General features: G+C 40.2%; 1 protein-coding gene and 3 long non-coding RNA genes across 9 annotated transcripts in view; 2 read left to right on the plus strand and 2 right to left on the minus strand.

Annotated features, from left to right (window-relative positions):
* The window catches only part of LOC122459260, a 38703-nt gene extending 4085 nt beyond the window's left edge, over nucleotides 1-34618 (minus strand). The window contains exons 1-5 of one of the 2 annotated variants that reach the window (XR_006279813.1): nucleotides 34590-34618; nucleotides 24790-24794; nucleotides 17041-17260; nucleotides 9109-9115; nucleotides 5472-5479 (exon numbers count right to left, since the gene is read on the minus strand). This is a non-coding gene — a long non-coding RNA (uncharacterized LOC122459260). Of the gene's footprint in view, nucleotides 1-5471; nucleotides 5480-9108; nucleotides 9116-17040; nucleotides 17261-24789; nucleotides 24795-24889; nucleotides 24898-34589 lie in introns of both variants that reach the window. The other variant, XR_006279814.1, reaches the window with a different exon arrangement.
* LOC122459259 lies at nucleotides 20975-26227 on the plus strand. The gene is made up of 3 exons (XR_006279812.1): nucleotides 20975-21203; nucleotides 21587-21590; nucleotides 26217-26227. It is a non-coding gene; the product is annotated as an uncharacterized LOC122459259 (long non-coding RNA).
* Nucleotides 34619-130298: 95680 nt separating the features above from the next.
* On the minus strand, nucleotides 130299-770730 carry KHDRBS2 (KH RNA binding domain containing, signal transduction associated 2). Of its 4 annotated transcripts, XR_005291960.2 has the most exons (12): nucleotides 770326-770678; nucleotides 661972-662099; nucleotides 543100-543216; nucleotides 456065-456211; nucleotides 359394-359521; nucleotides 352389-352584; nucleotides 224019-224101; nucleotides 209449-209507; nucleotides 185809-185982; nucleotides 183828-183879; nucleotides 135755-135897; nucleotides 130299-132035 (listed from the first exon to the last, which is right to left on the minus strand). XR_005291960.2 is itself a non-coding variant. In XM_038395788.2 (9 exons), the coding sequence occupies exons 1-9, from the start codon at nucleotides 770414-770416 to the stop codon at nucleotides 185885-185887; spliced, it is 1047 nt and encodes a 348-aa protein (XP_038251716.1). In that variant the 5' UTR covers nucleotides 770417-770730; the 3' UTR covers nucleotides 185183-185884. The 4 variants fall into 4 exon arrangements, 2 of the variants coding, with proteins under 2 accessions (XP_038251716.1, XP_043366351.1); XR_006279815.1 differs by lacking the exons at nucleotides 130299-132035; nucleotides 135755-135897 and adding an exon at nucleotides 162663-162738; XM_038395788.2 differs by lacking the exons at nucleotides 130299-132035; nucleotides 135755-135897; nucleotides 183828-183879 and having other exon boundaries at nucleotides 185183-185982; nucleotides 770326-770730.
* A 179651-nt stretch (nucleotides 770731-950381) lies between these two features.
* LOC122459261 lies at nucleotides 950382-991575 on the plus strand. 2 transcript variants are annotated; one of them, XR_006279817.1, is made up of 3 exons: nucleotides 950382-950547; nucleotides 963546-963765; nucleotides 990518-991575. It is a non-coding gene; the product is annotated as an uncharacterized LOC122459261 (long non-coding RNA). The 2 variants fall into 2 exon arrangements; XR_006279818.1 differs by lacking the exon at nucleotides 990518-991575 and adding an exon at nucleotides 976077-976088.
* The last annotated feature ends 21777 nt before the right edge of the window (nucleotides 991576-1013352 follow it).

Here is a 1013352-nt window from a genome sequence, read left to right on the forward strand (position 1 = left end):
ATGAGAGCAGCCCTCACAGTTGAGAAGCGAGTGGCTATAGCTTGTGGAAGCTTGCAACGCCAGACAGCTACCGGTCAGTCGAGAATCAATTTGGAGTGGGCAAATCTACTGTGGGGGCTGCTGTGATGCAAGTAGCCATTGCAATCAAAGACCTGCTGATATCAAGGGTAGTGACCCTGGGAAATGTGCAGGTCATAGTGGATGGCCTTGCTGCAATGCCCTAACTGTGGTGGGGCCATAGACGGAACCTATATCCCTATCTTGGCACCGGAGCACCAAGCGAGCGAGTACATAAACCGCAAGGGGTACTTTTCAACAGTTCTGCAAGCACTGGTGGATCACAAGCTACGTTTCACCAACATCAACGTGGGATGGCTGGGAAAGGTACATGACGCTCGCATCTTCAGGAACTCTGGTCTGTTTCAAAAGCTGCGGGAAGGGACTTTCTTCCCAGACCAGAAAATAACCATTGGGGATGTTGAAATGCCTATTTCTATTCTTGGGGACCCAGCCTACCCCTTAATGTCACGGCTCATGAAGCCATAGGTAGCCTGGAGAGTAGTCAGGAGCTGTTCAACTACAGGCTGAGCAAGTGCAGAATGGTGGTAGAATGTGCATTTGGACATTTAAAAGCACGCTGGCACAGTTTACTGATTCGGTTCGACCTCAGCAAAACCAATATTGTCACTGTTATTACTGCTTGCTGCGCACTCCACAATATCTGTGAGAGTAAGGGGGAGATGTTTATGGTGGGGTGGGAGGATGAGGCAAATCGCCTGGCTGCTGGTTACGCACAGCCAGACACCAGGGCGGTTAGAAGAGCACAGGAGGGTGCGGTGCGCATCAGAGAAGATTTGAAAACCAGTTTCATGACTGGCCAGGCTACGGTGTGAAAGTTCTGTTTGTTTCACTTTGATCAAATCCCCCGCCCCTTGGTTCATTCTACTTCACTGTAAGCTAACCACCCTCCTCACCTCCCTTCGATCACCACTTGCAGAGGCAATAAAGTCATTGTTGCTTCACATTCATGCATTCTTTATTAATTCATTATACAAATAGGGGGATAATTACCAAGGTAGCCCAGGAGGGGTGGTGGAGGAGGGAAGGACAAGGCCACACAGCACTTTAAGCGTTTAAAACTTATTGAATGCCAGCCTTCTGTTACTTGGGCAATCCTCTGGAGTGGAGTGGCTGGGTGGCAGGAGGGACCCCCCCCCACCATGTTCATGGGCATCTGGTGAGGAGGCTATGGAACTTGGGGAGGAGGGCAGTTAGTTACATAGGGGCTGTAGCGGCGGTCTGTGCTCCTGCTGCCTTTCCTGCAGCTCAACCATACGCTGGAGCATATTAGTTTGATCCTCCAGCAGCCTCAGCATTGAATCCTGCCTCCTCTCATCACACTGCCGCCACCTTTCAGCTTCAGCCCTCTCTTCAGCCCGCCACTTACTCTCTTCAGCCCGCCACCTCTCCTCCCAGTCATTTTGTGCTTTCCTGCACTCTGACATTGTCTGCCTCCATGCAGTCATCTGTGCTCTGTCAGTGTGGGAGGACAGCATGAACTCTGAAAACATTTCATCGTGAGTGCGTTTTTTTCGCCTTCTAATCTTCGCTAGCCTCTGGGAAGGAGAAGATCCTGTGATCCTTGAAACACATGCAGCTGGTGGAGAAAAAAAAAAGGGACAGTGGTATTTGAAAAGACACATTTTATAGAACAATGGGTACACTCTTCCACGGTAAACCTTGCTGTTAACATTACATACATAGCACATGTGCTTTCGTTACAAGGTCGAATTTTGCCTCCCTCCACCGCATGGCTAATGGCGGGAAACATTTCTGTTCAGCCATAGGCAAACAGCCCAGCAGAAACGGGCACCTCTGAATGTCCCCTTAAGAAAAGCACCCTATTTCAACCAGGTAACCATGAATGATATCACTCTCCTGAGGATAATACAGAGAGATAAAGAACGGATGTTGTTTGAACACCAGCAAACATACACTGCAATGCTTTGTTCTACAATGATTCCTGAGTATGTGCTACAGGTCTGGAGTGGTAAAATGTCCTACCATGGTGGATGGAATAAGGCTGCCCTCCTCAGAAACCTTTTGCAAAGGCTTTGGGAGTATATCCAGGAGAGCCACGAATGCCAGGGCAAATTAATCATTAAACATGCTGGCTTTTTAACCTTGTATAGTATTTTAAAAGGTACACTCACCAGAGGTCCCTTCTCCGCCTGGTGGGTCTGGGAGGCAGCCTTGGGTGGGTTCGGGGGGTACTGGCTCCAGGTCCAGGCTCCAGGTCCAGGGTGAGAAACAGTTCCTGGCTGTCGGAAAAACTCTTTTCTCCGCTTGTTTGCTGTGAGCTATCTACAACCTCATCATCATCATCTTCCTCGTCCCCAAAACCTGCTTCCATGTTGCCTCCATCTCCATTGAAGGAGTCAAACAATACGGCTGGGGTAGTGGTGGCTGAACCCCCTAAAATGGCATGCAGCTCATCATAAAAGCGGCATGTTTGGGGCTCTGACCCGGAGCAGCCATTCACCTCTCTGGTTTTCTGGTAGGCTTGCTTCAGCTCCTTAAGATTAACGCGGCACTGTTTCGGTCCCTGTTATGGCCTTTGTCCTTCATGCCCTCAGAGATTTTCACAAATGTTTTGGCATTTCGAAAACTGGAATATAGTTCTGATAGCACGGATTCCTCTCCCCATACAGCAATCAGATACCGTACCTCCCGTTCCGTCCATGCTGGAGCTCTTTTGCGATTCTGGGACTCCATCATGGTCACCTCTGCTGATGAGCTCTGCATGGTCAACTGCAGCTTGCCACACTGGCCAAACAGGAAATTGAAATTCAAAAGTTCGCTGGCCTTTTCCTGTCTACCTGGTCAGTGCATCTGAGTTGAGAGTGCTGTCCAGAACGGTCACAATGGAGCACTCTGGGATAGCTCCCAGAGGCAAATACCATCTAATTGCATCCACAGTACCCCAAATTTGACCCAGCAAAACCGATTTCAGCGCTAATCCCCTTATCGGGGATGGAGTAAGGAAATCGATTTTAAGAGCCCTTTAAGTTGAAAAAAAGTCATCATGTGGATGGGTGCAGGGTTACATCAATTTAACGCTGCTAAATTTGACCTCAACGCCTAGTGTAGACCAGGGTTTTGTTGAGAGCTAGCTGGCTGAGACTTAGCCCAGATAAAATGGAGTTGTTTTGATTGGAGAAGGCAACCACACACATTCCTTTGGTGGAGGGAATGTAACCCCCATTGGGAACACATACCGAGAACGGAGTGTTTTGTTAAATAATGATTCTGTTGGAAGCTCATAGAGCAGACTTGGCTCAAAAAACTTTGTTCCCTCTGTGACTGATATGGTAACTGCACTTTTTATTTCATGTGTGCTCCTTGCTACATTTATCCATGTCTTTATCACCTCCAAGCCTGATCACTGCAGTACACTCCATTTGGGACTCCATCTCGAGACCATTCAAAAAATTAAGCTAGTATAGAAGCAGCAGCTTATTTATTGGACTGATTTTCTCACTGAGAGTACAGAATACCAGTGCTCTAAGGGCTATGCCTGTCAGTAGGTTGTTTAGTGGACTTCACGATGCTGGTTTTAATTTTTAAAGCTCTGCCGTAGCTGTCATCATTTTCTCCCAAGTATTTGGGGATAAGTTGTTCTGGGGGATTGCAGGTTATTATTTATTATTTTTATTATGTATCTGTTGTGAGGCAGTTATTTACTGAGGCAGAGGAGAAGTTTCATTGCAGGTATGTTGCTGTATGATTTTTTTGTGGGTTTGCCTTTTCTCTACTACATTTATATTTACTCCATCACTGGTCTATTGCTTCCTGCCTCTGTCTCCCGGTCTCCTGATGTACTGGAAAGAGTGTTTGCTTAACTGATTGTGGGATGCAGCTGGACTTTCTTTCTTGAGTAGTTCCATTAAATTCTGGCAGGATTGGCCCTTAGAGAAAGTAAAGGCCAGTAACAACAGCCTGCATTACATGGGAAGTCTTTTCATTTTGACTTTTTGGGGGGAGAATTGTGAGGAATCAGGGCCTGCAGCAGACCAGGTGTCTGGGCAACCTAATGAGCACAGCTGGCCTATAGTAGCCTGCCTGTTTGGCTATGCTGCCTGATAGGTGGGATGAGTCAAAAGACTAGTTCTTACCACCACCAGCAGCAATAATGCATTGCCTGGCAGACTGGACTGGGGGGTGGTGGCTGGGCTGGAGTGAGTTGGAGGATTTTCAGACCCCAGATGAAGTCACTCTGGAAACTGAAAAAGAGTCTATTAGAGAGGGAGAATGACTATAAAGTAGGAAAAAAAGACAAGAGTAGAAGCAGATGATAATGATATCAGCAAAAAAGCAAAAGCAAAGTTGAAGAAGAAAATAAATCAAAATGTTATAATTGTAAGATCCCTAGACAAAGATATAAGATTAGGTGACGATAACCTTGTGAAAATAGCTTGCTTGATTAAAAAAAGCATAGGGGATATTGTAAGAGACAAGAGGCTGTGAGATGGTGATCTTTTAGTGGAATGTAAAAACAAAGAATGAGCTGATAAACCGCTAAAAACTAAAATGCTAGGGAAAGTCATAATAAATTGCCAGCTACCAATGTATTTGGCTGAAATGAAGGGTATAATGTATGGAGTGCCATTACAGCTGACCAATGATGAGATAACCAAAAGCATAAGAGAAAATAAAGCATTTGTTAGTAAGTGACTAATTAGTAACTGAAGAGGAGAAAGCAAGAGATCAATAGTTGTACTAATTATATTTAAGGGAAAGTAACACAGGGTTTCAGATATTCAGAACTAAGCCATATATCCCCCCTCCTCTAAGGTGTTATAAGTGCCAGCGGCATGGACATGTAGCAACCATTTGTAAAGGGAAATAAGTAGTTGTATATGTGCGGGAGAGCATTCCTATGAAAATTGAAATGAAAATGAAAATTGACAGAGGTCAAAAGTAGTAATTGTGGCAATAATCACAGTCTGGCATATAGATGGTATATTTTGGCAAGACAAGCTAAAGAGATACAAAAGACAAAAATGGTTAATTAACATATCTTATGAGGAAGCTGTAAGGAGACTCTCAAAGCATCAGGAGGAGAAGGAAGAGACAAACACACAGGAAAAGGGGAACTGCAGACATAGCCTCATTCTAGAAAGAATATGATAAACACTGTGGAAGGAATAGTGATGATGTACTAGCAGTGAAAACTGGCTTATTGCATTTATGATAGAAATGATAAATTGTACATCACAAACTGGGGGAAAATCAGAAAAAAATGAAAATTATACCAAGGACAGCAGAAAAATACTTGTATGTTAGCAATCTGTCAATGGACTCTATTGATGCAATTTTGAATGAGGTCAATGGTGAAATATGACTAGAATGGGGGACTCAATCTTTTGTTGGAATGTGCAGTCTGATAGCACATGGTCAAGAACTAAAACAACATATCCTAGAAATGAAAGCTAAACCAGCTCTCACATGTATCCAGGAAATATCGTTGGTTGAAAAGCTTGCTTTTAAAATTCCAGGGTACATTGCCTTTAGGAAGAGGAGGAGGTGACTATACTTTCATAAGGGAAAGATTAAACTACATAGCAGTAGAGAACAAAGAAGTAAGCCTAGAATATAATGCTGTTGTGATCCCAATGGAAAGAGACATATTTCTCTAAGGCTTTATAATATCTATAACCCATCTGGGAAATGAAAAGTGCGGGATTATAAGAAATAATGAAGAATACTAAAATACCACATATTATATGCTGTGGCCTAAATAGTCATAATACATTTTGGGGAAGTAAAACAACTGATAAAAATGGTGCATGCTTAGAAAAGTTCATTGATGATCAATCTAGTGGTTTTAAATGACAGCACCCCACCTAGATTTAATGCAGAAGATGGTAGTTTTTCCTGCTTAGACGTTGGAATTATAATAGCAGATTTGCAAGTAAATGCAACTGGGAAATATATAAGGAAGAAGGAATAGGGAGTGATCATTTCACTATACTTATTACTTTTTGAGGGCAAGGTAAGGCTGAAGGTAGTGGAAAATTACTCACTTGGCATTTTAAGAAAGTTAACCGAGAGCTTTTTTACAAGTAAATTTGCAAATAATCATTGTGTAAGTGATGACAGAAAATTTCAATGTTAATGCAATAAAGGGATTAATAGCAGCAGCTACTGTAGCCATATGTAGGATATTGAAGTGACCCCAAACTAAAAGCTCACTTCCATGGTAGAATGAGGCATGCAAAATGGTACAAAGAATTATAAATAAAAATCAAAGAAAAAGAGTTGGAGGAAGTAGTGTAGGCTGATAAATAGAGATTCCAAGGCATCAGAAATATACAGGCAAATTAGAAGAATGAATGGAATTCAAAGTAGGAGTAGTCACATCCCAGATATTATTGGGACTGACAACATAAAAATTCTGATAATGAGGCAACATAGGTATTAGCAGAAAGTTTCTGAGGGGTGAGTAATGATGAAACTGAAAGCGAAGTTTTCAACTAGATTAAAAGACAATTCATTGAAGAGAGTCATTATCTATTATGTAGTTGAGGGAACATGTTAAGATACAATATTGAATAAATGGTTTTGTATGTTGGAACTTGAGAAAGCTATTGAAATCAGCAAGAATACATCCCTATATAAAGATAGTATATGTAAAATAATGTTTAAATATCACTCTGAAAGCAGTCTGAGGGTTCTCTTGGAGTTATATAATACTATATGCGGAAAAGGGGTGACACTGGTACAGTTGAAACATGCAGTAGTAATTCCAATCCAAAAACCAGGCAAAGTATCCTAAAAGTGCATGCCGATATGCCAGTTGCCCTTGCATCCTGTGTGGGTAAAATTATAGAGAGAATGGGGAAGGAAAGATTGGTTTCCTATCTGGAAAACAATGGCATTATAGAAAAGGTGCGGAATGGTTTTAGGAGAGGAAGATACACCATTGATCACATTGTTTAAGTAGAAACTGAAATACAAAAAAGAATGAGGCACAAGAGTTTGATGATAGCTTTCTTTCTAGACACCAAAAAGACATATGACATGCTATGAAGGGAAGGCTGGTTGTACAAAATAGATGCCATAAGGATAAAGGGAAGAATGTACAAGGTGAACTAGAGAATTTTTGAGTAAAAGGAGCAGCCAAGTCAGAGTTGGGAAAGTTATGTTGAATATATAAAATATTAATACTTCCTGTGCTGTATCACCTTATTTGATATTATGATAAATGATCTCCCAAAACAAATAAGTGCCACTCTATTCACAGATGATTGTGCTCTATGGGATATTTGCAGAAATATTGAGGTGGCAGAAGAGAGAATCAACAAGGTATTATGAGAGACCTCTGACTGGGGAAGTGCATAGGATTTCAAGTTCTCCATTGCTAAAACCACAGGATTGATCTTTACAAAAATGAAAATTACAAAGGAATGTAAATTATATCTGTGTGGAGAACAAATAGATATAGTTAAAGGTTTCCAATTCTTAGGGGTAATATTTGATACTAAATTACTTTGGAAAGATCATATAAACTATGTTAAAGATAAATTTACTGCTTAAAAGTCTTGCTGTGATTAATTGGGGGGAAGATAAGATGGCATACAGAGTCTTAATCAGACCACTGATTAACTATGGCTGCCACACTTTTGGTCAACATCAAAATCAGAACGTAAACATCTAGCCTTAATGCAAGCTGAGGCACTATAAATTGCCTGCAGTGCATTACAAGACCTCTGTACACATTACAGATAGCTTCTAGTAAAAATGCCAGGTACACTAATGAAACTATGGGACCTAACTTTCTGCGCCAAACAAATACAGGAGGATTGTTGGGTATGTGACAGGTGAACTATAGCACACAATGTTGGGACTCCACATACCATTTGAGTTAAAATGTGGATGCAGGAGTAGAAACCGGAAGAGTAAGGATGGTATATTGCATACAAAAATTGGGAATTAATACATCTAAAAGAATATCCGATGATATAGCTGTCATGACAGCTGAACTAGTAGCAATAATGCTAGCATTAAATTGGATCTGGGATGTATGCCCAGCAGCAGTGGTCATTTTTTAAATTCAATCTCAAGCCTTATAAAAAAGGGTGTTTTGTATAGAAGTGATTTAATCAATGAAATTATATTTCTAATCGCAAGGATAGTACAGATGGAAATACACACAATATTAGTTTGGATCCCAGTGTGTACCGGGGTAACGGGGAATGAAATGGTGGACAAAAGAGCTAAAAGTGCTGAAAGAAATGGAAGGATTGACATAGAAATACCCTTTAACAAACAGGAATTCAAAAGCCTAGTATAGAAAAATGTATAAGGGGAATGGCAAAAAACCCGGGATTATTTAAAAAAAGACAAAGAAGAATTTTTTGAATTGTGCCCTAGGGTTGAGAATAATGACATACCTCAGGGCATGGACAGAACTAATGAAGGGTTTTTAAGAATACTAACTGGCCATTGTGGCTTCAACAAAAATCTTTTTTGAATAAATAGATACCAAGATGGCCTATGTGCGATCTGTAAGGTGGAAGAAATAATTGATCACTCTTTATGCGTAAGTAAGGGCTGTGATAAAGAAAGGGAAAAGCTTTCTGAGGAATTCAGATGTTCTGAGATTTAAAAAAATAAATTTTGTTATTTAGTAAAAACATCAGGGAAATGGAGTATAATTAAAAAGGCATTGTTACATTGCCTGAATGACACAGGGCAGAGCGAGAGAACATGAACCACTAAGTATTGAGGAAATATAGTTGATGTTGGTTATAATCTATTCAGTTAGGTCTGCTTGGTTATAAAAAAAGAGAGAGAGGAAGAAAAGAATTAAGTGGCTGCTTAAAGCTGTTGTCAACTGCTGTGTTAGTTCCTGTGCCTGTTTGTTCCTAGTCCTTCTCCTGCCTTGTCCCAGTCCTGCTCCTTCCCTGGACCTAGCCTTGCCCCTGCCTTGCCTCAATCTAGCTAACCAGGCTCTGACCCTCGGCTCCAATTCCTGACTTCTGACTTTGGCTCTGACCCTTGGCTCTGGCCTCTCACCCTGGGCTCCTCTTCCTGGCTACTGACTCCTGCTCTAATCACTGTGCACGACCACCATGTCCCAGTCTCTAACAGGAATGGGATTGGAGGCAGAACCAAAGTGGAAATATTATTTCCAGTGCCTAGGAACCTCAATCATGAATCAGGACCCCATTTTTCTAGGTGCTGTACAAACACAAAACAAAATAATGGTTCCTGTTCCAGATTTCTTACACTTGCATTGAAAGCTAAGAGACAACTGGGAAAAGGGAGATGGAGGAGCACATGGAAACAATTACGCAATATTGGTCTGTATGATAGGATGTTGTCTCAGCACACTAGCTGCCTAACCATTGGCAAGTTTCTTGTAGGCATCACAGGAAAAAGGAGTTTCAAGGAAGGATCTGAAGAGGAAAATGAGGAAGTTTTGTGGATGGGACGCTCCTGCCATATGTGCGGGGTAGTTTTGGAGAAAACACAAAGGTGCTTGTTAAAATATTTACATGTGGGTGAGTGAGGCTGATGTCAATGACAGAAACATGGAGGTTGGAGTAGACCAGGTGCCCCACCCCTATTCCCCACTGCCAGCCGGGCTGTTGCCTGGAGGCTTCCAGCTCCCCACTGATATTGTCCAGAGGTTCCTGGCTCCAGGCTGCACCCCCAGCTCTTGGCTCCCTGCTCTCCACTCCTGCGACTGGGAGTGGAGAGCTGGGGGTCAACCGGGATCCCAGCAACAGGGAGCAAAGAGCCCAGGGGGTAGCCAGTTTCCCAGTGGGAAGCTACATGTGGAGCTGAAAGCCAGCTCTCAGCCCCCCACAATGCCCCTCTTACATCAGTGGCAGTGCTCCTGATGAGGATGTGCACCACCAACAGAAGGAGGGTAGTGTGGACATGAACCTCCTCAGTAATTACTGTGGTGGTTGTAAGTCAATCTAACATAGGTCGACCTATATTTCTAGTGTAGACAAGCCCTAAATGTCCTATTTTTTCTCTCTACTATTCTTTCCCTTCTTATCAGTCTACCTTCTCTTCTCTAGACATCTTAATTTTCCTTTTTTCCCTTCCTATTATCTATTTTTTCTTCTTTTCCCCCTTTAAATTACCCCATCTTTCCCATTCTTCTTCTTTTGCTTTTATTTGAAAATGCTCTGCCAGGATCACTTTTCTAGCCCATTTCTTTAACCATGTCATCCCTCTCTTTGCATCCTTCCACTGACTCTCTTTTCTTCACTGTATCAAATACAAATTACTTCTCTTTGCTTTCAAGACCCTTCACAATCTAGCCCTATGTAGCTTCCCACTGGGAAACTGGCTACCCCCTGGGCTCTTTGCTCCCTGTTGCTGGGATCCCGGTTGACCCCCAGCTCTCCACTCCCAGTCGCAGGAGTGGAGAGCAGGGAGCCAAGAGCTGGGGGTGCAGCCTGGAGCCAGGAACCTCTGGACAATATCAGTGGGGAGCTGGAAGCCTCCAGGCAACAGCCCGGCTGGCAGTGGGGAATAGGGGTGGGGCAACTGGGCTCTAGCAGGAGCCGCCCACCTGCCCTGGTGATAGTTTGGCTTTGTTGTTAATTGGAGCCATGAAACTGACAAGAATGACAGCCAACAGCTAATGTAAGTAATGCAGAGTCTACAGGGACACAGTATTTCCCTAACTTCACTGACATAAGTGCTACACTTCTCATGGGGGTGTAATTATTATGTCGATGTAGTAGGGCACTTACATTGGCAGGAAAAGGGTGTAGTGTGTACACTGACATAATTAGGTCAACCTAAGCTGCCTTACATCGACCTAACTCTGAAGTGTAGACCAAGTCTGAAGGGAATAATTTGACCCTATCATTTTTGAACTCATCTTTTACTGCTTGACCCTGTATAGTATCATTGGGGAGTGTTGTGCCCATAAACTCAAGGAAAGAGATTAGCAGAATTGGGAGTGTAGTGGAAACACATCTTGCACTCAATGAATCTCTTCTACCTTATAATAATAGATGGATCCAGTAATTGAACGTGAAGGGAAGCACCTATCCATAATGATGTGCACCATGCTTATGCCCATGTCTCTTCAGCAAACTCTCATTGGAAGGAAGGGATGATCTTACAAATCAGCTAACCTTTGTGTGCCTCAGTTTCTCCATCTGTAAAGTGGGGATAATAATACTTCCCCCATGACAGGAGTGTTGTATGAGTTAATTCGTTAGTTTTTGTGAGGGTCTAAATACCCTACAAATAAACTGTCCACCCATGCTTCCACACTTTTTACCTTACATATTTGTGAGACTGATAACAGGATTGAAATCTATTAGCACTCTGCTGGAAGAAGTATGTTTAGTCCTTTATTTTACTGATGTTCACACCTTGCCTTCACTCACATTTATGGTGGAGTCTTACAACCTTGTGTACCTGGCTGAAGCAGACACAAGGACTCGCAGTATCAAGGTCATGCCAAGTAAAATATTTACCCTTCCTGCTTTTATGACTCAGCAACCTTGCCTGTGTGCAAACCTAGTAAATGGGCTTTAAACTGGGTGAGTGGGGCAGTCACTTCTGACATAATCAATTAACTGAACTATCCCCAGAAAACTTTGAGGGTAGTGGGTGAAATTCATCTCAGTCCTTTCTTCTACTTAGTTGTTGTTATCATCAGTATAAGCCTTACTGTGCAGGCAGTTTCACAAACATTAGTCTTGGACAATTTTAGCTGCAATAGAGGAATGTCACTGCAATCACTGAATGTCAAAATTGACCTGCACTAGATAAGTCAATTTTTTTACTTTAACAGAATAGATTTCCCATGAATAAGGAAAATAATATAACTAAGGTGGGCTTTTTTAAAGGTCTATTTAAAATAAAGAATAGCAATGTTCTTAAAGTCAATTGAAGTAAAGTTTGATATTTTTACTTCTTTCTTAAGAAAAAAATAATTTGATAGCAACTCAATAAGGTATTTAAACTCACTAAAATGTATATATCATAGAATCATAGAATCATAGAATATCAGGGTTGGAAGGGACCCCAGAAGGTCATCTAGTCCAACCCCCTGCTCAAAGCAGGACCAAGTCCCAGTTAAATCATCCCAGCCAGGGCTTTGTCAAGCCTGACCTTAAAAACCTCTAAGGAAGGAGATTCTACCACCTCCCTAGGTAACGCATTCCAGTGTTTCACCACCCTCTTAGTGAAAAAGTTTTTCCTAATATCCAATCTAAACCTCCCCCATTGCAACTTGAGACCATTACTCCTCGTTCTGTCATCTGCTACCATTGAGAACAGTCTAGAGCCATCCTCTTTGAAACCCCCTTTCAGGTAGTTGAAAGCAGCTATCAAATCCCCCCTCATTCTTCTCTTCTGCAGACTAAACAATCCCAGCTCCCTCAGCCTCTCCTCATAAGTCATGTGCTCTAGACCCCTAATCATTTTTGTTGCCCTTTGTTGTACTCTTTCCAATTTATCCACATCCTTCCTGTAGTGTGGGGCCCAAAACTGGACACAGTACTCCAGATGAGGCCTCACCAGTGTCGAATAGAGGGGAACGATCACGTCCCTCGATCTGCTCGCTATGCCCCTACTTATACAACCCAAAATGCCATTGGCCTTCTTGGCAACAAGGGCACACTGCTGACTCATATCCAGCTTCTCGTCCACTGTCCCCCTAGGTCCTTTTCCGCAGAACTGCTGCCGAGCCATTCGGTCCCTAGTCTGTAGCGGTGCATTGGATTCTTCCATCCTAAGTGCAGGACCCTGCATTTATCCTTATTGAACCTCATTAGATTTCTTTTGGCCCAATCCTCCAATTTGTCTAGGTCCTTCTGTATCCTATCCCTCCCCTCCAGCGTATCTACCACTCCTCCCAGTTTAGTATCATCCGCAAATTTGCTGAGAGTGCAATCCACACCATCCTCCAGATCATTTATGAAGATATTGAACAAAACGGGCCCCAGGACCGTATATATAATGGGGCCTAAAAGTGAAGCAGATTTGTTCAGATTTGAGAAACAAAAGACATTGAGAAATAGTACAGAAATCTGCCAAGAAGGTGGCTCAGTGCTGTCCCTTAACCAATGCACTGACCCACCATATATAAATAGAAGCCGATTAAATTGACAGCACTATTGCATAGGGTATGGATCTAAGGATGCAGAAACTAGTGGTTCTGTCATGTTTTTCCTTAAAAAGCTGTCTAATTTCTCAAATATTGAGTCAAGTGAGGGCAAAATGTGCAGAGTTACTCTGTGTAGACTTCCTAGTTTATTTATCATAATTTTAATTCTTTTTAGGGCTCTGAGAGCCCTTACTTTGCAGGTTAACGTTAGGTGCACCCTAATCCCTCAGCCCCCTTAACTAGTTTCCCAACAGTGTCCAGTCCTTAGCCACTGAACTCTCAAGGAAATTACCAGGCAAGCTATCACAGGAACAGTGCACACACCAGCTTGTTTGGTTCAAATATTTAGCAGCTGCAAAACATCACAGAATTTTCACTGTAAATATATCTTAATCGTAGGTTTATTATCACAGGCCTAGATTTGAGAGACGACGAGTAAGGATAACAAATGGAAACAGATATGGTTACCTAGCAAGAAAAAGAATAACATGCTTCCTAGAGTCTAAACTTAACTTTAATAGGGTAAAATCCTTGTCGATAGTAGTTCATCTCAATCTCCCAGCATCTCCAATCAGTATGGCAGGGATCCCGCTTTCAGGACTGCAAAAAGCACTGTCCCTTTTGCTCCTTCAGTGAAGGATGAAGAGGTGACTTTTAGCCTTCTTGTATTCCCCAAAGTCATTGTCTTTGTATACAGCCAGGCTAACCCTCATGGCTCCCCTCTTCCCCTCTTCTCCTTTCCTGTTGACTCCATGTATAAAGGGGGCTTCCATTGTGTTGACTTACATCTTGATTTACATGATGGACAGAGAGACCAGTGAATATATATCTCTTTGTCTGGCAACACCTGTTTGTCAACCCTGCTGGGAACATAGTCTCTAAAATCTATTTTTAGTACATCCATGCAACTCCTTAAGTATCATCTGTACATATGTCTTGCAATGATTAAGAGTCCTGATGACATAAGCTTTTATTAGAGACCTTGCATTTATAGATAAATACTATGAAAATGGAGTGCTAGGTGTAGTGAGTTTGTCAGGCCTGTCAGGAGTTACTGGTACAGAGTAGTGAACTTTTTGCCAGCTGGCACCAATGGACCTCTGTGTCAACCTTTCCCATGACCCTGACACAGTAGGATTAGCCACTGGCTACTCCACAGGCATCGGTTTAAGGTCCCTCTATCTGGACAGGGCATCAGCTGTTATTCTGAAAGTCATATATTCTTTCAGTCAGTAAACAATTCCAATGATCATATCAAAATACAGTTTCATGAGAATGTCATAGGTTAGTTCCCTATGCTCATCCCCCCACCCCACAGGGGAGAGGTCAGATGTGTTTCTTCCTCCATCATCCTCAGGTTTAATTACTTCTCAGATGACCACCCTAAAACCATAGATTAAGGAGCACCTTTCCCCTTCCTTAATATTTATGCTTTCCCCAGCAGTTGCTTCAGACCCATCTGGGCTTTTCCCACCCTTTACCCGTGTCTCACAGTCCTGGGCACCCTCAGAAAGCATCACAGGGTGTAGTCATGGCAGGCTTAAAGATAGTTTGCTGATTAGCTAAGGATCACACTCTAAGCACAAGCAAATCTTCCTTTTGCTGGAGGCAGGGGGGTAACAAGGTGATGCACAATACTGGTCAACCTGAGAGCATCACAGCCACATTCTTGGTTGGCCTGTAAGCACTATCATAATAAACATGATTAATAGTTGTAACAATCCTGGTATGCCTTAAATATGCTTTGTGAGCTGTCTAATATTCCAGCTATGCTGTAAAAATCCCATATGGAACAGTAACAGAAGTATTATTATTTATATTAGAATAACACCTGGGGCCACAACTGAGATCAAAGTTCCATTGTGTTAGGCACTATACATACAAGGAAGGAGGTATTATTATTACCATTTCACAGAGTGGAATCTGGAGACACAGCAAGATTAAGTGACTTGCCCAAGGTCACATAGGAAGTCTATGGCTGAGTAAGGAAATAAACCCAGTTTTCTCAAGTCCCAATCCAGTGCCTTAACCAAGATTTTCCATCTTCTCTGTATGTCTTGGAGACACATTGTGTACTGTTATGCTAAATGGATTTTTTCCCCCAGGAGTATGTCAGTTACATAATGGAAAAAGTTAGGAAAATTAATGATGACCCAGATAACCCAGAAAAAACACCACTTTGAATAGGTTAACTATTGAAATAAACTACATCATTATGAAACAGAAAACATCACAAAGAACATAAGCACTTATAAAGAAATATTTACCTTTGTATCCAGTGATAATTTTAAGCAATACATTAATATATCTTGTGAGCATTTTGAGATGAACGATGTTATTGAAGTTCAGAGTATTATTTCTAACTTTATTGATAACAATCATAAATAATTTCAGATGATCTCCAAATAGAGTAGCTCAATGTGATGGGGGTGTACCAGGCCCAGAGATCCTGCTGATGGCCTCATGGTCGTACCAGGAAAGAGCAGGAGAAGTGAATCCTCCAAGCTGCCTAGACAGGCTGTGGGCAAGCAACCAATCGAGAGAGGCTGCAGGGAGCAGCCAGTCAGAAACCAGCAGGTGCACATAAAAAGGAGCTGCTGAACTGAGCATTTCAGTTGCTGGCTGGAGCCAGAGTAGCAAGTACAGTATTCCTGACTGGCTGCAAGAGCCGCAAGGTTAGACAGATCAGTGTGGGGTACAGCCAGGCTGCAAGGAAGGCACGGGGACTAAGAATGGGAGTGGCCTAGGGAAATGCAGTAGCAAATAGTTAAAAGGAAGCAGCAGCTTGACTGCTACTTATAGGGTTCCTGGGTTGAGAACCAAAGTATTGGGTGGGCCCAAGTTGTTTGTGTGTGTGTTGATTTCCCCTCCCCCCGCCATCATTGGAGTGGCTAACTCCCTGAGTAGCTTGTTGGCTAGTTTTTGGCTTGTTGCTTCTTTTTTTGATCATCTCCCGCAAGCAGGGGCAAGGGGTCTAGGCAGGGCAAGTGGTGGGAGAGAGTCGGGGTAAACACCTTTATTTCTTTGGCACTGTAAAGAGTCCTGGGAATACAGGAAGGTAATTGTACAGAAGTCTATTGTGGCTATGTAGTTTTTGAAGAAAAAAATAGAAAAAAGCATTTACTGTCCTTAAACATGGATTATCACTTTGTGCAGAATTTTAAAATAATAAATCTATCCTGATGCATGATGGTAATTTTTAATATGCTCAAGCTCTTCCAATTTTGAAGAAAATAGTGAAATGAATATGGACCAGATATGGGACTTGTCTAGTTTACCTTTGCTGACTTCAGCTAGTTGCACCTTCAAAAAAATTATGTATGTAGCTATACTCTACACTTAAGATTCAATTACTGAACACATTAATTTAGATTTTTATAAATAGCAGCATTCTGACAATTACTTTCATGGGAAGTCTGCATAGGTTTGGAAAATATAGACCTGGTTGTGTAGATTTCATGACATTTAACATTTCTTGAGAAGTTTCTCTAACCTTGTGTTTGCATTTCCTCTATTTGTTAGATCCAAATTTGATTATTGGGTGTTTTACTTAAAACATCTGCATATTCATGTTCAGCTCTTTAATTGTTAATTATTTTTAAAAATCAAAGGACAAGTATAGAGCTATTTAATAGACTAGAACACTGATTCCATGCATTAATTTTTTCTGTTAGAATGCACTGGCCATCTGCTGTCTGGTACTCAGTGTTTCTGTAAAAAGAAAAGGAGTACTTGTGGCACCTTAAAGACTAACAAATTTATTAGAGCATAAGCTTTCGTGAGCTACAGCTCACTTCATCGGATGCATTTGGTGGAAAAAAACAGAGGAGAGATTTATATACACACACACAGAGAACATGAAACAATGGGTTTATCATACACACTGTAAGGAGAGGTTTCAGAGTAGCAGCCGTGTTAGTCTGTATTCTGAAAAAGAAAAGGAGTACTTGTGGCACCCCAGAGACCAACAAATTCACCAGAGCACAAGCCCTCGCGAGCCACAGCTCACCCCATCGGATGCATCCGATGAAGTGAGCTGTAGCCCACGAAAGCCCATGCTCCAACAAACCTGCTAGTCTCTAAGGTGCCACAAGCACTCCTCTTCTTTTACTGTAAGGAGAGTGATCACTTAAGATAAGCCATCACCAACAGCAGGGGGGGGAAGGAGGAAAACCTTTCATGGTGACAAGCAGGTAGGCTAATTCCAGCAGTTAACAAGAATATCAGAGGAACAGTGGGGGGTGGGGTGGGAGGGAGAAATACCATGGGGAAATAGTTTTACTTTGTGTAATGACTCATCCATTCCCAGTCTCTATTCAAGCCTAAGTTAATTGTATCCAGTTTGCAAATTAATTCCAATTCAGCAGTCTCTCGTTGGAGTCTGTTTTTGAAGCTTTTTTGTTGAAGTATAGCCACTCTTAGGTCTGTGATCGAGTGACCAGAGAGATTGAAGTGTTCTCCAACTGGTTTTTGAATGTTATAATTCTTGACGTCTGATTTGTGTCCATTCATTCTTTTACGTAGAGACTGTCCAGTTTGGCCAATGTACATGGCAGAGGGGCATTGCTGGCACATGATGGCATATATCACATTGGTAGATGCGCAGGTGAACGAGCCTTTGATAGTGTGGCTGATGTGATTAGGCCCTATGATGGTATCCCCTGAATAGATATGTGGACAGAGTTGGCAACGGGCTTTGTTGCAAGGATAGGTTCCTGGGTTAGTGGTTCTGTTGTGTGGTGTGTGGTTGCTGGTGAGTATTTGCTTCAGATTGGGGGGCTGTCTGTAAGCAAGGACTGGTCTGTCTCCCAAGATCTGAGAGAGCGATGGCTCGTCCTTCAGGATAGGTTGTAGATCCTTGATGATGCGTTGGAGGGGTTTTAGTTGGGGGCTGAAGGTGATGGCTAGTGGCGTTCTGTTGTTTTCTTTGTTGGGCCTGTCCTGTAGTAGGTGACTTCTGGGTACTCTTCTGGCTCTGTCAATCTGTTTCTTCACTTCAGCAGGTGGGTACTGTAGTTGTAGGAATGCATGATAGAGATCTTGTAGGTGTTTGTCTCTGTCTGAGGGGTTGGAGCAAATGCGGTTATATCGTAGCGCTTGGCTGTAGACAATGGATCGAGTGGTATGATCTGGATGAAAGCTAGAGGCATGTAGGTAGGAATAGCGGTCAGTAGGTTTCCGATATAGGGTGGTGTTAATGTGACCATCGCTTATTAGCACCGTAGTGTCCAGGAAGTGGATCTCTTGTGTGGACTGGTCCAGGCTGAGGTTGATGGTGGGATGGAAATTGTTGAAATCATGGTGGAATTCCTCAAGAGCTTCTTTTCCATGGGTCCAGATGATGAAGATGTCATCAATGTAGCGCAAGTAGAGTAGGGGCATTAGGGAACGAGAGCTGAGGAAGCGTTGTTCTAAGTCAGCCATAAAAATGTTGGCATACTGTGGGGCCATGCGGGTACCCATCGCAGTGCCGCTGATTTGAAGGTATACATTGTCACCAAATGTGAAATAGTTATGGGTCAGGACAAAGTCACAAAGTTCTGCCACCAGGTTAGCCGTGACAGTATCGGGGATACTGTTCCTGACGGCTTGTAGTCCATCTTTGTGTGGAATGTTGGTGTAGAGGGCTTCTACATCCATAGTGGCTAGGATGGTGTTTTTAGGAAGATCACCAATGGACTGTAGTTTCCTCAGGAAATCGGTGGTGTCTCGAAGATAGCTGGGAGTGCTGGTAACGAAGGGCCTGAGGAGGGAGTCTACATAGCCAGACAATCCTGCTGTCAGGGTGCCAATGCCTGAGATGATGGGGCGTCCAGGATTTCCAGGTTTATGGATCTTGGGTAGCAGATAGAATACCCCAGGTCCTGGCTCCAGGGGTGTGTCTGTGCGGATTTGTTCTTGTGCTTTTTCAGGGAGTTTCTTGAGCAAATGTTGTAGTTTCTTTGGTAACTCTCAGTGGGATCAGAGGGTAATGGCTTGTAGAAAGTGGTGTTGGAGAGCTGCCTAGTAGCCTCTTGTTCATACTCTGACCTATTCATGATGACGACAGCACCTCCTTTGTCAGCCTTTTTGATTATGATGTCAGAGTTGTTTCTGAGGCTGTGGATGGCACTGTGTTCTGCATGGCTGAGGTTATGGGGTAAGCGATGCTGCTTTTCCACAATTTCAGCTCGTGCACGTCGGCGGAAGCAGTCTATGTAGAAATCCAGGCTGCTGTTTCGACCTTCAGGAGGAGTCCACCTAGAATCCTTCTTTTTGTAGTGTTGGCAGGAAGGTCTCTGTGGGTTAATATGTTGGTCAGAGGTGTGTTGGAAATATTCCTTGAGTCTGAGACGTCGAAAATAGGATTCTAGGTCACCACAGAACTGTATCATGTTCGTGGGGGTGGAGGGGCAAAAGGAGAGGCCCCGAGATAGGACAGATTCTTCCGCTGGGCTAAGAGTATAGTTGGATAGATTAACAATATTGCTGGGTGGGTTACGGGAACCATTGTTGTGGCCCCTTGTGGCATATAGTAGTTTAGATAGCTTAGTGTCCTTTTTCTTTTGTAGAGAATCAAAGTGTGTTTTGTAAATGGCTTGTCTAGTTTTTGTAAAGTCCAGCCACGAGGAAGTTTGTGTGGAAGGTTGGTTCTTTATGAGAGTATCCAGTTTTGAGAGCTCATTCTTAATCTTTCCCTGTTTGCTGTAGAGGATGTTGATCAGGTGGTTCCGCAGTTTCCTTGAGAGTGTGTGGCATAAGCTGTCAGCATAGTCTGTGTGGTATGTAGATTGTAATGGATTTTTTACCTTCAGTCCTTTCGGTATGATGTCCATCTGTTTGCATTTGGAGAGGAAGATGATGTCTGTCTGTATCTGTGCGAGTTTTTTCATGAAGTTGACAGATTTCCAAGATCTCTATCATGCATTCCTACAACTACAGTACCCACCTGCTGAAGTGAAGAAACAGATTGACAGAGCCAGAAGAGTACCCAGAAGTCACCTACTACAGGACAGGCCCAACAAAGAAAACAACAGAACGCCACTAGCCATCACCTTCAGCCCCCAACTAAAACCCCTCCAACGCATCATCAAGGATCTACAACCTATCCTGAAGGACGAGCCATCGGTCTCTCAGATCTTGGGAGACAGACCAGTCCTTGCTTACAGACAGCCCCCCAATCTGAAGCAAATACTCACCAGCAACCACACACCACACAACAGAACCACTAACCCAGGAACCTATCCTTGCAACAAAGCCCGTTGCCAACTCTGTCCACATATCTATTCAGGGGATACCATCATAGGGCCTAATCACATCAGCCACACTATCAAAGGCTCGTTCACCTGCGCATCTACCAATGTGATATATGCCATCATGTGCCAGCAATGCCCCTCTGCCATGTACATTGGCCAAACTGGACAGTCTCTACGTAAAAGAATGAATGGACACAAATCAGACGTCAAGAATTATAACATTCAAAAACCAGTTGGAGAACACTTCAATCTCTCTGGTCACTCGATCACAGACCTAAGAGTGGCTATACTTCAACAAAAAAGCTTCAAAAACAGACTCCAACGAGAGACTGCTGAATTGGAATTAATTTGCAAACTGGATACAATTAACTTAGGCTTGAATAGAGACTGGGAATGGATGAGTCATTACACAAAGTAAAACTATTTCCCCATGGTATTTCTCCCTACCACCCCACCCCCCACTGTTCCTCTGATATTCTTGTTAACTGCTGGAATTAGCCTACCTGCTTGTCACCATGAAAGGTTTTCCTCCTTCCCCCCCCTGCTGTTGGTGATGGCTTATCTTAAGTGATCACTCTCCTTACAGTAAAAGAAGAGGAGTGCTTGTGGCACCTTAGAGACTAGCAGGTTTGTTGGAGCATGGGCTTTCGTGGGCTACAGCTCACTTCATCGGATGCATCCGATGGGGTGAGCTGTGGCTCGCGAGGGCTTGTGCTCTGGTGAATTTGTTGGTCTCTGGGGTGCCACAAGTACTCCTTTTCTTTTTCAGAATACAGACTAACACGGCTGCTACTCTGAAACCTCTCCTTACAGTGTGTATGATAAACCCATTGTTTCATGTTCTCTGTGTGTGTGTATATAAATCTCTCCTCTGTTTTTTCCACCAAATGCATCCGATGAAGTGAGCTGTAGCTCACGAAAGCTTATGCTCTAATAAATTTGTTAGTCTTTAAGGTGCCACAAGTACTCCTTTTCTTTTTGCGAATACAGACTAACACGGCTGCTACTCTGAAACCAGTGTTTCTGTAGGGGATTCAAATATAGGACAAAACCACAGTGCATTTTCAGGTCTATAACACCAACAGTGTCAGCCATGGTTATGAGTGATTGTGAGGGCAACAGGTCATACAGGAGGAGAGAAGAAGTAGAACATGAATATACCCTCTATGGTAGAGGAATCATCATATATGTCCAGTACAGTGGTCTAATGGAGTGTTCTGATAAGGTTATCTTTTTCATACAGTGCAAGTTACACTTCTGTGTTCTCTGTATTTGCTGAACAGGAGGTAGGTCAGTTTTCATGGCTTTGTGGGGCAAAGGATTGTCTTGTGGCTAATGTACAGGAATGGGGTCAGGAAATCAGAGTTCTGTTCCTGGCTATGGACAGAGCTGCAGTAAGTTATCATAGTGCCTGAACAGAGGAGCTCTGCATTCTGAGAAAGCATGAGTGGACAGATGCCACCAAGAATTGCTCTGTGTTTTAGGAATCCATCCTTGGAGGGTAGAAAGGAAGAGATGCAGACAATAGCTGCTCAGGAGATGGATTCCCAGAGGCATGGTGCTTACCTATATCTTTTTCCTTTCTACCGTAGAAATAAGATTCCCCATCCCCATCAATATAAAAGGACTATTTAACACAATATGTACCATCGGGCCTCCTACCTAGAGGCAAATGGGGGGCCTAAGGATTTTTCAGACTCCTTCAAGTAGGAGGTGCTTGTCAGCAGTCTGAACTGTGACACTAATATAAACATTCATCTCTACAGGGAGGAGGTCAGATCATTAGGTAAATTTCTCTGAGTATTTTTGTGTTTAGCTTGTTGTACAAATAATTGCTTTTAACTAATATCTTCTTTCTAGTGAAAATCTAGTTTGGTAGTTGAATATTTTGGAGCTTGGAGTCTCTGCTAACTTGTATTAGAGCATCTATTAACTGCAAGGCTTTCAAGTGTGATGTCTGAGTACTTTAATTGTCACTGTAATTGATTTTACCTTTGACTTGGCATGGTGATTGCTTTGTAATTTGCTGATTAATGGCTGTCCTCTGGTTATCTCTGCTTGGCTAGGCCTGAAGCAGAGATCAAACACCTGTGTTTTTGTTTTGTTTTTTTCCTTGACTCTCACTTTTTCTATAAGCCTTCAAAAACTACTTGAATCAAATTTATCAAAGGGGTGGGGGGAAGAAAGACACTGTACATTCAACACATCCTTAACTCTCGAACTTGCAGAGGGACAGGCTGCCCTAGGATCTGCAAGGCCTTTTGTGAAGTCATATGTGTAGGGCCTCAGGCAGATTTCTGGACCCTGCTTTTCTAGAGAAGAGTTTTACTGCTGGCTGGGTAAATAAGCATCACATTTACACTTTCTCAGTGAGGAGTCACATTTCCCACATTACTTTTCTTGTTCCTTCACTGACCTCAGAACTGCTTGTGTGATATCTCCCCATGAGTCCAGAAGGCCATGGTGGACAGCCTAGCAGATTTAGGCTATGTCTACGCTATAGCTTATGTCAGCAGAACTTATGTTGCTCAGGTGTGTGAATAAACCACCCCCAGAGTGACATAAGTTAGTGCTGTCTACACCAGTGCTTATGTCAGGGTATGTCTGCAGGAGAGCTTCTGCTGCTCGTGGAGGTAGATTTATTATGCTGACGGGAGAGCTCTCTCCCATCGGCATAAAGTGACTTCATCAGTTGTGCTGCAGCAATGTAGCTGCCTCGACGCAGCTGTACTGCTGCAGTGCTGTATGTGTAGACATGCCCCCCAGTCTGTGCTCTAACTCTCAGAGCAGGAATCACTCCTCCCTGTGCTAAGTGGTTTGTCCCCAGGCAGAAGGAGTAGGGTGCCTTTCACAGGCAGAAACTTCCTGTAATACACTCAGAATGGGGAAAGCACTTACAAACAGAGCTCTGCTACTTGTCCTGAGTGAGCCAAACTGGAATCATGCTAGGTGAGAGGGCTATCCACATCCATCTGAACACACAGCTGTGCCTGTCTGTCTGGGGGAAGAGGGAAAGGAGGAAATCAGAACTTTTGAACCAGCCAGATGGCAAAGACTGGTTCCATCTCTACCTCCTTATCTGACCCAAGAGATGATCTTCTAGAGTGCGTGGCCTTCCAAGTGTGTGGCCCTTTTTAGCTACGCACTCCACACTTGCCTAAGTCCTGGGTCAAAGTTAAGGAACATTGACTAATTTCTTCTTGTGTACAGAAAGGTGCAATCAAATTCTTAGAATATAAAGGTTTAGAATAAATTAAGGCTATGATCATGTTGAGGCACAGTGGTCTGATCAGTAATTTACTTTCAGAAATGGGAAGAGTTATGCAGTTGGCAAAAGATTTTAAGTGAGTGAGCACTGTGACAGTGAACTTCCATCTCACTATTGGGTGAACTTTTTTTCTTGTATCATATACTTATTAGAACTGGTGTCTCATGGTCTAAGATGACAGTTCAGTGGAGTCTTTGCAGGTCTTCATCACCATAGTGAATATTTATTATTTTATAGTGTTATAATATAGATCCTTTTCAAAGGAAAAGACCTGGGTTACATATGGATAGAAACTTAGGCAAATGCATCTCTTGGAGATTCTGGTTTCCAGAACCCAAGATTCCTAATGAGACAGTCTATTTCCAAGTGGCCCTGAAAGCAAGGGCTTCTTCAGGTGAGACGCAGAAGCCCTCATTTTTTCCTGCTCCAGAGAACAATAAATACCCCAGGAGAGGGGTTAGTACTTCCTGTGTTTCTGCAAGAAACTCACATGTGTCTGCAGATGCCACAATTTTAGATTTTCTTCCTTCCTCACTAAAAACAACAAGGAGTCCCTGTGGCACCTTAGAGACTAAAAAATTTATTTGGGCATAAGCTTTTGTGGGCTAGAACCAATCAGATGCATGAGTGGGAAAGACAGGAGCAGATATAAATACGTGAAAAGATGGGAGTTGCCTTACCAAGTGTGAGGTCAGTCTAATGAGACAATTCACTTAACAGCGGGATACCAAGGGAATGCATCCGATGAAGTGAGCTGTAGCTCATGAAAGCTTATGCTCAAATAAATTTGTTAGTCTCTAAGGTGCCAAAAGTACTCTTTCTTAAGGGAGAAAAAATAACTTTTGTAGTGGTAATGAGTGGCCCATTTTAAAATGGTTGACTCATTCTGGGGGGTAGGGGCAGAAGTGGTCTATGGCCTTTTACTCTTTGTCCTATTTCCTTTCTGCACGTTCAAGTCAGTTAGAATGGGCAGTAGAGGTGCCTGTGGCTGCAGTTGTCAAAAGTGAATGACCAGTGTCAAGGTTCCTTCCCCACTCTGAACTCTAGGGTACAGATGTGGGGACCTGCATGAAAGACCCCCTAAGCTTATTCTTACCAGCTTAGGTTGAAAACTTGCTCAAGGGACAAACTTTGCCTTGTCCTTGAACCCTATGCTGCCACCAACAAGCGTGTTAAACAAAGAACAAGAAAAGAGCCCACTTGGAGATGCCTTCCCCCCAAGCCCTACACCCCCTTTCCTGGGGAAGGCTTGACAAAAATCCTCACCAATTTGCATAGGTGAACACAGACCCAAACCCTTGGATCTTAAGAACAATGAAAAAGCAATCAGGTTCTTAAAAGAAGAATTTTAATTAAAGAAAAAATAAAAGAATCACCTCTATAAAATCAGGATGGTAAATACCTTACAGGGTAATCAGATTCAAAACATAGAGAATCCCTCTAGGCAAAACCTTAAGTTACACACAAACAGGAATATACATTCCATTCAGCACGACCTATTTTACCAGCCATTTAACAAAAGGAAATCTAAAGCATTTCTAGCTAGATGAGTTACTAACTTAACAGAAGTTCTGAAGAGCATTCCTGACCTGGTCCCAGCAAAAGCATCACACAGACAGATGGACCCTTTGTCCCTGTCCACCCCCCCTTTCCTTCCCCCCCAGATTTGAAAGTATCTTATCTCCTCATTGGTCATTTTGGTCAGGTGCCAGCAAGGTTATTTTAGCTTCTTAACCCTTTACTGGTGAAAGGGTTTTGCCTCTGGCCAGGAGGGATTTTATAGTTCTGTGTATAGACAGGTGGTTACCCTTCCCTTTATATTTATGACAGTGGCAGATAAGGCTAATTTAGCACATATTAAAACCCATACTTTTTTGCTTGTATATTATCTACACTGAGATCATTAATTCCTCAGAACATCAATGTAATTGGTAAATTTCATGATCTATTGAAAACCTAGGGGACATTTCATTTTGAAATGTCCATCTTCAACTCTTAATAGATTAGCAGGAGTTCAAGGCTGACTGATCAGCCTTCAGGATGCTAAATTCTGTATATGATGCTGGTTTGTATTTCTTTTTAAATAACTAAAACAAATTTTTGGAACTAAACCCAAATCCTTTTTAATACCATGATTTGGAGAGGTTAAAAGCCTTTACTGGTAGAGGCAAGAGAAATGTTTAATGAAAATATTTTATTTCTCTGCCCAGCACACCCGACTTCATTTGCAAATTGCCATGTTTATTGTAAATACAACAAAATATTCCTATATGCAATTTCTATATAGATTCATTCACACACAGGTTCTACATAAAGGTTGTTATAGTTACCAGCCTAGATATTGCTTGTACAGGTCACTAGCCAGGTGGCCTGGACACGAGAGTGGAGCAGAGTCGTTGTCGGATGCTCATCCTTTCCTCCTGGAGGGTGGCTGTAGAACCAGACTCAAAGAACACAGTCCCTGGACCCAATTTTTATAGGTCTCTGGTTCAATACAAGTCTGTGGGAGTTGCTTCATCATGCTGAATTTACAATTGAGATGACCATCAATCAGCAGGTGGTACATCCATGATGGCTCCATGATAGCTAGATGTTATCTTCTTCTTCCTTGATGCGTTTTGGGTAATTCCGGTTCGCCCTCCAGAGGCCATCTGGTTATCTCCACTTTGCATATTCAGCCCATCGATATCAAGGTTGAAATTCTTAGGGTTAGGCTGGCACCATTTACTAACCAATTATTTCCCTGCTTCAGACTCTCAATTCCATTCACTAATCATTCATTTTTTTACTTAACAACACAATCTATGACTCTTGACTCATTTAACAAGTTTTATCCCACTATCTATTTTTCCCTTGTTGGATACCAAGATTTACATAGGCATGACAAGGGGCCCCCGTGGGGGAAGAGCATCAGAGTGTTTTAGGAAACAATGCTGTTCTTTCAAAGTTCTTATTACTTTCCAGCACAGACTCTTTGTCCTGTACCGGCCTGAAATAATTAGCACTTTGGCCTTGCATTTGTTCCAGAGTGAAATTCAACAGCATGGAACTGATGTTCATACCTTTTTACAATACCTATATACTCTTTTATCTATCTATATTTCTACTACTACATAATTATAATTCTGTCATACTTGTATAACTTTGAGGGTGACCCAACATGGAAATGCAGTACTGTGAATGCTGGCCAGCTTAAATAACAACAAAAGGTTCCCCTGACAGCATCTTCCCTCTTGTGTGGGGGAGGGTCCTCTCCTGTCTAGCTGGTTCAGAGTCCTGTGAAAATCTTGGCTGGCTCTCAGTAGATGGTGTTATGTCTGATCTCTGCCACTGTGAGTGCTGATCGCTGCAGGCTTGAACTGCCTGGCCCATGCACTAGATTCCACAGCAATGCAAAGACTCCTTGGGTGGGGAGGAAGAGTTCATCAGAGACTCCCTGCACTGTTCTATTTCCTTCTCAGTGAGTCCCAACTTAAAGCTCAAAACTGAAACTAGTCTCTTAGTCAGTCTGGCCCATCTCACTGAGGGCCTCAGGACCCCTAGCTCATTACCAGTTCAGCACACTGCTTGTTGTATCGACTCATGCAGAAGCCTCCCTGTTGGGCTCAGCAGGAGTTTCTAGTCCATTCTGCCACCAACAGCTCCAAGCATGTGGGTAAAAATGTATCAGAGGCCTCTGATAGCCATTAATAGTGTAGTCCAACGGTAGGACTTCCTGAAGTCCAGAGTTCCAGGAGCTGAACAGAGTTAATATCAAGTTTCAGAGTAGCAGCCGTGTTAGTCTGTATTCGCAAAAAGAAAAGGAGTACCGGTGGCACCTTAGAGACTAACAAATTTATTAGAGCATAAGCTTTCGTGAGCTACAGCTCACTTCATCGGATGCATTTGGTGGAAAAAACAGAGGAGAGATTTATATACACACACACAGAGAACATGAAACAATGGGTTTATCATACACACTGTAAGGAGAGTGATCACTTATCAAAGCTCCTATCACAGTGGAGGAGAAAAGGGGTGGGGGGAGGCGATAGCTCAGTGGTTTGAGCATTAGCCTGCTAAACCCAGCATTGTGAGTTCAATCCTTGAGGGGGCCATTTAGGGATATGTGGCAAAAATTGGGGATTGGCCCTGCTTTGAGCAGGGGGTTGGACTAGATGACCTTCTGAGGTCCCTTCCAACCCTGATATTCTATGAAAGATTACTTGGTATAGAGGACCAGATAATTCATTCCAGGCATAGGGGAGAAAAGCATGGTGGTGGGAGAAAGATCCAGAGACAGTGTAAAGGGGAGCAAACTTGAAAGCATGCAAGGCCCAACTGGGGTATTGGAAGGCAATGACAGCCAAGATTTTTGTTGTGTTATTTATATAGCACCAACAAAGTTCTTGGTGCTTTTATAGGCTGGGGCAGAGCTGTGTAAAGCTTTGATAATGAAGACAGGCATCTGAATTTGGTGCAGAAGGAGATATGAAGCCAGACCACATGAAATTTAAATGAAATAACTAGTTCAGAGCCAGGTGGAGAGATTTCCAGAGTTGGTGTTGGGATTATTAGAATAGACTGATTCTTGTGTAGCTTCTGTTTAAACCATTCAGCTCAACTGCATACTTTGTGTTACTCTGACAGAGCAAAAGGGACTTTTTAACCCTAACCCTGTGTGGGCACCTGAAAATTCTTCCAGTTTTAGGGAATTGCTGAGTTGTTTAATGCTAGTGTAGCTAGATTGACCCCACCCTATCCTGGCCCTGCATGGTATGGGGTGGGGGGGTTGGAGGGAGGGGAGAGATGCCAGGGCATAAGAGTTTGTCTGGAGTGTGCTGCACTCTGCCCATCCTCTCTGGTGTGAAGACTCCTAAGGAGTCTATTTACAAGATGAACCTCTCCTGACATCCCCACCTGACATTTAGAGCAGTAATCTGCCCAGGCAGGTTGGTCCATAGGAACCTGCGGAATGAGGCTGTGACATTGAGCCAGTGAGGGTTAAAGAACCAGCAGGTAAGTGACCCAAAATCAACCTTTAAGGACACATAAGAAAAGTACTGAAATGGTAATCAGGGCCATTCCTTGTAGAGAGTTATCAAAGCTATGTTAAATGGATGAGAGTTCTGTACTGTTAGAGAATTAAAGGTAAATACTAATTAATTGTGTGTGTGTATATGTATGTGTGTGTATATATATAAATATATATATTTATTTATTTACAGTGAAAGTGTTCTTAAAATGAACATGTGCTGGGTGGGTCATCATCTGAGATTGCTATAACATTAAATATATGGCAGAATGTGGGTAAAACAGAGCAGGAGATATAGAATTCTTCCCCAAGGAATTCAGTCGCTAAGTAATTAATGCATTTTTTTTTTAATGAGCATCATAAGCATGGAAGCATGTCCTTTGGTGGCTGAAGCATGAAGGGGCATATGAATGTTTAGCATATCTGGTATGTAAATACCTTACAATGCTGGCTACAAAACTGCCATGCAAATGCCTGTTCTCACTTTCTTGTGACATTGTAAATAAGAAGAGTGCAGCATTATCTCCTGTAAATGCAAACAAACTTATCTTGGTGATTGGCTGAACAAGAAGTAGGACTGACTGGACTTGCAAGTTCTAAAGTTTTACATTGTTTTGGTTTTGAATGCAATTTTTTTGCAATAATTCTACATTTGTAAGTTCAACTTTCATAATAAAGAGATTGCAGTACAGTACTTGAATGAGGTGAATTGAAAAAATACTATTTCTTTTGTTTTTAGAGTGCAAATACTTGTAATAAAGTGTGAAGTGAGCACTGTACACTTTTTATTCTGTGTAGTAATTGAAATCAATATATTTGAAAATGTAGAAAACATCCAAAATTTTAAATAAATGCTATTCTATTGTTTTAAAAATTAATCATGATTAATTGTGATTAATTGCACAGTTAATCGCTTGACAGCCCTAGTGATTACATTAGAGTAATTCATTATTTTAATTATTTATACTCCATTTTAGAAGTAGAAACATATGCAGTGCCTTCTCTTTTTAGCTGAGAGCTGCCAAAATGATTCAGCTAACCATGAAAAATGAAAGGGGGGGGAATCATCATTTGTCATATGAAAAAAAAATTGTTTACATAGTGTCATAAGAGGCTTTAAAGGCAGGGTCACCCATGAACAAGAGATAAAGGAAGAAAGGTTTAAGATGTGATTTAAATAGGAGTGGGGAAAACAAAATAGATGGGATGGAACAAAGAAAAGCATAATCCCTTTGTGAATTGTGAGGAGTAGAAAGAAACAAATCAGACTGAAGTAATTGGGAGATTAGATGAATCTGAGGTGACTGGAGGGAAAACAGAGAAAATTTTGAAAGCCAGTTGGGCAGCTTTGAATTGGACCTGGAGATAAATCAAAAGCTGTTAAAGAGTGGTGGGGAATGGAGATTAAAAAAAAAATCACACTTCTAACTGTTATACTGGTATAACTTTCAAGCGTAGACCAGGCCTAAATATTTTTCATTTAACTGATACTGTTAAACAATACAAACCATAGACTGGATGCAGTTATACTAGTATAAAGGTGACTTCCCCATAGGAATAATTACATCTGAATAAAGCACCTTCATACCATTATAACTGCTTCCAGACTGGGGAGGATATTCCACTTTAACTATAAGTACAACTTTCTAGTGTAGACAAAGCTTTAGACAAGGTAAATAGTTCTTTTGAAAGAAGCTTTTGCACATATAAGTATAGTTACCAGATTTTATCAGTAAGAATTAGCAAACTAACAACATTTTAACTTGAACTTCTTTAACTAAGAAATCTTTCTCTGAAGGACATCCATCCTCATAATATATAAGCATTAATGTTTGAGAGAATTTTGCAAACTAGCAATTTGCAAATGATTGGTCTAATACAAACAAGCTTCACCAGTTGTAGCAATGGAGGAAGTGTAGACTGGGCATCACATTTTTAACACTCTTTGGCCTGCTCAAGTTTCAGCAATCTTGCCCTGATCTCAGTTAGTTGACAAGTTTAGTAAAAATGTCCATGCCCTGTACACAATAGTGCTATCAACAGTCATTCTGCAGCAGCGCTAGATCAATAGTGGGAGAAGGGCTGAAAAGTCCAGTCTAGACAAACTCTAGGAATATTTTTGTTAGGCTGTCAGCAGATTCTTAACCTGTCAACTGGGGAAAAAAAGAAAAGGAGTACTTGTGGCACCTTAGAGGCTAACAAATTTATTTTAGCATAAGCTTTCATGAAGTGAGCTGTTGCTCATGAAAGCTTATGCTAAAATAAATTTGTTAGCCTCTAAGGTGCCACAAGTACTCCTTTTTTCTTTTTGCGAATACAGCCTAACATGGCTGCTACTTTGAAACCTGTCAACTGGGAATACAGCTCTTTTCCTGCAATTTATAAATACAATATGTGACACATACACAGATAACAGGTGAACAAATTGTACTAATCCAGCTGCTTCTTAGCATTGATTAGGTCTCAAACAATGACACAAACTCCTTCCTTCACAAACAGCTTCAGTTGATACATTTTGAAAACTGACTTTGCCATCAAATGTAGATTGTTTATAATCAGTTTTTGAATGCCATGCAAAATTGTTTCAGCAAATCAAAATTAACCAGGAAAAGCAACATGTGACCTTTCATGAACAATAGCTTTCACAGTTCAATACATCCACCTATCCAAGCCTCTCCTCCCCCATGTGTGGATTAAAACACTTGTATTCTCTTGGGAGATAGTATTTATCACCTCTGATGGGCATCCACACTCACTAGGAAAGCAGCAGAGAGCACTCACAACAGGAATGATAATGAGGAGCTTTTGTAGCCTAACAAAAGTCAGTACCATGCAATTTACTCCAGTCGCATACTGCTCATGGCTTTTGATGTCTGTAAACCACAGTAGACCTGCCTTTAATCTCTACACATGTAGCTTTAGCTGCACTTCTTAGAGGAACATAAATTGAAAGGGAAGAAATGCAATACAGGAAAAGAAAATTCAATCCATGTTTTACAGGGTCTCAGGAGTCCAGGGGTACTAAACAGATGATTTTTTTTTTTTTACATGAAGAAACAGACCATGGAAGCAGAGATCCTGTTAAGGGAGTTTCAAAATCAGAATTAAAACATGGGCATAAACTTGCTCTCTTAGCATAGTAAAGTGATACTGTCAAGATGTTACAGAATGAGAAACAATCGCTTTCAATTATTGCATATGCCATCTACTATGTTGAAAACTTGAGTGCACAATCCACCTCTGTCTATTTGAAATCTATTCAGAATCCTGACTGCATTTCTGTTCAATCTTGTGGCAGCAAGTAGATTGGGCTTTAGTTTGTATTTGCAGAGCTAATGGGTTCCTTTCAGTACCAATGAGATTCAGCAATCTAGCTATAGTATAACAGGAAAATGGGAAATTAGCATCTGCTAGAGCAAAGGAAAAACTGGAATTTCTGTACCATGGGAATCTGATTTTTTCAACTCTTTTGTCCCGAGTCAGGACAAAAGGTTGAAATATGCTATTTTTTTTGTGGCACAAGAAATGATGAATTTTTTAAATTAAAATGATACTTTTTTTGTCAGTTCAGTTCAACAAACTGAACTGAAACATTTTATTCATGAATATGAAGATGTTTTGATCAAAACACAATATTTTAGCCTTTCAAAATCTAAATTTTACTTCAATTTTTCATTCTAAAAAATATTTCAGTGTTTCAATTTGTTGGCCTGATTTAGGCCAAAAACAACGTTGAAAAATCAGATATTTCAGCACTATAGAAATTCTAGTTTTCCCTCATGTCTAACTGCATTTCCTTGTGTTGCTGTATGGCCTTATGGGAGATGTAGTTTGGGTGCCTGATGTCTCCATTCTCCCATAATAACTGAATTGACTGGCAAGACTACATCTCCCATGATGCACTTGCAGACACACTGTACCAAGTGGCTGTGACATATTCAGGGTACAATTTGGACTGATGAACAGTTGTCAACTCCCTAACTTGCGGTGCCTTTTACACTGCTATGTTGTGAGAGCTACCACTCCTGGTCTGTTCTCAGACAGCCCCCAGTATGTAATAATATAACTCCCAGTTATATTGTAAAAAGAAAAGCAGTACTTGTGGCACCTTCTCTAAGGTGCCACAAATACTGCTTTTCTTTTTGCGAATACAGACTAACACGGCTGCTACTCTGATATCAGTTATATTGTGTGAGTGCTGTAGCGAGCCACCTATTGCACCCATAACTGCACTACAGAGCAACACCAGCAAACTCCCAGTCCCAGACTTTCCCCAGAAATTTATATCTTGTACTGCCCAGCTCTCGCCTGGATAATACAAGCTCAGATAAAGTTTGTCATTTTATTATCGGAAAATGATGTACACAAATCCTATTACTCTAAATAGAGTTTCCCAAACATTTCAGTTCAAACACAATGGTTTAGATAAAACAAGTTTATGAATTACAGAAGGATAGGTCTTAAGTGAATATAAGTAATGGGGCATAAAAGTCAGAACTGGTTACAAGAAAAACAAAAGTAAAACAACTAATACCCTACAATTCTACTTTGTTAAGTTGTGCATAAATTCTCACCACATGTTTCAGCAGTCCTACTGGCTGAACTTCTTTCAGTCAGGATCCAGCCATGTCCCAGTCACTGATGCTATGAATCAATGCAGCATCCTAGGGAAATGCAGCCTAATATTGAACTGACTTGAACCAAAACATTTTGGATGAGTTTAACAAACTGAAATATTATGATTTGGGTCAAAGTGACCCAAAATGAAACATTTCATTTTGGTTTTCCTGATAGAAAATTCTGTCTAAACTGATTCTTCCAGTGGAAAACCTTAGATTTTTGCCAAAACTACATTTTCTGCTGAAAAATCCTTCTGATGGAAAATGCCTGACCATCTCCCCCATCCCAGAACTTGCACTTTGGCTATTCTCAAGAAGGAGATGATATGAGGTCTAGGATCTATGCTGGTCACCTGCAGTATGTGTTGCTTTCTTTTTTATTAACAACCATAAAAATAAAGACAAGTATATTTTAATTTTGGACTGAAAAGTTATCTGAATATTGGTAATGACCTCTGAAATTTAGAGGTCTGTGGTCCAGCTGAATATTTTCCCCATCCAGCCTACTCAAACAATGAATGCTAACTTTTTGATACTAACTTTTGATACTTGTTGCAAGTACATCACAGCAGCAGGTTATGTTGATCAACTGATATTGTGATATCATTCATGGGAGTACTGGGGCAGATTCTTTTTCCAGTAGTGGTATAAATCTGAAGAAACTGAAATTAATGGAGTATACTGATGCAACTGAGAGCAGAATTTAGCCCTGTGTCTTACTGAACAATACTTGCATCAATGAGATAAATGTATGGTCGTCTACACTACTGCAGAGTGCCTGTTGGGAGGGTAAATACAGTGAAAACTATTCTAAATAAACCTGTCAGAACATTTTTTTTTTCAGAAAAAATACTCAAACACATTTTTTTGGAAAATGTTCATGACCTTCTTTTCTGTTCTCTGAGCAGCTCTATGCAATCACCCAAGAGACCAACAATAAAATCATCTGTTAGTAATGACCTTTAATAAATCCCCATGGTATTTCTCCCTCCCACCCCACACCCCACTGTTCCTCTGATATTCTTGTTAACTGCTGGAATTAGCCTACCTGCTTGTCACCATGAAAGGTTTTCCTCCTTCCCCCCCCTGCTGTTGGTGATGGCTTATCTTAAGTGATCACTCTCCTTACAGTGTGTATGATAAACCCATTGTTTCATGTTCTCTGTGTGTGTGTATATAAATCTCTCCTCTGTTTTTTCCACCAAATGCATCCGATGAAGTGAGCTGTAGCTCACGAAAGCTTATGCTCTAATAAATTTGTTAGTCTCTAAGGTGCCACAAGTACTCCTTTTCTTTTTACGAATACAGACTAACACAGCTGCTACTCTGAGACCTTTAATAAATAATTGAACAAAATTATAAGGGAAACTGGGCTTGTATATTAGAGATTCAGTAGTTGGGGTTTCAATTTTATGAAGGGTAGCCAGGGGCACAGAGGACATTGATTTCAAACTGGTTATGCCAGTTTACACCATCTGAGAGTCTGACCTTGGGCTTTTCCAATTTAGTGGATCTCATCTAGCATGGCTTAGAACAAGATAAACAGCATTTGGATATATGGTGTTCTCACCTGTGTAAAATATCTGTTAATAGCTTTTCAGTTACCTGCATAACTCCAGATTGTGTGGATCACTCCAACTATTGGTTTAGGCTATATGGATCGGATCCTTCTTTCACTCACACCACTGTAAATCAAGAGTAATTTCAGTGACATACATGGAGGATAGATACACAAGGGTAAAACTAGTGTAAATGAGGCAGATTATTAAAAGAATGGTTAATTACATTGGCTGTTATGCAGATAATTCGTTTTACTTCAAAATGAAATTGATTTTTCAAAAGAGGAGTTGTTGTTTGGAATCATATTTTAATTTATTCAAATGACATTGGTGGAGTGTTTTGCATTAGAAATTTCCCAGAGGTTATCTACCAATCAGATTTCAGAGTAACTCACACTACAGTAAACAAATGTATAGAGTGGATGTTTAGTTGCAAAAATGTAAGTGTTTCTGGGGATTATTTATTTCCCTGAAGGAGAGGTTTGACTGCATTATTATGCTATCAACAATATAGGCCTGAATGCTAAATTTGATATTTTTGTATTTTCAAGTAGCTGCAAATATCCACATACATTTTTCTTGCATCTGCAGACTCAGAAGTTTTTAGTTAAAAAGCTTTACTTTAATGCTTCATTCTGGTCATCTTAATCTGAAGGAGAAACTACACTAGCTTTTTTGTTAAGAAGAATCCCCTTTAAAGAAATCTTCATGTTTATTGATACTACTAATGTTTCTTATTGGTATACAGGACAAAAAAGAAACAGTCAGCTAAAAGGATGAAAATAATATTGAAAACTATGTTCAGAAAACATGAAAGTGCATGGTGCAAACTGAAAAAGCTATGATGGCTACATTTAGGCTGACTCTTTTTTTGAAGGGCAATTATTAGATTGTTGAAGGGCCAAATCCTAAAAGGTGCCTAACACCTAAAAATTCAATGAGAGTTGCAACTGTTCAGTACTCCTCAGCAGGTCTTTAAACCAGAGCTCTCACTTGGTCTTTAAAACTGTTTTAAAACTCTTAGGCCAAAAACTAACAGGAGTAGAACACCTGCTGAGCAGGTTGCATTAGGAGTTGCAGCTGCTCAGCATCTGTCCATCTTTGATATAATGGAGAATATCATCTGTATTTTTAAAATGATTTTAACACATTATTCTCCTCAGTTTTACTAATCCGCTCTCCATTAACATAATCTTGGCATGAAAGAAGGGGAGGGGGAATCTGAGCTCCCTCTGCTGTGTTACATAATAAACATTATTCCCAGAGCTGGGCTCATTCCTATTGACTAACACAATCAGTGATGCTGTTGGACCAACAAATAAGTAAACAAATGGAAACACTAAACTGCTTTTAGATGGACTTCTGTTTTCGTAGTTGCAAATCCATTGCCGTTGCACTTTTACACCCACATTTATTTGAGTTCACAAATGTTGAGGTCCATATCTAAAAAGTCCCTTTGTCAGTGCAGCACGAGAAACACTGCAATATACAAAGTTTTTGTCAAATCGAAAAAGAAAAATCAACTTTGTAAACACATTCCATAGTCAAATTTCTATGAGGGAATTAAGAGGGAATTACAAGCAATGATCCTGAGATGTAGTAAGCATGCATGCTCACTATCATTTCAGTGGGAAATGCAGATGCATAGCACAAATAATGATTAAGTTCAGTGGAGAGTATGTGTTATATATGCAGAACCCAAAAAACTGTGGGTCTGATTCTGCAAGTCTGAGCCTTGAAGGCTATCTGTTTATCTTAGGTATTTCTATGACTTCCATCTATGTAGTATCTGAACATCTCATGATTGAAATTGCAGCAAGGGCGGTTTAGGTTGGACATTAGGGAAAACTTCCTAACTATCAGGGTGATTAAGCACTGGAATAAATTGCCTAGGGAGGTTGTGGAATCTCCATCACTTGGGATTTTTAAGAGCAGGTTGGACAAATATCTGTCAGGGATGGTCCAGATAATATTTAGTCTTGCCTTGATGCAGGGGACTGGACTAGATGACCTCTCAACATCCCTTACAGTTCTATGATTCTATGATCTTTAATGTATTTAGTCTCACGATATTCCTGTTACAGAGGAAAGTTCTATGTATCCTGATTTGATAGAGGGAACTGAGACACAGAGGGGTTAAGTGACTTGCTCAAGAGCATAAAGGAAGTCTGTGGAGGAGCAGGGACTTCTGAGATTAATGGATACTTAAAGTGCTTCATTTCTCACAAGAAGTGGTCAGCATATTTCACTTTATTTTTTCTCCATATTTGATTGTATAGCCTGATGTCATACCCATATAGCACACGAATACATGGATATGACATCACCAAAAAGACTTGACCAGCCAATCAAATAACTTTTTAGGAAGTCAGTGGCAAGCCCAATAAATCCCCAAATTCCATTAATATAGTAAACACAGTGAACAAAGAGATGAGATATTGGTGATGTAGGCACTTATAAATAGGCTGCTGACTAGCATTCCTTTGACAATTGATTAGCACCAGTGTAATGCAGTGCAAATAACTGAGTTTTCAGTACACTGGCAGATCCAAGAAAGAAAGAAAGAAAAAACATTTCATTTTGGGTCAAACCAAAAGGAATGTTTAATTTTTTTCCAGTAAACTGAAAAGTAAAAAAAAAAAAAGTATTGGATCAAACACACCACTTGATCCCACCAAAAAATAAAGGTTTCATTTCAATTTTGAGCTTTTAAAAATACTTTAAAATGAAGGAAATTTCAGAAGTTATTTTTGAATTAAAATATTCAGCCAAATCATTTTGTCAAAATATTTGACTAATTTGCAAAATGCTTGTGTTGCAAAATTTTTATTTGCCTACAAAAAGTTTCTCAGAAGTCCCTAATTGATATTTTCTATGCAGCGTTAGCATTTCCTTTGTGTGCTTAGTGAAATTACCAGTAGACAAGTCCACAGCATGCTTTCTGCATCTCTGGAAGACTAGCCTGCAACGAGTTTCCAACAAACCAGTTACTTCGCTCCTTCCCATCTGCTTGACATGGAATTTTTCATTGCAGCACCAAAACCTGAGTGCAGAGTTGCTCAGCCTGGTAGGTTTCAGAGTAGCAGCCGTGTTAGTCTGTATTCACAAAAAGAAAAGGAGTACTTGTGGCACCTTAGAGACTAACAAATTTATTTGAGCATAAGCTTTTGTGAACAACAGCTCACTTCATCGGATGCATTCAGTGGAAAATACAGTGGGGAGATTTATATACATAGGGAACATGAAACAATGGGTAAGAGTGATCACTTAAGGTGAGCTATTACCAGCAGGAGAGCGGGGGGGGGGGAAGGGGAAATCTTTTGTAGTGATAATCAAGGTGGTCCATTTCCAGCAGTTGACAAGAACGTCTGAGGAACAGAAGGGGGTTGTGGGGGGGAATAAACATGGGGAAATAATTTTACTTTCTGTAATGACCCATCCATTCCCAGTCTTTATTCAAGCCTAAATTAATGGTATCCAGTTGGCAAATTAATTCCAATTCAGCAGTCTCTCATTGGAGTCTGTTTTTGAAGTTTTGTTGTTGAAGAATTGCAACTTTTAGGACTGTAATCGAGTGATCAAAGAGATTGAAGTGTTCTCCGACTGATTTTTCAATGTTATAACTCTTGACGTCTGATTTGTGTCCATTTTTTCTTTTATGTAGAGACTGTCCAGTTTGGCCAATGTACATGGCAGAGGGGCATTGCTGGCACATGATGGCATATATCACATTGGTAGATGTGCAGGTGAAAAAGCCTCTGATAGTGGGGCTACAAAAAGAAGGATTCTGGGTGGACTCCTCCTGAAGGTTGAAACAACAGACTGGACTTCTACATAGAGTGCTTCTGCCGACATGCACGGGCTGAAATTGTGGAAAAGCAGCATCACTTGCTCCATAATCTCAGCCGTGCAGAACACAATGCCATCCACAGCCTCAGAAACAACTCTGACATCATAATCAAAAAGGCTGACAAAGGAGGTGCAGTCGTCTTCATGAATAGGTCAGAATATGAACAAGAGGCTACTAGGCAGCTCTCCAACACCACTTCCTACAAGCCATTACCCTCTGATCCCACTGAGAGATACCAAAAGAAACTGCACCATCTGCTCAAGAAACTCCCTGAAAAAGCACAAGAACAAATCCGCACAGACACGCCCCTGGAACCCCGACCTGGGGTATTCTATCTGCTACCCAAGATCCATAAACCTGGAAATCCTGGACGCCCCATCATCTCAGGCATTGGCACCCTGACAGCAGTATTGTCTGGCTATGTAGACTCCCTCCTCAGGCCCTATGCTACCAGCACTCCCAGCTATCTTTGAGACACCACTGACTTCCTGAGGAAACTACAATCCATCGGTGATCTTCCTGAAAACACCATCCTGGCCACTATGGATGTACACCAACATTCCACACAAAGATGGACTACAAGCCGTCAGGAACAGTATCCCGATAATGTCACGGCAAACCTGGTGGCTGAACTTCGTGACTTTGTCCTCACCCATAACTATTTCACATTTGGGGACAATGTATACCTTCAAATCAGTGGCACTGCGATGGGTACCCGCATGGCCCCACAGTATGCCAACATTTTTATGGCTGACTTAAAACAATGCTTCCTCAGCTCTCGTCCCCTAATGCCCCTATTCTACTTGCACTACATTGATGACATCTTCATCATCTGGACCCATGGAAAAGAAGCCCTTGAGGAATTCCACCATGATTTCAACAATTTCCATCCCACCATCAACCTCAACCTGGACCAGTCCACACAAGAGATCCACTTCCTGGACACTACGGTGCTAATAAGCGATGGTCACATAAACACCATCCTATATCGGAAACCTACTGACTGCTATTCCTACCTACGTGCCTCCAGCTTTCATCCATACCACACCACACGATCCATTGTCTACAAGCAAGCTCTAAGATACAATTGCATTTGCTCCAACCTCTCAGACAAACACCTACAAGATCTCTATCAAGCATTCTTACAACTACAGTACACACCTGCTAAAGTGAAGAAACATATTGACAGAGCCAGAATAATACCCAGAAGTCACCTACTACAGAACAGGTCCAACAAAGACAATAACAGAACGTCACTAGCCATCACCTTCAGCCCCCAACTAAAACCTCTCCAATGCATCATCAAGGATCTACAACTTATCCTTAAGGACGACCCATCACTCTCACAGATCTTGGGAGACAGGCCACTCCTTGCTTACAGACAGCACCCCAACCTGAAGCAAATACTCACTAGCAACCACACAACAGAACCACTAACCCAGGAACCTATCCTTGCAACAAAGCCCGTTGCCAACTCTGTCCACATATCTATTCAGGGGACACCATCATAGGGCCTAATCACATCAGCCACACTATCAGAACCTCGTTCACCTGCACATCTACCAATATGATATATTCCATCATGTGCCAGCAATGTCCCTCTGCCATGTACATTGGCCAAACTGGACAGTCTCTATGTAAAAGAATAAATGGACACAAATCAGACGTCAAGAATTATAACATTCAAAAACCAGTCGGAGAACACTTCAATCTCTTTGGTCACTCAATTACAGACCTAAAGGTGGCAATTCTTCAACAAAAAAACTTCAAAAACAGATTCCAACGAGAGACTGCTGAATTGGAATTAATTTGCAAACTGGATATAATTAACTTAGGCTTGAATAAAGACTGGGACAGGATGGGTCATTACACAAAGTAAAACTACTTCCCCATGTTTATTCCCCCCACCACTCCCCACTGTTCCTCAGACGTTCTTGTCAACTGCTGGAAATGGCCCACCTTGATTATCTTTACAAAAAGTCCTCCCCCCCCCCGCTCTCCTGCTGGTAATAGCTCACCTTAAGTGATCACTGTTGTTACAGTGTGTATGGTAACACCTATTGTTTCGTGTTCTCTATATACATAAATCTCCCCAATGTATTTTCCACTGAATGCATCCAATGAAGTGAGCTGTAGCTCACGAAAGCTTATGCTCAAATAAATTTTTTAGTCTCTAAGGTGCCACAAGTACTCCTTTTCTTTCAGCCTGGTAGATAACTGGTAGATTGGTTTAGAAGCTTTTACAATGCTTGGCTACCAAGTCTTATCTCTGTGCCACAGAAGCAGGCACAAAATCTGAAGTTTTGGCTCGTGGCAGTGAAGTGACTTTTACAGATGAAACATTGATCAGTGTGGATAGATCCTTTTTAGCCAAAGGTTATGTCAATATTGTTGTATAAACTGGAATAATTTTACTTTTTTTACCCTAGGGCAGTTTTGTCAGAGTTCTACAATGAAAACAAGGACTAATACAAAGAGAGAGGATAAAAATCACAAAAGGGCAGGACTTTCACTATGCTTATACGGAGGAGGAAGGGCTGCAGCACCAGTAGCCAGAGCAAGCTGTGCGGGGCTGTTGCTCCCCACTGCAAGCATCTGGGCATGGAGTGAATGGAGGCAAAGCTCCATTTCTGCTTCCTCTCTGTGCTGACAGGTATGCTGGCTAGAGCATTGAGGTGGGTTAATCTGCTACTGATAAAGAAAAATTCCACATTATTTGCCCCTAGAGCAAAGAGGGAAATCAAGGTAGGACCTTGTGCATCTGTATTACAATTCCTTCTCAGAACTACTCCCGGAAGGGTGAAGCTATGCCCTGCCTCCTTACTTAGGGGAGGTTGAAAAAATGCAATCTAGTCTGAAGTGAAGAATAATTTTGGCTTGCAAAAGTTTTCTTGGAACTGCATTTGTATCTCCTGTGTTCCCAACTCTAAGCCTTCCAGGACATTTCTGTAACAGCAATTTAAAGGAAAGTTTAAGAAACTGATTTTGTCAGGAGGGGACAGCAATTGGCAGGTGCATTGACATACTCTGCTCTGCGTACTGACCTCTGCCTTGTGGTGCTCTGAGTTCTAATTTCAGCAGGAGATTTGAATTCATTATGAAATAGATTTCTCTTTCCAGACCTTGCTGCCATATGTCCTCCTCGGTGACATTTACATCCAAGGAAAATACATAAATCAAATAGTTCTTCTGCTAATGCTCAAGGGAGGCACATACAGCTGCCTTAAACTCAAACACTGACAGGTAGTATCCACGGGGATCATGAAGGTTTTCACATGTTTGCTCCCTCCAGAAGGTGTAATTGTAAAGTAAACCCACTATGGAATTTTGAAAGGGTGTATCTATCAAAGGGGCAAAGGAAACGGCAGTAACTGCTTTATTTTTCCTTTTGTCCTAATTGTTCATAAAACTATCCAATAGCCAGAACTCCACATCACATTTGCATTGTTGCTGATTCACATGCAGTGAAATTTTATTGTAGAAATCAGTGTTCTGTTCTTCCTCTTTTCTTAGCCTCAGAATTTGAATATCCACTTGAATCAATGGAAGGTTGGAGAGAAATCAAGCATGAATAGCCCAAGGTCTTCAGTGTTCGCTCAGTCTACTGATGCTACCTATTATAACATCATATTAGATTCCTGTAGAACCACCAGGAAAAAATAGGGAGAATGGGTCACAGTAGGTGCCTGGTTGTCTGTTAACTCAGATGCAATTGTTTAAACCCTCACAATAATTTCCCTTATTGTGTGGTACTTAATAAATGGATTGTCATTAAAACACTAAGTACGTATTTTGGATATTTTTTAGGGTCACAGTGCCTGCCCCCATTCTGTTTGTTGTTAATCAGTGCAATTAGTGCCTTACTTTCATAAATTCTAAATTGATCAACAAAATTATAGAGAAAAGAGTCATTACTGTGTCCATCATCCAACTGAAGTTTACACATCATACTAGCTGATTTCAGTGAGTGGAAACTTAAATGTTTAAGGAGGAGAATATATACTATAATTGAAAGTTGTACCAAACATTTGGAGACTTTCATCTTTTTATATTTATTAGGAAGTATGGCCAAATTCTGCACTTATATGTATCAGTGCAAGTCTTTGACTTCATTCAGGTTGCACTGGTGTAAATGAGAGATGATTTTACCCATGTTCTCTCTTCTTGTGTTCTCTGATTCAATGCTTCTTCCTTTGGCACTTCTGAAAATTTTACCCCTTATCTAAGTCCCCTTTTCAAGAATGATTTAGGCATTGAGGTCCAGATCCTCAAAGGTATTTAGGCACCTAACTCTCATTGATTTCAATGGGAGTTAGCTGCCTAAATACCTTTGAGGGTTAGGGTTTAAATTTCATTGAAAGTCAATAAAACTGAGGCTTCTAAGTAGTGTAGGTGCTTTTGAAATTTTACTCAATGCATTCATCAGATGCCTGTATATGTCTTGGTGCTTATGTAGATGTTACTTCTGTATAACTCATTGGTAGATAAATTGAAGAGGAGTTCATACAAGGACCCTTTGAATTCATACTTTATACATTTAGAGAGAATGGACTAAAGAGCTGGATAAAGAAAACTGAAAGGCAGCCAAGAGACCATAAGGGAACCCAGAATCAGGCTACAGTATATATGCTGTGATATATAAGCCAGCCCAAGAGAAGTCTTGGGGAAATAGTCCTCCAGGATTCTCTCTCTTAGAGGGGGTGGATGGGAAGCTTGCAGCTGCCTCTTGTTTCCTTGGTGAGCCACTCAGCAGAGTTCCTGCTCTGTATGGTGACTGTGGTGGGAGAGGAGCCACAAATCATGTTGGATGACTGACCAGGAGAAGGTGAGGAGGAGTCCTAGCTGGCCCAGAAGCACCAAATGGCAATGCTGTGACACAGCAAGAAAAACAGAAGACACCCAGAGCATCAGAGGTACCGTCAAACTGCAGCTTGTGAGGCTCCAAAGACTTTCTTATCTTCAGAAGAGGGATGAGCTTATAGGGCTGTCACACATGCCACAAACCTCAGATTTGTCCTTGCAAACTTTTACTGCCCTTTCTCCTAATGGCATTGAGTCTACAGCAGTACCACTGGATGCACCTGCAGGGCTTGCATTCAGGCTCCAGGGACACCCGGCACACTCACAGGTTTTCAAAAACCTGTGATGTACCATAATATTCATTTGGATGCAAAATGGGTGGTGAGTAGCAATGACAATAAAATCAGTGCCATATTTTATTTATATGAGATCTCTGGCATAAGTCTATTTGCTTATTGCCAAGCATCCTATAGGTCAAGACTAGTTTTCAGACATGGGTGCTACATTACCCCTTTTAAAGTTCCTAAATTTGGGCAGTCATTGCCACATTTAGGCAGTCAGAAGGCCATTAGACTTTGGGAGCCTAAATTAGGTACAAGAGTACTTAAGTGATGATCTGAGCACTCAGATATGGAATTAGTGTTGGTACCCTGACATGAAATGAGACCAACAGTGTTCTTATTGTAAGGTGTGAATCCTATATAAAGCTAAAGTGGACTGACTGGAAAATGAAGCTTGAGTGAATGTTTCTGAATGTAACAGCTCCTTGTAAAAGAAAATAAGAACAGGCTGCATATTATGCAATAGGATGTGAATATATTTGTCAGAAGAAATGCTTCTCAGTCCATACTTATAATGTAGTAATAAATGGAAAAAAATATCCCTTAAACATAGTCATTACTTTCCCTGTCAGAGAGAATGGAAAGAAACCTGTTTAACATGCTTTGTATGAAATGCTTTAATGCAACAGCAGAACATGACTGTTGATAGGAGCTGGGGCCACAGGGAATTCCGTTATGTACAAGCTGCATTCAATGAGATAAACAAAGGCATTCAATCGAACAGATAAAACAATAGTCCTTTGAAACAGCATTGACCTGCTCTGATCAGGTTTGGAAATTTGCAGTCAGAGCTTTACTCATTATCCAGCCAAGTTCCATAGCCACAAGAGACACTGTGAGAGCAGGGAGATCTCTTAGAAACATCCTCATCACTTTAGCTGTCTTGACTTCTTGCCAGTCCTCACTGTCTTCCTGTCTAGTTTCATAAAAGATTTCTTGCTATTCCTTGACATCTCATACTCCTCCCAGTTTACTGTAATCTCTCAGAGGGCAAATTTGTTCTATGGACAAGGAAATGTTGAAAGCCAGTTGTGTCCACAGTGTTTCCTTTCTCTCCCCCATAAACCAAATTAATGACCTTAATGTTTATCTTCTATTTACAAAAAGAAAAGGAGTACTTGTGGCACCTTAGAGACTAACACATTTATTTGAGCATAAGCTTTCGTGAGCTACAGCTCACTTCATCGGATGCATTTCATCCAAATGCATTTGCATTTCATCCAAATGCATTTGCATTTCATCCAAATGCATCCGATGAAGTGAGCTGTAGCTCACGAAAGCTTATGCTCAAATAAATTTGTTAGTCTCTAAGGTGCCACAAGTACTCCTTTTACTTTCGCGAATACAGACTAACAGGGCTGCTATTCTGAAACCTTCTATATACAGAGTAACACTTCCCTTGGTTGCAATGTTTCCACCTATCTAACACACTTGAAGTATAATTAGCACTTTGGTACAGATATTACAGGCTCTACCCAATTAAAAATAGAGGCTATTAAGCATTGAGCCTACTACATTGTGGAACTACTTCCTTGATTGTGCACAAGTTATTTCCATGTTCATGTTATTTACATGTTTCCATGTAACAAAGGTGAAGGGAAAATTTGATAAGCTTTGCGCACTCTGTAGAGGAATCCCAGCCTTCCAGTCTCTCACATTTTAGTGTGATGAAGGTGCTATAAGGTCCCAAACCCAGAAACTTCCATACAAAGGGTTCTATTAACACAGCACCAGTTTTATAGAGATTATAAAGAAGCTGGGAATGATCAGTAGAATTTGTTGAAGTTATTTGTTTAAAATAAAGCTTTGTTAAAACTTTATGAATGAAAAAGTATCATTTATTTTTAAATATGGTTTTAGGAACAACTATGGACCAAAAGAACCAGAAGTGACACTGACTGAAAGAGCATTAGAACAAGGAATCAATAATAATTTGACATTCTGCTGCATCTTGTTTTTGGTTACTCTGTATATCTGTCTTGTTTGTAACTACATAAGCCTAATGGTATACAGTATCTCAAGAAATCCCTTTTATAATACTACTTATGGAAATGACATTGTAGCTGACATCTTATTAAAGTCTAAATTCAAATTGGATCATTATTCTTAAATACAAGATAAGGCTGCAGATTAGGGTACCCATAGGAAATTACATTAGTATTTCATCCTAATCAGCTAATAATTCTACCCATTTCCCCCCTGCCACAAAAGTATATAAAATGCTATTTGCTTAGTAGCAAAGTCTCTTAAAGCCATTTAGCTGAAAAGATGCAAATGACTTTTTAAAAATTTCATGTTATATGATTGGTAGTAATATTTTAAGAAAGAGATAATTCCAAAGTATTTCATATACTTCTGAAGGGGATTTTTACTTTGTTAAAAATCAGACCTATGTGACTTAAAGAAAAAAGACTTTCTGCACAGTACAGATATTTGAATGCTTTTCAACTGTACAAAATGAGAAATTTTGGAGTAAATATGAATGATTATGAACGTTCACTATTAAATTAGATTCTGGAAACAAAACTTTACACAAATTTGATTAAATATGGACATATTCCTACTCAGATTTTTATTTAAGAAAGTCATGACAACACTATTTAGAAACAACCTGTGTGCCTTTAGCTTTAGACTCTGATTTTTACATTCAAACAATTGTTTTCCTTGATCTGGAAACCCATTCAGCCCAAAGCATAATTTTAAGTACGGTAGGGGCTGCTCTAAATTACACCAGCTGAAACAGCTACCATTTAGGGGCATCTCCACTAGCCAGAGATTACTAGTGTGCAGTGCACTCTGGCTGGGCCACTTCAGCTCACAACCTGTCCTGGAAACCATCCCCCACATACTGGAAAGAGGAGGAACAGGTGATATAGAGATGTTTATACTACCTTTAATTCACATAGGGATTCCTCTACATCAGGGGTTCCCAAACTTGGTTAATGGCTTGTTCAGGATAAGCCTCTGGCAGGCTGTGAGATGCTTTGTTTACCTAAGCGTCCGCAGGTGCGGCCGCTCGCAGCGCCCAGTTCCTGGCCACTGGGAACTGCAAACGGCTGTACCTGCGGACGCTAAGGTAAACAAAGTGTCTTGCGGCCCGCCAGGGCTTACCCTGAACGAGCCATGAACCAAGTTTGGGAACCTTTGATCTACATCAATGGAATCCTGCTGTCTGTATGTTTGTACTACTCAAGTGATGCAAGAGGATGAAGCTGCGGGCTAGGATTTGGGTTAGTATTGTAATGCTTCATAACCACTGTAAGCATGTAGGTGGGTGTGGCTCTCCCTTGCTGTCAGTCTCTGAGGGAGGCCATGCCCCTTTGCTGCAATGCTCCTGAAACAACAATCTAAGTAAAGGGGGAAATTAGCAGTGTCTGGCTCCAACCCTTAGGTAGGGTAGAGCCATGAATAACTCAGGGGTGCAGGCCCTCAGCCAGGGCAGGGCACCAAACAGTCTATGGGGTATCTGCAGGAGTTAGGCACCCAGCAAACAGTCATCTTGGATCTGGTAGGTGACAGACAAACGCAGGCCCCTTGGCCTAAGAAGGGGGAGTACTGCCACCCCAGGGGTGAAGTGGCAGTAGTAGGGGGATGCAGGTCCACCCGTCTCAACTGCGTCCCAGTCCAGGGCCCTAACAGTGGCAGAGTGGGCTGCCAGGGGTAAGCGGGGAATCCAGCTGCAACACGCTGACTGTGTTTTGGGTGACACTGCAGCCAGACTACAGTCTGCTATTCCTGGGCTCCTTCCCTCCCTCCCCTCAGGGTGTCCTGACTCCTGGGGTCATCCTCCGTCCGCGGCATATATTGCCAGTGGCAATCCTAGCAGCTCCTCTGCATCAGGTGTATCTGGTAGTTCTGGCACCTGGGAGGTGTCCTCAGGATAGGAGAAGTCTTCCATGAGTTCCAGCAGCAGGCTGGAAACGTCCACCTCCCTCAGTAGCTCCTGCCTAACTGAGTTGCAGGGCCCGCCTCTTATACTTCCTGTTCCTGTCCTGCCCTTCTGCTTCCAGCTTGGTGGCCTAGACCTTCTGGGTTCTGCCCACCCCACTGGCTTTCCCTCGCATCTGGCTCTCCCTCGCTGTCAGTCTCTGGGGAGGCCACGCCCCATTGCTACACCCACCTTTATTTCCCCTTTGAAAATATCTTCTGACTCCAGCACCAGTCTAGTGTCTGATGTCACAGGTATTGCCTTTGTCACAGGTATAAAGCTACAGAGATGTGAACCTCCCATTTCTGTTATCCTCTGTTAAGAGAATGGAGCTTGCCAGGTATTGTGCATCAGGATGACTTAAGCAGAATTGTATAATGTGTAGGAACAGCTGCAAGTCATTTCTGCTGACTCCATGAGTTGATTTATACTAGGGACTTTTGAATAGCACATTGTAGGCTGAATATTTACAGGGATCTTGACCTGGCCTCTAAATTTGAGTCCCCAGGTATTTTGCATATGAGTGTTTTTGCACACTTGAAAGTGGGCATTTTCATATGCAAACAGCTTTGTATGTGAAAAGTGAGTAACTTAATGCCCAACTACTATTTGGTACACAGAAATGTCAAATTTTACACATGGAAAAACTCCTGAGCACAGAGATTGCTTTTGAAATCTGGCTTTGTATGTCACCACAAGAGGCTTGTCTACATAGTGCATTAGTTCACAATAGAGGAATGTAAATTTTAGTGCACACTAGAGTGCTGTGCACTAATTGGCCTGTATGAATTCTGTTGGCATGCACTAAATGTTCCCTAGTGTCCATTAGTGTAATACTGTTTGAAATGGGAGTGCACTAACACATACTGGGGAAATTTGTGTGTGTCAGCAGGATCTACATGGACCAGTTAGTACACAGCATGCTAGTGTGCACTAGAATGTACACTTCTCTTGTGTGGAATAACGTGTTGCATAGACAAGCCCAAAGTGTATGACTCTCCCATCATTATTCACATGCAGTGCCACTGACATTCACAGAAGTTATACTGATGGTATCTCTCATAAAAAAATACAGTATTTTTCTGTAAATGTTCAAAACACTGAAATAAACCATTTTTAGGTCATTATTTTCTAATATTATATTTTTTAGGGGATGGACCCAAGAGTCTTCCCAGGATAATGGCATCTCCTTATAGTTGGTTATTGTTCTTAAAATGTAGCAAAAGACTAACAATATTACAAATCCTCTTTCAATATACCAATTTTAAGTTATTTTGTCCTTGTAAACAGATTGGCTCCATGTGATGTACAGTAGTTAACTGCTTTCTTTAAAACTTTCATAGCAAGCCTCAGAGACTTTCTCTTTCCTCTTTGGTGTCTTAGAACATATGATATATATTCAAAAAATATGCACTCTGTAGTATTTTTAATGTGTGTTGTGTTATGTCCCCTTTCAAAGAAATCCTAGCTAAGCCTTTTTAAAGTAAGCTGACAATTGGGATGTAGGTGATGTGATAAAGCAAGACAGATTGAACTAGTTAGTATGTGCATTTGATGCTTATAAAATTTATATTTATTAGGTGTGACTTAAATGTACTATGCTTCTGAGTACTGTAATATCAGTGTTTGCTGTAACAGAGGGCAGTATATATGCCACACATATTTTATGTATAATATTTTAAAATGCAAAATGTCCATAGGTTAACAAAATACACTTGTGTAGAAAATGGACCATGCATAGACCTATGTAAGTAAGTGCATATGGGTTTTAAATTTCAAGCAGAAGTTATGCTACTATTCAAACAGAAGTTGTGTTGATATAAGATGATAAGTAACAGTCAATCTGGATTTGTCAAGAACATATCATGTCAAGACAATCTAATAGCCTTCTTTGGCAGGGTAACAAGCTTTGTGAATGGGGGGAAGTGGTAGCTGTGGTATATCTTGATTTTAGGAAGGCTTTTGGTACTGTCTCTCATGACCTTCTCATAAACGAAATAGGGAAATGCAATCTAGATGGAGCTACTATAAGGTGGGTACATAATTAATTGGAAAATTATTCCAGGAGAGTAGTTGTCTGTGGTTCAGTCATGCTGGAAGGGCATAATGAGTAGGGTGCCGCAGGAACCAGTTCTGGGTCTGGTTCTGTTCAATATCTTCATCAATGATTTACATAATGGCATAGAGAGTACACTTATAAAGTTCGCAGACGATACCAAGCTGGGAGAGGATACAAGTGCTTTGGGGTATATGATTCAAATTCAAAATGATCTGGACAAACTGGAGAAAGGGTCTGAAGTAAATAGGATGAAATTCAATAAGGACAAATGCAAAGTACTCCATTTAGGAAGGAACAATCAGTTGCACACATACAAAATGGGAAATGACTGCCTCAGAAAGATGAGGAATGGGATCTAGGGATTATAATGGATCATAAGATGAATATGAGTCAACAGTGTAACACTGTTGCAGCAGAAAAAAACTAACATCCCAGAATGATGTTTGGTTTTTCTGCATCAGCAGGAGTATTGTAAGCAAGACATGAGAAGTAATTTTTTATGCTACTTTGTGCTGATAAGGTCTCAACTGAAATACTCTCTCCAGATCTGTGTGCCACATTTCAGGAAAGATGTGGACAGACTGGAGAAAGTCGAGAGAACAACAAAAATGATTAAAGATCTAGAAAGCATGACCTAAGAGGAAAGATAGAAAAAACTGGGTTTGCTTAGTCTTGGGAAGAGAAGACTGAGGGAGGACATGAAGATTGAGGAGGGTGAAAATTTGTCCTCATTAACCTCTGAGAATAGGATAAGAAACAATGGGCTTAAATTTCATAAAGAAAGGTTTAAGTTGGACATTAGGAAAGGCTTCCTGTCAGGGTAGTTATGCACTGGAATCAATTGCCTAGGGAGGTTGTGGAATCTCTGTCATTGGAGGTTTTTAAGGTTAGAGAAACACCTGTCAGGAATGGTTTAGTTATTACTTAGTCCAGCCTTGAGTGTAGGAGACTGGACTAGATGATCTGCTGAGGTCCCTTCCAGTCCTACACTTTTAAGATTCTATCAGCTTGATGTAGAAATTACAAGGTGAGGTTCTATGGTCTATGTTATGCAATGGGTCAGGCTAGATGATCACAATGGTCTTTTCTGACCTTAAACTTTATGAATTTATGAAAATCTATGAATCTGGTCATAGATGTTCCTCATAGAAAGATCTTTTTTTTTTAAATTAAGTAAGATTGAGATAATACCAGGGTAGATGGAGTTTACTCACTTAATTATGCATATGTGCATTTTTAATAAAACAATTTTGTAGCAATTTGAGGGTATTTGCTTAGATGAGTAGTTGTCCTAACAGAACTAGTTAAATGAGGTATGCTTATCAAATGTGTTAGCTAATGTGTTACTTAGCACATTTTAAACACCACTTAATGTGTAGTGTAGATAAAGACAGTGGTATTTAAAACCATGACTTTAGTAGGTTTGACTGGGACCAGGTAAAACATATTAACACCACTAGCTTTGTCTTTACTAGGTGATAAGTGGTGTTAAAAACATTCAATTAATGTGTGTCAACCAACACATTTACTAAATACACCTTAGTTTCCTAGTCTTAGGGCAGCTCTACACTTAAAATGCTGCATCTGTGCTGCTCTAGCGCTTAAGTGAAGACGCTCCCACACCAACGGGAAAACTTCTCCCATTGGCATAGTTAATCCACCTTCATGAGAGGTGGTAGCTATGTAGATGGAGTGTCAGGGTTCCCTCCCCACTCTGAACTCTGTGGTACAGATGTGGGGACCCACATGAAAGACCCCCTAAGCTTATTTCTACCAGCTTAGGTTAAAAACTTCCCCAAGGCACAAATCCTTCCTTGTCCTTGGATGGTACTGCTGCCACCACCAAGTGAGTTAGACAAAGTTTCAGGAAAAGGACCACTTGGAGTTCTTGTTTCCCCAAAATATCCCCCCAAACCTCTTCACCCCCTTTCCTGGGGACGCTTGAGAATAATATACCAACCAAATAGGTAAACAAGGTGTCACAGACCAGACTCTTGGGATTTTAGGACACTAAAAACCAATCAGGTTCTTAAAAGCAGAACTTTATTATAAAGAAAAAAGTAAAAGAAGCACCTCTGTAAAATCAGGATGGAAGGTAATTTTACAGGGTAATAACATTTAAAACACTGAGGTTTCCCCTCTAAGCAAAACTTCAAAGTTACAAAAACAGGAATAAACCTCCCTCTTAGCATAGGGAAAATTCGCAAGCTAAAACAAAAGATAACCTAATGCATTTCCTTGCTATTACTTACAATTTCTGTAATTTTAGATGCATCATTTCAGTAGAAGCTGGATTACCTGCTTGGTCTCTCTCTTTGTCTCGAGAGAAAACACATAGAGAGCAAAAACACCTCCCTCCCCCTTTTGAAAGTATCTTCTTTCCCCATTGATCCTTCTGATCAGGTGCCAACTAGGTAAATGGAACTGTTTAACCCCTTAAGGAAAGTGATTCTGTACCTCTGGCCAGGAGGGATTTGATGTTTACTGCATATATAAAGGCTGTTACCCTTCCCTTTATATGTATGACATGGAGAACTTCTCCCACCAGCATAGCACTGTCTACACCAGGGGTTAAGTCAGTATAACTAGGTCACTGAGAGGTGTGGATTTTGCACCCTCTGAGAGATGTAGCCATACCAAAGTAAATTCCTATGTAGACCAGGCCTGAGAGAGGCCAATGTCTCTTTGCCGAGTCACCTTAGGTGTACTCAACGCACAATCAATAGTTTTTGTACCACTATAATTGTCTGTTAGTGGTTGATTTTTCTTTTTCTTTTTTCCTTTCCTGATATGTACCAGTACAAGTCCTAGTATGGTCACAATTATACTACATAAAGTGACTTATACCAGTGCAGCTCATTCTTCTTCTCATATGGAAATAGCTATACCAGTACAAAGCCCCTTTATACTAATGTAACTCTAGTGACCGAAGAGGGTGGTATGCTGCTTTAACTATAATGGTATAGTTAAAGTGGTACAATTTTCTAGTGAAAGCTGCACCTTTTATAGATCTAATTTGAATTACTGTTCCACCTATTAGAGCACATGATAGAGATGTGTATGTTGTTAAGCTTCTTAGCATATGTGCAATGTGCCTCGGGTGACATGAGACCAGGATTCATCACTGAATTTGGTCCACTGGTTGGATCATTAGCTTCCTGGGCCTGGGCTGGGTACTGACAGGGACTGTGACATGAACACTGATCCATGCCCCCTGTTGTTAAGCTAAAAAGGCATTATCATAGGCACTTCAAGAGCATCAAATACACAGGACTTTTGTAAGGACCAAACTAATCTCTGATTTTGTACACGTGTGGCGAGTTTCCAATATGGTGCAAAATCCTTGGTGTTTCAATATAAATGAATCCTAATTATCTTGGAAACTTGCTGAACAAAAGAGTTTTTCTACTCATGCCATTGCAGTTGATGTGTATATGGAGAGCAAGATACTTTGTGGAAATTTCTCATTAGGGCAGTGGAGAAGGCCGGTGCTCACAGAAGACTGTGTCTGTTAAATTCCTACAAAACAAAACAGTACGGCTCCTCTGTAGGTTTTTTCTACAGAGAACCTGACTCACTTCAGAGATCTGATGGGAAAAGTCCAAAGTAACTGAACAACTCTAGTAATAAAGCTCAAAAGAAACAAAACAGACCCTCCGAGGGTTCTCTTCCCAGGTGTTTCTTTTGGGGTCCCAGACATTCCTCAGAAGCCTGGTAGCTAAAGTAAACAGGCAGAGTTCTCCCAGCAACTCTGGCTCCCTCCAGAGTCCTCCACTGTTATGAGGGAGGAAGCTGCTTATATCTTTCATCCTTCCCAGTATGCCTTGTTTTGGAGAACAACCAATTCCAGCTACCCTGGACTACATTTTCCATGATGCCTTCTGGATAAGAGAAGAGTGGGCATTTAACCAGCCTATACTTTAAGCCTCTAGTGCCAAGCCTTGGGAATATTCAGCACCCAAGTTCCTCTCCCATAGCACAAACTATCAGCCCGGGGCCACTTGCTCTCTCTGTGGTTTAATTGTTTGTTCCATGGGACTCTGCTTGTTGTATAATCTCTGTAACAGAGTAGACTAGGACTAGAGACTTCCCACTTCTCTCTTACAGGACCATATTTACAGGAATAATGAGACAGTCTATAACTCCTAGATTTAACAGCCATTTTAACCAAGGCACACATTACTCACAGTTGATACTGAGAATGAAAGTCAGTACGCTAACCATGTTTTTCTGCAAATACCCTCCAGAAACTGATCTCTTGAATGAAGTACTCACAGGCTGACTAATATCCTTCTGTGATCTTAAGAAAATTCATGATCTTGAAGTCTAAGGAAGCAATCGTTTTAATCACAATGTGCAATGGGCAGCATTCTTTTATTGGTCTAATTCAGTGATTCTTAACCTGGGGTGCACGCACCTCCTGGGGATGCAAGATGCCCTTTCTGGGGGTGCGAGACATGCCAGATTTTTTTTAGAAGGTAAATCATCGAAAACATAAATTAAACACAGGCACGTAAGTATAACTACTTTGTTTAATCAAACCTATGTATTTATTAACATTATACATTTTTTAATGATTACTGTAAAATACAAACAAAAATGTATCTAGGTTTAAAGAACTGACCTACTTCAACGATTTTTGATAAGGGGTGAGAGAACATATTTTGAGAACCAAAGGGGTGCAGGCTGCAGTAAAGGTTAACAACCACTGGTCTAATTCCTTCTTTAGCTGTATAAAAAGTTCTAGATTTGCTAGATGAAAACATACTGGCACTGCTGCAATAAAGCAACACTTAAAAGTTCAGTCATGCATGTATTACATATTTATCAGATGCCCAACAATTATGAATGAGCTTAGGTAGACACATTTCCATTTGAGCAAACCATTTTAAGAGCATGTTGCTTTCCATGATATTCAGTTACTATTGAATCCTCTTTATAAAGGGACAAATGCATTAACAAATCTTGGTGAACATCTCCAGTGTGAAATTCTAGCTTTGTATTTGTGTTGTGCAGCAATATTTTCCACCCAAGTGTGAACAATTAGGTTAAAGGATAAGCATATTAGTAGTAGAATTCAAATGATAGGTGTGATTCATGAAGTGTTTCTGTGCTCGTATAGCTATTATTCATAAGAACATAAAGATGGCCATACTGGGTAGACCAAAGGTCCAGCTAGCCTAGTATCCTTTCTTCCAACAATGGCCAATGCCAGGTGCCCCAGAGGGAATGAACAGAACAGGTAATCATCAAGTGATCCATCCCCGTCGCCCATTCCCAGCTTCTGGCAAATAGAGGCTAGGCACACCATCCCTGTCCATCCTGGCTAATAGCCCTTGATGGACCTATCCTCCATGAATTTATCTAGTTCTTTTTTGAACCCTGTTATAGTCTTGGCCTTCACAACATCCTCTGGCAAAGAGTTCCACAGGTTGACTGTATGTTGTGTGAAAAAATGCATCTTTTTGTTTGTTTTAAACCTGCTGCCTATTAATTTCATTTTAGTCACTGTTCATCAGCAGTACACAGTATTATCATGTTATCTTTGCCTTACAGAACAGAAATCTGTGTGTAAGTGTATTGTATGAACTGTATAATTTATTTTTCTCCTCTTTGTCAATCTGATTACAAATATGAAAACCTCAAAATAGAATTCTCTTTGTAATACTTCCTTTCCAGAGGAATAAAAAAAACACAGCTGGAATCTATGACTGGCACTATGTTTATACCTTTGTGATACCTGTAACTGGGGTCTCCCTGTCACCAATAAGTCTTGTGCCAGAGTAATATAAATAGCTGTTGAGGGAGACGCTGCCTTTGTCCAAAGTACAAAGGCGTAGTTGAACTATGTTACTGAATGAATTCCAGAAACAGTTAATTCCCTGTGGACTGCTGCTGCAGCAGACTAACATGAGAAACAGAGGAGATGCACATCATCTGAAAAAAGAGAGCCATAAACACAGAGGTGAATTGAAACAGATTCATCTAGGATAAAAAATTGCTATAACAGTGAAATGGAAAAAGGGCACTTTCTTTTCCAAAGAAATACATAAGTAATAGAACGTGGTCACAACGTGTTCCAGATCAATAGCTGACTAGTGTAACACAAATACATGACTAGAACTGGAGAGAAATGTACAAGGAGAATGAGAGATAGCTAACAATATCCACCTATTGCTATTCTTTTTCTAACCTTGTTTTACTTAGTCAGTTTAGCCATTTGCAGGTTATGGTCAAATGCCTTGAGACCAGTAAAAGAAAAGGTCATTCTTCATTTCTTATGGTAATAGTTAACAGAGGCTTTAACCTTTTTGATTTCTGCTGATAGAAGAAGACAGTTGGAAACTGAATAGTTAGGAAACAATCACAATATTACACTCAAACAGACTGACACCCCATGTTGTTGGGCCAGAGATCATGTGACCATGAGTTTTTTTTAAATCTTGTATGGGAGTGAGGGAGCTGTTGCACAACTCACATGCACATGTGCGAGTGTTCAGGGCAATTCCATACAAATTTGTTAGTCAGACCCAAGCTGTGTGCTCTAGGGGAATATGTGTAGCAAGTGGACAGTTGCAGCACACATTTAAGGAGCTGAATGCCAAGCCTCTCCATGAGATAAGTTCACGGAGGATAGGTCAATCAATGGCTATTAGTCAAAATGGTCAGGGACGCAACCCCGTGCTCTGGGTGTCTCTAAGCCTCTGACTGCCAGATGCTGGGACTGGATGACAGGCAATGGATGCCTCGATAATTGCCCTGTTCTGTTCATTCCCTATGAAGCATCTGGCATTGGCCATAGTTGGAAAACAGGATACTGGGCTAGATCGGCCATTGGTCTGAACCAGTATGGCCGTTCTTATGTTATGTTGACTGTCCACTTGTTACAGTCCAAATGTGGGATACAGTGCATGATGCTGATCTCAAAAAGTAGGCAGGCAGGAAGCCTAAAGTTCTGTGCTGCAATTCAATTTCATGATTCTCTATTTGTAATTTAAATATTTTTTCAGCTATTAAAGTGAGAGGATACCTCTTTTTGTGACTATAATGAGCGTGGGACATTTCAGATTGGGCTGGCTGCTCAACTGAGACTTTCAGAAGTGCTCATAGCCCTCCCCATGAGCCTTTGTGATGTGCTGCTTGGTTTGTCGCAAAAGACTGCCAAGGTAGCCCTTTGTCTGGAGTACGTTCCTTTTCTGCAACAATTCTCCTGAGTCCTACTTAAGGGATATTAAGCATGGAGAAAGGATTTTTCCACACCCACCTGAGCACTTGATCTGGCTATTTCTTTCAACCAATTTGTGTTACTGAATGCTGTGAACCTGGAGCAGTGCACTGAGGTAAATTGAACACGTGACAGGTGGCTTCTGAAAGTCCCAATGGCTAAACTTGCTGCTGAAACTAGAGCCCAGCCTGACTACCCAGAAAAACAGCTAAATATTCAAACTTCTTTTACTAGTCATCATCAGCTTTGAAAATTCCAAAAGTTTCATGAGCACCAAATAATGAATGTTTGAGCATCTACTGTGCATTCCAGAACCCACTTTGAAAATCCTTCTTCATGTATGCTGCTTTACATTGTGACTTTAAATAAAGCAATGGTAAAATAATTGCCAGCAAGTCACTATTTCTTTTGTAGTACAAGGTGCTTCCTACTAACAGCTCAGGGTGACTATTATACATCTTTAGTTATGGCCTTGAGGAGTTAACCTTCATGGTGATTGGACTGTCACAAGTAGTTTTACATACAGTTGTTGTGCTGAAGTAATCCATTGTAGGGAGAGCTCCTGCTTTTCCATGGTCTTGGTTACTTCTATGATAGAAGAAGATTTATATAAAAGAATAATTCTGGGGCAAATTGTGAGGTCTTTAGTCAGTCTTTCCTCAGGCAAATCTACCAGTGGTTTTAGATAGGATTGCCAACTTTCTAATCCAACAAAACTGAACACTCTAGCCCCACCCCTTCTCTGAGGCCCCGCCCACCACTCACTACATTCCCCCTCCTTCAGTGACTCGCCCTCCTCCACCCTCACTCACTTTCATTGGACGGGGGCAAGGGGCATGGATCTCCTGAGCAATGTAGTTATACTGATGTAAGTTTGTAGTGTAGATCTGGCCTGAGGTGGTTCTGTTTCTACTCAAGCATTTTCCCACTGTTTCATTTCTCACACAATCTCCTGCTGAATTTGAGGCTCTGAACAATGTAATAATCCCTCAGTCAGTCAAGACAAAATATTTTGAGGATGCCTTTCAAAGAAAACACTATAACTCAGCTGAGAGGGTCAAGCTCTACACTACTACCTGCAAAAACAGACTGTAAAATGAACACAAAAAATAAGGAGCTCAAGGATCAAAAATACAAGATACTACCCACCTAAATAAGAAAAAAGTCAGACACGTTCCAAAGAAATACAATAGGGACTTTGGAGTCTGCAGATTTTTTGGATTAGCCATCAGTCTTTTTAGCATGACTGTATCTGTGACATTTCTCTTCATCTGGCCAACCACAGGGTCTGGGCTTTCAATCAATCTGCATTTTAAGAAGTTTGTTCATTCCATTTTCTTTATGCTGAGGATATAGAAGGACGCAAAGGTGATAAAAGAGGAGCAAAAATACTAATTTAGAAGCAGCGTGGGAAAGTAAGAAACAAGTTTAGGAGTGAATCTTGGATTGATGTGTCTCAGGTTTAGGAATATTGGGTATGTGGAATGTCAAGTGGTGCCTCTGGGTGACAGTTGTGCCACTGGCAGTAAAGCAAATACTGACTCTAGTTATCTTGTGAAAGCAGAGTTTGTGGATGTCTGTGTAGCCATGTCACACCTGCTCACATCTCTGTTCCTCTGTGCACTGGAGTACTTTGGCTTATGCAGGTGATTCCCTACATACCTGTGGGCCTTCCATGAGCACCTTGAGTCATAAACCTGAATTCTTTCCTGAACCTATTCTGAGCATGGTATAGGAACCAAAGGGGGAAACAATGTTCCTACCCTGTTTGGGGCTGCCAAGGGCCAATTTGCCCCCTGTTCTCCAACTCAGGCTAGGGCAGCCCATTGGACAAGATAGATTTGCAGTCTTCATCATGCTTTGAAGTCTCTGACATTTCAGTGGGACCGATACCTTTCCCACTCGTGGCAAGATAAAGGAATATGTAGTACCTGTTCCAGCAGCAGCCAGCACAGGCCTGATTTCTGGTGACAATTCCATGTTAATGCAGAGCCAGTGACCCACTCCCTATGCTGTCATCTCCTCAAACATCTTTGGATTCCTTCCTCATGTTACGCAGTGGGTGGAACTATCACAAAGTTAATCCTTCTCTACCTCTTCTGGTATCATGGCTAGCTTAGTGGTGCATGACTACCATACAGCACTTGCTTGGTTCACGGTCACTTCATCATTTTGCCCTTGTTCCTGGCCCCATCTGTCTCGTACCTTTCTTGTGTCCTGACATAAGATAACTCCATGGTAACTCATTATATATATTTAATTTTCTTTCTTGATATGGGCATTAGCTATAGTGCTTCTGTCAGACATTTCTACGTTACCTGCAAAAACAGTAGAGTTTTCAGTTGTCTAAGTAGCCCCTGGAATCATGGTTAAAGTTGCGCCCCCCTCAATCTGAAATGGCACCCATGTGGGCAGGCATGGAATTTGTGTCCCCCACCATGTGCGGCCTCATTGACTGACTGGAGCTGCCCCCCCGCAAATATAGAAATCAAACTACACCTATGCAAACAAGTATCCTAGAATTCAGGGAATATTCTTTCTGTATATGGTACAGGACACCCCAAAGGGGACAGGAAGAGGCAGGGAGAAGGTGGGGCCTGGCTAGGTATGGAAATGTAAGCATGAGGTACCCCCTGACGGGACTGTTCCTCCCACATACAAGAACTCAGGGAGGAATGGTTCCGTGAACTACTAGTGGAAAACAATTTTCCAAATACAATATAATTTTGATGGAATCAGCTTGTGAAACCTTCCATAAAACTTAAACAAGACTTGGAAAAAGATCTAAATCTGGAGAAGTCTGGTAAGAAGTGGACTGAAGAGTGCAAGTATATTTTGAAGTATCAAACAATGTTAAGTATAAGTTGCTATAGTAAAATACTCTCCACCATATGCATCTAGTCCCCAGAGGGTTAACTTTGTTTAGTTAAGGTCATTCTTTTTTTGATTGTCCAAAATGTAAAAAACAAACAAACAAACAAACAAACCCCAAAACCAAGGTGACTCCATGCATGTTTTGAACTTTTCCTAAACCCTGAATGTATTTTGTCTCAAGTGATTCATACCACAAGTAAAATAACTAATGTGAAAATTTCTTTATAGCCCAGTTTTTGTTCACATAATGAAAGTACCGGACTAGACAAATACAAAAGGATTTTTGTACAAATAACTTTATTGATTGCCAAAAAAGCAAATAAACTCGAGAGTAGAACTCCCTGTACAAAAAGACAAAAGCATTACAAGTTTCAAAACATTTGTTTACTTGAAAAATGTAACTCCTGGAAATGATCAGAACTTTGTCCGGACATAGTTTCTTATCCAGTACTGTGTTTATTGAGCACTGACTAGGTTCTGATCTGTAATGTATACTAAAATAATCCATTTTGTGATAGTCTATAATTCTCCTTTCCTTCTGCTGTCTTTCCCTTTGGCTCTATTTAAGCCTTCTTGGTGTCTCAGGAATAGTCACCCTTCTGCTTCTCCATGGAGTTCAATCTGCATGTCCATAGTTCTCTTTGTGTTACAGGTTGTAAAATCCTCTTTGAAGAAGAGAAATCATTTGATAGTAAAGTTAGTAAAATAAAGGGAGGGAGATTAACTTTTAGTGGAAAAAATCCCTTGTGTTTTTTTTTTAAATAAAAGTCAAAATGTTGATAAAAAACTTCATTGAAATTTCAAAACATTTCATGCTGTCTTATCTGACGTTTTTTTAAATATGAGTCCACCCATCGAACTGTATTACTGGAGCAGCTAGTTTATTTAGCTACTTCACCTGAGAAGATCTTTCAAAAGTGAACAAGGAGGGAAACAATCAGTGCTCCTATTTTATTGCCATCATCACCAGCTAGATTGAAGTTTTGAAGTTGTACATTTTTCACAGAAAATAAATGTCTTACTATTTCAAAGAGCAGGCCTTAAAGGGGCCATCTGGTCTTTTTTTGTGGCCACTAATGTGTCTTGAGAAATGTACATGCTGAACATGGAGAAGTCTTTTGTTGACTTTCTATTTTTATTTCCTCCGTTAGTTGTCTGATTACATGAAACTCAGCTGCTTACATAGCCATGTTTAGCATGCATAAAAATGAAACTTTTTCCTATCTTGAACAGACACTGATTGGTACAGATGGCTCATAGAATCGATTTAGAAATTCAAGCCTGAGGTGTTTGCTTCATGAGTTTCAAATACAGGTTTTCGATTCCATATAGGGCATGCATTAAGAGTGTCTTCGGCAAAGCACCTTTTTCGGGAAAATAAAGCCTGCAACTGACTGTGCTCACAAACCCATTGAAGTCCATGCAGTACTGTGAAAATATAGGGTTCTTTTTATGTAGAACCAGTTGCAGTACAAGGACTTTAATCTATATATTAAGGACCTGATGCAGCATTCTCTGCACACCTAAAATTTCCAGTGAAGTAAATGGGAGCTATTAATTTTACATATACTGAGTTCTACTCATCCATATATATAGATGATAAAATTTCATTAACAATGTAGGGGGACCAATTAAGGGATTGCAGCTGGGGTTCAGACTTGATAACTCACAAGTAAAGCAGAAACCATGTGACAAAATAACTAAGTTATAAGTATGAGACTCTGAACTCCTTACTCATGCTGAGTAGTAGTTCACTCACTGAGTAGTCCCACTGATTTCAGAAGGACTGCTTGTGGAGTAAGGCAGTACTCAGAATGAATAAAGGTTTCAGAATCTCGTCCTATAGGTCTACTCCACCTTCCATTTGTTAACTAGGAACTCTGTATTCTATTGTTTGATTATGAAACCTGCCTTTTGTTGTTATTAGAACTGGTTCTTGAAAAAATGGATGCTAGGAATTATTAGTGATGAGCTATGTCTAAAACTGTTTTCTGCTTTGCCAATTTTATTCAAAATGTACCTGGAGTAAAAAGGAATTATTCTGAAAATGTTGAAAATCTGTAAGTGCATTACTACTGTCTCAAAAATGTATGTGGTCTATTATACTTACATGATATTGTGCAATCCAGAAAGTGCTATCAACTTCTATTTTCACATTTAAAGGGGCTCTTCCACCAATATTTTTCACCAGATCTGAAGTGTTAAAAATGTATGCTGATTAAAACAAACTCTAGTGGACTATTGAAAAGTTAAAAGCCAGATACAGTTTCTCATGTAGGGTTTATGTGTTGCCACTGACTGTGACATTCCAAGAGCTTTATATGTGGTGAAAATATTGTCCGTATTCTCTGTAAGTCTGATACCAAATATCTGATCTTATTTAAGCTAGACTCTGAGGAGTAACAAAATCCTGGGGAAATTCTAAATAAACCTTGTAATTTTTAGTATGATCCAAAATATTTCACATGGCCAAAAAAGCAGAAGTAAACAAATTATCAAAGTCATAACAAGGTGAAAAATCTGCTGTTTGTATTCAAGACATAGGGCCAGATCAACTCCTCCTGAGGAAAAACTCATGTGAGGAAGCTAAAGAGGGGCAAGATCTCCACGGGGTTCTCAGGCAGATTTCCCCTCAAATGATTCCATGTGCCCCTCTGTGGAACAGGGTAGAGAACAACTTGCAACTCCCCAGTCCAGGAGATCAGCACAGGGTCTCCATGCTGGCTTTGGATCAAGTGATGCCATAGTGACAGAAAACTATGGAGGAGCCAGTTGTAAATGTTTTATTGGAATTTCTTCTAGCATGTCCTTGAAATATTTCTCTCTCTTTCCCCACTTTACCTTTTATTTCACTTTTTCAGACAGTTCATATGTATTCCTTGTTCAAGATCTTTTTTAAAATTCATCCACTCACAGGAATGCCAGATCCCCAGCAATTTGCCATTCTTTTGGTGCAGTATCCTTTCTTGCTTCATTGCTGACCACTTTCCCCTTTGTCAGTTGTAGCTAGCTGTGACTTCATAACAGTTCCTTGACCTACTTCTTTCTATTATGTTGTGTAACCTACCCAATGCATTTCATTCTCTTCCTTTTTCTCATGCCTTAATCACATAAATCTCTTTGTCTCTGTGTGGAAATGTCCTGTCTTTCACTCCCTCCTTCTCTCCCTTTAGCACTGAACTATCTTTATATCTATCTCCATCATATTAATTATCTTCCTTTATACGTTATCCTTCAACTTTGTTCTTCTCTGTCTCAGTCTCTTACTTTTTTCTTCCCCCATTACACCTATCCCTTTCATTTAATCGCTTTGTTTTACCAATATCATGTCATCCAACCTTTATTTCTCCTTACTGCAGCCTAGGGTTTTTTCCTTAGTACGTTGTCCTTTTTTTTTCTTTTCTATCCTTCCCCCTCTGCATGCATTTTTGCACTGCCCTTTGTCTGCCTTTTTCTGTCACATTATCCTGCTTCTACTTTCCCTTTCTCTCTGGAGTGTCATTTTGGTATAAAAGAAATTGTATCTCACATTATTTATTCCCTGCAATTTTTGGTAAATGGACCTTCTGTTATATATAGACACATTTACACACAGAATCCTTCAATTACCTTTAAATTGTCACTATAATTTCAAGTGTACATGATGTTTATAGTAGTTGAATTTTCCTGTGGTTAATGCAATATAAATCATTCACTTTTATTTATTCATACTCTGTCATAAAGAAGTATGCTTAGAATCTTCTATTTCTCATGTGTATTCCTTTAACATTACAGGACCTGATTGTGTGTGGCTATAGGCACACGCAGGTGTGTATGTGGGGGGACCAGCTCCTTGAGTGCTGGGACTGGGAGAGTGCTAGGTTAGGGATACTAGTACAGGGTGAGGTACAGTTGGGATCACTGTCCTTTTGTACAGGCTGGCCGACTTGCCCAGTATACCTGGAGACATTCTGCCTACTTTATGCTCTACAGACTAGGCACAATCACTATCCCTATTTTTAGGGGAGTACACCCTCCTTGTGCCCCAGGGGGTACACATTTGCTGAAAGGGAATGGGTAGGTGGTGAGGCTGTGGCCCTGCCCCTGGCCCCCACTTCCATATCAGCTGCAAAGGACGGCATGTGTAATGGAGTGGGAGAACAGACTTCAAGAGAGTAGTCCATTCTGCCTCCTTCTCTTTGATTTGGAGTACTTGGAGAGGGATTGTGTATACAATCCATTGTATCTCTGGGTGATGCAGCTCCTAATCAATCCTAATCACAGGGCTTAAATAGCACAGTTTGGTCCCATGGAATTACATCAGAGTTGAGACCTGTGAGTTCAAGTTTCATCTTAGTTGACTTGATGTTTTGCAATGCACAAAAACCACACTGTGACTAGCACAATCCCTTTCCTTTGATATCTTAGGCATTTTTGACTCTTCACTTTGAGTTCTGTAAAAATGTGTGAATGGAGTTTTAGGAAATGTTACACCATATGTACTAGATTTGTAACCAGCCTAACAGCTTGGATGAAAGTTCATTATTCTGCAATGTGAGAAAGGGTGTGAAGCAATTTCAGACTCTATTGCTTATGCTTTGCAATTCTGTGAAGGTGATCTTCATAAGGTTTTATTCTCAGACACTTGCATTATATAGTCATAGCTTCATTTTTACGTGATTTCTCCCTAAGAGAGTAGAGGTAAGTTAGCTTGTAGGTAAAATACAAGATCGTTTGAAATAAACAAACTAGGGAAATGCAGCCTAGATGGAGCTACTATCAGGTGGGTGCAAAACTGGTTGGAAAACCATTCCCAGAGAGTAGTTATCAGTGGTTCACAGTCATGCTGGAAGGGCATAATGAGTAGGGTGCCGCAGGGACCGGTTCTGGGTCTGGTTCTGGGTAATATCTTCATCAATGATTTAGATAATGGCATAGAGAGTACACTTATAAAGTTTGCAGATGATACCAAGCTGGGAGGGGTTGCAAGTGCTTTGTGGAATAGGATTCAAATTCAAAATGATCAGGACAAACTGGAGAAATGGTCTGAAGTAAATAGGATGAAATTCAATAAGGACAAATGCAAAGTACTCCATTTAGGAAGGAACAATCAGTTGCACACATACAAAATGGAAATGACTGCCTAGGAAGGAGTACTGTGGAAAGGGATCTGGGGGTCATAGTGGACCACAAGCTAAATACAAGTCAACAGTGTAACACTTGCAAAAAAAAAAAGCAAACATAATTCTGGGATGTATTAGCAGAAGTTTTGTAAGCAAAACACGAGAAGTAATTCTTCCGCTCTATTCCGCTCTGATTAGCCCTCAACAGGAGTATTGTGTCCAGTTCTGGACACCACATTTCAGGAAGGATGTGGACAAATTAGAGAAAGTCAAGAGGGAGAGCAACAAAAATGATTAAAGGTCTAGAAAATATGACCTATGAGGGAAGATTGAAAAAAATGGGTTCGTTTAGTCTTGAAAAGAGAAGACTGAGAGGGGACATAACTGTTTTTAAGTACATAAAAGGGTTGCTACAAGGAGGAGGGAGAAATATTCTTCTTCTTAACCTCTGAGGATAGGACAAGAAGCAATAGGCTTAAATTGAAGCAAAGGAGGTTTAGGTTGGACCTTAGGAAAAACTTCCTAACTGTCAGGGTGGTTAAGCACTGGAATAAATTGCCTAAGGAGGTTGTGAATTCTCCATCACTGGAGATTTTTAAGATCAGGTTAGACAAACTCCTGTCAGGAATGGTCTAGATAATACTTAGTTCTTCCATGAGTGCAGGGGACTGGACTAGATGACCTTACAAGGTCCCTTCCAGTTCTCTGATTCTATGTGACTTCTAAATTGAGGTTTAATTGAATTAATTCTGTATTGAGGATTTGAAATATGGGGGAAAGAATTAAGAGATGTTCCTGATGCTATAAAGGAATGGCTAAATTCTGTACAGCATATTTGGAGGGATGCAGACCAGAGAGTTCAGAGTATAGACCAGAGAGTGTAGCCTAAGATGACGGAGGGCAAAAGTGGCGTTACACCACCTTTGTGCCACCCAGATCCTTGGCTGTTGTGGGGGCCAAAATTGCTCTGAGTTTAAGTTGGCACAGTTGTTGAGGCTGCTCTAACTTACTGCAGACTTAGCTTGGTGGCTATGGGCTGCTCTACAGTCCAGTACCATCATAGCACTGACAACTGCAATCTCCTTTCAGCCACCACCTTTGGCATAACACCTATGACAGGACCTGTCAAGAGAGTGCAGTACAGAATGCTTAAATCATTAGCCCTATGCTCCTGTGTCTTGGGAAAATTCTCTCCTGGCCTTTTGTGGTTGTTTTTGGGTTCTATATGCTACTTGGATGGGAGCCAGAGTCTGGATCAAAGTTCTTAATGCAACAGACTAAACGCTATGTGGGAAACTGTTTCATCCTAGACTTCCTCACACTTGTGGTTGGCTATAGATCTCTATCTGTAATTATGGAAGCTTTGCCTTTACCACTATTTTTCCTTCCACAAAGACACATCTCCCCCCTCTGGTGCAGGGATCTGGCCTGGAGAATTGTTTCCTAAACCCCTTATTGGAAACACCCATTTATGGTTCAACCTAGGGCTACATTTAAACCTTCTGTTAAGCCTTACTCTGGTTCCTTCCAGAGTTTATCCGTTTAGATTGTATGCTCTTTGGGACAGGGATTTGCATGCTCTTTCTGTGTTAGGAGAGTGCCTGGTGTGTTCGTACTAAAAAACAGTACCATGGCACTGCTAGTTTGTGGTATATGCCAGGCCTAAAACAGAATTATAAAATGCTTTTCAGTTCAATGTCATGTGAGCCAAATTGCCCCGATGTTCCCTACAACTCCTCCTCCCAATTCAGTTTTTGGATAAGCAGTTATTTTCTTTTGTACTCTCATGTGTGGCTCTCACATATTGCTTAAAGAAAACTTTCATCTCTAAAATCTGGTGCGTCAAAACTTGGTGAAAAAAGATATTTAATGTACAGTAGGAATTTATTCCAAGGGAGAACACAGATTCTATTGCGGTGTGTGCATATTTGTATTCAAGTTACTGGTAGCAATTACATCAGGTTTGGTTTGCAATTACATCAGGCTGGTGATATGATCTTGTGCTGAACTATTAATGTATTTCTGATTGGAGGTGGGGTAGTAGAATTCTAAACAGAAAAAAGCAGAGGTAGAAGAAAGTGGCAGGTGTAAATTAGCCAAATCTACTTTGTCTATACCCTCTTTGGAATCTCTTCGCTTGGAAGATATGAAGGAGAACCTCCTTGCAGATATGTTGCAAATGCTCAAATGTCTGGAACTTTCAAAGCAAAATGAGACCATATGGGGTACATTTTAAAGGACCATATAAAAGTGCTAAGTGCAATCGCATAAAAGTGTTAATGCACTCACATCCCTTTCTGTAATCCCAGGATTTTTCATGTACATGAGCTAGTGTATGTTCAGTTCTTTATTTTTGTGTTTCATATTTTTTGAGACTTATAAAACCTTCTATTTTCTGATTTTTACCTCTGACAAGGTTTTTTTTCTTTTTTCTTTTTTAAAGATATAATAAATAGAAACTCTGGACTACTTATATTAGCAATTTGTGACAGATTCAATATGTAGTGAGACTCAGAAATAGTCTTCAGTCTCTGAATTGGTGTAGGGTGATCTCAAAAGGCTTGATCTTCCTATTTATAATACTACTACCTACTGTACCACCACAAACAGGGACAAATCCCAAGACCCTTACACAGTGTTTACTCAAGTTTTATCCATTCCTTACTCAGACAAACTTGTACTGATTCACAAGCATGAGTGATATGTGATAATGGACTCAAACCCACCATCCAGTACCAGGCTCGCAGCATATTGTCTCCTGTTGCACAGGATCCAGGTCAGTAGCTATCGTATATGTGATTTATGAAACCTCAGATTTTGTAACCTGAAATGTTCTTTGATTTAAAAGTCAGGAACACAGTTATGTAATATCTGAAATGGGTAACTCACAATATTGTGCCAACAGTGTCTATGAAGAGCTAAATACAAAGCAATCTACTGTATATTAAATTTATTTAATCAAAATACAACTTACATTAGACAGCTGCAAGTTTGAATTGTTTGCCCAAGTTGATCTGCAGAAAATGACAAAGCTCAGTAGTCTGAATATTTTCTTTTCTTTTCTTTTCTTTTCTTTTCTTTTCTTTTCTTTTCTTTTCTTTTCTTTTCTTTTCTTTTAAAAAAGGGGTGCAAAATTTGAACAACAGCCTTTTAAATTAAAACGTTCATGAGGCTGAGTTGCTTGTACATGTACAGCAGCTCCAAGGAGGATTGAAAGATCATAATCTGTCTGGAGAAACAATGATTTTTGTGGAGTTTTTTGTTGGCTTGTTTTACCAATTTCTGATTTAATCATCATACAGGATACATCCTTGTTAGGGAGCTTATTCCTTCAGCCACTTACTTTCCTGGTCCTTCTCGCATGAACAGAGAGCAACAATACCCGAAGTCCAAAGGTGCAAACAATTCAATGTTTATTGGGGTGAACTTCCAGCAAGCATGATTCCAGTTTCCTTCCTTAGTGTCCCCCTTCCCAGCTCTGACACCACAGAGCCTTACACTGTGTCCCTGTTCCCTTTCCTGCCCTTAGCCAAACATGATTCCAATTTCCCCACCTCCATTCCCTGTTCCCATTTCCCCCTTTAGCAAAACATGATTCCAATTTCCCCACTCCCATTTCCTGTTCCCATTCCCCCCCCCACACTTCCTGATTGACTGTAAAGCTTGAGTTCTGTTTAGCTATACCTTAACCAATCATTTTACTGAAATTTAACTAACCAATCCTAACGTATTGTAACATGATTATTTAACCGATTATATCCCACCACCTTAATTAGTTTATACCCAGCAAAATTAATTATACAGCAGACGGGAACAATCACAGAACCAGACAGAGATTATACAGACAAACAATAGGGAAATAGGGACTACAGTGATAGAACAACACAGAAATAAGGATTTCACATCCCAGCTAATGATAAGTGAGTTCTTGCCAGACAGGATGCTATCAAACTAAGTTTCCTTTTACATCTTCTAGGCACTTCCCTTTCTCTGGAGGCGATAGGCATTATCAGGACAGGATTGTATTCCTAAGAGCCCAAAAGCATCTGATTTCAATGTGACTAGTTTGAAATGTGAGGATGTGACCGTTTGCTTCCCAGTTTATGGCTGCTTCTGCTGCTTAGCCAAAGGCCTTAGCCTAAGCACAGGGCCTCAGACTGTCACAGTAAGAGAAGGCCCTTACACCAGCAGACAGTGATTTTGATTCTTTTTTTTATATCTCTCTAACTAGCTAAGTGATAAGAATACACCTAAATTCTTGGAGTATAGGCCTTTACAGACAGGCCTGAATATCTATATCCTATCAATCCTGAGCCATTTTATTGTCATAGCATGAAGCTATTTTTATAATACTGCATTAATTCATGTTACTTTCTGCTGTCATTTGTTGACTCTGTGCCTCTGTCACCATAAGAAGAGTGAGACTATTCAATGAGAATATATTACATATGAAAATGTGGTGATAATCTATTGTAATAAAGCTTACAGCAGGAACAGGAAAATGTCACTCAATCCAGACCCGTGAAGATCTCAGGACTTCAAAATGCGCAAATACATTTCCCTCTCCACATCTACCCCTAGATCATTTATATCTTTTCTTGTCAGTGACTGTAAGGATAGTGGGAAATAGTACAAAAATAGCCAATTCTTGTAACATTCTTAGGAGGGTAATTTCATGCCCCTTTTTGGAAGCATTATTGCTCTATTCATACTCTAAAAATGACATTCACGTTCACCCTTTCAAATTTTCAGTCTAATTCCAACCTTGCTTGGCCCTCACCAGTGAACTGGAAATTTTAAATATATCATGTATAGCTTCTTTCCTGCATGTTTTCATACAAGAAGCAGAGTTTCCTGCTGCACTGCTCTGAGGATAGGGACTATAGGCGTCCACTTTCATTTTTCCAGGTGGGTACTCTATGCCACTCCGGCCCTTTCCCCAAGGCCTCACCCTCGCTCTGACTCTTCTTGCCCCTGCTCTGCCCCCTCCTCCTCGTTCCACCTTTCCCCATCCCTCTCTGGCCCTCTCTCCAGAGCCTCCTGCCCACTGCTGAATGGCTGATCGGCGGGTGGCTGGGGGGTGCTGAGCACCCACTTTTTTTTTTTTTCTGTGAATGCTCCATAACCGGAGCAACCATGGAGTAGGTGCCTATCATTCAATTTTTGCTAGCATTCTGTAAGATTTTACAGGTTTTTTTCTAAACGTATTCTTGTTTGGCTTGTTTAAAAGTAGTTGCTCCTGGAGTGATAGCGGTACCTGTTGTCTTTGTTACTGTGTTTGCCTTCTTCCCACCTTGGTTTTGATAAAACTGTTATATTTCAAAAACTCATCTGGGCTGTTCTAAAATGAGACAATCCTGAAAGAGATGTCAAGACTATGTTGCCTTTAGCTCCCAACATAGTTTTTGAGCTATTTTCTGTGTCTTCTCTATTAACCTAGACTCGAGTTAAGCGGATATTCTCTGTAAGATGAAAAGTATAGACCGGTCTGTGGCAAATGTCCCTTGCATAGTTAGTTGCACAATCAGGAGGAGGGTCCAGTGAAAACAAGCACTGCTCGCTGATAGTGCTCCATTGCATTAGGTGCTGCACAAACATAGAGTATTTGTTGATCCAAAGCACTTGGACTCTAAGGCCCTAATTGAGGAAAGGTCTTAAGTCATTGAGTGTGCTTAAGTTCCCATTGCTTTCAGCTTAATTAAGTGCTTCCAGAACAGGAATGTTTTTTCCTGAACTGGGGTAGATAAATAGAGTGGCCACTGGATACAAAATACAAGAAAAATAGTCCATATGTACTCAATTCCTTTATTTTTGGTCCCAAGACAAACAACATATAGAGAAATAGTCAAAATATAGACAACTTTGATATATCTTCGTAATATATAAATAATATAGAGTAGTTTTGCCCTTGACTTCAAGAGGGCCAGGATTTCACCCACTCTAGCTACAATAAACACCTTTTGTTTGGAGCTTGTAAAGTGATTGATGATCTAATGAACAACACTTAACCTGTGATTGATAAATAACTTGTTCCAAAAAGTCATAAACATTTCTAAAAACAGAAAACAGTTTTTTTAAAGTCAAACAGAGGTTTCAAATCCATCATATTTCTGTGTTATTTGCAGGCAACAACTTACCAACAACTAGAAGCCATTTTCTAGTCAGAAAAAAAAAGTTTATTTTTCTCAAATATTTAATTTCCTTATCTAATTGTTTTGGCATAAACAAAATGCAGAGGCTTTTGCTTTCTAAAAAAACTCCTAACAATTTCAGTTTTACATCAATTATAGTAGCTTTGAAAGGAAATAATGCATCTGCAGATGGTGCTGAATTGCATGAAATTAATTACTACATGTGCAAGTTCTCAGTAATTAATTCCATGAGGCCCGTAAAATCCATTGCAAGCTGAATTACATGGCTTTTAGTCTTTTCTCCATTAAAATTGCTTTATCATATTTTAAGCCAAGTTAAAGTGACAAGGAAAATATTCTAAGGTCATCCTGGAAAATGCATTAGGTTTCTTTGTCGTGCCCAAGGGATAAAGAAATCAAACTGTTATTATGGTGAGTTACTACAGTGACCACACAAATCTCAATTTTGTTCTGAAAAATCATTATCTGCCGTTGAGGTAGTGAGAGAGTTAAGGCTGGAAGAGGCAGCACTCTTTCTTTGCACAGGTTATAATATATTAACTGCAATGCTGTTATCTTTCTGTTTAATCAGTCTTTTGTCTAATGAGTGCGCACTACCTTTGTTATGTTCTTCACATTTAGCCTTCTCACTATAATCACTGTTCTTGACTGATGAGTCCAAACGAAGCAGCTGGATTTTTCAAGCCCATGTTGGATGAGTTATGGATATGGCATAAGAAATGGGGAAAAAATGAGAGTTGCATTGGAAAGACACTGTTAGGCATATATACTGTTAAAAAAACACTTGGGGCCAAATCCTGTTACTAAGGTCAGGGACCTTAAACCAGCTCCAAAGGGTGATGAGGAATTGCCCAGTTCAGGGGAATTTGGAGAATTGGCTTTAAGCCAACTAATTCTCAGCATAGAAGGCATGTCGGGTCTGACAGGAAAGGAGATTTCTAGGAGTAGAATATAATGGAGATCAGAAAGGATGAGGCCAGAACATGATCCCTGGCTGGTGAAATGAGCAGGTTTTAATAATTTGCACGCATCCGATGAAGTGAGCTGTAGGTCACGAACGCTTATGCTCAAATAAATTTGTTAGTCTCTAAAGTGCCACAAGTACTCCTTTTCTTTTTGTGGATACAGACTGACACGGCTGCTACTCTGAAAAGGGACTATAGGTAGCTTCAAGCTACATTTGCCTTCCCATTTCTGATCTGACTATGATCTCCGTGCACCTGGAAATTGTAGCCACTAAGTGACCAATGACTTTACAACATCTAAGCTAAAGTCAATTATAGAACAATATAAGCGTTATTGTGGTTACCATATCTTTTGGCTTCATGGCCTGAACCTAGTGAGCCACATTCTGCTCTGATTTACATCCCTTGCAACATGCAGGTTTCCACTGGGGCTGCGGAAGAAAGGGATAATTTGGTTTATCTTGTTCATTGTATATTGAATCCATACATTATTGCTTTCACATCTATTGAAAAATCACATATTTCTAATGTCTTTACAAATATCAAAATATTGGACTCATGCCAACTGTGTATAAAGTAGAACAATACTGAATATAGGAATAGTGTGGCACTCTTATTCACAAGTATCTAATGTTAAGGGCAGTAAAACAAATCTTTTTCACAGTAGTTGGATAAGTTTGGAAACTGTACAGCTTGTAGTTTTATAGCAAATTTGACCATCCTGGGCCACATACTGAAGACTGGAGGTGTTTTCTCGCAACCCTTACTTTGGATAATCTCTCAGAAAGTGATGAGATTTACTGAAGATTATCCAAAGTAAGGGTTCTGAGAAAACACCAAACATTTCAGTGAGACTTCTGGCTGAGTAAAGAGAGACTAAGGATTGAGCATGGACCCTGTGATGTGATGTGTGGGAAAAAAATAATGCAGTAGGCCTGAACTGAAGACCTGGTTCATGTTCATGGCTTTGAGTTCCATTAAGGTTCTCTTAAGAGCTGCAACCTATTGTGATTTGAAAAAGTAAAACATCTGTCTATTTCAAAAGACTATCAAAATGGTTGGTATCTTTTAGATGTCAAGAACTGAAATAAGTTGTACATTTGTAACAGTGAAAGTAATTAACCATTAGGATACTTCATGAAGGGGTGTGGTAAATTCTCTAGCAATTGGAGTCTTTCAATGAAACCTGGGTGCTTTTCTAAAATATATGCTCTAGTTCAGTAGTTCTCAAAGCCGGTCTGCCGCTTGTTCAGGGAAAGCCCCTGGCATGTCGGACCAGTTTGTTTACCTGCTGCGTCTGCAGGTTCAGCCGATCGCGGCTCCCACTGGCCACGGTTCACCGCTCCAGGCCAATAGGGGCTGTAGGAAGTGGAGCGGGCCAAGGGACGTGCTGGCCGCCCTTCCCATAGCCCCTATTGGCCTGAAGCGGTGAACTGCGGCCAGTGGGAGCCGCGATCGGCCGGAACCTGCGGATGTGGCAGGTAAACAAACCGGTCCGGCATGCCATAGGCTTTCCTTGAACAAGTGGTGCACCGGCTTTGAGAACCACTGCTCTAGTTTCACCACAAGTTACTGAGGTAGATGTAGGAACAAGTGGGTGACATTCTCCGGCCTGCGATATGCAGGAGATCAGATTAGATCCGTGGTAGGGTGACCAGATGTCCCGTTTTTAATGGAACAGTCCCATTTTTGGGGAGTTGTTCTTATATTGGCGCCTATTACCCCTACCCCCGTCCTGTTTTTTCACAGTTGCTATCTGGTCACCCTAATCAGTGGTCCCCAAACTATGGAGGGTGCCCCACTTGGGGGTCACAGAGGAACATTTGGGGGGACTGGCAGGGCCCAGGCCAGCCCCTACAGAGGGCGGGGAGGGAGCACCACCCAGATCTGCTCTGCCCCCAGCTCCACTCTGGCCCTGCCCCCAGCCCCAACCACAGCCTCGCTCCCTGACCCTGCTCCTGACCATGGTGCTTGTGGGGGGGCACGGACCAGGTAAAGGGAATGGGGCGGGGGGTGCTGAGAAAAAAGTTTGGGGATCACTGGATTAGATGAACATAATGGTCCCTTCTAGTCCTAAAATGCAAGAATTTATGGAAATAAATGGCTGATACCTTTAATGTTATAAATCAGAGATTTGCAAAATATATACATGAAAGTGAGGCCTGCAGAATCTCTTCTCAAATGGTTTTTTATTGGGAGTAAGGAGAATTGCTGGACACATCATGGCCAATCATACTGAAACTAGAGAGGGGTGAATTGGTTTGGCTAAAATAAGAACCAACCCAAAATGTTACCCAAAGTTTTAGATTTGCAAAAGTTTTGAAACCTTTATTTTTAAAATGTATTTTTCATTTGTGTGACAATTCTCCTCTTCATGCTTCTGGATAGAATTGGGATTGCTGTAATTCTTTGGAAAAGGCTAGTTGTAGCTGAGCTTGAAATAAGATGCAACCAGGGAGCTCCCAAACATCATATAAAAAACGGTTCCAAAATAAGGCCAATCAATTTCCAGCATAAAAATTAGATTATGCATTGCAGGCACAGGACATGACTGGGGATGGTGGAGAACCTCTGTAAATGAAAGGGGTTGCCCAATCCCTCCCAGAGCTATACGGAGAGCAAATGACATGAGCTGGACCATCTCTTAGGATGGTGCAGCAGGCTCTCCTCTCAGAGGCCACTGCCAGCCAGCTCTGAAGAGGATGTGGGCCCATGTCTACACTCTTTCTTAGCCCCTTCTCTTTATTTAAGGTACAAAACGCAGCTGAGGCAGCTAGCAGGGAGCAGCCCCAAATTGGGAGAGGGGGAACAGATGGCATGCAGGAATATAGACTGTGATTGGGGCCACAAAGGGGAGAAAAAAAGCCAGCACCTCCACAAAGGCCAGTCACAATCTGTCCCTCATTCTGTAACCTCAGGAAGCTAGAATAGTTTGAGTTAAATGATGATCTGGTCACAATATGTACCACATCATGCAGTCCTTATGCAAGACCTGTTGAAGTCAGTGCGAGCTTTGGTTGTATAAAGATGACTAGGCAGGCTCTAGGTTTGGATTAAGTTCTATACAAACTTTCTGGTGCTTATTTGGACAAAACCTATCCTTTGAGCCTTTCGAGAGTCACCTTCCGTCCCCCTATTAAAATAGGAGATTTGTGTAGAGTATGATTAAAAATAAAATAAGGACAGTAACAGAAACCTATTGCTAATCGAGCAATAATGTTTTCAGCACATTTGTTAGGTGCTTATTGTGCTGTTTAATGATGGAATTTCCTGTAAATCAGAACATTTGAGATCAATATCTGGCAAAAGAATGGATGGCATTATTGTAAAACCACTAGCTGAAACAATTGTCCTCTTTATCAGCTTTATTTGAATCCAAGGCCTTGTCTCAGCCCATGCTCCTTTTCATATTTATGCAAATCAGCTGGGACTGGGTCCTAGTCTTCCAGGTGGCACTTCTGGTGTGCACAGTAGGTGAGAGGTAATAAAAAACAGATTCAGAGACGTGTCTTCATGTGCTGTCTGCAATACTGCACTTAAGCACCTGACAATGAATAAAACTGTCAGTCTTCCTCCTCACTAATACAAGTTGATACCTTAAGTCCAGCAGTCCCACAGAACAGAATAGATGGAAAGTAACCAGAAGAAGAAGAAAACAGCATTTTTTGTGCCTCAGGCACTCAAGATATGTGATTCACTGGCCTTTCTACTTTTGCAGAGGTAGGGTATATGTGCTTTTTTTTTTTCTACCCTTTCATACCAGACAGCCCCTGGATAAATGCCAAGGAAAGCATGATCTGGTTTCTAATCGGTGGACAGGCTAGTTCATGAACTCAGTCAGCCAAACAGAGAGTGTAATTCTTGTTTCTATAATCCCAAAGTTGTGCTTATGACAACAGACAGTATATTGATTCAAGTCTGAGATTTTCTCTGTACATCAAGTACAGATACTGCTTGATTCACATTTAGCCTTTCTTGATTGAATTAAAGAGTAAATAGTGATGTGGTTAATGTAGATTAGAATCCTATTATAAGCCTCTCCTAGTGTTTTAATAATCTATCATGGAATATAGTTTAGATAGTTGGAGTTCATAGGAACTTTCAGATCTGAATTATCTATCTAGCTGATATAGGATGAGTTTTCTCATAAATACAGTAGCAAGTGCATTGGGGTTTCTTTACACTAAGCACACACACTTTGAGAATATTCTCTCTGAGCATTGTGCAACATTGTGAAAATGTTCTGTCATTTCCACGTGTACTATATGTACATTTTCAAGTGTTTAAGGGTTAAATCAAGATTTCCCAGTTAATTATTAAAATATTCTTAATAGTAAAAATAAATTGTAAGGAATTTTTTGGAAGGTCTGACAAGCTTTCTGAGTCAGTCAATCAGATTAGTTTGGAAGAAAGAAAGGCCTAGTCTTTAAAGTACAGGATGGGCCATTAGGAGATCTGAGTTTTATTTGTGCGTCTGCTGTTTCTTGCTGCATGACCTTGGGCCAGTCATTTAATCTTCCTGTGCTTCAGTTTTCCCATTTGTAAAATGTTGATCGTGGTATTTACCTTGCAGACTTATTTGGCTTAATTAGTTAATGATTGAAAAGTGCTTTGAGATCCACAGATGAAAGCTGTGATAGTATTTTGCACTGCTATCTGCTGTTATTTACCTAATCTGTTTTAGCAGAATCACAAAGACGCAAGAGAGAGATGGATGCAGATACATGTCTGTGTAACAACCAGTCTGCTCTCTTGGGAGCAAGTTAACATTCTTTCCTGAGAGGAATGATTTGCTCATAGATTAGATAATCAAACACAGATACACATTATGCTGGCAAGGTGTTTTAAAGGAGAATCTTGGCTAAAAATAAAGATACATCTTGGTCAGCCTGTAAATGTCAGGCTTGCATGTGGCGGGACTGATAAAATTGAAGATTAAAAGTAAAGGTGTTTTTAAAAATAGCAAAAGGGAAAATACAATGGGCCACATTCTGATCTTAGTTACACTGGTGTAACTGCACTGAGAACAAGATGGTTAGCTCACGAGGCCCTTTAGCTTTCACACGAAAGCACATTTCACAGATAGATTCTTTGGATTTACACCACTGGACCTGAGATCAGACTCCTGACCTTATAGAGCAGCTACTTGGATTCTATCCTTGAAAGGCTGGTTCTTTCCATAATGGTGCAGGAATAAGGCCACAGCTATTCTTTTGCCTACAGTTAATAGTTTTCTGTGGGTGAAAGATGGCAGTATAGACAAACACCCAAACAAAACATTTTCAAATGTGATCATAAAACCGTCATCCATTTCCTTACATCAACCCTTTTTTGTAGTATTCATAATGTAGCTGTCATAGTGAGAGAGGCTGGAATTCTCCGATGCTTTGGTGTGTGTTCTATTGTGCCAATCACTGTGATATCTGAGCCCCTCTAAAATAAAAATAGCGAGATCCTTAGTCCCTAGTGTGGACAAACTGTTTTCTGTGTTTTCTTCGTATCATGTTGAGCTGAAGAGTTATTTCTTTCTAAAGAGAAGTGTCAGTGCACTTTTGGCAATTCCTATTTGCTCCCAAGGTGTTTGGTTCTGTATTCTTTTTAAGGAAAATCTCCCACTGAAGCCAGTGGATGTTTTGACTGAGTAAACACTGCAGGAGCAGAGCCAAAGTTGTTAATGCAGGCCTGGAGCTGTCCTGACTTCAAGGTGCTTCAGTAGCATGGTGATGGATTTGAGCTGTTCTGTCTTTGCTCTCTACACAACACTAAGAATGTGAAGAAACTACACATAGATATAGATGAGTTCCAAATAACCATGTCTACTAACTAGAAAAGGACATACAAGGCCTTGAAGCATATATACATCACTGTCCCCATTAGGGTCTGGTGGCTTCTGCAAAAGAAGACAGGAAGGACCAATAGAAGGCTCCCAAACTATTTAAAAGGCTATTACTCAATTCCTATACACTACAGGAACTAAAATAAGAACCTAAAAAAATACAGGCCAGTTGTATCATGCCCTTATTGCACACCAGTGAAATGTGCATTAGTTTGGAAGCCAAGGGTCCTGTGTTAATCTTCTGGCTGCTTGAACATGTAGAGTATCAGACACATATCTGCACCCAGTTATTTACCCTTTGTGTTATAGTATTGTTTAGAGGCCCAATCCCTTGTATGCAATACAGCCTAGGTCTACATAAATAGTTAGATGTTTAAGGTGCCTGGTACCCTCCATTTCAGCTCCTGAAATAATCTGACAGGGCGCAGAAGGGGAAGTTGTATGTCATCATGCAGGTGCAGGGGGGTAAGCAAGAAGTTTCCCTGCTGCCTCCCCACACTTGTAAGCTTGTGCAAAGATGCACCCAAAAGTAGTGTCAGCTCTCTCTATGCTCTGGGGAGTGCAAGGATTATGTGAGCCTCTCAGAGAGTTGCTACTACTGGGGCTGTTTTTAGAGAAGACTGTTTGTCCATGTCTCCACTCTCAACTTTCCCAGGCTCCATATGTTATGTAACATACCAAATATTGGATCTGTGCAAGTAAAAGATTCCAGAAGTCCTTGTGGCTGCCCAACATTCTAATGGATGACATCTTTTTGGCTTTCAATTGGCAATAGTCTGTGTTGGGGAATGGCTTTGAGATGACTGGAGGAGAGCTTTGAAGAGGATTGTGTGGGAGAGGAAATCTGTTAGTTCTGCTTTCCCAGAGGTAGGTACAGTTGGGAGGGGGACAGATGCCTCTTATTGGGAAGACTGGACCCAAAGGGTGAGAAGAAAGAGAGCACAGGGATAGTGGGTGACACAGTGATCTGAGAAGGGACACAGTGCAAGGGGATGACAGAGCACATGGACAACAGGGGACCAAAGAACAATGGGAGGGAACATATGGAATGCTATATACACAAGTGCATGAACTGGCATTGCCATGCATGCACACACGTAGATGCATATCCATGTAGACACCAGTGTTGCCATAAGTACTGGTAAGTGGTAAGTACACCATTACGGAACTGCTTATATAAGCAAAACTATAACTATTGTAGAAATAGTTCTTATGTATTTATAAGTAAAAGTACAAGTGTAAGTACAGTACTTTCAACTCCCTTTTCCCTGCACTTGTCTAGTCAATATATGGACAACTAACTAAACAATATAAGCATATGGGGAAGAGAAAGAAAAAGAGCAATAATGACATTATATTCATATACCCATATAACCATAAAAACCTCTTATAAATATAAATAAATGTATATATTTCATTTCCATTATATAATCTGTAAAACAACATTATGTACAGCCAGCATATCATTCCATGAGATGGGCATTTATTTTAATAACAGCAGCATCTTCACCATATAGTCCTGAAGATTGTTCCTTCTTGGCAGAGGCTCCCAGCTGCTGCTGAGCTGGGCTGGGGAGTGAGCTTCTCCAGGGCTGTTTTCAGTGACAAATCAGAAGTGAAGGCAATGGGGTCACCTTCCTCCCTTGATGGGGCAACAGCAGGGCCAAGAGAAAAAATCATTGGCAACCAGAACTGAGGGTTTGAAGCTCCCAAGCTGGTAAAGTGGGTTCTGGGGCCAGCCAAAATCTGGAACAGATGGGAGGGATGCGGTTGTTTCAAAAAACTATTTTGAAAAAAGTACTTGCAGATAAAAAGCAATACATATACTTTAAGTATTTTTAAAATGTACTTAAATATAAGTACTAAGTACATAATATTTAAAGGATTTAAGTAACAGTATGTAGAGTGCTTTAAAATGCTTGTATACTAGTATAAATGTACTTAAGTGAAGGGGAACGCTGGCAGATGACAGTGATATAATTAAGCTCCTTGTCCCCCACATCTGTTGGATTAAAAAAAAAAAGAAGAGAACCTACATTTTGTTCATCTATAGTCCCGTACCTACCTCTGCTCTCCATACCAGCTGTGGAGTGGTGCTGGTGCACCAAGGGGAGCAATCTGAATTCCATTTACTCCCTGTGTGCAAGAAGCAGCATCAGTGGTAAATGTACTTCTTCTCCAAGGCACATTTCTCCTGCAGTCTGTCTAGTGCTAATACTGGGGCATGTGGCTCCACACCATCCCATATACTGCTTTATCTCTTAAAAGCCACAGTCTCGCTCTCCCTATAATAAAAGAAATGCAACCATTTAATGAGGAGAAATGACTACTTCTCCTCTTGTTCCAAGCACTGAGAAGCAACTTAAAGTAAATCTCCCATTTCACAGGCGGTCAATGTAAAGAAGGCAGGGATGGTATACTAAGTGCATGTTTGCATTACAAAATCAGTTTCATTTTCTAATCATTGACACATGCTTACTATAAAAACATATTATTCTAAGTATAGGGAAAGCTCTGGTAAATGCAGATATCACTGTGGTAGCTATGGAAATTGTTGACTTTTCCATGGTAACTACTAAAGCTGAGCTGGAAGTGGTTTTCCATCCATGATAATTTTTGAAATTTTGAAAAAATTTCCCATCCCAAATCAGCACAAAGAGTCAAAATCTTGAAAAAAATTGCACACTGAAAATCCCTCCTGAAAAAAGAAATCAAATTGGGTGAATGAAACATTTTGTTTTGATAATTTTTAAATGGTTTATTTTGATTTTGATCTTTTTAATTTTTAACCATTTTTACTATAAATTAGCTTACATTTCTAAGCGAAAAGTTATTTTGGCTTGAAAAATGGAAAATTTTCATTCAGAAAATGTCAAATCTCACTGTACATCAATTTCAAAACTTTTTTTTTCAATTTTTCTTTGGAAATTTGCTGGTACCAACCCTTTCCTGGGAACAGTTGCAGTTTCAACAAATTGGCATTTTGTGATGGGAAAGAAAAAAGTTTCCTGTAAAATTTTCCAATCAGCTCTAGGTCACTACTGTAGCTGATAGTTTAATAATATTTGAATGGTTCCATTTTCAAATTTGCACTGATCGTCCTCAATTATATTAGGTAATTTCTTAAATCCTGTCTCAAGTACTGTAGTAGCCTTCTTTATACAATGTCTAACAAAGATTGTTCAAAACAAATCACCCTCAATCTGTTTTAAACCCCTCCCACGAATTGATAAGAGACTTCCACCAAATCGTACTTTTGTACAAACATAGCTGTCATCTGTGGATCTGGCTGTTGGAGGGAATAATAGATACAAACTTCAGGACCACACACTCAACCTGGCACACAGTTGGCACAAGGGTGACGACATTAGCCATGGCATTTTAGCTTTGGTTCCCCAAGTGTGGGAAGGCATAGAGCCAGCTCCTACCTCACTGTCCCTTCACTCCTCTGCACAGGGCAGGCTTAACAAAGATGGGAGCTGTGTTTGTGGATGTGAAGGGCATTTTGAACATGTGGGGAGGAGGAAAGCAGATATGATCTGAGCCTGCTGTGCTCCTGTTATATTCAGTTGGCAGATGGAGCTGTTGGCACTATTTCTGGCTGACACATCTCAGAGCAGCTGTGTGGCTGTTCTAATTTGCACCCAGGGCCAGGGCCATGCACAGAATCAGGGAAACTTAGCTAGTCCCTGACAAACTCCCATAAGAACATACTAATAGCCATAGTGGGTCAGACTAATGGTCCACCCAGCCCAATAGCTTATATTTTGACAGTGCCCAATGCCAAATGCTTCAAAGGGACTAAATCTCTGCTGTCACTTACAAAACTGGGAAGCAGGAAAGAATCTGGCCTAGAATGTTCAGCCAACAACTTTCCCTGTATTTGGGGCTAGGTTTAAAAGTTTTTATTCGTTCTACATTTAAAAAAAAAGTATCTTCAGTCATTTTCAAGGGACCTGCACAGATAATGCCACAAAATGGTCTTGGGTACTACACCTGGGAATCCAGGTGCCGGTGAAGATCAGAAAGGGGATTCCTCTGTGTGCAAACATTACTAACAAAAGATGGGCGTGCCCCTCTCAAACAAGGGAACAGCTAATTGCTGTGATGTTCCCTGGATATTTCCTCCCCAATCTCCCATCATCACTTCCATCAGATCTAGATTGAGTTTTAGTCAGTTTGTTCCTCTCAAAGCCCTTTTCTTTGTCCTGAAAGTAAATACAGGGCTCCACTGTGGTTTGAGGACAGGGTGACACAGGGATGAATATCTTCAGTATATTTTTGACACTGCAATTCAGTACATCTCATCTCTTTCCATCTCCACTCATCATCCTCACATATACTGTGAACAGAAGGGATGTTAAGTGAGAACTTTCCAGAGCCCTTTAGACAGAGGGCAACTGTTTAAAATCACTATCTGTAAGTTCTCTGAGAGAAAATGACAATTTGACCATTTTAGAGTGACATTTTTGGCCATCCCAACAAGTTCTGCAGATGTAGTAATTCAGCAATACTCCAGTATTTCTCCAGCCGTAACTCCACCATACCATCATTATGCATGCAGTGATTTAGAAATCAGTCCCGGTGGCTGCATTTGATATTCAGTGGCTGAACTATGGCACTCATTTTCATTACTCACAGCAGGTTGTTTTGGAAATATATCCTATCAAGCTATAAATTATGTAACCATTGTTTTAAATGTATGAAACAACAATGCAGGAGTTTTCAATTAAAACAAGTTTATATTCTCTTTAGATAAATTAAAATATGAATGAGTTTCACTGCATCACAGTCTTTGGTTGACTGAAAGATTAAAATGGGAAAACAGCATTATATAGTATATGGAATAACTGTATGATTCAGAGACCATATGCAACTGTCACTTTGACAGATGCATTTCCCCAGGCTATTTTAATGGTAATTTCATTGTGAAAGTAAAGATCCAGATTTAGCCCCCTTGTGAGTTATCCAATTTCTCCGGTGTGACTTACGGGTTTTGTTTTTTGCAAGATGGAATTTTGAGCAATGTTCTCTGTGTGCATAGTTCTGGGATCCTAGTCTTAAAATGTGTGATGGAGCTTTTGGCCAACATTTTCTCAAGCCTCTTTTAGCAGCTTGCCAATTTATGCTCAATGTCCCCTGACATTTCCATTTACCATAATGGTTATAAATATGCCTGCTGGATGTGTACGCAGAGCATTCTTTGCTCTCAAGCTTTATTGACAGAACCCTCCCAGAAACAAGAAGTGTATCTCATCAGGCTATCCCTGCAAGTTAAATTTAAAGTGAAATAAATGCATAAATAACTAAATAAAAGTAAACTGCCTATGTTTCCAGAGCTATTGCTTTTCACAGGCTCCTGAGACTCTACTTCCTGTTTTGCTTCTCATTTCCTTCCTTCCAGGAATAAGTGTTGGCACAATCAAATTCCTCAAAGATACAGCCAAAGGCCACCAGTAACTTGTGCCAATCAGTGGTGCCAGGCAGCTAAACAGATGATCTGAACAAATGATGGTCACTGAGGACTTGTCTACACTGGCATTTTATAATGCTGCAAATTTCTCGCTCCACCTCCCTGAGTGCAGCAAGTTTCACTGCTGTGAAGCACCAGTGTAGAGAGTGAACCAGCGCTGGGAGGTGGAGGGGGCTTTCTTCTAGTGCTCTGCTGCAACTACAAAAGCCACATTAAAGCGCTGTACTTGTAATTCACTGGTACTTCATTCATTCGTGTCTAGTGTCTCTTGCTCCACTATCAATCTCTAATTCAGTCTGCTGTTTGGAAATAGCATTACCCTGTACAGCAGAATGTTTTTTCACAGGGCCCCGTATCACAGCTTGTTTCAAATGAGTAAATCTGGGGAAAACTAAGAAATCTAACTGTGCATGATGAACTGAAAGAACATCATAAAACCCATGGATTTGGAAGCAAGCTGTGGCATCCTCCAACACAGCAGAATTAGGGCACAAGAGTTAACATTCTTCTGCAAAAGAAGAGTCTAATGCACAGTTGGTCAATGTGACATCAAAGGAACGCCTTGTGTATCTGGGACCTGTGCTGGAAATAAGGGAGGGGACCAACCAAGAAAGGAAGTCAGTTATGACTTTCCGGGAGAAGATGACATCAGCAGAAAATCAGATTGAGTTAACGGTAGTCAAAGGGGAAGGGGGAATGAGAAAGGGTTTTACACATTTAACAAGGGGCAAAGAAACACTAATATGCTCCTTAATACACCCAGGAGGGAGATGAAATCAGTGAGCTATAAATTATCTTTTTAATGCGGGTCTTTAACAAGAAAAATAAAAGAAAGGGGCATGCCTACTGCTGTAAAATACCTGTAGGGTTTAGGTTGTGTGGGTTACATGACAAGATGCTTCAGGGTTCTTTTAGAAAACGAAAGCTTTAACATGAGTTTGTCTGCTGGAACATGTGAGTCTTCAAGTTGAATCACACCACCCTCTGCAAACAGGATCCAACCAGCCACCTACTTTTGCTGCCTCATTTTGGTTGTCTCCAGGAAGTCTAACTACATATGAGGCAGGATGCCCCATAGCCCCTGGTACTGGATATAGTTGCTACTAGCTACTGTGAAAGGTACTGCTAGCTACTATGAAAAAGTTAATACTCTTGTTTTCGATTAAGAGCCCTTTTCAGTAATAGTATGGGTATTTTCCCCACTCATGCAGTTCTAGGAGCTGGAAGCAAGTCAGGCAGCTTCCTCCTATGAAAGTCTTTCACAGATTTGGGGAGCTATTGTCCATAAGGCATATAGGTATGACAATGATGGGCACCAATATAAGAACCTGGACGGACAGACAGAGAGACACAGAAGAAGACTCTCTGGAAGGTGGAAAGAGCTGCCACTTGATGAACTGTGAGTATGGGGAAACTCAGCTGCAGGAGGTAGCTGTAATGGCCCCAGTTTTCCTCAGAGACATGCAAGATAACATTGGGGGTTGCTGCTAGGTTGGATTCTCTTCAGGACACTTTTATTTCTTTCTATAGGGGAGTCAGACTTCATAAGATTTTACCAACTAGAGGGACCTGGGTCCATTTCATATGCAGTGGAATGGACCTTTCTTAGTGCCTTTTCATTTAGGAAAAGTGATGTAACTTCTCCCTTTTGCTGTGTCTCTGCATTAGCAGGACCAGCGATACTATTACCATGTTGTCAGCCACTGTCAGAAAAGCCTGATCCTGCAAGGTGCTGAGTGCCCTGAATTCCCATTGGGAAGTAAAGGTGCTCAACATCTCACTAAATCTTAAGGACCTGATTTTTTAAAATATTTACGTGCCAAGTGGAGTGGGATTTTCAAAAGTACCTAGGTTTCAAACTCCTATTGAAATCAATGGGAGCTAGGTGCCTAAATCCCTTTGAGGATCTGGGCCTAGATGCCTATGGAAATCCCAGTAGGTACTTATCTGCATCTTTAGGCACCTAAATATATTTTAAAAATCTGCCCTTAGCACCTTGCGCAATCTGGCATACAATGAGGCATTTCACTGATCTGCCATCATACGGAGGGGTGTAGGTGGCTAAAACTATATCAAATGGAATTTAGAACATGGCTTTTCAAACAAAGTACCAGTGACAGATAAATTAAGAGGAAATGAAGTCCACAGAACTTACTTATCCTGCGTGGGGTGTGAAAAGAACAGTGATGGCATTAGAATATTTGAGGCTCCTTGTGAACTTATTTTTGAGGTCTTCAGTCACCTAATCTCTCTTCCATCAACCACTTTTCCTAAATCTTTCCCATACTTTCGCCATAATAGGGAAGCTTGTGTATGGGGTGTGACTCCTCTCTTCCTTGGTCCCAGCTATCTAGGAAACTGTCCACTGTTCTTCACCCTGCTAGCTCAGCAGATTCTACAGTAAATTCAGCTGTCAGGGGCTTTAAATATAATTCAGCTTCATATCCATGCACTGTTACTTTCACAGGTTTCAAAAGAGCACATTGGTAAGGAGTAATTTTGATGGGGAGTATTAAATTCAGGAAGGTGAATTGAACTGACTTAACTTTCGTTCAAGGATACCTGCTCCTGACTCTTTATTACAAATGTACTGACAAATCAACATAATATTCTTTCTGGGTTGTTTTTGTTTGTTTTACACAGAATGCCTGCTGACCTAAAATAGTGGTCTTTTCCTTTGTAATAAAATAATGTGCATTTTTTTCATTAGGACCTGCTTTTTTTATTTGTTTTACTGTTTTCTGGAGGATAGATTCCCAACAGTCTCTGAATGCAGAGGTAAATGCATCTTAACAAAGGTCACTCATTTTAATACCAACTTTCTGCAGCATTGCACAGTGTGTTTAATGATCCTTGAAAATTTCACTAGTCTGTCTCATTAGTGTCTTCCTAGGAGGAAGTAGTGGCAGTGGGGAAAAATTGTACATCTTGTAGATCTTGTACATCTTTGCTTGTACTATTGATTAAGCCAGTCATTGAAGTAACAGAAAACAGGACTGACATGAAAAAAAGATTTTTTTTCTTAAAGAATGTAAGGTCAATTGATATTAAATTTGTTTCCAGTAACCTTCTTCCCCTCCCCCCCTTTACTAACACGTTGCAATGTTGTTCTGACAATTAATATAAAGGATTCCTTTTTTAAATTGACTGAGGCTTGTTCTCCCCCAGAGTGATATTTTCCTTTAAAAAAAAAAAGCTCATCACCGTGTCAATGTATTTCATGACTCTCTGTAGTCGCCATGAAAATCTCTGCAATTGTGCCTTTGAAAATAAATGTTACCATGCTATCTGCAATACAGCATTTACTGTACTTAGTAGGGGAAATTGCACAGATGCATCCTTGTAACTGTTACCAGCTTATGTTGGGGCCAATTCTACGTTGTTGAAGTCAATGGTAGTTTTCTCGTTGATTTTAATGGGAGTAGGCACAAGTCCTTTAGGAGTGAAGTAGTTGTACTGTTAACCACTTGAAGATCCAGTACTTTGCTGCTAGCATATAAGCAGTTATTGAAGTTGATTGAAACAGGATAGGGAGCTCTCTCTGAACAAGCCCAGAAGGAAGGAGGGGAGCTGCAGGGGAGGACTGCTTACCTAAGCCAGGGAGAGGAGCTGCCCACTGTTTTTAGCAAAAGAGGAGGAGGAGCTGTGCTCCGCTCCCCATTCATCTAGCCCCTTCATTCAAGGGAATACATCATAACACTCTTTGTACTATTCCTTTCTAATCTCAAAGCCTAATTTCTGGGTGCTGATAAACATTAGTCTTGCTTGCATTTCTCCAAAAATAATCATCTCATCTTTGCATTTGGAAGGTGAGTGGACACCATCTGCCCAGAAGGACCATCCTAGTCAAAGCAATGAGGTTCCATCTCTTCTGTTTCATGCTGTGAAATCATAGTGTGGAATTTCATCTTTCAAAAGACATTCAGATATCTTCAGCCAGGGGTTCTGGAACAATTTGTATAGAGGAAGTGCTGAGAGCCACTGAACAAAACTGTAAACCCTGTATATGATGGAAACCACTTCAAGCCAGGGGATTCCAGCACCTATGTCTATAGCAAATTTTTCTGTTTCCTAGAAATGCAAAATAATGAAGTGGAAGAGGTAATGAACCACATGGTCTGAAGAACATAATGTTTCTTACAAATTATAGTAATGCATCCTCATTCGTGCAACCTTTTAAGCCAATCCAATTTTTCTTGCACTTGAAACTCCATTGGTTCCTTCCAAAATACCTACAGCAGCTAGTAAAATTCTCTTTGTATGTTCTGATTTCCATTTTGAAATATCTTTCTTAGGAGAAGACTGTTTGTGAAGCTGGCTGAAGAAACTCAGTAGTACTATCATCTGGTTATCCAGCGGATGTGGCGGCAGCAGCGTTATGAGGCCTGTTCCCATCCATTCCACTATTGCCACTAAACAAATGGTCTGTGTAGAATTCAAGACACCAATGTCTCTTAGGGAAAGAGAATCAATTTATATCACTATATTACTCTTGGAACTCTATCAGAAACGGACAATTTGCTTCTGATTGTGCAGAACACTGTAACTGTAGGCAATGAAATGCATACATTTCAACTAACTCATGGTAGACAGCAGACTGGACCAAGGAAATACTTCCTGATGAGATTTGTTTTTGAAAAAATGGAGAAAAAACTGACTGTTAATCTAGAGGTTCCTTTTCAACACCAATTTAATATCCATTTAATAATAGTAAATCAGACTGGAAACAAGGTGTAAATTTTTAACAGTGAGAATAATTAACCATTGGAATAACTTATGAAGATGTGGTGGATTCTCCATCGTTAACAATTTTTAAATCTTGGGATGATTTTCTAAAAGATATGATCTGGGAATTACTTTAGGGAAGTTCTCTGGCCTTTGTTACACAGGAGGTCAGACTAGATGATCATAATGTTCCCTTCTGGCCTTGGATCCTCTGAATCTATTGTTGCAATATATTGATTAAATTTCAGGTTGTATCAATTATTCCTCAAACCAGTCTGAGCTAGTGAAATACTAATAATGCATAGGAAACAAAGACAGACAATGACCTCAAGCTAAAATTAGATAGTACTATATCCGGAAAGACTTCAGTCTCATTTACATACTGAGTAAATAACACTGCATACTTAACACCATGTAACAGCTTTGCAGAAAATACTCATATATACCCTTGTGAATAAAAGCTGTACACCAACTACTTGGGGACCTGACAATCCATATTACACCATAATACACAGTATATCTGTATATCTGTGTATGTACTTGGGTTTAACATTTCTGCACCACATATCACTAAAGAGACTTAAATGAAATTGCTTTTGTTGATTCACTTGCAGAAGACCCAATGAACTCCAGTGGAAATTCCAGTCCCCTCTGTTATGGCATCCATAGCATAGAGGCCCAGCTTCATGTTTATCTGTGTACATTCTTAAGAAGAAGAATACTTCAGCATGTAGCTGTGTCCTTATCTGGCAATGCTGTCTGTTCCCTAGATTTGAGAAGTAGTTAACAGAACCCAAGATTATATAATTGGATTCTTATTTTAAAAGTCATTATCATTGTAAATAGCAATGTCAGCATGGGTCATTGGGAATCAGTAGGCTCAATTTGGCTTGTTTCCAGCTGTAGAGTTACTGCTGGGAAACAGAAGAAACTAGCCACGGGAGAAGTAGTTCTTCCCTTAGGTCTGAGGAGGAGAGTAGAGCATTTCCCGATTCACTGCACCTATACACATTCCAGGACATGTCCTAAGGAAGAAAGATCAACTACTGCATATCTGCAGGCCTTCAGGGAGAGGAGAGAACAAGATCCAAAGGAAAGAAATCATGGGGATGGGGTGTTCCTCTCTTACCGTGGACCCCTGGAGGACAATAGAAGGGAAGAACCCACTCTCTCGCCACTATCCATTAGGCTTGGAGTCAAGAGGAGATAATCACCTGTGAATTTTACAAGGCTCATTGGAGCAAACCTTGAACTTTACCAGGCTTGCTAACCCCGGTGATTTTGTGTTGATGTATCCAATTCTGACTAGCCTATTGAGAATTGCAAGGATTGTGAAGAACCAGTTCTGGGTCATTGGTGGCCAAGGAGCCAATGTGGTCCTTTAGGGATCCAGGAGTTTATGTAGGATTGTTTGGGGCTGGAGACCCTACTTAGACTGAGGGCCATCATTAAGGCTGCATGGTTCCCAAATGAGCCTCCCTCCCTAAGGCTTCAGTTGAGCTGGGGCAGCTACATAGGAGAGTCTTCTGTGCTCAGGCTGATCAGGAACTGTAGCTTTTGTAATGACAGGTTTCAGAGTAGCAGCCGTGTTAGTCTGTATTCGCAAAAAGAAAAGGAGTACTTGTGGCACCTTAGAGACTAACAAATTTATTAGAGCATAAGCTTTCGTGAGCTACAGCTCACTTCATCGGATGCATTTGGTGGAAAAAACAGAGGAGAGATTTATATACACACACACAGAGAACATGAAACAATGGGTTTATCATACACACTGTAAGGAGAGTGATCACTTAAGATAAGCCATCACCCACAGCAGGGGGGGGAAAGGAGGAAAACCTTCCATGGTGACAAGCAGGTAGGCTAATTCCAGCAGTTAACAAGAATATCAGAGGAACAGTGGGGGGTGGGGTGGGGGGGAGAAATACCATGGGGAAATAGTTTTACTTTGTGTAATGACTCATCCATTCCCAGTCTCTATTCAAGCCTAAGTTAATTGTATCCAGTTTGCAAATTAATTCCAATTCAGCAGTCTCTCGTTGGAGTCTGTTTTTGAAGCTTTTTTGTTGAAGTATAGCCACTCTTAGGTCTGTGATCGAGTGACCAGAGAGATTGAAGTGTTCTCCAACTGGTTTTTGAATGTTATAATTCTTGACGTCTGATTTGTGTCCATTCATTCTTTTACGTAGAGACTGTCCAGTTTGGCCAATGTACATGGCAGAGGGGCATTGCTGGCACATGATGGCATATATCACATTGGTAGATGCGCAGGTGAACGAGCCTCTGATAGTGTGGCTGATGTGATTAGGCCCTATGATGGTATCCCCTGAATAGATATGTGGACAGAGTTGGCAACGGGCTTTGTTGCAAGGATAGGTTCCTGGGTTAGTGGTTCTGTTGTGTGGTGTGTGGTTGCTGGTGAGTATTTGCTTCAGATTGGGGGGCTGTCTGTAAGCAAGGACTGGTCTATCTCCCAAGATCTGAGAGAGCGATGGCTCGTCCTTCAGGATAGGTTGTAGATCCTTGATGATGCGTTGGAGAGGTTTTAGTTGGGGGCTGAAGGTGATGGCTAGTGGCGTTCTGTTGTTTTCTTTGTTGGGCCTGTCCTGTAGTAGGTAACTTCTGGGTACTCTTCTGGCTCTGTCAATCTGTTTCTTCACTTCAGCAGGTGGGTATTGTAGTTGTAGGAATGCATGATAGAGATCTTGTAGGTGTTTGTCTCTGTCTGAGGGGTTGGAGCAAATGCGGTTATATCGTAGCGCTTGGCTGTAGACAATGGATCGAGTGGTATGATCTGGATGAAAGCTAGAGGCATGTAGGTAGGAATAGCGGTCAGTAGGTTTCCGATATAGGGTGGTGTTTATGTGACCATCGCTTATTAGCACCGTAGTGTCCACGAAGTGGATCTCTTGTGTGGACTGGTCCAGGCTGAGGTTGATGGTGGGATGGAAATTGTTGAAATCATGGTGGAATTCCTCAAGAGCTTCTTTTCCATGGGTCCAGATGATGAAGATGTCATCAATGTAGCGCAAGTAGAGTAGGGGCATTAGGGGACGAGAGCTGAGGAAGCGTTGTTCTAAGTCAGCCATAAAAATGTTGGCATACTGTGGGGCCATGCGGGTACCCATCGCAGTGCCGCTGATTTGAAGGTATACATTGTCACCAAATGTGAAATAGTTATGGGTCAGGACAAAGTCACAAAGTTCTGCCACCAGGTTAGCCGTGACAGTATCGGGGATACTGTTCCTGACGGCTTGTAGTCCATCTTTGTGTGGAATGTTGGTGTAGAGAGCTTCTACATCCATAGTGGCTAGGATGGTGTTTTTAGGAAGATCACCAATGGACTGTAGTTTCCTCAGGAAATCGGTGGTGTCTCGAAGATAGCTGGGAGTGCTGGTAACGAAGGGCCTGAGGAGGGAGTCTACATAGCCAGACAATCCTGCTGTCAGGGTGCCAATGCCTGAGATGATGGGGCGTCCAGGATTTCCAGGTTTATGGATCTTGGGTAGCAGATAGAATACCCCAGGTCGGGGCTCCAGGGGTGTGTCTGTGCGGATAGTCCATTGGTGATCTTCCTAAAAACACCATCCTAGCCACTATGGATGTAGAAGCCCTCTACACCAACATTCCACACAAAGATGGACTACAAGCCGTCAGGAACAGTATCCCCGATACTGTCACGGCTAACCTGGTGGCAGAACTTTGTGACTTTGTCCTGACCCATAACTATTTCACATTTGGTGACAATGTATACCTTCAAATCAGCGGCACTGCGATGGGTACCCGCATGGCCCCACAGTATGCCAACATTTTTATGGCTGACTTAGAACAACGCTTCCTCAGCTCTCGTCCCCTAATGCCCCTACTCTACTTGCGCTACATTGATGACATCTTCATCATCTGGACCCATGGAAAAGAAGCTCTTGAGGAATTCCACCATGATTTCAACAATTTCCATCCCACCATCAACCTCAGCCTGGACCAGTCCACACAAGAGATCCACTTCCTGGACACTACGGTGCTAATAAGCGATGGTCACATAAACACCACCCTATATCGGAAACCTACTGACCGCTATTCCTACCTACATGCCTCTAGCTTTCATCCAGATCATACCACTCGATCCATTGTCTACAGCCAAGCGCTACGATATAACCGCATTTGCTCCAACCCCTCAGACAGAGACAAACACCTACAAGATCTCTATCATGCATTCCTACAACTACAATACCCACCTGCTGAAGTGAAGAAACAGATTGACAGAGCCAGAAGAGTACCCAGAAGTCACCTACTACAGGACAGGCCCAACAAAGAAAACAACAGAACGCCACTAGCCATCACCTTCAGCCCCCAACTAAAACCTCTCCAACGCATCATCAAGGATCTACAACCTATCCTGAAGGACGAGCCATCGCTCTCTCAGATCTTGGGAGATAGACCAGTCCTTGCTTACAGACAGCCCCCCAATCTGAAGCAAATACTCACCAGCAACCACACACCACACAACAGAACCACTAACCCAGGAACCTATCCTTGCAACAAAGCCCGTTGCCAACTCTGTCCACATATCTATTCAGGGGATACCATCATAGGGCCTAATCACATCAGCCACACTATCAGAGGCTCGTTCACCTGCGCATCTACCAATGTGATATATGCCATCATGTGCCAGCAATGCCCCTCTGCCATGTACATTGGCCAAACTGGACAGTCTCTACGTAAAAGAATGAATGGACACAAATCAGACGTCAAGAATTATAACATTCAAAAACCAGTTGGAGAACACTTCAATCTCTCTGGTCACTCGATCACAGACCTAAGAGTGGCTATACTTCAACAAAAAAGCTTCAAAAACAGACTCCAACGAGAGACTGCTGAATTGGAATTAATTTGCAAACTGGATACAATTAACTTAGGCTTGAATAGAGACTGGGAATGGATGAGTCATTACACAAAGTAAAACTATTTCCCCATGGTATTTCTCCCCCCCACCCCACCCCCCACTGTTCCTCTGATATTCTTGTTAACTGCTGGAATTAGCCTACCTGCTTGTCACCATGGAAGGTTTTCCTCCTTTCCCCCCCCTGCTGTGGGTGATGGCTTATCTTAAGTGATCACTCTCCTTACAGTGTGTATGATAAACCCATTGTTTCATGTTCTCTGTGTGTGTGTATATAAATCTCTCCTCTGTTTTTTCCACCAAATGCATCCGATGAAGTGAGCTGTAGCTCACGAAAGCTTATGCTCTAATAAATTTGTTAGTCTCTAAGGTGCCACAAGTACTCCTTTTCTTTTTGTAGCTTTTGTAGCTCCCCAAAAAAGTCGCTCAAACCTTTCAAGCAGATGTACCGGGGAGACAAAGGGCTAAGGATGGGAGCACTGATGGGACAGAGTTAAGGTAGTTTTGTTCTGGGTACATTAACTGCGAACTACCAGACTTGGAAATGTTCAGGTTTCTTGTAAGGCTCAAACTTCTGACTTTGTAAGGTGATTTTTTTATATCTAGATTTTTTGGGTAAGGACTTTTACCCTTCAGTTACTGGTATGTTCTTTCGGCATTAAATCCAGCTAGATGAAGCTTTTTGTCTGGAATATCAAACACTCTGCCTAAAAAGTCCATAACCACTTGTGTAATTTGCATATTTACTTACCTATAAAACACAAATAAACAGTACAGGAATAAAAGTTAAATACAAATTAGGATTTAAGCCCATAGCAAAGCACATTTGGTTACTTGCATGGACTTTAATGACGGTTTGCCTATTATAGCTGAGATAACTTGGCTACTTAAATATTTTCAGCAGTTTTAAACTATAATATCTGCTTGTCCAAGAGAATAATACAAAGTCACATGTGATAGTCTGAAACAGGGAAAAATGCAGTCATTAATCTACCTCAAACAGACCGAATGATACATCTGCTGTTTCACTGGGAACACTTTTGTTACTGACAAAGGACACAATTGAGAGACTTAGGAACTCATGTCTAACTGACATCAGTTGTGAGACTTTTTCAATGAGATCACAGGAACACAGCTTTAAATAGAATCTCCCAGATCTTAAAATAAGAAAATTAACACTGGTTATTTCCTCTCTTTGATAGTACTGTAATTCAATGACTCAAATGTTATTTCAGCCAGTTTTATTTTAAGCTATATCTTAAACATAGCAAGTTCTTACTAATAACACTTATTATACGTTATACCTTGTATGAATAAAGTTAATTACTCTAAAAGCCTGATTCAGTTCTCATTGAAGTCAATGGGAGTTTTGTCACTAAAGAAGATTTGATCCTCAGGGTGAAATTCTGGCCCCAGTGAAATCAATGGCAGAACTCCCATTGACTTGAAGAGGGCTAGGATTTCACCCTAACAACATAGCCAGTTTTCTCTGATCCAGGAAGGTTTTTTTTCTTTTAAGGAATATTTTCATTATAGAGTGAGCCCTATTAACTTGTAAACAATGCATAATTTCATTTTAGAAAGGAGTTACCAGGAGAGCTAAAAGATGTAACAGGTTAAACCCAAATCCCTATTCACATTCAAATCCACATATGTTACATTATCATGTCAGGATTATCTTTGTTGTCTGCTGTAATGCGAGTCTCCATGCTGTCTTCTGTGTTCCCTTTTTGAGTATGCAAACAATATTATCCTGTTCGTCAGAAGAATGAAGTAAACTCGATTAGATTTGTTCTCCATCTGGGAGACGGAAATTAACTTTGAAAATGATTTAAATCTCTAGCCTGGGAAGGGACTTTTGCCACTCTGAGTTCAATAGTTCAATTTGACAGAGCTCCCTGTCAGATTTCTAATGCATAATGTTAGGTGAAAGGGATGAAAATGCGTTAGACACTTTAGATTAGATTAGTTGAATTCCTGTACTGAGCTCATTTCATGTCTTTTTACAATGCTATCAGACAGAATGGTGGGCTAGCTAAACTAGAAGAGCTGGAGTGGAACTGGGGCAAATGCATAGCCCACTTTCCTCCCACTACTCTGCTCTGCATTGGGGTAGAGACACTTAAAGTCTCTGCGCACCTGGAATTCAAGAGCTTTTGTATGATGGTACTGTAGGTGCCATTAGCCTCTTTTGGTGCTGGAAAGGCTGGAGGTCTCAGGAACTATGGGCCTGAATTCCCTCAGCTGAGCCTGAGGCTAGTTAATGAACCCAGCTGGGCTGCAGCAGAAATTGATTGGCTGACCCCCGGATTGACTGCATTGAAGCTCAGCAACAGCACCAGGTTGCTGGCTACTCAAAGCTTATGTCCCTAGCTGCAATCAGCCCTGTGCCTATTGCTGCTGTAGACTTGTTCCTGCCTTGGTCCTATCCAGTTCTAGTGTGCTCCATCCCTGTGCCCTTGTTTGGTTCCTGACTCTGTCTCTGAACCTTGGCTCTGACTCCTGGTTCCTGACTCTGGCTCTGGCCCTTGGCTCTGATGCCTGATTCCCATTCATGGCTTTACCCACTAAAACAAGCCCCAGTTCTAACCACTGGACCAGCCTCCAGCTCTAACCACTTGGTCCGATTGCTCACACCCTGACCCCTGACAGTAGGACATTATTCCATCCCACCCCTGGCCAGCAGATCTGAATCAGCATGAGAAAACAGGGAATCATAGAATCATAGAATCATAGAATATCAGGGTTGGAAGGGACCCCAGAAGGTCATCTAGTCCAACCCCCTGCTCAAAGCAGGACCAAGTCCCAGTTAAATCATCCTAACCAGGGCTTTGTCAAGCCTGACCTTAAAAACCTCCAAGGAAGGAGATTCTACCACCTCCCTAGGCAACGCATTCCAGTGTTTCACCACCCTCTTAGTGAAAAAGTTTTTCCTAATATCCAATCTAAACCTCCCCCATTGCAACTTGAGACCATTACTCCTCGTTCTGTCATCTGCTACCATTGAGAACAGTCTAGAGCCATCCTCTTTGAAACCCCCTTTCAGGTAGTTGAAAGCAGCTATCAAATCCCCCCTCATTCTTCTCTTCTGCAGACTAAACAATCCCAGCTCCCTCAGCCTCTCCTCATAAGTCATGTGCTCTAGACCCCTAATCATTTTTGTTGCCCTTCGCTGTACTCTTTCCAATTTATCCACATCCTTCTTGTAGTGTGGGGCCCAAAACTGGACACAGTACTCCAGATGAGGCCTCACCAGTGTCGAATAGAGGGGAACGATCACGTCCCTCGATCTGCTCGCTATGCCCCTACTTATACATCCCAAAATGCCATTGGCCTTCTTGGCAACAAGGGCACACTGCTGACTCATATCCAGCTTCTCGTCCACTGTCACCCCTAGGTCCTTTTCCGCAGAACTGCTGCCGAGCCATTCGGTCCCTAGTCTGTAGCGGTGCATGTGTGATGTGCATGTGCACAAGAAGTGCATGTGTGATGCTAGCAGACCAGGTGCCAACTCTTGCCAAGGCTTTAGGCTTCAGTCAAGCACTGACAGATAATCGCTGGAAACTAGTCTGTTTCACCTGTGTGTTAGTATAGTTAAGATGGTTATTAGAATTGTAAGAATGTGTTTAGGGTTTAGACTTTATGAAATGCTTGTAAGTTGCTGCATGTACTAACTTACAGTATCACCACATGCTATAAAGTAATATTTAAATTTTTTACTTTGTAACTGTAACAAATGTTTGGTCTGAAACTGTGAACCTAGTCAAGAAGAATTGTCTCTTACCCATCCAGAAGGTCAATTAAAACTAAATGGACCATTCTGGGACATCACAGTACAAAGACTGTTAATTGCCCCCTCATACTGATAAAGCTACATACAAAATGACTCATCCCATTAGTTTGAATTCCAAAAGAAGGAAATAAAAATAGCTGACAAGAAAATTTTTGATCTCTCTTTTGCTGTTTGGACTCTCACAGGGCTGGAGCTATGAAACAGAAGCAGAAATTCCCAGAGTCAACACGGGTTAGCACTAAAAGACATTCAGAACCGACAGATTACTCCAAATCTCTCATCTTTTAAAATCATAGACTGTAACTCATTTGTATATATAAGTTTGCCTGCTTAAATCTTGTAATAACTCTCACATTTCTTTTCTTAGTTATAAATCCTTAGATAGTTTACCATAAGATTGAGTACAAGCATTGTCTTTGGTGTGAGATCTAATGTACGGATTTGTCCTGGGAAAAGTGACTGGTCTCTTGGGATTAGGAGCAACCTGAATATCTTGTGATCTTTGGTGTATAGCGTCCATCTTGTCTGGGTGAAATGCCCAAGGGGATTGTGACTCCATGGTAAGACTGTTAGTGCTTTAGGAGTTCATACTTGTTACTGGGTTGGTGCAATCTAATTCTAGAACACAACCAGTTTGGGTCTATGCTAGGGATGTAACTGTCTAATCGCACAAACCCAAACACCATTGCCCTGCCCCTTCTCCAAGGCCCCACCCCCGCTCACTCCAGCCCCCGCCCTCCCTCAGTCACTCGCTTTCCTCCACCCTCACTCACTTTCTCCAGGCTGGGGCAGGGGATTGGCGTGTGGGAGGGGGTGAAGGCTCTGGGCTTGGAGGGTGGGGCTGAGGGATTTGGAGTGTGGGAGGGGGCTCTGGACTGAGCCTGGGGCAGGGGGTTTGGGTGCAGAAGAGGGTGTGGTCTCTGGGAGGGAGTTTGGGTTCAGGAAGGGGCTCAGAGCTGGGGCAGGGTTGTGGTGCGCGAGAGGGTGGAGGGGTGTGTGCTTACCTCAGGCAGCTCCCAAAAGCACCAGCACATCCCTCTAGCAGCAGCTCTTGGCAGGAAGCCAGTGGTCTCTGCAAGCTGCCCCTGCCCACAGGCACTGCTTCTGCAGCTCCCATTGGCCATAGTTCCTGGCCAATGGGAGCTGTGGAGTTGGTGCTGGGTGTGGGGGCAGTGCACAGAGACCCCCTATTCCGCCCACAGGGGCCACAGGGACTGCCAGCCACTTCTGGGAGTGGGACGGGGTCAGGGCAGGCAGGGAGCCTGTCTTATCCCTGCTGTGCCACTGGACTTTTACCACCTAAAGTCTCCCATTTTGGTGTCAGTAGCATCCGGGAGATAGGGTCTGATTCCAGGAACATCCCAGTGAAACCGAGAGGATTGGAAACCCTAGTCTTTGCCCTACTTCTTTACAGTCTGCCCCGAGGTTGGCACTCACTGTCATGAGTCACTCCAGACAGCTTGACAGCGTGCTATTGCATGCTGTATGTCTGTATTAGAGTGGGTCATCAACTGGAATTCCTGTTCTGTGAGAAATTACAAAATTAAAAAAAATTGTCCCAAAAGGGAATGAAAAAATGACACATCCCCATGGAATGAAAAGTTTTGTTTTAAAAAGTTGATACAACATTTTGTTTTGTTTTGTTTTCAAAACATTTACAAAGTTCCCAGTGATTCCCAGAACCTCAGCAGCCTGCCAGGCAGGGAGCCTAGGCTACCAGTGATTGTGGACTTTCCAGGAGCTGAGACTTTGGAAGCCCTAGGAGGTCAGGTTGCCGAAGAGCTGTGAGCTTCATCTCCCAAAACATTCAGGATCTTGCCTCCCAGGAGCCTGCCAGAGCTGCCATAGAGCTGGGCCGGCAAGCTGGCAGGAAACATAAGAACGACCATAGTGGGTCAGACCAAAGGTCCATCTAGCTCAATAGCCTGTCTTCTGACAGTGGCCAATGCCAGGTGCCCCAGAGGGAGTGAACAGGTAATCAAATGATCCATCCCCTGGTGCCCATTCCAAACTTCTGGCAAACAGAGGCTAGAGACACCATCCCTGAACATCCTGGCTTATTTCTGTTGGAATTTTGTTGAAGAAGCCATGTTCCCACAGAACCTTTTAATTTTGACAAATCAGTGTTTTCCAATCTTTTGATCAGCTCTAGTTTGTGTATATGGAAATAGTTAGATGAGGTGCCAGTAGATAGTGCTCAAGAATATGTGGCATAGTTCCTGGGATTTACAGAAGCAGGAAAACTTGTAGTTACGCATGGCAAATGGATTTCTTTATGCAGTCCTTTACCACAGCTTTGAACATGGTGTCAGAAGTAAACCATTTTTACTAAAGCAATTTTTCATTGTGGCTGACCATATGTACTGAGTCACTTCAGTAATGGCCATGAACCAGCCTTACACATGATGATATTCAGTACACACACTCAGATTGCTATGTTTTCTTTGTCCGGTCTTACAACTAGCTGATAGTTTATCCATGAAGTCCCGAAGAAGCTCAGTTTTCACATATATCCCCATGCCTTTGCATTTCTTAGCATTTATAGCTAATAAAGGCAAGATGTAACTAAAATCTTAGATGCTTTATAAAACTACTTTATACGTAAAAGAAACATAATATATGAGAGAGATTTTCAATGTCAGAGCAAACTAAAATAAACTATAGACCACTATGCAACCAGGCTGTACCAGTTCACATCATCATGCAATTTGGCATACTTACTGACTAATTTATTGGAGATCACATAGTTTTAGATACCAAAGATAATGAAATCAGTTGTAGAGGGAAAGATACAGAACAAATTAAATATCAGTGACAGCAAGCCAAATATCACTGTGACAGAAATAATAAAAAGCTCCATAAACCCCAGATAGGAGAACTAGTAAGACTACAACCAACATCTAACAACAGAGACAAGACAGGGATAGCAGGGACATGTAGGCACAGAGAAGCACTAAACTCAGACATGATAGAAGTTTAAGGACAACTCTGCCATCAATTTCTAAGAGCAGCAAAGAAGCAATTCATAGCATACCAGGGTTGGAAGGGACCTCAGGATGTCATCTAGTCCAACACCCTGCTCAAAGCAGGACCAATCCCCAATTTTTGCCCCAGATCCCAAATGGCCCCCTCAAGGATTGAGCTCACAATGCTGGCCAATGCTCAAACCACTGAGCTATCCCTCCCCCCAATTGTCCTCAAGGGAGGATCTAGGTGAAGGCCTCTCATGTGGCGATAAATGCAGGGAGATGAGTGGTGACTGTGAGTGGGATTTCACCACGTGGCGACCCTCAGGAGTCTGCAAAATTAATGTCAGAAAATTGACTGGCACTGATATCTCCTGAGACCAAAAGGCAGTAGGAGAAAGAGATTCAAAATGGAACCACATGAAGTGGAAGAGCTCTGAAGTTACTTGGTCATTTAAAGGACTGTAGTTATTTGAAATTATTCTATTTCCATGATGAGAGTGTAAATAGTTATTAGATAAAGTGTCAGTAGATAGTGCTCAAGACTATGTAGTATAATTTCTGGGCTCTATAGGAACACTAAAACAGGTAGTTGGACACAGAAAATGGTTTCTTATGTGCCACTCTGAACACTTTTCACCACATAAAAGCCTCTTTCCTGGAAGACTCATCCAGAATGCCTGTGAGTCTTGCATTGTTGTGCTGCTCACCACAGTCACAATGACAATGGATTTGTTCTGATTCTCACCAAGTGAGAATCTGTCCTTACATGGCTAATATGCTAATCAAATGATGCTGTAAATCAGGGATGGCTCAAAAACACTTTAAAGGGTAGGATTGACATACAGTATGAACTTGGAGAAATGAAGCTGAAATAATTAAAATGCGCTTCAATAAGTTGACTGAATACATAATGATGCCCTTGACCAGGTCATCCGAGGAGAGCTCACTGGATAGGCAGTAGTTTGAGAGAAGGATTTGGAATTATAGTGGATTCCAAATATGCAAAAAAGGCGTGGAAAATAGACGGGGTTGAACACACAGGAGTATTACAGGTATAAGGACTCTCAGATGTAAGGTTCTGCTCTTGCAGAGAGAACCACATAGGCACTGGGATCCCCTGGCACTCTTCTAATTGCATGATCAGCGCCTGAGTGAGATATTTTTTCTCCTCCAATGGGTTAAGTCCCTATTTAGGTGCAGTGACATGGTAATGGATCATTCCACATCATTATGTCACCAATGTGAAATCACTGTTTTGTAAAGTAGGATATAATGTAAAAGACTGAGGGTACATCTATACTGCAATAAGACCTCCCATGGCAGCGAGTCTCAGAGGCTGGGTCAACTGACTCAGGCTTTTGGGGCTCACACTAAATAGCAGTGTAGACGGTCCCACTTGGGCTGGAATTCTGGGCTCTGAGACCCTCCCCACCTCATTGGGTCTCAGAGCCCGGGCTCCAGCCTGAGTAGGGATGTCTACACTGTTGTTTTTAACCACGTAGAATGAGTCCTGCAAGCCCAAGCCAGTTGATCCAGGCTCTGAGACATGCCACCATGCTTTGTTGTTTGTTTGTTTTAGCAAATTCAAAGCAGGGATTGGGATCATTTAAGGATGAGGAAATCCCTCTTGTCTTGATACACCATGATGGACCGGACGACTAGTTAGATGCTCCTTTCAATCCAAGTGATTCCTTGGTTCTGTGCTAAGAGAGATCTTCCTTTTTCCAACATTTCTCTTTAACGTCAGAAGTTCCATTTTGAAATGAAAACCTCTTTGTTCACATTAGCTCAAATCATGTATTCAATAATATCCCGCATTAATCCCTCTCATATCTTCAACCTTTTATTTTCATTCATAGTCGGTTGAGGCACCTATTAAATATTTACTTTCCATGGTGAATTTTGAATAAAACAAAACTATTTCAGATAATGTCATGTTAAATTAAGGTAAATTAATATTTTCAAAAATTGTGGGCTGAACTTTAATAGCCAAGTGATCCTGTAGATCTTCTGAGACTGTCTCGTAATAGAGATGGGCCAGAACCAAAACCTTGATATGAAGATAGCTGAACTTTGAGGAAATTTAATCCACATCCAAAATTTCTTTTTGGTTGTATTTAACACTAGATTGTATGTAGGATCAAAATGATGTTTATAGCATTAAGGACAATCTGTTATACGCAACGGTGGGATTTTTTTAACTGATTGACTTGATTTTGTTATCTTCTGCTAGATTTATTGATTGTTTGATTTAGAAATCTAAGTTTTCAAAAAAAACATTGTATGAACTAGAATCTTTTTGCTAAATTAAGAATGATTTACGAGTTTGCAACAATAAATTCTTTAAAGTGCTCTGGGAGAATTGTACTGAAGGGCATTATAGAGTGATTGACTTCATCATTTTATGAATCAAAGGGTTTCAGGAAGAAGGTTGTAGTAGAAAAGGATTTGAAGATGATATCATCAATATTACAACAGTTAAAGGATGCAATGGCAGTATCTTACTGACCTGCTGCATTCAAAACATCGTGGACTGATTTGCTTGTTTCAACAGGATAAGGAAAAAGTTTGTGTATATGTGTGTGTTCAGTGGTTAAGTGAATGTTCATATGCAAACACACACACACACACACACACAAATGATTAAGTGAATGCAGAGAGAGAGCACAAATGACTTGGAGAATCAAGAAGAGACTTTTATGGTCAAGAGGAAACTTAAGGCTTAACCACTCTGCCCTGAAGTTCGGACTGCAAGGGTGTGAATAGCAGTGCACACCAAACTGCTGTGCTGGAACTCCCCCATATGGATGCTGCGGAGTGAAATAAAAAGGTTCCTGGATTGCATTAATGTAGTCATCTTCAACTACATTAATGAAAACTAAGGGGGGGGAGAGATACAGCACGGTGGTGCACACTGCTATTCTTTTGTAGTCCAAACTGCAGAGCAATGTAGACATGCTCTGAGTTTCAGAAGTCAGGAATAAAAACACTTTTCGTCTACTCTCTGGGACATCTGATCTCAAGATTAGTCCCAATATTGTTTTGCAAATAATATATTAAAGAAAATGTGAATTAAAATCTCTCTCAGGTATTTTGCTGGTCCCCCGCATTACAATAGTGTCTGAGCACTCCACAAGACCACTGTAGATAGAAAGTTACTAGTATCCCCATTTTACAGATGGGGAACTGAGGCACTAAGTGACTTGCCCACAGCCACATAGGAAGTGTGGTAAAGCAGGAAATTGAACTCCTGTCTTTCAACTCCTAGGCTAGTGACCTACATACTGGACCATCCTTTCTCTCTTATTCATGTCTTCTGAAGAGGCATCCATAGCAGCTCTGCAACCAGCAACCATACCTTTGAGCTGTGTTGCACAGGGTGTTAAAATATGGTAGTGGTGATCAATGTTCCCTTTAATTTTTGACAGGCTGCGTGTGCAAAAAAATTGCTTCTGTGCAAATTTTTGACAGGCCGTGTGTGCAAAAAATGGCTTCTGTGCAAATTGTGCTTCTGTGCAAATTTTTGTGGTTGCGGTGTTTCGCCATGTGCGCGGGGTTTAGGATCTGTGTGCGTGCGCACACGCGCACAGCTTAGAGGGAACAGTGGTGCTGATGCTGACTGTGTTCTGTCCCTTCATGCTGACTAATGCAATTGATAGCCTTCTCCACCTGGCCTGCATTTGATGTAGGTCTCACGTCAAGCAAGAAGTTACAGTGTATAGTAGTGGTGGTGATTTGGAGGGACTATTGAGTAATAAACATGAGAATGCTTCAGCAATCAACCTCAGCCTGAACTCTTTAACCCAGAAGAGTTCCCATAAAGCCAAGGTGCCTGGTACTTTTCTTCAAATACCGAACACCAGAATCACTCGTCTCACAGGTCATTTCTTGCTTTATCTCATTAGCCTTTTCTCACTTTGCCTGCATATGGTTTCCATGATCATTATTGAGCGGCATATTTATTGCTTATTAAATGTTTAAAAACTTTATATTTTATTTTTCACATTTAAAAATGAAATATGTTTTGCAATGGACAAATCCCATCATTTTAGATTTTCTAGCTCCATTAATTGCTTCTGATGCAGGAAGGCACTTCACAGAATGCCTGGGTTATACAGAAGCAGTGATACACTTGCACCACTAATAGGAATGTGACTGTAAGTTACACATTTTCAGGTGTAAAAATTTAATATCCAAGCAGGGAAGCAGAAGGGCAAAAGATTTGGAGGCCTGAACTGTATAAATTGTGGTCTTTTTTTCAGAAGAAACATGGAGGATAATCAAAATCTTCTGCTCTCATCAGGAAAAAGAGAAAATGGGTGATTTTCTCCCCCACCCTTCATGTGACTTGTATAGGGTACTGCTATATTGCTACTGCACAGAAAGCAGATCTACATGCTTATGTGCACGTGCACACAAACCCACAGAGGAATGTCACTTTATATGTTGGCTTTTGCTTAAAAGAAGGAATTTTAACCAAATTTACAGACTGGGAAGAGGGGAAATATTAAAGACATGATAAAGGAATAATCACTTTATGGCTGATTTGAGTCTTGAATATTTACTATGCTGCTGGTAGCAGCTCCCTTTGGGTCACTTGTTTACCAAGCCTGTTGAATTTATATGCCTTGACAGGGCACGGCTGAAAGAGCTGTAAGCAGAACATCAAGTGTGACTTGAATATTGCAACGGGGATTGTCAGACTTCATCCCATTCAAGCTGTGTCTTCCTTAACAGAGATGACTTTGAGGTACCTTTTCTGCTGAAATTATGTAGCACAGATTTTTCAAAAGAAAGACACAGAGGATAAAAAGGACTTAACATATTGATGGAAAGGTTGACCCTTGCTCTCCAGATCACATAGGGGTTTATTTCTGAACCAATTTCACTAAGCAGGGCTGCCATGCTGACACCCTGTCAGACCTCTTGCCATATTCTGCCATTTTTCCTCTTAATTTAGGCACAAAGATAAAAAAGAAGCCTGTTGGCTTTGAGGAGTATTTCAAAAGTAGTTTTGTGTCAGTCATAATATAATTGACTCCTAAGGGAAGGCAATATTACTAAGGGAATATTTTACATGATTTCTTATCCACTTAGATTTCCGAAACACCCAATACAAATTATTTCCTTTGTTCTATTTCACGATTAATTGTACATGCCATCATTTGTGGTTGCACTTGATTAGAGCTGAACTGGGACATGTGTAATATCTTTGTTGTCTCAAAAGATATACATAACCAGTTTCTCTAAACTACTCAGCACCCATGGGACAATGGGAGCTGCTCATACTTAGCACTCTGGGTATCCGGTTCTGGGACCCAGTCTGCTTCCCATGAGGGTATAACATTTAATAGTGCCTAAATCTCAGATCCTTAAAGGTATGTAGTGCATCTAAATACTGGTGAAGATCTGAGCCTAAGCGACTTAGGAGCCTAAATCTCATTGATTTTTAATGTGATCTAAGAGCCTCAGTCACTTGGTGCTTTTGAAAATTTTCACTGAGTGCTCTCAATACACTGGGAGTTGAGTACTTCTCTGGATTGAGTTCTTAAGTGCTACAGCAGCACAGTGAGGTGACCAAAGAAAGAGTGTTGTCAGCATCAATATCTATGATATTAACACGCTTCAGATCACCAATGGATTGATTGTGCCTGGACTTCCCAGGTATACGAGGGCATAAGGGGAAGTAAGAACCTCCATGCAGAGTGTGGGTTATTTCAATCTCAGCAGGCACTGAGCAATTACTGCTCCCCTGCCCTGGAGCAGGAGGTCAGGGAATGAATGGAATTGTGACTCTGCCCACAACGCTGCCCAGCTGGCAGAACTGAGGGGAAGTTACTGAAGGAAATTACTGCCCACTAGAAAAAGTGTGTGTCGGTGGGGGAGGGAAATCAGGAAGGGAATTGGTTTCTTTAGCCACAGTTCTTTCCCTGGGATACTCCTGCTGCAACACAGCTACACATCATTCATTACTATTGCCTGTTTCCTTGTGGCAAAGTCTAGACCCAGAATGAGTCGTTCCATTCAAGAGGATAGCTGGTGTACAAATATATTATTTGAGGGGTAGACTTTGATTCTGTCTGGGGACCTGCACAGGGGCATAAGGGGCAGTAAGAATCCTTCTGTGGGGACTCACACCTTTACTTCAGATGTACAAGGGTTAATAGGGGATGTGCACCTGCTTGCTCTCCCCTGGAGAGGGTGGGTAGGGATGGTCAGGGAATGGGGGTGAGGGATGTAATAGTTGGCAACTGGTTTAGATTGGCAATAAATTATTACTCTCCCAGAGCAAGGTGGGGAACAGGGAGGGAGCTGTGGCCACTCTGGGCACAATTCTTTCTCTGGCATGCTCCTGGAACAATACAGCAGTGTGTCTCCATTTCCTATGAGCTGTGTCCTTGTGACACAGGGAACAGCTACATGTTGAGCTATGTGTACTAGCTAACATAGTAAAAATAGAAGTGTAGCTGCAAGTGACCAGTCAGGCTAGTCATTCAAGTATCTGCCTAGGGTCATGGACAGGATCAAACTCAGCTGGGTGGGCACTCCTGCCACTTGCACAGTCACAGCTATACTTATACTTTTAGCACTCTAGCTCAAGCAGAGCTAGTGGGGTATGTCTACCAGACCTGGAAATCACATATCTAGCTTGAAGTGCAGACATACCCATAGTCTAGCCCAAGGTGGGTATGGTGGCAGAATCAGGCCCTAAGTAAATTACAGTACAGTATGTAATTTTACTAAAGAATAACAGGTTTCAGAGTAGCAGCCGTGTTAGTCTGTATTCGCAAAAAGAAAAGGAGTACTTGTAGCACCTTAGAGACTAACAAATTTATTAGAGCATAAGCTTTCGTGAGCTACAACTCACTTCATCGGATGCATCCGATGCTTATGCTCTAATAAATTTGTTAGTCTCTAAGGTGCCACAAGTACTCCTTTTCTTTTTAAAGAATAACAAATATTGATTGAAAAAATATTGATTTTTCCCCCTGTTTTCATATAGCCCTTCCAAGGCATGTATGAGTTTTTTTAATGCAGTCTTTAACTACAGTGCCCTGTCATTCAAGGTTTGTATGCTTTTGCTGTCAGTTCAACCAGCCCTTCAACTGAAACGAATGAGAAATGCCCTATTATAACACACAATTTTTCAAGATTCTAAAAGCTCTTGGTGAAATAATGAGATTTTAGAGACCCTTTATTTTTATGACATTTTTAAAAAAAACTAAATCTGACTCAAAAAGTCATGCCATCAGCATACTGGGGAGCAGCAGACACAGTCCTAATCTTAGAGAAAGGTTCCCAGATTGCAATCACAAATAGGAAGTAATGCATTGTTTCACTGTGTGCTTGAAAGTCTGCACATTTCACTTCTGATTCACCAAGATAGCTCAGTATCCAAGGATCCGATACACTAGGATTCAGGCTGGTCTAAACTTAGTATACTAGAAACACACATGCACAGGAGAAAAAAAGATGGATCATGAAAAGATTGCAGGCATGGTTAAAAATGATTCATAACAAAGAATAGTTACCCGGTGCTGATACGACATGAAAGTCTAATGGTATTAGCATTTTTCCTTTATGCTTTATTAATGTCACATCACATTTAAATTCTACTAAGCATAGTAAGTAAAGTACTTTATATCTAATATGAATTCAGACTGACACATTTAAAGGATCAAGCTGGAAAAGAAAATCACCCTGAGATACAGTACGTTAGCTATATGGAGTGCTGTGCACTTCTCTGATTATCCTGACAATGGAATGTCACTATTGCTCTGCTCATCTATGCCTGAGAATGCATCTCTGTGACAATAAAATCATAATGCTTCCAGAAGGCACTTTGGAAATAACTGTTTAGATCATTCCGTGTTGTTGTAGCTGTGTTGGTCCCAGGATATGAGAGAGACAAGGTAGGTGAGGTAATATCTTTTATTGGTGAAAGAGTCAAGCTTTCAAGCTCCACAGAGTGACCTGAAGAAGAGCTCTATGGAGCTTGTCTCTTTCACTAACCAAAGCTGGTCCAATAAAAGATATTACCTCACCCACATTGTCTCTCTAGATAGTTTAGTATATTTTTAACTTAAACTGCCCCACCTACACCCCTATATTATGTTTTTACAAGGGTACAAATACAAACAGAGGAGAAAAAAAGAAGGAATAGAAGACAAAAGTGTATGGATCACTTCATGCATCAGTTGTAGAGAGGCAAACAGGAAATGATATGCTTCGTATCCTTAACACTCAGAACAGGGTTTCACAATTTCAGGGATAGAAGTATGAAAGGTATATGCTATTTCAGATTCTCCACATAGTAATGTACATTAATGGCAACAAAATGCCTGATCTTGGCTTCAATGGAAGCTCAAAGAAATCAGTCTTATTCAGGAGCAGGAACAAAATCTTAATGTTAAGTGTTATTAAGTATTATTATTATTTTATTTATTATTACTCTAGTGCATAGGGGCCCTAGTCAAGGCTCAGGACCCCATTGTGCTTGGTGTTGTACAAACAGAGAACAAAAGGACAGTCCCTACATGATGTGGTGTATCAAGCCCTTTGAGGACCCCTGCTGGAGGCCTCTCAATCCTACCATACCCCGCCCCAGAGAAAAGTGGGAGAGGTGGGTCCTCCAGGCTGTCTAGAGAGGCTGCAGCCAATCAGAGCCTAGCAGACTCATATAAAACGAGCTGCTGGACAAAGCAGATCAGTTGCTGGCTGGAGGGGTGAGGATGGGACTCCTGGCTAGGAGCAGTAGTTGTAATACATGGCCAGAGAGGTTGCTGGCTGGAGCTAGAGGAGTAAAAAAGGTGCTCCTGGCAGATGACTGGGACTCAAGTGAGACTTCAGCTATGAGGTGAGTGTGAAGCTAAAAGTGCTGGAGGTAATAAGGGAAGTGGCCCAGGGAAACGCAGCAGCAAGTAGTTAAAGGGAAGCAGCTGCCACAGGTCCCCTGCCACAAGTAGAGAGGCCTAAGCCCAGAGAAGGGAGCTTAACCAAGGCCAGAAAAGGGGGCATAAGACCCTGAAGAGGTTTAATTGAACTAGTGACTCAGCTGAAGGGCTGGGGTCAGGAAGATTCACTACAGACATCAATGCATCCGATGAAGTGAGCTGTAGCTCACGAAAGCTTATGATCTAATAAATTTGTTAGTCTCTAAGGTGCCACAAGTACTCCTTTTCTTTTTACAGACACAAAGAGTCACTAGGAAGGAGCCCTGTGGAACTGCTCCATAACAGAGCAGGTACCATTGGAAGCTAGCTCTGGAGGGGCTGAGGATAATCAGGGTACTGTGGTAGGCCCTGTGAGACTGACTGAGAATCAAGCCTGGAGACAGGGATACAAACTGAGAACTTACAGAGGACATCATGAAAGGCCCTGTTGGACTTGTACCCTAGAAGGGGCCTACTTTGTTTGTACATTTGTTTGTACAGTCTGAGGACCAAGTCACTGAAAACCTGCTCAAGAAGTTTCTTTTAACGGGTCACCACAAGCAGAGTAAAGCTGAGAGTGCAGGTGCAGACAGGCCAGACAGCCCTTCAGCTGAGTCACTAGTTCAATGATGTGAGGTCACACCCTACTCAAAGAGCTTGCAATCCAAGCACAAGACAAGAGACAACAGATGGATACAGACAGATCGACAGGGGACTACAAAAAATGAGTACGGCTGGCTGGAAAAGAGCATTTCCATTAATAAAAAATCTTGACGTTTTGAAATTTTGTCTTCATACCGATGAAGATTGAAAATGGGAACTGTCAAAATTTTTCACAAAAAATGAGAGGCTCACCCCAGAATAGCCAAAAGCCTGGTGATATAGGTACTTACTGGGGATGTGTTCAATCCCCTGCTTTGAATCAGACAGAACTGGGACTTGAAGCTATGTCCAGCCCACATGTGTACCCTGACATATGGCTGCTGTATGGAGTCTCCCTGAGAAACCTGTTGAAACTAATAAGCTCTAACAAAGACACAGTATCAGCATGATAGACAGTGGTCTATGATACAATACTTTAGTTGTCATATATTATACAATGTGATCTAACTCCCCTAAAATATAAAGGGGGATAGACTGGATGGTTTAGAGGATTTGGTAATGACCTATAGGATCTTTCACTGAACTTTATTGGTTTATAAACAGACAGTGTTGTAAATAGTCAATGTGTTGCTTGGTGACCTACATGAAATGAATAGATGGTCTTGGTACAATTCATAATGGACAGATATCCACATTTCAAAAACCACCATCAGAAGTGGCACCCTGATAGATGGTCTTTGCTCAGATCCCCAGTATTAAATAGGCAAAGAACCTGAACTACCTTTTTTACCCCCATGATGATCCTTCAAGGTCAGGCTGAAGCATATTATCAGGACAGGGAGGGGAAGCTTGCATTATCTCTTGCCCTTACTGTAGCTGGTTGGGGGACTTCATTCTCTAACACTGTCAATCCAGCACCCCAGCACAAACATTAAACTCTCTTAATTACTCCACCACACACATGTGCCACCCCATCCATCTCTTTCTCTCATGGACACATACACCCCCCTCAAATAATATCACAGCTGCTACCATTACAACCAGAAGCGTGCTATTCTGTTGAATATTTCCAACACACCTCTGACCAACATATTAACCCACAGAGACCTTCCTGCCAACACTACAAAAAGAAGGATTCTAGGTGGACTCCTCCTGAAGGTCGAAACAGCAGCCTGGATTTCTACATAGACTGCTTCCGCCGACGTGCACGAGCTGAAATTGTGGAAAAGCAGCATCGCTTACCCCATAACCTCAGCCATGCAGAACACAGTGCCATCCACAGCCTCAGAAACAACTCTGACATCATAATCAAAAAGGCTGACAAAGGAGGTGCTGTCGTCATCATGAATAGGTCAGAGTATGAACAAGAGGCTACTAGGCAGCTCTCCAACACCACTTTCTACAAGCCATTACCCTCTGATCCCACTGAGAGTTACCAAAAGAAACTACAGCATTTGCTCAAGAAACTCCCTGAAAAAGCACAAGAACAAATCCGCACAGACACACCCCTGGAGCCAGGACCTGGGGTATTCTATCTGCTACCCAAGATCCATAAACCTGGAAATCCTGGACGCCCCATCATCTCAGGCATTGGCACCCTGACAGCAGGATTGTCTGGCTATGTAGACTCCCTCCTCAGGCCCTTCGTTACCAGCACTCCCAGCTATCTTCGAGACACCACCGATTTCCTGAGGAAACTACAGTCCATTGGTGATCTTCCTAAAAACACCATCCTAGCCACTATGGATGTAGAAGCCCTCTACACCAACATTCCACACAAAGATGGACTACAAGCCGTCAGGAACAGTATCCCCGATACTGTCACGGCTAACCTGGTGGCAGAACTTTGTGACTTTGTCCTGACCCATAACTATTTCACATTTGGTGACAATGTATACCTTCAAATCAGCGGCACTGCGATGGGTACCCGCATGGCCCCACAGTATGCCAACATTTTTATGGCTGACTTAGAACAACGCTTCCTCAGCTCTCGTTCCCTAATGCCCCTACTCTACTTGCGCTACATTGATGACATCTTCATCATCTGGACCCATGGAAAAGAAGCTCTTGAGGAATTCCACCATGATTTCAACAATTTCCATCCCACCATCAACCTCAGCCTGGACCAGTCCACACAAGAGATCCACTTCCTGGACACTACGGTGCTAATAAGCGATGGTCACATAAACACCACCCTATATCGGAAACCTACTGACCGCTATTCCTACCTACATGCCTCTAGCTTTCATCCAGATCATACCACTCGATCCATTGTCTACAGCCAAGCGCTACGATATAACCGCATTTGCTCCAACCCCTCAGACAGAGACAAACACCTACAAGATCTCTATCATGCATTCCTACAACTACAGTACCCACCTGCTGAAGTGAAGAAACAGATTGACAGAGCCAGAAGAGTACCCAGAAGTCACCTACTACAGGACAGGCCCAACAAAGAAAACAACAGAACGCCACTAGCCATCACCTTCAGCCCCCAACTAAAACCCCTCCAACGCATCATCAAGGATCTACAACCTATCCTGAAGGACGAGCCATCGCTCTCTCAGATCTTGGGAGACAGACCAGTCCTTGCTTACAGACAGCCCCCCAATCTGAAGCAAATACTCACCAGCAACCACACACCACACAACAGAACCACTAACCCAGGAACCTATCCTTGCAACAAAGCCCGTTGCCAACTCTGTCCACATATCTATTCAGGGGATACCATCATAGGGCCTAATCACATCAGCCACACCATCAGAGGCTCGTTCACCTGTGCATCTACCAATGTGATATATGCCATCATGTGCCAGCAATGCCCCTCTGCCATGTACATTGGCCAAACTGGACAGTCTCTACGTAAAAGAATGAATGGACACAAATCAGACGTCAAGAATTATAACATTCAAAAACCAGTTGGAGAACACTTCAATCTCTCTGGTCACTCGATCACAGACCTAAGAGTGGCTATACTTCAACAAAAAAGCTTCAAAAACAGACTCCAACGAGAGACTGCTGAATTGGAATTAATTTGCAAACTGGATACAATTAACTTAGGCTTGAATAGAGACTGGGAATGGATGAGTCATTACACAAAGTAAAACTATTTCCCCATGGTATTTCTCCCTCCCACCCCACCCCCCACTGTTCCTCTGATATTCTTGTTAACTGCTGGAATTAGCCTACCTGCTTGTCACCATGAAAGGTTTTCCTCCTTCCCCCCCCTGCTGTTGGTGATGGCTTATCTTAAGTGATCACTCTCCTTACAGTGTGTATGATAAACCCATTGTTTCATGTTCTCTGTGTGTGTGTATATAAATCTCTCCTCTGTTTTTTTCCACCAAATGCATCCGATGAAGTGAGCTGTAGCTCACGAAAGCTTATGCTCTAATAAATTTGTTAGTCTCTAAGGTGCCACAAGTACTCCTTTTCTATTCTGTTGAAGAATTTCAGATTCTTAAAATTTAAACCACAGGACAAAATTTTCAAAATAGGTGCCTAAATTTAGGCATTCAAGTCCACTTAAGTGGTCAGATTTTTCAAAGCTGCTGAGCATGCAGTAGCTCCCAATAATTTATGTGGGAGTTGTGGTTGTTCAGGACTCATAATATGGGCGAGGAAACTAGGACACAATGGATATAATGACTTTTTCATAAAACATTTGTTGCAGAGCCAGGAATAGAAACCAGATGTCCTGGCTCCCAGTCCTGTACTTTATCACTAGGGAAAGCAAGAAGGTGTAAATAATTCCATGATATCAAGGGGTGATTGTAAACATTCTAAAAAACCTGTTTTTGATGAAAAATTAGCTTTTTTCAATTAAACAACATTTTTCATGAAAAGTGTTTGTTTTCTTGAGGAAACTTTCTTTTTCTTTTTTTTTTTTTTTGGTTGAAAGAGTATCTTAAAAACAAAAATATTTTGATATGGATATGCTGCCGTGATGTCTCATGGGAACTATAGTTCAGTTGCCTCATGTCACCATTCTCTTCTATAAGTGGGGCTCTCCAGGCAGAGAATCTCCCAGAATGCATTGTGGCCATGTGACTCCTATTATTAACCACCTCCCCTCCCCAAGAAAGGAGACTGTGGTGCATCATGGGAAATGTAATTGGCTCAGGGGGAACAGGAAGCACCAGAGCAGCATGCTGGAATCAAAATATTTCAAATTTTGATTTTTCACCAAACATTTATTAAAATATATAAAATATATTTGTATACAAATATATAAATTTGTATACAATATATAAAATAAAGCAAAGCCTGGCTGTTTTTAAGCACACACCATTCAAGTTCTGAATGGGAAGACACTTCATTTTTTTTTCCAATGGGAAAATAACTTCCAATGAACATGTATGGCACAAGGTGGGCGTTGGACTGGATGGAGTCTCTAATGGCTGCATGCAATAAATAACCCTATTATCTATTGTGTATGATGCATTACCTACCCTAGACAGTGTGATTAAATTGATTGCTTTAACTGTGAAAATCCTGTCTTTTGCATATTTGTCAGATCCCTAAAATTACTGGAGTGTAATTTCTTTTAAAAACCAGATCTAGGAACACAGTACAGAATTCTTCATTGTTTAATTGCATGCTATTCCAAACCAGGAAAAGTCATTGTTTTATGGAGAACCATTGGAAGGCAGTAGAAGACCTTAAAAAGCAGGTTCTCTTTCAATCAGTGAGGTATCTTCTAAAGGGAAATGCTTAAGCCATGATCACTCATATTTTAAATTAATCTGGCTCAAACTCCAAGATACTGTATGAAACAACCCTGTTCTGTCAGAATGCAATAAGTAAATGAACTGTTTTTTTCCCATTTTTAAATCTTTGAATCTTTGATTTCTGTGTAACACCATCTTTTGACATCTGCACATTTCTAACTGTTCCTATACTGACTGGTTTCAGAGTAGCAGCCGTGTTAGTCTGTATTCGCAAAAAGAAAAGGAGTACTTGTGGCATCTTAGAGACTAACAAATTTACTTACAAAGACTTACAAAGCTAGTGAGCTGTAGCTCACGAAAGCTTATGCTCTAATAAATTTGTTAGTCTCTAAGGTGCCACAAGTACTCCTTTTCTTTTTGCCTATACTGACTAGTAATGTGAACACTCATTGAAAAGGAGCAGAATTCAAAATGAACCACAGAACTATGTATGTCTGAGTCTACATGCAGAGATATGAGAGCAATCGGCTGGGTAAGAATCCAGTCTGTGACAGACATTATGAAAAAAAACACTATAAAAACCCCAGAGTATTAGTAAGGAAAGTAGCAGTAATCCTGTATCACAGGGGTGTTGGAGCACATCAAGGATTTCCATTCACTTTTGTGCTTGGTGCTCATACAGAAAACATCTAGAGAGTGGCATTGTGATGCATGCTTTTTGCAGATGTATTGCTAATGGGGGAGAGCAAAGAGGAAGTGGAAGAAGATTTAAAGACAGAGGTGCACACCTGAAAGAAATGCATGAAAATCGGCAATGAAACTGTGTATAGGGTCTGTAGATTTGATACCTTGCAGGAAGACAAGACTGGAGATCTGGGCGGGAGGGTAACTACTACAAAAGGTGCAGAAGTTCAAGTACCTGTGTAGGATAGTACAGGATAGTGGCAAGCTCACTGATGAATTTATAAGCAGAAGTGGAAAGACATCAGTGGAGAATGCCTATCAAACTGAAAAAGATCTGTAAGATGGTAATTAAGCTTATACTTTTGTATGGCTCTGAACGCTGGGCACTGATGAAGAGTCAGGAGCTGATCTTGAATACAGTGGAAATGAAAATGTTAAGACTAATGCTTAGAATTTCAAGGATGGACAGTGTTCAAGATGAATTAATTAGGGAAAGTGTGAAGGTGATACCTATTATTGAAAAGCTCAGAAAATCCAGGCTTAGATGGTTTAGGCATCTTAAAAAAAATAAAAAAATTGGAAGAATATAAGGGAAACGGTGTTAACCCTCCCCCCACTTCTAAGATCAATAGAATGGTTGGAAGACTCAAAACTAGGTGTTATACAAAGGATTTGATTGGATGTGGTTTTACAAGGAACTGATTCAAGACCAACTGGAATGGAGAAGGACTTGAAGAGCCGACACCAAATAGATGGGACTAAAGCTAGAAGATGAAGACAGGGGTGTTGTGAAGATAAATGTTAAAGATTTCAAGGCACTCATATACTCCTGTAATGGGGGCTGTGTAAGTATTAAATAGAACATCACCAGGAGATGATACAGTGGAATGAACAGCAGTGAACTGTTAACGTGTCAGGGACTGCTAGCAAATAGAGAGAAACAAATTGTAGACGTGTGTAGAAACTAGTTATGTTTGCACTGCAATAGGGATGCTTGATTACAAGATTACATAAATCTTTGTTCTGCATTTAGGGGGAAATCCTGGTCCCTCACACAACCAGAACAGACCTACTGCATGAGGGACCAATATGGCTATGGGGTGGAGTCCTTCCCATGAGCCAGAGCTAGGAGATGGCAAGCAGCACAGCACAGTCACTGGTACTACAGCCTATGGCCTCCAGGGCTCTCCCTATCCAGGGCCACATGTAAGTCAAAAAATCTACTCACCTCAATACCATTATTCATGAAGTGTGCTGCTGCGCTGTCTTGTCTGGTTTCTCAACATGCAGGGAGATGTGATACCTCTTTGAATGGTTCCTTCAACATTCTTGGTGGTCGTAGTGAATTATGGATCCTTCATCTTCCAGAGGGGAACAACTCACCCCCACATCACCCTGACACAGTGGTGCAATGGGGAACATAGTTATACTGTGGAAGTGTATCTGGACCAATTTCTTGCTGCTTTTTACTAAGGTAGAATGCAATAGCTATCGGAGTAATATTAGGCAGGTTAGACTCCATGTTTTTTAAACATAATTCTATTTCAAATACTTTACTGTTTGTGTTGCTTGACAGGTCTAGCATCTTTCACTGAGATGCTTTAGTTAGAAGAGGATTATATAAACCATGTGGTAAGTAATTTGCTATTTAATAAATAAAAAGAAATTTTGTTTAATGTTCAAGATCACCAGAAAGCCTTAGTGACTTTTCTTTTGTTAACATAATGAGCGTAAATTTAGCCATATCTTTTGGAGTGTTGGTAAAATTCTATTACAATCTATGAAAAATCAAACTTTGGAGAATATGGATTCTGCAGAACACAGCATTATCCATTTATTTTACCGGGATTCAGAGCTAAGATGAATCAAATTTATAATTCTTTTTGATACCACAAGGTGCTGTTTTGAAAGCCACAGAGTAATGTGTGCAGATGCCTGTTGAATTGTGTCAGGTGTGATGGTCTGGAGTTCACTCAGCCACCACCTCCAACCCCAACAGCAAAATTTTCCAATGTTTATGTTGAAAAAATGAAAACACTTAAGTGGTAATGGAGACATGGCCTATGTAAGCAAAACTGTCACTTAGGGAAAACCACACACCTCTGAGTGACTTACATTTCACTGGTATATGTGGTAGAGTGCACAGTGCTATGTTGGAGGGAAACTTCTTCCACCGACATAGCTACCATCGCTCGTTGGGTGAGGTTTAATTATGTCATTGGGAGAGCCCTCTCCTGTGGGAATAGAGCAGTTACACGAGAGATCATACCACAGCACAGCTACATTGGTATAGCTGTGCCACTGTAAGCTCTCTAGTGTAGCTAAAGCCTTAGATAATGGTCTCAAGAAAATATCAATGGTGAATTCTTAAAACCAGAGTGACTAGCCCAGCCCACATGTGAAAATCTGAAGAAATGCCACAAAAAATGGGACTTGCAAATGTTTGGGATTAAGAGCAGAAGGAAAGCTGTAAAAGCTGAGAGCAGATAACCGACATTAATAAAGCCCCAGTGGCTTGGGACTTTTCTGCTTGAGAGAGCACCTCTCTCTGAGTGCCAGATTGAAAAGGGGCTGGAAGCAGAGCATGCCCTCTCAGGGGCTCTCCATTCTGGAACAAACTCCACAAGATGTCCATAATAGCCCTGCTCTGTTGGCCTTCAGAGCATGCTGCAAGGCCCCTCTGTTTGCCCCAGCTGCTGCGGAGGTGAGTTTAATAGAGGTTAGAGCTGCATGAGTGAGGGACATTTGTATTTTATTGGAGGTGAGTTCTACAGGCTGTCAAGGGTAAGCTGCTATTTAATTTTATTTTCATTCTTATAACTTGTGGTGGGAACACTTGGAACCATGGCTAGGTGCTCCTTTTATTGTTTGTGTGTGTGTATATATATCCAAATAAGTAAATAATAGAAATGGTTAAAAAAAGATTAGGAGGTTAAAAACAATGGATACAGTAGACTAAAGAATGGGAGATCAGCAATCCCCACCCTCCATAATTATCTCAAGGACATTTGATTACCACATCTGATTGGCTAACAACCCTGCAAAGTTTTAAGTATAATTTCAGAGTATTGAGACTCTCTGTTGGAAACATGCTAGGAAATTGAATGTCACTGAAGTACCAGATCAAAACAACTAAGGATGATTTCTTAATGGGTTGCTTTTTTTGTCATGCTTTTATTGATTACAATTGTATTTTTAACTGATGGCAGGTGTATATAACGCTTTGCTCAGACATGTTCCCAGTTTAACTGAAAAATATAATCACTTTCTAAGCATTAAAAATCAGTTGCTGGAAGTTGAAGTGAGTAAAAGTCAAGTTAGAAATAAGACACATTTTTAACAATGAGGATAATTAACCACTTCAAGAGCTCCGCAAGGGAAGTTGTAAGTTCCTCGTTGCTCTTAGGGGCAGATCCTCAGTTGATGGACTGTGTGATAGCTCCACTGGATAATTTACAATAGCTGATTGGCCTCAAACTTTAAATCACTAGTTAATGCCTTTTTTCAAGGCATGTTTTAGTTCAACCACAACTGGAGGTTTTTTAAATCAAATTTTCATAATTTTGAGTTTTTGTTTTTCCTCTTTGTCCTCCTTTCCCTTTTTGTCCATAAAATCAATAGAATGATGGCGTCCATGTTTTCACTTTTTCCTTTTGGGAAAAGAGTCGCAAAAAACATGGAACTCAATAATTCTGCTGCTCAGTATTTTTTCAAAATGTAGTGACAGAATTGCTGTTTCACTTTCCCTTTACACTCTGTAGTGTCGCTAGTGTTAGAAAAGATTTGAGATGTCAGAGTGGAAAAAGGAAAGTGTGCATCATTCATTCTACTGCATTCAGTGCCCTTCCCATCCCCCCAAAAAGAGCAAATCTGGTAGAAAAACTAAATCCATGGGGTTTTTTTTTTACATTTCCAAATTATTTATACAGTTGAAACAAAATTCAATTCAATACAAAATGAAAACTTCCCTTTTGTTTCACTTAGAAATTTTCTACAGGAAAAAATGATTGAATGACATTTTCCTATATTCCTGCTCCCCCCCTCAAAAAAATATTTTTTTTAAAAAAATCCCTTTTAGGAGTCCCATTTTTTTTCAGCAGGAAAAGTTTTCTGTCAAAAAATTTCAGCCATCTCTAGATACAGGAAATTTAAAAGCGGCGCAGAGCTCTAAGCACCCTCATGGCAGGCAGGAACTCTCAAATTCTAATTTCTCTGCTAATGATTCTCTTTGTGGGTAAGGGTAACTTCCTGGGGTAAGATGCTCAACTTCTATGTGTCATTTTTCCTATCTGTAAAGTAGGGAAATTAATAATAATTAATTGCATAGAGAATGAATAACTGAATGTGAGTAGTTTTCAGAGTAGCAGCCGTGTTAGTCTGTATTCACAAAAAGAAAAGGAGGACTTGTGGCACCTTAGAGACTAACAAATTTATTTGAGCATAAGCTTTCATGAGCTTAATGCATCTGATGAAGTGAGCTGTAGCTCACGAAAGCTTATGCTCAAATAAATTTGAATGTGAGTAATATGCTATGAAGACCAAAAAGCTCTATCCATTTTAGGAGCTAACATTATTATTGACTCATATACCAGCATCATGTTAATATAGGCTTGATCCTGCACAATATTAACTGGAGGGCTGTTCTAAATTGTGCTGACTGTAACACCTTCTAAGAGCTGTTTCAACAGCTGGGAATCACTGGAATGCAAGAGCATCTAGCCACACTCCTTTTTCCTCAGTCCCCAGCCCCAGAGTAGTGCAAAGCAGACTTTGTGGTGTAGCAGGGAAAAGGAAAAATGGCCACAATACAAGGAGAGTATGCAGGATGCCTCTACACCACCTCAATCCCTGGCTGTATTTTCCACCCCTTTAAACCATTTGCAGCTGGTGGGAAATCAGTCCCAAGTGCTAAGTTGGGGCACAGGGACCAGCTCTGCATACAACCATAACAGGATCAGGGAGGGCATTGAGCTTTCAAGCCTTCTTATCATGCAAACTTTTCATTACTTTTGTGTGCAATTTGGGCTGGTTGAATACTGAGTCTGTCTGTTCATTGGTACCCATTGGATCAGAATTAACGAGAGCTGAATTTCTTAACCGTGACATTTTTACAAGATGTTTATAAGCAAATACTTCACACAGGTACATTCGCAAGGCAATTATATCTTCCAGAGTGGCTAACTTGGTGGTTAAATCAAAATGAGTTTAGTACCTAGTCCTCACAAACAGCTGGGGCAATGTGCCTATTTCAAAGCTTGCAGCATTAGAGTTTCTCTCTACAAGAACCAAAAACAATGACTCGTATACAAGCTGTTTTTTCAGCTTACAGTGGTCATGACAACTATTTAAAGAGTCAAAATTTACCACACAGAATTAGCTGGGATACAGCAATTATTTCTTATTCAACAGAAAACTGCATTAGCCTGGCAGGGATGGGATCCAAATGCCACTTTGTCTTTGAGTCCACCCAGATTCCATTCCTAGAGCTCATGCACACAACATCAGATTCTCTTGAATCTGCACCTACACCCCTCACTCACTCTTATTTACCATCAGGGATGATATAAGGGGTGGGGGTTGATATCTGGTAAGATACAACCCACATTCTGTTCAGTTATGCTGTATGGAACTCATGGTGTCCACATTCCTTATTAGCAACTTGCTAGCTACCTTTTCACAATTTAAAAATTTATTATAGCTAGTGTTTTGATAGATTTTCTTTATTACTGTTAATTTAGTTAAGAATAATAAGGTTGCAACTATCTTCAGAGTATTTCTTGTCTCCTACTGTACAAGGGGCATATACTCCCTGCATGTCCGTCCTTTGTATAGGCATATATCCCTGTTCATGCCTAAAATGATGGAGTTCCTGGGCTTCAAAATCGGTCTACCATATGATGCTGCCATACCCATCAGTGATGGGCATACTCATTGCCCTACTGTGCAGGTGATGGATATATTCTGGCTTGATGCTCAATCTGCTGTTCCTTTCCAAAGAACTTCAAGGACAATGAAGCACTCTCCATGTTTTTACCACCTCCATGTTTTTTCTTGAAAAACAGCTGACCTGTGTTAGGCCTCTAACTCCAGAAGAGGGTTCACAGCTGTGACTCACAGAATTGGGGGGGGGGGGGGCTAGAGTAGGAAATGGGTGTCTCAGGCCCAGAGTTAGGTCCCAAACTCCCTTTGTGTGGTGGGGCATAGGCCATACCCCTCTCTTCAGCATTTTCTATTGGCTAGCTTAGATGGCTTCCAGCTCAGTGTGCTGGCTTCTGTCAATCTCTTCCCCCCCCTTGTATAGAGAGCCTGGGCACTAACGAGGGTTGTGAATTGCACTTGGTAGCAGGGTGTCTAAAAGCAAATTGCTGCAATGATTAGCTGAAATCCCTCTTGTAAATTCCATCCCAGCTTGGTAGCTGTTGTGGCATGATATCCCCAGTAAAAAGTTATTCTAGACTCTTAAATTTAATAATTGTAATAAATATACAATAAGAAAAAAGTCATTTGTGACCAACCCTATCTTTAAGAAACAGTAACTCATATTTTTAAAGTGTTAAGTGGTGCTTTTACCATCGTATGCCCATTATTAGTTTATTTATCTTTAGTGATAAATATCCAGGTAGAACTGCTGAATAACTAACCTAACAAATAAAACTTGGAGTAACAATGGTAACCAAGCAGCAACACTAAATACATCAAATGGAGATATTTCACATCAGTCAGACAGGTGAAACTACAAAAGGCTCTCAGCTCCCTTTTTTTGCCCAAGAACATATCCTCATTCTCCCCCTCTTCCCCCCCCCCCAAAAACACATCAACTAGACATTAATATTAGAAGCAACTATGTGGCTGAAAATTGATGCATCACTTCTATTTAGCTAGGTTCCTATGTTGCCCTCCGTTGCCACAGTATCTTTCATTCATTAATGAATTTTTCTTCACAACTGTTCTGTAATGTAGGTAAGTATAATTATCCCCATTTTTACAGATGTGAAAGTTAATTAGAGAAAATTAATCAATATGGACCAGAAAGGAAACTTTCACCAAAAGTGTCTTTTCCCACCTTGCAAATATGAAAATATGCATCACGGAAGCAGAGCATAGATAACTGTCCAGGATGAACACCAGTTCCTTTATCCCTTCCACCCCACCCTCTCATTTTATTATGAAGAGTAAGAAATGAAGATTCAGAATGAAAATTTTAAAAATGCCGAAGTCCCATTGACTGTCAAGGGGCTTTAGGCGCTTAAGTCACTTAAGCACTTTAGAAAATATTATCTTAATTGAAAGTACAATACATAATAATTAGGTAAATATTATTAGTGAAGTGTCATTGAACCTCATATTTGTTCGTTTCCCAATTCTGTCATCCTTCACACAATATGGTGTAGTAAATTTTGATATATTATTGAGTAATTGTGTCTGGCTCAAAAGTTGAAGGTGTTCACAAAGCCCTTATCTTACTGTTACAATAGTTAACAGTGACGTGTAGTCTATGGTTTCCATGAAGTTATGTTTGGTTTACTCCAATTACAAACAGCCACACAACATACATTTCTATTGTTTAACACTCATAAAAGAAAAATAGTTAAAGCATTTGAAACTTAAAAAATAAAACTTCATGTTAGCAGTTCCCTTATTCCTTTTAGCTTACGAAGTCTGTTTAAATTCTTTCCTGACAGCCTTTTAGATGGTATTTCCAGTGGTACTGAGAGAGAGTCATTTCAGGTGGTAGCTCTTCAGTCTGATTCTGTTTCATAAGCCGTACACACTGGAAGAAAGAACAGCAAATGACAGAAAACGCATTTCTCTTGCTGAAGCTTTTTCACTTGCAGTATAGCTGCTGAAAAAAGTCACAGGTGCAGCACATGGGACATGCTCTTATTAGCCACTCTAAACTCAGGCAAACCTTTACTAGAACCAGACTAACTCATTGCTCTTAGCTTGCTTTTCCTTGCAATTACTGCAGCCGGTGGGAGCTGTAATCGGCCAAACCTGCAGACACTGCAGGTATACAAACTGTCCTAGCCTGCCAGTTGATTTCCCTGATGGGCCGCGTGCCAAACGTTGCCGATCCCTGCTCTAGAGACATCCAGTTTATTCTATTAATTTACTCAACATTGCTTTGAAAGTATGTGCTTTCTCAGTCTGCTTTCTCAGCCACTCCACTCCTATGATCTATACCCCTAATGCTGCTGCAGTCAGTGGGGGTACTGTCACTCATTTCAGTGGGAGCAAAATTGATCCTATATACTGTTATATCTCCCTGTCTCTTTCAGCTCTACTTAATGAGAATTCTTTTAGTTAAAGGCTAGAAGAAATTAGCTCAGTGTATATTTCTCTCGCACGTGCGTGAGATCTCTCTATTAGACTACAGAGAAAATATTTTAACAATCTTCCTCCCTCCTTCCCATTAGGCTAACTATTACACATTTTTTCCAGGATGGCTTGGGAAACACAGTCTTTCAGCTGTTTTTTATTAACACTGAAGGTAGAAAAAGAGTATAGGCTGATCTTAATTTCACATATATGGTGTAAATTAAAAAAAATCAGTTCAAGTCATTGGTAATACATTGGTATAAAACGAAGGAAGTGGATCAGAATCCAGCCCTGTGTATTTTTCAAGCCGTTGTAATTGTAAACTGGACACCACCAAATTAGGCCTGAATAAAGATTGGGAGTGGATGGGTCATTACACAAACTAAAAACTATTTCCCCATGCTAATTTTTCCCTCTACTGTTACTCTCACCTTCTTGTCAATTGTTTGAAATGGGCCATCCTGATTACCATTATAAAAGTGATTTTTCCTCCTGCTGATAATAGCCCACTTTAATTGATTTGTCTCATTAGAGTTGGTAAGGCAACCCCCATCTTTTCATGGGGTGGAGTGTAGTGTGTGTGTGTTTGTGTGTGTATTCCTAATGTATTTTCCACTCCATGCCCACGAAAGCTTATGCCCAAATAAATGTGTTAGTCTCTATGGTGTCACAAGTACTTCCCATAATTGTACATGTAATCTCACGATCTCTATTAAGAGGTAGGCTTCAGATATAATGCTGGATGCACATACTCATCAGACTCATTACAATTTTTCAGCTCTTTATGATTTATAGTTGCCCTTTCAACACACTTTTCTATCTATTTTTTTAAACTTACTTTTCTCACTTTCGTGTATACAAACATCATCATGTTCTTCAAGTTCAGAAGTTCTGGCCTTCAACACACAGAAGCAGAACTCCCCTGGTTTTCTGAAGTCTACATTTCATTAGAGAATGTAGAAATAACAAGCCTCAGTAACCTCTCTGTGCTCTAGCTGCTGAGGATAATTGCACTCAAATTTAACACCTACTTTAGTTCCTTTTTTTATTTTTTTAAATCCTAAAGTCAGACCCGGCTGATCTGCGTTGTTTATCTGTTAGAATAGATATCTTTAAAAGTTAAATGATAAATAGAATAAGATCAGTCTAGATTTCTGTATTCCAAAGGAAAATTAATTTTAAACACTGATTTGGACCAGCTGAGGTTGTATAGAAATGGGTAAAGCTAATTTAACTAAAATGGAGACAGGTAAAACAGTTACTGCCTAAAATTCTATTAGTAGAAAGCACATGGCAGTGAGTTTAAGTTCACCTAACTACGAAACTAGCAGTTTCATATATTGTAACAATACAGTCCTTTGAATTTTCATGTTGCATTCATCAAAGAATTTTAAAGCAGTATGAAATCATTCATTAAGCCTCACAGTGACTCTGTGAGTTAGACAAATCATATGGCATTATATGTTAAAGAAAGCACAGAGTCAAATAAGGTTAAAAAAAATTGACATAAAACAAACTGTACCATTGAATATCTATGGCTAGAATTTCTATGCTTGATTAAAAAGAAAAGGAGTACTTGTGGCACCTTAGAGACTAACAAATTTATTAGAGCATAAGCTTTCATGAGCTACAGCTCACTTCATCGGATGCATTTGGTGGAAAATTTTTTTTTTCTTAAGTGATCACTCTCCTTACAGTGTGTATGATAAACCCATTGTTTCATGTTCTCTCTGTGTGTATATCAATCTCCCCTCTGTTTTTTCCACCAAATGCATCCAATGAAGTGAGCTGTAGCTCACGAAAGCTTATGCTCTAATAAATTTGTTAGTCTCTAAGGTGCCACAAGTACTCCTTTTCTTTTTGCGAATACAGACTAACACGGCTGCTACTCTGAAACCTGTCATTATGCTTGATTAAAGAGTATAGCAGTAGGGATATCCTACTGACCTGACCAGGATGCTGACAGTGGTTGTGAAATGCTAAGGGAGGTTAGAGAGGCTACAAAAGTAGATAATCAATGGGTGATTTAAACTAACCTACATTGACTAGGTAAATGGAATCCCAGGTTGTGATACAGAGAGAGAATTTCTAGACACCGTTAATAATTACTTCTTGGAGCAGCTAGTCCTAGAATCCACAAGGGGAGAGACAATTCTTGATTTAGTCCTAAGTGGCACACAGGACCCGGTCCAAGAGGTAACTATAGCAGAACTGTGGGGTAATAGTGACTATAATGTAATTAAATTTAACATCCTTGGGGGAGGGTTAAATGCCTGCAAGTAGCACAGAGCTTATTCAAAAACATCAGACTAAATGTATATGGCAACTAAGAAAAGACAATAAGAGGACCAAAAAAATGTCACTATGGCTAAACAGCAGATTAATGGAGGCCATTAGAGGCAAAAAGGCATCCTTTAAAAATTGAAAGTCAAATCCCAGTGAGAATAATATGAAGGTGCATAAACTCTAGCAGGTTAAGTGTAAAAAGGCAGGTCAAGAAAGGATTTGAGAAGCAACTTGCTAAACACAGAAGAACTAACAGTTAGAATTTTTTTAAGTACACCAGAAGCAGGAACACTGCCAAACAGGCACTGGGGCCACTGGACAAGCAAGGTGTTAAGGAACATTCAAGGAAGACAAAGCCACTGCAGAAAAGCCAAGTGAATTATTTGCATCCATCTTCACTGCAGCGGATGTGAAGGAGATATCCACATCACAGCTACCCTTGTGGGTGAGAAATCTGAAGTACTGTCCTATGCTGATGTGTCTATAGAAGAGACACAAATAGAAGATTTGTTTTAGAACAAATCAATAAATTAAACAGAAATAAGTCACCAGGACCAGGTGGTATTCACCCAAGAGGTCTGAAGGAACTTAAATATGAATCTGCAGAAATACTAGTTGTAGTATGCAATCTATCACTGACACACACTTCTGTACCAGACAACTGGAAGATAGCGAATGTAACTAACTTCAGTAGTGGGCAAATTATAAACTATAGTAAACAACAGAATTATCATCTCTATAGATAAGCATAGCTCATTGGGGGGAAAGAGTCAACACAGCTTTTGTAAAGGGAAATCATGTCTATGGACAAGGCTAATGCAGTGGCTATAGTGTATTTGGACTTTCAGCAAGCCTTTGACAAGGCCCTTCAGAAAAGGCTCTTAAGGAAACTAAGTAGTCATGGGGTAACAGGAAAGGTCCTCTCATGGATCAGTAACTGGTTAAAAGACAGGAAACAATGGGGTAGGAATAAATGGTCAGTTTTCACAATGGAGAGATACTGAAACAGCAGGGTCAACATAGTCATGAACGATTTGGAAGAGGGCATAAGTGGCGAAGTGGCAAAATTTGCAGATAATACGAAAATTATTCAAGGTAGTTCAGTCCAAAGCTGACTGTAAAGTGTTACAGAGGACTCTCACAAAAATGGGTGATGGGGCAACAAAATGGGAGATGAAGCTCAACATTGATAAGTGCAAAATAATGCACACTGGAAAAAAATAATTCCAACTGCACATATAGAATGAGGGGTTCTAAATTAGCTGTTAGCCCCTCATGAAAAAGATCTTGGCATCAGTGGGGATAGTTCTCTGAAAATTTAAGCTCAATGTACACAGCACTCAAAAAGGCTAACAGAATTTTAGGAACTATTAGGAAAGGGTAGAAAACAATATAGAAAATATAATGCCACTATATAAAGCCATGGTTTGCCCACTCCATGAATACTGTGTGCAGTTCTGGTAATCTTATCTCAAAAAAGGATATAGTGGAACTTGTAAAGATTCAGAGAGGGGCAACAAAAATCAAGGGTATGGCACAGCTTCCATACGAGGACAGACTATAAAGCGTAGGGCTGGTCAGTTTAGAAAAGAGATAACTAGGATGGATATGAGAGAGGGCTATAAAATCATGAATGGGGTGGAAAAGGTAATGAGAAGTGTGATTTACCCTTTTCTACAATGCAAAAACCAGGGAGTCACCTGATGAAATGAAAAGGCAGCAGGTTTAATACAGACAAGAGGAAGTACTTTTTCACACATTGCACAATTAAACTATGGAACTCATTGCTATGGGATATTATAGTGTCCAAAAGTAAAACTGGGTTTTAAAAAAGAACTAGATAAGTTCATGGAGGATAGGTCCATCAGTAGCTATTAGCCAAGATTGTCAGGATGCAACCCCATGCACAGGGCAACTCTAAAGCTCTGAGAAGCAAGGAGAAGAAGACTGGGTAGATCATGCCACCTACCCCGTGCCATAAACTCTCCCCTGAAGCTCTGGTACTAGCTACTATTGGCGGCAGGATACTGGGCTAGATGAATCATTGGTCTGACCCAGTATGGCAGTTTGTAAACATTTGCTTGCTAAAAGCCACCCACACCAAGAGGCGAGTTGAGAAAAAAACTCAGGACTCTCAACTTTTCTTCTTTAACCACTAGAAAACATGCACTCTATTGACAAATAGACCTTGTTTACACTTGCAATGGCATGTAGGGCATGTGTAGCTAGGTGCTGCAGGGAAAAGCAGGCTGCGTCCACACTCACTGTGTTATATAGTGACATGTATCAGTGAAAGACTCCAGCAGCAGGACACTACAATACTAAAAATAGCAGTGTAGATGTGAGCGACACTGCGTGGGTGTATAACAAGCTGTGTAGGGTAGATTCTAGTATTTCTGTACTCTGCTCGCGTTAGGAGTGCCTCACCATCTATGCTGCTAGGTAAACCCATGTTAGCTGGGCCGGCAGTGTCTGGTACTCTACATGCCACCATAAGTGCAGACATACGTACAGTTTGAAAGAAAAAATGAGCAACTCCTAGATAATAACCCTGTAGAAAATTGGTTTAAAATGGAGTTTTTCCTTGCCTGCATACAAAGTTGCTGTTTACCCCCATTACCACTGTATAAAAAATGTTGTTTAAAGAAATCTTCTCTTTTAATAGCTAAACCTGTCTGGTGCTCATGTTCTTCTGGTACAAATGAATGACAGCAACTATATAGCATCGTGGATTTTATTTATATCTTGTGCTTGCACAGCTTCAGTTGCTTTATGGTCTAACTCTACAAGGCATGTCTATCTAACCTGAATTTATTGGTGTGCAGAATAGTAATGTATAGGGGGGTACCATGCAGCTCACTGAAAAGAGAAGCTATGGGATTGACCTTTTTTTGGCTAAATGATTTTCTGAATGAATTTAGTACTTATGAAAGGAGATGGATTGTTAGACCTGGAGACTGAAATTTTCTATGCAGATATAACACGGACAATCACAGTGTGAACTATCTTACATCAGACCTGTCAAATTCACAGGTTGGACTCTGTCTTTTCAGACACAGCTGTGAAAGGAAACCCCTCTTATTGGCTGTCTTCCATTATATCCAGCCTTCTGGGGAAGGCAGCCAATCAGAGCTGCTGTAATGTAGTTAGGGCCATCTTAGTTCCTCAGCATGTGCACCAGCCCATTCTCATTTTCCCCCTCCCCCCTGCAAGTGTAGAGCTGGGAGTTGAGTCTGCAATTCCAGCTGTTGGTCTCCCCTTCCAGGCTTTGACTGGGGACGTGGGAAGAAAACCTTCAGGCCAAAGCGACTTGAAAAGGGGTAAGAATATGAAGGGAGAGAGTACCCCTCCACCTCATCCAATGACAGAGGAACTAACAACCCAAGTCCTATTTCCACAGATCAGAATTTGGGTAATTGGTGACAGTGTTGGGCTTTTTCCAGGCATCCCAATGATGAGAGCAGTGGGAGAGGCTGGCATGCACTCTGCACCTCATTGCCCACATCAAAGGAGGGAGTTGGAAGCCCTGCACCGTCACCATGTGTTCTAATTCACCCATCATTCATTTATGCAAATTTAAATCTACTGGCTTTTTGTTACCTGGCCATTGTTGGCAGGTAAGCTATGGTGTGCCAAGAAGATGCCTCAACTCTGATGTAACGTACAAGGCAAATAAAAAGACAGTGGGTCCAATCCTATATCAATTGAAATATATTGCTGAACTGCCACTGATTTCAGTGAGATTCTCTCTCTTCAGTGGAGCTTGCAATTCAAAGTCTCCATGCTCATTCAATCACTGGCCTCTCTGCCGAGAATGTCAACAAATGTGCCAGTTAGTACTAGTTGGGGTGGTGATTTCTGTGATGTTGACACTTGTCCACTATGCACTGGACTGTGACTACCCTTGTATTTTCCATAGGATGCTGAACAGCTGTCAGGTGGTAGTAATGGTGAAAGATATATTAACTGCTGTGTGCACACTGATAAATCAGACCGAATCTACTGTCTCTAAAAATGCCTTTCAGTCAAATTATTTTTACTTCTCTTTAATAATGCAACTGCTTTCCTTTCATGGATCGTTAGTGTATTTTCCAGTTTATAGTTTATTTATACATCAAATACTAAATAACGGGTTGTGTGAGACAAAAATACAAAACAAATGCACGTACATCCAAAGCTAGATTTGTGCAGAAAGGAGTACATTTTCAGAGAGGCCCACTATACAGCCTCTCCTTGTGTGGCTTTGCAAAATAGTCTATTGTAGATTGGTCCATTAATTTCAGAATCAATTAAAAAGAAACCCTCCTTGTTTTTAAAAGCTCAATGGGCTTGCTCCATTATGGACCTAATCATTTTCTGCTCCCTTACCAAACACCCTCCACTCACACATCACCTTCCTCCTTCTTCTCCTCTACCTCAGTCTTGTTCCTATTTTAACAGGAGACTCCCCCACCCATCTCTTCTCATCTATGTATAATTAAGGAGTTCTGCTCATAAGAAATCATGTGATCCTCTTCCTTGGGGTTTGTGTCTATGGTGTACATGTGACTATTCCGAGTGTTTTCAAAACATAAATGACCCTTTATAACTTCTCATTTGCATGAAGTAACTAAACAATGATGCCTCTGGTAGTCACAGTATTTCCTAGGAATTTCCTATGCTAAGCATAGGGAACTTTGGGTAATGCTACAAATGACAACAGTAATAATCTAATCATAAAGGCAAACATGAAAAGAGTATAACAACCACCAAAAGAGTTATTGATGTTCCATTCTGGTTTTGTTATAAATATTGCACTCTACTGTGTGACTATACAGCTAAATAATTTTTAAAATGAATAGTATGAAAAGTGTAAGCACAGTGTCCTATCGACAGCTGAAATTCTCCATCAAATCATATGCTTTAATGTTGTTTTGTCCCTCTCTAAGAAAAAAGGTATACAATGAAAACTATGATGATTTCTTAGTAGCATGTTTATATGCAAGCAGATATATTGGTACAAATTTCAAATGCAAGGAGGATGTTAATGGATTTGTGTTATAAAGATTTAATAACTCCACAAACAAGGTGTCATGCCATTTACTGTTTTGTATTGTCTGTATACCTGCATCCTCATAATAACAGTGGGCGCATAATAACAGAGGAAGTTCAGTACAGCAATTTTAGTTTCATAACTAACAAGTTATGTTAAGTTACAAAGAACCAGACATAATGCATTAAACTGCACTTTGCAGAATTTTTCTAGACACAAGAAAACAATAATTTCTATAGGCACTAATGAAATGAACAGCCATTAGGGATTTTTATGTGTAGTTTTGCAAAATCTTTGAAGTTTCAAAATACATTGCAGATTGTGAATACACTCCAAAACTATTCTACCTTATAGCTGAAAACAAAGGATGACAAATGCATTTGCAGTCTCTAGTGGAAAAGGAAATCACCCAAAGAAAGGGGGAAAAAATCACTTTTTCTACTCAAGGCCTGAAATTGTTTTTGGATCAAGTCACCTGATCTCCCTGCTTCCTTATCACTGAACTATGGCAGGTCAATCAGAGAGGACAAAATAATGTGCATGATTAGGGTGAAGCTCAAGTACCAGAGGGGGGTTGTTCACTTAAAACCAAAACATGAGAAACCAAAATCTCCTGGTGCTGTCATGTCCAAGCCACAAAACCTAACTGGCTTTCCTCAGCAAGATGCTGAACTTAAAAGTATCATGAAGATGGAATTTCTTCAGGCATATTTCCCTGGAAAATACATATACGAACATCACTTTGTCTTCTCTTAATTTCTACCTGACAGCTCTCGTGCAGGATCCACCTATACCAATAACACTAACAATATTTAAAAGCTAGTTATGGTTCGAAATAATTTAATGTTTTTGCATAACAGCTTTTAACATTGCTAACACCTCAACTGTAATTCTACACATAATATCAAACTCCTCAAATATCGATCTGGATAAGCAAAGGGTTTTTTGGCTAGTCAGCAAGAGTGCTGCTTTTCAAATGCCCACCTTTAATTTTAATTACATCATTTGCTCAATAAGTAGAAATAGTCTTGGCCAAAAGAATCTTAAAGTTGTGTTTAGGTGTTGAAAAATGTACTATTTCAAATTCTTATAGCTTAGCTTTTGTTTCCTCAGACCTGTAGTCCTAGAAGAAGAGGCTTAATGTGTGTGATGACACATCAGATCATGAGAGTTTCATATATTTAGCAGTTTGTTACTAAGCTAGTGGATGCACTGTAAATTCCTTTGCCTTAAAAGGAAGGAGCCAATGTAAAACAGATATGCAATCTGTCAACTAAAATGGGTATTGTGTGATTTCAGAAGCAAAAATATTGAATTCTAAATGATATCTACTGTACATAGCTATAGATACAGATAAAATGCATAATACAAGTATGAACTCTTTGGTATAGTTTAGGTCTTTGACATATAAGTAGGATCCACAGTTGGAAAATTACAACAGGAAGAGCTTTATTTCACAGCCTTGTTATAATCTTTGTCATAAAAAAGAAATAAAGTTTTTCCATTTTCAGCTCTTGATTAAAATCTTTTTTCACTGAAAAATATTGCCATAGTATTACACTCATGTATTCTTGGAATAATAAGGATGTAATGTCCCATTTTGACCTTTCAGAATGCTGCATTTTGATTTGCTTGTCATAACGTTTCTTCCAACATTACAGTCTTATTAACCTGTGGAAAGAGAATGGAATGAGAGGCAGTTAAGATACAGAGTACTGAGGAAGATCAAAGTGGTACAACACACTTGTGTAGTTCAAAGAACATAGCATACATTAATATTTTTGGTATTTCATCATTATTGCATTAGAGCCTAACAAGAATGCTGAAGTGGTACATATTTAAATCATCATCATGACAATTCAGAAACTGTAATCTGCATATCTTCAGAGCTTGTATCTGCCCGAAGGGGTAGCTACTACAATCCGAAAGACTACATATTTTCAGTCTCTTTAGAAATAGTTTAGAAAAGGAAGAATTAAAGTATTTTATCATAATTCCAAAAATAGATATTTCAATAAAAGTTATACTGTATATGAGTGAGGGTCAGATTCTGCCAGCCTAATAAAATGTCATAGAGTCTTAGGCTGGTCTACACTAGAAAATTAGGTTTGTTTAACTACATCAATCCAGGGTCTGAAAAATCCACACATTGTTAAGCCGAACTAAGTCCCCAGGTAGACAGATCTAGCTATCGCCTCCTGGGGAGGTAGATTATTTATGCTGATGGTAGAATCCCCCCCATCCGTGTAGGTAGTGTCTACATGGAAGTGCTACAGCAGCCAGCTGCAGTGGCCCAGCTGACCTGCTGTTGTATTTTAAGTGTAGACAAACCCTTAGATTCATAGATTTTTAAGACCAGAAGTGACCATTAATTATCATCTAGTCTGACCTCCTGCATAACATAAACTAAAGGACTTCTTGATAATTTCTGCATCAAGCCCATAACTTGTATTTGAGCTATCACATATCTTTTAGAAATCTTGACTTACAGCCTGCAAGTGATGGAGAGTTTGAATTGTTAATGGTTAATAGCCCTTTTTGTGCCATATTTCTAGTCTGAATTTGTCTAGCTTCAGCTTCTCACCATTGGTTCTCATTATGCCCTTTTTGGTTGTATTATAGAACTGTCTACTATCACAAATCTCTTCCACGTGTAGATACTTCCAGACTGTGATCAAGCTCTCAGCCTTCTCTTGGATAAACTAAATAGACTGAGCTTCTTTAGTCTCTCCCTTTCCATGTAGCTCTTTTCTGAAGCCTCTCCAATTATTCTACATCCTGTTTGAATTGTGGGCACCAGAACTGGAGATTGTATTCAGTAATGGTCTTACTAATGCCATACTTAGAATATCATCTCCCTATTCCTACTTGATATTCCCCCGCTTACACTTCCAAGAATTACATTTATACTCTTTGCTAAAGCATTGCACTCGGACCACATGTTCAATTTGTTATTTACCATGATGCCTTATTCCTTTTCAGAGTCACTGGTTTCTAGGATACCACTGAAGAAAGTGGGGCTACTCACAAAGTAAGATACTACTCAACATGAATAAAGTGGCAGAATCTGGCACTTTTTATAATGCTTTCACCTCACCTGAGACTTTCTTAGTATAAATAAAAATGTCAGCATTCTTCCCAGTGTCAGTGTCTTCCCAGTACCAATTAAATCTACACCATGATAAAAACTTTTATGAGGACAATATTATCTACCTTAGATAAATGGCTTGTAACTTTCAATATGTCTTGCGTGTTTGACTTAGCTGCTTTGTCTTGCAATCTGTGAATACATGGACATTTTCTAACAGATGGGAAAACTAAACACTTTAAGTTGAAGTGCTCATCCTTTTTATTGGATTGCAAGCATAGTAGCAAAATGTGGTTTCAAGTAATCTCTGACCTACAGAACCCACCATCTCTGGGGCTGACAATATACAATTAAATGTCCATTCAATAACACAATGCCCAGTTCAGCAATGGTCCTCTTGTGAGCAAAACCTACATTAATGTCAATTTTAAGGATGATTGCTAAGAGCTTGTGGTGACTATCGGGCTAATTTGTTGCGGAACTTTTAGCTTACAATTGTTTTGAAAGGTTACACTCACCAGTACAATGAAAAATTAACACTAAAAACAAAGAAGCATGATATATATCTAAGGTGTGAGTTATTAAAATTCATACATTATTTCAAGTTACAGAGTTGTGTGAATACTTCCTACCTTTGGAAAATGTAGTTTGAATGTCAAAATATCCTTTTAAAAATTCTCATGATTTTTACATATTGGTAGAAATACATTTTTACTGATTCTGCAGCAACAAAAATAATAGGCCAGCAGTCCACGGTCCAAGACCTAGCATTAACACTTTCTCTCATATACGACTTACTACCGTTCACAGTTTTGTAGGTCAGTAAGGCTTAATTCACAAAAGGACTAAGGTGCCTAACTGTCACTTTTGGCATTTAAATCAGGTCCCACTGGGGATTTACAAAGCCCTTGTTCAGTTGCTGCTGAACACTGTAGGCACATACCACTGTAGCACCGACCATTTTGGGGGGTAAAAGTTCCCATGGCGCCTGTGTTTCTGTCTCTGGGCATGCACACTGCAGCCCGGTGCCCAGATGCCTAAGCCCCAGATAGATGCATGAACAAGGGGAAATTGGAATTCTTCGGCTTAACTTGCCTATAGGACCCAATCCAGTAACCATGCTCACACCTTGCCTTCCAGACTGGCCCCCCATAGATGAATTTACACAAAACAGCCAGAGCAGAAGGATGATGTTGCTCAACATTTTTAGCCCACAGGTTAGGGTACTCACCTGGGATGTGGACAACACCCTAGGTCCACCAGAGGGGGAAGAAGGGATTTGATCTGAGATAAGCTACCATTCATGAGAATACTTTAACTATGGGATAAGAGATTTTCTGATGTGGGGCCTCCTCAATCTCGCCTGTTGAAGCAACAGGAGAGACTGAGAAGCCCCACTTCTGACTATCCCATAACCCAATGGTTAGAGCACTCACCTGAGAGGTGACAGATTCCAGTTAAAATCCTTTCTCCCCTTCAGCTGGAGGGGGTGCAGATGACTTGAACTGGGGATCTCCCATGTTGCAAGTGAGTATCCTAATCACTGGGCTAAGAGTTCAGAGGGAGTCCCTGTCTGCCAAAATGGAATAGGCACCTAATGCGAAGAGTGGGTTTGCAGCTGAAACATCTGAACAGAGTGAGACTCCTATTTCCAAGAGAAGGGAGGGCTTAGCACACACCCCTCAGCTCAGCATCTCCAATTGGTTAGCTTAGCTGAGGTGCCACCTACAATTCTGGGTTTCATTAATTCCCTTCTGAGGCACCTATCTACCTCCATTCCATATAAGGAGTCCTGGTGAATACCAGTGATTTTCCAAGTGCCTAAAAGTTAGGTGTGGCGATGCTGAGTGTCACAACACCTAAATTCCTTTCTGAATCTAGCCCAAAGTGTTTTAAAAGTATACAGTAAGAATCTTTTTTTATTACCTCTTATCAAACCTAAACATACAACAGGAAACAGTATATTGATATAACACCATCTACAAAACAACTGTGGACAATTAAAGAGGCAATTATGTAATTTCGTTCATGTGATTTGCATCATATCCACAAATAGCAAAGGATGAACACTGCAATAGAGTGACAGGCAAGGACTCTTGGATTCATCTTTAGACAAAGGATTAGGATCATCAAGAAAATCAATGACTACAAGTTTTATGCAGAGTCCCTCTCAGATACATTCTCTTCTAGATGTACACATGTAGCTCCCGCTCCTACTGCAGCTTCAGCCCTAATGCTGTGTCTTGGGTGGTGGGAAGTCTAAGCAGTCTTCAGATATGATCTAAAGTAACCTAAGTCTTACCTCATTTTGTTCTTCAGACTGAATAGTGAAACGCTTCTGGTGTAACGCGCACTGGCCATATAGATTCCTTGTATGAAAAAAACCCAGCTGATTTCTTTCCTCTCTTTTCATCTTGATCAATTGGAATCCTCCTTATGTGTCTCCTATAAGGAGATTAAGTGGAAAAAATTGAAACTATGAAGCCATATGCATCTGCACTGCTACTTTTGCCCATCTACATAACTAATTTGCACAGACTTAAACATCAGAAATGTTTTGTTCTGAGCTACCATAAAAAACAGCCAATCACATAATGGGGCCATATGGCTCTTCTTCTGATTGGAATGAGATTGCTGTCACTTAGTACAACTTCAAAGTGGTACATAGGGAGTTACGTGCATAAATTCTATTAACAACAGGGCTGGGCAAATCATTTTGTCTAATTTCAAACCCACTCAAACTTCAGAATTATTAGTTTTATGTTCTGTTTAGCAGGGACTGTGTGCAGGGAGAAAATATATATATACATAGACTGATTCAAAAATGAAAGATGAGGCAGAATAAAATCTAGTACAAAATAATATGAACAGTATATGAACCCTATTTACCTGGCACTCATTAATGCCAATTTACCTTTTTGGAAATGATAGTCTGCCCCTAAAACATAGTACAAGCTTCCTATGAGCTAGAAAAATAATTTTCTTCTATGTCCCTTGAAAAAGAACAGGGATTTAACCGACTAGAAAAAAAGTTTGTTAATTTTAATTAGTTTGCCAACACCAAAATATTTTGAGCAATTCACAAAATCCCAAACTGCACTCAGTTTGGCCATTTCAATTTATCAACAGTTGTGAGGCCAGTGATGCTGATTTAAATGTTGAAACAGGAAGGGTAGTATATATACAATGAATGAGTTATTGGCATGTAAAACCTATTTTCTATTTAGCTCCTTCACACACACATACACACACAAATCCCCTTCCCTTGAAATATTTAAAATGGGTCTGGGCAAAGTATTTGAAGATATATACTATATCTTCAGGGAATGATTCCACATTGCAAGGGCCTAAAATGTGTGACCCAACTGGTCTTTTCCATACCAGCTTTTTGTGATTGGATGATAAATGTCAAGCAGGTTTCTCCAGAAATAATTGTTTAAATACTTAAGCTTAATACTTAATGCTTGTCTTCAAATAAATTATTTTTCACTAGTCACTGAAGTCTAGTGAATAGTTTTATTCCATGCAAATTTCCCTTTTTTTTCTTTTGGTAAGCAATAAAGTAGCACAATCCCAGTGCAATGCATTAAAAAATAGAGAGAGAGAGAGCCTTTCAATCCCTGCAGGTTATTACTTAACCTAGTTATGTCCGTCAAAGTTGTCTGTATGTATTTTCAAACAGATGAATTGTATAACAATGGCTAGGTAGACTTGGATGACTTTAAATATCTGAAGTAGATTAATGAATCTAATCAAACTCTCTACTCTGTGTCTCTTTCCTTTCATAGATGCAGTCTTCATTTAATAATCACAATTTTCAATAAGTAAAAAGGAAAGCTGGCAATCCCTAAAAGACTCCCAAAGTTTATTTTAACAACATTGGCTGGGATTACCCATTGGTTGGATTTCAAAAGAATAGCAAGTTCTATGGAAAAAAGCAAACTTTATTATTATACCATATACAACCAAACACAGGTTTGTGAACAGTCTTTGCTCTCGCATCTATAGACATACGGCTATGAAGCCCAATCTGGTAGTTATTTTCTGACAACCTCTATCCCAAGATTTATTTTCACTTACCCAATCACTGCTTATAATAACTGAGCTTTTGCCATTCAGACTGCAACACTCTTGGAACATGATTAAGAAATCTCTATTCATTTTAATATGGGAATGGGGGCTTAAACAACTCATGAAATGTCAGTCAGTGAGGGTGATGTCTGAACATATTGAGGTATTTGTTGATGAGCTCTCTTTCTTCTATATCAGAGAAATATACAAAATAGTTGACTGGGTTGAATACTCACTTATTAAAAAAAAAGGGAGAACATCAGGGTCCAGACACCCCAAGTGGAGAAAAAGAAATCTAAACTCCACAGAATAAGCAATTGAATCGGTTGTACACAATGTTATTATATGTAAATCTATATCAAGTAAGGTCTTTAATGAAAACTTTTAATGGTCTGAACTTGAAGGTCATTAGGAGATATGGATTCATGTTATAGTTAGGCATGTATGTATATGTGCAGAACATTGTAATTGTAACTAGGATGCAGCTGCATCATCACCTCAAGATAGGAGGTGAAGTAATCAGGCAAGGAGGGCCTCTCCAGCTAGTTGCTTACACAAAATTAATTGCAAGCACCTAGCATTGTAAAATCTAGTGAAAGACAATGGTGTACCATTAAAGTTAATGGAAAGACATTGAAACTGAAAAGAAAAACCCAGTCTTGGAAAACTAAGGAAGGAGGGAGTTTCCCCTGCTCTCTAGAACCATGAATAACTGTAGTCTGAGAGATCAGGAAAAAACACCTCTAAAGTCTGTTAAAGGGAAAAGGTGAAGTGAAGATGGTCCTGAAATTGAGGGCCAGCATCTAAGCAGGATGCTGTCTGTGAAATACTGGATCCCCTCCAGGACACAGGGCATAATGGGAAACTATACAGCGACAACAGGTAACTTGTATTAAATAAGGAAATTTAGTTAATATGGAAATGTAAGCCTCAGATTGCATCTTTCTGTTTATTTTCTGTGTAACTTGTATGTGTTTGGTTTTCCTTACTATTTTATCTGTGAATCTATAATTTTCCTATTAAATAAACTTTGTTTATTTTTAGCCCAAGCAGGTCTCTGTTATGCAACTGTGTGAAGTGCATGTCACAAAGAAAACTGATAACTGGGGGCAGGTTTACTCCTTTAAGGATGACAAACCGGAGGGGAAAAGTGGCTGGTAGTTAAGAACTCAGGGAGATGGATTTGCGGGGACTTGGACTAGAAGGGCTAGTGGGGTGAACCTACCAGGAGTAACCTGGTGTACGGAAGCCAGGGTTGAAATCTTTATGCTTGTAAGCTGGCTAGAGCTGTCAGAGCCATAGCAGCATAGCCATGGGCGGTGGGTGAACCATGGGCTCAGGGAGGCTAGCCCCCAGCCAGGCCCACCCCTTCTGCTCCCTTTACCCCCAAAGCCCAGAGCCCCCCCCAGCTGCCAGGCCCCCCAGCCCTGAGTCGCCCGAGAGCCTCCAGCCCCATAGCGGTGGGGCACAGTTCCCCTCTCCCCCCACCCTGGAGTGCTGGGCGATGCGGCCCCAGTGCCGGAAGCCCCCCAAGTACTAGGCGGCCCCAACTGCCCTAGCCCCAGCCTCAGCCTCAGCAGGATTCCCTTCTTGAAAGAGGAGCAGCCTGCCTGGGGAAGGGGCCAACTAGCTGCAGGAGGGAGCCTGGGATGGAGAGTGGCTGGGGCCACATGGGGCTGTTTGGGGAGGCACAGCCTTCCCCAGTGTATTATATGTGCCACCCATGAGCATAGCATTAAGATACCCAAAGTTACAGTAACAGAACTCCTGACTGGTCTGGCTGATCCCAAAACATCACAGAGTGGCCTACTAGAACTTCCAGGAAGGGAAGAAACCTGCCTCTAGCACTCATCAGGGGATGAAGGTGGAGAGTTAAAATCAGGAGCTCTTTTTTCCTGCCCATTCCTAGCTATGTTTTTAACATATTCATAGATTCATAGATAGTAAGATCAGAAGGGACTATTATGATCATATGGTTTGACCTCCTGCACAATGCAGGCCACAGAATTTCACCCACCCACTCCTGCGAAAAACCTCTCATCTATGTCTGAGCTATTGAAGTCCTCAAATCGTGGTTTAAAGACTTCAAGAAGCAGAGAATCCTCCAGCAAGTGACCCGTGCCCCATGCTAAGAGGAAGGCGAAAAACCTCCAGGGTCTCTTCCAATCTGCCCTGGAGGAAAATTCCTTCCTTGACCCCAAAATTTCTTCCTGGTTATGTAACTGGACCCCACACAAATCATGCTCTGCACCTAGACAAGTGATGAACTCCAGGGTAAGGGAGGGAGGAACTCCTAAGCTGCAGAGACTGGATGGTCCACAGAAATGGGAGTACTAAACATGGGTTTTGATAAGCTCATTTACATTTAAAAAAAGAACAGGAGTACTTGTGGAACTTTAGAGACTAACAAATTTATTAGAGCATACATCTCTATGGTGCCACAAGTACTCCTGTTCTTTTTGCGGATACAGACTAACACAGCTGCTACTTTGAAACCTCTCATTTATATTGCTTTCCTTCTCACCTGAACAACACAACACCACCTTGTGGCTATATTCTGTCAGACACGATCATTAGTCACATTTCCTAAATTCTGAAATCACTTGACCGAGGACTTTGATAGTTTCTCTCTCTGTGTCATTATCTTATTTTGTTAACTCTTAATATGCCACATCCAATTAATAAGGAATATAATAATTAGGCATGGACACAATAGACCTGTGTCTAGGACCACAGTGTCTGGAGTCGGGTAATTATGCCAGAATTTCTGCTTTCATTAAAAAACAAAAATTGTAAGCCCTCACCAAGGTGATAAAGAGCTTGAAAACTCATGCAGTGATGTCTGTCTGAGTCTGCAGACAGACTGAAACAGTAGCTCAGAGACAGACGAACTACCCCATGAAGCTAAATGGGGTGTTAGCTCCAAGATATGCTGCTAAGGGGAGCCCTGTCAATTCCAACCTAGGAAATGAACAAGGATTCTGTATATGACAGGAGGAAAAAAGAGCAGCAGGCCTTGCTTGCTCACATGCAGCTAAACCCTTTCCATTAGGTCAATGATGGGGCCATCTCTGCTTCTCCAGAGTGGGGGAAGCAGGGATCCCTGCTCCACCACTGATGCTCTTCAGGGGATGGGGAGTCCTGCCACTAAAATTCAAAATGCAGATGCGCTTTTGGCCCTAGGGCAGGGCTACAGTGGCAGAGCCATGAGGGGCCCTTGTTATGATCCCTGTATGTAGATCCCTGGCCCTTGCCTTAATTTGGCCCTGATAACTATGCAAAAACATAAAAGGCTTCATTTTCAGAAGTGCTGAAACACCTGCAGTCAAGCACAGTTGTGGAAGCTCATCAGCTCTGCAAATCAGGACTTAAATATATGGAAAAAATAATTTTAACTTATATCACAGTATTTAATGAATGAACTTTGCTAGGATAAAGACTTCATTGCTAAAATGCATTGAAAAGGAAAACTTTGTCATGCAAAAATGTATTCCGTTTCCCGTTTGCCACATTCAGTGTGCAGTGATGTGTATATATATATATACACACACACATATATACTGGCATATACTTTTACATCATTTCAGAGATACATTTTAAGAAGGTCAGCTTCTTTTATTTCTTCATGCAGTGGGAACAAAGTGACTCGCCAGGCCACACATGAAATATTTGGAAGTGTAATCATACAATTGAGGGTCAAAATGTACTATGGTAGAAACTATAAATACAAAAACAATGAACCAAGTCAGTTCTAGCCTCAGGGTTTGATTCATGATGAAATATGTTTTGTTATTATTTCCTAAGATCTTATAGGTTTGAATAAAAGTGCACAAAAACCCCTGGATTTCTCCAGAATGATAATAGTGTATGGATTACTTCAAATTATGAACATCAAAAATCATAACCACTGGAAACAGCTTTTTTCAGTGTTGAAAGCACTGCATACATGCCTAACAGATGAAATTTACACAGCTTATTATTTAACAATAGCAATAGCCATTTTACTTTATTGCTGGGTTAAACGGATGTCACATAAAATTGCCCTGAATTTTGAAAATGGAAATTGGTGACTGTTAATGCTAGGACAGAAGGTATTTTTCATGCTGCCTAGGATTTCAGATTTCTTGGCCAGAACAGAAAAGAAAAAAGCCAAAAATATATAGATTTTTGCATAGGTCAAATGTAATCATTGTTATAATTTGGGAACAACGTGGCTGTCCTACTAAACAGTTCTAGAGGCTGAACATTCCTCCCCCCCCCGCATCTTGGTATGTGTACTCCACTGAATAACAATGAATTACTATTTGAACGACCCTTCCTTTCAACAGGACAGAAAGAATGGTTCCGGGACTCTATTTGTGCTTATGAATTGTCAGAACATGGAAATGAAAGTGTGAACAGGGTTTATGAATGCAATTAGCACATCAGTGTTCATGTTTTCACTGCTTGAGTTTTATTTTTTTTTTAATTTTAAAATATTTTTTTCATTTTGAAACTTGATTTTTAGGGTTAATTTGATGCATGTGGATAAATCCTCCCGTTGCTTATACCCGTGCAACCCAACAGAAACCTTGCCCTGGGCACATGCACTGTATTAGAATAGCATGTAAGAAGCTTATAGCACCAGAATGCAAGAACTGACAGATTTATACTACATAACTAGTGTATGGTATCATGTCTAACAGCAGCTGTGAGTTTGGAGGACGTAAATTCCAGGTCTGTGGGGAAAAAAATATGGCAAAGTCCTAAAGCCTGTTTATAACTTTATGTCTATGAGTAGTCCTATTGACTTTACTGAGACTACTCACAGTTATGCATGTGCTTAAGCACTTGGCTGGGTCAGTGCAATCTATGTATTTTAAAAAGAAAAACCCTTTTATTTATGAAAAATACTATGGTACTGGGCCTGGTAGTTTGCAGATTCAGGACCCTAGAGCCTGATGTTAAACCCTTTGAAGTCCATAGCAATCTTTCCGTTGACTTCAATGTGCTCTGGATTAGGCTCTAGGGTCCTGAATCTGCACACTACCAGGAATAATACTGACTCTTGTGAATAGCAGCACTGGCTTTCAGTACAGTGTAAAGAACATGAGTTCTGCAAATAATATCAAAAACTGAGAAAATATGAACATAACAAGGCCATATGGGCTCAGATCAACCATCATTATTCTGTGTTTTTATGTTTAACACAACAGAATTTTAGAGACCAATTTTACAATCCTTGCTGCTGCGAGCAGTCCCATTGAAGCAATACTCAGGAGAGGAAAGGTCTGCCTAATTTTTTAAAAACACACTTTATTTTATCATTCACATACATTAACTTTCAAAACAAATATAAGCAAATCTTATCATAATCTATAATTTGTTATCTTTAAGGATCCTGTTGTGTTTCGTCAGCCTCCTATTATCTGTGATTTTTATTTCGTTCACGTTCCAAGAATGGTAACTATATGTTATAATATAATCCTGATACAAGGCTCCTTGTCATATTTTTTTCAAAAGATGTCTCGTATTTTATTTCTTCATACCATTATAATGTTGGGGTCGGAAATCTGTCCTTTTCCAAAGACAAGCTTCCACTTTTCTGGGTTTGCATAACTGAGCTCTTATTGTACATTGTGTCACCCATAAACACTTTATTGGAAAGACTCATTGAGGTGGCAGAAGTTGTAGAGGAGAAGATTCTTGTACCAGCTGTTGGGAGACTATAAAGGAATAGTCAGGGTTAGCCCTAGGTGTTTGCTGCCCAGGGCAGAAAACAGGTTTGGTGCTTACCCCTCCACAATTTCCACAAATGGCTGACCAAAAAGACACTCCAAAACACAACTGAGTGGCTGAGAGATGTGTCCTACCTCCCCGATGATGATTTGGCATCCCCCAGAAATTGGTGGCCAGAGCGACTGCCTGCCTCTGGGAACAGTAAGGCTGCCAGTATTAGTTGAGGCAGTGGAGATGTTGATATACTATCTAGAAAATATTAGTCCCTTGCAGTACATTGAACATTGACATTTCTTTCTGCGTTTTTAAAACATTTCTCCTTGTCACCTTTTCCAAACAGAGCAAGTGTGTTGTCTGCAGGCCTCTTGACCAATTCAATCTTCCTGGGAAGACTTAGCAAAAATAAGAGTCACCAAGATTTTTTAGTGGAGAAATAGTGTAATTTTTTTTGGTAGTGCTCCCAGAAGGAAAAGTACTCTTCAGTACAGGATGGTGCCATAATGATATTTGTAATACAGCTGGTCAGACAAGTTGTAGGAGGACTAGAAAAACTAGTTGATGGGGCAGATTATATACTTCATTGTGTGTTCACTTGTGGTATTCTGCATTACTGTCAGCAGGGTTTTCACAGTCTCATTCTACAATGATCGTTCTTTCTCGACATTTGAATGGAGCACGATTTGACCTAAAGTCATCTCTGGTTCTGCCTATAAGACTTTCTGAAACTCATCAGAGGGAATTCTGCTACTCTACCTGGTAGTGTCTTGTGGCCACCATTAACAAATCAGCATAGAATCATAGAATCATAGAATATCAGGGTTGGAAGGGACCCCAGAAGGTCATCTAGTCCAACCCCCTGCTCAAAGCAGGACCAAGTCCCAGTTAAATCATCCTAGCCAGGGCTTTGTCAAGCCTGACCTTAAAAACCTCTAAGGAAGGAGATTCTACCACCTCCCTAGGTAACGCATTCCAGTGTTTCACCACCCTCTTAGTGAAAAAGTTTTTCCTAATATCCAATCTAAACCTCCCCCATTGCAACTTGAGACCATTACTCCTCGTTCTGTCATCTGCTACCATTGAGAACAGTCTAGAGCCATCCTCTTTGAAACCCCCTTTCAGGTAGTTGAAAGCAGCTATCAAATCCCCCCTCATTCTTCTCTTCTGCAGACTAAACAATCCCAGCTCCCTCAGCCTCTCCTCATAAGTCATGTGCTCTAGACCCCTAATCATTTTTGTTGCCCTTCGCTGTACTCTTTCCAATTTATCCACATCCTTCTTGTAGTGTGGGGCCCAAAACTGGACACAGTACTCCAGATGAGGCCTCACCAGTGTCGAATAGAGGAGAACGATCACGTCCCTCGATCTGCTCGCTATGCCCCTACTTATACATCCCAAAATGCCATTGGCCTTCTTGGCAACAAGGGCACACTGCTGACTCATATCCAGCTTCTCGTCCACTGTCACCCCTAGGTCCTTTTCCGCAGAACTGCTGCCGAGCCATTCGGTCCCTAGTCTGTAGCGGTGCATTGGATTCTTCCATCCTAAGTGCAGGACCCTGCATTTATCCTTATTGAACCTCATTAGATTTCTTTTGGCCCAATCCTCCAATTTGTCTAGGTCCTTCTGTATCCTATCCCTCCCCTCCAGCGTATCTACCACTCCTCCCAGTTTAGTATCATCCGCAAATTTGCTGAGAGTGCAATCCACACCATCCTCCAGATCATTTATGAAGATATTGAACAAAACGGGCCCCAGGACCGACCCCTGGGGCACTCCACTTGACACCGGCTGCCAACTAGACATGGAGCCATTGATCACTACCCGTTGAGCCCGACAATCTAGCCAGCTTTCTACCCACCTTATAGTGCATTCATCCAGCCCATACTTCCTTAACTTGCTGACAAGAATGCTGTGGGAGACCGTGTCAAAAGCTTTGCTAAAGTCAAGAAACAATACATCCACTGCTTTCCCTTCATCCACAGAACCAGTAATCTCATCATAAAAGGCGATTAGATTAGTCAGGCATGACCTTCCCTTGGTGAATCCATGCTGACTGTTCCTGATCACTTTCCTCTCCTCTAAGTGCTTCAGGATTGATTCTTTGAGGACCTGCTCCATGATTTTTCCAGGGACTGAGGTGAGGCTGACCGGCCTGTAGTTCCCAGGATCCTCCTTCTTCCCTTTTTTAAAGATGGGCACTACATTAGCCTTTTTCCAGTCATCCGGGACTTCCCCCGTTCGCCACGAGTTTTCAAAGATAATGGCCAAGGGCTCTGCAATCACAGCCGCCAATTCCCTCAGCACTCTCGGATGCAATTCGTCCGGCCCCATGGACTTGTGCACGTCCAGCTTTTCTAAATAGTCCCTAACCACCTCTATCTCTACAGAGGGCTGGCCATCTCTTCCCCATTTTGTGATGCCCAGCACAGCAGTCTGGGAGCTGACCTTGTTAGTGAAAACAGAGGCAAAAAAAGCATTGAGTACATTAGCTTTTTCCACATCCTCTGTCACTAGCTTGCCTCCCTCATTCAGTAAGGGGCCCACACTTTCCTTGGCTTTCTTCTTGTTGCCAACATACCTGAAGAAACCCTTCTTGTTACTCTTGACATCTCTTGCTAGCTGCAGCTCCAGGTGCGATTTGGCCCTCCTGATATCTTTCCTACATGCCCGAGCAATATTTTTATACTCTTCCCTGGTCATATGTCCAACCTTCCACTTCTTGTAAGCTTCTTTTTTATGTTTAAGATCCGCTAAGATTTCACCATTAAGCCAAGCTGGTCGCCTGCCATATTTACTATTCTTTCGACTCATCGGGATGGTTTGTCCCTGTAACCTCAACAGGGATTCCTTGAAATACAGCCAGCTCTCCTGGACTCCCTTCCCTTTCATGTTAGTCCCCCAGGGGATCCTGGCCATCTGTTCCCTGAGGGAGTCAAAGTCTGCTTTCCTGAAGTCCAGGGTCCGTATCCTGCTGCTTACCTTTCTTCCCTGCGTCAGGATCCTGAACTCAACCAACTCATGGTCACTGCCTCCCAGATTCCCATCCACTTTTGCTTCCCCCACTAATTCTACCCGGTTTGTGAGCAGCAGGTCAAGAAAAGCGCTCCCCCTAGTTGGCTCCCCTAGCACTTGCACCAGGAAATTGTCCCCTACGCTTTCCAAAAGCTTCCTGGATTGTCTATGCACCGCTGTATTGCTCTCCCAGCAGATATCAGGAAAATTAAAGTCACCCATGAGAATCAGGGCATGCGATCTAGTAGCTTCCGTGAGTTGCCGGAAGAAAGCCTCATCCACCTCATCCCCCTGGTCCGGTGGTCTATAGCAGACTCCCACCATGACATCACTCTTGTTGCACACACTTCTAAACTTAATCCAGAGACACTCAGGTTTTTCCACAGTTTCGTACCGGAGCTCTGAGCAGTCATACTGCTCCCTTACATACAGTGCTACTCCCCCACCTTTTCTGCCCTGCCTGTCCTTCCTGAACAGTTTATAACCATCCATGACTGTACTCCAGTCATGTGAGTTATCCCACCAAGTCTCTGTTATTCCAATCACGTCATAATTCCTTGACATCACCAGGACCTCCAGTTCTCCCTGCTTGTTTCCAAGGCTTTGTGCATTTGTATATAAGCACTTGAGATAACCTGTTGATCGCCCCTCATTCCCAGTATGAGGCAGGAGCCCTCCCCTCACAGACATTCCTGCCTGTGCTTCCTCCCGGTATCCCGCTTTCCCACTTACCTCATGTACAAGCAAGTACTGACAGGGGCCTCCTAAGCCGTACAGTTATTCCTCTCAGTATAGGGAACAATGGGGCATCTGAGATACCATGTGAGATAACGGTCAGTAAATACTGACAATTCAATGAGATCCACTGAGGTTTATAGATAAATTGATCCTTTTTTGTTTCCATAAATTGTTTAAATCAGTTCATTTTTTATTTGGATTGGTTCCCCATTTATTGCATGCATCATGTTTAATCTTCACTGACTTCAGTGAGTATGTACAGAAGTATACTACTGCTTCATTCTGAGCATGCAACCCTATCTTAGCATGTGTTCTCCTCTCTATGCATCTGCACCTCCTGAAATGGTGCCTGATCCTCAATAGAGTGCATCATTCACTCCAGCACTGTCACACTAGAGCTGGCTGACACATGACTATGTTCTGCCCAAAAGTTTGGTGTTCCATATCTATGGGAATGCTGCAAATGTGAGCTACGTTTTAAAACAAAAATAATTTCTGTGGCAGAGAGGGACAAAAACTGTGGAAAAACCAAGAGAATAGGAACAAAGGATGTGACATACCATGTATCCAGCAAGTCCAGGATCTTGTCTCTCGAATGGTCATTATCTGATGCTTTCAAGGAAGTTGAAAACTCCCATCATGCTTCGAGGTAATTGTGCAGTGCTGTGTGGGGAAGTGGGATAACCATGTGTAGGAGGAAGGATTCCTTCCTGATCTCTGTGGGTAATCAACATCTGACTTAAAAAGTGAACTTTACATGGTATCTTCCATTCAGGTAGTGGTTAAACAGCCAGTCACCTATGAAAGAATTTGCTGTCCTCTGTCCTTACTGAAGTAGGCAACTGTGCAGTACAATGGTAGCTGAAACTCTGTTTTGACAAATAGTGAATAATGCACATTGATAGGATTAATACTCATGTACAATACTGGGTTCTAAATTCACTGTAACCTCTCATGGTAAGTACTTAGGGGGGACTGAGGGATCATTGTGAATAACCAATGGAAACATCTGCTCGATGCACAACAGAGGTTCAAGACACAAACAAAATATTAAGTAAATATAATGAGATAGTATTATAATCTTATTTTTTTCTATTTTATTGATCAATGGTCTGCCCTCAGCTTGTTTGCAGAATCTGTACAAATTTCCACTGACCTCGAAGGAAGTCTTTTACATTGCTGAGAGCTTTTGAAAAGCCTACAACTCATCTCAAAACAGACATAGCAAAAGTAGAAGGTAATCTGTAACAGGCAACAAAAATAAAAAAAAATAGAATCCCACTGTCTGGGACACTCTATCGCATATTCTGTATATTATAAAATTCATCACAGCCCCCTACCCTGACAGTTCTTGTAGTCAGGACATGAAGCTGTACTCCATTCAGGGAGTGTTAATCTTCCCACCATTACTTTTGGATGGGCTTGTTATATTAGTTTTGTCCATTAACCCTTCATAATTGCAATACTGAGGTATGTTTTACATTTCTCATCTGCATAAGGCATTACTATGATTAACCAATTTACTCTCTGTTGGTTTTCCGAAGAAAGATTTGGATATTCTGCCACAGCCTTGGTTGTTTTTAACTTCTCCAACTAAGCTCTGTTCAGAGGTCCTAGCACTGGATTATCCATAGGCGTACATAATATAAAGTGGGAGCATATTTTAAATTGGGTCTGCAAGTAGTATTAATTAAAAATAGCCTTATCTGCCACTGTCATAAATATAAAGGGAAGGGTAACCACCTTTCTATATACAGAACTATAAAATCCCTCCTGGCAGGAGGCAAAACCCTTTCACCTGTGAAGGGTTAAGAAGCTAAGATAACCTCGCTGGCACCTGACCAAAATCACCAATGAGGAGACAAGATACTTTCAAATCTGGGAGAGGGGGACAAAGGGTCTGTCTGTCTGTGTGATGCTTTTGCCGGGACCAGGTCAGGAATGCTCTTCAGAACTTCTGTTAAGTTAGTAAGTAATCTAGTTAGAAATTTGTTAGATTTTCTTTTGTTTAATAGCTGGTAAAATAGCTGTGCTGAATGAAATGTATATTCCTGTTTTTGTGTCTTTTTGTAACTTAAGGTTTTGCCTAGAGGGATTCTCTAGGTTTTGAATCTGATTACCCTGTAAGGTACTTACCATCCTGATTTTACAGAGGTGATTCTTTTACTTTTCCTTTAATTAAAATTCATCTTTTAAGATCCTGATTGCTTTTTCATTGTTCGTAAGATCCAAGGGTTTGGGACTGTGTTCACCTATGCAAATTGGTGAGGATTTTTATTAAGCCTTCCCCAGGAAAGGGGGTGTAGGGCTTTGGGGATATTTTGGGGGGAAGATGTCTCCAAGTGGGCTTTTTCCCTGTTCTTTGTTTAACATGCTTGGTGGTGGCAGCGTAGGGTTCAAGGACAAGGCAAAGTTTGTACCTTGAGGAAGTTTTTAACCTAAGCTGGTAAGAATAAGCTTAGGGGGTCTTTCATGCAGGTCCCCACATCTGTACCCTAGAGTTCAGAGTGGGGAAGGAACCTTTACAGCCACTGTCTTTACTTTTTCTCCTAAAGAGCCTTCCAATCTTAGGGTTTGGAAAACTCTTTGACATATGCAGAATCTTTAAGTAGGTATACAAGTTCTGCTATTCCAGGGTGATGCGTGTTGTTTACTCCTGATTAGGTCCTGATATTGGCATTCTCAGGAACAATAGGAAAATGTCACTATTTCACTGTCATGCTCTGGTCTGATCTAGCATCAGTAGAGGTTCCTGATTTGATAGCATTTTCTCCTGGGTGATTCCTATCTCAATACAATGTTAAGGCTGACCCACAGCTGCTAGTTTTTGCAGGAAGTTCATCTGGTCTTAAAGGCTAAGAGTATGCCCAGGTTTCAACTCATCAAATATTCCAAGGTCTTCACTGTGAGATAGCTGTTAGTCCTGCAGCCTCCATCTGGGGGATTATGTGACAGCGGCTGCCACAGCAACTGGGAAAGTCAAAGCCAGCTTCCAAATACTGAGCTGAAGTTGTGCCTCCTGTATTGCTTTCCTTTAGCTATCTAGAGGCACTGCAGCTGCCCATTCCTCCTTGATCCCTTCCCCTGCTTGTCATTGCTTATTTGGAACTGGCAGTAAGATTTTCAGGATAGAACCCCTAGGGAATGTGGGTGGTGCAGATAAGCTGCCCACAGACTGTATAATTGAGAGTTCCGAGTGGGGCCTGGGCAGACATTGTGTGGTAAAGGATGGGCATTCAGATGGGTGAAAGGAAAGATGCATGGAAAATGGAAAAGGTCCTTCTAAGATGTAGGAAAGTTGACAATTTTAATTGTGGGGGCCCATTCACATAAAGTTAAACCCTTCTGTGAGGAAACACCAAATGCAGTGCCCATTTCTCCACTGGCCAGCTCTCACACTCTGGTCATCATCCCCAGAGAAACAGTATCGTTTCACAAGCCTCACTTTATGAAATGTTGGTATCTTGAGCTTTTTGAACATGACTGATGGAGCTCAGAGACTTTCAAGGACACATAAGACTTCAAGGAGTTTATGTAGGTAGATGGTTTCTAGGAGCAATAATGGAGCTCTGTTTTCAAATGGTCCCATTGGTTTATCAGAACTGCCCACGTTCCTCTCTGGTCTGTATGTGTACAGATGCAGTGTCATTGCATAGTGCAGCTCAAAACAGAGATTCAGCACACAATAGAGAAGGACCTGCTAAAGATGATGGACAAGAGAGGGAAGGTAACCTCAGAAGTAAGGGACAAAAGGGTGAAGGGGACTGCTGGAGGGCCAGGCACCCTCCCGAAAAGGAGATGGACTCAGCTGAACTGGGAAGTAGAAAGGAAGATCTGATGAAGATGGATGCCTCTTGATAGTGAGCAACAAATTGAACAGTGGGGAAGGTATATGCCACTTTTCTAATGGCTGGGGAGAGAGAGGCTGCAGGATTGTGAAGTTGCTTGCCAGGATAGATGGAGCAGCATCACCAGTGTGAAGCTGTTTGACTTCATCATGGCACTAACAGAGTGCCTCTGTACATTGCTGCTCCTGTCACCACCAGCAAGGAGCCTGATATTCATGCAACCATTCACTCCTGCCCCTCCCTCAGATGTTACTGAAAGAGTCCTCCAAGCATCCCCATCAGTGCTTCTCATGCTCTCGTTATTTATCCACTTTGGTAACATCCTACAGCTCCTGAGCACACCCTTCTCCTGATCCACTCAAAGAAGCATTTCAAGGCCATTGAATTCCTCTCAGTCTATTAATTAATACTGACAAAGGTGCAGTTTTCACAGCTCATTGTAATACTCTCCTTATTCACAGCTTCAGTACAATTAACATTTTCTATCTGTAAGTGGGGGATTGGTCCCGCTATTATGGGGAACTTCCTGATTTCTATATTACCCCGGTGGAATCGGATAGCAAAAGGATCTCAGTCCTTGCTCCAACTCCCTTTACCCAAATGCCTGCCTGACTTCAAAGACTCTTCTTCCACTTTCCCATCCAGCAGAGTCATTGTAACCCTGATAAGGCTGGGCCCAGGCTTACTTACTTAACTGCCCGTCTCGGCATGGGTTGCTCAGGACAGAGGCTAGGGTGTCCCCACTCTGGGGTACACTTTCCTTACTGGTCATTTCCCTGGCCCAGTGATCTCTACATTGAGTTTAAACCAAACTAAATTTATTAAACAACAACTGTAATGACATAAGGCAAAAATGGAAGAGGTTAAAAGATCCAGGAACCCTGCCTTAAGGACATGGGGACACCATACACAATAGTCTCTGGAACTTACGGAACCTTCACAGTCTATTCCTTAGACCTCCCTGGCTTCCCTCCCGGGCTCTGGCTGTGCTGCATGGGTACTCACTGTACTCAGTTCCAGTATTACTTGCAGCATGGCAGGTTTCTGCTATGCCGGCTCCAGCCCCACAGCTCCCCACTGTAGCTCAGCCCTGGCTCACTATCAGCGTGGCTGGTATCTGCTGCTCTCGCTCTTCCTTACTCGGCCTTGGCAGCCCCAGCTTACATGGAGGATAGTCCCTGGGCTCTTGACTCCCTCATTGGACTGCCTGCCATCTGTCTGACTTGGAGTGCTGGCCTCTCTCCACTGGCCATGGAGACTGTCAGTCTCAGAACCCTGACTCCTATTTGGCCCTTCCTCTTTCTCCTCGTATTGGGAGGGGGCCAACTAAAAATCCATTAAGTTTCATTAAACAGCCAACAGCTCCCTTACACATCATTCAGCCCTGTTATATGTTGGATTTTACCTAAATGGACCCTGGACTTCAGAAAAGCAGACTTTGACTCCCCCAGGAAACTGATGGGCAGGATCCCCTGGGAGAATAACATGAGGGGGAAAGGAGTCCGGGAGAGCTGACTGTATTTTAAAGAATCCTTACTGAGGTTACAGGAACAAACCATCCCGATGTGTAGAAAGAATAGTAAATATGGCAGGCAACCAGCTTGGCTTAACAGTGAAATCCTTGCTGATCTTAAAAGAAAGAAGCTTACAAGAAGTGGAAGATTGGAATGGAATGACCATTGGAATGACCAGGGAAGAGTAAAAAAATATTGCTTGGGCATGCAGGAGTGAAATCAGGAGGGCCAAAATCACACTTGGAGTTGCAGCTAGCAAGAGATGTTAAGAGTAACAAGAAGGGTTTCTTCAGCTATGTTAGCAACAAGAAGAAAGTCAAGGAAAGTGTGGGCCCCTTCCTGAATGAGGGAGGCAACCTAGTGACAAAGGATGTGGAAAAAGCTAATGTACTCAATACTTTTTTGCCTCTTCTCTTCACAGACAAGGTCAGCTCCCAGACTACTGCACTGGGCAGCACAGCATGGGGAGGAGGTGACCAGCCCTCTGTGGAGAAAGAAGTAGTTCAGGACTATTTAGAAAAGCTGGATGAGCACAAGTGCATGGGGTTGGATGCGCTGCATCCGAGAGTGCTAAAGGAGTTGGCGGATGTGATTGCAGAGCCATTGGCCATTATCTTTGAAAACTCATGGTGATCGGGAGAGGTCCCGGACAACTGGAAAAAGGCTAATGAAGTGTCCATCTTTAAAAAAGGGAAGGAGAAAAAAAAAGAGGAGAAAAAAAGAGAATCCGGGGAACTACAGGCCAGTCAGCCACACCTCAGTCCCTAGAAAAATCATGGAGCAGGCCCTAAAGGAATCAATTCTGAAGCACTTAGAGGAGAGAAAAGTGATCAGGAACAGTCAGCATGGATTCACCAAGGGCAAGTCATGCCTGACTAATTGAATTGCCTTCTATGATGAGATAACTGGCTCTGTGGATGAGGGGAAAGCAGTGGATGTGTTGTTCCTTGACTTTAGCAAAGCTTTGGACACAATCTCCCACAGTATTCTTGCCAGCAAGTTAAAGAAGTATGGACTAGATGAAAGGGGATTCCAAAGAGGATGGATCTAGACTGTTCTCAGTGGTAGCAGATGACAGAACGAGGAGTAATGGTCTTAAGTTGCAGTGGGGAAGGTTTAGGTTGGATATTAGGAAAAACTTTTTCACTAGGAGGTTGGTGAAGCACTGGAATGTGTTACCTAGGGAGGTGGTGAAATCTCCTTCCTTAGAAGTTTTTAAGGTCCGGCTTGACAAAGCCCTGGCTGGGATGATTTAGTTGGGGATTGGTACTGCTTTGAGCTGGGCATTGGACTAGATGACCTCCTGAGGTTCCTTCCAACCCTGATATTTTATGATTCTATGATTTTAAACATTAGTCATATGGGGCTGTATCTCCCTGAAAATACAGCAGTCCTCCAGGCTGCACAGACAGTCTATGCAGGAGCCCAGCCTATCCAGGAGAGCAGCTAACCACCATTGCAAGGTCAAAGAGGGAAAGCAAAAGCTCCACAGCAGGGATTTGCACAACATCCTGGAGAGAGAGGACAGCTCACATTTTAATGCCCCTTATACATCACAATGCTCTTCTCAAGGTCCTGTCCTCTGCTTCTATCTGGGGCAGTAGAGACACAGGCCAAAGGTCATTTAGAGAGAGATATAACTCTCCTGTACAGTGAGGAGGATGTTGGCGCTCTAATTTCATAGGAATCAGGATTGGAGGGTATATGTGAAAGGGAAAGCTTTGCCTCGCCTTGGCATTCTAGTACAGCTGTGTCTGCTGACATTGAAACTTCCTTAGTTGGCTTGAGATCTCTCTCATTGAAGGATTATGGTTGGGAACCCCATGAAAGGGAGTGTACCCTCTTCCTAACCTGGTTACTAATATTTGAAGAGAGAGGGTGTGGATAGAAATCATGGCTGCATAGCCCCTCTGCATATCCTTGATGGATTCTGTTGTTTCTGAGCTGTAAGACAGAGATAAGCTCTTTGGCCTTTGAGACATTTTCAAATTACACAGATAACAATAGGGAAGAACCCACCACCCATAGTATTCCCTGAGGTTGGTATACAACAACCTTCATGTGGCCATCAAGTGTATAATATATCTGTACTGTATTGCCTATTTCATATGAGATAGCATGGACAATGGAGGATAGGTCCATCAATGACTATTAGCCAGGATGGAAAGTGATGGTGTCTCTAGCCTCTGTTTGCCAGAAGCTGGGAATGGGAGACAGCAGATGGATCACTTGATGATTGTCTGTTCCGTTCATTTCCTCTGGTACACCTGGCACTGACCACTGTTGGAAGACAGGATACCTTTGGCCTGACCCAGTATGGCTGTTCTTATGTTCTTATGATTTATATTCTATATGAAATGGTCAGTTCAACAGCAAATAATAATAAATAATATTATGTAAGAATGAGGGGATGCGGAGATCATGCTCAGCATGTCTCCTGATGTTAGTCTCAACTGGCAGCTGGGCTGGAGGAGTTAGTATTGGTGTCATGCTTTTGCAAGTAGTATCCACTAATAACATGATGTAGGACCTTCAGCTGTGTAGCTGTGGAAGCTACATGGAGTTTCCGCAGGCTATCAGCCATGAAGGCTCTTTTAATCTAAGGAAAGCCCTTTTGGATGTAATGGTGATTTTTTTACTGTAAGATTCCCCTGCTGGAACACTTAAATTGCAGCTATATTTAGAAAAGGGGTTATATAAAAATTCATCATCTCAATCAAAAGTTCTATTCCTTCTGTGTATTCACCATCATATTTGATTCTTTAAATATTAGTGAGGTCTATAAAGGATTGTGGGGAGCATTCTGCCCTTTGCTCTTCCTCAAGTGAATCAGATTTGAATCAAACTCACGCTCTCTTAGTTGTATTGCTTTGTGTTCCTCATAGCACTACTCAGCCATCACAGCCAAGAGACAGCGAGTTGGATTCTATTTTGGCTGACTTGGGGAAAAGCAAAGGGCAGATTATTCCTGGAAGACCATTGTAGACCTCACTATGCAGACGTATGCACTTGGATGCTTTGGGCTACGTTCCACCTCTTAGAATATGTCTACACTACAAGCGCTACAGCAGCACAGCTGCCGCATTGCAGTTATGCTGCTGTACCGCTGTAGTTTACACATTCTACAATAAGGGAAAGGGGTGTTTCGTTGCTTTTGGTAATCCACCCCATCATGAGGCAGTAGCTAGGTAAATATAAGAATTCATCTGTTGACCTAGTGCTGTCTATACCAGAGCTTACATTAGTGTAGCTGTGTCTCTCAGGGGTGTGAACTTTTTACACCCTGAGTGACATAACTAGATTGACCTAAGTGTAGACCAGGTCAAAGACACAACTCATAGTAAGGGGTGGGGAGTAGCTGTCATCCTAGTAGCATCCCAGGGAAAGAACTGTGATTCCTCCCTTGTTCCGTGGGTAGTATTTTGCTGCTGGCTTATAACAGCAGCAAATTACTATTCTCCATCATCCTGCTGTGGTTCAGTGCTTCTGGCCATTTCCTTACTTAATCTGTCCACTTGCTCCACAGGAGGAACAAGAAGGAGTGCAGCACCCAGTAACCCCTCCATGCCCGTACACAACAAGGTATAGCTAAACTGGTAGAGGTGCAAGAAATTGGTTCTCTTTCTCCCTTTAAGGGTATATCTACACTAGAAACACTAAAAGAAAAGGAGTACTTGTGGCACCTTAGAGAATAACACATTTATTAGAGCATAAGCTTTCGTGAGCTACAGCTCACTTCATTGGATGCATTTGGTGGAAAAAACAGAGGGGAGATTGATATACACACACAGAGAACATGAAACAATGGGTTTATCATACACACTGTAAGGAGAGTGATCACTTAAGATAAGCCATCACCAGCAGCAGGGGGGGAAAGGAGGAAAACCTTTCATGGTGACAAGCAAAGTAGGCTATTTCCAGCAATTAACAAGAATATCTGAGGAACAGTGAGGGGGTGGGGGGAGAAATAACATGGGGAAATAGTTTTACTTTGTGTAATGACTCATCCATTCCCAGTCTCTATTCAAGCCTAAGTTAATTGTATCCAGTTTGCAAATTAATTCCAATTCAGCAGTCTCTCGTTGGAGTCTGTTTTTGAAGCTTTTTTGTTGAAGGATAGCCACTCTTAGGTCTGTAATTGGGTGACCAGAGAGATTGAAGTGTTCTCCAACTGGTTTTTGAATGTTATAATTCTTGACATCTGATTTGTGTCCATTCATTCTTTTACGTAGAGACTGTCCAGTTTGACCAATGTACATGGCAGAGGGGCATTGCTGGCACATGATGGCATATATCATATTGGTAGATGTGCAGGTGAACGAGCCTCTGATAGTGTGGCTGATGCGATTAGGCCCTATGATGGTGTCCCCTGAATAGATATGTGGACAGAGTTGGCAACGGGCTTTGTTGCAAGGATAGGTTCCTGGGTTGGTGGTTCTGTTGTGTGGTGTGTGGTTGCTGGTGAGTATTTGCTTCAGATTGGGGGGCTGTCTGTAAGCAAGGACTGGCCTGTCTCCCAAGATCTGTGAGAGTGATGGGTCGTCCTTCAGGATAGGTTGTAGATCTTTGATGATGCGTTGGAGAGGTTTTAGTTGAGGGCTGAAGGTGATAGATAGTGGCGTTCTGTTCTTTTCTTTGTTGGGCCTGTCCTGTAGTAGTGACTTTTGCGTACTCTTCTGGCTCTGTCAATCTGTTTCTTCACTTCAGCAAGTGGGTATTGTAGTTGTAGGAATGCATGATAGAGATCTTGTAGGTGTTTGTCTCTGTCTGAGGGGTTGGAGCAAATGCGGTTATATCGTAGAGCTTGGCTGTAGACAATGGATCGTGTGGTATGATCTGGATGAAAGCTAGAGGCATGTAGGTAGGAATAGCGGTCAGTAGATTTCCGATATAGGGTGATATTTATGTGATCATCACTTATTAGCACCGTAGTGTCCAGGAAGTGGATCTCTTGTGTGTACTGGTCCAGGCTGAGGTTGATGGTGGGATGGAAATTGTTGAAATCATGGTGGAATTCCTCAAGGGCTTCTTTTCCATGGGTCCAGATGATGAAGATGTCATCAATGTAGCACAAGTAGAGTAGGGGCATTAGGAGACGAGAGCTGAGGAAGCGTTGTTCTAAGTCAGCCATAAAAATGTTGGCATACTATGGGGCCATGCGGGTACCCATCGCAGTGCCGCTGACTTGAAGGTATACCTTGTCCCCAAATGTGAAATAGTTATGGGTGAGGACAAAGTCACAAAGTTCAACCACCAGGTTAGCTGTGACATTATTGGGGATACTGTTCCTGACGGCTTGTAGCCCATCTTTGTGTGGAATGTTGGTGTAGAGGGCTTCTACATCCATAGTGGCATATACGGCATTGTTTCATGTTCTCTGTGTGTATATCAATCTCGCCTCTGTTTTTTCCACCAATGCATGAGCTGAAATTGTAGAAAAGCAGCATCGCTTGCCCCATAATTTCAGCCATGCAGAACACAATGCCATCCACAGCCTCAGAAACAACTCTGACATCATAATCAAAAAGGCTGACAAAGGAGGTGCTGTCGTCATCATGAATAGGTCGGAGTATGAACAAGAGGCTACTAGGCAGCTCTCCAACACCACTTTCTACAAGCCATTACCCTCTGATCCCACTGAGAGTTACCAAAAGAAACAACAGCATTTGCTCAAGAAACTCCCTGAAAAAGCACAAGAACAAATCCGCACAGACACACCCCTAGAACCCAGACCTGCCCAACACCATCATAGGGCCTAATCGCATCAGCCATTGAATGGACACAAATCAGATGTCAAGAATTATAACATTCAAAAACTAGTTGGAGAACACTTCAGTCTCTCTGGTCATTCGATTACAGACCTAAGAGTGGCTATCCTTCAACAAAAAAGCTTCAAAAACAGACTCCAAGGAGAGACTGCTGAATTGGAATTAATTTGCAAACTGGATACAATTAACTTAGGCTTGAATAGAGACTGGGAATGGATGAGTCATTACACAAAGTAAAACTATTTCCCCATGTTATTTCTCCCCCCCACCCCACCCCACCCCCCTCTGTTCCTCAGATATTCTTGTTAACTACTGGAAATAGCCTACCTTGCTTGTCACCATGAAAGGTTTTCCTCCTTTCGCCCCCCGCTGCTGGTGATGGCTTATCTTAAGTGATCACTCTCCTTACAGTGTGTATGATAAACCCATTGTTTCATGTTCTCTGTATGTGTATATAAATCTCTCCTCTGTTTTTTCCACCAAATGCATCTGATGAAGTGAGCTGTAACTCACGAAAGCATATGCTCTAATAAATTTGTTAGTCTCTAAGGTGCCACAAGTACTCCTTTTCTTTTTGCGAATACAGACTAACACGGCTGCTACTCTGAAACTAGAAACACTATGACACAGCTGCAACTCAGCAGCTGAACTGCTGTCGAGCTCTAGACACTCACTACAGAAACAGAAAGAGGTTCTTCTGTCACTCTAGTAAATCCATCTTTCCAAGAGGCAGTAGCTAGGTAGAGAGAAGAATTCTTCCATTGACCTAGCAGTGTATACAGTGGGGCTTAGGTTAACTTAATTACTTCACACAGGGTATGAATTTTTTCACAGCCCTGAGTGATGTAGGTAAACTGACCTAACTTTATAATTCAAACAAAGTACTAGACTACATGCCTGTGCAGAGGAGTAAGCCATAATCCATTCCTGGGGGTACTATGTAAAACCCTAATACACTGAGATACATAGATCATCAACAGAAATGTCAACTCCATACTAGGTGACAGGTTTCAGAGTGGTAGCCGTGTTAGTCTGTATCAGCAAAAACAATGAGGAGTCCTTGTGGCACCTTAGAGACTAACATATTTAGTTGGGCATAAGCTTTCGTGGGCTAGAACCCACTTCATCAGATGCATCAGTTGCGCATCAAAATTCTGCCATCAGCGGACCAGTGCAATTTACTTAAGAGGTGTAATCAAGGGCATAGGTGTAACTGAGGGCAAAATATGAAGGGGATGGGATTGCACAAGTGTAAGGGAAAGGATTTGCTGGCCTGCAGAAACATCAGTATTGGTGTTGAGACATAAGCTACAAAGAAAACAGTTTGATTTTCAGATTTCAGGTACAGGTTACAGAGCTGGCAATTAGAAAACCGGCTTTTCATTTCTAAATGGATTAAATTTGAATTGGAGACACTGAGAGATAATAAACCTGATGCCTTTTTTAGAGTCACTTTTCACAGCAGAATTGTACTTAAATAGAACATATTGCTACTTTATAACACCACCACATGGGAGAAAATAATTGTATATCTTAGTAGTTTTGTATATTAGGAAGTCCTCAAATATACAAATACAGGATTATTTATCCTTAATTATTATGATAGCAAGAGAAGGGTTTTGTTTGTTTGTTTTGTTGCTTTCAACATCCAGTGACCTACAAAGCTTGGATAAATGCCCCTGTTCATTCACTAGAAGGCTTATAAACATCTCTGTTTGCTTCTGCAGGAGTGATAACTGCCTGGAGATAACAAATCTGATGATTATTTCAGACACAGAGGACAAACAATACTCAAGATGATGCCTCTAAAGTGCCTGGCACACATTTACAAAAGATGCAGACGTTACCAGGCTGTATCATATTCACTGTATAACCAGAACAGACTCCAGAATGTAAATTCCACTGGAATAATACAGTGAATGGGGAGCAATTGAGAAAAAATGGGGGAGTAATTTCCTTTGTGAATCAGATTAAGTCTACTGTATTGCGATGTGAGGCATAAAGCTTTGTTAAATGGCATGTGAATATTTTATAGTTTCTCCCTCCCTCTTTCTCATGTGTATATTTAGAAATATTTACCTCTGTGGTTAACAGTGAAATCATCCAGCAGTGCACAATCTTATTCATTTATCTAGTCAATTCATTAAAAAGTAAGATAATTATAGGGGCATAAATTTGTCTTGCATCATTACCATTAACATTTAGGGAAGGTATAGTCCAGGGAGTGGAAAATAGACTCATGAAATATTGTATCCATTCACTGAAGATTAATAATAATAAAATCAGTTTACTCTCCATGTTTTAATTAATGCAACATAATGTTAAATTTTACTGCACAAGTTATTTTGAAATACTTGTACATGAAATATATTTTCGTACGTTTAGTCCTTTATCTGATATTCACTGATCTCTAACATCTGCATGTTCTGATACCACAAAGAAAAAAAAATTAATGTTATTTCCACAGCTGAGTCATTTTCAGGATGTTTCGAGGATGTCTAATACATAGAGACATTACTTCATTATATGAATATGAATCTCTGAGACTTATCTCCTACTTCGAGTGACAACAAAAACTGTTCAAATGTTTCTTATACTAAAAAGATTTCAAATCAAATATTTTAAACAGAGTAAGATTAATACCAAATTGTACATAGAGCTACTACATTAGTATAGTATAATATTGGTGAATAACAACAGTAACAAACATAAAAGGAAGAAATTACATTTAATTACATTTACGGTGCTGTGTATTGTCTTAAAGACAGTGCCACTTTATCAAATCTTATCACAACTTATTCACAATGTTACAAGATGACATTAATATATTCAAAAACTCACATTGGAACTATCTGCTTTTTTAGCTGATGACAAATCACATACGACGTGTGGGAGAATACCCTGAGAAAGGTTTTCATGCTAAAATTCTCTGGAATTTAGCAACTTATTTAAAAAATAAGTTGCCAATTGTTTACAAAGCAACAACATAGATCGAGTCCGTTTGTGCAATGCCAAATCAGAGTCTATAATCTGCATGAATATTTAGCAGAGGTGACATACATGTGCAGTCAGTCTAGTAATATAGTGCCTGTTTCTGCTGCCCTAACTCAGTTTGGACTGAATTCTCTGCTTATTGAAATTGGTGCTGTTCCATTGACATTAATGCTATAGTGCCAATTTATATCAGTAGGGAATCTGGCCCACTGAGTAGTATTTTAGTCCACTGGAAGTCCCATCAGATTTAATGTATGAGTAAGAAGTTGGTAAGAATGGGTCAACAGTAAAAACCATATGTTTAATGCCCATTATTTATATACAAGGGTCAAATCATGATCTTTGCAGGAGAAATTCGGAGGGTGGATTTTCCTGCAATCATCTTGTTGGGCATTCAGATGTTCCCTGTGTGGCAGGCAGTGCCTAGGGCTTTCCTAACCAATGGATGTTCTGAGATACATGGATAAATCTCTTCTAAAGATGGATGTGGTGGAATCTCCATCCTTAGAGGTTTTTAAGGCCCGGCTTGATAAAGCCCTGGCTGGGATGATTTAGTTGGGGTTGGTCCTGCTTTGAGCAGGGGATTGGACGAACTAGATGACCTCCTGAGGTCTCCTCCAACCCCAATCTTCCATGATTCTCTAATTCTATGTGCGTTCACCAATGCATTCATCATGACAGCAAGGCTGGCTCAGGAACTCTGTATGTCCTTCACTTATTCTGAGGATAATGGCTTTCCTTTTGCACACCCCTCAACCCTTCCACTCCCACAGCATAGAACCTTGAATGCCAGTAGATCATACATAGAGATTCCCCTTTGCTCAAAGGATTGGGGATAGGGATGACACCACATTGTCTCAACACTCTTTTGACAAAAACTGGGCCATTTTTGTGGGTCTTCCATTGTTGTAATCCCCGCTGCAGAAAATGAAGGGGAGGGAATGATCTCACCCTATATAAACTGCAGACCTAAGGCATACTGTAAGCAGTCATGTTATACAATGAACAGCTCTTTTATTCAGTCATGTTCCACTCATTGTTTAGAGAGAGTGTGCTATTGTGTTTAATTTGGTTATAAACTAGAAGACAGAGTCACACAAGAACTAGGGTTCTTGCACCAGCACACTGCCAAGACGAGTATAGTCACTCTAGTCATGGAGTGGGAAAATGCAACTATGCAAGTGACTTGACATCTCCTAAAAGCAAGATGTTGATTTGATATACGGTTATAAACAGTGGCTCTTAACTTGAGGTTTCAGTAAATACGTATGTATGACAGCAGCCTTCCTTTAAAATCAGTCAGTCACTAATATTCCTGGTGGACTACAGCATTTCTTAGGAGTTGCTTCCTCAATTATTAATGTGTCTGCTGCTAATTTTATCATGCAGAGTGGGAATTTGTCCCATCACTAAATATAAGGCAAGTTTAGTAGAAATATAGAAGTTGTCAGCACGTGAGAGTCAACACGTTATTGCTATACTGCAGCCATTTATAACAAAACTAAAATGAGCACTCACTTGTTTGGCATTAATTTAATGTCCCACTTAGCTCCTATCAGATGCAAATACCTGCTTCATCTGTTTAAGCATTTATTTTTGTGCACATAATGAAGTGCTCTGTACCTGTCAAGTAAGCAGAATTCATAACTGTAATAAGAAATGGATGAGGAAATTCAGTGTCCTTGTTAAAAAATATTAAGCCTCCAAAGGGACAGTGTCAGATTTATTCCAGCCATTGGTTTCCTTTTATGAGGTTTACCTACCTGCTACCACCCCCCAGCCCCGCATAGAGCCTTTTGAAACATGGCATGCCAAAGACATTGCTGAAAAGGATATTAATTCAATGTATGGCAAAGATAACAACAGCTGTAGTTGTCAAACATACTCAAAACAAAATAAATTAGCCAGCCAACCTCTTGTATTTAAGTGTTTTTTATATTCTGTGTTTTAGAAAAAACAGTTTAATTTTAAACAGCATTCTAGTTATGATCAGCCTCTCTTAAGGAAGTGTTTTATAAGAATGAATGGAGATAATGACTACCATTAGTCTTTGCCATTAGCATAAAGCATGCTACAAAATTTATAACCAGGCTATGACATGACTGTAAAAATATGACTTTCTAACACTTGCATATACTTTTGACTACAGCTGGTTGCTATTTGGTGAAGTTAAATCTAGTAATAGTATATTTGATAACATGTTCATCATCAGGTCTAATAGTTTCCACCACAGGATGTGAAGCTTTATGTCCTCTATCAACCAAAAACAAACAGTCATACTGCTTAATGGCTATTCAATTAATGTTTATGGTGCTACTTTTATACCCTGAGTTATCTGACAAATAAACTCCAAGAAGCAAGAACCTCTGAAGCTTAATGGGACCCCAACCAATATTAAAAATTACTACAAATTTCTATACAATCCCACACTTGCAGATGTCAAATGGGAGACATTTATCAGTGTTAGACATCTTTTCAAGGACAGCAGGATTAATTGTGAGAGGGAAAGGAAATCAGAATTGTAGAGACAGAAGGTCTTTGTAACTTCAGTTTGGTTAGCTTGAAATTGCTGATCTGACCTGGGCTAAAAGGGAGAAGACCTGGTCAGATAAATGTCAGCCTCAGTTCATCCCATTGCAGAGGCTAATCCTCTAAAGCTGATTTGCCATCTATAATATGGATGCTCTCCACCTATTCAGAACTCTGCCCCCTTTGTACAAGAAACTGGATTGATTAAAAAGAAAACAACAGTTCAATAACGGGTTTCTCTCCTGCTGCTTTGGTGCATATTAATTCATCTCTCTCCCTTTTGTAAAAAGCCTGTAGAGAGCAGTGTAAAATTACCGTAAATATGTTTTCACTGGAGAGCTGCCATTGTTCTAAATTATGAAAGTAAATGATTTCTGGTTTGTGCTGTTAATTGTATAGAGCAGTAATATATTCATCCACCACTTCTCATTTTAATTCAGGCTCCCTGATCTCTGGCTTCTAATGATGTATTACAAGTGTGTACTTCTTTGACACCTAGGTAATTAATCATTAATATTTCTTAGTCCCCCACAGTAGCTGGACACAATTAGACAAGAAAGAACAGACTTGAGGGGTGGTGAAAATTTATTTTCAGAAATCACACATATTTTCACACCATAAACTTCGCTCGACATCCACTGCTGCAAATATATTTTAATAGAACTGCTGTTATTGTGGCTCCATTCCCAACCTCCCAGTAGTTTTAGTAGAGCAACATGAGGTTCATAAACAGGGAAAATGCAAGTTTAAAGGTTGTCAAGCCTTCTTGACAACTTCCCACCAGGAATACAGCCTAGAAATGACAAACTTATCACCTGACTGGCTAATGTTTAAAGCTCACTGCTTTTGATTAAGCCACAATGAGCCTTCCAGTTTGGAGTTCGTTTTCCGTTTCATAAGCACCTCTTCACCAAAAAGTATGCAATTGATCTGATTTGAATCTGATTAGTTTAACACTACAGTTTTACTATTTGTAATAAACAAAGGTCACTTTCATGGTGTTACTGCACATTAAGCAACATTTTAGGAGGGTGACAGACTTGTTTTTATTTCTTATGTATTATTGTTTGACACTTTTAAAAAAACAATAGTGATATATTTTAACAATGTTGCTTGTATTTTACTTGCACAGTTGTTGTGTGTAACTATCATAATCATAATCTGGTTCACCTCTGCTCTGGTGTGAGGACTAAGAGGTAAGCAATAGATCCACTTAAGGGTACAATGTTGTGACCTTGACAGGTGAGTTGACCTCATTGCTAGGAAGAAAGTCAGTGGTAAGCTTAGTAGCCAAGTTCTTTAATGGAAACCCCCTGTATTAAATTGTGTCATGTAGACTTTGTGACTGATTCTTTCAACAACTTGTCCTGTAAAAGTGGAGCCACCACAGGGGACTGCAAGAAACACTGCATTACTATTTCAATACCATCTTACTTCGCAAGAGCAAATTCAAATACTCTGGGAAGCCCGAAGCACTTTTATCTTTTGACATCCTCTCAGTTTTGTGTCCTCTTATATAAAATTATAGCCTCCATTGATCTGCATTGCAGGCTTCAGTGGTAAAAAGCATTTCATATCTTTGGGCCACAATTTTCTCTGATTGGTCAGTTTAGAGACAGATGAGAGGAGTTCCACTTAATCAGAAATACATTTTGGGTGGTGTTAGCCTGCTTATAAAAGTAATGCACTCTCTCTATAAAGGCTAAAAATCGCATAGGGCAAACATGCACATTCAGGACTCTGACCTGAATGAGAGTTGAGTGCACAGTCCAAAGGCCAAATATGATCCTTGCTACGCTTACATTAATACTCTAACCCCCTTTTATAAGCAGGAGTGCCTGCTCATCCAAATCTACATGATGTTACTGAGCTGCATACAGAACCCCACACTGAGATATATGGGTAGGGCCCTACCAAATTCATGGCTGTGAAAAACATGTCATGGACCGTGAAATCTGGTGCCCTGCCAGAGGCTCTACCCTGCACAGGGTTCCAGCTGCTAATCATGGATGGGGATGGGGAGGGATGAGACTCTGTCTTCCCCTGCAGGTGCTGCTCCTGGGTTGGATCAGACCCACCTCCGGTATCTCTTCCAGATGCAGGAAGCTCTGCGACTCCAGCTGTTAACTCCCCACAGGGGAAAGCTGCAGCTCCAGCTGTCAGCCCACCACTCAGGCAGAAGACTACGGGGAAAACCAGACATATGGTAATCCACTCCCCATACCTTATGACCCTCACTTCTGCACTGCTGCTGATGATGGCACTGGCTTTAGAGCCTGGCACCCCGTTAGAGGCCTTCCTCTCCAGCTTCCCAGCTCTGAAGGCAGCACCTCTGCCAGCAGCAGGGCAGAAGTAAGGGTGGCAATCCCACAACCTCCCCCCTCCACAATAGCCTCGCAACCTCTCATTCTGACCATTTTTTGGGTTGGGACCCCCATAGTTACAACACCATGAAATTTCAGATGTAAACAGCTGAAAACATGACATTGACTAATTTTTTTTTTTAAATCCTGGCAGTGAAATTGACCAAAACATGAATTTGGTAGGGCCCTGTACATGGCGAATTCTGTGTAAAGACTGATGTGAAGATATTGCTCTCATTGTTTTACATCTATCTATCTGTCTGCTTCCATGGCCACCATCATCATTATGTGTGACAGCAGAAGCACATACCAGTAGATTCAGAGAAATCAAGAAAGTTCAGTGTTCAGCACCTGAGTCATTGGGCCCTTTGTGACTAAAATTTTCAGTTAATAGTGTTTCAAATTATGTTACTGGAAAATAGTGACATTAAAAATAATCTACCTGATAAAATCTAAAGCATATACATGTTTAGAGTGCTTTACTAGGTCAGAATTGTAGGATTCCAGTTTGCAAGGAGACAAGTGCCTTACTCTTACTGGAGGGACTAATATGATTATTGCAAATACTGAGGTTAATTAACTGCAGATACTTATTTAGAGCCCAGGTCATTGTCCAGCCTATGCTGCTATGCAGGAGCAAGTGGGAGACTTAAGAGCTGAAATGGAGGCTCTTGTGTTCACCCCAGACCTTGGGTCCAGGCATGTTGGGGTAATCAGGTGTTGCATGCCTTGCGCTCCACTCTTGGAGCCAGTTGTTAAAGATTGGACATAGAGAGGTGTGTAGTTGGCAGAACCTGGCTCCATGCCCCAGAATACTCGCCATCACTCACAGCCAATGTAGAGGACAAATTGCTAGCCATTCAGGAGCAAAGTGGGCACAAGGATGAAATAGTGGCTTTTTGACAAATGCTGCACTCCACTCCATACAAAGGACAGATTATACATGCACATTCTAGTGCCTAGTTACCTAAAACAGTTGGCAGTTTTTAAGGCTCACTGCCTGTCTCTACTTTGAAAACGATAGATAAACAAATGAAAAGGTAGAAATTACTATCAGGTAACTTGACCGTGACTGGGACCATTACGTGTGTTAGGTGCTGTACAAATACATAGGAAGATGCAGTCACTAGCCTGAAGAACTTATCATCTACAAGCTTCATGTATACCACTCAGAAATTATACTGGAACTATAAAAGTTTTCCATAGTCACATGTGTGTTTATATAACACAATGATATTTCTGTTTGTCTCCCCTTTCCTCTGATACAATTCTGAAATATATTTCATCAGGAAGAAATTGTATAGCGTGTATCCAAAATATGGTGTCTGAAGTTAGATATATATATAGGCGTCCAAATAAGTGACTTGATTTTCAAAAGTGCTCAGCAATGAGCAGCTTCTACTGACTTCAACTGGGTCCCCAGCACTTTTGAAAATCTGACCACTTATTTAGGTGCCTTAATATGAACCTGAGAGCCTAACTTCAGGCACCTATTTTTGAAATTCCTCTCCCAGGTAATTATAATTTCCTACCTCACAGAGGTGTCGTGAGGATAAATCTATTAAAGATTGTGAGGCACTCAGCTGCTATGATTGTGGGGGCCAGTTAAGTATCTAAGATATATAAAGTACCTAAAATATTTCATAATATCTTTAATTACAGATGAAATTAACTTTCTTGATTTCTTTAAATCTACTGGGATGTAGCTTCTGCTGTCATATATAAGATGATGGTGGCCATGGAAGCAGACAGATAGATAGATGTAAAACAATGAGAGCAATATCTTCACATCAGTCTTTACATAGAATTCCCCACGTATAGGGCCCCAACAAATCCTGAATGTGCATGTTCGCCCTATTGCATCTTTATAAGCAGTCTGACAACCCCTGGGGAATCTCTCCATAATTCCTGGGATCTTACCACATAACAGCTCCAGTGTGTTGCACTGTACAAATGACCTTACTCTTACTGCCATATAACAAAGGCAACAATATTTTCTCTCAAATATATTAAGAATTTATTAAAATGTATTTTCTGAACTGGTCTTTTTCTCTATTAAATTGTAAAAACTATTTCGTTTTCCTATTTAAAAGCTTCCACAGCTCTATCACACTAAAAGAAATCCAAATGCTCAATACCCAACAGGAGCGTGCTAATTCCTTGAAGCTACAATAACTTTATTGTTAGGTTGTTTTAAGAAGTATAATAGATAGGACTCTGGACTGGGAGTGAGCAGATCTGGATTCTATTCCTAGCTCCATCAGTGACCTCTTGTATGATTTGGGGCAAATAACTTTACCTTTCTTCCTCAATTTTCCATCTGTAAAATGGGAATAATAATATTTAACTTTCTTAGAAAAGCAAGTTGGTGTATATGTTGAAAATACAATATAGTAGGGCTCCATATTATTAAGAGTTTGTTTGTAATAGTAACATAATTTGTTACAATATGGGTAAATTGCTCAAAAGACTTGCAGATTTTCTGCCTCTACTGGAAGAAGGAATTTTGCAAAACTCATTCTGAGTTTTCCCAGTTTTAGAGATGTGATAAGTCTGAATAGATATGAGGGCTTCTCCATGCTATCTGGACCTCAGGCACCTTCAAAAAACAGTTGAGGAGATTTCTGGTATAACGGCTATCTTCAAACAGTCAACATTTGCAAGTGGTTATCAAAGGTATTTCACTTATCCTAAATATAGGGAACCATTCTATTTCCTTCTCCTGGTTCGTGTGGGGATAATAAGAGAAGAGCATTTTGTTTTGTGCTTTGAGTCCTGGGTAAAACCAGGAAATGCAGAGGTAAATGAATGTAAACATAAATTTCTTCAGGATGTCATATTGGAGATGACTTCATAGGGCCAAAATCTGCCCTTGTATAGGCCACCTGACTCTGAATGTAGAATTTGGCCCAAATGTTGAGAAAACTAAAGGCCAGATCATTGTCCCCCAATTGAAGAGAACAAACCCAGAAACACAGTGGCAATACACTGTACATGAGGGCTAAGATACAGAAAGCCCATGGAGAGAGACTCTACACATTCCTATATCCCATGGAACTGAGCCCCATGTCAATTTTCTATGCATGGACAATGTATCAATTTTAAATTTGTTTGCTGCTTTTGGTATTCGTTGCTTGACGTCTAACATGGTGTCACTACCATTGCACATCTCACTCCCTAGATAAGTAAAATGACTTCTTCTTGTGGCACCTTAGAGACTAACACATTTATTTGAGCATAAGCTTTTGTGAGCTACAGCTTCATCCGATGAATTGAGCTGTAGCTCACGAAAGCTTATGCTCAAATAAATTTGTTAGGTTTCTAAGGTGCCACAAGATGGTATGATGGGATAATGGGATTTTGGTAAGTAATGGATCTTTAAATATTCAGGGTAAATAGGCCAAATCCCCTGAGATGGGATATTAGATGGATGGGATCTGAGTTACTATAGAAAATTCTTTCCTGGGTATCTGGCTGGTGAATCTTGCCCATATGCTCAGGGTTTAGCTGATTGCCATATTTGGGGTCAGGAAGGAATTTTCCTCCAGGGCAGATTGGAGAGGCCCTGGAGGTTTTTCGCCTTCCTCTGTAGCATGGGGCATGGTTGACTTGAGGGAGGCTTCTCTGCTCCTTGAAGTCTTTGAACCATGATTTAAGGACTTCAATAGCTCAGACATGGGTGAGGTTTTTCGTAGGAGTGGGTGGGTGAGATTCTGTGGCCTGCGCTGTGCAGGAGGTCGGACTAGATGATCAGAATGGTCCCTTCTGACCTTAGTATCTATGAATCTATGAATCTATAAGTCCTCCTTTTCTTTTTGCGGATACAGACTAACACGGCTGCTACTCTAAAACCTGTCATTACTTCTTCTTGTGTTTCTTCATCCATTCTAACAGTAACTTTTGAGACAGTGATAGACATATTTTTTCTTCTCCTTGTGGATGAACAATCCAGCTTCTTTTTGTTGTATCTGCCAAAAGACGGGTCTTTTCTTTTATTAGGTGATATATAGAACAGGACGATGTCATCAGCAAAAAACGAGGTCATCCAATTATACTTTATCATGTAACCATAAATTCCTCTGTTGTCTTCTGTGATTACTTTCCTCATGATATACTCAATGACCTGTGCAAACAATAATACACCCTTGCTTTATTCCAATTGTCACTGCAAAACATTGGCTAATGTCATTATCTCTGACTGCACATTTGGTATTATGATACAGATCCTTTATGATTCTAATTATTTTTGCTAATTATAGTATGCCATAATTCACCAAAGACTGTCTCTGTGTATGCTGTCAAAAGCCTTCTTATGAGATTACAGTCAACATTTGCAAAATTCTCCCCTAATTTTAGATATCTCAAAGTTATATCACTCAACGGGGGCCTGGTTTTTGAGTACCCAGCATTTTGAATAATACTTTGTGTATTCAAAACACTGTATAGATGCTATGTAATTAATTTTCACCACACTTCTATAAGCAGTGAGTAGTATTATCTCCATTGACTGCAGAAACTGAAAGATAAATAACTTGCCCAAGACCACACAGTGAATCAATGGTACAGCCAGGATTAAAACTTTTCACATCCCAACCCTGTGCTCATTCCTCCAGACCACACTGCCTTACTTCCAAAGGTGCTGATCATTCACAGCTCACACTTCAGCTGCAGAAGCAAATGCTCAAAAATTCTGAAAATCAGGCCACAAGTGTTTTGAGTTGGGTGTGCAGCAAATGACACACACAATTAGTGGCCCCACATGAACATTTTGGTTTAAGAGTAGCAGCCGTGTTAGTTTGTATTCGCAAAAAGAAAAGGAGTACTTGTGGCACCTTAGAGACTAACAAATTTATTAGAGCATAAGCTTTCGTGAGCTACAGCTCACTTCATCGGATGCATCCTTTTCATTTTGGTTTAAATGACTCATCCAGCATCACTTCAAAGCTTATGATAGAGTCAGGGCTAGAACTCAATTCTTTTTTGGGGGAAATACAACTGTATAAATCATAAGCCCATCCTTTTTCTTCCTGTAGTTCCTTGATTTATCCTCTACCCATCTTCCAAATTCAGTAACAAATGAGGTAGGGAACAACAGACTAAAACCTAATTTACTATACAACTCTGTCTCATTCCCTGTGCACTAGCCATCCTGTAAACGGAATGATATAGTGGTTTTGTGGAAAAATGGTAAGTGATCATGTAATTAAAGACTGTATCAAAATGAATGTGTATGAGAGGTTAGAGTTACACAAACAATTTTAATTTTCGTATTTCCTGATTTCAGGTGTCTCACTTTACAACCTCAGTAATATTCTTTTTGCACAGTATTTTAATGTAATTTCTTAGGTTTAAAAAAACCAGCACAGTCTATTATGTGATACTTTAATACCTTCCCCTCCATCCACAATTAGGCAAGATTTTAGGCCTTTAACACTGTACACAAACCTCTACTGTTTGAGATAAAGGATTAAGTGTAATAGCTAGCAGGAGGAGTAGGCTATTATCTTCTGTGGAATACCCAGTTGAGCAGGATGCATCACACTGAAACAGTGAGTTACGTAACCACGAGTATTCTCAGTTTATAGACAGGACAGCTCAGTACTTACATTTAGCAGATTTACTCTGAAGACAGTATGGTTAAGTGGTTGAGTTAAAGATTGGGTTGAATTCTCAACTTATATAACCTCTCAGTATAATGTGATGCCTTTCATAATAGTAAGGTCTGTGAAGGCTCATTCTTATTTATACAAGTCAGTACAAGTAGTGAGACGCAAACTCGTGGTCTCCTGGATCCTAACCTAGTGCTCCTTTCCATAGGTCAAAGGGAATTTGTATTGATGTGTGTGTGTGTGTGGTGTTCAGAGGTGGGGGAGGGTGGCGAAGAGGAAAGCAGAAGAGAAGATGATGTCTGGGCAGGGCATGCACAGTACTGATGACATATTGAGGCATTTTAGCAGTGAGCTACTAATGATAATGGTGGGTTTTGACAGCTCATAATTTGCCCAAACTTGAACAGAGCTTCAAGAAAAATGTGAAAAGCACATCTGTGACACCAGGGGAATCACCCTGAAAAACTGAATGTTTCTGCTGCAAACCAGAGAGGTGTTACAGATTTGCTTAAAAAATGGTTGGAAAACTTTGATAATGGATTGTGTTAGGCAAACTAAATATAAATATCACAAACCCAAAACTAAGTTACAAGAACATTATGAAGTTTGCAAAGTCAAGCGCATGCAAGTTAGGAAATGTCACAATTAAGGTTGCCCATGTAACCTTAATTTTTTAACCTGTAATTTTTTTAATCCCAAGCTATTTTTTCCACAGGACCCTTGCCTCATTCAGTGCACAGGATGGACAAGTCTTGGTTACTCAGCAGTTATTCAATGTTTTGGTTTTTTTTGTCCTTATTGTTCAATGTGTCGTGATAGGCTTTTTTTACTGCATACTATTCAAATCTCACTCTGAAGACATAATTATTATTGGCCTCATGGTGTTTTCTATGGAGCTCACTCACTAAGTCAACTGCCTTAACTGCGGACAGTCCTTTCTCTTCCCGCAACCCTTTTCCTCCTTCACTACATCTTTTTTTCATCCACTGGAAAACTGCCCAAATTTGAGCAAGTTATACGTTTTTAAAAATTGCAGTTCCCAGTCAGTGGATACTTTGATTTTAACATCTAACATTTCTGAAGATTCCAACTTGTGCAACTAACTTTTGAGGCTTTGACTTTGCAACCTTAATAATGTGCTTTTAAACAGTTTTTTTGTGTATAATTTTTTAGGTTTTTAAAAAAGCCAACTGAAAAAAACAGAGTCTTTCACTTGGTATAATGCTGACACCTGCATGGGTCATCAGCAGGGTTGGAACTTTTAGATCATTAACATGGACCTCTGCCACTGGAGTTATGGAGTAACTGATAACAGTAGTAGGTTGTCAGCTCTATGGGCACCAGTCATTATCAGTCTGGCTTCATAGATATTTGCTGACAGCAGAAGAATGGCGAATCTCAAAAATCTTGGGTTCCATTCCATGATCTAGAGGAGAGTGTTCTCTAGTGGGCACAGACTCTTCCGCCTGTTTTCCTTGAGATTGACCCTTTCGGTCCCATCCCTTCCAAAGCATGTCAGGCCCGGTCTTATGTCTTCTCAACCCTGGGTCCTTTTTGCCAGTCTCATTCTCCTTGCTGACCCAGTTCCAGTCTCCACTCCTCAGGCTTCTCATCCCAGCTCCATCCTCCTTGCCCAGCCAGTTTCAGTCCCTCCTTTCCCCTAACTCTTTAACTCCAGTCTCATTGTCCCGCCAGTCCCAGGTCACATGCATGGCTCCCCACGTGCTCTGCCTCTTCCTCCTGCTCACTGGCTCTTTGTCTCAGTCTCTTTATCCCAGACAGTCCCATTTCTTCCCCTGCACCCCAGCTCCTTGTCATGTCTGTCTCTTTTCCCCACCTTCCTCCCATTAATTCCTAGTCTCAGTCTCTCTGTTCAGGCAGCCCCCACCAGCTCCTTATCCGAGCTCAGTGTCCCTCTGTGGCTCCCTGTCTCACTCTCCTTGCCAGACTAGTCACAGTTTCTTCCCTCCAACTCCCAGTCGCAGTTTCACTCCCCTCACTCAAGTCCCGGTTGCACCAGATTCCTCGTCTCAGTCTGCTCCTTTCCCTCCCCCAGTCTGGTTTTTGTCTCCTCTGAATTCAAATCAGATGGCTTCCTCTTCCATGTTACCTGGGTGAAAGTGCGGGTGGGGGTGGTCATTGACAGCACAGAAGAGACAAGCTCTCTGCTCTTAGTCCAGTGCCATGCCCATCCTGCTCCCCACTTCCCCCCAGCAGCCTGGAGCAGCAACTTCAGGGAAAGTAACTCTGAGCCCTCGCAGTCCTGGGTTGGAGCATGCTCTGTTACTCTGTGGTGTTGGCACATGTACAATCTAGTCAGCACTAGGAGCTGTGAGAGGCTTGAGCACGCTTAGTGGGATGGAATTCAACTTTCCCTCCTTGTTCTCAGAAACAAAGAAACCACTTGGCTGAAATTTCCCCCTTCCCGTCTGAGGCAGACACTTGGCATGGAATATTTTAGCCCAAATGGTTAAAAGGTCGACAAAGTATCCAGCAACCTGAATAATAGGCCGTGTTACCAGCCCCTGTAAATGATTTATTTACAGCAAGAGTGAGAGAAGAGAACATATGATAGAGCATGGCAGTATATACTTTGTCTGCAAGAGTTTTGGATGGGAGCTATATTCAAAATGGGAAAAGCCAGCAGTGGGTCGCCTCAAACAAGTGCTAATGAAATCTTTATGCAGGCACTCCACTACATAAAACTACTTTTACTCGTTTGAAAGATATTGGGACTATTTTTTGTAAACTATCTGTTGTAAAGCAAGGTGTCTCAGTTACCATAAATTCAACTCTACAGGTCTCTGAAGGAAAGGAAAAATAACTAATACATTTAAAAGTACCCTTAAAAATAACATTGCTAGATCTAAAACGGTCACATATGTGAAGTCTCATATTTTGAAACTTTCCAGGGTCAGATCTCATTGGGAAATAAGCACTGGGTAGTGTTGGGAAAGCAGGAGTCTCCTGTCCTTTCCAATAGTGTGGCACTCCTATTTTCTTGCCTTCTAGGGTCATAAAGCATCAGACACATACCATGTGATTGGCAGTATAAAAAGCCTAATTAAAATAGAATAGAAAAATATCAGTAAAAGCCTTTTGGATATAATTATATCCATGTGTAAGAGTTCAAAGTGCACATTTAAGCTCCAGTGCTGCAAGCTGCTCTGCCTGGGTATATCCCTGTGCATAGGTTCAGCTCCACTGAAATCCACGGGGTCTATGTGGGTACAGCACTCCTCCCATTGTAGAACAGGCCTTAGCTGCCACAGTCAATGGCACTTCAAAGTTCATGCAGTGTTTCATTTTCTAAAACAGCTTCTCAGCCTGACCCCCCACCTGCTGCGATGCAGCTAATTACATTCCATTACATGCCATTGACCTGGTCAGTGGGCTTAGGTAAGTCATTTAATTTCTCTGCTCCTAAGATTACCCATTTCTAAAATGAGGATTCTAATACTTACCTCCTTTGAAAAAGACTTTGAGATCTATGAAAAGAGCTTTGTAAGAATGAAATGTTGCTGTATTATTGTTGTTTTTGTACCAGTCTTGCTCACATTCCAGCTGGTGACAAAGTCCCTTACATACATATCTTTTAGAAGCTTTCTTAATCTAGCACTTCGCCTCTTTCATGGCGGCAGGTGGGTTCAGAAATATCTCTCACTGTGTTGTGTACAAAGATGGCATCCACATCTGGATTCAAATATTTGTCCCAATATAATTTGGACAATGTCTTTATTAACTAAAGAGAAATGTCTGAAGAAATGCTGTCTCATCTTATTAGCCCAAATTCTATACCAGTAAATGAAATCCTTATATAGTTTTAAATAATTCCACTGTTACTCTTATAAACAAGTAAAATTCACCTGTCCTTGGACAAAGGCTGAAAACATAGGGTTTGGGGAGGGGACAGAATCCATTCCTCGCTTCCATGGCCAAGCTGGGGATCATGGCTGTGGTACATCCCCTCCATAGCTTCTGTTCCAGGTAGAATAGTGGTGTCTGCCCATCTGCACCCCCTAGGCTGGGTTCTGGGGCCATTACGACTCAGGTACGCCTTACACACTTGGGTAAATATCACCCATATTTAATATTTCTTGTGTATCTGAATGTGCTTTTTACAAGGTAAGAAGAAAAAGCATCACATAAGTGTCATTTCCCTTTTCTGGACAACAGCATAACTTCTCTGGGGTACAAATCTGATGGCCTTGCAAAGCTGAGGCAAATTGGGGACAGGGAACGTAAGACATACTTACTATGGGGAACTTCTATGTCTTGTGCTATTCAGAAGGTCAGACTTGATGATCACAATGATCCTTTCTGACCTTGGGAATCTAGGAATCTAAGCCAACTCATCTACTTGCATAGACTCTCAGGGACTACCCACAAGAGCAGTTTCTGACCGGGGAGCACAGGAATTGCTTCCCAGCCAGCGACTAAAAACACCTGAAAGATAACAGGGATGATCAGGGCAAGTTGTAGTCATAGTTGTTATCCCTCTCCACACACATACTGAACTGTGGAGTGAAGTTGGCACACTAGGGGATTAACCTGCCTCATCCTAACGGATGGCTCTGAGTGCACACTTGCCATGTACAACTCTAGGCAAGAGTGCAAGCTCTCCCAGTACCCCTTCTGGGGCAGTGCTGCTCCATATTGCCCATGACACAGACCTGAGGTAAAAATGCCACAATCTTGCCCAAAATAATATTTTGGAATAAATTCTGAACTCCTTACCCCTTTTTCACTCAGGCAAAACTTTCACTGAAGTCAGTGACTGAATAAAGATGTCAGCATTTGACCCTCCATCAACAGGGTAACTTTTACTAAATGGAATCTAAGCTGATAGAGCAGTGGTTCTCAAACTTTTTTTTGATGGGCCCTCCTTTGAAAATATTTCAGGCTGTGATGACCGCCCCTCCCCTCCAAAAGTGATGATCCCCGCATACCATGCCACCCTTACTTCTGGCTGCTGCTGGGGGTGCTGCCTTCAGATTTGGGTGCCTGGCCAGCAGCTGCTGCTCTCCAGCTGCCCAGCTCTGAAGGCAGCGCAGAAGTAAGGGTGGCAATGCTGTGATCCCACTATTACAGCCTTGTGACCCCCTTTTGGGTCAGGACTCCCAGTTTGAGAAACACTGTGATAGAGCATTCTTTTTGCTTGTTTATAACTTTACATCATGCACTCTAACACAGACATAAAAAGATGTATAATATTCAAAATGTCATACAGAATAATCAATAAGCTGTCCATTTAAAACACTATTACCATACTCTGTCTAGGTCTATATTTTATCAGCACTTCATTTGAATAAGAATATCCTTGATTATATTTTGTAGCTGCTGTACGTATTTAAAGGAATATGTTCCTTTGGGAAGCACAATAGAGATAGGTCTCCATGTGACAGACCTTTCAACTGGATTTGATTGGTGGCAGCACAAAATTGTTATAAAGTCCAAGGAGAAATATAATGAATTAGTGGTCGGGCATCCAACACAGCATAGTAAATGAATCCAGTGAACTCTGTTTTGTCTTTACAGTTTGGCCTGTTTACTCTGCAGAAATAAAGGGAAAATCCCAGAATGCTAAGAAAACCAAAATGCACAGCTCAGCTGTTTTGCTTTCAGAGTCTCTGATTGCTGTTGGGACACAATGTGAAATCCCCGAAACGTAAAGCAGAATAATAAATGTAGCCACTGTTCTCTAGTAAATAAGCCATCTATCATCAGCTAACACGTTCAGAACAGCATGCCAGATATGATACAGTCAAGTAAGCTCATACTTGTAGGTTGTCTCCATTATTTGTCCTTAATGATAGCAATGTACTTTGATTAAGTTAGGAGTATTGTATAATGGTAATAGAATAATATATATAGTACTAATTTCAAAATAAAATTTGCTCTCATCAGGATGTTAAAATACTTTGAGGATTCTATCCGAATCATTGTAAATTAAAATATTTCTAAAGGAAATCAAAACATTCTGACAGTGCCTATACAGCATCTTGGCAAGCCCTTCATGAATAAACAAGACTTTGTTTGTTTAATCACCTTTTGCAGCCTCTTTACTTCCATTTTTTCCTCTTAACACATGAATGCCTGCCTCATCCAAAGATAGCTTGAGTCTAAAATTGACCTTTGTTCTATAAATGTGAGTTCTGATTTACAGATTGAAATATGAAAGCCTGAAATGTCTTTCATGCTTATTGAATTTTAAGAATGTTTGTTTTCTTTGATACAATGGAATTTATATTCAAAAGGTGATTCAGTTGTTCTAGAAAATGAAGCATTCATGATTTTTCATAAGTACTGAGTATACCCGTTTACTAATATTTATATGATCAAAATGGTCCTTTAAATAGTGATATGTTCTAAGTGGGATTAAAATAATTATGGCTTCTCAATTTTAAATTCACATATTCTCTTTATATTTCAGAAAGTGACTTTCATTCCACCTCATACATGTTTTTAATAGATTTAGGGTAATACAAGACACATATTTCATTGCTTTGGAAACTTTTAATAAAATTATAGTAAATCAATTAGGCAGATAGGGATCATCTAGGGTTTAGAAAAAAATAATAAAATTGTAACTATATTACTCTGGATATCCTCGGTTCATCTATGCATTTCTGCCTTTAGAAACCATTTACCCTACAGAGTAGGTCCTCATTACAAAATGTATATACATTCAAAACCAAACTATGTAAAGTACTTCTAATCATTATTGTAATTTCTTCTGGACAGGAACCCTGACTTGTTTAATCTCTTTTGTGGTGCCAAGCCAAATATTACAGGGCCAGATCCAAAACCTCTAGAAGAAGATGGAAAGCCTTTCATTGATTTCAAGAGGCTTTGGATCAGGTCCATAATTAATAACAACAATAGTGGTTCTAAGAATGAAATAAGATAATAAACCAGTGAACGATAGTTTTGGTGTTTATCTGTAAAGCCCTAACTGGTCTGAGATAGTTTCTTGAGCAACTTTTCTAAATCCATGGCCCAAACTATGAAGATTGTCTGGGATGCTCTTGCTCACAGTTCTTAGTTTCTAATTTCTTATGGCAAATTGCAGGGCAGTCTCAGATTTTCAATGAACAGAGCAAACTTCAAAACACAATGTCAATCTCATCTTTCTATTTAGCATTCAAGTGATTGTCTTCTGGTTTTATTTTGGTTTGGCTTGTTAAAGGGGGCTGATATGTACTTTGTCTAATATTCCTGGTGACAGTTTTGGTGATGTGGATCTTTATTTTTATGACAGCTTTTATAGCATATGTAATTTATATGTTTCTATTTTTTGTAATAAGTGTACCTCGTTGCTATGGCACAAGACACTAAAACAAATTAACAAACATATTGTGCCCTCTCCAAAAAACAAATATTTGCACATCAAAAAAGTTCAGATTTATGTTTTAATATAATGAAAAAGACACTACTAAAAATTACTGACCTGCATTTAAGATAAATTTACCAAACCCTATCTCAGAATTTGCCAAATCTTTCAACCTATTCCTATCTGGAACCCACAATTGTATCACTACATCCTCTTTAAAGAAATCAGGTGACATGTATGAAAAAGTCTATAGACTTTACTATCCTTTTATAGAATTGTTGAATAACCAAGAATTCTACTGTAGGCGTATAATTCTCTGTTCCATTCCATGGAATGATCTAAAAGTAGTATAGAAAGAATATAATTATCTATTAAACTCTGTAGGGTGGATAAAGTAACTTTTATAGAACTCTGATGCCTTTATCCTTCTTACAGTTTTTATGGGATTTTTCCAGAACAGTAGTGATGCTGGGAGGCAGTGCATTGCAAAAAAAGCCTAATCCTGGAATCCCTGTTTATATTTCACATAATCTTGACTTTACTGATGCACAATTTTTTCCCTCTGCAGCAAAATCCAGACAGAAATACCCTCCAGAACTTCTGTGCCTTATTGATTCACATTCCCTTTTCAGATCTCAACAAAACATTTTCTCTCCCTCTAAATTTCTCTCATCCTGCCATTAATTTTTTAACTTTGCAATTGTATTATTCAACTGTTCCAAGCCTTTTGAATACTATCTATTAGCAAGACAACATGCAAAAGAAAATGATTGCATTATTGTACCTGATTGATTGGTCCCTAGAATCAAACTTCACTCACATGGCCCAAATTATTTTTTCCACTGAATAAAACAAAACACTTCTTTCATTGTTCTTAATCTTATCATTTATTTGGACTATAATTCTGAAAGTTAGTTAATGTGCTTTTGCTAAAATATCAAGTCTTCTAATTGGATAGACCCATACAAACATACTAGTCTTGATCTTCAATTATGGTAACTAAGTTGCTGTATTAAATCCCAGATCCTCAGCCCCATGCCCAGCCTAAGTACTGGCTGGCTGGGCTTTGGGTTGCTGCATGGCTTTAGGAAGGGAAGGAATCTTTCGGCCCATGTTGCCCAAGTCACTATTTAGTAGCTACTGCAGCTTTAAGGCTGCAACGGTCACCATGACTCTGACATGGCCCCTCTGCAGATAGGAAAATGTGCATAGTAGCAAATTCATGAGTCCAATCCTATTTCAGATGCTATGGAGCACAGTGCTTTGTCTCACATGGGGCATGAACCCGCTGTGTTGACCCCTAGTCCTACCACTTTCAACTTAATGGATACAAACATGTCCCATTGCAAGGACACACACTGCATTAGTTTAGGAGGGGGTGGTATTTGATAAGGTGAAATGGTTTGGACAAGATCTGTGGGTGGAGTTCATTTTATATGCAAGTCACTCATTTTTGCTCATTTCAACATTGCTGTATTAGCTTATATTCAAGTATATAGGGGTAATTGTCCCCGCATTATGGAATTAATTGGATCCAAAAATTGAGAAATGTCTGATAGTGTAAGTGAAAGACCTGCTGATAGCATTATAGTTATATTGTAATATTGTTTTCAATGAATTCTGGGAGCCCTCACAAACTAGCAGGAGGCCTGAGCTTCTTGAAGGCCCCATATACCATATTTCCTGAGTTACCGAATATATTAATATGAAGATCTAAAATGTTCTCATTTTATTTCAGAATATAATGAGGTAAGATGAGCTCTGATGGAAAAGGTATCGTTACATGAACCTCACTGATTTTCCATGTTAAAACTGTTGCTATTCTAGGGACATGACTCAATTTATCCCGTCAGCTCCAACGGCACAAGTCTGCAGAACCCAGGATCTTGAATGCCTGGCCATAGAAAGTCCACCAAAAAGGAGGGCACAGGAGTGCAACCTTCCTGCAACCTTTACTCTTCCAGAAACCTGTAGATGGTGGTGCAACCCTGAAAGGTAGGGTAGGTCCTGCCTTGGCAAGCCAGAAGATACTCTGATTCATCCCAGGGAGCTTTTGCTGGCAGTGATCAGATAGCGCCCTGAGCTGATTTTTAAAGCTGCCTCCTACCTTTGAAATAATTCACCCCTCAAGGTCATCTGCTTCTGAATGCACAAGGTGAGTAAACTGCAACAGTAGCAGTGAATCTTCTCCCATTGTAGTTTTAAAATTCTGTGTGTAACACTTCCAGTAATCACAGTTTTGCACCAATCCCACTGAATCTGTTCAAAGCAATTAATACTTGGAATACATCTTGCTTATGTTTACATTACAATAGTCTACCCAAGGAATCCCTAATTGACACAACAAAGGTTTTTAACCAGGTGAACATGTACTGGCTACTGCAAATCATGAAAGAAGAGCATTTTTACAAAGAAAGCAACTTTATGTTAAAAGAGAAAGCTATAAAAAACAATATTCAACTTTATATCATTTTGGGAATATTTTTGCATAGTTTTGTAAAATAACAGTCTAGAGTGACAAGGCATTTTTCTTTTAACTAGTCAGAATAAAAATGCAGTAATGTCTTTTTAAGATTAAACAATTTTGCACAATAAGTCTACTTTAACAAATAGCCTTCTAATGATTTCAATGGAAATTCCAATTTTCAGCTCTTGCTTCTCTTCCTGAGTATTAAACATGCTTAGTTTAGATGAGCAAAACTAGCTTTTTTGATATTATGAAGAAAACTAATCAGGGTTTGAATCCTGCTAACTAAAACTTACCTGTTTGCTAACTAGCACTTTGCAATTGATAAAATTGAACAGCAAAGCATCTACATATTTTCTGGTGATGACGGTTGATTTCAGAGCTGTAGAATCATGGCTGACCATAACGTACACTGGATGTTTAATATGGAATGCAGAGTAGCTTGTCACATAAGCTTTCAAGATGGATGACAATTAGACTGAACATAGCCCCATGTAATGGTTTCATAAATTAGTAATAGGATGGATTCCTTATGAAGAAGATAAAGTTTGCTGGTTGTAAAACACATTGGGAATGTGAGAAGAAACAGTCTGTGATAATGATGAGTAAGAATGGTATGTAAACCTGTGATCTCAAGGTATTTTTTCATATTTTCTTTTAAAGAAATAATTATTTGCATAAATATTTACACACACTGAATTACGCTATTTCCTTCCAAGTAATACACTGATTATTTTTGAACAAGTAGAATATTTTACAACAGAGCATTGTCCTAAGGGCTCGATTCTGCAACTGTTTTACTCAACACAAATAATGGTTGCAAAATTGGGCCCTGAGACAGTAATCTTAGATGACACTATGCTTCTATCATACTGTATGTATTGGGCCACATACTCAAAGGAGCTACTCCAATTTGCCCCAAATAAAGATCTAACCTATTGCTGAGAAATTTAATTTACACTATTTGGGCCTGAATCTCAGTTACATTAAGGCCTGATCTATACACAGTTTTTGTATCAGTATAACTATTTTGGTGAGGAGTTTGATTTCTTTACCATAATAGTTATGTGGTACAACCCACAATATACACACAGTTGTACCAGTATAAAGATGCTTTATACCAGTATAGCTTATTCCCTTTCTGGTAGGAGAATAAGCTAAACAGGTATAAAGCACCTTTCATACCAGTATATCTCCCTACACACCAAGGGGTTTGTATTGCTTTAACTATAACGGATAATTACAGCAATACAACTTTTGTGTGTAGACATGACCTAAGGTTGTGTTACACCACTCTGACACCAAAAAGAGGTCTTAAAATGGATGTACCTGTATTTCATGCCAACTTCTAAAGGTAAATAAGTATACATAAGAATGAAGCACTTTATTTATTATTATTATAGAAAACAACCCATATAATGTATAATCTGGTAAAAAAGGCCAAATCTTGATTGATTTACTTGCATAAATATTGAATACACTGAATACATTGAAATCAAAGAGACAACTCATGTGGGTTAAAATTAGAAGGATTTAGCCCAAAGTGCGGAACCATTTTACAAACCAGTTTAGACAAAAGTTTATCACTATTACACATATTAAGTTCAAAGCTGTTTGATGGGCACCTATATTTTTGTATTTTGTGTGTGATGAGGTTGAAAGTACCGGGTAGTTTGACAAAATCAGACATGATGCAGAATTTATCTGATGTCTCCAACACAGATATTTTTCTTTAAGTGTAAACACTAAAAAAAAAAAAATCTGAAGCCCATCTATCAATATTACCCAAAATACTTATTTACCTTTAAAAACATATTAACCAGAAAACCAGGCATGCCATTTCAAGTTACTAACATCAGCCATTATAAAGTATGACACTTAAATATTTCCTAAGTAAAAGAACTAATAAACAAACTCCATATCTTTCTGCACACTTCCTACTTTATCATAGAGGATAACTGTACATATTTTGAAAAGCAATTTGTAAGCCAGGACTGTATCTTTACACAAGGTAGTACAGACCAGATGACTTGTTTACTTTCAAAATGTACATATGTTTTTTATAAAGATGAGCTCCTGTCTTTAAAAGAATAAATCACAAAGTATATAATGTTTATTTTAAAAACTTTAGGTTATGGAAATTATTTTCGCAGATATCCCATATGCTGCCACTCATTTTTTCAGCAATCAAACAATTCTCTCAACATACAGAAAAGTATCACACAAAACAACAGCAAATTCTTTGGTTGAAATTTTACCATCACCAGACTTTTATTTAAATTGGAAAGAATTATTTATGTTAAGCCTCTACTTTAAAATGTTCATGAAAAGAAATACAGAAAAATATATACAATTATTGTCACAGAGGAAAAGAGACTCAATTAAAAACAATCAGGTATGGCATAGCTTACCTGAAAACTTCTTAATACATCTGCTGCTTAGCTGTCCATTGCCTGTGCGTCCCTGAAATAGCGAGACAGAACAAACTCAATGTAATCAATAGGTAACCTACTGAATCCACTGTAACAACATTTCAGATTCAAATGGCAGGACATATGCTTCACAAACTATTCAAAAATGTTAGCATGCAACTCCAGCTGCAAGAGATTTTGTTCACAAACCAAACAGCAATAAGCCTGTCTTTGTTCTCATCAAAAAAGTAAACCAATCACATTGACAAAAAGCCACCTTAAACAAAAAAACTGTATTTAAAGGATTAACAGTTTTGGCATCCCTACCATCAAGTCTTCAGGTTTTTTTCATCAAAATTTAGGTTATATATTGTTGTTAGCAAGAGTTGCATTACTATTATTGTTAATTTTAGTTCTGTTTATTACCTTCAGGGTTATATCTTGTAAAATAATTTTGTTGCCACTAGTTAATGTTAATTAGTTGTTTTAATAGCCTATATACCTATTTGTTATGGTTTGGTAGGTTTACTTTTTTAACTATCAGTAACTTAATAACTGAGAATATTTAACATTACTGTTGCATACTCAAAATTACAGAGTTACTATTAATGTTACCTGCTTAACGTTTAGTCATCCTTTGAGTCCTGCGACATATTTCCTTAATAATCATCAGCCATCAAGTCTGATAGTCTCAAAAGAAATATCAGCCCTCTAAACTGCCTTCAAGGGCGGTGATATTTAGCACTGAAAATTACAAATAAAGTTTTTGAAGTTGAATAGCAATAACTGGGCAGTGACACTGATGATTTGTTTGTCAAGACAGATTGTTATATACTATGCAAATGCAGTCAACGCACTCCTCTGAGTGAAAACAAGTATGTGAATCTATGCCATGCTTACATGTTGAATGGGATATTTAATGTGCGGGGAAACTCAAAGGTTGAAGAACTAGCATTTAGACAGTCTAACAGTGGTAAGTGGTAATCTTACCTCTTTAAACTCCATTACATTCTCACGAGAGACATGCTAATACAAACAAGTCAATCAGAGTTTGTGTTTAGCAAGATCAAGCTTAGAGGATAGTTTAAAATCCATTTATTGTTCTAAAGCAATTTTTTCCATTAACATGTTATACATTAGTGTTTACTAACCATGATTCATGTAACAGTTTAGTTTGTTAACTTTTAAATTATTTAACAACCATAAGTTATTAATACAACTTTTAAAGTCTTACACAAAATTCTTAAAACAAGCTTGGGTTCATTTTTGTAATTTTTATATATAAAACATTTTAGGCATCTCTTGAAAAAGAAATAAAGCAGGCATTTAAAGCTAGAAAACAAGTAATTCCAAATTTAGTTTGTTACAAAAGGTTTCAGCTTTATTGACAAATTATGGCAAACATATTTGACAAAATTATGGTTTCCTATTTAGAGAAGCTTACACATGGAACTTTATGTGATTTTTTTTAACAAATACAGGTTAAAACACTGAACAAATTCAGTTAGCTACATACATACAGTAGCTGCTTGTTTTCAACCCCATTAAAACAGCATTTAAAATTAAATTTACAAACTTAATATCGAACATCTTAATCTAACTAACATATATTAAAAAAGACAAGTTAAAACATCTTATCTACATCTTGATTACTGTCTGGTTCAAAATAAAAAAACCTCATATTACAGTCTTCTAGCAACCCTAAACAAAAACTCAGCCTTAGTTAGTATGTAGAGAGACTCAAGATTTGTAACAGCATCATACTTTCTTTTTTTAAAGTTACACACAACAATGAATAACAACCAAGAGAACATCATCCTTCAAATGGTTTATAGACAATGCTTGCCAAAGATATTTTTTTAAGTCCGTGTTATAAAATAATGCTAATGCCAATGTCACTCCAATGTTATAGGAAATACAAGTAGTACATGGGGTAATCATGAGCAGTAATCCCTAGGATAGAAAAGAAATGGACTATTACTTGTCTTGTTGCTGTTTATGTGGAGACCACAGGCTATTAATTGTCTTTGAGTTGAGGTCACAGATGAGGAAGACCTTCAATATCTACCATAGGGGTGTTCCCTGTAACCCCCTCGGGCTGACCTTGGAGGTGGTGCCTTTAGGCTGGAACGGGTTGTGGCCCATTCTTCTTGTGCTAAAAACAGAAGAAGAGAACATTTTTTTTAAAAGACTAAATCTGAAAGAGCAAAAAGATATCAGAGACAGTGACTGTCAAAGATCCCAAGGATCCTGCTTGTGTGTTTAACAAACACAAACTGAGGGTGGCTTTATCATCCATTGCTTTGTCCTTCCTAACATCTTAAGAAGGTTTGGTTGTCTGCTTATAGAATTTGCAGTAAAGATTAGCATATCTCATTCCTTCACTTTCAGCAGAGCGTGAATATTCAGTTTACTGGTAATACAGTCAGCTCTGGAAAAAACACAGCATTAGCCTACCAGCTCAGAACATATTCTATACAGAGCTTCTGATATCCTAAGTTAAAGCACCAAAGGGAATAATATTTTATACCACTGATATGTTAACGAGATTAGGAGTTGAATCATAATTGAAATACATTTGATTTTCTACTTCCATTTTGGACCAAAAGAGGGAAATGAAATAATGGAAGGAACAATACCCGGAAATGAGGCAAATGCATTAAGCGAAGAAGTTCTACCTCCTAGCTGTTACTGTGGGTGGCAGCATTCCCATCAACTTCTGAATGAGTTTTGTTTTCATGACAGTGAAGTACACTCAGAAAGAACTAAGTTAATATGCTTAAAACTGGCAGACTGGAACAAGGATTATATTGGTCTATTATTATAAATCAGATGTGTACGAAAATTAGCTCTCCTATGGCAGCAGACATGAAAATGAGAGCCCAAGGGGATAAAAAAGAGGTATGTTCCAATAATTAAAGAACTAGCCTCGGACACACCCAAATCTCACACTCAGCAATTCAGCCAAGCTAAATGCTGGTGCCTCCCTGTGGTGGATGTCCAGTGCAGGTACTCCAAAGGGAATGGGTACAGTGGTCAGATAAAATGGATTGGAAAATGATTTAAAGGTGGCATTCTTTAAAGGAGTGGAGAAAGGGGGTTCAGGGCTCCCATGACTTGTCAACCCTTCTCCAGTATAGCCCACTTCCCTTAACCCTCAAACAGGGGGAAGTGTTGAGGTCTGAGCAGCGGATTGGCTGGGAACTGAATGGGAAAGGGGGAGGGCTGACAGAGCCCTTGAGTATATGGAAATGATGACAGAATTACCTGAACTGTAAAATTTTGTCTGCCAGGCATTCAAGGATGAAGTTGTGGCCTTTTTAAAACCACATCCAGTGCTTCTATATTTCTTCTGATACAGCTGGACAAAAGAGGGTTTTTTGCTGGCACAGCCCTAGGTATAAATATCCACTCCGCTCTTCCCATTACCTGCGGAGGATTCCACCAGCTCTAAAACCTTAACATTTACAACACTGTGCTATCTGAGATACTACATCTGTGGCCTGTAAGAAAATATAGCAGTATCCTTGAAACCACAGGGTAGCTAATGTAGACTTTTTACTGATGATTATTGTGCTGATATTACATGTACATCGTGAAGATTAATATTTGTAGGATTATAAGTGCTAGGAATTCTTTTGTCTGTTTTGGGGGAAAATTTGCATGTTTGGACTTGCATAAGAAAATGGACATCTGGAAAGAAAAGGCTGGAAAGAAGTATGAAAGGAGAGTCTACGGTGGCTAAAAGGAAGCCAAAGGAAAAGGGTTGACATAATCAAGAAAAAGCCTTGAGAGCACAATAAAAAGCAGGGGGAAAGGTAAATTGCAAAGAGTGGAGAAGTTTGGCATTGTTATCTTAAAATAATTAATTGAGTGGTATCTCAAAATATATGCCCTTTACCCTAGCCTAAAGTGAGAGTATCTTTCTTCACTTACAAGACAGGCAACGTAATGATACAAATTGGACTATTCAATTTCATAAATTTTGACAGGGAGCTGAAAATTATTTCATCTGCTTAGGTTTAAAATGTAATTACTTCCATCTTTACAAATGTACATGCTTTATTTTTCATATATTTAGTATTATGCAAAATGTGGTTCCCTAAGAAGGCAGCCATTTAAAATGGATTTCCCTGGTCAAGACTGACAGTGCACAAAGTAATAGGATGATTCTTCTCTTTATCTGCCCTGTTAGGTGAAATCGGAGACTTGTAGAGTATTGCTGAGTACTCCAGACTCAATGTGGCAGGTGATGCTCACTTTCCCAGGATATAAGTGAGGTGGGAATGGCTCCTTTAGGCACACAAATCTAGTGTGTGGTGCTGAGCAATACTAAGAGGGGGACCCTAGCACCAGCAAAGCCTGGAGGGAAGGCTTGGACTGGTGTTTCCTTTATTCTGTGTTAACTTGTTAAAAAAACCCAACTCCCTCCCCCCCAAAAAACAAGAAGGGGGTGAGTTGTGAAGCAACATATCATTTGTTAGCTGTTTTGGATCAGGGTAGAAACCCTACCTGTTCATGGACGATATGTACATAATTATACTCTGTCGTGTAATATTATAATTTAATTCCTAACAAGCTCAGTGGGGCCATTCTTAAGCTTTGTGGGACCCAAGATGCAGCTTTGAGGGGAATCTAACCATTTCTTTTTTGCCCACTTTCCCCCACTTCTAGAAGGGGGAGATGGGGATATGAGATGTCTAGTGAGTGCCTGGCCAGAGAACTCACCAAAGCATGAGTTGCCATGTTGTGCGTGTATTCTTTGTGCCTTAGGTCCACCGTGAGCCTTAAAGAATATGTAGTCATTTTGTTTCATTTTTTTAAAAATCACCAAAACATGAGACTAAAAGTTTCTGTAGAAAGGAAGATACGCACAAACATTATAAAAGAAGATTAAAAAATCATAATAAATTTCCAGAAAGATAGCCATATTGCCTGAAATTTAGCCAGCTGTTTGATTTAGATTTAGATTTGGTTTAGATTTGATTTTGATTTGATTTAGAATGATACCCTTGAATTAAATATAAAGTAAAACTTTAAAATCTTCATCTCCATTTAGAAATGTCACAATTTTTCTTTTTTTAAACCAGGATGATTATAGTGGAAGGGAAAGAACCTTCTAGAACAGTCGGAGCGTTGAGGTAATGGTCCTATATTTCAGCTGGTGTAGAATACTTGCTGAAGCTGTCTCCTCCATTCTTTCCTTTGATAATTTATTCATGCACTTTATTTATGAAGGCGATAAAGTGACAAACAATTGAGTGAAACTAACATGTAGAGAGAGTTCCATTCTGCCCTATGTCTTAAAACACCCTGCATCAATAAAAAACCAAATAATTGGGAAAAGTAGTTGTATCTTTGCCTGCTCCCAGGCCAGCAACATTTACACTATAAAATGCCCTTTTTCTTTAAAAAATCTTTTTTGCACATCTGGTGAGTCCAGGATGATGGTCAGATAGGGTCAGTGTTCCAACCATACATAAAACCCTATATAGGATTGGATCTAGTGTGATTATGTCTCCTCTTCACAGTACAGTACCTCCTTCTGTCTGCTGAATCCATAATATGCTTCCTAGTCATTTCCTTACATTGCATAACATAGTAATCATAGTGAGGAAGGTGAGAGAAGTAATTTTGAAATGAAGCTCTGTGGTCAACATACATATGATATGTGTGTGCTTGTGGCTAAACTGACAGGTTTCAGAGTAGCAGCCATGTTAGTCTGTATTCGCAAAAAGAAAAGGAGTACTTGTGGCACCTTAGAGACTAACAAATTTATTTGAGCATAAGCTTTCGTGAGCTACAGCTGTAGCTCATGAAAGCTTATGCTCAAATAAATTTGTTAGTCTTTAAGGTGCCACAAGTACTCCTTTTCTTTTGGCTAAACTGTGACTTGGCCTCCACTCCTACACAGGCAAAAAAGGGCTCACTTTACATCTCTAGATGGGTAATACCTGGTCATTAGGCACGGGTGTGCAGGACAAGAGGGATGGTACAAGCCCACTTTACTGCCTAGTTAATTGGCTAGAGCTGTGGGTATTGTAATTTACTGCGGATTAGAGCTGTGCAGGAACCAGAAGGGCCATTTTGCAGGAAATTATGCAATTTTGAAATATGTTTTCATTTTGAACTGGAACAAAAACAAGGAATTTTGAAACTGCCTGCAAAATGAATCAAAATATTTTGTTCCAATAAAATTGAAACACTTTGTTCCAGTTTCAATTTTAATATAAAACACAATAAAATTCTAAAATTCCAAAAATTGAAACATTCCATTCTGATAAAGTCAAAACAAAACATTTTATGAAATGCTTCATTTCAATTTGCTTTTGAAAATGAAATTTTATTGAAATTGACAAGTTGATATGGAAAGTTTTGATTTTGATAGGAGCATCTTCTGACAGAATAACATTCAACCAATTCTATGGCTGGGCAGGCCAGCAGCAAATTACCACCCCTCTGGAATAAGGAGGAAGTAGAGGAGGAATTGTGCCTCAGAGGGGTCTGAATTAATCAAAATGCCTCCCGGGACTACTCCTTGGTTGGTGCTTGAAGTCTCAGTCTAGTTCTTATGATTTTAAAATGTGTCTGAAACCAACAAAGCTACTTGCATGATTTGTCCCCAAATTGTCCCACTCTGTATGTGGATGAGAGCAGAATGAAGACCTAGAAGTTTATTCTACCTAAAAACTATATCAGCTATAGAAAATTAGGAAAGTGTGATAAGAAAACTGTAATACAATGTTTCTTTTTTAACAAGTACACAACAGGGATGAAATTATAAAAGGGAAGAGTTATAATTATTCTGTTAAGTGATATTTTCAGTATTAACAAGTCAACACATTAACTGCTTATTCATGTAACGTAAAATGCAACTCTCTAAAGAGGGCAACTCCATTGAAGTCAAATGGGTTGTTCTACTTTCACCAGGGATGATTCACCAGGGATAATAGAATGTAGATGTGGAAAAATCTAATAGATCTTCAACTTCATTCCTCTGCAAGGGCAGCTTACAGTCCTCTGGATGAGGAAATTTCTTCCTGTTTTAAAGATCACCTTGTATCAAAAAAAGATCAGCTTTAGGAAATGTACATGATCTAATACTAATACTAAAACTACCAAATATCTTCTAGACTATAAATTGTTCTAACTTCTGTTTTAAAAAGAAAAACAATTCCTGAAGTTCAGAAAAAAATGCTTTGTAGTCATTTGTCTTTGAAGTTTGGCATGCAGAGCCTATTGTAGAGATCACTTGGTATCTTTTTAAAATTCCAAAAATATGAAAATGATATTTCATAAAGTATTCCACTCAGAACACATATGACAACTATTATTATGCTTTTATTTTGCTAGGAACTACAAGCATTTCTGAAACATGAATCCAGTCTCTCATAAAAAGTCAGGTCACTCATCATTTTCACAGCTGATTAATCGGAACATCTAATCATAGCAGGATACTACAATCACAACGGTAAATTATATTTCAAAGGACCCAGAAGGAGCAATAATATGTAAAACTATTTAGCTTGACCTAACTAAGCGATCACGTTTTTATTTTTAAAACATCATTGATGTTTGTGGTTAGTAAGTGAATAATTGGATAGCTCTAGAGTAAATACATAGGCAACAGAATTTGTAACGAAAATACATTTTCTGAATAAGGAAACACAAAAGGTATGGAAACAAAAGTGAAGATATAAATGATGCCTTCTTATGAAAAAGAAATATAATGTTAACATGACTTTTGCTTTTGAAAAATACAGTACTAAAGTATATCACATAGTCTACTATTCTTTCAGAAGGAATGACTTAGGGTTCTGTTGCACTTCCCATCCCTTCCTCCCCCTGAGATGTTCAGAATGTCCTTCTGTGGATTATCAAGGTTTTTATGGTCACACAAAACCAAAGTTTACTGTGGAAAGCTATCACCTGGAGGGCTGAAGTAGTGGCAGACAATATGATATAAACCTAACTCCTCAGGTTTCTTACACCCGAAGGGGAATAGTTTCCCATATACTGAATTTAAAAGTACAGACTCTACAGTTTGTTTCATTATACCCTTTGAAAATGGTATTTTGCTCTAAATGTGCTGCGGCTTCAATTACCCTTTGCTGAAGTGTGAGTGCATTTCCAGGGAAGCCTTGGGGAGATGTAAGATTTAGATGAAAAAAAGGAGAAGCAATTTATTTATATAAATAAAAATTACTTAAATAGCAACAGGCACACTAGGTGCACAATACAAAGACAAAATAATAACATTTGCCCACCTCAGGGTTCCTCCAATACAGAAGAGAAATCTGCAGTCCTTCAGCCATCACCCAGATGACTAGTTTATTTTTACTGGCAAACATTGTTCCTAGATCAACTCTCTGCTGCTTTCTGTACCCACATCTGATTTTGGGAAAAGAGGAAAGTCCTAATTTGCAGCTCCTGGCTCCCTGCTCCATCCCAGGTCACATCTTCTCATGGCAATTACGAGTTATTCCCTTGCCTTCTACCTCCTTAAGGGAGTAAGCTGATTTTTACCAGCCCACGTAGAGGGGAAAGTCATCCTTACCCTAAGATAGAGGAGGAGCTCAGCTAGGGCCTATATATCATTAAAATGAATGACATCAATTTTTCTTGTTTGCTAGACCAAAATAATGAAATGTGCTGGCCGCATCTTAATTGTATCCTATTGACAGCAATATCAAGTAGCAGGCTCAGGTTTGTAGGTGTTAAGAGAGCATGTCCTTGGAAAAAAGTAGCTAGCAACTGCTCTTGGTATGCCACCAGAGGCTTCCCTGTTGTACCTAGAGGGTCAGATTGTAGCCATTCCTGATGCTACAGACAACATTTCTATGCAAATCACAAAAGGGATCTGGAACTAGAAGCCTAAACCTTCAGCTTGGAAACCACTTGAGCTCCAGTAGCTGTTAGTAGTTTCTTTCTAGTGGAAAGAGCCAGACACTAGGGGGGGCATTACACACACTCACTGATCAACATTATGCCCATACATTACAAAGTGACATTCTCAGCCACTAGTTGAGCTTTAGCAGCAATACTGGCAGCCATCTTGGAGACAAACAAAGGAATGAACCTCTCAGTTTAACTCTGGACCTGAAAACCTAGAAGGGGAGAAGAACAGGCAAACCATCTAATCAATAGTCTTGCCAGTGCAGAGCTGTTCTCTGTTGTAGATGGTATGGTCTGTGTGGCAATGACTGTCATTTTCCATATAGTTGTGCAGCATGTGGCATAATAGAGCTCCTCTCTGGTTGGCCTCTGTGCGCTATTACAATAAAATGAAATAAATTTACCAGTGTTTTGTGCATTGGAGATTATTTTGCAGCTGCCTACAGCTGAGGATCAGGAAGAGTTTCCCAATGTGCAGCCTAAATTTTACCTTTGTTAATTTCATCCCATAACTATAAGCTTTACCCTTTTTTACTTTCAACAGGACTTCTCACACTAGAAAGCACTATGTGTGGTAGTATCCCTAAGATGGAACCAAAATACACTCTTCCAGTTCTTCCATTAGGTAATAATCCCATCCCAATTTTGCTGTGTATCAACCATTTATTTATTTATTTATTTATTTATTTTCACAATCAGGGAGAATCACCCTAAGTGTTTTGTTCCTCTATATCAGAGGTGGGCAACCTGCGGCCCATGGGCTGCACGCAGCCCGTCAGGGTAATCTGCTCTTGGGCCATGAGACAGTTTGTTTACATTGACTGTCCACAGCCATGGCCACTCACAGCTCCCAGTGGCTGCGTTTTGCTATTCCCGGCCAATGGGAGCTGAGGGAAGTGGTGTAGGCCACAGGGACATGCTGGCTGCCTCTTCCCCGCAGCTCCCATTGGACAGGAACGGTGAACCATGGCCACTGGGAGCTGTGAGAGGCCATGCCTGTGGATGGTCAGTGTAAACAAACTGTTTCGCGGCCCGCCAGCAGATTACCCTGATTATGCGGCCCGTCGGCCAGTTGCCCACCACTGCTCTATATGAATGTGTCCTTCCCCTCCATACTTCATTCTAGGGTTTTTTTCTCTCCCCCCTCCCTTTACTCCAATCCAAATGCCTTTCTTTTTCTGCCCTTCAGAGACACAACAGATAAATCCCACTGCAGGGAGAGCAGCACCTTTTCTCTCAATCAAGTTAACACCTAACACCACAAGATATGCATTATCTCCAGTTTAAAGATGGGGAATAGGAAACAGAGAGATGATGTGCCTTGCTGTAAATCACACAGTGAGTTAAAGGAGATTTAGCATTAAAACTCACTCATTCCTGACTCCTGGTTCACTAGACAATATTTCCTCTTGCAATGTTGCCCAAGTGTTATACTAAATAATGAATACATTTTAATATCACACCTACATGAGCACTAAATGTTTTTCAGCATCAGAGTTAATGCAATGAGGTTTCTTTATCATATCTCACCGTGACTGTCTCATTTAATGGCTAGCAAGTCTATAGCTTTGTGTTTGCCATCTAGGAAGGCAATAGGCATAAGATCTTGTGTCAGTAAAATAGATTGTGATCAGCAATCTAAGGATGTGAAACACACATACAATTATGACAGAGCAATGGTATAAAGGTACTAGTTCAGTCTCAAATGAATTAAACCAGTGATCTAATTTCAGCGCCTGGTCCAAGAAACTGGCAACCAGCCAAAGGTGGAAACACCAGTTAGTCAACAAGCAAGTATGCAGTGCTCTTCCATGTGGGTCAGTGGCAAAATAACAAACATGGTCTGTTCTGTATGAAAAGCACAGCATACTGTGCAGGTCACATAGGAAGGTAAGAGCAAACAAAATAAATCAGTTATCTTGTATCTATACTAAGATTCATACAGCATTTCAATTAGGCTGAGTCCATATTATTTCGCCAGTTGCAAACTGTAAGTTTTGCCTTTCTTTCCCTTCTGGTTTACACTCACCCCTATACACAATGTCCTACATTTCCATGACCTTCCTTCTGGCCCAGTAACTACCGCTCTGAAATTAGATGGGGCTTCTTCCTTTCACCTCGGGTCTCTGCAGTACTAACAGTTTTCAATTTATTTTTAATGTAGTTTATCTTTTAAATCCATATAAAGGGAAGTTATTAATAGCCGAGGTTCACACTATTGTTATATCTATGTTTTGAGGAGTGTGGAGCTTCCCTGCTCGAGGTACTATAGGGCAATTCTGTATGATGGAGCAATTCTCATCCACCCTTCTTTATTATAGTAAGGGATTTTAAAGCAACAAAATGTTTCTGGGTGTTAAGAAAAATAAGCTGACCCACCATGTTGCCATTTCTCAAGGTCCCACAAGGAACCTCAAATTTAAATGATGGGTTTCACTATCAAAAATAAAAATAATGCCCGTGAAATGCCAGTAAAATCTGCATATTTCCATGTACTAGTAGCTTGAAATATTTGAGCAATCTTGGTAAAATATTCTACTTTGATTCATCCAGACCCAGCAAGGTTCAAAGATTTTTCTTCTGATGGGCTCCATGCCAACCATGTTGTTTTATGTACATGATACTATATCACCTACTACACAGAACTGCACAGCTTCCTGAACCCCAACTGATAGATTCTGTAACTGACAACAGCCTGGTGTTGGGTAGCTCAGGTAGGGATTGTGCCTCAAAAGACACAGTGTGCTGGGGTTAGTATGCACAATGTCTCTCTGGAGGGTGCAGCCAACACTGTGCACCCAAGCTAGCTCCGCTGGCCATAGCATGACCATGGTCTCTCACCCACCTTGTCTCATTTAGGTTAGATCAGGCACTAAGGCATCAGTTCCTAGATTTTCTGGGGCATAGGGATTGTAACTGTCCCTGGTATTTGCATGGTTGGATGCATTTGGGGGAAATGCTTTTGCATTCTTGCCAACTCTGTGCATCTGCACAAGGGCCAGGGTGCATCTGGCCCCCAATGGGGAGTCCTCCTGAATGGATCATTCTGATTCATAAAGGTCAGTTTTTATTATTACAATTGCATGGTAGTACAACTCAAAATGAGACCCTTTTTTGTGATTTTCTTACTGTAATAAAAAGATATTCCCTAACAACATGGCCTTTTCTAGTTAATTTTATGTTCAGATTTATTAAAAAAGAATACTAAAAACAATACTTTATCGAACAGGGAGCTCAGAAGCAGAATACTGAAGTGACTTATTTCTCCCACAGCATTCACATACTCACCTACCTAGCTGCATCCCTGATATGTTCTCTCTTTAATATCTTCTTTTCTATGGAAGCCCACAAATGCTGCTAGTTCTGGGTAGGAACAAGTTGCAGTTACCACTACAGGACATGAAATCTGGATTTGAAGTCAGATCTACTGGAATCTAGGGTTTTGATTCTGATCCTTTCACATGTGTTCTGATACATAGTACATTCTAGAATGAGGGGTAATTTGACTTGAAGGCCATATGGTACTCAGCAGAGAGGCTAGCATGATCTCCATGACAGAATCACAAAGATAGTGGTCTGAAAAGGGAATGTGAGACAGTGGAGGTAGAAAACTTGTGGAAATGTTTTGACGATCACAAGGAGAGAGAGGCTATTGAAGGACAGTGTGGAAGTATATACTAGAGGGGGTGAATAGAAAACTTACAGAATCGAGATTATGGAACAGAAGAATAGAGACAGCCAGAGACATTGCGGCGGGAAGGAAGGGACAGGCGAAGAGAAGAGTGAGCCTGAAATCTTTCCACAGTACAGATAAACTATGGAGATGTATCCAAACTTCTGAGTACTCATGTGAACCTTAGACCTAGGTGCTCTAAAATTTTTGCACATCAACAAACTGTCTAAAAACAGAGAGTTTGCCTGGCAAGACATTATTACTTTCTAAATGTATCACTTGTCTCTTGTGATTAAGATGGAGGTGTAGGTTGTAACTCTACTGTTAAGGTTGCTTAGAGATTTGCAGCTAAAGCAGAATTTTCATTTGCTGCTCTGCAGTGAATTTTCCAACATTAACACCCGTACAAAAGAGATTATAACTGAATTTGTGATATACGTTTCATGCAGTGTGGCGGAAGAATATGCCCATTCAGAATATTGAAAATCCGTCATTTTTTTAAATTTCATGTTTCTTTCGGTATCTTGAACATAACTTAAGTGTGATACTGTAAATGAACTGAGGCTGAGGCACACAAGATTACCAAACTGTTTAGACTGTCTGATGCTGCTCCCTCTGTATCTTATGCCCAGCCTAGCTTCCCTTCGCACAGACATACTAATCCTCATGCTCTGTCTACCTCCTTGGTTACCTAGCTACAGACTGCTAGCCCCCATCTCTAACTACCTCTGTGCCTTGCCTTCTTCATGGCTCACCACTCCAGCCTTCCTGAGACAAGTTAAGCTACAGCAGTGTGAGTCCCAGTCTGATGGACCTGGTAAGATTTGTTGGACCAGGCCTCCCTCGTGGTGGTTTGAAGGAGAATTGTCCTGCATAGCAGAGTAACAAGATTCATTTTTGAGGTGACTTTGCTTGGAAGTCTTCCCTATTCCGTGCCCAGGTGAAGGGCTGGGAAAGGCTGAGAGAGCGGAGAAACAGAGGAAGTCTTCTGGACAATATTTCCTGAGAAGGGAAGCTTGTCGCTAAGCTACAAAGGCAACTTCTCGATTTGAGGAACCTCAAGGTTCACCAGAGGACCCAACAGATTGTAAAAGTTCAATCAAAGAGGAACTTCAGCTGCTACAGGTTTAGATGTCCAAGGGAGGCTTGGGCAGAGGGAAGAGCATGGATAAATGGAAACAGAAAAAGAATGAGTGGCTGCCAAGAGCTATAGCCAGAGAACCAAAAAAGGCAGGCAGGGGAGCATGGCTAGTGATGTGGTACATGCACAGGCTGAAGAGCTGACCTGTGGGGCCAGACTATTAGCAGGGAGTCCTGGGCAGCCCTTGCTCCCCTTGGTTGTTGGCAACTCCTGCCCATCCTGACTCCATAACTTCCTGCACCATTGCCCAGCCTTTCTCCTCAGTCTCACCACTCTAGTCAATTCCTCCATCCTTGGCCCCTAATCCCCACCCTGTTCTAATTTTTAGCTGTGATATTATCAATGCTACCAAAATTCAGTGTTTAAAAGTTGAATGGAGGAAAGGAGTCAGAGAGCATAAATAGAAGGCATTGATAGGTCCAGCGGGAAAGGGCATGGAAGAGGGGTTGCAGAAGACAGAGGGAATGGAGACCACAAGGGCAACAAAAGAATGGGATGGGAGCTTGAGGAGGTTTGGAAAGGGTCAAAGGAGGAAGCATAGAGGAGAATGCAGGATTTAGGGGGTAAGGCCATGGGCTACAGAAGAAGAGTAGGATTTCAGAATGTGGGGGGCATGCTGCAGGCTAAGAGGGAAATACATTTCATTTTATTGATTATGAAAAAAAGAATGAAATTTCCCCACATACAACTTTGTTAACTGAGAATTGAGGTTGTTGAAGGAATTTCTTATTAACAAAATTATTAAAAATCACCAGATGAGATCATCTTAATAGCCACACCTCCCAACTCACATACATTACCAACCACGCATCCCAATATCTAACAAGATTCCTCACCCCTACACAATTCCCTTTGCACTTCAGGTCTATAATAGGTCATTATTACCTAGAGGAAAATATGAGGTGAGACTTAAGGTTGTGTATCTGATTGTGTGTGGTTTTCAGAAACTGAATATGCATACTGTAGGTAGCATGATGGAAATGTAAGAGAATTTGTTATAGTGCTGAGGAGTCTGAGTGTATTTTGGTTAAGGCATGTGTATTGCATTGGGTGTGGCTATTAATATTGTCTTAACTAGTGATTTTCTTGATTTTTAGTGATTACATTGATGGGAAATGCATTTGATCAATTATATGAATGAGTTAATGATGTTTTCCTGTAGGAATATGTATGAATTCATGAGCAGAGACCTTTTAATTAAACTGGATACTTCTTTTAGTTTGCTGTAATTTTAGTGTGAGTCAATATTTGGAACCCACTATTAAATGGGAAACTTAAGTTAATTGTCATTATCACTAGCTGCCACCATCCTTGGTTTTTGATCAATTGACAATTAAGTACAGTTTTAGTATTTCAGCACTGTTAGTGAAAATTCACATTTCCTCTTACCCATTATGTTAATTGCTTTTTGAATAAGCTTCCTGTATCTATTAGAGACGTTGCTTCATTTATATATCGGCTCAGACACATGGTTAGGGATGATTTTGTGGTTAGTTGCTAGTATACTAGGCAGGAGAGGTATATTTTAGATCTATTGTTTCATTGCACGACTTATATTCAGAAATTTGATTTTAGTATTGTTGGACAGTCTACCTGAAAAGAAACCTTAGTTTCTTTAAATGAACTCTTAGGATTTTATGACTCAAGCTCCCATTATTAGCTGCTAAGATGCAATCCTCAAATGTATCTACATGCCTAAGTACTTCTGAGGCTAAGTATGTACTCCCATAGCAAAGAGAAAATTATTTAAATAAAATTGTTGTTTCTATTTTGCTATTTAGTACCAAAGCAAGCTTAGGAGCATAGGACTTGCCATAGTAAATTAAATACGTAATCCATCTAGTCCAGTATCCAGAAGGTTCAGGGGTTAGATATTTGTCGTTGTGAGTCTCTGTTACATATTGAAGACATTCAATATTAAAGATATATTAATATCTTTAATATTCTTTTCTATTTTTCACCCAGCATTTCAAAACTTTGTAATGGAATTTTCCAGCATCATGGCTAATCCTTCCACAAATGCAAACAGTCAACAAATATAAGTGATTCAAAGGCAGATTGTTTTAAGACATAGAGTAAAACTGTGTTACAATAAAAGAAACATGTATTAACTGCATCTAATTTGCATATGAAGATGTTATTTTCTAATTCAAATTTCAATTCTATTCATTGCTAATTACCAGCAATAATGGAGACATGAGCTGGCAATTTATTTAACTTTTCAATATTGTTTGCACGGTTTTCTATTCTGTTTTATTCTTCCAGGGTCAATTTCTGCAGGACAGGTGGCCAGGAAGAGATAAAATTGAGCTCTGGTGTTTAGACAGTTAAAAAGTATATGATAGTAATTAAGATAATGGTTTAATTTGATTGAGTGCAGTATTGTTGCAGCCATGTTGATCCCAGGATATTAGAATGACATAGCAGGTGAGGTAATATCTGTTGTTGATGAGAGAGACAAGCTTTTGAACTTATACAGAGCTCCATTCAAATATCCCAAGAGAACCTGCTTCAATACAGAAATAAAACCCGTTCCAACTAAACACCCCTAGATGTTCCCTCCCACCCAACATTTGAACCCACACGGGACATCATGAAACAACTACAACCCAACAATGGGGATCCCATCCTGAAAGAAATGTTTCCTGAACCCCATCATCTGGCCTTCCAACAACTCCCCAGTCTCTCTAAGCTCATCGTCAAAAGCAAGATCCCCACAGACCAGGACACACCAACTCAAAACGGCCCCAGACTCTGCCAGAACAACAAATGCAAACCTTGCAGACATATCTCCACTGCTAAATGATGAACACCCCCACAACACAGCTTTCAAGATCCAAGGGTCCTACACATGCCTATCACAACATGTGTTGTACCTCATAGTAGCAAATATTATTCATCGCCATTTTTGACAATCCTAGTCAAACATCTCAGAACAAGAAATATTTTTGTAAAAATCAAAGTTTGTCTGTGGATAACTTGCAAACAGAAAAAAGGGTGAAATACATCAAATAAATTATTCTCTACAAATACTTCACCAGTTACAGTATGGAACAGAGAAAATACTGAGAAAAGGCTGGATTTGGGTGATGTTATATGCATTGAGGCTCCAGTTTTTATCCGTAAGTGATAGAACTTTCTTTGTTGTGTTAAAACTTCTATAGTAATTATACAGATTCTGTTACCCAAGTATGGTTTATTAAAACATAAAATTAGATTAGTTTGTCATATATAACTTGTAAGGGTTTCAGACCTTTATAAATAGCAGGAAATCTGTCATTAACTATGTGACACATCTGTTAAACTAAAATGTGTTGAGATGAGATTTAATTGTAGCATCTTGTTACCATAGTTTAATTACAATAATCATAATTTTCCTACAGTATGCTACAATGATGAGACATGCCATTAGCTGTGTTATTGTGAGATAAGTATGGACACAACAGCATGGGATTGATTTCCCCTTCAAGTTATTTCCAGAAGAAATGAGCCTTCTATTAATGTGAGCTGGTTCAATGTGATATGTTCAGTGACACTGTTGTCATGCCTAAAATAATGAAGATGTGTTATCACTATATACACTACCACATTACAGGAATATTTTTTCTTAGTTTCTCAAAATGTACAATTCTTAGAGTGACAGGCAGTAAAATACTTGGTGTGAAATACTACATATGATAAGAATGGTTGGCATGATTAACTTATTCTTATACTGTCATATAAAAGTGATGTATAATTCAGGAATAATAGGAGAAATGGAAAGAGCCTCTTTCAATAAAAATTATTCTCTTTTCTGGTTATACATTTTTTATGCTGTACTATCATAATATATGTAAGTGCAAGTGGTTTTGGATATACACTAAGTTTAAAGAATATGACAGGTTTAAGCATAGAACTTTTCAAAGAATTATAACTTAATTAAAACAGGGATTTGACAATATGACACTAACTTTAATATCATCCCCACAGTAGCCATCATATCTGAATTTAAAATGCTCTCACATTACTTACAGAGTTTAAAAATCATAACCTTACAAGAGATCATAAATCTAATCTGGAAGGTATATTTGCATTGGAGATAGCTAAGGTGATGCCACAAATGAAAAGATTTGAGGGAAATCTGCAGGAAATCAAGGACATTTTCATTACAGTACACTGTATCCTACATAATGGGTTTTATAATACATAGGATATCAGATATTATGGTGATTGGTAGAATATAAAAAACTGAACCCAGAGTAGAAAAGAATAGAGGAAAGTAACTTTTGTTTGCTACCTCCACTGTACACATACAACATAAATCTAGAAAAAATGCTATACTGAACTTGAGGGAGAGACATAGAAACAGCCACTGTGGAGTGTACTCCAGGTCCATCTAATCTGATATCCTCTCTCTGCCAGGGGCCACTACCGTAAGCCTTAGAGGAAGGTGTAAGTAGGGAAACGTTGGATAATTTGACTCCTACATTAGGTCTTGTCTTGGTCTCTAATATTTAAAGATTGTTTTAAGCCTAAGACATGCAGTTTAATATCCCTTTGAAAACATTTATTATTAATTATAATTCTGGATATTCTTGATTTCCATATCAATGTTCAATCACATTTTAAATCTTGCCAAGTTCTTGGCCTCAGTGACTTCCTGTGACAATGGGTCCTCCACACTCTACTTACATGCTTTGGAAAAAATACTTCTTCTTGTTGTTTTTGAATTTTCTACCTTTAAATCCCATTGAATATCTCATGTTATAGCTAACCTGTCTTCTCTAAATCATTCATTTTTTTGTATTTTTTTATCATGTCCCCTTTTAGTCATCTCCTTTGTAAGCACAGCTTAATGGTCTGCACAGGAGATTGGAAGCCAGGAACTCCTGCATTCTCATCCTAACTCTAATACTGACACAGTCTGTCATCTTACACATGTCATTTAACCTCACTTCCTCAGTTTCTAAGCAGCTATTAAGGGAGTCCAAGAAACAGGGTGTCCAGGAGTCTTAAGGCTTGTGTAGTTGACCAATTAGTGCATGACAAGGTGGGGGCAGTGGTCCAAAATGAATGCGAGCCCAAGTGACAAAGATGTTAAGGGCTAGGTGGCGAGCAGCCCTGTGCAGATGTGTAGCAGGATGGATGGGGAGGCAATACACTCCTCCCTTACTCCCTAGTATTCCTACAAAGAGGGCAATCACCATTATAATGTCCTGGGGACTTTCCTTCTAGATTCCTGTCCAGGACTGTCAAACAACTAAAGATGAAACTACCCCAGAGAATGCACCCCAGGTTTTTTGATTAGTCCAGCTAGAGGGACAGGATTCTGGGCTATAAGTCAGTGCTTATGCAGTTTGGACATGATCAGTAAGCTTCACAGGTATAGGATTTACCTACATATCATGTCTCAGTGGCTTGATTGAATAAGTGGCTACCCTTTAGGGAAAAATAACAAGACTCAGAGAAAGAGGAGGAGCACAGGCTGCAGTAGGGGCTTTTCCCAGTGCATCATGACTGTCTCTGCTATATTATACTCTGATTATACTACTTCATTTTAAACCATACATTTTACTTTACTATGCTTATAATAAAACAAGTCATTAACTTCATGTTTTTGCCAGATACCTTGCTGAAGGGCAACAGCACTAGAGGAGAAAATGCAAAATTATGTAATTATGGAAAACAATGGGTACACATGGAAATAGCATGTATTCATAAATTAATCCACTTGCACGAAGTTCATTATAAAATATGAGCATCTGTATAAAGTAAAAAAGACACTGTCACCCTGGTTTATGCTCCCAAATTTAGATCCAATCCTGCAAGTGCTGAGCACCTCTAGCTGGGTAATGAGTGCCTTAAACACTTAAGGGAATTAGTGGGAGGTAAAAGCACTCAGCATCTTGTGAAATGCATTCAGTAATTTGTGGGACTGAGCCCTTAGTTTTTTAAATGGTGTTTCCCCAAGAATCTTTGCTTGTTAGTCTTATGGCAAGGTCCAATATATTTAAGTGAAAGGATTTCATCTGCATCAACTCCACAGTCAATCCAAAGAAGAGGAAGGGAAGCTCCCTAGAAAAAGAGAGACTGACAGTGGGAAAAGTTCTTCTTACATCGCTTTTGGAATTTAATAGGATAATATATCCCTGCTATGACATTGTACAGGATAGTAAAAAAACAAACAAACAACAACTACCTAAACTAAGACTATCATCATTTATGTGCAGAAAGAACAGCAAATATGGCAGGAGACCAGCTTGGCTTAACAGAAAAATCTTCGGTGAGCTTAAACATAAAAAGGAAGCTTACAAGAAGTGGAAACTTGGATAGATGATTAGGGAGGAGTATAAAAATATTGCTTGAGAATGCAGGGGTGTAATCAGGATTGCCAAAACACAACTGGAGTTGCAGCTAGCAAGGGATATGAAGGGTAACAAAAAAGGGTTTCTACAGGTATGTTAGCAACAAGAAAAAGGTCAGGGAAAGTCCTTTAATGGGACCTTTAATGAATGGGGGAGGCAACCTAGTGACAGATGATGTGGAAAAAGCTGAAGTACTCAATGCTTTTTTTGCCGCAGTCTTCACAGACAAGGTCGCTCCCTCACTGCTGTCCTGGACAACACAGTATGGGGAGGAGGTGAGCAGCCCTCAGTGGTGAAAGAACAGGTTAAAGACTATATAGAAAAGTTGGACATGCACAAGTCCATGGGTCCAGATCTAATGAATCTGAGGGAGCTGAGGGAATTGGCTGATGTGATTGCAGAGCCATTGGCCATTATCTTGGAAAATTCGTGGTGATCGGGGGAGGTCCTGGATGACTGGAAAAAGGCATATATAGTGCCTATCTTTAAAAAAGGAAAGAAGGAGTACCCAGGGAACTACAGCCTCACCCCAGTCCCTAGAAAAATAATGGAGCAGGTCCTCAAGGAAACCATTTTGAAGCACTTGGAGGAGAGAAAGGTGATCAGGAATAGTCAACATGGATTCACCAAGGGCAAGTCACTGCCAACCTGATTGCTTTCTATGATGAGATAACTGGCTCTGTGGATATGGAGAAAGCAGTGGATGTGATATATCTTGATTTTAGCAAAGCTTTTGGTATGCTCTCCCACAGTATTCTTGCCACCAAGTTAAAAAAGTATGGATTGGATGAATGGACTATAAGGTGGATAGAAAGCTGGCTAGATTGTTCGGCTCAATGGATGGATTGCACCTACAGCAAGTTCACAGATGACACTAAGATGAGGGGAGAAGTAGATACACTGTAGGGTAGGGATAGGATCCAGAGTGACCTAGAGAAATTGGAGGATTGGGCCAAAAGAAATCTGATGAGGTTCAACAAGGACAAGTTCAGAGTCCTGCACTTAGGATGAAAGAATCCTATGCCCTGCTACAGGCTGGGGACCGACTGGCTAAGCAGCAGTTCTGCAGAAAAGGACCTAGGGGTTACAGTGGACAAGAAGCTGGACATGAGTCAACAGTGTGCCCTTGTTGCCAAAAAGGCTAATGGCATATTAGTAGGAGCATTGCCAGCAGATTGAGGGAAGTGATTATTCCCCTATATTTGGTACTGGTGAGGCCACATCTGGAGTACTGCATCTAGTTTTGGGGCCCCCACTACAGAAGGGATATGGACAAATTGGAGCGAGTCCAGTGGAGGGCAACGAAAATGATTAGGGGGCTGGGGCACATGACTTACGAGGAGAGGCTGAGGGAACTGGGCTTGTGCTGTCTTCAGAAGAGAAGAGTGAGGGGGGGATTTGATAGCAGCCTTCAACTACCAGAAAGGGGGTTCCAAAGAGGATGGAGCTCAGCTGGTCTCAGTGATGGCAGATGACAGAACAAGAAGCAGTCGTCTCAAGTTGCAGTGAGGGAGGTCTAGGTTGGATATTAGGAAACACTATTTCACTAGGAGGGTCGTGAAGCACTGGAATGGGTTACCTAGGGAGATGGTGCAATCTCCATCCTTAGCGGGTTTTAAGGTCAGGCTTGATAAAGCCCTGGCTGGGATGATTTAGTTGGTGTTGGTCCTGCTTTGAGCAGGGGGTTAGACTAGATGATCTCCTGAGGTTTCTTCCAACCTAATCTTCTATGATTCTATTCAAGTCTATAGTTTAAAGTGATTTCTGTAAAACCTGATTGGTTCTATTCCTGCTCAGTTCCAGGACTTTTCCATAGAGGCACATATTCTTTTCTATTTCAGTATTTTGCTTAAACATGTTCCCTTAATGCTTGCAACCCAAACTGGGAGTGCTGAATAAATTTAAGGAAGGAGCCACAACCAGCTTTCACCACCGGTTCTTGTAGAGGGCACAGGAGAACCTATATTAGCCTACTCCAGGAGGAAGGAAAGGGTTCTGCTATGCAGGAGCCCAACTGGAAAGTTAAGAAGTCCATGCTAAGAGCTCTTATCTGGGGAACAAAGTGGTGTGTAATGTTTTTACAGTACTTTGAAAATCTAGAGAGCCCTATATTACATAGTATATAGTAGCTATATAGTAATATTGTTATTATTTGCTGAAATTTACATAGTGAGACTGAAGAATGAGAGGATTCTCACATTTTGAGGCTCATCAGCCATCCCCTGGAAAATTGACTAAGAAATGAAATTGTAAAATGCTGTGTGGGAGCAAGTATAGAATGGAGGAAATAGCTGATAGGGAAAACTTAAGAAATCAGGAATCACATGGGCAGGGATGGGTAATCTAGGGGAAAAGATGTATCTTGTGATGTTTACAAGGGATGACAAGGAAAGTGAGATGGGATGTGAAGGGGCAAGGAAATGGAGATTTTCTAGGGTTTTGAAGGGAGAAAAGGAATTAGGCATTATGGCTGGTGATCATGTTTTGTCTATGTGGTGGTCTTAATCGGGGGAATTTAGTGTTACAAAGGAGTGGACTAGAGGGAATGGAATAGATATGTTTTTGGAGGCACAAGAAGACATGAAGCTATCACTAGTTGCTGAGCTGGGGTGAAAGAGAAAGAGAGAGAGAAATAGTTATGACTTGTGTGAGGTGCTGAAAGTAAAGGGGAGGCTGAATTCACACAGTGTTGGGGATTAGGAAATTTCATGGAAGATTACACAAACAGAGGTAGAGAATTGAGATCTACTGGACATGAAGGGTATAAGTTATGTAAGGATAGAGAATGAGGTGGAGCCTGACTGCTTGTGGATGGGGTGGGAAGTGTTTGAAATAATTGGGTGAGGAGAAGAGATATAGTGTGTGCACAAGAGAACAGTAATAAAAAAGATAAATGCAGAATACACATACATTGAGATTAACACAATCCATTTAAATCCTTGTTTCTTTAGGAAGAAGAAAAAAAGAGTGCACACATAGGCTAATAGAGTGGTGCATGAGCGAACATTATGAATGTGCTAGTGCATGTGAACCAGCAGGAACCAGGATATAGATTAAAATGCTCTCCATTTTTAGGGGAAAAAAATTGAAAAATGATTTCTCTATTTTAAGTTTCTAGCATGTTGTTGATAAAACAGGTATAATAAGTAAAAGAGCCTGGAGCAGGACTAGGAGCAGGGAAGCAGCAAGAGCAAGGCTGGAGCCCAGCTAGGAACAGGGCTGGAGCAGGCTAAGGCCTGGGGAGTCTATTGCCACCGTTCAGGGAAGGAGAGAGTTCCAAGTCCTGGAGTGACATTGAGCACACTGAGCAGTTGTTCCTCCTGTGGGGTTTATACACCTGGTCTGGGAGTCACATGACCTTCTCCTGGCTTGTGGATTGGCTGGAGCCTAACACCGGAGTGACTCATAATCTTACAATAGTGATCTTATATGAGCAAGTTATAAACCTTAACTAATTAGCCTTTTCAAAAACCTGGATAGGAAAACAAGTACTATCATCCTCATTTTACAGACAAAGGAATGGCAGTATAGTGGTGTCACTTGACCAAATCTACAGAGAGAGTCAGTGTCAGGAACAGGTTAAGAACTGAGTAGTAGCTGGCTCTCAATCCTGGGCTCACATCATTCTTCTCTGGGTTACTCAACCCTTTAGCACAGTGGTACCCAAACTTTTCCTGTTGTGCCCTCCCCTTACCAGTAATGGTATCTGTCCACACACCCCTCCATTACTACACAGTGGGCTCAGCAGAGGAGCTTGGGCTGAATGCAGAGACGGGGGCAAAACTGGGGAGGGGGGATGGAGCTGGGACTAGAGGCATAGTTGGCCTGGGACAGAGAGGGAATGAGGGCAGAGCTGGGCTTGGAGCAAATAAGGGAGTGGAGCAGAGCTGGGGCTGGGGCCAGAGCTGGGCTGAGGGCAGTGCAGGAGGCAGAGCAGAGCTGGAGCTGGGGCTGGAGCTGGGCTGGAGACAGAGTGGGGCTCGGTGGAGCTTCCTCCCCGCCCACCATGGGGGCTGGCCTGGCAACACACCCTCCCGAACATTCCTCCATGCCCCCCATAGTTAGGGGACACTGCTTTTGCAGCATTTTTGGAAGAGATTATATTCTTTTTACTCAAGATGATAACAGCAAATAAATACACAAAAGAAACAAAACCAAGGGTAACTGAACTGCACACATCCATATGAATATACTAATATTATTACTTTTTAGCACTGAAAATGTGCTTCACTGCACATTGTATAAAGCACATGTATCACAAATACTGATTACATACAAAAATAAGTTATTTCTGATTATGCAATGCAATTATTTTGACAATGTCCCTTAAGAAACCATAATTTCAGTTCAAATACAAAGGAAACTGCAACTTTGCATTGCCCTCAAATTTGCTTCACAGCTGCATGAATAAAATTATCATGCGCTTGGAATTTTCATTTCCAGCATCATTCTCTTGTCTTGTTGTTGTTTGTTTTGGAAAACACCATACACATTATTATAGTTAATAACTAAGATTACATCAAATGTTATACTTCGAACATATTGGGCCACACTTCAACTGGTGAGAATCAGCATGGCACTGTTGGCTTAATTCAAATTATGCTGACATACACTGTCTGATATCAGGCTCATATCTTCCAACTGAGTGTAAAAATCTACTGCAAAACCTTCAAGAGAAATAGAAGGAATAGATTTCAATGCACCATCTAAAGTAATATTTTAATGCCCGGTTCTGGACCAGGAACCCATTTACTCAAGTAAATGGGTCATGCACCGTGGAGTTCATTGGGCAACGTGGAAATGAATCCTTCTTCTAGGTCACAATGCTACAGCAAAGCCGCTGTAGCACTGGTACTGTAGTCTGAGAGAGGCTGCAGCAAACCCTGTGGCTGTCACCTGTCCATCTCTCTTGGGAGCTTTTCTCATGATCTGTGCAGTCATGGAGCCATCAGAACTACCACTGACTTCCCAGGTGCACTGGGGAAGAGGGAATCCTTTTGGAGCAAAGATATCCTTTCTCCTCACATCCTCTTCCCCCCAGTTCCAGCATGTTCAGGCATTCTGTGACTGGGAAGTTTGGAGCAAGATTTGATCCAAAGAAAGTTAAAAATTACATGGCATTTTGCAGTGAAGTATTTTAGAACTCTGGATTTTAATTGGAGTTGTTGGTATTATCATTCCAAGAATAAAAAAATCGTTTTGACTATGTTATACTTGTTGCTTGAGATAATGGATATGACAGCAGGAGAGACACAGTATTGTTGTCACATCAATAAGACTGACAACTGACACTGTGAAATATACTCAGGCGCTAATCAGCAAGCTCACTGTTGCTCTTAAAACTGATCTATGTGATTAATTGCCTTTGAAATTTTGATCAAAATTGATCTGTCCAATTTTCTGGTCCCAGTTCCATAAGTCAAATCTTACCGTAGAATTACACAAATCAATTTAGTTTGGGCTTCTGTAAAAGCAGACCAAAAAAGAAGGTAGAAGTAATTTTGGAGCTGTCAGTGACTGATTGTTTTTTTTATTTCACACTTTTACTTAAAATAGAACAGGCCTTACCGTAGCTGTCATAAGCATCTTCACTTGTTCCATGACCATAATCATAATATTCAGGCACACTGCAATAGATTCAGACAGCAAGAAATGTTACTATAATCAGAAGGAATCAACACAAAAGCTTAAATGGTAAACAAAAGTTAAAATGTTATTACCTTTATATGCAAGCATAACACAGTCAAATGACACTGTGCAAATATAATCTAGAAGGGACATATTATAGTTCTTATTTTCATTTAGTCTACTAATTTTAAAATAAAATCATTCCAAAAATATGTGAACATAGGAATTATTTTTCAAAGATATGGCAGATGGTTAGGGATAGAAATTCAATTCACAAGAACAAGGTGCAGTCTTATAATATCCTTCCCTAGGGTTTCCTTGTGGTTAAAAGTTCATCAGAGCTTCAGCTCTGAAGAAGCACACTGTTCTCTGGGACCTTAGTAGGCCATGTCCTTTCAATCCTTCCCTAAAGATTGAGGCCCTCCATTGACCAGGAACCCTGTTCATTTGCTAGATCAAAAAGGGAGCCTTAGGTTAGACTAAACTCAGGATTTTTAATCAAAAAATCTTTTCTTTGTTCTCTGGAGAATCTAGTTTGAATTAGTATATGCATGTCTCTCCAAGGCTGATAACTGAGGAAGTTTATTAGCATCCCTCCTCCTTAATAGAGAAGTACATACAACACCAATACACAACTGCATTTTTAATACAGTGTACCTAAAAGGTGTTAACCTAATTCAGTAAGGTTTAACTTAACTCAATAAAGCTTATTTTAATTCTATAAGGTTTATTCAGGATATTACAGGATATTGTCAGTCTGTCACAGCCTTTTGTACTGAACCTTAAGATGCTTGCTTTTACAGAGGACTTTGGCTGTTTTTTCCATTTTTCAATTACACTTCCTGCAAAGTTGGTCTGCCTACATTCCATACAAAGTGAAGGCCTGATTCTCCACAGCCTTATGGGTTTCTATGACTTTCTGTGACCTCCGTGAATTTTGCAGCCCAGGTTTGGCTGACCCCAGGACTGCCCCTCAACTGGTCCCTGGCGCTGCCCTGGAGCAGCGGTCTGGGACCAGCGGCGGTGGCAGTGGGGCCCCAGGCCATCCCCCACCCCGCACCCAGACCAGCGGTGGTGGCAGCCACATGGCCCCGGGCCGTCCCCTGCCTGGATCAGTGGTGGCAGCAACAGGCCCCTGGGTTACCCCCCTGCCTGGACCAATGACAGGGGGGCCTGGCTGCCTCCTGCCTGGACCAGCAGCAGTCTTCAGGAGTGTCCTCCTCTCAGCGGGTAAGATTTAGTCACAGATATTTTTAGCATAAGTCATGGACAAGTCATGGGGCTGTGACTTTTTGTTTACTTCCCATGATCTGTCCATGACTTTTACTAAAAATACCCATGACTAAAATGTAGCCTTAACTTTGGGCAGTGGTTTGCACCAGTACAAAGTAAGTGTAATAAGTTAATAAATGAATAGTAGATTTTTTTAGACCTAGTTTGCACAGACCTAGTATACAAAGTGCAAGGATGTGGAAAATCAGAGCTAGTTTCAAAACTACTGCTTGCCAGTTATTTGTTTGTTGATCAACAATGATCATGTATGCTCATAACAACAGGTTATCAAAAAATGAAGAGGTCATTTTAGATCATTGTTGCATGCTGCTAATTAATGATCTGCAGCTATTGTCTGTAATGGGCACCAGCATATCTGTGAAGCAAAAATGGTAAGTCATATTAACATGGAGATTGAATTAATCATATTTTAGCTTTACTATTATTATTATTAATTATTATTATTATTTATAATTTGTTTTCCAGTAACACCTTACATGCCCCCAAATCAGGATCAATTCCCAGTTTGCTAGGCACTGCCAACGAAAGCCTACAATCTATCTATATTACTGAATTGTATTTCCTCCACCCTCAGTGAACTAAATACAAATATAACGTTTCCTGTTAAGTTTTTGGTTTGTTTTATTTGACCTTTTTCATCAAAGGCTCCATCTGATAGGCTCTCACAAAGATACCAAAACCTTCATGGTCACCTCAACATTGTGGTGATATTGCACCCCATAATTCTTTATGGAAATATGCTTATGAATGTATATATGACATAACTGGAATATGTTATATGCTACATATGCTGTGTAACATATCTCTGCAAAGGTTACAATCTACTGAATATATTCATCCTATTTGTATGTATGTATCATTTTTGTATTCAAAGTTATGAATATTGGCTGTGTACTTGTTTAATTTTAAGTAACCTTAGTAAAGCATTTGGTCAGCTTCTTTAGAAAGGAATTTGCAAGTTAAGTGCCCAGTCAAGAAACACTTAACTGACAATGGATCTTGGAAGACTCTAATCCACATAAGAAGTCTTCCTAGAGACGTTCAAGATAGCATGAGGGCAATGGCTGCTGCCTGTAAAAACTGAGTCATGCATAGACATGTGACTTGCCCATGTGACTCCAAAACTCCATCTTGGAGCTGGATTTTGCATAGGAGAGAGGAGGGGGTCTCCACCCACAGAGAAAGTCCATTTAAGCCCCTGGGAGACCCTCCCTTTTGTCTTCAGCTGGCTCAAGAGATAGCCTCTCCACCCCCAAAGGATACCTGAAAGAAACTGGAACAAAGGACAGCAATCGCAAGGGTGTGAGTGATTGTTGGACCCAGACTAGAAGGAGACTAGTCTGTAAAAGAAGCTTACCGGAACATCTCTGAGGGTGAGATTTCATCTGTAATCACTTTCTCACTTTATTAGGCATAGACTTGCATGTTTTATTTTATTTTGTTTGGTAATTTACTTTGTTCTGTCTGTTATTACTTGGAACCACTTAAATGCTACTTTTTGTATTTAATAAAATCACTTTTTACTTATTAATTAACCTACTTGGAGGGGTGGGGGGAACAGCTGTGCATATAAGCTTTATACAGGGTAAAATGGATTGATTTAGGGTTTGGACCCCATTGGGAGCTGGGCATCTGAGTGTTGGAGACAGGAACACTTCTTAAGCTGTTTTCAGTTAAGCCTGCAGCTGTTTGGGGAGGTGGTTTAGACCTGGGTCTGGGTTTGTAGCAGGGTAGCATGTCTGGCTCAAACTGGCAAGGTTCTGGAGTCCCAAGCTGGCAGGAAAAATGGGTTAGAAGTAGTCTAAGCACATCAGTTGGCAGTTCCTAAGGGGTTTTCTGTGATCCAACTGTCACAATTGCATTATTACTTTGGCTATTTTCCAGGAGATTAAAAAAAATATTGGTTAACATTTGAATCAGAGACATATTTAACACTGCAGATAAAAAAATCCTATAAAGATAATAGAGTTGGGCAAATAATTTGAAACAATGATTTGCTTAGACACAATTTGACCATTGCTGTAGACAAAATGCCCATAATCGGATTCTGAATTTGTTGAATGCAATTCTTATTCATAATTGTTCCTGGAATAATTCCTAAGAAAAAATCATGTACTATAGCTCTCTTGAGAACATTCATTGCAAGTATTTGATATTTGACATTGAAGCAGTTTCGAACAAACATGTTTGTTCCCTGACTGGCTAGGTAACATTTTTATAATCAGATTTCCAGTGCAAATACTAATGATTTTTTAATTAAAAGTACATTTTCTATAAATATTCTGTAATATTTACTAAAAAAAGTCACTGTTTCAGCAAGCAGGTTTTCAGGTGCTCAGATACCGCATTGATATGGCCATATAAACACTTAAGACTGATGCTAAATATGCTAGAGCTGACTAGGAAGAATATAACTAATATTCTATTGAACATACTAGCCATGCTATATGGTTCTAGTGATTTGATTGGAAAGTTAAATGGAATCATGAGGGCATAACAAGAGTGATAAAACAGGGGGTTAAATAATCAGTCTTATTATATTCAGACTTCATACAGTTTAGACCTAAAATATGCTCAAAACAGAGAGCTGACATGTCAGATAGGCAGATAACAGTACGAAAAATCTCATGTAATGTGATTTAAACAGCATAATTTTGACCTGTTGACTGCATTTCTGAGGAAGAGGGTGGGAATAGTGATGGAGTAGCAGAGTTAGGAAATAAGAAAACAAACAAAAACAAAAAAAATCACCTCTTGCAATCTCCAGATAATTGAAATAAATCCTTTTCCCCCAATTCATTGTATAAAACAAGTGACTCTAATCTATACACTTTGGGGACCTAATCCAAAAGCCGTTGAAGTTAGTGGAAAGACACCCATTGATTTCAATGCTCATTGGGTCAGGCTCTTGAATAGAAAATAGACAAACAAATATGAAGCCCGGCAAAATGTTACACCTGCAAGAACAATTAAAATATCTTGCTTCTATACAATTATTTTATTCTGATTAATGGAGAATACCCACACCATCATACACACTAATAAGAGAGTGAAGTCCTATTACAGTGAACATATAGAACTTCAATGGCTAATGAACAGAATTCAAAATGTTATTCTACAAACCAGTAATACAGGAAGCAAGCTGTATTATATTGTGTAGAGGAGGAGCAGTTTGTGATACAGTAAATATTTTATGTTTGTGAACACAATACTTGTTAACATAGCTCACTGAAAATGTCTAAATGGTATTTCAAATTCCATGTTAACTCACATTTAGATGGTATTTTAAGCAGTAGTTAAGTGAAGTAAATTCATTTCGTGACATGAACCCGACTTACACTCTCATCTCCTGAGACAGGCTGCTGATTCATTAATCCACTCTATTGTAAACCGTGTTGAGTATACATTGCAGTCCATTAAATACATTGTTGACCCTTGGCCCCTGACCTGATCTTGGAGGGTTTATAGTTTGGAGTAAAATATAATTTATTTGCTAAGCATGCTTATAGGAATAATAATGGAAGTTATTGAAGCTGTAACAATAAGTAGGAAATCATTAATAATAGGGTTGTTAGGATAATATTAGCAATGCGAGAATTATAGGAAGTTGCTTGTGGTTAGCATAACTGATGAAAAGCAGGACTTAGTTGGTGACCCTGGGTCAACTACTTTTTGCCTTCCAGAAAGACCTGTATATAATAAGATGGGCTGATATTGCTGATACATATGGAAAAGGTGAGCTGATTTTGCCTGTGTCCGTGTGGACTGAATAACCTATGGTTATACATGATTTGGAACTTTTCTTGCTTTCTTGGGTATGTCCATTTCTAGAACAGCATGTTGCCTGTCCTGGGACCAGTCTCCTGATGTGCTCCACTTACTTTTTCTTCTCCCCTTGTTTCTAATTGTCTCCATAAGATTGTAAGTATGCACAATGTAAGACTGCCAGTATGAACAGTACAGGAAACCACTCTGCTGTATTTATCTTATTCTTATACTTATGTATATTGATTTTTCTATTATTTTAATTATATTTGTTTGATTTAACAATAGCTTATAAAGTTTGTGTGTGTGCTTCACCAATTTTATCATCTTGATTAACTCCAACTAGTCACCTGAGAAAGGACCTTGTATTTGTGACAAGTGCATGTGATCCCAATAAAAAAAATTATAATTCTAATAATTGATCAGGTACAACATATATTTGTAAAAATTCATCTTCTAGTAACAATATTGAGAAAACCTGGACTGTAAAAAAGTGGCTTTATATACTTAGGGCTTTTAAAAAACATTATCACACTACCTATAAATATAATTCAACCATATTGCCTTGATCAGTAGCAGATCTCAGTAAATAATCAGAAAATGAATTTAGCATAAACAGAACTTGGTTATTTAATTTTAGAGTTCCATGACATCCCATAATTTTGAAACTACAGTGCTCATGAGTTCTAGAAACACCAGGTTTTCTTGATGGTGATAATTGGAAACAACACACCTTTATCTGTGATTAGCAGTCTTACTCTTCAAGCAACACAAGGTGTAATTTTCTTAAGTACATGCACCTACCTGAAAGAAGGAAGTAATCATATGTGTTTTAGAAAATGTATTAGCTCATTACCAATTTTTCACATCTAACTCCTACATTTTTAAGCACGGCATAGTATTTTAGCCACAGAGCTTCCAAATCACAATAGGCTTGATTTTTCAACCCTTAGATGTTAACTTCAATGGTCCTACTTGTGAGAGAAGTAGCATACATGGGGATACAAATCTTCATGAAGATTTCATTATTTTTATTTCTTAAATGGGTTCTCATCTTTGGAGGTTTTAAAGTAATTTTTCTTCTATCAAGATGAAAGCTTTCAAAGATAAGCTTTTTGACTTGTGGCCTAGTTCCTAAATATAAAAAAAAAATTAAATTGCCTTGTTTGTAAGAAGTATGTTGACATCTGATCATAAGATGTTTATGTTTATTTTTAATTTTGCTAATGGATGAATATTGAGGGTCTGGCTGTAGCTAAATCTTTTCAAGCAGTTATTTTTATAGGGTCAAACTTTCTTTAAACTGATGACGTAACGTCATCAAGACCTTTTCACTCAAGTAAAGCTGTGTCATCTTCCTTAAAACTGGCTTCATGTTCTGTATTTTTGATACTTTTTGGGATCATAAACTTACCATCTCTGTGGTATGCAAACACTGATTTTTTTAAGTTTCTGAGATAGGACAGCCTTTTCCAAGTAAATTTGAGCTAAAGATGACTTAATCCTAACCTGATTGAATCAAGTTGCATGGCTCCAAGGTATACCTCACATTTGATTTGTCTGAAGGCCTAAACCGCTAAATGAGAGTTATCCAACTTCTGCATATCAGAGTGTTCTATTAAGGCCTGCATTATAATATCTTTGCTGGGAGTGGGAAAGCAAAGGGTTAGCCACAACTCAAGAACTGAAATCTAAGGAGGAAGCTTTTAATTGGCTCTGAGGCTGTGGTTCAGACATTAAATAATAATTTTGTTTCAGTAACAATACATTAAACCAATTCTAAATTATAGTTTTGATTGACTTGAGTGATCTTTAGTTGGGATTTATAACCAAACAGACAGAGACCTCTTTAGATCCCTTTTTAACATGTATAAGAGTTGATTATTTGTTGTATTAATCAGAAGTTTTAACTAAATTGGTAATTTAGTTTCAATCCAGCACTTAGACTAACTTGTTGTTTTAACCCTGTTGCTCTTAATTTGACAGTTGCATTGTTTTAGTTCTCATGAATCCATACTTTATTGATAATATGGGTCAGCTAAGCAGCATGGCCATTGTTTAGCATACAGGCTGCACTTTGTAGCTCCTCAACAGTGACATCCTCTACATTATAGTCACTGGACTATTTGCATCCTCCTGGTGCTGCAATTAAGAAGGTCCTGAAAGTGTTCTTTCCATCTTCTCTGACATCCTGCCTTGGTGATCAGCATGCTACCACTTTCTAGTGCTTTGTGGGTTCACCCATCATTTCCATATCAAGTCCATGCATGTATGTTCTTCCTTTGAAATCAGTGTCAGAAAAAGGAGTCTGGTTGCAGCACAAAGCTCCAGCAGTTGCTCACAATTCTTGTTTGTGATTGCATCCATAAAAATGTCCAACACTTTCCAGCCAAGCTGTTTGAGCAAACCAGTGTGGCATTGTCCCGCATCAGTTAACTAACACTGAGACACACTTGTATTCTTCCTGCTTCCTGGTATGGCCAGGCAAGAACCTTTGGTATAACTGCATTGGCATCTGCTATGGCTGAGTGCATTGCCACCATTCCTGTACCACCAAGAGGCTTGGTATATCAGTGCTTCCAGCTTCTCTGTAAAGGGGGTTAAATCCCAGTGGCTCTTGAGGCTTTAGCCTCTTACTGAGGCTCAGTGTAATGACACATTGAATGTATCAGCAGCTTAGCACCTGGGAGTCTTTCCTGGGAATCCCAAAGATTTGCTACTTTGACACAAAGAAACAAAGCCTCAGCTTGACACATTAGCGCTGTAGAACATTTGCTGTATCGAAATGCTCTCTGCACCCCTTCACATTCAGTGTAAAAATGCTCATCGAATTGTTCGGTGTCTATAGCCTCCCCTTTGCGTCCTAAGTCTTGAAACATCATCACTGACGGAATTATGTTAGTTATTACACTGTCTATTGGTACATCCCTTGAACTATTTATAGTCCATTAGCAAGATTTGAAGTTCCTTTATAATTCTACTTTTTTAAATAAATATCGTTATGTAGGACTTTCATCTCCACCTACCAACCTCAGCTCAGCGTTTTGTGATAAAAATGATTTTGGGATAAAAATGATGAGGTGATAAATTTGGAATCTATCTTTTGGAGGTTTGTTTCTCCATTGTCCTTTCTCTTTTCTGGAACAGCTGACCCTCTTTTACATTTAGTGGGGGGGTTGGGAAGAGAATTTTTGTATATGTATATAATAAGAGGTATGGGAGGTCATGCTTTCTGCTATTTTAAGAACTAGTTGGAAAATAGATCTTGTTGAAAATGATAATGATTTTTTGCAAACACAAACAAAAAAATGAAAAAAATATGCTTTCCACAAGTTTTGAGAATGAGCAACTTTTCATGTAGATATATATATTTAAAATGTTTACTTTAGAATTTTTTTGCGGGGGGGCGGGTGTTATTGTTCTTTTCTCCTTTCCCTCCTTTTCTCTTTTTTTCATTTTTCCATTTTGCCACTAAAAAGAGTGCAAAAAGGTAAAACAAAGAAGTAAGGAGAGAAGGAAAAAAATGAAAGCCAAAAACTAAATTAATATTCTTTTTTTTTGCAAAATAATTTGAAAGTATTTTTGTGAAAACTTCAATAAAAAAGTTTTCATCCGAAAATTTCAAGAGATCTGAGAGAATATGCTGGGGCGACTGATGTACATTAAATTACAGCATGTTTAGTGGGGCAGAGGCCTTGAGTCAGCTTACAGATGCCTAAGAAGGTCAAAAATCTTAAAATAGAGGAGAGTTTCCAATAGGATTCAGGCTGGAGGCATGAGATTTGGGAGTGATTCTTGATTGAAAGTATCATCAGAGTAGGATTATTACTAGAGCAGAAGGAATAATTTATTTGACAAATTTAACCTCTTTTTCTGTTTCTGGAGAATCTCCCCATATATTATTTCTTTGAATATATTTGTTATTCAAATGTATTTTATTATTAATCATTTGTTTTGCAGTTACAACTAAAGGTTCCAATCAGGATCAGGGCCCCAAGGTACTAGGTAATGTACTATATTTTTATACTATAAATTGATTGCAAATGTTTCATTCTGAGCAGTGAGTGCAGTACTCAATATTAATAATTTGAGGTGTGTTGCTTAATTATGAGTGTTCTGATTAATCATTTAGCTCTAATCCTGAAAACTTGCTTAAAGCTAAACATGTGAGTAATCTCAATAGAGCCAAAATGTCAATGAATTACTCACATGTTTAAAGTTAAGCATGTGCATATGTGTTTGCAGGACGTGGCCCCTCATATCATTCTGTTCACTGACTGGATGAATGTACATGAATCTAATGTTTGGTTTCTAATAAAACTTGGTTCCTGACTATTCCCAGAAAATGAACACAAAATGACCACGGCCTAAGAACATACAAAAAAAAAATTCAAGCAAATATCTATGGAAATTTTTTTGTCATTCATCTAGTTCTTGTTATTACCCTATTTTATAGAAAGGAAAACAGGATCTGATTCTGAGACCTCCAGTTTGATAGTGTTCACAAGTGTAACAGGGAGAAATAATTCTCTCCACTGTAGAAATCAGTGGGTTAAATTCTATACCAGTAGTATGCCTGAAGAGTACACAAGATAATCATAGTGGTCCAGTCTGGCCCTCAAATCTATTAAATTCTGATCTTATGCTAACATAAATCAGGAGCAACTCAGTGGACTTAATGGAATTACACCCATGTAAAAGTGGATGAGCTACAGAATTAGGTCCCAAGGTCCTAACCCTAACCCTAACCCTAACCCTAACCCTAACCGGACAATCTCTACGTAAAAGAATGAATGGACACAAATCAGACGTCAAGAATTATAACATTCAAAAACCAGTTGGAGAACACTTCAATCTCTCTGGTCACTCGATCACAGACCTAAGAGTGGCTATACTTCAACAAAAAAGCTTCAAAAACAGACTCCAAGGAGAGACTGCTGAATTGGAATTAATTTGCAAACTGGATACAATTAACTTAGGCTTGAATAGAGACTGGGAATGGATGAGTCATTACACAAAGTAAAACTATTTCCCCATGGTATTTCTCCCTCCCATCCCACCCCCACTGTTCCTCTGATATTCTTGTTAACTGCTGGAATTAGCCTACCTTGCTTGTCACCATGAAAGGTTTTCCTCCTTTCCCCCCCCTGCTGCTGGTGTTGGCTTATCTTAAGTGATCACTCTCCTTACAGTGTGTATGATAAACCCATTGTTTCATGTTCTCTGTGTGTGTGTATATAAATCTCTCCTCTGTTTTTTCCACCAAATGCATCCGATGAAGTGAGCTGTAGCTCACGAAAGCTTATGCTCTAATAAATTTGTTAGTCTCTAAGGTGCCACAAGTACTCCTTTTCTTTTTACAGTGAATCAGTGACAGTCTGGAATAGAAACCTGTCTCCCATTTATATGCTATGACTACTGACACACTAATAACTGCTGCATTCCCCAAATATGCTCTCTCTCACATGCACACACATAAAACATGAGAGAAATCATCATCAAGTTCTTTGGAGTTTTGTAGAAAATGATGGATTCTAACGATACAATTTGCCAGACAAATGGCCCATGATCACTATTCAATGATCCAGATGAGAGAGAGAGAGAGAGAGAGAGAATTTCTAGAACTGTACAGTCTGCTCCAAAAATGTTATTAGTGGGACATCAGACATAAGAGTGGAGATCTATGAGGAAAAAATTCTTCCAAGAATTTTAGAGGATGCAAGTGATTTAGAAGTAAAACTTTTCTTTACTTCAGAGCAACTCAGTTTGATTCAGTTTTGCTCATTGAATCAAATAAATGAGAAGTGGCATTTGAAAACAGTTTCTGATGATGAATGCTGTAAGTGGATTGCAGTGAAGATACCTAAAATGTCATCTTTTAGGATTGCTGCTTTGATTGATTTCAATGGTTTGAAAATAAAATGCAGGGAAATCTTTATTTATGAACAGGTGAATATTAGCACAAAACCAACATAAAATACAGCATAGTATAAATACAATGCAGACTGGTTAAAATGGGGAGAGGGTTCAAAAGAGAAAAAATATAGAGAATATGGTATTTTACCAAGAACCATGCAATCACTCTCCCATCAGTTGCCTGGATTAGAGCTAGCTATATATTTTGTTATATTGTAATATTCAGAGATGGTGAGCCAAAAGTGATAGGCATATTTATGTGTCAGTAGGGGATATAAGAAAGAAGGACTCTGTTGCAGAAATTAGAGGTTATTCGAAGTACTATAGACCAGAATTGATACCTTTACTCCTGAGTACCTTAATCTTCAACTAGTATGAAATAGTAATTTATACCATGCAGCTAGTCACACTGAAAACACTGGGGCTAATCACAGAGTAAGGCACTATTCACATAAGTAAGGGTATCCGATTTTGGCATTATGGATTATGGATTTCAACTTATTTTACAATCAGGGAAGATATCTATACCTATCTATATAGTTTACTGCTGAATGAGTCAGGACATCTACATCTGAATGCAATTTACTGAGGCTCTACAGTATGCACGGGAGTAAGCACCTGCAAATAATACTAGAAGTGTTTTGACAACAACTCTGTATCTTTGTCTTTTATGTCTTTTGAAAATATTTGCTCATCAATAATTTGGTAGGAAATTAAATCTGTTTGTGCTCTATTTCGTTAGCATGTCTATACTTATCATGTCTTCCACTTTAAGAATAAAGAACTTGTACAGAAATAAAACCAAGCCCAAGTTTTTCTTTTGTGGTCATTGTGTCCAGTACAGGTAACACTGCTGGTTACTTGTATTAAATGAAGAGAGATTTCCCTCCTTAAGTGGGAGGGGGATCCAGTGATGGAGTTTCTCAGTTCTGCTGTGTGGAGGTTGCCCTCAGAGTATTGCATCTGAGGACTGGAGAGGAAAAGGAAAAGGACATCTGGTCACGGAGCGGAAAAAGACATTTGGTCACAGAGCGGAAAAGGACATTTGGCCAAGGGAGTAAACATCTTGTCACACTTGCAGAGGACACTGCAACACCAGAACATGTAGCAGCCTACCAGGTTTCCTCCACAAGACCACGTAAGTAGGTAGATAGGCAGTCAGGTGATGGTTTTCTGTTAAAATACCAGGGCAAGGGGAACTGATGGATTAGTAATGAGCTATGAGAAGATTTCCCCTCTATAGTGGACATCATTAAAAAGTCAAAACTTGCTAATAGCTACCTTCCAATAATACCTGTACTGTACTTTACATAGGGAAATACTGAGATATCTCAGCTACTACTGTGCCCTGTGATCTGCACTGGCTCCAAATCCATTTTTAGATGTTTGGATTGTAAATTTTTGGGGGTAGGGATGGCCTTTTTGTTCTACGTGCACAGCACCTAGCACAGGGAGGTTCTGATCCATGACTAGGGTTCCTAGCCATTATGGTAACACTGTTGTAATTATCTACATAGACATGGATGGCCTGTAACATGGGTATTATCACATAGATTTTCTCTACTGCATCCGATGAAGTGAGCTGTAGCTCACGAAAGCTTATGCTCTAATAAATTTGTTAGTCTCTAAGGTGCAACAAGTACTCCTTTTCTTTTTTCTCTCTACTGTTGTGGCAGTTGTGATCAGCTGAATGGTCTTGGTGCTGCTCCATGGGATTCAACTCCTGAGGAAGAACAGCAGGGGATTCTGACTGGGGCACTCTTGCTTCTGACATTCATTCCCTCTTGCAATCTGCCAGAGCCTTGGCTTAGTGATGTGATGCAAGACACATTTTGTTCACTCTGTTCTTTTTGTCGTTTTGGCCTGTTATAGGGGAGTAACTACTTCATCCATGGACATGGATGCCAGAGGCAAGACTGACAAGATAGTTTTTGGCAACAGTTTTCATTTAATTTTTGTAATATGCACCCAGATATTACAATGAGGGTCACAGGATATTGTTTAAGACTAAAAATAAAGCAGTACTGATGGGCATATTTCTTTAAGAAGGTGCTGTGTAGCTAGAACATAGTCTAAGTCCTCTGTGATGTGGCGATTGCTGTTTCTTCCTGTTTTTTAATGATTAGTAGAATAAGTGGACATGTATAATTGTGTTTTTGTTCTCTAGACTCTCTGTTAAATATTTTGTTTCTAATTTGGTTTGTATTTTTAGCTAATTCTGCCTCATTGCTACATACATGAGAAGAGAGCTATAAGAAAAAGTTAATTTTATGCAGTATTGTGTAGAATTATTGAATAGATTAAAATCTAAAGGATATGCACACATTTTGGTGGCTGTATTAAAATATCTAAAAGAATAAGAGTTGATATCATCTCTATTATAAACTGCCACTACTTCTGAAGTGTGGTTAAAGTATACATGAAAGGGTAAGCATTCACATATTACAAAACCCTTTTAAATCTTCACTGGTTCTACAACAAATACTTACCAAAGGCATTGCCTTCTTATTCGTCTCAAGTACCCATAGCAGTTCTAGAGCTGAAGATGATTCTGATGGGTATCTTCATCAGTGAAGTACTCAGCAGTGAACATGTTAATTTTAGGACCTGCAATCTCTGAAGTGCATAACTCTCTACATAAAAAATTGTTTGTTTGTTTGCCTGCTGGAAACCCCACTAATTCAGTAAGATTTTTATATTTCCCTTTTTACACCTTTATATGTAATTCTGTAATCTGACCCCTATCCTTCCCACAGCTCCCATTGGCCAGGAACAGCGAACCGCGGCCATTGGGAGCTGTGAGTGGCCATACCTGCAGATGCTCAAGTAAACAAAGTGTCTTGCGGCCCGCCAGGGGCTTACCCTGAACAAGCTGCAAACCAAGTTTGGAAACCCCTGGGATAGAGGAAGGGAAGAGACCTGATGGATCACTGAGTATAGTCCCCTGCTATCACAACCAACCGCATCATATAATCCTGTTAATAAGTTTATCAAACTGTCTTAAAAGTAGATGGGTTGTTTGCTCTCAAACCTAAGGTTCAGATATAAAATATTACAGTTGTCTTTCTTAGTGTATGTTGACTAATCACAAGTGTTTACCACCATCATTGTTATTTACTACTTGTTTCTGGTAGAGCTCATGATGTACTATGAGCTGTACAAACAGGAAGGAAAGTATGATATCTGCCTTGAAGACTTTACAATCTAGAACAAAAACTCAGAGAAACACAAGGTAGAGGAAAGGTATAATCACTTGGATTTGTTTTTAAAATTAGGCTAAAATTTGAAATGATTCTAGAAATGTATTTTTTTCTGTATTCTTTCCTTAATTCTGGTAATCTTGTATGTTCACTCTGGTAGCCTTTTTTGATGATATTTGATTATAAGTATTTCAAAAAAGTATGCAGATGTTTTGAGGAATTGTTTGCTGTTAGAAAGTAAGATTTGAAATTCACATTATACAAAACGCATAGGAGAACAAAGGCTAGGTCTAGTAGTTCATTTGAAAAAAACAATTTATAATTATGATTGCTTACCTCTGTGTTTGGGTGGCATAACTGTTATCATATGCCTCGTAGCTTGGGTCATCATATTCACCCCCATATCCATCATCATATCCCTATGGGAAAAATAATATACCCTATTTAGAAGATTGATAAATAAGGAAGTATATTAGGCTGCACAAATTATGTATTAATGTATAGATGCTATATTTGCGCACAGGATTGTTTACATTATTATGCAGTCTATGAGACCAGAATTATACACCTAAACATGCTAACAATAAGCACATATGATGAAAGAGTAAAGAAATAAATTATTAATTTGAGAACTTAGTATATCCATTGATATAATGCAGTGCACTTTTGAAGGAACAGCTTCTCAACCAGGTTCACTTAGAACACTGACAGATGCTAATGAAGACAATTGTTTTCTCAGGAATTCGATATTACAAAAGTTTTGTAATTATTTATATGTGAATTATAACCACTGAAATGAACAAATGTGAAAAAAATATTGATCTTAGAACATTGTTAAGAATGTTGTTATTGAGTATAAAACCATAACATTCAGTCCTTTTAAAAAAATTGTCTAGGTCTGGGCAAGAAGCCATGATAATGATCATTCTAAATAACCTTTACAACAAACACCTTTAGCTTTATTGAGCATTCCAGGCTTTTTCACAGTGTTGACAATATGACTTTCTATTACAAGTTCAATTACCAAAGTGTGTTCAGTGAAGAAAGAAAGCAAGCTAGATTACTTAGCAATAACTGTGGACATTCACCCTTATGGGAAGCACCCACAGGAGCTATTGAGCTTCAGAAACCTTCCAGAAAAACAGTGCACCTTGGGACTGCACAAGCTTCACCCCCACAAAGCACCAAATGTTCAGAGCCAAGATTCTAATAGGCTATGTGGTCCCCAAACATCTCAGTTCTTTCTGCTAAAGCCCAGAATCCTATAAGAGTGGAACTCCAAAGGAGAGAGAGGAAGATGGACAAGTATTGTGACTATATGGAAGCAATACTTTCAAACAACTACATTTACTAGGAATTGACTGCATGTTCTTTTTCTTATGTGGGATTCTACCTATCAGTACAACACCTTGACTCCAGGAATGTGGGCTGATGAGTTGTAATTAATTTAGAACTGCGTTCTCAAATTGATTGTCAGATGTAGATATCAAGTGAAGAGAGGAGTCCTGAGTGAAGGTGTATATAGAGCACTCGATAGCAACCATGCAGTTTTCTATAATGGAAACCTTACTGGGGATAAACCATCAAAGCCACCTTACTTTTAGTAGAATGAGCCCTAAGACCTTTGAGTATGGGTAGACTAGCCAAAGTGCAATGTGTTTCAGTATGTATCATTCATTTTGAATGGCTCTGCATGGAACTAGTATTTCATTTACTCTGATCTCTAATAGATAGAAAAAGTTTTGGTGACTTCCTAAATATCTTAGTATTATTCAAATAAAAAGAGAACTCTGCACTTTCCTAATATGCAGGTTATAGAACTAAATTTCCCAAGGTAAGAATAAAGTTTTGGAATGAAACCTGGGGTATTAATGGTCTGGTATAAGTGGAACACCAACTACATAAAATTACTCCAGAGAGCCTGAAAACTAAGCATTGGCTTCTAGTGAAGAATGTGAATCACCAAAGATGCAGTTCTCTAGTCCTATGAACTGTCTAGGTAAACTTCTGAGCTGTCTTGGATGGTGCTGATGCTGAACCAGGCATCCCCAGAACACAAACTCTGAATCAGATGACTCAGCTACATCTTCTAGACCAGAAGGAGATCTTCATTGGATCCCTCTGTTGAGCAATGGATACTGTATAGATGTTAGTTCATCAGTGTTCATAGCCTACATGCAGACAAATTAGATAAAAGCATAAATACCCTTGCTGGATGGCACACTACTTTATTTTTTTAGAATTCAGAATGATAACACACAAGAATCCAAAACACACAGAGATGTTTGTTAGAGATGTTAGGCTGCTCCCTAAGTCAATGAAACTCAATTCACAATACCTCGCTTTAAGCTGGCTCTTTCATTACTGATTCTGATCGCACACTTTCCTACAGAGACCTCTTGCCTGCAAGCATAACCAGGAAACCCTCTCCACAACCCTCAATACACCACCGTCAACACTGAGGGACTTGCACAGTCACCAAAGCAGGGAGAACCTCATGGAATCAGAAGGACTGATATCACTGGAAGGGCCAAAAGCGCCTTAAGAACCAAGAAAGCCAGAATCAAGACCAACTTAGAATCATGGCAATGATTCTTATTTCTCTTTTGGGAAAGCAGTGAGTCCCCTCTTACAGAGACCTTTTCTGAATTCTACTTCCTCTTACCCTTATGCTTGAGGGCAAAGGACCACAGAATGGAGGCTTCCACAAACATTGGGCCATTGAACAAGCCCCCAGATATGAGGGAGGAAGCCTAGTACCAACAACAATCTGCTAAACAAGAGAACTTCTTAGTGCTCTGACAGACTCCAGAACCAAAGAACCTGCAACTGCGGGACCAGCTGGTTCCTGCCTGGGAGGGACATCACTGGAGTCCCTGCAGTAAAGGTGTTCAAACACTGACAGACAAAAATGCAGAATGACTTGTGGCACTGAAGCAGCCCAGGAATCCGAATCAAAATGTTCCGCTAACTTGGAGGCAGATGAAAAGGCTGCTCCTGGCAATGAAGTCTTCTGTTTCCTCATTTGTAAGGGCTTTGAAACAAATGAAAGCCTAATCTGTCCTTGGACAGATATGGGGCTCTGACTAGGAGATGATTCTGAGGTGCTGACTTATAGGACCTCAGGCATGAAGAAGGCTAGAAACCAAGCATGAACAGTTAATCCTAAGTAATGGTGTTCCTCAGGATAGCACACATGTTCATCCACCTCCAGCAATATGGAAAAGATATGAAACATACTACTGAAGTGTGGCTGTTTGGAGTAGTTATGATGGCCTGGAACTTAACTAGAGAAAATGTGGGAACCTAAATGGTGTAACAGCATAGAAATAACTTAAAATTCCTGGCACTACCTAAAAGCTCTCACTCTTTACCTAAAATGTCTAAACTATAACAAGATAACTGGAGATTTTTTGGTTAAAAAAACAAGAAACTTTTTCTAGGCATAGAGAAAAAGTTCCTATACCCACAGCTAAACATGAAAAGAAGGAACTGGATTAACTAGGGGAAACAGACAACAATGAGCAAATCAAACTTGTCCTCTTTTCTCCACACTGTTTTCCCATAGAATATTGAGGCAAATTCAAGGTCTTGGTCGTCTCATCTTCAGATGCCCAGTGGTCTGGACAAGCATATCTAAAATATTACCTAAAACTCTGAAGACTTGAAGATTGAAGACTGTGGCTGACAACTCTACTCCTCAGGAGTTTCTACAGTAGGGGTAAACCTTGACTGTTCAGGAGATTGAATTTTCTCAGGGGAAGGTACAAGATTCTGGAACAAACTGACAGCAATTAAAGACTATAACAAACCTAAGCACCTTGCACTTCAAGTGCAAGGCACACTTTTTTCGACCTGCCTTCTCTAATATAAACACAGAGCAACATGTACATTTAAATGCCCCCTGCAAAAATAAATTTAAAAATATGAAAAATGATCAAAACAAAACATTACATTGCACCCACAGTTCTCCCTCTGTGAAGAGGATGAGAGAAAGAATGAACCACATGGGATAGACATTAGTCACACTGCTTAATACATTACTGAAGACACTGAGGTACTACAGTGATGAGGGCAGTATAAGAACCTATATAAAACAGAATAGATAAAGGAAAGCATCTCAGTGCACTTGCCCACTGTATTAGAGGAAAGGTAAGGAAACAAATTATCTTACACTAATGCCTCAGGTGGATCAATGCTCAGCACCAGTAGAGCAAAGAACAGTTAATACTTGACACTTCTGTAAATTCAAGTTACAGATTTGAACAGTCTCCCTAAAGGCTCAGAGTATATCAATATGGAGCCGGTGGTTCAAACGGAACAACTGGAAAATAGGGATAAAACGTGTAATGCTCCAACAATTCAAAAATAATATTTCTGGTTCAAGATTCTCTCTCTATCTCATGCTATTTTTTTGGAAGTGAATTCTCACTTATTACCACATGTGTAACACATTATTAGCACCATTTCAAATAATTAAGTATAATGTAATAATTTCTAGTTTCTAGAACTCATAAGGAACAAACTGCTACTATCAAAGATACATTAAACTAAACAGGACAAAGCACCATGATATATATACATATGCCTTACAGCATATATATATATACTGTAAGGCAGAAGCCTGCATTATTAGGGCAATAGAGTAAATGACTTAGGGGCTTTCCAGAAAGATTCCCACTGATTTTGTAGTAACCTAGTAACCTGCATGTATCTTGGAGGCAGGAACACAGGTTGCAGGAGGGAACAGTCTGAAGAAGGCACCAGAAAGCTAGTGTGGATGCATCTGGTTGGGATGTTAGCTGCACTTGCAATATCTCTGTAAATAGTTCTCTTAATAAAGAGCCAGTTTAGTTTTACAAGTATGGAATCCTTTCATGTGATTACCCAATATGTGGTTACATGAAACAGATTTAGGTGGAATTTGGATGAGATATAATTCTATTAATTTAACCAACTTTTCTTTCAGAAAATGCCTTTCACATTTCTGTTGCCTATATAAGTTCTCACAAATCATTTTAATTGATGTGTGTAATTGTCAGGTGGAATACTTCCCATACAAGGAGACACTAAGCCAGATCAGGGATAGGTCAATTTATACTAGCTGAACATTTATCCTTTGGTATAATCACAGAGTATTAAAACACTTGTACGATATCTATAAACTGATAGGGTCAAACTGCATGGCTTCTCTAAGGAAAAGAAGTCCTTCTCTAAACCATCAGAATTATCTGAAAATGTTAATGAAATTGCAGCTAAGGAGGACCAATAGACATAGTTTTCTTAGAATTCCAAAAGGTTTTTGATAAAGTTTGATTTTCAAGGCTCTCCATGGGACTAGTTCTGGTTGCCTGAGAAAACATCCCTCCCTCCCTCCATCATCAGGCTCTCTTATGACAGCTGTATTCCACTGGAAAGATGATGCTATCATCTGGTAGGGGTAGGCTTGTGACTGTGGGGAAAATAACTTTCACACGAAATGGACCACAACTAAGGAACTGATAGAACCCAGTAGGAATAAGCATGACCACAAACTTCATCATATTCATAGCCAACTATAATAGTCACCTCTTCACCCCAGCTTTCCTACAACAGTACCCTCATTCTCACAGATTCACTCATTAAGTCTAAGCTTGCTTCTTGGAGACAGGGAAGAGAGAACATTTTCATTTGTTGAAGTACTAGGATGTGCTCTGACACTACAGTGATCAGGAATATATAGACAGATATGGATACATATGCAAAGAAGAGAAGAGAAGTACACCTCTGGAATTGTATTGGGACTAGCAATGTTATCTATAGTTATTAATGACTTTGAAGAGGAAGTGGATCATGAGTTGATATAATTCAGAGATTTAAATAAAAACCTGTTGCATTTAGTGAATTCTAAGGAAGGGGATGAGAAAATGCAGATGAATCTAAAGAAACTGAGTAATAATAACATTTTACTTACCAAACCTTCCCCCATCTCCAAATACACACACAAATGTCTTTGAAGATTCTCAATACAACACATGAATTTAGTAACTGGGAATAATCAAACTTAACAACTAAGCATAGTGGATCTATACCCATAAGTACTTTAAAAACAATAAAGATAATAAGCATAATATATGGATAAACATAAAAATGGGAAGACAATGTAAGAATTGCAAAATCAGAGTAATAAGTTGTGGCCTTCATATCATCTTTAAAGAATAATTCTAAGAGTTGGAGTCCAGGGCACTTAGATAACAAGGTGGTAGGTGACTTAGAAATACATACCATAAGTAAGGGCTACCTCCCGCTAAGACATTTTGTCCTATTAACAGAATCTTCCTTGTACTAGGTTTTAGTTGATCCACCATGTACCATACCACTGAGAAGAATATGTCCAAATACCGGGAGAAAACAAAACCCCAGAAAGGGCTAAAATTGAAATTGCAAACTAGTGTACCAGAGTGTAGTTTCCTATAAAATACTTGTGCATGTACTGAGCTAAAATATAAAAAGGGGAGATGATGGTGAGACATCTTTGGAAGAATGTAAGAACTCTCAATACATTTTGGAGTCAACAAGTAAGAAGAGGTTTGCATGCTGTTTTTAAAAGAACAGTATGTGAAGGGTATGGAAAGACAGTTTAGAAAACTTGAACTCTTAGTCAAACATGCTTCCAGATTTAAAAAGAATAATCTCTTTCTGCTAAAAGAAAAGGAGTACTTGTGGCACCTTAGAGACTAACAAATTTATTAGAGCATAAGCTTTCGTGAGCTACAGCTCACTTCATCGGATGCATCCGATGAAGTGAGCTGTAGCTCACGAAAGCTTATGCTCTAATAAATTTGTTAGTCTCTAAGGTGCCACAAGTACTCCTTTTCTTTTTGCGAATACAGACTAACACGGCTGCTACTCTGAAACCTCTTTCTGCTGTATTTTATAGCATTTTAAGCACTTTTATACACACACACAGAGTACACATTTTAAACAAAGAATTTAATACTCTACACAGGAATGATGATTGTGAAGATTGGTTGAGGTGGTGAAGTCCGAGGGTGGAAGAGGGTGGGATATTTCCCAGGGAATGCCTTACTGCTAAATGATGAACTAGCACTTGGCTGAGCCCTCAAGGGTTAACACATTGCTGTTAATGTAGCCTCACACTCTACAGGAGGAGGAGGAGACAGCATGGCAGACAGAGACAGAGACACACACTCTGTGTGAGAGAGAGAGTGAGATGCACATTGTCCCTTTAAGTACTCTGACCCCACTCTAAATACATTGCCTTTTTAAGTAGATCAGCAAGTTGAGACAGCAGCTGCTGCCAGCAAGCTCCCTCCGTCCTGAGCCCTGTCATGTCCCCCCCCCCCCAGCTCTATGGAGATGGGGTAAGCGGGGGGCAGAACCAGGGGGGAGGGGGACACCCTGACATTAGCGCACACCCCCTGCCCGCCGGCAGAGCAAGCAGGGGGCTCCCAGGAGAGGGCAGGAGCAGCACATGGCAGTGGGGGGAGGGACAGCTGAACTGCCAGAAGTGGATAGCTTGTTGGGTGGCTACCCCACAGGGAACTTAGGGGAGCAGGGAGCTGGTGGGGGGCTGCCGGTCCACCCTGGTTCCAAGCCCCCACCACCTGGCTGCAACGGGCTGCTCTTTCTACAAGCAGAGGACAAAGCAGGCAGCGTCCAAACAACATTATAAGGGAGCATTGCACAACTTTAAATGAGCATGTTCTCTAATTGATCAGTAATGTAACAACAAAACAAAGTTAACTGGGACGACTTTAAGTTAGGAGTTACTGTACCAACTTTTCTTTCAAATTTTCATCTAGTTTTTATGCTCTTTTTTAACCAAACAAAACAAAAAGTACGCAACATTTTTTCTGAAACTTTTCAATCAAGTTTTCAGAATCTTCATAGAATGGAGCCTACATTATTGAAAGTACAAAAGTCTAACTCCAGTTATTGATATTCTTTATCATTGTTAGTGTTCTTGGACCACTCAGTACTGTGTAATTCAATGACCATTAGAGCATAAGCTTTCGTGAGCTACAGCTCACTTCATCGGATGCATTTGGATGCATTTTTTTCCACCAAATGCATCTGATGAAGTGAGCTGTGGCTCACGAAAGCTTATGCTCTAATAAATTTGTTAGTCTCTAAGGTGCCACAAGTACTCCTTTTCTTTTTGCGAATACAGACTAACACGGCTGCTACTCTGAAACCTGTCAATGACCATTGACATTCTTGAGCATCTTATGTTCTCCGCTTTGGGCAGAATCTTTACATCTGTAATTATATTGAAATATCAATGTTATTGCTGTTATGCAAATGATATCCAGCTATGAATTACTTGACTTTTGAAATACCAAGATGTTCCTTACTGTTCATATACCTGCTTATACAACATACCAACATTCCTTATTTAAAATCTAATCTCTTAAATCTTAAGGCTGATTTTTTTTTTGGAAGAGGTTTCAAAGCACTTTTTAGAAGAAGATATTGCAAAAAGAGAAGTTTCTTGTTTTACTACTGTTCCTGGATCAAGATGTAGTATCTTTTGTTTTATTTTCAAATACATGCAATAGAAGCAATTTATTGAAACAATTTATGTGTAACAGAAGAAACCATATAAAAACTGTATTTTATCTAGAACCACGCTATGAGAGGTTAGATTTGAAAATCTACCAAGAAAACACATGCACACATAAGAATTTCTTCTGTCAAAGCTGTGAATGAAGATAGTGTTCTTGAACATGAGGAACTAATGGCATGGGCTTGATCTAGGCACTGTGTGTGCTGGTGATGTGCAGTCTATCACACACAGTTCAGCCAGCTTCCTTACTTCAGCCCTTCCAGCTCTAGTCACAGTTGAGCAGAAATTATCAAGCATGCTGAATTATGCCAAAATGTATGGCTGTTTTTGCAAAGTGAAAAATGGAGACTATCATGAGATGATTAAACATTTTCACTCAGAACATAAACTGGATATTAGCCCCTGATTCAGCCAAATACTTAAGTAGGTGAATAACTTTAAACATGTAAGTTTTTCCATTGACGCCCACTGGATACTCAGATGTTTAAAATTACTCATGATGCCTAGGTCCCTGGCTGAACCATAAGGCAGATTTCTGAAGATGAAAGATTTGTGCACTAACACAGTGTTATTGACATTATATCCTAGTTATTATTTTCCTAAGCTTTCATTTTTTATCTTGAAATGTTTCTTTTCCAAAACATCTGTAAAGTAAGGCTCCCATCTTAACCCATGTGAGGTCCCATTGAAATGAGTTGGGCTGTGCATGGGTGCAGCACTCTACCCAAGTGAAGCCAGTTGCAGGATTTGGGCCTAAGACATATTTTCAAACCCTGGGTAAGGATATCAGAGCTAATGAGGCCCAAGTGATTTTCTTAGCAAGCTCCAAAATAATAAACAAATATTCCTATTATATATGGCTTATATATTAGTTATTTATTAAGTTATTTGACATCAATCATATTTTATAGTAACTACCAATGTAGTGCTTAAGCAGTAATTCAACTAGTGTTTTCTTCCAAGACACTGATTCAGTATATAGCACATTGTTGTTTGCTCCTAATCACAGCTGAGTAAAGAGGAACCACAAAATTCCAAATGGTGCTATCTACTGTACAGGAATAAAGAAGAAAGCACCCATATATTATATTCCAATGGACACAGACAATAGATTATTAGAAAAGATATTTCCAGTATGATACTCTCTTCTTCTGTACTAAGCATTAGATCCAGTATAAAATTTCTCCTTAATTTTAAAAGCTATGCAAAAGGATATAACTTACCAAAAAGATTTTCATTCTTTTAGAAGAATTACTTCTTAAAGGTCAACTCTATTTAAAAATAAACTATTTGTAATTATGATTGTAATGGAGTGACAAGCAAAATAGTGAAAATAATGGAATTTTATTGATTGAAAGTCATGACAGATAGCCTTGAATGTGATATTATTGCCTATAATTTTCGTATTATAGCATACAATCACAGATATTAGAGACAGAAGAGAATTAGATTGCATATTCCAATTGCCAGGGTAAGATTGTTTCTTCCAGCTTATTTTCCAGGGCTTTGTCTAAGCTAGTTTTAAATATTTCAAGCAGTAGGGATTCCACCATTTCACTATTCGACAGTCTAATAGATCTTGCTGTCAGGATACCTTTCCTAATTTCACCCCCTACTGCTAAATATCTCCCTTTGTGTCACCCTCAGGCCTTTACTTCCTTGGTGTTTACACCTTTCCAATACTTATTATTTATTCATCTAGATGTATACAAATATTAAAATGAGGCACCTATCCAAAACCCTCTGCACCGTGGGCACAAACAAAAATATTAAGAAGCAGCTAAGCTCATAACAGAAAAAAAATTAAACCCTCTACAGAAGTCTCATAAAACTCCTCACTTCTACAAGACTGAACCCGGTCAAATCCCTCCCTTTTCATCAGGCTGAGTAAACAGATGTACTTGTCACCAAGCCCTGAAGGTTATTAACCACAAGCTGTTTTGGACTGAGTTGGGGCAACACTCTACTCCCGGACCCTTAAATCAAGGGAGATCCAGCACAAGTGCTTCCACTGAGGTATGGCATGAAGAAGGAGGAAGATTTAAAGCGCCTTTTAGAGCTTTATTGGTCATAACCAACACATTAAACTCCACCTGGAAAGCACCAGGAAGCCTGTACAGATCACAGAGGTTTCATGTGATGTTGGCAAGATACTCTGCTTACAAAGTGAGCCACTGAAGTCTGCATGAGATTTAATTTTTGAATGTCTTTAAGGTGCTGCCTCAAGGTGTCAAAGTTATGGTTCACGGCAGCCAGTTCGGCACTCAGAAGAAACCATCATAATCTTGTAACTGGGTGTGGATGGTACTAAATTTTCATGATCTAGCAGCAGTGAAGGATCCTTGAAACCCCCTAGAGGTAGTCAATAGGCAGACCGCTGGCCAAATCCGGACGTCCAGACACATTTGAATGGACTCCAACATCTTTTTATTTACTTATTATCAATATCACTGGGGTTTTTTATTATTATTTTCTTCTCAGGAGTCTGGATCTTGACTATACCTTGACCAAGACATTTGGACCTTGACAAAAAATAATTGACTACTCTTTCCCCAGATTGTGACAAGCCACAAATGGGAGATGCAAACGTTCAATTAAAGGTGGAGAAATCATCATTGCTATTTCTTCCCCTTGCTTTCACAGCTGACCAACATCACCTCGGATTTATCTAGATTTAGCTTCAACTCCAGCTAGCTCTTATCTATTCCCCAAAATCTACCAGATACTGGACCAGGTGTTCAGTTGCATTAGCTGAGTTAAGTGCAGTAGAAGTATGGAATTGTGTGAAAATTCTGCGGGCCATGCTTCTGAATTAACTCTCCTAATGCCCTCCAATGAGCAGGAAGGGGGAAAAAATTAAACTTTTCAGATCACCACTGGAGAATACCTCTAAGATAATATAAATAAGTGCCCCATCCCACACTCTTGGAATATTTACCCAGGAGAGAATGGATCCACCCAACAGCAGTGCCGTCTTTTCCTTTCCACAGTCTGCAAAGAAGTTAACAACAGCTAATGATCAATGGCAGTGAAGGATGCAAATTAGTCTAATAATATCAGCATGGAAGCTTGATCTTTATCCATCACCAGAAGGATATCTTCTACCAGTGCCACCTATTCTGTAACCAGATTGACAAGGTTTAAGGATATATGGGGAAAGAGTCAGAGAGGTCTCTTGCCATATCCTCCTCTATAGTGTAGATCAAGTGTGGAAGAGGAGATAGATACTTGTCAGTAATTAACCAGATTATCCAGGTCAAGGGTTAATTACATAATTTGCCAATAATGCACAGCAGCTATCTGTAGATGTTTATTATGTCACATATTGTACAAGAACACAGAGGTGTTAAATATATAGAGCTGAGCAATTTTTCCAGACTAATAGTTTATTTGTTGAAAAATGCAGTTTCATTTGACCCAAAACTATTCATGAATTCAAGACAAATTCCCTGAATAGTTTCAACCAAATTTTTTTTGGGGGGGGGGACTTAGGTCCCATGCATAAGACAACTGGAGGATGAGCTGCAACCCTTAATAACCTTGATGAGGACACTCACCTGGGATGTGGGATACGTGGGTCATTTCCTCCTGCTAGCTGATGTGGTGAAGGGCTTTGAACTTGCCTCTCTCACATTTCATGAAGCACCCAAATCACTGGGCTATGGGACATTCAAAGGCAGGGCTCCCTCAATCTCTATTGTGGAAACTATTCCACTTTGTATAAAAAATTAGTTATTGGATTATTTGATTCACCAACATTTTTTGGAATTTTTATGTTTCAGTTTGATCCAATCTGTTTTTTCCAGAACTCCCAGCAAACCAAAAAAAAATTAACTTTTTTCATCCAGCTCTAATTAAATACTATATTGCAAAATAACAGGGCCAAACAGTTATGAGGATCTGCTTCGGATTGACTTCTCCCTAATTCTTCTATTTATTTTGGCATATTTATCTGTTAGAAATTACCTAAATACTGTATATAAGAATATTTTGAGACCCACCAATCCATTGATAATATAGTCATACCAGCTTGCTCACTTTATCTTATATTCATTAATGCTATAGAATAAGTATCCTTTTAAATCAGCAGGATAGGGTTCTGTTCAGTGATATATATATATATCTATATATCTATATATATATATATAGTAGAGACAGAGAGAGAATGAACTGTATTGGAATATAACAAATCTAAGCACAGCTGTGACTATCACAGTAATCATACAGCCGATTTATTTGAAAGCATGGCATACACTGTTAAAATGATCCAAGTTCTTATAGGAAACAGGTTTCTGACTTTCTTGCATTGTATGTACTAGATTAATATATGTTTTTAACACCTTCAAAACTTGCTCTTTTGTAATTGCAAAGCTTTTATCCCTTTAGCTTACTCATATGAGTATGAGTGCAGAGGGTTTTGAGGTGGTTGTTAATGACAATGGACGGTATAAAGGGTGGAAGCCAGAAAGTGATGTTCATCATAACTCAAGTCTCTGGATTTGAGCTCAATCTTTTGAGCTCTTCTTTTTAACAACCATATTAGATAAACATTGTCAAATATGACAGCCTGACTACCTTCTAAAAGAAAATGATGTTCAAAAAGATCGTTCTTCAGCGATGGATGCTGAAGCGCAATTTAGACTGCAGAGATCATTCTTTTACTGATGCACTTGCAATGTCTTGTTTTTTACATGAATGAGTTTTTCTGTCATTCCTCAGACCTTCTCACTAATTCCCGAGCTCTTTTAGCTGTATACTTGACATTGAAAATGATTTTATGTGATTTCAGTCTTCAATAGTTTAATTTGTGAAGCATGCATAGTAAGTCAATCCCCATTAATCGTTCAAGGAAAAAACATGCACATGCACATGAGCAGAAACTTGTAACATCATAAATTCCTAGACACAACACATTTCTGTGTCTCTCTTAGCTAGTTGGGAAAAATATTCTTTCATAAGAAGCCTTCTACTCTATCATCTGGTTGCACCCCCGGTACTTTTATTTTATTTATTTATATATGGTTATTATTTTTCTTTGTATACCGTGAAAGATTTTTAACTTTAGCCTTTGGTTATTTTCTGTTGATGCAATTTTCAGCCCTCCCTTTGTACAGAGGGCTATTTGTACACAAGGCAGCAATATGTTTCAGCTAAATCCACTTAAGAAAAGGAAACAAAGCTAATGGAGCTGAAAGAACAAAAGTGGTTTGCTAATGATTCATTTTTTTCTAAACACTATTTCAACATTTTACATTTGTGTACTTTACATTACCATTGCTGTTTATTATTTTTTTAGGTCCAACAATGTGCTTAGCACTGTACAAGGCATAAAAATAAAAATAGTGCCTACCCTTCAGACCTGGCCTCCTTCAAAGCCCATTGAAGTCAATGGTAGTCTTTCCATTGATTTCAATGGGTTTTGGATCAGGCCTTTCAAGTCAAGCACAAAGAAGATACGATGTATGCTTTGGGGTGATGTTTAGTGAAGGGGGCGGGAGAGGAAGAAATTGCAAAAATCAAGATGGGAGATATGGGTATGTACATACATTTTAGACATCAGCATAGAGAGGAAAGTTCAGTGAGCATTAGAACACTATCTGCAGAGCCGACCCATGCCTGCCAATGGGGGAAGTGAGCATGCTCAGTAGAAGCCAAGGACCAAATCTGGGGGGGGGGAAACGACATGACCCTGCGTGCCCCCCGCCATGCATTACCTCTCACCGTCTGGATGTGAAGGGAGAAGGGAGGAACTAAAGATGACCCCCTGGTTGCAAGCTTGAGTGGCAGAGGTTAAGGACACCACTAGCATTTTTAAAGGTTCCAAAGTGAACACTTTTAAAAGAGGTAGTTCTTCATTGCCAACTTCTTAGAAATAGCAACCAATGAATTTTACATGACACTCAGAGATACTGGCAGCTTATAGTAGAATCAAGCTCTTAGAGGGACTCAGTGGGAGTCTTTCTATTTATTTCAGCAGGCACCGGATCAGACCTAAAATCTGCATACTGCATGGTTTTGTAAATTCAGCGCCAAAAATGAAAAAGATAGGCAGAAAGAAACTTGCATATGAAAATGTATTGGCTGTCTCCAACAATCAGGCTACTTACTGGTAGGTGAGCTGAAAGGCAACTGATGGTTTCATTCATTCCAACCAAAGCAGCCTTGAGGCTAGTGATTCTGTTATAAAATTTTACGTAAGTTTAAGAGAAACCAAATCCTACCAGGCTTATGATATCATTTGTCATCTTTCAGCTCCTATCAAGCTGAGTTTGTTGTCCTACAAAGGGGCTGTCGTATCTTTATTTGGAAAATCTCAATCTGTTTATGCATCCAAGAAGGGAAAGGAAGAACGTTTAACTGTGATGATAATGGTCAACAATACACATTTATCATGTTTCCCTTTCCCATTAAAGATGGCAGGGTTGAGATTCCACCAAAAGTTCCCAGATTTCTAGATTCACTTTCTTACTCAGAAACTAATGATCAAGGAAGATTTTTAATATGTTGCATGCATATTGAGTTGTATGTATACCATCAACATTAAATAGGTGCTAATGCTCTGATCCTCAAAGGTATCTAGATTACTAATTCCCCTTAAAAAGAAAAGGAGTACTTGTGGCACCTTAGAGACTAACAAATTTATTAGAGCATAAGCTTTCGTGAGCTACAGCTCACTTCATCGGATGCATTTGGTGGAAAAAACAGAGGAGAGATTTATATACACACACACAAAGAACATGAAACAATGGGTTTATCATACACACTGTAAGGAGAGTGATCACTTAAGATAAGCCATCACCAACAGCAGGGGGGGGAAGGAGGAAAACCTTTCATGGTGACAAGCAGGTAGGCTAATTCCAGCAGTTAACAAGAATATCAGAGGAACAGTGGGGGGTGGGGTGGGAGGGAGAAATACCATGGGGAAATAGTTTTACTTTGTGTAATGACTCATCCATTCCCAGTCTCTATTCAAGCCTAAGTTAATTGTATCCAGTTTGCAAATTAATTCCAATTCAGCAGTCTCTCCTTGGAGTCTGTTTTTGAAGCTTTTTTGTTGAAGTATAGCCACTCTTAGGTCTGTGATCGAGTGACCAGAGAGATTGAAGTGTTCTCCAACTGGTTTTTGAATGTTATAATTCTTGACGTCTGATTTGTGTCCATTCATTCTTTTACGTAGAGACTGTCCAGTTTGGCCAATGTACATGGCAGAGGGGCATTGCTGGCACATGATGGCATATATCACATTGGTAGATGCGCAGGTGAACGAGCCTCTGATAGTGTGGCTGATGTGATTAGGCCCTATGATGGTATCCCCTGAATAGATATGTGGACAGAGTTGGCAACGGGCTTTGTTGCAAGGATAGGTTCCTGGGTTAGTGGTTCTGTTGTGTGGTGTGTGGTTGCTGGTGAGTATTTGCTTCAGATTGGGGGGCTGTCTGTAAGCAAGGACTGGACCCATGGAAAAGAAGCTCTTGAGGAATTCCACCATGATTTCAACAATTTCCATCCCACCATCAACCTCAGCCTGGACCAGTCCACATAAGAGATCCACTTCCTGGACACTACGGTGCTAATAAGCAATGGTCACATAAACACCACCCTATATCGGAAACCTACTGACCGCTATTCCTACCTACATGCCTCTAGCTTTCATCCAGATCATACCACTCGATCCATTGTCTACAGCCAAGTGCTACGATATAACCGCATTTGCTCCAACCCCTCAGACAGAGACAAACACCTACAAGATCTCTATCATGCATTCCTACAACTACAATACCCACCTGCTGAAGTGAAGAAACAGATTGACAGAGCCAGAAGAATACCCAGAAGTCACCTACTACAGGACAGGCCCAACAAAGAAAACAACAGAACGCCACTAGCCATCACCTTCAGCCCCCAACTAAAACCTCTCCAACGCATCATCAAGGATCTACAACCTATCCTGAAGGACGAGCCATCGCTCTCTCAGATCTTGGGAGACAGACCAGTCCTTGCTTACAGACAGCCCCCCAATCTGAAGCAAATACTCACCAGCAACCACACACCACACAACAGAACCACTAACCCAGGAACCTATCCTTGCAACAAAGCCCGTTGCCAACTCTGTCCACATATCTATTCAGGGGATACCATCATAGGGCCTAATCACATCAGCCACACTATCAGAGGCTCGTTCACCTGCGCATCTACCAATGTGATATATGCCATCATGTGCCAGCAATGCCCCTCTGCCATGTACATTGGCCAAACTGGACAGTCTCTACGTAAAAGAATGAATGGACACAAATCAGACGTCAAGAATTATAACATTCAAAAACCAGTTGGAGAACACTTCAATCTCTCTGGTCACTCGATCACAGACCTAAGAGTGGCTATACTTCAACAAAAAAGCTTCAAAAACAGACTCCAAGGAGAGACTGCTGAATTGGAATTAATTTGCAAACTGGATACAATTAACTTAGGCTTGAATAGAGACTGGGAATGGATGAGTCATTACACAAAGTAAAACTATTTCCCCATGGTATTTCTCCCTCCCACCCCACCCCCCACTGTTCCTCTGATATTCTTGTTAACTGCTGGAATTAGCCTACCTGCTTGTCACCATGAAAGGTTTTCCTCCTTCCCCCCCTGCTGTTGGTGATGGCTTATCTTAAGTGATCACTCTCCTTACAGTGTGTATGATAAACCCATTGTTTCATGTTCTCTGTGTGTGTGTATATAAATCTCTCCTCTGTTTTTTCCACCAAATGCATCCGATGAAGTGAGCTGTAGCTCACGAAAGCTTATGCTCTAATAAATTTGTTAGTCTCTAAGGTGCCACAAGTACTCCTTTTCTTTTTGCGAATACAGACTAACACGGCTGCTACTCTGAAACCTGTAATTCCCCTTAGTTTCAATGGGAGTTGGGTGTCTAAATACCTTTGGGAATTTGGGCTAAAGTGGTGAATGGGGTTAAGTAAGTGAATACTTACTTCCTTAGTAAAGTGCTTTGAGATCTCTGAATGAAAAATGCTAGGTAAAAGGTAGGTATTATTATTAAACTCCTCAGAATCAAACTGAACATTCTGAAAGACTAGAATCTTGCTAAGAATTATAACAAGTAAGAAGCCCATCTATAACACTTTATATTGCAAAGTACTGTACAGACAACACCGAAGTAATGCTAGTGTGACTAATTAATTATTAGTGTTAGAATAAACATCATGAGTTGCATCAGTGGCCACAAAAGCCAAACAGTTGACTTTTAAAGTGTGGTCAGATTTGCCAATTGGATTGTGCTTTTCCCCCACCATGGTACCATTTCATTCTGAACTGAAAGTAGAAGAGATGTGTGCATTTATAAGCACAATTTAGTTAAAATTAGAGAAGATAGACAACGCAGACAGAAAAAATCATTGCAGCAATTAAAGGCATTATTGCCCCTCTGCTTTGACCCTGACAGAGCCAGAGTCTTAGAACTGAGAGGATCAAAGGTCTCACTATATATTGGGATGTGGAGGCCCAAAGCACACACTTTGGATATTAGGGTGGGCAACATAAAATTTACCTGCTGGATGGCAAGAAAGCTAATGGTTTAATCAAGAAGAGACCCACACATACGCCAAAATCACGTCAAATGGCACAAGAAACCCAATTTTCTTCTAGAAACAGGACTGAATTCAGTACCATATTCATTGCCTGGTATTTCAGTCTCTCCATGCTGTTGAAGCCATGTTACTGATCCAGGACTTTCTTTCTAGCAGGTGGCTCTAGAGTGGACTAGTTCAGGGATAAGGAAAACAGAAGATGAGTGGAGATGTTGTGCCAGATCCTCAGCTGGTATAAACTGTAGTCTGCGGAGCTACATTGATGTACATCAGCAGAGGATATGTACCCTAATCTATGTCTGAGGAAGAAGCTGCTTTCTGTAGCGCTACTGATTCAAACTGGAATGGTGACCTGTTTATTTCCTTTCAAGAAGATTTGTTTCTCTATTGTAAGTAGTTACATGGCCCCCATTAGTGCAGTAACTGAGCACCTTACAGTTTTTAATGTATTCACCCTCACAACAGTCCTCATGTGAGGTAGGAAAGTTCTATTATCTCCATTTTACAGATAATAATATCTAGTTCTTACATAGCACTTTTAATCACTATGTCTCAAAGTGTTTTATAAATGAGATGAGTATCATTATCCCCATTTTACAGAGGGGAAACATGAAACACAAAGAGGTGAAGTTCCTCATGAGGAACTGAGGCACAGACAGTGAATACTTTGCCTGAGGTCACAGAGGAAGGCTGAGGCAGGGCAAGGAACTGAACTCACCTCTTCCAAGTCCCAGGCTAGTGCTCCAAGTTCTGAAACATTCTTTCCTTGCACGTCTTGCACAATTAGGTCAGAAAGCTCCTGCTCCCTTACATAGGTGTGCAGAGGGGAGGAAATCCCAGGTCTGCCAATAAGCAGGCCAGGCACACTTGCTGCAGACTGTATAATCCCAAACTCGTTTAGTGATGTTATGGCTCCTACATGGCACAGTTTATCTCTATCTCTTTCCTTGGAAGCAATCTCCCAAACAGTGAATCCCTGCAACCTCTCGCCATCCGCAACTGGCTTTCACTCAAGACACATGAGGTGATAACCAGGGCTATCAATTAATCACAATTAACTCATGCGATTAACTCAAAAAAATAAATTGCAATTAATCACCGTTTTAATCATGCTGTTAAATAATAGAATACCAATGGAAATTTATTAAATATTTCTGGATGTTCTTCTATATTTTCAAATATATTGATTTCAATTACAACACAGAATACAAAGTGTACAGTGCTCATTTTATAATACTTTTATTACAAATATTTGCACTGTAAAAATGATAAATAAAAGAAATAGTATTTTTCAATTCACAAGTGCTGTAGTGCAATCTGTTTATCGTGAAAGTGCAATTTACAAATGTAGATTTTTTTTGTTACATAACTGCACTCAAAAAAAAACAATGTAAAACTTTAAAGCCTACAAGTCCACTCAGTCCCACTTCTTGTTCAGCCACTCACTAAGACAAACAAACAAGTTTGTGTACTTTTACAGGACATAATGCTGCCGGCTTCTTATTTACAATGTCACCGGAAAGTGAGAACTGGCATTTGCATGGCACTTTTGTAGCTGTCATTGCAAGGTATTTACGTGCCAGATAGGCTAAACGTTTGTATGACCCTTCATGCTTCAGCCACCATTCTAGAGGACATGCTTCCATGCTGATGACGCTCATTTAAAAATATGCATTAATTAAATTTGTGATTGAACTCCTTGCGGGGAGAATTGTATGTCTCCTGCTCTGTTTTACCCACATCTGCCGTATATTTCATGTTATAGCAGTCTCGGATGATGTCCCAGCACATGTTCATGTTAAGAATCTTTCACTGCAGATTTAAAAAAATCTGAGGGGGATAAGGAGTGGAGCATGCTTTCAGAAGTCTTAAAAGAGCAACACTCTGATGTGGAAACTACAGAACCTGAACTGCCAAAAGAGAAAATCAACCTTCTGCTGGTTGCATCTGACTCAGATGATGAAAGTGAACATGCATCGGTCTGCACTGCTTTGAATTGTTATCGAGCAGAACCGCTCATTAGCATGGCTGCATGTCCTCTGGAATGGTGGTTGAAGCATGAAGGCATAAATGAATTTTTAATGGATCTGACATATAAATATCTTGCGACACCACCTACAACAGTGCCATGTGAACACCTGTTCTGACTTTCAGGTGACATTGTAAACAAGAAACAGGCAGCATTATCTCCAGCAAATGTAAACAAACTTGTTTGTCTGAGTGACTGACTGAAGAAGAAGTAGGATTGAATGGGCATGCAGGTTCTGAAGTTTTACATTGTTTTATTTTTGAATGCAATTTTTTTGGGGTACATAATTCTACATTTGTAAGTTCAACTTGCATGATAAAGAGATTGCACTACAGTACTTTTATTAGGTGAATTGAAAAATACTATTTATTTTGTTTTTATAGCACAAATATTTTTAATCAAAATAAATAAAAAGTGAGCACTGTACATTGTGTTCTATGTTTTAATTGAAATCAATACATTTGAAAATGTAGAAAACATCCAAAAATATGTAAATAAATTGTATTCTATTATTGTTTAATGGTGCGATTAATTGCGATTAATTTTTTAAATCGCTTGACAGCCCTAGTGAAAACTGGAAGTCCAAGCTCATTTGCTCATTTTATTAGAAGTTTGCAAACAATAAATAACACATTGTAACAAGAGCAATGAGTATCATGGGAAAGGACAAGGGTCTTGAGAAAAGACTTTAGAGGGAAACACTTTGGATGATATCGAAATAAATTATTGTTAGCTAAGATAACATTTGTTGGAACAGAAGAGGAAAAGATTTATTCTAAAAAGAGCATCTGGAAATAAAATAAAATTCAAAATGCATAATTTGGGAAGTCAAAGAGCTTTGACTTCCCAAAGGACATGACAGATGTGATTGCAGAGCCATTGGCCATTATCTTTGAAAACTCTCAGCTATCGGGGGAGATCCCAGATGACTGGAAAAAGGCTAATGTAGTTCCCATCTTTAAAAAAGGGAAGAAGAAGGATCCTGGGAACTACAGGCCAGTCAGTCCCTCTCCTCAGTCCCTGGAAAAATCATGGAGCAGGTCCTCAAGGAATCAATTCTGAAGCACTTAGAGGAGAGGAAAGTGATCAGGAACAGTCAGTGTGGATTCACCAAGGGCAAGTCATGCCTGACTAATCGAATTGTCTTCTATGACGAGATAACTGGCTCTGTGGATGAGGGGAAAGCAGTGGACGTGTTGTTCCTTGACTTTAGCAAAGCTTTGAACACGATCTCCAAAAGTATTCTTGCCAGCAAGTTAAAGAAGTATGGGCTGGATGAATGGACTATAATGTGGATAAAAAGTTGGCTAGATTGTCAGGCTCAACAGGTAGTGGTCAATGGCTCCATGTCTAGTTGGCAGCCAGTATCAAGTGGAGTGCCCCAAGGGTCGATCCTCGGGCCGGTTTTGTTCAATATCTTCATAAATGATCTGGACGATGGTGTGGATTGCACCCTCAGCAAGTTTGCAGATGACACTAAACTGGGAGGAGAGGTAGATACGCTGGAGGGTAGGGATAGGATACAGAGGGACCTAGACAAATTAGAGGATTGGGCCAAAAGAAATTTGATGAGGTTCTACAAGGACAAGTGCAGAGTCCTGCACTTAGGACTGAAGAATCCCATGCATCACAAGATAATGGCCAATGGCTCTGCAATCACATCCCGCCAACTCCTTTAGCACTCTCGGATGCAGCGCATCCGGCCCCAGGGACTTGTGCTCGTCCAGCTTTTCTAAATAGTCCCGAACCACTTCTTTCTCCACAGAGGGCTGGTCACCTCCTCCCCATGCTGTGCTGCCCAGCTCAGTAGTCTGGGAGCTGACCTTGTTAGTGAAGACAGAGGCAAAAAAAACATTGAGTACATTAGCTTTTTCCACATCCTCTGTCACTAGGATGTTATTTAATTGTAATTAGTCAGACAAGTCACACGTTCTATACTGGATGAGTGAACATGTACTTCAGACAGGAATATTGCATATGTGTCTTTACAATTCATTTTCTTTGAATATATATGCCAGTTAGAGTTGTCTGGAAAATTCAGTTTTTTCTCCACAAATTTTTTATGTTAAAAAATAAATCCCCTTTCAAAAAAAATTGTATTCCCCAAATTTCAGGTTTCCAGTGCAAATATACAAAATTACAATCATCATTTCATTTCAAGAAAAGTATTTTAAAATTAAAATGATGATTTCACTTCAATTTAAACTGTCATTTCATTTTTGTTTTTGGAAAAACATATTTTTTTCACTTTTTCTGGATTAAGGGGCTGCTCTCCCCTTCACCTTTTTAAACGTGAAAAATAGTAAGGAAGAATATAAAATCAGGGTTTTCCCACTTTCAAAACACTTCCAAGCTTTTTCAGTGAAAAATCAGGGTCAAACTAACAAAGGGAAAGTGAGGACAAAACCACAAACATCCCCAAGCCTAAAATGAAAAACTGAAACTTTTTGGTTTTGAAAAACTGAAACAAAATGGCATTTTAAGATGAGACAGAACAAAAATTTTCATTTAGTTTAGATATGGTGATTCAAAATGAAATTTGTCTTTTAGCATTTTCCAGTCAGAATATAGAGAAGTTTAATCAAAATCAGTTTTCTGTGGAACATTATGACAGGAAAATTTTGGCCAGCTTTAATTAGTTTTATGATAGCTCATGAAAAGTTAACTCAGGGAATGCAAATTACTTTTAAAATTGGAGCAAAGAAAAGCTTTTGAAGTATTCTCAGAACTTCACTTACTTACTACTACCCATGGAATCTCTCATTTCTAAAATCAAAGGCAATATGAATGGAACATTCTAGTTCTGGAAGAGCTGTTGTGTTTCTCTCCATAATGAGAGACAATGAAATTACATTCAAAAGACTCTGGACTGGTTAGGTAACTTAAGTACATTCAGGATGCAACAAGAATTCAGTTCAGTTCAGATCAGCTATGTAAAACAGTGGATATGGTAGCCCAGAAAAGAAAGTAGAAATTATAAATGGGGAAGTTATTTAACACATAGATTAGAAAAAAGAGGTTCTAAAGAAATTTCCTAAAATGTCTGTTTGTTTTAAATTATACAGGATAACAAACCCATGTTAGTTTACAACAAATATCACTTTTAAGTACTTGCCATAAAAATATTAGCTGCTTGGCTGCTTATAGCTCTCATTGGGAAAAAGAATACTAGTCCAACCACAGAGGAATGTTTAAAAAAAATAGGAACCAATTACATACCCAGCAAAATAGACAGAGGACTTAGACATTTTGTTGCCTTTTTATTCAATACTCAAAGTACATTCACGTGCAAGAAAACCAGGACACGTCCAATTTTGATTGAATATTAACATTTGATAGACATGCCTATCTATTAAATGTGTGCAATCAGAGATTTCATTCAATTTAATAAAATTGTTAAAACCTACATGTCATAAGTGTTTTAATGATGGTCACTCTATAATATAACACCCTGTTAAATAGAGACATCTGATGATTCTGTTCTGGTATAATGTCTCTTTAATCAAACACTCACTATTGTAATGATTATTTTATTTCTGACATTTACCTGGCAAGGATTTGTAAACTGTGTTCATACTTCCTAAATAAATAAATCGTAAACAAATAAAAAGTATCAGCACTTACACCTTCCACAATGTGGTACCTTAGGTATGCCAGTGTTTCACTGTGAGATAGATATCTCAGAGACTGTGGTATGGGGATTGTTATTGTTTTTAAAAGTTGAGTTTTTAGTGGGAATCCATGTGGGAGATTTCACATAACAATATGTATAGTAATGGTAATAATTGTAAGTACTTACATCAGTCCTGATCCAAAGCCCACTGAAGTAACGGAGAAGTCTACCACTGAGTTCAATGGGTTTTGGATCGGGCCTATAATGGCTTCTGACTTCACCCGTTAATGTCTCTAAGCTATTTTGAATTCCCACAACATACCTGGGAAGTAGGAATCTGATCCAAATATTTAAAAACTATATGGGATTCAACACTAAGGAATATAAGGTATTTAAGTGACATCTGCAGTCAGTTGGAATTGATATATCAGAGACGGATTAGTTCAATTTATTTATTTCTCAGGATTTTAGGAAACGCATACATATTTTGTTGGGAACAATCCAATGTTCAATCTCTTTTGTCTTTGCCATTATGTACAATGAAAACATCTTTGACAGTACATAGTATGGAACCAACAAAAACTGTTGAATCCAATATAAACCTTGTCTCTTTGATGTATATAGGGGACTAGAATCCTCTCGAAACTCAAGGATTATATGCACATAATCCTTATCAGTGTTAATGTTATCCCAACTAAATCTCTGAAGATCAAGATAAAAATATATCCCTGAGTTCAGAAATGCTTCATTTTTCAAAAGCACCTAGGTTGGTAAGTGGGATTTCCTTCAGATCCAACACTGTTAAAAATAATGCAGTCAGCTTGTGCAGTATCATGGTTGCGAGACAGATCTGTTTCACTGAGTTGAATCTTTATAGTTTAGGAACTGACTGGGTCACAGAATCTGTTAGGGGGAAGAGTTTTTCCTCTTTGAAAGACCCCAGAAAGTGATGATAAGTAACTGCTCCTCTTCTTAAAGTTACCTCAGCTATAGAGTTCCACAGGAATAAACTTTATCACCTCTCTTGTGCAAATTTTGTGCAAGGTCACTATCAAATATTATCCATATGATACCACTACCCAGCTTTCTCCTTCTTGTCTAGGACTGATTATGTGATCTCCCTGCTATTCTTAGGAAATAGGCACTTCTGTGAAAAGCAGCTGGTTAAAGCTCAATCTCAGCAAGAGAGAGGATGATGACTTGCAGAAGGAAGCACTTTGAGGAACAGTCAGGAGCTGTGACTAGCCTCAAGGGCATCCACACTCACATTGTCAAGCTAGTCAAAAATCTCAGACTCATTTTTGCACCTGGAATTTCAGAAAGAAGTTTTAGCCAAAAATGCTCTCTCCCCTTTTTTGCTGGCTAAAAGAAAATCCTATCCTTTTGGATGAGGACTTACCTACAGTAAACAATGTGTTTCTCACATCCAAGTAAGATTACTGCAGTGTGTTTTTAAATGGGTTTGTACCTGCAGGCAACAAAGAAGTTTTTGCTTTTGTCCAGTCTGTTTTCTAACTGTGTATGATGGGGTGGACTAGGGCCAGAGACCCCTGGCCGGAGGTCCTGCCACACCCGTCCCAGGTAAGGAACACATCCTCCAAGCAGGTGAGAATGGCTGCAGGAGAAGCAGCCAATCAGGGGCCAGGAGGGCCCTATAAAAAGGAGATACAGAGCCAGAAACAGGGCAGTTGCTGCTTGGAGCTGCAGAAGAAAGGACTGCTTGCCTGGCTGGCTGAAGGAACTTCAGCACAATGGACAGCTAAGTGTGGGCAGGGAGCTGGGGAGCGTGAGGCACCTGGCTAGCTGCTAGAACTGAGCCAAAGACAGTTTGCTAGCAGGGACTGGGAGAACAATGAAGGAGCTCCTGCCTGGCTGCAGACCCTGAGCAGGGACTGAGCCTGGGGAAGGTCGCAGGAAGATAGTGTCTTCAGGGAGGAAGTCCTGGGAAAACAGCCCCATACCAGGGCTAGGACTGGTTTATAGACCATGGACACATCTAACCAGAGGGGTGCTCATGAGAGGTGGGTGCCAACCCTGTTACATTTGGTACCAGATGCAGGGATCCTTTGGACTGACCTGCTGATTAACAAGGGGCACAATTCTGAAAGAGGTGATCCACCTGTTGGTGGCAGGCCAACAAGAGCAAGAGCAGCAGCAGTGCACCCAGACTGTGCTGATGCAATTAATGGAAAACATGCAGATGCGACAGGAGGCCCAGTTTGGAGCACAGCAACGGTGGCAGGAGATCCACTTCAAACAGGAGTAGATGCAGACGTGGTTGGTCACACCACACCTGAGAACCCAGTTGGTGATGGAACTTGTGGCCGTTTGGCTCTGTGTCTGGTGAAGCTTAGACCGGACGATGACCCTGAGGCCTTTCTCCAGACCTTTGAGTGGGTAGCCAAGGCAGCAGGCTGAAAAGAGTTGACTTGGACAGCCCACATAGCACCATTCCTGACGGGTGAGGCTTACCAAGTGATAAGCGATGAGCATGCAAGTTCTGACCCTGTGGTGAAGGCAGCCATTTTGGATTGGCTAGGGATGACTCCAGAGGTGTACGGGCACCAGTTCCAGATGGAACTGTTTGCATGAGGGGCACGACCATGGGTAGTGGCCAGATGTTATGAGGCCTAGTGACACTCTGGCTTTGCACAGAGACCAGCTAGGTGGAGAAGCTCCTGTATCAGGTGGTCCTAGAACAATTTCTGAAAGTCCTTGGAGGGGCACAGAGCTGGGTAAGGTGTTTTCAGCTGGCCTCAGTGGGAGAAGCAGTCGAGTGAGCGGAAGCCTACTTTGAGGCTGAAGGAGAGGAACGGCCCAAGCTGTACAGTAAACTGAGAGGAATTCATCAGGGGGTGACCCCAGGAGGCTTGCAAGGGGGAAAGACCCCAAAGGATTCTAGACTCAGGAAGTGCACCACAACAGCAAGGGGTTCAGAGAGCCTTGCAGCCTATGGGAGGTACTAGTGGGAAGGAGCTAGGAGACTTGGCAGTCTGCTACAGGTGTGGCCAGCCCAGGCATATTAAAAAGCACTGCCCAGTAATAGAATGTGACTACATGAACTGTTGTTACAGTAGAACTAATCGGTGGGGGTCTACTTTGAAGGTCAGGGTCGTCCCAGCATTGATAGTGACAATCAGACTGAGAGGAACTATAGTTAAGGGTGTGGTAAATTCAGGGTGTGGGTACACCTTGGTTCAGGAAGACCAGGTAGGGGCAACTGGCCTAGTCTGACCCCACCTAGTACACATCTCCTGTGTACATAGGGAGACCTGAGTCTACCCTACGGTAGATGATGGGCTGGAGGTACAGGGCCAGGGAGCTCGACTCCGTGCTGATGTGGTCAAGGATCTGCCTTGGCCTGTAATCTTGGGGAGAGACTGGGTCATCTACTCAGACCTCATGTGGGAAGGACCCAGACAGTGACCCTGGACCGAGACAGTCTAGGCCCAGATGGGAAAGAATGCAGAGGGGCTGGGAGCTATGGTAAGGAGACCTCAGAAAAGAGCCAGCAGTGAGACCAAAAAACCTCAAATGTGAGGGATCCACTGAAAAAGTGCCATCTCCAGAAAGAAAGTTATTAGCCAGATGATCTGGGTAGAAAAGTAATTGGCCTGGGTACAGGTGGAAGCCAAGGGAGACAGAGGAACAATGCTTAGCCTTAGAGGAAGCATTGGCCCTGGCCCAGAGGGAAAAGGATCAGAGGGCCCAGCAGGATACAATATAGACCTAGGCCCAGCAGGGTACAGTAGGGACCCAGACAGAGTTCAGGGTCCAGCGAAATACTGTGGGAACTCAGGCTAAAATACCCTGTGTGCTAACAAGCACAGGTCCAACTGGGAGAGGCAAAAGAGAAGGGCTGGGATAGAGAACAGGACCCTAGAATAGGGAGGGGAATAGTGCAGGCCAGTTTTATAAGCTCCCTCCTAAGAAAGGATGACCTTCAGAAACAACTGGAAGCAGCAGAAAAGGAACTGGAGGATCTCAAGTTCAAGAATGAGCAGCTGACCAAAGAGCTCCTGTTCACCATGGAGGAAAAAGAACGCTTGCTCCACATGGTGTACAATTATGAGACACAATTAGAGGTTTGGCGTATAGAGACCCCAAAGCCCAGGAGGTGAAAGTGAGCTAAAGGACCATGAACTCACTCTCCAGGTAAGAAAGACCCGGGAGAGCAGACTCTGGACACCAGGGCAAATCCTGGCCAGAAGCTCTCCAGACAATGAGGCCTGGGGGAGGAAGCTCTGATTGAAAGGGATAAGGACTAATACAGACTCTCAAGGTGAAGAGGCCACAGTGAAAAGGACCCTGCTAGATCAGGGCACTAGAAGACTATAACTAATAGCCCTCCAGACAGAGAATTCTGGGAGGGGGAAGACCTGCTAATGTGGGGTAAAATAGGAGAGTACCCTCTATAGAACTACTACCACAATCTTGTTGGGGAGGGGAGGATTGTGATGTCATGTACTAAACCCAGATGCCCCTGGCTGGAAGCCTCAGGGTCCTGCCACACCCCTCCCAGGTAAGGAGCAATAGAGGTCCTCCATGCAAGCGAGAGTGGCTAATGCCCCAGCAGCCAATCAGGCCCAGGAGAGCCCTATAAAAAGGAGCTACAGAGCCAGAGACAGGGCAGTTGCTGCTTAGAGCTGGAGAAGAAAGGACTGCCTGGCTGGCTGAGACAACTACAGCACAATGGGCAGCTAAGTGGGGGCAGAGACTGAGAGAGTGAGAGGCTCCTGGCTGGCTGCTAGGACTGAGCCAAAGATAGTTTGCTAGCAGGGACCAGGGGAGCAATGAAGGAGCTCTTGGCTGGCTGCGGACCCTGAATAGGGACACAGGAATATAGTGTCCCCAGAGAGGAAGCCCAGGATAAGGCCCCATACGAGGGAACAGGTTTAAAGACTGTGGATACACCCAACTGGAGGGGGCATTCACAAGAAGTGGGTGCCTACCGCACGATACTTGGGCAAACTTAAGAGAATTTCTTACTAATGTTTTCTACCCTACATTGGCTACCAGTTAAATTAAAGACATAATTCAAGATCCTTATCTTCAAAGCCTAAAAAAAGGGGATACCTGGCTATGACTAAGACCTCTTTTCGTATGGAGACCTCTTTTCATATGGAGACTTCCATATGGAGACATTTGAGGAAGCTATCCAGCTAGGAAGAACTACTGTCACACCAACAACGGAGGAGGATATGGCTCTGTGACAGGAAGGACACTGGTTTCTGTTTACTTCTGGCAGCAGGCAGTTTTTCACCCCTACTGCCAACTGACCATAGTGATGAAGAACCATTATGCTGCTCTGGTAACGAGGGGTGAGGAATCACCCCCATAGGTGGAGAAGGAGAAGCTCTGTACTTCCAAGAGTGGGAGAATTGCAGCCACCCCTCCTAGGAAGAAACATAGGTTGATGATGGTCGGTGACTCCTTTCTGAGGGGGACAGAGGCACCCATCTGTCAGCCTGACATGGAATCCCAGGAGGTGGAGCTGCCTGCCAGTGGCCCATATCCGAGATGTTATGCAGGGATTGTTGAGGATCATGCAGCCCTCTGACTGCTACCCTATGCTACTCATCCATGGGGGCACTAATAATAATACTGTGAAGTATGACCCTTAGTAGATCAAAAATTACTACAGGGCTCTGGGAGTAAGGTTGAAGGTCTTGGGAAACAGGTGGTGTTTCTCTTCAATCTTTCTGGTCAATGGTAGAGGCCCAGGCAAAGACAGATGCATGCTGGAGGTGGATGCCTGGCTGCCAGGAGGTTTTGGCTTCATTGACCACACAATGCTGTTCTGGGAAGAAGGACTACTAAGCAGAGATGGGGTCCACCTATCAAGGAAGGGGAAGAGTATCTTTGGATACAATGTGGCTAATTAAGTAAGGAGGGCTTTAAACTAGGTTCAACGGGGGCAGGAGACAAAAACCCACAGGTAAGTGAAAAACATGGAAACCTGGGAGAAGGGGCAAAATTTGGGGGAGCATGGGCCATTATAGCAGAGACGAGAGAGAGATGAGGGGAAATAAAATCCCCTTAAAATATCTTAGATGTCTGTATACTAGTGCGAGAAGTATGGGGAATAAACAGGAAACATTAGAAGTGCTAATGAATAAACAAAATTATGACATACTTGGTGTGATGGGTTTAGTCACAGAGACCTCCTTAGGACTGTCACCTGACATGCTGAAGTTACCTCTGAGCCAGTTTTCCCTGCCAGCTTGGGACTCCAGAACCCTGCCTGGGTCCTGGTTTCTTTAATATCTTCATAAATAATTTAGATAATGGCAGAGAGAGTGCACTTATAAAGTTTGCAGATGATGCCATGCAGGGAAGGGCTGCAAGTGCTTTGGATGATAGGACTAATATTCAAAATAATCTGGAGAAATGGTCTGAAGTAAACAGGATGAAATTCAATAAGGACAAATACAAAGTACTCCACTAAGGTTGGAACAATCAGTTGCACATACACAAAATGGGAAATTACTAAGAAGGAGTACTATGGAAAAGGATCTGGGGGGGGGGGCTTTCGTGGATCACAAGCTAAATATGAGTCAACAGTGTAACTCCATTGCAAAAAAAAAGTGAACATCATTCTGTATTAGCAGGAGTGTTGTAAGCAAAACACGAGAAGTAATTTTTCTGTTCTACTCCACACTGATTAGGCCTCAACTGGAGTATTGTGTCCAGTTCTGGGCTCCACATTTCAGGAAAGATGTGAATAAATTGGAGAAAGTCCAAAGAAGAGCAACAAAAATGATTAAAGGTCTAGAAAACATGATCTATTAAGAAAGATTGAAAAAGATGGGGTTTGTTTAGTCTGGAGGAGAGAAGACTGAGGGGTGACATAATTACAATTTTCAAGTCCATAAAAGGTTATTACAAGGAGGTGGGAGAAAAAAATGTTCTTGTTAACCTCTGAGGATAGGACAAGAAGCAGTGGGCATCAAGGTTGCTTTAGGCTGGACATTAGGAAAAACTTCCTAACTGTCAGGGTAGTTAATCACTGGAATAAATAGCCTAGAGAGGTTGTGGTATGTTCATCACTGGAGGATTTTAAGAGTAGGTTAGACAAACACCTGGGATGGTCTAGATATGACTTAGTCCTGCAATGAGTGCAGGGGACTGGACTTGAAAGGTCCAAAGACAATTCCAGCAGTCCATCTCCAGCATAGATGTCATGGGAGCCAAGGGCAAAGCATCCATTGTAGATGGCCCTCAAGCTGTGAAATTTGCTTCTGTTGGCTATCAGGCTGATCTTAGGTCTTGCCACCTTCAGGGAACATTACAAGATCTCATTTTGGTCATGAACACTTTAGAAATCCATGTAATATAATAAATAAACAATAAATGAATACTTTTACTGCTCAATCTAGATTAATTGTAAAGAAACATATTTATAGAATTTTCTTCAGAATAATTATTTTTAAATACATCTTTATAATCAATACTAAATATATGTATATTTATAGCAAGAAGGCATAGATGTAGAAAACAGATGTTTGATTCTATATATTAAAGATTAGAACAAACAGAAACATGGATTCAGATTGAACTTCCATTGCTACAATGAGGGTTCCAACAGAAACACCAAGCAATCAATTAGTCATGCAAGTGATACAGTGAAATGGGTTGGGGGAGGGATACCAATGTCACTGTTAGGAGAACCAAGATAATGGTTCTGCTACTATCTTCCTTATAGAAGTACAACTCCCATTCTAGTTATAAGGGCGGTCAAAATCAGATTCAATGTGTTAATTGTGTGAGTTAGTAGGTCATTAAATCCAATTTCTTTTTTATATACTTTCTATACATTTAGATGGTTTACCTTTCTCAAATCTTTGTATTTGGTGCCACGCTGGTCCTTGAGGCATTTGTTGTTCTCAATTATTAATCTGGGAGATGTTATGCTCCTTAGTGACTGCAGAGTCTGTGAAAACAATCTGGTACTTTCCATTTTCAGTGCATGTTCAAATTGGGATTTTCCACAATGGGGATGGTACTCAAAGGTGTCATAAATTAACTCCAATTTCTTTCTGTAGAATTTAGGAAGGGAGTCTGAAATAACAGAGCCTGGAGGAAAGGAATTCTTTGGAATCCAGCAGTTCAGGTTTGTCACGTCAAGGTGTGGAAAATGTATCTGAGATGAAAATATTGGAATCTATAAACTACAAGGAAAATAATAATGGAGTAAATTTTCTCCTGAGATACAAATGAAAAATGAAATAGAGAATGCCAAGAAAAACTGCGAAAACAACAAAGGACCAGTTCCTGATGATTATGCTCTCATTTGGAAAAGAACATAGTGATATTGTAAAGTTCTATGACAGTAAAAGCATCCAAGAGATTGGTGTGAAGGAGAAAAGGAGTGCATTATGCAAGGTTATATATGTTTTCTGGTGATATAAATCTTAAAAAAATATGTTCTTAAATTTGGATAGAAGCATAGCAACCACATACGGCTGGTATTCTTTCAGAATCCCTATGCTATTATGTAAAAGCCAAAGTGCTGATAATATCTTTGTAGCTGTCAGATGAACTGTATACATTTTGATGCCAACTGTCATTTCCTGTCACACCCACAGGCAGCATGTAGTGAAAATGTTTACTAGAACATGTCTTTGTAGCAGTGTAACTTGCTGAAATGTAATAAAATACAAGGAAGAGCCTTTGGAACACCAAATTTGGAGACATCAATTAATTCATCAGTAGCATAAGTGTGTGACAAATGACCACAAGCATTTCAATGATCAAGGAAGACTTGGTTAGGGTGGTACTAGGGATTATAATTAAGAATAGTTGGATAAAATTCAGTTAAGGTTAATTTAAGTTTAAATATTAAGAGAAACTTTTTAATAGTGAAATTTATTATACAGCAGAATGATTTTCCAAAGGAAATGTGGAGAAACCACAGTGTTGGGATATTTAGTGTCCTACTGAACAAAGAGGAAACAATTATGCACAAGAAGAAGGCTTGACATAATAAGCTTTTCTGTCTCTAACTACTGTGATACTAAGATTCACTTAATTAAGACATCCTAACAAAAACACTCTCAGATTTTTTTAAAGTCTAGCCAGACTTTTTTTAAACTGCTCCATCATGATGCACTAGCCTAATGGTGCATTATAGCTTGTTGTCATGCTAATTTATCTATATTAGTTTATGTAACAGAGAATATGCTGACATTTAACTTTCTAAGGATTTTTTAACACGTTGGAAGGCATGGGTGTTTCAAAATGGACCCTGGATAGAAGTAGGTACTGTAGTATGTCGCATTAGCCTTAATCTCTGCATGGTTTGTTTTTTTTCTTGTTATAAAAATATCGTTTTGCTGCTATACATAATTTAAATCAGCACTCCAGGAAGGCAACTGGACATGAGGCAGCTTGTGTAAGATATATTTTACTTATGTTACTCTGATTGCTTTTGTACAATTACCATCACATCTTTCCCACAGATCATTCATTCTTGCTCTCTTCTCATATGCCTCACAGAAAGTGAAGAATGAAGATGGAAAATATTGCAAGAGAAGGTATTAACATTCTGCTGCTTGTGCATGTGCTCTAAGAAGATGTTGATGGGCAGGGCAGTGGTTTCACCCATACTCCTGCTCTGTAATCTCAGGACATGTTTTATTGGGAATACAGTCACCTGATTTTAACAGATGATAAAGTTAATTTGATTCAGAGAACAGCAAAATAATAATAAGAAACCCTACACCCCCAAATTCCTCCTAATATACTCTGGGAGCAAATTCCTTCCAGATAACAAATTTGGCAGTCAACTTCACCCTGGACATGGAAACAAATATCAACATAATCTTCTAATCCTATTTATACACTAAAGTACCAGTGACTTGCCATTTTCTACTGAATGTTGAGTTGTGTATTCTAGCTACTGGAGGGAACCTTCACATACAGACCTCCCCTCTTCTGTGATGGCCAAACCAACATAAAACAATAAACAAAAAGTAAGGAAAGAAGGATGCTAAAATGAACCACAATTACTTGTTGCCAGAAAACAGGAAAAAAAGACCACATACCTTAATTACTGACAATAAATCTTCAATTGCAGAAAATAATAAATTACACCATAAAACCAGTACAAAGATCTGCAAATGGCCTATATTAAAATTGGCCTAAATTTTCAATCCATTCTAAGTTATCTTAAGTATTTTTATGCTGGAGGAGAATAAATTACTTGCTCCAGTGAAATCAGCAAAGACATATTTCCTGACTTCAAATACAACATATATGCTATCAGGTACACTTATGGGAAAAGCAGTTCCAATTTTAATCAGTTTTTCGGTAAAATGGCAAAATCTTTGTGTGCAGTCTTGTTTCCTTTACATTGTACAAAACTTAAGAATTCTAGAACTCAAAAAGAAGACATCAAATTTAATAAACTTTAAAGACAGAAGAATAATTTTTAATTTAAGAAAGGACAGTGATTCTTGGCAATCACAAATTGCATAGCATGGTCTGATCACAAATCTATCTAATTTGTACTTCCTTTGATATTACCATTTCTTTAAAATTATGACCAATATTGGTTATGCTCTGCTTAGAATGTTAAAAAGGACAGCAACTTAAAAATCTGACTCGAGAGTCAAAATGTTACCTACTACTGGTAGCAGTACCATGTTAAGATTATTATAATTGAAGGACATTACAGAATCCTCCCCCCAGTTTATTTACTTGTACATCAGGCAGATGTTTATGTAATGCCACTCTCATGGCTTGCCTTTGTAGTTAGCTTACCCATTTGGTTGTGTGGATTTTTGACACTGCAAACAGAAGAAAGCAAATTTTTTAAAAAATCAGGAAAAATGGTGACTGTAAAGGCACAAAAAATGACAAATAGACAGCAGGCCAAGTGTAGTTCCTGAAGTTGATTTTCAAATTATATTTTGAAACTGGCTAGATGTCAAGTTTACTGTGTCCCTTTAATAGAGATAGAGGAAGTCTAGTTTGCAACTTTTAGACTTTGCAACTGTTCAAAGTAATAAATTGTTAACATTGTACATGTGCCATTAACAACCTTTAATCACTTCACTACAGTCCAAAAAAGTTGTTGCTTGGTTTCAAAAGAGTCAAGTATTTAATACTTTTGAAATAAACAAAAGGCCCTTTACTGCTCTTTCTTCTTCCCATCATCTAGGGTCAACTAATCATGCTAGCATCCACCATCTTTCTCTGTCTGAGTCAGCACTAAGCTCCACCTGTTTACCATCTTCTTTGATGCAATCCATTCATCATTTCCTTGCCTTCCTCTCTCTCTTACCACCCTCTCGTGCCATGCTATCTTAATCACGTCTTCTTGATTCATCCTCTATATATGTCTGAACCAGCAAAGTCATATTTCCTGGAATTTGTCAGCCACATCATTGATTTTGAGTTCCATCCTAATGCATTTATTTTAAAATGTGACTCTTTGTATAACTCTCTTTATAGTTTGAAGACATCTAATCTCAAACAACTGTAAGTGATGAACCCACCATCTCTTTATCATCCATACTTCAGCACCATACAGGATTGTGGCGTGGGCCATTATTCTACACAGCTGGACTTTCAGTCTCAGTGGCATACATTTATCATACATGACATCTGAGCTATTATTCCAAACACTTTCACACACCCAAGTTGTGATTGTATCTCACATTCAAGCTTGCTGTTTTCTACATCCTAGCTACCAAGTTACCTGAACTTGTCAATGTTGTTTAATTAATTCAATTCATCTCTGTATCCAGTTCCCCATGGCCCTCTACTGACCCACATGACCTCAGTCTTAGTTATGTTCATTTTCATGCTATGCCTGATTAGCTGGTCATATTACTGGTTTACTGTTTCCTCTAGGCTTTCTTTTGAGGATGCCCTTATTGGTATGCAATATACATATAGCAGCTTCTCACCTTTTCCCATTGAGATCTTTTTGCTGACATAATGCATCAATATGATAAGCAGCAAGCAGACTTATGGTCAATACCTGTGCAATCACACTTTTACTTCACAGGGACTTGTTATTCTAAAACATGTTTGGATCACTATTTTAGGTGATCTACAAATTTCCTCAGCTCTGGTGTGAGCATCATTCTGCCCACTTTATCAAAGGCGTTTTCTAGGTTTATAAAAGCCGAGAAGCTATTCTTTTGGTAGTCTAGCCATTCTCTATCACTTGTCAAATCACAAACATGGCATCTGTGGTTCCTGTCTTTCCTAAAACCAAACCGGTCTTGTTCAAAGAGAACTTCCATCATTTGCCTAATCCTAGCATCCAAGATGTGCACTAGTATCTTCATTCCATGTGACGGTAACTATACCCATCCGTTGTTCCACCACTTAAGGGAAACCAGAAAGGGGCAGGAAAACAAATACGAAGAAGCAAAGCGAGCTGTTGAGTGGGCAGTGAAAAAGACCAAAGAATGTGCTAGATGATCTGTACACTGAACTTGCAAACTATCCACAGTTGGCTGGGAAAAAGATCTATAACACTGCAAAAATAGACTGCAAAGGGAAGAAGGATAATATTGCAACATTATTTGTATATAGTGACCAAGGAAGACTGCTAGTAACACCTGAACAAGCAAAGGAGAGGTGGAAGAAGTATTGTGAGAGTCTTTTAAATGAGGTAAACACCTTTTGGGTGCAGTTGCCCACATGTGAGCCAAATGTGGTGTCTGAGTCTGAAATAATGGAGGAACGGGTGAAAAATGCCATCCAGAAAATGAAGAACAGTAAGGCAGTGGGACCTGATGAAGTGACAGCAGACCTAGTGAAAGTTTTGGGTGAGAGAAGCATAAAATGAATGAGCAGAATGGTTAAATTTGTATGGCAAGATAAGAGAATTCCCAAAGACTGGTGCAGGAACTTGTTTCCTGTTTTTTCCAGATCAGCTGACCATGTGCACTAGAATAACTCTATTCTAGGTGGACAATTTGCTTTTGAGCTCTCAGTCCACCCAAGCAGATAAGGTAGATAAGAACCGAAACTAATTAATAATACTGACTCGCATTATATCATGTATTACATATTTTTTTTAAAAAAATCAGTTCACTTCTGAATTTTACTTTGGAACTAAACAGACTAAACTAGAACACTACCACAGGTCAAAAACATTGCCCCTTGGTGCACAGGAATGCTAGCATTTAACTTTCTGCCACATATTTGCATAAATCCAGCAGATGACAGACAACTGAAAAGGGAAAAAGAAAAAATATCCCAGGGTAATGTACAGAAAATATGTTGTCTGTTTAAGCTCTTGCACTTCACCACCAGCAGCTTACTACACATTGCTTATGAAGTATGGATTTCTAAAGTGCGGTGTAATCCTGTCAAACTATGTAAAGTAAGCATCATAACAATATGTTGTGTTGCTTCTCCACCTACAGCAATTTATTAACCATTGTACACTGAAGAAAACAATTCAACTTCTGTTTACGATGGTTAAGATGTTGCATTAGTTGGAGAGACAATTTTGCCCATGATCAGGGCTCAGCCACAACCACATTACTGTGCCTGTCCCAGTGCTGATACCATCTCTGTCCCCATCCTGACCAGTATTCTGGGAGGGTGGGACCATGACCTTGTTAATCCACAGTGTCCAGAAAGGCTGGATGGGTGATAGTAGTTCATACTCCCATTCAAAGGGATCACAGTTGCCACTGTGGCATAACAAGTTACTTTGTACTTCCTGTTCTAAAGTTGTGTGTCAGGTGGCTGGTGAAAGAGGAATTTTTTTCCCCTATCCAGGCACCTCTGGGTCGTCAAATGTGCCAAAAGATGCATTAAAGGAGTCCCCTGAGATGTTTCTCATAGATGATGGGAGAACCTGACCAAATCCAGTTAGTTGAACTGGGTGGCTCCAGCACAGGCCATACCTTACTTCATAGATGGGGACCCTGCCCCCTGAGTGCCTTCTTAAGTCTCTCTCCCTGGGAGCTCACTGCAATGCCTATAGGGACAGGATGAAGATCTCCTGGGATGGCTCCAGGAGTCACTCCCACAGTCTCCTGCTCTTCCCTCTCCACCCTCGCTTACTTGAGTTGTCTTCCTTTTAAAGGCCTCCTGCCTATCATACATGATGGACAAGGCTGGAGGGTGGGTCTAGCTCTTCCCCCAGGGCTTCTCTGGCACCTTCCTTATCAATGTGCAGTCTATACATCCCGTCACAATACATTATTAAAAGTGAATATAAGATATCAATTTTGAGTCCTCTATAGATTAATGTATAATACGCATTTGTAGCTGCCTAAATACGTACTAATTCCAGACAGGTATGTTGAAAAAATGTTTGCACCAACAGCAAAAGAAGCAAATTTTGAACATTTTGTCAGTTTCAGTTTGGGTGCAATACTCTTTTTCATCTGCAACCCCCTTTTCTACCTGCCAGAAAGAAAACAAAACAAAACAAAAAAAACTCACTATGAATTGTGGGGCTTATATGCCTCCTGGGACTGACCCCAAAGAAATAATATAAATCTTCTCTGAGGGACTAGAGATCCCATTGTGGGACAGATCCTCAGTAGGTGTAAGTTGGCAACAGCTCCATTGATTTCATAGAGATAGGATGATTTACACCAGATGAAGACCTGGCCCTGTACCCTCTTTGTTTCTACCCTTGCACCTCTCCATAGTGAGCCAGTGGGATGCTGCATGTTGCCCTCTCATCTGGTGGTCTGCCTGCATCTGTTACAGACAATTCTGACTGTTGTCAATAGCTAGTGCTGTAGAATCTGGATTTGATGTCAGAGAAGAGCTGGTCGAAACTCAGAATCTTCATTCTATAGGAAATTCTATAGGAAATTCAGAACGAGGAGTAATGGTCTCAAGTTGCAATGGGGGAGGTTTAGATTGGATATTAGGAAAAACTTTTTCACTAAGAGGGTGGTGAAACACTGGAATGCGTTACCTAGGGAGGTGGTAGAATCTCCTTCCTTAGAGGTTTTTAAGGTCAGGCTTGACAAAGCCCTGGCTAGGATGATTTAACTGGGACTTGGTCCTGCTTTGAGCAGGGGGTTGGACTAGATGACCTTCTGGGGTCCCTTCCAACCCTGATATTCTATGATTCTATGATTCTATGATTCTGACATTTTGAGAACATTTTCATTCCATTTCAAAATGAAAACTAGACATTTTGAAATTTTTGTGGAATGGAAATTTTGAAAACTTTCAGGTAGGAAAAATCAAATGGTTGCAGTTCAATTTTACCAAAATGAATCAAGCAGTTGGCTCCCTGACCCCCTAGGCAATACTTGGACTGCCCCAAACTGTGGGGCCTGGTCCTAGAATTGGGGGCAGCCTGGGGTGTCCCATAGAGTCAGCCCCCTACTCTGAGAGTCCAAGGTCCAGCTGGGAACAAGGAGCTCAAGAGCACTGAAACTTGTGTCTCAAGCTGAGACTCTCAGGGCTTCCAGGGTGCCTGGCTCCCAGCTGGAAACCCTGAGAATCCTGGCTTTAGTCCCGGCCATGGCAGTCCACATGGTGAGGCTGTAGAGTCCGGATGCCCAGGCTTCCTAGCAGCCCACCAGGTGCACTAACAAGAAATCAGGCAGGTGTCCAATGCAACCCTGCCTGACAGACTGGTTTCCAGCGGAATCTTGTATGAGTTCTGTAGGAAGTTGGTTGAACCCGGTACATTTCATGTAACATTTTAGGTTTGATGAATCAGCATTTTCTGATAAACCCTTGTTTTGTAGGAAACAAAGTGCTATTTTACACCACTTTTTCAAACACAAGAAAGTCACTGAAGAACAGCATTTCAGCCTTAACTCTGAATTTCCTGACTTATTGTCATTTAAAGCTAGAACACTCTGTTTATTCTATGTTAATAGTATCTTTGTGCATATAAATACCATTCAGCAAAGACCCCAATATTTCCTTAAAGCAAAAGAAAACTAACTGTTCATATGCATGTTTGTTTGTATATAGCTGACGTCTAATTGTGAGATATTTATGTAGTATGTCAAAAATATCCCTATCTTGTTTCTGCAACTGCATATTTTATGCAAATTTAATATCCTCTTATTCTCAAAGATAGACAGCCTGAGATCTAATTATGTCAAATGTTCTTGTATAATAAAATCAGACAATTTTACAATCCATCTACCAATACAAGTTTCTTCCTTACTCTAATATGCTCAGGTGGAGGGAATTTCCAACTACAACAAGCTTTCTGCAACCAAAGTCGCTAGATTACTTTCTGGACAAATTTACCCAGAGGTATCTGACCCTGCCATGAGTGCCAGGGTATGGGAAGTTGAATGTCTGTACTCCCACAGCAGACTCCAAACATCAATATTTCAGACAAAAGCAGGGAAGTATTTAAAGAAAAGAAAATATTAGTCCTGGCAGAAAAATGGCAACTGAGAAATTTACACTCTTGAGTTTGAAAATGGGCTTTGTGATTAGTCAGAAAAAGGGCCTGATCTAGCAAAGTACTGACTTTTTCCACGAGGAGTCCTGGTGAAGTCAATGGGAGTTGTTGGCATTCTGTACCTTGCAGGACTGAGCCTGAAAATGATTAGTGTCTCCTGAAGAAAAGTTTTGATTATATCTAATTGTTGTAAAACAAAAGAAGCAGTTCCTCTTGCTCACTGTTTTGTCCCATGTGTTTAAGATAAGGGGAACTGCCTGATGGGATTCGTTACAAGAAGATCTTAGAGGTTTGGATTAGAAAACTGTTACCTCTAAGGAGGTAGTGAAATCTTCCTGTTGCATCTGCATATAGTATGCATTGTAATCGCCATTACATCAACCTATCAAGGCCTCTATTGCTACTGCCCACTAAACATTTAAGTTCTGCTTAACTTTGCATCTAAAGGCCAAAAAATGTGCTAGGAAAGGTGGGAAGATGGTGGCGAACAGGAAGAAGACCATTGTGTTTGCCCCTCTGGGGTCCCAACAACCCTGATCGTGAATCCTCTGGGAGGAGGGACAGAAAAAGAAAGCAAGGCCCCTGTCTGCCTCTCTGGCATCCCAGCAGACTGTTTCATATAGTGGCTTTTGATGTTTAAATTATATCAAAAGTTAATGAGAGAAAAACACCCCGTTAGTGTATTTCCCATTGATCGCAAGTCAACTTTTGTGTCTCTGACAAATGTTTTTTGTTTCTTTTTTTAAAATAAAAAAAGTCTACAGATTCTTGTCAAACAATCAATATTTTCTCCAATTCTGGGAATGAGTCAAAACAAAAATAGATGAACACTACAGGGAAATTAGTAATACAAAAATGGTTGAAACTTACAAGCAGAAATTGTATAAAGGAAAAGCTGCTGCATCCTCTTTGTCTAAGAGCCTCAAGGCTTTCTTTATAAGGCACAAGAGCTAAGATTAAATAACTATTATCACTGTAAATGTGCCAAAACAAGGGAGCAAAACTAAGTTTCTAGATGAGAGAAGTAGATGAAACATAATGCAGAGGAAATGTATGGAAATCATCTTCCAACAAATCTGCAATGAACACCCTCTCTTACCCTCCCACTGCCTTCCACATATGGTAGGAAACTAGATATACTGTATAGAGAAATGTGTTATAAACTATTGTGTTGGCTCAAACAAAATCTTGCCTTCTCCTGAAATATCATGCTCATATATTCAAGCAAGCAGCATTAATCAGCTTTGTGAGAATACAGAAGAATTGCTCTTAAAACTCCTCAGCTAGTTCCAGTCATTAAACAATAGAGTTTTTTTCAGTGTTTAAAGGTTATTTCAAATCTAACATGCTCACAGCTTTTCTAATTAGCCTGCTCAGCTATAGTACAGCTGTGAAAAAAAACAAAACAAAACAAAACAAAAAAACCAAAAACCCTTAGTATCCCTGCTCAAATCCATCAACTATCTCATTTTTGAGAGATTCATAAAAAGCAAAATATCAGGTATTTTCAAGCCAATTTTGTACCCATGTTTCCCATATTTCTTCCCAACTTGTTACTAATATTGGAGTTGTTCTTAACAAGCAAGCTTGATATCATTTGATAAGTCAGCTCTGTCCTTGCCACTGATGCGAGACTGAACTGAAAGCTAAAGCCAGACCACTGGTGGCTACAACCTTCTCAGAAATAATAGACTAAAAATGGTCAGGGCAGATCAATACACATATCAATACATCAATATATGTCCCTCTTAGGAAAAAAACCCATGCACTGCATAAACCTATGTTGGTGATTCATTAGGTAGAGCTGAACTAAATGGAGCCAATGTCCAATATCATAGTGTTAGGAAACACTCTGCTTTTGGGAGACTCTTGGTTTTTGATGAAATGTTCCTGACCACTACCTTTGTTTTGTCCCCACACTGACATTTTTACCACCATCTAGTCTCATGTCTTTCTTCAGAATGAAATTCATTGTGATCTCTTACTAGAGGGCCTGAGATAATTCAGCTTTTCAAAAGGTTTGTAGTCTTCTTCTGTAAGTGGGCACCCAGCACTCCTATCTTCCCTTGCTTATGTACACATGAACAAAAACAAGTCAACATATTTAGGCAAGAGTGAAAAATACATTGCTTAATTGGAATGCAGCAATGACATCTGTGTGTAACATCCTGGAATCAGGGTACTTGTTAAGCTCTATTTTTATCCTTAATAGCCAATCTGCGCCACGATTAACTGACTTTTTATTTTACTAGATGATGTTTTATAGATTTTCTGTGATTATTTTGATTATGTAAGGTAATGTTCCAAGGCATTAAAAATCAATACATACAATCATACAATTCCCCTATGAAGCAAGCAACCCTAAACCTTATAAAATCACAAAAGGAAGATTATTAAAGTAGAAATACCCATGAAAGAAATACCCATACATTAGACAAATTTTTTGCATAAAAAAAGATGGCTAAAGGATTTTTTTCACTGACTGTTAATATATTTGGGACATCATGGGACTGTGGACACAAATGTAAAAGATTTAATTTCTTGTTAGTCTTGAGTAAATTTCTCTTATGCTTATGATTATTTAAGGCAGTGCAGCTGAGCTTTCTACTTCTAGAAGGGAACATAAAAAAATATGTGCATTTAAACCTACATCAGGTGGGCCTGATCCTACTGTATGACAAACAGAGCATATCAGTAGTAGTAACCTAGTTACATATCACTTCCATTGCATAGTCTGGCAATACAGTTATAATTTCACATGATACCTTGCAAAAAAACAGGGCTTTGGATCTACCTTCACACACCCCCACTATGACCTGTGTTTATGTTGTTGCTACAAGAGCAGAAAAACGAGGAAAGAGTGCATACTAGCAGAGAACCCTTGACACAGCACGTACACACACCTTCTCCCAACACAAAGTTGAAGTCAGCATTTGGAATATTAATTTAAAGCATCCTTGTACACTACCTCATCATATATTATAATTTATTTTTGAGGCCATGAACAGTCTCATCATTAGAATTGGTCAGAGAAACTTTTGATGGAACTATATTCCATTGGAATATGCAATTCTGTCAAAATCTAAATGCTCTGCAAAATCTAGTTGATCCCTGAAAATTCATTTCAGAAAAAAATAGGGGAAAATATCCAAGAAATATCTTGTCATGACATTTTGACTTACAACAACCTTTCGACTTTTTGTGTCAGAATACTTTTGTTTGGAAATGTTATTTATTTTGTATTATCAGATATACTATAATATAAAACAACATAAGAAAGTAAAAATTGAAACAAAATGAAATCAAGTTTGTCAAAACAGCATGTTTCAATCAACCTGAAACAATTATATATTGGAATTTTCCTTTGTGGAGAATCTTGAAATTTTTGGGGTTTTGTTCTGATTCAGAACAAAGCCACAATTTGAAATCTCAAAATACTTTGTGAAATGGAACTTCTGTCCTCTACACAGCTCTATTCATTACCTTGAATTCACATCTCTCAAATCACAGCAGCACTGGTACAAACAAATTTGGGAATTAAGTCTAGTGAGGTCTGTATAGACTTTTAAATAAGAGTGGTTCTAATGATTGGGGCCACACACAGAAATCTGGATGTCTCCATCAGCATCCTCAATCCTCCCACACCCAGACTGCAAATATATATTTGAATTTTTAATATGAATGACTACTATAGCTCTTCAGCATTCTTCAGGAGGAGAGTAATTCCCTACTGCTGTTAGTAAACCTTTAAAAGACTGTCTATAGTTGGAAGACTCCTAAAGCTCTAATTATAAGAAGGAGAATGCTCTAATTTTTAAAGAATGATTTATTTACCTCATTTTTATTTATTTTGTATTTGCTGAATAATTTCTGCGTTTAATGCTTGGACTGTGGTAAGTTCAATGTAAGTATTTGATATTTAAATTTCAAGCTGTTTTGCCTGGAAACATGGTATGTTTCCATTTCATAACTCTCTGAGTAACTTTTAAAAATAAGTTCAGTTACAAATTACAAATTCATTTTCAGTGACCACTCTCCAATATTTGCTTAAATTGTACTGTTGTTTTTTATTTATTTGTTTGTTTTTCACTATTCTTGCTAGTAAGCTCATTTGCTGGAGTCTTTGAAGGAAACAAGAACAAAATGGGGCTAAGCACTGTTGAAGGGAATTTGTTTAAAAAGTTTAAAAATTCATGAATTTTTTCATAGTGTCCCCCCACTGTAGATGCAATTCTATTGATTTACTACCAATAAAAGTTCCAAGCTGAAAGTTCTTTTGTCTGTTCTCTTCTTTGCTGCATTGGCATACAACTTGTGCAACACAGCAGAGCATCAGGCCCAGAAAGTGATTTGCAATATGATCAGAAGCCTAAGACACTCTTCTGTGCACTATGTCAGAAAGCTGGAGTGCCAGTGGCAGAACACTTGCTGTGTGTTTGATGGATTGCATCATACAGAATATTACCATTCCTATGTAGTGGCTGTGTGTCAAGGCCAAGAAATTTTACATCTGCTCTGTAACAGGTCTGCAAAACACAGACCAGTGGAATTGTTCTGAGCTCCGGGAATTCCAATTAATCTATTCTGCCTCAGCATGATTCAGGTGTCCCTTAATGCATGAAAATATAAATTATTTCTAAGATAAAAACTTACAACTTCAGACAAAAAAATCCTATTACAACAGCTCTATGGAAATATTATTGAGGCAGAAAGGAAAAATAAATGATCACTATTGCTTGGTTTTCACCTAATTTTGCTTATTGGGTTTTGGGTGTACTTGGGGAGTTGTGATCAGTCACTTGTGGAAAGAACCTGTCTACTTCATAGCTGAGTCAAGTCAGCAGAGAGGCCTCACTTCAGTTATTGGGGAGGGCTGTCAATGCCTGTCTCCGGGAAGGCATGCTAGAAGTCGTGCTTAAGGAAGTAGTAGTTAGGTCTTTGCTCTGAAAACTATACTCATCTATCAACAACTGTATCAATCCCCACCCGGTCACAAACCTCCCATTTTTCCCAAAGGTGCTAATGGGCCTGCTTCAGCCACAGTTAGATTCAACAGATTTATTTGATCCCTATGAATCTAGGTTCAAGTCTTAATATAGTAGTAGGAAAGGGAAATGGGCTGTCAGTTTCCAACATTCTCCTTCCAAGGATAAAGGGCCTCTTTTGTTCCTATTCGACCAGTAGCTTTCAGTACCTCTGACTGATAAATTGCCTGTGGGATCATGGGTGGAATGGCTGGAATGATAGCTCTCTGGCTTTTCTCCTCCTCTCCAAAAGGTTGCACAGGATAGTGCTGTGTACTCGCTCTTACTTTCTGAAGTTCCTTCCATGTCTGGACTTCTGTTCAATATGTATCTGAAGCCCCTAGAAAAGATTGCAAAACTTCGAGACAGCACTGACCAGAACAAGGGAGGCTGTGAGGATATTGCTATTTAAGAATGTTTTAACTTTAGCTTCTGTATGGCACTTAAATATCATGGTGATAGTCACTTTAAAAATACCACAGATAGATGATGTCATCAATATGATAATGATACTCAGCTCTGTCTTCTTTAAATTGGCTCCCAATTCTATAGTCTCAATATATCTCTAAGTGTCTCACAAAGACAGGGATCCAGCTGAGAATAAACTGGTTGATTAGACAGAAATGGTGCTTGCTGGTAAGGGGAGGGAATTGGAGGAATGGTGGGTGCAGTGTTTGAACCATACACATGCCCCTACTGAACTGTAGCTTCAAACTTTCTTTCCTCATGGATTCTCAAACAACAACAGTGGTCAATAGTTCCTGTTATCATCTGTGGATCACCAAGATAATTCTGTTGTTCCTATATGGATCAATCAGTAGTCATTTGTGTCTCTGTCATCTCCATGCCTGATTACTACTCTGCCTAGAACTACCCATAAGGACCAGGCAGAAGCCCTGCTGAGTTTTTCAGGGCAACATGAACACTTAACATCTGTTGTCAGGTTCCTGTATTAGCTTTCTGTTTACAGTTCACAATATTGGTCAGTGAGTCCTGAATGATCTGTGGCCTATGTATTTAATAGGAATTCTGTATGAATTACATGCTAATGCCCTCTCTGCTGTCATGATGGGTAAGACTGTCTCGGAGACTCTTGCTGTAGCTTTCTACGTTTTAGCTGTTTAAGGCAACAAAGCAGAGCTTTTGCAGCTGACAGCCCTCATCTTTCGAATTCACTCCACTTGGCAGCCCAAGTCTAGTGACCTTTAAGAACACTATATAAGACTCACTTATTTTGTTTACTATTTGAGTGATTGATAAATTTTGTTTTTACCATTTGTTCCTGCCATTTTGTATTTTGACCTCTGCAACTGGAATGAGTAGTTGTCTTAGCAACTGGGACTGAAGAAATAAATAAATAAATAAAGTGCACATAATTAAATATACTGAATAGTGCTGTGACCTTAGTTTTTTCCCTTTAATTTTTTTTAACTTCCATTTCTCTCCACTTCCCTTGATCTTTCTGTTTGTTGCCTCTCTTCTGCTACCTGCTACTTTTCCTTTTACAAAGCTTTGGTTCCAGGAAGTTAAGTTTATATTCTAATGTTATCATACTGGGCTTTGGCACCAAATTCTTCAGACACACATGGCCCCTAATTGACTTTGATGGGAGCCACCTATTGGCACCTAAGGACAGAATTTATTTCTTAGGAATACGGGGAGAATCCATACTTTAATCTCAACTCACAAAAGTCAGATCTGGGTTCCACAGAAATTGTAGCAAGTCTACTTGACAGGATTAGTTGTTTTTCTTCTTATTACAGCAGCTCTAGGATGCTGCATGATTCTGAATCAATGCTAAATATCCCACAACAGGCTTCTCATCAACTCAGCAGGTGTCCTATTCAAAGGAAATTTTGTCTCCTATAATGTAGTTTTTCACTGATTCTTTTTTTCTCCTACAAACCTGCAGCAAAAATGATATTGTACAAATAATACTGTTAGATGGAGGGAAACAGCAAGTGGAAAACTTAATTTAGAACTGAAAATATAAATGTGCATAGTGCTGCATCTGAATTTTGGGATGAAAACTTAATTAGAATACAAGTCATCTATAATGTATAAGCAAAACAGCCTCCAACATGCAATACTATACATTCTTTCCATGCAGAAAGAAAATCTTTTCTCTCAGATCTGTAGGATTGATCTCAGATCTGATAGTCTGCTTTCCCACTGATATCAGTGGAGTTCTGCACAGCTAGGGGGAGCAGAATATCAGAGATGAGATTCATCATGACCTAATTTAAGGATTTATCCAGTACCGATACATGACTGGATGCAGGAGATGTAGGAAAGTGTGTGTGTGTACACATGAGAATTAATTGAACAGTAACTTAGTGATGACTGAACCTGATACTCTGAACAGCTTGTAGCTGTTTTTATCTCTTCACACAGACTCAACAGACATTCTAGGCTTCAGAGTGACACACAGGGTCAGCCCTGGAATCTTATTATATAAATAATTATCAATTTTAATATACCACAATCCTTTAAATGAAAATATTATTATTACTAGACGATCCTTAAAGGAACCAGGTATTTGCTCAACAACAAAAATAGTTGACATCTATGAAATGGTATTAGCCACAGGATGTATTTGGATTCAGTTTGAAAAATCAACTGACAATTTCAGTTATTGCAGCTAATATATATCCCTTACCCAACTGAGAGCACTGCAGGCCCTTGGGCCTACACTAGGAAAATACCCACAGTTTAATCAATGCTCTCCCATTTACCACTCTGATATACCACTTGTTTCTTTTCAGCACAGAAAGATCAAGTATTGTACCGGCAAGTTTGCATATCAGTTGGTGGAGGGAGGCAGTGCAAAGCATGCTCTGATATGCATTGTTGATTAATGCAGGAGCTAATGGCTTATTCAGTTTCAGTTGGTGGTGATGCATTGTTTATAGGTTTAGGCAATTTGGGTACATTGTCTAATTCCTTTATTATCTTCCTCAGCCAGAACTCAGATAGTACTCATGAGAGGGTTTCTGATCTAAACACTGCAGTATGCAAACAAATATTTGGTAAATCCACTTACATTCCTGGTACTGGTACAGTCAGGGATTTGTCAGCAAATAGCATTGCTGTGTTCATTAGGAGCAGGACAGTGTGGTTATAGTTAGGAACTATTAGTATAATTAGTCCTAGTCCTTAATCTACCCTTCTCTGATAGCCAGCAAAAGCACTGTGGGTTCTTAAATGACCTTTATCTGTGTATCATATACTACATGTTGGAGCCTTGACCCTTGAAGTATCAGATGGCTGTTGCTCCCTTGGTTGGCTGATGTAAATAGAGAGCCTATGGGGGAGGTTATTAGATTTACTGACCAGACGAGATGGCAGAAAGTGAGCAACCACTCCATATGCAACCAATGATGATTATGAGGTATTTACACACCACAACAAGCATCTGAGCAATGATGTGGCATGGAAGGTCAGGATAATGTCCCTCTATAGATCACCCACATTAGAGAAAGATTCTGAGAAACAAGGTGCTCAGAATTAAGGGATTGAAGGACAAAGCCCTGCCTTTCTGACAGAGACAGGTTTATATTAGACACATCATTTCACAGATTACAGAGCTGTTTGAAAAAAGCCATAGTCGATAGCTCACATTTCAGACTTGGGAATGCATGGAGCTGAAATTGGGCACTGTGGTATATATGCAAAAGAGATTACAACTTGTCACTTGTGGCATACCAGGGTGTAATCCAGACCAGAAGGGGCTGTGTCACCCCTGCCCAGCAATATTGGTTGCCTTGCAATACTATGCTGGTAGTAGTTCCCATGTGAGCCACTCACAAACAGCCCTCCAGCATGCGAGTCACACCCTGAGTGTCTCTGTGTAACTTCAGCCTGCCAGTCACACCTGGGTTACACACTTGCTCTCACCACCCTGGGTTATAATACAGGGTGACCCCAATACACTCCCAGGCCTGGATTTCCCCCCAGAAATGTATGTGTTTTACAGCCCATCACTCTTCTGGACTGTCAAAATATATTTAGTCCAGTATCCCTCTAAGGGATAACACAATTTGTGTTATCTCAAATAGAGCTACCCAGACATTTTAACTTAAATAAACTGAATTAGATAAAACAATAAAACAAGTTTATTAACTACACAGAGAGAATTTGAGTGAGTATAGGCAATAAGGCATAGGAGTCAAAAATGGTTACAAGAAAAATAAAGGTAAATGGTTTCTACTGCCTAATTTACACTATATTAGATTTAAAATAAAGTTTCTCACTACATGCTTCCAATGGCATTGCTGAACAAACTCTTTAGGTCAGGAACCCTCCCCCAAAGTCCAATGGCTGCTTCTTTTGTCTTCTCAGGTGCAAAGAGTGAGATGAACAGGGAGAGAGAGGAGGAGTGTCTGCCCCTCCTTTTTACAGTTTCAGTCCCTCTTTGAAAAGCATTTCCAGTTGAGAACCCCAAGAGACAGGGGGTCAGGTGGAGGAAGGGGATGTTATAATGTTATAATGTTTCTTTTCTAAGATGCAGATCTCCAATTATAAACAATATACACCCAATATACATTTAGATTAAAGTTAACACACCTTAATTTAACAATTTGGAAACATGGTATATAACAGGCTGAGATTGAATGTCATTACTAATTTAAATCAGTGGGGAGCAGTTTTTGGTGGTTTTTGGTGTGTAGGGTGCCAGAATGGCTAGGGACAGCCCTCATTACATCCACTTGCGGGGAAGGAGAAGGAGGAAGGAAGGCTGGCTATACTCTTTGAGATATTATAGAGGTTTGGAACAAGAGTTTTCTGCTATAACTTTAAGAGGTAAGCACTTAAAGGAATAAGCAATACAAAAATAATTTTCTGTGGCAATGCTGAGGTCCACTGTATTATCATCAATAATAATTAAACTGAAAGCTCCTGCTTTCCCAGTGACTGGCTACCATTCACCTCCTTAATCTCAAATTCCATTGCTCAAAGCCATGCTTCCTAAGAACATAAGAATCATATCAGGTGCCTGGATACTGTTCCAAGACAACCAGGAACTGTTTTTCATCATAGATGACTGATGCATTGGTGGAAAGGACCCCTTCTGTGCCCCTGATGGCTGCCTCATTCCCTGATGGAACTCTGAGAAGAAACATAATAATATCTGGGACTCTGCTATGTTAGAGAAGTCTCATGATTTGCTGATAATCCCAGAAAGACCTTTAAGCAGGCAGAGATGGCTGACTGATAGCTTTGGTCTTCCCAATGGTTTTCTGAAAAGATCTTGTTGCCAGAAGCCCAATGGTACTGTCACGTAAATCATCAAATGTACAACATAACTGTGCCATGTCTGACTCTCCAGATGTCATGTAATTCCTCAGAGACTCAGTATCATTTATGTATCACATCTGTGCATTTAAATGCTTGACTACTGACCTATACATCCTTTTCTGGAGCTATGGCTGGGCTCTGTGCCATCCAGAATCTATGGGTCGCCTCCACCATGGTTCATCTTTTTCTCATCCCAAATTTGGCCTAAAGTGCACAGGAATCATATTGCTGATAAATGAACTGGTCAAAATCATGCTGTAAAGTGAAAGTCTGGTTTGAGGCTGCTCTTTGATACTCTGCTGGGGCAATGATATATATAGCAGCTGGTGTGGGCTGCTCCCCTTGGGCCTGATCCAAAGCCCAGAGAAGTCAATGGGAACTTTTCTGTTGATTTCAGTTGGTTTTGGGATCAGGGACCTTGTGTGTACACATAAAGGACAATTTCTGGCACAAATTCTTGGTGCTCAGTTATCAATTGCACCTAAATTCCCTTGAAATTTAATTGCAGCTACATTGCCTTCACTGCGCTCTTATCCCTTCTGCCAGATGCAATTTTGGGTGTTTTCATTTCACTCTAGCAACTTCTGAATGCACCATATGAGCTGTTGCTACTAAAAGTACTTGAAACCTTTCATAGCATATGCCAGGCCCCAATTTGATGGCTCAATGCTTTCAAGATATAGCTGTGTATTTTACACCCCTTCCGGGGAAAAATTATAAATATCTAGGGCCAAATTTTCAAAATGTTTCCTCCATTCCATTTTTACTGCATATGCATAGTGCTGTGGAAATTATTATAAACATAGAAAAAATGTGTGCAATAACTTAACATCTTTTACAATATCATAACATTTTGGTCAGGGTTATCATATATAAAATGAAATTAGCCTCCTTTTACTACATTACTGATATATGTTTATGAATAAACATTTTCTCAGATAATTCACAATGATTCTTTCAGTTAGCCTTTCGGGGGGTGGGGAAAGAAAGACTGAGTAAAGAGCAAATACCAAGTCATGTTGTAAGTGAGTTTCCTATTGCTACCTTCACGGAGATAAGAAGTCAAAAAGCACTAATACCTGACAAATGTTTTGCAGTCCTTTCATGTAGGCAGCCATAAAGCAGGCATAATAAATCAATAGATCAAATTGTCAGGCTAGTAATGTGGCTTGTGTTGTGCTGCTTCTCATTAAATGCAGTGGCAATTGAAGAAAAGCTATTACTGAATCCAGCATTCTTAATGAGATGTGCTACCACAATTAGTTTGCTGCCCAGGTATATACTCTGACATTTATTTAGCCAAAAGCTAGAACAATTTTTCATGTGACAGAATTTAACAAAACAAATCTCACAAGGTGAGGATACTACTAAGCCATGACAACTTTCTTGAAATATTTACTGCGTTTTTAAGATAAAAACCTTCAAAATATAGCTTTGTTTCGGACATATCTAGGGCTAATCAATAATAAAGTCCAAACCCAATGTTTTATTGATACTTAAACTAATGCATTTTGATAAATCCTTTCATTATCCCTTGCAAACTAACAGCAAGGTCAAGTGGCATGCTGAGCAAATGTCAGTCTCTAAAAATTGTCTGACAAAATTTGATGAAGCTTATCTGACATACCACACTTAAGAATCTCTTATGACACACAACATCTCCTCAATCATTTAAAGGTTGGGAGTAAATATAACAGGCTATCATCATCCCATAACTTGGCTTAGAATTACATGTAATAGAAAAAGGATGATTGAGTCACATTTGAGGATTTTTCCTCTGTAATGCATGTGCTCAAGAACATTTTTGTGAAACCATATGAACTAAAACATTTCATTGTGGTAATATTATTATTCATAGCCTGATGAAGATTTACTTTGGAAGTGTATAAAATGTCATTGGCCTCTCATTCCTAGCTCATGTGAATTCTTCCCATCAGTCCGAACATTATGGGTGAATTGCTGGCCCCATTGAAGTCAGTGGTAATAGTCCCATTGATTTCAATGGGGTCAGGAGTCTCCCCATTTTTTTAATCAGCAGTAGACAGAAAGAAAGTTAATTCTCTACTTTACAAGAATTTTAAAAAATGTATGTAAAACAGCTTTAAAATATCCCTGTGGTTTGGAGTACAATTTTGGACAAAGTTTGACTTCTGAGTTAAATATCCTCTGTACTAAACAGGCCCTGTCTCTTATTCTTTGTTTAGGGCTTATCTAGATGAATAGATGGCATACAGCAAGCTGGGCTGCCAATCTACATCACACTAGTCCGTGAGGACTCTGCCACTGCACACTAACAGTTCCATAATGCACTTTGACATTTTCCCATTTAAAGGTGGAATAGATCAAAGCACATTAGAGAACTTTTAGTGTGTAGTACTAGGATCCACACGAAGAGTTAGTGTACAGCACACTAATGAGCTATAGCTTTACACCCTAATTAGGCACACACTAACTGTTCATCTAGAGAGAAGCCCACAGAGAGCACATTGCAAACACTACCATGGCATAACAATAAATTTAGTTTGCGTGGTCCCTTGCTTGCACAAAAAGATTTCACTGTAAGTTTCACTTAAGAGTCTGTTCTCTCTGTAGGTTTATTTAAGTTCTACTAAAGTCAGTGGTAGTTACACACCTCTAGGAACAGAAGTAGCTTTAGGATTTTGTATCATATAAGTCAATGTATCTCCTTGGATTCTTATATCACCGAATATATAGTCCTTCTTATTTACACCAACATGCCTCAATAGAGCCAAAATTGGTTATTATTTAATATATTATAGCAAAAGAGAAAAGCAACATAAGAGAGTAACGAAAAATCACTTTCCATTTAGGATTTAATCCTATGATGATGGAAGTTAATAGCAAAACTCCCACTGATTTCAATGGTGTGGCATTAGGCCTATAAAGAATTAGGAATATATTTAATAAAAGGGAGAAGCACTGCAAATATTTATTTTTCTTGACTCTGAATCAATCCAGCTCCAAACCTCTACCACCATGTCTTGGTTTAAGGGAAAATAAAAGTTAAGTGGATGAACAACTAAAAGGAAACATTTTTGCCCTGCATCCATTATTATCATGTTCAGGATGTCATAGAGAAAGGTAGAAGAACTGGACGTGATGTTCAACACCAAAAGAAACCAGCACAGTTGGTACTGTGAGCCTCTGGCATAGTAAAAAACTGTGGTCACAACTTTCACATTTATTGTAGCATAAAGGAGGATACTTCAGTTATGCTACTATGAAACAATTAACATTACTACAGGCAAGCTTTGAATCATGGTACATCACCGTGCACATGTTTTAGAAACACCTTGAACCCTGCTGGTAAAATTATCTTTCTGTAGATTTCACTAAAACCACAAAAATGATAAATATCCCTGCTTCCTTAAACAACAGAAGTGGAGACCTCCCTAAACAATTCGCTTTACTGTTACATAATGATGAATCTCAAAATATATATTTAGAAACAATGAAAAATGGGATTGCACATTGTGGTAGGTTTAGTGAACAACAGCTGGGACATAGAATCATAGAATATTAGAGTTGGAAGGGAACTCAGGAAGTCATCCAGTCCAACCCCCTGCTCAAAGCAGGACCAATCCCCAACTAAATCATCCCAGCCAGGGCTTTGTTAAACCTGAGCTTAAAAACTTCAAAGGAAGGAGATTCCACCACCTCCCTAGGTAACGCATTCCAGTGCTTCACCACCCTCCTAGTGAAAAAGTTTTTCCTAATATCCAACCTAAACCTCCCTCACTGCAACTTGAGACCATTACTCCCTGTTCTGTCATCTGCTATCACTGAAAACAGTCTAGCTGCATACTCTTTGGAACCCCCTTTCAAGTCGTTGAAAGCAGCTATCAAATCCCCCCTCATTCTTCTCATCCGCAGACTAAACAATCCCAGTTCCCTCAGCCTCTCCTCATAAGTCATGTGTTCCAGTCCCCACGTGTCAATGCCCTACTTATACAGCCCAAAATGCCATTGGCCTTCTTGGCAACAAGGGCACACTGTTGACTCATATCCAGCTTCTCGTCCACTGTAACCCCTATGTCCTTTTCGGCAGATCTGCTGCCTAGCCATTCGGTCCCTAGTCTGTAGCGGTGCATGGGATTCTTCAGTCCTAAGTGCAGGACTCTGTACTTGTCCTTGTAGAACCTCATCAGATTTCTTTTGGCCCAATCCTCTAATTTGTCTAGGGCCCTCTGTATCCTATCCCTACCCTCCAGCGTATCTACCTCTCTTCCCAGTTTAGTGTCATCTGCAAACTTGCTGGTGCAGTCCACGCCATCCTCCAGATCATTAATGAAGACATTGAACAAAACTGGCCCCAGGGCCAACCCTTGGGGCACTCTGCTTGATACCAGCTGCCAACTAGACTTGGAGCCATTGATCACTACCCGTTGAGCCCAATAATCTACCCAGCTTTCTATCTACCTTATAGTCCATTCATCCAGCCCATACTTCTTTAACTTGCTGGCAAGAATACTGTGGGAGACTGTGTCAAAAGCTTTGCTAAAGTCAAAGAATAACAAGTCCACTGCTTTCCCCTCATCCACAGAGCCAATTATCTCGTCACTTGCTCTTGGTGAATCCATGCTGACTGTTCCTGATCACTTTCCTCTCCTCTAAGTGCTTCAGAATTGATTCCTTGAGGTCCTGCTCCATTATTTTTCCAGGGACTGAGGTGAGGCTGACTGGCTGTAGTTCCCAGGATCCTCCTCCTTCCCTTTTTAAAAGACGGGCACTACATTAGCCTTTTTCCAAACGTCCCTGACCTCCCCTGATCACCATGAGTTTTCAAAAATGATGGCCAATGGCTCTGCAATCACATCCGCTAACTCCTTTAGCACTCTTGGATGCAGCGCATCTGGCCCCATGGATTTGTGCTAATCCAACTTTTCTAAATAGTCCCAAACCACTTCTTTCTCCACAGAGGGCTGGTCACCTCCTCCCCATGCTGTGCTGCCCAGTGCAGTATTCTGGGAGCTGACATAATACCTATGAAACAAGGTCACTGGACTCTAGAAACAAATTGGAGATTAATTCAATGTAAGCAAAAATCAAAGAGATTCATAAATTTGACTGTACATACAAAGGCCACCATTTGGCCATAGTTTCAACAAAGGGCCATCTGGGATTACCACAATTTTCCCTTATACTGAGAATAGGAAGTATTTGTGATCACTGTGATAGATATGACAATTTCCTGCCATATCCTTGGGAGATCTTATTGAATTAAGTTCAAATATCTAGAGGGAATCCATTGTAGTAAATAAAAAGTCTATGTAATACTGTGGGTCACGGTTGTATGTAACCTTTGTAAAGGGGAAATGTGATGTGAGGCCTGGCAGTTCAAAGGGCTGTACTGCAAATGTGCCAGACAAGAATACACATTTGGGACAATGTGTGAGGTGGATTTCCTGGGGAAAACCAGGGAGAGTATGCAAATTCCCCACCTCCAGTTATGCAAAAACCCAGCCATTGAAACTGTGCCCTGAGGAGTGTGTCATTGTCTGCTGATTAACGGTACTCAGAAACTGGAAACCAAAGGCCTGAGCTTGTATAAAGAAATGGCTGAAGTGCCCAGACAGAGTTCTGCTTCTGAATCTTAGACAGTTATGAATTTGTAACCATGGAGAAAACCCAGCTCTGGGCTTTGAAGGACTGACATTTACTAGAGCCTGAGGCTGCAGTTGGGGTGACCTCTGGTAAGCATTTTACCATGGGTGTAGGTTCTTTTATTATTTTTTAATATATTTTCTCAATACTGCTTCAATCTTAAGAACAAATGTGCTTGCTTAGAAAGAACTATGGGCAATACACGGGAGAGAAAGTAAAATACTGACACTGGCCTTTTAGGCAGTATGGCTTGCTGGGGATACCACGGTGTAGGTGGGGAACTGTAGAGTTTTAAAAATCCCCCTCAGTAGAGAGTGAGACAAAAGTCTCTGCCCAAGACAGATGAAGGCTGGGAACCAGAAGTCTAGAGTGGGTGTCTTTAAGGGACCATGAGGGGAGAATACATTTGCAGTTGCCTTGAAACTGTGACAATCACAATGGGTAGAACTGGGATTAAAAGAAAAAGCAGTGTTATTTTTCCACTTTTTCAAAGCTGCACCCACAAACCAAGCTCCATTTGAGGTGCCATTCACAACAGATTGTACCTATGTTCAAATACTTTAGTGCATATTCTGGGTGAGCTTCACTGGGCTTGGCTTTCTATCTGTGTGGCTTAGATTAGGCTCTGCTGAACACCTCTGGGTACAACCTTGATGCCCTATTGGGCTCTCTGGGATCAGCTCCTATGATGGGAGTTGGATGCCTCACAGACCTGTTCCCCGCAACACATTTAGTTTGATGACTTTTCAGGTCAGATTGGGGGGAAAATGAATGGTTGGATTCTTCCAAGGGACATCTGTTTGTGAAACCACAATGAGATGCCACTATCAGTAAATTTATGCAGATCTCCATAGTACAATTGTCCCTCTTCTTTCTCATGTACTTTGATCAGCAGTGAAATAGTTAACAATGCTAACATTTAAATTATCATTGACCACTTGAATCAACACCCCACTGAGAAAAATAAGGGTAGTTCATACTTCTGAGAATTACATTTTAGGCTATTTGCAAACTGAGGCAGGCATCACTACATCCATTTACATTCAGTTCACATTTTCTAGGTTTTCTTTGCAACCATAAGGAGCACACACTTATTTTTAAAATGAAAGTTGAGATTCTGGAGCACAGGAGCGAAACTTCAAAACTGTGCTCACTGTGGGCTGCTCTTCACTACAGGGAGATCAATGCTGCTGCAATCGATGCAGCAGGGGTCATTTTAACGGGTTTAGTCATGCTAAATCGACATCAGAGTGCTCCCTGTTCGACCCCACTACTCCAGTTCTCCAAGAAGAGTAAGGGAAGTCGACCGGAGAGCGTCTCCCATTGATGCAACGCAGTGAAGACACTGGAGTAAGTCAACCTAAGCTACGTCAACTCCAGCTACATTATTCACATTCCTGGAGTAGCATAACTTAGGTCGACTTACCCTCATAGTGAAGACAAGCCCTAAGTCACCACAAGCTGGCCCACATTAAACCATGGTATTGACTATTTGGTAACGTTTGGAAAATATCAACTTTTTAATGGCTTCTACAGTATACCACTGCTGCATAAATCAGCCTTATTCTGTTTTATGAAGTCTTTTTGAATAGATATTAGCTCAAAAATGTTGAGTCTATTACTGCTGAACATTGGTTCAGTGCAGCCATATTTGATTTTATGCATCTGTGCATCAGCTAAATATCTATACAAAATAATTATTTCTGTGAACAGCTTATGAAGGTATTTCATAATAGTAATGAGACAATTTTCTTTCGCAGATAACAATTAGCTTGAGAATTTGACTTTTCCCAAAACATAGTGAGAACTGAAAACCAAATGAATCATTATTTTGCCATGAGAATTTAATGTTGGAGTCTTGGAAAGTAAGTGGAACTTGAAGTATTGCTTACTCTTACACAGTTTTCAAGAAGATTTACAAAACGTAAACTCCATCTTCAGATATCTTCTAAACCATGGGCCAAATTCATCTCTGATGTTACTCAATTTGCTTCAGTGAAATTACCAGAAGAATGATTTCCCACTCTATATACTTGCAAGTTTCATGTGGGTCTCGTCTTCTGTTTTATTTAAAAAAACAAACAGACAAACAAAAATATTAAAAACTACAGAAGATGTTGCCTTTCAGGATTAAAAATAAACAACAAAACACTAGCTTTTCCAGAAAAGTAGTAAGTAGCATGAAGTCATTTCTGACTATTCTTTGCTACCTGTGTAGAAATTCACAAACATCTCAATTCTTGTCAACTTTCTTTGTTTTCTGATTTGTAATTTACTCAAACATCACATTAAGCATATTACTGAACAGCAACAAAATGCTGATTATGGAAAAAGTAAATATGATATACCACTAGCTTGCAAAGGTATTGCAGGAACCTGGACAGAATTTTTTAAATAGTAATTCTTTTAGAAGGGCTCAGATAATAGGTGATGAGCAGCACAGAAATGCTTTCAACTAATTACAATATTTAAATATATTAAATATATCTTTCACACAGAAAAAAAAGCAGCTGGGGGCAATTATCAGCTGTTAGCTATTATTTGTCAGCAAAAGAGACCAAGTCAAGGCTGTGGTTTTGTATGCAAAGCCCTGAAATCTCACACCACTAACCTTTACATGGACTTACAACTCAGTGGTGCATAATAATTACAGTCTCCACTTAATGAAGCTAGATCTTTATATTTTTTAACACTCCTTTGGAAAACCAATTAACTCTGGCTCTATTGAACAACCTGAACAGGAAATAAATCTAGTGTTAAATCATTGGTGAAGAGCCAGACTTCCTGTAATTAGAGTACTGATGTGCCCAGGGCTGGGTATGTGGTACTCAGTATAATAGACTGACGACTTCTACTGTCCAAAGCAGTATTTGTTATGTTCCCCTTGTTACACAGGTTAAAATCCATCAAAAATCCCATACTGAATTTATCTTTTGATTTTTTTGTTCACTTCTTGGTTATTTAGAAGAAGTACAATATCAGTTTTTAATCTGAAAAACTGAAGTAGCTCCTTGGTTTTGAATTATATTCAATGTAAACATTTTCCTGGATACATATAGTCTGTTAGGTGGGAATCATCGTACATTTCCTCAAGAAACATTAACAGGTTCATTAATCATCAATGCAGTATTTTCAAAGAAATTGGCATAATGTATTATGTCAGACATTACAATGTATTTGTTATGACGGATTGCTATTACATATTGCAATTATGCAAGTTTTTTCCACCCTTGGGACTCAAATTCAGCTAGAATGTTCAACACTCTTTTCATTTTTTTTCATATTTCAGATATTTTATATGTATTATTACCCAAAAGCCCAAAGCCCATTGCAACCCTCACTGACAGAAAGTTGAAATGGGAATACAGAATTGGATTTCTCCGCTTTGTTTCACTGCAAAACCAGATTCAACTGTTTCAATGCACCCTTAAAAATAGTCAGTCAAGGCTGAGAGTGAGAGTTAGGTCCTAAGTTTTTCTGCTACTGTTTTGAGGAAAACTGTGAACTCCTTTGTGCTTCAGTTTACCATCCTATAAAATGCACATACTGTAATAGTTCCATAATACCTGCTGCATAGGGTCATTGTATGGCCTTATGACTGTAACACACTTTGAGATCCTCAAATAGAAGATCTCACCATCTAATATCTGGAGTACTACCTTCTTGATCTTCTGATCTGTGTTCTCTATCTGAAGGACAACTCAGTGTTTGATTTTGAAAGATTAGATATACTTTAGTCAATTATGATGAACATTTTTACCCTATAAATCTTTCAGGGAGACACCACACTGCCCTGTCCCTTTTTCTTTCTTTCTCTCTCTGCCTCCCTGCTTTGCTTTCAGCATGTGGGAGTTGCTTCTTCTCTCTTCCCCTACCCCTTCCTTCCTTCCTCATGGACATGCATGGGATGGGGGACTCTCACATGCTGCAACTGGGGCCTAGGCTCCAGGACCTTTCCCACTCATGCTGCCATGGGTGGTTGGAGAGTAGTGCTGTGGTTGGTGTTTGGCTCCCATATGGTGATGGTGGGGGGCTTGATATAGTTTGCTGCCTACACAGGGTGACCCGTGTGGGCTCCCTATTTCAGCTGCCCTGCCCACCTTTACTCTAATTGCTAGATCTCTGGTGATACTGGGTGCTATGCTGATTGTCAGTTTTGGGGTCTGGAAGGGATTTGAAAAAATTGGCAAACTTTCAAGTCAACGTTTCTTGGCAGGCTTGAGGGTGCAGAAGAGGCTTCACACTTAATCTCAGATTTATGTAGAGCAGGGTGATTGATGCATAGTTGAGATCTGCACTGAAACAACCCTGCCAGATAGCTTGGGGAGGGTTACCCCAGTTAGGTAAGTTTTAAATAAAGCTGCAGCCTCTGAATTTAACCATACTATGGTGTCTGCCTCTCACTGCTTCTTTGTCCACATCAGTGTTTCTTGGTATACATATGTTTCAACTTTAAAGCTAGCTGGAAACCTTAACTGGAGGGAATAAAGTTTTTTTGTGTTAATACATTCCCAGTCAGAGGCCTCGGGACCCAGAAGCTGGGTTCTAGAGAACAGTACAAATTTAAATTCCTCTCGTAATGATGATATAGTACCTGCACTGAATATTTCAAGTATTAGAGCTAAAAGTTGGAGTGAATTAAATTTCATAAGAGCCAGCTGAACTATTCATTATGGATGATATTCATTGCATATGCAGCATCCAATCTTGTAGACATGGCTGGGCATAAAGCTAAGTGTAAGAAATAGACTGCTGTCTATACACAGTAGTGGGAACTACGCTTGGTAGTAAGTGTTTATATATTATATATATCTTTACTCCCTGACCATTAATCCTACACTATGGGTTGCAATTCAGGGGGGTTTAGGAACAGCTATGATGTGTTCACAACCTCTAGGGATTTCCTCACATTGGGCTCCAGCCCAGTTAAACTGGCTTTATGGCTGCTTTATATCGCTGAAGGAAGATTAAAGGAAACTAGAACCCAGGGCACATCATGATATGGGGCATCTCATAGCTCTGTCCTTGTGTCTCATCCTCACTGGGAGAGGTGGTAACAGAATGGTCTTTCTCTCTTCCCTGAGGCAGGAGCAGTAGCACGGAAAACCATTCTCCTCTCATTCCACCCTAAGGAGTGGCAGCACAGACCCTCTCAGGAATAGAAAGGGCAGAAGTAGGAGACTCCTTCCCCTTTCAGAGAGGCAGGGATGGCAGAGAAAGGCCCTTTCAGTGCTCACCCCAGCAGAAAGTGGCATCCGCTTGGTTGTGCGGGTAAGGCTCTCTACATTCTTATTCTGGCACAAACACAGTTCTCTGCTGGAAAGCAGTGGGTCTCAACATTAACATCTCAGTAACAGTCCTGGAGCAGATTACACTGCTCAGAGCCATTGTTTCAGGCTCTATGCAGACAGAGGCAGATGCCACTGCATCACTTAGGCTTGGGTTTCTGTTCTCAAGCTTTTCTTTGCAATCTTTGCAATCTTTCTTCACAATAAGCAGTAGCGGATTAGGGGTTTGTGGGGCCCTGGGCCAGAGCAAGTGGTCCACCCACCCCACCCCTTCAGCCTGCAGCCTCCCCAGCGCTCCTGCCATGGGCTTGCCCTGCTCTGCTCACCCAGCATTCCTGCCAGGGAGCAGGGTCAGGGTGTAGGGGCTTCCCCTGCTGCCTGGCAGGAGTGCCAGGCAGGTGGAGTGGGGCAAGCCCCCACACCCTGACCCCTTTCCCCGGCAGGAGCGCAGGGGAGGCGGAGCAGGTCAGGGTATGGGGATGCCCATTTTTCCAGGGGCTCCCCAATTGGCCAGGACCCTGGGTATGGGGCACGTTGGCCCAGTGGCTAATCCAACACTGATCATGAGGACTAGAAACTTAATTTTTCTTATTATGTTGGTATGATTCAGAGCTGCCATAGGATAGCTCTAACTTATGCCAGCTGAAGATCGGTAAAGCAGAGCTTCTCTCTGCTCCCACTCTGTTGTTTTGAAGGTGGGATGTTGCAAAAATCATAAAACTATGATTAACACTTTTCCCCCTGTCCCTTACATAAAAGCATCTTATCTGAATAATCCCAAATCTGTTTTGAAAATAAAATATTTCTGGCCACAGACCACACATATAATGAGAATCTGAAAGCCTTTTATTTCGTGTTTGCAAAGTAGAGGACTAAATCATGCTTTCAATGGAAAGCATGCCTTAAATGTCTGTAGTTATTATTACTTATACATATTTATATAGCACAGCGACTTAGCCTAGTACTTTAAAGGGATTAAAAAAACCCCCATGGTCCTTGCCATAAAGAATTTACAATCTATACTTAGTCAAATATGGAAAAATAAGATAACACACAAAAGTAGTAGTATATAAGAACATAGGCATTGCCACATTGGATCAGCCCCAAGGTCAATCCAGTCCATCATGCTGTCTCTGACAGTGGCTAGTACCAAATGCTTCAGAGTAAGGTGTAAAAACCCTGCAACAGGCAGCTTTGGGATGATTTCCCCCCCCCAAATTAGGTTTCATCCTGCTCTCTAATAGTTAGAGACTGACTTAAGTCCTGGAGCATGAGTTTCACTGTCACGGGGCTGCTTCCTACTCTGTCCCCTTCCATGTGTCCCCGAGTGCATTCTTTCAGGTTTAGGCTTAATGCCCTTCTTTGTCCTGAGGTGGGATTTCACAATTCTCGTACTCTCCACCTAGGATCTTCGTACAACATCCTATCTATGCCAATGGCCTATTGCTGTGCAGGTCTGACTGAACACTTGGATTTTTCTCCTACAATAGTAGCACTGTACTCAGAAAAGTAGCAGAAGAAATTAGGACCCAGTCCCCAATACACCTCATTTCACTGAGTGAAATAAGCTATGTCAGCAAAGTACAGTTTGGCCGACATAACCATGTCTACACTGGAAGCTTTTGTTGGAACTCTTATGTTGGCCAGGGATCCCACCTCACATCCCTGACCTACTTAGCTATACCAGCAAAAGTTTGTAGAGTAGATCTGGCCCGAGACAGGCTTCTCTTTTGAGTTACAGGAACTGAACAGACCCATTTACTTTCTTTTACCAAGCCCTGGAGTCCCTGGGACTCAGCCTGAGGTCAGTTTATCTTCCAGAGACAGTTTCCTAATCTGCTCCTCCTTTTCAGGGAAACATCCCTTTCTATGTATACCTGAGACTAATTTCCATACTCCTTAAATGCCTGTACAGGTCCTTGGTGTAAAGTCTTTTTACCACAGCCTGGTTATTCTCAATTGATCAGCCAAGTCATCTAAGGTGATGCCCCCATGATGGTTGCTCCACTGGATAGCAATCAGATATTTTCATCAATCCCAAGCCCAGAAGGGACCACTGTGACTAGTCTGATCTCTAATATAACACAGGCCACAGAACTTTTCCAAAATAATTCCTAGAGCCTATCTTTTAGAAAAAAACTATCCAATCTTGATATAAAAATTGTCAGCGATATAAAAATTATCAGGAGAATCCACCATGACTCTTGGTAAGTTGTTCCAATGATCAGTCACTCTCACTCTGAATTTATCTAGCTTCAGTGTCCAGTCATTGGATCTTGTTATACCTTTCTCTTCAAGATTGAATAGGCCATTATTAAATATTTGTTCCTCATATAGATACTTAAAGACTGTAGGACTGTAAGTTCCACAGTCAACCTGTGGAACTGTTTGCCTGAGGAGGTTGTGAAGGCTAGGACTATAACAGGGTTTAAAAGAGAACTGGATAAATTCATGGAGGTTAAGTCCATTCATGGATATTAGCCAGGATGGGTAAGGAATGGTGTCCCTAGCCTCTGTTTGTCAGAGGGTGGAGAAGGATGGCAGGAGAGAGATCACTACATCTCGAGATATCACTAGATAATTACCTGTTAGGTTCACTCTCTCAGAGACACCTGGCATTGGCCACTGTTGGTGGACAGGATACTGAGCTGGATGGACCTTTGATCTGAACCAGTATGGCCTTTCTGATGTTCTTAATCAAGTCACCCCCATAACTTTCTATTTGTTTAAAGAGAACATGAAACAATGGGTGTTACCAAAAACACTGTAACAATAGTGATCAGGTAAGGTGAGCTATTACCAGCAGGAGAGCGGGGGGGGGGGAGGGGGGAGGAACGGACCTTTTGTAGTGATAATCAAGGTGGGCCATTTCCAGCAGTTGACAAGAATGTGTGAGGAACAGTGTGTGTGTGTGGGGGGGGGGGGAAATAAACATGGGGAAATAATTTTACTTTGTGTAATGACACATTCACTCCCAGTCTTTATTCTAGCCTAAGTTAATTGTACCCAGTTTGCAAATTAATTCCAGTTCAGCAGTCTCTCATTGGAGGCTGTTTTGGAAGTTTTTTTGTTGAAGAACTGCAACTTTTAGGTCTGTATTCGAATGACAAAAGAGATTGAAGTGTTCTCCGACTGGTTTTTGAATATATTATAATTATAATTCTTGACGTCTGATTTGTGTCCATTTATTCTTTTACATAGAGACTGTCCAGTTTGGCCAATGTACATGGCAGACGGGCATTGCTGGGCACATGATGGCATATATCACATTGGTAGATGTGCCAGTGAATGAGCCTCTGATAGTGTGGCTGATGTGATAGGCGCTATGATGGTGTCCCCTGAATAGATATGTGGACAGAGTTGGCAGCGGGCTTTGTTGCAAGGATAGGTTCCTGGGTTAGTGGTTTTGTTGTGTAGTGTATGGTTGCTGGTGAGTATTTGCTTCAGGTTCTCTGTGTATATAAATCTCCCCACTGTATTTTCCACAGCATGCATCCGATGAAGTGAGCTGTAGCTCACGAAAGCTTATGCTCAAATAAATCTGTTAGTCTCTAAGGTGCCACAAGTACTCCTTTTCTTTTTGCGGATATAGACTAACATGGCTGCTACTCTGAAACCTGTCATTATAATGCATGTTGTCTAATTCTTTAATCATTCTTGTGGCTCTTCTCTGAACCCTCTCCAATTTATCAATATTCTTCTTGAATTGTAGACACAAGAACTGGATACAGCACTCCAGCAGCAGTTGTGCCAGTACCAAAACCAGAGGTAAAATTACCTCTCAACTCCTACTCGAGATTCCCCTTTTTCTGCATCCAAGGATCACATTAGCCCTTTTTGCCACAGCATTGCACCCGGAGATCATGTTCAGCTGATTATCCATCATGAACCCCAAATATTTTTCAGTCATTGCTTCCAAGGATAGAGTCCCTGATCACGTAAATATGACCTACATTCTTTGTTCACTTTTACATTTAGTCTTATTAAAATGCATATTGTTCGCTTGTGTCCAGCTTACCTAACAAGCCAGATAGCTGTGTACCTGTCCTCTTCATTATTTACCATTCCCACAATTATTTTGTCATATGCAACCTTTATCAGTCATATTTTTTTTCTTCCAGATCATTAATAAAAATGTTAAATAGCATAGGACCAAGGATGGGACCCCACTAGAAACACACCTGCTTGATGATGATTCCCTGTTCACAATTATATTTTGAGACCTATCAGTTAGCCATCTTTTAATCCATTGAATGTGTGCTATGTTAATATTATATCTTTATATTTTTTAATTTTAGTGCCATGCAGTACTAATTCAAATGCCTTACAGAAGTCTAAGCATATCACATCAACACTATTACTTGTTATCAACCAAATTTGTAATCTCATAAAACAAAAAGATATCAAGTGTGGTTGATACGATCTATTTTCCATGAACCATGTTTACTTGCATTAATTATATTACCCTCTTTTACTTCTGTATCAATCAAGTCTTATATTAGCTGCTCCATTATTTTGCCCAGGATCGATGTCAGGCCTATCGTTAGCTGGTCATCCTGTAAATATTGGCATTAAATTAGCTTTCTTACAATCTTCTGGAAGTTCCCTGGAGTTGCAAGATTTATTGAAAATCAACATTGCTGGTCCAGAAAGCATATCAGCATGCTCTTTTAAAACTCTTGGATGCAAGTTATGCATACCTGATCATTTCACAATGTCAAACTTTAGTAGCTGCTGTTTTACATTCTCCTGAAATACTAGTGGAGTGGAAAGGTATTACCATATGCTATGACTACATCATTGGTTTTTGCCCCAAATACAGAACAGAAATATTTATTGAACACTTCTGCCTTTTCTGCATTATTATTAATAATTCTACTTCTTCATTTAGTAATGGACCAATCTGTTGTTAGGCTTCTTTTTTGTTCCTAACATATTTTACTGCAAAGGATTTTTGGGGTTATCTAGTTACAGCTGCCTGTTTGGAGCAGGATTTTTCTTTACATTAATACCTCAAGTGTTGAAGCCAATCATTCCTTATAATCCTCTACATGATGGTATCTCATTTCTTTTCCTACATACAGCAACCTATTGCCTAATAGCCCTTGCTCATAGGAAATATTGTCTATTGTTAAGCCTACACTTTGTATGCTTTAATTATTATTTTTTTTAACATTCTCATTACAATGCCATTCTCTTATGTCAGGAAGAAATTCATGCTCTAATTCAGGTTGTGCTATGTACTGCAAATTTCAGAAGAGATCAGACATTTCAAACATGGACCTGAACTTTTAGAATGATAAAAATAAGTATTAAATACATAAACTCTTTTTTTATCATCTTTTCTTCCAGTTTTTCTCATCCCTTCCCACTTTTCTTATCTCATGTTTTCATCCTTATCTCTTCATTTCCCTAAATTCATTAACATGACCCCAAGAAGATCTCTTCATCTCTTTTTTCTCCCGCTTTTATCATTCTGTAGGGATTGTGGTGGTTGTAAGCTTATTTTGTTGATAAGGTTGAGGGGGTTTTGTTATCTTTGTACCCCAGTCTCTTTGCTCTCTTGCAACATAAGAATAAAAAGTGTAAGGTAACGTAGGTAGGACCCAGTAATGGACACTAGAGGTGTGTCTGAACCATAATGAAGATCCAAAATCCCCCAAGTTTGGGGGAACTTCAGCTCTAGATCCAAACTTTGTTGATCAGACTCCCTTTACTTAACAATGTTGGGAGGACCATTCTCCAGGTGTGTCAACAGATATACCTCCTGCAGCTGTACACAACCAAATGTTTTCATACATCCGGCCTCTTTCTACCACCTATGCTCTAATGATTTCTCAGAATGTGGATCCTTCATGAGCAGTCATTTCTTCTTGCATCTCTCTCACATTCCTAGGATTACTTTCTGAAGGCAGGCTCCTCTAGGATGGTCTGGAGATGGCCTTTTATAGAATTCAGTGTTAGAACAAAATTTTCATTTTGAAAGAGAGGCCGTTTTCTATTAAAAAAAAGTTTTGATGGGGATTTTCTGAGCCATCCCAAACAACTTGAATAAGGTGCCAAAATTGGGCCTAATGTAAATTTACAAGATGGAAACTAGAGGCTTTTTCATTGTTTATTAAAAATAACTTCCTCTGCTAGTATACTAAATATGGAATGGATTAATCATTTTCCGCATCACACATTATGGATAATATATTTTTGCTACATGGGTTTAATTAATTCATCTTAGCAATATACTGTACATATAAATTGGATTTAGTGAGTTAACCCTATTAATAAATATTCCATCAGTTTGAGCAGTATCCCAGTCCCTGAATCCCTTCACTATCTCCCTGCATAGTTCCACATGGAGTCAAAATGCCTCATCATCACTTTTCATTCTAGGCAGCTGTGCCTCTACTTTAATCCCTTCATGCCCCATTGCTATGAATCCCACAACAGGTGCTCTAGCCACCCTTGACAACTTGCTGCTTGCCTTGTCTCTTCCTCCACTCTTATGCCGTATTTGTTATTGTTTCCTTACACTGGAATTACTTTCATTTTCTAGTGGCTCATTTCTAGGTCTTCTTTAAATCACTCCTGAAAAAATACTTCCACCTAGTTTTTTAACCTTGACCTTTGCTTCTGTATAGTCTACTCCTCACCTCTTACCCTACTTCATTCTCCATTAAGCACATGATCAGAATTTGTGAGATTCAGTCATCATGAAATTATATAACTGGTATTAGCATTATTTTTTAAATCCTCATACCTCCTTTCCCTGCTTTGGGGGAGTGTTTAAACTAAAAGCTGGGAGAAAGCCAGTAGAAGCTGAGGACCACATAGCAAGAACAGATACAGCTGTTAAAGATGTTGGTAATACAATAGTATCTGTGTATCTAACAACAGGTAGGATGCAAATTGCAACTGAACTAGAAGACACACAGGAAAAGAACACAGAGGTATATTTTGTAAAATCAACAGGGTGTCAGATAAAGGAATTAAGTATAAAGAGGCATTTAGTAGAGAATAAAAACTATAAATCTCTATATGCAAATGCAAGAAATGTAAAAGCAAAAATAGGAAATTAGAAAGCTTTTCAGTGGACATGGATCTTAATATAATAGGAATTACAGAAACATGATAGAATGACAAAAATAGGATACTGTAATACCAAGTTAGAAAATATATATGAAAGAGAGAGTAGACCAAAAATGTAAAAGCAGTAGCTCTATATATTAGGAATTCCATACAATCTATCAAGAAAAAAAATTCTTAGTGGAGAGGTTCACAGATTGAATTTATAAGGATACAAATCCCAAACTGTAAGAATGTGAATGATAGTAGGATTATAATACCTGTCTCCTGATCAAGAAAAGAAATTGAATTCGCAACATTAAAAGATCAGACACAAAATCTAACAAAATGATAATAATGTGGGTCTTCAACTACCTACATATAAACTAATCTAATGGCACAGGACAAAATTTAGAGAGCATTTCTTGACACTTCAAGTGATTACTTATTGGGACAGAAAGTTTTAGAGCACATAAGAACTGAATCAATTCTTGACTTAATTTTAAATTACACACACACACTAGATGTGACAATAGCTGAACTCCTAAGTAATAATGGCCACAACATAATTAGGTTCAACCTCCCAGGGGCAAATAGGGTTCCAAAAAGTGTCAGAGTGACACTAAACTTTAGAAAGGGAGATTTCAATAAAATGAAAAATTTAATCAAAAACGTCCTAAAGTTAAAAGTTAAGGAAATAAAATCTTCAGTGGTGGCATGGATGCTACTTAGGAAAACCATGTACCATCAGTGGATGTGTACCACTCAACTAAAAGAGAACCAGGACAGCAAGAGAAAACCAGTATGGTTCTCAGAAGCAAGAAGTCTGTGAAAGAATCCCTGGATCCAGGTATTAAAAGGAACAATTAAGGAAGAAAATAACATTTTTCAGAAGCTAAATGACTTGTTTATATCAGTATTTATCATCAAGAATGTTGGAGATACCAACCCCAGACCTGTTCATTTTTAGTAATAAAGATGAGGTACTTTCTGAGACTGAGATATGAGAAGAAGAAGTGATGGAACACATAGATAATTTAAAAAGCAATAAAACACTGGCTCCAAACAGTATATCCAAATGTTCTGAAAGATCTTAAGTATGAAGTTATTGAGCTATTTATAAAAAATACGCAGTCTCTCATTAAAATACATCTACTGTTCCAGACGATTGGAGATAGAAAATGTTATATGTACAGCTCTAAAAGTAATCCAAGGAATTATAGGCAGTAAATCTTACATCTGGTAAATTGATTGAAATAATAATAAAAACAGAATAACAAAGTACCTGAAAGATCATGATATGAAAGATTCTAATCAGTATGTTGCATGCAAGGTAAAATCATGTCTCACTAATCGCTTAAGAATTCTTTGAACATGTCAATAAAGTAGTGGATAAAAGACAACCAGCTGACCAATTTAGATTTCCAGAAGGCCTTTGACAAGATCCCAACTAAAGGCTACAAAAGTAGCTAAGTAGTCTTGGGGGAAGAGGCAAAATATTGTCATGGATCAAAAACTGGCTGAAGGAAAAAAGCAAAGAGTAGAATTAAATAATCATGGCAAAAGGTTAACAGCATGGTGCCACAAGAGTCCATACTAGGTCCTGTGTTGCTTAATATATTTATTAATGATCTGGAAAGGCAGGGGGTGGTGGTGAGTAGTCAGGTAGAAAAATCTGTTTATGACATGAGGTTATCTAGATTAGTGAAGACTAGAATGGACTGTAAAGAAGTCAAGAGAGAACTAAGCTAAGTAAGGCCTCATCTCCACCTAAAACATAGGTCAACTTAACTGCATTGCTTAGGGCTGTGAAAATTTTCACACCCTGTGTGGATATTGTTAGGCTGACCTAACCCCCACAGTGGACATAGCTAAGTTGATGGAAGAATTCTTCTGATGACCTAGCTACCACCTCTTCAGGGAGTAGGTTTACTACCGTGATAGAAAAAATCTCTTCTGTCAATGTAGTGTCTACGCTACACTACATTGCTACAGTAGTGTAGCTGTATCAGTACCACCGGAGTGCTTGCAATGGAGAAATAGCTTAAGTGGATAGCCAACATGGTGGCAAATTAAATTCAGTGTTGACAAATGCAAAGAAGTGTACAGTGGAGAAAAAAAATTGAACTCATACACATTTCCAGTTTCTAAATAAACTGTAGCAACTCCAAAAAGTGACGTGGACATCACCGTAGATAGCTCGGTGAAGACCCCTGTTTGATGTGCAGCTGCAGTCAAAAAGCAAAGATGACGGTAGAATGAATAATATTATAATCCTTTATATAAATAAATGGTGCAGCCTCATCTGGAATACTTCATGCAGTGCTGGTCACTCCATCTCAAAAAGGATATTGCAGAACCAGAGGGGATTCATAGAATGGCAACAAAGAATAATCAAGGGCACGGAAAAATTCCAATATGAAGAGAGATTGAAAAGACTGGGCTTCTTTACTTTAGAAAAGAGACAAATATGATGGCACTTGATGAAAGTATAAAGTCAAAGAATAGACTAGAGAAGAGAGATTGGGAACTTCTGTTCTCTATCTCTCACAACATAAGAACCAGGTGACAATCAATGAAATTAAAATGTGGGAAAGTCAAAACTGATAAAAGGAAATACTTTTTTGCACAATGTGTAATTAAACAATGGAATCTATTGCCACAGGAAGGAATTGAGGCCAAGAACTTAACAAGGTTCACAAAGGAATTGGAAATGTATATGAATATCAGGATTACCACAAGTTCTCTTAATTAATGGTAATAAAATGTTGTGGAAGGTCTATTAAATCTCATTGATACAGATGCAGGGGTGCCTGCTGGAGAATGTGGATCTGTACCCCAAACTATTTTATGTACTCGATTTCTGAGGTGGTGTATTGGAATGCCAGAGTGAGAAGGCAGTTTAATCACACTCTCCCCTCATGCTCAGAGTCTGAGATTGCAAGCCATAAAAGCTGAATGATAACTTGGAATTGTTTGAGAACTAGATGCCCCAAAAGCCACAACTGAGAAAGAAGGTGGTATTGGTTAAAAAAACCAAACAAACAAACCTGGTTTAGATGGGGAAGTAAATAAAATAAATACATAAATAAATAAATAATATATATATAAGTAGTCTTGGGGGAAGAGGCAAAATATTGTCATGGATCAAAAACTGGCTGAAGGAAATCTATCTATCTATCTATCTATCTATCTATCTATCTATCTATCTATCTATCTATCTATCTATCTATCTATCTATCTAACAAATGGAAGGAAGAGGAACTGGATAGTAATGAACATATAATAGAAGGTAGGAACTATAGAAAATCGATAAGAAAAAGGGACACAAGGAGAAATCTATGGCCTGCAGAGTTGAGGGCAATGTGGAGTAATGTAATATTCAGATTGCGTAAAGGTATTAGGCCAAAATCCACAAGATGACCAACTCCATTGGACTACAGGATATTTTAGAGTGGCTCTCAATCTCCTCTGCTGAAGTTGTTCCATTGAAATTGGAATTCCAATATGTATTGGGCCAGAGGATGAATAGGAATGAATCTATAGTTCAGTGGTCTCACTTGAGAGGTGGGAAGCCCAGGTTTAAACCTCTTCTCTTCATCAGACAAGGTGTGTTTGTGTGCATAGGAGGATTGAACCATGGACTCCCACATGCTCGGTGAGTTCTCTATTCACTGAGTTGAAGTTTATAATGAAGACCACCCCTGGGATTTTTTGTAGAGAGTCAGGTGAGCTTTATGAATTGTGAGATAGGCAGGGCAATGCCTATCTTCATCTGATTTGAGGAGCACTCTTGGGTTCAGAGCATCTACATTATGTGCAGACCCAGTGGCAGAAACTTAGGCAGCTAAGGGATTTTTACAGCAAAAATGTAGATGCCAAGGGACTTTAGGCACTTCTAGAATTAGATGGAGGCTGAGCAGAGGTTTTGACAGGTTTCAGAGTAGCAGCAGTTTTGAGACTCTCATTTTAGAATTAGGGACTTAAGTCCTTTTGTGGATCTGGGCCTTGGAACCTGGCTCTCAGTCTTAACTTGGAGTGTCATTTCCTTTATGGGTTTTAAGCCAATGATTTTTTTAAATGAAGTGTTTTTTCCCTTTCTGTGTATTATTACAGTAATATACAAAATGTTTAAAATGTAATTACTGAATTTCCTACAGACCTTTTCTCAACACTGACATCAGGATGTGCACCATTTGCTATTCAGCAGGGTCCTGACTTCTCAGTGTGAATACTATTGACACAACAGTCCATTAAAATGCTCTTGAAGAAATAATTGTTTATCATGTAATAATGTCATGTAATGATTGCCTATCATGGAGTTTTTAAATGAACATTTCATATTCAGTAGATCTTGTCATTTTTTTTTCAAATACAAAACATTTCCATGAAAGTGTGGCCATTTTAAAAGAAACAAATGATTCACAAAAGCATGTTGCTTTTTTTAAAAAAAATTCTGCTTTTTAAAAAGCTGTGATAGAAATCTTAAAATGAAATAATTTGGCCTAGAACCTGCCAAAACATCTAGAAAAGGTTTTTAATAACTTTCACTGTGTACCTATAAATTATCCATCCAAAAATCTTTTGCATAGAAATTGCAAATGTGGAGACAGAATAAAGTATGGAATTTTCTTTCAAAATAAGGAATGACTAGAGGTAATGTATTGATTGTATATTACAATTTCATATGTACTTCATTTACTATGTTTTAAAATGTAATTGAAGGCATTGCAGAATTTCCAGTCTACAGAACCTCACAGAAATGAGGCATCTTCACAGAATTTAGGTCCACCTTAAAAAAGTATCACATATACCCAAAAGTCTACAAATTGTAGGATGTATCTAGCTTGAAAGCAGAATAGTGGGAATGCTGCAATTAACAGCAACTGCTGGTCTGCAAAAAGTGTGCACTTTGCTGCTGCAGAGGAGTTGAGATAGAGTGCATTGTAGGGATGGACAGTTTTTCCAAAGAAAATGAAAATCTGATTATATTTCGTTACAATGGGAGCTGCAGTAGTCCTGAGTACTTTTGAAAATCTCTCTTGGAGTCTCCCAACATGGCCATGATGAATCTTGCCTGAGCTGACTGATCCTTCCATAGACTATGTATATGCTAGAAGCTCTGCTCCTTCAGCCAGGGCATCATTTACCCCTAATGAAAGAGAGGATTTATTTGCACAAACAGCCACTTCCGTCCTCAGCTGCATGCATGATGAGCTTACACTTCATAGAATCATAGAATCATAGAATATCAGGGTTGGAAGGGACCCCAGAAGGTCATCTAGTCCAACCCCCTGCTCAAAGCAGGACCAAGTCCCAGTTAAATCATCCCAGCCAGGGCTTTGTCAAGCCTGACCTTAAAAACCTCTAAGGAAGGAGATTCTACCACCTCCCTAGGTAACGCATTCCAGTGTTTCACCACCCTCTTAGTGAAAAAGTTTTTCCTAATATCCAATCTAAACCTCCCCCATTGCAACTTGAGACCATTACTCCTCGTTCTGTCATCTGCTACCATTGAGAACAGTCTAGAGCCATCCTCTTTGAAACCCCCTTTCAGGTAGTTGAAAGCAGCTATCAAATCCCCCCTCATTCTTCTCTTCTGCAGACTAAACAATCCCAGCTCCCTCAGCCTCTCCTCATAAGTCATGTGCTCTAGACCCCTAATCATTTTCGTTGCCCTTCGTTGTACTCTTTCCAATTTATCCACATCCTTCCTGTAGTGTGGGGCCCAAAACTGGACACAGTACTCCAGATGAGGCCTCACCAGTGTCGAATAGAGGGGAACGATCACGTCCCTCGATCTGCTCGCTATGCCCCTACTTATACATCCCAAAATGCCATTGGCCTTCTTGGCAACAAGGGCACACTGCTGACTCATATCCAGCTTCTCGTCCACTGTCACCCCTAGGTCCTTTTCCGCAGAACTGCTGCCGAGCCATTCGGTCCCTAGTCTGTAGCGGTGCATTGGATTCTTCCATCCTAAGTGCAGGACCCTGCACTTATCCTTATTGAACCTCATTAGATTTCTTTTGGCCCAATCCTCCAATTTGTCTAGGTCCTTCTGTATCCTATCCCTCCCCTCCAGCGTATCTACCACTCCTCCCAGTTTAGTATCATCCGCAAATTTGCTGAGAGTGCAATCCACACCATCCTCCAGATCATTTATCATTTATTCAGTAAGCTGATGAGCAAGATTAATACTGCATTATCATAGTCAGAAAAAAAAATTCCTCTCCAACTCAACTATTCTTTTAATAAAAGCCTTAACAAGACAAATAACTTCTGTGCATTGGGGTTAATAAAGAAAATTTTATACAATCATATTAATTCCTCCTTTCAATAAACCGGATAATTTGAGTTTAGACTGTATCACTATAGATTTAAAGTCCTGAAAATCATTCATATGGCCATGCAGAGTTCAAGGAAATATAAGTGGAATCGGAGGCAGTTCACATGATAACACTTTCAGGGAAATGCTACCTCAGATTTTACATCAGAATGTAGGCTTCTTAAATGCTCCTAAAAGTAATGTAGACATTATAGTTGAGCTACACAAGAAGACATTGTTAAAAAAGTTGTTTGGTTTTTTTAACCTTAAACATAGTTTGATTACAAATAGATTCAGCAAGATTACAGTATTTATTTTTTGGGTAATGTCTTGCTATCAACATTATCATAGTAGCAATTTTATTAGTTAAATGGTTTTCAACAGTGTCTCTGTGCAATGTACATTAACAGCAAATATGGTATAAAAATTAAAGTTAAGCGTCCTGATAAGCAGCCTGGAAAAGGAATATTATCTGCTCGTAAATAAACCCATTTTCCAATTCTACGTATCCTAAACTTCATAATTAATCTTTATCATGAGGCAGAACTGTAACTCATATGGAAATAAGCCCATTTTTATTAATCAGCAAAGTGACTTCACAAAGACATTTGTAATAATGTAGCTAATAAAACTATACTTAGAAATGAGCATATTAAAGATGATCATTCATGATTACAACTAATTTCTGTATTGTATTTTCATGTATTGTATTCAGTATTGAAAACAGTAGAATTTAGAAATGAATAGTTAGATAATTTCATTTATCATATGCAAGTATGGCACAACATTTGAAGTAATCTAATTTTATAATGTTTACCATAACATTTCAGAACCACAACCCGGATCTTTCTAAACTGAGTGGCAGTATGGATAATACAATTAGGAATAACAAATAATTACACTAAGACAATTTATTAGCAGGCTGCCCCATAGATCATACTTGCATATCCAGGGAAATGTAGTAAAAAAGAGGACAATATTAAATATGCAAATCATTCAACATACTTCTGTGTAAAATATTACAGAAATGTACACTTTGTTCCCAGTTTAAATGCTGATACACAGGAATGATTCCTACTGATTTTAGTGGTAGGTTTGCCGGCATGATAACTATAGTATAAGGCTCTTAAAGTGACAGTATAGGGATCTAAAGTCTAAACTACATGCAGCATACAGTTATGTTGAGTTTGTGTATTAGCATTAATCACAAGAGATCTTTTAGAATCTGTAGTGAAATTGGCTTTTGCATGATATATTTTAGGGTCAACAGGACCCTTGCTTAAAAAAGAAAATTAAATAAGATTAAATCCTATTACATAAACCTGCTTGCTTTATAATACTTATTAAGAAGAGGTAAATAGGATTTATGCTAATCCACAGTTTTATATCTGTAATCCCATTTCTACAGTGCTTTATTACTTAGGCTTTACAATGAATTTGTGCAGTCTTTTCAACATTTTACTGAGTTTGTTAGACCTTTATGTAACAAAATAGCAAGGAAGATTGCTTGGATTAGGCATCTTTCAAGATGTATGGAATTACAATTTGTATGGTCTTTACTTGACACCAGAATGAGTGATCACTATTTGACAAAGACATGACAATTTGTTAGCACTGCTTGCTGGCCTGAGTGACACTTTTCCATTACCCATATTCTTCATCTTGGAGTTTTTTGAAAGTTTTGGCTTCTGATTAAATTCTAAAATGGGCAATTGCTGCAATCTCTATATTTTAATATACAGGTATTAGAAATAGGTTTGAAGATGTTACTTCATCCTTGCATTTCAGAAGACTGTTTTTAATACTATATGTTCAACTTTTATCATATATCCCCTTATTCAGAAATCTGTCTAATGTCATGTGCATCAATCAATTACATGCTAATTTGCCTGACATTTGGTCAGAAGGCAACATACCATCCAAGTACAAATTCAACTAGACCCCAGCACATACTCTGCTTTCATTAATCATTCAAGGTTCTTGGACAAGACAGCTATTAAGAATACAAAAAGTCGCTACAAGGACAAACACAGGACCAGGCATCTTGGTATGAAAATTGCACTATATTCCTGTTAGAAAATATCCTGTTTTGCTTTTGACAACTCTGATAATCTCAGCAAACACTTATGCAACTGCATGCTACATTGACCTAATTTCCAGGAGAATTGTATACATTTTTGAAGGGGGGAAGGAAGAATGACTCTACCTCAGGTATGCAAAAATTAATTCTCTTCCCTGTACCTAACCCAGATAAAGTGTACATATACATATACACTCCCCCTCCCCCAAGGGCTTTTTTTACCTCAAAATTTCTTCTTTATCCACAGCAGTTCATGCACACAGTAAGCTACTGAATCTGTCACACAATGTAACATTACCCCACTTCTCTTGAAGACAGGAGGCCTGATTCTGATCACAATCAAAAACAACTTGCTTGAAGTCAATGAAGTTGCTTTGGTGTATGTATAACCAGTGTATGTGAAATTCCATTGACTTCCATGGAGTTATCCTAATTCTCACTTGTGTAAGTCTGAAATTAGAATCAGGCACAGATTCTCATCTCTACAACTCTCCCTGTCCCTGCTATTCGAAAGGCATAAAAGTCCTAACGCTGCCTCCACACTAATGTCTTTGCACTTGCTTTCAGTGTGATTTCACGATGTTTCTTCACCTGTCATCTTAAACTAGGCCTTGCTGTCTGTCATCCTGAAGCCTTGTCAACCTTTTTATGCAGAATACTGCCAATCTCAGAAACTAAACATCACTGAGGCAGTACTTGTAGGGGTAAACTCCAAGGAAAATTGAGGTGTGATGAAGAAAATGATGATGGTGATTCAGGGAATGGGATATTTTAAGTCAAAAGAGAAGCAATGTCTCAGAATAGAGGTAGGGAGCATTGTACTGCTACTGGTCCCTTCTGTTAGACAGACTTTGGGGCCCTGATTTGTAAAGGTATTTAGGTGTCTAAAGATGTAGATATGCACCTAAGTCCCACTAGGCACCTATCTGCATCTTCAGACACCTACAATTCTTTAAAAATCTGGTGTTTCATCATTAAAAAGCTCATGCATTTTCTGCAAATCTAGGGTTGTTAATCCTGGTGTCTGAACAAAATCACAACTGTGTTTATAAATTACCTAAATATCACCTAACTAAATTCCCCTTCAATTTCAGCTAGGTGTGGCAAGGGTTCTTAAACTTTTTCATAAAATGTGGACCATATTTTAACAGAGACCTTGTCTGATATAATGCTTCCCAATATCAGTGTGACAACTACACCCAGAGCTGTCCCTAGGGTACGGCGAATCAGGGCAATTGCCCTGGGCCCCGCGCTTTGGGGTCCCCCGCGCTTCTTGAGGAGGCAGGTGAGCGGAGGGGTGAGAAGGAGTCCCCCTACCAACATCCCCTTACCAACATCCCCATCCCCCCAGTGTCTCCTGCCTGCTGGCAGGCCCCACCAATCAGCACCTCTCCCTCCCTCCCAGTAGCTGCTGCCAATCAGCTGTTTCATGGCATCTGGAGGTTGGGGGGGGAGCGGGAGAGAAGCAAGGGTGCAGCATGCTCAGGGGAGGGGGTGGAACAGGTGAGTGGGGGTAGGACCTGGGCGAAGCCAGGGGGAACATCCCCCAGCAGATAGAAACTCAGTGCCTATGTCCCAGCCCCCAGGCCCTCCTGAGGCCCTGACTACAGCAATTGCTTACATGAGGAAGTAATACTAGGAAAGTATATGTTCTTAGCCTTTCACTTCCAGAAGGTGGGACTGGACACCAAGAGATGGATCACTCAGAAATTGCCATTTTCTATTCATTCTGAAGTATCTGGCACTGGCCACTATCAGAAGACAGGATACTGGGATAGATGAACCATTGGTCTTACCCAATATGGACATTCTTATGTTCTTTTAATTCAGTCTAGCAGCTAGAAATCAGAAGGAGGAATCATCACTATTTAACCAGTCATCTCTTCATGAACCATCAGAAATGTTGCATGGACCACATACTAAGAAACCCCGGAATATGGTATTTCTTTTGACATCCTACCCTAACCTAAAGTACTAATGCTGCTCTGTCTGGAAACAGGTACCTGTTCTAGAGAGCTAGTACAGAGGCCTTGCTCACTGAGGATCCTGATGGACCTATAGGTTTTGGGAGCAGAACTGCATCCTGCTTAAATATTAATTCAACCCCCACATTCTCCATGGAATGATTTCGTAAGAACTCCAGAATTAAGGCCTCATAGAGTTCTCCCTTCCCTGTCCCCACTCCTCTTAATTTTTACTTGGTCCTTACCTAAGAATATCCCTGGGATTTCACCTGAATAAGGCTCCAGTATTAGCTGCCTCCCTTTTATTTTTACATATTAAGATATCGGCAGAATTTAAATTCTAGAACCATGAGTCACAAAGTTGGGAATAAACACAGGAACCTACAGTGATAATGTCATAGGGCCATATTCTGACACCTTTACTCACAATGAGTAAGTTAATTCCAGCAGGGTAATCAGTTACCTATGTTCCTTACCTAATATCTAGTACCATACTAATATCTTACTCTCTGATTACGCCCATGAGCTCCGATGGGGTCATGCATAGAATAAAATTTGATGCAAAGATGTCAGCATCTGGACCATAATCATGAAGTTACCAATAGTTAAAAACAAACAAACAAACTTTGTGATTTTACTATCCTATCACTGCAGAATTCCTGTCTTTGTTTACTACACAAAATACATTTCCTGTATTAATTTTTCAGTTAATGATAAATGTAGGTAGAATGCTTTTCTTCCTGACTTTAAGAAAATAAGTTTATACTTTGATTTCAATCCCAAATGTTATGATATTACTGTAAAACATTAAGGGAGATTAGCAATGAAGGAGAAAATCTTTTTCATAACAATTATTTACAGTGCTAATAAATGTACAATTATTAAATCAATCAAAAAAATTCTGGTGGTCCAAATCAGGCACTTATGTTCCTAACCGTAATTAAGATAGATACTGCAGAGGCACAAATTATATTCTTCCACTTATCCTCTTAATTGAGATATGTAACTTTGGTTCATGCCACTTGCATTTATCTTTGACTAGCAATTCCAGACTACGGTTGGCTCCTTTTGTGTTTGTTTTGTTAAGAGAAATATACAAGCTAAAAATAACTGCTTCAGCATTAGTTGTCTTCTATTTACAGTGGTGCTGTCTTCTTCTACAACCTTCCAGGTTCTCTTACTGAAAAGACTACTACCATCATGACAGAATGCAACAAATGGCAACATCCAGGTATTACTACAAACTGTTCCACTATATTAGTGCTCCACCTAAAAACTAAAACCCATGAGATGGTGCAGATTTAAAATATATTACTTTTTCACGTACAGAGTGCTAAGAATGTAAATGTTTTACAGAATACATACAAAGGAGATCTTTACATCTATGTCAGACAAATAGGATATACATGACAACAGTGAACATGCAAGGAATGGACAAAGTGCTAGTGAGGAGTTTAATAAAGGAAGGCATGTTTCATGAAAGAAATTTTTTAAAAAAAATTGAAATAAGGAAGGTTGGGCATTTGGTAAAAAATTTAAATTAATCCAGGGTAATTGTTGATAACAGACTTCCCCAAAAGACAGTCCTTTCTAAAAGAGATGCCCAACTACAACTAATCAAACTGTGAATGGGGCCACTCTGTCCACAGAAAATAATAATTGAAAAGCATTTTCCAGTTCTACAATACTTAAAATGGATATTCAGTGCATCTCTACTTATTAGTAAACTGAACGATATTCCTTAGTACGTAAATGATATTAAAATTAATATGCACACGTAGCGTGTACTCTGAACTCCTTTTAACCATTTAATAAATACATCAGATGATGAGATGTTTACTTAAAAACACAGAGACAACTTCTCATAAAATTTTAATTTTTTAATATCCATATGGAAGTTTATTTCCCCCTTACCGATTTTGTGTTTATGATTTTGTAAGCATTTGGTTTATTATTCCAGTGTTTATAAAGAAATTGAAATGAACATTTTTTTTCTTTTTAATACCACTAGCCCCAACAATACAGAATGAATATTCAAAATAAGAGGTCTGTGGAAAAACGCACCTGAGGGTGGAAGGAATGTTTTCCATGCTTTTGGAGTCATGAAAAGCTCAAGACTTTAGAGGTTCATGGAGGATCAACTTCTCTCTGAGTGTAAGGGGTGCAGTGTGTGTGACTACCTAATCACCCAGTACTCTAAAGCTTATGGATAATTTGTATGTACCTGTACAAGACTTTGGAATTATTTTTTAATGAGCATTAATTGTTTTTACCACTGACCCATAGTTGTGAAAATGAAAAGCACAAAAATGTGAACATTTTCCTCATTTATATAGTTTATATATAAACATAGTCCCCTCCTGTCTTACGGTAGATTACATGGAATACAGTGCTATGCCATGTCTCCTTTACACCACTCCATCTGCACCCAGGGGATTTAAAGCTACCATAAAGAGGCAGTTGGGGAATCTCACATAGGGAGATACCCATGTGTTGTGAAACATGCATCTGGTTGAGGGAAAAAAAATCTTCAAATGGTCTCTGCTCTATTGTCTTACAGAAATTTAAGCAGAATTTAAGAAAGAATCAATCATGCCATGTCAGTAAACCAAAATTTTGTATCTGTTTGCAAAGTACACGCAATTCTTTAAAAAATCATTGTGATTTTTTTTTCTAATCAAAAGATCACTAAGGGATCCAAGAGGAACCCTAAGCAAAAACAGTGTATATTCACATGATGGAGGAAAAAATGTCAAATTTAGGCTTTAAACTGGAAAATATTTTCGGCCAGTGTCAGGGAGGGGTTAGCTACCCGTAGATAAGCGGGTATGGTCCTCCCAACTCAAGGATGTTCTGACATCTATAAGGAAAATCCAGCAGATCTTGTGGGAGAAGGGAATCTGCAGATCTCATGGCATTGTAGATGCACCAGGAAATTTCAACTTCCTTCAACTGGGAAGGGCCAGAATTGCAACTTGGGTCTTTCCCAGTATGCCAGGCTAATTTCTTTCTTTGACAAGGTCACTCACCTAGAGGATGGGGGAAGCAATAAATATGGTACATCTTGATTTTAGTAAGGCTTTTGACACAGTCCCATAACATTCTAATAAGGACACTAGGGAAATGTTGTCTAAATTAAATTACTATAAGGTGGCTACACAACTGGTTCAAAGACCATACTCAAAAAGTAGCTATTGATCGTTTGCTGTCAAAGTGGAAGGGTGGAGTTTCCAGGAGTGAGTCCTAGGACTCAATATTTTTATTGATGGCTTGGATAATGAAGTTGGAAGTGTGCTTATAACATTTGTGGATGACATCAAGCTGGGAGGGGTTGCAAGCACTTTGGAGGACAGGATTAGAATTCAAAAGGATCTTGACAAATTTGAGAACTGGTCTGAATTCAGCAAGGTGAAATTCAGTAAAGACAAGTGCACGTAGTTACACTTAGAAAGGAAAAATCAAATGCACAACTATAAAATGGGGGATAACTGAATAAGTGATAGTGCTGTGGAAAAAGATCTGGAGATTATAGTGGTTCACAAATTGAATATGAATCAACAATGTGATTCAGCTGCAAAAAAGGTGAATATTATTTTGCGGTATATTAACAGCAATGTTGAATGTCAGACATGGGAGGTAATTATCACACTCTACTCAGCACTGGTGAAGCCTCAGTTGGACTACTCTGTCCAGTTCTGGACACCCAACACTTTAGGAAAGATGTGGGCAAATTGGAGAGAATCCAGATGAGAGCAATAAAAATGATAAAAAGTTTAGAAAACCTGACCTATGAAGAAAGGTTAAAAAAACTAGCCATGTTTAATCTTGAGAAAAATAAGAGAGAGTGGAATGTGATAAGGGTTGTTATAAAGAGTACTGCGATCATGTGTTCTCCATGTCCACTGAAAGCAGGACAAGAGGTAATAGGCTTAATCCCCAGCAGTCAAGATTTAGGTTAGATATTAGAAAAAACTTTCTAACTACAACGATAGTTATGCTCTGGAATAGGCTGCCAAGGCAGATTGTGGAATCTCCATCATTGGAGGTTTCTTAAAACTGGTTGGACAATACCTGCAAGGGATCGTCTAGGTTTACTTGGTCCTTTCCCAGTGCACGGGGCTGGATTTGGTGACTTCTTGAGGTCCCTTTGAGCCCCACATTTCTATGATCTTATCCTTGGATTCTGCATCCCTCAGGAATCATGCTGCCATGGCTTCCCTGCCTTTGCCCAGACCCCTTTCCCCCTGCACTCCCCTCAAGGAATTTGAGGGTATGGCATAGGCAGCCACCTAAATTAATGGTTTCAGTGTCAGATTTCAGTTATGAAAGAAAATCTCAGTAGGTTTGGAAGGGATTAATGCTTGTTAGAGCATAACAGACTGGCCATACCTTCTCCCCATCCAGTCATTATTTACACATTTCTGTCTGGGAGCAGGGCTTTCAGAACAGCCTGAGGAAGGGAAAGGATGCCCGTGTGGCTGAACTCCCTTCCTCTGACAAAACTTGGACCAAAGGAAAATGCTGATGCCTGATTCCTGAGTAGTCAAATCACTTTGTAGTCAAATCCTTTTCATGAATCTCGGGTTTCCCATTTGCTAAATTAGGATAATAACACTGATTTATCTTCCTCACTTACTTAAATCAATTACAATTGTAACATGCTTGGAAAATATAAAACACTATAAAACTGCAAGTTTATTTCCAGCTCACAGGTGGGATGGAAGGATTAACCACTTAATATCGGTAGAGTACTTTGAAAACATTAATGTGCTCTCTGGGATTGACTACCTTTTTGTTTAAGGACGTATTACCATGCTAGAATGCCACTGATTTCAATGGAGTTATTCCTAATTTATACCTATGTAAATAAGCCCACAATCAGGCTTTATATGTAGTAATTTATAACTTTTTCTTTGTGTTTTACATCAGATTCAGTCAAAATGAATCATATTTGTCATACAATCAGTTGAAAGTGATGTTTATAGGTAATTCTCAACAGATTTGCACTATATTGTATCCATGAACCAACACAACACACGGTTATAATTTATACACCATTAATGGGCAATGGGGCAAAAGGCAATGGAGTGAAGAGGATACACATGACTGCAAAGCGTGCCATAGCTGTCTAAATCTCACTGGGATTTACAGATTTTGTTGTGAGTAGCTTCAAATTAAAGATAAAGAGAGTTTTGCAAAGATTGCAGTTGATATTGATGTCTCAGAAGGGCATTAGCTGTGAATATATAAATATCAATACATTGACTGTCTGTGTCTATACTCTTGATTTGATTTGTAACTGGTATTATTTGATCGGTGTCTTTTTGTATGGTTCCTTATTTTTTTACATAGTTAAATACAGTGACTCGTGATCTTGTAAAACAAACTAATATAAAACAGTGATTTAGTTTCATTACCAACAACATCTCAGAGCATATTTCCCAAGGCACTACTATATCACACTGCACATTACCTCAGTTGACAGCTTTGGGGTTGTGTTTTATTAAAATGTTAAAATATCGGCAATTTATCTTTAAACCATAAAACACATTATATATGTGGTCAAAAAGTGGTCTCTGTAGAAAATGTTTTCATTCTGGGGGAAAAACACAATTTAACAGTTCTTTGATAGCACTCTTCTCCCAGCTGTGGCCTTGCATTAAAAATCTAATAAAATCCAAAGTTTAAAGCTCTTTACTTCAAGGCTTAAGGACAATGTGGTCTGTCCAACCAAAAACAGATTCTGTGGCTGCTAGCCTGTAGAAGCTCAACAGTTTTCCTGGACTATGCAGTGGCTATTACTTTGTCTCAAGGGGCAGGCCACATGTCAATTTCTGTATTCCTACATTCTAAGGCCAGGAGAGACCACTGTTAAAATCTAGTTTGACCTCTTATATAACACAAGCCATTGAATTTCCCCAAAATAATTCCTGTTTGAACTAGAGCATATATTTTAGAAATACATCTAATACTGATTTTAAAATTGCCAGTGAAGAATTCACCACATGTCTTGGTAAGTTGTTTCAGTGGTTAATTATCCTCACTGTTAACAAATTTGTAACTTATTTCCAGTCTGACTGTGTTTATCTTCAGCTTTCAGCCATGGGATCTTGTTGTACCTTTGTCAGCTGGACTGAAGAGCCACTATCCAATATCTGTTCCCCATATAATTAGTTATAGACTGTGATCAAGAAACACTTAAACTTTCTTTTTGTTATACTACATAAATTGAGCTCCTTGTGTCTAGCACTATAAGGCATGTTTTCTAATCCTTTAATCATTTTTGTGGCTCTTCTCTGAATCCCTTCCAATTTATCCTTCTTCACTTGTGGACACCAGAACTAGACATGGTATTGCAGTAGTGGTTGCACCAATGCAAAATACAGAGGCAAAATAACCTCCGTATACCTGTGATGAACTGGGGCAATATTGGTTCAACTTTTGAATTCTGATGGATAATGTGAAGTTGTATATGGAAAAGCTGCTGGATGATGAGTGCCTATTTGTATGTAGATACATCACAGCTGGCAGGCCTGTAGCAAATAGGCACCAGACAGGGACAATGGGAAACACTTAGAATTGAGGATGGTACTTAAACCTCACAACAGGTTATGCTAAAAAACCCCCCCCAAAACAGAACCCCCCCCTCAGTTGTGTCCTTAGGAAAAAACTTTTTAACTGATTCCTCTGAAGTGGGGGAGGGAATGCAGGCGTCTTGGAAAGTTACAAGAAAGAAAACAAAAGAGGCTAGGTGACCAGGAGGGGTTTAAAATAAAGCAACACATAGGAACAGGGGCCAGACAGGAAGAAGATGTGCAGAACAGGAAGACCAAGGTCAAATAAGCTGGATAAGGAGCTCCATGAGGGAAAGGACCAGCCCACATTCAAAGTCTGCATGAGGAGGAGACACCATACCTGCTTACCTTCCTGGACAATGATGATCCCTAAGGGAAAAGACGCCAAAGGGAAGAGTGTGGTAGAAGGGGACATGCATGCAATGTTTATTGTTTTATATGATCTATTCTCTTCTGTCAACATTCTGCAACTGCCCAAGTAATTCCAACTTTAGGCTCAACTTTCTTTCATACCATTTCTACCATGATAAGCAGGTGACTTCAATGGAGTTAACTCCAGATTTACAATGGTGATAGCAGAATCAGGCCCATGGCCTGCAGTCAACCCAGAAACCATTGATTTGATGGGGGGAAACTCCCACCTCAGATGTTCTGGCTTCAGTACACTGCTCTCTGATAGTGACTCAGGTGGAAAGAGGTAGTGAACTGAAACTACCAATATAGATTGGCTTAGTGCTCCTATGAACTGTTAACAAAACTAGTCTATACAAAATACGCTAGTGTTAGCGTTACTCTTTCCATCCTTTCCACAACCCCATTCATTTGTTTGGGTAGTCTTTAAATTTATAAACACTTTTGGGGCAGATTGTCTTTTAATGTGTATATGTATATCTATATACAGCTTAGTATTATAGATCTCCAGAGAGATTGGGGCCCTTAGATACTATTCTAGTACAATTAAATTAATAATGAAACATTATGACAGTTTGGCTCATGCTAACAGTTGTGGTGAATGCCAGATTGATGTCAACCATGAAAGAAAATTTAAAATGGCTGTGTGACACAAAGCTGGAGACTCCCTGATTATTGATTTGGTTACAAAGTTGTGAACCCTAGAGAAAGGGGCGTATCAGATTCCCTCCAACTTGCCACTCCCTATAACCAATTGTAATGGTGGAAATGGAGTTTCCTCACTTTGGTCATAGAGCCCTGAGTGGCTTCCCCGATAAACTGGTGGTGGCATGGGGTCCCACATCACATCTGGCAAATCTCCACCTATGTGAACTTCCCACTCCCTAACATGCAGGTTTTTTTCTTTCTTTTCCAGGCTCTCTAAAACAGATTTTTCTGCTGTGTGCGCTCTTAAGACCAAGGCCAAGTTTTAACAATTTTTGGAAGATGGTGTTAAATGCGGTTTGTCTTTGTCTACACTTCTAGCTCATTCATGTTTAGTGGCATCAGTTGCTAACACTCATTGTTAGCAATGAGTCATTTCTCTAGTGTAGATCAGGCCATAGTGACAAGTAGACATCTAGAAATAACTAATTGTTACAATAATAGAGAAGTTACATGGTAAGTTCCTCAACGTAGGGTCTGTTGTATGTTTATACAGGATAAAGTTTTCAGAAAGGCCTAAGTTATTTTGGTGCCAAAATCCAGTTCTCAAGGGCACCTAAATCATTTAGGAGATGTAATCCCATCCGATTTCCTAAGTGACTTAGGGGCTTTTGAAAATGGAACTTGGGCACTTACAGCTTTGTAGGCATTCCCAGAAAATTAGGGACCAAAATCACTTAGGCACTTTTGAAAATGTTACCACACTGCCTAGTGCAGTGATGGGCAGCCTGTGGGCCATCAGGGTAATCCGCTGGCAGGCCGTGAGACAATGTTTACATTGTCAGTCTGCTGCCACGGCCGCCCACAGTTCCCACTGGTCAGGGTTCACCGTTCCCGGCCAATAGGAGCTGTGGGAAGCGGCGTGGGCCATAGGGACATGCTGGCTGCCACTTCCCGTAGCTTCCATTGGCCGGGAATGGTGAACCAGGGCCACTGGGATGTGGATGGACGTACCTGTGGATGGTCAATGTAAATACTGTCCCATGGCCTGCCAGCAGATTACCCTGATGGGCTGCATGTGGCCCACAGGCTGCAGGTTGCTCATCACTGGCCTAGTGAAATAGAGCTGGGGCTTCTAGCCAGGACCCCAATAACAATAAATAACAGTGGTGATATCACAGCTTTAATATGCTTATATTGGGATTCAAGGTTTTAGTTATCAAGATATATAAATTAAGGTTTTACTTCTCATACTTCTCAAACTGATTTTTATCATAATCCTGACACTCGTTATTGCTTGATTGCATACCACATACTGACACATATATTGGAATGTACATGTACATTTATTGAATTCAATATTTTTTTAAAATAAAAAGATCTGATATTGCTGTGTGATTGGAATTTGGTTACTTAGTAGTGTCTGCTTTTAGTTTTCAAGGTTGGGATTGTTTCAAAATGACAAGTAAATGCAGTATTCAGTTTCCATTGCAGTTACATTTTCCCAGTTACATCATGAATCATTTACTACCATTGGCAATGAAATGCAGACTTAGTATAGTGGCATTTATTTTAAAACATGCTCATTTGGAGCAGTAATTGTTCTGCTACCAGGGCACAACCTTGTATAACATCCCTTTAACAGTTTTTTTATGAAGATGGAACTTTAATTTTTCCAGTAGCTACAAAGTGCAATGCATGAGTACCTTTCCTCATTTGTTTTTCCATCATGTATCACTACCCAGAGGCAATCATTAGCTAATTTGCTGATTTATGGTTGCAGTTTATGAGTGTTAAACAATACTGAACCATTACAGTTTCTTTCTTAGCTCTATGATTGAGGAAGAATGTCTGTCCTTTGTATTCTTAGCTATGTAAAGAAAATGTACCTCATCCTGTATGTTCTTCATTTCTATGACATCTGAAATTGCTTTCTTATTACTATCCTGTTTAATTTAACCTAAAGCATTGTTCACCTTGCTACCTTCTCCCATAACTGCTAGGACAAACTTTACTGTCACTTATCACTAAACAAGGTCAATATGTAATAGATATTACTTATGCAGTGTCCCAATAATACAAGTGCTGAAAAGCAAATTGGTTACTGCTGGTTTTCTGATAGGACCCAGGATCCTAGCTGTGTGAGGCAGGTTTCGGTATACAATAAAGCACAAGAATCCATATTCAAAATCTGTTTAAAAAAATAAGAGTCTACACATTACCTTTGCTTATTTGCCCTGAATAGTAACTCTGGAAATCATGGATGATTCAGAGATGAACCTGTTAAATATGTCATTTATTTACTTATACTTTTATATTATACAGATGTAAAACATCAAAAATTATCATTTCAGCTTAGGTTTCCAAATAGAGCCACATTAACCTTTTCAGTTAAGATAGTTTTTTCTACTTCGGTTATTTTGGAGAAATTTCCAGGGTCTGGATTTAAAAATTTGGGACATTTCTGAATATGACCCTACGTATTCAACTATAGTAGAAGAGAAAAGCCCAAACTGAGTTCTCTGTAATTTCACTAATTTTATTAGAGATGTGCTTCTTTATACTAAGCATAATTTAGTTTATTTATGGCTCTTTTAAAATCTTTCTTAACCATTTTCACCGAGATCTTGATTATCCAGGGGTATTAGATACCTAACACCCACAAATTGATAACTGTTTGATTAAGCTAACTCAGGATCCATTAATAATCTTGCAGAATTTCAGCATGTTTATTCATAGAATTTATAATTAGAATCGTTTATAATTAAAATTAATCATAGCACAGTGCAATGTAGTTCTCTGATACAAATACTTTTCTTTACTTTCTTGAACCAGCTCCCTATTCAAATGTTCACTACAAAATTACTCCACAGAGAAAATGTTATTGTTTGAATCTAGAATGCTAGCAGAAGCATTAGTAATCTTTAGCTAAGTTATTATCAAGATATCACACTGTCGCAGAACATCTTCATTTTCAAAAATCTGTCAGTGGATGGATATACTGCAGTTCATATGCGAATCTAAAGGAAATAACTTTATATTGGTGACCAAGAGAAAAGCTACTAGTTTCAAGGTGTCTGATACAACTTACAGCACCATTATAGTGTTAGAAAAGGAGAATTGTTCAGTTTAGCCCTGCAATCAATAAGAAATTAAAGCTTAATTAAACCTTAACTTAAGGGTCACTGTGGAAAACCGATGGAACATGAGCACCCAGTGTGATGCTGTGGCTAGGGAATATTATGTGATTCTTGAATGACTAAGCAGATAAGCATACTGAGTAGGAGAAGGGAAGTAGGGTAGCATTATGACAGTCAATGGCATTAGTGAGACCATTACTGAAATACCGTGTCCAGTTCTGGTGCCCACTTCAAAAAGGATGTTGAAAAATAGTCTGTATTATACAGGAGGTCAGGCAAGACAATCACAATGATCTCTTTGTTCTGATGATTTTTTTAACTTCTCCATAAAATAGATATTTAGATATCTGTGTGCCTTTGTACCAGGGATGGGGAGTAGTGCCCATCTGGGTCCACGGAGGCCCCGGGGTGATTGTGCCTTGGAGATCAGTGTTCCCAACTCAAAACTCTGTTTCTCTGTTTCATGTGATGGATTGTTTTTGTGCTTAGCTGCATGTATCCCATACTCCAGCTTTAAATTGAGATTGCATATGTGGACCCATGGCCCAGCTACTCAGAACTCTGATGGATAGGGCACACTATACTAACCACTTTTGAAAAACTGAATAATGATCTGCAAGCTAAAAATGTGACAAGCTTCCAAAAGTTCTGACTTTCAAAACCTTTAGGATCTGAAACACTGTAGTATGCTTAGTATGTTTACTTGTATGCTAATACATTCAAAATCCTCTATCAACTCACACCTGTTCCATAGCTTTGATGGTGTCTAATCAGTGTAAACTATGATGTTTTTAGTAAGGGCAGTTTTCTCCATATTTTGTGTATTTGCAAACACCTGGTATACAATTTAGGAACAGGAGTTGAAAAATTAAATGCTAAGATAAATTGATTGCAAATGAAATTTAACTTTATCTGGAAATCCTGTATTTAACTTACAGAATATAAGGAAAGAATACAAATGTTCTGTCTAAGCTGGGGGGGGGGCAGCCTGTAAATCTAGCCTATCATTGAGATAAAACACAGAGATATAGTAAATAATTTGAGTCAATCTAACTTACAAATTTTCACTAAAGTATGCTGGAAGCCTGAAATAAGATTCATTTTTGCATATCCCTGAAAAATGACAGCTTTTTCTGACAAGAAAATGTATTTAATTTAATGAAAACTCATGTGGGATGACATTGCATCAAGGAAGGAGATTTATTTTGAGGTTTTTAAATCTCACTGTAAATTTTGCATAAAAACTTTTTCTAAACAAATGCATTAGCTGTACTCGTATAAAAAGAGAACAATCAACTTACTTAAAGTATACACTACTTGATATCTTTTTGTAGAAGGAAACTTAATACAAATTACCACCTAAGTCCTGTTTCACTGAAGTCAGTGTTCTTTTTCCCCACAATTTTCACACACATATGGTATTTTCAATAGTTCCTCCAAAATATAAACTATATAATATTGAAAACAAATGGAAAATTCACTAAGGGATACTCGAGAAAAAATGGGTATCTAACACAAATGCATTCTACTGTCCTTACAAGTAAATATTAAAGAAAATCACCAAGTATTCCATGAAATATGAAGAACAAATCTTACCCAAAAGAAAGATTAACAGCAAAATATTCCAATTCCTAGAATTTTAACCATGAAAGTATCTTATGTGTCAACCAACATTTCAGTCAATCCACAACTAAGTTTCATACTTAATATTAAACAAATTTTCATATATTAAAGTTATCCTAAAAACGACTTAATATACCCTTGCTTCAGATGACATACTTTGTCACTTAAAAGTAGGATGGCCACCTCAAACTCATGCTGATGAAACCTATATTCCATACTATTATGCATCAGGGACGGAGAAATTGCCATATTAGACAGATCAAAAGTCTGGTAGCTTCTTCTCTGAAAGTGAAAGAACCAGATGCTTTAGAGGAAGATGCAAAGAACCCAATGTGAATAATTATAAAAGTAAGGAGTGGTACAAAGAAGATTAATCAGGTGCTCAACCCTTGTAAGAAAAGAAAAAAGGGACATGCAATCAAATTGATTTTTAAAGGATATTTTTTCACATAACCGATAGCTTGCTAGCAAAAAAGAAAGGAAAAAAAAGGAATAGTTATTTATATGGATAACAAGAACATCCACAGTTACATTAGATAGAAAAGATTTATAAATGATATACACCCTTATTTGTTGGGGGCATAAACCAACTTAAGTAGTCTCCCTGTCCAGTCTAAATATTTTAATTCTCTCACTTTTGACTACAGAGTCTTTTGGACTAGCTTCTTCATTAAAAACAAAAATATACTTTTCTAAAATTTACTATCACAGTGCTAGTTTTTCAATGATTTTTCTCCTATAGAATACAGAACATGTTTCTATAGTGGGCACTATTAATAGTGGAGCTGAAATATTTTTTCATTAAAAAATTACTTTTTCTCAAAAAATTAGTGACAATGGATCAGATTTATAAAGCTATTCAGGTATGTAAAAATTAGATAGGTGCCTAGTGGAATTGACAAAAGTGCCTAAAGAGGTTAAGCGGTGAAGTCAATGGGAGTAAAGTGATTAACCTACTTAGTAGTACAACTCCTGCATCTCTACAGCCTAATCTGTCCTTCATGTATAGTTTCTTTTCAGAAAATGCAGTATCCCAGTGATTTTTGTTATACATCATGTTTCAGTAACAACTATTCCCATTGTGTTCCTCTTACATTGCTGTGTATGCTAGTTCATCTATTTTTGCTTTAAAGCTTTATCACATTGATCTTTTTTATTATTATTATTGAGCATGTCCCTATTCCTACTTAACCCCTTTATGTCGCATCCCTGTTACTTTTCGGAAATCAACAATTCTGACCTCATCCTATCTCATTCAGGTCCCATGCTTTCCCCGTCAATATTTTTGTATTACCGACCTCACTATCAAATGTATCCCTCAAAATCTTTCACCTTTCCCTGAGATTTAAATAAAATTTAAACTTTAAATAATTGCCTTAAACATTGTCAAATGTTCATGCTAGTCATAGGTTGAACCTACCACTTCTCTATAGGCTCTCCCTTCTGCAGAAAGTTTCCCAATGCATAATAAAGGTTTTTTTTTTCACTAATAAATCTAAATTTAGTTTCCAGAACCTCACTTCTATCGATTGCTATGCAATTGGTATCAATATGTCAATATGGCCTAGGAATATGGCAGCAGCAGTCTGTGCAGCGAATAATGTGGCTGTTAAGTTCCTTTTCTCTTCCTCTTCTCTGACTACACCTCCTGGTAGTGGGAGGAGATGAAGGCTGGCACTACAAGCAGAACAGCAGACATAAAATACAATACTTTGAGGCTCCACACTGCTCTTATCTACAAGCAGCCTACTCATCCTGTACTCCGGGGAATGGGGGGGGGAAGGAGAGGAATCAGCCCAGTGCAAATGGCCTATATAAGTTCCTGGGTACCTCATTAGCCCCTTGTTAAGAGTTTCAGTGGAACCAAATAGTGCTTAGGGTCTTGCATAGACCCTTTGCCCTGGTGTGGATTTTCCTCCTTACATATTTTGTGACTGCAAATTTTAGGGCTGTTCACATTTCACTTATTCTGAATGCTTTATTAGATTGTATATTAAGTTAAAATAATATCAGACAAATAGCATACCATAACATACTGTAAATAATGTATAACTACATTCAGGACTCATATAGCTTTTTTTGGTGTGGTCAAATTTATATAATTTACAGTATAACACTGAAATGTGTATCCTGTGATTTAACATCATAATTGATCACAACAAACAGCAGGGGAGCTGCCCACTTCTGCCTCCAGAACTACAGCTACTCCTTCATATTTGTTGCTAGTTGTTGGTTTGCACTAATGATTGAAAATGAGTCGACATTAATAGGAGACAAATATTGTAGAAATAAATAATGCTAGTGACAAAATCAAAATGGCAACTACAGGAAACTGTTACGTAACTGAAAGATTAGAGAGTAAATATGTCAACTGTCCAAAAATGTTTAGAGATTTTTTTGTGTTCATTACTGCTAAAATTAGTAACAGTTTCAGGAGGAGAGAGATTTTTGCACCCTTTCTGAACATGTTCAGACACTTGCCAAATCAGGTTAGTTTCATCATGCAGATTCCCTGATTGTGTTTTTGTGTCAGCATTGCTCCCTAGCTGACACCGGAACTGCCTGTTTAGTGCAGATGTGCCATTTCTTTAAAAACAAATAATTGTCTTGAAATCCAGTGAGTTTCTGGGAGTTGCTTTCCATACCATAGAGCCAAAAGTTAATCTTATGCATTGGTCTGAAGAACAAGTCAAAAATATTTTATTTCACAATGGCCAGAGTTGGAAGGGGAGAGGATGCCATTCTTGATGAATGGAAAACCAAACAGGCACATAAGCTTTTTAAACTCCATGATAAACCAATAACAACCATCCATGATTATATAATATACATATTTAGAATTTCTTCAAGATTATAAGCCAAACAAATATGGTGAAGTTGAATCACATTCTACAATAAGCAGATTCATTATTTGGTTCCTATAATATCCTTAAGAAAACTTTCTCGTTCCAACGTATCATAAACTGGATCTTAAGTATTTGACTGAACTTTTTTATTTTTTTTACTGCTTTTAATCTAAGCAGTTTTAACATTTTCCTAGACAATGACAAATAGGCATTTTATTCAAGCTAATAACACAATGTTAGCATTTGTCAAAATACTGTATTGCATTACAAAGGCTATCAAAAGACTACAGAAAATGTTCCCGCATTTGTGAAATACTGTCCTATATATTTTCCTACTGTATTTTCCACTGCATGCATCCGATGAAGTGGGTTTTAGCCCACAAAAGCTTATGCCCAAATAAATTTGTTCGTCTCTAAGGTGCCACAAGTACTCCTTCTTTTTTTTGTACTAGAAATATACTGGCAGACAAATCTATAACTATTTCATTTTCAAATAACCTGCTTTTATAGATTGCTGGTCAAATTCTGCCCTCAGTCATACCTGCGTAACCTGCCGAACTTGGGCCAGAGTTTGCCCATGTTTCTGGGTATTTAAAAAAATTAAATATCCTGGATAATGTACTAAGATTTTTATCTTATCAAAGAACAATTTTCAGCTTTGTTCTATTTTTTTATATTGTTAAAGCAAAAATGAAGGGGAAGGAAATTGGCAGCTGCATGGTGTATTTGTTCATATAAGACCTGACCCCGCAAAATACAGTGTACCCTAACTGGCATTGAGTTTAAGTATACATTACCATATTGGGGCATATACTTCATATACTTCAGAATGTAAAATGGAGATATAAAGAATGAGGGATTGCACTAGAGGTCACCAGTTATGCTGATGACACCTAAAACCTTATTTATGCAAATAAAGTGACCAGTAGGTTTTGCTGGGAAAGGACAGAGGTGTCTTCAAAGATATGAAAACAGAACTGAAGGCACATATCTTTTTAGTATAGTCAGAATGATGAATATGTCTCCCTTAGAGTCTAATGCTGTGGCATGCTGAGTGCTCTGAGTGCCATTGAAATCACCATAGTCAATACTTTCTAGGATTAGGCCAATTCTTTTTGTTCACTGCTACCTTGCTTTTGTTATTTCTCTCTATCTCCACCATTATCTTGTTTCTTCTCTCTTGTCACCATTATTCTTCCACACACTTTCTCTCATCTGGTGTCATGCACCTTCACCCTTGGTAGAGCTTGCCATATGACTGAACACTCCCCAGGCTATTGTGTTTGAAGCCCTTCAATCCAACTGTCTGGTCCTTGGAACTACCCATGAGGCTTCCCCATAGATTAAGTCCAACCCTTCTTAGAACTCCAGTGGCATAGCACTCTGGGGTTACAGTTTAATTCTTCAAAATTAAATTGAATTCTTCCTGTGTGATTCTGTGAGTTCCATGAGTTTATATGTCCCTCTACCAACACCAGGTTTCTTTGTTCTGCTGCTAGGGATTTTCCACTCCACCTCCCTGTAGAGAAATTGGAGGGACTAACTTCTCCCAGCCAACCCATTTTATCCTATCCAATAGGTATTTATACCTATCCAATAGGTATTCATTGATTAGGTGACCATCTAAGGTTTAATGACCAAATATTGTCCCTGGTCTGGCAGAGATGTGTTACAGCCCCTGTTAGCAAATGGTGTATTTCACATCCACATGTAGGCATTCCTTGATACAACAATATCACAATAACCATTTTGTAACATCAACCAGAATTGATAAGTTGTACACAGACAAATTCCCCATATCATCACACATGGGCTTTCAAATTATATCCCTGCCCTGCAATTTCATTTCTCCTTGAATTTCCCCACATCTGTGTGGCTCCCCTCTTTCTTTACTTTTGCCCATTTGTTTCCTCTTCTCTCATAGCAATCCCTCTCAAAATGTCTCGGTCAACCTTCTGCTTCCCTTGCACACTTCCATCTTCTCCTGCATTCTTTGTTCCCCTCGTACTATTTCTTTCCCCCACCCCAAATAGTACCAAGTTATTACTATGTCTAAATCTAACTGAGCACTTGAGAACAATTCTGTTCTGGGAAAAAAGGTGTCCCAGGGTCTTCCCTGATATATATTCTTTTAATGTGCCCTTAGGTGACAGAAAACAGTACCATCTGCAATTTTTGTATGGATTTTTTCTATTTTTCGTCCCAAAACATACTAATTATCAATGAGTGCATAATTTCTAGGGATGCAAAAACTCTGGATTCCGAATTTTTATAGTAAATTTTCTCTCTGTATATTTGACATCTACAGCTTTAGTAATAACTAACCATTTACCTCAGAAAAATCAATATTGTCTCAAAAAGCTGAAACAGTATGATTTTCCAGCATGTCATTACCTGTAAGACTCTAATACTGCCCTCCTATACATAATCTAATGTACAGCATCTGTAGTTTTTCAGACTGATTACACTGCAGAAGTAGTTTAGGTGGTTGAACAAGATATACATTATAGGTCTATATAGAATGCCAAAGTGTATTTGGAAGCAAGGGTTGCTCATACAAATGACCTTTATTCTTTGTCTTCAGCACATAAAGATTTCAGAAGTAAGATAGAAGTTCATCTTTTATCCTTTTGCTCCTTTTCTTTTATTATAGGTACTCATTTAGGGACCAGTTTTTCTATTGACTGCAATATGAGCAGGATAAGGCATTTGGCAGTGATGCTGATTTCTGTGAATTGATCACCTTAACATACTAAATGTTTTCACACAAAGTGGGAGTCAATGGAAGTCAACACAGAGACTAGAACCTAGAAGTTTTTAAATCCATTGCTTAATGTTTTGGGGATCATTTTAATCTTTTCCTCCACTTTCATTTGCTCTCCACATTAACATATATGTTCCAGAAACTGGCAGTTTAAAACCATCTAAAAATGAATCTGTTGTACAGATTAAAGATAAACTTACTTCTCTATTAGGATGCTACTGTTTAATTTGCTTAATTCTACATATGTTCCTATATATATGGTCTTGTGGTCAAGAATTCTGGGTTCAATTCTACAAACTTCCTGTGTCATCTGACATAAGACACTTATCCTCTCTAGCCTCTGTTCTACATCTGTAAAATGGGAATAATTAAACTATTCAGGGCAGGAACTGTCTCTGATCATCAGTGGCGGGTTAGTCAATGGGCCCTATGCCCAGGGGACCCGGCCAATTGATGGGCCTTGGAAAAATGGGCAGCCCCCCCAGCAGAAATCTGCCGCAGGGCAGCGGAAGCCCCACCGAGCCCCAACCCCACTCCCCAATAGAAGCACCGGGCGGGGCAAGCCCCTATGCCCCAACCCTCGTCCCCGGCAGGGGCGGCATGGGAAGCCCTAGCGCCTGGATTGGCTGCAGCCCCGGGACTGGAGAAACTCTGGATGCCTGCTGTGACTTCAGGGTTTGGGGAGCTCTCACTCCCTGCTGTGGCCCCGGAGCCCTGGTGTGGGGGGACAGAGCTTCTCCGGTCTTTGGCGCAGAAAGGAGCAAATCGGTTTGGGAGACGCAAAGACGTATGGGGGTGGAATGGGGTGGAATTGTGGGTGGAACAGGGGCCGCAGGCAGAAGGTGCAGAACAGGGGCCGCAGGCAGAAGGGGTGGGAGGGCCCCCACTTGCTCTAGACCAGAGCCCCACGAAACATTAATCTGCCTCTGCTGACCATGTATTTGCAAAGAACCTTGCTTCTCAGCTGGATCCTCAAGAAACTAACAAAATACAAATAATAACATCATCCTGCCCATCTGTGTGGTATTAGAATGCCTGATGAACACATGAAAGTGGAAGGTGTGCAAAGAGAGGATAATAAGGTTAGGTATATGTGCTTTTGTTGGAGAATTTATGTCTCCAGAACTTCCCTATATCTAAAATTTTACTTCAGTATAAATGACATGCATAGATCTAGAGGAATATTCTGGTATTAAATCAGGGGTAACTCATTTCACTATAGATGACTCATTCTTATAAGAGAGCATCACCATATCTGAGCATTACAGAACCTCCAAAAGGTTTGGTTCAAGTTTGGATGTAAGAGCAAATGAAGGTTCAGGGAAAATGGAACAGAACTGATCTGCCCATCCTTAGTGCAGACCAAAGATAGTAAAAAAATGTACATAAAATGCCTTTGAGCCTATTAAAGCCTATTGTTTCTTGAAGAAAAGCCATGTATTATTTGAATTTAATTAATGCCAGAAAACCTCATTTAAATTTCAAATAAAACTATGCAAACAAACTGGATTTATATACTGCCTTGATGGGGCACATAGCCCCTTGGCTCCCTTTCTGTTGACTACACTGATAAAAACAAACCATATAGAAAACAGATACATATGAAATGCCATTGATCTTTCATTTGCTCTTTGTTGCATCCCATCCTCAATCACCAGCCTCTATGTTGTCCATTTAGAATATACTTTTTCAAGGCACAGATCTTGTCTTCAAATTTGTCTGTAAAACACATAGTACACACTAGCTGCTACATAAATAACGCATTATAAAATTAATATAGCTCCTAGGGGGTTTCATAGGTGGGCAACAGAAAGGAAGATGAAAGTTCTGTTAGATTATTTTGGTGGTTTTTCTCTCTCAGTGTAAATTCCTTGCAAGCAGTTTCAGTAGTCTCTCCTACATATTACACTGAAAACAGACTCTCTCCTAGGTGTTATGCTGAAAAGAGCAAAAGTATCTTTCTCATTCTACACTCATTCAGTGTCAAAGATGCCTGCAAACCACAACCTATGTACACTGCACTGAAATTCATAGGTGACTCCTGTATCTGAAAGGCTTCATCTCTCAAAGCTTAGATATAATGTACCAAGACTAAATGAGCCACAAAAGTCACTAACTCTAATTAGGATGACAGGTGAAAAATTCTATGGGAGGATGGATGAGGTGAAACAAAAGGTCAGTGAGATGGAGAATGTAGTATCCTAGCATGACAAAATTATTCTTACTAACAAAAAATGGCTTTTCAGTATAGTCAACAAGACTGAAAATAAATCCAGGTCAAGTATCTCAAGATCATCAACATCCCAGAGAGGGCAGCAAGTTGGGTGAATCAGCAGCATTTATACAATAAGTGACTTTTGGATTTAATGGAAGGTGAGAGAAACAACACTTATACTTTTATTTTTACTGCCAGAAAGTTCTAATGAATGAATAGTCCTGTGGCAGTAGTGACTCTTCTCTCTGTCTTAGTTGCATATTGGAAGCCTGGGTTTAAATACGCCAAACATGCTTCTTTGGTTTCTTTTGTGCATTTTCTCTATATGGATCATAAATACATGCTGATCATTATCCATATTTGGGGTTATTTAACTAACAAGGTAAGTCTGTGCACTTAATGTAAATACACTATAAAACATAATCAACACGGTTTTCTTAGATAGCCTTCAGAAGAAGCACTGGTATGTAGAACTACTTGAGTGACTGTAGAATTTGAAGAGTTGAAGAAATTTGCTAGTAGAGAGAACTGGATATGCATTTATTACACACACAACTGGTTATATATCTTATTATCTATTTGGCAATTAAAAATAGACTAACATATTCAGTGACAATGATTTATTAGATTATCTAGTCCAATGAGATACTTTTCCTATTGTAAAATGTTTTGTAATTTCACTCCGCTGAATAATATATGTTACAAACTGCCCCGCACCCACCCCCCACCGGATGAACTCTGAGTCTGTTGGGAGTGGACTCAGTCAGTAGATCCCACATGCTTTTAGGCCCCCTGGATCTGGGTAGTGATTGATCACTGTACCTAGCTCTGGGTCTCTCAGGCACATTGCCAGATACAGACATCATATCTGACCTTCTTCTTGGGCAGTTGGACCCCACAGTCAAGCTGCATTAGACTCCAAAACCCGTATCTCAGTCCTCCCACATTCCTCATGTATGGTTCCTGGGAGTTCCACCTTGCTGTGGGCACTCTGAGCTTCTTAATGTGCCAGGCAAGCAAAGAATACAGGCTTAGCAAGGGAATTTTTAACCACAGGCCCTTTACACTTTAACAGCATTAGAACAATACAGATCTTTGGAAAATATAAGACAGTGCTGAATGCACTCCCCCTGAGTCTGATCTTGCCCCTTCAGGGAATCTTAGGTCAGTGTTCTTAAATTGGACAGTCCTTCCATACCCTTTAGTTGGGTCTTCTTGCATGTGGGGATGCTTGCCCTTCTTTTGCAGAGAGACACCCCCCGCCCCACTTTAAATACAGTCTCTGACCCTCTTTTCCCCTGTATCCAGACTGAAAAATTCCAGTCCCTTCCCCCCAGTCCAGCTTCCATATATAGATGGGTTGGCCAGGGATTGAGAGACATTGGTTTAAGGCCATGGACTATTCTATACCAGCTTTTTAGACACCGTCATTCAAATAAGTGTCAAGCCCCACTATAAAATGTATTGCAACCTCCATTGTGATGTAGAGCAGGAAGGTTACAATAGAAAGTGGAGCCCCTGAAAAGAAATGGAGTTTAGAAAAGAAAATGGAGTTCACAGTCTGGCACTGAAATACCCTCAATAGGTCACAGTATATAATACAAATAAATCAACAGCCTAATAAAAAAGTTGTTAATTCACAATATAATTCACTGAAAGACTAATGAAAAGTCTGCTCTTATTTCTAGATTATTAACCTCTACCAATTTTAACAGCAGCCATCATTATTTTCAAAGACAAGAGTCACTCTACACATAGAATAAACTAGTTGAATATGGAAAGTGCTAACGGACAGTGGCACTACATTCACAGGCTGAGTCGTCAAGAACCTGGTGACTTATTACTGTTGTACTATATGCCTCAATCATTGACATGCTGGCCCACAAGCAGCCCCTCCCTTCCCATCTCCCATACAGCTCTGATTGGTTTTGTGACATCCTACACCACATGAAACACAGAAACACAAGTGCTATTACCAGAAAACAAAGGTTGAAATAGACAGATTGAAATTCAGAGAATTTCCCCAAGGCTATGGCTGTATTATAGGCAAAGAGAAGCTTCCACGGTGCCTCCACAGAAGAAGCCAAATCCCACCTGAAGGAGTTGTCCCATGGTGGTAAACTGCTTCATTAACCATGATTGCCCAATTCATAGCAGATTGCTGCACCACAGTCTATGAATAGCTACCATCCTATTTAACTGAGAAGGCTTCTAAAACTTCATGGACCTGTTCCATTTATACTTGCCAACAAACTAACCAGCCTGCATCCCTGGAATTAAGTACATTTAATTCCCAAGAAATACTGGACACCATGAAGAATATTTAGTCCAAGACCTGTGATTCTGACTACTGCCTTTCCTGGCAGATCAAAGAGTTATGAATAACTAGTGCCACTCATTATTGAAATAACCAATGCCTTATTCATTGAAGGAATATTTCCTTCCTTCTTCAAACATATAATAATTCAAATAGCACTGAAGAAACCTACCTTGGATATATTAGTTCTAGCCAAATACCATCCAATATCAAACCTTCAGTACCTGAGCAAGCTTATAGATAACCTAGTCAGTGGCCAACTACAGTCACATCTAACCAAAGCAAATATGCTAGACTCAATTCAATTTCTGTCACCTCTCAGCTGGACTACAACAAAGCAATATACCTGGGCACTAATTCGTCAAATCTTAGAAAACTCCAACTAGTACAGAACATGCCTCCTCAGCAATACAGGCCATTGTGAGCACACCAAATCTGTCTTCCTCTCTTTAGACTGGCTTCAAGGTCTTTGTCCTTATCTTCAAGGTGCTCAATGGCCTAAAAGATCACCTGAAGTTCTCAGATCAGAACCGTAGTAATAACTCCCATTTCTTAAGCACAGTGGAACTTTCTATCATAAGAGTAAAGCTTGTCTGTGCAGGAGACAACTGGGAGCCAGTCCCAGATTGTGGAATAAGCTGCTACAGGAAACCATCACAAACCTCACCACATGCGACCTAAATTGAAAGTGCACTTCTTCATCCTTTCTTTCTCTAATATGAAATATAGCGGTGTATAGGAATTAAGAATAAAACCTATGAAAACTAAACACCACACAGCCCATACAACTTTACCTCTGAGGAAAGGATAACAGAAAGAATGAACCACATGTGACAGATATTAGTCTAATTTTTTAAAGTATTACAGGAAGGAGCTCAGATACTGTGGAGATGATGGCATTATAAGACCCTCTGTACAGCAGAATAGAGATAGGATAGGCTATTACTTAGATTGTTAATTCTTTATGATGGGGGAATCTTTTTGTTCTGTGTTTGTACAGCACCTAGCACAATAGGATCCTGGTCCACGACTAGGATTCCAAGGTACTATGGTAATATAAATAAATAAAATAATAATAGTAATAATAATAATAATAGTTTACAGTGTAATCACTGAAGAGGAAGAAAGCTCTTTTGGTCTTCCCTGGGTAAATGATGATTTGGGCAGGATGTTGGAAAGTGTTTAAGTAATTTAGGTGCATAGTCCCATGTACTTTCAGTGTGGTCTATCTTCAACGAGCTCCTATATATTACACAGAAATAGGTTAATTCTTACAATATATTGTAGTTGACTGATAGTGGGATTATTACTCATCCACACAAAGCATGACATGTGAAATCACATCATTTTATTATTGAGCAAAGAAATTATTGTAACATCCAGACACCATCATCATTGTAAAGCTGAGTCAGTTAGATGTATAGGTTCACTTTATAACTTCTAGAATTGATAGAATATTATGTCATTAAATTCATGCAGTGCACGCTTCTTCAGCAGAAAAGCACAAGGGCAACTCATATGGTGACTGGCGTGCTTTGAAATAATCTCTACATTCATGTTCTGTTCAACAAACTTCTTGCCTGAAAGATGTATGATGTGATTTCCCCTCCTTCCCCCCGTAATGAATATAACTCCTGAGTATATGACCCCTTCAAGCTGCTTACACAAGTCTTGGTGTTGTACATTTATTTTCTCTTGAACTTCTTCAAGGACTGTGAAGGATAAACAGCTGTAATCTTCTGAGTCAGTTTGTACTTTGGCTTGCTTTAGAGCAGTGTTTCCCAAACTTGGGATGCTGCTTGTTCAGGGAAAGCCCCTGGTGGGCCAAGCTGGTTTGTTTACCTGCCATGTCCCCAGGTTTGGCTAAACGTGGCTCCCACTGGCTGCGGTTCACCGCTGCAGGCCAATGGGGGCTGCCGTAAGCGGCGGCCGGCATGTCCCTCCGCCTGTGCCGCTTCCCGCAGCCCCCATTGGCCTGCAGTGGCGAACCGTGGCCAATGGAAGCCGCGTTCAGCTGAACCTGCGGATGCAGCAGGTAAACAAACTGCCGGGCTTTCCCTGAACAAGCGGCATTCCAAGTTCCAAGGGAAACACTGCTTTAGAGGTATTTCTCTTGCTAATTTAAACTCCTAGAAACATTATATCAATTATTATAGATCAATTACAGCTGCATTGCATTAATATATAGGCAATAAAATATTTATCACTGGCAGATTTCAATTGTCTAGTTTGTCTCACCAGAAGGGCACTTGCCCACACTAACAGGGTTCCTTAAGATAATAGGGCCACACTTGCAAGTTAAGGAAGGACCTGGATCCTGGGGGAACTCTCTCTAGGAGAGGTTGAAAAATTAGTCTGAAGGTTACATCTTATGTTCCAGAGACATTCTGGGTACATTACACAGCAATTAAACACCCGCTGCTGGCCCAGGTCAGATGACTTGGGCTTGCAGGGCTTGGCCTGTGTAAAATTGCTGTATAGATGGTTGGGATCAGGGTTGGGCCTGAGATTTGGGATTCTGGGGTTAGGGAGATCCCAGAGCCCAGGCTCCAGCCCAAGCCCAAACATCTGCACAGCAATTTTTTGCCTCACAGCCCAAGCCCCACAAGCTGTGAGTTAGTTGACCAGGGCTAGCTGCAACATAGAATTGTAGAATATCAGGGTTGGAAGGGACCTCAGGAGGTCATCTAGTCCAACCCCCTGCTCAAAGCAGGACTAATCCCCAACTAAATCATCCCAGCCAGGGCTTTGTCAAGCCTGACCTTAAAAACTTCAAAGGATGGAGATTCCACCACCTCCCTAGGTAACGCATTCCAGTGTTTCACCACTCTCCTAGTGAAAAAGTTTCCCCTAATATCCAACCTAAACCTATCCCACTGCAACTTGAGACCATTACTCCTTGTTCTGTCATCTACTACCACTGAGAACAGTCTAGATCCAGCCTCTTTGGAACCCCCTTTCAGGTAGTTGAAAGCAGCTATCAAATCCCCCCTCATTCTTCTCATCCACAGACTAAACAATCCCAGTTCCCTCAGCCTCTCCTCATAAGTCATGCGTTCCAGTCTCTTAATCATTTTGGTTGCCCTCCGCTGGACGTTTTCCAATTTTTGCACATCCTTCTTGTAGTGTGGGGCCCAAAACTGGACACAGTACTCCAGATGAGGCCTCACCGATGTCAAATAGAGGGGAACGATCATGTCCCTCAATCTGCTGCAATGCCCCTACTTATACAGCCCAAAATGCCATTGGCCTTCTTGGCAACAAGGGCACACTGTTGACTCGTATCCAGCTTCTCATCCACTGTAACCCCTAGGTCCTTTTCTGCAGAAATGCTGCCTAGCCATTCGGTCCCTAGTCTGTAGCGGTGCATGGGATTCTTCCGTCCTAAGTGCAGGACTCTGCACTTGTCCTTCTTGAACCTCATCAGATTTCTTTTGGCCCAATCCTCCAATTTGTCTAGGTCCCTCTGTATCCTATCCCTACACTCCACTGTATCTACTTCTCCTTCCAGTTTAGTGTTATCTGCAAACTTGCTGAAGGTGCAATCCACGCCATCCTCCAGATCATTAATGAAGATATTGAACAAAACCGGCCCGAGGACCGACTCTTGGGGCACTCCACTTGATACCAGCTGCCAATCAGACATGGAGCCATTGATCACTACCCGACAATCTAGCCAACTTTCTATCCACCTTATAGTCCATTCATCCAGCCCATACTTCTTTAACTTACTGGCAAGAATACTGTCGGAGACTGTGTCAAAAGCTTTGCTAAAATCAAGGGACAACATGTTCACTGCTTTCTCCTCATCCACAGAGCCAGTTATCTCATGATAGAAGGCAATTTGATTAGTCAGGCACAATTTGCCCTTGGCGAATCCATGCTGACTGTTCCTGATCACTTTCCTCTCCTCTAAGTGCTTCAGAATTGATTCCTTGAGGACCTGGTCCATGATTTTTCCAGGGACTGAGGTGAGGCTGACTGGCCTGTAGTTCCCAGGATCCTCCTTCTTCCCTTTTTTAAAGATGGGCGCTACATTAGCCTTTTTCTAGTCGTCCGGGACTTCCATGCTGCAGATCTTTTATTCTAGTATAGATGTACCCTCTGTGCACAGATCAAGCTGCTGCGCATTGCCCCGCTAAGTCTCTATCATATATTTGGAAAGGGCACTGTGATGTGGTGTCTATCCCACACTGGAATAGAAGGGGTTAATCATGCCCTACCCCAGAAGGGCAAGCAGGTCAGAGAAGCAGTGTGAAGCACAGCCAATCAGGGAGGAGTTGCAGGAAGCAACCAATTCAGGCCCAGCAGGCTCAGATAAAAGGGAGCTGAGGGTAGAGTAGGGGCAGTTGCTGCTGGGAGCCCAGTGGGTAAGGACTGTGCCCATGGAGGGCCGAGAAAACTAAGCACGTTGGACCGAGCGGCTGCTAGTAGGGATGAGGGGAGAGAGAGGGAGCCCCTGGCTGGCTGCTTGGACTGAGCAGCTGAGTACCTTGAGGTGAGGGTGAAGAAGGTGCTAGGGCCGTGGGAAAGTGGCCCAGGGAAATATAGCAGTATTGAAGGAGATTACAGAGGAGCAGCAAGAGGCTATTTAAAGGGTCCCCCCCACTCACCACTGGAAAAGTGACTGGACTGTTGGACAGAGATTACCCCCCCACACACACACACCCCAGAAAGGGGAAACACAAATGATGACCTAGCCAGAGGGCTGAGTTTCAAAGAGGATACTGTGATTCTGGGAGCTGAGAGAGGAGCTGTAGGTGGGAGCAGAGATAGAGTGCTGGTTTGCAGACCGTGGACATGGGCATTGATCTCGAGCTAATTCCCAGCATGTTCAGGAGGAGGCATCAGTCTAACAATGAGGGCTGCAACCTGTGAGGGGCACATTGCTGATTCTCCCTTCCTCATAGCAATATCTAAGAGGAAATCTCAATCCATGGTTCTCCTGATTCTTTTGTAAATATACACAGTCTGTATATCACGAAAATCACGAAAGATTATGCTCAAATAAATTTGTTATTCTCTAAGATGCCACAAGTACTCCTTTTCTTTTTACAATCTGTTCTATTTACTTTCCATTTTTCACCGAGGGTTTGGAATCTGCCCCACCATTCCCAGGTACCAAAGGATTTTGAGACTATTGTAGGAAGGACTCAGAGATCATATTACATTTTGGGCTGTGTGTGAGAGGCCCAGCCAAAGGGTATCTCTGGAGCCAAGCCTTGACCCAGACCAGCAGAGTAATTTTCTTTGAAAAAGTAATTTGCTTACCTAGTCTCTAAGGTGCCACAAGTACACCTTTTCTTTTTACCTAGAAGTGTAGCTGTTCACACTCACATCTCCTCCTCATTTCTTAAAGTGCTGCTCTAGCTCTACAATGCTGTATTCATGGATTTTCAGCTCATTAAATTGCTTGTACCTCTAAATCCCTGCTCAGAAGATGGACTACAGACATGAGCAACATGCCAAATGTATACACACAATGTGTTGAATATCTAGGTTATACCTCTATAGTATTTGAGCATACAGCCCTACGGGGATAACGAGCACTGGGCAACTTATACATTGTCTGATCTTATGTGTCCTTTGAGATTTCAGCAGTTTTTTTAAAATATTTTTCTAAATTTTATTTGTCTCTTATATGCTTTCTTTCCTTACCCACTGTTTTTGATTACTGAAGCTACTGCCCTGTTATTTGCTAATGCATTTGATGTTATTGTGAAAATCCTTTTTGAGTAAGAAAATCATGAAGAAGTCATGTAATTCTGTGCTTGTATCAGGCATCCTAAAATATAGTAAGCATAATAGAGAAGTTTATTGGAGTTTAGAAATTTTGGTTAACAAAGGTATCCACAATTTTTTTCATTCTCATTTTATAAGGACAAATAAGTCAGTATAATAAAAGAAAAGAAAAATTCCTGTAGCAATGCTTTCAATCTAACATTAAGTTTAACCAGAACTTTTAGAAAATCAAGACCATTCACAAAAAAACCCAAAATTATTATAGGTCAGAATGCACCATTTTGAAGAGAGGGAAAATACCTGAGCAAGAATTAAAGCTATGCTCCTGACAAAGACAGTTTTCTAGTTTCTAACTACACCACCTAACATCTAATTAATTTAATATAAAGCATTCATACACTCTCACAGTAGTAACAAGGATACATTGTGTGAAAGAACATCATGTCACCAAATACACACAACAAGATCTTCCCCCACGAGAGGAAGGAGTTAAGGAACATGTCAACAAAGTAGGGAAGTTATTACACACAATGACTCATTTTAGTCCTCGTTAGTTACTTTTATTCGGCAGAATTTACTTTAAGCAGTTTCTTGGAGAGTATCAAGTAATCTGTCTGCTTATCTCTGATGCCAGAATATATATGAGTTATGATCAAAGAACAATGAATTTTGATAATTAGAAAATGGAGGCTTCAGATCCTTAGCCACAATATTTTTTTTCAGAACACCACAGATTAATTGCTCACTTCTGTGGCTGGGCTGAGATCTGGGAGAAACAGCAGCTTGATCCCTTTAAAATCTATTTCTTTCCAAGCAGTATTTTGTCTCAAATCCCTCTGATCAGAAACAGTTATGATGGTACTTCCTACTTGGGAATTTTTATGAGCTTTCCTCCTAAGAACGTGGTAGGCTTTTCCAAGTAGATAGAATTTTCTTTTACATCTAGATTTAAAAATTTTGTCACAACATTTTCTATTAAAATAGGGGTAAAATTTGGAAAGAAAAAACCTTCTAACTTTGGAGCACAAGGCTATGCCTACCTATATTGCCCAACAGTTTTGAGCATGGGGGTGTACATAGCAGTGAGCTTCAAAGTGCTGAACTTTAACTCCTATGTGTGGATGCTGCAGGTGTGGACCAAAAGATTCCAAGTTCACATTCATGTAGTCTTGTTTGAAGAAGAGTACATTAACACAAACTAGGAACCTTTTAATTTGTGCCCACAGCATCCATGCACAGGAGTTACAGTCCAGCACTTTGGTGCACACTGCTGTTCATAGCCTGAAATGCAGGGCAGTGTACATATGTCCTAAGTCTCATGTTCAGTACTGACTTGGGCACTTAGGAGCCTAAGTTCCATTGAGATTCAGTGAGACATGAGCTCCTAAGTGCCCAAGTCACTTTTGTGCCCAGTATGGATTCTGAGGTTGCAAATGAAAAGGCTCCTAGTTTGCATTAAGGTAAACCTCTTCAAACAAGCCTACATTAATATGAACTAGGAACCTTTTAGTTTGTGCCTACAGTGTCCACATAGGATTTACAGAACAGCACTTTAATGTGAACTGCTGTTCAAACCCCCATAGTTTGAACTTCTGGGCAATGTAGACACAGCCTTAAACTCCTAAATTACATGGGCTTTCCCCCCAAAATTTTACCTCTACTTTTATAGAACGTTTTGTGACAAAAATATTATATTTAGATGTAAAAAGATCCTAAGTCCCATGTACAATACTGACTTGGGCACTTAGGAGCCTACGTCTCACTGAAAGTCAACAGAATTTGGCCTTCTAAGTCTCCAAGTCACTTTTAAAATGGGATTTAGGAGCCTAAATTACTTAGGTGCTTTTGAAAATTTTACTCTAGGTCTGGATCACTTTTCCTTTGGAGAGCAGAATACTTACATTTGTGGATTTCAGTTGACTTTCTATATATTCTAACTGATAGCCTAGAACTATGCTGTCCTTTATTAGTAAAGATTTTGATGATGTATTTGTTTTACATCCACAATGTAAAATTGATCTCCTGGATTAGCTCCTTCTACTCAGTCTGACGTTATCTGTCTGTTTCCTACAAGTAGCTCACTGTGACTGGATCCAGATCTTTAGGAATCATGTAGTTACTGATTATGTTGTTCTTAAAATGGAATTTGTGTTGCTTTTGTAATCCATTTTATCAATTACATGCATTGTATGAAATATATGAAAACTGAATACATTTTATGTTTAAGATCTACATTAACAAGATTTTAAATAAAATGCTATTTCTGATGGATGATTTTAGCCACACTCATAGCTTACAGGTTTCAGAGTAGCAGCCGTGTTAGTCTGTATTCACAAAAAGAAAAGGAGTACTTGTGGCACCTTAGAGACTAACAAATTTATTTGAGCATAAGCTTTCGTGAGCTTGAGCTGTAGTTCATGAAAGCTTATGCTCAAATAAATTTGTTAGTCTCTAAGGTGCCACAAGTACTCCTTTTCTTTTTACTCATAGCTTACAATTTGTAAACATGGTTTAGATAGAAAGGAAGTAATTAATTTGAACTTTATTCACAAGACACAGACCAATTATTTGTAATGGCAATTTAAAATCCTTGACATTTGGCCATATCATTCCTGGTATGACTCAATTGAAGTGAATTTGAAGTGAGATGAATATAGACCACCAGTTTCTTTGAACACATATACCTATATTTTGAAGCTATGTAAATGCATGTAGCCATGCATTTCTTATTAACTACAATAGAGAATCATGTGGGTAACCTTTACTATCATTTATATTACACCTTAGAGACTAACAAATTTATTAGAGCATAAGCTTTTGTGAGCTACAGCTCACTTCATCGGATGCATTTGGTGGAAAAAAACAGAGGAGAGATTTATATACACACACACAGAGAACATGAAACAATGGGTTTATCATACACACTGTAAGGAGAGGTTTCAGAGTAGCAGCCGTGTTAGTCTGTATTCGCAAAAAGAAAAGGAGTACTTGTGGCACCTTAGAGACTAACAAATTTATTAGAGCATAAGCTTTCGTGAGCTACAGCTCACGATGAAGTGAGCTGTAGCTCACGAAAGCTTATGCTCTAATAAATTAGTTAGTCTCTAAGGTGCCACAAGTACTCCTTTTCTTTTTACTGTAAGGAAAGTGATCACTTAAGATAAGCCATCACCAGCAGCAGGGGGGGGAAAGGAGGAAAACCTTTCATGGTGACAAGCAGGTAGGCTAATTCCAGCAGTTAACAAGAATATCAGAGGAACAGTGGGGGGTGGGGTGGGAGGGAGAAATACCATGGGGAAATAGTTTTACTTTGTGTAATGACTCATCCATTCCCAGTCTCTATTCAAGCCTAAGTTAATTGTATCCAGTTTGCAAATTAATTCCAATTCAGCAGTCTCTCGTTGGAGTCTGTTTTTGAAGTTTTTTTGTTGAAGTATAGCCACTCTTAGGTCTGTGATTGAGTGACCAGAGAGATTGAAGTGTTCTCCAACTGGTTTTTGAATGTTATAATTCTTGACGTCTGATTTGTGTCCATTCATTCTTTTACGTAGAGACTGTCCAGTTTGGCCAATGTACATGGCAGAGGGGCATTGCTGGCACATGATGGCATATATCACATTGGTAGATGCGCAGGTGAACGAGCCTCTGATAGTGTGGCTGATGTGATTAGGCCCTATGATGGTATCCCCTGAATAGATATGTGGACAGAGTTGGCAACGGGCTTTGTTGCAAGGATAGGTTCCTGGGTTAGTGGTTCTGTTGTGTGGTGTGTGGTTGCTGGTGAGTATTTGCTTCAGATTGGGGGGCTGTCTGTAAGCAAGGACTGGTCTGTCTCCCAAGATCTGAGAGAGCGATGGCTCGTCCTTCAGGATAGGTTGTAGATCCTTGATGATGCGTTGGAGAGGTTTTAGTTGGGGGCTGAAGGTGATGGCTAGTGGCGTTCTGTTATTTTCTTTGTTGGGCCTGTCCTGTAGTAGGTGACTTCTGGGTACTCTTCTGGCTCTGTCAATCTGTTTCTTCACTTCAGCAGGTGGGTATTGTAGTTGTAGGAATATTTCCAACACACCTCTGACCAACATATTAACCCACAGAGACCTTCCTGCCAACACTACAAAAAGAAGGATTCTGGGTGGACTCCTCCTGAAGGTCGAAACAGCAGCCTGGATTTCTACATAGACTGCTTCCGCCGACGTGCACGAGCTGAAATTGTGGAAAAGCAGCATCGCTTACCCCATAACCTCAGCCATGCAGAACACAGTGCCATCCACAGCCTCAGGAACAACTCTGACATCATAATCAAAAAGGCTGACAAAGGAGGTGCTGTCGTCATCATGAATAGGTCGGAGTATGAACAAGAGGCTACTAGGCAGCTCTCCAACACCACTTTCTACAAGCCATTACCCTCTGATCCCACTGAGAGTTACCAAAAGAAACTACAGCATTTGCTCAAGAAACTCCCTGAAAAAACACAAGAACAAATCCGCACAGACACACGCCTGGAGCCCCAACCTGGGGTATTCTATCTGCTACCCAAGATCCATAAACCTGGAAATCCTGGACGCCCCATCATCTCAGGCATTGGCACCCTGACAGCAGGATTGTCTGGCTATGTAGACTCCCTCCTCAGGCTCTTCGTTACCAGCACTCCCAGCTATCTTCAAGACACCACCGATTTCCTGAGGAAACTACAGTCCATTGGTGATCTTCCTAAAAACACCATCCTAGCCATTATGGATGTAGAAGCCCTCTACACCAACATTCCACACAAAGATGGACTACAAGCCGTCAGGAACAGTATCCCCGATACTGTCACGGATAACCTGGTGGCAGAACTTTGTGACTTTGTCCTGACCCATAACTATTTCACATTTGGTGACAATGTATACCTTCAAATCAGCGGCACTGCGATGGGTACCCGCATGGCCCCACAGTATGCCAACATTTTTATGGCTGACTTAGAACAACGCTTCCTCAGCTCTCGTCCCCTAATGCCCCTACTCTACTTGCGCTACATTGATGACATCTTCATCATCTGGACCCATGGAAAAGAAGCTCTTGAGGAATTCCACCATGGATTTCAACAATTTCCATCCCACCATCAACCTCAGCCTGGACCAGTCCACACAAGAGATCCACTTCCTGGACACTACGGTGCTAATAAGCGATGGTCACATAAACACCGCCCTATATCGGAAACCTACTGACCGCTATTCCTACCTACATGCCTCTAGCTTTCATCCAGATCATACCACTCGATCCATTGTCTACAGCCAAGCGCTACGATATAACCGCATTTGCTCCAACCCCTCAGACAGAGACAAACACCTACAAGATCTCTATCATGCATTAGTACAACTACAATACCCACCTGCTGAAGTGAAGAAACAGATTGACAGAGCCAGAAGAGTACCCAGAAGTCACCTACTACAGGACAGGCCCAACAAAGAAAATAACAGAACGCCACTAGCCATCACCTTCAGCCCCCAACTAAAACCTCTCCAACGCATCATCAAGGATCTACAACCTATCCTGAAGGACGAGCCATCGCGCTCTCAGATCTTGGGAGACAGACCAGTCCTTGCTTACAGACAGACCCCCAATCTGAAGCAAATACTCACCAGCAACCACACACCACACAACAGAACCACTAACCCAGGAACCTATCCTTGCAACAAAGCCCGTTGCCAACTCTGTCCACATATCTATTCAGGGGATACTATCATAGGGCCTAATCACATCAGCCACACTATCAGAGGCTCGTTCACCTGCGCATTTACCAATATGATATATGCCATCATGTGCCAGCAATGCCCCTCTGCCATGTACATTGGCCAAACTGGACAGTCTCTACGTAAAAGAATGAATGGACACAAATCAGACGTCAAGAATTATAATATTCAAAAACCAGTTGGAGAACACTTCAATCTCTCTGGTCACTCGATCACAGACCTAAGAGTGGCTATACTTCAACAAAAAAGCTTCAAAAACAGACTCCAACGAGAGACTGCTGAATTGGAATTAATTTGCAAACTGGATACAATTAACTTAGGCTTGAATAGAGACTGGGAATGGATGAGTCATTACACAAAGTAAAACTATTTCCCCATGGTATTTCTCCCTCCCACCCCACCCCCCACTGTTCCTCTGATATTCTTGTTAACTGCTGGAATTAGCCTACCTGCTTGTCACCATGAAAGGTTTTCCTCCTCTCCCCCCCCCCCGCTGCTGGTGATGGCTTATCTTAAGTGATCACTCTCCTTACAGTGTGTATGATAAACCCATTGTTTCATGTTCTCTGTGTGTGTGTATATAAATCTCTCCTCTGTTTTTTCCACCAAATGCATCCGATGAAGTGAGCTGTAGTTCACGAAAGCTTATGCTCTAATAAATTTGTTAGTCTCTAAGGTGCCACAAGTACTCCTTTTCTTTTTGCGAATACAGACTAACACGGCTGCTACTCTGAAACCTGTGATTTATATTACAGTATCATCCAAAATAAGCCAGACACATAAAAAGTACAGACACATAAAAACACAAAATTGTTTGTGCCAAAGCTCTTAATTTTTTTTAGAAAACAGAGAAATATACAAATGGTGCGGGGAGGGGGTATATACAAGAAAAATGCAAAATACTGCATGCTGGCTGTTTGTTCTGTTTTGTATTAAATACAGATTTATGGTTTTATGACAAGTATGAGGGATGGTTGGGAGTGTGTGCGATGGACTGTGAGATTTACGTTGATTTGTGTGGGTGTGAATAAGACATATGCTGTGGTGAGGGTTATTGTGTGTTTGGGGTTACTGTGTGTGCTGGCTGTCTTGATTTGTGTGTGGGTTGTTCTTGTGGAGTTTGTATTGAATTATACGGGTGTTGAATCAACTGTGGCAGCTGGGCCAAGTAATCTGCTATCTGTGCAGATGCCCTCATATCACTAGTCATTACGTCCAATGAAATTTTTGCATGCAAATAAGCTGTAGATCGATGGTGGTGATTGGTGTCATTACCTCTGATATTACCATGATCTAAGACAAGTGGCATAGTTAGATACACATCTTACTGTTTTATGTGTATGTGTATATAAATATATTGTGTGCACGCACGTGCGCACACACACACACACACACACACACTTGATCCCTTATTGACCCTCTAGCACACCTTTTCCAGTTGGTTAATTTCTTTTAGGCCCACAATAGAAATGATTCTAGAGGAATCTGAATGGGGAACTGGTAGCGGTTTTACAGACCAACTCTGGGAAGGTGTTACTTGTGCAGAAGGTGGCATCATTGCAGCGCTGGCCTTACCATGAGGCAAATTGAGGCAGTCACCTCTGGTGCCAGACTGTGCCGGGGGGGGAGGGGGCACCACTGGGACCCAGAGTGTAGAAAATTGTGTCTGCTGCTGGTGCATATGTATTCTCTCTGCTCTAGATGCACAGAGATGGTGGAGTGCTATGCTGGAGGAAGGAGAGCACAAGAGACATAACAGGTAGGCAAGAGAAAAGGTGAGAGGGAATAACAGAAAGCAGCAGGAGCTGCAGGGAAAAAGAGGAGGAGGAGCCTCTTATGTATCTCTCTAGCACTGCCAGGAGCGTGGACTGATTAACACCAGCTTCTCAGGGAGCTTCCTGTTTCCTGCTGCTTCCCTGAACCCACTTGAGGAGAACAGGCAGTCAACTGAAGTTGTAGGAGCCAGTTAGGCCCTTAAGACGCTATCTTCCCTCACTCAGGCCCTGATACCAGCCTGCTTATTTGTCCCCTTCAATTGAGCGTTGAGAGCCACTATAGCTGGCCCAGAACAGCAGTCATGAGTGAAAGAAGAAAATGCCCCTCTGGGGCAGCATTCAGAAAAAGAAAGAAAGCGAAGGAAGCTTTTCTATCTAAGCAGGAAGGAGTTCTCCTGAGATACGGACACAAATGTTCATGGTGAGCCTTCCGGCCCCAGTGAGGATATGATCAGGAGATGCCTGATTTTCCAATTAGTCAGAGTGCAGGTGACCTGGCAGCTACTGCAGCATCCATATTTCCATCTCAAATGGATGTAACCAGGCACATTCCTGAAGAAAAGTGTAGATCAGAGAAGAGTGTGGTAGAGGTGCAAGAAACAGCTGATGCTGAGTTTAGTTCCTTAAGTCTCAATGATCCAGGACTGTGGATCCCTTGAGCAGTAGCCTGGGGGACTTCTTTGTATTGCATGGGCCACAGCAAGTGAAAAACTTCATGTTTCCCAAAGACAAAGAAAATAGAAGTTTCCATCCAACACATTACTGGTGTGAAATCCCCAATGGTGACAAAGTGGAGAGGCCATGGCTCAAAAACCCAGAATGTTGCATACTGGTTTTGTTGCAAACTCTTCCAGTCTAATGTTCCAGCCACATTGGATTCTACAGGAACAAAGGACAGGAAAAATCTGGCATGCCATGAGAAGGCAGCAAATCACCAGAGAGCATTCCATAGGTGGAAAGAGCTTGAGATGAGACTAAGGTAAAAGGTCACCATAGATGATCAGCAACAAGAGAAGATTGCATCAGAGTCTCTTTACTGGCAAAATGTTCTGAAAAGGCTCATTGCCATTTTGAGAATGCTTGCTACCCAAAACCTAGCACTGTGTGGCACTTCAGATCAGCTGTATGTGCCAAACAATGGAAATTTCCTTAAAATTGTGGCGCTGATGGCTGAGTTTGATGCTGTACTCCAGGAGCATCTAAGAAGAGTCACCACCCAAGGAATGTACACACCACTACCTTGAAAAAACAATTCAAAATGAGATCATACAGTTACTGGTAACAAAAGTCAAACAGAAGATTGTGGCAGATCTGAAGTCAGCAAGATATTACTCTGTTATTCTGGACTACACACCTGACATCAGCCATACAGAACAAATGACTTTAATGGTGCGTTTTGCAACAACAACAGAACCTAGTGAAAATGTCCCTGCAATGGTGACTGTCCTAAAGCATTTTCTAGAATTTATTGACATTGATACTACAGGAGTTGGTATGACAAATATGCTTCTTAAAAAGCTGGAAGATATAGGAATTGTGATAGCTGACATGAGAGGTCAGGGCTACGATAATGGTGCCAATATGAGAAGAAAGAACAGAGGAGTGCAGACACAGATCTGAGTTAAACCCTTGAACTTTTTTGTCCCATGCAAGTCTCATTCATTGAGCTTGGTGGTCAGTGATGCAGCATCAGCTTCTAGTGAGGCTGCTGATTTTTTTAATGTAATTCAAAGCATCTACGTAATTTTCTTTGCATCAACTCATCGATGGTAAATTTTGAAGCAACATCTGGGAACATCCTCTCTGACAACCTCTCTGAAACCACTGAGTGCCACACAATGGGAAAGTCGAATGGAGGTGATAAAGCCTATCAAAAACCAAATTGGGAAGATAGATGATGCCATAGTTGCCATTATGGAGGTTAATGTTATGACAGGAACTGTTCGTGGGAGCGGGAAATGGAATCACCGAAAACATACATAACTTCAAATTTCTGTGTGGCTTAGTGTGGTGGCATGACATACTGTTTGAAATAAATGTTGTAAGCAAGAGACTCCAAGGTGTTGACCTTGATATATCTGGAGGATATAATGGAACAACTGGACAAAGCAAAGTCATACCTATAGTCTTACTGGTCTGATGAGGGATTTCAAAATGTTCTGAAGAATCCACAGAAATTGGCAGAGGAACTTCACACTGAAGCTATTTTCCCACCCATTCAAGAATACAAGAGTCACCGAAGAAGACCACATTTTGATTACGAGGCACAGGATAATCCCTAAGAGACCCCAAACAACAATTCAAAGTTGAATTCTTTAACCAGGTGCTAGATTGTGCAATACAATCAGCTGAATGTTTCATGAAGCTCAAGGAACACACCAGTATATTTAGGATGTTGTATGATATTCCAAAAGTCCTCACTATACCTGAAGAAGACATACACCAGGAATGCAGGGCACTAGAGACAGTGCTGACACATGATGATATTGATGCAAGTGATTTAGGTGATGAACTGAAAGCCCTTTCAAGATATATTTCAGCAGGATCAATTCCAAAGGCTGTTATGGAATATAAGTACACAAATAAATAAATAAAGTACACAATCTTTCCAAATGCTTTTGTTGCTCTGCGCATACTTCTAACACTTGCTGTAACAGTTGCCAGTGGAGAACGCAGCTTCTCCAAGCTGAAGTTAATAAAAAACACATCTACGCTCCACAATGACACAGGAGAGGCTGGCCAGCTTTGCAACCATCTCAACAGAGCATGAGCTGGCCTAGACTGTGGACCTTCAGGAAGCAGTTCAAATCTTTGCAACAAGAAGGCACAGAAAGCACCACTTAGATTATTCAAATAGTTAAAAATGCCAGTGTTTACTATGCAGACAAGAAATGTTACATTTGCTGCTCAGGCATTTGAAAGTTAAATGTTCCTTAAAATTTTTGAACAAGGCATTTTAAGTTGTTAGTTCTCCTTTATTGGGGTAGGTAGCAGAGCAGTACCATAAGAGGAGTAAAACAGGAAAAAGGCAGAATTGAGACCCTTCAAAGATTTGACCCAAGCGAGGGGCATGAGGGCATCATTTGAGCTTCCTGCCTCAGGTGCCAAAGTGTTGTGGGCTGGCCCTGAATGTCTACATACATGAACAAATATATATATTTACCAAAAATAATGGTCCCATATTTGATCTCTAAGAAAAATGTCTTCAGTATATAGTATAATGTTTGGAACTCTCAAGTGGAAGAAGATGTATGTGTGTGAACAACCTCATTCAGAATTAAAGTGACTTTAATTCAGTTTAGTTTAATTCACTTCCAAAGTAAATTAAGATAAACCAAATTAAATCCATCTTAATTATGAATTACAGCATCTACACAGAGATTTAATGCAGTTTAATTAGTCCACTTCGAATTCACACTTTTAGTTAATTCAGATTAATTTGACTGGATGTCCCTGTGTAGGCAAGTCCTAAAACACAAGGATCAGAGATTAGAGAGTTTAGAGGAGTGATACTTTGATATGGAACCTTCTACTTCAAGGCAGCTGTGTTCTCAGTCACCTATGGTCAAATCATTAATGTTTGACAGCCATTTGTTAATTGTTGTTAAAAAAAGCCATTAATGTTTGACAGCTGATTTCCTAATGGATAAATGTTCTCATCACAGACCCTTATTGGCCATTCTAGAAGAGTTCAAGGAATGAATGAATGCAAAGATTAAAGATTGCCACTGAAGAACATTATTGGGAAAATAGGTCCAATTTTATGACTGATGAATATCCTCACCTCTAATTTATTTCAGTGCTCAGTACTTTGCAGGATTGGGCCCAGACATTAGAAATGAAATTAAATTATTTTTGCTGTACCTCTTCTGGGAGATATAGAGAAAATGGTTTTCCATGGAGGTCAGTATGGCACTATTCATCTGACAACATTCACTTACAAAATAAGAGAATTATCATCAAAATGCTATGTATTTTAAATGATATTAGCCATGTCTCAGTAATAGTAGCCATAGTGATGATAGAATCTACTGAAATATTGGCCAACCATCTTCTCATCAGGTGAAAGAAATTCTGTGTGGAGGAAGAATATTTTTTCTCTCCAATCTTCCACTTTATTGCCTTAGAACCATTACCCTGAATCTTCCTCTTTTACTGATTACTCATGTCGCTAAGAGGCCTTCAGGTCAAATCTGAGGTGCTAAGGTTTATAACCAGATCAATTTTCACAACATTTTTACTTCAATTCTAAAAGATACACTAAATCTGCAGTCCTTGTAAAATATAACAGCTCAGATTATTTTAGAAATGAACATACTTGAGAACCATATGAAACTAGTTATTTGACATTGGGTTTATAACATTTCCTGGAATGACACAAATACTTTAACATAAGCAATAAAGAGTGATGGAACTATGGAAGTTAAAGCTGAAAAAGACCCACCACATCATTCAGTCCTTCTCCCTGCAAATGCAGGATTGTTCTCTCCTGAACGTTTTCTAGTGGTTTGCAGTCTAGTTTTAAAAGCTCCAGGTGATGGGACTTCTACCATTCTCTTTCAAAGTTATTATATTTATCTTAAATTCTCAGTCTTAATTCCATCCCATTGCTTCTATCTAAAATATACAATACTAAGGCTACTCTATACGACTGAGTAAAATTAGATAGTACCAGCAAAAGTAGGTAGCTTTCTAAAGTGTTGGTAACATGAGATACACACACAAATATTAGGAGCTGAGCTCATTAATCATTTAGCAAGATTCTCACCCTACATAGGGCCTCTGTCAACTACCATTGAACGATTCCATTTGAAAAACAGACTTTTTTAGTTAGTATCCACCTGCAGCTATGCTCAGTTTAACAGTGTGCTGAAGCACAGGCCTACCTTTCAATTAAAAAAGGCAAGTGGGGCTTGAAATTAAAATCTGTTTCAACCCATCAAATTTAATCACGGGAGAATGGCAGAGCAGTTTAAACATTTAAGTTTAAAGAACAGCAAGAACTCTTAGTTCCTGCCATACTTGAGCATATGGGACATGCATAATTGAGATTATCTAACCTACTTTAATCAAACAGTTGTTCTCTTTATTTGTAAAGGACCAAGCACTTTCAGTATCCTCAGAAAATGACAACTTGCATCAATATCATTGGTACAGGGATAATACACAGAAAAAATAAATAACTGTCAAAAAGATGAAAAGGAGAGCCAATAAAGTTGTCTTGATGAAACCTTTTTTATTCCTTTAAAAACATTTTGTCTCCAACACTTTGCATTTCTACTTTTTTCCAGACAGAGGCAGACAGACACTATAGCCCTGAACCTGCAAGCATACCCCCGTGCCCATATAGTACCTCATTAACTTCAGTGGGGCTCCGGCAGGCATAAGGGTCTTTCCAAATGGATTATCTGGCAGGATCAGAGCATACATTTGGCATAGATAAGACAGACAGGTGTGCATACATCTATGTCAAGACATATGGATGTATTCTGAAATCTCGACCCACATAAATATTGTTGTGTGCGTTTGGGGGAGAGGTGGGGTGTGTGTGTGAAAATTCAGACAATATTAGATTTTTCAGCTTGTTTTGTATGCCAGAAAATTTTTAGCATACTGTTAGTACAGAGAATGGGATTTCTGCACCCACAGTAGTAATACACTATACCCATCATTCTAAGTGCAAGGCTATCTTTTAAATGCAACTGAAACCCACAGCTGCAAATGAATTACATACACTCAGAGAGAAAATTGACTACAGAAAAAGTGCTATACTTATCAGGCCTTTTATTGGACCAAATATTCTTTCCTCTCTTTTGATTAGCCTGATTGACCATTACGTTCATTTTTAGAGGCAATTGGCTAAAAGGCCTGTCAGCACTTTCTTTCATCAAACAATGAAGTATATGTGCATTTTGTAACACCTTTGCCTTCAATATATACTGGTAATTGGTTAAAATGGGGTTTGTTCCATAAGAAGCTTTTCCAAAGTTGTTAGATGACAACAAATCATGAACAAAACTCAGTGCCAAAGATATATGATCCATAAATGTTAAAGACATTCCGTAAAAGGAAACAACCTTCTGTGTTTAAAACATCCACTTCTTCTTAGATTTCTATATACCTACAGTGCTCTTTTGAACAGTCCATAAGTACTCTAATTCAATAGGATTCCTGAACTATAATTTGTTGTTTTAGTGTAGTGTATATGTTAATCTGTAGTAAATATTACTTATAAGTAAACATAAACCACAGAGCAGTAATATCCCATTAACTATATGTGTAAGGAAGAACTGTGTATACTTATATAATCAGCAATGTGGTTGTATTATATACTAGAACCTCACTTAAACTGCAATTTAATGAACTGCAAACCTGCCCTGAACATGAACATTTGGTTTGCAGTTCACTGAAGCACACACCAGTAAGATTCTGTTGATGTGGTGGTGTCAGGATTGGTGTGGGTGATGTCAAGCTTCAGTGATGGGCCTAGTTCCTTTTGTGGCTCTCTATAATGACCTGAAACAAGACTAAGGATCGCATAACTGTCTGGTGATGCTGGTACTCACTAGTCTGCAAGCATCAACAATCTACACTGGGTTTCCTTCATTATTGCAGATTAATGAGGTTCTACTGTGTGTGTCTGTGTCCTTTTTGGTTTCATTAACCTGGATAACCCTTAAGGTTTTATAATCCAAAATTATGTTAACATTTTTAGTGCCTCTGCATGATCTAGAACCAGATGAAACATTTTGAAATGTTCTAAGAAACACTATTTGTGTGATTTTTCATCCCTAGTGAAATAATTTACAAATGGATCTCTCTAAAGGAAGCCTGTTCACAATAACCTTACAACTTTATTTCTTGAACAAAGTTCAGATAAAGTTTGAAATGAACATCCTTATTTCTGGACCACCCAAGCTTTTGCAAGTAACCCTATCATAAAAAGCAGAAAACTGGCTGAGACAAAGTCGTGATAGTGTTTTGCCAATTAGTGGCCAAAAATAGCTTTGTATACAGACTGTTTACTATCTGGGAAATTGCAAAGTGATCAGTTGTTTATTATCATTTTTGTTCATAACATCCTTATTAGCTAGTTGGATTGTGTTTAGTCAACAATGGTATATTATGTTATGTAGATGTATAGTATGTGTGTTTTTATACATGACTAAGTGAAGGCTAAATATTCTATTGAGATCTGCCCTTCATATAGATTTCTAAACAAGAATATAAATATTTATTAGGCTGTTGCTGTATTAGCATTATTAGCCCTATAAGGCTGTATCAGCATTTTCTTTTAAATTATGTCTGGCAGATGAAAAAATGAAATCCTTGAACTAGAAATTTGGCATCTAAAGTCTCAGTGAGGAAGGGCATTCGTTTTGAAAAATATGGGTGGAAATAGTTAGGATTTCACTTTTAAAAATATATTGAGTTCTTGTGGCAGGGATGTAGACATAAGATTATTACCGTATATAATTTTGTGACTGAAGTTTTGCTTATGAACTACAAATAATCATTAGTCTCAAACGAAGAAATTCAGTGAACAAGGTCTATTTTAAAAAGGATGTTAAGGCTGCGACTGTTTCGTGAAGGTGAAGATTCAGGTATCTGTACTCAAATTAATTGACACCTTATTCCATGAGCAGTCCCATTGGCTTGTATTGTTAGTATGTAGGCCTGCTTGTTAGTCTGGGATAGAATTTTGCGGTTGACTTTTGATACTCTATTATCCTTACTAACATATGTGAATAAAGAAAAAAGACACAGTATATTACATCTGCCCAAAAGCAGATGGGGTGAAACAAGATAAGGAATAGAGCTAAAGTGTTACTGGCTATGGTGGGAGTATTATATACGAGCATACACTGGAAGGCTGCCTGACTCCTCTCTCAAATCCAGGTCAAGCAACCAGTTAGGAGGGACAAGGGGGGATGGAGAGGAATGTATATGGAACATGAAAAGCCAAAGAAAATTCTGGCCTTGGCCAGAACACAACATCGCTCCTTACCTTCCCATGGGATAAAAAAGAGGTGGTGCCAAGCCCCCAAACTCATGACCCTCCAAAACAGAATATGACCAGAAGTTGTAAGTGACCATGGACATGTACTGTAGGTATATGTTGGCGCACTAAGAAGGAGGGGGTATAGAGAATGGAAACATTGGGAAAAGGCTCTGCGGTGTCAGAGCTATAGCTTGCTTGAAACTAACCCCAATAAACATTGCATTGCCAGCACTTTGGACTGCTGGTCTTCTGCTTTCCCTTGTCTAAAATGCAGATTCCCTTGTCTAAAATTTCAGCTTTATTCAGGTAATCTTTGGTCTCAGTAGATTTTTCATCATTTTTAACAGCCATAATGGACACAGAAACAAATGGACTATAGAAAATGATAGTCTACAACTTGTAAAATAAATTCATATTTGTATATAACTGTGTTCAATCTTTTTCATACTTTTAAATGTATTTGATTTGAAATATTTCTCCTCAACTGTCCTGACCCCACTTCCCATCAAAATCCATTGGTAGTGTTGCAATTTACTTTAAAAGTGGGTAAAATCAGGCATAAATATCTCCATTTAATGCATCGGTTAAGGCACTGAGTTGGATACAAATATTTAATGAAGTAAAGGTCTTTACACTCAGATTCTATCCACACTCTAGGTTGTGGCTGATACATTGATTTCAATACCATAAAGGTTTTAGCTTAAATATTAAGCAAAAGCCTCCACAAGCACAGTTTGGGAATCATAGTCACATAAGAATATTAGCTGTTCTTTTCAAATAATGTTAAAAGGCGACAATGTGTCCCCTCTTGTTAGGCTATTCATTGCTTGTGCTGCTAGTGAATAAACAGTAGTATATTTGTTCCAGTTTGTCTGAAAACTATTGAAATACATAATTAACCATTAAAGCCTAGAGTAAATAGTTGAATGTGACATTTGCTTTCTTTCATTTTAAATAGCATGAACTGTGCATCACAGTGGAAGAACAGCGTGACATTAAAAGCATAGGTTTCAGAGTAGCAGCCGTGTTAGTCTGTATTCGCAAAAAGAAAAGAAGTACTTGTGACACCTTAGAGACTAACAAATTTATTAGAGCATAAGCATCCGATGAAGTGAGCTGTAGCTCACGAAAGCTTATGCTCTAATAAATTTGTTAGTCTCTAAGGTGCCACAAGTACTCCTTTTCTTTTTATTAAAAGCATAATCTCATTCCTTGTGGTTCTTTTTAGGGACTTTCTGAAAAGCATTGTTTTGCACTCATTCCAAAAGATAAACAAGCTATATCTTTTGTAGTTATCAAGAGATATGTTTACTTAGTTCTAAAGGTAAAAGGAAAGTAAGAATATTGACACCTAAGACATGTCTGCACCAGATTAAGTTCAAGTAGGTGATCATGTTAAAGAATAAATTGCTTTCAACCATTTGCTGGGTGTACAGAAGGAACCTTACATGAGACATATTTATTGTTTGGACAAGAGAACATTTTACAGGGGAGTCTGATATTCCACCATCTGATCCTTAAGTAGAGTGGAAACTTGGTAGAGTAAATTAATTTTGTGCTTTCATTTCACTGAAATGATGCATTAAGGATGTGATCCAACATACACTAAAGTTAATCGAAAGATTTCCACTGGCTTCAATGGGCACTGGTTCTGGTCTGATATATTGTGGACTCCTCCCTGTTTAGTCCAAGAGTGGAAATTGAAATCAAACTTGGATATCTTAAGATAAATTTAAGCCATGGATTTATTTAGCTTTGAAACTGAAATTGGCCAATGCTGCTAGCTTTTGGGAGTGGGTGTGTGGGGGAAGTGATGAAGCAGGTCTAATCTCATTCCAGGTTTCAGTCAGAAATTGATTACAGCTCTTCACAAAACAAAACGAAGAACAACCAGCATCTGCTGAGTGAAGGACAACTAATACCACAGCTCCTAAATGGCTTCTGAATCACGGGAGGTAAAAGGCAGCTTCACAGTCAAATGCCTTTCACAATGTGACCTGAAGCCAACTATGAATAGCCTCCAAAAGTCTCACCTTGTTTTTTAAATATTGTAAAATTGTTAATTTTACCACTATATTACAGGTAGATGATAAAAACTGAAGGTTCAACCAAGCAATCTTAAGTGTCTTAATGAAAAAATGACAGGAATGCAATCCTGTCTCACAGGCTTCATCAGTAAAGGTGATGCTGAACAACTGAAGTACTCTAAGAGCTCATTTTTATTTGCCATCTCCTACGGGGTCACACTAAGAGAAATGTTGTAAGAGGTTGAGACAGAGTGCTGGGCAACAGCAGCTGATCTGGCACTCTGATCACGGTAACTTCAACTAATTGTCCCATGCATACCTGAATATGGGAACTATGACAAACTGATAGATTGAAGATGGGAGATGGACCTCTGTCAGGATAATGCTGTGTTCTATGGCAAAGTACCATAGTTAGATAACCTCTTGACACAATAATAGCAATCTGTCCTCACCTGTAGCCCTCTCTCCCCTTGGCTGTTCAGGTAGAAGACTGCCACCATATTGTCTGATGTGGCCAGGATTGTCTGACTGCAAATGTCCAGAAGAAAGGCCACACATGCCTTGTATACATCCCTGAGCACTAGAACATTAGTTTTCAAAGCCCTCTGCATTATAGACCCTAAGACTTGCTCTGTGAAATTGCTTATATTGGCCCCCCACCTGACGGTGGAGGTCTCTGTGATTATGGTCCTTGAAGGTGAATTGGGACTGTGTGAGTCTCTTTTTGCACATATTGCTTTGGTCCTTCCACCAATCCAGTGACTGGAAGACCACGAGAAGGAGATGCACCATCTTATCCAGGTGGCATTTGCCTGGGCAGTAGACCAAGGACAGCCAGGCCTGAAGCTGCTGGAAGTGGAGCTTTGCCTGTAGGCTGATGAACCTGCAAGCTGCCATAAGACCCAGTGGCATGAGTCAGAATCGTGCTTGCATCAGAGGGTATGGCTATCTGTCATATCCAACAATGATATCATGGCATCTCCTGTGTTCTTGTGGCTGTATAGTCTGATCTGCGAGGAGAAAGGTCATGAGCAGATGTCACATAGGCTACACTGTCACTTCACCATTTGCCCATTGTGCAGGACTTTCTATTTAACGATGCATGAATGCCTCTGTCTGAAGATTTTTAAATGCGAAGACCGTTGCTCAGATGCAATCTCACACTCCCAGTTGCTGCAGTTGAAGACCAGTGGCAAAAAAGGTCACAACAACTGGCAACTTCATTAGCTGCAGTGGATAGCCATTGATGTCTGCTGTGCCTTGCCATACCTTACATATTTCACAATATGTTGTTGCAGTGCCTTTCCTGCCCTTCAAGGTCTCTTTCATCTGGTTGGACAAAGTAGAGGTCTCTTTCATCTGGTTGGACAAAGTAGACTTATTATGCTGGGGAAAGACATTTCCCCTCATAGTTACCTTCTAACTGGTTTAGCCTGCCAGTCAAAGTGGTGTCCCAAGTTATGGCTGCTGACACAAATAAGTAGCTACTTGGAGTCAGAGGTGAGAGCTGGATGGAAAGGGAGGACCAGTGAAAGTACTACTCAAAGAGTGCCATTTTTCTGACTTGGTACTATCTCTCTTTGTAGACCCCATATGCTGCCCTTTATACCCTAGGAATGCACGAGAAGAAAATGGGCACATGCACTGCCCTATTAGATACTGCAGACTAAAAAATTCTGCAATGTGTGCACTGGATGTTCTCTCACCAACTTTGGAAATGTATATGTAGTAGCACACAAAGAACTGATCCTCATTTCTCACTTGCAATCAATATCATAGTCTTTCACCTAGACTGAAGGGGCTGTGGCTTATCTGGACTCTAAAAATGCATGAGATGCTGATAAACCGTTTTCAGAGTAGCAGCCGTGTTAGGCTGTATTCGCAAAAAGAAAAGGAGTTCTTGTGGCACCTTAGAGACTAACAAATTTATTTGAGAATAAGCTTTCATGAGCTACAGCTCACTTCATCAGATGCATTCAGTGGAAAATACAGTGGGGAGATTTATATACACACATAGAGAACATGAAACAATGGGTTTTATCATACACACTGTAAGGAGAGTGATCACTTAAGATGAACTATTACCAGCAGGAAGGGGTGAGGGGGGGAAGGAAGAAAACCTTTTGTGGTAATAATCAAGGTGGATCGTTTCCAGCAGTTGACAAGAATGTCTGAGGAACAGTGTGGGTGTGTGTGTGTTGGGGGGGTGGGAATAACGTGGGAAAATAGTTTTACTTTGTGTAATGACTCATCCACTCCCAGTCTCTATTCAAGCCTAAGTTAATTGTATCCAGTTTGCAAATTAATTCCAATTCAGCAGTCTCTCGTTGGAGTCTGTTTCTGAAGTTTTTTTGTTGAAGAATAGCCACTCTCAGGTCCGTAATCGAGTGACCAGAGAGATTCAAGTGTTCTCCGATTGGTTTTTGAATGTTATAATTCTTGACCTCTGATTTGTGTCCATTTATTCTTTTACATAGAGACTGTCCAGTTTGTGTATGATAAAACCCATTGTTTCATGTTCTCTGTATGTGTATATAAATCTCCCCACTGTATTTTCCACTGAATTCATCCGTTGAAATGAGCCGTAGCTCACGAAAGCTTATGCTCAAATAAATTTGTTAGTCTCTACGGTGCCACAAGTACTCCTTTTCTTTTTGGTAAACCGTTTTGACACTCTATTGACTTAGTGGGGGATTTTTATTGATTTAGTGGGGGATTGGTCCTGCTTTGAGCAGGGGATTGGACTAGATGACCTCCTGAGGTCGCTTCCAACCCTGATATTCTGTGATTCTATGATACTGAATATCTTTTACCACATTTCCTTCCTCTGATTTCAGAGATTTTCTAATTTCTAAATTGTCTATAAACTATGTTCTTATTGATTTACCTACTGATAGTTCTATATCATGACTACTGGATGGGGAAGAAATGTTCATATTACATTTTTAATTACCGTAGTTTAAAAAATCAGACATTATATTTGATAATACTTTCCCTCTATTTGAGTGTTTGTTGTTATCATGATAGTTTCAGGTGGGAACATTAACAAGGATCATTTGAAAGATCTTATATTTACAACATAATTATTTTCAATACCTTATTAAATATGTATTATGGCCTCAGTTTTCCTGATGATTGTTTGAATTTGCATGTGTCTTCCTTGCACCCATGATACTCTTAATTTTGAATACAAATAGAGAAAACAGTAAACGATAACATGAAAGAATAGTAATCCAAAGCATAAAAAGTATACACAAAAAATTGCTATTTTTGCTTTTTAAAGGTGAAGCCTTCTATTTTTTAAGAACTAACCTACAATAAGTAATGTCTTTTATATGCTTTTTGGAATAAATATATTGCTCATTTGTTAGGCACCCACCTTTCTTGTGTTATTTCAAAAGCCACTTTTTTTTTCAAAAGCCACTATTTTTATTTGAAAGTTTAGGATAACTTTTTTTAGAATTATAAAAACTAGGCCAGATATGTTTTCAACTGGATTTCTTTTTTATATTTCTGGAAATCAGCAAACATATTTAGAGTGCTATATGCATGCTATATCACCACACATTTTAAAAACACTTTTTGTCAAGAATTCCTAAATATTTTATGTATGTAAAATCATATAAGGGGGGTAGAAGCAGCTCAACAAGTCAAGTGAATGCATCTTTTTCATAGCACAAATTAAATGCTTAGACAACACTGAATATCAGTCTTTACAACACATGAGCCCAATCTTTTAGAATATATTGATGAAATAACTTTGTGTGCTTTTCCCCATTCCAAAGACATACGCCCATGAAAATAAAAAGATAGCTGGGATAACTCAGCCTATTCCTATCCATAGCTAATACTTGTAAAATTAAAAGATACCATCAAATGATTCCAGTCACTTAAATCACAGTTTTTCATGCACAGTGTATAACTACCAGTGAAGGGTATGTGGTACAGAGTAGGCATTTATTGGACTTATCCAGTGTCCTCAAAGACAGAGGTACCTGTAAGTTGCCAAAGCAGTTTGGCTCATATCAATTTTCAAAATATATAGTTACTTACATATTCTTCATAGGCCTCAGGTGCTGGAGGAGGGGGTGGTCTGTAGCCTGGGACTGCTGGAGTTCCCCTTGCTCGAGGGGTTGGAACGCCCCTAGCTACAGGAGGAACTGGGAGTGCTCCACGTGTCACTGGTGTCCCTCTAGGTGTCTGGGCACCTCGCCCAGGTGGGGGAGGAGGAATTGCACCCCCACGTCCTCTAAGAGAAACAAAGATGTGAAATTAATATATTGACATGTACTTGAGGTGAGGACATAATTTTTATCCAATCTTAAAGGCTCTTATTCTCTTATCACAGTTTAACACACCACATACCACAAGTTTTTAGCAGCACCTGAGAGTTACACTGCTAAGAGTTTTTAGGATACACCTGAAAATGGCTCAAAAAGGAATGTCAGTAGGTTTCATGAATAGGTAATAGGTTGCACAGACCTAGCAACTTTTGCACCTGATTCCCTTCTCGCTTACCCTGGTGCAAATCAGAAGTAATTTAATTACATACAGTGGAATTGCACTGATGTAAAAATAGTGTGAGGAAAGAATGAGACCTTTCACTTGCAGATCTCAAAGCACTTTACAGTGGTGGGCCATAATTATGATGCTCATTTTACTGCGGGGAAACTTGGCAAACAGAGGTTTAGGCCACATGTAGCCACAAGTCTACATTTCAGTGTAAGCCTACAGTTAGAGGAACTCAAGTCAGTGAGTCAACAGTGTGCCCTTGTTGCCAAGAAGGCTAACAGCATTTTGGGCTGTATAAGTAGCGACATTGCCAGCAGATCAAAGGACGTGATCATTTCCCTCTATTCGACATTGGTGAGGCCTTATCTGGAGTACTGTGTCCAGTTTTGGGCCCCACGCTACAAGAAGGATATGGAAAAATTGGAAAGAGTTCAGCGGAGGGCAACAAAAATGATTAGGGGACTGGAGCACATGATTTATGAGGAGAGGCTGAGGGAACTGGGACTGTTTAGTCTGCGGAAGAGAAGAATGAAGGGGAATTTGATAGCTGCTTTCAATGACCTGAAAGGGGGTTCCAAAGAGGATGGATCTAGACTGTTCTCAGTGATACCAGATGACAGAACAAGGAGTAACAGCCTCAAGTTGCAGTGGGGGAGGTTTAGGTTGGATGTTAGGAAAAACTTTTTCACTAGGAGAGTGGTGAAGCACTGAAATGGGTTACCTAGGGAGGTGGTGGAATCTCCTTCCTTAGAAGTTTTCAAGGTCAGGCTTGACAAAGCCCTGGCTGGGATGATTTAGTTGGGGATTGGTTCTGCTTTGAGCGGGGGTTGGACTAGAAGACCTCCTGAGTTCCCTTCCAACCCTGATATTCTATGACCCTGGGTTAGAGAACCCAGGACTTGAGCATCTGCACTGATTGCCAACCCTAGGGTTAACAATTTTCTAACCTAGGCCCAAACCCAGCTCCAGCGTCCACACTGCAGTATGCATATCTGAGTCCAACCAACCATATGCCTGACTTCCTAGTGCCCTTCTGAAATGTGGCTGCTCTACCCTGTGCTTGTGGTGGAGTGTGGGAAATCTTGACTGTCCGCCAAACTTACCTTCTCAGTCTTCTCTTCACCGGATTAAACAAATACAATTTTTTCAAACTTCTCTCATAGGTCATGACCTTCAATCATTTTTGTTGCTCTTCTCTGGACTTTTTCCAGTTTGTCCACATATTTCCTGAAATGTGGCACTCAGAACTGGACACAATAATTGAGTTGAGGCCTTGTCAGCATGGAGTAGAGTGGAAGATTTATGTCTTGTGTCTTGCTTACAACACTCCTAATGCATCCCAGAATGCGTTTGCTTTTTTTGCAATGATGTTACACTATTGAGTCATATTTAGCTAGTGATTCACTGGGACCCCCAGATCCCTTTCCGCAGTACTCCTTCCTAGGCAGTCATTTCTCATTTTGTATGTGTGTTACTGATTGTTCCATCCTAAGTGGAGCACTTTGCATTTGTCCTTATTGAATTTCATCCTTTTTACTTCAGACAATTTCTCTAGAAAGCTATTGGTTGGTTTGCAAATGGTAAGTATCATTATTATAATACTTAGGTCTATACTTGAAAAATAATGGGGCGTGGGTGCTCAGCACTTCTAAAAATTAGGCCATTACTATTTAGGTGTCTACAGGCCTGACCAAGCTCCAATGACGTCAACGGAGGCTTTTCCACTGACTTCAGTGGGGGACTAGATTGAGTCCTAAATATGGAATTTCGTGTCTAACTCTAGGCATATACATTTGAAAATTTTGTCCTTAATCCCTGTGTAACTGTATACGAAGAATGTGTGATCCTAAAAGTCTACATCTCATGTGAGCCTGTTTTTCTACAAGTTTCTGCTGCTGATACCATAGACTCTGAGTAGGTGTGACCTTTCTGCAATGATTTTACATGTTCTAGTCTACTGTGCTTTGCCAAATGACTTGAAGTCCAGCTATTTCATTTGCTGAAATATTTTTTAGAGTTATTCGTTGAAAAAACTACCTTACAAAAAACAATAGGCATTTGTAGGATGTAAATTTGTTAAAGGAAGTCATGGGGCATTCATTGAAGTAAACAGAGCTACACTAATTCATAGCAGTTGAGGATCTGGCCCCACATATCAAATTTGCCATTTGTGTATTTTAATTTCTATTGCTGAAGGGATATTGCCCAAAATGTTATAATGTTTTTCATTTTTTAACTTTAATTCATTGTTTTCAATATTTTCTTCATAGTTTGAAAATGATTAAGCCATCCATGATGAATGGGTCGGAATTCTGGCCAAGGAGGAAAAGAGAAGAACAATTACTTTACACTGTTGAAATGAGATCGCTAAGGCAGAAGCTATCTAAGACAACAACTGATAGGCTATGCAGTGAAATGATACAATATATCATCTAGGTAGCCCCCATCATGGAAAAGCTGTGGGAGTATCACTGAGATGGTTGGGTCATGTGAGATGATCAGACATGGGATATGTTGGTCAGAGTACAAAATCTAGTAATCACGGGACGACGACTAGGAGGAAGACCAGAAAAAAGGTGGGGGTTTGAGACACTGAAGGAGAATATGAACAAGGCCACTGATGGAAAACAGGATGCTGGGCTAGATGGACCATTGCCATTCTTATCTTCTTATATCTGTGTGCTTGGAAGACAAAGTACACAAGTTGCCAACACCGACAAACAGGACATGGTGAGGGCAAAAAAGAAGTTTGAAAAATGTTCTTACCCTTTCTGCTAGAGTCCTTTTCAATTTATCAGACATTGACTTCCTCCCCCACTCCCTGCTTCATATTTTATAAAGTAAAAGCCAATATGGGTCTGCTCTATTTACTTCCTTGTTTGTGAATCAACAGAATCAATTATGTCAGCACTGCCCTGGGAACAGGTTTGGTAGCTAACTTGTGGTTTCTTTTGTGTGACTTTGCAGTAACAATGTAAAAAATCTTGCATAGACAGTAACTATTGTATTTACAAAAATTTATTGAGAGGATGGTGGGCTTTTAAGCTGTATTTAAAGCCTGGAAAAATATCCCTCACCAGATTGCAGTAGCGGGGAAAGGTGAATTTTGCAAGTTAACCATTTAACAATATCCTTTAAAATAACTGAAAATTCATGTCCTTTTTGTTGCCTCTTAATCAAATCAAAGGAATACTATGAAAAGCAAGATCTTAATATGCTGATTTCACATTTTCAATGGCAGGGGCAAAAATCTGCAGAAAAAATGATAGTGTTATTTCCATATAATACAGGACAGAGAAGGGATATTGGAACAGTCCAGGAAGAGGTCAGATGGGGCATTCACCTTCCTCGGCAGACACATTCACCCTCCTTGTCAGACACATAGAAGAACATAAATTGTTGCACAAAAATCAACATGGTTTCTGTAAAGGGAGATCATGTTTTACTAATCTATGAGAGTTAATAATCTATTAGGGGGTCAACAAACATGTGGACAAGGGGGATCCAGTGGACATAGTATACTTAGATTTCCAGAAAGCCTTTGACAAGGTCCCTCACCAAAGGCTATTCTGTAAATTAAGTTGTCCTGGGATAAGAGGGAAGATCCTTTCATGGACTGAGTACTGGATAAAAGACAGGGAACAAAGGATAGGAATAAATGGTAAATTTTCAGAATGGAGAGGGGTAACTCATGGTGTTCTCCAAGGGTCAGTCATAGGACAAATCCTATTGAACTTATTCATAAATGATCTGGAGAAAGGGGTAAACAGTGAGGTGGCAAAGTTTGCAGATGATACTAAACTGCTCAAGATAGTTAAGACCAAAGCAGATTGTGAAGAACTTCAAAAAGTTCTCACAAAACTAAGATTGGGCAAGAAAATGGTAAATGAAATTTAATGTGGATAAATGTGAAGTAATGCACATTGGAAAAAATAACCCCAACTATACATACAATATGATGTGGGCTAATTTAGCTACAACTAATCAGGAGAAAGATCTTGCAGTCATCATGGATAGTTCTCTAAAGACATCCACACAGTGTGCAGCCGCAGTCAAAAAAGCAAACGGGATGTTAGGAATCATTAAAAAAGGAATAGAGAATAAGACGGACTATATCTTATTGCCCTTATATAAATCCATGGTACGCCCACATCTTGAATAGTGCATACAGATGTGGTCCCCTCATCTCTACAAAGATATACTGTCATTAGAAAAGGTTCAGAAAAGGGCAACTAAAATGATTAGGGGTTTGGAATGGGTCTCATATGAGGAGAGATTAAAGAGGCTAGGACTTTTCAGCTTGGAAAAGAGGAGACTAAGGGGGATATGATAGAGGTATATAAAATCATGAGTGGTGTGAAGAAAGTGAATATGGAAAAGTTGTTCCCATAATATAAGAACTTGGGGCTACCAAATAAAATTAATGTGTAGCGGTTTAAAACAAATAAAAGGAAGTTCTTCTTCACTCAGTGCACAGTCAACCTGTGGAACTCCTTGCCTGAAGAGGTTGTGAAGGCTAGGACTATAACAAGGTTAAAACAGAACTGGATAAATTCATGGAGGTTAAGTCCATTAATGGCTATTAGCCAGGATGGGTAAGGAATGGTGTCCCTAGCCTCTGTTTGTCAGAGGGTGGAGATGGATGGCAGGAGAGAGATCACTATATCATTACCTGTTAGGTTCACTCCCTCTGGGACACCTGGCATTGGCCACTGTAGGTAGACAAGATACTAGGCTGGATGGACCTTTGGTCTGACCCAGTATGGCCATTCTTATGTTCTAAGAGGTCTGTTCTAATGGTACAGTATCCCAACTACTGTGATATGAGCTGGAGGAGGCAGACCTTAACAAATACAACGCTTTGAGAAAAAAATCAGTATAATTTAGTATTTTATCATGTGCAAGAGTGTGCTAAGTGTCTCATAATATGGATATTTCAATGTGATCCCTTCCCCTAATGAACTGAAGGGGAGTAACAAACAATATGGGGACCTTTGGGGAACAAAGGACATGGACAACATACATCAAATAAATGGATTAATGAAGATTAGTCCACAACATGATGGATGCAGGAGGTTGAAGTTTCTTTTCTTGCTTGCTTGTTTTTTAATTAAAAACAGACCTATATTAAGCTCCATCCAGAAATGAATTTATGTAGGCACAGGGGTCAACCTGGGTTAAAGTATTGCTTTAGATGGCTAATTTCCTGTTGGTTTAAGAGTGGAAGTGGGTCTTAAGGAGCAATGCAAGTTAAAACATATAGTGGCCTTGTGAGCAAAGTCAGAGTGATATATAGTTACAGTGAAAACATGAAAATATCATAGAGAATCAGGTAATACTTGGAAGGATTGTTCAAGCCAGTGTGTAGGACATAAATTTTAGCTAAGCCAATTAGAACTGTTACTATATACTGTAAATAACATTATTTGTTTAATAATGTTATCCTTTATGGAATTAACAATGCCTAACAATGTAGCACAAAATGCATTCATTTCACCTTTAGTGAATTTGCAGTGATAATGGCTCAGACCTTCCAATACAGATAAACAGCTTACACTGCAGAGTGTGTGTGTGTGTGTATGTGTGTGTACGCATGCGCAAAGAGAGCCCTTCAGTTTCCTCAATCTGGAGCAGGCTGCATACTCTAGTAAGGCTGCTCTGAGTTACACCCCAAGATGTCAATACCCCAAGATGATTATCTGTTAGTTGTGACTCAACAGGACTTAAGTTAGCTCCAGCCATGCTGCCTGTAATGGCGAAACTGACTCTGTCATTGGAGAAATCCCTTACCTTGGATGATTCTTCCATAGCCAGATACACTGGCACAGCAAGACTCTGGCAGCATTATGGCCCTAACATCTGTGAATTGTGCGTCATAGACTTGGGACTGAAACAACTACATACCAGTGTTGAGGAGAAATATATTTTGGCTTACTGACTATGTTAAAAGAAAAGGAGTACTTGTGGCACCTTAGAGACTAACAAATTTATTAGAGCATAAGCTTTCGTGAGCTACAGCTCACTTCATTGGATGCATTTGGTGGAAAAAACAGAGGAGAGATTTATATACACACACACAGAGAACATGAAACAATCATACACACTGTAAGGAGAGTGATCACCTTATGATGGCTTATCTTAAGTGATCACTCTCCTTACAGTGTGTATGATAAACCCATTGTTTCATGTTCTCTGTGTGTGTGTATATAAATCTCTCCTCTGTTTTTTCCACCAAATGCATCCGATGAAGTGAGCTGTAGCTCACGAAAGCTTATGCTCTAATAAATTTGTTAGTCTCTAAGGTGCCACAAGTACTCCTTTTCTTTTTGCGAATACAGACTAACACGGCTGCTACTCTGAAACCTGTGACTATGTTAATAATCAGTAGCTCACGAAAGCTTATGCTCAAATAAATTTGTTAATCTCTAAGGTGCCACAAGTACTCCTTTTCTTTTTGCGAATACAGAAGAACACAGCTGATACTCTGAAACCTGTCATTATAAAGAGCATGTGTGTTTCAACAGGCTGCATAAGAGAACAAAGTACCTTGATGGAGCTGCAGGTGGTACCCGGATTCCTCTTCCACGAATGCCCCGTCCACGTGCTGAATCTTCAGAACCATTCAAGTACGACAATTCTCTCAACTGCTCCTGACGGATTTCATCATTGTAGTCCTGAAAGTTAGAAGACAGAATTGTCTGAGGTTTTGGTGTGTAGATTTGGCCTTCCTGTCAAACTATCCTAAACCCAAATTCTGTGTGGTCATATACACCTTTGCACATGCAAATCACTTCTGTTGCAGTTTTCTAGCACTATCACATGTGTGCTGAAATGATAGAAATTATATGTGCAGCAACTACTTGTCCCTGATTTGTGTATATATATATGGGGGCTGTGCATGTAGCTTCTAATACTTGGGAGCACTGATGTAAATGTGTTCACAAAGTTACTTACACATTACTTATCATGGTTTGTAAATTTGTCTTTTGAGAGCTACCGCGTATGAAGGACAAATGTAAAAGGTGTTCACATACTATGGTGCTGATCTCAAATAGTGTAGTGGCATAAAAAATCTAGTAACATACATCATTTCTGGGGTATTTCTTAATTGCTTATTTTTAAAAATTCCTGCCTTCTACTATCTATTCCAAAACACAGACTCCATTTTGACATTATTCCCAGGCAAATTAAATTGGATCAACCTGACTGATAATTTAATCATGCCTACCCGTGGATGTACGAATATTAAATTGAACCTCCACTTCCATACATCTTTACTTAATTTTTCTCCTGAGTAAAAACAGACTTTATGTTACTCCATATATCTTCTTAGCAGGAGAGCTAAATTGAACTCTCTTTAGAGTACAGAAATGGCACTGCTAAGTAATAAACTCGTATTTCTTGGTACAAGGAAGACCCACTTAGCCGAAATCTTAGAGAACCAACTCCACAGCATTCCTAGCTTTTTCTGGATAGTAAGCAGATCAAATGAATTTCAGTTTTTACTGATACAATATTATATAACATGGCCATAACAGACATTTTTTATTTAGTCCACAGTATTTATTTTCTTAGTCTTAAGCAGAATTCCCTTTTTCTCTAACCCCCTTGCTTTTGTAGCTAACTCTTGTGCTTGCTGCTAAGGGTATAAAATTCTAATGCAGTTGCTGGCTTTCTGACAATAGAGTGTGCGACAGTTAATTAGTATTTCAAACCAGAAAAGATTATTGAATTTCAACCTCCAGTTTTTCCATCCTTGAGGAAGCAACTGATATGACGAATAACAGCATTGACTGGCATATGAGGATCAGAAAACACGGCCTGGAGTATACCACAAGTGGCACTTCTTTTTAGCAGAGTTAAAAAAAACCCTAGTAGTCATTTGTGGACATAATTAGTATTCCCTTCACTGACTGAGATCCACAAGCCAGCTGATAGATACATGGAACCAGAACCTTCCCTACCCTTCCCCACACTAGCCTTGCCTACCATCCAAGGAGGGAGTAAGCCATCCTGTAGCCCTCCTCTATTCCTGAGAATTTGGAGCCAAGATCTAGGTAGTCTGCTTAGGGACATAAGGGGGGATTTTTACTTTCTTGTAAGAGATTGTACCCCAGAACACAATCTAACAGTACATTTCCAGTGAGTGGCAATATAATAAAACATATTAATGGAATTCTAACTTTAAAGGAAAACATCCTTTTACTATTATTATGAAAATCAAACCCAAATAATGGTTGGCAGGTGACACCATGCCCCAAATCTTATTGCACAGTGTTTCCTCATTATGTCATTAGTGATATTGCACCAAAGTAATGTTATGCTTACCACTTGTGATGATGACAGTTTATTTCAACATTAAGACATCAACCTAGACAATTTGGTTTGCTCCTAAATTCCCAGAGAAATGCTGAGGGGTCTCAAGCACAAACATGAATTAACCTTATCCAAAATAAAAGGCAAGTTGGGATGGAAGGAATGGAAAACACAGTGAGGCAGGGAGTCTGACACATTCTGGTATACTGCTTAAAAGTATCCCTACCAAGAGACATAGCTGTGCAGAAAGAAAGCTCCTCAACTCAACTAGTATCAAAACCTGTAGCTAATGTATTTGGAACGATATCCTGAAAGAGAGTGATTTTAAAAGTTAAAAATTATACAGAGATCATTTATCATGTGTGCCCTTTACTAAGCCTAATAAAAATGTAATCTTCTAAACCTGAAGTCTGAAATTTTAGACTATGATGCTTACTTCAACTCCCTCATTAAATAGGAATTTAGCACTGAATTAATCTTTCATAACTACTACGTGAGTCCAGCTAGCAATAGAGTATCTGCTGAATATTTAATTGTAGCTGAGTTCAGTGCCTAGCATTTGAGGAAAAATTATGCTGTTAATGCATCAGATACACCTAATCCCAAATGTATATACAAGAGTGAACACAAAATGTTGCACATAAGACATACCTGTACTGAGCAAAGAATAATGAAGTATTTACATACTTTATATAGCATTTTAGAAAACTCTCACCCCCACATGAAAATAGACTCCCGAGTGATAGGTGTTTTGTCCGGTACTAGTCTTTTTTTCACTAATTGTGAAACCTGTTCTCTGATAATCTAATTTAATCTATATCTTTTCCTGATAGATCCATGTTGTTTATATCCATAAAATATTACGGATGTACAGTCAGACTGTCTCACTAAGAATGATAATAAGAGTACCATCTACTTTATGATAGAAATGATGGACATTTGCTTAAACACTAGACACTTGAATACTTAGGATCCTATGCGGGTACCTTGACTTTCAAAGGTGCTGAAAATCCCAGCACATTCAAAAGGACTCAGTATTTCTGTAAATCGGGCCACATAAATGTCTATGTGTGGATTAATAGGAAAAATATATGAATGCTTGATCACTGACTTTAGCAATCACTCACTCATGAAGTGTATGAACACAGTTGTCTAAAACTATCAAAATAATTTATTTGATAATCACATCACAGCTGAAGACATGTGAACCCATTTAAATTAAATAAGAACCAACCAAAGCATGTACCTAAAACTCAGCCAAACCTCTTTGCAGATTTAAAAAAAAAATCTTAGTAGATCTTGAAACATGCACACTGAGAGATTCCCCAAACCTCTCTTTTATTCATTCTGCACCTAATAAAATACTATTACTCACATTCACTATCCAGCTAAATTAGCCATGTATGCATGTGCAGTCCAGCTTACCTTTCACTATAAATATTGGTAAAACTAGACTAGCACTCAGAGCTCTTGATTCTGCAAACACCTATCTACTACTACCTAGCAGCCAAGTCACTTGACCTCTCTTAGCCTTATATTATGTTGAAAAAAGTGTCTTGAGAAATAATGCTTTGTGCAGAGCTATTTCATCTTCAGATCTCAAAGGCCTTTACAAAATTAAGCATCAGTAGCCTCATTTTACAGTTTGCCTAAGTATGCAGGTTTTAAACAATTTGAAAGAGAAGTATCGCAATCTAGTGTATTAGGTATAAGGGGAGCAAAATCACAGAGTCAGACTTAAATGTGAAGAGGCTGTCACTTCGCTACAATAAATTAAACACCTTCAGAGCCAGGAATAGAAATCTAGTCTTATATCTCCAAAAACACAGACCCCTATTGCACAAGCCAATAAAAACCCCCTCTTTGCTACAGAATATTCTTTTGCAGCTTTATACAGCCAATAGAGAGCAACATGTTTACATACACATTTAGTGTCCAATTATGTGTTATTCCATTCTAGTGCTCAGCAGAGAAATAGGAGAAAAGGGGAAAGATGGATTTGCACTGCCTATATCCCTAGGCTATGATGGGGCCTGCCAGCTTCCAGAATAACTTATAACAGCTTCAGGGCTCCATTGGATATTCCATTCAAATGTCTAAGTGTCTTAACCATTCCGTAGCTGAAGGAAGAGGGAACCAGCCCACCCTTGCCAATGGGTGCAGCCTGCATGTATGTGGCCTACATCTTCTAAATGGCCACAACAGCAAAGCAGGGAGTCACAAAGGCACCACATATAGTCATTAGCAGCACATCTGATCACTGCCCATCTGAAGTGATTGAGCTTTACATAAAGATGGTGTGGAAGGTAAAACTAGGGTGCTGTCACAAGATAGGCATTGGCTACGTTTGAAACTTGTTCTTGACATCAAGTAGGCCACCAGGAGGAGATATTGAGATTCCTTAGTGCAAGGGTTCTCAATCAAGGGTGCCTGTACACAGAAGTCTTCCAGAGGTACATCAATTCATCTAGATATTTGTCTAGTTTTACAACAGGCTGCATAAAAACCTCTAGCAAAGTCAGTACAAACTAAAATTTCATACAGACAATGACTTGTTTATGCTGCTCTATATACTATACACTGAAATGTAATACAATATTTATCATCCAATTGACTTATTTTATAATTATATGGTAAAAATGAGAAAGTAAGCAATATTTCAGTAATAGAGTGCTTGACATTTCTGTATTTTTTGTCTGATTTTGTAAGCCAGTAGTTTTAAAGTGAGGTGAAACTTGGCGCACACAAGACAAATCAGACTCCTGAAAGGGGTACAGTAGTCTGGAAAGGTTGAGAACCACTGGGGGAATTGACCAAACAGGATGTCTTGAGCAAAGATGGCGGCTCAGTGGATTAAACACATCCTTAAACAGAGATAGATGTTACATGTCTTGCTTTAAGGAACAAATTCTGCAGATAATAATTAACAAATTAGCTGATAGGAGCACTGTATCTAATTCCTACATAAAAGAAAGAAAATTAAATAAATATTAGATTCACTAAGCTCTAATACTAACATTTCTGACATCTGTTGACAGGTCACTTAACGGATGCTGGTTAGGTATAAAATTTCAATGTATACTCTTACTTTTTTTTTTATCAACTCTGTGGAGAGAGAGACTCTGTTCTATCCCAGCTCTGGGAGGGGAGTAGGGTCTAGTGTGATACAGCGGGGTTATATATAATACATTGTGATACATTGGGGTTATATATAAGAACATCAGAATGGCCATACTGGGCAAGGGTCCATCTAGCCCAGCATCCTGCCTTCCAACAGTGGCCAATGCCAGCGGCTTCAGAGGGAATGAACAGAACAGGTAATCATCGAGTGATCCATCCCATCATCCACTCCCAGCTTCTGGCAATCAGAGGCTAGAGACACCCAGAGCCTGGTGTTGTATCCCTGCACATCCAGGCTAATAGCCATTGATGGACCTATTTTCCATGAACGTATCTAATTCTTTTTTGAACCCGGTTATACTTTTGGTCTTCACAACATCCCCTGGCAAATAATTCCACAGGTTGACTGTGAAGAAAAACTTTCTTTTGTTCTAAATCTGCTGCCTAAAAATTTCATTGGGTTATCCTAGTTCTTGTATTATGTGAAGGAGTAAATAACATTTCCTTTTTCAATTTTTCCATACCATTCATGATTTTATAGACCTTGATAATATCCTCCCTTAGTCATCTGTTTTCCAAGCTGAAAAGTCCCAGTCTTTTTAATCTCTCCTCATACGACAGCTATTCCATACCCCTAATAATTTCTGTTGCCCTTCTCTGTATCTTTTCCAAATCCAATATAGATTTTTTCAGATGGGGTGACCAAATCTGCATACAATATTTAATATGTGGGTGTACCATGGATTTATATAGAGACAATATGATATTTTCTGTCTAATTATCTATCCCTTTCCTAATGATTCCCAATATTATGTTACCCTTTTTGATTGCCACTTCACATTGAGTGGATGTTTTCAGACTACTATCCACAATGACTCCAAGATCTCTTTCTTGACGGGCAACCGCTAATTTAGACCCCATCATTTTGTATGTATAGTTGGGATTATTTTTTGCCATGTGCATTACTTTTGCATTTATCAACACTGAATTTCATCTACCATTTTGTTGTCCAGTCACCAGTTTTGTGAGGTCCCTTTGTAACTCTTTGCAGTCAGCTTTGGACTTAACTATCTTGAGTAATTTTGAATCATCTCAAATGTTGCCACCTCACTGTTTACCACTTTTTCTAGATCATTTATGAATATATTGAACAGCACTTGTCCTAGTACAGACCCCTGGGGGACACCACTATTTTCCTCTCTCCATTGTCAAAACTGACAATTTTTTCCTCCCCTTTGTTTCCCATCTTTTAACTGGAGTGCCTGGCAATGCTTTCCGGATCATCTAAGGATCTTTAATTTAATGACAAGCCTTTTGTTATCTTAATCACCCTGCCTCGGTTTATAAAAAAAACTCCCTGCCCCAAGGGGGAAGCTGGGAGCACAGAACTCATCACATATCATACCAAGCTGTGTTGCAGTTAAGAGCTCCATCTGGGGCTGAGGTGTGCACTGTGCGCAGACCTCTGGTATGAAACTCAGAGGGGCAAGAACCACCCCCCCCATGGCAGTAAAGCAGGGGGAGTTGATGTTGGACAGAACCAGCAGTCAGGCCAGGTTGTTATGTCTCATGGTACCTGTTATACGCATGGTGTCATTAGGCTGCATGTCTACTAGTCCCAGGTTAAGAGATCTATGCCACACTGGAGGAGCACAATACCAAATAATTGCACAAGGTAAGCTCAGAATGTCTTAGACTCTGCACATTGGCTCCTAATGTAGAACTGGCTAGTTTGCTGATCAGGTTGTTCCTTGTCTTTATTTTCAGTGAGGTTTTAGTAGGTGTTCCTTGAAAGTCAGGGTACAGTACAGTTTAACAAATAGATACACAGGTCATGGTCCAGCTGTGTCCATTCACAGAGATGTTAAGATGTTTGTAGGCCTTCATGTGGCATAGATGGAAGCAACTGGAAACTTTTTTGTATTAGGTTTAAGTCTCCATCTTTTATAATAATAGGCCATCTTCATGTCAGCATCAGGACTTCTTCTACATGACTGAAATCCTGTGCCTGTACTGTTGAACAGACTGTATAAATAAAACTCCTTACAGTGGTGTAGGGAAGGCCACTTGTAAAGAGGTTGAAAAGTGTCAGTGCTAGAACTGAGCCCTGAGGCAGACCATTGTTCTTGGACTTCCAGGTGCTGTTTATTTGGAAGACAAAAACAAACAAACAAAATATGGAGCTGATGGCTTTTCAGCAATAGCTCCTACCAAAGTAGATTGTCATGGCTGTGGACCAATGACAGTTTGTAGGCCAGATTGTGTCATATGCAGCAGTAAAATCTAGGATTTCTGCATCTATCTGTGCCTGGACAGGAAGCCATTCTTGATGTAGGTGGTGAGTGCCAGCACTTATCACAGGTCTTATGGTTTTATCTAAAACCTGCTTGTTCTACTCTCAGGATATCATCAATTCAGTATATCAGTCCTATCTGTCCAACCATCTTTGGGTAAATCTCCTTCATTTCGGATGTGCAGTGATCAGACATCATGGGCAATTCTTTGAAGGATAAACCTTTCAATTAATCTGAACATGCAGCTTAGCAAAGAATATCCCCTTTAACTCCCTCTGTGGCCTTGGGGCCTCCTGTAGATAAGAGATACAAAATTTGGAGTAAAAAGAAAAGGAGTACCCGTGGCACCTTAGAGACTAACAAATTTATTAGAGCATAAGCTTTCGTGAGCTACAGCTCACTTCATCGGATGCATTTGGTGGAAAAAGCAGAGGAGAGATTTATATACACACATACACACAGAGAACATGAAACAATGGGTTTATCATACACACTGTAAGGAGAGTGATCACTTAAGATAAGCCATCACCAGCAGCAGGGGGGGAAAGGAGGAAAACCTTTCATGGTGACAAGCAAGGTAGGCTAATTCCAGCAGTTAACAAGAATATCAGAGGAACAGTGGGGGGTGGGGTGGGAGGGAGAAATACCATGGGGAAATAGTTTTACTTTGTGTAATGACTCATCCATTCCCAGTCTCTATTCAAGCCTAAGTTAATTGAATCCAGTTTGCAAATTAATTCCAATTCAGCAGTGTCTCGTTGGAGTCTGTTTTTAAAGCTTTTTGAACTTTGTGACTTTGTCCTGACCCATAACTATTTCACATTTGGTGACAATGTATACCTTCAAATCAGCGGCACTGCGATGGGTACCCGCATGGCCCCACAGTATGCCAACATTTTTATGGCTGACTTAGAACAACGCTTCCTCAGCTCTCGTCCCCTAATGCCCCTACTCTATTTGCGCTACATTGATGACATCTTCATCATCTGGACCCATGGAAAAGAAGCTCTTGAGGAATTCCACCATGATTTCAACAATTTCCATCCCACCATCCACCTCAGCCCGGACCAGTCCACACAAGAGATCCACTTCCTGGACACTACGGTGCTCATAAGCGATGGTCACAGAAACACCACCCTATATCGGAAACCTACTGACCGCTATTCCTACCTACATGCCTCTAGCTTTCATCCACATCATACCACACGATCCATTGTCTACAGCCAAGCGCTACGATATAACCGCATTTGCTCCAACCCCTCAGACAGAGACAAACACCTACAAGATCTCTATCATGCATTCCTACAACTACAATACTCACCTGCTGAAGTGAAGAAACAGATTGACAGAGCCAGAAGAGTACCCAGAAGTCACCTACTACAGGACAGGCCCAACAAAGAAAACAACAGAACGCCACTAGCCATCACCTTCAGCCCCCAACTAAAACCTCTCCAACGCATCATCAAGGATCTACAACCTATCCTGAAGGACGACCCATCACTCTCACAGATCTTGGGAGACAGACCAGTCCTTGCTTACAGACAGCCCCCCAATCTGAAGCAAATACTCACCAGCAACCACACACCACACAACAGAACCACTAACCCAGGAACCTATCCTTGCAACAAAGCCCGTTGCCAACTCTGTTCACATATCTATTCAGGGGATACCATCATAGGGCCTAATCACATCTGCCACACTATCAGAGGCTCGTTCACCTGCGCATCTACCAATGTGATATATGCCATCATGTGCCAGCAATGCCCCTCGGCCATGTACATTGGCCAAACTGGACAGTCTCTACGTAAAAGAATGAATGGACACAAATCAGACGTCAAGAATTATAACATTCAAAAACCAGTTGGAGAACACTTCAATCTCTCTGGTCACTTGATCACAGACCTAAGAGTGGCTATACTTCAACAAAAAAGCTTCAAAAACAGACTCCAACGAGAGACTGCTGAATTGGAATTAATTTGCAAACTGGATACAATTAACTTAGGCTTGAATAGAGACTGGGAATGGATGAGTCATTACACAAAGTAAAACTATTTCCCCATGGTATTTCTCCCTCCCACCCCACCCCCCACTGTTCCTCTGATATTCTTGTTAACTGCTGGAATTAGCCTACCTTGCTTGTCACCATGAAAGGTTTTCCTCCTCCCCCCCCCCCGCTGCTGGTGATGGCTTATCTTAAGTGATCACTCTCCTTACAGTGTGTATGATAAACCCATTGTTTCATGTTCTCTGTGTGTGTGTGTGTATATAAATCTCTCCTCTGCTTTTTCCACCAAATGCTTCCGATGAAGTGAGCTGTAGCTCACGAAAGCTTATGCTCGAATAAATTTGTTAGTCTCTAAGGTGCCACGGGTACTCCTTTTCTTTTTGCGAATACAGACTAACACGGCTGCTACTCTAAAATTTGGAGTGCTGGAGTAGCTGCCACCTCATGTATCCTTTATTTGTCACATGAAAGCACTGTACTGTTCAATTAACTGCAATGACAACTTAGAATTGGTGGAGAAGGTTAATTTATTTTACTTTGATTGCATTTTCTTATTTTCCATAGTGCCCCAGCTGGGGACCCCACATTCACAGTCCAAAGTCCCATATCTGGGAGGTACAGGTGTGTATTCTAACTTTACTAGACTTTGAACCTTTGGAAGGTAATATATTACAAAAAATTTGTCGGCACTAGCTTTTTTATTACACATTAAAGTTTTACGGGTACACCATTGACAAACTAGTGATGTTAAATTCAACCCTATCTTCACCTGAAGCATGAGATGAATGGACTTTTCATGTTGTAAAGAACAAATGTTTTGATAGAACGGGATTTCATTTTCACACAGCAAGAAAATGTAATAAAAGCTTTATAAAGCTGAATCACTTTTATACTTGATTTTTCCACATACAAATTTGCATCTGGTTTTTTTGCAATAGAGATCAATTACATTGTTTGGAATCAGCACAACTGCAATTATTCAATACAACTTTACACTCCATGTCTTTAATAATAATTGAAGGCTCAAGATATAATATCCGATACCTCTGTGGTTGAGATATCTCATCCAGCCAAAAAATGAATACAAAGTTCAGCAGAACTGTGGGAGCTGGTTTTAGCCAAACTTGCATGGTATCCAATAGTGGTAGCATATCACCTTAACAACACACAGAGAAGCTCAAAGTAGACAGCTGTTTTCATATCCCTAGACAAGACTCATGTTCTCTCAAGGCATATTTAATGTGTATGTCTGGTCTTTTGGTTACCTACACTCATGCCCATGTGTTAGGATGGCATTATGCCGATTCCCAGATTGGTCCAATTATTTTGCTAGAACATAGGTGCCAGGTAACGATGGATTTAGATGGACAGCCTGCAGAGCACCACAAATGATGATCCTTCTGCCAAATGTCCTCTTCTCTGACTGTCATATCACATTAGTGCCACATGCCTCTGTACGGTTGATCATATATATCAGCACTTGTGTAAAAGCAGTTGGTGTACATGCAGACAAGTACTCCAAAAATAGTCAAAAACATGAATATAAGCTCTTGAACTCAGGACAAAAACTGTGCATTTCAACAACTAGGTGAAAGGGGCATAACCATGGTCCTACCAAAATCACAGTCCATTTTTTGTGAATTTCATGGTCATCGCATTTTAAAAATATTGAATTTCAAGCTTTCAGATACATTTTAAATTTCACAGTATTGTAACAAACCATGAATATGTATCTAAAAACAACAAAATATAAACATGTAAACCCATTGATGACCCCCTCCACAAAAGTGACAATCTCACATATCTCTGGCTATCCAGTTCTGAAGGCAGTGCAGAAGTAAGGGTGGCAATATCACAACCACCCTACAATAGCCTTGTTACCCCCTTTTGGGTCAGGAACCCCAGTTTGAGAAATGCTGCTCTAGGGTAAAAGTACACAAAACACCAGATTTCATGAGAGAGATCAGATTTCATGGTAAGTAACACGTTTTTCACTGCCATGAATTTGGTAGGGCCCTCGGCATAACCCACACTAATAAATATTGTGCCACTTCACACACAACACAAACAAAAAATAGTGTCTACCTGCTTACTGTCTGTCTGTGGGATAAAATTAAATATCAAAACCACATAAAACAGATGATACATATCTCAGTCTCCATCAGAACATGTTTTGACCAATGAGTTTGTGCCTATAAATGCCTATCGGCAGAATGCAAACAGATATAAGCCAGAGTCACGTATGCTTCATTTTGACAGCTGGGGGATTTGTCAGCTTGCCACAGACTGCACTAACTCTAGTGTGGATGTCGTTTTTCTCTTTAAGCATGCACAATTAAATATGCCTGGCATCGTCAACACAGGACACCATACTTTACAGCCATCAAGGAAGGGAGGGGTGACATCTTGCTTCTCAGCAGTAAGAGGGAAGTTGCCAGTGTCTTGAATGCAACTTCTGTGTGGGTATTTGCATGAAATTTGGTCCAGCGATATGAGATTAGTCATTGCTACAACAAAGCTATAGGATCTATCCTCAGAGGTTAAGGAGAACAATTTTTCACCCTCCTCCTTGTAAGAACCTTTTTATATACTTGAAAACTATGTCCCCCTTCCCCCCTCCCCCCCGTACAGTCTTCTCTTCTCCAGACCAAACAAACCCAGATTTTTCAATCTTTCCTCATAGGTCACGTTTTCCAGATCTTTAATAATTTTTGTTGCTCTCCTCTGGACTTTCTCCAATTTGTCCACACCTTTCCTAAAATGTGGCACACAGAACTGGACACAACAATCCATTGAGGTCTTATAAGTGTGAAGTAGAGTGGAAGAATTACTTCTCATGTCTTACTTACAACTCTCCTGCTGATACTTCCCAGAAAGATGTTCGCTTTTTTTGAAACAGTGTTTCACTGTAGACTCATATTTAGCTTGTGATCCACTAGAACCCCCAGATCCGTTTACCATTTTGTATGTGTGCAATTGATTGTTCCTTCCTCAACGGAATACTTTGCATTTGTCCTTATCGTTTTTCATCTTATTTATTTCAGACCATTTCTCCAGTTTGTCCAGATCATTTTGAATTTAATTCTATCCTCCCAAGCACTTGCAATCCCTCCCAACTCGGTATTGTCCACAAACTTTATAAGTGTTCTCTCTATATGCCATTATCTAAATCATAGATGAAGATATGGAACCAAACCAGACCCAGAACTGATCCCTGTGGGACTCCAATCAATATGCCCTTCCAGCTTGACTGTGAACTACTGATTACTTTCTGGGAACAGTTTTCCAACTAGTTATGCAACCACCTTATAGTAGCTCCATCTAGGCTATATTCTCCTAGTTTGTTTATGAGAAGGTCATGAAAGACGATATTAAAAGCCTTACTAAAGTCAAAATATACCACATCTACCAGTTCCCCACTATCCACAAAGTTTGTTACTCTGTCAAAGAAAGTTATTGGGTTGATCTGACATGATTGGTTCTTGACAAATGCATGTTGGCTATTACTTTTCACCTTATCATCATCTAGGTGGTTGCAAATTGATTGCTATTCCCCTTTTTATAGAATTACACTATATTTGCCCTCTTCCAGTCCTCTGGAATCTCTCCTGCCTTCCATGAGTTTTCAAAGATAATTGCCAATGGCTCATTCATCTCCTCAGTGAGGTCCTTAATTATTCTAAGATATATTTTAGCAGACCTGCCAACTCAAAGACCTCTAACTTGTCTAAGTATTTTTTAACTTCTTTCCAGTTTTAGACTCAGATCCTACCTCATTTTCACTGCATTCACTATGTTAGATGTCTAATCACTACTAACCTTTTTGGTGAAAACTGAAAAAAAAAATTTATTTAGTGCTTCCGCCATTTCCACATTTTCTGTTATTGTCTTTCCTCCTTATTGAGTAATGGGCCTTCTCTGGCTTTGGTCTTCCTCTTGCTTCTACTGTATTTGTAGAATATTTTCTTGTTACCCTTTATGTCTCTCACTAGTTTAATCTCATATTACATTTGAAAACCTTTCTGCAATCTAGATCAAATTTCAGAGATTCAGCTCAGTTTTGCTCCATTTTTCACCTTTGCCCTCTCCACTTACCGACAGGCCCAAAGACACACATTGCCTTAAAGATGACTTCTGAAGCTGACTTCAGCTCCTCCTGCTGATGGTTATATTGTGGTTCTGGATTAACCATTAGGAACAAAAGGCCTGTGCCTAGGTCTGCCAGCTGTGGGATCATGTAATATTAATACAGAGTACGCTTGAAGGATGATGAGGCCATCTACTCCTAAAGGGGTTTTCAAGGAGCCCCCCTCCCTCACCCCAGGTGCTCAGATATCCACCTGGAGATAAGAGGCCCTATTATTCATCTTCCTGTGGCTATTGAGTGGGCCCAAGATGCTTCTGCTCCACAGATGGCTAGGAAGGGATGTGTGGCTACCACTGTTGCTCTTCAGATGACTGATGAGAAGGGAGGTCCCAGATGCTGCAACAACTATTAGATTAATATATTTTGAGGCCAGAAGTGGTCATCTAGTCTGACCTCCTGCATAACAGAGGCCCCAGAACCTTAGTCATTAATTCCTGCATCAAGCCTCTTGTTGAACTACAGTGCATGTTTCAGAATGACATCCTGTCTCATTTTAAAGACTACAAGTGATGGAAAAAATATCATATCATTGGTAATCTATTCCAGTGGTTAATTATCAAATGTGTACCTTATTTCTAGTCTGAATTTTCCTAACTTCAAATAACAGACATAAGAGACAAAAACGACATTTAAGAGACAATGAAAATAGGAACAGGAGGAGGGAGAAATTCATAAATGTTAGGCCAAGAATGATCATTTTGATCTCCTAGTATGGCTTCCTGAATAATACACCACTGAATTTCACTCAGTAATTTCTGTCTTGATCTGAACAATTTCTGACTGAAACTATAGGATCTCTGAGAGTAGAGACCTTAAAGATTTAGCTGACGGAAAAGACAGGGGTAAGCAAGGAAACTGGGACACCAAAACAAGGGATGTAAATTGAGCAGAGCTGTGGCTAGAGGAGCAGTGAGGTGATGACAGCACCTTACAACTTAAAAATATGTTGTATGTTAGTTTGTCTGTATGTAGTCAACTGACTGTACACATATTTGTGATTTGTTTCCAGAGCATGTTATTCCATTTTTTTAAAAAAATATCAGTGCAGACCAGCTGGCTTCAACCAACTCTTTCTTCTTGTACTCCTACTCTCCATCTTTCATTTTTGACTCCTCACACAGAAGTCCCTTTCTTTATTCACATGCCTCCATTAGAATTGCATCCGATGAAGTGAGCTGTAGGTCACGAAAGCTTATGCTCAAATAAATTTGTTAGTCTCTAAGGTGCCACAAGTATTCCTTTTCTTTATGCCTCCATTAGACACACTTCTGTGAAGTCTTTTCATGATAACCCTATTATGACAGGAACTGAATTATTTTAAGTATGTAAAATATAAATCCCAAACCCAACAGCACACATGGAACAAACACAACTGATATACAATACCTATGCACCTTTTGTTTATTGTGTATTATTCTCCTTTCTTTCTTTTAATGGGACTTAGGTGCCTAACTCACTTTGGCACTTTTGTAAATCCTACTAGGAATTTAATTGCATCTTTGTGTGCTTAAATACCTTTTAAAATATGGTCCTAAGTCACTTGGGTGCTTTTGAAAATTTTACCCCTAGTATCTTGTCTGCCAATTTTACTGCAGTGTTTTTACTGTACTCTGAGCTGCTATTTCCAGAGCATTTCCCACAGTAATTCTATATCCCTTCTTTGTTCAGTACGTGCTTTCTCTCTCTCACACACATACACACTTTAAATTAATTAAGTAGAGGTGCAGAATTTACAGAAGAGAGGAAAATAACCAATCAGGAATTGAGGATGAGTAAGAAAAAGCAGTGTTAACAACCAGAAATATTGGTTCAGGCTGATGCAGCAAAGATTATTTGGACTGAAGTAAACAATTTAATAAGAGAAAAGTGATTTTTGCATATTGAAATACACCACCTATACAGTATGAGAAGTCAGTCAAAGATTTCTTTTCCTCTCCACAGATAATACCTGTTAGAAAGGCCAATGAAACAATTCAGATTATTTCAGCTATCTACGCACTAACTGAGAAAACTAAGGAAGGAAGTTGTGGTAGGCTGTATTAACACCATACTTATCTAGTGCAGGAAGGATTTAATAGTCTCTCCTTGAAAAGGACTGAGACCATCCCATCTCCACAAAACCTGTCAGTAATATCAAACCCAGGGAGAGGTTTCTCAAGGAGGGCACAGAAAAGAAGAAAGTGATCTTCTGACATGGGCTGCCTTGATGGAGGGATTTAGCTTTGAGGCAGAAAGGACCTGATGGTGGACTGAGACACTAAACCAGGGGAGAAAGCTTAGACTGGACTTTTTTTTTCTTATTGTCTTTTCCGACAAACAAATGAACAAACCCCATGCAGGAAGTCTGAGTTATCTTACATGGGGTATATGTTTTAGAGCAGTTATCTGTGCACAGAAGTAGTGCAGGGTTGAATTCTTGCACTGTATATTAACAGACAGCCAAGTCAAAGGCTAGTCTGGATCATTTAGACAGTTGGCTTCTTGCACAAGGGCCACCTTGTAGAGGCCTGAGCCCATTACAAAACACAATGGTAACAGTTTATACTAATGGTGTTAATAATCATACATAGTAAAATTCAGAAATAATCCAGGTCTGATCAATGAAACCAAAGTTGGAGACCATCTTAGATTTAATGATCATCTAATCAGGTACAAAATGCTGGTCACTGTTTCTATAAAGGGCAATAGGGGCTCTTCTGCCAAATATGAAGTTTGCAGGATTGGGTCCTATTGCAGTAATAGTGTTCTGGATTTATCAGAGTAGATTTTGTAGAAATGCAAGCTGAGATAAAGAAAAATAGCTGGCATTTAAATAATAATACTGTTACTCTTTCTTCCAGCACTATGTTATCTTTTCTTCCAGGACCATTACTGAGCAGTAGCAGATGTTGCTGTCTTGCAGTCTCTTCCCAGCAGAGGAAAAATTAGAGACATAGGCTAGTCTACACCAGGGTGTGTGTGTTTGTGTGTGTGAGATCGATCTAAGTTACGCAACTTCAGCTATTTGAATAACATAGCTGAAGTCGACGTACTTAGATCTACTCACCGTGGTGTCTTCACTGCGGTGAGTCAACAGCTGACGCTTCACCGTTGACTCCACCTGCGCATCTCACTCTGGTGGAGTACTGGAGTCAATGGGAGAGCGCTCAGTGGTCGATTTATCGCATCTTGACTAGACCCCTTCTGGATCGATCACTGCCCCTTGATCCTGCGAGTAATGTGGACAAGCCCATAGAGTCTGGTGTATTCAAAATGTAATTTGTTTTATTTATCCACACACCATTTCTGAAACAGGCTGGTCAAACAGCTTGCAGGACAATCCTTTCTTCCAAGAATCTCAGCCCAGCACCAGTGCCTGGTTCCCAGGGAGCAACTGTCTGAAGATTCACTCTAATCAGAGACTAGCCGGAGGTCAGAGCTCCTCGATACAGAACAGTAACCGAAACTAACAGCATCAGAGTCACATCTTCCCAAGAGCCAAAACATATTTGCATGCTAAGAAAAAGGACTTAGAAGACTATGTGTAACAATGGCAGCTGGTGACACCTGCATAAGAATACACATGTAATCTACACCGGAAAAGTTAGAAGTATTTAAAAGCAGTTGGCGCAATTGCAGTCAGAATTAATTCCAGTAAAATTAAAAAAAAAGGAATACTTGTGGCACCTTAGAGACTAACAAATTTATTTGAGCATAAGCTTGCGTGAACTATGAAGTAAGCTGAAGTGAGCTGTAGCTCACGAAAGCTTATGCTCAAATAAATTTGTTAGTCTCTAAGGTGCCACAAGTACTCCTTTTCTTTTTGTGAATACAGACTAATACGGCTGCTACTCTGAAACCAGTAAAATTAAAAATGCAACAAACCAATATAGTTCTATAGGAAAGTATGTGGAAGTATAAGCTTGTCCCCTTATGTCCCAAGCTTCCATAGCCAAGGAATTTGCTGTGGAACCCAGCGCTTTGCAGAAAATTTTGTTCCATAATATTTTAACTTCCATTCATGATGGTGAAGATAACTTTGAAAATGTGAACTACGATTAGACTGATACAGTGATGACTCTGCAGATAGACAGAAACAACAGCTCTGAAAGGTGGAAAATGCCCCTATTCATTTCAATTGGGTGTTAATGCTGAAACCTAAAGAAACAAGGTAGGTGAGGTAATATTTTTATTGAATCATCTTCTGTTAGTGAAGAGACAAGCTTTCAGCTACCCCACAAGAACTGAAAGATGACAATTGAAGTGTGATCATGCTTAATTATTTCACTGCTGATCATTTTGTCATAAAAATTTAGCTAACATGCTTATCTAACAATCCTAAACTTTGTCTCAGGCACTCCCATGTGCAAAAAGCCCCAACTTCCATATCCTTCAGCTTCTCCCTGATAACTTTCATATGAATGGTTTATAAAAAAATCGGCAAGATGCAAAACCCCGAAAATCTAGGGACTAACTAAAATATGCTTTAAAATATTCTGCAGCTGTCAGGCTCACAGATTAATCATTTACCATCAGCTGTAAGTTTGTTGCTATTTACTTTCAAATACTCTTTTTTCTGGTACGATGTGAAAGCATTATAAATAAGAGGCCCAGCTAACCTTATCTAACATGTTTCCTCTTTCTTTTTTCTCTTACATTCTAAATGTTTATTTATTTGGTTTAAAATAAAGCAACATAAAATAATGTGTTGTGTAGGTTTTAGACACTCTTGCCATTAATTAAAAAAAAACAATTTTAAAAGTTATTACAAAACATAACCCCAGCACATTTCCTGCCTATCATCAACATACCAACTAACTATCAGAAAAACATATTACATATCAAAATATCTCAACCACCTTATGGTACCACAAAACCCTACCCAGTTGCTTCAGTTTCTCTAAATACCTGCTGAGATTGACTTTACCCAATGTCTTTAACATCAAAAGGCAAAAGTGAAGTAAATTCCTAAATTGAGGAGTCCTTTTAGAGACTGTCTAATGGAGGACCAGTTCGAGCACCCCTGCTGATCCCTAGAGTGGTATTATAGCTTGGGTAGAGGGGTAGACTCTCAGCTACCAGGCAATTAAGAGCTTTATGAGTCAACACCAAAATCTTAAATTGCAGAAACCAAAAAGCATCCTGTTCTGAGTCTGAAACACTTAAGTTACATGTTTGTATTCAGAAACTCCCTTAACAAGTGAACCACAGCATTCTGCACTAGATTGAGCTTCCAATTTAATTTACAGCAAGGTTGCCCAACCTAAAGCCCGCACGCTGTCCACAGCCCACCAGAGCATTTTGTAAGGCCTGCTGGTTTAAACACAATATACTAACAGCTGATTCATTAGCATTTTGTCATGTTTACACAAGTCTGTAAATAGGTTGTTTCTGTGTACAGTATTGTCTATCTAAATACATATGAAACAAGCTGCACTTAAAATATAAATCAATACAGTTGACTTTAAATCTTATAACAATATGTTGAATCTGTTTGGCCCACACAAGGTTGTGCTTAGGTTTATGTGGCCCTCCTGTGTAATAAGGTTGGGTCCCAGTGTCTTAAGGTATAACTCCACATATGGTACATGGGACAATACTGCTGTCTACAGGCTGACAGAAGCATGGTTCACAGTAGCAAGAAGAAAAGGAGTACTTGTGGCACCTTAGAGACTAACAAATTTATTTGAGCATAAGCTTTCGTGAGCTACAGCTCACTTCATCGGATGCATTTGGTTAGCTCATGAAAGCTTATGCTCAAATAAATTTGTTAGTCTCTAAGGTGCCACAAGTACTCCTTTTCTTTTTGCGAATACAGACTAACACGGCTGCTACTCTGAAACCTGTCACAGTAGCAAGGCTTGCTTCCTTGAGGAACAGCTCCAGCCTCTTGGAAAGATGCAGATTGAAATAACAGGTTTCAGAGTAGCAGCCGTCTGTATTTGTAAAAAAGAAAAGGAGTACTTGTGGCACCTTAGAGACTAACAAATTTATTTGAGCATAAGCTTTCGTGAGCTACAGGTGCCACAAAGTACTCCTTTTTTTTTTAGATTGAAATAAGTAGCCCTGGTCACCACTGACTCTCTAATTTACTCAGGATGTGTCTGATTCAGCAGCATACATTTTACTTTAAATTCATTCTTGTCTCCTCAGACCTCCAGTTTATTTTCTTAGGAAGGGAGTTAATTATCCATTGCCTGGTATTTTTATATACACAGTATGATAGAATATAAACAAAAGTGAAAAGAAATCATGATGATTTCAATATTGAATATTAAAGCTTCTATTTTGAAAGTAGATAAACAGGTTTCTCCTGAGTAAAAGGAATATAAATATTACTCAGAGTTTTGCAATAGCTTCTGAGAAACATGCTTTAGGAGTTATATACATACACTAGCACTGAAAGGACCCAGCTTTTAGAAAAGAGAGGAAGGATGGTCCATTGGTTAGAGTGCTAGCCTGGGGCTTCACTGAAATCTAATCCTCCACAGATTTCCTGTGTGATCTTGGGCAAGTCCCTTAGCATCTCTCTGTACCTTGATTCCCCATCTGTAAAATGAGAATAATAGCTCTTCCCTACCTCACAGGGGGTTTGAGAGGATAAATACAGTGTAGATTGTGGAGCACTCAGAAGCGATGGTAAGTGGGACCATATAAGTACTTAAGACAGAAAATCTGAAGGTCACAATTCTACTTACAAAATACATATTAAACAAGAACACACATTATATGTGGAAGGTTTTACTACTATGGCTAGAGCACAGGTCATGCTAATGTATAACTCAGTCTGGTTACTCAGCTATTGTAATATATACATTTCAACAGATTAATTTTTGAGACAGATGATTACTTGGTACATACAAAATATTAATTTTATTGTTCTTTTTTCTGGCAGCAAAGCAGACGAAGCTTATGTCGCACCACAAAAAAGTAACAATAGCAGCTCTGTTTCTGGGACACAGATTTATTTCCTTTTCCCTTCTGAACTGATTGTAATTTGTTTCTAAATCACTTGGCAGTTTGTATATTATAAAAGAAAAACCCCTCTCGCTTGTAAATTGTTCACTTTAATTAAAAACAAATATATCTGCTTAAAAGGAAGGTACACGTTGGTATTTTTAGAATACACAGTTCCCATCAAAACACAATTATGTAGATTATTATTTTGAACAGAACTTATGAACAAAATTAGTTCTACTCTAGCCACTGCTTCCCTTTTTCAAATCCATAAAATTATTAGAAAATAAAGAATGCTCAGAATGTAGTAAACAAATCAACAATGAGACTTAGAAACTAGACTGTTCATTTCTTTTCTAGTTAGAGTCACAAGGAATTTTAGCATGCGAGTACTCCTCCATGCATAAACTTGGGTACATGCTTAAGGACAGAGCTGAACTGTGGCCCCAATGAAAATTTTGTACTAGAGTGCCTATCAACATTTGCAGCTAGCCCTTTAGTAACTTCTCAGAGAACACATCCATTGAGTTCAATAGTTTTCCCTGAATAAGGAATTCAGGACTGCATTGTTGATTAGGTGCCAATGAATTATAGCTTGGTTGAGAAGCAATATTTGCACTGTGGCTAACTCTATCTCTTCATATTTAAGTCAAAAATGGTAGTTAGTGCTACTTGGTTTCTGTTGTTCAGTCATATAAATATTCTCAAAAATTATTAGTGGCTCTAGATCTTCTTATGTGGTGACTTCATTGCTGAAACCGTGGCAGCTCATTCTATATGATCCTCTACTAATCTCTTTGTGGATGAACAGTCCTTTTGATCCATCCAGAATACCACATCATCCATCCAATATTATCTTTTTTTTCTGCCTTATGTTCTTTTGCCATCAACTTTCCCTTCCAGTACACATAAACATGCATCACCTGCTGAACCTCTTAAAATGTATCCTGTACATCATTTTTTCTTTTAATAAAATCTCTAACTAGTGTTTGCTGAATTCCAATCATCTCCAATATTTTTTCATTGGTTACACAGTCTAGCCATGTTTTCAAAATTCTTCTATAACATGATAATTTGAAGGACTGAACATTCTTTATTAGTAATTGTTTGAATGTCCATGTTTCACAGCTGTAATTTAACAGAGACCAAATGTAAGTTTCTATGAGGTCCTCAGATTTGTGTCCCTTTTCATCAGATATTTAAACTTCCAGAATATCTCTTTTGCTCTTGATATTCTGGTGCTGACTTCTGCATCTGATCTTCCATCTTGTATAATGATGCTTCCTAAAGAACAATAATTTCCCACTTGCTGTAAGGCTGTGTCATTCACTGGAATCTGGCATGTTTTCCTAGGATCCTTACATACCAACACAATTACTATCTTTTCCACATTCAACTCTAGAACATATTTTTTTCCATATACATATATAATCTCCACTAACTTCATCAGACCTTCTTCTGAATCCGGTAACAGCACAATGTCATCTCCATAGCTAATATTATTCATCCCATTTTCCATTCATTTTAACATCTTATGTTTCTTCCATTAATTTAATCAAACACTCACTATAAATGCTGAATAAAGTTGGTGACATTGTACAACCTTGTCTCATTCCTTTCTGGATCCCTATTAGATTTTAATTTTCATATCCCATAACAATAGTCTTCTGATTCCAATATAATTGTTTTATTACTCAGAGTTTGTATTCATCAATCCCTACAGAACATAACAAGTTGAGCAATTTGTTGTGGTAGATTCTGTCAAAGGCTTTCTGGAAGTCAATAAAATACAAGTATACTGTTTTCCCCATTTCAGTTGATCTTTCTTAGCCCTGGTCTACACTAGGTGTTGAGGTTGAATTTAGCAGAATTACATTGATTTAACCCTGCACCCGTCCATATGACGAAGCCCTTTTTTCAACTTAAAGGGCTCTTAAAATCGATTTCCTTACTCTACCCCCGACAAGAGGATTAGTGCTGAAATCGGTTTTGCTGGGTCGATTTTGGGGTACTGTGGATGCAATTAGATGGTATTGGCCTCCGGGAGCTATCCCAGAGTGCTCCATTGTGACCAGTTTGGACAGCACTCTCAACTCAGATGCACTGACCATGTAGACAGGAAAAGGCCGGTGAACTTTTGAATTTCAATTTCCTGTTTGGCCAGTGTGGCAAGCTGCAGGTGACCATGCAGAGCTCATCAGCAGAGGTGACCATGCAGAGCTCATCAGCAGATGGACCATGATGGAGTCCCAGAATCGCAAAAGAGCTCCAGCATGGACCGAACGGGAAGTACGGGATCTGATCGCTGTATGGGGAGAGGAATCTGTGCTATCAGAGCTACGTTCCAGTTTTCGAAATGCCAAAACATTTGTGAAAATCTCCCAGGGCATGAAGGACAGAGGCCATAACAGGGACCCGAAGCAGTGCTACGTGAAACTTAAGGAGTTGAGGCAAGCCTACCAGAAAACCAGAGAGGCGAACGGCCGCTCCAGGTCAAAGCCCCAAACATGCCGCTTCTGTGATGAGCTGCATGCCATTTTAGGGGGTTCAGCCACCACTACCCCAGCCGTGTTGTTTGACTCTTTCAATGGAGATGGAGGCAACACGGAAGCAGGTTTTGGGGACGAGGAAGACGATGATGATGAGTTTGTAGATAGCTCACAGCAAACAAGCAGAGAAACCGGTTTTCCCGACAGCCAGGAACTGTTTCTCACCCTGGACCTGGAGCCAGTACCCCCCGAACCCACCCAGGGCTGCCTCCTGGACCGGCCAGGTGAACAAGGGACCTCTGGTGAGTGTACCTTTTAAAATACCATACAAGGCTTAAAAGCCAGCATGTTTAATGATTAATTTGCCCTGGCATTCGTGGCTCTCCTGGATATACTCCCAAAGCCTTTGCAAAAGGTTTCTGGGGAGGGCAGCCTTATTCCATCCACCATGGTAGGACACTTTACCACTCCAGGCCAGTACCACATACTCGGGAATCATTGTAGAACAAAGCATTGCAGTGTATGTTTGCTGGCATTCAAATAACATCCGTTCTTTATCTCTCTGTGTTATCCTCAGGAGAGTGATATCATTCATGGTCACCTGGTTGAAATAGGGTGCTTTTCTTAAGGGGACATTCAGAGGTGCCCGTTTCTGCTGGGCTGTTTGCCTGTGGCTGAACAGAAATGTTCCCTGCTGTTAGCCACGTGGTGGGGGGATGCAAAATGCGACCTTGTAACGAAAGCACATGTGCTATGTATCAGAGTAGCAGCCGTGTTAGTCTGTATTCGCAAAAAGAAAAGGAGTACTTGTGGCACCTTAGAGACTAACAAATTTATTAGAGCATAAGCTTTCCGATGAAGTGAGCTGTAGCTCACGAAAGCTTATGCTCTAATAAATTTGTTAGTCTCTAAGGTGCCACAAGTACTCCTTTTCTTTGTGCTATGTATGTAAAGTTAACAGCAAGGTTTACCATGAAAGAGTGTACCCATTGTTCTATAAAATGTGTCGTTTTAAAGACCACTGTCCCTTTTTTTCTCTCCACCAGCTGCATGTGTTTCAAGGATCACAGGATCTTCTCCTTCCCAGAGGCTAGCGAAGATTAGAAGGCGAAAAAAACGCACTCATGATGAAATGTTCTCTGAGCTCATGCTGTCCTCCCACACTAACAGAGCACAGATGAATGCATGGAGGCAGACAATGTCAGAGTGCAGGAAAGCACAAAATGACCGGGAGGAGAGGTGGCGGGCTGAAGAGAGTAAGTGGCGGGCTGAAGAGAGGGCTGAAGCTGAAAGGTGGCGGCAGCGTGAGGAGAGGAGGCAGGATTCAATGCTGAGGCTGCTGGAGGATCAAACTAATATGCTCCAGCGTATGGTTGAGCTGCAGGAAAGGCAGCAGGAGAACAGACTGTCGCTACAGCTCTTGTGTAACTAACCGCCCTCCTCCCCAAGTTCCATAGCCTCCTCACCCAGATGCCCAAGAACGCGGTGGGGGGGCCTCCGGCCACCCAGCCACTCCACCCCAGAAGATTGCCCAAGTAACAGAAGGCTGGCATTCAATACGTTTTAAACTTTTAAACTTTCAAAGTGCTGTGTGGCCTTGTCCTCCCCTCCTCAACCACCCCTCCTGGGCTACCTTGGTAATTATCCCCCTATTTGTGTGATGAATTAATAAAGAATGCATGAATGTGAAGCAACAATGACTTTATTGCCTCAGCAAGCGGTGATTGAAGGGAGGCGGGGAGGATGGTTAGCTTACAGGGAAGTAGAGTGAACCAAGGGGCGGGGGGTTTCATCAAGGAGAAACAAACAGAACTTTCACGCTGTAGCCTGGCCAGTCATGAAACTGGTTTTCAAAGCTTCTCTGATGCGCACCGCACCCTCCTGTGCTCTTCTAACCGCCCTGGTGTCTGGCTGTGCGTAACCAGCAGCCAGGCGATTTGCCTTAACCTCCCACCCCGCCATAAACGTCTCCCCCTTACTCGCACAGATATTGTAGAGCGCACAGCAAGCAGTAATAACAGTGGGAATATAGGTTTTGCTGAGGTCTAACCGAGTCAGTAAACTGCGCCCGCGTGCTTTTAAACGTCCAAATGCACATTCTACCACCATTCTGCACTTGCTCAGCCTGTAGTTAAACAGGTCCTGACTACTCTCCAGGCTGCCTATGTATGGCTTCATGAGCCATGGCATTAAAGGGTAGGCTGGGTCCCCAAGGATAACTATAGGCATTTCGACATCCCCAACAGTTATTTTCTGGTCTGGGAAGAAAGTACTTTCCTGCAGCTTTTGAAACAGACCAGAGTTCCTGAAGATGCAAGCGTCATGTACCTTTCCTGGCCATCCCACGTTGTTGTTGGTGAAACGTCCCTTGTGATCCACCAGTGCTTGCAGCACTATTGAACAGTACCCCTTGCGGTTTATGTACTCGCTGGCTTGGTGCTCCGGTGCCAAGATAGGGATATGGGTTCCGTCTATTCCCACCACAGTTAGGGAATCCCATTGTAGCAAAGCCATCCATTATGACCTGCACATTTCCCAGGGTCACTACCCTTGATATCAGCAGATCTTTGATTGCGTTGGCTACTTGCATCACAGCAGCCCCCACAGTAGATTTGCCCACTCCAAATTGATTCCCAACTGACTGGTAGCTGTCTGGCATTGCAAGCTACCACAGGGCTATTGTCACTCACTTCTCAACTGTGAGGACTGCTCTCATCTTGGTATTCTTGCACCTCAGGGCAGGGGAAAGCACGTCACAAAGTTCCATGAAAGTGCCCTTACGCATGCGAAAGTTTTGCAGCCACTGGGAATCGTGCCAGACCTGCAACACTATGTGGTCCCACCAGTCTGTGCTTGTTTCCCGAGCCCAGAATCGGCGTTCCACTGCATGAGCCCATTAGCACCATGATGCCCACATTGCCAGGGCACGTGCTTTGAGAGAGGTCTGTGTCCATGTCCTCATCACTCTCATAACCGCGCTGATGTCGCCTACTCATCCAGTTTCGCTTTGCCAGCTTCTGGTGCTGCATATACTGCTGGATAATGTGTGCGGTGTTTAATGTGCTCCTAATTGCCAAAGTGATCTGAGCGGGCTCCATGCTTGCTGTGGTATGGTGTCTGCACAGAAAAAAGGTGTGGAAGATTGTCTGCTGTTGCCCTGATGGAGGGAAGGGCGACTGACGACATGGCTTACAGGGTTGGCTTACAGGGAATTAAAATCAACAAAGGGGGTGGCTTTGAGAGAAACTGAATGACCGCCTCAAGGATAGAACTCAAAACCTCAAGGATAGAACTCAAAACTGGGTTTAGCAGGCCATTGATTTCACAGAGGGGGGAGGGAGGAGAAAATGAATACAAAACAAATCTGGTCTATTTCTTGTTTTGAGCCACTTCATCTATCTTTATACATCTTTCTGGCAGCAGACTGTGCAGTATGACTGCTAGCTATTGTCACCTCCTGGGTGCTCGGCTGAAGACGGTGCAGTATGACTGCTGACAGTGCACTGCTGGTTGGACTCAATCGCCATGAGACAAAACAAGGGAAATGACCTGGCTGAGTCACTCCCATGTTTGCCCAGGCGCCCGGTTAAATGAGCACCCAGGACTACGTCGATGACGGCTACCAGTCATACTGCACTATCTGCTGCCAAAAGGCATTAAACTGCTGCTGTGTAGCAATGCAGTACCACGTCCACCAGCACCCAGGAGACGTACGGTGATGGTTAGCTGAGTGAGCTCCATGCTTGCTGTGGTATGGTGTCTGCACAGGTAACTCAAGAAAAAAGGCACAAAACGATTGTCTGCCCTTCCTTTTATGGAGGGAGGGAGGGAACGGGGGCCTGACGATATGTACCCAGAACCACCCGCAACAATGTTTTATCCCCATGAGGCACTAGGATTTCTACCCAGAATTCAAATGGATGGTGGAGACTGCAAGAACTGTGGGATAGCAACCCAGAGTGCAAAGCTCCTGAAGTCGACGGTTGCCTCGGTACTGTGGACACACTCCGCCGACTACATGCACTTAGAGCATTTGTGTGGGGACACACACACTTGACTGTATAAAAAAGCTTTCTACAAAACCGACTTCTATAAATTAAACATAATTTCGTAGTGTAGACATACCCTAATATGAGCTTCAAGTTCATAATGGCGTTTATAATGCCCTTTTAACTTAGAAGCAGTATTGTTGTTCACTTATTTCCTTATCAGTCTTCACTTTTAATCATTCTTGAACAACTTGCAAAGGTATCTTAGAGGCATGCAATAAAATGCTGATTGTTCTGCAGTGCTTACTATTCATAGTGTTAGCTGGGGGGTGGGGGTTGTGGAGATTTGTATACACAGTGAGGTTGAAAAGTCTTCCAACAATTCTCCTGCCTCAACTATAGTCTTTATTTCCTTTGGCAGAGCTTTCAAGCCTTCATCCCCTATGCTTTTTAACAATTCTGCCAGTATTCCATCAAACCAGTGTTCTTCCATTTGGAAGTCTTTTTAAGCCTTTTATTGGAAATCTGACATGATTTTCTTCATCCATTATTGGTAGGCTTTCTTGATTGATCTCTAGTTGAGGTTTTTCAGGCCAATAACCACAATATAGCTCCTTGATGTATTCTTGCCAGCTCTCATTATTGTCTTTAGGTCCATCATATATTATCTATTTTTGTCCTTAATGGTGGTATTAGTCACCTTTCTTCTATAAGGTTCTTTATTTTTTGATATACCTCATTTTGTTTTTTCTCTTTATCCAACTCAGTTTCTTTGCATTTCTCATTCAGCCATTCAGACTTTAGTAATCTGCATTCATTCTTTATCATTTTATTTAGTCTTTAGTGTTCCTTTTTTTTTCCATTGACAAACTTTTCTTCTTTCAACCATCAGAGGAATGATTTCATCTGTTGTTTATGGGTTTTTTTAGTGATTAACTTCTTTTCTACATGTTTATCTGCAGCTTCATTGATGGAAACTTTCAGATGTTCTCAAGTCACTTAGTCTTTGTTTTCATTAATGATCTGCAACACTTGTTGCTGGTAAAGACTTTGTCCTCTAGATACTACAATTTTATTCTAACCTTCTATAAAGCATGATCATGAAACTCCTAAATGTCAATGTGAAGTATATAATAACTACTTTAGATTTAGATGATTTCCAAGGATAATGTATTTTAGCCTTATAATATAAAATATTTCAATACAAGAAACACAAATGTGACAAATCCTTAATTATTACAAGCTAGTAATTAACTCTAATTTATCCAATGTTTAGCCTGTTGATTTCTTTGAATCAGGCGAGTCAGTATTGTTGGAGACTCTTCCCAATTCTCCAATTAATTCAAATAATTTACCCCTAAATTTAATTTTAAAAATAGATGCTGATTTCTCTAACCCTTCATCTCTAGCCTTTAAAGGCAAAGTTTGGTATTGCTCAGCTCTTCAATCTTGACATTTATATTTCACAATCATCAGAAGAGAAAATTTAATTACACACTAAGAAGCAACAGTAATGTCATCTTCTTAGCTCTCCTACACAAATGAAAAGTTTTTAAGTAGAATTTGACAGATTAAGTTGTTTGCCTTTTCCATATTTTAAATTCAATTATTTTAATGGCAATATAGTATGATGCTGTCTATAGACCATTTTATACACCAAAATCAGGGTAGCTATATGTTATCAACATTACATTGTGCATTTAAATTCCATTTACTGAGCAAAGCTAAAAAGCATTTATTATTTATAATAAAGATTTTAGCAAAGATGAATAATAGAGAGAGGTAAGATGAAAATTGTTAAAGGATTCATAGCACCTGTAAGGTACTGAGTGCTATCAATTTCTATTGGCATCAACAAATCTTACCTATATCACCTATGAGCAAACATATATTTCACTGAGGTGCAAGCCTCAGCACCAGAACACTTAAAGAGATAGAACATTCTGCTCCAATTCTTTTCCAGGGGAAAAGCAAGCTCTTGCCAGCCTAATTTATTGGAATTATGTTTCTTACCCAGAGTTCTACATACTGTGTTTTGTTGCTTGATTTGGAATTTGTTTATGGTTTTATTGTATGAATGGTAATAGATTGTTACTGTAACTATACTTATGAAAGGACATTCCAGGGTATACCTTGTGTAGGGTAATCAGTGGGTCAACACAGAGTTTACAGGTAGTGGACTCTGTGGGATTTAAGTTGAACAAGAGATAGGGGTTATGTCCCAGAGAAAAAAGACTCTGTCCAAGGATCCTGTTTTGCTCTAAATTCTTCAGATAGAGAATCTAAGCCAGGTGTGAAGTGATTTTGTATGGCTGGCTGAGCCAGGTGGGATTGGTAGTGACAGAGCTGACTTCACAGCAAGGACAGACCAGACCAGCAACTGCATAGCTGGAGTCACAGAATTGGATCAGGTAGTTGCATATAATAATGGGACTTGGAGGTTTAGACTTCTCTGGACTAGAGCAGACAAGTGTAAAACACCACTCCTTGATTCTCCAAACTACCAACGTAACTAGACCTAAGTTTTAGGTGAGTGGGGATTGTTGTGTGGCTAAGTTCTGAACCTCAACACACTGAATTAATACTTGGAATAGTACCATTTAACATACTCCCAATATACTGCTTGGGTTTTGCTCATTTTCTTGTGTGCATACACATCTATATTTACCTCTTTTGACCAATGAGGTTAGCCAATATTTGGCGTCTTGCAGGCTGTTTCCGTTAGAAGGAGAAACTGATGATGAGTCAGATTTTTTTTTGATGCAATCTTCTTTTATTTACCCAGAACGTACATAAATCCCTGTTTCCCTGAACATAGTAGGGACCAAACAGCAGGACATAGTTAATTTGCTCATAGTTCCAAGCTTTTATAAAGCCAAAAACTCATTTTCTCCTTGCTCTTTTGAAGGGCAATGCTACAAGTGTTTCTGTGGCTGTCTCTGGGGCATCCTTGCTGTGTTGCGTGCGCGCTTCTGTAGTGGTTCTGCTGCTTCTCTCTCACATCAGCTCCATCAGACAATATCCAGCCCCCTACATTCTCATTCAGACCCCAGAAAAAAACCTTCAGAATGCAAGGTTCAGCTCCTACTTCAGCCTTTCACTTGGCCTGTCTTTTGGGCAGTAGTTCCAATTGTTCAGCTATCTATTCCATAAAGGAGCTTAATTGCTTAACCTGGATGAAAAACAGAAGTTACGACCAACAGCTTCAACTAGGTTTCACCCTAACCCCAGCATAACAATACATGTATTGTGCTTCTTTTGTTTGGTTTCTTTCCCTTGAACCTCAAATAGAAAGGTAATGTGGGGGCTCCATGCTCCCAAGGACTCCTCAGTGCTTGTGAGTGGAGAAGAACAACCTAGAAAGGTGACCAGGAAGGTTATATTTTAATTTTGCAGAAATAGGAATAAGGCTTTGGGTGGGAGCTGAAGTTATCTTCTTATTTATTTTTTTTAAAAGGACTGCTAGATAGACTGAACCCACACCTTGTTTTTGCTACTGGCACCTGATAGAAGGGTTACAGAGCAAATCCTAATTTTGCAGCTTGGATACAGCTCTACTTGTTATTGTGTTCTAGAAAAAGAGGAAATGTATATAATGAGGCAGACAGACTACTTGACTCAAAGGGCAATGTTCCAGTGAGCCATTGCTGCTGCATGGATATTTATGGCACAATTACCAATGCAGTCATTTGTTAATGGATAGAAGTTGACTTGAAATCACATTAGTATGCTGTTGTTTCAAAAAAGCAGCCAGAATTTATGCTGAAATCTTATTTAAACTAATGAATCATATCACTACAATTGAAATCCATTTCCTCCAGTGTTAAAGGAAACCTTAAGTTTTAGAACATTAAAAACAAATTTTGGGCCATACGGATAATCACTGTAAAAGCCTGAAATTGAAATGATTCATCCCTTGTGATGAATTAAGCACTGCCAAAATATGGGATGAAGTCAATTGATCCATACAACAGGATCAGTGCAATCATCATCACACTCTCCTGCATACGTAAATTAATTGTTATATATAACATCACATCCACCTCCTTAAACTTAAATTTAATCTTTATAATATTCATGTTTCTTTCTGATTTAATATTTTCTTGCCATGAAAAGTTACATTTCAGAGTCAGATAGTAAAATACACTACACTAAGGATAGTTTGGTTTTTGACTCTGTCCTGCTTTTTAATAGAAAAGACAACACATATTTACAGCAATGTTTCCAAAGCAGAGTACAGCAGATGTGCCTCCATAAGTGTGTGGCCACAAAAATCTGAAGACACACACACATTTGCAGAGAAGTTTGCACTTATAAGACTGGTAATTTTATGTGCAATTGTGCAGCTCTGAATGAAATTACTCTTTTTATATCTGCAAATGCAGACTTTTCAGTATGCCTATTATTCCCCCCTTTGAAAATCTGTTATATTTCTAATCTTTTCTCTACATGCTGAGGGGAGAAAGGCAGATTGAAAGGTAGAGAGTCAGGGTCCTCAGTCTAAGAAGCCATGCTGGAAAGCTTTTGACAATTCCACATGCGGAAAGTGAAACTGAAAAGAGTCTATCAGAGAGTGGGAAAACTGTAACTTTGATTCTCCTCTTGGGGAAAAATCAGAATTTGCTGGCAAAATGGAAATTTTCCCAGAGAAAACTTCAATTTTGTGAAAAGGATTTTTTTTGTCAGAAAATTATTCTGACAAAATTTCAACCAGCTCTAATTGTAAATATTTTCAATACATAATATATTCTGCCAGAAGTCCTCTATACAAAATTCAACAGGTAACTTGCTATCTAAGTATAAAGTTAACAAAGCAGATCCCATAGATTAGTGCAATACCAGAAACATGAACCATGTTTAGAAGTCTAATGATATAATCTGGTTTTCATAGTAACCTACAAAAATCATTAGGAAAAGGTTTTCTTTTTTTCATAAAGGAGGATAGTTGGCTTTGTCTTGCATTGCTGATAACTGATTGCTGATATGCTAGCTTAACTGCTCTATGTTCGAAACTGCTGCTTTGTCACATTATAATTCCCCCTCTCTGGATAGCTCCATGATTTGAATCGCTTGCTATTTAACAAGGAGTGCTGATGTGGAAAATTCAATATATTACTCTGGCAGAAACTATGGTAGAGTCATCACCACTGATATTGCAAGCTGCCTTCTAAAACAGATGTTGGATAATGAATTTCCTGGATTAGGATAAAGTACTGAAACACTTACTGAAAGTTAATATAACAGACTCAAAACTAGCAGAAAGACATTTCTCTATTTAAGACATGAATGTGACTAAAACAGCCTTTTAAAACCAAGGATGAAGATTTAAATCAGACAATACCAGTGCTTCATAATTTAATGCAAATAAAAGCCTGATATAAAAATATAACTAATACACTCCATGTTCATTTGCCATAGACCAGTAAAATATAACATTTTGCCAGTTTTAATTTATAAAAGCTAATTGGTTTGGGGAGGTTCTGGACTAGTGGGTAGAGCCATGGATGCTGACTCCAGAGCCATGGGTTCTATTCTCAGCTCTGCCACTAGCCAGCTGGGTGACCTCGGGAAAATTACTTCACCCCTCAGTTTCCCCAGCTGTAAAATGGGGATAATAATGCTGTTCTCCTTTGTCAAGTGCTTTGCAATCTATTGATGAGAAGTGCTATATAAGAGCTAGGTATGATTACCTATGTCCTGTAGACCCATATGTGAAGTGAGGGTCTTTTACCTTGAGGAATAAACAAATTTTATATTTTCTCTTATTAAATGTTGATAGGTTTTCTTTAAAGTACGGTACTCCATTGTAACCTAGCAGGTTCAAATGCTTCAGTTACATACTATGGTGAACATGAACCACTACTTTTAATTTGGTTGTCAAAAGCTTCAGGCAAATCTTGACAGGATCAAAGGTCCAGTCCAGATAACATTCAAAATAATGCACATGCTTACCTAAACCACTTTAGCTTATTGGGTATGCAATACTGAGTAGGAAATCTTGCAAGAATAGATCCCCTCAAGTTTTGCTACTGTTCTTCCTACTTTTTGGTCTGGAAATACTGTGGCAACTATTTCTTGGGGTTATCTTTGTAAAGTGTGAACCATTATTACTATAACTCATTGGGTATGCAATACTGAGTAGGAAATCTTGCAAGAATAGATTCTTTCAAGTTTTGCTACTGTTCTTCCTACTTTTTGGTCTGGAAATACTGTGGGTTATCTTTTTCTTGGGGTTATCTTTGTAAAGTGTGAACCATTATTACTATAACTCATTAGTGGTATTACTACTACACATCTACCACTTGCCCAGACTGAAACCAAAAGTACAGGAGCACTTGAAAACTGAAAATTAGTGGTGATGAAAGAAAAGTTATTTACATACATTTGAACCTCAAATACAGTATTATTTAGGTTGCATTTGTGTTTTGGATAAAGGCAAAAGTCTTATTTTATCCCATTTGGTTGGCTAATTGCTAGCTGAAGTATCTGTAGTTTCACTTATGCAGAATTCATTCTTTAAAAGTCATGGATTGTGTAAGATGAAATGTCCTCTGGGGGTTCTAAGCTACATTTGCCTTTAATTTTATTATGTCAGGAGGGAAATTTGAATGCTAGATTATTTCTGAGATGTGCCTGTGCTCTTATTTATTAAAGTACCACAGTTATAATATATACATGCCTAGATATTGTCTTGTGCAGAATTAGAGTATTGTGTATTTACTTTTCTAAATACTTAGAACAAGAAAAGAAATAGTGTTTTTACAAGTGTTCAGTACATCTTGGTCAAGATGGAAACAAAAAAGCTTGTTCTCCACAATATTACATTACAAAACGACATTAAAGGAACATGATTAAGGTTGCAAAGTCAAGCATTCAGAAGTTAAGAAGTACCAGAATGAAGGTGCCTGGGCAACCTTAATTCAACCTCATTGTGTGTATGCATTATGATGCAATCTTTAATAACATTTTTTCCCACAGGGCCTCTACCTCATTCTGTGTAGAAAATGGACAATGCTCATTTAATGAGATGTTATTCAGTGTTTTGTTTTCACCTCATTTTTCAATATGTGTCCCCAAGCCTTATTTACTGCCCACAATTTAATTTCCCCATGGGCTTTTCTATGGCACACATCACTAAAGTATCTGGATGCTTCACAAATATTAATGACTATCTTCCCAACACCACTGTGAGGTCACTGGGTGGTCTGACCCCATTTTACAGATGGGGAACTAAAGCACAGAGAGATGAAAATCAAAAATATCCACTACTTTTGGCTACAGAATTCAAGCCATTTGCCCATGGCTTGTTTTTTTCTGAAAATTTTGCACTACATAGCACTTTCTATGTTCAAAGCGCAGCTCTGATTGACTTCAGTTACAGTATTGAGGGTTATAAAGTTCTGGAAATCAGGTTCCAGAGTCTCAAGTCAGTCACGCACAAAATGAGGAACACACAATTAGTGACCACCTGTGAAAAATTTAAGTGGCTTAAATGAAAAGGTGTACGTGATTTGTTTAGCTTCACACAGGATCTCTGGCAGAAGCAATGACAGAATTCAGTTCTCTAAGGCAGCATTCAGCTCCCTTAACCATGGGAATCCCCTGCCTCACTCACTACATTATTTCCAAATTTGGCCACAGATGAGACAGATATCCTACAGACAAGTCTCTTTCACTACAGAAACCAGATAAATCCTCAGACGAATCATCCTGTGCATTGAATGAGACAGATTGAAAAAGTTGTACGTGATCATGTAATTGAAGACTATCATAATCCTCAAAGGAAGCCAAATTAAGGTTGCACAAGCAACCTTCATTCTGGCATTTCCTAACTTCTGAATGTTTGTATTTTGAAACATAATTAATGTTCTTTCAACATAGATTTGTGTGTGTAGTCTCTGAGGCCAGATTTTTTAGCGCAGTTCCTTGAATATTAATTTGACCCTGAATAAGTAATATATGATAATGTAGTATGTTAACATTTTATTGTAACTTTGCCTCAAAATGTTATAAAAAATTTAAACAATGAGTAAAATGATAAAAAAAATGGAAATTTCATCGTGTGACACCCACATAAGTCATCAGCAAGGTTCATGGCAATTGGACTTCTCTGAATTAATTCTTGCTTCATGTCCAATAACTGTAGTTGAACTCGAACATATCTTGTAGAAAAACATACGACTATTTAAAAATTTGCATTGATGGAGAGACCACTATAACCTTTCGTAAATTGTTCCAATGGTTAATTATCCTCAATGTTAATTTGCACCTTATTTCTAACCTGATTTTGTCTAGCTTTAGCTTCTGATCACTGGATCTTGTTACACATGTGTCAGCTGGATTGAGGAGTCCTTTGTTATTAAATTTCTGTTCCCCATAGAGTTACAAATTACTGGGCTCAGTAATGGGGTAACCAGATGAAATTTAATGGCCTTGGGTATACAGAAGTTCTGATTCGATGATCCAGTGATCCCCTCTGTCCTTACATTCTATGCATCTACCTATAGATTGTGATCAAGTTACCTTTCAAACTTTTCTTTCAAGGATCACATCACACTGCAAACTCATATTCAGCTGAATATCCACCATGACCCTCAAGTATTTTTCAAAATGACTACTTCCCAGGATAGAGTCCCCACATGTCGCAAGCATGACTGACATTCTTTCATCCTACGTGTATGACCTTACATTTGGATGTATTGAAACACATGATGTTTGCTTCTGCCCAGTTTACCAAGCAAACCACCTTGCTCTGTATCAGTAACTAATCCTCTTTATTATTTATCACTTTTCCATTTTTGTATAATCTGCAGACTTTATCAGTGATGACTATGTGTTTTATTCCAGTCACTATAAAAATGTTAGCTAGCATAGGGCCAAGAAATGATTCCTGGGGGACCCCATTAGAAACACTCCCACTCATTTCTCAGGTTGGAAACAGTAGCTCAAACAGCAGAGGAGTGTAACTGATAGTAGTAGTAGGTGATCATTCCTTAAGTGGACCAGCACTAGAGTGAGATAAGACACACTTTGCCAGTGGGTTTCACAGTCATTTGCTGACAGCAGAGGAAAGGTGAGATTCAGGAGCCTTGAGTTCCATTCCAGGATCTGAAGCCACGCATGCATGAGTGGGCACAGATTCTTCTGCCTATTTCCTGCAAGTGTGACCCCTTCTGTCCCATCACTTTCAACCCGTCTTGTCTCTTCCCATCTCTGGCTTCTCATCCTAGTGCCATTCTCTTCCCTTAGCCAGTCCCAATATCTACTCCACAAGTTTCTCATCACAACCCCAGTCTCCTTGCCCAGTGCGTCCTAGTCCCAGAATATCCATCCCAGTCCCGGGCTCTGTGCCCAGTCATTCCCAGTTCACCCTCCAACCCTCCAGTTCCTTGTACCCAGTCTCCTTGACCAGTCAGCTCCAGTTTTTTCCCCTTTTCTATTTCTTTATCTAATCTGTCTCTTCTCCTTGGCCTCCAGCCATCTTGCCTTAACTAACATTTCCCATAACTAGTGCCTCCCAGTCCCAGTCTCCTTCCTCAAGCTCCTCATTCAATTTCTGTGTCTTTGTATTCCCCCCTCAAGGATGTTTGTCCAGTATCCCCCTGCTCCAACTCCCACTTCCCACTCCATACTCTGCCAGCTTCCAGTCCTAAGCCCAGTCACTCCTTTCCAAGATCCAGCTGTTGCCCCCTCTGTATTTGAATCAGGGCCAAGGGGAGGGTGGCAGAGTGTGTATGTGTGTGGGAAGGTTGGCACTGAGAGAACAAGAGAGACATCTCCCTGCTCTCTATTCAGGTGCCCAAACCTGGACTCAGATCTGGCATGGCCCACAGCAACCCACAGCTGAAATTGGTTGGAAAGTCCTTTTTAGCCCCATTCTGGAGAAGGCCTAGCGTGAATGGTATCTCCAGGAATTTAGCTGTTAAAATCTAAAATATCTCTACTGAGCATGTGTGAACTCTGACTTTTGAAAATGGCTTTTAACTTGGCCAAGTTTGGGCAGTTTTTCAAAGGGATAGCAAGAGCACATTCCTGACATAAAGGCCAATCCCTGCCAAATTTCAAGTCCCTGCTACAAAGCATGACTTTTCAAAGAAAAGCTAGACGTTTCAAATAAAAGGTTGCCAGAATTTTTTAACATGGGATGGGCAAAATAATGTATTTTCCCCTAGTTACTTTCTCAGAAACAGCTCAACGGTTTTGGCTGAAATGAAAAAAAAAAAAGAAAGAAAGAAAAGTCAGCTTGAAGAAGACACCTGACATGGAAAATGTCAGCCTGAATGGTTAAGTTTTGGCAAAGTTATAAGCAATGTAAAAACAAGGTGTTATAATCGGAAGTGTTGGGGTGCTACCAGCTCTTACAAATTTTGAGTTTCCTAAGTAGTGGAATTACATTACGGGTCATGGAATTAGTAAATAAACTGGATTTCCAGTAATAACACCTTCATTCAGCTATAATGAGATCACACCTAGAATACTATATTTAGTTCTGGGTACCCCAGTGCCAGTACATTAGACTAATTGGAAAGAATTAAAAGAGTAACAAAAAATACAAAACTGAAAAGAGAATGGAAGCAATAACTGACAAGAAAACATTAAAATAACCAATTATTTATTGGTTGGTTTGATGATTGGGACAACTGTTTACAGTATAGGAAGTTAGCATTCCTACCACACCAAGAGATCCCATATACCTACTATCTCAGATACAGCTTCCTATATATCATGATATCACAGCTTTTGTTAAATGTTACCCTTGATAGAGTGACTACTGTACATGAAGAATGCAATTGAGGAACAAGAAATCATTTATAGTCGTACAAGGGGACATAATTAGAATTAAGAGTTTAAAACTGAGAAAAAAATCACTTAGGTTGGTTAGTAAGAAAACATTTTTAACCATGATATTATTTTATTTCTCAAACGTATTAGCACGGAGAATGGAGTTCTGTTTCCCCAGTGGTTTCTTTTGCCTTTAACTACAAGAAAAAGGCAAATTATGTAGACAGAAAAAAATATATCTGTGGTAAACAATCCAGCTTGAACTATTTCAGCACATAGTAAGATGAATACTTTATTTTTATTTAGTTTTTTAAAATATCTTCACCTTTGAATTTGACATTTCCTAGCAGCTGGTTGCATTTAGGTCTTGAGGCAAAGACGTGGACTCATTGCTCCTTCAGACAATTAACTTCCAGGAAAAGTCCTCCATGAGTTGGCATTGATTAATTATTATATACAATAGGAAAATAGTGTACATGATGCTTTACAATAGGTAAAAAGTGGTAAACAAAGAACAAAATCTCTCCCTTAAACAACCTCCAAAAGGCATGAGTACACACAAAGTAATGCATTGCAATAAAACGTAGCACCAACCATTGGATGTTGTCTTGATCAGCCTTGAAGTTATATGCAATAGGTTTCTCTAGTTTTATTGGAATGATAGAACTATTAAATTTCAGGAGATTTTTAAAATAACTTGTATAGTACATGGTTTCCCAAGAACAGTGGACACAATTCTCCAAGCATATAGGAATGTTTTCAAAGGCAATGAGTTCTTCAAAGGAAAGCTGCAACTGGATGTGGACCCCACTGTGAAACCTATGTCTTACTATGAAGGAACTTTCCTCTTGCATTATCTGATCCACTATGCAAGTAGCTTGCAAGTCTGTGTTCTCATAGAACCTGTAGAGGCCAGTACAGTCTGGGTGAGCAGCATGACCAAAACAGTCCAGTGCAGGATGAGCATTGATGAGATGAAGGACCAAAATCCAGCTACTAATGAGGAGAGACCTGATGCAGCCCGAAGATGGAGATCCTGCCAAAAGGAGATGGCCAACAATTGGAAAAAGCAAGCACTAGAGTACAACAGGTCAGTCAAGATCCTATTAGCCCTGGAGACAGACCTCCTGGGAGGAGCTAAACATTAGAGAAAACCAGTAGTGGATTAAAGGAGTCATGAGGGGTACAGTGGCACCCATGTCATATGAAGTGATTACCTAAGGCGGTCAAATGATCTGAAGGAACAAGAGGCACTTACGAGGCAGCAGGCAACACCCAGAGATAGCCTACAGAGATACAGAGATCATCACAGAATGGAGATACAGAACCATCCAGAGGCCACTCCTACAAGGAAGAGTTTGCTAGATTCAGACACAGGTGACAGAAAGACAGAGATAGGTCACTCCTGGTATAATTGTCTGTTTGAGGCTATCTCAAAGACTTTGTAACCAGCTGAGTCTGTGTGGTAAAGATGAAACTTCAACTTGGCTATGTGCTAGCGACCTCTGGCTGAAGCTACAAAGGGTGGGGGTGGAGAAGTCTGGGTGTCAATAATTTGCTTTTAATATGTATATCGAAATGTTTGTAAAATAAGGGAAATGTATCATGATTTACTGAAACTAGAATCAGAGGGCTAATGTTCCCTGGAAGAACTGTAATTGACAAGACACCGGTGGAACAGGGAACACAGAGAGCTAGGCTGAAATCAACTCATACGCATGGACAGAGCAGTCCACAGGATTTAATGGTTTCACTTGTTCAACTTAAACCACATTCAGCTTCACTTTTTGTTAAAGAAACAGTCTACATGCAGACATCCTGCAAAATTAGCTGTGAGACTGAAAACTGCAGCATGTGATGTGCACCTCCGCTTAGGAGCTGGACTTGCTTCTGGCTGCTTCCGGGCCACAATGTGGAGTCATACAGGTCGGAAGCCTGCCTTAGCTCTCCCGCTGGGCCGCTGACCGGGAGCTGCCTGAGGTAAGCCTGTACCCCAAACCTGAGCCTCAATCCTGCTCCAGCCCTGAGCCTCCCCAAACCCAGAGTCTCCTCTTGAACCCCAAACTCCTCATTCCCAGCCCCACCCCACCCCAGATCCTGCACTGCCAGGATCCTGCACAGATCCCATACCTCCTCCCACACTCCAGCCCCCTGCCTCAACCCACATCTCCCTCCCACATTCAGAATCCCTTAGCCCCACCCCTCAGCCTGGAGCCGCCTCCTGCACCCCAAACCCTTAATCCCTGGCCCCACCACAGTGCCTGCTCCTCCCAGATGGGGTCCTCATCCCCCTGGACCCCAACCCCCCGTCCCAGGCTAGAGCCCCCTCCCACACCTGAACTCCTCTGCCCCACCCTCTAGCCTGGAGCCCCCTCGTGTACCCCAAACTCCTCATCCCTGGCTCCACCCCAAAGCCTGCATCCCCAGCCAGAGCCCTCATCCCCTTGTGCACCCCAACCCCCTGCCCCAGCCTTGAACCCCTCATTTCTGGCCCCACTCCAGGGCTTGCACCCCCAGTTACATCCCTCACACACTCCCACATCGCAAACCCCTACCCCAGCCCAGTGAGAGTGAGTGAGGTGGGGGAAAATGAGCCACCAAGGAAGGGGGAATGTAGTGTGTGGGGGGGTAGGGCCTTGGGGAAGGGGCAGGGCTAGGGTGTTCGGTTTTGTGCAGTTAGAATGTTGGCAATCCTACTGGTGCATAATTAATACCCAGTCCTGGAATGATGCTATCATGACTACAAGAAGTGAGGGGGAGGAAGTATTTAAAGAGTAACAGGGGAGTCCAGATTATAGTGGCCTGAGTAACCATAGGAACTTATCACAGTCATTGTTGTATCCCCATTTTGTCCCCTTCATTTGTCTGTTTATGACACTCATTTGTGTCATGTCAGTTTTAGACAGTATGTTCTTCTGGTCAGAGATCTAATTGTAGGTGTTTCTTGGAGGCATTTAATAGATGCTCAGTACATAATAATGCATTAATAATATATACTTAAATAATAAAGAATTCTATGATGATACCAAGACTGCACGCCTGAGTGATAGAAAGCATATTGTTGTTATCAGGGATAGAAAATGGAGGGAGAGGAAAGGGCTCAGGAGCAAAGATAGTAAATTCAGATTTAGACATATTGAACCAGATCCTCAACTGGTGTTACATAGGTTTTGCTCTTCTGAAGTCATGGAATTATATTGATTTACACCAACTGAGGATCCACTTGGTGGCAGCAGGAAACTCATGAAGAAATAGTAAGAGGCAGAGATGTGAGAATGGAGAGTGTCAGATTAATTTTGGAATCATGGACAGGAAAGTGACAGTTGAACCCCCCAGGAATGAATCAAACATAAAAGCAAAGAGTGTAGCAGGAGAAGGAGTGGAAGAACTGGGAAGAAGGCATGTGAGAGAAGTGGGAAAAACTGAACTGAGGAGCCAGCCAGAGACTCCAGCCATTAGGAACAGAAACAAATGCATTCAGATTCTAAAGCCAGAAGGTACATCTTTGATCATCTAATCTGACCTCCTGGATTACACAGCCCATAGAACTTCCCTTAAAATAATTCTTAGGGCATATCTTTTATGAGAAGATTATATCTTGTAAGTGATGGAGAATCCACCACAACACTTGGTGAGCTGTTCCAATAGTTAATGAGCCTCACTGTAAATATAAAAAGTCATTTCCTATATGAATTTGTCTAGCTTTGAATTCCAGCCACTGTATCTTGTTATATCCTTGCTTCTAGATTGAAGAGCCCATTATCAAGAATTTGTTCTCCATTCAGTTATTTATAGGCTGTGATAACAGAACCCCTTAACCTTCTCTTTGTTAAGATATATAGATAAGGTTTTTGAGTCTAGCTATAAGGCATGTCTTTTTTTCAATCCTTCAGTCATTCTCATGGCTCTTCTCTGAACCTGCTCCAGTTTATCAACATCCTTTTTCAACTGTAGACTTGAGAACTGGATGAAGTGGTCCAGCAGTGGTCACACCAGTGCCAAATAAAGAGGTAATATAACCTCTCTACTCCTACCTGAGCTTCCTCTTCTTATGCATTCAAGGACTGCCTAAGCCTTTTTGGCCAAAATATTGCACTGAGAGCTCATGTTCAGCTGATTATCCATGATGATTTCATGACTTTTTCAGAGTTACTGCTTGCCAGGATAGAGTTCCTGTAAGCATGGCTTGAATTCTTTGTTCCTAGATATATAACTTTACATTTGGTCATATTAAAACTCAGATGGTTTGCTTGTGCCCAACTTACCAAGCAATCCAATCATCCTGTACCAGTGAACTTTCCTCTTCATTATTTACCACTCCAGAAATCTTTGTCTCATCTGCAGACTTTATCAGTTATGATTTTACAGTTTTTTCCAGGTTATTGATAAAAATATTAAATAATGTTGGGCCAAGAAATGATCCCTGTGGACCCCCCTGGGAACACACACACACACACACACACACACACACACTCAGTGATGATTCCTTATTTACAATTACATTTTGAGACCTATCAGTAGACCAGTTTTTAATCCATTTAATGTGTGCCAAGTAAATTGTATAGTGTGTGGTATCAAGTCAAAATATCTTATAGAAGACCAAGTATATTACAAGCAGCTATTGGAAGGAAAGGGTAAAATGGAGCCCTGCTGGGGCCACCCCTTCCCCAGAACTCTTCTGGACCATACCAGCACAGGGCAGTTTCCCCCACATTCTGGGGGCACTAGGCCCCAGGTGATACCTCCCCTCCCACAACCATCTGGCCTTAGGAGAAAACTGTAGAGAGGAGTCAGCGAGAGACTCCTGCCAGTGACAGCAGGGGCAGTAGCAATCAATCAGGGACTTTGGACTTTTAATTGGACTTTCTCTGCCTTGTTCTGATTGGCTGTTTGCTCCAACTCTGCCCCTTTCCCATCCTCACAGTTTCATCACAACAGGTTCACTCAACACCTGCCCTTGCATCATTTCCTTCCCTGCCTTATCCTCCTACCCTCCCCTCTCTTTGGCTTCTCCCATCCATGGAAAAACTAACATGACATTTGCTCACATCACATTGTTCACTGTGGATGGGTGTTAGATCCCTTCTCCCATCCTGTGTCGATCTCGCTTAGTTAAAATGTCAACTCTTCAGAGGAGGGGCCATTTACTGCTCTGTGTCTGTATTCTGCCCAGCACAATGGGGCCCCATTCTTGTTTGGCTCTTAGGCACTACCATAATAAACATGATTAACAACACAGCTAGCACATTTCCCTAGGGAATGGGGAGATGGACAGGACAGAAGACAAAGAATTTAACACAAAACGTTATCTCTACTATCCTATAGAACTGAAGGAAAAATTATAACCCTGATGCTTCTATAGGCTAGTTCAAAACCACTTATATAGAAGATCAAACTATTCAATTCAATGGGCTCTAAAAAATAATCTGCACAGCATCTATATGTTTCATTACAATTAAATTTTAAGGAAATTTCTATAAGAGCACTTTAAACTGTGGAAAATCTTACTAGAATAATTTAGGCTGACCTGGAGGATATACTATAGGGAGTAACCCCACATTGTCAGAGAGATGGATTACATGACCTACTGTAAAAGGTCTTATTCACCTTTAGCTTCTAATAATTGTCTTGCTCCCTAAAATATTACAGTCCTATGCAAATCAGGTTAATATTTTTAGTATTTAGTAGTACATTAGCAGTGGTTTTTTTTAAACATAGAATAAGTGATTGGTTTACTCTCTGATATTATGATCAGGGCTACTGTTGTACAAAATTCAGGCTCTCTAACATGACTTGATTGCTTATTCATCCAGATCTTTTAAATGTATTAGCCTGACAGGAAAGGTACTTTAAGGCTTTCAAAGGCAGAATTACTAAAATTCAGTACAGTGTAAATTACTGAACACTTTTATGTGATGTACATATCTACTGAGCACTGGCCATAAAGTGACCTTGGCAGAGATAGTTACAATCACATTTAAAATGTACAATTTAACGTGAAGCAAACAAAAAGGTATTTATCACATCAGCTTCTGCACAAGTAATCACTCTCTTTCTGATTCTTTGGCACCTAGTCAGTAAAGTTCACAAAAGTATCACAAAGGTTCTATGATTACAGTTATTATAGTCCAAATAGGTTAGCTACAGTGATGCAAAAACATTATCTCTACAACCAACCATGTATCATGTTCAATTGACAAAATAGTTTCCCATAAAGATTCCATATTATCCCATAGATGTCCCAGTGAGAATACTCGAGTGGGTGGCATCTTACAGGAAAAAATATATTTTTATTGTAAGGATAGGGTTATACAGTATGTCCTATGATGCTACAACATTGTCTGTTTCCCAGTTCATCTTTTAAAAAAGCCTCAGGAACTTAACACAATTTGGGAGGGGGGTTATATGTTTTACTCCATGGGTCCCACTGGAATATTCAGAGTAATATAAAAGATGTTGAGATGATGTTTGCCTTGTATGTACTGTATAGCAAAGACCTACCTGCCATATACATCAAAGATTCCACTGTTTCTACATGCAGAGCCTCCTCATACAGAGTAAGCCTCGAGGAGGCCCATTGTATTGTCAAAATTAGTAGTGTATTTTGAACAAGAGGGCAACAAATACAGAAAAATTATATGATTCACCCAGAAGTTAGAGTACATTGAGGTACAGTAGTGTAAATAGCAACTGAGCTAAATCCTTTTTTCATTTTGTACCTGTGCAACCTTTGTGACCTCAATGCATTCACACAGTGTATAAGAATTTATACAGATTATTTTTGTCGTTGATGATTGAACTTGAAGTGAGTCTTGTGCTACTTGCACTCTAGTCTCCTTTTTTCACATTTTATCTGGCAGGTCATTGGCAACCAAGGTGATCTCTGGTGTGTGTGTGTATACATGCATTCATGTGTACATGCACAATATTTTGAGTCTAATCATGACTATAGTTGGTCAAAACATTTTGAATTTTGAAATTTTTGAGAAAAGGGACACATCTTTCACAATATTTTTTGTGAAAAAAATGTCCTTTTATTGACCTCCTACAAAAAAGTAGCAGATGAGAAGTAGCTGTGCTGCTTAATGAATTCTTCTATTGATTGAGTTGATGGGCATGTTTTGATGTCAAATATAAACAAAATCATATTGAATACATGTTTATTTGAATCCTGTCTGAATTTGTGTTGCTAAGGAATTTTATAACTTAAAAAACCTCACTTTTCTTTTGGTAGTTCATTGGAATGGTTGTTTTGAAATGTATTGAAATAATCAAATGTGCGCATTACATTAAATAAAGTTAAATAAAGTTTGTTTTTTTGTCCAGTGACACTGATGTCCTTCAGCATTTACGATATTTTAAAGAGCAAGCTATTTATTAAACATTCATCTCAGCAAAATGCTTGTAAAGGTTCAATGTTCTTTTTCTTTTTCAGAGAACCATCATTTCTATTAACAAAGAGAAGAAAGCATATGACCCATGCATGGTGCAATAACAGAAACAACTTGCTGATGTTGCTTTTAAAGACACAGTTGTCATGACCCTGTGACTATTTAGAGAATATAAGAACAGTCCAACATGTTGCATTCTTAAAAGCCATAACAAAATTAAGAGGTCCTGATCTTGAAGTTTTTTGTCAGTCAGAATACAGCTGTTCTCAAGCCTAGGTGGATGGGTTTGCTTGAGAGCCTGAGCTCCAGCCCATGCCACAACGGCCACACTGCTATTTTTAGTGTGCTAGCTCAAGCCTTGCTAGTGCATGTCTGTCTACTCGGGCTTGGAGGCTCACTCCTAGTTGCAGTGTAGACATAGCCTAAGGGGATTTATGTGTTTTTGTGCGTACTGAGGTCAAAGAGAGTTCTGATCAAGTAGAGCAGTGGTTCTTAACCTAGGGTGCACGCACCGTCTGGGGATGCTAGATGTCCTTTCTGGGGGTGCGAGACATGCCAGATTTTTTTAGAAGGTAAATCATCTAAAACACAAATTAAGCAAAAAGAAAAGGAGTACTTGTGGCACCTTAGAGACTAACAAATTTATTAGAGCATAAGCTTTCGTGAGCTACAGCTCACTTCATCGGATGCATTTGGTGGAAAAAACAGAGGAGAGATTTATATACACACACACACAGAGAACATGAAACAATGGGTTTATCATACACACTGTAAGGAGAGTGATCACTTAAGATAAGCCATCACCAGCAGCAGGGGGGGGGGAAAGGAGGAAAACCTTTCATGGTGACAAGCAAGGTAGGCTAATTCCAGCAGTTAAGAAGAATATCAGAGGAACAGTGGAGGGTGGGGTGGGAGGGAGAAATACCATGGGGAAATAGTTTTACTTTGTGTAATGACTCATCCATTCCCAGTCTCTATTCAAGCCTAAGTTAATTGTATCCAGTTTGCAAATTAATTCCAATTCAGCAGTCTCTCGTTGGAGTCTGTTTTTGAAGCTTTTTGAACTTTGTGACTTTGTCCTGACCCATAACTATTTCACATTTGGTGACAATGTATACCTTCAAATCAGTGGCACTGCGATGGGTACCCGCATGGCCCCACAGTATGCCAACATTTTTATGGCTGACTTAGAACAACACTTCCTCAGCTCTCGTCCCCTAATGCCCCTACTCTACTTGCGCTACATTGATGACATCTTCATCATCTGGACCCATGGAAAAGAAGCCCTTGAGGAATTCCACCATGATTTCAACAATTTCCATCCCACCATCAACCTCAGCCTGGACCAGTCCACACAAGAGATCCACTTCCTGGACACTACAGTGCTAATAAGCGATGGTCACAGAAACACCACCCTATATCGGAAACCTACTGACCGCTATTCCTACCTACATGCCTCTAGCTTTCATTCAGATCATACCACTCGATCCATTGTCTACAGCCAAGCGCTACGATATAACCGCATTTGCTCCAACCCCTCAGACAGAGACAAACACCTACAAGATCTCTATCATGCATTCCTACAACTACAATACCCACCTGCTGAAGTGAAGAAACAGATTGACAGAGCCAGAAGAGTACCCAGAAGTCACCTACTACAGGACAGGCCTAACAAAGAAAACAACAGAACGCCACTAGCCATCACCTTCAGCCCCCAACTAAAACCTCTCCAACGCATCATCAAGGATCTACAACCTATCCTGAAGGACGACCCATCACTCTCACAGATCTTGGGAGACAGACCAGTCCTTGCTTACAGACAGCCCCCCAATCTGAAGCAAATACTCACCAGCAACCACACACCACACAACAGAACCACTAACCCAGGAACCTATCCTTGCAACAAAGCCCGTTGCCAACTCTGTCCACATATCTATTCAAGGGATACCATCATAGGGCCTAATCACATCAGCCACACTATCAGAGGCTCCTTCACCTGCGCATCTACCAATGTGATATATGCCATCATGTGCCAGCAATGCCCCTCTGCCATGTACATTGGCCAAACTGGACAGTCTCTAAGTAAAAGAATGAATGGACACAAATCAGACGTCAAGAATTATAACATTCAAAAACCAGTTGGAGAACACTTCAATCTCTCTGGTCACTCGATCACAGACCTAAGAGTGGCTATACTTCAACAAAAAAGCTTCAAAAACAGACTCCAACGAGAGACTGCTGAATTGGAATTAATTTGCAAACTGGATACAATTAACTTAGGCTTGAATAGAGACTGGGAATGGATGAGTCATTACACAAAGTAAAGCTATTTCCCCATGGTATTTCTCCCTCCCACCCCACCCCCACTGTTCCTCTGATATTCTTGTTAACTGCTGGAATTAGCCTACCTTGCTTGTCACCATGAAAGGTTTTCCTCCTTTCCCCCCCTGCTGCTGGTGATGGTTTATCTTAAGTGATCACTCTCCTTACAGTGTGTATGATAAACCCATTGTTTCATGTTCTCTGTGTGTGTGTATATAAATCTCTCCTCTGTTTTTTCCACCAAATGCATCCGATGAAATGAGCTGTAGCTCACGAAAGCTTATGCTCTAATAAATTTGTTAGTCTCTAAGGTGCCACAAGTACTCCTTTTCTTTTTGCAAATACAGACTAACACGGCTGCTACTCTGAAACAAATTAAGCACAGGCACATAAGTACAACTACTTTGTTTCATCAAACCTATGTATTTATTAACATTATACATTTTTAAACTATTACTGTAATATACAAACAAAAATATATCTAGGTTTAAAGAACTGACCTACTTCAATGATTTTGGATAAGGGTTGTGAGAACATATTTTGAGAACCAAAGGGGTGCAGGCTGCAGTAAAGGTTAAGAACCACTGCTGTAGAGCAATGCTGGATCCAGCCCTTAGAAACCATTGGCTAAATCAGTCCTCAGACTGAGGTTCACAAGCTGCAAGTGGTTCTTTAATGTGTCTTCTGCAGCTCTTTGCAGCACATAATATTAAAATGCTCTCTGATTTAATTAACAACCAATCAGGATGTTTTTACTATGTTATTAACCAATTAAGTTATCAACTTGCACTGAGTTATTAATTTATTATATATCGTACTATAGTAAATAAACAATGAATTCACACTACTGTGGCTCTTTTGGGTAATGTTGATTGCTAATTTGGCTCCTGAATCACAGGTCTCAGTATCACTGGGCTAAATTATACTGTCACTTACACCAATGAATATGCAGAAAAATTACGTTAGTCAACAGAGTTACTTTGGATTTGCAATGGTGTAAGTCAGAGGGAAATTTGGTCCTTTGTCTGAAGGAGAGGGGAAGGGCAAAGCTTAAGCCTTAGTAATAATGAATCACAACTCAAAGATCTAATTAAAATTTGGGGGGGAAGAGAAAACCCTTTTAAGTTCAACAAGACTTAAGAAGAGTACCGTATATGAATAGAAGAAAAAGCAGAGAGAGAAGAAACCGATGGTGTTCAAAATATCACAAGTGAATAAGCAAGATAAGGAACAAAATTGCCACAAAATCAAAAACTGTCAAATAAGTACCAAGAGTAACAAAGAGATACTCTGGGAGACTCAGACTCCACAGGCATCTTAGAGTGCCATCAGGTATATTACTGAGAAACACGCTTTGTTAGGATGTCATTGTTTTATAATGACTCCAACAACACTTGCCAAGCTATCTGCACTCTCTCCAGCTGCTATTTCTTGTCACTACAATCATCTGTCTTTAGGTTTTGTGGGGTCCTGTGTGAAATCAGATCTGCAGGCCCACAAACAGATGTCCAAACTGCAGACCTCTTGGGGTCAGAGAGGAGAGTATTTCATAGCCCGTTGCAGTAGGGGTATAACTGCTGAATTTTCATCTGATTGCAGATGACAGCAGGGAATAGCGGAGATCCAGAACCTCCATGCAGTCATTGCCACTGTACATCTCAATTCAATAAAAATAGAATTTTAGCATCTAACACCTGATAAACTACTGGAAAAAAAACTCACCTGTCTACCTTGAGGTTTTTTGGTTACTTTTCTCCTTGCCCATTTCTTTATGCATGCTCTGCCTTTTTCTTTATATCTTGGCTTGTTTTTTTGCAGAGTCCATGCTCTCCCATAGAGTAACTTTCCATGAAAACTATGTGTTTATTTATGTATGTAAAGCTTTCCATTGCTCTGGCTATAGGACATATTTTTTCTCGATTGATCCCTCCTATCTTTTCCCCTACTTTTCTATTTTTACCTACATAAAATGTGTGCTCCCTGCCTCTCACCCAGTATTACTTTTTACATTCTTTAACCCTTCATTCTTACTTTCCTCTCTTCCTTTTGTTCAACCTCTCTCATTTGTTAAACCTCTTCCTCATCTTCCCTCCATTCCTTTGTCTCAGAGTCTCACACTATTCCCTTTTTCTTCACATACTTCTCCTCATTCCCCTCCCCTCAGTCACTTTTCGCCAGTGTGTTATTCCCTGCTTATCTCTTCTCCATGGCATTCCTTTCCTTATGATGTATCTCCATTCCCTCATCCTTCCTTTCATTCTAATTCCACCTCCACCTTGGTCTATCTCCCTTCTACTCCATCCCTCACTGACTTCAATCCCTCATCACTGTTGCCTCCTCTTTCCAAGCTCCATTGGCTCCTCTGCAGACCGGGGAGGAGATTGGGAAAAGGAGCATTAAACTTCCTCTCCTGCTCACAGCACCTATTGCAGGGCAGGAAACTTTGAAGGAAAGTGTCCCAGGGTATGGATATTTTAAGGGTAGCCAGCAGAAACTGGTCCTAGGTCAGAGGTTACATGAGACCAAGTAAAGCAATACACATGACCAGGGCCAGTCTTAGTAGCCCTTCATTCAACAATTCATAGAGTCATAGAGTTTAAGGCCAGAAGGGACCACCAGATAGTCTATTCTGTCCTTCTTTGTAACACAGGCCACACTCAACACCCAACGCCTGCACACTAAACCCAGCAACCAAAAATTAGACCAAGATATTATAGCCCAGGGGGACTAGACAGTTATGTGCTGCAGTCAGAGAACAAGAGGGATTGAGGTGCATCAGTGCTCAAGGCCCCTGCAACAGCATGGAAAATGATTGCATGATTACATTAATCCTGACAAGTGACCTGCACCCACATGCTGCAAAGGAAGATGATAAAAAACAAACAAACAACCAGGTCACTGCCAATCTAATTTGGTGGAAAATTCCTTCCTGATTCCACATATAGCGATCAGTTAGACCCTGAGCATGTAATTAATATTATTTTAATCACCTGCTGCAGTATTGTGTCTAGTATTTTAGAGTCACTTATCCCGTCCTCCACTTTGCAAATACTACAGCCTTTCCTTTTCTTTCAGTGTCCTCAGAACACTATATTGTAATCAGATAATCTATTCAGTTTCTGCCCAGTGCTTTCTTCTGTTCACTAACCAACAATTGTTTTCCCCATATACGGGACAAATGACCTGCCAATATTCCACATGTAGCAAATTCTATGCCTTTGAGTTACAAACACATTTTAAGACGTCTGTTCTGCTTAATATAGCCATGTGTTTGTCATTCTTCATAGTTCTCACTCTTTGCTTACATTTTTTGCCCAGCCTGACTTGTTTCATCGTCACTCTCATCATTTGCGAGTTATGTGGACATAGGACCTTCTTACTAAGTCTGCTGATACATAGAATTAGTTTCATCAAGGATAAATAGTTTGATTAAGTTCATATCCTGAGTCAATGGCAGAGCTTGTGTTGGAATTCACAAGTTCCTATCCTAATGCCTACTCCTGTTCTCAGACCACAATACTATCTCCCCAGTACAAGTAAATAGCTTGACTATTTTCATTATTATTGGGTAGCTAATAACATTTTGATAGCATGCACCATGGGTTCTGCAATCTGGACCCACAAAGGAAGACATAGTCCCTGCCCCCAAAAGCTCACTATCTATGAATGAAAAGGTGAGGGAGAGGGCTAAAACACACAGAAATAAAAAATCAACTATCAAAAATATTACATTATTGATTATAAATACCAAGTAATCCTAAACTGAAATATTTTATTAATATCATCCAAAACAAAATGACAACTTTTGCAATTTTTACATGTTGCATAAGACTACATCCCCAAATAGTTGGAGCAGACTAGGAGCCCTCGAATGTATTCATGCATGATTTGCCCTTGAAGAATATGAAGTCAAAGTTATCCCTGGGTAATTTCAGTGAAAAAATGGAGTTACTGCAAGCTTGAATCTGATTCATGGTATAAAGGTGGGATTTAATCCACAGTGTTTATGATGTTGTCTATTTACATCCCCTAGTCCCCAGCAAAGAATATTTCTAAAAGCTCTTCAGTTTTGCCCTTCTTTATTCAATCTTTAAATATATTGATTTTATAGCACTAATAAGGTACCATCTGAATCCATTTGAAAAGGAAATATTGCTATTTTGGATTTCTATTTCTTTGATGATTCATAGAAGCTAAGGCCAGAAGGGACCATTGTGATTGTTTAATCTAAACTCTGGTGTAACACAGGCCATAGAACTTCCACCAAGTAATTTGTTTGGAACTAGAGCATATCTTTAAAACATCAACAAAAATCCAGTCTTTATTTAAAAATTGTCAGTGATGGAGAATCTACCATAACCCTTGGTAAATTGTTCCAATGATTAATTACCCTCACTGTTAAAAAAAGTGTACACCTTATTTCCATTCTGAATTTTCCTAGCTTCAGCTTGCAGCCACTGAATTGTGTTACACTTTTGTCTTTTGATTGAAGAGCCCATTATCAAATATTTGTCCTCCATGTAGTAATTTACAGACTCTGGTCAAGTAAACCTTCCATTATAATCTGATCTTTCTTAAACTAAATAGATTAAGATACTTGAGTCTGTAACTATAAGGTATCCTTTAATCATTTTTGTGGCTCTTCTCTGAACCCTCTCTAGTTCATCAACATCCTTTTTGAGTTGTGGATACCAGAACTGGACACAATATTTCATCAGCAGTCCCACCAGTGCCAAATACAAAGTATAATAACCTCTTTACTCCTACTCAAGATTGCCCTATTTATGCACCCAAGGATCACATCAGCCATTTTGGCCTCACCATTACACTCAGAGCTCATATTCATCTGATTATACACCAGAACTCCCAAATCTTTTTCAAAGTCACTGCTTTCCAGGGTAGGCATAGATGTCATCACTCAAGATACCCAAGGGTTTTGTAGCTTTATGCTGTGAAATGCAAGAGAAATGTATGTAACATAGAGAAAATTCCCTAGGTGTTTTTTTTTATACTTTGGAATATCTAGATGCTTACTCAAGGGCCCCACTGATCATATTTCAGCTTCAAATGCCTCAGACTGGTGACAGAATGTCAGATATTTTCTTTTAAGAGTGGAAGCTTCTCTAACACCATCTCTTTAAAGTACAGCGATGTCAACACATTTTTAATAAAAAAATGCCATTTTTCCCATAGTTTTGTTAAAGCAACCATTTCTAGAAGGTATGAAAAATTGTAAAATGGATACTCAGTGGGTAGTCTCCAAATACTCCACCTCAGAGACGCCTCTGAATCAGTGGTGGGCAACCTCTGGCCTGCACCCTACATGAGGCCCACCAGAGTAATTTGCTGGTGGGCCACCAGATGGTTTGTTTACACTTGCATGGTCACCCACAGCTCCCAGTGGCTGTGGTTTGCTGTTCTTGACCAATGGGAGCTGTGGAAAGCGGTGCTGGCTGCAGGTTGCCCACCACAGCTCTGAACTCAGAGGGGAGGTAGGTGGGGGAGTTATAAACTTGTATTCAAGAAAAGCACAATTTCAAGGTAAGTAATTTTCCCATTTTTAAAGATATACCATAAACACAGGATCCTGACTATTGGAGGGATGCCTTAATAAAATACAGATAACAAGTGAAGTCACTGGCAAAATCCTAAAATGACTGCACATCACAGATTTGTGCTCTTACATAACAATATAGGTTTCAACATTAAGTCACACCAATGGAATAAGATTCCAGCTGGTGGGGAATTTGGGTCTCTTCCATTGTGAAACAATAACTACTGTATTAAGACTATGATAAAGGACTCCTTCTAGAATTTTAATACAAGCTACAATACCACATAAAAGATGCAGAAAGAATACAAATTGTCTTACTAATACCAGGGATTACACAGACTTGATTATAACTAAAAAAAAACCCCTCTGCCTTCCATGGAACAACTGTTAACCAGTTCTTCTAAATATATTTCTCCTTATAGGTAACAGCACATAATATGAAGAGATGCATTCAGACAGTTATTAAAACAGTTATTTTGATAGCTGAGGAGTCGATTGTCTAATTAACAGAAACCAGACTGTTGGGTGGATTCATTTCTATGGAAAGATGTGAAGCAGCATCTAACAAGTATAGCTCTAGTGGTGTTGGGCCTTGTAGCTTATTTACATATGAGTAGCTTATTTACATATGAATTCTGGGTGTGTAAGGAAGAAATCTATTTGAAGGATCAGCAGGAAAAAAATTGACACCAGATAGTTTCAGTTAGAAAAACCTGATGCTTGCTTTTCACACACACTGAAATGTGACTTCTTATGCAAAACCCCTGAAATCACCAGAGACCAGTGGCTCAAAGGGAACTCTCAGAGCATCATGATAAATACATAGGCCCCTAGGCATGGAGGAAGTTCATCTCTCTCAAACACAGCAGGAATCTGACAACAAGAGGTTGTGGGGCCAGTCGACTACCTGCAGCTATTTCTTATTGAAAAATGTTGCCAAATGAATGTGGATGGGATTTGTTTTTAAACCAGACACAGAGAAATGAGAAAAGAAGGAAGACAAGCAGTATGAAGGGCCAGGCTCCAATAGCTCCAAGATATGCTTATTTACTTATTTTTTAGGTGTAAAGATAAAAATTTCAAAAAATACCTATGTGACTTAGAAGTTTAAGTCCCATTTTTGTGAAAGCCAGGATGACTGAGAACACTGTAACTGAGACAGTAACACTCAAGAGGTCTGCCCATCATGTAACTAGAGAGTGGGATGTTGATTAGAAAGGAATGCAGGACCTTAGAGGTAAGTGATTATTCATGACCAGATAATTCAGCCTGGTAGGGTTGTGCATGATCTCCCAATGGGATCAGTAGAGGACTTCAGGGAGCATGTCTCTTTGTGATCGATTCTGAAACCCAGAATCCTAGTGGATAGAAAAGGCAACTTTCACTAATGCAATTTTCTCTTTCTTGCTAATAAAGAAATGATGTGAATGACCACTTGAATCAACATCTCTGATTTGGATACAAGAATTGTGAAGGTCCTTGATGCATAATAGATACTGGATTTCCTGAACAACTGTTGAGTTGTTTGAGGAGACATCAAGTGCTCCTGGCTTCTAAGTGCTCCAGGCTTCACTGGTTTAAGTAAAGAGAACTGGAAGGATGTGGATATCCCATCTGAGTCAAAACAGAACTGTTCTGGATTAGGGAACCATGTGGATATCTGTCACAACCATATCATGTGAGATGCTATGTAATGATTATTTCAATTGGGAATTCAGAATCTACTGATATTGTCTCATGGAGACAAGCCATGAGCATTCACGGCCACCACTATTCCATGCAGGCTTCAAAAATCTGATGACTGTCAAATTCTTTTTGCCTGTCTGGTTGTGTCCCAGAACCCTCACAAGGTGTGCAGACTGAGATTAGCCATGGCAAACAAGGCTCCTATGTGTTCCAGTCCTCAGGTTGGAGATCAGCTGGAATCTGAGCAGTTTAGTTTGAATCCAAGTGATTCCACTGCTTGGCCAGTTTCTCAAATTTGTTTTTGGACACCTTTCACAGCAGTGTCCTTCATTAACTGAACACTCAGATAAGGGAACAAACTTATACCCAGACTATGTAAACAGGCTGCAACTTCTTACCAATTGAATGGTGAGAACTAGCTGTGCTGATAGCAGCTCATAGAGCAAAGCATTAAGGGCAAGTCTACACTAGAACTGGAGAAGTAATTTCCAGTTTGATGAGATATACCCATGCTAATTCTGATCAACCTAGTGCACTAAAACCAGAAGTGTAGCAGTAGTGGTGCAGGCTGTGGTCAGGGCTAACTGCCCATAATCCTGCCTAGGGTTCCAGATGGGATCATGCTCTGGGCAGCTAGCCCATTCTGCTTCTTGTGCTGCCACAGCTACACTTCTCATTTTAGCATGTTATGCTAATCAGAGCTAGTATGGGCATGCCTCCTCAATCTGGAAATTACACCACCCAGCTCCAGTCTAGACATATCTGAAGTTGACAGAGCTGATTCTTTAAGACTAAACTAAGACATGTCTGGAGGTAGGAGAAAAACATTGGAAGTGACAGGCATTCCCAACTTAGTAGGAAGTAAATCAGGCAGCAGAGACTATTACCCTCTCAAAATACAGCTCTAAGGGACAGAAGAGGACAATCACACTGACAAGAAATCATTCTCACCTTTTTGAAGACTGGACAACCATTTGGAGCAGTTTCTCACTAATCAGACCATGAAAAGTGGAAACAAGTTGCTGAAAACAGTAATGTCCTCCAGACATATGGGAAACTCCCTTCGTGGAGTGAGTGCCCAAAGACAATGACCTTCATTCCATTCAAGCTGGTCAGATGAGAGAGTGCAGACGTGGCCAGACACTTCTGTGGATCAGTGTTGTGGTTCTAGAAACCCAATACTAACCGTCAGCAGTGCATCAATACAGGTCTTGTAGGTACGCAAGTGTCTGATGGCATTGGTCTATTGATATTTACCTTTTAGGAGCCCCAGAACCATCCACTTCTGGTGAATCAGCACATAGGCACACCAAGCACCCCAGCACTTATCATGTATCAGTGCACTTATACTGAGTCTCCAAAGGTGACAGCACCAGCTGCCACTGGCCAATCACTAATGAGGCTTGTGAGCTCCCCAAAGGAGCGGCAAACGATGCCTCAGCACTGAGCCTGTTTAACATCAGTAATAGTAAATAAATCAACAACAAGCTTCTTTGTCACTTCATTATCATTCATTGTCACCATCTTTGATGCCTAGTCAGAGACAGAGGCAATAGCTCATGAGTCTCTCTTGTGCTGAAAGAAAAGAGTACTTGTGGCACCTTAGAGACTAACAAATTTATTAGAGCATAAGCTTTCGTGAGCTACAGCTCACTTCATCGGATGCATTTGGTGGAAAAAACAGAGGAGAGATTTATATACACACACACAGAGAACATGAAACAATGGGTTTATCATACACACTGTAAGGAGAGTGATCACTTAAGATAAGCCATCACCAACAGCAGGGGGGGGAAGGAGGAAAACCTTTCATGGTGACAAGCAGGTAGGCTAATTCCAGCAGTTAACAAGAATATCAGAGGAACAGTGGGGGGTGGGGTGGGAGGGAGAAATACCATGGGGAAATAGTTTTACTTTGTGTAATGACTCATCCATTCCCAGTCTCTATTCAAGCCTAAGTTAATTGTATCCAGTTTGCAAATTAATTCCAATTCAGCAGTCTCTCGTTGGAGTCTGTTTTTGAAGCTTTTTTGTTGAAGTATAGCCACTCTTAGGTCTGTGATCGAGTGACCAGAGAGATTGAAGTGTTCTCCAACTGGTTTTTGAATGTTATAATTCTTGACGTCTGATTTGTGTCCATTCATTCTTTTACGTAGAGACTGTCCAGTTTGGCCAATGTACATGGCAGAGGGGCATTGCTGGCACATGATGGCATATATCACATTGGTAGATGCGCAGGTGAAGGAGCCTCTGATAGTGTGGCTGATGTGATTAGGCCCTATGATGGTATCCCCTGAATAGATATGTGGACGGAGTTGGCAACGGGCTTTGTTGCAAGGATAGGTTCCTGGGTTAGTGGTTCTGTTGTGTGGTGTGTGGTTGCTGGTGAGTATTTGCTTCAGATTGGGGGGCTGTCTGTAAGCAAGGACTGGTCTGTCTCCCAAGATCTGAGAGAGCGATGGCTCGTCCTTCAGGATAGGTTGTAGATCCTTGATGATGCGTTGGAGGGGTTTTAGTTGGGGGCTGAAGGTGATGGCTAGTGGCGTTCTGTTGTTTTCTTTGTTGGGCCTGTCCTGTAGTAGGTGACTTCTGGGTACTCTTCTGGCTCTGTCAATCTGTTTCTTCACTTCAGCAGTTTTTTCCACCAAATGCATCCGATGAAGTGAGCTGTAGCTCACGAAAGCTTATGCTCTAATAAATTTGTTAGTCTCTAAGGTGCCACAAGTACTCCTTTTCTTTTTGCGAATACAGACTAACACGGCTGCTACTCTGTAACCTGTTCTTGTGCTGAAGTATCAAATGGAACTGACGTGATGCAATACCATCTTAGTAATGCGGACAAACCTGTAGTAATTTTATATTTGTAAAGTTCTAATGATAATGCATGTTCAAAATTAGTGTTGAGAACAAGACATTGGGTTATTTTTATGATTGTTGTTCCTAATAAAAATTCTCATATTATCCATACTTTTTGTGCAATTAGAGGATATGTTGGACGATAAAAGGGGGTTGGCAAGAAGGTTCCTGAACTTCATCCCCCTTTGGTGGTTACTACTACTTAATCTCTGACAGAAGTAAATTTTATTCTTCGCTTAAAAATACATTGAAGAGAATACACTGATGGCTTCAGAATGTACTAATTACATCAAATGGCATGGATTTACAGAAAATCTCTCTGAGGATACTTAGTTCTCAGGATCTTCTGCATCTATTTGCATATTAATTATTTCAAACATTGCATGAAAGAAAACTACCTGTTAAGGTATTAAGCATATTTTATTTTGAGTGAGTGAATGCAGTGAACCCTAGAAGGGTGAGAGCTCCATTCTGCTGGTGACTAGTGGCAAAAGATACCTCAGAATGGGAATGTGCACTCTGGTGAAAGTAATTAAGCTAACTGCAACCAGTTAGCTACATTTAGAGGGAAATCCAATTGGTGTAATTTATAACTTTCTTCCTGCCTCCTCAAAGTGCACTATATCCAGCACTGCCAACTCCAAACTTCAAAAATAAAAAGTAAGACCAAAAATAACCATGGTTCTGTTTTAAAAATCATGAGATTTAATTATATTATAATTTTGCCTTTATCCGTCTGTCTTCTGATGTTGTCCCCTTTTGGGGAAGCTCAATTTGCATGTGATCATTTCACTATGAGGCCCATCATCATCATCATAGTAATAGCAGAGAGTAGCAAGGCAGAAGATAGTAGCAAGGCAGTCTTTCTAATCAGGTTACTGAGTAGGTCATTGCTGTATGCCATCTGATTGGTTTTCTCATAAAATTCTGAACATACAGATTTATGTACAAGCCAACCACAGGTTAACCAGGTCTGATGTTAGTTAATAAAACCTGAAAATACACTCTGTGCCAGATTTCTTTTGGCATGAACATGGAGAAAAAAAATTACATTGTGTAATCTGTGCCAAGCTGCATAGCTTTGTAAACTAATTCTGAAAATGCAGTATGGCATTTATGACAGCCATCTGTTGAGATCTCTTTCTTTCCTGCCCAAATGAAATTAAAATATTGGTAGACATTATTTCTACATGGAAATTGGAAACATTAATAGGATTGTTTAGGTTGCATAGGCTTTTATAATGTAATATATACAGTTACTTTATAAAATTATAAAATAAGTGTTACACATAAGATCTGCCTTTATATTATCTAACATTCTTGAAAAATCAAGTAAAGAGCTCTGGTCAAAATTGTAAAAGTTCATTGTCTAAAATTTGGCACATAAATCTGGTGCTCATCATGGCAATAGGCGTGATAAGATCCTGGACAGTTTAAAACTATTTAGGTGCCTAAATAAGAATGGTCTATCGATCAGAGATGTTGATCATTTCCAGCTGCCCCAAATTCAAAATTTGGCCATAAGCATATGGGACATACACATCCTTTTTATATTTGAGGGGGATAGGGTGGTGACAAAAGTGGGTATTAGGAAAAATGAGATGAAACTAAATAAGATAATTCAGTCCAGATAGAACATTTTCTAAACAATCTGATGACTATGGAAATTGATGATTGGAAAAAGGCAAATATAGTGCCCATCTTTAAAAATGGGAAGAAGGAGGATCCAGGGAACTACAGACTGGTCAGCCTCACATCAGTCCCTAGAAAAATCATGGAGCTGGTCCTCAAGGAAACCATTTTGAAGCACTTGGAAGAGAGGAAGGTGATCAGGAACAGTCAACATGGATTCACCAAGGGGAAGTCATACCTGACCAACCTGATTTCCTTCTATGTTGAGATAAGTGGCTCTGTGGATGAGGGGAAAGTGGTGGACGTGATATATCTTGACTTTAGCAAAGCTTTTGATATGGTTTTTAGGATGTAGATATTCAGGACTGTCTGTAAAGGCCTATACTCTAGGAATTTAGGTGTATTCTTATCACTTAGCTAGTTAGAGAGGTATAAAAGAAAAATCTAAATCACTATCTGCCGGTGTAAGGGCCTTCTCTTACTGTAACAGTCTGACGCCCTGTTCTTAGGCTAAAGCCTTTGGCTAAGCAGCAGAGGCAGCCATAAGCTGGTAAGCGAACGGTCACATCCTCACATTCCAAACTAGTCACATTGAAATAAGGTGCTATTGGGCTGTTAGAAATACAATCCTGTCCTCATAATGCCTATCACCTCCAGAGAAAGGGAAGTGCCTAGAAGATGTAAAAGGAAACTTAGTTTGATAGGTTTCAGAGTAGCAGCCGTGTTAGTCTGTATTCGCAAAAAGAAAAGGAGTACTTGTGGCACCTTAGAGACTAACAAATTTATTAGAGCATAAGCTTTCGTGAGCTACAGCATCCGATGAAGTGAGCTGTAGCTCACGAAAGCTTATGCTCTAATAAATTTGTTAGTCTCTAAGGTGCCACAAGTACTCCTTTTCTTTTTAGTTTGATAGCATCCTCTCTGGCAAGAACTCACTTATCAATAGCTGGGATATGAAATCCTCATTTCTGTGTTGTTCTATCACTGTAGTCCCCATTTCCCTATTGCTTGTCTGTATAATCTCTGTCTGGTACTGTGATTGTTTCTGTCTGCTGTATAATTAATTTTGCTGGGTGTAAACTAATTAAGGTGGTGGGATATAATTGGTTACATAATCATGTTACAATATGTTAGCATTGGTTAGTTAAATTTCAGTAAAATGATTGGTTAAGGTATAGCTAAGCAGAACTCAAGTTTTACTATAAAGTCTGCAGTCAGTCAGGAAGTGGGTGGGTGTGTGGAGGGGAAATGGGAACAGTGAATGGGGGGTGGGGAATTGGAATCATGTTTTGCTAAGGGGGGAAATGGGAACAGGGACACAGGTAAGGCTCTGTGGTGTCAGAGCCGGGAAGGGGGACACTAAGGAAGGAAACTGGAATCATGCTTGATGGAAGTTCACCCCAATAAACACTGAATTGTTTGCACCTTTGAACTTTGGGTATTGTTGCTCTCTGTTCATGCGAGAAGGACCAAAGAAGTAAATGAGTGAAGGAATAAGCCCCCTAACAACAGTTTCCCTCAGTATTCTTGCCAGCAAGTAAAAAAAGTATGGATGAATGGATTATAAGGTGGACATAAAGCTGGCTAGATTGTTGGGCCCAAAGGGTAGTGGTCAATGGCTTGATGTTTAGTTGGCAGCCAGTATCAAGTGGAGTACCCCAGGGGTCTATCCTGGGGCTGGTTTTGTTCAACATCTTTATTAATGATCTGGATGATGGGATGGATTGCACCCTCAGCAAGTTTGTAGATGACACTAAGCTGGTAGGAGAAGGAGATAAGCTGGAGGGTAGAGATAGGGTCCAGAGTGACCTAGATAAATTAGAGGATTGGTCCAAAAGAAATCTGATAAGATTCAACAAGGACAAGTGCAGAGTCCTGCATTTAGGATGGAAGAAACCCAAGCACTGCTACAGGCTGGGGACCGATTGGCTAAGTGGCAGTTCTGCAGAAAAGAACCTGGGGATTACAGTGGACGAGAAGCTGGATCTGAGTCAACAGTGTGCCCTTGTTGACAAGAAGGCTCATGGTATATTGGGCTGCATTAGTAGAAGCATTGCCAGCAGATGGAGGGAAGTGATTATTCCCCTCTATTCGTCACTGGTGAGGCCACATCTGGGGTACTGCATCGAGTTTTGGGCCTCCCACTACAAAAAGAAGGTGGACAAATAGGAGAGAGTTCCAAAGAGGATGAAGCTCGGCTCTTCTCAGTGGTGGCTGATGACAGAACAAGGAGCAATGGTCTCAAGTTGCAGTGGGCAAGGTCTAGGTTGGATATTAAGAAAAACTATTTCACTAGCAGGGTGGTGAAGCACTGGAATGCGTTACCTATGGAGGTGGTGGAATCTCCATCCTTAGAGGTTTTTAAGGCCTGTTTTGACAAAGCCCTGTCTGGGATAATTTAGTTGGGCTTGGTCCTGCTTTGAGCAAGGGGTTGTATTAGATGACCTCTTCCAACCCTAATCTTATATGATTCTATTAAATGGTTAAAGACACATCATCCATCAAATTATTGGCAAATAAACTGTAGGAAAGAACCCTTCACTGACCGGGCAGACTAGGTACCCCTATAGCTCATTCCTATAATTAATTTCTATGATTCAAATTCTTACTGCTGTGTTCTGACAGCTACCAGCAACATTTGAGAGGTACATAAATAGAAAAACATGGGGCAATTTCTGGGAACTTATAAGCCTTGCAGTCATTTTAAAGGGGACTCTCCAATTTTTCACAAATGTCTAAATGCGTACAAAAATGTGTACAGTTTAAGTAATGGTATATGTTCTTTTATTTTTTGCAAAATTCTTCAGTTATTCTTCTTTTTAATAGTCTCAACATATTGCTTTAGAAGACTGTGATAGAAGGTGTTGACATTCAAGACCTACCTAACCGAACTGTAACTGATGTGGTCTAAACAAACTCTTTGGGGAAATGGACCAAAGCACTCCAATTATTTTTAGAGAGCAGTAACTTACTGCAATGGGAAAACTTTAGCCCTCCAAAACTTGGAAATCATTCCAATGACAATACAGCTGACATTCTTTCTAAAAGTGCAAGTCTAGATACTGTTTCTGAATAGTATCAGAAAGTAGTGGATTAAATCTATTTCCCAACAACTTAACATTTAAAACAAACTGTTGAATATATTCACAATATATTTCAAATATTTTTGCATCTATCATTAAATATCTTTCTAGCATACATGGTAGAGGTAGCATTGCCATCCTAGACCCTCTCCAATATGGCTTCTGATTCTTGTGTTCAACTGAAAGTACTCTTGCAAAAGTCCAATGACTTCCTCTTATCCAAAATCTCTGCTAAAACTCCCACCTGGGCTCTCAACATCTCACATTTTGATCACTTCAACATCTTTTACTCTGCCCTTGACAAATGTAATCTTGCCCTGCTGATAACCATTCCGAATGCTGCTGAAAAGATCATTTTCCTAGTCCATTGCTTTCACCATTGCACCCTTCTTTGCACCAATCCACTGGCTTCCTCTCCTCTCTCATATCAAACATAAGCTACTTGTCTTCACTTTCAAGGCCCTTTCTAAGACAGCTCTATCATTTCATTCATACACCCATCCTCGTCAGAACCTCATGTGGGAATTGCCATTACCTCCTACATAAATGGAAGATGAAGGACAATCCAACATGCTAATGTGGAGAAGGCATCCAAACCATGGAACATCTAGTGAACTGCTGCTACTTATCATGGAAACATAGAAGATTAGGGTTGGAAGAGACCTTAGGAGGTCATCTAGTTCAACCCCCCTGCTCAAAGCAAGATTAATACCAACTAAATCATACCAGCCAGGGCTTCATCAAGCTGGGCCTTAGAGAACTGTATTATATCCCTGCCTCTACCACTGAATCCACATGTGATGCTGTGCAAAATCACCTAAGCAAAACTTTTCAATAGTGGCCACTAACTGTATGCAACTCATTTGCTGGGTTCCCAACTTGAGACATCTAGGATTTGATTTGCAGAAGTGCTGAGTGCACACTGAAGTCAATGGAGCTGTGCTCTAAGTAAACAAAGTGCTATAAATGGTAAATTCTCTGACGAATAAGGACATAGGTAAAATTGGGCCCCTAAAATTAATGGACACTTTTGACCTTAATCTCTGTGTCTGAGTCCCCACGCATTGCAGTCAAGAAAATACCATGTAAACTCAAAGGGAGTTGTGTGAAGATTAATAATATGCTTCAGTGATGAAACCCTATAGGAAAGCCCATGAGTAAATTAATCATTCTATACTCAGAGAAGGGTTTGAATGATATGTAGTAAATAAGGGACAAGGCCACACATTGAACAATGAGGATAAAATATTCTTGGGGCCTGTAAATTTCAGCATCCTCCCAGCACTGCCCTATGAGCCACAGTACTGACAAGAATCTCTGCAGCATTGCATATTTCAGTCTTGCCCCAAAATGTCCCTATGCCAGAGCTTAAAGATAGGCTCTTGGAAGGCAGCCTTACAGCTGTCTTCCACAGTGCTTGTGCTGAGAAAAACCTCCACCAGCTGTAAATGGGGCTTTGATGGCTCCTCCACTCATGTTTCCATGTGGTGTACAGGGGCCAGAGCAGGGAGAAGGGAATGTCTCCACGTCCCCCAAGAGTGATTGTCATCATTTGGAATCATGGCAAATAAATCCTTGTTGAAATCTGAATGGTTTTACATCTTGACTATTTATGATCATTCAAAAATAATGCTTAAAACTGAAATAAAATACAGTAATAATTTTTAATGCTGCTTAAAATGAATTTTGACATCATAGACTACTGTCAGGTCCCAGTACTCCACCTCTGCTCCTCCTACAAATGATTTTTCTAATTGTCTCTTATAAAGGCACACAGATCTATTTCACAGGAACAATCCAGCACTGACAGAGGGAGTGGAGATTACATCTCTACCCTGATATAACGCGGTCCTCAGGAGCCAAAAAATCTTACCACGTTATATCAAACTGGCTTTGGCCTCGAGCATTTTCATTATTAATAGTCACTTTCCGCCCTGACTGGCCCCTCAGAATCTCTGACCCATCCAACCCCCCTGTCCCCTGACTGCCCTGACCACTATCCACACCCCCGCCCCCTGACAGGCCCCCCCCGGGACTCCCACGCCCTATCCAAAGCCCTGTTCCCTGTCCTTTGACTGCCCTGCCCCCAGAACCATCTGAACCATCCAAGACCCTCTGCCCTTATCCAACCTCTTGGTCCCGGCTTGGCACCCTTAACACGCCACTCAGAGCAGCGTGTCGGAGCCAGACACTCTGATGCGCTGATCCGCTGGACCGCGCAGCCCCGCCCCCCAGAGCACTGCTTTACCGCGTTATATCCAAATTCGTGTTATATTGGGTTGCATTATATCAGGATAGAGGTATACCACTATGGGTCTTTCCCATCTCTAATCCCATGAAGTTATAGTTTGTGTTCGTTTTCATGCCAAGCAATTTTTTATCAGTCATATTGGTAAAAAACCAACTATCTAATTTCATCCAAATCAGGAACAACTCTAGGTTTCTTCCAAGCTCTATTTGGATGCTTGAACTCCTGTAACATGCTTTCATAACTTCCCATTTGGGCTATTATATTTTATTCTTCAAAGGGATTTTCTGCTATTTCCTCAAGTGTTTGCAATTATCACAGAACTTGGCAGGTAGAATACTCACAGGAGCCAGACCTCTAAACACATCTTGCAGTGATGTTCTCTAGCTTCCAGGAAATCAGTGAAGAAAGCCAATTTATATGAAATGTGTCTGAATAAGTAGCACCTCCTTACCAAATATATCTGATAACAATGGGACACATTTTCAATTGTTCTCGCTACAGCAAGTCACACACACATCCGTTTGAAAGGGTAACTTTTTTCATTTCTGTGCTAAGGTATTTACACACCTAATTGCAAAGTTGAAATGCCTATTTACATGTACAAAAGCTACAAATCTACAAGTAAAGGGATATATGTGCAATTTGTGTAAATTATTTTTGAAAATTTGGCTCCGGTTGTCTACTGTTTCATATCTTCTGGTATTTCCAACACCAGTTGTTACAATCACTAATGCTCTCAAACAAACAAAGAAATGGGAGAATTAATTAAATTCTGTTTTGCCTTATGAATCACTAACAAAACTGTCAGCCAGGTTCTAAATGCAGAATCTATATTGCTGGGGATGGTGCAAGATGTACAAATACAGCTAGATTTTCTGTTCCTACTTAGATTTTGCAGTACTGGCAGTTTAAAAAAATGCTTTTGTCATGTAAATTTAAGAAGTTTGATATGTTGAGGGGAAATAAATAAGGAACTGATTTATTATTTACAGTGCAGAGTCAAATAACATAATAAAAATAAGTATCAACCAGAGACCCTAGCCCGATCAGGCTTAAATTGTGCTAGGTTCTGTAGAAACAGAGAGGGGCCTGAACCAGAGTCCACTAAAGTCAAGGCGAATCTTCCTGTTAATCTCAGGGGCCCTGGCACCAGTTCCTTAGTAAAAGACATTCTTTAACCTGAAAAGCTTAAGACTGTTTTGCTCACCTAAGGGCCAGATTCCACCACCCTTTCTAACATTGAGTATTATAGTATCTTACTCTGTGAGTAGTCCCACTGATATAGTGGAACTATTTGTGGAGTGAGAGAGGTACTTCTTAGCATTAGTACAAGTAACAGAATCTAGCCCTTATAGTGCATCTATAAAACTTTGCTCCCTCTTATTTGCTAGTGCTAATCAGAATATTTCAACGCAATTACATTTCAATGAAAAACAAATGTTCTAATTTTTACTTCCATTTACTGATTAGTTCTATTTGCAACATATCCTTTCCCCATAATACCTGAATATGAAGTACTTTTACTGATTCCCAAGGTCAGGACTGCAACAGTGCAAAAGTACCAGTTTTCACTTCATGACTATTTGTATATGATAAGTTAGGTTTCTATGAGTAGTCACCAAACTGATCGAGTGCAAAACTTTGTAATTTCCTTTGTGAATACAGGATTTATTGTGATAGAATAAAATTCCAACCACCAGGCAAAATCATGAATTTGTCTTAGGGAAGTTTGCTGTTGTTGCAAAGAAAAGTTAGTAACTTCTCAATTAAAACTGCTGTATACTAATATATGGTATACTTTCTCTACTATTTGCTTTGCTTTTTGCATGAAAAATGTAGCAAAATGTAACATGAAAATGAAAAAAAGTTAATTTTCACCATCAATGTAAAGTTTTAACATAAATCTAGACAGGACAAAAGTTGAAGAAAAATCTTTTATCTGATTATTATGATACTGCTTACACAAAGATTCTCACTTGCACTTTCTGTCTAAACCAACCAACACATAAGCTATAAAGAAAAGGAGTACTTGTGGCACCTTAGAGACTAAGGTGCCACAAGTACTCCTTTTCTTTTTGCGAATACAGACTAACACGGCTGCTACTCTGAAACCTGTCATAAGCTATAAAAACTCCTTAATAAGACTTTGCTGATTCTTCACTAAGGTTTGTCTCTGCCATTCTGGTTTTGAATATGTATCAAGGTCAGTGGTACTGGAGCAAAAAGACCAATATTCATAGAGGGTCTGCTATTGATGGGACATAAATGGAACAGGGAATTGCAGGGAATTAAGCTGGAAGCAACTCAGCCACATGGACCGAGCAGGCCACAGGATTTAATGTTTTGCATTCAGCTTTACACTTTGTGAATGACATCAAATTAACTTGAAACTAAGTAAAACTTCAAAGGTGTGAAACCATATAAACCAAAAATCAATGAATGAGTTTTATCAAAACCTGTGCAAACTGAAACCAGCAAGGTTTATGCAGATCTAAAATTACCTTGCTGTGCTAAATGATTCTCCATATACATTTTTTAAAACATTGCTTTTCCAAGTGTACTCCAAGTGAATCTGACACGGAAGTCACAGCATAAGAGACATAAAACCAAATTTCATTCTGACAGAGGAATTTTTCAGTAGGGAAACACTTTCAACCTTTCATTTCCCAGCTGGTTGGAGATAATTATAATGTTATCAGAAGCTTTGTATGATAGAATCTATTGTTAATGTTTTAACATCTCCCACAGTAAAAATTATGAAAGCAATCATGCCAATGACATTCTCCTTCCTCTTCCACAACTTTTTTTTATATCTGATTAAAAGCCTAAATATAGATACATAAGCCACCCAGAAAAGACAGAATAAGCTATTGTTCTTTCTTGCTTCTGTTTATTTTTTGATGGTTGAGAGTTGTTGGCTACCAGATTTACACAATAACCATCCCTTTGCTAAGTTTTAAAAGTGTCAGAGTAGCAGCCGTGTTAGTCTGTATTCGCAAAAAGAAAAGGAGTACTTGTGGCACCTTAGAGACTAACAAATTTATTAGAGCATAAGCTTTCGTGAGCTACAGCTCACTTCATCGGATGCATTTGGTGGAAAAAACAGAGGAGAGATTTATATACACACACACAGAGAACATGAAACAATGGGTTTATCATACACACTGTAAGGAGAGTGATCACTTAAGATAAGCCATCACCAACAGCAGGGGGGGGAAAGGAGGAAAACCTTTCATGGTGACAAGCAGGTAGGCTAATTCCAGCAGTTAACAAGAATATCAGAGGAACAGTGGGGGGTGGGGTGGGAGGGAGAAATACCATGGTGAAATAGTTTTACTTTGTGTAATGACTCATCCATTCCCAGTCTCTATTCAAGCCTAAGTTAATTGTATCCAGTTTGCAAATTAATTCCAATTCAGCAGTCTCTCGTTGGAGTCTGTTTTTGAAGCTTTTTTGTTGAAGTATAGCCACTCTTAGGTCTGTGATCGAGTGACCAGAGAGATTGAAGTGTTCTCCAACTGGTTTTTGAATGTTATAATTCTTGACGTCTGATTTGTGTCCATTCATTCTTTTACGTAGAGACTGTCCAGTTTGGCCAATGTACATGGCAGAGGGGCATTGCTGGCACATGATGGCATATATCACATTGGTAGATGCGCAGGTGAACGAGCCTCTGATAGTGTGGCTGATGTGATTAGGCCCTATGATGGTATCCCCTGAATAGATATGTGGACAGAGTTGGCAACGGGCTTTGTTGCAAGGATAGGTTCCTGGGTTAGTGGTTCTGTTGTGTGGTGTGTGGTTGCTGGTGAGTATTTGCTTCAGATTGGGGGGCTGTCTGTAAGCAAGGACTGGTCTGTCTCCCAAGATCTGAGAGAGCGATGGCTCGTCCTTCAGGATAGGTTGTAGATCCTTGATGATGCGTTGGAGGGGTTTTAGTTGGGGGCTGAAGGTGATGGCTAGTGGCGTTCTGTTGTTTTCTTTGTTGGGCCTGTCCTGTAGTAGGTGACTTCTGGGTACTCTTCTGGCTCTGTCAATCTGTTTCTTCACTTCAGCAGGTGGGTACTGTAGTTGTAGGAATGCATGATAGAGATCTTGTAGGTGTTTGTCTCTGTCTGAGGGGTTGGAGCAAATGCGGTTGTATCGTAGCGCTTGGCTGTAGACAATGGATCGAGTGGTATGATCTGGATGAAAGCTAGAGGCATGTAGGTAGGAATAGCGGTCAGTAGGTTTCCGATATAGGGTGGTGTTTATGTGACCATCGCTTATTAGCACCGTAGTGTCCAGGAAGTGGATCTCTTGTGTGGACTGGTCCAGGCTGAGGTTGATGGTGGGATGGAAATTGTTGAAATCATGGTGGAATTCCTCAAGAGCTTCTTTTCCATGGGTCCAGATGATGAAGATGTCATCAATGTAGCGCAAGTAGAGTAGGGGCATTAGGGAACGAGAGCTGAGGAAGCGTTGTTCTAAGTCAGCCATAAAAATGTTGGCATACTGTGGGGCCATGCGGGTACCCATCGCAGTGCCGCTGATTTGAAGGTATACATTGTCACCAAATGTGAAATAGTTATGGGTCAGGACAAAGTCACAAAGTTCTGCCACCAGGTTAGCCGTGACAGTATCGGGGATACTGTTCCTGACGGCTTGTAGTCCATCTTTGTGTGGAATGTTGGTGTAGAGGGCTTCTACATCCATAGTGGCTAGGATGGTGTTTTTAGGAAGATCACCAATGGACTGTAGTTTCCTCAGGAAATCGGTGGTGTCTCGAAGATAGCTGGGAGTGCTGGTAACGAAGGGCCTGAGGAGGGAGTCTACATAGCCAGACAATCCTGCTGTCAGGGTGCCAATGCCTGAGATGATGGGGCGTCCAGGATTTCCAGGTTTATGGATCTTGGGTAGCAGATAGAATACCCCAGGTCCTGGCTCCAGGGGTGTGTCTGTGCGGATTTGTTCTTGTGCTTTTTCAGGGAGTTTCTTGAGCAAATGCTGTAGTTTCTTTTGGTAACTCTCAGTGGGATCAGAGGGTAATGGCTTGTAGAAAGTGGTGTTGGAGAGCTGCCTAGTAGCCTCCTGTTCATACTCTGACCTATTCATGATGACGACAGCACCTCCTTTGTCAGCCTTTTTGATTATGATGTCAGAGTTGTTTCTGAGGCTGTGGATGGCACTGTGTTCTGCATGGCTGAGGTTATGGGGTAAGCGATGCTGCTTTTCCACAATTTCAGCTCGTGCACGTCGGCGGAAGCAGTCTATGTAGAAATCCAGGCTGCTGTTTCGACCTTCAGGAGGAGTCCACCTAGAATCCTTCTTTTTGTAGTGTTGGCAGGAAGGTCTCTGTGGGTTAATATGTTGGTCAGAGGTGTGTTGGAAATATTCCTTGAGTCTGAGACGTCGAAAATAGGATTCTAGGTCACCACAGAACTGTATCATGTTCGTGGGGGTGGAGGGGCAAAAGGAGAGGCCCCGAGATAGGACAGATTCTTCCGCTGGGCTAAGAGTATAGTTGGATAGATTAACAATATTGCTGGGTGGGTTACGGGAACCATTGTTGTGGCCCCTTGTGGCATATAGTAGTTTAGATAGCTTAGTGTCCTTTTTCTTTTGTAGAGAATCAAAGTGTGTTTTGTAAATGGCTTGTCTAGTTTTTGTAAAGTCCAGCCACGAGGAAGATTGTGTGGAAGATTGGTTCTTTATGAGAGTATCCAGTTTTGAGAGCTCATTCTTAATCTTTCCCTGTTTGCTGTAGAGGATGTTGATCAGGTGGTTCCGCAGTTTCCTTGAGAGTGTGTGGCACAAGCTGTCAGCATAGTCTGTGTGGTATGTAGATTGTAATGGATTTTTTACCTTCAGTCCTTTCGGTATGATGTCCATCTGTTTGCATTTGGAGAGGAAGATGATGTCTGTCTGTATCTGTGCGAGTTTTTTCATGAAGTTGACAGATTTCCACTCTATACGGCTAAATTCAGTGCCTTGCATAATCACAGGTTTCAGAGTAGCAGCCGTGTTAGTCTGTATTCGCAAAAAGAAAAGGAGTACTTGTGGCACCTTAGAGACTAACAAATTTATTAGAGCATAAGCTTTCGTGAGCTACAGCTCACTTCATCGGATGCATTTGGTGGAAAAAACAGAGGAGAGATTTATATACACACACACAGAGAACATGAAACAATGGGTTTATCATACACACTGTAAGGAGAGTGATCACTTAAGATAAGCCATCACCAACAGCAGGGGGGGGAAAGGAGGAAAACCTTTCATGGTGACAAGCAGGTAGGCTAATTCCAGCAGTTAACAAGAATATCAGAGGAACAGTGGGGGGTGGGGTGGGAGGGAGAAATACCATGGGGAAATAGTTTTACTTTGTGTAATGACTCATCCATTCCCAGTCTCTATTCAAGCCTAAGTTAATTGTATCCAGTTTGCAAATTAATTCCAATTCAGCAGTCTCTCGTTGGAGTCTGTTTTTGAAGCTTTTTTGTTGAAGTATAGCCACTCTTAGGTCTGTGATCGAGTGACCAGAGAGATTGAAGTGTTCTCCAACTGGTTTTTGAATGTTATAATTCTTGACGTCTGATTTGTGTCCATTCATTCTTTTACGTAGAGACTGTCCAGTTTGGCCAATGTACATGGCAGAGGGGCATTGCTGGCACATGATGGCATATATCACATTGGTAGATGCGCAGGTGAACGAGCCTCTGATAGTGTGGCTGATGTGATTAGGCCCTATGATGGTATCCCCTGAATAGATATGTGGACAGAGTTGGCAACGGGCTTTGTTGCAAGGATAGGTTCCTGGGTTAGTGGTTCTGTTGTGTGGTGTGTGGTTGCTGGTGAGTATTTGCTTCAGATTGGGGGGCTGTCTGTAAGCAAGGACTGGTCTGTCTCCCAAGATCTGAGAGAGCGATGGCTCGTCCTTCAGGATAGGTTGTAGATCCTTGATGATGCGTTGGAGGGGTTTTAGTTGGGGGCTGAAGGTGATGGCTAGTGGCGTTCTGTTGTTTTCTTTGTTGGGCCTGTCCTGTAGTAGGTGACTTCTGGGTACTCTTCTGGCTCTGTCAATCTGTTTCTTCACTTCAGCAGGTGGGTACTGTAGTTGTAGGAATGCATGATAGAGATCTTGTAGGTGTTTGTCTCTGTCTGAGGGGTTGGAGCAAATGCGGTTGTATCGTAGCGCTTGGCTGTAGACAATGGATCGAGTGGTATGATCTGGATGAAAGCTAGAGGCATGTAGGTAGGAATAGCGGTCAGTAGGTTTCCGATATAGGGTGGTGTTTATGTGACCATCGCTTATTAGCACCGTAGTGTCCAGGAAGTGGATCTCTTGTGTGGACTGGTCCAGGCTGAGGTTGATGGTGGGATGGAAATTGTTGAAATCATGGTGGAATTCCTCAAGAGCTTCTTTTCCATGGGTCCAGATGATGAAGATGTCATCAATGTAGCCCAAGTAGAGTAGGGGCATTAGGGAACGAGAGCTGAGGAAGCGTTGTTCTAAGTCAGCCATAAAAATGTTGGCATACTGTGGGGCCGGCCATTTTTCCACCAAATGCATCCGATGAAGTGAGCTGTAGCTCACGAAAGCTTATGCTCTAATAAATTTGTTAGTCTCTAAGGTGCCACAAGTACTCCTTTTCTTTTTGCGAATACAGACTAACACGGCTGCTACTCTGAAACCTGTGATTATGCAAGGCACTGAATTTAGCCGTATAGAGTGGAAATCTGTCAACTTCATGAAAAAACTCGCACAGATACAGACAAACATCATCTTCCTCTCCAAATGCAAACAGATGGACATCATACCGAAAGGACTGAAGGTAAAAAATCCATTACAATCTACATACCACACAGACTATGCTGACAGCTTGTGCCACACACTCTCAAGGAAACTGCGGAACCACCTGATCAACATCCTCTACAGCAAACAGGGAAAGATTAAGAATGAGCTCTCAAAACTGGATACTCTCATAAAGAACCAATCTTCCACACAATCTTCCTCGTGGCTGGACTTTACAAAAACTAGACAAGCCATTTACAAAACACACTTTGATTCTCTACAAAAGAAAAAGGACACTAAGCTATCTAAACTACTATATGCCACAAGGGGCCACAACAATGGTTCCCGTAACCCACCCAGCAATATTGTTAATCTATCCAACTATACTCTTAGCCCAGCGGAAGAATCTGTCCTATCTCGGGGCCTCTCCTTTTGCCCCTCCACCCCCACGAACATGATACAGTTCTGTGGTGACCTAGAATCCTATTTTCGACGTCTCAGACTCAAGGAATATTTCCAACACACCTCTGACCAACATATTAACCCACAGAGACCTTCCTGCCAACACTACAAAAAGAAGGATTCTAGGTGGACTCCTCCTGAAGGTCGAAACAGCAGCCTGGATTTCTACATAGACTGCTTCCGCCGACGTGCACGAGCTGAAATTGTGGAAAAGCAGCATCGCTTACCCCATAACCTCAGCCATGCAGAACACAGTGCCATCCACAGCCTCAGAAACAACTCTGACATCATAATCAAAAAGGCTGACAAAGGAGGTGCTGTCGTCATCATGAATAGGTCAGAGTATGAACAGGAGGCTACTAGGCAGCTCTCCAACACCACTTTCTACAAGCCATTACCCTCTGATCCCACTGAGAGTTACCAAAAGAAACTACAGCATTTGCTCAAGAAACTCCCTGAAAAAGCACAAGAACAAATCCGCACAGACACACCCCTGGAGCCAGGACCTGGGGTATTCTATCTGCTACCCAAGATCCATAAACCTGGAAATCCTGGACGCCCCATCATCTCAGGCATTGGCACCCTGACAGCAGGATTGTCTGGCTATGTAGACTCCCTCCTCAGGCCCTTCGTTACCAGCACTCCCAGCTATCTTCGAGACACCACCGATTTCCTGAGGAAACTACAGTCCATTGGTGATCTTCCTAAAAACACCATCCTAGCCACTATGGATGTAGAAGCCCTCTACACCAACATTCCACACAAAGATGGACTACAAGCCGTCAGGAACAGTATCCCCGATACTGTCACGGCTAACCTGGTGGCAGAACTTTGTGACTTTGTCCTGACCCATAACTATTTCACATTTGGTGACAATGTATACCTTCAAATCAGCGGCACTGCGATGGGTACCCGCATGGCCCCACAGTATGCCAACATTTTTATGGCTGACTTAGAACAACGCTTCCTCAGCTCTCGTTCCCTAATGCCCCTACTCTACTTGCGCTACATTGATGACATCTTCATCATCTGGACCCATGGAAAAGAAGCTCTTGAGGAATTCCACCATGATTTCAACAATTTCCATCCCACCATCAACCTCAGCCTGGACCAGTCCACACAAGAGATCCACTTCCTGGACACTACGGTGCTAATAAGCGATGGTCACATAAACACCACCCTATATCGGAAACCTACTGACCGCTATTCCTACCTACATGCCTCTAGCTTTCATCCAGATCATACCACTCGATCCATTGTCTACAGCCAAGCGCTACGATACAACCGCATTTGCTCCAACCCCTCAGACAGAGACAAACACCTACAAGATCTCTATCATGCATTCCTACAACTACAGTACCCACCTGCTGAAGTGAAGAAACAGATTGACAGAGCCAGAAGAGTACCCAGAAGTCACCTACTACAGGACAGGCCCAACAAAGAAAACAACAGAACGCCACTAGCCATCACCTTCAGCCCCCAACTAAAACCCCTCCAACGCATCATCAAGGATCTACAACCTATCCTGAAGGACGAGCCATCGCTCTCTCAGATCTTGGGAGACAGACCAGTCCTTGCTTACAGACAGCCCCCCAATCTGAAGCAAATACTCACCAGCAACCACACACCACACAACAGAACCACTAACCCAGGAACCTATCCTTGCAACAAAGCCCGTTGCCAACTCTGTCCACATATCTATTCAGGGGATACCATCATAGGGCCTAATCACATCAGCCACACTATCAGAGGCTCGTTCACCTGCGCATCTACCAATGTGATATATGCCATCATGTGCCAGCAATGCCCCTCTGCCATGTACATTGGCCAAACTGGACAGTCTCTACGTAAAAGAATGAATGGACACAAATCAGACGTCAAGAATTATAACATTCAAAAACCAGTTGGAGAACACTTCAATCTCTCTGGTCACTCGATCACAGACCTAAGAGTGGCTATACTTCAACAAAAAAGCTTCAAAAACAGACTCCAACGAGAGACTGCTGAATTGGAATTAATTTGCAAACTGGATACAATTAACTTAGGCTTGAATAGAGACTGGGAATGGATGAGTCATTACACAAAGTAAAACTATTTCCCCATGGTATTTCTCCCTCCCACCCCACCCCCCACTGTTCCTCTGATATTCTTGTTAACTGCTGGAATTAGCCTACCTGCTTGTCACCATGAAAGGTTTTCCTCCTTTCCCCCCCCTGCTGTTGGTGATGGCTTATCTTAAGTGATCACTCTCCTTACAGTGTGTATGATAAACCCATTGTTTCATGTTCTCTGTGTGTGTGTATATAAATCTCTCCTCTGTTTTTTCCACCAAATGCATCCGATGAAGTGAGCTGTAGCTCACGAAAGCTTATGCTCTAATAAATTTGTTAGTCTCTAAGGTGCCACAAGTACTCCTTTTCTTTTTGCGAATACAGACTAACACGGCTGCTACTCTGAAACCTGTGATTATGCAAGGCACTGAATTTAGCCGTATAGAGTGGAAATCTGTCAACTTCATGAAAAAACTCGCACAGATACAGACAGACATCATCTTCCTCTCCAAATGCAAACAGATGGACATCATACCGAAAGGACTGAAGGTAAAAAATCCATTACAATCTACATACCACACAGACTATGCTGACAGCTTGTGCCACACACTCTCAAGGAAACTGCGGAACCACCTGATCAACATCCTCTACAGCAAACAGGGAAAGATTAAGAATGAGCTCTCAAAACTGGATACTCTCATAAAGAACCAATCTTCCACACAATCTTCCTCGTGGCTGGACTTTACAAAAACTAGACAAGCCATTTACAAAACACACTTTGATTCTCTACAAAAGAAAAAGGACACTAAGCTATCTAAACTACTATATGCCACAAGGGGCCACAACAATGGTTCCCGTAACCCACCCAGCAATATTGTTAATCTATCCAACTATACTCTTAGCCCAGCGGAAGAATCTGTCCTATCTCGGGGCCTCTCCTTTTGCCCCTCCACCCCCACGAACATGATACAGTTCTGTGGTGACCTAGAATCCTATTTTCGACGTCTCAGACTCAAGGAATATTTCCAACACACCTCTGACCAACATATTAACCCACAGAGACCTTCCTGCCAACACTACAAAAAGAAGGATTCTAGGTGGACTCCTCCTGAAGGTCGAAACAGCAGCCTGGATTTCTACATAGACTGCTTCCGCCGACGTGCACGAGCTGAAATTGTGGAAAAGCAGCATCGCTTACCCCATAACCTCAGCCATGCAGAACACAGTGCCATCCACAGCCTCAGAAACAACTCTGACATCATAATCAAAAAGGCTGACAAAGGAGGTGCTGTCGTCATCATGAATAGGTCAGAGTATGAACAGGAGGCTACTAGGCAGCTCTCCAACACCACTTTCTACAAGCCATTACCCTCTGATCCCACTGAGAGTTACCAAAAGAAACTACAGCATTTGCTCAAGAAACTCCCTGAAAAAGCACAAGAACAAATCCGCACAGACACACCCCTGGAGCCAGGACCTGGGGTATTCTATCTGCTACCCAAGATCCATAAACCTGGAAATCCTGGACGCCCCATCATCTCAGGCATTGGCACCCTGACAGCAGGATTGTCTGGCTATGTAGACTCCCTCCTCAGGCCCTTCGTTACCAGCACTCCCAGCTATCTTCGAGACACCACCGATTTCCTGAGGAAACTACAGTCCATTGGTGATCTTCCTAAAAACACCATCCTAGCCACTATGGATGTAGAAGCCCTCTACACCAACATTCCACACAAAGATGGACTACAAGCCGTCAGGAACAGTATCCCCGATACTGTCACGGCTAACCTGGTGGCAGAACTTTGTGACTTTGTCCTGACCCATAACTATTTCACATTTGGTGACAATGTATACCTTCAAATCAGCGGCACTGCGATGGGTACCCGCATGGCCCCACAGTATGCCAACATTTTTATGGCTGACTTAGAACAACGCTTCCTCAGCTCTCGTTCCCTAATGCCCCTACTCTACTTGCGCTACATTGATGACATCTTCATCATCTGGACCCATGGAAAAGAAGCTCTTGAGGAATTCCACCATGATTTCAACAATTTCCATCCCACCATCAACCTCAGCCTGGACCAGTCCACACAAGAGATCCACTTCCTGGACACTACGGTGCTAATAAGCGATGGTCACATAAACACCACCCTATATCGGAAACCTACTGACCGCTATTCCTACCTACATGCCTCTAGCTTTCATCCAGATCATACCACTCGATCCATTGTCTACAGCCAAGCGCTACGATACAACCGCATTTGCTCCAACCCCTCAGACAGAGACAAACACCTACAAGATCTCTATCATGCATTCCTACAACTACAGTACCCACCTGCTGAAGTGAAGAAACAGATTGACAGAGCCAGAAGAGTACCCAGAAGTCACCTACTACAGGACAGGCCCAACAAAGAAAACAACAGAACGCCACTAGCCATCACCTTCAGCCCCCAACTAAAACCCCTCCAACGCATCATCAAGGATCTACAACCTATCCTGAAGGACGAGCCATCGCTCTCTCAGATCTTGGGAGACAGACCAGTCCTTGCTTACAGACAGCCCCCCAATCTGAAGCAAATACTCACCAGCAACCACACACCACACAACAGAACCACTAACCCAGGAACCTATCCTTGCAACAAAGCCCGTTGCCAACTCTGTCCACATATCTATTCAGGGGATACCATCATAGGGCCTAATCACATCAGCCACACTATCAGAGGCTCGTTCACCTGCGCATCTACCAATGTGATATATGCCATCATGTGCCAGCAATGCCCCTCTGCCATGTACATTGGCCAAACTGGACAGTCTCTACGTAAAAGAATGAATGGACACAAATCAGACGTCAAGAATTATAACATTCAAAAACCAGTTGGAGAACACTTCAATCTCTCTGGTCACTCGATCACAGACCTAAGAGTGGCTATACTTCAACAAAAAAGCTTCAAAAACAGACTCCAACGAGAGACTGCTGAATTGGAATTAATTTGCAAACTGGATACAATTAACTTAGGCTTGAATAGAGACTGGGAATGGATGAGTCATTACACAAAGTAAAACTATTTCCCCATGGTATTTCTCCCTCCCACCCCACCCCCCACTGTTCCTCTGATATTCTTGTTAACTGCTGGAATTAGCCTACCTGCTTGTCACCATGAAAGGTTTTCCTCCTTTCCCCCCCCTGCTGTTGGTGATGGCTTATCTTAAGTGATCACTCTCCTTACAGTGTGTATGATAAACCCATTGTTTCATGTTCTCTGTGTGTGTGTATATAAATCTCTCCTCTGTTTTTTCCACCAAATGCATCCGATGAAGTGAGCTGTAGCTCACGAAAGCTTATGCTCTAATAAATTTGTTAGTCTCTAAGGTGCCACAAGTACTCCTTTTCTTTTTTTAAAAGTGTAACATTTTAAGATGATAGGTCAAATCTTGATTCTGGGAGTAAAGGAACGTGCAGGCCTTTTTTCCTGCAAATCATGTCTCATCAGGTTAGCCTGACTGACCTTGAATGTCCCTTAGAGCTTGGATTTGTCAACAGTGCATGCTACAAGGTCCATTTTTCATAGTTTCACAGAATTTAAGGACAGAAGGGACCATTAGTTCATCTAATTTGACCTCCTATATTTCACAGGTCATCCAGTTTCACCCAGAAACCTTCTGCATTCAGCCGAACGACTTTAGTTGGACTAAAGTATTTCAGTCCTCATGAGACCTAACTATTGTGTGCCATGGACAGAGACCAGGAAAGAGCAAGGTTCAACATGCGAGGCGCCTGCAATACCAGGAAACTGATTAGGTGAAATATGACCAGGCGATCCAGGTACAGGAAGATACAGTCCCTGCTGATCTGCCTTAGAGGAAAATTCCTGCCTGATCACTGTTCGAAATGTCACAAGCATGGGTCGTATATAGTGAATGAGTTTGGACGGGCCAAGATATGGCCTATGCTAAACAATCTGTCTGTGGCCTAGTCTTTGCTTGACATGTTGCCTTGCTAATTTGTCCTTATGTGAACTTGCTTAATAATGCTTATAGCTGCTGTGTAAGACAAAGCTAATGTTTTGAACATAGCATGTATCCAAGTTGGAGGATACTACATAGATAAGAGGAAGTTATCAGTACAATGGACATTCAAAATGTACTGCCAAAAGGAGATTAAGGAAAACAGGAAATCCGCTAACAATGAGTAAGTGGTAGGTGGACTGGTCAGCATGCATGATCAACGGTAATAAACCAATTAGAAAATAGATAACTATACTGAAATAGTGTGGACAGTAAAAGTTGTATAAAGGAGAAGCTTGTGCATGCATATTGTTATGGTTATTATGCAAGTTATGGTTATATAATTGGATGGATATACATATGCCACAGTGGAAGAGGTTAGCTGGATCACCATAGGAGAAATCCATCATAACCATTATCCTTTTGTATATCTGCCATTCATTGCTTTAATAGTAATTGTAATCACAAGGCATGCTTTTGGTTCAAATAAAGGTTTGAATTAATAAACCTGAATGTCTCATCACTGAGTGTGATAGTTTTCCTGCAACATCCCAAATCTGGGAATAAGTTTGGCCCTGAGCTTGTGAGCAAGATACACCATCCAAGCATCTAAGGAAGAAAATTATGTGTACCACCTCAGAGCACTGCTGCACTCCATCTGGTATCCCAGCTCCAGCTGTGGCCAATTTTTGATGCTTCAGAGGAAGGCGGAGAAACTCAAAATATATCTAGACCAGTATTTCCCAAACTTGGCACACCACCTGTTCAGGGAAAGCCCTGGTGGGCTGTTTTGTTTATCTGCTGTGTCTGCAGGTTTGGCCGATCGCGGTTCCCACTGGCCATGGTTCACTGCTGCGAGCCAATGGGGGCTGCGGGAAGCGGTGCGGGCTGAGGGACATACCGACCACCACTTCCCACAGCCCCCATTGGCCTGGAGCGGTGAAACGTGGCCAGTGGGAGCCGTGATCAACCAAACCTGTGGACCAAACCCAGCTGCATGTTCGTTCACAGGCTTCAGGTAGGGAAACATCTCAGTAGTGCTATGTCAATAAGCTAAATCATGCCTTCCTAAATCAGCACAATGATGGAGGGCAATCTGTACTGAATATGTTCCAATTGTATTTCACTTGGCACAGTAGAACAGCAGCCAGATTTTCAAAGATATTAGGTGCATGCAACTGCATAGCTCAACTGACATCAAGACACTACAGTGATTTACATCAACTGTAGATCTAGCCTTGCCTTTGCATTACAATTGAAAAACCTTTAACTTTCAATCTGAAAAACAGGTAGAATGTAAACTCCTTTGATGAAAATAATCTACTAATGAGAACTCTTGGGCAATTCCTGCTTGAGTTACTTATGTGAATGATCCAACTGATTTCAGTGTAAGTACTCATTTAAAAAAACCAAGACAAAATGTGATCCATTTATTTCTGTTTCGGTAAACAGAAACAAAGTCTTTTGAAAGGTATGTAAACAAAAAACAAGTCTAATGAAAATAGTTTTCCATGTTAATGCAAATAGTACCAGTGCATATCACTTAATCGGGACACGGTTAATTAGGAAATTTGGTTAAAAGGGATGTGTCCTAGGGAGCAGAATTAAACCAAATGAGATATAACTGGCAAAGGACAAAGGTTAATTGGGATGATAATTCCATTTAATTGGTATGCCCAGAAGCAGCTAAAGTGGTCAATGATGCTCTGACCTGAATATGTCCTTTTCTCTCCTCAAAAAAGTTGTGCCAGTGCGAGTTCAGTAAACAAAACTACTTTAATTCCACATCTTGGCATTAAAACAATGTTTAAAAGTTAACTCTCTTCAAATTGCCATCATCATATGACTTTTCAGAAACTAGGTGATGCTGGATTTTTCTAACCCAGTACATTTAATCTCAGAATGAGACAATATTACCATTAGTCTCCTATTAGTGGCAGAACTGTTTTACTTTTAATTCTTTACTGAGTCATCAGATTTGATGTTAACAAAGGAAAGAAATCTGATAAATTGCGAGAACCAGTTCTGGTACAAAATCCCTTTAATGTAAATCTTTACTTGGGATGATAAAACATCCCAAAGGGAATCCTAATTCAGAGAAAGTATTGAGGCCCAGCTACAAAAGTATTATTATTAATTATTATTATTAGTCCTCCCTAATGGATACTTAAAACAAAAAATGTAGCCAACCAAGTACTGACAAGCCAATCAAGCTATTGTAAGAGGTCTATATATTCCTGTCATGTGTGTTCTACCATTTCTAATGGAAAGGTATAAGGAGAAATAGCAAACCATTCACCAACTGTTTCCCAATTTAATAGGATGACATATGCATTTACTGAACTAAGGAAAAAGAACTGAATTGCATTCAACAACATGTAGTCCAAAATAATTCCTTTAAATTACAATGTAATTAATCTGGACATGATTCAGAGACATTTTCCATTTGACACATGAAGTTACTTTTTAAAAAAGTGATGTTGGTATATAACAGTCTGTGCCATCAAATAACATAAGCCTCAGTGTTCTAGTAGAAATAAGGTGTCTGACCATGGGAAGAGATGAGCTCCTTGGGATGACTGATTAGCCAAGTGAAAACAAAGATCTCTTTAAGCAAACTGTAAAATATCCACAGTGATTGACACACAGATGGAGATGGTTAAGCCAGGCTCTCATGTAGGTAGGCAACAGCATGACAGGGACTCATACAATTTAATAATGTGCATCATAGCAACACATTCAAAATACTGTATCAAAGCAGTCTGTCAAGCTTCCCATTGTACAAAACAAATTCCAGAGGCTTATATTGCCACTGTTTTTACTATACCTGGCTTCAATTGTAACTCAGCACACAAGCTGTCACCTGGGATCCAGTTTTGTTTTATGGAATGGCATAACTGCCTTTCAAAACAAGGTATGAAGAGGAGTGTAAAAGATCGAACACACTAGTGCTCTCTGTCTCTCATGTGTATACAGGGTGTAAACTTCAGTAATTTTTTAAAAATAGAACTAATTTAAGATATAGCACAAATCTCAATGAAAATCATATTTAAAAAATATTGTAAATTTGGTTCCTTTCACTGATCTTAACAGATCATTTTGAGGATAATGTTTGGGCAAAACTATACCTGCCTTACCTCAAGAATTTATAAAGCTCTTAGGTCTGTCACCAAAATCTCAGGATTTTTGATGATGCCATGACAGCAGTGGTATGGATAGGATACCCACAGGTTTTGTAGCCATTAAAATGATGCTGAAATAGCATTACGGAGCAAGAGAGATGGGTCTTGTCCAGGCATGCCCAAAGAAGACAGTCCACACTGCTGTCCGTACTATCGTACGGAGAGGATGTATATGATTTAAGACACCAAATATTTAATATTTCAATTATTTTTCAAGTTGCAGAGAGAGAAACTGGGATGGAGTGGTGCAGGTGGTAATAGTGCTGGAGTCATTCAAGAGGGAAATCTGAAGCTTTTCACTTTCCCAGATGTGGCAGAAATTAGCAGAGAATGCAAGATCCAGCTGACACTTCCAATGAAAGGTGCAGTCCCCACTTTTCTCCAAGTGTATGAATTGTCTTCCATGTATCTTTTTATTTACTATCTACCTGTGACCTTAAAAGCCCCCTCACTTGAATATGTGATTCTCTGTTCTTTGTTAATACATTTATTCTCTTCTTACTTGAAATTCATCTCAGTGCTGTGATAGTAAGTAGCATGCACCTTCTCAGTTCAATCAAGTAAGCTGCTGTGCACATACTGTCTCTTTGGAGGTACCACACTTGGAAATTAGTCTGAATTTTCAATGACAGGGGATGGACACTACAGGAGGAAGCTTCTGGGAAGTTGAGGAATGGAGGTACACCAAGTGTTAATCTGCAAAGGCAAAGAAAGGGCTGGCAGAGTCCTGAGAGGTTTGTCTAGGGTGACTAACAGACTAGAGTGGGTGGGGGGAGGTGAACAGAGAGTTGCCATCTGATTTAGCACCAGTATGTCTCTCTCCCCTACTAAAGGCAGGGGGATAACTCTGACCTCTTGTCCTGGAAGTTACCCTCTCACAATCAGTTTATTTCCTGGCCTATTGCTATATTTAGTCCTACTCTTTCCATAATATATTTCCTTCCCAGTCATTTTTTTGTTCTCTTCAGTTTCCCTCTTTTCTCAAATGTGGGTTGATTCCCCTACCATTCCTCTGTGCTGTCTTCCCATGCCTCTCTTTATCAACTTGTTCCCTTCTTCATTTATCACTATAATTCTATCCCCTCATTCTTCTCATTTCTGTCTTCCCACACCAAGTTATATGGTTTTACTTCTCTTCCTTCCTTTGTCATAAGGGTCTCCCACCATGGCCAAATCATGAGTAAAATATTATCATCACCTTCCATCTCTCCCCCCAGCCAACAGTGCTAGCGACACAATGTTCTCTACAGTGTTTCTTGCTATTTCTCTAGAAGAAGGAAGCATTATACAGACCAAGAAACTTGTGCTTCTCCAGCCACCAGAGAGTGGGTAAAGAGCTCCCTCTTGACACCCCTTGTATCACTCAATTTTGTCCCAGGACTTTATTTGTGAAATGAATGTTGACTTCAGGTATACATGTGTGCTTGTTCAAATTCTCCACCATGAAAACAGTCAAATCTGAGTTTTGAAAACTGTGCTTATTCATTTAAAACACCTGGGCAACTGTGTTGTGGTGGTTTGAAATATAACATAAATCTGAGAAATAGGCAGACAGTCTACAGAGTGTCAGATTCATAGATTTTAAAACCAAAAGGGACCATTAGATCATCTAGTCTAACTTGTATGGAATCATAGAATGTCAGAGTTGGAAAGGACCTCAGGAGGTCATCTAGTCCAACCCCCTGCTCAAAGCAGGCCCAATCCCCAATTTTTGCCCTGATCCCTAAATGGCCCCCTCAAGGATTGAACTCACAGCCCTGGGTTTAGCAGGCCAATGCTCAAACCACTGAGCTACACCTTGCCACCCCCTTCCCCTGCAACAGCTTCTAAATTTAGACAGCCACTAAATTTCATGTAGGCTATTTCTTGCCTTCTTACTGAATATTACCTCCCTCCATTATTAGAAACAAAGGCATTTCTTCTACTTCAGAAGCCTTCTAGACCTCTGCTGTTTACATACAAATTGTTGTACACTTCCCCTCATGAACATGAATCCTCCCCTCTGATAAGGTATATGAACAGATTCCAAATGTGTTCCCCATCCTCCCCTTACACTACCCAGTTCAGCTGAAATAATTGGCTTACTTTTTCCCCATTGTGGAAATGTCCCCGTTTTCACAGGTTTGTGGCAATAAACTACTGTATTTCAGTTTTATTCATTTTTAGAGAACCTCCCTTCCATTTTATTTAAATGTGTTATACTATATAACACCTTACACATATGTAACATCCCATGTGAGGCCGTTAAAGCACTGTAGAACTGTTAATATATACAGCTTGGACTAAACCAAAATTCTGTATCTGAACTACTCCCATGGGGGGGGGTGGGGTGGAGGGGCTTGAAAGGTAAAGACAGATTTAAATTTTACAGATATATTTTATATTTATGATGGGCAGAACCAATATCTCAGATTCAAACATCCACAACTGTTGAGGCCTTTGGAATCCAGATCCAAATTGTGCTTGAATTTATCTCTGTGACTGAATTAAGCCTCACAACACCCCTCTGGGGGAAGAAAGCATTACTATTTCCATTTTATTGAGGAAAAGTGTGGCCTGGTTTATACTGAAACCTTAAATTGGCATAGCCATGTCTCTCAGGGATGTGAAAAATTCACATCCCTGAGACTCATAGCTATGTTGACATAACCCCTTAGGCAGTGATGAGCAGCCAAATCTTAACAACCAGTTCCCTATAAAAAGTTCTAATTTAAGGGATGTGCTCCAGTATGTATTTTTTGTACCAACAGGGTTACCGTACGTCCATATTTTCCCAGGAGGAATTTTTAAAGTTTAAATTTAAAGTTTAAAAATTCCTCCCGGACAGTGATTTAAGAACCAAAAAGCCTGACCTGTCTGGGAAAATACAGATGTATGTTAACCCTGCCCAAAGTTCTTTTTTAAAAAGATGGGCCTGAAGTAGAGATGAGCTCCGTTTCATATGTATGGGTCCCTGCCATCCCTGGGGGAGTGCTAGGGTGACCAGATGTCCCGATTTTATAGGGACAGTCCCAATTTTGGGGCCTTTTTCTTATATAGGCTCCTATTACCCCCCACCCCCTGTCCTGATTTTTCACACTTGCTGTCTGGTCACCCTAGGGTGTGCACATGTGTGGGTCCTATCTGCTCCCTGCCCCCCTCATTGAAGCAGGTGTGCAGGGTTAGTGCCCTGGGAACTGCAGGGCACCAGTGGATGCGGGGCCAGCTGCAGACAGGGACGTGAGGCAGGGCTAACTGGAGGCAGGGGGTGCAGGGCTGGCTATGGGCAGGGCACGGGGTGCAGAGCTGGCTGGAGCCAGGAGGGTGCATGGTTGGCTGGAGGCAGGGGTTGGCTGCGGGCAGGGCAGGGGTGTAGGGGTGGCTGGAGACAGGGGCTGGCTGCGGGCAGGGGTGGCTGGAGACAGGGCAGGGGGTGCGTGCGGCAGGGGCTGGCTGCGGGCAGGGAGTGCGGGGGTGGCTGGAGACAGGGGCTGGCTGCAGGCAGGGGGTGCGGCAGGGGCTGGAGATGGGCTGGCTGCGGGCAGGGGCTGGTGCTGGCAGGGCATGGGGTGGCTGGAGACGGGCTGGCTGCGGGCAGGGGCTGGTGCTGGCAGGGCATGGGGTGGCTGGCTGCGGGCAGGGGGTGCAGGGGTGGCTGGAGATGGGCTGGCTGTGAGCAGGGGATGCAGGGGTGGCTGGAGACAGGGGCTGGCTGTGGGCAGGAGTGCAGGGGTGGCTGGAAACAGGGGCTGGCTGCGGGCAGGGGGTGCAGGGGTAGCTGGAGACAGGGGCTGGCTGCGGGCAGGGCATGCAGGGATGGCTGGAGACAGGGGCTGGCTGCAGGCAGGGGTGCAGGGGTGGCTGGAGACAGGGGTTGGCTGCGGGCAGGGGGTGCAGGGGTGGCATGCAGCAGGGGCTGGTTGCGGGCAGGGAGTGCAGGGGTGGCTGGAGACAGGCTGGTGGGGGCAGGGGGTGCGGCAGGGGCTGGCTGCGGGCAGGGGTGCGGGGGTGGCTGGAGACAGGGGCTAGCTGTGGGCAGGGCAGGGGGTGCGACAGGGGCTGGCTGCGGGCAGGGGGTGGCTGGAGATGGAGGCTGGCTGTGGGCAGGGTGGTGGGTGCTCACAGGAAGAGCAGCAGGATGCAGCCAGGGACCCACCAAGCAGCATCGGGAGCCCCAGGGCCAGGGGAGCAGCAGCAGCAACAGGGCTTGTGCCCAGGGCCAGGCGGCAGCCCACATGGCTCCTGCAGCGCAGCACCCCTGGCGGCCGGAGGAGGAATTACATCACTTCCCGGCCAGAGCTCATCAAAGTCTCAGCACCCCTGCAGGGAAGCGTGTTAACAACCGGTTCGAACACTGCTTCAAAATTTAACAACCGGTTTGCGCGAATCGGTGCGAATCGGCTCCAGCTCACCACTGCCCTTAGGCAGTACTAAGTTGCTGGAAGAATTCTGTCAGCCTAGCCACTGCCTCTCAGAGAGGTGGATTAACCACAGCTATGGGAAAACCTCTCAAATCATGGTAGTGAGCGTCCACAATGAAGTGCTACAATGATGCAAGTGTATTCAGATGAACCTGGGAGCATTCTCTCCATGTAGGCAGGAGGAAAAACTAGATAAAAAAGTTATTTTTCAATATTGCCAACCCCCCACAATTTCATCTTAGGTCTCAAACTGTTTGGTGTTTTTCTTAAAGCCACAACTCCTGGAGCTATGTGGTAAATGAAAGTTAAAATTCTCTTGTAAAGGAAGTTTCCAGCTCTCATTGCCTTAGAGAAAAAAATTGAAAATGTGACCCCTAACCTCCTCAGCAGCTCTTAAGTATTCCCCAGAATCCCTACAAAGGTGAGAGCCTGGTTTACAGTTTACTTCTTTAGGGACACATGATTGCAGAAGCCAATAGACACAGGCTGAGCAAAAGATTTTTGACTCACATCCTCTATACTTAATAGACCATTTAGAAACACAACAAAACATCCTGAACACAATGCCCCACGCTTTAACTCACCCTTCCCTTGGGAGTCCTTGGGCAGGAGGGGTTCTGCTCTGCCCCATCAGCCTCCAGAAGCAGCTCCTCTCAGCATAAGATGGTGAAAATGGCCAACAAAATAACCCAGTGTAGAACTGCTCCTGCCCTATTATAACCTTCCAATCTCCTCTGTCATATGACCTCCTGATTAGCCTCAACAGTTGAGCTCAGATCCCTTCCAGGTAATTTCATTGACAGGTGAACTCTCCCCTGATAAATCAGTCCTCCTGGGTAGGAGCCAACCTATTGTTTAATGCTGTTCCATTTTAATGAAGAACATTTAAGTTAACAATCCATTATTGTTAATCCTAGTTCACTCTGTATCCCAAGGGATTATAGTCCAATATGAAGGTAAAAGGACAGAGAAGGCAGAAATGGAGTTTGCAGTCTGACAGACACACATAAAGAGCCCCCAACATCAAAGAGTTAATAAGGTGTACATAGACAGATACTTCAAATTGTCACAGTTCCACAGCTGATCATGGCTCATCTGACCTCTCCCGTTTCCATTATATCTATATTTTATCACAGAGTGTACAAATCAAAACATAATGGAACATATTCTTCCCTCAGTAATTGCACAGAAGACTTGTGCAGGCAGGAGGGAGTTCTGTGCAAAAACAGAGAGAACACAGTCCTGTGAGATCAATTGCAAAATAAGACTTATCTATCTGTTATTCAAGGTTTGAAGAAGGCCAGACCAGAACACCCAAATGAGGGTTCTCAGAGCTGGCCTCAATTCATTGTAAAATAAATGTACTATATGGTCCTTGAATCAGGTCCATAGTTTTAAACCCTTGTCAATCAGTAAACTAGTGAAGGTTGCAGACCTTTACGGTACAATGATTTGTTTAAAATTCCTGTTGGATAGAGTCCCAAAACACCATCTGCTTGTTGGCTTCACATGGAACTAGCTTTTGCAATATCCAATACCAATACTCATTTTCTGTCTTCGAGTGTGGGGTGAAATCTTAGCTAGCGAAAGTTTTAATACTATAATTGGACAAGACTGAAGATGAAAATAAAGTGCAATTAAAGGAAAAACACACTTTTTTGCTAACTTTAAATCATGTAATATATAGATAATTTTAATGCTCTCTCCATTATCCCCACATCCAGTCTGTATTGTTTTGATTTCTTTATTTTTTTATGCACTTGTGTAAATATGAAGTCTCATTAAAAGCTTATGATAAATTACCAAAACATCTTTTCATGTTACTGATGTAAACAGTCAATCATTCAGAGGACAATATTCCACTTAAATTTAAAGTAAAAAAATACCATAAGTAAGATGAAAGCTATTTTGTATTCTTTATCAGGGCACTGAGTCACTATAACTAAATGGGTAAGGTACTTCTTTAAATCCTGTAATGGAATAATAGTTATTTGGTGCCACAATTAATTATATTTTATAAACATAGTATCATAAAACAAATTAAAGATATACAATAAACAGGGAACAAAGAGGAAATTATCTAGTGCAAGCTTTTTGAGCACATATGTTGTAACCAACCAGTTAATAACGGCTTTGTTGGTTATTATAAATCTGAAATGAAGCAGACAGGATAAATCTAATAACCAAGTGATAAAGTGTAGTCGTTACTTGTTGGTGCAATTATTGCTACTGTAAACCAAGTTCTAAACCTTCTGACTAGTCTGTTTTTTATATCTCCTCCAATACAGCTTTTAGCAGTGCTCTTAAAATGCATCACTTTTCTTATAAATAAATAAGTGAAGCACACAATGTTAAGCTGTGCAGAATTTGAATATTTAAGACAGCATTTCACCAAAGTTTTATGTTATCATGACCACATTATTCTACCACCCTCCTTGTTCTCCTAGGACAGAGATATTTTGCATGGAGGTAGAACATAAGATGGGTGATTGAAATAGAGGTGTGTAAATCATCACTATAATTTAAGATTAAGATAGTAGTCACTTTTGTAAGTGGTATATACAAGAAAAATAAGCAAGCTAAATAAGGCTCCTGGCAGGACTATTATTGCAGTAGATTCTCTGCTGCTTATTTGTATTGTTTCAATAGGACCACTCACAGAGTATGATACTACTCACCATGAACAGGGGCTGCGGAATCTGGCCCATAGTTAAGGAAGTATTAGTATTTCCCTTCTTTACAGTAAATTTCTCTCTCTCACACCCCACCCCACACACCCTCATTATGTTAAACAAACATTAAGGTTGCAAAGTCAAGCACTGAAATTAGAAATGCCAGAATTAAGGTTGCTTGCGCATTATGAAACTGTTTCTAATTACAAGATCACATACTAGTTTTTCCACAGTCCTCCTGTCTCATTGGCTAGGTCTATACTATGAGCTAGTGGTGTGATTCCAGCTCAGGCACATATTCCTGTGCTAACTTGATGAGATCATGAGTTTGTATAATAGTGTGGCCATGGTAGCATGGGAAGCAGCAGGAGCACCACAATTTAGCCATGCCGAGTACATACTCATGGAGTTCAGGCAGGTTTCTACTCAGCGCAGCTAAGCTGTGTGGCCACTGACTGTGCTAACTGCAACTACGCTACTATTTATAGTCTCACTAGCTGTAATGGAACTAGCATAAGTACATGTACGTGAGCTGGAAATCACACCCCTTGCTCATCATGTAGGCCTGTCCATTCATTGCACAGAATAGACATGTTCGAGGGATGAATCAATATTGTGTGGAAGAGGAAGCTGTTGCCTATAGGACTCCTGCCTAATTGGTTGCAGAAGTTGGAAGGTGTGTAATGAATGAGGCAAGAGATTGTAGAATGAGAAAGGATGGTCTCATGGATAAAGGCATTTGAATGATGCCCTGGATCCTTGTTCTCAAAAATGGCTTGCCTGTTTTGGTTAAAATTACAAACAAACAAACAAACATACAAAATCAGCCTGAGACAGACACGTAGCATGGAAAAATTCAGTCCAAATTATTATAGTTTTGCAAAGTTATAAGCAACTGAAAATAGAGTCTTGCAATCGGAAGCTTCAAGCAATCTTAATAATCGGCAGTGCTATCAGCCCCACCTACATTTTAAACTCCTCCAAACCAGGGATTATTTTAACTATAAAAATTCACTCTCTGAAGTTTGGCACATCTGCATCATTTAGCTGCAGCTGAATTGTCATTCCAAGGTACATTGTCTATTTGTTGTTGCTGCATTGGTATGCCTTGCAATATTTTATCATGACTGAATTGCCAACAGGCAAATCGGTTGAAACTATAGTAAAGACCAGAATTATCAGACACAGATGAACATGATCTCTTGGGGAAGAGTCAACATGGCTTTTGCAAAGGGAAATCATGCCTTGCTAATCTATTAAAATTCTTTGACAGTGTCAACAAGTGTGTGGACAAGGGTGATCCAGTATATCCAGCACTTAGAAAGACTGACAAGGTCCTACACCAGAAGCTCTTAAGCAAAGTAAGCAGTGATGGGTAAGAGGGAACGTCTTCTCATGGATTTGTGTCCTATCTTTTAACTAGTTACTAAGTGTAGCAATAAATGTTCAGTTTTCAGAATGGAGAGGTAAATAGCAAGGTTCCCCCATCAACCTGTAATGTACCACTGTTTAACATATTAATAAAATTATCTGGAAACAGGAGTAAACAGTGAGCTGGCAAAATGTGCAGATTATACAAAGTTACTCAAGATAGTTAAGACCAAAGCTGACTGAAGAGTTACACAGTGATCTCACTAAACTGGGTGACTGGGCAATAAAATGGCAGACAAAATTCAATGCTGATAACTGCAAAATAATGCACATTGGCGAACACAATCCCAACTATACATACAAAATGCTGGGGTCTAAATTAGCTGTTACCGCTCAAGAAAGATATTGGAGTCACTGTGCATAGTTCACTGAACATATGCACTTAATGTGCAGAGGCAGTCAAATAAGCCAACAGAATGTTAGGAACCATTAGGAAAGGGATAAGTAATAAGACAGAAAATATAATGGTACTATGTAAATCCATGCTACACCCACACCTTGAATATTGCATGCAGTTCTGGTCATCCCATCTCAAAAAAAGATGCATTAGAATTGGAAAAGACACAGAGAAAGGCAACAAAAGTGATTAAGGGTATCGAACAGCTTCCATATGAGATGAGACTAAAAAGACAGGAACTGTTCAGTTTAGAAAAGAGATAACTAGGGGCAGATATGATAGAGGTCTATAAAAACACGAGTGATCTCAAGAAAGTGTTATTTACCCCTTCACATAAACACAAGAACTAAGGGTCACCCAATGAAGTTGATAGGCAACAGGTTTAAAACTAACACTTCTTCACACAACATACGTCAGCCTGTGGAACTCATTGCCAGTGACTGTTGTAAAGGCCAAAAGTACAACTGGGTTAAAAAATAATTAGACATCTTTATGGAGGACAGGTCCATTTATGGCTATGAGCTAAGATGATCAGGGACACAACCCCATGCTTTGAGTCTCCATGAACCGCTGACTGCCAGAAGATGGGACTGGACAACAGGGGATAGATCACATGATTGCTTTGTTATGTTCATTCATCTGAAGTAACTAGCACTAGCCACTGTCAGAAGACAGGATACTGGGCTAGATGGACCATTAGTATGACCCATCATGGCCATACTTACATTCTTATTCTGTCCCCTTTTTTGCATGATCAATCTGGAAACAAAATTTATGTTAATAAACTGTTTTCACTTCTCCTGAACTTGTACCAGTATAAGAGCATGTAAAAGGTCATTTGATTTCATCATTTATATTTCCAAACTGGAATATATAATAGTCGGATGAAAAATGACAACTTAATGGCCTGTTTCAAACATGGTACATTTTGTTCTCACACTTAGTGTGAATTTTGATTATTTAAAGCAAAATGTCTCACAGTTTGCATGTAGCCATTTTCAAGTTACTCATATAAAAAAACCCACCATGTTCAGTGGTTGTAAAATATACGGTTTTAAATACTGTATTCAAAAAAAGAACAATTTAAAACAAAACAAAACAAAAAAGGAAACAAGAAAATAAAGTCTCTAAATAATTAGCCTATGCTGTAATCAATTTGAGTATTTCAATTTTTTTTACTTTGATTTGTATTATATGGATTCAAAATATAGTAAATGCATTGTTGCATTCTTGTTGGAAGACAGACCTTTTATTAGTATAATTTTGTATTGCTTTTGTTGTTTATTGAAAAATTTGAATCAACTCTTACTCTGTATTCATTGGTTTCGGAGTACTAGCTGTGTGAGTCTGTATTCGCAAAAAGAAAAGGAGTACTTGTGGCACTTTCGAGACCAACAAATTGATTTGAAAATAAGCTTTCATGAGCTACAGCTTACTTCATTAGATGCATTCAGTGGAAAATACAGTGGGGAGATTTATATACATAGAGAACATGAAACAATGGGTGTTACCATACACACTGTAACGAGAGTGATCACTTAAGGTGAGCTATTACCAGCAGGATAGCGGGGGGCAAAAACCTTTTGTAGTGATAATCAAAGTGGACCATTTCCAGCAGTTGACAAGAACGTTGGAGGAACAGTGGGGGGTGGGGAATAAATATGGGGAAATAGTTTTACTTTGTGTAATGACCCATCCACTCCCAGTCTCTGTTCAAGCCTAAGTTAATTGTATCCAGTTTGCAAATTAATTCCAATTCAGCAGTCTCTTGTTGGAGTCTGTTTTTGAAGTTTTTTGGTTGAAGAATTGCAACTTTTTGGTCTGTCATTGAGTGACCAAAGAGATTGAAGTGTTTTCCAAATGGTTTTTGAATGTTATAATTCTTGACATTTGATTTGTGTCCATTTATTCTTTTACGTAGAGACTGTCCAGTTTGACCAACATGGCAGAAGGGCATTGCTGGCACATGATGGCATATATCACATTGGTAGATGCGCAGGTGAACGAGCCTCTGATAGTGTGGCTGATGTGATTAGGCCCTCTGATGGTGTCCCCTGAATACATGTGTGGAAACAGTTGGCAACGGGCTTTGTTGCAAGGATAGGTTCCTGGGCTAGTGGCTTTGTTGTGTGATGTGTGGTTGCTGGTGAGTATTTGATTCAGGTTGGGGGGCTGTCTGTAAGCAAGGACTGCCCTGTGTCCCAAGATCTGTGAGAGCGATAGGTCATCCTTCAGGATAGGTTGTAGATCCTTGATGATGCGTTGGAGAGGTTTTAGTTGAGGCTGAAGGTGATGGCTAGTGGCGTTCTGTTATTTTCTTTGCTGGACCAGTCCTGTAGTAGGTGATTTCTGGATACTCTTCTGGCTCTGTCAATCTGTTTCTTCACTTCAGCAGGTGGGTATTGTAGTTGTAAGAATGCTTGATAGAGATCTTGTAGGTGTTTGTCTCTGTCTGAGGGATTGGAGCAAATGTGGTTGTATCGTAGAACTTGGCTGTAGACAATGGATCGTGTGGTGTGGTCTGGATGAAAGCTGGAGGCATATAGGTAGGAATAGCGGTCAGTAGGTTTCCGAAATAGGGTGTTGTTTATGTGACCATCGCTTATTAGCACCGTAGTGTCCAGGAAGTGGATCTCTTGTGTGGACTGGTCCAGGCTGAGGCCGATGGTGGGATGGAAATTGTTGAAATCATGGTGGAATTCCTCAAGGGCTTCTTTTCCATGGGTCCAGATGATGAAGATGTCATCAATGTAGTGCAAGTAGAATAGGGGCATTAGGGAACGAGAGCTGAGGAAGCATTGTTCTAAGTCAGCCATAAAAATGTTGGCATACTGTGGGGCCATGCGGATACCCATCGCAGTGCCGCTGATTTGAAGGTATACATTGTCCCCAAATGTGAAATAGTTATGGGTGAGGACAAAGTCACAAAGTTCAGCCACCAGGTTTGCCGTGACATTATCGGGGATACTGTTCCTGATGGCTTGTAGTCCATCTTTGTGTGGAATCAGAGTAGCAGCCGTGTTAGTCTGTATTCGCAAAAAGAAAAGGAGTACTTGTGGCACCTTAGAGACTAACAAATTTATTAAAGCATAAGCTTTCGTGAGCTACAGCTCACTTCATCGGATGCATTTGGTGGAAAAAACAGAGGAGAGATTTATATACACACACACAGAGAACATGAAACAATGGGTTTATCATATACACTGTAAGGAGAGTGATCACCTTATGATGGCTTATCTTAAGTGATCACTCTCCTGACAGTGTGTATGATAAACCCATTGTTTCATGTTCTCTGTGTGTGTGTATATAAATCTCTCCTCTGTTTTTTCCACCAAATGCATCCGATGAAGTGAGCTGTAGCTCACGAAAGCTTATGCTCTAATAAATTTGTTAGTCTCTAAGGTGCCACAAGTACTCCTTTTCTTTTTGTGTGGAATGTTGATGTAGAGGGCTTCTACATCCATAGTGGCCAGGATGGTGTTTTTAGGAAGATCAACGATTGATTGTAGTTTCCTCAGGAAGTCAGTGGTGTCTTGAAGATAGCTGGGAGTGCTGGTAGCATAGGGCCTGAGGAGGGAGTCTACATAGGCAGACAATCCTGCTGTCAGGGTGCCAATGCCTGAGATGATGGGGCGTCCAGGATTTTCAGGTTTATGGATCTTCGCAACAGATAAATACCCCAGATCGGGGTTCCAGGGGTGTGTCTGTGCGGATTTGTTCTTGTGCTTTTTCAGGGAGTTTCTTGAGCAAATGCTGTAGTTTCTTTTGGTAACCCTCAGGGGGATCAGAGGGTAATGGCTTGTAGAAAGTGGTGTTGGAGAGCTGCCTAGTAGCCTCTTGTTCATATTCCGACCTATTCATGATAACGACAGCACCATCTTTGTCAGCCTTTTTGATTATGATGTCAGAGTTGTTTCTGAGGCTGTGGATGGCATTGTGTTCTGCACGGCTGAGGTTATGGGACAAGTGAGCTGCTTTTCCACAATTTCAGCCCGTGCACGTCAGCGGAAGCACTCTATGTAAAAGTCCAGTCTGTTGTTTCAACCTTCAGGAGGAGTCCACCCAGCATCCTTCTTTTTGTAGTCTTGGTAGGAAGGTCTCTGTGGGTTAGTATGTTGTTCAGAGGTGTGTTGGAAATATTCCTTGAGTTGGAGACGTCCAAAATAGGATACTAGGTCACCACAGAATTGTATCATGTTCATGGGGATGGAGGGGCAGAAGGAGAGGCCCCGAGATAGGACAGATTCTTCTGCTGGGCTAAGAATATAGTTGGATAGATTAATAATATTGCTGGGTGGGTTAAGGGAACCACTGTTGTGGCCCCTTGTGCATGTAATAGTTTACATAGTTTAGTGTCCTTTTTCTTTTGTAGAGAAGCAAAGTGTGTGTTGTAAATGGCTTGTCTAGTTTTTGTAAAGTCCAGCCATGAGGAAGTTTGTGTGGAAAGTTGTTTTTTTTGAGAGTATCCAGTTTTGATACATCAGCCACACTATCAGAGGCTCAGTCACCTGCACATCTACCAATGTGATATAAGCCATCATGTGCCAGCAATGTCCCTCTGCCATGTACATTGGCCAAACTGGACAGTCTCTACATAAAAGAATAAATGGACACAAATCAAATGTCAAGATTATAACATTCAAAAACCAGTCGGAGAACACTTCAATCTCTTTGGTCACTCGATTACAGACCTAAAAGTTGCAATTCTTCAACAAAAAAGCTTCAAAAAACAGACTCCAATGAGAGACTGCTGAATTGGAATTAATTTGCAAACAGGATACAATTAACTTAGGCTTGAACTGAGACTGGGAGTGGATGGGTCATTACACAAAATAAAACTATTTCCTCATATTTATTCCCCACCTCCCAATGTTCCTCCAACGTTCTTGTCAACTGCTGGAAATGGCCCACCTTGATTATCACTACAAAAGGTTTTCCCCCCCGCGTCCCGCCCCCGCTCTCCTGCTGGTAATAGCTCACCTTAAGTGATCACAACACCCATTGTTTCATGTTCTCTATGTATATAAATCTCCCCACTGTATTTTCCACTGAATGCATCTGATGAAGTGAGCTGTAGCTCACAAAAGCTTATGCTCAAATAAATTTGTTAGTCTCTAAAATGCCACAAGTACTCCTTTTCTTTCTGTATTCATTGCATTCAACAGTATCTATGCCCTCATCTCAGACTAGACAAAACCCAGCTTTTTTGGTATGTAGCTCATGCTACAACATGGCTGCAAAATCATCATTAATGCAGATTATATATAAAGTAAAACCTTGAATATCAAAATGTCATGCGGTACAGTGAAAACATTTGGACAACTGAAATTTAAAAAATAGTTGCAAAGAATTTAATAGGCAAAAAGGTACATAATTCTGGTTCAGATTGCAAGGAGTTTGGGTTAGCTGAAATAGTTCTGTATAATACAAATATAAATGAAAGGGAGTTTCCTCCATCCCTTATTTGTCCTACTACATAGTATTCTAGAGTTTCGGGCCCCTGTTTCAGAAAGAACTTAAACACACACTGGAGTCCTTTTCTGAATAGCGATGGTTTCTGAAATTCAAGCCTGAGTCAGGATTAGTCTTCAGAACTGCAGTAATATTGGATCTGATCAGAATTATTAGTGTAAATGCTGCCGAATAAGATACTATTATGGTATTTTTAGTTTTGCATGTAAATTCAGAATCTTTTGTATAAAGACATTTATATAAAATATAGCACATGCAAACAATGCCCGTACAAATATACAATACTCAAGGCTCATAGAAGCATATTTCTACACTGAGGTCCATGACCTATGATCATAAAAAAAAACCAACCACACACACAGAAGATATTTAAGGAACAATTAATGGATTGTTGGGCATCTCATAAAATGAATCTTCAGCGGATCAAATTGTTTCCTGAACCAGGTAGGATTTAAAGAATGAATGATTTCAATGTAACAGAACTAGAGATAATTAGAAAAAAAATGTTATGAGCCACTTACTGGAACAAGGAATTTTTTAATCTCTTCCAAGGCATGACTCATACGTGAATAAGATTCCCCAGGTGGAGCAAACACTTCAATTAGAACATGAAGCTCGTCGCTCAAGTGTGAATATTTGGCTTCCCCACTTTTCCTTAGTTCTTCTTCCTGTGAAAAAGATTATTTTTAGAAATAAGAATCTATTCATTTTGCATTGATTTATCATTTACAGCTAATGTGACAGAAGGGCATAATCTAAGCAGACTTTCAAACGCTTTGAGAAATAAAAATCTGGAATGAGCCACTTGAAGGTTTAAAATCACTTGAGTGTTTGAGTGATAAAAGCAGCATAATTATAATCTACAACAGATTGTAATCAGTATAGTGAAAAATGCTAAATACTTCAGAAATATTGAAATATCATTAACTCGAATGCAGAAACTGCATTAGGGAGACAGACAAGCTGTATGAACCTTCACTATACATAGGCTTTAAATCCACACATACTTTTACTATGGCCAGAATATTTTAAGACATGGAGATTTGAGTAATTTACTGAGTTCTCATTAAAACAGTCCTATAACTTTTCTGAAAATTGCAAGGTATCATTCAGGAGTTGTTGTTAAAGTTGTTAAAGCACTAGATTTGAAATCAGGAGATCTGGGCGCTGTTCCCAGTTCTCCCATAGACATCTTGTGCAACTCTGGGCAAGTCGCTTAACCTCTCTGTGCCTCATTTTCTCCATCTGTAACATGGGGATAATAATTCTTTCCTACATCAGAGCAGTGTCGTGTGTCATAATTCAGTAGTGTTTGCGAAGTGCTTTGAGGTCCTTAGCTAGAGAGTATAATACAAGAGCAAATATTGCTACAATGCGCTCCACATAATTCACTGAAAAGATGCAAATTAATGGGCAATTTGTGATAAGGTTACCGCTTATTATGACAACATGATGGATAACTTTGTCACTACTATAAAAATGCACTCTAAACAAAATTTACTGATAAGCAATATTACAGTTAGGAAAGCAGGGACTCAGAAGAAAGGAAATTAAGAGTTAAGGCTGAAAGCTCAACTTTTAAATATATTTTTAGACAAAATCCTACCTACTTCTGTGCTAGACAAGTATATCCCCTTTTATAGATGGAGAAACAATGATAGAAAGAGAAGTTAAATAACTTCCCCAAAGTCACACATTAAGTCATGGTAGCACATGGGCTGAGGAAAGTGTGCTTCACTTGAGTTAAAATGTTATATTGACATGTATGTTTTAGAAATCACATAGCAAAACTTTTCTCTTTGAAGTCTGAGCATAGATCTGCAAGCTCAGTTCATGAAAATTAATATGAACTCAGCAGTATTTAGAAGAGTGAGTTTGTTCAATCGCTGTTGAAGAAATAAAAACAAAATCAAGTTGTCAAGAGGTATATTGCTCTCATACTGGTGTTTTGATAGGTGAAGATTATATGGCATGTTTTAATTATAAGGTGAGGCTCTTCTTTATTTGCATATTATTAAAAGTGAACAAAGTCTTACAGAAAGGTATGCGAGAGTCCATTATGTGATAGAATTTCTCTTACGCTAGATCAGAATTTTAGTGTCAGTGACATTACAACTTTACCACTGAAATCCCATGTAAAAGTACACAGTCAATGAGAGTATATGAGACAGCTGTTGCAAGATGTTACAATGAATTTCACCTACTGGAATAATTAGATATGAAGAATTTCAACAGAATTAGATTTTGCTATAACAAAACATTATGAAACAATGCAATAATTCTTTCAAACTTCTGTCCTATTTCTCTTTGATTCACAACAAAACAAAACATAAAAATTAAGTTCTCAGACTCTTTTAGGAAAAGTTACCAACACTCTTTGGAGTTTTAAAAATGAACTGGATTGTTTTCTAATGAAGTAAAGGGAAAACGTGTCGGGATCACTAAGTTTATTATAGCTTTGCACAGGTAAAAAACAAAATGGCCTAATATGTTAATAACGATTTACTGTTGCATACCTCACTCAGCAAGTGTGATATGTGTTGTAGCACGGTAACATTGTGTGCTGAGAAGAAGGAAACAATGTGACAAACTCAGAAACTCTTTATTTGAACTCTTTATTTCAGACTCCTTCCCAGAAATTCAAAACTCACTGCCAGGCTGAGAGCATCCTCCCAGCAGCAGCCTTTTCTCAACAGTGAATTCTCAGGACCAGCCGGGAGAAGATCGTGCTGTGCATCTCCTCCAGTGGTATCCTCATCAATATTTCTTGCAGGGGCATGCAGGCCAGTTTCCTGGGTTGGGGGAGAGGGAAAGTGGCTGAATTTTCAAATGCACATCCAATCCCACATCAGGGATGGATGGCAGAAGCTTATACTTCTTTGGCCGCAGGAGGAGAGATAAAAGGAGAGGAAGTCATACAGCTCAGGGAAAAACAAGGCAGATTAGGAAATCACGACTTCTGCGAGCACCACGGCAACCTTGCTTCCACCTTCATTGCATGAGACTAAGTGATTCAGGATTTAACATATCCATACATATAACCATGTAGGAGGGACACAAAAGATGCCAAGAACAGTGGCATCACAAAGCCCAGCTGGGACAGAGGTTGTTGAATATATTTTGCTAGGTCTATCTCATCATGATCTAGAGCAGTGTTTCCCAAACTTGGGATGCCGCTTGCTCAGGGAAAGCCCCTGGTGGGCCGGGCTGGTTTGTTTACCTGTCGCGTCCACAGGTTCGACCGATCATGGCTCCCAGTGGCCGCGGTTCATCGTTCCAGGCCAATGGGGGCTGCGGGATGTGACAGCCGGTATGTCCCTCAGCCTGTGCCGCTTCTTACAGCGGTGAACTGCAGCCAGTGGGAGCCGCAATCAGCCGAACCTGCAGACCCGGCAGGTAAACAAACCGGCCCGCCCGCTAGGGGCTTTCCCTGAACAAGCGGCGTCCCAAGTTTGGGAAACACTGATTTAGGTCATAGTATTTCACCCAGGAATTGGTGTAGTGGAGGGAATTATTCTTCCCTATTTAAATGTATGTTGTTGAGCATAATACACTCTAGTTCAGTCACAAGTTATCTTTTGAAAAGGTGTCCAATGTCAATTTAAAGACTTCAAGTGACAATGACTATCATTTCCCTTGATAAGCTGTTGCAATGATTAATTACTTTCACTGCTAGAAATTTGCACCTTATTTCCAATTTAAATCTTTCTGGCTTCAATTTATGGAGCTGCAGAAGCAACTCCTAGTTAAGGTTAAAAACATTATCTAATTAATGAGTTGAAAAGTGCTTTGAAGATGAAAAGGACTATACAATTGCTACAATAAGTAATATTAACTAAGCCGAATACCAATCCTACTCTAACTTTTTTTTTTTAAAGCCTCTTTCTGCCTGAAGTTTGTCATATGGAGACAAATAAGATTCAGGGGGATTAATCTGAGGTTTATTGAGAAAGTCAGGTAACTTTTTTTAAAGAGCTACATCAAAAATGGTGTAGCTAGGAACTTCAGATATGGAAGAAACATAGAGCATAGGAATAGTGTGATATGATTGAGAATATACCATGGGGCTTATATACGCCATGGAAATTTCAACATTTTGGAATTTCATCAAGTCCCAAAGGAATTTATAAGTTTCTTCACCAGCTTTGTGGAGCTCATAAGTATTATGGAACTCACAGGTATCACCACCATTTTATACATGAGGAAACTCATACCAAAAGGTGGATTGACTTGTCAAAGCTATAAGAACCTACTCACACACAGGACAGAGAAGAGCATAATGAATCATGAAAACATGCTAAGGAATTCAACAAATTGAGAAGCTGATAAAATACTTAGAGACATATAATGGTGGAGGACAAGTCAAGTTTTTTTGTGGAATCTTAACTCTTTTTCTATGAAATATATGTAACAAAGTTCTCAAACATGTGTGCCAGAATTACAATCCCAAATACATACTTATGCATCTGCCTTTCAAAAGTCAGGGACGCTCAGGACACCTCATTTAAGTCACTACTGATTCATGTGGGGGTCCAACTTTGGCACCCAAGTCCAAGAATTTTGGCCTTGGATTTTTATTTTTTTAAGGTTTGATTTTGTTTATAAAAAGTACTGAGTTACAAAAGTTTCAAGATTCCTGTGAACCATTTCCACAACAAATGACTTTAAAAACAAAGTTAAATTAAAAATCCTCACCACAAACAATATTTTACACACACACCCCTCCACCCCCCCTACCCAGGGGTGGTATAGAAGGGAAGTGGGCTTCCTAGACACAGATCACTGAGAACACCCGGCTATCAGCTCCTTGATATTTAAGTCTGGAGAACATTAGCTCAGGTACCCCAGGTTATACCAATTGCCATGTTAGTGTGCAGGAACTAAGAGCAAGGCAATCTCTCAGACATGCTTAGTTATTTAATTCACCTGGGTACCTTTCTCCTTAACTCCTGTTCACAAATGGAGGGGTCCATTTTCTGCATAGTATTCATCAAGGAATTATAAATAAATACATATTTCTTATCTATCTATCTATCTATCTATCTATCTATCTATCTACCTTTGTGGGGTTTGGATGAAAGCATAGCTGAGCCCACATTTCACATTGTGGTTGGCATCTATTAAAAAACAAAACAAAAAAACCCTCTTCCTGACTATATATCAGTGACGTCCAAGCTTTTCAGTCTGAAGCCTAACCATGTTATTTCCAGAAGGTCAAGGGGCCATAATCAATACTTTGGGGCACATTCTGTGACACCCTCCATTCCCTTCATGTGAAGGCAGCACAGACAGCTCTTACACATCTATCTCTGTGGCCTGCAGCACAGGGGTCATGTCACGGTAAAACCGGTTGAAAGTGTTCAAAATTGGAAATTGTGTGATGAACATTTTCCCTTTTAAAACCAGGTCCAGTCCGGGGTGAGAGGGAGAGTGGCTGGTGTGTGCTGCACTTGGCAGCTGACATATGATCTCATGCAAGCCAGACAATTAGTGCAAGTTATCTCAGCCTAGGCTAAACTAGGCTGAAGCAGGGAACCAGAGAGCCATAACTAGGGTGACCATATTTCCCTAAACTGAAAACGAGACATGCAGGGCTGGCCCGAGCCACCCCGTGTCACTGCTCATCCACCATGAACATTTCTCCGTGTCCCACAATTGAGCCAAGTAGCAAGATGGGGGTCAGGGGTGGGAAGAGGAATGGGTATCAGCTGGGATTTGGGCAGCAAAATAGGGTGAGTACTTTGGAGCTCAGAGCCAGGTGGTGAAGCTACTGACTATGAGCCAGCTAGTGGGGCATGCCAGAATAGCAAAGGGGCAGGAAGGAGACTCCAGGTAGCAGGAGGGACCAAGTTGACTGCAAAGAACATCCCTGGGAAGATGGGAGAAGGCTGCAATGCAGGGCACCATTTCAGATTTTGGTATCGGGAGGGGGAAGAGGAGCGAGCAATAGGGGAGCACGGGTGGTCACTCTCAGCCAGTGGTACAAAACTCAGGGGAGGGGGGGCAGGTGCCTCCCCACCACCCTCCCTAAATGGCACCCCTGCAGGGATGTGGCAGAAGCAGGTGACTAGAGCAAGACAGGTCTTGGTGGAGAGGACTGGAGAGTTCTCTGGGGACTGGACCCAAAGGACGGTGGGTGGGGAGGAAATGAGGCCAAGGTGGGGGCTCTGGGGCCTACTTGTGGTGGGAGGGAGCATGCTATGCTTGCTGCCCCAACACCAGCAGATTCTGTCAGTCACTTACCAGCCCGGTGGCCCAGTAGGCTCCATGGCCCACGAGTCATGGCTCCATGGTCTGGCTGGAAAAGAGTTTGAATTAGGGCCTTGACTGCCCTGCCCTGCCCTGTGATTGGGGTGTCACATGCTCACGCTGCAGCCCATCGCTCCCTGATTGGAAGGGCATGGCATAGCAGAGACATCGGCCAGTCTCTGCTATGGAGCGGCAGCGAACCAGCGGAGCAGCGGGGACAGCAGAGCAGCTCACAGCAGGAGTTTGCCTGGGAGTTCGCCTGGAGTGAGCCCAGTGAGGCTTACATCTTGCCAACGTCTCTGAGGAAGCTCATAGTAGGTAGGTGATATGGAAGGGGGGGGTTCAGTTGTTGTGACCTGCACTGGATGTGCCATGTTTGTCTTTCTTCCACAGGACAGAAGCGACTTTGTCTGTACAAAGTGCAAGCTGGTCTCCATATTGGAAGAGAAGATTGAAGGTCTGGAGCAACAGGTAACGACCCTGCGTTGTATACGAGAGACTGAGGATTTTCTGGACCAAACTCAGGATAGCCTTCTAGGGGCACAAAGCTCTAAAGATATAGAGCAGGTTGCACAGAGGAGCCAAGAGGCCAGTGAAGAAGCTTGGCAACATGTGACCTCCAGAAGAGGTAAGCGGAATGTCCGGGTTCCAGTAACACAGACACAGGTAACTAACCGCTTTCATGTTCTCTCCACAGGTACCATTGCGGAGAGTGGACCAGATGATAGGTCTGGGGGGAGAAAGCAGAAGGAGACTCCGCTGGTTGGGAGGCATGAGATGCGATGTCCTGAGGTTGGGGGTTCCACGACCACCACTCCCAAGAGGAGAAGGCGGGTGGTGGTGGTCGGGGACTCTCTCCTCCGGGGGACTGAGTCATCTATCTGCCGCCCTGACCGGGAAAACCGAGAAGTCTGCTGCTTGCCAGGGGCTAAGATTCGTGATGTGACGGAGAGACTGCCGAGACTCATCAAGCCCTCGGATCGCTACCCCTTCCTGCTTCTCCACGTGGGCACCAATGATACTGCCAAGAATGACCTTGAGCGGATCACTGCGGACTACGTGGCTCTGGGAAGAAGGATAAAGGAGTTGGAGGCGCAAGTGGTGTTCTCGTCCATCCTCCCCGTGGAAGGAAAAGGCCTGGGTAGGGACCGTCGAATCGTGGAGGTCAACGAATGGCTACGCAGGTGGTGTCGGAGAGAAGGCTTTGGATTCTTTGACCATGGGATGGTGTTCCATGAAGGAGGAGTGCTGGGCAGAGACGGGCTCCATCTTACGAAGAGAGGGAAGAACATCTTTGCCAGCAGGCTGGCTAACCTAGTGAGGAGGGCTTTAAACTAGGTTCACCGGGGGAAGGAGACCAAAGCCCTGAGGTAAGTGGGAAAGCGGGATACCGGGAGGAAGCACAGGCAGGAATGTCTGTGAGGGGAGGGCTCCTGCCTCATACTGGGAATGAGGGGCGATCAACAGGTTATCTCAAGTGCTTATATACAAATGCACAAAGCCTTGGAAACAAGCAGGGAGAACTGGAGGTCCTGGTGATGTCAAGGAATTATGACGTGATTGGAATAACAGAGACTTGGTGGGATAACTCACATGACTGGAGTACAGTCATGGATGGTTATAAACTGTTCAGGAAGGACAGGCAGGGCAGAAAAGGTGGGGGAGTAGCACTGTATGTAAGGGAGCAGTATGACTGCTCAGAGCTCCGGTACGAAACTGTGGAAAAACCTGAGTGTCTCTGGATTAAGTTTAGAAGTGTGTGCAACAAGAGTGATGTCATGGTGGGAGTCTGCTATAGACCACCGGACCAGGGGGATGAGGTGGATGAGGCTTTCTTCCGGCAACTCACGGAAGCTACTAGATCGCATGCCCTGATTCTCATGGGTGACTTTAATTTTCCTGATATCTGCTGGGAGAGCAATACAGCGGTGCATAGACAATCCAGGAAGTTTTTGGAAAGCGTAGGGGACAATTTCCTGGTGCAAGTGCTAGGGGAGCCAACTAGGGGGAGCACTTTTCTTGACCTGCTGCTCACAAACCGGGTAGAATTAGTGGGGGAAGCAAAAGTGGATGGGAATCTGGGAGGCAGTGACCATGAGTTGGTTGAGTTCAGGATCCTGACGCAGGGAAGAAAGGTAAGCAGCAGGATATGGACCCTGGACTTCAGGAAAGCAGACTTTGACTCCCTCAGGGAACAGATGGCCAGGATCCCCTGGGGGACTAACATGAAAGGGAAGGGAGTCCAGGAGAGCTGGCTGTATTTCAAGGAATCCCTGTTGAGGTTACAGGGACAAACCATCCCGATGAGTCGAAAGAATAGTAAATATGGCAGGCGACCAGCTTGGCTTAATGGTGAAATCCTAGCGGATCTTAAACATAAAAAAGAAGCTTACAAGAAGTGGAAGGTTGGACATATGACCAGGGAAGAGTATAAAAATATTGCTCGGGCATGTAGGAAAGATATCAGGAGGGCCAAATCGCACCTGGAGCTGCAGCTAGCAAGAGATGTCAAGAGTAACAAGAAGGGTTTCTTCAGGTATGTTGGCAACAAGAAGAAAGCCAAGGAAAGTGTGGGCCCCTTACTGAATGAGGGAGGCAAGCTAGTGACAGAGGATGTGGAAAAAGCTAATGTACTCAATGCTTTTTTTGCCTCTGTTTTCACTAACAAGGTCAGCTCCCAGACTGCTGTGCTGGGCATCACAAAATGGGGAAGAGATGGCCAGCCCTCTGTAGAGATAGAGGTGGTTAGGGACTATTTAGAAAAGCTGGACGTGCACAAGTCCATGGGGCCGGACGAATTGCATCCGAGAGTGCTGAGGGAATTGGCGGCTGTGATTGCAGAGCCCTTGGCCATTATCTTTGAAAACTCGTGGCGAATGGGGGAAGTCCCGGATGACTGGAAAAAGGCTAATGTAGTGCCCATCTTTAAAAAAGGGAAGAAGGAGGATCCTGGGAACTACAGGCCGGTCAGCCTCACCTCAGTCCCTGGAAAAATCATGGAGCAGGTCCTCAAAGAATCAATCCTGAAGCACTTAGAGGAGAGGAAAGTGATCAGGAACAGTCAGCATGGATTCACCAAGGGAAGGTCATGCCTGACTAATCTAATCGCCTTTTATGATGAGATTACTGGTTCTGTGGATGAAGGGAAAGCAGTGGATGTATTGTTTCTTGACTTTAGCAAAGCTTTTGACACGGTCTCCCACAGCATTCTTGTCAGCAAGTTAAGGAAGTATGGGCTGGATGAATGCACTATAAGGTGGGTAGAAAGCTGGCTAGATTGTCGGGCTCAACGGGTAGTGATCAATGGCTCCATGTCTAGTTGGCAGCCGGTGTCAAGTGGAGTGCCCCAGGGGTCGGTCCTGGGGCCCGTTTTGTTCAATATCTTCATAAATGATCTGGAGGATGGTGTGGATTGCACTCTCAGCAAATTTGCGGATGATACTAAACTGGGAGGAGTGGTAGATACGCTGGAGGGGAGGGATAGGATACAGAAGGACCTAGACAAATTGGAAGATTGGGCCAAAAGAAATCTAATGAGGTTCAATAAGGATAAGTGCAGGGTCCTGCACTTAGGATGGAAGAATCCAATGCACCGCTACAGACTAGGGACCGAATGGCTCGGCAGCAGTTCTGCGGAAAAGGACCTGGGGTGACAGTGGACGAGAAGCTAGATATGAGTCAGCAGTGTGCCCTTGTTGCCAAGAAGGCCAATGGCATTTTGGGATGTATAAGTAGGGGCATAGCGAGCAGATCGAGGGACGTGATCGTTCCCCTCTATTCGACACTGGTGAGGCCTCATCTGGAGTACTGTGTCCAGTTTTGGGCCCCACACTACAAGAAGGATGTGGATAAATTGGAAAGAGTACAGCGAAGGGCAACAAAAATGATTAGGGGTCTAGAGCACATGACTTATGAGGAGAGGCTGAGGGAGCTGGGATTGTTTAGTCTGCAGAAGAGAAGAATGAGGGGGGATTTGATAGCTGCTTTCAACTACCTGAAAGGGGGTTTCAAAGAGGATGGCTCTAGACTGTTCTCAATGGTAGCAGATGACAGAACGAGGAGTAATGGTCTCAAGTTGCAATGGGGGAGGTTTAGATTGGATATTAGGAAAAACTTTTTCACTAAGAGGGTGGTGAAACACTGGAATGCGTTACCTAGGGAGGTGGTAGAATCTCCTTCCTTAGAGGTTTTTAAGGTCAGGCTTGACAAAGCCCTGGCTAGGATGATTTAACTGGGACTTGGTCCTGCTTTGAGCAGGGGGTTGGACTAGATGACCTTCTGGGGTCCCTTCCAACCCTGATATTCTATGATTCTATGATTCTCCTGTCCCGCCTCACCCCCCTCTCCCCAAATGTTGCTGCTCACCCTCCCTGAATGTTCCTCTGCCCTGACCACCCCCCACTTTTTTAATCAGTTGGCAAGAGCAAATGGGACAAATGGCTAGTTTTGCCCAAGAAAGTTGGGACATCAGTGACAGGGCTTAAAAAGGGGACTGTCCTGGCCAAAACTGGATATTTGGTCACTGTAGCAATAACTGGTTGCTGGTTCTCCACACCTCCTCCTTTTACCAAGCTATCATAGGTGGCTATGTAGCAGAAGGGAGCTATTTTTCGTTAGGTGCTATCCCAGGCTCAGGCAGAGCCAATAAAGCTCCTATCCTGCGCTCCTTGGGGACCCTGTAGCCTAGCACGTCAGTCTCCTCCTTCCTCCTCATACCAATGAGGCTGATTCAAGCACTTCAGTTTAAAAATGGCAGGGAATCGCTCAAAGAACACATTTTCAATTCATAAACAATTGCAAGTTCAATCACAATTTAGATCTTCAAGGACCACAAGTGGCCTGAGAGAGAAGATTGGACACTGCTATATTAGCTTTGCAAGATTCTTGTATAACAAATACAATTTACCTGACATGATCACCCAATATTATACTGCACATAGTAAACTAAAAGTTTCTGTTCCATTTTAGCTCCAAACTTCTGTCTCAGTCACCACTGCAAAACGTGTTCCATATAGATGAAAGCCCTCCAAGCCTGGGGAGGTAAACCAAATTTCAGTTCAGCGGAATAAAGACTGTGGAAGAGTATTGTTGCTGCACATTGCCAGTAGCTCTAAAACACTGGAACTTTTTAAAAAGAGAGAGACCCTGAAAACAAAGAAACAGCTCTATAACAAAGTCCTGCCCTCCGTCAATACATTGGAATTATATATGGAAAAGATTGAAGTATATGTACAAAAAAAGGAGAGTATCATTTCCTTTGAATTTGTCAAATACACATATTTAATTTCTATAGGAAAAATAAAATGTGGCAAGGGAAAAGACATTCCAGATATTAAAGATCATGCGTCTACTAATTTTGCATGTGAAATCATCTCACATTTTATTGGTGCTAATGAGGCCCATAAAACAAACAAACAAACCAAAAAAGACAAACTTCCCATAACCCCATTACTGAATGTATTTTGCTTCATTTGTTCTACAATAAAGGCAAAGTGATTTATGGAAAATACAGGATGCAAGGTCCAGACTTTGTTGGTATCTCCACATTCAAATAATTCACCAGCTCAGGCCAGATATTCAGTGACAAAACAGAAACAAACAAAAACCTATTAAAAGCTATGAAAGGACAAAATTAAGAAATTATTTTAAAAAACCAAAACAATATTCTTCTCTGGAAAGTTAAGGATCCTAGACTAGAGCGTTAAAAAGAACTAATTTATGCTTTCACTAGTGTAGTGCAGGACCCACAGATTCAGGTAATGTTAAATGTTTGGAACATGTTAACAACTTGTTCCACTTTTCTTATACTCTGACCACTAAATTCACATTGACTTCGACTGACTTTGAATCAGGTCATACACTGTTTAACCCGATTTCAAACTTGTATTAAATGCACTCATCTCTTTCCAGCTATATTTACTTATATCAAGAATAGACAAGTTCTCTTGTTTTTAACAAACTTGTTAATACCTTTTTCAGATGTTTAAAAGCTAGTCTCCTGCTTGATTAGGACCACAAACAGTCCCACAGAAGGCTAGAAGTTACTGCTAATTAGCTAGATAACAGTCCTAAGCAATTAATGAAATTGCCAATTATTTATGATCAGAATTCATCTTGAAAATTAGTAGTAATAAACAGATATAATTTTACATTAGACATATTAGGAGACCCTGTAGATTAAAAAAAAACAAAAACAAAACAGAATCTTTCATTGTTGTCAAATGTAATTGTGATGGCTCTTGGGTACCCAAGACTGAGTCATCTTGTTACCCCCTGCCTCCAGCATGAGGAAGACTTACATGTGTTTAACTGGTTTCAGAGTAGCAGCCGTGTTAGTCTGTATTCGCAAAAAGAATACTCACCAGCAACCACACACCACACAACAGAACCACTAACCCAGGAACCTATCCTTGCAACAAAGCCCGTTGCCAACTCTGTCCACATATCTATTCAGGGGATACCATCATAGGGCCTAATCACATCAGCCACACTATCAGAGGCTCGTTCACCTGCGCATCTACCAATGTGATATATGCCATCATGTGCCAGCAATGCCCCTCTGCCATGTACATTGGCCAAACTGGACAGTCTCTACGTAAAAGAATGAATGGACACAAATCAGACGTCAAGAATTATAACATTCAAAAACCAGTTGGAGAACACTTCAATCTCTCTGGTCACTCGATCACAGACCTAAGAGTGGCTATACTTCAACAAAAAAGCTTCAAAAACAGACTCCAACGAGAGACTGCTGAATTGGAATTAATTTGCAAACTGGATACAATTAACTTAGACTTGAACAGAGACTGGGAGTGGATGGGTCATTACACAAAGTAAAACTATTTCCCCATGGTATTTCTCCCTCCCACCCCACCCCCCACTGTTCCTCTGATATTCTTGTTAACTGCTGGAATTAGCCTACCTTGCTTGTCACCATGAAAGGTTTTCCTCCTTTCCCCCCCCCTGCTGCTGGTGATGGCTTATCTTAAGTGATCACTCTCCTTACAGTGTGTATGATAAACCCATTGTTTCATGTTCTCTGTGTGTGTGTATATAAATCTCTCCTCTGTTTTTTCCACCAAATGCATCCGATGAAGTGAGCTGTAGCTCACGAAATCTTATGCTCTAATAAATTTGTTAGTCTCTAAGGTGCCACAAGTACTCCTTTTCTTTATGTGTTTAACTGGGTGGCAGCTCCCTGACATCACCAGCCTGTTAGCCACCCAAGCATTCTCCTCTAGGCTATGCCAGCCCTTACTTTGCCTTTCAGGTTAACAGTAGGTGTACCCCAGATCCCAAACCGTTTTGTACTGTTCCACTATAGCAGTGTTTCACAAACTTGAGATGCCACTTGTTCAGGGAAAGCCCCTGGCAGGCTGTGCCTGTTTGTTTACCTGCCGCGGACGCAGGTTCGGCCGATCGCGGCTCCCACTGGTTGCGGTTCGCTGCTTCAGGCCAATGGGGGCTGCGGGAAGTGGTGCGGGCCAAGGGAAATAATGCGCTATAGTGTTCAGAAGTTTGGGTCCACATGTCTATTCAGGGGACACCATCATAGGGCCTAATCACATCATCCGATGAAGTGAGCTGTAGCTCACGAAAGCTTATGCTCTAATAAATTTGTTAGTCTCTAAGGTGCCACAAGTACTCCTTTTCTTTTTATCAGAGGCTTGTTCACCCGTGCATCTACCAATGTGATATATGCCATCATGTGCCAGCAATGCCCCTCTGCCATGTACATTGGCCAAACTGGACAGTCGCTACACAAAAGAATAAATGGACAAAAATCAGATGTCAAGAATTATAACATTCAAAAACCAATTGGAGAACACTTCAATCTCTCTGGTCACTCGATTACAGACCTAAAAGTGGCAATACTTCAAGAAAAAAACTTCAAAAACAGACTCCAACGAGAGACTGCTGAATTGGAATTAATTTGCAAACAGGATACAATTAATTTAGGCTTGAATAAAGACTGGGAGTGGATGTGTCATTACACAAAGTAAAACTATTTCCCCTTGTTTATTTCCCTCCCTTACTGTTCTTGTCAACTGCTGGAAATGGCCCACCTTGATTATCACTACAAAAGGTCCCCCGCCCGCTCTCCTTCTGGTAATAGCTCACCTTTCCTGATCACTCTTGTTACAGTCTGTATGGTAACACACATTGTTTCATGTTCTCTGTGTATATAAAATCTCCCCACTGTATTGTCCACTGTATGCATCCGATGAAGTGAGCTGTAGCTCACAAAAGCTTATGCTCAAATAAATTTGTTAGTCTCTAAGGTGTCACAAGTACTCCTTTTCTTTTTGCGGATACAGACTAACATGGCTGCTACTCTAAAAACTGCCCTATAGTATTCAGCCCCTTATCCACTGAACAGTCACAGAAATACTGGGTTTCTGTCCCAAACTAACATCCATCCTGAGTTCAATCATAAAAGTTGGTTTCTTGCTTAATATCACAACACAGATATATGTAGAGGGAAAACCAGAATAACTTTATTATCCAAGATTCAAGACTCAAGAAATAATGAGTAAAGATAATTGAAACAAAAAAGGTAACATATAAAACAAAATCATAATACTCTTTATAAAGACTACATTTTACTGTTTAACCTCTTGTCTAAAGAAGTTTTATTTCAACAAGGCTGGTTCCGATTTATTTTCATACATGTAAATACACTGCCTGTTTACTTCGTAGGTGCAGGATGTCTTGTCAGTTCCCCAAATATAGGCCAGTAAGCCTTTGAAGATTTTTGCAAGATAAGGTTCTCTTCCCCTGCTGTGTGCACTTCATTGTTGGTTTCATATCTGTTGACTTCATATGTAATTGTGTCCCAATTGTGTTAGCTCACAGTGCTTAATTTACATACCAACAGAGAGCCAGATATAAGTGTCTTTTGTCTGACAGGAAACCTGTATCACAGCAGAGGTGGAGAAACGGAATCTAAGAGCAAATTTTCAGTATTATATATATATACACACACACACACACATAACTCCTTACGTAGTAGATGTACATATATTTTCCAACAATATTAATGAGCAGTGTTACTTTGGCTTTCATTTAAGCCCTCACATGAGATTCTTTGATGTACCAGAATGTACATACCAGAATCAGGATATTCTTCAACACCCTTGCCAGTTAGCACTGAGGGGTTTGTGGGTCACAAAAGCTATAATCTGTCTTCTTTAAGAATCAATACATACTACCCCAAAACAATAGACCTGAATTACTTGAAATACAAAACAACTTTTCCAAAATGCATATGTCGAAGTTATCACAACAAACAATTTACAACATGTTTGGCGTCTAAAACATCCAAAGAGAAATGTAAATAGACCTTATCAATATTCCAATATCCATAATTCCTTTCTATAAACTTCTGGTACTATGAAAATGATAACATTCTTTCCAAAACGAATTTTGAACATGCAACACTCAAGTTTTACTATCTTCCCATATCCAGAAATTGTATGAGATTAACAATGGGCATCGTGACTAGAAGTATGTTGAATTCACAGGTCTGAATGAATGCCCTTTGTTGACAAAGGTAAGATATCTTCCAAGGTGGAACGTACAGCAGTCCCATATTTTAAAAAGGGCAGACCTTTGGCATTAAGCCACAGCCATGCATTGCAAACAGTGTGGAAGCTGCACCACTTCTGAGGGAATTACAGAAGGAACAGTTCCTGTCCAGGCTTCTCTATGCACAATGGGAAATGCATAAGCAGTATGATCCCTGCTCCAATTGGGTGGATTATGCTTCCAGGGTCCAATTCAGCAAGTTGATTAAGTTTATGCTTAACTATAGACTTAACCAGTTTGAGGTTCGGATTCAGGAAAGCACCTATCCACGTGCTTAAGTCCCATTATATGGAGAGCGATTTAAACATGCACTTTAAATTAAGTGAATGCTTAGCCATCCTTCCTTATTAAGGATGCTCTCCTGAATAAGGCCCAAATCAAAGGGATTTGGATGTTGCAACACTAAGCTTTGCAGCACCTAACTTATAGGTGCCTAGCCACTCAGTGGAATCTTTTTTCAGAATAGCAGCCGTGTTAGTCTGTATTCGCAAAAAGAAAAGGAGTACTTGTGGCACCTTAGAGACTAACAAATTTATTTGAGCATAAGTTTTCATGAGCTACAGCTTACTTCATCGGATGCATTCAGTGGAAAATACAATGGGGAGATTTATATACATAGAGAACATGAAACAATGGGTGTAACATACACACTGCAATGAGAGTGATCACTTAAGGTGAGCTATTACAAGCAGGAGAGCGGGGGGAAAAATCCTATTGTAGTGATAATCAAGGTGGGCCATTTCCAGCAGTTGACAAGAATGTCTGAGGAACAATGGTGGGTGGGGGGGTGGGGAATAAACATGGGGAAATAGTTTTACTTTGTGTAATGACCCATCCACTCCCAGTCTCTGTTCAAGTCTAAGTTAATTGTATCCAGTTTGCAAATTAATTCCAATTCAGCAGTCTCTTGTTGGAGTCTGTTTTTGAAGTTTTTTTGTTGAAGAATTGCCACTTTTGGGTCTGTAATCGAGTGACCAAAGAGATTGAAGTGTTCTCCGACTGGTTTTTGAATGTTATAATTCTTGACGTCTGATTTGTGTCCATTAATGCAGCCCATCAAGCTCCCTTTGTCCATAGTGGAACTCCCCTTCCTAGCCCTCTGACTCCAGTCAAGAACCAAGCTGCTCAAGCCATGCAGCTTCTTTTTCTGAGTCTGCTAAGCTGTGTTTGGATGCTTCTCTGCAGCCTTTCTGCAGGGTTCCCTGCAGGCCTGCAGAACCCATGTTCACTGCTCCTTTCCTGGGGTGGGATGTGGTAGAACTGCAAGGCCTCCAGCAGGGGACTTCACCCCAAAGGGCCTCGATTGCCCATCACATACACAAAGTGTAATAGACTTATGAAGATCCAGGGCTCATGAAAATAGATGCGGAATCTTTAAACACCAAACTTGTTGTGCTCATTGACAAGAGGCTGAATTTTGTGATATTAGAAGCCTCTCTTTAAAGAAAGAGATTGTTGCTCTGAAGCAGCAACAAAGAAAGAGACATCTCTCCTAATTGTCTAACTTGCTGGTTAATTACAACTATTTAAGCATTAAAATAAAAAATAGTTTGACTGTGGGAGACAGTCATTATTTTCAGCTCAGGAAACTGGAAAGTTTGAACAATCCATTCTAAAAGCTGAATCCAGAGAACCACATTCCTCTACACAAAGTGCATCCTGCTTGCTGCAGACCCAGTGGTGTATACCTATAGGAACATCTAGCACTACAGAATGTGTTTTCCCTAAAGAAACCTTTAATATTGTAACAAGTTGAGTTAAATCTTGTTGAAGCTGATGGGTGTAACTGCCACCCTTCATTTAAGATAACAAATACAGTTTAGCTGATTTATGAAATAATAATGGCTCCAAACTAAAGAAAAGGTCATTCAGGGGCTTCTCTGGTATTGCTTCAGGAAAGCAGGGGTGTAGGTATGAGGAGGTAAGCTGAGAGAAGCACACAAACAGAAGGAAGCTACACACACAGCCCTAGCCAAGCATGATATGATACTGCCTGAGAGAAGCTCAGAGGTTGTGAGCAGAAAAACTGTCTCCTGTTGTTTCATTTCTCTTGTGTTCAGCAGGACTTTGTACATTCCTTGTAAATAAAAAAGATTGCACAAAGGTCCCTGATTCCATAATCAATTTCTCCTACTGACTGGAACAACGTAAAAGACCTCAATTTTTGGCTAGTTGCTCAGATCAAAAGGAGTAACAGTATTTTCAGTTATCTGCTAATTCATTAGTTAAGGCAGCTATCTTTCAAATATAGAGCTCATTTCTAATATTCTTGCCTGCTATGAAACACATTTGTTTAAAAAGGTACTTTTACTGATTAGTATTCAAATGAACTGTATGTAGCATCTATAAGTGGCTCATCTAGCAAGAAGTGCAACACTTCACCCACTTTGCTCATTATATTCCTGGATCAGTGTGGAGGCAATATATAAAGCATTTCTCCAAAGGCTTATGTTTCCAATCATAAGCTCAGGAGTCACATCGGCTGCAAAAGATGGAGCTGCCCGACGGAGAAATATAGCCTATGCCTGTGTTTGAAGCTTTATATCCTTCTGTGCCAGTGGTTCTTCTGTTCTTCATGCATGACGGAACAACAACATTGCTGTGTTTCTGATGAGCCATGTGAAAGTTGCAAGGCCCTCAATCAAGGATCCAGGACCAGAACAAGATGCAAAGCCTGGAACTGATCATCCTGTTTAACTCAGTTAGTTTGCAACTGATCCATCCTTCTGTGATCAGATTCCCTCCATCCTGCCTTGTAGCCACAGAGTGGGGAGGCTTTGTCTGGGTCAGCAGGAGAAAGAACACACTTGCCCATTTAAGGATTGCCCACGCCTACCCTCTTGGGGGCACTCAGCCTCCTAATTGACTTGTGAAGGGGTGGTTTGTCTGTGGCTGTTTGGTGGTACAGAAGTGGGCAATGTAAGTCTGTTTGCTCCCACACACCCAAAGGGAGGGCATATAAATCCCTTCCTCTGCCCTAGGGCACCTTCTGCATTGAGAGAATATCTTCCCCCTTTCCTCACCTCAGTATTAGAGTAGGACTAGGTCTTTTGGGCTTTGCTATGGACATCCTGAAAGTCCCCTTTTGGGGCTAGGAAATAATTTTTTCTTCATGGGCTGTTTTTTTCATTTTCCTCTCAGCACCCAGGGACACAGAGAGTAGGTTAGATTGTAAACTTCATTGTCACAACTTTGCAGGTGCCTAGTACATTCAGCAAGGGGTCTGGTTCCATCAGAAACCAGAATTGGAAACAGATCAGGAGAAGGCATCCCCTAAAGAAGCTGGGAAATGGAATTGAGGCTCCTAACGAATGGTACAGCAAGGATCCAGTGTCTTTTCCTCAGCCCATTAATCTTCAGATGATGGGAGGATAATGGGATCCCTACAACATTTCTGAGACCATATTCATGAGGAAAGGGACTGACAGTAGTCCTCCACCAGGCGGAACAGATTACTAAAAAAGGATGACCTGCATTGGACATTGCCAGATAGCTCCCAAATGTACTACTTACAATTACAGCCTAGTTAAACCACATTCCGGATGTCTTATCTTCCTATGGTGTCAAAGCCAAGGCTTCCATGTCTTTGCAAATGCTGATTCATTTACATGTAACTAATCAAAATATCACCTCTTAAACTTGGATTGACCCAAGCCTTAAGCAGCTGTCATTACCTCATTCTGTAAACAAATAATGGTGATGCACTATCTCCTTGACTACCAGAATACAGGAAACAATGGCAAATTGAAATACTGCAAAGAAATTTCATATTATCTCCTGAATATGTGAAGGAAAATGTTATTTTAAATAGTTAGAGATGAGTCAAATTCTTGAAGTAGCTACTGATGGAGGGAACTGATCGTATAAAGAGTTCCTCCTTCTGGGATGTAGAGGAAAAGTTTTACTATGTCACAAACAGTATTTTATGAGCAATAGTCATACACATTTTTTTCCATTCAGCTAGGTTCTGCATACTATTTATGAAGAGTACAATATCAGTGTCAACATACCAGTGGAAAGGTGTGAATTTTCTCTAAGTCCTTCCCTACCTACCTACTTTTATGCTTATTTATGGAATAAATTCAGATATCAGTGCCAGTACTGGATGTATCTTCATAAGTTGTCAGTATGCAGTATGGATTTATCAGACAAATATGTTGTAAAATGAGTTTAAGTTACTGTGTAATTTTATAGCTGACTTCCACTTACCAAATGTGAATAAAATTGTTTGAAAAAACAGATTTGTCAAAGATCTCAAATAAAAGTGGTAACTCACTTTTTTATGAGGGAAAAATTGCAATTTGTTCATAGTTCACTATGATCTGTAAATAAGTCTAAATGCAAACTCTGTAGTATGCTTATGAAATTTCTAATGTGTGATGACAAAACCAAGTATATCAATTCACTAGAAAGCTCATTCTCAGTGTGACATTCTATACCTTGGGGAAGCATCCTGTAATCCCATATTCCTGATTTATATATAATTATGATATTGCATATAAAACAAGCCATGTGAAGTATCGGGGAAAGGTTATGATCTGCTGAAAGTCAATGTTCTATCTACATATGTATATCATTAATGCATCCGATGAAGTGAGCTGTAGCTCACGAAAGCTTATGCTCTAATAAATTTGTTAGTCTCTAAGGTGCCACGGGTACTCCTTTTCTTTTTGCGAATACAGACTAACACGGCTGCTACTCTGAAACCTATGAAGTTATGAGAATTGTGTTCTATGGTTGTCACTAAAATATGCTGTGGATTTGGGAAATACCCAGATACTAGCTCTCCAGAGACAATGACAAGGGAGGTAAACAATGCCCGGGTGGGTGCTGAACAGATTACTAGCCATTGTCCAGCAGAGGAGTTACAATTCAATGACTCACTTAAGAGGACACAGGGGAGTATTGCTTCACCTTGTGATTCAGCAATGCCCACCAGACATGCCTGGACTTGTGGTCTCCAAGCATATGGGACTAAAGGTATAAAACAGAGTATAGGGGCCCCATGCATAGCCTTTCTCCCTCCCCCACCAATGCTGCAATTAGCAACAAGGACACTCAGAAGACTGAAAACTCGAACAGAGGATACTGGCCCAGGTTTCAAGGGTGCAACCTGTGTACTATGAACAGCAATATCCTGTGGGGTGAGGAAAACTGCTTAATTTAGATGTTATCCAGTCTAATAGGGTTGAGAGTTTAGACTGCGTGCTTATATTTTATTTTATTTTATTTTATTTTGGTAACCACTCTGACTTTTGCCTACCACTTAAAATCTATCTTTTGTAGTCAATAAATTTGTTTAACTGTTTATCTTTACCAGTGAGTTTGCCTCAAGTGTTTGGTAAAGGTGTTTGTTCAGGTTTACAAAGGCTGATGTATGTCCACTTCCCATTGATGAAGTGGTGAACAAATTAATAAATTTGCACTGCTGTATATTTCTGAGGTATAAGTCTGGGAGCTTGGGGGATTTGGCTGGTCCCTTTCTCAGAGATTCATGAGTGGCTCTGGGAGCATTCATGCACTCTAGCTGGGTGTGGGGTGCCACATGTATCTGGAGGGGCTTGCTGCTTGTCACTAGTAAAGCCTTATTGGAGACATCCCAAGCTGTAGAGTTTAGGGGGCACCGCAGTCCCACAGACCCAGACTGCACCCAAGGGATCCCATCACACTTGGGACCCATCGGAAAACTGTTCCCGGAGAGTAGTTATCAGCTGTTCACAGTCATTCTGGAAGGGTATAATAAGTGGGGCCCTTCAGGGATCAGTTCTGTTCAATATCTTTATCAATTATTTAAATAATGGCATAAAGAGTACACTTATAATGTTTGTGAATGATACCAAGCTGGGAGGGGTTGCAAGTGCTGTGAGGACAGGATTATAATACAAAATGATCTGGACAAACTAGAGAAATGGTCTGAAGTAAATAGGATGAAATTCTATAAGGACAAATGAAAAGTACTGCACGTAGGAAGGAACAATCAATTGCACACATACAAAATGGGAAATGACTGCCTAGGAAGGAGTACTGCGGAAAGGGATCTGGAGGTCAGAGTGGACCACAAGCTAAATATGTGTCAACAGTGTAACACTGTTGCAAAAATAGCAAACATCATTCTGGGATGTATTAGAAGGAGTGTTGTAAGGAAGACACAAGAATAATTCTTCCGCTCTACTCCACACTGATTAAGCCTCAGTTGGAGTATTGTGTCCATTCTGGGCACCACATTTCAGGAAAGATGTGGACAAATTGGAGAAAGTCCAGAGAAGAGCAACAAAAATGATTAAAGGTCTAGAAAACATGACCTATGGGGCAGATTGAAAAAAATTGGGTTTGTTTAGTCTGAAAAAGAGAAGACTGAGAGGGGACATGATAACAGATTTCAAGTATGTAAAAGGTTGTTTCAAGGAGGAGGGAGAAAAGTTGTGTTTCTTAACCTCTGGGGATAGGTCAAGAAGCAATAGGCTTAAATTGCAGCAAGGGAGGTTTAGGTTGGACATTAGGAAAAACTTCCTAACTGTCAGGGTAGTTAAGCACAGGAATAAATTGCCTAGGGAGGTTGTGAAATCTCCATCATTGTCTAACCTGCTCTTAAAAATCTCTAACCACCTGTCAAGGATGGCCTAGATAATACTTAGTCGTGCCATGAATGCAGGCGACTGGACTAGATGACCTCTCGAGGTCCCTTCCAGTCCTATGATTCTATGTCCAAGGACCAGATGTTATGGACAATTCAGGTAAATATGCATACTTCTGTTTTCTTATGTGAATGAAACCTGAGCTCTGAGCCATGCAAGATATGTCTCTTAATATCTTCTAAAATAGCACTTTGCACAAAATGAGACTGAAATAAGATCCAGGTTTAATGCCTCCCAACTTTTGCCTGAGAAGGGTGAGGGAGGGGAAGATAATTTCTTTTTCTCCTTAACTTTTGAGTGCTGTACACAGGAGGGGAAGGGAAGAAAAAGAAAGTTTGAGGCAGCTTGGGAAGCAGCGTTCAGCAAACTCTCTCTCTGCACTCTTTGTGTTGCTGGCTGAGTACCAGCTGTTTACCTGAGCTGCTCTTCAGGAAGCTGCCCTTTGAGAGCCTCCAGTTTTTAGGAGACATTCTGTACTCCTGCAGCATTGTATGCAGGCTGTCACTGTGGCTGCTGAATAGTTCCCAGAAGGCATCATAGAAGCAGTTCTTTCCACATCCCAGCTTAAAGGGGTGGGTGCTACAAGGGGGCAGGACATCAGAGTGAGAACCAGTATGGAGGACAGGTGTCAAGGGGGACTGATATTGAGGGAAAGGCAGGAAGAGGCTAGATTAGTTCCACACAGTCTATTTTATCTAAGAGAGGTGGGGGGAAAGTGTGTGGTATAGGATTGTGGGCAGGATTTGGTTGTCCATGATGCTGAAGAGGAAAATCAAACACCCTCAACCCAAATTTTTAGGCAAAGTTATTCACTGATAAGGTCTAAGAAATATCAAGCAACTTTGCCCAAAGACAGATGATTGGGTTTTTGGCAAAATGCACAAAAACCCAACATGTATTGAGAACTACTCCATGTCAGGCTTCGTCGGACCCACCCGCTATCTGGCCTAACAATGGAAGGAGGGAGAATTCACAGCAAATAATGTACTGAGTAGCAGTGTGTAAAGAATTGATATAGGAAACATGAAAGCTAGGGATTTTCCTTTGAGAAAAGGCCGTATCAGGCCTTTTTCCATGGCCTGCTATGTTCATGCCACCGATCAGTACATTCATACTGGTTGCAGGTCACTTTTCTTCTGAAGACTCCTTAATAAGAATGAATCAAAGTTAGATTGGGGAAAATGAAGAGGAGTCATGCCTGGAAAACACAAAACTTCATCTGGTTGGTTATTTATGTTATCTCTCTGCTCCAGAGGAAAGGGAGAAACCCATTGGCTGGACTGTAGCAGACAGAAAATTTTAAATTATGACATTAAAATAATTTGATCAGTTCAAAACACATAACAGTATTCTCCATGAAAGGATAAGTATCAGCAATCTTCAAATAATCAGCTAATTTTACTGCACTAAGAATTAATATTCAATTTGTACTTGAGTTATCATCCAAATCATCCTTGGCAATTAAAAGCACTCTTCCAATTCCCTTTATGCTCCTAGATTTATGCAAAAAGACATAACCTTGTGCACAGTCTCTGAGAATTGCAAAACTTTCATTATACAGTAGCCAAATCTTAGACAATCATAAAATATGCAGATTACATCAATTAAAGTGAAGGCCATGTAATGTTATCATCAGTCTGTCACAAATGTTTCTTCCATTGAAATGATTTCCCCAGTAAGCATTCTGACCTGCCTCCAGCTGAAAAGGAAATGATGTATTTGTTTTCTAAATGGTTAGTGCTTTAGTACCTCTGGTATCCCTTGTTGCTTATTTTCAGTACCAGTACAAATGAACATAAAACAAAACTGAATAGCAGCCATTTCTATGTTAGACTTTCTATATTGCTTAGGGCCACAAGGCAAGAAGATTTTTTTTTCTTTTGTTGTCCAGAAATCCTGAAACTTATTAATTGATATTAAGTACTGAGTCCCCCATTCCCCTCCCTCCCCCAAAATACCTCTAAATCAGTCAGGATCCTAAAATGATTCAGGAGGACCTTTTGAAATTTTTATCCCAAATCTTCAAATCCTTCCCTGTAACAGCATGGCACCCACAACATGGCATCCCTTCTGGTCGAGTACAGCTGCAGTCTAAACAATCCTGGCCCTGGTATCAGGCCATAGCCCCTCGGTTTCCACTTGGAGGTTTCACCCTTTCTGGGTCCTTCTGGCCCCAGCTCTCCAGCTGGGCCACTAAGTAGATCAAATCCCCTTCCGGAAGTTTATAGTTGTCCAATTGTAGGACTTCCCCAGTGGCCTTGGGAGGACCCAGACCCATCCACTGCTCCAGGTCCCAGCCCTGGGACTCTAAGAATAGCAACCAAGCACCACAGTCTCCCTTTAACAAAACTGAAGCTCCCATTGACCACGAATAGTGAACCGTGGCCACCAGGAGCTGCGGGGGGCTGTGCCTGCAGACGGTCAATGTAAAGAAAAGTCTCCTAGCCTGCTAGTTCATTACCCTGATGGGCCATGTGCTGAAGGTTGCCAACCCCTGGGCTAGCCCCTTGCAGCCTCTCTTCCTGATTGACTGCTTCCAGTGCAGTCTCTCTAGGCAGTTTGATGGAATTAGCTCCACTGCTTTTCTCCGGGGACAGGTGTGGCAGGACCTTGAGGCCTCCAGCAGGGGGCATATGGGCCTAGTCCACCCAATCACACTCCCATTCTATGTATTCAAGGAATTAAGGGTTCAGGCCTTTAGCAGACACAATTGCACCAATAATGAATAAGAAAAAAGGAACACACATTTGTAATCCCAAAATTTAAAACTAAAAGGATAATTCTCATTGTCACATATATTCTGAGCCTGAGATGCACTCCAGGGATGAATGAGCATTCACAGTGACTTTAACGTGTTAAGTGTTGGCATGATCATTCCCACTGAAATTATAAAAACATGCTAAGTTGCTAAAAAAAATGCAGATTTTGCTATTAATCAAATCATGGAACAGATAATTCAATGTTTCATACTTCTTACTCATTTTGACTTCAGTCAGCTACCTCTATGTTTTGGCATGCACTTGATGTTGCTCATGCTGAAACCATTTGTGTCTGGCTGTTTTCAAATCCAAAACTGAACTGAGGTTTGCCTATTTGCTAGACAGGACACAATAATTGTATGAAGTAAAAATGACCAAGTGATTTTTTCAGGTGAGGTAATGATTTTATATATCATTTAATAAACATGTTACCTACAAGAACAAGAACTGGTGTGTAATACTTTTAAAACCTAATGTAACTGGAACATTTTTATTCAGAAATCCTAACACTGAGAAAAGATTGGAGCCATTGGAGCCATGCTTGGCAAATCAAAAGACTGCCTAAACACCATTTCTGAAATTGTATAAAGGATTATAGCTATTAGTTTAGCCATTATGAATAAAAGCAAAAGCACTGGCATGAATCTGATACATAGTATATATCAATTTTGTCCTTCAAATACTTATTTGTGTTAACTGCTTTTATCTCCGCAATCTTCATGGAAATTGAACCATTTTATGAGATGATACACTGTTGGTGCCACAGTCAGGAGACAATGAGAAGAAAAACTAAGCAGTCAGACATACTGTTCAGATGGTGCTATCACCAGTTTCAGATATGCTTTTCTGACATGCAAAGCAACCTCAACTTATATTACACTCAGAAACAGTTAGTGATTTCAAAGCCAATGTTGGATGACAGATTCTTATATGATTTAAGAGGGATGTGTCTAAACTATCAGCGACTCTACATCTGCTTACGCTTGCTTTTTACATAAGTTACAGATGGTATAGCAAAGATCAGGCGTCCAAACAAAAAACAAAAATACACCACAGAGATGATTTGATGTTACTATGTAAGAATCAGTCTCCTTAATTAAAGTTCCCAGTGACCTGTGGTATCATCTACATCCTATTACTAGTAGGAGATAGAGGATATTGTTCTGTTTCATTTCTTTCTCTTTTTCTTTTTTTTCATAAGATGTGCAATATAAGAAACACATTTGGTGTAAAGTTATTTTCAATATCAGATTTTAGTTAGCTGTGCATGCCATTATAATGTTGCCTTTCACAATAGCACCCTGAATCTGATTCTGCCATAGGGTTTGTTACACTACAAAGACTTACTGGCAAAAGTCCTGCTGTTATAGAGCTGCCAACAGCTATTTCAGCAGAGTACATTCACATTTGGCTGCCTTTGTTAATGCAATGCATCATAAGAACAGCTATATGGAATGACAGCAATGGACCATCTTATCCAGTATCCTGTCTTCTGACAGTGGCCACTGCCAGATACTTCAATGGGAATGAACAGAACAGGGCAATTATTGTCTAGTCTCAACTTCTGGAAGTGAGAGGTCTCAGAATACCGAGAGTATGAAGTTGCATTTGCCAGAGACTGAGTCATGGGCAGTCTTGCTTAATGGTTGAGCAACAGTCTTGCCTACCAGTTAGAGCTGAATCCTGCCAGGATGGTGTCCTGGAGCAAAGGCAAAAGTCAGAGCCATACATCAGAAGCCAAAGTCATAGTCAGAAGGTGTAGCCAAGAGCTGGAACCAGGAGTCAGAAGCCAAAGACAAAGGGTTAGCCAGAGTCACACTCAGGAGGCATAGCAAAGGGTCAGAGCTAAGACAGGTGGTGGGCAGGGGCAAGCTGGGGCTGGAGACAGACAGGAACAGGATCAAAAACAGCTGCACGCAAGGAGCACATTGAACAGCCAGAAGACTGCTGCTGCTGTGATTGAGTTTACACATCAGCCTATTGACTCCTACAGCCAATCAGGTGGTACAGTCAATCAAACCCCTTCTATCAGGGTCAGCTTTACTCATTGGGTTGCCAGAAAACTGGCTTTGTGGCAAGCTGGCCCCTGACAGTTCCTGACATTCTGTTAGCTTTTTTGACTACCTCTGCACATTGAGCAGTTCAGAGACCCCATCCTTTGCATGGATAGTTGGGATTATTGTCTCCAACGTGCATTACTTTGCACTCATCAACATTGAATTTCATCTGTCATTTTGTTGCCCAGCCATCCAGTTTTGTGAGATCTTTTTTATAACTCTTTGCAGTCAGCTTTGGATGTAACAATCATTATTTTTATATTGTCCGCAAACTTTGTCACCTCACTTTTTACTCTTTTTTTCCAAATCATTTATGAATATGTTGAACAACATTGGTATCAGTACAGATCCTTGGGGGACCCCACTACTTACCACTTTCCATTATGAAACCTGACCATTTATTACTATGTTTTGTTTCCTACCTTTTATGCAGCTACTGATCTATGAGAGGACCTTTCATCTTATCCACTGACTACTTAATTTTCTTAAGAGCCTTTGGTGAGGGACTTTCTCAAAGGCTTTCTGAAAGCTCTTGTATGCTGTATCAACTGGTTACCCTTGTCCACCTGCTTAATGACCCCTTCAAAAAATTCTAATAGCCTGATTAGGTATGATTTCCCTTTACAAAAACCATGTTGACTCTTCCTTGACATATCGTATTCGTCTGATAATTCTGTTTTTTACTATAGTTTCAACCAATTTGCCTGGTACTGAAGTTAGGTTTACCAACCTGTAATTCCCAGGATTGCCTCTGGATCCATTTTTAAAAATTAGCATTACATTAGCAATCCTCCAGTCAATTGGTACGGAGGCTGCTTAAGTAATAGGTGGCATACCACAGTTAGTATTTCTGTAATTTCATATTTAAATTCCTGCAGAACCCTTGGTACTTATTACTGTTTAATTTATCAATTTGTTCCCAAACGTCCTCTGTTGATACCTCAATCTGGGACAGTTCTGAGATTTGGAAATCTCCATTACATTCTCTGCAGTGAAGACTGATGCAGAGATTTAATTTAGCGTCTCAGCAATGGCCTTATCTTCTCTAGAGTGCTCTTTTGCCACCTTGAACGCCCAATGGCCCCACTGACTGTCTGGCAGGCTTTCTGTTTCTGATGTACTTAAAAAAATTCACTGTTAGTTGTTTGTGCCTTTTGCTAATTGCTCTTCAAATTCTTGCTCCTTTTCCAAGAGTGGCTCCAGCTGAAGCACGTTCTGCAGGGCAAAAGGGGCGGGGCAAGCTGGATCCAGCACTGTCCTTTAACCCCTTTGGGCCCAGTGTGGGGTTTGTATAACCCATCACAGAGGATAGTTGAAAACCCGCATTATTATTAGTTTTTCTCTTTTTGTAGCCTCTATAATCTCACTGAACCTTTCAGTCACTGCCACCCTCCTGGTCAGTGGTTGGTAGTACAATCCTACTGCTATACTCTTATTATTCAAGCATGGAATTTCTATCCATAGACATTCTATGGTACAGATCGATTAATTTAAGATTTTTACTATATTTGACTCTATGCTTTCTTTCACATATAATGCCACTACCCCAGCACAACCTATTCAGTCATTCCAATATGTTTTGTACCTTGATATTACTGTGTCCTAATGATTATCATAATTCCACCCAGATTCTGTGATGCCTGTTATATTAATATCATCATTTAATACGAGGCACTCAAGTTTACTCATCTGAGTATTTAGACTTCTAGTATTTTTATATATACGCAATTACAAAATGTATCAGTATTTAATCGTGTGCCTTCCAGTGATGCAATTGAATGGGACTCTTTGTTTGACTGTTTATCTTCAGTTCCTACCTGTACTTTATCAACTTCTATTCTCTCCTCTTTACTAGGCTATTAAGTATCTCCATTAATTATTCCTCCTCTAAGGGATATGTCTGTCTGAACCATGTGTTCCTCCACACCTGTCAGCTCTCCCTCAGTCCTTAGTTTAAAAACTGTACAACCTTTTTAATTTTACATGCCAGCAATCTGGTTCCATTCTGGTTTAGGTGGAGCCCATCCTTCCTGGATAGGCTCCTTTTTTTCCAAAAGGTTCCCTAGTTCTTAATAAACCTAAACCCCTCCTCCCTATACTATTGTCTCATCAACACATTGAGACCCTGTAGTTTTGCCTGTCTAACTGGCCCTGCACATGGAACAGGAAGCATTTCAGAGAATATTACTATAGAGGTCCTGGACTTTAATCTGTGTTACCTAGTAGCCTATATTTGGCTGCAAGGTCCTCTCTCCTACCTATCCCTATGGTACTGGTATCTACATGTGTCATGATCAGTGGCTCCTCTCCAGCACTGCACATAAGTCTATTTAGACATCTTGAGAGGTAAACAACCTTTGCACCTGGCAGGCAATTTACCATCAGTTCTTCCCATCATCACAAATCCAACTTTCTATATTTCTAATAATTGAATCTCCCATTACTGTTACCTGTCTCTTCCTAATAGCTGGGGCCCCCTGCCCCAGTGGGGTATCCTCAGGGAGAGAGAATACACTGACATCATCTGGAAGGAGTGTTCCAACTATGGGACCACTTTCCTCTGCTCCAGTTTTATGTACTTCCCCATGATTTTCATCCTTTCCAACAGCACAGAGGCTGTCAGACTGGGGGGTGGGAACACTCTACCATGTCCCTGAAAGTCACCTCTGTGTACCTCTTGGTCTCCCTTAGCAACTCCAATTCAGCCACTCTGCTCTCAAGAGCTTGTACTAGGTCTCTGAGGGCCAGGAGCTGCTTGCACTGAATGTACACATATGCCACCTACCCACGTGGCAGGTAATTGTACATGATGCATTCAGTTCAATAAACTGGATAGTCCCCACAGTGTTGCTGAATTTCTGCCTGCATCATTTTCACTCTTGCAGAGGTTTTTGTTTGTTTGTTGTTTTGTTTGGTTACTGGCCAAAGTTTAGAATATGTCGTTAGGTTGATCTGCTTCTCACACTTCCTTGCAAACCTCTCATTTGCTACTCTTCAGTTGTTTAGGAGCTGGCTTCTTAAACTTCTGTTCTCCTTGAGTTAGCCCTGACCCTTATCAAGAGATCCTAAAAGTATTAGGATTCAGAGTAGCAGCTGTGCGATTAAGTGAGCAGGAGGTCACGAATAAATAAATTTGTTAGTCTCTAAAGTGCCACAAGTACTCCTTTTTCTTTTTTTTAAAGTATTAGGGATCAAAGGATAGCAGACTAGAGCCTCTCAGCTAGCAAGCTGATTGTCTCAACACACAGCCCCCAAAACAAATGTCAAGCAAGCAAGAACAAGGCAGGCAAGCAAGCACAGAACAAACAAACTAACTAACAGACAACAAACTCATCATTTTTTTTTTTAGATTTCTATTGTGCCAAAAAAAAGCCCCAAAATCTCTCAACATCATGGGTGCATGGTGGCATTTTATAGGTAAATAGAAGATGTAGTGCCTGCCCTATAGAACTTAAAAATCTAGGTTTTCGTGTATTACGTCCAGGAGGAGTATTACATGCAGCAGTTTTCTTTAAAACCTATTTAAATTGCTTTATTGTATTATGCTAAAGGAAGGGGAGAAGGGGGAGACCCCTTGATTTTGGAGGATTTCCAGCAACAACTTTTGAGAATCCTGTTGTCTGCTGACTAGGAGGTCCTTAACGCACAGCACAGAGCCTCAAGAATGAGGTACAGAATGATTTGCTTTATTGATTATATCTGCACTGTGTGAGGATCCATACAGCACTCATTAATAGGGTCATGTAGTCACTCATCCTTCACTTGGAAAACTCCCTCACAAAACTCCCCTGTTTGCCGCTTCTGTTTGGTTACATCCCCACGGAGTGGGACTATGAGTAGGTATCCGAGTGTCTCCCATGCCACCATCCAGTGCACTACCTCATGGGAAAATGTTGCAGTGTTGTGGGACACCAGCACTCCTCTCAGGGAATTTTGGGAGTTTGGGGTCAAGTTCTAACAGTTACCTCTGTTCCATCCCATAATGTACTCTTTTTTGTGCTGCCTTTTAAAATTCCCACTGTTCCTTCTGGTCCCTAATATCAGCTACTTTTTTTCTGAGTCTCTTGGCTCAGCTCACTGTCAGAAGCATGGATGCTGAATAGATCAGTGCAGCTCTCTTGTCTGTTTCAGAGACAGGGTGCCTGATTCTTTTCTATCTACAGAACCACGACAACTACCACAACAGCAATGAAACTGAGAATACGACAGATGGGTGGATGTTACAGACTGTGCAAGAAACTGGCCAGCTGCTGCAGGTATTCTATGACCAGCTGCACACTGTGGAGTAGCAGTACTGGGCCCATGAAATAAGCATCAAGTGGTAGGTTCACATTGTGGTGTAAACCTGGGATGACCCAGCAGTTGCTTCAGAATTTTGGGATCTGGAAAGCTACATTCCTGGACATGTATACTGAGCTCACCCCACCCCTCCAGCAGGATACCAAAATACATCAAACCAATTGTGCATTACAGGGAAAATTCCCTCCTGACCCCAGCAGGTTACTGGCTAAAGTCATTGTCTTAATGCAGAACTGCAAGTGTTAGGAGCATATTAAGGGCAATGCAGGCAATTCTGTCCTCCTCATGGAACAGAAAGGAAGGGATTCATAGATTCACAGACTGCAAGGCAGGAGGAGTCACCATGCAGACCAATTCTCCTCCCCACCTCCCCAAGCAGTAGAATTTCCACTGGATTAACGCATATGTTTTAGGAAGATATCTAACCTTGTTTTAAAGTCTCCAAGTGATGATGAATCCACCACCTCCCAGGGAAGCTGTTACCCTCACTGCTGGGAAACTCATCTTATTTGTTTCACTTCAACTACCAGCCCCTGGATCTTGTTATGTCTTTGTCAGCACAGGTGAAAAACGCCTCGTCCCCTACTTCCCTATCAAATCTCCTTTTCCAGGTGTGAGGCCCTACACACAGTCATTAAGTCACTTCCCAGCCTTCTCTTCCATAAGCTGATTGAATTTCTTACGCCTTGTTTTCTAGCCCGTGGATCATTTGTGAACTCTCTCCAGTATTTTCACATCCTTTCTGAAGTGTGGACACCAGAACTGGACATAATATTCCAGTAATCATTTTACAAATCATAGAATCATAAAATATCAGGGTTGGAAGGAACCTCAGAAGGTCATCGAGTGCAACCCCCTGCTCAAAGCAGGACCCAATGCTCAATATAGGCTTAAGGTGTTGCATTGTTTCAATGAGAGGAAGTATTTCTTTTTTCCATTTTCAATGTGGTGAGTTACCTTTGATTTTTTTAAATTTTATTTTACTTTTTTCATGCAGAAAATATGTATTTTGAATGCATGAAAGGTATTTGCAACAATAGTGTTTGGGAATGCTTTTGGATTCTTTCCTGTTTCTTTCTGTTGGTTTTGCTTAGTACTGCCCATGCATGATCTTAAAATAAACTGCATACTTTAAAACAGAATTCCTTTGTTCCCTGCCTACATGTGTTTGGCTGCCATTTTGAGGGAGGAGGTGAAGTTTCAGGAGTCATGGAGAAATCTTTTTTAAAAGGTTGCATGCAGTAATGGAGATAGCAAATTACCCCTACTTGAGTCCGTTTCCCCTTCCTTGGTGAGTTTCCCCTCTGGATTCTCAAAGAGGTCTGGGCTGGCCATTGGCCCTGAATCATCTATGTCCTCGTCCTCAATGAGCTCCTCATTAGTGTGCAGTAGTGGGGTACTGTGTTCCAGACACTGTGAGGTATCCACTGTCAGTGGCCGATGGTGGTGGGATCCGTACTCCCTAGAATGTCATAGCTGCAGCTATTATGTGGAGCTCTTTGGTGGACAGCATCAGATTTTTTTGTTGCCCATCTTTGCCTCTTGGTAAAACTTCTGCAGTTCTCTCCTCTTTATTCAGCATTGGAACTCATCCCTGTTATATCCCAGCATATGCATCTCCTTTGAAATTTCCTCAAAAAATCTTTATTCCTGTGGGAACTTCACAGCCTAACTGGAGCAACAAACACTTTTTCTAATATCATTGTGATTTGATTTCCCCCAAAGGGCTAGTGGGTGGTATGAACACTGGTGGGGTAACCCTCAAGCATTGGAAACTGTGGTGCGATGATCTCAGCCCTGGTGTGATTTTTATATAGCTACAAAAATACATTGCCAGAATGTGCCAATTTTAAAAAAAAATCTGTTTTTTTTCCCCAAAGGGGCTGTATCTCGGGAACCCGTTGCTCAAACAGCCTCAAATTGGGGTCACTGACCAATCACTGCACCTCCATAAGGCACAAGGCCTCCCATTATCACAGCTTACATGGTGGGGGGAGTGTGGCTAAATCCCCCCATTAAGGAATGCTCCCCCAGAATCTGGCTCACACAGGGATTGTAGGGAAGGCGGGGTCAGACTTCCGTAGATTGGTAGGGGTCCATCAGACTTTGGCACACACATAGGAGGGCAGGGTGCATAGTTTAGACACCCTGCGGGGACAGAGATCCCTCTCATGGGGGGAGAGGAGCTCAATCCCTCCCCCATCCAGAAAGGCAAGCCTCCAAGAACCTGGTTGACAAGAGGGGGCACACGGTGGGTGTCAGACCTCATAGATACGCAGGGATGGCCAGATCCTGGCAAACAAACACACGGGGAAGGGAGTGGGGCTTGGACAAAGAGGCAAGGCCCCATTATCCCAGGTCATATGAGAGGTGGCAAGAAGGGGGCTCAGACAACCCATAAAGGCAAACTCCCTCAGAACTGGCTCCCATGTAAGGACCAGGTGTGGAGGTCAGACCTCCATAAATAGACAGGGGACCTCAGATCCTGGCACACACACTGTGGGGCAGAAAGTGGGGCTTACATACCTCTGGGGTATTTTCAAATAACACTTTAAGTTGATTTCCCCAAAAGGGCTGGTGGGTGGTATTCACTCTGTTGGTGAAACCCTCAAGCACTGGTGCAATGACCTGAGCCCTGGTTTGATCTCTATCTGTGAGCAAAAAAAAAAAAAGCCATCCCACTGAGGACTGTATATCTTGGTAGCCCCTTGCTCAAATGACTTCACCTTTGGATCACTGGCTGTACCCCATGCTTCCATGAGGCACACCAAATTTTAAGGCAATCTAATTAACTGTACAGATTTTAGAACACTTTGAAAAGTTGAGCTTCAAGCAGCAAGTGGGTCTGAAGTATAGCAGAGCTGTTGCTCTGCTATAATATTCTATCACGCTGCCAAAAAATATAACTAGCAGCTTCCTTGTGCTTTATTGAAAGTACCCTCTATGTGCTCACCAGCTTCAGGTTTTTTTATGAAGCATATATAGATAAGATAGGAATTAACTCCCCCCCTCACTGTTTTCCATGTAATAGGCAAAATATCTCTGAAAAGGCACCTGTAAAAGAAGTCTGAAGCGGGGCACTGGAGGTGTAAAATTGCAAGCACAATTTTAGAGCCTGCCTATGGAAGTTTGTTGGGTCTGACTTTTGATAATTTATAGTAAAGTTAGTGCCTCAGGATTGAAGTCTGGAAAAAATGTATAATGCTTTATTAGGGATATCAAAATCATATTTTTGTGACTTAGAATTAATGAGGCTCAGCAGAGAACAGTTATGTCTTTAAAATTAATCTTTTAATCTTTTATTCTGCGTTTTGGGATACTGCTCCATACTGTGTTGAACAGCAAACTTATACCTTATAATTAATGTTCATGATACATGGCAGTTTTTATTGCCCCAAGCTCTAAAGGCTTGATTCATAAAGGCACTTTGGCATGGCAACACTGAGGTACCTGATTGCTTGATATTCTCAGCTGCAAACTCTCTCGAAGTTAAGCACTGGCATCATTTTGTCAGGAAATGGGAGGGGGGAGAGAAAGGGTGATGGCCAGGGGAGGAGAGGAGAGGGGAGGGAAGGGGAGGGGAGGAGAGGGGCCATATATTGTTGGTAAGTAACTTTAATATTTTAAAAACAACAAGGAGTCTGGTGGCATCTTAAAGACGAACAGATTATTTGGGCATAAGCTTTTGTGGATAAAAAACCCTACTTCTTCAGATGCATGGAGTGAAAATTCCAGATGCAGCCATAAATATTGAGTTTTTTCATGAAATTGATAGATTTCCACTTCATATAGCTAAATTCAGTGCCTTGCATGGTGCCAAGTATCAGAGGGGTAGCCGTGTTACTCTTTTAGTTAGTTTTTGTGGATACAGACTAACACGGCTATCCCTCTGATACCTGGCACCATGCAAGTCACTGAATTTAGCCATATGAAGTGGGAATCCATCAACTTCATGAAAAAAAATCGATATGTATGGCTGCATCTGTAATTTTCACTCCATGCATCTGAAGAAGTGGGGTTTTTTACCCACGAAAGCTTATGCCCAAATAAATCTGTTCGTCTTTAAGGTACCACTGGACTCCTTATTGTTTTTGTGAATACAGACTAACATGGCTACCCCTCTGATATTTAATATTTTATTAACATGTACATTCCTTAAACTTTCACTGAAAGATAAACAGATGCCAGTGCTGTCAATTCATGTGTTTTATTTGCCTTCTGCCCTCCAAAATATAACAGAAATCAGGAATGTTTCTTTTAAAAAAAAGTATTTACCATCTAACTTACTGTCCACTGAAAAAGAAAATATAGATGAATGATATTACCATAGTTTTATTAAAATGAACAAATGGAGAAAAAGCAGAGACCAAAACTTTACCAGGTTCTATAATTCATGCCTACAGTATCTACAGTACAGTACATGTATTAAGTATTTTTTCTTGCCCTTAATTATGCATATTGCAGTTTCTTGTATGTACTTTTTGTACCTGACTTTCCTTCAATTAAGTCACATTTTTTTTAGTTTCAAATAACTTTGATGATTGTTTATTCAGATTGCTTAATGATCAGAAGCTAGACTTTCTGTCCCCAATTTGGCAAAATACTTTAAACTTGTGCTTAATTGTAAGAAAATTTATAAATTGCATTGACTTCAGTGAGACTTGAGAACATGCTTAGGGGAACTTTGCTGAACTGTGCCAAGTATTTTGCTTTTTTTTTGGTTTTCAAATGTTTATCCTGAGTTGCCATATCTATCAGGGTAAAGTTGATGGTTTGCCTCAATTAAAGCAAAACAAACATTTTAATTAACAGATTACAGATGACATATTAGTTTGAGTTTTATATGCTATCTACATGAATATAAAACTCAATTATTATGCATTACAAGGTATAGTGCATTGGTGTGTAATAGTATAGGTGAGTTTACCAATTATGGGCTTAGCTCTTTCTCATGTTAGTAGCCTTTTCTCATGTGTGCAGTCCCACAAAACTCACTCATGGGAGTTTATAGGATCCAGATTCTGTGAAACACAACCCAGTGCTTTCTCCCACCATATAGTCCCATGACTGGGTTTATAATTGGCCTCATATAGGATATTCCATCAGACTATCCCAGGCCTCAATGTTTCAAACACTCTCCTAAGTGGTGGGGGATCCATGTTCAAATCCTTTCTCCCATTCAGTCAGAGGGAATAATTGAACCTTGGTCTCCCACATCCCTAATGAGTACTCTAATCACTGGTCTAAAAGTTACATACTAATGATGGCAGATACCACCACCTCCTTCTTCTCATGCCATTTGTGTGGCATGAGGCACCTAACTCATTCTCACAAGAAACAGCTCAGGTGTCTGTCCTAAAAAGCTGTGGGTTGCATGTAAAAATAGGTGCCTCCCTTCAGCCTGGACTTAGGTACCATCTGTAGTAGGAAGAGAGCCTGAAACATAAGCCCTTGTATCAGAGGCCTGAGGCCTGGGCTAAAATAGCGATCAGAATTTTGCTGATATAAAGCAAAATCAGGCGGTGAGCTAGAGGCAGGCCCTGCTCACAGAATCTGGCAAGAACAGGGCTGATATTGCAAAAACAACCCACATTCCTAAGAGGCACTAGGCACAGAGCAGTCACGCAAACACATTTCAGAAGGGTGGTACCAGAACACCTCAATACCAACACATTCCCTAAAGATAACAGGAACATGCTGACCTATCCTAAAGATAAGGTCAGGGTGACAGTGTAATGGATAGAGATGGGTGATAACCGGCTATGTCCGAGTGTGTCAACTAACTGTGTCTGAGCGGCAGTATGTAACTTGTTTGTATTGATATATAAAATGGAGCCTCAAAGGGAGTGTCTCTGTTTAGCCTAAGGAGAAAGGGAAAGTCCTGCCGTTCACTGAGCTTGTCCATTTTTACAGACATACATATATTAGGGTCTGGTAGAATCTGTGGGACACTAGTACTGTAAACAATAAACCTGGCCTGGTGCTTTTGTACCTTAATGGGTCTTGTGGTCACAGGGCGATTCGCTCGAGGTCTACAGTGCCAACTATCTGTGCAGAGCTGGGACAGCACACAAGGAGAACACACATATGCAGCCAAATATCTAACCACACCATCTATGTGAGGGGGAAGGACTTAGAACACTCCTCAATCACTGGCATCTCTCAGTGGCTAATTTAGGTGGCTCCCTGCCTAGTATCCTGACTTATGGATTACAGTTTGAGGTACTTATTTCTCTCTATTAATTATATAGAGAGCCTAGGCATCTAACTCAGGCTTTGTGGGTTGCATTGTTGTTCCTATGATTTTCTAGGTGCCTAATAGAGGTTAGGTGTTGCAGAACTGAGCATGGGTAGTTTATAAGCTGCTCCAGTGCTAGAGTAGCGCTAAAAAGTACTGTATCTCAGAGGCACCTTTTGAGGCACAATTCCCTCCCTTCCCTTCCCTTCCTTCACTTTGCTCCAGGGAGAAAGTAATTTAATGCTGTCCTATTCCAGCAGCTGTGACCGTCCCTGTCTGACTCAGCTGTGCTAGCCAGCATGTTGGGGAAGTAGAACCTCCCCATTCAAGGTAGAAGGAAGCAGGTGAACAGCACCCATTGTTTCCTGGTAAACCCTGCAGGGGTATGAGGACAGTTCTTAGTCCCCTGCATAAGCATTGTAGTCCAAATCACAATGTAATTTTAACCCTTCTCCCTTAGTTATCCCTTATCAATCTCATCACAGAATGAGGATAATGTTTTACAGTGGGGGTATGAGGAAAAATGTTAATATCTATGTACACTTGAAAGAAGAACAGTATTTAAGTATTATGTGAGAAAACAAAGTTTCCTTTACACTCACCATTTCAAGGCTTCTCACTTAGTTTAGGGAATGCTTGTACTTGTACTGTTACTGGTTTTGTAACAGCATTAGGGATTTATAAATAAAGGAATGTTCTATAGATCACTTAAATTGGATCAAATGTTTTTTTTTCCCAAGCCTGCAATACCACAGGCAGATCTAATTGGCCTGTTTACTTCCAAAAGTATACACCAAAGTTTATAACAAGGGGTTACTTCAACTTGGAATTGAAGATCAATGACTGTCTGACTCTGTAGAACAATAGCAACCTGGAAACTGCCCAGAAAAAAAATTACATTTTAGTTGAGAGTGACACTTTCAACATCCATCTCCACTGTCCCTTGTGAATATGGTTAATGAATTGAATTTCAACATATGAAAACCAAGATCCAAAAGCCGATAGTCTAATATTTCTGAATTCTCAGTGGAGTTAGCCTAGCTAAACCCACATACCTAATGAGAAGAAGCAGCAAGAAATCTGGAATGGTGGCTAGAAGACTTTGAACTGGAATAACTGATGCAACTGTTAATAACTTTTATATGCCACAGACTGGTGGGAAATGAAAACATGAATGTTTTCTTTTTTAATTTTTAAAGTTAAACACTTGTTAAAATTAGTGGAAATATTAAAACAAGAATTAGCAAGTCTCGATCCACCTAAACATTAATTAGAGTAGATTGTGAGTGTACATGTCATTGTACAAAATGTTAATGTACTGAACAATTAACAGTTTCATTGCATAAGGGAATAAATTGGTACAATACACAATAAAATGGATACACTGATATACAACGTTGCAACACTTTTTAATGCACCTGTAATGATGTCTAGACAACACCCATCAATGCTAATCTTATATGAAAGAATTTTAATCCTAATCATAGAGATTGTGGTTTTTTTTCATTTATTTTTTTAACATGAAAGAAAAAGGCCACATAAATGGAAGTATTAATTATTTATTATTTTATTTGTATTATAGTAATATCTGAATTTGTTATCAGGATCCGTTGTGCTGTACAAACACAAGTCCTGATCCTGCAAAAGCTTATTCTAATGATTAACTTTTATCATTTGAGAAGTACTTTTGAAGTCAGGGAGGCTACTCATGTGCAAAGTAAAATCTGCCTGTAAACCTTTGCAGGTTTACATAAAAAAAGAACTTAAGCAAAAACAAACAAATAAACAAACCATTACACACATTTTATACTTCTTCACTACCTTGTTACCAGAAAACTCAGAAAAAGTACCAAATCACAGAAGAAAGAAAATCAAGCCAGACAATAGAGCATGCATCACATCCTTAACTCTGCCTTCTTTTCACCCTTTTGCCCACAGCTCATTCCCATATGATTTTTCCCCATCACTAGTGATTGTGGATGTTTGGGGCAGGATAGGTACGTAAAGGATTGTGTGCAGAAGGGTAGTTAAAGGAGCTGATGGAAGGCTGGCATCTCTAGGAGAGGGCAGAGGTTGCATTATGTGATCTTTGACATATGCTTGCTGTAGTAATGGCATGGTTTGTGCTTGTGGGGGTGAGGGGAGAAGCAGAGGATACGTGCTGATTTTATTTTCTTGCCTTTGTGTTAGATGTGTTGTATGTGCGTGTAGCCACCCTAATTGCTCCACAACAAAATTTCTGTTTAACATATTGTTAGGGGTTGCATTAGTGGGCTGCAAGTGGATCTGTTTGGAAGGAGCACAGCTGCTGGCAGAGAACATTTTATTCAACACACAGAGGAAACCCTCATGTCACAGCAGGTGCACATTAGCCCTTCTGTATTGCAGAATAAAATCTGGCAGAATAACATAGATCCGGAGGTAGAATATTTTATGTTCAACTGGCTTCCTTCAGCGAATGATGCTTCCATGTGACTAGGCCTCATGAATCAAGCTTATGTGCTTTCCACATAAACTGTCACTTACAATGTTAAAAATGGTTAAAAATGGTGCTTAAATCCAACCTTAAAAAAAACCTAGCTGTTGCATGAGATCTATTTAGATTTCACCTCTCTACCAAGTTTTGTGCAGACATACAATGTTTTTAAAGAGATATTCATTAACACTGAAAGTAGGACGGCCAAGGAAAAATTTCACCCAGAGCCTAAATCCAAATTGAATGACTTCCTATTATAAATGTATGAAGAGAAACCAAATAAAAACTACAGTGAAAATTCAAAAAGCACCAGAACAAACTGCGTGAAACCTAATCTAATTGGCTACCTAGTTTTAGAGGAAAACCCCCCATGAATGGATGCTTCAATTTAAATCTTTTTAAGATCAAAAGCCTAACTACAGATGAAATTGCTACCTGGTGTCTCCATAATCAGTATTCTATAATTACCCATCAAAAGAACAAATCCCCAAATAAAAACCAAGCAGCATTTATATTGTAGAGCTCTTCCCTTGTTATATAGTGTAGCCTTTTATTTTATTTAAAGTGAATTTTATAATGTGGTATTACAACAAAGTGGGTTCGGCTCTGGCAGCTACAGTTTTCAGCTTAACAGAGTTAAAGTTACCTCTGCAATTTGCTACAGATTTAGAGTCGCTAGGAACACATAAAGACCAATGATAGTGACCACACGTACATTTACAGATATGAGAGCTAGTCTGTTTTACCAGTTTTATTAAAGTTACAATTAAAGTTATGATTATCCAAGCATGTAGAAAGTCTATACAGATCTATGCACAAGTTACAAATACAGTTATACTTACATCCTTAACAACAATATTAGAGTCTGATGGGTTCCTTAGGGATGGTTTCTTTTGGAGTTTTCCATAGAGATTAATTTTCCTGCTTTGGCCACCCTTTTATATACAGTGATTTTGTCTAGACCTATATTCTGTGCATGTACATGAAAGTGTTAACCCTTTCTTTCTTATTGGTTTGTGTTTCCTAGAAACATAAGAGACCCCAAATTCTATAGGCTGTGTAGGTTCTTATTAACATAGATGTATCACCTTTATCCGGTGGTTAAGACACATGTTGGAGATAATATTTGCTGTTACAGCATTTTATAATTTAAAATTTTATCTTTCAGTTAGACTTTTGCAATATTACCAGTTGATACCTCTTTTTCCATAATTGTAGGGCATTGGGTTATTTTTTGGTCATTGACTTATGTTATTATTTCTTGTCTTAAAGGCCTAAAATACCTAAGCTAAAATTTTGTGCGCCTTAGCCAGGGCCTTACAGGTTCTTGCAAATTAGCTTGTCTTACATATGTCTAATACTTGATTATTCTTTCTACCTACTGATCAGTCTTATACTTTTATAATCCTACAACTTAACTTTATTTAACATACAATGTTTATATATAACATAACATGTTAGTTAATTGTTATATCACACAATAAATGAGCAATAAACTAAAATCATTGGTTCAGTTTTCTGACCTGGAAGGTGCAGATAGTTATGGTATTCTCAGACACTGAGAAATTCTCTACAATGAAGCTTGTAGCAACCAGTATCCTTGTGACTCAGTAGGTGTCAGTTTTCAGGCCAACAAGAAATTGGGGAACAATTTGAAATGAATGATCTATTTTTGTCTGTTATGGACAGTCAGCAAACATTGAGGTTTTTAGAAATATGTTTGCATTTTGCAGTTGCTTGATGAATATTTTCTTACCAAGAAGAAAGACAAGATAAAAGGCGATGACAGATACGGAGGCAGCTATGGGAGTGACTCATGTGGTGGAAGACACATTGAGGATGACTGGATGTGGAAGCTGTGGTATGTACATGAGCCTGGAGGGGGGACCTTGTAAGAGTTTTTTCTGCATGAAATGCCATCTGATAGAGCTGATGGAGGAAAAGATCCGAGGTTTGGAGATTCAGGTGGAAAGTCTCGTTGAGTTTAGGAAGGGGTTTGAGCAGATGATGGAGCAAGATATGAGGTATCTGAAGGGAAAAGCTCAGACTCACAGATGGAAGCAGGGCTGGGGAATTCTGAGGGGAGACTGGGTGAGGAAAGTGGTCAGTGGAAGCATGTGACTAAAAGAACCAGGCAGAGGAAAAGACGGGCTAGTGAAGGAGAAATAGAGCTTAGGAACAGGCTTGCAGAGTTGGAAAATGAAGAAGGGGCTCAGCAGGTACTTGTTGAAGGTGGAAGGGTAAGGAAGAAGAGAAGAGAGGCTAGTCCTATAGGAAAAGTGGAAGAGTCAAGGGAGACTACACCAAATATGAGCCCCAGGAGGATACAGGATGGGTTGAAGAGGATTATAAGGGAAAATAGGAATGGAAAGAACTTGCAGCCAGAGGGAACAGGGGAGAGACTGGAGAATAGCACTGTCACCAGGAAAAGGCAGGTCTATGTGATCGGGGACTCTTTATTGAGAAGAATAGACAGGCCTGTAACTAGAGCTGATCCAGAGAATAGAAGGGTGTGCTGTCTTCTGGGTGCTAAGATACGGGATGTAGACCTGAGGTTGAAAAGGATCCTAAAGGGAGCGGGAAAGAAGCCCGTAGTTATCCTTCATGTGGGAACAAATGGTACGGCTAGATTCTCGCTGGAAAGTATTAAGGGAGACTATGCTAGACTGGGGAAGACGCTTAAGGAATTTGAGGCTCAGGTGATCTTTAGTGGGATCCTTCCTGTTCCTAGAGAAGGGCAACAAAGGTGTGACAAGATTATGACTGTCAACAGATGGCTTAGGCAGTGGTGCTATAAGGAGGGCGTTGGGATGTATGGCCACTGGGAGGCATTCAAAGACAGAGGACAGTTCTCTCAGGATGGACTTCATCTGAGTAGGGAAGGAAATAGACTTCTAGGATCAAGGCTGGCACAACTGATAAAGAGAGCTTTAAACTAGGAATTTGGGGGAGATGGTTGGGAGATGTCCAGGTAATCTCCACGCCAGATTTTAGCATTGAGAGGGAAGAAGACGAAGTAAGAAAGGATACAGCCGTGGGTAGGAGAATGTATATAAGGAGTGAGGGTGGTGTGGATACTAGTCTAATAGGTTATACTGGCTGTAGAATGACTGTGCCTAATAGGGTACAAAATGTGAGCGAGGCCAAACAGCAAAAATTAAGATGTTTGTACACCAATGTGAGGAGCCTAGGTAACAAAATGGAGGAACTAGAGCTACTGGTGCAGGAAGTGAAACCAGATATTATAGGGATAACAGAAACATGGTGGAATAGTAGTCATGACTGGACTACAGGTATTGAAGGGTATGTGCTGTTTAGGAAAGACAGAAATAAAGGTAAAGGTGGTGGAGTAGCATTGTATATCAATGATGAGGTAGAATGTCATGAAATAAGAAGCGATGCTATGGATAAGACGGAGTCCGTCTGGGCAAAATTACATTGGGGAAGATAACTAGTAAAGCCTCTCCTACGATAGTGCTTGGGGTGTGCTATAGACCACCGGGATCTAATTTGGATATGGATAGAGCCCTTTTTAATGTTTTTAATCAAGTAAATACTAATGGAAACTGCGTGATCATGGGAGACTTTAACTTCCCAGATATAGACTGGAGGACCAGTGCTAGTAATAATAATAGGGCTCAGATTTTCCTAGATGCGATAGCTGATGGATTCCTTCATCAAGTAGTTGCTGAACCGACTAGAGGGGATGCCATTTTAGATTTAATTTTGGTAAGTAGTGAGGACCTCATAGAAGAAATGGTTGTAGGGGACAATCTTGGCTCAAGTGATCATGAGCTAATTCAATTCAAACTAAATGGAAGGATTAACAAAAATAAATATGCAACTAGGGTTTTTGATTTCAAAAGGGCTGACTGTTCTCAATGGTAGCAGATGACAGAACGAGGAGTAATGGTCTCAAGTTGCAATGGGGGAGGTTTAGATTGGATATTAGGAAAAACTTTTTCACTAAGAGGGTGGTGAAACACTGGAATGCGTTACCTAGGGAGGTGGTAGAATCTCCTTCCTTAGAGGTTTTTAAGGTCAGGCTTGACAAAGCCCTGGCTAGGATGATTTAACTGGGACTTGGTCCTGCTTTGAGCAGGGGGTTTGGTCTAGATGACCTTCTGGGGTCCCTTCCAACCCTGATATTCTATGATTCTATGATTCTATGACTTTCAAAAATTAAGTAAATTAGTTAGGGAAGTGGATTGGACTGAAGAATTTATGGATCTAAAGGTAGAGGAGGCTTGGGATTTCTTTAAATCAAAGCTGCAGAAGCTATCGGAAGCCTGTATCCCAAGAAAGGGGAAAAAATTCATAGGAAGGAGTTGTAGACCAAGCTGGATGAGCAAACATCTTCGAGAGGGATTAAGAAGAAGCAGAAAGCATACAGGGAGTGGAAGACAGGAGGGATCAGCAAGGAAAGCTACCTAATTGAGGTCAGAACATGTAGGGATAAAGTGAGACAGGCTAAAAGTTGAGTAGAGTTGGACCTTGCAAAGGGAATTAAAACCAATAGTAAAAGGTTCTATAGCCATATAAATAAGAAGAAAACTAAGAAAGAAGAAGTGGGGCCGCTAAACATTGAGGATGGAGTGGAAGTTAAAGATAATCTAGGCATAGCCCAATATCTAAACAAATACTTTGCCTCAGTCTTTAATAAGGCTAAAGAGGATCTTAGGGATAATGGTAGCATGACAAATGGGAATGAGGATATGGAGGTAGATATTACCATATCTGAGGTAGAAGTGAAACTGAAACAGCTTAATGGGACTAAATCGGCGGGCCCAGATAATCTTCATCCAAGAATATTAAAGGAATTGGCACCTGAAATTGCAAGCCCATTAGCAAGAATTTTTAATGAATCTGTAAACTCAGGAGTAGTACCAAATGATTGGAGAATTGCTACTATAGTTCCTATTTTTAAGAAAGGAAAAAAAAGTGATCCGGGTAACTACAGGCCAGTTAGTTTGACATCTGTAGTATGCAAGGTCCTGGAAAAAATTTTGAAGGAGAAATTAGTTAAGGACATTGAAGTCAATGGTAAATGGGACAAAATACAACATGGTTTTACAAAAGGTAGATCGTGCCAAACCAACCTAATCTCCTTTTTTGAAAAAGTAACAGATTTTTTAGATAAAGGAAATGCAGTGGATCTAATTTACCTAGATATCAGTAAGGCATTTGATACCGTGCCACATGGGGAATTATTAGTTAAATTGGAGAAGATGGGGATCAATATGAACATCAAAAGGTGGATAAGGAATTGGTTAAAAGGGAGACTGCAACGGGTCCTACTGAAAGGCGAACTGTCAGGTTGGAGGGAGGTTACCAGTGGAGTTCCTCAGGGATTGGTTTTCGGACCAATCTTATTTAATCTTTTTATTACTGACCTTGGCACAAAAAGTGGGAGTGTGCTAATAAAGTTTGCAGATGATACAAAGCTGGGAAGTATTGCCAATTCAGAGAAGGATTGGGATATTATACAGGAGGATCTGGATGACCTTGTAAACTGGAGTAATAGTAATAGGATGAAATTTAATAGTGAGAAGTGTAAGGTTATGCATTTAGGGATTAATAACAAGAATTTTAGTTATAAGTTGGGGATGCATCAATTAGAAGTAACGGAAGAGGAGAAGGACCTTGGAGTATTGGTTGATCATAGGATGACTATGAGCTGCCAATGTGATATGGCTGTGAAAAAAGCTAATGCGGTTTTGTGATGCATCAGGAGAGGCATTTCCAGTAGGGATAAGGAGGTTTTAGTACTATTATACAAGGCACTGGTGAGACCTCACCTAGAATACTGTGTGCAGTTCTGGTCTCCCATGTTTAAAAAGGATGAATTCAAACTGGAGCAGGTACAGAGAAGGGCTACTAGGATGATCCGAGGAATGGAAAACTTGTCTTATGAAAGGAGACTTAAGGAGCTTGGCTTGTTTAGCCTACCTAAAAGAAGGTTGAGGGGAGATATGATTGCTCTCTATAAATATATCAGAGGGATAAATACAGGAGAGGGAGAGGAATTATTTAAGCTCAGCACCAATGTGGACACAAGAACAAATGGGTATAAACTGGCCACCAGGAAGTTTAGACTTGAAATTAGACGAAGGTTTCTAATCATCAGAGGAGTGAAGTTTTCCAAGGGAAGCAGTGGGGGCAAAAGATCTATCTGGTTTTAAGATTCTACTCGATAAGTTTATGGAGGAGATGGTATGATGGGATAATGTGATTTTGGTAAGTAATTGATCTTTAAATATTCAGGGTAAATAGGCCTAATCCCCTGAGATGGGATATTAGATGGATGGGATCTGAGTTACCCAGGAAAGAATTTTCTGTAGTATGTGGCTGGTGAATCTTGCCCATATGCTCAGGGTTTAGCTGATTGCCATATTTGGGGTCGGGAAGGAATTTTCCTCCAGGGCAGATTGGAGAGGCCCTGGAGGTTTTTCGCCTTCCTCTGTAGCATGGGGCATGGGTGACTTGAGGGAGGCTTCTCTGCTCCTTGAAATCTTTAAACCATGATTTGAGGACTTCAATAGCTCAGACATAGGTGAGGTTTTTCGTAGGAGTAGGTGGATGAGATTCTGTGGCCTGCGCTGTGCAGGAGGTCGGACTAGATGATCAGAATGGTCCCTTCTGACCTTAGTATCTATGAATCTATCTATAGACAAAGAGAAGAAGAAAAGAAGTATTATTTGTCCTCATTTTGCAAATTTCAGTCTATGAATTAACTTCAAACTTTTCATCTGAAGTATTCACTCTTCATAATTTGGAATTTGAGCTATGTGACTGGTATCCATGTCACGATTTTGTATCAGGATGACCCAAGCTTTATGTCTTTATTCACTGAATAAGTAAGTCACTGGGGCTTTGATTCTTTGATTCTTTGAATAAGCAGGGATAGGGCATTTTCCTTTCTTACTTTGACAAGGCAAGCCATTAATATTGCCACTGCCATATTATTTTTGGAGAATGTTGTTGATGCCCATACACTAGAAAACAGCTTCTCATTCCTCAGACTTTACACTGGCATCATTATAAGCTATAGGGCCCCAGCATTGCACTAGTTGATGGAAAAATTAAGAAGCATTCAAAAACGGTGTTATTTCTTTCCATTCCCCTGTGAACAGATGGGTATGACGTTAAGAGTTTGTTAATATTGCCACATAACACTAGAGCACTGGTTCCCAAACTGTGTTCGTGAACCCCAGGGGGTTTTCAGAACATTACAGGGGGGTTGCCAGAAAAATTTCTAATGTCAGCCAGAGGACCCCAGGCATTGGAGACAGCAGGTGGGACCCGGTTGCAGGGCAGAAAGTCCGGGGCAGTGTAGTTTGGGCCAGCAGCCTGAGCCCTGCCCTCATCAGCGGGAGAGCTGGCAGCCCGAATGTCAGCACTCCGCGTGGGGCTGGCAGCCCGAGTCCCAGGGTGAGCGGGGCCGGACAGTTTGGGCTGGCAGCCCAAGTCCCGGTGGTCAGAGGGACCTGCAGCCCAAGCTCAGTGGAGCTCAGTTGACCGGGGCAATCATTGGGGTCCAGCAGCAGGAGCCCCATAGAGTGAGGAGCCGGCAGCCCAGTCCCTGGCGCGGGGCCAGTAGCCTGAGCCCTGTAGTGGGCAGGGCGGCAGCTGAGACCCCAGCTGTGCAGGTGGCAGTTTGGACCCCTCTCCTTGTCAGACAGGGGAAGTGGGTATCGAGGACAGAGTGAGCAGGGGCCGCGCTGTACGTGGGGGTGGTCCAAGCTAATTTGTCCCTTGCAGGGTACCCTTGTAAGGACAGACCACGTGGCGGAAGAAAAGCTGTTTGTGAGCGAAACCAGCCAGAAGCACGTTGTAGCCAGTGTAGCAGTGTTAAGGTAGCTCAGTAATTGTCATTCTCTCTGGAGTGCTGTTTTGCTTCAGTGAGACTTGAGTGAATCTTCTCATTTTCTAGTTTGTTGCTTGTTAGCAGTCTCTCTATGTTATTTTTATTAGAAATTTTGAACACAAGTTCAATGGATAAGTGGCTGAAAAAGGAAAGTGTAAAGACACAAGGATCAGCTAGTGTTTCCTCAAGTCCACACTGTGGAAAATCCAAGTCTAAAGATCATGATGGTCCTGGAAAGTCACTTACAAAGAAAAGAAAATATGACAGTGATTTTATAAAATATGGCTTTACATGCATTGGTAATCAAGAATGTCCAAAACCACTGTGTGTGATTTGTGGTGATGTTCTAACAAACAGCAGCCTCAAACCTTCTCTACTTCAGCACCATTTACAAACTTGGCATCCTGCACAACTCAACAAGCCTGTTGATTTTTTCAACTGAAAATTAGCTGAGAGGAAAAGTGACATTACCAGGTTTATATCCAAAGCAAGTACTGATAATGAAAATGCACTTGAAGTGTCATACCATGTGAGCTACCGAGTAGCAAAAAAATCAGAAGCCCATAACATCTCAGAGAGCTTGATTGGTCCATGTATAAAAGACGTAGTTCATTGCATGCTCGGAGAAAAGGCTGCAAAAAGGATTGACATGGTACCTTTGTACAATAATACGTTGTTACAAAGAATTAATGACATGTCAAATAATGTAGAGACCACAATTGTACATAGAGTGAAAAATAGTCCATATTATGCTATACAGTTGGATGAATCAACTGATGTAGCTAATCTAGCTTTTTCCTACTGTTTGTACATTATGTGAATGAAGGTATGGTTGAAGAAGTCTTGTTGTTTTGCCGACCATTGGAAGAACATACAATTGGAGAAGATAGCTTCAATCTGACTAATGCATATTTTCAAAAAAAGGAAATAGATTGGTGTCATTGCCTAGGCATTTGCACTGATGGGGCCACATCAATAATGGGGAAGTATACTGGATTTGTAGCTCCAACAAAAGAGGTTGCATCCAATGAGTCTCTTGGACTCATTGCAGCATCCATAAGCAAGCCCTCGCAACAAAATTCATGCCTGAGGGACTGAAGGAAGTGCTGAACAATGCAGTGAAAATGGTGAATTTCATAAAATCACAGCCAACAAATTCCAGAATATTTCACTTACTTTGTGAAGAAATGGGTAGTATACACAATTGTCTGTTGACCCCTACTGAAGTTAGATGGCTCTTACGGGGCAAAATCCATGTGTGCTTGTTTGAGCTTAGAACGGAAATCCTAGTTTTTTTCAACAGCCACCCTTTCCACCTTGCCAGCTGTATGAAAAATAATGTCTGGCTCCAGAGCCTAGCTTATTTAGCAGATATTTTCTCAAGAATTAATGACCTACATTTATCTCTTCAAGGCCTCAATATAAGAGTTTGCAATGTGCAAGAGTGAGTTGAATCCATGATAAAGAAGTTACAGTTCTGGGAAAGTTGTTTGGAAAACAATCAAACTGAGTGTTTCAGTAATCTTCATGACTTCCTGGCAGAACATAAACTTCAATTGGATCAGTGCACTGAAACCAATATAATTGCACACCTAAACGGACTTTGCACAACTTTCAGGGAATACTTTCCAGCTATGTCAGGTGATTATGACTGGATTCACAATCCTTTTGATACCACTTTCACAACACAGATATTGAACACTGAGGAAAAAGAGAAATTTATTGAGATCTCCTGTGACTACGAACTGAAAAGGAGTTTCAGAAATCTGTCAGTGATCAACTTTTGGCTGAGTTTAAGAAACGAGTACCCCCTTCTAGCAGAAAAAGCTGCTGCAGTTTTGTTACCATTTTCAACAACATACTTATGTGAGAAAGCGTTTTCCTCGTATGCACATCTGAAAACCAAATACAGAAATAGACTTGATGCCAAACCAGACCTGACACTTTATCTTTCTCCAGTGGTTCTGGACTTCCAAGAGCTATGCAGAGCAAAGCAAAGCGGATCCATCACACTGAGGAAATTTAAACTTAAATCCCTGGAAATATTCATTTTTAGGAGGGGGTTCACAAGATTTCACAATTTAGTGAAAGGGGTTTGCGGGTTGTTAAAGTTTGGGAACCACTGCACTAGAGCAATTTTTAGGAGTTCATTCTAGGATTCAAAGGAAGTGATGTTAGGAAGGAACTTTTCCAGGTTTAACAAAGGCATTATAATTTTAAATTTGTCCCAAAACTAAACATGTTCAAAAATAAATCTTTTCACAGAAGATAAGATTAATAGAAAAAGTTACCATGAGTATTAAAAAATCCATTGAAACTTTTTTGAAAAAATAATAAACCTTCCCCATACTGTTTCCAACCTAATCATTGCAACATTGTGCTAATTCATGAGAGACTGAAAGTAAAACTCCCTGAAGAATAATCACAAACAAAAATGAAACTGACTTGTCTAATCTCGCTACAATTTGAGAGCAAATAAGGAATACATTAGATTCTATCATGTTTAATGTATATTCAACCTAACAGTGAACCTTTAAGTACAAATTCCAGTTGACGAAAAGAGTCCAAATAAGAACACAAATAGAAAAAAATCCAACCCAAAGCAAACAAAACTAAAATAAAACACAACCAAAACTTTTTAGCAACCCAAAGCATTGTTTCATTCTACAGGTTCCTCAAGAGTGATAGGACCAGCATCACTATAAATACAATATATTACTAACTAAATTTTCCTCAAAAAATGAAGGGTATAGACACAATATTCTTTGATTGAACCTTGGTTTACTGTCTCTTCCAATCAAATTTCTATTCCCATGCTTCTCATAGAGTGATCAGCACTGAAGTTGATACATCAATACAGTGCATAAAAAGGACTTGCATAACATCACATACTTAAACATATTTCATCTTTAAAAAATAAAAGAAAAATTAAGTAACTAGTAATTTGCTCATTTCATTATTCTGGATTAGCAAATTAGCAAAACATAAATTGCAATTCTCAATGTTACCAATAGGGTCATACTAACAATTTTTACAACAATGTATGTTACCTGTGTTGTAAAAAAAGTTTATTTCTTACAAAAAATCTTGACACTGAAAATATATAAAAAGAAAAGGAGTACTTGTGGCATCTTAGAGACTAACAAATTTAATTTTTCATGAAGTTGATAGATTTCCACTCTATACGGCTAAATTCCGTGCCTTGCGTAATGCCAGGTTTCAGAGTAGCAGCCGTGTTAGTCTGTATTCACAAAAAGAAAAGGAGTACTTGTGGCACCTTAGAGACTAACAAATTTGTTAGTCTCTAAGGTGCCACAAGTACTCCTTTTCTTTTTGCGAATACAGACTAACACACCTGCTACTCTGAAACCTGAAAATATATAAACATTCTTAATAACTGCAAAGTTAGTCCTTTTCCTAATTAGCTATAAAAAACTACAAAATGAAAGCATACAGCCTACACAATAATAAAGAAATGCGTGTATGTGGCTTGGCTAGACAAGTCATTTCGATTTTAGCAATAATTAAAAAAAACAGGTTCAAACCAAAGGACATGATTAATCTTGTTGGAAAGATAAAATCTGGATCCTCAAATTAACATAGAAAAGCATATCTCTGCACTGAAAATTAATAAAAAGGCACAATTCTGAATACTTTTGTTATTAATCCTAATAACAAATTCATTATAAATTCCATTGTGTAATTACTTTCTCAGGTCTAACTAATAAATCCATATATGCAAGTGGAGTTCCCATCCGGCTTAGAATGAAGTATATATTCTATGTAACGATACACTGTATAAATACATAACACATTTCAGCCCAAAGTTTCTCCCCAGGAATGACAGTTCCCTTTGCCCCTGAATGAGGCTCCAAACATGTTTATAATTGAGTTAGAAATAACTGAATACACCTTCTCATAGGATTAAACAATAATTACACTGCACCTTCATTTAGAATTCAAAAACATGATGCTAAAATAACAACAGAGCATCTCTGCATCCTCTGGAGTGATCTTTGACTCAGATTCTGGAAATCATATATGTCTGCATTGGGATAAAAAATCTGTGGCATGGCCACAGCTTGCCCACATCAGCTGACTTGAGCTTGTGGGGTTTGTGCTGCGGGGCTATAAAATTGCAGTGAAGATGTTCAGGCTTGGGATGGAGACTGGACTCTGAGACCTCATGAAGGGGAGTCTCAGAACTTGGGCTCCAGCCCGAGCCTGAATGTCTAGGTTGAGTTTTTTAGTTTTGCAGCCTGAGCCCTATGATAATATATATATTCAGCTGACCCAGGCTCTGAGACTCAGTACTATGGGTTTTTTTATTGCAGAGTAAACATACCTGGACTGACATATCATACTCTCTGTGGAACAGTTCCTGTAGTGAAGTAGATCTGCTAGGAGGATGAACCAGCCATAGTTGCAGAAGCCAGAATCTACAGTTGACAAATCCACAGATCATTAACCATCCCTATACAGGACTCGAACACTGTATCTCTCCTAGCTCCAAACCTTATACTCTGACATAAAAACAGCAGCCAGACCTTGGGTGTGAAGGCCACCTCCTGAGTGCAAAGATGGGCAGGGGGTTAGACATGGGTAGCAGCAGCAACTAGAAGTTAGCAGACAGAACTTCAGACATTTACAGCACTGATCTCGATGGACTTCATGGAACACATGTTACTCTGTGTGCAACTGAGTTCTAATGCAGTAGCAACAGCAGAAAAGTTGCTGTGTGGAAAGAAGGCAAACATACCACATAACTAGTGGTTCTGATTCTCAGTTTTAACCAATAAACATCCATAAGACACCCCAATACAAAAAAAGGATATTGGTGTTTATCCAAGAAACATTTGAAAAATACAACAAATTGTTACTTGCATCTGAGGTCTTGTCCTTTAGCAGTAATGCAAACTACTGGGTATGAGTTCTGAAGCACCCTAATGTGTTGCTCATTAATTAGTTTAGTCACTGCTGGTGTGCGCTATAGGTTTCCTAGTGCACTTTATTGTAGTGCTGTTTGAAATAGTACTCCATTAAAGCACACAGATCTACATTACAAAGAGATTATTCATTACAGTATATTCTACTATAAAAAGTAATATATATAAACATACAATACTTGTTATAATATATGCAGAAAAAACCCCCTCAAAAACTGCAGATTTTTGGACATCTCCATAAAACTCAATAATTACAAAAAATAAAACCTGAAAAATGAAATTAACACAACCCCCAAACCAGAAGCCTCCCCACATAACCATTTTTCTCCCCAACACCTGCCCCAAACTGCCAACTCTCCTACACAGTTTGTAGGTGGAGGGAAGCATATAGGTTTAAGCCATTTATAAACTGGTTATTTTCTGGCTTCTCCATGTATGTATGAAGTTTCAAACTATCATGGCTAAAATAATCCTCTGGCTTTCTAAAAAAGTGACTCCACCAGTATTTGAGAGACAGTAATTTGAAAATATTATATTTAAAATATTAGGAACAGGGCCGACTCCAGGCACTAGCTTTCCAAGCAGGTGCTTGGAGTGGCAATGAGAATGGGGCAGCAGTCTGTGACCTGCAGCGGCAATTCGGCGACAACTCCGCCACTCTTTTGCCACCGCAGCTTTTGTGCGGCAGCCTTGCCACTCTTCTGGGGGTGGCGGCAATTCAGCAGCAGCTCTGCCGCTGTTGCTGCGGTGGCAATTCGGCGGTGGCTGCTTGGGGCAGCAAAATTGGTAGAGCCACCCCTCATTAGGACTGTCAAGCGATTAAAAAAAATTAATCATGATTAAAAAAAATAATTGTGATTAATTGCACTGTTAAACAGTAATGGAATACCATTTATTTAAATATTTTTGGATGTTTTCTACATTTTCAAATATATTGATTTCTATTATAACACAGAATACAACGTGTACAGTGCTCACTTCATATTTATTTTTATTACAAATATTTGCACAGAAAAAAAATAATAAATAGTATTTTTCAATTCATCTAATACAAGTACTGTAATGCAATCTCTTTATCATGAATGTTGAACATACAAATGTAGACTTATGTACAAAAATATGCTGCATTCAAAAATAAAACAATGTAAAACTTTACAGCCTACAAGTCCACTCAGTCCTACTTCTTGGTCAGTTAATCACTCAGACAAACAAGTTTGATTACAATTTTCAGCAGATAATGCTGCCCAATTCTTTTTTACAATGTCACCTGAAAATAAGAACAGGCGTTTGCATGGCACTGTTTCACGGCATCACCTGATATTTACGTGCCAGATGCACTAAAGAGTCACATGTCCCTTCATGCTTCAACCACCATTCCAGAGGACATGCATCCATGCTGATGATGGGTTCTGCTCGATAATTTTCCAAAGCAGAGCAGACCAACACATGTTCACTTTCATCATCTGAATCAGACGCCACCAGCAGATGGCTGATTTTCTTTTTTGATGGTTTTGGTTTCTGTAGTTTCTGCATCAGAGTGATGCTCTTTTAAAACTTCTGAAAGCATGCTCCACACCTCATCACTCTCAGATTTTGGAAGGCACTTCAGATTCTTAAGCCTTGGATCAAGTGCGGTAGCTATTTTTAGAAATCTCATATTGGAACCTTCTTTGCGTTTTGTCAAATCTGCTGTGAAAGTATTCTTAAAATGAATGTGTGCTGGGTCATCATCCGAGAACGCTACATCATGAAATATATGGTAGAGTGCAGGTAAAATGGAGCAGGAGACATACAATTCTCCGCCAAGGAGTTCAGTCACAAATTTAATTAACACATTATTTTTTTAACGAGCATCATCAGTATGGAAGCACGTCCTCTAGAATGGTGGCCAAAGCATGAAGGGGCATATGAATGTTTAGCATATCTGGCACGTAAATACCTTGCAACACTGGCTGCAAAAGTGCCATACAAATGCCTGGTCTCACTTTCAGGTGATATCGTAAATAAGAAATAGGCAGAAGTATCTTTTGTAAATGTAAACAAACTTGTTTGTCTTAGCAATTGGCTGAACAAGAAGCAGGACTGAGTGGACTTCTAGGCTCTAAAGTTTGAGGTTTTTTTGGTTTTGAATGCAGTTATGTAACCAAAAAAATTCTACATTTGTAAGTTGCACTTCCACATTAAAGAGATTGCATTACAGTACTTGTATAAGGTGAATTGAAAAATACTATTTCTTTTGTTTATCATTTTTACAGTGCAAATATTTGTAATCCAAAATAATAATATAGAGTGAGCACTGTACACTTTGTATTCTGTGTTGTAATATAAATCAATATATTTGAAAATGTAGAAAAAATCCAAAAATACCCATTGAAATTTATTAAATATTCTATTGTTTAAAAGTGTGATTAATTGTGATTAATTTTTTTAATCATGATTAATTTTTGAGTTAATAGTGTGAGTTTACTGCGATTAATCAACAGCCTATAAAATGTGTATATTTAAAAATATAAGTACTTTTTAAGCACTTGGAAAAAACCAGCACATTCACCAATGAGAAGCTCTTAGTAACATAAATGGTTTCTTAAATTGCCTACAAAGGATATGATCAGTCATTGTGGAAGAAAAAAGGAAACAACAAATTAAGTGCATAAACAATAATTAAGCATCACAATACCACAATACTCCTTTTTACAGGTTATTATATGCCTGGGTTCATTGTGAGTACCTAAGACAAAAGAAAAACTGCTTCAGTACTCTCAAGGGGGAGAGAGTAGTATTTTTTAAAAGTAAAATAAAAGTAAATGTATCTTATCCCTAGCTTGACATTACTGATATCCATGTGACAGAAAAGCACCAATAATCTACTACAAATAACATTTGACCCTAGACTTTTGGCCTAAAGATATTCTGTTACCTATTACATTTAAGTAGAACTGTGGGAATAATTTGTAATGAGTAATTAATTCACTGAAGTTAGGCTTTCTTTTTTCTTTTGCTCCTGGGTTAGCTTGGAATAGATTGTGATTTCTTTGTTATTATTCATATTTATTAGATTAATACAACAGCCTAAACCTGTAGAGAAGGCACAAGTCCCTCTCTCAGAGAAGTTGGTGTGAGCTGAGGTTAGGAATGATCTGAAACCATAAAAGGGATGGTGATCCTGGGGATTAAGCAGTGGGATGTGAAGACCCCAGGACATTGTTACAGAACCTGGGATCAGTAGCTCTGTAGTATGGGGGGAGGCAGGGCTCCCTTATCTCTTAGACAATCAGGCGGAGCTCTCAGATGAAGAGGAATATATATGTTGCCTTCCCTAGCAAAACCGGGTGTGTGCTGACAGAAGAAGGAATCCAGAACTGGTAGGGTTGGCATCTGCTGGGCAGAATAAAGGCTCTGTGGTCAGAAGGAACATTAGAGATAGGTACAAACTATGGGGTTGCTATGATGGGCCTTGTGTTTGGAAAACTGAGGACACACACAGAGAACATGAAACAATGGGTTTTATGTTTTCTGTGTGTCTATATAAATTTCCCCACTGTATTTTCCACCGAATGCATCCGATGAAGTGAGCTGTAGCTCACGAAAGCTTATGCTCAAATAAATTTGTTAGTCTCTAAGGTGCCACAAGTACTCCTTTTCTTTTTGTGAATACAGACTAACATGGCTGCTACTCTGAAACTTGTTAATTAAGTCTAAGCTCTAGAATGTGCGTTATGATTTTGAGCAATACTGATCAAATTTCACCTATTCACCATCAATCCACAAAATAAAATATGCAATTTTTTTAATTATAGCAGGTATGCATTTGCCTGGCTCTCTCGTGGCCAGAGGTGTTTCTTCAGCACCCTCCATCGGCCCACACTCTTCAGGGCCTCTTAGGAGCGCTGTATATGTAGTTTTTTTCCTCAGAACAATCATCAGCCCTTCCCTGAAACTGGGTCAGTAGCCCAAAGTAATTCAAGATAGTCCTCAGTTTTCCAAACATAAATTTGTTAGTCTCAAAGGTGCTACAAGTACTCCTTTTCTTTTTACTTAATTAACAAGATACTCTCATGTCTTTGTAGAATATTGCTCACTCAAAATCCTTGCAGCATTTTATAGCCAAGCTAGATGTGACCCTCCTTTCATAGAGAAGCATGCTGCCAGTTTGCCTTCTAGGTGAAGGATTCAGTGTGTTTCTTTGTTCCCTAAGATCTACCAGTCCCACCAGTCTTTATTCATAAGCAGGACACCCCCTGCTGTTTCATCCTGTAGACTTCCTCTTTTGTCCATTTTGCAATCTTTTATTTAGCCTGTTGCTCAGTAGGTAAATAGTGTGTGATCATGAGGAACTTCAGTTTGCGTAACATATACTGGAGGTCTCATGCTACCGGTACTAAAACATCCTTCGAATTTCTACACCTTACAGATGACCATTTCCTAACTCAAAAAGTTGCAGCCAACACGGGGGAATTCCATCTTAGAATTTGCCCTAACAGATAAAGAGGAAGTTATCACAGAACTAAAAACTAATGCTAGCTTAGGTAAACATGATCATAACATGATCACATTTATAATGGGAAAGCAGAATAAAGTCTAGACCAGAAATATATACTTGGTGCTTTACTAGGGCCAATTTCACAAAGCTAAAAACAAATGAGTCAAATCAGTCGGGAGGAAGAATTTAATCAGAAAAATGCAAATGATCATTGGGAACCATTTACGAAAACCTTATTAGATGCCCCAAAAGCCACAATCCCACAACTGAGGAAGAAAGCTGTGCTGGATAAAACAAACAATCTTGTTTAGAGGGGAAGTGATGACAGGTGTAAAATATATACATATATAATAATGGGGAAAAGGGGAAGTTGATAGGAATGAATATAAATCAGAAGTTAGGAATTGTAGAAAATTGATAAGAAAAGCCAAGGGACACAAGGAGAAAATTATGGCTGGCAGAGTTAAGGGTAATAAGAAGGAGGTTTTAAACTATATTAGGAACAAAAAGAATCTTGGCAATGGTATTAATCCATTACTAGGTGGAAATGGTGGAATTATCAATAATAATGCAGAAAACACAGAAGTTTTCAATGAATATTTCAGTTCTATATTTTGGGAAAAAACACATGATACAGTCTCATCATATGGTGATGATAACACTCTTCCCATCCCACAAGTATCACTGGAGGATATTAAACATATGTTACTGAAGTCAGACATTTTTAAAATCAGCAGGTTCAGATAACTTATTGAGAAAATCCTGGAGGACTGGGGAAGTTCCAGAAGATTGGAAGATGGCTAATATTGTGCCTATTTTTAAAAAGGGGAAATGGGATGACCAGGTTAATTATAGGCATGTCAGCCCAATAAAGACCCCAGCCAAGATAACGGAATGGCTGATACAGAACTCAATTAGTAAAGAACTAAGATGGTAATATAATTAATACAAATTAATATGGGTTTATGCAACATAGATCCTGTCAAACTAACTTGATATATTCTTTGATGAGATTACAAGTTTGGCTGATAAAGGTAATATTGTTGACGTAATGTACTTAGATTTCTGTCAGGCGTTTGACTTGGTGCCACACAACATTTTGATTAAAACTAATGGAAGGATATAATGTTAACTTGGCACACATTAAATGGATTGAAAACTGGCTAACTGATAGTTCTCAAAATGTAACTGTAAACAGGGACTCATCATCAAGTTGGCCTGTTTCCAGTGGGGTCCTGCAGTGATTGGTTCTTGGCCCTATGATATTTAAAATATTTATCAGTGATCTGAAAGAAAACATAAAATAATCACTGATAAAATTTGCAGATGACACAAAAACTGGGGTTGTGATAAATAATGAAAAGGACAGTCACTGTTTCAAAGAGATCTAATCGTTTCGTAAACTGGGTGCAAGCACACTATATGCATTTTAATATGGCTAAATGTAAATATATCTGTCTAAGAACAAAGAATGTAGGCCATACTTACGGGATGGAGGACTCCATCCTGGGAAACAGTGACTCTGAAAAAGATTTGGGGATTGTGGTGGATAATCAGCTGAAGATAAACTCCTCCCAATGTAATGCTGTGGCCAAAGAGCTAATCAATCCTGGGATGCATTAACAGGTAGATCTTGGTTATGAATAGATTCTACCTCTGTATTTGGCACTGTTACAACTTCTGCTGCAATACTGTGCCCAGTTCAAGTGCCCACAATTCAAAAAGGATGTTGATAAAATGGAGAGCCAAGAGAATGGTGAAGGGATTAGAAAATATGCCTTACAGTGATAGTCTCCAGGAGCGCAATCTATTTTGCTTAAAAAAAGAGAAGGTTAAGGGGTGACTTAATTGCAGTCTATAAGTACCTGCACAGAAAACAAATATTTAATAATGGGCTCTTCAGTCTAGCAGAGAAAGATATAACAAGATCCAACGACTGGAAGTAGAAGCTAGACAAATTCAGACTAGAAACAAGGTATACATTTTTAATGCTGAGAGTAATTAAGTACTCCTGAGGACATTCTTTGCCAAAAAATTAAAAATTCTGCAAACAATATTATAATTCTGCAAATTTTGTCAAATGAATGTGGAGGCTCCAACATACAACTGGGGAGCCCAGGCCACTGGCTGCGCAGAGGTGGGAGATCACTGTGCAGCTTCCCCATCCTCGGACACGAACTCAGCAGTGAGCCTGCATCCAAGCATGACATAGTGCAGGGTCCGGGCCTGCCCCAGAAACACCCCAGGGCCCTGCCCCTCCGTGCCAGGTGCATCAGGCAGGCTCAGCAAGGCAAGATCCAAGTGTGGAGAGGCTTATTGTGGGGGGATCCAGGTATGGGTTGAGAGGGTTCTATGTAGGGCAATCTGTGGGTGGGTGGCTCAGTGGAGGATCTGGGTGCTGGGGGGGATCTAGATGCACAGGAGCTTGATGGGGGATTCTGGGTGCCATAGTAATGGGACTCTCCAGGATGGCTCAGGTGAAGGTGGTTGGGACTCAGCAGGGTGTGTGTGTCTGGGTGTGGGGGGAACAGAGCTAGGCAAGTGGGGTTTGGGTGTGTTGGAGTTAGTGGGGGGTAAATATCCTGGGGAAGTGGGGCTCAGGTGCAGCTGGTTGGGGCTCGATGGAGTGGGGATCCACGTGTGTGTAGCACATTGGGATGGTTCAGTGTAGGTGTAGGGCAAGTGGGGCTCTTTTGGGGTGGGGGGTTCTGAGTGTAGGGGGGGTGAGGTTTGGTGGAAGGGTCTGAGTATGAGGGGGTCTGGATGCATGCGGGTTGGGCAGATGGGGGAACAGCTCCCTGTACAGGGATCCCTCCTCCTGCAGCTGAGGAGTGATGGGTGCAGCAAGCGGGTGAAGGGAGTTTGCAGAGTTTCCTGCAGCTGGGGGAGAAATCTGGTGGTGGGGCCGACTCATCCCTGGATGCCATGCAGGGGAAGAGGAAGTCCCGTCCTCCCCAGCTGAGCCAGGACTATTCATGATGCAGGGTAGGAGCCACTGGCTGGGTCTTCCCTAGTCCTGCCCCTGCCCCACAGTGATTTACCTCTCTGCTGGCTGCCCTGCGCACCCAAAACATACTGCTAGGGAGGGTCACATGACCGTTTTTGTGGTTTTCTTTTGCATTCTTGTCAGAAAGTCATTTTTTGTGGGGAAGCAAAGAAATCTGCAGGGGACATAAATTCAGCAGATGTGCAGAGTTGCAGAAATCCACAGGGAATAATTAACTACTGGAACAATTTATTCTCCATCACTCACAATTATTTTGGGGGGAGTTCATTGGCCTATGCTATATGGAAGGTCAGACCAGATGATCAGAATGGTCTCTTCTGGCCTTAGCATCTATTGATTTAGTTGTGATTGGCCACATGGTATTGTTTCTGTTCCCTAACTGGATGAACACACAAGCATTTTTGGCACATGCATGGGGAAACTTAAAAGTGGGTGTCTGTGAATATTGCTGGATGTGACTTAAATTTGTATTCTGTAAATCTTTTTCACTAGTAAAAGTTGATTGCTCAAATATTACTGGCAAGCTAACACAGAAGGGGCATGATACAGCATGACAGTTCATTCATTATTTGCCTCTTCCCCATTAATTTTTGAGATATCCAATGCTATCTTCACCCTCTGCCCCTATGCAGCTCCCTAAAGACTTACCCTCCTCGAAGGGAGGCATGAGTCAGAAACTCCTTACCCCTCTGTCCTGCTGCTACCAATCTTACTATAGCAAGGTTTGGTGTGCTTCCAAATGATTATTTTTTACAAAAGAGAAGATATGAGATGCATGCATGCACAATTTTAAAAGAAGTGCAACATTTAAAAGATTATAATGTGCATTTTTATTTTTATAATATTTAAATAGGTTTTGTATGTTAATTAATGGACCTGTGAATGCACAAATCCTCAGATTCTATGCTTCTCTTCTGTTTTTTTGCAATGGCCAGGTGATTTGAAGTCATGACTCCCAAAGTGTGTGGGGGGAAACATGTATATGAGAAAATCTAAATGGTAAAATACGTGGAGTATTTATGTAAATAGTGAAATGAATTTATGGAGTGGGACTGCACTCTAGCTGATAGATGTGCATAAGCACAGTCAAGAAAATGCATGGACAGAGAGGAAAGCATGGAGTATATATCTTCTGCCCCAAATTTGTCTCTGCCTAAAATCTGCGGGGAGGTTGCTCAGCAAGCTCTCCATGAGAGCAATCTTAGAGAAGCACAGAAGAATAGGGCCAAGAATGCATGGCCAGAATATGTGTGCATCCTCATAGTCAGTAACTATAATACCAACAGATTATTCATGTGTACAACATTTTTGAGGTCTTTTATGTGATAAGCCAGAATTTGGTTCAGACTCTTAATGTACATCTTATTTAAGAGAGAACACCAGAGACTGGAATCTTCAATAGCTAATCGAATTATAGTTTTCATTTAAACCAGGGATATTCAAAGAACATTCATTGGAACATTAAAACTGTGTTCCCTCTATTCATTTCAGGGGGAAAGGATGCAGTCAAATCTTTATTTAATTTTTAAAAAATGATTTGTATAGTTTTAGTTATAGTTATAATCTTCACCAATGACTTACCCTGACAGCTCCCCCATGCTACTGTGATTCTGTGTTTGACTCTTTTTAGGACATGAATGTCATTGTGGAATTGTAGAATCATGTAAATGTGTGAAGGGTCTTTGTAGCAGATTTGCTAAATCCTATCATGACTTATTGTGGCAGCCTCTTGCTGCATTATGATAGTGTTATATAATCTTGATGCCTCAAGGAGGATTTCTTAAGGCGTTGACACCTTGGTTAATTAAGAGTGACTATGATATGGACTGTAACATAATTACAGGATATCTTGGCATGATGCTTTTTCACAAACAACAAAGAAGTCCAATATTTATCTATGCAAATTAACTTCTCTCTCCATCTTTATTGAGAGAGACGTTGGTATGAATGGGTACACAGGTAAAGGATCTGGTATAATAGTATACAGAATATATCTATTCCTATTCTGTTTCCTCAGCTGGATTGCATGTATGAATGTGTGTACTTTTCTACCCAGATTTAAAGAGGAGAACTGTTCTACCCAGGTCAGTTTTTTTCTTTTGAATATTTGGATTTTTTTATTATTTTGAGTTTTCAAGAAAATTGGATGTTCTGTACTCAGAACTGAGTAGATGGCACTGTGCCTGAATGCTTCTATGATTGCTGGCTATTGTTTTTTCCATGATTAAAGCTGGGCAAAATATTCATATAATGAAATAGTTTGTTTAAAACAAAAATGTTAAATCTGCCAAAGGAGGCTGATGGTTTGGTGTCCAAATGACAGGGATGGGAGCAGGAGGTCATGAATTCTCTTCTTACCTCTGTCACAGATTGGCCATAATATATGCAGCATTTTTACAGCACTTTACCAATATTATTTTGTAATGAATGTGATGCAAAGGGACATTAGCTTTCCCAAATCACTAAACAAATTAGTATTAGGATTTGAACCTAGGGCTGCTGGTTCCCATGCCTAGGCCCACTCCTTTGTGCCACCATAGCCTCACAAGCAACTTGCTTAATGTTTCTGAATCTCAGTTTTCTATTCCACGAAACGAGGCTAATACATATGGCCGAGGACATCTCATATCCTGTATATATTCAGATTGTGCGTATAGTAAAAATTATTGTCTCCCATCCTACCTATAGGAAAATTGAGGCTTCGAGTACTTAAGTGCCTTTCCTGGGGTCAGTGTTGCCCAACGGAATAGGCACAGGTGGAATCAGAAGATATGACTTCTCACACTGCTTCTGGAGCTACCTTGCTGTATTGCTTTGGTAGTTGCTTAAATTCTCTGTGCTTCATCCAGCAGATCACATGCCTTCTGATCATCATCAGCACCACCCTCTTCTTCTCCAGCATTTTTAACATTTATCAGTGTGAGGGTTTTTATGGAATGTTATAATCTTTCTTTAAAAGCCCTGATTGTTCATGAGTCTTTTCACATATAATAGTGAATTATAGCAATTGAGAAGTGATGCCCTCTTGATCAAACCAGATAACGCAACTTTGTATTTCTATATTTTAAAGGATGAAATGTTTGAAGGAACCATTATGTCCCAATATGCAACATAGTTTTAAATGGTGATATTTCAAGTTCTTCAATGAAACTACAAGCTCTGTGAATTAAATTGGGCTGTCTCTTCTTGCACAACCTTTGGCAGACAGCTTATCCTGTGATTCCGACAGAGGAGTTCACAGAAGAATGACTCAGTGACTACTACGAATCCTGAATAACTGCTATGTCAGCTTTAATTGAAATGGCACTTAATTTTATTGGGTCTTGCTAACAAGACGACCATAGGCATGCAAAAAGTGTTTCTGAACACTGGCCGTGTGATCTACATTGCCCATTTTATCAGTCTTATTCTGGAAATGAACACGGACAGCTTATAAGAACTTGGCACAATGCTTTTCTCTTTTAAAGAACTAGGCTGCTAGCGCCAAGTAATTAGAGAACAGCAAAGGTGTTTCAATCTCAACCAGGAAGACATCCTACCAATTGATATCCACCATGTGTCCTGTAGACACACAAGAGTTCATAACTGAATATCACTGAATATATGGCAAAATATTTACCAACGCTCAAAAAGCTGGTAAACAACATTTTATGAAAATCAAAACAAAACAAAAAAATCAACAGACTGAAAAGACTGGGATCCCACTACAGAATGGGCTATTCAAGCCACACTGATGAAAGGACATGCAACACAGCCCATATGAATTCTAAACTCTGCAAGGAACTACAGTGGTCATTGATACTAAAAGGTCATAGCATAAGTTAAGGCTGTATCAGCTCCAGGTTACTTTGATTTTGGAGCCTCTTCTGAAACAGGAAATAACAGGCTTGCAGAGGTTGATATATGTCCAGCAAGTCTATTGAGATAAAGAAATACATGTTTCTCTATTACAAAACATTATGCTGGTGAGCAACGAAATATAGGAGAAATTGTATAGCAGGCTAAGCATCCTCATTGCTGACTGACTGCTTTATCCACACCAAAACCACAGGCATGTGCAATCATGACAGTTGAAAAGCACCCAGATTAGAGAACCCCATTTATCCATATCAGTCTATACCTGTGGATTTCTGCATTTTCACAAACACGTACAGCAAAACCAAGTTGCCAGATTTAGCTAAGATGGCCGAAAAATTAGTTTGCTCACTAGATACCACAAACACTGGTTTAGAGGTAGGAAAGAAAAGTGTGAACCAAAAGCTTTAATCAGAACTCACCTGGACTTTGGGAAGTTTGGATTCAGTTCCAAACATCATGGCTCTAATCAGTCTAATCAGTAATCAGAGCACATACGTCTACCAGCCAGAAACAGGAGCTGGTATTACATTAGAAGAAGAAATTCAAATTTTCATTCTTTTCTAACATAGGTTATATACTGCAATCATGTCAGTGATAGTGTTGGACCTTTTGTAAATCAGGCAGATTTGCTCATTGTTTATTTTATTATTGCTAGATCTGCTGTCAGTAACAATGCTACTTTATAAAGTTGTCTTTATGTCACCGTTATTTTATTAAGAGGCTGATTATATGATATTTGCTAAAGAACAATTTCTGTTTAATAATTTATATGAAAATCCACAAGAAGGTAAACTATCCTTCATACACTTATCCCATACTATCCTGAATATCTTACACTAGCCTACAATCTCTATATTCTGCAGAAAGGTGTCTGTCTCAATTTGTTTTTTAGTGTTGCCCCACATTGTTCAAAATTCCTTGGCACTGTCATTGTTCAGAAAGACATATCAAACATCTCTGGTTATCTATGTCAAGCCTAAGCTATTGAGAGCACAGTATTTAAATTATATATGCCTGAATTGATATTCTGCTAGCAACATTCAGGTGAAGTAGCCTAAAAATAACACGCCTCTATATTATTCTTTAAATATGATATTCAAATTCATGCTGCTTTGGAGGAACAGAGAACTAATAAAAAGGGACCTAGAACAATTAGGAATATGGGCAGAAAATAATAATGAGTATCACTAGGTGCTGTAGTTCTCGTTTATACATGAACTTAAATATTAAGTACAGTTAAGCAATTTACTTACTACATTTTTAGATGAACTATCTGAAAATTATAATTAAGAATCATTTTTTACAACCTATCATTTTTTTCATTCATTTTAGTGACTCATTTCCTTATAAAATACTTTCTCATATCTAGCTACCATAATGAATGGCAAATGAATGGTTTTTCCTCCTATTTAATTCTCCCCCTTTTTTCCTCATAAAAAAAGTTCCCTCCTTTGTATAGATAGTGACTCTGACTTGAGCTGTCAAAATACAGCCAAAGGCAAACACCTGGATGGCATGCGAGTACATTCATGAATAAATTGGGCAAGATATTAAGAGGATAAAAAGTAATACTGGAAATCTTGATAACAACCACAAAACTTAAGCAAAATTGGAAATTGTTCCCAGTCTGAGTGAACGGAAGCACCTCATATCACTTGGTCTTCACTTTCAGCACTGTCTTGTGGCGAGGGCTCAGGACAATGATAATGGAGTTTGGAGTAAGAGGTATGCAGTTCTACTATCACAGACCCTGATCTTTAGCCACTGGAGAATGGGCCCATATTGTAGGTCATATAAGGGCTGTGATACGGAAAGAGGAAGCTTCCAAAAATGTGAGAAACTGCACTGACTTCCTTTTATAATATAAAAGAGCTTACCAAGGGGATGAGAATAAAGAATAGAAGCAAAAACCTTACAGTGAAATGCAAATTCAAACAATATAAATAATCCAAGAACCAAATTAATGACAGCAACAGTCCAGATATACTTTAATAAAGTAAACCCTAGCTTCAAGGAGGAGTGTTGGGGGAATTTCTGTCTGAAAGAGGGAGATACAGATTGCTCTAAGGCAAGAGACAAAGGGACAATTCAAAATCCACCCCAGCTGCTCCCAGACAGCCTGGAAGCAGTTTCAAGGAAGCACCTGAGTAATTGGCTAAGAAGAAGCCATGAGGAAGAACAAATTCAAGGTGGCTGTGATGGAATGTTAACCCTACACCAGCCTCAGAAGGGTAAATGAGATGTAGAAGGGGGCCAATTAACTTGATAGGCCATACCATACTGGAACTGGGCTGGTTAAGCAACCCCTGATTGGGAATAGAGCCCAGGTAAGAAGGAAATGGTGGGGCTACAATAAAGCAAGGAAGTTGGCAGTGGAAGGAGGGACTGTGGTGTGGAGGTCGTACACTCATTTTCTAGCTATAGAGCAGTAAAGGAGGAAACCAGGGGAAGAACAGAAGCTCTGGTCTCCTGGCCTGGCATAAAGGGCATAACCAGAAAAGGGTGGAGAAAGAGCCACACAGATGTGAAGTAGTAGAAGCCTAGGGCAACAGTATCTAGTTCTGGGACATTGCAGACCTTGTCTGTTGGTTCTTGGGTTCCCTCAGTCAGAACCTGGGATAATGGGTGGGCCTGGGTTCCCCTGCCAACCACTGGGAAAGAGGCACAGAACAGATAGTGGAAAAGACTGCCTAAGATGGTCATCCAGTAGGACTTTGATATCCAAGAAGGGAAGAATTATAGTGACCTGGCCAGAGGGCCAAGTCACAGTGAGAGAGAGAGTGAGAGGTGACAAGGCAGGTGAATGAGTGGCTGAAGTGGGTGTCAGACATGAGTGGAGTTATTTCCCAGAGCAGCCAGGAGGAGGTGCCCCTAAGTGGTGACCGTACCCGATGACAGTAGGGGTGCAGGAGTCTGCAGGCTGGTGAAGACACTGACAAGCAGGGCAAAGATAGAAGCAGCCCAGGGAATTTGCAAAGAGATTGAGGCTGGGACAGCAGAACCAGGGGGACACAGGAGGCTGAGGCATGCACAATGGAAATATTATGGGGGCTGATCTATGTTTGCCCCCCACCCTCCTCAACCCCTGCCAATGCTCGAGCTCCCCCTGTGCCACTGGCGCCTTGGCACACACACCTATCCTCAAACCTCAGGCCCTTGGAAAAACAAACAAGGGAATCTCCAGTAGGAGTAGAGAAGTTACTTTACATATGTATTTGGCACCAGTTCCATTGCCCATAATTCAAGAAGGATGTGGATAAATTGGTGAGGGCTCAGAAAAGAGCCAGAAGAATGATTAAAGGAATAGAGAACCTGCCTTTTAGTCATGGGGGGGCGGGTGACCCGCTGGCTCAGAGAGGCTACCCCTCTGCCATCCTCCTTCTCCCACTAAAGTCAGCCCCCCCGCCTGCTGAGGCTACCGGCCTCACCGCTGAGCACCAGGTCAGTGTCGTGTGGCACCCCCAGCTGCCCCCCAAGCACAGGACAGCCAGCCCCAGTGCTGGCAGTCCCCCTGCCCCCGCTGTGTGGTGTGGACCCAATACATGGGGCTCCCTCTACTGGGGCCCCAGCCATCCCAAGTCCTGGCCACAGGCTGACTGTGGCTACCCTAGACCTAGACCTAGTCCCGGCCCCAGCCCCAGCCCCAGCATGCTTCTCTGAAGAGGAAGCCAGCCTGCCTGGACTGGGGCCAAAAGTGAAGGGCAATCAGGAAGGGAGCTTCCGAGTGGAGCATGAGCAGGGCCACGCTGGGCTGTTTGGGGAGGCACAGCCTCTCGCTACTTTGGATACACACCTCCCATGCGTATTGTAATAGACTCATGGAACTCAATCTATTTAGCTTAACAAAAAGAAGGAGGAGGCATGATTTGATTGTAGTTTGTAGTACCTACATGGGGAACAAATATTTGATAAGGGGTTCTTCAGTCCAGTAGAGAAAGGAGGAACATGATCCAATGGCTGGAAGCTGAAGCTAGACAAATTCAGACTACAAATAAGGCATACATTTTTAACAGTGAAAGTAATTGACCAGTGGAATAATTTACCAAGAGTTGTGATGTATTCTCTATCGCTAGTAATTTTAAAATCAAGATTGGATGTTTTCTAAATGATATGCTCTAGGAGTTATTTTGGGGAAGTTCTATGGCCTGTGTTATGCAGGATGTCAGACTAGATGATAACTATGGTCTCTTCTGGCCTTGAGAATCTATTAAGGTGAGCTTCTCCCACCTCTGGATTGAAGGAAAATCCTCAGCTGCTTAAAACAGGGCCCCAGAGCTGGAACCCGGAGGAGAGGATAGGCCTCAGTTTCCCTACCTCTTCCCAGATCAAGATGGGAAGTACAGGTGTCTAGAGTGAAAGAGGCCAAGAGCTATGTGTTCCAGACAGCAGCCTAAGGCCAGCTTGGTGGCCACTATACTTTGTGTTTTTTTATTTTGGACTTTTCTGTTAACTCTGGAAAGGGAAAGGAATGGACTGAGACGTGTTCTCTCTGGAGGCTACAGAAGCAGCAAACCATTGTGGAATCAGGATGAACAAGGGGGCAATAGAGTGACAGAACCATACATCCCAACATGAGGGGCACTCTGATGGCAATTGCACTTCATAACAAGCATAGTAACTTCCCATTAAGGCCAAAATTCAGTGAGGCATGCGTTTAAAGTTAAGAACATGCTTAAGTTTCATTTAGGTGCTTTGTGAGATCAGGGTCTAGGTGCTGGGGGAAAATTAAGAGTCTTAATCCCAAACAATCTTAACTAGTTAAATAGGATTATTTCTAGTAGGGTTTTTTTGGTGGGTGGTGGGGGTGTTGGGAAGAGGAGGGGAGTGAGTAGATTGGCACCAGAGCAGGAAAAAAATAACTTAAAGGCAATACCAACTATGCCCCCAGGAACTGAGATTACGTGGACATCAGCTGCACAAATGTACCACTGGGGCCATCAGGGGCTTTTCTTGCCACCACAGCCTCCTGGCCTGTGACTTGGGGGAGGGGGCAGCACTCCCTCCCTGGTGCTCCTGGATGCACCATCTTGGTGTTGGTTTCTGGGGCTGCCAGGAGGGGAAATCTGGGGCACAACGCTGGAGGAGCAGGCAACCGGTGAGTTCCCCATCTTCCCAGGGGTAGCAGGGCTCAGGCTTTTGGGCTTCAGTCCTGGAGTGGCTGGGCGACAGGCTCTGGCCGCGGGGCTTTGGGTGCCAGATCCTGGCTCTGGCTATGCGGCGGCAGGCCCCAGGCTCCAGCCATGTGGCTTCGGGCTCCATCCCCAGCTGCAGGGCTTCAGATTCCAGCCTCCTGCTGCTTCCCTGGCCCCAGCTGCCTCCCCTGGACTCTCACCCTCCACCCCTACCCCTATCCATGGCTAAATTTGTCTCCAGGCTTGCCAGGGCTGAGTAAGTCAACTGTGAAAAGTTGTATGTTGTATGTTGATACTTGTATGTTTGTTAACATCACATTTCACAAAAGACTTACTAGCTAGCAATAAATAAATTACAATGATTTGAATGTGTATATATATGCATACTTATTTGCTTAAAGTTAATTAAGTATTTTAGGGAAAAGTGTTAGGCAGCAAACTGCGAGAGTTGGTAGCTGTACTCCAAGATCACCGAATAATTTGTCCTGAGAGCCCCTCCTCTAGGAAGACAGAATGCTCTAAGACAGAGATATTAAATAGACAATGCACTGCCCCATGGTAGGATGTCTTTGGCATGCAGCTTTGACCTTCTTGCTCACATGCATTTCCAAATTGTAAATAAAGGCAGTGGATTTACACCAGCTGAGGAACTAGTCTTATGTGTGGATAAAATATTATGCCAATAAAAAAAGAAGGTTTGGAAAAAAAACCTGATAAAAGTAGGATGAAAAATAAACATGGGCCCAAGTCTCAACACTGGGAACTAGATGTACATTTTGTTAAAGGTCAGGGGTGTCCTGCCCTGAGGTGATCAGCAATTTATGAAGAACAGGGCCAGCCACAACATTCCACTTGACCTGAGCTTCACAATTTTTTGGATTTAATAATAGTATTAATATGTAGCTTTTGTAAAGCACTTTGTAGGTATTAACTAACTAAGGCTCACAACACCCTCAAAGGTACTAGGTAAGTATTCTTATAATCATTTTAACAATGGGGAATCCAAGGCCCAGGGAAATGAAGTCACTTTTCCAAAGCCATGAGGCAGGTCACCAACTGGAGTAGGTCTAGAACTTGGGTTCCTACTGACTTCTATTTCTGAGTTCATACCAGACCTAAGGATTCAATTCAAGCCTATCTCCAGTAAAAATAATTGAAAAGAAAAAAATATTTTCAAATATTGTCTGATCAGTGAAAAAAATATTGCTTTTTTTTGCTACAGTCATATTCAAAAGAATGACTGTCAAAAGCTGCACTTTTCTAACTAAAATAAAATTAAAGCTCATGCTCCAATTTCTTGAAAAGATTCTCATGTCACAATGTATGTAAAATTAATACTTCTCTTCTTCAGGGAAGATGCAAGGAAGTTATTTTTTTTCTAGTAATGTATGGCTACAAGCAGAAGTAAGAGACTGTGCACATTTTCTTTAAAACTGTTATTGAGAAACCACAAATTACTGCAGATTGCACCATAACTGTGCCAAGATGAAGTTATAGCTGTAAGTTATATTGATTCTGGTTGGATATATGAAGAAGGGACACTACAGTACAACAGTAATCAATCAGAAAAATAATCTAGAGGCTAATCAATGTCCCTGAATAAGAGAACATTAATCCCCGATGGAGATATTACTAACACAATAATATCTACCTTAGCTATCTAAATTCTACTCACCAGCTTCTCCTATTATGTTTATCAAGGAATCGAATTTCAGAGGGCTCCGAAGAGCTGTTGTTTCAAGTCTGATTTTTTTCATTATTCTATTTAATTGTGTGCACTGTAATTTAATTTAATTTAATTTAATGCTGTCTCTATTGTGGAAGTACAAAATTTCTTGTAACAGTAACCCATTAAAGAATATTAGAAGTATTTATCATGTTCCTCAGGAGTACAGATAACATTATGCATGGAAAACTGGGATTTAACATAATTGCTGCAAATAATTCAAAACAGTCCTTTCTGTGTTTATCTATATGTAAAACAGCAAGAACAATAATCGTAAAACAAAACGCAGCAAGATCAAAACTAGTCTTTATGGAACCCCATGCAGATAAATAAAATATTTTGGAATATAAATCACTAGTCTGCAGAAGTACAGATGGGAAAAGCCATCACCAAGAAAGATCTACAGTCCCCAAAACTGCTCTAAGTCATCAAGTTCAGATACCTATGCTTTCTCTGTTTCTCAGGTTTTTTTTTTCTCTCTCTCTCCCTCTGATTCTGTTTCAGGCTTTTAAAAAAAAATAAAACAGAACTTATGACCTGCTCTAAAAACTCACATTGATTAGGCTCTTAGGGCTGGATCCTGCCCCTGTTCAAGTCAGTGGAAAAAGTCACCAGTGAACTGAATAGAGGTAAGAATTTAATGCTGGTAGGAGGAAACAGATTGACCATGGTAGACATTAAAACCAATGGTACTATGCTAGTTTACACCAGCTGAGACTCTGGCACATCAGTTCCAAGAGGTCTGAAATTTGGAACAGCTTAACACAGATCTGGATTTCAAAGCTCAAAATTCAGGAGAGTCTGAATCTGGCATTTTAATTCCTCCCACTGTGGGGCAAACTAGAGGAAAGTTGGATCTGGTTTATGCAGCGGCTCATCTCCAATTTAGAACTTATATGTCACTGTATATCAGATACATGTTGCTTTATTTATATATCTTGTGCTATCAAACAAGGTTGACAACAAACAACAGAAGACCAGTGAAAATGCATGACTGTAAACATAGCCATGTGTTTCATGAAGCTCTTTTCAGGCCAATGTCTTACTGAGATGGAATTGTTACAGATAGGCAAAGCAAAAAATAAAGAGCATTTTACTCTCTAGAAAGCAACTATCACTTTCTCTCTCAAAAGAGCATCCTGACACTTCTTTGAGAACCTCTTCTGTCACACAAAATGCCTTCTTTGCTGCTCCTTTAGAAACACTGTCTTGATAAGCACATACCATTCATTGAACCTAGCAGGACATTGTGTTAGTAAAGTCATGTTAGTAAAGAGTTGTACCACACTTATGCCAGCTGTTGGTTGACCCAGTATGTTTTCCCTTCATTTCCTCTTTTTAAAAAGTCTAGACTCTCATGGAATAGACTTCTAGTGAAGCATGAATTCCTAACTCTTGCTCACTGGGCCAGGGATATCTAACATTATTATATCTTATTATCTGAATGTGACTGACTTGAGCTTTATCAAATATTGCCTCATCTCCACTCAGTACCACTATAATAACAAGAAACGGAATGGTGAAGGAGACACAAAGGGTTTTAATAGCAGAGAAAGAAATATGTGCACTAAGGGGAAAAAAATAAGAAAATAAGATAGAACACTAAAGTACTCATGCCTTATTGTGATAGACGCAAGGAGTTCAATCTATTTAGCTGAACAAAGAGAAAGTTAAGGGGTGACTTGATTATGGGCTAAAAGTAGCTACATGGGGAACAAATATTTGATAATGGGATCTTCAGTCTAACAGAAAAAGGCATACAATGATCCAATGGCTGGATATTGAAACTAGACTGGAAATAAGATGTCAATTTTTAATAGTGAGAGTAATTAACCATTGGAACAATTTACCAAGAGTCATAGTGGATTCTCCAGCACTCACAATTTTTAAATCAAGATTGGATTTTTTTTTCCCTAAAAGCTACATTTAGGAATCATTTTGTGGAAGTTCTGTGGCCTGTGTTATACAGGGAGGTCAGACTAGATGATCACAATGGTCCCTTCTGGCCTTAGAATCTATGCATTCTGTGTCTCACACTGGAAACCCTTAGAGTTCCAGGAAAACCATAAAAGGCCATGCTTGAGGTCTTTCATCAGTTTTTACTTAAAACAGAAAAAAACCCTGAAGAACCACCTCAGGACTTGGCCCCATAGAAGTAGTTTAATTTATCAGTATTAAAAAAAAAACCCAACAAGTAACCAAGTAGCCTTTTTTGGAAACAGCAATATGAGTCTCACATCTATACTGACAGAGCTGTGAAATATGAGAGCCTGCTCTAACATCAGATGCGAGGGAGGAGATGAAGACTTTTAATATCACTGTGTTGCACCAGTAATAAAATAGGGATCTTTCAGTGTCTGTTCAACGTCTGATGTAATTCTTTGAAGAGTGTCCCCTTAGAACAATATAATTTTCTAAAGTACCAGCCCTCGAGTGTGTAATTCTTCAGAGAAAGTTCAGTTGCCCTCTTTGTTATTCAGTTTTGAAAATGCCACCATTAATAACATGGAAATATTATACTACTTCATGAATCAATTTAGCAGAAAATATTTAAAGTGGTGCAGATGGCTTAATCCCTATGACACATCTAGTGTCTAGCACTGCTCTCTCTCTCCCTCTCTCTCTCTCTCTGATATCTCTGTTGTTGAGTTCCCCCTCTCTGACTGTCACCTTGGTTCTTCCAGCACCACCCATCAGTCCACCTCCACCCTCTATCACTCAGACTTTCTGTGACTTCCAGTCCATCAGTGCTTGAACTTCTGCACCTAAACCAGACTGGTCTCCTTGTGTCGAAGCTAAATTGTCTCAACCTGTCTTTCTTACAACTCCTTTTGGATGTTTAGTTGTCAGCTGAAGCTCAACATAGCTAAAACAGAGTTCCTAATCTCTTCTCCTCTCTCCCCCAAGTACTCCTTGCTACATCCTTTCTTGATCATTGTGGACAACATCACCATCCTTGCCTGTCACTCAGGCCCTAAACCTGGGCATCATCTTAGACTCAGGTCTCTCTCTAGAACATCACAGTCAGTCTGTTGTTATATCTTGTTGTTTTTTTATGCATGGCATCTCTAAGGTATGGCCTTTCTATCTGTTCTCTGGCCTTGACATTGGAAACCTAGCTCTCCATCCATTCAGAATGCTTCTGCAATGATCATTTTCCTAGCTGTTGCTTTGATCACGTCATCCCTCTCTTTGCATCTCTCCACTGCCAGCCTTCCCTAACACATAGATAAGCTGCTTATCTTCATTTTCTAGGCCCTTCATTAACTATCCCCACCCTATCATCTCTCATTTGCTTATAGAGATGTTGACTCTCACCTCCGATTGGGCCTACGATGTCAGCCTCAATAACTTATTAAATTTTCTCCCATGCTGTCCCTCCAGATAGGGAAGAGCTCCCCGTAAACATCTACAAAATGAACTCAGCATCCTCCTTCAAAACCCTCCTCAAAACTTCCCCATGTTTTCCCTTACAAAACACTTCATAACAGTTAGTCTTCGGGTGTGCTCATACCACTGCCTATCATGCTGGCCAATAAAGTCTCTTTGTTTCCTTGTAGTCCTCTTTCTGTTAGTATCCACCTGGTAGCTCTTGTCTAGTACTTAGACTTTTAACTCTTTAGGGCAGGAACTTTTTGTTCTGTGTTTGTACAGTACCTAGCATAATATAGCCCTGGTCCATGACTAGGGCTCCTAAACACTGTGGTAATACAGATAATAAATAATAATGATAATACCTTACTATCTCAGAATTAATAGGCAAAAATCTACATTTTTCTTCTGAACTTCATCCTCCCACACAGTAAAATATTATGTGGAATTTTGTGTCCACTGAAGTCAATGGTAATCATAAGCAACCATAAGAATGGCTATACTGGGTCAGACCAATGGTCAATCTAGCACAGCATTCTGTCTTCTGACAGTGGCCAATTCCAGGTGCTTCAAAGGCAGTGAACAGAACAGGGCAATTATCAGGTGATCAATCACCTGTTGGTCAGTCCTTGCATTTGGCAGTCAGAGGCTTAGGGACACCCAGAGCATGGCGTTGCATCCCTGACCATCTTGGCTAATATTCACTGATGGACCTATCCTTCATGAACTTATCTAAATCTTTTTTGAACCAGTTATAATTTTGGCCTTCACAACATCCCCGGCAAAGAGTTCCATGGGCTTTCCACCAGTCCTTTCTGCTTGACAAGGAAAGATTAAAAAAAGTGAGCATGGTTAGCCTTGAGAGAGGGGACCTGAGATTAGTGGTTTGAGTATTGGCCTGCTAAACTCAGGGTTGTGAGTTCAATCCTTGAGGGGGCCGTTTAGGGATCTGGGGTAAAAATTGGGGATTGGTCCTGCTTTGAGCAGGGGATTGGACTAGATGATCTCCTGAGGCCCCTTCCAACCCTGATATTCTATAATTCTATGATAATATTCTACAAGTATGATAAGGGCTGTTTATAAAAAGGACGGTGATCAATTGTTCTCCATGGCCACTGAAGGTAGAACAAGAAGTAATGGACTTAATCTGCAGTAACGGAGATTTAGGTTAGATATTAGGAAAAATCTTTCTAACTATAAGGGTAGATAAGCTTTGGCATAGGCATCCAAGCCAGGTTGTAGAATCGCCATATATGGAGGTTTTAAAGAATAGGTTGGACAAACACCTGTCAGGGATGGTCTAGGTTTAGGTGGTCCTCCCTGGAGATGGGGGCCTCGGCTCCCTGGAGATGGGAGCTCTCAAGGTCCCTGCCAGCTCTACATTTATGTGATTCTATGTTCAATCTGATAGCTTGGTGCCTAGCAGCTGCACTGCCACTCTACTGTTCTGCTAGTGGTTCTTCTGTATGTAGGGTAATCTCTATCCTTGGTGGAGTGGGAAGTATTTGATTCATTAGGTGTAATGAAATATTTTTACTCAGTTTGCCTCTTCTCTAATGAAAAGCCCCCATTTGTAATAAATTATTTAAACAGTACTTGAAACTGGAATAGGAAAGCAATTAAAAGTTAATTCAGTAACTGACAAAGACTTCACTCATGGACATGGAGCTTCCATGGTGAAATGCTATATTGCACTGCATGCTTATTCTCCAGTTTAAGGAAATAGTACTGGAGGGAGGGAGAGGGGGGAGAGGTTGGGGGAGCAGCTTCCAAACAACTTGAAGAAAAAAAATACATGAATATTTATAAACACTGGGTGAAATGAATTAAAAAAATAAAGCGGACAACATACAAATTAGAGCCAACAGAGTTTGTCTATTTAAAAGTAATTTATATTGAGGGGGCAATTAACCCAATGATATCCAGAGAATTTAACTCAAGTACTGTAATTAAACTAATTACCTATGAATGAGAGCTCACTGGCCTGGGCGACAAGTTCTATCTAAGTAATTACAGATTTACTTCCAAATCCTGTCCTTCTGAAGTAAAAACCATGGTTCAAGTGAAAGATTTTGGAATATCTGTGAATACTACTAAGGTGCTGGGAGCTTTTTTGTAATTTAACTTTTTGCCCTCTGTATTTTGGCTATTTATTTATTTATATTTAACATTCTTCACAAAAGAATGCCTACCCAGAGCTCTCAACACTCTTGACATATATTTAAACACACAGTAAAAGAAATTATGGTTGTAAAATAACTTTGTCCTTCTGCTCTGTCGCTCATGAAAACCTACCATAAATTGCATGTGGGTGCTGGGTGGTGTTGGTTGTTACCCGGGGTTCTTTCAACCCAAAGCTCTTGGTAACTTTTACTCTGTGCGAAGTGGTGTCAGGAAAAAAATCAGGGGAGACACAGCCGTCCGATCGACAGATAGCTGGAACAAACAGGACAACACAAGAGTGCTTTCACTTAAAGCTAAACTTTACTTAGTCTCAAGCATTTATACACATATCCACAACAGGTTAGCTAAGCCTTCCAACTTGGCTAATTTACAGCCTGCTGACTTGGCTGCTTTTAGCAATAATCCATAGTGGTTTCAGGCACTTCACTGGTTTGCCAAAGTCTCTCCATACAGTTTCCCCTCCTTAAAGATCACCTTTCACACAAGGGGGCCTTTACATGATCGCTGTCGCACCTTTTCTGGATGCGCCTGAGTTGAGATCCAATGAAAGCTCAAGGTTCTCAGCCAAGACCGAGCAAATTATCTTCTTGTTGGCATCCCATACTTATCATACCAGCATAGCAATTGACAAGCGATCACCTTATCCTCCTTTCCCAGTTGAGGGAGGGGCAACAAGTTGGATATGTTCCTTACACGGGGGTACAAGTGCTGGTGGCAGTAACCACTGACTCATCTGTCGGGGGACTTGCAATTGCCAGATTTTGCATCATATCCAGCATGTCATTAGGCTGGTAACAAAAACCACTACTATTTGGCACCCCAACATTACTATGATGGGGTGTAGGGCCAAATTCAGGACACCTGTGCCAGTGTGGAACCATCCCAATAACACTTCCCACCAGTGGTGTGACAGGTTCTGGCCAATTCTTGCAAATACCAATTTAATTTCATTGGCATTATGATGCACGGTAACCATGACTCTGTGCCCTTTCCTGATTCTGTAAATCAGGGTGTATTAGCAATGTTTGTAAAGCTGTTAAATCCATTCCAGGGGCACAGGTTTTACAATAGAATAAAAGTATAAGACACTTTTAACTGACTATATTTAAATTTGGGTACATGAAATTCAAAATCACATTCCCTGATTGCTATAATATGACAGAAACATTTATAGCATAACTTAATTTGTCTGTCAATACCTCCATGTTAGTAGCATCCAGCTCTCCAACTTCTAATCCAGTTCCACCCAAAGCAATTCAATACATTTCTTAGGAGCCTTTTCTTTAGGTTACCCACCCCTCCTGGCTGCCAGGCAAAATCCAATAGCCTTCAATAGTTCACATTGAGATAGTATTAGGGCTGCTATACCGTCACTGGGCCTTTCTTTCCTTATATCCAATGTCATACAACACCCAGGTGCATTCAGCTGGGCTTCCATGCTGGAAGTTAACTAAGTTAGCTTGCACGCTGGAAGTTAACTAAGAAGTAAAAATAGGCAAGTCTTATTCTTTTAGTAACCCATATTTTTTACATACCCTTTTTTCCCCGTGGTAATTTTACTTTGTGCTTTAAAAATTTTTTATGTCCATCCTTTTATTCCCACCAACAGATACACCTTGTATCTCATGCATATTTTGCTTTTAAATGTGCCTTTACCACCTAAGGATGTTTCCCTGTTAACAAACTGGAGTTTCTGTAAATACAGTTAAAATGCTTGTTAATCCTTTTCTACCTAATGCAGTATTTCCTTTCACAAATATCCTTGCTGATTGAATCATAGAATCATAGACTTTAAGGTCAGAAGGGACCATTATGATCATCTAATCTGACCCTTGCACAACACAGGCCACAGAATCACACCCACCCACTCCTGTAACAAACCCCAACCTATGTCTGAGTTATTGAAGTTCTCAAATCATGGTTTAAAGACTTCAAGGTGCAGAGAATCCTCCAGCAAGTGTCCCGTGTCCCACGCTGCAGAGGAAGGCAAAAAAAACCCCAGGGCCTCTGCCAATCTGCCCTGGAGGAAAATTCCTTCCTGATCCCATCTAACATCCCATCACAGTCCATTGGACATATTTACCGCTAATAGTCAAAGATCAATTAATTGCCAAAATTAGGCTATCCCATCATACCATCCCCTCCATAAACTTATAAAACTTAGTCTTGAAGCCAGATATGTCTTTTGCCCCCACTGCTCCCCTTGGAATGTGGTTCCAGAACTTTACTCCTCTGATGGTTAGAAACCTTTGTCTAATTTCAAGTCTAAACTTCTTAATGGCCAGTTTATATGCATTTGTTCTTGTGTCCACATTGGTACTGAGCTTAAATAATTCCTCTCCCGCCCTGGTATTTATCCCTCTGATATATTTATAGAGAGCAATCATATCTCCCCTCAGCTTTCTTTTGGTTAGGCTAAACAAGCCAAGTTCTTTGAGTCTCCTTTCATAAGACAGGTTTCCCATTCCTTGGATCATCCTAGTAGCCCTTCTCTATACCTGTTCCAGTTTGAATTCATCTTTCTTAAACATGGGAGACCAGAACTGCACACAATATTCCAGATGAGGTCTCACCAGTGCCTTGTATAACGGTACTAACATCTCCTTATCTCTACTGGAAACATCTCGCCTGATGCATCCCAAGACCGTATTGCAGGCAAAACACAGGAATTACCACCATGCTTTCCTGTGTTTTTGTTCTATAGGCAGGCCAGGTTTCAATGGCTCCTACCTTTTAAGGGTTTAGGGGAAATTATTCCACTGTTCAGTTATTAAATTCATGAGCTGGTGTACCTCAGTTTTTCTTCTTATACAGCAGACCAAGTTTGTAATATTCTTTCTCCTGTGCTAAGCTTTATGTGTATTCACAGGTAATAGCTGAGAAGTATCATTACCATATGACCTTAAAGGTTTTTTTTTTAAAAATCATACACACTATCCATTGTTACAGGGGTACTTATTAACATTAAATTTATTCCAATGTTTAACATTAACATCAAATCTATTAAAAACTTCAGATTTCAGCACTGCATACACACACAAAAAGAGTATTTTTCCTACTTAGGGTTAACCTGTTCCTCTCTTATTTTTAGGTTTGACTTCTTTTTCCACCTTCCTCTATCAGTAAGGTAATTTGCATTTTCAAAAACGCTTTCTGGCTTGCTTTTGGATCCAAAGCCATCAGCAGGTCAGAGACCCTCTCTTAAAAGGGGACACAATCAACTTCCATCTGAGTTTTGATTTCTTTTCACTTTCAACTTCTGCTTCCAAAACACACAGTGATCTGAAAAAGAAAACACAACCTACTGTGGCTCCCTTTAGAACCCTAATAGGATTTTAGTTAAGAAGCATGTTTTGTTAAATGGGTTAAATGCTAAATACCAAAGCGAAACAACACTAGTCACTTTTCTGTGGCAAAAAAGTGTTTCTCAGTCTTGCAACTTTGAATTAAAGTTTCAGATGACTTTTTAGTGGTGTTATTTAAAACCAAACCAAACCAAAAATTTATCGAAGTGGGCTTTAGCCCACGAAAACTTATGCTCAAATAAATTTTATTAATCTCTAAGGTGCCACAAGTACTCCTTTTCTTTTTGTGAATACAGACTAACGCGGCTGCTACTCTGAAACCACAAAATAGAGTTTCACAAGCCAGGAGTGCCAGCCTTGGTCCCAAACACTCCACACATTTACACAATATATCTATACACACACACACACACATACACACACACACAGATACAAGAATACTCTTCTGCCTCACATCCCTTACACTGCTTTAATTTTTACATAGCTGTACATAGATTACATTGGTATATAACTGGGGTCAGGTAAGTTCCAATAGAAACCACTTTATGTTCTTTTGGCAAATTTGACTAAATTGTTCAGTCAAATGATTCAAAGCAGATTGTCTTTTTGCCTGGCTTATTTACAACCAAGAATTCTTTTTCTATAACACTTTTTCTGTTAATGTTTGTACAGGGTTCAACTGCTTAATTCCCTTCAGCCTCTGCAGAGTTAACTTCTCACTCTCTTTATCTGTAGCCTGCCTGCTTGTCTGGGCCTGATCCTGCTTTCCTCCCTGAACTGCCCCTTCCCATGGGCACAGGCTTTGTCCCACTAACCATTTAGCAAGGAGGGGGGGGCTCCTCAACTAGCCCCCACCCCTCCTGAGCCCTTTTTTTGTTCCCTTTCTCTCTTGTTGCTCTGGGGTTGTCATTCTGCCAGATAGGTAGGGACACTTTCCGACAGAAGGCACAGGTACTTTGCTATTGTTTAATGTGTTAGACTTTATCAGTTCAGTTCAAAAGCCCTTAGGCTGCCTGCAGTGAATCCACTGAATTCGTTACCAGCACAAAATTCTCTGTTACTCACACATTCAAGGGCACCCACCTTTACCCAGTTCCATGACAACCTGTCCCCTCTCACCAATCGTGTCCATCACTGTAAATAGCATTATCCAAAGTACAGTCATATTTCTGGATAAAGACCATGATCCCCAAGAATACGCTCACATGTTCCTGTGAAAGTCCATCCCAAACAACATTTATCAAAAATAAAAGACATTTTAATGTGGCTAAATATCACGTAACTTGGGTGCTGGACTGTGCTTATTATTGTGAGCTTATTTGTACTCCTCTTATTATCATTATTTATTTGTTAAGCACCAATGATGTGCTCAAGACTACAAGACCAAATAAATGCAGTCCTTACTCTATGGAGCTTACAATTTCAAGTATACTCATCATCATATATAAAATTAAAGGTTAAATAATAAAACACTCAGTAAACGTTCTAATGTTAGCATGGACATTTTAGTGTTCTCTCTGGCTCTAAAGAAACTATCCAGCTACAGAACTAGTGCTGTCTCCATACCATATCAGATAGGAAACCTGACTGGGGAAATGTTAGATTTTGGTGCAGTTGGCTCCTAACCACCTTTTCAATCATCTTACCCAAGAAGAGAGAGATGGAAGATGGGATGGTCATCAAGTAATTTTTACCAAATGATTGTCTCTTAAATACTGGCCAGACTATCATGTGTTTAAGCATTGTTTGCTACTTGTCCTCCCTGAGGGTAATATAGACAACTTGGTGAGTTCTGGATCCTGGAATACCCTATAGCTTCCTATGCCATCCATTCACATCTGGCATCATTCATATCCATTCTGTTCTCTCACATATGCTGTTCTGAAACAGTTAAACAATATGAAGAATACTTATCATTTATACAAGATTATTATTATTAAAGGCTGTTACTCTATACATGAAAATGAAACCAGGGAAACATGGAAGGGTCAGTCCAACCCAAAGATTGCACTCCATTTCTCTTTCCCTTCCCTTCTGCAACACCCTGTGATGGGGACAAGGATTCCCTCACTAGACTAACCCAAAAAGTAAAAGACCTGGCAGTTGTACGGGGAGATTTTGGCAAACCAGTAAAGTGCCTGAAACCACTATGGCTTATTGCTAAAAGCAGCCAAGTCAGCAGGCCATAAAGTGGCCATGCAGCAAACTCAGTTTGATCAAGGCAGGAGGGGACGGGGTTTTGAGTACCACAGAAAGGGCAGCTTGACCCCGCATCCTTCTTGATAAGAATTGTGTCGAAGTTGCTGATACATGCATTTTAGAAGAGCAGGCTGTGCCCCAGGAATGTCTATTGGGCCTCAAGGCTGCAAACTCTGGAAAAATCCGCACCTGGTTAATCAATAATCAGAAGGAGCCTGTTGCTTGCTCATTGGAACTGCTTGCTTAACAAGTTTTCTTTAAGGGACATGTCATTCTATTACTAATGAATAAATAAGAGGGAAAAGTTTGAGGTAGTGGGACTCTTCAGGACTGGACTCTCCCTCTGGATGCATCTTGTGTTCTCCACTGGCAGATGGGCTACCACTGTCCCACTCGAGAGCCACAAAGCTTTGGTAATTATCGAGGGTTGGGGGGTGTTTTACTAACCTGTTGCAGACATGTGTAAGTGCTTGAGACTAAGTAAAGTGTAGCTTTAAGTGAAAACATTCTTGTGTTGTCCTGTTTGTGCCAGCCATCAAACTGTGTCTCCCCTGATTTATTTCCTGACACCACCTTGCACAGAGTAAAAGTTACAAAGAGCTTTGGGTTGAAAGAACCCCAGGTAACAGCGGTGGCCAAAGGTCCCCCTGAATCCTCTAGAGGGAACCAGTCCTCTCTTCACACAGAGTAGTTATTCCAACCCACAGGGGAAACATCTGCAATTTGATAGAAAGGACTGGACTCAGCACAGGGAGTTGCAGTGTGTAGAAAAGAGGGTCCTCACTTATTGAACACATGAAAATAACTTTATATCCATGTAGAATTGTATGCTTAATAGCACATAATTGCTTGCTTTACATGCATTCTTTGCAGATTTAGCTCCTGAAAATAAAGTTTCAAGCAATTATTAACTTGGATATCATTGTAAATCACGTACAAACTTTATGTGGATTGATGTCCCTCAACTGATACTCCTCATAATCAAATTCCTCTTATCTACTGATTTTTGTTTTCTTTCACAACCATCTTCAATGAATTAGAAGAAGGGGGGGAAGAACAAAAAGATGGGCAATTTAATATAACTGTTTACTCTCATCAGTATCAGTTCTGATGAATGAATTTGCATGTGTATAATACCATACTACTATAGGAGTGACAAGCTATAATGCCATCATATGAGTCAGCAAAATAATGAGAGTTCTCAGGATGGAGAACCTGTTATTTCAATCTGTCATAAGATCTCATTGGAAACTGGCTGTTCTCTTACGATGGACACAATTTATACTAATCAGTGCTGCATCAATTGTGTTAGGTAACACCTCTGTAGTCAATTTAAAAATATACGCTGTTATTTAGATACTAAACATTTTGAAATTCAATGATTTAGAGTAGAGTCAACATTAAAATCAGAGTTCTGGGTAACTAGTCTCAGAGAAAAGTGTTTCTAAAGGACAAACTTACCTCCTGTGTTTCCAATGGTAATTGCAACTTCTTGTGTTAACTGGAGCTATTTTAGTCCAGAACTATGCTACTCTGTCCCCTTAGGCTCAGGGCCGGCTCTGGGTTTTTTGCCACCCCAAGGTCTGAAAGCACAATTGCTGCCCAAGCAAAAAAAAGGAAAAAAAAAAAAAGGATGGCTGGAATGCCGCCCCTGGAAATGTGCCGCCCCAAGCACATGCTTGCTTTGCTGGTGCCTAGAGCCGGTCTTGCTTAGAAAATTGAACTGTTGCTAATTAAGCTGGTGGTATCAGTTTAATCACAAAAGTGCTGGATATCCACTTTTGCCATGCTGATCTGGGTAAAGGACTGTTGCCCATTAATGCTCTGCTATACTGTTCCTGTAGCATTGCCCTCTGGGTGCTAATCCCACAGTTCCCAGCACAACTTCTGCGGTACACAGTGTACATTTGAAGCTGCTCACATTCTTCATTTTGACTTTATCTTATTGCCTACTTTAAATGGATTTGTCTTGCATGAGGAGTCACACATACATTGTATGGGGTAGGGGCTACCCTTAGAGGCAGTCTGCCTGGTTGAGGTACAATGTTTTCTGAGGCACTGGGGTTGTGCATGGCCACAACAATACTCTATTACAGAATGCAGTGTTTGTGCACAAACACCTCTAAGGACAGGGTGACACCCACAGGCTGATGAAGGAGCAGGATTTCTCCCTACCCACCCTTTCCAGTCCTTGCTACATGGTTGGTGATCATGTGGATGCAAAAAGCTTCTGTGGCATGATAAGACCATAGACACAGATAGAACATCCAGACAAAGCTTCTTAAGTACCTAGCTAGAGATTGATCTAGGTGGTGCTCAATCGGCAAGGAAGCTACATCCCTCTGGGATTTGCAACAATGATGATGATGGCCCCTCCCGGTCTCATTTACTTTGGATAGTACCACTCTGGGCACTAGCCTTGTTTTAATCCTTGTGCCCTCTGAATTCATGGGCTGTAACTGTGTAAAAGAGTTGGGGTGGAAAGGAAGAGCCTTCTTACTCAGGGCTAGGCACACTATGGTCCTTTGTTTGTAGCCTATGTTCATAATCAATTTCCAAATGTAATTCCCATCCTTCTTGGTATGTTTTCCTGCTTCTTATTCATTACTTCATTTGCATAAATGTCCCCACTGTCAAATCCTCCAATTTCTCATTCCTCCTCCATGCAAAATCCATAAAATTCTCTGACAACTCCATCATTTCATTATTTATTTGCCATAGATGCTCATCCATTTGGAAAGGGCAAATCAGCAGAGAAGTTCACTTGAAAATATGTGCCTAAGGACTTCAGAGCAGATGCATTTTTCATCTTTTCCAACAGTCAGATCACAAAAATTGTGTTCCCAGTTCTCTGATTCAGCCCAGCTGCAGCCAGCACAGGACTGGAGAAGACGAGGGCAAAGGTGGCTTTAGTCTGGCCAGTCGCTTTACCTGATGCACAGCTGCCCATACACCCAATGGATTACTCTAACAGCCAGGGATCAGGCAGCAGCAGTGGCACCCAGGCTGTGCCATCTATTGCTAGGGACTGAGAGAGAGCGGTTGCATGCTTGGCGATTACCCATGCCTGGGGAATCCTTGGGGAGTGTGTTAAGCCTTGTTTTCGGCAACTATACCCAGAATCGTGCAAAAAGTCAGAGACAAATCTAATGATAAATATTTAAGCTCAGTAAAAGTATGTTTTACTGCATAAAGGAGGCCAGTGGATGTTTTCCTCCAAGAAAGCTTGTTTGAAAATGGCAATTCCCCTCTCCTCCTTTTCTGTGTAGCAAGGTTTAGGCTATTGTTTCTGTTCACAATAAAGTCCTCCCCCCCCCCTCAGTTTTCCAGGATCTGTCTCTGGCATATCCTGTCTAAGAGAACTACTTTGGCTATACAGCCATCATTAGTTGTCCCCAATTTCCTCTCATTGGATCCTGGTTAGGGTGACCAGATAGCAAATGTAAAAAATCAGGACAAGAGATGGGGGTAATAGGTGCCTATATAAGGAAAAGCCCCCCACATCGGGACTGTCCCTATAAAATTGGGACATCTGGTCACCCTAATCCTGGTAACAATGATTCATGTGTTTCAGGTAATTTTTTTATCTTTCATTCTAATTACTTAGGGATTTTGTTTTCTTTTCAGTCATTATGATAAGGTTAAATGGACAGTCACTTACAATGGCCTGTTTTATTAGAATTTTTTATCACTGCCAAACTTTGAAACATCATTTCTTACATCAGTCTCATGGAACTGAGTTTCCATGTTGTCCATTCTCAATTCCAGAACATCTAAGGATTCTGTCTTGTTTTCCAAGGAGGAAGAGTACCTTGAATTCTGATTTTTCTGCAGTGCTCATAGAATCCAGCCCTTTGTGCTATCCACTGCAGTTAGTAATGTCTAGTATATCTTGTATTGTCAGATCAGATTCATGAGACAGGATAGATGAGGAGGCTCGTCTAAGAATCAGAGGATTTAGTCTGCCTGTTTATGTCCAAACACTTCCTGATCTAACAGGCCTTTCACACCCCCTTTTCAGGTCATTCCTGCTCTTGGCAATAATAATCTGAATGGGTAGCTGGAAAAGGAGCTGGCAGACACAATACAAATGTACATTATTGCCACTTCAGCAGCATATGCATTTACTGATCTGGAGAGCAATTTTTTTACAGTACCAGAAGTAGGTTCAAGGATTATAAAATATTCTACTTGTCAATAACTGAAAATAAACTCTTCGATGTAATCAAACCATAAAAAAACCCCATACAAACGAGATTGTCAAATAGATAATTAAAGTCCTTCAGTGACCAATATCTTAAAGAAATCTTTGGCAAATTGAAATTCATTTTATGTGGGAAATTTGGCTTTAAATTCTAGGGATAATATTATTCATAACAATAGCATCATATTGGATGGTTCATCTCTTTGTTTGCTCATTTGTTTAATTTTGCCAATGGTCTGATAATACCAGTGTGATTGTGATGTGGAAAAAATGAATCACCAAAACCAAATAATGTCACTCATAAAAACAATAGAATGCTGGTTCATTTTTATTTTATCCTGGCCCTGTCATTTTAACTGCTGAAACAAATAGCACTGGTGACAGAAAGAGCCACTAAAATATATGTCAATGTAAAATATAGCTCAGTGGAATGAACAGTTATTATTTGCTTGTCGAAACGAGATCAGATGGTATGATGATAAGTTACGCTACAGTATACAGCCAAAGTTAAATAAATACATTCAGAGTTAAATAAAGTTGCTTTAGTTTTATAGGTTTCAGAGTCATCTTACAGAAGAGTGGCATGACCAAGTGGACATTCCAAACAGCAAGGATAAAACATGTGCCATATGGTGTGTTCCTTTTAGTGCTATTTAAATTTTTTCTTCCAGGATGTTGAAACTCTTTGTTTCAAATATGTCTTATCTAATAAATATTTAAAGAAGAAAAGGGCAACATTCCTAGACAAATATTAAACAGCATGGAGGACAAGAATAAAACTACACAAAGCACATTTACACATGTCCAAATTATAGCAGTAAGCTTCACAAACAAACCATTGCCAGAAGAAGAAAGATGTAAGAATACTTTTTAATTAGTAATTTTTTAATGTAAATTAACCTTTTAAGAAGAGTCCACTATACATAACTTTATGTACACTTAACGTTATTTAAGATCAGAATTCATGTACAATACCTTAGCTTTATCCCTCATGGAACCTTTTCCCAGGATAGACATTTTTGCACCTGTCTCCTCCTGTAACCTCTTCAAGGAGTTTCCTCTTGGTCCAAGCAATTTCCCAACAAAATTGAACTAGAAAGTGAATAAAATATCTGTTTTTAGATAAAGATAAACTAAAGAGATGGTTCAGAATGTGCAATAAATATTGGTAAGCACGTTACTAGAGAAGGAAAGGATAACATATTGGCTTCAGTAAACATATGTTTCTAAAAGGATAATTTTCCTTTCTTTTAAAAAATATGATTTAGTTCTAGGGATTAAGTCCTGAGTATAAACAGGCTGTGTACCAAGGAGATTCATGGGGTTTGTGGGAGATTTTAGGCATCCTCCTCTCCAAGCCTAAAGACAGCAGAAGTATTCATGATTCCTGTGTTCTTCCTGTGTGTATGTTTGTAGGGGAGAACAACCAAAGGCTCACTGTAATCATAGATATACTGGAATCACTTCTATTACTCCCCTTCCCCATCTCCCAAACTCCATGGCTGTTTGGACCCAGGGAAACCTGTGGATCTCTTCTCTCCTGCAAGTTGGTGATGTGGACTTGAGCCTGCCAATTCCATACAGTAGAACTGCACCTGCTGAGCCTGCTTTTCTCTGTTTTTGCCATGTTTGGGGTGCTCACTAAGGGGACAAAATTTCCCCCCAAAACACAGTAATGTATTTTCCCACAGTGGGAAACTTCTTGAAGTTAGTGTACTGTACCCTGTGTATAACTTTTCACATAAAGAATCTGACACATCAGAAAAGGGCAGACAAATAAACAATGACAAGTTTTTAAAGTGCTTGTACACAAATGCTAGAAGTCTGAATAATAAGATGGTGAACTACAGTGCCTTGTGTTAAAGGAGGATATTGATATAATAGGCATCACAGAAACCTGGTGGAGTGAGGACAATCAATGGGACACAATCATTCCGGAGTACAAAATATATCGGAAGGACAGAACAGATGGTGCAGGGGGGGAGGGGAAGAGGGGGGAGAAAGGGGGTGGTGAGTGCCACCATATGTGAAAGAAAATGTAGAATCAAATGAAATAAAAATCTTAAATGAATCCACATGTTCCATAGAATCTCTATGGATAGTAATTCCATGCTCTAATAAGAATATAACAGTAGGGATCTATAATCGACCACGTGACCAGGATAGTGCTAGTGATGATGAAATGCTAAGGGAGATTAGAGAGGCTATCAAAATAAAGAACTCAATAATAGTGAGGGGTTTCAATTATCCCCATATTGACAGGGTACATGTCACCTCAAGACGAAATGCAAAGACAAAATTTCTTGATACTTTAAATGACTGCTTCTTGGAGCAGCTGGTAAGAAACCCATAAGAGGAGAGGCAACTCTTGATCTAGTCCTGAGTGGAGCGCAGGATCTGGTTCAAGAGGTAACTATAACAGGACCGCTTGGAAATACTGACCATAATATAATAATATTTAACATTCTTGTGGTAGGAAGAACACTTCAACAGCCCAACACTGTAGCATTTAATTTCAGAAAGGGGAACTATGCAAAAATGAGGAGGTTAGTTAAACAGGCATTAAAAGGTACAGTGACTAGAGTGAAATCCCTGCAAGCTGCATGGACACTTTTCAAAGATACCATAATAGAGGCTCAACTTAAATGTATACCCCAAATTAATTAAATTAAAAAACACAGTAAAAGAACTAAAAAAGAGCCACTGTGGCTTAACAACTATGTAAAAGAAGCAGTCAGAGATAAAAAGGCATCTTTTAAAAAGTGGAAGTCAAATCCTAGTGAGGTAAATAGAAAGGAGCATAAATACTGACAAATTAAATGTAAAAATGTAATAAGAAAAGCCAAAAAGGAGTTTGAAGAACAGCTAGCCAAAAACTCAAAAGGTAATAAAATGTTTTTAAGTACATCAGAAGCAGGAAGCTTGCTAAACAACCAGTGGGGCCCCTGGTCGATTGAGATACAAAAGGAGCACTTAAAGACGATAAAGTCATCACAGAGAAACTAAATGAATTCTTTGCTTCAGTCTTCATGGCTGACGATGTTAAGGAGATTCCCAAACTGGAGGGAATCTTTTATAAGTGACAAATCTGAGGAATTGTCACAGACTGAAGTGTCACTAGAGGAGGTTTTGGAATTGATTTAGAAACTTAACAGTAACAAGTCACCAGGACCAGATGGCATTCACCCAAGAGTTCTGAAAGAACTCAAATGTGAAATTGCGGAACTATTAACTATGGTTTATAACCTGTCCTTTAAATCAGCTATTGTACCCAATGACTGGAAGATAGCTAATGTAACACCAATATTTAAGAAGGGCTCTAGAGGTGATCCTGGCAATTACAGACCGGTAAGTCTAACATCAGTACCGGGCAAATTAGTTGAAACAATAGTAAAGAATAAAATTGTCAGATACATAGAACATAAATGGTTGCACAAAAGTCAACATGCCTTCTGTAAAGGGAGATCATGTCTTACTAATCTATTAGAGTTCTTTGAGGGGGTCAACAAACGTGGATAAGCGGGATCCAGTGGACATAGTATACTTAGATTTCCAGAAAGCCTTTAACAAGGTCCCTTACCAAAGGTTCTTATGTAAATTAAGTTGTCATGGTATAAGAGGGAAGATCCTTTCATGGATTGAGAACTGGTTAAAACACAGGGAACAAAGGATAGGAATGGTAAATTTTAAGAATGGAGAGGGGTAACTCCTGGTGTTCCGCAAGCGTCAGTCCTGGGACAAATTCTATTGAACTTATTCATAAATGATCTGGAGAAAGGGGTAAACAGTGAGGTGGCAAAGTTTGCAGATGATACTAAACTGCTCAAGATAGTTAAGACCAAAGCGGACTGTGAAGAACTTCAAAAAGATCTCACAAAACTAAGTGATTGGGCAACAAAATGGCAAATGAAATTTAATGTGGATAAATGTAAAGTAATGCACATAGGAAAAATAACCCCAACTATACATACAATATGATGGGGGCTAATTTAGCTACAACTAATCAGGAGAAAGATCTTGCAGTCATCGTGGATAGTTCTCTAAAGACATCCACACAGTATGCAATAGCAGTCAAAAAAGCAAACAGGATGTTAGGAATCATTAAAAAAGGGATAGGGAATAAGACAGAGAATATCTTATTGCCCTTATATAAATCCATGGTACACCCACATCTTGAATACTGCATACAGATGTGGTCCCCTCATCTCTACAAAGATATACTGGCATTAGAATAGGTTCAGAAAAGGGCAACTAAAATGATTAGGGGTTTGGAACAGGTCCCATATGAGGAGAGATTAAAGAGGCTAGGACTTTTCAGCTGGGAAAAGGGAGACTAAGGGGGGATATGATAGAGGTACATAAAAACTTGAGTGGTGTGGAGAAAGTGAATAAGGAAAAGTTATTTACTTGTTCCCATAATATAAGAACTAGGGGCCACCAAATGAAATTAATGTGTAGCAAGTTTAAAACAAATAAAACGAAGTTCTTCTTCACTCAGTGCACAGTCAACCTGTGGAACTCCTTGGCTGAGGAGGTTGTGAAGGCTAGGACTGTAACAGGGTTTAAAATAGAACTGGATAAATTCATGGAGGTTAAGTCCATTAATGGCTATTGGCCAGGATGGGTAAGGAATGGTGTCCCTAGCCTCTGTTTGTCAGAGGGTGGAGATGGATGGCTGAACACTGAATATCTAGAAACACTGAAGTTTCTAGATATTGTTAAACAATATTTATCCATCAGACTATATCAGCTCCATTTCTGTGTAAATATGCATTCAGGAAACATACAGGTTTGTATTATGGTTTTCCAAGACACAGCCCTGCTTATGCTGTGTATGAAGTCAAAACACACAAGCTCAAGTCCCTGTAGCTATCATATCTTCTGAGCACAATGGCAGGCAAGATGGCTGTGATGGTGTAACAGTGGGCACTCAGAAGAGGTTCTTATACGGCCTTTGTGAGCACAGCTTAAACTTCTCCTCTGCTAGCTGCATCTCTCAAGGCAGTACAGAAAGATAAGGTGTGACTATGCACTATTTCTCCCCTTTCAGGATGTCTACTGGTGCTTAGGGAATTCAGTATGTGGTATAATGTCTGTCCTTGAACTGGTGCACAAGTAGGGGGAGGGCACCCATGCAGGTCAGCCAAAATTTGGCCTTCTTTGTTGTCTGAATAGAAAGGAACTTCTGATAAAAAGCATATAGATGATGACCATTTATATTTATGCACGTTATAAACTGTCTAATAATTACCTGGAAACGTTATAGCCTAAGGGACTGATCCTGCAGAGATGAGTTGTAGGCTGCATAAAATATGTACATAGTGGATTTTAAAGACTGGCATTACACTGCAAATAAGTATTATAGCATGTTTAATTCCATCGACTATATGGTATCATGCAGGCAGACTTAATCCATGTCTTAGATACTCTCTTGAAACACGCATTATACAGTAAGCAATGTTTACAGTTAAATAACTTAATTGTTTTTAATGTGTGTTCCTTTGCCCCAAATTCCCAAATAGTCAAAGTACCATACCAGAAATTCTACTATACTGTTTTCAGTTTTTTGCAGCAATCAAAAAAGCTAACAGAATGTTAGGTACCATTAGAAAAGTAATAGATAACAAGAAAATATCATAATGCCTCTATATAAACCCATCGTTTGCCCACATCTTGAATACTGTGTGCAGTTTTAGTTACCCCATCTCAAAAAAGATATATTAGAATTGGAAAAGGTACAGAGAAGGGCAACAAAAATGATTAGGAGTATGGAACAACCTCCATATGAGGAAAGATTAAAAAGAACTGGGACTATAGAGAGAAGACTAAAGGGGGATATGATAGAAGTCTAAAAAATCATGAACGGTGAGGAGAAAGATAATAAGGAAGTGTTATTTCCCCTTTCACATGGTATAAGAACCATGGTCACCCAATTAAATTAATAGGCAGCAGGTTTAAAACAAAAGGAAGTACTTCTTCACACAACACACAGTCAACCTGTGGAACTCATTGCCATGGGATGTTGTGAAGGCCAAAAGTATAATTGGGTTCAAAAAAGAGGTCAAGAGATGCCAAGATGGTCAGGGATGCAACCGCATGCTCTGGATATCGCTAAGCTGCTGACTGCCAGATGATGGGAGTGCATGACAGGGGATGGATCATGCAATAATAGTCCTGTTCTGTTCATTACCTATGAAGCACCTGGCATTGGCCACTGTCAGAAGACAGGTTTCAGAGTAGCAGCCGTGTAGTCTGTATTCGCAAAAAGAAAAGGCGTACTTGTAGCGCCTTAGAGACTAACAAATTTATTTGAGCATAAGCTTTCGTGAGCTACAGCTCACTTCATCGGATGCATTTGGTGGAAAATACAGTGGGGAGATTTATATACACACACAGAAAACATAAAACCCATTGTTTCATGTTCTCTCTGTGTGTGATAAAACCCATTGTTTCATGTTCTCTGTGTGTGTATATAAATCTCCCCACTGTATTTTCCACTGAATGCATCCGATGAAGTGAGCTGTAGCTCACGAAAGCTTATGCTCAAATAAATTTTTAGTCTCTAAGGTGCCACAAGTACTCCTTTTCTTTTTGTCAGAAGACAAGATACTGGGCTATATGGTCCATTGGTCTGACCCAGTATGGCTATTCTGATGTTCTTATTTTGTTATGAGAATACCATGCTGCTACATATAGCAGCTTTTCTGGCCCAACTCTGGCAATTGTGATGGGATAATTACAATTGTAGGTAATTAAGAAGTGTATCACCTCTTGATATGCATGCATGTCTCCTGTTGGAATAAAAGGCAGTTTTGCAAAATATAAGGTCAAATCCTATTCATCCCCCAATACTCTGTAGCCATGTACAGCCCACTATATTGTGTAACCAGTGGAAGCCTGCACAGGATGGGGAATACCTCCACCACACACACACACACACATTTCATACTAGAGCTGAACTCTGCAGGTTTCTGTTTTAGGCAGGGAGATGGGGAAAGGGAAGGGCTATAAATAGTGAATACATGCCGATAGGAAGTTCTGGAGATCTTGTATACCAGCAGAGGTATGAGGCTGCTGCCATAGGCTACTGCGCTCCTGAGACTACATCAACTTACCAGTCCTCTGATAAGAAGAATGCAATCTCCCATAGCACTCCCCTGCATGGGATCTCTTCTTTTGGGCTTTGAACAGTGACAAGGCTCTAGCCCATGAAAAGGAAAATAGACTCTAACTGAAACACTGCAAGGAGACCTCGAGCCAAATTTATACCTGATGTAATTCTATTAAATCAACTGAATTATAGCAGAGACAAATTAGGTCCGAGCAACAAAAACAAGAGTCATTAAAGCTGCAGTATCTCTAAAAGATTTACTTATGGCAAACATTTTATTATGCATTTTTTATCCTCAGAAATGCGGGGAAGCTCATATTTACAGTGTACTTGAAGAGGATGGGGCAATAATTGCCTGGTTATTTATAAACTTGTATCAAGCACCTAAATCTACAGTGAAAATACATTTTTGGCATAACTCCATGAAACAGATAGTCAGTGACTAGATAAACATCTTCCAGAGTACAAGTCCATACGGATATAACATACTAGTCCCGCAGTTTTCATTTTAGCTATTTTCTGTCAGAATTTGGTAACAAGTTGTGCCATTTAAATAAATGAATATAAATGTGTCTAAGCATTAAAATAAATGTTCAGGTTACAAATAATTGTGTTTAGTCTCTGATGTATCTTTATTTAGGTAAATTGAATCAAGTCTTTCCCAAGGTACATTCCAATAGCTTTTTTTCTAACTCCAGCGGTTCTCAAACTTCATTGCACCACAACCCCCTTCTGACAACTAAAATTACCACACAACCTGACAAGTGAGGGCCCACCTGAGGAGGGGCAAAAGCCAAAGCTTGAGCCACACCACCCTGAGCAGAGGAGCCAAAGCCCAAGGGCTTCAGTCCCGGAAGGGGGCCTGTAAGCTGAGCCCCACTGCCCAGGGCTGAAGCCTGAGTCCTACCACCCAGGGCTTTAGCCCTTGGGCTTCAGCTTTGACCCTGGCCAGTGGGGCTTGGGCTTAGGCTTTGGCCCCGGGTCCCATCAAGTCTAACACCAGCCCTGGCGACCCCACTAAAACCCAGTCCTGACCCACTTTGGGGTCCCAACCCACAGTTTGAGACCCCTGCTCTAACCTATATATTAGCAGCTATGATTCTGCATTTTGGGTGACAGATTCTGCCATTCTTATTCACATTGTATAACTACTTGTTGAATACTGTGATTAAAACCAACAGGGCTATATACAGCATTTTTTTAAAATGAGAAATTGGCTTATCTGCTTGTGATAGGGGGGAGGGATGGGGATTCTGATTTTTCTATCAAGGATATTTTATACATGCTTTTTCTTGTAATGTTTCTGTACATTATTAACTGTTGCCGTGTTTGACCACAGAGATGGCTTTATTCCAGTGGTGGTGAAAGGACATAATGCTTCCTGGAGCTGTCCAAAATGCAGTGCGTTGTGGCTTTTAGCCCCCACCATGATTGGCCAGCTCAGCCTGCCAGTACAGGAGGTCAGGAGGCAGGGATGAATGGCTCAGCTTCATTTTTACCCATTTCAGTACAGAGTCTCCAGTTGTGGCTGGCCCCTATACATGGACACAGAAGGGCAGAAGTCTCCTGTACAACCTTGTACATCCATGAAATTAACAGCTATATCTGGGATTTATCATCACAATCCCATTTTTCACTTTCAGAAACCTTTTGGGGATGAAATTTGCCAGGCTTGATGTCTGTCTCTAGGTGTCTTTTTATTAGTATTGGAGTAAAAAATAGCTGAGGTTTGACATTTGATCCAATATGCTTGATTTCATAATCACATTTTATCTTAGATACATATACGGACAGTACTATATCTAACTTTGCTGGAAACCCTGTATTATTTGAGAAATAGTATGTGATAATTTAATTAAAGACTATTACAGTGCACTTTTTTGCGTTTCATTATTATTAATAATTATACTTGCAGCAGAACTTACGCAGAAATCTGAATGTTCAGAGCATTGTACAAATATTTTTATTTTATTATTCAGGTTGTGTACATAAAGCAAAGCATTATTTTAATTTGACTGACATATGCAAACTCATTAATATAGCTTTAAAGAGATGCTACCAACTTGGAAAAGCTTTCAAAAACATTTTATTTAGAACCAATTCTACTTACATTTTATATAATGCATTTTCTATATACTTCCTGCCAATTTTGTATTACTGAGGACATGCATGAAACTTTGATCTTGTTTCTTTAGACCTTAGTTTCCTGTACTACTTAACAATTGCAATTACAAAATCTATAGTTTTAATAATTTTTCATGAGGCACTGACTGCTCTTTAATGACAAACTGTTCAGTAAGGCCTTAGTGTTTCTTATGAGGCTCTGTGCATCTTGAATTCACAACTTTCCCTAGCATCTCACAGGAACAAGCCCTGAAAGTCACAGAATCATAGAATATCAGGGTTGGAAGGGATCTCATCTAGTCCAACCCCCTGCTCAAAGCAGGACCAATCCCCAGCTAAATCATCCTCAATCATAAGTCAAAACACATAACCATACAGTGAAATCCTACTGGGTTACAAATTCTGGCTGGTGCTGAGCACTTGCAACTCCAATTGAATTCAAATAGGACATTTGCCTGAGTAGATTTCACCAGCAAAATTGCTTTAACAGAATTTTTAAAAAATAATATTTCATATATGTGTGAAGTCTATAAAGTAAATATATAAATAAGAAAAATGGAACATTACACTTTAGACATCCAGCAAATTACATACAATAGAGTGCAGTACAAAATAAGAGAAAGAGGGAAAATCTTATGGTGGATCTATTGCTATTGTCTATGAGGTGAAATGTGGCTTTGCTCTATTGCCATAAACAGGAATGACTCTAGACATTTTTCCAGCAAGGATAGGAAATGTTTTTGCCCTCCCCGCGTTGCCCTGAAGCAGCAGAGTGAAATAGCAGCATGGTGCCCCCTGCAAGCTGGCACCCAGGGTGAATCCATCTGTTTGCTCACCCCTAGAACCAGCCCTAGCCATAGGCCACAGCTAAGGGACAGCTCATAGTTGCATTGCCCCAGGAGCAGATGCAGAACTAAATTTTGATGCAGTCTGGTCTCTAGTTCTCCCACTTGCTCTGGGGAAAGGGCACCAACCCTACACCTTGAAAAGATTGTTTCCACCACTGTGCTGGCTCAGCTATGCTGGACAGCATATGGCATGGATGAATACTGCCATTCCCCTCCCTTCCTGACTACTCACTGCCTGCTTATGCTGGCTGGCTGGCTCTCCCCACACCCTACATTTGCAATGCCAGTGCAGGAGACAAAGGGGTTCCTTACATCCAATTATTTACTTCAGTAGGGGAGTTAACATCTCACTTGATATTATTTTAACTGAATATCTATATTCTGAATACATTCTGTCACTTGATGTGGAAATATATGATTCCTGTGAAGAATAATGCACATACAAGGAACATAATTTTTCCATTGTCATGACAGGGCATACCTGCCCCGCACTGGGCCAGAAGGGGTTAATGCCATACTATGGAGTGAGGAAGCCATGCCCCCTTTACCCTGCTTGGCATGCTCCAACTGGAATCACAGTATAAAAGGGAGCAGCTCAGCTCAGTCTGTCCTGATCAGGAAGTAGAGTGGACATGAATTGCAGGCTCCTGCCTGGGAGCTGTCGGAGCCCCAGACGATGGAGGCCAGGCCTGCTGATACCCAGATGAATACCCCACTGTTTGTGGAAGCCCACAACAGGAAGGAGTTGTTGTGAACTTCACCTGCCAACTGCCTCGGGGAACAGAGGACCTGTGGGCTACGAAGCAGGAAGACAGACATTGATCCAGTTGCAGTACTGAGAACAGAGGTAGCATGTTTCAGAAATATCCCTGCTGACCCAGTGGCAGATATACTTGCCGCTGATAGGGCCCTGGGTTAGGACCCAGTGGAGTAGGGAGTGCCCTGGTCCCTCTATCTCAGACACCACTCGTATGTGGTGGCCCACCCCCCTTTGGCCACTATGCCATACTGCCATACGCTCAAAGGTGGTCCTACTAACTCTGGCTCTGGCTAGGCCTTACTGCCCTGCATGGTAGGGCTGTCCTATTGACACTGGCCATTTGGCCATGATGTCCTGAATCTAAGGACAGCCTCTCTGACCATTAGGTCAACCACCCTGGTGAGAAGAGTGGTTATTGGACTTGGCCATAGGATGATAACACCCCCAATGGGTAATGGGGTATACCTTCTCTGTAACATTTTTTAATTTGGCAAATTGATTGCTTAAAATTATACACTAATTGCCATTTGGATTAACTGCCAAATTGGATTACCAAAGCAGAATTTTTTTTTATCTCATTTGAGTGCAAAAGGATTTGAAAAACAGGGTGGGTTCCAGTTTGGTGGTTGGTGGCATGCCTTCTAGACATGACATAACTGTGCTTTAGTTAAACCTGAAATGAGGTAGATACAACAATGAATCTAGGCAAATATTTGGAAGGAAGAACAAAGCACATTGTACATGACAAATGAGTGGGAGAACATGAGATGGAGCCAAAATGACTAGGTACTCTATGGATGGAGATGAAAACATTATGCAGGAAAGAAGACTTGCCACATAAACATCAATAATAGCCATAAAATGAAGAAAAAAGGCTGCTGCTCTAATACTGTGCAATGATGCCATAGCATTTTTCACTTGCAAGTCTTTCTTTCAAAGAACAGGATTTGGCTCTCTTTGTATAATAGGATTATAGAGTTTATCTCTAAAATGACATTACTGAATGCCTCAATTACATTTAATAAGAAACCTATTTTTAACTTAATATTTACTTTATTTTGAGAACACTGCATTTAGCAGTTTTATGTACAGAAAGCAACCCAGTAACAGCGTGTGAAGGGGTATGTAGACCCTGCCTGCACTGGAAGGACAATACATTAAAGGTGTGATTTTTAGAGCTGGTTTCAACAGAAATTGCACATGTTCAGCATCTCTAAAATAATTATAATTTAGAATTGTTTCCTTAAACAAGAGACCAATCACGAGGTATAGTCTCTCACTGTAGGGATGCTGTGAGGGATGACACATGTTCCATCCAAGGATGTCTGGTTTTGTCCTTAGAATAAAACTAATTAAATTGGGAGAGGCCAGTCACTCAGTGTGGGAGGAAAGACTCTCCCAGAAAACAAGAAAAAAATTTTCACACTCCTAACCAAAATGGCTATGCGGGGAAAACTTTTAAGTGTGGCCCAGCCTTGAGTGGCTCCATAATCAGGATAATGATTAATAGTTTGTAGCTCAAAATGTTCCTCACCAGTTTTCCTCATACATTGCAGGGGGGGAAATAACCTATGAGGGTAATATTCTGCAATGAATCCATTGATATAAACAAGCACAGAAACATTCTGAGCATTTACAGTAAACTATTTCTCCTGAATATATTGCAGTTTGCTCTACCTTCTAAATCTACACCCCAGTTGTGTAAGCGTACGTTTAGAGGTGTGCTAGCAAGGCTAAAGCTAGCATGCTAAAAACAGCAGTGTGCATGCTATGGCTCTGGCTGGAGCTCAGGCTCTCAAGCCTATGGCTCTCAAGCCTTGCATTTGTCAATCTACAGATTTTGTGGGCATTGCAACAAATGTTAAAAGAAACTTCCTTTTAAAAAAATGTTCAAAGCGATTGGCAAAATTTCTCTCTCTTTTAACGAAATTGGGCACAAAGTGAGAATTCACTCTGAAGCAGCCAATATGCTTTGCAAGCTCACTAGAATGTTTCCGATAGTTTACTTTCAATAAAATGTGTCTTGCTTTTTAACCAGGTAGATTAAATTGCAGCAGAGTGACCAAAACAAGACAGAATATTCTGTTACTTATCTCCAAGATAAAAAACAAGGTATTTTTGACACGTATAAGTATTTAGCAATGTTAGCACTTTAAAAATATATGGGTATATAATAAATGACCTTGCATTGAGGTGAGAATATACAATGCTATAACCTGCAACAAAATTGCAAAAGTAAGTAACACTGATTTACACTGTCATAGCTGTGGCTTCCCCATTCAAAATCACCCAAAATGACTATTCCATGTGAAATGTATTTCTATATTCTTCTATTTAATCTCCTTCCAAAAAATCACCATCAGAACCATCATGTGTTTTCATCGTTAGAGTCAGATGAAAAACTGCCCTGTTAAAGTGGATTATTTTACTTAAATGTCACACAACATCAATCTCTTTAATCTTCATTTTAAGCATCTGGATTCACAGATATTTGCCTCAGATAATAACTTTAATCTTCTCCTTCATGTCTTTTCTTATAAAACATAATGACATCCCATATTTTGCCAATATTTGTGCTTATGTCAGGGAACTGGTATATGCAAGTATAGTTTCCACTGTGACTTGTTAAATGATTATAGATGTGGAGTTTGAATCCTGCCCATTCCTATTCTTACATTTATGCCTATTTCAAGTTTAGAAAAGTGTTCAGATTAAACGAAGCATAACCTGCTTTTTAGTCTGATTGTATCCCTTTGGCAAATCTAAGACAGATATATTCCACTGACTCAAGTGAACCATGTGCCAGGTTATGCAAACTCCTATATTAGTCCTTACTCACTGTGACAGATCTCAGGATAGTCATGGCTGTGAGTTACCTTGTTACCCCCTACATCTAGCAAGAGGGAGTCTATCCCATGGTGGCTGGACATCAGCTCCCTAACACCACCAGCCTTTCAGCCAATCAAGCACTCAGCTCTGGGCTATGCCAGCCCTTTCTTTGTTTTGCAGGTTAATAATAAGTGTGCTCCAGCCCCCAAGTCCACTTGAAGCATTCACCTGTGATGCGAAGACCATGGCTACTCACAGGAATCCCAGATCCTCTGCTCCCAAGGGAGCAATGCACCACAGTATACCAGTTTTCCCTTAAATCACCACTCTTCTATAACACACAGGACTTGTGACCACTTATAATGAAACAAAAGAAGGTTTGTTATAAGAAAGAATCAAGATTCCCCTAGAAACAAGAGAAACAGATGTTTATAATACAAAACAAGCTCATAAAATGAGAACTAGGAACTACACTTATTAATAGTTACCTTTTCTATCTAGTAAAGTAGATTCCCCCCACGCAAAGTTCAGTCTTTTGCAGAGCTGCCTGGCTTCTCAGGAGCCAATCTTTCATGAAACACCCCTGCTCAACAAGATGTCTCCTCAGTTAATGGACACAGAGGGTCTTTCTCTACCCTGTGATATGATGAATCAGTTTTTGTCTTCATTCCCAGACAGGGCAATCCCCTGTCTCTTATAATGTAACATTATGTAACCTCCAACTTGTTTTGATGTTTATAGGTTATCTTTGATATTATCCAATCATAGATTCTCAAGACAAAATAAACCAAATATATCATACATATTAATACATAACTTTAAATATTATATAACTTTTATGCAGATCATCAGTAAATTAGTGATAAGCAATTCCAAGAGATTCAGGCTTCCTATTTATCTGCAAAGTCTAATGAATCTACAACATTAATATAATCTGAAAACATAGTAACACTGCAGTGTAAATACCATCATATTATGACTCCAGCTCAGTAAAGCCTGCATTCCATGAATGAAAATAAAATAGGAGAAGTCCTTCTTAATGGCAAAAATAGTGCCGAATAATGAAGAGTCCTCTGCTCTAGGATGGCAAGCTGATGAGCAAGCAATGTCACCACAGAATTACCCAAGGAGCCCATCACTGGAGTGGAGAGGAGAGTACCAGCTACATAAAAATGTAAGAATGGTCATACTGGGTCAAACTAATGGTCCACCTAGCCCAGTATCCTGTTTTTCTACAGTGGCCAGTGGCAGATGTTTCGGAGAGAATGAACAGAAAAACATCCATTGACAATGAGTTCCACAGGTTGACTTTGTTGGGTAAAGAGGTACTTCCTTGTGTTGTTTTACACTAACTGACCATTAATTTCATTGGGTGACCCCTGGTTATTTACCCCTGCTATGTGAAGGGGTAAATAACACTTCCTTATTCACTTTCCCCACACCATTCATGATTTTATAGACTTCAATCATATCCCACCTACCCTTAGTCCTCTCTTTTCCAAGCTGAACAGTCCCTGTCTTTTTAATTATCTTCATATGGAAGCTGTTGCATAACCCATATCAGGTCAGGAATGCTCTTCAGAACTTCTGTTAAGTTACTAAGTAATCTAGCTAGAAATGTGTTAGATTTCCTTTTGTTAAATGGCTGGTAAAATAGGTTGTGCTGAATGGAATGTGTATTCCTGTTTTTGTGTCTTTTTGTAACTTAAGGTTTTGCCTAGAGGGATTCTTTATGTTTTGAATCTGATTACCCTGTAAGGTATTTACCATCCTGATTTTACAGAGGTGATTCTTTTACTTTTTCTTTCATTAAAATTCTTCTTTTAAGATCCTGATTGCTTTTTCATTGTTCTTAAGATCCAAAGGTTTGGGTCTGTGTTCACCTATGCAAATTGGTGAGGATTTTTATCAAGCCTTCCCCAGGAAAGGGGGTGTAGGGCTTGGGAAGATATTTTGGGGGGAAGATGTCTCTAAGTGGGCTCTTTCTCTGTTCTTTGTTTAACACGCTTGGTGGTGGCAGCATAGGGTTCAAGGACAAGGCAAAGTTTGTACCTTGAGGAAGTTTTTAACCTAAGCTGGTAAGAATAATCTTAGGGGATCTTTCATGCAGGTCCCCACATCTGTACCCTAGAGTTCAGAGTGGGGAAGGAACCTTGACATGGTGGCAGAGTGGTGGGATCATTATAAGATTTTTTTTAGATCATTTTGAAGCAGAAGCACAGTAGGATTTTAAAAGGATATTTTTCCCTTTGGGCTGCTTGGAAGCAGGTTTTAAGCTGAAAGCAGTTAGAGTATTTTTTTGTCTCTGCCTGGGGACCAAAGCAGCAGGCATAACAAAGGGATTTGTCTTTTTGAGCTGCCGTTTTCTCTACCTCAAGGCATGGTAGTTAGCCTCCTGTAGGGAAATTCACAAGTTTTTCCAGACCTGAAGAGGTTATTTTTTTTAGCTAAGAGCAACTAGTGGGTTTTTTCTGACTATTTGCCTGGAGACAAAGGATTTTTCTGTAGACTGAGAATAGCTATCAGAGAACATAGGTATCACATTACAGCACAAAAATTTTACAAGCCAGTTTTTGGGGTTTTTTTAACTCTTGGGTATAAAATTAGTTAAAAACAGAGAGGCTAAGATGACAAAATCCAAGGCAGAAAAAGCCAAAGAGGCTGCTCACAGAGAAATGGAAGCAAAGGAAAAAGAAATGGAGGCAAAGGAAAAGCATGCACTGGAGATGGAGAAGGCAAAGGCTCAGCAGAATAGCAATCCTTCACCAGGTACCGCTTCACATCCCAGGAAGTTCCCCACCTATACAAGGCAGGTGATAATACCGAGGCCTTCTCAGAAAACTTCGAAAGTGCCGGCCTTGGGTACAGCATCTCTATAGACCAATCCATGGTAGAGCTGAGGCCACGGCTCAGTGGACCCTTAGCAGAGGTGGCGGCTGAAATGCCTAAGGAACACATGAACAGTTATGAACTTTTTAAAACGCAGGCAAGAGTCAGAATGGGGCTAACATCCAAGCATTCCCTTTGGCAGTTCAGAGCACTAAGGTGGAAACCAGACTTATCATTTACCCGACATGCCTACCACATTGTGAAAAACTGGGATGCCTGGATATCAGGAGCAAGTGTTAAATCTCCAGAAGATTTGCCCTTCCTAATGCAAATGGAGCAGTTCTTAGAGGGTGTTCCTGAGGAAATAGAAAGATGCATCCTAGATGGGAAGCCCAAAACTGTAATTGAGGCGGGGGAGATTGGAGCCAAATGGGTGGAGGTGGCAGAAAAGAAAAAAACTGGTCACAGTTGGAGCGGATACCAGAAGGGACAACCTCAGACCACACCCTACTACCGGGGGAAGCCCAAGGTCCCAACTACACCCCAAGGAACACTCCAGACACCTTATCGTCCCACCACACCATTCTCCAGCATCCCACCTCGCCCCAGTGACCCGTCAGCTGGACGATGTTTTAAATGTAACGAGCCAGGGCACATAAAGGCCAACAGCCCCAAGAACCCCAACAGATTACAGTTCATTGCACCAGAATCACACCCGAGGTCCTCAGGCCCAGATGCCTCCCAGATACCCTCGGAGCGGAGGGAAACTGGGTGTGGGCAGGAAGAAGGTCACCACGTGGAGGGACACCGGAGTGCAAGAGTCGGCTACCCATGCTTCCTTAGTGGACTCCAATTTAATCGACCCAGAGATCCAAGTAACAATTCAACCCTTCAAGTCCAACTCTTTCAATTTGCCTAGAGCCAAGTTGCCTGTTCAGTACAAGGGCTGGTCAGGAACGTGGACTTTTGCAGTCTATGATGATTATCCCATCCCCATGCTGTTGGGGAAGACTTGGCCAATCATGTGAAGCTAGCCAAGAGGGTGGGAATGGTCACATGCAGCCAGGCTAAGCAAGCTGTCATGCCTAGCTCTGTTCCGGAAACTTCTACCAGGACCCAGTCAGAGATAATGGAACCGGACCCCATGCCAACATCTGCAACAGCAGTAGTGGATCCAGTCACAGAGACCCAAACAGAGCCAGTCCCCGAACCAAAACTGGCGGAACAGCCAGCACCAGAACCAGTGCCAGCACTGAATCCAGTGCTTGCAACCCCAACAACAGAGGGCCCCACCAAACCTGCACCGGCAGCAGCAGATAACCCTACACAAGAGGGTCAGCTGGAGCCTGAACCCCAAAGTAGTGAAACAGCGGAAGGCGATTCACAGTCAATGGAAACAGTCCCATCCCCTACATCGCTTCCAGAGGGACCAAGCCCAGATCCACAATCCAATGAGGAACTGATGTCTCCAGCATCAAGGGAACAGTTCCAGACCAAACAGGAAACAGATAAAAGCCTCCAAAGAGCTTGGACGGCAGCACAGAGCAATCCACCGCCTCTCAGCTCTTCTAATCGATCCAGATTTGTTGTAGAAAGAGGACTTTTATACAGGGAAACTCTTTCTGGTGGACATGAGGAAGAATGGCATCCTCAGAGACAGTTGGTAATTCCAACTAAGTACCGGGAAAAGCTCTTGAGCTTTGCCCTCAATCATCTTAGTGGCCATGCTGGGGTGAACAGGACCAAAGACCGTTTGAGGAGGTCATTCCACTGGGAGGGAATGGGCAAGAATGTTTCTGCCTATGTCCGGTCTTGTGAGGTGTGCCAAAGAGTGGGAAAACCCCAAGACCAGGTCAAAGCCCCTCTCCAGCCACTCCCCATCATTGAGGTGCCATTTCAACGAGTAGCTGTGGATATTCTGGGTCCTTTTGTGAAAAAAGACACCCAAAGAAAAGCAGTATATACTGACTTTCATGGATTTTGGCTGGAAGCAGTAGCTCTAAGCAACACCAGGGTTAAAAGTGTGTGCCAGGGTAGCTTGGCCCTCCGACATCCTCACAGATGCAGGAACTAATTTCCTGGCAGGAACTATGGAAAGCCTTTGGGAAGCTCATGGGGTGAATCACTTCGTTGCCACTCCTAACCACCATCAAACAAATGGCATGGTGGAGAAGTTTAATGGAACTCTAGGGGCCATCATACGAAAATTTGTAAATGAACACTCCAATGATTGGGACCTAATGTTGCAGCAGTTGCTCTTTGCCTTCAGAACTGTACCACATCCCAGTTTAGGGTTTTCACCATTTGAACTTGTATATGGCAGAGAGGTTAAGGGGCCATTACAGTTGGTGAAGCAGCAATGGGAGGGGTTTACACCTTCTCCAGGAACTAACATTCTGGACTTTGTAACCGACCTACAAAACATCCTCCGAACCTCTCTAGCCCTTGCTAAAGAAAACCTAAACGATGCTCAAAAAGACTGGTATGATAAACATGCCAGAGAGCGTTGCTTCAAAGTAGGAGACCAGGTTATGGTCTTAAAGGTGCTCTAGGCCCATAAAATGGAAGCGTCATGGGAAGGGCCATTCATGGTCCAAGAGCGCCTGGGAGCTGTTAATTATCTTATAGCATTCCCCACCTCCAACCGAAAGCCTAAGGTGTACCATATTAATTCTCTAAAGCCCTTTTATTCCAGAGAATTAAAGGTTTGTCAGTTTACAGCCCAGGGAGGAGATGACATTGAGCGTCCTGAAGGTGTCTACTACGAAGGGAAAAGTGATGGTGGTGTGGAAGAGGTGAACTTCTCCATGACCCTTGGGCATATGCAGCAACAGATCAAGGAGCTGTGCACTAGCTATGCGTCGACATTCTCAGCCTCCCCATGACTGACTGAAAGGGCATATCACTCCATTGACACGGGTAATGCTCACCCAATTAAAGTCCAACCTTACCGGGTGTCTCCTCTAAAGCTAAAACTGCTATAGAACGGGAGGTCCAGGATATGCTACAGATGGGTGTAATCCACTCCTCTGGCAGTGCATGGGCATCTCCAGTCGTTCTAGTTCCCAAACCAGATGGGGAGATACGTTTTTGCGTGGACTACCATAAGCTAAATGCTGTGATTTTTCCACACAACTATCCAATGCCACGCACAGATGAACTATTGAAGAAACTGGGATGGGCCCAGTTCTTCTCTACCTTGGACTTAACCAAGGGGTACTGGCAGTTACCACTAGATGAATCCGCCAAGGAAAGGTCAGCCTTCACCACACATCTCGGGCTGTATGAATTTAATGTACTCCCTTTTGGGCTGCGGAATGCACCCTCCTCCTTCCAAAGATTTGTAGATGGTCTCCTAGTGATTTGGGAGAATATGCAGTCGCCTACCTTGTTGATGTGGCCATATTTTTGGATTCCTGGGCAGAACACCTGAAACATCTACAAAAAGTCTTTGAGCACGCAAGGGAGGAAGGACTAACTGTTAAGGTTAAGAAGTGTCAAACAGAGTGACCTACCTTGGACACCAGGTGGGTCAAAGAACTATCAACCCCCTACAGGCCAAAGTGGATGCTATCCAAAAGTGGCCTGTCCCAAAGTCAAAGAAACAGATCCAATCCTTCATAGGCTTGGCCGGATATTACAGGTGATTTGTACCACAATACAGCCAAACTGCTGCCCCACTGACAGACCTAACCAAAAAGCAACAGCCAAATGCCGTTCAGTGGACCAAAGCGTGTCAGAAGGCCTTTAAGCAGCTTAAGGCAACACTCATGTCTGACCCTGTGCTAAGGGCCCCAGACTTTGACAAACCGTTCCTAGTAACCACAGATGCACCCGAGCGTGGTGTGGGAGCAGTTTTTAATGCAGGAAGGACCGGATCAAGAATTCCATCCAGTAGTGTTTTTCAGCAAGAAGCTGTCTGAGAGGGAAAGCAACTGGTCAGTCAGTCAAAAAGAATGTTACGCCATTGTCTACACTCTGGAAAGACTAAGTCCATACATTTGGGGATGGCATTTCCACCTGCAAACTTACCATGCTGAGCTACAGTGGCTTCATACCGCCACGGGAAATAACAAAAAACTTATTCGGTGGAGTTTAGCTCTCCAAGATTTTGATTTCGACATACAACACATATCTATGGCTGATCCACTCTCCTATGAAATTTTCCCAGAATCAACTGGTTAAAATTGTCCTTAAGATGTACATTGAGATGCATGTGTCTTATTAACTCTGTTTTCTCCTAGAGCTCCAGGAAGATATCACAGCCAGTGTTTCACCCTATCTGTGATTTGGGGGGGCGTGTCATAAATATAAAGAGAAAGGTAACCACCTTTCTGTATACAGAACTGTAAAATCCCTCCTGGCCAGAGGCAAAACCCTTTCGCCTGTAAAGCGTTAAGAAGCTAATATAACCTTGCTGGCACCTGACCAAAATGATCAATGAGGAGACAAGTTACTTTCAAAGCTGGTGTGGCGGGGGGGGGGGAGTGAGGAGTGAACAAAGGGTCTGTCTGTCTGTGTGATGCTTTTGCTGGGACCAGGTCAGGAATGCTTTTCAGAAATTCTGTTAAGTTAGCAAGTAATCTAGCTAGAAATGCATTAGATCTCCTTTTGTTAAATGGCTGATAAAATAAGTTGTGCTGAATGGAATGTATATTCCTGTTTTTGTGTCTTTTTGTAACTTAAGGTTTTGCCTAGAGGGATTCTCTATGTTTTTGAATCTGATTACCCTATAAGATATTTACCATCCTGATTTTACAGAGGTGATTCTTTACCCTAAGCTGGTAAGAATAATCTTAGGGGATCTTTCATGCAGGTCCCCACATCTGTATCCTAGAGTTCAGAGTGTGGAAGGAACCTTGACAGGGACAAACAGAATTGCATGCTGTATTCAAGGTGTGGGATTCATATAGTGGCATTATGATATTTACTGCCTCATTATCTATCCCTTTCCTAATGGTTCCAATCATTCTCTTTGATTTTTTGACTGCCACTGTAGATTGAGCAAGTGTTTTCAGAGAATTATCCACAATGATTCCAAGATCTCTTTCTTGAGTAGTAACAGCTGATTTAGACTCCATCATTTTGTATGTACAGTTGGGATTATGTTTTCTAATGTGCATTACTTTGCATTTATCAACACTGAATTTCATCAGCTATTTTGATGTCCAGTCACCCAGTTTGTGAGATCCCTTCATAACTCTTGGCCATCAGCGTTTGGTCTTAACTATCTTGAGTAACTTTGAATTGATTGGACACTTTACCACCTCTCTGTTTACCCCCTGTATCAGACCTCTTAAGAATATGTTAAATAGTGCTGTCTCATTACTGATCCTTGCGGGAAACCTATTTACCTATTTATCTCTACTGTGACAATTAGCCATTTATTCCCACCCTTTGTTTCCTATCTTTTAGCCAGTTACTGATCTGTGAGAGGACCTTCACTCTTATCCCATGACTGCTTAATTTGCTTCAGTGACTTTAGTGAGGGACCTTGTGAAAAGCTTTCTGAAAACCCAAGTGTCATATTTTGTTGACAGCCTCAAAGAAGTTGTAATAGATTGGTGAGCCATGATTTCCCTTTACAAAAGCCATGTTGACTCTTCTCCAATGTAATGTGTTCGTCTATGTGTCTGATAAGTCTGATCTCTATTATAGTTGCAACCAATTTGCCTAGTACTGAAGTTAGGTTTACCAGCCTATAATTGCCAGGATTGCTTCTGGAGCATTTTTTTAAAAATGGTGCCACATTATCTATCCTCTAGTCATCTGGTGGAGAGGCTGATTTAAACAATAGGTTAAATACCACAGTTAGTCATTCTGCAATTTCATATTTGAGTTCCTTCAGAGCTCTTAATAATTAATTAAGATTAATACAATCGGTTCTGGTGACCTATTACTATTTATTTTATCAATTTGTTCCATATTTGAGTTCCTTCAGAGCTCTTAATAATTAATTAAGATTAATACAATCTGGTTCTGATGACCTATTACTATTTATTTTATCAATTTGTTCCAAAACCTCCTCTATCAACATCTCAATCTGGAGCAGTTCCCCAGAGTTGTCACATAAAAAGAATGATTCAGATGTGGGAATCTCCCTCACATCCTCTGCAGTGAAGACCGATGCAAAGAATTCATTTAACTTCTCTACAACAGCCTGGTCTTCCTTGGATTTATTTTTTTAGCATCTTGATCATCCACTGGCCTCACTAATTGTTGGGTAGGCTTCCACCTTTTGATTGACTTAAAATATTTTTTGCTGTTAGTTTTTGTGTCTTTAAGTAAATGGTCTTCAAATTCTGTTTTGCCCTGCCTAATTACACTTTTACTCTTGACTTGCCAGAGTTTATGCTCCTTTCTAGTTTCCTCGGTATCATAGAATCATAGAATCATAGAATCATAGAATATCAGGGTTGGAAGGGACCCCAGAAGGTCATCTAGTCCAACCCCCTGCTCAAAGCAGGACCAAGTCCCAGTTAAATCATCCTAGCCAGGGCTTTGTCAAGCCTGACCTTAAAAACCTCTAAGGAAGGAGATTCTACCACCTCCCTAGGTAACGCATTCCAGTGTTTCACCACCCTCTTAGTGAAAAAGTTTTTCCTAATATCCAATCTAAACCTCCCCCATTGCAACTTGAGACCATTACTCCTCGTTCTGTCATCTGCTACCATTGAGAACAGTCTAGAGCCATCCTCTTTGAAACCCCCTTTCAGGTAGTTGAAAGCAGCTATCAAATCCCCCCTCATTCTTCTCTTCTGCAGACTAAACAATCCCAGCTCCCTCAGCCTCTCCTCGTAAGTCATGTGCTCTAGACCCCTAATCATTTTTGTTGCCCTTCGCTGTACTCTTTCCAATTTATCCACATCCTTCTTGTAGTGTGGGGCCCAAAACTGGACACAGTACTCCAGATGAGGCCTCACCAGTGTCGAATAGAGGGGAACGATCACGTCCCTCGATCTGCTCGCTATGCCCCTACTTATACATCCCAAAATGCCATTGGCCTTCTTGGCAACAAGGGCACACTGCTGACTCATATCCAGCTTCTCGTCCACTGTCACCCCTAGGTCCTTTTCCGCAGAACTGCTGCCGAGCCATTCGGTCCCTAGTCTGTAGCGGTGCAGGTTTTCTGTAGCGGGTAGGGTTTGACTTCCCGTTTTAAAAGATGTCTTTTTGTCTCTTACTGCCTCTTTTACACTGCTGTTTCACAATGGTGGGATTTTTCAGTCCTTTTACTTTTTTTTTTAATTTGCTGTGTACATTTAGTTTGAGCCTCTATTATGGTTCTTTTTTTAAAATCCATGCAGCTTGCAGGCATTTCTTAACTGTTCTTTTTAATTTCCCTTTATCTAAATTCCTCATTTTTGTGTAGTTTTCCTTTTTGACATTAAATGCTACTGTGGTGGTTTTCTTTAGTAATTTTGCCCTTACAAGGATGTTAAATTTAATTACATTATGGTTGACATAACTGAGTGGCTCAGCTATAGTCACCGCTTGAACCAGATCCAGTGCACACTTAGGAATAAATCAAGTTCTCTGTCCTTGTGGATTCCAGGACTAGCTGCTCCAGGGAGCAGTCATTAATGGTGTCTAGAAATTTTATCTCTGCTTCCCATGCTGAGGTGACATGTATCCAGTCAACATGGGGATAGTTGAAATCCCCCATTATTATTGGGTTTTCTCTTTTTGTAGCCTCTTTAATCTCCCTGAGCATGTCACAGTCACCACCCTGGTCAGGTAGTTGGTAGTGTATTCCTACTGCTATACTCTTAATATTCTGGCATGGAATTTCTATCTATAGGGATTCCATGGTACAGTTTGGTTCATTTAAGATTTTTACTATATTTAACTTTCTTTCACATATAGTGCCACTCTCCCAGCAGCACAGGCTACTCTATCATTCCTATATGTTTTGTGCCATGGTATTACCATGTCCCATTCATTATCATTTTTTGCCCAAGTGGGAAGCAGCCTGGTAGCTTATGTTCTAAGGACAGTGCAGCATCTTTTTGTTTGGAATTGTGACATCATGATGATGTGTCACACACTTCATCATGTTGTGGTATAAAATTCTCATAGTGTGATACAGCTTCATGATATTGAGATGTTATAGTCTGATGAACATATTTGCAATATTTTTATTTAGATTGGCAGTTCAAACAGAGCTGGATTGACAAAGTACTTCCTTCTACTCACCTAAAACCCAACCCTCTGGTGACCATGCTTACTGAAATCAAGAATGTCTGAAAAAGCATTTAATTTTTCAACATCCAGTGGTGGGAAGCATGATTATCAATGAGCTGTAACTCATGTTACAGCCAGTAATTACATGTCATAGTCAAACAGACAACATGTCACACTTCACTTTGGGTTATGACATAAAATGCTGCATCCTTTTCATGTTAGGCATAAACAATTTCCATTCTGGTGCTTTCTCTCAGACATAGTGGTCTGAAACAGATAAAATGAAAAAATATTTCAGGAATGTGTTTAGATTATATTCAGAGATTCAAATATGAGGACCTGATATAGTTTGGTTTTGGGGGATGACTCCACAAAAGATTAGACTTTCCATATGTGCACCTTTTCCCATCTCTGACAGTAATTGCATGAGATATTTTTCATTTAAATCCAGATTACCATATCTGAAAGATGGATGTAATCACATTTACTGTGTATAGGCAGTGGATGAAGTTAATGGGCATTGCTTATTTCACCATGCATACAGAATGAACAATACAATGAACAAACATTTCCCTCACATGCTTTGTTTAGCTAGTAGGATAAATGAATTGATTGGAGAGCTAATACTATCCCACTTTTGGTCAAGCCATGACTCATTTTGCAGATCATTATGCAGATATGACAAGGTAGCTGTTCTAACACATTTTTGGGGTGTAATGCTCTTCCAGACCTATTGTTCTGCACTCAGACACTATTCAACTTACAAACTCACATTATTCTATTTTGGTGGTACAAACAAGAGTATCTGAGCTCAAAATTGGGTCATTCCAGTTTCTTCTTGGTTTGCTCATTAGAAATCCAAAGGTAAAAATATTTTATGAGTATCTGATAAAAATTATCTAAAAAGTTACTATTTTTCTTTTTCTTTCTAAATATGATGTGCAAGAATAGTAATTCAGATAAACTCAGCAGCCTCCAAGTTCCTTATATTCTTGCCCAGCATATACAGTCCATAACTGAATTGAAATAAATGATTCATTAACAAAATGGCTTTTTTTAAAGCTAGTAATACTATTTCCCATGTTTCATTATTACTTTCCCTTTAAGAAGCATTATGTGTATTCAGGACAAAACCCATTCAACATAACTGGGTGGAGGGGTTGGGGAAGTGGATGTAAGTTTTTTTCATTTTTATCTATTTAATATACATCTTGTTATTTACCTTATCATTATAAGCTTCTGAGACATAATCATAAGCCTTCAGCTTCAGCTAGCTGGAAAATTCCTTAGTGATAATTTTTCTGGAAGGTTGCTACACTATGATGAATAACTGATTATTACCAATACAAAAGCAGACTAATTTGTTCTTATATAATATAACAGGAGAGGGGAAAATGAACAGTTTCAACAAAAAGATAATAACTGGTTTAAAATTGTTTATAGCAGGGGATTTACAACAGGTATGCAAGAAAAATGACAAGAAATGTGTTAAATGACATAATTACTCTTAATTTGTATAATCTTAGCCCACTGTATACCCTAATGTTCTGGAAGAATATGTACCATTAAAGAAGAAAAATGCATTTAATGTACTCTGCATTTCTACTTCTGTTCATATAAAAGGTTTTTAAGTGCTTTGATGCAAAATGCCAAATGACATACTTCAGAGACAATCAATATTTTTTTCATTTGCTACTAAATGGGAACATGCTTGTGTGTCATTGCTGGGAGATTTGCACATAGATAAATAAGTCTCTTGTATTTTAAAATGATCTCCATCTCAGAAACCTTTACTGTAATGTCTTATTTCTCTATAAGCAGAACACAGCCCCAGTTGACCTGCAAACCAAAGGTAATCAATGTGCCGGTGTCTCCTAGCAAAATTTAGTACAGCATATCTGAAAACAAATACTGTAAATCAGGGTCTAAGCAGCAACAACAGTTTATTATTAACCATAAATATCTGTCCACTGTACATAAAATGGTTTTCTATAACTCAAATTTCTCTGTGGTGCTGGAAAATATAAACCAGAAAAGGAAAGCCTTATGGTATTTCACTAAGGAAAATATGTTGAGTTATTTTCTCTTAAAATCAGGGTCCACTTTATCAGCTTTTTCATCTTATGCTGTATCATTAGGACTTTTAGCACAATGAGCCAATTACTCTGAGTGCCCACTTGTTTTTAAAATGAGCATGCTCAGCTAATCAGATCAGTTTCCTTTTAGTTATAACTGAAAATCTAATCCCATTATATATGAAAAAAATTACTCCTGGACTACCTGTTAGGTAGAAGATCCAAGTTCCAATCACAGATTATATTTTTTTCACTTTCCAGGACTGTAGTGTTTCCAAGTTTCTGTAAATAGGTAACATTTGTGGCTTTGTTTTTCAGAACTGAAAATCCTTATCTACATTAATGGGAGCATCCTGCACCAATTTCTATACCAGATTTAACCAACATATGGCATGCAAAATACAAGCCAATGGTGGAGACCCAGGAAACCAAGGAGAGTTCCCAAAGAATTTGAGGTCTTCCTGGTGACCCTAATCCAGATCCAAGCAGTGCCATGTGAGTCTCTGGAAACAGAACTGAAGAAATAATTGGCAGGTATACCCTTTTTACATGCTTGTCTAAAGATGAGCAAAGGGAGCTACAGCTCATGAATAAGTCAAGAAACTAAACCTTTTCAGAGTAGGCTCTTTAGATTGGATTCTCAGCTGCAGCTGAACTGAGCCTGAAGACGAGGCGGTTGAGGAGGGATGTGCATTAGGGAGCCACAGCCAGTTCTCTGATCCTGTGTCACCCTGGTCTTGGCATGAGGAGAAGCTTTGCATTATGCCACTAGTGTAAAGTTTTCAAATTATAAACTACCCAAGTGGAGTATGAGCTGCACCCTGCCACACTCCTAGCACACCAAGTACTCTGGAATAGGATGTAGGATTGAGGCAGAAATCTTCATGAAGTTTTTTGGCAGAGATTTCTCTATAATTATTCTGCCAAGGAATGGGATTTGATAAAATGGTTCAGGGACCAGCCCCAAACTCCGCAGATACCCCATGTATCTGCCCCATCACCTGGCACTGAATAGCTAATTTTAATTTTACAAATACATATGGAGCCAAATAAAACTCTTGGTTATGCTAGCATAAATTCAAACTAACTCTGTCTGTAGTTATTTAAGAGTCACAACAGTATAGTTGAGATCTGAATTTACCTCACATTTTTAAAATTCCAGGATTTAAAATACATTTCACCCTATAATTAATCATTTTAATGGTGAGAAAGGATTATGAACTTTGATTCTTCCAGGTTTCTGGGCTGAGCTCAATAGGCAGAGTTTTCTTTTAAAGGAAACATAAAATGAATTGGGGAGAGGGGAAGGAAGGAAGGAAGAAGCAAATAAAGGAAAATAATGTAAGCAATATTCTAGTATAGGGAATGTTAACCATTTCTAAAATCATATGTAATGTTAATTACAGTGGACTGTTCCCCTCTCCAAATGTTGATTGTCAAAATCAATGCTCCCCTTTTGTCCACAAATTCTATCAGGCTTAGGAGAGACAAGCAAAGCTTTTAATTGCAGCTTCCAACTGTAAAGGATTGAAAGAAGTAGCAAAGCTACAGCAAGATGGAAGGACATCCCTGAAGAGCTCTCACCTTTCCAGGATCCCCGAACTCCAAGAACTCCCTGGAGTCCTGATACAGTTTTCCAGTGAACTACACACAGATGGTAACCAAGCAGATGTGCCTAGCACTTGAACTAAAATGAACAAAATGATGTTTCAAGAAACAAACAAAACAATCAAATAAACAGAGCAAAGGGGAAGAGGAGGTACAAATAAAGTAAGGCAGAAAGTAAGCAAAGATAAAGAACCAAAATCTAAAAAATATAATTTAATTACTAAAAATATTAAAATAGCATATTGCATAAGGATAGCATGGGGAATACAGACCCTTTAATAACTCCATGTTTTTGGTTGGTAAAATTACCAATTTTTGCTTAAATATATGCAAACACAAGTCAAATCAACCTCTATAGCTATATTACTAGGAAGCTACAAAATAAAGGAGTAGCTAAAATTTCTTAATACTGAGGTCTATTAAATTGGGAAGACCCATAATTGGGACCATTCGATATTAGACTGGACAAAATACTAGTAAATGCATTGTGGGAAACATCTTGCAATGGCAGGGGAAAAGCCAAAAAATCTAATAGGTCTTTTACACCTGCAAAGAGTTTCAAAATCTGTAACTCAACTCCCCACCTTGAAGCAAGTGGGTGCAGCATTGCCTTCACCCTCAAAATGAACTATACACAATATCTGAGCTGGCACAAGGGATATTAATTTTTTTCCAGTGTAAGCCAGCAGCAAATTAATATCCTCCTCTTCTGTGCCTCATAGAGCCCATAGAAAGCTGTATGCTACCCATACATAGGTCTTGTTGTGACTTTTGGTTCCTTAATGGAGGTCGTTGGAAAATGGAAAAAATGTTGGCAAATTTTAGTAATATATGGCAACTTTCAAAAATTTCTGATCAGCCCTATTCCTAAGAGGTCACCTTGATCTCTGTTGGATCCCTGAAATTATCTTGGTTCTAGAAGTCAGCTGCTGAAGCCTATAAAGATGCTCACCTGTGGAATTCCTTTGTTTTTACAGACCAGGTATTCACACCCTCTTTGGTTGCTTCCAAAACCCAAGAACAAGATGTGTTTATGGTCTGTGATTTTAATTAGGTTTCATTTTGATGAGATTAATTGTGATTGTCCGAAAGTTCTATGAGGAATCTGCATTAATAGGCAAAACATAATTTTTAAATATATTTGATAGGTAAAGAAGATATTTTCCTTTCTTCTTTTCCCCCATAATTCCTACACAGGATCAGTTAATCATGCTATGCACTTTATAAAAGAGAGAAAAAGGATTTTTGCCAATCCTTAAGCACTTTCATAAAACTGTAAAATGGGAGGGAAATCATTTTAAATAAAGATATTTGAAATAATTTGGATGGAGAAGGAAATCATTTAGACTTCCTCTTCCCACCCCACCCAAGCGTGGAAAATTTCAGATCTAACTGTGAATGTTCTGCAAAGTTTTGCAACCTTAACTATAGCAGGCACTACTTTTCCAACCATAATATTAGACCGGATGTGTAATTGCTATTATACATTCACCATATCATCTTAGTCTAAAAAAAATCTGCAATATCACATATTTTATTGAAAAATAGGCATTTCTGCTATTAGCAATTGCAGTTTTAGCTGCACTGTTCATTTTAGTATTTTAAATTAACATCATCACAGGGATGGAGATAGGACAATGAAAGCATATATATTGTGAGGCTTTCTTACAATGTTAGTGTAGTTTTTAAGAAGGAAATTTTATTTTAGTAAGCAGTCTTAATGGAGCAGTGTGTGTATTTACAACTATGATATCTTAAATTTATCAGAAAATGTCTTATCTATTTCAAATACAGCATATTGTATTAAATACCTTATTAAATTTAATCTATTATAGAAACATAACTTTCATGACAAATCAAATTACCATAAATGTTTGCCTTTCCTTTCTAATAAAGGTAGGTGGTTCACTGTATTTGAAAAAAAAAAAAACTTCCACTCCACATATATTAATGATGGTAGAGGAAAGAAAACCCACAACTAACTAAATAGCAAGCAATGCCAGCACCCAAACAAACAGCTAATGATTAGGAAATCAGGTAATCTATTAAGAAGTAAAAAGAAAAGGAGTACTTGTGGCACCTTAGAGACTAACAAATTTACTTAAATTTACTTAAATTTATTTAAATTTGTTAGTCTCTAAGGTGCCACAAGTACTCCTTTTCTTTTTGCGAATACAGACTAACACGGCTGCTACTCTGAAACCTATTAAGAAGTAGTATATCCCTGTTGCTTACTAATTGTGCTCTTTACTGCTGTACTGGAGACTAAGGTTAAATTCCCATTCCCAATCCCTAATCCAAAAAGAATTGGTAGTGCTAAAAAGCCAGTGTGCTCAGTGATGTCTCAGCCAATTAAGGAGAAGCATTAACAGCTTCTGAAGGGTATTTTCATTTTGATTTTCACAGATAAATGATTAGAGAGTTCAAAGGACAGTCTCAGTAGTAGGTGTAAAATGTGGGAAGAAAAGAGTTTCTCCTGGTATCTCAGACGAAGACAAAGGAATCTCACAGGGAAAGAAGTCAGTTAATAAATTACAGAGCAGGCTTGTCAGCTGCTAAACAAGTGGCATTATGGGGGAGGAGGGGAACTGTTAGCATGATCCTCCTTCAAGGTGCTGAGTGCCCTCAAGTCCAACTGAAGATAATGTATGTTGCAGGAACACAATATTTTTAACAGCATTGAGCTCTTAGTCTGCAACTGCCCTTGGTCCCTGCCCCAAATAGCTTACAATCTAAGTTTAAGACAAGATACAAGAGGTAAAGGCGGATACAGATACACAGACTGGAGAGTACAAGGAAACAGTCAGATCATATTGGTCAGTATGAGAGATAATGGTCTCAACACATTAGCAGCCTAATCTTTGTCAAATGTTTTGTAGGCATCAAGGCAAAGGAGAGTTTTAAGGAGGGATTTGAAAGAAGACAATGAATTAGTTTATGGGAAGTTACTCCCAAGCATGAGAGGCAGCATGAGAGACAGCCCAAAGGTCTTTGTTTGAAAATGTAACTACCGGGTGATGGAGGCTGACATCATAGGACCATCAGAAGTGGGAGTCAACCTTTCTGTACTGAATGAATGATAAGTAGGATGGGATAGCTCATGAAGGGTCTTAAAAGTGAAGATAAGTGTTTTATGTTAATATGGCTGTCAGAGGGTTAGATTGTTAGTAGCTCTGCACAACTGCTCAAGGAGATGAAAGGGTAGAACTGTCCATTGTGCACTGTTGATTGTGCCCATTTACAAAGGCTGGCAACAAGGAAGATTAGCATCTATATTACTGCTTGTCCTCTTGGAGGTTGTGGTGAGGGTAGGCGATAGGACAGGTGAGGAATGGATTAAAAAGGTAGCAGCACCATTCTCTCTAGTGGTTCCAGAGGTATGGTGCCTACCTCAGGTTTAATTGTGAGTAAATCACATTCCTTTGTGTGCAGTTTCTTAATCCCACCATTTAGCCCAGTACATGTATCTAACACTATATAAACTTTCCGTTCAATTTTTCTACCTGCATTTTGTCTTTTTCTAGCTGCTCTCAAGAACAACTGTAACATCAGCAAAATAGAAGTCAGAGATGACCTGAGTACAAAATGGCTATTGAACTGAATTGAAAGCACACATTTCATACAGTGTTTTCTTAGCATATTATATCACTATTTTGAAAGGTACAATATGGAAATAAAATGCCTTGTATCCATGTAATGTAGTAAAACTATTCATAACTTGGAGGTAAATAGCTGTTGGGATGAACCTTTGTTTTAAATCTTGCTGTTTAAGACATTAAAAATAAGTTAAGGGAAAATTAAAATGTTGTTACATGAGAATGACAATGCTGTATGTCCACATAACTATGAGTTCTTGAAAATAACTTTACAAACCCTTTGGTGAAACAATTTTTGGGGGGTTTGAGAATGGTAGCCGTGTTACTCTGTATCAGCAGAAAGAACGAGGAGTACTTGTGGCACCTTAGAGACTAAAAAATTTATTTGAGCATAAGCTTTCGTGGGCTAAAGCCTACTTCATCAGATGCATGCAGTGGAAAATACAGTAGATAGATAGATAGATAGATAGATAGATAGATAGAACATGAAAAAAATGGGGGTTGCCATACCAACTCTTAACGTGACCAATCAATTAAGGTGGGTTATTATCAGCAGGAAGAAAAAAAAACTTTTGTAGTGATAATCAGGATGGCCCATTTCAAACAGTTGACAAGATGGTGTGAGTAACAGTAATTTTTTGTAGTGAATAATGAGCTTTGTTATTTAGATAAATTGAGACTAGATAATAAGTCTTGTTTATTTTAATACTGGTAAAAGCTAGTCAGTCTTTGCATGTGTAACCCACACACCTGCTGGTTCATATCTGATGGATGACTTACATTTCAGGTAAACATTGTTCTGACTTATTTATACCTGTTATATGAATTCTCCTATTTGATATGTCTTAAAGTGAATGGTCCTAAGATCAAAAGTTGTAGTTTATTTTCTGCATCTCAGATCATAAATTAATGCTTTTGATTGTTAAATAATGATGGTTCCTACAAGATTTGACACAAGACAATCAAATATATATAAAATAAATAAATAAAATAATAAAAAAATTGAACTTTTGAAGAACATTTGTAACATCCTTCTCACAAACATTGTGAAAATTAATTTAATTTTCTGGAGAAACTGGTAATTTTTGAAAACAGACTAAACCCAATATCTATAACAGAAATGAGCTGAGCTATTATTTATTATTTCTATAGGAGCATAGGTACACATAACTCTTTCAATACATAAAAATATTGCATCCCTTGACTCAAAAAGCCTAGAGTCTAAGTGAAAGGAAGTTCTATCCCTAAGATACAAAGACAGGCTTCCTTTTATCTAGAAAAAAACTTGCTGGGCCTCATACTGAGCTGCATTTCAATCCCTGTATTGCTCTGGTGGCATAAAGGGGTTAGAAAGCTGTTGGATATTTCAAAATGGGATACAGTCACTTTGGGGGAGTCCCCATTTTGCTGCTGAGTGACCTCTTTGCAACTCCCAAAAAAGGAGACATGTGGGCAGTGTTCCCTCTAATTTTTCCTACACATGTGCAGAATGAATGTTGTTATGTGCACCAATATGGAGGTGACGTGTGACATATCATCTCCATATTGGTGCACATAACAAAATTCCTGTGGTGGGGGTGGGGCTGAAGAGTTCAGAGTATGGGAGGGGGCTCCAGGCTGGGACAGAGGCTTGGAGTGGGGGGTCAGGGCTCCAGCAGGGGTGGGGGCTCTGGGGTGGGACTGGGAATGAGGGAGAGAGGAGAGGTGGGGAGAGAGGATTCCCCGCACCTGTGTCTCCCTGCAGCAGCATCTGGGCTGGGGGGGAGAGGTGCCTCTCCCCACTGAGGCAGCTCCAGAGCTGAGGCCACAGGATACTTGCCCCTCCCCCAAGCCATGGCAGGGCTGGGCCGGGGAGAGGGCAGGGAGAGGCATGCCTCTCTCCCGTCCGCGGCAGGTCTAGTGCTGGGTTGGGGGGTGGAGTACCCTGCATCCATCCGTGGCAAGTCCTGGCCGGGTGGGTATACCCTGAGCACCTGCATAGCTTAATAGGCGCTAACAGGGAACTTAGCATGTGGCTATGAGGAGGACGGGAAACTGGGCATAGCTGAAGCACATTATAATCTGGAAATCCTCAGGTGTCACATGGGCTCTGTGAGGCTGTTACTAGGTATTTTAGATTAGCCTTTGGGATGTTCCGAAGCTCACTGTGGCCAGGGCTGATGCAGAAAAAAGTCCACGAACAGGGAACTGCAACTGAATGATTTGAACCTTCTCATTCCCCACCTGTGGCCAGCAGAGTTGGCACAGCTAAGAATCTGTCCCACTGGTTCTAAAATGAATAGTTTTTTAAAAAATAAAATAAAAGAATTCAGTCACGGGGGAAAATTGTGAGTCTGAACAAGTTTTGTGAACCCCTCTCCCACCCCACCCCCAAAATTAGAGAGATTTGCTAACCCATCTCCTCCAAGAGATTCAGTCATCTCTAGGTTAGATCATTCAAAATTCTATACTCCACCACCACCTATACACATAATATATTACAAAAAGTCTGAATGATCACTTTTCTTTTTGTTTGTTCCATGGTATTGATTCATTTTGAGAACCATGGAAAGGGGATCAGAGAAGAATTTAAAGTACTTCAAACTCCCTCTTTATTATATTTCTTCCTTTATTGTAACAATCATTTTCTCTTAATACCAAGAGTTGTCTCATTCAGTAATGAAGTTCCTGTGTGTTTTATTACATTCTAAAATCAGCTAAAAAGCTACGTGTGTTTTAAACTGGTGATATACAAATGGAAGGGATACCAGATAACTATAAGAAAGTGTTTGATGGCTTTAGATGCCATTACTGTTCCAGGCAATCTGCTAGATCCTGAACTTTCAAATTTCCTAGCACCCTCAGCTCAGTAATAGTTGCCAGCTCCTAATGAAAGTTGAAGGTAGTCAGTAACTTGTGTGAGGTGTTCAGCATCTTACCAAGCATTTATTTAAGAATGCTCAAGACACATATACTAGAGCTTTCTATAACAGAGATTTATTAAAGGGACATCCCGGAAAAAAACAACTACCACCACCACTGGTATGTGATGTTCCTGATATGTCCACTAAGGGACAATTCAGGGAGTAAAGTACTATACAACACAAGGCTGGATTATTAGGCCCTTAAGCCATTCTGCAGACTTCATGACCAATTCAGAGTCATGGCATTGGTGCATGATCCTCTATTTGTAAGACTAAGGACAAGCTATCACAATCATAGAAGAGGCAGGAGATTCTCTTTCTGAGTTTGGTGCAGACACAAAGTGGGAGGGTAAAGGTGTCTCTGAGGCAACCTTGTGCCTCCATATTCTGTCCCTGGTTGGTACATGCCTTGCTCTCAGCAAAATTCAGAACTGCCTTACAGCTGGGTCTAAATTGTGTCACTTGTACCGGTTCATCCTAGAGGTCATTACATTAGCTAAGAATAGCTCAAGCATCTGCTTTGGCTATGCCTCCACCTTTTCTTGAGGCACTCGTTATGTAAATATTAATTTTTTGTTAGTTGATATCATGTTCCCGTGAGGCAATGCTTAGTTCAAAAATAAGGTATTTCATCCACAAAACTCTGTAATTTAGTGAATTTAGTGAATTAAGTTCCACTCAAATCTTGAAGACAGCTATTTCAAAAAGTATATATTTTGTTTCTACTGAGATGGTAGATTACATTTATCTTAATTAATCCAATCCCAGTGTTCACACTTTGCTCTTAATTAAGGCTGCCTAATTGCTAGCTTGTTGGTTCATTGAAGGAAGCTCACAATAATAAGGCATATTATCAAGAATAAAAAAGGGTAGTTTAAAATCCACCAAATTTTTTCCCTTATAAACAGCAGACACAAATGTTCTTTCAGGGTTAGTTCAAGTACCTCTCTATTTTTAAAATTTGATGTCTGGTTATTCATATTTATTAGAGGTGAATATTGGTATTGCAACTCAGGTAGGAAAGGAGGCAAACCAAATCAAAATGAGCTCGTAAAAAGACCCCAAAATAAATAAAATATTCACTAGATTCTGCATATTTATTCTATCAAAGAATCCAGCACTTTGGTTCCTCTGGAAATTTTCATTCAAATAATGAATATATTACAACATTTGCTAATATCGCCTGAGTTTTTAACTATGTGCATTTATAAATAATAAACTGCCTGTCTTCTACTATTTAATAATCAACTTAAATAATTTTACAAAATGTATTTGTTCTTTTTGTTTAGGCTCCAGTCTGCTAGTACACACACCTACGTTAGTATTGATTTCTCAGTGGGGTCTGTGATGATGTATCCTGATGCAGAATTTTGGCCTTAAGCGGGAAAAAACAATTTGTGTAATTAAATAAACATTGTATTTTCAGCAGCCTTCAAGCAATTAAAATATTTCATGATTGGGATCTTTCATGCTGTATTGTTATTTGAAAATAGGGTGACCAGATAGCAACTGTGAAAAAACGGGACAGGGGGCAAGGGGTAATAGGTGCCTATATAAGAAAAAGTCCTAAAAAACAGGACTATCCCTTTTAAAACAGGACATTTGGTCACCCTATTTGAAAAGCAAGCAAAAATTAACAGGGCACTTCTATCTTTCTGTTTTGTGTTAAAGAATCAAAATTTTAAACTGTATTTAGCTTCACTCATCAGTGGAGCACTTCACTAAAGTTCATAGCCTCATCTATGGAAATATTAATTACATTAGGCTGTCAGTTACTTCAAGCCATTGCTCTCACCTTCTCCCCCTACAATCAAATGTTATTCTATTTATAGCCTTACCTCCCAGAAACACACTCCAGACTGCTCTACTCCTTTTTACAGACTATTTTTCACTAGGAAGCATAGTTTGTTAGCTATCAAAATGTCTGTTTCTTCCTTGATGCAATTGGTATCGGTAGGATCTAATAAGCCTACATCTTCAAACCGTGCTCAGCAATGTCAACAGACAATGATTACTTGTGCTGCCATCTCAGACTAACTAAAAAGATTTAGTGTACCATTAGATGAACTAGCTTTAAATATTCAAGGTCATGTAAAAGATTTTGGATTTGTACAGTCATAAAATATTTTGATTTTTTGTTACTGTAACACATTGAGACATAACCATATGAAAATACATTCAGTGGTATAATTAACCTATATTTACAGCTATATGATTAATTCTTTAAAAATAAAATTAAGTAGGCTATACTGTACAGTGGACTGCTGCAGAAGCCTTTTAACTGCTTTTTGCTGACCTAAAGAGTAGTCTAGACATTTACTGAATGATTACTATGGTGTCCATATTAAAATAATCATATATCCCATTGTTGTTGTAAAATGGTGAAACAAAGCTTGCTGTTCTTAGCACCTTTTCAGATAATATCGTGTTTCAGGTTTTATGGGAGAATGATTTTATAGTTCCCTATAAAATCAATTTTTTGTAAAAAAAGAATTTGTTTATTCCTTCATAGAAATCAAGTAAAGGAGAGAACTATTTCCATGCAGTAGGAGCAGGTTTTCAGTTTTATTATAGTGGCACTATTGAACTGTTGAGGCAGTTTTGACATTTCCATTATAAACTCTTATTTCCGGTTATAGTAAAATGGAATTGTCTCAGCCAATAAGGTCACAGAGACATTATACAGTTATTGATGTATTACTAATTTTTTTCATGTATGCAAAAATCCTTGCACTAATTGGCTGAGAAGATCTGATCTACATAATCTCTTACACATCTTTATCGATAACAATTGTGTGCAAATCCCTTAACTATGATTGGTTGACAGCCATTATTAGCCAATCACAGCATAACAATTTGCACAACCACTGTATGGTTATTTCTCAAGAAGTGTGGCGCAAATATGTAAATAATTTTGCAGAGGCTGCTCTACTCTGTTCAGATCAGTTCACAGTTACACAGAGTGCCTGCTTTGTGCACACTACAGAGGAAACATTCCAAGTTTCATATGAGAGAATAAAATACACAGAAAGCAAACAAACTGGGCTTTAAAATTGTTAAAGGACAATTTGCTGTTAATCAGAAACCAAATGAATGAGAGCTGCTGCTTTCCTCCTGTCGGCCATGGTCACTCCTCCCCTCTCCCCAGCACTTTTCCATACTTTTATAGTTGAGGAAGGCACTTGGGCCAAAAGGAGGGTTCTATATTATGCTTGTGTCATAAATATAAAGGGGAGGCTAAGCACCTTTCTTTATACAGTACTATAAAATCCCTCCTGGCCAGAGGCAAAAACCTTTAACCTGTAAAGGGTTCAGAAGCTAAGGAACCTCGCTGGTACCTGACCCAAAATGGCCAATGAGGGGACAAGATACTTTCAAATCTGGGGGAGAGGGGGAAACAGGTTTTTGTCTGTCGGTCTGTGTGATACCTTTGCCGGGAACAGATCAAGGATGCAAGCTCTCCAACTCCTGTAAAGTTAGAAGGTAATCTAGCTAGAAAACGAATTAGGTTTTCTTTGTTTTTTGGCTTGTAAATTCGCTGTGCTGGAGAAAATGTGTATTCCTGATTTTGTGTCTTTTTGTAATTTAAGGTTTTGCCTAGAGGGATTCTCTATGTTTTGACTCTAACTGTCTGTAAGATTATCTTCCATTTTGATCTTACAGAGTTGTTCTCTTATCTTTTTTTTTGTTCTTATAATAAAGTTCTGATTTTTAAGAATCTGATTGAATTTTTTGGGTCTTAAAAATCCAAGGGGTTTGTGCTCATCTTGTTTATTCTCAAGCCTCCCCAGGAAAGGGGGTGTAAGGGTTTGGGGGAATATTTTGTGGAAATAGGAACTCCAAGTGGTCCTTTTCCCTGGTTCTTTGTTAAAGCACTTGGTGGTGGCAGCATTTTACCTAATCCAAGGGCAAAGACTTTGTGCCTTGGGGAAGTTTTAACCTAAACTGGTAGAAATAAGCGTAGGAGGTCTTTCATGTGGGTCCCCACATCTGTACCTTAGAGTTCAGAGTGGGTGAGCACTCTTCATCCTGTGCACTGAATGAGAGTGAGATCCTGTAGAAAATGTGTGTGATCACATAATTACAGACTGTAATTAAAGTTGCACAGGCAACTTTAAATCTGGCTTTTAGGCTAGAGTCACAAAGGGACTTAGGTGCTAGCTGCCTTTTTAGGAGTCTTTATCCAATATTTAGGCACCACTGACATTCACAAAACTACCAGCTGTTTCTAACCCAATAGTTGCCCTAAATTTCCATAGGCACTTAAGTTTCTGCCAATGGGCATCCATAAAACTGGCTAAGTCTTTATACCACCTCACAGCTGATGAGCTGTTTGGAGCCATAGCTCATTCCTAAGCCTCAGTTGGATTCTCAAACTAGACATTTGCTCACCTCTTGCCTGACCCAGTAGGCATGCTCTGAACACATGTACCCTGCACAAAGGATGGCTGTGGACAAGCAGATTGGAAATTTTGGGGGCTGGCTGGCATGTCTGTATGACCTGGAATGACCAAGCCCAGTGACTAGGGTACTCATTCAAAATGCGGGAGATCCAGATTTGAATCCCCGCTCTGCTTGATTTTGAGCAGACTTGTACCTAGGTCTCTCCTATACCAGATTAGTGCTCTGTACACCAGACTATCAGGTGTTCTAGGGCAGTGGTTCTCAAAGCCAGTCCGCCACTTGTTCAGGGAAAGCCCCTGGTGGGCCGGTTTATTTACCTGTTGCATCCTCAGGTTCGGCCGATCACAGCTCCCAGTGGCCGCGGTTTGCCGCTGCAGGCCAATGGGGGCTGTGGGAAGTGGCACGGGCCGAGAGATGTGCTGGCCGCCCTTCCCGCAACTCCCATTGGCCTGGAGCGATGAACCGTGGCCAGTGGGAGCCGCGATTGGCCAAACCTGTGGATGCGGCAGGTAAATAAACCAGCCCAGCCTGCCAGGGGCTTTGCCTGAACAAGCGGCGGACCAGCTTTGAGAACCACTGTTCTAGGATGGGTCTCTCTCAAATCTCTCCTGTTCAAGCTCTTTCACTTTGTATAAATAACAATAAATATATTGAATGGAGCAGGAGCTTGAACCTGACTCCCCCACATCTCAAGTGAGTACCTGGACTGTAGAGCCACTCTCTCTTTCTGGTCTAATGAATCCAAATTAGGTAGAGGAATATGAAAACAGGTCTGACTCAGGCTGACACCATCCCTCTCTCCCACATGAGTTACCAGGATAATTGGAACTTCTAGAGTCATAGATTCTAATGCCAGAAGTGACCACTGTGATTATCAAGTCTGAGTTCCAGCATAGCCATAGGACTTCCCCAAAATAATTCCTGTTTGAACTAGAGCTCAGCTTTTAGAAAAATATCCAACCTTGATTTAAAAATTGCCATGGATGTAGAATCTACCACAACCTTTGGTAAATTGTTCCAAAGGTTAATTACCTTCCCTGTTAAATATTTACACCTTATTTCCAGTCTGAATTTCACTAACTTCAACTTCCATCAATGGGATCTTGTTATACTGTGGTCTGCTAACTTGAAGAGCCCATTATCAATTATTTATTCCCATGTAGGTACTTGCAGACTGTAATCAATTCATCCCTTAACCTTATCTTTCTTCAATTTAAATAGATTGAGCTCCTTGAGTCTATTATAGGAAAGATAGGAAGTATGGTAAGAGACCACCCTAGCTTGACCAGGAGATCTTTAATGATCTGAAATTGAAAAAAGAATCCTACAAAAAGTGGAAACTAGGTTAAATTACAAATACCACAAGCATGTAGGGACAAAATTAGAAAGGCCAAGGCACAAAATGAGATTAAACTAGCTAGAGAATAAAGAATAGATGGGGGGGGGAAGCAGTAGATGTGGTATATCTTGACTTTAGTAAGGCTTCGTGCATGACCATCTCATAAATGAACTAGGGAAATAGAACCTAGAGGGAGCTACCATAAGGTAGGTGCATAGCTGGTTGTAAAACCATTCCCAAAGAGTAGTTATCAATAGTTCACCATCAAGCTGGAAGGGCATATCAAGGCATAGAGAGTACACTTATACATTTTGCAGACAATATGAAGCTGGGAGCAGTTGCAAGTGATTTGGGGGATAGGATTAAAATTCAAAATGATCGGGACAAACTGAAGAAATGGTCTGAAGTAAATAGGATGAAATTCAATAAGAACAAATGCAAAGTACTCCACTTAGGATGGAACAATCGGTTGCATGCATAGAAAATGGAAGGAATACAGCAGAAAGGGATCTCCGGGTTATAGTGAATCACAAGCTAAATATGAGTTAACTGTGCGGTGCTGTTGCACAAAAAGCAAACATAATTCTGGGATGTAACAGCTGGAGTGTTGTAAACAAGACACTAGAAGTAATTCTTCTGCTCTACTCCATGCTGATTAAGCCACAACTGGTGTATTGTGTCCAGTTCTGGGCACCACATTCCAGGAAGGATGTGGACAAATTGGAGAAAGTCCAGAAAAGGGCAACAAAAATTATTAAAAGTCTAGAAAACATGAGGGAAGATTGAAAAAAATTGGGTTTGCTTAGTCTGGAGAGGAGAAGACTGAGAGGGGACATAATAACAGTTTTCAAGTACGAAAAGGTTGTTACAAGGAGGAGGGTGAAAAATTGTTCTCCTTAATTTTTGAGGATAGGACAAGAAGCAATGGGCTTAAATTGCAGCAAGTGTGGTTTAGGTTGGACATTAGGAAAAACTTCCTGTCAGGGCAGTTAAACACTGGAATAAGTTGCCTAGGGAGGTCATGGAATCTCCATCTGGATATTTTTGAGAGCAGGTTTGACAAACACATGTCAAGTATGGTCTAGATCAGTGGTTCTCAGAACCGGTCTGCCGCTTGTTCAGGGAAAGCCCCTGGCGGGCCGGACCGGTTTGTTTACCTGCTGCATCTGCAGGGAAGCCAGCACATCCCTTGGCCTGTGCCGCTTCCAGGGGCTTTCCCTGAACAAGTGGCGGACCGGCTTTGAGAACCACTGGTCTAGATAATACTTAGTCCTGACATGAATGCAGGGGACTAGATTAGATGACCTCTCAAGGTCCTTTCCAGTCCTACGATTCTATGATTCTGTCACTATAAGGCATTGTAAAGAGGTTAGCCGGGGCTCGTCCCCCTCTGGGGCAGTGGTGGACCACACCACCTCACTACACACTGCTGATGTCTTGTGGGGAATTAGTCCAGCTGCGGGAGTTTCCCACAGCGGCCCTTGCGGCAACTGAAATAAGCACAGTAAGCCCGGGCCCTAAGTCAGGGCGGAGCAACAATGAGTCAGGTGCTCAGGCCGTCCAGCAGGGTCTGAGCAGTAGCAGTACAAACAGTAGCAATAAGCCCAGGCCCTTGGTGAGGGCAGGGCAACAATGAGTCAGGCGCTCAAGACCTCAGGCAGGGGCTGAGCCGTAGCAGTACAAACAGTAGCAATAAGCCCAAGCCTCTGAAGGACCTGGGAGAGGGGGAGACTGCTACCTGCGAGTTGGGTGGCAGGGGGGATGCAGGCCCTCCCACTCCACTGCGTCCCAACCTGGGGCCCAAGCAGCAGCAGAAGATCCGCTGCTGTGTCAGTGGGGATTCTGACCGCAACACACCAACACGGGCTCTGGCAGTGTTACAGCCAGACTAGGGTCGGCTGCCTCCGGGCTACTTCCAGACTCCCCCCTGGTGGTACCTGGGTCATGGTGGTGTCCCCTAAATGATTAGGGGACTGGAATACATGACTTATGAGAAGAGGCTGAGGGAACTGGGATTGTTTAGTTTGCAGAAGAGAAGAATGCGTAGGGATTTGATAGCTGCTTTCAATTACCTGAAAGAGGGTTTCAAAGGGGATGGAGCTAGACTGTTCTCAGTGGTAGCAGATGACAGAACAAGGAGTAATGGTCTCAAGTTGCAGTGGGGGAGGTTTAGGTTGGATATTAGGAAAAACTTTTTCACTAGGAGGTGGTGAAGCACTGGAATGGGTTACCTAGGGAGGTATGGAATCTCCTTCCTTTGAGGTTTTTAAGGTCAGGCTTGACAAAGCCCTGGCTGGATGATTTAGTTGGGGATTGGTCCTGCTTTGAGCAGGGGGTTGGACTAGATGACCTCCGAGGTCCCTTCCAACCCTGACATTCTATGATTCTCTCCGGGGTGGCGGGGGACCACGCTGCCTCACTACAGCATAATTTCCAATCCTTTCATCACTCTGTCCAATTTATCAACATCCTTTTTAAAGTGTGAAATTCAAAAATGGACACAATATTCCAGTACTTTCACACCAGAGCCAAATAATACAGAGGTAATATAAAACTTTCCTCCTCCTATCTAAGATGCCCGTTTATACATCCAATGATCACATTAGTCCTTTTGGCCACAGTGTTGCACTGGGAGCTCATATGCAGCTGATTATGTACAATGACCCTCAAGACTTTTTCTGATCCACTCCACAGACCTCCACCATTAGAGCTTATAGTGTAACAGCAGTAGCAAACTTATACTATATGTGTACCAGCCACCTGTGGGGCATTGAGACACATATATTGCCAGTGGGTTTGACAGCTATTTGCTAGACAGACAAGAAATATCTGGGTTGGCCTATCTACTCTTCCCTGCACTGTGCCTCTCTCCACTTCCTGTGTTCCTAACCTAGCCCCAGTAACCCTCTGCATTCAAGTTAAATTGACTCTTACATGTTGCCTGGATGCCAGAGGTGGGGTCATTGAGACTACAGGAGAGACAGATTTCTATCTTGCCATTCCAGTACCTCACAACACAGCAGCCCTTGGTTATAAGAAAATGCAAATGCAGGGAATGTCCTAGCATCACTGGGATGGAGCATGCTCAGTTGGCTAACACGTAGCAGCTGTGAGGAGATGCTCATTGTAGATGGAATCTGAAGAGAATAATGCTGCCAACCTTTAAGAAACCTCTATTAGCATGTGCAAACTGAAATTTTCAGAGGCTTATAATTTGGCCAGATTTGGATGGATTTTCATGATGTGGGCAAAAAGTCCCCCCCTGCCGAATTTCAATTTTAATTTTCTCCAAAATGAATGGAGGTATTAGGGCTTCCCAATGAAACATTTGTGAGAATTTTTTAACATGAACAAACCAATGTATTTTTCCTTAGTTTCATGCTTGGAAATGTCTGAATCCTTTCGCTGAAACATTCAAAACAATTCAGCCTAAGGAAGACAGGGAAATGGAAAAATTCAGCCTCAGAGATTAAACTTTGGCAAAATTATGCACAACTGAAAACAGGTTCTCTTATTGTAAAGTGTTAGGCAACCCAAGCTATGGGTTTATCAATCAGGTCTGACTACAATTCATGTTGTTATAATTCATGAAATTTCCCTATTTTTTCCTCTCTTTCCGGTTGGGTATGTGGAGGCGTGGGTGGACCGGAGGGAGTATGGAAAGGTATGCAGCAGATGACCATTTTCTGTAGGTTTTATTGTTTGATTGTTAACTCTGTCCCTGACATAAAACTGCTATTGCTTTTTAAAGGTTAGAATGAACAATGTATTATGTTTCTGAATTGTATTTCATGTATCTGATTTAGCTCCTGATTCTGCAATCTGATATACACAGGGCTAGACCCTTAACCCTATATGAAGTCACATTAGAGTCAGTGGAGTTCTGTATACATGCAGACATGGGTTAGACTGCAGGATCAAGGCCTTACAGTGTAAGTGCTTTGGGGAGGGATTATGCTTTCTTCTACATGGTAAAGAATATACTGACTGACTGCAATAAATGAATCATTCAGTGAAATAACATAACATGATATAATGGTATCTTTAAGGAAAACAAAAGGAAATTAAACACTTACAATATGTTTAAATTAGTATTCAAGTTGAGGAAAAACCCCACAGAACATATTTGTGATTAAAATTACGCTTTATACATTCTCATCATGCCTGTGCTTATTATTTTGCAAAGGATCTCCTTGTACTGAACAATATTAAATGCTCCTAGGAAGACACTTATCAACACAATGTATATGCTGTATTTTGCAGCATTTATGTAGTATTAAACCTATAATCTCTTTCCAAATAGACTTCCAAGGTACATATGATTATTCATTTATTTTTGTTTAATAACATGAGAAAACTGCAACAAATAAAGGGCGACTGAATTTATAGCACTCAGGGATAAAAAGACTACCTACATCAGCATATTACACAGAAAATGAAGGGTGTTATAATGACAGGTGAAGTACCTCGACACAATCGCATTATGCTGATACTCAAAAAGCTGTTGATTGCCCAGCCTCTGACGCTGGTAATACTGTACATTTGTGCATATGGGGATCATTTTGGATGAGAGGAAAACCAAGTTGCACGCTCCCAGAAATCAAATTACTTGTATAGCAGGTCACTACAGTTACAATGGCAATAGCTTTTTATGCAACAAGAGTACAGAAAGAGAATCTAACAAAGAGATTAGATAGGAAGACTATCCTATAATTTTAATTAATATTTTCAAAAGAAATAATCTTTAAACAAAAAATATGGAATAATTATAATTTATCATTTGTTTGTGCCTTAATACATTACAGTAAAAAATGTGCATTTCTCACTTTCAACATTGTTTAGCTTATTCTAGTTTCATAACTGACAGTTAAGTATTTTGATACAGATTCTTAGTGATAAACAACAGAGACGGGAAACAGTTAGAATTTGCATTTGACCTCTTCGTACACAGAGAGTTATTTAGCTCAGTATCTTCATTTGAAAATTCTTCAGTGTAATCATAAACAAACTGCAAAACCCTAAGATCCCCCAAACGAACAGCCTTAAGTGCCTATCAGGAGTTCATTTCTAGACAAGAAAAAAAATTAAGACAAAGCAGATGAATAAGTCAAATTAATAAGCAAGAAATTCACCGTTATCATTCTCATATCCTGATTGCAGTAGTAGAATATTTTGTTTTGGATTTACTTAGCCATAAAAGAATACACACTTTAATAGGAGCGAATGTAGGCATTTTAAGATTAAAGGAACAGAAAACATAACTTCCTGGGCTGAGGATTTCATTTTGAAGTGTGGACTCACAGGGTACACTTCAGATCAAAACATTTTTTTTGGTAACCACACATTAAATGGCCTATGTACCCTGCATCCCCTTCCATCAACGTAAGGGAGAATAGTGTGGGTGTAGAGGGCTAGCAAAAGACCTATATTGGGCTGAAATAGGATTTATGTGGGTCATAAGCACTGTGTCAGCACTCAACTCAGGGGTCTGAGTGCTTAATTTACCCTGAACTGCTTCTCTTGGAGGGAAGCAATGAAAGCAATAAAGAAAAGCAGTAATTGTGGCACCTTAGAGACTAACAAATTTATTTGAGCATAAGCTTTCGTGAGCTACAGATGCTACGGATGCATCCGATGAAGTGAGCTGTAGCTCACGAAAGCTTATGCTCAAATAAATTTGTTAGTCTCTAAGGTACCACAAGTACTCCTTCTCTTTTTTGCGAATACAGACTAACACGGCTGCTACAATGAAAGCAATGTAAGAACTCTGGAAGCCTATTCTTTTCTGCAAAATAGTTTGGGAAGTCCCTCTGATTTAGAGTGCAATGAGACAATTTCAGTGTAAACTGGATTTAATGAAGGTGTCCTTTCTGGGATGGCATAACACTTAGGAACATATTTCCAGGTATCCACAGTTGGTGATTTGAGCCTAATTATGAAATATAGAGTTTAAAATGTAAATTGGGCCAGCATTCAGCTTTTCAATGGGAGAACATTATGACCTAGAGATTCCTGAAAAGTTTCAAGAGTCTTTCAAATCTCTGTGGGCAGCCAGAGGCTAGAGTAATACTTCAGAAAAGGCATGTCTACACTTACCGGTAGATCAGCACTGCTGCAATCGATGCAGCGAGTGTCGATTTAGCGGGTCTGGTAAAGATATGCTAAATCAATCGGAGAGCACTCTCCCATCAATTTGTGTACTCCAGCTCTTGGAGAAGCATAAGAGAAGCTCTCCCATTTCCACAGCACAGTGTAGCCACCACAATAAGTGGATCTACTACTTCCACTTCAGTTATGTTATTCATGTAACTGAAGTTGCATAACTTAGATCAATTTACCGCGGTAGTGTAGACCAGCCCTAAGTCTCAGCTTGGGACCTTACTAGAGGTATCTACTATTGTCAGGAATCTCAGACTGTACTCATGGGTTCAGAGTGCCTAATAGATGCCAAAACCAAGGATACAGCACTGCTGTTCAGACTAACAAAGCAAGAGTTGAAAAGTGAACTAGGATACAATATTTAATATGTTTCCCAACCAGTCAGGTGCTACACTAGCTTAACAAATTGAATTCCCTGGGCATGCCAGCAGTGTCCAATTTCTGGTGCATGCTTTAACCTGAAATGGATCCTGGGTTGCTTCAAAGGCTATTCTTGGAGAAAATGAGCTTCTGCAGAGCATCATGGTCCTACCCAGAGGTTCATTATTAAACACCTACTCCATTACTAAAGACTGTATTAAGTTGAAAAACTCTCAGTGATCACAAAGGCAGAAATATTGAGCCCTGAGATAAAGAAAAGTAGCCTCATGTACCATTCCCAAAATTCTGACATACCCAGTATTCATAAACATATTAGAGTTTGGGAACAATTGATCAAGTACTTAGCACTTGTTAGCTAATTATTAGATAAAACTTGGGAGAGAAATTATCTTTTTTATTCCCATAAAGAACCTGTAGCATTCATAGAATCCCAGTTCAAATGGTAATCTATTTCCACATATGGAAGTCAACACCAATTGAGACATCAGAATACAGAGGGTTGCAAATTCCACTTTTTTGGGAAATGTCATTGATGAACATTCAGAGGGTTTTGTCTCAGTCTGCTAGCAGACAGACTATCCCAACTGTCTGAACAGCTGTAGGAAAACAATAAGATAATAAAACCTGTTTTTGATGGTAATAATCCTAAAATCATTGCCATAACTGTGAGATTTTTCATTTAGTTTAATCTAGTAACACACAAAATCTATTTGCTTCTTCAAAGCTGGTTTTATAACTGCAGGAGGAACTCTGGAGCAGATGTGATAGTGGTAGGTTTTCAATGAGTTCTTATAGTATTGAATTTAATTCTGGTGCAAGGAGGTTAATTCAATACACATATTACATGTGTCTTTTTGTGTATAAGATGTTTGTTTTTATTATTGATATTGGACAGTCCTCTGTGCTTAGTTTTCACTGGTTTAGAACTGCAGCATTCTGCCTGCAGCAGAAAATAAGCTGTTTCCAAAACTCTGTGAGGTCTTCCTGGTGGAGAGAGCTCCAGGAGCAGGAAACACATACTGCTGCTAAACTGAGGCCTGCTTGTGACTGAGGATGAGAGGGACTGGGAATGAATTGAAATATCAGGGCCCGATGTACTGAAAGTTGCAGTGTTATTGGTTGAGCTACGAGGACTTTTCCTTCCTGGTAGACTGCCATGAATCTGAGACCAGTGTCCACACAGACTGGGAATGTGCATGCTAACCTAAAAGACATAATTGAAAGAGGCAATTTTTAGTGAGCTGAGATACACAGTATAACCAAAGGGACTTAACTCTTACCAAGCAGAGTTAGAAGGCTGCAGTGAGGGTATTTCACAGTTTAAAACAATATTGCAAAAACGCTACAATGTCAGTTACTCTCTCCATTATATAAACAATGAACAAGTTCATGTGCAAGATGATAGGCATGTTAAATAAGTCAATGTAGAAAAAGATTTGGACTGCACCATCACACAACTAATCACTGACCACTGGCTGCGCTAATTGCTGATAAATGTAAATATAATAGGCTCTTCTGATAAGACTCATTGCATCAAGGTTAGAGGTTCAGGGTGGTCAGACATTTTTACACTTAACCAACCCTTTGCTGCTGTGCTGAGTTTTAGGGTAGCGTATCATTTCCTGGAATATTGACAGAAGGTCCTTGGGGAACTGAAAGTAAATGTAAATGAAGACTACTGTTGTCCTACATTTACCACAGTAAATATGTTTGTTCAAAGAAAAAGACAGCTTGTAGTAGAAGTAATGCCAGTTTGTGTTTACCAGTTACACTGGATTTATTGTTCAAGATAGTTCAAATATATGTGAAAATCATCCCTCTAATATTGTGCAGGCCAGTGTGACCTTGGATTAGGGACCACTTGCAGTGAATACCAATTGCACAAACAAAGGCAGTACAGAAGAAGTAGTATTACTTGGAAACCTAACTATTCACTTATTAAGGAATTGGTGTACCTTGATCATTGTGTGGGTACCTCTGCTTTTGACTCCTCTACCCACTGAACATTCCAGGATAGTGAAAATCTGTTTTATGTCAATCTGATAGTTACATTCTATCATTGTTCTTCCCACATAATGTGAAAAATCAGTTTTACATCAGGTCTTATAAAGAAGCCTAATTGTTAATGTTTAAGGCTCACCTGTAGTACTCCTTTATAAGCAGTCTGTTTTGTATATTTTCTCTTCATCAGCTGCAGTGTTAACAGCAGGTAGCAGAAAATTGACAGGATGAAGAATGCACTCACTAACGGGGAATTTACATATCCCTAGCTCATGCATCATCACAGCTTACACAAGTTTTAATGACTCTTCTGAACTGACAAGATGATGATTCTCCCACTCTATGGGACTAATCAGAACCAGTAAAATGCTTCAGTGACCAAAACTGGAGTGAAACTTGCATAAGTGGTTATCTTGCCTTAAAGACAAATGGGGATACCGGAGGTTCATTTAGTTTCTCTCAATTACAATATCCATTGAAATAGAAATCCCTCTCACAGAAGGCAAGGCAGACATGTGGAATTCAAATGGAATAGGAAAAAAAAGTGGAAATAATCTAAGTGAAAAAGATACCTGAAATGTATACACTCTAAGTAGTGCATAGAACTGTCCTTCTGCTGCTGTTTTCCTTTATTAGCAAATAATATCCATGATGAAATTTCCCAAGGAACAATAGCCTGTCTACACACTGTCTACAAATGAATAATTTGTGAAAAAATCAAAATGATCTTGTGCCAGGTTCAAAATTAAACAAAGAGAGTCTGAATCTGTTACTGCTACAATAAATATTTCTAAACCAAAGCATCAGATTAGCACTGAAGATTAAAGATGGAAGATGTCATCTTTTTTTCTTTCAAAATAAAATACTATTTATATTTTCTGTGATTTCACTAAGAAAGGAACACAAAATAGGTTAAATTAACAGATGTCTCTAGAAAGACAACACATCATATGGTTTTGAAGGTCAGTGGCTGGCCAGTGGCCACCCAGTAGACTAATTTATCCAGAATAATAACCCCAAAAAACCAACCAACCAACCAACCAACCAACCAAAAAAGTCTTTCTTCCTTCATCAGGCCTAATATAAATAAATAAAAAGATCCATGATCGGGAGTTGTGGATCTGTTCAGAGGATGGAAAATTCATGTAAATGAGCTCCTCCCTACTCATATAATATATCTCTGTAGCCAAATCTTCCCCTTCCCTCTGGAACAACTCAGTTTAGAAAAGGCAAAGCTCCAAAGCTCTGGTGCCTCCATGGGCCAGCAAACTGGGCTGGTGATGTTTGGCTGACGACAGCTCTGGGGGACCATATATACTCAATCCATTCAGGTACATCCTGTGCAGAGATTGGTGTGAGCTGCAGGTGTGGCTCAAGTGCGGCATATAGTCCTTATTGTATCCACTAAAATTGTAGTAACAAATCTTGTAGTTATAAGTTTTGAAAATCTGTCACTTACCTTTTAAAAGTGTGAATATATGTAGCTTGATAGAAGATTTGATAGAATTAAAATGTACATATAATTGTCCTAATACATATAATTGTCCGAATATCTCCCCACAAATTAACTCCTGCTCAAGTAGCATAACATTTTCCCTTTCCAAGAACGTAGGAACAAATAAACTATCTACAAATCTTATAAATTAGCTCCAAGGTTTTCTTTCCACACTGATTAAGTAGTGGGGAAATAAATTAGCTTGAGCAACTCCATAGCAATCCTTCCTTCAGGAGCATGTTTTTGTTTCCCAGTTTCTGCTCTCCCCTGTTTCTTTTGTTACAAATCCTACTAGCACTGTCTAATTTTCTAAAACAAATCTTTTTTTTTTTTGCAGCTCTTCCTAGGCAAATTATTGTAATGGAATTTACTCAGGTTTCAAAACAACAATTCCTGTTCAGCAACCAGACTGTAAGAGGTATTGTATTATAACAGCATAGAAGTCTAGCTCTCTCCTCCTCTGTGTGCCTAACTTGTATAGACACTGATAGAAATAATGTACCATATGGAGAGCAGAATAAACCTCACAATAAACAACATAAGAAGAACAACAATATATTATTCTGCAACCTGACATTTTTAATTATTTTTGGAGACTATAAAAATATTAGAGAGAGATATAGATGCACACAAACACAGATACAATGTGTGTGCATAGCTACCTATGTGACTGCAACATTAAAGATAACAATAACAAAAAGTAGGGAAATGCAAAAGATAAATGACCACCACAATATTAATTCATTCATCCTGTATATCATCTTGAGGGACAGGAGAGTAGAGGGGTTGGTTTTTTGGGCAGTGTCCTTTTGTGTGTGTCTGGAATATATATGTAACAACACAAATAATGACCATTATGCAACATATTTAAAAAGACATTACATATAAAATAGGAAGAAAATAGTTAATATCTTCTTGTAGGCTTGTATGCTTGACTCACATGTCCATGAGGCACGTGATCTTTTGCATTTCAATACTTTTGTGATATTAACTGTGCAACTAGAACACTACATTAATATGGTCTTTGATCCCAGGAAGTTTTATGTAATGAGATTACTCATGTTCATATGGAATGAAGTTAAGCACAGGAATAAGTCTTTGCAGGATAGGAGCCATGTTAGTTAATTTACAAGGTTTTGTGTGAATCAATGAATGAATGGTCACTTTGGAAAGCACAGGTATTTTCTTGTAGCTCCTGTCTAGTGTCTCTATGAAGTATGCATTATTTTAACTGTATCATTAGTATATATACCAGTGGTGGGCAACACGTGGCCCATCAGAGTAATCCGCTGGCGGGCCACCAGACAATTTGTTTACCTTTGCCTGGCCGCCCACAGCTCTACAGTAGTCGCAGCAACAGTAGTTGCTGTTCCCGGCCAATGAGAGCCAAAATGTAAACAAATTGTCTGGTTGCCCACCAGCGGATTACCCTGATGGGCCATGTGTGGCCCACGGGCCGCAGGTTGCCTACCACTGATATATATACACTTTATATAATACACATTTAACGGGCACTGGGTCATTGTTTACAAGAAATGTATCAATGACTGAGGAGGTCAGCCTGGGATGACTTCTCCACTTAGGTAAAAGCATCATGAGACTTTTGTGCCCTTTTCCAATGCACCCTGGAGAGGGGTCAAAGAGATAGCTGGAAATCTGGAAGAAAATACCAGTTTCCAAGCACAGAAAGTGATTGGGTTTAAACCAGGCTACAATACAGATAAAATGGCAACCTTAACAACAGCACTCATTACTAGCAAGAGCTGCCATCTAATTATATCCACCTAATCATTCATTTGGCAGGAAGATTGCAAAATGCCAGCTTTCCAAGGCTTAAATTTACTAAATTATGTTAATATTTTTAAAAATTAAATTTTAATTAAAAGTAATCTCTCAAACAAAATGACATTTTGACAGTGAATACTTAACTTTCATTCCACATACACAATTTACTTTGTAACTGAGTAAAAGGTAAGGTTTTGAATAATTCAGTGGTGACAGATATTTATGTGAAGAAATGGGCAAGAATTTTGAGAAATTGGAGATGAAAAAAGCTATAACAACACAGGCCTTGATCTTGCCAAGTTCGTGAGCGTGGACAGACCACTGCACTAGCACAGAACCCCACTGATATGGGTGGGGTGGGCTCTGAGAAGGAATATTTGAGTTTGAAGGACCAGGGCCAAAGAGACCGGCCCACTGAAAATGTAGGATATAGTTCCCCAACAGAGAATGTATCAAATATTAATGTAATAAAAAACACCTGAACTTAGCTGAATAAGAAAAAAAAGAGATTTAAGTTGTATGAGCACTAGTGTGTGTACCTACACAGATATGTTATATAAATGAATGCCTTGAGCCTTCAACATGTTACATGAGAATAGATCTGTGAACCCACATGAAAAAAGCTGCAAGATTGGTCCTATCATAACTGACTTAGTTACATGCAAAATATCCAAATTCCCCTCCCTTTAAAATAGATTCTTGAAAAATAAAAATGAGGACCCAGATTCTTCCACATTTGTTGAAGAAAACATGTGCAAGTGAGAAAAGTGGAACTAGAAAAAAGCTGCAAGATTGGTCCTATCATAACTGACTTAGTTACATGCAAAATATCCAAATTCCCCTCCCTTTAAAATAGATTCTTGAAAAATAAAAATGAGGACCCAGATTCTTCCACATTTGTTGAAGAAAACATGTGCAAGTGAGAAAAGTGGAACTAGAAAGGCTGAAAGTAGATTATACCTGAATCATGGTTCGGTCCAGCATGAGTATCTGTATGTACATACATTCATGGAAGGCATGGATTCCAAAGATGCATACCACATGGATAAGAATCCATACCATTCACAGTTAAAGAAATAAGCATAATGGCAAAGTAGGGCATATAAGCAAATGCAAACTGGTCTAGCTGAAAACCATCACATCTGACACTAGAGAGAGGAATAAGAGTGTGCTATAGGCAGCCAACAGACAGAGAGAATGTATACATGACACAGTGAAGGCTATTTAGTGTATACAAAAAGGACACAGACAACATCAGTTATGCAGGTTTGCTTCTATAAAGCTTTATAACTAGCAATGGGGTAAGTAGGTGAAATGTGATGGTATACAAAAGAAAAGATACCTCTGACTTTAGCAGAGCTATGCCAATTAATACCACCTGAGGATCTGGCCCTTCATATATAAGGTGATGGTTTAAAACTTTAGGGCCAATTTCGAAAGTTATTTACGTGCCTGACAATACAGATAAGTGCCTAGTGGCAGAGTACCAAGTTACACATCTAACTTGATTTTCAGATCTGCCTAAGTGAGTTAGGTGCCTATTCTGCTTAGGTGGTTTTAGAAATCCCATTAGGCACCTATCTCAATCTTTAGGTGCCTTAATACCTTTAAAAATCTGGCCCAAAGATGATATTGACACCTCATGAGGACAACAATAACATTACAAAGGACAGAATAAACTAGTGTGTGAGGTCCTAGGCAACAGGATGGACATGCGAGAAATTGCTAGACCTGCTCCTGTTAATGCTCATTTACACTGTACAAAAGTTAAATATAAAGCAGTACACCTCTGTGTGTGTTTTGAAGGCCTGAATATGTTGCAAACCAGCTCAGCTTACAATGGGTGCCCAAAAGAAAACTCCTATGTGTCTCTCAGTATGAATAATAAATTCTAGCTTATGGCCCTCATTTTTATTGTAATTCATTATTTTGTTTTTAAAGAGTACAGTGGCCATCTGACAGATGTTTAACAATGGCCATCTGAAGATGGTCAAGTGCCACTATTTCCATGGAGATATAGAGGTATCATGACATGATATGTAACATGTTGAGGCCACTTCCTCTTTGTGAAAAGAGATGAGAGTTTATGCCAGCCTCCATCTCAGTTGTTCATCTGGCTGTGGTAGGGGAGGAGAGATGGCAGGCAGTGATTTTTCCAGATTCTAATTCCAAACCCTGTGTCGAGCAAGAGGTAATAGGAAAAAAAGAGATTGTGAAAAATCATGATATAAATCTTAGCAAGATTTAGGAAGAGTATAGCTAGGGACTATGATGAAGAAAGTGGTACAAGCACCCCTGTACTATGGGCAGTGGCTCAAGAGTCACAGTTTAGCTATCCATTAGTCACAATTTAGCTATCCATTTCTTTCTAAATCTTTTGAATATATTTCAAGGTTTAACTGTTTTCAGTTCTGCATGTTAAAAGCTGCCATACTGCCATGTATATTGATTGCTGTAGCTTGCAGTGTACAGTGGTGTAAAGCTGGGGTCAGGAAGGGCTGTTTCCATAACCCGTGGCTTACTAAGTCTTCCTTACAGCTAGTTTAAAATAATGACCATGGAAACAGCAAAAGCGTTTGATATTTGCATATCTTGTCATCCAGAAAGTTTAAAGCACTGTATTTATAGGCTGCAGCTTTAAAGAAAAACTGAGAAAAAATGAAAAGACACCGACATGCTTGGGTGCTTTAAGGTCCCAGAAAAAGAACATGGAGTGGAATTAAAGTATAACCACTGTTCCTCTTCAGAGCACAATAACATGGGCATTAATTTTACAGGGGACACCTTGAGGGCAGATGTAGAGCTTCAGTCCATCAACTATATCAATTTGACTGCAGTAGCAAATTCCCCACCTTGTTACCCTAAACAGATGGAAGTTTAGACCTTCTAAACTTTTTTTTTAACCTGTAATTTTAATCCAGTCAATACTAGTCTATGCTTCTTCTTTCATCTTGTCCTGGATATAGGATTCCCTATCACTTTTTGAGAGGAAGTGTTTTCCAGAAGGCCTAACCCAGCACAACATGAGGTTGCTAGATTCATAGTGTCTGGTGGCTTTTAAAAATACAAGTTAATCATTGATCAACTGTAGCATTAGAAAAAATAAGGGTTCACTTTTAAATTGTCCTTTTTGGCAAATACTTTGTATACTGCCAAAACACCAACTAACCAACCACCACAAAAACTTACAGAAGAACAGGATAACCCAGTAAATGGAACAGGATTCTTCCAAGGCTACATCTATATTATGAGCTAGGAGCCTAATTCACAGCTCTCACAGATGTACTCAAACCTGTTGTCTTTGAGCTAGCACACTAAAAATAGAAGTATAGCCACAGTGACATGGGCAGCTGCAACAGCAGCACAAGCTAGCCATCTTGAGTACATACCCGCAAGAGTCAGGCAAGTTTGTACTCAGGACAACTATCCCATCCTGCTACTGCTGCTGCCCTTTCTACCACTGCAGCACTATTTTTAGCATGCTAGCTTGATGAGAGCTAGCAGGAATACATCTAAGCAAGCTGGAATCACCACTCTGCAGCTTCTAGTGTAGGTGCAATCTAATAGAGAGTGGCCTTAGGGCCTGATTTAACAGTCTATCCCTATTCAGTAAAACACTTATACAAGTGTCTAATTTTAATGCGCTTAAGTACATAGTTAAATGCTTTGCTGATGGGCTTAAGCATGGGATGGACAAAAGCATGTGCTTAAATACTTTTGCTGAACTAGATTCTTAGGGCCTGATCTAAAGCCTACTGAAATCAATGAGAGTGTTTTTAAACCAAGCACAGCACAGTTCATTAGGCTGCATGTGCTTAATTAAGTCACTTTTCTGAACCCTTTATCCTAGGGAGGCTGTGCAATCAATTAGTCAACATAGGTAAATTAGAGAAGCTTGAGGTTTCTTCTAACTTGCTCTAGTGGCCGATGGAACTCAGAGGCTTATATTGAGCTAAGGATAAGCACAGCGTAGGGATAGCATGGCCCTGCCTTCTATGCCCTACTGTGCGTAGCTCTGGAAGCATTAAAGGCACTTTGAGTTGGAAGCATAGTGCAAAGGGGCCATAGCATGGCACAGCATCTGTGACCATAATTTTAAAATACATTTTATAATTGGTTCCAAACTTCCCAGAATTTTCCCCCCCAGGGCTGAGATGTGCCTTGTGAAATTTCAGGGGCTCATTGTGTTTTAGGGAAAATGATAGGGAGTGGAGAAGGAGGGAAATTAGGTTTAACTATAGAGCTGCTGCATAATTAACTGTCAGGATATGAATTAATCCCTTCTGCCTGGAAGAAAGGGAAAGAAGATATGAAGAGTTAGGTTAACTGTCCAGAGATTCCAGATTATATATGTATATGTACATACTCCCACAAAGATATTACTTGTGTGGAGTACAGAGTCTAGTTATGAGATAACAAACAAAAGCACAGTTAATACAACTAACATTGGAAGAGAAGAAGAAGGATGAGGAAAAGAAGAACAACCACCACTTGATTAAATTTTCGAGACCAACACCATTTTATAATAATAATAGTAAGGCAGGTATCCTATAGTAAGACACACATGGACTTTTAAAACCTAAGCCCACTGTACACTTAGAGCTTCAAAAAGTGACCATTCATTTTCTCAGATGTTCATTTGCAAAATCTTTACCTAATATATTTTCATTCACAATATTTCATGGACTTCCCAAGGATTTTATTATGTTTGCTGTTTCTAATCCATTGTTTTTTGTGATAAAGTCATTTTCCCATTAGGAAATGGATTAAAACTATCAAATCATTTCACATAGGCCACTGAACAGCTGCCAGGAAGTAATGACTTTCAGTTGTCTTTTTTGCTAGATTTGTTTTCAAACTTGTGACCTGGAAGTGAAAGGCTCTGTAGTCCCCTTTAAAACATCCCGTCTCTGCCATACTTGAATATTTCAGTAATCAAATACCCTTAATAGTGTACTATCAACTAAGTGAAAATAAACTCCTTCACATGAAATGCAGGCAGCTAATTACTATTAACTGTTTCTTCTGGCATAAATAATGCAATATTGTAACTGAATTGTTGATGACTAGTTTACAGTATTAAAGTATAATGAAAAAAATACTGTTTCTATGTTCTTGCCACATAAACCTTGCATTCTTTGTGTTTTGTAAATCATATGAAAGATTATGCACAGTGCTGGCCAGCAAGTATTAAAGATCTGTTTAGTTTGATTTGTTTATATACTACATAGTGAATTGTATTTGCATATACACTAACAACCTGACCTTTATCACCTATGCAGCACCCAATATAAAAAGATTAATATAAAAGTAGAAACAATTTTTGAAGTTTGTACACTAGGTGATTATATATATATACAACACAATGCATTATTGCTTTGACTTATTTGTACTGTGTAATTACTATGCTGTACCTCAAAACATTAACAGGAGACAACTCATTCTCTTACAAGAATGATAAACACAATATATTTGACTCTATCACCCATGATTAATAGGGTCTTTTTTATTCATGAAGTTAGATGTCAGACTCGACTGAAAAATGTGTATCATCTTAAATGTATTTATTCCAAAGCTTGGTAAAATTGCTCAACATTGCTACAGATGAATATAATAACAACCACATTTCACTGTTTTATGGATTAAAACAGAATGTATGTCAAATGATGACCTTAAACTTCCCGTGTTGAAAATTTCATTTAAAAATTGCCAAACAAAGTGGCTCCCAGAATAATCCATTATAAATGATTCATGTGAAATGTTCTACAGTTTCCAAACCATAATCCTGAAAAAATACATCCTTGAAGCTTCAAAATTATAAATGTTGGCATTCCTGTGCTCCAGGCTAACATCTTCGGTCCTGCCCCTAGGAAGTGACTCCTGGGACTGCATACTGCTGCTGCTGTATGATGCTTTTCTGCTTTCTGGGTATACTTTCTCTCCTATTTTCTCCTTCTAGTTACATTTGGTTTATTTTAAGGCCTGTAAAATGCTTCTTTTTAAGATATATGTATTTCTGTGTGATACTTGTTAGGAAATTTATATTAATGCTGACTTAATGTGGCTTTTAGAGACAACATGTTCCTCTTCTGAAATTTCTAAAATATTTTTCTGGGTCAGTGAATGATTCTTTAAATTGATTTTGACCTAAGGAAGCACTTAGGTCATTTTTGTTTAAAAAATATCTCCCAAAAGTAGTGACCACTTTTGAAAGCTTTGTCCTTAATGTCTTCATAAGAGAGGCAAAAAAAAAAAAAAAAAAAAAAGAATAGAATAAGAAGGGAGCACTGTTAGAAAAATGCTCAACTGAAAAACTTCTCACAAAACCAAAGGGACAGTTAACAAGTGCAAAGAGATTATTAATTGATTCACAATTTCTGTCCCTGATTGCATTCAAAGCCAATAGACTGGCAATGAATCCATACCTTTATCTAAATCTACTTCTGCTGTGACACCAAAAGTATTGTTTGAACCAGGGGCCATGAAATCAATGGATATCAATGAGCGTAACACCAGAGTAATGCAGCAGTGAATCAGGTCCCATATATTTCTGACATACAGGGCCTCCATGGAAGGTTTGATATTTCTGAATCAGAACTAGACCCGATGTCTGCTAAAATGTCACAATGAGTCACCAGTGATTTTATTTTGAAAGAGATGAGGCAGAGAGTCATTTTAGAAACTGATAAACAATGCATCGAAGTACTTCTGGCTATTTTAATCAAAGAGAATTACATTTTTGCATAGAAAACTAGAAATTTTAGAAACTCATGCCAAAAGTTCTAATGTCTGGATACAGAACATATGTTCAACACCTGAAGGAGGAGACCTTTCAATTGAATTCTTCTTTGTTAGACTCACTGAATTATTTTGCTCTCTTTTCAAATACCAAAGATTTTAGAATTCCCAGAAATGGGTCTACAATTTGTTTATTATTAAACTAAATCTTTGTCCTGGCACAAAGTATTTGTTTCTTCTTGTAGTCAAGAAAGAATCATGCAATGTGTGGTAGAATAAAGGGATACACAGTTCACACATACTTGAGAACATATATTTCAACATACTTCAAAAGTTATGCCAGACATGCTCTTGCTGCTTACATCTGCTGCAGTTCTCTGTGTAAAATTGAAGTTATCTATAGATGAAAAGCTGCACAAATACTATGACTGGGATGACTGGAAAATATTTTAATGTTTTCTGACTTACCAAAAGTAAGCCTCTTCCGATGATAGTTCTGAAACTGGAATATCAGGCTTAGTAACAGATTTTGGAAAACAGCTTGTTAACAATTAAGGTCCCTATTCAATATGTCACTTTAGTGCCCTCGTGGCCAAGATGGAGTCTGCCCTGCAAGCAGCTCTGGCAAAGAAAAGGCATGTGCAAGAATGGAGCAGGAAAACCCCCTTCCACCCCAGGGAAAACCTGTTCCAAAACCCTGGAGTGAACACACACATACCAGAACAATACAATGAATATAGGAAAGGGAAATACTTATTCACAGAGGGATGAATGGAGAAAAACCACAGAGCAGAAGATAGGGAAGCAGTAAAACAAAGTTACATTCAACACGAGGTCCCAACGGTTCAGTCCATGGTACAGTAACTCCCCACTTAACTTCCTCTCGCTTAATGTTGTTTCCATCTTACGTCCCTGCTCAATTACAGAACATGATCCATTTAAAGTTGTGCAATGCTTTGCTATAACGTTATTTGGGTGCCTGCTTTGTCCATAGCTGGCAGCTCCCTATCAGCTCCCCGCCCCCCCCCAGCGCCTCCCGCCCGTCAGCAGTCCCTGCGGATCAGCGCCTTCCCCCTCCACTACCCACCTCCCGCCCCTGGCAAATCAGCTGGCTTGCGGTATTCAGGAGGCAGGGAGGGAAGGGGAGACTGCGGGAACCTTGCAAGCCAGCTGATTGCTGCGGGCAGGAGGCAGGGGAGGGAGGGGGAGGAGCGAGGACGCGGCTGCGGAATAAAGGGGGAGGGAAGAAGAGGCGGGTTAAGAGTGGGGGCTTGGGGGAAGGGGTGGAGTGGGCAGGCCGAGGATTGAGCCCCCCACCCCTGGTGCTTGCAGAATAGGGGAAGCTGCTGCCGCTGCTGCTGGGCAACGTGCTTCTCCTAGCCTAGGGCACCTTCAGCCTCCGTGCCTGCCTGATTGTCCCCAGTGCCAGTGGGCTGTGCTTGTGTGGGGTAAGGCGGGGGCACCTCCCATACTGTACTGTATGGCAAAAAAAAATTCCCAGGAAGCTAACCCCCCCATTTACATACATTCTTAAGGGAAATTGGATTAGCTTAACATTGTTTCACTTAAAGTCGCATTATTATTATCAGGAACATAACTACAACATTAAGTGAGGAGTTACTGTCCACAGTCTGAAAGGGCAGACATTGAGCAATGCGTCTACACTCAGAGTTCAGGAGTCATGGGTAAAGTTCCAGTCTGGGAGTGAGTCGTGGGTGCTTCTGGTTATCTTCGGCACTAGTAAACTTTCTCTAACAACCCACTCCGGTGCCCTCTTCTGCCACGCTCTCTGCAAAGCCACACAGAGTGACAACCTCCCCACTTAACTAGCTAACAACTTCCCTCCTTATTCCCAACGCAAAGTCGCAAGCCCCAGTACTCACAGCCCCATGCATGTCTGGGCAACAGAGCTTTGTCCTTCTCGGGTGATTACTCCCTGGCACAGTGCTCCTCCCGGTTCCTATACTGTGGCGTCCCCAATCCCAAGATCTGGGCAGGTTCTCCACTGCTTCTTTCACTCTGTGAGGGCCTGCTTGCTGTAGACCTTCTCTTCTGGAGCTCTCCCTCCCTCCATACTCCCAGCCCACAAACAGCACTTCCTTGCCAGCCCTCAGGGAAAAGTTTTAAAGGGGCCATGCTCTCTGCTCTCTGGTTACATGTAAAGACTTATGCACATGGTAAACTTTATGCAATGTGTATAGTGCCACTGGCATCAGTGACACTACCCACAGTATGTTAACTTAAGATGTGTGCATGTCTTTTGTAGGGTCTAACTCTTCAGTATAGCTTTTAGGCCATGTTTATATGTGAACTATTAATTTTAAATGATCATCTGTAGTCCTGTTCTTTTCTCTTTTCCCAAGAGATTTAGGGATCTTATTCTGGTGAAAACTCAGACTTTACTATGATAAATTATTTTCTCAGTGATTTGATTTTTGTCTTCATATCATGACACAAAGATATTTTTCATCTGAAAATATATTTTAAAAATGTATATTGTCACTATTTCTCTATATAATCTAAAGGTAATATTTGATAACTGAAAATAATATGTCATTTTTCTGTAGGTTAATTATACTGAGTAAATATCAATACAAATACAAACAAATAGTGCCAGATCTAGTAATTTGCCATCAAATCAGTAGGTGTCATTTTGGCCTTAATACATCTGTACAGTAGCTTACTACTCTCCATAGCAACAGAATCCTAAAACAGATTCTTCAGGAAAAGCTATCCCTTCTCCCACTACCCCCAGAGCATTCACAGAGCTGCTAAGTAGCAGCCAAACTCTGTTCCCTTGCAGAAATGGTAGTTCATGGCTCTGTTTTCAGGACTTTGAAGATAACGTGAGAGAGGAACAGCACATGTGTTATGATGAGATGGATTTGAGAGAGCTCCCAAAAGTAGCTGGCAGCCAAGAGCAGGACGTTACCTTTCAGGGTAAAAATTCTCTGCCTGGGAAGTTTAGATGTGAGAGAAGCAAAATGGCCCAAGAGTGACAAACGTGTGTTACTTTTATGAAGTTGCATGCGTCATTTGGAATTTTTAAATATCTCTTCTTGCAACTGCTTATTTGTGAACAAAATCTTGTTACCACTTTGCATTCAAAATTCCAGTTGATTACACAAGACATTCCAGATATGGAATAGCATACAATACGCAATAAAGTTATTAACTTGACACCAGGGAGAAACAATGGGCTCTATGGGAATATCTGATCTAGAATTCTATTATACTTGATTTTTCAGTTGTATGAGAGTTTTGCTTTTATGAGAACCTTTGGGGTATTAAACAATTTCAGACCAACTCCAATGACAGTTTAATTATGATAAAAATGATGAAAGTCTACAGACATATGTACGCAGGAAGTAGAGCTGTTTTGGCTCTGTTCTCTTTAACAATTTGCATGAAAAGTTTTTTGAGATATGTTAAACTATTTGGCCTCAGTTAAGCAAATCCCTTAACTAGATACTTAAGGGCTTTACTGATTAGAGATGGGATTACTCATGTGCTTAATTTAAATACACATTTAAGAGTTTTGCTCTTTTGAGGCCTTATTGTATCATGGGTTTGATCCTGCTCCCAGTGAAATCAATGGGAAAAAATGTCATTGACTCCAATAAGACCAGGATTGGGCCTGATGATTTTTCTTATTCCCATCATAGAATTGTATTGTTCTTCACTGAAACTGAGAAACAGCAAGTACTGTTTTGTTGTTTTTTTCCTACTTATTTGTTTTAAACTGTTCTTGCAAATTCTTCTCTCTCTGTGTTTTATGTTTTAGTGAACACGAGCAGCAAATAGGGGAGTTTTGGCAGAGAGTTCTCCAGGTGAAGAAGGAGAGATTATGTTATCCTTGGGGTAAGTTTGTCTTTTAGTTTGTTTGTTCTGTGCTTGCATGTTCTTGCTTGAATACTATAGCATTGTCTGTTTTGGGGGCTGTGTGCTAAACCAAATTGCCTGATAGGCTAATGAAAGCGTACTACTGAGGCTCTAGACTACTATCCTTTGATCCCTAACCCCTATAGGGTCCCTTGACAAGGGGTCAGGGCTAACTCTGTGAGAACGGAGGTTTAAAAAGCCAGGTCCTAAGCTCATAGAGGGCAGCAAACAAGGGAGTTTTGTGAGGGAGTTTACAGAGGAAGTGTGAGAGGCAGATGTACCTAACAAACATGCTCTAAACTTTGGCCAATAACACCCACAAAAAAACAAATCAAACCAAACAAACAACCTTCAAAAGTAAAAACAATACAGGAAGAAGTCCAGCAGCAGAGCGGAGGTTATACAGTTTATTGCACTGAATGCAGCATGTAAGATTACCTGCCTGTGGGCAGGTGGCATACGCGTGAATGTGGGTACAAACAGCTTGTGGGCCACAGAGATACAGTATGAGCTTTTGAGGCCAGAGTGGCTGAACTGGAGGAGAAAAGGGAGACACAGAGGTACACAAAGGAGAATTTCAGGGTCACAGTAGTTAGTAGAGCAATCCTATCCCCATTCTGACAGCCTATGTGCTATTAAGGAGAATGAAAGTCTAGGGGAAGGAGAGCATCAAGCTGGAGTGAAGGGAAACAATCCCAGAATTGGAATACTGCTTCCAGTGATGTCATGGTATCCTCTCATACTGAGGATAGCTCTCCTGGGGACAGAACCCCAGTTATTAGGAATAGACAGGTAATAGTAATGGAAGATTTGATTATTAGAAATATGGTTAGTTGTGTTTGTGATGACTGGGAGAACCTCATGGTGAATTGCCTGATAGGTGCAAAGATTGTGGATCTCACGAGACATCTAGACAGACTTATGTGCAGTGCTGGGAAAGAGCCAGTGGCTGTGGTACATGCAGGTACCACTTTCATAGGGAAAGGTATGAGAGAGGTCCTGGTGGCCAAGATTAGCTGCTACGTAAGAGACTAAAACCTTCATGGTAGCATTATCTAAAATGCTTCCATTTCAATGTGTGAGGTAAGAAAGACAGGCAGTACTGTAGTGTCTCAATGTATGGACGAGACAATGGTGTAGGAAGGTGGTTTTAGGTTTATTAGTAATTGGGGAACCTTTTGGGAAAGGAAGAGCCTATAAAGTAAGGATCGGCTCTGCTTAAACCAAAATGGAACCAGATTACTGCCATGTAAAATTAAAAAGGTTGTAGAGGATTTTTTAAACTAAGGGCTGAGGGAAAGCCAACAGGTGTGGAGGAGCACATGATTTGGGCAGAGACATCCCTTAGGGATGAATTTATTAAAGGGGGATCTCTATATCTTAGTAAAGAGGAGAGGATAGTAGTTGGTGAAGTATAAGTAGTATAACTAGGGGGTCACCAAATGAAATTAAAAGACAGGAAGTTTGAAAGAAACAAAATGAATTATTTTTTCATACAATGCAGTCAACCTGTGGAACATCTTGTCAGATGATGTTGTGAAAGCCAAGACTACAACAGGATTCAAAAAAGAACTAGATAAGTTCATGAAAGATAAGTCCATCAATGGCTATTAGCCAGAATGGGCAGGGATGATGTCCAAAAACTCTGTTTGCCAGAAGCTGGGAAAGGGAAACAGGGGATATATCACTTGATGATTATCTGTTCTGTTAATTTGCTTTTGGGCACCTCACATTGGCCGCTATCAGAAGACAGGATACTGCGCTAGATGGATTGACCCAGTATGGCCGTTCTTAAATTCTTATGCTAGTGAGGAACAGTCAAATATAATTCAGCCCCATTGAAATATAACAGCTGAAGGTAAGGAACTGATTATTGACAAAATCTAAAAGTGCTTATATACAAATGCTATAAGTTTAAATACTAAGATGGGTGAATATTTAAAGATCAATTAATTACCAAAATCACATTATCCCATCATATCATCTCCTCCATAAACTTATCAAGTTTAATCTTAAAGCCAGATAGATCTTTTGCCCCCACTGCTTCCCTTGGAAGGCTATTTCAAAACTTCACTCCTCTGATGGTTAGAAACCTTTGTCTAATTTCAAGTCTAAACTTCCTGGTGGCCAGTTTATACCCATTTGTTCTTGTATCCACATTGGTACTGAGCTTAAATAATTCCTCTCCCTCTCCAGTATTTATCCCTCTGATATATTTATAGAGAGCAATCATATCTCCCCTCAACCTTCTTTTAGTTAGGCTAAACAAGCCAAGCTCCTTGAGTCTCCTTTCATAAGACAAGTTTTCCATTCCTCGGATCATCCTAGTAGCCCTTCTCTGTACCTGTTTCAGTTTGAATTCATCCTTTTTAAACATGGGAGACCAGAACTGCACACAGTATTCCAGGTGAGGTCTCACCAGGTGAGGTGCCTTGTACAACGGTACTAAAACCTCCTTAACCTCCTACTGGAAATACCTCTCCTGATGCATCCCAAAACCACATAAGCTTTTTTCACAGCCATATCACATTGGCAGCTCATAGTCATCCTATGATCAACCAATACTCCAAGGTCCTTCTCCTCCTCCGTTACTTCTAATTGATGCGTCCCTAGCTTATAACTAAAATTCTTCTTATTAATCCTAAATGCATAACCTTACACTTCTCACTATTAAATTTCCTCCTATTACTATTACTCCCGTTTACAAGGTCATCCAGATCCTCCTGTATAATATCCTGATCCTTCTCTGAATTGGCAATACCTCCCAGCTTTGTATCACCTGTAAACTTTATTAGTACACTCCCACTTTCTGTGCCAAGGTCTGTAATGAAAAGATTAAATAAGATTGGTCCCAAAACTGATTCCTGAGGAACTCCACTGGTAACCTCCCTCCAGCCTGACAAAAAGAAAAGAAGTACTTGTGGCACCTTAGAGACTAACAAATTTATTAGAGCATAAGCTTTCGTGAGCTACAGCTCACTTCATCGGATGCATCTCACGCTCTAATAAATTTGTTAGTTTCTAAGGTGCCACAAGTACTCCTTTTCTTTTTGCGAATACAGACTAACACGGCTGCTACTCTGAATCCAGCCTGACAGTTCACCTTTCAGTACGATCCATTGTAGTCTCCCCTTTAACCAATTCCTTATCCACCTTTCGATGTTCATATTGATCCCCATCTTTTCCAATTTAACGAATAATTCCCCATGTGGCACGGTATCAAACACCTTACTGAAATCTAGGTAAATTAGATCCACTACGTTTCCTTTGTCTAAAAAATCTATTACTTTCTCAAAAAAGGAGATCAGGTTGGTTTGGCACGATCTACCTTTTGTAAAACCATGTTGTATTTTGTCCCATTTACCATTGACTTCAATGTCCTTAACTGTTTTCTCCTTCAAAATTTTTCCAGGACCTTGCATACTACAGATGTCAAACTAACTGGCCTGTGGTTACCTGGATCACTTTTTTTTCCTTTCTTAAAAATAGGAACTATATTAGCAATTCTCCAATCATTCGGTACTATTCCTGAGTTTACAGATTCATTAAAAATTCTTGCTAATGGGCTTGCAATTTCAGGTGCCAATTCCTTTAATATTCTTGGATGAAGATCTGGGCCCCCTGATTTAGTCCCATTAAGCTGTTTGAGTTTCACTTCTACCTCAGATATGGTAATATCTACCTCCATATCCTCATTCCCATTTGTCATGCTACCTTTATCCCTAAGATCCTCTTTAGCTTTATTAAAGACTGAGACAAAGTATTTGTTTAGATATTGGGCCATGCCTAGATTATCCTTAACCTCCACTCCATCCTCAGTGTTTAGCGGCCCCACTTCTTCTTGAACAGAGAGTCAAAAGACTGAGAGTGTTCAGCTTAGAAAAAAGATGACCGGGGGTGGGGGGATATGGCAGAGGTCTCTAAAATCATGAATGGTGTGCAGAAAGTGAATAGGGAATTGTTATTTACCTCTTCACACAACACAAAAACTAGGGATCAAATACAATTAATAGGCAGCAGGTTTAAAACAATAAAAGGAAGTACTTCTTCACATAATACATAGCCAACCTGTGGAATTAGTTGGCAGGGGATGTTGTAAAGGATAAAAGTATAACTGGATTCAAAAAATAATTAGATGAGTTCATAGAGGATAGGTCCATAAATGGCTATGAGCCAAGATGGTGAGGGACACAACCCCATGCACTGGGTGTCCCTACACCTCCAACTACCAGAAATTGGGACTGGATGATAGGCTGAATCACTCAAAATTGACTTGTTCTGTTCATTCCCTCTGAAGTATCTGGCACTGGACACTATGAGGGACAGGATACTGATCTTGATGGATCATTGATCTGACCCAGTATGGCCATTCTAATTTATACTGCACAGCGGGATTTTGTCTTTCCTGCACAGAATCAAAACAAGTGTTTCATGTAGCAGAGCACTCACCATATTAGAGGCAACCACTGGGGGGAAAAAAGTGCACCTAAACAAAAGAATAATTAGGAGTAAAGAATCTCTTGGCATAGGCCACCTGCATCACTGAAATCAACGTGGTTGGGAGAGCAGCTGTCGATGACCTGTCACACCTCTCGGCAAAGGCTTGACTCCAATCCCCAATGCACAAGTGTCGCCACAGAGGGGGAAGTAACTTGTGTCAGCAAAAGAGCTAGTACAGATTACTTTACCTCTGCAGCAAAAGGGAATCAGGAAGGAAATTGTAACTTTCAGAGTTTCAATCTGGTGCTGGCACAGCCCCTTTGTTTGGATGGGTTGGACAGTTACAATCAAGCTCTTTATGCTTAAAAATGATTTTATAGTGAACAATGCTTCATGTAAAATACATGTCCTTCTGGAATAAAATCTTTACTACAGAAGAGCCTAACATGATATAGTTTCTAATTTGAATTCTTGATGGATACAAGGCAGTAACAGATGCCATTAAAGAGCTTCTGCTTTTCTCCTGCTAAATTCTGTGTGTGCAACCTGTGGAGCCCTGAATAACGCTGTGTATTTAATATGGTGTTGGGGCTCATTCAGTGATCTGCAAATCTTTTTCCTATGGGTCTTTGGAGAACAGGGACAGATCCTATGTGTATCCTGTAAATTGCTGAGTACCCTCTACTGCCAATAATTTAAACTCAGGGGAGTTCAGGAGTCTTGGCACCTTGCAGGAATTGGGCCTTGGGAGTTCAACTATCACCACTGTAGACAGCCTTATAGTGAGATTTAAAGAGCTCAATTTATTTAGTTTATCAAGATGAAATTTCAACTATGACTTGATTAAGGTACCTTCATGAGGAGAAAATATTGGATACTAAAGGGCTTTAATCTAGAAGAAAGGAGAAAGGCATAACAAGAACAAATGGCTGGAAGTTAAAACCAGACTCATTCAAGTTAGAAATAAAGGCGAAAAGTAACAATGAGGATGAATAACCATTGGAACAGACTGCCAAAATAAGTGGTGGACTCTCCAATTCTTCTTGTCTTCAAATCAAGACTGGATGACTTTTTCAAAGATATGCTTTAGTCAAACACAAATTGTTAGGCTCAATACATGGATAACTGGGTGAAATTCTTTGACCTCTGTTATCCAGGAGGTCCGAGTAGATGATCCAATGCTCCATTCTGGCCTTAGAATCTATGAATCCAACCCTGCATATGTTGAAGTTTTCATAATATGAGGAGGAGGTAGGAGGGAGTGAAGAAGAGGAGTCATTCATAAGGCTAAGATTTTATCATGTATTTTTTTTAGTGAAAGTAATGGGCATTAAGGAAAAATTCACTGAAGCCCATGACCTGTACCCGATTTTATTAAAAATATCCATGATAAAATGGGAAGGGATTAGGCAGCTGCAGGGTGGCTGGGAGCTCTGGGTCTCCCACCACCCATGGGGGCTCAAATCTCCAGGGTCCCCCTGCCACCAGCGGCGGAGGGGAGTTGCAGAGTCCCGCTGCCCCCTCACCAGTGGCGGGGAGCTGCGGGGCTCCTCCTGTCCCCCGCAACATCCGGGAGTTGTGGGGTACCCCCCTGCCTGCAGCCTTTGGGAGCTGCAGGGTACCTCCACTGCCCCGGTGGCTGAGAGTTTGGGGGCCCACTGCCACAGGCAGCAGGGGTACCTTACAGCTCCCTGCCACTGTGGGAGGAGGTGGGACCTACAGCTCCCAGCCACCAGGGCTGAAGTCATGGAAGTCTCTGGAAGTCATGGATTCCATGACTTCCGCGACCTCCGTGACAAAACTGTAGCCTTATTCATGTATACTCCAACTTCTCTATATCTATATCTAGACCACCATCTCAAAACTCTACTGTTTCAGCGTAAGGTAACTGAGAAGAAGCCAGATGCTCTTGCTAGGTCTCATGTTGTTTTCAGTAGAGAAAAAACAAACAAATGAAACAAACAAACAAACAAAACCTGTTGTATCAAGTGCCCAGTATTAAAGATGCATATTAGCCTGGCAAAAATAAGAATAAACTCAAAAAACTGAAATGAACATTGACATTTTATATATTTTTTTCAACTCTTTTTCAACAAATTCTCTCATTTTTACAACTCTCTGCCTTCCAACCAGAAGTGAAAGAGCCAAAACACAGCAGGAGAGACTATTCTCAGAGTACCTCCAGCGTAAAGTATGGGAAATCTCTTTAGGTCATGTCTTCTTAAATGTTTTCCAGCCAAATTTTGCAGACCAAAAGGCTACATACTTCAGGTAAGATTCTAGTATGCATTTTGATGTTATACTAAAAATATGTATTTGTTATTATGACTACTACATTTTTTTTACCAGTTGTGTTTTGTATGAACCAGAAAGGAAACAAGAGGAACAGAAAAGAGAGGAACAGAGTATCATGAAAAAAAGTGTAAGGTAATCAAAATGGTTTCAAAATGATCAGGTTTTTTTTTAAATGCATCTTTTGTTTTGAAAGCAAAGTGTAATTGTGTATACTGTAGTTTACAAATTACCCTAATACATTTTGATAATTAGGGTACAAAGGAATACCAGAGTTTCATTACAAATGTTTTATTATTGTTAGAATGACTTTGCAATTAAAATATTTGTTAATATTTTACTGCAGATATATCTCTTCATTGGTGTTATATTTTTAATCTGACCATTCAGATGTCAGTTGCCTTTGATAAATAGATACAGTTACCTCATTGTTTGCAGTAATCCCTAAGAATGCCCTACAATAGGAATATGCCAAATATTGTGGCTATTTTATCCATTTGTCTAAAACAAAATTGGCAAGTTTTAAGAACAAACACTGTAATAAGGATGTAAATCAATTATTGTAGTGACATGCTGATTGAGACTGTGTACAGTCTGGGATTGTGGGAGTCTATTGTTTAAGACATGACAGACTGCTCAGCTGCGTCATGAAAAAGCAGAGAATTTCTATAGTGCTAATAAGTTGAGGGCCCTAAACTGAAGCTCATGAGAATTGTTGATTTCATTGAATACTGGATCAGGGAAGATGATTATAAAGACAAGTCATCGGAAAGAAATCCATCTGAAGCTGGGGATAGTGTATAAACTGCTCTTTTTTAGAAAGAGGTTTCTCACCTATATAGGTAAATAATGTTTTTTGAAATATGTATTTCATTTGCATATTTCACAGTGGGTGAGTGCATATCCAGTGAGCATGCATTGGAAAATTTTCTAGTCAGCAGCACCTCCTGGAGTGGTGCACATGCACTTCCTTTCCTTGTGCATATCTCCAGGGCATAAAAACTCCATCACAGCTTTACCTCTGTGACAACCTGTGACATCAGGACTCCAAAGCAGCAGAGAAGGTGGGTAAGTTGTGGACTACGTATATGAACTACACATCTCGAAGATCATCCATTACCGTACAGAGAAGTAACAAAAGTAACTTCTTTTTCTTCTTTTCAGTAGTAGTCTGTATACATATTCCACAGCCGGTGACATGCAAGCAGTAGCCCCCATTGGGGGCAGTTGCAAAGAATCTGTGTAAATATGATTTTTAACCCACATCATCCAAATCTTGTATCTACCCATGCCATTTGCCCTAGCTTTGTGAATGTGTGTGTGCACAGACAATCAGGTTGCTGCTCTGCAAATATCCTGGATTGGCAGGTACATTACAGAAGCCAACGAGGTGGACTGTGCCTTGGTGGAGGGGACATGTACTCTGCTGGGTGGTTGCCTGTCCAGGAGCCTGTAACATGACCTGATGAATTGGGAAATCCAGTTTGATATTCTTTACATAGACACAGCTTGTCCTTCGATTCACTGTGTAATCCAGAAACAGCCTGGGACATTTCTGAAAGGGTCTTGTCCTGTCCAGGTAGAACAATAAGATTTTGCGATTGTCCAGAGGTAAGGCAAAGAGCCATAGTTGCAAAGGGGGCATCTATCAGTTTTGAAAGGACAAAAATAAGGTCTTACGCTGAGGCCAGATCTTTGATCAACAGGTAAAATCTGAAGAGGTCTGCCAGGAACCTCTTTGTCATAGAGTGGGAGAAGATCAAGGATTGGCCAATTGGTGGGTGAATCATAAAATGGCTGCTAGGTGAACCCAAAGTAAGCTCAGTAAGCACCGGAGTGCTTCTGATGCAGCAGGTACTCCAGGACCTCCTGGATTCCTAAATGCATGGAGGAAATCCAGTGTTGTTGTGCCCATTTTGGAAACTTAGAGACATAGTGGAATTTTTCCTGCTACTAATAAGAATGTGCTGAACATTTCATAAGCAGACCAACTCTACTTGTGTCAACCAGCAAGCATCCACACCAGCAGGTGGGGGGGAATTCAGGCTTAGATGTAGCACCAATCCCCCATTACAGATTAGAATGTCCAGGATCCAGGGTAGAGAGATTGGCAGTACTAAGAGAGAGGTCATGGAGATTTCTGAACCATGTTTGCCTTGACCATACCAGGCTTTCTGGCTTTCTCCCACTTGATCTTTCACAGCATCTTGGGCAGCAAGAGGGATGGATGAAATGCACAGAACAGCCTAACCATCCCTCGGAGGAGAAAACATCAAAGAGAGCCAAGACTATGGCCTCCCCATGAACAGAAGTTCAATATGTTGGACATATGTTGTTCATTGCTGTCACGAAAGTTTTGTGTGGGGATCTTCCCATTGATGGAAGATGTCCTGAAGGATTTTCATGTGAAGCAACTACTCATGATTGTCACAGAAGTGCCTGCTCAGGCCATCTGTCTTCATACTATTCACCCCAGGGAGACGGACCACTGACAAGGTAATGCAAAATCGCAGAGCTGGATGGCTTCCAGGCACAACACCTGCAACTTCCCCCTCCACACCTGTGTTTAGGTAGAAAACTGCTGATATAGTGTCTGATATCACCAAGACCACCCGGCTGTGAATATCCAGAAGGAAGGTTACATATGCCCATTATTTGGCCCTGAGTTCTAGAATACTGATGTGTAAAGCCCTATCTGTAATGGATCACATGCCCTGAGCTGTGAGATCATCCATGAGAGGCCATTATCCAAACATGGAGGTGCCAGTGATCATGGTTCTTGAGAGCAAACTGGGACTGTATGGGACCCCCTTGCAAACATTGCCCAGGTCCTTCCAGCAGTCAGGTGCCATCTGTTTTCCCAATTGGACATCGGTGTCAGTGATGCTGAAGTCAGCCACAGGGGTTTTGCCATTTCCAATAGCCCCTTGTTGATTGGGATCACTAAGCAACTAGAATATCAAGGAGTTTGTGTGGCATGTCCCACACATCCTCAGTAGGTATCTCTAAGGCTGCTGCTGCTCATCTCATGAGGTCTTGAAATATCTTCTAGTCCTCAGGAGTGGCAGATGACTGATCTGAGCCATAGCATCATCTGGAAGTGATGAGGTTGTGGCCATTGCTATCTGGAGCTCACCCTGGATGAGCTGCATCAGAGAAACTCACTCCTGGAACAGACAGATCCAAACATTGGCACCGGGGTGACTGTCTGCACCACAATTATTGTGGAGAGGCTAATCCTGGTTGGTATTGGCTCTGGTGCTCAGGGAACTTTCCCTAAGTTTTGAGACAATATCTGACAGTCAGGTAGTCTTATGTGGCCTCAAAGTTTGATCTGGAGAGGGTGATTTTTGCCTCTTCTCCTTCGTAGACTTGCATTCTAACTCTGATCTGTCTCTGTGCTTCCCAGATGACAAAGCTGCACGCCTGAAGGCCCCTTCAGACATGGTCAGTGCTGAAGCTGGGGACAGATTTCAACAGCCTCTGGTCTTCCAACAACCCAGAGACTGGGCTCATCACCTGCTCCATACATAAGGCCCTCAGGAGTGCCTATCTTGAGGGCTGGGTCCTCTGTGAGGAGGACCTGCAGATTTTGCAGCACTCTGGGACATATCCTTCACTGAGACAGAATGGACTGTAATGTGAGGGCATAAACACAATAAGCCATGCTGTAAACAGCTACTAGAGAACTGCCTAACAAGGAAGTTCCACCATTTATTAAGATCTCTGCTGCAACACATCCTGGTCATCTCTGGTAAGTGTGGAGGTCCAGAAACTCATTATTTCACATCTCCCATTATTTATACATTTTATAAAGGATTAAACCTTAAATTATAAACCAATGTATGTACAGACAACAGTTCAAAATATACTTCAAATTCCTTAAAACTATTTACAGTACTATGTCTCCTTATCAATTGCATTTAAATAATCCTGTGCAGTATGCTAAAGATCAGGTCTTTGAGGGTCTCTGATCAGTCTCCATACCATGTTCTCACTTCTGCTGAGTTTGTGTGTGGAGTTAGAGTTCCTTTCTTCATTTTACTGGGAAATATTGAAGATGAAGCAATTCCTCTAGCAAAGTCCTTTCAGAATCTGCATTAGATAGGATCTGAGAGTTTCTGCCAAGTTTCAAACAGTGCCAAATGTCTTGGAGTGTTTGAGCCAAACTTTGCTTTCTAGTCTCAGTTCAGGTAGTGCTTTTGTTCTGTGCTGAACTTTGAAGTTTTGTTTTTGCCAAATTTTATTTCAGTATCCTGTTTGTGAAATTCTTTCCAGTCAGACATCTTAAATTTAAGCAGTATCAGTGCCACAAAGGCATCCTTAGACATCTTCCCATCAGAAGTTCTCCTGGAGATAGTCCAGTTGAAAGTGGTGTTGACCAATATACCAGGAGTGCTTTATAGGGGTCCACTGATTTTTGCATAAGTCTTTTTAAAGTTTGCATTGCTCTTTCCACCTTCCCATTACTCTGATGCTAACGTGGACTATTAGAATGATGTTCAAAATCAAAGTCCTGTGCCAATGCTAGGAACTTTTCAGAGTTAAACTGTGGCCCATTATCAGTTATTAGTACTTATGAAACTTCATGTCTTGCAAGTATTGACTTTAGTTTCTGGATGAGTTGTGCCAATGAAGTCTGTGTAGATATAGCTAATTCAATATATCTGGAGAAGTAACTGACTACAATAATGTATGTGTGTCCTTTCCAGAAAAACAAACCTGTGACTACCTGCTGCCAAGGTCTATCAGGTAGCTTTGTACAGAGTAACGGTTCTGGAAATTATTTTTCCCCCTTTGTTACATATCTTGCAGCCCTCTACTAAGGTCTGAATTTGACTACTCAGAGCTGGCAACCATATGGACTATTATGTTCATGCCCTGCACGTGTTTATACCGTGGTGTTCTTCATTGAGTTTGGCGAATCTCTCTTTCTGAAGTAGCACAGGAATGAGAATGCACTGTCCTTTCAGAAGCAGGCTATCAGTGATGTAAAGATCATTTTGAGCCTGACAATGTGGTAGTAGGACTATTGGACATTGACTTCATTGACCCAATCTCTTTGGCAGAGTTGAGTCAGTTTCTGCCAGTCTGATCCTTTAGCTGTTCATCTCTACTTTGCTGAATTTGGCTGGCACATGCTGGAGTTGCTGCCAGAACAAGATCTCTGTAGACTTTGACATACCTCATGTGTCCATCGTTCAGAGGCATGACTGCCGTTCAGTATTAGCAATTCTTAAAGCTCAGGGATCTGTGGTGGTCAGCCATGGCTGCCAGTACTGCAAGTGACTGAGTGTGGAGAACCCTTTTTCCCCAGAGTGCCACATAGACCTAATTAACTAGTGTAACTGAACTGCTAATTAATAATTGCTGAATTGGAGATAAATTCTAAAGAGAGTTGCCCCAAAAACTAGAGAAAAAACCAGGTGCGGCTCCATGCTTTATACCCTTGCAAAGTGCATGAGGAAAGGGAGGGCGCATTGTGCTACCTCACTAGATATTGCTGACTAGAAAATTCTCTGACGTCTGCACAGTGGATGTGCATCCACCAACTGTGGAATATGAATATTGACTAGCACTCAAAAATATACTCTAGTCTCTGTCAGCATCCATTTTCTGGGATGCACAATAAATTCATAGTGAAAATGCAAAAATCCAGTGATACAATATTATGTATGTAGCTTCCTTAAATCTTATAGAAATCTGGAAAAAAAGCTGCACTTTTAGGACCGTCCCTTGAGAAGGTGCAGAAGGGTAGTGGTAGGGGAGTCCTTCTGCTCCCCTAAGGCTACAGCTACAACCAGAGCTAGTGATATGATTCGCAGCTCAAAGAGAAAGATTTGCACTAGCTCTCATTGAGCCAGCATCCTAACAATAGCAGTGTAGCCATAATAACACAGGCAGCAGCGAGTGGTGGCATGCGTTAGCTGCTCTGCATAGAAACCCACCTAGAATCCATGGGTACTTACTCAGGGCAGCTAGCCCAAGCAGCTACTCACCACTGCCCATGCTAACATGGCTGCATTCTATTTTTAACATACTAGCTTGACAAGAACTAGCACAAGTTGTCTCCTCAAGCTGGGAATCACACCATTAGCTCTGGTGGTGAGCTCCAAGTGTAGACATAGCCTAAAAGGGAGAGGGTAGGGCTATGACCAATAGTGCCAGTACCTTCCAGCAAAGCCACAGAAGTTTTTCCGTTCGTTGTATTGTGCTTTTGATCGAGTCCTATCTATCTAAAGTATTTATATGGCTTCCATTGTAGTATTTGAGCACCTCCCAGTCTTTAATGTATTTATCCTCAGAACACCCCAATAAAGTAAGGAAGTGCTATTAAGTGCTTTTACAGATGGTGTACTAAGGAATGAAGAAACTAAGGTCCAGATCCTTAAAGGTATTTAAGCACTTAACTCAAACTGATATGAGGAGTTTGACATCTAAATATCTTTGAGATTCGGGGCCTAAGTGTCTTCCCCAAAGTCACCAAAAATGGGGGTGGGAAAGAGGTCTGGGAAACAGGGAATTGAACCCAGGTCTCCTAACTCCTTGACTATAACCACACTCACCCTCTAGCGAGTGAGAGGAATATTCTATTTAGGAATATGTACTCACCCTTAGTCAGAGCTGTGCCTTTATGGCATAAATGAGTCTTTAGTCTCTAAAATAACTATCGTTTACTATCTGGCATATACTGATTTTATCAGGTGTCACTTTAGACTTGTGATTCAAGTTCTTCATCCCTTCTTGCTTTGTGTTCACTGCTGTTTTAATGATTATAGATTATTTATATTGTCTTGGTATACATACATAAATACAGCCCTATTTTAGGACTCACACTACATTTTATACAGTCTTTGTCAGTAGTGAAGAAACATGTGCAGTGGGGAATCTGTTATTCTCTCATTACTCTCAGCTAAACTTGACAAGTGTTAATAGCCAGTAGGTTTTCAGAATCTTTTATAGTTTTCAGAGTGCTATAATGATTGATCACTTTGTTCAGTGATAAATTCAAAGTCAAACTGATATCACTGAAATAACTTTAGAATCTCCTCCTTCCCCTCAACTGAGCTCCAATTAATGCATCCCCAATAATCCTATTTATGATAGTAAGCCTCACATACACACTTCATGTTATTAGTATTCATTTTCTCATTTGACTAAATAGGTATTTTGAGGTTGCAGTAGTCATAATACAAACAGTAACATAAAAAAGTCATATATTATTTAAACATATTCTTGTTACTTCTTTGCACCGAATATGTGCTATGAAAGGTGATTTATTTGGAGTTTCTCTCTTGCCAGCTGCAGTGTGAAAGTAACCAAGCCTCTGTAATGAAATATTTTCCAAAAGTTAGGTTCACATTATTTACAGACTAATTCTGCTGTAGGAGAGTGTTACTTTAATTTTACAATAATTAAAGGCCTGATGCAAAGCCCATTGAAATCAGTGGGAGATTTTTTTTTCCGGTAGAGCTTTGGATCAGTCCCTAAAAGAATGAGTACTGAAAAGAGATAGGGGAATAACAAAAAGTTGGGTTATTTGAAATGGTCAAAATGGTACAAAAATGTCTTTATCATTATTATTATTGAGTCTGTGTTTCTGTGTTATGTTTAGTTATGTTTTATTTTTATCAGTCACTCCTACTGGAATATAAATTAAATGCACTTTGGTTGGCATAGATTTCATTGTGCTTGTCATTTGTCCATACTCTTATTGTTTACAAAAATCAATAATGATATTTTTCTAAAAGGTGCTCATGTTCTTGAAATAGTGTAGGTCCATTTGGAAGACTTTCAAATGTTACTAATGTGGGAATTTCTGCTGAAATAAGGAATTCTGAAGTTGGTGTCCATCAAGGAATGAATTGTTACATATATTTGAAATATTTTATAAAATATTATAAAATGAAATATAGCAACTTGACAATACTTTCCAATCATAATTTATTTTTCTTCCTTGTTTATGAATATTGTAAAGAAGCCAGAGACACAGTGTGTAATGAACTGTAAACATGATATTACAAACTCAGTAAACTCTGGGTTTATTGATTAATATAATATAACACATCACACTTACGTTTCTAATAATTTATATTGACATTGTCCAAAAGAAAATATATCCTTCAGAGATCTATAAGTTTATGGACTCATCCTCAAAAAGGAAGTAACGAAGAAGACCCACTACCTATCTCATTTAAAACTGGACCATTAAAAGCTCTGAATATATACTATAGGTCAGTGGTCTCCAAACTTTTTGGATCGTGCACCCCCAGGGCCAGCTCTAGGGAAGCAAAAAAAAGAAAAGAAAAAAGCTGCCGCCGGCACGCCGCTGAAGACGGAGCAGGGAGATCCCAGCTATCGCGGGCGTGCCGCTGAAGAATCAAAGGTCCTGGAGTGCTGCTGCCATCATTCTGGCGGCGCTCCTTCGGCCGCGCTCTTCCTGCCGTGCACCCCCCGGGCTGGTCCTGCGCACCCCCTAGGGTGCGCGCACCTCACTTTGGAGACTACTGCTCTAGGTAATAATTGTGAACACGCAGGGGATGGAAAAGTTAATAGGTCTTTCTATGCCAAATTCCACAGTCCTTTACTAAGCAAAATATATATTGTGACAGGGCAAGGCTAGATGGCTATACAAAAGTAGTTGGAGAGAAATATATTAGCTCCAGGCTAAACAAATCCCTGTTACCAGGATAAGTAAATGGCAGCTGCTCCAGGTCAATTAAGACATCTGGGGCCAATTAAGATCTTTCCAGAAGGCAGGGAAGATAGCTAGGTTGACTGGGATGCCTGAAGCCAATTAAGGACTGGCTGAAACTAGTCAGTTGGGCGTGCATGTCAGGAGCTGTAGGAGGAAGCTGTGCTGTTTTAGGAACTGAGCAGTACAAACCATTTCAGGCACAAGGAAGGAGATAATGGTGAAGTAGATATTGAGGAAGTGGGGGCTGCTGTGGGGAAGTGGCCCAGAGAATTGTATGCATCCTGTTTTCAAAAAGTCGGCTACCATAGTTACTACTATTAGGGTCCCTGGGCTGGACCCCAGAGTAGAGGATGGGCCTGTGCTCCCTCTCTCCCTTCCCTGATTAATCACTGAGACTGGGAGACAACAGAGACTGTGTGAGGGAGGGTTGCTTCTTCTCACCTCCCTTGCTGGCTTATGATGAAAATGGCTCAGTAGGCTGTGACCATTGCCTCTAGAGAAAGAAGGACTACATGAAGGGTCACAGTGAGCCTCTGAGGCTAGCAAAATCTGCCAGGAAGTGCGGGACCCATGGATACAAGGACAGAGCTTTGTCACAGTTGGTGTCAGGAGTGGGATCATCATTCACAGCCTGGAGGAAAAAGAGGTTAAAAAAAAGGTGCACTGCGGTGTGGGGTTTTTTTGTTTTTGTTTTTTGTTTATTTCTTTTTTACCACAATGGAGGAGGTGGTAAGAGCTCTAGTACAAGACATGGCAGCCCAGCAGGAGGCCACCCGGGTTCAGGCAATGGCACAACAGGAGTCTATGTAGCTACAGCAGAAAACCAATCAATTATTAATGGGCCAGGCAACTGAAGATCATGTCCTCTTGGAGGTAGTGGACCAGCTGAAGATCCTTACCACGCAGGCCCGGGGGTCCAACAGGATGCGAACCCTGAGGGCCACTGGTTGTCTGCCAAAGATGATTTCAGGAGATGACGTAAAGGCATATCTCCTCTCATTTGAAAGGACTGCTCAGTGTGAGGCATGGCCCCAGGAGCAGTCGGCCAGCATTCTCTACCCTTTTCAGTGCGGAGAGGCCCAGAAGGCCTACTTTGACTTGCCTGCCATGGATGCCATTAACTATACCCGTCTGAAGGCAGAGATCCTAGCACGATCAGGGGTGATGGCAGCGGTACGGGCCCAGAGGTTCCATGAGTGGAAATACCAAGAGAACAAATCCCTGAGGTCCCAGCTATTCGACCTCAAACACCACGCACAGAAGTGGTTACAGTCCGAGGTGTGCGGCCCATAGAAGATTTTGGAGGCCCTGGTCATGGAGCATTACATGCGGGGACTGCCACCAGATCTCCGTAAATGGGTAGGCCAGAACAATCCGTCCACATATGATGAGATGATCACACTGGTAGAAAGACAGATGACAGACAGGGAATTGACCCGACTACCCAAGGAAGGCCCCTTTCGAAGCAAGCACCCGACCCCAACCCTGCAAGGTTGGGCAGCCAAACCCCCAGGGAGTTTTAGTGAAAGAAGCGGGGGGGGGGACAAAAACCAGCGGGGACCCCAGAAGGAAGGGTTTGGCCTGAGTGGGGGAAACCTTGGGAATTGGTAATGGTAATAATGGTAAATAAGCCAGCGAGGGTGCGCGTGGCGAAGGGGAGCAATGGCCCAGGCCACAAAAAGCTGGCAAATGGTAGGAGAATTTTTCATGCCCTGTGGGAGTACGGTCCACTGAAAACGATCAGCGGGCTCAGCTTTATTCAGTGACGGGACCAAAAAGGCGAATTTCTCGCGGTCCATTGGATGTAGGGGAATAGTAAAAAAGCAATCTTTCAAATCGACAATAAGAAGGGGCCAATCACGGGGGATCATGGTAGGGGTTGGCAGCCCAGGCTGCAAGGCACCCATATCTTTCATAACAGCGTTGACCACACGGAGGTCCTGTAATAAGCGCCATTGTCCAGATTTTTTGGGAATGGTAAAAATAGGAGTGTTCCAGGGACTAGTGAAAGGCTCTAAATGACCCACCAATAACTGTTCGTTTACAAGTCTTTTAACATGGGCGAGCTTTTCTGTTGTAAGCGGCCACTGTGCAACCCACACAGGAGAGTCGGTCAACCATTCGAGTCGAGGGGTCGGTCGCCCATCAGTGGCCGCTAAGCAAAAAGGGGTTCATTTTGTAGCGTGACGCCCCATTGGTTCAAACAATCCCGGCCTAGGAGCCAAACAGAAGTAGGAATAACATATGGGCGTACCCACGCAACAGTAGAGGGGTTTTGAGTATCAATAACAGCAATAAATTCGGTACTAATACGGGTGTTCTGAGTTCCCCCGATGCCACGCACGGGGGTGTTAAGTTCTTGCAGGGGCCAATTTGAAGGCCATGACTGGAGTGGGAGAACAGTAACATCGGCCCCGATGTCTAAAAGGGCATCATGATAAAGCAAGTGTCCGTCGGGGCCCTTATAACATACGGCTCAAAGCGGTTTGTTGACAGTTATTTTCATTGCAAAAGTGATCTCAGGAATTCCAGTAGACCCAAAACCACCAGAGCCTCGATGAACTGGATTAGTATGGGGAACTGCGCTCTGAAAAGGGATTAATTGTGCGATACGAGTGCCTGCTGAAATGAGAACAGGAGGACAAAAAACACGCACCATGATCTTTATCGGGCCAGTATAATCTGCATCGACAAGGCCCGGAAGGACAAAAATACCCTGTCGGGAGGCGAAGGAGCGACCGATGATCAGGGCACTTAGTCCATACCCCAAAGGTCCCGTGGCTGTGGATGGGAGAACATGCACTTGCTCATCATCTATGGAAGTGTCGACGGCGAGGGCCAGGTCCACTCCGGCACTGCCGGCGGTGGCTCCTGCGAGGTGTTCCAAACAGCCGGGCGAAGGGGAGGCATTTGTATCCGCGCGCCCCTCCGTTGAGCGCTCATTTGTCCGTTTCCCGGTAGGGGGGTTCCATCCTTCTTATAGCGAGAACGGCATTCCGAAGCACGATGCCCAAACTTATCACAGCGATTGCATGTGCCAGCAAATGGGCAAGAAGAGACGGAAGGCGCAACTCGTTGCCCACCCCTGTCGTTTCTGTTGGGACAATCTCGTTTCATATGGCCGGGGCGCCCGCAGGCAAAACACGAACCTGGGGGCCGAACGGGCCTGCGGGCCCCAGAGGCACGGCCAATGAGTGGTTTAAGAGCGACGGCTAAGGCTGTCGCTTGGGCCTGCGCATGAATAGTAGCCTTTTCCGCCTCCTCAACCGCCGTGGCACGGTTACATGCCTCAATCATCTCCATTAAGGAGGCTGTTTTTGGCAATGAGGCCAAAATGCGACGGCAAATAGGGTTAGCATTCTGCGTTGCTAAATCCATACCCACCGCCGTTCTGGCATCCTCCGTTAAGTTAGGAGATCTTTCTAAGGCCTGCCGAAGGCAGTCCAAAAAGGCGGAATACGGCTCCGACGCGTCCTGAACAATTTTTGCATAAGGAGGGGAAGGTTTTCCCATTTGGGGTACCTCTTTAAACGCCAGGGTCTAGGCGGGCCTGGAGTTGAGGGTTGGTATATTCCCCAGTTCCCATCAAAACGTCTAGGGTGACCGCCCGTAAGGGGCTGTCATCCGGCTGATCCATATTACGAATAATCGCCACCTCAGCCCTGCGACGCCAGCTATCCTTCCATAACAGGCGCTGGGTCGGGGTCAACAGCATATCTGCAAATTTTTGCGTGTCATAAGGACACATAACTTGACTAGTGAACACTTGCTCAATTAGAAATTGGACATAATGATTATCTAAGCCGTATGCCATAACGGATTTCTGTGCTTCTCTAATCAATTTCCAATCAAGGGGGGCCCACCTTCGGCGCCCGTTGGCCTCCGTAGTAACAGGGTAAAGCATGGGCGACTCAAGCACTATTGGGTACGCCGAAGGGAAAAACTCCCCTTCGATAATCGCATCCTTTATCACCCCGTGCCAGCGTTGCGCCGGATTTGGGGGGCCCTTTCCCCACTTCTGCCCCGGGAACTCAGGGGATTCCTTCTCCTCATCAGAGTAGACCGGGGGTGGGGGCGAACCACCCCGAGTCCCTAATACTTTCGCCACCTGAGAAGGGCCAGGAGGCGGATCGCTTGCCATAAGGGCCAACTGCCGAAGCATGTCAGTCAGCTGCTGGCCCTGCTGGCGCATCTCCTGCAGAAACGCGTCGGATTTAGTCAATTTAGTAAGATCGGGATAGGCAGGCTGGGAGGCATGTTGGGGAACAACAGCGGGAGAAGTATTTGCAAAGGGTACTGACTGCCCCGGATCTCACTGAAGCGTATCTGAAACGACAGGGCGGGGGTCATATGTAGGCATATCTCTAACCCAAGAACAGTCTACATTCTCGGTGGCATCCATAGCCACATCATCTGGTGGGAGCGGAACAGTACTTGGGTCTGGCGCCGGGATGGGCGTGGAGGGAGCCACAGGAATCATGGTCTCGGGGGTACCGAAAAAGTCTCGACCCCCCACAGGAAGAACCTGTGGGGGATCATCCTTAGATTTGGGGCAGAACATCTCAGAAACCGTTGCTTGCACCTCCGCCTCAGCTGCAAGGGCCGCTATAGCTTTCTTAACCTTGCACCAGGTCTGGCTAAGGGACACAGCCTCCTTATTCCCATGGGCAACGGAGTCCCAAAGATCCTGTCCCAATCGCTCCCACACTTGTCCATCAAAAGCATGGTTTGGCCTCTTCAGAATCCCTCTCCTCTGTCCCCATTTCAGCAGATGAGACAAGGATTCTGCAGTTACTTTCTTGCCCTGTCTCTCTATGATACGAAGTAAAAATTCATGCACGGTTTTCTCTTCAGCTGATACAGCGGTACCCATTGCTACTTAAAGCCGCTCACCTGTGCGCACTTGCCTCACTCTCGGACGCCCAGGAGCCGAGAAGCCGGTGCCTCCTGCCGCGGCTAGAACCCTCGCTTTTTCAGAAGGGATCACGTCGGGGTCACCATTTGTGGGGTTTTCATGCGAGCCGGACAAAGCACAACAGCCAATATGGTTGGTAGCTAAGCCTTTTATCTGTTATTTTCACATTGCTTTTATACACTCCTTTTACATAATATTTTCAACCCCCTCCAAAGTCCATCACCCGATCACGGAGACATCTCGTTGGTCGAGCAGCCTCAGTACAGGCTATGCACGTGCATCCTTCCTCTTGATAGGAGCACAGCTGTCCGCTATCTGTTGTCATCAAAGTCTGGTGTTGCCAGTTTGCCTGGGTCACGTTCCAGCCTGTAACTCTTTCTCAAAGTTCATTAAAGGTTCACTGCGACCTTAACTAGCTCATAAATATTCTTAACTAGCTCACAAATACACCATGTTCCCACGTTAGGTCTGTTAGGGGACTTGCCCTAGTGACGAAGTGGGGAATAAAATGTCAGTAGTAGCCTACCATGCCTAGGAATGCATGGACCTGCTTCTTTTGGGTCAGCTGGGGCCAGTTTTGAATCGCCTCTAGGTTATTCATTTGGGGCTTCACTATGCCCCTTCCTACAATATATCACAGGTACCTAGCCTCTGTTAGCCATATGGCACATTTAGTGGGATTAGCAGTGAGACCAGCCTGCCTTAAGGTGCACAGTACTGCCTCAACTTTCTCCAAGTGGGTTCCCCAGTCTGGCGTATGGATGATGACATCATCTAGGTATGCGGCTGCATAACTAGTATGGGTGCACAGCAGCTTATCCGTGAGGCACTGGAATGTGGCCAGGGCCCCATGTAGCCCAAAAGGGAGGATGGTGTACTGGAATAGCTCCTCTGGGTTGGAGAACGCTGTCTTTTCTTTAGCTTCTTTGGTCATGGGGAATCTGCCAGTACCCTTTTATCAGATCCAGTGTAGTCAAGAATCAGGCACTACACAGTCGGTGAACCATTTTGTTGATGCATGATATGGGGTATGCATCAAATTGGGATACTTCATTCAGTCGGCAAAAGTCATTACATAATCTCGTGGTACCATCAGGTTTAGGCACTAGAACAATTGGACTGGACCACTGACTGTAAGCTTCTTCAATATCCCCTAATTCTAATATTTTCTTTACTTCAGCCTTGATTTCTTCTCTTTTGGCTGCTGGGATTCAATAGGGTCTCAATGTTACCTTGGCTCCAGGGATTGTGCGAATATGGTGATAGGTCTCAATCGTCCACCCCGGTTCTGTAGAGAACACATCTCGGTTACGATTAATCATGTCGGCTGCCTCGATCTTTTGGATTGGCGTCAAGTTGGGTGATAGCCTCACTTTCTTGTGTAAATTATCCTCCTGGGGAAGGATCTCCTGTGTGACTAAGCATGCCTCTCGATTGTGCCAAGGTTTTAGAAGATCGATGTGGTAAATTTGCTCTGGTTTCCGGCGGCCTGGCTGCCACAACTTATAGTTCACCTCTCCCTTGGCTTTGATTACTTCTTAGGGTCCCTGCCATGGGGCCAACAGTTTACTTTCTGCTGTGGGTACAAGTACCATCACCTGATCTCCTGGTTGGAACCATCGAAGCTTTGCTTGGTGTTTATAATGTGTTCGTTGGGTCTCCTGTGCTCTCTCCAAGTATTCCCTTACAATGGGCGGAACTCGGGCTATCCGATCTCTCATCTGCAGTACATGCTCCACTATGTTCCTTCCAGGATTTGGCTCTTCTTCCCAGGCTTCTATCGCTATATCCAATATGCCCCATGGGTGGCACCCTTATAGTAGTTTGAACGGAGAGAAACCAGTGGAGGCTTGCGGAACCTCCCAGATGGCGAACATGAGGTAAGGCAATAGGGTATCCCAGTCTTTCCCATTCTGGCTCACCACTTTCCTGATCATGGCCTTGAGGGTCCTATTGAACCTTTCCACAAGGCCATCAGTTTGCGGGTGGTCTACAGAGGTCTGTAGGGTTTGTAACGAACAGAAATCTTTCATCAGGTGTCCCTTGATCAGTCAATATCTCCTTGGGTAGCCCAACCCAGGCAAAGATCTGTACTAGCTCCTTAGCTATTGTCTTGGAAGCCGTGTTGCATAGGGGAATGGCTTTCAGGTACCGGGTTGCATAGTCCAGTACAACAAGCACATGTTGGTGAACTAAACTATCTTCTCTAGGGGCCCTACCAGATCCATGGCTATGCGTTCAAAAGGAACCTCTGTTATTGGAAGAGGTATCAAAGTAGGCCACAAGTGCGGTCTATGTGACTGATACTTTGGAAAAGAGGTGTAGTATTGCCGGACATCATCTTGTACTCCTGGCCAGAAGAATCTCTGCAGGATCCGTGCCTGGGTTTTCTCTACCCCTAGGTGTCCTCCATACAGGTGTCTGTGGGAGAGGCTCAATATGGTTTTTTGATGTTTTCATGGCACCAGAAGTTGTTGTATCTCTTGCTCCTACATTTGCAGCACGCGGTACAGGAGATCTTTCTTCACTATAAAGTAAGGTCCGGGACTCCGGACTGTCCCATCCATGGGTATCCCATCAATCTCGGCCACCTCCTTCCTGGCATTATCTTATCTGGGGTCCTCTGCCTGGTCCCGCCCGAAAGTCTCTCTCTCGGGACTAACCTGCTTGAGCTCCCAGGGGTCAGTTTCTGCTTCTTCCAACTGCTCACCGCGGTCATGGCTGGGGGAAGCCTCTGGCTCACCTTCTGTGGTGGAAGTTTCTCGGTTGCCTGCTTGTGTCCATCTGCCTACTTGGGCGGTCTTCTGGTCCTGGGTCAGGATCCAGGTTCCCAAGGCCTTCGCAGCCTTCCTCTCTTTTTTTGTCTTCTGGGTCTTTTAGGGCAGCTGAGAAGATATCCTGAGAAATCTCAGTGAATATCAGGAGTTGACATTCCTCTGGTGACGAGTTGCTGTCCTCAGGGTCTCCATCTCCCTGCAGCCTCTCTGGGGGGAGTAAACTATGAAACCCTGGATAGTCCCTCCCAATGACTACAGGATATGGGAGTTTAGGAACTACGCCCACGGTCACCAAAATGGGGTTCCCCTGAACCTCTATCTCCACTGGGATGGTGGGGTAATGCCTCACGGCCCCATGCATGCATGTCACTGCTATGCGTTTGGCCTGTAGCAGCTGACTACTTTTTAACATCTTACCTGATATGAGGGTGATAGCACTCCCAGAGTCCACAAGCGCTGTACTCTCTGCTCCATTTATCCTCACTGGCCTGGTGTAATATGCAGGGCTAATATGACTCCATGAGGTGGATAAGGGAGCACGAGACCTCCCAATACCCAAAGTTACATTGCATAGAACTCCTCAGTGCTGGGACACTGTGCTGCTATGTGTCCCCACTCCCCACATGTATATCTATAATTGTTTCTAATCACTCCCCTATCCCAGGGGTTAGGGGGTTTCCCCATTATATGGATGATCTCCTATTTGCTGGTATTGATTTGTGTCCCGATACAGCTATTCAAGAAATTCGATCCACCCTCCAGGTGGCTGACCTTGTAGTTGCCACTGATAAAATTCAGCAGAGTTCCCCTTTTCAATACTTGGGCACGGAAATTACTGATGCCGTTGTGCGGCCCCAAAAACTTACCTTTCATACTGATATCCGCTCCCTTTACGATGTACAGCGTTTGCTTTGAGATCTCCAGTGGGTTCGCTCTATATGCGGTATTACTAATGATGATTTGCAACCCCTCTTTAGTCTGCTTCAAGGCGGACAAACTCCTACCGATCCCCGTTCCCTTTCTCCGGCTCATATTGTGGCCCTTCAAAAAATCGCAGATAAGGTTGCGTGTCGATATTCTGGCCGTATTGCTCCTGATCTCCCCTTTTGTATTGCCCTACTCTCCCACGATGCCTTCCTGGAGGCCCTTTTATTTCAGTGGGACCCCAGTCTCTCTGATCCTCTCATTGTGATAGAATGGATCTTCCCGCCCTCGCGTTACTCCTGTACAATCACCACTCGCGTCGATGCTATTGCCCGGCTTCTCATGAGTGCTCGAGATCGCTTGGTGTCCCTCGCGGGTTGTGACCCATTTATTATTTATCTCCCCTATGATTCCCGCACCCTTACTCGTTTACTTGCGGAATCTTTGCCTTTTGCGTTGGCCCTCTTAAATTACGCTGGCCGTCTGGACAATCATTACCCCCCGCACCGTCTTTTCTCTGCTCCCCTTCCGTTGGAACGTCTGCCGCTTCTTTCTCTAATGCCTCTCTCTGGCCTTACGGTCTTTACTGATGCCAGTGGCCGCATTGCCCGTGCCAGCCTTTTTTGGCGTAGTGCTGACCGCTGGTGCCATGAGGCCGTTGTAGCGGAAGGTTCTGTCCAAGTTCTCGAATTTTGTGCCGTTATTCGTGCTTTTGAAAAATGGCCTACCACAACTCTTAATATTGTTACTGCTTCCCTGTATGTTGTTGGGGTGGTATGCCGGATGGAACGCGCCTTTCTTCGCCGTGTTCCTAATCCTGTCCTCTGGCATGCCTTTTTACGATTATGGCACCTCCTTAATGCTCGTTTGGTCCCCTATTTTATTATGCATATCCGTAGCCATTCCGGTCTTCCTGGGCTCCTCGCGGAGGGTAACACGCGAGCCAATGCGTTTGTTAATCCCCCACAATTATATGCTCAGTTTCCTAACTCCTTTGCTCAGGCTCGCCTTTCCCATGACTTTTTTCACCAATCTGCACGCGCTCTTGCGCGTCAGTTTTGATTGCCCCTTGCAGATACCCGTGCGATTGTTGCCTCTTGTTCAGATTGTCAGAGGCATTCTCTACCCCTTTCTTTCGGTGTTAATCCTCGCGGTCTTGCCTCCCTTCAGCTCTGGCAGACTGACATTACCATTTTCCCTGAATTTGGCCGCCTTCGCTCCGTTCATGTGTCTGTTGACACTTTTTCCGGCTATGTCTGGGCTACTGCCCTTTCTTCAATCGGCACTCGTGATGTTATTCGCCACTGGCAAAGTTGCTTTGCCGCTATGGGCATTCCGGCCACCATTAAAACTGATAATGGTGCCGGTTACGTATCCCACCGTACGGCTCATTTCCTTGCTCATTGGGGTGTATCCCATATCACCGGGGTTCCCGGTAATTCTACGGGTCAAGCTATTATTGAACGTACTCATGCTTCGCTTAAATCTTTATTGATTAAACAAAAAAGGGGAGTAACCCCTGACCCACATCCAGATGCACTTGAGCATACCCGCAGGCCCGTCTGTTAAAGGCATTATATGTTTTAAATTGGTTACAGCCTGGCCAACATGCCACACCCCCCGCGTTCCGGCACCTCTTTGGGTTGACCCGGGACGAACAAATCACCCGGCCCCAAATGCGCTGGTTTGACTATCGCCAACAGATGTGGAAAGGGCCGGTGGAATTGTTAACCTGGGAAAGGGGATATGCTTGTGTTTCTACTGATGCAGGTCCCCGGTGGATCCCGGCTAAGTGGGTACGTCCGTGGCTACAGCAACCTCGCTCGCCCTTGAACCCGGTGCCTGGAGAACAAGATCCCGCGCTTGGAGAGGAAGCATCAGAGGAGGTTGTGCTTGCGGCCATATCCTGTTTATTTCCAGAATGAGGATGTGGTTTACCAAAATTGTTATAGTATTATTGCTTGGGTTGCAAGGGGGGCTCCTTGTACCCCTACGTGTGCGAATGACGTATAACCTATGGGAACGTCTAGCATTGATAGCCAATGTCATACACTTTTGTTTCTCTGATTCTGTGGCAGCCGGGGAACTACTGGGCACTTGTCTTGTGCCCATATGTCATCATCCCGAAGAAATTGGCAATCACACCATGCTTGTAGCTTATGCCAATTTGTCTTCACAGTATTCGAATATGGCAAATTGGGGCCCCGCCAATTATTCCTTGCCCCCTGGGGCCCTATCTTTACATACCCCATATCCAGCCGGGGCAAATAATGTAACGTGTGCGCGAGTGGTTAATTGCAGTTAAATGCCGTTGCAGGCATTCCTGGCTTTTCAACTTATTACACGGTACAAACCTTGAATGCATTAGCTTGTTTTGCTGTTAAAGCGCTTAATGCTACTTCACAGGCTATTGCTCTTTTGAATAGGGAACAACAGGAATTGAGAGATGCCATTTTAGATAATCGAGCTGCGATTGATTTTCTATTGCTTAAGCATCATATGGGATGTGAATCTTTTAAACATATGTGTTGTTTTAATCTTACGGATAATAGCCGATCCATTGAGGAGCGCCTGGATGAGTTGACTTCTCTCACTGAGCACATCCGTCAAGATACCGGGTTTGCGGGATTTTGGGACTGGCTTACAGGGTGGTTGCCTTCTTTGGGGTGGCTTCGACAGTTATTTGGAATTATAGTTTTTGTATGTATTGGTCTTATTTGCCTTTGTTGCTGTCTGCAATGTCTCCCCTCCTTGTTTGATATATTCCATAAAATGCATCGCTCCGACCCCGTTAGGTCACCCCTGTTAATGAACGAGAATTGGATGGAACTACGCAAGTGACCGGTGGTCCGTGTATTATGTAATAAAAAGGGGGAGATGTGGGAACATGGTGTATTTGTGAGCTAGTTAAGAATATTTATGAGCTAGTTAAGGTCGCGGTGAACCTTTAATGAACTTTGAGAAAGAGTTACAGGCTGGAACGTGACCCAGGCAAACTGGCAACACCAGACTTTGTTGACAACAGATAGCGGACAGCTGTGCTCCTATCAAGAGGAAGGACGCACGTGCATAGCCCGTGCTGAGGCTGCTCGACCAACGAGATGTCTCTGTGATCGGGTGATGGACTTTGGAGGGGGTTGAAAATATTATGTAAAAGGAGTGTATAAAAGCAATGAGAAAACAACAGATAAACGGCTTAGCTACCAACCATATTGGCTGTTGTGCTTTGTCCGGCTCGCATGAAAACCCCACAGACCTGGTGAAGGCCTGAGATCCAGACATGGTGAAGTGGACTGACGCAGCAGCGGGGGCATTCACAGGCCTTTGGACAACCCTCTGTAATGACCCCGTACTCATAGCCCCGGACTTTAACAAGGAATTTATTTTACAAACAGATGCTTCCGAGGTGGGGTTGGGGGGCGGTTCTGTCACAAATGGTGGGAGAAGAGGAACACCTAATCCTCTACCTAAGCAGAAAGCTTCTCCCAAGAGAACAGAAATATGCATTAGTTGAGAGAGATTGCCTTGCTTTCAAATGGGCTATGGAGACATTGCATTATTACCTCTTAGGCCAGCGATTTACTCTTTTGACGGACCATGCATCCCTCGAATGGATGCGGCGGAATAAGGAAAAGAATGCTAGGGTCACCAGGTGGTTCTTATCCCTCCAATCATTCCAGTTCTGCATATGGCACAGGGGTAGATGCCACCATGGCAACGCTGATGGTCTGTCACGAGCACACAGCGTCCCAAGTTGCCCAACTCTATGGTGTTGAGCGGGGGGGAGGGGGAGCGCTATGTAATGGGGCAAGACCAGATGGCTATACAAAAGTAGTGGGAGACAGATATATTAACTTCAGGCTAAATAAATTCCTGTTACCAGGATAAGTAAATGGCAGCTGCTCCAGGTCAATTAAGACACCTGGGGCCAATTAAAATCTTTCCAGAAGGCAAGGAAGATAGCTAGGTTGATTGGGATGCCTGAAGCCAATTAGGGGCTGGCTGAAACTAGTTAAAAGCCTCCCAGTTAGTCAGTTGGGCGCATGTGTCAGGAGCTGTAAGAGGAAGCCACGCTGTTGTAGGAACTGAGCAGTACAAACCATTTCAGGCGCAAGGAAGGAGGCCCTGAGATAACAGTGAAGTAGATATGGAGGAAGTGGGGGCTGCTGTGGCGAAGTGGCCCAGGGAATTGTATGCATCCTATTTCCAAAAAGTCTGCTACCACAGTTGCTACTATTAGGGTTCCTGGGCTGGAGCCCGGAGTAGAGGACGGGCCTGGGCTCCCCCTCTCCCTTCCCTGATTACTCACTGAGACTGAGAGACAACAGAGACTGTGTGAGGGAAGGTTGCTTCTCCTCACCTCCCTTGCTGGCTTATGATGAAAATGGCTCATTAGGCTGTGACCCTCGCTTCTATAGAAAGAAGGACTACGTAGAGGATCACAGTGAGCCTCTGAGGCTAGCAAAATCCGCCAGGAAGCGCGGGACCCATGGAGACAATGACAGAGCTTTGTCACAGTATTGAAGTCAGTGGGAGTTTATTTTGCTTCCAAAATGATTGCAGCAGTTTGTCACTCATCTCTAAGTCTCAATGAGGAAGAGCAATCTACCAACATATTCATATGTGGGAGATCCTCCACCTAGGAACTTTCTCCTTACTGTACAGTGAGACAGTGGAGTGATCACCCATCTCTTCAGCAGAATTCCTTCCCTAATTCCTACACCCTGGATCCTGCAAACAAGGGGAGAGCTGGATACATCCTCCTCCTTAGCAGACCGCAGATGTGTGAAAAAGTTAATGCAACATGCAACACTAGGTCACATTAAGTTTTGCATGGAGCCTCAATGAAATGTAGAATGACCCCTTAAGGGGAATTCCAGGTAGGTACAGGGAGGAAAGCCAAGGCAGATGGTTCTAATGATGACAGAATGGTGAAAGTGCAGCAGGGAGCCCATGAGTCAGTGCACTGGCACAGAACCAGCATGCAGATGATGCTGTTTGGAGAAAATCTGTAGATTCTGTGAGCCAAACACTCTAATCCACATTGGGGCAAATCCCTTCTTCCTTGAGGGAATACTCTCAGAGAAATGCCTTGAGGGAAACCTCACAGAGCTTTCCTACTCTCCATGTCCCATCCTGCAGGCATTTTCACTGGAAGAGGAGGAGCTCTCCCCCTATGATTCTATAATCTCTTGTAAAAATAATTATCTTTAGAAAGAAGGCCAGAAAAAAAATATTTCAAAAGTAAAAGCAGTTTTCCACTTTCCCTTCATCTTAGGTAATCTCTTTTCTCTAACGATATTATGAAAAACATGATGTTAAGTGCTCTGGAAGTATTCTTGCCTTTTTATGCTAGTATGATTCTTGCAATCTCAAATCATGACGCATGTAATTATGCCTGAAAGAAATAAACAATCTCCTCTTGCAGAAGCTAAGAGAATACTAAAATACTACTAAAACACAATCTGTACTAGCTCTAACTTAATTATAGTGACACCCTCCATGCCTCTAGAATTCTGTTTCTGTCAGCTTTTACATGATGAACCCCTAATTTCAGGGTTTTATAACTCTATTCTACATAGTTTGGTTATTTTTATGGGAGTGCACAACACAGTAGTTAATGGTTTCATTTGCTATTTTTTTCTAAAAATGGCTTGACTTTTAGTTTGAAATTTTGTAGCTCATTCTGTTATGTTCTCTAGTCTTTTGTGGGTCTTAGGAACAAAGTCAAAAGTTATCATCATAGGTTATGTCTACGCAGGATGAAAGACCCATGTCACGGCTGTGGCTGGCCTGAGTCAGCTGACTTGGGCTTGCAAGGCTTGGGCTACAGGGCTAAAAATTGCTGTCTAGACTTCAGACTTGGTCTGGAGCCCAAGCCTGAAGGTCTACACAGCAATTTTTCAGCCGCAAGCCTTGATAGCCCAAGTCAGCTTTTATTCCTGTGTAGATATTCTTATAGGAATCTATGATGAAGTAGAACCATAAAGGTATGTCTACACTTCACACTAAAACCAGGCTCTTATTGAGGTCTGAGTACAAGCCGCCCCCTCCTTCCATATGACACAAATCGATCTGACTCAAAATAGCAAGCACTATGACGGGTTGCCCCCCATTCTGGGGTGCCATCTGATGTACTGGGGTCCCACTGAGCCCGCCTGATCCACGAACCTGGGCTCCCTCGCCCTATCCTGTTGTGCCAGGCCCTCAAGCCTCTTCTAGCACACACATAAATAGGGTCACATCCAGCTGCCAAGGCACACAGACACTGAGATCAACTCTGTGTGGGAAGACTCAGCTCAGGATTGCCCAGCACCAAAGTGCACACCTCCTTTGGGGTGCAAACCCAAAATTATATTGTCTTGTGCTGGATAGAGATCTATACAGCATTAGATAATGAAATTCGCTCCCTCCCTCAATGTGGAGGAAGAGATGCACAGCTTTTTACCCTCTCCTCCCAGTTATGAATTACACAAACTGGTTTCGGAATAAACAAAAAACAAATTTATTAACTACAAAAGGTAGATTTTATGTGATTATAAGGGATAGCAAACAGATTAAAGCAGATTACTGAGCAAATAAAACAAACACACAAATGAAGCTCAATATACTAAAAAAATACAAATGGCTACAAATAGTAATTTCTCACCCTAAATGTTGTTTTAAGCAAATTGCAGGATTTCTTTGTGGACAGACAGCTCTTGCTTACAGTTTAAAACTCCAAGTATATCCTTCACAGGCCAAACCCAGCCCAGGTTCAGTACTTTCCCCTCCTCCCTTCCCTTTGTCTTTGTTTCTTAGATGTCTCCAGCAGTCATCTTGGGTGGGGATTCAGTAAAGAATGAACCAAGATTAACTCACTCCTCAGCCTTAAATAGGATTTTCATATGGCGGGAATCCTTTGTTTCCCAATTTGACTCCCACCCTCTCTTAATGGAAAAACACTAGAAGTCCAAGATGATGTCCAGTACCAGGTGACACGATCACCTGCCCCTGCTTTGTCAAAGCAGCATCCAAGGAAACTTCTCAGTTTAACTTCATATACAGAAACGATACATGCATACACATTGGATAATCATATTCAGTCAATCATAACCTTTCATACACATGACACAGCTTGCATAAAATACATCTTAGTTATGCCATAATCATATCATAAGCATATTTCAATGAAGAATATGAGGTGTAATGTCACACTGAGGACCTGGATGGGTCAGAGCCACTGACCTGCTGTGACTTGGTTACAACTCCTCTGTGGACACAGCTCAAGCTGCAGACCTGAGTCAGATGATCTGTATAATGTAGTAGCATACATGTGAGACCTGGGTTCAGCAACTGTAAGACGTGGACACTAAAGTGAGGGCTTGGAAACAGCAAGTTCACAAGCCTGGGTCCAACTGACCTAGATTTACAATGCAGTGTAGACATACCCAACCTCCCTGGGTTTCAGAGCCTGATAAAGAATGTTTCCAGGGCTATAACTACTGCTGTAGTATAAGCCCCATGAACCCAAGTCTGTATACCTGGGCTCTGAGACTCACAGCGGTGGATGGTTTTTTTGCAGTGTAGACAAGTGTCCAAAATGTGGTTTATGTGCTTGAATTCTAAGACTTTTTGCTAGATGAATAAAAGGGGATGTGAGGGGTCTCACATACTCAGCACCCTCACCCACCAGAGCAGAGTCAGCCATTAGGCCAGAAGTGGAACTGCTATTTAATAGTCCGTAGTATCCCAAGAAGCTTATATGTGACCTGAGTAGCAAGAAGAAATTGTTGCATATTGGGGTTATAGGATTTGCCTGTGTGAATGCATTGATCTAGCAAGAAAGATCTGAGGAAAGCAACAATATGGCTTCCCAGAGAAGAAAATCTAGGTAGACACTTGAAAGGCAATGAGTAAGCTGCTGTTTCAAAGATCCCATCTATAGCCTGTTTTAAAGCCTGTTTTGCCAGAGCTGGGAGTTATTAGATCAAAGGGCTATCAACAGTTAAAAAAGTGTCTTGGTTCTTATGAACGGGGGTGATTTGTCAGGGACATCCCAGGAAGCATCTGTGCGCTCTGACAAGGAGTCAAGGAGACACTCTGAGAAAGTGTCTCTAGTGATCTATTCCTTCTGGGGGCCCCATGTGGAAGATGGCTACACACCTGGTAAGCAGGCATGAGTATAGACTGCTTTATTGTTTTTAAGATATGCTTTCTCTTAAAAACTTTTGTTCTAAATAAATGACATGCTGTTTTAAGGAGGCTGTTTGGTCACTGACCACCACCGTCATTGCCCGAATGCGACCACAACTGTAGGATCTGAGCCTAAGTCACACATGCTGAGGTGATGACTATTAGTACCAGGTGTAGCTAATTAGCTCATTTTATCATCCATTTATCATTGTGTTATTTGGTGTTATGGTCAATTCATATGCCATTTAAGTTGTAGGATTACAGAAGTATAAGATTGACAAGTATTTAGGAGTAATGACTGTGTATTAGGTATATAAGTAAAACATGGCTCGAGTGCAAGGCCTACAGGCTGAGGTCTGTAAGATTTTAGCTTAGCCGTAATAGGCCTGTGAGGTCAGCACCCACCTCTTGTGAGCAGCCATTTCTGGTCGGATGTGAGCTTGCTGTTTCTTAGTTTTTTGAATAGGGTAGCAACCACCTCTCATGAGCACCTCCTTCTTGGTTGATGATTTCTTCTGTGGGTTTTCAGTGACTCATACCTCCCCTTGAGTCATACATAATGTCTGTAGGTGGAACAGTAAAAACAAACACCTTCCAGGGTATACAGAAACACTAGCCTCTATGCCAGGCCAACAGGGCCCGTTGTGGTATCCTCTGTTGGTGTGTCCTTTTCAGCAGCCCCGCTCCTGGACTCAGTCTTTAACCACACCAACAGGGCCCATCACAGTACCCTCAGTTGATCTGGCTGGGCTCGGCTATTGCTCAGTCCCCTCAGCCAGCCAGGAGCTCATTCTTAGGATCTTTGGCAGCCCTCCCTGGGCTCAGACCTGCCCGCACTCAACTGTCCATGGTCCTGCTACTCTTCCAGCCAGCCAGAAACCTCTTCCAGCTCCAGACAGCAACTGATTGCTCTGCCTCTGCTGCTTTTTTTTATATGCTTACCCTGCAGCCACTCTAGGCTACCTAGAGGACTTCTTTCTCTTTTCTGGGGCAGGGTGAGGCAGGGCTGCAAGGCCTCCAGCAGGGGGACTCCGTATCTAGTCCACCCTGTCACAAGGCCATACGTTTAAGAACACTTGACATGAATAGGTGATCTAGGAATAACTCCATGCCAGTGAGGTCATAAGATTACTGTAAAAGATGTACCAATAAGTGATGATACAGAAAACTAGATTGCAATAGACCTCAGCGTACTGTGCAATGTCAGAAGACACTGGTTGTAAAAGCGTGAAATGCCCTGGCCTGACCACAGGTAACATCTTGTGCATAGATGCTAATGAGAATAAGAGGAACTTGAAACAACTTGAAAAATGGGGCACCAAAATATTCAAGGGGTGTGGAAGTACAGATAAGGAAAAAAGGTTTAAAAACCGCATGCAAATTCGTAAGGTGTTCTGTATAGAACAACAATATGAAAGAGGTTCCCTGGTTTGGTAGACATGGGAAGACGCCAAGATACAACCACATGGGGAACTCCAATATGAACCATCCCTCTATCGATCATCTGTTGACAGATCCATCAGACTATAGAATATCGTTGAGGATGTGAGGATGACCACAGTCTTAGTCATTGCATGGGTTCTTGTAGGATTTACATATACATTGGTAACTGTAACTTTACTTATTGCTTTAATAAAACCTGTAGTACAGATAAGACAACCACATGGGGAACTCCAATATGAACCATCCCTCTATCGATCATCTGTTGACAGATCCATCAGACTATAGAATATCGTTGAGGATGTGAGGATGACCACAGTCTTAGTCATTGCATGGGTTCTTGTAGGATTTACATATACATTGGTAACTGTAACTTTACTTATTGCTTTAATAAAACCTGTAGTACAGATAAGACAACCACATGGGGAACTCCAATATGAACCATCCCTCTATCGATCATCTGTTGACAGATCCATCAGACTATAGAATATCGTTGAGGATGTGAGGATGACCACAGTCTTAGTCATTGCATGGGTTCTTGTAGGATTTACATATACATTGGTAACTGTAACTTTACTTATTGCTTTAATAAAACCTGTAGTACAGATAAGATTTTGTACTTGTGATTGTGACTGTGATCACTATCCTTGGACCTCATGCATTCCTGGAGTTTCCAAATTTGAGAAAAGAACTAGTGGTGATTTTCACTCTACTGAGCTTGAAACTGTAGCAACAGGAGCTGAACCCATGTAAATTAAATATAAAATTACTACATTCAATTTAAATTTGTAAAAAAGGCTACACTGGGGTCTGCGCTCAAGGCCTGCTCAGAGTGGGAGAATTGCATTATTTCACCTGGAGCCCAGTGATACCTTGAGGCCTGACACCTGGAAGGACATGTATTCATTGAGACCAGCAGGAGTCACGGGTGCAGTTCACTCAGTAACTGTTACAATCCATTAAAATAGCTAGCTCATAACTATGATAGGGTCAGAGATTTATTAGGGATTAAGGTGAATTAAGGGGGAAGGGCAGATTTGGCATAATCTGTAGGGTTTCTTGCCCCTTTTTCTGAAGCATCTGGTACTGGCCAGTGTAGGAGACAGGATACTGGACTATATCGTTCATGTGTATGATCAGGCTTAGCAATTCCTTATCCTATTACTATTCCTATTATTCCTATTATTCCTCTGCTTTTCTCCACACCATCTATCTGTTATTATCCAATGACATCTCTCATTGTACTTGTTGCATATGGATCACACACCGCCCATCCTCCAAACCATGATGGGCCAGAGAGCTAGTTTGCTTTGACCATCCAACCTTTAAGTGCTACAACCCCACACCCCCAACCCCCTAAGATCACACCATGCCATCATGGAAAGATTGGGGAAGTGCGGTATCCATTTGCTGCTTGAACAAGAGGTCTGAAGTGATTCCCACTGCCTGTAGAATAAACCCAGCAACTTTCTCTACTCTTCCACTTGCCAAAGAAAACAAACAGCATCAATCTAAAAACTACGGAGATATGAACAAAAGAAGCTCTGTCTTAGTCACTTCCCTGATACCATTCCAGTTTGAGTCAATTTTGGGATAGCACCATCAGAAATGAGTAAAAATCCTTTACACCTTCACATTCTCTTCAGCAGGCTTGATTGTGCTGATATTAAGAGGCATATTGGGCTTGTCTCTAATACAGCTGTGCAGGAAGGCAGAGGTAAGTCTGACCTCACCTCCTGCATGACCATATTTGGGATACTCTGGATACATAGGGAGAGCAGGCGCTGCGTCCCCTGTACTCCTCATGAGCCGGTGGGTGAGGAAGGGATGAAGAGAGGCAGGGAGTGGCCCAAGCCTTGGTTCTGCCCCCTCAGCAAGGGGTGAGTCCTCTCTGGGGCTCCTTCTGGTGCACCACAGCTATACTCTGCCCTCTCAACAAGACATTGAACAAAGTCTCAGTCTCGTCCTGAACCAAATTTGTATAATTTCCAGGATGTAGAAGTCTGTCTCAACTCTCCTTTTTCTTTGAACGTTGTAGCTAGGGTCTACAAAAAATATCTCTAATAGAATAAATGTATGGGTACAACTGAAGATCCAGAGAAGCTGGCATGGTCATATAAATCCGATAGTTGCTCCATTTAAAAAAATTCCTCTGTTTAAAATAATAGCTAGAGAAAGGTTTAATTCTCTCTTCTTGAGTTCACATAATTGAAAATGTAATATATTTCAATGCTCTGTACATGGAAGCCCATGATTAGTAAGCAAATGGTGTGTGGTCATGCCATTTATGCCATTCTGTACATACCATTTCCTATCTTAGAGTAATTCTTATTAAATAATATTATTTGTCTTGATCCATTTCATAAGGACCTAGATAATAGGGCCACCACCTAACTAAAATGGATAGCCTGAAATCTAGTTCTTGTCATGTATTTAATCAGTTTTTAAGTCTGTTTTGTTGGAACACCTCTCAGACCTCATGTCCAGTAACAGAGATAGCAAGAAAACAGTTTCATATTTTTTTCTATATGTGATTGGTAACCTTAATAATCCACAGATATATTTGATCTAATTAAATAGCTAGCATTGAATTGGAAAAAAAATTAGTTCAAATTCTGCAATTAATTTATAGCATATCTTCTTCTTCTTCTTCTTCTTGCATCCTAATTCCAGACTCTGGAGTTACAGTCATTCTTGAATGGACCCAATTTCCTACTTCCCTGCTCCCAAGTGATCAAATTGTTTGTTTTATCTTGCTCCTATTTTAACCTACACTTTGTGTGCCCCCTGGATTATCAAACCCCCCACCTATTGCTGACATCCCTATTCTCTGCTCTCTGATCAAATCCTCCTACTACTTTGGCTCTTCCCCAACATGCTCAATAAAAATTCTATTGTAGACCAAGGGCAGTATATGACCCCTTGTTTCTGTTCTATTAAGAAGGAAGTATTTGGTTACCTATTTTCTCCTTTTTCAGCACTAGGAAGCCTATTTACAATAGGCATGATGATGGCTTAAAGCTGAATTAGATTATAAAACTTTAAAGACTGGAATTTAAAAGACCTTATGGAAGGAAACACCAGATTTTTCTATCTTACACACTATTATTCAAAATGAAAGCATTTATGTGTATGCAGCCTGGGCCAGATTCTTATCACATTCATACCAGTATAATGTCACTGAACACACTAATTTACTCCAGTGTAACAAAGGATACCTTCTCAAACTAAACAGACAGCTGGTTTTCACATTGTACAAAATGGTAATATAATCTATTCATACTATTTCTCTTCAAAGGGGTTTAGGAAGATACTAAAGGCCTGAATCTTTGAAGATCCACTCCTTAGAAACACTGAACATCCTCAGCTCCTGTCAGCACCTACCTCCTCCAATCACCCCTTTAAAGAGAAGGGACACTGATCAAAGCTAGTTTTGCAGTTTTCAAATATTATCCTTATGTTAATGAATAATAAACAACATTTTAACTAAATTTATTTTTGTTTTTATGGTTTCAGGGGTACATAGAATGTATCTGTGAATTTCAAATGCAATACTGTGCAGTTAAAGGAGGAGCCCTTCCTCATCTTATCTGGACACATCCATATGTGCAAATACTTCATGTCAGGTGTTATGTAACTAGGGAAGATTTGGGGCCCTGCTCTTTCTTATAGGATATATTTCTGACTAGAGGAATAGAAACTTTCTTTTTCAACCCACGGCACTCCTCAACATGCTTCTGTCAGGGGACAAGCTTTCTCCCTACCCACACACCCCTACAGAGGAAGACAGATGTTCTACCTATTAAAACTTTTTGATCTCAGAGGATCTACCAGAGGCAGGGGCTTCCCCACTGCTGCTTACCCCAACCCTCCCTCAGCTTTTCTAGGAAATGTGCTGTCAGGATAATCTCCCAACTCTGGCAACCTCTGGAAACCCCTCCTTGATGTGGTGAGGGAACCAATTCCAGCCATCTATTAATCATCCCTCAAACCTCAAGTTACTGCAGACTTTGGCCCCTCTTACACCCATATCTGCATCTAGCAGAGTATGGCTACTCCTCAGATCTGCTGCTTGCCACCTGAGTTGTTGGGGAGTATGCTGCAGAGCTCTCCACCCTATTGTTCTCATCTCCTCCACTCAGATGCCCAAGGATCAGTGATTTGGATCCTATTTTTGTTAGGGAACCTTGTTAAATTTAATATGCCTATATCAATGAAACTCTAGCAATTATGTTGACAAAATACAGCATATTACATTGGAAATAAGCTTCAGTGACTATTGCTGTCCAGTAGCTAAAGGAAATGAAATCACATATATCAATGGAAAGTTACATCAATGCTTTAAGGGAATATTTACATCATCTAATGGAATATGGCACAGAATCATAGAAATGTTAGGGTGAAAGGGATCACAAGAAATCATCTAGTCCATCCCCACACACTAAGGCTGGATTAAGTATACCTGGACCTCTCCTGACAGGTGTATGCCTAACCTGATCTTAAAAATGTCCAACAGTGTGGGTTCCACAACTTCCCTAGCTAACCTGATCCAATGCTTAACTATTTTGATAGATTTATTTTTCCTAATATCTAATGTAAATTTTCCTTGCTACAAATGTCACTGGTTATCTATTGTCCTGACCTCAGTGGACATGGAGAAAAATTGATCATTGCCCATTTTATCACATCCTTTTACATTCCCTTTTAAACTAAAGAACATGGATAATTGATCCTTGGGAGTGCTGATAAAATGGTAGATGGGAAAGGGGAAACAATGGAATAGTGATGCTATATTTTAGCTATGCAAGTTTGTTAAAAGCAAGATAACAGCAAATGATTTTTCAATACATTTTAATAAAATCATAAAAACAATCTGTATTAAAAAGCCCTGAAATGTATATTTACAAAACATAATCAGTACTGCAAAATCCATCCAAAGCTCAAACCTAGAAAAGAATCTCTTGTTTGTTTGGTATTAGAATCTCTTGTTTTTGTTTAACATTAGAAAAACAAATTAGCATAGAAAAAAAAATTGCTGAGGTTTGACAGACACTGAACTTGATGCTCCCCTAGCATGCAGCAGCAGAGACAACTGCAGAAAGAGAAGTTTGACATTCAGTGGAAGTAAGACACCACAGCATAAAAAGTGCTCCTTCATTGTTTCCAAGCCTGCAAAGCCCTCTGCACTAGAATCATGTGGGTGAGGCTGTAATGAGATTGTGCAGAGATAAACGGTGAAGGAAGCCTGAGGAGCAGATGCTCTACACAGCATGTTCCCCTGGAATAAGAGATTAAAATTTATGGCAAATTGCAATGCATATTTTATGCTGTTCATACCAATTCCAGCGATCTTTGACTCACCCCTCAAACTTTCTCCTCCTCCTGCCTCCACTTCTCTCTCTCTGCACAGGATCTTGCTTATTTCTTTCAAGAGAAAATTGACAAAATACAAAATTCTACATGACCTGCTGCCTCCCCTTGGTTCCCCTGCCCAGTTTTAGCTCTTTCTATCTTTTCCTTGGTCACATATACCAAAGTTTCTCATCTGCTCTCCTTCTCTAGCCTCTCCATTTGCCCCAGTGACCCCATCCCCTTCCATCTGCTGATTTCCCTTGTACCCACAGTGATCCCCTCCTCTTACTCATCTCCTTAACCTCTCACTCACCTCTGCCAAACATGGATTAGTCTCTCCCATTTAAAAAAATCAACCAAACCTTGACCCCACTTGCCTGTCTATCTGTCTCCCCATCTTTCTTCTTACTTTCCTCTCTAAGGTTATTGAATGCACTATTTACAATTGTGTACAGTTCCTCTCCTCCAATTCCATCCTAGATCTTCTCCATTCTGGCTTCTGCCCCTTCCACTCTACTGGAACTGTACTTGCCAAAGTCTCTAATGACTGATTCTAATGACTAGCCAAATCTCAGTACCGTACTGCGTCCTCCTTAACCCATTAGCTGCTTTCAACACAGTCAACCATGTTCCTCTTAAAATCTTGTCCTCCCTCTGCCCTCTCCTGATTCTTCTCCTATCTCTCTAATTGCTCCTTCAGCATGTTCTTTGGACGATGCTCCTTCTCTTCCCTCCAGCTTTCTGTGGGGCTTCCACAAGTATCTGAACTTGGTTCCCCTTTCTTCTCCCTCTACATCTTATCACTGGGTAATCTAATCCACAAACACAAATTCAACTACCAGCAGAGTATGGCTACCCATCAGATCTGCTGCTTGCCACCTGAGTTGTTGGGGAGTATGCTGCAGAGCTCTCCTCCCTATTGTTCTCATCTCCTCCACTCAGATGCCCAAGGATCAGTGATTTGTGGCTGATTCAGAGATCTACCTCTCTACTTTAGACCTGTCTCCTGCCCAAACAAAAATCTCATTCTGTTTCTCTGACATCTCCTCGTAGATGTCTAGCTGCCAGCTCAGGATCTACATGGCTGAAACAGAACTCTTAATCTTCTCCCCAAACCCTCTGAGGTAACTTCTTTCTTGATCATTGTGGACTACACCACCATCCTGCCCATGACTCAGACCTGTAATCTGGGTATCACTCTCGATATGGACTTCTCTCTAGATCTTCATATCCAGAGTATTCCTAAGTATCACAGATTCTTTCTGCATGACATCTCTAAGATATGGCCATTTCTATTCATCCACACAGCTAAAACTCTCGTGCAGTCTCTCATCATCTCACATTTTGTTATCCACTTGTTAAATTTTCATACAAGCAACTTTGTGCTTTCTCCCATGCTGCCCCTAATGCTTGGGAGAAGCTCCATGTAAACCTCTGCAGAAGTAACTCATCCTCCTCCTTCAAACTCCTCCTTAAAAATCTAATTTGCTTTGAGGCCTATAAAAAACTTGAGTTTGATTGAATTGTTGGTGCACTGAAAGAGACCACTGCTTATCATCTCATTCTTTCCTTTAACTCCTCCATCTGTTGGTATCTGTCTGTGGTCTCTTGTCTTATATTTAGATTGTAAACTCTTTGGGGCTGGGACATTATTCTGTGTACCGCACCTACCACAATGGGGTCTGGTCCATTATTATTAACATAGATGACTATTTTGTAGTCAGTTTCAGATTTACATACAACAGAATAACAGATTTTGTTCTGAGATGTCAAAGGAGGAAAAAGACCTTTTACTTTGACAAAATTTTAATATGGTTTTGTGGCAAGTACAATATTCAGATTGCAGTCAGGAACTGATTAGCTCTTGCAGATTCTGAATTAGTAGTACATTTGACCAGTCTAGACTAGAACAGCATAGGAATAAGAAAAAATCTGACCAATTATAGGTTGCAGTAACAGTTTAAAGTGCATATTTTGATTTTGCTTACAATGAGTCTAGGATTAAAAGACACTGGAACAAATTTTCTGCTGAATTACACTCTGAGCAATCCAATTGACTTCTACAGGCTGTGAGCTAAGCACACAAATATTCATTGCCTCATGAAATCAGTCACAGTGCACAATATAACCCACAATGTTGGAACATTTCCCCCTTTACCCCTCACCATTTAATTTTGATATTTTTCCTGAACATTTAATTCTTAAATCCTACTTCCAAACACATATGGTCCTACACCACATCCTTAATTTAACATGTTTTATATGGATTACAAATAAACCTTAATGATTTACCTACCTTGTTTTCCAATTACTAAGATCTGGGCATTAAATACAAATTATAAAATGGCTACTAAAAACTCTAGATCCCCATAAACTGATGGAATATCTGTTCCATATAGTTCCTCATAATGAGGCATAGAATATAATCACATAACTTCATGGGAAGATTAGTATAATGTTCTTTAGTATTCTGCTAACCCCCCAAATATGAGGGTTGGATGTTGTATAGGAAAGTTTATTCTATTATGAAATAATTGGAATAAAACTTTTATATTATTGTCTGAAGATTCTATGCCATTTCAAACTTCCCAGTTAGAATATATTATTATTAATGGAAGTTATACATGCAACTCCCCCACACTTAAAAGAAAGAACAGATCTCTTATTCTATATGTTGGCACTGTTTCAAATGGAAAAGCCTACTTCAACTGTATCACAATAAATATTTTGCTTTATGTCTTTATGCAAAACATACTCGTATTTCATCAAAAAGCAAGGGAAAAGTGAAATATGCTTGTCAAGGTTCTCCTATATTTGGAGGCCTGTTCTCCCTTTTGCAAACAAAATGGTCCTATATTCTGAGTTTGTGTGAGTGTACATTGGAATTTATAATGATCATTATTATGATAAACACAACAAAACCCACATTCATGTTATTCATGACTGAGATAAAATGAAGGGTTACATTTATAAAGCATTGCAGAAACTTTAACTGTGGATCTCTAATTAAATCATATCTATAAAACCAAGTACACTATTTTAAAATGTACCCAGAAATGTTTTGCTTATCAAGAACAGAAATGCAGGCTCTTTTGCAACAAAAGTAGCTGAATTAACTAACACAGACGTATCAAAAAGGTCCACTACTTCCCTGATAATTTCATTTTCATTAGGGAAATAGCAATTTTTTGATACTGCTGTTTTAATTTCCATTAAGCTGAAAAAGCCATCACCTTCAAGCCCTTCCTCAAAACATAACTTGGCTGTAATTCACACACAAAACCTGATAATAGCTAGAATTATGCATATCCTATTACACTTGCTATCCAGTCTCCCCCACGCAGCCCTCTTATTTGTTTCATTCACCAATTATGTTTTTTTCAGCACAGCGGCTGTTATTTATTATATCTTTGTATAATGTCTAGTGCCACAGGGCCCTACTTAGTTTGGGCCTTAGGGTGCTGATGAAACATAAATGTTAAATGACAGTAATTGTCTTAAAGTGTGTCTTGAAATGTTGTGGACAATACTGAATTCATAAAAGGAGAAAGACAATGTAAATCAAAGGACTGTAATTTAGATCCCCAGCTTGTAATTGTAAGGAGGATGAGTTCAAGGGACATAATATAAAAGTTGGAGGTAGAGGGATATATAAGAAGAAAAGAAATCTATACTATTGTAAAAAGAATTTTTACATGGTTTTATTGTCAAGGTAAAAAGAAAAGGAGTACTTGTGGCACCTTAGAGACTAACAAATTTATTTGAGCATAAGCTTTTGTGAGCTACAGCTTACTTCATCAGATGCATTTGGTGGAAAATACAGAGGGGAGATTTATATACACACACAGAGAACATGAAACAATGGATTTTATCTTACACACTGTAAGGAGAGTGATCACTTAAGATGAGCCATCACCAGCAGCGGGGGGGCGGGGGAAGGAGGAAAACCTTTCATGGTGACAAGCAAGGTAAGCTATTTCCAGCAGTTAACAAGAACAATTGAGGAACAGTGAGGGGTGGGGTGGAGGGGGAGAAATAACATGGGGAAAGTTTTACTTTGTGTAATGACTAAACTAATCTAAAACCTCTCCAACGCATCATCAAGGATCTACAACCTATCCTGAAGGACAACCCATCACTCTCACAGATCTTGGGAAACAGGCCAGTCCTTGCTTACAGACAGTCCCCCAATCTGAAGCAAATACTCACCAGCAACCACACACCACACAACAGAACCACTAACCCAGGAACCTATCCTTGCAACAAAGCCCGTTGCCAACTCTGTCCACATATCTATTCAGGGGACACCATCATAGGGCCTAATCACATCAGGCACACTATCAGAGGCTCGTTCACCTGCGCATCCACCAATGTGATATATGCCATCATGTGCCAGCAATGCCCCTCTGCCATGTACATTGGTCAAACTGGACAGTCTCTACATAAAAGAATAAATGGACACAAATCAGACGTCAAGAATTATAACATTCAAAAACCAGTTAGAGAACACTTCAGTCTCTCCGGTCACTCCATTACAGACCTGAGGGTGGCTATCCTTCAACAAAAAAGCTTCAAAAACAGACTCCAACGAGAGACTGCTGAATTGGAATTAATTTGCAAACTGGATACAATTAACTTAGGCTTGAATAGAGACTGGCAATGGATGAGTCATTACACAAAGTAAAACTTTCCCCATGTTATTTCTCCCCCCCACCCCACCCCCCACTGTTCCTCAGATATTCTTGTTAACTGCTGGAAATAGCCTACCTTGCTTGTCACCATGAAAGATTTTCCTCCCCCCCCTCCCCCGCTGCTGGTGATGGCTCATCTTAAGTGATCACTCTCCTTACAGTGTGTATGATAAAATCCATTGTTTCATGTTCTCTGTGTGTGTGTATATAAATCTCCCCTCTGTATTTTCCACCAAATGCATCCGATGAAGTGAGCTGTAGCTCAAGAAAGCTTATGCTCAAATAAATTTTAGTCTCTAAGGTGCCACAAATACTCCTTTTCTTTTTGCAAATACAGACTAACACGGCTGCTACTCTGAAACTTGTAAAGGTAAAACATCTCTAATTATGGGCCTGCTTTTGTGCTACTGGCTTTTAATTAGTGTCTTTTTAATTGTGCTGTTGAAGATTTATATAGCCCTGGATAGTAAAATGAAACAAACAAGAATCTAAAAGTTCATCTGGAAGACATTGTCATTCTTTGCAATAAGGAATAATTTGATGAAGTGTGTCTCTAGAAGCAACCTGCAAAGAATAAAATACTTTAGTACCCCATAGAAGTTGGCTAGTACAATGGGAGTTGATTTTAATAGAAATGCTGTTAAAAATGTTAAAAGCAACACGGCCAAATTAAATTCTCCAAGCACTGAGCAAAATTCCCTCAGCCTGCAGCTGATCATGGAAAGGAAGGAGCTAAGGTGGTTGTTCCATGCCAGCCATTTGATAATCTCAGGTCTTAACATTTGGACTTCTGATGGTGGACTACCACTTTTAGAGCTACCATTAATGCCAATGGTCAAAGATGAGGTCCTAGGAGAGCTGGTAAGAAAATAAAATAATAAATAAAATAATACTAATTAATAATATAGTTACTTTAATTGAGAAATTTCATTTCTATTTTTATTGAAATACCACATTCATCTGCATTTTCTGACCAGCTTAGATTTTTTTAAAATTGACAGACTTCTGGATTCTCTGCTTGTGTTTTCTCTGCATCATGGACTCTTTTCCTATAGGTTATTTCAGTGACCAGATACCTCCTTTAAAAATATTTCCCCACAAATTAGGGAGTCCAAGTAACTTTGAAGAGCAAAATCAAGTGTCTGAGGACACTGAAGAGAGGGAAAAGTGATAAGGCAACATCCCCCCTGTTATTTAACTCAACTGTCTCCCCCTCTTCCCTTCCCCTCAAAATTCTTCCTAAGAGTTAGTGTATCAAGCATTACATCCTCCTGGGATAGAATTCCAATGCTTTTTGGTACTGCCAACCTCAAGCATTCAACAGTCCTGAATCCAGCCCCTCCGCCCCTTCAATCACGAGCTTTTAAAAATAATACTGTATGCATCTTCTCAATTGTCCCATGATATAATAGCCTTTAGGGGTCATATTATCAGCCTTTTCCTTGCAATCATGGGAGGCATTTTTTTAAAATAAAAGCTGAACTTTTCATGTAATCACAAGAATTCAGGATTTGGGGCTTTAAGAAAAGCATCAGCTATCATGAAACTTGTGATAAAACTGCAAGAGTTGGCAACACTGCTTTTTTCAAATATTTATGCTGAAACTTGTACCAACGTTTTTGGGTAAATATTAAATTATTTAATTAAATATTAAATATTAAACTAAAATTAAATATTTCCTGACTGATAAAGAAACTTGGTATCACATCACTATCATCAGTTTGTGAATCTAAAGTAAAACTAAACTAAAACTAAAAATGAGACCTGTGTGAAAAAGTTGCCAGTTCAGTGACTCCTGCTACCTATCAATAGCTGGTAGAGTGCAAACCTTTTTGGGTGTATGATAAAGAACCTTTTACTTAAATAATTTAGCCAGCACCCCCTTTATAATGTAGCACAATGGAACCAAGTACATCATAGAATATCAGGGTTGGAAGGGACCTCAGGAGATCATCTAGTCCAGCCCCCTGCTCAAAGCAGGACCAATCCCCAATTTTTGCCCCAGATTCCTAAATGGCCCCCTCAAGGATTGAACTCACAACCCTGGGTTTAGGAGGCCAATGCTCAAACCATTGTCCCCTCTTTCATTTTGAGCTACTCTTCTAAAAAAATGCCAGCTAAATTCTAAATTCTGATTCTAAAAAATCAGCTTAGCTAGACAAGAGTTATTCTTCCAATCCATGTTATTGATTACTTAGTTTCCAGTATTTTTCCAAGTATGTAATCTTTTCACTTATTAAAAGGTAAAAGTTGAAGTCCTCAATATATAATTAGCCTTTTAGCTTTCCTTTTATAACAAATATCAACCTTCATCCAATCCCTGGGAACTTTTCCTTGCTTGAGTGACATATCAAACTCTCCGGCTTCCATACATGTCAACAAGGGCCTCTCTTTATTTCTGGTTACAGCAATACTGCCAGTTCATACTCTCTTTCCTCTGCAATTCTAATATCCTTTCACACCCACCAATCACTGCCTACTGCTCCCTCCACTCACTTGCTTAAAAAGGGTTCCAAACACACAAATCACCTGGAGATGCTTAACATAGCAAGAGTTGCTGTGAAAGCTGGACAGATAGCTGTCAGGCTTCCAGGAGAGTAACATATAAAAGGAAGAGGATGCTAAGAAAATAAAATCACCATCTTCTCGAGTGGAGTTGTGCTTCTGTGACAGAACAAGGGCAGGAAACCCCAGCCTTCCGAATAAATTCTGTGGCTCTGATGAGTGACCACAAAAGTTATTTACATGAAGGTATGAGTTTATGAAATCTGAGAAGATACAAACATTATTCAATACAGTGAGAACATTTTATAGAATAAATGTAATATTAAAGACAATAAATTATTTATATTTAGTACATATTTTCCCCTAGCTTGTTCACACATTTTATAAATTACTGCTTACACAAAGCAGAAACAATGAATAAATCCAGTTTTCACACAATGGTGAAATCCTGGTTTTATGGAAATCAAAGGAAAAACTCCCACTTACTTGAATGGGGCCAGGACTTCCCTCAAATTGAACAATCTTGCAATTGATATTGTGCACTACACACATGGCCAAATTTTTCAAACCTTTTATGGTACTAAGGAGCACATGTACAAAGCAAGGCTTAAATGCTATACTTTTTATATGTATGCTACAGCAAAATGTGAATAGGAATTGACATAACAAAAATTAAATGCTACTAAATGGAAAAACATCTACATTATGTACACAGCAGATTTATGAGACGTGCGTCATTTAATGAAGTGGATGCAGTAATATACTAATTAGAAAAATTGCACACTAGGATGAACTTAATGTTATTTCAAAAGGAAGTTTTTGTCTTTCTTCAAAATAATGCATAAAAAGTAAGAAGTGATTATGGATGGGCAAATGGATTTTTGATGTATTTGAAGAAAATGCATACATATGGAAGTTAGGGGAAAACATTCTTAGAACTAAATGGTCCATCACTGCTCTAATCCCTTGTTCTCCTTACACATATGCACATATTGCCATAGGGATAATGTCTGTAATAAAATGTGGTCTACACTACAAAATAGTTTGAGAACTCTTGGTCAATTGTATAAAATACGCCTGATGTATATATATTGGTGATGCTTATTTGTGCAATAAAAAAAGAATTGATGTTGTGACAAAATCAGGCCGGATGGCTGCAGGAGAGTTCTGGAAGGTAGAGATATTAGCCCTAGAATGTTAAAGGCCCTTTTTCCTACAAGCTGATAAGCCATTATTTCAGGCCAATTATGGACACGTGAATCTAATTAAGGGTTGCCTGAGGCTTTTAAAAATCCTCCTCTGGGGAGAGCAAGGGAGGAGACAGGCAGGCAAGCAAGCAAGCTAGCTAGCTAGCGGAAGCAGGGAAATAGGCTGTTGCAGGCTGAATGCCTGTTCTCCTTGTAATAGGGGAAATGACCAAACCTGAGTGCCTGCTAGGGGAAGGACTGACACCCCAGGGCAACCAACCGGACAACACCTTGCCCCAGCGAGGGGGGCAGCGAAAGGTACCCCCCCGGGTTTTTGTTTATGAGACTGTTTCCTTTTTGTTTGGTGGAGGATCACCCCTTAGGTTGACATTCAAGCCTACCCTGAAAATACGACCAAGGGAGCAGAGAAGAGGGAAGGCAAACGCTGCCTGAGTGGGGTTATCCCAGGCCCGCCATCACCAGAGGGGGAAACACTAAGTCTAGCAAGAGGAAAAGGGTGCCTTGCACAATGTATTCTATACATAAAGACTTGTGTACTTTGTTGATCTTCTGCTGCTGTTTTAACAATAAAATGTGGAAGGTACTGAAGTACCAAACCTTATAAAAACATAGACAGGTACAACAAAGGGTTCCAACGGCATCTTCCCCTTAGCTTGTGAGAACACCCATTCAATAAAAAGAGAGCAAGCTTTGTGTGTGCCTGCAGATGGGAAGAGTAAGGGACTGAGGAATCTATAGTATTACTTGCTATTTCAGTTGAATTAAACACACTCAAGAAGGGAAACGACTACTTGGCAAGAAAAATAATAGTCTGTGCACTTTATTTGAAATGGTTAAAAAAGTGTTCCATATAAGTCAACTGGGTATATCAATAGTATAGGACTGAAAGATTTCTGTGATTTGAAGGTTTCAGAGTAGCAGCCGTGTTAGTCTGTATTCGCAAAAAGAAAAGGAGTACTTGTGGCACCTTAGAGACTAACAAATTTATTAGAGCATAAGCTTTCGTGAGCTACAGCTCACTTCATCGGATGCATTTGGTGGAAAAAACAGAGGAGACACACACACAGAGAACATGAAACAATGGGTTTATCATACACACACTGTAAGGAGAGTGATCACTTAAGATAAGCCATCACCAGCAGCAGCACCTCACCTAAGGAGGAAAACCTTTCATGGTGACAAGCAAGGTAGGCTAATTCCAGCAGTTAACAAGAATATAAGAGGAAGAGCGGGGGGTGGGGTGGGAGGGAGAAATACCATGGGGAAATAGTTTTACTTTGTGTAATGACTCATCCATTCCCAGTCTCTATTCAAGCCTAAGTTAATTGTATCCAGTTTGCAAATTAATTCCAATTCAGCAGTCTCTCTTTGGAGTCTGTTTTTGAAGCTTTTTTGTTGAAGTATAGCCACTCTTAGGTCTGTGATCGAGTGACCAGAGAGATTGAAGTGTTCTCCAACTGGTTTTTGAATGTTATAATTCTTGACGTCTGATTTGTGTCCATTCATTCTTTTATGTAGAGACTGTCCAGTTTGGCCAATGTACATGGCAGAGGGACATTGCTGGCACATGATGGCATATATCACATTGGTAGATGCGTAGGTGAACGAGCCTCTGATAGTGTGGCTGATGTGATTAGGCCCTATGATGGTATCCCCTGAATAGATATGTTGACAGAGTTGGCAACGGGCTTTGTTGCAAGGATAGGTTCCTGGGTTAGTGGTTCTGTTGTGTGGTATGTGGTTGAGGGTGAGTATTTGCTTCAGATTGGGGGGCTGTCTGTAAGCAAGGACTGGTCTGTCTCCCAAGATCTGTGAGAGTGATGGGTCGTCCTTCAGGATAGGTTGTAGATCCTTGATGATGCGTTGGATAGGTTTTAGTTGGGGGCTGAAGATGGTGGCTAGTCGCGTTCTGTTGTTTTCTTTGTTGGGCCTGTCCTGTAGTAGGTGACTTCTGGGTACTCTTCTGGCTCTGTCAATCTGTTTCTTCACTTCAGCAGGTGGGTATTGTAGTTGTAGGAATGCATGATAGAGATCTTGTAGGTGTTTGTCTCTGTCTGAGGGGTTGGAGCAAATGCGGTTATATCGTAGCACTTGGCTGTAGACAATGGATCGAGTGGTATGATCTGGATGAAAGGTGTAGGTAGGAATAGCGGTCAGTAGGTTTCTGATATAGGGTGGTGTTTATGTGACCATCGCTTATTAACACCGTAGTGTCCAGGAAGTGGATCTCTTGTGTGGACTGGTCCAGGCTGAAGTTGATGGTGGGATGGAAATTGTTGAAATCATGGTGGAATTCCTCAAGAGCTTCTTTTCCATGGGTCCAGATGATGAAGATGTCATCAATGTAGCGCAAGTAGAGTAAGGGCATTAGGGGATGAGAGTTGAGGAAGCGTTGTTCTAAGTCAGCCATAAAAATGTTGGCATACTGTGGGGCCATGCGGGTACCAGCAACCACACACCACACAACAGAACCACTAACCCAGGAACCTATCCTTGCAACAAAGCCCGTTGCCAACTCTGTCCACATATCTATTCAGGGGATACCATCATAGGGCCTAATCACATCAGCCACACTATCAGAGGCTCGTTCACCTGCGCATCTACCAATGTGATATATGCCATCATGTGCCAGCAATGCCCCTCTGTCATGTACATTGGCCAAACTGGACAGTCTCTACGTAAAAGAATGAATGGACACAAATCAGACGTCAAGAATTATAACATTCAAAAACCAGTTGGAGAACACTTCAATCTCTCTGGTCACTCGATCACAGACCTAAGAGTGGCTATACTTCAACAAAAAAGCTTCAAAAACAGACTCCAACGAGAGACTGCTGAATTGGAATTAATTTGCAAACTGGATACAATTAACTTAGGCTTGAATAGAGACTGGCAATGGATGAGTCATTACACAAAGTAAAACTATTTCCCCATGGTATTTCTCCCTCCCACCCCACCCCCCACTGTTCCTCTGATATTCTTGTTAACTGCTGGAATTAGCCTACCTTGCTTGTCACCATGAAAGGTTTTCCTCCTTAGGTGAGGTGCTGCTGCTGGTGATGGCTTATCTTAAGTGATCACTCTCCTTACAGTGTGTATGATAAACCCATTGTTTCATGTTCTCTGTGTGTGTGTATATAAATCTCTCCTCTGTTTTTTCCACCAAATGCATCCGATGAAGTGAGCTGTAGCTCACGAAAGCTTATGCTCTAATAAATTTGTTAGTCTCTAAGGTGCCACAAGTACTCCTTTTCTTTTTGTGATTTGAAGAAGGGTATGAAGATCTTGTTACGGGATTTTCGGATAATCTCCCCTTAGTCATTAAAAATAAATTCTTGCCATTGTGTGCAATGTGCTGCCTTCCATAAGAGGTAAAATGTGCCATTCAGAAATATTTTTATGAGCCCCAGAAATAGGACATCTCTGGAAAGGAATGACTGAAGTATACATAGATCGAAAGTGAATGAGCCAAAGAAATCAGTTGCTCCATTACAGGGATTGCTTGGAATGTCATCAGGGGCATTACCAACATTCCTGCCTCATTTTGGGCACTCTTGTAGTATATAGTATTTTAAACTAAGAACCTGTCTCCCATATGCGGTACATCTGATTTGCAGAACAAGGCTGGACTTCAGAAAGTGAGCATATCATCTATAGTTCTTCCTATACATAGTGGTGCCACCAGAAGCAAAGCCATATTTAAACATGGCACTTGCTTGCAGGAGGCTAACAAGGTTTCTCTGGCCAAAAAATCCTTGGATGAACCGAGTTATATGGTGGCTTCCCAAAAAACAAAAAAAAAAAAAAATCCCTCTCTCTTTATCTATAGCATACTGTTTATAAAAGTGTAACTTTAGCGCCCTTGTGGCCAATATGGAGTCTGCTCTGCAGGCAGCTCTGGCCAAGAGAAGGTGTGCACAGAAATGCAGCAGGGAAAGTCCCTCCCACCCCATGGGCACCTGTTCCAAACCCCCCAGAGTGAACACACACACCCACAGAGGAAAAGCACAATGGATATAACAAAGGGAGACATTTATTTACAGAGGGATGAGAGGAGAAAAACAACAAGGGAAAATATAGGGGGAGCAGTAGAACAGGGTTGCATCCAAACCAAGGCCCCACAGGCCCAGTGGTAGCACAGTCTGAAAGGGCAGACACAGAGCAATGTGTCTGCACACAGAGTTCAGGAGGCCTTAGCAAATTTCCAGTTCAGTGCTGAGTCTTGGGTGCTTCTGGCCGTCTTCAGCACCAGTAAACTTTCCCCAACAAACCCCTCCGGTGCCCTCTTCCGCCACTCTCTGCAAAGCCACACAGAGCGATAACCTCCCTACTTAACTAGCTACAGCCCCCCTCCTTATTCCAATGCAGAGTCACAAGCCCCAATACTCAAGGCGCCATGCAGCTCTGGGCAGCTGTGATACCGGGTCCAGCTCCGGCCTGTCCTTCTCAGGCAATTCCCCGCCCCGGCACAGTGTTCCTCCTGGCTCCTGTCCTGGGGTGTCTCTTATTGGCTCTTTGTCCCTCCCCAGCTTCAGGCAGGTTCTCTGCCGCTTCACTTTGCAAGGGCCTGAAGGCTGCAGCACTTCTCTCTCTCTCCCTGGCTCCATAGCCCAACCTGGAGTTTCCCTCCTTTCTTTCACTGCTCCCCGTCCCACCTTAGGAAAAAGATTTAAAGGGGCCATGTTCTCTAAACCCCAAGGGGTTACACAAGGTTCAGACTAAGTTAACTCCTGTACTAGTCTATACCTGGGACCTCAGTAAGTGAAGGCATATCTTGAAGGGGAAAGTGAGTGATGATACAAGAGACAGCTGCACACACAAGTTAGGTAACAATCAATATTTAACTATAAAATCCAGAGAAAAGTAACAAGCAAACAAATGAACATGTTATTCACCTACAGTAGATAGGTAGCTAGCAACACTCATAGAACATACATGCTTAAAATAACCATCCCATCACTAACCCAAAAACTTTCTGAGGTACAAGGAAGCTGTCAATAAAATATAAGGACTTACGTAAGACAATCACAAGTTTAAAAGTTGTCTGTTTTCCCTTCCATTTTCCCATGACTCCTGGCTGTCCCTCTATTATTTCCATGCCACTTTTTTCTTTTCTCGTTCTTATCTAGTGTTTTAAATTATTATTTTATGTCTTTTTCTTGCCTCTCTTTTCTTTTTCTTAGCAAAGAAACATGTTTTCCTCTTATTCTTCATTGTCTCTTGCAATTACATTCCTTTTGGTTGCCCAACATCCCTCTTTGCTCATTCCTATATAAACATACTCTAAGGGTATGTCTACACAGCAATTAAACACACACAGCTGACTCAGGCTCATGGAGCTCAGGCTACAGGGCTTTAAAATTGAGGAGTAGATGTTTGGGATCAGGCTGGAATTATCCTAATATAGACTACAACTGGATTTAGGCTCTTTACAACTCAAACTCACATAATCTGTAATTTACATTCCTCCCTTACACATCAGCTCCAAGTTTGTCCCACTGAGTCAAACTAAGGCTTGGCCTACACTCACAATTTATGTTGGTATAACTACATTGCTCAGGAGTGTGGATTTTCTGTATCCCTGAGCAATGCAGTAAACCGACCTTAATCCCAATGTAGTCAATGCTATGTCAACGGGAGGGCTTCTCCCATTGACATAGCTATCATCTCTTGGGGAGGTGGAGCACCTACACTGACTGGAGAAGCCCTACCGTTGGCATACGTAGCATCTTCATTAAAGTGCTACAGTGGCACAGTGTAATCAGTGCAACTGCACTACTGCAGCCTTTTAAGTGAAGACAAGCCCTAAAAGACTAAGGGAGTTGTGAGTTATACTAACTTCCATGCCTATGGACTAGAAGAAAGGAGTGGTGCAAAAAAAGCAGTTAATAGGAGGGCATAAGAACGTGTAAATTAAAGACTTCTGTTTAAATTTAGCTAGGAAACAGTTGCGAGAAGGTGTAAATTAGGCCTTGTCTACACAGGGATTGAAATAATCAAACTGGGTGTAATTCACACCTTCAATTATTTTGGTGAAAGTCTGTGTGTTGATACTTTAATTCAGAATAAAGTATTCTATTTCAGTGTGCTGTGAGTTACACATAAATAGAATACTTTTGTTCTGAAATGAGAGCATCAATGATCACAGACTTGCAACAAAATAATTAATGTTCTGAATTACAACCAATTTAGTTATTTTGGTTTCAAGTCCTTACAGTAAATTAGATTTCCTTACATATCAGATCTATGAGTAGGTGAGTGCAAGATGCTACCCAACACACCACCTCTGATTTTGGCCATCACTCTTTATCAGCAGAGGCATTTTGATATCTTCTCCTTAGAAAGAGTTAAAGAGTTAAATCTTTCCAGAATGTAATGTTACTTGAAATATAATATAAAATCTTTGTAAACACACCTCTTTGCATTTTGATACATTTAAGTTGCAGAGCTAAACAAAGTTGCAAGTTCAAAACCCAGTACTATCACTTTAGTATTTCAGCTGGCTTGTCTAAATTGGAAACTTTAGGCTCAAGGATCCTTCCTTGCTTAAAGGAAAATAGGTTTGTGCCCTTACCTGACATAATAATATTAGACAGTTATCACTAATCATGATCTCTGATTTTTTTTCTGCTGTCTCTAAGCAGCAACTTCACGAATCAAATGATAGACACATGAGTGCAGATAAGTTTATAACACTCATTCTGCATCTTGAAGAGCTGTTTAGATACTGGAAGCCTGTTGTGTGTTCAGTTTAATTTTAATCACGTCTAGCCATCTGCTTCTGAAACTGACTGTAGCTGGTCCTGTTATACTCTGGATAGTGATGCTCAACCTGTTTATCTAGAGCTGTGTTGTAGCGCTTTATGATCCCACATGAAGTATAAAATAGGGCTTCAGTGGTGCAGAGGCCTTGACAGGGACAAATTGCATCCAAAAAGCTGATTTGTTGATTGGCAGCCCTAATTAAATATCTGGGGAATATTTAGGTAACATTCAATGTCTTTTCTTCCCCACAATCTGGTCAGGTGTTTTGATCCAAAGTTTTGTGCTCCCAGGCACACCCAGCAGACATGTATCACTCTCCCCCTTCTTTTCAGATCCCCTCCAACAGAGCTCATTAGGAATTTTAAGTTTGTAATAGTTTATCAGTGATTGCTGATCACTAAAATAATTTTCTCCAATAATACAGCATATAGAAGAAGCAGGTCTATCTGGCCAAATAATATACCGTTTGATTTACATTTTTGTATGGCACACCCTTTTTCCATCTTCCCAGAAATGTAGGTTTCACTCTAATGAAGGGCTCTGATAAATGCACGAAATTATGCCCTTGTTGCCCAATTTACACATTGTATGTTTTCTAGAATAACATAGTGTTGGAATCTCTGATGAGTTAACATACTCTCTAAGCAGTACAGACATTTATAAAAGGTAATCCTGGGTTGGCAAACTTAGCTCCGGTTTGATAACTCATTAATACTTTATTTTTACATATTTGACCTATTTAATGAATCCTTGATTCTTCCCAATCTTGAAACTTCCTGGCTTCTGCTGTGGATTGCATTCCAAATTCTTACTAAGCAATCAATTCTAATATTTCAGTTTGTAGACTGAGCTCTAGTTTGGGTGTGAGGAACAAATATCCACTAATCTCTATGCACAGCACTACAGAACTGGCTAGCAACGATTTGAAAAATTATCATTTCCCCAAATGTAACTGATGATGGTTACTACCAAAGAAAGGGAACTGGAACAAACTGACCAATAGTCTGATCCAAACTGGCAAATCCTATGTTTCTAGAAAGATGATAACAGATAGACGCAAAATACATGAAGATTTAAGAACTATACATTCTGAAGACAATGTTGGCAGGAAATCAATAATTTCAATAATCAATAATCAATAATAAGAAATTTCAGAGTCTATTTTATATTAATGAAAAAAATTCCTTACCTACAGTACAGATAATTTGTTTGACTGCTCAAAACATCCAGAAATATTTTATAATTTACATTTCTCATTAACATAACAAGCTAATTAAAGCAAATGAAGGTTAATTTAATCATACACCGGTACTGTATTTGAATAGATTATTGCATTTATCTATTAAATAGTTTGTCTTTCATTCTTCTATCCTCATTAAACAGTATTCTGAATAATTAGAATATCAGAAATAGCTTTTATAAAGATACAGTATTACTATATTCTTATTAAGAATTTCAGGTCACCTACAACATTTATTCAAAATGTTACAAATCTAGGCAAAGTACCTCAGGCTATGAAGCAAGAACGTAATTCTTTATATCACTGTGTGCATTTCTAAGGTCTTTACCATTTGGATGATTACATTATCTCAGTTTTATATTCACTATTTGGGAGGTAAATGTCATCTTGAATCATAGAATCTCGATTTTTTACACCTTTCCTTTTGGTTGATAGGCTTTTTATCCATTGTAATTTATTACTATTACTGATGAAAGTATAAAACTAAAAAACTGAGAGTGTAATCAAGGCTAATGGTGAACCAAATACCATGTGATAATAAATTAGCAAGAAAAAATGCTTTAGAGACAAATTGAGAGGTTTACCATTTCAGGTTGAATACTGTTACAACAACTGTTTATGTAAAATACAAGGTTGTACAAAGAAAATCACATTCTCTTCTTTTATATAAAAATACAACAACATGTCTTGGCTCTTTATTATACAGAGCTATGGAGAGGCATTTTCAGCTTAGGAACCTACAGTTCTGGCTAACGTATGATAATTGTGGGCTCTTTCATGACATACATTTTCATTTATCATCACATATAATGGGGAAGAGATCAAACTACTAAATTAGAAGAAGCTGTGGCCAAAGCTGAATGAATTTTGCAGGAAGGCATGTATATTGTTAAAGTCACTGCCCATAGTTATCCCATGACTGTTCCATTAAATTAGTATAACAAATGAAGAAGCTGCAGTGCATTTGAGCTGACTTTTCACAATTATTGGGCTTGCCTTTATATTCTTGCTGTGAAATTATATTCTGTTCTAAATTTGGTCATTAAGTTTATACACCAACTAGGACAAATACTGCAGTCTTTATTAATGAGAAACTCCTTTGGCAAATCAATGAAACTTTTCCCTGATTAAGAACCTGATCCAAATGTAAAGACTTCCCTCTGATTTCAATGGCTTTTGAATAGGCCACCAGTTACAGTTTGGACCAGACTGCCTAATTACAGCAAAATCCAAGAATGAAAATGTCATCTGACTTTTAAATATCCTGAAGTCCTGCACAGTGTTTCTAAAGTCAAGAAACAAAATAATTAAGCATATGGTTTGTCCACTTCTCAGCTGTGAAACACTAACACTATATTAAATTAGTTACAGTACCTTGGGATACTGTTTGACAGGGATCAGTACTCTTTCTGACAGCTTTATGTTTTTGTTGCTGATGACATCAAGGTATTTCTTTTCTTCATCTTCCTTTTTCCCATCAGAACCCTGAAATTTTTCAATTTCTGAAAAATTTAAAAAAAAAGAAAGCAATTAGTGAGGTGATATTTGTCATCCTCAGAAATTCTACTACACATAATATGACTTTTTCTTGTATTTATAAAAATATGATGTAATTGGACAAAAATCCAAACAGTTGTAAATTTTGAGTTGTGTCTGGTCTTACTTAAGTCAATTTACAACTGGTTGTTTTTTTGTCCAATTACATCATATTTTTATAATCCTGCACCATTAACTCCAGTGAAACTAGGATTTGATACAAAGAGTGGCATTTAGGGAGGGAGGTTTAAAAGCACTCAGCATTGTTTAATTCTGCTCCCATTGATGTTGACGGTGGAACCCTACTGATTTCAATGGGGGGAAGAAATAGGCCAATGCTGAACATTTTTGAAAACCTCACCTTTAAACCTTTACCAAAGATTCCATTTAGTCAGCCTAATCTGAGAAGAGAAGCACTTTGGCTATGCTTGGGGGACCTCTGTAAATGAGACCTACCACACTCAGTAAGATTCAGTTTGCCATTGTTTAGCTTACAGTGAAAGCATTCAAGAATGAAAGCATCATCTTGTCATTACTCTACTGACATTTTCCATGCAAGCGTGATTTTCATGGAGGTCATAAATGAAATTCAGGTCATTTTTCCAAATGAGATCACTTTCTTGTGTATGTGTGCATGCAGACATCTGTGTGTATTTTTTAAAGTGGTTACTGTAAAAACAAACAGTTTTAATCTGCTGATCATGCCAATAATAAAATATCCTGTTGGCTTTTTAATTTAGATCTCATGAAAAATTGGAATTAATAAACTACTTATTGGACTGTAGTTAGTAGTTAGCAGTTCAGGACCAACACTTTTTTTTCCACTAAAAAGCTTCTTATACTACTTTTAAGCAGATATTAAGTAATTTGCCCCCTTTATTTACTTGATACATAAAATTAAATCAAGTGACAGGATCAACTGTTACACTACATAATATCTTCTCTGAACTAAGATCAGGGCTGTTAGGTGACATAGTTCAGTGCACAAGGGAATGATGATATTTAAAAAACACTTAACAGTTTCACAAAATCACCCTCAAAATTTATTCAAATTCACTTAGTTATGAACAATGTCACATACATTGACAACTGGTAGTAACACTGTCAGCAAAAGCTAATGATAAACAGCAACACATCACTTTGAGGAGATGAGTCTAGTGATAGAGCTTAGTGATATCAGAGGGCATGATTACAAATTCAATATTTCTAGCAATATCATTATTACTAGTTATTAAGTGTAGCACCCAGGATATTATAGGTGCTTATGAAACAAAGATTCCAGAAGGGGCAGTCCCTGATTCTGAGGAGCTTTCAATCACAAAGCAGAGGCAGATAACAAGAGATGAGTGGAAGGGGAACAATAATTAGCAACATATATGCAATTACTCTGTAAGCACCAGGACAGAGGTGTGTCTAAGATACCACCAGCTTCAGTATCTGTGGATAAATGTTGATCTTTTAACATTGACTACTCTAGGTCCAGCTTTACTTAAACCTTCATTATTGATCAGCACTTAAATGTCACACTAATAGGCACCTTAGAAAAACAGACATAGAATGGATCTCAAATAGGAAGGAAACAATGAGTAATTTAATTTTTCAGATGATACTAAATTTGAAAGAGAGACACAAGTATCATTCAAGACAAGGAAATTGACTCATCAATACTCAAAGAAATAAAATGAGTTCCAAAAATGAGTTTCAATTTGGAAAAATGCAGCCTAATATACTTGGAAACAAATGTGATATACAATATTCAATGGGAAGGAGAACTCAGGAAGGAAGTATGAAATAGTATGAGTGATAGTGAACAGTTAATTTGGCATGAGTTTACTCATCAATATATGGCAGCAAAAATAGCCAGAGCATTCTACAGTAAATAGGTATTCTCATACATAGTTCTAATGCAGCCATACAGGGAATATTCAATTTGTGGATTTTCATTACCAGAAAAATGGACACACTCCTGAGGGGGTTAAAAAAAACATATAGCTTGTTTGGAAGTTGATTAAGATGGCCAAACAGCAGGAAGGGAGAGGCATTATTTAGAGTGGTGCAGAGAGTCATAAATAGGAGTAATGGGATCAAATTAAGAAAGGGACTATTTAGACTGCGAACCTGGAGATGTTTCCTGGCAGGGAGAATGATTAGACTGTGAAATATTATCTAAGGAAAGTGGGGAAAGGCCTGTCACTATGGATATACAAATGATACTGGGCAAAGCAAATGTAAATGTGCAACATGGGTAATTTTGAACCAGCAGGGGAGATGGACTGACATGTCTAACTCATCTCTAAAAAAACAATGAATCTATAAAAAGAAAAGGAGTACTTGTGGCACCTTAGAGACTAGCAAATTTATTTGAGCATAAGCTTTCTTGAGCTACAGCTCACTTCATCGGATGCATTTGGTGGAAAATACAGTGGGGAGATTTATATACATAGAGAACATGAAACAATGGGTGTTACCATACACACTGTAACCAGAGTGATCACTTAAGGTGAGCTATTACCAGCAAGAGAGCTGGGGGGGGAACCTTTTGTAGTGATAATCAAGGTGGGCCATTTCCAGCAGTAGACAAGAACATCTGAGGAACAGTGGAGGGTGGGGAGATATACATGGGGAAATAGTTTTACTTTGTGTAATGATCCATCCACTCCCAGTCTCTGTTCAAGCCTAAGTTAATTGTATCCAGTTTGCAAATTAATTCCAATTCAGCAGTCTTTCATTGGAGTCTGTTTTTGAAGGTTTTTTGTTGAAGTATTGCCATTTTTAGGTCTGTAATCGAGTGACCAGAGAGATTGAAGTGTTCTCCAACTGGTTTTTGAATGGTATAATTCTTGACGACTGACTTGTGTCCATTTATTCTTTTATGTAGAGACTGTTTGAGCAATGTACATGGCAGAGGGGCATTGCTGGCACATGATGGAATATATCACATTGGTAGATGTGCAGGTAAACGAGCCTCTGATATTGTGGCTGATGTGATTAGGTGCTATGCTGGTGTCCCCTGAATAGATATGTGGACAGAGTTGGCAATGGGCTTTGTTGCAAGGATAGGTTCCTGGGTTAGTGGTTCTGTTGTGTGGTTGCTGGTGAGTATTTGCTTCAGGTTGGTTGGCTGTCTGTAAGCAAGGACTGGCCTGTCTCCCAAGATCTGTGAGAATGATGGGTCATCCTTCAGGATAGGTTGTAGATCCTTGATGATGTGTTGGAGAGGTTTTAGTTGGGCGCTGAAGGTGATAGCTAGTGACGTTCTGTTATATTCTTTGTTGGGCCTGTCCTGTAGTAGGTGACTTCTGGGTACTCTTCTGGCTCTGTCAATCTGTTTCTTCACTTCAGCAGGTGGGTATTATAGTTGTAAGAATGCTTGATAGAGATCTTGTAGGTGTTTGTCTCTGTCTGAGGGGTTGGAGCAAATGCCGTTGTATCGTAGAGCTTGGCTGTAGACAATGGATCATGTGGTGTGGTCTGAATGAAAAGTGGAGGCATGTAGGTAGGAATAGCAGTCAGTAGGTTTCCGGAATAGGATGCTGTTTATGTGACCATTGCTTATTAGCACTGTAGTGTCCAGGAAGTGGATCTCTTGTGTGGACTGGTCCAGGCTGAGGTTGATGGTGGTTTACAGTGGCACTTTTAGTCTTCAAAGTAATTTTTTCAACCCCAATTTAGGAAGGCACTTAAGCATATATTTAACTTTAATTTTGACTTTAATGGGACTTAAGGACAAGCAAAGGGCTGTCTTGAATAGGGATGATTTCCTGAACGGAGACTTTAACATTAACTAAGTTATTCTCACAATATCCCTGTGTGGTAATTAAAGGAAAATTATTATTTCATAAACAGTAAAATGTAGCCTTTGGTAAGTCACATGGGGCAATATTTTTAAATCTGAATGTTTAAATTTAGGCACTCAAATTTTCAGAGGAAATGAACATCAACAAATCCCATTAACCCCCCGTTTCCTCTGAAAACTCCTCACTATAATTATAGCAAGTAGTCTCTCTTTTAGAATGTTTTTAAAAAATTGCTGCACCCATTTTCTTTAGTGCATGAGTATGAACATGCACATACTGAGAAACATTCCTCACCCTCTATGACCTGCAAAATGTTTTTGAAAATAATAAGTTTCACTGAACAAGTTTATTTTGTCCCCTACGGCTGGCAGTGAACATTTTACTCAGAGGTTGTACAGTTAAACCAATTGCAATCTTGCTGAAATATAGGTTAACCAGTTAGATTTATTTCATTGGACCAACATTAAACATTCTTAAAGTACAGATACTGACTATTAAACCAGTGCAAGAATAGATACCATTTATTGAACTGTATTGCCTACCACTTGTGCCAAAAATGATATAATTTTACATCAAAATTGCTGTTACCAACAATAGGATCAATAATGCCAATTTTCAGCAAAAAAAGTCCCCAAAATCTGATCTCTGTGACAGTACACCAGTGAAAATCATAAGTGACTCTAGCAATTTCAATGGAATCATCAATCCAGATTTACAGAGATAAAAGTGAATGAAAACTTTGACCTTGTTTTTCTGATACACTTCCTGCCACGGGGAAATGGTTCAAAAATTCTTGTCATCATTATGACCTTCAAAACACACTGCAATTAGCAAAAATTAGCTATTTCCTTAATCACTGATAATGTGTCTTTGCTTTATTGCAGTGAACAGCACCAGGGTGAAATCCTGGTCCCTCTGAAGGTAATGGCAAAACTCCCATTCACTTCAATGGGACCTGGATTTCAACCCTAGGTCTGTAAAAAGTAAAAAATGTAAAATATAAGAAGTGGGTTTTTTTTAACTTAACAGTTATAGATATGGCTCTTCTTTTTCCATTGTGCAGGTATTAAGTGAATCTGACATATTTTGGTTTACAGTATATGGCTGTTCCACAGAAAACCATACACACCATTTGGTATAGAAAGGACTTTTTCTGTTCACTGTATTTCAGTAGTGTGCAAATTTGAACAATTGCTTAAAAAAGAATATTTCTCCCCATACCCACCTCCTTATCTTAGCAGTTTATCAGAACATCTTATGAAATTCCACAGTTCTCTTTAATCTACCACTCCTTCAAAGGACCCACTTTATGACCCACCCATTGACAGGCATGAGATCCCAGTGCTGCTTATCATGCTTTCCCTTGGTCCAGCCACAGAGCTCAAAGGGATGCACTTACACTCTGCCCCATCACTACAGGGCTGATTATGCTGCTGTTCTAGTGATTAGGTTTGATCCCCAGTTCTTCATGGCAGGCAAGTCTCTGATGCTAGACCTTAGGGCTGGCAGTGAAACCTCCTTCCCTTATAGTGAAATTTAGCCACGAACAGTTGGCCAGCATAAAGCCTATCTACCACTTACGGTTTAAGTAGGATTTAGATGATGCATAGGTTCTTAGGTCAAGATCCAAAAACTGCTGAAGTCAATGGAGAGACTCCCATTGTTTTCAACTGGCTTTGGATCAGACCTCTTCTGAGCAACTGCTTGACACTGGAGGGCTATTAAAACGTCCAAAGAGTTCTGGAATTAGAATAAGGAAGGGGAAGATGTGCCAGTTCTCATAGTAGATACAATACATTCATGATGAAACTGAGATATAATGTAAACATGGGGGAAGTGAGCAGCACAATCTTATATGCTCACTTACTTTAAAACAACAACAACAAAGCCTCCTTCCATAATGCACATTCCCTATCTAACCCCATCAACAACAGAAAACCCACCCTCAGTGCAACATACATTATGAAAATACACTCAACAACTTTAGTTTTTAAAACAGTATTTCTTTTATTTTTTTTAATACAACCATTAGATGTTTTGTTTTTGCTAAAGGCCAGAGATACTATGGGATTTGAGAGTAGTTAAGAGGGCAGGTCAATGAGCACCAGCATTGATTCAAGAAGAACAAAAACAAGAAATCCGGCGGAACATTTTCACCGACCCTGATCCTGCAAGAAAGGGGAAAAAAGGAAAGAAAGCAGCTCTTGAGGAAAACCTCACACATTTTCCACCCACTTTTCCTCCAAGTTAACTGAATTAAAGCAAGAAGACAGATTGTCATTCAATTATCTCCTATAGTACCTGTCAATCCTCAAGAACACTTCATTCTTGCCTTTCATCAGCAACACATATAGTACACATTCCAACATAGAATATCATCTTATCTCTCTTAATTGGAAGAGAGCACACATATCACAGTCACACAAGGGGTGAGGTCAAAACCAAAGAAGAGTTGCTGGGTTAGAGAAATCTCTTACATTTTGGAAGACATATTTTTTTTCCAAAAGAGCAATGTATATATATATATATATATATATATTGTGACGGGGCAAGGCCAGATGGCTATGGAAGAGTAGCGGGAGATAGATATATTAGCTCCAAGCTAAACAAATCCCTGGTACAAGGATAAGTGAAATGGCAGCTGCTCCAGGTCAATTAAGACACCTGGGGCCAATTAAGAACTTTCCAGAAGGCAGGGAGAAGGCTAAGTTGATTGGGACACCTGAAGCCAATCAGGGGCTGGCTGAAACTAGTTAAAAGCCTCCCAGTCAGTCAGGAGGGAGTGCATGTCAGGAGCTGTGGGAAGAAGTTGCGCGGTTGGAGAGGCTGAGTAGTACACACCATATCAGGCACAAGGAACGAGGCCCTGAGGTAAGGGTGAAGTGGAGCTTGAGGAAGCGAGGGCTGCAGTGGGGGAAGTAGCCCAGGGAATTGTACATGTCATGTTTCTAAAAGGTCAGCTACCATAGCTGATACTATTAGGGTCCCTGAGCTGGAGCCCGGAGTAGGGGGTGGGCCCGGGCTCCCCCCCCACCTTTGCCCCCTGATTAATCACTGAGACTGGGAAACAACAGAGACTGTGCAAGGAAGGATAACTTCTCCTCACCTCTCTCGCTGGCTTATGATGAAAATGGCTCAGTAGACTCTGACCCTTGTCTCTAGAGAAAGAAGGGTTATGTGGAGGGTCACAGTGAGCCTCTGAGGCTAGTGAAATCCGCCAGGAAATGCAGGACCCATGGAGGCAAGGACAGAGCTTTGTCACAATATATATATCTTCTCTTTGATCAAAAATATTTCTAAAATGTAAGGATTTCTCTAACCGAACAACTCTTCTTTGGTTTTGACCTGACCCCTGGTGTGACTGTGATGTGTTTGCTCTCTTCCAATTAAGAGAGATAAGATGAATGTGTATTGTATTGTACAGAAGAAAAGTGTAAGAGAACTATATAATGTTATATATATAGTTATATAATGTATACTGTATATTATATCTTCTTGCTTTCTCATATATTCTACAGTGCCCCAGTGTCTCCTATGAATTTCATAGGGGAGAAAATTACCTTCATATTTTGTCTGCCTGATCTATTGCAGGGAGGGAAAAAACACACCAGAAAGAGAGAGTGGCTTTTATTCTTTATAAACTATCTGCTTTACTTTTATAATGCCAATAAAATTATGTTAATTATAGTTCACTTCACTGTACTTAACATGTATTACAAAACCTGTATCATGAATATAGGTTTTTTTATTAAAATTAGGCACCCCACAGTAAAAACATCCCCTTGCTAAACGTAGAGTCATGTCAAAACTCATCAAAAAATAATGTTCTTCTTGTCAGCCTGTCCAACCTACCATATAACACGGAATCTAAAAACACCTCCTTAATCTGTCACCATTTGCTTCCCGTTTACAGGAATTATGCCAGCACTTACCTAGCTTCTTCTTGGGGAGCTAGCTTTTCAGTTTATTATATGATATTGCAAGTGGTGACATTTCTTCATTAAAAAAACACAATTTGCTCAATGAGACTATTTTCAAGAATGTTCTATTTCCAATTGGGAGAAATGTTCATTTCATCTGTGAATTATATCCACTATCTCTTGCATGTACCTTGTAATACAAATAGCAACGTGTATCTATTGTTAGGAGACATATGTTTGGTGCTCTACATACATAACTTCTAGGTGAGTGGAAGTGTTTGGGTGAAAGTATTTGAATGAGAAGAGAGTGAATGTGTGATACTGTTTATAAGTACTTTTGTGTAATGACTTTGCCATATCACTGAAGAGTCTCTTTTATTAATGACATTGTTATTACTATTATATATAGCACCATCAGTGTGCATGGTAGATAAAGGTGGATTTCCTGCCCCCAAAGTCTTTACAGCTTACATTGTAAATGTAGCTCCCAATAATTCTGTGGGTTGAAAGCAAACACTAAACAGTTCCAATATCAACAACTGGGCAAATGAAAGTAAACTGATTGCTTGGAATCCCTGAACAGGGAACCTATCAAGAGAGAAAAAAGAACCAATAGGACCCAAATGATGGATTAACCAAAAAAATCAAATCTGGACACCTAGTGGGAGCTAGAAGGAGTTACTGGGCCAGTACAACCAGCCACAATCCCTGGCAAATCTGTAAATGGCTGAATCCACCAACCCAACAGTGACATGCATCTGCTACCCCACACACTCTACCACAAGCTGGAATCATGAGAGAAAGAGAGCGTCTGATTGTGAGTCCAAGCAATGAGAACAAAGAGCAAGGCGGGAAAGGAGATGAAACTCTGTGACCAGAGGGATACAAATGAATTAGAAGTCTGACTACCAGTCTTACCTGCTAAGCCTTATACAAGAGGTCAGGTCAGAGGACCAGGGCTTGAGCAACTCCAGGATCTTCTTCACTCCAAAGGGGAAAATGACACCAAGACAGCTAATGCTATTTGCACTACACTCTTCATGCATGAGGGGGTTCCAAGGTGAGAAAAGACCTGGTCTGCGGGATTCAGAATTAAACAGTATTCCCAGACACATAAAATCTCACACACATTTGAAGGAGGTATGTCAATGCGATAATCAACTCAAATGACACTTTGGAACAAGAATACAGTATTGTGGGAGAGAGGGGTGATACATAAATATATTTGTATGAAGAGCTGTAAAGTGCTTGAATCAATATATATTCTTAGCACATGTACAGTAATTGAAACCAATAATTGTTTACTCAAAGTCTACAGAAGAATCCAACTCTGTCCTCTTAAACAGAAACAAAAAAACAACAAACCAACAATAACCAAGCACTTGCCACTAATCCCTCAGGAAGAAAGCCTTAATACTAGGGCTGTCGATTAATAGCAGTTAACTTAAAAAATTAATCGCGATTAAAAAAATTAATCACAATTAATCACACCTTTAATCACACTGTTAAACAATAAAATACCAACTGGAATGTATTAAATATTTGTGGATGTTCTTCTACATTTTCAAATATACTGATTTAAATTACAACACTGAATACAAAGGGTACAGTGCTCATTTTATATTACTATTTTTATTACAAATATTTGCACTGTAAAAATGATAAACAAAGAAATAGTATTTTTCAATTCACCTCACACAAGTACTGAAGTGCAATCTCTTTATAGTGAAAGTGCAACTTACACATATAATTTTTTTTGTTATTTAACTGCACTCAAAACCAAAACAATGTAAAACTTTAGAGCCTACAAGTCCACTCAGTCCTACTTTTTGTTCAGCCAATCACTAAGACAAATAAATTTGTTTACATTTATAGGACATAATGCTGCCCACTTCTTATTTACAATGTCACCTGAAAGTGAGAACAGGTGTTTGCATAGCACTTTTGTAGCTGGCATTGCAAGATATTTACCTGCCAGATATACTAAACATCTGAATGCCCCTTCAGGTTTTGGCCACCATTCCAGAGGACATGCTTCCATGCTGATGACACTCATTAAAAAAATAATGTGTTAATTAAATTTGTGACTGAACTTCTTGGGGGAGAATTGTATGTCTCCTGCTTTGTTTTATACAAATTCTGCCATATATTTCATATTATAGCAATCTCGGATGATGATCCAGCACATGTTGTTCATTTTAAGAACACTCACTTCAGATCTGACAAAAGAAGGTACCAATGTGAGATTTCTAAAGATAACTACAGCACTCAACCCACGTTTTAAGAATCTGAAGTACCTTCCAAAATCAGAGAGGGATGAAGTGTGGAGCATGCTTTCAGAAGTCTTAAAAGAGCAACACTCCTATGAGGAAACTATAGAACTGAACCCCCCAAAAAGAAAATCAACCTTGTGCTGATGGTATCAGATGATGAAAATGAATATACGTCGGTCCACACTGCTTTGGATGCTTATCGAGCAGAACCCATTATCAGCATAGACACATGTCCTCTAGGAGTCTAGAACAGTGGTTGAAGCATGAAGGGACATATGAATCTTTAGTGCATCTGGCACATAATTATCTTGCAACACCAGCTACAACAGTGCCATGTGAACGTCTGTTCTCACTTTCAGGTGATATTGTAAACAAGAAGCAGGCAGCATTATCCCCTGCATATGTAAACAAACTTGTTTGTCTGAGTGATTGGCTGAACAAAAAGTAGGACTGAGTGGACTTGTAGGCTCTAAAATTTTACATTGTTTTATTTTTGAATACAGTTTTTTTGTACATAATTCTATGTTAGTAAATTCAACTTTTCTGATAAAGAGATTGCAGTACATTATTTGTATTAGGTAAATTGAAAAAATACTATTTATTTTGTTTTTACTGTGCAAATATTTGTAATCAAAAACAATATAAGATGAGCACTGTACACTTTGTATTCTGTATGGTAATTGAAATCAATATATCTGAAAATATAGAAAACATCCAAAATATTTAAATAAATGGTATTCTGTTTTTGTTAACAGTGCAATTAATTGTGCAATTAATCACAATTATTTTTTTAATTGCTTGATAGCCCTATTTAATGCATAGGTAGGACTTTCAGGATATTCAGGAAGTTGATATATCTGGGTTCTTATCTCTGGGGAAGTAAGATCCAGAGTCAAGGGCCCATGACTGAAAAAACATTGCCCACAACCTCCTCCACTTTAAATCATTGGACTACTACCTTGAGCAAGTCCACATATCCCCCATTTCCACATATCCATAGTGATGATTATTAAAACATGCAGACTATTCCAAATAGTTCCAGGATCCTTCATTTCATACAAAATAAGGGTTTTTTTTAAATTAATTGATGTTCTATAAGTTAAATAATTATAAATGAATCATTCATCATTGCATTTTGCTTTCTCAAGCATACCAGGATACACAATGTACAATAAAAAGGAACACTATGTAACATAATTTTTGTATCTGTAGAGAAATTTAGAATACACACTTATTTACACAGAGGTAGAAAAGTTGTAAACAATTCCAACATTCCAGTTCCAAGACAAGAACTAAAATTTGTTTGATATTATAAGACTAGAATGTATAAAATCTATTATAAAATACACAATAATAAACCGGAAAAAACAAACCAAATAGCTTTGTATTTGACGCAGAATTAGAAAATAATTCGAAAAGCCAAATGACTCAGTGTAAGAAAAGTATTCCTTATGGTGACTGTTACAATTTAACAGCACATTGTTATGTATTTGACATTAACTTTGAAGAAAAAGATTAATGGATGGACTTTGCTAGACTCACATTGAGTAGTGACTTACACTACAAGTGGCTCTACTGATTAAACATGACTAAGGGTGGTGTAATCTGGCCCTTAGTTTGTCTGTAAAATATATATATGACCTTTCAAGCTCAAAACAGAGCCTGTCACCCAAGTGTCACATTTGTGTAATCTATCCTCATCCTAGACCATAAACCTGTAAGACCCGTGGAAAATCCTGGATTTCTCTCCAGCTGCACAAAAAGGATACAAATAGGGAAAAACACAGGTTGTGTTTCATTGCTTGGTTACTGGATATACTTATTGTGGTGAGAACTATATATTAGCTGATCCTTTCACACTGAAAAAAAAATGATGTTGAATCATATGATAGAAGCAAATGGCCCTGACAAGACTGTCCTTAAAACTAATTAGCTTTCTAATGGAAATAAACCTGTTCTCTAGGAAAGAGCAAAAAGGAAAGGCTGGCTAGAATCTCTGAATAAATAGCATATGGCTCACTTGAGGAATTTCAAACTTCATTCAATTACTACCCATAGCAATATTGCATAACCATAAGGACAATGTTTTTGCCATTGTTTAGAAATCAAAAAAAAATTCAATACATTATTTAAAGAGCTCCAAATTCAAGCTAATTAAAATAAAATTAAAAGAAAAAGAAAGCACCAACAAAAAATAATGACATCAAATAGGGAAGATACAAACACCCTGAAGGACATTTTAATTCCAAATTCAGTAAATGCTGGACAGGCTTTGTCATAAAAATAAAGGGAACCGTAAACACCTTTAAAATCCCTCCTGGCCAGAGGAAAAACCCTTTCACCTGTAAAGGGTTAAGAACCTAGGATAATCTCGCTGGCACCTGACCACAATGACCAATGAGGAGACAAGATACTTTCAAAGCTGGAGGGAGGGAGAAATAAAGGGTCTGTCTGTCTGTGTGATGCTTTTTGCCTGGGACAGAACAGGAATGGAGGCTTAGAATTTAGTAAGTAATCTAGCTAGAAATGCGTTAGATTTTCTTTTGTTGAAATGGCTGGTAAATAAGCTCTGCTGAATGGAATGTATATTCCTGTCTTTGTGTCTTTTTGTAACTTAAGGTTTTGCCTAGAGGGATTCTCTATGTTTTGAATCTAATTACCCTGTAAGGTATTTACCATCCTGATTTTACAGAGATGATTCTTTTTAACTTTTCTTATATTAAATTCTTCTTGTAAGAAATGGAATGTTTTTTTCATTGTTCTTAAGATCCAAGGATTTGGGTCTGTGTTCACATATGCAAATTGGTGAGGATTTTTATTAAGCCTTCCCCAGGCAGGGGGGGTGCAAGGTTTTGGTGAGGATTTTGAGGGGAAAGACGTTTCCAAACAATGCTTTCTCAAAAATAAACCCAGACCTTTGGTGGTGGCACTGGAAGTCCAAGGGCAAAAGGTAAAATAGTTTGTACCTTGGGGAAGTTTTAACCTAAGCTGGTAAAAGTAAGCATAGGAGGTTTTCATGCAGGTCTCCACATCTCTACCCTAGAGTTCAGAGTGGGGAAGGAACCTTGACAGGCTTGTTAAGGAAGCAAAGTATCTCTATTATAGATAGAAAATAAGAGAAAGCAGGGGATAAATACTTCATTCCACAGCCTCATGAATCATAATTTTTCTGTGCGTCTCCATAAACACAAAACTAGACATGCATCTACATGTTAATATTTTAATTTTTAACAAAAAAATCATTAAAATAAGAAATTGAATGTCACGGTGTTAACATCAATAGATTCCCTTGGTGTTGGGACTAAGAAGCTATATTAACTTCAAATTATAATATAACTGGAACTGTGAGTCTGTAATGTGAATTCATAGTTAGATCAGTGGTAGATTAAACAGGATCTAGGGTTAATAATAATAATAGTTTTAAATAGCTATTGAGGGGTTGCAAGTAGAAAGATCTATTCTTCCTACATTTAAAAATATTAGCACCAGCTCAGACTATGCTTCCTGGGGATAAATTTGCCAATAAGTTTCACAATAAAATACTCCATGCAATAATAGGTCTTCATTAAATATGACCATATGAAATATTGGCACTTTATGATTAAGCTAGCCAGCCAAAGGATAAGTGAAAGACATTGATGGGGCCTTTGTCTCCTAGATAAGAATGACAACAGTTATTTGATGCCAGCACAAGAGTGTGAAACATATAGAAAAGATTTGGAATTGATGGCAAGTGGAAGTGGTGATCCAGTAAAATACAAACCTTGATTTAGTCAAGGATTTAAAGTAATGCTAGCTAAAATATATTAATAATCTTCATTGCTTTTGGGAGAATATTGATATAAAAAAGTCAGAGAAGTTATATCATACATTAAATATGCCTTTCATGATTTTTTTCCAAAGGGAGAAAGAAAGTCACAGGTAAAATTTTAGAGACTGACATTCTTATAAAGTGTCTTTGAAGTCATACATATCCCTTACTGGGGAGACAGTTTGCATAGACCACAATGGAGGCTCAATGTCACAACTGTTGTATTGGCAGAACTGGTAGTGTGCTGTTTGCTAACTAGTTGGACTTTAATGAACAACCCCCCTAGAGCATCTTAGAAAGCCTTATGAATATGCTGCCAGTTAGGTGAAAGGCAAGTTTGAAAGCTGCTAATATTTATTATATTTGATTCAATATTTCTTTTATCTGACAAGGATATCAGTCAGGAAAAGTGAGTTGTAGGATACAGAGATTTACTGATTGAGTCCAGAACAAAAAGAAAGGAAAAACACACAAAAACAATAAGCCATTTTAAAGTACATTTCTTTTATGGAAATGTCTCCCCAGTTTTCTCTAGCCTTGGACAATTTTGATTCTGACAATTGAGAGAAAAGAGTTAATTATCAACTGGGATTTCTCTAGCATCCACCACTGTAAGGTCCATCCATCAAGGCACTTAAACATAAGCTTAAGTGACTGGCTGGATTAGGCTGTAGTGAAAATACTACTGTTGCATATCTTATATATTATGATTTATAAGATCTACTTTACAGGACATAATACTTTCAATTCTGTTTAGTTCTATCTGGATTTTGGTATGTTTTGTATGCTTCTAGCACAAAAGGATTTGCAGAAAAAAGTTCTGTTTTGCATCTGCACATATAAAGAAACAGAAATATAGGGCTTGCAAAATTTACTAGACCTCTCCTTGCCAGAGGCATACACCTACTAGCCATTACATTGGTAGGTATGAAAGATCAGGGATTGAGAGGGTGACACCAATAAAGCCCATAGGCAGTGCCCTGATGAGATGCCCAGTACTCTTTCCCAGATGCTGGAAAGTGGAGGAGAATGCCGAGATTCTTAACAGGGTGCTCTCTCTAGATTCTGATAGGGGGCTGCCTCTTTTGACAACTAGCTCGTATGTGCCACAGTTCAAAGCAAATCTCCCCTCTATTGTCCAGCAATGGCACCCACTGTCAGGCTTCTGGCTCCCCAGACATTGCCTTTCTTGGGTGGATACCTGTGTCTCTCTCCCTCTTGATAGGCTGACCAGTTCCCTGCCTTCACTGCATCATTCCCAGCAAAAAAGGCAGTCTGTCTAAGCAGACCTGCTTCACTTCTCTCCTCAGAGATGGTACACCATGTAATTGCTACAGTTATAAGTTACCACACAGCTCCTTCTAAGAAAGCCTATTTTATTCTTAAGGTAAAAGCAATACAGAGAAAACATTAAACAAGAATCTGCATAAATGTTCATTATCAGCTTATCAGAGATCACCCTAACAACAGCATGGGTTCTGGTAGGTGATTAATCCTTAAAACCCCATAAAGAGGTCTCTTCTGTGGTCACAAGTCCATAATAGCCTCAGCTCAGAATAAGCCTAATGAAAATTTAATGGACCAGCCTTGATATAGTTCAGAGGTCTTTGAACTGGAGTTTCCAGGAGCAAGTAATCATATTCTGTGCCCACGACATAGCTTTAAAAGGCTGGCTTCATAGGTGAGAATTTGCATTTCTTTCCTCCTGAATACTTTCAGGAACTCACTTTCCATGCATTGTCCTAAACAGTTTCTGAAGTTTAAAATGTTTCCCAGAGATTCCAGTCTTCATCCTAAAGAAGTTCCATTCAATCCCATATTAGCACATAAACATTTGCATTTTTAATTCCTTGAGCTCCTAAAATACTTAAACATAATTCAATAAAGTTAGTCCAGGATACAGCAGAAAATTGCCATCTGCATGGAGTGGCAGACTTGGCATGGTGATTTGCCTGCCATGTGCAATAGTTCTGAATCTCTCAAGGTATCTAGACAGACTTATGTGTAGTGCTGGGCAGAAACTGGTGGTTGTGGTACATGTAAGTGTCCATAACATAGGGAAGTATAGGAGGGAAGTTCTGGAAGTCAAATTTAGGCTACTAGGTAAGAGATTGAAGTCCAGGACTTCCATGGTAGTATTCTCGGAAATGATTCCAGTTCCACTGCAGGGCCAGATAGACGGGCAGAACTGCAGGGTCTCAATGCATGGATGAGATGATGGTGTAAGGAGGAGGGGTTTAGATTTATTAGGGTCTGAGGAACCTTTTGGGAAATGGAGAGTCTATACAGGAAGGATAGGCTCTTCCTAAACCAATATGGAACTGGATTGCTGACACATAAAATTTAAAAGATCATAGAGCAGTTTTTAAACTAAGGGCTGGGGGAAAGCTGGCAGGTATGGAGGAGCACGTGGTTCAGACAAAGACATCTATTACGGGAGGATCTATTAATGGAGATTCTCTATATCCTAGTAAGGAGGAGAGGATGGAAGATGATAAAATACAGGTAGGATATGATGAGAAAAAGCCAAATGAAAAAGAGTCCCATTCAGTTCATTCTTGACACCTGAAATGACTGTTTTGTGGAACAACTAGTCCTGGAACCCACAAGGCAATTCTTGATTTAGTCCTTGATTTAGTCCTTGATTTAGTACTGGATCTGGTCCAAGAGGTGAATATAGATGAACCACTTGGTAATAGTGACCATAACATAATAAAATTTAACATCCCTGTGGGGGCGGGAGAGAAAGACCAAAGCAGCCCACCACAGTAGCATTTAATTTCAGAAAGGGGAACTACATAAAAATGAGTGAGTTAAACAGAAATTAAAAGGCACAGTGCCAAAAGTGAAATCCCTGCAAGCTGAATGGAAATATTTTAAAGACACCATACATAATAGAGGCTCAACTTAAATGTATATGCCAAATTAAAAAAAAAAATGGTAAGAGGAAAAGTGGCAAAAAAAGTGCCACCGTGGCTAAGCAGCAAAGTAAAGGAAGCAGTTTGAGGCAAAAAGGCATCCTTTAAAAAGTGGCAGTCAAAGAAGCTAACAGAATGTTGGAAATCATTAGGAAAGGGATAGATAATACGACAAAAAATATCATATTGCCTCTATATAAATCCATGGTGCACCCATATTTTAAATACTGCATGCAGATCTCGTCGTTCCATCTCAAAAAAAGATATATCGGAATTTGAAAGATACAGAAAAGGGCAACAAAAATTATTAGGGGACGGAACAACTTCCTTTTCAGGAGAAATTAATAATACTGGAACTTTTCAGCTTGGAAAAGAGACGACTAAGGGGGATATGATAGAGGTCTATAAAATCATGACTGATGTGGAGACAATAAATAAGGAAGTGTTATTTACTCCTTCTCATAACACAAGAACTAGGAGTCACCAAATGAAATTAATAGTCAGCAGGTTTAAAACAAACAAAAAGGAAATATTTCCTCACACAACACAGAGTCAAACTGTGGAATTCTTTGACAGAGGATGTTATGAAGGCCAAGCCTACAACAGGGTTAAAAAAAGAACTAGATAAGTTCATGGAGGATAGGTCCATCAATGGCTATTAGCCAGGATGGGCAGAGATACAAAACCATGCTCAGAAGTTCCCAGCCTCTGTTTGCCAGATGCTGTGCATGGATGACAGGAGATGCATCACTTGATGATTACCTGTTCTGTTCATTCCCTCTGAAGCTCCTGGCATTGGCGACTGTTGGAAGACAGGGTATTGGGCTACATAGACCATTGGTCTGACTCGGTATGCCTGTTCTTATGTACTAAAGCCAACAGAGATTATGCTTGCTTATGTTTATATAGAAATGTGTTGAAATGTAAGAAGATCCAAAAATCTATTTCCTAAAAATAGGCTTGACAAATCTTATTGAATTAAGTTTAAGTATTTTAGGAACCTGATGTATTAAAAATGCAAATATTTATGTATTATTGTAGTACTGTGAAGCAAAGTGAGACCATTCTGAAGCAAGTTGGAGATAAATTAGGGCATAAACACAGATCATGTTGTAAACATATTTTGGTCCTAACTGACTTTTACAAGTGTTTTAGATATAATGTTAATATTTTGATAGTTATTGGTATGGTATTTATAAGGATGCTAATTAATGTATAATGTTAAATAGCTAATGAGAACATAGAAAACATTTAATAATGATAAAAAGGTGGATTTAATGTTAATTAATTAAGGGTATTATTATAAATTATTATAAAGAGTAGCATGCCAAATTTAGATTACGTGCTCCCATCCTCCATCAAGGCACTGTTGGAGATTTAGTCCCTAAATGCATCATTTTACTTGGAGTGTCAGTATAAATGCAGTCTATGGTTATCCTGTAATGCCTGTTTGCTTAACTAGCTATTTTATATTAAGTAAAGTTTTTAATTTTTTTCATTTATTGTGTCATTCACCGCCCTCCATTAAATTAAATGATCCATGACTGCCCTGGAGGATCAAATTCAGCTTGGTTTTATTCCTTTTTTTAAAAAATTACTAATTGGGAACACAAATTTAAGGTTACAGTACCTAAACAAATTTGCAGCTGCTCACTCTTTCCTGTGCCTAGAACCATTTGGCTGATTCAAAGATGTCTGCTATTCTACTCCTTAGGGATCAACAGAGTGGTTGGAGATGGAGTTTTATGCTGTTATCCAGCCTCTTTTATGGTCCTTCTTCATTATGAATACTTCATTGTCTCCCTCTGCTGCTCACAACTTTGCTTAGAAGCTATGGAATGAAAATGACATCAGAAATTGAAGCTATGCACATTACTGAAGCCTAAGATGAGATGCTGAGGTTCAGAATGATTGTGAATTCTTGCTTGGATTGCAGGTTCTTTGATTTTCTAGTTAGCTAGCATATAAGAAAGTTACAGGTTTCTGATCAAAAATCCATCCTCAAAGTCTATGAATGGAGTCTACAAATACTTAAAATGTGGTGTCTCAAGTTCCTTTCAGTTCCTGGGCTCAAAACATATGTCATATGTGAAAAAGTGATTGCAAAGTGCAGCTCAGTAGCAAAAACCTGATAGATCACATCCCATCCATACCAGCGAACTACTGTGGGCAATCACTGAGAGTTGAGGACATCCAGAACTTCTCAGGATTAGGACCTTTGCTTCTAACATGTGTTTGCTAACACTTATGTAATTTCAGTGCTGAGCAACATAGGGACAGGAATATACTATGTAGTTTGTAAACTATTTAGCATGACTGGGGAGCAATCTTTAAAAGAGGAAGAAAAGCAAAAGGCATAGTATCAGTATGTAACTCAGCTTTCATGAAATCATTCTGTTATAGATTATCTTCCATTACAGTGTGGTTTAATCCAACTATAGCCTTTTCTCCAGTATCCCATTCCATTCCCCGTACTACATTGAGCCCCTCCAAGCTGCCAAGTAAAAACAGTTCTTGTAAATTTTTAATGGTGGATGGTTCAAGAGTTCTCAGAGAAAGTTTCTGATTAAGTGGTAATTCAAGTAGCTAACACTAACATAAATTTGTCTCACATTAAAGTAAATTTCTACCAGTCCACAGGTAAGTGGAAGAATAAGACTGACATAATACTCCAATAAATTGCATGAACAAATTATGTTTTAGTTGAACAAAGTGCCATAAACAATAATTTAGTTTGAATAAGCAACATAATAATAGGCAGAGTGCTACAATATCACTTTGTATAATTCCATGAGAATATTTCCTTAGAAGTCACCTGATAAACAGGCACTGTTTATTCACACTAAAGAGCTATCTTTACAGAAATGCTGCTTCCAGATGCATTTGAAGTTATTTTAATTTATTTCCAAGAATCTCAGAAATCTAATCACATTTTGCATGCTTTATAGTTAAGAATCAATTCTACTGAACTGAAAAAGATGAAATGTTATTAATTCAAGCACAATTGTGAGAATATCTCTCAAATAATTTACATTGTTTATTGCATTCAGTGTGTCCCATCTCCTCTCATTGTTTCATTGAATCAGTTCTTCCAAACTAGGAAGACAGTAATGTATTGTTTAGTAAGCATTCTAAGCAGCCTTGATTCCTCAGCATTAATCACTCCACTCGTTATTAATACATATATCATCAACATGCACATTAGGCTTTATTATGGTAAAATTCACGTCTCAGTTTGAAGAGGGTCACTGGAAAAGTACACATTTTTAGGAATTCATTATTCACACAAAAGATTACACAATATTTCATTATAAAGAAAGACTATTTTATGTGTTTATAGGAGGATTTATAGTTTTTATTTGTTTTAATTTACCCAGTTTTAAAAACATTTAAATACTACTTAGAATGTGAGGACACAGATAATTCCCTCTGGGTAAATTAAACTTTTAATTTAAGGAGTAAATAAACATTTTACATTAGAAAGACCGAATAAAAAAATAAAAATCCTCACCAATTTGCATAGGTGAACACAGACCCAAACCCTTAAGAACAATGAAAAAGCAATCAGGTTCTTAAAAGAAGAATTTTAATAAAAAAAAAGTAAAAGAATCACCTCTGTAAAATCAGGATGGTAAATACCTTACAGGGTAATCAGATTCAAAACACAGAGAATCCCGCTCGGCAAAACCTTAAGTTACAAAAAGACACAAAAACAGGAATACACATTTCATTTAGCATAGCTTATTTACCAGTCATTTCAACAAAAGGAAATCTAATGCATTTCTAGCTAGATTGCTTACTAATGTTTTACAGGAGTTCTGAAGAGCATTCCTGATCTGTTCCCAGCAAAAGCATCACACAGACAGCCAGACCCTTTGTTCCCCCTGCCCCCCATCTTTGAAAGTATCTTGTCTCCTCATTGGTCATTTTGGTCTGGTGCCAGCGAGGTTATCTTAGCTTCTTAACCCTTTACAGGTGAAAGGGTTTTGCCTCTGGCCAGGAGGATTTTATAGTTCTGTATACAGAAAGGTGGTTACCCTTCCCTTTATATTTATGACACGGGCCATGAATGCTCACAAAATTGGGGTTGGGGTGTGGAAGGGGGTGAGGGCTTTGGGGTGGGGCTGGGAATGAGGAATTTGAGGTGCAGGAGGGTGCTCTGGGACCAAGGGGTTTGGAGGGTAGAGGGGGATCAGGGCTAGGGCAGGGTGTTGGGGCAGGGGAGAGGGTCAGGGGTGCAGGCTCCGAGTGGTGCTTACCTTAAGTGGCTTCCGGAAGCTGTGCCATGTCCCATCTCAGGCTCCTACTCAGAGGCATGGCCAGGCGGCTCTGCACACTGCCCTGTTGGCAGGCACCGCCCCTACAGCTCCCATTGGAGCACTTGGGAGCTGGAGCAGGGCCATGCCACGCCTTCCAGGAGCCGCGTGGAGCAGCCCCTGACCCTGCGCCCTGGCTGGAGTTCCAGAGCAGGGCCAAGCCATGTGGTGTGGTCCCTGGCTTGAGCGCTGCTGTGAAGCCAAGCCATGTGGTGCAGCCCGTGACCCAGCTTCTTAGCTTGAAACGATCCAGCACACCGCCTGGAGCAACCCCCAACTCAGCACCCAGGCCGGAGTGGGGCTGAACCACGTGATGCAGCCCTCGAACCAGCACCCCTCCCGGAGTGCCAGAATGGGGTTGTGCTGCATGATGCGGCCCCCTGATCCAGTGCCCTGGCTGGAGCACTGGAGCAGGGCCGAGCCCCCGACACACAGTACGGGCTGGAGTGCTAGAGTGGGGCCAAGCCATGTGGTGTGACCCCTGACCCAGCACCCGGGCTGGAGTGGAGCAGTGGTGTGGCCTGTGATCCACCGCACCGCCTGGCACGCCGGAGTGGGACAAGCCCCAGACCCCGCTTCCCAGCAGGAGCTTGCAGGCCAATTTAAAACAACTTGTGGGCCGGATGTGGCCCACAGGCCATAGTTTGCCCACCCCTGGTCTAAAGGTATGTCTATACTAGAGTAAAAGACCTGTGGCACTACCAAGGCTGGCCCAGGTCAGCTGACTTGTGCTACATAACTATCAAATTGCAGTGTAGATGTTCAGGCTGGGGTTGACATCCAGCCTGAGCCCCAGCATTTACACTACAATTGTATAGCACCAGAGCCTGAGCTCCAGAGCCCAAGTCAGCTGATTCGGGTTCTGAGACTCAGTGCCACGGGTTTTTATCACAGTGTAGACACACCCTTTGTAGTGGAAAGAGTGATAGTGTTAAATAATTGTGAAAACTTGACTTGCAAATACTCTTAAATTACTTTGGGACTGAACAAAAACTGATTAGAGATGTTTGATTTTCATTATGTGATGACATAGTAATTTGAAAATCTTCCTTCATGCAATGATTAATTATGTGAATTCTCTACAATAACATTAGAAGTTAAGGACAATATTCTTAGATGGAAACAACTGGAAAAAATGCAATGATCACACATGAAAGATTTGCAAAAAGAAAAGGAGTACTTGTGGCACCTTAGAAACTAACAAATTTATTTGAGCATAAGTTTTTGTGAGCTACAGCTCACTTCATTGGATTCATTCAGTGGAAAATACAGTGGGCAGATTTATATACATAGAGAACATGAAACAATGGGTGTTACCATACACACTGTAACCAGAGTGATCACTTAAGGTGAACTATTACCAGCAGGAGAGCTGGGGGGGAACCTTTTGTAGTGATAATCAAGGTGGGCCATTTCCAGCAGTTGACAAGAATGTCTGAGGAACAGTGGGGGGTGGAGGGGTGGAATAAACATGGGGAAATAGTTTTACTTTGTGTAATGACCCATCCACTCCCAGTCTCTGTTCAAGCCTAAGTTAATTGTATCCAGTTTGCAAATTAATTCCATTCCAATTCAACAGTCTCTCGTTGGAGTCTGTTTCTGAAGTTTTTTTGTTGAAGTATTGCCACTTTTAGGTCTGTAATCCAGTGACCAGAGAGATTGAAGTGTTCTCCAACTGGTTTTTGAATAGTATAATTCTTGACAACTGATTTCTGTCCATTTATTCTTTTACGTAGAGACTATCCAGTTTGACCAATGTACATGGCAGAGGGGCATTGCTGACACATGATGGCATATATCACATTGGTAGATGTGCAGGTGAACGAGTCTCTGATAGTGTGGCTGATGTGATTAGGTCCTATGATGGTGTCCCCTGAATAGATATGTGGACACAATTGGCAACAGGCTTTGTTGCAAGGATAGGTTCCTGGGTTAGTGGTTCTGTTATGTGGTGTGTGGTTGCTGGTGAATATTTGCTTCAGGTTGGGGGGCTGTCTGTAAGCAAGGACTGGCCTGTCTCCCAAGATCTGTGAGAGTGATGGGTCATCCTTCAGGATCGGTTATAGATCCTTGATGATGCCCTTCCTTTCCTCCTTAATTCTGTCAAACCACCTCAACTCCTTCATGCCTTGCCACTTTTGAGAGCACCATCCTCCCTTTCATTCAAGCTCATAACTTGAGAGTAATTTTTGATTCCTTCCTCTCCCTCACTTCTCATGTCTAGGCTGTGTCCACATTTTGCCATTTGTTTCTCCATAACATTTTTAAGATCTGACCATTCATTAATTTCATTTTTGAAAAGTATTGAAAAGTAACTCTATAGATATGGCATTGTGGAACTACATTTATTTTTGCTCTGTTTCTTTAAAAAATAGGCTCAGGTTATGAGAAAACATTTTTTTAACTTCCATCCCTAGAAACTTCTAACATTCCAGTCCCCTCTCAACCTTCCCACCCCACTGTTTTCAGGCATATCACCAGTAATAAGAGTTGTGCAGGGTAAACTACACCTTTATTGACATCTGTGCAGTCTCATTGCCCTCAGCTTGTACAAATGTTTACTGAGTGCCAATCAATTACAATTCTTTTGATAATGTACAAGTAGTAATAGTGCCCAGCTCACTTTTTCCTCTCACTCTGCAATGGTAACAAGAGTAAAAGGAATAGAAACATATTTTTATCACTACAGTAAACAGATATGACTGAATACACATTGGGCTACATGAAAAGGCCTCAGGCCAAGACTCCCTATATAATGAATGGAGAGAGAGAGATGCCTATAGAAATGAGTGCGTCCTTAGCCTCATCCCTCTCACAGAGTTCAGCACCTAAGTCCATGCTGCACAGAGGCACTTATCTGTGCTACCAATCCATTGCTGAGGACCCTTCTGCTGGAGTCACCTAAACTGATGCCTAAACTGTTTCTTGTGAGAATGAATTAGGCTCCTGGCTATCTCTACACAAACAACAGGTGGTGGAGGGCTTAGCCTAGTGGTTAGATCAGTTATCTACAACGTAGGAGATCCCAGTTCAACTCCCACCTCTACCTGATGAGTATCCTAGTGACTAGGGCACTCACCTGATGAGATGGAATTTGAATAGGGGTTGCCCATCTCTCAGGTGAGTGCCCTAGCCACCAGACTATAAGATATGTTGATAGGGGTCACTCTGTCTCACATGTTGAAAAATTAAATATTAATTGGGCCAGAGAAATACTGAGATTCACTCTATGATCCAGTGGTTAAGGTCCTCATTTGAGCCCTGCCAGTAAGACAGGGGAAGGAGATCTGATTTTCTCCTATTTTGAGGACTGTGCAGGGGCTTAGACAGGAGTTAGGGATCTGGACAGCTACAGTGAGGCAGCAGTGCACTTACCTAGAGCCAGAAACATAAGCAGCAAGGCAACTTTTATTGTGAAAATGTAGGCAGAGTGAATTTAGGCAGCTACAGAGTTAGGCGGCAGCCAAGCAAGGGTTTTGTGGAGCCCAGGGAGACAGGTACTAAACACTGGGACACAGGTACTAAAACTTGTGTTTAGATACTTTAGTCCTTTTCTGGATGTGGGACTAAGTGAATTTAAAGAATATAAGTAACTCAAGCTTCCTTTTGATCACTTATCATGTAAATTAAACCATTTGAGACCTTTAGAGCCAAATTCTGCTCTTAGTTACATGGGTATGAATTCAGAATAATTTCAAAAATTAATAACAAATACTATTTGCAGTAGGTAATTCTGCCAGCACTATACGTTGTTTTTTATTCCTCGTATATATGTTGAGTATACTATACTCAGTGTCTTCAGCTCTTATTCAATTATGTGGAAAAAGGACACTCCGTAGACCACATGAGATGCTCAGCACCTGGCCAGATCAGGGCTTTTGGTATTATCTGCCACGGTCATACAGAAATAATTCCAAAAACTCAATTTAACTAGATATCTACCAAAAAAAATGCAGTGGAAGTTCAAAAGTGGATCCATGAGTTTTGATTGTAAACAAAGCATTCTCAGGATAAAAATTTTCTGACCAGAGTAAAGATGGAAGATGACACTGAAACTCTGAACAAGTCAATTATAAATGGAAGAACTTGTATTCACGAGGAGAAATAGTGTTATCTCCCTGTGCTAGCACAAGAGTAGTGTGATTTCACTACTCCAGTCTAATGATGAGCAGAAGTAAATCTCTAAAGCAGTGGTACACCAGCTTATAGTGGAGACCTATATGCATATTCGTTCATAGGCCTCTGTTATCTTGCAGCACCTTACATTAGAAGTACTTGTTTTTATTACAGAGGTCAGGCCACTTAATTAAAATGTATTGAAGGCAAGGAGACTTTCCCATTTAGCTAAATACCCTGATTCAATTCCTTCTACTGATGGGTTACAGGAATCCATTTAAAAAACAGTGAAGATAATTTAAAATAGAGAAAATTATTTAATACAAACAAAAAACTAAATTATATATATGAAATTTAGTTTTTATATATATATAAATGTATATATGTAGTAAGGAAAAAGATCACAGGAGTGCTTTCTCATCAGTTTTATTATTGCACATTTACTTCATTACCAATAAACTGGCCACACAGAACTGGTAATCACCATACTCAGCCTTAAAAACATTTTTTGATTTTTTTCACCCCACCAGGATTCAACAAGTGGGGAGTTGAATTGCTGATTTTAAATGTAAGAAGGAACTATCACCTTATGTAGAATTTTCAAACTCAGGAAAATATCATTATTTTATGCAGGTCCATTAACACTCAGGACTTCACCTGTACCTTTTGCACCAGCCTACTTACCCACTTTGACACCTCACCATTGTAAGTAACCTGACCATTACTGCTAAATAATGGGACTGAAAATAAATCTCCCTTGTTTCCAGCATCCCAGCTGAAGCAGCAGTATGATATATAAGGTTGCCCAGATTTGAGAAATGCCCTCTTTGAAAGCAAACATCCCAATTAACCATGCCCTGATGAATTGGCTTACACTATAATAACTTATATGTCATGAAATATTTAATATACAAGAAAATGTATAATCCACAATGAAAATGTTGAAACAAATTGTTCAGACTGTGTGCATTTTATATCTTAAACTAACTGCCTTTCATTTGCTTACACATCTGTCTCTGCAAATCTTAGCAGCTGGTCAAAAGGAACATCTGTCAATCTGTTTCTAGAATGTTCAGAGCAGAAAGGGAACTTGGGCAAACCTATATTGATTCAAGCACACTGAAGAATTTGTCAGATGCGTAGATTAGCACAGCAAATAGCCTCTTGGGATTAGAGAATGCCAAGGGCTCATTCTTAAAGAAGAAGGTGAAAATTTCCAGGAGAGTTCTGTGTTGCAAGTCAATCAGTTCTAGTTCTGTTTATGCTCCAGTCAACACAAGAACTTTAATCTGATGCTAGACTAAGAAAAAAGTCCTTGTTATTTTAGGAATATTTTTCTTTCAACTAGCTATGTTTTTTTCCTAAAATACCCTAGTAAAATTTGATAAATTAACTGACATTTTAGAAATGCAAATAAAAATTACATTACTTTTTGCAAGTCTTTTGGTGTAGGCTGGATGTACTCATATCACCAACAACAGTTGGCAGAATGTGCAGATTCCTCTTTTTTATTTCTATAGGGTTAAAAAAATAGAAGTCCAAACTGTTCTTTTACTGGGAAATAGCCCCAGGAATCTCAGTCCTGGAGAAGTCGAATTTTTGATCACCCCTGTAAGAGTTAGTCCCTACAGACTGCCCATCTAGATGATTGAGGCCAATATTAATGTCTATTCTAGTTTCAGTCACTTAAAAGGAGGCTCCTGATAGGAGTAAAGCTTTGTTAATGCAGCACCACAAGTGGAAAGAGAATAGGGTTGTACGTGAAAAATAGCTAAATAATTAAAACAACAATGCATTAGTGAAAAGAAAGGACATGTACTTTGCAAGAGGAATGCAATCTTCTGTGTATTTTTATTTTCTTCTGACTTGTCACAGTCCTCCAATAGTTTAAGTGTTCCTTCTTCCTTGGCAGTGAAGGCTGTTTTTTGTTTGTTTCTTTGCTTGCTTTTTTTAACGTTAGCATAGAAAGAAAAGTGAAGCACCTTGACAGCTAGCAAGCTATCTACGAGTGATGTGAATTTGGGCTATCACACACACACACTCGTATTTCATTCTACGAAGTTGGAAGGTACGGGCAGGGAGGGTTGGAAGTCTGAGGTAGATGGAGTTAAGGGCTGGGTTGGGGAATTAGAAGCAGAGAGCAGGGCAAGAGACATAAGGATCAATAACTGGGGGGACAGAGAGAGAGGAGGAGGTGAGGAAAGGATCATGTCAGATTATGGCATATTTCTCTTTGAAGGAGTCAGCAAGATCCTGGGTAAAAAGTGGGTAATGAAGGGTGTAGACTTCAGAAGTGAGTCAAAGGTGGAGAATAGATGTCTGGGTTATAGGCACTGGCATCAAAGAGAGAAGAGAAGCAGAGATGTTTGGGAAGAAGGTTGAAAGGCAGAGGACAAACTTGGAACCGACCACATGTTTATGAGAAATTTAATTGTTTGTTAAGATGCACACTACTTTGCACCAGTGTGCATTGAATTTCACCTGCCACTGTGTTGTCCAATCAGTTTTCTTAGGGTTATACTGAGCCTTTGCACATAGATGAGCTATCCTGGGAGGAGGCCTGTGGAGGAATGAGACTGAGAGTGTCACAGTTCCTCTCCTGCCCTTGACAGGGGTAGAGCAGTTTACTATAGTACTTTACCAGGTATAACATACTCCCCTTGCCCTGGCTGAGATCCACTGACCAGAGAATTAGAATATTGAAAACTCCTCCCAGTTTCCTTCTTTGCCTTCCCTCTCCTCTTGAGCTCAAGACACTGGGAAGCTGAACAAAGGGGAAACAGAGGGGGGCCCTACATGTTCAGGTTGAAGTCAGCCACTGTCTAGCCCATAAGTTCCTTTCAGTCTTCTCAAGTCAACTGATCTAAGCATTTATGTCTCATCTCCAAATTTTGCCACCTCTCTTTTCCCCCAACAGTAATGAACACATCAGAGACCACCAGACCTGCTGTCACACTCCAATGCCGCACCCCAACCCCCCGCTCACTCTGGGAGTCTCCAGGGAAGGCAGATCAGCATTGTATGTGGCTAACACTGTTGCAAGCATCACAAAGCATTTTGAGGAGGGCTAAAAGTGTGTGAGTGGAGAATGGAAGTTTCCTTTGCAGCTATGAGAGGCCAAGATAGGGGGAGAGAAAAAAGAAGAGCACAGAACGGGTTAACTCAACGCTTCAGCGAGCTCCATGTAAAGATAAGACATTGGCCCCGGCCCAAGGATGTTGCTCACAGCCGAGACTCTCAGCTGCCTGCCAAGAAAGAAGGGGGCCTGAAAGCCGCCGGCAAGCTGTCAAAAAGAAAGACCTGCAGAGCCAGCCCATAACAAACGAGGCAAGTGAAGGCCAACACGAAGGAAAACAAAGAGAACAACAGAGTCTAGCTGGTGTGTTTTGGGAAAGTCAAGGAGGCCACAGCAAGCTGGTTTAGACTGACACAGAGAGCACCAGGAACAGAGATCGCGGAATGAAACACCCCAGGGGAGCCCAGGACTTAAAACCTACTGAGAGCTGGAGCAATTCAGAAAACACAGCAGATCCTTGGACAACCTGTGTGCACAGGACAGATCTCCCACCCACCCTTCCCCCTTTTCTTCTGTCATTACCACCAGACTTGGCCAGTCTGAGGCGTGCGGCTGTGGGTATGAAAGTGGGTCAGGGTTTGAGAACTAATGCTTCTTCCTTCCTTTGAGTGACATCGAAGCAGTTCCCAACACTCATTGCTGTTATTTTATTATTTTATCAATAAAGCTTTAAAATTTAGACACTTGGTGCATGCCTTGTCATCTCCTCCCCAAAAGATCCTGTGGCGTCAGCCTGATCACCTGACGCGGCAGCAGATTTGTAACAGAAATCTGTCACACTGGGCACACAACCTTAGGGATGCATTAACCACCTCTCATGAGAATTGATGTTTTATTCCCTTTCTCAGCCAGTTTCTAATTGACAGATCTTTGCCTTTCAACTCATGACTATGTAATTTCCTTATTAGCCTCTTCTGAAGGACTTTATTATAGGCGCTATAGGTGCAAGCCCAAATTCAGAAAGGAAAATCTGATAGCCTATCATCTGTCTTCTTTAGCATTTTTTTATGGATTCTGACAAATAATCCTAATATGTTGGAGAAAAAGTGGAAGCGAAGCTGAGGAGAAAAATTTCTCCAGCACACAACTTGGTCTGGCATATATACTGCAAAGAAGAAATGCATGTTGGATGTGCCATCTGTAGCAGTTCAAAAAATTGGGAGACATACAGATCAGGCTTTTCTAAGAGAGACCCTGCAAGGTAGCTGCCAAGTGGAAAACAAAACAGAGAGGACCCATCACACTTTGCACTGGTAATGGATGACTGGGAAGATTCTAAAAATAATGCCATGTACCTACAGGCCATATTTTGAGAATCACTGCTGTAATATTACACAGGTGTTCCAAGAGGTATAAGGCATTAGAATCAAGCCCAGCCAGAAAAAGTTTAGGGCTATATCACCAGTTCAAATGTTATCTACATTCCAATTCAAAACACATTTTAAAACAAGTAAACAATAAAAATACTTTTCCATAGTGCAGTTTCATTTTAGTGTTTGAAAAAAATATTATATTCTCTTTGAGATAATGTGTCTAGTTGCTAGTGCAATAGAAAGATCATCTGTGATCCAAGCTAAAGAGCACTGTTTCATAGAAAGGGTCCTTTGGAGGCAGTGTAGCAGGGAGTGCTAGAATGCCTCGATCACTGGTATTTGGGGCACCATTCTCTAGTATAAGTAAAATAGATAAATAACTGAACAGAAAGATATCAGACTTATTATTCTTTTTGTATTGTTTTTTCTATCTTTTTTCCTTAGAAAATGATGTGGCTAATATGAACACTACAATGACTGAGAACTCAATTGCTACATGCCTCAAAAGACATGATATACACACTAAGAGCCAGCACCCTTATTTCAGCCATCACACTATAGCACATGAAGAAAAGAGGATCAGGTTGATTGCTGCAATAAGAAATGATGTTCAGTGTGTCCATTATGTCCAGTCCAAAAATGCCCCAATTATTTATTCATTTAATTGAATCTGTTGGCATAACACAATGTGCCAAAACAGGCTGTATGTGAAATGTGTGCAGGCTGGTTATCAGCCAAGTAACAGAAATTTCATATATATTTCTTTATGATACAAACTGTACTTTGGGAATTGTCTTCCATGAATTCTTTGTCTCTTGTTCTGCATAGAAAATATTTAATAAAGGCAATTTCTAAGCATCTGAAAAGAAATGCTGCAGCACAGACTATTGCTTTTATTAATAGATAACAGTCTGAGGAGGCTGCAATGAGGAGTTGCTAAAAATGCTTAAATGACAGTCAAACATCAGCAATGCAGAATGGGTTAAACAAATGAAACTGTAATGGAGGAGGAAGCATTCAGTGGGAGAAGTATATAGTGATATGACAAAAGTTCTTATAGCAAATACATACCATGTGGACCTGTATGATAACACCCATTGTGAAAGTCCTAAATTAGAGAGTAATATCAAATGGTTTACTGCTGCCTGAGCATTAGTTAGATATATTCTAAAACTATCTTGTTTATGGAAAAATGAATTTAGTCTTTATGAATGGTGCTTGATGGACAACACTTGAACCTGAAGTTTTTTGTCCATTGAACAACTACAGTACTATACAAACATCAACAATGCAAACTTCCCCATGCTGTCCCTACCAATGTGCCAATTCAATGTGGACCTAATAAGCTCATTTCCACGATAAATGGTTAGGTCATTCTCCATGTTTATTTAGGGCCAGATTCTACTAAACTTATTAAGGATGAGAAGTACCTTAATCTGCTAGTTTGAAATCAATGGGACTACTCAAAGAGTAATGTATTACTTAACTTGAATAAAGATGGAAAAATCTGACTCTTGTTTCTTGATTTCTCTTCAAAGAAAGATTCCAACGGTAGCAATGATATTCGGACTATGCGTATGTATCCACTAAGATTTGTTACTACTCTTATCAGTTACAAGAAAGCTAAATATTTCTTTCAAGTTAATTCTTAATTTTGCTTATTATAATAAAATAGATTGATGTGACAAAAGTTCAATTTCTTTATCTGATATATATGGGTCTTTCAATTACCTGTGGATCTTACACACATAGGGCAGCTGAGGTCATTTGGAATCCTCCTTTGTTTGCCACCCAAGTTTGTTTGTTGAGGATCTGACAACTGGAGTTTATCCAGGAATAAGGGTATATGAGCATACTATACAAGATCTGGGTCTAAACTCTTCACCAGTGGGAAAATTCTATTGTGTATCAGCTCAGTGGGAAATGTTAGATACACATTGTCAGTATACACACATACACACACACACACACACACACACACATTATTTTAATTTCAGCTTTTTTCAGTGCTGTTTCTGAATTGTAAATGTAGTTGACACTTAAACATTATCAAATTTAATTTTATTTTCTGTTCCAGTGTTTGTTTTTAAATGTTAGCAAAGATGAAAAATAAAGGTGATTATTGTGTATTTAAACAATTCTTTTGTTATCAGAATTGCTTATGTGCAGATGCACTGGAAACTAGTGAAATGGCTCCAGAGAACACAATCACTGTCAGCAAGGTCTTTTCCTTAAGGAATAAAGTTTATAAAAGGTTAAACTTATTTTGCTATCTTAAGTAAAAAGAGTAAACAGAACACTCTCTAACCAGGTTTTCAGTGCAGTCCTTGGGCCCTGGATATGGAGCCTTACTCTCTCAACAATATTCTTCCTTCTGTCCCTGCTTTCTGCAGTTGCTCTTATTATTATTTTTATTACTATAGCACCTAGAAGCCCTAGTTGTGGACCAGAAGCCCAAGTTGCTATGCTCTGTACAAACAGAACAAAAAGATGCTCCCTTCCCCAAAAGAATATCTTCTTATGATAAGATAATAGACAGTTGGAACAGACGGTTAGATGGGGAAATATAAGGAAACCACCAGCAGCACACCAGAAGCCTAATCATTATCAAAGTTTTTTTGCAGGCATCATAGCAAAGGAGAGTTTTAAGAAGGGATCTGAAAGATGGTAATGAGTTAGTTTTGCAGATGTTAATAGGGAACTTCTCCCAAGTGTGAGGGGCAGCCTGGAAGAAATCATGATGGTAATTGTTTGAAAATTTAACAAGTCGGCAAAAGAACTGGCATCATATGCTTATCAGAGGCAGGAGCTGACGTATCAATAGTGACTGAGAAATGATAGGTAGGTGGAGAATTTAGGGATAGGTCATAAAGGGTTTTAAAAGTGAAGACAAGCCTCTTAGGTTTGATCCAATAGAGAGAGGTAGACAGTGGAGGGATCCAAAGAGAAGGGTGGCACTGTCAAACTGATGGGCTAGTAAAATGATTTTTGCAGAGGCATTCTGAACAGATATGAGTAGGGCAAGATTGTATTTGTTGAGGATAGGAGAGAAGGATGTTGCTGTAATCAAGACTTGAGATGATGAGAATTTGAATGGGACTTTTAGCTGTGTGGGTGGATGGAAAAGACCTGTCTTAAAGCTCTCCCCTGAGCACTTCTACTAGGGGAGGGGGAAGTTGGGCCAGTGTTCACTCTTGATTCACTAGGGATCAAGGTAATGACGCTATACATGCATCTAGGCCTGATACAAAATCCATTAAAATTAATGAGAGGTTCTCCATTTAATTCAATGCACACTGGATCAGGCACCAGTACCATTACCAGCTGACAGACATTAAACTTGCACTGCAATACTCATTACCAGTCAATGTCACACATTCCATTCAGAATGATGCTGCAAACTATTTTCTCCCATCTTTGAATTGAAGTCTGAAATATAGATGGCTACAAAACACACCTTCTGACAGCAATATTTTAAATAACCAAGTTGAATCAGGTAATGCAGTTATTCAGTTTTGTTTTTCTTTCACACATATTTTATTTCAAATTTTTTCCCCTTCTTTTAGCAGATTTGTATATCCTCTGTACCTTAACATAATGCAATATGAACTCACACAGGAAAATGATAACAGACAAAAACACCCTATCACCTGTGGGTGAACACTTTTCCCAAAGTGATCACTCTCTATGTAACTTATCAGACCTTGTCCTCGAGGGAAACCTGCACAACACTTTCAAAAGATGAGCCTGGGAGCTTAAATTCATAATTCTGCTAGACACTAAAAATCATGCACTGAACAGAGGCACTGGATTTATAGTTTATTACAACAAACTGTAACTCACTAACCACTTCCCTTTGTCCTACGACGGCAAAGGTGTTAATGAGCTACTCTACCTTGAATGGTCCCTTAGAATATGTGCTATCTACTTACCCTAAACAATCTGTTCCACCTTTCATTTAGTTGTGATCCTGGAAGTACCTTTTCCAGATCTGAAGAAGAGATATGTGTAGCTCAAAAGCTTGTCTCTCTCACCAACAGAAGTTGGTAAATAAAAGATATTACCTCACAGACCTTACTTCTCTAATATGGTTATGACAGATAAAGGGAGGAAGTAAGATCTAGGTCCAGGATGTTTTGCTGTTGTTTTTTTAAAAAGCCACCCCTGATTTCTTCCATCTGACAAAATACTGGGCTAAAGGTAACTCTGAACCATGATTAATAATGAAGTTCAGAACCCTCAACTTTGAAAGCATGATATATTGAAAACTATGTTGTATATCATGGATGTGTATAATACGATGTGAATACAGAACAACTGGGAACAAGTAGAGAAAGAGGCAGACCAAAACCCAGTATGTCATCAGCATACACTACCTGCTGTGAACGTTTTGTGGGATTTTAAACACAAAAAGGTCACCAAGGCTCAGTAGAATGTCTGACTTTGTGAATAATAGCAAATGTTCTTGAACCGATCATGAATGTTCTGATACATTTTTACCATTTCATCAGAAAAGTCCATGCCCTGGAGTCACTGTCAAATATTTGCATTTTTGCTCCAGGACTGTTGATGAATGTGAATTAGTCTTTTTTCTCACTGGGTACAAATGGCTATGAATTTATATTGAACTATAGCAGAAAAATGAATGATAAGTGTTCATATTAAACTTGAATGGAAACTAAAGAATGGAGCAGATTCAAATGGAAAATAAGCTCTTGGGCTAGTGGCAGCCGAGATATTTGCCTGATAATAAGTTATCTATTTACATTAGCAGTGCTTTATTTGTAAATGTAAATGAGCCACTTGAAAGAAGCATTAGTGCACATTTTAATAGTTATTTTAATCATTAGCATTGAGAGATAAATAAATAATCTACAAAGACAATAACCTGAACGGTATAGATGTCAGATTTACGAACTCAGCAATGAATTGTTGTGGACTAGGTTTGTCATCATCAAGTTTGGGAAAAATCATTGAGAAGTCATAGTAAAGGGAGGAAGAAGGGAAAAACACTCACAAAAGATGTTAGTCCCATCACTAAATTACACTTCTAGAATGCATCCAATGAAGTGAGCGATAGCTCACGAAAGCTTATGCTCAAATAAATTTGTTAGTCTCTAAAGTGCCACAAGTAATCTCTTTCTTTTTGAGAATACAGACTAACATGGCTGCTACTCTGAAAAAAGGCATTCAGATACCACAGTGAGGGAAGCCAAATAATAATTGGTATAGAATAAGATGGTAGTCATTTCACAACCAAGTAATGAAAATTCAACAAAAGTAGTATCTGTGTTTTTTTTCTTAATAACCTACAAAAACTTCTGAATATATTTTAGTTTTAGATTAGTTTAACAATTTACCCAATGCTTTACCTAGGTGTATGTCTACATTTAAGCTGAGGGGGTATCTCCCAGCGCGAGGAGACATACACACACTAGCTCTAATCAAGGTAACGCACTAAAAGCAGAATGTAGCTGAAGCAGTTTGAGTGGCACTTTAGGCTATCTGCTCCAAAAAAGTGCCTAGCGTCTCTGTTGGGCACAAACTCTGGGCAGCTAGCTGATCCCACTGCTCGCGCTGCTGTGGCTAAATTCTATTTTTAGCCTGCTAGCTTGATGAGAGCTAGTGCGAGTATGTCTCCTCCAGCTGAGAATCACACCTCCAGCTCCAAGTTTAGACATACCTTATGTCCTGGTGGTTTCTTATTTTGCCTCCAAAACTTCATAAAAACTGATACTGGTAAGTACAAATGGCATTATCTTACTCCCAGATCTTCTCCTTGTTTTTCTCCTCTTGGCACTGCACAGACAGCACTTATGCAACAGTGAGATGGATTCTCACAGTACGAATCTTCCACATTGTTGTTCATTGATTTCAAATTGCATGGCCAAATTCTGGAAATCCCCTAAATGGGTGCAGAAATGAATAGATGTGCAAGGAGAGTTCCTCCTGCTTGCACTCCTGCACAGGAGTTGATTAGAATCATGATAAGGATAGCCTCTGTTTTTTTCTACATCTTCAGGCACTAGATACCTAAAGGAAAGGGACCTTTACCTTCTGCCCTAGCCTGACAACGAATGAAAAGTATAATGTAACCTTTTCAAGAGTGATTCAGCAAGCATCTATGTGCAGTGCCTGAGATTCTCTAGGAGAAATTTTGGTTGAGTCAGCGAGAATTGTTCCAGAGAACTCCAGGTGCTTCGTGACCTTGTGCATCCCTTCCAGCACTGCTAACAGTACACAACGCGTGACCAAGCCCTTACATGTGGGAGCCCAACTGAAGATTGTGAATAGGACTGAATGGGTGTAGTAACTGAAGACAGATAGGGTTGCATGGAGATAAGCTAGGGCAAAGTTTGTCACTGCAATTGGAACTTAGGGTAACAGAACTGTTAACTAGTTGAACATTTTTTAGGGAAATGTGGTTTTTTTTATTTTTCACTACTAAGTGCACTAATTTAACTTTATGCTTTATCAGTTAAGGTGGTGCTAGCTTTTAGTGATGTCTGTTGAAGTCAGCACAATTGCTATCCTACACATTCCGTCAATGAATATAGCACTTTTTCATACTGGATCTGTTTCTTTGTGGGAAACAATACCATCAGCTAATTTTTAACATTTTAATTAAGTTAATTTTCTACAACTAATACTTAGCCTGTTAATTTGAACGGAGGCCAAGTTCACAATAGGTTATGAAAATGTCTTTGTTATGTACCTTCAGCTGAATTCAACAAATATATACTGATATGCAAAAGGGGCAATTAAGAAGAGTAACAATTTTTTGAGCTACCAATTTGCAATTTTCATCACTCACTGATCTTCAAGCTAACCAGCTCTTCTTAAGGTACTGCTATAATAGAGTAAAATTCTATCCTCTTGTGCACATGTGCTGATTCCTGTTCAAATCAACTGGAAATGAAAACACCAGTTTCAAGGTAGCATTTGGCATAGGATGTCTAGTCCTTATTGCAACCATGTTACTAGAAAAAGCATTCTGATCACTAGTCAGTAATATTTACATGAAAAACTAATTTTTGGATCATATTCTCCCACTACAGGCTACAAGTAATTCTCATATAAGTCAATGAAAGCCAGTCACATCTTTCCATAGAAGAATTGGGCCCTTTATTAGGACAAGCCTGCAGACATTCATAACCTACTAGTTATATCAGTTGTACCAGCTGCAACCGCTATAGTGAAGGTTGCAGAAGGTTTAATTCTAATACCCTATTTTCACATGCTGACAACTGTATACAAAGTCATCTTTTACGGCTGAACTCTTCCATGTTTTGAAGACAAAATATTCTGGAAAGATTAACAAAATCTCCTCACCTATTAGAAGAACAATGCTTTTTCTCCATTACTTACTACATTTTCTATAATGATAACTCAAAAAGAGCTGAACTTTGTACCTTCATGTTTAGATTACAAATGTAGACAGGCCATAATGCATTGCGGAGAATGGAAAATATGGCTTTATATTTAAGTTATTTTGTGTTTGAAAATGCAGGATGGAACATGGGCAATAGAAATATTTAACTGCTCACTTAAAGACTGATGTATTGCACAGGTGGTTAACTGTACAGCTGTTTGGTTACAGGAATTTACAAGCTCATATGCTACAGCAAGTGTAATTTCTGGATGCATAACAATTTAAGAGCAAGAGATAGATCTTGCAAGATCAGCAAGTCATTTATCTCTTGACTAAGGGGCTTTACAGGAACATTTTCGCTCATTAGTGCCATAGCATGTGACTTTAAAAAGCTCTGTAGGTGAGGCCAGCAGAATTGTAAACTGAAAAAGCTAAATAACTTGATCTTTCCTTTCTTCCCCTTAAAAAATAGAGGAAATAAAATGCAAAAACATCAGCCACACCATACATGTCTAATATTTTTAATTCCTCTTTTCTTGTTAAAGTTTAACTTTGACTTACTGGGCAAAATCCCCAGCTAAAGAAAATCAGCATAACCCCATTGATTTAAATGGGCCTACACTGATTTACACCAACTAATGATGTGGACTATGATTTGTTATTTTATTAATATATATAATAAAATATCTGGCTTTTAGAGAGAGTTTCCCTGACTTTGAGTGTTTCACATCAAAACCCTAATGCTCTGTTGATGATTGTTCATAGCAAAATAAAAGCAGCTTTCTTTTGAATAAACACATAATGAAATTTCAAAAGTGGATGAATTGTTCATGAACATTATGCTTAAATTTCATCTGAGATTAAAGATATTCCTGCTATTTTTATGAACTTTTAAGTCCTATTCTTTTACATGGACATTTTAGGATAATTACAATAGAACATCCATTCAAATCAATGAAATGTGAGGATGCAGCCAGATAAAAGTATTTTCTGTGAGTACATTCAATAAATGCATTTATCCCATGCAATCAGCTTCATTTATGCATTTGGTTGAGCTAAAAGAATATTATACCGAATCCAGTTTTTCCGACTGTGAATATGTTAAATAAACTCTGATGGATGTATACAGACATACAAGTACTCTTACAGTTAACCACATTTTCTTAAGTCAAATACATCTTTAAAGGAGTTAAGTCAATTATTGTCCTTGTAGTATCCTTGTTGCATACTAAGGCAGTTGAAATAAACAGGACCCTTCCATTGAATAAGCCTCAATTTCCAGAATTACCAGCTGGCAACATAACCAGTCCTAAGGGCAGTACTGTCATGATGTTACTGGTACTGACACATCCATTCAATACATGTGCCATATCGCTTGAATTTATCTACAATGACTGCAAAATCTGGATGACGCTGTTTTTTCAGTATTGATTCTATCACCACATAGACTATTTTTAAAGTCGTTGGCAGTTTTTCTCTTTCAAAAAAGATAATCTGAATCTGTCTTTTTTATGATACCTTTAAGCAATGGACAAAATATTAAATTGATCAACAATTACTTTCACCATCTTTATCTGTAGTTTGCTATCAGGCAAAAACAGATGAAGAAAACAAAAAACAGAAAGGGCTGAAATATCTGCTGCCAGAATACTGGAGCCAGATCCTGGCACGTGTTAGAGTCCATTAGCAGCAGGTATAAATTGTCTGAGGATTTCCTCTTCATGAAGGGATCTCAGCTGCCATACTGTTATACCACTCCCTCTGACCCCCTCTAGGCATGTGGGGAGGAGGACATTGGACCAAAGTGGGGTGTTTAGTGGCAAAGCTGGAATATACTGTGCTCAGGTGATTCTTGGAAGTGTAATAGATCCCAAAGGTTGGTTCTAGTTGAAACCTGCCCTCAGGCTGCTCTAACTTATACAGGAGGCTGCTTTAGCTCCTAGCAATTTTTAGGTTCATGTGGGTACATAAGTGTTTAGGTACCATGTGATCTTACTGTTGGGTCTTCCTGTAAATCTAGACATTATTAAAATGAAATAAAATTTTAAAGACCTTGTGTTTAATACAAATCCATTTGGTTCATATGAAAAAGTTTCTTTAAGAAAAAAATCTAGTATCAAAGTATTAGCAAGAAATGTCAAATCAGTGACTTAAAGCCCACTTCATCTTAGTTTATAAATTATGTACATCTTGCAAGCATCTCAACTGTACCGTCTGCAAAATAATAAGAAACAGAAATCATTAATGAAGTGTCTGTGCAAGCTTTATAACTTAGACTCTTCAACTTTGATCACTTCTTAATTTTCTTCTCAGTTCTGATTATCAGATCAAGCAACTTCAATGAATGTAATTTAGCTACTGTATGTTTTTCTCTTTCTAAATGGCAGTAGGTCTATGTTTTATTAAAAATGCATTTACTCATGTTTATTAGTGATAAGGCTGAAATAAATTACATTAATAGTTTAATGTACCTCTGAGCCACTAATCTGTCTTGATTGCCTTCTGATGAATTCTTTACAGTGCAATGTTATAAATATTTCTTATAAACATTAATATGCCATTTTTTCATAATGAATAAATGAATTGTTGAATAGATTAATATGTTTTAAAATCTTTTCCCTCTCAAATGTGAACAATTGCTAAATCACAGACCAGGGGTACTAAATCTTGGGTATGTTTATATCTGAGGTCATCTTATCCTTATTTTTCCAGACAAAGAATGATACCATTAAGAAATAGAAAGAAATATTTGCTTTTAACTTATTTCAAATTATTTTGTAAGGTCATGTAAATATACATACAAATTAAATATACATATGAACAAAATTCTCTTTTTATTTATTCAAGTGCAGGTCCCACTGACATAAAGAGAATTGAGGACACAAAGTAGCCTCCACAATATAGGATTTTAAAACATTCTTAAATGTCAAAGTAACATGATGGAAACCAACAACTATAACATCATTAATAATGTAATGCAAATAATGAAGCAATTTAAAGAAGTATGGGCTGGATGAATGAACTATAAGGTGGATAGAAAGCTGGCTAGATCATTTGGCTCAGCAGATAGTGATCAATGGCTTGATGTCTAGCTGGCAGCCGGTATCAAGCAGAGCGCCCCAAGGGTCGGTCCTGGGGCCGGTTTTGTTCAATATCTTCTTTAATGATCTGGAGGATGGCTTGGTGACCCTCACCAAGTTTGCAGATGACACTAAACTGGGAGGAGTGGTAGATAGGCTGGAGGGTAGGGATAGGATACAGAGGGACCTAGACAAATTAGAGGATGGGGCCAAAAGAACTCTGATGAGGTTCAACAAGGACAAGTGCAGAGTCCTGCACTTAGGATGGAAGAATCCTATGCAGTGCTACAGACTAGGGACCCAGTGGCTAGGCAGCAGTTCTGCAGAAAAAGACCTAGGGGTTATAGTTGATGAGAAGCTGGATATGAGTCAACAGCCCTTGTTGCCAAGAAGGCTAATGGCATTTTGGGTTGTACAAGTCGGAGCATTGCCAGCAGATCGAGGGACGTGATCATTTCCCTCTATTCAGCATAGGTGAGGCCTCACCTGGAGTACTGTGTCCAGGATGTGGAAAAATTGGAAAGAGTCCAGTGGATGGCAACAAAAATTATTAGGGGGCTGGAGCACATGATGTATGAGGAGAGGCTGAGGGAAATGGGATTATTTAGTCTGCAGAAGAGAGGAATGAGGGGGGATTTGACAGCTGCTTTCAACTACCTGAAAGGGGGTTCCAGAGAGGATAGATCTAGACTGTTCTCAGTGGTAGCAGATGACAGAACAAGGAGTAATGGTCTCAAGTTACAGGGGGGAGGTTTAGGTTGGATATTAGGAAAAACTTTTTCACTAGGAGGGTGATGAAGCACCTCAATGGTTTACCCAGGGAGGTGGTGGTATCTCCTTCCTTAGAGGTTTTTAAGGTCAATCTTGACAAAGCCCTGGCTGGGATGATTTAGTTGGGGATTGGTCCTGCTTTGAGCAGGGGGTTGTACTAAATGACCTCCTGAGGTTCCTTCCAACCCTGATATTCTATGATCATCAAGAAAAAAGGGAGGAACGAACAATAAATAAATCAAACTAAATGCAGAAACATCCCACAATCAAAACAATAATTAATCTACAAGAATGGTAAATACACTAAAACATAATGAAAATTAGTAGAAGTTAGTCCCACACATTTTTCTAGCAGTTTCCAGTAATTTAATTGTAACAAAAGTGGCAGGAATTTTATAATTATCCCAAAAACAAGCATAAAAAATCTAGAATTTCAAAATGAAGGCTAATCTAAGATATGGAAATGCAGTGTTAGAGCACTCATACAACCTTGTTTGTGATAAAGATATCATGCAATAGCTATTATGATTTAATGATTAAGGCATTTTAGGATTTGTCATCCAGGATTACATTTATTTTTGAAGACATTTGTTTTCATACTTCTTCTCACAGTGTCACTACAAGATAAATGTAACTATCTAAGAAACCATGAAGGCAGACTGGACAGCGCAGGGGTGGGGTAGTGGTTTGAAGAGTGAGAGCAGCACTGTTTGAGTGGTATAGGCTTGAGATGCCTGGGAAAGGAGTTACATCAGATGGTCAGGATGAGTGAATAGAAATGGATTAAGGGGAGAGGAAAGAAGGTTATATGCTTGTGGTTCCTGTGCTGGAGAGACTGGGTCTGTTCAACAGACATGGATCTGAGTTGGACAGCCCAATTTCTCTGGGCAAAGCATCAGTGCTTGAAAGCTCACCATGCCACTGAAAGAGCACTGGTGAGCTGGGGCAGGAACACAGGGGAAAGTCCTTAAAAGGCACAGAGACATCAATGTTCTGGGACTGGTCTTCTACCCTCAAGCCCCTCTGCACAGCACTAATCTTCCTAACCTGGTCCCTTCCATGGACATAGATTTCCTCTGCTTTTCCCACATCTATAGTCTTCTCCTTGACTCCTATCACATCATCACTTTCTCTTCTGCCCCTCTCTCCTCTCCTTACATTCCACCCCAGCTTTCTTGACACCAGAAAGCAGCAAAGTTGGGAACCAAGGGAAATGGCTAATTGTGAGGAGGGCATACGAGTTACTGGGGATGTGAGAATGTCAAAAGAGATTAATATTCTATGATTCTATTATTTTAATAATTGGCTGAGATACATTTTATGTTACAATGGTTCTAGTGAAGAATGACTTGGGCTTTTAACCTGGATCTGCCTTATATTCTGTTTCATGACAACAGTCGTACACAACAATTGTTAACAATTTAGGTTAATAATTTCTTCATTGGTTGTCTATGCATGAGATTTCAATGAGTTTTAACCACACAGAGTGTTTGAAGATTCTGTTTTATTCCATTATTAAGATATTTTTGTGGGGAGGAGGATGGCTCCAACTCCAGTGCTAAATTTCCAAATGTGTCCATTTAAAAATAATTGTAGATTGCAAACCAATCAGCTCCTTTACTTTATATTCTCAGACAATGCATTCAGTGTTCAAAGAGTAAGTGCTGCAGCTGGAGAGGATACAGTGTATTCGTCAGACATCTCAAAGAGGTTGATTCAAAATTCAAAATTCAACTTAACTTTAATTGTAAAGTTGTGACTGGCAACTCCATAATATTACATACAACTCTACTATTTAAAGAAAAATGGGGGAGGTTTCTTACACTTCTACTGCAGTATATGATTCTTTAGTCAGCAGTGAACTGAAAAAGAGCTGTAATGTCTCTGGCAAACTGATACATGGGCTAAGGCACTGGTTTGCAAACTTATTTGGTAGGGCCTTTCTTCTTTGTGTTTTAGTTCCCTCCCCACACACACAAGTACATATACTGATTCAAAAAAATCAACATGCAGCTCTCAAAAATATTAAAAACATTAAGGCCAAACAGAGCCAATGATCCACTGTAATAAGAGCAAAAGCAAAACTGTGATTGTGGTTGATGCTTACAATTAAATGTGCACGCCTCGTCGTAGCAAATGGATTAACACACAGATGATAACTTTGTCTAATGCTGTGTAAGCTTAACAGAAATCTGTCAAAATGCACAGTGCCATCTGAGGACCAGATATGTCCAGAGGAATCAGCTTTGCTAGTTATTTATTGCTGTGGCTAAAATGTGCTTAGTAAGTCTCCCCCCGCAAAGCTTCTCACACACATCCAGAATACATTCTGTGCTCCCCCACCAGGATTACCTTTCCTCAGTTTGAGAATCTTTGGGCTAAGACACTCTAAAGATGTGATCCATTAGCAGATCTCCCAAATCTCTGTGTATTTTTCTTTAGAGTCAACCTGGGCAGTGAAAATCTTGCAATCAGTGCGAATCCAAGCTGTGCCAATTGGGCTCTTGTATGGTTTTCTATATGCTCACTGGTCATACACATGCATGTGTTGGTGCAGTGCTCTTTGTTCCAGCTGTCAATTTCAGAATTTTGTCAATTAATCGCCAGTCTGATTTTATACTGAATAATGGCCTAGCTATGACTAATTTTATCAGAAGCACATTTATGTTTGTATTGGAAGATCAGAGTCATAGCAAGAGGATGTTTCACTGTGGATGAGTTATTTCCCCTCCTCACCCCCAAAAAATTAATTTATCGTCATTTGAATTACAGTAGTGCCTTGAGGCCCATCAGATATTGAGAGAGCATTGCGCTAGGCCAGTGGTGGGCAGTCCATAGCCCACGAGCCACCAGACAGTCTGTTTATATTTGCATGGCCGCCCGCAGCACCCAGTGGCCAGGAACAGCAAACCACAGCCACTGGGAGTTGGGGGCGGCCATGCAAATGTAACCAAATTGTCTGGCGGCCCACCAGTGGATTAGCCTGATGGGCTGCGTGTAGCCCGTGGGCTGCCTATTGCCCACCATTGCACTAGGCATATTACATCCTATATAGCAACAGTTCCTTCCTCAATGGACTTACAATCTAATTGAGCAATACAGAAAAATGGGGAACTCAGAGAGAGAGAGAGAGAGAGATTGATTAAATGGCTTTCCTTAGGTCACAGAGGAAGTCTGTGGCAGAGCCAGAAACAAAATCCAGCTCACTAGGGTTTCAGTACAGTGCCTTAACCACAAAAATACAAAAAGATAAAGAATCATGTGCTTGATTTCCTGTCAAGATACATTTACTGTCACCAGGAGGTCCAGGCATGAAAAGGTATGTGTTCAACGGGATGGAGTATTTTATGGAATGTCCCAAGTAAGGCATGAAATGGAAAGGAATATCATGTAACTGTTTTTCAGTGGTCATTGGATATGCCACCTTGACTGCTATCACAAGCAGTGGAGTGGCATAGATGAAATTAAGGGCAGAAACATTGATATAGTGCATGTGTGTGTATTTGTGCATGTGCACACACGTGTGTGTAAATTCTTATATATTTCCTTGGTGCTTTAAAATGGCCAAGCTGAAAACAATAATGAGCCAAATCAGCTGGGAAGAAGAATTTAATTTAAGCCTGCCAGTGTGAATGACAGATGAGAATTGTTTAAGAGCATTTTACCATCTCACAACAGAGGAAGAAGACTATATTGATGAAAAACCTGAACTGGTTTAGTGGGAAAGTGAAGGCAGCAAATATTTATATATATAGCAAATGGAAGAAAGGGGATGTTGATAAGAATCAATATAAATCAGAAGCTAGGACTTGTTGAAAATTGATAAGGGAAGCAAAAGGTCATAAGGAGACATCTATAACCGGCAGAGTTAAGGACAATAAGGAGCTTTTAAAGTATATTAGGGACAAAAATAATTCTAACAGTAGTATTGTTCCTTTACTAGATAGAAATGGTAGAATTATCAATAATACTACAGAAAAGGTAGAAGTGTTCAATAAATATTGCTGTTCTGTATTTGGAAAAAAACAGATGAAGTAGTCATATCATATGATAATCTTTTCATTCCACTAGTATCTCAAGAGGATGGTAAACAGCAGCTACTAAGGTTAGATATTTTTTAAAATTAGCAGGTATGGATAACCTGCATTTAGGAGTTTTCAAAGAGCTGGCAAAGGAGCTTGCTGAACCATTACTGTTGATTTCCAATAAATCCTGGGATGTTGGGGAAGTTCCAGAAGATTGAAAAAAATCTAACACTGTGCCAATATTTACAAAGGGTAAATGTGAAGATTCGTGTAATTATAAGCCTACTAGTCTGATATCGATCCTGGCAAGATAATAGAGCAGTTGATACTGGATTTGTTTAATTCTTTATGAAAGGAGAGAAATATAATTAATGCAAATCATTAGACATGAGTCTCTGGAAAATATATCTCACCAGCCTAACCTGATTTTTTTTTATAAGATTACAGTTTGGCTGATAAAGATAATAGTGTTGATGTAGTATACTTTGACCTGATATTGAATGACATTTTGATTAAAAAACTAAAATGATATAAAATTAATAAGACACATAGTAATGAGATTAAAAGCTGAGTATCTGAGAGGTTTCAGATTGCAATTGTAAAAGGGGAATCATCTAACGGATATGTTTCTAGTGGGCTCCTGCTGTGATTGGTTCTTTGCTTCATGCTATTTAACATTTTTATCAGAGAGCTAGAAGCAACCATAGAATCATAACTGATAAAATTTGCAGACGACACAAAAATTGGGTAGTGGAGAGGACAGGTCACTGATACAGAGATAATAATGGAGCAAGTCTACAGCCCATTTTACCTCCAGGCCTTCCTTTTATGACGGAGTAGGCCCATTTTCATGGGAAGAGTTTGTGGCTCAAACAGAGCCTGGGGCAATCCTCCCTCTTTCTTTCCTAATATAAGACAGCACCCAGTTCTGCATCTGAAGCATCCATCTGTAAAATAAATTATTTGGAGAAGTCTGGAATGAATAGGACTGGTTCTTTACATAGAAGTTCTTTCAAATTTTGAAAGAACTTTTCACAGGCCTCGGACCAGTGTACCTTTTTGGGGCTGTTGTTCATGACTAGATCTCTGAGAGGTGCTGTGATCATCGAAAACCTCAGTATAAACTGGCAGTAATAGCCAGCGAGTCCCCAAAACCCCTGACCTGTTTCTTGGTGGGAGTGTTTTGCCTAGAGGGCCTGAACTTTATCTATAAGAGGCCAGATCTGGCCTTTCCCCAAAATGTATCCCAACTAGGTGGTTTCTTTTTTCCCTATTTTACATTTTGCAGGGTTCACTGTTAATTCAGCCTGCCATAGGGACTGGAGCAGGGCTGCAACTTGTGCCAGATGTTCTTCCAAGTTTGGGCTGTAGATGACTATATCATCTAAATAGGCCATGGCATGTGAGTTATGTGGCTGCAAAACCTGATCTAAAAGGCGTTGGAATGTTATTAGTGCCCCACAGAGTCCAAAGGGCATAATTCAAGACTGGTAGAGGCCGAATGGAGTGGCAAAGGCATTTTTTTCTTACGAGTCTGCTGTGGGTGGGATTTGCCAATACCCCTTTGTTAAGTCTAATGTGGTGATATACTGAGCTTCGCCCAGCTGGTCTAGCAATTCATCCACGCAGGGGTAGGCATCAAAATTTGGAGATTGCATTGACTTCCTCAAGTTGATGCAAAATCACACAGTGCCATCTGGTTTTGGGACTAATATGACAGGGCTTTACCACTTGCTGGTAATATGGTAATATGTGGGGTTAGTGGGCCTTTAACCCTTCCTTCTGCCAGCTGGGAGATGTGCTCCCCCTTCTAGCCATAGGAAAGTAGTTGGGCAGCACTGAGTATAGGATGGGGGAAGGGGATGGTAAACAACTGACTCAAATGGAGGGTGAATGAGGCAATAGATGGGATAAGAAAGGAACCACTCATTCAGTGGAGCAAGGACAAAATGGATTGGAAAACATCAGTGGAAGGGAGCGGGGAGGTTCCAGGTACTTAAAAGGGGAGCAGATAGGAAGAAGCAGGAAAAGCTGCATATTCAGCAGATGAGAATGCAGAAACTGGTGGATGGGAAGGTGCCAGACAATCAGTATTGTGAAGCCAGGCAGCTCCTCTTACACAAAATAGACATAATTCATGGAAACTGTTTGTTTACTTATGAGAGAGAAATATTTAACCAATAATTTCTTAATATACATATGATTTCATAAAATAAACACCAGAAAACTGCAAAGAAGAAAATGATAATTGGTTTAAAATGTGTAATAACAGTATCATTTTAATCAAATATTTCAGAAACCAATCAAGAAATTCAACACCCCTACCATCCTCCTTCAAACAAGTCTGATCTCATCTTAGCAACAGGAAAACAATGTAATTAAAGATGGATTTAAAGACATACAGCTACTTCATTTAGCTCCAAATGTGATTTGTTTTAAAGTTATGGTAAATTATGTTATATGTAGATTTATCTGAATCCTAAATATGTCTGTGATTCAGCAATGGTCTTGAATAATGTACCAAGCTTTAAACATAGGAGTAATCCCATCAAAGGAGTTCCATTATATAATTTGACGCTATTAGATATTTTTAAATAGCCAAAAATTATGTAAGACCCACTCAAATATAATATGTTGTTCTTTTTTCTTGGGCACATTCTACTGGTTTTGCAGTAGCAACAGATAAATAACAAGTACTGTTCCCAGAGATATGCCAACATCATGGATTAATAATAATGATATACACACAAGAAATGACATTTATAAAAAAAATAATTTCAAACTCCATTAGGGTATGCATGGAAAAGGCTTGTGCTTTCAAATTGGAAAAATGTAAATGGTGGTAAATATTTCAAGCTTCCCAAAGTGTATTAGTAAAGTATAAACTGTAAAATACATACTACAATATGTACAAGGTGGGTGAGGTAACATCTGCTGGACCAACTTGTCTTGGTAGGGGGACAAGCTTTCTAACAACCCAGAGCAGTTCTCCAGGTCAACCCAGCTCTGTGTAGCTTGAAAGTTTGTCTCTCTCAGCAAAAGAAGTTGGTCCAGTAAAAGATATTACCTCACCCACCTTGTCTCTCTAATATCCTGGAACTGACATGGCTACAACAACACTGCATAATATAGCGTGTCCATTTAAAGTGAAGGAATGATTTTGAGATCCAGATAGTATTAAGAAAGCCCTTTGTGTGTTTTTTCCCAAAATGGAAAGAGAGGAAACAAAGTTAAACAACCAATTTCATATCTGGTGGTGGATATGGCCCCATTATTACCAAAATTGTGTTCTAAAGCTTAGAAAACTACCAAAGCAAATGTGATTCTTGGAAAAGAGCAATGGAGTTGTACAAAGAGCAATTGAGTTGTATCATTTTTTACTAACTTATGCTGTTTATGTTTGCAGCCTTAAATTTTATGATAATCCAGAGACTCTCTTAAATTTCTTCAGAAATATCTCAGTGAGTTCTGGAGTCTGAACAAATAATACGTGGGGAAAAGGTCAGCCCTGTTTGGTACTTCATATCAAAGAGAGAAGGAAAGCAAGGACTGGTATTTACTATAACTCTGAATAAGAGGCATTGAAATATCAGTTAGATTAGGATACTAATTCTCAGATTAAAATAGCATTAAAACTTTTAAAAAATGATCATGCCTTCTTCCAGTTTCAAAGTCTTTTCAATTTTTGACTGTTACTACAGCATACAAATTAAAGATCTGTTAGTAAGCTCATTATGTAAGCTCTTTTACATTAGTAAGCTCTTTTATGAAATTACATAGGGAGGCTATGTTAACCAATTTTCAAAGAAGTTTTCTTGAAAATTTAAATATTTGAGTTTTTGCCTTGAGTTCCCAGTTCATATCCCCCAAAGTGAGCATTTAATATTGTAATCAGTGTAATTACCTTAGACACTTGCATTAAAACTATATGTATAAAAGCAGCTTGAAAACCTCATAACAATCTGGTTCCTGAAATCACATTCCAACATCAAACAGTTCTTCATCAAAGAAATTATTAAGATGTGACAAGTTTAGCATTATGTCATCACTACAACATCAAATAGCAAGAAAAGATGAACTATGAAGAAACATTATTTCTTCACAAAAATATTTTAATTAGCCAAAACTAATTAACATAATAGCAACCATGAAAAGTACATTAAAGTCCAATGTGACCGACAGCTTTAAATAGCATAAGAGTCTAGTGAATTTTAGAATCTAGTTAACCTACTTGTTTTCCTTAGAATACAAAAATGTTCTAAAAATGACATTTGTTCGTTTCCCTTATATGTGGAAAAACTGAAAACATCATTCCATATTACTCCATTTGGTTGTACTGGATAAATTCAAAGGTAGCCCAGATAAGTGCTTCAGGCTTTGATAATGTTGTGACTAAAACCTAGGACGCAGGTTTACCACTGGCTTTGTAAACTTAGCAGCTGTTCTGATTACTACTCTATTATGACTACAAAAGTAAAACTAGCACAAAGTGATGCCCAGAAGTCACTATTTCTGAAGCTGTACATCCTGGAGAATATGTGCTGTAAGAAGAGAATAAGCCACCCATTAAGTGCCAATTGCTAAAAGTCACAGTGAGCTACACACTTACACTTTGCAGTTAAGCACTGAGATTTCAAGAACTGGTGTTGATTAATTCATGACAGTTACTAAGCCAAGGATATGGCAAAACATTAATTTCCATGTGTCACTGGGTAAAATTGGCCTATATGTGTATTTTCTGTTATGTATTATAATAATATTTCTACAGTCAGTGTTTTCAAAACAATTAGAGATTCATATAGAATATGCTATGAAATGTATTGTTAGGAAAAAAGCCAAAACAGTAAATCCTTTCTGAGACTCCTGAATGCTAATCAGGCAGGAACTTTTTCTCTAGGAATTTTTCTTTAAAATAAACTAGGTGAAATACAGAACAAGGAGTAAAAAATCTTGCTCAGATAGAGCCAAAAAAAAATCCATAAAATTGCAGGAACACTTTACTTCTCACTGTCTCTCAAAACTATCAGACAGAACACCAGAGCAGATTTATTCTGTTAGAAACAAAAAATCTTAAACTTATTCCATGTAATGACAAATCAAAAATCTATGCTACTTCTGTTCCTGTAACAATTAAACCCCTATATGGTATCCCCAGAGATGTATGTCATGAGTAATTTTGAAGTTTTGACAAATATATCCAACACAACACAATACACACATACACAAAACTAGTATAAAACTATAATAGACAACTTGAAATAATCCACACAAGCAATAGAAAACTACTGCTCGCTATTCTTGCCCATCAGACCCTGATTTGGGAATGTGCAAATTAGTAAGAACTGTATTGAGTTTCACTTTTTCACCCACAGACACAGCATTTCTATACTAAATTACACCATTTCCAGCAACAAACTCAGAAACAAATTCTGCCATTTGAAGATTTGTATGCTTCACTTGCAAATTGCACTTGTTCACTGTTTATCACAAGAAAAAGCAAATTACAACTCTGATTTTGGCAGATGTATGTTTTGTATTTCAACCATATATGATCCATGTTTAACCCATACATGCCCATCTGTCCATTCCAGTGAGGGCTTCCCGGGATTTCTTTCATGAAGGAGGCCATTGGCAAAATTGATTAGTTTGATCTGAGAAATAAAAAATAGCGGCCAAACAGTTTATTTAATATATGTTTACATCTGTGTCATTACAATCATAATATGTATCTCTACATATAGTATATCTATATCTTAGCAATAATACAACAATTTGCGCGGGGTTGCAATACTTCATAGCATGTCTCTCAGTACAATAAATGTCATGATGAATGTCGGCTTTGACCACAACTAAAACCCCAGCAATACACCGCATTTGATTCTTCTGAGATATCACAAAATCCTCCGATTTCTTCTCACATTTTGCAAGAGCATTTGTCATTCTCTTCCATTCCCTCATGTATAATATTCAGCAACAATGGAGTAAAATGATTATTTTCACGATCAGTATAAATACTCAATTTCCTCACAGGTGCTAAAAATATAGTACATATATCACACTCTATTCATTGATTTCTGGACCCCCAAACCTCCAGGGATAGCCAAACATCTCCATAATAATTCCAAATATTAGATCTATTATTTAGTTAAAATGTGTAAAACCTAGACAGCTTCCCACTGGACTCAGATCTGAGGAGACTCAAGAGTGTAAAGTTATTCTATACAAAAAAGCCTCTAGCCAATCAACAAAACAAAAAGAAAAACAAAAAAAACCCATGGCTTTCAGTGCCAGCCAAGTCCCCCAAGTTTGCAGATGACTGCACAGAAGACTGATCTATCCGAGAGAATGGGGAAAAAATCATAGCAGCTCCACAGTCACTCAGGAATAGAGGATCTTCGTGTTAATCAGTTCCCCACCATCTTTACACTACTCTACAGCTTACGTGGACCTCACACAGTCAGAATGTGATGAGCCCATATAAATCTTTTGTATTCAAAAATATAATCTTTCATTGGAGAATGGAGAAGTGAATGAAATGGGGCACCTGACTTCTGACATCAGTGGAATGAGGAGGAAGGCAAGAGAGGGATAACTTTTCCAACATAAAGTGCGAGTTCCTCCCATTGTAGGGTGAACCAATGTGTACTGATCATTATTGATCATAAATAATCTGCAGCCTGATGTGGCTCTCCTTAATTGAATTATATAAACAGAGCTATCAACCAGTGAAACTTTCTGTTAGGGCCAAGTGGCATTTTTAGATTTTCTTTCCTGGCTGCCCAATTGTCCATCAGTCAAGGATTAACTGTTCCCTTTTGTTAGGATACACCCAAAAATTCATTTCCTATAAATCAGACTAATATCTGTCTCATGTGTCAACTGTGATGCCAAAAGCCTGTAACTCCTTTCCTGGTAAGGGGTCAGGCTTGGGCAAACATATAATACAAGTTTTGACATTTGACATTCACTGTTGCCTGGGAAATATCACCTCAGAATCATGTGCAGCCTTCATGGATGTATTGCCTAATGATCTAAAAAGCTAAGTCTGACTGGGTAGAGCAATCCGTCAAAACATGTAAGTATATGCCCCAATAGTTCCAACAGAATAAAACATTTAGTAAGTGAAATGAACAGAATTAGTCCCATGCAGAAGTTAAGCATGTGCCTAAATCTTTGCAGATTGGAGCCTAAATTACCTCCATAATCAACTTGATGAACAAACAAAATAAGAAAAATGTGTTTGCTAAAAATGCCTTTTTAAAAAAAAAATAAAAATACCCTTACTAAGATCTGCCTTCCAAATATGGCTCACATACAGATCTGAGCACCTACAAGTTTTGAAGGCCGAAGAATACCAATAGTTCAAAGGTTTGGTGTAGAGACTGCTGTAAACCTCCTGAATGCAAGACATTTTATAAATTTCAGAGATGCAGTGTAGATATGACAGACAAGTCTGACTTTATAATATAGTTAAAAGTACTAACAAATATCTTCTAAAAACTACACTTCTCAAGGAATAAAATGCAAGGCCAAAACAAGAACAACAAAGTAAATAAACTGCTCTAATTTAACCATGTAGGCAATTCTTTTAAAGCTGCAAATCTATAAAAAGGGGAGGAAAAGGCCATATACAAATATCAAGTGTTTGGGACTGCAGGTTCTTACTGTAGCTGCCCTCCTAAAATGGAAGCCTCAAGATTGTGCAGCACTAAATTTAGATGCCACAGTCCTGTGTGAACTATAGCAAGAGCATACTGTGATGTACCTCCAGAATGCTAGATCTTTCAATGCCTAAATTCAAGTGCATTAGAAAAAGGAACTGAAAATGTCAGAGTGAAAAATTCAGCATTTATGTTTCTGTTCATATTACGCTACTTCTAGGTTCTGTAATGGACAAAGTTTATGTTTTGTAAAATGAATGTGTGATAAATATGAAGTTAAATATATAGATGATAGTATTTATTGTCTCTATAAAACAAGGCACAATAGAGCAGGGAGTAGAGTTTACTCTGTACATGTTTCCTGTGTAGTATAAAAGGCTAATCCTCCTTCCACTGAAACCTATGACAACTAGTTATTTCTTTAAACTCCTATTAACTTTTCTGATGAAGGATCAGCCCTTAATATTTCTCTCAAAGAAGTGGCTCTTTAAAAAAAAAAGTAGATGGAGGATAAAAGGTTAATCTTATGCTACATCTTGGAAGATTACCTTCTTCCCTTCTCCTCATAAAACTCTGAAAAATGACATCTTTCCCATGATCAATCTTTGCAATGATCAGCCTTCACAGGGTAATTTGTTCTGGAGTAGGATGCTTGCATTTTGTTTGCATTAAAAAAACCCTGATTGCTCTGAGGCATTTCCTCCTGGCACTAATAGGATTTAGAAGAGATTTAATTGAAGCATGTAACATTGCCTTGAATGACAGTTCATAGATAAAGTAAATCTGAGCTACTATTTCAGTCTATCAGTACTATGACAAGGAAGCCAAAACGAAAACTAAAGAAAAATTACTGCATATTTAAAGATGTATTTGGAAATGGTACATTACACAGAGATTGATAGGCCTGTTGACTATTCACCAGCAAAAGATATTGCTTACAGGTACAATCTAGGGAGTGTGGTATAGTAGTTAGAGCACAGGACTTGGAATCAGGGGATCTGGATTCTTCTCTCAGCATTATCAATAACTGGCTGTATGGACAATTCATTCAAGTGTTCATTTTCCTCTTGACTAAAATGGGGAAAAAATGACTTACCACAGATTGTTGTTATTTGATGTATGATTGTAAAGAACTTTGCAATCCTTAGGGAATGCGTTATGTACAGAGCGGTAAAAATACAGTGATGGCCATTAAAAAGTTTATATTTATGAACTGTTGTATTTTAGATATTGGAAAGATTTTCCTTTTGTAACTGCAGGGAGAAGCCTAAAATATCTCACACTCCACAGTGTGGTAAGTGCTAGACAGTGTTGACTTTGTAATGGCAACCACTGTATTAATTATTACTACTACTGCACATTGGTACCAGTGAGTACAATGTTGTCAAGGTTCCTTCCCCGCTCTGAACTCTAGGGTACAGATGTGGGGACCTGCATGAAAGACCCCCTAAGCTTATTCTTACCAGCTTAGGTTAAAAAGTTCCTCAAGGTACAAACTTTGCCTTGTCCTTGAACCCTATGCTGCCACCACCAAGCTTGTTAAACAATGAACAGGGAAAGAGCTCATTTGGAGACGTCTTTCCCCCAAAATATCTCCCCAAGCTCTATACCCCCTCTCCTGGGGAAGGCTGGATAAAAATCCTCACCAATTTGCATAGGTGAACACAGACCCAAACCCTTGTATCTTAAGAACAATGAAAAACAATCAGGTTCTTAAAAGAAGAATTTTAATGAAAGAAAAAGTAAAAGAATCACCTCTGTAAAATCAGGATGGTAAATACCTTACAGGGTAATCAGATTCAAAACATAGAGAATCCCTCTAGGCAAAACCTTAAGTTACAAAAAGACACAAAAACAGTAATACACATTCCATTCAGCACAGCTTATTTACCAGCCATTTCAACAAAAGGAAACGCATTTCTAGCTAGATTGCATACTAACTTTTTACAGGAGTTCTGAAGAGCATTCCTGACCTGTTCCTGGCAAAAGCAAAAAGCATCACACAGACAGCCAAACCCTTTGTTGTCCCCCCCCACCCCACTCCAGCTTTGAAAGTATCTTGTCTCCTCATTGGTCATTTTGGTCAGGTGCCAGCAAGGTTATCTTAGCTTCTTAACCCTTTACAGGTGAAAGGGTTTTGCATCTGGCCAGGAGAGATTTTATAGTTCTGTATACAGAAAGGAGGTTATCCTTCCCTTTATATTTATGACAAATGTCCTGAATCATAATAGATTATGATGCTAGACTGAGAGGCAGCAAAATTCTCCACGTTCTGAGATAGTTATAGAAGCCCTGCCCTCACCTTTTTGACCTTTTGTTGACACCAAGCACAAAGGGGAGAGAAACAGCCTTATGTAATCTAATTTGCATGGTAACAATAGCCTTGCAATCTGCAGATTTTCAGTGTCAACATAGGTTTCAGAGTAGCAGCCGTGTTAGTCTGTATTCGCAAAAAGAAAAGGAGTACTTGTGGCACCTTAGAGACTAACAAATTTATTAGAGCATAAGCTTTCGTGAGCTACAGCTCACTTCATCGGATGCCTGTAGCTCACGAAAGCTTATGCTCTAATAAATTTGTTAGTCTCTAAGGTGCCACAAGTACTCCTTTTCTTTTTTAGTGTCAACATAAACATCAGAGTGGGAGGATATTTTAGGCCACTTCTCATAGATGTTTTCATTGTGATATTTCTGTGGTTCAAAGAATATTTGAATGCAAAATCCATTGTGGATGAGAAATAGGTGTAATCCTACCAATATTGGCTGTCCCAAACAAACAGTGTAAAATCTAACCCAATTGCACTACTGTTCTCTTAGTACCTTTTCGAGACCTGAAGAGGAGCTTGAAAGCTTATCTCTTTCAGCAACAAAAGTTGGCCAATAAAAGATATTACCTTACACATCTTGTCTCTCTAATGTATGTAGAATGTTGAAATTTGACTTTAATCTCAATACACATTTTAATTAAAAAAATAATTAGGTCTGGCTATGAATTTCAATAAGGCTTATCCAAAGCTACTTATAATTGTATTAAAAATTTTATATTATTATACTAAAATACTGTAAGAGCTCCTTGTTAAGTTTTTAAAATAAAAAAAATAAAATGTTCAGTAAGTCTGTGTGATACAGTTTCTTGAGGGGACATAATTAATGAAAACAAGTTTTTAAAAATTTTAGCTAGTAAACATTGAAAACAGCAGTACCCAAGAGCTACTGGAGAGCTACTTAGTTATTACAAGGAGGTGCAGTCAAACACAAAATATACACAGGCCTGATGCCCTGACACTGCATCCAAATGCATCACATCCATGCAACACAATATCACATTTTAGTTCAATGATACAAATTCCAGACCATGGCACTATGATGGTTCTATGCCTCTCTATAACTCTATTTGACACATCTACTTTCTACCCTCCTGGCTACTACAAAGAAGGGGGCAAGGCGGTGTTCTCATCTCTGAGAGTTTCCCTTCCTTGCTGGCTTTTCAGATGGACACAGATCTTTGCTGCTCCAGTGCATTAACTATTATATTATTTTATGGTGGGTGCTTCTCAGAAAACAATGAAAAACACTGATTAAATTCTAAATTTCAGACATAACACAATATGGGATGGTGAAACACAGTATTGTAGAGATGGGGTTGGGGGGATAAGGGTTACAGCAACACAATAACCGCACATCTATGCACAATATATGCATATCTTGCTAGCTGAGTTAATGTGTTGGTTTTGTTTATTTTATTAAATAAAAGGAAATAAAATGTTGAATATTAACAACTCACTTCTTGTGGGCATTGTGAAAGAATGGGGTTTTCAAGAAGTGTCAAAGGCACCACTCAGCAAGTGACTTAAAGCATGCCTACAACTTTAAGCATGCAAGCAGTTCCCTTGACTTCAGTGGAACTACTCCCGTGTTTTAAGTCAGACACATGCTTAAGTAACTTGCTGAATTGTGGCCTAAGTGGTATGGAAAAGGGATATCAGTGGAAAGCATCAAAGGTGGAGAGGATGGGATCAGATCAACAGCCTAGGAAGATCACGGGACAGATTCTTTGCCACGCTCACTCCGTCTCTATTGCTCCTTCTCTCACTCCTACTATATTTGATCCATGGTTAACCTCTCACTTCATGCCCATCTGTAGTCGACTAACCTTTAGCTTGGGCTCGAGTCATAGTATTTTTGAATCTTGCCCCTCCCTAGAGGAGTACCCACTCTTGGGCAATCTTATTGTTCCCAATGGGAGTTCAGGTAATGCCTAGGGTCTTTTCAAAGCCCAGTTTATAGTCTCCTTGTTTCTAACCCTGTTGACGTTCTCCAGGACCCACTGCAGGTCACTGGCTAGAAGCAGCCCTCCGGGACCTTCGCTCATACTGAAAGAAGTAGTGTCTGTCTGCCTCAACCAGGAGCTGGGGGTGTGGTGGGGGGGAGGTGAAGAAAAAGGTTAGTAACTCCCTCAGGCTGAGCTCTCCTTATTACTGGAGCTCACTAGCAGTTCTTGGCAGATTACCTGTTCCCAGGAAAACTCACTCCCCTCTCTGTGATCAATCTCATACTTTTAAGCTCCAATTCTTCAGGTGTAGCATGTTCTGCAGGCATGTTTAATTGGCACAGCTTGAGTGGAGGAATGCTTGTTAGCATTTCCACAAGAAGGACGGGGCATGTCCCATCATAACATCTCTGCATTCCCTCTGGTCAGATCCTTTCATCAAACACATTTCTTCCACAAAAATCTTCCTAGCCTGTTTAAGTTGTAAATCACTTCAGGAGAAGGACAGTGCCTCACAAAACTTTAAATAAGACACAATGTACTAGGGAAATAATTAATTAATTACACAAATCATAGTGCTCCTCTCCAAGACAGTTCTGTTGTACAACTGTCCATTTTATATAGTCTGATCAGGAGGATATTTAAAGTACAAACCGTGACATTACTGACTAGAAAGTCTTAAGATTCAAGCCAACACAACAGCTGAATTATTGGGTCCAAGGCATTAATGCTATTGGAACCAAGAACCATGGATAGAATTTTTCATTTGGACTGTGAACATTAATTTTGGAAAATGGTAAACAGAATCCAGTACCTGAAGGCAGGTCATTACTGTGACTTGTTTTCATATAGCTACAAAATCTTTTAAACATCCACCTAGCAGGTGGTAAGGCAGGGCTATTTTAGAAAGAACCTGAAGTTTTGCAGAACCTGCAGTTCTAATGGCTTGAGCTAAGGATGACATTGTCACATGTTTATTTTTAAACACACTGATATCATTCAATATGTTCATATACCTAGGGAGTAGCATGAGGTTCATGCTACAATCATATGCCAGAACTCTCTATGGACTTTTGACACCTCTTTTCATGGTCGTGGAAATTTTGCTAATATGTTACATCAACAAATCAACCACTATTTTATTACTTATTTATGTGCAAGAAATTTCTGAGTATATTACAAAAGGACCAATTCTCTGTGCGGAGGGTCTGTCTGAGTACCATTGATGACTGAAAACAAGAGTTTAAAGAGTCACTGCTCTGTTGATGATCAGAATTGACTGGTGAAGTTATATTATGAGTTGATGTCATATTCTCACAATAGCACACCCTGAACCAAACCACAGGCTTACATTTTCATTTTTCCATGTGCCATTATAAAATATGTGATAACTCTAATGTTTCAACCAATGTTGAGGTAGGGTACAATGAGAATTGGTTCAACTTTTTCTTAAACAGGGCAATTTAATAGCTCCTATCTCCACAAATCACTAGTATATTGTCACTTAGTGAAATTATAACTGTTTTTTAAAAGAACAGTTGATATCATAGAATCATAGAATATATCAGGGTTGGAAGGGACCTCACGAGGTCATCTAGTCCAACCCCCTGCTCAAAGCAGGACCAATCCTCAACTAAATCATCCCAGCCAGGGCTTTGTCAAGCCTGACCTTAAAAACTTCTAAGGAAGGAGATTCCATGATGTCAAGGTTCCTTCCCCACTCTGAACTCTAGGGTAAAGATGTGGTGACCTGCATGAAAAACCCCCTAAGCTTATTTTTAACAGATTAGGATAAAACTTCCCCAAGGTACAAACTATTTTACCTTTTATCCCTGGACTTTATTTCTGCCACCACCAAGCATCTAACAAATATGACAGAGAAAGACCCCACTTGGAAAGCCTTTCCCCCCAAATCCCCTGAAGGCCTACACCCCCTTTTCTGGGGAAGGCTTGATAAAAATCCTCACCAATTTGCATAAATGAACACAGACCCAAACCCTTGGATCTTAAGAACAATGAGAAAACAATCAGGTTCTTAAAAGAAGAATTTTAATTAAAGAAAAAGAAAAAGAATCATCTCTGTAAAATCAGGATGGCAAATACCTTACAGGATAATCAGATTCAAAACATAGAGAATCCCTCTAGGCAAAACCTTAAGTTACAAAAAGACACAAACACAGGAATATACATTCCATTCAGCACAACTCATTTTATCAGCCATTTAAACAAAACAGAATCTAATGCATATCTAACTAGATTGCTTACTGACTTTTTACAGGAGTTGACCTGCATTCCTGCTCTGGTCCCAGCAAAAGCAATGCACAGACAAAGAGAACCCTTTGTTCCCTCCCGCTGCCCCCGTCCAGCTTTGAAAGTATCTTGTCTCCTCATTGGTCATTTGGTCAGGTGCCAGCGAAGTTGTCTTAGCTTCTTAACCCTTTACAGGTGAAAGGGTTTTTCCTCTGGCCAGGAGGGATTTAAAGGTGTTTATCCTTCCCTTTATATTTAACACCACCTCCCTAGGTAACACATTCCAGTGTTTCATCACCCTCCTAGTGAAAAAGTTTTTCCTAATATCCAACCTAAACCTTCCCCATTGCAACTTGAGACCATTACTCCTCGTTCTGTCATTCGCTACCACTGAGAATAGTCTAGATCCATCCTCTTTGGAACCCCCTTTCAGGTAGTTCAAAGCAGATAACAAATCCCCCCTCATTCTTCTCTTCCGCAGACTAAACAATCCCAGTTCCCTCAGCCGCTCCTCATAAATCATGTGTTCTAGTCCCCTAATCATTTTTGTTGCCCTCTGCTTGACATTTTCCAGTTTTTCCACATCCTTCTTGTAGTGTGGGGCCCAAAACTGGACACAGTACTCCAGATGAGGCCTCCTCACCAATGTCGAATAAAGGGGAACGATCACGTCCCTCAATCTGCTGGCAATGCCCCTACTTATACATCCCAAAATGACATTGGCCTTTTTGGCAACAAGGGCACACTGTTGACTCATGTCCAGCTTCTCGTCCACTGTAACCTACGTCCTTTTCTGCTGCCTAGCCATTTGGTCCCTAGTCTGTAATGGTATATGGGATTCTTCCGTTCTAAGTGCAGGACCTGGTACATGATTTTTCCAGGGACTGAGGTGAGGCTGACTGGCCTGTAGTTCCCAGGATCCTCCTTGTTCCCTTTTTTAAAGACGGGCACTACATTAGCCTTTTTCCAGTCGTCCAGGACTTCTCCCGATCGCCATGAGTTTTCAAAGATAATGGCCAATGGCTCTGAAATCACATCTGCCAACTCCTTTAGCACTCTCAGATGCAGCGCATCCGGCCCCATGGACTTGTGCTCGTCCAACTTTTCTATATAGTCCCGAACCACTTCTTTCTCCACAGAGGGCTGGTCACCTCCTCCCCATGCTGTGCTGCCCAATGCAGTAGTCTGGGAGCTGACCTTGTTTGTGAAGACAGAGGCAAAAAAAGTATTGAGTACATTAGCTTTTTCCACATCCTCTGTCACTAGGTTGCCTCCCTCATTCAGGAAGGGACCCACACTTTCCTTGACTTTCTTCTCATTGCTAACTTACCTGAAGAAACCCTTCTTGTTACTCTTAACATCTCTTGCTAGCTGCACCTCCAGGTGTGATTTGGCCTTCCTGATTTCCCTCCTGCATGCCCGAGCAATATTTTTACTCTTTCCTAGTCATTTGTCCAATCTTCCACTTCTTGTAAACTTCTTTTTTGTGTTTAAGATCAGCAAGGATTTCACTGTTAAGCCAACCTGGTCGCCTGTCATATTTGCTATTCTTTCTACACATCGGGATGTTTTGTCCCTGTAACCTCAGTAAGGATTCTTTAATATACAGCCAGCTCTCCTGGACTCCTTTCCCCCTCATGTTATTCTCCCAGAGGATCCTGCCCATAAGTTCCCTGATGGAGTCAAAGTCTGCTTTTCTGAAGTCCAGGGTCTGTATTCTGCTGCTCTCCTTTCTTCCCTGTGTCAGGATCCTGAACTCGACCATCTCATGGTCACTGCCTCCCACGTTCCTATCCACTTTTGCTTCCCCTACTAATTCTTCCCAGTTTGTGAGCAGCAGGTCAAGAAAAGCTCTTCCCCTAGTTGGTTCCTCCAGCACTTGCAACAGGAAATTGTCCCCTACACTTTCCAAAGACTTCCTGGATTGTCTGTGCACCGCTGTATTGGTCTCCCAGCAGATATCAAGGTGATTGAAGTCTCCCATGAGAACCAGGGCCTGCAATCTAGTAACTTCTGTGAGTTGCTGGAAGAAAGCCTCATCCACCTCATCCCCCTGATCCGGTGGTCTATAGCAGATTCCCACCACGACCTCACCCTTGTTGCTCACACTTCTAAACTTAATCCAGAGACTCTCAGGTTTTTCTGCAGTTTCATACTTGAGCTCTGAGCAGTCATACTGCTCCCTTACATACAATGCAACTCCCCCACCTTTTCTGCCCTGTCTGTCCTTTCTGAACAGTTTATATCCATCCATGACAGTACTCCAGTCATGTGAATTATCCCACCAAGTCTCCGTTATTCCAATCACATCATAATTTCTTGACTGTGCCAGGACTTTCAGTTCTCCCTGCTTTTTTTCCAGGCTTCTTGCATTTGTGTATAGACACTTGAGCCCTCCTCACTAGGTTAGCCAGCCTGCTTCCAAAGATGCTCTTCCCTCTCTTCGTTAAGTGGAGCCCATCTCTGCCTAGCACTCGTCCTTCTTGGAACACCATCCCATGATCAAAGAATCCAAAGCCTTCTCTCTGACACCACCTGCATAGCCATTCATTGACTTCCACGATTCAACGGTCTCTACCCGGGCTTTTTCTTCCACAGGGAGGATGGACGAGAACACCACTTGCGCCTCAAACTCTTTTATCCTTCTTCCCAGAGTCACGTAGTCCACAGTGATCCGCTCAAGGTCATTCTTGGCAGTATCATTGGTGCCCACGTGGAGAAGCAGGAAGGGGTAGCGATCAGAGGGCTTGTTGAGTCTCAGCAGTCTCTCTGTCACATTGAGAATCCTAGCTCCTGACAAGCAGCAGACTTCTCAGCTTTCCCGGTCGGAGCAGCAGAAAGATGACTCAGTCCCCCTGAGGAGAGAGTGCCCGACCACCTACCATGCACTAGCTGAATAAAGACAGATTATTTCACATCTATGGAACAGTGTAGAAGAAAGCAAAATTAATCTTCAGGTTCAGAAATTTTAATCTCAGTTATTCAAATTGCAGAACCAGGCATCATGGTGTATCATTTTGGTCTTTATGATGAGAAAGATGCTTCTTCACTCTTAAGTGTTAAAAAAACTTGTGGGTCTCCTAAACTAAACTATTTCATAGTAATTCTGCTTATCTGTGAGCCACATATATATTTTAAATAGAGATTTAGTTATAAAACTTGAAATTTTATGTTAAAGCCACTCGCAAATTTAAAAAAAACTGAAAAACAGACATAAATAGTACTTCATTATAAAACATATTATATAAATGTAAATGGGACAGCTCCTCAGTTGGTCAATGGAGCTATGCCAGTTTATATCATGAGAATATCTGGTCATATTTATGGTTTCATATTAGTGGCAGGTAAGTATTATATTTTGAATAAAATAGACACTTCGTAAAATTGTTAAATATGAAAATGGCACTACATTTTCAAATATTTTATTTTGTGAAACATGCATTATTTCTTCAAGTAGATTTTAAGTGAAATAAGGTTTTAAAAACCTGGTACCAAATTTATTAATTCAGTTTCAGATGCAAAATAAGATTCAGAACTAAATTGTCTGTATAAACAGCAGAGGATATAAAAACACTAGGTGAAAGAAAATGAACAGCTGAGAGCAGATTGAATACACTGCTGGAATACTGAACAGTACCAACACCCCCCTAATGTTAACAATTTCAGTCTAGCCAGTTGCGAAGAGTTTTACAATATGAACCTTCATTGGCACGGAGATGACCAAATATTATTAATCTTACTTCAATTATGCTATTGATGTATATGATAATTATTTATTATGTATACTAAAGTATCTCCTAGTATGCCCCATTGTAATATATGCCCTACAGACACATAGTAAAAGAATTACTATCCTGAAGAGCTTACACTCTAAATAGACAAGACAGAAAAAGTGTATTTTCATCCCCACTTTGCAGATGGGGAATTGAGACATTAAGGTGCTGATGCACAAAACGTGCTTAAGTCCCAGTTTTAGGTTCCAGGAGGATGCACAAATCTCCTGCTGAAACCCTGTAGGCACCTAAATTCACTCAGCTCCTCAGTTTTTGCACTAGAAGTTCTGTAGGCACCTATGTTTCTGCCTCTCAGTATGCATTCTGTCGCCTCCTTGCACATAGTAGTGGTTGCTCATAGATTACTGTCTCCATTTAGCTCTTTACTGAGTTGTCAACAACTGAGAGAGAGTTCACAATCATTTTTATCAGCGGATGTTTGCACATTGATGCTCACATCACTGGTATTTTAATTTCAAGTGAAATAAATTGGAGTGAGTATGTCTCTTTCACAAGATACCAATTTGATTTCCATGCAAATATTTGAGGATATCTCCTCCAGGGAATATGCATAATTCAGGTGATCCTCTTGATCACTAAAGTTTATTTTTAGACTTTAACACTGTAGGCCTGTGTGTGCGTGCAGATATGCTCACTCAGCAACCGAGAATTTCCATATCTGGAGAGTCTATGAAGCAGCAGTTACCAGACCTCACAGTAGTATTAACTTTTACTTAAGACATGGCCTTCATTTTCACAAACTTCAGCATAATGCGATAATTATTAGTTAGACATATATTACTCTTTAAGTCAATCCATACCTATCTTTTGAGTAAATGTTGTATCAATGTGAATGTGCTGGAGAGGCTGTGAAAATCTACCTGGAGCATTCAAGTATGTGGGAAAACCACAATTCTGCATTGCAACCAAGTCACATCTGTGCAGTGTTTCTTATCACATATCCAAGTTTGTCGTTGCTGACTCCTGCTACCCCCAAAGCCAACCATAAACAAGGGAATTTATGGAATTGCTTTTAGATGGAAATTTTAATGAATTACACTGCCACCAAATAATCCCTATAGACTGGAATATAGTTCTCAGTGTTATCATCCATGTATCTCTATACTATGGTAGCAAGAATCAAGGGTAATCACATTAGAGAGCCTTCTCCTCTCAATTAATCTTCCTCATAGACATGAGCAGCAGACTCAAGGTGTCAAATTCCTTTCTGGCATAATACCATTGACTTTAATGATCAATTACCTGGCACTGGCCTCAATGCTGATGTGCTAAAAATTAATTTAGACAAGGTGCAGCAGAGTTACAAAAAAAAGTTTGTTCTTAAGTCTAGCAACATAATAAATCTAAATATATATAAAAAATCCAGGGAGGTTATTTAAACAAGAGTGACCTTTATACACACTATTAGCAATGCAAAACACTTTATTTATACAGGTAAAACAGATCAAAACAACTTTCATTAACCAAACAATTACTAGACCTTATCTAAATGCGCTTCTATATCGCTCCTTATCAACAGTCTTTCACAGCAATATAGGTCATTCTGGAGAGTTCTTTCAGGTGCCTGTTCAAATTCTTTGGCGAATTTTTAGTACTCTTTTTTTTTTAAGTTTTTCAGGTACTCTCAAGGAGGAAAAGATTTTATTTATGGCTTCATTTTCTTAGGCTCTTCAAGATATCCTAGGTTTTTTCTATCTATTGCCTTTGCAACAAAGAATCAAAGATCCGTTTGTATAGCAACCTGCATGAAACTTGGAAGGAGGACCAGAAAGAAAGATTTTGGAGGTGGTAGCAGGAACTTAGTCTATATACACATAGCTAGCATGTTATCTGCAGTTGCAAGATCTCTTTAAACTAGTACTCTTATTAGAGAGCCAGTTTATTTTTACAAGCATGGAGTCATCTCAAATTACTACTCAGACTGAAGTACATGAAACATGGTGGTTGTGCTCACGCTAGTGAAACCCATAGCAAAAAAGAGTGTGTGTGATTGACAGCCAAACAAAGTAGCACCAAGAAACAGAGCAAACAGATAGCATGAAGGGATTTGCACCACAAGGAATGCTGGATTTCTATACAGATAAGTAGACCGATTTACAGATATACATATATATATAAAACCACCATGAACAAGCATGGAAGCAAGAATTGAGTCTATATTCCCCCCATGGCCAGCTGTGTAAAGATGAGAAAATGATGGTAACAATTTTCATTATTTCACTGGGGAAAAAGAGTGAGAAATTTGACAGACACGACAGACAGGGTTGCCATGAATAATGCCTAAAATATTGGAACAGCAGATCCAGGTGTTTGATGAGTACTGTGACCCTAGACAAAATGAGACTGTAGAGAGATATTGGTTTTTTTCCCCTGAAACCAAGAAACAGAAAGGGGAATAGACACTTACTTTACAGAGCTGAGAACTCTGGTAACCACATGTAATTCTAGAGACATTAAAGATTCCTGTATTAAAGACAGGATTCCAGTTTATAGGAGATGTTGTTGAAAGAAACAGATTTAACCCTGGATAAAGGCCTCCAAACAGCAAGGACAGATGACCTGTCCAGGAAACAGATCAAAACAATGACAATTGTTACTGCAGAATAAGTGCACAGGATCAAGCCAAAGGAACCCAGGATCAGGACAGTAACAGACTGGCTAAGAATGAAGGCATTGTGTTTCATTGTATATACAGCAGAAAGCAACACAAAAGGCAGAAAGAAAAATGCCCAGCCTTTGGGCAACAGTGTAAGAGTTGTGGGAAACAGAACCACAGTATGTTCCAATGCTGCAGCTACCCCAGGGAATTAAAACATCTGCAGTGTATGCAGTGATTGAGGACATAGAGACTTCCAAATGAGGAGAAAAAAATTTGCAGTATGACTTTAGCAGATTTGAAAGGGTACATATCCAGCAGAAGAGTGGCAGCCATTCTACTGTCAGTTTTGCAACTATGGTATTAGATCAAAAAACAATTCAATTCCAGATGGATTGTGGACCCAGCTGTAATGTAATCCCAGCAACACTGTTAAGCAGCCACATTAGATTGGAGAAATGTGTCCACGTGCTGATGTTGTACAGTACGACCAGGCCAGTAGAGAAATGAAGGCTCTCAATAAGAACCCCGTTAAATAAGAGATTTTATAATTTGAGATTATAGTATTTTATGCAAAGGAGAACCACTCACTGCTGGGGAGCAGGGCAGTGCAAGCCATGGATTTGGTTGCAGTGGAACCACAGAATATCCTCAACATGAGAGATGAAGAAGAACAGTCACAGTTGTCCCTACCCGGCATTGTAACAGAATATAAGGACATGTTTCAAGGAAATGGACACAGAGAGAGAAAACTGAAGTTGGAAATAGAACACCAACAGCGGCCCATGAGACAGAGTTCCATCAGCTCTGGTGGGGACAGTGAAGAAGGAACTGGCAATCCTACAAAAAGGCATTGTTACACCCACTGAAAATAGCACAGAATGGATCAACAGCCAAGTACTAGTGAAAAACCTTCAGGTAAACTGAGGATCTCCTAAAAGCACTGAACAGAGCACTCCATGATGCAGTGTGGGAATGGACAGAGAACTAAAAACAGGCATTTGAAAGAGAAAAATAAGGCACCAGTCCTAAAGTCCTACAGCCTGGCAGAACAGCTCGTGCTACAGTGTGAGGAGGTCTACAAGTGACACTGATGCAAAGCCAGCAGCCCATAGCGTTTACTAAAACTTGACACCCTCCTATATGAATCCTTCTGTTGCTTCTCTCTGGACCTCTATATTATGAGATAGGAAGATGCTGAGGCAATATTATGTGTAACTGTAATACTCCCCACCCCCCGTTCTTCTTGCACCTTATCTTAACTCTTTGCCAAATCACAGAGTTCCGTCTTTTCGGGACATTTCACAAAGCATTCTTCAGAGCTATACCTCAGGGCTATTGTATGTAAAATCTTGATAAATGGATGTTAATAATTTCCCAGTCAATTTCATAGAGAGAATTCCATACACCTTTTTAGTAGAACAAAGATTTAAGGCACACAGAAAACAGTGTAAATAGTAGAAAACATTGAAAACAGTATTTGGAATACTACAAATATCTATTAAACAAAAGTTATTAAACAGTAAATATACTGGTGTTCCTTATACCCCACTTTGTTGCTATTACATTTATTTAAATACAAGGTTTCAACATAACATCTACAACTCTATATTTTAGAGCACACAAATTAAAACATATTGCCTTCTGATCCTCTCTCAGAGATGATTTCTCAGTATTTATGGTGTGATTATAATATGCACTGTGTGCCACTTGGACTTTTCAGAGTATGGGGAAATTGGCAGCATCTCTGTCTTTCAAACACTTCAGAACCCTGTCAGCAAACAAACAGTCTGAGGATCTCCACAGGTAGCAGTTTAATAGATGACTGTCTCTTAGTTACTGGTGAAACAGAAATCTGTAGTCTGTATCTAAAGTAGTAGGTGTGTTGGGATCAGCATTTGAATATCTGCTCCCTGGATCTCTATAAGGCTTTCATTCCAAAAGGCACTATCCTCACCCTGTAAATTAAACTAAATCAGTTAAGAATGAACAAACCCTCATCTCCCTCAGCTTTGCTCCATTCTCTCTTTAACTGAGGCAGAATCCCAGTTTAAAGAAGTTAGCTAATAGCTAAAGGTAAATTCCATAAGCTCTGTAGTCCCTGCAAGTAACAATTGCTCTCCCCCCTCTCCATCCAACTCTCCCTCTTTAGGTCCACCAAACACACTGGGGTGGGCCAAACATTATCCTAATGGAGGGCTTCTTGAGTAAGTAAATGGCACTGACCTGTATTCAGAGTGGTAAAGAGATTGGGACCCAGCCATCATAACAAAAATGTTTCCTGGTCCTGCATAATTCAACCTCTGAGTTGAAAAGACTGCCTCTAACTCCTATATTTATAATCTTTCCCATGTGCTCTGATTGGCTCAGCTCTCAGAGGTGACTAGGGATAACTCATAGGGGAGTTGCCCACAATGAACACTTCCTATACAGCTTCAGAAACAGCTATTGAACATGTCTAGTAACTGCCACATCCCATTTCTGGATGTTTCTAGGCCATTCTAGTTGAGCTGCCCTGTTCTGCACTCTGCATGTGTGCAAAGACATAGAGTATCCAACTAAAATCCATCTCCCCCCCCCCCCCCCGTTCTCTTCCTTTCTTTGGGAGAAACAAAGTCAAATGCTGCCATATAATGCATATAGGTTACATCTACGTGAACTTTAAAACTTTGTGTTCTTACTCTAAACTCCCTCCATAGGTCCAGCTTGTTAGACTTCATCTCTCATCACAGCCCCTTCCCTCTCCACTCCCCTAAGGATAGCCTTTTGCCCCATTCATCTCTTTCTCCTACTTCAGTCTCTGCACTTTTTTGAGGCTGCCTCTTACATGGAATGCTCTCTCCACACCCTATCCTTATTTAAATCCTTACTAAAATCTCATTTCTTCTCTGTTGCTCATAAGAAGGGGCAATTAAAATTTTAAAAACCTTTTTTTTAAAAACAACCAACAACACCTCTCCCTCCCACCCCACCCCCTTCCACACCCCCAACCTATTGTTTCTCCTCTGGGTTTTCTAATTCATCTGGCCTTCTCTGTGTCTATGCTTTAGCTTGCAAGACCCTCAAGGCAGGGACGGTCTTCACTCTGTGTCTTGGATTTATACAACAATAATAGGGACTGGTGATGGCCACATTACTCTTCAGCAGCTTCTGCAGACCTATCTACAGAACAGCACTGTCAGGGGCCTCAGAGGCTGTGGTGATGAATTTCCATCAGTGCTATGTACAAAAACACACACAAGCATTTGTCCTTTCAACTTTCCCCCCAAGATATTTAAAATCTAAATTCCATTTCAAGATATAAAAATAAATCTTTGTGCCTCCATCTTTCAAATTTTGGTAGTACCTAGTGGCAGGGGAAACACAGACTCAGAACTTTAGTTCCTATCTTTCAAAAAGCTAGATACCTAAATATGGATTCAGGTACCTTAATTAGATGTCCAGAGTTTGGCATCCACAAATTCAGGCTTTAGAAGTCAATTTTGAAAATTTACAAAGGTACAAGGAATACCCATGAGAGTAGGCCTTTTACTGGTTTTATCCTCTGTTCTACATGCTTTGTACCTTTAAGGAATGAATAAAAAATGTTTTGCTTCAAGATGTTGTTTCTGGCTTTAGGCCCCCTAGCTTGAAAACTTTTGTTTTAAGTGACATGACCAAGGTCACTCAGCAGGCCCATGGTAAAGCTAGGATTACAATTCAGGGGTTTCTGGCTCCCAGTCCTGATCTGATTTTAGTAGAAATCATGCTGTCTTTTAAGCATCTATTCATCTGAATAGATGTTCTATTGAAAAGCATTCCTGGAATTCATACTATGTAAGTGCTAAGAATATTCTTTTTATTAAAACATATCAGAATGTACTAGGCTAGAATGGATATCTACAGACATTGGGCTAGAGACTCATTCCATTGGCTCCACTAGTTTAGAACCTAGTCTGTGGCCTCCAGCTGTCACAAGATGGGGGGGCACAGCAGCACAAACTGCCCACAGCCCCCTCTCTGCTACAGGTCCTGAAGCATCTCAATGTAGCACACACAGTGACTGGGGAAAGACAATGAAATGTCAAGGCCAGGATGGCCATGAGGTGCATTTAAGTAACTTAAACAGTAACAGTGACCAAAGCCACTGATCAGCAGCAGAGATGGAAATAAAAACCATTCCCTTCTTTTGACTAGTACAGGGATCGGCAACCTTTGGCATGCGGCCTGCTAGGGTAAGCCCCTGGCGGGCAGGTGCCAGTTAGTTTACCTGCCGAGTCCGCAGGTTCAGCCAATTGCAACTCCCACTGACCGTGGTTCACCACTCCAGGCCAATTGGGGCTGCAGGAACCGGCATGGGCCAAGGGATGTGCTAGCTGCTGCTTCCCGAAGCCCCCATTGGCCTGGAGCAGCAAACCATGGCCAGTGGGAACCGCGATCGGCCAAACCTGCAGACACAGCAGATAAACAAACTGGCCTGGCCCACTGGGGGCTTACGTTGGCAGGCCACGTGCCAAAGATTGCCAATCCCTGGACTAGTATATAGACATCCAAGGCATGATTTTCCCTTGCCCTACACTGTGTATTGAAATTTATACTTGTGAAAAAATAGTATAAAATGCTACTTTTCTGATTTGGTATCATTTTATGCCCACTTTACAAGGTTAAAAAAAATACACAAGGTGCAGGTCAATGGTGAATCAAGTACCCTCCCTCTAATCTCTTAATATTTATTTATTGCTATGTATTCAGCCTATTAAAAAAAACAAGCCTCAGTATTTGATTCAATGTCCTGTAGAGGCAATTAGTGCCCTGGGTTGACTATAGACTTCATAGAGCAGTATTTCATTTTATAGGTTTTAAATACACTCTGCTTCAATTTCACAAATATTCCCTTGGTTTTGTATTAGGGAGAAGGTAAAGAGGTGGACTGATTAATTTTCCTGAGTACCGCATGTAGAGAATTAAGAAGTTTTGTATAGTATTTTAAAGTATCATATGCCTCTCAGATTGTCTGATATTAACCAGCTTAAATGGGAAGAGACTATCAAGGACAAATCCAACAAGAATGAAATAATGGCAAAGATAAGACATCCTGAGATACACAACTCCGAAGCAGGTTTGATAACAATGGCTGAGCCATCAGTGGAAAAAAAAAACCCTACGTGTTTAGATCCAGCCAGGTTAGAATGGTCCATTTTTCCCAAGTCTAACCCTGGGATCCAAGGGGATCTAAAACCTCAAAGACACTGGAGAAGGAAAAGGATTTGGGTGAGGTAGGAAGGGCTATCCAGTGCTGGGAGTGCAAAGCTAACAGGCTGACAAACACATTGGAAAGAGATAGAAACTGCAGCAAGATCAGTCTGCTTTCTCTCTGCCAGATATGGAGTTAGCTAGGCTGAAGAAATTTACAAAGGTATAAGGAATATCTATGTATGTAAGCCTTTTGCTGGTTTTACTCTTTGCTCTACATGCTTTGTACCTTTGAGGAATGAATAAATAATGTTTGCTTCAAGATGCTGTTTCTGGCTCACTACAAACTCAGGCTCCTGATAGGAAATTTTTGCAGGTGCCCATTCTGAGTTTGGCCTTTGTCATTAACATGGTTGGGAACCAGGGGAGCTGCAGCTAGAGATCCAGTCTCAGAGTGGCTGGCCCAAACATGGTTGCACTCAGAGTGAGGTGCAGAAAGCTAGGCTGACCACCTGAAGGGTGCACGTGAGAGGGACTTAAAAAAGAGGTCTAAGGGGCAGTTCATCCTGCAGCCGTTACATCTCAATTGAGCACATCCATAACCTTCTCCTCTCCAAGATAAATAATCCTTGTTTTTGCATATTACCATGATGTGTCAGCCCTGCCATAGTTATCTATGAAAATCTTCAAACACCATTAAAGTGACTAACCGTGCACATAGTAATTCCAGTAAAGTTATCCCATTTTTTGTTATGTAATATTTAGCATATAAAATTTTTGACTATTTTGGTCAATAACCATTATTAATTATTCTTATACTTATTTGTTTTGTGGTAACACTTAGAAGCCTAGATTAGATTAAGTCCTCTTTGTGGTAGATACTGTATCATAGATAGGCATGGTAAGTGGCAGTCCCTGCTCAAAGGAATTAAACCATCAATATATATTTATTTGTCCAAATTAAATATAAACTGTCATTGTGCAGCCCCTTTCCCCACAATGTGTTTCAGTCTGTCTGGTGTTTCTCACGATCTGCACAGCTTTTAATTTACAGCATCAGAAAGTTTTGCCAAAGCATTGCCAACTTCCTCCTCAGAATTATTATTGTGAAATAACTCTGGCCCCAGTGCCAGCTCTTTCCACACTGAGAAGCAGACATGCACTATGACTGTTTCCTATCAATGTAACCTATGACTAGACTTTGTCCCTTACTCTGTGGTTATTCATTTTCTTTGTAGTCTAGTATAAGGAAGCCTATCAAAAGCTTTATGAAAATCCAAGTACATTATCTCCAACTGGTCATCTTTATCTACTTTTATTAACTTTTTTAAAAGAACTCTGGCAGGCTGACGAGGCACAATTTTACCTTACAGAAGCTGTGCTGCATTGACCCTATTAGATTATATTTACCCAAGTGCTCTACTATTCTGCCCTTAATTAAAGATTCAATCAATTTCCCGGAAATGGTAGTGAAGCACCCTGGTTGTAATTCCCAGGATTTCCTTTGGCTTCTTTTGTTAGAAAGGCACCACATTAGTGACTTTGCAGTCTTTTGGAACAATTGCTTCTTTTAAAAATATAGTATACTTTGCACTAGTGTTTCTGCCATTTCATACATTATTTTGTTCAGATTGATTTATATTTTGTCACAGAGCATAGCTCCTTTCCTGCCTTCTCCTCTCAGAAACAGCATGGAGTCCTGTGATTGTACCTTTGCTGTATCCTTTTAAGTTCCCTCCACCATTTCTGCAACAATCTAGGTAGCGCACCAGTGCTGTTTGTCCCTCTCCCTAAGACCTGAGGAGAACAGATGTCTCCCTTCCTTGAGGCCTCCATGTAACTAAGTTCAACTAGCCCTGGTCCCCTCTCTCCTCGGCCCTTCCTTCCTGCCTCTTTATCAGCCTTGGGTCAATTGGCTCCTAATCCCAGCCAATTAGCCAACCTGGTTTTCTAATTACACCTGTCAGTCTTCTCAAGGGGAACTAATTCACATCTGAGGGATCAGAGTGTAGCCTCACCTGTTCTCACCCTGCACTCTTTCACATATTTCCATAATACTCTAAAGGTACATGGGGCGGGGGAGATTCACAAAAGGGAATCAGGTTCCATAATGCCCAGTATTGCAGTACCTAACATTTAGGTGCTCTACTGCCTAGTGGATTTCACCACCCTGAGTTAGATATCTAAGAATGGGGTTCATAGCAGCCAGCCCACTGTGCAGGCAACCACCTAAGATATCCAGTAAGAAATGTTGAGGGGTTGTGCCCTAACCCCCATCCCTCAAAGGGATTTATGCACCTAAGTCCCAGCCACAGAGAGGCACCTATCTTGATTTAGGATTCACAGGTTCACCTCCTGGAATTAGGCACCTACACCAGTCAATTTCATCCCCTCCCTGATCACAGGATCACAGAGCCTCATCTCTAGCCTGAGCGCAAATGTCTACACTGCAATTAAAAAGTCCCATAGCCTAAGCCCCATAAGCCCAAGTCAACTGACATGGGCCAGTCATGCATGTTTAATTGCAGGGTACACAAAACCTTAGGGATTTTAGGTGCCTACAGGTTTAGGATGCAGCTGAGCAGGGATTTTGTGAATGTCAGGAGTCTATAAATTCTATGCAGTGAAGAGAAATATAGTCTAGAAGAGGCTCTTAATAAATGGACAGATGTATTGGAGAGACATGGGCTCAAAATAAACTGAGGAGAAACAGAGTATATGCTATGTAATTTCAATGATGTAAATACTGAAGACTTATCATTGAAATTAAATAGGCAAACAATATCAAAAATTCAGTTTCAGATATCTGAGTTCCAGAATCCAGGAAAATGGAGAACAAAATTAGAGCTAGAATAATAAATGTTTAGCTCAAATGGAGAGAGATAAGTAGTGTAGTATGTCACAGGAAGATATCACTAAGACTAAAAGGCAAAGTCTGTAAAATAATTGTCTGTCCATTTTTAATATATGACACTGAGTATTGGACAGCAAAGAAGAAACCTGAGCAAATGATCCACAGAAATGCAAATGTTGAGATGGATGAGTGGTATAAGAAAGGAAGACCATATGTTCAAAGTAACAGACAAACAAAATGAATCAGAGAGTGTGGGCTCAGATAGTTGGTTATGTAAAATGCAGTCCAGAAAACTATATGGATAAGAGTCCAACAGATCAAGACTGAAGGAAAAAGACAGAGAGGCTGTCCCTAGAAGAAATGGTCAGATGTCATAAAGGAAAATATGTTCATGCCAAACCAGAATGATTTTCTTCTTCGATAGGATAATTGATTTGGTGGATAGTGGGAATGCGGTGGACATAATATACCTGGACTTCAGCAAGGCTTTTGACACAGTCCCACATGACATTCTGATAAGTAAGCTGGAGAAATGCAGGCTTGACAGAACTATCATTAGGAGGATACATAATTGGTTAAACAACCACAAGCAAAGAATAACTATTAATTGAATGATGTCAGATTGGAGGGAGGTATCAAGTGAGGTTCCACAGGGATTTGTTCTGGGTACAGTGTTGTTTAATATCTATATTAATGACCTGGATGTGGACACAGAAAGCACACTTATCAAGTTTGCAGATGACATAAAGCTAGAGAGTGATGCCAATACTTTGGAAGACAGAGGTAAAATTCAGAGGGATCTTGATAAATTGGAGAAATGGGCTATAGAGAACAAAATGAAATTAAACAAAGACAAATGTAAGGTGCTACACTTTGGGAAGAAAAACCAAATGCACAAATACAAAATGGGGGAAAACTGGTTTGGCAGCAGAACTGCTGAGAAGGATCTGGGAGTTGTTGTGGATCACAGCCTCAACATGAGTTAGCAATGGATGTTGTTACAAAAAAAGCAAATGTAATTTGTTGCATCAATAGAGGCATAGCATGCAAGTCATGAGAGGTGACAGTACCACTCTACTCAGTGCTGGTTAGGCCTCAGCTGGAGTACTGTGTCTGATTTTGTATAGAAAGGATGAAAACAAACTGGAAAGGATCCAGTGGTGACTGACAAAGATGATCAAAGGGATGGAATGCAAGCCATACGAGTAAAGGCTGAACAAACTGGGTATATTTAGTTTGGAAAAGAGGAGATTAAGGGGGGATACGATAGTAATCTTCAGATACTTAAAAGACTGCCACAAAAAAAGATGCAGAAAAGTTGTTCTCTTTTGCCACAGAGGGCAGGACAAGAGGCAATGGGTTCAAACTACAGCATAGCAGATTTACATTAAATCTCAGGAAAAGCTTCCTAACTGTAAAAACAGTAGGACAATGGAACAGATACCTAGGGAGGTTGTGGAAGCTTTTTCACCGGAGGTTTTCAAAAGGAGACTGGATAGCCATCTGTCTTGGATGGTTTAGACACAAGAACTCCTGCATCTTGGCAGAGGAATAGAGTAAATGATCCTTGCAGTCCCTTCGAATCCTCTGATTCCATGATTCTGTGTTAGCATGTGGCATGATAGAGGACTTGGCACTGAACAGAACATTTTAGAGGGAGAGAATTCATAGAGCGGTCCCCATTTGATGGGATCAGTGCAAGGAAGAAGAAGAATAGTGCCTAAATATTGGACTTAGATGTCTAAAGTGTCAGGGAGGTACCTATATTCCCCTTGTGAATCCCACCCACAGTTATTTACAAATACAGAATAGACAAGGTCCCTGGCTTGTGAAATGTATTATCTAATTCATATACAGAATTAGAGGATTTATTTATACACAATTTATATTTTATTTAATCTGATGTTTGTAGGTGTATAGGATATGGACATCCATAAAACATCAAAGGAATACATTTTTGAAATGGTATACTGGTTTGGGGATGACACTTCTACTTTGGTATCATGAAAGAATGGATGTAAAACAAGCTAAAATAGGCACTATTAAAAACCCAGCTACTCATCCATGTAAATATACCACCAAAATCTTTTTCCAAATTAGGAAATAACTGTCATTTTAAAGATTTGTGAAGTATTTGAAACATAATGAAAACACTTAAAATGTGCCTTTGTTATAATTTGTGAACACGCAATGTTTCATTTCAAACTTTTCATGTCAGTAAAATGTGCAGTCAAAGCAAGGTGCAAAATTGTTTACACTAACATTTTAAGGCAGGTTTTGAATATAAATATATTTAATAATATTAAATATACAGTTCAAATATTAATAACTATGGGATTGATTACATGTTGGAAAACATATGGCTGATGTCACACAGTATCTCTTCTGGTTCTCTGGCTAAGCACAAATATTTTGGCTTGTTTTGTCACAAAGAGTCTCTGATGCTCTCTGACAAGTGGTGGTGTTTGGAGGTGAGGGGAAGAGACAGAGAATGTCTTGGAGGTAGGTCTACTGACTCCACTGACAATCATGGAGGCATGGCTTGATCTAGTAACCATCTCTGAAAACACCAGATGGGAAAAGAGCTGCAATCCACCCAAGGCACTTGAGGAAGTAACAAGCCAACAGTCAAACCTTTAAGAAAACAACACAGATAGCGTGAGAGTTGAGGATGGATTGTATGGGGATAGAAAACTACAACACCTTTATAGTTATGTAATATTTTGGATGCTTATCAGAACTCAAGTCCACAGTTTTGGACTGTGAATATCTTTATGCATACTTGGCAGAAGCTATGCTAATTTACACCATATGCTCCACTATATTTAGGAGGGCTAGTATAATTTACAAACTTATTGATTGTTTGACTATGATACTATTTGCCTGGCTTTTTTGTTTGCTTTGCTTTGTTTTTTGTTTCCTTCTTTTAGTTCCCACGTAGTCCCAGAACTAGGACACAAATTATTTAAACTGGAAAAGGAAACAATTATTTCACTTTGGGATTAACAATTAGGCAGAGAAAAACTGCATCTGGGGCTACCACAAATGCTTGTGTGAAATCTATACACTGGTAGCCCTCTAGGGTGTTTGGTTCAATGTTCAGCTGAGCATATGGGTAAGATGCTTTGGTAACATATTTACAGCTAGGAAGGGATCCTGGATGGGGACTGGGGCAAAAGATCTGCCTAACTCTTTTCTTATCACCCAATTTTTTATCATATTATGGCTTACCATCTCTACTCCTCTAACTGATTAATCATCAATACTTTCAGGTTTTTTTTGTTCATAATGAGGAACAAAGAAACAAGTGTGTCCACTCCTGCTGGTTTTTTGTAGTTGCACCTCATACTTTTTCTATGTAAACACTGATCTTTGGACCACATTACAACTTGGCTGCTCATAAATTATGGTGATCTCTCTGCATCTTGTCTGTCTTGTCTACATTCAGTCATATACATGCTATACTGTTGTTAATGCAAAGTTTGGACTTTTTTATTGTCATCTTCACTTGTTGACTGGAGGATCTGCATGGGATAAGACAATTCACCTCACAAACAAACATGTGGATCACTGACCTCGTCACTGGTTCCTGTATATAAATGTGAGCATGTACTGGGTCAATTTAGAGGAGACAACTTGGACAGGGAGCAGGGGGTAAATAGCTTCATCAGCACAATAGATTTCTCTCTTTCAGACTCACTGAAAATAAATAAATAAATGAGAACTAGCCATTATACCACATCTTCTTGAAATTTTATGCTCCCATTTCAAGCAACTGTAGCATTTCACAAAAAAGTAAAAATGTCAAGGAAGCAAAATCACTTGAAACAAAACAAATTAAACTGCCTTAATCATATCTTGTTGGATTGTTTTTTGCCACTTCTCATTTTACAATTTAAAAAAACCCACCCAAATTTCAAGATAACTGAGTGACTGTGTCTTAGCGAATAAATTATCAGTAAAATAAAAATGTATTAATGTGCCCTTGTATGCAATGATGAGATAACTGGGACTACTCACTATGTATGGTAGAAAGGTTTGTTTGATTAGCATTTCCTTTGCTACTTCTTATATTCTTAGTGCAACAAACCAAGCTACACTCTGAGTATTAAACTGAAGTTTAAATAAGTAGGACTATCCAAAATTCAGAGTAGCAGAAGCTAAGGGCCTGAAGCTCATGGAAGTTTCTCCACTGATATCCCTGGGCTTTGAATCAGACCCAAAGTAACTTAAATATCCAATTCATTAATTTAGTAGGGTTTTATTGTTTCTTTTTGTTTTAACGTCATACTAGGGTGTTATTCTGTTATACCAAGAGGAAGCATTCTATACATCAGAATATATTTTTTAGATATTACATCTACGGCCCTGATTCTACACTCAAATCCAAGCACACAGACCCCTGTTTCCATGTTGAAACCCATCAGCAGGGATCTACCCACACAGATCTGACCACAGGAGTTTTGAAAATTTGCATGAATTTTATGAACACTTGTCTTACTATGTGAAATTATATTTTGGATTTCTTTTAAAGTTGTTATGTGAGAAAGAGGAGACTTTATTTCTTATTATGACCAGAACAAGAGAAAAAAGCTGTTAAATGCTTAAAGTCTGGTCCTGCAACTGTAACTCATGCTGGCTTCATGTTAGTAGGACTCAGAGTAGCAGCCATGTTAGTCTGTATTTGCAATCCAGTGAAGTGAGCTGTAGCTCACGAAAGCTTATGCTCAAATAAATTTGTTAGTCTCTAAGGTGCCACAAGTACTCCTTTTCTTTTTTGCTAGTAGGACTGTTGAACCTTCTTGCAGTATTAGCCTTCCCTTACCCATTAAGCACTAGAATACCATGGGCACACATAGATTGTATCTGGGCTCTTCAAACAACTCAATCTATCTTTATTGATTTTTGCGGTCAATAATACAGACACAAACAGTTAAAGCTAGAATTAAAGAATTTCACACAGTACCAAAATGAAATTTCTCAGCCTATTTACATTTAAATTACATGGTTTACCTTCACTTGGATCAAATATTCAAGCCAAGCTGTTTAAAATGTATGCTTTTATAACATACAGTACACATTTAAAATGTAACTTACATTTTCAAATCTCCAAACACCATTGAACAATATTCAACTTTTGTAATAGTATATACATTTAAGATTAATAATGTACATCTCTACTGAGTATATAATACACAAGTTATTTGAAACTGGCTTGGTTCTAATGTGCACTATCAATGCAATGGACTCTTTGACTAAGTGTTACCAGGCATGTTTGTTCTATTGAACCTATTAGTATAGGCTTATTTTTTAACTATTGATAAAATTAATGGATCTGTTTAGCTAAAAGTGGAGTAATAGGATTGAACTGAGTACAAGACACTAAGGAAACAGAAATTATACAATGCATGTATAGACCCAGTGATCCACTTAGTTTGCCTAAAATAAGAACTCTGTCAAGAATATACACAGGGCTAAAGATTAAATTAAGTGTACATACAGCATTTGGGTAATAGCTATCAAAACTTATTAGAAGAATAACAGGTTTTTTTTAGTTATGTTTTATTTAAATTGAACCCAAGAAGTTACAAAAAAAGTGCAGTTTTTAATTAAGATTTTTATACCATATTTCCATATTGTTTCCTTGCAATTTCATCTTCTAATTATAATTTTCCATTACCTGGAAGACTTAATGCTGATTTTTTCGATGGCAGCTTTAGCCATTTAAAGATTGCGGATCAAACAAATCTTTAGCACTGCAGGTTGTAATACAGTAGAACAGACATTTTGACTGTTGTTCAAATGCAATTATCTTCTCAACTGCTATGAATTTGGGCTTATGGTTGGTATGCTTTGAAAGCTCAGGTTCATGAGCCCATATTTATTGGTGTCACAGAGATAATTGCATTTGATTTTCTTTCCTTTGCCAACTGCAAGCAGTTCCAGAAGCAATTTTATGATCTGACCTAAATATATAAATGATTAGCAAAATGTGACTTGGCAAGTGGCAGTTTAATCACTGCCTGTAGCCCATCATGCCTTAAAAGATATAATAAATTTTTAAAATGAAATGCTGGAGATGAAATGCTGGCCTCTTTCCTGCAAGGAAAGAACTCCAACATACAGGAATAGAGATATTGTTGGGGGGAAAAAATTCATACTGAATATGAAGGACACTTATGCCAAGCAGGAACAGACACCCAGCTGGCAAATGTGATCATTGCTAGAGATTAGTACAGCTCCAAGCTGTATTAATTGTAATGTGAAGCTATTTTTAAGCGTTCACATTGGGTTAATATTTAGCCTTGCTATATCTTGAGAAAGAGCTAGTGGTGCAGAGATACACTTAAACATGGCTCTTGTCAGCAGGCAGCTACAGTATTAGCTCTTCCCATCCCACCCTATTTCCAGGAGGATAGATAGATAGATAGATAGATAGATAGATAGATAGATAGATAGATAGATAGATAGATAGATAGATAGATAGATAGAGTCACAGAATTGGAGGATTGTGTGCTTTGACTAAAATTGTGTTAACTCCCTCAGGGTGATATATACTTCAACTGCATTAGAGGCTGAATAAGCTGGCTCTATGTAAACAAAGTGCAGGAAAGCTGAGGAAGCAAAATCCACAACACAGGGCAAGAGAATGAAGGCTGCTGTGCATACCTCCAGTGCCATAGCGGCTGTTCCAGTCTATGGACAGGAATAACAACCAGAGCCCTTTGGTGTTGGGACCCCTAGACCTGTGTAAGTGTGGACCTTTTGAACTTTTCCTTTCTGTGAGGGGTCAACATAAAGATCCTGTCAGTGGCATGTATGGAGTCCGCTAATAGCCTATATAATCCTTATAACAGGGCTTAAACAATTCCAAAGGCTTAGAACTGGCCTCATCTACTCCATAGGTGATTGTCACCATCAGTGAGGTTCAGAAGGAGGCCTGAAATTTTACTAGTACTGTTTCTACAAGACATTGGCTTAGAATGGCTTATAGCATTTCTTCCCTCCAAGTGTGCCCTCTTGATTTACATCTTGAGTAATTCATTAAGGAGTTCTAAACTTGAAAAAAAAAAATACTGAAGCCAAAACTATACTTAACAAAGTAAATTTGTTTAACAATGACTGAAAGATTATAGTACCATGTTTAAGCTCTGATTTAGTAAAAAATAAAAGCACAGGGAAGACAGCATAAACAGGTTGTTCATGTGTAAGATATTTAAACTGATTTTATAGTACAGATTTCTAAAACAATTATTTCCAATTTGGGAAATCAAAAACATACATTAATAGAGTTTAACAATAGCTTCACAATTTCTAATGACGAATCTATTGCTGCCAATCTTACACTTCCGGGAAGGAAAAATTAAAGCTATTTGTTAAGGTTCAAAAAGTTATGAGACATACAGTAGTTATTAAGGACAAATTCCTACTTTGAGCTCTTTGAAGAGAAGTATGAAGACTATTCCAATGCAGCTGAGCTCCAGGCTAATAGATATGGCTGAACAAGTTTCAGTAATAATAATTCCAAATGCCAGTATATAGACTGGTTCTCAGCCATCCAATATTTCTGCAACACTACTATCTACTATTTCCTGCAGAAAGAAAGAAAGAAAGAAAGAAAGAAAGAAAGAAAGAAAGAAAGAAAGAAAGAAAGAAAGAAAGAAAGAAAGAAAGAAAGTTTCAAAAAGATATAATTATGGTGTATTATGACCACTGTGTCCCATTGTGTTCTACATATCCATTGGTGGCCCTTTTGCAAATAAACGTGCTCTAAACCTTTACTTTCCTTCAGTTACAAAAGGCTGATGTCTTATTTATCTTTCTCTTCCTGTTTATTCTTCTTCCCCCATCACAGTTTCAGTTCTTTGAAACTGGCACTGCAGTGCCCGCCAGAAATCATGAAGCAACAGAACACTGAAGCCCTGTTTTCAATCACAAATTAAATAGTCTACATACTGCATGGTAGCCAGCAGCTACACTGCTGATATAAACAAAGAATCTGAAAACTATTTTTACAAATGGAAAACAAACACTGCAAGTATAATATTCCAGAATAAAACTAACTGAATTATGGAAAAGAACTTTTTATACCTGTTATTTTTTTCTGCAAACTTGAATTATGCTAGGGTAGCAAAGGAAAACTTTTATATTTATCTTAATGAGGAAATAAAAGATTTAGATAAAGTAAGTGGCAGTTGAAGGGCACTCAGCACTTTACAAAATCAAGAGTGGAATCTTGGCATTCCTGAAGTCAATAGCAAAACTTCCCAAGTCTTTAGAGGAAAACATAATTTTGTGTGAAATAAAAAAGAATAAGATCCAAAAACAAGAGGGCACTAACTGAAATTAAGAACAGACTAGCTATTAAAGGAATTCAGGAGAAACTTTATAGCACATGGAGAAATTAGCTTGTAGAACACACCAAAGTCACCAGTGGAAATTGCAACTGAACATATTAAAAAAGAGTTACTGTAGAAGAAAACAAATTACAGTCTATACAGATAAGTGCAAGGACTAAACTGTTGGTTACAGAATTATAGAAATTATACCAACACACACACACACACACTCTCTCTCTCTCTCTCTCTCTCTATCCTGCTTGCCATATTCATGCATATAGCTCCATCAACTCCCGGGGACCATTCACAAATACAGAGAACAAGATCTTGGTTCTAGTCTTTTACCATACCAACACAACGTTATTCCCTATAGTTGTATCTTTTCTTGATGTAAAAGCCTCAAGTGCTGGAGCTTCCCCCACATCCCATGGGAGGCTATTCCATAATCTGATAACTTTTGCTGACAGGATTTTTTTCACAATATGCACCTGCATTTCTGCCATTCTTAATGTTATCCCATTATTTCTAGTTACACCTATATGTCATCCGCAAAATTAACCTTCTCTTAACACACTTCAATTACTATATGCTCCACTGATTGTCATGTAGTGGAAAAGCAGCAAATTATCATCTATCTATCTTTAAATTGCAAACAAATACTCAAAGTTTTGAAAATTTAAACACTTTCAAACAGGTCAACTAACCACCCTCAACAGGGGTTGACTGGACTCATCACTATCCTAGGCCCCTTAATTGGACTAGGCCCCTTAAATGTTCTTTATTATATGATGATCTCATCCAGTCCCCTAATTATTCCTTGCTGTTATATCATATTGCATATTTTTATCTAATTTGTTGGCCTCTATTGGCTCTCCATTGCAACATTTGTATTTTCCAGGCTTTTCCTCTTAATACAAGTTCCAAAGTCTATGGAAGCCTTTTTGCTGATCTGAGTGGATTTTGAATCTATCCGTTTTTGAATATCTGTTATTTTCACCATGATGTATTGTCTGAGACACAATGGGCCAAATTCTCCTCAGTTCTAGTAGTGCCTATCAAAAGTAATTATTTTGAAATCCATCTGTAATAAGGAAATATGTGTCTCAATTTGTTGTTTCCTGTTCATATTTCTAATATCCCCCGACCCTTAAAGATGCTGGTTATTTTACCTAGTGTCAAAACATCTTCCAAGCTAGCATCATCAGCAAATGTTACTAATATACTCTTTCTAGATCATTTATAATAATTTTATACAAGACAGAACCAAACACGGATCCTTGCAAATCATATGACCTTCTTCTGTCCTGAAACATTAATCTTCAAAGTGATTTAATATTTTAACTATTTTATATAAATTACTCAGGAGAAAATAATGTATCATGTAAATCTTTTACAACTCACTGCCTTGAAATAATCTTTTATAAGATTTTTAAAATGTGCCTTTTGTTCCATCCTTCTCTAAATATTCCACTGCCTCAGATGCTACTATAGATATATAAATACCAGTCAGATTGGTTTTCCCATTCTGGAATTTCATCTATGCATATGAAAAACTGTCTCTTCAAATCAAGTACAGTACCATATATAAAGAACACTAGGGATTTATTTATTTAGATAACTATATATTTGATGAATCTGTACAAATTTTATAGAACACATTTTTAAACTTTAGTCATGTCTTACAACCAATACTAGAAAGTGCTCATTGGTTTATCAGAAGGACATCTGTATAATTTACAGCCCTGTACATGAAATGTAAAAAAGGACTTGGTAACTATCCCATAATAAACTAAAAGACTGTGAACAGGAACTCTTTATATCTTCTTTGAAACACAAATAGAAAAATTCAGAGGAACTGCATTTATTTTATGAAAAGAAATGGTTTTAATATGATCCTACCATCAAAGCTATGCAGAACACTACCATAAAGATATCATAGCATTGTTTCAAACTACTAAAATGATCAATCATTTAGTCAGGGTTTTGCAGAAGGGCCATTGAGGAAACCATTTTTCCCTGTGGTAGTTCTTAATTATTTTTTATTAACTGTGGCATACTGTTCTGACACTTGAGGCATGGAATTGAATGGGAAGAAAACACACTCTTATCATTTATAATAATAAATGGAAGCCAGCCTACAGGTGCTATTTTGTCATCTAGTAGAGTTTCTTAGAAAAATTCTGTGTCATGTTAGGAACAGATGTAATCACATATGGATTATAAAGTTGAAATAAATTATTAATTGTATACAATCTTCATCAGAAACATAGATTTTAAAATTTTGAACTGATATCATGTAATTATTTAAATTTGGTCTGATCATTACTATTCATTTGATCTTTTCTCTTTAAATAATAAAATTTCAAATTTAAAAATAAATCTTAACATAAATCTTTCAGGTGCACACTGACTAATTTATCATTTCTTTTTCCTTACACTTTTGTAAATCAAACTAATTACTCCCTAACCACCCAGTATAATACTATCCCTAGGATGTTGCTTTTTAGATTTTATTTGTACAAACACAAAGGGATGATTCTGTCATTTAGAAATCTGATCCAATTCCCATTGAAGTCAGTGGTATCTGAATCAGGCTTTTAGCCTTTTTGATCTCTCCTTGTGTGGAAGCTGTCCCATACCCCTATTTTTTTCCGTGTCCATTCTCTGTATTTTTGCCATTCTAATACATCTTTTTGAAATGGGGTGACCAGAACTGCACACACTATTTGAGGTGTGGGAGTACCATGGATTTATATAGTAGCATTATGATATTTTCTGTCTTATTATCTTTCCCTTTCCTAATGGTTCCTAACATTCTGTTCGCTTTTGTGACTATTGCTGAACATCAAGCAAATGTTTTCAGAGAACTATCCACAATGATTACAAGATCTCCTTCTTGAGTGGTAACAGCTTATTTAGATCCCATCATTTTGTATGTATAGCTGGGATTATGTTTTCCAATGTGCATTGCTCTGCATTTATCAACACTGAATTTCATCTGCCATTTTCAAAAAGAAAAGGAGTACTTGTGGCACCTTAGAGACTAACTACTCTGAAACCTGAAATCTGCCATTTTGTTACTCAGTCACCCACTTTTGTAAGATCCCTCTGTAACTCTTCACAATCAGCTTTGGACTTAACTATCTTGAGTAATTTTGTATGCAAATTTTGCCACCTCTTTGTTTACACCTGTTTCCAGATCATATATTAATATGTTGAACAGCACAGGCCCAGTACAGATCCTTAGGGGACACTACAATTTACCTCTCTCCACTCTGGAAACTGGAATCTTTTAATCAATTAAATACCGTCCCTCACATCCCATCACTGCCTACTTTGCTTAAGAGCCTTTGGTTAGAAACTTTGTCTAACGCTTTCTGAAAGTCCCGTACACTTTATCTACTGGATCACATTTGTCCACGTTTGCTGATACCCTTAAAGATTTCTAATAGATCGGTGAGCCATAATTTCCCTTTACTAAAGCCATGTTTACTCTTCCCCAACATATCATAGAATCATAGAATCATAGAATATCAGGGTTGGAAGGGACCCCAGAAGGTCATCTAGTCCAACCCCCTGCTCAAAGCAGGACCAAGTCCCAGTTAAATCATCCTAGCCAGGGCTTTGTCAAGCCTGACCTTAAAAACCTCTAAGGAAGGAGATTCTACCACCTCCCTAGGTAACGCATTCCAGTGTTTCACCACCCTCTTAGTGAAAAAGTTTTTCCTAATATCCAATCTAAACCTCCCCCATTGCAACTTGAGACCATTACTCCTCGTTCTGTCATCTGCTACCATTGAGAACAGTCTAGAGCCATCCTCTTTGAAACCCCCTTTCAGGTAGTTGAAAGCAGCTATCAAATCCCCCTTCATTCTTCTCTTCTGCAGACTAAACAATCCCAGCTCCCTCAGCCTCTCCTCATAAGTCATGTGCTCTAGACCCCTAATCATTTTTGTTGCCCTTCGCTGTACTCTTTCCAATTTATCCACATCCTTCCTGTAGTGTGGGGCCCAAAACTGGACACAGTACTCCAGATGAGGCCTCACCAGTGTCGAATAGAGGGGAACGATCACGTCCCTCGATCTGCTCGCTATGCCCCTACTTATACATCCCAAAATGCCATTGGCCTTCTTGGCAACAAGGGCACACTGCTGACTCATATCCAGCTTCTCGTCCACTGTCACCCCTAGGTCCTTTTCCGCAGAACTGCTGCCGAGCCATTCGGTCCCTAGTCTGTAGCGGTGCATTGGATTCTTCCATCCTAAGTGCAGGACCCTGCACTTATCCTTATTGAACCTCATTAGATTTCTTTTGGCCCAATCTTCCAATTTGTCTAGGTCCTTCTGTATCCTATCCCTCCCCTCCAGCGTATCTACCACTCCTCCCAGTTTAGTATCATCCGCAAATTTGCTGAGAGTGCAATCCACACCATCCTCCAGATCATTTATCATGTTCATCTATGTGTCTGATAATTCTGTTCTTTACTACTTGTTGGCTCCATAGCTGTAGTTAAAAACAATTTGCCTGGTCTGAAGTTAAGCTTCTCTGATCCGGCCTTGTCTTCTTTGAATGCTCCCTTAGCACCGTGATCATACAGTGGCCCCACTGACTGGCAGGCTTGCTTCTTCTGATTTACTTAAAAAATACCTGCTGATAGTTTTATGTCTTTTGCTAGTTGCTCTTAGAGTTCTTTTTTGATCTGCCTAATTACACTTTTACACTTGATGTGCCAGAGTTTATGTTTTTTTCTGTTTTCCTCAGTAGGGTTTGACCTACAATTTTTAAAGGAGTCTTTGTGTTTCTAACTGCCTCTTTTACTCTTGTTCACTGTTCCCTCTAAGCTGTGCGCGTGTGCACACAGATCCTAAACCTCTCCGCACATGGCAAAATACTTCGTGCACAAAAATTTGCACAAATTTTTTTGCGCACACGGCCTGTCAAAAATTAGAGGCAACATTGCTCTTCTTTAGCCATGGTGGCATTTTATTTTGAATCTCTGTTATGATGATTTTAAAAAAGCTTTCATGCAGCTTGAAGATATTTCACTTTTGTGACTGTTCCTTTTCATTTCCATTTAACTAGCCTCCTCATTTTTGTGTAGTTCCCCTTTTTAAAGTTAAATGCTACTATGGTGGATTTCTTTGGTATTTCCATGCCCCCCCCCACAGGGATGTGAAATTTAATTACATTATGGTTGCTATTACCAAGTGGTTCAGCTATATTCACCTCTTGGACCAGATCCTGTGAACCACTTAGGATTAAATCAAGATTTGCCTCTCCCCTTTTTCGTTGCAGGACTGGCGGCTCCAAGAAGCATTCATTAATGGTGTCTAGAAATTGTATCTCTGCATCCCATCCTGAGGTTAGATGTTCCCAGAAAACATGGGGATAGTTGAAATCCCATTCCATATTATTATTGGGTTTTCTGTTTTTTTTTAGCCTCTCACTCTCCCCAAGCATTTCACAATCACCGTCACCATCCTGGTCAGGTAGTCAGTAGTATACTCCTACTGCTATCCTCTTATTATACAAGCATGGAATTTCTATCCATAGAGATTCTATGGTACTGTTTGATTCATTTAAGATTTTTACTATATTTGACTCTATGCCTTTTTTACATATAGTGCCACTCCCCTACCAGTGCAATCTTCTGTCATTCCTATATATTTTGTGCCCTGGTCCCATTGATTATCATAATTTCATCAAGTTTCTGTGATGCCTATCATATCAATATCCTCATTTAATACCAGGCAGTCAAATTCACTCATCTTCGTATTTACACTTCTTGCATTTGTATAAAAGCACTTGTAAAATTTGTCAGTATTTAGTTGTCTGCCTTCATATGATGTAATTGAATGGGACTCTTTTGTTTGACTGTTTCTCTTTAGTTCCTACCTGTACTTTATCAACGTCTATCCCCTCCTCTTTACTGGGTTAAAGAGAATCCCCATTAATAGATCCTCCCCTATGGGATGTTTCTGTTCAAACCATATGCTCCTCTGCACCTATTGGCTTTCTCCCAGCCTTTAGTTTAAAGACTCCTCTACAACCTTTTTTAATTTTACATGCCAACAATCTGGTTCCATTTGGTTTAGATGGACCCATCTTTCCTGGATAGACTCCTTCTTTCTCAAAAGGTTCCCCAGTTTCTAATAAGCCTAAATCCCTTCTTCCAACATCACCATCTCATCCATGCATTTTATCCCTGCAGTTCTGCTCCTCTAACTGGCTCAGTGGGTGGAACAGGAAGCATTTCAGAGAATGCTACCTTGGAGGTCCTGGACTTTAATCATTTCCTAAATTTGGCCTCCAGAACCTCTTTGTTACCTTTCCCTTTGTCCTTAGTACCTACATATACCACGTCCACCAGCTCCTCCTCAGCAGTGTTCATAAATCTGTCTAGATGTCTCAAGAGGTCTGCAAACTTCTCATCCAGCAGGCAATTCATCATGCAGTTCTCCTACTCTTCAAAACCCCACTATTTACATTTCTCCTAATAGATTCCCCCATTATTACTTCCTTTCTCTTTCTAATAACTAGGTTCCCTCCCCTGGAGAGGTATTTTCAGTGCGAGAGGCTACTACAACATTATCTGGAAGGAGGATCACAATTATTAGATTATTTCCCTCTGCTTTAGCTTAATGTTGACCTTCTCCAAGACTGTCATTCTTGTCAACAGCATGTCATTGACGTCATTCTGGTCAACAGCTGTCAGACTGGGGATAGGATGACTCAACTGTATCCCAGAAAGTCTCATCTATGTACCTCTTTGTCTCCCTTAGCTCCTCCATCTCAGCCACTCTAGTCTCAAGAACCTGTAACTGGTCTCTGAGGCCATGAACTGCTTGCACCGAATGAACTCACATGCCACCTGCCCACCAGCAAATAATCAGACACTGCTGCATTCAGCCTAATGCAGTCAAATCACACTCTCCTATTATGAATAGGATTTATTGTGCAGAAGGGTTAATGGCAAAGAAATGTCACTTTTCAAGAAAATTGTGGACCTGGCTTCTGTCATATCAGACAGCATAGTCCTGTATACCAGATTTATACAATACAAGCTGTTTCCTTACTGTTCATAGATTGGAAAGCAGTGACCATAAAGTGCATCCTCCAAAAAAAATATCAAGTGATGAGGGGAGCAGTGGGAGCGAGGCTGTCCCTGATGTCTAACCTCTAAAGATGCTAAAGGGTCATCAGGATTACCAGACTCACTACCAGGTGATTGGGCAGGAGATGGATCTCTTTTTGTACCTGTTGGGGAGAAATCAGTTACAGGATTGTTGGGGTCTCTGTAGGTTTGAACAATTTGGATAGAACCTCCATATTTCTGGATGCATTTCCAAAATAGACTCTTTGTCACTAAAACTTATATGAACTTTTGCTATGTGGTGGCCAGTTTCCTGCATTATTATTATGAAACGTTTACATCCAGTACCCCTGTAAATTTACATAGTACTTTACAAACACAGATAAGACACAATTCCTTCCCCCAGATTTTATCATCTAAATAAAACAAGAGAAACATACAACATAGGACAACAGTTCAGGAAAAGGGAGAGTGTAAAAATTACTGATGAGGAGAACAGGGAAGGAAAAACTACTTGAAGAGAGACTTTTTAAAATAAATATTTGAAGGAGGAAAGAGAGGTTGTTTATAAAATGAAGGCAGGGGAAAGCCAGATTTAGAGTGCAGTATAATAGAAGACAAAAAGCTAAGAGTGGGAAAAGGGAGCGGTAAGGCACCAGGACTTGGAGGATCATAAGGAAAGGTGGGAGGGGGGGATAAGGGTATAAAAGAAGAGGGCAGGAATACAGGACTTTGAAGGACAAAACTCAGAACTTAATTTCTTATAACAAAATTGGACATAAGAGCAGGAAGAAAACCAACCCCCAAGAATAGGCACACACACAAAAATCTAATGCTGGGGACTGTTTTTTCACATGCTCCTATATGCATTTTGGTAATGCCAGTGGATGGTTTGCTTCATGTCTCCTAAACGCTGTAATACTTTGGCTTAATTCTGGTAGTTGGGCTTGATGTTGAGGTGGCTGGGTTGTGTTTAGTGGCCGGTGATATACAGGTGGTCAGAATAGACAATGACATATCTTAAACTCTATGACATATGCTGTCATGTACATTTAGGAAAAAATGGGGATAGTTTCCTCTTTGCTTCTATGCATATTTTGGCTGTAATGGGTGGATCTGGCTAATGACAAACTCATATACAGTATATTGATTTGCAATGTTGGGATGAGTTTAGAATTAAAATATATTATCTATAGATATTCTCCTTGCAGTCTTTGGAGCAAGTCAAGGGGGAAAGGAGCTGATTTTACCTTGATAACATTGTAAGTCAGCTGGGGTAAACTGGAGAGCAAGAAATCCTTCATATCCTATAAAATTTGAATACAAACCCAGAACACCAAATAAAAAGGTCCTAGGAAATCCAAAGAGCATTGCAGTTTTTGCCAAAGTAAAAGCCCATCTCTATGTTCTGATCATAAGGGTTGTTCCCTAATGTATGTTTACTAGTATTTTGTCAAGTCTAGTTTTAAATGCCCCAAGTCATAGTGTTGCCACCACTTCCCTGAGAGACTATTCCGAAGAGATAGAGTTTAAGAAACATACCAGTTCTCTTGCTCAAGATAACCTGTACCACTGAATTGCAAAATGATCTTAAAATTTTGATCTTAAAAGGATTCAGCGCCAGAATGAACTCAGGCAATTAAAAACCCTATGGTAGGTTTGATTATAGCAAAGTTGTTTTTAAATTCAGCTGTTCCAGCTGATTTAATTTAAAATGTATTTCTCTCACTTGTATACATAACATTTAGAAAGGCAGCCATTTTCTTAAGCATATTTTGTTTGATTCCGTTTTAACTAGCCTTTTTAACTTTGGCTTGCACACAATGATTTCCTGATAGCGTGGTTTTAAAAATATCATAAAGTACTGTCTAAATGGGAATGATTTAATAGCAACTTAAGTCACTAGACTTTTAACTTTTACTTTCCTTTTTCACTGACCTAAGAATTGGCAAACGTAATTAAAGTAGCCTACAGCATCTTTGCACTTCTTCATCTCCTGAGGAACCTATTTCTGTTATAGAAGTTTGTGGTTCAGCACACTCTAGGGAGGAATTTGAATCCTCCAATTTCAAAGACTTTCATAGGGCAAGGGTATATTTTTGAATGGCTTCTTTCTTTTTATGAAATCTGCAAATTGTGTCCTTAGGAAAGAAAGTTAGGTTTAGTAGTAGTAGAGGTGTGGTAGGTTTCTCCCTCATCATAGCAGTGGCTTATATAGTAGTTGAATTTCTGTTCTGTGAATGATTGAAAACAAAAGCACAGAAGAAGCTTCAAGAAGAGCTCTATCCTATATCTAAAGTGCATACAGGCAAGTTGCATCACACGCGCATTTAACTTACACGAATTCAACTATACACGCTCTGCAAAAAGAAAGAAAAATAAAGGAAAAAAAAGAAAAATAACAATTCCGCCCACCATTCCATTCAATGAGCATATGTCCCAGAGTGAGCGTGAGATGGGAGACGTAAATCTCCTGTTCCCTCAGTCGGTCTGAGTTCCCGCATGCCTCTCATGGCGGTGGTACTCATATGGGGTACTATTATTTTTTTCAGGGACTGTCTTACTTTGCATGTGTACTGTATGCATGTGTGTCAAACATGGAACTGCTTTTTTTTGGGGGGGTGTAAATTATACAAGCAACATTTCTGTAAATTTCCATCTGTTCAGCAGCTACAGAGTGTTCTTAGCTCAAAACAATGAGTAAATTCAAACGAAAATCTGTAGGCTAATTCTGTTTCAGCAAAACAAATTAAAATAGTGGTATTAAATATGAATATGGAACCAGAATTCACCTTTTATCTACAGTTCTTAGTTTTAAAAATAATGTAGAGCTAAATTCTGCTCTTGCTTGTACGAGAGTAAGTAAGCTCAGAATCAGGTCCATCATCTTTTCAAGAATTAGAAAGGGATCTATATGGAGACTTGTTGGCACAGTGATTTAGGGTACAACAGCTATTGAGCTGTGGAGAATGTTCTTCCCCCCTCATCTACAGTCACTTGGCTTGTGCCAATATTAGGTATTATACATTAACTACTGCAGAACTGCAATTGAGTGAACTTAGACTGTTAATGTAAGAATGTGGATACAGGGTAACTTGTTTCATTTTCTCTGCAAGCTTGTGTAAACTTACTGGAAACATTAAGCTATTTGACATTATTTGTCAGAAAATCTTTAAGCCTTTCTCAACTCAGTCATAATGTTACAGATATACAGTAATTTGGTAATTAGGGAGAAAGCATAACACTAACCCTGCATTCCCCATATAGCCAAAATTTCAATGAAGTCAGTGAAAGTGGTGTCCACCAGGAATACAGGATTGACTACTATACGTCCGGCTTTTACACTAGGCCACAAACTTTGAAAAGTCAGCTTATATGGTATGATGTTTGGACAAATATTGTGCCAAGTTAGATCCAAAGAAAATGGTCTTCTTTCCCTGCTTAGTCTAGCACTTCAATAATTCATCCTCTCTTTTTAGTCAATAACAGTCCAATCTAACTCATTAAAGTCAATATGTGTCCTTCTAGGGACTGTAATAGGAGCTGGATCAGACTTTAAGATTCAAGACCTCAACCTTATTCTCTTATTTGATAAATATATTATAAATGGCTGAACTAGCTGAAGCAATCTCAGAACCATTAGCAATTATCTTTGAGAACTTATGGAGGACAGACAGGTGATAGAGGACTGTAGAAGGGCAATCATAGTGGATCATAGAGGATCCAGAAAATTATAGACCAGTCAGCTGAACTTCAATACCTGGAACAAGTTACTAAACAATAAGTGTGTTAGAACCTAGAAGCTAATAGGGTTATAAGGGTTATAAGGAATAGCCAGCATGGATTTGTCAAAAATAAATCATGCCAAATTAACCTAATTTCCTTCTTATAAAGGATAATTGACATAGTGGATGGAGGGTGTGGAAACCAGTAGACATGATACATCATGATTTTAGTAAAAGCTTTTGACACAGTCCCACATGACATTCTCATAAACAAACTAGCTAAATATGGTCTGAAATTATTATAAGGTGGATGCAACTGGTATAATGATCATACTCAAAGAGTAGTTATCAATGATTCGTTATCCAAATAGGAGGGTGTATTTGGTAGAATCCTGCAGGAGTGAGTCCTCAGTCCAGTACTATTCAATATTTTCATTAATGACTTGGATAATGGAGTGGAGAGTATGCTTACAAAATTTGCAGATGACAAGCTGGTAGGGGATGCAAGCACTTTGGAGGACAGGATTAGAATTCAAAACAACATGGACAAATTGGAGAACTGGTCTGGAATCAACAAAATGAAATTCAGTAAAGTTAATTGAAAAGTACTTCACTTAGGAAGGAAAAATCAAATGCACAATTATAAAATTGTATAAACTATACCACTGGCTCGGTGGTAGTATGGCTGAAAAGGATCTGGGGTTATAGTGGATCACAAATTGAATGAGGCAATAATTTGATTCATGTGAACAAGGTTAAATCATTCTGAGATTTATCATCAGGAGAATTGTATGTAAGACACAGGAGGTAATTGTCCCACTGTACTCAGCACCGGTGAGGATTCAGCTGGTCTACTCTGTCCAGTTCTGGGCACCATATGTTAGGAAAGACATGGACAAATTGGAGAAAGTCCAGAGTAGAGCAACAAAAATGATACAAAATTCAGATACCCTGATCTCTGAGAAAACACTAATAAAACTGGGCATGTTAAGTCCTGAGAAAAGAAGACTGAGAAGGACCTAATAGTCTTCAAATACATAAAGGGCTGTTATAAAGAGGACTGTGACCAATTGTTCTCAATGTCCACTAAATATAGGAAAAGAAGTAATGGATTTAATCTGCAGCAAGGGAGAGTTAGCTTAGATATTAGGAAATACTTTCTAATGATAAGGGTAGTTAAGATCTAGAATAGACTTCCAAGGGAGGTTGTGGAATCACCATCACTTGAGATTTTTAAGAATAGGTTTGACAAACACCTGTGAGGATGGTCCTGCCTCAGTGCAGGGGACTAGATTTGATGATTGCTCAAGGTCCCTTCCAGATGTACATTTCTGTGATTCTATGATCAATATATACCTTTACCTACAATATTCAGGTTGATTCTCCTATCCTGCCTTTTACCGGACACTAGTGTAAATGGTAAAATATCTCCACACCAGCCAAAAAAACCCTGAAATAAATAAATGGTGACCTTGCTTTAAAATGTTTTACAATATTTAATTTTTAATCACTGTATTTATTATATAAAATAAATGAGAAAACTAATCTTTATTCTAATTTTAAATGCCCCATTTAGCAGTCTCATTTCAGTTATATCAATATTTTACTATGCATGTCACTAATGAGATTCAAGATCTGATAGTGAATCAAACCAGTCTGACACCCTCAGAATTCTCAATTGAGAGTCATTTTGTTACCTCTTTTCAGTTCATTTCCCTTTACAGTTTGAAGTGGACTTTTGGCAAATGTGCAGCTTAGAAACTAATATAATTTGTGGATAATATAGAAGTCATTTTTAAAAATATGTAAGTAAGTTAGCTATATATGAAAATGCACCATCTTGAACACTGGAGACTGTAATTCACTGTTTAGCCATAGAACATACAACAACTGAACATGCTTTCCAAGATGTTTTCAACGTCTCTGATTCCTTTTCTGGAATGACCCTTACACCATAGATGAGACAGAATAGTTGAATTTTCAACCTCAATCACTCCTTGAGCTCTCTGCGGAGACTGCCAGAAAGATAGTGCCAATTGTGGTGGTAGTTTGAGCATTTTAGTTAGAATAATAGCAACTCTCTAATTCAGAGGACAGATCAAAATGTTTATAAGTTTTATCTTTAACCAAGAGGCACAATGTTCAAAGACCTGGTCAGATGCACTCTTATGGACATAGGAAGTGCCAAGTTCACGGAGTACTTATGAGGGGTCAGATTTGATAGAGCACATACTCAACACCATACTGTACAAGCAAGGCACTGAATCAGGCCTTTGGAATGGATCCATTTATATTCTATTTTAATATGATATCAGCTCTGTTATCTAAAATCATCCAGTCCCACATTAGGAATATGAATATGGACAAAAAGTATAGCCTACAGAGATCACTAACTTACATAGTGTACACCATGCCTTATTAGAGAGATTGTCTTGAGGATCTCCAGCCTTCCCATTTGCCATTTAACAGACCTCCTGTAAACATATGACAAATGTAGCAAATGTAACAACTGTTTATGTGGAAAATGTAACAATTGTAAAGAATTTAGGATTGTGTACTGTCTTTAATGCAGTAAGTGTTATGCTGTTTTTGGAAAAAGGAAATCACAACATCATTTTAATCTTCATTTTTTTCTCCCTCTAACAAAGGTTCTGTTCCTACCTCCCACACTACTCCTCTGTGCATTCTTTCCAGTCACCTGATTCCCTTGTCCCTTTGGAATACACTACCCAGTCACCTTATCTTCTTCTACCACTGACTTGTTCTTGTCTTTGCAGCTCTCCATGACATTTATTGATATAAATAAATAAAAAGGTCCTTCCCAGGTCACTTTGTTCATAATACTGATATAGTCTCATGCAAAATTGAAAGGGTTCATTAAGAGAAAAAAGAACTAATCTCAAACTGTGTAACTAAAAGCTACAATGAAGATTAAGGAATTCTAATTTACACATTAAAGGAATTTAAATAAAAAGCAAATCAGTGCTTCAGTAATAGCTTTCAAAATATAACACCCAAATATAGTGACAGTCACCTGTCTAACCATAATATTTCAAAAGGTTTATAACTTCTGTTGCAAGGGAGAGATTTCTGTGGCTGATTTGTACAGATTTGGCAGCATCTTTATGATGGGAAGTGTGTGCATGTGTGTGTGCTTATGTGTGTGTAAGTAATTATTGTTTAATTATAAGTATATATATGCACAGTACAGATACCTATAACATGTCCCCTAACTCACAGACAAATATACTAACTTCAAATTCATAATTGTTCATAGAATGTTTGCAGAAGGTTAAAATAGGATTTTGAATCTTCTTTCCTTATTTTATATTAAAAGAAATACAGTTGATTTTAAATGCTTAACAGCTGCTTTTATCTATTCATTTTAATTAATCAAAATTATTTAATTAATCTTAATTGTAAGATTTCAGAACTCCCTATTAAACTTTCAAAATAAAATAATGGAAAGGTTGAAAATGTCTGGCTTTCATCAGTTTCCCAACGTGGGGGTGAGTGAATCTATGACACCTCTTAAATTGTGATTTGTCTAATTCCCTGCACTTCGTATTCAATTCTCCCTTAGCTTTCTCTCCACCTCCTTCTTTGAGTCATTATCTCCATCCTCTTTTTTTAATATTAATTCCTCCTCTCTCACCCTTGCATTCTCCTTCACTTTTTATCTCCCGTCTCCTTCATTTTTCTGTTCCTTTCCCCGCACACTCATCCTTTAAAGATATTTGTTACTGGTACCTAGTAAAATATCTTCCAAATAACTAAAGATGGTAAGAAATAGGAGAGGAGTGGATCAAGAAGAAGGAAGAAACCATGGAGCATTGCTCCTGGTTTGCAATTAATTTCCATCTCCAGCTCTAGATTTTGTTGGGTTTGATATAGCTGCAGAATCACATTAAACTCGTTGTCGTGGTTGTATTTCAAACTCATTCGTCTCTGCTTTTTGTCTAATTAGATTTCTCTTTCCTCTCTTACTGCAGGAACTTTCTACTTGAGATAACAGTGCAAATGGTTAACTGTAGAAATGTGCTTTCTTTTAACTTGGGTAAGAATGAAAAAACAACCAGAACCTCACTCTTCTGCTGTCTACTCCAGGCACATTATTTCAGATGTCTTGTACTCTTTACGCAATAACAATGTTTTTAACTGTGCAATAGATGGTTTGTAGTGCCACAGATTGGTATTGGGTGTACACACTACCATACCATGGTCTACTTGGCAATTTAATTCTTCTGGAAAGGGAACTAGGGACACAAAGTATAGCATCCGATGAAGTGAGCTGTAGCTCACGAAAGCTTATGCTCAAATAAATTTGTTAGTCTCTAAGGTGCCACAAGTACTCCTTTTCTTTTTGCAAATACAGACTAACACGGCTGCTACTCTGAAAAGTATAGTCTGCATGTCTCTTTGTTCACTTTCCTTGTTGACATTTTTCATTGTAACCTTCAGAGCTCCTTGTTCTTTTCCCATAGATCACTAATTTATTCCTCACTGGCAGTTTCTGCAAATTGCTCCAAAATCTGGATTTATACAAGCTGAAGGAAGTAGGCAAAAAACTCCAAACACTAACATTAACAATAATTCAGAAGAAGTACCACAAAACAAAACTGAATAAAAAAATGCAAAACACAGGTCACTTTGCAGTAGTAACAGCCTATCTGAATACCAATCAAAACATTGCAGTGAAAATCAGAGTGGGGAAGAGAAGGGAAAAAAAATCTGAACGCAGAAGGACAAGAATAACTGCCAAGAGCCTTTGAACACAAAAAGGTACATGAGCATTTGCACACACATTGTACATATATGCCTAAATCCAGACACAAACCATCAGGAGGATATGCCTTCCCATTTTAAAAATGTGTTTTAATAATCCCTAATAATTTAAATACCAACACTGGGGAGACAATTGCATACAGATTGCTTGGTAGTTCTTTTGTGCTGTACATATATCAAAAAATAGATATTATGTATCCAACATTATTCCTCCCTTTCATACTGAAAAGTTGTAGAGAGATTGAGATGGAGGAACACCTGTTAAAATTATCCTTAGCTTTATCATAATTTATTTAGCACCCAAAATGTCAAAATGGAATGCAGAAAGGCAAGTCATTTAAAACAGTTTGGTACTGCTATTTGGTACTGGTATTTCACCATAGGAATGTAAGAACAGCCATACTGGGTGAGACCAATGGTCCTTCTAGCCCAGGATCCTGTCTTCCGACAGCGGCCAATGCCAAATGCTTCAGAGTTAATGAATAGAACAGCGCAATTATCACGTGACCCATTCACTGTGGTCCAGTCCCAGCATCTGGAAATCGGAGGGATAGGGACACCAAGAGCATGGGGTTGCATACCTGATCATCTTGGCTAATAGCCATTGATGGGTATGGAGAAAGCAACAAAAATGATTAAAGGTCTAGAAAACATGATCAGTGAGGAAGATTGAAAAAATTGGGTTTCTGGACAAGAGAAGACTGAAGGGGGACATAATAGTTTCAAGAACCTAAAAGGTTTTTACAAGGCGGAGGGAGAAAAATTGTTCTCTTTAACCTCTGAGGATAGGACAAGAAGCAGTGGGCAGTGGGCTTAAATTGCAGCAAGGACAGTTTAGGTTGGCCATTAGGAAAGTACTGGAATAAATTGCCTAGGGAGGTTATGGAATCTCCATCACTGAAGATTTTTAGGAGCAGGTTAGACAAACACCTCTCAGGGATGTTCTAGAAAATACTTAGTACTGCATTGAGAGCAGGAGACTGGACTAGAAGACCTCTCAAGGTCCCTTCCAGTCCTATGTTCTATGATTTAAAGGACATGGTAATATCTAGGATTATTTTGTCAGGAATTTATGGTAGAAGACTTAAAGAGGATTTGACAAAGGTGTTTAGTATTATGAAGGATCCAGTCTAGGCCCCTCCCTGTACTATGCAATTCAAACTTGATTTGAAACTCCAAGTTTGTCTGGCCAGACCACAAAGCCCCATGATATATGCAGCTTCCTGAGGAATGCATTCTAGAATCAGTTCTGCTCCCTGGTGGCTACAATATATTCCACACCCTTAGGCCTTAAAGCTTACAACCTCCTCACTCACGCTTATATGGTCTCCATGAGATATGCCCAATCCAACAGATGAAAAGAGGTCAGGGATAAGGAAGAAGGATGAATGTATATACTGAAATGTGTCTCCTTGTGCTCCTTTTTCTTCTTTCAATTCCAATGTTGTTTAGGTATGATTAGTCCTTACAATACACTAATAATTTACATTATACACACTTTAGTAAGTCCCCTCCCATTCATTTCTCTTCTTTCAAAAAAGTTTTTACTTTTCATCTCTTCAAAATGAATGAAGAGGGTTAAGGGAAAGCACTAAACTCTTCCCCCTATTAGTGCCATTAACTGAGGGTTAAGAGAAAGCACTAAACTCTTCCCCCTATTAGTGCTTTGAAAATGAATACAATTAAAAATCACTCACTTTGTGCAGAAGACTTAGCCTTCCTCTGGACTGCGGTTGGGATAATTTCATTTCATTTCAATATAATGGCTGTTATATTTTTTAAAAATAGTATTTTACCCAGTCAGTATGCTCAGCTGGGAGCACAAATCTCATATACTGTGTTTGCATTTTAATAAAGATTAGTCATGAAATTATCCAACAATTCCATGTTTATGCATTGTAACATAAAAATCAACACATTCTTTGCCTCAAGCCCTAAATTTATGCCCACAGGTGTAAGGAAGTAATTGTTGTATTCCATTTACAGCACTACCGGTATGGCTAAGTGCATTACCTTATGTGTGTGAGTTCCAGCTTTCTTCAGGAGCAAGTGTTGGTCACTGCTGGAGGTGAAATATTAGACTATATGGACCAATGAATGGCCTGATTTGATACAGCAAATTCTGTGATCCCATATATGTAGGCTATGTATTGCCCAAAGGGAGAATACCTTCTCAACTCAAAAAATTCTGATACCTTTACTCGAGCTCAGTTGCACCTTATTCTTCGAGTAGTCTAATTTCAAATAGAACAACTCACAAAATCAAGCACTACTCAGTGTAAGAGTATCAGAATCTAGCCTTTAGGTATTACAACTATATTTTCCTCTCTTTGTAAAGACAATTTCCTCTGTTTCAAAGTACATATTTTCTAAGATCAGAGACCAAATTGTTCTAAACTGCTTCTGATCTCAAAAGAAGAGGGTTTTTTGGTCAATTTTTTTCTCACTCTTTTTTTTAAAGATAGACATAAAAATTGACCTAACAACTTTTTCAGAGTCCATATAAACTCTTTAAGAGGCAGCTTCACCTGTGTCATTCTTTAACGGTTTTAGTCTGTTTAGTACTCCCTAAAGTGACTTATGTTCAGGGCACTCCTTGCATCGTACAGTAAAAGACAAAGATAATTCTGAAATTGTTAAACTTCTGAGTATACAATGTTTGGTAATATTCATCCTGTTTTGAATAGCTAAGTAGTCCAACTGATATATCCCATTAAAAAAAACTATGCTACAGTATAAAAGTACTTCCCTTTTCCTTGTTTATTATTCTAACCATTATATTTAATTTTCTCAGCCAACAGCATAGGATATTTGTATAGTAATTGATTCATAACCCATTAAAGGCTATGAAAGAAAAACTTCCACTGACTTCGATGGGCTTTGGATCAGGCTCATAATGCCTAGCACATTACTACACTTTAGAAATAAATACATAATAATATTATTTAACTTGCACTACCTCTACTTGTTTCTTTTCATTTAATAAAAACAAAAATGTAGATCAATCATGAACTTATGCAAAATGTTAAAGACTGACCTAAAATCATAGTTTGCAATGAACACAAAACTTTTAAAATGCTACGGAGAATTTGCATGGTTTCTTAAGTCAATCTTTTAATTATTTACTTTGTTTCCAGGGGCAACAAAGTAAATGATGATTAATACAAACTTCCTTCTTTGTCAACTCAGATATCCTCTCACCTGATGTAAACATCAGCAAAAAAACATAAAAATAAAAAAAAATCATACACACAAAACACAAAAAACAAGGAGCACAATAGCAGAAAAAGTTACTGTAGATTATATTAATGTATGACTTTGCTTTAACATTTATATTGATCTCATTTTAATTTAAAACTATATTTAGACAATGTGAACTAATAAACTCATTGCTGCTGTCATAAAAATAAAGGGAAAGGTAACCACCTTTCTATATACAGTGTTATAAAATCCCTTCTGGCCAGAGGTAACATCCTGTTACCTGTGAAGAGTTAAGAAGCTCAGCTAACCTGTCTGGCACCTGACCCAAAGGACCAATAAGGGGACAAGATACTTTCAAATTTTGGGGGATGGAAGACTTTCGTTTTGTGCTCTTTGTTTACGTTGTTGTTCTCTCTTGGGACTGAGAGAGGCCAGACAGAAATCCATCTTCTCCAACCCATCCTAATCCAAGTCTCCAATATTGCAACCAGTATAGGTAAGCCAGGCAAGGCGGATTAGTTTATCTTTTGTTTTATGTGAATTTTCCCTGTGTTAAGAGGGAGGTTTAGTTCTGTTTTCTGTAACTTTAAGGTTTTGCCCAGAGGGGGATCCTCTGTGTTTTGAATCTGAATACCCTATAAAGTATTTTCCATCCTGATTTTACAGAAATGATTTTTACCTTTCTTTTTTTTTTTTAAATAAAATCCTTCTTTTAAGAACCTGATTGATTTTTCCACTGTTCCAAGATCCAGGGGTATGGGTCTTTGATGATTTTGTAACAAATTGGTTAGGATATTATTCTCAAGCCTCCTGAGGAAAGGGGGAATGTAGGGCTGGGGGGGGGGATATTTTGGGGGAAGATGTCTCCAAGTGGTCTCTTTCCCTGTTCTTTGTTTAAAATGCTTGGTGGTGGCAGCATACGGTTCAAGGACAAGGCAAAGTTTGTACCTTGGGGAAGTTTTTAACCTAAACTGGTAAGAATAAGTTTAGGAAGTCTTTCATGCGGGTCCCCACATCTGTACCCTAGAGTTCAGAGTGGGGAAAGAATCCTGACAGCTGCTAAGACTGCATATATCATTTGGCTAATAGCTTATTATACACTACTAAATAAAAATTACAGTAGTGTTTGAGGCCTAACTAAAGTAAATCACAGAATTAACCGATAATCTTTCACATCTTTGATAAAGATATGATCTTCACGTCATTAGACATTACAAGGGAAAGTAATTTGCATGCAGTGACCTTATGATTGCCCCAAGATTCATATTAGAAATATATATTAATGATCCAAAACCACCCTGTTATATAAAAAGCAAATTAATTTCCAGGGATCTAAAAATAAAATACTTTTAGTTGTACAGTAGACCCAGTACATTAATCTGGTAGGAGGCAAAATGCAAATATAATGAGCCAATAATTGTGATGCTGGCTACAGCAATTACTGCAGGCTTGTGTCAATGATAGTAGTAAGGCTCAAGGGATATGGAGGCTGTATGACTTCATAACTGTTGAATGGATGGCCCTAGTTCTCCAAAGAGCTCAATGAGAGTGAGCCTATATGGAGCCCAATTTATTTGAATGGGGCTCTGGGCAAGATCAAGGTCTGCTCCCATGGAATAATTTGCAGGCATGGGCCTACATTGAGACTTATATGAAGGTCAGTGTAACCCACTTAATGCCAACTGACATAGGTCACAGGAGGCATAGAATTTTACAGATACCGATACATATACAGATACCTTGGATCACCTATATGCACAATAATTCGCCCCAGGGTGGCATGTAAGGTCTCTACCAAGAGCCAAGAGCCCACTGGTCATCATAATCATTGTAAAATGTATGAATAGATAATATTTAAGAAGTTATGCATCTATACTGGAAATGATGTTCTTAAATCCTTGAAGTTAAAGACAGATCACCAGGAAGTGATATGCCTCTGACAGGTTCCGTTCAGCCAGGGTGGGAGGAGGGTAGCAGATGTTTATATCTCTTACTGGTCATTGTGTATTGTGTGTCTCACAATCTAAGTCTATTTTCATATGGATTTACTAACGAAGCAAGATGGCAAAATCAATAAGAGATCATGAAATCTACGGGAAGAAACACACAGCAGGAGGGTATATGGTTTATGAATAAATATCAAAGGATTGTGTTGATATCTCTGGGGTTGCAAAGAGACTCATAGGATTGTGCACCTAGGGGACAAGCTGGCAGCATCTTTGTGTCATGAAAAATAGGAATAGAGCTAGACTTGGCTGAAAAATGCTGGAAGGACTTTTAGGTAAGCTTTGGTCCATAAGACATGTAAGTACATAGTTAAATAAATCTAGGTTCTAGAACACGGGTTATGATTTTTTTCTCTATGTAACCATTTTTTCCAATATTCTACTTGCTATCATTTGAATCGCTCTGCTTTATTAAATAAATTGTTGCATGTTTTCACTATAAACATATCTAAGTGCTGTGCGTTTAACTGAGCAAAGATCTGAGATGGAACTGGTAATCTGGAGTGCACGGTTTCTTTGGGAGCAGCGAAACTGTGAGTGTCCAGTGGAACAGGGGCTGGACACTTCAGAGAGATGTGCAGAAGGCTGAAACATGCCTATCACTAACCTGTGGAGAGGTGGGGCTCGGGCAGGCTGAGAGGGCAGTGCTTCTGGTACTCATGGCTGATGGAGTCGTGGAGCTGACCCACAGCAGACATAGACAAGAACACTCAGACAAAGGGCAGATTGCAGTGAGGTGCCTCACAGCTTTGGATAGCCCTGAGAAGCATCACAGCCAGATCCTCATGTAGTGTAAATTGTTTTATCCCCACTGGTTTCAGGGCATCATTTGAAAATCTGAGGCTAACTGTATTGTCATGAAATATAGAACTATCATTCTAGATATTAGAGAGAAATTTCCAATGGGGGCAGGTATTTTTGCTTTGACTGGGTTTTCTTCCCTTGAGTCTTTGTAGTCTTTGTGCTAGAGGTGAGCATGCAAGTGTCTTTCACATCACATCTTGCAAGACATTTTCACAATCACACATGCATAGCCCATGCAATATTTGAGTTATCTGCAGGCAATTTTTATTTGTCTCTACACTGATGGTCTGACTGAGTGTCCAGTTGCTGACACTCTCTTCCTAAAAATAATGATAATACTGTTGTAAGACAGAAGTTTTTAAAAAAGCAAAAGATGATTTAGCAGCTTGTAGGTTGCTATAGGTCACCTACATTTACACATCATGAATCACACAAGCATGTTTTCATACATATTCATAGATATTTTAGTCATCTTCATGTTTGTTTATACTCATGCAAAAAGTTTTTTTAAAAACCACACAAATCACATCATGTGCTCACCTAGAGTCTGTGCAGCACCTGTTACAATGGGGCCCTGGTGCTACTGGCATACAAACACATATTATATATGGAAGGTGCAGGGTACAGCTCAAAAAGTTTTCTTACTGTTTTATTGGTAGGTAAGATATTACTTGTTTAAAACAAGTATTAATTATTCGTATATACTAACGAGGAATATCACATTACTAGAAGCAGTAGTATCTTATTTATCTGTAAAAAAACGTTAAACTACAACCAATTTACAGTACAATCTATCAATACGAGCCATCAAAGAGCCTGTTATTATTCTGACTTTTATAATAGGTGGCTGCATAATCAAGTATAATAAATAAAGAGACACTCTCTCTCAGGGACTTGGATTTTACTGGCTGATAGACCAGGGTAAGCAGCCACAATTAGCATAGGTTTCACTGTATTTAAAGCAGATTCGATGATATTATTTTAATAAATTATTTGAATTTTGGGGAAATATATTGAATAAATTATTATATAACTGAATATTCATATTTCATAAGTTTTTCTAATAAAACATTTGTGAAGAGTTTCCCCATCTCTAACAGTGTGATCATGATTCATAGATTCCAAGGCCAGAATGGACCTTCTGTATCACACGGCACATAGAACTGTCCCTAAATAATGTTTAGAGCATAGATTTTATAGAGACATCCAATCTTGATTTAAAAGTTGACAGTAATGGGAAGTTCATTGTGACCCTTGCAAAATTGTTTTGATGGTTAATTATTCTCACTGTTGAAAATTTACACCTGGTTTTCAATCTGTATTTGTCTAGCTTCAATTTCCAGCCACTGGATTGTGTTATACCTTTCTCTGCTAGAGTCAAAGCCCACTGTTAAATATTTGTTCTCCTTGTACATATGGCTAATTACTTTCACTTAAAAATGTATGCCATATTTCCAGTCTGATATAGGGGTCATCTTTACAGGAGCAGGATAATGATCCTGAGGAAGGATTGTACTGTGGTGAAAGCACTGGACTGGGCGTTAGGACACCTCAGTTCTATTCTAGACAGTGCTACGTATTTCCTGTGTGATTTTGAGTACGTCATTTAATTGCTCTGTGCCACAGCTCCAAAATTGAGATAATACTTCATTTGTCTGTTAAGAATGCAAGTTCTTTAATGTAGGGATTGTCCCTTACTATTTTTATTGCAGTGCCTACCACAATGGTTGGGGTTCCAGCAGTATAATAATAGTACTCTGTATTTCTGTTGGATGCTGATTGCCATCAATCTTTGCTAAGTTAAATGGAGTTTGAGTGTGCTTAGCACTGACACTATCTAGTCCCCAGACTTTAGCTACATATGCACGAACCCCTTCTCTACCTATGGAAAAAGACATTAAGGGGAAAATATATAATCACATTTTAAACAAGTTATACACGATGAAAAAGATGTATAATGTTCTTTAGAAAAGTTGATGAAGAAACAAAATGATATTATAATGCAATAAGGTGCCTTAAATTGAAATTGTATTTATGGAGTGTTTATCTCTTGTATGCTTTTCTACTGATTCCACAAAAGCTTGTCTACTCTCACATCCAGGTGTTAGCAAAAAATCACAGCACTTTCAAGTCAGAGTGAATGCTATAGGCTCTTAACTCTGAAGGAAAAAAAGAGACCATTACAGTACTGTGCATTTAATTGAAATCAATTGCCAATCAAGAGGCATGATAAACAGTAATTAAAAAGAGTAGCTGGCTGCTATAAAGATTTTCATATATTATTTTTCACACAGTCAAAATCCAGAACCTGAGGCCATGGCTCCAATACAGACATCCCATAGAAACTCAGTGGTATAGGAAACCTTTTACAGTGATCCAGTGTTGTTCTACCTGTGAGGTATCCAGATGAATTTATGTCTGTTGTGCATACTTCCCTTCTAAAGGAAAATCTATGGCACTGTTATTTATAGCCAGTAGTAAAAAGTACATTTGTTCCTGCTGCTTTATCTGTTGCTCTCATACTTTAATTAAACTGTTTTAATAGTCATTTTATGTAAAAATCTAAAATGGCTCTCTAGAAAACTTGACAGATAGTGTTTTGAAGGCTAATATCAGGTATCTGCTATGAATTCTACATTCGCAGTCTCTACAGCTTCCAGAGACAACTTACCTTTGTCTTTTTAAATATTCAGGTACATTTAACCCCAGCTATACTCAAAAGAAACCAGTAAAGTATTAATTTACTCAATCTCAAAAGTTGTCTGAAATGCAACTTTTGCATGAACTGCAAGCTCAGAAATGACACTTTTTTATTTGACTATACTTTGCACTTTCAATTATACATTTCATTTGTTCTCTCTCAAATGCACTCTTTCAGTAGATACTTCCCCCTGCTGGGAAAAGATCAAATTGCAGGGTGCAAGAAATATGCCCCTTTGAGCAATAAGGAATTTAGATTCATCATCTGCAAATTAGCATACCAGCTATAAAAACTATTGTGATTGTTTCTGCAGCAGCAAGATAGATATTATAAGTATATTAAATGTGTGTCATTATTCACACTGGACTTCCCATTATCAGACAGAAGCACTCTATGAAAATCTAGATTCAGTAACTTTATTCTCAGTCAGTAAACAATGTATTTAAGAAAGACAATATGAAGGCTGCTAACCTAAGAATTGTTTTAAGTGCTAGCATAAAAAGTTCTAAATGCTTATGAACTTGCTTAAAGACATATGGAACTTTGGAAAATTATTCACTTTCCTAGATTTTAGTTTACATTTGTGATGTAATATTTTAATGAGCTCATTACAGGTTTCTTTGTCTTAGTTTCATTTCAGATTTGGATACAGAATCTTGATTTATGCTTCATTGTCACTACTTCTCTTTTACATTTGTATCCAATTTAGACAATCTTTTAAAGAATCAACAATACACACAAGAAAAAGCAACAGAAAGCATGAGGAGAGTTTAACTGATTGTACTACTTCTGTACTTGAAGTCCTGTACAATAAGGCCTGTAGTCAATAACTAAGCACATAGTGTAGTAAGAAAGATAAAGTTTTAAAGTCTTCCTAATTAAATAATTTAGCTGTCTTGAAATGCACAAAATGTAGTTATATCACAAGCACTGATGATATAATGAAGACCAATTTGTGTCAAGACAATACTTTAGATCACAGTACAAACCTAAGAGAAATGCATCAAGTCCTTAGTGAAATGATGTCATGAAATTGATATGCCATACAAAACAGAAAAGTCAACTGACAAAATGTTGCATTATAGATATAGTAGTGGATTTAGCTGTTATCATATAAACCGAAACATGATACTTAAACATGGAAAACAAGATGTAAGGAGTTTAATGAGAACCTAGCATCTGTCTTTGTGTAAATAAAATCAGGAACCATATAAAAGTCCTACCTAAAGAACCTACCCAATTGCAATACCTCATTTGCTCAATGAAATAAATAATTGTAATTACAAATCATTAAAAGACAGGCATTTCCAGTATTGAAAAATAAAATATACACCCTCATATATACAAATACAATTCTCAAAGCTGATATTTGCCAAATTAATGTTATAAGTTACTCCATACAATGGCTAGCAGGAGCTATTCGTGAACAAGCTTGAAAAAACGGTTGCTAATAGAGCCAGGGGACAACATGCATCTCCCTATATAATAAATGTTCTCTGCCTTACTACAACAAACATATAAAACACAATCCACACTTTGCAAAGCAACTGATCGTTGGTTATTTCCATGTATAGTAGACACAAGAGAGGGAATAACATCTTCCACAGTTTTTCATGGTCAGCGATGAAATTCCGATTTCCTTTCTCGTGTTCAATATTTCTACAGAAACCTGTGAGTGACGAGCTTAAAGAGCAACTCTGCACTTCAGAGAGGCTGCAGAAATACAGACTATAGTTCCTATACACACACTCTCTCACTAGCAACGTGCTGACCACAATTTACTTTAAATGCCCTCCACCCCCCCCCCCCTCTTTCCCACTTCAGAAGTGGGCATTTCGCGGCACTCTCTTGTTCATGTCACTGCCTGCGATGGCTAAGCCGATTAGTCATTCCTCATCCCGATAGGGAGTCTCAAGAATCTTTGCTGGTATCTCTCCCATCTGAGAGGTTTGGTCCCTCCAAAAAAAAAAAGGGGGGGGGAGGGGAGGGGTGTGTCATCTGCGTGCCTGCTCTAGGGCGCGGAATGCCTTGGCCGAGTCCAAGGCGAGGCGCAGGATTCCGGTTGCTTGTACATGGCAGCGCAGGTCCCCTGGCTAAGAACACAGCAAGGCAGCGTGAAAGAGGCAAGACACACGCCAGGAGGAGCGAAGTCTTACCTTCAGCCAGGAGGCGCATTGCGTGAACGAAGGACGGGTCCAGGCTGTCCTTCTCTGCCATCAGCTCGGGCAAATATTTCTCCTGCTCCATAGTATCGCTGCTGCTGGCTGCTCTGCACTTGGGACCGTCTGCCTGCCCTCGGTGCTGCTCGGATGCCGTGGCGTGGAGGCTTGGCCGGCTGCTTATTGTTGCCTAATTCCCTCCCCTCGCTCTGCGCACCTGGGGTCTCTCCGCTCCGCCGGCACGGAGCTGGCCTGAACTCCAGCGGGGGGTGCCCTGCCCTGCCCTGCCCTGCCCCTCACAGCCACCGCGCGCTCCGTGCGTGCCTCTGCTCCTTCCACTGAGGTGCAGCCTGGTCCCCGCGGCCTTAACTAGAGAGGCGGGAAGAAGCCCCCCCCCCCCCCCCCACACACACACCTCCCCACCCCGCTCATTGGTGGCTGCGCGCTGGAGGGCGGAGACCCGCAAGGCGGCGGTGCGCGGCTGCGGGCTCCGGCCCCGCTGCCTGGGCGGCGGGCCAGGTGCGCGGGCTGCGCTCGCTGGCCAAGGTGCTGAAGCGGCGGGGAGGACGGAGCAGCCTGGGCCAGGCGCTGGGGCAAAAGGCGGGGCGGCCGGGGCGGGGCAGCGAGCGAGGCTTCCTGAGGCTTCCCTCACACCCGCAGCGCGACACAGGACGATTCCCAGGGTCCCACTGAAGCCCTGTGCAGCCCCTGCCCGCCGCGGGCTAGGCTCTGGGGGAGCCCGAGTGGTAGAGGGCCAAGCGGGGGGGGGGGGGGGATTTGCAGCAGCAAAAGCGCTCCCGGCCCCTGGCCTTTAGTCCCACGCTCGCGCATCTCCCCGCGCCGAGTCACAGGAGGGACGGGGAAGTTTGACCGAGCCCGGCCGCCCTCTTCTCCCAGGACCTTTTTGCGGGTGCCAAGGGGCTGCGTCCCCTGGCCCAGCCCAGAGCCCGGGAAGGGGGTGGGCGCAGCGCCGGTACCCGAGGGAGGAGAAGGCGGCTTTGGGGAGCTGAGACCTGGGCGAGAGCAACTCCCCTGAGACTGCGAGCGGCGTGTCAGGAGCAGGGCGCGCGCGGCTGCTGAGACAGGGCAAAAAACCCGCGGCGCCCCGGGGCCGGTGAGCACAGCGGGAGGGGCAAAGCTCCGGAGATACCCCGCGGCGCCCAGGGGAAGGCGACGCTTCCCTGACAGCGGCCCCTAAAGCTCCCGCCTTCGAGAACGAACGCGGCTCTGCGATTCAAGCGGCTGCAGCAAGAGTAAATAAATGTATTTATTTATTGGCAGGGGAGCTGAACATTAAGCAACCGCTGACTAGAGCGTACAGTAATTCACCCCCTCCAAAAAAAAATTATTCGTAAAATCAAACCATGTTAATACATGGACAAAGATTCCCCGGAGGGGGGGGGGGCGATTTGAACCAGAGTTAAATTGCAAAAAATGACATTTTCTCAACCCTGCTTTTGTCTGCTTTTGCTCAGCGTCTAGGTGTAGCTCTCTTTACTTTTGACTTAAAATATTCGAATTATATCAGTCAAATGAGCAAACAGCCTGGGTGTACTTATCCTGGTGTGGAGTGAGAGACAGGGGAAGCAAATGTAAAAGTATGGACTGTAAATCTGTTAGCAGATCCCAACGGGTCCTGGAGCCATTATAACCACCAGGACCGAGAAACTTGAGCTACAATGGCATCTACACCGCAAGACAAAGGCAAATAGCGTTTCCACACCTTCCCTGCTATGTGTTCATAGTTGAGGGATTACACTTATTTACAAGAGTATATTCAAAATGTCTCTCTGGCTCATGTGTTATTGTTTCGAGATTCTTCTTGAAAATTTTGAATTTACAGAGTTTGATTCAAAACACTTATGAAACAGGCCACTCACTGATAATAGGACTGTGTCAAACAGGGTGAGTGATCCAAGCAGACTATTTTAGACTGAAAAAAAGAAGGAGGGGAAAGAAAAGATGAGTTCTTCTCTTTTTAATCAATTAATTAAATAATTAATAAACAAACAAACAACAGCTTAGAACTAGATTGTGAGCCCCTTGCTTCTGTTGGTCACTATATACCCCCAAAGTAGTCTTTGATTAGCTTATAGACTTATGGAAGATGGCATTACGGGTTAATGCTTTATCTAAGAATGTCACAATATGTATAGCTATAAGGCCTTAAATGGCTTAGAACATAGCTAGTCAATAAATAGGTGGGCCACAGGTCAAATCCATACCACCAGATGCTTTTGAATTTATCCTGCATTTATTATCATTGTTATTTTTGTGTTCGTTTTTGGTGTCTGAATATTGACTATACCTTGCTAAAAAATAATTGACGATCCCTGACTTAGACCTACCCTACTAAGAGACCATCTTTCTCTTCATGCCACATTGCCACCTTTACATTCATTGGAAAAGCTCAAGCTGGATTCTCCTGATTCAAGAAAGAGAAAGAGAGGTCACAGGGGGCCTTCAGTGCTAACCTATGTCCTCCCCACTCTGAAATAGCCCTGGTCTTTTAGTGGGCTGCTGCAGAGGGTAAGTTTTGTTGGGAGTTTGATCTGTGATGTAGAGGAGTTGTGTTCTGCTGGCTGTTCAATGTTACTTATTCCATGTAATTTATGGAAGGGCACCTAAAGCCTTGATGAGATTACTCTTTGAACTTTTATTCCACTCTAAAGTGACCTCAGCCAGTAAGAGCTTAAATCACATTAACTTTCAAAGATACTTAAACTGCTAAGTCACTTAGGCTTCTGAAAATTTTACTTTAAATCTCATTTAAAAAAATATTTCATGAAAGTCGGTCAGACATGATATACAGATTTCAGATGACATTTTAATCATGAGGTGACTGCTTTGCTAGTTAGGAGCTTGGATGTTGCTATATCCACTAAAAATCAAAAAATGTATTTTACATTTTTTTGGTTTGATGTTTCAGATTAAGCAAAGTGTTTCTGTGTTTCTAAAAGATCATCAACAATAGTTTAATTCTTTGAACACCAGTGTATGGATTTACTATCCCCATACGCTCTTGTATTGATAAGAGAGTATGTTAAACCACCATCTTTACTGGTGAAAGCTTTATGATTACCTATAAGTGGCAAAAATGTACAAAAAAATCTAATTAAATCATAAAAAGTGTCCACCTGCCCTCATGGGTTTTTTTGGGGGGAGGGGATGGGGGGCTGTAAGGAGAGAGTCAGTATTATAAATTCTTCTTATATATGTAAAAAAGGGTTTTCTACTTGCAGTTTAATGTCAAGAAACTGTATAAAAGGGGAACCATTTGAACGATTACAGCTAGAGATAAACATTCCCCACTTACTCTTAGCAAGAAGCATTACTCCAAAGTAAAACTGTGATGACACTGATTGATCCTTGGTACACCTACCCCTGTACTCAGTTTTCTTCCCCACGGGCCTCAATTCTTGAACTCCAAGGACAGCATAGGTGCATATATGTTTGCATGTCCCCAAAGCTTCTGGTTACATATTTTAAAAATTAGAATTAAAGTTCCAGAAGTCCACTAATAATATATAGCAGCATTAGCTACCTAATTAGATTATCATTAGAAATAAAAGAGTTTTTAGTTGATGGCCTCCATTTCTGGGTGTCAAGTTTTAGGGCTAAAATGTACACTCACATGTATCTGAGAAAATATACAGTCCTAGTTGTGCAGACAAGTTGTTTGCCTGAGTAGTCACATTAAAGCTTGTCTCTATCACCAACAGAAGTTGGTCCAATAAAAGATATTCCTCACTCACTTTGTCTCTCTAGTCACATTAAAGTCAGTCAGTATGACAATTTAGGTCACTAGATTTACTCATGAGCATGTTCATAGGATCAGGGCCGGCTCCAGGGTTTTGCCGCCACAAGCGGCAAAAAAACAAAATAAAAAAACTTACCACAGAACGGGGAGGCGGAATCCTGCCCACCGAACATGGAAGTGGAGTGATGGTGCAGCCGCTGAATTGCTGCCAGCGACTGAAGAAGAGTCACGTCCCTGCTGCCGAATTGCTGCCGAGCGCGAAATGCGCTGTGACGGAGCGGCTGCCGAATTCCTGCCACTCCCGAGGGCAAATTGCCACCCCAGAGTCTGACAGCCTGCTTCCCCTTTACATTTTCCACCCCAGGCACCAGCTTGGTTCGCTGGTGCCTGGAGCCGGCCCTGCACAGGAATAGGCCCTTTGATACTTAAGGACAAATATTAATATTACTTAAGGCAAAATGCATCCGATGAAGTGAGCTGTAGCTCACGAAAGCTTATGCTCTAATAAATTTGTTAGTCTCTAAGGTGCCACAAGTACTCCTTTTCTTTTTAAGGACAAATATGTTAAAGGTATTCTGCACCTGCAACTCCTATGACCCTAGTCTTTTTTCTGGGCTCCTGAACTGACTATGGCTTGGGGGAGGAATCATATTTAGGTGTGTCTCATCAGCTGTGTGAGTCTTCACCCTTTTACCCATTCTTTTTCAAGATTCCAAGGCCAGAAAGCGCCACTGTGATCATATAGTCTGATCTCCTGTAGTACACAGGCCATAGAACTTCCCTAAAATAATCCCTAGAGCATATATTTTAGAAAAATATCCAATCCTGATTTTAAAATTGTCAGTGATGTAGAGTCCACTGTGACCCTTAGAACATTGTTTTGATGGTTAATTATTCTTACTATTATGTATTTACACCTTGTTTCCAATCTGAATGTGTCTAATTTCAATTTCCAGGCATTGGATCATGTGATACATTTCTCTACTAGATTGAAGAGCCCATTATTAAATATTTGTTCTCCATGTAGGCACTCATAGACTGATCGTCACCCCTTAACCTTCTCTTTAAAATAAGCAGATTGAGCTTGATTAGTGTATCACTATAAGGCATGTTTTCTAATCCTTTAATCATTCTTGTGGCTCTTCTCTGAACCCTCCCCACTTTATCAATATCCCTCTTGAACTGTGGGCAGCAGAACTGGACACAGTACTCCATCAATAGTCACATCAGTGCCAAATACAGAGGTAAAATAACTTCGCTGCTCATATTCAAAATTCCCCTATTTATGCATCCCAGGATTGCATTAACTCTTTTGGTCACAGTGTTGCACTGGGAGCTCATATTCACTGATTATCAATCGTGACTAGGACCCTACCAAATTCATGGTCCATTTTGGTCAATTTCACAGTCATAGGATTTTAAAAATCATAATTTTCATGATTTCAGCAATTTAAATCTGAAATTTCATGATGTTGTAATTGTAGGGGTCCTGACCAAAAAGGAGTTGTGGGGGGAATCACAAGATTATTTTAGGGGGGTTGCGGTACTGCTACCGTTACTTCTGCACTGCTGCTGGTGGTGGGGCTGCCTTCAAAGCTGGACAGCTGAAGAGCGGTGGCTGCTGGCTAGGAGCCCAGCTCTGAAGACAGAGCCACCACCAGTAACAGCACAGAAGTAAGGGTGGCATGGTATGGTATTGCCACCTTACTTCTGCGCTGCTGCTGGCGGAATGCTGCTTCAGAGCTGGGTGTTCAACCTCCCAGCTCTGAAGGCAGTGCAGAAGTAAGGGTGGCAATACCATGACTCCCCTGCAACTCCCTTTTGGGTCAGGATCCCCAGTTTGAGAAATGCTGGTCTCCCCTGTGAAATCTGTATAGTATAGGTTAAAAGCACACAAAAGACCAGATTTCCTGGGGGAGACCAGATTTCACAGTCCCTGACATGTTTTTCATAGCCGTAAATTTGGTAGGGCCCTAATCATGACCCCCTAGATTTTTTTCAGAATCAATGCCTCCAAAGGTAGAATCTCCCATCCTGTAAGCTTAGACTCCATTTTTGTCCCTAGATTTGGGAGCAAGGTGGAGTGGGGCAGCAATACAGATGGGAGCAAGGTGCCTTGCCGATCCCCCCCACATGATTCTTCACTTGTGCCTCCTATAATCCCTCCAGTTTGGGAGCTACTCTCTTTGTTTATGTATGGCCCGATTCAAAGCCCATTGAACTCAATGGAAAGACACCTATTGATTTCAGTGGATTTTGGATCTGCTCTTTATTATCTTAAACAGTGAAAAAATCAGAGCTATAGAATAGCCTTATTAAAAAGTGTATCATTATTTGGTATTTTTCTAATACCATATTCCTTGCTGTCACCGGGCACCTTGGTCACTACCCAGACAGCTTCCACACCACCTTCATTCCTCAACTTAGGCTTACCCTCTGAGTCTGGCCCCTCTTTGCTGTTACTCCCTTGTATATCCTCCCAATCACAGAGCCAATTGCCCCATTAGCCCAGCAATCTCCACCCAATTAGCCCAGTAATCCCCAGGAGAAGTTGATTAATTATCTTCACTTAAACCTGAACTCTTCACAGTGCCCCAAGCTCAGTGAATGGAGTGCTACTAGTAGTGTTATGTCACACTTGCAGTATTTCTTATGTGCCCATAACTCCAGTGGAATTCAATGGGAGTTCCAGGTGTGTACAGGAATGCAGGATCATGGTGTTAATTTATGTGATCTATGTCACAAGTTCCCAGTATACCAAAAACATGCATCAAATTAAATTATCTACAGTACAAGTCTATTTAATATTTATAGTGCTTAATATGCTGAAATAAAGAAATAACTGAATGGATGACCCATCATAGGCACAATTAATGGAAATACAATTTCCCTGCAAGGCACATAAAAGCAACAATCCATAACATAAATGAAACCAAACGAGTTTTGATTTTTTAAATCCCAAAAGCCAAATAGTAAGTCGCCAATAAAAGGTAGAAAATCCTTAAATAAAATTAATTAGACCACAAGCTAGAAAGGCTTAAAACACACAGAAAAACAAAACAAAAAAAAATAGTCCAGAATGTCTAGTCACTCTCTTCTCCATTACATGGATGATTCCACAATTGTCAGCCTGTAGAGAAGACAATCTAATTTTTGACACAATTCTCTCCATTTTCCACCACAATCAGTTGGTTACCAAATCCTACCCCTTGCTTGTTCATTCTCAAAGTTGCATTTTCCTTTCTATCTCTGCCATCTCTCCGCTAAACTATTACAACCTTGTTCTTGCTGATCACCTTTATTCCCACCTGATCTCCTGAAAACTGCCAAACTGTTGCTATGGAAATCTTCATTGTATACCTTTTGACCATATCACATTCTCCACCTTTTCCTCCACTGGCTTCTTCTAGATTCCTACATCAGTTTCATTCTTCTCATCTTTACCTCCAAAATTCTGTACTATTCTTTTCCAGCCCACATTTCTGCTCTTATCTCTTTCCATTTTTCCTTTCACTCATTTCATACATGATGTCCAATGATTGCTTTTATATCCTTTTTCTACTCTCTTACAGGTGCTCCTTACATTTGCAACACCCATTCCATCCAAGTATGAAAACTACCCTCTCTGTTTAAATTCCTCTTCAACACCAAAATCTTTTATAAAGAATGACAGTCATAATCCCAATTAAGTCCTATTATCTAATAACTTGAACATACATAAGCCTGTACTCCTCTGTTATGAGCACAGTGGCATGGTGACATTTTTTTGGATACGTGATGCTTTATGTGCCTATCTTCTCTTTATTTTTAAACTCTAAACTCCTCAGGGCAGATATATAAAATGGCTTTTTAGTAAGCAGATCTGTTTCCTATGTTTATTCATATCTGTTTACTGACAAAAAGTTGTGGGAGGTTTTTTTGGTGTGTGCAGGTTTGTTTGTTTTTTGGCTATTTAATTCCTGCTATTAATTGAGAAATATCATAGTTCTGGAAATAGAGCTTGTTTCTTTTCTGGGAGGCATGTTTGTGTGGTATAGGCCACTTAATGAGCACTTCCTTGTGGGAAGGGGTTGCTTTGCAGGCACCAGACCCCGTTAGACTCCTCTTGCAGGCCCCTTAAGAACTCCCCACCATCTTTCTTGCAACTGACAACATGCCCACCCCTGATTTAACAAAAGAAAAGGTTCAAACAATCCTCAGAGACCCCAAAATAAAGTCTGTTACACAACAGTCAACTCAAATACTTCTGCCACACACAAAGCTCTTCCTCTGTCCCAATCTGCTCCACACAAAGCCACCAGTTACAGCCCTTTCTGGCTGACCTTCTGGCCCTAATTTTCTTCTCCTGTCAACCACACCCTGCAGCTTCCTGCTGCTCTTTATAGAGGAATCCACCACAGGTTTGCCTCTTAAGTAAATCAGGGTTGGCTAGCCTTAGCCTTCCAGCCCATAAGGGGCAAGCTGTCCTGGTAGAGTCTGAAATGTATGTCTTAAGTACACCTCTAAAGTTAATAGCATAGAGTTATTAGAGTTACGGGTAGGAAATAGTGATAATAATCAAGTTGGTTAGACTGAGGATAATGGAACTGAGGCAGGGGGATGGGAAAGCATTCTATGCAGGGAAGAAGTCTGGAAAGAGTAATATTTCCTAATTATTTTCTTTTACCAAGAAATCTACTAGCATTATACCAAGGTAAATAAGCCTCATCCCTAAATGAGGGATACAAAAAGCATCCAAACAGCAAGACAGAAGTCGAGTCACAACAGTAGAAATTTCATTTATCTGAGTCCAAGCCCTCTGCCCCAATCACTCCCTTCTTGTCTTTGATTCCCATTGCCAGCAACTAAGGGGCCAAATGAAGTCTTTCCAACACTTTCCTTCTATTTTGTACCAGCCTCATGGCTTTGTTTATCTTCAATACTTTTCGTTCTGTCATTCTTTGGTCTTCCTTTATTTCTAGTTCCTTGCACTCTGATATGTATCATATATGGTATCCTTTTCAGATCCATTCTTGACAGATATCCAAACCATTACAGTCATCTTTCTTGTTATTTCTTGCCTAAGCTGTTTTCTCTCTTCATTTTTTTTATTTTCTGCAGTGTTGAAACTCTCAATATTCCCCTCTGCCAGTTCATTTCTGCAATCAAAATCTTTTGTTCATCATCTTTGCTCATACTCCAGCATTCTGACCCGTAGAGAAGTAGTGTCATGGCAGTTGTCTCATATATGCTGACTTTTCTTTTTATCAAAATGTCTTTGGTTTTCCAGATCTTGCAGAGTTTTCTGGATGCAGTAGCGGCTAGTCTGATTCTTCTTTGTCTGTCATCTTAACAATTCCCATTCTTCTATACTAGTCCTCCAAGTTACACCATAATTTTCCACTTGTTCTAGTTCTTTCTTTCAGAGTTTGATCTTTACTTCTTGTGATGGGGCAAGGCGAGATGGCTATAGAAAAGTAGTGGGAGATAAATATATTAGCTCCAGGCTAAACAAATCCTTGGTACCAGGTTAAGTGAAATGGAAGCTGCTCCAGGTCAATTAAGACACCTAGGGCCAATTAAGAACTTTCCAGAAGGCAGGGAGAATGCTATGTTGATTGGGACACCTGAAGCCAATCACTGGCTGGCTGAAACTAGTTAAAAGCCTCCCAGTCAGTCAGGTGGGTGTGCATGTCAGGAGCTTTGGGAAGAAGATGTGCTGTCAGAGAGGCTGAGTAGTACACACCATATCAGGCACAAAGAAGGAGGCCCTGAGGTAAGGGGGAAGTGGAGCTTGAGGAAGTGAGGGCTGCTGTGGGGGAAGTAGCCCAGGGATTTGTACATGTCATGTTTCTAAAAGGTCAGCTACCATAGCTGATACTATTAGGGTCCCTGAGCTGGAGCCTGGAGTAGAGGGTGGGACCGGGATCCCCCACCCACCTTTGTTCCCTGTTTAATCACTGAGACTGGGAGACAACAGAGACTGTGCAACTTCTCCTCACCTCCCTCGCTGGCTTGTGATTAAAATGGTAGACTGTGACCCTTGTCTCTAGAGAAAGAAGGGTTACGTGGAGGGTCACAGTGAGCCTCTGAGGCTAGCGAAATCCGCTAGGAAACTCGGGACCCCCGGAGGCAAGGACAGAGCTTTGTCACACTCTCTTTCCTGTCTTCTCCTTGCCATAATTTTTGTCTTCTCCATGCTGATATTCAATTTGATTTTTTTGCTGTCCTGGTCTACCTTGTCACTTACTCTTTGTCAATCCTCCTTGGTCAATATCATCTGTGAATCTAAAGTTATGCATTATCTTACTACATAACTTGACTCCTCCCATTTCATCTATCAGTACTACAGCACTTATTGCTTCAAGTACCACGTTGAACAAATCTCGGGATAGCGTGCAACTTTATCTCACAGCTACAGTCATCCTGAACCATTCCATCAGCTTCTTACTCTCAACACTCTCAACTTGTTGTAGATATTTTTCAGGCATGCCATACATTTGCATAACTTGCCATAACCCTTTCTGCCAAATGCTATCAAAAGCCTGTTTGAAGTCTGTAAAGGTGTTGTACAGGTTTACTTGTGTTCTATGCACTTCTCTTATATCTGTCTTCTCACAAAATAACTGATCTATTGTACTTCATCCTGGTCAAAATTCAGCCTGTTCCTCTGCAAGCATCACTTCCACATACTTCTTCATTCTCCTCTGCAACAACATCTTAGTGAATGCTTTTCCTGGCACACTCAATAAGCTTATTCTTCTCTAGTTCTTGGACTCACTCTTATTTCCCTTTTTATAGGTTGGTACTTTTATCACTTTCCTCCACTTGCTTGGCATTTGTTCTTGTTTGTGAATCTTATTAAATAGATTATGCATTACCTTTACGGTGTGTTGCTCTCCCACTTGCAGCAACTCTGTTATTATGGTGTCACTTTCCAGTGACTTTCTTTTTCAAGCTTTCTATTGAGATCTTTACTATTTTTCCTTCTAAAAGTTCTGGCATCTGCTGTCCCTCATTTTCCAAGGCTGTTTCATCTACTGTGTACAGCTCTTCTGAATCTACTGTATTGTATTGCACATTATTGGGGAAAAAAGTATGGCTTCTCCTCCTACGGAGTTGTGGTATAATAAAACATGTACTGGCCTTACAATGGAAAGCTTTCACAGTAAGTATTTACATCAGAGAAGTGCCAAAAAGAGGATAGGTAATTAGAAATTTGTTTACCCTTTTTAGCATACTCAAATGGAGGAAGGCTTGCCAATCAGCAAGCCAGAATCTTTAGCCAGATTCTTTGAATACTAATCTGATCCTGAATAAGTAATGTATGATGCAATATGTTAATTTTAGTGTAACTTTGCCTTAATAAAGTTTTTAAAATAAATTTCAATTGCTTGCTCATCCTCAATTATTTGTCCATACTTGCCTTTCATCACTACCATCTTCAACTTGTATGTCCCACTCAATTCTCATAAATTGAGATACCTTTGTGTCACACTTCTCTTCACATATTCTTTTGCTTCTTTACATTTGCTTATTCAATTGTTTCTGTCTTTCTTAACTTTTTGTTTTTAGCTCTCTGTACTAAGCTTTTAGATGTATGTCCTCCTTTTTATTTTCCTTCAGTTTCCTATACTTGTCACTCAAGTGCAGCATTTCATCCATTATCCACCTCTGTTTCTTCATTTTGGCCTTGTAGCCCATCACTTGTTAGCTGCTCTTGTAATCCCATTTACACTGTCCATGTCTCTTCAATGTTAATTTCTTCTTTCACCAGAGACCTGATATTTCTCTGCATGGCTTTTTTGTATTCTTTACTGATATCCAGATCTTTCAATATGCCCATCTCATAGATCTTACTCCTTGGCACTTTTTCGATTGCTCTCAGTCTCAATCTCATTGATACACGCACTAACTTGTGATCCAATATCAGCCACAAATGATCTATATGACAACACACTTGATTTCCATCTGCGGTTCACAAGTACAAAGTCTGTCATGTTTTCATTTGCCCATCAGGTGATATCCATCTCCACTTCCTCTGTGGCTTTCTTTGCTGAATTAGCATGGACACTATCACCAGGTTGTTGCTTAGTCTATTACATTTCTGCTTTTCTGTTCTTTCATTTTCTTCATGCAGTCCAAATCTGCATAGTGCTCCAGCCCAGGAATTCTGGTCTGATCCTATTTTTGCATTAAAATCTCTCATCACCAGTAACACATCTTCTCTTGAAACTTCCTATATATATTTTTTGTAGATTATAAATGTTATGAATTTCTTCTTTGGTCATTGCTTATTGTAACTAGATTGGATTTGATTCTGAATCTTGCCTTCAGCATATGGGGAGATACTGAGTTAAATGCCATAAAATCATGGATTGCCTTTGGCCTTAGAACCAATGCAACTCTGTCCTGCTACCCACCATCTTCTCTTCCTGATGTCAATATACTAAGTTTATTGTGGTAGAATTCTCCTTTGCCTTCCCATCGACTGATTATTTCCCATTCAGACCTTTTCAACTCATTCATCGTTACTGCAAGTACTCCAGCCTGTTCAAATAAAGGTCTTATGCTTCGAGTTTGTGACATAACTGTCCTGTGTGTGTTTGTTCTGTATGTTTTTCACCCACCTCAGTTTGAGCAGCAAATATAGCCCTTTTTGTCCAGCTTACTTTTCTTTCTCTTTCCAGTCTTCCTTTGGTCTTTATAGTCAAATATTTGCCTGGAAAAAATTTTGAAGGAGAAATTAGTTAAGGACATTGAAGTCAATGGTAAATGGGACAAAATACAACATGGTTTTACAAAAGATAGATCGTGCCAAACCAACCTAATCTCCTTTTTTGAAAAAGTAACAGATTTTTTAGATAAAGGAAATGCAGTGGATCTAATTTACCTACATTTCAGTAAGGCATTTGATACCGTGCCACATGGGGAATTATTAGTTAAATTGGAGAAGATGGGGATCAATATGAACATCAAAAGGTGAATAAGGAATTGGTTAAAGGGGAGACTGCAACGGGTCCTACTGAAAGGCGAACTGTCAGGTTGGAGGGAGGTTACCAGTGGAGTTCCTCAGGGATCGGTTTTGGGACCAATCTTATTTAATCTTTTTATTACTGACCTTGACACAAAAAGTGGGAGTGTGCTAATAAAATTTGCAGATGATACAAAGCTGGGAGGTATTGCCAATTCGGAGAAGGATCGGGATATTATACAGGAGGATCTGGATGACCTTGTAAACTGGAGTAATAGTAATAGGATAAAATTTAATAGTGAGAAGTGTAAGGTTATGCATTTAGGGATTAATAACAAGAATTTTAGTTATAAGTTGGGGACGCATCAATTAGAAGTAACGGAAGAGGAGAAGGACCTTGGAGTATTGGTTGATCATAGGATGACTATGAGCTGCCAATGTGATATGGCTGTGAAAAAAGCTAATGCGGTTTTGGGATGCATCAGGAGAGGCATTTCCAGTAGGGATAAGGAGGTTTTAGTACTGTTATACAAGGCACTGGTGAGACCTCACCTAGAATACTGTGTGCAGTTCTGGTCTCCCATGTTTAAAAAGGATGAATTCAAACTGGAGCAGGTACAGAGAAGGGCTACTAGGATGATCCGAGGAATGGAAAACTTGCCTTATGAAAGGAGACTTAAGGAGCTTGGCTTGTTTAGCCTAACTAAAAGAAGGTTGAGGGGAGATATGATTGCTCTCTATAAATATATCAGAGGGATAAATATAGGAGAGGGAGAGGAATTATTTCAGCTCAGCACCAATGTGGACACAAGAACAAATGGGTATAAACTGGCCACCAGGAAGTTTAGACTTGAAATCAGACGAAGGTTTTTAACCATCAGAGGAGTGAAGTTTTGGAATAACCTTCCAAGGGAAGCAGTGGGGGCAAAAGATCTATCTGGTTTTAAGATTCTACTCGATAAGTTTATGGAGGAGATGGTATGATGGGATAATGGGATTTTGGTAAGTAATTGATCTTTAAATATTCAGGGTAAATAGGCCAAATCCCCTGAGATGGGATATTAGATGGATGGGATCTGAGTTACTATAGAAAATTCTTTCCTGGGTATCTGGCTGGTGAATCTTGCCCATATGCTCAGGGTTTAGCTGATTGCCATATTTGGGGTCAGGAAGGAATTTTCCTCCAGGGCAGATTGGAGAGGCCCTGGAGGTTTTTTGCCTTCCTCTGTAGCATGGGGCATGGTTGAGTTGAGGGAGACTTCTCTGCTCCTTGAAGTCTTTGAACCATGATTTAAGGACTTCAATAGCTCAGACATGGGTGAGGTTTTTCATAGGAGTGGGTGGGTGAGATTCTGTGGCCTGCGCTGTGCAGGAGGTCGGACTAGATGATCAGAATGGTCCCTTCTGACCTTAGTATCTATGAATCTATAAGTGTTGGATCATAACTCGTTGGATTTGTGGCTGACCAGTGTATCATAACCTGTCTGCAGCACTGCTCTAAGCTATCCACTACCCTGCTCCAGCACTATTTTGGCCAATGTTATATTTTGAAAGTTATTTTGCCAGCTTCACCATAGAACACTCCGTGCACTTGGAGAGCCAGATGTGCCCTTACACTAACAGCTATTGCTGCTAGCTACCCCCACTAGGTTTAGCATGCCAGCCAAGGCAAGATCCATGCAGCTACTTGGAACAACTGCCAAGACCACTGCACCACACTACTTGGCTAATGTTGAAAGAGAGCTACCAGTTATTATGGATTGCAAGTTAGACAATGGGTTTGCAATGTAATCTGACAGGAAAGGGGCCAATAGAATTTGTAGCTATATAAGATCTATTACATGGAGCAGAAGAAATAGTTCCTCCTACTGAAGTATGGTATAATTGCACATGGAAAGCTGCATTCCATTTCAGGCACTACAAATACAGAGAGAAACAGGTGTTCCAAAACAGACACTGAAATTTTTTTATGGGAAAAAACAGAGTTGAGTATCAGGTTTCAGAGGGATAGCCATGTTAGTCTGTATCAGTAAAAACAATGAGACTAGCACCTTAGAGACTAGCACATTTATTTGGGCAAAGGCTTTTGTGGGCTATAACCCACTTCATCAGATGCATGGAGTGGAAAATACAGTAAGCAGGTATAAATATACAGCACATGAAAAGATGGGAGTTGAGTATATACAGTTTGAAAAAGCGGTATAAAAGTGGGATCCAAGTCTACAACTGTATGAAGAGTGTAACACATAAGGAAAGGAGAAAAATTATTTAACTGGTATGAGGGATAGAACTAGAAGTAGTAAGATGAAATTACACCTGGGAAAATGTTGACTAAATATCAGGAAATATCCTTATCATTACATTATTTATTAATAAATAATAATAGGGCACTGGCCTGGGACTTGAAAGAGCCAGGTTCAGTTTCCTGTTCTGTGACATACTTCTTGTGTGACATTGAGCAAGTCACTTAGCATACATCTACACAGCTGCTGGGAAGTGTAATTCAGTACAGCGCTGCTTGGGCTAGCACCCCTAAATTGGGAATGTAGCCACAGCTACATGAGCAGTAACTTCAGCAATCGAGCCATGTACAGGCCCACTTGACCCTCTGGTTGTACACTCAGTCAGCTAACCTATGCCACTGTGGCCACACTGCTATTTTTACCAGCTTGCTCAAGCAGAGCTATTGCATGTACATCTGCCCAATCTGGGAATTACACTTCTCAGCTGCTGTAAAGACGTTGCTTTTATCTCCCTGTGCCTCAGTTTCCTGCATGTAAAATGGGGATAAGAGTTCTCTACTTCACAGGTGTGTTGTGAGGCTAACTATATGATTGTGAGGTGCTCAGACACCATGGTAATAGGGGCCATAGAAATACCTAAGACTAACCATGTTTAATACAGTAATGCATTATCCCAACCAAGAATGGGGTCCCATAGTGCTAGGCATTGTGCAAACTTTTAGAATAAAAGAAAACAGTCCCTGCCCTGAAGAGATTACCATTTAGATCACAGGTCCCCAAAGTGTGGGGGGTGCCCCCTAGGAAGGGGTGGAGGAATGTCTGGGGGGGGGCTTGGTGGTCCCAGGCCAGCCCCCACAGGGAGTGTGGAAGGAGCACCACCCAGCCCTTCCCCACCTGCAGCTGCATCCCTGGGTCCCAGCCATGTGCCTATCCCCATTCCTCCCCAGTCTCAGTGCAGGTCCACTCCCAGCCCTATGCCAGCCATCAGCCTTGGCCGCTGGCTGGGAGTCCATTCCTGGCCTGGGGCCAAGGCTGGGGCAGTTGCAGGGCCAGAAGCACCTGTCCTTGGGCCCAGCTGGCAGCTCCCATCTGAGCCTGACTGCAGCTCTGTTCCCACCCCCAGCCTCAGCAGTGGAGAATAAATAATTGACAGTTCCCTTTTGAAACTGAGTTGGCATTTGTGTTATAAACTGTGACAGGTTTAATATCTTGGCTCATTCCATTTTTAAACATATGTTGCTGAAATTTAGTATACCTGCATGCAATTGTTTAAAAGACGAAAATGTTTGCATCTTAATTTGATTTTTAAAAAAGAAAATCAAAAGCTACGCTACATTTCAGTTCCTTTTTTGGTGAAGCTATAAGTAAAATTATATTGATTAAAGAAGAATATGAATTACAGACCATTAACCTTTAATCTGTTTAAAAATAACATTTTTAAAAACATAAAACGTGCTTTAATTAAAACTGACAGGCTTAAAATTCATTGCTCTATTTTTGCACTTTATTCAGTTAACAATGAAAAAAACAGGTCAGTTTTACTTTTGTTTACAGTCAGGTACTTGTTTTTATGCCCTAGTGTAACCCACACACCACCTGGGTGTGGTGTTCTGTCCCTTATAGTGGCAGAAGCAGTGGAGGGGGAAGAGAGAGAGAGAGGAGTTTGCTCTACAGCTTGAGCTAAGAGCCACATGGCTTTTAGCTCATGCTATAGAGGCTCATGCACTAAGTTCCAGAGGTCCCAGGTTCAATGATGACTGGGGTCTGTCAGTGTTACACTAGCATAATGCTGTAATGCTTGCCTTGTCAACATTGCAAAGGAATGTAGAAATGCAAACAAAAACTGAAAGTAAAGAAAACATACAAAATGGATGCTTGTCCACCATGGCTAAAGTAAGCCAGCCAGAGAATACCTTGGGCAGCAACTGATAGATATCAGATGCTTCCCTCAGAGAATGTGAGCACCACACAATCCTGAATTACTCTATAGTTTGAAACCATGGTTAAGAAAACATTTTACTCACAATCTGTCATCATCAGACTTCTTCCAATATGGCTTCTTACCTGGATTTGACATAGTAATAGTGCTAGTTTGGCACTCCTCAGACCTATGGACAGATTTATATTAGTGCTGTTAACCTTAGTGGCAACCTTGTCTTCCATTGCTTGGGAAATGCTGCTGAACCTGCTGTGGGAACTAGAACACAGGAATGAAATTTCATTAAGGTAAATTTATTCCTTTATAAATCTCAGATTGCAGAGGATTGCGATGAACACTTGCTCCCCATTCAAAAGGATCCATATCTGCAAAAAATGTGAGGGATGGAATAGTTGGTAGAACTAGCAAGAAATGTGACTTCACCCTGTACTGAGGTAGTATTGCCTTCTGATTGCTATGTGGTCCAAGGTCCTAATGGACTCTTCCTTTGGTACCCAGTTAGCAACAGTGGCTCCAAAGCCATCTCTTCACTTTTGACTGGTCAGTTTACTCAAGTTGCTCCTCTCAGATATAAACCTAGCCAGAGTGATCCATACTTTTGTCACTCTAGAACTGAACTACTATTGTGCAATACTTGGTTTGACCTAGACAACTACCTACAGACTTCACATGGTTTAACATGCCGCAGTCTCCTTACTAAGTGGAGTAGACTGACAGCAGCACACCATGCCAATACTCTGTGTTTATAATTGCTTCTACTCACAGTCCTGGCTTCAAATCAAGGTCCTAATCCTTATCTTTAAAGCCCTAAATGGGTAGGGCCTACCTATCTGACAAACTGATTTATCTGCCCTTCTGTTTGACAATAATATTAAATAGAAACAGTATAGGTGATGAAGACCAAGTTCAAAATTTTAGAGGTCAACTGGCTTAGTATTTTCTGGAAAGGACCTTAATTTGCTGCCACCAGAAGTTAGGGTGAACCCAATCTTTCATCTTTCAGATTAAAAGTAGCATCAAATCTTTCAGTGAGCATTTGCCTCCCTCTCTGTTAAATGTTCTCAGCAATTAGTTTCTGGAGAACTCTTTAATATTCACTGGTGCCTAGATACTGTATTATGGTGACAGGCCTCTTAAACATGTGCATAACAAACCAAGATGGTTGGGAAATTTCAAAGAAGATCATGTTTCAAAGAAAGACAAACAAAAGTTTTAGAAGATTTGTGAAAAAAATATTTTTCCATTTTCTGACCAACCTCAACAATAAATAAAGCAATAAAGACATTTTAAAACTCAGCAAATGTTGTTAAATCTGCTCATAATGCTGAAGTTTATTTGCTGGAGAAAAAGGGATTGTGTTAGCATTTTTAAACTCCCAAACTATTGATTGCAGCAGTGTGTTACATTCAAGATATTCACTTTCACCTAGTGAGAATGAGATTTTTAACACCTGTCTCTCAGGTCTCTCAGAAATATAACTTTCCATGATTATCAAGTTTTTGTCACCTATTTTATCCAAGAACAACCATCTAAAAGTAAAGCCAGAGGTTCTATTTTAAGATTAGATCAATTCCAGTTGCAATATCTATTTCAGAGGGTTTTATCACATAGCATACAACCAATTTTGCAAAGTGAATTGTGAAGCTGTAACGCATTCCTGTGTGGGCTATGCAGAATTTTTTGCTGAATGGCCTGACATAAAAAGTCTACAGTTGTTGTTTTTTAGTTATTGCTAAGCATACCTGTCCTGCATAAGTCTGTAATTTCTGTCTGACACATTCTCATATAACTTTCTCAACAATATTTGCAATATTTTTCACTAAGGAGCTGGGGTGATAGAGATAGCATTTTCCATTTTGGCTGGACGTAGGAGGATGTCCCAACAGAGATATAGTGGGGGTGGGATCAATTCAGTTGCCTCTTCAATGCAGTTCATTAATTAGGTTTTCATCTTTTGTCTGGCAGCAACGAAAACAAGATTTTTTTTAATAAGCTGACAGCACTGTGAATTTAAGTCATCTAGTGGCTTTTCATTTGTATCACAGCAAATAGATTTGCTTTATTCTGAGAGGTGCATTGAATTACAGCTTCAACAACCGCATGGAGTTAGTGGATGTTGAGCCATTCTTTTTCTGGTTGGGAAGTTAAGTGCAATATCTTACTGTTGTTTATAGGAAATAATTCTACAGTGCTATGAACTCCATGATTACAGATTTTGAGTTGGGGGGCCTGGTGGAAATTTAGGGATAGATTTGGACATCATTACTCATGTTGAAAAGTATTTTACACAATGAGTTGTCCCACTAAGGTTAACTGCTTGTAGAGTAGTGATATCACAATATCAGAATTACAAGTTACAAAATATTTCTAATTAGTATTTATTAATTTTAGCACACATTTATCATAGAATCATAGATTTGTCAGGCTGGAAGGGACCTTGAAAGATCATCTAGTCCAGCGCACTGTGCTGAGGTGGGACCAAGTAAACCTAGACCATTCCTGATAGGTATTTGTCCAACCTGTTCTTAAAAACCTCCAGTGATGGGGATTCCCTTAGAAACCCTATTCTAGTGTTTAACTATCCTTATAGTTAGAAAGGGTTTTTTTTCTAATATTTAAAACCAGTGGTTCTCAACCAAGGGTACACATACACCTGGGAGTACACAGAGGTCTTCCAAGGGGTCCAACAACTCATCTAGATATTTGCCTAGTTTTACAACAGGCTACATAAAGAGCATTAGTGAAGTCAGTACAAACTAAAATTTCATACAGACAATTACTTGTTTGTACTGCTCTATATACTATACACTGAAATGTAAGTACAATATTTATATTCCAATTGATTTATTTTATAATTATATGGTAAAAAATGAGAAAGCAAGAAATTTTTCAACTAGTTTTGTACCTACTGTATAGTAATTTTATATAGACCACATTTCCCTAGTTTGCTTACAAGAATGTATTTGAGTTCTTTTAGCACTCTTGGATGAATGCCATCTGGCCCCGGTGACTTATTATTGTTTAATTTATCAATTTGTTTCAAAACCTCCTCTATTGACATCTGAATCTGAGACAGTTCCTCAAAATTTGTTACCTACCTAGAATGGCTCAGATGTGTGAATCTCCCTCATGTCCTCCACAGTAAAGACTGATGCAAAGAATTCATTTAACTTCACTGCAATGGCCTTGTCATCCTTGAGTGTTCCTTCAGCACCTTGATCGTCCAGTGGCCCCACTTATTGTTTGGCAACCTTCCTGCTTCTGATGTACTTGAAATATTTTTTGCTGTGCATATGTGCATCTTTTGCTAGTTCCTCTTCAAATTCTTTTTTGGCCTTCCAAATTGTACCTTTACACTTGACTTGCCAGAGTTTATGCTCCTTTCTATTTTCTTCAATAAGATTTGACTTTCAGTTTTTAAAACAGGTCTTTTTGCTTCTAACTGCCTCTTCTACTCTGTTTAGCACTGCTTGTGGGTTTTTTGGGCCTCTTACTGTATTTTGTTTTTTTATATTGGGGGTATACATTAAAATGTGAGTGTCTAGTATGATGTTTTAAGTTTCCATGCAGCTTGCAGGCATTTGACTCTTGTGACTGTTCCTTTTAATTACCATTTAACTAGCCTCCTCATTTTTGTGCAGTTCCCCTTCTTGAAGTTAAATATTACTGTGGTGGTTTTCTTTGGTATTGTTGCCCCCAGACGGATGTTAAATTTAATTACATTATGGTTGCTATTACCGAGTGGTTCAGCTATATTCACCTCTTGGACCAGCTCCTGTGCTCCACTTAGAACTAAATCAAGAATTGCCTCTCCCTTTGTGGGTTCTAGGACTAGCTGTCCCAAGAAGCAGTCATTAATGGTGTCTAGAAATTGTATCTGCTCCCATCCTGAGGTGACACGTACCCAGTCAATATGGGGATAGTTGAAATCCCCCATTATATTATTGAGTTTTCTATTTTTCTATCCTTTATCATCTCCTGGAGCATTTCATGCTGGTCAGGTGGTTGGTGATATATTCCCACTGCTATACTCTTATTATTCAAGCATTTCTACCTATAGAGATTCTATGGTACAGTTTGATTCTTTTACTATATTTGACTCTATGCTTTCTTTCACATATAGTGATACTTCCTTTCCTGTCCCTCCAGCTCCCAGCATGACCTACTCTGTCATTCCAATAAATTTTGTACCCTGGTATTACCACGTCCCACTAATTATCATAATTCCACCAAATTTCTGTGATGGCTATTATATCAATATCTTCATTTAATATCAGGCACTCAAGTTTACCCATCCTATTATTTAGACTTCTAGTATTTGTATATAAACACTTATACAATTTGTCACTATTTAGTTGTCTGCCTTCAAGTGATGTAATTGAATGGAACTTTCTTTATTTGTCTGTTTCTCTTCAGTTCCCTCTGTACTTTATCAACTTCTATCCTCTCTTCTTTTCTAGGATATAGAAAATCCCTATTAAGCAATCCTCCCCATCTTAAGGATCCACAGACATTGCTTTTGCTTCTTTGTGCCATTCTTTGCTTCTTAAGATATAGAAAGACATGTGAGAATCAACTAATAAATATTGAACCTTACTGAGTACTATATAATCATTCTTTGGTGGAAGTTGCAGGTGATTTGCCATTCTTAGAATGTGATTGAAATTCAACCATTCACAAAGCCCAAAAGCTTTTCTTTCTGAGGCTGCAGAAAGAAGTCAGGGAAGTTGTTTCAAATAACATTTTTAATAGTAACTGTTGCTTACCTGGCTAGTCCTAGCATAATTTGCTGATATCCCATTGATCTTTATATGTATTTATTTATTCAAAAGACATCTATGGATGAAGCACAATTAGCTGTGAAGGGCCACGAGAACATTTCCTATATATTTAAGTAATCTTACCACTTTTGCTTGTATAGACCTTCATCAAGCTGGCTTTAATAAGGCCAAACTCAGTACTGATTGACAGAAGCTGGACAGGCAAAAAACGAAAAATCTGGTTCAGAGGGGAAACAGAGTAGTGGCCTCCCCTTGACTACTATTGATCTAGTCCCATTGAGGTCAACATTTGGGAGCTTTCAAATATTCAAGCAATTTGCATGTATTAAATTTGCTCCAAATATGTTGTGACCTGAAATAATTTCCACAAGTTTGTATGTCTTATAGTCTTTAATAGTAAGATGCATAAGGTTACATCACCTTGACCCCTTGTAAACTGAAGTCCACCTGTGGAGCATATGTGGCAAATTAGTAGTGCTTAGCACTATGGCTTGTGTCAAGGTTCCTTCCCCACTCTGAACTCTAGGGTACAGATGTGGGGACCTGCATGAAAACCTCCTAAGCTTACTTTTACAAGCTTAGGTTAAAACTTCCCCAAGGTACAAACTATTTTACCCTTTGCCCTTGGACTTCCACTGCCACCACCAAACATCTGGGTTTACTGGGAAAATGTTGTTTGGAAACGTCTTTCCCCCAAAAAATCCTCACCAAAACCTTGCACCACCCTGCCTGGGGAAGGCTTGATAAAAATCCTCACCAATTTGCACAGGTGACCTCAGACCCAAACCCTTGGATCTTAAGAACAATGAAAAAAAGCATTCTATTTCTTACAAGACGAATTTTAATATAAGAAAAGGTAAAAAGAATCACCTCTGTAAAATCAGGATGGCAAATATCTTACAGGGTAATTAGATTCAAAACATAGAGAATCCCTCTAGGCAAAACCTTAAGTTACAAGAAAGACACAAAGACAAGAATATTCATTCTATTCAGCACAGTCTAATTTCTCAGCCATTTAAAGAAATCATAATCTAACACATATTTAGCTAGATTACTTACTAAGTTCCATTCCTGTTCTGTCCCCAGCATAAGCATCGCACAGACAGACCCTTTGTTTTTCCCTCCCTCCAGCTTTGAAAGTATCTTGTTTCCTCATTGGTCATTATGGACAGGTGCCAGCAAGGTTATCCTAGCTTCTTAACCTTTTACAGGTGAAAGGGTTTTTCCTCTGGCCAGGAGGGATTTTAAAGGTGTTTACCTTCCCTTTATATTTATGACAGTTTGTCACTTATTTGTATTTTTGAAGGGTGTCCATTAATGCAATGTATCTGTGTTTCCATTATTCACCTCCTCCCTTTTTAACAGTTACTATAAACAGTTTAAAAATAATTTGCTGCTGAAAACAGGAATATCATACATTTCTTTCTTTTAAAAATTTAGTTACAGAATGAGCAGTTTTGTTAGACTAATTTTCATAAAGTCACCTATTTTAAGGCCATAAGAGATTATTATATCACCTAATCTGACTTCCTGTGTAACACAGGCCAAAGAATTTCACCCTGTACTGAGCCCAGTAACTAGTACTTGACTGAAGCATACCTACCAGAAAGGCACCCAGTCTTGATCTGAAGATATCAAGAGGTTGCAAATCTACTACTTCCCTTCACAGCATAATGCACCAGTTTTCATTCTTTTCATGGTGGACAGAGGTCAATATTACTAAAACACCACACAAATTATTGATACAATCAGCTCCTGCAGGAATGGAGGCCATATCCTCAACTGTTGTAAATAAGCACAGCCCCATAGATTTAACATCACCTGAGAATCTGGCCTAAAATATCATTAGTCACATAAGCTCATCTTAAGTGATCACTCTCCTTACAGTGTGTGATAAAACCCATTAGTCACAAAGAATATCACTAGTCACAAATAAGTTGTGCAGGGAAGATTTTACTAAGATTTTACTATACTTATAATACTTGATTTATATTTATATTTAATTTAGAAGATAACATGTGCTGTCCTGAAAGGATGTCATTTTAAAAAATACAATTTTGCAGACATGTAGACAATGTGTAATATAATTGCATGTTGTATTTTATAAAATGTTACTAATCAAAATCTTATAGGACTTATAAAGTCTTCTCTCCCCCTTTGAAATACTAAACAAAATAATAAAACCCACCCTCTTAAAACAGAAATTTAACAAGCTCACAGGGTCTCATTGGGCAAAATGTGCTGGTGGGAAGAATGGATGAGATACAGACATCAAAAAAATAGTCCTGTTAAAAATGAAAGTGACCTTTTGGGGGGAAAAGAAACCTTTCTCCCTGGCATCTTTTTTGAAAGAAGCAGGGAGATAAGATAAGGACTAAAAGAAAGTGTCCTAAATGTCAATACACCAGAGACTTGATCCCATTTTAATCAAAGATGTAAACATTGGGACCCTACAAAGGTGTCTAGTGAAGTTTGGTTCCATCTACTGAGTGCTTGTCTGGAAATATAGAAGTGAAGAAATCTTCTACTTATTGTCAAAAGGTTTTATCACAATTTCTGTGGGCTTGAAGACTCATACAGCCGGAGACACATTTGAGCATTTCCAGTCAGTCTTCCCTCTTTGTATAATTTAAGCCTGGATACTGCACATTCTAAATTTTGTACACATGAGTAGTTTAACTGGAAGTGACGACTCATTGATGCTATTTATGCTAACAAAGTTAAGTTGTGCTCAAGTCTTTGTAGGATTGCAGCCTTGCTTTGGTTCCACATATATCTGAAGCATTATGTTCACCTGTGCAACTGTTACTCATGCTGGTGGGGGCCTTGTAGGGCTGAAAATGCTGGTGGGAAGAATGGATGAGATACATACATGCTGGTGAGTTCTTCCTTATGTGAGTGGTTATGTAACACCAATGGACCCCGATTGTCATCGAGCGGGATTGAACCTGGACCTCTGGAGCTTAGTGCATGAGCCAACTAGCTTTTAGTAGACTCATTTAATTCCCTCTCTCTCTAAGTGGTCTCGGTGCCACTGGATGGGACAGAACATCACACCGAGAAGATGTGTGGGTTACAGTTACATTGACTTCAATGGAACTAATCAGCTAAGTAAGGGTCACGTGGCCATTCCCTTAATATTTAGACTCAAATGCCACACTCTAGTCTTCGCATACCTAATAACCATGTATTCACAGCCTCCATAGAGTGAAAATATGAAGAGGAGTTTCCATTGCAGAGAAAGCAAAAATTGAGATCTTAGTTGGTCATCACCAGATCCACAATTTTCCTTCAACCTTATCTGATATCTTTGGATCTTACTAACATCCAAAATAACTTGCAATGGCAGATAATCACAATACAGGGACATGGTCAAGTGATTTGATTCATGTACTTTCCCTGCTTGAAATTTAGAGTTTCATTGGGTTCAGATGCACCAGGAAAAGACCATAGATTGTGGATGTCTGAAAACAATAATTTAACAGGAAAACTACAAGTAACTATTTTTCCTTCTTCTTCTACTTTACTTGAAAATAATTTAATATATTTCTGTTAATTCTGATATTTTTGTCCCATGAGAAAACTCAACTTTATCTACGTCTCTATTTCAGTTTCTTTTCTTTCACCCACAAAAAGGCTACAGTTTACACATATTCACTTGCTTAGACTGTTAATAATCAGATTGTTTAAAAGAACCCTTTGATAGATGTCCGTTTAATTAAAAATGTATCCCTTGGTGATGTTGTGCTCTAGTTCAGTAATTAACTTATTCCTAAAAAGATTATCACCTATCATGTTCTAAGTTAAAATATAAGTTGTGTTTAGCTATAAATGTAATTTAAGTGGCGATTTTTTTTTTTACTTAATCATTAATCACAGTCCTGATCTCTAATGTGGAAATCATGTTCCTGGGACTACTTATATGAGTAAGAATGGAAGGAGTAATCAGGTGGAAGTTATACTCCAATAGAACTAGTGGAACTTTGAGACAGTTGGACTATTCTGCAATCTGGTTCTTGTAATATTAAATAAAAATAACGCATCCATATGTTTAATAAGAATGTCAATAAACTTTATGTATTTAAACCCTTCCCCATAACATATAGAGTGAAATCCTAGCCCTACTGAAATCAATGGGAGTCAAGATTTTAGCCATAATATTATGTGTCTAAGATACTGTGGAGAAAGTGGGAGTCTATTATTTTTATATCAGGTGAACCTCAATTTGCTTATTTGCTATAATCCTGCCTGACTGGAAGGAGTTAAATCAAAGGAGGTTGTTACACGAAAAGCAAACAAGAAATAAAACAGTGACAGAGATAAGGTACAGTTCAGGAGATAGCAAGGGTCCTTGAGGAAATCGTAGGGAAGCTATTAATTGGGAAATAACCCCTGCCTGGCTACAGCTATGTTGGCAAGGTTTAATTCTTCCCAGACCTGAACCCTGGATCAAAGCAGATACTAAAACCTTAAAGATGATGGCTCAAGGAAGAAGGGAGGTTGAGTGTGAGAAACAGTCCAGGGTGAAGCTGCTGACAGGACATATCATAGGAGGAAGAGAATACAGCAGGACTGTCTGCTTCTCACAGCCTAGAGATGTAAGTGGGCTGAATGGAATTTACCAAAGCTTGCAAGAAAATATACAAATAGGCCTTTACTGTTTTTCTCCTTGACTCGGATTGCTATGTACCCTTTGGGAGAATGAATTAATAAATAATGTTTTGTTTTGGGTCACATTAATTAGCTGCTGTCACCGGTGAAAAACACAACTGGGGCCCTATCATGTTGCCATGATTGGGAAATAGAGGTGCTGCCACCCAGAGCTGCAATTCCAGAGTGGTTCAAAATGTGGTTTCTCCCTTGAGATTGATGGATAGGATTGGCATCTAAGGAGGGGGGGACTCAAAAGAGACACAAAGGGGTCTAAACCACAGCTCGTCCTATGACAGAGATATCCATTCAAACAAATAGAATATTAACGCTGGCAATACTTGGCAAATTGGGAAACACACACTTGCAGGACAGAAATGGCCAGATTTTCAATTGTGCCAGAGTTCATGCACCCTTGAATTCTGATACATGTACACATCCTCTGAATTGAAAAAGCTTATTTGTATGTGTGTATGATAATTAGGCCATGTGCTCATTGGAATTTGCATGCCATAAGACATTTGAAAAATCAGATCTAATGTACTGTCTGTAATGTTTTCACGAAAGCCTGACTTATATTGTCTTTCTGTGGGTTGTTAATGACCCACTCTATTTATCTCACGATTCTTCTCCTTCTCACTTCATTCTACTTGAAGGGCAGTCTGTTCTTATGGAATGTTTCAAGCAAGCTCCAACACTTCCTTTTGTAGTGGCCCATTTATGCAAGGTGCTGAGTGATTCCTGAAAGGTAATGAGCACTCTCAACTCCTATTGACTTCAATCCTCCTCAATCCGAGTTGAAGGTGCTGAGCAACTCATAGGAATGGAACTTTGCAGAAAGGGACTGTGTGACAGGGGATTGCCTCACTCCCATCTCTTCTCTAGCTACAAACTGCATGGAGACTTTTTTTTTTTTTTTGCCAAACACCTTGTGCAATTTATTTACTGAGTCTCCGCCCCACACACAACCTTTGCAAACGTGTGCAGCTCTCTATATACACAACAGCATACACTTTTAGCTCACTCAGCCAAGATATCTTCCCTCTGAGAGAGCTCTCCAGGCTCCGACTCTCAATAGCCTACAAATCTCTCTCCTTCCCCTGAGAACTTCCTTCCTTTGCCTTTCTACTTTCTGGGCTAATGGGTTAATTAGCCTTGTAGCTGTCTCCCACCCATCCCCAATCTACCAATTAGGCACAGTTTTGCCCCTCAAATTTACTCTGGGTGATTTAATTGGTAATCCAGTGATCAGAGTGCTGGTACAACTACTGTTTTCAAGCACTCTGTCACAGATTGCATGGCTTGCTCCTTTCTCCCCTTTGGCAAATCTCATTACTAGCTTCAACCTGAGACATCACTTCTATGAAATTGACAGTGTTATCACACAGTAGAAGTATGACTGACACATTAATAAACCTAGATTTTCACTACTCTGACATCTTATTGGTCAAAGGAAGCACAACAGATATAATCATTGGTGAAATATGCCACTGTTAAATGTTCTGTCTCTTTGAGAAGTAAACCCATTAACCCCATACAAATAATGTTTATTGTAATAAATAATGAACTCTACTTTGTTTAGTACAAATATTTCATATATGAAGAGCTTGTCCCCTCAATTTAATTATTAGTTAACCCCCCCATACCTATGTGCTTTTAATTCTTTTCATATTAGCAGGATTTTTCTGCAGTTAGGAAGTCAACAGATTCCAAAGTGATAAAGATGTTATTCTTCTAAAGACAATACCTTGCATTTTCAAGGGGCGGGAAGAGACTATTTTAGAAGCAAATCTAAAGATTTGGGATATTTAGAAGCACCATCAAAAGAAGCACAGAAGAATATGCCTAGTGAGCTTTGAATGTGTTGTTATAGAAGAAAAAGTTCAGAGCTATTGGTCCTGAACATTCTTATTGTTTTATTATTTAGGATTTTGTATGCCTCATAGATCAATTGTATGTAGTGTTTCTCCTTACGAGTAAGAGGCAGAAGGGAGTTTCTTCTAGAAGTGTGTCACTGTGTGTAGAAACATGCTCTGTAGGCATTTGATATGGCTAAAAAGTGTCCCAAAACTGGGCTTTTCCTTGATTTTAAGGCTTTGCATTGGGTAGATGGTACAGTAAAAGCTTAACTAGGGAAATACCTAATCTAGCTACTCTGTTTTCCAAGTTCTTTAAACCTGTGGTTTAGTAAAAACTAAATTGGTTTTATTTAAGTAAAATATAGTGTAAAAAACCCCTCAATCGTTCTAATAAATTAGCACTGACATATAATGGTGTTAGAAGTCTCTCCATGCATGTTGCTTTCAAATGAAGTACTGTGAACACTAATTACTAAGAATGTAATAATCACATTAAGGAATCACTATACCATAACATGGACCTTTTTTATTTGAATGCCTGGTTAACTGCAGATACAATAAAATATTCTGCATCTGACTGTTAAATATTCTTACTTTTCACAGTAATCATTCAAAAGCATACAACAGAACTATCTATTAGTGCTGGAATCTAGTCACTATTTGTAGCAGAATGAATACAAATCAATAGTTTTGTTGTATGCTTTGACTAACCAAGATTGATTAGAACATGGTGACAATCTGTCTAGGCAACACAAATGGAAAGCTTGTCTTTAATTGGTGACAGGATACATTTCAGAGACTTTTCCTTTGCAGGGTCAATCAAGTACATTCCCTTATTGAGTTTAGTTATGTCATGCATGCTTCTGATGTATCATTTTAACCTGACATTGTTTTCCTAGTTATTTATATTTTTGCACCACAAGTGGTATTCACAAAACCATAAATACATTTTACCATACTCATGTAATGTGTTAATTATGTACTAAATGAGTATGTAGGCATATATTTTTAAAGAATATGCACACACATACTCTTTTGAAATAAAAATATGTACTCTCCTCAACTTTAGCCAACTGATTATACCAAAACTGAATTGGTCCATGGGGCATGCACAAATTCAGAGACTATCTCCAGAAACCTTGGAATTAAAACTGTGTGACTTTAAGTTAGCTACAGTAAAATCAGCACCAATGTAAGTTCTTTTAAAACAGTGTATCCAATGACCCATGCAAATACTTTCAAGAACCTTTCTTTAGATGAGAGAGACTACATTATTCAGATTAGCTCCATAGGCCTCAGTTCTTCTCCTCTTTTTGAGTTGTGTAATTGCATTTAGGTATCACCAAGTCAGGACTAAATTGACACTTGTGCACTTTGTTAGACCTGCACTGTTATTCCAAAAATAAAGAAAAAAACCCCTCTTTCTAGGAATCTTCTAAGACAGCAAAACATTAGTTTCTCTGCATGGAGCACACTATAAATCACTTTATAAAAAAATGGATAAGTGTGTAGTGAATGTAAAATTGAAATAGATGACTTTGGGGACATAGCACAGAAATATTAAAAAAAAACAGAAATTCTGGGTTCTTGTATCATCTCATTTTCAGGAACAATTAGAAGTCTCTGACCCCATTCAACCAAGAGGTTTACCAGTTTTTCAGCAAGTGATCATGCAGGCTGTCATTTTTTGCTTCCTTAGAGGCATTGCTCTAATTGCTCTAATTCAGCAATGTACTTAAGCACTTGCTTAACCTACATGAGTAATCTCAGTTACTTCAAAACCCAAGGTCTGAGAAAATGTGATCTTCTAATGTATGGAATAAAAACATGAACTTTGATTCCCTAAACAGATGTTCACTTTCTTCACTCCTAACTGGAGTCAGTGAAGTTTGTGTTTCTTTAACAGACAAAAAGTCGGACAAGGATCAAATGAAGTAAAATGTTATTGGATTTTGTAGCTCTGTAAATAATTAAAAACAGGAAAGCTATTTTAGCTGCTTATATTTTTATTCTCAAAATTACTATAAAATTTCAAATATTGATATTGTTTGTTGTACATTTTTTAAATAACTGTTCATAATAGTTAAACTTGGCCAAATTCTTCTCTCAATCTCACTCAGCCAGAGTGACTCCACTGAAAAAAACAAAATTTGAGAGTAGACTTTGTCCCATTATAATTATTTTAGTAATGTAAGTGTATCTGAGGCTGAACAGTGGGGAATCTATACAAAAAATTAATAGATTCCTCCCATAAGGAACACACAACAGACACAATTCTGTAATGAGCTCCATGTGAGCAGAGCCCTTAATCATTGAAAGAATGTGGCCTAAGTACTATAAGTGAAACCAGTACAGTAAAATGCAAAACAGAACATACATAATGCTCCACACCCTGCAAATCTCACACAGGCTCCCACTGACTTCAGCAGAAATTTGGAATGAGTATAAATGCAAAGAATTGACGCAGAGTGGGGTGTGTATGATGAGATGTTTAGGTTGATCTAAAAAGTGCACACCATATTGAAAAATTAAGATCTCAAGAAGGAAGTGACAAAGGATAAGAAAGGCATTCACTGTATTCGCTAAATTCAACAATGCATGGAAATAAAAGATTCACAGTACCAGAACAAAACTGAAATTTTCAATTCAAACAATCTCAGTGCTAAAATATGGCTGCAAGAGCTGGAGATCTAACGAAAAGTTAGACAGAAAACTAGACACCTTCTAAAATAAAGTGCCTATGAAAGATCCATTGGTTGGAAATATTTCCTCACCAACAAAGAAATCCAAGAAATTATCAACTATCAACTCATCTCCACTAGACTTGGAAGAATGTGCTGAACATATGTGGGGCACATACTCTATATGCCAATACACAGACTCCCACATGAAGCTTTCAAGTGGAAGTGTGAGGAAACGAGAGTGTCTAGGAGAAACCGTCTAGGAGAAACCATCAGTAGGGAGGGAAGAACAGTCAATATCAACACAGTAGATGGAAGCAGCCACATATGACAGAGGAATGGAAGAGACTAATTTCTATGCTATGTGCCAACACTGGCATGGGAGGGATGTAAAAAAAATTGGATTCATGTTCATGCTGGGCCAGTCTTGTTTATTATATTACATAATTTTCTATTAATATAATTTGTTAAGGTTACAAAATCAAGTTTTAACATTTCAGAATTAAGGTTGCCTGTGCAACCTTATAAATGGTTTAGTCCCCTAGTCACACATGGATGGATTTTCACAGGAGTAGCTCTTGGTGTCAGGGCTAACCCTGTCAAATTCCAAGTCCAGGCGACAAAGTGTGAAGGTGCTAGATCTTTAAGAGAAATGATTGTAAGAATTTATTAGCACTGGCAAAACAATGACTGAAATGCTTTTCCCAATATTTAAAAAAAATTCAGCTTGAAGCAGACACCCATCATGAATAATTTCAACCCAAACTGTTTATTTGGCAAAGTTACAAGCAACTGAAAACAGGGTTTTATAATGGAACATATTAAGCAACCTTAACTATTGGCATTGAGGCCATCTCTGTCTATAATTTCACAAGAGGAGTCTGATTTAAGAAGATATTTCTGACTATTTTGACATTTAGCCATTACATTATAGTGGGACAGTGTCACTAATATAGTTACATTTGAGACTAGCTTCTTGTTCAACAGCCAATTGTATAAAGTAAGCTAAAATCCAGTTGCTTACTAAGATTATCTTGAAGCTTGCTTTAATTGATGGGGATCTGAATTAGGGTTAGTGGTGTAAATTTCAAGTTGTTTGAGTTAGGGGTACCTGAGATATGGCAACCCTAAAAAATAGGAGCAGTAAAATGTTACTGTTCTTACATTTTTTGCACACACCTGGGACTCACACTGTGGGTCTGAACTTTGCCAAGTTGATATCTCCTGCTCAGGATTGATTTCAGCTAGTATCCAGCATCCAGGGCCCCTTTCAGCAAGCAATATCACAAAAGTTATTCTGGGTAAAAGTCCTTGACAGCTTTCTGTGAATGTATATTAGCTGCTCTTCTGCAAGGGCTCCTTTTGGAAATTTTTCCCTGAAAGAAAAGATTCTGGTTTAAGAACCAATACTTCTAAAATCTAAAATCTGCATGCTAACTCCAATTTTACGTAAGAAATATTGTCAAGGAAAATGATGTTAATTAAGTAGAGGGAAGGTGAAAGATTCTAGTAAGCAGCAGCATCATTAGGGTAATGTAATCAAGCTGCATGCCCCTCACTCATTTCCTGAACATTGGGAATGAGTATAATCAAGGAAAAGCAAATAGTTGCATTTCTCAGCATTGTTACCATGCGCCAACAGGGTGCTGAGCATCCATCAGAGAGAACACTTTTCTAAGGACTGGCTTATGGTTGACATTAATTAACATAGAGCCAGGATAGTGTTGTCAGTCAAAACAGTAACATGTTTATTATGAAAAATTAATACAAAACATATTTCAACTTTCTACAATATACAGTCTACATTACTCAAGTGTTCACATCTATCACAAGAATGGCCATACCAGTTCAGACCAATGGTCCATCTAGCCCAGTATTCTGTCTTTGATAGAGGGCAATGCCAGATGTTTCAGAGGGAATGAACAAAGCACTCCCATTATTGAGTGATCCATCCCTTGCCATCTAGTCCCATCTTCTAGAAGTCTGAGGTTTAGGGACACCCAGAATATGGAATTGCATGCCTGGCCATTTTGACTAATGGCCATTGATGGACCTATACTCCATGAACTTATCTAATTTTTTTTGAGTGCAGTCACACTTTTGGCTTTCACAACATCCACTGGCAATGAGTTCGACAGGTTGACTGTGCATCGTGTGAAGTACTTCCTTTTGTTTATTTTAAACCTGCTGCCTATTAATTTCATTGGGTAACCCTTTGTTCTTGTGTGATGTAAAGAGGTAAATAACACTTTCCTATTCCCTTCCTCCACACCATTTATGATTGTATACACCTCTATCATATCCCCTCTTAATCATCTCTTTTCTAAGATGAACAGTCCCAGTCTTTTGTATCATTTCCTCACATGGAAGCTGTTCCATACCACTAATCATTTTTGTTGGCATTCTCCAATTTGTATGCCTTTTCCAGTTCTAATATATCTTTATTGAGATGGGATGACCAGAACTGCACACAGTATTTATGGTGTGAACGTACCATGTGTTTATACAGTAGTATTATGCTATTTACAGTCTTATCCATTTCCTAATGGTTCCTAACATTCTGTTAGCTTTAACTGCTTTGTACATTGAATGGATGTTTTCAGAGAACTATCCACAATGACTCCAAGATCTCTTTCTTGAGTGGTAACAGCTAATTTAAACCCCATCATTTTGTATGTATAGTTGGGATTATATTTTCTAATGTGCATTACTTTGCATTTATCAACACTGAATTTCATCTGCCGTTTTGTTGCACAGATACCCAGTTTTGAAAGATCATTTTTTAACTATTCGGAACTTGGTTTTAGACTTAACTATCTTGCATAATTTTGTATTATCTGCAAATTTTACCTCAGTGTTCACTACTTTTCCCAGATCATTTATTAATATGTTCAACAGCACTGGTCCCAGGCCAAATCCTAGGCGCATTCCATGACTACTTACTTGTCACTCCTCAAAGTGCTGTACTTCCTTAGAAAAAGGAGTCAGAAGGAAATATCACACTAGTCAAATTAATCACATGACCCTTTCCTAAAGGGTCATAGCACCTCAAATGATATTCCCATAAAAAAAATCCCCTACAAACCCCCTATAAACATTTAACAATTATTCTCTAACCCAGTATTTCCCAAACTTGGGATGCCACTTGTTCAGGGAAAGCCCCTGGTGGGTCTGGCCAGTTTGTTTACCTGCCGCATCCGCAGTTCAGCTGATTGTGGCTCCCACTGGCCACGGTTCACTGTGCCCGGCCAATGGGGGCTGTAAGAAGTGGCATGGGCCAAGGGATGTACTGGCCGCAGCTTGCAACAGCCCCCATTGGCTGGGCACCATGAACCATGGCCAGTGTGATCCGCAATCGGCTGAACCTGCAGACACAACAGGTAAACAAACCGACCGGGCCCGCCAGCGCCTTTCCCTGCACAAGTAGCATCCCAAGTTTGGGAAACACTGCTCTAACCCAAAAGACAGATTTTATCAACCTTTTAACCCCTCTTAAATGAGAATCATGAGTCAACTGTGACTGTAATGATGCTACCAACCCAGCAACATGGTGCTGTGCCACATTAGGGCCAGCAGTCGAGTTAGGGGGTAAGTTGGAGCCATTTGGTCAAAGGGTTTGTCTGACACAGGCCTTCCGATGAAGAGATATTTTAGTAGTCAACAGGCACAGGAAGATTGTCTTGAAACTGGTGTGCCAAAAGAGGGGCTAGAGTAGAGTTTGTGTTGCACGGTTGGGGTCATTTATTTAAGGACATTCTGATCTTTGTCTCCTGTCCCCCTTATGAGCTACTTTTAATTTTCAAAATGCTTTAAAATGTATGTGTATAGTGAGATCCTCTTGAATACTGGTATGCCATAACAGGTGCATGGGGATGTTTCTTGATGGTAATTTGGAGACATATAGCCAAGGGATTCCTCAGATACAGCCCCCAAACAAGGAATTGATTTTAATATTCAATTTGCTCTAAAAATTCACCTGGATAGTGAGATTGTCTTGAAAATTAGTATTCCACAGTGGGCTGAGGTAAACTTTGCAAAATGGGGACAAAAATACCCACTGAGAGGAATGGATCAATTCACTCTCCTCATGTCAGACTATATTCATCGTCTTTATGGGGTATTTGAGTATTCGGAAACCCTACCTTTGAGATGAATGGGCCACTTCACACCTCTACTTCAAACTTTTCTTTACTGCAAAGCCTCTTCCCTCTCCCCTAGCTGCCAAAGAAGAGTACAGAGTCTGGGGCTTCTATTCATTTCCTGGATTTCAGAGTTTAATTAGAGGTCCACTCAATGTTCTGGAAAGGTGCCAGTCAACCTTAACTTTGAAGCGTTTTGGGCAGGGAATAGTTAATAGAGCAGCAATTACCACTGTGAAGATTTAGGACCTGTTAATTAAAAAGAACACAGACATCTTCTGTATGTAAATACTTTCTGTATCAAGTGAGGAATGCTGTATTTTTATAAAATATTGAAAGTATTTATTTGCCTTGGGACATAATCGTACTTTGCTGGGTTTTTAACTTACCAGAAATGTTTCACTACACAATGCAGTGAAACAACAATAATCTCAGCCAATCCCTGTTGATGTATAATTCAGAGAAAATGCATGATTATAAGGAAATGAAGAATGGAAAAAAACAGGTATTACTCACACAATCAAGCTAAGAGTGATGCTTCAGGAATGGAAAATTTTATAGCAGTCAAGCATGTTATTCTAGCCTCTGAGCAGGAACTGTGACCTGTACCCATAAGATTTAAATTGATTTTACTCATCTCAGCATAAATTACCCAGCATCCTCTCTGAACTATCACCAATGACAGAGAGTGAAATTTTGTGGTGGAAGTATCAGAGGGTGACCAAAGTTCTTGAGGGAAAATTCTCCTGTCATACACTGAAAACAACTGCCTCTGCATTATGTACATAATATAAAGGAATAATTCTGTAAGGGCTAGCTAATTGTGATAGAGTAGGGGTATAGTAAACACTATGTGTCTTGAAACCCTTGTGGTTCATTAAAAACCTAAGATGGTATTGGCATGCCTTTGATTCTTCTTAATTATTTTACATTTGAACATAACAAGTGAGATCCTCAACTGATGCAAGTCCATTAATGTCAATACTGTGTTCTGCTAAATTGGAGCCCAGATGAGAAAATAATCCAGCCCTGGAATACAAATAGTCTCTGACAGTTCAGAAGACTGTCAAGAAAGTCAAGAGACTTTAACTTCCCAGATATAGACTGGAGGACGAGTGCTAGTAATAATAATAGGGCTCAGATTTTCCTAGATGCGATAGCTGATAGATTCCTTCATCAAGTAGTTGCTGAACCGACTAGAGGGGATGCCATTTTAGATTTAATTTTGGTGAGTAGCGAGGACCTCATAGAATAAATGGTTGTAGGGGACAATCTTGGCTCAAGTGATCATGAGCTAATTCAGTTCAAACTAAATGGAAGGATTAACAAAAATAAATCTGCAATTAGGGTTTTTGATTTCAAAAGGGCTGACTTTCAAAAAATTAAGCAAATTAGTTAGGGAAGTGGATTGGACTGAAGAATTTATGGATCTAAAGGTAGAGGAGGCCTGGGATTACTTTAAATCAAAGCTGCAGAAGCTATCGGAAGCCTGTATCCCAAGAAAGGGGAAAAAATTCATAGGAAGGAGTTGTAGACCAAGCTGGATGAGCAAGCATCTTAGAGAGGTGATTAAGAAGAAGCAGAAAGCATACAGGGAGTGGAAGATGGGAGGGATCAGCAAGGAAAGCTACCTAATTGAGGTCAGAAGATGTAGGGATAAAGTGAGAGAGGCTAAAAGTCGAGTAGAGTTGGACCTTGCAAAGGGAATTAAAACCAATAGTAAAAGGTTCTATAGCCATATAAATAGGAAGAAAACTAAGAAGGAAGAAGTGGGGCCGCTTAACACTGAGGATGGAGCGGAGGTTAAAGATAATCTAGGCATGGCCCAATATCTAAACAAATACTTTGCCTCAGTCTTTAATAAGGCTAAAGAGGATCTTGGGGATAATGGTAGCATGACAAGTGGGAAGGAGGATATGGAGGTAGATATTACCATATCAGAGGTAGAAGCGAAACTGAAACAGCTTAATGGGATTAAATCGGGGGGCCCAGATAATCTTCATCCAAGAATATTAAAGGAATTGGCACCTGAAATTGCAAGCCCATTAGCAAGAATTTTTAATGAATCTGTAAACTCAAGAGTTGTACCGAATGATTTGCTAATTGCTAATATAGTTCCTATTTTTAAGAAAGGAAAAAAAAGTGATCCGGGTAACTACAGGCCAGTTAGTTTGACATCTGTAGTATGCAAGGTCCTGGAAAAAATTTTGAAGGAGAAATTAGTTAAGGACATTGAAGTCAATGGTAAATGGGACAAAATACAACATGGTTTTACAAAAGGTAGATCGTGCCAAACCAACCTGATCTCCTTTTTTGAAAAAGTAACAGATTTTTTAGATAAAGGAAATGCAGTGGATCTAATTTACCTAGATTTCAGTAAGGCATTTGATACCGTGCCACATGGGGAATTATTAGTTAAATTGGAGAAGATGGGGATCAATATGAACATCAAAAGGTGGATAAGGAATTGGTTAAAGGGGAGACTGCAACGGGATCTACTGAAAGGCAAACTGTCAGGTTGGAGGGAGGTTACCAGTGGAGTTCCTCAGGGATCGGTTTTGGGACCAATCTTATTTAATCTTTTTATTACTGACCTTGGCACAAAAAGTGGGAGTGTGCTAATAAAGTTTGCAGATGATACCAAGCTGGGAGGTATTGCCAATTCGGAGAAGGATCGGGATATTATACAGGAGGATCTGGATGACCTTGTAAACTGGAGTAATAGTAATAGGATGAAATTTAATAGTGAGAAGTGTAAGGTTATGCATTTAGGGATTAATAACAAGAATTTTAGTTATAAGTTGGGGACGCATCAATTAGAAGTAACGGAAGAGGAGAAGGACCTTGGAGTATTGGTTGATCATAGGATGACTATGAGCTGCCAATGTGATATGGCTGTGAAAAAAGCTAATGCGGTTTTGGGATGCATCAGGAGAGGCATTTCCAGTAGGGATAAGGAGGTTTTAGTACCATTATACAAGGCACTGGTGAGACCTCACCTAGAATACTGTGTGCAGTTCTGGTCTCCCATGTTTAAAAAGGATGAATTCAAACTGGAGCAGGTACAGAGAAGGGCTACTAGGATGATCCGAGGAATGGAAAACTTGTCTTATGAACGGAGACCTAAGGAGCTTGGCTTGTTTAGCCTAACTAAAAGAAGGTTTAGGAGAGATATGATTGCTCTCTATAAATATATCAGAGGGATAAATATAGGAGAGGGAGAGTAAATTATTTCAGCTCAGCACCAATGTGGACACAAGAACAAATGGGTATAAACTGGCCACCAGGAAGTTTAGACTTGAAATCAGACGAAGGTTTTTAACCATCAGAGGAGTGAAGTTTTGGAATAACCTTCCAAGGGAAGCAGTGGGGGCAAAAGATCTATCTGGTTTTAAGATTCTACTCGATAAGTTTATGGAGGAGATGGTATGATGGGATAATGGGATTTTGGTAAGTAATTGATCTTTAAATATTCAGGGTAAATAGGCCAAATCCCCTGAGATGGGATATTAGATGGATGGGATCTGATTTACTATAGAAAATTCTTTCCTGGGTATCTGGCTGGTGAATCTTGCCCATGTGCTCAAGGTTTAGCTGATTGCCATATTTGGGGTCGGGAAGGAATTTTCCTCCAGGGCAGATTGGAGAGGCCCTGGAGGTTTTTTTGCCTTCCTCTGTAGCATGGGGCATGGTTGACTGGAGGGAGGCTTCTCTGCTCCTTGAAGTTTTGAACCATGATTTAAGGACTTCAATAGCTCAGACATGGGTGTGGTTTTTCATAGGAGTGGGTGGGTGACATTCTGTGGCCTGCGCTGTTCAGGAGGTCGGACTAGATGATCAGAATAGTCCCTTCTGACCTTAGTATCTATGAATCTATGAATCTATAAGACTAGACAATATCATTTCAATCTATGGTCTCTCTGCTGAGATTAACAACCAAAGATGTCAGTGTTGGTGGCTAATGATGTGTGTCCATTTAGACGATGCAGACTGTAGCAGGGCCTTACTTGATTCAGGCTCTCACTTTCCTCTTCACCACCAGTGAATCTCTATATCCCACCTCTTTAGGGAGTCTGGTTCATTAACATCTTCCATGCTCCTCTCCTAGCTGACTCACAGCTTTGGTGCAGGGTTCTTAGTCCTGTCCCCACTGAGACTTTCCTTTTAATAGTCTCCTACTCCTCCTTTGTTCCTACATGCTTATGCACCCCAGGCCCTTTCCTTGGGAATCACAGAGTGCCTATGTATGGAGCTGCTCACACACCCTTCTGCTTCTATGAGTCTCTCCCTTGAATAAACCCATCCAGCACCCATACCCCTTAGCAGACCACATTCTTCCATCCTGTAACCCCTGGACTAAGAAAGAACCTACTTATGGGTGAAGTAAATCCAGGACCTCAAAGAGTCATCTCACCCTGTGACACAGCTCTTTCCCCAGAGCCTTACCCATCTGAAAGCAGGTTCTTTCTCATTCCAAGCACCTGTGGAGACAATATAAACCTGTCACAGCTGAAAGTGAGCCCCAACTCCATTAAAAGGCCAGTGCACGCTGTGATAGAGACCATCAGCTCATATAACTTCCATAAGATCTTAATGGCTCTGGAAAATACTGATAGCACAGATATTTAATTTACAAAAAACATTACAAATACGTAACCTAATTTATGAAAAAAATCAGTAGACAGAAAACTATATCAGCAGTGTTTGTGCAAATCTTGCAGATCATATGTATAAAACAAGTATGTGAAACTGCAAATTTGATATATATAGAATCATAGAATATCAGGATTGGAAGGGACCTCAGGAGGTCATCTAGTCCAACCCCCTGCTCAAAGCACGAAAAATGATATAATGCAACACTAATACTATGAACACTATAATGCTATTTTGTTGTTTAATAAAAAATTCTGATCTTGTATAAAAGAGAACCATTGTCCATTAATAAGATGAGAATACCCTACTGTATTTCTTCCAATTACTTTGATTTAAATATTTATAGAACTGGATTCTACATTTACCTTCATAAACTAGATGCAAATTATCAGCCATCATTTAGCCAGAAAAATGTATCTTTCAGATGGATTTTTATAAAGCATGAGGACCTTGAAATCAAACTTTCAGATTTTTTTCTTAAAGAGTATTATTTTATTTTGAGGTACTTATGTCATTCATCATTAAACAGAAATAAATGAGGATTTTGGAGGGAGCCCAAAATGATTAATATCACAATGTTAGCTTAAATAGATCTGGAAAAAAAGAGAGGGAAAAATATATTTTTTTCCAAAACAAGAACCATCGTGGTCACAAACAGGTCCCAGGGAGTTGTGACCACATAACCCATCCCATACTGCTATGCTGAAACGGACCTGGATCTCATATAGCTGGACAGGAATTTGAAGGGGCCCTGGGATTGACAGGGGAGCAGTATAGAGAAGGCTGAAAACCATGGTTCTAAAGAATAAAAATTCAGACCAACACTGTAGCTATATCACTACACCACTTGAGGACTACAAATTGATTAATACATTATGGTCTTCGAGTCTGATCTCTTGCATAAAATTTCATCCAGTTGGAACCCCTTAAACTCAACTTGTATAGCAATGAGTGTTGCCAACAAAAGCACAATCCTGTCTATGTGACCCCGGTTCCGTCATTAAGGATGAGATATGATGGTGGTTGAAGTGTTACAGGAAAGTGATAGCTTTGCACTTCTTTTTGATTTATAAAATTCTAAGTGAACTTACACAGGAGGTAATGTACATTTTTCCTTCTTTTTTAATAACTATCAGAAAATGAAAGCACAGGACACTGGATGGCCCATATGATTGGCAGTGCAATATTTTGCCTCTTGCTCAGTAGTTAGCAATTTGGGCCAGATTCAATCTTCTTAGAGATGTTTTTCAGCCTATGTGAAATGAATTTGCTGTTAATCAGTTTACTTTCAAATGTACAGATATCAACACTAGAGAACAATACAATTGGCATTAATTGGTACCTTGGATGCCTTTCATAGTAGAGCGGTATAGGATTTAGGAACAGATTTTTAAAGGTGTTTAGGCACCTAAGGATGCAGCTAAGTGACTAATGGGATTTCAAAAACAGCTTTTGAAAATCTCAGTAGGTGTACATCTGCATCCTTAGGTGCCTAGAAATCTTTTAAAAAAATATCGGTTCCTAAATGATCAAGGAAATTAATCACTACTGCTTATCCTTGCAGCTAGTTGCACCATTTCATAGCTGGCACAGTGAAAGACACCTATACAGCTTTCCAGAGACTAGAGACTTTAGATGCCAGGGCTGTTAAAGCTAACTCTTTCACATGCATTTAATTTACATGAAAAATACATAAAGGATAAAATCCATGAACAGTTGTGTTGATAGATGTTTGGCTGCATGCGTATGTGTTTGCTCTGTATGTTGCCCCAGCTCTGCACAGATAGTGGAGACAGCAGACTTTGATTGAACTGCCCAATAAATCCACAGACTTGGTTTTCAGCGATGGAACTTGGTCAGGTTTATTGCCAATGAACCACCGTGCTAATGCCCTGGCTCAGTGGTTACAGGTACACTAACACATATATCTTTGTGACAATGAACTGACTCAGTGAATGGCAGGACTTTCCCTTCTCACCTCGGCCATACAAAGACATTCTCTCTGAGATACATCTTTATACACACATACAAACAAGTTACATGTTGCCCCCTTGACTTGGCTAGTTACTGCCATCTGACGTACCTAAATACCACTGCCTGATGTAGTAGGGTTGCCAACCCTGTAGGTTTGGCCTGGAGTCTCCCAGAATCAACATCAATATCCCAGTGATTACTGAAGTCCAGTCCAGGAGATTTTAATAGCATATTTTAAGAAAATGACATTATGTCATGTTTGAGGGGAAAAAATCTCCCGGAATAGCTTCAATCAGAGTTGGCAACTCTGGTATCCCTATGACGTAGCTAACCACCACCCATTACCTTGTACCTGTTGGTTCAATCAAAACATCTCTATCTACAATGTTATTATCCTTGCCTTATCTTTAAGATGGGTCAGAATGTTCCTGTTATCTTTTGGGGAATGTGTTGGTATAAAGGTGTTCTGGTACCACCACTCTGGAATGTGTTTGTAGGAATGTGTGTTTTTGCACTATCAGCCCTGTTCTTGCCAGATTTTGTGAGCAGGCCCTGCCTAACTCACAGCCTGACTTTGCTTTATATCAGCAAAGCTTTGACCACTACTTTAGCCCAGGCCTCATGCCTCATACTAGGCCTCTGATACAAGGGCTTATGTTTCAGGCCCTCTTCCTACAAACTGTATAACTAGAGCATTAGATCAGCTTATATATTTTAAAAGTTTTTCATTAATTTGCCTGTTCGTACTTGAAGGACTTCAATATCTACCTACATATCCATTGATGTTCCTCAAGTACGTACACGCAAATTAAAAAAATATCTAGAAAAGATTTTAAGCTGAACTAATGATATTGAGGCAGCAGTGCAGACATGGATATGGATAGATAAGTAACCTTGGCCTTCTTTTTTTTTTTCCTCCCAGCAATGAAGTTCAAGTGCCATGAATAACTTAAAGAAAAGGAGTACTTGTGGCACCTTAGAGACTAACAAATTTATTAGAGCATAAGCTTTCGTGAGCTACAGCTCACTTCATCGGATAAGACTAGAAGCAAACAGTCACTGCATGACTGCCACCTACTGACAAACCCATGGAGTAGCATTAGCGACAAGTAACAGATCCATTATGAGAATAACTATAAAATAACTGAGCATAGCTATCTAGAAGGTAAGAGGAGAAGAATTTTCAACTCCCAACCCATACACTACTGCAAGGGAAGGCACTCAGATATAGTAATTGGGATGCAATCATAAAAGTTATGTGAAAAAAATCAAATCTTTGTAATTTTGAAATTCAGTTATGGTATTTATAAAGATTTAAAAGCTGCTTATTAAAGTTCACATTTTTTGCTAAGTGATTTATGTTAGTTTCTTAGGAGAAAAGCTTTGAAAATTGCTGTAGCTTTGGGAGTGTAAATCAAATCTTCCTGTGATCTGAGTGCTTGTTTCTTAAAGATAACAATATAACTTGTTCTATGCTGAATTGTGTACAATAATACAGTAAATATGTACAGGAAATGGCATCTTAAGTGTTTGTGAACTTAGCGGGTATTTCCTGATATGGCATTCATTTGATCAGACATTCAATGTGGAGGTGGGACTGAATGTCAACCCTGCAGCATTAAAGCATTGTAAAGATTTATCTGTGTTCAGACAGATCACAGATTATGTGAAATGCTGTGTATGAAATATAAGATGATGTAACACACACAAAAAATATTTTCTAGGTCATAAATGAAACCTATAATGATGGGGGTTTTGTCAGCAGTGACAAACATTTTTTTGGCAACAAGTATCCTCCTACATCTTTTGTGGTTTGACAGCACAAATAAAACAATAGAAAAGGAGACTGTTAGATTTCTCATCAGAAGACCTACTTGTGACAATGAAGATTCCAATGGTTAATTAACCTATAGTGGAACAGTTTCAACAGGAGATAAATCCCGTAACCTAGTGGTTAGGCCACCCAGCTGAGAGGCAGGAGACCCCCTATTCAGTCCTTTCTCTCCCTCAGCAGAGGGCATGGGGTGGGCTTGAACCAGGAAGGTGTCTCAAATCCCAGGTGAATAGCCTCAACACTGGACTAAAAGTTAAGAGGGAGCTCCTCCCCCCTTCTCCATGTAGGCACCTAACTCCTAAAGAGGGTTTGCAGCTGAAACTTCAAGCAGATTCTGGGCTGCAGGGATGTACCAAACTCCTTGAGAAGGGCAGGGCTTAGGACAAATCATCTCCCAGGCATAGCCCATTGGCTAGCTTAGGTGAGGCATCCCCTAGTGTGCTGGCTTTTGTGTATTCCATTTTGAGGTATCTATGTCCCTCCATTCAGTGAATGGGGAACTTAGACACCTAATTCAGGCTTTGTGAATCCCAGTGTTTTCTGGGTGCATGAAAGTTAGGCATGGCAATGCTCAGCATCACCACACTTCTATTCCTTTGTGACTCTAGCTCTTTTTTTCATTAGCACAGCACATTACACTCAGATGAATTCAACTGAATGCCTTCCAGTTTTCCCAAAAGATTATTTCTAAATGTAATTGTTTTATACAAAAGGGTGAACACGGATATGTTACCATGGTTTTGACTGTTGCAAATCAATATGAATATACTTTTACAATTCAAGCAGAAATATAGATAGCAGTCATACTGTACTCCCAGGTGGGTCACAAAAAACAGGATTAATCTGTACCTTGGAAGATTAACTTCATAGCGGGCTGCCTGCTTTGAATTAGTATATGAATCAAATAATTACCTTCTTCTCCCAAATTCAGTATAATATATATGAAACCCAGTCACATGAAACTTTTGGAGTTAGTTTTTAACGGAATGGAAAAGGAAATGAGAAACATCAGATTCTTTTAATACCAAACAGAAACATATATCTGGTTTTAGTATTGAACCAAATACATGTAAAAACATTTGATTTCCTGAAAGCTACTTTAGGAATGAGAGACTGGACTTGATCTGCCTGATGCGTCTAAAAAAAAAAATACCCCAGGAGTTTCACATTTACAGAGCTTTTTTACAGGCCTGCTCAAATAGACTGACACTGAGGCTTCGTCTACAATACCCACCTCTTAGCAAAAAAGCTGTACCACGACAGTTGTGCCATTAAAAGGTGTGCAGCGTAGCTGTGTTTGTCAGCAGAAGAAAGCGCTCCTGCCGACAAAGCACTGTTCACACTGGCATTTTTTATTGGTAAAACTTTTGTCATTTGGGGCAGTGTTTTTTTTAACATCCCTGAATGACAAAAATGTGACAATGAAGTTCCATGTAGACAAAGACTAACACTTTTCTACAATTTAAATGCTAGAGCAGAACAGCTGCGGCTGTGCCACTGTAGTGCTTCAGCGTAGAAACTACTTACAGTGATGACAAGGGTTCTCTCATTGGCGTAGGTTCTCCACCTCCCCAAGAGGTGTACGCAAGGTTGATAGAAGAATAATTCTGTTGTCATAGAGCTGGCTATGCTGGGGTAAGGTTGGCTTAACCACGTTGCTCAGGGGTCTGAATTTTTCACACCACTGAGCGACATAGCTGGGTTGACCTAACTTTTTAATGAAGGCCAGGCCTTTGCTTTGGTGCACTAACAGGAAAGCTTTGTTACTTGCAATAATGTTTATATCTTTTTGTCAACTTAGCTTAAATAATTCCTCTCCCTCTCCTGTATTTATCCCTCTGATATATTTATAGAGAGCAATCATATCTCCCCTCAACCTTCTTTTAGTTAGGCTAAACAAGCCAAGCTCCTTAAGTCTCCTTTCATAAGACAAGTTTTCCATTCCTCGGATCATCCTAGTAGCCCTTCTCTGTACCTGCTCCAGTTTGAATTCATCCTTTTTAAACATGGGAGACCAGAACTGCACACAGTATGCCAGGTGAGGTCTCACTAGTGCCTTGTATAATGGTACTAAAACCTCCTTATCCCTACTGGAAATACCTCTCCTGATGCATCCCAAAACCGCATTAGCTTTTTTCACAGCCATATCACATTGGCAGCTCATAGTCATCCTATGATCAACCAATACTCCAAGGTCCTTCTCCTCTTCCGTTACTTCTAATTGATGCGTCCCCAACTTATAACTAAAATGCTTGTTATTAATCCCTAAATGCATAACCTTACACTTCTCACTATTAAATTTCATCCTATTACTATTACTCCAGTTTACAAGGTCATCCAGATCCTCCTGTATAATATCCCGATCCTTCTCTGAATTGGCAATACCTCCCAGCTTTGTATCATCTGCAAACTTTATTAGCACACTCCCACTTTTTGTGCCGAGGTCAGTAATAAAAAGATTAAATAAGATTGGTCCCAAAACCGATCCCTGAGGAACTCCACTGGTAACCTCCCTCCAACCTGACAGTTCGCCTTTCTGTAGGACCCGTTGCAGTCTCCCCTTTAACCAATTCTTTATCCACCTTTTGATGTTCATATTGATCCCCATCTTTTCCAATTTAACTAATAATTCCCCAAGTGGAATGGTATCAAACGCCTTACTGAAATCTAGGTAAATTAGATCCACTGCATTTCCTTTGTCTAAAAAATCTGTTACTTTCTCAAAGAAGGAGATCAGGTTGGTTTGGCACGATCTACCTTTTGTAAAACCATGTTGTATTTTGTCCCATTTACCATTGACTTCAATGTCCTTAACTAATTTCTCCTTCAAAATTTTTTCCAGGACCTTGCATACTACAGATGTCAAACTAACTGGCCTGTAGTTACCCGGATCACTTTTTTTTCCTTTCTTAAAAGTAGGAACTATATTAGCAATTAGCAAATCATTCGGTACTACTCCTGAGTTTACAGATGCATTAAAAATTCTTGCTAATGGGCTTGCAATTTCAGGTGCCAATTCCTTTAATATTCTTGGATGAAGATTATCTGGGCCCCCCGATTTAGTCCCATTAAGCTGTTTGAGTTTCGCTATGTACCTCCATATCCTCCTTCCCATTTGTCATCCTACCATTATCCCCAAGATCCTCTTTAGCCTTATTAAAGACTGAGGCAAAGTATTTGTTTAGATATTGGGCCATGCCTAGATTATCTTTAACCTCCACTCCATCCACAGTGTTTAGCAGCCCCACTTCTTCTTTCTTAGTTTTCCTTCTTATTTATATGGCTATAGAACCTTTTACTATTGGTTTTAAATTCCCTTTGCAAGGTCGAACTCTACTCAACTTTTAGCCTGTCTCACTTTATCCTACATGTTCTGACCTCAATAAGGTAGATTTCCTTGCTGATCCCTCCCATCTTCCATCCCTGTATGCTTTTTGCTTCTTCTTAATCACCTCTCTAAGATGCTTGCTCATCCAGCTTGGTCTACAACTCCTGCCTATGAATTTTTCCCCTTTCTTGGGATGACAGACTTCCGATAGCTTCTGCAGCTTTGATTTAAAGTAATCCCAGGCCTCCTCTACCTTTAGATCCATAAGTTCTTCGGTCCAATCCACTTCCCTAACTAAGTGCCTTAATTTTTGAAAGTGAGCCCTTTTGAAATCAAAAACCCTAGTTGCAGATGTATTTTTGTTAATCCTTCCATTCAGTTTGAACTGAATTAGCTCATGATCACTTAAACCAAGATTATCCCCTACAACCATTTCTTCTATGAGGTCCTCACTATTCACCAAACCAAATCTAAAATGGCATCCCCTCTAGTCGGTTCAGCAACTACTTGATGAAGGAATCCATCAGCTACCGCATCTAGGAAAATCTGAGCCCTATTATTATTACTAGCACTGGTCCTCCAGTCTATATCTGGGAAGTTAAAGTCTCCCAAGATCATGCAGTTTCCATTAGTATTTACTTGATTAAAAACATTAAAAAGGGCTCTATCCATATCCAAATTAGATCCCGGCTGTCGTTAGCACACCCCAAGCACTATTGTAGGAGAGGCTCTACTAGTTATCTTCCCCAATGTAATTTTTGCCCAGATGGACTCTGTCTTATCCATTGCATCGCTTCTTATTTCATGACATTCTACCTCATCATTGATATACAATGCTACTCCACCACCTTTACCTTTATTTCTGTCTTTCCTAAACAGCACATACTCTTCAATACCTGTAGTCCAGTCATGACTACTATTCCACCATGTTTCTGTTATCCCTATAATATCTGGTTTCACTTCCTGCATCAGTAGCTTTAGTTCCTCCATTTTGTTACCTAGTCTCCTCGCATTGGTGTACAAACATTTTAATTTTTGCTGTTTGGCCTCACTCACATTTTGTACCCTATTAGGCACAGTCATTCTACAGCCAGTATAACCTATTAGACTGGTATCCACACTGCCCTCGCTCCTTATATACATTCTCCTACCCACGGCTGTATCCTTTCTTACTTCATCTTCTTCCCTCTCAATGCTAAAATCTGGCGTGGCGATTACCTGGACATCTCCCAACCATCTCCCTCAAATTCCTAGTTTAAAGCTCTCTTTATCAGTTGTGCCAGCCTCCATCCTAGAAGTCTATTTCCTTCCATATTCAGATGAAGTCCATCCCAAGAGAACTGTCCTCTGTCCATGAATGCCTCCCAATGGCCATACATCCCAAAGCCCTCCTTATAGCACCACTGCCTAAGCCATCTGTTGACAGTCATAATCTTGTCACACCTTTGTTGCCCTTCTCTAGGAACAGGCAGAATTCCATTAAAGATCACCTGAGGCTCGATTTCCTTAAGCGTCTTCCCCAGCCTAGCATAGTGTCCCTTAATACTTTCCAGTGAGAATTTAGCCGTCCATTTGTTCCCACATGAAGGATAATTAGGGGATTCTTTCCTGCTCCCTTTAGGATTCTTTTCAACCTCAGGTCTACATCCCATATCTTAGCACCTGGAAGACAGCACACCCTTCTATTCTCTGGATCAGCTCTAGTTACAGGCCTATCTATTCTTCTCAATAAAGAGTCCCCGATCACATAGACCTGCCTTTTCCTGGTGACAGTGCTATTCTCCAGTCTCTCCCCTGTTCCCTCCTGCTGCAAGTTCTTCCCATTCCTATTTTCCCTTATAATGCTCTTCAACCCATCCTGTATCCTCCTGGGGCTCATATTTGGTGTAGTATCCCTTGACTCTTCCCCTTTCCCTATAGAACCAACCTCTCTTCTCTTCTTCTTTGCCCTTCCACCTTCAGCGACTACCTGCTGAGCCCCTTCTTCATTTTCCAACTCTGCAAACCTGTTTCTAAGCTCTATTTCTCCTTCACTAGCCCGTCTTTTCCTCTGCCTGGTTCTTTTAGTCACATGCTTCCACTGACCACTTTCCTCACCCAGTCTCCCCTCAAAATTCCCCAGCCCTGCTTCCATCTGTAAGTCTGAGCTTTTCCCTTCAGATACCTCATGTCTTTGCTCCATCATCTGCTCAAACCCCTTCCTAAACTCAACCAGACTTTCAGCCTGCATCTCCAAACCTCCGATCTTTTCCTCTATCAGCTCTATCAGACAGCATTTCGTGCAGAAAAAAAAACTCTTACCAGGTCCCCCCTCCAGGATCATGTACATATCACAGCTTCCACATCCAGTCATCCTTATTGTGTCTTCCACTACACGAATCACTCCTACAGCTGCCTCCATATCTGTTATAGCCTTCCCTCCTAAATCCTGTTAATCTGGGAAACACAAGCCACACCAAAAGACCACCCCCCACAGCAAAATGTCAACCACATAACTAAAAAATGGTTCAAGAGGAATATTAGACAGTTTCTTTACTTTGGAATATGAACAAAAATGTATTAGGATACTCATCCACACAATGATAATTTTGAAAGTGAAAAAACAAAAAACTTTCTTTACTAAAGTCTCCACATAAACACTTCTGAGCTTGTTTAAAATGTTTCAAGCAATAAGTGACTGGTTTTTGACTTGAAAGAAATCAGAATTGGGAAAATTAGTAGTCAATGATTTTGGATTGTAGAAGAATTGCATGAGAACATGGGACCTAAGAGGGAGATTTTCAGAGGCACAAATGACATTTAGGTATTAACTTTAAATTGCATTTGGGTAGCTAACTGCCTGATGTGCCTTTGAAAGTCTCCCCATATACAGTTATTTATGTTGCATTAGAAGTGTCCTAGATACTTGCCGGAAAATTTATTGTATTTCTAAGACTACCTTCATGGAAAAACTGACTCCCATGATTGTGTTTCTATGATGGATTTAGCTCAAGATTTCTTTCGTGTTAGTGCTCTTAACTATTTGTAGCACATTGGTGCTTTGAGATGAGAGCCCATTGTGCTATGCACCATACAAGAGACTGTCCCTTCCCTAAGATTATATTCCAACTAGACAAGACAAAAAGAGAGTGAAGAGGAAAAGGGATAGAAAATACAAGCACAGCAGTCACTGCAATAGGTGGCAAATATCATGCCAGTCTCACAATATTTGTTATGCTGTGTTTTGTTTTGTTAATTTAAATTTTGAGTGCTTTGTTGGACCAGATTAGCTAAATAGAAGTGAAGGAGTGCTTAAAGTTGGGAAACAAGGGGGATAAGCAAGGAGAGAAAAGCAGGAAGGCGTGGAGTATGGAGGGCAGGTGGAATGAGGGTGAAATAATTCACTGTTATGAAGTGATAGGTGTGGGTTGAAGTAAATCACTAATCAGGATGAGGGAGAATATGTCCAGAGTAAAAACTGAGAGAAGAGTCTGATGACATTTTAAATTCCTTGTTCACATGGACTATACAGAGAGTTTTGTGAATACACAGCCCAAGGGTTTTAAATGTAATTCAGAGCACCGTCAAAGTTAGCCAGATAACACATTAAGACTCTGATCCTGTACATGGCTAGACTTCAATGGAACTTCACACAAGGGCAGGGGTCCACTACATGGAGTATTTTACAACACTAGAGCTTTATAAATTATCTTGTCCATTTGCTGTCAGCTCAGAATTGTTCTTTACAATATGTTCAAGTATTTACCAATCTAGTATTGGAAAAGATGAGAAAAAAAACTAAAGAGACAGGTGAAAAACATGGCAAGCCATGAAAAGGAATAGCAATCATTCCCTTGAATATTATTAAAGGCATATTTCACAACTGGAATGTTAATTTCTGACATTCCAACGAAATTTGCCTTTTCTTAGTTTAATCCTATTACTCCTAGTTATGGTCCAGTTTAATTAACAGTTCCTTTCTGACACAGTATTTACCACCTTCAAACATTAAAGGCTGAAGGCTTGTTTTTCAGAGTTCCTGAAAATTGCACTTCCCACAAACTTCTGCTAGATTTGGGGGTGTTCAACACCTTTGGAAAAATATCAGGCTCTTGTTTTCCTCATTTGTGACAAGTAATCTGGCACAGTTGCTACTAAAAATCCAAGACAATTTGAGTAAACAAGGGCTTTAAGCATTAGACATCATTTATCCAAGCTACTGATACACTTATTTAGTGTCTGGAGTTTTAATGTTCTCTGTGTACATCAATTTTTGTTGGTCTTTGAATTTCTGCCACTTGGTGTACATTTTCCTGGTATTTCAATGCCCAGCATTGAATGCAATATTCTACATGATGTTCCACATAAAAGTAAAAAGAGAGAGAATATTACTTTCCTGTTCTAGGGTGAGGTGCCATTGACTATACCCCACAAAACAGAGCTGATGGCCATTCATTTTTTTCTCCTCAAAGTTTCAATTTAATTGTTAGAAGCAGAAAACCACTTTCAAGACTGTAAGTTAAATAATTTTATTTTTTGGTCCCATAATTTCTTAGACTGGTATCAGACTTACTTAAAAAAGAAAAACAACATGGAACTTTACAAGATGATTTCATATTATGATATTATACTACTTTGCTTGGGCTATGTCTGCAAATTACAGGTTTAACTTCTGTAAGCACCTGATTCAAAAGAATGCATAATTAACCTTTGCTCATTTAATATCATGCTATATTTTGACAACCAACAGTAAACCAACTGCTCAGCATGAACAACTTCTGTTTCCACTGAAATCAGCAGACAGAAACTGTAAATAATTGTTATATGCCCTACTGATGGTACCAATTAGCTAGCATCATAGAAACTGCTGTAAACAAGTACAGTGTTCTAGCAGGAATTCAGAGGTCTGAATTACAAGCAAGATATGCAAGCCTGAATGTGCTAGCAAGATATTTTTTCTCTTGCTTCTTTTCCACTGCCTGCAGAATATGTAATACTTAGGGGGCAAGTCATTAGACTGCCATATATTTGTAGCCTTTTGAGCTCCACAAACCTTAGGGAAGGCAGATATTGCCAGCCCTACCCACCAAGGGGGAAAAGATCTTTGCAATATAGAAGGTAAAACAGAAAACTCCATGAAACTAAGATATATACAGCCAGGCTACAAGACAAAGGGAGTCAGTGCTCAGAGATTTGAAATTCACCCCTTGGCAAAGGACAGTACAAGGCCAAATAAACTATGTAAGCCTCACTTAAACCTTCTAAACAGGACTTAAGTGAGAAGTAGGTGGTACCTCAGCCTTACGCTGAAAGTCTGCCCAGGGGTAAATTTCACCCATAAATGAGCTCTTCAAATCTTGTGTTCCACAGTGTAAGAGAGGAGGACAGACTGGTGGTTAGGGAACTAGCCTAGGACTGGCAGACATTGGTTCAACTTTCTGCTCTACCATAAACTTCCTGCATGATCTTGGGCAGGTCACTAAAGGACTTGGAGTACTTGTGGCACCTTAGAGACTAACAAATTTATTTGAGCATAAGCTTTCGTGAGCTACAGCTCACTTCATCGGATGCATTTGGTGGAAAATACAGTGGGGAGATTTATATACACACACAGAGAACATGAAACAATGGGGTTTATCATACATACTGTAAGGAGAGCAATCACTTAAGATGAGCCATCACCAGCAGGAATCATAGAATCATAGAATCATAGAATCATAGAATATCAGGGTTGGAAGGGACCCCAGAAGGTCATCTAGTCCAACCCCCTGCTCAAAGCAGGACCAAGTCCCAGTTAAATCATCCCAGCTAGGGCTTTGTCAAGCCTGACCTTAAAAACCTCTAAGGAAGGAGATTCTACCACCTCCCTAGGTAACGCATTCCAGTGTTTCACCACCCTCTTAGTGAAAAAGTTTTTCCTAATATCCAATCTAAACCTCCCCCATTGCAACTTGAGACCATTACTCCTCGTTCTGTCATCTGCTACCATTGAGAACAGTCTAGAGCCATCCTCTTTGAAACCCCCTTTCAGGTAGTTGAAAGCAGCTATCAAATCCCCCCTCATTCTTCTCTTCTGCAGACTAAACAATCCCAGCTCCCTCAGCCTCTCCTCATAAGTCATGTGCTCTAGACCCCTAATCATTTTCGTTGCCCTTCGTTGTACTCTTTCCAATTTATCCACATCCTTCCTGTAGTGTGGGGCCCAAAACTGGACACAGTACTCCAGATGAGGCCTCACCAGTGTCGAATAGAGGGGAACGATCACGTCCCTCGATCTGCTCGCTATGCCCCTACTTATACAACCCAAAATGCCATTGGCCTTCTTGGCAACAAGGGCACACTGCTGACTCATATCCAGGAGGGGGGGGGGGAACCTTTCATGGTGACAAGCAAGGTAGGCCATTTCCAGCAGTTAACAAGAACATCTGAGGAAAAGTGGGGGGCGGGGGGGGGGGAGAAATAACATGGGGAAATAGTTTTACTTTGTGTAATGACTCATCCATTCCCAGTCTCTATTCAAGCCTAAATTAATTGTATCCAGTCCACACAAGAGATCCACTTCCTGGACACTACGGTGCTAATACGCGATGGTGACCTAAACACCACCCTATATCAGAAACCTACTGACTGCCATTCCTACCTACATGCCTCTAGCTTTCATCCAGATCATACCACATGATCCATTGTCTACAGCCAAGCTCTATGATATAACCGCATTTGCTCCAACCCCTCAGACAAAGACAAACACCTACAAGATCTCTATCATGCATTCTTACAACTACAATACCCACCTGCTGAAGTGAAGAAACAGATTGACAGAGCCAGAAGAGTACCCAGAAGTCACCTACTACAGGACAGGCCCAACAAAGAAAACAACAGAACGCCACTAGCCACCACCTTCAGCCCCCAACTAAAATCTCTCCAACGCATCATCAAGGATCTACAACCTATCCTGAAGGACGACCCATCACTCTCACAGATCTTGGGAGACAGGCCAATCCTTGCTTACAGACAGCCCCCCAACCTGAAGCAAATACTCACCAGCAACCACACACCACACAACAGAACCACTACCCAGGAACCTATCCTTGCAACAAAGCCCGTTGCCAACTCTGTCTACATATCTATTCACAGGACATCATCATAGGGCCTAATCACATCAGCCACACTATCAGAGGCTCCTTCACCTGCGCATCTACCAATGTGATATATGCCATCATGTGCCAGCAATGCCCCTCTGCCTTGTACATTGGTCAAACTGGCCAGTCTCTACGTAAACGAATAAATGGACACAAATCAGATGTCAAGAATTATAACATTCAAAAACCAGTCGGAGAACACTTCAATCTCTCCGGTCACTCGATTACAGACCTGAGGGTGGCTATCCTTCAACAAAAAAGCTTCAAAAACAGACTCCAATGAGAGACTGCTGAATTGGAATTAATTTGCAAACTGGATACAATTAACTTAGGCTTGAATAGAGACTGGGAATGGATGAGTCATTACGTAAAGTAAAACTATTTCCCCATGTAATTTCTCCCCCCCACCCCACCCCCCACTGTTCCTCAGATGTTCTTGTTAACTGCTGGAAATGGCCTACCTTGCTTGTCACCATGAAAGGTTTCCTCTTTTCCCCCCCGCTGCTGCTGGCTTATCTTAAGCGATCACTCTCCTTACAGTGTGTATGATAAAATCCATTGTTTCATGTTCTCTGTGTGTGTGTGTGTGTGTGTGTGTGTGTGTGTGTGTGTGTGTGTGTGTGTGTGTGTGTGTATATATATATAAATCTTCCCACTGTATTTTCCACCAAATGCATCCGATGAAGAGAGCTGTAGCTCACAAAAGCTTATGCTCAAATAAATTTGTTAGTCTCTAAGGTGCCTCAAGTACTCAATTTCTTTTTGCGAATACAGACTAACATGGCTGCTACTCTGAAACTTAAAGGACTTAGGCATTGCAATGCTGAATGTCATAGCACCTACCTTTTAGAAAAAAGTAAAAAAAAAAACCAACAACAACACAGCAATCCACAAAGCCAAGTTAGGCACCTAGGCTCTCCATACAATGAATGGGGAGAAAGAGGTCCCATAGAACGCGATCCACATAAGCCAGCATGCTAGGCAGGGAGCTACATAAACTGGCCAATATGCGATGCCAATGAAACAGGTGTGTGCGAAGACACACTCACCCCACTGCCAAAGGACTATTTAAGTATTTATCCACAGTTATTGGGCCATAAAGAGTGTGACCCTGTAGTCCAGTGGTTAGGGCACCCACCTCTCAGGTGATCTAGACCTCTGCTCCAACCACTCTTCTGTTGAAGCTGTTCCACTGGATAAATAATGAGAGAGACTGAGACAGCCCTATAAAATATCCCATAGCTTCCTGGTCAGAGTGCTCTCCCGAGAGGCAGTATTTGAGCAGGAGTCTTCATTCTCCTCATTCAGGCAGGAAAGGAAAAGAAAATTGAACCCAGATCTCTCACAGCCCAGGTGAGTGCTCCAGACACTGGGAGTTGTAAGATAAAAGACAGCACCGCTTCCTCCTCCTGCCAGATTTTTAATATGACACAGTCCAGTAGGTAGCCTCTGAGAATGCCTACCAGATCAGGCCTCACATGCTACTTAAGCAGCCAAGACATCTAGCTTTGCCTCGTTTGTGAAACGCATTGGGGCATAGCTGGGAGATTGATGTCCAGACACCTAGAGGAAGGCAGCAGGGTATGAGCACAGAGGGAGAAACACAGGTGCAGAGGGATCTTTTACCCCAAAAAATAAGTGCTGAGTGAGTTTAGGCATCTAGCCTCATCTTCCAGCAATTGGATCTTGTCATGCCTTTGTTTGCCAGATTGACAAGCCAATCACATATTTGTTCCCCGTGCAGGTGCTAATAAACTCTGATCAAGTTCTCCATTAACCTTCCCTTTATTAAGATAACTAGACTGAGCTCTTGGAATGGAGATAACAGTATTTCCCTACTTCATAAGGCTGTTGTGGGGATAAATACATTGAAGATGGTGAGGTGATCAGACATATGGCCCCCCTCATCATAGTAAGTACCTAAAATAAACAGCTTCTAATTCTTCATAATCCTCTCTTGCCTCATATGCATTCCTTTCTGCCTAGTACACGGATCGGCAATCTTTGGCACGTGGCCTGCCAGGGTAAACCCCCTGGTGGGCTGGGCCAGTTTGTTTACCTGCCGCGTCCACAGGTTCGGCCGATCGCGGCTCCCACTGGCCACAGTTTGCCGCTCCAAGCCAACTGGGGCTGCGGGAAGCGGCGTGAGCCAAGGGATGTGCTGGCCGCCACTTCCTGCAGCCCCCATTGGCCTGGAGCAGCAAACTGTGGCCAGTGGGAGCTGCGATCAGCTGAACCTGTGGACATGGCAGGTAAACAAACCAGCTCGGCACACAAGGGGGCTTACCCTGGTGGGCCGCGTGCCAAAGGTTGATGATCCCTGGCCTAGTGCCATCAGCCACAGGAATAGAGTAGCTCCCTCTGCAGCCTAAGGAAGGGAAAAAGCATAGCACTATCTCAGCTTAGCATGAGCAACACCCCATATTTAATATTTTTCCTTGGCAGTAATGATGCCCTTCCATTTTCATTGTGTTGTTTGAAAGGAGAGGCCATTCTTCCCCAAAATGCCATTATGTAGGGAGCCCTTTTCCACTGTTGGAGTCAGGAGACCAAAAGGCGGATTCTCTTTACTTCAATAATGATTATGTATTATGGACGTAGGTTGCATGAGCTCTGTTTGCTTCTTGTTTACTGGGAACCCAATACTAGTGTAACTAAAGCCCTATTACAGGTCACTGTTTCTAGTGCCCCCCCACCTCACAGCATGGGATGGCTCTGTAACAGCCCTGCCTCAGTTTCCCCTTCTTAGGTCTCCTTAAAACCTCCACATTCCAAAATAATAAAAATGAGATTCAGCCCTTCTAGGGTAATCTTTCACACAGTTCTCGGTGTCCATTTGGCCCCAAATCCTCTTTCTTGAAGAAAGGAACTCCACAGTCCTGTTTCCAGGGCTTACTTTCCAGGCTGTTCTCCTTAGTGAGTCCAAGTACAACATAAGGCAAAATGGTCTTCCACCCCTCCTGGGCTTCATTCTACTTATACAAAGATTTTCTCATTCTTTATCAGAGAACTAACCATTCCCTAACCATCAGGGCTTTTCCTGGACTCTGGTCTCTCCTTTACCTTGGAAGGACACTCCCAGCCCTACTTAGTGGGAGCCTTTTCTTTCCTGCTATCCTCAAGTCTTCTACAGGACTCTGCTTTCACTCTGCAGCATTTTTCCCCAGGCCTCTAAGCTAATTAAGATAGAGGCCCGATTGATGATCATGTGACTCACTCTCCCCACCTGAAAAGGCAAGCTAATTGTGTCATAGGTGCAGATGGGCCCACTGCCCCTTGAAAATTCTTCTTCAGTTCTGTCAGACAAGGAACCCACACGTGCACTATGACATGGAAGAACTAAAACAAGCACTTAAGCAAACTCCATAAACCTCTTACACCCTTCCATCACAAAGTTTTATTTGTTTTTCTATCATTTACATATTTTTTAATGGAAACAAACTTCTCTCCTTTAGTGACAGCAAACTTTTGTGGCCAATATAAAGACCCCCATAAAAAGGTTTTTATAAGTGAAATCCAGGCAAACATAATGCTAAATTTATTGCTATTCAAGGGGGACCATAATAATATGGAAGTATATTAGCCTCAATAGTACTTTTTTACTTTATTAATAGAAATGAAAAGTGACTTATAAGGTAATTTATTAATAAATTATTATTTATTAACAACTATCAACTATGTATTAATATAAATTAATTGGGCCATTAATTATTAATTTATTAATGCTTAATTAATATTTATTTATGGCTTCTATTAATAAATCACTTTATTAATAGAAATACAAAGTACTCCACTTAGGAAGGAACAATCAATCAGTGGCACACATACAAAATGGGAAATGATTGCCTAGGAAGGAGTAGTGTGGAAAGGGATCACTAGCTAAATATGAGTCAAGAGTGTAATGCTGTTGCAAAAAAAGCTAACTTCATTCTGGGATGTATTAGCAGGAGTGTTGTAAGGAAGACACAGGAAGTAATTCTCCCACTCTACTCCGCACTGATTAGGCCTCAGCTGGAGTATTGTGTCCAGTTCTGGGCACCACATTTCAGGAAAGATGTGGACCAATTGGAGAAAGTCCGGAGAAGAGCAACAAATATGATTAAAGGTCTAGAAAACATGACCTATGAGGGAAGATTGAAAAAATTGGGTTTCTTTAGTCTGGAGAAGAGAAGACGGGGGGGGGGAACAAGATAATAGTTTTCAAGTACATAAAAGGCTGTTAAAATGAGGAGGGAGAAAAAATGTTCTTCTTAACCTCTGAGATAGGACAAGAAGCAATGGGCTTAAATTGCAGCAAGGGCAGTTTAGGTTGGATATTAGGAAAAACTTCCTAACTATCAGAGTGGTTAAGCACTGGAATAAATTGCCTAGGGAGGTTCTGGAATCTCCATCACTGGGGATTTTTAAGAGCAGGTTGGACAAACACCTGTCAGGGATGGTCTAGATCAGTGGTTCCCAAACTTGTTCCGCTGCTTGTGCGGGGAAAGCCCCTGGTGGGCCAAGTCAGTTTGTTTACCTGCTGTATCCACAGGCTCCCAGAGGCCGCAGTTCGCTGCTCCAGGCCAATGGGAGCTCCTGGAAGTGGCAGCCAGTACGTCCCCTGGCCCGCGCCGTTTGCAGCAGCTCCCATTGGCCTGGAGCAGCGAACCGTGACCAGTGGGAGCCATGATCGGCCGAACCTGTGGATGCGGTAGGTACACAAACTGTCCAGGCCCACCAGGGGCTTTCCCTGCACAAGTGGCAGAACAAGTTTGGGAACCACTGGTCTAGATAATACTTATCCCCTGCACTCAAGGCAGGACTTGGACTAGATGACCTCTCAAGGTCCCTTCCAGTTCTATGATTCTATGAAATCTATGCAAAATGACTACAGAAAGACAAAGTACGGTGATCACCATTAAAAAGTCAATATTTAGCTGCTGTTGTTATGATATATCACAGTTATTTCCTAATTTTGTAGTTAATTTTCTACGTTGGAAATACATAGAGATCTACATATAGATCTACAGATAAACATATCTGATCAGACCAATATTTTCAAACTTGGCTGCTTGAGTTAATGGCCTGATTTTCACCCATAACCACAGCAACCATTGACATCAGTAGGAGTTGTGGCTGATTAAGCATCATGGGGGAAGGGCGGAAAGATCATCAAGCTACTGATTCTGGAGCCAAAATATAGATTTAATTCTGAATATTAAGGACCTAAGTATTAGGTGTTAAGCAAAAAACAATATGCAATGGTCCCCATTCTGAATTTTTCCCCACAGAATTGGAAAGGGTGGAGCAGAAGCAGTTTGAAGCAATCTTTGCAGACCCTATATTCTCAGGATAGCAATGTTGTCTCCCCTCCTCACATTAGTTGAGGGAGAAGGGTTGCCAAGAGTGTCATGTTCCCGTCGCCATCCCTCCTGCTGCCTCCTGTCAAATTTCAGTCTCTGAAATCTTTTATATTATTTAAAAATATTTCATCATAAACTTGCAACAGTATCCTCTCAGGAGATTGGTCCTAGTTTCAGATAAACAGGCATCACTTGTAGAACCAGTGACTGCTTTTACAAGTGCCCTAACTGATTCTACAAAACTCTCCAAAGATGTGTTGCCTCCAGCTGGACCCAGGAAGAGATTGAATAAAAGGAGGCTGCAAAGTTTGTGGTTCAGTGAAATGCACTTATATCAGACACATCTGCAAAGAAACTTATTGTTCTCTATCCCTCTTTTTATTCAGTAGATCAGCATTTTATCACCATCGAAAACACAGCCAGCATAAGGTACTCTGTTATCCTAGGTTAGTGATATAAAACTTGCTTTTTTATTACGGTTGAGTTATTTGTGCCAGTCTTCATGCACATATTCGTAGTTACATAAGCAAATGCAGAACAAATCAATTACCTGCTTGTGATTAACTCAGTTGATACCCTTTTTCTTCACTGAAATCTCTAAAGACCCACTTCTACCATAATACCTATTAGAAAGCAGCTGACTAACGATGGCGATGTTTAGAGGTAATAGGTGGTACAGCCTGGCTCTGCAGTCACCCACCCACATTTCTTTCAGGGTTCAGAAAACTCCCCTTTAGGTTCAAGGACCCTGCCAGGCCTTATGACTAAGAGGATTTCCTGACAAGTTTCTTCTTCCTTAGAAAGAAAAGGAGTACTTGTGGCACCTTAGAGACTAACAAATTTATTTGAGCATAAGCTTTCGTGAGCTACAGCTCACTTCATCGGATGCATTTTGTGATCTGTAGCTCACGAAAGCTTATGCTCAAATAAAATTGTTAGTCTCTAAGGTGCCACAAGTACTCCTTTTCTTTTTGCGAATACAGACTAACACGGCTGCTACTCTGAAACTTCTTCCTTAGGACAGCAAGCCCACAGCTCCTCTTGTTGACCATTAATTCAGTTCAGCTGTTCACCAATTACCCAGTTAGCCCATTTTTACCTTAATCCTTTCTCCCTGGGTTGGGAGAGCTCAGCAGGCAGAAACATTCCCCAGCTGGGGTCTTAGAGAATCTCTCTCCTTACAGGTCCAGGCCTCTTTCAAGCTGTTTGCTTGTTTTATTCTCCTTTGACTCTCTGAGGGTTTCTCTTTTATCTCCAAGCCTGGATTGTTATGTGGCTAGGGAGTAGGGAAATAAGTCACCATTGGGGCTGGACTCATTACCTCTTAAGAGGCCAATTACCCCATGACAACAGTATGTAGTACTGTTGCCCATTTTTTTTACCCGAGTGGCTGCCCAAAATTCAGGATCCTACAGATCGTTTCAGTTAGGAAGAGAAATTGATGTGTCAGGAGTTTCTCTGATGCAGTGCTGTTTATTTACAAAGAATGCACACAAAGTCCAGGGGCTTTTCAGTGCTGAACTACACCAAAGCCTTATTGTGCAGGTAGGGTGACAGGTGTCCATGACCTGGAAGCAAGCGCTGTAGGTGTTTCAGTAGTTAGACCTTCTAGACACTCAGACACATGGCTATGTGAAAGGGTATTTTAATGGGCTGACAGGCAAGGGAAAAGTTTGCAGATAGTTCTGGTACAGAGACTTAAACACTTCAAGTTCAAAACAAACAGTAGCAGTTCCTATTTGGGCCCCAGGAGCAATCCAATCAAGAGTCAGGGTATCTTCTTCAGTCCAGACTCTATTGAAGCAGATAGGAATCTGCAGATTTCCAAGCCAGCCTCAGTTACTGTCTCTCATTTTGACTCAATTGTACTGGCTCCCTGCCCGGTCACTGCTGTTCCCACATAAGTCGCACCCAGATGTGCAACCCCACTCTCGTAACATCTATTCCACACATGGTTCTGTGTACAATTCCTGGAGGGGTGTCTTTGGATGTTATGTAGCTGCTCATCCACTTGTTGGTTTGGGATCTTTCCCCTTAACTGGCCAGGGGGAAAGGAAGTATAGCGGAGAAGAGGCTGATGGGAATTGTAGTGACCAGCTAAGCAGATCCATCATCTTTGTTCCCAAAGAATCACACAACAGGAAACAGCATTTTTGCTCATAGTTCCAAGTCTCTTTCAGCCAGCATTCAGCCACAAGAGATCTCTGTAGGCTTTTTCACAGGGTCATACTATCAGGTCTTGTTTGGGCTGTGTCCTTGGCTTTCTGCTGCTTCTCTGTATCTGTGGTACTTTTTGTTGCTTCTTTCTCTCAAACACTCACATAACCTAAAAAACCATACTGAGTAACTCCCATCTCTCACATATGCCATGCATGTACCTGTGTTTTAGGTGGAGGCTTCTATTGTTTCAGCATTCTGGTTCTGTAAAGAAACTTAATAGGTTTGTTTGTTTTTTTTTGCACAGAGTGTGGCTGTTATGCTCACCAGCTTCAGTGAGACTTAACACAATACATAACAATACATTGTAAGTGTTGCCCATTGTATTTGTCACTTTTTCATGGCTTTTTTTTAAATGGCTTTGTACTGGAATTTAACACACTGGCTCTGCCACTGACTTCCTGCTTGACCTTGGGCAAGTCGCTTAATATCATTGCTTCAGTTCTTCATCTATTAAATGAGGCTAATACTTCCTTTCTCCCACCTCTTCTCTGTCTCCTCTGCTTAAACTGTAAAATCTTTGGGGCAAGAATTGTCTCTTATTATGCTTTTGTAAAGCATCTATCATAATGGGAACCAGAATTTGGTTTAAATCTCTGAAATGCACTAATGTAATTTAAGTTAGTAAATAAACACTATTATCCCTCTACTTCACTTTTACACCGATTCACAGTTGATTAATTTCTTTTGAAGTTGTTCCTGCTTACTTAAAGAAGAGTCTTGGCATAGACCTATACTACCCTCAGACCTTGTCACCTTCTCTCTCATATAGTTTGAGAAATTCTCCTGCTCTATGCTGTTCTTTCTTTTCCTACTCTCTCCCTTTGTTCTTCTGGCAACTTTATATGCTAAGGGCCAGATTTTTAAAGATACTTAGGCATCTAGAGGGGCAAACAAGGTACCTTACTAACATTGATTTAAATGAAACTGAGGTGCTTAGACTCTTTTGAAAATTCTGCTAGGTGTGTATCTGCACTTGCAGACACCTAAATGCCTTTACAAATCTTCCCTTTAGGTGCTATTCCTGTAAAGATTTAGGCCTATGTTTAACTTACACAGGTGAGTAAAGTCTCAGGGACTACTCATATGCATATAGTTAAGCATGTGTATGACCCATTGCTGGATCAGGGCCCTAATCACATCCTTGCGGGGAAATGTACTTTAATTTAATTACAGTTTGGGTATAATAGAAGCCTACTCTTACATGCAAGCAAAAACTGCTAATGATTTCTCTTTTAATATTATATATAATTTTTAAGGTATGCAAACTTTGAATTAAGCTACATACAAAGTTTTAATTGCATAAAGAAATAAGTATTCATTTTTTTATATTTTAAAGTCTATAAATCAACATTTATTTTGATAAAAATTCAGGCAGGCAACACCATGAAATGTAGTTCATTAATTATTCCCAAGCCAGTTAGAGCCTTTAAAGTTTCTAAATATTTTCCAGGGAACAATTTATCTGAAGTTAGCAGCTAATTCAGACTTGATTTTCTTTCTTTTCTGGTATTTACCCTGAGCATATTTGGCAATCCCAAGCTGCAGCCACACACTGATGACATGTTTGCTAATGGAATAAAAAAAACTAAAGGTAAGTCTACGCTTATGGTGGTGTATGGAGTAGAGACACCGCACTCCCAGCCAGCACAAGTATAAATAGCAGTGTAGATGGTGAGGCATTGCTTAAGCAAGTAGAACAGAGCACCCTACATGCATATATATTCCCTGCACAGCTCTATATATGCCAAAAGAGTAACCCCCATGTCTACACTGTTAGTTTTAACACTGTGGTGTCGATCTCCAGTGGAACAATCTGACAATGAGGAGCTACTGAAGCCATTCTCTACTGCTGCCTCACTGCTGGAGCTCTTCACTGCCAATGTGTGGCTACACACAGCAGATAGTGTGGATGTGGCATGTAGCTACACCTTCCCTACACATGGCTTTGATTTAAGTCAAGCATAGTCATGCTCTAAGAGTCACATTCATTCCTGCTCTGGCTCCAGGTAGAAAGAGAGGGAAAGCAGCATGCACATCCCTTATTCAAGGTCTGTGGGCTAGTGTGGCCCATGGTGTTACCGTTTCAGAGGCTCCTGTGAGATCTGAATGGCTCCAACAGCCTTCTAGTCCACCCCCACCTTGCCTAATCCCCAGAATATTTCATTTGCTCGGACCTGCTGTGCAGGCAGCAGTGGCTCTGTGCCAGTAAGAGTTCTCTCTTTACCAGGAGTATTTCTGAGGAGAAGAGGATTCCGTCTGCCCTGTGGCCCCTTTGCACCAAATAGGCTGGTACAATAGGGGCCCTACGACAACACTGAACTGGGCTCAAGCTCTCTAGAATGGCAGAAAGAAAGTCAGGAAAAGAGTTCATTGTGAACAGTAATCTCTTCTGACCTTTTGAGTAGAGAGAAGGCATATCAAGCACCAGCCCGGAGAGGTGACCACACGATCCACTGTTATCAGACAGATTATGAGAATGCAGTTCCCTCTGCAGGTAGTAGCTGCACCACTTCTTCCTATTCACTAGGTCAGCAGAGCTTTTCAAACCCATTCTCCTTTGAAGTGAAGAGCTTCTTGGCATGCCTCAGAATGGAAAAAGACCACATATCCAACAATAGGACAGAAAATATTTCAGTTATTTTACTTGCAATATATTTTTTTCCTTTAGGTCCCAGAATCACAAAGATCTTAAGCACATGTTTAAAACTAAGCATTAAGAAGGTGATTAAATGCTTTGCTGACGTGAGGCCTGGATCACTGATTGCCTTTCATAGACAGCAAGCTGAAAAGGCAATTTAGGAATATGCTGGCATCATGCCTATTCCAATTTTCGTCACTGTTATTAAAAAAAAAATCATAGATTCCAAAGCCAGAAGGGACCATTGTGCTCATCTAGTGTGACCTTCTGTATAACACAGGCCAAAGAACTTCCCTAAAGTAATTCCTAGAGCATAGCGTGTACAAAAACATCAAAGTTCGATTTGAAAAGGCCAGTAAAGGAGAATCCACCACGATCCTTGGTAAATTGTTCCAATGGCTAATTACTCTCACCATTAAAATATATGCCTTATTTCCAGGCTGAATTTGTCTAGCTTCAACTTCCAGCCACTGGCTCTTGTTACAGCTTTCTCTGGTAAATTGAAGAGGCCCTTATTAAATATTTGTTCCCTGTGTAGATATCTATAGACTGTCATCAAGACAGCCTTTGACCTTTTCTTTGTTAAGCTACATAGATAGAACTCCTTGAGTCTATCACAGTAAGGCGTGTTTTCTAATCTTTCAATCATTCTTGTGGCTCCAGTTTATCAATATCCTTCTTGAATTGTGAACACCAGATTTGGACACAGAATTCCAGCAGCAGTCATACCGGTGCCAAATACAGAGGTGATATAACCTTTCTGCTCTTACTCGAGATTCCCCTGTTAATGTAACCCAGGATCCCATGTACTCTTTTGGCCACAGAATCACATTGGGAACTCAGTGTTCCGCTGATTATCCAACACAACCACCCAAATCTTTTTCAGAGTCACTACTTCCCAGGATAGCATGCCCCATCCCCAATTGCCTACAGTCATTATTCCGAAGGAGTATACAATTACTTTTATCTATATTAAAATGCATATTGTTTGCCTGAACCCATTATAGCAAGCAATCCAGATTGCTCTGTCTCAGTGATCTGTCCTGTTAATTATTTACCAGTCCCCCAATTTTTGTGTCATCTGCAACTTTATCAATGATGATTTTAGGTTTTCATCTAGTCATTGATAGAAGCATTAAGTAGCATAGGGCCAAGAACTGATCCCTGCGAGACCCCACTGGAAACACACTCATTCAATGATGATTCTCCATTTACAGTTACATTTTGAGGCCTGTCAGTTAGCCAGTTTTTAATCCATTTAATGTTTGCCATGTTAATTTTATATCATTCTAGTTTTTTTTTTAATCCAAACATCATATGGAACCAAGTCAAAAAGCTTACAGAAGGCTAAGTATATTTCATCAACACTTTTATCTTTATACTTTTTTGATATGATTATAAGTCTGGTTGATAAAGTTAGTTTCCATTTTCCATAAATCCATGTTTATTGGCATTAACATTACCCTCTTTTAATTCTTGATTAATCAAGTCCTGCATCCTCCACTCAATTATCTTCCCTGGGATCAATGCCAGGATTACCTGGGTCATCCAGATTAGCTTTTTTTAAAAAAAACTCTCCCAGCCTTCTGGAACTCCTGCAGTGCTCAAGATTTATTGAAAATCAACATAAATGGTCCAGTGACCTTCTAAGACAGATTTCTTAAAACTCTTGGATACAAGTTATCTGGACATGCTGCTATAAGTATATGCATATTTACTCCAGTATTTGAAATGGAATTTTGATTTCACTCTGACATAGGGACCCAGGTTTTCAATCTGCCCTCACTTAGGCTGGTATACATACATCTGAGGTAACTCAGCTGAAGCCAATGGAACTAAACAGACTCAAAACTGGTTTATGTGAAAAGATAATTAGGCTTTCAGGATCTACAATGAGTGTGAGGATCACTGGAGGCATAGGTGCTTGAATATTATGGAGATTGTAATCTGTTTGGTTGTTCCTATTAGTTCAGGAATGAAATCATGGGGAATCAGCAGGGGGTATTGAACCAGTTAAGAATTAGATCAGGCCTGTTGATATAGAAGAAAGCACTAATAGGAACAGGGTGATAGAAAATGAGACGGGACTGGATGGCAGCTGGAAAAGGTTAGGATTGGATCAGAGTTTGGTTCAGGAAACCTTGATTCAATCTTGTTCCTTTCCAAACTGAAAATCCACATTTCAGACAGCACAACAATGAACATTTTGTTGGCCAGTTTACAATCATGTTTTCATTTGCAAACTTTTTAAAAAACAAAATGTTAACATTGAAGGAAGCTCATCTGAGCTCTACTAAACTTCTCAGAAAATCTCGACCCTAAACTCTTGGCCTAGGCCTGCAAAATAAATCTCATTAAAGACAATAGGAAAAGAAAAGAAAAGTAAAGAAATTTGAATGCTTAAATTCTGTTATCTCCCTCTTAGTTCTCTTCTAATGGTGTCCTGATTATTCATTCAGCATTTTATTTATATATTTACAAAAATATATAAAAATTATTTTCCTCATCTTTTGGGGCATCTGTGTATAATGTAACAAAAATGCATACAAATCTGCCTCTTTCAGAATGCATAAATAAAATAGCTCACTGTCAACCATGCACATCAGTCAAATACCTGTGAACAAGAGACTGAATCCTTCCCAAGCTGAGCTGGTTTCAATGGGAGCCAATTCAAAACCAAATCAATTATTTTCGTACAAGATGTTAACAGGTTAGATGTTGGTCAATGCTCCAACAGGACTTCTCTGGCTGTAGCTCACGAAAGCTTATGCTCTAATAAATTTGTTAGTCTCTAAGGTGCCACAAGTACTCCTTTTCTTTTTGCGAATACAGACTAACACGGCTGCTACTCTGAAATCTGTAATTACTGTATCACAGCTATAGATGTTTGACAGAATCCTGGCTCTTGATCCTTCCACAGTTTAGAACAAAAACAAAATATGAACCTGCCATTGTAAAAGCTAATCATCACACGTACATCTTCAGGACCACTCAAGGCTGAACCATATTAGTTTAAAAACACACTCCTTTTAGGCCCAATATATTCCCCTGATACAAATTATTCAACACTTTTGGCATCCCAAGATGACTGTTGCATGTGTCTCACCAGCACAAGAAGTGAAGCATAAACAATGCCAAACTGAAAGCATTGCTGGTATTATTCAACTTGATGAATGATGCACATTTTTCAAAGCAAGTATAGTTTTGTATTCACCACACAAATGCTTAGTTGTGCACTTTGGGTCTTAGGAACTGACCATTTCTTTGATCAGAGAATTTAGGAGTATCTGCACATACAAATATTACGCTTATTATTATTTATTATTTGTACAAGGAAACAATGAGACATTATTGGTCAGCATGACAGGCAGTGGTCTCAGCACGCTAGTAGTATAACTATTATGTTTTTGTAGGCATCATGGCAAAGGAAAGAGTTTTAAGGAGGGACTTGGAGATGTATAATGTGGTAACTTTGTGAATGTTTATAGGGATCTCCTTCCCAAGTATAAGGGGCAGCTTGGGAGAAAGCATGAAGGTGTTTGTTTGAAACTTAACAAAGAGTGAAGGAGGCTGGCATCACAATTATAGGCAAAAGATGACATTCCAACAGTGAATGAGAGGTACAGTGGGGATAGGTCATGAAGTGACTTGAAAGTGAAGACTAGCAGCTTATGTTTGATGTGATATGCAAAAAGAGTGGAGACTTGGTCAAAGCAGTGGCCTACAAAAATTATCTTCACAGCAGCATTCTGACTGAGTATAAGCAGGGCATGAGTGTATTTGTCCAGGGCAGAGAGAAGGATGTTGCAGTAATTGAGATGCAAGATGAGGAGACCCTGGACAAGAGTGTTAGCTGTATGGATGTATAGGAATGGCCATGCCTTAGAAATGTTATGTAGAAAGCATCTTGCAACTTCTGATATAACCTGGATGTGAAACCTAAAGCGAAATGTCCATGCTGAAGAGGATACCCAGGTTGAAGGCCTGAGTGAGAGGCAGGATGGTGGTGTTGTCCATCATGATCGAGAAAGGAGAAGTGGGGAGGGCTTGGGGGAAGATAAAGAGTTATCTTTTAGGCAGGATGAGCTTGAGCTAATGGCTAGACATCCATGAGATGTCAGAGAGACTGGCTGAGATTTTACTTTGGACAGAAATCTAAGACAGTTCTGGAATAGAGAGGCTAATCTGTGATTCCTCAGCATCGAGGTAGTAGTTGAATTTGAACATGATTTTCAGTTCCCTTTCCCCCTCCTCTAGGAAAAAAAACCCAAATAGAATTGTGGCCCCACAAGGTCTCATTTTAATTTTGAATGTTTCTAACATCTGCCAATTTTCATTTGGATATCTTCTTACAACTCCAGTAATCTAAAAAATCAGAACTGGCTCTTGGTATTTCTTTTTTCCCCCAAGGCACCTTCTCAGTTCATGCAACAGTTTTCCCCCTTGCACTTCCTTGCACAACTAGCCTGCTACTATGATTAGAGCAAAATTCTCCCCGTGTAGAGAGCCACTACAAGTGCACCACTTCAGTCCTATTTTGAGAGTTTAAGTAGGGCATAGGCCTCAAATTGACCCCCTGCACAGGGGAGAATTTCACCCTTGCTGAGGAAGTTGTTCTTTCTCCTATAAGTGTAAGGTAACAGATATGTGTTACACTTCAGGGTTAGCTATAGTCTGCCAAATGCATATAATCAGAAGCTTGCTCACACATCAGCATTTAGAAGTAACAAACCTGGGCAAGCTTCTGTTTTTTTCCAGGGACTGAGAATTTCAAATCCTAAAAGCTTCCAAATGCACAGAGGAAAATAAAGTTTTGAATAAAGACATTTTAAAGGCATCTGATTCCAAACATACATCTCAATTGCTGATGGAGGAGGCCTTTCTATGCCCATGACATAACATTTTCAGCCCTCCCTCACTTTATAAACCAATCTTCTTTAACTATAAAAAGGTGCAACACAGATCAAAGAAAATACCAATTCTAGCAACAGATACAGCCCAAAATATAAGCTTGCCCCACTCCACTGACACAGGCATAGCACATACACTTGAAATGTTTAACTGATGATAAACAGATTTCTCTGAATGCTGCTCCATCCTGCAAGACAGTAGATTGGCCAGGCACTTAAAGTTATAGCCAGGCAAAGTCATATATTTTCATAATATGACATTTCACAAAAGTAAATATTGTGCATGAATGATTGAACTCACAGTCCCTTATCCAGCTATCAGAAGAAAAATTCAGTGAGGCCTGGTCATGGCTGAAGTTTTTAAAAAGACATGAGATTCTACTGTAAACATTCTTGCTACTTCTATCCATGCCCCTCCACCCCCTTCTAGCTTAGTAGTCATGTAGCTCTGATTCTCAGGTTGCCTAATAGTGGGGTTTGCCATTGAGAGGTTTGCTTAGGTGTCTAGGATGGAGGTGTTCAGCAATATGCAATACAATTTCAATCAGCCACAATACCCAAAACTTTATTCAGTGCAGCAATAGGTAAGCTGGTCCTCATTTAAACACTGCAAAGGAAATCCACAGACCTGGACCTTTATACCTACATGATATCCCACTGACTTCAGAGTGAGTGTGTGTGCATGTGACAGCCATCTGTGCACATTTCATGACAAGAGCAGGGCCTTTGATTGTTCCCTGGGATGTAAAGTGATTTGTCTGCCAATAATATTTTTAATGCCCAGCAATATGAATCCGGTGAAGATCTAAAACTCACCAGTGGACAAATTCTAACAATAAATATTTATGAGTCACTTGTTACTATGACATTTAAGTAGACAAGTACACCTACATGAGGGCAGAATTTAGAATTCTGGTTTACTTTGTGTGCCAGCATTTTTTCTCATGGTCTCCATGGATGAATTCCAGGTGGGTGATTAGGTAAATCCTGTATTAATCCATGTGTTTGAGATAGATCTATGGAATTTCTGAAACTTTCCAAGAGTGGTCTTTGATTTTGGCATACAGACTCAGCTTCATAAAAGAGGCAAGGGTTAAAAAAGACTGAAAGGTTGATAAAAGACTTATCAATTTGATTAGAAATTCCTGGCACATAAAAGTCTTTAGAAGATATGTTAAAGCTCAAACACTTTAAAAACACATTCTTCATTAACTTTACAACACAGTTTGACACTGCTGATGTGGGATACAGGAGTGTGAAATAGAAAGGAATTTAATAGCAGGCCAAGGAGAAAGGCAAGAGAATTACAGCCTTTCCCTACTTACACTGAAATTGCTATTTTTCCCTTTTTGACTCTCCTTTTTTCCTGGCTGCACAGAAAGCATTGCACATGAGGGATTATAGACGGTCCACGATTTACGCAATCATTCCATTCCGGAATGCCTTGCATAACTCGAATTTTTGCATACGTTGGAAACATATACCCGACCATTACGCAAAAAAACCCAACCAACAAAAAAACCAACCCCTCCTATTTCTAGCTTATGGAACTTTTTCCGTGTGTGAAGATTTGCGTAAATCGCATCTTGTGTAACCCGAGGAACGTCTGTATTCTTGTTTCAGTTTTCTTTTGCTATTCCTCTTTTCTGCCCATCTGGCTGGTAGTCAGAGCTACAGTGACCTCAGCCCTCCTCCTCTTCCGGGGTTCACAAGGATTTCTTAGCTTACTCTTGCAATGTTACTTTGCAATGCCAGTTCTTCTCACTGAGTTACATTAAGAAATGCAATGATGGTGAAGGGACTGTTTGTCCCACCAGCCTTTCCTTTTGCAGGCTGTAACTGACAGATTCCCCAGAGCAAGCCTGGATCAGTTACCTTTTCCTCTTCACCATGGTAATGGTTCCTGTCTGACAAATCTTCCTTCAGTCTCCTTTCCACTCCCCTCAGTATCATTCTGCCCTTGTCTTAAATTAGCTTGAGAATGATTTTTTAAAATAGCTCTTTTACAGTCACTCAAACCAGACAGATTGGGGACAGGAATATTTTTGCCACACTTGCCTTACAACCCATCTCTGAGTCAGCCTGCCCCTACCCAAGAGGTTTGCACTGTAGCGAGTAACGGGACAGTGCCAGCGCAGAAGACGTGCTCCCTCTAGGAGAATGAAGAAGCATAGTGTCATGCCCTGGCTTCTCCGTAGCATTTGTTGGGTCTTGACACAGGATCACTAACCAGTTCTGCTCCTCCCTCCTGCTAATGAGATGGGGAGCCAGAGTCAGGCTCACTGTTCTTAGAATTACACCCCTAAAGCTGCCTTGAAGGTGGAAGGAACTCTGTGTCCAGTTCCAGCTGAGAACCAGGTATGTCCTTTAAAAAAGGAAAGAGGAGCAAACATTGGGAAGGAAGACACATCATAAGTTATCCTGTCCCAAGGATTAGCCACTGTTGCATACGGGGCCATAGGGTGACTTGGGACTACCTCTGGGAACCTGGACATCATCTCCTCTGGCTCAGCACATTGCACAATCACATCATATTATGGATCTATTCCCCCTAAAACTACACACCTGGAAATCTGCCTTTTGAGATAAATCCTGTCCCACAAAAGTCATTGAAACCTTTATCACTGCCTTCAGGGGAAGCAAGATGGGGCTCTTAATGCAGATTTTCATGTGTGCAGACTGAATTGGTCAGGTTCTACTCTGTAATTTTACATTTATTCATTCAGAAATGGATGCTGGGCTTACAGCCATGGCATCTAAGTACCTTACATTTCATTTCAAAACGAAGAACATATTACCTGAGCCATCTCTGACTGGCGATTCAGTATTGCTGCTCTATTATTTGCACAGTCTCCCATGCCTCGACGGTAGCTAACTAATAAAATAGTCACCATAAATTATTGATAGCTTTACCAATAGAGTTATAGATAGAAAGCACACAGAGATTAAAAAATGCTTACTTCATAATCTTTTTCAGCACACTGGGAAGATAATGTATTTGTCCTTCCTCTAATTCACTGTGCAGTTTCCAGGCATCCTAGTAAAAGAAAGTGACCAGATTTTTTTTTTCCTGCACTCACACTGATTTCAAGTATTAGCTGGCTTAATAGATACACAGCTGCCATAAACTATTTACATATATATAGTTTGCAGGAAATCAACTCCCTATGTATGATTGCTTATCTACAGCTGATAAAATGACTCTGAAGGTACAGAAGCTCAACTTGAGTGGATACCTGCAGCACTCTAGTGGCCATTCTTCATAAATGCAGCGCCAGAAGTTAGAGATGACAGTGGACAGTAAAGAAATTTTTTAAAAAAATTGAATGGCCACAACGATGGGTAAAGGATCTGAAAATGAACAATATAAGACTGTGTGCACACAAATTTATTCAGGCAAATATTTAATTTAGCAGCATTCTTGTTCTACATTACAAATATAAATAAAGTAGTTGTGCAGAATGCATTTTATTTTGTGGTTATTTTATCTCTTGATGCACTAGTTCACCAGTTCAGGACAACTTAATTACTGTGAGCTTTACATAACTCTCATTTCCTTTAGACAAATGACTGTATGAGGTGAATCACGGGCAATAAAAATTGGAAAAAACCTAATAGGTGATCTAGTCCATTCTTTTATCAAGGTAAGTTGTTCTTTTCTACCATATATTTTCTAGCATTTTGTAATGTCTACTTTTAAGTGTCTGAAGTAATGGAGCTTCCATCCCTCCCTTTGGGAGACTATTACAAAATCTAATAGCTCCAAAAGCATTTTGGATTTTTGTATTACTATTCAGCCTATTTTTTTCTATCTTTAATTTCATTCAAATTTATATTGACATCACAAAGTCCCCAAACATAAAAGTACTTTTATACAAGGAAATGTGTCTGCAAAGGTGACATTGTAGTATTTCACATTACAATCTTTCTCTATCTACATTGTCTTATTCCACCCCTCACAACAGTATTGAAGCACCAAATTCAAGGAGTATAAATTTAACTTCTGTTAGATTATTAGCAGATCCTCCATCATTTGGGTCATATTTCCATGTGTTATTACAGGTGGAAGATATATAAAGGAAGGAAAGATACCCTTTTCCACAGCTAGATGCATGCCTTGATTTTGAACTGGAAAAGACATTCAGATACCAAAGGAATGGATGTGGTACAAGAACCTGGATAGAATCAAATGAGAAGACAAGACACAAATTCATCCTATCTTCAATGGTAGGAAAATGCTCAAACCATGGGCCATCCGCCCAAAATTGTTTCCAGAACCAAAGACCTTCACCCTGTCCTCTAACGAATTATAGGATTTAAGGTATGGTTTGGAAAGAGCAACTGGTCTCTGAAGATGAGGTTCAGTACCAGAGAGATGATCTGCAGTTCAGTGGGGAGCCAGCATGGGTCGTGGAACACTGTTGTGATATCAGCTCATCGGTTACAGGAGAAAAGTTGCTGCATTTTGGCCCAGCTGACAGTTCCACGGTGACCTTCACAAAATTCCTATTTGAATAAATGCAGCACTCCTGTCTGGAGGAGACAGACATACACTGTAATGGGAAGGTTTGTGCCCTGGAAGAGAAGGGACAGATTTCTTGCTGTCAGGTTTCAGAGTAGCAGCTGTGTTAGTCTGTATTCGCAAAAAGAAAAGGAGTATTTGTGGCACCTTAGAGACTAACAAATTTATTTGAGCATAAGCTTTCGTGAGCTACAGTTCACTTCATGGGATGCATTTGGTGGAAAATACAGAGGGGAGATTGATATACACACACAGAGAACATGAAACAATGGGTTTTATCATACACACTGTAAGGAGAGTGATCACTTAAGATAAGCCATCACCAGCAGCAGGGGGGGAAAGGAGGAAAACCTTTCATGGTGACAAGCAAGGTAGGCTATTTCCAGCACTTAACAAGAATATCTGAGGAACAGTGGGGGGTGGGGTGGGGGGAGAAATAACATGGGGAAATAGTTTTACTTTGTGTAATGACTCATCCATTCCCAGTCTCTATTCAAGCCTAAGTTAATTGTATCCAATTTGCAAATTAATTACAATTCAGCAGTCTCTCCTTGGAGTCTGTTTTTGAAGTTTTTTTGTTGAAGGATAGCCACCCTCAGGTCTGTAAGCGAGTGACCGGAGAGATTGAAGTGTTCTCCAACTGGTTTTTGAATGTTATAATTCTTGACGTCTGATTTGTGTCCATTTATTCTTTTACGTAGAGACTGTCCAGTTTGACCAATGTACATGGCAGAGGGGCATTGCTGGCACATGATGGCATATATCACATTGGTAGATGCGCAGGTGAACGAGCCTCTGATAGTGTGGCTGATGTGATTAGGCCCTATGATGGTGTCCCCTGAATAGATATGTGGACAGAGTTGGCAACGGGCTTCGATCCATTGTCTATAGCCAAGCTCTATGATATAACCGCATTTGCTCCAACCCCTCAGACAGAGACCAACACCTACAAGATCTCTATCATGCATTCCTACAACTACAATACCCACCTGCTGAAGTGAAGAAACAGATTGACAGAGCCATAAGAGTACCCAGAAGTCACCTACTACAGGACAGGCCCAACAAAGAAAATAACAGAACGCCACTAGCCATCACCTTCAGCCCCCAACTAAAACCTCTCCAATGCATCATCAAGGATCTACAACCTATCAGTCATTTTGACTCTATTGAAGGCAGCTCGTAGAACAGGTAGTATTAGCATGGATGTTTGTCCTTTGCCTGGGACTATAAGGAAATCTCACAGTAGAGCACTCAGGGTCACTGCTCTGCCACATTCATGTCTGAAGCCGAGGAGGGAGTGAGGCACAGGCCCTCAAGCATATTTAGGTGCCTAAATCAACTACTAGCTACTCTAGGAAACTGGTGGAGATCAGGTATTGCTGGAGAGGGTTTACTACTACCCTGTCTATACCTTTACTCAAGAATGGTAACTAATGTCTTTCATTGATACTACCACCCCATCCCCAACAATGACCAATAATCTCTGATACTGATGTCACTAGGGCCAACAGCAATGAAGATCAATTCCCATTGGGGGATATTAAAAATGTAACTTTTAGTTATTTAGAGCAGCCCCACTCTAAAGCAAACTTAATGGTGTCTTCTTTGCATTGCTGCTTCTGTGCAGCCATATTAGCATCACAGACTCCAGCAGCAGCAGAGGGGTGTGAGCACCAGAGTTTGAGGCCAGGACACAGGCAGCTTGCCAAAGAGATACAGATGGGGAAGGGAACCAGAACTGAGGAGCAGGAGAAAAAGCAAGATGACAAGCATGAGCTGGGGACAGTCTAAGTTGAAAGCAGGACTCTCTTAGTGGGATAAGCAAAAGATTCTTCCCAGCTTACAGCTTCATGTAACCCATGTTACATGAAGTGGCATGTGGCATCATTATTACAGCAGCTCTGGGGGGGGGGGGAGAGGGAGCAGAGGAATAATAATAAAAAATAACCAGAAACAGGTAGCTAAAATTGTGTATTTAAGAACTACATCTATAGAGGTTAAATATTGGAGGATCAGAACCTGATCTAGTGTAGATCCATTGAAGCCAGTGGGGCTATGGTGATGTACACTACTTCACAGCAGCTGAGGATCTAGCTCAGACAGTTTTATATAGGGACTGTTTTTCGTAACTACTATACACCTGTGTGAACTTTGCTGTCTAATAAAGAACCATCTGATTAAAAACTAAACCTTTTAGAAAGTGGAACAGCATAGTCCATCAATCTTGGTGCATCTTCATCAATCAATATACTGAGGTGAGCATGCCATAGAATGCCAGGCCCAAAAGGACCACCAGATCATCTAATCTGACCTCCTGCATGTCACAGGCCACCACCACCACCAGCCAGCACCTGCACATTAAACCCAGTGTAATGACTGATCAATGGACACAGTTATGGTACAGTACATACACTTATACTATAGGTATATAAAATATGCCGATCTAGGTGAGGTTATGCCCCATACTGGTGTGCTAATGTCAGATAAAAAGACTCAACAAATAGGTCTTTATACCAAAGCATTCCCTCCCACTCCCCCTCCCCCCGAAAAACCCCCTCACTTTTCTCCTCACTCCTGCGATCCATGGATAACACTAAAAAGACTGTTTTAATCAGGGTATGGAAAATCCTGACACCTAGGCCCATTACTACCACTTTAGGAGCAGCTGAGGTGGGAAGGAAGAACAGAGGCAGTTTTCAACTTTTCAGCAGTCAGAGGGACCATGTTTGTTGGCACTTCATAGCCAGATGCCTAGTAGCTGTGAAAGCTAGAGTTGTGAGACTAGGTAGCAATAACATTCCCCTTACAGTACCACAGAGAGGTCCATGGTGGCAGAAACTCTCCCCAAAAGGCAGTAGCTTGGGAAAAGAGGAGCAGAGATACCCAGGCATTTTGTTACCATATGACAGACTTTTGTCATATACAAACAAACCAACCCTTAAATGACAAAAGTAAACAAGTGTCCTCCTCCCAGGCACCCTCTCATGGCCTCAGGGAAATCCTGCAAGTGGGTCTTCACTTCAGTTTCCCTCTTGATAACCTCAGCAGGGGCAGGACCTCAGGGCAGAGCCATGGTCCAGGCGCCAGTGCCCCCACCCTGTAGGGAGCTTCGTTCTGTGCTCCAAAGGCGGCGTGCCATTCATCTTTCCAAAATCCCTGTGGTATAAACTTTATACATTTGCTCCCTCCATGGCCAGCCTTTTTGGGGGAGGCTTAGCCTCACCCAGGCTCTTATGTGTGCCACCCATACTTCTGGGGTGCAGCCTCACTCTTCCCAGCAGGAGCTCCCACAGTCTTTCTGGTGGGAGCATCCCACAAGGGTCCAACTCTCAGAATAAGGAGACATCAGCACATAAGCCCCTCTGCTTCTCCCCCTTCCTTCACCCGTCTCTGGGCCTAGCTCTGGATCTTCAGTTTAGCACCAGCAGGTACCTCCGGCTGCCACCTTCAACCTCCGGCTTGGGGTTGCCAGCTAGCAAACCCCTCTTTCTTCTCTCCTGACTGCAACCTTCTGACAAGAACCACCCTCTATCTCTGATAACTCTCATCTCCTGCCTGCCTGACCCTTTATAGCCCCCAGGTGCTGCCCCACCCTCTTTATTGGTGGAACTGGGAACATCTGGATTGGAACAGGAGAGCTGAGCCCATCTCCATTTAATGGGCCAGCTACCCTGTTACAATAACTTCTGGCAAAGAAATATAAGTACTCCTCTCCTTAAAATGATAAGCCACAAATAAAAGAACAAACAAATAAAAAGCCAGAAGAAATAAATTCAATATCTGACAGCCTGTCACTTACATAAAACCAAGCTGCTGAAGCAACAGACAGCTGCTGCTGACGCAAACCGAGGACAAATGTAAATAAGTTACATTTTCTTCAGACATTCTTGTCATTCATCTTTCCAAAATCCCTGTGGTATAAACTTTATACGTAAAGGCAGGTAGTAGAATACTAGCTATATCTATACCCATATTTCATCCCACTCTAATAGCAACTCACTAGTTCTGAAATGTGTTTTGTCTCTTGGCTTACATCTTATCTCATGTATTTTTGCTCTGTACACTCAGAAGGTGTTAATCTTTTGTACCATAATAACTACAACAAAGTAATGAACCTTTATTATTAATGTTTGCTGAATTTGTTTATACACTTTTATACAATCCCACCTGCCAATTCAACAGATTCTAGGCCTGTGGCAGGAATTAAGGGTCATAGCACAACTATGCCCCAAACTATAATCCTTCTTACTAGAAAGATTTTCTTGCATGCTATGAAGCCTCTTTTGTGGATTATCCACCTGCTGCCTGGAGAGAGCAAGTCTCCATCTCTGCTGGGCTGTCTCATGCATTGCACATGATAGATTGCTAGTCACATTGTTTAATGAATTGTTCAGTCTCAGTTCTTTGGACAGATCCACAATTTCTCAATATTTTTCCCCAGTGCTGCAGAAGATTCTAATGAAAGTAATGGATGACACACCAAGCAGTCGTTGGCAAATATTTCCCCTCAGACCTTCATACCATAGAATTATAGAAATGTAGGGCTGGAAGGGACCTCAGGAAGCCAAAAAGTCCAGCCCCCTGCACTGAGCCAGAACCAAATAAACATAGACCATCTCTGATTGGTGTTTGTCCAACTGTTCTTAACAACCTCTAATGATTGGAATAGGCTTCCAAAGGAAGTTGTAGAATTCCTGAGTTTAATTACCATTATCATTAGAAAGATTTTCTAATATCTAATAACTAAATCTCCATCTCTGCAGACTAAGCCCATTACTCATTGTCTTTCCTTCAGTGGACATGGAGAACAATGATCACTGTTATCTTTATAACAGTCATTACCATATTTGAAATCTGTTGTCAGGTTCCCCTCCCCCTGTTTTCTTTTCTCAAGACTATACATGACCAGTTTTTTAACCTTTCCTTAAAGGTCAGGTTTTCTAAACCTTTTATCATTTTTGTTGCTCTCCTCTGGACTGTCTCCAAATTATCCACATTTTTCCAAAATTGTGGTGCCCAGAACTGGACTTGGTACTCCACCTGAGGCCTTATCAGTGCTGAGTGCCATTGGACAATTACCTCCCGTGTCTTACTTATAACACTACTGTTAACCTACCACAAAATATTAGTCTTTTTTGTAACCACATCACATTGTTGACTCATTCCATTAGTGATCCACTATGACCCCCAGATCCTTTTTAAAAATACCAGCACCTAACCAGTAAATCCCCATTTTGTGGTTGTGTATTTGATGTCTCCTTCCTAAATGAAGTACTTATCTTTATTGAGTTTCATCTTGTTGAATTCAGACCAATTTGTCAAGGTTGTTTTGAATCACAATCCCATCCACCAAATTGCTTGCAACCTCTCCCATTTTGTTGTCATCTGTGCATTTTATAAGCATACTCTCCACTCCATTATGCAAGTCATAAATGAAAATATTGAATAGTAATGGACCAGGAACTCACTCCTGCAGATCCCTGCTAGATACACGCTCCCAGTTACACAGTGAACTATTTATAAATAGTCTTTGAGTACAGTCTTTGAACCAATTGTGCATCCACATTATAGTAATTTCATCTAGACCTAATGCCTTTAGTTTGCTTATGACAATGTCATGTGGGACGATGTGCAAAGCCTTACTAAAATCCAGACATATAATATTTACTGCTTCACCCCATCCACTAGGACAGTAATCCCTTAATTATGCTAGGATGAATTTCATCAGGCCCAGCTGACTTGAATAGATGTAACTTATCTAAATATTTCTTAACCTGTTATTTCCCTATTTTGGCTTGCATTCCTTCCATGTTGTTAATTGTAATTATGTTGAATATCAGGTCACCATTATCCTTTTTAGTGAAGATTGACCCATAATAGTCATTAAACACCTCGGCTTTCTTGATACCATCAATTATTAGCTCTCCTTTCCCTGCTTAGTAAAAGATCTATGCTTTTCTTCATCTTTTTTTTTTTTTTGCTGCTAATGTACATAAAGGAACCTATGTGCTTGTGGTATTCTTTTGCACTGCTCCTGAGCAATTTGTCATGTTTCCACATTTTGTAGATCATTAAAGAGCACCAGATTGGCCTCTTACTATTCTTCCTATCTTTCCTTTGCATCAGGATAGTTTTCAGTTGTGCCTTTAATATTGTCTCCTTGAGAAACTACCGTCTCTCCTGAACCCCTTTTTTCCCCTTGGATTTTCTTCCCATGGGACCTTACATACCAGTTCTTTTAGTTTGTTGAAGTCTGATTTTTTGATTGTTCTTATTCTGCTGTTCTTAATTCTTCCTTTCTTTAAAGTAATTATATATATATATGATTTCAGAGTCACTTTTGCCCAAATTGTCTTCCATCTTCAGATTCTCTACAAATTCCTCCCTCTTGGTTAGAATCAAGTCTAAAGTGGCTGAATCCCTAAAATGGCAGTTCTTCCACTTTCTGAAACAAAATGTCCTCAGCACAATCCAAGAAAATATTGGAAAAATTGTGTTTTGCCATATTACTTTTCGAACAGATGTCTGAGAAAGTCCCCCTTTGCTACCAGGTCTTGTGCGTTGGATATTTCTGTTATTTCTTCTAATGCCTCATCAGGTAGTAGCAGGAGTGTTCTAAGCAAGACATGAGAAGCAATTCTTTTGCTCTACTCCACACTTATTAGGCCTCAACTGAAGTATTGTGTTCAGTTCTGGGTGCCAAATTTCAGAAAAGATGTGGACAAATTGGAGAAAGTGCAGAGAAGAGCAACAATAGTGATTAAAGGTCTAGAAAACATGACCTATGAGGGAAGATTGAAAAAATTGGATTTGTTTAGTCTGGAGAAGAGAAGACTGAGGGAGGACATGATAACAGTTTTCAAGTTAAAAAAAGGTTATTACAAGGAGGAGAGAGAAAAATCGTTCTTTTTAACCTCTGAGAATAGGACAAGAAGCAATGGGCTTAAACTGCTGCAAAGACAGTTTAGGTTGGACACTAAGAAAAATTAAGCACTGGAATTATCTGGGGAGGTTGTGGAATCTCCATCACTGGAGATTTTTTAAGAGCAGGTTAGACAAACACTTGTCAGGGATGATCTAGATAATACTTAGTCTTGCCATGAGTGCAGGGGATTGGACTGTATGATCTTTCGAAGTCCCTTCCAGTCCTACAATTCTATGATTCTTTGATCTACTTTCTTTTCCTGACCTGGTGGTCTGTAGTAGACTCCGATCAGGTTGTCACCACTATTTTTACTCCTTTTCTTTTTACCCCAAGACTTTCAACTAGTTTGCCATTTCTATGGTTCCAGCATGTTCTCCAGCATTTAAAAGCCTACAGGACAGTCTAAGGCAGTGGTGGACCCCCAGGCCGCATGCAGCCCATCAGGGTAATCCGCTGGCAGGCCACAAGACTGTTTGTTTACATTGACCATCTGCAGGCACAGCCACCTGCAGCTCCCAGTGGCCACTGTTCACTGTTCCCGTCCAATGGGAGCTGCAGGAAGCTGCACGGGCCACAGGGATGTGCTGGCCGCCACTTCCCACAGCACTCATTGGCTGGAAACGGTGAACCACGGCCACTGAGAACTGCAGGCGGCTGGGCCCGCGGATGGTCAATGTAAACAAACTATTTCATGTCCTGCCAGCAAATTACCCTGAAGGGCCACATGCAATGTGACCCAAATGTAGGAGGAGCAGAGAGACAACTGCAATGCAAGATTCTCTGATAATAGCATGTCTGCTGTCAGGAATCCTTCTTAAAGGCTGCTTTCAAAAACAAAACAAAAAAAAACAAAAAAAACCCCAGACAATTGAATTACTGCTTTCAGGCTGAAAGAAAAGCAGTAAAAATAGCTATATGACAAAGTTATATATAAGGGCTTTGATTTGTGAGTCAGATCTGAATCTAGAGAGAAAAAACCTCTTCCAGGAATCCCTAATCATTGACTATCTTGCAAATGTAGTAGATGACAGTAAATCTGTTGCAATCATTTAGTGACATGCCCCAGCATTATTCTTAGTTTTCCTTATTGTCTTTAAAGTCAGGGACTATGGCATGCTAGCCATTCTTAACAAAACTGATAAATGACAAATAAGACTCATTTTGGAGTATTTTAAGTTACTTAGGGTCAGCCTCTCGGCTGGTTTTAATTTTCACTTCAATAGAGTTATGGTGATTTATACAAGCTGAAGATCTGGCCCAGAATCTCTATTAATGATTCCTCTTGTATCTTCAGGTATCTAGCTACAAAGCTGAAAAATTTACTAGGTTGGTCAGGTCCTGGCCAAAGTTCCTGAAAACCACTAATGCTTGGATGATGGAAGAACCATACTACAATGGTAGTCCAGAAAGAAGGGTACCAGATAACAGTGGTTGCCTCTTCTTTAGAGCTGCTTCCTTGCTTCAGAATCTGCAAAGGTTGTGGCAGCTGCAGTACTGAAAAGACTCTTCATAAGTCAGCTATGTAAACTCTGTGACTTTCCTCCCAAAATACCAAGCAATGCCAGAATACGTGATTCCACCCCTCCTCCCACATCACTATCCAAACCAATTATTAGAATTCCTGCTCTCAGCATCTCAGGCAGCCCAGGTTTAACTTGACGTGTCTGAAGGTTTGCACTGAAACTAGTGAAACCGTTAGCAATTTCACTGGGAAACTGGAGAGCTTCAAAAAGTGGAAAAAAATCTTTGTCTTATGACTGCAGAGGTGTTCAGTGCCCACTTCACTATAAGTGGTCTCCTACAACGTGTGTGAGCCCCTTATACGTAACAAGCTGTCCTACTTGATATGGCAAAGGGTTAGTATCTAATTGACCAATCTGCTTCCCTTGCTAATCTACATGGCCAGAGAGGACATTGCTGCTGAATGATGTAAAGTTATTCTCTCTGTGATAAATTGAGAAATTAATTAATTATTTGACACTCTTGTTACAGTCTCTGGACTTAAAAAGTTCTGTGAAGTTTGAAAGCTATCCCTTCCACTAGCAGAAGTTATGTCCAGTAAAAGATATACTCACCTATCTTGTCTCACTCATATCCTGGGACCAACATGGCTACAACAACACTGGAAACAACTAAACTAGATTAGGCATTCTCAATTTATCACAGAGAGAATAACCTTACATCATGCAGCAGCAATGTCCTCTCTGGCCACGTAGATTAGCAAGGGAACCAGATTGGTCAATTAGATACTAACCCCTTGCCATATCAAGATTTCTCTGTTAAGAAACACCTTCAGCTGGGTTAGTTTGCATATCCAGACATGCTTTCCTTAATCCAGAGCCTCTGCCTTACATTCCAAACCAATTTTCTCTAGACACCTTACATTTGGACTTGCTGTTTTCTCTAAGACATTAAGGACACAAATACTCGTAATGATGATTAATAGACAGCTTTCAGATGCTTAACGACCATGCTCAGAAGTTGCATTTCACAGGCCAATCTGCACATATCTACCCCAGCCAGTTTCTGTATCGTCCTTTCAAATAGGCAGATCACCCATAACCTATCCTGCTTCCCAATATAGGAACACAGGACTGAAAGGAAATTCCTGGGTGACTGAATTCAGTCGCCTGACATCCCAGGCATCCCCAATCTATAAACCCATCCTTAAACTTATCAGGCTCCATTTTAAAACTAGTTAGGTTTTTTTTTTGCCTCCCACTACTCCTAACTGGAAGGCTGTTCCATAACCTCACTCCACTAACAGTTAGAAACGTTTTTCTAATTTCCAGGCTAACTTTATTCATGATCAGGTGATACCTATTTATTCTTGTACCAATATTGTCTTTAACTTAATTAGCTCTTCTTCCTCCCAGGTGTAGAGCACCTGATTATTTATAGAAAGCAATTATATCTCCCTCTTAGGTTTCATTTTACTAGGATAAGCAAGCCAAGCTCTTTTAGCATCCCCTGGTAAGATAGGATTTCCATTCCCCTGATCATCCTACTAGCCCTTCTCTGTACTTGTTCAGTTAACTTCTCCCTATTTCCCCAACCAAGTAGTTTTAACTTTCCCATGTTGTGGTTTGAGCTTTTCTGCTTGGACTAAAATAGCCAGATTGTGATAGGTTTTCCCTTTTGTTTAATTCTGGCCCAAACAAAAGTACCAGACATCTTAGAAGAGCCTACTCTTGGGACATTTGCAGGCTCTAGAGATTTGGATGAACTTTGAATAAGCCTACACATTTTGGGGGCGCAGCCCTCAAACATTGTAAGAGATGCCCATTATAAACTGTAACACATACTTTGAAGCAGGGAAGATATACCATATACAGAACACAACTCTGATCCATTTATTATTCCATTAACCACTTAATTCACAATAATTATACACTTTCATGATCAGGTGTATAATCAACTCATTTATACATAAACATAGTACGACCTAATTGCTTTGACACAGTTTCTTGTCCAACAGACCAAATCTGAAAGGTATTAAATCCAGAACTAATCCAATGTCAAGGTTGTATAGTTAAGCAATGAAAAGTCACAGAATGTGAATGTCAGAGTTGAACAGTCAGTCTTAACTCTGCCTTTTTGCACATATTACATTGTGATAGTCTTTAATTGTATGATCACAGGTTATCATAATGTATTTGAAAAAGGCTATGTACTCAACCTTAATTTTGGGGTTGCCAGACTGTTGGGTGCTTATCTGTGTAAGCTTAAGTTAGTGCTGCATTTTAATTTATTTTCTCCTTTAGAAAATAAAAGGAAAAGATCAGAAAAAGAAAAGTAACTAATTTAGCAAAGAGCTACTTTTGCTATAACTTAGTGGTACCATGTGGATAAAGAGAAACAAAAAATATTACTTTTGCAGGCAATGAGAAAGCAGAGAAAGGATGTAGGAAGAAAGGGCTGGGATAACAAGGAGTTAGTTGAAAGAGCAAGAACTGGGGAGATAAGGAAGGAAAGAAGGGGACACTTTGTGGTGCACCTCCCTGCATCCAGGAGAACTAGCTCTCCATGTGGGAAAAGATCTCTGCACCTGGTCTTCTTCAGGAACACTCCTTCTGCCAATGACCCTCCATCGGCTCAACATATGCCAAAAGCAGTAATCAAGGGTGTTAACCACCTCCCACAATTTCTGGATGTCATCAGTACGACAGTAATAAACCAACCAAAAGATGCCTTCTGGTAAAACTGGTTCCTTTGATTATACATATTGCTCCCAAACGTCAGCTTCAGGCAATATACAAATGTCTCAGAAATATTTTTCCCTTCAGGTAATATCTTACTGCTATTGCCCTCTGAACCAATCAATGTATATAATATATATGTGGTATACATTCAGTATATGCTGAAGGAAAACCGTCCACTTGACATCTAGTCAATTAAAAAGTTTATTAGTTTCAGGGACTTTACCAGCTCTGAGTCTCTCTGACAATATTTGTGGTTTTACAATCACATTGTCCTGTTTTTTTTAAATGGTTCTCTTTCTACCATTGCTGTTTGCTGTAATTCTTCCAAAAAGAGGTAATTGAACAAAGTTCTAACCTTACAAACTCTTATGCACATTTTTCACTTTATCCATTGAGTTCAGTGAGACTACTCGCTTGTATAAAGTTCAGCACATAGGCCACTGCTTCCAGAATAGGAATCTATGGCCTGCACACTGCTGCCTGCAGATGGACCTTTGTATTCAATCAGAATCCCAGTTAAATCAATACAATTCCACACAGGAAAAAGGGTCTTGCTGTAGGCATCACTCTGCAGAACTGGGGCAGATGATTTCACAGGAGAAACACTACAGTAAAACTGACTATATACAATTTGCCCTTAAATGCATATAGTAAGGCTAGGTCTACACTTGGAGCTGGGTGTGATTCCCAGCTGAAGCAGATATACTTGTGCTAGCTCTCATCAAGCTAGTGTGCTAAAAACAGTAATGTAGCCACAGTAGCATAGGCAGTGGTGAGCAGCAGCTGTGCTAAGTACATACTCACGGGGTCCAGGTGTGTTTGTATTCAGGGCAGCTAGCCTATACTGCCACTGCCTGTGCTACTGCAGCTACATTACTATTTTTAGAGCACTAGCTTGATGAGAGCTAGTGCAGGTATAGCTACTTGAGCTGGGAATCGCATCTCCAGCACCAAGTGTAGACATAAGCATATTCCCCTCAGGTTATTTAAGCGATCAGGCTGATCAGTATTGTCTCTTTGTTTCCTTGTACTCCCCCCATCTGTCTCTTGTCTTATACTTAAGACTGTAAATTCCTTGGAGCAGGGAATTTTTGTTCTGTGTTTGTACAGTGTCTGTCGTGGGGTCCTGGTCCTTCTGATAATGCAACAAGATGTTATTTGCCTCTAATTTTTCAGTATTGCTAACTCCCATGATTTATCTTGAGTATGGTGATATTTGGTGTTTTTTTTCCTAAAGCATTGTTTTCTGGAGGCATGTAGATTAGGTGAGCTTTTATTTAAAACTAAAGTAAGTTTCTAGGAAAAAAGCTTGAAAACATGACTCACTTGAATACTGAGGTTCAAAAACCAGAAGGAAAATAAAAACCATTCCTTTATTATTATTCTTTTAAACCTGCTGATTTTTAAAGTTAATTTCATGATGGGGGAGGGGCTGACATACTCATGGGGTTGGCAATACTGTTTATTTCATCTACAATAATCTTAGGTATTTCTTGTTGGTTTTAAAAAACAATCCTTTTAAATAGAACTGTGATTTTGTAAATGCAAGGCATCCCTTTTAAAATATCATAGCTGTACTTATAGTTGCACAATTAAGATTTTTAAAAATCAGACAGGGAAAAAGTTAAGATTCCTTCATCAGTATCATATCGCTCCCATTTCATATCATATAAACGTGATGCAGTATATTTTACAAACTAAAGAGTATAGGCCCATTCTGAAAATATCTGAACACGTGAGTAGTTTGTTGCAAATAGTTTCACTGAAGTCACTGAGCTAGATGATTTCAGACTGGAAATAAGGCATACATTTTTAACACTGAAGGTAATTAACCATTGGAACAATTTACCAAAGGTCATGGTGAATTCACATAACTGGCAATTTTTAAATGAAGAATGGATGTTTTTCTAACAGATATGCTTTAGGAGTGGTTCTGGGAAGTTTAATGGCCTGTGTTATACACAAGGTCAGACTAGCTGATCACAGTGGTCCCTTCTGGCCTTGGAATCTATGAATATACTTGTGCGTAAAGTAACTCATATGCTTGCATGCTTGTCAGAGCTGCTCCTAATATATTTAACAATAAAAACAGAATTAGGAGTTGTTTTATTTTGAAATGTAGCCAAGTTGCATTTCCTACCTTCTCTAGTTTTCACTGTGCATACTTCACAGCCTTGTCATGCAATGTATGAACAATCTATTTTTCTAAATTAAAAAATCATGACTAAATTGCATAGGTGTCAATTTCCTGGGGCAGAGATATTTGGTTGATTGTGCATTTTTAAGTCTTGCACCAGTGCCTCTGTGAAGTGTGCATGCTTTTTGCTGTTGTATTGATAGATGGGCACTTAGAGCTATGCTCAGAAAGGAACTTAGGTGCCTGCAAAATCACTTGGATTCACAAAGCCTGAATTAGGTGCTCAGGCTTTCAATACAATGAATGGAGGAAGATAGATGCCTAAGGCTATGTCTACACTTACAGCAGCATATAAAGCATACACATTATACATACACAGTATGCCAGGCTAGCTTGAGTGTAAATAGCAGAGTGTGAGGCATTGCTTAGGCAAGTAGCATACAGACATACCAGAACCTTAGGTCATGTACCATACATGGCTCTTTACATACCCATACAATGCCTCCCATATGTAAACTGCTATTTTTAGCAGTATAGTGTCCTGATGCCAGACCCTTTCCATGTTGCTACCCCCATTCCAGAGTTTTCACGGAGGCATGTAACTACACACCACAGTGAGTGTGGTTGCAGCCTGCTTCTCACTGCTGTGTGTGGCTACACGTCCCCTAAATGCTGCCACAATTGTAGACAAGGCCTAAGAGTGGGATTTATAAAAGCCAACCTGATAGGCAGCTCTCTGTCTAACATAGACAATGGAAGATGCCAAGGCAAGGGATGTGTTCCACGTTCCCCCCATTCAGCGAGTTCAGTTTACCAAGGCCAGGCTGGAGGGAGATACCCCCCCTCTGCTTGAGATTCTTAGACGTGATTTACACTACAGAGTTAGGTCGATAGAAGGCAGCTTACATTGACCTAACTATGGGAGTATCTGCATTTAAATTTCACTGCCCCGGATGTAGCTGCCCCCTCACGCTGACTTAATAACTCTACCTCCATGAGCAGCAAAGCCTCTTTCTCTGAGTTAGGTATTTATACTCTTTGGGCAGGAGGAGGTGCTTCCTCAAAACGTTTAACTCAGTGGTTAGGCTACTCATCTGGGACATGGTGGATCCCCAGTTTGAGTTTCCCTTTTGCCTGGGGCAGGGGGGAGAGGGAGGAGAAGGAATCTGAACAAGGATCAGCCTCCTATCACCTGTGTGCTCAAACCACTAAATTAGGGAATATTCTGAGCTGAGGCTTGCTCAGTCTCTCCTGTTAAAGCTGTTCTACTCTGGATAAATAAGGAAAGAGTGATTGGAGCAGGGGGACTGAACTCAGGATCTCCCACCTCAGTGCGCTAACCATCAGGCTACTGAATCACGCCTGTATGCTCACTCTTTCTCTCTCTGTCCCAGAGACTGTTTCGTTCTCCTACATCCCAGGTGAGTACCCTAAACACCGGGCTAAACTTATGAGGGAGCTGCTGCTCCTAGTGAGCTCACATGCCAAGCCCAATCTGATAAGCAGGCTCAGAGGTGCTCAGTGGCTCTGCCCCACTGAGTTGGGTGGATAATCTGGAGGGCAGCAGTGTGCATGCTCTGAAGCAGAAACTTGGGTGTCTAGGAAGCTTTTTCTACAAAACAGTTTTCTACAGTTCTTTTAGGAACTGAGTGAGTTTAGGTGCCTACAGGGTTCAGCAGCAGCTGAGTGGGGTTTTTATGAATACTAGTGGAGCCTGATTCTGTGATTTACATGTCTAAATGGCAGTTTGGGACTTAAATTCCTGTGTGAATCTAGCCCTTAGGCATTGCATTGATTCACATTCAAGTTTCCTGTCACCCAGTGGAATCCTCAGCCCCAAGTTAGGTGCAACTGTCTATGTAATGCATGAGGACAGTTAAGTGCTCAAAAAGGGTTCACAGAAAACAACCTGCCTAGCTAGCCAGTAGCCTAACTCTGGGCTGAGGGAAGCACCTCCTACCACTCAATATTAACAGCTGTGAACCATCTTCTGGATTTAGGCTCCTGCCTAAGGCAGGTCAGCCCTTTCTCATGAGCAAGAAGTGGTGGTGGTAATAGTAGTACAACCAACACAACACTCTTTTTATATCCAAATAGTTACATGAAATGTAGAAGACAGGTTCAAATCCCTCCCTGTCTGATTTGGAGTAGGGACTTAAACAAAGATTTCTGACTGCACATGTGAGTGCCCTGACCACTGGGCTAGACAATCATTAACTCTCTCTTACTAAATTAATATTTAATCATTTACACAAAGTAAAACAACTTCAATAGGAGACACTCATATCAGAATATCCAATGACCTTGTATAATTTGGGTACCAAAGAGGTGGAAGACATGGGTTCAAGTCCCTGATCTGAATCAGGCAGAGTGAAAATTTGAACCTGGATATCATAGAAATGTAGGGCTGGAAGAGACCTAGAGACCTAGATGTCATCTAGTCCATCCCCCCACCCAGCAGATGCAATACCAAGTATACTTAGACCAGCCCTGACACCTGTTTGTCCAAACTGTTCTTAAAAACCTCCAATGATGGAAATTCCACAGCGTCCCTTGGTAACCTAATTTAGTACTGAACTATCCCTAGAGTTAGAAAGTTTTTCTTAATTTATAACCTAAATCTCCCTTCCAGCAGATTAAGCCCATTACTTCTTGTCCTGCTTTCAGTGGACATGGAGAACAATTGACCACAGTCCTCTTTATAACAGCTCTTGCCATATTTGAAGACTGTTATCAGGTCCCCCCTCAGTTGTCATTTCTCGAGACTGAATATGCCCAGTCTTTTAACCTTTCCTCATAGCATCATATTTCTAAAACTTTTATCATTTCTGTTGCTCTCTGCTGGACTCTCTCTAATTTGACCACATCTTTCCTAAACTGGGGTGCCCAAAACTAGACACAATACTGGGGCCTCACCAGTGCCAAGTAGAGCAGGACAATGACCTCCTGTGCCTTACATACAACACTCCTGTTGATACATTCCAGAATATGAACCTTTCTAGCAACTGCTTCACATTGGGTACTATTCAATTTGTGATCCACTATCACCCCTCGATATTTTTCAGCCGTGCTACTGCCTAACTAATTAGTCCCTATTTTGTAGATATATGTTAGATTTTTCCTTCCTAAGTGGAGTACTTTGTACTTATCTTTATTGACTTTTCAGCTCAATTGAAATTATCTCAGACCAATTCTCCAATTTGAATTCCAATCTTATCCTCCAAAGTGCTTAAACACCTCCCAGTTTGGTGTTTGAAAATTTTATAAACATATTCTCCATTCCATTATCCAAATCACTAGATATGCCCTTGTAGTTTGACGGTGAACCATTCACAATGACTCTTTGAGTACGGTCTTTCAACCAGTAGAGTAACTTCATCTACACCACATTTCTCTAGTTTGCTTATGAGATTCTCATGTGGGACTATGAAAAAGCCTTATTAAAATCAAGTTATCACAACTACTGTTTGCTCTTATCCAGGAACCAGTAATCCTGCCCAAGAAGGAAATTAGGTTGGTTTACCATGATTTTTTTCATGACAAACCCATGCTGGCTACTCCTGATAAACCTATTATCCTTATGCTAACAAACTGATTGTTCAAAAGTGTGTTTAATTTTCTCTCCAGATATTGAAGTTAGGTTCTCTGCCCTATAAAAATGTGTTTAAATAATTATCAGGGTCCTCTTGGTCCCCCATTTCAAAGACAGGTACTATATTTGCCCTTCTCCAGTCCTCTAGGACCTCATCTGTCTTCCATGAGTTCTCAAAGATAATTGCTAACTGTTCATAGTTTGTGACAGCTACTTCCTTAAGTATCCTAAGATGAATTTCATTAGGCCCAGCTGATCTGAACAAATCTAACTTACCTAAATATTCTTTAACCTGTTCTTTTCCTGTTTTGGCTTGTATTCCTTCCTCATTGTTTTGAATATCTGATCACTATTATTCTTTTAAATGAAGCAAAATAAGCATTAAAAATCTCAGCTTTCTTAATGTCATTAGCTCTCCTGCCCCAGTAAGTAGAGGATCTATGCTTTCCTTTGTCTTTCTTTTACTCCTAATGTGTTTAAAGAACCTCCACTTATTGCTTTTTATATCCCTTCCTCAACGTAACTCATCTTGTGCCTTAAGTTTTCTGATTTTGTCTCCACATGCTTGTGTTATTCTTCTGTATTCCTCCTTAGTATTTTGTCCAAGTTTCCACTTTTTTAGGATTCCTTTTTTATTTTCAGGTCTTTTAAAGTATTCCTGTTGGAACCATATTGGCCTCTTACTATTCTTACTGTCTTTCCTTTGCATTGAGACAAATTTAAAGACACAACTGAAAACTGTCTTCTTTAGAAATTGCGAGGCCTCCTGAACTCCTTTTTCCCTTAGATTTTCTTCCTTGCCTACCAGTAAATTCACAACCAATACCTCCTTGGACCCATACCATTTCCAGAACATATTTGTGGAAATCTTCCTTGCTGAAAGCAACTGATAACTTTGTCAAGTTTCTCTTCTAAAAATTGAAAGTCTCATAACTACTGTCAAACCACATTTGAGATGAAGACTGTGGTACGGTCCTCTGGCACTATGGAACTTTTTATAATACAGGTAAAACTCATCTGAGTGGAAGACAAAGTTTTCTCAGGAAGTGATCCAAGGCTGCAAAATGAAATCCCACAGGAACCAAATACCAGCATCAACCTCACCACCTTCATCTTTAAGTACAAGGCATATTTTCTTGACCATGTTGTCTCTAACATAAATATATAACTGTGCGCATGTGTGTGCGGGTGCATGAATACTTGTATCTATCTCTAAATTCACAAATAAAACACTCTGCTACATACATTTCTCCTCATAGGGATATGATGAAATAAGAAACTTGTGGGAGATGTTAGTTATGTTGCTTAGTGTGCTACAGCAAGGTATTTGGTACTACGGTGATGAACATGGTATAAGAACCTATATAGAACAGAACATTAATTATTTTTTACATCGTTACCCCTAATGTCCATTAATGGGCACTTGAATAGTTGAAACCATTCTTTTAAAATTACTGATAACCTTTTGATGACCTTTGATGGCTCACTCAAATTAGAGAATTGTTTCCTTTTTAGCAGCAGCCCGTAATGATGTCATTTAAGAGATAATATAGTAATGAATGAGTGTACCAGATTTCAAGACTGTAGCTCAGTAAAAACATGACAACTAATTGTGTTGGTGAATGATCTTTTACAAGCATCTACATTTTGGAAACTGTATTTAATGTGAGCTCAATTGTATCTTTTAGGCACAGCTCTGTGTTGAGGGGCTGTGTTTAGTTGCATTACATCATGAGCAGATCTGGGAATTCTGCCTGAAGGAATCCATACCTGGCCACCTTTGCTGCTCTCCATACCCTTTGTTGGAGTCTCTTGCACTTCAGGGGGTACAAAGAGAGAGAGGTCCTTCTGCTTTGGGTACAGAGTCTCTAATTATGCCCCACTAACGGGCAGCAGCCGACAGATAATGTTGGTTGGTTCTTTTTGTACCCTTGAAGTAGGTGACAACCACCTGGCCCTTGGTAAAGCAACTCCATCAAGGTAACTGAAGTTGTCTACCTTTTTCCCACAGCTGCAGATAAATATCTCTGAAACTTACTAAAATGTAAATAAAGAGTAATATAGTGCCTCCAATGTTAATAAACTTAAAGGTGCTCTAAGCTTAGTCCAGTACAGTGCAGGCCATAATCACAGAAGCATTGATTGTGATCTTCCTGTTATGATTTTTATTTTTTTCCCTCCTTTTAAAAATAAAACCGTGATCTTTAATTTTCTTTGAAAAAAAATGTGTTTAAACACAAAATAGCAGCTGTGTATTTTACTGGACCTGACTAAATGAGTCCTCTATAGTGTTACAATAATTGATGCCTTTGTATTTAAAATCTAGTGAGTTTCTTAAAAAATGAAGTTTGAAGGTAGGAGAGAAATGTGTGGACTTTAACAGTTATTAGGGTCTGTTTTTAGTGAATAGTATCTCAGTGGAATTGTGGTGAATTGCAGACTTCTGATAATGTTTATTTATTAATTCAAATATCTTCTGCACATTTAAAAGGAACATATGTAGAAGTCAAATAGATATAAGTTTTGATTTTTTATTAATTTATAGCCATAGGTCAGTGGTTCTCAAACTGTGGGGAACAACCCATAAAGGGGTGCAGAATAATGTTTAGGGGGAGTGTGTGGCAGGGCTGGGGCCAGCCCCCCGGGGATGCACATACTTCATCTTACGCTGTATAGATCTCTATAGAATGCAAGACAATATAATTTTGGGTTTACACTCCAGAGGGCGTGAACAGCAGAGTGCTGGGCAATTCCCTGAGCTGAGACTTCCCACACAGAGCTGATTGCAGATTGTGTGATTCTACAGCTGGGTGCATCCCTACCTGTGTGTGCAGCAGGACAGGGTGAGGAAACCCAAGCTAGAACAGACAGGCTCAGTGGCACCCCAGCACATCAGGTGGCACCCTGGAACGGGAGTCCAACCCGTCACAACCCCCATCCCCAGTTCCACCCACAGCTCCTTCTTCATCCCAAGCTCCACTGCTGAGGAAGCCTTGGCTGTGCAGTAATGGGGGGGGAGGGACGGTGCAGACAGATTCATTTACTGAGAAGGGCATGGGGCACAACTGAAAAAGTTTGAGCACTACTGCCATAGGTAATAAATCCACATTTCTAATTTGCACCACAGGAAAGATTTCTCAACATGTTAAAATGATTGTACTGTTACAATTGCTTGATATGTTGTTTTCAGTTACTTTCTTTTAAGGGAAGCTTTAAAGCACATTATTTAACTACAACATGTTTCATATCACTGCATTTGTCAATCACAATTTAATTGGTATGCATGAAGTAATTATACCTTTTGTCACAATGGGTATTGTGCTGCTCCCTTATTTTTTTTAAACCCCTGCAATTAAACTTGGTGGATTTTAAAAAGAAGTTTTCAAGTGTACATCTTGTTTAAATGGCACGGCTTTCAGTTCAGGTGTAGTTTTGAAATGAATACGAGCAGAGAATGCCCACAATGTCCTTGCAAAAGTGAACATGCAGTACTAGCTGTCTGCGGAAGGGTATTCTTAATATAAAAAATCTTCATATAATGTATAACTCCGAGTTTGTTCTCTGCTGCTGCACTATACCATTTGTGCAGGTCAGGATAGGAAAGGATCACAGTACTTATAATTCTTTTACTATTTTTCTTTCACCTTCCTAAAATTGTGCAAGCATTGTTACTTTTCAAATAATAAGTAAAATTGAAACCCTTACTGCACATTGGGCTAAACTGATAGTAGCCTATTTGTCATGTTCTGGTAGTTTTCATTTGTTTCACTGACACCATAGTTCAGAAGCAAGCTGCACGCTTCCTTTAAAACACTTTGTTTCAATAAAACAGCTCCGCTAACAGATGAATGTGAAAGTCAGGGATACCTCTCATAATCTATTCTGTTGTGAAGCTTTGCCTCCTTTATACAGTACATGGAAGAACAAATTGAGCTGTTAATTGCAATAGTAAGATAAGTGTATGGTGTACCTAGTGTACAAGATAACTATCAGATTTCACAGATTTCTCTCTGACTAGCTATGCTCACGAAATAATGGGGTGATTGTCTCAACACTTTAGATCAGTGGTGTGCAACCTGCGGCTCATCACGGTAATCCACTGGTGGGCCACAAGACAGTGTTTACGTTGACCATCCGCTGGCACGGCCGCCCACAGCTCCCAGTGGCTGCGGTTCACCATTCCTGGCCAATGGGAGCTGTGGGAAGCAGCGTGGGCCACAGGGATGTGCTGGCCGCCACTTCCCACCACTCCCATTAGCTGGGAACTACGAACCGTGGCCACTGCAAGCTGCAGGTGACCGTGTCTGCAGACGGTCAGTGTAAATACTGTCTCGTGGCCCACCAGCAGATTACTCTGGTGGGCCACATGCAGCCCACACTCGCAGGTTGCCCACCACAGTCCTAGAAGATAATAGAGTTATAAGGAATAGCCAGCCTGGATTTGTCAAGAACAAATAATGACAAACTAACCTAACTTCCTGCTTTGACAGGAAGAAAAAGGAGTACTTGTGGCACCTTAGAGATTAACAAATTTATTTGAGCATAAGCTTTCGTGAGCTACAGCTACAGCTCACGAAAGCTTATGCTCAAATAAATTTGTTAGTCTCTAAGGTGCCACAAGTACTCCTTTTCTTTTTGCAAATACAGACTAACATGGTTGCTACTCTGAAACCTGCTTTGACAGGGTTATTTGACTAGTGGATAGCAGGGAAAGCTGTAGATGCAATATATCTTGATTTTATTAATGCTTTTGACATAGTCCCACATTTTATTTTTTCATAAACAAACTAAGGAAATGTGTTCTAGAAATAATTACTATTAAGCAGGTACACAACTGGTTGAAAAAATATACTGAGAGTAGTTATTCAGTAGTTCACTGTCAAACTAGGAGGGCATATTTTGTGGGGTCTCGCTGGGGTGTGGTCTGTATCTGGTACTATTCAGTAATTTAATTAATGATTTATATAATGGTGTGAGGAATATATTTAAACAATTTTCAGATGACACCAAGCTGAGAGGGGTGCAAAGTATCTAATTTAGGCAAGATATTAGGAAAAACTTTCTAACCATGAGGGCAGTTAAACTCTGGAATAGGTTTCCAAGGGAGGTTGTGAAATCTCCTACACTGGAGGATTTTACAAATCGGTTGGACAAACACTTGTCTGGAATGGTCTAGGTATACTTTGTCCTGCCTCAGTGGAAGGAGCCAGACTTCAAGATTCCTTGATATCTTTTCCAACCGTACATTTCTGTGATTGGGATAGTGCACTAAAATTAATTTCAACATCACATGTTGCTAATGCATTTGCTCATGGACAGCTGTGTGTTAGTGAAGCCATTGGTATAAAGGGAAGTGACCTCATCTCCCACACTGCCAATTTTTAAAGAAATGTTAACAAAACGTTGTCCTGATATCAGTGAACCTCTGCCAGTTTCACAGTGTTTTAAACTTTAGTGCAATTACTTCATTCCATTTTACTATACATTAGTTATATTATCACCAGAAGGTGGGATAAGCTGCATATTCGTGAATCGGGATTGATGATTAAGATCCATTTTCATGCAACACAGGCCACGTGTTCCAGTTGAAACAATGAAACTAAATTATTCCACTAATAGTCATAGGCAGCAAGTGCACCGCAGATGCTAAGGCTGATAGCCATGTCAACCCAGAGTATAGACTGCTATCAACTAATATAGTATATGCCTGATGTGTAGAATACAGAGCAGTAGTATGAAATCACATTTCCTGCTTTGGTGACCAGTTTCTCTAAATACCCTAAAGGAAAAATAAAAATTCAGATCCAACACAGCCTGCTCTGACAAACAACTGATGTTGATAAGATAGATTTCTCTTAAAAATACCTTGCAAGTCAATTTGAACAGCTAGTGTTACTACAAAATTCTTAAGACTACAGTTGCTATGGTGATTTGCTGTTAGCTGGAAGCAGGGACTTTCAGTACTGGTTATATTCCTACATCATACCTGTCAAGGGGGTGCCAGGCCAGCACGTTCGGTGCAATACTCTGCTATTTTTTACCATGAACCACAATTTTCAGGTAACGCAGTGCTGGCAGTACTGTCATCATTTACTGTGTTATGCTTTCTCTCTCTCTCACTGACTCCTATAATCCCACTAAAAATATGCATTTAAGAATAAAGTTTACAGCCATCCAAATCTTTGTGGGGTTTTTGTTGGTATCTTGCGAATCTTTTTTTCTGGTCAGCATTCAAGTTCCTCTTTAAAAGATATTCTATGAAAATCTCTGGTTGTGTTTGCTACTGTGTGACACTGAAAACGTACACAGTAACATATGTAACTAATAATACATCAAAAAAGAGACAACTCCCATCACAGTTGATTGAAATTGTGCCTCTAATCCACAGAGACAACACTGAAAAAACTGCCCTAGATAAAATACACAAAATATGGACACTGTCCTGTAAACACAATGCTGAACACAACTTATTTTTGTGATTATTCCCATTCATTTAGGTGGAACTGCTCATAAAAATTAGTTTCTATGCTTAGTAATAACTGCCTGCAGGACTAGCCTTTAGTATTTTACATAGAAAAAGTGAGAACCACACTGCTGTAGGCCAGTGTTAAATGAACTAAAGACAGAAAGTGGACGAGCAAGTCACAAGTGAAGAGACAATAAAACTGGAAGAATTAAAAGCTCCAACTATGCACCTATTGAAGTCAATGGAGGTTTTGCCATCAACTTCTATGGGTGCAAGATCAGACCCAAAATGGGGCTGAGAGAGAGGGAACCTGCAGACTTTGATGGCTCTTACATTTGAACTTTACATCAAATACAGTTGTCTAATTGTGTCTTATTTTTATCCCTTCCAAAGTAAATTACCAGTAAAAAACACAGTAAATATATGGGAGACTTAACAGTGTTTTGATCAAAAACAGCGATCCAACTCTTTGTGAGAATTATAGAATCACTTCTCTTATGAATAGTCATATCTTAAAGTAAAAGGGGAGCTTGTGGGAGTAAGGATTTCTAGACTTGTCAAAGATGATAAATTTGATACTATCATATCAAACATCTTAGCAATGAGTCATGAGCAAGTAATTCCAGATTTGACACCCCACTATCAAGTAAGGTTTTTAAAAGCCATATTAGGGACAGGTAATTTCAGGATTCCGTGCAAAAATCATCCAATTTGATACCATTTCCATCTCATCTACAGGTGCTTTGTCTCCTGATGCCTAGAAGACATTCTGTGGAGATGAGTAGGAGTGCATGTTTAACACACCAAAATGATTTTGCTTCAGGAAAAACTACTACATTTCTCTTGTTACTGTACATTAAACACTTTGGAACCTTGGGGCCTAATTCTCATTGTTCTGACTGACTGACTAGATACTGATATGGCTGCTAGTATAACCAAGACACCAACATGAATATTTCTGTTGGATTAAGGCGTAGTGGAGATGAATGAGATGTTGCTCATTATGGTCTATTCAAAATGGTCTCCCTTTATTTTTTAAGAATTCATTTTAATAATGGTGAGATAGCGCTCCCTAGGGCTCTTTTATCATTTCAATAAAGATGTGCCCAATGGGCTACTGATTTCTTATAACCCACTCAGGCCCTATAGTTCAATAATAAGTAAAACAGAACAGCTTTTTCATTGATTTACTGAGTAGACTAACTACTAAAAACAAGCCTACAAACAAAACTCAGTATACAAGACAATGATGTAGCTCAAATTTCACTTTATTTTATATTGTCGCACATCAAATATATACAACAATTTTGGGTCAGAGGTCAGGCATGTTATGGAATATTTGCTGGACTGAAGTGGAGACCTATACTATAGCCAAGAAATACCTGGTCCACAAGCCATTAGCACCTGACTAATCTTATGCAAACATATATGTATATAGTAAAAGTGCCTCAAATTTCTATACACAATTTCTATTCTCACACAGATACAGACAGACATCATCTTCCTCTCCAGATGGACATAATACGAAATAGACTGAAGGTAAAAAATCCATTGCAATCGACATACTACACGGACTATGGTGAGAGATTGTGCTACACACTTTCACAGAAACTGAGGAACCACCCAATCAGCATCCTGTACAGCAAACAGGAGAAGATCAAGAATGAGCTCTCAAAACTGAAGACTCTCATACAAAACCAACTTTCCATACAACCTTCCATGTTGCTGGACTTTACAAAAACAAGCCAAACCATTTACAATGCACACTTTACGTCTCTACAGAGAAAAAAGGACAGTAAACTATCTAAACTCCTACATGCCACAGAGGGCTACAACAGTGGTACCCTTAATTACCCAACAATATTGTTAATCTATCCAACCACACACTTAGCCCAGAATAAGAGTCTGTCCTATCTCAGGGACTCTCTTTCTGCCCCACCACCCCCAGGCACATGTTACAGTTCTGTGGTGATCTGGAAACCTACTTTCACCATCTCTGACTCAAGGAATATTTTCAACACATCACTGAACAGTGCACTGACCCACAGGAATCCTCCTACCAACACTACAAGAAGAAAAATTCTGTGTGGACTCCTCCTGATGGTCAAAATGACTTGCACAGAGTGCTTCCACAGACTAGCACAGGCTGAAATAGTGAACAAACAGCATCACTTGCCCCATAACCTCAGCTGTACAGAACACAATGCCATCCACAGCCTCAGAAACAACTCTGACATTATAATCAAAGGGGCTGACAAAGGGAGGTCTGTAGGCATCATGAACAGGTAGGATTATGAAGAGGAGGCTGCGAGACAACTCTCCAACACCATATTCTACAGGCCACTATCCTCCGAGCCCACTGAGGAGTACCAAAAGAAACTACACCATCTGCTCAAGAAACTCCCTGCTACAGGACAGCAACAAATCTATACAGACACAGCCCTAGAGCCCTGACTAGGCATCTTCTATCTGCTACCCAAGATCCATAAATCTGGAAATCCTGGACACCCCATCATCTCAGGCATTGTCACTCTTACAGCAGGATTATCTGACTATTTGGATTCCCTTCTCAGGCTCTACGCTACCAGTATTCCTAGCTATCTTCGAGACACCACTGACTTCCTGAGGAAACTACAATTATTGATGATCTTCCTGAAAACACCATCCTGGCCACCGTGGATGTAGAAGCTCTTTACACCAATATTCCACATGAGGATGGACTATAAGCTGTCAGGAACACTATCCCTGATGTAGTCACAGCACACCCGGTGGCTGAGCTTTGGGACTTTGTCCTCACCCACAACCATTTCAGATTTGGGGACAACCTATACCTTCAAGTCAGTGGCACTGCTATTGGTACCCACATGGCTCCAAAGTATGCCAACATTTTTATGGCTGACATAGAACAACACTTCCTTAGTTCTTGTCCCCTAGTGTCCCTCCATTATTTACACTACATTGATGACATCTTTATCATATGGACCCATGGGAAGGAGGCCCTTGAAGAATTCCACCAGGATTTCAACAATTTCCACCCCATCATCAAACTCAGCCTGGACCAGTCCGCAGAAGAAATCCATTTCCTAGACAAAAAGAAAAGGAGTACTTGTGGCACCTTAGAGACTAACAAATTTATTAGAGCATAAGCTTTCGTGAGCTACAGCTCACTTCATTGGATGCTCACGAAAGCTTATGCTCTAATAAATTTGTTAGTCTCTAAGGTGCCACAAGTACTCCTTTTCTTTTTGCGAATACAGACTAACACGGCTGCTACTCTGAAACATTTCCTGGACACTACAGTACAAATAAGTGATGGTCACATAACCACCACCCTATACCGGAAATCTACTGACAGCTATACTTACCTACATGCTTTCATCTTCCATCCAAGATACATTACACGATCCATTGTCTACAGCCAAGCCTTAAGATACAACCACATTTGCTTCAATGCCTCACACAGAGACAAACACCTAGAAGATCTCTATCAAACATTCTTAAAACTAAAATACCCACCTGGGGAAATGAGGAAACAGATTGACAGAGTGAGACAGGTACCCAGAAATCACCTGCTACAGGAAAGGCCCAACAAGGAAAATAACAGAACCCCACTGGCCATTACATACAGCCCCCAGTTAAAACCTCTCAAGCGCGTCATCAATGATCTACAACCTATCCTGGAAAATCATCCCCCACTCTCACAAGCCCTGGGAGGCAGGCCAATCCTCGCTTACAGACAGCCCCCCAACCTGAAGCAAATACTCACCAGCAACTACACACCACAGAAACATTAACCCAGGAACCAATCCCTGTAACAAACCCTGTTGCCTTCTCTGTCCCCATATCTACTCTAGCAACACCATCATAGGACCCAACCACACCAGCCACACCATCAGAGGCTCATTTACTTGCACATCTACTAATGTGACATATGCTATCATGTGCCAGCAATCCCCCTCTGCCATGTACATTGGCCAAACCGTACAGTCTCTACGTAAAAGTATAAATGGACACAAATCAGACATCAGGAATGGTAACATACAAAAGCTAGTAGGAGAACACTTCAATCTCCCTGGACACTCAATAACAGATTTAAAAAGTAGCCAGACTTCAACCAAAAAACTTCAGAAACAGACTTCAAAGAGGAACTGCCTAGCTACAATTCATTTGCAAATTTAACACCATCAATTTGGGCTTGAATAGGGACTGGGAGTGGCTGGCTCACTTCAAAAGCAATTTTCCCTCTCTTGGTATTGACACCGCATTGGGATTTCACACATAATCAATTGCAAGTATGTAGTTGTTTATCTTAATTTATTAAAGACAGGATCATTAATACAGGTCAAGATAAGCTTGTTGCCTCTTGCATAAAAAATATCAGAGTCCATAATATATTTTCAAAGTCCTACTTGTAGCAGACAACACAGAGCATGCAGGAGTCATGCAATTTTAGGACTTAATCTAAACATCACTATCCCTAAGCAAGAGTTTGCTAAAATCTGGATCTCTAAAGGCACAATCATTTTCCACAGCCCATGTTTTTTATTTCATTATTTAAAAGAGCATTTAAATCTTTATGACTATCTAGAGCTAACCTGAAGAACTCCACCACAGTACTTAGGCAGGTCATATCTTTGAATGTAGTTTTATTCATACACAATTTTGGTCTCAAGAAAATAGTGAAAATTGATGTGAATTAAGCTATATTTTTATAATGATGTTTGTAGCCTTCCCAAGTGGCAAAGGGAACTATTTAAGAATTATTGGATATTCGTATTGCAATTATGGTTAGATCAATAAGGGGATGCTGAAAAGATTTCTCTCTACTAAATGAGTGTCTGACCTAATGCCCTGAGCTAAGTCTTATGTTTGAAAATGACACTGAAAAAAGAGTACTAGAAAAAAAAATCAGTCGATGATTCTAACTAACTCTTAGTTTAGGAATGAATTCAAATCTTCAGCCATCCCTCATAATTGCTGTCATATGCTCACACTCATTTATTTATCCAGGCTTATGATAACATCGCAGTATTTTGAAGATGGATGAGAATTCAGATCCTTGTTCCTCTACAATTTATAGCTGCTAACTTTATATCATATATTTCTTGGCAAATTTATACTGAATTATTATAATCCAAGAGGAGTGGTTTATAAAAAAAGAAAAAAGGAAGAAAAATATGGTAAAAACTATTAGGAAAGAGGGATTAAAAAAACAAAAACAAATGAATTTCCACAAGTGAACCATAATTTCTGAGGTACTCTCATTTCAATGGATTAATTAGCCAAATTGAACTGAATGACAAACTCAGTCTAATAGAAGCATGCTGAGGACAATAGTTTTTAATTTCTGTCTGCATTTTGGTCTCTTATAGTCCTTAGTACCAAAATAAACCTACTTTGTTTTTCTTATGTCTATGAGGAGATATGTGCATGCTTCGAGCTATACAAATAAAGAATAAATAACAGTAATAGATGTTGCTACATGGGGATATTATCAGCCTTCTTACTAATAATCTCTGATGCAGCTGGCAACCTTATCTGAAAGAATGTCTGTCTGTTGCATATGAATATGGATGCACCCACGGGAAGTAAAGTAAGCATGGTGACCTTTAATTTAGAATTTAAAAACAAACAGCAAAGAAGTACTGCTATGATTCTTCAGAGGTACAGCACCGTCACCTTAATTTGTTCTCCAGTGTGTTGGACCCTATGGTAACCCTGCTTTTGATCTGAAGGCCCCAAGCTCTTCCACTCAAGCTAGTTAGGTGCTTAAAAATATTATGTGCGAACAACTGCCATATTATATATTTGCATGCGTACACACACTAAATACCAAAATATTTTCCACAGTTAAGAGCACCGCAAAAGATAAGCAGTCCACAAGGATACTGATTTACACCTAGCATATACAATCACCAAATGCACTTCAACATCACGATGACTCACTTCAAAATGCTCTTTCAATCACTACATTTCCCCCTGAGCAGAACATATCGCTTCCCAGTACAACTTAGGTGGTTTTTTCTACTTAAAATCTAAACAAGTTCCTGAAATGACCCTGTTCCAATAATCTAAGCAAGTGACTGAACTAACCTTTAAAAACAGGCCAGAAAATCAGAGGCACAATCTAGCTAAGGCCAGTGTCCTCTCACCTCTTACTTCTGTTCTGTGCCCTCCTCGAAAGGCCTCACAAGTCTGTACTGAACACATCTTGGATACAGCACTGCTGTAAAAGCAAGAGATGAGGGAAGCAACAAAAGATTGCAGTTTTTGGAGAATTACAAGGCGTGTTTCAGTGAGATATGAGCAAATGCAACTTATCTGCAATTGAGACATTGGACAATGGAATAGCAGAAATGCATAGGGTTCAAAATGGATTTTGCTATCACTTACACTTTCTGATTTATAATTCCCTTCCTACCCCCAAAGCTAGCAAAGATTTCTTCAATAAGATTTGGAAAGTTATTGGAGAGGCTTGGCCATTTTTGTTATTGGATAGCAGAAAAAAAATGTCATTGTGTTGAAAAAGTGTTTTCAAACAGCTGATAGAACTGTCCTCAAATTGTAAAGAAATAAGAAAAAGAAAACTCAAAAAACCCCAAACCAAAACAAAAAAGTTCTGGGTGGAGATCATATTTCAGTCCCATATAAGATATTTTTCAGAAAGTTATGATCATATGAATCATAGAATCATAGAATCATAGAATATCAGGGTTGGAAGGGACCCCAGAAGGTCATCTAGTCCAACCCCCTGCTCAAAGCAGGACCAAGTCCCAGTTAAATCATCCTAGCCAGGGCTTTGTCAAGCCTGACCTTAAAAACCTCTAAGGAAGGAGATTCTACCACCTCCCTAGGTAACGCATTCCAGTGTTTCACCACCCTCTTAGTGAAAAAGTTTTTCCTAATATCCAATCTAAACCTCCCCCATTGCAACTTGAGACCATTACTCCTCGTTCTGTCATCTGCTACCATTGAGAACAGTCTAGAGCCATCCTCTTTGAAACCCCCTTTCAGGTAGTTGAAAGCAGCTATCAAATCCCCCCTCATTCTTCTCTTCTGCAGACTAAAATGGTGTTATAATGAAAGCCCCAATATAACCTTAACTATAATGAATAATGTCAAGTGACATATATTTAAAATATGAAACTTCTGCAAAATACACAGTATATTGCTGAGTGGAATATTTTTTTAAAAATTGCAGAACTAAATTATTCATTCCCAATAATACCAATTAGCATTTCTATAGCACCTTCTAACCAGGAATCTGAGACTACTTCACAAATATTAATACATTATAATCAATAGGCAAGGAATGATTGCCTTTCATGAGCTGAATAGAAACAAGAAAATATATAGTAAAGTACATGCATTCATCCGTCCATATATAAGTGGTAAGATGCATCTGTTTCATTCTATAAGCGGTTGTGACCAAGGATGTTAAAACAATGCATCTTCCTTGGTAGAAAAGACAGTGTGCTGGGCATTTTTTATGAGTTCCAGGAAACCCTCACACTCAAGAAATGAGCACAAACTATAAAAGAAATGTTTCTTCCTGTTTTTGCTGCTCTTTTAAGTATTTCTACAACAATTGCATATAAGTTCACCAGGGAACTCTGCCTGTACATCACCCTGCCTACCACAACACTGCTGAACATGGTAAAGGAACATTGGACGTTATGATACTCAGTGTGGTAGGTACCTTATTTATGACTTACTATCAGTATTGCTTGAACAGTCCCTCCTCCTTCCTTCCTCATAATACACTGCTTAAGGTCTGTTAGCTGTGCAGATATTTCTCCTGAGCAAGTGTAAGGTTAATTTGTCAAGTGACTTCTAAGAACCGATGTTTTGGGGTACTCTCCTTTCATCTAATGACACTCAGAAACAGCAGATTAGTTTTCTTTTGTCCTGTTGCTGGAGAGAGAAAAAAAATCCCTACCATGCTGCGGGCATTATTTCCAGGTTCCTCAGCAATGGTACAGTTAGTCCTGCTTCTTCCTTTCCTCCACTCCAGTCCAATCCACAAAGTCTTTTGCATTGCTAATCACCAAGATATCATTCCAAACAGCCTCAAATAATACAACAAGCTGAATTTGAACTCTAACTCCCTTCCTAGTTCCCCATTGTGGTAAGCTATTTGAACTTGTTGGGGGCACAAAACAATTTTCATTTTTAGTAAGATACATTGTCAAGGCTGATTCCCCACTCTAGCACTTTGACTGCAGAAGGTGAGGGCTGGCAAGGATTCTAAAAATTAATACTGGCCACTCCAGGCTTATATTAAACTCCCATGGTTACAGCTTTTCTCTGACCTTGGATTGGTAAATGCTGCACCACCCAAGTGCAGAACCTCTTTGAGAGCCCAGGAAGGTGCATTTGGGAATTCCTTCCTGTGGGGTACCCTGAAGCCCTTTCACACCCCAGCCCCTTCTGGGGAAGAGTTGAGAAAGAAAACAAAGGAAATCAGCTGTTGCCACCAACTAATTTAACAACATGTGCACAAACCTCTTAAGACACAAACATCCAATTCTGTTCTTTAAAAAGGTAAATTTTATTTTTTAAAAAGAAAGAAAATACATCTGGGAACTCAGGCTGTTGCTAGATTTTAAAAGAGCAACTACAAGGATTAAGCACCAAGAATAGCTTCCTTGAGGTCCAGCTAAAAGACTACAAGCAAAACAAAAACGGTTGCAGTTAGCACAGGGGAATCCACAAGCCATAAAGAAATAAAAGGGAAAAACCTAATTATGTCTTCCTAGACATTTCCTGATCTACTTACATATCTGGGGTTTTAAATGAGTAGTTTCTAGCTGTGATACCGATGATTTTTCATACCTGGCCCAAGCTTCTTACAGCATAGCTGCTGCCCTGTCTGCCTCTCCCTGGGAGAACATCCCCAGACAGACAAAAGAAGAGTCTTTTCTCCATTTTAAAAAGTTCTAGCCTTCTCATTAGCTCTTTTGGCCAGGTGCCCACTCACTTCCTTTTACTATGCATAGCAGTGAGCCTTTTTTAACCCTTTACAGGTAGAGCAATTAGAGAACAGCTACTAAGAGGGATTTTATAGCTACTGACTGGCTGGGTGTCCATAAAGGGGAGCAACCCCTTCCCCCTTCATTTATCACATACATAAAACCAATTCTAGATGATTCTCTGAATTTTCTTCCTCTTGTGCTTTTCATTCTTTTAAAATTTAATTTAAATACATTGAATATATGTTTTGTGATTTACTATGCTAACTGTTCTCTAGACAGTGTGTATCAATTTTGTTTTATATGTAACTCTTCTGTTTCATTATTCTTACTCTATCTCTTGAATCTTGATCTTTGTTAGTAAATGTATGATTGTCTTCACTATAAATATATCTTGGTGCTGTGGTATTGTACAAGGAGCTGATCCAAAACTGAATCATTCAAGCTGGTGTGGACACTGTTCTCTTGTGGACAGCATACCTGGCATTACTGTGAGTGTTCAGTGAATAAGGACATGGACATCCCAGGGGAAACATTTTAAAGCCTCAGGGATTGGGGTGCAACTTTGTTAACCTGCAAGTCAAAGTAAGGGCTCACATCATCCAGAGCAGATTTGTTGGGTGGCTAACTGAGTGGAGGTATCGGGGAACAGATACCCAGTTAAGCGGTAGCAAGTCCGTCTCTCTCTGGAGTCAGGGGGGTAACAATGTCACTCTCAGTCCAGGGTACCCCAAAAATTGTCACATGTACACCTGGCACCGAGGAACTTGCCATGTTAAAAAACGTGGCAGGGATGTTATATTAATCTGTAGTTTTGGAATCTGACAGGCAGTTTGGTTGCCTCTCTTGTCCCTTGGATCCCATGGGATGTGTCTTTTAACTTCGCTAGATACTGTTACAAATCAGGTGAAGTACACAGTATCTATGCATTGTGCTGGAGCAAATCCAACCCCTTTTTGATGATCAAAGGCACACAGCTGCAAAAACGCTGGCAATAGACATAGCTCTCAAGCTGTCTGCAAAGCCTACAATAAGTGAAATGTTTGACAAAGAAGAATATGTGCTGGCAAAATTGCTTGATCTGAATTTTAAGGGGAAAATTGAAATCATACTTCTATAAACTTCTGATATTAATCACTGCAGGGGTGCTAGTATATACAAAGTCTTTGAGAAACCGTTCTCTCCCCCCAGGAGTCTTCTGTCTCAGAATCTGAGCAGGTTCTTGAAATGACCCAGTTTGAAAATGACCTGAAGGCAAAAGCAGGAAAAACTGTTTTTTTTTTTAAAAATCAGTTGGTCCTTCATGTATAAAACTAGAAGTAAAACATGTATGCATATTTGCAGTATCTATTCAGAATGATCAGTTGACAACTACAGTATCAGTAATAAAGTCATCTACATTTATAATATACCCCAAACATAGGTCAACAATATATAGATACAACCAGGGAGTCTTTATTCTATAAGGAAAATACAGAATGACTATGGCTATCTTTAGGAGGAGGGAGTGTGATCTACTAGTTAAAATACTGGACTAGGAATCAGGATACTTATATGATTTGTTCCTCTGCAGCTAACTTAGACAAGTTACTTAACCTATGCATCTCAGTTTCCTCATCTGTAAAATGTGGATAATGAAGTGTTGTGAGGCTTAATGTTTGTTTAACACTTTGAGATCCTTGGATGACGGGTTATTTAAGAGCAAAACAATATTTCATACTTGCCATATTTCTGTATCAGAGTGACTCATAATTGGGAATTCATGCCAAATTTATTTGCAATGCTGCCAGGAGCATCCTATGGACATTTTTTTTTTCAGTATACAGACAGGTCAATGAAAATCTTTTCTTAGATTGTAGCTTTTATCTCTGTTACTATGGATTCATCCGGCAGAGCACAGAACACTCTGGTCCTGATCCAGCCAGGAACTTAAGTAGGTATTTAACCTTGACTTCAGTGGGAATATATATGTGCTTAAAGTTGAGTATCTGCCTATGTGCTTTGAGGGATCAGGACCAGAGTGCTCAGCATCTTGCAGGATTGAGCCGTACATATCACTCATCTCTCCTCAAAAACAATCTCTCTAGAGATATTAGTTTGCTCCTTATTCCTAGCCCATCTTTAACTTCTTTCAGATTGTCATGAAGAATGATGAATATGATGAGCATGGTTTTACACTGGTTTACCCAGAACTGGGCTCAAAACAACAACTCACTTCAAATGGCTTGTCAAATGGCCATCAGCATTACCAAATGTCAGCTACTAGTGACCTGCGTAGAAGGTGAACCACGCACCAGTAACTGAAAAGTTGTTGGCGTATTACTATTTTCATGAGACATCCACACTATAGCAAATTATATATGGATTTTTTTAAGTACAGATACTTAATAATAAATAGAAGTAATAAATAAGAGTCAGTTCTCTCATGTGGAATTGATATGAACAGGAAGACCATTGCTCATTATACAGCTTTTAAACTGCTATAAACATATTTAAATCAAAATCATTTTTTTAAACCAAGCAAGGACATTAACTTTCAATGAAGGCTGCCAATGCCACTTTTTAAACTAGAGATACCTTTACTGTAGCCTTGACTTTAAATGAGATATTTTAAATTTGAAAATTACTTTTACAAACAAAAACAAAACAAACATTCATCTCAAATGGCCAAATCACAGTAAAAGAAAATTATTTTTTTTTTTACTAAGAAATGGAATAAAAACTGTCCGCAAATAGAACATCCCTATTATATACTATGGAGGGAGAAGTAAAAAAAAAAATCCTTAAAAGGTCAGGGAAGAAAGGATCCAAGTGACTGAAAGCAAAATAGTATTTAATTTTTCTTAAAGCGCAACTGCCAGTAAGACCATGTGTCTAGATCAATTGCATGGTATGATTTACAGAGTCGCACGCTTTTCCATTGAAAGTCATGAAGAAGGTGGAATTCCCACCCTGCTCCGAATAAAGCACACACATTTAGTTAGACTGACCCATAAGGCCCTGTGCAAAGGATAATTCACAGCATATACACAATTCCTTCCCTGATCCCCACTTGCTTGGGTGTGAAGTAAGTTACTGAAGCACTGAAAAGGGTGACATTTACTTCCATCTGGTGCCAGCTGAGCTCACTGGCCAGTGTGTTGGGCACATCCAAGACAAAGCTCCACCCATTCTTTGTTCTTTTCCTCCCATTCCCCACTTGCAACATGAAGCAGGGAAGCAGGGGATGGGGGGAGTGTGTGACAATCTGTATCCCTTTGTTCACCCCTTTTCGAAGACTATAATACATTTTGTACAAACTTTGCCTTGCAAGGTATCATCTGAAAACTCTTACTGAAAACTTTACTGATCTTTATTGTCCTGATAAAATATGTATGGCAACATCTCCTGTATCATGTTACTAAAACATATTCCAAATCTGCAGAAGCAGCCACAAACTAATTCCTCGGGGACAAAAGGCAAACTGATGCCTCAACCGGGTGTCAACGAAATCAAATGGACCAACACCTCTTTGGCCATTCTTAGGCAGGAAAAGGGGTCTGAGCAAGAAATTTACATCTTGGTAAAGAAACAGCTGGAGGTTCCCATCCCCACAGACTTTCTGTCTCCTGAAACCCAGCTGGAGATGATTCTCAGGCCTTGTCTGCACTGGCAAGTTACTGTCCAGTAAGGCAGCTTTCTGCAGTGTAACTCCAGAGGTGTACACACTGCCAAGCCACTTTCTGCGCAGAAACTTCTCAGTTGCAGTGTTGCAAAAAACCCACCTCTACATGAGTCATAAGTCTTACAGTGCAGAGGGTCCAGCACTGTATTGGGAGTGTAAACACATTACAGAGCAAAAAGTGACAAATTGGCCTCCAGAAGTGTCCCATAATCCCTCAAGTGGCCGCTCTGCTCATTGTTTTGAACTCGGGTGTCCTGGAGACATGTGCCCCTCCCCTTTCAAAGCTCCATTTCTGACAGCCCTTGTGTGCTGTGCTGATCTGCTCCGTGACACAAAGCAAACCATTAATGTGGAATTCTCATGCTGTTGAACACAGAGGCAGGCGTGTGTGTGTGTGTGTGTGTGTGTGTGTGTGTGTGTGTGTTTGTGTGTGTGTGAGGGGGGGGGAGAGAGAGAGAGAGAGAGATTGCTGTGCAGAGAGAGGGGGAGGGAGGCGGGGGCTGATGTTGGGGTTTCCCCCTTCCCCTGGCTCAGGACTGGTTGCATCCTGCTGCTGTATGAACTTACAAGACAACATGTTGATATACTCTCTGTCCCCCAAAACACTGTCTCTCCATCCCCCTCAATACACACACACACTCCCTGTCACACACTCTGCCCTCCCCACACACACACATCAGTTGAAAAGCAGCTGGCAATGTAGTAGGATGCCCATGGAACAATGGTATTGGGAAACCTGCATCATGTTATGCTGAGCCTGTCCCATGAGGCATTGCAAACCCTTCCCAAAGCACCATGCTGCCAGTTGCATAGTGGGATAGCTACCACGATGCACTGCTCTCTTTGCCGTTGCAAGAGCTGCTAATGTGGATGCGCTCCACCATCTAAAGAAGCACAGTGTGGACACACAACAGCAGTCTAATTCCAATGCTTTAATAAAAATGGTATAACTTGTTGCACAGAAACTTGGCAGTGTGGATATACCCTAATGAAGAAAAGGTATAAGAATGGGGAACAGATGTCTCAAGATATCTCTCCCTTCATCTCTATTCATGGCATTGACAACACTTGAAGGACAAAGGATGCATCATTGGACTGGGGAGGGATCTTGGCAGAAATAATTCAGCCAGTGAGACTGCTAGAATATGTGGTGAGAGAGACTTTTGCTTTGAATTCACTTAGCTTGTTAAGTTAAGTGTTAGTTGTGTTATACCTTGTATTTCTTTGTAACCAATTCTGACTTTTATGCTCCATTACTTGTAATCACTTGAAATTTATCTTTCTGTAGTTAATAAACTGGTTTTATTCTTTCATCTAGACCAGTGTGCTTGGATTGAAGTGTTTAGGAAACTCCATTTGAGATAACATGATTTGTGCATATCATTTTCTATTACTTTACATGCTGAAGGCTGTGTGTGGGCAGACCAGCAGTGGTTGCTTTCAGAGCAAAACAGTGTAAAAGGCACCCCAGGTTAGAGAATTGAGGGGACACAGCTGTTCAACCATCCAGATCGTACCCTGGGTAAAGTCACAGAGTGTCAAGCATGCTCTCCCTCCCACACCATGATCTGGGATGCAGAGAGCCATAAATACTATTATAGCAACTTACTTAAGTGGGTGTTCCATTTTAGGTATGTATAGCTATATGTGGGTCCTGCCTCAGCACAGGAGGATGGAATAGATGATTCCTCAAGGCCCCTTCTGGCCCCTCAAGGCCTCAAGGCCCCATTTCTGTGATTCTTTGTAAGTTATCCATTGACTCCAGTGGGACTACTGATTGAACGTTAAGCCTTTGTTTCAGTGCTTTGCTGTAACAGATCCGCAATGTATCCACACGGGGGCCTGGGATGGGGTCTTACTCCCTCTTACACAACTCCATTAGGGCCAATGGTAATCTGGCCAATCAGAAAAGGTCATACTTATCCCTTCCTGGGCTTTGGCTGTATCAGTAACTCAAATCAGTAACCTAGTTATCCCTAGTCTGATTCTTGCTTGCATATTTATACCTTCCTCTGGAAATTTCCACAACATGCATCTGAAGAAGTGGGTATTCACCCACGAAAGCTTATGCTCCAATATGTCTATTAGTCTATAAGGTGCCACAGGACTCTGTCGCTTTTACAGATCCAGACTAACATGGCTACCCCTCTGATACTCAAATAGAAGATAATCTTCAGTTTAAACTTTCTCCCCAAACCAGGCTGTTTCTAGAGGTCTGACTCTCTTTGGCTTCCCAAAGTTCTCTCTGAGCAGAGGATCAAACCCACCATTTATATAGTGATGTTAACAGGTCACATTTGCCATAATGCGTATGCAGAACTTACTCAACAGCCTTATGCAGGGCACTAATTCCTGCTAAAAGGATGGGTCAACAAAAGAGCTTTGCATAGGGCCATATATCCTACTCCCCTATAACAACCAGTTGCTATAAAACTGTACAGGGATTCAGGGCGCTGCACAGGGTTGCTTCATAACTGATAATGTTTGAAATGCAAACTGATAAGAAACATTAAAAGAGTTACTTGAGTAGTCAAACATAGCACTGCAGATCATCATCCAGATACATTTGTTATTAAAGACAAGGCCCTGGATAGTGAGCATGACTCTACTATGCAGATAAATCTGTATTTAGGCATTCCATTAAAAATGCATTAAGAATTTTAAATGCATCATTAGGCATTGTTTTATTGCTTTTACCTATGCATGAGAAAACTCAATAAGTAGCAAAGAAAAATGTAAGAACTATGATTATACATTTTTATATTTACAATTTATGTATATTAATCTAATTATTTTAAACCAACAAATTAATTATATAATAATGTTAGCATCAGCAGTAGGTAATAGATGTTGTTGTTCATGTAAATAAAGAGATGATTGACTATATTTTTTAATATTGGGATAGTTTTTAAACTCAGCCTAGTTTTAAATCTCCCAAATGATGGGGTGCCCATCATTTCTTGTGGGAGACTATTTTACAGCCTAATAGATCTGACTGCTAGGATGAGCTTCCTGATATTAGGTCTAAATTGTTCATTTCTTAATTTCATTTTAATATTATTATTTGTATTCCTTGGTACTATCCTAAACTATTCTCTCCCTTATTGGTGTTAATACAGCTTTTTTCCTCCCATTAATGTATGCATTATGTATTTTTTTCTTCTGTGATTTAGGAGGTTGTATTTTCAATGTGGAGCCTATATTTATTATTGTTTATATGGACCAAATTGTCTGCTAGAGTAACTATACTGGCTTCCATAGAATTACATCAGAAGAGAATGTGATCCTTTGTTTCTAATTTCACTAGGTTTCTTTGTCTTAAGTAAAATATACTTTTATAATTCATATAGGATATGAGGTGGAAAATGAGTGGGTATGAACAGAAGTAAGTTTCATGAAACCATTCTAGTAAAGAAATGCAAGAAAGAATAGTTTTATAATTTCCATGAGAATTTTTTTAAAACTACTGAAAATTATGCTCTTATAATAAGGTGAATGGATTTTTGCATGGTCTTTTGGAAGCACCAGACAAAATTTAACAGTTTGGACACAACTTCAAAATATCAAATTATTCCAGCAGTAGCCAAATGAAATCTTGAATTCCCTTATCTTCAGAAGCACAAGAAACTCCCAAGGAGTGCAAGGCTATTTTTGACCATTTTCTGGCAATAAACAAATGATATCTATCATGTGAACCCAATCAATACCCTTACAAATACCAAACCCAAAAGAATAGTGATTCAGAATATTAGCATGCTAGGGAGTAGAGCTTTATATACTCACACCCATTTATTACCGTGCATTATAAGATTTATTTTACCCCTTTTTGTGTCCTTTACAAAATCATAACTTTAGAGTAAGTTATATTCTTGAAAAATTACAGTTATGGGTTGCTACTTAACTTGTCAAAACAACTCAAGCCAAATGAAGCCTAAACACGGTAAAATATAGGCCTGCTCCATCACATTATAAGCCTGTACATAACAGGCTGGTGAAACTACGAGACAATAACTGAGTGCAGAGCGTTGAGCTACTATGCAAAGATCTGAGACCCTAGCCTCAATTCAGTCTTGAACCAACTTGGCTGGCCATGACCTATGTCCTCCACTGATGCAGAGGCAACATACTTAGCACCAGGCCTCACATCACTTGAGCAACCCCAGCCCGGACTTCTTTGACTGACTTTGAAAGGAAGTGTTGTCCCTTTGGCCAAACAGAAAGCCAAAGTTCAAGGCCTTGTGGGCTGGTACCTGTTTCGATAAGGAATCGTTGACACTGAATTGGTGAAAAGAAAAGGAGTACTTGTGGCACCTTAGAGACTAACAAATTTATTTGAGCATAAGCTTTCGTGTGCTACAGCTCACTTCATTGGATACATTTGGTGGAAAATACAGTGGGGAGATTTATATACACACGCAGAGAACATGAAACAATGGGTTTTATCATACACACTGGAAGGAGAGTGATCACTTAAGATGAGCCATCAGCAGCAGCAGGGGGGGGGAAAGGAGGAAAACCTTTCATGGTGACAAGCAAGGTAGGCTATTTCCAGCAGTTAACAAGAACATCTGAGGAACAGTGGGGGGTGAGGTGGGGGGGGAGAAATAACATGGGGAAATAGTTTTACTTTGTGTAATGACTCATCCATTCCCAGTCTCTGTTCAAGCCTAAGTTAATTGTATCCAGTTTGCAAATTAATTCCAATTCAGCAGTCTCTCATTGGAGTCTGTTTTTGAAGTTTTTTTTGTTGAAGGTGGTATATTCTTGATGTAATCTTTTTTTTTTCCACAAAAATGCACACAAAGTCCTGTTTCCTTGAGCAGCAGTAGGAATGAAAAGCACACAGGCAGTTTCCTTGCTCAAAAACCCCAACTGAGCCCTTTCAGCCAAGAACGGAATGCCTCTGTTTCCTTCCAAGGTCAACAAAAGGACTTTTTGTGGCTTCCTCCCACAAACTGTCACAGCATGGAACCAACCCCTAGCCTCTGCATTTGAAACCTCTAGGGAAACACGTTAACTCCACACTGCCTTCTGGGCCATATGTTCTCTGAACAGCATGGGCCATTAGCATCCATCCACAATACCCCTTTAACAATCCTCTGATTACCTCCAAGGCCAACAACCTTTAATAAGTGGCCATCAGCACCTTTGACAGTAATAAAAAGGCTGCACTACCTGGTCAGAACCACTTTCTCTGTTATAGATATGCAGTGCTACCAGACCCCAGCTCAAATAGTATTCACTATTCACAAAAATAGAGCCAAACTGCAGGTCCCTTATTTACACTGGTAAGCATTTATGCACATAGTCCGATGGAAAATCAATGGGATTGTTTGCATGAGTAATGTCTCTGCAATCTACCCCCAAATCTTATAACCATGGTATATGTAACTGCTGTACTTAGTACATTGTAGCAAATTATTCATTTTATCATTCAGTTGTGTTATTGTTGCAGTTAACTCACATGTTATTTCATATGTAATCAATGCATGATGAATAGATAAATTGGATGGGATTATAGGAGTGTTGAGGGTATAAGTAACATAAGACAGTACATCTTAACAAAAAAGCATTTGTGAATCAGAATAGTCACATTAAAGAGAAAATAATAAACACTACTAAGGAGTGTCCTTTCAATAAAGTCTGGAACAAGATTTTCAATTGTGTCCCTATAAGCTAATTTCATATACAAAAACATCCTTCTATTCGTCTAAAATGAAGATATAAACATAGGCCTCACACAGTTTATTTATTTCCTTTACAATATATAAATGAAAGCACAAGCATAGCTTATCCTCACCACTGCCTTAGAGCACCCTCCTTTTCCCAGTCAGATTCCACTGAAGAGTGCATATAAATATTTTAAAAGCACAGTTACACAGCAAGGATGCAAAATTGCTGAAAAACAGGAGTGCTGCAGAAGATTTCCAAAGTAATTGTCTTCCCAATATGGAGTGAAATTTTAGAAAAACAAAGTTTTAATGTATCTTGTTCAGCATTTTCAATTGTGCCTTGAATGGTAGCACTGCACATAAAGTAAAACTGTTAATGCTGCAGTGTGATAAAATATAAAAAAATACAAAAATAGGTACAGCTTCTACTGTGCCTCACAGATCACTTTTATAACTAAGAAGAGTTAAAATGAGTAAGTTACTCTGATGGCAGAAAATGCAGCCATAGTTTAGAGAGGCTGCTATCACAAAGACTAAATAGATGGCTGTTGTGTAGTACAAACAGCTAAAGGCCCCAGTGGGACTGCTGGTGGAATATAGTACTTTTCCATGGTAAGGAGGTAAGATTGGCAGAATGAAGCCTTAAATAATTTGAGCCCAGATCCTACTGTCCATATGCAAGGAAAATTCACATTAAATACTGACAGAATAAAAACTGCAGGATTGGATCCCTATAATCTGTAGAAATGTAAACAAAGTGTATTTCTTTGATTTATCCTAAGACTAGATCATGATATTTGCATGCATGCTACAGGAGTGGTGCCTCAACTGTGGCTGCATTTTCTGCCATCAGAGTTCTTTCCTCATTTTAACTCTTCTTAGCCCTGGTCTACACTAGGAGTTGAGATTGAATTTAGCTGTGTTAAATCAATTTAACCCTGCACCCGTCCACACAACGAAGCCCTTTCTTTGACTTAAAGGGCTCTTAAAATCGATTTCCTTACTCCACCCCCGACAAGGGGATTAGCACTGAAATCCGCCTTGCTGGGTCAAATTTGGGGTACTGTGGACACAATTAGACAGTATTGGCCTCTGGGAGCTATCCAAGAGTGCTCCGTTGTGACCGCTCTGGACAGCACTCTCAACTCAGATGCACTGACCAGGTAGACAGAAAAAGGCCCGCGAACTTTTGAATTTCAATTTCCTGTTTGGCCAGCGTGGCAAGCTGCAGGTGAGTGCAGAGCTCATCAGCAGAGGTGACCATGATGGAGTCCCAGAATTGCAAAAGAGCTCCAGCATGGACCGAACGGGAGGTACGGTATCTGATCACTGTGTGGGGAGAGGAATCCGTGCTATCAGAACTACCTTCCAGTTTTCAAAATGCCAAAACATTTGTCAAAATGTCCCAGGGCATGAAGGATAGAGGCCATAACTGAATTCTGACAGAATAAAAACTGCAGGACTGGATCCCTATAATATGTAGAAATGTAAACAAAGTGTATTTCTTTGATCTATCCTAAGACTAGATCATGCTATTTGCATGCATGCTACAGGGGTGGTGCCTAGATATGTTGCCTAGAGGCATAAAGGAAGGACCAGGAGGCATTGAGCTTCACAACTGGGTGGACGGATTGGGGGTTGTGACAGCCCTTTATGTGGTACAACATACTTCCCTGTACAGCTTCATGAACATGCAACTCAGCTCAGTTGCTTGGCATGGGATACTTACCCTATCCCCGTCCAATAGTTATCAGAGGGAAACATCCAGAGTGCAGGTTGTACATTTGCTTGGGGAATCAGGGCTGCAACTGTGGTCGGCCCTTATGCCCCACATAACCAGGGGTATCTTTACTTTCTCCTGTGGTCGTGCAAGGGCTAGGCATCATCAAGCTACTTATAAGGAGTCAGTGGTAAACACCACAGATTTTGATATCTAAGAATTTTCTACAATGAATCCAAAACATTTATAAATGTGAATGATAAAGTTAGAAGACTGCTGTTTACCTCTTCTAAGTCTAATGCTGGAGTAAAGGGCCTTAATCATGTCCCAACATGACAGTACTATAGTCTTGCTTGCAAAGAGAATATATAGCTGAAAGAAACACTATAATTGTAGTGCATTGCATTCTGTGGCAGAATGCTCCCATTACAGACACCAGAAGTGATATCCATTGACTTCAGTGGAGCTGAGAATTCACCCCAGGATTTCTGATTGGGGAGTGATGCGTATTCACATAAAACATACATTTACTCTTCTCTCAAAAGATGTACTTATAACAACAAAATCCCTAAATAAATAAATTAGTCATAGGACAAAGAATAGGATACTAAAGATACAATCTTTATGTAATGTTCCCTCACTCTCTCTTAGACTGATTACTTTTCTACTTATGACAAAGTGAAATTAGGTCAAAAATATCTTGGCCAAGTCTGGAGCAAGTCCAAACCACAGACACCTCTTTGGAAAACTTGGGGGTGGGGTGTTTATTTGTTTCCAGTTATGCAACTATAAAGACATCTTAGATTAGACAAAAAGACATCCTGCAATTAGGGCGATTTGAAAGTTGTAAACCAGTTTCACTGTATACAGCCCATTTCATGTGTATCCCAGAGTACAAGACAGGTCAACAGCAGGTCTGTACACAGATAGGCATTGCTTATCCTGAACAGAGTAATTTTAGTGCTGTGATTGTATTAAAGTCTTGACTCTAATGCATGGTGAAACTCAGTTTAGTTTGCAACTGCTTTGCACAAGTAAGTTAAAAATGTGTTAGTACTTAAGTGAAAAACTCTTTCAGAAGCAAACAAGACATTCCCAGCTTTAACAGACAGTTTTAAAACTGAGAAACAAATATCCACATTTAGGATTTATTCTGGGCTCTAACTCTCATGATTTGGAGAAAGCATTTTTTTTTTGTGATGGTCTGTAGCTACTCCAGATGTACCACATCCACGTGCACAGTATCCACATAAACCAAAGTATATAATATTACACACATAGAAATGGACAGAGCATTTTGGACAGTTTTTGAAAGTCTTATCAGTTGGCTTTTGTTTTTGTTTTTTAAAAAAGGAAAAGCTGAAGCTGGCCCATTGTTAATGCTAATAATCTATCCTACATCTGTTAAAGATGTTATCTGAAGGGGAAACAAAATGAATCAGTCCCAAGTAAACATGTTTAGAATGTTTATATAGGTTCACTAAAATTGGAGGATAGACAGACAGTCACCAATGCATGTTTTATTGGTCCATTGATACACATCTCTGCTGTTTGAAGACACTATAACTACGATGCCTCCAAGATGTTCATTTGGAGAATGTACTATTAAGTCTTACTATAAAATGGAATTAGGAAGTAGGTAATCTGATTTGCTGAAATCACAGCTCTGTGATTGCAATACTGCCATCCCACAGGTATGTCCTTATCATGACCCCAGCTGTCAGAATACTGACTTTGAAATTTCAAGATTCTTTGTCAGTGTATTTTCTACTTGCTGTAAAACAATACAGAATCATTCTATCATGCAAAAATGTTCCACAGTATGCAGTACTGTTCTATAATTTGCACTTCCTGCATGGATGAAAACACTTGACCTTTAGCCTTTTGCTTCACATTATACATGAGGTATATGAACAGAGGACAGCAATTCAGGCCCTGAAGTGTCTTATTTCTGTAATACATGATTAGGTAGAAATAATGTAACGTCTGCCAATCTATTTTTTTTATCATTCTTTTGACAGAATGGGGAAACATTTTAACACTATGGGTAAAATGCTATCTTAGCTGTGGAACCTTCAGAATAATACTCCCTCCTGAGTCACCGTCCTGTCTTCCAGTAACTCATGACAAAACCACAATAAAATGTCAAGGACTTCAGCATAAGAAATGTATATTAATAATAGAATGGTAAATAACACTATGGTATGACTTGATGGCATCAACACACTTGCAAGAGTCAATGAAAGCAGAGCAAGATTCAGTGTTGACTGCATCAAAACCACCAACTGGCAAAGACAGAAATTACTGTCAAAGTTCAAACATGGCCTGGAGCTATTCCATAACTCTGGAAAAAAGAAATTGTGTGACAGTTCTAAGGTGGTATGAAGGTTTTAGGGGAGGTTTAAACTCATTGATTAAGACAGTTCTTTTTGAATTGCACCTGATGACAAATTACAGGCACAGTATGTCAAAATAAAAGTCGGTTTATGAGGCGTAAACAGCTTGTTACATAATCAGATTCAACCCACAACAACAATAATCTTACATCCAAGGACTTGAAAATGCCTTCACTTTTAAGCCTATAAACAAACATTACTATTCTTTATTAAGGATAGTCAAATGATAGTTTGGATAAAAGAGAGCTAGTACATGTTAAAACTCAAACAGAAACATGGATTAATCTTTGAAGTTCAAAAACATGGGATAGGGTATTTTTTTTAAATTTTGTACTCCTGGTTTTGGAATTTAAATACTATTAAATACAAAAACTAGTTTTAATAAAATAAATAACATTCTTCCCATATCTTAAAGTTATCCTCCGCTCTTGGTGATATCTACAGTACAAATACATAGATAGCTTACACATACTTGTAACTACACAGTTCTGCTCCAAAAATATTGCTTGTGGTGCTTGTACCTGAAGGTTCACCTTGAACTTAGTCAAATTTAAAAGTTCTTGAAGAAAACGACAAACTTGCTTTAAAAGTATTTTATTCTAGGGAAGGAAAAATAAACTATAAAACTCTAGGGCTCTGTCTCCAATGAGCTCCACTCAAGTGGATGCCTGCGTCTGTGTGCATCCACATTGTCCTCAATGGGGTTTCACTGGGGTATAAGGGGCTTTTTGCACAGGGCTCAATGCAAGATCAGGGCCTAAGACAAATTATGAAAGAGCCAAGGGTACAAATCACCCCACTGATAACTGACTGATTTAGAAAGGGCAAAGCATATCTAAAATCTTTCCCAAGATCCTAGTCATAAATGGCACTCTTCTCTAAGATAAGAGTCTTTATAGCTCTATATTGTAGACCTCCACTCTAACACTCTCACACTCTTTACGCACACAGAATTCCAGCTGCTGTGAGCGAGGATCACATGCATGTAACAGAATAATACCAGAGTCGAGATACACTCTAGATCAGAGAAGAATATTTTGCTCTTCTTAAAGTCTAAAATAACTTTCTTTTAATTAATAAAATTTTCAACTTCAGGAGGGTAAGGGCAGGTGATGAAGATATTTTTGGTAGTGAAGGAATAAAAAAGGAAAAAAAAATGTTTTTATATAAAAGTAAACAATATACAATTTTTAAAAATCATTTCTGTTTGTCCAGTAAAGATGTTGTGTTTAGGTGTTATACAATAGTGCATTCTATTGAGATTAAACACACTTATTTTCCACCTTGCATAGGATAATTTGCAACCATATAGCAATCTGCCACACAGTGATGTATTTGCCCACAGAAATCACTACTAGGTAGTAGAATACAAAGTGGTGCCATGCATTTCTCTCTAGGGGCAGTCACAATTATTACAATGATAGTGATAAATAATACAGCACTGCATTTACTTAAGTACATTTTCCCCATTTATGCATTGCTACTAGAACAGCAGCACAAGACAAGTATATTTTCTTTCTGCTTTTTAAACTGTATTAACAAGATGATTTTATAGAAAAGAAAAAAAAATGCCTAGGACAGAAAGTACTAGTGTTTGGATTTTATTTTTTATTCTGTAATAAACCAGCAGGCTGCTAAACATTAATACATTGGGTTTAATTAAGCAAAGCCAGAGTTTTACATTTGATTTGTGGTGCATGACTGAGTTTCCTTGGTTTTGACTACTACTGAGTGAATTAGGAGCCAAATTTCTAACATATCCTCTTTCTACTAACATTTTGATTGGGCAAACCCAACAAACTAGATGCAATATAATTTTCTCCAGTGGAGTCCATATGACACATTTCAAGACAATAGAGGCAGTGACACAGAAATGAAATCAGACTGGTTACCATGAGGCTTGTTAAAACATTATGCAAAGTATCTGTCTAATCCAGTAACTAAGGGATTAGTTACCTCAGTATTTATCCATGTATTAGGATGACATCCATGTAAATTGCTGTGATCCTATTGGCTAGAAATGTCTGGAACAACTTAAATTGGCACATTGTTGCTACTAATAGTCTATCCTACATCTGTTTGATCAGACTGAAGACAGAGTTGTGTAGAAGCCCAGCTTGAGAGAGCTGCAGGAAATACATTCTGCCTGCCAAGCATTGGACTGCTGCATGGCTTTCTCTGGATTTTCCCCCCCTGTATTTTAAATACAAATTAAATATTCACTATGAACAATGGTGCTTCATGATTCTGAAATACATAAGTTAACCGATCAAACATAGAGAGGAAATGCATTTGTTCTTTGCTTAGGCATTTTCATGATCATTTGCAATCAGAATTATCAATGTGCTTCTATCCATGACCTGTCAGTGGGTGAGACAGATGATCTGTCTTTTGCGTTCTTACCACTTTCACCTACTTCTCACTCAATGAAGCTTTTCAGGAGGATTAATTGTATTAGATTTTTTGCTTGCCATTTCTCTATGATACAGATACATTACAGCATAGTTACAGTGCCATTCTATTTTTTTATTTGTGTAATTACCATTAATCAAATAACTAGAAGCTTAATGCAATGCCTGAATTAGTAATTATTCCTTTAGTCTCATACTTAACGCATATTTATATTTAGAATTCTGGTACATTAAATACATGGTAGCTATTGTGATTGCTCTGAAGTTACACTATTTGCTACATGAATTATCACAGAATCTTAATTCATACCTTTATATGCCTGGCCAAATTATCATATTTAAAGTGAACCTTTATTCCTGTATAATACTAACTGAGCTATGTACTTACATCTACAATTGGACTCTGTTACTCCGTGTTTGTGTGAGGGGAATGGAGTAACTTTAACAATCTTCTCACTGTTTTAATGTAGTTACTTGGAATTTTCAGATGAATAATTCATTTCTCTCTGTATTTACATGGATCTGGGCATACTCATACATATCCCTTGGAAGGTACAAGAAGGGTTCACTTCTAGGGACTGCAATTACAATCTATGATTACAGGAAAAACAATACAGCTCCGGCAGAATTAGATATGTTTCTGTGTTAAGTAGAGGGGGAAAATATAACTTCCAGCAATCTACATTTCTTGTTGTCTAGACAATACAGTGAGTGCACAGGAAAACAAGTCCATGTGCCCAGGACTCAATATTGCTTAGAAATTAGCATCTTTTTGAATCTTCTTTGTGATGAAGAAACTTAAGTAAATGATTTCCAGATCAACAATTCCAGTTATTTTGTGTCTCTCTCTTAAAGGGGTGGGAAATTCTTCATGCTCAACTTTCCTATAAAGTAGCTCAGAGGTATTTAAACTCTATTTAGGCATGTAGAATCCATTACCTCTTTGACTGGCCTGTCACAGTCACCCATATTATAAACTAAAAATATTTATCAAATTAGTTTTTGTTAGGAAGACATGAAAACCATTCTTTTAACAACAAGTAATGGGCCCATGGGCCCTGTTCTCTGTCTTTACAATACTAAATCCTTGTCTAGCTCCTACAACTGATGCTGCTTTTAAAGGATAGGAATATGCACCAGAAATCCTGAAATCTTTTAAAACTAAACTGTGGAAAGTGGTACTTTGTGCTGCTATTCAGCTCTGAAAACTTTCTAATCAGTATCCTACTCCTCCCTACTTCCTATTCTATCCTTTAGCACATACGACAACGGGAAAACCTAACCTAGCATTGTTAGAGCAGACCCACTCAGAAGAGTAAGAGGCACTTCCATCATCTGAGGCATGTTCCATACCAACAGAGGGCAAATATTCAAGGCTTAGATTTCTCTCTCTAAATAAAAATAATAAAAAAAACCCCTGTTTTGTGAGGAAGAAGAGAGACCGTGTTGAGTAGAGGCACAGGCAGGCAGGGACAGTGCCTGAGAAGGAAAAAATGTAAAGTGAGAGCAGCACCCAATATGTGGATTATACTACAAATATCCCATGTTGCCATTGCAAATATTACTTGATATAAAAATAATTTCTTAAACATGAAAGTTAAATAAGCAAAATAGAACACACTGTTCTGAATATGAACTCAACATTGGCTAAATTTAGTATGTCATCGGGGGTATTTATGGGAGTTGTGTTTTAAATCTGTTCTCTTAGTACAAAGTCTGTTTCTTACCTGTGATATGTTATCTATTGCCAATTTAAAAGTTTTGTTGGGCGTTTGGCATTTTTTTAATGTCAAAAACCTCCAGAACTAGGTCAACTACCATCTTTGTCTTAGTCCCTGAAGACTCAGAAAACAGTGTTAGCATTTTTACTTCTAGTTTTTCAAAAACTAGCACTATGGCAGATTTATCAAAGGAGACACTTTCATCAAACATGAACAGCAGAAATTTATTGCATTTTCATTTCAGATGCAATATGCATAATCGTATAGCAGCAGCTGTGGTCAGAACAGTGGATATCCCTCCAATCTGTTCCTTGTTAAGCTTCCTGTTATTGTAGAATGTTGTTTTAAATGAGAAATAAAAATCCCTTCCTCTATTTAGTCTCTGTAAACAATGTTTACTTTGTATTGGTTACTCATTGTGGTAACTTCGCAGAGGGAAACATTTTGAGGAGCTTGACAGGTAGCTGAAATAACCACTAGTCAAAGTCACAGAGCCTCACAGTATCAAGGTGCAAGCCTTAAGATTATGCTAAACACTTCACAACATGTGGAGCGTTTGTATAGAATGCCACTTTGGCAAGCACTGAATTCTACCACAATGGCTGGCCACAGTGGCGGATTAATGATTTTGCTGCCCCTAGGTCCAGAAATAATTGCTGCCCCCCAGCAGCTCTCCTCCGCTCCGCCTCCTCCCCTGAGCACGCTGCCAGGTCCTGCTTCTCCCTGCCAGTGCTTGTGCGCGAAACATCTTCGGGAAGGGGGGGGAACGTGGCAGGCACAGGAGAGAAGGCAGGGCTGGGGAGGGGATTTGGGGAAGGGGACCAATAGGGACAGGGAGGGAGCAAGGAATGAGGGCGAGGAAGGGGTGGAGTTGGGGCGGGGGCAGAGGGCGCGAACCGGCTCTGGGGGAAGCAGCCTCTGGCTGCTATTATAAATTTGCCGCCCCTGCAAATTTGCCACCCTAGGCCTAGGCTTTGTCGGCCTAGGCGTTAATACACTGCTGACTGGCCAAGAGACTACATCTTTCCCTCTTTGATTAGGATCTTGCCACAAATTCTCATCCATGCCTTCATTAATGCTAGGTTAGGCTCTATATAGGGATGAATTGGAGAGCTATGTAGAAACTATAACTCATTCTGCACATTGTGGTCATTCTCTTAAGCAGCAAAGATGGCTCTCTCCACTTGCTCCTGTTTCACTTCTGGACTGATTTAAAATTCCTGGTCCTAAACTAGAGGACATTGTCTATGAGATGGCTGGGTCCTAATATTCAGATTCAGCCATGATCTGCAGCCCTCAACATAGTTTATCTTCTCAAAGTCTGTTCAGCTAGAAAAGATCCAGGTTCAGACTCTCAGGCCCTGGGGACAAGTCTTCCTCCATAACACCACCTGACTAACATCTGACAAGGATGACAAGAGATATTAAAATGAAAAAAGGAAAAAGAAAAAGGGAAAGAAAATCAAAGACAGCTGGAATGGGGAGAAGATGGACAGATAAGATCAAATTATGTACTTAATGTAAATAAACTGACATGTTTGGTGCCTAGACACTACAGTTATGGATGCCTTTCAAACACATTTAATAGGTTGAAAGTAGAAGGCAAATTCATCAGGTGCTCGTTGATTCCATAAAAATAGACTCCTGGCTCCAATAAGGGGTGTTGTACTCTAAAGCTCTAGAGTGATATGAAAGAGATTATTAATGAAGTACTCTATACTTTGGATAACAAAGCTTAGGCAGTACAGTTTGACCCAATAAGTACTTGTTCACAGCCCAACATCTTTCCTCTTATCTAGGTGCTTATATAATTCAAATCACTGTACTATTTCAATGCTTATGTCCAGTTGTGTGTGTTAAACTGGAAACAATTTCACTAAGATTTGGCATTATTTACTTCCCAGCTGTTAATGGATACTTCGTGGGCATTACTCTCCTTTCAATAGATAATGTTGCATAGCATTCATTCACTCATTTTGTTCATTTACTTTCTATTTATAAGATGTTCATATTTCTAGCCTGCAGGCACATTTCAAATAAAAACATCATATGTTTTAATTGTATATTACTGAGACTGAGACAAGATTACTTGCATCAGAGCAAACTAGTCATCCTTCTGCCAAGTCTGATATTTGACAATCTTGATGACACATTTAAACATATCTGCTCCAACAAAAGAAGTCACTTAAGATCAAAGGATTTAAATAATCCATTTGCAATGTGTTGTGGGAAATTTGAAGATAACAGCAGTTGCTAGTATCTTTTTGCTAAACAATGTCAAAACTAGTGATAAACAACACCAAGATTCTTTCTAGCATATTTTCACCCACATGCATCCAAATTTGAAATGAGAGAAAGTCACTATACAAACTAATAATAATTGCAACTTCAGAACAAATAAAAGCAGTCCCTAAGGTCTGGCCTACACTAGAAAATAACTATGTCGGTCAGGGGAGTGAAAAATCCACATCCCTGAGTGGTATAGTTAAGCTGACAGAAGCCCCCACATAGACGGAGCTACATCAATGAAAGAATTCTTGCATTGACCTAGCTACCACCTCTCAAGGAGATGGAGAGGGAGAACCCCTCCTGTCATTGTAGGTAGTCTACAGTGAAGCATTACAGTAGCACAGCTGCAATCGTGCAGCTGTCTGCTGTAGCATTTTAAGTGTACACAAGCCCTGAAGCTCTAGTATTTTATTAACAAGTTGTTGGTTACTGCTGTGTAAAGACAGGCTGTCATCATTGCTGACTGTCACTACTGCAATCCAAGGCATACACTACCTGTGGTCTGTTAATAAACTAATATATACCCATTGAATGTCTGGATTTTGTATTTATCCTGTGAAGATTTGGGGAATCTATGGATATGGGATTCACTTCTTAGTCAAGGGGTAACTTCAGTTTCCTTGTCATCTTCATAAATGCCTGTGTATTATGTCAAGGGCTATGCAAGTATTATGAATGGACCTAGAGATATATGAAATGTGATATTCTATATCTTGTTCACATAAATCTTTATTTGGTTGTACTATTGAAGCAATCAACAGAGCTCTGAAAATATTTTCCTGGAACCCTGAATGCTTCTGAAATGGGGATGGGTTCAAGTTTTGATACAAAACATAAATACAAGCCCAGGTCCATGAATGTTTACAGATGTGAACCAATGCTTATCTTACAATCTGCCCTCAGACTCTTGTTCTTACTAACCTCAGATGTCTTATTAGAGAGCAGAGGTCTAATTCCTCCCTCCACTTTTGTCCAGGGACTTCAATAGATGCTGGCTGACAGCTCCACCCAGAAGTGGCAAGGGGTGGGAACAAAGCATCCAGGTAAGAGACACTGTCCCTCCCAATCCATAGAAAAATATTCCAAGGGAGGGTTGAGAAGAAGCAGAAATAACTTTAGGTTTCAGAGTAGCAGCTGTGTTAGTCTGTATTCACAAAAAGAAAAGGAGTACTTGTGGCACCTTAAAGACTAACAAATTTATTTGAGCATAAGCTTTCGTGAACTACAGCGCACTTCATCAGACGAAAGCTTATGCTCAAATAAATTTGTTAGTCTCTAAGGTGCCACAAGTACTCCTTTTCTTTTTGAGAAATAACTTTGTCTCAATAAGATAGTGTGAGGAGGAAACACTCCATCTACAGAGTTTTACTGGAGATATTAACCTACAATTCTTACTGTTTTCCATACACAAAGAGCAACCATAGACTTTCAGTCTGGATGATAATTTACATATAAGGTAAAAAACAAAATAAAGATTAAAAAAACTTTCCATTAAAGAGCACTGAGATTGTAAGCTCTCTAGGGCCCGGGCTGCCTTATATACAATTTCCCTTCCGAGAATTCCTTGTTGAGACCTCTAGTTCCGATCATTCTTGGAAACCACAACTTCCAGAAATTCACTGAGACTAGGCCAAATCCAGGAACAGGGTGTGCTGCACCTGCAGTCTTCCATGAAGGATCAGCGCACCCTATTACACAATATGAACCACCTTCTTTGTGCAAGTATATTATCTTGTACTACTATACAGAATGTTACATTTACTCATTTAATGTATGAAAGATGAACAAGTTACAGCTGCCTTAGGAACCATTGCTCTGAGTTTCTTAATACCTATGTATTTAAGATCATAATCATATTACTGCTTTCCCCTCTCCCCTTTTCCTCCCATTTCATTTCTGAGTTAAAATAAAAAGATAATTTAGGAATTATGATGGACAAAACATTCAGAAGAAAGTTGCATTTATGTGAATGTTCTCACATGTATACTACAAATCACACGTCATTAATATTTATTATTTGTATAACAACTGAAATGAATGCACATGCATTGACTTCACTGTGTATAACTACAGACATAAGTATGTGTAAATCTGGATATCTGTGCCCTGGCATATCATTAGTTTTAGTTAAATTGGGTGAACTGTGTATGCATGGGACAGGTTTACAAATATTTAACTGTAGTTCTAAACCAAATGACAGCTCATCTTTGATTTTTAAATTCATTTTGAATAATCCAAACATCATAATATAAATGTGAAAAAAAAATTTCTTATGAAGGACATCACTGTTTCCCCTCACATTCTTACAGCTCAGAAAAGAATCTTACTAAATGTTAAAAAAAAGATCTATCTTTGGCCTGGGAATAAACAAGAACCCAGAGATGATTTTTTGAAAAAAGTTATAAGTACCTGAAACTAGTGGCTTTTAAGGAATGTGCTTGCTCAACCACAAATCCATAATTATGGCATCATTATAGTATGCAACTATACTCTTCTATATTGTTCATTATTTACTAGCAAGCATAAAAACAAGTTTCTCTTTGTTGTAGGGGAAACAAGGTTTTGCAGAAGGAACACATTACATTTATTGAAAGAGAGAGAGGAAAGCTCAGGTTTCAATCCTGCAAACAGTAATGCATCTGCTTAACTATGAATGGAAGCCCCATTACAAGATTACTCGTGTGTAAAATTAAATATGGCTATAATTGTTTTGCAAGCCCAGAGCCTATGAAAATTTGAGGCTTAGAAGCCACTGAAGTCAGTGGAGCTGTGAGAATTTAAAGCAGCTGAGGAGCTGCCCTTGTGTCTGCTCTGCACTGAGGAAATGTATCCATAATTTCCAACTAATTCTACTACTTCCAGTTCAGATGAACTGGTATAAAAAGTGGTGAGTGCCCCAGCATAGACAAGGTTCCAGTAACTGGAACCATTTTCAACAGAGTTTTAGTCAAAGCTGCTATAAGGTAAGTTTCTGGTAAAAATGAGTGTAGAAGTGGAAACGGTAGGGCTTGTCTAAACTCAAAAGTTAATTCACATTAAGGTAGAGTGTGGATTTAAAGTGCAACAGATATTCCTGAATAACTCCAGGTGTGGTCACTCTTATTCCAGAATAAGAGTGTCCTCCCATGCAGTTATTCAGGAATAACTATGTCCAATTAGTAATTCCTAACTAATTTCATGTGTAGACATTCTATTAGCTATGTTGAACAAGTGTTAAAACTTTGGGGGATTTTTCTGTTATCTATAGATAGAAAGCATGATTCTTTACTCCTTGCCTCTTGAGTAGTCATCTATATCTGTGCAAACTAGATTAACAATGCCACCATTCTGATTTGCTAGTGTTTCACACCCGTTTTGCACCTGGGGAAATTACTACAAAAGTCAGCAGCAAATCTGGCTCTGAGATACTCACAGTCCAGATACATAGCTTCACTACAATGAATAATCTGTTTTTATATATTGCCAAGAAACTGTTCAAGGAAACCTGACAACATTTCTACATCCATCTAAAACCTACTGATGGAAAAGGTCATGCTATGTCCTATAAATATGCCTCATTTAGTCTTTAGCTACCTCATGTTTTCTACTTTTGTCATTTTCCATAAGATTACATATGGAGACAGGAAAAACAGTTTAACCATCACAAAATCTTGCAGAAAATATCAAGGTCATCTCCATTCTCCACAGAAATAAATCCCCTTTAAAGCAAGGTTTTGAGCTATAGTGATATCATTGTTTCATGACACCATAAAAATTTATGAAAGCAGAGTTATATTTCAGAATCTCATTCTACAACTTTAACAACTGTTTAGAGTTTATAGATAATGCCACCAGTTTATTGGTGCCTGCAGCATGCTAATGTGGTCATCTTAGTTTGCTTGCCCTCAGTGTCTCCTCTTAGTTTAATTCTTATCCATTTTCAATATGCTATTGACTGAAAACATATTAATAATAGATTTAGCTTTCTCTTTTTGGTTTATTTCTAATTAATAATCAGTTGTATACTAACAGAAGTTATCTGCTGAATTTCTGACAAAAATAAGAATTTTAGTACTTGCAGAATTCTCTCCCTTAATTATTCACATTAAATTTTATCAGCAGATTATTTTTATTTTAAATTTGTTTAGATAAAGGAACATAATTACATAAATTATGAAGACGTGCTGTTTTACTAATTGACCTTATGTGTTATATAATTTCTACTGGATAGTGTTAATCAGTATTTTTAAATCACCATATTCTATTCTAAAATCTATTCTACTATTAAAATAGTTGATATAATATCTAAGTGTTTTAAGTAACAATTTGCTCAGGTAACATACCAAGTTACCTTTCTATTTCCTGAAAAGAATGGTTCTATGTTTACCTACTGCTAGTTAAAAATATATCAGTCACTTATTACATATATCACATAGATCTGTACACACACACACACACATAAGTAAGCTACCATTTCATTTAAGCAACATGATACATTAAAAATAATCATTGCAGTCTGAAGGACTAACTATTAGTGTGATTACTGAGCTATGTGCTGTTTCTATTTCTTTTTATCTTGCGGATGATTTTTTGTATCATTAATTATTTTACTGCTGACAGATTGTTTCAATATGCTAAAATGTGATTCCTTTCCTACTGAAAGTAATTCTTATAAATCTCATGTCCACTGTTATCACAATACTATTGATTTTACTGATCACAGGTGTCCACAATCAAATCTGAAAAATAGTCTACAGGAGCTTTATTTAATTATTGTTGTGGTAGCATACTGATGATTAGATGGACTTGACAAAAACATTTAAAGGTTACAGACACACAAAAATTGTAGCTCCTGACTTATGCTCCAATTCTTAAGGCTGCTCTGCACTAGTGTAAGGGTCTGCCTTTATGTAGCAGTTTACAGGATTGGGGCTTTCAATATTTTTAGATTAAGTAATAGTAATACTTTGCATTTACAGAGTGCCTTTTACATGAGGAACCAAATATTACGTGGCCTCAACTATCCTATAAACTAGTACCACACTTCTTTGATAATATATGATACTGATCAAAAATTTTAAGGCCAACATTTTCAAACGGGGCCACTTATTTTGAGTGCCCTAATGTCTGAATGGCCAATATGAGATTCCTGGGGCCTGATTTTCAAAGGTGCTGAGTGCTCTCAGTGCCAATTAAAAAAACCAGATCATCCAAACACTCATCAGGTTAATTGTTTGGGTTAAATCACAGCACAGCAAATTAAAATAGTAACAAGAACATAATTGAGAAGCAGGTTTTCTGCACTACAAATTTTCACTTGTCTCCCCCAGGACCTTAACTTAGAATCATCTTTCGTAGGATCTTTCCTGAAGCTCTGTATACCTGCAATGCTCTATTTCCTATGCTTCCAGAGAACAGTAGGTGGAAAGTATGGAATGCACTGTTTTGTTACATCTTGCTGCCTATGACAAATCTTCCAGTGATCTGATCATCTGCTAAAAAAACAAAACAAAACAAAAACACACAAGATAATTATTTCCATAAATAACAAAGAAACCAGATTATCAGAATAGTTACTAAGACTTAAGAACTTTACCAATGGAGCTGGAACAAGAGTAGCAGAAACCTTGGATTTTAGAAATATGATTTATTTGTCCTTTGCTGTTCAAGTAACTTAATACTTAATACTCAGTCCAACTACATACATAAAGGTCCAAATCCCTTCTCACTTATATCAGTGCAACTGCTGTGACTTCACCCAGAGGCCCTGCTCCTGCAAACAATTATTAATCCTTCTGACATTCAGCTTTTCATCCTCTCTAAAAGAGAAATAAAACACTATCATCAGTGCTATGACACCTTCTCATGACATATTTCCATGTTCTTTTTTAAAAAAAAACTGTTGAAATGCTAGTAGTTCAATGGGACTTCTCATACTCATAAAGTACCTCATATTTTAGACAGTGCCAAAGATTCTCTGAAAAACCTCAGCAGCCACTTTATTACTGAATTCACATTAACAACATTTGTCCTCCCCCCAGCTTGTCAGCACTGGATCAAGTCCTGCACAGTGAAAATGCCCAGATTTGGCTTGTCCAAGGTGAGTGTTTACCCACTAATCAATAAAAAATATTCAGAGTATAAAAATGATTATTACACAAGCAACTGATAATTACCCCTCCTTCAGTTCTGAAAAGTGACTGTGTAAATGTAACATTGTGAAGTTCCAGGTTTATTATTTGCCAGAGAATATGCATTAAATGTGCACAGTTTAAAAATAATAAGGTTTTTATTGTTGCCAGCCCTGCAAACTCAACCTGGAATCTCAGAGTCAAGCTGGGTTCTTTAAAAAAAAAAGGAGTACTTGTGGCACCTTAGAGACTAACAAATTTATTAGAGCATAAGCTTTCGTGAGCTACAGCTCACTTCATCGGATGCATATGGTGGAAATAACAGAGGAGAGATTTTTATACACACACACAGAGAACATGAAACAATGGGTTTATCATACACACTGTAAGGAGAGTGATCACTTAAGATAAGCCATCACCAGCAGCGGGGGGGGGGGGGGGGGGGGAAGGAGGAAAACCTTTCATGGTGACAAGCAAGGTAGGCTAATTCCAGCAGTTAACAAGAATATCAGAGGAACAGTGGGGGGGTGGGGTGGGAGGGAGAAATATCATGGGGAAATAGAAAAGGAGTACTTGTGGCACCTTAGAGACTAACAAATTTATTAGAGCATAAGCTTTCGTGAGCTACAGCTCACTTCATCGGATGCATTTGGTGGAAAAAACAGAGGAGAGATTTATACACACACACACACACACACACACACACACACAGAGAACATGAAACAATGGGTTTATCATACAGACTGTAAGGAGAGTGATCACTTAAGATAAGCCATCACCAGCAGCAGGGGGGGGAAAGGAGGAAAACCTTTCATGGTGACAAGCAGGTAGGCTAATTCCAGCAGTTAACAAGAATATCAGAGGAACAGTGGGGGGTGGGGTGGGAGGGAGAAATACCATGGGGAAATAGTTTTACTTTGTGTAATGACTCATCCATTCCCAGTCTCTATTCAAGCCTAAGTTAATTGTATCCAGTTTGCAAATTAATTCCAATTCAGCAGTCTCTCCTTGGAGTCTGTTTTTGAAGCTTTTTTGTTGAAGTATAGCCACTCTTAGGTCTGTGATAGAGTGGCCAGAGAGATTGAAGTGTTCTCCAACTGGTTTTTGAATGTTATAATTCTTGACGTCTGATTTGTGTCCATTCATTCTTTTACGTATAGACTGTCCAGTTTGGCCAATGTACATGGCAGAGGGGCATTGCTGGCACATGATGGCATATATCACATTGGTAGATGCGCAGGTGAACGAGCCTCTGATAGTGTGGCTGATGTGATTAGGCCCTACGATGGTATTCCCTGAATAGATATGTGGACAGAGTTGGCAACGGGCTTTGTTGCAAGGATAGGTTCCTGGGTTAAAAGAAAAGGAGTACTTGTGGCACCTTAGAGACTAACAAATTTATTAGAGCATAAGCTTTCGTGAGCTACAGCTCACTTGTGTGGTGTGTGGTTGCTGGTGAGTATTTGCTTCAGATTGGGGGGCTGTCTGTAAGCAAGGACTGGTCTGTCTCCCAAGATCGGTTCTTTGTTTCACTGTTAGTAATAATGATTCTGCAGTCAAATTATGCTCTCAGTGACATCTCTATAACTCTATAGAAATCAATGAAAGGGCAACTGACAATTTAGGTCTAGACAGTAGAGTTATAATTGACCTTAATATAAGGGGCAGCAGGGTAGCTGCACTTCCTCAGGAGGAGACCAGAGAACAAATTTGACTCATCAGATCACATTTCACCTGTTCACCCCATGCTCTGGGGCTGAGGGAATAAGCTACTTTCCTTCTTTCCATAGAGCAGCTTACTCCCAGTCAGCTACTCTAGTCATCAAACAAAGCAGAAGGGAGCCAGGACTCCATTATCCCCAGTCACCCCGCTTTACCCTCTCATTGGCCACTGCTTCACAACTGGAAGAATCCAGCAAGGAACCCCCGCTCACCTCTCTATGGTCAGAGTCACAACTTAGGCAGCATCAGGCAGAGGGCTAAGGAGTTTTACTCCTCCACGTTCTCCTGCATGGCCAAATAAGGGCTGTGACAATCTATCCCTTAATAAACAATTGCATTGATGCACAAGGGGAAATTGAACACAGCTCACTCTCTCTTAGTTGTGTTGGCTCCACAGTGTTAAATGGAGTAAAAAGCAACACAAAGCTTTGTCACTAAAATAAGCAGATATGATGCTAAATGCACACAGAAAATAGATCTAGTGACTAAGAAGGCACCAATTGTACAAAGTTACATTTCAGTTTGTGTAAGCTCACTTGAAGCACAATATTTTAGAGAAAAATGCCTAACCCTCCTAAAATACATTTGATTCATGACAAAGGTTGATTTTTAAAAAAATATGAAATATTTTGCTAACTGACCCCTTTGTAGGTGCATGTTCTCCTTTCCTCCTCTGCTTGATTTAGCAGGACTGAAAATAATCAATTTCATGTATCTGGCAGTAACTAAAACATATATTTCAGAATTACAAGCATTTCCAGGAGTTATGTAGTCCTTTGGCTTTTTAGAATTGTTGAATACACAGCTTTTTTCCTCCATCACAAAAGAGTTAAATATTTGGCTGTGACTAAACAAGATTAAATAATGACAGGATTATCTGACTTTAGGCAAACTAAAAATTATTTACATATTTGCTTACAAAACAAAGAAACGCATTACATTTAGAGCTAAAGAAATTCAGAAGAGAAAAGACTATTCCAAGAGCATTAATATTTGTTCTTTGGGCCATATACTGCCCTTAATCTGCAAACACCACTGTCAAAGGAAAAGGCATGTGTACAACAAGGGCACTATATGGCTGTTAAACAACTGTATATAGGTTGAGCCTGTGCAGTACTGTACATTGTAAGGCACTAAATGGATTAAAATAATCATATTGTTTGCACAGTTAGATTGGGAGGTTTGTTTTTTCTTAAGGACTTCCTAGTTTTGGGTTATGGTCAATTTTTGTATCCCTTTCAGGTATAATATATCTGAAATTAAGGTAACAAGAAGCTTATTCAGGTTGGGGGGGGCAGATCAAAGTTGATTTACACAATTTTAATACATAGCCCTTTTTATTAATTTTAAATCATCGTTCAAGTGCTAATATTACCAAAGTGAATCCAAGATGAACTATGGAACAGTGATTAATGGTTTCAATAAACAGAGTGTAAAAACTCTCACTCCAATCCTTCAAACACATAAGCACATGAGTAGCTTTATACATGTATGTAATCCCATTGAGTACACATACATAAAATTATTCTTGAATTGGGTCCATATATGGTTTGTAGACAAATCTGCTATGACAAAAGGACTCATTTCACATTTAAAAAGTCTTTTTAGTCCTGTTAAATAAAGCAAATACATATAAAATACTACAAAATTATTTGTAAATGCATTGTTACTCTTGGGTATGTACCTAAATATCATAGCTAAAATGTATACCTAGAGACATACAATCCCACTGACTTCAATGGGGATACATGGGTATCACTGAAGGCAGAGTTTGGCCTCATACTTTCCAGTTCTTTACTTCTTTTTAGGAATGGTGAGTAAAATTTTCAAAAGCACCCAAGTGATATAGGAGCCTAAGTATCATTTTCAAAAGATAATAAGGCACTAGGTGCCTAAGTAATGAAACTTAAGAGCTAAATGCTTGTCACTATTGCAAATGTGACCTAGGCCTTCCGTAGCAAAATCAATTGTAAAATTATCAAAATGGCATATCTATCATGACACCAATCCTCATGCAGTATATCCCTGCAATTTTAGAAATGGAAATGTCACCCAGAGTGGAAAATATTGAACTTTACAATGGTGAACTGAAAAAAATATATCCTTTTTGATCCACACAGGGTGAATATACTATGTTAATGGATCATTAATTATGGGAGGTGAAGGGGATTAGAGTTTTACACTGCCGGAAGGATTACACTCAATTGTAAAATTGCTTCACTCTAGTTAAATTGGGGTATTATCTGTGATGTGCTAAGGGCACATGGAGCGTATGACTAAGTGTGTTTTTTTGATATTTTTATAAATCCCAAACAAATAAATAGAAAACTAATGTATTATAAAATGGGATAGAAACAGGATAAATTATGAGATTTGATACCCAAAATGTCCTCATGTTTTGATATTTTTATTTAGTAGTGATTTTGGTTTTCAACCCTTCCATCATCTATCTATTATTTACTTGATTTTTATGTTTCAGAGGAGCAGCCGTGTTAGTCTGTATTTGCAAAAAAGAAAAGGAGTACTTGTGGCACCTTAGAGAATAACAAATTTATTTGAGCATAAGCTTTCGTGAGCTACAGCTCACTTCATCGGATGCATTCGGTGGAAAATACAGTGCGGAGATTTATATACACACACAGAGAACATGAAACAATGGATTTTATCATATACACTGTAAGGAGAGTGATCACTTAAGATGAGCTATTACCAGCAGGAAGGAAGGGCGGAAGGAGGAAAAACTTTTGTGATAAGCAAGGTGGGCCATTTCCAGCAATTAACAAGAATGTCTGAGGAACAGTGGGGGATGCGGTGAAGGGGAGAAATAACATGGGGAAATAGTTTTACTTTATGTAATGACTCATCCACTCCCAGTCTCTATTCAAGCCTAAGTTAATTGTATTCAGTTTGCAAATTAATTCCAATTCAGCAGTCTCTCCTTGGAGTCTGTTTTTGAAGTTTTTTTGTTGAAGGATAGCCACTCTCAGGTCTGTAATCGTGTGACCGGAGAGATTGAAGTGTTCTCCGACTGGTTTTTGAATGTTATAATTCTTGACGTCTGATTTGCGTCCATTTATTCTTTTACGTAGAGACTGTCCAGTTTGACCAATGTACATGGCAGAGGGGCATTGCTGGCACATGATGGCATATATCACACTGGTAGATGAGCAGGTGAACGAGCCTCTGATAGTGTGGCTGATGTGATTAGGCCCTATGATGGTGTCCCCTGAATAGATATGTGGACTCAGTTGGCAATGGGCTTTGTTGCAAGGCTAGGTTCCTGGGTTAGTGGTTCTGTTGTGTGGTGTGTGGTTGCTGGTGAATATTTGCTTCAGGTTGGGGGGCTGTCTGTAAGCAAGGACCTGCCTATCCCCCAAGATCTGTGAGATCTCTGACATCATAATCAAAAAGGCTGACAAAGGAGGTGCTGTCATCATCATGAATAGGTCGGAATATGAACAAGAGGCTACTAGGCAGCTCTCCAACACCACTTTCTACAAGCCATTACCCTCTGATCCCACTGAGGGTTACCAAAAGAAACTACAGCATTTGCTCAAGAAACTCCCTGAAAAAGCACAAGAACAAATCCGCACAGACACACCCCTGGAACCCCGACCTGGGATATTCTATCTGCTACCCAAGATCCATAAACCTGGAAATCCTGGATGCCCCATCATCTCAGGCATTGGCACCCTGACAGCAGGATTGTCTGGCTATGTAGACTCCCTCCTCAGGCCATACGCTACCAGCACTCCCAGCTATCTTCGAGACACCACTGACTTCCTGAGGAAACTACAATCCATCGTGATCTTCCTAAAAACACCATCCTAACCACTATGAATGTAGAAGCCCTCTACACCAACATTCCACACAAAGATGGACTACAAGCCATCAGGAACAGTATCCCCGATAATGTCACAGCTAACCTGGTGGCTGAACTTTGTGACTTTGTCCTCACCCATAACTATTTCACATTTGGGGACAATGTATACCTTCAAATCAGCAGCACTGCGATGGGTACCCGCATGGCCCCACAGTATGCCAACATTTTTATGGATAACTGAGAACAACGCTTCCTCAGCTCTCGTCCCCTAGTGCCCCTACTCTACTTGCGCTACATTGATGACATCTTCATCAGCTGGAGCCATGGAAAAGAAGCCCTTGAGGAATTCCACCATGATTTCAACAATTTCCATCCCACCGTCAACTACAGCCTGGATCAATCCACACAAGAGATCCACTTCCTGGACACTACGGTGCTAATAAATGATGGTCACATAAACACCACCCTATATCGGAAACCTACTGACCGCTATTTTTACCTACATTCCTCTAGCTTTCATCCAGATTACACCACATGATCCATTGTCTACAGCCAAGCTCTACGATTTAACCACATTTGCTCCAACCTCTCAGACAGAGACAAACACCTACAAGATCTCTATCATGCATTCTTACAACTACAATACCCACTTGCTGAAGTGAAGAAACAGATTGACAAAGCCAGAAGAGTACCCAGAAGTCATCTACTAAAATAACAGAACGCCACTAGCCATCACCTTCAGCCCCCAACTAAAACCTCTCCAACGCATCATCAAGGATTTACAACCTATCCTGAAGGACGACCCATCCTTCTCACATATCTTGGGAGACAGGCCAATCATTGCTTACAGACAGTCCCCCAACCTGAAGCAAATACTCACCAGCAACCACACACCACACAACAGAACCACTAACCCAGGAACCTTTCCTTGCAACAAAGCCCGTTGCCAACTGGGTCCACATATCTATTCAGGGGACACCATCATAGGGCCTAATCACATCAGCCACACTATCAGAGGCTCGTTCACCTGCTCATCTACCAATGTGATATATGCCATCATGTGCTAGCAATGCCCCTCTGCCATGTACATTGGTCAAACTGGACAGTCTCTACGTAAAAGAATAAATGGACGCAAATCAGACGTCAAGAATTATAACATTCAAAAACCAGTCGGAGAACACTTCAATCTCTCCGGTCACATGATTAGAGACCTGAGAGTGGCTATCCTTCAACAAAAAAATTTCAAAAACAGACTCCAAGGAGAGACTGCTGAATTGGAATTAATTTGCAAACTGGATACAATTAACTTAGGCTTGAATAGAGACTGGGAGTGGATGAGTCATTACATAAAGTAAAACTATTTCCCCATGTTATTTCTCCCCCCACCCTACCCCCCACTGTTCCTCAGACATTCTTGTTAACTGCTGGAAATGGCCCACCTTGATTATCATCACAAAAGGTTTTCCTCCTTCCGCCCCTCCTTCCTGCTGGTAATAGCTCATCTTAAGTGATCACTCTCCTTACAGTGTGTATGATAAAATCCTTTGTTTCATGTTCTCTGTGTGAGTATATAAATCTCCGCGCTGTATTTTCCACCGAATGCATCCGATGAAGTGAGCTGTAGCTCACGAAAGTTTATGCTCAAATAAATTTGTTAGTCTCTAAGGTGCCACAAGTACTCCTTTTCTTTTTTATGATTTTTATGAGAATTGAAAGGAATATTTATTTAGAGAGGTGCAGGATAGAAAGTTATTGATCACAGCAGGCTCCTGGAGCAATTCTACTAGACAGCCGTGTTAGCAGCTGTGTTAATCTGTATTCGCATAAAGAAAAATAGTACTTGTGGCACCTTAGAGACTAACAAATTTATTTGAGCATAAGCTTTCGTGAGCTACAGCTCACTTCATCAGATGCATCTGATGAAGTGAGCTGGAGCTCACAAAAGCTTTTGCTCAAATAAATTTGTTAGTCTCTAAGGTGCCATAAGTACTCCTTTTCTTTGTACTAGACACAGATTGTAATTACTGAATACAGTACATTGGTTCATGAATTAAGGGAACAACTAACCCAAGTACAGAACAAAAAGCTTGCAGTAACTAAATTGTTGCAATTCAGCTTCAGCATCACAACATGGGTAAACAGTATTTCAGTACAGTCTCTGTCCTCATTTCCACTCCTTAATAAATAGTATTTCAGGCAGAGATCTTGCCAACTGCTGATTCTTTTTTTCAAACAGGTTTTATGTGTTTTCAAAGTACTAAACAAACAGTGCCATTAAATTACACTTTATTTAAGGAAAGCATACAATTAAGTATACTTCTGGAAGCCAAATGCCTATACTGCATAATTAAGTTTTCTTTGTGCATGAAAACAAACATTTGTGCTTCAGACTTTGCTACTAGGGAGAAAGAATAATGACATTGTAGTTTGTCATATTTCTTTTATGTCCTGAAATGTTGGCTGAAACACTGGGTAGTGGGTCGCTAGTGTGATACAGTATCATGAACTGGTGGTAGCCACTCCATATTTAAAGTTGATGCTATTTTCCCTTCATTTCTCTACTATATAAGCAACATATTTCATAACCCTACACAGATTAAGTATTCCAATTCTATTCATGAAAAAATATTCTATTTCAGCAACATTTCACACTGTGAGGTTTCCTAGTACACAGGTATATTGACTTAATGTATCATTGGACTACATCCCTTTTGAAGTCTTCACTACATATTTTAACAAAGAATATATAAATATGACAGTATTCATCTAACCTTATGTTTCCACTATAAAATTAAACAAGGCAGCAACATTTGGAATGGATGGGCAGAGTATATCGTGCAAGGGGAGAGCGCATGATGAATGAGTTTACATCACTGAAAAATTGGGTGGATCACTTCCCTTTTTCATTCAAATAATTTCCTATTTGAAAAGACAAAAATTTTGTTAGAAGATCACTATGTCAAGGTGTGAACTAGACTCCACTGAAACATATCACTTTCAGCCTTGAAGTTCAATAGTTGTGAATTTTTAAAACATTCCTAACTTAAATTATCTTGCCTGTGCAAGAGATCTACTGATTCATAATTTTGCTTTAAACAGAATCAATACAAATATAAGATGGTCTAATATAAGCTAGCAAGATTAGACTCCATTATATCCATATAAAAACAATGACCCTGCTTTCACTAAAGTTAAGGTCAAAATTTCTGCTGCATTGAATGGGTGCAGAATGAAACCTCAGTTTTGTTTTTCATTTTTTCATTTGCTTTTCTTTCTTTGGGGAGGGATAGCTCAGTGGTTTGAGCATTGGCCTGCTAAACCCAGGGTTATGAGCTCAATCCTTGAGGGGGCCATTTGGGATCTGGGGCAAAAATTGGGAATTGTTCCTGCTTTGAGCAAGGGGTTGGACTAGATGACATCCTAAGGTCCCTTCCAACCTTGGGATTCTATGATGATTCTATCACAATATGCTTTTCTTTAAATTTGCTGCTAACCATCATTCTTATGTCACTTGCTTTATACACTCAGAATTTGTTTTGTGGGACAGGTCAACATTTTGATATTTGTTTTTATTCTGAATCAGAACAAAAAGAAATATTTTCAAAATTTCCCACAAAATGAAAATTTCAGTACAATTCCGTTTTTGTTTTGAAAAAAAATCACTTTTGTTTCAAAAACAATTTTTGCTTTAAAAATTTTATTTTGTGTATTTTCATTTTACATTATTTTATGACATGTCAGTAGTAGTCATATCACAGTCAATTCATGTATTATAATAGTATATCCTATTATAATACATATACACTGAGGGTTAGATTCACAAAGAAACTTCGTTGTGTTGATACTGTAGAAAAGACACTAGGATTCACAGTGGATAAATAATGTTAAAAAAACAATTGCACAGGATCCTGGGACTCCCAACTCCCAAGTGAGTGCACTAACCACCAGGCTACAGAGTCACTGTGATACCTGTGTGCATGCTCTCTCCCTCTCCCCCTCTATCTCCCTCTCCTCCCCAGTGACTCTTTCATTATTAATGGCGCAGTTTCAACCAGAGAGAGTGAGAAAGGCCCACATCAAAATATCCTATACCCCAGTAGTTACATCATTCATATGAGAGATGGCAGATCTCTGTTCAAATCACTTCTCCCCCTTGGGTGGATGGGGGACTTGAAACTGGGGTGTCTCCCAGAATCCTAAGCACTGTGCTAAAAATTATGAAAGAGGTCCATTCCCACCCCCACCCCACTACGTCAGAAGCACAGGTACCTAACTCCAAGAGAGGGTTTGCAGCTAAGAATCCCAATCATTGGAAGGTATCTAAGTCAATCCAGACTGCATGGAGGCATTGAACTCCCTGAGAGGGGCAGAATTTAAGACACACTCTGATATCTCCCATTGGCTAAGTTGGGCAGGGAGCTAGTTAGCATGATGGCTTTTGTGAATCCCCTTCTGCAATGCTTAATCTCTATCCTTTCATTGTATAGAGATCCTAGGCCAGTGCTGGGCAACCTGCTGTCCGTGAGCTGCATGCAGCCCCACAGAGTAATCCCTGTGGCCTGTGCCACTTCCCGCAGCTCCCATTGGCCAGGCATGGCAAACCACAGCCACTGGGAGCTTCAGGCGGCTGTACAAATGGAAACAAACTGTCTGGTGACCCACTAGCAGATTACTCTGATGGGCTCCATGTGGCCCATGTGCCACAGGTTGCCCACCACTAGCCTAGGCACTGAATTCAAGCTTTGTGACTCCCTCTGATTTTTAGGCTCCTAAAAATTAAGCATGGTGACACTCAGGGCTTTTCTACACTACAAAATTAAGTTGACTTTATCTAATTCAACCTCGAACCTCCAAATTAATGAAGTCAATTGTGCATGGCCACATAATGCTCATTGCCTCGATGGAGTGCGTCCTCACTAGCAGCACCTGCATCGATGCACAAAGCAGTGCGTTGTGGGTAGCTATCCCAAAGTGCAACTTGCCACTGTGTGTTTTGGGAAGTTTGTGCAATGCTTCATGGGACCAAAACATTGTTGCAGGGGAGAATGGAAACATTACATTGGCATCCCATGATGAACTCTGCTCCTTCCTGCATATCAACGGCAAACTACCCAGATGTTTTTACATCATAAAACTGCTGCACATATGCCATAACACCATAAGCATGGAGCCTGCTCAGTTGTGCACTGTTGTTGTGAGCATCTCAAACAGCTTGCGCCTTCTCCTGCAATATTTCCACAACCAAAGTAGGGCCCACTCTGCAGAACATAGCGATGTCCTGCAAGCAGCCCTGCTGCAAGCCATTGGAAAAAACAATTCAGAGTTGCTGCTGGCAGTCACAGAGGAGCTGCACTCTATAGAGAACCATTTCTGGTACCATGAAACAACACTGACTGGTGGGACTGCATCATTTTTGCAGGTATGGGATGATGAGCAGTGGCTGCAGAACTTTTGAATGTGGAAGGCCACCTTCTAGGAACTTTGTGCAGAGCTTTCCCCTGCCCTGCAATTCAGCAACACAAAAATGAGAGTTGCTCTGACAGCGGAGAAATGAGTGGTGATCTCTATTTGGAAGCTTGCAATGCCAGACGGTTGCCGGTCAGTGAGGAATCAATTTGGAGTAGATTAATCAACCACGGGAGCTGCTGTGCTCCAAGTTTGCAGGGCCATTAATTGACTTCTGCTATGAAAGATAGTGAGTCTGGGAAATGTGCAGGACATAGTGGATGGTTTTGCGGCAATGGGGTTCCCTAATTGCAGTGGGGCAATAGATGGCACACATATCCCCATCTTGGCACCTGACCACCTTGCCAAAGAGTACATAAACTGAAAGGGATACTTTTCAATGGTGTTGCAAGCACTGGTGGATCACAGGGGGCGTTTCACCGACAGCAGTGTAGGATAGTCAGGAAGGGTTCATGACGCACTCATCTTTAGGAACGTGGGTCTGTTCAAAAAGCTGCAATCTGGGACTTTTTCCAGACCACAAAATTAACATTGACAACATTTAGATGCCTATAATTATCCTGGGGGACCCAGCCTACCCTTTGCTCCCATGGCTCATGAAGCCATACACCGCCCATCTGGAAGCAGTAAGGAACGGTTCAACTATAGGCTCAGAAAGTACAGAATGGTGGTTGAATGTGCCTTTGGTCATTTGAAAGGTCTCTGGAGAAGTCTACTAACAAGGTTTGACCTTTGTGAAGAGAACATCCCCAGGGTTATAGGCTGCCTGCTGTGTGCTCCATAATATCTGTGAAAAAAAGGGGGGAAATTTTCCATGGGGTGGGCAGTTGAGACAGATCCCATGGCAGCCATTTTTGAGCAGGCAGACACCGGGGCAATAAGAGCACAGCCAGGGGCACTCCGTACCCATGAGGCTTTGAAAAGCCGTTTCAATAATGAGTCACAATAATGTGAGCTGCTTGTCTGCACTGTGCTTTCCCAAACCTTCACCGGGCTTGCATCACTGTCCCTGTAAAGCCAACCTTCTGCCCAAGCCCACTGCTTCTACTCAATAAAGAACATTTATTTCTCAAATTCATTTACTTTATTTAACAAACATAAGTAAAAAGGGAGAACAGAAAAAAAAGGTAACCTTGGGGAAAAGGGATTGTAAAGTTGGAGTGGGAGAAACATTTTCAGTTTTGTAACATAGCACCACATTACAGACCATCAAAGGTCTGTGAATGGGCACCTTCTGTTCCTTGTCCCCCCCCACCCTGAGTAAAGTGAAAGGGATAATGGACTTTTCACCCACAACACATGGAACGCTTGGGGACGGGTTATTCCTCGCCAGACGATGATGGCTGGCTGTCCGCCAGGGTCTGCAGAGGGACTCTACCCTTCTGCTTCTGTTCCTGCAGTTCAACCAGATGCCTCAACATGTCTGCTTGGTCCCTCATAATCCAAAGCATCTCAACCTGTGCCACTCGCTTTTGCTTATTGGAAACTTTCCTGCTCTACATGTCCATGTCTAACTTCTAGGATGGTGAAATCCGCCACACTCTCAGCTCTGTCAGCTGTCCCAGAGGCATTCATTATCTCGGAGAATATGTCCTCCTGTGTTCTCTTTCTTCTCCTTCTAATCACTGGAAGTCTGCTTTCAGGTGTTGATGACATGCCAAAGGACACATTTCCAGCTGTCAGTCAGGCAAAAAATAAAGGAGCAATTGTACGTGAAGAAAATGTTTCCATAGCAAGGCCATTTTCATAAACAAAAACATTTATTACACTAGGTGCAAGTCATAACAGAACCAAAATCCATCACTATTCACTGTGCCATTTTGCTGATCCAGCCATGGTGGGTAGCCCCCCCACCACCACCCCTGGTCATGGATGACCTCACTTTTAATGAAGTTTATGACAAACTCATGTTAAGAACAGAGGTAGCTAATTGAACAATGGTCCTTCCCTATAAACAGCTTCCTGTGGCGCTATGAACGGGGTGTATGAGGGGGGATGTTTTCACTCCAAAATTGAGGAATCTCTCATGTGGGGCCCCAGTCCCCTGTGAGCCACTTTAAACTACTTGCCAACCCACGCTGAGCACAGTAAAGGCACATTAGCGGCCGCATGGTTTGGCATTCTGGAATGTGGGGGCGGGAGCAGTGGGTCTATGTGTCCTTTTTCCCATGTAAATGCACTTTTAATGAGAACTTCCCCCATTTCCCCTAGGCCACCCTATGTGATATCAGTCTCATGAGGGTAACAGAAGTGGAAAGGAAGGAGATGCTGCAAGCATCTGAGTATAGACCCGGTCCTTAAGCTGCTATGCCGTGTACCGCAATGATGCCAACAGCATTAATTCAGGAGTTACATGGAAAAGTGTCCTACTATGGTGGAAGAAATAAGACTGCCCTGCCCAGAAACCTTTTGCAAAGGATTGCAGAGTACCTGCATGAAAGTTTCCTAGAGATATCCATGGAGGATTCCCGGGCTATCCCAGTCCACATAAGGTGTCTTTTCCAGGGGCTACCCTCTGTGTAGTTGGAGCGGCCTCTTGTAAGCAGAGAACCATAGAACTTCACTTTTTCTTCACAGTAAACATGCAATACCATCAAATGTGTGTGCCTGCTAAAGTTTAACTAAACTTTCATTGTAATTGTATACTCACCAGAGGTGCCTTCCCCCGCATTGTTGTCAGCCACTATGATGTCCTGTAACCCACACGATTCCTGGGTTAAAAATATTTCCTGGCTCTCGGGGAGAACGAATCCACTGCTCACCTGTCTCCCATTCTCCTCCTCCTCTTCCTCATCCTTCTTGTTGTCCCTAGACTCACACATCTATGAGGTGTCCACATTGTTTGTGGGGGTGCTGGTAGGATCACCCCCGAGAATTGCATGCAGGTCGTTGTAGAACCGGCATGTGTAGGGGTTCAGCACCAGAATGACTGTTTTCCTCCCTTGTCTTCTGGTATGCTTGGCTAAGTTCTTTTATTTTCACACAGCACTGCTGTGTGCCCCTCGTGTAGCCCTTCTCCCTCATTCCACAAGTGATCTTTGCTCCAATGTCAGTGTTTCTCCTGCTGGATCGGAGCTCTGCCTGCACAGACTCTTTTCCCCAAACAGTGATGAGATCCATCACTTCCTGTGCAGACCAGGCTGGAGCGCATTTGGGGCATGTAGTTTCCATGATGTCTCCACGATCAGCTGTGCTCAAGTTGGTATGCTCTCAATGCTGATCAAACAGGAAATGGAAAATCAGAAGTTCCCAGGGCTTTAGCAGGGGAAGGGCTGTTTCCTGTGTACCTGGCTGCTGTGCAGCAGAGTTGAGAATGATCTCCAGAACGGTCACAGATGAGTATTGTGGAACACCACCTGGAGGCCAAGTAAGTCAAATTACACAATGCTGTGTCTGCACTACCACTGAGTCGGCCCATGAAAATCGAATTATGTCTACACCTCTCGCAGAGGTGGATTACAGAAGTTGACATCACAGGCGACTTAGGTTGACGTAAAGGACCCGGTAGTGTAGACACATACATTAACAGGTCGACTTAAGGTGGCTTCCTTTGACTTAATTCTGTAGGGTAGACCAGGCCTAAATATCAGCATGCCTAAATTCCTTTATGAATCGAGTACTACTATTATTACTGATGTGCCATGAAGTCATAAAAATGAATATTTTTATACATAATTTCAATTTTTTTCCAAAATGATTTTTTTTCATTTTGAAAGAAGATCACAGGAAATTTGTCAAATGAATTCAATTTAATAAAAAATGGTTTTGATAAAATGACATATTCCAATGGAAATATTAATGGAAATTTTCGACTAGCTCTACTCTAAACATATATTAAATACTACAGGATAAACATTGGGAAGTTAGATGGGCTATTTATTCTAGTAATGTTAGATAGATATTTTCCACTCCTCCCTTCTATTCAATAGAAAAAAATTTCATGTTACTTTCACTTTTTAGAAAGCTTTTGTTTATGTATTTCAAGAAAGTACAAATTGCTATTGGCTACTTAAACCTGTAGCCATTCCTACACTACCTGGATTGTGTTTTTCAGTTCTTGACACTAACAGTAGCTGTTAATCAATTTCCAGGCCTGAATGCAGTTAAATAGTGTAATCTTTTCAATATTTGAATTACATACAGTGCAATGCCCATAAAATGATAAAAATCTGAAATTTCTAACATTTTAATTGATTAGCAAGTCTCCCAACTTTCAGATTGCTGTAAAATTAGGAGTAAAACATTAAAGACTCAAAGAAACATGCTGCACAGTGGGACTTCTTAGATGAGAGCAAGCCTTGCAGTGCTACCTTTCTGATTAAGATTACACTCAGCAGGGAATCTGTTTTGAACTCTTTATGCTGAAGGAATAGATGTCATGGGAAAGATTGGCTACATTCTACTAAACAAATGTGCAGCAAGTTTTAGAGTTAAAGACCAGTAATAATCACAATAACCAATTAAGGATTATAATGGGGCAAGATTTGAGGAAGTCTGAGAGGCAAAGAAAATAAGAAATAAGTACAACTGCAGAAACTGCCAAGCCAGGCATTCATTTAAGGAGGGACTTAAGAAGTGCATTGGAAAGTATTTTTTTCTCCAGGGGATGAGGGAGGGGAGTGACGGGAGAGAGAGAGAGAAAAAATATAGCTATGGAATTTAACAGAAGTATAAGATTTTGAAGTAACAAGAATATAATCACAGGCAGGAACAGAATCAATCAAAAATAGATGGGTCCAAAAATTCACAAGACAAAAAACTAGTATCAAAAGAAAGCTGATTAAAAAGAAAGAATATTTAGAAAACAAAGGCTAATACATATGAAATAACAGGAATGTGTAATCAGGAAAAAACAGTAGAAATAGTATAGGACAAAAGATGATAAATGAAAGAAATAGAGGAATTTACCTTGGTATATATTCATTACATGAAGCTACATTTGTGCCTTTATATATTATTCATATGTATACATGACATATTTAATAACTATGGTTACTTGTGAATTATAAAGTGATGATTCTGCCATATACTGCCTGCAATTTTTCCACAAAATTCTCCTTGACTTCATGCATGAATTGAGAATAGGATTTACCCACCAAAACTTTATTAGATTGTTAAGTCACTAGAAACTTCCAATTACTTAGTGTGTAGAAGATCATCATGGTGTACATCACAATGCCCTTCAAGAACAGGACCCCGACCTTCCATTGTGCCTGAGCTCGAATGGTGGAGAAATACACCCCTCTGGCCGACATCTTGAAAGCTAAGGGTTACCAGGTTCAGACAGATGTGCTAATCATTGGAGCCCTGGGTGCATGGGACCCCAGTAATGAGCAAGTGTTGAGAGAATGCGGAATTGGTCAATGGTATGCTTGGCTGATGCAGCAACTCATGCTGTTGGATACCATCAGGTGGTCGAGGGACATTTACATAGAACACATCATCGGACATCGGCAATATCAGGAGGGATGTGCTGGAGTGCCAATGAGAAGCACAGTGGGGAGAGTAACTGAGATACTTTCCTCATGGTTTGTATTTTCTAAATGGACAATTGTCATAAAAATAAAGGGAAGGGTAACCACCTTTCTGTATACAGTGCTATAAAATCCCTCCTGACCAGAGACACAACCCTTTAACCTGTAAAGGGTTAAGAAGCTAAGATAACCTCGTGGGCACCTGACCAAAATGACCAATGAGGAGACAAGATACTTTCAAAGCTGGAAGGGAGAAAACAAAGGGTCTGTCTGTCTGTGTGATGCTTTTGCTGCTAACAGATCAGGAATGCACTCTCAGAAACTCTGTTAAGTTAGTAAGTAATCTAGCTAGAAATGTGTTAGATTTCCTTTTGTTAAATTGCTGGTAAAATAAGCTGTGCTGAATGGAATGTATATTCCTGTTTTTGTGTCTTTTTGTAACTTAAGCTTTTGCCTAGAGGGATTCTCTGTGTTTCGAATCTAATTACCCTGTAAGGTATTTACCATCCTGATTTTACAGAGGTGATTCTTTTACCTTTTATTTGAATACAATTCTTCTTTTAAGAACCTGATTGATTTTTCATTGTTCTTAAGATCTAAGGGTTTGGATGTGTGTTCACCTGTACAAATTGGTGAGGATTTTTATCAACCCTTCTCCAGGAAAGGGGGTGTAGGGCTTGGGGAGATATTTTGGGAGAAGACATCTCCAAGTGGGCTCTTTCCCTGTTCTTTGTTTAACATGCTTGGTGGTGGCATCATAAGGTTCAAGGACAATGCAAAGTCTGTACCTTGGGGAAGTTTTTAACCTAAGCTGGTAAGAATAATCTTAGGAGGGCTTTCATTCAGGTCCCCATATCTGTATCCTAGAGTTCAGAGTGGGGAAGGAACCTTAACAACAACCTACCCTAAATTCTCAAGGGACAATCTTCACTCATTGATATATTTTGCTTTCCACAACTAACTCTCTGTACAACTGTTCATGAGTAATGTACCCAAGTATTTGGATTCTAATATCGAAACTGTATTCTTAACTTTATTCACCTAAATTTGGGTTATTGCTGATTATGCACTATATGTATCTTATTACTTTTAAAACAAACTTTTCTATTTGTGGATACTCTAAGCACTATACCCAGATGTACAGACACTCTTTTCTTAACCTGTGTACTATATAATTTTTTAACATTAGCTTTTCTAAAAATTATAAATCTGTCCCTCTAGTGGCTAGATAATTGAGAAAATGCTATGGCTACCACTGCCCTAAGCTATCCCTTAGTTCCACTTGCTGCAGTCTGGAGCAACTCACACCAATACTTATGATGAGAGTAGGCTTGGTCTAAAAGGAGAAATTGTGGCATGGTGAGTTTCTTTCCCAAATGCTGCTGAATAACCAGAAAAGGCAGGTAGGCTCATTACTCTGCAGGAGGTGCCATTGGGTCTCTTTTCATCATCCTAACTGCCAAAAGATGGACGATGGGAAAAATAAACACTCTGGCTTCCCACAAAACCATTAGGAGGGAAGGGGTATAAACCCTAAGAGCTCATTTCAACCAAAAAACTTGCAACGGGAAGCAGTAATTTAGTGGTCTTGGAGCCTGTTAAGGGTGTGAGAGTAGCAGCCGTGTTAGTCTGTATTCGCAAAAAAGAAAAGGAGTACTTGTGGCACCTTAGAGACTAACAAATTTATTTGAGCATACGCTTTTGTGAGCTCGGACAAAGTGAGCTGTAGCTCACAAAAGCTTATGCTCAAATAAATTTGTTAGTCTCTAAGATGCCACAAGTACTCCTTTTCTTTTTTGTTAAGGGAGTGTGTCCCGTGGAAGTTGGTGAGATTTGTTAACTGCTTTTGCAGCTTGCACAACTCCTCAGCTCCCAAGTGAATATAAAGAGGTACTGACTGAACTCCCCCAGTTAAATTTGAGATTTTTTTGCACAGTTCTAGTCAAGATCTCTGTTTATACATATCACATCCACACATAAAATATCCCTCCCCCATGTTAAAAGAACATTATTAGGCTTCCAAGTCAAGCACTCAAAAATTAGAAAATGACAGATTTACAGCTGCCTGTACAAGCTTCATTCTGCCCACCTGTGCAACCATTCTGTGCACCAAATGATGCAGGGTCCTGTGGAAAAAATACTGTTACATCAGTAAAGACAGGATCAGAAGGCATAGACAGCAGGGGCCTGAATTAAGGTTGCACAGGCAACCTTCATTTTGGTGTTTCCTAACTTCTCAGTGCTCTGAGCACTTTGCAACCTAGGTAATGTTCCTTTAATGTGTGTCTGTGTGTGTTGGGGGGTTTTCCTAGGGTTTTTTGGTTGTTGTTGCCCCCACAAGTATTAATACATACTCTGGGTTAATTAATAAGTAAAAAGTGATTTTATTAAATACAGAAAGTAGGATTTAAGTGGTTCCAAGTAGTAACAGACAGAACAAAGTGAATTACCAAGCAAAATAAAATAAAATCTGCAAGACTATGTCTAATCAAACTGAATATAGATAAAAACCTCACCAGTTTCAGTAAACTCTCTTTTACAGACTAGCCTCCTTCTAGTCTGGGTCCAGCAAGCACTCACACCCCCTGTAGTTACTGTCCTTTGTTTCAGTTTCTTTCAGGTATCCTTGGGAGTGGAGAGGCTGTCTCCTTAGCCAGATGAAGACAAAATCAAGGGGTCTCCCAGGGGCTTAAATAGACTTTCTCTTGTGGTTGGAGACCCCTCCCCCTCTCTCCTATGCAAAGTCCCAAAGAGGGAGTTCTGGAGTCACCTGGGCAAGTCGCATGTCCATGCATGACTCACAATTTTTACAGGCAGTAGCCATTGCCCACATGGTATCTTGAATGTCTCCAGGAAGACTTATGTGGATTGGAGCATTCCAAGATATATTGTTCCTTAAGTGCTTCTTGGTTGGGCACTTAACTTCGCAAATTCCTTTCTCTAGGAACTGACCAAATGCTCTACTAAGGTTATTTAGAAATCAAGCCAGTACATGGCCAATATTCTTAACTTCAAATTCAAAAATGATATATACATACAAATAGGATTAATAGATTCAGTAGATCATAACCTTTACATAGATATGTTACATGGCATATGTAGCATTGAACATATTCCAGTTATGTCATATATATTCATAAGCATATTTCCATAAAGCCTTATGGGGGGCACCGCACAGTTGTATTCCCCTACCTCATCCTCTGTGAGGAGGACTTCTGTTGTGCCTGCGGACTCAAGGGGTGGTTCCACTCAGTCTGACAGAGTAGCTTGAAGAGGTGAGGTCACTTCTGGAGGGGCTAGGCTCGCTGGCCATGATATCTCTTTGCCTGGTAGGACAATGTGTAGCATAGAGATCCTGGTGCATGGAGTTCCCCTTGGAGCAGCCTTCCTCCGAGCAGCAGGGTGATAAATAGCATCAGGGTCCTGGGTCGAGGAAGTGGTTCCTTTGGAAGCATCCCTCTCTGGAGCAGCAGGGCAGTGATCTGTATCCTGGTCCTGCGTTGTTGGATGGGCTCCTCTGGTAGCAGCCTTCTCTGGCGTAACAAGGCGATGAGTAACTTCTGGGTCCTGGGCAGTGGGAGAGGTTCTCTGTGGGTCTTCCTCCTCCTGAAGAGCTGGCAAGATGCTGTTGCTCCTGGCTGTGAGGTCTGAAAGAGCCATGGCACAAGGTCTCCCTGCAGAGGTATCCCCAGGGGTTTTCTTTAGCCAGTACACCATCAGGGACCTAATTACATCTGCCACACCATCAGGGGCTCATTCACCTGCACATCTACCAATGTGATATATGCCAGCATGTGCCAGCAATGCCCCTCTGCCATGTACATTGACCAAACCAGACAGTCTCTACGCAAAAGCATAAATGGACACAAAGCAGACATCAAGAATTGTAACATTCAAAAACAAGTAGGAGAGCACTTTAGTCTCCCTGGACACTCAATAACAGACTGAAAAGTGGCAATTCTTCAACAACAAAAAACTTAAGCAACAGACTTCAATGAGAAACTGCAGAACTGAAATTAATTTGCAAACTGGACACCATCAAATTAGGCCTGAATAAAGACTAGGAGTGGATGGGTCACTTCAAAAAGTAATTTTTCCTCTGCTGATACTCACACCTTCTTGTCAACTGTTGGAAATGGTTGGTGTCTACTTAATTGAATTGGCCTCGTTAGTACTGACACCCCACTTGGTAAGGCAACTCCCATCATTTCATGTACTGATTACTGTATTTTCACGCCAGGCATCTGAAGAACTGAGTTTTAGCCCATGAAAGCTTATGCCCAAATAAATGTGTTAGTCTCTAAGGTGCCACAAGGACTTCTCGTTGTTTTTATTCCAGGATAGATACCTTTCCTGTCTTTGTTGATCATCAGTGTTAAAATAAGCAATAAAGAATAAATCACAAAAACCTCCCATCTGTCTGTATTCTCTGCCCTCCCAAAGTCAGTTACTGAGGCCCCACAATGCTCCTAAAGCCAAGGGCAGCGGGAACACTCCACCTCTAAAAATCTATTGTTGCAATTCCCTGTGTTTATATGAAACCTTTGCTGCAGCTGCTGTCCCTATTTTTGTGCTCTCTTTTCTAGGTGACCAACTGGAAGAGCTGTTGGGTTATTCTCCTCCCTTTCTAATGAGGATTACATGGTTCCAGCCTTCTACTTGCTTCCACTACCCTCTTTTTAAACGTCCAGCATCTCAAAGGCTGCTTTGCTGGTTACCTCCCTTTCCCTTCTGAAAAAGGGCAATAAATCAAAAACAATATTTGGTAGGATTATGATCTTTTTCCCTGGCCTTTGATATGGCAAAGCTAACTACAGGCTGAATCCAAAGCTCATTGAAGTAATAGGTTAGGAAGAACCCGCTGCCCCATTGACCTAAGCCTGAAGCTCACTGAAGTCAATCTGAGTCTTTCCTGGGTTTTGAATCAGGGGCTAGGCTCAATACACTCTATATCCTATGCCTACTGCACCATCAGATTTGTTCAGGAGTATTAGTCCTAGGAAATGTACTTCAGGTATTAATAAGAACGGCCATACTTGGTCAGACCAATGGTCCATCCAGCCCAGTATCCTATCTTCTGACAGTGGCCAATGCCAGGTTCCCCAGAGGGAATGAACAGAACAGGTAACCATCAAGTGGTGATTATAGTCTTATATATGTTCTTATATATTGGCAGCTTAACACAAAATACAAATATGTGAGGTGCAATGCTAATTGAGGCAAAGCATAAATCATATTTTCCTGGGGAAAAGGAAGAAGTAGAAGAATATGAGCTTGACAAACTACTGAGGGAGAAGGAGGGACACAAAGCAAAATCGGAGTTATGAGATATATTAGTGTGAAGGTAGAACTACTAGGGCTGTCAAGCAATTAAAAAAATTAATTGTATGATTAATTGTACTCTTAAACAATAACAATACCATTAATTGAAATAATTTTGGATGTTTTCTACATTTTAAAATATATTGATTTAAATTGCAACACAGAATACAAAGTGTACAGTGCTCACTTTATTTTTGATTTGCACTGTATTTGCACTGTAAAAAAATATTTTTCAGTTCACCTAATACAAGTACTGTAATACAATCTCTTTATCATGAAAGTTGAACTTAAAAATGTAGAATTATGTACAAAAAAACCTGCATTCAAAAATAAAACAATGTATATTTTGGAGCCTGCAAGTTAACTCAGTCCTACTTCTTGTTCAGCCAATCACTCTGACAAACAAGTTTGTTTACATTTGCATGAGATAATGCTGCCCACTTCTTGTTTACAATGTCTTCTGAAAGTGAAAACAGGTGTTCTCATGGCACTGTTGTAGCTGCTGTCGCAAGATATTTATATGCCAGCTGTGCTAAAGATTCATATGTCCCTTCATGCTTCAACTACCATTCCAGAGGATATGCATTCAGGCTGATGATGGGTTCTGCTTGATAATAATCCAAAGCTGTGTGGACTGATGCATGTTCATTTTCATTATCTGAATCAAATGCCACCAGCAGAAGTTGATTTTCTTTTTTGGTGGTTTGGGTTCTGTACTTGCCGCATTGGAGTATTACTCTTTTAAGTCTTCTGAAAGCATGCTCCACACCTTGTTCCTCTCAGATTTTGGAAGGCACTTCAGATTCTTAAATCTTGGTCAAGTGCTGTAGCTATCTTTAGAAATCTCACATTGGTACCTTCTTTTGCATTCAAATCTGCAGTGAAAATGTTCTTAAAATGAACATGTTCTGGGTCATCATCCGAGACTGGTATAATATGAAAGAAATGGCAGAATACAGGTAAAACAGAGCAGGGGATATACAATTCTTCCTCAAGGAGTTCAGTCACAAATTTAATTAACAAATTTTTTTTAATGAGCATCATCAGCATGGGAGCATGTTCTCTGGAATGGTGACTGAAGCATGAAGGGGCATACAAATGTTTAGCATATCTGGCACATAAATACCTTCCAATGCCAGCTACAAAAATGCCATGCAAATGCCTGTCCTCACTTTAAAGTGACATTGAAAATAAAAGAAGCGGCCAGCATTATCTCCTGTAAATATAAACAAACTTGTTTGTATTAGTGATTGGCTAAACAAGAAGTAGGACTGAGTGGACTTTGTAGGCTCTAAAGTTTTACACTGTTTTGTTTTTGAGTGCAGTTATGTAATGAAAAAGACTCTACATTTTTTATAAATTGCACTTTCACGACAAAGAGATTGCACTACAGTAGTTGTAGGAGGTGAATTGAAAAATACTATTTCTTTTGTTTATCATTTTTACAGTACAAATATTTGTAATCAGAATAATGTACACTGATTTCAATTACAACACAGAATACAATATATATGAAAATGTAGAAAAACATCCAGAATGTTTAATACATTTCAATTGGTATTCTATTGTTTAACAGTGCGATTAAAACTACGATTCATCACAATTAATTTTTTGAGTGAATTGTGTGAGTTAACTGCAATTAATCGACAGCCCTAACTACTACTATATTTAAGATTGCATCATAACTTCTGTTTAAAGGTCAACCTTTCTAAGTCCTCTAAAATTAGCCATACTTTTTTGGATTCCTTTGGAATTTGGTGTGCCTCAGGTGTGTGTGTATGGGGGCGGGGGCAGTAACAAAAATTTAGGGTAATTTGAGCTTGAGGCTGTAGAGGTATAGGGCCCAAATAGCTATTTTTCAAAGAGTTTCCAGATGGGTTTTCTGAGGGGTGTGCGGTGCTTTGTTTCCCTCCCGCCCCTCAGAACTAGATATAAAACTATTGCCATGATGCAGGTCAAAATGGTCTCAATCTGCTACGTTTTTTACTTAAGGTAGTGCATGGCACCCACTAAGCCTTTGGGCCACTCATATTGTGAATGGTATTTAAGAACACACACACTTCCTTGTTTTGCATAGATATACGGTCTGGAAGGATTACAGTGCACACGCACCAATTATTATTATTTTTTTTTTTTTAAAAAAAGAGTGTTTCTCAGCAGCCACATTATGCTTGTCTGGGCAGCTCAAGGACGTGTGCCAATGCCATTGGCCTAGGTGACCATCCCAGTCCGTACCTTTGCATGCCAGTTCAAGAAAGAAAGATTTAATATCTCATGTTGCTTGTTAAAAGTTGTCTCTGTTAGAATTTGTTTTTATTTCATGACAGGCTGACTTTGAACAAAGTGGAATAGTCAGCGGCTGATCTAATCAACATTTTTATTATACCACGTATGGAGGAGCTGGAGACAGAACTTTTGTGTGTGCATCAGAGGTGGGGGAAGACAGGGACAGAGGGAGGGGCTGTCGCTTCACAGGGGTTGGGCAATGAGGACAGGTGGTAGGCATGCCTCGGATTGATTGGTTGAGAAAATTTGTATTATTAGCCCTGGGGAGGGGAGGGGTAAGTGGTTACTTACTGAGCTCAGGGAAACATGAATATGGTGTTTCCAAAGGCACACTGTGCAGAGTTTTGGAGCGCAGATACCTGGACCACTGAGGGAAAAGAAATATGTGCATTGCCATCATGTGGGTTCTGGGAGTTTTCTGGATCACAAGATTGCAGAAGTTTGCGAGAGAATATGGTGTACACCAAGACATGGAGATTACTTTCTCAGTATACAGGCAGGACCTGCTATTTACTACTGCCTAAATGACTATTAACTTTTAACAACAACATAACTTTTCCTGTTTTTAAAAACACAGGGAAATTCAATGGCAACAAATGATAGTAATGCAGAATTAAGGTTGCTTGGTGGCATGTTGTCCCCTTGCAGAATGCTGAGCAAAACTCAAACTTCTGGAAACCAAGAAATGCACAGCTAAGGTTTCACATGCCAACTTTGAGTAATACACATGCCCTCTTTGAGTAATACACTAACACAGATACCTTTACTTTGCCCAACCCACAGTTGCTGAAACATACAAGCTCTTCACCTCTTTTTACAACCCATTCATTCTCTCTCACACCATCCCATCTAATACTATTAAAGGTCAAAAAGGAGGAAAAAATTGCAGATGCAGTCAATGTATTAGTGGTAAATGGTGGAGGCCCTACTTGCGCCTGCTTGATAAAAGAGTGTGTCATATGAGGACATGTGGATGACTTTCAGGTGTGTCACAGAACTGCAACTGCAATATAAGGAGATCTATGTTTTCCATTCACTTGTGTAAGGAAAGGGAAGAGGTGCATGGGTAAATTCAGGTTGTAGTGTGCATCATTTCAACTGTGTAGGTTATGTGCAGGGCATAGGGCTTTTATTGGGATGGTGTCAGCAGTGAGGTGACAAAGGAGAAGATTTTAATGACTATGTGCATGTGTAGGTTAAGATGGTATCCTGTGAATAAGCGTAAGGGAGACATAAAAGGCTGTTAAGTTTTTCTTAAATTGTACACATGTTGTATTCTTTCGGGGGGGGGGGGGGGGGTTGGCTAAGTGTGTGAGTGATGGCAGGGAGCTGGAACCTTCTGAAGCTTGCCACTGAGAGTATGCTCATACTGAGGCATTGCTTGAAGAAGGTACAAGGAAGGTGGTTTGGCAACTTTTTCCTCTTCCCCTTTTTTGTTCTGCATTGTATTGAAGAGGTCACTGCAAAGAGGGAGGTTGCAATGCAGCATTCCCTTTCTGCTGCATTGCCAAACTGAGCAAATATCCCCCCTTACCCACTGCAGGGAATGTGGATGACCGAAGGCTCCCCTCCTCTGTCTAGGAAACCATCTTAATCATGGTCTCCAAGGAGAAGAGTGTGGGTAATGTGCCCAGCTGCTACTGTCCAGGGCCAGCAGTAATGCAGACCTGGTAAGTGACTCTGCACCATGCATGGAAGAGAGGGGGATAGAACTCTGGTCCCTGCTGCTAGAAAACATGGAGCCCCCATTGTGCCAGGAAAAGTGGAGTGTTAGCACCATTGGAGGTCTGAGGCTGCATGGTTCCCCATTGTCTCCTCCATGGGCTCAGGGCTCAGATGGAGGGAGATGGCTCAAATCCCTTTATGCTGCCCTTATATCTGGCCCCAGTGACATCAAGAGCAGCCTTGAGACTGCTCTATCTTGTGCCCTGCCCCGGTAAGACAAGCTCTGGCCACACTCCCTGATCCACCCCCTATACCACTGCCACAGCAGCTGGGGATGCCCCTGCCCCATGGGGGATTCTCCAGGAGAGGCGGTGTGTGTTCCCATCCTCTTTGTGCTCTAAGAAGATATTAAGGGTCTTGGGAATCAATGCAAATGGGGTCCATGTATGTCTCCAAGGGATGCAGGCTGAGACAGCCCCTTGTCACTCTCCCCATGGGCCAACTTCATCATTTAGATCTCTAGTGAATCATTCCATCCACAGCCCCTCTCCCCACACAAGTTCCCAGGGTTTAACAGAGAGGGCAGCACTGTGGGTAGAGGCTGACATCCCTCTCTGATTCCTTCCCTGCAGAGTCAGCTGGAGAGAGAAGCCTTTGAGTCAAATGGTGAGAGATCATCCCATTTCTGTGATGGGGGGCGGGAACTTGGCTGATCCTTTATGAGGTGTGGGGTCATGGGAGTTGGGGGGCAGCAAGTGGGCATGGCTAGCTAAGACATGCTCCCTCGTGAGCAGTCCGTGGGGTGGGGTGCCCTATTGCAAGGGAAGTCTCTCCCCAGCCCAGTTGATGGGTGGGGGGAGAAGCTGGGGTGGATCCCATTAGGGTGTGGATGAGCTTGTTTTGGGCTGGTCCCCATTGGGGTAATGCTAAAGGGCAGTGTCCCAAGGTGAGTGAGGAGAAGGGCATACTGTAGCACTGAGGGGGACCTTCTCCAGACACCAGTGTTGGGGAAAGTAGCCTCAAGGCCGCTGTAACTTGTACTCTGCTCCATCCATGGGCCCCTGGGGAGCAGAGAATAGGCACAGTGTAGTGCACTTTGGGCTCCTGTGGGTGAATGTGAATGGGTTGTAAAAGCATTTCAGAAACTTGGGTTGGTAGAGTAAAAGGTATGAGTGTAATGAGGTGTATATGAAAGAGGGCAGTCTTGGCTTGCATGGTTCACCTTAACTATGTATTTCTGGTTTTCAGAAATCTGCATTTTGCTCAATTCAGTATTCTGCAAAAGGAGAATATACCACTAAGAAACTATAACTCTGTCTTAATGCAGTTTTTTTGCAATAGAATAAAAGCTGCATAAGGAGAACTGCAAAACTTGGAAATGAATGAGACTACTAGCAAAATAATAAAATAATGACTAAAGCACTTCTGCAGATACAAAAATACCTTGCTCTACATTAGAGACTAGGGACTCAGATATTTTTTTTCCTGTCTGGAGAAACTCTGTCCTGGAAAATATATTCTAAATCCAAAACACTCAGAATATTAAATACCTGAAATTTAAATCAAGGGTCAAATATTTAACAATTTTAAAATTTACATAATGGAATTTAAATCAATGTTCATGCAGAAAATTGCACTCCACAATCTATAAACTAAAAAAAACCCTAAAAAATCCTTTCAATTCTATTTAAATTGAATTTAAAAAATGTACAGTAGCTGAAAGATGTACAACCAGACACTTGGTTTCACATTAACAGACTTATTTGGTTATTGGAAGGAAAAAAGTCTCTCTGCACTAATTATCCAAACAAAGTGGGTGTCTTTTTCCATTTAATGTTAAAACAGTGTAAAAGTCATACAGTTCTTTAATCCCTTCACAGTTGTTGCAACATCACTTTCTTTTTGCAACAGAATATCCATTTTAATATTTGGAAAGGATGCTGCCCTGGAGAATTCTACCTAATACGCAGGACCTACTTCAATAATCAGCTTTAAAGTATGAGCCTACTTTAACCTGACTTTGTAAAAATGATGGTGAAGGGTTTTAGATTCCATGTATTCTTTATTTCTACATCACATTTACTCAATGCACATGTAAAAAGATGTTTCTTCTGTCTGCCAGATCTGCAGCCTCACACTGGTTTCTTAAAGTCAAGTTGGGTTTCTCTATCTCCTGCAATAGAGACTCAGTAATCCAGTTTAGGCTATCAGAGAAGACCTAATTTTCCTTTCACTTATTTTTTCTCCATTGGCTTTAACTGAGTTACTCCTGATTTGGGTGCTGATTCATCAAGGTACCGGATCAGATGCATAAATTTAATCATAAAACATTGAAGTCAATTTACAAAGTTGAGTGTGTACTTAAGTGATTAACTGAATTGGGGCTGGAATGCTCAGGACCTTGAAAGATCAAACCCAAACTGAATGGAGAATGAGAACCATTGTCTTCAGAATATGACTCTTGTACAAATACCCCTGACATTATATAAAGGCACAGGGTGAAATTTTCACTCAGTTGAAGCTACTGCCAAAATTCCCAGTGACTCCATACCTTCATCCAATGTAGTTGAGGGTCTAATCTCACATGCAGAGCCACTACTTCTGTCTGGGGAGTAGGGGGTGAAGGGTGAATAAAGGACTTGATGACTGTCGATTTAAAAAGAAAACTTTTCATTTTTAAAGCAGAATACATTTGATATGTAAAGCAACAACACTCTGTATATAGGACCCCTCAATGTCAATTTTAGAAAGTTACTGTTCATCCGATGATGTGAGCTGTAGCTCACGAAAGCTTATGCTCAAATAAATTTGTTAGTCTCTAAGGTGCCACAAGTACTCCTTTTCTTTTTGTGAATACAGACTAACACGGCTGCTACTCTAAAACCTGTTCAGGGTAGGATCATATTATGTTTACATCCCCCAAGTGAAGTAACCTAGAGAACATTTTAAAACCCTCCTAAACATTCTGTCTGCAATTCTAACTGAAGACAAAGAGAACATTTTGATGTAAGAGTTTAACATATGTAGAATAATTCAGGCCTAATGTCCACAGCTCTGTGAAAAGGGGACTGAATGAGAACATCTTACATTATCAGTCAGTTCAGTGAAAGTGTTAGAAACATACAACTCAGTATAGGATGGAAAATAAACTAGCAATGGAATTGAATAAAGAGGTGCTGAAACTTAAGATAATATTTAGGGTTGAATTCTGCTCTATTTTCTCAAGCAAAATTTGCATTGACTTCACTAAAATTATTTTGATTTTGAGTTGTCTGGTGCATGTGTGTGTTAAACCAGCTTGAACAATAATGAGTATGTATGAGAGGAGAGAGGGAAATAATGCATTAAGAAAAGAAAAAACAATAAATGCTCAGAAAAACAGATCAGATTATCAAACAGCCAATGGAGACAAAATGATATTGGCACTTGATAATCCTTACAAATCTTTTGAAAAAAAATTAACAGATAGAAAGAGGCTAAAATGAACACAAAGTACCTCTGGTGGGGATTTTGTATAAAGTAGTAATTGGACAGAGTGAGAGAATGGAATGTCCATTACACAACAAGATAGCTCATTTAAGTGCTTTAAAAATATAGGCCACAGGAAGAGAAACTGGGTACCAAATTAGCTTAGAAATGGAGAGTGGAAAAAAAGGGATCACAACCACAAATAGTGAATATATCAGATTCTGTAAAGTACATATCACAATGGGTTTGGGGGCTTTACCAGCACTCCAAATCTACACACACAAAACCACATCAAAACTCCTTCTTTTTCCTCCCCATCCAAACAAACAAAAAACCCAATAGAAAATACAGTCAGAAAAAAGGCAGACTCTTTTGCTATGTATGATTTGGTGAAACACTTCACATAAAATACTGTTTTACTAAAAGTATAGGGATTGACTGCACCATTTATATACAGACCATAGAAAGGGGAACTGCCTCTGGGAAGCTGGATGCCCACTGGAGCTTCTAAGTGCACAGAAGCTGAGTGTCTGCTGTTACTCTCTTTACGGGGTGCTGCTTAGTCCCTCTCCCTCAAAATGATCAGTCAGGTCTGCTGATTGATGTACACAGCTGATGTACCCAACTCACCTCCCCAATCTTTCTTAGCCCCTTTGAAGCTCATGTTCCTCTTGGGCAATAGAGAGGGAGCAGTTTCTGCTCACCACAATATTCATGGGGTGCATTTCTGCTTGAATCTTACAAATGATCATGCAGGAGGGAAGGAACTCCCCTTCCTTGCTCCCACTATGTATTCACTTAATCTGGCCCTTAACTGGGAGGAGGCTCCACTGTACTGTAACATCAAGATTAAAGATTGTGAGGTGGTCAGGCCTTTCTAATAAGGGCCATATAATAACTGAGATATATAAACATACTAATAAAGATGGCTTAATGATTTTTTTCTTAAATTTCAGTTTTCATTCATATATTTTATTTTGAATTAAAAATCCCCCTGCAGCGTTTGCAGGCTGGAGAGTGGAGACCAATGCTAGTGCATGAGACCCAAAATGAAGAACTGACTCATCTTCCTAGATCAACCTGAGGGAAATGTAAAAAAAGAAAGCAAAATGCAATTCTGCTTTCATTGATCCAGGGTGACTCCCAGTCAAATCAGTAAGAGTAGCATTCTTTTGAGTGAGGGCAGAATTAGGCCCAACTTGGGAAGTATAAATTGGATTTTTTAAAATTCTTTGATTTAATAAGCTAAGATATAACAGAAGACAGGAATTTAAAAGAGCACTTGATTCTCCTTTACATGAGAAGGCCCCTTAATACTGCTTGAGCTGTGAAAAGTGCTTTAGTGTAATGAAACACAAACCCATGTTTTTTAACCAGACAATGCCCTTTTTACAGAACCCTGTGATGAGGATGTCTCTCAAACATAGTTCTACTAAATTCTCTTTAGCTTCAGCTAGTTCAGTTATAGTGTGGACAGAGTTTTACAGGTTTTACAGAAAACCATAATAGTCCATTTCCTCAAGGCAATTCCATAATCCTCAACCTAATGTCAACAAGGTAATCGCTTCCAGAGGGGCTACTTCCAAACAAATGCAGCTAAACCATGATTCGTCGGCCTCTAAAGAGCAAATAACTGATGTGTGGTGTAACATAGTTGTGAAAACTAATTTAAAGTTGAATTGTTGTGCACAGAGCATAATATACTTGCACTTTTCTGTTTTTGTTATTTTATGTACCATTTAACAGTTAAACAAACAAACATGTTTTCCAGTGGCATTTTGCTTCTGTTTTAAGCAACTTGAAACAATATAATTGTAAAACACAAAGAATAAAGCATCAATATGATGTTCTATGAGCAGATGGTATGTTAGCCTGACCTTGTTTATCACTGGACCACATCCTGTGACAAGGTTTTATGAAATGACTGCAGCAGTCCCTAGTTACTTTCCTTGTGTCAGATTTCACTCTCGTCTTCAAGTAATACAATTGTAAGATAGTAGTGGCATTTCTGACAGTTAACCGTTGGGTGATTCAAGTGCACAGCTTTGCTTGAGACCCCTTTCAAATACTATTGTGGATGCTTCTAGTAAGAGATTATCTGGTCTCCCATTTTACTTTCTAGCCTACCTTCATTAAAAGTGTTGATGTTTATTTTGAACACTATGCAATTACTTTTAAACAGAGCATGTGATTTGCTTAGCTCCTTGCATGCTAACAAAGAATTTGTTTAAGCTGCCTGTGTCCAAAAGATCCTTATTTGAAACTTGATGTACTGTAATGATCTATCATCAAAAAGTAAAAAGCATAGACCAAATGTAGCATCCTCACAGGTATAACCTCATTGTTTCTGGACATAAAATATCCCAGGAGGATTAGTTAGTATCTCATATTATGCCTTTTTAATTTCTGAGCATTAACACATTTTTTCCTGCCTTTCATGCTCCTTATATGCTGCCCTTTTTCCAAATCAAGCAGTTATTAGATCAACATGTATTTAAAGAAACAGCAACATTATTTACTACATGTGCATTTTACTGAAAAATATCAATGATCAATTCACTTCCACTGGAAAGACTTTCATTTTAGCCTGTAGGTCACAACAGAATAAATGTTTCTATTGTTCTTTTCTGGGTTTTTTTTACAGTCATTCACTATTTGTTTATTTATTATTTGGGTAGGAGAACTCTCAGAATACTATTAATAATTACCTTTAATAGTATATCTAGTAAAGGGGGAACACTTACCCCCTTTGGAGGCTGGTCTTCTGAAAATCTTCCCATTTTTAAATCTATAATTTGGGTCATCCAGATGCTGCCCTTTAAAAAAAGAAAATACTTAAACCCCAAAGCTGGCAGATCTCAGCATGCTGTAAGGTCAGCAGACGTTCTACCAGATAATACCCTTTATTTTGGCTAAACTTTGTATGTGAATATGGCTTCAGTTGAGGTTTACACATCTGCACTTGAGAAAGATGTTGTCAGTGTTCAGACAATAGCTAGTCCCATATAGGTGCTAGATTTCAGTGTGTTTACTTTTTTTATGCTAATTCATAGTGCCTTATTCGGGCTTCAAAATATAGTCCTGTCTCCCTAGTAATTCTATGATATGAAAAACACACTTATTTATGTTCTAACTAGGAGGAATATCTGTATTATCTGAAGCACAGTTTTAATTGATGCTAAACCTCCCCCCACAACAAAACAAAACAAAAAAACAAAGTCACCAAGTGTAACCCAAAAGATAATTTTACCAGGGATTATCTCAGACAATATTTGACAGAAATGTCACATCATAAAGCTGGGCCAGCAATGACTAATGGGAAAGGTGTATACGGAAGCAGAGTGGTGAGAACCTACATATGGACAGTAACATATTTTGACCAACAGTATCCTCAATAGAGGCCTCATCCTGCAATATGCTAATTATCTTCGGCAATCACTGACTTCATTCAACACATCATAAGAATGGGTGCTAGATAACGATTCCTAAGCAGGGAAGTATTTCTTACACATTTCTTCTGTTGGGATTGCAGGTGGATGGTCATACAGGAGCTACCCAGTAAGCTTAAATTACTGCTCTGTGCCATCTCCTAATGAGTTATGTATTATGATACAGACTTAATTACATGATCACATACTATTTTTTGCACAGTACCCCTGTAATCCAGTTAGTTAAGTGCAAAGATGACTGTGAAGAGTTACAAAAGGATTTCACGTTTCAGAGTAGCAGCCATGTTAGTCTGTATTCACAAAAAGAAAAGGAGTACTTGTGGCACCTTAGAGACTAACAAATGTATTTGAGCATAAGCTTTTGTGAGCTACAGCTCACTTCATTGGATGCATCACCCAGCCACACTATCAGAGGCTCATTCACCTTCACATCTACCAATGTGATACATGTCATCATGATGGTGTCCCCTGAATAGATATGCGGACACAGTTGGCAATGGGCTTTGTTGCAAGGATAGGTTCCTGGGTTAGTTCTGTTGTGTGGTGTGTGGTTGCTGGTGGGTATTTGCTTCAGGTTGGGGGGCTATCTGTAAGCAAGGACTGGCCTGTCTCCCAAGATCTGTGAGAGTGATGGGTCATCCTTCAGGATAGGTTGTAGATCCTTGATGATGCATTGGAGAGGTTTTACTTGGGGGCTGAAGGTGATGGCTAGTTCTGTTATTTTCTTTGTTGGGCCTGTCCTGTAGTAGGTGACTTCTGGGTACTCTTCTGGCTCTGTCAATCTGTTTCTTCACTTCAGCAGGTGGGTATTGTAGTTGTAAGAATGCTTGATAGGTTTTCAGGTTTCAGAGTACCAGCCATCTTAATCTGTATCCACAAAAGAAAAGGAGTACTTGTGGCATCTTACAGACTAACAAATTTATGTGAGCATAAGCTTTCATAGATTCATAGATACTAAGGTCAGAAGGAACCATTCTGATCATCTAGTCCGACCTCCTGCACAACGCAGGCCACAGAATCTCACCCACCCACTCCTACGAAAAAACTCACCTATGTCTGAGCTATTGAAGTCCTCAAATCACGGTTTAAAGACTTCAAGGAGCAGAGAATACTCCCTCAAGTGACCCGTGCCCCATGCTACAGGGGAAGGCAAAAAATCTCCAGGGCCTCTTCCAATCTGCCATGGAGGAAAATTCCTTCCCGACCCCAAATATGGCAATCAGCTAAACCCTGAGCATATGGGTAAGATTCACCAGCCAGATACTACAGAAAATTCTTTCCTGGGTAACTCAGATCCCATCCATCTAATATCCCATCTCAGGGGATTAGGCCTATTTACCCTGAATATTTAAAGATCAATTAATTACCAAAATCACATTATCCCATCATTAGATTAGGTTAGAAACCTTCATCTAATTTCAAGTCTAAACTTCCTAGTGGCCAGTTTATACCCATTTGTTCTTGTGTCCACATTGGTGCTGAGCTTAAATAATTCCTCTCCCTCTCCTGTATTTATCCCTCTGATATATTTATAGAGAGCAATCATATCTCCCCTCAACTTTCTTTTAGTTAGGCTAAACAAGCCAAGTTTTCCATTCCTCGGATCATCCTAGTAGCCCTTCTCTGTACCTGCTCCAGTTTGAATTCATCCTTTTTAAACATGGGAGACCAGAACTGCACACAGTATTTCTGGTAAGGTCTCACCAGTGCCTTGTATAATGGTACTAAAAACTCCTTATCCCTACTGGAAATGCCTCTCGTGATGCATCCCAAAACCGCATTAGCTTTTTTCACAGCCATATCACATTGGCAGCTCATAGTCATCCTATGATCAACCAATACTCCAAGGTCCTTCTCCTCTTCTGTTACTTCTAATTGATGCGTCCCCAGCTGATAACTAAAATTCTTGTTATTAATCCCTAAATGCATAACCTTACACTTCTCACTATTAAATTTCATCCTATTACTATTACTCCAGTTTACAAGGTCATCCAGATCCTCCTGTATAATATCCCGATCCTTCTCTGAATTGGCAATACCTCCCAGCTTTGTATTATCTGCAAACTTTATTAGCACACTCCCACTTTTTGTGCCAAGGTCAGTAATAAAAAGATTAAATAAGATTGGTCCCAAAACTGATCCTTGAGGAACTCCACTGGTAACCTCCCTCAAGCCTGACAGTTCGCCTTTCAGTAGGACCCGTTGCAGTCTCCCCTTTAACCAATTCCTTATCCACCTTTTGATGTTCATATTGATCCCCATCTTTTCCAATTTAACTAATAATTCTTCATGTGGCACGGTATCAAACGCCTTACTGAAATACAGGTAAATTAGATCCACTGCGTTTCCTTTATCTAAAAAATCTGTTACTTTCTCAAAGAAGGAATTCTCTGAAAACATCTGCTCAATGTACAACAGCAATCCAAAAAGGTAGCAGAATTTTAGGCACCACTAGGAAAGGGATAGATAATAAAAACAGAAAATATCATAATGCTGTTAAATAAATCCATGGAATGCCCAGATCTTGAACACTGCATGCAGTTCATCTCCAAAAAGATATATTTGAATTGGAAAGGGTACAGAGAAGGGCAACAACAACAAAATAATTAGGGATATGTAACAAATTCCACATGAGGAGAGATTATAAAGACTGGTGGTTTAAATTGGACTAGGTTTTAGGAAAAACTTCCTGTCATGGTAGTTAAGAACTGGAATAAATTACCTAGAGAGGTTGTGGAATCTCCATCATTGGAGATTTTTAAGAGCAGGTTAGACAAACACCTGTCAGCGATGATCTAGATAATACTTAGTCCTTCTAGGAGTACAAGGGACTGGACTAGATGACCTCTCAAAGTCCCTTCCAGTCCTACGATTCTATAAACAATTTTCTTTTTTTGTTTGCTCATTTGTGATTTTCAAAAACAATTAATGTAAATTTTCACTTTATTCACCCCAGAAATTCTGCAGTTTCAAAGGAAGAGCAATTAATTTTAACATATACAGGATTGATGCTTATTTCTGAGTTAATAATCTTCTGAATTTTTCCAGTGAAAATGGGTGAAGTTGGCCATCAAATAATATGAACAATATTGGAACAAGTTTATGGAGCATCTGGTACACATGCAAGTGTTATATTTACATCTTATTGGAATCCAGGCTATTTATGACAAACATCCATACAGCAGAGAAACAGTTAAGGTCAAATTTTTTCCTCCATGTCTGTCTGTTTGAGATAATACAACATCATGAAAAACAGTATATCCACCTACTTTTGATCAATCACATCCCATGTGGAATTCTTCCAGTGAAACTGAAATTTACGCCATTGCAGAATGTCTGCACAAGACAATATGGATCACATATGCCTCTAAGGCTAATGTTAAGGGCCTATGTGGTAGCCATTTGTACTGCAATCAATTTCAGTACAAATGTATACAATATATCAGATGCTAAAATAATGTAAACTTCAGTGAAAATACACTAATTTACACCAGCTAAGAATCTGACCCATGAATCTAGAGATGCACAATCAGTTGATCCTAATGTATATGTAGTTGCTGCTATTATCTGCTTAGAAGCATAACTAATGGTAATTTCTGAGGATGAGCTGCACTGCATCACCAGCCATTAATATCTGCATATGCCCCTGAATATTTTCATGCTGACAAACAGAACTTATACAACTGTTCTATCATCTGAGCTTCAATATTCTACTGAGTCAAATGGAGACATATCAGTAAATTATTCACTTTAATCAACTCTTGTCTTGACAAAAGTACAACTTGTACTGAAATTTTATGTATCAATCGTCTTAAAGGAAATACACTATGTTTTTTTAAAGCATTGGGAGAGGGCTGTAGTGATACCTTTAAATTCACTTTATTGTAATCTGATCCCAGCCCAGTCTGGTGCAGTAGGTATTAGGATGTAGAATACACTGTAGGAGCAGTGCGAATAAAAAGAACATGAACTCTAACTCTAATGGTGTGCCTTAGAGTTTCAGGAAGATAATATTTAGCAGAAATGCAGGTTTGTTTTACACTTTGCATTTTTATATACCCATGACATCTGAGTAATTTATAGTCTTCGGTATAATTACTAATGTTCTGCTTGGATGTATTCTTGCTTGGTCTACATAGAGAAAATATTAATGTGGCAAATATTTTGGATCTCTGCTCTTTTGTGGTCTGTAGGAGTGAGTGTTGGGATGTTACTATGATTTCATGAAGGTGATGGTTCCCTAGCATGCCTGTGATAATATTTATGACTATGATGGTTTTGTTAATCAGTCCAGTCTTTCATAAAAACAGCTCATCCATCTGAAGAGGTTACATGAAGTGGTTTATTATACTGAACAGCAAAAATGTAGATTATTCAGACTTTAAGGGAAACATATACATTTGAATTAAACCATATTTTTAAAAGACAGGTTTATTTTTTGCTCTGTTTTATAATCAGTCAGTATAGAGATTTACCAATTACCCCAGCATGTGCTCAGCTATATTTTATAATAAATGAACAATCAAGAATTCTACTATAAATTATTTTCTAATCCTTTTACAATGCAAGTATTTGAACATGAGGGTTTTATTAGCATAATTCACCTATAGAGCTGCACAGCAAGTTCGACTATAAGAGCACATATTTTCTTTGCTGACAATTATACAATTTTTCGTGGATAATTTCATGATACTTTATATGCCACAGACTCAGAATGGAAAAATCTGGAGGCAGAGTAGACTCACTTTTAAGCTCAAATGCGAGAAAAGATAATTCAGAACAAAATACCTAGAAGGCATCCCTTTAATCTGTAAACGTAGAGACAAATCTAACCTTGGTATCCTACTAATCTATAAAACTTCCAGACACCAACAGCTTCACAAATGAGCTGAGACACACAGTACTACAATGTGATGAAATTCACAAGATTCGTCGACTTTTGAGATTTCAACATCAGAGATGATTTCTCTTATAAAATAGCGCAAAATTTTCTATCTGAACTCTCTACCTTAGTTTTCTCTTAGGTGATAACCAAAATAAACAGCCAGCGAAACTCTAGAGTGGCTATACCCTGGATACTTAGGCTGGATGTGTACAGAAAGAGCCAGATTCTGTACTGTGCCTTGGAGGCAAAGGTGGGGAGGACCTTTTGTAAAATTCCACGCACCAGCTTTTGTTATCCAAGTGTGATATATTCAAGAAGCAAATCTTCTAACTTGTGCTCACACACCCCCACACCTCTTTCTTTAGTTATGAAAGTTTCAGAAACTTACTCCACATCTTAACACATGATGCAGTACATTTTGAAGTTAACTCCTATGTTTGCAACTGAAAGCAGAGATAGTGGGAAGCACTGGGGAAGCATGTGGAGCACAAGGCACAGAGGCTTTTGCATGTATTTGGTGAGCACATATTAGCTTGATTAGCTTAAGAAGGGAGAAAATAAGCCCAGAATGGATATGTTGCAACCTCCATTCAGTCCACATTTGTCAGACAATGTTGCAGACAACTGGAAAAAATTAGAGATTTGAATGAATTTGGCAGCCAAATGCAGAGGAGAAAAATGAAATCATCAGTCTTTTTGCATGTTGTTGGGGAGGAAGCATTGGATATTTATAAAACCTTTAAGTTTGAAGAAGATGAAAGCATGAAGTTAAGTAAAATACTGACTAAATTTGAGAAACATTGCATGTGAAAAAGGAATGAAACGTTTGAAAGACAAATTTTTACATGCATGAAAAAACTGATGACACCATAGAGCAATATGTCACAGAATTAAGGGAACCAAATGCATCCGATGAAGTGAGCTGTAGCTCACGAAAGCTTATGCTCAAATAAATTTGTTAGTCTCTAAGGTGCCACAAGTACTCCTTTTCTTTTTTCAATAAAACCTGTGACTTTGGTGAGCTGACAGTATCTGGTTTGTGGTATTAAAGACAATGTGTTAAGAGAGAGATTGCTTCATGAAGGCAACCAGCTTGGCTTAACAGTGAAATCTTGGGTGAGCTTAAACTCAAAAAGGAAGTTTACAAGAAGAGGAAATTTGGACAGATGACTAGGGAGGAGTCTGAAAATATTGCTAGAGCATGCAGGGGTGTATTCAGGAAGGCACGATTGGAGTTGCAGCTAGCAAAGGATATGATGGGTAACAAGAAGGGCTTCTTCAGATATGTTAGCAACAAGAAGAAGGTCAGGGAAAGTGTGGGACCCCTCCTGAATGGGGGAGGCAACCTAGTGACAGATGATGTGGAAAAAGCTGAAGTACTCAATGCTTTTTTTGTCTCGATCTTCACAAAAGGTCAGTTCCCAGACTGCTGCACTGGGCAACACAGTATGGGGAAGAAGTGAGAAGCCCTCAGTGATGAAAGAACAGGTTAAGAACTATTTAGAAAAGCTGGACATGCCCAAGTCCATGAGTCCACATCTAATGCATCAAAGGGTGCTGAGGGAGTTGGCTGATGTGATTGCGGAGACATTGGCCATTTTCTTTGAAAATTAGTGGTGATTGGGAGAAGTCCCGGACAATTGGAAAAAGGCTAATAAAGTGCCCATATTTAAAAAAGGGAAGAAAGAGAACCTGGGGAACTACAGATCGGTCAGCCTCACTTCAGTCCCCGGCAAAATCATGGAGCAGGTCCTTAAGGAATCCAGTTTAAAGCACTTGGAGGAGAGGAAGGTGATCAGGAACAGTCAACATGGATTTCACCAAGGGCAAGTCATGCCTGACCAACCTGATTGGCTCTGTGGATATGGGGACAGCAGTGGATGTGATATATATTGACTTTTGCAAAGCTTTTGATATGGACTCCTATAGTATTCTTGCCAGCAAGTTAATGAAGTATGGGCTGGATTAATGGACTATAAGGTGGATAGAAAGCTGGCTATATTGTTAGGCTCAACGGGTAGTGATCAATGGCTCCAGGTCTAGTTGGCAGTCAGTATCAAGTGGAGTGTTCCAGGGGTCTGTCCTGGGGCCTGTTTTGTTCAACATCTTCATTAATGATCTGGATGATGGGATGAATTGCACCCTCAGCAAATTCACAGATGACAGTAAACTGGAGGGAGAGGTAGATAAGCTGGAGGGTAGGGATAGGGTCCAGAGTGACCTAGACAAATTGGAGGATTGGGCCAAAGAAATCTGATGAGGTTCAACAAGGACAGGTGCAGAGTCCTGCACTTAGGAAGGAAGAATCCCATGCACCGCTACAGGCTGAGGACCTATTGGTTAAGCAGCAGTTCTGCATAAAAGGACCTGGGGATTACAGTGGAGGAGAAGCTGGATTTGAGTCAACAGTGTGCCCTTGTTGCCTAGAAGGCCAACGGCATATTGGGCTATATTAGTAGGAGCATTGCCAGCAGATCAAGGGAAGTGATTATTCCCCTCTATTTGTCACTAGATTATTGTGTCCAGTTTTGGGTGTCCCCCCCCCGCTACAGAAGGGATGTGGACAAATTGGAGAGAGTCCAGCGGAGGACAACGGAAATGATTAGGGGGCTGGGCACATGATTTATGAGAAGAGGCTGAGGGAACTGGGGTTATTTACTCTGCAGAAGAGAAGAGTGAGGGTGGATTTGATAGCAGCCTTCAACTACCTGAAGGGGGGTTCCAAAGAGAATGGAGCTAGGCTGTTCTCAGTGGTGGCAGATGACAGAACAAGAAGCAATGGTCTCAAGTTGCAGTGTGGGAGGTTTGGGTTGGATATTAGGAAACACTATTTCATTACGAGGGTGGTGAAGCACTGGAATGAGTTAACTAGGGAGGTGGTGAAATCTCCATCCTTAAGAGGTTTTTAAAGTCTGGCTTGACAAAGCCCTGGCTAGGATGATTTAGCTAGTGTTGGCCCTTCTTTGAGCAGGGGATTGGACTAGATGACCTCCTGAGGTCTCTTCCAACCCTAATATTTTATGAAGGAGACTTAGCTTTAGAAAAAGCTCTTCAATTATGCAGGGCAGCAGAAACTGTGAAAGCACAAGCCAAAGAGCTGAATCCACCAGATGGTGTTATCCGTTTACTAAATGCAAAAGAATATAACCAGAATAAGTCAAATTGAAGAGTGGAACCACTCACTATGAAAACCACTATTTGAGGGGAGACTGGGTACAGATAGTCATATGGAATATGACTGAATATGTGTGGATTAGAGCCTGGCCTCAAACAGTGTGATGACTTTGCGAAACTCTGTTATCAATGTGGGAAAAATAATCATTTTGTAAAATGCTGCAGTTCCCAAGCGCAGAGAAGTCAAGTGTATTCACTTAAAGACAATCTGGTTAAGGAGCTTTTCATAGACATACTGGAAGCCAGCAAGCCTGGTGGCAAGGACTGTATCCTGCGTATGACAATGAATGGAACAATTATTTCACTGAAACTGGACACAGGATCTCAGGTGAATATTCTATCTGAATAAGATTATGAGAGATTGAAAATATGACCAAAAATGGGACCATCAAAAATGAAAGTAACTGGTTATTCTGGGATAAATATACCAGTGAAGGGGAGGTGCATTGCTAGCATCAACCATAAAAATACTATGTACAGGGTCCTGTTCACTGTAGTGCAAAAGGAGGTGACACCAATTTTGGGCCTGGCTGCATGTGAGAAACTCTGATAAAATTGTTAGTCTCTAAGGTGCCACAAGTACTCCTTTTCTTTTTGCGAATACAGACTAACACGGCTGCTACTCTGAAACCTGTCATTATGCAAGGCACTGAATTTAGCCGTATAGAGTGGAAATCTGTCAACTTCATGAAAAAACTCACACAGATACAGACAGACATCATCTTCCTCTCCAAATGCAAACAGATGGACATCATACTGAAAGGACTGAAGGTAAAAAATCCATTACAATCTACATACCACACAGACTATGCTGACAGCTTGTGCCACACACTCTCAAAGAAAATGCGGAACCACCTGATCAACATCCTCTACAGCAAACAGGGAAAGATTAAGAATGAGCTCTCAAAACTGGATACTCTCATAAAGAACCAACCTTCCACACAAACTTCCTCGTGGCTGGACTTTACAAAAACTAGACAAGCCATTTACAAAACACACTTTGCTTCTCTACAAAAGAAAAAGGACACTAAGCTATCTAAACTACTATATGCCACAAGGGGCCACAACAATGGTTCCCGTAACCCACCCAGCAATATTGTTAATCTATCCAACTATACTCTTAGCCCAGCGGAAGAATCTGTCCTATCTCGGGGCCTCTCCTTTTGCCCCTCCACTCCCACGAACATGATACAGTTCTGTGGTGACCTAGAATCCTATTTTCGATGTCTCAGACTCAAGGAATATTTCCAACACACCTCTGACCAACATATTAACCCACAGAGACCTTCCTGCCAACACTATAAAAAGAAGGATTCTGGGTGGACTCCTCCTGAAGGTTGAAACAGCAGCCTGGATTTCTACATAGACTGCTTCCGCCGACGTGCACGAGCTGAAATTGTGGAAAAGCAGCATCGCTTACCCCATAACCTCAGCCATGCAGAACACAGTGCCATCCACAGCCTCAGAAACAACTCTGACATCATAATCAAAAAGGCTGACAAAGGAGGTGCTGTCGTCATCATGAATAGGTCGGAGTATGAACAAGAGGCTACTAGGCAGCTCTCCAACACCACTTTCTACAAGCCATTACCCTCTGATCCCACTGAGAGTTACCAAAAGAAACTACAGCATTTGCTCAAGAAACTCCCTGAAAAAGCACAAGAACAAATCCGCACAGACACACCCCTGGAGCCCCGACCTGGGGTATTCTATCTGCTACCCAAGATCCATAAACCTGGAAATCCTGGATGCCCCATGATCTCAGGCATTGGCACCCTGACAGCAGGATTGTCTGGCTATGTAGACTCCCTCCTCAGGCCCTTCGTTACCAGCACTCCCAGCTATCTTCAAGACACCACAGACTTCCTGAGGAAACTACAGTCCATTGGTGATCTTCCTAAAAACACCATCCTAGCCACTATGGATGTAGAAGCCCTCTACACCAACATTCCACACAAAGATGGACTACAAGCCGTCAGGAACAGTATCCCCGATAAAGTCACGGCTAACCTGGTGGCTGAACTTTGTGACTTTGTCCTCACCCATAACTATTTCACATTTGGGGACAATGTATACCTTCAAATCAGCGGCACTGCGATGGGTACCCGCATGGCCCCACAGTATGCCAACATTTTTATGGCTGACTTAGAACAACGCTTCCTCAGCTCTCGTCCCCTAATGCCCCTACTCCACTTGTGCTACATTGATGACATCTTCATCATCTGGACCCATGGAAAAGAAGCTCTTGAGGAATTCCACCATGATTTCAACAATTTTCATCCCACCATCAACCTCAGCCTGGACCAGTCCACACAAGAGATCCACTTCCTGGACACTACGGTGCTAATAAGCGATGGTCACATAAACACCACCCTATATCCGAAACCTACTGACCGTTATTCCTACCTACATGCCTCTAGCTTTCATCCAGATCATACCACTTGATCCATTGTCTACAGCCAAGCGCTACGATATAACCGCATTTGCTCCAACCCCTCAGACAGAGACAAACACCTACAAGATCTCTATCATGCATTCCTACAACTACAATACCCACCTGCTGAAGTGAAGAAACAGATTAACAGAGCCAGAAGAGTACCCAGAAGTCACCTACTACAGGACAGGCCCAACAAAGAAAACAACAGAACGCCACTAGCCATCACCTTCAGCCCCCAACTAAAACCTCTCCAACGCATCATCAAGGATCTACAACCTATCCTGAAGGATGACCCATCACTCTCACAGATCTTGGGAGACAGGCCAGTCCTTGCTTACAGACAGCCCCCCAATCTGAAGCAAATACTCACCAGCAACCACACACCACACAACAGAACCACTAACCCAGGAACCTATCCTTGCAACAAAGCCCGTTGCCAACTCTGTCCACATATCTATTCATGGGATACCATCATAGGGCCTAATCACATCAGCCACACTATCAGAGGCTCGTTCACCTGCGCATCTACCAATGTGATATATGCCATCATGTGCCAGCAATGCCCCTCTGCCATGTATATTGGCCAAACTGGACAGTCTATACGTAAAAGAATGAATGGACACAAATCAGACGTCAAGAATTATAACATTCAAAAACCAGTTGGAGAACACTTCAATCTCTCTGGTCACTCAATCACAGACCTAAGAGTGGCTATACTTCAACAAAAAAGCTTCAAAAACAGACTCCAACGAGAGACTGCTGAATTGGAATTAATTTGCAAACTGGATACAATTAACTTAGGCTTGAATAGAGACTGGGAATGGATGAGTCATTACACAAAGTAAAACTATTTCCCCATGGTATTTCTCCCTCCCACCCCACCCCCCACTGTTCCTCTGATATTCTTGTTAACTGCTGGAATTAGCCTACCTTGCTTGTCACCATGAAAGGTTTTCCTCCTCCCCCCCCCTGCTGCTGGTGATGGCTTATCTTAAGTGATCACTCTCCTTACAGTGTGTATGATAAACCCATTGTTTCATGTTCTCTGTGTGTGTGTATATATATCTCTCCTCTGTTTTTTCCACCAAATGCATCCGATGAAGTGAGCTGTAGCTCACGAAAGCTTATGCTCTAATAAATTTGTTAGTCTCTAAGGTGCCACAAGTACTCCTTTTCTTTTTGCGAATACAGACTAACACGGCTGCTACTCTGAAATCTGATAAAATGCACTCTCTCACTACAAGATCATACTGAACCTGACTCTGAGGCACTCTTTTTGGAATATCATGACCTATTTCAAGCGTTGGGTTGCTTGCAAGGTGAATATACAATCTGGATAAACAAGCAGGTCCCTCCAGTTATCCATCCATGTAGAAAAGTGCCATTTGCACTCAGTGATAAACTCAAGAGTGAGCTTGCAAGGATGGAAGCAATGCAAATACAAAAAAAATCAGGAGCCAACAGAATGGGTGAGCTCCCCCATCATTGTGGAGAAAAGTAATGGCCAGATATGCATATATTTAGATCCCAGAGACCTCAACAAGGCTGTAAAAAAAGGATATTTCAAACTATCAACCAGAGAAGGGATTATGGCTCAGCTTGCAACTGCTTAAGATTTCAGTAAATTTGATGCATCCTTGAGGTTTTGACAACTAAAATTAAATGAAGAAAGCTGTCCACCCTTTAATACCCTATCTGGAAGATACACATTCTTACATTTACCTTTATCATAGGCTCATCACAAGAATGTATCACAAAACTATACCTATTATCTATGAACATATTAATGGTTTTGACATTCAATGGATCACCCCATCATCTGGGGCTCAATGAAAGAAGAGAATGACTGTAGGCTTCAGGGAGTCCTGGGTGCAACTAGAGCGGCAAACTTCAAACTAAATAGGGAGAACTGTGTTTTGGGGGTTATAAAACTGACTTTTGTTGGGGACATTATTTTCAATGAAAGTGTAAAACCTGATAAGAGGAAGATCTGAAATGATGCCACATCACCATCAAAGAAGGATGTTTAATGGTTCCTGGGAACGGTTAATTATCTTTGAAAATTCATACTAATCTATCTATCTACCAAAACAGCATTTTTCAGAACTCCCAGAGAATAGAAATGAATGGTATTGGGGTGCAGAAAAAGGAGGAATCATGGGAAGGTTTAAACAACAACTGATGCAAGAACTAGTGTTAAAGTTCTATGTACCAAAAAGGCCTATTAAAGTTTCAGCAGATGTTTCAAAATCTGGGCTAGTGCAATGATTTTACAGAGGATTGTTGGCAACCACTGGCATATGAATCCAAATCAATGACTGAGGCAGAAACCAGATACGCACAGCCTCAGAAGATACTTTTAAGAATATTACTTGCTTGTGAGAGATTCAATCAGTATATTTATGGACAGATAGTGGAAGTTGAAATGGACCACAAGCCCGATAGCGTTATTTAGCAAACCGCTAAATCTCTGCTCTGTTTTTTCCACCAAATGCATCCGATGAAGTGAGCTGTAGCTCACGAAAGCTTATGCTCTAATAAATTTGTTAGTCTCTAAGGTGCCACAAGTACTCCTTTTCTTTTTGCGAATACAGACTAACACGGCTGCTACTCTGAAACCCGCTAAATGACTGTACCTTAAGGATTCAAAAATGATGATAAAGCTGCAAAAGTATGATTTGTTTATGACCTACATACCCGGTAAATTCATGTTCACTGCTGATGCACTTTCCAGAGCAGTGGCTTCCATGAAACCAGAGAAGACTTTAGAGACAGGGATGGAAGCCTATGTAGATCTGATTGCAAAGTCAATTCCCATAGCTAACAAGAAACTGCAACAAATAAGAGAGGAAATGGAGAAAGATGAATCATTGGAAATCCTTAAAGAAGTGGTAATTAAAGGGTGGCCTGAAGAAATAAGCAGTTGCTATCGAAGTATAAGAGCTATTGGAACTGCAGACGTGAACTTACTGTGATAGATGAGGTGATTTTCGAGTAAGGTTGTAATTCCAATGAACCTCCAAAAAGAAATGCTACAGAAGATCCACGAGGGTCATTTAGGAATTGAGAAGTGCAAACAATGAGCACGAGAGGTGCTCATTGGATGTGGATAAAAACTGTTTTTCATGCTTGAAATACAAGCCATGCCAATAGGCAGAGCCACTGAGACCTCATCCAGTTCCACAAAGGCCTTATGAGAAGGTAGGCACTGACATTTACCTGGCAATCAAAGGATTATTTAATAATCACAGACTGATATTCTCTGTATCCAGAAATTTGCACACTGAACAGTAGTAATAGGAAGTCAGTGGTAGCTGGCATGAAGGGAATCTTCTCCAATCATGGAATTCCAGATTAAGTCTTTAGCAATAATAGACTGCGATTTTTCAGCGCAGATTTTTGGCAATTTGCCATAGATTGGGATTTTCATCACAAAACATCAAGTCCAAATTACCTCCAATCAAATGGATTTGTGGAAAGGTCTATATGGCGGCCGGGACCCCGGCAGACCGCAGCATGCCAGTAAAAATCGGCTTGTGTGCCACCTTTGGAATGTGTTGCCGACCCCTGTGATAGAGTGTGCCTGAGGAATCACACCTCTAATACTTGGGGCCAAAAGGGTACCATTAAAGAACAGCTACATCCAAGGTCTTATATAGTCCCTTTGATTATGTCAAAATCTGTCTGGATCTATGAGTAATCCCAGAAAGTTCCAATACATTGAGAGTAAATGTGGACTTTGATATTTCCCATCTGACTGATCCTTTATCATCAACCCACAAAGGAGAAACTGTCAAGGAACAAGAGAACAACTCAGACTCTAATGAAAGGCTGATACCGAGAAGAACAGAGCAGGAGATTGAACCTCCTGAAAGACTCATAGAGACTTGCTAACCTGTCTGGAGAAAGGGTGTTTGAGAAAAGTGAGTGGCAAAGACTCACTTAAGAGTGATGTGCTGGTAACCTCTCTTCTCTAGTTTCAGAGTAGCAGCCGTGTTAGTCTGTATCCACAAAAAGAAAAGGAGTACTTGTGGCATGTCTCTAAGGTGCCACAAGTACTCCCTTTCTTCTCTTCCCTAGGTAATTGACACATTGTACTACATGGGCTGAGAATTTAATGCATGTATCATTAGATAGTTGTTAGCTGTTTATATATATATCTATATATACATATATATATATACACACACACACACACACACACACAAGAGTTAATTTGTTTTTCTTTAAGACGGAAGATGTAGAAACATATTTGTAGAAGATTATAATTTATAGATACTCCCTTATAAGGAACAGTATTATCAACATGGGAATTTGTAGATGTGCCCGGGAGGTGAGGGTTGGGAACATCACAGGGCTTTGTGCAGCAGTTCACAAGAGATGCTCTCCAGCTTGTTTTATTAAAATTTTATTCCTTTCCCATTCACTGGTTTGTTATTTAATGAACCCCAAGATCATTGCAATTTTGATTTAAATCAATCCACCCTACATCATCTGTGAAGAGCTAGCAGTGGAGAGGAGTAGAGCCTGCCATAAGAAGCAAATGAGGATTTTGAGGTTGTTGAGGGATTAGGGTTCCCAACCCACCAAGATTTTCTTGGAATCTCCAAGAATTAAAGATTAATCTTTAATTAAAGATTATGTCATGTGACCAAACATTCAGGAATATATCCAACCAAAACTGGCAACCTTACGGAGGATGTAACAATCAAAGGGTAAAGGAATGGGCAGGAGTAAGTTAGGGGAGGTAGATGAGGCTCCTGCTTTTCTCCTTCAATTTAGAACTCTGGGCAATTAAACTTATCCTGAAAATACTAAGAGTAAATAGCACAGCTATTTTCATTTATTTATAGGAATTCTGGCATTCTAAAGGTCCGCAGAGATTTGCTATTCCTGCAAGTAGGCAGTTTGCAGCATTTTGTAAATAAGCAATGTTAATAATTAATGTCATAATAGTTCTTTGAGGACTCTTGACTTGGGAGGTGAACAGCTCACAAGTACTCCTTTTCTTTTAGCTCAGACAACTTCATTTTAACTGTCTGAGTTTTAGTTATACATTTACCAGGCTTTGATAATAGTTAGGAAATACACAGACAAAGGCTGGCATTCAGCTTTGGATTTGGAAGTCTAGGATTAGTACTTATCTGTGCTGCATTTTACTCACATTTATTGTGTTCAGGAGTCTTCTAAGGGCTGTATGAGGTAGAGCTGTTTGTGTGACTTGAAGGTAACTGCTTTTTAAGAGTATTGCTATTTTGTATTATAAAATCAGCATGTGTCTCTTCTATAACATTAGCTCACTCCTGTTCCTCTAGTTTGTATATCAAAGTTATTTGGTGATTATTGTTAAAGAAAAAGAAAACAAATAGACATGGAGGAAATAATGTAAGATTTCTCTTCTGCTAGAGATTCCTTCTTGACTGAGTGAGGTCCTGTGCCCTTTTAGCAGTGCTATTCTATGTAGAGCACTCTCCTGAGAGAATAGTTCAGGGCCTATATTCTTTTTGTGAGCTATACAATATGTGTTCTGCCATGCCAGCCTCACATGAGGGGGATTTCTAGTATCCCTGGTGGTAGCAGTCTTGTGTGTCCTTCTGTCTCTTTAAGGCTGGTCTGGAGGAGGTCACACAGGGCTGTGTTGGCCTGGAAATTGGCAGGAGGAAGCTGTTCTGAGCTGTGGCTGAGGCCAGTAGCTGCCAATTGTGCTGTGCTGCTCACATACACCACTCCTCTTCTGCGCCCCTTTCCCAGATCCATAGCAGCCTTTCCCGGCTTTGGTTGGCTCACTGCCCACTGCTTCTTTGCTGCAGCTGCGGAACTGCTTATAACTGAGCCTCTCCACTCAAAAAGAAAAGGAGTACTTGTGGCACCTTAGAGACTAACAAATTTATTAGAGCATAAGCTTTCGTGAGCTACAGCTCACTTTATTGGATGCATCCGATGAAGTGAGCTGTAGCTCACGAAAGCTTATGCTCTAATAAATTTGTTAGTCTCTAAGGTGCCACAAGTACTCCTTTTCTTTTTGAGAATACAGACTAACATGGCTGCTACTCTGAAACCTCTCCACTCAGTCACCCTTAATTCTGTGCCCCTGAGCAGAGCCAGCAAGCAGTCAGCCTTCTCTTGGGCCTCTGCTGCAGCAGTGCTACGCAACAACTGCCCCACCCGCTACTTGAGTGCTCTGGGTTCCTCCACCCAGGTAAGTCACAGAGGGCAGCTTTCCTCAGACCTACCTGGGATCAGCTTTTAGAAAGGTGTTCTGAGGTAGCCCTCATCTGCACTATTAACTGATTTAATTGACCTGGGCCTTTCCCTTGTATTTCCTCCTCCCCTCCCATTATGCTGTATAGGACTTCAGGTAATTCAAGTCAGGTCAATCTCTGCACAGTAAATGTTTATTATAGCATGATGTTGTAGGTAACAGATTGTTCATAACACAGGCGCCAACTTCTCATGGCGCCCATGGGTGCTCGTGCTCCGTCCCCATTCCAACCTCTTCCCCCAGAGTCCCCACTCCAACTCCTCCTCCTCCCTGTCCCTATTGCACCTCTCCCCAAATCCCCACCCCAGCCCCACCTCCTCCCCTGAGTACGCCGTGTTCCCCCTTTTCCCCATTCCCTCCCAGGCTTGTCACTGCGAAACAGCTGTTTCACGGAGGCAAACGCTGGGACGGAGGGGGAAAAAGCAGGCACGTAGCACGCTTGGGGAGGAGGCAGAGGTGGAACAGAGGCGCAGGTGAGCTGGGGCATGGATCTGCCAGTGGGTGCAGAGCACCCACCAATTTTTCCCCTCAGGTGCTCCAGTTCTGAGCTCCAGCCCATGGGTGCTCCAGGCCCGGAGCACCCACAGAGTCAGTACCTATGATTCATTAGTTTATTGAGGCAAAATTATTGATGTCCAAGTTAGGATGGTGACCTGTTATACTGCATGCTGTAGAAACATAAATGTAGTTTTTCCTGAAAACCTTACAGTGCAGTTTAAGACCAGGCATGAAAAGTGAGTGTAAGCAACCATACTTAAAGGTGTGTGAAAAGAGTGGAGGGTCTATCACCTGTCCCCTGCCTCAAGGTCACTTCTGCTCTGCCAGCCCCCCTTGTCAATTTGCCCCCCTCCCTGCCCTTTTCCTTAACCTCTGCTCCTTCTACAGCTCCTAACATTGTACATCCACCTCTCCCGGGCCCAGGGGAGGGTATTGCAACAGGTTTCACTCTCCCCCTTCTTGGACCTGGCATTGTAGGGAAGGCTAGGAGAAACATAAGAACATAAGAATGGTCATACTGGGTCAGACCAAAGGTCCATCCAGCCCAATATCCTGTCTGCCAACAGTGACCAAAGCCAGGTGCCCCAGAGGGAGTGAACCTAACAGGTAACGATCAAGTGATCTCTCTCCTGCCATCATCTCCACCCTCTGACAAAGTAGAGGAGCTGTTCTGTTGTTCACAGGAAAGGAGGAGAAAAACAGAGGTTCCCTGATCTCCTGGGCTCTTTCTACTTCCCCTCTCCTCCAGGGCGAGGGACCCAGATGACTCCTCTGCTCTTCCCCCCTCCACTGGCTCAAGGGAACTCTGGACACTAAGAGTAAAGCTCTGCTGTGCAGGAGATACAACTTTCTCCAGGGGTGGTCCCAGACTGTGGAACTAATGGTCATCACAAACCCGAGTGCTATTGATTCCAACTCAAGTTCGAGGCACAGTTTGTTGACCTTACCTTCTCTCTCTCTCTCTCTCTCTCTCACACACACACACATATATATATATAACAGGTATTTAAAAAAAACAAAGTATACGTGCTCTACTTATTCTCTCCCGCAGGGGCAGGAGAGAACAAAACACACAACAGATGTTAGTCATGTTGCTTAATGACTTACTTGAAGGTGCTCAGATATTATAGTGATGCATGTGGTATAAGGACCTATTTAGAATAAAGCAGTGTCAATGCCTGAGGGGAGAGAGCTCTACCTGCTTTCTGCAGCAGCCCAGGGGGCTTTCCCCACTTGCCCCAGAATATAGGCAAGTGGGGAAAGCCACCAATCGGAGCAGGTTTTTCCTCAGACTGTACTAAACATGTGTTCCCCGCCACAAGCAAACTTGCTTGTTTGAAATTTTATTTTCTGGGTCAGTGACCTGGAAAGCTTTAAGCACTGACACTAGGAGAAAAGGGATTAGAAAGAAGTTTGCTATAAGCGCATGTGGGTACAAAGGTAAGCAATTTCCCACCTTCGATTAATGGTGATTTTTTTGGAGGATGGAGCAAGGTACAAAGTGAGACTATGGTGAAAGAGGGAGGAGTTGTCATCAAGGCACAGTCCGAATTCCCGGGATCTGTGGTTACACGAGTATCTAATGGCAAGGAGTGGCTCAGTCATGAGGTACCCCGACATTTATAGACTGAGACAAACAACTTACATACCACCTTATGTATTTCATGACATCTGCATGTTACCTCCCCTTGTATCTTGCTCCAGGTGTCTCAGGCAAAAAATCCCTATTCATCACTTCAGTCAAACCCTCTTATCTGGTGTTAGGTCAGGATGTACCTTTGTTAATCTTTTCAAGTGTGTTCACATGCATATCCAGTATCTGTTACTTCTTAGGAGTGCCTATGTTCTAGCAACACTAGCAGTACCCTTGCCAAGTTCATGTATCAGATGGTAAAACTTGTAAACATCTGCTTTAATACATGGCTTTAATATGGTTCAGGCTTCAGATCTTATACCAGGCCCAGTGCTCCAGGCTCTCTCTCTTTCTCTCCACTATTGGAATCTACAGAAGAATAGGATAGGTTAGAATAATGCGTTTTTGCAAGTTAGTGGGAAGATAGTGGAAGAACTGTAATAGCTAGCCACACACAAATTCTATTATGCTTGTTAATTTTCCATCAGTTCAAAGGCCTATAGATGGAAACCTTGCTCAACCTCAAAATAAAGAAAAGTAATTTAAGCTGAGAAGTATTTTCAAAATGCAAGTAACATCTAGAGTGCTGTAAACTCTTTGAAACTATGAGCCAAATATTTAGGGGCAATTTAAAGCTTTAACATACCAACTGCAGTTATAAGAATCCCTTCACTACTAGCTGTTCACCTGCTGCCATCATCAGTTGAGAACATATTTAACTTTTAAAAAAATCAGAAATAATAGTTTATCTACTGTCAGTATAAATAATACCAACTATTACTATAACAAAAAGCAAGGTCAGGAAAAAAAACCCCACTTTCTTCTGTTTTTTCTCCTCATTTGTTTGGGAATTTGACTGTGTTTTGTGTCTACTTAGCTTGTACTCCTTCCTCCACACATTCAGTTAGCACCTGATCTACATGGGCAGGCACGTTTACTTACTGTAGTTGAAGTAATTATTACTGTTATAACCTGCAGGATTGGGGTTTAGTCCACTTCCATTTGTTTGTGTTTTTCACATAGCAATGTGAGACCAAACATTTTAAAAACAGGAAATTGTAATTGTAAACTCACAAGCATTGGCAGGTGATTGATAACAAGTGTAACACCTGGGTAGAAGGGTGGACTCTACGTAATTAGCCATACCCAAATCTGTTCATAGCCCCCGTTCCAGGGCTCTGTTTATTATCCCAGAAAGAAACAGTAGAGAGACAACATAAAATAACAATCTCATTCTCAAACTGGATTGTGCCCCTCAGCCTTCGGTAGCTTCCTGGTCAGAATCTCTACTCACCCTAGGTGGATCCACTTCATAGTGCTCTGTTGTATTTCAAGGGGAATGTTCTCCTCTAAATCCCTAACTGATATCATCACCTGATTTTGCCGAGCTAGGTTAGATGATTCCCAGCACCTACCTGCTGGGCTCCTCTCCAAAACAGGGTTGGGTGCTCCCTAGCCCTCAAGCCCTTAAAGGGGGTAGACCCCACTATAAAACGTACAGAAACTTTTAACTCATATTTTTGAACTGATTATATCTCATTCTATGCTGTCCTTTTAACATTCAGCTAATATCCATGGACTTCTAGGACAGCATAGCAAGTTCACTTTATTTTAAACTGTTCAGAACTTTTGGTTGCTTTGAAGGATTTTATACACAAAGCACTAAAGTTTATAGTTTTATAGTTTTAAACTTCATTACAGTTTTATACACTAAACTTATGTCTTCCTAGTGAAAGCTATCTAGTGTTCAGTTAAATAATTGTTTTCCCATATCTGAGGAGAAATGGTTAAGGAATATGTTTTGTGCTTGAAAATTACAGAGTGCGTGAATGGGGTGTTAAACAAACCAAGTTCAGGGTTAGTGATATGCAGATAAATGGGGAGAGGGACAGCAAGGGAGTGCAAGGGAAGGGGAAAGAGATGGAGATGGGGAAAGGTCTGCAAAATGAAATACACACTTTACAGACTGATTTGTCTGCCTTTCCAATTTCTGCCTATGCAACTTCTGAGAGTTTATTCTAGGTAGAACTGGTAGTGCTACTTACATTTAAGATTTTCCAATACTTCACATTATAAACGTCTGTTTTCAATTTCTTATATCTCTGCCAAACTTCAACTGTTCAGGTTGAAACAACACCATTTTAATTCGTTCCTAGACCATTATGTATCCTGTATGTTGAATGAAGTCCTATGGAAAAAATAGTATGTGATCATATAATAAAAGGCTTTATCATGATGCATTTACAGAAAGGAGGGGAAAATTAAGATTGCCTTAATCCTAGCATTTCCTAACTTTTGAATGCTTGACTTTGTAACCTTAATGTTCTTTTAACATAGTTTTTGTATGTAATTTGAATATACAGGAAGACTGTTTATGCAATATAAATTTCATTTGGTCTGGTGTTTTGGGTTTTCTGGTGCATTTAACCTCACAGATTATGTAAACTTTGAAACATTTGGCTGGGACCCAGTAGGAAAATCACGACACCTAATTGGCCCCTTTTGATCCATCATAAAAGTATGATAAGGGATAAAACAGATCAAAAAAGGACCAACATTCTAGTAAACATACTGTTATGACCACTGCTCTGCCAGTTATCACATGCTTTGAATTATATAGTGCACAAAATTCTGTATAAATGTACATTCTAATAATTACATATTCAGGTATTCACCATTGAATGTACAATCCTTCATTCAGACTATCAAATCAAAATTGTGTTCTCTCCAGGAGTACAACTCAGAATGCAACCTGCCCTCTGGAATTTATGACCTGGGCCATTAGACCCAAGAAAGTGGGGTTCTGAAATTTGTATTGGTTAGGAATTTTCACTTTTCTCTTTAAGGAAATGGGGGTTTCCCTCCAAAGTTGGGTTGTAAGCGGAAGCCCTAATAAGAATGCTTCTAGTAGACTTAGATTGGATCACTTAAATTGCAGTGCCAGCCTTCAAGAGTTGGTAACCCATAGGAAACAACAAAAGGGAAACAGTCACAATTTTTCAAAGCAGGAATCAGTATTAAACTAATGGAGAAGCACATAGCTCTGGGATTACACATCTGTGCCCCTACCTACATATTGTCATTAGTCTTCTAGCACTTTCCTACTTGAGCCATGCACCCCTGCATTCCCTTCTTGCCCATCCTGCTTCACTCTTCCTTCCACGCTTCTAAGGGTATGTCTATACTGCAATTAAAATGCTGAACTGGCCTCTGCCAGTTGATTCAGGCTCCCAGGGTTTGGGCTAAGGGACTGATTAATTGTGGTTTATATGTTCAGGCTTGGCTCTGTGAAGTGCGAGGGTCCCAGAGCTTGGGCTGCAGCTCAAAGCCTGAGTGCCTACACTGCAATTAAACCCCTTAGCGGGATCCCTGGGCGCCCCGAGTCGGCTGGCATGGGCCAGCAGTGTATTTTTAAGTGCAGTGTAGCTTTACCCTTCATGGAATAATGTCCCTAATCCTGTATGCTACACAAGCTTATTTTTTTCTTATTTCCTCAGCCTCTCCCACAGTGACCCACATTCCTGTCCAAAACATATAGCATCATAATTACAAACAGTAACATAGAGATGAAATCCTTCCCCATTAAAGTGAATGGGATTTTTGCAGTTTACTTCAATGGGGCCAGCATTTCACGCATAATGTGTACAATGAGAAAACAAGCAATCTCTTAGAACTTCCTGAAGCCTTACTTCTCTGTGCCTAATGTCATGTCTCTGTGCCATGTCATATTTAGTCTTCCATACTGCGAATAGCACATACTGTTTAGTGTTATGTACATAATAGATTGCAAGCTCCTGAGAAGCAGTGTTGCTTGATTCTTTCTGTAAAGCATTTTAGCCATATGTTGTGAATTTTATAAATTATTGTGTTGTATGTAGCCCACCTACGCCTTTAAAATATAAAACTCCACAATTTAAATGCAAAACTTTTGTAAGAGGAAAAACAAGTCCTGACTTTGGTTTTGTTCACTCAGATTGCTATATTGAAACTGCTTTAGTTATAAGAAGTAGCATTTCTGTAGACGAATGATCATTTTCTTCAGTATACTTTGACTTGTAAGTAATGAAAATAAGGAAAACTTTTCATAGTATCCTAACAAAGGCCCTGATTCAGCAAAACATTGAATTACATGATGAATTTTCATCATGAGTTGAACTACTCACATGCTTGAAGTTAAGCATGTGCTTATGTAACACTGACAGATGCTGATCGTCGTCAGCTGGGATCCAAACTGGGACCTCTGGAGCTAAATGCATGAGCCTCTACTGCAGGGATCGGCAACCTTTACATACGGCCTGCCAGGGTAAGCCCCCTGCTGGGCCAGGCCAATTTGTTTACCTGCCGCATCCGCAGATTCGGCCGATCGCGGCTCCCACTGTCCACGGTTCGCCACTCCAGGCCAATGGGGGATGCCCAGCGCTTCCCGCAGCCCCCATTGGCCTGGAATGGCAAACCGCCGTCAGTGGGAGCTGCGATCAACCGAACCTGCAGACGCGGCAGGTAAACAAACTGGCCCGACCCCCCAGGGAACTTATCCTGGAGGGTCGCGAACCAAAGGTTGCCGATCCCTGGTCTACTGCCTGAGCTAAAAGCCCTTAGCTAAGGCTGTAAAACAGACTAATTAATCTCTAAGTGGTCTTGGTGCCACTAGAGGGGACAGAGCACCACACCCAGGAGCTATGTGTGTTATACTTACATGCTGTGCTGAATTAGGGCTCCAGGGAGGATGTCTAATTTAGTTCATACATTAAAATTATTATAGGTTTCAGAGTAGCAGCCGTGTTAGTCTGTATTCGCAAAAAGAAAAGGAGTACTTGTGGCACCTTAGAGACTAACAAATTTATTAGAGCATAAACTTTCGTGAGCTACAGCTCACTTCAGGGGTCGGTCCTGGGGCCCGTTTTGTTCAATATCTTCATAAATGATCTGGAGGATGGTGTGGATTGCACTCTCAGCAAATTTGCGGATGATACTAAACTGGGAGGAGTGGTAGATACGCTGGAGGGGAGGGATAGGATACAGAAGGACCTAGACAAATTGGAGGATTGGGCCAAAAGAAATCTAATGAGGTTCAATAAGGATAAGTGCAGGGTCCTGCACTTAGGATGGAAGAATCCAATGCACCGCTACAGACTAGGGACCGAATGGCTCGGCAGCAGTTCTGCGGAAAAGGACCTGGGGTGACAGTGGACGAGAAGCTGGATATGAGTCAGCAGTGTGCCCTTGTTGCCAAGAAGGCCAATGGCATTTTGGGATGTATAAGTAGGGGCATAGCGAGCAGATCGAGGGACGTGATCGTTCCCCTCTATTCGACACTGGTGAGGCCTCATCTGGAGTACTGTGTCCAGTTTTGGGCCCCACACTACAGGAAGGATGTGGATAAATTGGAAAGAGTACAACGAAGGGCAACAAAAATGATTAGGGGTCTAGAGCACATGACTTATGAGGAGAGGCTGAGGGAGCTGGGATTGTTTAGTCTGCAGAAGAGAAGAATGAGGGGGGATTTGATAGCTGCTTTCAACTACCTGAAAGGGGGTTTCAAAGAGGATGGCTCTAGACTGTTCTCAATGGTAGCAGATGACAGAACGAGGAGTAATGGTCTCAAGTTGCAATGGGGGAGGTTTAGATTGGATATTAGGAAAAACTTTTTCACTAAGAGGGTGGTGAAACACTGGAATGCGTTACCTAGGGAGGTGGTAGAATCTCCTTCCTTAGAGGTTTTTAAGGTCAGGCTTGACAAAGCCCTGGCTGGGATGATTTAACTGGGACTTGGTCCTGCTTTGAGCAGGGGGTTGGACTAGATGACCTTCTGGGGTCCCTTCCAACCCTGATATTCTATGATTCTATGATGATTCATGAAGTGAGCTGTAGCTCACGAAAGCTTATGCTCTAATAAATTTGTTAGTCTCTAAGGTGCCACAAGTACTCCTTTTCTTTTTTAAAAATTATTATGTAACACTTGTAAAGAAAATATCCAACTACTTGAGTTGGCACTCAAGTAGCTGGATTGAAGATTAGTAATACAATTACAAACGTAATAATAGTTATCAACTGCATTTAAGATCCTTTTAAAAAACACATTAAAACTAAATTTTTCTTGGAGAAAGTTTTGACTCACTTTGGCTGGCTCTCATATCAAAGGTACTGCTGTACTGCATAGAAAAAAGATGTTCACTGTTGTAAAGCATTTGCCATAAATTGTTTGGAAATAAATATAATTAAGCGATTGTAACCACATACATCTATGTAAATAGCAGTGGCCACTCTGTAATCACTGCTTTCTCTATTCCATTTTTCATGCCGCAAATAAATATTGTACTGTGATGCTTGTGTCCTACTTCCACCACAAACATTAGTTGTTCTTTTAAAATTCCTCTTCTCTCCAAGTGTTCTTGGACACTTTATTATTATCGAACATTGTGATATAATTTAGCTAGGTTTTGCTATTGGCAACTCTGTTTTAAAGAGCTGTAAACATGTTTTAAAACTAATGTAGGATACACTGAAAGAGAACACTTTTTTCAAACTGATTTAGCATAATTCACTATCATTAAAAGATGCCATTTTTGTACTTAAGATGAGAACTATTTCTTTTACTTTACCTACATTAAACTTGCTGGTTCACTGAAAGGCACTTGGTTTTTCAAGCAAAATTCCCATTAAAATCAACAAGTAAATAGTGTATAAGAGTTAATGAAAACAAAAGTGTTTCACTGACAAAAAAATTCAAACTTACTTTCCCCCATTGATCTGAAATACAATTGAGAAATACAGGTTCTCCAACTTGCTATGAGTCCTTCCATGCTGTAAAACAGGAAACAGTTGAATGCAGGAAGGGAGCCACTAAAACAGTTTTGCTTTGGTGAACTGGCATTGGCCAGGGATTTCTGAGGGAAGACAAAGCACTACTAGTTTTGACCGTCCTCAGAACCAGATATACTACTTAATTCCCAGCATCCATCCCTTTTAAATGGAAATACCATCTATCCCAACTTTCATGTTACAATTATTCTGGTAGTAGCCCACTTTATGAGCAAATCCCACAGGATTTTTGGGCGCTGCAGGAATCTTTTAGCTTAGGTACGAGGAGCATTGCCGCAGAGTGAATGAGGAAACCAAAAAAACCCACCCACTAAGGAGACAGAGAGAGAGAGAGAAGCAACCAGCTTAATCATGAAAGTTATTTATTGCCAGGTAATAACCATAGGGGAGCCAAACAAACAAAACAATTATAATATTAAATCTAACTTAAATTTGATTATAAAAGTCAGATTTACAAAACTATAACTGATCACACAAGTCAGGGTAGAAAAGCTATACCTAGAGAGAAAGCTGGGTTCTCACCGCTCCCTGAAGCTTGAATTGATCAGGGGTCCCAGGTGGTGATGGAGATGAGATTCTGGAGTGCTGAAGTCAGGCAGAGCCCCCAGAACGATCAGTCAGGAGAAGATGAAGTCCCAATGAAACTGATGCAGATTTTGGATCCAGGCATCAGAACACTTACTTGAGTATGGATAGGAGTTTTTGTAGAGAAACAACAATGGTTCAAGGGAGAACACTAGATTTGTTTATGTGTAAACAAGGGAGTATACCAAAGTTGTTTTGTTCAGGCTAGACCATGGGATCTGATCATTCCTTGCTTTGGGCTATGTTCCTTGGAGGGAGCTCACAATGCAATTAGGGAGCTTCACTATTTTGGATACCAAAAAAGGATTTATTACTAGAATTGGTCTGATAACGACTGAGCTGGGTGTGTGCAGGCCTGGGTTCATTAACATGTGGACCAGAGATCCCCATCATGCAGTGCTTCCCTGCTTTTCTGATCCCAGAATTCCATGCGGTTCTTTCCTTGGAATCTCTGTTCTCCATTCTATATGCTAATGGAGATGCCTCCTTGTCCCATCTTCGATGCAAATGAGGCTAGGGGAGTTTCCTTAATCCTGTCATCCTTATCCCAGAGCTTTATGTGTGTCTCCCACTGCCTTTTCATTGCTTTTTGTCAGTCTTTTTTCTGATGCAGATTCGGTTCAAACAGAGGCTGGGGAGTGGGAAAGATCTTTCAGGAGTCAGACAGGCTGGGTATTGTGTCCTGGTTCCCCAAGAACACAGAGCTGCTAGATAACACGTCTAATTAAGCAGCAGTATTTGCCATTATCACTGAGCTTCATTATATTCTATGAAAACATGCCAATGTTATGATGATGAAATCAGTATAAATGCTTAAATCAGGGATCTCAAACTCAAATCACCATGAGGGCCACATGAGGACTAGTACAATGGCCAGAGGGCCACATCACTGAAACCTTTTCATACAATGATACAAAAATATAGTCAAAAATGAAAAAAGTGAAGAATAATATAGTGTGCTATTAAAAGTCAATGTATTAACTTTTTAAAATCTGTAATGCGAAGAGGGGTTTTAATAAACTATAAACACTCAGTAATGCACCTCACTCAAACGACAAAACATACATTTACTTTTAGAATTGGTTTGGTTAAAGCCCCTGCCCTCTGCCCCAGGCCCTGCCCCCAACTCCACCCCTTCCATGAGGCCCTGCCCCACCTCTTCCCACCCCTTCCCTGCCCCCATTCCAACCCCTTCCTCAAATCCCTGCACCAGCCCCGCCTCTTCTCTGCCTCCTCCCCTGAGCACACCGTATCCCGCTCCTCCCTGCTCCCTCCTGGATAGTCCTAAGCACTGCCAAACAGCTGTTTGGCAGCGGGAAGTGCTGGGAGGTAGACGAAGGAGTGGGGACACGGCGTGCTTGGGAGGTGAGGGGAGCTTGGCTGCTGGTGCAGTTGGTGCCTATGGCGGGCTGCAGGAAATAACTCCACAGGCTGCATATGGCCTGTGTGCCATGTGTTTGAGATCCCTGGCTTAAATTATAGTGGAGTGCCAGCTCTGTAACAGTTTAGAGTTAAGACCAGCTTTCTATTTAAAACTGGACTCTTCTAAGTGCTCTAAAACACTCTGATGTGTCATCATTGAATTACCTCTGAGCCTGCCTAAGCCTGATGACTCATCCCTGTGCCAGCAAGTATAATAAATCATCAGAGCCAATTACCTCTGGGTCTTGTGATACACCATTCAACCAGGGTTCAGCCAATCCACTGTGAAGGCCCAACCAGGTGATCCCACAAAGGTATATAGGCTCCTAAAACAAGCTAGTCTCCTTCTTCACCTGGCTGCTAGACAATTATGTTACAAGAATGTTAGGCTTATAAGGACAAGTCCTCAAAAGTTAGGAAATGCTAGAGTTAAGTTTGACCGTGTATGTGAAATAGCAATTTGTTTAAAAAAATTGTATTAGAATTATATTTGTTGAAACCTGGTAACATATTTCACATGGAATTTTGTGTCAGATTTTGTTTTTCTATGTAATTTGAAAAAAAACCCTCTTTTTACATTAAAATGATCTGAAACTTTTTATTTGAATTCAAAGGCACTCTTGCTCCAAATTTTCCTGTCAATTGAGGTTTGATCTCTGAAAGATATTTTAATATGTTAATAATTCTGTAATTGTGTCAGCCTCAATCCTCTCAGGAGATAAACACAAGAAAAAGGGTCTGCTTACTCAGCGCTTCCTGTAAAATCTATTTAATTGTGTAAAAACAGAAGAAGTGGGGGGATGGGGAGATAAACATTCATCTTTGATACTTATAATGCAAGGAACTATTCACAAACTATGGGCCTGATCCTGTAACTAGATCCACCAGGTTGGAACACATACAGAGAAAGCAGGATTTGAGGCCTAAAAGATTAATCTCTTAATGTTCCTGAATGTTGTGCAATATTAATATTAAATTGAAAAGGACCTGCTTGTTTCAACAGATACATCATCTTTGGAGATCTGGTTAAGATGGGCACAAACCCCATTCTTGTAGTCCATGGTGGAGCTTGGGCAATACCAGATGATTTTGCTGAAAGAAGCATCCTGGGGTTAAAAATGCAGTTAAGAGTGGCTTTGCAGTGCTGGAAATGGGAGGAAGTTCAATGAAGGCTGTAGAAATTGCTGTGCAGGCCTTAGAAGATGATACTGTGTTTGATGCAGGTATTGTAACTTTAAAAAAAATCTCTTAAATACTTTAAATCATCTTAGTTTTGATATATCCACAATGTTGCCCCAAGAGTTCTCTCCATTTTGTGTTTATCTTTTATGCTGCTTCTTAAGTGTTGTTACATCTGCCAACCAAAGATCTTTATTTACACATTTCCTATGGAGTTGATTCAGTGCTGGATGATATGTTTCTTCTTCATGCTGTTCAGTAATTGCTATTTTTTCAAAAAGTATTTAGTGTTGTGTGGGTGGTTGAGAGATTTAGGTTGGACTTTAGCTGATATCCTCTTGCTTTTTAGCAAGGGTAGTGAACAAAAATTTGGGGCTTTTTGATGTTTTCTCTGAATATTTTACAATTCAATTTCAAGGTTTAATCTGTTAAATCAGAGTTCTTAATAATATCAGTCTACAAAACAAGAAAAAATCCTATCGGTTAATATATGTTTAAACAACTGCCATTACTCTGATGCTTCCCAGGGGTATGCAGGGTTGTGAAGCACCTTGCTACCACCTGTCCTTAGCATGAGGGAGCCTTGTCTGTAGAGCCTTGCATGGATACAAAATTTATATCTGTGGATACAAAATGGATATCTGCCGGGCTGAACCAGGGAGCAAAAGCAGCAACATGTCAGGCCACTGCTAACAGGAGCCAGCACCCAGCCCAAGCAGCTCCTCTGACATGGTTGTACTGTCACCAGCCCTGCCCACTGGGGCCGGCACTAAGCTCACTGGCAGCTGTCCCTGGTCATGCTAGTGTGTGCAAGTGGCTCATATGCTCCCAGACAGACGTGGACTGTTGTGTGGAAGGGATTGCTGTTTAGGAGTGTGCGAGTCACTTTGTTTATAGAGAAAGCAAGTATAAGTTTATGTAATGCGCAACAGAGATTCAAATTATAGCAAGCAGAAATATTGAAAACAAAGGGCTAAATATAAAATAAAAACTTAACATGCATACCAGACCCTAAACTTAACCACCAATTCACTGCCATGTTATATAGAGCAAAACCTCACCCCAAATCCAGCTAGCCAGGCTTGACTGGGATCTTCTTTTCATGAGACATGTTGAACTGTCTTCTTGCCTCCTCAGTGGAAAGCTCCAAAGTTTGTGCACTTATGCACCTCTCTGCAGGCTTGCACCCAGAGGTCCCTGGGTCCATAGGTGCCGTGTTTCTAATCTGCCACAGTGTGCTCCTCCCCCCACCCAGTTTGCCTAAATCCCATCCACTCCACACCTTTGTCCCAAGGCCCCACCCCTACCCTGCTTCTTTGCACCCCTGCCCCGCCCCTTCCCCTCCCCCCACTGCCTCCTGATGCTGCAATAATAACAGGTTTCAGAGTAGCAGCCGTGTTAGTCTGTATTCGCAAAAAAGAAAAGGAGGACTTGTGGCACCTTAGAGACTAACAAATTTATTTGAGCATAAGCTTTCGTGAGCTACAGCATCCGATGAAGTGAGCTGTAGCTCACGAAAGCTTATGCTCAAATAAATTTGTTAGTTTCTAAGGTGCCACAAGTACTCCTTTTCTCTGATGCTGCAAAACAGCATGCACTCGGCAGTGGGAGAGATGATGAGAGTGGAGGTGCTGATCTGCGGGGCCCACCGGTGGGCAGGAGGTGCTGGGGGGGAGGGGGAGGTGCTGATAGGGGGGCTGCCAGTGGATGCTCAGCACCTACCATTTTTTTCCTGTGGGTGCTCCAGCCCCAGAGCACCCATGGAGTCGGTGGCTGTGCCTGGGTCCCAATTAATTAATCTCTGTGTGAATAATGACAGCCACTTAAAAACACAAGGTACCAGGGACTGCTTCAGCTTGATGGGAAGGATGGGTTTTTTTGCTAGGGTATAGATGATGATGTGCAGTTCCATTCATGAACTGGGTGAGCTCCCACCTTGAGGTCATCAACTTCAGGACATAGTGGCATGGAGGGGAGGCTGAAACTGAACCTGAACTGGGAACAGGATTTGGACAATTGCTGGTGCTGCAGTCAAACTTTGGTTGTTCTGGAACCTGCTGGCCATCAGTCCCAGCACATGCTCAAACAGGTCCCTCTGCTGCTGGTGCTCTTCGTGCAGTTGCTGGTGGTCCTGCCACTTACGGCATGGTAGTGGGAGATGCAATGCACAACCATCCTCTCCAACATGCTGTCATCTGCAGCCTGATTCTTCCAATCCCATTCCAGCACCTCGCTGCAGATTGAAGAGATGGTTTGATCTCTTGATGAAATCCCCATGCATCTTCATCAACATTTATTCCTTCTGCATCCAAGGTTCTGGATCCTGGTGTTGTCCTCCCAGGTGAATGCCTCACTTGCATTGAGAATAGTATATTTTTCTGTCTGGAGGGGATAAAAGTTTTTCCTCTGTAACTTTCTGCATCACAGGCTGGGAAAAGTGACAAGGGTTTTCTCCTGGGCATTCATTGTCCTCCATCTCTGCATTTCTCTGCCCTGAAGCTGCTTGGTCCTAAGGATCCTCCCCAACTTCGCAATGAGAAAATCTTTATTTAAACTTTTAATTTAAAAAAAAGCAGTTTGAGGGCTTGGGTGTGTCAGGTGACAGCAGAACGGTACTGGTGATAGGGTTAGCCTGTGGTGGCACTGGAAGATGTGAACTTGCTTGAGATCCCTGAGTGGAAGAGAACACTTTTTTTTTCCAAGCCTCTGGGAGAAAACCATCCCCTTGTGTCATCGAGTTATTCTGTTGTCTGGGGCAACTGATGGGCAGATTAATGACTGGAGGGCTTTCTCATAGTATTGCCAGCTGGTCAAGTGTGGCATTGCAGGTGCTTCCTGCCTAAGTTTCTTCCTCCCCCAATTTTTCTTTCTCTCTCCCCGAGAGCTTCATATAGCTCATCTCTCCAGCTGAGTCACTCTCAAAATTCAGTCCCTTTTCAGGGTAACAAAAGTCCAAAAAACCCAAAAGTACTCTCCTCTTCAGCCCACCTCTGGGCTCCCTTTAAGTGCTTGCACTCTGGGGCAGAGCACTGCCTCCCATGCTCTTTCCCTGGTGTCCCCTCATAGTCCCAGCCATTCTGGGCTGCCTTTCAGTCTCTCTGGTTCAGTTTCCCTGAGTTTCAGTCTGCTTCCCTAGAATCTTCCCGCCCCTATTTCATGTGTCTCCCAGAGGAACCTAGCTTGCTCCCTCAAACTGAGTTTTCGTAGTCCTTTTGAAGAAATCACCCAGCTGATCAGGACCAGCTAGGGTAGGAGGGAGTAGTTAATCCAACACAAATGTGTCTGAGCCCAGCTACCCTTAAATGACCACTCATCCTGTGACAAGCGGATGAGTGAGCTACAAAAAGTGGAAGGGTGAAAAATTTTATCTGCTAAGAAACCTGATAACCGTTTGGAGTTCCTGCTACATGAGAAGTATTTCTGCATCATTATGAAGGGTGGACTAACATTTAGACCAATTTACACCTAGTTCATTATCCAGTAGCCTAAAACCACCACAGATTCCATTGGAAGAATTGGCACGGATCAGAGCCGTTGTGGAGATGGAAGGTGCAAGGTGAGTGATCTCTGGTAAACTTCTTATTAGGGTGCAAGTAGGTTCTTTTATTATTTTAATATGTCTTCTCTATAGTGCTTTTATCTTAGGAGTAAAATATGATTGTTCAGAAGGAACCAGGTGGTAACATAACATTACATCGTGTACCATTTCTGGGGGGAGAAGCGGAATAGGCCTGTGTAGGCAGACTGTCTTTTTCTGGGAATAATACAGTGAAGGCAAGGAACTCTTCAGCCTCGAAATACACTGGTCACCAGGGAGAGAGATGCAGATTTCCACCCAAGAAAGGCCACAGGTAGGAGGCTGGAAGGTTCAGAGTGCTCATTCTTTTCCCTCCCCTCTCTTTCTTCTCAGTGCACATGCTCATGTTTGATGGTTGCCTTTTCAGTTTCAGTCTTGCTAACACTGCTCTACATACCTCTTGCATGGTGTCACAGTTGAGGGCAACTGCACCTGTATTTCCCTTAGTGGTCCAGCAGGGGCAGCTGGATGTTGGACCCGTATTTCTGACAGACTTTGCAAGTGCTCTGGAACTTGATATTCCACAAGCCAGGAAACAGACCTATTCCCTAAGCCAGTGTTGTTTTCTGAAGTTTGGGCTGCCCTTAAAAATGCTAGTGCCAGTTTGAGAAAAAGCACGCTGCTATGTATGCCCGGTGTAACTATGCTCGTCCCTGTGTTTGCTGGCCTTGCTTGTCTTGTATTGCATAAAACTTCTATCCTCCTGCATACAGTACCCTGCACTACTGTAACAGGCGGTGGTGGCCTTTTTTGTTGTCATATCTCCCTGATCATATCAACAGTGCTGAGTTATTCTCTTATCCATCTGAGGCAATAGTTGTCCCTCTGGTCTGTTCCTCCATCTCCTCCCCAAACAGATTGGACTGGCTGTACCAAGAAATGGTGAGTGTCTGCTCTGCCTCAGTCGAGATTGCTGTGGACAGCCCTAGTTTCAGCTCCTCCTCTGAATCCTCAGTACTTGGTTGCCCCCACCCCTTGCATCCTGGACACCTCAAGTGCCCAGGGTACATGGTCTCCCTCCTTTGGGCACTGCTGAGCACCCAGTGCAGCTCCTGATAGAAAAGGGGAGTTCTGGGATGGGTGTTGTGGTTCTTTGCCTGGCAGAACAGATTCTTCAGGAATTTTAACTTCTGTTGGCACTAAGGTCCAGTCTGGTGGATCTCTTCTTCATCTAACTTACTGGAGATTCAATTACTAATCTTGCACTCAAATACATATGTCTTGCTGGCCTCATACTACATGTTCTCAATAACTTTGATGTCTGCCTCAGTCCAAGTAGAAGCATGCTGATTTGCTCTTCTGGATGTCATATGATTTGAATAAGTGCAACAGGAGCACTATACAGATGTTACAGTTAAAGAAAGCTGTGTACTAAGGTAGGGTCCAAATACCAAAGCAGGTTATTTATACTGCCTGGAGGTGATTTTATAGAACTAGGGATAGGTAGATAGACACAACAGAGGCCCCAGGGGGAATTTTGGGAAGTTATGGGGGGATGTGTCCGTACAGCACATAATAGCTGAAGTGTCGGCAGCACTTGATCTTCAGTGGGGCTAGCTCAAGTTTAAAGCACCACCACTTGAGCTAGAGATTTTTCTGTGTGGATGGGAGTCATGTTGGGGTAACACTCAAGTTATATCTTGAGTTAACTTTGCAATACAGCCAAGGCTTTATTCTAAATGTTCGTAAGTATCCACCAGGTCCCAGTCCTGTAAACTCAAATGAACATGCTTAACTTTACTATTGTGAATTGTTGCATTGACAGCAATTGAGTTACTCACAGTAGTAAATATAAGCACATATGTAAGTGTTTGCATGATCAGGAGCTAATTTTGGGTGCCTCCATTTTTAGCTTGATTTTTTTAAGCTCAGCATCCAAAATCTTACACACTCACAAGAGCATTAAAGAACATTCTTTCCTGACTAGCTCATGTAAAATGCCAACTGTTTCTCTTTGCGTTTAATATAATGTAAGTTGGAACAAATAGTTTATGAAGTTGGATATTTATTTTCATTTGATTTTTTCCTTTACTGCTCTGTAATGTGAAAATGCACGTTCTGTTTTGTGACATAGTTAAAGTGAAATTATTCAGTTGTCAGGTGTCTCTAATAGCTGAATTCTGCTGTACTACAAATAACAGGGATAAAAATATTCCCCTTCTTTTCTACTTGCCGGAAGATATAGTAAGGAGAAGATAGAATTTGACTTAACGCAAGGAAGTTTAAAGTTGCTCCCTGGCAGGCAATTCCCCATCAGGAACTCTGTACCCTATTTTTCATCTCTCATTTTTCAACCCGGTTGCTTAGCTAGAGTTTTTTTTATTTTTACTTCCGAGTGGCAGTAGGAAAGAAACACTGAAGAAATACTTCTTTCCGAGAAGTAGATGGGCATAGATGCAACTGAGGGTAGAATTTGACATCACTTTCCAAAGTTGAACCAATTAAGTTCCACTAGGAGATAAGCAACAAGATGCTAACAAAATGAAATGCACAACCATTAGTAATAATAATAATGAAACCCCATTCCACTGTTCACCTCTCTTTCTTTTCCTAATCCTTATGTGACTTTTTTTTGTGACGTTCTCCTGGTGTTCTGCTAGCTCAGTCCAGTCCTTGACTCTGGGAGCCAGCCTTATCCTGCTCTGCTGTGAGAACCCCCAGTCCCGGGCTGTTCATGCACAGCCTCTGGCATGTAAGTTGCTCCTTGGATTATGCAACCGAATGACACTAGCCAATATCTCCAGTTGTAGACACAACCCTAGGAACCTCCATCTTGCAGTGTCCAGTTATGCCCGCTGGATGCTGCAAGCTTATATGAGTATATCAATTTAACAAAGAAATTGATATGTACCAGGCTTGTTATCCCAAGGGGAGTCTCTGACATGCTGCAAACCAAACTCATGCCTTTCGGTAGAATAAAGAAACAAATTTATTAACTACAAAGATAGATTTTAAGTGATTATAAGTCAAAGCATAAATCAGATTTGGTCAAATGAAATAAAAGCAAAACATATGATAAGCTGATCTTAACACTTTCAGTGCCCATACAAACTTAGATGCTTCTCACCCCAGGCTGGCTGGTTGCTCTTCAGCCAGGCACTCCCTTTTGATCAGCGCTTTAGTCGCTTGGTGGTGATGTCTGTAGATGGAGGTGGTAGAGAGAGGAAGAGCATGGCAAACATCTCTCCCTTTTATCATGTTCTTTCTTCCTTCTTGGCTTTGTCCCCCCCACAGAGTCAGGTGAGCATTACCTGTCCCAAACTGATCAAAGGAAGTGGGGTGACTCACTCAAGAGTCCAAAAGATCTTTTGTTGCTGCCTAGGCCAGTGTCCTTTGTTCCTGTGAGGCTGGGCTGGGTTTGTCCTCCACAAGCCCTGATGAGGTGTGAACTGCCCCTCTGCTCGTGGAGAGTTTTTTCCTGGGCTTGCTTTAAGCCATGAGGACACATTTTCAGCCTCATAACTATATACATGAAATTACAACTTATAACATTACTATAACAACAATGCTCAGTACATCATGAGCCTTCCAAAGTCACCTGACATGACAAACTTTGCATTAGATACCACACAATCATATTATAAGGATGAACATGGGGGTGTAGGGTGTTCCCCCGAGGTCACATTTATCATTTCCAACTCCCACCCATTTTGCTTTCCCTCCATTCTTTGTTTTCCCCTTTCCTCTCACTCCTATAAATTTTCCTCTCCTCTCACCATGGGCCTTAGGGCATGGCTACACTTGCAGATGTAGAGCGCCAGGAGTTAAACCAGCCTTCGGAGATCACAGCAGGGAAAATGCTACAGTGTGTTCACACTGTCAGCTGCAAGTGCAATGACGTGGCCACGTTAGCAGCTCTTGCAATGCAGTGCATTGTGGTAGCTATCCCAGTGTGCAAGTGGTTACAGCGTGCTTTTCAAATTGGGGCAGGGGAGGGATGGGGTGGATGGAGTATGAAAGGGAATGAGTTGTGTGTATTTGGGGGGAGAGACTGTGTTTTGGGGCACAGAGAGTGTGTCAGCATGCTGTCTTGTAAGTTCAGACAGTGGCAGAGGGAAGGGGGAAACCACAACATCAGCCCCCACCCTCACCTCTCTCTCTCACACACACACATGCACAGACGCCTGCCTCTGCAGCAAAAGCATTCCACAGTAATGGTTTGCTTTGTCCCGGGGCAGATAAGCATGTTGGCTATCAGAAATGGAGTATTGAAAAGGGATATCCGCATGACTGCAGCTGGGTTCAAAACAAATGACAAGAGTGGCCACTTGACTTCAAGGGATTATGGGACGTTTCTGGAGGCCATTCACAGCGCAGTAAAGCAACATGTTGTCCACACTGACACGCGGGCATTTCAGCAGGGCACAGCAAGTTTTGTGCTTCTTGTGCAGGTGGATTACCAGGAACGCTCCAGCTGCAGAATCCAGGCGCTCTACCTGCCTTGCCAGTGTGGACACCTCAGGAGTTAGGGTGCCCAGGGCTGATTTAATGTGCTCTAACTTTCAAGTGTAGCCAAGGCCATAATCATAAAGATCCAGATTGCTTGTGTGTAACTTATAGCTACGTTTTTCCTTCCACTCCCCAGTCTTCCATCTCCACACCTCAGTTTCGCTTGTACTCCTTCTTTATCTTCTCCCTTGTGTTCTTGCTTTCAAACAATATTAGAACAGGCCTTTTTTGAAGCTGATTAGGGACTTCATTAGAGAGAGTGCCCAAATTTTGAGGTCTTTTAAAGTTAGTTCAGTTTCAGGGAGGAAAGACAGATTAACATCAGAGCCAGTAACAATTCATCAAATGAAATTCAGAAATGGAAAAAATGTGTCACAAAAATTCTTTTTTGAAGAGAATTCTTGGTCTATCACCTAGCATTTTAATTTCTGGGATCACATCTTTCCGTATTATTCATTCCATGTTTCTTTCCTTTCCTGCCATTATCTTCCCTGTATTTCTATTTCTCCACATATCTTCTTGTATATTGTGAGACTTATGACAAAATAACAATAGTTAGTGATATTTAATTTTTCTTCTTAAAGACCCTGATCCTGGAGTCATGTTAGTATGTGAAAACCTCAGCTTTAATTCTTTTTTAAAAGAATGTTTCTAGACACCATGGTGGTGGAGAAAAGCTTGGAAATGTAAACCCTAAATGCTCAAAAACTAAAAGGCAAGTAAAACAAACTTCATGTTATTTGAAGTTATTTTCATGATGAAATGGGGGTTGACTCCTGTTTTGGAATGCTTAGGGTTGGCAGTACTTCCCATTCTTTACTCCTACTTGCAGATTTTGTTCACTCCTACCATTCTATCTGATATTTGTAATGCTCTCTCCTTTCCCTGTTATCTGTGTTTTCTTTCTTTCTTTCTTTCTTTCTTTCTTTCTTTCTTTCTTTCTTTCTTTCACATTTTGGCTCCATTTCTGCTTTTCATCCCTTTGTTTTTTCCTTGTTTCCCTTCTGTAATTGTCTCCCTCCCCTCACCAAATGCTCTCTTGTCATATCTCCTAAATGTGATCCAACTTTTTAAAAAGTGTCTGAAAACTCTCATCTTGCCTCTGTCTCATCGTAGCTAATTTAACTTTGTAGAAAGCCCTGTTCTGAGCAGCTTGATTTTGGATAGTGCTGTTTCTACTCAGATGCTATGGGGTAACCCTGATATACACTTTAGCTGACCGTAAGAGTTGAATTGCTTTGAAGATTTGGGATTCTCAGCAGGAGATCTTAGTTGAAGTGGTTCAAAAGAGTTTTTTTTTTTAATGAGTTGCTCACTACAGCACTAATTAATGCAGATGCATAGGTTTACTTTGTACAGGAAGTCTTGTATGAAGCTGGTTTTCAATTAATTATGGTCTGAATCTGTTTGAGTGGGTTTTCAGTGTGGTATGATTTGGGGTCTTGAATGTGCAGTGATGCATGGATGCACAATTGTTTGCTTAAAACATGCACTGACATTTAAGAATATGTACAGTGAATATTAAACACTTAAAATTACTAAGGCTATTGTCTAAAATCAGCACTTCTCTCTATTTCATACATTTACTTGAAACAAACAATGCAGGAACAAATTTGATTAGTAGAAATAAAACTTTAAGTAATTGATTGGCAACTGAGCCCAGGTTTTGAAGATTATGCTGTCTTGATTGTGCCCTTTAAGATCAATAAGCTATTTCTTTTATTGCTGTTAAACTACTATTTCTTTTATCACTTAGTTTACTTTGTGGATAGCAAATTGTCATTGGTAGAATGGGATTGAGGTTAACACTGGAGCTTGTCAAAAAGAAATGCCATATTGTATCTAGGATGTTGCTCTTTAATAGAAAGCAATACAGAATCAACAGTATTATTGAGATTTAAAAACCTTTATTTGGTAGTTATTCAGCTTTTCAGTTGAGTAATTTCCTGTCAAGAGACCCAACTATATGCTTAAATATAAAAAGGAATACTAGGAAACTATTCAGTGAATTAAAATGGGCTACAGTACTATTAACAGCAGTGCATTTTTGAAGGTGACATTTGGGCACTGTAGATTTAGTACACTAATTAGGGACAGTGTGGTGCTTGCACAGATTCTTAGTTCATTTATTGGGCCTTCCAGATTTTTGGCACTTCTGTGGTCTTATATACATGCAGCTTCTCCTCTGGTTTAGTCTATAGGTCCCCATTGTCTTCTGAGATAGCTACTTGTCTCAGTCTGAAGCATGAGTCTGAAGAGATAGAATCAGCTTCCTGATCTTTGCTTCTTCAGAAGAACTGCTGCTGCTTCATCTACAGGCTGTTAGCTGTAGTCAGAAAGTCACATCCTCTCAGAAAGGAGTCCTTTATTCAAAGAAAAGAATATTTACAGGTGCACCTCTTGCATAATTATTGGTTTGTGTGCTAGGGTGTGCATTTAGGACCACATACAACCCAATCTCCAGTAGATCCCGCACTTGCCTCAATCGGCAGTATTAATGGGTGCCAGTTGCACAAATGGTAAGAGTGCTGTGCAGCCATTTTGAACTAAATTTCTAGGTGTATTTTCTTTATCATAAATCATTACTGGTTCAACAAGTTAGAGTTGCTGTCAATATTACTCGGTAGGAAGACATTCACTTTCACTACATCTGTTTCTGTTTCTGTTTCCCCACCCTCTCTTTTTCTGTTTTTCTTCTTTTTCCTAACCTATCTGCTGAAAGTGTTAGCAATTATTTAATTGCCAAGTTAACGCAGTGTCAGCACTAGGATCTTTAGCATCCTAGTGAGATTTATGGGAAGCAAGGAATTTGACACGTCTGAGTCATTATGTTAGTACAGGTTTCAGAGTAGCAGTCCTGTTAGTCTGTATTCGCAAAAAGAAAAGGAGTACTTGTGGCACCTTAGAGACTAACAAATTTAGTAGAGCATAAGCTTTCGTGAGCTACAGCTCACTTCATCGGATGCATTTGGTGGAAAAAACAGAGGGGAGATTTATATACACACACAGAGAACATGAAACAATGGGTTTATCATACACACTGTAAGGAGAGTGATCACTTAAGATAAGCCATCACCAGCAGCAGTGGGGGAAGGAGGAAAAACTTTCATGGTGACAAGCAAGGTAGGCTAATTCCAGCAGTTAACAAGAATATCTGAGGAACAGTGAAGAAACAGATTGACAGAGCCAGAAGAGTACCCAGAAGTCACCTACTACAGGACAGGCCCAACAAAGAAAACAACAGAACGCCACTAGCCATCACCTTCAGCCCCCAACTAAAACCTCTCCAACGCATCATCAAGGATCTACAACCTATCCTGAAGGACGACCCATCACTCTCACAGATCTTGGGAGACAGGCCAGTCCTTGCTTACAGACAGCCCCCCAACCTGAAGCAAATACTCACCAGCAACCACACACCACACAACAGAGCAACTAACCCAGGAACCTTTCCTTGCAACAAAGCCTGTTGCCAACTGGGTCCACATATCTATTCAGGGGACACCATCATAGGGCCTAATCACATCAGCCACACTATCAGAGGCTCGTTCACCTGTGCATCTACCAATGTGATATATGCCACCATGTGCCAGCAATGCCCCTCTGCCATGTACATTGGTCAAACTGGACAGTCTCTACGTAAAAGAATGAATGGACACAAATCAGACATCAAGAATTATAACATTCAAAAACCAGTTGGAGAACACTTCAATCTCTCTGGTCACTCGATCCCAGACCTAAGAGTGGCTATCCTTCAACAAAAAAGCTTCAAAAACAGACTCCAATGAGAGACTGCTGAATTGGAATTAATTTGCAAACTGGATACAATTAATTTAGGCTTGAATAGAGACTGGGAATGGATGAGTCATTACACAAAGTAAAACTATTTCCCCATGTTATTTCTCCCCCCCACCCACCCCCCACTGTTCCTCTGATATTCTTGTTAACTGCTGGAATTAGCCTACCTTGCTTGTCACCATGAAAGGTTTTCCTCCTTTCCCCCCCGCTGCTGGTGATGGCTTATCTTAAGTGATCACTCTCCTTACACTGTGTATGATAAACCCATTGTTTCATGTTCTCTGTGTGTGTGTATATAAATCTCTCCTCTGTTTTTTCCACCAAATGCATCTGATGAAGTGAGCTGTAGCTCACGAAAGCTTATGCTCTAATAAATTTGTTAGTCTCTACGGTGCCACAAGTACTCCTTTTCTTTTTGCGAATACAGACTAATACGGCTGCTACTCTGAAACCTTTACTTTTTATGTAATTCAAATGCTGCCTAACAGCATTCCTCAAATGGTGATCTGTTGAGAGCTAGCAACAGAGAAGGACTGGTTCAAGGTAGGACCCAGAGATTTGTGCCCCACAGTGGAGCTCTTTTACCCAAATGTTTTGGATTCAAGAACCATGGAGGGGGCCCCATTACCAAAACCAGCTGGTACAATCAGGGGGCCGGGGAGAAGGATCAATGCGATATTTTCCTATCTTCACAAATAAACTTTAAACAAACTAACAAAACCACCAAAAAATCTCTCAAAGGTTTTATGAAAGAAACACAGAACAAACACGATATAATTCATTTTTATAAGCAAATTTATTTCTCAAACATCAAAAGGCACACATTGTCCAAAATGAAACGGTTGCTACATTAGTATAAGGTAAAGTCAGATAGTCTTATCAATCTTTTGGCTCTGTGCTCAGATGCCAGTACATATTACCAACTTGTTTGCTTTTTCAGCACCTCAATTATTATTAAGTTTTGATTAAACCAATCCAAGCGTCCTAGAACCACTCTCAGTTGAGCTGGCTGGACAGGAGAACAACTCTTTTAAAAATTGACAACAGTGAGCTCAAAATTGGCCTGTGTTCTGTAAGTTTACTTCTGCAGTTTTCAACCATTTTGATGCAGTGAATGAGATGAAATCTTTGCAAACACGGATTTGGGATAGGAGTCTAGATTTGTAAATATTAAGTTGCTTTGTAACTGAATGGAGGTCCTGTCAATTAAACTTGACACAGAATCCCAAGCACATATACTGCCAGAAGAAGTATACCAGAAAATCAGAAGTAGATTATTAAATGTAAAATTAGCTTATTTTTAGAGAGAGATTACTAGAAACTGGGACATGATGGTGTGAACAATGGCAACTCTTTGTGTATTTGCCTTAGACAACTAAGTATTTGCATCATCCAAAGCATTTCCTATGGCAAGTATAGGGAAGCTTAAGGAAATATTTCAGATATTGTGGTAATGGTCAGTATTACTGGTATGATTTTAAGGGCTCTGTGAACAAATGTGCCATGAAATTATTTTATTCTGTGATGGTGAATGTGGAGGCTCAGCCTCTATTATAGATTAAAGCTATTGAAAAATTAAAACTGATCAAACGTATAATGGAGGCCTCGTGAGCTAAATAAAAATAATATAGTGGAAGAACTCAATCATGTGTTTGATTAAATTGGTTGCATTAAGGACACACATCACATTTGTTTAAACCCTGAGGTAACCCCATTTATTACTTCAGCCAGGAAAATTCTCTTAGTATCCATGAATGAGAACTGCAGATGCTATAATGCATGGTGATTTTAAAAGTTATAAAGTCAACTAGTGAACCACCTGGCTGGGTGCAGTCAAAAGTGGCAGTAGAAAAATAAAGGATTCTCTGAGAATATACTTAGTTATAAAGGAATTTGATAATCGGCGTACTTTCAACTCCCAACTCTGGAAGAAATAAATAGAAAATGTTGGAACTGAAACTTCAACCTTTTAGACACAATATATATGCCTCTATATAAGGCACTGGATACTGTTCCTTATGGTACCTATGGTCCCAGAAAAAGAATTCCACAAGAAGGAAGCAGACACATTAGAGGAACTGGATGACCACTTATGTTGATGATGTACTCCTCTGGAGAAACCAGACAGAGACATGATGATTTAAGTGAAGATGCTTTGAAATTTAAAAACCAGTATGCCAGGTAGCACATTACAGTTCAACTGTTTGAGAAATGTTAACTCAAATAAGGCATTAAACAAAATGACACCAAAATAGAGGCTTTTTGTGCATGTGCCAATGCCTTAGAATATACAGAAAATGCAGATTTCTTAAAGTGATCTTTCCTAATTCCTGTCACAAGTGTCCATAGTTATTAGGCCATTTAAGTGCCTAATTCAAAACCTATGAAGTCAATTGAATCACATTTCAAGGGAAATCATTCATTTTAGCCACAAAATTACTTACAAAAGCAGACCTACAGTGTCTTTCTATAGTGGCTTTTAATTATTCCTGCAGTAATTCTTTATAGCTTGCTCAAATGCAGTTTGTTTAGTTTAATTTGCTTAGTAATCTGTACCAACTAATAATACAACATACATTACATAAAATGTGTCTGTTCTGTAAGTGCGGAGTATGGAACCAACTTTCCGGTGTGTATATATACTCACAATATTGAATTAAAAAGTCACTTTCTATAAATACTCCTCAGTAGTCACTTGAAACTAGTTATTTTAGTGAACATGCCTGACAGTAAAATAATTTGCTGGAATAGCTGTAAAATGGATCACAAAAGAGGTTTGGACACAACTGGAGTGAGTTTGTTTGAATTCATTTAAAATTGTTTGCAGTATTCACCCAGTCCTAGAGGATGAGGATTTATTTGCAGGAGGCCACATCAGCCTACAGAGTATTTGAAGTACTAAATCACAGAATTATAGAAGGTGATAACAAACTTGATAAAAAGAAATAACCCTTTTCACACCACCTAATTAACCTGTGAAACTCATTGCCCAAATATATCACTGGGGTTTTGAAGGTATTAAAAAAGGACTGCTATGTGGAGAAAGGGTACAGCAGCCAGAAATCCTACAGGGAACGTTAGGAAGGTTTGCCAGAACAAAAAGCTTTCCAGATTACTTTCTGAGCCCAGCAGACATTTTCATAGCTTTAGCTCTCTAGGAGGCTGTGGGGAAGACTGCATAGAGCCATAATACTGTAAACAAGTTAAGTAGATATTATTGGGGATGGGAGGAAAAAGAGCAGGCAAATATACAATTAGATAGTTCAGGACTCCCACTGGATCTCATGCAAAACTGTAGGTGGCTCTCACATTCTTTGCATACTAGGTTAAATTCTAATGCACTTAAGGAGTTTAGTTTACAAATATTTAGCTATGCACATATGTACATCTCAGCCACCCTTAGATATACACTTTAATCTCAGGCCAGCTCTGTTAAATAGCAAACTGTCATTTACTTCAATGAAAGCAGGGACAAGGGCTGATCAGAAGAGGTCACAGGATTTCCCCTCCCTCCATTTTGAGATCATTCAAAAATGGCTGAATTTTACTTGCTGAATCTTTCCAGATCAAGTTCCCTTACTGCAGAGAACAATACTTTAAAATTTTGGCTTGAAAATTAAAAAATTCAGGAAGTTTGAATAAAAAGAAGGGATTCTAACAAACTCTTTTACAGCTTTAAATCTAGCGGTTTGTAGGAGATGCCTAGTAGAACGAACCAAGAAGAAAACAGATATGAAGCAATAGTTTGTGGTACGAAGAGAGTCTGAGAGTAAGTCTACTTCCAGCTGGGAGGTGTGACTCCCAGTTTGATGAGACATACCCGTGCTAGTTCTAATTGTGTTAAGGCGCTAATACTAGAGGGTAGCTGTGGCAATGCACATGGTGGGAGGGGCTAGCCATCCAAGAGACCAGGCACGTAGTCAGGTCAGCTAACCCTCTTGCTGGTCACAGTGCTGTAGCTACTCTATTTTTAGTGCACTAGCTTGACCAGAGCTAGTGCAAATGTGTCTCCTAAAGATGGAAATTGCACCCTCGGCGTGAAGTGTAGACATACCCATAGTTATTCCATTCAAAAGTAAATTATGTAGTTCACATTTCTTTCCTTGTATAGCTCCGTGCAGGAAGCAGCAGAGATTCAAAGTAAAAGTTGGACTAGAAATATTAAGAATGATTAGTAACTGATTCAGGTCCGGGAACAATTTTTTCAGCTGACCTCCATTTGTACATATACATCACTTGTGTGCCCAACTTTTTGCCTACTCTCCTTTGCAAACGGTAGAATCTAGAGACGTAAAATATATTTATATACATGTAAGCAGGGGAATAGTCCCACTATTGTGGGGAACTTTCCTGGCTTCTATTCTACCCTGGTGAAGTAGGCTAGCAAAAGGATCTGAGCCCTCGCTCCCACTTCCTTTACCCAGTTGCCTCGCTGCCCTTGAGGACTCCCCTTCCACTCTCCTGTCTGGCAGAGTCCTCATAACCCCAACAAGGCTGGGCCCAGGATTCCTGGGAGGCTCGACCCCCAACCCTGCTATGGTCACCTAGGACAGGGGCTAGGGTGTCCCACTCCCACTAGGGTACTCCCTCTGCAGCGGGCACTTCTCTGACCCACTGACCATTTCATACAAGTTAAAGCAAATGCAAGTTCTTTAATCAACAATTAATTTTAAAAAGAATAAGGAAAAATGGGAAAGGTTAAAGGAAACACATCAACCTGCTCTGTGGCAGGGAACATCACAAACAGTGTCTCTGGAATGTCTGGGCAGTTCACGGTCTGTTCCTTTTAGGTTCCAGGCCTTCTTCTGGCTGTGCTGCAGGGATGCTGTGAGTTGGACACTTGCTGTGGTGGTGGCCACATGCTCTCAGGCTCTAAGTGGTAGGACTCTTCTTCCCAGTGTCGACCCCGTCCTGTCAGGGTTACGATCCAAGCCTGGCCTGCAGAGCCTCTTGGCGGAGGTGTCTCCCTGTGCTGGGCCCACTGCCCAGGGTCCCCCTCACTCTCCGCAGCTGCTCACCACACCCAGCTCCGGACTGCTCCATCCCCAGCTCCACCACTCGGTCTCAGCGCTGCTGCTGCTGCTGCTGCTCTGCCCCCAGCTCCCTGGGCTGTTTCTTTGGCCCCTCTGCCTCTGGTTGCTGCAGCTCTGCTCCCAGGACAGGTCTGCTCTGCAGGCTGCTTCTGTGACTCTGCTCCCAGCACTGACCTGCTTCGTGGGCTGCTTTTCTAGCCCCTCTGGCTCTGGTTGCTGCAGCTCTGCTCCCAGGACAAGTCTGCTCTCTCTGCGCTGTGCCTCTGGCTTTGGGGCTGCAGCTCTGCTCCCAGGACAGGGTCTGCTCTCTCTGGGTTGCTTTTCTGGTCCCTCTGGGTCTGGCACAGCTCTGATCCCCAGCTTAGCTTGGGCCCCTGCTTTCTCCTTAGCTCAGAGACCCAGGCAAATCCAGCTCACACCAAGGACGGGACCTCTCTGGCCTCCTGACTCTGATTAGCCTCCCCGCCCTGTCCTTCAGGCTGACCTGGAGCATTGGCCTCTCCCCATTGTTCCTGGGGACTATCAGTCTCAGGGTCCTGATTCCCCATCGACCCTTCCCCCTTTTTAGTACTGGGAGCTAGCAACTAAAACACCCCCACTGAATGTTAGTAAGGGGGCAACAGTCCCCTTACATACACACCAACTGGAAAATTTGGTCCCCAATATAGCATTTCAACCTCCCTAATAAGACCTACATTATTGCCTCATGCTCAGACATGTGACACATTGAAAAGTTTTTAAAAGCTGCAATGAACAGAAGCAGGTCAGATACCTCTAAAATGTTCAATTTACACACAAACAGGCAGACAGCCTGTAAACCATAAGTGAAACCAATTGTAAACCTCTCCACGATGATCTATAATAGCCTAATAAAAAAGTAGCACTACAGCAGAGCTGATAGTGGAGATAAGCCCCTAGCTGTTCTAACAATAGATGTTATACAGCTCAATCGAATAAAGGATCCTATTTTTGTTTAGGTTGGGAATGTACAGTGTGCAGAGCATTTGCAAAGAAGGGCCTGATCTTTTCTTCTTTTAACATGCAGATATTGTACTGTATTAGACTAACCACTTCCTAAATCACTATTTCAATTAATTTGTGTCTAGGCATCATTGCCTTCTTTATCAGCTATCACAAACCTAAGGCCCCAAACATCTGAGATAAACCATGCATCTATGAACTTTTGCATGATAGGATATTGGATTCTGGATCTCCTTATTAGAGTCAAATGAACAAAACTTGCTCAATCAGTATGCATAAGTCATTACTGTGATTGAGCTAAAGCTATGCAGACTTTACCATTTTTGTTTAGCAGAATTGCATACAAAAGTTTGTTTTTCTATGTGATTTTTTTCATTACCCCTCCTCACCTCTACTGATTTTAGTTAGTAACTGTTTTAATGAAATCAATATTTTTATGGTGAATACATAATTTTTTCATGTACGTTTGATTTAAAAGTCATTGTGGCTTGGACAGTTTCACTAGAAAAACTTGTCTGCATTTGTTCTGAAGGAGGAAGGTGGGAGTGAAAATTCCTGAATTTGGAATGATTTTGTATTTATTTACATATCTAGTTTAACTCAGATCAGCAGTGCTTTATAATGGAAATTGCTTCATAAATTGCAATATATTTGAAATGAGATACCCCTGAGTTGGTCATTGGCAGCAGAGACAGAATCTAGGATCTCTGAATCTAAAAGCATGGCTTCTGATACCTGAACTAGAAAACCAGAGGTGGGGACAGAGAGCCTCTCTGTGTATATATGGGCTATGCACTCTCCAAGACTGGAGAAGCTTGGCCCCAGGTTCAGCGGTTCACCCAGTTCAAATTCCCATATGTGCCACCACTTTTAACCTGACATGCCTGGTACACCATTGGCAGCAGGGTTTAAACCTGAGAACACTGGATCTTAAAGCATGAGCTTCTGCTACCTGAACTGAGAGAGACAGCTCTGATAGCTGAAAAGCTGCACGCTCGTCAGCATCTGTGTGTTCAGTCACTAATGGGATCTGAGGACCACACTGAGTGAGCGTGGGTTACACTGTGAGAGTGGAACATGCTACTGAGGGTGCTGATGTCTAGAACTCCACGCCACTTCTGCTGGCTTACACAGAACTATCTCAGAGATAAGCTGAGCTTTAACAAAACATCCTATGAAAGGTAGAAATGACTATAGCATGGGCTGGGTGAGGTATTTCCTTTTATTTGGTTAACCTGACTCACTTCTCCCCTTTTGCTTCTCTCAGCCCTACATAGTGTATGCCTTATTATTCTCGATAATACCCGGGGCAGCTCTCTAAAGAATGTCTATTATAGGTAGGTTCAGCAATTGGGAGCATGTCTGACAAACAGCAAGACAGATTATAGAGAAAAAAAGTGTACAGTGATTGTCTTTATCTATAGCTTGAATATTGGTCTGTATATACAATATTGCACTGTGAAAGGAGAAAACTCTATGTGTCTCTGTGGGTGCCATTTAAAATCAATATTTACCAATAGTTAACACATCACAATACCTGAAATATTGATGTTTTTCTTTTATGAGAAGGGCATGCTGCAGTTTCTCAGATATTGCTTTGTGATAACTCTTGGTAAGTATTTACTGTTTATGTCAACCACTCTACTACAATGCATTGCCTGATATGGTTGAGCTGAAGGTAACAAGTTTGTCTGTACCATTATTCTTTGTGAAGTACAACAGAGGACATGTTAATGCCAGCAAAATAGATTGTGTTTAATAAAAACACCATAACTGATCATTAAGCTTTCTGCCCTGCACTTGGCCATGGCCATCTATCATGGATTAAAGATGTTAATGTACCTGTGTACACTAAAGTTTACAAACATTGTGGTTTAAAAGGTGTCAGCTAGCAAATTTTGTTATACTCAGTTGCCTGATATTGACAGAGATAAAGTGGGACTGCTTTAACCCCAATGTCTGTCTTTTCTTCCTCATCTTAGTAACCAACATTAGTGCAACATCCCATGTCAAATCAGCTCACAATGCTATGTGATGTAAAACCCCTCCAGAAGTAAAGCAGGGCCTTGCCCCAGCTGTTGTACAAAGGGGAATATTTTTTACCCCCACCTGGGTCACTGGCAGGAATTGCCCCCCCTTCCTCCCTTTAGCAGTACAGCACAGCCCTCTCCTCGATTTGGTGTCCTCATCCAGACATTTATAACCACTAAAATGTTCCGTAAGTTTAAAGTAAAATTACTACTGAGAAACACAGGGAGCAAATAGTGATAGTCATATAATTCTGTCAGGTGGACACACTGAAATTTAAAAAGATCTCCAAGTATAAATTATATGACCCTGTAGGAGCCCCCTTGTGGTGCGGCAGTCTCCCCTGCCTCCATTTTCCTTTGACATTCAGGAATAATCTAATTATACTGTCTTTAAAAAAGATATACCCCCCTCTCCTGAGGAGGTCTAATTTATTAAGCATTATCTAGTTCCCAAAAAGACCCACCCCCCTTTTGGTCCTCCCTTGGTTAAGGGCTCCAAGGTCCTCCTCTGGACTGTGAGATTCTTGGTCTGGCCTCCCTGGTGTGCAAATTCTCCCCTTAAATTCAGGATTTCACAGTCCTTCTTTTGGGGATTGTGACCTGGTTGAATTCTTACTCTCAGTGGGCTATTCTTGACTAGGTTTGGAGCCTGCTTTTTTATTCATTTGGCCATTCATCTAACCATTCCCTCTACCCTTCCAGTGGGTCTAATGACCCAAATTTCAGTCTCGGCTGACTGGAAGAGAGGGGAATCTTGCTCCACCATCGCTAAAAGTCTCCTGATCTTAGGGCCTGTGTGCAGTCTGGGAGTTAGCGACATGATGCTGTAGAGCAGTTAAAGGAACACCCAAATTGTGTGCTGTGTCACATCACCATGGTAACTATTGGTTTTGATTATTTTAATCTGTTTGTAATATCGTGATGGATTTCTTTTAAATGGAAATTCCAGATGATATTTCCCATCAGAACAGAGTATAAGTTTTAAAGTAGGTCATATTTGGACTCTAAATAATACATTGCTTTAAACCAATGATTCAAACTTAAGTGTGAAATGTTAAATGAAGGCTATAGTTTAAGATGAAATTTAGGAAAACTAACTGGTTCTCTTTATATGATATTAAATGCTGAGATAGTCACAAAGATTTTTGTGATGATATTGATTCATTTATATAAAGATGCTGAATGTAGTTATAGGAACAGCTATTAAAATATTCAAAGTTATCTGCTTACAAAAGGACAGTAATAAAAACATTCAGTTTCTTAGTGGAATAAAAAATGGGATACAGGTATTAAAAAATGGAAAAGAGCCCCTAAATAAAGCTGAGAGGTCACATTTAATAACAGACTGAATGGAATATAAAACATTGAGAGTAACAGCTCAAATGGTTATAAGAGGAAAAGGAATATATTGGCATACATTTTACTCAAATATTACATTTAGTGCTATGGCTCCTAAGGTAATGCACAAAGTCAAGAATAAAATTAGGGAACTAAAATTGATACTTAGGGCCAAATTTTATCCTTGGACTTGCATGCACAACTCCTGCTGTCTTCAGTGGGAATAATTTGCCGTCATTCAAGAGCAGAATGTGTCTCTTTATATAAAAAGAAAAGCTAATTTGCAAATAGCAAAGTTTGTAGGGGAGGCGGACAAGTACATTCTTCTAAGGAGTTCATTATTTAGGATTTCTTTTCCCATTTCCTCCCTCTTTTTCATCACTAGTGCTATATCTAAACCCTCTTAGAATCAGTGCCTTGTATTGCTTTCAGTGGCCTTTGGATTTAGTTCTAGGATCTCAAGATTATTAAACAGGGGAAAGTATGTTGATGTAATTATAAGAATTTAACTTTTGAACCTTCTGATTCAGTTTTTAAAATCCCCAAAACTTTTTTAACCTTGCCACAATAAGTATGTGAGAGAGCCATATTGGGTTAGACCAGTGGTCCATCTAGCCCAGTATCTTATCTTCCAACAGTGGCCGGTGCCAGGTGCTGCAGAGAGTATGAACAGAACAGGGCAGTTATCAAGTGATCCATCCCCAGTCTTCTAATACCAGGTTCTGGTGGTCAGAGGTTTAGGACCACTCAGAGCATGGGGTTACATCCCCTAACCATCTTGGCTAATAGCCATTGGTGGACCAAATCTCCCTGAATTTATCTAAGTCACCCCATATTAAGATATACATCTAACAGCATATGAAATAACTATGCATACTTGTGAGCAAGAAAACATTGTTGAAGGAATTTGGGTCAAATTCATCCCTTCAGTAAAAGTACCAAAATCAATGGGTTTAAATCTGGCCCCTTAAATTTAGAATTTTCTGCCTTATTTATGTTTAATGTCTCAAACATAATATTAACAGAACTTTTATTTCATGTTTTTAAAGACAGAAGCAAAGTGAAAGAGAAGAATAATCAAAAATCTTTTGTTAACTTAATTGAGTATCTTGCCCTCCAAAATAGCTGAATAAATGTTCTGCAAGCTCATTATATTAGTGCTCTGAAATAAATTCACTTCTGAACCAAGAGAAATCAAATATGCTACTGAAGATAAAGATGTTAGTCTTGAAGAGCCATTTCAACGATACCAATAAGTGCATATTGTCTTTCTTTCTTTTCTTTTAGCAATGTGTCTAACACTCTCTTGGACATTATTTTTGAGAAAGTTCAATAAATGGAAAACGGGTTTAGAAATGAGTGCCAGCACAACTGTAACCATAGTGCTGCTATAAGAGACTTTTAGATGTCTAATTTAATTATTCAAAACTAATTTTGCATATGGGGATCCATTGTGCTAGGCATTGTACAAACATAAAATAAATGACAGTCACAGTTCTACATTGCTTAATAGCATATCCATGAAATTTAAGAACTATGCAAACATTTGGTACCTATTGTGGAATTGGGACTAGTCATCTTCAGGTGAATTTAATAACTGCAGGCGAAAGCCGTGGTGAAGGTGAAAAACTGATGGATGTCACATCTGTCACTCGGAGAAACTGAAGAGATCACAGATAGGGCTAAATCTCATATAGGTTTATTGGCAGGACATGAAGGGGATTGTGACAAGTATGGCAATATCCTGGACAAATCTTATTGAATTAAGTTTAATTATTTCAGGAGCTCATTGCATTCAAAACACAAATGTTTGTGTTTTGTGGGATTGTATGTAACTTGTCTAGGAGACATGGCTAATGAGCTTCAAAGGACTCTTTTACACAATGGGCTAAGACAAGAATGAACGTTAGTTGAGAGGGTTTCCTAGAAAATACTTGGGAGGAGGTGAATACAAATGCCCATTTTTGGATCTGATCTTCTGAAGCTTCGCGCTGGGGAGGAAATCTGTATCTACGAATTACCTATGCCCAATATCAAAAGGACCAAATGGCATAAAATTCATGGGGCTTCTTGTTGTGAGCAAAAGGAGTTATGAACTTGTGATCGCAGAAAAACCCTGAGCGGGGGGGAGAGGAGAGGAAGGACAATTCACTGGCCAGTGCCCTTGTTGGAGTTAGGGGGTGATCTCTGATAAGTTTATTAGTATGCATGTAGGTTCTTTTACAGTTTTAATGTTTTCTCCATTATACTCTTACATTAAGAATAAATGTGCTTGCTTATAAAGTGCTGTGTGGTAACTTAATTGTGGGCAATACACTATTACCATCGCTGAGGAGAAAAGTAAAGCAGGCCTGTTTAACTGGCCTGCAGTCTGATTTTGCTGGATAGGCAGGGAATTGTGCAGCCTGAAAATAAACTGGTCAGGAGGGACAGAGTTGGGTGTCCTCTGCTCAAAAGAACTCCAAAGATAGAATCCTAAAAGAATGGGGCCTTGCTGGACCATAGGGGGCAATATAGGTGCAGTTGCCCTGGAGTGTGAGAGAGAGATCATTTTTTTAATTTTGTTTACTAGCTCTCCAATTAATATTTATTGGATTAAGATCACCAGTAAATTACATGAAGAATTAAAGTGCAGGTCTGTTCAGAAAAGTGACCACAGAAGTGACATTCTGCGATTCTATGTTATTTTCTATTGACTGAGTTTAAAATTGCTTAGTTTATATAACATAAGAATGGCCATACTGGATCAAACCAAAGGTCCATCTAACCTAGTATTCTGTCTTCTGACAGTGGCCAATACCAGGTGCCTCAGAGGGAATGAACAGAACAGGTAATCATCAAGTGATCCATCCCCTGTCGCCCATTCCCAGCTTCTGGCAAAGAGAGGCTAGAGACACCCTCCCTTTCCATCCTAGATAATAGCCATTGATGGACATATCCTCCATGCATTTATCTAATTTTTTTTGTACCATGATATAGTCTTGGCCTTCACAACATCCTCTGGCAAAGAGTTCCACAGGTTAAATGCATTGTGTGAAAAAGTAAATAAAAATATATTTTTCCGAACTGCCGGCCTTGAAGAATCAACCGGGAACCTGAAAAACCTGCTTGGTTCTTTCTTTCTAATACTTCATCCCTGGTAATAAAGTATCTGAAGCCAGATTATGCCTTCTCTTACACCATTTTCTTGTGATTATGCCCTCCATGTAACCTGTGCTTTCCTATTGCCTTTAGTGGGTGTAAACAGGTATAACTGGTTGGCTCTGTGTTTAGAATTTAGAAACAATTCTACTGATGATGTGAAAGAAGGAATGGATTCCAGCTCAGTCCTTTTTAAATGGTAGGTAATCCCAATAAAAAGGAGTAAAAGCATATTTTTCTCTAAAGTAAGTAGGATCAACTCTGGATACATGCAGGCAGCAGATCTGATTAATAACAACATGTAATGTTCTTCAGGCTCATTTCAGAGTAGTATGGTACTTTTAAATGAAATCCTGTTCTAGGATTTTAATTACATTGTAAAACTGCATTTTTCTCCCATGGATTTCAAAGATTTATAGTTAATTTTCTGGGAAATAGCCCTTAGAATGAGTATTTCTCATGATGAAATATTTGATGAAGGTGTGTGAAAGAATAAATGTTCATTCATTTGGGGAAAAATAGAAATAGGTGGAAATGAGATGTAAATTTAGGCAAGAATTGGTTAAACCACCTGCTTGAGCCTACTGGAAAACTTTTGAAAATCCTTCAATTTGTAAACAATTCTCCTGTCTTTCAGTAGTTCTGTTTTTTCTACTTTTATTGCTTGTTACTTTGGAACACATTCTGTCTAACTCCTATCCTTTTGGGAAAAAATAGTGATCTATTTGTGTGTTGTGAAATTTGAGGTGTATTTCCAGAAACTTCCATGTTGCAGTGGTGGCAGAATATCCACCATATCATGACTTTCCACATATGCAGTTTGGCTATGTGCATTTGTCTGTGTGAGATTTACAGAACTACATTTAGAAACATCTGGTCATTCTTCAATCAATAATTAGAATCCGATCTAAAGTTAAACCTAAGGGTTTATATTAACTCCAGGTACCTTATTCAGCTTTGAAAAGATAAAAAAGTATGTAGCTTTTAGATATTTTTAAAGTAAACTGAGTATCTTTGTGACCAAGTTATATTTATTTGAAGTCAATGGGAGTTTTGTCATTGCCTAAATGGTACCAAGCTTTAGCATTGTAAGATCTTCCCAATCCCTGAATGACATCGCTGTAGCAATCCAATATATAGTACACCCGTTTTTTTCTGCATTGTAATGAAATATTAAGCAAAGCAAATTGCTAAATATTGTGGCATGCTGTGGAAGTTGCACCTGAGGTGGTGCCCTTCCAGCCTTGGTATCAAACCTTACACATCTTAAATCAGTGTCCTTCCAGATTAAGACTAAGCAAGAGGAGATTTATAACAGTTCAATGCTGCCCACACTTAAATGTTGTAAAATGACATGGCCAGCTTCGCTTCAACCAAGCCCTCGTTTCTTTACCTAGGTATCAGAAAGGGCTCTAAACGTCTCTAAGGTCCTCAAGAGCTACTGAAGTCACATTTTTCACCCTGAGAGGACATGCTTCCCTAAGCCACATTTTTCCCTTCTGAGGGACTTGCATTTATAGCACATGTAATCAGATTTGTTGGGGGTATTTCTTGCTTCCTAGTCCCTGCTATAATTATAGAAATGTAGGTCTGAAAGGGATCACAAGGGGAAATCTAGTCCACCCTCCCATAGTGAGACAGGATTAAGTAAACCTATACCTTCCCTGTTGTATATGTAACCTGTTCAATAAACCCTCTAGTGACATGGATTCCAGAACCTCCATATATAACCTGTTCCCACAGTAATTTGAATATGTGAGAATCTAATTTTTCATTTTAAAACAAAAATAGGTTTTAACTCTCATAGTTGTTGTGGAGAAAAAGCTTGAAAATGTGACTCTGGGGTCCCTTAAATATTCCAAAAACCTGAAGGCAAATAAAAAAGAACCATAATGTTTTCTTTAAAAATCTTGTGAATTTTAAGTCAATATCATGATTTTTGGGGCCTGACTCATGAGTTTTGAATGCTTAGGGTTGCCAAAATCGATTGTGGGTCATGTCACACCTAGTGTATGTTTTGTACATGTTGTCAGAAGCAGGTATCCTAGAAAACCTTATGGCACAGAAAAACTTGGAATTTGCATTTTTCTAGAGAATCTTTAGTTTTTAAATTTTGTGAAAAAATAAAATCATATAAGATAGAACCCCATGCCACCAGCATGCACACAGGAATATGGGATATTGATGCTTTAGCCCTGAGTGGTGGGGCTTTTCAGCTGTCAGCCCCAAAGGGGTGGGGTCCCGTTGTCAGATTTCATTTTAATCGCAAAATCAGTGAGTTTTTGGTTTTTTTATTGTGGAAAAATAGGATCCCCAGTCATAAGTCAATTAGGTGTGACTTAAGTCAATTAGATGTGGTGATTTATTGAAAGATGCAGATTTTAGGAATCATACAGTAAACCACAAACAAAAAGCACATGTGTGAGCTGCCTTTCATTGTATCTTTCAGGACCGGTTCACAAAATGATGCAACTCTTTCTAGAAATTTGGATGAACAATTTCAGTTCCATTGGTCACATGAACTTTTACAAAATATTTTTTAAATGGCATCCTGTTTACTTATCCCAGAAGTTTTTACAGAACATGCAAAATTAATTGCCAGGAAGTTCATTTTTTTCATGCATAGAGAAGTTTCTTTCCTTTGTAAATGTGGATTCTGGTCTGAGTAAAATGAATACAATTTTCCTTCACATAACAAGCAATATTGGATTAAAATATATCTGCCATTGAAGAAAATCTTTTTTGTATCTCTTCATACTCCATTCAGTGATTTGTATATCCAAACTTCTTCAAAGAATGTCAGAAATCCACATGATGTCCTTGAGCATTACATTGCTCTTTCAGATCTCTGATTTAGCTGACAGATGTGTACAAACACATCAGAGTGGACAATACCTTAATGACTATGCAGCTGTCGATACTAGAGCACATGCTAATCCTACAAAGCTTGATATTTTATTTATACTATAAATATTCTCCAATATCATGTTTTTCTGTTGATAAGATCTTTTTTTTCCCTGATTTTAACTGCTTTTGTTCAAAGTACTCTTCTTCTCAATACTTTTACAACACATTTGTGGAACATGTGCAGATAACCATTCTTTTTGGAGGATTGAAATATATCAGTGGATCTTCAATTAAGTCTGGAAGCTGCCCTTGTCCCCCTAAACACATACATAAAACCACTTTTCAGAGCACTGCAGTGTCTGCCTGATGGTATCATGTAGCCTTTAGAGATTATCTGCCCTGTTGATTATTCCCCACCAGAAGTCATAATCCTGTTTGTGATATGATAATCATTTCTACAGAAACCAATTTTGATGCCACAAACAGGAGATTATGACTTCAGTCAGAAAATAAACAGCAGATGCAGTTTAACTCTTAAGAATTAGAAATCCTGTTTATCTACATATATCTCTAATTAAAAATATTATAAAGCAAGATCTGAACCATTCACCACCACAAAAATGTATGTATATTTATTATTATTCAAAATTGTCCAAGAGCATGAGTAGTCTAGTTTATAAACCATACAAAAGTAAATTTTACTCCTTTGTCAAAGAAAATTATAATTATGTTAAAATTAATGTTTTAATCATTTAGCTTAACTCCTTAAGTAAATGTAATCTAGAATAAAATATAATTTAATATATTAATAGTAACAATGATAATTTAAATACTGGAATAGGTACACAGGAATTTTTCTTTTTTAATATTCTATAAAATATATTGGATACTGTAAATGCCTGAGGTTAGTGTTGGATTTGGGACAGGTTTCAGAGTAGCAGCCATGTTAGTCTGTATCCGCAAAAAGAAAAGGAGTACTTGTGGCACCTTAGAGACTGTAGCTCTGTAGCTCACGAAAGCTTATGCTCAAATAAATTTGTTAGTCTCTAAGGTGCCACAAGTACTCCTTTTCTTTTTGCGGATATGGGACAGGCTCCTTCAATAGTTTATTCTAGTGTTTTTAGCAGGCAGCTGGTTTATAAATGTAAAACTTGTGAAAGTGATTATCTTGTCCAGGGGTTCTCAAACTTCATTGTACCGCAACCCCCTTCTGACAATAAAAATTACTACATGACCCCAGAAGGGGGAATCAAAGCCTGAGCCCACCCGAGCCCCTATGCCCTGGGTGGGGCAGCCAGTGCCAAAGCCCAAGTGCTTCAGCCCCAGGTGGAGGGACTGTAATCTGAGCCCCGCTAGCCAGGGCTGAAACCCTCAGACTTGGGCTTTGGCCCCGAGCCCCAGCAAGTCTAATGCCAGCTCTGGCGACCCCATTAAAATGGGGTTAGACACACTTTGGGGTCCTCACCCATAGTTTGGGAACCACTGATCTTGTCTGACACTTTGAGTTCATATTTATATACAATAGAAACCTATGCAAAACCGTCAATAAGCTAGATATGTATGTGTTCGTCTTGGACATGGGGATTTGTAAGAATGAAAGAGCTGATTGGATTGATGCAGCTACTGTATTGAGGGTAACCATATAGGATTTATTGCATTCTGAGACAGACTGTTCTTCTTAGTCAATTCAACTTGTGTTCCTTGTCAAAATGCAATAATCTGAGGTATCTCAGATTTATATTCAGTGCATGAAAAGTCTTTCAGTGGGTAGCTCTTTGTTAAGAAGAACCAGAAAGCAACAAATTATATTTTGTAAAATATTGATTGACGTGAACTAAATTAGAGATTGGCTGAACCAGTTTGGGTATCAGAATGGGGTACATGGGCACATTATACACACTTACTAACCACTGCTCACAAACCATCTTCCTGCTGAAGGCAGGTCATTTAGTTCAAATGGCTTTCTAAGCCTAATGCCAATAAAATACAGTTGAAATGGGAATGTGAATCAGTTGAAATGTGAATGTGAGAACACAGTTTTTCTTTGCTTTTGCATGCTCCTCAAACCGTTTTTATATCTTTTGTAATGATTCTCACTTTTATGAAGATAAGCCAATCCATTCATCCTGACATGTTACTTTGTAGCTCATTCTTATTTTTTTCCCATTTATTGTTTTTCATGTGATAGTCACCTGATCAGAATTATTTATAATTTAATATTAAACTCAGCCATATGGCTTCCACTTGTCAGGCTGGGGTAATAGCTGGAGGAGAGGCTGTGATGGGTTCCTCCCTGCTCTTCAGGGTGCCACCTAGGATTGGGGTACCACTGAGCATGCCTGACCCACCATTCTGGACTCCCTTTACACTGTATTGCTGAGGCAAGCCAGCCAAGTCCTCCTTCAGGCTTCAGACTGCACTTTACCAGCACACATACAGCTAAGGGCACACCCAGTTACCGCTATACACACACATGCTGAGATCAGATCTGCATGGGAAGGCTCAGCTAAGGAATTGCCCAGTGCTCAAATCCACACCCCACTCCAGAGGGTAAACCCAAAATTGTACTACCTTGTGCTGCCCAGAGAACTGTAGAGCGTAAGCTCATGAAATTCGCTCCCTCCCTCAATGTGGAGAGAGAGAGATATACACAGCTTTCTGCCCCAAGTTATGATTTCCCCACACACTGATTTTAGATAAAACTACAGCAAGTTTATTAACTACAAAAGATAGATTTTGAGTGGATTATAAGAGATAACAAACAGCTCAAATCAGACTACCTAGCAAGTAAAACAAACACACATTCTAAGCTTAATATACTAAAGAAACTGATTATAAGTAGCAAATTCTCACCCTAAATGTTTCAGGCAGATTGCAGAGGTTTTTGAAGGCAAGCTGCACTTGCTTGCAGCTTAAAACTCCAGTTATTCCATTCACAGGTTAGACCACCCTCTAGCATGGTTCAGACCTACTCCCCTAGTCCAGTCTTTTTTTTCCTCAGGTGTTTCCAGCAGTCCTCTTTCTTGGGTGGGGAATCAATGAAGAACCTCTGATGATGTCGCTCCCTTGCCTTAAATAGTCTTTGCATATGGCAGGAGTCCTTTGTCTCCCAGTTTGATTCCCAACCCCGGTCAGTGGAAAAGCACTAGTGTCAAGGTTCCTTCCCCACTCTGAACTCTAGGGTACAGATGTGGGGACCTGCATGAAAGACCCCCTAAGCTTATTCTTACCAGCTTAGGTTAAAAACTTCCCCAGTGTACAAACTTTGCCTTGTCCTTGAACAGTATGCTGCCACCACCAACCGTTTTAAACAAAGAACAGGGAAAGAGACCACTTGGAGATGTCTTCCCCCAAAATATCCCCCCAAGCCCTACACCCCCTTTCCTAGGGAAGGCTTGATGATAATATCCTCACCAATTGGTATAGGTGAACACAGACCCAAACCCTTGGATCTTAAGAACAATGAAAAATCAATCAGATTCTTAAAAGAAGAATTCTATTTAAAGAAAAGGTAAAAGAATCACCTCTATAAATCAGGATGGTAAATACTTTACAGGGTAATCGGATTCAAAGAATAGAGATTCCCTCTAGACAAAACCTTAAATTACAGAAAGACACTAAAACAGGAATACACATTCCCTCCAGTACAGCTTATTTTACAAGCCATTAAACAAAAAAAAACCTAACTCATTTTCTAGCTAGATTACTTACTAACTTTACAGGAGTTGGAAGTTGGAAGGCTTTCATTCCTGATCTGTTCCTGGCAAAAGCATCGCACAGACAGCACAATTCCTTCCCCCCCCCCGCTCCATATTTGAAAGAATCTTATCCCCTCATTGGCCATTTTGGATCAGGTGCCAGCAAGGTTACCTTAGCTTCTTAACCCTTTACAAGTGAAAGGATTTTGCCTCTGGCCAGGAGGGATTTTATAGCACTGTATATAGAAAGGTGGTTACCCTTTCTTTTATATTTATGACAACTAGTATTATCACAGAGTCCAGTACCAGGTGACTTGATCACATGTCCCTGCAGCCATAACTCAGAGGCTGTTTGTAGTATCCCCAGGAAGATGTCTGGGTGAGAGATTATCATCTTCAAAGACCTGTTGTTTTCCCTAATGGCCCTTCCCAACCAGCCATCCAGACTGATTGCATTTTGTCTAGTGGGAATTCCCCAGGTGTAAACACATTTGTAATAGATGCATAGACAATATTTCTAACTTCAGATACAAAAATGATACATGCATACAAATAGGATAATTGTATTCAGTAAATCATAACCTTTCCAATGATATCTCACCTGCCTCATCTTGCATGAAATACATCATAGTTATGCCATAATCGTATCATAACAATATTTCGATGAAGAATATAGGGAGTAGTGGCACAGATACCTCCAAGAAAAATACAAGGCTGTAAAGGACATACTTTTGGTGAATCAGTGGGTGGCTCTCTTTCTTTGAGTTGGCACAATATAAATGCCCCATCATAGTGCTGAGGGAGGATTAGCCATTATAGAATCCTAAGACTGGAAGGGATCTCAATAGGTCATCTAGTCCAGTCCCCTGCACACATGGCAGGACTAAGTATTATCTAGACCATCCCTGCCTGGGGTTTGTCTAACCTGATCTTAAAAATCTCCAATGATTAAGATCCCACAACCTCCCTGGGAAATTTTTTCCTGTGCTTAACCATCGTGATAGGAAGTTTTTCCTAATGTCTAACCTAAACCACCCTTGCTACAATTCAAGCCCATTATTTCTTGCCCTATCCTTAGAATAATTTTTCTCCTTCCCTCTTTTAACAACCTTTGAACATGTCCTCTTTGGATTCCCAGTAATGACTAGAATATACATGGCAAATTTATGAACTTCTGAGTAACCAAACAAGTGCAAGAAATAACAGGGATAATGAATCACAGAAGGTACTTTGTTCATTTGTTTGAAGTGTATTCATATATCCCAAGGTGTGAAGGGACCATTGTGATCAAAGAACTTGACCTCCTGTATAACAAGCCATAAAACTTCCCCAAAATGATTCCTAGAGCATAACTTTTTTTGAAAAACATCCAATGCAGATTTAAAAATTGCCAGTAATGGAGAATCCACCATGACTCTTGGTAAGTTGTTCCAGTGATCTCAATGATTAAATACTCACTGTTTAACAATGTATGCCTTACTTCCAGTCTGGATTTGTATAGCTTCAACTTCCAGCCATTGGACCATGTTATACATTTCTCTACTAGGTTGAAGAGCCCATTATTTGTTTCCCATGTAGATACTTATATACTGTAATCAAGTCACCCCTTAACCTTCTTTTAGTTAAGCTAAATAGATTGAGCTTTTTGAGTCTCACTATAAAGAAGGTTTTCTAATCCTTTAGTCATTCTTGTGGCTCTTCTCTGAAACTTCTCCAATTTTTCAACATACTTGTTGAATTGTGCACCCCAGAGCCAGACATGGTATTCCAGCTGCGATCTCAGCAGTTTCAAATACAGAAGTAAAATAATCTCTTTACTCCTACTTGAGAATGCATTCAAGGATTGTATTAGCTCTTTGGGCTACAGCATCACCTGGGAGCTCATGTTCAGCTGCCTATCCACCGTGACCCAAAATCTTTTCCAGAGTCACTGCTTCCCATCTTGGAAGTAGCTTGTTCCTAGGGGCATTCATTTACATTTAGCCATATTAAAATGCATATTGTATGCTCGTGCCCAGTTTATCAAGCAATCCAGATAGCACAGGATCTGGTCCAAGAGGTGACCGCTTGGTAATAGTGACAATAATATAATTAAATTTAATATCCCTGTGGCAGGAAAAACACCATAGTGGCCCAACACTGTAGCATTTAATTTCAGAAAAGGGAACTACACAAAAAGGTAGTTAAACAGAAATTAAAAGGTACAGTGCCAAAAGTGAAATCTCTGCAAGCTGTGGGGGAACTTTTTAAAGACATCATAATAGAGGCTCAATTTAAATGTATGCCCCAAATTAAAAAACACAGTAAGAGAACCAAAAAAGAGCCACTGTGGCTAAACAGCAAAGTAAAAGAAGCAGTGAGAGACAAAAAGGCATCCTTTAAAAAGTAGAAGACAAATCCTAGTGAAGAAAATAGAAAGGAGCATATATGCTGGCAAATAAAATGTAAAAATACAATTAGGAAGGCCAAAAAGAATTTGAGGAACAGTTAGCGAAAGACTCAAAAAGTAATAGCAATTTTTTTAAGTATATCAGAAGCAGGAAGCCTGCTAAACAACTAGTGGGGCCACTGGATGATCGAGGTGCTAAAGGACCATTCAAGGACGATAAGGCCATTTTGGAGAAATTAAATGAATTCTTTGCATCGGTCTTCATGGCTGAGGATGTGAAGGAGATTCCCAAACCTGAGCCATTCTTTTTAGGTGGCAGATCTAAGGAACTGTCCCAGACTGAGGTATCATTAAAGAAGGTTTTGGAACAAATTGATAAATTAAACAGCAGTTAAGTCACCAGGACCAGATTGTATTCACCCAAGAGTTCTGAAGGAACTCAAATGTGAAATTGCAGAACTACTAACTGTAGTCTGTAACCTATCATTTAAATCAGCTTCTGTACCGGATGACTGGATGATAGCTAATGTGACGCCAATTATTAAAAGGAACTCCAGAGGTGATCCCGGCAATTACAAGCCTCTACACCTGACTTTAGTACCAGGGATACTGGTTGAAACTATAGTAAAGTACAATATTTTCAGACGTATAGATGAACATAATTTGTTGAGGAAGAGTCAACATGGTTTTTGTAAAGGGAAATCATGTCTCACCAATCTACTAGAATTCTTTGAGGGGGTCAAGAAGCATGTGGACCAAGGGGATCCAGTGGATATAGTGGTACTTAGATTTTCAGAAAGCCTTTGACAAGGTCCCTCACCAAAGGCTCTTACACAAAGTAAGCTGCCATGGGATAAGAGGGAACGTACTCTCATGGATTGGTAACTGGTTAAAAAATACGAAACATCTGCTAGATACAAATGGTCAGTTTTCAGAATGGAGAGAGGTAAATAGTGGTGTCCCCCAGGAGTCTGTTCTGTAACCAGTCCTGTTCAACATATTCATAAATGATCTGGAAAAAGGGGTAAACAGTGAGGTGGCAAAATTTGCAGATGATATAAAATTACTAAAGATCATTAAGACTCAGGCAGATTGCGAAGAACTACAAAAGGATCTCTCAAAACTGAGTGACTGGGCAACAAAATGGTAGATGAAATTTAATGTTGATAAATGCAAAGTAATGCATATTGGAAAGCATAATCTCAACTATACATATAAAATGATGGTGTCTAAATTAGCCAAGAAATTTAACTCAAGAAAAAGATCTTGGAGTCATTGTGGATAGTTCTCTGAAAACATCCATTCAATATGCAGTGGCAGTCAAAAAAGTGAACAGAACGGTGGGAATAATTAAGAAAGGGATAGATAATAGGACAGAAACTATTATGTTACCTCCTTTATAAATCCATGATACACCCACATCTTGAATATTGTGTGTAGATGTGGTCGCTCTGTCTCAAAAAAGATATATTGGAATTGGAAAAGATTCAGAAAAGGGCAACAAAAATGATTAGGTATATGGAATGGCTTCCGTATGAGGAGAGATTTATAAGACTGGGACTTTTCGGCTTGGAAAAGAGATGATTAAGGGGAGATATAATTGAAGTCTATAAAATCATGACTGGATTAGAGAAAGTAGATAAGGAAGTGTTGTTTACTACTTCTCATATCACAAGAACTAGGGGTCACCAAATGAAATTAATAGGCAGCAGGTTTAAAACAAATAAAAGGAAGCATTTCTTCTCACAGCACACAGTCAACCTGTGGAACTCCTTGCCAGAGGATGTTGTGAAGGCCACAACCATAACAGGGTTCAAAAAAGAACTAGTTAAATTCATGGAGGATAGGTCCATCAATGGCTATTAGTCAGGATGGGCAAGAATGGTGTCCCTAGCTTCTGTTTGCCAGAAGCTAGGAATGAATGATAGGGGATGTATCATTTAATGATTACCTGTTCTGTTCATTCCCTCTGGGGCACCTGGCACTGGCCACTGTCAGAAGACAGGATATTGGGCTAGATGGAACTTTGATCTGACCCAGTTGGGCCATTCTTATGTTCTTATGTCTCTATATCCTTGACCTGTCCTCTTCATTATTTACCACTTCCCCAATTTTTGTATTATATACAAACTTTCAGTGATGATTTTATGTTTTCTTCCAGGTCATTAATGAAAAAAAATAGCATAGGGTTAAGAACTGATCCCTGTGGGACCTGACTAGCAACACACCAATACAATAATGATTCTCCATTTAGAATTATATTTGAGACCTATCAGTTAGTCAATTTTTAATCCACTGAATACATGCCATGTTAATTTTATATTTTTCTAGTTTTTTAATCAAAATTTTATGCGGTACCATGTCAAATGCCTTGAAGAAGTGTAAGTATATTACATCAACATTATTACTGTTATCAACCAAACTTTTAATCTCCTCAAAAACTAGTTTAGTTTACATTATTTATGGTACATCGTATTACACTAATAAATGTTCTGTAGTTTATCTTGAAATAGTAATGAAGTCTAAGAAATATAAAACCTCATTACAGTACCTTGCTATTAAATTTGTGTTGAGAGGAGGGAGATACCACCATTTTTGTGTGAACAACCTCCTCCTCTTGCCTCCTAACTGCCTTTTCTCTCTCCTTATCCTTTCTCTGTCTGTTATCAGCGAATCTCTCTCCTTTGACTTTTCCCCTCTGTATTCCAGTGCATTAATGTTTTCCTATTTTGAATAAATCATTTCACTCCTCTTTTCTCTATTTACCCTGTCTGCTATGTCTGGCTATGCTGGAAGGAGGACAGGAGACACTGGATGTGCTTTAATTAGGCCACAACTTTATTCTTAAATGTTTGGGAGTACCCCACAGATAAAAGCATACAGTGCAGGTAATCATAGCCACCTACTCCATGGGTGCTCCAGGGCTGGAGTACCCACAGGGAAAAAATGGTAGGTGCTGAGCGACAGCTCCCCATCAGCTTCCCCCCACCCCCTCAGCATGTCCCGCCTGCCAGCGGGCCACGCCTCCTGCCTGCCATGATCAGCTGTTTTGTGGCATGCAGAAAGCTGGTGGGGAGAGGAGAGGAGCAAGGATGCAGTGTGCTTGGGGAAGGAGGCGGAACTGAGTGGGAAGAGGCCAGGTGGGGGTGGAGCAGTGATGGAAGAGGCATAGTAGGGGTGGGGCGTGGGGGCAGGACCTGGAGCAGAGCCAGGGGTCGAGCACCCCCTAGTACTTTGGAAAGTCAAGGCCTGTACAGTTAATCCCATAATCATTTCACTTTATACCCAGGGGGGCTTCCGTCATCCCTCCCCCTTACCCATCTTGATCCCCAGCCACCCTGTTGCTCAGTCCTAACTCCCCCCTCAAATGAGAGTTAAGGGGGGATGGCTTCCTGCCATACCAATCACAGGAGCCCCGAAACCTGCCCTCCACTATTTCTGCTCCTTTAAATAATACCTCCTTTAAGTTCTTTACCAATCCATATTATCTGATCACTCTATCCCCACCCTATGGAGTACCTGCACTGGACATCCACCCCACATTTACATAATGAATTGTGACATCATAGCCTAACTTCCATTTCATCTTTGCCCAACTTAGCACCCCCAAATCTGCTATAGTGAAAGTAAAAATAATCACTATGCCTTGGCAAATCTGGCAGTGATGGAACAATTCCTTTCCAGCCCCTAAAGTAAGAAGCAACTAGCGCGCAGTGCCCACAGCAGATCCTGACAAAATCCAGTATTTCTGCCATGGGTGGCAGAATGGGTGCTTCTCTGCCTGGTCCAGGTAAAAGAGGGCTTTTCCTACACTGGTATTAACCTATATAGTATCCCCTCTCTTCCAGTTACCTGTGAGGGTGGGATATATCAGCGTCCCCTTGCTAACCTGTTTTGCAGCTGAAGCAGAAGAAAATCAATCCCAGGCTCTCAAGCCCTTAACAGGGTGCAAACCTTTTCCAACAAGCCATACAACGGCCCCCACCACTTAACGAGTGATAAGGTCATTATCTCTAAGTGATAAATGAGTGAGTCGATACAATGTCTTTCTTATGCTGTGACTTGACCTCCTTCACCTATCTTCTTAATACTACCCAGATTGGCTTCTGCTCACAACAGACTGTGCACTGAACGAGGCAGGGGTCCTGTTGAAAAGTAGTATGTGAACATGTAATTAAAGATTGTATCATAATGCATATGCCCAAGGGGGCAGAATTAAAATTGTACAGGAAATTTGGCATTTCCTTTCTTTTGAGTGCTTGTCTTTGCAACCTAAATCTAGTTTATGGGATATAATTTCCTTTTTTAAAAAAGGAAAAACATAAAAACAAATTCTAATATGCACAACTGTAACATTCTATGATGCATCATTGTTGGGGTTTCAACCCTGAATCTTCATTCAGCACAGACTTCTACCACTTGAGCTAGAGGACTACCTTTGTAATATGTCATCAGAAAAAAAAACATTATCCCGGGGGGATATGCTAATGATGCCAAGTTGTCAGTGTAGTCGAAGAAGGCCTGACCTGGCTCTGTTACCTTACCCGCCAATTCATTACCAACCCCAGGAATGAAGGAATGGTATCAGCTAGCAGAAATATGCTGCTATGGTGAAATGATAAAGAAGCTAATCTGCAGTATACGCATAGTAGAACTCTGGCCAGAGCAAATGGTGTTGGACAGTGACATGACACTAGAAAAACTGTGATGATGTCCAAAACCAAAGTATGTCCAGCAGCAGTAAGCCAGGATTAGAAAGATCAAGAGGAAGCAATCATAGACTGATGTTAGGTTAGAAATGTTCATGATACTTAATGGAAGAGAGAACTTCAGCAGAGGGAGAAAAGCAAACATGCTATAGGGTGCACATAGGTTCAAGGAAAGCCCTAAACCTTTGCTGATGCTTTAATAATCCATTGGTCTATCCTGTTACAGAATGCCATCCAAGATGCTATTTCCCATGACTGTCAGTGAAACGGCCATTTTTAGAAGTTGCCATTCATTCCCTCATACAAGACAATACAGATACAGTCTCTTTGAGGAGACAGCAAAGCATAGTATACAGCAGTTAGTCTAACAGTGACTTAGGCCACATCTGTACTACAAAGTTAAGTTACTTTATGTAAGTCGACATCAAACCTCTGATTTAAGCAAGTCGATCTTGTGTGTCCACACCCTGCTCATTGTTTTGGCGGCGTGCATCCTCACTAGCAGTGCTTGCATGAATGCACAGACCACTGTACTATGAGTAGCTATCCCACAGTGCATATAGCCAAATGGCATTCTGGGTAGGGCTTGCAATGCCTTATGTGACTAAAACAGTTGGCGCAGGTGGTTATGGGAGCATGGTGTTAGCATCCCATGATGCACTTACCTCCCTCTGTCCCTGAAATCAATGGCAAACAAACCAAGGCTTTTTATCCCTTTTTTTCAAAAGCCTGGGTTAGCCATGGACACCATAGCATGATAAGTGTGGACCCCGCTAAGCTGTACACTCTTATTGTGAGCATTACAAATACCTCATGTCTTATCCTGCAGTATTTCCACAGCCGAGATAGGAGCTGCCGCGCAGTACAATGTGATGCCACACAAGCAGTCCTGCTGCAAGCCATAGAGCAAAACAATTAGCGGTTGCTAGGAACAGTAATGCCTCAGCTGAACACAGTTGAGCACCATTTCTGGTCATTCAGAAGCAAGCACTGACTGATGGGACTGGATTGTAATGCAGCTATGGGATGACAAGCAGTGGCTGCAGAACTTTTGAATGAGTAAGGCCACTTTCCAGGAACTGTGTGCAGAGCTTTCACCAGCCCTGAAGTGCAGCAATACTAAAATGAGAACTGCTCTAGCAGTGGAGAAGCAAGTCGCAATCACTCTGTGGAAGCTTTCAATGCCAGCCTGCTACCAGTCCATGAGGCATCAAAGTGGAGTTGGTAAATCTACCCTGGGATCTCTTGTGATCCAAGTTTGCAGGGCCCTCAACTGACATTTTCTAAGAAAGATAGTGACTCTGGGCAATGTGCAAGACATAATGGATGGTTTTGTCCTGATGGAGTTCCCTAACTGCGGTGGGGCTATAGGCTGAACACATATACCTATCTTGGTACCAGATCACCTTGCAAAAGAGCACATAAACCAAAAGGGATACGTCTCAATGATGTTGCAAGTGCTGGTGGATCACAGCAGCAGGGGGTGGGGCTTCTGACTAGGGGCCCTATAAAGGTAGCCAGCCAGCCAGTCAGGCAGCGCCACAGACAGCTGCAGCGGCACAGGAGCTAGCAAACAGAGCTCTAAACAGGGGAGTTTGAGTGGGAGTTCTGTTGGAGGAGAAGGTAGTTGTACTTGGTATTGTATTTTTAGTATTTGTATTTGTGTGTGTGTAGGGGTTTTGTGCTGGGAGAGCAGCTGAGCCTGATTAGGGGGTGGGGCTTTGTGCTGAGAGAGCAGCTGAGCCCTGCCTAGGGGGTGGGGCTTCTGACTAGGGGCCCTATAAAGGTAACCAGCCAGTCGTGCAGCGGCACGGACAGCTGCAGCGGCAGAGGAGCTAGCAAACAGAGCTCTAAACAGGGGAGTTTGAGTGGGAGTTTGAAAGGGGAGTTTGGCTTGTGGTGCTTGTTTGGGCTTTGCTTTTGCTGGGGGGGTGTTCTTTTTGGTGTGGCTCCTGTTTCCCAGATTAACAGGATTTAGGTGAGAAGGAGATGACAGATACAGAGGAAGCTGTGGGAGTGACTCCTGCAGTGAAAGACACATTGAGGATGACTGGATGTGGAAGCTGTGGTATGTACATGATCCTGGAGGGGGGAAACGGTAAGAGTTTTGTCTGCATGAAATGCCGTCTGATAGAGCTGATGGAGGAAAAGATCCGAGGTTTGGAGATGCAGGTGGAAAGTCTCGTTGAGTTTAGGAAGGGGTTTGAGCAGATGATGGAGCAAAGATATGAGGTATCTGAAGGGAAAAGCTCAGACTCTCGGATGGAAGCAGGGCTGGGGAATTTTGAGGAGAGACTGGATGAGGAAAGTGGTCAGTGGAAACATGTGACTCAAAGAACCAGGCAGAGAAAAAGACGGGCTAGTGAAGGAGAAATAGAGCTTAGGAACAGGTTTGCAGAGTTGGAAAATGAAGAAGGGGCTCAGCAGGTAGTCACTGAAGGTGGAAGGGTAAGGAAGAAGAGAAGAGAGGCTAGCCCTATAGAAAAAGGGGAAGAGTCAAGGGAGACTACACCAAATATGAGCCCCAGGAGGATACAGGATGGGTTGAAGAGAATTGTAAGGGAAAATAGGAATGGAAAGAACTTGCAGCCAGAGGGAACAGGGGAGAGACTGGAGAATAGCACTGTCACCAGGAAAAGGCAGGTCTATGTGATCGGGGACTCTTTATTGAGAAGAATAGACAGGCCTGTAACTAGAGCTGATCCTGAGAATAGAAGGGTGTGCTGTCTTCCGGGTGCTAAGATAAGGGATGTAGACCTGAGGTTGAAAAGGATCCTCAAGGGAGCGGGAAAGAATCCCCTAATTATCCTTCATGTGGGAACAAATGATACAGCCAGATTCTCGCTGGAAAGTATCAAGGGAGACTATGCTAGGCTGGGGAAGACGCTTAAGGAAATTGAGGCTCAGGTGATCTTTAGCGGGATCCTTCCTGTTCCTAGAGAAGGGCAACAAAGGTGTGACAAGATTATGACTGTCAACAGATGGCTTAGGCAGTGGTGCTATAAGGAGGGCTTTGGGATGTATGGCCACTGGGAGGCATTCACGGACAGAGGTCAGTTCTCTCGGGATGGACTTCATCTGAGTAGGGAAGGAAATAGACTTCTAGGATCGAGGCTGGCACAACTGATAAAGAGAGCTTTAAACTAGGAATTGGGGGGAGATGGATGGGAGATGTCCGGAAAATCTCCACGCCAGATTTTAGCATTGAGAGGGAAGAAGATGAAGTAAGAAAGGATACAGCCATGGGTAGGAGAATGTATATAAGGAGCGAGGGCGGTGTGGATACTAGTCTAATAGGTTATAATGGCTGTAGAATGACTGTGCCTAATAGGGTACAAAATGTGAGCGAGGCCAAACAGCAAAAATTAAGATGTTTGTACACCAATGCGAGGAGTCTAGGTAACAAAATGGAGGAACTAGAGCTACTGGTGCAGGAAGTGAAACCAGATATTATAGGGATAACAGAAACATGGTGGAATAGTAGTCATGACTGGACTACAGGTATTGAAGGGTATGTGCTGTTTAGGAAAGACAGAAACAAAGGTAAAGGGGGTGGAGTAGCATTGTATATCAACGATGAGTTAGAATGTAAAGAAATAAGAAGCGATGCAATGGATAAGACAGAGTCTGTCTGGGCAAAAATTACATTGGGGAAGAAAACTAGTAAAGTCTCTCCTATGATAGTGCTTGGGGTGTGCTATAGACCTCCGGGATCTAATTTGGTTATGGATAGAGCCCTTTTTGATGTCTTTAATAAAGTAAATACTAATGGAAACTGCGTGATCATGGGAGACTTTAACTTCCCAGATATAGACTGGAGGACCAGTGCTAGTAATAATAATAGGGCTCAGATTTTCCTAGATGCGATAGCTGATGGATTCCTTCAACAAGTAGTTGCTGAACCGACTAGAGGGGATGCCATTTTAGATTTAATTTTGGTGAGTAGCGAGGACCTCATAGAAGAAATGGTTGTAGGGGACAATCTTGGCTCAAGTGATCATGAGCTAATTCAGTTCAAACTAAATGGAAGGATTAACAAAAATAAATCTGCAACTAGGGTTTTTGATTTCAAAAGGGCTGACTTTCAAAAATTAAGGCAATTAGTTAGGGAAGTGGATTGGACTGAAGAACTTATGGATCTAAAGGCAGTTGAGGCCTGGGATTACTTTAAATCAAAACTGCAGAAGCTATCGGAAGCCTGTATCCCAAGAAAGGGGAAAAAATTCATAGGAAGGAGTTGTAGACCAAGCTGGATGAGCAAGCATCTTAGAGAGGTGATTATGAAGAAGCAGAAAGCATACAGGGAGTGGAAGATGGGAGGGATCAGCAAGGAAACCTACCTAATTGAGGTCAGAAGATGTAGGGATAAAGTCAGAGAGGCTAAAAGTCGAGTAGAGTTGGACCTTGCAAAGGGAATTAAACCAATAGTAAAAGGTTCTATAGCCATATAAATAAGAAGAAAACTAAGAAGGAAGAAGTGGGGCCGCTTAACACTGAGGATGGAGCGGAGGTTAAAGATAATCTAGGCATGGCCCAATATCTAAACAAATACTTTGCCTCAGTCTTTAATAAGGCTAAAGAGGATCTTGGGGATAATGGTAGCATGACAAATGGGAAGGAGGATATAGAGGTAGATATTACCATATCAGAGGTAGAAGCGAAACTGAAACAGCTTAATGGGACTAAATCGGGGGGCCCAGATAATCTTCATCCAAGAATATTAAAGGAATTGGCACCTGAAATTGCAAGCCCATTAGCAAGAATTTTTACTGAATCTGTAAACTCAGGAATAGTACCGAATGATTGGAGAATTGCTAATATAGTTCCTATTTTTAAGAAAGGAAAAAAAAAGTGATCCAGGTAACTACAGGCCAGTTAGTTTGACATCTGTAGTATGCAAGGTCCTGGAAAAAAATTTGGAGGAGAAATTAGTTAAGGACATTGAAGTCAATGGTAAATGGGACAAAATACAACATGGTTTTACAAAAGGTAGATCGTGCCAAACCAACCTGATCTCCTTTTTTGAAAAAGTAACAGATTTTTTAGATAAAGGAAATGCAGTGGATCTAATTTACCTAGATTTCAGTAAGGCATTTGATACCGTGCCACATGGGGAATTATTAGTTAAATTGGAGAAGATGGGGATCAATATGAACATCAGAAGGTGGATAAGGAATTGGTTAAAGGGGAGACTGCAACGGGTCCTACTGAAAGGCGAACTGTCAGGTTGGAGGGAGGTTACCAGTGGAGTTCCTCAGGGATTGGTTTTGGGACCAATCTTATTTAATCTTTTTGTTACTGACCTTGGCACAAAAAGTGGGAGTGTGCTAATAAAGTTTGCAGATGATACAAAGCTGGGAGGTATTGCCAATTCGGAGAAGGATCGGGATATTATACAGGAGGATCTGGATGACCTTGTAAACTGGAGTAATAGTAATAGGATGAAATTTAATAGTGAGAAGTGTAAGGTTATGCATTTAGGGATTAATAACAAGAATTTTAGTTATAAGCTGGGGACGCATCAATTAGAAGTAACGGAAGAGGAGAAGGACCTTGGAGTATTGGTTGATCATAGGATGACTATGAGCTGCCAATGTGATATGGCTGTGAAAAAAGCTAATGCGGTTTTGGGATGCATCAGGAGAGGCATTTCCAGTAGGGATAAGGAGGTTTTAGTACTGTTATACAAGGCACTGGTGAGACCTCACCTAGAATACTGTGTGCAGTTCTGGTCTCCCATGTTTAAAAAGGATGAATTCAAACTGGAGCAGGTACAGAGAAGGGCTACTAGGATGATCCGAGGAATGGTAAACTTGTCTTATGAAAGGAGACTTAAGGAGCTTGGCTTGTTTAGCCTAACTAAAAGAAGGTTGAGGGGAGATATGATTGCTCTCTATAAATATATCAGAGGGATAAATATAGGAGAGGGAGAGGAATTATTTAAGCTCAGCACCAATGTGGACACAAGAACAAATGGGTATAAACTGGCCACCAGGAAGTTTAGACTTGAAATCAGACGAAGGTTTTTAACCATCAGAGGAGTGAAGTTTTGGAATAACCTTCCAAGGGAAGCAGTGGGGGCAAAAGATCTATCTGGTTTTAAGATTCTACTCGATAAGTTTATGGAGGAGATGGTATGATGGGATAATGGGATTTTGGTAAGTAACTGATCTTTAAATATTTAGGGTAAATAGGCCAAATCCCCTGAGATGGGATATTAGATGGATGGGATCTTAGTTACTATAGAAAATTCTTTCCTGGGTATCTGGCTGGTGAATCTTGCCCATATGCTCAGGGTTTAGCTGATTGCCATATTTGGGGTCGGGAAGGAATTTTCCTCCAGGGCAGATTGGAGAGGCCCTGGAGGTTTTTCGCCTTCCTCTGTAGCATGGGGCATGGTTGACTGGAGGGAGGCTTCTCTGCTCCTTGAAGTTTTGAACCATGATTTGAGGACTTCAATAGCTCAGACATGGGTGAGGTTTTTCATAGGAGTGGTGGGTGACATTCTGTGGCCTGCGCTGTGCAGGAGGTCGGACTAGATGATCAGAGTGGTCCCTTCTGACCTTAGTATCTATGAATCTATGAATCTACATGGGCCATTTCACCAACACCAAAGTGGAATGGTCAGGAAAGGAACACAGGTCTGTTCAGAAAGCTGCAAGCAAGGACTTTCTTTCCAGACCGCAAAATAACCATTGATGATGTTGAAATGTCAATCATGATCCTGGGAGACGCAGCCTACCCCTTGCTTCCATAACTTATGAAGCCATACACCGGCACCCTGGACAGCAATAAGGACCAGTTCAACCATAGGCTGAGCAAGTGGAGAATGGTAGTGGAATGCGCCTTGGGATGTTTAAAAGACCCCTGATGCTGTTTGCCTACTAGACCTCAGTGAAAGCAATATCCCCATTGTTGTTGCTGCCTGCTGTGTGCTCCATAATATCTGTGAAACAAAGGGAGGAAAGTTTCCACCGGGGTGGGGGATTGAGGCAGATCGCCTGGCAGCCAATTTTGAGCAGCCAGATGCTAGGCAATAGGAAGAGCACATTGAGGGGCTCTGTGTCTCTTTTAGGCTTTGAAGACCAGTTTCAGCAATGAGCCAGAGTAACTTGACGGTAATCTGTGTTGTTCCTTACCAAACTGACCATTCCATTGCATTTTCTCCTTGTAAACTCCACCCCCAACCAACCACTGTGTGTGGAATGAATAAAGAGCCTTTTCTCCACAATCCATTTAGTATTATGACACACACAGACAAAAGTAAGTAAAGTAACAAAAGTAACAAAGTAACAAAGAAAAGTAAGATAACCTGGGGCAGAAGGGCTGATAACACTATGAGGGGAGAAACAAGGACAGCTTGCTTACAGATTCACTGCAATAACAATCAAAGGTCTGGGAATGGGCAGCTTCGGTTCCCTGAACCTTCTCCTGGCATTGAGAGCAAGGGATATAGAACTCTCTCTCCCCCGCCCCGCCACATAGGACATTTGGGGTAGAGGATTGAGAATTGGGCATTGATGGCAGGAAGTTCAGCAAGGCTGCAGAGGGAATCTAACATCCAGCTCAACCAGATGCCTCAACATGTCTGATTGCTCCTTCACAATCCTCAGCATCTCATCCTGAGTGGCGCACTATTGTTCTCTGCATGCTCTCCTGTCTTCTGTCCATGTCCAGGTTCTCGGACAGTGAAATCCTCCATGCTCTGAGTTCTGTCTTTTTAGTCTTGGAGGTGTGCATTAACTCATTGAACATATCCTCCTGAGTCTTCTTTTTCTACCTTCTAATCTGGAAAAGTCTCCGTCCCGGTGTGGATGATGCGCCTATGGACAAGGTTTCAGCTACAAGGAAAGCAAAGTACAAGGGGAACCATTGACAGTGCATGCATTGTTTCTGGTGCAAGTTTGATTTTTTTTTTATAAAACAAAAACACCCCTTTATACACTTCACTGCAAGTCACAACGTAATCACAATTGTTGGCTATTGCAAGAGTCAGTTTGCTGCTACAACCATGGTGAGTGTGGCCACAAGGCATGGTGACAGGTCTTGTGCTGCTGCTTTTGTGAAGACATCATTGGGAGCACAGTTGGGCACTTGACAGATGCCCCCTTTCCCCTAGCAACCTGGATTGTGCTTGAGGCACCAGTGTAAAGACCCCCCAAATAGTTTATTTTTTACAAAGGCAGCACCGGGTTCTGGGGGGATTGAGACAAAGAGGAAGCCACCCCCCTTTTTTTTTCAATGTGGCTTGAAATACACAGTGATCCTTTCCAACCACAGCTATGGGACTTTAGGGAAAGCATGGAATATGGCCCAGATTTCACCAAAGGGGGGGCAGGATTATTTGTATTTTTGCAGTGCAAGGACTTGCATTGAATCATAAAATATCAGGCTTGGAAGGGACCTCAGGAGGTCATCTAGTCCAACTCCCTGCTCAAAGCAGGACCAATCCCCAACTAAATCATCCCAGCCAGGGCTTTGTCAAGCTTGACCTTAAAAACTTCTAAGGAAGGAGATTCCACCACCTCCCTAGGTAACACATTCCAGTGTTTCACTACCCTCCTAGTGAAAAAGTTTTTCCTAATATCCAACCTAAACCTCCCCCACTGCAACTTGAGACTATTACTCACCATTATTTCCCCTGTTTTCCCTACATGACCCTATGTGATATCAGTCTCCTGAGGGAAACAGAGGTAGCAAGGGAGCAGATGCTGCAAACATCTGGGTACTAACCAGGTCCTTTTGCTGCAATGTGCTGCAATGATGCCAGCAGAGTTAATACTGGAGTGGTGCAGAAAAGTGTCCTACCATGGTGAAAGAAATAATGCAGCCCTTCCCAGAAACCTTCTGTGAAGCATTGCAGAGTACCTCCATTAAAGCTTCCTAGAGATCTCCATGGAGGATTCCGGGGCCATCCCTGTCCACATAAACAGTCTTTTTCGGGGAGCACCCCCTGCGTAGCTGCAGTGGCCACTGATATCCATTACACCTCCTTTTTTGTTCAGATTAAACATAGAAATAATAGCATGTAACCCCTACCGTTTTATTGGAAATGTGCATGCATGAGAGGTGCCTTCCCCAGCATCAAACTTAGATGACAATTGGTCCTGTGAAGGGATGGGCTCCAGGGTTAAAAACAGTTCTTGGCTGTCAGGGATACTGGATCCTCCACTTGTCTGCCTCCCATTCTCCTCCTCTTCCTTGTCAACAAGTCCTCCTTGTTGTTGACCTAGGTGGCCTGGGACTCCTGGGAGGAATCATTTGCCTTTTGGGGTAGTGGTGGGGTTATCACCAAGAATCATATGCAGCTCCTCATAAAAGCAGCAAGTCTGTGGGGCAGAACCAGAATGACTGTTCATCTCACTTGTCTTCTGGTACACTTGCTGAAACTCCTTTATTTTCATATGGTGCTGCTGCATGTCCCTGGTATAGCCCTTCATCCCCATGGCCTGCATGATCTTGGCATAGATGTCAGCATTTCTTCTGCTGGATCAGAGCTCTGCCTCAACAGACTCTTCTCCCGATGCAGCAATAAGATCCACCATCTCCTGCGTTCTCCATGCTGGCGTGCGTTTGTGGCCTTGAGTCTCTATGTTCAGCTGTGCTGGCGAGCTCTCCATGCTGATGACACAGGAAATGAAAATTCCCTGGGCTTTAACAGGGGAGGGGCTGATTCCTGTGTACCTGGCTGACATACAGTGGAGTAGAAAGTGCTCTCCAGAGCAGTCACAGCGGAGCACTGAGAGACACCTTCTGGAGGCCAGTTCATTCTAATTATACAATAAGGTGTCTACACTATCCCCATGTCAATCTGTGGATGTTGAATCAAGTGCTTTACAGGCAGCTTAGGTCTGTGGATGAGACTCGGTAGTGTAGACACATACATTATTAATCAACTTAATGTGGCTTCCTAACATGACTCCTAAGTTTGTAGTGTAGACAAGACTTAAGTAATCTTCAAGAGAGAATCAACTATTCCAAATAACATTTTTCCTAATGACGCAGCAGTCCTAGGAAAGGATTGAAACTGTGACTATATCCACAAAGACACTTGTCCAAGATCAAAAATACCTACTGCTTGTTATAAACGGGCCTCTCACCTCCAGAGCACCTCCATGTGTTCAGATGAAGTGTTGCAGGGTTTTTCACTTTAGCACCCTGTGTTCACACCCTACACACTATAGGGGTGTAATAATTTTGTACAAGCCATATTTTGTCAGATGGCATTTGAAAACTCATAATTCGATGGTCAGTATCATTCTGGTAAAATGTGTGTGGCAACATTGTATATAAAGTTATACGATTTCCCTGTATGATATTAACACATGTTCCAAACCCCACAGCCCTGCTCAAACTGAGGTTGGAAAACAGGTCTATCCTAAACAGAGGAATGTGTGCTCTGTTTAATTTGCATTTAAGCAGTAAACAGAGTCTCAAGCAGGAAGGAAACAGAGAAAGCTCAAATAGATGAGAAAAAGCAGCACGGAACATCCTTCCACATAGGCTCTGTCTCCTGATGCCCATCTGGAAATATTTTTCAAGAGAGGGACTGAAACTGTAAAAAAATTAAGGACAAACATCCCAAGGGACCCCCTCTCTCTTCCTGTCCATTTCATTCACAGCACCTGAAGTGACAAAGGAAGCATTTATTGGACTCTGGGAGAAGGGGTCCTAATCTACAGGGTTTGATCAGTAAGAATGCTGTAAGCATGTGGTGAGAAACTTTGTTTGAATTTCTGGAGGTAAGAGGCTTGTCTATAACAAGTTAGGCATCTTATTTTATTGTTCTTGTAACTATTTTTTACTTTTATGTGACATTATTTGTACTCACTTAAAATCTATCTCTTTGTAGTTAATAAACTTATTTTATTGGTTTTTTTTCTAATTGTGTGTTCAAGTTTGAAGTCTCTCCATTTGGGGTGACAAATTATGTGAATATTATTCCTTTAAAGGAATAATGGATTCAGGAGATTTGTACTATCCAGAAGTGGGCTGGGCAGTACAAGACATAATTTTCTCGGGGGAAATCTGAGAGCAGGGGAGTGTTGGGCTCACTCTGCAGTATAAGCATGGCTGGTATGAGCCAGAATGTAACCCAAGTGTGGTTGGCAGGTTGCAGTTACACACAGACACTCAGGATTTGGCTTACATGCTGGAAGGCTGTTTGTGAGCGGCCCAGGTGGGAGCTATTTCAGCAAGACATTGTAAGGCACCCAAGATTGCAGGGCAGGAATGGCATAGCTACTCATTAATCTGGATTGTACCCTGGTATGTCACACACCTCTTTTAGCCATTCCAGTTCCACAGTGATCTGTTGTTTTCCATGATATAAGCCTTCTGCCAGATCACTACTCAGTCCGTTTCCCCTTCCAGGGTAAATTTAAAAAAAGTCCAAAAATAGGACACAATATCTAATGGCCTTCTGGTCTGTCTCCCAACATTTATCTGGAACTCGTAATTCTTGGCCTCTTTTACATTTTTAATCTTCTTGCACACACACCCTTGATCTGGGGGAGAGGCAGGGGAACCCGGGCCCACAGTCTCCTCTGGGTTCCAGCCCAAGGACCCTGTTTTCGGTGGATAAGGACTCCTACACTTCCCTGAGCTGCTCCTACCGTCACCCTTCTTGTCAACATCTCCA

This window comes from Dermochelys coriacea, chromosome 3, assembly GCF_009764565.3.
Source record: "Dermochelys coriacea isolate rDerCor1 chromosome 3, rDerCor1.pri.v4, whole genome shotgun sequence".
Lineage (NCBI taxonomy): Eukaryota > Metazoa > Chordata > Testudines > Dermochelyidae > Dermochelys > Dermochelys coriacea.

Excerpts from the sequence above, each read along its gene's own strand:
- KHDRBS2 (XM_038395788.2), bottom strand. The coding sequence starts at position 770,416 with ATGGAGCAGGAGAAATATTTGCCCGAGCTGATGGCAGAGAAGGACAGC. Across the intron at positions 662,100-770,325 it reads AATGCGCCTCCTGGCTGAAG|AAATTGAAAAATTTCAGGGT; the intron begins GTAAGACTTCGC and ends TAAATTTTTCAG. Across the intron at positions 543,217-661,971 it reads CTGTCAAACAGTATCCCAAG|TTCAATTTTGTTGGGAAATT; the intron begins GTACTGTAACTA and ends TTCACTTTCTAG.